General features: G+C 43.3%; 1 protein-coding gene across 1 annotated transcript; it reads left to right on the top strand.

Annotated features, from left to right (window-relative positions):
* The first annotated feature begins 222,118 nt into the window (after positions 1–222,118).
* LOC126267932 (discoidin domain-containing receptor 2-like) lies at positions 222,119–959,213 on the top strand. Its single transcript, XM_049973242.1, has 18 exons — positions 222,119–222,245; positions 420,768–420,908; positions 539,848–539,962; positions 678,513–678,744; positions 688,245–688,392; positions 719,064–719,312; positions 722,857–722,990; positions 736,286–736,520; positions 755,695–755,841; positions 777,468–777,754; positions 777,806–777,959; positions 783,508–783,707; positions 883,338–883,490; positions 916,985–917,097; positions 923,604–923,771; positions 928,851–928,943; positions 938,732–938,873; positions 954,780–959,213. The coding sequence occupies exons 2-18, from the start codon at positions 420,845–420,847 to the stop codon at positions 955,149–955,151; spliced, it is 3,006 nt and encodes a 1,001-aa protein (XP_049829199.1). The 5' UTR covers positions 222,119–222,245; positions 420,768–420,844; the 3' UTR covers positions 955,152–959,213.
* Positions 959,214–1,153,433: the final 194,220 nt, after the last annotated feature.

Raw genomic sequence — 1,153,433 nt, 5'->3', positions numbered from 1 at the left:
ATGGGATGGTTGTGTTTGACGGTCAACAACGCAGGTAAGGCACGTGTCCCGCTTGACTGTGCCTGCCCAGTACGGGCAAGGCATCAGTGGAGGTTGTTTACAAGTAGTGCACATTTTGTATTTGCAGTCAGAGACCCAGGTCGACGGACACTGAAAGACCTAACAGAATTCCAAAGACGGCAGATTGTAGGGCCCCGATCAGGTGGAGCATCAGTAAGCAAGACAGCCAACTTATTAAATGTTTCAGGAGAAAGTGCTTCAATAGTCATGACAGCCTACACAAAACATGGAAAGACATCATCATGTAAACGTAATAGTGGGTGCAAATTAAAACTAAATGACAGAGATCGTCGTAAGATTTGTGTCAAAACAGCAAGAAAAAAATGTTCAAATGTGTGTGAAATCTTATGGGACTTAACTGCTAAGGTCATCAGTCCCTAAGTTTACACAATACGTGACCTAAATTATCCTAAGGACAAACACATACATCCATGCCCGAGGGAGGACTCGAACCTCCGCCGGGACCAGCCGCTCAATCCATGACTACAGCGCCCACGACCGCACGGCTAATCCCTCGCGGCTAACAACACAAAACTGCGGCGGCTAAAGTAACTGCAGAGCTCCATAGCCATATTCTATACACCCTATCAATAGACACTGTCTTCCGAGAACTCCATAAAGCAAATATTCACGGCCGAGCTGCTATACCGAAACCATTAGTGACGACAACCAACGCAAAGGGTGTGTAAAACATGGTGTGAGGGGCATAAATCCGGGACGGATGATCAGTGGAAACACGTCATATGGTCCGACAAATCAACGTTTTCGTTATTTCCAATATTGGGCCGGATTTACGTCTGGAGAACGCCAAAAGAAAACCACAATCTGAATATCTGAATCCAATAGTTAAGCATGGAGGTTGTAATGGTTCTTTATTTACGTGACCATTACGGCACTCCAACCCCTGTTCTCAATACCAGTAATATCATACTACTTTTCTGCGAAGTAACAGACATATGTTTGTGACAATATTCACATTTGGTTTTATTAATGTATAGGTACTCCGATGTATCGATATATTACAGTGATATGACTGTTGTGTGTATTTATTTCTGTGAGACTGTCATAATCTTTGACTTACATGTAACCGTTTTGGCGCGAATGCGCACAGAGCAGTCTTTGTTTCACTTTGCAGAATTTGTTATGTCGCTTTGTAAAAGAACAGTCAGGTCTTGTGTTTGGTTAAAGTGGAAATTAAATATATGATGATTGATACAAAACTGTTTTCTTGATGATGTGATAATTAAGAAGTAGTATATGTGAATTCAAAAGAATTTTAATAAAAATGTGGAACGTGAACAGCAAGTCAAAAATTATGTCTGCCATACCATTGTTCTAATCTGGGATTATTTCATCATTAAGAATTTCCTGAAAAACGCATTTGTTAGGTCTTAAAATATTGCTGAAATACTGATCTGGACCTTCTAGCAGTCAAAGAGGAATCACCCTAGAATCAACAAGATGAGCCGTAACAACTTCGACGAAATCTACATGAGAATCCATTCAAGATAAGTGCCAAAATTAATAACCTTTTTACAGTGACTTCATTATTTCCATTCTGACGATACCATCCATCGTCAAATAACTTTGTTGTTGCACGATAAAGCGAACATATGCTGCGTGAGCAACATTATTAATCTGATTTCTAACCTACTTTGCAAGTGTTGGTATCGTTAGAAGGTGGAAGTGTGATGGTGTGGGCAAGCATATAATGGTATTCTGCTGGCTCCATCATTACTCTCAAAGGACGTGTTACAGCGAACGACTATGTGAACATTTTTGGTGATATGCGCACCCCACGATTCAAATGTTGTTCTCAACAATGATGCCTTATTTCAGGACGATATTTCACCCATTCACAGAGCCAGCATGGTAAATTCGTGGTATGAGGAGCATTCAACTAAACTGTAGCGTCTACCGTGGCCAGCACAGTCCCCTGACTTTAACATGACCGAATCATTGTGGGCGGTATTAGAGTGCAGGATTTCCGTCTCACTGGTTACTGCAGGAGTTAGAAGAGTTCTGATCGAAGAGTGGCATAACATTCCAATTGAGACTATTCAAGCATTATATGCCAATACTGCAAGAGAATGAGCAGCTATGGTCAAATTGGGGTCCAACCACTTATTAATAAACCATTCCCAATAAAGTACAGGTATTGATATTATTTTTCCTATCCCCTGTAGCTTTATAATCTCTGAAACAAATTAATCACCTTACACGCAAATTTCTGTCATTGGAACACGAGAACATGTATCCACAATCACGAAGTGTCCTCCAGCCGACATCACTTCTCCAAAATACCACGCACGTGTTCAATGCGATTTGCACAGCCTGGAAAGTCTACAACAGAAAGGCATCCGATTACCTACACATGACACGGAAATTTGCAGAACACTGCCAGACAAAAATTTCGTGACACTGCATTCAATGGTAAGCCCAACTCACTCGCAGGCGATGCATTCAATGTGACGTGTCTCACGTGAAAGAGGAATAATGCTCCCTAGATTTGCTAACGAAAAACAGTTCAATGTACAGGATTAACGTACAGGCCACCGGTGTCGCTAACCGACGGACGAATTGCTGTTGCAGCCAAGGCGAGTGACTCAGTTCCAGACTGAATGCTGGCGCTCACTAAAATCAGTGGCCGTGCGAGGCACTAGTTCCGATGGTGCGCCCCCCACCATCCGCTGACTAAACAGCAGCCTCCAGGCCTCTGACCGTCACTGGGAAGACACCGCAGCGCTTGCACTGAACTACGAGGATGTGCGCGGCTCTCGCTACACGGCTTCTTCCGCCCTCTGTCGCCTAGTCCACCAATCACCGCAGGCTCCCGGGCACCGAGCTTAAACCTGCTATCCACGCCTGGCACCCCTCACCACAGAACAGTTTTTATTCACATAAACACGCACTGATGCCGGGAATAGATACGGCCGCATGTTACGCATAGTAGAAGTATGAACCGAGAATCGCGCGACCGTACCAAAGACGAATAGACAAACAAAGTATATGCTGAAGCACCAAAGAAATTGGTATACGCATGCGTATTCAAATAAAGAAATATTGAAACAGGCAGAATACGGCGCCGTGGTCCGCAACGCTTTTACAATATAACAAGTGTCTGGCGCAGTTGTTAGATCGGTTACCGCTCCTACAATGGCAGGTCATCAAGATTCAACCCTTTCCACCTGAACCCACATGGTGCGGGTGCGGTTTTTATTTTTTTACGACAAAGTGAATCTCTTGCCTTGCTACCAACCGACCTGCAACGATCGTGCAGGTTGTGCGCTACGCGTTTCTCATGTTTATGTTGTCATTCGGCGCCAACAGATTTCAGCACATGTTGTTTAAGTTGATCGAGAAGTGAGCATTACGCCGGCGCCTGATTAGTAGCTCATAACTAAGTTAAATTGAATTTTTTCGGCGGTTTGCTGGATATTGTTTTTGTAATAGTGTGTACAACGTTGTGATATTGATAATTATTAGTAACTTGATATCTTTGCACAGTAATTGTGCGTTAAATTTGTACTAGCACGATTGTCCGGGTTAGGTGTTGACTGTGTCACTTCATCCTCGAGTGGGTGTTGTTGATTGTGACATTGGCGTCCCTATATTACTGCTTTTCATACATTTCCAATGGGAAAGTTTTTATGCACATTCCAGTTATTATATGCAGGTTTATCAGACAATCAAATCCGTTCTGTATTAGAGGGTTCGGATTTGACTGGCATTTCGTCAGATGAAGACGTCGAGTTTGTTCCTCCTGCTTCAAATATTCAGCAGGCAGACGACTCGCCTGATGATGATTTGAGTGCCGGAGACGTTCCTGAAGAGCGCAGGAGTTCACACAGTGTCACAGGAGGTGTCAGACCACTGCTTTTTCGGAGATCAAATTTTGTTCAGAAGTTTCGTCCACCAAACGTTAATTACAGTGCTGCTGAGGTCAGTGACAATGAGGTGCGATCTGAGTTACCTATTTGGTGTATCATTCCCATTTTCTTACTAAAATATCTTCTTTTTAACCCTAGAGACCTTCACCAATTGGAACTGAATATATCTGTTAATATTTCAGTGAAAAGGTTTTTGAAGAGGCATCGAAATATACAAATATATATAGTGTTGCAAAGACAGGGAAATCCCTAGGGACTATAGCTCATGAACTGAAGGTGTTTTTTGGGATAAATTTAATGATGGGGTGCATGAGGTATCCTAGGCTACCCATGTACTGGAAGAAATCTATTTCTTTATCAGATATTACTGACACTATGTCTAGAGACCGGCTTCTTGCGCTCAGGAATAACGTGCACATTGTTGATATTATAAAACCACCTGAAGAGGCTAAAACTAATAGACTGATGAAAGTTCAGCCAGTGGTCGACACAGTAAGAAGAAGATGTCACAGTTTGCCTCGTACCTTTTACTACTACATTATTGAGAGCTGAAGAGTTTGAAACACCGTTAGACGATACGTTAAGCACCTCCACAAAAGCAAAAGTTTACAAACCCCATCCGAAACCAGGTTTGGACAGGCGATATGATGGGCATGATCACTGGCCGACAGTGGGTGATTTTTGTCATCACGAACATGCCACTATGAGCGCTGCAGTTCCAGAACAAAGACAAAGTGCATAAAATGCAATGAGTACTTATGTCTTGCAAAAGGAAAGGATTGTTTCAAATTATTTCACGAAAGGTGAAGCACTCTGAACGATGACTTTGTGTTACAAAATAAATAAATAAAAATTATTATTAATTTTTTGCCACAGAATATGATTTGCAATCTATGTAATATTTTTTATAATAACTAATAAATAAAAGTAATGAAAGAATAATTTTTTAATAATAACTGTTCCTCAGGTAACTTATAATATCAAACAAATAGCAGGAATCTAGAGAATAATTTTGGTGAAATAAAACCTGACCCTCACGATTGTGCTAGTTGTTATCCCGCAACATTTTTTATGGAAGAGTTTTTTTAATTATTTTTCCCAGTGTCTACTATGCCCAAGTATACAGAGAATTCAACATTATTCAGCATTTTTCAAAAAAAAAAAAATGTGTTCAGGGTGGAGAGGGCTATGTGAGTGATGTTACAGTTGGCGCACAAGCGATGGGACACAGCGTCTCCGACGCAGCGATGGTGTGGGGATTTTCCCGTGCGATCTTTCACGAATGTACCGTGAATATCAGGAATCTTATAAAACATCCAGTCTCCGACATCTTTGCAACATCACATTTTACCTGCTGCCTTTTAGCCTTGATTTGCTTGCACTTACGACCACTTAGATGTGATTTATGTTGCTGTATTCCAGCTTTCTCTTCCTGCTCCCGTCGATCAAATGAAGCATTTCTTCTGATACCCAAGATTTTTCCTCCTTGTACCTATGTCTGACTGGCCAACATCTGTGATTGCCCTTTTTAGCTATGTCCGTTCTTCTTCAACTGAACTTCCTACTGTGATATTTCTTATTGCAGTATCGACACCCTTAGCTAACCCCAGATGCGACTCATCATTCCTAAATTCTTCAGTATCCCACTTCCCTCCACAATGATGCTTCCGTATGACTCTCTTAAAATTCTCCCTACTCTTTATCTTAACTAAGCTATGATCTCGATGATGAAGTCCCATATTCCTTGACAGAGCATAGGGGAACGACGCGGGAGATCCGCGCCGCCGTACTAGGCAACGTCCTAGCGGAGGTGGTTTGCCATAGCCTTTTTCCGACCGTAATGGGGATGAATGATGATGATGAAGACAACACAATAATACCCAGTCATCTCGAGGCAGGTGAAAATCCCTGACCCAGACGTGAATCGAACCCGGGACCCCGTGCTCGGGAAGACCACGAACTGCGGACTAACTAAGTTATCACCTGATACATTTATCATACGTTATTAAAGCTGACAGTGGCTTCGAAAACTGTTCAGTATGCCACGTCGAAAATTTGTGATCAGTTGCCCAACAGCCGAAAATATCTGACGTTTAGAAGAGCAAGTTTTAAATTCAATCTAAAATCATTACTTCTGGACAACTCCTTCTATTACATGAACGAATTCATATTTCAAGACTGCTAATCAAATGAAATTTAAAAAAAAACCTCTTTTTATGTGTACGAGAAGGAATGGAAAGTAATATGTTCTTGAATGTTAAAATTATTCATGTGCCGTATTCTTTAAACTAACTCGTTCGAACTCGCTTCGATAAAAGAATCGTTCAAGTGGAACACCAAACATGAACTACCTAATCAGGTGAAGTAAGCTATGTTGTTGGTTGTATTCTAACAGTCCCTTACACAATTCTACGTAAGCTCTGGTTCTGTTCAAAAATGGTTCAAATGTCTCTAAGCACTATGGGAGTTAACATCTGAGGTCGGCAGTCCCCTGGACTTAGATGTACTTAAACCTAACTAACCCAAGGACATCACACACATCCATGCCCGATGCAGGATTCGAACCTGCAACCGTAGCAACAGCACTGTTCCGAACTATAGCGTCTAGAACGCCCCCGTCACAACGGCCGGCTCTGGTTCTGTTATTTTTACTAAATTTTACCGTGATTGCGTTGCTTAAGGTTTCTGTTGGCTAAAAAACTGAAATTAAACATTTATCTCTGAAATTTACTTAAGTCAGAGTACAAAAAATACGGAGACTATATTATGTCTGTTAGTTATAATTTGTAGCTACGTAAAATTACTCTTGACGCTCTAAAGCGGACCTATACAAGGTGCGCCTGAAACTTTGTTCAATCATCTCAGAAAATAAAGGAAAGAAAAGTTCCACAATACATTTACTGGTCTTAAAAGTAATGACACTTGGCTACAAAACAATTCCGACGTTGCTTGTAAAGCTGTTACAAACTGTCAGCAGACGCTTCTTATGTAGTCGCTCGAAGCACCGTGGTCACACCTTGTTGGTTAACCGCATCATTACTGGATATGCGATCTTGAGGTACCATTGCGATCCGGAAACCAGGCGACAAGCAATGGCATGATGTTCGACCTCTTCCCAGCGTTTCCAAAAAAATCACTTGACAAACTTCAAGAGTAAGACCACGTTGATCAACTTTTCGACAGCCACTGGTTGATCCATCACCTAAATCCTCCCGAGGGAGGTAGGGAAGACGACGATCACAATCACACTGACAGTCACTTGGTCGACAGATCGTACTGGTAACACCACGTATAACCAACAGCTGAGATGCGGATATCCGACAACGCGTCAACAGGGTGCTTCGAGTATTCCACAAGAAGCGTTCACTGACAGTTTTCAACAACTTTACAAACGATGTCAGGAGCGCATTGTAGCTACGACTGATTACTGTGACGGGCAATAAAGGATGTAACCCTTGTTTCCTTTATTTTCAGAGAGCGTTCACAGAATTATTCAAACGTACCTTGTTTTTTGGTGAACAATGAAACTGTTAATAACACAACTCAGTATTCCAATGTGAAACTAACTCTCTTCATTAACTGTTTCATAAAAAAGTTAATGAATCGACATGTAAACATATTACTGACCTCGCAGTTTTAGTAAGAGACGTTAATCGACCAGAGAGTCACTCCCTCTTTTGACGGATCTTAATTGTCAGGATGGTTCTGAACATCGTAGTTATTCTTCTTTCCGATAAACCAAACACACGTAAATTAAGGCACACTTGCCTCACTTCGCAAACAATGCGATGCTAAAATCAGTTAGATGTTTCTTGATTATTACTGTCATAACAACGTAAATTTTAGGATAATGGTTAACTTTTCATGAAATTGGCATTCTACTGTTATGTTGCACAACAGTTAAAAATGTAATTCTCTTCAAGCAGTCTCCCTCGGTAAATCGGTTTTCAAACAACTCAAGTCTCTGACAGCTTTTGTGAAAAATATGTTCTAATTATAGCTGTGATGCTGACGTAAATTTTAAGATTCGGGCATGGCACCTATCAGAAGTAGCAAGCGGTTGGTCATTATCAGTCTGTATGCGCACGTAGGTAATCTATAATGACAAAAGAACACACAATGATCGACTTCTGCGAATTACAATACTCAAGAAAACAGTAGCTCGCCTATAGGCAACGACGCAAGCCCCTGCGTTGCCGTCGCCAAATATCGTAGTTTTATCCTCTTCGTCTACATGGCTCACGGAGAAATCTGCCATGGGGCGCTGTTTAAACAATCCATGTCCTTATCAATCAAGTCAACTATCTTCCGAGGCAGTAATCCCACAAAACTACACAGATTGTAGCCTAACTTCAATTCCAATATTTGCTCACTGTAATGGCTGACTACTGACTAGTATCTTACATCAGGTGGCATAGTCTTCTGTGCTTTTCCTCTTTTATATTGGTACGCTTTTCCTTTACTGTCTTTACAGTTCCAACTATCGACCCTGTATATGAACCAATAAACCACAGAATATTTTCAGAGATTACGTTACATAAATAGAAATCGTTCATATGTAGTACAAAATGTGAAATAAGCATTAAGAGTAACAAAATACGGGCAAAACATAATTTATCGACAACTGATAATTATGAATGACATAATGTGTTGATGTAACATAATCTTAATGCTTTTTTTCATTGCATTCATCGTGGAAAAGTAATTGTAACTTCTACTTGAATTGACGATTTGTGTGGGTATTATATGCAACTAATCACTTCTTGAGCACGATTCGTTGTACCATTAATTAGTTTTAGAGCCACTGCTGACTCAAGATCGCATGGAAGTAATGTTGTTGTTGTTGCGGTCTTCAGTCCTGAGACTGGTTTGATGCAGCTCTCCATGCTACTCTATCCTGTGCCTACTGCAACCTACATCCTTCTGAATCGGCTTAGTGTATTCATCTCTTGGTCTCCCTCTACGATTTGTACCCTCCACGCTGCCCTCCAATAAGGACACATAGTTGAGGGTACAATTTTTTTTATTTGAGAGTCCACAACGGTCACGCCATGGCCCATAAGGTCAATGACGGAATTCAACGTAATTTTTGATTCAGAATCGTTGTTCTCATCCTACTCTCGTAAATCTTTGTGTACTTGCTGTTATGATTAGGAATTATAACAAGTTTTCATGGATTTGTGTTTTTATCTATGTGTACTTTCAGATAGCTACTGTCAAGCATCTGTATTTGTGTATCATTGCTTCTAATGTGATTATTTTTTAAATCCCTATTCAAAATTCAGTTCAGAAGATGTTAACAACAAAGAATTTTGGGTTTATGAGGATTTCTGTATGTTTTCAGTCCCAAATTTGTTAGTTAGGTCCCCTTAAAGCTATTGCTATTCGACAGCTCCTTTTGCTCTAGCAGCTTAGCAGCAATATACGAATTTTTACCAAAATTTATTTTAGTCTTTTTATGTAATAGGAACGGCACGAAAATCGAAAAGTCTAGCACTGTGATAAAAATCTGTTTTGAGAAGGAAACTGTTTGGTCTGAGGCGCTACACTCGTGGACTGTGCGGCTGGTCCCGGCGGAGTTTCGAGTCCTCCTTCGAGCATGGGAGTGTGTATTTGTCCGTAGGATAATTTAGGTTAAGTAGCGTGTAAGCTTAGCAACTGATGACCTTAGCAGTTAAGTCCCATAAGATTTCACACACATTTGAACATTTGAGCAAAACTGTTTTGTGGAAACATTACTTCCCCGAAATAATTTATAAATAGGCTTTCCTTATGTATAGGTTCACGGCAACGCGAACATGTCCAGGAATATCAGTTCTCTTAAGAAATAATTTACAAACACATCGCGTAAGGCTTTTAGCATTATCTCATAACATAAAGTCATCGTGGAAGGAGATTCTCGAATGAAAATCTGCGAATCGGAAACTTCGTTCACCAAATACTGTTCATTTGAGTTTACAGCTGATAAAGCACACTAAATATCGTAAGGTTGTCTATGACAACTGCTGCAGGAACACATCTACGAATGGCTATCTCAGGTAAATGTATCTAGAAACGTGCGAGAGGCGTTGCTATTCGAGCCTGGCAGAGTTTAAAAGATGAATTCCCCGCGTCTGACGGCGCGGCACGCCGGCTGCCGGTGGAATGTTAAAGCCGTTCCTGTGTGTCTGCCCTGCCCGGAATCCAATAAAGAAGACGACTCGCTCGGCGCGACTGGCCGTGTTTTTCATGCGACGGCAGAGAACCGCCGGTGGAGGGAAGCAGAGTGCGCCACGTGCGAGGCGGACACGGGAAAACACGAGTCACGACCGAGGAAAGGCGCAGACACCGAGCCTGCCGGAACCACCACGGGAGTGGAGAACACCATACTCATTTCTTGTGTGTAATCCTGGGCAAATCGTTACACTGCATATCCATAACGGGTAGTGTCTAACTCGACAAAGCATGCAATGAATACTGGAACATTTTCTCCCTCGATTAAATTCTTAGTTTCTGTTGATCCATCATGGACAGTGGACATCAACTGGTCTAGTAATTTTCAATGAAACTGGCCAGCAGCCGTATAATTAAGATCTTATTTAATTCTACTATGACTAGTAGTTTCGGCAGTCCACTGTTCGGGTGCGAAACTCGATTACAGCGCGCTGTTCCTCAGGCACTGATGTAGTTACGTTACATGCAGCCATGCAACACGTTACAATTCGGAACCCTCTAGCGTAACACGACTGGAAGTAAGCGAAGATGATAAATAAAGATGTGGAATACTAATAAAGTTTCTGTTATCTAAAAAAATTTAAGAATTGTCACGTACAAATTTGAAAGCATTACATTCCACTGCTATCTCATAAATTACATGACGACCTTTTTCAGTCCGCAACATAGTTGTTCCTAGCAAGATCTAACGTAAGCTATAAGCTTGAATGAATTGTTATGTTTCCGTGACATAAGTATTTAACTATCAATGTAACTGGCCAGCAGACGTGTAATTGAGATGTTATTTTATTTTGTTTTGACTACCAGTTTTGGCAGTCTACTATGCGATCATCAGCTCCATATGCAAATCCCAAAAATAAACGAAATTGTCAAATAGTGGCATGTGTTCTTGAATGTTGTGAATTGGAAGCCGTATTCCAAGTGCGTGTACACGTACAGCTGCCCATGCAGCTTCAACACGATACCACAGTTATTCGAGAGTAGTGACTGGCGTATTGTGACGAGCCAGTTGCTCGGCGACCATTGAACAGACTATTTCAATTGGTGAGAGATCTGGAGAATGTGCTGGCCAGGGCAGCAGTCGAACATTTTCAATATCCAGAAAGGCTCGTACAGGACCTGCAACATACGGTCGTGCATTATCCTCCTGATATGTAGGGTTCGCAGGGATCGATTGAAGCGCAGAGCAACGGGTCGTAACACATCTGAAGTGTAACGTCCACTGTTCAAAGTGCCACCAGTGCGAAGAAGTGTCGACCGAGACGTGTAACCAATGGCACCCCACGCCGGGTGATACGCCAGTATGGCGATGACGAATACACGCTTCCAATTTGCGTTCACTGTCATGTCGCCAAACACGGATGCGACCATCATGATGCTGTAAACAGAACCTGGATTCATCCGAAATATGACGATTAGCCATTCGTGCACCCAGGTTCGTCGTTGAGTAAACCATCGCAGGCGCACCTGTCTCTGATGCAGCGTGAAGGGTAACGGCAGCCATGGTCTGCGAGCTGATAGTCAATGCTGCTGAAAACGTCGCCGAACTGTTCGTGCAGATGGTTGTTGTCCGGCAAACGTCCCCATCTGTTGACTTTATCAAAGTCGGAAACATTATGGTACGCATTTTCCCTCCTTACACAACAACGTTTCACCAGGCAACGCCGGTCAACTGCTGTTTGTGTATGAGAAATCGGTTGGAAACTTTCCTCATGTCAGCACGTTGTAGATGTCGCCACCGGCGCCAACCTCGTGTGAATGGTCTGAAAAGCTAGTAACTTGCATATTACAGCATCTTATTCGTGTCTGGTAAATTTCGCGTTTGTAGCACGTCATCTTAGTGGTGTAGCAATTTCAATGGCCAGTAATGTACAACATAAAATTTATGGTTGTTGTGGCCTTCAGTCCTCAGACTGGTTTGATGCAGCTCTCCATGCTACTCTATCCTGTGTAAGATTCTTCATCTCCCAGTACCTACTGCAACCCACATCCTTCTGTATCTGTATGGTGTATTCATCTCTTGGTCCCCCTCTACGATTTTTAGCCTCCACGCTGCCCTGGAATACCAAATTGGTGACCCCTTGATGCCACAGAACATGTCCTACCAACCGGTCCCTTCTTCTAGTCAAGTTGTGCCACAAACTTCTCCCCAATCCTATTCAGTACTTCCTCATTAGCTATGTGATCTACCCATCTAATCGTCAGCATTCTTCTGTAGTACTGCATTTCAAAAGCTTCTATTCTCTTCTTGTCCAAACTAGTTATCGTCCATGTTTCACTTCCATACATGGCTACACTCCATACAAATACTTTCAGGGACGACTTCCTGAGACTTAAATTTATACTCGATGTTAACAAAGTTCTCTTCTTCAGAAACGATTTCCTTACCATTGCCAGTGTGCATTTTATATCCTCTCTAGTTCGACCATCATCAGTTATTTTGCTCCCCAAATAGCAAACCTCCTAATACAATTCCCTCTGCATCAATTGACTCAATTTGACTATATTCCATTATCCTCGTTTTGGTTTTGTTGATGTTCATCTTATACCCTCCTTTCAAGACCCTGTCCACTCCGTTCAACTGCTCTTCCAAGTCCTTTGCTGAATTACAATGTCATCGGCGAACCTCAAAGTTTTTATTTCTTCTCTATGGATTTTAATACCTACTCCGAATTTTTCTTCTGATTCCTTCACTGCTTGCTCAATATACAGATTGAATAACATTGGGGAGTGGCTACAACCCTGTCTCATTCCCTTCCCAACCACTGCCTCCCTTTCATGTCGCTCGACCCTTATAACTGCCATCTGATTTCTCCACAAACTGTAAATAGCCTTTCGCTTCCTCTATTTTACCCTGCCACCTTTCCATTCGTCTGTAAAGAATTCGCGTTAGTATTTTGCAGCCGTGACTTATTAAACTGATAGTTCGGTAATTTTTACATATGTCAACACCTGCTTTCTTTGGGATTGGAATTATTATATTCTTCTTGAAGTCTGAGAGTGTTTCGCCTGTCTCGTACATGTTGCTCATCAGATGGTAGAGTTTTGTCAGGACTGGCTCTCCAAAGGCTGTCAGTAGTTCTAATGGAATGTTGTCTACTCCCAGGGCCTTGTTTCGACTCAGGTCTTTCAGTGGTCTGTCAAATTCTTCACGCAGTATCACATCTCCCATTTCACCTTCATCTACATACTCTTCCATATCCATAACATTGTCCTCAAGTACATCGCCCTTGTATAGACCCTCTATATACTCCTTCCACCTTTCTGCTTTCCCTTCTCTGCTTAGAACTGGGTTTCCATCTGAGCTCTTGATATTCATACAAGTGGTTTTCTTCTCTCCAAAGGTCTCTTTAATTTTCCTGTAGGCAGTATCTATCTTACCCCTAGTGAGCTAAGCCTCTACATCCTTACATTTGTCCTCTAAGCCATCCCTGCTTAGCCATTTTGCACTTCCTGTCGATCTCATTTTTGAGACGTCTGTATTCCTTTTTGCTTGCTCCATTTACTGCATTTTTATATTTTCTCCTTTCATCAATTAAATTCAATATTTCTTCTGTTCCACAAGGATTTCTACTAGCCCTCGTCTTTTTACCTGCTTGATCGTCTGCTGCCTTCACTACTTCATCCCTCAAAGCTACCCATTTTTCTTCTACTGTATTTCTTTCCCCCATTCTTGTCAATTGTTCCCCTATGCCCTCCCTGAAACTCTGTACAACCTCTGGTTTAGTCAGTTTATCCATCTCCTTAAATTACCACCTTTTTGTAGTTTCTTCAGTTTTAATCTACAGTTCATAACCAACAGATTGTGGTCAGAGTCCACATCTGCCCCTGGAAATGTCTTACAATTTAAAACCTGGTTCCTAAATCTCTGTCTTACTATTATATAATCTATCTGAAACCTGTCAGTATCTCCAGGCTTCTTCCATGTATACAACCTTCTTTCATAATTCTTGAACCATGTGTTAGCTATGATTATGCTCTTTGCAAAATTCTACCAGGCAGCTTCCTCTTTCATTTATTAAACCCAATCCCTGTTCACCTACTACGTTTCCTTCTCTCCCTTTTCTTACTGACGAATTCCAGTCACTCAACACTATTAAATTTTCGTCTCCCTTCACTATCTGAATAATTTTTTTTATTTCATCATACATTTCTTCAATTTGTTCGTCATCTGCAGAGCTAGTCGGCATATAAATTTGTACTACTGTCTCAGGCGTGGGCTTCGTATCTATCTTCTTCACAATAATACGTTCACTAAGCTGTTTGTAGTAGCTTACCCGCATTCCTATTCATTGTTACACCTACTCCTGCATTACCCCTATTTGATTTTGTGTTTATAACCCTGTAGTCAACTGACCAGAAGTCTTGTTCCTCCTGCCACCGCACTTCACTAATTCCCACTATATCTAACATTAACCTATCCATTTCCCTTTTTAAATTTTCTAACCTACCTTCCCGATTAAGGGATCTGACATTCCACGCTCCGATCCGTAGAACGACCGTTTTTCTTCTCCTGATAATGACATCCTCTTGAATAGTCCTCGCCCGGAGATCTGAATTGGGGGTCTATTTTACCTCCGGAATATCTTATCCAAGAGGACGCCATCATCGTTTAACCATACAGTAAAGCTGCATGCCCTCGGGAAAAATTACGGCTGTAGTTTCCCCTTGCTTTCAGCTGTTCGCAGTACCAGCAAGTCAAGGCAATTTTGGTTAGTGTTACAAGGCCAGATCAGTCAGTCATCCAGACTATTTCCCCTGCAACTACTGAAAAGGCTGCTTCCCCTCTTCAGTCTGGCCTCTCAACAGATACCCCTCCGTTGTGGTTGCACCTACGGTACGGCTATCTGTATTGCTGAGACACGCAAGCCTCCCCACCAACGGCAAGGTCCATTGTTCATGGGGGGGGGGGGGGGGGGTGAGGGAACATAAAAGTAATGATAGACAAAAATAAAATGTTTATGAACTCAAAAAAGTCAACCCATAAATTTAAGTAAACACAGTCAACAATATAAGATAAGACTGAGCTTAATTTTTCAATGAACTCAGCAGAATAGAAGGAGTGACCTACGGCGAAGCTCTTCAGTTCGGATTTGAAATCACGTGGATTACTACTAAGAGTTTTGAATTCTTGTGGTAGCTTATTGAAAATGGATGCAGCAGTATACTGCACACCTTTCTGCAGAAGAGTTAAGGAAGTCATAGCCAAATTAAGGTTAGATTTCTGCCAAGTATTAACTGAGTGAGTGGTGCTTATTCTTGGGAAGAAGCTGATGTTGTTAACAAGAAATGACACTAAGGAATTTATATATTGAGAGGCCAATGTCAAAATACCCAGGCTATTGAAGATGGGTCGTGAAGAGGTTGGCGAACTTACACCACTTACTGCCGTAACCCCCGGTTTCTGAGCCAGAAATATCCTTTTAGGATGCGAAGAGTTACCCCAAAATATAACACCATACGACATAAGCGAATGAAAATGACAAAATAGACTAATTTTCGTGTCGAACAATCACTTACTTCAGATATCGTTCGAATAGTAAAATTGGAAGCATTAAGTCTTTGAACAACATCCTGAGTGTGGGCTTTCCATGACAGTTTACAATGTAGAAATTTGAACTGTTCGGTTTCACTAACTATATGCTCATTCTGTGATATGAAAACGTCACATTTTGTTGAAATGTGTGTCATAAACTGTAAAAACTGAGTCTTACTGCGGTTCAGCGTTAGTTTATTTTCCACAAACCACGAACATATGTCATGAACTGCACTATTTTAAATCGAGCCAACGTTGCATACAACATCCTTTACTACCAAACTACTGACATTTTGCTGTCTGTTGTTAAAGTAAGAGGTGAACCAATTGTATGCTACTCTCCTTATTCCACAATGGCAGAACTTCTGGAGCAATACTTTGTGATCAACACAATGAAACGCTTTAGTTAAATAGAAAATATCCCTAGCCATCAAAACCTTTTGTATACACCATCCAGTACAACACAGAGAAAAAATAATACATTTTCAGTTGTTAAACGTCTTTTAAAGCCGAACTGTACATTTGATACCGAACTATGTGATACACTCCTGGAGATGGAAAAAAGAACACATTGACACCGGTGTGTCAGACCCACCATACTTGCTCCGGACACTGCGAGAGGGCTGTACAAGCAATGATCACACGCACGGAACAGCGGACACACCAGGAACCGCGGTGTTGGCCGTCGAATGGCGCTAGCTGCGCAGCATTTGTGCACCGCCGCCGTCAGTGTCAGCCAGTTTGCCGTGGCATACGGAACTCCATCGCAGTCTTTAACACTGGTAGCATGCCGCGACAGCGTGGACGTCAACCGTATGTGCAGTTGACGGACTTTGAGAGAGGGCGTATAGTGGGCATGCGGGAGGCCGGGTGGACGTACCGCCGAATTGCTCAACCCGTGGGGCGTGAGGTCTCCACAGTACATAGATGTTGTCGCCAGTGGTCGGTGGAAGGTGCACGTGCCCGTCGACCTGGGACCGGACCGCAGCGACGCACGGATGCACGCCAAGAACGTAGGATCCTACGCAGTGCCGTAGGGGACCGCACCGCCACTTCCCAGCAAATTATGAACACTGTTGCTCCTGGGGTATCGGCGAGGACCATTCGCAGCCGTCTCCATGAAGCTGGGCTACGGTCCCGCACACCGTTAGGCCGTCTTCCGCTCACGCCCCAACATCGTGCAGCCCGCCTCCAGTGGTGTCGCGACAGGCGTGAATTGAGGGACGAATGGAGACGTGTCGTCTTCAGCGATGAGAGTCGCTTCTGCCTTGGTGCCAATGATGGTCGTATGCGTGTTTGGCGCCGTGCAGGTGAGCGCCACAATCAGGACTGCATACGACCGAGGCACACAGGGCCAACACCCGGAATCATGGTGTGGGGAGCGATCTCCTACACTGGCCGTACACCTCTGGTGATCGTCGAGGGGACACTGAATAGCGCACGGTACATCCAAACCCTCATCGAACCCATCGTTCTACCATTCCTAGACCGGCAAGGGATCTTCCTGTTCCAACAGGACAATGCACGTCCGCATGTATCCCGTGCCACCCAACGTGCTCTAGAAGGTGTAAATCAAGTACCCTGGCCAGCAAGATCTCCGGATCTGTCCCCCATTGAGCATGTTTGGGACTGGATGAAGCGTCGTCTCACGCGGTCTGCACGTCCAGCACGAACGCTGGTCCAACTGAGGCGCCAGGTGGAAATGGCATGGCAAGCCGTTCCACAGAACTACATCCAGCATCTCTACGATCGTCTCCATGGGAGAATAGCAGCCTGCATTGCTGCGAAAGGTGGATATACACTGTACTAATGCCGACATTGTGCATGCTCTGTTGCCTGTGTCTATGTGCCTGTGGTTCTGTCACTGTGATCATGTGATGTATCTGACCCCAGGAATGTGTCAATAAAGTTTCCTGGGACAATGAATTCACGGTGTTCTTATTTCAATTTCCAGGAGTGTATATTGGTTGACACTTCTAATTACAATTCAAAATCAGGAGACCATCATTTACACTGTAGTCGTTAGGAGCTGGATTCTTTCACATTATTTGAGTAGCTATTATATCTCAGATTGTTCCTGACGCATCATTTAAATAATTGTATGTAGAAGGTAGATAATATTCCCAAAAGAGAACGTGAAATGTGAATGTGACCAGTCACACAGACTACTTAATAGGAAATCTGCATACCGTATATTTTATTAGACGGCAGATATCGCGCTTTTTTTTATTTATTGTCAGAAAATCTCTATTATGGCAGTGATACAGTACATCAGCCACGTAATTACAGCTGGCATGAATGTAAGAGTCATCAGGTCTTTCCTGTACAGGATGGCTGTAATTACATTTTCGATACTTGAGGGAGTGAGAGTGAAAACTATGTACGATGCTGATACCCAGCTTTACAGGAATGTGCGTTGTTAGTAGCGCTGGTGCCACGCTGGTACCGGTACACAACACTGTGCATTACACTTGCAGGCAAGCAGCATGGCACTGGGCAAGGTGAGAAGGGTTTTATTCGTACAGCTGTTTCATCAAAAGAACAGCGACAGTGCTATGCTCTTTGAGAATATCGATGCATTAAAGGAATACGGAGAGGTCATCTTCCCGCACCGGGGTTGTAAAACATGATCTTGAAGGTCAAATTAACTGGCTAGTTGTGATTTTCTCATGGGAGAGGGCGACGCGTACCTCAAGTTGTTGATGAAGTTACTGTTGCGTCAGCTGAGAATACAGGCTGTATTGTGCGATCTGGAAGCTGTTCGCGGTCTGTGTCACACTCCACGGCCTACCGTTCTAAAAGTGCTGCTAACAAATGTGATATTGTTTCTTGAGTGCGGTCCCAAGCTGTCATGAATGCAGATGCTTGTCACATTGAGCAACGTTTGTAACCTGGAACGTAAACATTTTACGCGGTTGACAAATGGTACCCTCTCATTTTGAACTTAGACTGTGACTCTTTCAATGATTCATTCGATATTTGTCTTTCGAATGTTCTTACAAATGTTTCTACAGCGTTGTGTTCTCCTACGGTTACTCGTTCTTCATGAAGACACTCTCATGTAGGAAAAGTTTGACTATAACAACACAGCATAACATGTACATATTCAGACTTGCTTGTCTTCCATTTTTAATAAAAGGAAACACAGAGCTTATTCTTATCTCCACTTGATGCAAGTACGTTACGTTTCTCACACTTCCACTTGGAACCTCTGAGTGTTCTGAAATTGTCAAATTCTTGTTGTAATCCTGTCTATGTTTCTATATCAACATAATTACTTTTTCCTCTATCGCTCAAGCATCTCATGTCAGTAACAACATAAGTAGAAAAGTTGACATATAATAGCATGCTGTACCGTTTCAAACACAGACAACCCGAGATAAACCGAATGTGATCGAATGCAGTTTGTTCTGGATCGCTTAAAGAGAGAATTCTCGTTCCCTGATGTCAGAAGTCTTAGAATCTGGACTCTGAGTAAGCCTTGTCACTGTAGTTCTGTTGTGCTCACACTCAATGGATTTAGTGTGGTTTGTACATAATACAAACAAATTTGGATGTTTTGAAACTGGCTTCAGTGGGTTATCAGTACCAGATCAAGGCCTGATCCGCTTTTAAACGGTTTCTTAACACATCGAATGCAACAAAGTTACACTTCTAGTGTTAGGTCACTCCCTACCCCCCCCCCCCTCCCAGGAACCTCTAGGAACTAATGAAGGTCACCCAGGAGCCGTAGTGTGTACCGAATGTGTGGCCTGATACCAGATGTGATAAGAAACCGATTATAACCAGATGAGGCATTGGACTTTTATTAATAACCCACTGGTCAGATCTGGTTGAGCAAGGTTATTTTAAAACTGTTAGACACAACGCCACTTCTGCTCGAGACTGCAGGGTGCAATTGGCTTGGAAGCAGCAGCTGATGGAGGTAACACTAGAAATTGTGGCACAGAGCTTTGAGGTCCATTAATGTTTCCTGTTGTTTGAGAAAGATGGTGCTAGAGGTGGACTTGTATGTTGGAACATGACTGGAAAGTCATCGTAACTCAGTATTCCTTATGAGACAAGAATGTGTATGCACAGGCTCTGACTCAGCAGAAATCCACACATGAAAAAATAAATCTCTCCATATTGAGAAGAAAGGTTCAGAACTACGTAAAAGCATTTGGTACTATTTGGCTGGGATGCTAACAAGGGAGCCTCCCCACCGCACGACCCTCAGATTTAGTTATACGTTGGCACAGTGGATAGGCCTTGAGAAACTGAACACAGATCAATCGAGAAAACAGGAAGAAGTTATGTGGACCTATGAAAAAATAAGCAAAATATACAAGTTGAGTAGTCAATATGCATGATAAGCAACATCATAGGAATGTGAGGTCAGTAGCGCCGTGGTTAGAGTGAGCAGCTGCGGAACGAGAGGTCTTTGGTTCAAGTCTTCCGTCGACTGAAAAGTATACTTTCTTTTATTTTTGCAAAGTTGTGATCTGTCTGTTCGTTCATTGACGTCTCTGTTAACTGTAATAAGCTTAGTGTCTATGTTTTGCGACCGCACCGCAAAACCGTGCGATTTGTAGACGAAAGGACGTGCCTCTCCAATGGGAACCGAAAACATTTGATTGCAAGGTCAACCGATTCCTGCACAGGAAAACACGTCCGATATATTCTATGTGACACTGGTGACGGCATGTGCGTCACATGACAGGAATATGTTGTCGACCCACCAAACTTGTACACCTGGCGAATATGTAAAAAGATTCTTGTGCCTTGCCCGATTTAGGTTTTCGTATGGATCTGATAATCACTCCCAGAAAAGTGATTAAAACATAAGAGTTTGTCACTTAAACTGCAACAAATGAATGCAACAGTTTCACAGTCGCGCAGTTTTCCCTGTGCTCTGTTAAAACACATGTTTTTAACGTTTTCAAATTTTTCCGTGCGTAGACCGTCAAATCCTGCATGTGTCCAAGCAAATCTGAACATATCCTGGAATTTTGGAGAGCGAAGTTGATTATGTGTGAGTGTCTGAACTTTGATAATTGTCTGAAAATAAAAAATTAAACTTCTTACCCGAGGGAAGACTTGAACCAAGGACCTCTCGTTCCTTAGCTGCTCACGCTAACCACGGGACCACGGCGCTCCTGTGCTCACATTTTCCTTGATGTTGCCTATCGTGCACATGGACTAACCAGTTTGCATATTTTGCTTATTTTTTTTCATAGTTTCACACAACTTCTTTCTGTTTTCTCGATTGATCTGTGTTCAGTTTTTCAAGGCCTATCCACTGTGCCAACTTATAACTAAATCTGAGGGGGATGCGATGGGAAGGTTCCCTTGTAAGATACAGATGCAGAGACTCAGCGTGCACAAAGCATTATTTTAAATCATATTGGATGTTAAAATCGTTGGCTCCAGTACAAACGAAAAACTCTCTCTGGTAAACATACAGTTTAGAATCAGTAATTTCATATTTTGAACTCAATAATTACGCATCGTTGGCTCCAGTACAAACGGAAAAATCTCTCTCTGGTAAACATACAGTTTAGTATCAGTAATTCTATATTTTCAACTTAATAATTACGCATGTATTTTTGTTTTCATTTTTTCAGCGTCTGCAAGCCGTTGGAGAGAGAGCAGTCGTTTTCCTGAAAAATACACTAAAATTCCAGACATATGGCTACCGTTTGAAAGAAAATGGAAGTCTGATGTCTTCCAACTACCTATTCTTCTGTTTATACAGTTTATTGTTCATTCTATGTCACATCTACGAATGCAGCTCTAATTTTTTGCTCAATCAGTATCACAAAATCTCCAAGCAGTACTTCATTAAACAGTGGATAATCTGCAGCAGTTGCAGGACTGGAGCGGTCGAAGACCTAAGCCGTCTAATAGGTTGAAATTTGTTCGCATCGTTGCTAATGTTGTCGTCATCAACTAGGCATAAGGTAGGTTTATTTGTAAGTGATCGATGAGCCTACTGTGAAGCATCTTGAAATCCGTGATTATTACTAGAATACACTTTTGGGGTATCATCTTTTAAAAATTGGATATCTATAGGTGTAAAACTCAATCATGACGGGTTTAAAGATCCCAATCAATTTCTTGCCATATTTTTCAATGTTACCAGCAAAAAATGTAGGAAACGAATCGGCCAGTTACGGTAAATCTCTCAGTTTTCCTTAAACCCCTATCGGCAAAGTCAAGTGAATACCAAGAACACGAGTTTAATTCCACCCAAAAATAGTGATAACCTGAATTCAACCACTCTCACAGACACTTCCCATGTTCGCGATTCCTGATTGTCATTAAGAGACATCACGGCACTTCCATTAACGTAGCTACTTTCATTTTATGTGGGACCACAAAGAAGGATAACATAAGTGATTTCTGATAAAAAAAAAGCACTGGTAAATGTTGATTTAAAGAATGATGATATCCTTCAAGTGGTCAGTTATAGCTGGTTTAAACCCAGCAATAACAATTGAAGTTTGTGTATAGTTACCGTCGATATTTGAATGCATTAAATTTCAGAAATAATTAATTTCCAGCTGAAATGAGTCATTTGGGATTATTTGAGAGAAACAATTAAAACGTATGTGTTGATGTGCACAGAAATAAGCACTCTCAGCACGAATGGTTGTAGAAGGGACAGAAGAGGAACGCTAGGGAAAAAAGGTTTCAAGTGGTCCATTTGTACGTCTACAAATATTATAAACAAGAATAGAACATTAATAACTCAATGCTGCCTGACAGACACTGAAATTTCTGATACATTAAAATTTTTTTGAGTGGTACTATTACTACTCATCAACATTCAGTCGAAGCAGATAAATGCTTTTTAAGCCATTTTCATTCTAAAGAGAAGTATTATTCAAAACAGTCAGAAATATAATGCAGAGAATCACATCATATAATTTGATTCACATAACAAACAATTTTAGCTACAGTTTATCATTCAAGCAAACATCAAACGATTTTTGCAACCAGGTGTTAGAGATGAAATTGATGTCTACGGTCTGCATAGTATAGATTTCTATGTCCATTGCAGCTACAGTGGCGAATATTCAGGGTATGCGCTGTACAGATATGCAAATTGCATGCAATCTTTTAGCAAAGAGTTACATCTGGTGAACGACAAAAAATTACTTGTCAAACACGCGCATCGTTGTTAGAGCGAAGAGTAACAACCGTTTGGAACAGCATAAATCTGCCACATCAGCAAAAAAATTTCAAGGAAACGGTCCTCAAACAGAGAGAGAACTTTTATTTTCCACTCACACTTTGTGGTACCACGCGTGATAGTTGTATTTTAAATTACAAATGTAGTTTTACAGTGCCTGTTATGTTTCAGAATCTATCGTTTTACGATGCGCCCTTCATTATCCTGAACCTCTTGGAATGAGTGAAGGAAACATCAAAATTACACCGAGACCATGTTTCTGTGATTGCAGCAGACGTGACAAAACACAAATGATACACTAAATCTATCACAGTGGGCTATCGTAGTAGCATAAAATTTCTTTATATTGATTCTCTCAGGTTTCTGGTGCTCTCTAGGAAAATGCGGCTCATACAGTGACGTATAAAAAATTGCAACACAAAAAAGCAATTACTATAAAGTAATGAAATTCCGAGAATACGTAACCTATTTCAGTGATTAACATCGCAAGATCATAGGTTGATAAGCCGTTGCTAAAGTGAAATGCTGGTACACTAATAATCGGCGTAAGCTCCAGAAAGTTGAATGCAAGGGTGCAAACGTGTTTGCATTGTGTTTTACAGGTGTTGGATGTCAGTTTTGAGGGGGGGGGGGGCTCTGGTCTTCCTTTTCGGCTGCATCACGTTGCCGACCGGAGTCTGGCCTTCTTGCGACTGCACATTCTCATGACCACCACTGCTAGCAGTGATGTTCAGTGGCTGAAGAGTAGTAGGTGGGTCACTTGGGAACACCCCCCTCGACTAGGGTTAAATTTAACCATAATTTTATTTATCTGTTATGGTTCGATGCCACCATACAAATAATTTCAATTATCCACTGGATATGGTTCTTGTCAACCATAAACTCTTTTTATTTTTAATGGTTAAAAACCTACCATAAAAATCACTTGGGAACACCACCTCGTCTAGCCTTAAATTTTAACCATAACTTTATTTATCTTTTAAGGTCCCTTTGAACCTTAAAAAATCATTTCACTTATAACTTGGATATGGTTGTTGTCTACCTTAAAATCATTTTATTTTTAATAGGTGGGTCACTTGGGAACACCCCGCTCGACTAGGGTTAAATTTAACCATATTTTTATTTATCTGTTATGGTTCGATGCAACCATACAAATAATTCCAATTTTCCACTGGATATGGTTCTTGTCAACCATAAACTCTTTTTATTTTTAATGGTTAAAAAGCAACCATAAAAATCGCTTGGGAACACCCCCTCGTCTAGCCTTAAATTTTAACCATAACTTTATTTATCTTTTAAGGTCCCTTTGAACCTTAAAAAATCATTTCACTTATAACTTGGATATAGTTGTTTCTACCTTAAACTCGTTTTATATTTAATGGTTAAAAACGAACCACCCTAGATCACTTCGGAACAGCCCCTCTTCTAAGGTTCATTTTAACCATAACTTTAATTAACTTTTAAGGTCCCATTGAACCTTAAAAAATTATTTTACTTATCTGTTGGATATGGTCCTTGTCTACCTTAAAAAATCATTTTACTTGTCTCTTGTGCTATGGTTCTATTTAACCTTAAAAATCATTTCACTTATCTCTTGTGCTATGGTTCTGTTTAACCTTAAAAATTATTTCACTTATCTTGTTACCTGTGGACTCATAATGGCTAATTGAACCATATGGTATCTTCTTTTTATCGAGAAGCTTACAAAACCGTTCAGTTTGATCGGACCAATTACGACCATCGTAGCCCATCCATGTTAACAATGATGAGGTTAAAATCAAACCATATTGAACGGGCCCCCTCGAGGGGGCCCGTTCCAATGTCGTGGTTGTGTTATGGTTCATTTGACTCGAACACGCGACCTCACTTGACCCATGTTTAGGTTCAAGTGAACCACAATTGATAGGTGGGATGACATTTTTCGAACCTAACACAAACGATAGTTGCTGGAACCAGTCGCTGTTAAGATCGTTTTTAAGATCGTCAAATTCGTTATGGTTAGTAATGAAGCTAAACATGTCTTCGGGTCCTGAACCATACGTTAAGCTATATAGATGCTTCAAAACCGTAAGCTTAACGTTATGGTTTGGTTTCCTGTTAAGTAGAGCCATAACACCACCCTTGTTAATGTAGATAGCCTTCCCCGTAATGGTTAACTACTTTTGGCAGATTGTGGTTAACGGTCAACCTAGTCAAATGACTAGGTTGACTTTGGAATGGTTTGGTTATGAAGGGTCTGACAGAAGCATGAAACAAAAGTTTGTAGATATGCTTAAGCGCAACAACATACCATATCAAGAGCTTAAACGCAACAACATACCATATCAAGAGCTTAAACACAACGATGAAGATGTTAAGCTTTACTCAAACATAGAAGAGGGAATCAAGATCTGAGCTTAAAGGTACTCTAAAGCAACGATTATTGCATTAAAAATTTTAATGGTTTTTAAACCATTAAAATTAAAACTTCTCCATCAAAAGTTTTCAGTAATTAGTCCATGCTTAAGATCATAAGTCAAGCTTCTTTTACAATACATAATTATGAATGCTAAAGTGTTGTCAGGAATTGGAGAATCAAAAGTCGCTGATAATTTCATTGCTGTTTTTTGTGCAGTGACAACATTCTTATGCCTGCTCATATTTATTACATAAACAGGGTACAAATTAATGAAATTGTATGCACTAATTTTATGGTCATCTTTCAATTCAGTTATTCCCTTAAAGTCTGCAAATGCATTATATGCCTTCAAACAAGTGCCTGGAGGATCTATGTTCCACAGTTCTTCAGGAAATATCTCATTTCTGCCATTCTTTAGATAAATGTTTTGGAGGTGCACGTGATCATACACTGATGAGTCTGCATCCTGGTTTCCTTTCCTGTTGGTCTGAAACACCACAAATACAAAATAAGGCATGTCAAACTCCATAGAATTGTAGTAATTCGTTATGTCTAGCTCAAAGTTTCTCTTACCACTAATTCCTGCTATTTCCTGCGTCTGAAGATCAAAAAATGAAACCGGAATCTTAGGATCCCTTAGCATCTTTTCTCTTAGCTCTAATTCATAGTTAGGCTCATACTTAACAATGGGTACTCGAATCTCCATAGTTGTAATGGTTACTTCACCCAACTCAGGTCGAGAGCTTTCAATATCAGCACCACTATTATCTTTTGAAAACCATCTAAACAAGGCATCGCCAGCGTTTGCGCTTCCCACAAAAGTTACTGTTAGGTCTCCTTCCCACATGATTTCTTAGTAATCTTTAAAAAATCCACCCAACATTTTTAACGGATACAGTACCTCATTTGATTTCCTTTGTAGCGCACCATTGTTGATGAAATTACCCTCGAATCTAATGTCATCGTCGAGAGAAGAGGTAAGGTGGTATAAAACCGTTGAAGAAATGCTCGGATGCTCTAACCTGTAGATTATGTGACCTCTTTTCTTAACAATTACTGCACTCCATAACTGTGCCGGAAAGTTGTCTACTAGTTTAACATTCGATTTGCCTTCGTAAGAAGTATAGTCTGAGCCATTTTCATGAGTAACGTTATATGTCATATACAAGTATGCGTTGTTGTCAAACCAACCATCACCAACTTTGATGTCTATTTCCACATCTTTGTTGGGTAGGTTCAAATTATTTCTAGTCTTCTCATTTCCTGGGAAAGACTGCCACTGATAGCTTTCTATCTTATTCATTTTATTTACTGCAATATTTTAATTTTAAAGCATTTCTAAAAGAACAGTCATTGTAGCTCCACCAAAATCTATAACACAGTCGTTCTCGTCCGTTACACTGACTTCCAAATTTTGAACTTTATCGTGTACAGGAAAAAATAATGGATAACTTGGTTCGTGTATTATAGGACTACCAAACTGTAAGTGACCACACCCCTCCAATTTGGGTTTAAAAGAAGCAATAATGTTTGTTTCTCGATGAAAATGTTCAGTATCCTTTACAAACATACCATCAGCTAAGTTAAAATGCACTTTAATTTTTTCAAAAGGGATTATTTTCGGTAGCTCATTTGCTACAACTTTTGTTGCAGGTTCCACAATTTCGTCTCTAAAACCTAGCATCCTCCCAATACTATATTCCTTATTAAAATACAGCTTAAAATCTAAGCTTTCTATCCCAACTCTATTTAGGATTTCGTTACCCTTAATCTTTATATTACTAGCATTGAAAGGTTCCTGGCTCTGAATACACCTCTCTAAACTCTCTAGACTGTACTGTTCTGGAGGAATATTTAAAGTGTGAACGACACCATCTTTCTCATAGTGTAATCTGTTATTATCCTTTGTAACATTTGGAGTTAAGAATGTTGAATAAAATCCGACCAAACCAACCTTTGTATACATGTTTCTTATTGGTACATTTAGCCTCTTTTTTAAGTTTGAGGATGTACCACTCATTTCAAAAATTCTATACATTTATTATCTATTAAAGATATTAATAATAAGTAATAAATAAAGAAGTAAAATGCCTAAAGATACAACTGATTGGGATCCAAAAATCAGAATACGACAAAAACGAACTGCGAATAGACATGGAAAGTTATTACCTAGTTCAATTCGTTGCGCTATCGTGGGGCCTAGTCGCTGTGGTAAAACAACATTAATGGTTGATAACTATCTGTTTTGCCTAGGCTGGCTTAACTGTAACAATATTAAGCACTTGTACATCTACTCGAAAAGCTTAGAACAGTTTAAGTACAAACATCTTATGGGAAAATGCGTAAGAATTGAAAAGGAACACAACGAGAAGGAAGCAACCTTTGTTAGTAATTGTGATGACGTTATACCATTAGATGAGTGTGAAGACCGCTCTGTGGTGTTTGACGACTTTACATCAGAAAATCAAGATATTGTAAGAGAATACTTTACCAGAGGAAGACATAAGAACATTGACTGTTTCTTATTAGAGCAAACGTATTCTAAAATACCCAAGCAGTTGGTGAGAGACAACCTTAACTTTTTGAACATATTTAGACAAGATGACATTAATTTGAAGCACATCTACGACGAATTTGTAGGTGGAGACTTTACATGGAATGACTTTAGAGAGCTTTGCAGTAAGGTGTGGAACGAGGACTTTGGATTCATAACTGTTGACATGACTCGAAAGCTGTATGACGGTAGGTACCGTAATAAAATTAAAACTTTTATCAGATTCTAAATGGTTTTTTAACCATTAAAATAGCACATTTTTTCTGTTTACCCAACTATTGTGTGAGCTATCATAACCTAGCCACTTAACAAATACTTTGTCACAATTTTTTCTTAAAACTTTTTCTACAAGATACACATCTGGATACTTTGTCTTTTGTAACTCCTGTTCGTAGAAGCTTCCTCTGATTTCTTCTTCACTCGTGTCTTTCAACTCGTATGTAGGCGGATTTGTATTACTGATCTGACTCACTTCAAATATTTCTGTCGACCAATTAGCAGTATAACCTTTTTCGAACAAACCTTTCAATTTACTGATCCGAACTTTATCACCTATTTTGAACTTAGGTGGATCTGTTTTGAGTTCCGCTGTAAAAGCGGCCTTCACCACATTTTTTGCATTCTCTTCGTCTACGTCTATAGGATTCATCCCTATTGTCCTATGTTTTCTGTTGTTGTAGTCATATACCAGTTTAGGCAGCAAGTCAACCCACTTTCGATTGCCCTGGAGTGCAAATTGTTTCCACATTTTTTCCTTTAAAGTCCTGTTGAACCTTTCAACTACTGAAGCCTTAAGTTCTGTAAACGTAGAGTAATGATTTACACCTGTAAGTTTCATGATCTCTTTGAAGTGTTTGTTGTAGAATTCGTTGTCATTATCTGTTTGTAAGTGTTTTGGCTTCCTTTCTTGTAGTATACCTTTAAAAGCGCTGGTAATACTTTCACCTGATTTATCTTTAACAGGAATAGCCCAAGCATACTTTGAAAAGACGTCTATTATAGTCAGTAAATACTTCATACCCTTGTTTTATTTATATATACCTTTAAGGTGATCAGAATCCATCTCAACAGGTTTTCTTGGAAAATTCTTTCTCAGTGGCTTGTGAAGCTCATGTATAGTTTCTTCAAGAATACTTTTACTTGTCGGAGACATTACTTTATTTTTATAAACTTACTTTTCTTGCTATTATATTCTGCACAATAGCCCTCAATCCTGTGACGACTGTTTTTCGTTACAACTCTCTTGGTATGAAGTGTAGTAGTAACTTTTTTGCAGCTTAGACACCAAATGTGTTTGTCATCCATCATTTATTTGTTCGGAAATTAAAAAATCAAGATTCTAAGCCCTCGTCAATAGCATCATTAACTGATGCTAGTTCGCCAAATAGTAAGAGTCTTACGTCAACGGGGACTGTCTTCGCCGACTCTTTTAGTCTTACGGTTAGGAAATTTCCTTTATGAATTAATATTGGGTTATGCTTATTCTCAATTACGTGTACTTTGTCATACATACTTACTGCAACATCAAAATCATTAATGTTAAATCTTTGTTTATATCTTTTCCAATAACAATAACTTTTTTCAGTACAAAATCATACTCGAAGGTGTACATTTGTTGTTCTAATCCAGTCATAAAAGTGAATTGAACTGTTTGTTTATCACATATTTTGTTCAGGCCTTGTTCAGTTTTGTTGATGTATTGAGATAAATCACCTTTTGTATAATAATTTGAGAAAACTTTTTCTAGGTCCTTTTTACTGTAATAATGGTCGAGGTTGATTTTACTTACATAATTATTAAGGGCTGTTAGTATACTTGTGTATTTCGCATTAGTAACTTCAGTAACAGCATCGAGCTGGCTTTTGGTGACTGCGTTGGATCCACCTATGGCATCCACTATGTTTACAATGCGTCTTCCTTTCAATGATACCCAGTTCTTTGAAAATGAGAAATACTTCTTAATATTAAGTTTACTGATACTAGATTCTACTCCGTTTATGACGTCTCTGACATCGTCTAGTTGTTCAGTACCTTTCTTTATCTTGTTTCCGAAAATATCTATTTACTGTATCAAGTAGTTGGGAGCTCCAATGTTAGGCGCGTAATGGGGCCCCTTAGGGATATGGCGGCTAAGGAGGGGAAGAAATCCAGTGTGCACTCCGTGTGCATTCCGGGAGGAGTCATTCCTGATGTCGAAAGGGTCCTTCCGGATGCCATGAAGAGCACAGGGTGCAGCCAGCTGCAGGTGGTGGCACATGTCGGCACTAATGACGTGTGTCGCTTTGGATCTGAGGAAATTCTCTCTGGATTCCAGCGGCTATCTGATTTGGTGAAGGCTGCCGGTCTTGCTTACGAGATGAAGGCAGAGCTCACCATCTGCAGCATCGTTGACAGAACCGACTGCGGACCTTTGGTGCAGAGCCGGGTGGAGGGTCTGAATCAGAGGCTCAGACGGTTTTGTGACCGTATTGGCTGCAGATTCCTTGACTTGCGCCATAGGGTGGTGGGGTTTCGGGTTCCGCTGAATAGGTCAGGAGTTCACTACACTCAGCTGGCGGCTACACAGGTAGCGGAGGCTGTGTGGCGTGGACTGGGCGGTTTTTTAGGTTAGAAGGCCTCGGGAAAGTGCGGGATGGGCTGCAATGTCAAAGGGTGCTTGGCAATTACAGGACGTGCTTGGATCAAGGAACAGTCGGAATTATAGTTGTAAATTGTTGTAGTTGCGCTGGAAAAGTCCCTGAGCTTCAAGCGCTAATAGAAAGCACAGAAGCTGATATCGTTATAGGTACAGAAAGCTGGCTAAAGCCTGAAATAAGTTCTGCAGAAATTTTTACGAAGTCTCAGACGGTGTTCAGGAAAGATAGATTAGGCAGAATTGGTGGTGGAGTGTTGGTGTCTGTCAGTAGTGGTTTATTTTGTAGTGAAGTCGAAGTAGATACTCTGTGCGAATTGGTGTGGGTGGAGGTTATACTTAACAGCCGAATTAAGTTAATAATTGGCTCCTTCTACCGACCCCCAGACTCCGATGATACAGTTGCGGAACAGTTCAGAGAAAGTTTGAGTCTCGTAACAAATAAATACCCCACTCATACGGTTATAGTTGGTGGGGACTTCAACCTACCCTCGGTATGTTGGCAAAAATACTTGTTCAAAACCGGTGGTAGGCACAAAACGTCTTCCGAGATTGTCCTAAATGCATTCTCCGAAAATTATTTAGAGCAGTTAGTCCACGAACCCACGCGAATTGTAAATGGTTGCGAAAACACACTTGACCTCTTGGCCACAAACAATCCAGAGCTGATAGAGAGCATCATGACTGATACAGGGATTAGTGATCACAAGGTCATTGTAGCTAGGCTCAATACCATTTCTTCCAAATCCATCAGAAACAAACGCAAAATAATTTTATTTAAAAAAGCGGATAAAGTACCACTAGAAGCCTTCCTAAAAGACAATTTCCATTCCTTCCGAACTGACTATGCGAATGTAGACGAGATGTGGCTCAAATTCAAAGATATAGTAGCAACAGCAATTGAGATATTCATACCTCATAAATTGGTAAGAGATGGAACGGATCCCCCGTGGTACACAAAAAAGGTCCGAACGCTGTTGCAGAGGCAACGGAAAAAGCATGCGAAGTTCAGAAGAACGCGAAATCCTGAAGATGGGCTAAAATTTACAGACGCGCGAAATTTGGCACGTACTTCGATGCGAGATGCCTTTAATAGGTTCCACAACGAAACATTGTCTCGAAATTTGGTAGAAAATCCGAAGAAATTCTGGTCGTATGTAAAGTACACAAGCGGCAAGACGCAGTCAATACCTTCGCTGCGCAGTGCCGATGGTACTGTTATCGACGACTGCGCCGCTAAAGCGGAGTTATTGAACGCAGTTTTCCGAAATTCCTTCACCAGGGAAGACGAATGGAATATTCCAGAATTTGAAACACGAACATCTGCTAGCATGAGTTTCTTAGAAGTAGATACCTTAGGGGTTGCGAAGCAACTCAAATCGCTTGATACGGGCAAGTCTTCAGGTCCAGATTGTATACCGATTAGGTTCCTTTCAGATTACGCTGATACTATAGCTCCCTACTTAGCACTCATATACAACCGCTCGCTCACCGATAGATCTGTACCTACAGATTGGAAAATTGCGCAGGTCGCACCAGTGTTCAAGAAGGGTAGTAGGAGTAATCCATTTAACTACAGACCTATATCATTGACGTCGGTTTGCAGTAGGGTTTTGGAGCATATACTGTATTCAAACATTATGAATCACCTCGAAGGGAACGATCTATTGACACGTAATCAGCATGGCTTCAGAAAACATCGCTCTTGTGCAACGCAGCTAGCTCTTTATTCGCACGAAGTAATGGCCGCTATCGACAGGGGATCTCAAGTTGATTCCGTATTTCTAGATTTCCGGAAAGCTTTTGACACCGTTCCTCACAAGCGACTTCTAATCAAGCTGCGGAGCTATGGGGTATCGTCTCAGTTGTGCGACTGGATTCGTGATTTCCTGTCAGGAAGGTCGCAGTTCGTAGTAATAGACGGCAAATCATCGAGTAAAACTGAAGTGATATCAGGTGTTCCCCAGGGAAGCGTCCTGGGACCTCTACTGTTCCTGATCTATATAAATGACCTGGGTGACAATCTGAGCAGTTCTCTTAGGTTGTTCGCAGATGATGCTGTAATTTACCGTCTAGTAAGGTCATCCGAAGACCAGTATCAGCTGCAAAGCGATTTAGAAAAGATTGCTGTATGGTGTGTCAGGTGGCAGTTGACGCTAAATAACGAAGTGTGAGATGATCCACATGAGTTCCAAAAGAAATCCGTTGGAACTCGATTACTCGATAAATAGTACAATTCTCAAGGCTGTCAATTCAACTAAGTACCTGGGTGTTAAAATTACAAACAACTTCAGTTGGAAGGACCACATAGATAATATTGTCGGGAAGGCGAGCCAAAGGTTGCGTTTCATTGGCAGGACACTTAGAAGATGCAACAAGTCCACTAAAGAGACAGCTTACACTACACTCGTTCGTCCTCTGTTAGAATATTGCTGCGCGGTGTGGGATCCTTACCAGGTGGGATTGACGGAGGACATCGAGAGGGTGCAAAGAAGGGCAGCTCGTTTTGTATTATCGCGTTATAGGGGAGAGAGTGTGGCAGATATGATACACGAGTTGGGATGGAAGTCATTACAGCATAGACGTTTTTCGTCGCGGCGAGACCTTTTTACGAAATTTCAGTCACCAACTTTCTCTTCCGAATGCGAAAATATTTTGTTGAGCCCAACCTACATAGGTAGGAATGATCATCAAAATAAAATAAGAGAAATCAGAGCTCGAACAGAAAGGTTTAGGTGTTCGTTTTTCCCGCTCGCTGTTCGGGAGTGGAATAGTAGAGAGATAGTATGATTGTGGTTCGATGAACCCTCTGCCAAGCACTTAAATGTGAATTGCAGAGTAGTCATGTAGATGTAGATGTAGATGAAGAATTTTAATAAAACTCCATCCATCTGTAAATACATGCAATACAAGCATACACAAATGGCCACATATATACTGGTCAAAATTCTGAATTCTTTCTCAGTTGTAAAACAGATTGTCAGGACTCAGGTATTTCACTAAAGTTTGTGGTATACTGCCACCGAATGAGTCAAAAACGTATTTTTCATCACCCTTCTTGTAATAGCATATCCAATGAGTACCTACGTTATCAGATGTAGCCAAGTTAACTACCCCTGATTCATCTTCTTTAGGTTCTAATGGTAGCTCGTCAGCCATGAATACACCTCTAAAGGTTTTGATTTTTAAAGACTTTGCTAACCTCTCGATATCATAGTTGCTCAACGGGTGGTTATATTTTTGCAATATGTTTTCGACTTTTTTTTAAAGATACCATAACCCGCTTTCTTTCCCATTTCAAGATTATGCGTCTTTTGCTCCGCTAACTCTGCGCCTTCCTTTTGCTTCTTGTGCACAGCACTTGTTATTGCCGCAGCACTACCAGCTAAGGATCCGATTGCTCCCAACGCTGCAAGTATCAGTGGTAGAAATCCACCTTCATGCTTATTCAATCCAGAACCTCTTAGAACTTAGGTACTCGAGTATCTTCTTCACAACAGGTATAGAAAATGTTATCAACAAACTACCAACTTTTTTAAGTTTATTGGCTTTCTGTTTCATTTGTGTCTCTGTAAGATAAGCATCAAGAAAGCCATGATTTTTCAGGTCGTCATTGGACAGTTTTATTTTAATAGATTTCGCTCTCGGATTCTCATTGGAGGGAATGTTGTAGTCAATACTAAATCCTTTCATTTGTTATCTCAAATAAATTAAATATTTTAGTGCAACACTCATATTAAATTTTAATGGGTTGTGACCCGTTAAAATTACACTTCTTCATTCACGTTTCACAGTGCCCATCCATTATCATCTAACCCTAGTCCTAGCTTCCCTTTCCCAAACATTATTCCAGCAACAGCTGTTGAAGCTAATCTTTCTCCTAGGGAAGCATCTTTGCTGAACATCCTTTCCTTTGCGGCCTTCTGAAGTTCTTTATCAGCTTGGTGTCTTTGTTCCAAATCTTATGGTCTCTGTAGGCAATATCATGCCTTTTACACGCTTCATCTAGAGGATTAACTCCTGCATCACCTCTAGCTAATCTTTCTTCTAGTTTGGTACCAGGGCCACAGTAATTGTATCTAGGTAAATGCATTTCAACAGGAAGATTGTTAATTAACGTGTTCACTAAACGCTTTCCATAACTTTCTGCCTTCCAGAACGTATGAGGAAGATTATTCAGGAAACGAATTAGGTAGGGAATCCCCTTTGGATTATTTATTATGAAGTCATTAAATTTACTCGTAAGCATCTTGGCTATCCCAACCTTCTTATTGTGGTAGTTATTATTTCCTGCATTCTCTTCACCGTGGATCATCATTAGCCTATCAGTTAAGTCTCGGACGTCATTCATCCACACGTACTCCACCAGTTTGTCTGTATACCTCTTTACAAAACCTATACCACCATATGAGTTTGGCGTGTTGCCACGTTCTTTCTTGAATGACTGCCATATTGGTTTAATGATGTTGTTGTATTTTTCGCTACTGCTTGACTTGGGTTTATTTGCATTTGGATCATTGTTCTGATAGATCGCATTGGTAACCTTCAGCATAGTTGTATAGGTATCAAGGTCGTCAGATGTGTAGTCTCCAGGTGATACGGATTTCTGAGTCAGGAGCTTCATAAACCCATTGGTGGCTTTAAAGGAGTTACCCTTCACCATAATGTTATCGTTGTTGAATGTTACTTCGGAGTCACCCATGTAATGCCTCCCATTGTCAAAACGGAGACCAAAAATTGTGTCACTCAGAGCGCCTAAGTATTTTGAAACTTTTGGGCCCAGGTAAGTTGTTGAGTAGTCTGAAACAGCCTTCATCTTCTGCCGTTCCTCGTCTTCAATTTGTTCCAACATAGGCTCCAACCTCTTACGTGTCTTTGGTGTGATGGGGTCATCAACAAATAAGCTTCTCTCAAACGATGTTACCTCAGGAGTAGGTGGTATGGGGAACATATCGTCATAGTTTCCATCGTAAGGTATCAACTGTTTTTCAATCTCACGATTTTTCTCTATAGCGTCAATCACGTCTTTCCCTATCGCATCTAATTTGTCAATTACTGGTTGGTCCTCCTTTTTGTATTTTTCGTATTCGGTTATAAGCTTAATTTTCCATTCTTTAAATTGGTCTTCGATTTGTTCGAATTTCTTTCTGTTCTTTTTTGCTTGCTTAACAAGCTTTTCGTCATGTTTTGCAAACATTTCTTTAAGGAGAAAATATAAAATTATTCGTTGGACGTTGACGTTGACGTTGGTACGTTGAACGTCGGGACGTTGGGACGCTTACGTTGGTACATTGGACGTTGGGACGTTGACGTTGACGTTGACGTTGGTACTTTGACGTTGGTACGTTGGACTTTGGGACGTTGGAAGTTGGGACGTTGGAAGTTGGGACGTTGACGTTGACTTTGGTACGTCGACGTTGACGTTGACGTTGGTACGTTGACGTTGACGTTGCACGTTGGGACGTTTGTACGTTGACGCACTCTGGTCATGTGACCAGGGTGGTTCTGCAATGGTTTGGGTACGAAGGAGACTTCCGTATTTTCATTGACGCTGGTTCGAGCAGCTGTGTCCCGCCTCACCTCTTGCGATAGCTTCACTGCCAAGGCCTCTGCGGTGGCGATAGCGGGCTGGGAGGCCAGCGGTGAAGGTCGGTCCGCCGATGTCACGGGTGCCTGCATTAGTCACAACAGCGCTTTTTTGAACTACTTCATGTTTAATATCTATACATGCCTTTATGGTTAGCCTGGCCATGTGGCCAGGCTTGTTTTAGAGTGGTTTGGTTATGAAGGTGATAACTCCGAGCAAAAGCCAACATACCATACAAAGATCTTAAGCACACAGATGAAGATGTTAAGCTAGCCATGTGTAGAGCATGCAATGTCAAAAAATTGTGGCTCTTGTAGAGGTTCCTGTTGTGTATCTTCGACAAGGATGGGCATACTTTAAGGCTTGGATCAACCATAACCCAATTGATGAGGATGATACCATACCAGGAACCTATGACAAACATTACATCGTCTAGAAAATAGGTACTGAGACACCATATCTTTGTAAGCACGAGTTTAAGGTTTGTCAGAGCTTAAACAAGCTCGCACCGTGTTAGGTCACCGGATGGATCAAACTCAACAACACCAAATGTGGTGTTGTCAGCCTTGGGTAATGTTGATCCTATTACATTCAATGTGTTGTAGCTAAGATTAGGTTCAATTGAACCTAAAGAGGTGCAGCCCTGAGGGGCTTGGACCTCAAGTAAAGTTTTAAGGTCCATTTTGTACTTTGCGACAAGCTTTCGAAACATCTTTGCAAATGGTGCATGACTAACCATGGTAAGTTCGTACAGCCCTGGTTCGTCTATAAAGATCAACCTTGCTTCATTATAGTGAAGCTTTGAACCATTAACCATCCCTAACAACGTGGGGGGGGGGGGGGAGCAGCTCCCCCCCAGTTGTTAATTCCTGTAAGGTTAGGTTTTGTACAGGATCAACATACCTTTGTAATGCATCTTTATGGTAGTCACCCGCTCTGGATACCTGAGCTGACCATTCAGCTCCAAAGGCCGGTACACCGGCGGATGATCTCCTTCATATCCGAACCATTCTAAGGTCAACCTGGCCATGTGGCCAGGTTGACCATTAACCACAATCTGCATTTTAATTGTGGCTCTTTTAGAACCTGGTGAGGAGTAGATTCTTCCGTATTTTCATTGATGCTGGTTCGAGCAGCCGTGTCCCGCCTCGCCTCTTGCGATAGCTTCACTGCCAAGGCCTCTGCGGTAGCGATAGCGGGCTGGGAGGCCAGCGGTGAAGGTCAGCTCGTCGACGTCATGAGTGCCTGCATTAGTCACAACAGCGCTGCTGTAGCGTGATATTTTAACTTAAATGTATATTATTCACTTAAACGTAAATGTTCCGCTAGTAAATTGTTGTTTTTGGGTGTTGTTGTATATGTTACACTACGTAATGTAAGGAAACATTTACGATAAGTCGAATGAAGCGTAATGCTGAGAGAGAGAGAAAGTAAGATTAATAGCTTACTCGAATGCATTTGCTTCGCCGGCGCGGTAGCTCAGCGCGTTCGGTCAGGAAGACTGGCCACCTTTCTGAAGAAAAAACTGAGTAAAGTTTTCATCGTGGAATTCTGAGTGACGTAATGAGACGTCCGCACTGATCCGCTCTCCCTCATATGCTAAGAAATATGGGACGAGGCATGGTAACAAAGAGGAAAAAAACCCTGTGGGGCAGAAGGACAACGACGAAGAAATGTTACAGACAAAAGACCCCACAGGGTTCCTCGGCGCCGAGGTTTTGCCATTTTCGATGAAATTTTAATGGATACGTTTGGGATATTTCTGGTTTCCAATTAACCATACCGGCAACCACATACACGTCTCCAATGACACCCTAAGAAGTTTTATTCACTTAAAGAAATAAATCAGTCAATAAATAACCATGAGTATTTACCTAATACCTCCTTGTAGCATGACGGCCTTAATGGAAGGCTGTGACAGATCAGCAGAACTTCCTTTTGATATAAATAAGGTACCAGAATGCCTAAGAGATATCGTTTTTAATTATTTATGCAGCCTTCAGAACTTACAACTGACTATTCTAGAACTTGTTGACGACCCCAGTGACCTCTATAAAATAGCTGAAGATATGTCTCAGCTAGAAGAACAATTCGCTAAGTTGATGGTTGAAATAATACCACATTCTGAGGCTACAACTGCTAAGGCTACAACTGCTAAGGCTAAAAAGGTTAAAGCACCGGCTGCTTCTGTATCCCTATGTAAGCATAGGTATACCAAAAAGGGTCTTAAAAATGCCAGGAGTGCGGAAGCCGTGTTAAGGATGGGGGTGACTTTTGTGGTAAGCGTGAAAAACGTGAGGTTGCCGAATAAGGTAGGTCTACGAAACCTTAAAACTATTGGTAGCAAGTAGTAAGAAGCAGTCTCTATTGGTATGTTTTGTAATGCTTTGTTTGGAACCATTATTTTGATGTTGAGACCAGGGTGGTGCAATAGAGTTCAACACAACAACACGTGATCTGGCCGACTCCGCTTGAACCACATTTTGGAACGGAAAAATGAGGCAAAGGGGTACCCCACGGTCAAACGGTCCGTTCTGCAACTTTGAAGTTAATGGTTCAATGAACCATTAACTCCACTTGAACCACATTTTGGAACGGAAAAATGAGGCAAAGGGGTACCCCAAACGGTCCGTTCTGCAAATTTGAAGTTAATGGTTCATTGGCAAGTAATGGTTGGAAACCACACCAGGCTGAACAGGATAGGCTAAAAGAGGAGCTTGCCAAAGCCAAGCAACAAGCTTTAGAGGAAGCTAAACAAAAGGAGCGTCTAGAGCGTCGTGTTAGGTTGATTGGTAAGGTTACGGATTCAACCACACCACGAACAAAGGATCAATTCATCTACATCGTGACCAAACAATCGTATCTGTCCAAGAATAAGTATAAGGTTGGTGGTAGCCTTAACTACAAAACCCTAAAGTCAAGGATGAACGAGACCCCAATTACTTTTTTTCACTTAAAGAAATGATCTGTACCTATAAAGTAAGCACAATGGAAGGAAAGAAATATAACTATGCAGGTAAACACTGCAACAAGTGTGGAGTGAACATCACTTATAAGAACTGGTCCAGGCACTTAAAATCAAAGAGTCATGTTAAGAATGACCCTAACAATGAAGAGAAGGTGGAGCACAACAAGGAGAAAATAACACGCCAAGACCTTAGAACCATGGCTAAAGATTACAATCTTAGTGGGTTTTCGAAAATGAAGAAATCGGAACTTAAAGAAGCTTTGGACAAGACTAAGGACATGCTGTACAAGAAGCAGGATTTGGAAAAGCAAAGGGTACCACAGCTTATAGACATCGGTAGAAGTAAAAACATTAAGGTGACTGTTAGGATGAGGAAGGCAGAAATAATCGAATTCATTTTAAAGACGCAAGACATTGTCTTTCGTAATAAGGTAGCTCAAGAGTAAGGTTTCCACGAGGACTTGATAAAACCACCTAAGGAAGAACGCAAGCCACCATACACCATCACAGAAACAAACTCACGATTCATTAAGAAATTTAACGCGACTGAAGTGGATTACACCATTAAAGTTGATAAGTTAATGCAAGTTGAGAACGCCATCAACGCAATGATTAAACTGGCCAAAGAAAAGGGTAACTACAAAAAAGGAGACAAACTGACTATAGTAGCAAGTAATACGAATTTTAACCATGATATTTCGACTGTGGTTCAGTCAGACGTCAGTGCTAGAACATTCATGAGCTATATAGGCAGAATTCTATCTTCTAACGACAACTTAAATATCACACAAACCAGGTTCAATATTAAGATTCTGAATGTACCTAGAGGTCAAGGTAGGTCCAAAATTATAAATCTGTCTGAAAATGTGAGAACCAAAAGATGCATCATCCAAATAAAGAACAAAGATAACTTGTGCTGCCCGCGAGCCATCGTAACAGCCCTGACCTACATACACGAATGAAGTTCTCAGTAGGCAACTGAGTCCTATGGATATTAAGCAGGTCAGAATGAGTAGATCAATTGAAACTGAGCTAACCCTAGAGCTGTGCAAGAGACTAGGTAACTACAACGAAGAAGACTTCACACTAGAGGACATAAAGAACGTAGAAGAATTGTTGGGTATTCAGATAAAGGTTGTGTGTGCTGAAAATTTTAATTCGGTTATATACTCGGGCCAGGAGAAGGATACTAAACTTTATTTATACAAAAACGGGAACCATTTTGATGTTGTAAACAGTATGAAAGCTTTCTTGGGTAGTGTATATTACTGCAATAGGTGCGATGCACCTTACAACAACAAGGATAAGCACAAGTGTAAGAACAACATAAAGGTATCTATCATGTGTAAGAAACCAGCACACCCCACTGAAGATAAGGCTAAATTTTACTGTAAAGATTGTAATAGGTATTGTTATAACCAGGAATGCTTGAATCATCACTCTGAGGTTTGTAAGGCTGTTTACAAGTGCCGAGGGTGTAACATGATTCTTCAGAGATCTAAGGAACACAAATGTGTATACTCCTTTTGTTACAATTGTATGGAACCTTGTAAGACTGTTGAACATCAATGCTACATACAACATAAACATCAGAAAGGCGGAAGGTGTGAAAGTCGGTGTATTTGTAAGGCTTTCGATAAGGAGAGTTTTTTGGAACACTTTGTAGCTAAAAACAAGGATAAACTTCTCAAAAATGTTAAGCTCACTACCCTTCAAAGACAATTTGGTAATGAAGATATTTGAGAACAAGAGTACAAAGTACTCTACATAACACACTGACGGAAATTGTAACGCTGTTCAATGGTTGCGACTATACAGAGAAGTATATTTGGTTCGATTATGAAGCTATGCAAGATACTGGAGTGCACACCCCTAACCTCGTAGTTGCATATTACATCGACGGAACCAAATTAAGCTATAACACAAATGAAGAGTTCTGTAGGCGGCTGATTTCTAAGAACCATCAAGGTTACACCGCCATCGCACACAACGCTAAAGGGTATGACTCACAATTTATCTTGAAATACTGCATAGAGAATACGTTGAAACCATACACTATATACAATGGAACAAAGTTAATGATGCTTGAGCTAAACGGTTTGATTAAGATTACCGATAACCGAGTATCCAAAAACATTCGGACTGAAAGAACTTAAGAAGGGCTACTTCCCACATTTCTTCAACACAAGAGACAATCAGACTTATGTAGGACCTATTCCTGATACCAAGTACTACGGTGTCGACACGATGAAGAATGTTGTTGTTGTTGTTGTTGTGGTCTTCAGTCCTGAGACTGGTTTGATGCAGCTCTCCATGCTACTCTATCCTGTGCAAGCTTCTTCATCTCCCAGTACCTACTGCAACCTACATCCTTCTGAATCTGCTTAGTGTACTCATCTCTCGGTCTCCCTCTACGATTTTTACCCTCCACACTGCCCTCCAATGCTAAATTTGTGATCCCTTGATGCCTCAAAACATGTCCTACCAACCGATCCCTTCTTCTAGTCAAGTTGTGCCACAAACTTCTCTTCTCCCCAATCCTATTCAATACCTCCTCATTAGTTACGTGATCTATCCACCTTATCTTCAGTATTCTTCTGTAGCACCACATTTCGAAAGCTTCTATTCTCTTCTTGTCCAAACTAGTTATCGTCCATGTTTCACTTCCATACATGGCTACACTCCAAACAAATATTTTCAGAAATGACTTCCTGACACTTAAATCTATATTCGATGTTAACAAATTTCTCTTCTTCAGAAACGCTTTCCTTGCCATTGCCAGTCTACATTTTATATCCTCTCTACTTCGACGATCATCAGTTATTTTACTTCCTAAATAGCAAAACTCCTTTACTACTTTAAGTGTCTCATTTCCTAATCTAATTCCCTCAGCATCACCCGATTTAATTTGACTACATTCCATTATCCTCGTTTTGCTTTTGTTGATGTTCATCTTATATCCTCCTTTCAAGACACTGTCCATTCCGTTCAACTGCTCTTCCAAGTCCTTTGCCGTCTCTGACAGAATTACAATGTCATCGGCGAACCTCAAAGTTTTTATTTATTTATTTATTTATTTATTTATTTATTTATGCATTTATTTTACCTGGCAAGATTAGGGCCTTCAGGCCCTCTCTTACACCTAACCAGGCATACTCAGATTGAACGAGTTACAGTTACTAAATAACATTAAGAACATTTAACGTATTATGCATTATTGATGTCAAACGAAAAAAATTGAGATTATAACAGTAGTACAATGATAGTCATAACAATAAAAATAATTATAACAATCAACGATAATAATGATAATAATAATGATAATAGTAATAATAATAATAATAATAATAATAATAGTGACTAAGTATATGAAAGTAAACATACATTTCTTTTGTGAATGTCAGTTAGTTGGGAATTTTCTCGTTATATTCTTGCAGCTTGTGAGTTATTCTCATCGAGCAGAGACAAAAGGCGATAGAATGGGGTGAAAGAGATATATAAGAGGTAGATAGGTTTGAGGAAGAGAAAAAGAATGGTAAAATTCGAAGCTGTGATGGAGAGAAGAAAGAAAGAGATGTTAGGGGCACAACAATGGTGGCTATACCGTCCCTAATATGTAAGTTTTGAGTTCCCTCTTGAATGTTGAGTAGTTCTGGATAAGACGCAGATCACAGGGGAGTGCGTTCCATAGTCGTATGGCTGAGATGGAGAATGACACGGAGAAAGATTTTGTGTTATGTAAAGGTACAGCCAAGATGATAGACGTATCCGATCTGGTATTGCGATTGTGGAATGATGATAGATGTTTAATGTGAGAAGATAAGTATTGAGGGCACCAGTGGCTAAGAAATCGATGAAGTAAGCACATCGTGTGGAGATCGCGTGCCTTATGTGGGCGTATCCAACCTAGCTGGGAGTATGAAGGACTGATATGATCATACAACCGAATATTGCACACGTATCTGACGCAAGCATTCATCACTAGCTCGAGGCATCCAGAATTTTCACTATTCGTGCCGTGTTGAACTACATCGCAGTAGTAAAGATTAGGCAAGACTAGTGTTTGGACTAATTTTTGTTTAACATGGGTTGGAAATATTTTTCTAAATTTTTGAATTGCATGTAGGGAGGAGAGCGATTTCCGGCAAGCTGTGACTGTTTGTTCTTCCCAGTTTAGGTGTTCATCCAAGATTATTCCAAGGTCTTTTACTGTTTTTTGGTATGGTAGTTGGGTACCATTGAGGAGTATTTTAGGGACCGTTTCGCGAAAGTACCGGCTGATTAACTTTGGATGAGATATAAGTGTGACCTGGGATTTCTTGGGGTTTAGTTTCAGACCTAGGTTCTGTGCCCATCGAGAAACAGAGCAAAGATCTGCGTTCATACTCGCTACTGCGCCAGCAATGTTTTTGGGGCTTGCACTTATGTACAGTTGGATGTCGTCAGCATATAGATGGTAGCTGCAGGAGTGAATCACTGAAGAAATATCATTAATATACAGTGAGAAGAGTAGTGGACCAAGGACGGAGCCTTGGGGAACTCCAGAGTGCACGCTTTTCCATGATGACTTTTCCGACCCACAAACGACTTGTTGACTTCTGTTTTTGAGGTAGCTGTCGAACCAGTGTATTGCGCTGATTGAGAAATTCAGCTGTTTCATTTTAATTAGTAATATATCGAAGTCAACTGTGTCAAAAGCCTTGCTAAAGTCAAGCAGTGTTAGGATAGTAGCTTCACGTCTGTCCATAGCATGTTTAATGTCATCAGTTACTTTGATTAATGCAGTTGCTGTACTATGGTGCTTTCGAAAGCCTGACTGATATTCGTCATGGATGTTATGAGTTTTGAGGTAATCCGTCAGCTGTTCATGGACGATGTATTCTAGGGCTTTAGATATTGCAGGTAGTATGCTGATCGGCCTGTAGTCACCTGGCGACTTAGGGTTGTCAGTCTTGGGTATAGGCTGGATTAAACTTTGCTTCCACTCAGTAGGATATATACTACTGACAAGAGACAGGTTGAAGATGTCTGTGATAACTGGAATAATAGTGGCTACGACGTTTTTAATCATGCCAATGCTCACTCCATCATTTCCTACTGCCTCGGAAGAGATTCTCATAATTGCCTTGTGTACTGTGCCGGTAGTGACATGTTTTAGGAAAAACTTGTCTCTCAAGAGATTGATATCTTGGGGCTGGTAATTTGTCGCTGCGTGGCAGATTACAGCTGTTGAGAAGAAATCGTTTAATTCTTCTGCAGACGCTTGATAAACAGCGTCATATCTTCGCTTCCCTATACCGAAACTGCGCAGCTTTTTCCACAGTGCAGCAGGTTTTGATATGCCGCATACGACAGAGCGGGCATGTCTGATTTTGGCATTTCTCACGCTTTGCTTCGTTCTGTTTCGGAGTTTCCTATAAGCTTCGTACGCCTCGGGAGTTGGGTTACGCTTGAAGGCCCTGTGTGCAGCATCACGTTTATTCATTAACTGGCGTAATGCAGTGGTGAGCCATGGAGCAGGAGCTCTCTTTACCTTGACAGTGCGTTGAGGAGCATGTTTATCATACAGTGCAATAATTTTGCTACATAATTGCCGAATTTTTCCGTCTAAAGTCGGTTCATTGCTTATATCATGCCAAGGGATGTCTGAGCAATCCTTTTGAAGAGCGTCATGGTTAACAGTTTTTAAGTTTCTGTAGGTTACCAGGTGAGATTTTTCTTTGGTAGTATGCACTGAGTAATTTAAGAATATCACGTCATGAGCAGAGAGTCCCGGAGCGGATGTCTGATTGGCGCGGATTATTTTATCTGGTCGCTTTGTTGCTATTATATCTATGAGTGTGTGGCTGTGTGACGTGTGGTGAGTTGGGTCCAGCGGTGTTAAACTCATATCATTGGAGTGGAACAGTCGCCTTAGTTTTTCGGCAGAGGGAGATTTTAACTGTAAGTCGATGTTTGTGTCGCCCATAATGATTATGTGTTCATACTGTGACACGAGTGAGGACAGGGCAGACTGAAAGGAGGACATGGCACCGACGTTTGGAGGTTTATAGATTACTCCAATTAGCAGTTTCTGATTTGATGTATTTATTTCGAAAAACAAGAACTCTGCTTCTCCTTCGCCCTTTGCATCCGATGTGCATAGCACAGTAGGTGTCAGATCAGAGCGAACATAGGCACCCACACCACCCCCGCGTCGTGTTTCACGATCTGCCCTTAGGAGAGAGTAACCAGCGATTCGGATAGCGTCGGAAGAAATGTTTGGTTTCAACCAAGTTTCAGAGACGAGGATAATGTGGAACAGCGATTGGCAGAACAGGTCACAGAACTCGTCGAAGTGAGCCGTTAGCGACTGCGCGTTCGCGTGGGCCACAAAGAGCCCGCCGCCTGAACCGGTCCGTCCCATTGTGGCCGCCTGTAGGACCGAGCGCGCTCCGTTTACCTGCTGGCCGGAAGAGGGACAAAAGCTGGATTTCGCGGGGGAAGACATGTTTACAGGTGTCCAAGGTCGTGACTGACTCAAGCGTCTGTGAACTAAAGGTGAAAAACACGCTGGAAGTATCGGAGAAGGGAGCGAAAAGAAAGATGGAAAGTGGCAGTAGTGGTTACGAAAAAGATAATAGTAGTAGTAGTGGTAGTGGCGAAGATGTAAATAACAGATATAGAAAGGCGGTTGTAAGGAGATTCCTGTTAATGGAGAATGTTAATTCCCATTTAACTGACAATATGAGTATACATGAGCACTTATGATAGACAAATAAAGAAACAATATTTATGTGAAATAATTGACTGATTTTAAATAGAGTACTTATGGTACTTATAGAAATAACGGAGCTATATTTAAGCTAAAACATGAAAAGAAAGAATAAAAATTAACTTATATTAGACAGATTACAATATGAGACTTTGTGTCTCGCGAGATTTCGCTCAGTCTTTCAGTTCGAACATGTTCGTCACCGTTTTCCTCCCTCCTTCCGTCTTGACTACGATCCTGCCGTCCTGGGTCCATACATTTTGAAGGCCGAACTGTGTGATCGCAGCGTTCAAAACTTTTAGTCTTTCGCGCGTCAGATCTTCCCTCAGGGTAACCCCACTCTTGGCGAGTTTTCTTTTCTGAGCAAACACTTCAGCTCTTTTCCGGTACGACACAAATTTAATTATTATAGGCCTGGGTTTCGTGGCGCCTGGTATCCTGCGCCCAACACGATGGCTTCTGTCAATATCGGCCACGTCGATCTGCACGCCAAGTTTCTCACGCACGAGGCTAATGGCCAGGTCGTCGGTGTTTTCGCGATCGTTTTCAGCTACCCCGAACAAGCGCAAGCTGTTCCTTCGCTGATACTGCTCAATTTCATCGGTGGCAGCAGACAGTTTAGCTTCTAGCTCGGCGGCTTTTTTCTCTTGTGCGGCCAAGGACTTTCTAAGAGACTGGATTTCGGTGCTGTTGCGCCCGACAGACTCTTTCAGTTCGTCCATGACCGCGGCCGTCACGGAGTCCGTGATGGATTGCACGGTTACTCCTAGCGCGTCTTTGCTGTGCAGCGCCGCACTCACCTGGGACCGGACGAGCTCCCCGATGTCGGGAAGCGGGGCCTCACCTGCCGCCGGAGACCGGGCGCCCGCGCTGCCTGCACCCCTGTAGCCCCGCCTGCTGCCGCTTACTCGTGCTCTTCCCATTTTTCACTCACTTATCACTTATCACTTGTGGTAATCAACGGAGAACAATACACCACGGCAAGTAACACTTGTTTAGTCGGATGCACACGTTGTGGACTGTCGCACTTCTCTGTAACACCTTCAATGAGCGGAAAAACTCGCGAGCCGAAGAAACGCGCGTCACTCAGTCTCCATGAATTTTAATACCTACTCCAAATTTTTCTTTTGTTTCCTTTACTGCTTGCTCAATATACAGATTGAATAACATCGGGGAGAGGCGACAACCCTGTCTCACTCCTTTCCCAACCACTGCTTCCCTTTCATGCCCCTCGACTCTTATGACTGCCATCTGGTTTCTGTACAAATTGTAAATAGCCTTTCGCTCCGTGTATTTTACCCCTGCCACCTTTAGAATTTGAAAAAGAGTATTCCAGTCAACATTGTCAAAAGCTTTCTCTAAGTCTACAAATGCTAGAAACGTAGGTTTACCTTTTCTTAATCTTTCTTCTAAGATAAGTCGTATGGTCAGTATTGCCTCACGTGTTCCAACATTTCGACGGAATCCAAACTGATCCTCCCCGAGGTCCGCATCTACCAGTTTTTCCATTCGTCTGTAAAGAATTCGCGTTAGTATTGTGCAGCTGTGACTTATTAAACTGATAGTTCGGTAATTTTCACATCTGTCAGCACCTGCTTTCTTTGGGATTGGAATTATTATATTCTTCTTAAAGTCTGAGGGTATTTCGCCTGTCTCATACATCTTGCTCACCAGCTGGTAGAGTTTTGTCATGACTGGCTCTCCCAAGGCCGTCAGTAGTTCTAATGGAATGTTGTCTACTCCGGGGGCCTTGTTTCGACTCAGGTCTTTCAGTGCTCTGTCAAACTCTTCACGCAGTATCGTATCTCCTATTTCGTCTTCATCTACATCCTCTTCTATTTCCATAATATTGTCCTCAAGTACATCACCCTTGTATAAACCTTCTATATACTCCTTCCACCTTTCTGCCTTCCCTTCTTTGCTTAGAACTGGGTTGCCATCTGAGCTCTTGATATTCATACACGTGGTTCTCTTCTCTCCAAAGGTCTCTTTAATTTTCCTGTAGGCAGTATCTATCTTACCCCTAGTGAGATAAGCCTCTACATCCTTACATTTATCCTCTAGCCATCCCTGTTTAGCCATTTTGCACTTCCTCTCGATCTCATTTTTGAGACGTTTGTATTCCTTTTTGCCTGCTTCATTTACTGCATTTTTATATTTTCTCCTTTCATCGATTAAATTCAATATTTCTTCTGTTACCCAAGGATTTCTAGCAGCCCTCGTGTTTTTACCTACTTTATCCTCTGCTGCCTTCACTACTTCATCCCTCAGAGCTACCCATTCTTCTTCTACTGTATTTCTTTCCCCTATTCCTGTCAATTGTTCCCTTATGCTCTCCCTGAAACTCTGTACAACCTCTGGTTCTTTCAGTTTATCCAGGTCCCATCTCCTTAATTTCCCACTTTTTTGCGGAATAAGAAGAATAAGAGTAGGAAATTCCTCGATTGGTACACCAGCAAAATTAAGGAAAATTACATGTTTGACTTTCAGAAAGAATTTATGGAGTATTTTAACTCTGGTGTAGATATTCTGCGTAGGGGTTGCCTAGAGCTTAGAAAGCAGTTCTTGGAAATTGCTAACATAGATCCATTTCATTACATAACTATTGCGAGTGTTTGTATGGGTATTTATAGGTCCAAGTACCTCCAGGAAAATACTATGGCTGTGATAAAAAGTGACAAGAAAGAAATGTATAGTAAAGAGTCGATAGCGTGGCTCAGCACATTCGGGGGTGTACAACATACTTTGAATGGTGGTGAAGTCATGATTCGTGTTGCAAAGGTTGACGGGTTCAATAAGGACACTAATACCGTATACCAGTTCCACGGTTGCTTTTGGCATGGATGTCCTGATTGTTATCAAGAAGAGACTACTAACAACGTTAACCATGAGACCATGGGAGACTTGTACGAGAAAACAAAGCGAAGAAGTGGCCAAATTAGGGAAGCAGGATACAACCTTGTCGAAATGTGGGAATGCAAGTGGGCTAAGAGTAAAGGATACAACAATACTACTCCAATCGTTGAGCCCTTGAACCCTAGAGATGCTTTCTGTGGAGGGAGGACCAATGAAAGCAAGCTTAAAGTTCAGAATAAAAAGCTGAGATACATAGACGTCTGCAGCCTCTATCCTACAGTACAGTATTTCGATTACTACGCTGTTAGTCACCCTGTAAAAATATACAAACCTTAGAGTTACAACGGTGACTGGTACAGCTTGATTAAGTGCAAAGTATTAGCACTGCGTAAGCTTTACCAACCAGTACTGCCTGTTAAGAAGGAGAAGCTGATATTTGCGTTGTGCGGAAAGTGTATTGAGGAGAAATGTGATGCATGTCAGCACTCTGATGACGAAAGAGCAATAATAGGAACGTGGACCACAGAGGAAGTTAACAAAGCTATACAGAAGGGCTACAAGGTGGTAGAAGTATACGAGGTTTGGCACTTTGAAGAAAGAAGTAACGATCTATTTAAAGGATACGTTAAGGACTTTATGAAAATTAAGCTAGAAACGAGTCCTTAGAAAGAAGACTTTCAAACTATTGAAGAGTACACCACAGCGGTTAAGGAACATCTTGATATCAATCTGAATTCCGAAGAAGTGGTTCCAAAGCCTGGTAAACGCGCTTTTTCTAAGATTTGCTTAAACTCATTGTGGGGTAAATTCGGCCTAAGACAGAACTTAACCCAAAGTGAATACGTAGTGGATGTAGAGAGGTGGTACAAAATAATGTTAGATGATAGGGTTGATGTAAGCAATATGATTTTTGTTAATGATAATATTGTACAAGTCACCTATAAGTATAAAGACCATTTCGTTGAAGACTCCTACTCAACCAATGTGTTTATAGCAGCATTCACTACTTCTAATGCGCGCCTACGGCTTTATGATATGCTAGACAGGCTAGGCTCAAATGTGGTCTACTACAATACTGATAGTATTGTTTATATTGATGATGGTACCAACACTGTTGAAACTGGTTGTATGTTGGGGGAATGGACTGATGAACTGGGTTAGGATGATCATATCACAGACTGGATTTCTACAGGACCTAAGAGCTACGGGTACGTGACATACAAAGGAAAGGAAACTATGAAGGTGAAAGGCTTCACGTTAAATTATGAAAACTCTAAAGCACTCAACATAAATACCATGAAAAATATTGTGGATAAGGAGATAGATAAGGTTAAATTAAACTACAAAATGATTACGAGAGATACAAAAACCAAAAGCTTGATTAATGAGGACGTTAGTAAGGAATTCAAATTTGACTATGATAAGAGAATGGTTAAGCTGAGGCTGGCGGTATTATTGAAACATATCCTTGGGGATACTAGAGTCAGAAAATAAGGTAGACTTACAGCATAAGTTAAGGTTGAATAGAACCACACCGCGATAGACAAGTAAAATAATTTTTAAGGTTAAATAGAACCATAGCACAAGAGATATGATTTTTTTAAGGTTCAAAGTGACCTTAAAAGATAAATAAAGTTATGGTTAAAATTTAAGGCTAGACGAGGGGGTGTTCCCAATTGATCTAGGGTGGCTGGTTTTTAACCATTAAAAATAAAAAGAGTTTATGGTTGACAAGAACCATATCCACTGGATAACTGAAATTATTTGTATGGTTGCATCGAACCATAACAGATGAATAAAATTATCGTTAAATTTAACCCTAGATGAGGGGGGTGTTCCCAAGTGACCCACCAACTACTCTGAAGTCCTGCCACGTCTTTTGCGATGTCTCAGAAGAAGCTCCCAACTTATAATAGCCCTGTTACATGATTCGAATTCAGTGAGGTACTGATAATTCCGGCGTTGTCGCCTTTGTCCAATCCCAAAGTCAACTAACGCTCAAGACCGTTAGAGCGAGTATTTAAAGCAAACCTGATTTGCATCCCCATCTTGGCCGTACTATCACTACTCTTATGCGTCTGATACGAAATTTTAGAGGAGGTCATGTTTCAGATGTAAAAACATGCCTACAAACTTTCATTATGTTGCACAACATCTTGTTTGTGTTGGGATTTCCTTTCTGTCGGTGTATTCAAAGACTAACGAGTTCCGAATAACAAGATAGTATTGCCTCAACACCCAGCAGTTTAATTTGATCAAAACGAAAGGCATCTTTCCATAAGAGTTTGGAACAGGCGATTCCGTTTTTGTGAAACAAAAATCAAACACCAAAAGTATAAAATAGCATGCAAATTGCGGAGATGTCTCCGATTTTTATTTTATACCCGACGTCTGGCCTTTTGTGTATGTGTTTAAGTATTTCCAGACACTCTCTTAAAACATAGATACTACATCCTGCCTACTGCGTGAACTCACCTGGCTTGGCATGAGATGCATTGCTGAAAATCGTTATAATGAAATTGGAATTTGTTACTGATTTGGGGCAATTAGAGTTTGTTGAGCTTGAGTTCAGAGCTGGTATTCTTCACTGCTCACACAGACATGCATTTAAAAACAATAGATTCAAATGTTCAAATGTGTGTCAAATCTTACGGGACTTAACTGCTAAGGTCATAAGTCCCTAAGCTTACACACTACTTAACCTAAATTATCCTAAGGACAAACACACACACCCATGCCCGAGGAAGGACTCGAACCCCCTCCGGGAGCAGCCGCACAGTCCATGACTGCAGCGCCTTAGACCGCTCGGCTAATCACGCGCGGCCAATAGATTCATAACTGATTGGGATGAAAATAAGAACGAATTTTATATCAAGCACCTTGATGCTAGGTCTGTACAGCTGGGGATTCTTTCATTGTTTATAGCATGCTCTGATTTTGCGTGAATGCCTTTAGACGGTTTTAATGTAATGAGCTTACCTGATGCTTCAGACTGACGGTACAGTTTATGAGTTGTTCTTGAGTATCTGAAAATTTACGTGAACTTCACTCTGATCTACCACTATATCTAGAGAAAATTGTACCACACCTGAGCATAAACAGCCCAGAAATTCCAAATAATGCCTTTTTAACATTATAGGATAAAAATTATTGATTCGCTTTAGTAATTTGAAGCATGGGTTAAGAATATGATTATCCTTCTGAAAATTCACTGGATATTGTCATTCGGTAATCTGCTGAATGAAAACGTATATCGATATTAACAGATAAGCATGAATGCAAAGAACGATTTCGAAAGCAAGGTCTTCAAACTCATGAGTAATAATGTTTTGGCAAAACTAAGCCAAAGATCTGAAAAAATGAGTGACGTAAACTTAGTAACGAATTGCTAAGGTAGATATGAAGTTACTGCCCTCATTGTAAAGCTGCATTTCAAGTATGATTTCACATTTAATGAAAATTTGCTTGCTATTCTATTGAGCAGACTTGATGTCATTTTCCATAAACTTACAGCTACAGGAATGGCTACATAAGATATTACCAAGACGCTGCTTGTACATTTTCATTATGGCTATATACTGACCAAATCCGAGCGAAAAAAATGTTAAAACGTGTTACACATACACCGACAGCCTAATACATCATGTAACCGACGCAGATATTTATACTATTATTAAAACTGATTTGCGTAGATGGTTTGTCATTTTTTCTTACCCGAATGACGACGTTTGTAACAGCCCGCCCATTAATAAAAAAAATAGTGGATTTAATGAAAGATAGATTACAGAAATCGTAGGACTGAAAGTAGAGTAAATTAGAATGTCAGTGGGTTTTAACTAACGAATAAAGTACAAGTAGTCCCTGAGCAATCAGCGTAAGAAAATTGTGAGTACAAACAGTTATCTGCTCTGTGAATTAGCATTAACTTGTGAGAAAAAAGTGCACAGATAAATGCTTTGGTTTCTGAGTACGAAGAAGAATTGGCCTTCAAAGATGGTGTACAAGATAAGGAACATAAGTTTCCAGTTTGTCATGTTAGGATGATGCACACGTTATAGCGTTTCATCAGAAATTTCAGTTCTGACTGTGGTAATATGTCGTTTCATTTAATGATATGGTCGGTATGACACCGTAAATAGTGTCTTTGAGATTCCCCAGAGAAATAAATCTAGGGGGTCAAATTTGGTGCACTGGCCTGTCACGCTACAACATCCTTTTATCCAGACCAACAATTTGGAACACCTTGACATATTCTCGCTCTCTCTCTCTCTCGCTCTCTCTTTCTCTCTCTCTCTCTCTCTCTCTCTCTCACACACACACACACACACACACACACACACACACACAGAGAGAGAGAGAGACCTAAACATGCACATACATTTTAATGAAGTGAAAGGATAGTATGGCATTGATGACTGGTGATTCCCACATGGAGAGGGTCGGCCTCCGAATTGCGTTTTCAGTTGGCGCCACACTTGGCGACTTTGGTGTCTTTGGCTATAATATGATGAGGACTATACAACACCCATACCTCGAGGTGAGCAAATCTCCGAACCGGCCGGGAATCTCACCAGGGCCCACTGCATGATAACATGATCACTCAGCTAATGGTGGCTGAGATACATTTTAAAATTTTTCCTTAAACTGTGGGGGCAACATTGTACCAAAACTAAATTGAAATACAATGTATGTAATCATGCAGTTCTGATGTAGGTTTTGGGAAGGTTTTACTCTGTTATTAGGCGTATGCTGGTATTGATTTTCCCCGATTTCTGTCACACGCGCATCCTACTACTGGGATGTTAGGCGGAAAAGAACAGAGTTAGGCAAGCCCACCCTCTCTTACGAGGAGAGAAAGTTAACATATGGTTCAAAAAGTTATTAAATCAATCGTTCACTCCATAACTTGCACCGTCGCGTGACGGATATCTAACCACTTTAACATTTTTTGGGATCTTCAATAAGAGAAAACGTCCAGAGATAGCGAGGGGAACGAAATCCTATAACCCATGTCATCGTCGAGTGCCTTATCGTTTTCGCAACTGTAGAATCGTCTATGTCTGTTCGAAAGAGCGAATAATTGTTCGTGCACCCAGTTTGTGACATTAAATGCGATTGTATCCGACGGTCTCAATAACAATTTCCGTTATTGCTCTGGGATCGAGCTGCTATTAGCCACCGGTTTGACAGACAGTCTGTGGTGAGCGGTGTGGCGGTGACGTTTCTGAATTGGTTCCCCGCAGATAAAGAAGTGCGGTCAGGACGGTGAGGGGGGGAGGGTGGTGGAGGGGTGGGGGTGGCTTGTCACAGCCAGACAGGAAGCCGTGTCTTCGCTGTGCAGACCGCTTACAGGGCCGGAAACAGCCTCAAAGCGAACCGCGTCTCATTTAATACACCGCGGCGTTTGCCCAACGATACCGTTTATCACAAAGAGTCGATTGTCTTCTGCTTCCGTGAAGGGTGTAATGAGATGTCGAAATCTTCAACCAAATATTAAAAGTTTGATATCTAATTCTCAGAATGTCCATCCCATAAATCTATGCTGATATTACATATCACTTTGGTCGTTTACTTAAAAAAAGGAACGCTTTTTCTCAAGTGAGATGAAAAAGCACTGATGCAGTCCCTCACACGGGTTGGTGGTCACAAATCTCATATCTCAGTCGCTACTGCCTCCTAGCAGTCTAAATTCAAACCACAGTCCGATGGCAACATTCTTCGAGGGTTGTACGAAGTTTCTCGTTCCTAGCAATTTTTTTGAACATTTTGTAGATGTTTTGTGTTTTTCAGCTGTATGTGTTTATTTATGGCTAAAATTATCTCTAATTATTCACTCTTTGTTCAGTCAAGAGTATACCACAGGTATTGCTTATGTTATATAAAAGTACGCAGTTTGATTATGTATACATACTGAGGATAAGTTCTAGGTCTGTTTTTCCAGCTTGCTTCTTATATCAAATGTCTGTTTGAGGTTGATCGTCACAACAAACGTGGAAACATACTCAGTCAGATTTCCTTAGCAGCTTTTTCTCTGCTTTGAGCTAAAGACTGTTTTAAATAAAGAAAAAGGTAAATAGAACTGAAGGTGCTCCAGACCTCTTAGTGAATGAGGAAGTCAAACAAAGGAGGGATCAACAATTTGGAAATCTGCAGCTAGGTACGAAATCAGTAATAGATCTTTACCGAGATATTGTGAGAAAATTTCTCGAGATGATATAAACGATGAAAAGATAGTTCGGCCTTCAAACGCTGTTGGTAATTTTTCATAGAGAAATGCTTTTTCTGATAACAACGAGAACAAATTAAAGCAATATTTCCTTAAAACAGCCTTTCTTATATTGAATAGTAGGTCTGAAAATGAGTTAATCGAAACGAATAACGAAGAATACTTCAAAAGTGACCAGCACTCTTTCAGAGACACTTTTTACTGAAATACTTAGTTTTCCCAATCATGTCGATCCACAGGAACCTCTCCTGATAAATACATGCACTAGGGACGCTGAAATTGCGGACTACCATATACAGTGGCCAATGATATGCGTCATGAACGTTACGCACTACGCTGCCCGGAAAACACACATTGCTCTAACCTCGCCGTATATGGCTCCCCTGCAGGACTTAGTGTGCAGAATATGTGCTGGCAATGATGCACGGCTACCTAAATACTACGTCATAGGGCAATTCGAGACAATACAGTCACAAGATATCCCTTATAGGAACAAAATAATAAATAAAACTGAAATTTAAATTGTGAAAGGTAGATTGTAGAAGTAACTTATTGCACCCTTGAACTGTGAGCAGTATTAATGCTGTAACACTAATGTTGTTATTCTGTGAGTGGTCAATGCAAAATAAGTTACTGCTTTACAGCAATAGTGTTTCCGTAAGCTTGTGCGTAGGTACTGTATAAACTATTGATTGGCGACTCCATGGAGTTTTCTGTGCACCACGACCAGATAATGGGTATAATTGTAAGGAGAGACAGCATTGGTCGTATTTTTTTTTTTGTTTTATTAACCGCAAAATCGATTTTAGGTCACTTAGTGACCATCCTCAGTGCTGTAATATACAATTTCAATTGGTGTGCACTGGTGTCAACACGCTAGTTTATGTGATCGCTCTAAGCTTGTTGACACCAGTGCATACCAATTTAAATTGTATATTACAGCTCTGAGGATGGCCACTAAGTGACCGAAAATCGATTTTGCGGTTAATAAAACAAAAAGTACTACCAATGCTGTCTCTCCTTCTAAGTACTATATAAACGTTATATCCATCTCAGACTTCATCCAAACGAAGATATTTTCAACTTATCACTACTGACAAGGTTTCTTATGAGTACTAACACTGATATCAATTTGCTGTAGGATTTTGGAACATATGCTATGTTCGAAGACTAACTCTATTGACACATAGAGCAGATTCAGAGAATATTGTCCTTGCGAAACACAACTAGCAGTTTATTCACACAATGTAATGAGTGCTATTGATTTATGATCTTAAACTGATCCAATATTTCTAGATTTCCAGAAGATTTTTGCACGCTGTTCCTCAAACGTGGTTTTTAATCACTATGTGAGTCTTTCGAGTATTGTTGCAGTTATACGACAGTATTCATAATAGCCTGTCAGTTTGGATACGGTTCTTGGTGATTGAAGGTCAGCCATCTTGTGCAACAGATGTAATATGTAGAATTCAGCCAGGAAGTGTTGTAGGCCCTCTGCTGTCCCCAAATAAACGATTTAGGAGCAAGTCTAAGCCGTGCTCTTAACTGTTTACAGACGATGTTGTCGTTTACCGTATAGTAAAGTTATCAAAAGAGCAAAAGAAATTGCAAAATGATTTAGAGAAGATAGCTGTATGGTTCTAAGAGTGCCAGTTGACTCTAAGTAACAAAAAATCTGAAGTCATCCACATGAATACCAAAAGTAGTCCTCTAAATGTCAGACAGACTATAAATCAAACAAATTTAAATGTTGTGGATTCAGCTAATAAATTAGTTATTATAATTACGAACAACTTGTACTATAACAGTCACATAGAAACTGATTTCTGGAAAATCGAAAGACTATGTTATTGGCACAACTTGTAGAATATACTACAATTCTACTAAAGAGACTGCCTACATAACGGTTCTCCTTCCTCTTCTGTAGTATTTCTGTGAATTGCGGAATCCTTATTGGATTAAACTGTCGAAAGACATCTAAAGAGCTCAGTGATGGGCAATTCATTTTGTATTATTGTCAAATATGGCAGAGATCTTTGTGGATATGATGCATGAGTGTGACAGTCATTAAAACAAAGGCGTCTTTCGTTGCAGCGAGATCTTTAGACAAATTTTAATCATTAACTTGACCCACAAATGGTAAATTATTTTGTTGATTCCTAAGTAAATGGGACAAATGACCATCGTACTGAAATAATAGAAATAAGAACTTGAAAGGAAAAATTTTGCTGTTCGATTTTGACATGTAACCTTTGAGAGTGATACAGTAAAGACGTACCCTGCAAGTGGTCCAATGAACTCTCTGAAAGCTACTTCAGCGTGAATTTCCTAGTAGTCATGTATATATGGGTTTAGTAGACAGTTCCAGAAGACAGCAAAAACTAAAATTATGTATGGTATGCCTAACTTTCAAAATACCTTCGTTCACGTTTACAACACCAGTACACGAAACCAATTGAAGGTATCGCAATACTAACACGTTTTTCATTTAGTTGTATGGCAATATAAAAGATTACTTGATTCTAATGTGAATACGCTAATAGTTCAACAGTTACAGAACATAGAGAAAATCATTAATTTGAAAACATAGTAATCAGTGCGTAACTACATGATAATTAAAAAAGATGGTAAACATTGTGCATTAAAAAGGAGCTAAAGGATGAGTGTTCTGTTAAGGAAATATTTTCCTGTCATTTGCAGTTACATTTATCCACATTAACGCATTACGTAATTGTAGCTGTAAATTTTGTACATTTGCAACATCAACTACAGAATTCAAACTACAAATAAGTCATAATATTCTGAAGCACATTAGATTTTTGACTTTATTGTTAGCGACAAAGTCGACTAGTGAGGCTATCTTAAGCTTTCCATAATTTTTGTTTCGCTACTTATTGGTAGGGGGAGGGGGGATGGTCTACATTCTTCATACAATTGTGTTACTTAGAAACATATGTATAAAAATTTATTTCCGAACTTTAGGACCTGAAACATACATTGCTTTTTCTATATACATAAAACTGTAACCATTCACTTTTTTTGAGTAGTTATTTATTATTCCATGACCCACTTTTCAAACCCAAACCTTTTCTGGTTGATCTTCTGAAGATGAAACTGAAGAGGTACGAAAACCAAGTCATGGAATAATAAAGAACTATTCAAAAAAGCGACTGGTTGCTGTTTTATGTATTTACATTCAATTAACAGCCATGGGTTCTGAAATATCCGTAATGGACAAGCAAAACTACATTTCTGTTACCTTGCCCTCACGTGCATGTAAGTGCTATATCAGACGAAGGATAAGTGGACCAGTCGCCAACGTAATTGTACAGCTGGATACAGCGTTAGTGCTGGTGCAGTGCCCTACAATGCGGCGGTCTATCGTCATTGGTCGACTGTGTTGCTGTATAACGTAGCACAACATAGTGTTTCCACTATGGACTGCGTGCAGTGAGCGTGCAATTGGCGTCATCAGCAGAGACACAACATGGATGAAGCCACTGGTCTAAGTGCTGACACCTAGCCTGGGCCTTGAACTGGATCAGTTTATGGGAGACAGCCGGACACTAGAGCCTTGAAATGGACCAGTCGAGGAGAGATAGCCGGACACTCGAACCGGTATCGCAGCGTCCTGGGTTCAAGATAGAGCCTACACACTTCCCGCCAGCTCCACAGAGCGCCAGTGGTTGTCCTGCTTAGTCTTATTGTACCAAGCTGACAGGCGACCTGCGTGAGATATACCACTGGCCGCTACTAGCCATTTCAGTCTCAGCATGTGTCACTCGTTACGGACCAGTCACGATCAGGGCTACTACTGTAGAAGTACTATATGAAAGGCAACAAATAATAAAAATTGTTCCTGTTGTGGTGAGTAAGCAGTCTTGACACTAACTTTTGCCAGCAGCACTAAAGAACCGTTATCACAGCGTGCTGCACATGCACATCTGCAGTCACATTGAGCTCAGAAAATGCTACGCTGTAACAAACTGAACAAGATCGTGTAAGCAGACGAACCAGAAAAACAATTCACTTCACTAACAAATGCTATGCTAAGTTTTGGTGATTTTTAAACCAATCGTAAGACATATAATGACTTAGAAGGAACAAAGGTTTTGTAATATATAAACGTATTTCACCACTAGTAAAAATTCCCTTACTCCAATGTGGGGAGGACTCAGGGACTCAGGCTGGAAAGCAGAACAGAATTATTCGAATTCATCCTCAACCTTATTTAACCGTATTTACGCTTTATCTTCTAACAGTCTTCCACCATCGCCTTCCTTTTTACATTTGTTCTCGGGATTAGCTCCGATACGTCATTATCCTTTTACTGTAGAATGTTCACTTACTTTATTTTCAACAAATGCAGTCTTCGCATCAGTTATTGCTTGCTTTCCCCAGCTCTTCTTCTTCGACATTTTATTTCCCTCTAGTGATATCTATAGAGTCATATACCTCATTTTTCTGTTATAATATAGTAGGAAAGACCAAAAAACACGAAGGGTTCAAATATTGGTCGAGTAAGCTGCTGATATCGTGAAAACGGTTGTGGGGTATTTAAGAATCATGAACAAATCGTCCGCCCCAACGTTACTGTTTTTAATTCAGACGATGTACCAGGGAATAAACACATTGGCTTACAAAAATTACACATCATTTGTTGAAAGAATTGAAAATAAATATACTAATGGTACTTGGTCCGAAAACGGTATCTGTTCTACTTGCTGTGAAAAATATGCTTCGAGTGTTCGCAAACAACTTTGCTTATGGTGAACTATGCGAATGTCAGGATGGAACTTTTCTGATGGACGCACGTGACTAGCTGCTACAGGCCTCCATGATGTACACACAGGTTTTCTATCGAGCATTATTTTCGTGCACTTTGTAATCATCTTCTTTCCATCATTCTCATCTTACCCAGCTTACTGCTACTTGTGGTTCAGTGCATGTAGAACGACTAGATAATTGACGTCGCAGTGAGAATATCGGTGTGCCAGTGACCATCTTTATCATTGCGGAGCAGTACTGGAGAATAAAGTGCGAGTGCGCCGCCATGAGGCTGCAGAAGCAGCGCCGTGTGCTGTGCTGGGGTATCAGGAAGCCGCTTCCCCGGTTGCCGCGCAGCAGGGGGCGCCTTATAAGCAGGCAGCCCTGCCTGCCACCAGGGCCACGGGGGACCCGCCCGATGGATTCTCGTTCCCTCCGCAAAACAATTCTCCAGTTTTGACAGCCGGGTTTATCTCCTTGACGGATCCTTTCCCTAGAGGAAGTTAGCATTTTTCGAGGCGAAAGGTAGAAATCGTTCTCCCCGCCTCTCTGGAAATATACACTTCTCCCCGCCTCTCTGGAAATATACACTTTTCCTCCGACGTGCAGGTTTCACTCAATAGGTGTTCAATGGGCAGCACAAAATTTACTGAGACCTCATCTATTATCATGAGCTATCTTTCAGTGACATTACTGTTATTTGTCATTACATTTTCGTAAGTAGCTATTGTCATTGAGCCTTAACGAACCTGTAATGCTTATATCTGTAATGCAAAGAGTACTGCTCTCTTTGATGTTGTCGTGTAGCGATATTTGACTCCTTACTTATTCCTAGATTTTGAAATTCTCGCTGTTAGGAGTGCCCCTTCTCTGAAGGGTGGATTGCCCACCGGCTTCAGTTCACATGTAAACAGTGTTTTAGCACATAGATTTGCAGTGTTCTCTGTGTAGTATGATAACACTGGTATATTTTACGTAAGTTACATCATTTCACGATGTGCAGCACTTCACACGCATTTGATGTTGCTGTATTTCTATAGTAAAAAGGCTTAGTTTTTGCAGTAAAATGTATACACGTCCGAAGATTTTGAAGTCTGACATGTGCTGAAGCAAATTCGTCTCTAGTACCACTTGAAAATTTCCCAAAGGCTAAAACTGCAAGAGATAAATAAATAATTTCTATAGTTAAGGGCGAATATGATGTCCTTCAAGAATTTATTCATAACTGTGAACCCCGACCATGAGAAGTTAATCTCAAATTCTCTTTCCGAACGAACACTGCGGCGGGAACTTCACGCAACACACATATGGAGTGGAGGGATACTTCACGAAAGGCCACTGCACACGGCTGCACTTTATCAGTGGGCCAAAAAACAAAGAAACTGCACAACCTCTTACGGTAGACATGTAGTCCCATCCAATGAGTCGCGAAAAACCTGTGAGACGTTTAACCTGTAGTGTGAAGAGCGTGTATTTCTGGCCGGATATGGATTGCTGATGCTTTTGGTAGATGTTTCTTTCCATGCCTTGGATCCACACGTTCATGTTAACGTGAACATAAACCAGTATGTTACGTCAATTTTCTCAGTATCTACGAGCTCCCTTCCTTCTGCACCTTTATAGTAAGTATTCTGCGGATCTGCCATCTTCCAAGATGATAACATCTCTATTCAAAGGACTGGACGCATTAGTTCCTGGTTTGAAGACTATTCTTGCATACTACTGCAGCTCGACTTGGCTGCTAAATCACCTGATCTTAAGCAAACAGGAAATCCCTGGAACTATTTGGAACAGCGGGAGTGGGGGGGGGGGGGGTGGTAATCATCATATTACAGCTTTGTAGCAGTGCGGCATCTGATCATCAGTGAATGACTTCAGCTTGATACGGCATACTGATTGTAGACAATCTTTTTCACTCAACCCAAATTATTATCAACGCTGTTGGTGTTACCTGATGTTATCATGATTTCTCCTGTTACTGACTAAATTTGTACTTGGTGTTCCTACGTTTAAGTGTTATGCTCCAAATTTTTGACGTGAGTCTATTCATATATCATAACTGGATAAATAAACTACAGTAAACCACCAATAAAAGCGTGTTTATGGAGAGTAAAGAGCTTGCAGTACAGGAATCCACTGTCATAGGTATCAGAGCGATTTTCACTTATAACTTTCGACTTTGTCGTTTCTAGACCAGGATGTCTAATCGCAGATTGATACATTTACTCTTCTCCTTTATCCCTGAAAGTTTGTAACATCACTGAATCAGACTGTATAATGACTGTGTAACAGATGGTAGTTTGGTCTAAATATCAGAAAAAGTAATTAATGCAGATGAGCAGGGAAAACAATCCTATGAGATTCGAATGCGGTATTACTCCTATGCTACGTGAAACAGGCACACTAGAAACCCTTGTATGGTGCCTGTGGTGGTTGTATACCTCAACGTTCGTTTAACTACAAAGTAACTGTTGTAATGTGGATCTAGCCTTCTCATCTTACAGATATGCTTCTTATGGACGTTTTATTATTATTGGGTAAAATATTTCTAGTTATATCAGGGTTCATGGTATAATAACTCGAAATTTTTGAAATGGGATCAGAAAAGAGCCCAAGTATAAAATTCGTTGTTGTCAATGTTTTGTTTAAACGTTAGCCCAAAAACGGAAACTTGACAACAATGCAGCTTCTAATCCGATATTTTAAACAATTCGTAGAATGGCACATTCACAGTTAGGAATTGTGTTTTGTTGAAGTAAGACATGATGTAATATCTTATTCGTCATGGATGATTATATACGTTTTGAAAGGGGCTACAGTCTCGAGCATGCTTTCGCAAATTTACAGAAGAGGAATATTGATAATGTTTTGTTTTGTTTTTCTTCTTTGTTTTTTAGACTGAGGATTAAAGTGATGTTGGTGTGGATATGATGGAAGAATATCTACAGGTCAGAGATGAAGTGGCTGTGAAGGATATTACAATGGTACTCAGGAAACCAGTGGTCCTTCTCTTCTATCTAGAAGTGGACAGATAACATATGGCATGGTGTCACCTGAAGTGTGCAAGCAGGTTCCAAGGAATTTAATAAATGAAACTGCAGAAATTCCACGTCACTTTAGACTAGAAATTACAGACAAGGGCAGATTGTTTCGGACCTTTTATCATGTTCACTATGTATTAGTAATGCCCAGGGTCAAAGAACAGAGAAGTGAATGAACAATGTGATGAGTCTCTTAATTTTGTCTCTAAAGAACATTTTAGAGTAAGAGAGTTGTGTAGTGTTTGTTCATCATATGACGTGGACGGAGAGTAGAAGTTAATTTGTAATACAGTTTCTTAGAAGTGATATTACGCATCATATTATGTATTAAAGTACTGTTACTTAGAGTGTGGTATGTGAATATATTGTGTTAAAACATTTTTGGAAATAAACTAACTAAACGATATATACGTTTTCTTACTTTAAACCAAAAAAATGGTTCAAATGGCTATGAGCACTATGGGGCTTAACTTCTAAGGTCAACAGTCCCCTAGAACTTAGAACTACTTAAACCTAACTAACCTAAGGACATCACACACATTCATGCCCGAGGCAGGATTAGAAGTTGCGACTGTAGCAGTCGCTTACTTTAAACATATTTCGAGCATTGTTACAGCTTTTGTGTAACTTAATTACAGCAAGCAATTATGCAGTTGTAATTGCAATACCGTGTATGGGACTCTCGAAAAGTCATTATTATTTTGTGGAAATTTTTTACATTTTATAGTCATAAAGTTGCTAGAATCACTTTAAGGTGAAAAAAAAACTGATACCATGCGAGAGTTAAGCGTCTAGGCATAACACTTGAAACGTCCCCTTAGAAAAATTAATGAATTACTGTGCTGATAAACCTCTTACATTATTTGATTTTCAAACAGCTGAGCAAAACTGAACGTACTCAGACATTACTCTCTTTACTTATTCTGATCAACACTAAACTGACACACAATATTTTTCAGCGCAACGCAATTTGACTTTCAATAATCCCTACAAAAGAATGGCCCTGACTAACAATAACCTATACCTTTCACAAATCACGTACCTCACAAAAATCTTCGTTACTCGAACAACTGCAATAAAGCGAGCTCCACTAATGCCAGCTAAATAAAAGATTCAAACTACTGAAGGCACTAACTACTGATAGGCATAGTTAGCAAATGACAGATTTTGATAGAGAACAAACAATGTATTTACGTTAATAGTATTCAAAAGTCATTATATATATATATATATATATATATATATATATATATATATATATATATATATATATATATATATATATATATATATGATATCCAGTCTTTAGTGTTGATCAGAAAAAGTAAAGAGAGTAATGTCGGAGTACGTTCAGTTTTGCTCAGCTGTTTGAAAATCAAATAATGTAAGTGGTTTATCAGCACAGTAATTTTTTCTAAGGGGACGTTTCACACTGCAAAGTATTGTGAAATGGAACGGCCAAGTAACATCGGTTTTAGGAAAGACTGAACGGTCGACTTCAGTTTATTGGGAGAATTCAAGGTGTGTGTAGTTTATATATGAGGGAAACTGCGTGCACGCCACTTGTGTGACCCAGTTTCTAGCTTTCCTCGAGTAGTTGATCCCCACCAGGTCACATTGTGTGAAAACGTGGAGGTAATTTAGGGGAATGCTTCTAGATTTTTTTACCGATAGCTTCGATCAATATGCGAGTATTACGGGAATGCTCCAACTGAAGTGGGAATCCCTGAACGGAACAAGACCTTATTTTCCCGAAACGTTATTGAGTGAGTTTAGAGAACTGGCATTTGCGACAGACAGAATGATCTTACTGCAGTCACCATACACTTCTCGTATGGATAGCGAAGGCGAGTAAAGAGAAATCAGTGGTCGTACAGAAGCATATAGACTGCCACTTTTGCCTCGCTCCACTTGCGAGGGCAGCAGTAAAGGGAATGACTGCCAGCGGTATAACATACGCTCCGCCATGCACCGTACGGCAGCTTGCGAAGTACGTATGTTTGTGGATGTAGATGCAGATGTAGATAGCACGAATGTAAACATGCCACGAGCAGGGATTTTCCCGGCACTGGTGTGACTGACTCGTGTTGCATGCGGTTGGCAACATAGCGAGGGGTCGGCAGTGGCCAGATTACAGGCGGCGCCACGCAGCTTACGCGACGCAAACACGCATGAGGGACGCAGGTGCGTGCGGCGCCACCAGATAGCCGGGCTTACGGGCGCGCCGAAAATACGCCCTCCGGCGCCCGCACGGCAGCCGGAGCTCTTACTTAAGTAGCGGCCCTCTCCCCTGCGATGGGGGTCGTTTTTTAGCCGAGTTATGTAAGCCTCTTACTAGTCACTTCCAGCGCACCGGCGTATTCCGAAGTGAGGATCTTCGCTTAATGGTGTGAAACGTTAATAATGTAAGAATGGAAACACGTCAGGCCCCCGTGCCGCCGCAGTATTTGTGGCCGAGAGATAACAGGCCTTTCGGGAGACTTACAGAACAAAGACGATAACACTCTATGGGGGTCCACCAGTCTTCATAACAAGTGTTTCCGATTGCAATGACTTAAAACTGATTCTCTATGACTCTCTACTGCTAACCCTTTACTACTGACGGCCATACGTACTGCAGTTTGATAGATGATGCACCGGAATTCATACAATGAAGGCTTTCACGACCGGATGGTACAGTTGTTGATAATTCTTCCGGGTTATACGGCCGTGGTCCATGGAAAACTTCTATTCCTAACGTTTCGTCCAATACTACGTAGTACATCCTCAGAGGTATGGCTGGTCCTGTTGATTTGCACGCCGGAACGACTGGATGCGGAACTGAATAATCTGAAACACGCCTTCGAAAAGAATGGGTACTCAAACAAATAAATTAATAGAGTTTACGGGCTCCCCGGTTCGATTCCCGGCAGGGTCAGGCATTTTCTCTGCCTCGTGATGACTGGGTCTTGTGTGCTGTCCTTAGGTTAGTTAGATTTAAGTAGTTCTAAGTTCTAGGGGACTGATGACCATAGATGTTAAGTCCCATAGTGCTCAGAGCCAGCCAGAGTTTTACGACCTAATTACAGCAGGCCAAAGGATGGTACACAACAATGCAAGAACACGGTGTCCTTACCTTTTATTAATAAGGTTACAGATCGAATCGGCAAAATTTTGCTGAAACATGGAGTGAAACAGGTATTCAAACCTACCTGAAAAGTAGAACAAGTACTTCGTTCTGTTAAAGATAGAAGGCCACCATTATCATCTAGCCGTGTGTATAAAATTCCGTGTACCTGTGGCTAGGTCTATATCGGTACTAAGAAAAGAAGTGTGAATAAGAAGGTAAAGGAGAATAAAAGTCTGTGCCGACTAGGTAAAATAGATAAATCGGCTGCTGCGGAACATGCACTTCAGTCCGGTGACCATGTAGTTAAGTTTTCTGAAACTACAGTTTTAAGTGCTACCACGAACTATTATCCACGACTGTATAGGGAGGCTATTGAAATTTATAAACATGAAGATAATTTTAATAGAAAAGAAGAGGCCTTGAAATTAAGCGAGATATGGACAGTGGCGATACAGAATCGATATGTGATTTTTATCTATGATGGACTATTATCGATAGTTACATTTTATCTTTGACTAGTTTTCTCTGTGCTACGATGTGCAAGCTAGACTACGCACACTTTCCTCGGTATTTAGGCCGCTCTCCGACGCCCGACTCGTCAGTCGGCAGGACTCAACAGGACCAGCCATACCTCTGAGGATGTCCAACGTAGTATTGGACGAAACGTTAGGAATAGAAGTATTCCATGGACCACGGCCAAATAACCCAGAAGAATTATCAACAATGTACTGGAACACCAAAGAGAGAACAGAGTCGACGATGAAAAGACTAAATGAACCCTCGAAATACCAGGGGCGGGGACTTGTTGGGTACTTTACGCCCACCTTTCGATAATAATGTAATTTAGTCACTTACCTTTTATATTAAAATTTTGGAAAAGTATGTACTGCTGTTAATGAATTCTTCTAGCAGATACCGTAAACCTTTTACATTTCTTAGTTAAACTTAAACCACAATCTTAATTCTTAGTAGTAGATGTCACATTCCCCGTTGAATACCATCTTCAATATTTCCAGGATCAGGATCTTACGTACACATCAATGTTTCTTTAATAAGTATGTTGTGAGTAAAAGTTGAAAACATTCCCTTAAGTTTGCATTTTTTAATATTTTTCACGGTGGATGTAAAGTAGCGACACGTTGGTAGTACGCACTGAAAATGCAATGGTGTTACTAAGCTTGTGCTAACAGAAGTTCTCAGGTGACGGGCGCTACTTACACATCAGTATCTCTATAAAATGTGTTGTTCACGTAAGCCAATCACAATCAACGATTATTTTTGAATGCGAAACAACATATTCCTAAATCATTTGTAGATCTAGAGTAAGCTTTTAATAACTTTAAACGGCTTATGAGAGTGATGTAAGGCAAGTAATATCGAACCGTTAAGACGAAGGCGATTTTCGACTTATTTGCAAAAGTATGAGCCATTATTAAAATTTTGACCGACAAATTTGTGGCCATGTAAGAAAATATGTCTTATGTCCCTCAAGTTTCACTTGAAGAGAAGAATTGCAAAATTTATTTTACCTGAAGAGAAATAAGGGAAGTATGTTAAGAAGTATTGGAAACTTGCAGCAAATCAATTAAAAGACGAGTTCAAAATCCACGAATAGCTCCAATTTTATCAGTCAGTATGTGAGTTACGCGCAGTATCTCTTAATATTGACTTGATTAATAGGAACGTCAGCAAGACAGATCAACGCATTAAAAGCGATTACAGAGCAAAAAGGTTTTCATATGCCTCATACAAGACAGGATGTGGGCTGAACACAAAAATGCTGTGAATGTCCTGAAGACTGGTTACAGAAAATATAGGAAAGTCCTTAGAGTTCGATACCTTGGCGACGGTGTACATAGCAGCGACGGTGATAAAGGAGCCAATAAAGTCAAGAGAAGAGAGACCGACGTGGGTAGTCAGCTGGGTATGTGCCTGTATAACGAAGTTATAGGAGTGCATAAACAGGTAAAAGAAAAACGTACATATGCCGATCAATACATATTCTATAATAAGGAAGAAGAAACCAGTGGAGGTTCGAGTACTCCCTCGGGCATGGGTGTGTGTGTTTGTCCTTAGGATAATTAAGATTAAGTAGTGTGTAAGCTTAGGGACTGATGACCTTAGCAGTTGAGTCCCATCAGATTTCACACACATCCTAACATTTTGAGCCGGCCGCGGTGGTCTCGCGGTTAAGGCGCGCAGTCCGAAACCGTGCGACTGCTGCGGTAGCAGGTTCGAATCCTGCCTCGGGCATGGATGTGTGTGATGTCCTTAGGTTAGTTAGGTTTAAGTAGTTCTAAGTTCTAGGGGACTAATGACCACAGCTGTTAAGTCCTATAGTGCTCAGAGCAATTGTTAACATCTTGAAGGAGACAGAAAATATCGAAATGAGAAGGAAAATGAAGAGAAAAATGATTGGAACATTAAAGATTTTCATGAATTTCTTCAAAGAGTGTTCTTACATTACCATTGACTAAATAACACATTTTGCATTTTATTGCAGGGAGCTCTACTTTTGGTTCGTTAATAGAAAAAAACGAAGAAATCAGAAGAATGCTTCACCATACGCTACCACCAAATACACCTGTATACAAGTGAGCAATCATTTCATTAGGATGCTAGACATTTTCTTTACACACGTAACGTTGCACTCACCGTATATGATAACACATTTAAAGCGGTTGAAAACAAACTTATATGAGTCCTTACTGTTATTGATTGGCGCCTCCATGGATTGCACAGCGACCATATATGTTAAATTAAAAGGAATGCCAGTGTTGATAGTAATATTGATGTTTTATTGATAGAAGAATCGTTTTTCGATCACGTAGTGATCATCTTCAATGCTGTACAACCTATCAATAACTAAAACTGAGAAGCGATCACAATATTGTGATCGCTTCTCAGTTTTGATTATTGATAACTTCATACCAGAGTCTGAGTTTAATTTGTACAGCACTGAAGATGATCACTATGTGATCGAAAATCGATTCTACTATCAATAAAACATCAATATTACGGCCAACGCTGATCTTCCTTTTAATTCATCCTTACTGTTATGTTAACATATTAAAGGAAAAATGCACTGAGACCAAATTCTTTGAAAAGTGATGTAAATGCCAGCAGCCAGAACACACTTACACATCTAGATATGTCAGAGCTGTCTTTGTTGTCTCACCTATACAACACCCAGTGACGAAAGACGCTGCAAGAAGTAATATCCTGAGAAAGTTGTTGTGAAGCAAATGTGATGCAAGCCTTCCCGTTCTCAAAACAAGGACAGCAAGGAACTTGGCCCAGTGCTCAAGTAATCCACTCACGCAAAGAAATTCTATGTCATCCTCGATAAAGGCCAAACCTGTCGACGTACAGTATAAAAACACTTTTGACTCCTACAAACGCGACTAGAAGCCCACGAATATAATGTGAAACTCGGCAGACCTTTGACGAACTGCATGTTAAGTACAGAGATGACACAGCCTGGGTACCACAAACAATAAACTCTCATCTCCCAGCTCAGCACAGAACTTCCAAACGTGTACCTATTTCCAAAGTATTAGCCACTGGAACAAGTGGGATGCGTTCAGCCGGCTGCGAGCATGTTTGGTGCGAGTCGAGACCAACCAAGCGATACGGGGCATAAAGAAAAGGGATGCCGCCTTCTGTGGCTACAGTCAGATCCAAAGTATGCCACATGCTTTTGAGTGTTCTACTTTTTAGTTCCTGTATATTTTTGGATACTTATATGGAAAAAATAATGGGCCTAATACTGCCAGGAGTTCATTTCCCGGCTCAAAAACTAGTTTTCCTCTTAGGGTACAAGAAGAAGCAAATATTTAGAAATTTGTATGTGTAGCTACAAAGTGAAACACGATAAATAAACGAACTGGCCGCGTATTAAAAAAAAATCTCCGAGGTTAAGTGGGTACTTGCGGATCGTCGTACACAGCTGTGCAGGCGCAGCAAGTTGTGAATGAATGGGTGTGGGGTCGCGTGCAGCTGCCAGTGACTAATGCCCACAGGTGGCGTGTATAATTGAAGTGGTCGTCGGCTGCAGCAACAAGTGTCACGGCTCCCGGTGCCAGGGAGTGCCGGGCCGCCAGCGCGTGCATTGCGCTCCTCGCGCCAAATTGGCTCGAGCCAAGCGCCGATCACAAGTCACGCACAGTCTGTTCCTCCGTAAGCAGATGCAGCAGGGTGCGATCGGGGGTGCATCACGAAAGCTTGTCTCTTACGTCACTCAGTCTTCATCAGCGTAGACAACGAGTAGTGCACAGCTCACTTGGAAAAACACTTTGCTTCTGAGAAGGTACTTAGGTGTGTTTTGAGAAAATGCGGTTCATTTCTAATGAACGACATCTAAGCTAAGCAACATTTAGTGGGATTAAGTATTAAAACAATTAATCAGCATATACTGTAGAAACACCCCACGCTGACTCTAGAACTACATCGACATCCAGGGTGAAAAACATTGAACTACATGAAACAAAATCGTCGTAATTTCTGAACGGTTTGCTTTTGGATGTTCAAACTGCACGGTTGGCCACGGGGCACGATGGGAATTAGTATGGTTTGGTTTAGCGACGAAACCCACTTTCATTTGGATGGGTTCGTCAATAAGCAAAATTAGCTCATTGGGGGACTGAGTATTCGCATTTCCGCGATCGAGAAGCCTTTTCACCCTCAACCGATCACTGTGTGATGTGCAGTGTCCAGTCAAGGAATAATCGGTGCGATATTCCTTGAAAGCACGGTGACTTGGGAACGGTTCATGAAGGTTTTGCGATATGATTTGATTCCCATCATCCGAACAGACCTTGATTTGGACAAAATGTAGTTCGTGAAAGATCGAGCTCAACCCCATCGAAGCAGGAGAGTGTTGGATGTCCTGGAGGAGCCCTTTGGGGACCGCATTCTGGCTCTGGGCTACCCAAAAGCCACTGGCGTGAACCTCCATTGGCCGCCATATTGTCCGGATCTGAACACATATGACTCCTTTTTGTGCGACTACAGAAAAGACAAGGTGTACAGCAGTAACCCCAAAACCATTTCCGAGCTGAAAACAGCCATCGAGAGGTCGTCGGCAGCATCAATGTTCCAAATTTCAGCGGGTCGCCTGCTGCATATCATCGCCAATGATGGCAGGCATATCAGACGTGTCATAACCTAAATCCGAATATCTGTAGTGGCGTTTACATGTTGAATAAAGCGTGTGCACGCAATAGTTTGGAGCTAATGTACGTTTTTTTCACATAGTTTAATGTCACCCTGTACGTATACCACAAGCCACCATACGGTGCATACCGGAAGCTAACTCATGGCACTACTAATCATTTCTTTTCCTGTTCCATTGACAAATGGAGCGAGGGAAAAACGACAGTATATATGTCCCTGTAAGAGACCCAATTTCCCTTCACGATCCTTGCGCAAAAAAAAATGCACGTATTGCTTTTCCCACTCACCAGCGTTAACTAACATTTCTCTACATTTACAGCCAGCTGTCTTTAATCACAGCAAACAGAAGTTCTGTGCCCTCACGTATCATTCTAGAGTCACGCAACGTGTCTTCGGAAGCTAAATCTGTGCATTGGAAGCAAAACAATCAGACACTAAGGCATACTCAGAGTGAAGTGAGAGGTTTTTAGTGTCTGGCTGATGTGTACTTCGATGTGCCAAAATGTTCCGAAGCCGCTGTTATGGCGTATTCTGATAAAAGGGGAAACTCTTCTCTCTTTATTTGATTACTGGGAGTCCCTGTTTTGCGAAGTTTCAGCACTTAATGCTTACCTTTGATTAGTTTTGTTTCATCTTATTTTTGTCCCCTGCAGTATGGCTAAGACCGGACTGCACACACACCACTTTTAGTCCTCGTGTTGGAATGTTGCACAGTCGATCTCGTTACGCCATTTATTACTGATGAGGCGTGTCTGCCTTTCTGTTGCCACGCTGGCAGTTGAGAATAGGCCATGGGACCGAGATTGTCATTATTTTTGTGTCCCGTCTTTCTATTTTTATTCTACACCCATAGGAGTAATTTAAAAGCAGAGGCATCAGCTTTAAGAATGTGGAAGCTATCCCACGATTAAACGCAGATGACAAGGCAGATAAGTAGACAGACCACACTGATGTGGATCTGTGAGCTGGCCTGATAGAAGCAGAGATAGAAGTCGATATGGAAGACGTAGGAAACCCATTATGATTGTCAGAGTTTAACATAGCTCTGGAAGACGTGCGTTCGAAGAGGAAGACATAGATATCATTCCTTCGGAAATTCTAAAATCATTGGGGGGAGAAGGAAACCATATAACTATTGAAGTTCGTGTGTAGGACCTACGAGATTGGGGGAAAGTATCAAAGATGCAGTGAGGAAAAAATCAAGAGCTGTTTAGTGCGAGTACTTTCGCCAAGTCGGCCTAACATCTCATGCATCAAAATTGTTGACAATAATAATACACAGAAGAATGGAAAAGAAAATAGATAATCTGTTAGGGAACAATCAGTTTGAATTTAGGAAAGCTAGGAGCAGCAGAGAGACAATTATAATGCTTGCTTCGTAATGGAGGTAAAATTTAAGATGAGTCAAGGCTAGTTCATAAGATCTGAATATCTAGAAAAATCGTTCGTCAACGTAAAATAGTGCCAAATGTTTGAAATTTTCAGGAAAATAGGATAAGATCTATGGAAATACAAGTAGTATACTACCAGCAAAGAAATGCTCCTATCCGAGCATAAGAAGTGAATACACTCATTTATTAAAAGACTGTGACTGAAAAGCGGGGTACCAATCACTGCATTCTACCTTCCTCCACACCTTTAAAAAATTTTCCGAAAATATTCGAGGCTCTTCTCATCATTTACCTCACCTTCCACTCTCACAAGCTCCCCTATACCTCAGTCAAATCCATTAGTCCATCGCTGTAAGTCTCTTTTACCTATCCACAGTCACTTGGCTATTCTGACTCACCCATTCAGCCCAACTCACCGTTATTATCCTTTTGTTTCCCTGTCGCTTACCCTGACTCTCAACCACAAAAGTTGTCCTGCTAATACTGTCTCCTGCTAATATTGTCTCCAGCCTGCCTCACCGTCACTATCTCGCTCTTGCTCCCTCTTACTTCTGCTATTTTCTAAAATAGTTTACAAATTATTTAAATAATGTGAATTTATGTTTGCAAGGAAAGTAACGCACTATTTGCGATATATTTACATTGTTTACATTGCAATTACTCAAGGGAAACGGGTGTTATTTTTTGTGTTGCTATGAAGTAAAATTACAATACATGGTGAAGACTCCAATAAGTTCCATAGTCATTTCAAAGATTGTATATGAACAGAGCCGGAAATTATCTTACTTAGTAATCCAGTAAATATTTGTCTTGGAAGTGTTAGAAGTGATTCTCAACAAGAATTTTGCAGACTACAAAATGATCTATTCATGCTCTCCAGAACGGCAACATACGCTGAAATTTTTTAATTACGATCAGTACCCAGAAATCACAGAATTAGTTCATAATTTTTTTTTCTGAGCTACATACATGTGTGAAAGTGTGTGTTCTTCAATGAAACACGTTAAATTTTCTCTGCATACTGCAGTGCTGCTACAACGCATACTGAAATCTGATTGTAGAACTCGTCAAGGGGAAGTTAAAGAAATCTCAGCTAAGTAAGTATAAGAGTGGGAGAAAATTAATTAAATAACAAGCAATGTTTTCGAAGTAGTGCATGTCTTTTGACATTTACGTTTAGGGAGGGCGTTGGCATTACAGAGCTCACGATGGACGATTGCTGACGGTGGTGCAGCGTGGCAGTGACATGGCCGTGGCGAGCAGAGATGGAAGGGCGAAGCACGTGACACGAGAGGCAAGCTTTGCCACGTCTGTTTTAAATCCTTACATTTCTCCTCTAGCCACGTAATAACAGTATCATCGATTATGTCGATTCTATTGTACAGTGAGAGCAGATACTGAAAGGATTTATTAGAATAAAGTTTGGTTTCTATTTTTTCACTTGATGTTCGTCAGTGCCTTCTGCCTCGCGGTAAGTTGCAGCGTCTCAGTCACGTTGCCCAGAACCGGATAGAACCACCCTGAAACTCACGTGTTGAACCATCAGCAGCTAAACTCATGTCTCCCTAACGAGGTAACGCTACCGAACTACCCGTCTTGCGGTCTGACCGACCAACAGGGAGCCATGGAGGTGGCCAGATGGGGGTGGCACCGAGGCCGGCTGCCGGGAGCGGACACGCCGTTCGCTTCTCTCTTGCTGGCAGCTTCCAAACTGACCAGACGCCCTCCTCACCTGCTCTCTTCGGCGGCTGCCCATTCAGTCTCGGCGGCTTCTCCAGGCCTGCCTCCTTCATGGCATTAAAATTTCATACAGTTTAAACTATGTTTTACTCTTCACCTCAGCGGGTGCCTGCTGCTTTCCCCTCCTTGCCAATCCTAACGCATTAACACCATTTTTAGGGGACTGATGACCTCACATGTTAGATACCAGCAACAGACTAGAATCGCCCTGCAACTCCTGCCGAGATTGCTCTGACCTGCGGCTCTATTGCTGCAAAGATATTGTATGTCGCAGGCAGAGGGTTAGCAATACATCGAAACTACATTTGCTCTAGCAAACCGGAAAGTTTCAGATTGATTATATATTGGTAAGGCAGAGATTACGGAGTCAGGCTTCACAAACAAACAAACAAAAAGAGTTCAAATGTGTGTGAAATCTTATGGGACTTAACTGCTAAGGTCATCAGTGCCTAAGCTTACACACTATTTAACCTAAATTATCCTAAGGACAATTACACACACCCATGCCCGAGAGAGCACTAAAACCTCCGCTGGGACCAGCCGCGCAGTCCATGACTGCAGCACCCTCGACCGCTCGGTTAATCACGCCCGTCTCAGGCTTTACACTGTAAGACATTTTCAGGGGCAGCTGTGGACTCTGACCACAATTTATTGGTTATGAGCTGCAGGTTAAAACTGAAGAAACTGCAAAACGGCACGAATTTAAGGGCATGGGACTTGGATAAGAAAGACTGAAGGAACCAGAGGTTGTAGAGAGTTTCACATGGGGCATTAGGGAACGGCTGACAAGAACAAGGGAAAGGAATACAGTAGGATAATAATGGATAGCTTTGAGAGATAAAATAGTGAACGCAGCAGAGGATCGAGTAGGTAAAAGACGAGGGCAAGTAGAAATCCATGGGAAACACAAGAGAAATTGAACTTAATCGATGAAAGGAGACAATAAAAATGCAATAAATGAAGAAACTGACAGGGAATACAAAAGTCTAAAAAATGAATTGGACAGGAAGTGCAAAGTGGCACAACAGGAATGCCTAGAGCACAAATGTAAGGATGTGGAAGTATACATCACGAGGGGTAAGACAGATACAGCCTATAGGAAAATTAAAGCGATGTTTGGAGAAAAGAGGACTACCGGTATGAATATCAAGAGCTCAGATGGAAAACCAAAGAAGGGAAAGCAGAGAAGTTGAAGGAGTATAGAAAGACTGTTAGAAGGTAGACGTACTCGAGGGTAATATTATGGAAATGGAAGACGTAGACGAAGATGAGAAAGGAGATATGATACTGGCTGAAGAACTTGACAAAGCAGTGAAAGACATAAGTCAAAACAAGGCTCAGGGAATAGACAACATTCCGCTGGTCCTACTGATAGCCTTTGGGGAGCCAGCCATGACAAAACTCTTCCATCTGATGAGCAAGATGTATGAAACACTTCAAGAAGAATATAATAATATTATAATAATATTCTAATTCCAAAGAAATCAGGAGCTGATACGTGTGATAATTACCGAACTATCAGTTTAATAAGTCACGGCTGCAAAATGATAACACGAATCCCTAACAGAAAAATGGAAAAAAACTGGTAGAAATCGACCTCGGGGAAGATTAGTTTGATTCCGGGGAAATTAAGGAAGACGAGAGGCAGTACTGACACTCTAACTTCTCAGAGAAGATAGGTTATGGAAAAGCAAACCTGCATTTCTAGCCTTTGTAGACATAGAGATAGCTTTTGAGTCTTCCAAATTTAAAAGGTAGCTGGGGTAAAACACAGAGATCGAAAGGCTAATTACAATTTGTACGGAAACCAGATGTCAGTTACAAGAGTCGAGGGGCGCGAAAGGGAAGCAGTGATTTAGAAGGGAGTGAGACGGGATTGTAGTCGATCCCCGATGTTGTTCAATCTGTATTTTGAGTAAGCAGTAAAATTAACAAAAGAAAAATTTGGAGGAGGAATTATATTCTAGGGAGAACAAATAAAATCTTTGAGCTTTGCCGATGACATTGTAATTCTGTCAGAGACGCAAAGGATTTGGAAGAATGGACAGTATTTTGAATGGAGGATAGAAGATGAACATCAACAAAAGCGAAACAAGGAGTTTGGTCTAATTAAAGCAGGTGATGCTGAGGTAATTAAATTAGTAAATGAGACAGTTATGTGAATTTGGTGCTACAGAAGAATGCTGAAGACTAGATAGGTAGATCATGTAACTCATGAGGAGGTACTGAATAGAATTGGGGAGAAGAGAAATTTGTGGTAAAACCTGACAAGAACAAAGGATCGGTTGGTAGGACACATTCTGAGGCATCAAGGGATGCCCAATTTAATACTAGAGGAAAGTGTGGGGGGTGAAAATCATAGAGGGAGACCAAGATATGAATAAATTAAGCAGATTCAGAAAAACGTAGGTTGCAGTAGTTACACGTAGCTGAAGAGGCTTGCACAGCATAGAGCACAATGGAGAGCTGCATAAAACCAGTCTTTTAACTTAAGACCACAACTACAAACAACATTAAGAACCTATAAAGTGGACCGATTGACATTCTCGGATAAAAACAAAGAATAAACAGCCCTTCGTTCATTTGGAAACCGATAAAGAGTGAACATTTTTCGAACTCATGTCACCTATTAGGTCGGATATGATAACCACAAAAATTCTAACAAAGAAATAGCGTACCTCAAGGCACTAAGTCTCTAAATATTTACAGCACCAATGGAAGATGTTTACACTGGTGACGAGGCCTTTTATAGTGATCAATCATCACTTTACGGATTCCTATGTGATTACCAAGGTCAGAGTGGGATGTGAATCAACCTTATAACAACTCTTTCTAATTAGGCTGGAGAGTCACTACTTGTCTTCAGATGAAAGGAAAGAAAGGCGAACTATTTTCTCAGCGGCCAAACAGAATTATTGTCTTTTGGTGGAGGAATACTCTAAATTCATTTTTTTACAGAAACGGCTACCTGCCATCCTGAATAAAATATCACATGTGCAAAGTAGATCTTACCCTGCTAATACTATCCCTAAACCATTCAGGAAATAGGACTAGAGGCACATTTCGGAAAATCTTCGGGTATAGATGTTAACATCGCTTGCAAACCTGGCCACGCACAACACTGAATTGGTTTCGTTAGAAAATCTTGAGAACACTTTGAAGAACCTGAAACACCCCCGTTTAATTCCTTCATTGGGTTTTGTGTAATTTATCGAAGTCGCCAAACAGTTAATTATTATGATTATATGACCGTGTGCTTAATGGATGAAAGGTTTTTCCTGCTGTGGTTTCGAGGGTATTTCAACCGAGTGCGGCTGTTTTGCAACTGACTAGTGGAATGATTGAAAGTTCGTCTATTATTAAGGATCACGAAGGTTGCAATGTACAAACTGATACATATTTCCTACTAACACACAAATGCTGAGACAGTTGCTACCTTCACCTTACACGTCTAATTACGGTTTTCTCTTTTTATTGATTGCTGATTGTCAGTGCTTCGGCACTCGCAGTGCTGATGGTTAACATTCACAACAATCCTCACTGCAATCCATGGTTGTTGCTGGCCGACGCTGTTGACGCGAAACACGAAATTCGGCACTTGTCACTTTCTGTTTCGTATCACTCACGAATCGGTATTAGTGAGGGTCAACTCCTCGACGATCACGGGGACGCGCTCACCCGTCATACTCTGGCTTACAACTGACTCGACCGCCATGCTCGCCCGTCTCTCCCGCACCACTTGTCACTCGACACACCCTAATGATACTGCGCACTCGACACTCGTCTCACTGCCTCCTGCAGCGCTCGACAATCGACTCCTGCCTACTATCGACCTGGGTGTCGGATACTAGCATCTATGCTTGTGGGATCCCGGATCCCTTACAAACCGTATGCAAACCAGAGTTATCTATGCTGTTTGAAAATTAGTCTTTATTCGCCTGCGTGTTAAATGGCAGTTACAACATGCTACCCTGAGATCCCTTTTGTGTACGCAGGTGCGTAATATAGTTCTCTTGCTCCAGTCACCTAGAGTACTACAACTTTAATACCGTCTGTCATGGATCTCCATAGATCATCCTTTTAGCCTCTAGTGAATCTGTCATAGTGAAATCTGCTAGCAAAGTGAAGTCTCACTATCTAAATTATATTTCGGTGTTTGGTTCATTGCTTACCACTTTGAGTTACAGTTTCTTAATAATTTCGCTCAGTTTGCACCAAGCTCAGTTTCTCTTCGTCGTTTGCATTTAATCGTTTACCTTCTTTACGTGTCTTCAAGTATTCACAAAGTCTTAAATATTTCACTATGTTTTCAAATTTCCGTGGTCGTTGTTTGTTCGTTTCACTTTAAAAACAGGTATTGTAACCATGATGATCGGTGGCTACCTGCTACTGTCAGTACTACACAAATGGCCATTAAAATTGCTACACCAAGAAGAAATGCAGATGATAAACGGGTATTCATTGGACAAAAATATTATTTACATTTTCACGCAATTTGGGTGCAGAGATCCTGAGAAATCAGTACCCAGAACAACCACCTCTGGCTGTAATATTTTTCTGGCTCGTGATGTCTGGGTGTTGGGTGATGTCCTTAGGTTAGATGACCATAGATGTTAAGTCCCATAGCGCTCAGAGCCATTTCAATTATTTTATGGCTGTAATAACGGCCTTGATAAGCCTGGCCATTGAGTCAAACACAGCTTGGATGGCGTATACAGGTACAGCTGCCCATGCAGCTTCAACACGATACCACAGTTCATCAAGAGTAGTGACTGGCGTATTGTGACGAGCCAGTTGCTCGGCCACCATTGACCAGACGTTTTCGATTGCTGAGAGATCTGGAGAATGTACTGGCCAGGGCACCAGTCGAACATTTTCTGTATCCAAAAAGGCCCGAACAGGACCTGCAACGTGCTGTCGTGCATTATCCTGCTGAAATGTAGGGTTTTTCAGGGATCGAATGAAGGGTAGTGCCACGGGTCGTAGCACATCTGAAATGTAACGCCCACTGTTCAAAAGTGTCGTCAATGCGAACAATTGGTGACCGATACGCGTAACCAATGGCACCCCATACCATCACGCCGGGTGATACGCCAGTATGGCGATGACGAATACACGCTTCCAATGTGCGTTCACCGGGATGTCGCCAAACACGGCGATGCTGTAAACAGAACCTGGATTCATCGGAAAAAATGACGTTTTGTCATTTGTGCACCCAGGTTCGTCGTCGAGTACACCATCGCAGGCGCTCTTGTCTGTGATGCAGTGTCAAGGGTAACTGCAGCAACGGCCTCCGATCTGATAGTCCATGCTGCTGCAAACATCATCGAACTGTTCGTGCAGACGGTTGTTGTCTTGCAAACGTCCCCATGTGTTGACTCGGGGATCGAGACGTGGCGGCACGATCCGTTCGAGCCATGCGTATAAGATGCCTGTCATCTCGACTGCTAGTGATAGGAGGCCGTTGGGATCCAGCACTGTGGTGTTACCGCCACACACCACACTTGCTAGGTGGTAGCCTTTAAATCGGCCGCGGGCCGTTAGTATACGTCGGACCCGCGTGTCGCCACTGTCACTGATTCCAGACCGAGCGCCGCTACACGGCACGTCTAGAGAGACTTCCTAGCACTCGCTCTAGTTTTACAGCCGACTTTGCTAGCTATGGTTCACTGACAAATTACGCTCTCATTTGCCGAGACGATAGTTAGCATAGCCTTCAGCTACGTTATTTGCTACGACCTAGCAAGGCGCCATTATCAGTTACTATTTATACTGTGAATCATGTACCATAAAGAGCGACGTTCTCCATTAATGGATTAAAGTTAAGTATTCCACCAGCTACTTCCGTTTTTCTCAATTCTAATTCCCTTGTCATGTTCCAGACCTCACGCCAGCCTGCGTGAGCTGAGACGCGTGCATTTCGGCGTCCTTTAGAAAAACACGGTTGGCTCTCCTGCCAACCACAACAAGCATGGCGTTCCGTATTACCCCCTGCACCCACCGATTCCATATTCTGCTAACAGTCATTGGATCTCGACCAATGCGAGCAGCAATGTCACGATACGATAAACCGCAATCGCAATTGGCTACAATCCGACCTTCATCAAAGTCGGAAACTTGATGGTACGCATTTTCCTTACATGAGGCATCAAAACTACGTTTCAGTAGGCAACGCCGGTCAACGGCTGTTTGTGTATGAGAAATCGGTTGGAAACTTTTCACATGTCAGCACGTTGTAGGTGTTACCACCGGCGCCAACCTTGTGTGAATGCTCTGAAAAGCCAATCATTTGTATATCACAGCATCTTCTTTTTTGTCGGTCACATTTCGCGCCTGTAGTACGTCATCTTCATGGTGTAGCAATTTTAATGGCCAGTAGTGTATTACTACCAAACACACCATCTTGTTTGTCACCTCCATCACAAATTCACGCGTTATAATCCAACTCGTTAGAGTGTTAAGCTGATAGGTCTTGACTAGCTGTTAGTTAACATGCGGAGAAGTACGATTGTGCCTTCCGCACGTAATATCGTTGCCAGTATGGATTGTACTTGCGCTATGTTTACCCCTGGGCCGTTGCTGGGCGATTAGAGGACGCTGGTCTGCAAGAGTGAGCCCGCGTGAATGGCGGCGGACGGGATGTGTGCCCGTGGTCAACATGACAGAGGGAAGTTGAGTGGTTGGCAGTAGTGGCGGTTGGAGGTCCCCGTTGACCAGGGTCGTGCGTGTGCTCCATTTTGAGCTAACATTTCTGGAAAGTGTTGATTTCGCTTTCTGAGTGTTTAGACACCACCACACCTGTTGGGAATTTATCTGGCAGCTACTCAACCATTCAAGGAAGAAACTTATGACCCGGTGAACCGTTACCTGCCCGTATAGTGAAACATGGTTAGGACCTACGATAACAGACACTTTCTATGCATCCAGGTTCCTTCAGCACCTTCTTGATAGTTGTGACGTTACTCCACACTGATATTTTGGGTCAAAGGTCGTAGTTTTTTTTCATGAGGTGCACGATTTCGCAGAATGTTACGAACGTGCATCTAGTCCGTGGTGTACTCGCCACGCTAGTGAACCACGTGTGCGCCTTGTACTGTCTTTAAGGCACTTTTCGAAATTTCAAGTTGTAAATTTCATGTCGTGATTTTTATGTCACGCTTGACAATTTCTTTAATGTGCCTTGTATTTTATTGCCTTTTATTTAGTGTCTTGGATTTTAACGAAATTAGTGTTAAAAAGTCAAACATTTCATATAAATTTAGCCCTTAATGCTGGTTTGTATTTCGTCATTGTATTGGCATATATCTACGCTGACTGACTTTTAATCCTGTTTGTATGTATGTGTTACAGATTAGCCATTAGCCATTATTTAATGAATTTTTTGTCACAAATTTCACAGTGACAGTCATCAACAAATACCACTGATAAAAGTTATCTATTTATCTCGAGCCCATATTACTTGTTGTTTGTTAGTTTGTTAAACAAGGCTCCTGATAAAGAACTGATAATACGTCAGGATTGGCCAGGAGGGGAAAGCGTTAGGCACCCGTTCAGGTGAAGAATAAACCATAGTTTAACCTGTGTGAAGTTTTAATGCCGTAAAGAAAGGCAGGCCTGGAGAAGCCGCCGAGAGCAGGTGAGGAGGGCGTCTCATCGGTTTGGAAGCTGCCAGCAGAAGAGAGCGGACAGTGTGTCGGCTCACGGCAGCCGGTCGCGGTTCCATCCCCACCTGCCCACCTCCACGCCACCCTGTTGGTCGGTCAGATGGTTAAGACGCACAGTTCGGTAGCGTTACCTTGTAACGCCGGAAATGCATATCCTCCTATTTCCATCTATTGTACTATAAATTCTTTTCCTTTATTTGTTACCTGAACATATGACATTTTGTGTGTCTTTATATATTGTAATTAATTTACTATATATATATATATATATATATATATATATATATATATATATATATATGCGTTTATGTCGATGTATAATTGGTTCGTTTTGTAAATATTATTTGTGTTTTTACGCTGGGTCTGGCCTAGGGAAAACTATGCTATCGAACGATTACATCGATAGGTCGTGTGGAGGAACAAAGTAATTAGGATCTTTGGTAGTGTTAACTCTGCCGCGTGGAGCGCAGGCAGAGCAGAGAGAGCCTGGCTGGAGTAGGGCGGTGGAGCAGGTGTGTTCTGTGACGCTCCCGCGAGTTGCAGCGCTTCCCGGATTTGGCAGCATGTAATTGCGCACGACTTGCTATCATAGTTTCTGACACGGTGTCGCGGACGGGAAGCATTAGCTGCCACACATCAAGAGCCCGTTCCGCCTGGTGACCGTGTCGAGAAGAAGGCGCGCCAACATCCAACTTCTGCAACAGCAACGGCCGACAATGAGTGACTGTCGCCACCTCCCCGATCGACGACTGCAAACCTTCAATCAACCAACAAGGAAGACTAAAAGCACCTAAAGTTTTAGAACCGTATGGCAGACCTCAGCTTTTCAAACTGTTAAATTTTTCTCACTAAATTACAGCAACTTAGCATTAACCTTTGTTGCTCATTGTCCCAATTGCATTACCAAGCAGGGTCCCTTCCTTTTCCGGAATGAACCCGAATGTCGTTGAAATTCAAATACCAGCATTAAAGTAATATCATTCCATTTCACTGCTTTCATTTCAAAGTTCAGTTAAAGTATTCATAGCTGGCTACAAAATTTAGATTAGACAAGCACAAATTAAGAGTGCGAGTTTTGTTACCATATTTTAGTTTACCTGTGACTACAGCACAGCTTGGTACGTACTAAATTTTACTGTTGTTAATTGCTCACAATCATTTAATTCAAGTTCAAAGTTAAATCTCTTATTTATAAATTGCATAGCTTCAAGTAGCTATTGAAATGATTGTTGAGGTAGCCCAAGACTAACCGTATTTTACTGAATTTCGTAGTGCTTCAGAAACAAAGTTCACTATTAATTTCAGTCACTAAATTAACTTTCAATTTTCCGGTTTTATTAATTCTTTTGCTAAATTAAGTCACAGTGTAGCGAAATTTATTATTTCTGACAAACATTCAGTTTTCACACAAAATGTGTCAACCTTCAGTTGCCACGCTTTTAGTGCTAATTATATGTGCAGTAACCTATCTTTTTCAGTTACTATAGTAGTTGTCCATAGGACTGGTGACCGTAATGCACATTTACTTTCTCTATTAACTTTACTATTTTTCAAAATTAATTTCCACCAATTTCATTTGCATTTTTCCTTGGATTTAGATGTGACCCTTTCTTCCCTCTTTCCGTACAGATTAACTTCGGTGACGATTGCTTTTCCCAAATTTCCATCAGGTACACGCGGTTTAATTTTTCACTAAGATCGTTAAGTGAGGGGGAGGTGAGTCCAGCTGCTGATGGTTCAACACGTGAGTTTCAGGGTGGTTACATCCGGTTCTGGGAAAGGTGACTGAGACGTTGCAGCATACCGCCAGGCAGAACCACTGACGAACATAAAGTGAAAAAATAAAAATCAAATTTTTTAATTGTTAAACCTATTCAGTAACGGCCCCCTTCTGTATAGAACCCCGTGAGTTTGCAAGTTCAGTCTTTAGGAAGTCTCGTATGGTAGTGATGCGTTAATAATAAGGATAGCAAAAATAGAACCTGCCAATGACTCACCATGTGCCTCAGGAAGGTGACAGAAAACGAGTGTCCGGGCGGTACGGAAAACAACCTTTTATGCGATGTATGTATTTCACTTCGCAAAATGGACACCGACCACATTCAAGAAATGTTCAGAACAGACATTAACTTGCACCTTGAACACAAAATGAAAATTTGTGCATCACTGTGATCACAAAGGATCGCACCCACAAGATCAAAGGCGAATCCCTTTGGGAGTTCCAAACCGAGCAAGACGTTCAGCTAGGTATTCACCATTAAAGTCAGCATATATAATCATATTGGTTAAACGGTGTGATTAGAGCTGATGGGATATGGTGGCCTGAACCAAATGCTACACAGTCTGTTGTGGAGCTCAGCGTGAAACTGGCTAAATGTAATGCGAGCTGCAGATAGAGCGATAATATGTTTCATAGACACTGAAAACCCAAACATCCAGAGGCTGAATTTGACCAGTGGTTTCAGTTGGTGCACACCGCATTGTTACACTTTTCGGAAGAGGTAGTTTGCTCTTAAGTAGTATGATTTTTATACACAGACCAGGAATCGAGCAAAATGAAGTTATTTTGACCAGCTATTGGCCAAAAACAGTGCACGAAACATAGTTTTAGTTTCCTTAAGCCCATTTTAATATTCTTGCTTGCTGTGGTGTAAATATTATCTACTGCCCTTGCGAGATCACGCACACGAGAAAGACCTGCAGTCGGCAGAGCACCTCCAAATTCTCGCAGCACAATAAGTAACTTTCCAGCGAATCTACTATCCACAGCAACAGTCGGCATAAATTCACACGAATGTGTTAAAGCGTTGATATTAGTTGATTTTGATACAAATCTCTCGGTGACTCTAATTTCCGGGGTTCAGTTCACATTCCTTTGTTTTTTGAGCATCGACAGGTAGCTTTGTTTAAAGTTTCGTTATCTCACGTCTTCCAGCTCTACATCTACACCTACATTTATACTGCGCAAGCCACCCAATGGTGTGTGGCGGAGGGCACTTTACGTGCCACTGTCATTACCTCCCTATCCTGTTCCAGTCGCGTATGGTTTGCGGGAAGAACGACTGCCGGAAAGCCTCCGTGCGCGCTCGAATCTCTCTAATTTTACATTCGTGATCTCCTCGGGAGGTATAATTAGGGGGAAGCAATATATTCGATACCTCACCCAGAAACGCACCCTCTCTAAACCTGGCGAGTAAGCTACACCGCGATGCAGAGCGCCTCTCTTGCAGAGTCTGCCACTTGAGATTGTTAAACATCTCCGTAACGCTATCACGGTTACCAAATAACCCTGTAACGAAAAGCGCCGCTCTTCTTTGGATCTTCTCTATCTCCTCCGTCAACCCGATCTGGTACGGATCCCACACTGATGAGCAATACTCAAGTATAGGTCGAACGAGTGTTTTGTAAGCCACCCCCTTTGTTGATGGACTACATTTTCTAAGGACTCTCCCAATGAATCTCAACCTGGTATCCGCCTTACCAACAATTAATTTTGTATGATCATTCCACTTCAAATCGTTCCGCACGCATACTCCCAGATTTTTAGAGAAGTAACCGCTACCAGTGTTTGTTCCGCTATCATATAATCATACAATAAAGGATCCTTCTTTCTATGTATTCGCAATACATTACATTTGTCTATGTTAAGGGTCAGTTGCCACTCCCTGCACCAAGTGCCTATCCGCTGCAGATCTTCCTGCATTTTGCTACAATTTTCTAATCCTGCAAATTCTCTGTATACTACAGCATCATCCGCGACAAGCCGCATGGAACTTCCGACACTATCAACTAGGTCATTTATATATATTGTCAAAAGCAATGGTCCATAACACTCCCCTGTAACACGCCAGAGGTTACTTTAACGTCTGTAGACGTCTCTCTATTGAGAACAACATGCTGTGTTCTGTTTGCTAAAAACTCTTCAATCCAGCCATACTGCTGGTCTGATATTCCGTAGGCTCTTACTTTGTTTATCAGGCGACAGTACGGAACTGTATCGAACGCCTTCCGGAAGTCAAGGAAAATGACATCTACCTGGGAGCCTGTATGTAATATTTTCTGGGTCTCATGAACAAGTAAATCGAGTTTCTCACACGATCGCTGTTTCCGGAATTCATGTTGATTTCTGCAGAGTAGATTCTGGGTTTCCAAAAATGACATGATACGCGAGCAAAAAACATGTTTTAAAATTCTACAACAGATCGATGTCGGAGATATAGATCTATAGTTTTGCTCATCTGCTCGACGACCCTTCATGAAGACTGGGACTACCTGTGCTCATTTCCAATCATTTGGAATCTTCTGTTCCTCGAGAGACTTGCGGTACACGGCTGTTAGAAGGGGGCAAGTTCCTTCGCATACTCTGTGTAGAATGAATTGGTATCCCGTCAGGTGTCCAGTGGACTTTCCTCTGTTGAGTGATTTCAGTTGCTTTTCTATTCCTGATGCACTTATTTCGATGTCAGTCATTTTTTCGTACGTGCGAGGATTTAGAGAAGGAACTGCAGTGCGGTCTTCCTCAGTGAAACAGCTTTGGGAAAAGGTGTTTAGTATTTCAGCTTTACGCGTGTCATCCTCTGTTTCAATGCCATCATCATCCCAGAGTGCCTGAATATGCTGTTTCGAGTCACATACTGATTTAATGTGAGAACAGAACTTCCTAGGATTTTCTGTCAAGTCGGTACATAGAATTTTACTTTCTAATTCACTGAACGCTTCACGCATAGCCCTCCTTACGCTTTGACATTGTTTAGCTTCTGTTTGTCTGAGAGGTTCTGGTTGCGTTTAAACTTGCAGTGAAGCTCTCTTTGCTTTCGCAGTAGTTTTCTAACTTTGTTGTTAAACCACGGTGGGTTTTTCCTGTCCCTTATAGTTTTACTCGGCACGTACCTGTCTAAAACGCATTTTACGTTTGCCTTGAACTATTTCCATAAACACTCAACATTGTCAGTGTCGGAACAGAAATTTTTGTTTTGATCTGTTAGGTAGTCTGAAATCTGTCTTCTATTACTCTTGCTAAACAGATAAACCTTCCTCCCTTTTTATATTCCTATTTACTTCCATATTCAGGGATGCCGCAACAGCCTTATGATCACTGATATCCGGTTCTGCCCTTACAGAGTCGAAAAGTTCGGGTCTGTTTGTTATAAGTAGGTCCAAGATGTTATCTCCACGAGTCGGTTCTCTGTTTAATTGCTCGAGGTAATTTTCGGATAGTCCACTCAGTATAATGTCACTCGATTCTCTGTCCCTACCACCCGTCCTCAACATCTGAGTGTCCCAGTCTATATCTGGTAAATTGAAATCTCCACCTAAGACTATAACATGCTGGGAAGATTTTCTCTCAGTTGTTCTGCCACTAATGCTGCTGAGTCGGGAGAGTCGGCAAATGGGGCCAATTATTAACTTGGCTCGGTTGTTGAGTGTAACCGAAGCCCATAATAATTCACAGGAACTACCCATTACCTTCACTACAGGATAAACTACTACTAAAAGCGACACACACGCCACCACCGGTTGCAGGCAATCTATCCTTGCTAAACACCTTCTGTGCCGTTGTAAACATTTCGGCAGAACTTATCTCTGGCTTCAGCCGACTTTCTGTACCTATAACGATTTCAGCTTCGGTGCTTTCTTTCAGCGCTTGAAGTTCCACTACTTACCAACGCTGCTTCGGCAGTTTACAATTACAAAAACGATTGCTGCTTGGTCCCCGCATGTCCTGACTTTGTCCCGCACCCTTTGAGGCTGTTGCCCTTTCTGTACTTGCCCGAGGCCATCTAACCTAAAAAAAACCGCCCAGTCAACGCCACACAACACCTGCTACCCGTGTAGCCACCTGTGGCACTGTTTGAAGTTATGTAAATATTGACTGCTTCCCCTGAAATCACTAGAACGTATGTCGCGCGCGATTTGAAGTGCGTAACGTAGGAGGTCTCTAGCATACCCATCCTGTAAATAGTATCGAGCATCGTTGACAAGCGCAGACACCAGTTTCTGTGACAAGTGCTCCCTCTCCTCCTTTCAATATATGTAGTTTACCTTCTGCGGTACTGTGTCACATTGCTTCGGACTGCCTCGAAATCTGTTCGTCATTGTTTTTGTTTTTTTTTTTTTTTACTGTGCTGCAGATGATCTTCTATGCATATAATTATCATTAGTACCAGCACTTTTGACAACGATTATCTGTTGCTGCGTTTCACTGGAGACAGTATTTGTGGCTCCCTGAGTGACAAGGATGATGAACTGCCAGGTTCGACACTTTCACTTGTTAAGCACATAACGTCATCATTGTGCTCCTCATGTACATTGTCCGCACATCCGAGCGTATTTGACGCAGCACTTTCCACTGACGCATCTTGCAAAGACGGTAATATTTCATCTGGCACGTCTTTCTCACTCTGCGAATTTCCTTGGGTTCCTTTGTGACGAAATGTCAACTCCGGCAACTGTTTTTGTTTATGTAATACAACGTTTACATTGTTTATCATGGCCATTGTTCTACTTTGTATCAAAATACACTAGCACTGTATCACCTTTGTGAGTTATTCGTCAGGTAAGCAGTTGAACTACGCTCCGTAGCCTCATTCGGTGCTCACCGCTGGGTACCTCCAGTTCCGGCTCTGTTGCCATTAGCAGCCAATATTGTGGTTGCATGGCAGACAATATGTGGGGTGTTGTGTGCAGTAAACATCATTGGCGTTTTGCGATCTCGGCCTCAAGGGGATCCTTGTGAGTTGTATTATTTACCGTGCCAGTATTTACGTTGGTGTATTTTATCGGCTACTGCCATTATTTGCTTTCTTGTCACCGCGACGTTTGAGGTTAACCTCATTTCAAATTTTTTAGTTACCTAAATTGTACGAGATTATATGGAAATGTTTTTGCCTCTAAGTGTTTAAGAAAAGAAACTCCCCGTAGAGACGACCTGTACAATAAGGTCTGCGTATTTTCTAATTGGCCATTATGCCGCACATTTCACTATACAATTAGTAAGAGATTTTTGACTTTTAGGCGGATTTCAGGCAAACCTTAGAATGCCTTCTCAAATTGCAAAACTTGTTTACGTGAGCACCGACCATTAATTAAAACGTTCTTACTTATTCGAATACTATTAAGGTTTAGTGTAAATAAATTTTGCAGTTCGTTTAATTTTTGTATTTGCTTCGTCGTGGTTAATGCCTTTTATTGGACCACACGCCGTTTGGTGAAATCGCCAAGTACAGTCACTGGTTCCAGAATTTATGTTCTTAGTCCGTAATTGTTCTTTGTGTTTTCGTATCTTATTATGGTTGGCTTTAATTATAGGGCTTTAAGCCGTTGGCAGAGTTGCTAAGAATAATTTTTGGTTTTCCTTGCACTGTTACTTAATTAACAGTACTATACAGTACTTATTTCTAACGTAAACTAATTTGGATTACCGATGGAACATACTTTTAATTCTGCATGGAGTCAGTTTCGCAGTTGCTAAGTTGTTGTTTGACTTTATTAAATTTCTCAGTCTATAAACAAAACCACTAGGCTATTAACTTTCTAATTGTAATTTATATCTCCATAATTTTCAAGTCATTGCAAAGCTACCATCCCAAAAGTCTCTTGCCTTCCCTGTGCAAATCTCCTGTCAACTGGCCTTAAGCCGGTTTTCCTGTCTGTTCGTCATCTCCACTCCTTGTTAACTGCTTGTGCTGCAGGTTTTAGAATTTTATAACATTTTGGCTTACTATGAACCCCTGACTGGTGTTTTTTTTCCCGCTGTCAGATTTGAACTGTTCTTAACAAACCGTTGTCCAAAATTACTTTAATTGTGGTCCCAGTACCGTTCCACTGCCAAACTAGCTCCTTCTTAGCTCAATAACAAACCCACGTAGGCCAGTTCGATATAGTAGACCCTGTTGTCCCTTAACAGCTCTTTATCGCGCTACCTGGAATACGACAGATCTCTGTCTCCCGTTACGGGAGGAGGCAAAAAGACTTTCTTTCATCTGAATGGCACAACAGAGTAACAAATTATGTTTCCTCTGTCAACATACACTTTGGACCTTGTAAACTTTCTAGACACAGAAGAGCCAAAGAAACTGGTACACCTGACTAACATCGTGTATGGACCCGCGAGCTCGCAGGAGTGTCGCAACACGGCGTGTCATGGACTCGACTAACGTCTGAAGTAGTGGTGGGGGAAATGGAACCATGAATCCTGCAGGTCCGTCCGCAAATCCCTAAGAGTGCGAAGGGATGGAGATCTCTTCTGAACAGCACCTTGCAAGGCATCCCAGATATGCTCAATAATGTTCATGCCTGGTGAGTTTTGTGGCCAGCGAAAGTTTTTAATATCAGAAGAGTGTTGCTGGAGCTACTTTGTAGCAATTTTGGACGTGTGGGGCGTCGCATCTTCCTTCTGGAATTTCCCAGGTCCGTCGGAATACATAACGGACATGAATGGATGCAGATGATCAGACAGGATGCTTACGTACGTGGCACCTGTCAGAGACGTATCTAGACCCATCAGGGATCCCATATCACTCCAAAAGCACATGCCGTACACCATTACACAGCCTCCACTAGCTTGAATACTCCCCAGCTGACATGCAGGGTCCATGGATCCGTTAGGTTGTCTCCGTACCCGTACGCGTCCATCCGCTCGATTCAATGTGCAATGATACTCGTCCGATCAGGCAACACGTTCCCAGTCATCAACAGCTCAATGTCGGCGTTGACGGGCGCAGGGGAGGCGTAAAGCATGCAGTCATCGAGGGTACACGAATAGGTTTTCGGCTCCGAAAGCCCATATCGATGATGTTTCGTTGAATGGTTCGTACGCCGATACTTGTTGATGGCCCAGCAATGAAATATGCAGCAATACGCGGAAGGGTTGCACGTCTGTCAGGATTCTCTTCAGTCGTCGTTGGTCCCGATCTTACAGGATCTTTTTCCGGCTGCAGCGTTGTTGGAGATTTGATGTTTTACCAGTTTCCTGATATTGGCGGTACACATGTGAAAGTCTCCACTTCATCGTTACCTCGGAGATGCTTTGTCATATCGCTCTTGCGTCGACTATAACACCACTTTCAAACTCACTTACATCTTGATAACCTGCCGTTGTAGCAACAGTAACCAGTGTAACAACTGTGGCAGACACTCGTTGTCTTATATAGGCGCTGCTGACCGCGGCACCGTATTCTGCCTGTTTACATGTCTCTGTATTTGAATACGCATGCCTGCACCAGTTTCTTTGGCGCTTCGGTTTATGTTGTGAAACTTGAGCTTCAAATAACTTATGGGAATGAATCCTGGTGGCTGCGTCGACAACCAGCGATGTTTAATCTGGTGCCCGTCACTTCAGGAACAAATGACATGACACACGGTAGACGGGGCTGCGCCAGTCTGGAAAACAAAAGACGGCGTATGCAGAAAGACGACACACACTGTAAATCACTAGCACCACTTTATAAGCAAAGATGATCGAAGTGATTTATCGGTAGCGTAATATTAACCATAACAGGTGAGCAAGTAACGCTAACTTTGACCCTCTATAGTTGACCAAGCAGAGAGCAGGAAACTAAGCAATATTTACGCTAAAATTTCCGTCCGTATTTATACCGTCACTTGCTAGCTTAATCTCAACTGTTTCCTTGAAAATACTCTGTCAGTTACTGGCAGAGTACTCTAGACAGTGTCGTTATATTCCATGACAATACCAGGCCGAAGTTCTGCAGCCGGTGCGTGTGGCGCTTATGCCATGTGCACTAATCCTCCAGTGTCCTGACGTGACCGCCTGCCCGATGTGTGTGTGAGGCGGATGCTACCAAATCTTCTACAGCTGTGACACGTCGCACATCGGTCAGACTATTAGGATTGGAGGACCGGCGTACAGAGCATGCACATCAGCCAGGAAAATCTGTATTCCGGTAAGTTATTTTAATGTTCGTACAGTACACGATCAAAATAATTTGTACAATTATTAATGGACAGTAACGTGAGGTACGTTCACCCTTCTCCACACTTGACCTTCAGTACAGTTTCTTGGGAAGTCTTTCGATGAGGTGTACGAATTTTTGTGGACGAATGGAAGCCAAATCTTTCTCAAATCCCAAAACTGGATAAACGCTGGCAGGCCGGGGTGGCCGAGCGGTTCTAGGCGCTACAGCCTGGAGCCGCGTGACCGCTACGGTCGCAGGTCCGAATTCTACCTCAGGCATGGATGTGTGTGATGTCCTTTGAGGTTTAAGTAGTTCTAACGTGTAGGGGACTGATGACCTAGAAGTTAAGTCCCATAGTGCTCAGAGCCATTTCAACCATTTTTCGGAAAAACGCTGGAGTCTGGAGTGAAGTCGACGATTCAAGTCAGCCAGAGGATTCATGTCGAGACTCTGGGCGGGCCATTCCATTTCAGTAACGTTACTATCCACAAACCGTTGCTTCACAAAGCTGCTTCATAGGTTGCATTGTCATGCTAAGTCAGTCACCGTCTCCGAACTGTTCCCCTACTGTACGCTGTGCACATTGTTGCTAAGTGCGGTCATCCCTCCAGTATTTAGCGTTTTCTTAAGCGCAATAGGAGACCACACTCCTGTAGCAAGAGACAACCCCATACCGTAATACTGCCTCCTCCGAACTTCACTGAAGGCAGGTATCGCTCTGCAGGTATTCACCATTCCCGATCCCTTCCATCCGATTGCCAAAGGGCGTGATCCATCGCTCCATATCACTCGTCTCCAGTCAACCGTGTTCAGTGGCGTCGCCCTCCACGCCACCTCACGCGACGCTCAGCATTGGTTACAGAAGTGTGAGGTTTGTGAGCAGCTGCTCTGCCACTGTACCCTATTCTTTTTAACTCCCTAAACACAATGGCTGTGCTAGCTGGACCACTGGATGCATTCTGGTACCTTCCGCTGATTTGATCCGCCTGTTTGCAAACACCACCGCAAAGCTCAGCGCTTTCTGTTTGCCAGTACAGGAGGTCTGTCTGGTTCTCGTGTAGTTGTGGTTGTTATTTCGCGTTTCCACTTCTTAATCACACCACCAACAATCGACATGGGGAGCTTTAGAAGGGTTTAAATATGCCTGAACAATTAGTTACTCATGTGGCATCGGATGAATAGTTCAATGTGACCTAGCTATCCTGAACGACCTATTCTGCTGTGTTCGTCCCTCTGCTTTGATACAGGCAGATCCGCCTCTCATCCGGTGGTCAGTTTCGCTTTACGTACAGGCGTGCATAGACAAGATCGGCTAGGGTGTTGTGGCGGTTCGCCACGTAACGTGATGGAAAATACATTGAATAAATTCGAACATATAGCAAAACTGGGGTCAAAACGAAATAAATATTAGCGCAGAAAAATCACACAAACTTTATAATCAATTAATATGATCTGTAAATGTAATTGTTATCTCTGTTCCTTTTGAGAAAGGATCTCTCTCCCTTCCCTTTTGTTTCCTGGTAGTGTAAGAAGCCATTTTGTGGTGAGGCACGAAAACGTGTAGGTTTCATGTAATCTTTAGTCTAAAGATAATCAAATATTACTTAAATGTGTCGCTAATGTTTTACTGTAACATATCCTACATTCATGAAGTGAATGACTTAAGTGTTTTATGCAAATTTTATACAGCAACATTAGTACATTGGTCAACGTCATTGTTCTAAATGTTAACGGCCCAGAATAGTGTTAAATATTTTAATATTTACTGATTTTGGCAAATAAAAATAAATGTAAATGAAGGAGGATTCTCTTGATTAGAGATTGTTCCTGTGAAGCAATAAAAGGAATCAGTTTTTCCAATATTCAATCATATTTAAGTAAAGTGACTTCAATAAGTTTTTTTACTCCCAGCTTAACGGAAATTGTGAGAATTTCCTCAGCGTTGCACTTTTACAAACGTTACACAAATGATTAACTATACAGCTGTATAACTGGGATTTCGTGTGTTGGTGGTGTCATTTAATATAAAAACAGCGAGTTGGGCAAACGAACTGCGAGAAGTACCACAACTGAGTCACTGACGTAAATAATTTTCCAGTTGTGAAGCAGGCAGAATAATACCAACAACGTTATATAATATTAACAGAATTTTCCGTCGGTTCTTGGTAGAACAACATTGTAATAATAAATGAAATGGAACTTTATATAACATATAAAAAAACAAAATAGAACGTAAAGAGAACCACCACAGTGTTTTCCAGATGTAGTTAACAGTCACTGCACTTGTTACGCTACGAAATAGTGCCTCACGTATTTTCCAGTCACTAAAATGTATGATTTTAAAAATTCTTTATCTTTTTGTCGCTATATGATGCCATTTCAGGAACTAATGCAACACTTCTTTTCTGAAAGCAGTTTGGTTTTATTCAGGATTCCAGTACAACGTATTATTTCCCACTCTTGTGGCTGGCCAGCCATGGTGGCCGAGCGTTTCTACGCTGACAACGTTAGATAAATTCGTACCTTACGGAGCCCACAAAATAAGCCAAAGAAGTCATTTGCCGATGATCTGTGGTGGAATTTGGACGTGAAATGTTGGCGTACTAATGCCAAATGGAGATTTTTCTGAACTTGGTTTTCTAATCTGTGGCAGGGCAAAGAATATAAGTGATCGAGCATATGTATGGGCACAGAACATGATTATAAGGAGAATTGTGAACTGAGGAAGATTGCTGTGTGCCTCAGAGATACTCTGTATCTGCTCTGTAACCAAGAAGAGCTTGTTGCCAGTTATCGATACCATAACAAAACATTTAATCGCACCTCAAGCAACTCATCGCAAGGTAAGGTCAGTTTCATATCAGCGCACACACCGCTGCAAAGTGAAAATCTCATTCTGGAAACATCCCCTAGGCTGTGGTTAAGCATATCTCCGCAATATCCTTTCTTTCAGGAGTGCTAGTTCTGCAAGGTTCGCAGAAGAGCTTCTGTTAAGTTTGGAAGGTAGGAGACGAGGTACTGGCAGAAGTAAAGCTGTGAGGAGGGTGCGTGAGTCGTGCTTGGGTATCTCAGTTGGTAGAACACTTGCCCGCGAAAGGCAGAGGTCCCGTGTTCGAGTCTCGGTCCGGCTCACTGTTTTAATCTGCCAGGAAGTTTCATATCAGCGCACACTCGGCTGCAGAGTGAAAATCTCATTCTGGAAAGGTCAACACAGGTATTTTGTAGTTGTGTTCGAGGCTTGCCAGAATGATAGTCAATTTTTGTGAACATTAAATGTTGTTTAGACGAACCATAGACTTGGTGAGAGAACCTAAGTTGTTAACCATCAGCAGGGTCCTATCCTTTCAACAAATTTTCGAGATAGTCACAAATGAAAAAAAAAACATATTTAAAAGAAGATAAACCTAATTTATTTTACAGTTAACTAACATTCAAATAATTATTGGAAACGGAGCCAATATCATTTATAATCGTCACGCAGTGTGTAACCTTTCTATGTAATTTATCAATATGTGAAGTATTGAATGTGTTTATTTCGAAAACTTACTTCTCGTGTACAGTGTGCCGTCAGTACTGTATTCAACTGCTGAACACAACTGACTGTAGATTGGTTCCGTGTTCCGCATGTGAAAAGTGTCGTGAAACATAACTAAAATCTTGGAGAAATGCTGATGTTCAAATAATGAAAATAGTTCAATTAAGCGCCAAAAGAAACTGATTATGTTCTCAATAAAATCCATTTGTCTGAAATCCGATACTGAGATGCATTATGAAAGTTACTTAGATGAAGTTAAATGCCTGATTTGAAATGTCCACGAAATGAAATACTGTTCAACACACTAAATTAATTTGCTTACTTAGTACAACACCTGGAAATTCTCGCGACAGGAACGTAAAGTGGGATCTGCCCTGAAAGAAAAGTAACCTACCTTCTGCTCAGCAAGCTACTGTGTGTCTGCTGTACTGGCGTTCTTGAAAGCAAACATAAATGGCCAAATGCAGCACCTAAAGATAAATAACCTGTTCAATACTGAATTTTTCTTTGCTTCTCAGAGACTAAATGTGGCTGCGTGTAGTGTTGTGTGTAATGCGCACAAAAAAGAAAAGAAAATTGAAATTTTGACTAAGAAATACGGAAGAGGGTTTTACTTTAAAGAATAGCGCTCTTGCAAAATTGAACTTCGATTATTATCAAATAGACAGTACAGCATAAGAAGACTTACAATTAGGAATTCTACCATCACAAAAGATAGTCATTTCAACCAGTTGCGTAATTTAAGACATAATGAAAACAAAGAGCTCCAATTGATACAAAGCATGAACATTATTAGTTATCTAAGGGATAAAGATTTCCTTTAGTTGATAATTCTGAGAAACAAACATTTTATTCTTGAATGTGCATGGGTTACCTTGAAATATTCATCCAGAACTCTGTTCCATCAATTCAGTCATTAAATAGCTTTACAACCAAGTTTTCCTTTCCGTAATGAAATATTCCAGATCACTTCTCCCAAATTCATAAATATTAGATCTCCTTCTGTAAGAACTGAACTGCTCTAATAAGAATGTCGCAGCGCTGCCCAAATCACTGGCGACCAAGCACACCACAGATTAAATTGAACACAGAGTCAAGGTCTTATCCACTGCTCGTGGAACGCAATCGTGCATCCTTCTCCCAGTACAGCGAAGGTCGAATATTTACAGTGACAGAAAACATATAAAAAACTCACAACTGTTTCAGTGCTACTGCAGACAATCAATCAAATCAAAAGTTATTGAAAAGCAATTTATATGGCAATGACAAAAGCATGTTGACACTATTGCAGCCAAACTTATTTAATGGCCTTATATTGTGTTTTACAAATAATTTGATGTCCTTATATCCATGAAACACTGGTATTGCCAAATCGTTGCTGCTGTAAATGAAACCATCAGTCGTTTCCTGAAAATAGGAAATGCTTGTTTACCATTGTTATTAGAAATAGTTAAGTTTAAATAATGCCATCTTTAAGTCCAATTCGTGTCATACCGCAAAACATAAGAAAGTTTTTTTCTCATCAGTGTTAAACAGGATAGTTAAATTATCTTTATCTGCAGGATTGTGCAAAAAGAATTATTGATTCTAAAACAAATTGCGTTCAACAGTGACTATGATCCATGTATTGTTAACAATATGTTTCAAAAAAAATCAGTTAAAGCAGCCAAAAATTTTTAGAATAATAGTATACATAGAACTGATTTCAGAGAATACACGAAACATTTCGAAACTCCGCTATAACTCCTACCTTTTCGACTACAAATATACTTTTGAATAAAATCATACTTGTGATTGGCAGTACTAATAACCGCCATTGTAGATCAGGAGTTTATAAATTAACGTGCCCTGACAGTGACGAAATATGTATTGGTCAAACTGGACGTTGTTTTACAACACAGTTCAAAGAAAGTATCTCGCGTAGAGCACGTAATATATCAGTCTTTGAAAAACATCTGAGTTGTAGTAGTCAAGCAGATGAAGATGGCACGAATAACCTCAAAATTCTGCACATTATTTTAAAAGATTTACTTCTGAAGAATCCGAAGGAATTGGAAATCTTCGTGCATTCCAAAAATAATTCTTCAATCCCGTTGAATGAACAGGTGAATTTCTGAGAAAAAGCTTTCTTTGAATTATTTGAAGACGTCATTCAAATTGACCCCTGCTTCTTCTCTTTATTCCAGTAGTGTTTCCAGTTTGAAAATTAAAAATCGTAACTGATAGGTTACAGTGTCTTGAAAGGAGGATATAAGATGAACATTAACAAAAGCAAAACGAGGATAATGGAATGTAGTCAAATTAAATCGGGTGATGCTGAGGGAATTAGATTAGGAAATGAGACAATTAAAGTAGTAAAGGAGTTTTGCTGTTTAGGAAGTAAAATAACTGATGATGGTCGAAGTAGAGAGGATATAAAATGTAGACTGGCAATGAGAAGGAAAGCGTTTCTGAAGAAGAGAAATTTGTTAACATCGAATATAGATTTATGTATCAGGAAGTCCTTTCTGAAAGTATTTGTTTGGAGTGTAGCCATGTATGGAAGTGAAACATGGACGATAACCAGTTTGGACAAGAAGAGAATAGAAGCTTTCGAAATGTGGTGCTACAGAAGAATGTTGAAGATAAGGTGGATAGAGCACGTAACTAATGAGGAGGTATTGAATAGGATTGGGGAGAAGAGAAGTTTGTGGCACAACTTGACTAGAAGAAGGGATCGGTTGGTAGGACATGTTTTGAGGCATCAAGGGATCACAAATTTAGCATTGGAGGGCAGCGTGGAGGGTAAAAATCGTAGAGGGAGACCGAGAGATGAGTACACTAAGCAGATTCAGAGGGATGTAGGTTGCAGTAGGTACTGGGAGATGAAGCAGCTTGCACAGGATAGAGTAGCATGGAGAGCTGCATCAAACCAGTCTCAGGACTGAAGACAACAACAACAACAACAACTGATAGGTATATATAATTATGTAATTATGTTGTGGATCTATTAACAAAACGTTGACACGAGTAACTGCTCTAGAATTTTTCCTAGTTTTATTATGTAAGCATACGCTCTTTTGTCACCGGTTTTTATACGCTGAAGTAATTTCTCGACAAATACGGTCTATGAGATTCCAAGTACATCGTTTCTTGTGAAAAAATCATTGCTGTACTAAACAATATTATGAGCATTCCAATTTCTTTATAAGATTAGACATTATTTTATAATCAGATTTTGTTCGTTGATGTAATTTGACCACAAATAACATTTTATTGGATTCCAAGTAAAACAGGTCTCAATTACGAGCATGACCAGCTTATTTCTCGCAACTGTAATAAATATTGTAATTGAGCCACTTCAATGGCGTCCATGGTACATCTTTGATACCTGCTGCCCATCTTACTGCGACGTCTACATGGCAACGGTGTCCGTAGACAGCATGTTCAGGCCGGAAGAGTACGCCAATGTTCCAATAAATTTTCTAATTTTCGTCATACAGTTTAATTACTGCATCGTTATGATAGATGATAAAAATTTTAAGATAACACGTTTGTTTATTCTATAAATACTGACTTTTTACTAAACAGCCGATGCTATTGATATTTTATACTACTTGAATAAATTATTTCCGTCACATGGTAAAACAAGAAATAAGATAGGTAATTTTGAAATATTCTTATTACATTAGTCACTGTTCTTAACATTCTGTTCTCTCCTATAGACAGAACTTTTTATAATTATTCACTTTTATATAAACTGTATCTTCAAATGATACGTAATTTATGTAAATCGTTGCTCATTGGCTGACTTTGACGTCATACAGCACACACACGCCCTCACCAGATCTACACTCCCGGAAATTGAAATAAGAACACCGTGAATTCATTGTCCCAGGAAGGGGAAACTTTATTGACACATTCCTGGGGTCAGATACATCACATGATCACACTGACAGAACCACAGGCACATAGACACAGGCAACAGAACATGCACAATTTCGGCACTAGTACAGTGTATATCCACCTTTCGCAGCAATGCAGGCTGCTATTCTCCCATGGAGACGATCGTAGAGATGCTGGATGTAGTCCTGTGGAACGGCTTGCCATGCCATTTCCACCTGGCGCCTCAGTTGGACCAGGGTTCGTGCTGGACGTGCAGACCGCGTGAGACGACGCTTCATCCTGTCCCAAACATGCTCTATGCGGGACAGATCCGGAGATCTTGCTGGCCAGGGTAGTTGACTTAGACCTTCTAGAGCACGTTGGGTGGCACGGGATACATGCGGACGTACATTGTGCTGATGGAACAGCTAGTTCCCTTGCCGGTCTAGGAATGGTCGAACGATGGTTTCGATGACGGTTTGGATGTACGGTGCACTATTCAGTGTCCCCTCGACGATCACCAGAGGTGTACGGCCAGTGTAGGAGATCTCTCCCCACACCATAATGCCGGGTGTTGGCCCTGTGTGCCTCGGCCGTATGCATTCCTGATTGTGGCGCTCACCTGCACGGCGCCAAACACGCATACGACCATCATTGGCACCAAGGCAGAAGCGACTCTCATCCCTGAAGACGACACGTCTCCATTCGTCCGTCCATTCACGCCTGTCGCGACACCACTGGAGGCGGGCTGCACGATGTTGGGGCGTGAGCGGAAGACGGCCTAACGGTGTGCGGGACCGTAGCCCAGCTTCATGGAGACGGTTGCGAATGGTCCTCGCCGATACCCCAGGAGCAACAGTGTCCCTAATTTTCTGGGAAGTGGCGGTGCGGTCCCCTACGGCACTGCGTAGGATCCTACGGTCTTGGCGTGCATCGGTGCATCGCTGCGGTCCGGTCCCAGGTCGACGGGCACGTGCACCTTCCGCCGACCACTGGCGACAACATCGATGTACTGTGGAGACCTCACGCCCCACGTGTTGAGCAGTTCGGCGGTACGTCCACCCGGCCTCCCGCATGCCCACTATACGCCCTCGCTCAAAGTCCGTCAACTGCACATACGGTTCACATCCACGCTGTCGCGGCATGGTACCAGTGTTAAAGACTGTGATGGAGCTCCGTATGCCACGGCAAACTGGTTGACACTGACGGCGGCGGTGCACAAATGCTGCGCAGCTAGCGCCATTCGACGGCCAACACCACGGTTCCTGGTGTGTCCGCTGTGCCGTGCGTGTGATCATTGCTTGTACAGCCCTCTCGCAGTGTCCGGAGCAAGTACGGTGGGTCTGACACACCGGTGTCAATGTGTTCTTTTTTCCATTTCCAGGAGTGTATATAATGCAAAGCTGCCCAGCCAAAAGCAGCAGTTTCAGCGTCTGAGGTCTACTGAATGTTCTGACAGCATCATCTTCAGATAATGGGTAACGACTCTTCGATTTTCATGTGTGTAAATAATTTTAAGTCACTTACTTCTTTACGTAACTAGCACGTTCTCTGTCTTTTAAACTGCTTTCTGAAGATGACCTAAGCCCAGGCCGAAATCGCTCATTTTAATAAAATACCATTTCGATCACACTATTCTCACTGATTTTATATGGATTAAAAGATCGCTGCTTTCCGAATTTTAGAATGTAAGTTAAGGTGACTGGAAGTAGAGCTGCGTTGGAGTTTTATGTATATTGTACATTTAGCTGTCGCTGTATACAAAAATTGTCGCTGGTGATAACAATTTGTGTAAGAATGAGACAGCCTGTGTTTAGATTATAGATAACAGCACGAATTATGTAAAAAATTAATAAATCCTCATACGTTATAAATATTGGTTTTCTTTTTGACGTTTTTCCTCTGACTCCCTTTATTGTGACAAATCGTTATCGTTGTAGCAGATGTGGTCTAGCAATGCTAAGTAGTAGAATTCTACCTTGCGACCGTGTTTGGAGTTTACCGTTGTCGTTCCCACAGCATCCGTACAAGTCGGAATACCAGTCACAGGTAAAGGGTTTGCAGTTGGTGGAAGCGTGGGTGTGTCTACCTGGGCAGTGGCTAATTAAAGTTTCAGGAAATTACACGGAATTGAAGTTGCAGTGTGAAAACATTTACGGGGAGTTGTGGAGCACGGGAAATTTACAGACATTACGTCATTCCGTTGTTGGTATTGGTGCAAGACAAGTGAAAAATTTTTTAAAAAAGTTTTTTACCCGTTATTGACTACTCTAAATGACAGCTTTCATTGCCTCCTATTAGCGTCCAATCACAGATGAAAATATTTCACAGCGACATTAACGCATATGTGTATAGCTACAGTTCGGAGGACAGGATAACATGAATTCGATAACAGGATTAATGCGAGAGGACCATTTCGCCAGGAATTTTCTGATTTGACCTTACGTTCATTCACATTTTTCATTAATAATTTTCCTAATTACATTGTTGTTACGTATTTCTGCCAGTCGTCTGCCTTACACAGTTCTAGCCAATTTACGTCTTTCACTGTAATCTGTCTATAGAGAGGTTCTCGAAAAATGTAGGAACACGTCAGACAATATTGACCCTAGAACGTATCTTAGAAGCTAGGTAATAGAGTGTCAGATCTGCGTTTATATCATTACATGTAAATTTCGGGGACAGTTTTGATAGTGTTTACCGGAATTAACTCTTCAAAATTGTGAAGGCAGCAGGCATAAAACGCAGGAAGTGAATGATTCGATATACTTGTACAGAAACCAGACCACAGCTATACAGGGAGTTAGGAAAAATCCGTTACAGACTTCTACGATTTGTAGAGGGAGTGAGTACATGATATTTTGGAAAAGAATCTATCTTCGGAAACGTACCGCGTCCGGTGTGCAACGTTTTCAATTTCGATGTTTAAGTTCGCCACTTTCGCATGAGGAATTAAAATAGGAGTGACGCAGTAAAAATATTAAGTAATAGTTCGAAAGGAGGCATAACGAAACATCCATTTATCACTTAAGCACGTCTGTCTGTATTAACATTAAAAACATTACGTTCTGTACTTACAATATGCTGGGTTCTTTTTTCTTATAGAGTAATGTAAACACCTTATGTTTAAGTGTTGATACAAACAGATGTGCTTAAGTGATGAAGCGATGTTTAGTTATCTGTCCTTTCGAATTGTTACCTAATAATTGTACTGCGTGACGCCTAATCCAATTCCTCAATCGTGTGACGGTTCCCAAACGTTACTGCTGAAAATCTTCTCCATCTAACAGCATCCCATACGAGCAAACCAGTTGTGATGTTGCGTGATATTGCTTGCACATTACGTACTTGGGCTGTGCACGGCTCTGTTTCAAAATAACAGTTCGATGAAGTCATACAGACTAGCCGCGGACGTCTGTTTACATGCCTCGCAGTTAATTCGCTGCAAATAATGACCTGTAGCTGTAATACTGCAGTCAAATAGTCTATGCACTGGGTAGAATTGCAAGTTAGTAAAAGAAACAGAAATATGAAACAGAAGTTAAATGATAATTTAATAACAAGAGTTCTATTCCAACGTCTGTAATTGATGCAGACGACGTAGAATTATGTTGTACAATGTTTATTCAAGAAAGGACACCTCAAATAAATGGGAAGTAGTCTTACGTTATTCAGTCAAAATATAAACAGAAACTATCCTTATCAAACGCTGTAAAGTTACGTTGAAAGCGTTAAGGGAATGGTAGCAAAATCCCCACACAAAATAGTCATCGAAAATACGCGAAACTAAGTCCGTTTGGCGCACACAGTGCACGTAACATTCACCATCTCAAAAGAGCTCAGAGTTCAACATAATGATTCACACATTAAAACACGCGATGCAAACAATAGTAACTCGTAACTCTGCCTATTCTCAGTTCCTTACATCAAGAGGCAAGATTTAGACTCCTACTGAAGAGGACATTCAAACCTCTCGAAATATAAATCCGTTCAGACGTTGAGGTATGGCAGTGGCTGTTCACCTCCCATAACCAAACATCTCCACGACTGACTACCGCTCATTACCACAGGCTTGCCTGCCTCCTTCCAGAACTCGCGTAAATGTGTCCATAATCGCTTGCTTTAGATGTTGACTGGATTGATGCAGCTCTCCATGCTACTCTATCCTATGCAAGCTTCTTCATCTCCCAGTACCTACTGCAACCTACATCCTTTTGAATCTGCTTAGTGTATTCATCTCTTGGTCTCCCTCTACGATTTTTACCATCCACGCTGCCCTCCAATACTAATTTGGTGACCCCTTGATGCCTCAGGACATGTCCTACCAACCGATCCCTTCTTCTAGTCAAATTGTGCCACAAACTCCTCTTCTCCTCAATTAGATTCAATACTTTCTCATTAGTTATGTGATCTACCCATCTGATCTTCAGCATTCTTCTGTAGCACCACATTTCGAAAGCTTCTATTCTCTTCTTTTCCAAACTAGTTATCGTCCATGTTTCACTTCCATACATGGCTACACTCCATACGAATAATTTCATAAATGCCACCCTGACACTTAAATCTATATTCGATGTTAACAAATTTCTCTTCTTCAGAAACGCTTTCCTTGTCATTGCCAGTCTACATTTTATATCCTCTCTACTTCGACCATTATCAGTTATTTTGCTCCCCAAATAGCAAAACTCCTTTACCACTTTAAGTGTCTCATTTCCTAAACTAATTCCCTCAGCATCACCCGACTTAATTCGACTGTATTCCATTATGCTCGTTTTGCTTCTGTTGATGTTCATCTTATATCCTTCTTTCAAGACACTATCCATTCCGTTCAACTGCTCTTCCAAGGCCTTTGCTGTCTCTGACAGAATTACAATGTTATCGGAAAACCTCAAAGTTTTTATTACTTCTCCATGGATTTTAATATCTACACCGAATTTTCCTTTTGTTTCTTTCATTGCTTGCTCAATATATAGATTGAATAACATCGGAGAGATGCTACAACCCTGTCTGACTCTCTTTCCAACCTTTGCTTCCCTTTCGTGCCCCTCGACTCTTATAGCTGCCATTTGGTTTGTGTACAAATTGTAAATTGCCTTTCTCTCCCTGCATTTTACCCCTGACACCTTCAGAATTTGAAAGAGGGTATTCCAGTCAATATTGTCAAACGCTTTCTCTAAGTCTACAAATGCTAGAAACGTAGGTTTGCCTTTTCTTAATCTAGCTTCTAAGATAAGTCGTAGGGTCAATATTGCCTCACGTGTTCCGATATTTCTACGGAATCGAAACTGATCTTCCACCAGGGTCGGCTTCTACTAGTTTTTCCATTCGTCTGTAAAGAATTCGAGTTAGTATTTTGCAGCCGTGACTTATTAAACTGATAGTTCGGTAATTTTCACATCTGTCAACACCTGATTTCTTTGGGATTGGAATTATTATATTATTCTTGAAGTCTGAGGGTATTTCGCCTGTCTCATACATTTTGCTCACCAGATGGTAGAGTTTTGTCAGGATCCCATGAGATGTTCACTCGAAAAGTCCCAGTATCCACTTGACTCGAATAGTGTTCCGTCAGAGTCCAACTCCCATAAGGGGGAGGACATCCCCACCAAGAGTACAACGTTCTCAGGTTGTACATACATTACTGGACGCATCTAGACATTTTCCGGACTAAACTAATATATTGCAACAATATTTAAATTAAAGAAACTTTTTGAACATTCAATTGTATTCAGATCGCTAAAATGATTACAGACAAAGGTATGTTCATGAATAAGTAAGCTAGTCCCCTTCCGTAAGTGCACTCACGATTAATGACGAGAAATTGTCCTTATAGATTGAGACCCGGCAGCAAACCCGTAAGTTATTTGAAAGTCCTTATAGATTGTTTAAACAATTGTTTATCCCTGCTCGACGGAAGCGTCTTGTAGTTCTCTGTACAGTTGTGGTGTCCGCTAACACATGCGACTGGCCACTTTTAAATTAGCAGTGTCTTAAATACCACCTCGCGTGGTAAAGTTACTGAATCAGAGTTACTATGATCTGTATTCCCATTTCTGTGTCACGGAGTTTCTCGAATCTAATTAGAGTCCCAGTGAGAGCGCAGTAGTGATACGTGGCCCGTCTGCGAGGAGCACGGGACTCGATGCCAGCCTTTACGCTGCGAGCGGCAGCATATTCGCCAAGAAATATGTCGCCCCGTCGGGCGCCACCAGGCCATAGTTAGCGCAACTCGCCCGGAGCACGTAAGAGCCCCGGGGAAGACGTAATTTGGTGAGAAAGTGTGTCAGGGCGCAAGTGGCCATGAATATTCAGGCACGGCGGCCGTGGCGGGGCGAGGTGAGGTGAGGGACCCCTGCCTGCCTGCCTGCCTGATGAGACAGCGGCAGCCGTCGGTCTCCGAGGACGCGCGTCCATCACGGCGCCACCACCCCGCACAGCTGTCTGTCGTGTCGCATCTTGCCTCCCCTTACACGAACCACTTCTTCTTTTCCATTGTCGGTCGTTTTACGCGATTTCTGAAGTAAAATGCTAACCACGTCACTGGCGGTTCCTGCTTTGCTGACATACCGTGGAATACGCAGAAGTCGCGTACGGCCTCCTTTGCAATTGTTCCAACTGTTCACCGTCGCAGTGAGAGGTGCCATGCGTCAGCTCACTATACAGGTAGCTGTCCTTTAGTATCTCTGTGACTCTCTCTCACGGGTTACACAAACGTGTGACCATTCTTACTGCCCTTCTCTGTACACATTCAACATTCCCTGTTAGTCCTTTCTGTTTCGGTTACCACACACTTGAGCTATATTCTAGAACGGGTCACACAAGTGTTTTGAAAGCAGTCTTCTTTGTAGCCTGAGTGCACATCGTCAATATTATTAAAAAAAAAAACCGAAGTCTACCATTTGCTTTACAGAGCCTCAACCTACTCAACCTATCTCCTCATTGCACTTTATGTACCTCCTAAGTGTTACATGATCGAGTTTTTACGAGTTGGCGGATTCCATCAGTAACTCATTGATATTATACACTGCTAGCTTTTCACAACACCACACAAGGTTGGCGCCGGTGGCGACACCTACAACGTGCTGACATGAGGACAGTTTACAACCAATTTCTCATGCACAAACAACAGTTGAACGGCGTTGTCCGGTGAAACGTTATTGTGATGCCTCCTGAAAGGAGGAGTAATGCGTACCAACACGTTTCCGACTTTGTAAAAGGTCGGATTGTAGCCTAAAGCGATTCCGTTTAATCGTATCGCGACAATGCTGCTCGCGTTGGTCGAGATCCAATAACTGTTAGCAGAATATGGAATCAGTGGGTTCAGGAGGTCTCGTATCACTAGCAGTCGAGACGACAGGCATCTCATCCGCATGGCTGTAACGGATCGTGCAGCCACCCATCGATCCCTGAGTCAACAGACGAGGATGTTTGAGAGACAACAACCATCTGCACGAACAGTTCGACGACGTTTGCAGCATCATGGACTATCAGCTTGGTGACAATGGCTGCGGTTATCCCTGATGCGGCATCACAGACAGGAGCGCCTGCGATGGTGTTCTCAACGACGAACGTGGGTGCACGAATGGCAAGACGTCATTATTTCAGATGAACCCAGGTTCTGTTTACAGGATCATGATGGTCGCATTCGTGTTTGGCGACATCGCGGTGAACGCACATTGGAAGCATGTATTCGTCATCGCCATACTGGCGTGTCACCCAGCGTGATGGTATGGGGTGCCATTGGTTACACGTCTCGGTCACCTCTTGTTCGCACTGACGGCACTCTGAACAGTGGACGTTACATTTGAAATGTGGTACGACCCGTGGCTCTACCCTTCGTTCGATCCCTGCGAAACCCTACATTTCAGCAGGATAATGCACGACCGCATGTTTCTGGATACCGAAGATGCGGAAAGCAAGAGCAGAGCGGGTGGTGAGTAAACGTCGGGAACGGTGCGCGGAATTGGACCGCGACGCGCCATGAGCGACATCTGGAAAAAGTGAATATAAGCGTCACTTCTGCTACACTCGGCCGCTTAGATCGCCCCAGTCTGCTATGCTGTCTAGTTGTCGTGATCCGTATCAGGTGCTTACTTGGACTTTGTGTATAGCTAGAACTTTACTGAATGAGATTTTCACTCTGCAGCGGAGTGTGCGCTGATATGAAACTTCCTGGCAGATTAAAACTGTGTGTCCGACCGAGACTCGAACTCGGGACAGTTTTAATCTGCCAGGAAGTTTCAAGAACCTTACTGTTTTCATGTCGACCCTCGCTTCTGACTACTACTTGTGAATCTCCAATGTTAAATACTGTCAGTTTGTTTCTAGAAGTAAAACTACTAATGTTATTTGTTTGAACTGTTGTATAGCATTCCGAGAACGCGACATCCTCTAGGCGCCCTAAAAGCAACGAGTGGGGTAGACCCGACAACTCGCGACGACTCATCAACAGAACTACGTGCCGACGACCACGGCCACGGCCACATTTTTGCAGATGCCTTAATACTCTCTTGTATTTACGTCGCAGGGGCACATATTGCTTCAGCAGTTTCTTGTCGTTTCAGCTAATCGTCTTTTCAGATGGGCGTTGCAGAACATTTTTTTGTACATTAGTTATGTCTATTTGTTGCATTTGTGCCTTCCACCCTTCCTGTCCCGCCCCCTCCTCAGGCGCCACAGCCGCCAGCGTCAGATGCCACACAGCTAACTCAGTTGCTCCGGTTTCAGACGAGCCAGGTTTCTACCCCGCTCAGCACGGTGCAGCAGCTCCTCTCCAACGCCAGAACAGACACTGCCTACTATAGCTGCTGTAGCACCTTTTCGACAGTTTAGTGAACGAGGAATGGCTCGAGTGACTGCACCAGTTCAATGCGCATATGCTAGCTCACAACGTCCCAGGTACTGTCAAACTTCCCTATCTACTATCCACGGTAGGAAGTGCAGTGTGCAGATTAATTCAAAAGCTCCTTCCTAACGCCACCCCGAGTGAACTGTCATTCGAACAAGTAATCGATTCGTTAACTAACTATTATGACCCATAAGTGAAAGTGGCAGCAGCTCGTATCAGCTCTTCAATTGCAGGACACGGCCAGATCAAACATATCGCGAATGGGTAACAGATTTGCAGGGTATGACAAGGAAATACAAATTCAAATGTTCTTGCATTTCTTTATATTGAGATGTCACTTTGCGTGATGCGATCGTGTACAATATGCCTGTTATCAAAATCAGAGAACAAACTTTGAGTCCCTCAGTTGTGATCCCCCCCCCACCCCTTCTATGTACCATGTACCGTACGTGCGACCACAACGGAGGGGTGTCTGTTGAGAGGCCAGACATACGTGTGGTTCCTGAAGAGGGGCAGCAGCCTTTTCAGTTGTTGCAGGGGCAACAGTCTGGATGATTGACTCATCTGGCCTTCTAACACTAACCAAAACGGCCTTGCTGTGACGGTGCTGCGAACAGCTGAAAGCAAGAGCAAACTACAGCCGTTATTTCTCCCTAGGGCATGCAACTTTACTGTATGGTTAAATGATGATGGCGTCCTCTTGGGTAAAACATTCCGGACTCGAAGCCGGATTTCCTACTTACTGGCAGCAGTCGCCTTAGCCACTTTGCCTATCTGAGCACACTTGCTGGACTAACACAAACTTCCAGTTGACAAACTTGCACTTGCGGAATCCAAACAACGTTGCTGGTATTGGATGAGGCATTGAGTGGAACGCTATATAAGGATGTAGAGAGTGTCCCGTATGGAAGTTTGTGTCTGTCCTGGGAGTGTGTACAGATATGCAAAGTTGTTAAGGTGGCCATTGGTGGTAAGTGGGAAAAACGGTTCCGAGCTCGGTCCACCCCAGATTTTTATATCTTACTGTTGGGTAGTGTGTTTGTAAGTAATGCAGCTGAGGTCAAAGAAATAACAGTCATTGAACTAATCTGGAACTTTTAAGTATCTGCCCAGAAAATAGGGTTACGTAGTTAATCATTGTTTTTTCGCGGCTACTTATCTGTAACATAGTTATGCACTGAAATCCCTACGATTTACTTCCGTAGAACGCTATTAGAGGAGCCAAAAAAACATAGCGCTCCCAACTGATAAAATGGAGTATTGCACTTCAAGGCGAATAAAACGGCGAAGTGCCATTTTGAGTTGGCAGAAGTGCGCGACAGCTATCGACCGTCATAAGACCCTGTGGTGAGTGGGAGCAGTCGCTTCCACTGAGATCACACACGGTTAAATGATAAGTGGCGGACCATCCATCTGTGGAGCACCACGGATCGCCAACTGAAGCGGAGACCCTGGTGCCTGAAGACCGGTGTATCACAATGGAAGCAATAGTGGGGAAAGTGAAAAATGTGTCAAGGGTCAGTTTTAAAAATCTTGTACGACTTTGGAACATGAGAGAGGTCACCGCTTGCTTCTTTCTCCGACTGTTCACTGTCACTGGAAAAAGCCCACCAACCCGAGGAAGACGTGGAAATTGTTCAGACACGTCCGTACTATCCAGATGACTTTTCAGCCGCCTAATTAACCTGTGCGAGAGCCGAAAGCGTTACTAAGGCCATGAGCCAAAGGAGCTAAGCAAACAGTGTAAACATGTTGATTCAGCACCGCCTGAAAGTGCGAAACTCATACCATTCATAGGCATAGTAATGCTGAGTGTTTCTTGGGACTATCATGGTGGGATACCAACAGATATGGTCGTAAAAAACAACCCGTATCAGGAGTACATTAAGGAAATGTGATTACGGGAGGGCGTAAAGACAAAGAGAGTTATGATGCACCAGTTTACACAGAAAGCGACATCCCGGGGACCGGGTGTTCGTGTTGTTCACATTTCATCATCATTATCATTCGTGGCAGTGGCTAGATTGGATTGCGAAAACATTTGTCAAAATTTGGACTTTGTACGGACGCTGAAGACCGCGCAGTTGAGCGCCCCACAAACCAAACATCATAATCAGAAAGCGACAGCCGTGCAGTTTGTTTGACGTATCAACATTTGTCTCAACTCCCCTCTCCCTCCATCCTCCTGCCCCGTCTACAGCTACCGTCCCTCTCCTGGAATTGAATCCAGGCTCTGAGCCAGATCGCTGGTCATCATCAGCTCTCGGCTTGTTACCTTTGGCGCGTCCCCTGGCATGAGCGTCTGTGCGTTTCCGGCTGGGCCGCGCGGGACGGCGAGACGCAGTCGGTTTGTGGCGGCCGCTGAGACTGGCAGAGTGGTGGCTCGGGCGTAAGCACACGTGTGCTGGGGCTGTTTGCTAAGCGTGAAGCTCCTGCTGCGGTTACTGGTTGCCTCGAAGGCATTTCGTATAAACTGTGCTAAGCGTCGCAGTGACAGGGGAGTCCAGAGTTGGTGTTGGCCTATATGTTTGTACAAGCTGAAATGCCTGTGTGAGAAGCACGGATTGGGCCTGTTGGTGGTTTCGTCCTTCTGGCAGCCATCGCAATAGGATGTTCGACCGGAATGCCTACAGTTCGTGGGGAGCATAGTGTGAACACGTTCTCGTAGGATGTGCTCCCAGCCTGACTCTTAGCCTGTGTTATTTGTGACTGTCGAGCCCTTGTCTGTTACTGTTTCTGGGTGTCCTGTGAGATTTCACAGCAAAATGGGAAAGATTTGTGCCTCAACTGAAAGGGTGGGGGGGAGGGGGAGAGGGGGGGGGGTTCGATTGGATTCCTTAATGCTGTAATTTAAACATACAAGAATAATTGTAAAATTGTTCTTTCAGAATAACGCGCTTGTTTCTTTTGGACACTGCAATTCAAACAGGAGTGGCGTAATGTTAATGAGTATTTGTTATTAGTAAAATGAAGTGTATTTAATGTCTTTCAGTTTTCTGGGGCACGCAGCTGAGTTATTGAACTTATTTTCAAGTGTTCTGTCGGGTGAATGACTGCTCCCCACTTTAGTGTATTCTTTTGAGTAGCATTGTAAGGTTTTTTGGATATTTGTTAGTGGGGTGTATTGATTCAATTTTGTTTTTCTCTTTCTTTTGAATTACCGAGAATTGTTTAGTTTATCTGGTTATTGGCTTAAGTGGCGCTTCACGCACTAAATCAGTTGATATAGAATTTTTTTTTAATTCCTGTTTAATGTCAGACAGGTTCAAATGTAACTTCATTTATGTCATTTGAAATAAATGTGTCGGATTGACCTTCATCAATTATGTGCAATGGAAGTAAAGGACCCAGTCCATCATCAGTGCTTAACAACGGCGTGTTGTTCGGGTTGTGAGCCCCGTAATCGCACCAGGCCCTTCTTCCTCTATCCTCGAATGAAGATACCATTGTGTGGCAGGATTTCCAGACGAAATAATTTTCGTAGTAGAAGATTAATTTCCCGAACAGGAAAAAAATATTTTCCGTAGAAGGGTAAATACGTATAGGAGGACTGTTTCCAGTTTTCATCCTCGGAGCTGCGTCTTTTCGGAATAAGAATTGGCACATTACAACAACCCATACTGTGCCAGATATTTATTTATAGCCTACCAGAGGCCACTTTTCGGTTATGCCTCAACAACAGCTCTACGGCTTCCATTCATTCTCCCGTTGACCATTCTGACGTTGCAGTCGAAGATATGAAACAGAAGCCGAAGTTTTAAATTTCGCGTATAAGAAATCGTTCACGCAGGAGAAACGTGTGAAAATACCGTCATTTGATCATCGCATGGAGACCCGTATGGACAGCCTAGTTATAAGCATCCCTGCCGTACAGACATTACAGAAAACGCTGAAAATAAGTAAGTAGCCAGGTCCGCATGGAATGCCATTTCGGTCGTACAGAGAGTTCTCTACGCCACAGCCCCTTCACTTAGCTTCCATTTATGGCGAATCTCTCTCCAGCGCGAAGTTCCAAGCGACTGGAAAAAAGTGCAGGTGACTACAATTTATAATAGTGGGTCCAACAAAATTGTAGACTAATTCTAGAACATATTCTAAGTTGAAATGCAAGAAATTTCCTTCAGAATGGAAACAGTTACAAATCAGCTCGGTATCAGAAAACATCTTTGGAACTCAGCTTGCTCTTTTCACGCATCATATACTAGGACTTCGGATGTAGCTCAACATGCAGATCAAGTTTCCCCATTTCCTAAAAGCATTCGATATAGTGCCCCACTGCAGTCCGTTAACGAAGGGACGAGCATAGGGAATGGCTTTATGACTTATTAACCACCAGGAGCCACTATGTTGTCCTCGACGGTGATTGGTGAACAGACAAGGGTATCGTCTGGAATACCCCAGGGAAGTGTGATCTAAACATATCAGGGGTCCATATCGCTCCAATTGCAAACGCACCACGCCATTACACAGCCTCCATCAGTTAGAACGGTCCCCTGCTGACATGCTGGATCCGTGGATTCATGAGGTTGTCCCCATACCCCTACACGTCCATCCGCTCGATACAACTTGAAACGAATCTCATCTGACCAGGCAACATGTTTCCAGTCATCAACAATCTAATGTCGATGTTGACGGGTTCAGGCGAGGCATAAACCTTCGTATCGTGCGGTCATCTAGGATACACATCTACATTTACATCTACATGACTACTCTGCAATTCACATTTAAGTGCTTGGCAGAGGGTTCATCGAACCACAATCATACTATCTCTCTACTATTTCACTCCCGAACGGCGAGCGGGAAAAACGAACACCTAAACCTTTCTGTTCGAGCTCTGATTTCTCTTATTTTATTTTGATGATCATTCCTACCTATGTAGGTTGGGCCCAACAAAATATTTTCGCATTCGGAAGAGAAAGTTGGTGACTGAAATTTCGTAAAAAGCTCTCGCCGCGACGAAAAACGTCTATGCTGTAATGACTTCCATCCCAACTCGTGTATCATATCTGCCACACTCTCTCCCCTATAACGCGATAATACAAAACGAGCTGCCCTTTTTTGCACCCTTTGGATGTCCTCCGTCAATCCCACCTGGTAAGGATCCCACACCGCGCAGCAATATTCTAACAGAGGACGAACGAGTGTAGTGTAAGCTGTCTCTTTAGTGGACTTGTTGCATCTTCTAAGTGTCCTGCCAATGAAACGCAACCTTTGGCTCGCCTTCCCGACAATATTATCTATGTGGTCCTTCCAACTGAAGTTGTTCGTAATTTTAACACCCAGGTACTTAGTTGAATTGACAGCCTTGAGAATTGTACTATTTATCGAGTAATCGAATTCCAACGGATTTCTTTTGGAACTCATGTGGATCATCTCACACTTTTCGTTATTTAGCGTCAACTGCCACCTGAAACACCATACAGCAATCTTTTCTAAATCGCTTTGGAGCTGATACTGGTCTTCGGATGACCTTACTAGACGGTAAATTACAGCATCATCTGCGAACAGTCTAAGAGAACTGCTCAGATTGTCACCCAGGTCATTTACATAGATCAGGAACAGTAGAGGTCCCAGGACGCTTCCCTGGGGAACACCTGATATCACTTCAGTTTTACTCGATGATTTGCCGTCTATTACTACGAACTGCGACCTTCCTGACAGGAAATCACGAATCCAGTCGCACAACTGAGACGATACCCCATAGCTCCGCAGCTTGATTAGAAGTCGCTTGTGAGGAACGGTGTCAAAAGCTTTCCGGAAATCTAGAAATACAGAATCAACTTGAGATCCCCTGTCGATAGCGGCCATTACTTCGCGCGAATAAAGAGCTAGCTGCGTTGCACAAGAGCGATGTTTTCTGAAGCCATGGTGATTACGTGTCAATAGATCGTTCCCTTCGAGGTGATTCATAATGTTTGAATACAGTATATGCTCCAAAACCCTACTGCAAACCGACGTCAATGATACAGGTCTGTAGTTAAATGGATTACTCCTACTACCCTTCTTGAACACTGGTGCGACCTGCGCAATTTTCCAATCTGTAGGTACAGATCTATCGGTGAGCGAGCGGTTGTATATGAGTGCTTCGGTTCCGGTAGAACATATCGATGACGCTTCGTTGAATGGTTCGTACTCTGACACTTGCTGATGGCCCAGCATTGAAATCTGCAGCAATTTTCGGAAGGGTTGCACTTCTGTCACAATTCTCTTCGGTCATCGTTGAACCAGTTCTTGCACGATCTTTTTCCGGCCGCAGCGACGTCGGAGACTGATGTTCTACCGGATTCGTAATATTCTTGGTACACTCGTGATTTGGTCGTACGGGAAAATCCGCACTTCATCGTTACCGTTCGTGCGCCGAGTATAACACCGCGTTGAAACTCAAAACTTTATAACCCGTCATTTTAGAAACACTAACTGGTCTAACAATTGCGCTAGACACTTTTTGTCTTTTACTGCCTTGCCGAACGGTGTGCCGTATTCTGCCTGTTTACATATGTCTGTATTTGAATACGCATGCCTATATCAATTTCTTTGGGGCTTCAGTGTAAATCTCCTGTGAATATGAACGTCCTCTTTCTACACTACTGGGCTTAAAAATTGTTACACCACGACGATGACGTGCTACAGACGCGAATTTAACCGACAGGAAGAAGATGCTGTGATATGCAATGATTATCTTTTCAGAGCATTCACACTATGTTGGCGCCGGTGGCGACACCTACAACATCCAAACATGAGGAAAGTTTACAACCAATTTCTCATACAAAACAGGAGTTGACCGGCGTTGCCTGGTGAGACGTTGTTGTGATGGGTCGTGAAGGAGGAGAAATGCCTACCATCACGTTTCCGACTTAGATAAAGGTCGGATTGTAGCCTATCGCGATTGTGGTTTATCGCATCGCGCCATTGCTACTCGCGTTGGTCGAGATCCAATGACTTTTACCAGAATATGGAATCGGTGGATTCAGGAGGGTAATACGGATTGCCGTGCTGGATCCCAACGGCCTCGTATCAATATCAGTCGAGATGACAGGCATCTTATGCGCATGGCTGTAACGGATCGTGCAGCCACGTCTCGATGTCTGAGTCAACAGATGGGGACGTTTGAAAGACACCAACCATCTCCTCGGACAGTCGACTACGTTTGCAGCAGCGTGGACTGTCAGCTCGGAGACCATGGCTGCGGTTACCCTTGACGCTGCATCACAGACAGGAGTGCCTGCGATGGTGTACTCAACTACGAACCTGGGTGCACGAATGGCAAAGCGTCATTTTTTCGGATGAATTCAGGTACTGTTTACAGGATCATGACATCGCGGTGAACGCACATTGGAAGCGTGTATTTTTCATTTCCATACTGGCGTGTCACCCTGCGTGATGGTATGGGGTGCCATTCGTTACACGTCTCGATCACCTCTTGTTCGCACTGACGGCACTGTGAACAGTGGACGTTACATTTGAAATGTGTTACAACCCGTGGCTCTACCCTTCGTTCGATCCCTGCGAAACCCGGCATTTCAGCAGGATAATGCACGACCGCATGTTTCTGGAACCAGAAAATGTTTTACTGCTGCCCTGGCCAGATTCTCCAGATCTCTCACCAATTGGAAACGTCTGGTCAGTGGTGTACTAGCAACTGGCTCGTCACAATACGTGACGAACTGTGGTATCGTGTTGAAAAAATGATTGAAATGGCTCTGAGCACTATGCGTCTTGACTTCTGAGGTCATCAGTCGCCTAGAACTTAGAACTCCTTAAACCTAACTAACCTAAGGACATCACACACATCCATGCCCGAGGCAGGATTCGAACCTGCGACCGTAGCAGCAGCGCAGTTCCAGACTGTAGCGCCTAGAACCGCACGGCCACTCCAGCCGGCATCTTGTTGAAGCTGAATGGGCAGCTGTACCTGTACGCGCCATCCAAGCTCTGTTTGACTCAGTGCCCAGGCGTATCAAGGCCGTTATTGCGGCTGGAGACGGTTGTTCTGGTACTGATTTCTCAGGATCTATGCACCCAAATTGCGTTAAAATGTAATCACATGTCAGTTGTAGTTTAATATACTGTTCCAATGAATACCCGTTTATCATGTGCATTTCTTCTTGGTGTAGCAATTTTAATGGCCAGTAGTGTAGTCGTTCAAGGCGTTTTTTCTGAAGATGGGTGCATGTAGACGTATATATTGTGCTCCGTGTCGCCGATGTAGCATTCAGCGCACGCTGCGGCACCCCGAACCTACCACTTCATGACGGATAACCAGGGGAGCCAGTGCTGGCGGGTAGGGAGGCAGAGGTAATCGGAGTCCCTGGAATACGTCGCCGGCCCGCGCGCCGCTGGGTGTGGGACGGAGGTCAGCCAGCCTGCCGGCCGCCTGCTGGGGGACGCATAGCTCGGCACGGACCGCGCCGGCCGGCGGCCCAAAGCATTCCCAGCCCGCCTCTGCGCCCCTCTGCCGCTGCCGCTATGCGCGCCGCCGCAGCCTCTGATCACCCACGCCAGGCCGCGCCGCGTCGGCACATCAGGCTGGCCGGCTATGGCGGCATGCGGCGACCGCCCCCTCCGCTATTACTGGCCGTCCGGTTCGACACCCGGCGTCGCCGTCTCCCTAACTTTCGTATCTGTAGCGAAGGTACACCGCTATACAAAAGGTAAACCAACGCAGCAATTTAATGCTCCGTGGTGATATACAATATGTAATCGATTATCAATTGTGAAAGCAAACTAGATCGTAACTTCTAACGCCGGAAATGCATATCCTCCTATTTTCATCTATTGTATTATAAAATTTTTCCTTCTTTTTTTACCTAAAGATACGACATTTCTATTTCTTGATACAGGGTGTTACAAAAAGGTACGACCAAACTTTCAGGAAACATTCCTCACACACAAAGAAATAAAATATGTTATGTCGACATGTGTCCGGAAACGCTTACTTTCCGTGTTAGAGCTCATTTTATTACTTCTCTTCAAATCACATTAATCATGGACTTGAAACACACAGCAACAGAACGTACCAGCGTGACTTCAAACACTTTGCTACAGGAAATGTTCAAAATGTCCGTCGTTAGCGAGGATACATGCATCCACCATCCGTCGCATGAAATCCCTGATGCGCTGATGCAGCCCTGGAGAATTGCGTATTGTATCACAGCCGTCCACAATACGAACACGAAGAGTCTCTACATTTGGTACCGCGGTTGCGCAGACAAGAGCTTTCAAATGCCCCTATAAATGAAAGTCAAGAGGGTTCAGGTCAGAAGAGCGTTGAGGCCATGGAATTGGTCCGCCTCTACCAATCCGTCGGTCACCGAATCTGTTGTTGAGAAGCGTACGAACACTTCGACTGAAATGTTCAGGACTCTCATCGCGCATGAACCACATGTTGTGTCGTACTTGTAAAGGCACATGTTATTGCAACACATTTAGAGTATCCCGTATGAAATCATGACAACGTGCTCCATTGAGCGTAGGTGGACGAAACTAAAATGAGCTCTAACATGGAAATCAATCGTTTCCGGACACATGTACACATAACATCTTTTCTTTATCTGTGTGTGAGGAATGTTTCTTGAAAGTTTGGCCATACCTTTTTGTAAGACTCTGTATATTGTAATTGTTTCCCAATTTATATATATATATATATATATATATATATATATATATATATATATATATATATATATATATATATGCGGTAATGTCGATGTATAACTGCTTTGTTTTGTAAATATTATTTGTATTTTTACGCTGGGTCTGACCTAGGCAAAACTATGCTATCGAACGATTACATCGATAGGTCGTGTGGAGGACCACATTGTTTAGGATCTTTGGTTGTGTTAACTCTACTGCGTGAAGCGCGGGCAGAGCAGGGAGTCTGGCTGGAGTAGGGCAGTGGAGCAGGTGTGTTGTGTGACGCTCCCGCGAGTTGCTGCGCTTTCAGGGTTTGACAGCATGTAATTGTGCTCGACTTGCTATGATAGTTTCTGACACAGTCACGCGGACGGGAAGCATTAGCTGGCGCACATCAAGAGCCCGTTTCGCCTGGTGACCGTGTCGAGAAGAAGGCGCGCCAACATCCAGCTTCTGCAACAGCAACGGCCGACAATGAGTGACTGTCACCACCTCCCCGATCGACGACTGCAAACCTTCAATCAACCAAGAAGGAAGACTAAAAGCACCTAAAGTTTTAGGTATGTATGTCAGTCCTCAGCTTTTCAAACTGTAAAATTTTTCTCATTAAATTACAGCGACATAGCATGAACCTTTGTTGCTCATTGTCCCAATTGCAGAACCAAGCAGGGTCCCTTCCTTTTTCGGAATGAACCCGAATGTCGTTGAAATTCAAACACCAGCATTAAAGTAATATCATTCCATTTCACTGCTTTAATTTCAGTTAAATTATTCATAGCTGGCTACAATAACCAAACAGAACTATATTTAGATTACACAAGCACAAATTAAGAGTGTCGGTTTTGGTACCGTATTTTAGCTTACCTGTCACTGCAGCTCAGCTTGGTAGGTACTAAATTTTACTATTGTTAATTGTTCAAAATCATTGAATTCAAGTTCAAAGTTAAGTCTCTTATTCCTAAATAGTGTAGATTCAAGTTGCTTTTGAGATGATTGTTGAGGTGGCCCAAGACTAACCTTATTTAATTTAATTTCGTAGTGCTTCAGAAAAAAACTTCACTGTTAGTTTCAGTCACTAAATTAACTTTAAGTTTTCCGTTTTTATTAATTCTTTTGCTAAATTAAGTCAGAGTGTAGCGAAATTTATTATTTCTGACAAACATTCAGTTTTCACACAAAATGTGTCAACCTTCAGTTATCACGCTTTTAGTGCTAATTATATGTGCAGTAACCTTTCTTTTTCAATTACTATAGTAGTTGTCCATAGGACTGGTGACCGTAATTTTCCCCAAATCTCAAATATCTAATTAACGCCAGTTAATTTTTAACGTAACGACTGCACATTTACTTTCTCTATTAACTTTACCCTTTTTCAAAATTAATTTCCACCAACTTCATTTGCATTTTTCCTTTCATTCACATGTAACCGTTCCTCCCTCTTTACCGACAAATTAACTTCGGTGACGATTGCTTTTCCCAAATTTCCATTAGGTACATGCAGTTTAATTTTTGACGAAGGTCGGTAAGTGAGGGGGAGCTTACAAATTCCATTCAAAAAACTATTTCATCCTACCCTAAGTTAAGATTACGTAAATTCTATTTTTGGTACACACGAGACAAGTTTTTAACCACAACACTAGATTGGTGATTAATTACTGATGGGCTTCATGAGGAACCTACTCTTTCAGCTACTCACAAAACGGTATCATAGAGATAGACACGAAGATAGACACGAAGTCCAACGCCTACCACAGTAGCACAAGATTATATGTCAACTAACTCCGCAGGTGATAAAGAGATTGAAGAAATCTCTGATGCGATAAAAGAAATTACTCAGATAGTGAAGGGAAACGAAAATTTAATGGTCATGCGGGACTGGAATTCGATAGTAGGTAAAGGAAGAAAAGGAAAAATTAGTAGATGAGAATGAAATGGGGGTAAGGAATGAAAGAAGAAGACGCCTGGTGGAATTTTGCACAGAGCATAACTTGATCATAGCTAACACTTGGTTTAGGAATAATGAGAGAAGGTTGTGTACGTGGAAGAAGCCTGGAGACACTGAAAGGTTTCACATAGCTTATAGAATGCTAAGACAGAGGTGTAGGTACCAAGTTTTAAACTGTAAGACATTTCCAGGGGCAGATGTGGACTCTGATCACGATCTATTGGGTATGAACTGTAGAATAAAACTGAAGAAACTGCAAAAAGGTAGGAATTTAAGGAGATAGGATCTGAATAAACAGAAAGAATCAGAGGTCGTAGAGAGGTTCAGAGAGAGCTTTAGGGAGCAATTGACAAGAACAGGGGAAAGAAATACAGTAGAAGAAGAATGGGTAGCTTTGAGAGATGAAATACAGAACGCAGCCGGGGATCAAGTAGGTAAAAAGAAGAGGGCTAATAGAAATCCTTGGGTAACGGAAGAAATATTGAATTTAACTGATGAAAGGAGAAAGTATAATTATGCAGTAAACCAAGTGGGAAACAGGAATACAAACTATCTAAAACGAGATCGACTGGAAGTACAAAATGGCTAAGCAGGGATGACAAGAGGACAAATGTAAGGATTTAGAAGCATAAATCAAGAGGGGTAAGATGGGTACTCCCTACAGGAAAATTAAAGAGACATTTGGGAGAAAAGAGAATCACTTGTATGAATATCAAGAGCTCGGATGGGAAACCAGTTCCTAACAAAGAAGGGAAAGCAGAAAGGTGGAAGGAGTCTACAGACGGTATATACAAGGGCTATACATGGTTGTCCACTGATCCTGACCGGGCCAAATATCTCACGACATAAGCGTCAAGCGAAAAGAACGAAACTTGTCTAACTTGAAGGGGGAATCCAGATGGCGCTATGGATGGCCCGCTAGATGGCGCTCCCAAAGGTCGAACGGATATTAACTGCGTTTTTTAAAATAGGAACCCCTATTTTTTATTACATAATCGTGTAGTACATAAAGAAATATGAATGTTTCAGTTGGACCACTTTTGTCGCTTTGTGACAGATGGCACTGAAATAGTCACAAACATATGGCTCACAATTTTAGACGAACAGTTGGTAACAGGTAGGTTTTTTTAAATGAAAATACAGAACGTAGGTACGTTTGAACATTTTATTTCGGTTGTTCCTAAGTGATACATGTACCTTTGTGAACTTATCATTTCTGAGAACGTATGCTGTTACAGCGTGATTACCTTTAAATACCATATTAATGCAATAAATGCTCAAAATGATCTCCGTCAACCTCATTGCATTTGACAATACGTCTAACGACATTCCTCTCAACAGCGAGTAGTTCGTCTTCCGTAATGTTCGCACATACATTGACAATGCGCTGATACATGTTGTCAGGCGTTGTCGGTGGATCACGAGAGCAAATATCCTTCAACTTTCCCCACAGAAAGAAATCCGGGAACGTCAGATCCGGTGAACGTGCGGGCCATGGTACAGCACTTCGACGACCAATCCTCCTGTCATCAAATATGCTATTCAGTACCGCTTCAACCGCACACGAGCTATGTGCCGGACATCCATCATGTTGGAAGTACATCGCCATCCTGTGATGCAGTGAAACATCTAGTAGTAACATCGGTAGAACATTACTTAGGAAATCAGCATACATTGTACCATTTAGACTGCCATCGATAAAATGGGGGCCAGTTATTCTTCCTCCCATAATGCTGCACAATACATTAACCCACCAAAGTCGCTGATGTTCCGGTTGTCGCAGCCATCGTGGATTTTCCGTTGCCCAATAGTCCATATTATGCCGGTTTATGTTACCGCTGTTGGTGAGTGACGCTTCGTTGCTAAATAGAACGTGTGCAAAAAATCTTTCATCGTCCCCTAGTTACTCTTGTACTCAGTGGAAGAATGTGTGGGACGTTCAACGTCGTCGCAATTCCTGGTGCATAGAAATATGGTACGGGTACAATCGATGTTGATGTAGCATTCTTAACACCGACTTTTTGAGATTCCCGATTATCGCGCAGTTTTTCTGCTATGGATGTGCGCATTAGCCGCGACAGCAGCTAGAACACCTACTTGGGCATCATCATTTGTTGCAGGTCGTGGCTGACGTTTCACATGTGACTGAACACTTGCTGTTTCCTTAAATAACGTAACTATCCGGCGAACGGTCCGGACACCTGGATGAAGTCGTCCAGGATACCGAGCAGCATACATAGCACACGCCCGTTGGGCATTTGGATCACAATAGCCATACATCAACACGATATCGACCTTTCCCGCAATTGGTAAACGGTCCATTTTAACACGGGAAATTTATCACGAAGCAAATACCGTCCGCACTGGCGGAATGTTACGTGATACCACGTACTTATACGTTTGTGACTATTACAGCGCCATCTGTCACAAAGCGAAAGAAGTGATCCAAATTAATCATTCATATTTCTTTACGTACTACAAGATTACGTAATAAAATGTGGGGGTTCCTATTTTTAAAAAACGCAGTTGATATCCGTTTGACCTATGGCAGCACCATCTAGTGGGCCAACCATAGCGCCAACTGGTTTCCCCCTTCAAGCTAGACGAGTTTCGTTCTTTGTAGTTTTTTTCGTTTGATGCTTATTCCGTGAGGTATTTGGCCCGGTCACTATCAATGGAGCACCCTGTGTACTTGAGGGCAATATTAGGGAAATGGAAGAGGACGTAGATGCAGATGAAATGGGAGATTACGTGTGAAGAATTTGACAGGTCATTGAAAGACCTAAGTCGAAACAAGGCATCGGGACTAGACAACATTCCATTAGAACTACTGACGGCCTTGGGATAGCCAGTCCTGACAAAACTCTACCATCTGGTGATCAAGATGAACGAGACAGGCGAAATACCCTCAGACTTCAAGAAGAATATAATAATTCCAATCTCAAAGAAAGCAGGTGTTGACAGGTGTGAAAATTACCGAAATATCAGACTAATAAGTCACGGCTGCAAAATACTAACGCGAATTATTTACAGACGAATGGAAAAACTGGTAGAAGCAGACCCCTGACAAGATCAGTTTGGATTCCGTAGAAATATGGGGATACGCGAGACAATAATAACCTTATGACTTATCTTAGAAGATAGATGGAGGAAAGTCAAACCTACGTTTCTAACATTTCTAGACTTAGAGAAAGCTTTTGACAATGTTGACTGGAATATTCTCTTTCAAATTCTGAAGATGGCCGGGCTCAAATACAGGGACCGAAAGGCTATTTACAATTTGTACGGAAATGGGATGGCAGTTATAAGAGTGGAGGGGCATGAAAGGGAAGCATTGGTTGGGAAGGGAGTGAGACGGGGTTGTAGCCTATCCCCGATGTTATTCAGTATATATATGTCATAAGTCGTAAAGGAAACAAACGAAAAATTTGGAGTAGGAATTAAAATCCATGGAGAAGAAATAAAAACGTTGATGTTGCCGATGACATTTTATTTCTGTCAGATACAGCAAAGGACGTGGAAGAGCAGTTCAACGGAATGGACAGTGTCTTGGGAGGAGGATATTAGATGAACATGAAAATAAAAGCAAAACGAGGATAATGGAATGTAGTGTAATTAAATCAGGTGATGCTGAGGGAATTAGATTAGGAAATGAGACACTTAAACTAGAAAATGCGTTTTGTGATTTGGGAAGCAAAATAACTGATTGTGGTTGAAGTAGGGGTTATATAAAATGTAGACTGGCAATGGAAAGGAAAGAATGAAATATATTTACATCGAGTATAGATTTAAGTGTCTTCTAAAAGTATTTGTATGGAGTGTAGCCCTGTATGGATGTGAAACATGGAGGATAAATAGTCTAGACACGAAGTGAATGGAAGCCTTCGAAATGTGTTGCTGCAGAAGAATGCTGAAGATTTGATGGGTAGATCGCGGAGCTAATGTGGATGTACTGAACAGAATTGGGGGAAGGGATCGGTTCGTAGAACATGTTCTGAAGCATCAAGGGATCACCAAATTAGTATTGGAGGGCAGCGTGTAGGGTAAAAATCATTGATGGAGACCAAGATATGAATGCGCCAAGTAAATTCAGGAGGATAAAGGTTGCAGTAGCTATTCGGAGATGATGAGGCTTGCACAGGATAGAGTAGCATTGCGAGCTGCATTAAACCAGACTCTGGTCAGGATTGAAAACCACAACAACAACAACAACATAAAATGACAAAAAATATGTTATGCAATACCAAATTCAGTAATACGATGTTTTCAAAAGTAAAGTTCATTTAGATTATGTCACAGGATGAAAGAGAGTGTTTCACACATACAACTGAATCCCAGACACGCCAGGTGAATTGATAATAATAAAATATTAATCAAAATATTGAATTATCTCTAACTGTAGAAATATGTCTGTCTCGCAAATTCTAGAGCATTCTTGGAATCAGCAAAACAATTACTTTAATATGAAAAATATTACACATCATATTATACTTATCCTAACTTTATAATAAAGATGCAGAAAGAGTCGTGGAAAGAACAGCTGATACAAATATAGTTTCTTCCAAATCTATGTATGTATCGATGACTATCACTTCTAGGTTAAAAGTATTACACATTAAAATAGTCCATGGCATCATCCAGCTTAATTCTTCTATGACCTATATATCGGTACCCGTACTTCAGCTTTGTGGCCTCACATCCGATAATCTACTCTGGGGTGCCCTGTATACAGATATTTTCTAGGAATGCCACAGACAGCTCTCAGTGAGTCGATTTCCATGTAGGTCAATAAAACATCCAGTACTTTTCAACACAGGAATTACACAGACAACCGGTAGCAAAAAAACTGTATAGTACACTGATACACTGACCCAAGATTCGACACCTCTAAGAATGCCTTCGTCAGAATGATACAAATAGTTATTGGCAACCGGTTGGCTGTGTGATTCCTGTGTTGAAACTAATGTACGGTTGCCGAGAAAAAGCCATGTTTGAAACTGTAAGATCCAGAACTTTATTTTTTGAGAACGCATGTCAAAATTAACATTGCAAGAATGAAAAAGCGTGTCTGACAAGTTGAACTCTGTGAATTGTGATTACCAATAAACCAAGTACTTTCGATAACTTGATACATAGAACACATAGTCGTTAGCACAAGTGAACTTTGGCACTATTCGACATCTTAATTCTTCTTTGTTGTAGATGATATCCACATTATGGAGTAGCTGAGGAACCCAACGTTTCCTGGGTATTCATTTACAGCTGAATCCCAGACTTCGTACGTGTGGTGTTTATATTTGACCCACAAAGCTACACTGTTGACATGAAGGTCCACACCTGCAGCACGCAGCATCTGGCCTTGTACGTCTTTCGTGGCCATGACGTAATACCAGCTCACCTGGAATTGTATGCGTTTAAAGCGAAATGGAAAATCGTCAGGAGCAAGCAGAATTTGGGGTTAAAGAAACTCGCTAGCCTGCGTCACTTTCCATAAAGTTTTCCTTTTTTCATATTACGATGCAGGAAAGTAACTTAAACCCTCGTTCCATTCAACGTAAACGTAAAATTCGCATCAGAATAATCGGAACGCCGTTTCCCACATTAATTTTATGTTGTGAAAGAGTGTGTGCGCTAAAAGAGTTTAAAAATTCTCCTGGATAAATGTAGACTGATGCTGTTCAGTCACTCTATTAATAGAGATATCATCTACACTTCCTGCCTCAACATGAATAAGTATGTCTGAACTAATTCTCACAGAGTGATCGTTTCAGTTTTCATGAGTTGTTTTTTCATTTAATCACAATAAATAGAAGAAATGAGGGTCAAATGGCTCTAAGAACTATGTGACTTAACATCTGAGATCATCAGTCCCCTAGACTTATAACTACATAAATATAACTAACCTAAGGACATGACACACATCCACATCCGTGGCAGGATTCGAACCTGCGACTGTAGCTGTAGCGCGGTTCCGGACTGAAGCGCCTAGAACCGCTCGGCCACAGCGGCCGGCTACCTTTTAAACATTCGTAATGTACAGTTTGGAACGGCGAGAAGAGCTGATTCTTAGTGAAACATCTGCTTTGCTGCTATTTAATATTTTTCCTGAGTGCACCTTTGCAGTCGTGCGCGAAAAAATTACAGAATAAGAATTCTACTGATCTCGAAATAATGTATGTACAAGTTAAGACCTCATCCCCTACTTCGGTTTATTTTTCGAAAATCATATTTAATATCTGTCAGTGATGATGACACTCTTCGAAAAATCGTGGTATTTTAAAACTGCCACCCAGCTGCAAATCTAAGAACTTCTCGTCGTAATTAATATTACTTCCCTTATGAGATTTAGGTCGTTTGCGTTTTCCACAAATCACTTAATGCGATGCTACAATAACTTTCTCGCGAAGACCCTGGCACTTTTCTACTCCATTCTGATTCAATCTGTGTCTATATCTATGATTTGCAGACCACTGTGGTGTGCATATCAGAAGCTACGTCTCCCAACAGCACTCATTAGCGTTCCTTCTTGTTCGTTTAGCGTATCGAGCTCTGGAAGAATAATTAGCGATTAAGCGCCTCTGTTGACTGGTTCGTTGATTTGGGGGGGGGGGGGGGGACCAAACAGCAAAGCCATTGGTCCCTCGGATTAGGGAAGGATGGAGAAGGAAGTCGGCCGTGGCCTGTCAAAGGAACCTTTTCCGGTATTTGCCTGAAGCGATTTACGGAAAACCAAAATCAGGATGGCCGGACGCGTGTTTTAACCGTCACCCTCCCTAATGCGTGTCTAGTGTTCAAACCACTGCGCCACCTCGTTCTGTAGACTCCTCTATGAGTGGTACGGTTAGTTCAAATGGTTTAGATGGCTTTGAGCACTATGGGATTTAACATCTGAGGTCGTCAGTCCCCTAGAACTGAGAACTACTTAAACCTAACCAACCTAAGGACATCACACACATCCACGCCCGAGGCACGATTCTAATCTGCGACCGTAGAGGTAGCGCGGTTCCGGATTGAAGCGCCTAGTACCGCTCGGCCACCGCGGCCGGCTCTACGATTAGTCCAATTTGTCTCATGGGTCCCTACTGGAGCCATAACTCGGGTTATAGTATCGTCCCAGAGTTCTTCTGAAGAGATGTTCTTGAAGCTTTCAAAGGAACTTTGGCGTCTGTATTTGTCTCCCAGTTCAGGTGTTAAAGCAGGGTCGTCCACGGCATGACAAACTTCTTGCGTAACTGATGTGAGCTTCGCTGGCAGACCAAGACTCGGCCTTTGTCAGCTTCGCTCGCACCTTCTCGGAAGTACCTGGCACATTGCGACATTTCACGTAGTATTGCGGTGCGGAATTCTGCGGAGAGCACAACTCTCTTCAGTTCTGCAGAATCTTAGTGCCAGCACAGTTTATCTTTTGGTATTTGTTCGTGGTATGGAAGACGATCACAGTTCCAGTGGCTGTTTGTACAAAAAGATGCAGTCTAACAGTCTATCGTCAAAAGCCTTCAGATATGACTGTGGATGGCAGATGAGAGACGTGAATTCCCAATACCTGTTACTCAGTCGCGCAACTCATAGGTGCAGAAAATTTACAAAACGACATTACAATACCATTCAAAAAGAATTTAAAGATTTAGTTGACAATGAAAGAGCAAAAAACTTGCACTTTCGATAGGCGGAATTCATAGTTCTGTTCATCGGGAAGCACTTTGAGCTAAATTTGCAGGCAACCAGCACGTCAAGAAACGCGTGGCGTGAACCGTAATATTTCTGAGGTCAGACGCACTATTTCATTGTGAGCAGCAACAGTTTTCAATGCAACTGTACTGAACGTATGGAGACTTTACGTATTGCTGAAAAGTCCATTGGTTAAGTCAAGGTGCACGCTTGGAACAACTTTTCGTTGATGTTGAATATATGAAGGAAAAAGGTGTCACAGGAACGAAACTCAGAACATCCGAAATGGATTGGAGACTCCACATGTTAAATGAACTTGATTGCAAAAAAGTGGTTCAAATGGCTCTGAGCACTATGGGACTTAACTGTTGAGGTAATCAGTCCCCTAGAACTTAGAACTACTTAAACCCTACTAACCTAAGGACATCACACACATACATGCCCGAGGCAGGATTCGAACCTGCGACCGTAGGGGTCGCGCGGTTCCAGACTGTATCGCCCAGAACCGCTCTGCCACCCCGGCCGCCGAACTTAATTGCACATTGCCCGCAGTAAGACACCACAAGGGGAGAAATAATTTCCTTTTGACTTAATGGGAGTACATTTAAAAAGGAAATATGGTTGTGCGAGGAACTCATTCTGACCAAGACAGTCCAATTGCCTAAGCTCTCTTGCATTAAAGAAAACACAACGTTTGAAGAATTCATTGTGGCCTACAAATAATTACAAAGAGAGTGTCCTAAAGGTCTTGAGCGCACTGCCAATCTTACATCTATTTTCAAGCTGTTTTCGAGACCATTTACCGTTTCAGTTGTATGCGCCACCGTGCATCTGCGGTGGTAACCGATTGATCTGCATGGTAACTACTGTTTCAAAGATAAACCCTTTCATGTTAAAACAGTACAAGACGTCCGCAATGTATTCCTATGTTTCCATAATAAGGTTGAGGCTGCAAAAGTTCTACAATATTTTCGTGAATATATGTGTATGAAAGACTTTCTTTCTGTTACGAAACCAAGTAAGTCAGGATTATGTGGCACCCTTGTGACGGCACCCACTGTAATAGTTTCTGAGTGAAATGTAGCCCAACTTCACCTTCCGCTCTATAAAAGTCTACGTATTACCAAAACTATGTATTAACAAACTGTTATCCAACTCAAACGCATCTGCTAACCTTTGACTAAACAGAATCTTATTTGAACACAACTGTAACTGACCTGAATGCAACTTCTCTTTGTATTAAATGCGCAATGGAAGTAAAACAATTATCCGGCCCTAATCAAAATTTCTGCTTATCTCGCGTCTTGACAACATTGCTGCAGATTTCTCGAAAGTATAAGGGCAAACAGCTAGCAGGCCGCGGCTAAACCAGATTTCTCTGTCTAAATACATATTCAAAAAGTTATATGTGGTAAAGCGTAACGATAAATAAGTGGTGTGCAGAGTAACTGTTCCTATGAAATGATCCAAGACAACGATTTTAGAATGTATATACCGGGTGATCAAAAAGTCAGTACAAATTTGAAAACTTGATACCACGGAATAATGTAGATAGAGGGGTAAAAATTGACAGACATGCTTGGAATGACATGGAGTTTTATTAGAACCAAAAAATCACCCCATACTGCTAGACACGTTAAAGATAGAAAGATCTCTTGCGCGCGTCGTTTGGTGATGATCGTGCGCTCAGCCGCCACTTTCGTCCTGCTTGGCCTCCCAGGTCCCCAGACCTCAGTCCGTGCGATTACCTCAGTCCGTGCGATTATTGGCTTTGGGGTTACCTGAAGACGCAAGTGTATCGTGATCTACCGACATCTCTAGGGATGCGGAAAGATAACATCCGACGCCAATGCCTCACTGTAACTCCGGACATGCTTTACAGTGCTGTTCACAACATTATTCCTCGACTACAGCTATTGTTGAGGATTGATAGTGGACATATTGAGCATTTCCTGTGAAGAACATCATCTTTGCTTTGTCTGACTTTGTTATGCTAATTATTGTTATTCTGATCAGATGAAGCGCCATCTGTCGGACATTTTTTGAACGTTTGTATTGTTTTCGTTCTTCATTCGAAGCACGTGTGTCAATTTGTACCTGTCTATCTACATTATTTCGTGATTTATTTAGTTTTCAAATTTATACTGACTTTTTGATCACCTGGTATAAAGAGACAGAGTAAAACTTCTCATGACCCCTACACATTGTACATTCGTCTGAACAATGGTATGCTTAACAAAGTGAACAATGCTTTAAAAACGGCACGGTGTTAAGAGGGAAATTCTATCAAAAACCAAACAGCTTAATCAGTTAATATGTTAATGCGTGACTCAGAGAAGTGGGTTGGTCTGTCTCTCAGCTCTGAGCAAGTTGACCAGCTGACAATAACCATTCTGACACATTAGGTGCACAGTGCTGCAGTCTTACCTCGAACTTCTTCTCATCCTTACTGTCCTTTGTTCATCCAAGAGATTCAACCTCAACTCCACATAGCACTACTAAATACGTCCTTCACCTGCCACACTTCAGCTAAGATGTATCAGACTACGCAGAGGCAAAGACTGTGCCACGACAAGACCAAAGATTGTTTATTAGTAACATAACTTACCCTGTCTGTGACATGCACATTGATGAGATGTGAAAACCAAAATGAGATGACTGCCTTACAACCTGAATGCGAAAATCTTTGAGATTATCCGTGTCCGACAGTATTGTGATAGCCTGTATCACATAAAAATTATGTTATTTATTTAGCTTTCCAAAAATAATTGAATAATACTGAAGATTTGTTTTGATTCTGATTTATTTTGTTGGAGCTGTGAAATATAAAGCCAAGTCATGTGCAGTGCGACTTTATTGCGTTTAAACATGGCGCGTTCACAGTTTCTCCTCTTCCCGCTCTTCATGCTCAGATGCCATTGTGTGACTGTGTTGCAGGATTCTCGAACATATTCTCAGTTCGAATATAATGAATTTCCTTGAGACCGAGAAGTTGCTGTCCATGCATCAGCACGGCTTTAGAAAGAATCGCTCCTGTAAAATGCAACTCGCTCTTTTTTCACATGATATCTTGCGAACCATGGATGAAGGGTATCAGACGGATGCCGTATTCCTTGACTTCCGGAAAGCGTTTAACACGGTGCCCCACTGCAGACTCCTAACTAAGGTACGAGCATATGGGAATGGTTCCCAAGTATGTGAGTGGCTCGAAGACTTCTTAAGTAATAGAACCCAGTACGTTGTCCTCGATGGTGAGTGTTCATCGGAGGTGGAGGTATCATCTGGAGTGCCCCAGGGAAGTGTGGTAGGTACGCTGTTGTTTTCTATCTACATAAATGATCTTTTGAATAGGGTGGATAGCAATGTCCAGCTGTTTGCTGATGATGCTGTGGTGTACGGGAAGGTGTCGTCGTTGAGTGACTAGGAGGATGTAAGATGACTCGGAAAGGATTTGTGATTGGTGTAGAGAATGGCAGCTAACTCTAAATATAGATAAATGCAGATTAATGCAGATGAACAGGAAAAAGAATCCTGTAATATTTGAATACTCCAATAGTAGTGCAGCGCTTGACACAGTCACGTCGATTAAATATTTGGGCGTAACATTGCAGAGCGATATGAAGTGGGACAAGCATGTAATGGTAGTTATGGGGAAGGCGGATAGTCGTCTTCGGTTCATTGCTAGAATTTTGGGAAGATGTGGTTCATCTGTAAAGGAGACCGCTTATAAAACACTAATACGACCTATTATTGAGTACTGCTCGAGCGTTTGGGATGCCTATCAGGTCGGATTGAGGGAGGACATAGAAACAATTCAGAGGCGGGCTGCTAGATTTGTTACTGGTAGGTTTGATCATCACGCGAGTCTTACGGGAATGTTTCAGGAACTCAGGTGGGAGTGTCTAGAGGAAAAGAGGCGCTCTTTTCGTGAATCGGTACTGAGGAAATTTGGAAAACCAGCATTTGAGGCTGACTGCAGTACAACTGTACTGCCGCCAACTTACATTTCGCGGAAATACTACAAAGATAAGAGAGATTAGGGCTCGTACAGAGGCATATAGGCAGTCATTTTTCCTTCGTTCTGTTTGGGAATGGAACAGGGAGAGAAGTTGCTAGTTTTGGTACGCGGTACCCTCCGACACGCACCGTATGGTGGATTGGAGAGTATGTCTGTAGATGTAGATATGTAGATGAAATGTGCAGCGAGTTCGCGCGCTGTAGCACTCGTACCATGACGTGACTCGTCAGTTGGATTCTTGACCTTCCTTCTTTTACAGCGCCTTTGTCACGCTTCTGTGATTGAAACAAACCTGTGATTACTCATGCTTTCCGTCTCTGTATGTATTCAATATGCCTCGTTAATTCTATTTCTTACAATGCCAGAATACTTGAGCAGTACTCTAGGACGGAGCGCATGACTGTTTTACAAGAAATTTCCTTTTGCTGGTCACTTTCTCCGAGTCTTCTACAAGTGAACCCTCCGACACGCACCGTATGGTGGATTGGAGAGTATGTCTGTAGATGTAGATATGTAGATGAAATGTGCAGCGTGTTCGAGCGCTGTAGCACTCGTACCATGGCGTGACTGGTCAGCTGGATTCTTGACCTTCCTTCTTTTACAGCGCCTTTGTCACGCTTCTGTGGTTGAAACAAACCTGTCACCACTCATGCTTTCCGTCTTTGTATGTATTCAATATGCCTCGTTATTTCTATTTCTTACAGTGCCAGCATACTTGAGCAGTACTCTAGGACGGAGCGCATGACTGTTTTACAAGAAATTTCCCTTTGCTGGTCACTTTCTCCCAGTCTTCTACAAGTGAACCCTCCGACACGCACCGTATGGTGGATTGGAGAGTATGTCTGTAGATGTAGATATGTAGATGAAATGTGCAGCGTGTTCGAGCGCTGTAGCACTCGTACCATGGCGTGACTGGTCAGCTGGATTCTTGACCTTCCTTCTTTTACAGCGCCTTTGTCACGCTTCTGTGGTTGAAACAAACCTGTCACCACTCATGCTTTCCGTCTCTGTATGTATTCAATATGCCTCGTTAATTCTATTTCTTACAATGCCAGAATACTTGAGCAGTACTCTAGGACGGAGCGCATGACTGTTTTACAAGAAATTTCCTTTTGCTGGTCACTTTCTCCGAGTCTTCTACAAGTGAACCCTCCGACACGCACCGTATGGTGGATTGGAGAGTATGTCTGTAGATGTAGATATGTAGATGAAATGTGCAGCGTGTTCGAGCGCTGTAGCACTCGTACCATGGCGTGACTGGTCAGCTGGATTCTTGACCTTCCTTCTTTTACAGCGCCTTTGTCACGCTTCTGTGGTTGAAACAAACCTGTCACCACTCATGCTTTCCGTCTCTGTATGTATTCAATATGCCTCGTTAATTCTATTTCTTACAATGCCAGAATACTTGAGCAGTACTCTAGGACGGAGCGCATGACTGTTTTACAAGAAATTTCCTTTTGCTGGTCACTTTCTCCCAGTCTTCTACAAGTGAACCCTCCGACACGCACCGTATGGTGGATTGGAGAGTATGTCTGTAGATGTAGATATGTAGATGAAATGTGCAGCGTGTTCGAGCGCTGTAGCACTCGTACCATGGCGTGACTGGTCAGCTGGATTCTTGACCTTCCTTCTTTTACAGGGCCTTTGTCACGCTTCTGTGATTGAAACAAACCTGTGATTACTCATGCTTTCCGTCTCTGTATGTATTCAATATGCCTCGTTAATTCTATTTCTTACAATGCCAGAATACTTGAGCAGTACTCTAGGACGGAGCGCATGACTGTTTTACAAGAAATTTCCTTTTGCTGGTCACTTTCTCCGAGTCTTCTACAAGTGAACCCTCCGACACGCACCGTATGGTGGATTGGAGAGTATGTCTGTAGATGTAGATATGTAGATGAAATGTGCAGCGTGTTCGAGCGCTGTAGCACTCGTACCATGGCGTGACTGGTCAGCTGGATTCTTGACCTTCCTTCTTTTACAGCGCCTTTGTCACGCTTCTGTGGTTGAAACAAACCTGTCACCACTCATGCTTTCCGTCTTTGTATGTATTCAATATGCCTCGTTATTTCTATTTCTTACAGTGCCAGCATACTTGAGCAGTACTCTAGGACGGAGCGCATGACTGTTTTACAAGAAATTTCCCTTTGCTGGTCACTTTCTCCCAGTCTTCTACAAGTGAACCCTCCGACACGCACCGTATGGTGGATTGGAGAGTATGTCTGTAGATGTAGATATGTAGATGAAATGTGCAGCGAGTTCGCGCGCTGTAGCACTCGTACCATGGCGTGACTCGTCAGTTGGATTCTTGACCTTCCTTCTTTTACAGCGCCTTTGTCACGCTTCTGTGATTGAAACAAACCTGTGATTACTCATGCTTTCCGTCTCTGTATGTATTCAATATGCCTCGTTAATTCTATTTCTTACAATGCCAGAATACTTGAGCAGTACTCTAGGACGGAGCGCATGACTGTTTTACAAGAAATTTCCTTTTGCTGGTCACTTTCTCCCAGTCTTCTACAAGTGAACCCTCCGACACGCACCGTATGGCGGATTGGAGAGTATGTCTGTAGATGTAGATATGTAGATGAAATGTGCAGCGTGTTCGAGCGCTGTAGCACTCGTACCATGGCGTGACTGGTCAGCTGGATTCTTGACCTTCCTTCTTTTACAGCGCCTTTGTCACGCTTCTGTGATTGAAACAAACCTGTGATTACTCATGCTTTCCGTCTCTGTATGTATTCAATATGCCTCGTTAATTCTATTTCTTACAATGCCAGAATACTTGAGCAGTACTCTAGGACGGAGCGCATGACTGTTTTACAAGAAATTTCCTTTTGCTGGTCACTTTCTCCGAGTCTTCTACAAGTGAACCCTCCGACACGCACCGTATGGTGGATTGGAGAGTATGTCTGTAGATGTAGATATGTAGATGAAATGTGCAGCGTGTTCGAGCGCTGTAGCACTCGTACCATGGCGTGACTGGTCAGCTGGATTTTTGACCTTCCTTCTTTTACAGCGCCTTTGTCACGCTTCTGTGGTTGAAACAAACCTGTCACCACTCATGCTTTCCGTCTTTGTATGTATTCAATATGCCTCGTTATTTCTATTTCTTACAGTGCCAGCATACTTGAGCAGTACTCTAGGACGGAGCGCATGACTGTTTTACAAGAAATTTCCCTTTGCTGGTCACTTTCTCCCAATCTTCTGCAAGTGGACCATAGTCTGCTACTTACTTCACCGACGACTAAACTCATGTGTTCACTCCATATTATATCCTTACAAGTTGTTACAGCCTGGCAATTCCGTGGACTGGGTGATTCCAAATGTAACTCACTGATATCACAGTGATAGGATACGATGTTCATTTGTCCTGTGAAATGCACGACTTCACACTTCAGAAGATTTAAAGCAAGTTGCCAATCTTTGCAGCACTATGAATTTTTATTAATACCTGGTGAATATTTCTGTAAGTTGCTTTTTGCAGTCAGTACTTCATAGTAGATCTTTATCGTCTTCGAATAGTTTCAGTTAGCATTAAAATTGCCTAACAGGTCATTTACATTCAGCAAGAATAGCAATTGTCGCAACAAATTCCCCTGTGACACAATTATAGATGACTCTTCATCCAATACAGCATGCTGCGACCCTCTCTCAAGAAATTCCAAATCCACTCACAAACTCCGCAATATGACTTCATTTATAAGTGAAAGTCTGCAATGGCGAACTCATGAACACTAGCGAATGTGAAGTAACTTCTTTGTTCAGACCCATTTGATTTCGGCAATAATTTAGTCTTTGATTTAATTACAGCAGAAGTAAATTTAAATTCCTTCACGTGAATGACGCTGCCTGAATTTATGAAGTGATTGCTTTCTTAATGAATTTTATTCATTATGAACATTGTTGTGCTAGCATACCTGCAGAAATTACAAAATGAACAAGTAGGTAACTGCACCGGCTGGCATTGTTTTGTGTTCTTTGTTGTTATGTTTTCGTTGCATACTGAGGTGTTGTGCAATTTAATACGCCAGAGAGACCGAAACTTCTAAGTCTATAGTACCGTGAGAATGAATTCCATTTACTTGCACAAGCGTAACAAGATGCCACATTTACAGTAGTTCTTCAAAATGGTGTTCTCCAGCGTCAATGCAGGCATGATAACATCGTGCAAAGTTGTGTCGTAGTACATCGTCTAATACCCCGGTTTCGTTTGAACAGTGGTGCAGGCAACAGGAACTGTTTGCAGGAGATCGTCTCTACAGGCGTCTCTTACACAATACTTTTTGCGTGGCCCCACAAGAAGAAATCAAGAGGGGTTACTTCAGGTGAATATGGTGGCCAAGAGAGAGGACCACGTCTCCCTACACATTTTTCACGGAATTTCTGATCCATGTGTTCACGAACCTCAGTCTAAAGTGAGGTGAGGGTCCATCATGTTGGAACCAAAAACACTGACGAACAACAAGCGCGGTCTCTCCCAGGTATCTAGCATGTCTTCGTTAAACGTTGTGGACAATGGTGCATTTAAGTAGAGAGGAAAAAGAAAAGGACCTAGTGTGTAGCCATCGACTATACCTGCCCACATGTTGACTGATAGTCTGTGTTAATGGCTCTTCACGATTGCAGTGTGGAGATTCTCGTAAGCCCAAACTTGACTACTGGTGAAACAGGCTTCATCCGCGCAAAATACATACGCAGGAAAGTAACGATTGACTGTAAGGCGCTGCAAGAACCATCGGATCAACATGAGGCGAGGTGTGAAATCTGCAGGAGTCTAAACATGCCCTCTCTGTAGGTGGTAGGAATGCATCTGCAGGAGTCTAAACATGCCCTCTCTGTAGGTGGTAGAAATGCATCTGCGTTTTCTACTGGCCACGCAGTCCTCGGCAAAACACTGTCACAGTGTAAATGAATACAGATTGAGTAAAAGTGAATGAAGTGACGTACCAACTGGCAATCAGAATTGAAGTAGACATATGGACACTAGTGAAAGAAGCCACCCATACTGTCGCATTACGATAGAAATAATTCCAGAAGACTATCTGAAGTTGGACCTGAAAAGGTTCGAAAACCGGCTAATGTAATAATAAATAAAAATTCAAAAAAGTGACTGGTTGCAATTTTGTGTATTTGCATTCAAATTTGCGGGTGATTTAGATGAATACGACGACCCCAAATTTAGTACCCAATGCCGCCATCTCTGGCTGCAAGAATGACTGCAACCCAGCTGGACATCGATCATTGCAGATTGCCAATGGCGGCATTCCAGTCGCTCTGAAACCTGTGACCTGTTGTTTTCGGTTGGTGAAGGGTCTGAAGAACTTGCTGGACGGTGTATCGAGGTATGTCAAGACAACATGGACACTATTCGGTCGGCGTTGTTGAGAGATAATGCCACGGAAATATAAGAGGTAGAGCAAAGCCACCGGCCTTAACACGTCAGAAACGTAGCGGCTGCGTTGTAATTCTACCGTAGTCACTTGATTCACATTGCAGATGAGGGTCTAAAAGTTGGGTCGGATTGCTTATGGGATATTGGTTCCAGAGGGGTACAGAGAAACAGAACAGAGTAGAAATGTCACGGCACAAGTTAAAGGCGAATTTTACAATGTAACAACTACCGGGCACTGGACGCCGCTTCGTCCCGCTGCTCGGAGCCGGATTCCGCGCCTCATCAAGTTTTCACGCTTCATCAGCGCCCGAGTCCGCACGTATGACCACTGTAAACTCGCGCGTTATTTCCAGCGCAATTTCCATTACATTATGCGCGTCCGCTGCTACAATATTTAGCTGGAGGCGCCGCCCTCGCAGCCGCTGGCCGCTGGCTCATAATTAATGGAGTCGCTTTCATTATTCATGGTGTCCAGAAATGCCCAGACGGCGACGCCCTCAGACTTGTAACCGCCGCGCTAGCAGGCGCCTGCGCTGCGGCCTCTCAGTAATTACACCGCCTGCAGGCGGTACTCCCCGGCTACCTTGATACCTGCCGTCGCCAAATCTGGCCACATTACGTTGGCTTCTGTCTGCTTACTGCTCTACATCTGAGGTTCAGACTGAATTTCTGTCGCCAAATTATCATTGGTAAGATGAGGGCGGTCCTGTACCGAATCATATGACTATAGGATGTTATTCTTAGTCACAGCAATGTCAGTGCCGGAACACGCTTTGCTGTTAAAAACCTATTGTGTAACCGAAGAACACATACACACACACGCACGAACGCACACACACACATACACACACACACACTTACACAGACACTCGAAGTAGCTTTAAAAACAGTAACTGAAAGTAAGCCTTATTTAGACACTTTGAAACTTTCGCACTACTTTGGTGGTTATACAGGGTGAGTCACCTAACGTACCCCACAGCAAGAAGTCCAGAGGTGTTAGATCAGGAGAACGGGCTGGCCAATTTATGCCCGTGTTTGTTACAACACGCAACTGAGCGTCGAAGGTTTCAAGCGTCAACTTTAGGTTACAATGTCTCCGGATGTAATTAACATTTTACAATGCAACAAACGGCACTGATTACGTATTTGTTTATATGTCCAGATTTACTAACAAAACTAACGTGGTTCCATTTTAAAAACGTAGGTTTGTGTTAAATCACATACTTCGGTGCATTTTTGTATGGTTTGTATTAACCAATTACACTAGACCCTCTCCTCACGTTCGGTCTGTGGAATCGATTCGTCAGTCTTTGATGTGGTTTACGAAATATATCCAGCGGTAATGTTAGGATCAGTTAACTGAGACGTTCCTACTATGTGATTAATTTGCTGGTGGGAAAGGTTAGATAAATACTTACTTCCAATCACGATCAGAATCGGCAAATGCCTAGGCATTATGGGCTCATATGAAAAAGGAATATATCCTACGGCCTGTACGCTAAGGGAAAGCTATCTGCCGGCCGCGGTGGTCTCGCAGTTCTAGGCGCTCAGTCCGGAACCGCGCGACTGTTACGGTCGCAGGTTCGAATCTTGCCTCGGGCATGGAGGTGTGTGTTGTCCTTAGGTTAGTTAGGTTCAAGTAGTTCTAAGTTCTAGGGGACTGATGACCACAGATGTTAAGTCCCATAGTGCTCAGAGCTATTTGAACCATCTTGTGGCTGCAAATTCAACATAATCTCCGTTCAATGCGACACCGTTACACCACGCTATCACCGTTACAGCACGCTATTGGAAGCTATCTGACATTTGGAAAACGTTTGCACTAGAAATGGTTCAAATGGCTCTGAGCACTGTGGGACAACATCTGTGGTCATCAGTCCCCTAGAACTTAGAACTACTTAAACCTAACTAACCTAAGGACATCGCACACTTCCATGCCCGAGGCAGGATTCGAACCTACGACCGTAGCAGTTACGCGGTTTCGGACTGAGCGCCTAGAACAGGTAGACCACCGCGGCCGGCACTAGAAATTGTCAAAAGAACGTATCCATCATATGTGACTGTGGCTGACAGTATTTATCTGCGAATGGTATCTTCGAGATTTTGGGGATGATGTTCTGCTCAAAGTGCAAAGGTATCTCTTCAGTCACACAGATTCTAAACACTAACTTGACTAACTATGTGGCCGTCGCTTCCCACAACAATGTTAGAAATTCTGAAGCAATGATACGTACGTCTTCTCTTTTGTTTGTTCCTAGGTCTTCGAAATCCCATTTAGACTGTAAGAGTGGTTCTTCTCTATCTCCAAAGTGAACGGATATTTCATCTTCTAATATCACGCCATATGACTGCTCCTCCCCGTCGTTGAGGTCTTCACTGTACTATTTTCATCGATCAAAATCCTCTGCATATTTGGAAGTGATTTCGCATTCTTAATGTATACACCTTTGCTTTCAGTTCACCCAAAATGAATACAGTTTTTTTTCTCTGGGGTATGGGGTTGGAAGTTAAGGGTCTTGCGAGCAGCTTAATACAGTCCGTTATATGAGCAGCTCTTTTGTCGAAATGATTATCGTATTATTGTCAGCTAATTAGCTCCGTTTACTTGCTAACAGCTTAGAGAAACACCACCCTACTTACCTGAGTCATGCATTAACCATTAACATACCAAGTGACCAACAGACTAAGCTGTTTGGTTTTTATAGAAATTCTCTGCTAACATCGTACTCTTTTTAAACCATTATTCATTTTGTTGAGTATAGTGTTGTTCAGACCAACGTTATGTGTGAAAATAATACGAAATTTTACTCTGGTGGGATGTCTCCTTTCTCCTTTTAATCATATTCAAAGCGGGTTCCCTGGCCTTACTAAGGATATAACTGCTATCTCGATTGATTAGTGATTCCCGTACTCCAATCTCGATCCATTCTTTAATGACATAGTTACAAGAATTTGGACGTCTGGTCTGGTCGTAATTAATTCTGTGTAATACCGATAGGCAGTGTTCAGCAACCGCCGACTAGTTAGGCTGCTGCAGTGTGGTGTGCTCCTGATGCTCTGGGCAAAGACCTTCTACAGTACGCACCGTTTGATCTATCTAAGTCACGCCACACTCGCAGGGGATCTGGTAGACTCCGGAGTTCCGAAGTCCTAGATCGCCCTTGACATTACCGACCAGTGCCTGTGTCTTAATTGGTGCACGGAAGACAGTATTCACTTAATGTTTTTGAAGAATTCGATCTATCTTTCCCGATAAAGGGCCACAACACAGAATAAATGCTAGGGCCCCATCCTGGTTCGATTTCTCTTCTGGATTAATTGAGAGAGCGGTTGCACTCCTAGTAACGTCTGGGAACCCGCTTTGAATCTGATTAAAAGGAGAAAGAAGACATCCCACCACGAACTGAGTTCGAGACCAGGCAGAGATGCTATGAAGACGCCAACGGCACCCGCCCCTCTGAGCGGACGCTCCGCACCTGGGCGCGGTCAGCGTTCGGAACGCCTGGAAGCTGGGGGGGGGGGGGGGAGGAGACAAAAGCCCTGCGCCGGCACCTCGCCTCGGCGTTCAGTTCGTCAGCGCACCTGATGATGCAAAGTGGTCCCTAGCCGAAATGTTGTGCCCGTCGGACATCAAAACCCAGCTGTTCACTCGTGAACTCTTTCGTCATGAAATACGCCAGAAGAAACTGAAGAATCACAGTTTCAATATTATTTGTAGATTTTATTTAAAGCAGAACAACCTCCTCCCTGCAGAATTCATTAGTTTCAGAAAATTTTCGTATTGGAAAGAAGAGTCCAAAATTGTGGTGGATAGGAAAGATGAAGAGTGAGTGAGACGTGAAAGGAAAGAAGATCTCTCACAGCTGGGACTGCACAGCTGCCGCACTGTGTAGAGGTTACAGAACAACCTCCTCCCTACAGAATTAATTAGTTTGTTATTGGCTTGATAATCATAACGGAAAATTTAGTATTTGAGAGTAAGAGCCGAAATTTTGGTGGATACGAAAGATGAAGAATGAGTGAGACCTGAAAAGGAAAGAAGATCTCACACAGCTGGGACTGCACAGCTGCCACACTGTGTAGAGGTTACAGAACAACCTCCTCCCTGCATAATTCATTCACTACCTATGAACTTCATTAGGTCGATCACGTTACCGAGACCTAATAGCTTTTTACTCTTAGGGTAATCTAGCCTATATGCATTGGCATGTGGTTTTCCCATGATCCTGAAAGGTCCTTGGTATACGAACATGAATTTATTTGTTTATGCATTTATTTTCTTTAATTCTTCCTTGGTTTTGATAAGGCCTAACTGACCTATTTCAAAACTGGTGGGTACAGCTTTTGCGTCATGACGCTTATTCCTTTCCAATGCTCTTTTTCTTATATTCGCCGGAGCCTTTATCTTCTTCTCGTCTGAGGATATTTGCGTTAGAATAGGGAATTCTACCATATCTGCAATCACATAGTGCGGTTCTTGACCAAACATCAATTCGCAAGGCGCAAAACCAGTTGCATCATGCCTTAAGTTGTTAATTACATTCTCAAAATACTTCATGTGCTCTGCCCAACTTGAGTGTTTCCGAGTACAATAAGTCCTGCAAAGCCTATTCAATTCTCTCATAATACGTTCACTCATATTTGCTTGGGGGAAATACGCAGATACTTTCAGATGTTTCAATCCGGCCTTTTCCAGACATTCTTTAAATCTATCAGAAGTAAATTGAGGCCCATTGTCTGACAGCAAATTCTTCGGAACTCCAACGTTTTCGAAGAAATCTTTTTCCTACTTTTCTACCAACGTTTTAGCATTTGCTCTTTTAATTGGGTATAGCTTAACATATTTACTAAATCCATCCACAACAACAAAAACATGGGTGCACCCAACTCTCGAAGCTGGATGAAGGCCAAACAAATCACAAGCCAGTAATTCTAGCGTTTCAGTTGTATCTACTGAATGCATATCCCCTTGTATTCTGATATTAGCAGCACGGACTTTCTGGCACACTACACAAGATGCTAGACGCTTGGCAACACGGCGGTGCATGTTGTCAAACACAACTTTCTCTTTTAACTTTGCAATACACTGTTTTGCACCATAGCGCCCATACCTCAGGTGTACATAGTCGATTAGTAAGTCTACATGCTGTGAGGGAAAGCACAGCTTCCACTCAGAAACACCTTTTTCCTCCTAAACAGATTACCTTTATGCAGACAGTAGTATTGCAAAGCCTTACGATAGTTTGCATCTCTTAAATAGCTCTTTACTAATTTCAACTGGTCATCTGCATTCTGCTCACGTCTCAAGTTCTTAATCACCCTCTATAATGCACTTCCTTCCTTTACTTCGTGCAACGCAAACATTCGTACTTCACTTAGGTCTGTTGCTGTAATTCCCACGTCATCACAGAGCTCCGCACTTCTAGATAACCCATCAGCTACCAAATTATCTTTCCGTTGAATATATCTAACCTCAAGGTCAAACTGCTGGAGATACAATGACCGTCTTACCATACGAGCATTCCTCAACTTACAGGTCTTTAAAAAGGTCAACGCCTTATGGTCACTGTAAACAATTATCTTGTGACCTAATAGATATTGCTCAAATTTCTATACTTGAAATACAATTGCCAACGCTTCCAGTTCTGAGATGCCATAATTTCTCTCTGCTGCCTGTAAAGATCGACTGGCGAAAGCTATAGTCTTGTGCACGTCTTGTTCGTTCTCTATTTTTACTTGGAATACCTCCACAGCTACACCATAGCCACTAGCATCAACAGACATACAAAATGGTTTTTCAAAATCAGGATGATGTAAAATAGGACTATTAATTAAAGATTGTTTAAGCACCTCGAACGCCTGTTGACATTCTGCTGTCCAAACCCAAGGGGTATTCTTTTTCAGCAGGAGGTGAAGAGAGGGCGCATTAAAAGTCTGATCACTAACAAAACGATTATAGAAGCCGAAAAGACCGAACATCGATCTCAACTGCTTCTTGTTTCTGGGGGCCTCAAATTTTTCAATGACTGGAAGCTCGCCTGGGTCAGGCACAATACCTTTTCCACTTATCATATGCCCAAGAAACCCATTTCCTCTTTAACGCACTTGTCTTTTCAATCTTTAGTTTCATGCCACCTCTCTCAGTAGCCTCTAACACTTCCTCTAATAAAACTATGTGTTCTTCCCAGGTAGGAGTTGCTATTAACAGATCATCTACGCAGACTGTGATTTTATTACATAAAGCTGGTCCTAAAACTTGGCACATCACAGGTACAAAGGCACAAACAGAGATATTAAGTCCGAAAGGTACCACACGGTATTGGTAACAAACTCCTTCGTACAAGAAAGCTGTGTACTTCCTTGAACTTTCCGCCAGTGGCAAATTCCAATATCCACACGTGATGTCCATAGAGGTTACGAATTTTAATCCCCGGAACTTTTGCGATAACTCGTCCCTTTTCTTGCGGTGGTCTATCACTTTCCCTTACCACTATTTCATTCAACCAACGAGCGTCCAAGACCAATCTGACCGTCCCGTTTCTTTTTGGTGCAACAACAAGAGGATTATTGTACTCACTGACCGCTTTTTCAATCACACCCCACTCTAGCATTCTCTATATCTCCTTTCGAACCGCCTCGTTCCTAGATACATGTATTTGGTATGGCTTCCAAAAAAACACTTGGCCAGGTTTCACCTTTAATTGACATTCATAACCTTTGACCACGCCACGTCGATTTGAAAATACATTATGATGCCTTTTTAAAACCTGTCTCAGTTCGTCTCTCCGATTAGCTGAAATTTTATCGATTTCATGCAATTTATCTTCTATTTTGTCTAAAATAATTGCTTCTTCTTCTTCTGTGTTTAGCTTACTTTTACTAAGATTAGCACCTTCGTTCCAATATCTCCTATTTTTCAGAACTCGTATAGGCAGCTCCCAAGTCTCATCACTAGTTACTACATGTTTATCAATAAAAGGTACCGTAATTACTGCAGTTATAAGCAAGACCATTTTTAACTGGCCCCTTTCAAAGTCAACAACACTCTGATATTTCGACAAGAAATCTACGCCAATTAAAACCTCAATACTGGGATTGTTTGCAATTAAGCATGGATGATCAATTAAATTACCATTAATGTGAAGCCAATATAAGGCAGCAAAGCTTCTTGCTTTGCCGTTTTTGACACCTTGCCATTAGCACCAATTATTCTTAGTCCTGATACCCTCCTTACTGTAAGCTTGTCTTTACCAGGTAATGCATCAAAGAAGGACTGGGATATCGCATTCACCCCACTTCCACTGTCTAAGAGACAACGTACATTGATACCCAACATATTCACTATTATTATAGGGTGGCTTATTCTAGTTTGTACAGGTGGTTCCTCGAACTCATCCAATAGTTCCTTTTTGATTTGTCTCCAACTAAAGTGGTCGACATCTGACTTCATTACATTTAGGTCAAAGTGTGTAAGGGTTTCATGAATTACATTTTCAGCTGCCTTTTCCAGTCGGTCTATTAATTCAGTATTTTGCAGCTCTTCCCTACCGTTACACTGCTGCGCCTTCTCTTTCTCGTCCCACTCAGAAAGCGTCTCTAACACGGTACCTATCAAATACTGTGAGTGATCTAATGTTTCTGCTGTATCCTTAGATGCTACCGACCTCTCAACCACATGTTCAATCTGAGTATGCTGATCTGTCTTACCAATTACTGCAACTACTGGCTTAGGAAAAATAACCGCCTGGTGAGCGCGTGTCATAGACGGGAACTAGTTTTCCTGCCTAGGCCTACTACTGTTTCCTTTATTTCCATTATAGTTAACTGGCACAGCATTGCTTTCTGCACTGTTGTTTACCTGCATAATTTTGTTCAGAAGAAAATTACAATCATTTGGATGCCATTGTTGGATCTGATAATTATTTCTCCAATTCCTACCTCTCGTAGCATGGCGAACACCTACTGTTCTGATGTTTATATTGCAATTCTGCGCCTTCTTAAAATTACTACTAGTGTTATCACCATTTCTGTTATTACGTGCTTGCTCCCCATTGACAGCCACACGCTCTACACGTTCCAAATACTCAACGAAACGATCCAGATTGTCTCTAAGGGCAGATATAATTCTAGTTTGCCAATACCATGGCAGTTTGGCTTCAAGACATAGTATTATCACTTCAGGTTTTAGCTTTTCGGCCAAATGTGACAAACGTAAGATCCATGACCTGCCAAACTATTTAATAGATTCCTTGCCTGCATTGAAGCGTTTTCCACTCCAAAACTCTCTCAACACTTAGTTTTGCTTATTGCTACACCAATACTCATTAATGAAAGCTGTTTTAAATTCCGCTAATGTTTTACACTTCAACATAACACCAGTTGACCAACGCATAGCGTCACCTGCTAAATGGCTTCTAATAAATGAGATTTTCTCTCGTTCAGACCAAGTTGGTGGGATCACGACTTCAAAATCGTTCCATAAATCTAGCGGGTTGATATTTTTCTTTGGATCAAACCGCAAAACTGCCGACACTCGATAAAAGCGGCGTTTGCAGCTACAACTTGTTGTATACTACCATTACCACAAATTACTGAAGCTACTTTACACTCAATGTTAGCAATGTTAGTACTAATATTTTCTACTCTCATTTCAACATTATCTAATCTTTGTACAACATGAGTAGTATCAGTTTTGATTGCGTCTACTTCTGCTTGACAATGTTTACTTTTATATTTACATCTTTAAACCTATCTGAGCACATTTAAGATTGCGCCTCGATTTTTTCTGTTGACTTGTGCTCCAGCTTCGCATCTTCCATTTGGAAGTGTTTGCGAACCTCAGTAACTTCGGATTTTACTGTTTTATACATTTCAGATAACTGTTGAGCAACCTTTTTCTTAATATCCTCATGGCTGTACTCAATTTTATAATGTAAATTCTCCAGATCCTCTTTCAACGTATTGCAGCCAGCCTTGAAGGTATTATCCATTACCTCAAACTGTTTATTAAAATTAGTTTGGCTGGCCACAATCTCATACTGTAATTCAGCATTACTGGCTGACAATTTTGCATTACTGGCAGCTATTGCTTGTAATATAACATTTAAATCAATAGCCCCAGTATCTTTGGGTTGCTCACTAGCTGGTTTTTTATCACACTCAGGTGACGAAAAACTAGCTCCAACACCAGAATCATCAAAACCAAGTAAACCTACTCCTTGATCAGTCATATATAACTTCTCCTCTTTAAACTCTACCACCTCTGATGACTGTTTCGTTTTTAACTCATCAGATAAACTATCATCCAATAACTTAACAATTTCTGATTTACTACAGGGGTCTCTATTATTGAATCATTACCCCTTTTCACACTACTGTCAGGAGACAATACTCCATATTTCACTTTAACATTACTATTTTCATGCATTTTTACACTTGAAACGTTGTCTGGATTTACAGTTCCCTCAACAGACATAGGTTCTGATTTAAGATAAACCTCAGTTTATTCTGGCGGTTTCATTGCCAACAGTCTTTTAGTGCAGGTTAGCAAAATTTTTAACAGCTTTTCACTTAACTTAGTTCCTCCTGCACGACGTATGGCGTTGCCGGCGCGGCATACCAGGATTACTGATGCGACGCGGCGCGTTGAACTGCAGGCGGCACTTGGACGGCTGCTGTGTGTTTGCGTGGCCCGCAACTGCAGGCGCGGCTCCAGTTGCTGCGGTGAGGCGAAACTGGCTTCCCGCGATGCCGGCAGCGCCGCTAGACTCAGTGCCAGCTCCGGCAATCCAGATGCGTTGTTAAACCAATTGCGTCATCCACATGCACAAGTAACACTATAATGGTAGAATGTCTGTCCCGCGGCGACACGTGCAAATACGACATACGCGAACTGAAGATAGATCATTAAAGTCATCCCAGAATTAACACTTCACTCGAAAACGATTTCATGGTTACGCGTATCCCGAGTAACTTATTACGGCATTCGAGGCTGTTTATATCAATGATACTAACGCGACGCGACTCCCGGCACAGGTGGTGCGCTAATCAGCGTCTGGAGAGAACTGGGGCCTTTCTCTCTCGTACAGTGTTCTTATACATAAAGCTGTGGTGCGGACGGCTAAGGGAACGCCTGATTAAATCCGCTCTCCCGACTAGCTGCTGGGCTAGTAATGCACCACTTTAAGTTATCGAATAAATCATTGCTTCCTTTGCTGATGGCTGATGAAGCTCTCAATGTAAATGTGCAGTCAGCACACAGGTGAGTAACCATAATATCTACATCTACATCTACATCCATACTCCGCAAGCCACCTGACGGTGTGTGGCGGAGGGTACCCTGAGTACCTCTATCGGTTCTCCCTTCTATTCCAGTCTCGTATTGTTCGTGGAAAGAAGTATTGTCGGTATGCTTCTGTGTGGGCTCTAATCTCTCTGATTTTACCCTCATGATCTGTTCGCGAGATATACGTAGGAGGGAGCAATATACTGCTTGACTCTTCGGTGAAGGTATGTTCTCGAAACTTTAACAAAAGCCCGTACCGAGCTACTGAGCGTCTCTCCTGCAGAGTCTTCCACTGGAGTTTATCTATCATCTCCGTAACGCTTTCACCATTACTGAATGATCCTGTAACGAAGCGCGCTGCTCTCCGTTGTATCTTCTCTCTCTCTTCTATCAACCCTATCTGGTACGGATCCCACACTGTTGAGCAGTGTTCATGCAGTGGGCGAACAAGTGTACTGTAACCTACTTTCTTTGTTTTCGGATTGCATTTCCTTAGGCTTCTTCCAATGAATCTCAGTCTGGCATCTGCTTTACCGACAATCAACTTTAAATGATCATTCCATTTTAAATCACTCCTAATGTGTACTCCCACATTATTTATGGAATTAACTGCTTCCAGTTGCTGACCGGCTATTTTGTAGCTAAATGATAAAGGATCTATCTTTCTATGTATTCGCAGCACATTACACTTGTCTACATTGAGATTCAATTGCCATTCCCTGCACCATGCGTCAATTCGCTGCAGATCCTCCTGCATTTCAGTACAATTTTTCATTGTTGCAACCTCTCGATACACCACAGCATCATCTGCAAAAAGCCTCAGTGAACTTCCGATGTCATCCACCAGGTCATTTATGTATACTGTGAATAGCAACGGTCCTACGACACTCACCTGCGGCACACCTGAAGTCACTCTTACTTCGGAAGACTTCTGTCCATTGAGAATGACATAGTGCGTTCTGTTATCTAGGAACTCCTCAATCCAATCACACAATTTATCTTATAGTCCGTATGCTCTTACTTTGTTCATTAAACGACTGTGGGGAATTGCGTCAAACGCCTTGCGGAAGTCAAGAAACACTGCATCTACCTGTGAACCCGTGTCTATGCCCTCTGAGTCTCGTAGACGAATAGCGCTAGCTCGGTTTCACACGACCGTCTTTTTCGAAACCCATGCTGATTCCTACAGAGTAGATTTCTAGTCTCCATAAAAGTCATTATACTAGAATATAATACGTGTTCCAAAATTCTACAACTGATCGATGTTAGAGATATAGGTCTATAGTTCTACACATCTGTTCGACGTCCCTTCTTGAAAACGGGGATGACCTGTGCCCTTTTCCAATCCTTTGGAACGCTTCGCTCTTCTAGAGACCTACGGTACACCGCTGCAAGAAGGGGGGCTAGTTCCTTCGCGTACTCTGTGTAAAATCGAACTGGTATCCCATCAGGTCCAGCGGCCTTTCCTCTTTTGAGCGATTTTAATTGTTTCTCTAGCCCTTTGTCGTCTATTTCGATATCTACCAATTTGTCATCTGTGCGACAATCTAGAGAAGGAACTACAGTGCAGTCGTCCTCTGTGAAACAGCTTTGGAAGTCTGACGTGGCTCAAATATTTTGTGCGAGAGATTAATTTCATTACAATACACGCAGTAGACGAGCTCTGAACTTGCCCTTTGGAGATACGCGATCGCTATAGTTTCATAGTTATTCAGTTTAAACTTCTCATATCTTTATGATTAAAGCGGATCTCCCTTCTACTTAAATTTAAACATGCTAGCTTTATTTATTCACCTACTTAATCTATGTTGCTTCCTTAATTTTTAAGACAAAAACCAGAAAATCATGAATTTCAACTAAAATTTTAATTTATGAGCTCCAGAATATTGTTTCTACTAAATTATTATGCAAAATTAATCTAAATATAAATCTTTAAGTTTGTAGCTCTTTTCTGTTGCGCCAAAATATTTTTACAGAAAAATGTCCAAATTTCGAAAGTGGTTAAAGTTATTGAACTGATATTTAACACATACCTATTTAGTATTACTCCTGACGTGCTAGAAACGTTTCAGTTTATTTACTTGATTTTTGAAGTATTGCGCAACATTTGTGACGTCAGAGTTAGTTACAGTGGAGTGGCTGGCACACAATAGAAAGACTGATGTGAATTTTATATGGCGTGAGTAGGCTGCTTCCCTACAACATACAATTAGTGGGACTAATGAGGAAAACATTATTAGTTATCAATATGCACTGGGAAAAAATCGTATAGTGATATGCAGACATGGGGATGTAAATGGAAAAGAAAAATAATAATCAGATTACCAACACTGGGCTCAAAATTATGAAGTCGCTACGTTAACCACTGTGTCACCATTCCATCTCACGACATCGCCCGGTAAAAGGCACATTAAGTACCTGGAAAATACCTCGCAAACTTTGACCGTTGTTTTTTCACGAACGGTTGAGCATCTACGGATAGGCCGAGACATGTCTGCGTTTCTGGGAAATTGGATTATGGCACCTACTGTGTGTTCCTCGTGAGTACATCTTACATCATTTTACACTGTCAGACGCTTTTTCATGTAGACAGATTCTACAAACTCACCTTGATTTTTCTTATGTCTGTAATCTAATGGCAAACACAACGTCAGGACTACCTCGCAAGTCAATTTAACTTCCTGAAAGCCAGACTCATCCTCATCCAACATAGTCTCAGTTTCCTTTTCCATTCTTCTGCATATTTTTACTGTCAGTAAAGTTGCATGCATGAACCGTTAAGCTAGCTCCTCGCATTTACCTGTCCTTGCAATATTTGGCATTTTGTGGGTGACATTTTTCCGAAAGTTTGTTTGTGTGGCTTATGACTCACAGATTGTATATGCCAATTTGAATAGTGCTTTGGTTGCTACATTCTCCAATGGCTTCAGATACTCCAAGGGAATTTTATCTGTCCCATCTCCCTTATTTCATCGCATGTGTTATAAATCAAGAATAAATTCTTAGTCTAATACTGTGTCCCCTGTGTATTGCATATCAATTCCAGTTACTTCGTCGATTATCTACATTTCTCGAGTATATGGACGTGACAGTAAGAGCCAGTTTTTCTTTTATCTTACAGGCAATTTGGCCAACAATTTTCTAAGAAACTGGCACGAGTTGGTTCCTTTCCGCCATTACAGCGGACTCTGTGACCAGCGAGAGACAGCTCCCTCAGGCGGGCTGCACCCTGCCGGCGTCTGCATGCGGCCGCCATTACGAGCAGATGGTGAGGCCGCCGAGTCCGCCATACTGCCTGGCGGAGCTGCTTCGCGAAATTCTTGCAGTTTCTGCTCTGGCTAAACTCGTCCGATGGAAACGGCTTCCCGCAAGCGGACGATGGCAGTTCGCTTGAAGTACTTTTTTTTCCCGCTGTTACTGCAGCGTGAAGACGCAGCAGCGGAAACTTCAGTTGCAGCGGTTGCTGCATTCAACGGTTTTCAGTTTACATTAATGAACAGGTTATCTGATATGCAAAGACCGATCCTGCGATGGAGAAAATTAGTACAACGATGTTTGTGTTTCACAGTCAAAGACATGTTTATTTTTTCTCGTTCTTAGGCATCTCTGGAATGAGATTGCGTTCTATCGAAACCATTCTTTCGATTTGAGTGTCAAGTACATGTCCGCATTACCTTGTCTGAAACATAATCTGTCACTAAAATTAACGTAGTTTTGAATCATATCTAAACCTAGTATGACTACTCAAGTATCCCAGTCTTCGTGACCCATGTTAGATTAGAATTATATCGCATGTCGAATGATGCGCAGAACATGACACTCCTGCCAATAAAGTTTCTAATTAGTCCAACGTGATCCATTGTACGGGCATCTCTACAATATTCATGACAATTATACGGACACTCCAGATAAAGAATATATTGTGAAGACGTTTTTTAAATTGAAGTTATCTTCTCTTGTCATAATTTGTTTCACACGTGCCAAGGGACTTCAAATAGTGAGTTAGAACCCAAATAGCCTTTACTGAATGCTGCATGTAATGGCGCAGTTAATCAAAGAAGTTGATATATATTAATGTTACACACTTTCAAAACATAAAGTCACAGCATATACTTTTCGTACGTTTATTTGTTGGTTTCATTTGATAATTCAGTTTGAGGTATAACCGATGTATGCACCAATGTTCTGTAAATGTAGCAAGATAGGACCATATGCTAGTGGGGTAGGAAAATGTTTGAATAAACTTTTCATTTTCTTTCTGAGTAAAGCTGTAATTGTTATATTTGTGATGCATTTTAGAAAGTTAAACAGTACAGAAAGAGTACCACCTGTAGTCAGAGGAATAAAAGTTTGTAAATAAATTAATTCTATACCTACATGCATGCTGTACAAGGCAACATATGGTGTATGGCGTGGCTACCAAGTATGAGAACAAGTCATTTCCTTTCCTAGTCCAATCGCAAATAGAACGGGAGACCGCCTGCATGCCTACGTACGATACCTAATTGCTCTGATCTTCGTGCTCCTTATGGAAAACGTACGTTGGTGCCAGTGGAATAATTCAACAGTTAGCTTAACTCTACCCATAAACACCTACTTTATGAAAATCCCAAAAGGGGATGCCGAGATATTAATCTTCAAAGTTAATTTTAGTTGTAAAACCTCTAACATCGAACAAGTTAAAAAAATATTTGCTTGTCACAGTCGCGTTTTTATGCATGCACTCGACTTATCTTTCTTGTAAGGGTATTACTGACTTCCCTCTAGCTATCCTGGATCAGTTTTTTGTTAATTTTATTTCCAGTTACTAGGTGTGGTAGCCTCTCGTTTCCTCCACACCTTCCGCCGATGGCCAAGCGCACACGATTTTTTCCAAATCACGTGCAGAGCACGAGTTCACTCGGTTCTCTCCTACAGACGTGGAATTTCTCGTGTTTTGAGTGTCTGCCAATCAATAAGAGTCAAAGCTACCACCATCTATGGACAATGTTTCGATACTCAGCTTACCATGGCTGGCAAGCATCTACAAAATGTGTTTAATTGTCGTAAGGAGCCCCAAAAACTGTAATTACTGTCTCCCACATAAATCATACCCATACTTTGAACACAAAACATTGAGAAAGCTATTCAACTAACATATCTGGCAACATTTCCATCCTTAGCTATTATACTGAACATATTTAAACTTCTGTGTACTCCAAAAAATTTGTGCACATTTCTAAATAAAAACACAAACAGTAAATTCACTCCTAATAAACTAATTCTTCTAACGTCCCGTATTTTTGGGTGTATGCTTGTATACAACTTGTTTCGCAAACACAATCAACACATGAAAATCAAAATTATATGGTCAGAGTACTACAAGCAATTTCTTAAGACTTCTGATCAGTTTTATATGTACTCTTCCTTTTGTATTAACTTATCAAATCAAAAATTCATACAATAGCACTTTTTTGTATATGATTTTCATGAAACAAACAAAAACGCTGTTCATAGAACCTTTAACACCTGAAGTATTTATAGAGTCATTATAACGATGAAGCTCATATAGTTGGCATTGTTCCCAAACTCTCTTGTCAGCAGGTTGACTTGACGCTAGCAAGAAATAACGTCACCCAAAGCACTGTTTACCTGCATCTGCGTACCAAGGACCCCTTCTAAAATCCATACTAGGCGCAATCAGGCACTAAATGTAGGAGCTAAACCTGGCGGAAGCAAACGTGTAGTAGTTTTTGCAAGAAACGCAAGCTGAGTAGAGACTTTTCATTTCGGTAGCAACAGTTTGTTCCATTCAACGACAGACCACACCAACTCATTGAAACTGTATTACATAGTGACAAAGTTTCTCCAACCAAATGATGTGCCGTAAATAGTGGGCTGAAATCTGATTACATGATAGGTGCATGAAGAAGCATCAGAAAAACCCATTAATTCTCCTTCCAAACAAAATCAAAACAGTTGACTGCTACTGCTTATTGATTTACCATAAACGTAATGCCACAAACAACACATACCTAAGTTAAGCCACAACGAATAGAAATCCACATAAGAAAAAAAATAAAAAATAATGAACAAACAAATCTGTCTTAACGTTTTATGTTACCAACGTTAAGCCACATAAATTACTTTCTTTTTCTGTTAGTCTTTCTTTTTGAACCAGCTACCTTGTTTCCAGTTAGAATGGATCGCTGCCAATAGCGGTCAAGCCATGAGGAGTCCATTTGCTACCTTCACAGTCTCCAAATAATGCGCGATTTTCAAAATATCGCCCAAGAAAGCGTTATCCGCTTTGGAGCCCGCAGTGCGTGCTTCATCTACATCTACATCTCCGTGATTACTCTGCTATTCACAATTAAATGTCTGGCAAGGGGCTCAATGAACCACCTTCAAGCTGTCTCTCTACCGTTCCACACTCGAACTTCGCGCGGAAAAGACGAGTACTTAAATTTTTCTGTGCGAGTCCTGATATCTCTTATTTTATCGTGATGATCATTTCTCCCTATGTAGGTGGGTGCCAACAGAATGTTTGAGCAATCGGAGGCGAAAACTGGTGATTGAAATTTCATGAGAACATCCCGTCGCAACGAAAAACGCCTTTGTTTTAATGATTACCACTCCAATTCACGTATCATGTCTGTGGCACTACCTCCCCTATTTTGCGATAATACAAAACGAAATGCCCTTCTTTGTACTTTTTCGATGTCATCCGTCAGTCCCACCTAATGCGGATCCCACACAGCAGAACAGTACTCCAGAATAGGGCGGACAAGCGTGGTGTAAGCAGTCTCTTTGGTAGACCTGTTGCACCTTCTAAGTGTTGTACCGAAAACTCGCAACCTTTGGCTTGCTCGACCCACAACAATATCTATGTGATCGTTCTAATTTAGGTTATTTGTAATTGTAATGCCTAAGTATTTAGTTGAATTTACAGCCTTCGGGTTTGTGTGAATTATCACGTAATCGAAATTTAGCGGATTTCTTTTAGGACTCATGTGAATAACATCACATTTTTCTTTATTCAGGGTCAATTGCCACTTTTCGCACTATACACATATCGTATCTAATTCATTTTCCAATTCGTTTTGGTCATCTGATGCCTTTACAAGACCGTAAATGACAACATCATCTGCAAAAAATCTAACAGGGGTACTCAGATTGTCTCCTATGTCGTTAACTTACATCAGCAACAATAGAGGGCCTATAATACTTCCTTGGGGAACGCCGGATGTTACTTCTATTTTGCCCGGGTTTCCGGGTTCGATTCCCGGCGGTGTTAGGGACTTTCTCTGCCTCGTGATGACTGGGTGTTATGTGATGTCCTTAGGTTAGTTAGGTTTAAGTAGTTCTAAGTTCTAGGGGACTGATGACCATAGATGTTAAATCCCATAGTGCTCAGAGCCATTTGAACCATTTTTTGAACTTCTATTTTACTAGATGACTTTCAGTATATTACTATGAACTATGACCTTTCTGACAGGAAATCATGAATCCCGTCGCACAACTGAGGCGATATTCCATAGGCACGCAGTTTCGTTAGAAGACGCTTGTAAGGAACGGTGTCGAAAGCCTTCTGTAAATTTAAAAATATGGAATCAATTTGACATCACCAGTCGATAGCACTCATTACTTGGGGAGTATAAAAATCTAGTTGTGTTTCATAAGAAAGACATTTCCTGAAACCGTGCTGAGTATGTGTCAATAAATCGCCTTCTTCGAGGTACATCATAACGTTTGATCACTGGAAGCCGAATAAACCAAGATGTCTCCAGTTAAACAATCGGTATACGAGGTAATGCAAGTCTGCTTTGCAACAGTGAAATCACAACGGCGTCTCACCTTGTATACCTATCACCCAAGAGGGGTACAACTGACAAGGCTGATTGTGGTGTTGATAGTAGTCGAGATGGGATGCGACTCCATGGAATAATTACGAATAATAATTCCAAAGCAACAAAAATGTTCAATAAGAGCTCGACAGGATTATAAAGTGAAGCCAACAGATTTTTCTCAGGCCTTATTGAGTATTATAATTTATTGAATTTGGTAGCTAATACATTTCAAGAAAAAAGCTTAATATATGATATCGACGTAGCTATGCGAAACGCATTCTAAGCTGACATAAGTTTTAGTGCGAATAAAACCTTATATAGTAGTTATTAAATATGTGTGCGTATTGTTTAATTATCCTCATAATGAAATATGTAAGACAGCAATGGGATAATATGGAAAATGTATTATATACATAGCTCGCCGGGGTGGCCGAGCGGTCCTAGGCGCTTCAGTCCGTAACCGCGCGACTGCACCGGTCGCAGGTCCGAATCCTGCCTCGGGCATGGATGTGTGTGATGTCAAATGGCTCTGAGCGCTATGGGACTTAACATCTGAGGCCATCAGTCCCCTAGAACTTAGAACTACTTAAACCTAAGGACATCACACACATCCATTACCGAGGCAGGATTCGAACCTGCGACCGTAGCGGCCGCGCGGTTCCAGACTGAAGCGCCTAGAAGCGCTCGGCCACATCAGCCGGCTGTGTGTGATGTGCTTAGGTTAGGTAGGTTTAAGTAGTTATGAGTTTTAGGAGACTGATGACCTCAGAAGTTTAGTCCCATAGTGCTCAGAGCCGTTTGAACCATTTTTTTAGAATATACACAAATTTCACGTGCAGCTTCCTGGTCTTATCCGGAATGCAGATTACGGCAATCGCTAATCACCCTAAATCTTGTTTTGATGATACGGGACACTGCTTCAGGTTTTCAATATTAAAGCGTAGAATTCCAGGTGCCGCCAGATAAGACGAGTGTTATCTGGAACAATGCACAGGTTTTCCTTCTCACGTGGGAGACGAAACTTTATGACAGAGCCTGGAAAGCGCTCCATATTTTGGGAGGTATAAGATAAATGGGAACGATTACCAAAACGTTTTGGTGGAATTATTGCAGCACTATTGCAGCACGCAGTTGTCTTGATGGGGCTGATCTAATGAGAACCTCGACTCTAGATTCTCGATTACTTTGGGACTGTATTATAAACTGCAATGTAAACCCAGTAACTACTCTACATACTGCCTCAAAATAGCGGAAAAATTTTATGCCACAGTTGTAAGTTAGTGCAAACCCTACAGTGAACCTCAAACGCTCCAAACCAAAGGGAAGCTCTACACCCTGTACGGTTTCTTTGCGACAGACGACAATGGAAGGTATCCGGCCTAAGTGTGTTCCAGTGCGCTCTTTCGCCGAACGAAAGGAGAACTAACGAGACCGAGCGAGGTGGCGCAGTGGTTAGACACTGGACTCGAATTCAGGAGGACGACGGTTCAATCCCGCGTCCGGCCATCCTGATTTAGGTTTTCCATGATTTCCCTGAATCGTTCCAGGCAAATGCCAGGATGGTTCCTTTGAAAGGGCACGGCTGACTTCCTTGCCCGTCCTTCCCTAATCAAATGAGACCGATGACCTCGTTGTCTGGTCTCCTTCCCCAAAACAACCCAACCCCCCCCCCCCCCCCAAGTAACGAGATGGTTGCGAATACAATTGATCTTGTCGCTGCAGAATTATGAGACTATGGAGCTAAAGATCGCTGAGTAGGGTTTTCATAAATTAAGCCAGACATGTCTTCCGGTGCTCAAATCTTGCAGTGACAAGAGTGGCACATTGTCAAAAGCGGGTACTAGTTTAGGATTTTCTGCAAAGTTGTGCAGTGTTAATTCAAACAGCTGGAAAGGTACTCCAAAGCTGAACTACGCGGGACAGTATGATTCTCGTGGGCAAAACGTCTCAGTTCCACACAAATTCACCTTTGAATTCTGAAATGTGAATGAAACTAAATTTTGCTTCGAGTCGTAGTGAAATTGTGCCAACAATTTGACAAACTCGGAAAGACGTGGTTAGTATTAACCTGGAAGAAGTCCATCGACATCGTAAATTACAGACGACGATATCCACGAAACTTACGAACAGATTCGCAGCAGTTGCAGAGGCACTATGACGGACATAGCAGATGCCCATCTCAATGCACAGCGCTCACTCCATCGCCTGAGATGGTCTGCAGCATCGGAAATGGCGCACACGATGGGATCCGCAACCGCTGCCACCTCCACGTCTACATCAGTACTCCGCATGCCACCTGAGAGTGTGTGGCGAACAGTACTTCTGGCACCACTAACTAATGCCCGCCTTCCGTGTTCCACTCGCGAATGGCGCGTGGGAAGAGGGATTTCGGTAAGCCTCTCTATTAGGTCCTATTTCTCGATGTTCTTATCGTGTTCATTTCGCGAGATATATGTGGGAAGAAGTAACATGTTGTCCGGCGCTACCCGGGAAGAAATCGCTGTAAATTTCAACAGTAAACTTCTCCGTGAACCACAACGCCTCTGATGTAGGGTCTGCTGTGGTGTTTGTCGAGCATCTCTGCAACGCTCTCCACCGAAAACACGATCGCGTGACGAAACAGAACGCTCATCGTCGAATCTTCTCTGTATATTCCATCATCCATACTTTGTAAGGACCTCAGATTGATGAACAATGCACAAGAATTGGTAGATTCTTCCTATGATTCTCAGTTTGGTATCTGCTTTTCCGACAGTTCGTTTTATGAGTTAATTCCACTTAAAGTCGCTGTGGATAGTCAGTCCAGGGCACTTCTATGGTAGACCCTGTTTCCAGCAATTTGTCATCAATAGTGTAATAGTACATTGGTGGATTTATTTTCCTGTGTATGCGCACATTTATTAACGTTCAGCGTCAAAATCTGGAGCCTGCACCATTCATCAATCCATCATTCCGCTAATCGGTATCGCCTTCTGGCAATGCTACCTTCTTGTAAGCAACCACATCGTCTGCGAACAGTCATAAAGGGATTCTAACGCTATCTACTGGCTCATTCACGCGCATTGTAAGCAGTAGCGGCCCTCTCACGCTCTCATGTTAAGAATTCTAATATCTGTAACCTTAGAGAAATTTTTATATTGACTAAAATAGTATTAACAACTCCGTACCAATAGTCTTCGTAGCCTTCACTGGTAGGTGTAGAAGCATCCGACGCACCATACATTTCAAGGCAGTAGATTACACTGTTCTGTTGACGTAATAAATAAATAAATACGTCGCCTGGTGTACGCCAGAAATTACCTTACATCTGTCCGCTTTGTTCCGTTAAGAGTGCCGTCCTGACTTCTATCTTTCGCAGATCTGGTCCGATACTCGGTGAGCTCGTAATTTTTCTGTTTTTTTCACTAAACAGCAGTCCGTTGCGGTGTCACATTCCTTCCTGATGTCGAGGAACACGGCACCAACCTGAGCGCCGTTGACTACAGCACCGTGCATCTCATGCAGCAACAGAGCGAGCTGACTTTCCGCAGAGTGTTGTTTACGCAATACATGTTAATTTTTACAAAGGAGATTTTCGTTCCCCAAAAACGTCATGATTCTCGAGCATAGAACATGTTCCACAGTTCTGCAACAAACTGACATCACCTATGTTAACCTATAATTATGTGAATCTGTCACACGACCCTTCTTGAAAACGGGAATGTCTTGCCGTTTTTGCAATCGCTAGACACTTTTCGTTGCTCCAGTGAACTACGTTAACTGCTGCTAGAAAAGGAACAAGTTCTTATTTTCATAGAATTTGTAAATTCTTTGTGGTATTTCATCTGGTCTTGCTGCCTTTCCGTTACAAAACGATTGTAGACGCTTTTCTACCCAGTGACAGGTTATCTCAATATCTATTATACGTCGACGTTCGTAGGAGGATTGAAAGAAACGACCCTACTACTAACATCTGCAGTTGTACAATTGCGGATGACCGAATTCCGTAATTCTGCCTTCTTTCTATTATCTTTTCACAATGCCAGTATAATAACGAAGTGATTCAACCGCTTACTGATTTTACGTAAGGCGAAAATCAGAGTTTTTAGGCAGATCGGTTGAAGAAATTTTACACACAGGCGTAAGGTTTATGGCATCCCTGGACACGTTGAGGTTTAATTCGTGGAGGATAATGATGTCGTAAGCCACATCAGTACAGACGGTGAAAAATGGGTCCATCATTTGCGTTTGCAACAAAGAGAGCGTCTTGGCAATAGAGACGCCACCACGTCTCCGCGGAAGAAATGAAAAGTTGCATCATCACCAGGGAAAGTCATGCCCACCGTATTTTCGACTGTGATGGAGTTGTGTACACAAGTTTCATGGTAGAGGGCACAATATTTAGTGCCGATTCGTACTGTTTAACAATGACATCGCTGCGCGACGCCTTAAAGAACAAGTGGCGTACAAAATTAAGCAGAGGCATCGGTCTCTTGCTCGATAGGGTGTGCTCAATACGAGATTTGCTTCAGCATTTCGGTGACGGGTTTGGGAGCGTCCGTTATACACTCTACATCTTGCACCACGAGGTATGCCTCATTTCAACAAGCTGCAAGAACATGTGGTGGAAAAGAGATTTTCCAAAACTGACGAGGTTCACATAGCGGTTTTCGGTTGGCACCTTGATCAAGGAACGCACTTCCATCATCGAGGACTTGAACAATTGGTAGAATGATCCGACCGTCACCTTCAGGGACCTGTTGGATATGTTGGAAAATGTAACTCATTTCACAGATGGTTGTAAGACTGTTATATATTGATTATTCCATGCTCCTGTAGTATTATCTTGAAGCTGTGAGCCAGGAGGACAGGCGCTCCAAGGCGCGGAAGCAGAGACGATGCTGAGGGCAGACGAAACTAGGAGAGATATTGTTACATGAAGTGAACTGTACGGGGAGAACCTTGCGAAAATGTAGACGCCCCCACACGCCGTCCCAGGGAGCTAGTTGCTCTTCAAGGAATTAATATGTAATTTCACATGTCGTCTAGACGCCGTGGTGGGTTGTCAGCGTAGAACATTTTAGCCAACAGTCACGTATTGGCGTATATAGCCAGCATGATACCAGCCCTGAGAACAGCAACGTCAGTAAGCTCACAAGGGTTATAAAGAGAGCGAAAACGTCAAAAAACTGTTGACCTATCAGTACCTACTCCGGGGAGCCCAAGGGGAGGGGCTAAATGATGTACAAGAATAATATTGTAAGCCTTATTTGGCAGAGCAGTTACGTTTAGCTTTCAGCTGAACAATTTTGATACCAATACGGACTTAGTACAACTGCATTAAAATCCCCGCCTTAGGAGCAGTAGAGAGGACCTAACTAAACCGTTATTGGCAGGCGCCTGCAAGAGACCTGTGGGATTGGCTGGGTGGCTTTAAGTGGGAAAAACAGTGCCCCCACACGACTCTTTAAAACCCCAGCTTCCGCATTTTGGCAGAGTTCTCAGTCAGACGACCTGGGAGCCAAATCCGCGTCAGTCGACTCCAGCTCCGTGTAAGTCTCCTCTCTCATTTGGAGTGCCTCAGTGAACAGTGTCACATTCAGTATGTTTTCTTTTTCAACTAAGTTGTTGCCTTAAGATGCTGTTAGTGCTTGCTACTGAGGTTAGCATCCACTCCTGGGACTTCTGCACTGGTTGCTGTTGTAACAGTGTTATTCACGCTTTCTCTAAACCTGGAACTAGCCTCCAGTGTATTAGTTAGTCCTGTGTGGAATAAACAACTGCCGGCCGCGGTGGTCTCGTGGTTCTAGGCGATCAGTCCGGAACCGCGTGACTGCTACGGTCGCAGGTTCGAATCCTGCCTCGGACATGGATGTGTGTGATGTCCTTAGGTTAGTTAGGTCTAAGTAGTACTACGTTCTAGGGGACTGATGACCACAGATGTTAAGTCCCATAGTGCTCAGAGCCATTTGAACCATTTTTTTAAATAAACAACTATTTCAAAACCCTGTTTGTCCAAAAGTCTCCACAACGAGTTCCCTACCAAGTCTCACCACCTACCTGCATTTCTAGTAAATGCCTGTTCCAGTGTTGGCTCAGAGAGAAGAAAACAATCAAGTGCCTTCACTGCGAACTGTCGTTCTGCCTTCTGCTCTGTACCGCTCAGGAGCGCAGACTGCGCAGTAACCCCTTTTCTCCCTCTCCCACCTATGTCAGGACATGACAGGATCTCGGCTGTTTAGTACAGAATGTCAAATCAAATATATTTCAGCCATCTAAATCTCCAAATTGTTACTTCATTGGGTTACCAGTTTCAGCGATATATTACGCCATCTTCAGGCCCTCTGACTGACGTGTAGGGAAATTCTACCTTTCGTCCTGTCAAAGTAGGGGCAGCATTCAGTGACTGGTATCTGTAGATTCTTGAAACAGCGATCACTTCAAGAATCACCTGCAGACTCAATGTCAAATCTGTTGAGTCTTGTACCGTAGGAAGTAAGGGAGAGAAGAGTACTATGGGTGATGGTATAGTCTTTCTACAAATGCACAAATGGATTGACACAGTTCTTGATTTACATGAACAGATAGCCGCTACTTAACTTTAATAGAGTCCATGTGTTGTGGTATAAGCTCATCCATAATAGCACTCCTGCAGACGACGCCAAACTGGAGTGTGAATTAGTGCTGAGTGACTGAGTCCCTCCGGTGAGCGGCAGCGGCCTATATACTTGCGATCGAGAGGGCTTTGGCGGTATGTTGCTTGCGAGTGTGTCTCTGGCCTCTCTCGTGATAGGTGCGCTTCATCCAGCACCTACTATCGATCTTCGCGCTTTTGCCGACCGGCGTGCTGGTGACAGCTTATGCCAACACGAAATCAAACACCCTTCGGCCGTCTAAACTTCCAAATTGTTATTTTATTGGGAGATAGATTACGGCAGGTGATGTTTGAAGTGATTGCTGTCTAAAAAATCTACAGACATCTGTAACTGAATGCTGGCCCCTACTTTGACTGAAGCAAAGATGGGATACTTCCTAAAAGTCGCTCAGGGATGCTGAAAATGGCGTAGTATATCACCAAAACTAGTAATAACAAAACAACAATCTAGATTCTTAGACAGCTGAAAGTTGTTTTATTTGTCATTGTATGTTGAAAAAAAATCGCTGCTCGTGGTCTCGCGGCAGCGCTCTTGCTTCCCGAGCACCGGGTCCCGGTTTCGATCCCTGGCGGGGTCAGGGATTTTTCCTGCCTCGAGATGACTGGGTGTTGTAGTGTCGTCTTCATCATCGTCATTCATCCCCATTACGGTCGGAGAAAGCCAATGGCAAACCATCTACACTAGGAACTTGCCTAGTACAGCGGTACGGGTCTCCCGCATCGTTCCCCTAGGCTCCGTCACGGAGTATGGGACTTCATCATCATCATCATCATCATCATCATCATGTTGAAAAATAGTATCATGTATCTGTGTCACTATGACGTGTTTTGCAGCAGTAAGTACAAGTCTCCTGCCCTGCCGTGATAAGCTGAAACTTACTTTATATAGCGCCCCTCTTCCTCCTATCAGGTACGCTGGAGGGGCGCGGAATGTTCAGCAGCAGCGAGTATTGACGAATGTGAACGTGCGAGCGCTGGCCTGCGCTTCCGCGTCCACGTTATTAACGCCGTAATAGTTTTGCCCCCGACTGGAAAATGTTACGGTCTTTGTTGTATTGTTTCCCTATGCTGTACGGAAAGCATGAATTACACGCATGCGCGGTTCGCAGAATATTATTGTCTCTGCCCTTCGGCATGGAAGAGCAGTCCCGGCTGAATCAATCCGATAGAATAAAATAACGCTTAAATGGCTTCACTGCATAATTGCGCTTATTTTTATTCCCGCGCGTTTCACAGGCACATACACACAAATACACGTAATAAAATATAAGTGAACTCCATGTTGCATGTCACCACTTTGAACCCTATTTCTCTGCTGCAGTGTTCGCTACAATCTCCAGATAAAGAATTCGCCTGTTATTACAATATCAGCACATCGTCTAATGCAGATCCACAATATATTGCTCTAACGCAGAGACTATGGGGACCGAAGATAGTGCAGAGAAATGTGAAAATGATCATTTGACTGTAAGTATGTCACCTCCTACAATTCTATGGGAGGAATACAGAAAATCTAATGAAGTGGGACTAATTTTACAGGTAAACCAGTTGTCAAGCCTCATTTCACTGCAAACATGATATGAAGCAAGATAGTTTTCCTACAACTATCATGGAAAGATGACTTTTGACAAACTATAAGAAGCAGTTCTACAGTTTCATAGATTCAAAAGTCAGTTTGAGTAATGCTAAATGTAAATATTATTTTAACTAAATGCTCTTTAATATTTACGCTTTGTCGTTGTAAAACCAATTCATCAAAACAATAGCACTTTCGCATTTATTTGTGTTAGGAGTATTCTCGGATCAACTTTGAGGTACAGTAGAGATACGTGACTGCATACATTGTAAACAAATGCAGTTGCTTAATTTTTCTCTTCTGCATTAAGCAGCAGAATCAGACAACTAGTACTACCACGCTTGTATTTCCTTCAATTTGGGTTCCGGATTTGTAACAAAAACAGTTGACAACGACGACTGATTGCCTAAATCAAAAATTTCTGATAATTTTTCTGTATTATCTTCGGCATTAATTTATACCACTTACATATAATTAAACTCAGTGCTGCACTGCGGGTTGTATACATTGCAGGAGTCTGAAACATTAAACATTCATTAAACGGCGCGGTCGTGGAGTACGCTAAAAAAGAACTTCCGCTTTCTGTCACAGGTGGAAATATAGCGCTGTAAGCAGCTTTAACGTGAAATATTTTCTGTTTTTAGGCGTCAGTGTGCTGTTTGTCGCCAGACGATGCGAGTTAGTCTCTTTTGTGAAGTGACCGTTGCTATAAAGAGTTAAGAAGGTTGAAGTTTTTCCATACAAAAAGCAAGGCTATTGAGATGGAAGACCGTGCATTGCTGGCACAGTTTTATCAGCTCGGCAGTAATGGCAGCGCTGCATCACGGGAATAACACCAGACAGAAACAGCTACAAAGAGGCGCCGTGTTTATAAATGGGCAATTTTTGATGAAGTTTCTGTGGCTACAGCTGACTTTTCAACACATTCCTCACTTTTTGTAACGAACGCTCTAGCTGTGTCACGGGAATTCTCTATCGCCTGGTCAAACGTTAAAAGACTTTGTGTCCCATTTTACACTACTGGCCATTAAAATTACAACACCACGAACATGACATGCTACAGACGCGAAATTTAACGACAGGGAGAAGATGCTGTGATATGCAAATGGTTAGCTTTTCAGAGCATTCACACAAGGTTGGCGCCTGTGGTGACACCTACAACGTGCTGACATGAGGAAAGTTTCCAACTGAGAATGCGTACCATCACGTTTCCGACTTTGATAAAGGTCGGATTATAGCATATCTTGACTGTGGTTTATCATATCGCGACATTGCCTCTCGCGGTTGTCGAGATCCAGTGAATGTTAGCAGAATATGGAATCGGTGGGTTCAGGAAGGTAATACGGAACGCCGTGCTGCATCCCAACGGCCTCGTATCACTAGCAGTCGAGATGACATGCATCTTATCCTCAAGGCTGTAACGAATCATGCAGCCACGTCTCCATCACTGAGTCAACAGATAGCTACGTTTACAGGACAACAACCGTCTGCACGAACAGTATGACGACGTATACAGCAGCATGGACTATCAGCTCGGAGACCATGGCTGCGGTTACCTTCGACGCTGTATCAAAGAGAGGAGCGCCTGCGATGGTGTACTCATCGACGAACCTGGGTGCACGAATGGCAAAACGTCATTTTTTTGGATGACTCCAGGTTCTGTTTACAGCATCATGATGTTCGCCTCCGTGTTTGGCTACATCGCAGTGAACGCACATTGGAAGCCTATATTCGTCATCGCCACACTGGCGTATCACCCGGTGTGATGGTGTGGGATGCCATTGGTTACACGTCTCGGTCACCTCTTGTTCGCACTGACGGCACTTTGAATAGTGGACGTTACATTTCAAATGTGTTACGACCCGTGGTTCTACCCTTCATTCGATCCCTGCGAAACCCAACATTTCAACAGGATAATGCACGACCGCATGTTGCAGTTCCCGTACGGGCCTTTCTGGATACAGAAAATGTTCGACAGCTGCCCTGGCCAGCTCATTCTCCAGATCTCTCACCAATTGAAATCGTCTGGTCAATGGTGGCGAGCAACTGGCCCGTCACAATACGCCAGCCATTACTCTTGATGAACTGTGGCATCGTGTTGAAGCTGCATGGGCACACACCATCCAAGCTCTGTTTAACTCAATGCCCAGGTGTATCAAAGCCTTTATTACGGCCAGAGGTGGTTGTTCTGGGTACTGATTTCTCAGGATCTATGCACCAAACTGTGTGGAAACCTAATCACATGTCAGTTCTAGTATAATACATTTGTCCAATGAATACCCTTTTATCATCTACATTTCTTCTTGGTGCAGCAATTTTAATGGGCAGTACTGTGTAATAGTACCCCTACAAGATTCAGAATGTGCACCAAGTGAAACCCCACGGCGGGCTACAACAGCTTGACTTTGCGCTTCGTTTTTTGGCCCATGTCTCAATGAATGAAAAGTATCCGAGGAATATTCTTTGGACGGACGTGTCACATTTTGATCTGCATGGTGTTGAGAGTGCACAGAACTGTCGTATATTATCCGCTACATGTTGTATAGGAAGATCCACTGCAGACAGATTATGTCCACTGCAGACGGTTTATGTGATTATGTAATGTGGTTTCAGAAGCTCCTTCACTCTCGGTCAGTTTTTCTTCGAGGAGATGAGACCGCAAGGGCTTGTTATGTGGACAGTGACATCTTTCACTCTGTACGGACCTTGTTGAGAAAGACGTGATTCCTGCTTTCCACGAATGCAACTTTGTTCACACCACAAGAGCTGTAGGCTGCCATGTGAATAATTTTCTTCGAGAAACCTTCGATAATCACCGCAAGATCTGTAGGAAATTTCAAAATGTGTGGCCTTCCGAACCCCTTGATCTAAATCCATGTGACTTCTGGTTTTGGAGCTATCCGAAAGACTGTACTTCATGCGTGTATCCGGACACCTCCTGATCTGAAGGTTAGCATACAACGACATCTCACTAAGATTGCACCGGATATATTGCGAGTAAATGTCAACCTTGCCGTGTTGATGGATGCAGCATGTTGCTGTGTCGGGAGACCATACTCAGCACATGCTATAACTTGTGACTATATCCTAATAAACGTGCCAGAAGCACCATTACCATGTATATGATCATTGCTCCCCTTTACCTTCACCCACACCACATTCTGACTGCTTACAGCACCATATTTTTAGCTAATTGCAAAAAGTAGAACTACTTTTTATAAACATATTCCTAGAGCGCACTAATAAATGAACACATGATGCTGTAGCGTCCTATGATGTATTCGACTCTCACTGCAGCACTCGGAACACTATCGATTTTATAACTACCCAGTATTTCCAGGTATGTTAAGAAACAACAAATTACAAAGAAAATACGTAATATGTTTTCGTTATTATAGTAATTGGTGCAATATAGATATTTTTTACGATATTAATGCTATACAAGACACCTACAGAAGAGCATTAACTCGTATCGTACTAAAAACTTTCTTCTTCATACACTTACTCCGAAACTACACTGCAGTGCATTTCTACTTAAGAAACAATGGATTATTTAATGTCTATTGGAACAGTACTGAGGCTGCTAAATCTAAAATATAAATAATATGAAGCGAAATATCAACGATCATTTGCACAGTCTGTGGCTTTCGCAGTTTCTCAGCAAATGTACTGTAGATGTCTATAGGTATAGATTTAATTTTATGAAACTCGTAACCACTTTTTTACAGTGAACCCATAGACGAAAACTCAGGAAAACTGTGGCAAAAAAGACTTGCGTTGGGCTAAAACGTCCCATTTCAAAATTCGATCGACTCAGATATGTAAACATTCAGCTTATTTTAAATCCGACGGTACTATTTGATAATACATATTGGCTCCTTCGCATGTGATTATAAATTAATTTGCGTCATTCAGAACACAAACAGTTATAGCTTAGGTCTTAATTTATGTAATCCATGTTGCTCAAACGCACGTATGATGAGTATCATCCTAAACTTCAGACAACTAGAAATTGATTTTACGTTGTTTGCGTGCAGGCGGATGAACTTGACGCGCCTCATGCTCAACGACCATTGCACCAAAGCCCTGAAATCTACTGAATAACTCAAATACTAATCGTCTGGAGAATAAATCAACTGTGTTATGAATTACTTTAAGTAGTAGTGTTGTTTCGCAAAAATTTTCTGCACGAACAAGAGTAGATTAAAAGCTACTGGCAAATTAATTAAGGAAGTTGTGATGTTAAAAATGTAAGAACAGAAAGGCGAAAGACGTTCGTTCCCTACGTGTTTACGATAATAACGCAGCAACATACAGGGTGTTTCAAAAATGACCGGTATATTTGAAACGGCAATAAAAACAAAACGAGCAGCGATAGAAATACACCGTTTGTTGCAATATGCTTGGGACAACAGTACATTTTCAGGCGGACAAACTTTCGAAATTACAGTAGTTACAATTTTCAACAACAGATGGCGCTGCAAGTGATGTGGAAGATATAGAAGACAACGCAGTCTGTGGGTGCGCCATTCTGTACGTCGTCTTTCTGCTGTAAGCGTGTGCTGTTCACAACGTGCAAGTGTGCTGTGGACAACATGGTTTATTCCTTAGAACAGAGGATTTTTCTGGTGTTGGAATTCCACCGCCTAGAACACAGTGTTGTTGCAACAAGACGAAGTTTTCAACGGAAGTTTAATGTAACCAAAGGACCGAAAAGCGATACAATAAAGGATCTGTTTGAAAAATTTCAACGGACTGGGAACGTGACGGATGAACGTGCTGGAAAGGTAGGGCGACCGCGTACGGCAACCACAGAGGGCAACGTGCAGCTAGTGCAGCAGGTGATCCAACAGCGGCCTCGGGTTTCCGTTCGCCGTGTTGCAGCTGCGGCCCAAATGACGCCAACGTCCACGTATCGTCTCATGCGCCAGAGTTTACACCTCTATCCATACAAAATTCAAACGCGGCAACCCCTCAGCGCCGCTACCATTGCTGCACGAGAGACATTCGCTAACGATATAGTGCACAGGATTGATGACGGCGATATGCATGTGGGCAGCATTTGGTTTACTGACGAAGCTTATTTTTACCTGGACGGCTTCGTCAATAAACAGAACTGGCGCATATGGGGAACCGAAAAGAAGCCCCATGTTGCAGTCCCATCGTCCCTTCATCCTCAAAAAGTACTGGTCTGGGCCGCCATTTCTTCCAAAGGAATCATTGGCCCATTTTTCAGATCCGAAACGATTACTGCATCACGCTATCTGGACATTCTTCGTGAATTTGTGGCGGTACAAACTGCCTTAGACGACACTGCGAACACCTTGTGGTTTATGCAAGATGGTGCCCGGCCACATCGCACGGCCGACGTCTTTAATTTCCTGAATGAATATTTCGATGATCGTGTGATTGCTTTGGGCTATCCGAAACATACGGGAGGCGGCGTGGATTGGCATCCCTATTCGCCAGACATGAACCCCTGTGACTTCTTTCTGTGGGGACACTTGAAAGGCCAGGTGTACCGCCAGAATCCAGAAACAATTGAGCAGCTGAAGCAGTACATCTCATCTGCATGTGAAGCCATTCCGCCAGACACGTTGTCAAAGGTTTCGGGTAATTTCATTCAGAGACTACGCCATATCATTGCTACGCATGGTGGATATGTGGAAAATATCGTACTATAGAGTTTCCCAGACCGCAGCGCCATCTGTTGTTGACAATTGTAACTACTGTAATTTCGAAAGTTTGTCTGCCTGAAAATGTATTGTTGTCCCAAGCATATTGCAACAAACGGTGTATTTCTATCGCTGCTCGTTTAGTTTGTATTGCCGTTTCAAATAAACCGGTCATTTTTGAAACACCCCGTAGTAACTGAACTGCTAAAGATATAAGGTTTGTGATGCGGATCTCAGTTCATAACAAGTCATAGGTAGGTTACATATATTTTTGTTTTTTTGTTTTTGTAAAGTAAACCTATGTGCAGCCCCAGGTGAATTTCGTTCTACGTATGGTTATTTCTCCTATGATACGAAAATAATGTAAGTTGGTTTTGCCACTAGCATAAAGGAGATGGATACCGTTTGCAACTGACTGACTCTGCTGAAGACTCAAGAAATTCGTACAGTGCGTCTATTTTAGTTATTCACCTGTTTTATTGATTTTTTTCAAAACACGCTCTTAAGGTGTTTCAATTCTGAACCCGGTGGTCAAGATCTGAAATTGTCTCCGCTCTGTACACCACGATCACCTGGAATCTAAAATGAAACAACTTAAGAGTGTGTTCAGGAATACCAGATACAAACCTCATGAAGTCACAGCTACGTTTGCTGTCACAAGCCCATCCAGCCCACGGAAGAAGACAAACCCGTAGCATTCCTTCCATTCAGCAGGGCGACCTCAAGCAAAACTAGGCACAAATTACGTAAATACGGTATTACAGAAGTACTCAGACTTCTGCGGGCAATTCAAGATTTTCTGCGTCCAATGAAAGACACCATGAACTTGAGAGCACCTGGTGTCTATAGTGTACTGTGTGTAAGGGGCGAAAAATATTTAGAGGAGACAAATCACGTCGTACCGGAATGCTGCACAGTACGGAGACGTCACGTTAAGTAAATGCAATAAAAAAAAATGAGCAATCAGCAATAGCGCAAGCCTTAAGGAAGTGCCGAGCATCAATTCTGAAAAAACGAAGATCCTTTCCCTCCAATCGTCCTACAGGAAAGCCGTAATAAAAGAAGCTGTAGAAATTCTGAAGTGCACTAACAGTTTCAACAGAGACGGAAGTTATAACACGAGTAGTGCCTGAAGACGAATACTTGAGACGAACCATCTTCGTAGAAATACACGAAAAAATCCCAACACTTGAGGAGACACGTGATGGAAAGAAATGTCTTCTAAAATCAAGGTCGTTAAATATTGTATATTTCACACTGACCGGTTTCAACAGAAGCTTGCTGTCATTATCTGATCTGCAAACGTAACAAAGAATAAATGACCTTAAAACGGGTAGTTTATAATTCTGCAGAAGAACAGCTTTCCGGAGGTTGGGTTACGCAATAAACAAATTACATAACATCGGAAATTTACAGTGCATACATATCAGTCACAGCTCATAATACAGCGTAAGCATACTGGTTTGTCATTAATAGGAAGATTAAAATATAATACACACATAGCTCCGAATGTTTTCAAAAAATGTTCAAATGTGTGTGAAATCGTATGGGACTTACCTGTTAACGTCATCAGTCCCGAAGCTTACACACTACGTAACCTAAATTATCCTAAGGACAAACACACACACCCATGCCTGAAGGAGGACTCGAACCTCCGCCGGTACCAGCCGCACAGTCCATGACTGCAGTGCCGTAGACTGCTCAGCTAATCCCGCGCGGCCAAATGTGTTCGATCAAGTGAAGTGGCATAGGTGTAAAATATACTGTCGTAAACCGTCAACACGAAAGTAGGAACTCAATGGGGTATTCAGCTCAGGGAAGAGCGTAAACTTGCAGAAACCGTCAGCAGGTGTCGCTAGTGTACCAATACAAAAAAAAATTTAACACATAAATACTCTGCTGATCATGAATTTTGTTGTAACGAAGATAAATTTACTGGCAACAACATGGAATATTAATGACAGGAAATTCTGTCCTGGTTCTAATTTGAACTAAAACAACGTTATTGACGAGTTACTGACAGCTTAGCATAATATTCTCAGTACAATTAATGAGAAGGACAAGATAACATAAACATTTACAAGCGTACTCAGCGCTAAGAATTTACGATTTCATCGGTAAGCGAATTTTTTTCTTTTTATTTAGGAAATCACTCGCGAAGCAGAAAGGCAGAGGTGATAGACAGGCCACTGGGAGTTGAGAGCTGATGTCAAGTTATTAAAAAAGTTAATTAATGAAAGTTACAGGTTGAGTACGAGCAAACTCCAGATGTCAATAGATACAGTAAACAGACAGGTGTGAAAACAATAAACATGTAGAAAATGCTAAAAGCACATTGCCATATGACAACCTTATTGCAACAACATATAAAACAGAGGTATGCAATAGTGTATATGTGGATACAATAGTACTAAGTCCGAAGCTACACCCTATATGAGCCACACTTCAGTCTTATCTCAGATACATAAACCATCCATATACATTTCTTATATTTGAATAAAGTAATTTTACAAAGAAGTAAACATGACCAATGTCAGCAACCAGCAAGGATTGGATAAAATATTGTACCGTAAGGAAAAATACAGTTTACATAGTTTCAGTAGTAGAAAAGCAGGTGAAATGCAAGTCAACATTGTTCTTAGATAAGTGCTGAACATGAGTGCTACTTTTTGTCGCGAACAAGTTAATGCATAAGTATATGACCTATATTATATTCATAGGATCATAGGAAGAGTTGTCAACAAGTGTACATATTTATTGTTTCTTAGTAATCTAGGTATAACACACATACTATGCATAAAACTTTTTATCGTGTGGTAAATAAAGCAGGTCATAATAAATCACGTTTGCCAAGAAAGAATATGACCTTAGGAATTGCTATGATAGTTGGGTAAATACTACCAAATTATAAAATCCGTATATCCAAGAAAAAACATATTGCTCCTGTAGACAGGTTTATGATTGTAGAAAACCTATCCAATATTACCATCAGAGAATAATTAAAAGTAATTAGCAACAAGTTTGCAATAAGATGAACCAGAGGAAAAGTACATATCACCTGTCAACAAGTGCACTCATTTATTGTAGGCATCTTTCAGGGTCAGCATTAGACAATATAGGGAGAGAGAATGTAGCAAACTCTAAGCCCAAGCCCAATCACGTCTGTTACATTAACAACCCCTACCATCTTGCTAATAGAGGAGTACAAACCCTGATATTTACACAGGTACCTAAAAGAGAGTGTATGTGGAATATATTAATATTTATTAATAAGGTATGGTAAAGGCAAATATATAAAACAAAGATCATAAAATTTGGGAACGTTCTTCCCAAAAAAATATTTAATCAACACGAAACAACTCTAGAACCCCCAAGAATGAATCTGAAATTACTGTTTTTGAAACTCTTGAAGTATTAGCAAAAGGAAACAGCTCTAACGAAGAATCCCGTCTCATTAACTTGTACAACCTTCCGCTCCTCAGTCGCGGCCCAGTGGAGTTGGGAGACATACCGCAGTATTACCGATTTACTGCGTTTGCACATACGAATCCAGCCCCCCACATGATGTCACAGCCAAACACAGCAGACCACTGCCCATCATGAGGGCGAATGTCTCATGGTGGGAACGAGCATCTCGTAAATTGCGAAGCTGACCAGCTATTCGCGTACGATTGTTGTGAGTACCTAAAGAAGGTAGGTGAAGGACGGTGAAATCACAAGATGTTGGATGTCCACGTCTCATCACAGAACGTGGATGGCAGAGGTTTCCCTGTTCTGTACAGCTCCATAGGAAATGTTGGCCAAGGTACAAGTCTTTAGAAGAACACACTTCAGTGTACATTGCTGTACATGCGGTTTCACGACAGACGACCGATACGCGTTCCCATGTCGAGCAGACGAAACCATCAATGATTACCGTGAGTCACCTGCTTGGTTGAATCACGTTATGTGTTTCACGCAGGCAATTGTCACGTAAATATACGCCATCATTCAGGCGACAGGATGCACGAAACACGTAATGGGGAACAGACGCACGCCGATGGTGTCAGTATTATGCTATGAAGGACATTCGTCTGGGCTTCCAGTTGACCTATGGAAGCAATCAGCGGTCCATGACAGCTATGGAGTGTTATGACCACATGGGACTACAAATGTCTGGTCGTAGCTGTGGGTTCTTCGATTGTTCTGGGTACGGCTCATAGAAACTAATCCATATGAAATATTAGTTCAGTTTATTACATGAATTTACTTAACTTGGTACAGCTCTTTGCCACAGTAGAGCATGACAGTTCACAACTTTCATTGATTACTAAAGCATCACTTCACACGCTAAGTAACAGAATGGTTCCCTTGATGTACACTGTTTAACATTTACAAGAGTACATTTTCATCTGAGACTTGAATCAATCTTTAGGCCTGCTCATTGATGTTGATTGCTTCAGCTGAGGTCAGGAACTGGGGCAGATCGCTTCCGTGCTCAGCTCAATATTGACTTCAGTGCTAGGGCACTACTGTAACGGGTGACAGGGTGTATCTTCTTTTGCCTCTCCCATCAGTCATTGCGGACTTCAGTGAGACACTGATAATGTCTGTGATATCGATGTGCGTTGCCAATTGTGATGTGGCGCTACAAACTTCAGACGATATCAAAGGGACAACACGAACATTATTGCATACCATCTTCAAGACTTCTGTCCCAATGGCGAAGACACGTCCAACAGGATAGCTGTCCACGTCACAATGCCAGAATGCTAAATTGGTTTGAGAAGCATGATAGTTAACTCACGTCGACATCTTGCCTACGAGATATGTCTGACCTGAACACGATGGAACACATCTGGGACAGCACCCTGCGTTTACTGACTCAGAGACATAAACTACCGCGTATGTAAGCTCTTGAAGCTACAGCATGAGATAACCAGATCGTAGTGTTTCAGCCTTTCCGAAAGTGCAGCAGGGCACCAAAATGTGAACAGAGGGGTGGGATGTTTGTTCCAGATGAGGTCAGCTGGAAAGGATAAGCAGTTTGCAAATATTTTTGTTATTACTCCAGCTATGTGAAACATTGCGTTGCCATTTCGATGAGATGGCAGGTTTTACATCTCTGATGCGATATGCTGGAATGTACATTAAGTACCTCACGAAGCAGACAAAAAAACTGGTATTCGTACAGCCTATCTGGCACCAGCAATGATAACTGGGTATATGAATTACTCATGCAGTCGAATAAAGGCATAGAGGCAAGCAGAAGTCGTTCAAGTCGGACGTCAGAGTAGACAGTGCAGTTGAGGCACTCATCCGAATTTACATTCAACATCTTTAGCGTCCACTGATACTGCATTTGGATATCGTCAAGAAGACTAGGTAGCAATATTGTTTTCGGAATCTTGGATTGTGGTGGGCTACCACAATCACTTGGTACATGTTTTGCGCTCATCTGAACACTAAAGACAGACCAACATTCATATGGAAAATGACAGTATTATTCCTCTAGGCCTGCATCTTAAGTGAATCTGGAATTTATCGATAAGGAAATGACCATCGCAGCAGGAAACAGTCGCAGAGACGCCTTTGACGTTCAAGGAGAGCATCAGTGGTTCAGTAATGTCGCATAAATCAACGCTGGGAGATTTTACTTTCAGGGAACTTTCTGATATCACTAGACATACCTGCAATTTGTCCCATGCGAACCTTTCAAAGCAGTTAAGGCGAGGTTTATTATCTTTTGGTTCAAAAAATCAATTTTTAATTGCATTTTTGGTTCCATAAAAGTGTTTAGAATCCACTCTTGAAACGATTTCTCCGAATAAGGAATGGAAATGTTTGTTACTCACGGGTGAACAAAAAAATGCACCTGCCTGAAATCGGCGTTTTTCACTCACCAGTTTTTTTTTCGGAGGACGAGTTATTTTACCGGTGCTTCGGAGGAAACACACCAAATCCAAATGAAAGTTTGAACGAGCGTGTTTGGAAGTTAGCCCCAAGCTTTTTCATTCTGGTGCGAAGACTGGAGATTGCGGTTTACCGGGCTGTTACCAACTCAACGAAGGATATTCAGCAATTCTGAAAACCATGACAACGATGGACGTCATCCTGGGACTATTCGACTCAGTTCGCCAAGGATTCGTACGACCACCGGATTTAAGCGGCCGAAAACCGCTTGTCACCAGCCGTACGAGCGGTTCTGAAGCAGGGCAGAATGGCCCAGATCGAGCAGAACGCCCTCTATGAGGAAGAGAAAGGACTATTTTATGGACCCGGAATAGCAGATTAAATATAAGTTGCATAATATTGTATTTATATGTAGTCAAAACATCAAACGCGTCTTTCTCAAAATAACTTTTTTTTTCTTTTTTTTTTTTTTACGCGAGCTATGGTAACTTCAAGTCTACTGAACCGATTGGCATGATTCTTTGTTTCCGACAAAGCTAACTAAATTTTCTAGGAGTTGAACCTCTTTTATTCCGATACATCAGCAATAAATACTTTTACTTGGCCGAGGAAGTCGAAAAATCGATGAAAACATCCTATTTTTTTCAAATGGCTGCCATTTTGTTTCCTGTGGTCCAAATAACTTACGCGACGTACAATTCCTAAAGAATCTTATATACTTGGCTAACGTCAACTCAATTTTGATTTCAGACGATCCGGCAGACCTTTCACATCCCGCCCATGGAGGTCTACCTCGAAATTTTGTTTCGTTCCGACGGCAGTTCGGCCTTTGCTTTTGGACATTTCCGGTCGAAAAAATTCCAGTTTGTAGAGGAAATAACAATAAACATTTTGACCTAATTTGACATTGATATCTGCAACACATCCCGACAGCAAAATTCTCGAAAAACATGCTATTTTCGGGCCAAAAATAGTAAACCTTCCCTTAACATTGTATATGCAAATTTTAGCAGTCGTATTTCGGTGAGTAGAATGTCGAAGTTGACACTACATCTACATCTGTATGTGCACCCTTAGTCCACTGCTGATTTGCGGCGGAAGGAACCTTGTGTTCCACCGTACATTCGTGCAACCACATGCTACAGACATTGTAGCCTGCTTACATGTACACGGAGAGCCGAGCTCTGGTTGGAACCGGCTGTGTTAGCGGAGCTGCGTGGTGAAGGCGCGAGTCGATGCGCGGGGCTGTGGCTCGGGTCCCTCCCTGCGGCCCCTGCAGCGCCGGCCACCCGCAGCGCGCGCCACCTGCCATTGCCTCCCGCAACACGCGCAGGCTACACAAGCCGTACAAACCTCACTACGTCCTACTACACCAGCGGTACAAACCCCACTACGTCCTGGTGCACAACCGCTACAAACCTCACTACGTTCTGATACACAAGCGGTACAAACGTCACTAAGTCCTGCTATACAAGCGGTACAAACCTCACTAAGTCCTGCTATACAAGCGGTACAAACCTCACTAAGTCCTGCTACACAAGCAGTATAAACATCACTATGTCCTGCTACACAAGTGGTACAAACATCAATACGTCCTGCTACACAAGCGGTACAAACATCACTATGTCCTGCTACACAAGTGGTACAAACATCAATACGTCCTGCTACACAAGCAGTACAAACATCAATACGTCCTGCTACACAAGCGGTACAAACATCACTACGTGCTGCTATACAAGTGGTACAAACCTCATTATGTCCTGCTACACAACCGGTACAAACCTCATTATGTCCTGCTACACAAGCGGTACAAACCCCACTACGTCCTGCTACGCAAGTGGTACAAACATCACTACGTCCTGCTTCACAAGTAGTAAAATCCTAACTACGTCCTACTATGCAAGCGGTACAAATATTACGCTGTCTGCTTTCTAGCGAGTCACCACCTCAAGCATGTTTTAGCTCTTCTTATTTCTGTCCTTGCTAAGATAAGCTGGAGAGGAATTCCGCTAAATGCAAGGTACTGTTTTTAGTTTTATTTTTTATCCAGACATGTTTCAGCACGTTATGTGTTATCTTCACTAGAACTATTCGTTCATTTTCACTCCAAAAATTATTACTAAATATCAGATTCTTGTATAGGTTGTACGTACTTTTGGCTCAAAGTATTAACATCGCAAATCAAGTGATAGTGCTGTGTCACATGCTTTACTTTAGTTTTAAAACAGTACAAATTTAAGACACGTGTCTGGCATTATAAGTTTTTCATTTACAATATGTTTAAAGATTTTAATGTGGCAGAAGCTCTGCAGTTGATTGACAAATTATATGAACAGCATATACACCAACAACAACAACAGAAACAGAAATAAGGACTGTAATATGGCACAAGTAAGGGAGAAAAGCCACAAAATCAGAAACCATAACTAGGATGTAAAATTACACAATATGTGGCGATTCATATTCGTAAACGAAAGACAAAGATGTTGTTGGTATGGTCTTCAGTCCTGAGACTAGTTTAATGCAGCTCTCCATGCTACTCTACCCTGTGCAAGCTTCTTCATCTCACAGTACCTACTGTAGCCTACATCCTTCTGAATCTGCTTTAATGTATTCATCTCTTGGACTCCCTCTACGATTTTTACCCTCCATGCTGCCCTCCAATACTAAATTGGTGAGCTCTCGATGTCTCAGAACATGTCCTACCATGTGATCCCTGCTTTTAGTCACGTTGTGCCACAGGCTCCTCTTCTCCCCAATTCTATTCAATGCCTCCTCATGAGTTATATGATCTACCCATCTAATCTTCAGCATTCTTCTGTAGCACCACATTTCAAAGCTTCTATTCTCTTCTTGTCTAAACTATTTATCGTCCACGTTTCACTTCCATACATGGCTACACTCCATACAAATACTTTCATAAACGACTTCCTGACATTTTAATCTATACTCGATGTTAACAAACGTTTCTTCTTCAGAAACGCTTTCCTTGCCATTCCCAGTCTACATTTTATATCCTCTCTACTTAGACCTTCATCAGTTATTTTGCTCCCCAAATAGCAAAACTCCATTATCACATTGTCTCATTTCCTAATCTAATTCCCTCATCATCATCCGACTTAATTCGACTACATTCCATTATCCTCGTTTTGCTTTTATTGGTGTTCATCTTATATCCTCCTTTCAAGACACTGTCGATTCCATTCAACTGCTCTTCCAAGTCCCTTGCTGTCTCTGACAGAATTACAATGTCATCAGCGAACCTCAAAGTCTTTATTTCTTCTCCATGAATTTTAATACGTACTCCGAACTTATCTTTTGTGTCCTTTGTTGCTTGCTCAATATACAGATTAAGTAACATCAGGGATAGGCTACAACCCTGTCTCACCTCCTTCCCAACCACTGCTTCAATTTCGCCGGCCGCGGTGGTCTCGCGGTTCTAGGCGCGCAGTCCGGAAGCGTGCGACTGCTACAGTCGCATGTTCGAATCCTGCCTCGGGCGTGGATGTGTGTAATGTCCTTAGGTTAGTTAGGTTTAAGTAGTTTTAAATTCTAGGGAACTAATGACCACAGCAGTTGAGTCCCATAATGCTCAGAGCCATTTTTTTTTTTTTGCTTCCCTTTCATACCCCTCAACTCTTATAATTGCCATCTGCTTTCTGTACAAATTGTAAATAGCAAGACCAAGATGTAACTACCAAATGTTCTGATGTCTGCAGGATACAAGCTGCAGAATGTGTAGTAGACTTAAAGCTATCAGCACACACGACTAACAGAATTGTTGAGGTATGTAAAAAAAATGTATCTAGCCATATTATTTCCAGATTCAGTATAAAACTAAAATATTCAAACATATTGTAAATGAACAATGTAATGAAAGAAGGCCTTAAGAACTAATAACGCGAATGTGACGAATATCGGTAGGTGTGATGTACACGTACAGACAATTTTCTGAAAAATTGGATGATTCATCCAAGAGAAACATTTCACAAACTTTGCATGTCAGTAACACGTTGTTCCGTCCCTGGCTCTTACGCAAGCTGTTATTTGGCTTGACATTGATTGATAGTGTTCTTGGATGTAGACGTAAGGGATAGCGTGTCAACTTCTGTCCAACTGGCGCGCTTGATCATCAAAATCCCAAAGTTGTTTGAGCATACCATAAGTTATCAATTTTGGAGAGATCCTGCGACTGGCCAAGGTAGGATATGCCAAACCCCCGAACACTGGTAGTAGAAACTCTCACCATATGCGAGAGGGCATTATCTTGCTGCAATGTAAGCCCAGTATTTTGCTATTAAGGGCAACAAAACGGGACGTGGAATATCACCGGAAAACCAGTGTGCTGTAAGAGTGCCACAAGTGCCGAAGTGGTCGTGGTATGAAAGGAAATGGCACTCCAGACCATAACTCCTAGCTGTCGGGCCTTATGGGGGGCACAATCAGGCTGGAGTCCCACTGCTGTCCAAGATTCCTCCAGACACATCGTAGACATGAAACCTCATTGACCGTAGTAGAATTGTGTTCAGTGACGAGTGTCTCTCCGAGCTGAGCCCCGATGAACAGCAAAGACGTGTCTGGAGACGTCCTGGAGAGCGGTCGGATACCAACCTGACTGTCATTCCCTTCCGAGCAGACAACCAGCAGTGCTGCTCTGTGGCTATATTTTCTTTCTAAGCAGGACACCTTTGGCTGTCGGTTTCGTGTTACTACAGGAGTTTCAGTGTGTGAAAACATCTGTGAATGGGCAGAAGACCTATTGATGGATGTCTATTGCAGGAAAGCCTTATTTTCGATAGATACGCCTGACTTCCGATTCACACGTCGGATAGTGGAACAGAATGTCTCAAAATCGGCAGTGTGAAACAAAACAAAAATCAGTACAAGCCAGTCTGCCCAGCCAAAATAAATGCAAAATATTTCTTTATCTAGTTTACCCGGTGACCTCAGGTTGTTGAGAAATACAGCAACTGCTCACTTTTTATGTATCTTTATTTATACCAATACGATTTTCGGACTTTCAGCCATCTTCACTTCATCTAATACAAGTTTAAATCTTTATTTAAATATATTCTACGCCAATTGAAGATGGTTCGATAGACGAACGCATCGGCATAAATAAAAATATAAAAAGGAATGACTGGTCGCCGTATTGGTTAAAATAAATTCGGAACAATTTTAAAGGAGAATATCTGCGCGTACAGAAAACTCTCCGTCATAAACTGTTTGGCGCCACGCTAACAGCTCCTTCGCAGCTCCATTCCTGGCAGTGTGTCGCTTCCTTCCCAACGCTGCTGCATTTGCGGCCGTTCGCCAAATCGCCCACGATCTGGAAACTAATCATTCAGCGCTTTTTTTTTACAGCTACGTTTCTATGACTGCTTTTGTAAGTCCCTCTACTTAATTGTATATATTTCGTATAGAATTCATTTTGCTTTTTATACATTGATTATCTCTGCTGTCCCATTCTCAGTACAATTTTCACTTTCCAGAATGAGCTTTTCACTCTGCAGCGGAGTGTGCGCTGATATGAAACTTCCTGGCAGATTAAAACTGTGTGCCGGACCGAGACTCGAACTCGGGACCTTTGCATTTCACGGGTAAGTGCTCTACCAACTGAGCTACCCAATCACTACTCAGGCTCCGCCCTCACAGCTTTAATTCCACCAGTATCCTCTCTCCTAACTTCCAAACTTCACAGAACAGAAGCACGCCAGCAAATCAGGTTCGCAGGAGAGCTTCTGTAAGGTTGGAAGCTAGGAGACGACGTATTGGCGGAATTAAAGCTGGGGGGGGGGGGGGGGGGGCGGGGAGGGGAGGGGGGCGTAAGCCGTGCTTGAGGAGCCCAGTTAGTAGAGCACTTGCCCGCGAAACGCAAAGGTCCCGAGTTCGAGTTTCGGTCCGGCACACAGTTTTATCTGCCAGGAAGTTTCATCTTTCGCTTTATTCAACTAGTTTCCTTCCCCTCTTCCACCTCGTTGACACCTAGAAGACCATCAGCCTTGCCCTACTTTTCTTCCTCGTTGCCTGCATTTTAACAACATCCAGGAGAACACTGCAGGTAAAAGACTTTCACATTGATAACCCAAAATATTTGCCCAGATTGCTGCCGAAAAACCATTTTTCTTACATAAGGTCTCTTTTACGTATCTGTCTTAATACTGACATTTTGGTGCACTTCTTTCTAGTTTCTCTTTTGATTTCTAGGTGTTTAAAGCTTTGTCTGCGTTGAAATGTTTCTAAATTCGGCATTATCTATAGCCTAGGAGTCCCACTGCTTTTCTTCGTATTAATTTTCATTGTCTTAGTGTTTCCTTTAGCTTCAGTGACATTCATTATCACCTGCAACTACTTTTTACTCGTTGCTAGAATAACCATATCGTCAACAAATTGTGGACACCTGATTCTTCAGTCATCAGTGCTGAGTTATGTTCTCTAATTTCAGAGTGAAAGGATAGAGGACAGACAGCAGCCGTGTCTTACTATAATTTCCCATGACAGCCCGATTGGTACTTTCTCCTCTTGCTCTTCCAATGCTCTCCCTTTTCGATCATGTAAGTTCAAAGCTTATTCCAATGTTTTTCCTAGTCCATTAAATGTACACTCTCTCCCATAATTCGATGGAGTCTCGTAGCGTCTTTTGTGACGGTTCGTTGCAAACTGTTCCTTAGGCGAACATTCTTCGATTATGTCCTCCAGCATTTTATTCATGATTCTTCACATCCCATTTGTACCATATGAAATGAAGGTAATTGTCGTGACCTCTCTGCATTTCATAGTTCCCCGACTTCTTTTGTTATTGTATTCATTAATGTTCTCAAAAAAATCCTTTACCCATTCGACAGTGTCATACGTTTTCTCTATATTGCTTCAAGACTTCTGTTACTCCTTCTTGGTTCAAACAGTAACGTATTAATCCAGGAATCTTATCAGTTTCTACTGCTCACCCATTTTTCATTGCATATACTGCACTCTTTCCTTCTTCCACTGGAGTTCTCGGTCATTTGCCAGCATCTGCATGTACACTCCACAGACCACCACACGGTGCGTTATGCAAGATACTTCCGTTACAACTATCTTTTGACACGTCTACTGTTCTACTCAGCAAAGGCGTGTGGGAAGATTAATTGTTGGTAAACCTCCACATAGCCCCGTAACTGCCGCTTTCTTGTTATAATCATTTCGCTGGACGTATGTGGCAGTACGTGATATTTGTAAGTAGGCTGTTTAGGATTTTTTATTGGTAACGCCGCCGCCACGTAGCGCTCTGTATGAAAATCACTGGCTGTGCTGTGCGCAGTCTGTGTTTAGTTTGCATTGTTGTCTGCCATTGTAGTGTTGAGCTGCGGCAGCTGGATGATAACAGCGCGTAGCGTTGCGCAGTTGGAGGTGAGCCGCCAGCAGTGGTGGACGTGAGGAGAGAGATGGCGGAGTTTTGAAATTTGTAAGAATTGGTGTCATGAAGTGCTATATATATTATGACTAGTGAGGTAAATACATTGTTTGTTCTCTATTAAAAACTTTCATTTGCTAACTGTGCCTATCAGTAGTTAGTGCCTTCCGTAGTTTGAATCTTTTATTTAGCTGGCAGTAGTGGTGCTCGCTGTATTGCAGTAGTTCGAGTAACGAAGATTTTTTGTGAGGTAAGTGATTTGTGAAAGGTATAGGTTAATGTTAGTCAGGCCATTCTTTTGTAGGGATTATTGAAAGTCAGATTGCGTGGCGCTAAAGATATTGTGTGTCAGTTTAAGTACAGTCTAGTAAAAATTTTTCTGAGGGGACGTTTCATATATTTTACCCTTAGTCTTCGTGGAACGTACGCTCTAGCAGTTTTTACAGAAAACATAACACAAAATTCCTCTCTTTTAGCTTCCGCTATTGCAATTTGTTGAGAATTGCTATAACACTCTCGCAACGAATAAACGATCCCCTGACTAACTGCTCCGCTTTTCATTCTACCTTCTCTATGTTCCACACAAGAGTGTGAAATGCATAATTGTAGTGGCACACCAAAATCACAATAGTAATCTGTTATAATTGCTACATTTATTATTACAATCGAAAGCATTATAAAATCACAATCACAATAATACAGGAGATCACTTGGACAAATAACAAATAAATTTCTTTAACTGGAACAAGACCCATAAAACTAGAAATTTGGATATGACTAAGTTAATATACTCAGGTAAGCTTTACTTACACAGTACAAATGTTCATACAATTCCCATCACAACTGTCATTACTTCCAATCAGCTGAGGAATAGATTAAGGATAAGAACACAAATCTTTTATCGTTTGGTTAGCCAACTTTCCTAAACAAAACTATATACAAATGAGTAAAACAATTAAGGTAGTGCTTTAATTTTGACGAAACCAATCTTCAAATTTACTTACTCAGTTGATTAATTAACAATATTCTTAGAATGATTACAACTAGAACATGACCATATGACAGTACCCCTAAAACGAGGTTGCTTCAATATTGCGTGTGAATTAGCAATAGACGCGAGCAGACCAAGGAATCAAATCAATATGAGAGATCCACGAGATAGGAAATGACATAGAAATGTACTGAACTTTGCACTGCAATTGAACTACAGGTGCTATAATTCTCCACCGGAAAGATGGAATCCCGCAACAGTGAAAACATAAACCAAGATGTAAAGGAGAGGACAGGGCCTTAAATATTTATCTGACCCCGTGGTGCTCTGCTCCCTGTATGCTCGCGTCGACCGCTGCCAGTTACCTATAACACAACACACATCAACGGCAGATAATATTGTGAGACATAAACTGCACAATTTATCTAGATAACAGGTGAACAATACAACTGAATAGAAACAATTTAGCCTCCGTGACGTACTTGGCCAGTGCCAGACCTTAACCTTTGATTAATAAGTTCGCTAAAAATCATGCCCTAAAGTTAAGATGGCAAGAATTATCTTGGCGCACATTTACACGCCAAACTACCAAACGCACTACAAGGTAGAATAGAGGACGTATCTCGGCGTGTCTTGAAACGCCAGAGCCGGACTTACTCATTACTCGTTCAACTTCTAACTACGTCTTTGACCAAGCTTCATTGTTGGGCGTAGCCACACTTCCTCAATTGCCGTCAAGATAGTTAATAACGACACCGTGGTAAGTGATGAACAACTAAAACATTTCCAAAGGATTTTTAGTACACTGGCATATTCAATTAAGCTGCACGCAACCCACCGAAGCAACTCGGCGACTCTAATTCAATCGGCCGACGTAGCTTATAACGGACTCGAAGGAGCTTGTCCTTCCGACCCCTAGGGAAACCAAACCACCACGGGCAGTGGATCTGCCCTCACGACTCAACACGCCGCAGCCGCTGGCCCCGCTCCTTCGTTCTCCGACTCTGCTCTCGCCGTCCTGACTACGAACACAGTCGCACGCGCCTCTCGCACACCGCCGGTTCCGACACACCTCCCCAGCAGAGCGCACGCGCTACCGTTAAATCCGCGCCGCCAAAGATGAGCAGAAGACAAATAAGCGTCGAAGTCGACTCCAAGATCAAAATGACGATCGATGGAAACTGGCGCCAGAAACGCACCAGCTCAGAGACTTCTAAACGAATTGCGTGCCTATAGGGTGTCATTTCAGTTGTGTGACTGGTTCCGTGATTCCCTCTCAGAAACGTCACAGTACGTAGTAATCCACGGAAAATCATCGAGTAAGACAGAAATTATATGCAGCATTCCCCAACGAAGTGTTACAGGCTCTCTGCTGTTCTTATTCTACATAAACAAGATGGGAGGCAATCTGAGCAGCCCTTTTAGATGACGCTGTCACTTGCTATCAAGTAATCATTGGAAGATCGAACCCAATTGAAAAATTACTTAGACACGATATCTGAATGGTGAAAAAAGTTGCAGTTGTCTCTCAGTAAGAAAAAGTGTTAGGTCATTCGCATGAGCACAAAAATAAGTCCGTTAAATTTCGATTACACTATAAACCACACAAATAAAATGGCTCTAAATTCGGCTAAACACTTAGGTATTACAATTATGAACAACTCGGAAGGAGCACATAAATAATATTGTGGGGAAGGCATATCAACAATTACGTTCTGTTGGCAGAACACTTAGAAAATGCAACATGTCTGCTGAAGAGACTGCCTACACTACGCCTGTAGAGCATTACTGAACTGTATCCCCTGTCGATAGCGGCCATTACTTCGTGCAAATAAAGAGCTAGCTGCGTTGGACAAGAACGATGTTTTCTGAAACCATGCTTATTACGTATCAATAGATCATTCCCTTAAAGGTGATTCATAATGTTTGAATACAGTATATGCTCCAAAAACCTACTGCAAACCGACGTCAATGATATAGCTCTGTAGTTCGATGGATTACTCCTACTACCCTTCTTAAACATTGTGTGGGGCAGCGGGTGGAATATTTGTATATAAAATGTTCCTATGATTTATTTAATGCTGTTGTTTGCCGTTCTCAACACTGGCTCTTTAACTGCAATATTGGCAACCAGAAAGTGATCAGCAAAACGTGAAGCCTGTAATTAGAATTCCTAGTGCCCACTTCATCTGAGAGGTACATTTATAGCTACAGTGTATAGCTCTGAAGAATTAGGAGATTGTCTGGGATTCATAATCAAAAACGATTCTCTCTAAAATGTTCACGATATTCTGAAAGTCACAGACCAAAAGAATCCACACAATCCAACTACCAGAGCAGTTCAGAGTCTAATGCGCTGATGCAACTATAACTGTTGAAATTAAATGTTTAAGTGAATGCTCGCCATAATTTGATGATAATGTTCATCAAACGCCACACTAAATTATGGTAGAATGTCTGTCCTGTGGGAGCACGTGAAAATATGACATACACAAACTGAAGATAGATCATTAAAGTCATCCCAGAATTAACACTTCACTCGGCAACGATTTCATGGTTACGCATACCCTGAGTAACTTATTACGGCATCCGAGGCTGTTTATAGCAATGACACCTAAGCCACGCGACTCCGGGCACAGTTGGTGTACTAATCAGCGTCTGGAGAGAACTGGGGCCTCTTGTGTAGCGTTCTTATATACAAATCCGTGTTGTGGACGCTAAGGGAACGCCTGATCAAATCCGCTCTCCCGACTAGCCTCTGGGCTAGTAATGCACCACTTTAAGTTATCGATTAAATCATTGCTTCCTTTACTGATGGCCGATGATGCTCTCAATGTAAATGTGACATCAGCACACGGGTAAGTAATTATAATAAATGTGTGATGTGGCTAAGTCAAATATTTTGGGCGAGATAATTAATTTAATTACACTACACGCAGTAGACGAGCTCTGAACTTGCCATTTGGAGATACGCTATCGCTATAGTTTTATAGATATTCAGTTGAAACTTCTTACATCTTTACGATTATAGCGGATCTCCCTTCTACTTAAATTTAAACATCCTAGCCTTATTTATTCGCTTACTTAATCTATCTTGCTTCCTTAATTTTTAAGACAAAAACCAGAAAATCATGAATTTCAACTAAAATTTTAATTTGTGAGATCCAGAATACTGTTTCTACTAAATCATTATGAAAAAGAAATCTAAACATAAATTTTTAAGTTTCTAGCTCTTTTCTGTTGGGCCAATGATATTTACAGAAAAACGTCCTAATTTCGAAAATGGTTAAAGTTATTGAGCTGATATTCAACACATATTGATTTAGTATTAGTCCTGACATGCTAGAAACGTTTCATGTTATTTACTTGATTTTTTCAAGTATTGCATAACACTTATGACGTCAGAGATAGTTACAGCGGACTGGCTGGCACACAATGGGAAGACTGATGTGAATTTTATAAGGTGTGAGTATGCTGCTTCCCTACAACTGGTGCGACCTGCATAATTTTACAATCTGTAGGTACAGATCTATTGGTGAGCGAGCGGTTGTATATGTTTGCCAAGTAGGGAACCAGTGTATCACCGTAATCTAAAAGGAATCTAATCGGTATACAATCTGGACCGGAAGACTTGCCCATATCAAGCGATTTGAGTTGCTTCGCCACCCCTAAGGTATCTACGTCTAAGAATCTCATGCTAGCGGCTGTTCGGGTTTCAAATTCTGAAATATTCCATTCGTCTTCTCTGCTGAAGGAATTTCGGAAAACTGCGTTCAATAACTCCGCTTTAGCGGCACAGTCGTCGGTAACAGTACCATCGGCACTGCGTAGCGAAGGTATTGACTGCGTCTTTCCGCTTGTGTACTTTACATACGACCAGAATTTCTTCGGATTTTCTACCAAATTTCGAGACAATGTTTCGTTGTGGAACCTATTAAAGGCATCTCGCATCGAATTCCGTGCCAAATTTCGCGCGTCTGTAAGTTTTAGCCAATCTTCGGGATTTCGCGTTCTTCTGGACTTTGCATGCTTTTTCCGTTGCCTCTGCAACTGCGTTCGGACCTGTTTTGCGTTCCATGTAGTTCTTTTAGACAGTCTTCCCATCTCTGCCGGACTTCCTCGTTATCTTTGTACGCTAGAGTTTTGTCTTTACTGAGAATATGCGTAGCAGCACTCATTATTTCGTTTTGATACTACTGTCTCCTCACTCTTCTACAGCAAATCGCGTCATTTGTACCTCTCCATTCTTCAGTTGCGCCGCAGTCCTCTCTTGGCCTTTCCCTGATTACTGTTCGCAACTTTGGGGGAGAGGCGAACAGCGCGCACGCAGGCAGCTGGAACAGCAGAGGTATTAAAACGTAACTGGCCGCCGGCCGGCCTGCGGGAACATGTGTGGCCTCTGGGCGCGGGCCAGCGTGGCTGCCCGTGGCGGGGGCGGGCGCTCCGTGGGTTAATTTCCGGCCCCCCCTACCAGCTCGTTATGGACCGCGGACCGGCCGTTCATGAGCGGAAACCCCCAGGCGATAGTCGTTCGGGTACGGGCTGGAGCATGCTTTACGGGGGCCTCTCACCGAGTCGGTCGCCTAAGGCCGCAACGTTAGCCATAGCGTCTGAATTAGAGTGTTCCCTCTGTGCTCTCGTGCTCTCTCGCGGAATTTCAGGAGCGCTTAATACACTATCGCACCATTTGTTGCTGCCTGTGTTGCTACTGAAAAGCATTTGTAACGTAAGAAACACAGTAAGGTGAAACAAAAAGCACCCACTCAACAAGAAAAGCAGATTCACAAATTGAGTAGTTAATAACGCGGTGGTCGAACTCTGGCCCTTACGGAAGTAGCTGTTCGGCTTGTCATTGATTGACAGACCTGTTGTATGTCCTGACAAGGGAACCTCCCCATTGCACCCCCTCATATTTAATTATTACTTGCCACAGTGGATAGGCCTTGAAAAACTGAACACACATCAATCGAGAAAACAGGAAGAAGTTGTGTGGAACTATGAAAAAATAAGCAAAATATACATACTGAGTAGTCCATGCGAATGATAGCAACATCAAGGATAATATGAGCTCAGGAGCGCCGTGGTCCCGTGGTTATCGTGAGCAGCTGCGGAATGAGAGGTCCTAGAGCCGGCCGCGGTGATCTCGCGGTTCTAGGCGCGCAGTCCGGAGCCGCGCGACTGCTACGGTCGCAGGTTCGAATCGTGCCTCGGGCATGGATGTGTGTGATGTCCTTAGGTTAGTTAGGTTTAAGTAGTTCTAAGTTCTAGGGGACTGATGACCTCAGATGTTAAGTCCCATAGTGCTCAGAGCCAGGTCCTAGGTTCAGTTCTTCCCTCGAGTGAAAGGTTTTTTTTTTGTTTTCAGACAATTATCAAAGTTCAGACACTCACACATAATCAACTTAGCTCCCCAAAATTCCAGGACATATTCATATTTGCTTCGATATATGCACGATTTGACGGTCTACACACGGAAAAATTTGAAAAAGTTAAAAACGTATGTTTTGACAGAGCACAGGGAAAACTGCGCGACTGTGAAACTGTTGCATTCATTTGTTGTAGTTTATGTCACAAACTCTCATGTTTTCATCAGTTTTTTGGAAGTGATTATCACATCCACAAGAAAACCTGAATGGGCAAGGTAGAAGAATCTTTTTACCCATTCGCCAAGTGTACAAGTTAGGTGGGTCAACAACACATTCCTCTCATGTGACCCACATGTCGTCACCAGTGTCATACAGAATATACCAGACATGTTTTCCTGTAGAGGAATCGGTTGAATTATGACCTTGCGATCAAATGTTTTCGGTTCCCATTGGAGAGGCACGTCTACTAATCACACGGTTTTTTCGTGCGGCTGCAAAACACAAACTTATTACAGTGAACAGAGACGTCAATGAACGAACGGACAAACCATAACTTTGCGAAAATAAACTTTTCACTCGCGGGAGGGTTTGAACCAAGGACCTCTTGCTCCGAAGCTGCTCATGCTAACCACGGGACCACGGCGCTCCTGATCTCACAGTATCGTCGATGTTGTCTATAATTCGCTTGGACTACTCAGTTTGAATATTTTGCTTATTTTTTCATAGTTCCACACAACTTCTTCCTGTTTTCTCGATTGATGTGTGTTCAGTTTTTCAAGGCCTCTCCACTGTGCCAACTTATAACTAAATCTGAAGGGGGTGCGATGGGGTGGTTCCCTTGTGAGGGATATCGTGACAAACTTTGTCCAAATGGGACGTTAGGTCTTCAAAAATCCGAGCTTGTTGGAGGCCCCTGCCCATAACGCTCCACACGTTCTTAATTTGGGAGAGATCCGGCAACGTCGCTGGCCGATGTATGGTTTGCCAAGCATGAAGACAAGTAGGGGGAATGCTAGTCGTGTGTGCGCGGGCATTTTATTGCTGACGTGTAAGCCTGGGTGGCCTGCCATGAGGGACAACCAAACGGATCATCGACGTACTGCACGCGGCACAGGTCGATAGGGCGAACAATCGATTGCGACGTGTTGCGAGATCGAGTGCTGAGTTGCGCCAGAGTGGTTGCAGGCAATGGCGTGTGTGTGAAGACCATTGTTGAAATACAGGGTCTTTAACCGAGAAGGGTGTCGCCATCGCCGTGGTTAGACCCCTAATTAATAGATTAATACCGGGAAAGTGAAGAAGTATCATTACGAAAGTGATCAGTGACGTTACTAGTGCCGATATTTGGTTTCGCGTCCACTGCGCCGGCCTAACCTTTGATTGCAGTGTTGGATGCAGTGATGGATTAGCGTGTGACGATAATGGAAAATGAAGAAAGCCTGTGCTGAGATTAGCCGTAATTAGATATGTATGACGAAGGCAGTGGCTGTCTCCTTTTTGTGTTTTGAGAAGAATATAAGTTCGTAAATAGTAAAACTGTGTTGGTGTTCCTTATTACCATACATTCAGTATTATAGTATCGACGACGACGACGACGATTGAACAGAACGAACTGAAAAGTAACAACTTCCGTAGCAGTCAATTCCGATTACCAGCCCCATTAGGTTCACGGTAATGTTAATAATAAATATTGGGCTGCTATTCGATCAGGTCAGGTCGGGATAAAATCGGAGGTGTTACAGATGCTGCAGATGACAACCAAAAGGGTCCTCCTATGAAAACTGAAATTGCACCCTCAGCCATCACTCCAGGTTGTCTGGCAGTATGGCGAGCAACAGTGAGATTGTTCAACAAAAAAATGGCTCTAAGCACTATTGGACTTAACTACTGAGGTCATCAGTCCCCTAGAACTTAGAACTACTTAAAACTAACCTAAGGACATCACACACATACATGCCAAAGGCAGGATTGGAACCTGCGACCGTAGCGGTCATGCGGCTCCAGACTGTAGCGCCTAGAACCGCTCGGCCACCCCGGCCGGCAGTCAGACTGGTATCCCACCGCTGTCCGCCACATCTCCAGACACTTCACCACTGGTCAGCGAAGCTCAGTTCTACGCGGTACTCGCCACTGACAATTCCACTCCAGTCAATGAAATTCCAGGCCGTATGTGCCTGACCCCACCGCAGACGGGCCTCTTGGTGTACAGAGACCAAGGGTGTGGAAAGGGCGCTGTGAGCTCAGCGCCCTTTCTGTGAGTCACTGAGTACTCGTAGTCACTGAGGCACCAGTTGCATGTCGGACTGATGATGATGCATCCGAGGCTCTGACTGCTTACCTGACGTTTCCTCGGCTCTCTCATTCCGTCGTCTCTCTAGGTCGACCATTTCCATGTTGACGCTATGCTCGGCCATGGTTCACCCATTACTGCCAGCATCCTCGAATAATGGCATCGCTCTTATTCAAATGTCGAGCGATTCGCCGATTACACCAACCGTCTCCTTTGAGTCCAACTACGTGTCTGAAATCTGAGTTAGCAGTACATAGCGGATCAGGTTGTAGTTGTGGAAAGGGGCCAAAATCAGTTACTGTCAGTTGCACAAAACATACAAACTTGATTTCCCTAAAACCACATGATCTCACATAGCCTTAAAAGTATTCAGAAAACAATACGGCTGAAGGCCCGAACACAAGTTATTCAAATTGCCTTAAGGAATACACATAGCTGAAGACCCTGCTTAAAAAGAAAATCTTACGTAAATACTCGGCTGAAGGCCACACACTGGACACAGAAGAACTGAGGCATTAGGCCTTGATAACTAGAATTTTAGATAGAGAATAAAATTTAAAAGGCTTTAAACAATTTTCAAATTTTAATTTAAGACGGCTGAGGGCCTTACCTAAATAATATTTGACATAAAAGCTCGGCTGGAGGACAGATATTGAATATAGAACAACTTACGGCTTAAGGCCTGGATAACAAGGATTTGCAATAAGGCAAAATTCCCCTTTTTTCTTTAAAAAATGTTGTTCAAACAAGAATCTTCAAAGTTTCAACTTAAGACATCTGAAGGCCTTGTTTTAATATTAAAAGAAATTAATAGGTGGCTGAAGGCCTTGCACCGTACTTGAGACAAGAGTCACAATCTAAAAACAACAGACATTGGTGCACAGAAGTGTTCCAAGGGTCGGCCTGAGGAAGTAACTCTTAACGTAAGGTTAGGTAATATAGGCATCCAAGAATAAGATTAAGTAATCAGATGGTAACCCGACCCAGGGACGGCTGAAGGACGAACCAACAACCTAATCAATTCCGCTGTGCCGACCAACGGCACGACAACGGAAAATATCAGCCGAGGACGAAGATACCACCAGCACTACTTCTTCAAAATTGGCGTCTAAAAACAGCCAAGGCACAATAACCACTCAAAAATATGAACAACATCAGAGACTGTCAAACTACACGCGGTACGGACAGCATCAACACGACGAGGAAAATTACTGCTGAACACTATGCTAATGCCTTCGCCGCGGAGACTTCCTCGCTCCACTGTCCCAACGGACCGACTGCCTACTCCAGTACGCAGACAGCATTAACGTAACTGCTCATTCGAAATTACACAAGATAGACACAGTTCCACCGAAACACTTCCACAAGAACTCGAACAATCGTAGAAGCTATCGCTGTGGAACAACCAGGACGAACGACAAGTCAACACACACAGAGAACCCGCGGCGGTCGGCAGCCAAGTATGCGTCGTCTGATGAGACGACCGACAGGACGACCGACCAAGGTCGCACCCACTCATGTGTGTCAGCAACAGTCGGGCGAGTCTTGGCAGTCCGGACCCCACTGCAGTTCCATCCCGACTCATGTCGATGTCCGTTCGGAACTCGGAGACGCGGCGACCCGGGCACACTGGCTCGGACCCTACCATACAGAGGTAACTCTTTCCCATTGGCCACCCCACGTCTGTGCACAATGAAGGAACCGACTCACGTCCGGCAAGATGACGAGGCCCGGAAACAGTCCAAAGACCAAATAAACGTCGCTCGATGAGACGACCGACCGAACGACCAACCAACGGTCGTTCCGACTCCAGTCTCCTTCCGTCGGACAGTGCATGTGTGTCGCCAGCGGTCAGAAGACCTCACTGGAGCTCCATCCCGACTGAACTCACCGCACACCACGATCCAGAAATACTAGCTGCTGCTCCAAAGATAGTACGACAGTGCTCTTATCGATAGCGCTGCTGCTGCCACTCACGAGCAGACAGGTCAGCAAGTTAGTGGCGCCAGTAAATCGAATAAGAAACGGGCGTCAGCACCGCAAAGACGAGACATCACGAGTCGCCCGCGGCTCGCCGTCCTCTCTCGAACGCTGGCGCCTGCGTGTATTGTTCACGCGCCTGTCTGCGAGTCATAGCTATTGTCCGCCTGTGTACACGGAATTAAATCCGCAAAGACTTTACGATCTGGTATCGTCATGTGCCCTGCTTACTGTCCTTGACAGCTGAGTGGTGAAATTTCTCTGCAGCGTCACACATTCAACCATCGGCACCGAAAGTTTACACTTTTGCATTTTCCTTTTATACCTTTACTAGGCTGAAGTTCAAGACATTAGTCAGGAAGAATCAATAAGCTAAGAAGTGGGATACGGAAGTTTTAAGGAATGACGAAATACGTTTGAAGATCTCTAACGCTATTGATGCAGCAATAAGGAATAGCGCAGTAGGCAACACAGTTGAAGAGGAATGGACGTCTCTAAAAAGGGCCATCACAGAAGTTGGGAAGGAAAACATAGGTACAAAGAAGGTAGCGGCGAAGAAACCATCGGTAACAGAAGAAATACTTCAGTTGATTGATGAAAGGAGGAAGTGCAAACATGTTCCGGGAAAATCAGGAATACAGAAATACAAGTCGCTGAGGAATGAAATAAATAGGAAGTGCAGGGAAGCTAAGATGAAATGGCTGCAGGAAAAATGTGAAGACATCGAAAAAGATATGATTGTCGGAAAAATAGACTCAGCATACAGGAAAGTCAAAACAACCTTTGGTGACATTAAAAGCAAAGGTGGTAACATTAAGAGTACAACGGGAATTCCACTGTTAAATGCAGAGGAGAGAGCAGATAGATGGAAAGAATACATTGAAAGCCTCTATGAGAGTGAAGATTTGTCTGATGTGATAGAAGAAGAAACAGGAGTCTATTTAGAAGAGATAGGGGATCCAGTATTAGAATCAGAATTTAAAAGAGCTTTGGAGGACTTACGATCAAATAAGGCAGAAGGGATAGATAACATTCCTTCACAATTTCTAAAATCATTAGGGGAAGTGGCAACAAAACGACTATTCACGTTGGTGCCTAGAATATATGAGTCTGGCGACATACCATCTGACTTTCGGAAAAGCATTGTCCACACAATTCCGAAGACGGCAAGTGCTGACAAGTGCGAGAATTATCGCACAATCAGCCTAACAGCTCATGCATCGAAGCTGCTTACAAGAATAATATACAGATGAATGGAAAAGAAAATTGAGAATGCGCTAGGTGACGATCAGTTTGGCTTCAGGAAAAGTAAAGGCACGAGGGAGGCAATTCTGACGTTACGGCTAATAATGGAAGCAAGGCTAAAGAAAAATCATCACACGTTCGCAGGATTTGTCGACCTGGAAAAAGCGTTCGACAATATAAAATGGTGCAAGCTGTTCAAGATTCTGAAAAAAGTAGGGGTAAGCTATAGGGAGAGACGGGTCATATACAATATGTACACCAACCAAGAGGGCAAAAACTGTAGAGGAAGACAGAGATTGGAATACGTCAAACAAATAATTGAGGACGTAGGTTGCAAGTGCTACTCTGAGATGTAGAGGTTAGCACAGGAAAGGAATTCGTGGCGGGCCGCATCAAACCAGTCAGTAGTCTGATGAAAAAAAAATAAATACCTGTACTAATACCAAATTTGTGTCTGATTTGCATCGCTTTTCTGTCTTTCGCGTGCCCAAACTCATTAGATATGATGCTGCCACACTTATTTGTTTATGTCCTCCCAGAGAAAATTATATGCATATATGTGTTATAATTTTTAGCAACATTATGATGTCTTCGACGTTGTGGAAGTTTTGTGTGAACTTGTGATGGATCTCGTAATTTCGTTTTAATGAAAACACACGAAAATGTAACGTTACTGAAGTTTCGTATCTCATAGATATCAGAAAAAAATTGAAGAAACTGTAGTGACGGCGTCTCCAACAAATGCAATAAACGGTACGTTTATTATCGAAGCTGTAAGAATTTTGTGCAGAAGTACCGAATCTGTAGTTACGAAAGCTGCTAAAAGATAACGCCATTCACAGAAATAGAAAGGATACCAAACTAGATGTTCCAAATCGTCAGAGCGTTAATGCTATTTCTCCAGTACCGGACATACATTTGGCAACACAAAGAAGAATCTTTACTTTGAGAAATTAATGGCTTTGTAATTACTGTTCATGGTTTGTTCATGTTAAAGTTTCAGACGAAATTATACAGGGTGATTCAAGAAGATACGAAAATATTTTAATATGTCATTCTACAAGTAAAGCTAACGAATAAAGTTGATACAAACTTATGTCCGCAAATGTTTAGTTACGGCTAATAAAAGATTTTGCTTGAAATTTAGCATCTTCGCTAATATGAAGCTATCGCAAAACCGTACGAAGTTAAAGTAAAGCACGATTTCTCAATGTTTTGTTGTTATTGATCTGGTGAATCTAATAAAACATTTCCCAGACGTGTATCTGCAGTAGGTTTCCAGAACATCCTTATAATGTGAAAATAACTTATTTTACGATTACTTTACACTTAAAAACTTGAATCCCGGATTTTATGCTAAAGTGAGTTCTCTAATTCTTATCTAAAGAGTCATTTTATACGATGATAACTTCGTTTTTGCTAAGTTTTCACTTTCATATTTCACAGATATTTCAAGCCAATGTTTATAGAAAACTACAATAAGAATACCTTACGAAATACCAACCTACCAGTTTACACTGATAATTAACATGCGTTAATTCACTCTTAGTTTCACATCCTGCCAGTTACAAGAGTGGGAACTTTAATAGAGGAAACTATTTATTTACAGCTCGTACAAAGTAGATATGTGTTTCAAAGTTTTACTGACCATGAAAATAGTCACCACCATTGTGCACAGCCCGTTGCCAGCGATGTGGAAGTCGTAGGATACTCTTAGCAGTGCCAGTGGTGTTGACAGTTTGAGCGGCGTGGTCTGTTTTCAGACGAATTTGTAACAGTTCTGAAGCGAATGCATTGAAGTGCTTCCTTCAGAGTAGAAATCAAATTGAACTTTCGATGTCTTAAGTCAGGGGAGTGTAGTAGGTGGTATTGCACTTAGCAGCTCCATCAGTCAGGCAAATCAGTAACAGCTTGCATTGTACGTGCTTCAGCATTGTCCTGCAAAATGATGGTCTGGTTCGGCAGAAAGCGTCATCACTTCTGTCTCCATGCTGTTCATTTTTGGAACACAACTTACGACCAGTTTAGAAACAGAAGTGATGACACTTTCTGCAGGACCTGACCATCATTTTGCAGGACAGTGCTCAAGCACGTACAGTGCAAACTGTTACTCATTTGTTTGACTGATGAGGCTGCTAAGTGCTATACCACCAACTGCACTCCCCTGACGTACGACCTCGTGAGTTCAATTCGATTTCTAAAGTGAAGGAAACACTTCACGGCATTCGCTTCAAAACTGCTACAAACTCGAACTTCCTGGCTGATTAAAACTGTGTGCCCGACCAAGACTGCAACTGGCGACCTTTGACTTTCGCGGGCAAGTGCTCTACCAACTGAGCTACCGAAGCACGACTCACGCCCGGTCCTCACAGCTTTACTTAAGCGAGTATCTCGTCCCCTACCTTCCAAACTTTACAGAAGCTCACCTGCTAACCTTGCAGGACCGGGCGTGAGTCGTGCTTCGGTAGCTCAGATAGTAGAGCGAAAGGCAAAGGTCCCGAGTTCGAGTCTCGGTTTGGCACACAGTTTTAATCTGCCAGGAATTTTCATATCAGCGCACACTCCGCTGCATAGTGAAAATCTCATTCTGCTACAAACTCGTCGGGCAATAGACCGCGCCGCTCAAAGTGTCAACACAATTGCCACTGCTAAGAGTATCCTACGACTTCCACATCGCTGGCAACGGGCTATACACAATGCTGGTGACTATTTTCAAGGTCAGTAAAACTTTGAAACACACATCTACTTTGTACGAGCTGTATATAAATAGTTGCCTCTATTAAAGTTCCAAGCCTCGTATATACACTCCTGGAAATTGAAATAAGAACACCGTGAATTCATTGTCCCAGGAAGGGGAAACTTTATTGACACATTCCTGGGGTCAGATACATCACATGATCACACTGACAGAACCACAGGCACATAGACACAGGCAACAGAGCATGCACAATGTCGGCACTAGTACAGTGTATATCCACCTTTCGCTGCAATGCAGGCTGCTATTCTCCCATGGAGACGATCGTAGAGATGCTGGATGTAGTCCTGTGGAACGGCTTGCCATGCCATTTCCGCCAGGCGCCTCAGTCGGACCAGCGTTCATGCTGGACGTTTCCGTAGCACATCTGGAGGCCTTCTGTAATCTGTGGACCTTCAGAGTGTTGATGAAACACAGAAAGTGCATCTGAATTGAATACAACAGGCACCATGCGGCCTTTTCTTCATGGGAGTGAGTCTCAAACTGTCTAGGCTTTGGTCGTTCCCTGGAAGACCAGTAGTAGTTTCCGAAGCACATCTGGAGGCATTCGTAATCTGTGGACCTTCAGAGTGTTAATGAAACACAGAAATTGCATTGGGATTGAATACAACAGGCACCATGCGGACTTTTCTCTATAGGAGTAATGTCTCAAACTGTCTTCGCTTTGATCGTTCCCTGGAAGTCCAGTAGTAGTTTCCGAAGCACATGTGGAGGCGTTCTGTAATGTGTGGACCTCAAGAGTGTTGATCAAACATAGAAATGGCATCGGGATTGAATACAACAGGCACGATGCGCTCTTTTCTCCATGGGAGTAATGTCTTAAACTGTCTACGCTTTCATTGTTCCCTGGAAGACCAGTAGTAGGTTCCGAAGCACATCTGAGGGCATTCTGTAATCTGTGGACCTTCAGAGTGTTGATGAAACACAGAAATTGCATCGGGGTTGATTACAACAGGCTGAAGCGGATTTTTCTCCATGGGAGTAATGTCTCAAACTGTCTACGCTTTTATCGATTCCTGGAAGAACAATAGTAGTTTCCGAAGCACATCTGAAGGCATTCTGTAATCTGTGGACCATCAGAGTGTTGATGAAACACAGAAATTGCATCTGGATTGAATACATAAGGTACCACGCGGAGTTTTCTCCACGGGAGTAATGTCTCAAATAGTCTACGCTTTGATCGATTCCTGGATGATCAGTACTAGTTTCCGAAGCACATCTGGAGGCCTTCTGTAACCTGTGGACCTTCAGAGTGTTGATGAAACACAGAAAGTGCATCGGTATTGAATACAACAGACACCATGCGGCCTTTCCTTCATGTTAGTAATGTCTCAAATTGTCTAGGCTTTGGTCGTTCCCTGGAAGACCAGTAGTAGTTTCAGAATCACGCGTGAGACCGCGTGACACGACGCTTCATCCACTCCCAAACATGCTCAATGGGGGACAGATCCGGAGATCTTGCTGGCCAGGGTAGTTGACTTACACCTTCTAGAGCACGTTGGGTGGCACGGGATACATGCGGACGTGCATTGTCCTGTTGGAACAGCAAGTTCCCTTGCCGGTCTAGGAATGGTAGAACGATGGGTTCGATGACGGTTTGGATGTACCGTGCACTATTCAGTGTCCCCTCCACGATCACCAGAGGTGTACGCCCAGTGTAGGAGATCGCTCCCCACACCATGATGCCGGGTGTTGGCCCTGTGTGCCTCGGTCGTATGCAGTCCTGATTGTGGCGCTCACCTGCACGGCGCCAAACACGCATACGACCATCATTGGCACCAAGGTCGAAGTGACTCTCATCGCTGAAGACGACACGTCTCCATTCGTCCCTCCATTCACGCCTGTCGCGACACCACTGGAGGCGGGCTGCACGATATTGGGGCGTGAGCGGAAGACGGCCTAACGGTGTGCGGGACCGTAGCCCAGCTTCATGGAGACGGTTGCGAATGGTCCTCGCCGATACCCCAGGAGCAACAGTGTCCCTAATTTGCTGGGAAGTGGCGGTGCGGTCCCCTACGGCACTGCGTAGGATCCTTCGGTCTTGGCGTGCATCCGTGCGTCGCTGCGGTCCGGTCCCAGGTCGACGGCCACGTGCACCTTCCGCCGACCACTGGCGACAACATCGATGTACTGTGTAGACCTCACGCCCCACGTGTTGAGCAATTCGGCGGTACATCCACCCGGCCTCCCGCATACCCACTATACGCCCTCGCTCAAAGTCCGTCAACTGCACATACGGTTCACGTCCACCCTGTCGCGGCATGCTACCAGTGTTAAAGACTGCGATGGAGCTCCGTATGCCACGGCAAACTGGCTGACACTGACGGCGGCGGTGCACAAATGCTGCGCAGCTAGCGCCATTCGATGGCCAACACCGCGGTTCCTGGTGTGTCCGCTGTGCCGTGCGTGTGATCATTGCTTGTACAGCCCTCTCGCAGTGTCCGGAGCAAGTATGGTGGGTCTGACACACCGGTGTCAATGTGTTCTTTTTTCCATTTCCAGGAGTGTACATTACTCTTATGCGCAGAGATGTTTTCAAGAACCAACAGCTAATCCTTTACGAAATTGTTAGTGTTCCATACATTCTAATATACATATTTGTTTACCGAATAAAATATGCTAATAAAAAATCTTTTATTCCCCAGACCGAAATCTACATTATGCAATAAATCATGATGACTCGTTTCGGTTTCGTCAATGATCACCTTCAGTTCTATAATCAAGCAGGAAAAATAACCTAAGAAACTTCTTGGACAGTAGAGTAAAATATAAAACAAACGATGAAAGCTGAACAAAGTAAATAAGAAAAGCCAGCGGCAGTAGGAAAAATAAATATAAATCAAATCGATTAACATCTTTGTATAGGTAATATGTTCTTCCGTTTAAGATGATCTCCTGTTCAAGTCGTAAAAACGAATTGAATATGCACTGGAAAACATTATCAGTAGCAACAGTCATCCTATGACAGGAGTTCCTATTGTGGTCCAACAAGACTAGGATATTATGCTGTTAGAAGTGTCATAGAGAGGCCCATGTTGACACCCTGTCTCAATAACTCTAGAGAAAACATTTTAAGAAGCTTGTATTCCAATTCAAGTCATTTTAGGACTACAAACATAACAATGGAGGTGAGTTAAAATTACAGTATAGGGAAGCTGTCTTATACAGTTCACTGGCAACACGCCCTAATTGTGTAAAAGACGTGACGAGATCCGCAGGTGTTGACTTACCATCTCCGTGACGTTTTCGTGCTTAGTAAATGAATCTGTAACGAATTCTGCTTCCGTCTTTGGATCTGCTCTATTTCCTTTATCAATTCTATCTGGTAAGGATCCCATACTGACGAGGAATACTCAAATATTGGTCGAGCGAGTGTTTCGCAAGCTACTTCCTCTGTTGATACAGTACACTTCCTGAGGATTCTTTCAATGAATCTCAGTTTGGCACCTGTCTTACCCGCGATTAATTTTATGTGGTAGTTCCACATCAGATCGTTCCATACGCACCCTCCTAGGTATTTTGTGGAAGCAGCTCCTTCCTGTGATCGCTCTACAATCGTATAGTCACACAAATGTAGGTATCTCTGCAATACGTAACATTTGTTTACGTTTAAGGTCAACTGCCAATCCCTGCGACGTCTGTCGACCCTGTGCAGGTCTTCCTGCATTTCTCTACAATTTTCTAGCTTATTTTCTCTATAAAGGTCAGCATCATCTGCGAAAAGCCTCCACGAACTTCCGATGTTGTCTACTAGGTAATTTATATACAAAGTTATTTTAAATTATGGACCCATTTTCAAAACACATATTTATTCGAGTACAAACTTTACACCAATAAAAAGAGGAAGTTTCAAAGTTGTCTTTTATAATGTTTGATATCAATTTAATAAATTTAATAATTTGTAATTATTTAGATTCTAATAATTATTTAATATTTAGAAATGTGATAAGTGTTATAAATGTTCAATGTGGGCACCATTGGCTCCTCAGCAAACATCGACCCGGTGGCCTGACTCTTCCTACGCACGCAAAAGTGTGCCTGCTGGTACTGAGTGCACGGCAGCAGTGGTCCGGTTCCGCAGATCGTTCCGAGTGCTTGGTAGAGTAGAAGAGGCAGGACGTAGACAGCTAACCCCGTAAGAAACAGTGGCAGAGTGTGAGTTCAGGAGACCTCGGAGGCCAGGTCTTCAAGTCCCCTGCGACCGACCCAGCGCTGAGGAAGGGAGTCATTCAGAAATCCTCGTACAACACGGTGCCAATGGGGCGGGCTCCATCATGTTCGAAAATGAAGTTCTGGGACTCTTCCATAAGATGAGGGAACAGCCATTGTTTCAACATATCCAGGTACGTGATTCCCACTGCAATTCTTTTGGAAAAGAAAAATTGTCCATAAATCTTTGCGAACATTGTGTCCGTTGACTTTTTCCGCTAAGGCGGAACGTCGTTTCATCATTAAAAATTACATGATACAGAAATGCGTCATCCTCCATCTTTGCTAGCACATAACCACAAAATGCGAGACGCTTCTCTTTGTCATTGGGGTTGAGAGCTTGCGTAAGCTGTTATCGGCAGGGCTTGTACAGCAAACGCTGTGTCAGAATTTTCCATGCAGTTGGTTGGGGTATTCCAAGTTCTCGACTGGCTCTATTGATAGACTTACTGGGACTGCGCACAGAATTTTCGTGAATCCGTCGGACATCATGCTCTAACACACGCGGTCAACCTGTACTCTTTCCGTTGGGCACACTCCCAGTCTGTTTAAACCAATAGTTAACGCTTTTGTGAGTTGGTGTGTGAATACCGAATTTGGTAGGAAATGCCTGCTCCACTGCAGTTTGCGACTCACTTTCAATGAACTCAAAAACACAGAAAACCTTGTGCTCCACAGTCGCCATTTCATCCTCAACAGACAATGAAAGGAAATGACGGCCCTATTACCGCTTCTGAAACCAACACCGCCCACCTTCTGCCACCCGTCAAAAACTTTGAAATTTCGTCTTCTCATTGGTGTAAGGCCTGTTCATTTTGCATTTGTACTTCAATACAGACGAATTTTTGAAAATGGGTCCATCATTTAGAATAATCTTGTAATTTACTATCTTGTGAAAGCTTATTTGCGTTCAGAATGACATGTTGTGCTCTGTTTGTTAGAAATTTTGCCATACGGCCACACAGGTCATCTTATATTTCGTGTGATCGTATTTTGTTCATCAGGTGACAGTGCAAATCTGTATCGAATGTCTTCCGGAAGAAAAGGAACACGGCATCTACTTTGGTACTTGTATTTAGAGCTTTCTCTGTCCAGTGGAAAAACAAAGCGAGCTGGGTTTCTCGCGAACATTGTTTTCAGAAATCATGTTGGTTCCTACAAATAGGATTTTCGATCTTCAGGAATGTCATATTACACGTGCATAAAACTTGTTCCAAAATTCTACAACAGACCAACGTCAGAGATATATGTCTTGTGGTGTGCGTACTGGAAGACCTTCGGTACACACACCATCAGATTATTTGACTTGTCGCTCTAACGAAGTAGGCGAGTGTCAGCAATATGTCTCGTGGTCTTATCGTGGCGTGTTTATCTTCTGACGTTAGGTCAGACGATAGAAATGCCACTTGCACACTTAGAGTAGCAGATTGACGGTGACCAACTTTAAACAGATCTTGATTAATTTTCACACACATTTACTAAAAGAATATTACGTAACTTGATTCTGTATGCTGTTTACAATTGACAATCTCAAGTTCCTTTGGTACGTTAATCTTATTCTTACATATCTCTGATACTTGACAAAGTGTCTATTTATTTATCTTCATGGCTATGTACAGGAATACGGTAATCTTATTAGGTGCAGACTGAAACTTGACTATAGACTGGTACAGAATAATGTAGACTGGTACAGAATCGTGCAGTTAAATGCAGACTGACTAATCGGTGGTCTGTGCACTCATTATGATACCTCGCGCATTCATGTATCACTGAGCGAGTGTGATCTGCGAGGAGAAAATGTTCTATGTTAACAGCAATCCCATTGGCTGCGTTACATATTAATACACAGATCGGCGGCAGCACAATTTGGTCCGTCTCTAAGGCAGCGCCATCTCGTAGGGCGGAGACGGATGAGCGCTGTGCTGTTGTGCTTAGTGCGGCGCTCTCTAGTGGGAAAGTTGTGTACGCACTGACTACACAGAACTATGTACACAACAGGTCTGTAGCCTTGTGGGTCTGTCTGACAACTCTTCTCGAAAACAGGAGTGACCTGTGCTTTTATCAATCACTCCTCTGGAGACATATGTTACACTGCTGCAAGAACGAGTCTAGCTGTTTCGCATACTCTTTGTAGAAACGAACTGGTATCCTAACACATCTAGTGACCTTCCCTCTGTTGAGTGATTTATGGTGTTTTTCTACCTCTATGCCACCCATTTCAATACCTATCATTCTGTCGTTCGTCAGGCGATTTAAAGGAGGAACTACTGTGCTATCCTGCTGTATGAAACGTTCTGGAAGAAAGACGTTTAGAATTTGGGCTTGATCTGAGTCATCCTCCGTTTTTACTTTGGACTTTCTACTGGTTTAACAAAAGATGAAAACATGTTAGAATTTTCTGTCAAGTCGGTAGATAGAATTTTACTTTCGAATTCGTTCCTCGTCATCTTCTCCTTTTCTTATCGTACTTACAGCGCGCTTTCAGTGTATTTGGCATACGTTACGATTTCGCAGTGTCCGTTTTGAAAGCCGGCCGCGGTGGTCTCGCGGTTCTAGGCGCGCAGTCCGGAACCGTGCGACTGCTACGGTCGCAGGTTCGAATCCTGCCTCTGGCATGGATGTGTGTGATGTCCTTAGGTTAGTTAGGTTTAAGTAGTTCTAAGTTCTAGGGGACTGATGACCACAGCAGTTAAGTCCCATAGTGCTCAGAGCCATTTGAACCATTCGTTTTGAACATATGACAAACATTCGTAGTACCTAGCTACTCGGTGCTGTGCTATACATTTTTCATGATGCGCAAGTATGTCGCACTGGGTAGCTGAGTGTTCAGCGTGGCTGCCTGCCATGCGGAGCACCCGACTTCGATTCCCGGTACTGCTACGGATTATTCCGTGGGGAGAGAGCTGGTATGTGGGAGAGTCGACCTCTTGGAACCAACTGAGGAGTTCCTCGACCGAGTGTTCGAGATCTGAATTTTGACACCTAGGGCCTGCCACCTCGCTGGTCTATGCAGGCAGTAGCGCTCCACGCTGTCCCCTTAGCCGGAACTCAACTGCCCCCCACCGCGCAGAGTGACTGCATCCCGGAGCTGTGGGCGCGGGCACGGTTGCCCATGCAGCAGGTGCGGACGATCAGATATCTTTCGTTTCCTCTTTTATTTAATTTTCCTGTAGCATCTACACCTACATCTGCGTCGACATAGATACCCCGCAAGCTTCCGTACGGTGCGTGGCAGAGAGTATTCAGTATTACTACTACTCATTGTTTCCGTCTGAGCCCTAATTACTCGTAGCTTATATACGTAGTCTGTACTGGTCCGTGACTGGCAGCGCCCAAGATCGGTTGACGACGACGGGGGATCGTACTGTACCAACGTCCTGTGCCGGTACTGCAGAGTATCCTGCTGCGCAAAGTACTTAGGCCACCACACCTTTAATTAGGTACAGTTTCTTGTTTTTAGCTAGAGGCTGAGACTGCGGAACGCTATCTAATTGCAGAAGATTCCAGTTGGAGAGGAGCCTCTGATGACGACAAGAATCTAGCCCGCGCCGCAATCACACTGGCAATGAACCAATCGGACACGAAATCAGCCCCAGTGCAACTAATACTGCAGCCACCTCAACCTCTGACCATGCAAACAGCCTGTCTGCCAAATAATGGGAACAACATCCTGCCTAGACACGACGCCGAAATCGTACCAAGCCACGATAGAACTATGAATAATCGCTTAACAATATCCACATACAAATGATTACTGAAGTTAAGCAGTAGTGAATAAATGGGCCTATTTAATGAACCACTCTCGTTGTCTACGATACTGATCTCGTCAGAGCAACAAATTACTTTAATTTCAGTACCTGATTATCTTGCGTGATTATAAATACTACATCCAACTAGCAATTGTTATCTTTCGCAACGAGCTCACAACGCAGTACGTACTCTCTGACATAAACTCGGAACTTTATTATTACTTGTACTAAAATACCAATCTGTCTACTGTCTTGTAATGATTATTCTGTATATGGACACTTCCATCGTTACTGTTGGGAATTCTCCCTTAAATATTTTTCCAACTCGACGCAGCCATAATATGTAAGTGATGGGACTTCACATGCGTCACAGAATCACGAATCTTTGTTAGTAGCAAAATCTTTAGCTTTTCCGTAAATAATTCAATTACTTCTATTAAACTTATTCATCATTTAGAAAACTTTTTCCCTTAATTGAAATCTTTTCTTTAATATTGAAAAGATCTACTTTCAATAGCTTATTTATAATGTAATTCGTTCAAGAACCTTTTACCAAACATATTTATAAAACACCACATTATACGTGATATCGACTCCACTGTATCAATATCTCTGAATTACACTCATTTATACTTCCGAAAATGATATAGATATATTCACACTAGATACCAATTAAATAGACTGGGAGGTTTCCTTTAACCCCAATAAAATTGGATTTATTTTCCTTCTAGGTATCTCAATACACGTTGGTTATCACCAGTGAATGAGTGCCAGCAAATATATTACCAGTCTTCACAATACGAAAACAAGTAATAAAAAAAATCTAACAAAAATCCTAAATGTCACCGCCACTTTTCAACTAACCTTAAGTTACATTTTAAAAGCAAATCTTGTTCTTCCTACACGCGACCCGCTAAGTTCGCTAACATTTAAATCGACCACTCGTCGCCTTGATGAATGAAGTTTTGGTTTAGCTACGTGTTGCTCGTTAAATGACTCCTTAAATTTACTATCGCTTGTCTACTCAGTGATACGTGCACACCATCACCGTATAGTGAAACAGTTTGTCGTTCTATGAGCCAATTATCTGTCTGTTGCAAGCCAGTGGTCTTGAAAATACAACTTCCAGCACGTGTTCGAGGCGTTCTCTTCTCGATACACACACGCACAATACCCAAACAACCTCAATAAAACGACAAGCAACCCAGTTACCTCTGGGCGCGTCGTGACCACTCAACATACGATGCAGACGGGATGTCGGTCACACCGATTCCACAAAACTCAGCACCTAACAAATGAATCTCTCAATTAAATCAGGCTCACGCGGGAGTCACCCCAGCAAATTTTACGAACGAAACTGTTCCCATAACTATAATCAACAAAATTCCGTGCACTCTCCCAAGACTTCGTTGTCAACTGAGTAGCCTCACTACACCACGCAGTGAAACACTATAAGATCAGACCAGATGTACACCACTACCACCACTTGGTAGGTGAGAGGTCTACCCGTCAACTAACTAACCGTTTTCGTTGTACAATAGGAACCATTTAAAACGAACAAACACGCAACGCTACGCTAACTTTTAACGATTAATGTGATAATCATCGATGCTGTCGATTCTTCGCAATAGTGGCCGGCTGCTGCGCGTCGCTCAAGCGGCATCTCTGGACGCAGCGAGGGCGCTATGGTATACCGCTGCACTCGCGCATGCTCGCCGTCTGCTACTCCGTAGACGCTCTCATATCATCTAGAACACCATCTGATTTTGGTTTCACCACATTATACACGTATATTGTTGTGACCACCAGGAGTTATCATTGATTTATCGCGCAGGACGCTCAGTACCAGTACGGGCGAACGCACCCCGCGCGTTTTGACACAGCACAAGGCCGTATGTGCAACGTATATAGGCAGCTGTAGAATCGTTAGGCGTGCAACGTGTATAGGCAGTGGTAGAATCGTTAGGCGTGCAACGTATATAGGCAGCGGTAGAATCGTGAGGCAGTCAGATTCAAACGACGGTTTTCTAAATTTTATCGATAGTGTTTCTCGAAAAGAACGGCTCCTTCGCGCCAGGAATTCCCATTTGAGTTCCCGAAGCATCTACGTAACACCTTCGTGTTTTCTGGACCCACCAGTAACAAATCTAGCAGCCTGCCTCCGAACTCCTTCGACGTCCTCCCTCAGTCCGATCTTCCACGGACCCCAAACACTCGAGCAGAACTCAAGAACAGGCCTTGCCACCGTCCTACATGCGGTATCCTTCACACGTGAAAAACTCTTTCCTAAAATTCTCCATTTGCCTTTAATAGCACAGTTCTCACATACTCGTTCCACTTCATATCACTTTGCAACATTACATGTTTAAACGACATGACTGTGCCAAGCAAGACGCTAGTAATTCTCTATCTGAACATTACGGGTTCGTTCTTCCTACTCATCCTCATTAACTTATATTTTTCCACATTTAGAGCCATCTGCCATTCATCACACCAATTCGAAATTTTGTCTGTGTCGTCTTCTAGCTTCCTACAGACACGCAGCTTCGACACCTTACCGTACACTACAGCATTGTCAGAAAACAACCGTAGATTTCTGCCCACCCCGTCCGCCAAATCATTTACGTATACAGAGAACAACGTCGGCTCTGTCACATTTCTCTGCAGCACTCCTGACGATACCCTTGTGTCTGGTGAACATTTGCCGCCGAGGACAACATATTGGGTTCTACTACTTAAGAAGTCTTCGAGCAACTCAAATATCTCTGAACTTATTCCATACGTTCGCCCCTTCGTTGACAACTTGCAGTTGATCACCGCGTTAAATACTTTTCGGAAATCTAGAAATGTGGCATGTGCCTGTTGCTCCTCATGCACAGTTCGAACGCTGAGCCTCGCATGAGCGTTGCTTTCTAAAACCATGATGATTCGTGGACATAATCTTCTCAGTCTCAAGAAAGTTTAATACATTCCAGCTGAGAATATGTTCAAGGATTCTGCAGCATACCGAAGCTAGCCATATCGGTCTCGTTCGTCAACCCTTCTTAAGCACTGGGGACACTTGCGGTCTGTCCAGTCACGTGGGACTTGATGCTGGGCGAGAGATTGGCTATAAATCCAAGCTAGGTAAGGAGCCAGTACAGTAGAGTACTTCTTGTAAAACCCAATTCACATTCCATCCGGACCTGTTGATTTATTTGCTTTTTAATGTCTTGTTTCTCTACGTCAGGAATGCTTATTGCCAAGTCTTCCATACAGGAGTCTGTCCGATAGTCAAATGACGGTCAGATTCTACGATTCTGCTGCGTGAACGATTTCTTGAACGTGAAATTTGAATACTGATAAAAAGAGGAAATTCTAATTCTATGTTTATGTTTTAAGATTATCAGAAATGGAGGTTAGGAAAAAACATAAATAATTGTCCCTACACCAACACAACCGATGGAAGAAGATTTGGCGTTGGTCTTCCAGTACGGCGTTCATTAGTTGTATCAACCTTGTTTGTCATTCCCACTTGAACCTCATGCCCGAATAATATTCGAATCATGCTCCCCCTGTGGGTTTATTCTACACTCTATTCGTACTTGACCAATTAATAGCGGTTCCAATGTCAAGGCATCCGAGGACCTTTTCCCCCATACCGTATCCGATGACGCAACTGGCAGAGGACGACACGCCGGTCGGTCGGCCCCAAATGACCCATCAGGATCAGAATGCGTAACTGGAAATCTGGAAGCGAGCTACCATCTATGTTCTTTATTTTCAGGTATCTGAGTCTTTCGACCGTGTCAGTTGTATTGAAACGAACCAGTTGATTCGTTAATGTTAACCGTGCAAGCCGCTTTTACACGATGTCAGTGATTAGTCCGTTTGACGTTTCACACTGCCGCAGCTACACGTAGCCTCTCGAAAAGGGAGGGGCGGTATTTTTTGTTTGTTTCTTTATTAACGCTCTGTACAGGCCGCTTTATCGCCGCTTTTCTTTTCAATGTACATCTCAGTGGACGCGAGAGTGATAATATATTGAAGGTGCCCCCAGTAACGTCAGAGTTCATACAGATGCAAGTTTATATTACCAACCCAAACTTGGTATGAGGGGAGAACATAAACTAGAGAATGCATCGATCACCGACATGGTGAAAGTCAAACATCACAGTAACGCAGTTGGTATTCCGCCGATGTAAAAGGTAGCATGCCTTATGAAGAACGGCGCTTATTGGCATTCTTCCGCTTGACCACGTAAATACTATACGCTTGTATTAGCGATACCCTGGTAGATCAACAAAGGAATTGGTATTACTTAAATTTAATTTTAGATGATGCTGAATTTCGTTTATTTCAGTTGTGTTGGTTACATGTCTTAAACAATTGCTTTTTATTGGCATAATTTCACGTAATTTAGTGTCTTTGTGTTATCTTCAAATGATACCCTTTGTTCTGATATTACAGCAACAATATGTGTGATTTTCCCCTGTAATGTTAAAGTATTCGTAACGTATTTGTTGATAACAGAATTTCAGTTTCGACAATCTGAGTTTTTATTTGTGAGTTGTGATTTTGGAACATCTTAATGTGCCTGTATCCATGTCTTGTGGGGTAATGTATGACCATTAACGCTTCTACTTGTCAAAAATTGGTTGCTATAGTTAAATGTCAACAAATACCTATACATGTGTTGTTTTTCTCTTGGCTTTCATATTCCTTGAATTTATTGGAGATAGTGTACCTCTTGTCCAACATCCCACCTTGTACTTCCTAAGGTGCCAATATAGTTAAATGGCTTGCTCAAAATGCAGATCAAAACGAGTAGAATCCTATGAATACCTATATCAATGTTGCATTTATCTTAGTTTTCCCATTTTTGAATTGTTTGGGGTCAGTATAATCTCGCCTTTGGCACATCGTAAGTAGTGGAGCAACAAGGACGTCACCCCACTCTCCACTGTTGCCAAATCTATTCAAGATGGTGGATTGAAGATGGCAGTGATAGATATGGCAATGTCATAATGACATAATGGCATGAAGTTCAAATTTTGGCGGGAAGATAGGTCAATTGGGCTAACTCCACAAACCTAACCAGCTCCCCTCCAAGACTCCCCTCCCCTCAGCCAGAAAATAGTGGGAAGTTCAAATTCCAGCAGGACAATGCAACACACCATGGCTACATCCACCAACCTAATAAAATGGCATGAAAATAGGTCACTTGGGCTACCTCCACTAATCTAAGTCATCCGACCGCCACCTCTTCCTAGGAATTGATGGGAAACGGACTCAGCCTGTGCTGGGACTCTTTATTTAAACAATCTGAAGCAGTAGCTCCATCCAGTGTCTTCTTTTCTTCAGGTCTTCACGGGACCAGTCACCGACAACAAAGTCCTTGTGATGAGGATGTTTCACCCACCTTTCCGTGATACTATTCCACGTACTGACAAGTAGTTGACATATATAGAAACTGTCTGAACTATATTGGCTACACAGAGAAATCAGCTATATACATATTTTACCCATGAAGAGTAACTTGATCATTCTTTATATCAATAACTGGTGAGGCGATGTTTGGGGTAATTGTCTGCTGCTGCATCATTATAGGTGTAGCATTGAAAAAAACAATGATATTAATAATCATAATACTTTGACTATAATGAGAGAAGTGTAAAATGAAACACAAAAACAGTTTGAGATTACATATACATACATTATTTATTTATTTATTTAAATATCATACATGGGATGCAGTATTTCAAGAAAATCTTCAGGCTCTTTTTTATCTTCTTCTTTGCACCAAAGTTTTTTACATGGAATAAGCTCCGTGCCTATGCCCCATAAGCCAATCGAGGACTCACAGTAGTCAGGTTTTCCACACACACATTTAATCTGTTTTTCTTTCAGTTCAGCGTTCATGTGCAAACAAAGGTACCGCTTCAAACCGCCAATATGTACACTATGCACACATAGGGAGTTTACAGCATCATTTAATGCAGAGTCTATGCTCGGAAACCATCGGTTCCATCTCTCCAATGTAGGACATAGTGCAGTATCCAGATCGTATAACTTCATAAATGAGGCGTGCCTTAGATAAACACAGTTGTCACTAGATTTCACACATAGAACACTATCTTCATACACTGATGTAATAGAAAGTATCATACCAGTAAGGCAGATGCCTGGAGGAGGACGAGTTGTGTAACTGATCGATTTAGCGCTCTGCACGACATATTTCATCCCATTCGAACTCATAAATTGGCATATTAATACCCTTCTATGCATTTTCAATTTCTGTTATCGCATGCAAGGCCCTATACCAACGTTTACACGTTACGTTAAATTGTATGTGGCACTGAACTCGACGCCTTCTTATCCACAGCATCTGCACTCAGTGCTTGCACTGGCACACGGATCTTCTGCTGGGATGGGTCGTGTGTTGGTGACCAGTACTGTCCTCCATCTTGCTGTTGCTTAGGAAACCCAGCAGTGTTCGATGTGTTGGGAGCAAATCGCCTGTCCTCGTCACACACATCGATGAGAAGGACAGACGACAACAGCTCCTTGTCCAGCTCCAGAAAGTGGCTATGTCCACTACAGCATCCTACGTGGTCGCTACAGGTACAGAGGTCAGTGCAGGTCTTGACATTATGGCAGCTGAGGTTGCTACAGGTCTGGAGGCAGCAGAGATAGGCATGTTGGAGCTCGACCCTGCGATCTTGGGTAAAGCGAGGGCTACTGCTGAACAGAGACAAGGAAGAACTATATATGGACAAAGACACGAAAACAAGCGACAATAATAATAATAATACTAATAATAATAATAACCACAGATAAAAATGTGGTATGGGATACTTACTTTTCCGCTTCTTCCTGTTCTGCAGGGCTGTATTGGACTGTGACTGCTATTGACACTTCATGGCTCTTCTTCGTCTTCTGCTGCTGCCGGCTGACTGAGCAAGACTGAGGTCCCAGAGCTGCTGAGGCTGCCCTCTATGCCCTCCAGTGACTTTACCAGATACCGCCAACCTACTGGTTGAAGCCTAACACGTGACTGGATTAAGGGTTCATATTGGTTCCCACCATCAGCCCACCCCCCCCCCCCCCCCAAAGATTGCCACCTCCAATTACGTCACGGGAGGGATGACAGCGCCCTCTGTTGGCAGTACTGTGTGCTAGTTCCTTGGACTCCGGACCTTATGGTGAACACACAGGATGGAGCTACTGCCTCAAATTGTTTAAATAAAGACTGCCTGCAAAAAGACTTATGTCCATTCTATCCAGCGCAGGCTGAGTCCTTTTCCCACTAATTCCTGGGAAGAGGTTAGTAGAGGTAGCCCAAGTGACCTATTTCCCGCCATTTTCTTAGGTTACTGGAGGTAGCCACAGCGTATTGCATTGTTCTGCTGGAATTTTAACTTCCCATCCATTTTCTGGGGTAGGGGAGGGTTAGGTTAGTGGAGGTAGCCCAACTGAGCTCCAAAATTGGAACTTCCCTCTTCCATGATGTCATTGCGACGTTGTCATATCTGTCTCCACTGTGTTGGGTCCGCCATCTTGAATAAATTTGGCAACAATGGAGATTGGAGTGACGTCTTTTTTGCTCCACTACTATCTTAGAGTTCCGCCACTTCAGATCCTTGTGCCAAATCACTTCATAAGACACGTAATTCAGAGCAAAATGTCGACCTAACTGTGTAGAAAAACTCTTTCATTACTTGAGTTGAGTATTTTTTATCTATTTTTGCGTGTTAATTGTGGAGACACCTCCATATCTAAGTGCTCTTGCCTGCTCCTATTATCGAGTTTTCCTTTTCGTAAAACTGGGCTATGGTAGTTTATGTGCAGTCAAATGTTTTAAGGATTTCCATTACCCAAGTGCCTATTCGAGGACTATCTATGGAAACATTGAGTCCAGATGTTGAACAATGTACCTCTTGATTCTATAAATGTATGAAAATGACTCATGGGTAGGTGGTAGAACTGGTTCCTAGGATTGTTCTAATATCGTAAGTAGTACTCAAAACTACGTCACTGCCGGACACAATCCCCATCATACTGGAAGATATTTCACTTGATCCACGTGAACCTATGTGATTCCAGCATAATGGAGACATATCGCGTTCCGACTCTTACTGGCGGACGTTTTTGTCAGATATGCTGAGAAAATTGGACAGGAAGTGGACGTTCTCTTTCGGAGTCAGCTAGTTAATATCGTCTGACGCCACGTACTTATCATGTGGAAATTCTTGTGTTCTTAGCAGTTGTCAAGTCTAAAGAGTATCTTCCAGAATGAATCCTCACATTACTCACTTTCGCTGTTTTTGTTGTAAAGGCAGCAGCGATGTTGCAGGGTGTATGAAAGAATTTTGTGCAACAGTGTCATAACTGCATAGAAGCTGGAGAAAACATTTTGAACAACTGTTAACAATCTGTAAAAATTCGCGTAATATCCTCAGTGAAAATCTCCAATCACTGGGAGTAAAACAGACTTTTTACTCTCCGTTTCGATTGCTTTCATTCTTATTTAAATTTCCAGTTTCATTACAATGTGAACCACCCTCAGATATGATTGCACCGGTTTCAAGGACAACCCGCCGAGCTTATTACACGATAACTTGAACGAATTACTCTCGTATTCAGTAGAATACGATCTAATGACGTCATTTTAAGAAAAATCATTCAAGACTGATAATAAATTTTTGTTGTTGTGAAGTTAACTTCATGTGCAGATTTGATAAAAAGATTCAGTTGTTAGAGAAACATGTTTTTCTTCGGTTTCTAGTGACGTAGGGCAACCAAAGGTAATTTTTCAATTTTCGCAGCTCCACTTCTTCATGTAGTAAGGTTCCCATCTAATTCTGGTACATACCCCCTCCTCTAGCGTCCCTGAAATTTCCGTGTCATCGCCACAGAAACGCCGTGCTTACGAGTGTCGCGTATCTGAAAAAATGGCTCTGAGCACTTACCATCTGAGGTCATCAGTCTCCTATAACGTAGAACTGCATAAACGTAACTAACCTAAGGACATCACACACACCCATGCCAGAGGCAGGATTCGAACCTGCGACCGTAGCGGTCTCGCAGTTCCAGATTGTAGCGCCTAGAACCGCTCGGTCACCCCGGCCGGCTGTCGCGTATCTACTCAATCATCTATCAATTTAGGACTGCCATTCTCCTTATTTTTCGTTATTTAATGGACTAGAACCGTCTAATCAGTTCTTATTCCTAAAACTATACACATCCAATTCCTAGAAGAGTAACTTAAAGGAAATACATCTGTCAAGTAGCCTCGAACTGTTGTCCAACACGGAGCCCGAAGTTTTTGAAGCAATATAAGCGGGCGAGCTGTATCTCCACCGGCGAGTCTACTCCGCCTCAAGTAGGGCTGCCATTCCGTCTTTACTGCAGACACGTGCAGAGGAAGGTAATCACGGGATTGCACGCTCTAAAGCGCGCTTCGCGTGTTCCGAGCCGTGTCGTTAACGCGAGCCGCAAACAAGCACTGCCCGTAGGACGAGGGGCCTGGCCGCCGACAGCTCCCCGCTAGACTAACGGCCCTCTCCCACACAAGCCACAGGGCCCGTCTACTGCTTCATCTTAATGCTGTCCGCGCTTCTCTCCATAGCTTTATGGGCGTACTTGACTATCTGCACAAATCATGTCACCCCCCTCACGTCAGGTCACCTTAGACAGTTCACCTGTGGGTCGTGTCTGGCAGTATTTGCAAGCTGAAAGGTTTTTGTTTTGTAGCGAGTTCCTTTCGCAAATCGCGCTCTGCTTAAGCCATTCGTTGATTCACAGTCCGTCACTAGTCATTCCTGTCTTCGGGAACAGTTCGTCTGATCCAAAATAGGGAGGCTATAGTTTTGACCGGGGAGCTAGCTGTTTATTCGCACGAAGTAATGGCCGCTATCGACAGGGGATCTCATGTTAATTCCGTATTTCTAGATTTCCGGATAACTTTTGACACCGTTCCTCACAAGCGACTTCTAATCAAACTGTGGGCCTATGCGGTATCGTCTCAGTTGTGTGACTGGACTCGTGATTTCCTGTCAGGAAGGTCGCGGTTCGTAGTAATAGACGGCAAATCATCGAGTAAAACTGAAGTGATATCAGGTGTTCCCCAGGGAAGCGTCCTGGGACCTCTGCTGTTCCTGATCTATGTAAATGACCTGGCTGACAATCTGAGCAGTTCTCTTAGGTTGTTCGCAGATGATGCTGTAATTTACCGTCTAGTAAGGTCTTCCGAAGACCAGTGCCGGCCGCGGTGGTCTCGCGGTTCTAGGCGCGCAGTCCGGAACCGTGCGACTGCTACGGTCGCAGGTTCGAATCCTGCCTCGGGCATGGATGTGTGTGATGTCCTTAGGTTAGTTAGGTTTAAGTAGTTCTAAGTTCTAGGGGACTGATGACCACAGCAGTTGAGTCCCATAGTGCTCAGAGCCATTTGAACCATTTCCGAAGACCAGTATCAGTTGCAAAGCGATTTAGAAAAGATTGCTGTGTGGTGTAGCAGGTGGCAGTTGACGCTAAATAACGAAAAGTATGAGGTGATCCACATGAGTTCCAAAAGAGATTCGTCGGAATTCGATTCCTCGATAAATAGTACAATTCTCAAGGCTGTCAATTCAACTAAGTACCTGTGTGTTAAAATTACGAAGAACTTCATTTGGAAAGACCACATAAATAATATTATGGGGAAGGCGAGCCAAAGGTTGCGTTTCATTGACAGGACACTTAGAAGATGCAGCAAGTCCACTAAAGAGACAGCTTACACTACATTCGTTCGTCCTCTGTTAGAATATTGCTGCGCGGTATGGAATCCTTACCAGGTGGGATTGACGGAGGGCATCGACAGGATGCTAAAAACGACAGCTCGTTTTGTATTATCACGTAATAGGGGAGAGAGTGTGGCAGATATGATACGCGAGTTGGGTTGGAAGTCAGTAAAGCAAAGACGTTTCTCGTCGCGGCGAGATCTACACTCCTGGAAATAGAAAAAAGAACACATTGACACCGGTGAGTCAGACCCACCATACTTGCTCTGGACACTACGAGAGGGCTGTACAAGCAATGATCACACGCACGGCACAGCGGACACACCAGGAACCGCAGTGTTGGCCGTCGAATGGCGCTAGCTGCGCAGCATTTGTGCACCGCAGCCGTCAGTGTCAGCCAGTTTGCCGTGGCATACGGAGCTCCATCGCAGTCTTTAACACTGGTAGCATGCCGCGACAGCGTGGACGTGAACCGTATGTGCAGTTGACGGACTTTGAGCGAGGGCGTATAGTGGGCATGCGGGAGGCCGGATGGACGTACCGCCGAATTGCTCAACACGTGGGGCGTGAGGTCTCCACAGTACATCGATGTTGTCGCCAGTGGTCGGCGGAAAAGCACGTGCCCGTCGACCTGGGACCGGACCGCAGCGACGCACGGATGCACGCCAAGACCGTAGGATCCTACACAGTGCCGTAGGGGACCGCACCGCCACTTCCCAGCAAATTAGGGACACTGTTGCTCCTGGGGTATCGGCGAGGACCATTCGCAACCGTCTCCATGAAGCTGGGCTACGGTCCCGCACACTGTTAGGCCGTCTTCCGCTCACGCCCCAACGTCGTGGAGCCCGCCTCCAGTGGTGTCGCGACAGGCGTGAATGGAGGGACGAATGGAGACGTGTCATCTTCAGCGATGAGAGTCGCTTCTGACTTGGTGCCAATGATGGTCGTATGCGTGTTTGGCGCCGTGCAGGTGAGCGCCACAATCAGGACTGCATACGACCGAGGCACACAGGGCCAACACCCGGCATCATGGTGTGGGGAGCGATCTCCTACACTGGCCGTACACCTCTGGTGATCGTCGAGGGGACACTGAATAGTGCATGGTACATCCAAACCGTCATCGAACCCATCGTTCTACCATTCCTAGACCGGCAAAGGAACTTGCTGTTCCAACAGGACAATGCACTTCCGCATGTATCCCGTGCCACCCAACGTGCTCTAGAAGGTGTAAGTCAACTACCCTGGCCAGCAAGATCTCCGGATCTGTCCCCCATTGAGCATGTTTGGGACTGGATGAAGCGTCGTCTCACGCGGTCTGCACGTCCAGCACGAACGCTGGTCCAACTGAGGTGCCAGGTGAAAATGGCATGGCAAGCCGTTCCACAGGACTACATCCAGCATCTCTACGATCGTCTCCATGGGAGAATAGCAGTCTGCATTGCTGCGAAAGGTGGATATACACTGTACTAGTGCCGACATTGTGCATGCTCTGTTGCCTGTGTCTATGTGCCTGTGGTTCTGTCAGTGTGATCATGTGATGTATCTGACCACAGGAATGTGTCAATAAGGTTTCCCCTTCCTGGGACAATGAATTCACGGTGTTCTTGTTTCCATTTCCAGGAGTGTATTTACGAAATTTCAGTCACTAACTTTCTCTTCCGAATGCGAAAATATTTTGTTGAGCTCAAACTACGTAGGTAGGAATGATAATCAAAATGGAATAAGAGAAATCACAGCTCGAACAGAAAGGTTTAAATGGGAACTGCAGAGTAATCATGTAGATGTAGATGTAGACAGGGAATCACAGCGCTAGCAGCAAATCGTTCCGTTGGTTTCTCAGGTTGTTTTAAACAAAAGGGCAGTCTCGTCTTTCAAGATTGTCACGTCGGAGCGGAAGGATTGGGACATTAGTGTTAGGTACTTGATCTAGGAGCTAGCAACCTTCAGCAAAATTGTGACGTTACAGCAAGCAACGTGCACCCGAATTGCATGCTAACGAATGGAAACGTTGATAACACACTTACGTTATCTAAAATCGCGTCCTCTTCGCGTAATATTTTGCATGTGTACTTGCCGTGCGTAGCGCTGGGTCTCTGTTGTCGTTTTCGCATGCTTCATAACACGTGAATGATATCTGTCTCCGAAGCACCTATCAGTAATTTCAAGTGACTTATAAGCAACTTCTCTCACTCCCCAGTATTTTCCAAAACGGTAAAGTTGTTTCACTCAACTTAACATCGTGGTGTTTGGAAGGAACGTTACATGTTCTCACTTGATGTTTGGTAGTAGCCACAATGGCTAATTTGGACATCTTATCTGTTTTACCGGCCGATGTGGCCGAGCGATTCCATGCACTTCAGTCTGGAACCGGTCGACCGCTACGGTCATAGATTCGAAACCTGCCTCGGGCATGAATGTGTGTGATGTCCCTAGGTTAGTTAGATTTAAGTAGTTCTAAGTTCTAGAGGACTGAATACCTCAGATGTTAAGTCCCATAGTGCTCAGAGCCATTTGAACCACTTAATAATCTATTCTCAAGGATTGTACGAGATTTTTCGTACGGTGCGACGTATCCCTTGACCACAAGTTAGATAACGGTCGACCGCTACGGTCATAGGTTTGAATCCTGCATCGGGCATGAATGTGTGTGATATCCCTAGGTTAGTTAGATTTAAGTAGTTTTAAGTTCTAGAGGACTGAATACCTCAGATGTTAAGTCCCATAGTGCTCAGAACCATTTGAACCACTTAATAATCTGTTTTCAAGGATTGTATGAGATTTTTCGTACGGTGCGACGTATCTCTTGACCACAAGTTAGATAACGTGTGCATTACCTCCATTTTTGAGTTTTAATATAGTTGTAAAAGAAAATTTCGTTTTGCCTAGGCACCAGTCGACATAACGCGACGTGACACAGTGTTTCCAGTTGTACAAATACGGTGACGGCCTCATCTTAAATTATGTTTTTCACCAAAAAACGTTATCTGTTTCCAGCTCATTATATGGTGTAGGCACAGACAACAAAAACATTTATCACGGAAAAATTGCCGAACAGCCGTATGTTTTCAGATGTTATTTTATTTAGACGATCAGTTTGTGCATCTCATTAATGCCACTTTCAGGTCCCTATGCACTCCCTGCATAGACAAATAGGTATATCGATATATCGGTACATGCATAACTAGAGCCATAAGTATCTAGATTCAATGATTTAGTTTTTGGAGTGTTTACTTCTAAGACTCGACAAGAAGTCAACCTAAAAGCGACACCTTCAAGGACATCATTTTAACTGCGATGAAGCGGTGCAACCAGAGGTGAAATTGTGGCTTCGTCAACAGTGTCAGACATTCTGCAATGACGGAATCAACAAACTGGTCTCTCGTTGGGAGAAATACATGTTCGCCGCCACGGTGACTATGTTGAGAAATAAATATACAGACATGAAGAATAAGAATGTATACTGTTAATACAAGAATTAATATTAATTAAAAAAGCTTTAAAAGTTTTTACATAAAATGTCGGACGCATTAGTTTTCAGCATGCATATTATACGCTCCAAAAAGACGTTACGCAAATTGGTCACAAGTTGATGAATATCAACAGCTGTCGACGGTAAACCCAAAATTGTAAACATTGACGGTGATGGATGATTGTGTGGTGCTGCAGCGCTGCTTCACTGCGTACCTGGCAAGGATAGTATATAGATGACATACGTCACAGCTTGGTGGGTGATACAACTGGTGCGTCAGTGACTACAAGGGCTGTCATTGACATGCGGCTCACAGAAAGGGGCTTGAGACCACAGCGTCCCTCGCGCCTACTACCGTTGACCTCTGCACAGCTACAAGCCCGTTATCAGTGGTTAGGGCACATTCGATCTTGAACCTCACTGAATACAGTGGAACTGTCTTCAGTGACGAATCCCGCTGTGAAATGAGCCTTCATGACTAGCAAGGACATGTCTGGAGAGGCCCCAGACAGTGGTGGGACACCAGCTTGACTGTCGCCCACCACAGCCAGGAGTGGTGTTCAGTGGTGCCTCTTCATTTCATAGCGGGGCCCCTTTCGTTGGCAAGCAATGTCGTCCAAAAATGGCTCTGAGCGCTATGGGACTTAGCATCTGAGCACTATGGGACTTAGCATCTGAGGTCATCAGTTCCCTATACTTAGAACTACTTACACCTAACTAACTTGCGGACATCAGACACATCCATGCCCGGGGCAGGATTCGAACGTGCGACCGTAATAACTGTGCGGTTCCGGACTGAAGCGCCTAGAACCGCTCCGTCACCGCGGCCGGCAAGAAAGGTCGTCACCGGATCTCTCCCCAACTGAGAACGGCTGGAGTAGCGTGTGCACGGCCCTCGAAGCGTCAAGACATTCTGATCATCTAAGACGCCAGTTGGGCAGGATTTGGCACGGTATCCCTCAGGAGGACATCCAACAATTGTATAGATCGGTGCCAAGCCGAATAGCTGCTTGCATAAGGGTCGGAGGTGAACCAACGTGTTGTTAAGTTGATCAACTTTTAAAGTTCTTTATCTTGAGTATCATAAAACTGTAATCGTTGGTTTTCTGTACATGTACATCACATCTACCTATATCGTTTCTCTTCGGGTAATTCCTTCGGGACCGAGCGAGGTGGCGCAGGGGTTAGCACACTGGACTCGCATTCGGGAGGATGACGGTCCAATCCTGGGTCCGGCCATCCTGATTTAGGTCATTGGAGGATAAATATCCTGTTTTGCAACCAAGACTGCTGGTTCTTTTATTTTGTTACCACTGGTTTCTGAATCACACAGCCCTGGACTGGAAAACTAAATAATATTAATTTTGGTGTCACCGCCAGACACCACACTTCCTAGGTGGTAGCCTTTAAATCGGTCGCGGTCCGTTAGTATACGTCGGACCCGCGTGTCGCCACTATCAGGATTGCAGACCGAGCGCCGCCACACGGCAGGTCTAGTCTAGAGAGACTCCCTAGCACTCGCCCCAGTTGTACAGCCGACTTTGCTAGCGATGGTTCACTGTCTACATACGCTCTCATTTGCAGAGACGACAGTTTAGCATAGCCTTCAGCTACGTCATTTGCTACGACCTAGCAAGGCGCCGTATTCAGTTACAATGAATGTATTCTGAAAACATAATATTGTGAATCATGTACTGTCAAGAGTGACGTTCATCATTAATGGATTAAAGTTAAGTATCAAACTAATTGTGTCCGCTTTCTGAATTCTAATTCCCTGTGATGTTTCAGACCTCACGTCAGTATAGTACCCTCCTCACGCCAGCCTGCGTGAGCTAAAACGCATGCATCTCGGCCTCCTCTAGTAACGCGGTGTTGGCTCTTCAGCCAACACAACATTAATTGAATTACACAATTTACTCAAGTGCACATGAAGAAATTTATTTTAAAATATGTCTTTAAGAATGTTCATCGACAGGGTACATGCAATGAAAGACGTATTTAAAATGATAAAATTGAAAAAGGTAAGACGAGGGATCTTCAATTTGAAATGTACATCCGAGATATACTTCTAAAAAAATAACCTTAAAAAACGGCAGAGTAGTCAAGTAACTGAATATGGACAAAACTTTTTTTCCTGAAGCGATAGAGAATAACCACAAAGTACATTAAGGCAGAGAATATTTGATTTCATATTTCATTGATGAGGCACGAAACCAGAGATTAAGCGTATTTAGCGGAGCGGCATAGTAAGTGGTGTCGTTGATTGTCCAAGCAACACAGAGAGGCAACAACTTGCAGTCCATGCATGTCGAAAGGAACAATTGCATCATACTTCTTACGAACACAGGCACTGTAATAACGTATTTATCCGCATATAACCCGTAGCGACTTTCAACTAGATGTCTCCACCGACGGAAACTACAGTATGTGTACGCGTGCAGATTAATGAATCCTGGACGACTACATACCGAAGGCTGGGTCTGGCCGTGAAGCGAGCACGGATAGCCGAAACTATCATGGCGACCTCTTACGACAAGCGAGTCCCGGTCCGCCACAAATTTTTAATGTCACTCTTCCATCGAACAGCTGGAAGCTGCTTGTATTGGCAACTCCGAATACATTTCTTGTACATATTACTAAGTCTTTTGACAGCAACTTTAACAACAGATATTTACCAGTTTTCTTAATCGGGAACATCTGTCTCAACACTCTATTGAGCACAGTTCCATAGGCTCTCTGCAGTCGTCAAAGGTACGAAGCGCTTCACGTATACTCTTCAGTCCTTCAACACAGGAGCACAGTGTCACTTTACTACATGAATGCTGTCAGCGTACGGAGTTTCCAGATGAACTGGTACTTACTCCAGCGACATCATAGAAGCACTGAACCTCTAAATTCAGAAACGAGACACACAGGATCTGCCTTTTATTAGAAGGGGAGGGGAGAGAAGGTTCCTTGGTTGGTCTGCGGGGTGCTCAACGTCGTGCAGGCAGGTTTTCTCTTCTGTGGCTTCTTGTGTCGCGAGACAGAGCATTTCATTAACAGGTAAGGTTCAAGACTTTTTTGTCGATTTCCACTGCGAGTTCAATTTTTCATCGGCTACCTCTGCTGTTTATTTTTATTCATTATATTCGCTAATTAATTTTTGTTTAATATTTAATCTTCGTTCGAAATATTTTCTTTTAATATATGCGAAAACAAATAAAGCGGTTAAAACTGCAAACATTTTTTCGCGGAATATGAAAACAGGTGCGCGGTGAAAATATTTATCGGTTTAGCTGGAATATTTTAGGGGCGTTCCCAGGCGGCAGCTGAGACCGGCCCACGTGCGGCAGGCAGTCGGAGGGCCAGCCGGGCATCGAGCGCAGCGGGTGCGCGGCCCGGCCGCCAGAGCGCAGCAGGCGCGCTGGGCGCCGCTGGCGAGGGGCCGCGAAGGCAGTGCTGCGTGAGGCGCCGCGCCTGACGGACCGCTTCCCGCGCCGCGACTGCAGGCGCAGCGCACAGTGCCGAACCACTTGTTGTGCTCGCGCCCGCCCGCCTACGCTGCTCTGCGGCTCGCCCGCCGGATACCGCTCGCAAGCAGAACGTAAATATACCCTCTCTCTGAAAACACTGCCTCAACCACGACCCTACATATTTTCCTTTTTTTAATTCACTTACTATGTTCTCATTTTCCTTGTTAGCATCAAGTTTTTAGTTATTCATTCAATTTATGGAAACGTAGCTTTATTTCTATGCAAACAATCCTTTTTTATTTGTCATAATATTGGGATAAATATTTTGCCCTTCCTAATTTTGTTTTTAATCTTCTGATGCAGATAATAGAACCTTACGCAAACTCTGTAGTTCTCACCTATATTTCACAAATGCAGCAATCTATTCTTCAGGTGTGTGAAATGCACATCTCTTGTATTAGCTGATTGTACTTCACCTCAAACTGAGAATCTATACATAAAATTTCCCATAATAGCCTGAAAGCGGTCTTTCAGCCATGGACCGTAACAGTTTGTAATTTACATTGACGTCTCGTTTGTAGGGGCAGAATAGAGACGAAGGTACTAAAATATTTCAATGTTTGCAGTATGCATCTTAGCGAAACAAGGCGAGGATTAAGCTACGTAAGTGGTCTATCCAAATCGGTTAACAATAATATCTGCATCATTATCCGATGTTTACGTGGTAAAACAGATTAAGTGGCATAGAGTTTCTAATCTCATCGCCAAAACGTTTCCAATGTTCCTTCTGCATCAATCTGTTTCTTTTAATGCACGCAGGGTTTTCAGTGCCAAGGTAGATACAACTGGTATGTGCATCAAGCACGCAAAAATGAAATCATCTTTTATCTATTTATCAGATTCACTGATTCTTAAACGATTTGTGAAATATCTCAGGTTTCCAACTCCCACTATATATGCCGTTTAAAAATTAACGAAAATGTCGTTACCTTTAGAGTTATTTATAATTAATTCGAGCATTTGCACCTAAATAAATTGTTTTATACCAACTTTCGTTTCCCTAGTCTTTTTTATATATATCTTTCCTTAAAGTATACTAACTAAAGAATTTCGTTGTCGGCAATTTCATTTTCGTGGAACTGGTTAAACTATATGTACAGAGCGGTCTTCCGTAACACAAATACTGAAAATGTGCGATAAACGATGTAAAAATCGATTTTAGGTAAACGGTATTACGTAAATATCCTGAGCTGATATGCTGAAGAATCTTTCTTTCCAGCGTACTTTTTAATGACAATCAGAGTTCCGTAATTGTACAATGATTTATTGGTTGTGAATTTCCTGTAGTTTTTTTTTAATAAGTCAGCATTCTCTGCAAATAATGAGATCGCAGTCTGCCAACGGAATGCATTTCTATCTCCGGTATACCATGTTTGCTTGGAAACGGGGGGATACCCGACCATGATGACAACCTTGGCCTTCATTTTGAACTACTCGGAAGATTAATATTGCGACATACGTCATTCGAAAAACTGAATTTTTTTCATCGTGTTGCTTTTCCTCTGAATGTGTCTTATTTACTGCTAACAAATGGGACTCAGCTTTACTTGAGGAACAATGGTTACTAGAAAAGCTCACGGCAGATATTCGGCTCAAGATATTTAATATACAGCTGATTTGCTTGTTATCTTTTAGCAAGTGCATTTTTTTTTGTATCTCATACCGTCAGATAGTCGAATTATCGTTGCGTGGGATAAAACTGATAAGATTTAACTCGAAAGCTGCTTTGATGTGTCCATTGGTAATTAATGTGTATATTCAAAAACGTTTATAAAATAGTGAAACATAATGTTGGTACTAATCCTAAGATTTACTGCGACAACTGCAGCTTCCAAACAAAACAACGAAATTACGTCAACAATCTATTGCTTTCTGAGACTATTTTTAATATTTTACGGACTAGTTTAGAGAATATAAATTCTCAACACTGAGGAAAGTGAACGGAACAAATAAGTTAATTCAGTTCAGATGAGGGTCATTATCTTCACAGTTACAATAACGCTGGTGTAGTAGGCAGTCGACACTTTCAAATAACTGTGATTAAATTGCGCCAGTAGTGACCTACAAGCCGTTTTAATCACACTGCAACACCGCTGAGCCACCTCTTTTGTGATTGTGCAGCTGACGAGGCTTCCACAAAATATATTTTCTCTTCGAAACGTTTTCTCGTAGGTTTAGGGTACCTCAGAACCGTCACGCTACGAACATCACTAGCAGAGATGATGCTTGATTGGAGCACAGATTAAAGTACTTTACAGCTATGATAGTTCCGCAAAAGTTGTGTAAAGAATACTGTTAGTGGCTGGTCTTATCACGATGCAAATATTACTCACGTTAATTTCAGAACTCAATAAAAAACACTGCGTGAAAGGCCGCTTATTCGGGAAGTAATTTCCATTTCTATGATAAGCATAAAGATTATTTCTCCACTGTTCTGTTTATGTTCATTTTTTAGCGAATGTTTACTTTAGAAACCTCATTAAAATAACTTGCTAAAGGTATAGTTTACATAAAAAAATCTGAAAGAGTACAGTGTTGAAGTGGTATTTACGTGTTTCACAATTTTTATATTTTATTGTTCTTGTTTACATCATTCGTTCTCAGTGGTACAGCACTGTCCTCGTGCCAATATAGTTCACTCGTTTGATAGAAATTGGCAAGGAATTGAATTTTTTTTTAAAAATTGAATTTTATCCACAGTGGATGCTGTTCAACTCCGTGACTGTTCCATTACAGCATGTCGAAAAATTCCACTACCAGTCACAATAAATAATTATTTATTCGTCACAATGCAGCTAAATATTAAAACACTGAAACATAAGCATGAAAATGATAATAGATGTGCAACTGAGTGGAGAAACTGTCACCACGGCATAATTACAAAAAGGATGCTTCATCTTTATGTAAGCATAGATATATTTTCGACAAATTCTGACTTGCCACTCAACAATTGTTCCACTTGTATCTGCCTAGTCACCAGAAAATAATTTTCCTTGTATTTAAACAGTGATCTCCAGCAATATAAACATGTACATTACTGTATAAACACCTGAGGATGTTCACAAGCCCGAAACAGGCCGTGTGACATCTTTTACTGTGACGGCTACGAGAATTTTTTTTACACCCTAATAAGTTAATGGTGTACTAAGTATGTGTAGTTAGCCTGAACGCAGATAACCGGCCACACAGTTACTAAAAGGTCTTCTGTAGAGAAAACGGTGGTTGTATAATTAGTTCAGCACTCGTTTATCTCCCACACTCGTGCAGGCCGCTTGTGGAGAGAGAAAGAGTCACACCTGTTAACGACCAGCTTGGCCCTTCAGTCTCTCCCCCTCCCCGCTGCTTTACTCAAGTGTCTCGATTAAGATTTCCGTCGTCGTTTTCAGCGTTTAGTTTTAATGGGACCCCCACGAAGCCGCTATACGACTGTTCCGGAGTTCCGCGGCCTTATGAAAGATATCCGGCTTCACGAGTGAACGGGCGAGCTGCCTCCCACAGTATATACGCCTTGATTTGCAGCTTCATACCTTATTGCATAGGTCTGAAGGCACAAATGAAGCTAATACTGAGAACTTCCTCCCCATAGCCACGCAACTGTTATTCATGTTATCATCGAGATAAGTTATCAATGTGTCTGAAAAACACTGCCGGCCGGAGAGGCCAAGCGGTTCTAGGCGCTTCAGTTCGGAACCGCGCGAGAGCAGCAGTCGCAGGTTCGAATCCTGCCTTGGGCATGGATTTGTGTGATGTCCTTAGGTTAGTTAGGCTTAAGTAGTTCTACGTCTAGGGGACTGATGACCTCCGATGTTAAGCCCCATAGTGTTCAGAGCCATATGAACGATTTTTTAAGAAACACTGAATTCTCGATGGTGATAGTTTGTAACGTCATCGTCCACACAATTTTTGCGATTTGAATAGACTTGAAAGAGTTAAAGCTGAACAACTAAAATATAACAATGCCCTAAAAACTATACGTGCTCTCTCTCTCTCTCTCTCTCTCTCTCTCTCTCTCTCTGTTTCTCGTCTCTATAATTTTAATTTTAAAGGGAGGTCGTTGAGGTTGAGGATGCTACAAATAGTTTCGGTTAAATTATTTACACATATGAAAATCGAAGAGTCGTTACCCATTATCTGAAGATGATGCTGTCAGAACATTCAGTAGACCTCAGACGCTGAAACTGCTGCTTTTGGCTGGGCAGCTTTGCTTTATATACACTCCTGGAAATGGAAAAAAGAACACATTGACACCGGCGTGTCAGACCCACCATACTTGCTCCGGACACTGCGAGAGGGCTGTACAAGCAATGATCACACGCACGGCACAGCGCACACACCAGGAACCGCGGTGTTGGCCGTCGAATGGCGCTAGCTGCGCAGCATTTGTGCACCGCCGCCGTCAGTGTCAGCCAGTTTGCCGTGGCATACGGAGCTCCATCGCAGTCTTTAACACTGGTAGCATGCCGCGACAGCGTGGACGTGAACCGTATGTGCAGTTGACGGACTTTGAGCGAGGGCGTATAGTGGGCATGCGGGAGGCCGGGTGGACGTACCGCCGAATTGCTCAACACGTGGGGCGTGAGGTCTCCACACTACAACGATGTTGTCGCCAGTGGTCGGCGGAAGGTGCACGTGCCCGTCGACCTGGGACCGGACCGCAGCGACGCACGGATGCACGCCAAGACCGTAGGATCCTACGCAGTGCCGTAGGGGACCGCACCGCCACTTCCCAGCAAATTAGGGACACTGTAGCTCCTGGGAAATCGCGCGAGGACCATTCGCAACAGTCTCCATGAAGCTGGGCTACGTTCCCGCACACCGTTAGGCCGTCTTCCGCTCACGCCCCAACATCGTGCAGCCCGCCTCCAGTGGTGTCGCGACAGGCGTGAATGGAGGGACGAATGGAGACGTGTCGTCTTCAGCGATGAGAGTCGCTTCTGCCTTGGTGCCAATGATTGTCGTATGCGTGTTTGGCGCCATGCAGGTGAGCGCCACAATCAGGACTGCATACGACCGAGGCACACAGGGCCAACACCCGGCATCATGGTGTGGGGAGCGATCTCCTACACTGGCCGTACACCTCTGGTGATCGTCGAGGGGACACTGAATAGTGCACGGTACATCCAAACCGTCATCGAAGCCATCGTTCTACCATTCCTAGACCGGCAAAGGAACTTGCTGTTCCAACAGGACAATGCACGTCCGCATGTATCCCGTGCCACCCAACGTGCTCTAGAAGGAGTAAGTCAACTACCCTGGCCAGCAAGATCTCCGGATCTGTCCCCCATTGAGCATGTTTGGGACTGGATGAAACGTTGTCTCACGCGGTCTGCACGTCCAGCACGAACGCTGGTCCAACTGAGGCGCCAGGTGGAAATGGCAAGGCAAGCCGTTCCACAGGACTACATCCAGCATCTCTACGATCGTCTCCATGGGAGAATAGCAGTCTGCATTGCTGCGAAAGGTGGATATACACTGTAATAGTGCCGACGTTGTGCATGCTCTGTTGCCTATGTCTATGTGCCTGTGGTTCTGTCAGTGTGATCAGGTGATGTATTTGACCCCAGGAATGTGTCAATAAAGTTTCCCCTTCATGGGACAACGAATTCACGGTGTTCTTATTTCAATTTCCAGGAGTGTATGTAGAGTACAGTTTTTCGACCGCCACAGGGATCACAGGCAAGGATATCCTCTAGGCGAAGTCTGAAGCTGAGTGTGAGTGGATGAAGCAGATCAGTACTCATATTACTTGCTCAGAGCACCACATAAGGACACTTTAATGAAATTTTTGAAAAATAGATTACATCATTTTTTTATTTTTTTCTAGTCAACAGCTGTGTGTTTAGAGATGTGGTAGTAGCCAGTTATCGTCATCGCAGAAACTTCGGTTTTTGAATATGACTGACGTGTCGTCTTTATAGAAACGTTCGTCCAGAAAGAGTCGGCACGGTGACTCAGGGTGTTCGGTCAGAGGGCTAGTTGCCCTCTGTAATAAAAAAAACTGAGTTAATGGATCAACGATGAACTGATACGAGTGTATTGCGACGTCCGCACCGAGCAGATACGACAAACCATAACGAACAAAATGAGACTAAAAAAAAAATAGCTGAGTGGTCAGCGTGACGGATTGCCGTCCTACAGGCCCGGGTTCGATTCCCGGCTGGGTCGGAGATTTTCTCCACTCAGGGATTGGCGGTCGTGTTGTCATCATCGTCATTTCATCCCCTTCCGGTGCGTAGGTCGCCCAGTGTGGCGTCGAATGTAATAAGACCTGTACCAAGGCGGCCGGACCTGCCTCGCAAGGGGCTTCCCGGTCAATGAAGCCAAACGCCCATTTCCATTTTATAGTAACAAGTTACACCTCAGAGAAGGCGTTAAAGAAGCAGCGATGTCGCAGCCGACCAGGGTACTTTTAAGCGGAAGCCTGACCACACCGAGTGACGTTACGCACCCCGTTACTGTGTGCCTGCCACCCCAACTCAAATATGGATCTGCAGGAGCATGCGCTCTCGTTTGCGCTTCCGTGAGTGAGAAGTACCAAACACTACTCCTGCGTCAGACGCACGGCATGATACAAGCTGAGGAGTGAAAACAGCTGAGTCGGCTGGTGCAGTAGCTGGAGCATATACGGCTGCACGCCGACTGCGTCACCTCATCTTCTGCGACGACTTTCGTGTCTGTAAGCACCGTGTATGGTCACTTTGTATGGAAGGTAGGCTGACATGCCATGCTGGTGTTGTGGAAAGAATTGCCAGCGGTGAAACCGACGACATAGAGTGAGGGAGCGCTGTTAGCGCAGAACCGTTCGTAGTTCACGACTCTGCACTTACACGTCGTGCGGTTTTTACAGTACTGGCCACTAAAATTGCTACACCACGCAGATGACGTGCTACACACTCGAAATTCAACCGACAGGAAGAAGATGCTGTGATATGCAAATGATTAGCTTTTCAGAGCATTCACACAAGGTTGGTGACGGTGGCAACACCTACGACGTGCTGACATGAGGAAAGTTTCCAACCGATTTCTCATACACAAACAGAAGTTGACCAGCGTTGCCTGGTGAAACGTTGCTGTCATGCCTCGTGTAAGAATGAGAAATGCGTACCATCACGTTTCCGACTTTGGTAAAGGTCGCATTGTAGCCTATAGAGATTGCGGTTTATCGTATCGCAACATTGCTGCTCGCGTTGGTCGAGATCCAATGACTGTTAGCAGAATATGGAATCGGTGGGATCAGGGGGGTAATACGAACGTCGTGCCGGATCCCAACAGCCTCGCATCACTAGCAGTCGAGACGACAGGCATCTCATCCGCATGGCTGTAACGGATCGTGCAGCCACGTCTCTATCCGTGAGTCAACAGATGGGGACGTTTGCAAGACAACAATCATCTGCACGAACAGGTCGACGACGTTTGCAGCAGCATGGACTATCATTTTGGAGGCCATCACAGACAGGAGCGCCTGCGTTGGTGTACTCAATGTCGAACCTTGGTGCACGAATCGCAAAACGTTATTTTTTCGGATGAATCCAGGTTTTGTTTACAGCATCATGATGGTCGCATCCGTGTTCGTCGACATCGCGGTGAATCCACAATGGAAGCGTGTATTCGTCATCGCCATACTGGCGTATCACCGGGCATGATGCTATGGGGTGCCACTGGTTACACGTCTCGGTCATGTCTTGTTCACATTGACGGCATTTTGAATAGTGAACGCTATATTTCAGATATGTTGCGAACCGTGGCTCTACCCTTCATTTGATCCATGAAAAACCCTACATTTCAGCAGGATAATGCACGACCGCATGTTGCAGGTCCTGTACGGGCCTTACTGGATACAGAAAATGATAGACTGCTGCCCTGGCCAGCACATTATCCAGATCTCTCACCAACTGAAAACGTCTGGTCAATGGTGGCCGAGCAACTGGATCGTCACAATACGCCAGTCACTACTCGTGATTAACTGTGGTATCGTGTTGAAGCTGCATGGGCAGCTGTACCTGTACATGCCATCCAAGCTCTGTTTGACTCAACGCCCAGGTGTATCAAAGCCTTTATTACGGCTTGAGGTGGTTGTTCTGGGTGCTGATTTCTCAGGATCTATATACCCAAATTGCGTGAAAATGTAATCACATGTCAGTTCTAGTATAATATATTTGTCCGATGAATGCATTTCTTCTCGGTGTAGCAATTTTAGTGGCCAGTAGTGTATTAAACGGCAGTTACTCACTGGGGTCCAGTGTGGGCAGTAATTATCGTATGGCGAAACTTGATAGATATTCTACTGCGCTAATTCAGAACCGATTTTCACGGAAAAAAAATCATTTCCACCATTTTCTAATGTGGCTTTGTACAGCATCTCTCCGGGATTTCCGGTGCGCTCATATTGAACGTACTGAGTAAGCGGTTGTTAATAACAAAATCAATACGATGACTCCATCGCTTGTTTCATACCTTCTGTGCACGCCGCACTCCTAATCCGTAACATATGGGAAGGGATCTATACGTTTTTGTTGCATTCACAGTGCCAGATTTCCACATAGTGACGAAAATTGGAGCTAAGTTTCGCTACAATAAAATAATTTCAGCCCACGCTTGACCTGTGTGAGTAGCTGCACTTGAGTTATAACCAACCGGTACTTACGATTGCCAAAGTCTCTCCATATGTCATTGTTTACCCACATACCTGGCGTGCGCTCATGCTCATCATATTGAAAGAGCCTGCACGCACACCAAAAACAGATCCAACGGCGTACGCTCTTAAAAACTCCTATATCCACCCATCTTGACCCAGTGACATCGTCAACTACGACTGCATTGGGTACGGGATGATCCACAATGGACTTCATCCGAATACAAACGTGCCTGGTCAGGTGAATCACGTTACTCTGTTGTACCAGGTCTCCTTTGTGTCCAGCTGCGCCGTGATCCAATCAAACAGCGGCTCGTCACAGCGGCTCGCACAGGAAAAATTCAGAAATTAGTGGTAAGGACTATGTGACCAAACTGCAGAGGTCATCGTTACCTAGGCTTTCACGCTACTTAATCTAACTTAAACTAACTCACGCTAAGGACAACACACACACACACACACACACACACACACACACACACACCGCTCGAGGGAGGAGTCGAAACTCCGACGGGGGAGCCGCGCGAACTGTGGCAAGGCGTTTTAGACCACGCGGCTTAGGATATTGGATAAGATCTGTGCGCACGTGTAGTACCACCCTGAAACGTACCAGGAGATCGTGGAATTCACGCCGCGCAGAATCGTTCCTCTACTGTGTTCGAAAGGTGCCCGAGTGAGCTGTTAATGGTTCAAATGGCTCTGAGCACTATGGAACTTAACATCTGAGGTCATCAGTCCCCTAGAACTTAGAACTAGTTAAACCTAACTAACCTAAGGACATCACACACATCCATGCCCGAAGCAGCATTCGAATCTGCGACCGTAGCGGCAGCGCGGTCCAGACTGTAGTGCTTAGAAGCGCTCGGCCACTCCGGCCGGCTATGAAGCGTATTTGATTATTTTTCTTATTTTAATAATTTAACGTTCATGCAGCTTTAAATATTTCTAAAAGCCAACAAGTAAATGGAACGCAAGTACACGGAAGGCAACTCCTTCCCAGACGAGAGCAGATTCAGTCTGGACGCACTCCCATATAGCGATAGGTGGGAATACGTAAAGTACCTAGGAGCATTATCTAACATGATAGTCTTGATGGAGCAGCTGTCACGGTGTGGGGAGAAGCAATACTGCACTGACGTCCCGACGTTCTGACCTTCCAACATGGTACCATCGCCAGTCAAGGTTATCGTGACACTGTACTCCACCACCACTCGCATCTTTTCCTGGGTGTGTTTGCCCCTGACTTCATTTCTATGGATGACAATGCGCGACCTCATTGAACAGTCCAGGTAGAGTAGCTATAGGAACGGGAGGAAATTTAATGAATGTAGATACCTACACGTTAATACAATCAAGCATGTGTGGGATGCGTTCGGGAAACGTATTGTAATACGTCCACGTGCACCAAGCAGTTGTCAACGCATTTGTGAAGGAGTGGAACGCCCCACCACGAGACTTCGTGGCCAACCTTGTGGCCGGCGAGGGAGCACGATGCAGAGCAACAACTGCAGTCAGACTAACTATTGTCTGTTAATAAAAGCATCCGTCTCATTTCACATTTGTTTCACTTACCTTCTGTACTGTAGAGCAGCATTTCCCTCTGGGTATGGGCCACGTTTCATCGAGGTATGTTAGTTACTCGGCAGTGTCCCATAATACTCAAGTTATTCAGAGCAGGGTACGGTACCGCATGCGCAGTGAGCAGTGTTCGTCCAGAGCAGTGGGCCAGTTCATGTGTTTGTTCCGGAAGGGAAGGCCGACAAACGCTGGCCCTCTGTCCGCCGGTCGGCGGTGACAGCATCGAGGCATAGTCGCTGCAGTCTTTCATAAACTGTTTTACAGAAACTATTGGGTAAAAAAATTATTTTTACTCTACTTGCCGCTTTATATGTCAGGTTCATTATGATTAGGCATCATTTCGTTAATGTTCATAGTTTTTGTGATATTTATGTGGAAGAAAAACAGTGCGCGAAATTCGAAAAAGTTTCCAGTGAAAAATAGGGGTCGCTATTACTTTGCGTGTGCTGCATATTGCATGATATGTTGCAGCGTAGGAAATTTAGCTGATATATACTATTTTTTTTAGGCTTGGGTGCAAATCTGTCACCAAGCTCCAGAAAATTGATGTGACGTCGCGCACGCATTTGCTGCAGCGCCGAGACAGCAGTACAACCAGAGAGATACATCCACAAAATTCGTCATATTTCGTGAACGGTTCCACGTATCGAAACGAGATTCTGGCAAATGACAGCAGGTAAAGAGGAAAGCTGCTGTGCGGTTATTATGCAAAACGTCATCATCTACAGTTTGATTCCACAAACTACAGACTTTTTCGATGAAGTAATGTATTTTTTAAAGGTCATCAATAGCTGGTGAAACCATAAATGATGAGAGCTTTAGAACAACATAATTGAAAACATGGCAAGTTTATTTTGTACCAAGGATTTCCTTTTCCATAAGCTACTGACTTTACTTTTCGTCAGTTCCGTACTTAATGAACTTAGTAAACGACTGTTTCAGAATTCTCCGCACCACAAGTTAGTGACGTGAAAGTCCGCTGTGCTTTGGCAAAAGAAGCAGGTTTTAACATGACAGCAGGGGAAACGTGTTTTACTCAGAATTCGCCCCTTCATGACACTTCTCTTGAAGGTTACAAATGGTTAGCAAGCCAGGTGAAAACAGATCGCCGAATTTTCGGTGGAATTCCTTTTAGATAGTGACCAAAGCAGAGGTGACAGAACTTATAGAATGGTCACAATGCAAGTGTGGCCGTGGAAAAGTCCCGGTTAATATTTAAAAAAAAATGAGTCTAGGGTTCAGTTTAGAACGCCGCTTCTCCCCCAGCGCTCCGCATTTCCCCTACAACGTCTGCCATTACCCTACACCACTACCACTCTCCTAGGCGTGCCCTGCCGCCTGTGGGCCACGATATTGTGAGGTGACGTTACTTCTGGTTTTACATTTTGCACAACATTGTATTACACAGATTATGAAAAAAGTGGCGGTGAGGAAAAACTGAGTGTAGTGACCAATGTCCGAGAACGTCATACAACGGCGTTACCGAATGTCGATATTGGCGTTTCGTCACACTTATTAATAAGATACCATCGCACTAGGTAAGAAATACATTAGTGCGTTAATCTAATTGTAACCCTTTCTTGATGTAGCAGTTCATACATAAACAGTGTTATTAATACTACTTGAGCTGTAATGAATCGCCATATAAAATAAAATTCTTTTTCACCGACATGATTATACCGTTATGGGATTTTTTTTAACCTCTTACTCAATATTGTTTCGACCACAGGGACCTTCAAGACTTGACGGAATTCTCCTGCACGGCAAATCGGCCATCACTTTCAGTAGTGTGGAATGGTCTGCTGGCAAGAACCCTACTGCAGAGACTTGGGACCAGCTGAAGTTTGCGGTGCATCGTCGCAGGAACTCTCCCAGCACACGAACGTCCTCATGAGGCCGTCTGCCAGCAGGAAAGACCGAAAGCGATGTAACGAGTTCAAAACTGTGCTCCGGACAGGGAATTGAATCTGGACCTTTCCCTTTCGCGGACAAGTACTATACCGCCCGACCTATCCAAGCGTAATTCACGAACCGTCCTAGCAGCTTTTCTTCCGTCACTTTATCTCCTTCCTTTCAGACTTCACAGAAGTTCCCCGGCAGCGCGGTCTAGGCCGCTTTGTCACGGTCCACGCGGCTCCCCTCGTCGTAGGTTCGAGTCCTCCCTCGGGCATGGGTGTGTGTGTTGTCCTTAGCGTAAGTTAGTTTAAGTTAGATTAAGTAGTGCGTAAGCTTAGGGACTGATGAGCTCAGAAGTTTGGTCCCATAAGAAAGTACCACAAATTTCCAAATTCTCGTGCACATTTGCGGGACTAGCAATACTGAAACGAATAATATGCGAAGGACTGGCTTAGCACAATGTGAGCGAATCGTGACTCTTATTTGGATAGCTCAGCCGGTAGAGCACTTGTCCGGGATAGAACAGCCCCGGCTCGGCAGACACTTTGGAGGTTTGAGACCAGCGACACTCGGCTCCAGAGTCAAAATTATGGTAATTCCATCTGTATAGTGGTGTATCTGATTTATTAGTGTTTAAGGAAACACAGTGTGACAGTCCGAATAGTGTACGTATAAACTGCCATATCGGGACTTGGACCCTCTTGTTCTTTCTTCTTCTTCTTCTCCTCCTCCTCCTCTTCCTTTTCCTCCTCCTCCTCCTCCTCCTCCTCCTCCTTCTTCTTCTTTGTCTATGGAGCCTGAATTTGTTGCAAGTGTCGTGGCAATTTAATTGACAATTGGTAGATGGGTGCCCTTCACGACGGCTCACATCAGGAGATGTATATAACTAACTAAAACCAGTATCGTGTTTCATATCTATGGCGACAGCAACAAGGAGGCAAAAATAACATTTTAATATTCTGTCGGCCACAGAGAGAGAGAGAGAGAGAGAGAGAGAGAGAGAGAGAGAGAAATATCACCACGTGCAAAGTGATGCGTTGAAAACGGACCGCAACGTTTTCATAATCCCCAGGTCAGTGGCCTGCAGTAAAACCATCACACCAACGCAATGGAAGATAAAATCTGTAACATTTGTTCGATGTACCCTGTACAGTGGCTTCCTGACTGCATGTGTAGATACAGAAGTGCTGTAGCGAAACCAACGAAAATTTAAATCTGGATCAATTAACAGAAATCTGAACACTCAAATACGTGAAGGCATCACGTTAATTCTTGTGCAGCGTAATAACGTTGCTTCGATGGACAAAATATTGAAAGAAAGTAATGGCATATCTGCCAAAAAGAAGAAAACTGGGTTGCCAAGTTTAAAGCCATCAACCGAGTGACGTGTCGCGAAAACTGTGTCACTACCCTCATTTATTTGGAATGAACATTTCTTCCAACAACACAGTTTGAGTCATGCATCATCTGGAAAGCTGCAGTTATCGAGCTCTTCTTCGTAGGTGTGTCCTCCACAGCGTATTTACGAGGGGAGGAGGATGGGATTCATCAGGTGGCCTAAAATTTTGATTTTTAATATGTAATTGGAATTTGTTAAACTAAACCAAATTGGACAAAATTATAATTTCAAAATAACTGTGCCAAGGTAATGGCATGCCGAGGAAAGACAGGGGCGATCAAAAATAGCGATTTAAAACAAAATCATCTAGAAAGTACGTCATTTAAACTACATGAGCTGCGACGTTTGCTTTATGTGAGATAAATGTATAAACAATAAAACAGTGAAATTCCTGGGTGTCTATGAAATAATAAAAGGACATGAAACAAGACAACAAAAGAAACTCAACTGAAATTCTGCAAAACACACGTTGCTCCAGGAACGCATAGGCAGATGCCTAAAAAAAGTTTTGCAGATACTAGTATACCCAAAAGCTAGTTTTGTTCTGGTTGAAATTTTAAAGCAACAGTCACTCATCATTCTGCAAATGGTGCTAAAACAAGGTAGGACATTGATAAAGTATAGAGGGATAATTCTTTTTGCTGCGATGGATTGAGAACAACGCTGCAACAGTCCACTCTGAGGTGCTGTAAATTTACGGTAACAACGGACTATCATGTCATACAGTAATTATGTGGGGCAGACGCTTCCCTCTTGAGCGAACAGGACTGAATTACGAAGAACGAAGTGGTAGGCCGCCTCTCCGTCAAGAACGGGGAATCCCAAATGTCTTACACGAAATTTTGAAGGTGACAGAGGTCGCCGATCTGTGAGTTCCGCAACTGTTCGCACCCATTCAGAAGTTACGCCAAGCCGAGGCGTTGATGCAGGAGCTGCGGCAGGCCTGTCTAGATGACCTGTCCAGCAGCCAGCTCGCCACGTACGAGTGCTGGGCGTGTCACTATGATCTCGAGACGGAGGATTGACGCAAGCAATGGAAACAGGTGGATTCACCAGCGCCGAAAAAGGCGAACAATCAACTGTCTTCGAGTAAGGTGTTGCTGGGTGTCTTATGGGACTGCCCTGGTACGGTGCTAGTAGATTCAGCTCTGAAGGGGCAACTCGTGACCGGAGCATACTACAGAATTTCCAAGGAGGTCACGCCAGGCTGTCAGCTTGAAGCTTCGTGAGAAGCTGTCCGGTTAGGGGTTGGAACATACACTGTATTCGAACATTATGAAGTACCTCGAAGGAAATGATTTACTGACACATAGTCAGCACGGATTTAAAAAATACCGTTCTTGTGGAGCACAGCTAGCTCTTTATACTCATGAAGTAATGAGTACTATCCACAGGGGATGTCACACTTACTCTATATTTTCAGATTTTCAAAATGCTTTCGACACCGTTCCTCATAAGCGTCTTCTAACCAATCTGTGTGCCTATGGAATATCCTCTCTGTTGTGCGACTGTATTCGTGATTTCCTGTCAGAAAGGTGACAGCTCGTAGTAACAGACGGAAAGTCATCGAGTAAAACAGAAGTAAAATCCGGCGTTCCCCAGGGAAGTGTTACAGGCCCTCTATTGTTCCTGATCTATATTAACGACATGGCAGACAATCTGAGTAGCCCTCCTAGATTATTTTTAGATGGCTCTGAGCACTATGGGACTCAACTGCTGTGGTCATTAGTCCCCTAGAACTTAGAACTACTTAAACCTAACTAACCTAAGGACATCACACACATCCATGCCCGACGCAGGATTCGAACCTGCGACCGTAGCAGTCGCACGGCTCCGGACTGCGCGCCTAGAACCGCGAGACCACCGCGGCCGGCTATTTGTAGATGATGCTGTCATTTACCGTCTTGTAAAGTTATCAGATAACCAAAATAAATTACAGAATGATTTAGATAAGATATCTGTGTGGTGCGAAGAGTGGCAATTGACCCTGAATAAAGAAAATGAGTACTAACAGAAATTCACCACATTTCGATTACGCGATAAGTCATACAAAAATGAGTGCTGTAAGTTCAACAAAATATTTACGGATTACAATTACAAATAACCTAAATTGGAATGATCATATAGATAATGTTGTGGGTAGAGCAAAGCAAAGACTGCGACTCATTGGCAGAACAGTTAGAAGGTGCAACAGGTCTACTAAAGAGACAGCTTACACCATGCTTGTCCGCCTATTATGGAGTACTGCTGTGCAGTGTGGGATGATATTGAAAAAGTACAAAGAAGAGCTGCTCGTTTAGTATTATAGCGAAATAGGGGAGATAGTGCCACAGACATGATACGTGAATTGCAGTGGCAATCATTAAAACCAAAGCTTTTTTCGTTGCGACGGGATCTTCTCATGAAATTCCGGTTATCAGTTTCTGTTGGCACCGAGCAACAAGGGGAGAAATGATCATCACGATAAAATAAGTAAAATCAGGTATCGCAGAGAAAAATTGAGGTGCCAGTTTTTCCCGTGCCCCGTTAGTGAGTGGAACGGTAGAGAGACAACTTGAAGGTGGTTCATTGAACCCTCTGCCAGGCACTTTATTGTGAATAGCAGAGTAATTGTGTGGCTGTTGGTGCAGGGAGTGTCAATTGACGTTCAACACAACATATATGAATGACGGCTATTCGGAAAGTTAGGAACTATAGGTACCGAAACTGAAACCACAGTGAAAATCAAAATTGTTTTATTTGCAACGGTTAGCTACACCTTCCAGCTACTTCTCTACACAGTCTTAGACATATGTAGTAGCGTTGTACCAACTTCTCAGTTCCCTCGTTATAGAAGACAGCCCCAGCGCTTTTTGACAATTTTCTGCTCTGGACTGTAGCTCGTTGTCTGTGTCAAAATATCGTCTTCATAGCCAACGGTTCATTTGAGCAGAGATGAACCTCTGGGGTAGCCAATTACGGGCTGTATTGTGGGTGATCAAACACTTCCCATCGAAAACGCTGCAGGAGAGTCTTCATTGCCCTGCAGAGTGCGGCCGAGAATTGTCGTGTAGAAGGAACCGCATGAGAGTTATGTGGATTGCATAGCTTCAGGCGAGATCTTTCGCCGGGCTCTCATACGTAGCAGGAGGCGCTAATTTCTAGCCATCTTTACGTTCTCACTGTGAGCTCAGCACTGAAAAGAGCGACATGATGCGATCGACAGGCTTACCTGCGGTAGCGTTCTCGCTTCCCGCGCCCGGGTTCCCGGGTTCGATTCCCGGCGGGGGTAGGGATTTGCTCTGCCTCGTGATGGCTGGATGATGTGTGTTGTCCTTAGGTTAGTTAGGTTTAAGTAGCTCTAAGTTCTAGGGGACTGATGACCATAGATGTTAAGTCCCATAGTGCTCAGAGCCATTTGAACCATTTGACAGGCTTCCTTGACACAGTGCCCAACTCATCTGTGCAAAGCTGCATCCGGTTTTATATGTGGGTAGTATCTGTTCCCGAAAAGACAGATACCATTGATGACAGTGCAGCTTCTATAGAATGGAATCATAATTAAATCGCCACCCTAGCTGCAAATAGGCGTTGGTATACATCATTTCGAACATGTTGAAAATGTGTGCCCCGACTGGGACTCGAACTCGCGATCTCCTGCTAACGTGGCAGACGCCCTATCCATCTCAGCCACCGAGGGACATATAAGCAGGAGATCCTGGATTCGAGTCCTGGTCAGGGCACACATTTTCAACACGTGCCCAATGATGTATATCAACGCCTGTTTGCTGTTAGGGTGTCGATTTATTTATCATTTCATCAGATTTTCACTGTATTTTCCATTTCGCGACCTATCGTTCCTTACTTTCCGAATAACCCTAGTACGACAAGACTTGTATGATTGTGCAATTGCAGAATGATCACTGGAACCAGTTACTTCCACAAAATAGCTAAGTATAAATCTTACTCCACTCCATTAGGCCACCTGGTACAGCAATAGTATGTGGAATACTTGAATTAAAGATAGTCTTGGTGCATCTTCAGACTACCTAAAAAAATTTATTTTAGAACATATCAAAAACCCTAAAACGGCTCTGTACTAGACTGAGGGGCTCATCGAATCAGATGGACCTGTCGAGACCTTTTCCTTTTCCAACATTTTAAAAACTATAAAATTAGCACAAAGGCGTTTTTCTTGAGAACAGCACTTTGCTTCATAGTAAAAACAAAACTGTACTAGAGAATGCGACTCAGTGGCCTTTTTCTGCGGGTTCTGGTGTGTTTCAGCTACGCAGAGTCCCTTATTTTTTAGCATGACTTTGTTACATTTTTAAAAATGTAGTTGTTATGATTTTTCTCTTAAGGCAGAAGAATTAGGAGCTTTATCGTAATATATGGCTACAGTAGACGGAGTGGATCCTGCTGCTGTCTATCGCCTCTTGCATTGTCTGCCATGTTTGGTGGTCATTGGCGAGTGAGATACGTGCTGTCACTCTCCCCCCACTGGGAACAGCCTTCACGTGGCAGTCAGCTCGCCGGCAGTGCTTGCATCACGTGCTGCTGGGGCGGCGTGGTGGACTCTGACAGCTGACAGAGAGGCTGGGGCAAGCCCGACTCCATCCTCTCTGTTCGTGTTGCAGTGTTTTAGTATTTCGATGGCTTCTCTCTGACCTTGCATTTTAGCAAATCCGGCTGATCGGCAAGTATGCTTGTTTCGTAAAATTTTATTCCGACTCCGCATTGTTACTTGCGTCTGGCCACTGCTCTTTGCTGTCTTGCCCTAGATGAATGTAGCACTCATGTAGCCGTATTATATCAAGCTTAGATTATCATATCTAGTTTAGATTGCATCTAACGTAGGGGAGAACTTCAATGCAGAAAAAACCTGGACAGGTGCATAATTCTTTCTGTAAGTTTAATAAACGCAAGAGATATACATAACAGACACTTTAGTCTCCAATAATATGTTCTCCTTTACTGCTTACAACAGTCTTCCAACACTGGGATAACTTCCCGATTCCGCGACTGTGCAGATCATGTGGTTTCGAACCGAAGTACTCGTCTAGCCATGTTCTGGGCGCGTCTTCATGCGGGAAGTAAATTTCTATTTCGGTAGGGAACGGAAAAGGTGAAAATCTGAGAGCGCAAGGTCAGGTGAATAGGGTGGGTCCGGAATGACTTCCCAACCCAATATAGCTCATTGTCAGTCTAGAATAAAGCGGGCCGGTGTAATCGTGGAACAGCATCATTTCTAGCAGCCTTCCTGGTTGTTCTTGGACTGCGTCCACAAGACGTCTCGGTTGTTGACGGTATATGTCAGTAGTGATGGCTACACTTCGCGGAAGCAATTCGTAGTACACGACACCGTCGGTGTTTCACCAGATGGACACCATTATCTTCTCTGGATGTGTGCACGTCCTTCTAAGGGGATTCGTTGGTTTATTTGATGTCAATCATGCCTTTCTTTTCCGTATGTGAGCTTAAAGATACAATTTCTCGTCACCAGCAACAATACAATTATTGCTCACAAGCCATTGAAATCTGACATTTTGGCTTAGAGCATACGGTACGCGTACCTAAGATTTTTGAACCTTCCACATTGCATGGAAATGTCTCACAGTGGTGTAATAATCACAGTTCATAACAACTGCCACTTCTCGGGTTCAGTGACGTGGATCGTAGTGGATTAATGCATTTAAACGACCTTAATCAAACCCCAGACGTCTGCCTGTACATGGAGTCTCAGTAACATCAAACCATCCTCTGTAAGTGGGGATAAGACGGCAAACGGGCTGACTTGGAACAGGAAAAGCACCACAGGAAAATTTTAGTTTCCACTGTCTATACTTTTTATAAAGAAAGTCATAATACTTTGTCAGCATCACCAGGAAGGATTCACGATACACACTCATAGCAGTGGAGATTCAAAATACAGAAAAATAATTTTTTTTTACATATAAAATTTCATCATTTTGTCACTTACTATTGGCTGCATTTGTTGCTATAGGTACACTTTTCCTCATAAGTAAGAGAAATTCTCCTATGAATTTCGCACAGCACCGTACCTATATCTGTTTGAAACTCTAGAATTTTCCATATCATTTAAAAACTGCGGTAAAAATTGAGATAATTAACTATAAAATTTGAGTTTTTCTAAACATGAAGTTAAAAATTTTACAGCTCATTCATTTTGTCATAAATTAAACAAATTCTATTGTTTAATTCACACGTAAGTATATCTGTGCAATATTTGTCGAAGAATCTCTCTTACTTATATAGAAACGTGTACTTATAGCAAGAAATGCCACGAATTATTAAACTTCACATGTAAAAAATTTTATTTTGTTATGATTTTGAGCTTTCACTGCTATGAGTGCGAATCCTGAATAATTCCTGGTCATGCTGACAACCTTTTTGTGAATTTATTTGTAAAAGTATAGACAGTGGACCTGAAAATGTCGCTTGGTGGCTCTCCTGCACAACGTCGGCCCGTTTGCCGCCCTACCCCTTTAAAAGATAAAGCCATTTTTTGGCTGCGCTTGTGCAATGCCATTATCCTGACACATGTCACAAATGTTGCACCTCTATTGGACTCAGACAAAAGAATACTGCATTATGTTTTCTCCACAGCTCCAGACAGTATCCCCAAATGAGAAAATGATAATGTGTGAAGTCAAGTAACAGCAGGGAACTTGAAATGAAAAACGACAATCGATAAAGAAACACAACCTGCCAGTGTAGCCGACAGCGTTAATGCTGGACTCGTGTAGGCGCACCAGACCCATATCGAATCCTCCCGGCGGATTACCGACGACAGCCGGTATTTCGGCCACCCAGGATGTGGTTTTTAGGTGGTTTTCCACATCCCGCTAGATGACTACTGGGCTGGTCGCTACGTACCACCTCAGTTACACGACTCGGAGACTTTTGAACATATTCGCACTGTTTCATGGCTTACACTAAATGCAGACTGTTGTGGTACACTACTTATACCCCAGGGGGGGGGGGGGGGTATGGAGTGGCAGCAGGAAGGGCATCCGGCCACCATCTGCAACTAACACTGCCAAATCCGTATTAACGTGGCCGACCCCACGTTGGCGTGCGACAAGGCCCAAAGAAAGAAAGAAAGAAAAGCTGCCGTAATACCAACATGCAAAACAAAAACGCTGATGATGATGTGGACTTCAGTCCTGAGACTGGTTTGATGCAGCTCTCCATGCTACTCTATCCTGTGCAAGCTTCATCTCCCAGTACCTAGTGCAACCTACATCCTTCTGAATCTGCTTTATGTATTTATCTCTTGATCTCCCTCTACGACTTTTACCCTCCACGCTGCCCTCCAATACTAAATTGGTGATCCCTTGATGGCTCAGAACATATCCTACCAACCTATCCCTTCTTCTAGTCAAGTTGTACCACAAACTTCTCTTCTCCACAATCCTATTCAATACCTTCTCATTATTTATATGATGTACCCATCTAATTTTCAGCATTCTTCTGGAGCACCACATTTCGAAAGCTTCTATTCTCTTCTTGTTCAAACTAGTTATCGCCAATGTTTCACTTCCATGCATGGCTACACTCCATGCAAATACTTTCAGAAACGGCTTCCTGACACTTAAATCTATACTAGATGTTAACAAATTTCTCTTCTTCAGAAACGCTTTCCTTGCCATTACCAGTCTACATTTTATATCCTCTCTACTTCGGCCATCATCAGTTATTTTGCTCTCCAAATAGTAGAACTCCTTCGCTACTTTAAGTGTCTCATTTCCTAATCTGATTCCGTCAGCATCACCAGGCTTAATTCGGCTACATTCCATTATCCTCGTATTGATTTTGTTGGTGTTCATCTTATATCCTGCTTTCAAGACACTATCCATTCCGTTCAACCGCCCTTCCAAGTCCTTTGCTGTCTCTGACAGAATTACAATGTCATCGGCGAACCTTAAAATTTTTATTTCTTCCCCGTGGATTTTAATACCTACTCGGAATTTTTCTTTTGTTGCCTTCACTACATGCTCAATACACAGATTGAATAACGCTACGAACCTAAATTTCCAACCTAGTAATAGGGACCAAGTTACTGAGTGTAGCTGTGGAAGGCACAGAAGGGTCTATTCGCTAGGAGCCGAGTGCTGCTGCAACACAGAGCCAGGAGAGATAGGGAGAGGGGAAGCGCCCACAGAGCCCGCCGACTGCGGATTCCAGGACTGGAGGGAGGTGAAGGGCCGTCGGCGGGTGCAGCCAGCGCCGGCCCGCGGCTGAGGGTCTGCAGAGAGTCGGGAGCGACCGGCCGGTGTCTGCGGTGCCGCGTAGAGAGCGGAACGGGGCATGGCGTGGCGGGGCAGGGCAGAGCAGAGCAGAGCAGAGCAGAGCAGAGCGAGGTATTGATTGCGAGCGGCCAGTGGGGGCCGGCAGCCTCACCTGGCGGGCCGCCGCCGCCGCCGCCGCCGCCGCCGCCGCCACTTGCCGCGGCCTCCGCCACCCACACACCCACACACCCACACACACTCTCGGAGAGCACCGGCTGCCACGGCATTCCACCGTGCGGCCGGCAGCGTGCGCAGCTTTTGTCACCGGACACTCACTCCCTGACAGCACTCGCGTCTGCCGAGTTCACCAGACGTCCTGTGTCGAGGAAGAGGGTTATTCACCTGCACCTGCTTTGTCCACTTCCTCTTTCAGTCACATGTACATAAGGACGTGCGCCGGTATTGCAAATAGAGAACAGGCCCTACTTTGATAACATGACGAACTTGAGCTCAGGATATCTCAGACAGTAAAATCTAAATTTCGTCTACTCTTCAGCTTGTTTACTGTGCCGGTTTAATTTCGCAACTCGTACTTAATCGTCAAGGTTTCATTGGTGCCACTCTATATCGCCCTTTATTGCTATGTCAACAAGCAAGAAACGCGTGTTTCTCTTGGTTAAAATGGTCTTTATAGTCTAATCTGCTGCATATGACACGAGTAAAATCTAAATTTCGTCTACTCTTCATTCAACAGCGTGTTTACTGTGCCGGTATAATTTCGCAACTGCTACTTAAGCGTCAGTGTTTCATTGGTACTACTGTATATCGACCTTCATTCCTGTGTCAACAAGCAAAAAGCGCGTGTTTCTCTTGGTGTTTATTGTCTAATCTGCTGCATACGATAAGTCATCGTATAACTTTGTGTAAACTACATGGCTGACCATTATGAAATGACTCTAGGTGTCGCCAATCTTGTTCAAAATCGCAGAATCTTTGTCGAATTTCCAGCTCAGAGTAAATAGAGGGAAAAGAAGAACGGCTTACCCCAGTATTCTAGAATATTTATACCACCGGCTTCCGGTGGCCAGATGGTACCAGAAGCTTCATATATGCGGGTGATCGAGCTATTACCACGCGCGCAATCCAGTTTGCGAGTCTAGATAAAAAATTATCTCAAACCCTGTCGGACCTGACTGACTGATAGCTGGCCGGTCTGACCGAGCGATTATAGGCGCTTCAGTCTGAGACCACGCGATAGCAACGGTCGTTGGTTCGAATCCTGCCTCGGGCAAGGATGTGTGTGATGTCCTTAGGTTAGTTAGGTTTAAGTAGTTCTAAGTTATAGGGGACTGATGACCTCAGATGTAAAGTCCCATAGTGCTCAGAGCCATTTGAACGCATTAACTGCTACAGAGAACATCCAACTCAAGCCGTCATTCTAAGAAACATAAACTGTTCAAGGGATTTGCAAGTAGTTTCGGAGGACGTCCGGTTATAACACTAACCAACATCTAAGTACTTACGAATAACAATGCGTCAGACTGTAAAATGTAAACCTTCGCTGGGGAACAGTCACAGTTAATAAAATGTTCTGGGCTATTCTGCCGTGCTCGAACGAATTTCGCCTTAGAACCCAACGATTCGTCCCCATCTGAGGATGACATTTTCAAGGGGCATCGTACTACTCCGAATGCCTGCTTCACACCCTGGTTCACTAGGGAATGAGACGTTCGAAGTAGATACCATCCAGCTTGAAAATTTCCCCCGCAGATGGTGACGAAACGTTGGGTTTTAGTGTAAATTCCATTTGACCACGTCACAATAGCCCGGATGAATCCAGGTTCTGTTTACAGCATCATGATGGTCGCATCCGTGTTTGGCGACATCGCGGTGAACGCACATTGGAAACGTATATTCGTCATCACCATACTGGCGTATCACCCAGCGTGATGATATGGAGTGCCATTGGTTACACGTCTCCGTCACCTCCTGTTCGCGTTGACGGTGCTTTGAACAGTGGACGCTACATTTCAAATGTGTTACGACCCGTGGCTCTACCATTCATTCGTGCCCTGCGAAACCCTACATTTCAGCAGGATAATGCACGACCGCGTGTTGCAGGTCTTGTACGGACCTTTCTGGACACAGAAAATGTTCGACTGCTGTCCTGGCCAGCACATTCTCCAGATCTCTCAACAATTGAAAACGTCTGGTCAATGGTGGCCTAGCAACTGACTCGTCTCAATACGCCAGTCACTACTCTTGATGAACTGTGGTATCGTGTTGGAGCTGCATGGGCAGCTCTACCTGTACACGCCATCCATGTTCTGTTTGACTCAATGCCCAGGCGTATCAAGGCCGTTATTACGGCCAGAGGAGGTTCTTCTGCGTACTGCTTTCTCAGGATCTATGCACCAAAATTGCGTGAAAATTTAATCACATGTCAGTTCTAATATAATATACTTGTCCAATGAATGCCCGTTTATCATCTACATTTCTTCTTGGTGCAGCAATTTTAATGGCCAGTAGTGTAAAATATTCCGCGCTGTTATGCCGTGGTAGAACGTGTTTCACCTTAAAATCCGACGTTTCGTCCCCACCTGCGGAGGACATTTTCAAGGAGGATCGTAGTACTTTGAGTGCCCGCTTCCCACCCTGGCTCACCAGCGAGGTGAAATCCATTCGTCCACGGCACAACAGCCCGGAACATTGTGTGAATGGGCAGATTGTCACTCCCATAAAGCACATCAAACAGAAAGGGTGAGGTAGAAATAACATGCTCTGGAAACTCACTGCAACCAAATGGAGTACACTACCAGAGACGGTGAGAGTTACTCCGAGGTACTCTGCCGCAGAGCACGCTTGCCCTCTTTGGTACGGATGCAGTCGTGTTAAAGAATTCGGCACTCCTGTGAATGAAACACGTTGACTCATCGCTGGGTGGTTGACGCCAATACCACGTGATAAAAGTTTAATGTTAGGTGTTAATTGCTGTATCTGGTATTACAAAGCAATTCGGGTACATGAACGAGAGTGAAAACACTTGCCGCACAGGCGCATCCACTTTATGCATATCAACATGTCCACCAACCTCTGAGATCTAGGAAAACCTCAACGGGCGTCCCCAGTGTGGATCATTAAAGTTATGAAAACAGGGAAACAGTCCCCTTGCCAGCTGGATACTACCAATCCAATATCACCCCTCCTCCCTTCCCCGCCATCCCCAGAACGTGAAGAACACTGTTCTACCTGGAAATGGTTAAAAAGACTTTGCATTCGTATAGGAGAATGCAGAATGAATACGTTAAATGGGGCTTACGAAGCCATTCTAGGCTCAGCGAATGCGCCAAAGATCAAACCACAGCTCACTTCAGCAATTCCAGCATGTGTACTTTGAGATACGCGATGGAGGACATGATACAAATAACCACTGATCCCCTTCCTGGCAAAATTCTGAACGGAAGCTCTTTGTTATGTTTTGTCTTTAATTATCAATATGTAATGCAGTTTCCGTTTTTATTAATTTTTGCTTCGCATACGAATAAATGAATAAGTGGCAATATAGGAAATTCTGGTGGAATATGTATATAAATTTGTAGAAGATTTTATTTATTTCCGTCAAAAGTTATATACATTTCGAGGTCGTTCCGTAAAAGCTGAAGCCGTCAAGCCAAACGTACAATGGACGAGAGAAAATGCTGCTGACCTAACGATCAATACATTTCATTCGTTTCTTTCATCTCTTCGATTTTGCCAAGTGTAGCCACTATGGCTGTAATGAAACTTCGGATATTTCCTTCCTGTGTTTATTATTTGTTGAAGGGCACTAGAATCGTTGTAGAATCTTTTTAAGGATAACTTCACCAGACAAATTGTTAGCCGTCCCTCTAAGAAGAGTACACTGGTCGCTTTGTAGCGTTGTGCACCACGTGATCCACTGACAACACAAGGCATAGCAGTGAAGTGGAGGCTAATTCGACATTCGTTTGTATGTAATCACCACAGGAATATGGGTCGACGTGGAGGCATGGCAGAAACGAGCCATGGGGTGTCCGTGTCCATGAACATACCGTGAACCAATCCTTCCTGTTTCTTTGTGAGTCAATGTGCACTGTACAACGTGTGTACAAGGAATGGTGTTCCACTCGCAGTCATGTAACGCGCATCAAGAACAATGGGAGTAGGAAGGCTCTGGCCGACATTGAGTGGAGACGGGTGTCATGCCTTGTCAGTGTAGTCCGGTTTCATACCGGACTGGACTTGCTGGTGCCAGTCAATGCAAGTCCATCTCCATCACCTCCCGAGCGAAGTTTCCGAAGTGAGCTGCAAGCTGTAAGCACTTGGGGGTCGGGTGCCTCGTAAAAGGCTCAAAGCCGCACATACAGCTGCATGTCTCCAGTGGGCCAAACAGCACAGGAATTGGGCAGTATCTGGCTGGAGGCTTCCGTCGAGTCGCGATTTTTCCTCTTTGGAACTGACGCAAACCTCTACACCAGCGGTGACCAGACTTACCAACTGACGGAGTACTTTCACCGTCCTTGTGCGTTGGTGGAACATCTTGTGTATATTTTAAGGTTTATGTAACTTTAAAAATAAGAAAACCTTTCTTGTTTATTGATTTCTTCAGTTTTAAATAATAATACCGAAATCGTAAGAGATTAAAAACATAATAATTAGTATAGTCGAAATGGCAAATGACGAAACATGTTATTGTTCTGAGGAATACAGTTTGGGGAACCCTGCTCTACATCTCTGTCTCCCTGTCTCTCTGTCTGTGCATTGAATCATTTTAACGTTTGGCTGTGAAAGCAAGTAAGGAAGACATGAAAACTCTTCGTGTGGGGCTAATACATCTACTGTTTCATGAGATTCTTTGAGAACGACATTAACTACCTCTAAAGTAGCTGCAGTATCCATTCAGTGACCGGAGGTAAGATAAACGGTATGTCTCCTGTTAGGACATCATAAACTACTGCTCAAAAATACATCAACAGGATTCCAAAAGAATTGAAAGCCTTTAATGACAAGCTGGATATTTTCGTATTTAATTTTTGGAATTTCACACATTATATCCGACTTTTACCAGAGCGAATACTACTAATCCGCAATCCAGCGTAGTCATTTTCTGAAATAACGCACTTGTGACATGAAGTAGCGTAGGAGGCAGGCGACCATGTTGAGATTAACAGTATTACACCAAGAGGGCTGGATTGATCACTAAAAAAAAAGTCTTGCTTCAAGAATAGAATGGTTTTATTGCTCGTAATATGACGCCCTTCGGAATTCATCTTCAAATATTTGTCAAAAATAATAAAGATACGTGGAAATTACAAAATTACGAATCAGAAAAGTGAAATACAAGAGCACCTTTCAGGCGTCGACATAAGGTGCTTCAGGTAAAAACATACCCTAGGAGTTTCATGCTGCAAGTAGATATTAAGGTTACAAGATGTGTACTTAACAGTCACAAGCAAACTACTGAAAAAAATGTTAACGTAAAACGTGGAGGTGTACATTCACACCAGATGGAAGTGTAGTAGTATTGGGGGCGCCATATTTCCTCCTAAATGTCAGCATAGTCCAGAATATGTAAATAATAGAAATAAAATATCAAATGTACATGATAAATCACAACAGTAAAAAGAACTGCATTCTTTTTTTTTTTTTTACCTTAACCCGAGAACAGCAAAGAGAGAAGGCGCATAGTTGCTGTTATGTGGCAGAATAGTAGTACGTGTGCTGCTTTACATCGCCTAGATCGGAATTTTATTTATGAAGAATAATAGACCTGAAAACACGATAATTACAAATTTTAAAATGTTAAATAACAACGGATGAATAAAGCTGTATTAGCTGCCAAAACTGCGATGGTACATCATCGAGGTAATGGATGTAATAAATAGATGTAATAAAAGCTAAACAACAAAAAATAAAAAAAATAAACGAATTAACAGAGCCATATTGCTTGACATCAACTGTAATGGAAATTAAGAGGTGGAAGGAACACAAGAGTTACATTGAGTGTCTTTACAAAAATTGTAAACAGAAAAAGTAGAATAAACAAAATAAATGTACAATGATGCAAAAACGCAAACCATTGCAAGAAAAATGAAGGTGTGGTTTGTTACTGTTAGTATAAAGTGTTCATACATACATATACCATGACAATGCAAACTGGATATTGTGTTTAGATACAAACTACTCACAGAACATTAACAACAGTGTGCAAAATCTTCATAGCAGGAAGGGGCGGGGGTTGTGGAGGGGGTAGTGGGGGGAGAAGAATGGGAATGTAATGGACCAAGGAGGCTTTAAAATACAATGAAGTTTCAAAAGTCATGCGATACCTCTTAATATCGTGTCTGACCTCTTCCTGCCCCGGCGTACTGCAGAAACTCGACGTGTCCTGGGCTCAACAAGTCTTTGGAATTCCCTACATACATATTGAGCCAAGTTGCCTCTGTAGTCGTTCATAATTGCGAAAGTATTGCAGGATTTTGTGCACGAACTGATCTCTCGATTATGTCCAATAACCGTTCAATGGGACTAATATCGACCTGGGGCGGCCACATCATTCACTCAGTGTTCAGAATATTCTTCAAACAAATAGCATCAATTGTGGTCCTGTTACATGGCGCTTTGTAAACCAAAAGAATTCCATCGTTTATCGGGAACACGAAATCTCTGAATGACTCCATATGGTCTCCATCACCAGAGCATCTAGTACACTCCACTGAAACAAAGTCCAACCCACCAGCAGCTTGCACAGTGCCTTGTCGATGACATGGGTCTCTCCTCCCTGCGGGGCTGGGGGTTAGAATAGGCCCGAAGTATCCCTGCCTGTCCTAAGAGGCGACTAACAGGAGTCTCACACTTTTTGTCGCTGTAAGTTCAGGTCACATTTTATGGTCTGACCTGCCATTTTCAAAATTCTACAGAAGTGCGGGCCATATGGGGTAGAACGCCTTACGTGGTGTATGAGTTATCAGTAGTGCCCTTAGATTGTTTCTCACGAACCTCTTGTCATGGCTTTGCATCTCCACCTCCAATTTAACTACTTGGGCGAGGACACTTTCTGGGTATGTCGTTTTCTTCCATTGTCTGTTCTTTCGCCCCCATGACAGTACTGGATTTCTCTGCGCTCAATATCCAGCACGGTAGCCAGTCCATTGTGATGGGCCCATCATGTACCCATTTGGTGGTAGCCCCCTGACAACACAGGGATCACACTGCTGATGCTTGAGCTGTAAACTCCTCACATATACACTTGCAGATGCCTGTCTTCCTGGGGAATCAGGACTCCTGGCAACAGCCATCATGACAGGTGGCCTTTGCTGAGTCTGGGTGTCACCCATAGGGAGAGCCGCTGATTGGAGTGGGTGGCATCAGGGCGGATGACCCGCAATGAAACGGGCTAAGTCATCTCTTGTTCGTGAATGTATGGCCCCAGCAGTCTTTAAGAAGGGCATGATAGAGGACAATGCTGACATATGACCCTAGATCGTTTCCCACCCTCGCTTCACCATGGGAGGAACGTTGGGCTACAGAGAGCCACATCCGTCTCGGTATTTAGTCTGTAGCACAATGGACGAGGACTCCTTTCTACCAAAGAAGCCTCAATTTTTTGTTGAACATCTTGAAGATAAGTTTGGGGAAGTTATAGCACTGTCCAAGATGAGATGCGGTGCAGTCTTGATTCAGATAGCACCCCCAGCCCAGTTCTGGCGTTACTCGCTTGTGGCTAGCTGGGTGATATTCCTGTTTCCGTCACTCCACATAAAAGCCTCAACATAGTCCAAGGAGTTAATTTCCATTGTGACCTCTTGCAGTCTGACGACGAGCTCCGAGCGAATCTTGAACGGCGGGGTATTCATTTCATCTGGCGTCTTTACAGGGTACCCAAAGACAACAGGGTTGCTACCGGTGCCTCGACCATTCGATGCCATACGCCACTTTCCCAAGTCTAGACGAAGATCAGATGTGTTTGTGGGTACCAGACACCGACAGGCGTCAGTAGCGTTAACATCAATGGCATGTTATCTGCCGACTCAAACGTAATTTCCTAGCACTTTGCTGAGCACTATGCTCGAACCTCCGCCTCGGAGAATTATCAGTCAGCACTTCACACCCTCAAACGGCAGATGGAAAGGAAAGCCCTCTCGTTCACTGGACGTCATAGTGAACCCTATAATTCTCCATTTACAGAGCGGGAGCTCCTCAGCGTTCTTGCACATTGCTCCAACACAGCTTCTGGGCCAGATCGGATCCACAGTCAGATGATCAAACGTCTCTCGTCCGACTACAAGCGACATCTCCTCGTCATCTTCAATTGAATCTGGTGCGATAGCGTCTTTCCATCTCAATGGGGAGAGAGCACCATCTTTCCAGTGCTCAAACCTGGCAAGTTCTTGCTTGATGTGGATAGCTACCGGCCCATCAGACTCACCAACGTTCTTTGTAATCTGTTAGAATGTATGGTAAGTCGGCGGTTGTGTTGAGTCCTGGAATCACGTGGCACGTGGCCATGCCAGGGCGGATTCTGCCAGAGTCGCTCTATCACTAATAATCTAGTTTCCCTCGAGTCTGCCTTTTCCAGACTCCAAGACCTGGTTGATTTCTTTTTTGATTTACAAAAAGCTTATGGCATGACCTGGCTCCATAATATCCTTGCAACATTATATGAGTGGGGTCTCCACGGCCCACTCACGATTTTTATCCTAAATTGCCTGTCGCTCCGTACTTTCGGTTTACAACTTGGTGCCTCCCGTAGTTCCGCCCACATCCAGGTCGATGGGGTCCCGCAGGGCTTTGTATTGAGTGTACCTCTCTTTCTAGTGGCCATTAACGGTGTAACGGCAGCTCTCGGGCCGTCCGTTTCACCTTCCCTGTATGCACACGACTTACGCATTTCGTAGTGGTGCTCCATTACTGGTGTTGCTGAGCGTCGCCTACAGGGAGCCATCCACAAGGCGCAGCCTTGCGCTCTAGCCAATGGCTTCCAGTTTTCAGCTGCGAAGTCGTGTGTCGTGCACTTCTATCGGCATCGTACCATTCATCCGGAACCAAAACTTTACCTTAATGACTATCCACTCACTGTAGTGGAGACATATTGATTCTTAGGACTGGTGTTTGACGCCCGATTGACGTGGCTTCCTCATCTTTATCAGCTCTAGCGAAAGTGCTGGCAGCACCTCAATGCCCTCTGCTGCCTTAGCAACACCGACTAGGGTGCAGATCGCTCTACGCTGTTGCAGCTGTACAGAGCCCTTATTCAATACGTCCTTGACTATGGGAGTCTGGTTTATGGTTTGGTGGTGCCCTCAGCATTGCTTTTACTGGACTGGCAACGGGGGAGTTTTTAGGACGAGTCTGGTGACCAGCGTCCTGGTGGTGGCTGGAGTCCATCCATTGAAAGTTAGGCGTGCACACATGCTCACCAGTTACGTTGCACACATTCGTAGTTCTCCTGAGTATCCAAATTGTTGTCTCCTTTTCCACCCACGATGGTTCATCTCCCACATCAGAGGCCCAGGTCAGGGCTTATGACTGCGGTTCGCGTCCAATCTCTTCTGTCTCATGTGGAGTTCCTGCCTTTACCACCTGTACTCAAGGTCTATTCACGTACACCTCCATGATGTACACCTAGCCCGAAGCTTCGCCTGGACCTTTCACTTTGTCCTAAGGACTCAGTTGACCCTGCGGCTCTCTGCTGTTACTTGTCACTTCCTCTCGGTTCATGACATGTACTGGGACAATGAAGTTGTTTACACCCATGGCTCGATGGCTGATGGTCACGCTGGCTTCGCGTATGTTGGTGGAGGACATATTGAACAGCACTCCTGGTTAGATAGTTGCAGTGTTCTCACTGCACAGCTGGAGGTCATTTCTAGTGCTCTTGAGCGCATCCGTTCATGCCCTGCCAAGTCGTTTCTTCTCTGTACTCCTTGAGCAGCCTACAAGCTCTCGACCAGTGCTACATGCCCCATACTCTGGTAGCGACCATCCAGGATTCCATATATGCCCTGGAACGGTCCAATCGTTCTGTGGTGGTTGTCTGGACCCCAGGCCACGTCAGAATCCCAGGAAATGAACTTGCCGACAGGCTGGCCAAACAGGCTAAACGGAAACCGCTTCTGGAGATTGGTATCACTGTAACTGACCTGCCATCATTATTATGACGCAAGGTTTTTCAGCTTTGGGAGACGGAATGGCATAATCTCAGTACACACAGCCGAGCGGGATTAGCCGAGCGGTCTCAGGCGCTGCAATCATGGACTGTGCGGCTGGCCCCGGCGGGGGTTCGAGACCTCCCTCGGGCATGGGTGTTTGTGTTTGTCCTTACGATAATTTAGGTTAAGTAGTGTGGACGCTTAGGGACTGATGACCTTAGCAGTTAATTTTTTTTCAGTACACACAACAAACTGCGTGCCATAAAGGAGACGAAGAATGTGTGCAAGAACTTCGTGTCGGCCTCTCAAATGTGGTTCTCTGCCAGCTCCACATTGGCCACATGCGGCTCACACATGGCTGCCACCTCTACCACTAGGACCCGTGTTAGGCGAGACTGCACAACATCAGATTTAGTTTTACGTTTCATTCGTGAGATTTTTTTTTTTTATCATACCATATAAGGGTGGGAATTTAGCCTTCTCTCCGAGGCCGCCACCCTGCTGCCATTTTAACTCTGTCCCTCTTTCTTTGCATTTCTTTGTCTTGATAGTCATCTTTTCCCTACATGTTTTCATCTAGCACTGTCTTCTTGGGGTGGACATTTTAATATGTCGCAGAGTGGCTTGCTCACCCTCTTTTATTATTGTGATCAGCCAGCCCAGACCATCTGCTCTATGGTTTTTATACATGCATCAGGCCAGGCGCCACGCTTCCATTGACGCATGATCCAAATTCCTTGACCCCGTATTTGACGATGTGTTTGGGTCAACATGGGAATACGTAAGGCTTCTATACTGGAAAACTCCAAGTTCAACAATATCCGCTGAACAGTGTGCTACGCCACTTATTCATCTGTGATTAGGAGTAAACAGTTAACCCTTGGTGCTTTCTCTTGGTTTCACCGTCTTTCGACAACTTTCCGCAGGTGCTGACCACAATAATACAGCCGATCAGCATCTGACTTTCCCATACGTTCGTCCACAGGTGCCGGGCAACAAGAATATGCTCTTTCTCAAAGTGTGTTTACCCATTTAGGGCTCGTTTAAGGGCTATGATGATTCTCCATCGTCTCTTCTCTACTTTCCTTCTCGCGTCAAGTGCCCGCATCTCGACCAAGCGCCATTCACTCCCGTGGTTGGTTGCCACCGTAATGTTTTGGCTCAGTAGTGTTTGTGCTCTTCAGAACTTTAGTACATTAAGCATATTTTCCCAACTAGTAATTCGTTGGGACGGGAGGGCACTCACTAAGAAGACGTGTATCCTGCGCAGGATTAGCACTTCCTTTCTTTCGTCTAAACGGAGTCCGCAGGATGTTTACGGGGGAGTTGCAGGTGTTTTTCGACAGGAAGGAGCGGTCTTTTGTTTGTGGCAGCCAGCAGCCGCCGTAATGAAGGGCTGCGCGCCTCCCCCGTGTTGCAGCGGCTTGTTAGCAGGCGGCGGGCGTGGCCCGGCTGGGTGACCCCGCGACCTACTGCGCTCCACCCCCACCCCACCCCACCCCACCCCACTGCCTGCTGCCGCTACCTCTGCCACTGTGCTGTGCTGTGCTGGACTCAACCGGGACACCCCTACGCGTAGACCTGCCCGCCTCACACGGTCTCCACAAGCTGCCTTGACACGGTCTCCGTACAGCCCATATCAGAGCCTCTTTAGGAGAGAAGTGTTCGTCAGTACTTACCGCAGTGAATCGTATTGCAACTCACGACCACCTCTTATTCCCAGTAACATAGTAACCTTTGTGGGTGGCAGCTTACGTGCACTAGTACCATACGACCCTTTTTTAAGAAAGTGTTTTATTCAGTTTAAGTATTTCGTCGAAGTACGAAGTCATAACATCTCACTTCGATAACAAGTTCTCCTGCTTTTAAAAGGCACATCCGCGTGGGGTAGCCGCCCGGTCTAAGACGCCTTGCACGCTCCGCGCCGCTCTCCAAGTCAGGGGTTTGAGTCCTCCCTCGGGCATGGGTGTGTGTTGTCCTTAGCGTACTTTAGTTTAAGTTACATTAAGTAGTGAGTAAGCTTAGGGACCTATTACCTCAGCAGTCTGGTCTCATAAGACCTGCCCACAAATTTCCAGTTATAAGGTACAGTCAAATAAAAACCGAAAGTGGACCAACGGGACTATGGAATGGTACCATCCAAAAACAATCACCACACATATTAAGACACTTATCCCACTGGGAGATGAGACGAACAATTTCTGTTTCGTAGAACTCGGTTGCCCACTGACGGATCCGGCAACGGTAGACACTGTTGAACTTCCTGTTTCTACTTAAACCAAAATCGACGTATGCCTTTTTTTCAGGTCGCCGAAGATGTTAAAATCACACGGTGAAAGACCCTGGTCATACAGAGGATGTTGTAGTGTTTCCCAGCCAGATCGCAGAAGCCTAGCCTTCATGTGATTGGCATTGTGGAGCCAGGCGTTACAATGATACAGGACGATTCCGTGCGACGGCATTCCGACAGTCGGAGGGTAAACGGCAGTCAACAGTGGAGACATCCCAGATTTCTCCTGCCAAAGAAATCCAGAACTGTTCACACAAGTTCTGGTAAGGTCATGATGACATCCTTCTTTGTTCGTACAGTTCCCCGAGCTTGGAACCACAATCTACGTGCAGCTCAAGCAACAAACTTTGCAGAAACTGCGACATCTCGTAAATCCAAAACACGCAGGCGTGCTGTCGGACGGAATCATCATTTTCTTTTCCATTCATCAGTATATTATGCTTGTCAGGAACATGGATACATGAGCTGTTAAACTGATTGTGCGACAATTCTCGCACTTGTCTGCTCTTGAAGTCTTCGGAAGTATGTGGACGATTTTCCGAAAATAAGATGGTATGTCGCCAGACTCATTTATTCAAAACACCAACGTGAATGATCCTTCCGTTGCCGCTTCTTCCAACGATTTTAGAAATTCTGATGGAATGTTATCTATCCCTTCTGTCTTGATTGATCTCAAGCCAGCGAAAGCTCTTTTAAATTCTGATTCTAATACTATCTACTATCTCCTATCTCTTCTAAATCGACTCCTGTTTCCTCTTCTTTCACACCAGACTAATCTCCCCCTCATAGAGGCCTTCAGTGTACTCTTTCCACCTAACCGCTCTCTCCTCTGCGTTTAACATTGGAATCTCCTTTGCACTCTTAATGTTACCGCCTTTGCATTTTATGTCACCGAAAGTTGTTTTGACTTTCCTGTACGCCTAGTCAGTCCTTGCGACAATCATTTATTTTTCTGTTTCTTCATATTTTTCATGCAGGCATTTGGTCATAGCTTCCCTACACTTCCTACTTATTTCATAACTCAGCGACTTGTATTTCTTACAACTGCAATCCAGTCCCCATGACTATTGGATTTTCATCTCCATTTATGTACTGTATTACCCTCACAATTAATAAAATATTCCGGGCTATTACGAGGTCTACGGGATTTCACTTCAAACTCAATGTTTAGTCACCATCTGCGGAGGACATTTTCAAGGAAGATAGCAGCTTTGTTGAACGGCTCGCTACTGACTACAGCAAAATTCCGCGTCTGCGATCTTCCGCGCGGTGACGTGATGTCACATGTTTTGAATACGCAAGCGCAACTGGCTGTTGTCGAATGCCGTCGTCCACTGCTACTATCATCCCGTGTCCGCTCCCGGCAGCTGAATGGTCAGCCTGACGGATTGTCAGTCCTTTGGGCCCGGGTGCGATTCTTAGCTGGGTCGGGGAATTTTCTCCGCCCACGGACTGGGTGTTGTGTTGTCCTCATCATCATCCTATCGTCCTCATCGACTGCAGGTCGCCGAAGTGGCGTCAAATTGAAAGACCTGCACCCCACGAATGGTCTGCCAGACCGGGGCCCTAGCCATACGATTAAATAATACTGTCGCCCCGTGGTGGAAGGCTGGTACACATCTTCAGCATCGGAACCCAAATTTCATTCAATTTCACGCTCTCCTCTGTAATATTAAGATTCGTACTATTTAAATTCATCCACAGATGTAGTCGATTTGGTACTCTACATTATCAACGGGTACTCATATCAGTACCACCACAAATAAACACAGGTAGGTGTCACTGGCGCCATAAACATAGTGACTACTTTGCAGAAAATGTGATTATTCGACAAGTCTCTTACTGCAACACCTATGTCTGGAGATTCGTAGAGGATTTAATCTGGGCTGTTGATGAGAAAATAATGAGTCAGTTTGTATCGTACTACAGGGATAGGGGTGTGCATCAGTCACATAAGACAGCGTTCGGATATAGTGTCGTAATTACGCGCTCATGGTGGCAGTTTTACGATGCCTGGACGTTTATACATGACCAGAGCACGTGGAATTTGTACGCATGTGTTTCCTATCGTTACTCCTTCAAATTTTGGACAGTTTTCCGAAAGCATCAGAAGTACGTGCAGGGACTTGAAGAATCAAGTAGTCTTTGGTACAGGCAAGCAGACTCTGTAGTCAAATGTGGTAACGAAATGTAGCGAAATGACAACAGCGAGAATCTTTGCATTAGGTATGGGGATCACGAAGGAGACGAAACAAAGGAGTTCTACTTGCTAGGCAGCAAAATAGTCCCTTGAAGGTCGGAACAAGGCATCAAAAGCAGCCTAGTAATGGCAGAAGGGTAGAAGCATTTGAGATTTGGTGCAACAGGTGGACTGATGAGGAATGAGGAGGTACATCGCAGAACAGGCGAGGAAAGGAATATATCGGAAACACTAAGAAGGGACATCTATTAAGACATCAAAGAATAATTTCCATGGTACTAGAGGGAGCTGTAGAAGGCAAAAACGGTAAAGAGAGAGGGTAATGCGCAGAGCAGGTTAGATTGACACCTCGTGTCACAGCGGACAAATTAGAAAAAATCCACCTTTTCAATCCTGGTGTACCCAGTCCAACTGGCAAAGAACAATGCATGGTACAGAACACTGCGTATGATGGAACTTGTTGCAATTTGCTAGACGAGCCACTTTGGTAATATCCTATCCGAAAGTGAACTGTACTTATTTCGCTTACAACGAAGAATTCACAACGACGTAAGTAGTGGCTGATCTCCGAAGGAAGAGTGGCGCTGACAAACACAGTACGAATCTGAACCTTGACATTGTACTAATTCCGGGCTAGATGGGCGATGTTAGATATCGGAGCTGAAAAAAGTTTTAAGATATGGCATCTGACTTTAATTAGCAAGAAGAATTTCAGAGTTCCTACGACAACAAACACCTTTGAGGCTAGGTTGGCAGACATTAAATAAATATAACAACGTTGAAACCGGAGTACCCTCTCCTCACTAGCATGCAGCTTTTCGTATTCCAAAAAATAACCACTCGCGTCGACACGTGGACACCACGTATCAGTGTAACTTCCGAGTGTTATGATGGAACACACGCTAATATCGATCGACTGATATGGACTTAACCAACAGCTCTCATTACTTTCAAAAAAACCATCTAGCACTGCTGAGCTTTACTATGCACCACTACCACTAAAAAAAACTTTTAATACTGGTGAAAAAATAGCTAACTACTGCTTCAACTTACGTTTAGGATATACACTCGCACAAATAAAACGTCTACGATCTTCTAGTACGAAATCAAATTGACAGAAATCAATAGAGTACTATTCCACTTCAATATAAATATACACAATTTATACTTCAATGAAATGTTATGTATCTGTATACCGTTAATTTATGATGTAGCCACGATATTATTATTACGTCTTATTTACATTCGGTTGCGAACCAATGACTATTGTTCGCAGCCTGAGAATTCATCATTGTATTCTAATGTTCAAAGTCTAATGCGAACTTATTCTTTCGTAATGTTGCTTCTGTTTAAGTATTTGTACTATCTTTTGCTTTCCAAAGATTTCTTCTTCTGCCCAAGACCGACTCAATACAGATTTTATTATATATTTCTCAAATAACGCATAAGTAAGTATTTGGTTTTCTACGTTTTCGTAACATTTTATTCTTGGCCCTTGCTAAGTCCAATAAATGGGATTAACCATATTTTAATTGACTTTTACTAAAGCAACTCTGAAAAAGTGGCCTTTCCTCTCTCTTTCTCTCTACTAAAAGAATGAAAACTTTCTTTAGTATTTTCCCTGTGCCACAAAGAACGTACGCAGGACACGGTTTTAAACTTTCACGTAACGAAACAATTTTATTTTTATCTTGAAAATATCTCATTGGTCACTGTTTGTAGCGGTTGGTTCAAGAGCTGTTTGTAAGCTATTCCGCTTCTAATCGGAAAACAAACTTTAAAAAAAAAATAAAAGAAAAATACAAACGAGAAACCTGTCACCACCTCTTTGGTATCTGCTTTAAGCTTTCAACAAAATTCAGACCTCTTCAGGCTTTGACATTCGCGTACCCACCGCACTACAAGTTATTAAATCAATTACAACACTTGAATCGTAAAAGGTAATCACCGTTCGTCCCTCCTTTAAATGGTTCTTGATTGGATCTTTTTTTGCCTTGACGCAATTAAAATACAGGAAGATGGTCTGTTTCCAAAGACAATCGCGGTATATGCTACAGTATATTAACGTTTAATGACGTAAACTTCCGCCGTCCGGTTCTCAAAGCTACAAGTCTCACCTCAGTAGGTTGTGATGTTCTCAAGTTTTGTTCAAATACCTAAGAACACGCAACAATAATAATCTTAATTGGCCGATACTCACTCCGTATTCCTTTACACCTACTGTTATATCAGCTATGCCACCTTCTATGGTGAACGCGATCAGTACCCAAAACCATCCAATACACTGGATAGTTAACGGACGACTTCTCAAACATTCACATAAATCCCTAAGCAAAGAAACCTTCAGAACATCTAATAGCCGGTACGACCAACTATTCTTCAAAATTTAACAACAGATCAACCATATAATAGCGTACGGTATTTCCAAACTCATTATCCACAGTGCGTAGCGTTACATGGATGCCCTCCTTCCGAATCTAAATTAACATGCGCTTGTGTAGCAATCAAGTTGAGCTGCCACGTAGACACTAACACTTCTGAGTACTAATCGAGACGATTAAACTCCCGACCTCAATACTGGCTGCCAAAACTTGAACAAATTAAATTAAAATCAATTAACTTGTCGCAGTACATCATAACTGACGACGAACGAGAATTCAGAGTCAGACTATGAGACGCCAGTGTCCTGTTACGCACCACTGCGACCGAGCGTTACCCGTCAGCGTCGTGATAGCGACTGCTCACGCTTCCTTCCTCAAGGATCGAACTAAGAATCATTCTTCGAACAATCTTAGAACACTGATTATCGCCTGTACATGTTAAGTGCATTCTTAGTGGCCTTCGATAATGTTTCTGGTGGCCAGCTACAGTAGTTGTAGAGTCGCTGACTCGCGCTGCTACCCACTCGCTGTTGTGATGGAGCATCTCTGACTCCGACCTGACTTTCGTCAGCTATTTCTCTCGGTCTGTAGATAGTATAACATGTCAAAGGAATACACATTAAAACATAGCTTTTACGAAGTTTTAACACCCATTTTCTTGTCGAGACTAAGTTGAGTCGGCTCTGTTACGTAATGCCAAAAGAAAAATCGTAACAAAACTTTTTTGGCACGTTACAAGAGACTGGAATACATCCAGCAAATAACTGGAGACGTAGGTGGCAAGTGCTACTCTGTGATAAAAAGGTTGGTACAGGGGGAGAATTCGTGGCGGACCGCATCAAACGGGCGATATGTTGAGCTCCAGCCTCAAGGAAATCTCGAATCCAGTCACAAATCTGCTCCAATGCTCGGTAACCTCGTATTTTTCACTAAAAGGCAGGGCGGGACGATGTCAAATGCTTTCCTGAAGTCAAGGAGCACATCATAAACGTGAACGCCGTTGTCTAGAGTGCTATGGATCTGATGGAGTAACAGAGCGAAAATCTCCGTTTGCGGAATATGTTGATTCTTTTAGAGGAGATTTATGCTCTCCCGAAACGTCATAGTTCTTGAGCATAACACAGTCTCCATTATTCTGCAACTGACTGACGTCAATCACTCAAGCCTGTAACCATGTGCATCTACTACGCTTCTTGGAAACGGGAATGACCGGCGGTGTTTGCAGTTTTTGTGGCTCCCCTTCGTTTATTGTCTGATAGTAGCCATAATTCAGAAGTCATAATCAGTCAACATACGCATTGACGACACCGAAAACCACATGATTCTATGATGTCTGGTAACAGAATAGGGGAAAGATGATACAAATTAAGATTAAAAGAGAGTTGCTGCCATTTTAAAGTTGTGCACCGGAACGGAACTCCGAAACTGGTGTTCGGTGCTAGTGCTGTTACGGACCGAGCTATCCTAGTACGACTCACGCCTCGACCTCACAGATTTACTTCGGAGAGGCCCTCTTCTACTACCTTCCTAACTTCACAGGAGTTGTCTTGCAGACATTGCGGTAACAGCACTCCAGAAATGAAGGATGTTTCAGAAATTTGGCTTAGCTACAACTTGAGATACTGTTCCCAGGACGAATATTTCACTCTGCAGTGCAGAAAGCTCTCTTTTCAAATCTCCTGCCTGGTTAAAACTGTTTCCCGGACCGGTAATCGAACAAACGACCTGGCCTGGAAGTTTCAAAACAGCTCAACCTAAGCTGCAGAGTGGAAGATTCATTTCCGATAAAGGATTGCCGACCAGTCAACGACGAGGGCACGTTTTCTTTTTCTTTTCTTTTACAAAGAAATAAACACTCCAGGATTTACCTGTAATTTATGGAAACAGTGGCCGCAAGCGGATCTGAGCCACGATATTCCAGTGCGAGTCCAGTTGTTATCGAGCCAACTTTCTCGATATCAGCCATTCCTTCATTGGACTTGTGCTCTGGGAAGATGCGTTGTCATGGTGGCAAATTGCATCTTTATTTATAGAGAAGCTTGACAGATGGAGTAAAATGGTATTTCATTTCCTTCCCAGTCCCGAGTAACGTAATGAAAGTCTTTACGGTTATCACTATAGTCGACATAATCGTCTTGAAAGAATTCAGCATCTTGTATGAGCAGATAATTATACCATTCTCATTTATTGTTCCGTCTCAGCTGAGGACATTTTTATGCGGTTAAAAGTTTCCATCACTCTGGATCATCATCGTATCTAAAACAAAGTGAAACTAAATATACACCATGTATATTTTACAATATCAGAAAGGAACTGTGGACAAAAGTAAAATGTACCTCAGTAATTGCACCAGTAACCCGTCTTGTCTATTGAGAACAACATATCAGAATGCTGCTAAAGCGCCTGCAAATGTCGCTTCCCGCGAAGCAGACTGGTACAGCGGGCCCCGGACCGAGTAGGGGTCAGCCTGGCCGGTCGTCCCGGAAACACAGACGTTTCCCATGGACCAAGACGTCGCTACAGCCGGAGACCTCTTCCCTTCCCCTCGACACGTGACTACAAATAGAGGCAGCCATATCCATGCACCGAGCAGTATTTAGGCTGGCGCAGGACCCTGGAGAGGCAGTTCACGCCGAGCGAGCCCACTGGTGTCATCGTAGCCGCCCCGTCATCGTTCACCGCCGCCAGCGTACCGGAGCCATCCTCGAAGGGCCTCTACTCGTCCTCGGACTCAGGTGACGGCCACGTGGACTCCGAGCCGCTCTTCACGAGACGGCCGGGGCTTGGTTTGGTGAAGTTGTACACTCCTGGAAATTGAAATAAGAACACTGTGAATTCATTGTCCCAGGAAGGGGAAACTTTATTGACACATTCCTGGGGTCAGATACATCACATGATCACACTGACAGAACCACAAGCACATAGACACAGGCAACAGAGCATGCACAATGTCGGCACTAGTACAGTGTATATCCACGTTTCGCAGCAATGCAGGCTGCTATTCTCCCATGGAGGCGATCGTAGAGATGCTGGATGTAGTCCTGTGGAACGGCTTGCCATGCCATTTCCACCTGGCCCTCAGTTGGGCCAGCGTTCGTGCTGGACGTGCAGACCGCGTGAGACGACGCTTCATCCAGTCACAAAGATGTTCAATGGGGGACAGATCCGGAGATCTTGCTGGCCAGGGTAGTTGACTTACACCTTCTAGAGCACGTTGGGTGGCACAGGATACATGCGGACGTGCATTGTCCTGTTTGGAACAGCAAGTTCCCTTGACGGTCTAGGAATGGTAGAACGATGGGTTCGATGACGGTTTGGATGTACCGTGCACTATTCAGTGTCCCCTCGACGATCACCAGAGGTGTACGCCCAGTGTAGGAGATCGCTCCCCACACCATAATGCCGGGTGTTGGCCCTGTGTGCCTCGGTCGTATGCAGTCCTGATTGTGGCGCTCACCTGCACGGCGCCAAACACGCATACGACCATCATTGGCACCAAGGCAGAAGCGAGTCTCATCGCTGAAGACGACACGTCTCCATTCGTCCCTCCATTCACGCCTGTCGCGACACCACTGGAGGCGGGCTGCACGATGTTGGGGCGTGAGCGGAAGACGGCCTAACGGTGTGCGGGACCGTAGCCCAGCTTCATGGAGACGGTTGCGAATGGTCCTCGCCGATACCCCAGGAGCAACAGTGTCCCTAATTTGCTGGGAAGTGGCGGTGCGGTCCCCTACGGCACTGCGTAGGATCCTACGGTCTTGGCGTGCATCCGTGCGTCGCTGCGGTCCGGTCCCAGGTCGACGGGCACGTGCACCTTCCGCCGACCACTGGCGACAACATCGATGTACTGTGGAGACCTCACGCCCCACGTGTTGAGCAATTCGGCGGTACGTCCACCCGGCCTCCCGCATGCCCACTACACGCCCTCGCTCAAAGTCCGTCAACTGCACATACGGTTCACGTCGACGCTGTCGCGGCATGCTACCAGTGTTAAACACTGCGATGGAGCTCCGTATGCCACGGCAAACTGGCTGACATTGACGGCGGCGGTGCACAAATGCTGCGCAGCTAGCGCCATTCGACGGCCAACACCGCGGTTCCTGGTGTGTCCGCCGTGCCGTGCATGTGATCATTGCTTGTACAGCCCTCTCGCAGTGTCCGGAGCAAGTATGGTGGGTCTGACACACCGGTGTCAATGTGTTCTTTTTTCCATTTCCAGGAGTGCATGATTACTATAGACAGTTTATGTTTGGAAGAATCTCTGATTTAGTTATTGGTAGTCTTGGAGGATCAGTCCTACCTCACGAATATTGTTTTGTAAATTTTGAAGAGACTTTAGTTTAAATAAAAACGCTCTAACTCACACTCTGAGATTTTCCTATCCGCGGACGGCGGATATATTAACTGCATTTTGCAACTGCTGTCAGTGTTCTAAATGGGTAGATATTGGGGGTATGGGAAGGAGGCGAAACAGAAATAGAGTGAAGCTGATTGGGGGAGAGGAAAAGAAACAGGGAAGGAGCAGTGGGGATGGTATGACCTTAACAAAAGAAATCCTGTTAAAATGAAGGAACGTATAATTATGTAAAAATTGTTGAAACATTAATAGTGCAGAACAATACGTATGTAAAATGGAAACGATATTAAATAGAGAGATTATAATACTGAACGAGTGGGGGGGGGGGGGGTGGGATTGAGAGCGGGCAAAGAAGACAAGGTGGGTGGGGCGTGGGGAGAGGCGCGGGGGGGGGGGGTTGGACAAGAGGGCCTTCCACGAAAACTGCAAAATATCAAAAAACTTTCTGTTTAGACAGCAGAATCGACTCTTAAAGAGAGGGATAAAGTAGTAAATGTAAATCCAGTTATTAAGCCTGTACCGTACTGTAAGGAGTGAGCAACGGTTAATTTCTAAAATTCCTGAGAAGTGACTATAACTGCAGTGTGAGTGCGATCAGGACATGTAGGGACGTTATACTTGAAACTGAAGTGAAGTTAATTAACTTTGTCGCACAGAAATATTCACACATTTTGACCTGTTCATTATCGGTAGAATATTTCGGAAAGGGTCTGAGTACAGAGCGTGAGAATAGATGGGGCACGCATCGTTGCCACAAGGCCGGAATTTAAGTTATTGGTGAATGTACCTTGGTAGTAAGTTCGCCCTCCAGAAAAGGCTATTTATTTACGTCTGTCGCTTTGTTTTCCAACCAGACTGTCTTTACCACGTAACAGTCAAGTGTATATCACTACATAATACGGAGTGGCGCGTTACACGTTTCGTGTGCTTCGTAACGATATTAAGTACTACCTTATAGTGAAGTGGTATCATGCATCATGTAAATCGTAACTACAGGCGACGTATGCTTTCCGAATGTTCGCTGAGTGCTCTCCAGGAGTCAGACTCAGTAGTGAGATACCCTTCACCAGACGGGCATTCGTCACCTGTTGGCAGAGGGCAGCAGGCCTATTGGCCGAGCAGGCGGCTGAATGCGTGCATCCCAAGGAGCCGTAAGCTCTCTGCCCGGCTCGCCGCTATCGGAAGGCGGTGTGTGCGCGGCTGCGAGCTCTGAAAGGCGCGCCGAGAGAGTGTTAGCGCTCCGCAGATGTGCGGCGCCGTAATAAATGGGCGGCGCCGGCGGCGGCGGCGGCAGGGGTGGAGGCGGCGGCGGCGTCACTCAGGTGACAAAAGAGCAGCGCCTGAATGGCGCCGCCCTGGGCACGGCGGCCGCTTAGTCGCCACGCTGCACGGGCGGCCGACGCAAGCTGCGAGCGTACTGGAGGTAGCGCTCTACTAGCACAGCTCGCTCCGTACCGGCTACCTCACTTATTACCGGCACACAGATCCGACTACTTCCTTGTGTGCTCCACTTTTCCAGAGGGACCTCTCTCGCGTTCAACTGTATTTACTGCCAATGTACGGTTGGAGCATTATACTTAGATGTATTTATTTATAAACTACCTGATTACTTCGTATTGCATTGGAATTCATTTCTCCCAATTTTCTCTGAGTCAATCTTCTACTTTTCCTCTTTTAGACTATTTACTACATCCCCTCTCTCTCTGTCTACCCCATTCACACTCACTATCTGCCCGTCTCTTCCTACCCTCTTTCGATCATCTATTCCCCCCACTCTCTGTCCATCTCCTGTCTCCCTCTGTCCTTCTTTCTCTACTACTCTCTCCGTCCTTCTCCGCCTCCCCACTTCACCTCTTCTTCCTCACACTTTGTCTTGTGTCCATCTTCCTCCTGTTTCCTGCTCCTCTCCCCCCTCTGTCAGTCTCCTCACCTTCCCTTTCTGTGCACATTCGCTCTGCCCACCCTCTCTCTGTCTCTCTCTCTCTCTCTCTCTCTCTCTCTCTCTCTCTCTCTCTCTCTCTCTCTCTCTCTCGCTCTCTTAATTTCCTACCCTCCCCCTCTGTCTCCTCTTCCTTCTTCTTTCTCCACGTTATCACCTCCACCCCAGCAGCAGGCTGGATGTTCTTTGCCAAGCAGTATTTCTTACCAGACGGTAACTAATAGAGATATAAGCTATAAGGAGACACGGTTAACACACACTATGTACAAGAACGAAGACGGAAAAATAAGAGTGGAAAACTAAGAACGAAGTGGGATTAAAAAGCCCATAAGACAAAAACGTAGTCTTTCGTTGCAACTGTTCAATGTATAGGTCGAAGAAACAATGACGGATTGAACTTCAGGGTGATAAGATATTACGGATAAGATATGCTGATGACATTGCTATTATCAGTGAAAGTGAAGAAGAGTTACATGATCTGTTGAGTGGAATGTACAATCTAATGAGTAAAGTACATGAGTTGACTGTAAATGTAATGAAGACGAAAGTAGCAAAAATGAGAACAGCGAGAAACTTATCAGCTTTTGGATAACGAAGTTAAGGAATTCTGCTACCTAGGTAGCAAAATAATCCGTGATGGTGGGTGCAAGCGGGACATCAAAAGCGCATTAGGACCGGGAAAATGGGCATTCTTGGCCAACGGAAGTCCACCAGTATGAAAAAAAGGCCTTACTAGGAGGAAGAAATTTCTGAGGACGTACGTTTGCAGCACAGCACTGTATGGCACTGGGACATGGACTGCGGGAAAACCGGAATGAAGGAGAATCGAAGCGTTTGAGATGTGATGCTACAGAAGGGTGTTGTAAGTTAAGTGGAGTGATCAGGTAAGGAACGAGTCGACTCTCCAGAGAATCTGCGGAGTGAGGAGTATATGTGAAACATTGACAAGAAGGCACAGAATGATATGACATCTGTTAAGACGACAGAGAATAACTTCCATGGTATCAGAGGGAGCTGTAGAAGGTGAAAACTGCAGAAGAAGACAGAGACTGGAATACATCCAGCACATAATTGAGGACGTACCTTGCAGCTGCTACTCTGAGACGAACAGGTCGGCACAGGAGAGGAATTCGTGGCGGGCCGCATCAGGCCATTCAGCAGACTGATGACTCAAAAATACTGTGTACCAACTTTGATTGAAACCGTTCCCAAGGTTTAGGATAAAATTCTTATCCGTGGTTTTGCCCGTGTACGCATATGTCAGATTTATTTGACATGCATGTAACATACTTCACACATAATTGTACACACATGTGGTCTGTATTCTTAGGCGAAATTCGCCCTGCAGTTTCATTTCCACGCAGCTCAGTGTTTACAACATTGAATTTCATGAACTACGCGTGGTACAGCGATACAATTTTGCGTCTATTATCAGTGGCATATGTGAATAGCATCTGTGAAATGTTTCGCGGATTCGGTAGGTAGTAAAATATAATAAATTAGAAGTCGTACTGCGTTTTACTACATGAACAGCAAAAAATGTAGTAGGCGATAAACTAATTTCTTTTCATCATTTTGTGGTAGTTGCCTGCAAGAAAAAAAATTCGTAAAGATTTGAAATTATTTGTAAGCCACCAAGCGCTCTGTCTAAAATACTGGATGAATAAACTCTGATTATTGGCGAGCCGTAGAGTACACTGCATTTTCACCGCTACCCCCATCTTTGATAGGTGGTTCTTACCACGGCAGACATTCTTTCCAGACATTAGGGTATACGAGTACGAAGTTTGGTTGGAACTATTCCAGTGGTTTACAAGGAGATGTGGAACTTACATACATACGTAAGTACGTACTGCATATACGTACATCCATTTTTAAAATACACTATGTGATCAATAGTATCCGGACACCTGTCTGAGAATGACTTACAAGTTCGTGGCGCCCTCCGACGGTAATGCTGGAATTCAATATGGTGTTGGGCCACCTTTAGCCTTGATGACAGCTTCCACTCTCGCGGGCACACGTTCAGTCAGGTGATGGAAGGAATGACAGCCCATTGTTCAAGGAATTTGCACTGAGGTATAAATGTCGGTCGATGAGGCCTTCAAGTCGGCTTCGCAAAGGTGTTCTCTAGGATTCAATTCAGGACTCAGTGCTGACCAGTCTATTACAGGGATGTTATTGTCGTGTAACCACTCCGCCACAGGCCCTGCATGTGCTCGATCGTGTTGAAAGATGTAATCGCTATCCCCGAATTGCTCTTAAACAGTGGGAAGCAAAAACGTGCTAAAAACATCAATGTAGTCCTGTGCTGTGATAGTGCCATGGAAAACAACAAGGGGTGCAAGCCCCCTCCATGAAAAGCACGACCACACTATAACACAACGGTCACCGAACTTTACAGGTGGCACTACACACGCTGGTAGATGACGTTTACCGGGCGTTCGCCATACCCACACCCTGTCATCGGATCGCCACATTGTGTACCGTGATTCGTCACTCCACATAATGTTTTTCCACTGCTCAGTCGTCCGTTGTTTACGCTCATTACTCCAAGCGAGTCGTCGTTTGGCATTTACCGGCGTGATGTGTGGCTTACGAGCAGCCGCTCCAACATGAAATCAAAGTCTTCTCATCTCCCGCCTAACTGTGATAGTACTTGCAGTGGATCCTGATGCAGTTTGGAATTACTGTGTGATCGTCTGGATAGATGTCTACCTATTACATATTACGGCCCTCTTCAACGGTCGGTGGTCTCTGTCAATGAAAAGATGAGGTCGGCCTGTCCACTTCACTGTCACATCTGAAACAGTGGATCAAGGCATGTTAAGGAGCGTGGAAATCTCTCGTACAGACGTATGACACAAGTGACACCTCACCTGACCATGTTCGAAGTCCGTGAGTTCCACGGAGCGCCCATTCTACTCTGTCACGATATCTAATACTACTGAGGTCGCTGATATGGATTAGCTGGCGGTAGGTGGCAGCACAACGCACCTATCATTGAAAACGTATGTTTTTGGGGGTATCCGGATACTTTAGATCACATAGTGTATGTATGGATATGGCGTGAGCCCCGGGATACAGTACATTTCTACCAAACTGTACAGAGTTTTTACAAAGTCCCATTATCCCCTATATTCATAGATGATCGCACTGTACTAATGGAATAGGCGTGGCACTCGTGGCATAAGACAGCTCTGACGTAGTGTTACTGTCCTTTACTGTTCATTCCGGCGTGTCTTTGTGGACACAGCCGCTTTCATAAGAGAGTATGATTCTCCTCCACGTACGTTGTGAAATTCCTTCCACCACCGCTGCCGTGATGGCAAACATGCACGTTGAACAGCGTCGCCAACAGCCTTGTAACGTGTGGCAGCAACCTTCTGTTTAGTAAATCCCTGTAATGCGTTCTCACACGATGAGAGATGAGGCCTTCGGAGTGCAGGCAGACGGCAGAATAACATCCAATACTGACTGTAGTCGGTTCGGATTAATAAACGTATTGTAGCTCCATGACTCACCGTCCCGTGATTTAAGGCTCAAACATGAGATAATTTGCCATAATCTAAATGCCTGATCCAGTGATCCCAGTGATCCTTGGAAGTGTTTTAAACGGAGACACGAAATGAAGTTCTCTTCTCAAAATAAGTAGCCAAGGATGAGGCACCTTTCATCGAGACGGCAGGAATAGCTTTGAAATCGCACGTAGTCTTCGAACAAACCGCGCAGTCATCACACTGCGTACAGAGCACTTGCCACCAAGTAACTCCGGATCATCTCAATTACAACGCTTTGTAATTCGTTACCTGATTTATTTTTCGGCGAAGTTTTCTTGTGTTGATTAGTTGTGCTTCACACAAAACTGCAACTCACATCTGCCAACTGTTACGGAAAATATATCACCAGAAATACTTTTTCAGAGACACAGACCCGAATATTTCAACCTCGATATACTGACTACCATCTGGTTTTTTTCTGTGTGGAAAAGGCCTTTAAATACTGTATGATCAGTACTGAAATGTAGCTACTTCGGTGTAAACTGCAAATGGAAAAATTTTGTTGGTGCAGGAATGCACCACTTTCTCAGATATTCCAAAACTCATGCACTGATCTCCTTCGTACACTGGTACTGCTAGACGGTTTCGCATTTCACCCAGAGTCGCGGGGTGGAGCATCTAACAAATGAGTCATGCGACCACAGTGGTGCAATGGTATGCCCTTATGGCCGATCCAGCTCGTTGTTGAGAAATTCTCTTTCGTGAAAGCCCCGACTTAGTTCCTTTGAAAAATGATGTTTTCGGCATGTTGTCGCTCTATTGGGGGAAAGTTGTAACGAACGATCGAGTGAGCAACCGATACCGACAACACCAGCAATCTTAAACTTACTGCTACCGGTGCCGCGCTAAAGTTCTACATTCTGTCAATAACATCCCCATCCACGATTCCTTAAGCAATCCAATTCCTGTATATGAAATAGTTTCGGACGTCTGATCAGTTTAGAAATTATTTAATGTGTAAAACAACTGGCTTTAAGCATGTAAAAGAAGAACGATCACGGTGTAGAAAACTTCACGCATATCCGACGTGTGGACCGCGTGCTGACCAAAGCTCGGACTGTCTCGGGATTCCTCGGCTCTTTTCGGAAGTATTCGGTACAGCGCGAGATTTTATTTAGCAGTGCAGTGCGGCAGTTTTCGGCCGGCACAACTTTCTTCAGTTGGGCAGGATTGTGGTGTCCGCGCTGTTTACCATACGCCGTTTGTTCGCAGTTTCAGATTATTCAGCCACAGAAAATAATTAGTAAATATAAATGTCATGCCTGATGTACAAACTTTACTGCACGAACAGCGAAAATGTTGTAAGTGCTAAACTTTTTCCTTTCAGTATTTCGGAGGAGAAAGGTTGTTTTTCACGAAGAAAAGGCTTCAAAACGGTTTTGAAATAAAGTGTCGCGCTTCTTGGAAGTAGCTAAGAGTTCTGCTTCTAAAATACAGTCTGGCTGGTGTGCACTACGAACTACGCTACCTCGTGGTATCTACCAAGATTTTAACTTTAATAATGGACTTATTGTGTTGAATCTTACAATTATTAACGAATAGATTATGACAGCATTAAAATTTTTAAATTCCATCAACAGTTATGCGAAATATGAAAATAAATTTTTCTTGCCCATAGAAGGCTTTACATACGCAAGTTACAACCATGGCTCGTTGATAACTCTACCATTTTACTAACATAACAAGAGGAATGAAAAACCTCTGGTTCGCATCTTCATTCGTGTAGAAGATGTAGCATGTATGACAGGGATGTATTCTTCCACTGTTCAATCTATACATCGATGAAGCAATGACGGAAGTAAAAGGTATTATGGTTCAGTGTAAAAGGATATGTCATAAGATTCGCTGATGGTAGTGCTATCCTTGGTGAATGTGAAGTATTATTACAGGTTATGTTGAATAGAATGAACAGTTTAATGAATGCAGATTATAAATGGATAGTAAATCGAAGAAAGACGAAAGTAATGAGGAATAGGTGGTAGGAGAATAGCAAGAAACTTAACGTTAGAGTTCGTTATCACAAAACAAAGTTAACGAATTATGCTGCCTAGGCAGAAACAGAACAGGAGCAAGGAGGCCGTAAAAAGCAGACTAGCACTGTCGAAAAAGGCATTCCTGGCCAAGACAAGTCTGCTAGTATCAAACATAGGTCTTAACTTGAAAAAGAAATTTCTGAGAATGTACGTTTGGAACACAGCACTGTATGGAAGTGCGAGATGGACTGTGGGAAAAGCAGAACAGAAGATAATCGAAATATCTGAGATGTGGTGCTACAGAAGAATGCTGAAAATTAGGTGGACTGATAAGGTAAGAAATGAGGTGGTTCTTCGCAAAATCAGCGAGGAAAGGAATTTATGGAAAACAATAACAAAAAGATAGGCCACTCAGGATATCTCTTAAGGCACCATGGTAGTAGAGGGAGCTGTAGAGGGTAAAAACTGTAGAGGAAGAGAGAGACTAGAATACGTTCAGCAAATGTGATGATAAAGCAAGCACAAGAGAGGAATTCGTGGCAGGCTACATCAAGAATGACGACTCAAAAAATGATGTAGCACTGCGGAATTGGATTAAACTTCTTAAACATTTTTCCTTGTCGAGTAATTGATAGCTGGCTCCCAATAACACACTGAGACAAGAAGACTCGATGCAACTCGAAGGAGTAATACAAGCTGATCATAGATGTTCTCACAAGTGTTAACAAGAAATGCAAAATCGTAAGCTGTGGCGGCCGATGAACGAATGTGTGACGCAGCAGTTTCACCGCGTAGTTGTTAAGGATGGTAAACATCGGACATCTCGATGCCAGGGAATAGTCTTTGCGTATTTCATTCCGCGTACTCAGTTGGACAGTAACTATGCCTCGCAGACGTGTGAACAAAATACGATGTCAGCACTTGGAAGAGGACGTCTAGTTGTGCTCCCCGAGATTTGAATAGGAGCGATTTGACGATGTTGGCAGGAATGGGTGAACCACGGTCGAACACAGCATCACGCTCGTCGACCTAGAGACGACAGAACGTGAGGACGAAGCAAACGTGAGAGAGGCACTCAGAGCCCCGGCTTTATCATCGATACAACTGGTGCTTCAGTGACTACATGGACTATGAACAGGCAGCTCACAGAAAGGAGGCTGGGCCCATGGTGGCCCTCTCACCCATTACCAGTCATCTCGGTGCACTGACAAGCCCATTTGCGGAATGGAATCTCATTGACGTGTCTTCAGTGATGAGTCTCGCTTCAAACTGAGCCCCGATGACCAGCCAAAACGTCTCTGGAGATGCCCCAGACAGCAGTGGGTCACCACCCTGACAGTCACCCACCATACGGCTCGACAACCAGAAGTCATTGTCTGAGCTGCCATTTAATTTCACATCTGTGGCACCCTCACAGAACAGTGGTAAGTCGATAATGTTCCACGCTCCGTTTTGTTGCCCTTCAAGGCAAGCGATCCTGAGCTCAGCTTTCAGCAAGATAACGCCCGCCCGCACATATCAAGAGCTCCTGCTGCTTGTCTCCGTGCTTGCCAAACACAGCCTTGGCCAGCAAGATCACCGAGTCTCTCCGCAATTGAGAATGGAACATTACGGCAGGACCCGTGGATCAACAGGCGAATTTTCACGACCTGATCAGCAGAATACGACAGAGTCTAGCACGCTATCTCTCAGAAGAATACCCAACAATTCTGTGAGGCCCAAGCCGAACAACTCCTTGCATAAGTGCCAGGGGTGGACAAACGCGTTTTGGATTTGATCAGTTTGTGGAGCTCTTTGTCTTGAATAGATTATCCCCTTTTTCTGAAGCTGTAAACATTTGTCTATCTCCAGAATGAGATTTTCACTCTGCAGCGGAGTGTGCGCTGATATGGAACTTCCTGGCAGATTAAAACTGTGTGCCCGACCGAGACTTGAACTCGGGACCTTTGCCTTTCGCGGGCAAGTGCTCTACCCGCGAATGGCAAAGGTCCCGAGTTCGAGTCTCGGTCGGGCACACAGTTTTAATCTGCCAGGAAGTTTCATTTGTCTGTCTGTCTTTTTTTTTGACTTGGAGTGTATATTACTTGCTAATTTAGGTTTCTAGCACCGCTTATTCGTGCCTCACATATTAAATATTTCAGTGTGTTTCCGCTTTCTTGCTACGAGTTACAGACTGTTGCATTTGTGTTGACACGTTCCATTACTGACGTCAACAATTTCTTTTTTCACGTATTTCCACTTCTCGGTACCGATATTCCAATGTTACTATACTTTTCTGTTACATACTATTCAGTGAAGGCATAACAAATCGAATATTTCATGTTACAGCGATTGAGAAAGGCAAAATAACGTTACACTCACAGGAAGTGAGGTTACTGGAAGTATACTGCAGCAGTTGCGATTTATCTAGGAAGAGATAACATATTAGTCTTCTTTCTAGTTCATCTGGTCTTCTCCTATATTTAAACTAATAATAAGTCTTTGAATGGAACATACAACTCTGTTAGTAGTAATGTCACGGATAATCACATAATAAGATCGGTCCTTACCGTACTGCTCACCAAATAATTTTTATTTTCTTCAATTTCTGTTCAACGTTTTGCGTAACTAACATTCATATCTTGCTATGCCAATACCTGAAAGTGTAATAAAATTTATTTCATATTTCTGTACCACGCCATGGTCAGCGAATAAAAATATTACAGATACTTAAATTGAACACGCTCAGTCTCTGATGTAGCAGATACGTACTGCTAGACCATAGCAGTAATTTATTTGTGCAGTACATCATCATATTATCCAATATTTTCGATTAAGACGCTGCAATATCAACAGGAAATTATATTTCTTAGCTTTTCTCAATTTTTGTTTATATTTTGAAGAACGTAGAGTACTATGATTAAAAACGACATTTACCGAAAAAAAATAAAAGTATTTCAACGGTTTATTTTTTCTGACATTAGTCCCTAAGTTCCGGATAATTTGCACATATACATGAACCATGACTAAAAGGAAGGATATGTTGCTAGGACACCTTCTGAGGCATCAAGCGATCACCAATGTAGTATTGAGGGAAGCGGGGAGAGTAAAAATCGTAGAGGTAGACCAAGAGATGAATACACTAAGCAGATTCAGAAGGATGTAGGTTAGAGTAGTCACCCGGAGCCGAAGAGGCTTGCACAGGATAGAGTAGCATGGAGAGCTGTATCAAACGAGTCTCTGGACTGAAGACCACAACAACATACCAACCATTGAATGAGAGCTGAGCTGATAGTTCTTCTAGCCAAAGACAAGGAAAACTTAGAGCTGTAGAATGGAACAGTACAGTTAAGACAGAGTCTGAGTAAGCCGTTGTGAACCGTATGTAAATGTGAAAAGCAGTTTTAGATACTAGGAGAACGACTGATACTTTGACGTTTTTGTGTCGAGCAGTAACTAACGTACGTCGCAGTGCAAAGGAGGATATACGCAGACGATTCTGAAATGTCATATAGGACATAAAAAGATCTCGGAATTTAAGAGTAGTAGTGCTCTGGTACGCTTTAAGTCAACATTATTCAGTACAACACTCGTAATGCATGCGCTATCGCACATTGTTCCCGTCGCGAGGTACATATTGTTGCGGACTGCACGACGCGAGTGTTGAACCGTGGGCGAAGCTACTGTCTGCACTGCAGCAAACACGGAGGGCCTATCTGGTAGCAGTCAGGCACGGCGGGGGCGGGCCTCATTTGCATGGAATTGCGCAGCAGATGAGTGTTTGCACGCACGGCGTGGACATGCCCACTGTGTACAAGACGAGGCTTGAAGGAGGGACAGCGGACCGCTATTACCGGCCGTCGGGCGCTCCCAGATCGGGGAACAGCCGCGGCCGGCGGTGCGTTCGTGCGTGCGGCCACAGGGAGCGGGCGCACGCACTGCGTGTATGGCCAGTTAGTGACAACTAAGGACAATAACATGACACCTCTCATTCAGAGTCTGTGCAGATCACATTGCGCCACGTTTTGTGTAAGTACATGTGAGGTGAACTAGTGAGCGGAAATTTGTGAAAAACTGAGTGAAAGCAATTCACTGATGGAGACACCAACCAGGGACACGAAGCAAGACGAAATATTTTGCAGATGACATGCTAACAAAAAAAAAAAAAAAAAGAAAAAAAGAGACGGAAACGACCACTAAAATCGATGTATAATAATACAGTTCGATTAGCGATGTAATTCTAAGTAATAAAATTTGAACCACAGAAGGTGACACATTGGTGTGGATACATGTCTGGGTAAATATAAAAAATTAACTAATTGTGTTCGCATAGGGCTGATTTCCAAAACCACCCAACCATAAACCATCCACTCCGTGCTTAATCAACGAGACGCCTAAGTAGAGAAAAACAGTCACAAGCTTCTGGTTAAAAGTGATATGTGACACACAAGCAATACCAACTGCCTCGATGATCACTACAAGAAGCAATAACTCGTTCTAATCTACAATGTGCTACACCACAAGTAGACTTTTCTGTCATACAAGGACAAGCTGCAGTCATTACGTTTAAGCCCCCCATTTTCTTTCATTCTATCAAGAATCTTAATGTTATCCTTTAACAATGTTTACACTACCATTACGTCATCACAGCCGGCCGGTGAGGCAGAGTGGTTCTAGACGCTTCAGTCTGGAACCGCGCGAACGCTATGGTCGCAGGTTCGAATCTTGCCTAGGGCACAGAAGCGTATAATGTCCTTAGGTTAGCTAGATTAAGTAGTTCTAAGTTCTAGGGGACTGATTACCTCAGATGCTTGGTCCCTGTGTTCAGAGCCAATTGATACGTCATTACATATCTAGCACAGGTCGTTTGCGGAATGCTATATATGGTATGACGGTAAACAGAAACGCACTACATCTCACGTGCGATAGTACAAAACAGCCACAGTAACTGACGTTCCTTATAGGACGACACAGGGTGGTGGTTGTTGTTGTTGCTATCCCAGTGCAAAGATTGGTTTGATGAAAATCTCCACGATAAACTATCCTCCAAATAACGACTACAGTCCATGAAGACGTGCTGAAAAGCAATGCCTTCAAATTTTCCATGGGAAAACTGTTACGTTGTTTTAAGTGAAACAAACTTTATAAACGTTCTACATCTTTAATTTTTGAGCAAACTCTTTTGAAAAAATAGCAAGAATCTGGTCAAAATACTTCTAAATTGGATTAAAAACAATCTCGACCGCAGTAAAATATTTATTTGCAGCCTTTCCCGATTTCGGTCAGAATATGACCATCTTCATACGTTGATATAACGATAGTAGGCGGTGGCGATGGACGGAGCAGATGACGTGACGTTGGTGGAGTCCCAACACCCGTTTTAAATAATTTTTAAACCATTGTACGTCTTTATTCTTCATGTGTAGGTATTTATTTCCCAGAATAATCGCTCTGGCTTCAGCACTATCAGAGTTCAAGCGTCGAAATTTTTCTTTAAGTTTAGGAAACATTGAAAATCGGATGGGGTACTGTACGGAGGCTGTCTGATTGTTGGTATGCGTCGCAGCGCTCGTGTGTGGTCCGCATCGTAATGCCGCAGTAGAGGGTGCTCCACACAAGGACAGACTTAAATCACGCACCGCCACATTATGGGCTACAATTCGAAGCCCTCTAGTAGTAAAGAGTTGCAGCGAATCAGGAAAGTCGACCGAGTAATATGCATGACATGTAATATCATAACTGATGCTTAGAACAGAACAAAAAATTCAGGGGATTTACTTTTCAGCACGTCCCTCCTATATACATTTCCACTTCGTTATTGTACTCTAGTAACGAAATCGCTTTACAAATTTTAATCCTCACACTTTGTCCGTTAATTTAGTTTATCCCCATCTTAATTCAGGATATCGTATTTATCCAACCTACACATCCAATCTCTGACATTTTCTTGCAGAAGGGCTCCGATGGTCTGTTTATTATCTTCGTTTCAAAATGGTCCAAATGGCTCTAAGCACTATGGGACTTGACATCTGAGGTCATCAGTCCCCTAGAATTTAGAACTACTTAAACCTAACTAACCTGAGGACTTCACACACGCACATTCCGGAGGCAGGATTCGAACCTGCCACCGTAGCGGTCTCACGGTTCCAGACTATAGCGCCTAGAACTGCACGGGCCCCACCGGCTGGCATCTTCGTTTCACTTCATGCAAGACAACACTCCAGGCAAATACTTCAGGAACGACTTTCTAACACGAAAATTCATGTTCTATGTTACTAAATTTCTGTTGAATTATTGGAAGCTGGAGGACTCCATTTGAAGAAAAGAATGATGCACCTTGGGAACAATTGTTGCAACCGTTTGAAATTCCATCAGAGTAGAAAAGACCCTATATGATTTCCATATTCAAGAATGGGAATAGAAGACAAACTAACTGATGAACAGGTATTACTGTCAACTGCAGGACGAGACACTTGTATAACAAAACCACGTATGCGAAAATAAGGCATAACGTTGGCCACCATGTTGGGGAAAACCAGAGTGAGTTTAGACAGAACAGATCCTGTACGCATTACCTCTTTATTTTACAACAGCTAAACGACAAATTTTTAGCAGTCGAAAAGGAGTTACACACTGCCTTTGTACAAACATCTTACCGGAACTCAGCCAGGTAACGTTTACAGTGACCGCCGATACTTCGGGAGCACAAAATTGAAGATGGCGCTGTGTACCCCCGTCGAAGTAACGGCGGTCGCTGTAAATATTACCTGGCTGAATTACCGTAAGTTGTTTTTAAATTGTATACGCCAGGAGAAACTCAGGTCTTCAATTGATTTAGCAAAAGCTTATGACACGGTTCCTAAGGCAAATCTGGAGGAAGGTATAAAAATATAAAAATGGAAGACCACATTTCACATGTTATTGAAATGTATAGAGATAGCAAGGGACAGATTAAAAAGAGGGTCAAAAATATCAGAACCGATTAATAACACAAAGGGCTGAAACAAGGTTGTTGTATGTCACCTATCTTGTTCAGTTTTTACGTAAAAGTGGCTGTCCGTAGATGGAAGAACATCTGTAGAAGAAATGACGATGGCCGAAGTAGAAAGGAGATAAACATAAGGGATTATTAACTCCTTTTTCCTGAGTTGATCCTCTTTCTCAACCTGCCATCTCCCACAGAGAGCTAAGCAACAATTCTGTAGTAACATGCAAAAAATGACATCTGTGATGAATGGGAATGCGTTTCCATGTAATCGTACCCCTTAAATTTAGTCCTGGTATTCTTTTATTGCTTCCTGCAGCAAAACTATGTACTAGGATGTCACGGACGTTCCGCCCTGAGTGAACTGGCTGGTGCAACTTTATCCCGGCAGCAGCAGTACTAATTTTATACGTTCACGTGACACACAAAAGTCGCAATATAATACAGTAATTACTACATCACTAGACGCAACATTGTTGGATCCCAGGGACTGACAAAGTTTGGTGGCCGAAAGTCTTCCGACGGTTCTCACTTCAGAATTGCAGGCGCCCGGCTTTCTAAGCAAATTTGTGCAAAAGTTTCACCTTACCAATTGAAACAGTGGCCTATTATAATTTAAATACTCTGCGATCTTTTCTGTGAAAAGTCTTTGAGAATCGTAATGTATGCGGATTGCCATTTACAATGGAATTAGCTGATGCCAACAGACAATGACTTCCATAGCCAGATTTTCTATTATGAATATCATCTAGCTCCAAAGTTATCGACAACTTATTGTACATATTATTTTGACTAAAACGTTCTTTATATTTGACACATCATATCCTCAGAATTATTAACAAAGTGGTTAAGTAACGGCACCAGCTGCATGAAATATATTGTCTGTCTCGATCAATCTCGGAAGTAATTGTCAAGTGATCATGAATTATGTAATGTCGAATATTTTGTAAATGGGAGAGCATTTTCCTAAAACACATCCATGTTACTGTCCAAGTCATGTTGCTAAATGATTACCGAGGATTGGGACACTTACGTTTGGAATTCATCAAGGTGTGTAATAAAGTGCGTCCAAAACGTTGGAATATGACTGTATAGAATTTAGAGGTCTGTAACGCAGAAGTATTTTATTAGGAATTATTCAGCACAACAGACATCATTCTGCGAAACTAAGATTCCTCGGGGCCGCTGGAAGTGTGTGAAGCTGTTGCTTAACCAAATGTCGTACGTGTTCTGATATTCGTCTGCTCCAACACATTTCTGATCGTCCATGTTACAGTGAACATATTTGTGTTGGTCTAGTCTTTTGCAACAATTCTGGATAAAATTAATTAACTCCGATTTCTTTAATTTACTGTATCGTGTAATGCCATAATTTTTAGCTCTAGCTTTGAGTTCCTTTACTTCTAGGTTATCGATAATCCTTGTAGATGAAGGTAAATTATTAGAAATGATTAAATCAATTAAATCATCAATTCTAATTCTGCTATGTATTCATAAATTATTCCTTCTGTAATAATCACGAAGTTGAGCGCCTGTAAACTCTCTCAAAACCTCACTCTTTTATAAGAATAAAAAAATTAGGTTTTCCAAAAAACGAGATTAACTTTAATCTTTCTGCTGGGTACCAGGGCACATGGGTATTGCGGGGAAGGAAAGGTCGGATCTAGCAGCAAAGAGAGCTTTTCGTAATCCTCAGTTCTTTGAGTGTGCCACGCTGTAACCTCGCTGTTAAGATGCATGGTCATGGTTCTATGGGAAGACTAGTGGATGGAAGTGACCGACAATAAGCTCTGTGTAGTAAATCGCATAACTCGCCCGGAAGTACCTCCTTCGAGCCACGCCGACGGGACGAGGTCCTTCTTACCCACCACAGTCCTATGGCGCTTGGCGTCTTTGCTCCGGCGGGAGGGCCCTCCAATGTGTGATGCTTGTGCCGTACAGATCACTGTGTGCCACATTTTGTTGGACTTTTGTTTTCCGACCAGCGGGCCGCGGCGGATTTGCCGCCTGATCTTTTCTCTGTTCGAATTCTGAAGTTTTGTGAATAGTCCAATATTTTTCCCAAGATATTGGGGGAATGATGTGAATGTGATCGCAGGGTGACTGGTCCAACCACATTCTTTTGAGTGGTCAGCTACTCACATTTTCCCGTGCCTTTCTTTTAGCTGCTCTGTCATTTTATTTGTGTTTTAATCTCCTTGTATTTCTTCGTTGTTTTAGCGCATATATTAACATTTTGGCTGTTTTATCCACATAAGTTTGTTTTTATATGTGAAAGGACGCTGATAACCTGGCTCTGGAGCACCCGTAAGCTCCAAACACACACACACACACACACACACACACACACACACACACACACACACACACACACAGAGAGAGAGAGAGAGAGAGAGAGAGAGAGAGAGAGAACCGAAATCTCCCCACTGGGATACGGGAGGCTTCTCAGGATAAGGAGCGGTGGGAGGCTGTTATCCCTCCACGATAACGCCCCAGCTCACAGTGTACAGGACACAGTAGGCGGCTGCTTCTCTGCGTTGTCAGATCTTAGCTCACCGCTGTCTTTTGCTGACACGATTCCTACTTTCTGCCTTTTCCCTCAGAAGAGAAAACCATTTCCAGCACAACGACGCAGCGATTTTCGGGTTGGAAGGTTTCCTGAACCGCCAAAATGAACAATGTTACAACATAGGTCTGCGCAGAGGCATTCACTTTTGGAAAAATGTGTCGCAGTGAACGCTGAATAGTTAGAGAGAAAGGAAGTGCATAAGTAAGTTTAATGGTCGTGGCTTCACTAGCAGCATCCACTGCAGAGAGCAGTTGTCAATGTCGCTTCTTTGGCGTTTTTAGGCTTCCCTACCTCAATCGAAACCTTTTGTCTCAGGGACGGGTTGACTTATTAAGTTACATTTTACGTCACGTACTAGGGTCCACGGTCCCTTGTCAGTGAGCAACTAGAAGCTTTCAAGCCAGTGCAGTCAAAACATACGGCCATTTATGCCACATATGTTGCTACTCGGAAACTCAATCATCGAAACATATAAGGCTCTTCCCGTTACCTTAAATCATGAATTTTGACAATAAGCTAGCTTTCACAGCATAAGTAAACGAAAATTGTTAAATTGTAACTGTATCACATCTTTTTGCTATTAGATCTTACATTGCATTCATCATTAGTCAAAAGCATAATACAAAAATATCACTGCAGTGTGTGTGAAATCTTATGGGACTTAACTGCAAAGGTCATCAGTCCCTAAGCCTACACACTACTTAACCTAAATTATCCTAAGGACAAACACACACACACCCATTCCCAAGGGAGGACTCGAACCTCCGCAGGGACCAGCCGCACAGTTCATTACTGCTCGGCTAATCCCACGCTTCAATATCACTGCAGCAAAACACAAGATGTTGCAGCATGTATCAGTAAGCAAATAGAAAATGTCTTGTAAATTCGTTGGTCTATGCGTATATAAACTGAAGTGTCTACTCATTCCTTTTTGTATATCCCGTATAATCTCAGGAACAACTGTACAGACTTTGATACGTTCCTGGAATTCCCGAGACCGATATCCGGCCAATATTGACATCAATAATAGACAAAAAGCGTCGAGGTTCTCGCTTCTCGGTATGAAAAAACTACCTGCATACATAAATTTATACGGAACAGTCAGTGCGAGAGTCCTGCTGCTTGCACCTGGACAGTTTTTAATCAGTACTAAGGCTGCTTAGGCAGCGTCGGTAGGCAGCAACCACTGGAGGAGACTGCGCGCACGTGCAGCGGCAGGACTGATTGAAAACGCCAAAGAAGCGGCATTAACAGCTCTCCTCTGCAAGGGGGGGGGGGGGGGGGAACTGGATTAAATATCCATGTCTAACCCACTGCAATGGCAACGGCCTCGCCGCAGTGGCTACACCGGTTCCCGTGAGATCACCAAAGTTAAGCGCTGTCGGCCGTGGTCGGCACTTGGACGGGTGACCATCCAGCCCGCCATGCGCTGTTGCCATTTTTAGGGGTGCACTCAGCCTCGTGATGCCAATTGAGGAACTACTCGACCGATTAGTAGCGGCTTCGGTCAAGAATACCATCGTAACGACGGGGAGAGCGGTGTGCTGACCACACATCACTCCTATCCGCATCCTCAACTGAGGATGACACGGCGGTCAGATGGCCCCGATGGGCCACTTGTGGCCTCAAGACGGATTGCTTTTTTTTTAACACACTGCAATGCCATAGAAGACATTCCGAATGAAAAACATCCCTCTCAATATCTCTGGTCACTGTGTTCATTACCGGACAAAGATACAGTCTGCGTTAAAGGCATTCTGATGCCTAACTTTGGTCGGCCACTTTCTATTGTAATTGCTTACGTGAAATTGTTTCCATTCTTCCACTGCCTGTCCCTGTGTTCAGTCTCTTACTGAACAATGCGCTGCCTCGTTGAGACGGCGCTGCTGACCACACGAGGCAGGCCGAGGCGCGCGGTCTCCGCTCAGAGAATGTAATCCGGCGGCAGGCGGCAGGCGGCAGGCGGCCGCGAAACAGAAGACTGTGCACCACCTGCTGTTTGCCCGCCCTGCACCGTGCGCGACAACGGCCTGCCTGTCTGCCATCGTCCTCTCTGTGTCCTCTGTGTCCTGTCCTGTCCTGCCCTGCCCTGCCCTGTCCTCGCCTGTCGTACCCTTCTAGGGAGGTCTGTGTTATCGACTCGGCCGGCAGCTGCAATATGAGTCCAGAATACCGGCCGGCCGGCCAGCCAGCCAGCGCTCCGCATTTTACAACAGGCAGGCCCAGCCTGGCCACCCTCCCACGCAGTCGACCCGACGCGCGCACACACACACACACACACACACACACAGCGGAGTTGTTCACTGCGTTTCCCTCTAACCAACAGCCGGCAGCAGCTGCGACAGGACTCACACAACTGCAACATAGCATAATCCTTCAATACCACACGAGTGCAGAGACTCGTCGATTGCTCTTCCTAATCTTTTTAGCACTCTTCGTTTTCCATGTTTCTTGTTATTTTCAATATCGACCTCATGTAATATCTGTCCAAGGGAAAACAGGTACATAAATAACGATTTCATCAATTAACACGCGGGTAGTCATACATCTTTTACTTCAAACGTAAGATGTCACTGTCTGACTGATTCCTGTACATTCTTTTTGCCCGATGTTGGTAACCTCTTTCCGCTCTCTCACATACCTGCTTGTAGTCAGATACTCCCTTTCCTTTCTCAATCTATTTCCTCCTCCTCCTCCTATTTCCTCCTTTTCCAGATCACCTTATTTCAATATTTTAACACTTAAGTATTTAAGTGGTATAATGTGATTTTGCGGTAGCGTTCTCGCTTCCTGCGCACGAGGTCCCGGGTTCGATTCACGGGGGTAAGGTATTTTTCCTGCCTCGAGATGACTGGCTTTTACTGTGTCGTCTTCTTCATCATCATCATTAATCCCCATTACGGTCGCAGGAAGGCGATGGCACACCACCTTCTCTACGATCTTGCCTAGTATGGCTGAGCGGGTCTGCCGCATCCTACCCTACGCCCCTAGGAGTATAGGACTTCATCGTCGTCATCATCATCATCAATGCGGTGGTATGTCTCGGGGCTGTGCAGGAAAATTTTCATAAGGGAAGAAAATAATTTACTTAACGCACTGTGAAACTTAACAATAATGATAACTAAAACACAACCGGTAATAGCTTCTACATCTACATACATACTCCGCAAGCCTCCTGACGGTGTGTGGAGGAGGGTACGTTGAGTGCCTCCATCGGTTCTCCCTTCTATTCCAGTCTCGTATTGTTCGTGGAAAGAAAGATTGTCGGTATGCCTCTGTGTGGGCTCTAATCTCTCTGATTTCATCCTCATGGTCTCTTCGCGAGATATACGTAGAGGGGAGCAATTTACTGCTTGACTCTTCGGTGAAAGTATGTTCTCGAAACTTCAAGAAAAGCCCGTAGCGAGCTACTGAGCGTCTCTACTGCAAAGTCTCCCACTGTAGTTTATCTATGATCTCCGTAACGCTTTCGCGATTACTAAATGATCCTGTAACACAGCGCGCTGCTCTCCGTTGGGTCTTCTGTCTCTCTCTCTCTTCTATCAACCCCATCTGGTACGGATCTCACACTGGTGAGTAATATTCAAGCAGTGGGCGAACAATTATACTGTAACCTACTTCCATGTTGTACGTAATACATAAAAGCAGTAGCTAACAAGTAAATAAGTCATTGTCTCACTAATGTTCCTACAATAGGTAGTACACCTGCCTAATATCGTGCAGGACCCCGCGAGCACGCAGAAGTGCCGCAAACCCGACATGGCACGGGCTCCACTAACTTCTGAAGTAGTGCTGGAGGAAACTGACTCCATGAATACTACAGGGCTGCCCTAAAATCCTGTGAGTATGAAGAAGTGGAGATCTCTTCTGAACCGCACGTTGCAGAGCACCCCCAGATATGCCCAATAATGTTCATGTCAGGGGAGTTTGGTAGCCAGCGGAAGTGTTTACACTCAGGAAAGTGTTCCTGGAGCCACTCTGTAGCAATTCCGAACATTTGGGGTGTTGCATTATCCTATTTGAATTGCCCAAGTCCGTCGCAATGCACAATGGACATGAATGGATGCTGGTGATCAGACAGGACGCTTACGTACGTGTCACCTGTCAGAAACGTATGTAGACGTATCAGGGGGTCCCATATCACTGCAACTGCTCACGCCTCACACCATTACAGAGCTTGAACGGTCCCCTGCTGACTTGTATGGTACATGGATTCATGACATTGTCTCCAAACCCTTACACGTCCATCCGTTCGATACGATCTGAAACGAGACTTGTCCGACCAGGCAATATGTTTCCAGTTATCAACAATTCAATGTTGCTGTTGGGCGGGGGGGGGGGGGGCGGGAGGAAGACGAGTCTGTTTCATGCAGTCCTCAAGGGTATACGAGGTGGCCTTCGGTTCCGAACGCCCATATCGATGGCGTTTCGTTGAATGGTTCGCACGCTGACACTTTTTGATGCCCAGCACTGGAATCTGCAGTAATTTGCGGAAGGGTTGAACTTCTGTCACGTTGAATGATTTTCTTCAGTCGTCGTTGGTCCCGTTCTTGATGGCAGCGATGTCGGAGATTTGATGTTATACCTTATTCCTTATATTCACGGTACGCTTGTGAAACGGTCGTACGGGAAAACCTCCGCTTCATCGCTACCTCGGAGATGCTGTCGCATATAGCTCGTGCGCCGACTATAGCACCACTTCCAAGCACACTTAAATCTTGAAAACCTGCTGTTGTGGCAAAAGTAACCGATCTAACAACTGCGCCACACACTTGTCACCTTACATAAGCGTTGCCGACCGCAGCGCCCTATTCTGCCTGTTTACTTATCTCTGCACTTGAATACGCATGCCTACACAGGTTTATTTGGCGCCTCATTGTATAATGTACACCAGTGAACAAGTGCGCGAAGTTTTGCGTCACGCCTTAATCCATGAAACAGAAAACAAAAACTGGCTCTAAAGCTTGCGTATATATTAACTCGCGATGTGTCCTCCAATATAGACGTGAATCCATCGTGGGGTACCATCGGCGAGGTCATCAAGTAAGAACTGGTCCACACTGTTCCACTCTTCAACGGCGACACTGTGTAAGTCTCCCAGAGTAATAGGTGGTTCTCGACCACGCTTTGGCAGCGAGGGATGAGTCCCTGCCAGCTCTCGCCCTCGGGTGGGAATGCCAGTTAGCAAGCGCCTCACTTCCCCCTGCCGGGACCTCCGTCTCCACCCACTGTACTGCACCCCCTGCCGGGACCTCCGTCTCCACCCACTGTACTGCACCCCCTGCCGGGACCTCCGTCTCCACCCACTGTACTGCACCCCCTGCCGGGACCTCCGTCTCCACCCACTGTACTGCACCCCCTGCCGGGACCTCCGTCTCCACCCACTGTACTGCACCCCCTGTCGGGACCTCCGTCTCCACCCACTGTACTGCACCCCCTGCCGGGACCTCCGTCTCCACCCACTGTACTGCACCCCCTGCCGGGACCTCCGTCTCCACCCACTGTACTGCACCCCCTGCCGGGACCTCCGTCTCCACCCACTGTACTGCACCCCCTGCCGGGACCTCCGTCTCCACCCACTGTACTGCACCCCCTGCCGGGATCTCTGTCTCCACCCACTGTACTGCACCCCATGTCTTTCCTCCCATACCCCCACTTGGATGGAGCCTAGACCACTGATTAGGACTGATCTATTCCAGGGTCCTAAGATCTCTGCCGCTTATATGGTTTTCTTGGCGTCTTCTATGAGCCATCCTTGCACAGTTCCATGGTGCTACCATCTTTTACACTCATAGTTCTAAGACAGTCGATAAGGTTGGATACGCTTTCACCTCTCCTACTGGCGTCAAAAACCATTTATTGCCTGTATCTTGCAGTGTGTTCACTGCAGAACTTCTTGCCATTCACGGGTCCCTCTGTTTTGTTTCAAAGGCCTCCCTCCACAGTGTTTTAATTTGTTCAGACTCAATGAGCAGCCTGCAGGCTGTCGACCGATGCTACTCTCGTCACCCTTTGGTCTCTTCCCATGGGTATGCCGCCAATTTAGTCGTCTTTCTCTGGGTCCCAAGTCATGTGGGCATCCCAGGGAATGAACTGGCTGGACGTTTGGCTAGAGAAGCTAATACTTACACCCACCGCCCTCAATTCCTTTCATGATTACAGCTGCGGATATGCGGATGTACGTCAGATCCCCCTTTGCCCACTGCTCCTATAATAAACTTCGCACAGTCAAGGAGTCTACTGCAGTTTGGCACTAATTCTGCTCCTCTGGGATGGAGTCCACTCTTTCATTCCGTTCACGACATACCCGACTCACCCATTGTTTCCTCCTACGTAACGATGCATCCCCACCATGTGGTTGTGAAGGCTGACTGAGGATATCTCACATGTTGGTGGAATGTCCCCTTCTTTCGGCCCTTCGTGTTAAGATAGTCTCCCACATTCCTTAAATTTAATAGTAACGGATGGTCCACAGATGGTTGAACTGATCCTCAGATTCCTCCGCGAAAGTGGTTTTTTTTTCCGATATAAGCTTCTACTTTTGTCTGGGGCAGGGGCAGGTTGGTTGTGCACGAGAGTTCTTTTACAGTCTTCTGGGTCTGTGACACCGTGACAACCGCCCTTTTTTCCAGTTTTTAGATTTGGTATCACCTTTTATTCCTTTACTGTGTGTTTAATGACTATTATTTTATAATTTGACTCCCATATCTTTCAGCAGACCCTCTTTCTTCTGTGACCCACCTTTGGTATCGCGGGACTAATGATTTCGCCCTTTCGTCCTATAACCCCCTCTCAATAAATTAGTCAATCGTTCTCAACGTCTAAAAGCACCTTATTTCAATCGATCCCATACATGAAACCTCGTGGCAGATCAAAGCTGAGTGCTGGATCGAGATCCGAAGTCGGATCTTTGCCTTTCTCCTGCACTTGATCAAACATTAAGCTACCCAAGCACGACTGACGACCTGTCCTCACTTCTATACTTCCGCCAGTATGTCACCTCTTACCTTCCTGTGAAACATGGCATGCCTGGGCACACCAGTCGGTAGAGAAACTGCCGGCGAAAGGCAAAGGTTCAGAGTTCAATTCTCGGTCCGTCACACATTTTTAATCTGCCAGGAAGTTCCGTATCAGTGGACGCTCCGCTGTAGAGTGAGAAATTCATTACTGATCCCACAGATGTCCGATTGGTTTCATGTCTGGGCAACAGGTAGGGCACACCATTCTGGTGATGCTAGCAAGGTGGAGGAACGTGTTCACGAGAACAGCAAGATAATCATGCGAGTTAAAATCCGTCAGGTGGAAACTCTCAACAAAATATTGGCGATAAGGTCCCATTATTGGTTGCAGAGTCTCGTGTTTGGGCTGTAGGACAATGACATCGTCCTCAACAACCAAGAGAGGTGCACGGTGGCCCAATTCAATGCCACACGCGAAAGTCAATCCGCCGCCAGCTTCGTCAACGTTTTGGACACACGAGGACGCGAGCACTTCGACGCATATGTATCAGGGCATACTAAAAAGTAACGCCTCCGAATTTTTAATACGTAAACACTTAGATATTTTAATAAAACAAACTTTATTGATGTTCTAATTCATTATTCTTCATGTCACCATAGTTATTTCTCAACATTATCACCATGGTGTCGAAAGTGTTTCATGAGGAGAGGAAAAGACAGCGTGTAATGGCGATCCTAATAAGAATTTAGCACGAACGTACTAAGTAAGGCCACGACTGTCACAGATTTGACGTTCTGACCCAGGTATGAATTAAAGCTCAAAAGAAACTACTTAACATTTCCGCCAGTTGATTATGTGACCAAGTCGCGGAGTTCGGTACTTAAATATCACTGAATTTTCCTTCTCTTCTTGAATTTCTGGCTCGTTCACTGGGACGGTTAAATACAGGAAAATGATAAAACACATCAATGTCCTGAAACTCGTTCCGGCAATAATTACTTGCATTACTGAGTGTGAGAAAAATATACTTTAGTGGTCGCTTCAACGGCAGATATGGTGAATTGTCATTTCCAGAGATGAGACATGTATCAGTGAAATTAGTTTCCTGTCAAACATTTTTGCACGGTTTCTTAGAGGGACGACACATGACGCCGTTTGCTAACGTCGATCCAGATGCTCCGTTAAACCCGGTGACCTCCTTATAGATATGTAGGTATTTGAGAGTAACATGTTTTGGTATCGGGAACTGGTTGTAATATCTTACTTCATGTTATTTCCGCTACATTCCGCAACAGGACAAACCTTTGAACAAACACTCATGGTAATCATCTACACTTTACGCGTTACGAGGACAAAACTCTAGGCATATCCACGGATGTCACCCTGAAACTTAAATAATAGGACGTAGGCCAAGAATGTTTTACCACTCTGACGTAAAAAAATTAGTTAAGATTCCCGTCAAAGTATTGACATACTGGGTGTGAAAACGGTTCCTCTTCTCCTTGATGCAAGTGAATGTTTAGGTGAACTGATACACACAACAGACGAGCTATACGATCCTAATGACATTCAGAGCGGCGCTTTGAGCAGGTTGAAACACGTGATTTGCTTCGAAATGCTATACTGTGGACCTCGTTTTATATAGGCAGGATTTACCATGGTAGTGTAGTAAACATATGATTTATAACTGTTTAAATGCTTCCAAAATTCTTGTCTTCTTTACTCTCAATCATAGCTAATTATTAAAAGCCAAACAACGAAAAATAGTCCCAGACTACCTCATAAACTCCACTGAATCTCGCTGTTGTCGCGGTACACTATTATTCCCTCCACGTATTCTTTCTCGAATAAAATTTCCACTCGAAAACAATCACAGTCCTCACAAAACATGCAAACTACCCCACTACTGTCCCGTTCTCTTTATACGTCATAATTTCTACCTTGCAATTCCGTCGCCAGGCTCTACTTTCGTAATCCCCTGATACAAGGGCTATCAACAAGCTCCACTACTTAGGCGCACTTAGTATTCCATTCTCGAAGATTTTATGTTGGGGAACTTGATTTTCGCATTGCACTGGGATTATCGACTGAGCGTGCTCCGATGGGACACACACATAAAGCCCCAATAAGGTAACTAAACTATAAATTAGCTGCTGCGATGGAAACGCGAGAACGGAAACACAACTACAAAGTAACAGTTATTTGCTTCCAAATGACCCAATTCCATTAGCAGAAGATAATAAAGCTTTTTTCCGTGGTTATGAGCGCTAACCCATCATTGGAAACGTATTTAAATGGTGGTGCTTCCCCTCGAGTCCGTTACGGTAAATTCTGCTGTTTGGTTCTTCGCTAGTATGCCCATCCCTACGCTAGAATGCCTCAACGTTTGTACAGCAAGTCACTCTCTCCTAATCCAATTAAATCGTTCAGTGTCGGCTGCATGGAAGTTCTCTCCCGTACTAACCGGATTCTCGTCACCAATTACACTCGCCCGCTGCCAGTTTCGCTCGCTCGTACAAGTTCGTCGTCTCTAGAACTTGTTCCAGCTCGCTGAAAACCCCAAGCTTCACATTCCACATCGTGAAACCACTGTTGTGACTTAGCATTATTAATAAGACTGTTCTGATGACAGTATTGTTCTTCACCGCAGAACTTTCAAACAGCATCCTTCGGCCATGCGTTTAGGTCCTTCGGAATTAACGATTTGCAGATCAGCGGGGAAATGCACATGCTGTGTTAAGTAGGTGATATCGAGTAATAACTCCCAGCACTTGTTAAGCTGCTTTCATGGAATGTTGCTGTTCTTGAAGTCACTGTCAGAGCAGAAGACAATACGTCAATATGTCTTGCTTTAGTACATACACTTGTGACTGCTTTGTTCCGCTACTATATGCGATTTCAAGGAGTTTTGTTACAACCACTAGCTTTTAAAAAAGAGGAATATCATGGAAAGAAAGTCTCTGCATCAACCATTCCCTTATTGATCTGAGTGTCGGAGTCAAAGCGAAGGTCCATTGCAACAGCTGTTAGGGGGGGGGGGGGGGGGGGGGGGGGTCACAGTCGACGGGTGGAAATTTGTCTTTGTTTTTCTTTAGTGCTTGGTGACTGTACAGACTGATAAAAAACGTGGGGAATGGGCAGCAACCCTGCCTCACGCCCTTCTCGAGTAATGATGCCCTTAAACTCTTTCTGCAAAAGTAGTAGAATACCTTCGACTCCATGAATTTCCTCTCTGCTAACTTCAGAATTTCAGCGTGCATTCGATCCAACATTGTTAAAACGTTTCTGTAAATCTGCAAATGCTAAAAACATAGGTTTCTCATTTTTCAGTCTATCTTCTTGGGTACGTTGTAGAGTCAGTATTGCCTCCCATGTTCTTCATTTGCTGAGAACCTGAGAAAATTCTGGTTCTACATAAAATCACTATGCGTGTCCGAGGCCACTATCCAGTCATTCGCTAACCAGCCTGGTGTGACTGTAGAAGATGACAAAAGAAAAGCTACCGTATTCATTTAGGTGTTTAAGAAACCATTCACAAGCCATCGCTCAAGCAGTGCATAGACTCTCATGTGGAGGACATACTGTAGTAACAGGCATCCCCGGAGAAAAACAACTGGAAGAGTTGAAAACAAATAAGTCACAAGGTCTGGATAGAATCCCAGTTCGGTTTTACAAAGAGTATGCTTCGGCATTGGCCCCTTACTTAGCTTTCACAAGCGAGTGGAAAAAAGTCCAGGCGATTCCTGTGTGTAAGAAGCGTAAAATAGTGGACCCAGGAAACTATAGGCTCACCTCCTTAACATCGGTTTGCGGCGGAATTCTTGTATTCCCAACTCGAATATAATAAAGTTGTGCAGCGGGAAAAGGTAGAAGGCACCATATTAAAACTCGTCCGAGCTTTCCAAGTGATTTACTGCTTCCAACTAGAGTGCAGCGTTCCGCTTGGTATGCATCACTGGGTCCCACAATGCTGAGGACACCACCCCAGCGAGGCGTCGAGTGCTCTGCTAATGTGTCGGCCTTGTACGGCCGCGTTCATATGCCCACTCGGCAACCTCAGTGCTGCACTGCCTCGGCTCCGCCAGCTGACAACTGCAAGGTGGCCTGCAGCATGCATCCTCGCCAGCACGGCTTGGGTCGCGGCGACAACAAGAGCCCGTGACCCAGCAGCTGAATCTCCAGACCTTGCCCTCTGGCTCGCTACTGACCCCGCGTCGGCCTCAGAGGCTGCATTGCTGGGCCCCATCTGCTGCTGTGTCTAGCCGGTGGTGTGACATGTCCACCTGTCAAGAAGAGCTGCCACACTTGAATGCTTTGTTAGTGAGCCGGCACCTATTTATACAGGGTGTTACAGAAAGGTACGGCCAATCTTTCAGGAAACACTCCTCACACACAAAGAAAGAAAATATGTTATGTGGACATGTGTCCGAAAATGCTTACTTTCCATGTTAGAGCTCATTTTATTACTTCTCTTCAAATCGCATTAATCATGGAATGTAAACACACAGCACCAGAACCTAACAGCGTGACTTCAAACACTTTGCTACAGGAAATGTTCAAAATGTCCTCCATTAGCGAGGATACATACATCCACCCTCCGTCGCACGGAATCCCTGATGTACCGATGCAGCCGTGGAGAATGGCATATTGTATCACAGCCGTCCACAATACGAGCACGAAGAGTCTCTACATTTGGTACCGGGGTTGCGTAGACAAGAGCTTTCAAATGCCCCCATAAATGAAAGTCAAGAGGGTTGAGGTCAGGAGAGCGTGGAGGCCATGGAATTGGTCCGCCTCTACCAATCCATCGGTCACCGAATCTGTTGTTGAGAAGCGTACGAACACTTCGACTGAAATGTGCAGGAGCTCCATCGTGCATGAACCGCATGATGTGTCATACTTGTAAAGGCACATGTTCTAGCAGCACAGGTGGAGTATCCCGTATGAAATCATGATAATGTGCTACATTGAGCGTAGGTGGAAGAACATGGGGCCCAATCAACACATCACCAACAATGCCTACCCAAACGTTCAAAGAAAAAATGTGTTGATGACATTATTGGACAATTGCGTGCGGATTCTCGTCAGCCCACACATGTTGATTGTGAAAATTTACAACTTGATCATCAGAATCGACGAAGTACAGTACATACTAACGAAACTAAAATGAGCTCTAGCATGGAAATTAAGCGCTTTCGGACACACGTCCACATAACATCTTTTCTTTATTTGTGTGTGAGAAATTTTTCCCGAAAGTTTGGCCGTACCTTTTTGTAACAACCTGTGTGTGGCTGTGCGCCTCTGTTTCCCTAAACCCGCCGCTCCATGTCACTTACTCGTAACACTTAGGTTGGCCAGTGTGCCCCTTCTTCCTGTGGCTTGCGCCATGAAAACTTGCCGCATGTACTTTCTTCGGCGGTTCTATGCCCCTGTGTCCTCTATTTTACTTCGCAACTGCTGGTGAGCGTAACTCACTGTAAACAGGCTCGCGCCTGGCTGTAGCTTGTGCGCTCATAAATATTGCACCAAAACTGACTTTTCCCATCCCAAACGGTAGTGCCGCTCGAGCTGCTTGAAATGGAAGAGATTCTGTCTACGAATCAGCAAGTTTTAGAAAGCATCATTCGTACGAAATTCAGCTCATCCTTTCCTTATATCACATCCTGCGAACTATGGGTGAAAGGCAACAGGCAGATTCCATATTCCTAGATTTTCAGAAAGCATTTGACACGGTGCCCCAATGCAGAGTATTATGACGACACACGACTCAGACAAAGATTCACCGGGCTTTTGTTTACTGTCAGATTTCCAGAGACATTCAGCTAGCGCCTATTAACATCTTCAATGTTCTCCTTTCCCATTAAAAGAAATTCAATGACTGTTCTCCGTTTGGTATGCACCTCGGTCACAGGCGCCTGTGTGAAGTGCCGCCACCTATAGGTACTGAAGCGGGAGCATGCCATGATGTCCCACAAATAATTGGGATTTTTTTTTTCAACCGATACTGGTAGAGAAAAAGTGTTGAATTACTACTACTTGTCAACCTGTCGAAGTTGCAATGAGAAACGCCCTTTACTAGAGGTGACTTGTTTCTGAAGCGAAGTCAATTACGAAAAATTCGAGTATAAACGAATTACAATTGTGGTCTCAAAATTTGATTTAAAATATACTTTCACATAAACGGAGGACGTAGTTCCTGCTGTTATGAACACACAACCATACAACTCCACCAAAAGTGTTGAAATACGATACATCCAGCTCATTTGTATCTACCCATTACCGGCAATCATAAGTAACAGGTACAGAAGGTCTACAGCCCATGATCAATGTTTCTTGCGACGTCTGGCGAGTTTATCTATGAGCTGCTGTTGCTTCATGTATCAATTCTCCTATTGCTGTTGATCTGTATCTGTTACTTATGATTGCCGATTACAGCTAATTACAAGTGAACTGAGTAATTGCATTTCAGTATTGCTTGTTCACAAATGCAAGAACTATGCTATCTGTCTATATAAATGTGCATTTAAAATGAAAGTTTGTAACAACTATTGTAATTTGATTATAGGCGACAGTGTGATGATGAACGTTACCTCCTGAACTTACCTCCGAATCTAATCACCACTAACAAAGGATACTTCTCATTGCAGCTTCACAGATAGTAGCTTTATAGTTGTTGTGCCTACTCTTGCTCCTTTATCTCTTGCTTTCGCTGACCCTACAGAAAATGTGCGGCACAGGCTGCAGTATATGTGTAGAGCGAACAAAGAATACTACTACTTCCGAACATTGATCATATTAGGATTCATATGAACGGCGCTGCCTTCTTCCAAGATTTTTCTGTAATGATATTTCCATACTGGCTGCACCGAAGTGTTACAGTTTCCTCACAGGATAGCACCACGGATGTACGGTCCGTAATTGTGAAAACAAAATGCAATAGGTGTGCGTGAAACAGTAAACAAAAAAAAGTGAAGGCAGGATGAAAAGCGCCGGCTTTGCCTGCCGGTGCCCCGCAGCTGTAGACGTCATAACATGGAAATCACTTCCTTCCCGGAACGGGGGCAGAGCCGGCGGCACCCCCACAGTGGCTGTTCTTGGTCGGAAAGGCGGCGCACCTGTGTGTCACGACCGCTGCCGCTGCCGCCGCCGCCGCAGCTGCCGACTCGGCTGTTTTGTATGCATGGCTGCTGGTAGCACTCCGCGGTGTGAGCGCCTGTGCGCCCGCAACCCGCAGCGCTGCGGAGTGAAGCTGGTCGAAGCTTGTCAGGCGCAATTGTAACTGACAAACTGCAGCTCCAAGCTATGCTCAGAATAATAAGTCGTTATAAAAACAAAAAAAATGTGCCATCGTACATGCGGCATTTTTTATTCCAACAATCAGCCTTTAAACACCTAGAACCTACCATGGAACCTAACACTTACCTATTTCCTTTTATCAGTAGCGTAGAGATAAACTGAACCATATTCATCTCCAAATGCAAATTTATAACAATTCCATGTGCCTGTTCGTGGATTCCAAGATTATTAATCTGTGATGTTCAATTACATTACAATCGATCCACATTAATTTGAGTGAAGCTATTCAGTACAATGGTACTGATTCTACTTACATATCTTACTACAGTGAAACTAACTTTTCGGAACACTGGCACCTAAAATAAAAATCATTAGCGAACGGAATTCTAGGCCTTTCCATGTTCTTTTGGAAAATGTAGATGTCAACTAATTCTGGTGGTTTTCTCCATATTAGAATGTATTTTATACTATATTAGTGAACCCTTCTCACAGTGCCGGAAATTTTGCAAAGAACAATTCTGCAGTACTCGAAATTCTCTTTATTATTTTGTCGTTTCCTTCCCGATGCATTACTACAATGAATGTTTGTCAACTGCTCATTCGTATGACATGTACACGTTGGTGCATAGCGGAAATGGATACGCACACTGAAAGCAGAGATAAAAAAATGTAAGTGTGACTAGGGCCTCCCGTCAGGTAGACCGTTCGCCAGGTGCAAGTCTTTCGATTTGACGCCACTTCAGCGTCTTGTGCATCGATGGGGATGGAATGATGATTATAAGGACAGCACAACACCCAGTCCCTGAGCGAAGAAAATCTCCGAGCCAGCCGGGAAATTAGGATTGACACATTCTGTCGCGCTGACCACTCAGCTACCGGCGGCGGACAGTAGAGATACATATGTATGTTTTCAGTGGAGCTCGACAGTAGTAATATTTGTAAAAGTGTACACTCTTAATGAGACCGTCAGCGTGAGGGTATAATTATTTCTTTGCGATTATTGCGTGGAAGCGGTTTCATATCACGAAATACCGAAACGCACGTGGCTTTCTTGCACACACACGCTGATACCATTGTACTGTAACGAGTAAGTGGGTGCGTTGCTGATGGCTATCTTTCCATCAGTTGTCGAATTTGTAGCAAGGCAGCTTTGTGTCATGAGAGGGAAAGGTGATCTTTCATTACAAATTTATAAACAAATCTGCGTCAGTCTAGATCACGTATTGCATTGAAAGGACATAATTTCTGACGTAATTATGTGGCCATCTTCTGTATTTAACATTACTTTAAGTCCTGTCTTTCACTGTGTAATTTTATACTAGTTTCGTTAACAGACAGTTAAGATTCCTTAAAGTCCTTTTAAACGGTTTTATACGTTGTAATTAACAACCTAACTACCAAACTGTAACACATTCATACATATTTTCGTGCTATGATAGATGCACAGATGAGCGAATATATATTTTTAACGCTAATCGTTTACACTGCTGTGATAGCGCCACCTCTCTGCTGTCTATTCACATTCATACACGGGATGAGCTCCAGATCCACCGACAAAATTTATGATCAGAATGAGGATTTCACTCTGAGCGGAGTGTACGCTGGTATGAGACTTGCTGGCACATTAAAACTGTGTGCCCGACCGAGACTCCAACTCGGCATCTTTGCTTTTCGCAAGCAAGTGCTCTACCAACTGAGCTACTAAATCACGACTCACAACCCGTCGTGAGGACGCGTCGTCAGTTGCGCTTGGGTAGCTCAGTTGGTAGAGGACTTTCCCACGGAAGGCAAAGGTCCCGAGTACGAGGCTCGGTCTGGCGCACAGTTTTAATCTTCAAGGAAGTTTCAAAATTTAGGACGTTGTTCGGGTGAATTTTCTGAGTACTTCACTACGTCGGAACCCAAAGTCTCCAGTGACTGGTTACGAAATAACTGTGTTGCGTTTGACTGCATATTCCCATTTACATTTGTATTTGTATTGCACTGAAAGGACGCTGGTTGACAAAATCCTGAAGCACCCAAAAGGGAATGATGAAAGCAAATGAAACTTCCCGTTTTGAGAGGGCACGTGATGTTACTGCAGTGGCTGCAAAATCAAAACTAATTTACAAAGAATTTGTTAGTACGGGCCCACTTATCTGTGTGACAGTGTTTCACCTCTGACTTAGACGCATGCACTGACTCGGTTGGGGAGGATGTCACAAAACGGTTGCATCATCTTGTCAGATAAGCGGGCCAACAGTTGTTCTGACTGGTCTCTGACTTCGTGGATACTGACACTGTAACAGTGTTGACATTGGAGCTGGTCTAACCCGTTTGGCATTGGGGACAGATCTGTGGGTCTTGGTGGCCACGGGAGTTGCTCAACATTACGCAGACAGTCCAGAGAGACACCCGTCATTTGTGGACGAGCGTTGTCGTGTTGAAAAATTGCATCACCATAATGTCTCACGAGACGTAGCACATGAGCATGTAGGAGGTCAGTGGTGTGTCGGGGGCCACCAGAGGTCTCTCACTATGAGCGGTGACCTGAAGTCATATCCTGAATCTAGTACCCTCCGCCGCGGAACTCGAACACGCTGCAGAAAAAATGGACATGGTCAGCCCATAGAGGGCTCCGCCTACGCGGCGGCTATTCCGCGTAGCGAAGGCTCCACCGATACGCCACGTGCAGACCGCGGCCAATAGCCGCTCCCTCCGGTTTCGTATATAGGGACCTGCTCTGCCCTAGTCCAGTCAGTCTGGTACTCGCTCTCGATTGAGTTTGTATCTCGGCGGTACTGCGTTCTGGTCGTTGCTCGTTGTTGACATTTGCCAGGGTCTGGTTCCGAATGGATTAACTGTTGGTCTTTGGTGTTGTGGTTTCCACAAGCCTCCGTTGTTTATCTCTTCCGTGTTGTGTCGCTCACAGCCGGTCGTGGTCGGTTGTTGTCAGGTGTCGTTGGTCTGTCGTCTGACTCGTCCTGAGTTTACCCGGTGGTGAGCCTGGCGGCTCCGATCCGCAGCCTATGACACCAGATGTAACACCGCTGTCTCTCCCTGAAGTATCGGAATAATGGGACCTCACCCTACCCCGTGATGGCGATAGTGTTCCAGTGGTACTGCAGAATCGGGATTCCTCGTTGAACACGATGAGCTGCCAGGCTTCCGGTCAGGGCATCACTACAGACGCAGCCGTTTCTGGTGTTGTCAAAGGCAGTGTTCGCTGTGACCGGTAATTCCACAGTCCGCCTTCTACTAACCTCCATAAAATGGTACAATGCCGTACAGAATGTTAGCGGGATTCCTTTATTTGTTCTCGGAGGTCAGTCCCACAACTGAAGAGGTTACGATTGACTTGGCGCACTGAATGACGATCCTTTTTCATGGTGGGCAGATGTGCTCGACCGGCATTTTGACGACGAGACTGCATGACCTCTCGTTCTCACACAGACCATTATCTGGCCACTGTCGCTTCCAAATGTCCCCCAGACCTGGATAAGGCACGATTGCACCAGCCAGTCCAAGGAGACCCATACTGACGTGTGTCTCGAGCTCTGTCAGGTCCTGATACTATGCTAGTGCGCGTCACCTCTATTACCTTCACACTGACCATCGAAGTCGGACGGAGTTCACTTTCCTTATATATGCTGCCAAGCTTGGTAACAACATTGAACACGAAGAATGTTCATGAACTCAGGGAGCCATGCGCAGTGGCCGCACCGTTGGAGGCGCCATGTCACGGATTGCGTGGCCCCTCCCGCCGGAGGTTCGAGTCCTCCCTCGGGTATGGGTGTGTGTATTGTTCTTAGTTTAAGTAGTGTGTAGGTCTAGGGACTGATAACCTGCTTACTTTGCTCCCTTAGGAATTGACATACACACATGAACTCTGGACGCCGTACTACCGTCACTGGGATTGAAACTCTATTTACATATCCTCAAATAGTGTGTACTCAGCTACACTGACATACACGCACAATGTCTTCTGCGTGCTTCACTCTTTCTGTACAACGGGGCAAATGGTTCCCGTATGCACTGTGTGTCTTGTTTGGAAACACTTTTTCGCTTACTCGTGGCAGCTACTGTTGAACAGTAAAGCCCATTTTACAGACAGCCCTCAAGCCTGCATTTCGAAGTACTCAATGCTTTCTCGGTTTTGTATCTCCGTCAGTATTAGCTGTAGATTAATATTAATACAGATAAGTTTGGATAGGTTTAACGAGGAAAGGTTGCCCAATGTGCACCTCGTGTTTGGGGTCTCATACGAGGTCTGTCCACGAACGTTTGCTGCACTTACATTTTAGTTATTCTGCATGGTATCCTTTAATATACTCTCCCCCACAATCGATACTTCGATTCCAGTTCCGAAAGCAGTCTTTGAACACCTCTTGCTCGATCGCGCGAAGCGCCGTCTGCCAATCCTCGTCGGCTATTGCAAATCTTCGTCCTTTCAGCGGGGTTTTCAACACTGTAAATAATAAAAGGCAACAGGGTGCAGGCCTGGAGTGAAAGGAGGATGAGAGCACAGTGATTTCGGTTTTTTCTCAATAGTCAGGTCTTTATGGTCTTGATTCGTGACCCCTGAGACGAACGTGGCGGTAACACACTTCATTCCAAGATCGTGTGTCAGGATTTCATGCAATAATCCAACTGAAGCCTGTAGTCTCTCAGACAGTCAATATTTTAGCACGCACAGTTTCGCTGACGTTCCTGACATTAGCGTCGTCGGTAAACGTCGAAGGCGTCCTCTACGAGGGTCATATTCAACTTCTCTCCGGCCATTTTTTAAACCGTGTGAACAATTCCCAACACCGAGTACGGCTTAAGCACTCATCACCGTAGGCTTCCTGCATCATGTAGTGTGTTTCTGTAATGGTTTTCCTGCGTTTCCCCCAAAATTTAATGCTGACGCATTGCTCCTCTAGCTGTGCCATCTCGAAATTTGCTAACTGCGCGACGCAACGCCCTACTCAGTACACCACTGAAGATTAACTAACAGACAAACAACAATCAAACGACCGGCAGTAACACATCGGACACAGGGTTTTGCCGCGATGGAAACCGTATTTCGATCCAACACACCACTGGCGTGAAATTACGAATGTTTCGGAATTTTTTGAACAGATCTAGGAATGGAATTCAAGAGCGACAAACCGCGGTACGTTTTTCTGTCCCTGTGGCGATAGCAAACACGTCACGATGTAAATGTTCTGTCTGAGGGTTATCTCATTACTTCGCACCCTGTGCTGTCTGATTTGGTGATTGCATATTAAAGGTACATATATTAAAAAAGTAGAAACCAGCCTCGACTGCGAAAAAAGCATCCAGTGTTAGCCTAGGTTTCGGCGTAAATAACTACATCTTCTTCGAAACCTAGGTTAACACTAGCTGCTTTTTTCGCAGTAGAGGCGGGTTTCTATTTTTTTAATATATTAACCAACGATTGCTGACGCGCTGCGATATTGAAGGTTCTTATTAAAGGTTCCTTCACGACTGTGAAGATATCTTCAGAGACGAACGTAATTTCTGTAATAAAGCTAATAAATGACAATTACTGGTATTACATAATCACATTGTAACGATCCGGCTGATGCCACCAGAATACTTAGAACATATTTCTGAACAGCGTACAAACTTTCCGATAGAATTTGACTTCACATTGATGATAGCAGAGTGTAGAAGACATGCACCATCTGGTGACAAGTAAGTCATTATGCGTATCTCACGTAGTATGGCACAGACACTTGCAGCTCCTCTCTTGCGTTACTTTTAAATAACTTGGATGATACACTGCCTTTTGTTTAGATGGCGTTCGTTAAGTTTTTCATGTGTGTGTTTCGTCAGGAACGACAGTTACTCGTAGAATCGAAAGCCTCGTTTCCTTCCAGAAGAACGTGAAAGTAGGACGCAGTGGGTCTTCCCGTACTCCTCGTCAGAGGCCTGACGACGACATGAGGAGTTTGGTCGTCGCGAAAGGGAGCAGGTGCTCATGAAATATCCACGGCTGACGGATGGCGGCGGCCGGGCAAACACGTTACAACATGCATGGGGCCTCCCCCTCCCCCCTCCCCACTCCATCACTCTCTCTCTCTCACACACTCCCAGAGGGCCCTAGCCTACGTCGGACCAGGCCAGCGACCCGGCAGCGGGCAGGAGCAGGTGTGCGAAAGCGGGCCCCGCCCAACCCAGAACACGCCCACCTCTGCTGCCGCCTCCACCAGCCCGGCCACAGTCGCATCCTTGGTAGCCGTTTGTGACGCTGCCGATGCAGGTCACGTGTATTGCATTCCTCAGTTTTGCACGTTTGTGTTAGACTGCACCGTGTGCGGTACTTTCACCCGGGGCGTATATGCCTGTCATTGAAAATCAACCTTGGCCTTAGTGTCCTGTGCGTGCGGGAGCAAATCCGTAATTAATCACGGACTAGCGTCGCCAGCTGACTGCATATTCATAAGCAGCGCTAATTCCGCCAAAGCCGCCATTACGATGATTAATCACGTGTCTGCACATGACGAGGGCCGCTCAAGTTGCTGCATTAGTTCACACGGTAGCGAAAAACGGTTACGCGCTGCACCATTTGGCTGCTGCAGCTCTCGAGTGTGTTCGATGTGCGCTTCCTTGGAGTCTGCTTTTGAAGTGTACTGATCCCTTGTCTTTTTGTAACATAATCTCTCTTGAAATCTATCAGTTAGTGTTTCATATTTAAGCGGTTTTCCTTACGATGACAGGATGAACTATGTTACCTACAGTCCCATCTTCTTACGTAACCTGAATTTAAAAAATATTTCGGATGATTTTCGTGTACTTTGACTTCATTACTCGTTCTCTAATTACTCGTTTCGATCAGTGACGTAACTGTATCTAAATTTGATTTTAAAGTAAAGTGAGTTAAAGGTCGAAAATGGATTGTTTATTGACAAACGTCCCCTCCCGATGGCGGACTCCTACTTTTTCATTGAAATAATTCTTGCTTCGTTAAAAATTAGTCTCATCTCTTATCAGTAAGAGAAGAACGTTGATTCCTGTGTCACTGTTATTGATCAAGTTGTGAATAAGCACCAGTCTCTACTGAAAGCAACTGTTCATCTAGGTGCAAGATTATGAAATCAGGGAGGGGCAGATAAAATTGACACGGAGAACAAAGTTCCAGAGTACACAGAAATACAGCGGAGGAAAGGAAATACAGTACTGATCTTATTATAGCAGATGTTGAAAGTGACCACCATTCATCTCTTGGCAGTTTTGGCCCCTGGTCAGCAAGTTGCTGATGGCGTATCGAAGGTGGACTGTTGGAATTGCTGAAGCCACATCCGAAAAGTTCTGCTGCACATCTAAAGGGCTAAGAGAGACATAGCAGTGCACCTTACACTTGAGGACTCCTCACACAAAGTGTTGGCGCACTGACGGATCAGATGACCTGGCTGACCAGCTAAGACCGCAGCCAGACTGGCCTCTCCTAAAAGCTCTGTCAGGTGTAACAGGCGTGAAGAAAGTGTAAATGTCCTCCAAGATTCGGCCTGCTGTATGGGCAGTTGCTCCAACCTGTTGGAAGTACCTTTAGGTCTTTCGCTCCTCCATTAATGCTGCCACAAATGGATTCCAAATGTTTACCCAAGATTCACAAGAGTAGTGTCCCTCTGCGTCCTATTGTCAGCAACTATAATTTGGCCAAATATTTAGCTTCAGTCCTCAGGCCATATGTGGGAAAACGTGAACATCACATACCGAATTCGTCCGACTTTATTCGACGATTAGAATCTTTGTACTGTGGTCCTTCTGATTTGCTTGTCAACTTTGATGTTATTTCTCTTTTTACTCAGATTCCTCTTGAAGAGACCCTGTTACTTATCGATGAGAAATTAGATGAAGAAATTACCAAGTTATGTCGTTAGGTGTTGACTTCAACGTATTTTCTTTTTAATGACGTATATTTTGAGCAAACTGACGGAGTGGATATGGGGCACCACTCTCCCCATAGTCGCCAAATGTTTTATGGAGGACTTTGAGGACATGACACTCAAAACTTCGTTTCTGAAACCAAAGTGTTTTTTGAGATACGTTTATGGCATTTTTATGGTTTGGCCACATGGAGTTGATGCTTTGAATCGCTTTTTACATCATTTTAAGTGTCTCCATCCGAGTATTCAACTTCATATGGAAACTGAAAGTGATGGTAAAATTCAATTTCTTGATCTTTTAGTTCAAAGAAAGGAAGATTGGACTTTTGGACATAGTGTGTATCGGAAGCCTACTTATACTGACCGCTATCTTCACCCGACCAGCTGTCATCCACCACACCAACGTAGTGGAGTTTTGTGAACTCTGGTGAAAAGAGTTTATGCCATTTCTGACGAGGAACATTTGAAAGAACAACTTCATCAGTTGAAGATTGTTTTTAATCAGAATGGAGTTGCTGAACAACAAATATGCCGAGCTTTTCAGTTTGGTCCGTCACTCGAACCAATAAAGGATACTTTTGAAGTTGTTGCTTATTATCACGGTATAAGTGTATATTTTATTTTTATAATTATATATTTTATGATTTTGGTTGGGGTGGCTTTAAATATTGTGGGCTAACATGAGACTTCTAATTAACTTATACCGCGATAACACTTGTACGGGCATCGGCTGCCCCGAAGTTCGTACGATATAATAAAATTTTTTAAACACAGCCCTCGACTCACCGTCTTCTAATAAATACTTTGCGTAAGCGCTGTTATTTAGAAAAGAAAATATGCGTATTCTTATGCAAACTGTAATTATTAATTTGGGTCTCAGGGGCTACTTGTTATTTATGTACTAAAAATTACACAAAGATCAACTGCGATATTACGGAATGTAATGCTTTTCAATATATCTTGTTCATGATTTGCAAGGCAAAACTGGAGAGAATCTCGTCTGCCGTTAGGCGGCCAAAATGAAACATACTGAACTCATTCAGTGCTGTTAATTTTGGTAACTGAAATTAATTTTAACTTCGAAATTAATGAAAGATCAAAACTGAGAAGTCTCTCGCCTTTACATGTAATATTATGAATTTTAATCATATAATACAGTCAGCGTAATGGCAGACTAAATCTTGCCATGGGAGATGAGCTCCCTGCATTACGAAGTCCTTTAAAAAAGCTTTGTTAATTATAATTCATGGTTGCGATCATGAGAGGTGACAACTAAGTCAATAATACACGCTTTCTAATAACAATTTCTATTATATTTTTCAAAATACAGATAAAACTTACGTTAATTATCAGACAGCACTACAATGGCGGCCTACCGCTAGACGAAACAAAACAGGAGAGATTGTTCGATCAAAGCATTGTCTCTGATCTTCATGGCCTATGTTACACAGAGATCATAGCAGAAAACTGTGTTTTGTTAATTACATCGATATTTGTGTTTTGATAATAATAACTTACGTTCTTTACTGTTTGTTACACATCGCGCGCACGTACACAGTCTTGAAATAATTTATAATTCACACGTCACATAACAAAAACTTCCTTTCCCTTTCTCCAAATGTCCATTTATGTGACGTACCGTCACATTATTTACCCTTTGCGGGAAGTATATCATCCAAAATTTCAAAAATTTTAGAAAAAAATTATATTGAAAGATTTTTTTACGCCGGTGGCCAAGACTAGAGCACTTCTTGGCTCAGTCAAAAATAATTTGGGCTTGAGAAAGCCTGGGGTTTATGAAATTCCTTGCCACTGTGGTAAGAAGTATTTTGGTCAAACTATTCCAACTATTCAGGACCGGTGCGTGGCACATCATGGGCACATTTGGTTGTTGCAGCCTGAGAAGTCGGCAGTGGCGAAACACTGCCTTAACGAAGGACACAGGATGATGTATGACAAGACACAGTTGATCACTCCTGCTCCTCGCTATTGGGAATGTGTTCTTAAAGAGTCCATTGAAATTAGATTATCAAGTTATATTATTAACAGGGATTAAGGTTTTCCTCTAAGTAAGATACGGAATCAAATTTTGTCCGACACTAAACAACAACGGTCTTCTTTTCGATCTTTGGATTCTTCCAGCTAGTGCTGTAGCGATTTATCGTTTCTACCGGCTTCTCCCACCGGCGCGCTGCAGGTCTACTTGCTGACAGGAGGCGGTGCCCATCACTCACTCGCGCACGCGCGGTCCTCTGTCCGTGGTGCATGAAGGTTTCGGTCGTTGTGGCTGGAATTCGGATCCGGCGAGGCAGTGATCTAGCATTAACTCACCGGTAGATGGCGGCCAGCTGGTCCACCAAAATATTGTGTCTGGACGACGGCATGATCCGGCTGCAAACCCGTGAAGAATATCAGCTGTTCGCAATGTAATTCGCCGAAGTCAGCGTCAGATGAAAGAAGACCAACAATGCGGTTTGTAGACGTTGCACACCAGACCTTCTGACGAGGTAATTGTGTTTCGTGGAGGTTACTCGGATTCTCCGCTGCTCAGAACCTGTGATCCTGTGAGCTGACATATCCACTAAGGTGAAACCAGGCTTCATCAGTCATAAAGAAAGTCCAAGTCATTCATCGTTATCTCAGTGAGCAGTCACTCAAAAAACTAGAAGCGCTGAGGAGCACCTGCTGCTTTTTAATGCAGGAACAATAGACACTCGGCAGGAATGCATCTGCAGCTGGAGTATTCGGCCGCACGGTAGACGTGATACGTCGGTCTCTTGCGACGGGGATTGGGTTGATTTGGCAGGACTCTAGAGCATTTTCTGGTGAACTGCACCTCCATTTTCTGGTGTGCGGACACTTTTCGGAATGCTTTTTGAGTCGATCAAAACAGATCCGGCGTGATGCCACTTTTGGACTAAGCGTTCCATTGCACCCTTTGCTGAAATTTTGCCACACACAGTCACGGACAGTAAGCAGCAGTTACAGTATCCACAGTAAGTTAGTTACACTTCCTGCACATAATTAATATGAATGATCCTTTTATTGAAATATTGTGGAACGAGCCAGTTTACAGGAAATTTATACCCATACAGTGCTACAGTTAAGTGTTCTGTTCTAAGTTAGAGTAGAGTGCATTTCCATAGAACCGCTTAATAATTGCTTTAAAAATATCATTATGAATCCATTGCTTTCTATCTCATGGGATTTATTGTAATAATAGTATCCTCTGCAAAAAGTACTAATTATAGTTACTGAATATTGAGTGGATGGTCATTCACATATATATGGACCCAAAAGTGAAGCCTGAGAGATTGACTTTGTGATCCTCCCTCCCGCATTTCGCAAAAGCTGTACGTGTACATTCTCTGCATCTGCATGGTAGCTCTGTAATTCACACTTAAGTGCCTGGTAGAGGGTTCATCGGACCATTTTCATAAAACTACACTACCATTCCACTCTCGAATGGCGCGTGGGAAACATCTAAATCTTTCCGTTCGAGCTCAGATTTCTCTTATTTTATTATGATGTTCATTTGTCCCTACGTAGGTGGGTGTCAACAAAATGTTTTCGCGTTAGAAGAGAAAGTTGACGTTTGAAATTTCGTAAATAGATCTCGCTGCGAAGAAAACCATCTTCGCTCCTACGCCTTCGCCACAAGTGGCGCGAGTGTAAGCGTGTGTCGTTGCCGCAGACCAGAGTCCGTGACCCGCAAGCGCAGTACCGCCGCGGTGGAGCACATGAGGCCGCACTTGGCACCTTGTCGTCAGTCTTGCGACTCCCTCTAAGGATGGCCGGACGATGCGCGGCCGAAATATCACTAAAAGAAATTTTATCTGCGCGGCTGCATGCCCAAAATTTAGTGGACTATTCATTACGCCGAGAGAAGTTGAAAATGCACAGAAACCGCAACGTTTAGCTTCGCCACCAATTTCGATGCTACATTTAAGTCGCTGGCGTTTGCAGAAATGAAAATACAGCGAAGTCAACATGAAGCGTTCCACACGAATCTGATACGTGACGAAACTGCACGACGGACCCATCGGACAACTTTTATTGTGACACTTAAGTGCAGTTACCACTGTTAGGAAAGTGTTTACCGCGAAACGTACATCATTTTCCTTTCAATTCTTGCTCTAAGGGGGATAAGCAACCTGCTAGTTTGTTTCTCACCAGAATATCTAATAATAAATAAATACTTAAATATACATCTCTAAAATTGGCAGTATACTTACAATGTGCAGCTGATATTTTTTCTGGCGAGTACGTCGATATTTCTTCCATCCATACATCGATAATTTCTTTCGATATTTCGGGGGCTGATAACGACATTTAAAAAAAAAATGCTTCAAATGGCACTGAGCACTATGGGAATTAACTTCTATGGTCATAAGTCCCCTAGAACGTAGAACTACTTAAACCTAACTAACCTAAGGACATCACACACATCCATGCCCGAGGCAGGATTCAAGCCTGCGACCGTAGCGGTCACGTGTTTCCAGACTGAAGCGCCTTCAACCGCACGGCCACACCGGCCGGCGATATATTTTTTTTAATATATATTATATCGCATTCCTGATATTTAGTGTGTGTTAGATACAGAGATAAGGAGGGAGGGAGGGAGGGAGGGAGGGAGGGAGGGAGGGAATGCCGCCACGAGCCCCAGTGTATTTGAGGTTACCTAAGCTATGCTCAATCTCAGGCTATCCTTGGGATCCATGTCCACCCCTACAGGCTGTTTGTTTCTGCTCAGCACAAACCACCTAGTAGGAGGACAATGCAACGTGTCGGACGTGCATGATTCAAAGAGCACCATGAAGAGTTCACCATACTCCCCGGGCCATCGCACTCATTGGATTTAAGCCCAATCTAGAATCTGTGACACCACCTTGATAGGAATCTTCGCGCCGTGTATCCTCAGTTGAGAAACCTGGCGCAGCTCGTCATGGCTACGGAGTCAGCATGGCTTCACATTGCTGTTGGTAACTTCCAGAAACTTATTGACCCTAGTGCTGCAAAAGGTTGTTATTCAGACTTCTGACAGGTGGTAACATTAATGTGACTGGACAGTGCAGCAGATACAGGTAATACGTGTCGACTGTAAATATTCGGCTTCAGGTACATTGGAAACTTCGTTGTGAATGCGATTCTAGTTTACTAAAGGCACTGCAGTGAAGTTTTAGGCTGATTTCTGTTTATTTTGCTGTAAATACAATCCCACTTTCCGTCACTTGTCATAGTAATTACTTATCTTAGCAACTACATTCCTGATTTTTTATGAATCGACAGATTAATATCTGGGATCAAAGACTATTTTCGAATGAGGTAAGGGACTTTCCGAAATGCTAAATTCCAACCACAATAGAGTGCCTCTGACTCCATGAAAACAACATCCAAAAAAGATTCTGATATAGAAGAACTATCATACTTTCGGCGAATGTAGGCGGCTAGTATTCACTACTACCGGAAAATGTCTCATGAGTACCACTTTAATTTACCACTACCTACAGATGAGAAAATAGGAAATCGGCTGTGGTAGCAATGAAAAGAAAAACGAAGAACCTTATGCAATACCAGCATCATCTACTATGTGCATTGTTGGACACCAAGCCCAAAATTAAAAGGGTTCTTAAAAATACGCTCTAACAACTGCCTCATTGATTCATTGTTTTAATAAAAACTAGAAAAATACGTGAGGTTCATTTGCTAAATAAGTAATTACCTATCTTTTGTCACTATAAAGCAGTTATCTTACTTTTCCAATCTATACTTCACTTAAGTGTCCAACTTTTTGGAGGTAAAAACTAGTGGAAGCTCCCGTCCAGAAATAATTATCACAGTATGGTTGGACACCACTGCCATAGATATTGACAGCTTTTATTTCCTTTTCTGACTGGAACAGACAGACTGAGTTTTGTGTGTTCTCTGATGTTTTCCATAAATAAACATCCTACCGAAGAGAACAAGATAAACTGCAGACGAACTGACCCATATTAAATTTTTCCAACCTCTTGAGGCTCAACTGTGCTGGTGTAATCTGTAGCCAACACACCTGTCAGCACAAAGATGTAGAGCGAAGATCAAATAGTAGGTACTCGATCAAGCACGCCCATCAGGACAGAGGCTAGAGACAGACTCGCAAGCAACATGCCGCCAACACCCTCTCGACAGCAAGTATTTAGGCCGCCGCCGCTAACCAGAGGGCCGGATTAACTCACTAACTCGATCGCTGACTCCACTCATTACTCAAAGTTGGCGTCTTATCATTCATTCATGGAGTGGCGTAATTCAGCACAGCATAGTGTCCACAAAAGTTTGTAAGAGCCATAATATCGATATTGTCTGGGAGAGGACTTTTGCTGATGAGCTTGTAATACAACACACGGACTCTTTTTCAAGATAAGTAAATGTGTCAGTTCTTGTAAATAATATTGTCATACGCAGATTACATGCACTCCGTTTCTTGACACCGTATTCTATAGATTCCTATAAAACTCGACAGATGCTTTCATCTCAGTAGTATCGGTACGGGAAACTTCTATCGTCCTCCTTACTGCGTAATCTCTGTAAGTGCCTATAGTCCGTCAGCCTTTTCACTACTATTATGAGCCGGCCGATGTGGCCGAGCGGTTCTTGGCGCTACAGTCTTGAACCGCTTGCCGCTACGGTCGCAGGTTCGAATCCTGCCTCGGGCATGGATGTGTGTGATGTCTTTAGGTTAGTTAGGTTTAAGTATTTCTACGTTCTGGGGGACTGATGACCTCAGCAGTTGAGTCCCATAGTGCTAAGAGACATTTGAACCATTTTACTATGATGACTGCAACAGTTTAGCACTTTCTCTTTTTACACCCTTGTTGTGACAGGTTTTGATTCTGCCCGTCCCGAATTCCTCTCCTGTGCCGACCTCTTCATCTCAGAGTAGCACTTGCAACATACGTCCTCAGTTACCGCAGTTGATATTCTCTACAGCTCCCTGGAAGTTATTATGTGATGTCTTAACAGATATCTTATCATCCTGTCCTTTCTTCTTGTCAATGTTTTCCATACATTCCTTTCCTCGCCGTTTCTACGCACGACCACCTCATTCATTACTTTTTCAGTCCACCTAATTTTCAATATTCATTTGTAGCACCTCATCTCAAATGCTTCTATTCTCTTTTGTTCCGGTTTTCCCACGGTCCATGTTCCACTACCATACAACACCGAGCTCCAAACGAACATTCTCAGAAATTTCTTCCTTAAATTAAGTCCTACATTTAATACTACTACACTTCTCTTCGCCAGAAAGTCCTCCTTGCTGCATCTGTCGTGGGTTGTTTTGTTGCCTACGCAGCAGAATTCCTTCATCTGCTTCGTGACTATCAATTGTGATAAGTTTTTAGATGTTCTCATTTCTGCTACTTCTCATTACTTCCGTCTTTATTCGATTTTCTCTCAAACCATATTCTGTAATCATTAGACTGTTGATACCATTCATCAGATTCTGTTATTCCTGCCAAGTCAAGTGGTTAAATGCAGTGAGCTTTCGGCTGAGTGCACCTCGTTCGTTGTCAAGTGATGAGCATTTGACAATGGTCCAAGAGAAATCAGCCAAGAAGCTCATGGTCATTTAACCACGAGATGTGGCTTCATGCTCCAGAAAATTCTATCAACACGTATAATTACGCTTATTATGGTTATCAGCATCACGTATTATTTTCTCATAAGCTTTGTACTGAGTTTCGGTCTGTAACGAATATTTTCACAGGTTTAAAAGGAGCATCAACTCACGATTCTGAGAACACTCAAAAATGGCTCTGAGCACTATGGGACTTAACTTCTGAGGTCATCAGTCCCCTAGAACTTACAACTACTCAAACCTAACTAAGCTAAGGACATCACACACATCCATGCCCGAGACAGGATTCGAACCTGCGGCCGTAGTGGTCGCGCGGTTCCCGACTGTAGCACCTAGAACCGCTCGGTCATCCCAGTCGGCTGAGGACAATCGAAACGCAATAATAGACAATATGAATTTTATAGCAACTGTATCAGGCAATTTCAGGCAATATAAAAGTAAATGTCAGTATCTTAAATTTTTTACAGGAATGGAAATGTAGCTAACGTAAATTCATTTAGATTTCCCAGAATTGTTTCATTGCCAGGACAGTGTAATCAGTGCTTTTCAAACTCGTCGATCAGAAAGATTCGATAAGAAAGATAACTCTGTATGAAATGAGTTGGCCGCCAACAGAATGATAAGACGTAATCCTTCTCCCGTCTTCGTTCGTTAGAGATTGAAGATAGAGTTAAAGTTTATGCTTAAGAGCAGCTGTTTGATGAAGCATGGATTCAGCGGTCAGAAAGATGACATGAAAAGGAAAGATGTCTGCTGCACACAAATCGACTGTCATGTCCTTAGGCTGAAAGCAAGATATACATTTTAATTGATGTGGACAGATTATGGGTTAACGAAACTTGCCAACAATTAGAATGAGGGGAGAAAATGTTGAAAATGCGAATTAGATTTTTTAAGTTGAAGCCTTTGTGAAATAAAATATCCAAAATTACCAAATAAAATAAAACTTTACTACATGACGTCATAAGAATACGGAGGTATTACCTTTGCAAAGACAAGACATTGGGTTGTGCGCTGTTCCTTTGACAAGAGAGGCTGCAGAAAGAAAACTGAAAATTGAAAATAGGATATGGCTGGCACCACGACACGAAGATATTTAGAATCGGAAAAGGTTTATCATCACATCACATCACGTCGATTTATCACCTCTAGACCGATGCGGCGTTTCAGACAGTAGCATGTAAATTATCTTCATGATCGTCCCAGAGCGAACAGCAGCCGGCCCCCTGGCGGGCCCCGCAACTTGTCGCGTGAATTAGCCAGCGGCGGCGCTCGGGTAAGTTCGGCGGCCGCGCTCGGTCGCTTCCCCCGTCCCCTGGCACCCAACTACTTCGGTTCCCGCAGCCACTGCTTAATATTTACGGTCTAATTATAACAAATGAGTTTTAATTAGTCCCGTCAGACAACGGTTTCCTCATGGTGCTCCGAGGAACAATGTCGCTAGCCCCCAAGTTTACACCCAACTTGTCCATTGCAGTTCTACGCTTGTTGTCGCAGTATACTTGTACCAAGGGACACAGTGGTTTCAAATCATGGAAGTGTTCCTCGGCGTTTATCTATGGTACCTGACACTGCATTCGCGTGAACTGAAGGGACAGCGATGAGCCTCTAATTCAAAGATACCGATCAGAATGAATCATAATCTCAAGATACAGCAATAAATATTGCGTCAAAGACATTAACATCAAACTTGCAGGATTAAAAAAAAATTTAAGCGGCTGTTGCATCCTCAAACGTTTCAGAGCATTTAAATAGAACACTAGCCATGTCTCCGCAATACCCTTTCTTCGAGGAGTGCTAGTTCTGCAAGGTTCGCATCAGAGCTTCTGTGAAAGTTAGAAGGTAGGAAACGAGGAACTGGTAGAATTAAAGCTGTGAGGACGAGGCGTGAGTCGTGCATGGTTGTCTCAGATGGTAGGGCACTTGCCCACGTAAGGCAAAGGTCCCGAGTTCGAGTCTCAGTCCGGCACACAGTTTTAATCTACCAGGAAGTTTCATAACAGCGCACACTCCGCTGTAGAGTGAAAATTTCATTCTATGTAACATTGACAATTTCACAGGAAAATAACACTACATTGGCGTCAGTATGTTCTCATGCAATGGGGATTGTTTCTGATGACTTCACTTAGCATGATATTGGTTCACTTTTTCCAAGTATTACACGTTATGTCATTTTTCTTTTTATTCAATTTGAGGATATCTAAAGACGATCCAGTGGAATGCCATCGGATTTTGTTTTCTGAAATAAAAACTGCGTAAAAACTTGTGTAAATAATTATTCAATGGTGTATTTTAAGGAAATAAATGCTAACAAACTACATTAATGACTTTCTTAGCTTAGTATTCTAAGATCTAAGTTAAGAAACTGTCTTATTTTGGAAAAAAAGAAAACAGTTATTTCTTGTTACGTGTTCTGAAGTCATAGCATTCTGTGAACCTTGGAATCAAAGTGTTGATCAGTTGCAGCGATCTTTAAGAATCATGTCTATATCGTGCTTTTCAGTTATGAAAACGTTTAGAAATTTCTTGAGCGACTAGACCGTGTCTCAGACTTAAGACCTTTACCCTTCTCGGAAAGTGCTGTGACGACTCAGTTCACCACGTTGCATTACGGCGTTATGAATAAAAATCCCACCACAATCATTTCACTCGTTGATAATTCAACGTAATTACGTTTTTAAAATGAAACTTTTTTCTCATATAGTAAATTTGCGTTCCTGGCAGGTTAAAATTGTTGTAAGAGCATAATAAATATTTTATGACACTATTGTTACGAGAAAATGTATTGTGGCTTACGGATTCACTTTGTTTAGACAATTTTTCGACTGTTGACCTAACAATTTTGAAGCTTTTGAGATGGGGTATTGTACCCCTGCAAAATCACACGACGGCGTCAAGTTACTATCATTTTCGAGTATTAATGTAAAGTTCGTGGATTGGAATGGAGAGCCTGCTTCTAAGAGGTGTCGCCGGCACTGTGCCAAGGAAGTTGTCAAAAATATACTGCTGTGCAAAACGTAAGGATGAAAGGAATTTTCGTATGATTTGTCCCTGATAAGAAACGCAGCTCGATGGAACTTGGAGCGTACACAGAAAGAACTGCTACAGCAAGGGAGTACAGAAGGTAACTGAAAGAAATACACAGTGAACGAACAGAAATGACATTCTCAATGAAATAAAATAGTTACACTGAGGTCACCGCTATTTACTGTTGTCCTCTGCAGATTAAAAAAGCCGGGACGTGGTTTTTGACAGCGTGTGCGATCACCACAGCAGTGGATGGTCAACGGCGTGCTGCAAAGCTGGCCACGAGGTTGTTCAGTACTTCCTGAGGTAGGGCGTTCCAGTTCTCCACCAGCGAGGTTGGCAATTGCTGGATCAGGATGGTAGCCGGTGCATGTGGGTGTGCTGCCAAACGCATTCCACACGTCCTCGATGGTATTTAAGTCGGGGGGTCGCGGGGGCCTGACGGTTGCCCGAATATCCTCGCGTTCCAATAGCTGTTCAACCTGTAGAATTCGATATAGCCTCTAGTTGTCATCCACAAAGTGGAATCCAGGGCCGAATGCACCACTCAAAAGAAGCACACAGGAAAGAGGTACAGTTCAACGACAACGTTGACCTGTGTGTGTGTGTGTGTGTGTGTGTGTGTGTGTGTGTGTGTGAGTGCGTGAGTGCGGCAACATTATGCCTGCCCACGCCGTACCACACAGAGACCACCGAAACTGTCATGTTCGACTGTGTTCCTGAGTGCATTATGTCTTTCCATCTCTCGCAGTATGAGCGTATATTCAGCAAGGCGACGCATTTTTCCCTACAGGGAGTGGCTCGGCATGGACCTTGGTTGTATACCATTCTGATAAAGCCAGCGACACAATCTTGATGCGACGTAAGAAGAAGAAATCACTGGATGCCACGTCAGAACACCACTTGAGAGCCCGACCACGTGTGACTGAGCCCTGTGTGGAATGACCTCGAGTGTTGTGGCGAGGCAAAAATGCTCAACGCTGCTTTCTCTTTACAACTTCCACCCCATACACTCGTCAAGAGATTTCAGTAGTGTACCTTCCCGACGGTTTACCTCTCATGATTATAATCTGTTTGCACGACACCATGGCAGAACGAAAAACACTTAGCACAATGTTGCCCGATGATTGTTAGCTAATAGCCTCTTTCGGTCGCAGGGAATCCACCTGTTACCACTGCTTGCTCTGCTCCTGTCTCTTGGTCATACTGCTACACCCAACAGTTGCTCCGACGTGGTTAGCCTGCAAAACAATTTGTCTGGATTCGCGCTCTTAGTTGAATGGGTGGTGACGATATAGCATCCCAGTGGACGGTGACATTTGTCACGTTCAAAACACGAGAGATGTTGAAAACTGATCCATTACTCATTTTTCTCGATTATCACCATCGACTCGGTTTTTCTGCGCCAGTTTTCGAGCACCATGGCTTTCCCTTCTCTTGCGACTCCCTTTTCTTCACAGACACACGTTCGTTCTTAATCATTCAGATTTCTTTGGCCACACTGGAAGCGCCTGCGCCACGTAACCACTGACCACTGTTTCATATAAAGATGCATTGTTACACTTCCACCAACTCAGTGTGGAGATTTTCTACCTTGTTCCCCTCCAAATGCAGAAAACAAATTACGACATCATACTCCACACTATTTATGCGCTGAGCCATTTTGTTTCCTATTCTCTAAAGTTCAGCCGGCCCGTGAATTTCAGTGAGTACCATCATTGCAGATATATATCTTTAAACAACATAAAAAAAGTAACTATGTAACTTTAATTTTGAGATAAGTAAGGACTCATTACTATCCTGCTATGACGTCATCGAACATTTTGTTTTTCGATTTCAGTGCAGGTAGAACTACTGAAGAAAAGTTTTTCTGATTTGAACACTATGTACGAGGGTCGGTCAAAAAGTAATGCCTCCCATTTTTTTTCTACTTAAAAAAATTAAGTTAAGTGAAAAATTTGAATTTGGCGCCATTCCTCAAACCTTCTTCTGCAATCCACTGCAGTAGTAACTTTCTGTGTCAACAGGTGGCAGCACAGCAGAAGTTTGTAAGATGGCCGACATCGATGTTCGTTTGAGACAGCGTTGTGTGATTGAATTCTTGAATGCAGAAGGTGAAACGCCCATACGCATTCATGAAAGACTGAAGAAGATGTATGGTGTTGTGACAGTGGATGTCAGCACTGTTAGACGATGGGTTCGTCGTTTTAAGGAAGTGGAAGGGCAAACACCGTTGACTGACGAAAAGCGGAGCGGCAGGCCGGTGAGTGCAGTGACTCCACACAACATTCAGCAAGTTGATGACATCATTCGTGGTGACCGTCGGGTGACTGCAGATGAAGTGTGTCGCATTATTTCTCTTAGTAAAGGCAGTGTGATCACGATTATTAAACAATTGGGGTACTCAAAAGTTTGTGCACGGTGGGTTCCAAGAATGTTAACCGATCAGAATAAAGAGGCAAGGAAAACAATAGCCTCCCAACACTTGCAGCGCTTCCGTTTGGAGGGAGATGAGTTTCTGAAAAAAATTGTGACTGGGGACGAAACATGGGTGCATTTTTTTGAACCCGAATCAAAGAGGCAGTCAATGGAGTGGCGTCACACAAGCTCGCCGAGGAAGAAAAAATTCAAAACTGTGCGATCGGCAGGGAAAGTTATGGCAACAGTTTTCTGGGATACAGAGGGTGTGATTCTGGTTGATTTTTTGGAGCAGGGATGCACAATAAATTCTGTTCAATACGTCACAACCCTCAAAAAACTTAAAGCACGTCTTCAGCGAGTTCGCCCAACAAAATCAATGGCAGATGTTCTTCTTTTGCATGACAATGCAAGACCACACACCAGTCGTCACACCTCTGACGAGATTGTCAAAATTGGATGGGAAGTTTTGCCTCATCCCCCATACAGCCCTGACCTGGCACCATCAGACTTCCATCTGTTCGGGCCACTAAAAGAAGCTCATCGTGGGATTCATTTTGAAGATGAGGAGGCCGTCAAAACATCCGTGCGTCAATGGCTTAGGAAGCAGAGCTGTGATTTTTACCGTGCCCTTGTTCAAAGATGGACCAAAACTGTAGAGATGGGCGGAGATTACATTGAAAAATGACAAAATGATCCTCAATGTTGTCGTTTTCAACCTATGTAATTGCATTTAAATTTCCTGACAATTAAACGTAGAAAAAAAAATAGGAGGCATTACTTTTTGACTGACCCTCGTATGTTTATTGTATCAAGTCCCTTGACGTGTTCCTGTTATTGTCCCTAATCTCAGCTTTCTATATATCCAGAGAGGTTTTCTAAGCGTAGGGAAGGGTAGGTCAGATGCCACAACAGTAAGTTGGTGCACAGTGATTTTATATTATGGCTGCTACGAGCAACATTGGTGCGACAAGACAGAATCTCGCGACTTTCATTGTTTCCAACGTTCCCAATGTCGCTACAATGGACAGGTCTGTGGCATTTTTATGTGGAAATGTTTTAATAGCGCTTTCGCAGCAAGACATTATGTAACTCCATGGCAGTTAGACGGTAGCAGTGTATTTTTGAACGGTGTTCTAAGCGATATATTGGAAATTACTCGGTGCTAACGACAATACTGCAGTTTGGCGCCTTGAGCTCCAGTTGCCCGTTTTCCATCATGACGCGCACACAGTTGGCTTTTTTCGTATAGTAGTGCTACAACGCAGTCTACAAGATACTTACCCAAGCCCCATGGAGAAAGACGTGTGAAAAGTAACAATCCGAGGAAAAGACTGAGTTTTTTACTGAATGCAACGTTAGGGGAGTAACAGCCATAACTAGGAAGCTTAAGAACAAATCTGTGAAACGAAAGCACGTAAGCTGAAGAAATAGACCAGTGAAAAAGGCTCGGTGTAGCTGTGGCGGCTCTCTCAATGAAGGTTGATACGTTGAAACTAACGTGAACCCTAAATCAGCAATTTGAACGAAATGCAGCAACAGCCACATTTGTTGTTATCTCTGTGGTGGAGGGTACGTCAGATTATAAGTCTCCCCACCTACAGTGTGCCATTTGCGAACGATTTGCGTTAAGAACCAGTTTCAGTAAGCCAGTGTAAAAGTACAGGTATCTCTAATCCATCGTCAGAGCGATCTCCTGAGATTTATATTCGACTGAATAATGGATTGCTTGATGTATCTCGAGACAAATGGTCTCAGAATTTTTCAGTGAGCACACACATTTATGTACGGTTCCTTTCTTGTAGTTTCCGCCACTGGAAATAAATAAGGGTCTGGGTCGGTCTCTCGAACCTGTGACGAAATACACAGTTGTGATAACCTATCTGGTAAGGTTTCCAGATTGACAAGAATTATTCAAAAATAAGTTGAACAATACGTTCTAAAAAGGTTTTACATCACCTCGATTCCGAGAGTTCCGGAATCTGTTCAGAAAATAAGAATAGAGATGAACATAAAGATCATTTCCGCCCTTTTTACTGTTCATGAAAATCGCACATTGCATGTTGTACCACCATACAGTGAGACCTTCAGAGACGGTGGTCCAGATTGCCGTACACACCGGTACCTCTTATACCCGGTAGCACGCCCTCTTGCATTGATGCATGCCTGTATTCGTCGTGGCATACTATCCACAAGGTCATCAAGGCATTGTTGGTCTAGATTGTCCCACTCCTCAATGCCGATTCGGCGTAGATCCCTCAGAGTGGTTGCTGGGTCACATCGTCCATAAACAGCCCTTTTCAATCTATCACAGGCATGTTCGATCGGGTTCATGTCTGGAGAACATGATGGCTACTCTAGTCGAGCAAAGTCGTTATCCTAAAGGAAGTCATTCACAAGATGTACACGATGGGGGCGCAAATCGTCGTCCATGAAGACGAATGCCTCGCCAATATGCTGCCGATATGGTTGCACTATCGGTCGGAGAACGGCATTCACGTATTGTGCAGCCATTACGACGTTTTAGATGATCACCAGCGGCGTACGTTGGCCCCACATAATGCCACCCCAAAACATCAGGGAACCTCCGCCTAGCTGCACTCGCTGTAGAATGTGTTCAAGGCCTTCAGCCTGACCGGGTTGCCTCCAAACACATGTGGTTGAAGGCGTATGCGACACTCATCGGTCAAGAGAACGGTATGCCAATCCTGAGCGGTCCATTCGGCATATTGTTGGGCCTATCTGTACCGCGCTGCATGGTGTCGTGGTTTCAAACATACACCTCGCCATGGACGTAGGGAGTGAAGTTGCACATCATGCAGCCTACTGCGCACAGTGTGAGTCGTAACACGACGTCCTATGGCTGCACGAAATCATTATTCAACATGGTGGCTTTGCTGTCAGGGTTCCTCCGAGACATAATACGTAGGTAGCGGTCATCCACTGCAGTACTAGGCCTTGGACGGCCTGAGCGAGGCATGTCATCGACAGTTCTTGTCTCCTCCATGTCAGAACAGCATCGCGTTGGTTCACTCCGAGACGCCTGGACACTTCCCTTATTGAGAGCCCTTCCTGTCATAAAGTGACAATACGGACACGATCGAACAGCGGTATTGACCGTCTAGGCATGGTTGAACTACAGACAACACGAGCCGTGTACCTCCTCCTTGGTGGAATGACTGGAAGTAATCGGCTCTCGGACCCTCTCTGTCTAATAGGCACTGCTCATGCATGGTTGTTTACTTCTTTGGCCGGGTTTAGCAACGTCTCTGGTCAAAGAGACTTGTGTCTGTGATACAATGTACATAGTCAATCTTCAAGAGTTCTGGGAAAGGAGGTGATTCAAACCTTTTTGTGATGTGTGTATTTTCTTCAAATAAATTATATTTTAAACTTGTCTGGACTCTACCTTCCCTAGAAACAGTTTCCTCGTTGATGGGACACCTTTAAATAAAAGTGGATAGTGCTCTCATCTGTTCTACGGTTGTGAAAGCACCCAGTGCATGATTTCCAGAGCTCTACTCTAACAGTAATGGCTCCCTGTGCCTGTTATGAGTAATACTTTTGTTAGCGGCGACTGTGAGCTTCCAACTTCTGCAGCGAGCTTCGATGTGCCCCACGTCTTCCTGCGTTTCACTGCAGTTGTATAGCGTTAGGAATTCCTTCTGCAAAACATAATCGTCCTTGATCACACCGAGTTCCCTAAGTTCACCCCAGGTAATAATGTAATCAGTAATAGTCATGTAACCATTCTTCATTATATACATACACCATAAGCTTCTTTCACGTCTGACGTTTTCTGCTCGTTGACAACAATGTCATTTAATAGTATATCTACAATCACATTCTTCGCAGATACGCTTAGTTCCCTTCAGAGTATTCAATGACGTCTGTTACAAACCCACGGTAGATACCATTCCAGTCACTCTGTAGTGGTGCAAAAAACTGTCGCTTGTAAACAAAACGTACTATAATCCTCTTTCTGGTCTCTGTACAGAAAACACTGCATGTTCGGGAGTGCGAAGGCAAGACGCAATGAGGATACAAGAAGGGCACTTGCTCGTGAAAGGCAAAGATTCCGAGTTCGAATCTCGATCTGGCACATAGTTTTAATCCGCCGGGGAGTTTCACACAAGATGACAGTTGGGCACGGCGTGAATGTGTGTGATGGTATCCGTGGAGGTATTCGTAAGGCTCCACGCATTCTTCGTGATACGAGAAAACGCAGAGGAGAACGTGGAAAGACATAAGTAAACATTCAGACTACTATGGAGCGATAACAGTGTCATATCTCACACAAAATATGGTGTTCCATTTCCCATTTTTCACTCACGCAGTAGTTACGAATTGTGGGGTTTTTTGGTGCCAGCTACAGTACGACTCACCTTACTGATTACGTTCTATAAGCAGAGAAAAGAGCAGAATTATAGGATATAGGTTCCACCTTTTACCGAACATACTGATCTCTTTTTTTTACCCAAGTATGTTTAGGCACTTATGTGCCGTCATCGCTGAGCTTTGTTTATTGAAAATGTTCTGCGTATATATTTATGATTAATAACGCACGCAAAACATTTGACACGCCATTTGACACGTTTATTAAAAATCGAGGGACATGTTAACTTGTCGATGAAATTCACATTTACATCGTTTGGTTTGCAGTTGGCAAGCTGCCAGTGCATGATACCTTCAGTTAGTCCTGCAAGACCATGTAATCTAAAATCACGGTAAGAAGCAAAGCGAACAAAAACTTCCTTTAAGCCTCTCTTTGTTAGAGCAGTTACAACCTAAAACATGTTCACTTTTTAAGTTACGTTTGCAAAAAGTAGAAACCTATACCCTACAGTTTAATCTGCAAACACGGAAAGAAAGACAAGAGCCACAGATCCAAAAGATGAAAAAGACAGAAATTTGTCTGACATAGCATTTGGTTTAGGAAAACAGGAATTGACCTTGCAATTAGTTTCAAATGTTTTGGGTATAAGATGCTCTCGTACACAAACCATTAACTGTATTGATGTGTTCCAGAATAGGTGGTTAATGATCATTCCTTAAATAATAAGCTACCACTTCTGTCAGATCTTCCTTTCCTACTGTAAGAGATTTAAACAAGACATAGTCCTAGGAACGTTTTGGCACCAACATTTGAAACTGTACTTACGATTCGCATATCATATTATCTTTTTTGGCAATACTCACTCACTTGATAGGAGAATAGTATGGATGCTATTGACATAGATGTCATTGGCCCCAGGTTCAACTCAAATATGTCGATCTACAGCGTGGAGTTGTGTCAAATTCCTTTAGACGAGCAACGCTTGGCATCTATTATGGGTGCACCATTAACGAGACAATTGAGTGACTGCGAAACTGGAAATGGGGCAATGGGCAATTGTGTGAGATGTGACAGGTTCATCGTCGCATCTTGGAATACTTTTCCGAATGATCGCATCTGTGCTTCCACGTTCCTCTCGGCGTTCTCTTGTATTACAAAGAACGCCGGAAGCCTTACAAACTTATCCCCGAATACCACCCCACACTCTGATGCCATCCCCAGCTATCTTCTGTAACAGTCGTTGCAGCACCTGCGTTAACATAGAGAATTAGCTGTCCACAGACCACACAACCAAATGACATTGCTTTTGGTTTATAAGTAACGGTTTCGTGAAATACTATTGTGTTAATTTTCATTTCAATGGTTTTATGCTTTACAAAATTATTTTTCATTTATTTATTTCTCATCATATTCTGAGGTCTAGCTGCTATGACAATCCGTGATAACTTCTGCAAAACAAAGAACGGCATGCTATAATTTAATAACGTAGTCTCTTACATGTAATGTGTCCCCGTATCAGCAAATCCAGGGGAGACACAGCTGAATTTCTGCGTGAACTGCACACAGCACCCGTTGCCCGATTGCTGCAGTGTTTTCACTGCCTAGCTGGTGTCTATATCTCGTGCTTTTTAGCACATCCGCTCGTGCCATGGGGAGTCGTTTCTTCTGTGTACTGACTTCTTGAGCAGCAAACAAGCTATTCACCAGTGCTACCCTAGTCACCCTTTGGTAGCGACCATCCAGGAGTCCATCCCTGCCTTGGAACGGTCCGGTCGTTCAGTGGTGTTTGTGTGGACTCCAGGTCACGTCGGGATCTCAAGCAACGAACTTGCCGACAGGCTGGCCAAACAGGCTGCTTCTCTGCAACTGACCTGCGTTGAGTACTATGCCACAAGGTTGTGAGGCTTTCGGAGACGGAATGGCATAACCTCAGTGTGCACAACAAACTGCGTGCCATTAAGGAGACTGCGGATGTGTTGAAGACATCCACTCAGGCCCATCGCAAGGACTCTGCGGTTCTCTGTCGGCTCTGCATTGGCCACGCTGGGTGACACATGGCCACCTCCTTTACCGTGCTGAAGCACCTCAGTGTCGGTGCTGCGCCCGGCTGACAGTGGCCCATATCTTAGCGAGCTGTCCTCCTTTGGCTGCCCTGCGACGAGCTCCTCAGTGGCGGAGTCATTGTCATTAATTTTAGCTGACAACGCCTCATAGGCTAATATAGCTTTAAGTTTTATACGTGACGGTCGGTTTTATTAGTCTATATAAGTTTCGCACATGTCCTTTTCCCTTTGTGTTCTCCGCTCTAACACTTTTAGGGTGGATGTTTTAATGTGTCTGAGTGGCTGGCTTTTCCTTTTCGTCCTCGTGGTCGGCCAACCACGGTCATCTGCTCTCCTGTTTTTATCCCTTCTACATGTTTCTTACTTCTTTCTGTGGTTTTCTTTTCCTGTTTTGTCTACAGTAGTGTTGGTTGTCCTTCTGTCGTTCTTCTGGTTCTGCCACTCTCCTGTTCTGTGGTGTACATCGCCTTCCTTTTCTTCTTTCCCTTTTGTAATTATTTTAGCGGGAAGAAGGGACCGATGACCTCACAGTTCGGTCCCTTCCCCCCATCCTTTAAACCAACCAACCAACGAACCCCTTCCCACCATGACGTTGAATGCCTCAGGTGGCGTTGCGGGCAAGTGACGTGCTAACGACAGTATGTCAGCAGAGCAGACACGGACGGCAGATCACTATAGCGAAGATAGGGGCTGTCAATGGGGGAATCAATTGAGATAAGCGAATCTGACAAAGGACAGATTATTATTACGTAGAGCCTGTGAATAAGTATCTCGAAAACGGCGATACTGTTCGGATGTTCACGTTCTGGTGTCGTGAGTATGTCCGGAAAGTGGCAGAAGGACAGTGAAACTAAAGTGGTAGGACAGTGAAACTACTATTAGGCACTAAGTGGTTGGACCTCCACGACGTCAGAGAACGTGGGGCTCGGAGGCTCGTCTGCCCTGGAAAGTAGGATAGACGCTGATCTGTGGCATCTCTGCAGAAAGAGGACAATACTGGTGCACGCACTAGTGTTTTGGAGCACACCGTTCATCGTACATTCCTGAACATGGAGCTCCACATCAGATCACCCCTATAGGTACACATGTTGACCCAACGACATACGTCAGTTACGACTACAGTGGGTAAGGAGCATCGGGAGTCGACGGTCGATCAAAGAAAACGTGCCTGTTCTTCGGGTGAATCACACTTTTGCTTCACTGGGTCGATGCTCGTCTCCACAGACGGCGTCATGAACGTGAAAAGCAGCTGAAACGTGCAGCGCGCGCCGGACGCTGGCTGGTGGCAGCAGTATTACGCTATGCTTCTCCTGAGCTTCCAAGGGGCCTATGGTGGTAATCGAAGACACGCTGACAGCAGCGAATCACCTGCATCCCTTGACGTTTTACCTGTCGGCCATGTCATCCTTCAGCAGTATAATTGTCCGCGTCTCGGACCTAGAACCGTCTTACAGTGCCTCGAGGAGCATCATAGTGAACTCAAGATGTCTCGGCGATCAAATGCGCCTGATGTACATCCAGTGGAACCCACCTGGTTCACTATCGGGCGTCACCACAGGGTACGCAAATTAGCGGTCCGTTATTTAAGCGAATTACATGATTTGTGCGTAGACAACTAATGCCACATACCTCCACAAACCTAACAACAAACTGTCTGATCCCAGATACGTAGAATCGGTGATGCATTTCGTTCTAAAGACGGACAAACAAGCTGTTAAGCAGTCCGTCATAATGTTGTTGCTCATCAGCGTATAAATGTATTACTGCAGCAGTACATCTGTTTGGTATCTTGACGGTTATTACAGAAAAATTTATCATCAACTATCACATACTATAGAGTGGAATCAGTGCAAACCAAGCTGACATTCGGCAGGATGGCTGAAGAAAATGACTTTACATGTGAAATGTTTCTACGGTATTCCCATCAGTGTGTTGAGTGTCAACTTGACTTACACGGATAGAAACCTAAAGCAGCCCTGCATCGGCACTCCGATCTTCATATCACCTAGGCGCTGCTTTCTAGATGAAATGCTATCTGTAATTATCTTCCAGGTTGCTCTAATGATTTTGAGCACCTAAAGTAATTACATCAATTTGTTTCTAGGTCAAACTTGTGCTGTGAGACAAGCGAAACTGTCTGTGTTTATTCACATCGGTGATAGGCCTCAGTGCATTTCTATTAACCCTGAAAATTATGCAGTAAATTAACATAGTTTTAATATTTTATTGTGTTTAATTTACTTATCAGTAAGTGCTCTTGCATGTCATCAGCAGAGTCATTCCCGTTTCGTGTTGGTGTGACATGCAGTATAGACTCACTACGACGGTTATTACTGTTCCTGTGTTCGTGTTTTGTAGTCTTTGAGTGATCCCTCGTCGTTTCTGTTATCTTCAGCAACACTTCAACCCCGTCTTGTCGATCCTAGTCTGTCGCCACTCTTCCTGTCAAGTCCTCTGGGTGCCTCCCCGTAAAATTTCCGTGTCTCCTTCACATAAATAACTGTAGCTCATATCGTCACACTTCACGATTTACCTTGTTCAATACGTCAAAGAACATTCTATTCCTATGTCATGTGTGCTCTGTTCTTCGACTAACACATTTCTTGCATTGTTATGTGTCTGTAAATCACCGACTCCATGATGGTATCCTTCCGTGGTCCAAGTCCTTCGCAGTTACATGTATGTCTGTTTCATCTTCTCATCCTCTGAGGCACGATGTGTAAAGTCAGCGATCGGGTATAGAATCGATTAGCCCGTAAGTAATAGGACGGTTGTCCAGAAAGTAAGTTACGATCGGTACGAAATGGCCACCACAGTGAAAACCCGAGAAGATTTGCACCGATGTGTTAGACAGCGTCTCGAGTATGACCGTGGATCGCATCAAGACGCTGTTTTCAGTTGTGAGCGCACTGTGAGCGAGTAACCGTGATTAGAACAACGATGTCTCCCGACAAGTAGGAGGGCGCGCCTTAATGAATGCAGCCCACCTAACACAACTGCCACGCACTTCCTTCTTCATAGCAATTCTCAGCCGCACTCTGCAGCGGCAGTGAAGACGCTCCTGCAGCGTTTTCGATGAGAAGTGTTCGGTGAGCCACAACACAGCCCTAGCCGGCCGTGGTGGCCGAGCGGTTCTAGGCCCTTCAGTCCGGAACCGCGCGACTGCTAGGGTCGCAGGTTCGAATCCTGCCTCGGGCATGGATGTGTGTGATGTCCTTAGGTTAGTTAGGTTTAAGTAGTTCTAAGATCTGGGGGACTGATGACCTCATTATGTTAAGTCCCACAGAGCTCGGAGCCATTTGAACCATTTAAACACAGCCCTAATTGGCTCATCCTGACTATCATCTCTGTTCACATGAAACGCTGGTTACGAAGACAATACTCGGTCGCAGGAAACGCGCTATAGACCAGCGTAGAGAATTATCGGAAACCACAGGCGGCTGCTTTCTGTGACGATGCTGTTGGAAATTTGGTATAATGCTCCAACAAATGTCTAAGTCGGAGCGGAGACTATGTAGAAAAGTGTAGCTAACTCTTGCAAATAAAATGTTTCTGATATTCCCTTTGGTTTCCAGTTAGCGACCGATCTACATCTACATCCACATTTATACTCCGCAAGCCATCCAACGGTGCGTGGCGGAGGGCACTTACAACCGTAGTATTTTAACGGTGTTAGCAAATATTTCGCAGACACGTGTTCTAGTAACGTCGGTACCCCACACTTTGGGTTGTTGCTGATTTTCTTTTTTTTCTTGTAAAACCTGGAAAACAAGTGCTTTCTGTAAGAGTGAGAGCAAACATTATCGTGCGCAGCTGCTTGCAGTTAGTTCTTTTTGGGACGCATCAAAGAGCAGTATCTGTGGCAGTACCACTGACGGGCCTGAAGGCTGCTGGGCGGGACTGGAGAGCGCAGCGGCGATAGCTGGCTGGGCCAGTGCGGGCAGGCTTCAGGCGCCGCTACAGCCGACCGTGCCGCGGCTGCATCGGCTGCCGATCTCATTCCTGCGGTGTTTGCGCTGTCCGCTGCAGGCGAGGCCCGGGACGCCGAAAGAGAATTGCGATTGGACGGAGGGTCCCGGGGTGTGGGTAATGGCCGCTGCAGATGGCAAAACGCTGTTCGCGGTCGCCACGGCCGGCGCCGCAGCCGCAGCAGAACGAGCCGCTGGCGCTCGTCGCGCGCGCCGCGCATGCGCCACAGCCGCGCCGCGCTGCCACCTGCTCGGCGGGGGGGGGGGGGGGGGGGGGGGGGGTTACCGGTGGCGTCGTCCTTCTGCTCTTTCGCTTTATCTTTTCCCAGGTGAAAAAATTATTGCCTCTCATATACACTAGCAGTCAGCCGAGACAGAAGCAGCCACACGAAAGCAACCGATTTTGTGACATTTAAGAGTTCCTAACCACCAGCGAATTGTATAATTTCATCTGTCTACTTCGACAGTTTAGTTTCTTGAGTTTCTACGTGATAATTTTGTAACACCCCACCCGTTGCTTGTCCGTTTTTTGCGTGTGTTCGCCCCTGACAAACAACTTACAGAGAAACTGGGAGTGGAAGTGTACGCAAAAATGGATAACGCTAGATTTAAGTGTGGTCCTGTCACCCATAATTAATCTGCGGTGGTAGTTTTGACGATAAATCAGACCTATTTTTACTTCCAAACATGAACGATCACGAACACTTAGGGTGTTCAATGACATAAAACACACACACAAAAATAAAATAAAGCAAAAGAGTGAATTCAGGATCAACTACTGAAAGTAAAGGCTCTAGTGAAACACAATAATTTTATTATAACCTTCAGATCAGTGTTGAATAAAACACAATAAACAATTCACAAATTATCCTCCTAACTGGCATTAAAATCAGTCCAAAACGCGATCTCTTATAACATGTATATGAAGAACCACTACACTCAAAAGTACCGTGAAACCCGTGTGGAAACAGCAATTGCAATTGATACAACTATTTAACGTTACTCCTAACATAGGGCGAAGCGGGAGCGATCTCACCGTAATGTTCCTGTTGCAGCGGCGGTCTCCGACGGCGTCGGCGGGGTCGTGCGTTCGGCGTCTGGCGTCTCGGAAAGTACAATCCTGCAGTATTCGAACACCAGACTGCTGTCCATAAACTTCTATAATTGCGTCAGCAATGAGCCGGCGCGGCTAACGCCCTCTCGGAACAAAAGACCGAGAGGGGAGACCACTCGGCTAACGTCCTCTCAGTACGAGAGGACCTCTACCGAGGCTCCAGCAAGATCGCTCTTCACCTTTCTTTTCTCAATTCAACTTTGACCGAGCGAATCACATCACTAGAAGCTCTCAAAATACCCGGTTTGCCAGTGCCGACCAATGTACGGCCTGGGAATACAACTCTTTTGCACAATTCTTTTATTTCTACAAAATTTCACAAGTAAACTCCACCTTCGTCTGCTGGGAAGAAGCATAGCTTTGCGCAATAACGCGTTTAATGGAACTTTTCTCCCAAGAGACCACTCTAGACTTTCCCGTCAACATTCCCCGTCGTAACGAACACAGATTCTTGCATTGAAATTTTTGTTATTCGGAACTCCTGGTCTGCCCCACTTGAGTTACTCGAAGGCCTAAAATTAGTGGGACATTGGCGAGAGTCAGGGTGTACAGTAGAGTTCTGCAGCATTTGTCAATAGTTAGTTTGCCTCAGTAGTGTAGTTTTTCGCGGTCTTTAGTGTGGATAGGGACAGTGGTGACACTTATCTCTCAGCTCCAGGCTGTGATGGCGTCGGTTGCACAGCTTGAAGCTGCAGTGGACGGGTACCACTGGGACGATTTCAACTAAACTTGATGGATGGGTACCGCTGTTGTGGGTCGGCCGTGGGGAACCAACAGACATCCAGCACGTCAGAGTCCTCTGATCAGTTCTCACCGGTGGACAACCCAGTTACTGCTCGCTCTGAGGTTGTCCACTAACCCGTGCTCTAGTGGGAGGTCGCCTCGTGCATGGCAGGTGGGCAGGTGGTGAAAGACTTCCCAGGGGACTGCACGTAAGGCCTCCCTTGCTACTCTGACAAACAGATTCCAGCTGCTGTCCTGTGGCTTAGACTGTCGCTCAGCCAGATGCACTCAGCTGTCCTGTTTCAAAGGAAACGTCTCAGCCTACAAGATCTGAGCAATCGAAGAGGGTCGAATTGTTGTTAATTGGGAGCTCCCTATGTTAGGCATCTACAGCGCGTAGTATTTGACGAAAAGTCGTCGAGCAAAAAGTAGCTGTGTTATTGGCCCTTTGGTGTTCCTTTATCTACATAAACGATCTGGGAGACAATCTGAGCGCCGTCTTAGGTTGTTTGCAAATGACGCTGTCGTTTATCGTCTAAGTCAAGTCATCAGAAGAGCAAAACAACTTGGAAAACGATTTACACAAGACGTGCGATGCAAAAAGTTGGCAATTGACCCTAAATAATGAAAAGTGTGAGGTCATCCACATGAGTGCTAAAAGGAATCCGTTAAACTTCGGTTATACGATAAATCAGTCAAATGTAAAGGCCGTAAATACATCTAAATAGCTCATCATCACAAACTAAAGGCTATGACTTGTCGATTTAGCCACATCCTTCTCTCCATTGTCATCCTCTTCAATTGTTCATACGATTTTATCCCTACATCTCCTTTGATGTTATTAAAATACGTTGCCTTGGCCTGCCTCTTGCTTTTTCGTTAAATACCTAGTTTACAATTTCGAACAACGTAAATTGGGAGGATCACATTGAAAATGTGGGGAAGGCGAACCAAAGACTGCGTTTTATTGGCAGGACACTTAAAAAATGTAACACATCGACTAAAGAGATTGCCTACACTACGCTTGTCCGTCCTATTTTAAACTACTGCTGTGCGGTGTGGTACTCTTACCAGATAGGACTGACGGTGTACATCGAAAAAGTTAAAAGAAGGGCAACACGTTCAGAATTGTCCTAAAATAGGGGAGAGAGTGTCACTGAAATGATGCAGGATTTGGGGTGGACGTCATTAAAACAGACGTTTCTCATTGTAGGGGAATCTTCTCACTAAATTCCAAACACCAACTTTCTCCTCCAAATGCGAAAATATTTTGTTGACGCCGACCTACATACGGAGAAACGATCATCATAGTACAATAAGGGAAGAGTTCTTACGGGAAGATGTAGGTGTCCAGTTTTTCATCGCGGTTCTAGGCGCGCAGTCCAGAACCGCGAGACTGCTACGGCCACAGGTTCGAATCCTGCCTCAGGCATGGATGTGTGTGATGTTCTTAGGTTAGTTAGGTTTAAGTAGTTCTAAGTTATAGGGGACTGATGACCACAGCAATTGAGTCCCACAGTGCTCAGAGCCATTTGAACCATTTCTTTTTTTTTTCATCGCGCTGTTCGAGAGTGGAATAATAGAGAGTTATTGTGAAGGTGGTTCGATGAACCCTGCGCCAGGCACTTAAATGTGATTTCCAGAGTATCCATGCAGACGTAGAAGTAGAGTACAGATCTGTGCATGACTCGCAACTTCGAGAATAGATCACGGAGGCTTCCCAGCCCCCAAGTCGCTCAGCTAGCGCCTCGGCAACCAAGAGAGGTGGAGCAGTCGTTAAGACACTGGAACCTTACTCGATACGAAGGCGGCCATCGAGATAAGATTTCCCCCGATTTCCCCAAATCGCTTAAGGCAAATACTGGGATGTTTCCTTTGAAAGAGCACGGCTGAATTCCTTCTGAAATCTGAAACTGTTCTGTGTCCCTAACGACCTCGTCGTCAGTGGCACGTAAACCACAATTTTCCATTTTTCGGTCTGCACACATTGCAGTTTAAGAAGCAGGAGCATAATCGACGTTTCACGTCCTTGTATTAAAGACGAAAATGGCGATTTTATTTTTGTGCCATTTGTAGGTAATGTCTGACAGGATTATCCACCTTTTGATAAAAAAAATATACCAGTAATGTTACTTTTCTACCAACAACAATTGAAAACTGAAGAAGTTCTTTTTACGAACTACGACATCTATAAAATATTGTGTAATAGTTGTCGTAGTTATCATACTGTATAGGACAGATTGGAAGGGCTGTTAAATTCAGGTATAAGGGGAATCTGCTGGGAAAGAATTCTTTTGCGAACCGTTTGCTTATTTTTGATCATTTTCGGGGGAAACTGGAAGACACAGTAAGACGTAAGAGGTTAGAAATTAGATTTGTTAGAACATCTTCAAATGCTCAAATATTTAGCTAAGAGAGGTGGTAAGTAAGGAGTTCTTCGACGGCCTTAAGCTGCTGCTCACGGCCTTGTAGCATGTGTTTACTGTCTCCGTTAGCTTCTGATAACAGGTTATTTTCCTCATTTCTTTCTTGTTACAGTGATTAAATTCCGCTTTTCTTTTGCATGCCGGTTTGTACATATACGTACTGTTCCCTTCGGCTTTTCGACACATTCTTGAGTCTAATCTGAATTTGGATTTCGTTGGCTGTTCTAACGTTCTCCAATTATATGCGGAAGTTTGTCAATTTTAGCAATTAGCTTACAACAAATTTTAGTTCGCGGTCGCCACTCCTCCCTATTCCTAACAGAATTTATTGCTTTTAATAGTACCATTTGCTACGTGGTCGGCGAAATATCGAAAGTCTTAGAACAGGAAGTTCGACAACGCAAGTGGTTTCACCATGACTTTGTTACGAAAACTTCTTCATATTGCGATTTTATATACAGTTTTATACACATTTAATTGTATATTCTTTTAGATTAACAGTGGATTCACGTAAGCCTAGATTTTCATTTTCTACTTCAATTTTCATAAGCTACTCAATGCAGTCTAGGCCCTTTCTTTACGTCCTCATACTCAGCGCCATCTGCATGTAGCTTTCCTTAGCGCCAGAGCCTGTACATTTGGGCAGTTGTCTTGTGCTACTTGTCATACGTGCAGTGTTATAATGCAGATGCCGTCACTGTGTTTTATTGTAGACAAGTCAACCGTTACGTCGACAAGAGCCTTTTGTTAACGGCCCTCTGCACTTGGCATTTAGTCTTCTCATCTGAATTATGTGGAGTTGCAGTTTTATTAGCTTGTGATGTAACAAGTGAGTATATTTACCTTACAGTTTTTGTCTATAGTTGTTACTTCTTTGTTTTGATTAAAATATTTTGGTAATCACTGATGTACCTTTTAGGGTCTAATACACTTTCTGAAGAGCACAATTTCAAAACTGTCTAAATCTAGGACAAGGGTTCAAATAAACCATTATTGGTCTCTGAATGGTTGATTGTTTCAAACTGTCCAAGTTTACTGTCGCACAGTAGCTGAATTTACAGTCATGTTTACGATTTTCCATCGCGTTAGCAGTGGTTGCTGCGGAATAGCAGCAAACAGAATTTTGATGAACTGTATCCCAGATATTTTCGATGCAGTGCGAGTTAGGACGACGTGTAGGCTATGTTAAAAGTTGCATACATCGTTTATCGAATAATATTTGTAATTCCACTCCCACATGCGGCAACATTATCCTGCTGACTTACAGTGAGTTAATTTTAAACAAAGACATGAAATATCTCAAAAATTACACATTAGATAAAAAAAATTACTGTTCCAATTTGTTTGTCTCGGAGACGGACATCCAATAATACCACACTTACCCACCCCACCCAATCACCAGCGTGGGTGGCGGAGTAAAGCTTTGAAATGTTCTCAATTTGAACTCAGATTACGATTCTACGTCAAATTCCACATAAGTTTTGTCTTAAGAATTTTCTTCATATTGCGAAAGATGGTGCTGTCGTCATAGGAATAGAAATAGGTCCACAATCGTAATTTGCGACATGCTATTCAAATGCCCTTGAATACATAATAGCAAGTGGGATGCCACATAGGTCCTCTGAGGGTAGAACAGCCAATGTTGGATACACCTTTGACAACACTGTATTCCTCCAACGTATCGAGGGCAAAGCTGCTCTACCCTTCCAATTAGAGTAAGTGCTCAAACGTAGTACCGCCAATTTCAATACACCTAGGGATCCGCTTTTCAAATGACCGTACACAGGACTAAAGCATAACTCCCGGAATGTCAGCACTGGCGTTTCTGACACGGTCGACCATGCCTTCACGCCCTGTTGACACTTGCTGGTACACCTTGTCTTTTAAATATCCCCGCAGAAAGAATTCTGGCGACGCCAAGTGGGCCAATTAATAGCGCCACCTCCGCCGATCCATCGGCCAGTGTAAAGAAGGTCTAACACTTGCCTTGCTTCAGTTGCGTAATGCACTGGACAGCAGTCGTGCTGAAACCACATACGTTGTTGAGCGTCTAGGGCAACATCCTACACTAGTACCGGTACTCTTACTAAAGATTTCGATATTTGCGTCCATTCATCGTGCCCTTGATGTCCGAGGGAAGTATGGAAGGGTAAAAACTGGAAAGGGAGAACAAGAGAGAACTACAGTAAGCAAGCGCTAATGGATGTAGGTTGCAGTAGTTCTTCGAAATTGAAGTGGCTCTCCCAGGATAGAGTAGCGTGGAGAGATGCCTCAAATTTGCCTTCCAACCGAAGGTAACAACAAGAACGACAACAATATATCATTCATGGAGGCCGAAAATCTCCTCGTTAGGAATCAACATGGATGCGGGAAACTACGATCCTGTGAAACCCAGCTCCCTCTGGTCGTTCACGATATCCAGAGAGCAGTAGATATAAGTGCCCAGGTAGATATCTGGTTCCTTGCCTTCTGGAAGGTCCTTACATTCAATTGCAGCCTGTCTTCTAATGACAGAAATAGGAGCGTATAGAACATGAAATCATTCGATGATTGGACTGAAGATTTCCTGGCAAACAGAGCAGAGCATGCCCTCGTCAGCGGAGAGAAAGCTTTAGAAATAAAAGTAACTTCAGGCGTACACGAAGCGAGTTCTGTAGCAACGCTACTGTATAGCTGTACATCACTCGTATATACAAATGACGTAGTGGATAATATCGTGAAACCACGAGACTTTTTCTGCACAATGCTGTTGTCTACCAAGAAGCGGTGACGTCAGAAAATCATACCTAAAAACAGAAAACCTGCAGAGGATCAAGACTTGGTGCGATTATTGGCAGTTCACGCTGAAAGTAAATAAATATCACACATAAATAGGCAGAGAAATACATTGTTGTATTGATTGCACAACTGCAGAGCAACCGGTGGAAGCAGGATCATTCGCAGGTGTGGTTTAGAGTACAACGACCGCATAAAACTAATCGCGTGTAAGGCAGATGCTGGACTGAGATTCACTGGAAGTATTGACAGGAAGTGCAGTCCATCCACAAAGGAAAAAGCTTACAATAACCCATTGGCCAATTCTTGAATATTGCTCGTCAGTCTGCGATCAGTATTCAGACAGGACTGATGGAGGAGGAGGAGATGATCCAAAGAGCAGCGTGTTTTGTCACAGACTAGCGTAATAAGCACAAAAGCGACACTGAGGCGCTCAGTGAACTCGCCTCAGAAGCTGCAAGACTTGCGTTCTGCTTGAGCGTGTGCTTCATAGTCAAAATTCAGAGAGCTTAAGTTCCTTGAGCGTCAACCAGTTCATTGCTTCCTCCTATCTATATCTCACGAAAACACCATCAAGGTAAAATTAGAGAAATTGCTGCGCTCACGGAGGCTCACCAACAATAACTTTCCAGAGAACGATTCGCGACAGGAAGGAGGAGTGAGAGTGGTGCACGAAGCACCCTTCGCCACACATCGAAAAGTAGCTTGCGGAGTATAGATGTAGGTGGAAATGCAGAGGGTGTAGGCGCGTGTTAGCGCTCTTCGACATAGTGTCTGGTAGAGCTTATACGAACACTTCATCTACATCTACATGACTACTCTGCAATTCACATTTAAGTGCTTGGCAGAGGGTTCATCGAACCACAATCATACTATCTCTCTACTATTCCACTCCCTAACAGCGCGTAGGAAAAACGAACACCTAAACCTTTTTGTTCGAGCTCTTATTTCTCGTATTTTATTTTGATGATCATTCCTACCTATGTAGGTTGCGCTCAACAAAACATTTTCGCATTCGGAAGAGAAAGTTGGTGACTGAAATTTCGTAAAAAGATCTCACGGCGACGAAAAACGTCTTTGCTGTAATGACATCCATGCCAATTCGCGTATCATATCTGCCACACTCTCTCTCCTATTGCGTGATAATACAAAACGAGGTGCCCTTTTTTGCACCCTTTCGATGTCATCCCCCTCCCACACCGCGCAGCAATATTCTAACAGAGGACGAACGAGTGTAGTATAAGCTGTCTCTTTAGTGGACTTGTTGCATCTTCTAAGTGTCCTGCCAATGAAACGCAACCTTTGGCTCGCCTTCCCCACAATATTATCTACTTCACACCATAGCCACCCTAGGAAGAAGAGAATAAAATATGATAAATTAATAAAAATTGTAGTAAGTTGTTGGCCGAAAATCAGAGGAAAGCAAGGCAGTTTGATCTACGTGGTACATTTTAGAACAGTCGAACAACCTTTTGGGACAACATATAAAGTGGAACATCAGAGAGGATGAGATGAAATGGCGGAAATTAAGATAAAGAACTAAGTCTGAACTAATTTTTAGATCACTGACAAACGAAAGCAGAAAAATGTGAAAATCATAAACTAGACACAGAGACTGAGGGCGGCCAAACAGACTTTTAAAAAGAAAATAACCTCATCAATGCGCAATGACAATAATGAACAGTGGTATAACAAAATTAAAGTTGTTCCATCACGTGCTGTATGTGACTCGTCGACGAATGTAAACATAACAAGTAGTTTCGTCGTAGTGTTAGAACACAGCGCAAGCCAAATAAAACGACTGAACAGTACCAGCGGGCATGGAAAATTATGCCTGCCTGTGTCTGCTGAATATCGCAGAACGTATAGAGCCCATGTACTTGTAACATCAAATATTTACCTCCGGCGCAGTTGGTATTTCTGTGCGAGTAGCAAGAGCGCCATGTTGGCTGAAGTGCTCGTGGAAAATTGGAAATCGAATACGCAGCTCCGGTGGGTTAATATAACATTTGGAGGCAGGATCCGGAGAAACGTTTGATAAATATTCTTAATGAAATACACAAGCTTCGTAAACTGTGGCTTAGTCCTGACGTATTGCAGTTCAAACACGAAGATACGCAAAAGCTTTCCGGTGAAACTGTGTTGGTTGCGAGCTATCAATGCACGTGGAATTCAAAGTGCAGTGTACGCCACAGTATTTCGAACAGAGATCAGCTATACTGCGCGAAAGAATTAAAGGGTCACTTTTTTCAAAAGCCATTTTCTTCCATTGCGATGCAGAAGTGTGAAATGTGACTCGGAGGCGTTTGCAACCTTCCTCTGCAACGGGAAATAAGTGTGGAACCATATGACGTCACCCTCGGGATCGGCGACACTCGAAACATCAAGGACACGGCACATGTGAAGAAATGCCAGCACTCAGAAGTTCATGTGAAGTGTAAAGTGGGTTAATGACGTCAGATTGGTACGAAATGTCACCACAGTTCTGCCCAACAACGCAGTGAACGTCTCTCACGATGGGAAGGTCGTCACAACCCACATCTCACCTCTTCTCTGCAATGAAGTTCAGAACCGCGACACACAGCGTTCAGATCACACGATTTTCTTATGAAAGACAGAGAAAAACTATTCAGACTCACCACCGCTCAAAAGAGACAAGAAAATGCATTAGAAGGTAATTTAAGTGTGACAACGAAACCACCCTTTCCCTTTGGAAGTTTATTTACACACATTTCGCGGTCACAGATGACAGTTTGCAGTGAAATGTGCAACACAACGACTTTCTCGACAATCTTAGAAACTGCCGACATACCCTTCCCCTCCCCCTCGGCTGGAACGATTCAAACTTCATGGGGCTGCAACAGCACTGAATGTTACCTGACCACTTTGGAGTATAAAACAAAACCAAACTCCAACCGTATGGATATGGGGAGGGAGGGGGGGGGGGCGGCATGTGGTCAGCGTAACACTCTCCCAGCCATTGTAAGTTTTCATGACCAGAGCCACTATTTCCCAATCAATTACTCCTCAATTTGCCTTACAAAGGCTCAGTGCACACCATTTACCAACAGTGCTCAGCAGACTCTGTCACCCGTCCAAGTGCTTGCCAAGCTCATCATCTCTTTGCTTCGATGATCTGACCGGAAACAGTATTACCATTGTGGCAAGGCCCTTTGGAGTATTACATAGCCACAGTTTTAGCTCTGGTATACGGGGTGTAACCGCTAGGGACCTTTAAAAACCATTCAACGAAATATGAAGAACTGGAGTAGCAGAAGTTGTTTGTATTTTTTCAGACCTCCTGTTTCGCATTCTACTGTGAAATGATCGGCGAGGGGTGTGCCATTGACGTATAAGTGAATAAAATGGCAAAGTACCCCTGGTGCCATCTCCACACCACTGTTGAGAACTTTATAAATGTGCCAATACAGAGAACCTGTGACAGATTTTGAAGCGCCTGCTGGCAGGCAACCCCTTCAACACTCCTCAGGCTCTGCAAGCAGCTGCCAGAGCAGCAATGTAGCGCGACTTAGCGGTTGGGTATCAAATGGCATGCCCGCCCATGTCAGTTCAACACAGTATGTCGAAGTTCAGACGTCCATCCCAGAGGTGTCAAGAGAGCTGGCGGGAATTGGTTAAGAAGAGGGTGACAGTCTCCCCAACGTGTGACATGTCCACAGTGGCGATGGGCAGAATTGTGATGAAATTCAGTGAGAGTGTGACATCATTAACCAACGTACGCCTCAAGTGAACTTTTGAGCTCTCGCCTGTTTCTCCACATGTGTCGAAACCTTGCTGTTCGAATAAATGCCGAGCCCAAGGATGGAGCCATAGATCCACAGGCTTCCGCACCGTTAGAGAAAAAAGTTGTAGGTACTTTTGAGCAATATTTCACATTCCTGTGTCGCAATGTGGGAAAATGACATGCTTTCAAAAAGTGATCCTTTAATTCTTTCTCTGTTGATCCTCTGTGAGCTTGGAACAACAGCTGGTCAAATATTTCACAATAAAATTCGCCAAACAGCCATGCAATTGAGAATATATTTTATTTTCGCTACCAGTTTCGGCAATTCATTACACCATTTTTGGCCCCAATTTGCACCTCTCAAAATAATCGATATTGGCATACAGGGCCATATGTTTCTCGATGTCGTGAATTCTTAAGTGCTTCCTCTTGGGTGTTCTCAGTTGCAGCATTCGACGGCAGCACTTGAGAATTCACGACATCCAGAAACATATGGCCCTGTATGCCAATATCGATTATTTTTGAGTGGTTCGTATGGGGCTGAAGATGGTATAATAAGTTGGCGAAACGGGAGTGAAAATAAAATAAAATAACTTCTCAATTCCACGGCTGTTTGCAAATTTCAGTGTTAAAGACTTTCATTGGTTTGCGCGGTGCAGAGGCTTCAGCACAGTGCTTACACAGGGTGTTACAAAAAGGTACGGCCAAACCTTCAGGAAACATTTCTCACACACAAATAAAGAAAAGCTTAATTTCCATGTTAAAGCTAATTTTCGTTTCGTCAGTATGTACTGTACTTCCTCGATTCACCGCCAGTTGGCCCAATTGAAGGAAGGTAATGTTGACTTCGGTGCTTGTGTTGACATGCGACTCATTGCTCTGCAGTACTAGCATCAAGAACATCAGTACGTAGCATCAACAGGTTAGTGTTCATCACGAACGTGGTTTTGCAGTTAGTGCAATGTTTACAAATGCGGAGTTGCCAGATGCCCATTTGATGCACGGATTAGCACGGGGCAATTAGCCGTGGCACGGTACGTTTGTATCGAGACAGATTTCCAGAACGAAGGTGCCCCGACAGGAAGACGTTCGAAGCAATTGATCGGCGTATTAGGGAGCACGGAACATTCCAGCCTATGACTCGCGACTGGGGAAGACCTAGAACGACGAGACACCTGCAATGGACGAGGCAATTCTTCGTGCAGTTGACGATAACCCTAATGTCAGCGTCAGAGAAGTTGCTGCTGTACAAGGTAACGTTGACCACGTCACTGTATGGAGAGTGCTACGGGAGAACCAGTTGTTTCCGTACCATGTACAGCGTGTGCAGGCACTATCAGCAGCTGATTGGCCTCCGTGGGTACACTTCTGCGAATGGTTCATCCAACAATCCTCATTTTAGTGCAAATGTTCCCTTTACGGATGAGGCTTCATTCCAACGTGATCAAATTGTAAATTTTCACAGTCAACATGTGTGGGCTGACGTGAATCTGCACGCAATTGTACAATTACGTCATCAGCACATATTTTCTGTGAACGTTTGGGCAGGCATTGTTGGTGATGTCTTGATTGGGCCCATGTTCTTCGACCTACGCTCAATGGAGCACGTTATCATGGTTTCATTCGGGAAATTCTACCTGTGCTGCTAGAACATGTGCCTTTACAAGTACGACACAACATGTGGCTCATGCACGATGGAGCTCCTGCACATTTCAGTCGGTGCTCGTACGCTTCTCAACAACAGATTCGGTGACCGATGGATTGGTAGAGGCGGACCAATTCCATGACCTCCACGCTCTCCTGACCTCAACCCTCTTGACTTTCATTTACGGGGGCATTTGAAAGCTCTTGTCTACGCAACCCCGGTACCAAATGTAGAGAGACTTCGTGCTCGTATTGTGGACGGCTGTGATACGCCATTCTACAGGGCTGCATTAGCGCATCAGAGATTCTATGCGACGGTGGATGGATGTATGTATCCTCGCTAACGGAGGACATTTTGAACATTACCTGTAGCAAAGTGTTTGAAGTCACGCTGGTACGATCTGTTGCTGTGTGTTTCCATTCCATGATTAATGTAATTTGAAGAGAAGTAATAAAATGAGCTCTAACATGGAAAGTAAACGTTTCCGGACATATGTCCACATAACATATTTTCTTTCTTTTTTGTGTGAGGAATGTTTCCTGACAGTTTGGCCGCACCTTTTTGTAACCCCCTGTACACCATGTGATCAAAAGTATCCGGACACCTGACTGAAAATGGCTTACTAGTTCGTGATGCCCTCCATCGTTAATGCTTAGCCTTCATGACAGCTTCCACTCTGAGGCATCAGGTGCTGGAAGGTTTCTTGGGGAATGGCAGCCAATTCTTCACGGAATGCTGCACTGAGGAGAGGTATCGATGTCCGTCGGTGAGGCCCGGTAGGAAGTCGGCGTTCCAGAACACCCTAAAGGTGTTCTGTAGGATTCAGGCCAGGACTCTGTTCGGGCCAATCAATAACAGGCATGTTATTGTAGTGTAACCACTCCGCTACAGGCCGTGTATTATTAACAGGTACTCAACCGTGTTGAAAGATGCAATCGCTACCCCCGAATTGCTCTTCAACCGTAGGAAGGAAGAAGGTGCTTAAAACATCAATGTAGGCCCCTGCTGTGATAGTGCCACGCAAAACCACAAGTGGCACAAACCACCGCATCACCCCCCCCCCCCCCCCGAATAACATGACCACACCAATAACATCACCGCATCCGAATCTTACTTTTGGTACTATACACGCTGTCACATGTCGTTCACTGGGCATTCGCCATACCCATACCCTGCCATCGGATCGCCACATCGTGTACCGTGATTCGTCACTCCACACAACATTTTTCCACTGCTTAGTCGTCCAATGTTTACGCTCCTTACACCAAGCGAGGCTCCGTTTGGCGTTTACCTGCGTGCTGTGCGGTGCGGCTTCTGAGCAGTCGCTCGACCGTGAAATCCGAGTTTTCTCACCTCCTGCCTAACTATCATAGTACTTGCAGTGGATCCTGATACAGTTTGGCATTCCTGTGTGGTGGTCTGGATAGATGTCACCCTATTACACATTACGACCCTTTTCAACTGTCGGCGGTCTCTTTCAGTCAACAGCCGAGGTCGGCCCGCATGCTTTTGTGCTATACGTGTCGCTTCCCGTTTCCACTACACTATCACATCGGAAGCAGTGGACCTAGGGATGATTTGGAGTGAGAAAATCTTGCGTAGAGACGTATGACACAAGTGACACCCAATCACCTGATCAACTTCGAAGTCAGCGAGTTCCGCGGAGCACCCCATTCTGTTCTCTCACTCATACTTGAAATCCATAAAAAATCTGATGACTACTGACGTCGCTGATATGGAGTACCTGGCAGTAGGCGGCAGCACAATGCACCTCATGAAGAACGTATGTTTGTGGGGTCGACTGGATATTTTTGATCACATAGTGTATGTTTGTCAGTTCCCTTTTCCTTATCAAATGAAGACATGAAGTCTGTAAAGAGTCAGCAATCATTTATATTTGGCACTTTTACTTTCACAAGTCCGTCTTGATCACACAGGTTTCTTTACATTTAATTACCGGTGTCGGCTTACCGCCATCTTCAGATCGGTTGTAAATATAAGTACTGTGTGAGCGACCAGGTTCAATTAGTTAAGACCAAATCCATAGAAGTATTAGTGATGCATGAAACATAAAAATACACTCCTGGAAATGGAAAAAAGAACACATTGACACCGGTGTGTCAGACCCACCATACTTTCTCCGGACACTGCGAGAGGGTTGTACAAGCAATGATCACACGCACGGCACAGCGGACACACCAGGAACCGCGGTGTTGGCCGTCGAATGGAGCTAGCTGCGCAGCATTTGTGCACCGCCGCCGTCAGTGTCAGCCAGTTTGCCGTGGCATACGGAGCTCCATCGCAGTCTTTAACACTGGTAGCATGCCGCGACAGCGTGGACGTGAACCGTATGTGCAGTTGACGGACTTTGAGCGAGGGCGTATAGTGGGCATGCGGGAGGCCGGGTGGACGTACCGCCGAATTGCTCAACACGTTGGGCGTGAGGTCTCCACAGTACATCGATGTTGTCGCCAGTGGTCGGCGGAAGGTGCACGTGCCCGTCGACCTGGGACCGGACCGCAGCTACGCACGGATGCACGCCAAGACCGTAGGATCCTACGCAGTGCCGTAGGGGACCGCAACGCTACTTCCCAGCAAATTAGGGACACTGTTGCTCCTGGGGTATCGGCGAGGACCATTCGCAACCGTCTCCATGAAGCTGGGCTACGGTCCCGCACACCGTTAGGCCGTCTTCCGCTCACGCCCCAACATCGTGCAGCCCGCCTCCAGTGGTGTCTGGACAGGCGTGAATGGAGGGACGAATGGAGGCGTGTCGTCTTCAGCGATGAGAGTCGCTTCTGCCTTGGTGCCAATGATGGTCGTATGCGTGTTTGGCGCCGTGCAGGTGAGCGCCACAATCAGGACTGCATACGACCGAGGCACACAGGGCCAACACCCGGCATCATGGTTTGGGGAGCGATCTCCTACAGTGGCCGTACACCTCTGGTGATCGTCTAGGGGACACTGAATAGTGCACGGTACATCCAAACCGTCATCGAACCCATCGTTCTACCGTTCCTAGACCGGCAAGGGAACTTGCTGTTCCAACAGGACAATGCACGACCGCATGTATCCTGTTCACCCAGCGTGCTCTAGAAGGTGTAAATCAACTACCCTGGCCAGCAAGATCTCCGGATCTGTCCCCCATTGAACATGTTTGGGACTGGATGAAGCGTCGTCTCACGCGGTCTGCACGTCCAGCACGAACGCTGGTCCAACTGAGGCGCCAGGTGGAAATGGCATGGCAAGCCGTTCCACAGGACTACATGCAGCATCTCTACGATCGTCTCCATGGGAGAATAGCAGCCTGCATTGCTGCGAAAGGTGGATATACACTGTACTAGTGCCGACATTGTGCATGCTCTGTTGCCTGTGTCTATGTGCCTGTGGTTCTGTCAGTGTGATCATGTGATGTATCTGACCCCAGGAATGTGTCAATAAAGTTTCCCCTTCCTGGGACAATGAATTCACGGTGTTCTTATTTCAATTTCCAGGAGTGTATATAATATTTATAGTCAAGTATAGCAGCCATACATACTGTTAAAATATTCTGATAAAAATCATCGGCAAGTTAAACATGTAAGTACATGGTAGGTGCCGATAATACTCAGATTGCGTCAGGTATTTATACAAGAACCTAATGCAAGCAGGGGGCACTTTAGCTAAAGTACATAGTAAACCAGTGCCGCCAATATAAAGATTAAAATGCAGTACGCATTGTCATAAGTCAAAAAATTTTCCTTTGGCTAAATGAGCGTCTGACATTAAAAGCATTTGCTAATATACTTTTTGTGAAACTGGACTCATACTTGAAATCCATAAAAAGCAAAAATACTGTACAATACAGCTCTTAGCCTGATTAGGTAACATACAACCTCATATGAATGCCAGTATACTCATGTCGCAACAGCGGTTCCCGGAGATGACATCTTTTTGTTACTGTTTGCGCAAGTTCCACACACCTTGTATCGTTAAAAAAAATCACAAAATCTTCTATCCTAAGAGATCAATTAACACTGAACGTAATCATAATACAATTAATAAAGAAGCGACCATTAATAACAAATAGAAAATCAATAATCGACGTTATATTAGTGTGCAGTATCGATGGGGAATATGTTGTGTCTTTTCTGCATGAATTCTTTGTTCTCCTGTGGCTGTGCTGGCGGAGATCGACCCAGTCTCCTTTTCGCTGGCAACCGGCACACGCCACTCCGCCGGGGTGCTCCACGCTACTCAAACTAGTAGGTTTCTGAATATATCGAAGTAAGCATTCAAGTTAAACTCGTTCTGTTCATTCAGCAGTAATTCCGGTTGTTGTTCTCTGTGCGCATAAATCTCCATTTATTCGAGCAGGTTCATTAACTGTTCCTTTGAAGCCCTATGCAACACTTCCATATTACTGCTTATATGTCCTACAGAATGTCTTTCTCTGTCCAAATGCGTACCGAAAGCGCTCTAATTTTGACTATACTCATGTTCTCTAAAACGAGTATGGAAATTTCTACCTGTCTGACCGATTTAAAATCTATCACAGTCCTGGCAGCTAATCCTATAATCACCAGATCCCTTATATTTATTGCTGTCGTTACCAACTTTGTGCCGTATCTTACAACCAGTTGTACCTTTCGTTTGAAACCCAATTTTTATTTTCGTTTTTCTGAGGGTCTGCGCAATTCGGTCGGAAAAAGGCACCATTGTATGACATAACCACAAACTTCTTGCCCCCCTGGTTCTGTTGGCTTGTTCCTGTCACATATATTTCATTTTAGTTTATAGTAAAGTTTCATTACGTTACCATCTTTGTATCCATTTGCCCTGGCTGTCTTTTTAATCCCAATTAATTCCTCTGTCTCGTCATTAGGGGTAAGCTGCAGTTTTAGCATCCTGTTAAACATAGCTCTGAAGTATGCCCATTTGTGCTTACTGGGGTGACAGGGCTTTGCATTTACAATAGTGTCAGTGGCCATTGTCTTCCTGAATATGCTGATTTTATGTCTTCCATCTCTTTTAGTTAACCCATGATCCAAAAACGTATACTTCCTCTTTCTTCCCATTTCACTGTGTATCTAATTTTTTCGTTCACCTCACCCATCCTTTATGTTTTCCCCCGTATTTCACATTCGTCACCTTTGTACAGTAGTATAAAAACGTCTACATGTCGTCTGTAATAGAGAATTTTCTCGCAGACGTCAGGATTTTCTTCAAAAAACTTATTTTCTAGCTCATTCATAAATATCTCAGCTAAAGTACCAAACTGTTGCCTATCGCAAGCCTGTCCTTCTGATAAAAAGTCTTGTTGTTCGACTTAAAATAATTAAATGACAACACAAGTTCCAAAATTTCCAACAGTTGTACTATTTCATCCTGGCTAATCTTCCTATGTGTTAGCAAGATCCTCCTTATAGTTTCCAACGTATAGTTTATTGGGACGCTGGTATACAGGCTAATGATGTGAAAATAGAGTGCCCGCATCTCGTGGTCGTGCGGTAGCGTTCTCGCTTCCCGCGCCCGGATTCCAGGGTTCGATTGCCGGCGGGGTCAGGGATTTTCTCTGCCTCGTGATGGCTGGGTGTTGTGTGTTGTCCTTAGGTTAGTTAGGTTTAAGTATTTCTAAGTTCTAGGGGACTGATGACCATAGCTGTTAAGTCCCATAGTGCTAAGAGCCATTTTTAAAAATAGGGCTACATTGGGAGAGTGCTGCACTGTTAACTGATCGCAACGTTGAGACAGTGTTCCTCTCACCTAGCATGGAAAGTGGGCTTTCGGAAGAAAGCTTATATTCAAACTGACTCTGGTTACAGTTTCATACAGACTTATTTGGATGTTTCCTTTCGTGATATGCTCATTGACTTCAGCAACAAATATATGGGCTCGTTGAATAATATCTTACTCGCATTCCTTCTTGGAGCATAGTTAGGCGGTGCAAAGTACTTTCTCAAATTTGTAATAAATCCCAGTGACACTGTAACGTTCTTACACCCGAGATTTCTGGCTACCTGCAATAGCCAATGTTGTAAATTCCAATAGCGAACGGAAGAACCATATTCTCGCGCTTTATCAAACTTCGCCAGCACACGCTGTTGATGATATTGAACTGCAGAGTAATATTTCGAAAAGTGTATTGGCTTCTCTTCTCTTTGCCTTATAACGTAGTGTTCTTTTAATATTACTCTTAGCCTTGAGTTCAGGATAACTTTTCATGAACATGTCACATGTATTGAAACCTCTGATGTGATACCGTATATACAGTATTATCTAGAATGCTGTAATGAAACACGGACTTTAAACTTCTAATCAGGAGAGGATTAGAATTTACTTTAACTGCTTCCATTGCCTTTTCTCGAATTTCCCGTATCACTACATAATTATGTGTAAGCGTTTCAGCACTAACCGTTTTTAAACGTTACATTATACGAGATACCAGAAAATATGAGTGAGTTCTCTTCTACACCAGTACCATCTTCACGAACAAGAGTTGGTCGTAACTCAGTCTCAACCAAACGCAATACATTAGCTGGGCTGATGACCTGTCGTTGACCCATCTTGTGCTTCACAAGACAAATAACGTCGCAAAACATGCACCTTCACAAACACACACACACACACACACACACACACACACACACACACACACACTGCACCGTTTATGCTTGTGTCGACTGGCGTAACGTTACGCAGAGGTCTAATCCGGCATAGCAAACTCAGCGGCCTCTTGTGGAAGACTCGAGGGATTTTTGTGAGAAAGTGTTTGTTGCAGTCCAAATATTATCCTTCTACGTTTTACAGGAATATGAGACTAATTTTAGAACGCAATAAGACAGTTTTAATTTTTATAGCAGCCAAATTGCGACAATCACTCCATGTTTTAAGAAAAGTTTTAATTCTTTTTAGGAATTGCAAACAGACTTCGAAGAAGACTTCAGGTATAAACCATGGATGGAACTACACTGAAGCGCCAAAAAACAGGTATACGCATGCGTATTCAAACAGAGAGATACATAAACAGGCAGAATACGTCTGGAGTACAGCATTGTATGGCAGTGAAACACGGACTGTAGGAAAAACGGAACAGATGAGCATCGAGATGTGGTGCTACAGCCGAGTGTTGAAAATTAGGAAGAGTGATAAGATAGGAACGATGAGGTTCCACGCAGTATCGGAGAGGAAAAGAACATGTGGAAAACACTGATAAGGAGAAGGTACAGGATGATAGGACATCTGTTAAGATATGATTGAATTACTTCCTTGGTACTATAGGGAGCTGTAGAGAGCAAAAACTGTAGAGGAAGTCAGAGATTGGAATACATCCAGAAAATAATTGAGGACATAGGTTGCTAGTGCTACTCTGAGATGAAGAGGGAAGAATTCGTGGCGGGCCTCACCAAACCAGTCAGAAGATTGATGACAAAAAAAAAATCACATAATGCAGCAGATATTGGAAGACATAGACTGGAGATAAGGCCGTCCATGAAATGCCAACATGACGGACGCCCCGAATATTCTGCAACGATAAGTACAAACTGTCTTAACAAGACATTTAGAGGTAATTGGAAAAGTGCTTCTGGAAACACAAAATGGCTCGTGTACTTGAATACCTCTCGAGTTTTATCTTTTGAAAAAACTGAAGCGAGATGTACAAAAGATAACAATGGCGATTTACAGACACATGAAATTCGGTATAACACTCTGTTTACGAAGAGTCCAGATGAAAGTCAAAGTTCGGCATGATCTGCCCGGAACTGCTTTATTGCATATATCACTGCTCAGGGCAAAGGCTTTGAGCACATGATGTGACAGTCTATATAATAGTGAAACGAGTGTCACTTAAATTACGTGTTCGGTTACATTTGTAGAGCGAGTTAGATGTCTGTGCGACTCTCCCCCTCCGCCCCCCCTCCTCCACCTCCTCCTCCCCCTCCTCCTCCCCCTCCTCCCCCTCCTCCTCCTCCGCCCCCCCCCCTCCTCCCCCTCCTCCCCCTCCTCCTCCTCCTCCTCTTACTCATGTCGCAACAGCGGTTCCCGGAGATGACATCTTTTTGTTACTGTTTGCGCAAGTTCCACACACCTTGTATCGTTAAAGTCTTTTTTTGAAGTAAGTTTCCAGTGCTACATAATAAATCATATAATTCTATTTTTAAGAAATGGCACTGTCATGATTAGGTCGTTATGAAGCTATAAGCGTCCTTGCTTATGTCTCATTATTCTCCACATTTTCTGTTATAGCTTACCGAAAACCACTCATCGGTATATTCACTCCTTTGATCACAGGGTGTTAGTAGTAAAGGTTACGGCAGGAACGATCATTTGAAGCAAATATTTCACATGGACACATACCTTATTCACACCTTTAATGTAGACATTTATTTGCTGTATTATTCGCCATCTTGTCCACTGCATACACGTAAAATGAACAACAGGTAGTAAATATTACAACATGCAGTGAGTTCGTAGGATTTCCCGGCGTAATAACGCTTGTCAGTCTCCTTGGATTTGCTGCCGGATCCTAAAGTCAACATGATACAATATTTCGGCGATCGGTCTGCCCGCCATCTTCAGGAGATCACTGCTACAACAAAAACAACAACTACTACTACAACTACAACTACAACTACTACTACTACTACTACTACAACTGCTGCAGCTGCTGCTTACTGCTGAAAATTGATGCCAAAGTTGCACATCTTCGTCCCATATAGACCTTCGTACCGTAAAAGGCACATGCACTGCCCACAACAGTTGCTCTCCTAAAAGACTGGGCAGGTGGAGCCGCCCTTAATAGAACCCGGCGCCAACGATCTATCGCACTCAAAGACTATTTCCAAATTCTACAACGGGCCGTATCTTAGAACGTTGTGCTTTGATGTGGGACAGATGGATCGCCGAAATAGACGAGCATGGTGATTTTAGGATCCGGCAACAAATGATAGGAGACTGTCATAAATTACAACCTCGCATAATACAAAGTGTCATCACTCAAATAGGTAATTTTACCACACTCACCTCTAAGCATTTCTGTACACTCTACATTATAGCTGTTGTATGATTCATAATGAATGTTCCAACATCCCACCGTCAACTTCGGTGCATTTGTGCATTCTTGGCAGCACAAGTTGTGCTGCTTCTCTGATTGCCTGTGTAAGTTTGCTAATGAGGACATCACCGGCATGATGTGACCTAGCAGTTGATCTAACGTGTTAGGTTCCGTTAGTACCCATGACAGACTTCACTCAACCCCATAAAGAAAACTCTAATGGCATAAAGTCTAACATCTCGGTGACCAGTTAAATGTACTACAATGACCTATACAGAGATTAGGATAAGTGCAGCTGAGATGTTTCTTGGAAGAATACCTGTTCTACGCAAAGTAGCGAAAGTTTGCCAGCTGTCATGAACAGTCTCCCATCAGGACTAGAACGGTCGGAAATTCGTCGACGGTATTCTTCGAAAGGAGCAGGAGCACTACCATCGCTGAAGCCGAACATGCAACACATGCGCATGTTCTTCATTAGTGTAGATGTGTGGTATGTAGTCAGAACGGGTGCAAACACAGGTGCTTCTCTCTCACATACTCTGTCCCTTGCACTACTTCACTCACAACACATCCTGGACATGTGTTCAACGGGGTTGTTTAATGGCAGAAAGACATCCGGAGCTTAGAGGTTGAAAGTAACGAGGTACGTTGGGCTAGAACAAACCACCATTGGTTGGATGTGTAAGACAGGTACGTGCACACCACCATACCAAAACCAAATACCGAGCGCGGTGGCGCAGTGGTCAGCGCACTGGACTCGATACGGGAGGAAGACGGTTCAAATCCGTGTCCGCCCATCCTCATTTAGCTTTTCCGTGATTTCGCTAAATCGCTTCAGGCGAATGCTGCTATGGTTCCATTGAAAAGCCACGACCGACTGACTACCTTCCCCTTTATTCCCTAATCCGATGAGATCGATCAGGTAGCTCTTTGAGACCCTTACGCAAAGCAACCAACCAAAAACAAATGGGCATTAAATGTCTTCTATCTCGGGAACCATTCGGAGTACACCGTAAGTCCGCATAAAGAATTAGGCTCAAATGAGCGTTTCTGTCACAACCTTTAAAATGAGCATTTCTTCTGGGACACCCAGTACATTACGTGTGGTTTGCTCGCACGATGCTTGAGCTAACTTCTGTTTGTATGTCATGATCACTATATTTATTTATTTAATTCTAAGAAACCTACTATTCGGGGCATATGTTTTAATACTCATACTGTTGTTTCCCATGTTCTAATTTTATTAACGAGTGTATTTTTAAAAACCTTTTTTAACATTTTTAGCTTTCGAATTTTTCATTCTTTGTAGTTTGGCGTTGTATAACAAACACCGTCGCTGTGTATGTTCCTGCAATCGCAACTGCAGGTATATTACTTGGCAGCAGTCGACGCGGCGAAATACACCACTGGCCATTAAAATTACTACACCAAGAAGAAATGCAGATGATAGACGTGTATTCATTGGACAAATATATTATACTAGAACTGACATGTGATTACATTTTCACGCAGTTTGGGTGCATAGATCCTCAGAAATCAGTACCCAGAACAACCACCTCTGGCCGTAATAACGGCCTCGATACGCCTCGGCATTGAGTCAGAGCGTGAATAGCGTGTACGCGTACAGCTGCCCATGCAGCCTCAGCACGATACCACAGTTCATCAAGAGTAGTGACTGGCATGTTGTGACGAGCCAGTTGCTCGGCCACTATTGACCAGACGTTTTCAATTGGTTTGAGATCTCCAGAATGTGCTGGCCAGGCCAGCAGTCGAACATTTTCTGTATCCAGAAAGGTCGGTATAAGACCTACAACATGCGGTCGCGCATTATCCTCCTGAAATGTAGGATTTCGCAAGGATCGAATGAAGGGTAGATTGGTTCAAATGGCTCTGAGCATTATGGGACTCAACTGCTGTGGTCATCAGTACCCTAGAACTTAGAACCACTTAAACCTAACTAACCTAAGGACATCAAACACATCCATGCCCGAGGCAGGATTCGAACCTGCGACCGTAGCAGTCGCACGGTTCCGGACTGCGCGGCTAGAACCGCGAGACCACCGCACCCGGTGAGTGAAGTGTAGAGCCACGGGTCGTAACACATCTGAAATGTAACGTCCACTGTTCAAAGTGCCGTCAATTCGAACAAGAGGTGGCCTAGACGTGTAACCAATGGCACCCTATCCCATCACGCCGGGTGATACGCCAGTATCTCGATGACCAATACACTCTTCCAGTGTGCGTTCACCGCGATGTCGCCAAACACGGATGCGACCATTACGATGCTGTAAACAGAACCTGGATTCATCCTGTTAACTCAGGGATCGAGACGTGGCTGCACGATCCGTTACAGCCATGCGGATAAGATGCCTGTCATCTCGACTGCTAGTGATACGAGACCGTTGGGAACTAACATGGCGTTCCGTATTACCCTCCTGAACCCACCTATTCCAAAATCTGCTAACAGTCATTGGATCTCGACCAACGCCAGCAGCAATGTCACGATACGATAAACCGCAATCTCAATAGGCTACAATCCGATATTTATCAAAGTCGGAAATGTGATGGTACGCTTTTCTCCTCCTTACACGAGGCAACACAACAACGCTTCACCAGGCAACGCTGGTCAACTGATGTTTTTGTATTAGAAATCGGTTGGATACTTTCCTCATGTCAGCACGTTGTAGGTGTCGGCAGCGGCGCCACCTTTGTGTGAATGCTCTGAAAAGCTAATCATTTACATATCACAGCATCTTCCTGTCGGTTAAATTTCTAGTCTGTAGCACGTAATCTTCGTGGTGTAGTGATTTTAATGGACAGTAGTGTAAATAAATTTTGATAAGCGATCTAGACGATTTTATTCATGAAGTATTCATAATGATCGCAGACTCCTACAGAAAATTCATTCCCTTCATTGATAACCTGTCGAAAACGTCGCATATGAAATTACAAGCGCCGGAGACCTACAGAAGTGTTCAGATATAGCATAAGGTGCGATGACAGTACGGTCGCTGGAAGATGCAGTAGGTTCTTCCTCCGAGGAACAATGGTGGTAAAAGGAATTTATAATCTCAGCCTTCTCTCTGTTATCCTCAGTCTTAAATAGTTATTGTTGCGAAATTGTGTTGAATAGAAACGATACTCCATGTATCTGGGCACGCACCGAGTGGCAGAGAATACCACTGGCCAAGAGTAGAAGCAGCTAGTACTGATGGGAGTGGAGTATGCGACAGGTGGTCCGTGCAGGACTCTGGCGCGTTACTCCTGCCGCACAGATCCGACACTTGTCCACGCTGAAGTGCTGTGAACAGCAGCGGTATACGGCGCCAGCGACACGCGAATAAAGTGACCGAGCACTTGGGAGGCCGCCAGAGGTAGGCGGGCGGAGTGCGGCGGAGGGTGCCTGCGGCCGCGGCAGAACCTGTTGCCGCGGCTGCCACTCCGGCGTGCCCTCTCAGTTAATGCCGTCAGAGGAGAGAGCTGGGCCAGCGGAGCGCGGGCCCGGCTATTGATCGGGCCGCGCTGAGTTGTACCTGCCCGCGCTTTGCTCGGCCCCGCTGTGCTCCTGCTAGCGCCGGCACGCGCCTATCTGTCCGGCGGTTCCTCCACTGGCCCCTAACCACCAAAGCCTCTGCCTGCCTGCCTGCCTAGGCAGCCGGCAGCCGCTCTTCCCGGCCTTTTCCTCCACACGGAACCGGCAGCGACTCGCACTGAGCGCTGAAAAGCAGCCCGCGAGCGTTCCTCTGCCCCACCAAAGAGCTTTGATATTCTGAAAGACGAGTATCTCGCCTTTTCACGAGAGCACCGCGAACCGAGATTTATCCCGATGAAAGAGATGCGACTGTAGCAGGAGCACTGATTCATTTCACACGGAACCTTCAGCAGTAATTCAAATTATTCTCCATTTATTTTCGTGCTGCTTATCTTTGGGGACGGTGAATGGGCGAAATAAAGTCTCTGACTAGCCGTAGAGGTCGTTGGCGTCTTTTCAGCCTTGGGGGAGACGGGCTGCAACACATTCTTCGTATCTTGCGGCCTCCTTCACTCCAGTGAATAGTTTGGCACAGCTCTCCACACTGTTACATACCGTCCAAGTTAGAGTTGTTGTTGTTGTTGTTGTTGTTGTTGTTGTTGTTGTGGTCTTCAGTCCTGAGACTGGTTTGATGCAGCTCTCCATGCTACTCTATCCTGTGCAAGCTTCTTCATCTCCCAGTACCTACTGCAGCCTATATGCTTCTGAATGTGCTTAGTGTATTCATCTCTTGGTCTCCCTCTAAGATTTTTACCCTCCACGCTGCCCTCCAATACTAAATTGGTGATCCCTCGATGTCTCAGAACATGTCCTATCAACCGATCCCTTTTTCTAGTCAAGTTTTGCCACAAGCTCCTCTTCTCCCCAATCCTATTCAGCACCTCCTCATTAGTTATGTGATCTACCCATCTAATCTTCAGCATTCTTCTGTAGCACCGCATTTCGAAAGCTTGTATTATCTTCGTGTCTAAACTATTTATCGTCCATGTTTCACTTCCATAGATGGCTACACTCCATACAAATACTTTCGGAATCGACTTCCTGACATTTAAATTTTTACTCGATGTTAACAAATTTTTCTTCTTCAGAAACGCTTTCCTTGCCATTGCCAGTCTACATTTTATATCCTCTCTACTTCGACCATCATCAGTTATTTTGCTCCCCAAATAGCAAAACTCCTTTACTAGAGTAGTAATTACACATAGTTTCAGTAGAGAACTAGCAAATTCAAAGGATATGTGTAGAAATTGTGAGCACCCGTCACGGGCTTGAAGTCCTTCCAAGACCCTCACCACCGCTGCAAATCCGTGATGGCACACTCCTTCTCTTCTCCTTTCTTTCCTCTTCTCTCTATCCATGTTTCCTTCTGGTAGTTAATGAAATTTCTTGTTCCTTGTTTCATGAATTTCGATTTGTATTTGCATTTGTTTTAACGAAATAAATCTCGGGTGAACAGCCTGGTATGGGTGTGCATAGGACGCAATATTTCGACAATCGACCGCTTTGCCATCATCAGGTACGCCGATGTACTGACCGCCGGTTTCTCTAGAGGTGGAGCCCCTCCACGCCCACACCGGCATGGTTGCCAACACAATAGGTCCACTGCCATCTCTGCATAAGGGTTAGTATTCACTAAAGTGAGGTGTCGCAGGATGTGGGTACTGCGATGTTTGCGTAAGTCTGGTTAAGGTTAACCATTAATACGCGCTCATCTGGAAATAGATGGGGTCGAGATCGAACGAAGGGTAGCGGTTTGAAGGGCAGAGGAAAAAAGTGCCAAGGGAAGAGCCAAGGGAAAAAAAACCTCTGTGATAGTTAGGTCGGGTGGTAAGAGCAGTAGTGGTTGTCTTCCTGCCTGCGATAGGTCGTGCAAGGGTAGACTTTGTTAGTATTGGATATCATGCATGTCGATACCTCGACGTTGTGCGGTTGTGCTGCTCGGAGGCTGGCGCTGGATGCTGGTTTGGAGCTCTCGTTCACCGTCAGCAACCTGCAACTGTTAGGTTTACTATCGTTCTTGTGTCCGATAGGTCATATACCGGAAGCACAGTGTGAGGAAATTGAGGATCGTTTGTGCGTCTGTGGGCGAGCTCGTCGGTGTCCCTGCTGTGGCCTGTCGGTCGGCTCTAATAGCAGCTGGTAGTTGCCAGTCAGTGTTGCAGATATGCAGGGGCTTGCCGACGTTTTTCGCTTGTTGGTGTATGTTAGTTTACCACAGGTGTCTATGCCCTAGCGAGCAGTGTCTTTGGGCGCTTGTACTTCCACCTGTGGTTATGATCGTAGATTCCCAGAGTGAGGATGAAAGGATTGTTCGAGTGTCTCGAGTTCCTGTATAGTGGTGTGGCGTGTTTTTTGAATACTTCCTTGAGTGTATCAAGGCGGTATTCATGGTGAAGATCCACGGTGCGTGTGTAGCGTGGAACGTTGCTAATGATTCGTAGAACTTTGTTCTGTATGGCCTGCAGGCGGCGCAGTCGTGTAGGAGCTGCATATCCCCAGACGGGAGCTGCGTACATCAGAGGTCTAATCAGTGTCATGTATATGGACCTCGACCTCCTCCTATTCAGTGTTCTTTCACTGTTGAGCATTGGGTAGAGCTGCCTGAGCCTCGTGTGTGCTCGGTTGGCAACGTATTCGATGTGGCCTCCCTATTTAAGTTTCCGGTCCAGCCAGACACCAAGGTATCTGACTTTCTCTCGGAAACGTATTGCGCGTGTATTATGTAGTGTTATCGGTCTACATTGTTGATGTTTGCGCAGTAGTTTCGGTCTGCGTGTGAACAGAACTGCTTCGCACTTGTGGGCCGGCGCCATGTGTAAATAGGACAATCCCCCTCGCGCTCCTTACTCAGGCGCTTCCTACGAGTCGGTGCGGTCCAGGTACAGCGTCCGTTCTCCCGCCGTCTGGGCGCTGCGTCCTAGGTGTTCTCGCTCAGGGGGGTCTGCCGGCACCTCTCTCGTTATTCTCCCTTCCTCCACCGAAGTCGGTAAACTCTGGGAAGTATCCTTTTTCTTCTTAATCCCGGTGATCGCGGGTTCCCACGCCTTGCTAAGAGTGCAACCGCTGTCACGATTTAGTTGTGGCTCCCTTACTCTGATCTCTATGGCTTCTTTGATGACAGTCCCAGTATTTGGAAGTCTGTGTCACGACTTTGGTTTGGTCATAACCCATGCTGTGGAGTTCCGACAGACAATGTCTGCGATTGCCGACTTACTGGGCTGTTGCAGTCTGGTGTGCCGTTGATGTTCTCGGCATCGGTCCTCAATGGTACGAATGGTCTGACCTATGTATACACTCCCGCATTGGCAAGGTATCTGATAAACCCTGATTAAAGTGGACCAAGGTTGTCCTTGACACTACCAAGAAGGTTTTCCTTGGATGACGGTTTTCACTTGGTGTTTACGTAAAATGCATCCAATTTTTCCGGATAAGGCCCCACAAGACGGAATACTAGCCAAGGCCGCCTCCTCCTGAGGTTCATCCTCAGTTTCCGCCGGTGCTGGAGGTGTGGGATGTAGAGCCTTCCGAATCTGCCCTTCCTTGTAACCGTTCCTCCGAAACACGGTCTTCAGATGGTCCAACGCTTGTTGGGGACTGTCCCTGTCGGAGAGGGTGTGAGCCCTGTGTACAAGAGTTTTGACCACGCCTTTCTTTTGTGCCGGGTGGTGGCAGCTATCCTCATGTAGGTACAAATCGGTGTGCGTCCTCTTCGTACACACGCTGTGGCCAAAAGTGCAGTCAAATCGTCTTCTAAGCAAAACATTCTGGAAAGGGAGCAACCCATCCGTTTCGATCTCCATGGTGAACTTAACACTCTCGTGTCTGTTTGTTTTGTTATAAGTCTTACTGTTTCACGGTAATGGACTTGTATTTGCTTTTCTATAATTGTTATATTTGAAAAGTTGTGAATGAGCTGCAGAAAAAAAGTCCGCCTCCACGTGGCGGGACACGGACAATGGTGGGAGTGGAGTCGGGTGCCGGGGTACTATTACGCTACCACCTCGGACCCCGAAGTCAGTCACAACAGCCAAGAGGAATTCACAAGTCCACCACAAGTAATCGGAGGGTCGGTCGTTAAACAAAAGTAGCAAGTGAAAAAAAAGTCTCTTTATACCTCTACAACTACTGAAATATGCATCAATTCGTGGCTGTTTATTTTGGGAAGCACTGGTTTCCCTCTACAGTTTCCGGCCCCACATTTCCCTCATATTATCGAAGTGACGATTCTTTGACGCCTCATGACACTGACCTCTCATTTTCCATCGCTCTAATAGTGTTCTGACATTTGATGGAACTTCATTACGCTGAAAGGACCTGCCTCGTGGAAAATATGTGTCTCATACGTAACTTACTAAGTAAATCATTGTTTTCCGTTTTTATTTGTACATTTCTGTATGAACTGAGGGGGCCACGATAGATTAATCGCTTTTCGTTATAACCAATAATAATCACCACTGAAGACAGTAGTTTAAAAAATAAATAACACCTCTGACCACGGGTGGTGTTCCATGTAAAAATAGCAAGTTTGTTAAACACTCTGTCGAAAATACTACGGAAACTCGTGCAATATATATATATATATATATATATATATATATATATATATATATATATATATATATATATAAAACCACTTCAGTTGTAAAGTTCTTCTTACGTAAAACACGACCGGTTTCGGGATCTTATATGTCCATCATCAGGTGTTACAACTTTGTGCTGTGACCCGGAGCGCCGTGGTGGATGAGTACAAGACGCGGTCTATCACATATAAGAGCCCGAAACCGGTCATGCTTTAAATAACAAGAACGGTAAAACTCAAGTGATATTTCCAAACAATGCTATAATGCTCAGTTAGGGATGTTCCTCTGACACGATTGTTGTCTGTATTAATAATAAAAGAATAAAACTAGCTTCTATGTGCACTGAAACTATTTGCCAAGAACTGATTCCGGGTGATGTACGGAGAATAAACGAATACGATAAGACTATTTTTAATATCTTTGTTGTCTGACTTAGTTTTAACACCAAATCTTCAAAAGTATTTCACGAATGTTCATGGAGTTTCCACAGGGAACTTGAGAATAGCTTGGGGCAATGTATAGTGTTTATTTCCAACAAAATCGAGCATAGAAAAAAAGACAGTCTGCAGTTTCAGGGGTGAACTAAGCTTATTAGTTCGGATGTTCACCTCGATGAAAGAAGCATCACAGCGTATTACACCAAAGAACTAACAGATTGCGCTGTTACGTTCTTAGCACACCAAAGAGCCAGAACTGGCTGGTTCAAATGGTTAAAATGGCTGTGAGCACTATGGGACAACTTCTGAGGCCATCAGTCCCTTAGAACTTAAACTACTTAAACCTAACTAACCTAAGGACTTCACAAACATCCATGCCCTAGGCAGGAATCGAACCTGCGACCGTAGCGATTCCGCGGTTCCAGACTCTCGAAGTGGCGCTGTTACTCTTTATACCTCAGTGACAGTAGCAGTTTCGGAGTTTTACGTCAGCAGTGAAGGAATTAAACGCTGCAGTATTATCTTTACGAATAACATTGAATATTGAATTTGATTGGCTAGGATAGGTTTTTTTTTACTTCTTCGCTATCAAAAACGGCTTTACTAAGTTTGCTTTGTGATTCAGGAGCCTAATTGTTACGGTTTGACATCTTTTTCTACAAATGAAATGCCTAGAAAACTGTCCAGTCTTCCTCAATACACTATAGCTAGGAGCCTGGCAACTATGCGGTCTCAAGAATACATTGAAGATCGTCAGGCGAGACTTGGTGTGACTCAAGAACATCAGGCTTTAACTGGATCTTTGGAAAATTCTTCCGAAAGTAAGGTGCGACATTAATCTAATCAAAAGTGTAATAATTTATCTGGCTCCATGCTACACACAGGGCGTAACGGTTGTAAGTACAGACATTTGTACTGGTGACTGAGAACGGTTTACCGAACAACACTAGCTCGGTATTTATCATTTCAGACTTGTAATTACAGCTATTAGCACTAGTACGTTTTTAGATTGGTAAGTACCACCAAGTGCATGCGGCAGAAGCAAGGCGTTAGTGCTTATTTTCCCGTGGGCAGCAGGTCAGGGTTGAAGAGAGGACCTGGGGAAGCAAAACAGTTAGTCTGTAACTCGTCCGGAAATGAGGTAGATATGCAGTACTAATCAAAGCTACCCTTTAGCACTCTAGACTGTACAACGGTCCCTAGATACAGGAACGCGGGTGGACATTTAGCGACCGTGTGCCTAAACCCACGTACCTGGTTCTTGCGCGGCGTTTGATCTGCTGCTCTCTGCACTGCCTACTACGATGTGTCCTGTACGAACTGTTGTCTAGCAGGGATGGGAGCCACTCACAGCAACAATACCAAGTTGGTCTGGAAGAATTCGCTGTATTCTGTTAAACACTCGCGCAGGGTAGGTTTGCACTGTTCACTATGAACATTATTCCACAATGGACGTGATCAGTATTTGTACTCCAAGTACGTGTCTGTCCTTGTGAATTACAAGGTTGCTGTATAAATGATGGGGTCCAATGCAAAAACACGGTGCACAGGCCACAAAATAATCACTGTCCAGCTGACGATTGACACAGTTCTTCCAACTGTAGTAAACAGTTCTATAGCTTATAACACGAGCGTGCGCATGACCGAATCGTGACGCGAATGCTCCTTAAAATACACTCCTGGAAATCGAAAAAAGAACACATTGACACCGGTGTGTCAGACCCACCATACTTGCTCCGGACACTGCGAGAGGGCTGTACAAGCAATGATCACACGCACGGCACAGCGGACACACCAGGGACCGCCGGTGTTGGCCGTCGAATGGCGCTAGCTGCGCAGCATTGTGCTCCGCCGCCGTCAGTGTCAGCCAGTTTGCCGTGGCATAAGGAGCTCCATCGCAGTCTTTAACACTGGTAGCATGCCGCGACAGCGTCGACGTGAACCGTATGTGCAGTTGACGGACTTTGAGCGAGGGCGTATAGTGGGCATGTGGGAGGCCGGGTGGACGTACCGCCGAATTGCTCAACACGTGGGGCGTGAGGTCTCCACAGAACATCGATGTTGTCGCCAGTGGTCGGCGGAAGGTGCACGTGCCCGTCGATCTGGGACCGGACCGCAGCGACGCACGGATGCACGCCAAGACCGTAGGATCCTACGCAGTGCCGTAGGGAACTGCACCGCCACTTCCCAGCAAATTAGGGACACTGTTGCTCCTGGGGTATCGGCGAGGACCTTTCGCAACCGTCTCCATGAAGCTGGGCTACGGTCCCGTATACCGTTAGGCCGTCTTCCGCTCACGCCCCAACATAGTGCAGCCCGCCGCCAGTGGTGTCGCGGCAGGCGTGAATGGAGGGACGAATGCAGACGTGTCGTCTTCAGCGATAAGAGTCACTTCTGCCTTGGTGCCAATGATGGTCGTATGCGTGTTTGGCGCCGTGCAGGTGAGCGCCACAATCAGGACTGCATACGACCGAGGCACACAGGGCCAACACCCGGCATTATAGTGATCGTCGAGGGGACACTGAATAGTGCACGGTACATCCAAACCGTCATCGAACCCATCGTTCTACCATTCCTAGACCGGCAAGGGAACTTGCTGTTCCAAGAGGACAATGCACGTCCGCATGTATCCTGTGCCACCCAACGTGCTCTAGAAGGTGTAAGTCAACTACCCTGGCCAGCAAGATCTCCGGATCTGTCCCCCATTGAGCATGTTTGGGACTGGATGAAGCGTCGTCTCACGCGGTCTGCACCTCCAGCACGAACGCTGGTCCAACTGAGGCGCCAGGTGGAAATGGCATGGCAAGCCGTTCCACAGGACTACATCCAGCATCTCTACGATCGTCTCCATGGGAGAATAGCAGCCTGCATTGCTGCGAAATGTGGATATACACTGTACTAGTGCCGACATTGTGCATGCTCTGTTGCCTGTGTCTATGTGCCTGTGGTTCTGTCAGTGTGATTATGTGATGTATCTGACCCCAGGAATGTGTCAATAAAGTTTCCCCTTCCTGGGACAATGGATTCACGATGTTCTTATTTCAATTTCCAGGAGTGTATCAGGTACGATGTACGAACGAGAAAGTACAGGCGCTCGTGATAATCAGCCAGCCAAAACGATATGTGTTTCTTTCACTTAGATCTTGCAGTTAGGATCATACCAGTACACATTGTTTTTTCCGTAACCGTCGCGACGCAGTTGATTGTTGTTCTCCCGAAAAGACAGACAAAACCGAGAAACACCACCTTTTGGATAAACATTGATACCGCGTCCTGAACACTGAAATTAGACGCAAAACTTGTGTCGCAAATATTTTCAATTACTTCACCATAACTTGTAAGACACGACATCAACACAACACTCCGCCGACGCAGACTCCAGAAGCGGCTGGTATGCCGCTCGTCCCTCTATCACAGATACTGCCTACCCCGCGCCCGACTCGCATTACCACGCTGATTTCTCCGAACTTTTACATTACTCCAATGTCGCTGAAATTTAATGAGAAATTTGGAGTGCAATCTGACGCAAGTCACGCCTGGACTTTATACTGAATAAAAGTTTTCATAAAACGTACTGCCAAGAAGAGTGTTATATTTGAGTTTGGATGAGCGATTCACCAGATTTTTCTTGGCATCGTTGAGTTTCTGCTAGGCTACTCAGTCTCCGACTTATTTGCGTACTCTATTAACGGGTAATATATTAGCATTAGTCTTAACTAACGGTTTAAATCTTACACATATTATGTGTTTACAAATTATTATAATAATTTATCACCACATACCGCCGTTAAATTTATTTTCGTTTTTGTAACTGATGTTTACTTAAGTTAGTTTCTAATCATTCGATTCACCTCGTTATTCAAACTGTATAAATATATGAAACAGTCATTCGATTGCGCTGTTGGAGAAATGTCAATGAGCTGACGGCAGGTGGATGTTTTAATTTTTGATTAACAAAGATAGGTCGGCGTATTTCATAGTAATTCCACTTAGAGACAAGGTCTTTCAAGGTGCTTTCGTGTTTTTTGCCTTTCAGATGACCCTTAAGCTTCCTAATCGCTATTTCAGCCTTCATGCTATGCACCGCTTTCAAACACCCTTTCGCCAGTGAAAATCCCTATGCCGAAACCCTAAAATTTACCTGCCTCCCCCCAGACGGTCACCCTTACCTCGTGAGTGGTATACCCCGCGGACAGCAGTGTTACAATTTTCCTAGTATGTTGATCCTAGTGTAATGTGGGGTAGCTGATAGCTGCGATTTAGTTGCGAAGGCTCCAGCAGTTAAAATGACTTAATTTCGTTGATCGGACACGCGGCTAATTAAATAGCTCACAACCAACCATTCGTTCTCAACGATTATTTCTCACATATTCTATTAGGACATTAAGTGAGGTACGTGCTGGCAGCTAGTCCCATCTGTGGTGAGCACCAGTCCATCGTCTGGCTCTGGTGGACGCGCAGTGGCTCGGTGATCGGGAGGACCTTAGTTCGAGCCCCGGCCCATCAACGTTCCGCCTGAACCTGCAGGCCGGCGGTCCAGACAATTTGACGGTTGGATGGGGTGGCTTCACGGTGAAAGGCCACATTACAGTGGACGCCGAACCGATGACTGGCCGGTTCGGTGCCCGGCTTGCCAACATACCCACTAATTATACCCGCCAAAGTGGCTCTGTAGTGCGGTGAACGTCGCAAATTTCCCTGGTTACCGTAATTCGTTGAGTCGTTGACCAGGCAGCAACTATATTCCTAGTTTGACCCGGGGTGACTGATATCAGGCAATTAGCTACGAACTCCTCGAGCAGTTAACGACGAATATTTTAAAATTATTCCCCCACGCCTACATTTGCTAGTAGTGTTCTGTAGTAATAACTCTCTATCTCATTCTTATTCTTCTACTGCGGTCTCGGAGTTTCGCCTAACCTAAAAACCTTCATGTGCATTCCACACTTACTGTCACCTGAATGATTGTTTCTGGTGTATGGTGAACCCCGGACACATCGAGGACAACTTTTCAGGTCTCCACCGTCCATTGTAGGTCGAGAAATGTATAGTCCGCCTCGCCGTACAACCAAAAAAGCTAGTGGTTCAGACCCACCGCTCGTCTTCAGGAAACAGACCTGTGGCCTGTTATCTCCCCCCTCCTTCGTAATTCTAATTCTATCTATTGTGCACATCAGTCTTTTATGAAGATATGAGAGGAGCGAAGATTACAATAAACTTTGTGATTTACTTAGCTTGTCATGCAGAGTTGGCTCCGCTTCTTCTTGTCGAGGGGGTCTGATTCTAGAGGCAGAAAATGTCACGTTTTAGGTCCTAACTGTTGGATTGATCTTCATTAATCTGAAGTTTGTTGTTGCATATTTTTTTGTCTTTACGTTAATACACGTTCTCAAATTTTACTATACCATACAGTCTTTTGATTTTTCACATTAACAAATCCGAAATTACATTATTCGCAAAAAAAGGACAACTATAAGTACGATCACAGACGAATGCTTACGATTCTCACACTCTGCGGAATTACAAAGGGTTTACAATTTTTCTTAACTAATGAATTTCTACTAGTTTGTTACATTACTACTTTCGATTAATATTTCATAAATGGACCCAGAAATAAACATAGTAACCAGTACAGTATTATGTAATTAATAATCGTGCCAGTAATTCGTAATTTCAAATGTATCTAAAAATAATTTTAACTGCACATTCAGAACTATTACTTATCGATTAGAACATCGAAACTAAAACATTTTATAAAGTAATTCATTTTCATAAATTTAGCTCAGAATAGATCATACCGTCTATAAAATTATATGAAAGTCTCAGAAAAGCAGCCGAGATGATACTGACCTGTCCAAAAATCGGAAAATAGTACTGGTATCAACAACTAGTGTTGGTGAAAAGTAATGCCAGTGGATGATGTCCCGCTACAGATTCCTCGGAACAATGCTTCAAGCTGACAGCTGTGCGGAGCACTAAGAAAAGTGTCTACTTGTCTGCGCCTCTAGCGCCAGTCTCTGAAAAGAGCCGAGTTTCTCGGACCCAGACTACAGTCTTTGTTATTGCCTACATGTGAACAACAGTAAGTGATGAAAGAAATATCGGTTTAGATTGCGCCAGGATTTCCTGATTTACTACCCCACATCCACACGTTTACAGGTTGGCACCCTTTCATTTCCACAGTAGTTTCATTAGAATCCGTCTTGATTTAAGGTTAATTTTCAATATCACCCCTTTTCTATCTCCAACGCGACCCCTACCAATAGTCGTACTAGACGTATATCACAAAAAAATAATTATTTTTCATTATATATAAACTCCTAAGTGTTCTAAGAATGCGTTGTTGTTTCTCCAGGAGTCCCAGATTTCTCTTCTGCACACACACAGCCCTACTCCGTAGTTTTCCTAGATGTATTTTAACGCCATAAAATTTCTTTCCCTATCGTGATTCATATCTGCACCGAGTCTGACTTCAATTGATTAGCTTCAGTGAAAACTTCATCGATCGTAAGTTGTCCATATTCAGACCACATGAAATATAATTGAAATAAATTAAAAGAAACTGTGTAATCATCAGAACTGGAAGACTTGGATGTTTTAGTCGCCAGAGTTGGCTGCTCTGAGAATGTAATAAATTTTTGGATACTCGTGCTCGGAATTGCGGTTTATGATGGAGGGTGAGATTGCAGCAGTCTTCTGTACATTCACTGACCACATGCACAGCTCTAGCTATTTTCCACCGCATATTTTTGCTCATTAACATTTCGTTGATAATGTATACACAGTGACTACGTGTTACATATCTTTTTTGTTATGTATGTTCTTTAGGCTTATGTGTCTGATCCGTTGTCTAGTCGTCAAAATGGGGAAGTGCGTTAGTACTTCATGTAAGCAAGTGTCGCTGTTCGGTACCTTAACTACGCCAGCTAAACTATCAGTTCAAACTCTGTGACCTAAGTGCTCTTGATGGCCTTGATTCAGATCACGTTCCAATAGAAAGCACAGTCCAGAAATCAAAGTCCTAAACGAAATAACAGAAAGGTCGCGAGAAAATTTGTGTGATAATAACAAGTAACTCGCATGTAACATTGCCAAATCCATTTCACGAGGCGAGTTCTAAGGCAGAAAATTTGTTTTTTATTTAAAAAGAAAAAGATTCGAATGAACAGAGATATCTCTGTTCTCGAACTCGAGTAGCAGACACAGTTCATGCATCGCTGCCGCGTTTGCTTTTCAGTGATCTGTTATTCTCTCTAATGGAATTAGACTACGTCCCTGTACGAGTGCCGGAAAGAGTCCGCGGTGCCGAGTGACGAGTTTTCCATTTGCGCAGTGACTTACAGACGTGGATGGTATGTTTCCTTTTCTGTTTCTGGTATATTTTATTCACAGGACCATGTCCTTTACTTCTGCATAATAACGTCCGACTGGTACGTAGTTAACAAAAATTATGCTTATTCGTTCTTACCTTTGCTTCCAATTTCTCTTCCAACGAGTTTCTGCAACACTTCGGAGGTCTTACTTTACTTTTTCTATCTACTCATTTACCTGGTTTATTCATCTGCACTTCTTAGGACATTTTCACAGGTTAATTTTTAATCTGGCTTGCATATAACTCCATCGCTCGACTTTTTTTATCTTCGTAGACTTCAGATGAAGATTTTCGTGAAGTACTTCTTTCTCTTCATTCACTTTTTCTGGCCAGTGATGCTTTGACATATTCTGTTATCCTTTTTTTTTCAGGTCGTTAGGCTTCTGAATGGCTTGATGCGGCACAACACGAATTCCTCTCCAGTGCCAACCTCTTTACCTCAGAGTAGCACTTGAAACCTAAGTCCTCTAATTATTTGCTGGGTGTATTCCAATCTCTGTCTTCCTCTACAGTTTTTGCCCTCTACAACTCCCTCTAATACCATGGAGGTCATTCCCTCATGTCTTAACAGATGTCCTATCGCCCTGTCCCTTCTACTAACCGGTGTTTTCTACATATTCCTTCCCTCTCCGATTCTGCACAGAAACTCCCGATTCCTGATCTTATCAATACATCTACACTCCTGGAAATTGAAATAAGAACACCGTGAATTCATTGTCCCAGGAAGCGAAAACTTTATTGACACATTCCTGGGGTCAGATACATCACATGATCACACTGACAGAACCACAGGCACATAGACACAGGCAACAGAGCATGCACAATGTCGGCACTAGTACAGTGTATATCCACCTTTCGCAGCAATGCAGGCTGCTATTCTCCCATGGAGACGATCTTAGAGATGCTGGCTGTAGTCCTGTGGAACGGCTTGCCATGCCATTTCCACCTGGCGCCTCAGTTGGACCAGCGTTCGTGCTGGACGTGCAGACCGCGTGAGACGACGCTTCATCCAGTCCCAAACATGCTCAATGGGGGACAGATCCGGAGATCTTGCTGGCCAGGGTAGTTGACTTACACCTTCTAGAGCACGTTGGGTGGCACGGGATACATGCGGACGTGCATTGTCCTGTTGGAACAGCAAGTTCCCTTGCCGGTCTAGGAATGGTAGAACGATGGGTTCGACGACGGTTTGGATGTACCGTGCTCTATTCAGTGTCCCCTCGACGATCACCAGAGGTGTACGGCCAGTGTAGGAGATCGCTCCCCGCACCATGATGCCGGGTGTTGGCCCTGTGTGCCTAGGTCGTATGCAGTCCTGATTGTGGCGCTCACCTGCACGGCGCCAAACACGCATACGACCATCATTGGCACCAAGGCAGAACCGACTCTCATCGCTGAAGACGACACGTCTCCATTCGTCCCTCCATTCAAGCCTTTCGCGACACCACTGGAGGCGGGCTGCACGATGTTTTTGCGTGAGCGGAAGACGGCCTAACGGTGTGCGGGACCGTAGCCAAGCTTCATGGAGACGGTTGCGAATGGTCCTCGCCGATACCCCGGGAGCAACAGTTTCCCTAATTTGCTGGGAAGTGGCGGTGCGGTCCCCTACGGCACTGCGTAGGATCCTATGGTCTTGGCGTGGATCCGTGCGTCGCTGCGGTCCGGTCCTCACGCCCCACGTGTTGAGCAATTCGGCTTTACGTCCACCCGGCCTCCCGCATGCCCACTATACGCCCTCGCTCAAAGTCCGTCAACTGCACATACGGTTCACGTCCACGCTGTCGCGGCATGCTACCAGTGTTAAAGGCTGCGATGGAGCTCCGTATGCCACGGCAAACTGGCTGACACTGACGGCGGCGGTGCACAAATGCTGCGCAGCTAGCGCCATTCGACGGCGAACACCGCGGTTCCTGGTGTGTCCGCTGTGCCGTGCGTGTGATCATTGCTTGTACAGCCCTCTCGCAGTGTCCGGAGCAAGTATGGTGGGTCTGACACACCGGTGTCAATGTGTCCTTTTTTCCATTTCCAGGAGTGTATATTTTCTGATATTTCAGGATATCATACAGTATTCTGATTTTTCACATAAACAAAGCCGAAATTACATTGCTCGCACAAAATACAAAAATTCGTCCCATCACATCAGAGGCATGCTTACGACTCTCACACTCTGCGAAAATGACCATATTCGAAAAGGTTTACAATTTTTCTTAAGAAATGAATTTCTACTAGTTTCTGTTACGTTATTAATTTCTATAATTGTTTCATAAATAAATTCACAAATAAACATACTAAACAGTACATGATTGCATAATTAGTGATACAAATTTTGAGTGTGCCAATAATTTAAAATTTCGAATGTTTCTATGAAAAATAATTTTGATTGTACACTCAGAACCAGCAATTATCGATTATAATATCCAAACCAAAATATTTTATGAAGAAACACGTTTTCATAAATTTTAGATTGAAATATACCGTACTGCGTATAAAATTATATGAAAGTTTTAAGAAAAGCAACTGAGGTAATACTGACCTGTCCAAAATTCGAAAAATAATACTGGTATCGACAACTCGTGTTGAGGAATAGTAATGCTAGAGCAGTATGTCCCGTTACAGTGCTCACAGCTCACACAATGAAACCAGGACGACCAGAACGATCATGAACGACAATGCTGCATGTATCCTCAGACGTCGAGAGTTGGGAACACGTAATACACCCAGGAAAACTGTGACGTAAAATATTCAGATATTCCTTATTGATAAATACAAGACCCTGTACTCTCTACGTTAAACGATAGAATTCGTGTAAATGTTTTACCAAATACAATGATGAGGCAAAATATCCGCCCATCTTGACGTTCCAGTTCCGTCTGTTACCGTTGCGGGCATGTTCTGCGGTAACGGAAGTACACCAGATGTAGGAGTATGAAACCAGAATTTTCCTAGCCGTCGGTGTCGGGCCCGTGAGACCGCGTCTGCAGCGCCCTCTGCTTCCTGCAACTGATGACGAATTTCAACACTCAGTAGCCCAAGTTCCATACATCCGTATCTCTTACAAACCTGTAAACATGTGCCTACGAATTACTATTTGCGGAGGACATTGGTTTCCTGTTATCATTTGAAGAAAACTGCTGCAGAATCGCATCGAATGCTTGTCGGAAATTTTGCAGTGTTCCGACAGGTTCAGAAAATTCCAAAGTGGTGGTTTTTGACGTGAGAAACGACAAGCGCGGGAAATGAGCGAAAGAATTCGGAGACAGCGAATTGCAGGCTTTATTGGATGAACATGATACACAAACTCACCAAGAACTTGCAGAACAATTGATTGTGACGCAGAAAGCCGTTTCTCTTCAGTTTAAAGCTATGGAAAAGGTGTAGAAAGTGGGATTATGGGTTCCTTACGAGTTTACGGAAAGAAATCAATAAAATCGAAAGACCGCTTGTGGAATGCTGCTTGCCAGATACATAAGAAAGTAGTTTCTCCACCGAATAGTGAGAGGTGATGAAAAATGGATATATTTTGAGAATCTTGAGCGTCGTAAATCATGGGTGAACCCAGGCAAACCATCGAAATCTGAATAACGAAGATCGGACAGTGGATCAGAGGATATCTGTATCGCAATTGAATCAATAACGTTTGTTGCTAAGGCAGGCCCATGGTAGCGTCTGGATACGATATCACCGATGTGAACCGGTTGTATGGGAGACGCTCTTCTAGCATTACTTTTTGTCAACAGTAGTTGTCGATACCAGTATTATTTTTCGAATTTTGGATAGCTCAATATTACCACATTACCTTTTTTGAAAACTTTCATATAATTTTATACACAGTATGCTATATTCTAAGCTAAAATTTATGAAAATGAATTACTTAATAAAATGTTTTGGTCTCGATGTTGCAATCGATAAGTACTGGATTTTAATGTACAGTTAAAATAATTTATTAGAAACATTTGAAATAACGAATTTCTAGCACATTTAAAAATTTCTATAATTAATTACATAATACTATACAGGGTACTATGTCTATTTCTGGATCCATTTATGCAATGATAATTGAAAGTAGTAATATAATGATACTAGTATAAATTCATTTGTTAAGAAAAATTGTAAGCCCCTTGAAATATGGATATTTCCGCAGAGTGAGGGCATTGTAAACGTGCCTCTCATGTGAACGGACGTATTATTGTAATTTTTGCGAACAATTTCGTCTTTGTTAATGTGAAAAATCAAAAGACTCTATGATATACTAAAATGTGAGAAAATATATTCATGCATAAAATGCTGCAACAATCTTAAAATTTATTTAGATCGATCCAATCTTGAGGACCTAAATGTGACATATTCAGCTTCAAGAATCAGACCCCTAGACAAGAACTACTAGAGCCAATTTTACATGACAGGCTAAGTAAACTAAAAAGTTTATTGTAATCTTCGCTCCTCTTAAATCGTCATAAAAGACTAATGTGGACAACAGATGGAATTGGGAAGGAGGGGGGGATGTTACAAGGTGCTGGAAAGCCGCACCACAGCACGATTTATAATATGTGGGACAGTAATCTCGGTTTCCATGATACACTATGTGATCAAAAGTATCAGGACACCCCCAAGAACATACGTTTTTCATATTAGGTGCATTGCGCCGTCACTTTCTGGCAGGTACTCCATACCAGCGATCTCAGTAGTCACTAGACATCGTGAGATAGCAGAATGGGGCGCTCCGCAGAACTCACGGACTTCGAACGTAGTCAGGTGATTGGGTGTCACTTCTGTCATACGTCTGTACGCGGGATTACAGCATTCCTAATCATCCCTAGGTGTACTGTTTCCGATGTGATAGAGAAGTGGAAACGTGAAGGCACACACAGCAGAAAAGTGTAGAGGCCAACCACGTATGTTGACTGACAGAGACCGCCGATAGTTAAAGAGGGCCGTAATCTGTATCAGGCAGACTTCTATCCAAACCATCACACAGGAATTCCAGCTGCATCAGGATCCACTGCAAGTACTACGAGAGATAGGCGGAAGGGGAGAAAACTTGGATTTCATGGTCGAGCAGCTGCTCATAAGCCACACATCACGCCGGTAAATGCCAAACGACGCCTCGCTTGGTGTAAGGAGCGTAAACATTGGATGATTGAATAGTGGAAAAACGTTGTGTGGAGTGACGAATCACGGTACACAATGTGGCGATCCGATGGCGAATGCCTGGTGAACGTCATCTGACAGCGTGTGTAGTGCCAACAGTGAAATTCGGAGGCGGTGGTGTTATGTGTGGTCGTGTTATGTGAGGTCGTGTTTTTCATGGAGGGGGTTGCACCCCTAGTTGTTTTGCGTGGCACTATCACAGCACAGGCCTACACTGATCTCATAAGCACCTTGTTGCTTCGCTCTGTTGAAGACTAATTGGGGGATGGCGATTGGATCATTCAACACGATCGAGTACCTGTTCGTAATGCGCGGACTGTGGCGGAGTGGTTACAAGACAATAACATCCCCGTAGTGGACTGGCCTGTTCAGAGTCCTGGCCTGAATCCTATAGAACACCTTTGGGATGTTTTGGAACGCCGACTTCGTGCCAGGCCTCGCCGATGGACATCGATACCTCTCATCAGTGCAGCAGTCCTTGTAGAATGGGCTGCCATTCCCCAGGAAACCTTCCAGCCTGCGAGAGTGGAAGCTGACATCAAGGCTAACGATGTACAAACACCATGTTGAATTCCAGCATTACCGATGGAGGGAGCCACGAACTTGTAAGTCATTTTCAGTCAGGTGTCCGGATACTTTTGATCCTATAGTGTACCTGTGGACTACTACAGGCACCGAGTGTGGAGTTCGTGAACTTTATTGCTGACAGAATGAGAATTTCACTCTGCAGCGAAGAGGCTGTGGCTAAGCCATGTCTCCGCAGTATCCTTTCATTCAGGAGTGCTAGTTCTGCAAGGTTCGCAGAAGAGCTTCTGTAAAGTTTGGAAGATAGGAGAAGAGATACTGGCAGAAGTAAAACTGTGAGGACCGGGCGTGAGTCGTGCTTCGGTGGCTCATATGGTAGAGCACTTGCCCGCGAAAGGCAAAGGTCCCGAGTTCGAGTCTCGGTCGGGCACAGTTTTAATCTGCCAGGAAGTTATTGCTGACCATTCTTGACTTCTCTCCTGTGGACGATAGACTCTTTCAGGAAAATAACTGTCCGTGTCACAAGTCCAGAATCGTGTGGCAGAGGTTTGAGGACCGCGATAGTGACGTCTTGGACACAAAATTTCCCATAATCTGAAACCGATGCTGCTACACGCGCAGGAAACACTTGCTCGTAGTGTGCGTGACCTGACATGCGTCGCCACGTGCCTCCAGAAACATGCCGAAGACTTTGTCGAACCGTGTTAAGCAGAATCTACGCTGCGTTGCATTAGAAAGGTGGGCCAACACGCTATTAAGTAGTTCATCAGACTGTATTGGCCCGTCGGTGCGTACGGCGAAATCTAGTAAAAACGACAAAGTGAGCGGGCAGACAAGGTCTTACTGTAGCTTGCAATCTACTTCCGCTGTAGCGCACTTGGGTGTTAGGAATATCTGCTTCTTTCAATAATTGTTCTTTGACAATCGCTCAGACTATTTGCAAGTAGTTTATTCAACGGTGTACTTGTTTCAGATCGGTATATAGTCTAGAAGCAGATAGGCATAGCTTCTTCTTGTTCTTCTCCTTTTCTTCATCTTCCTCCTTGGCTTTTACCCTTCCTGCAAGGGATCGACATGGTTATACAGGGTGTTTCAAAAGTACGTTACAAACGCGAAAATTCACATAAATTAATTCCCGTAAGGAGCGCTAGCGACAGTTGCGTTCAAGATAGCTGCCTCACTGGACCCGAGCACGCTAAAGATCCTCCTAGAAGGCCTGGAATTTATCAGTGGCACAGGCACATCTGACAGCGCCGTTGAGCGGATGAGACAACGTTTTGTCGACAGCTCTATTAAATCGACGCGGCGTGCATCTCGCGATCTGCAAATCCCACATACGACGGTTTGGCATGTGTTGAGAAACCGTTTGCATTTGAAACCGTACAGATTGACGATCGTCCAAGCAATAAAAGACACAGTTAAAATTGCTCATAAGAACTTCTGTGCGGGGTTTGTTTAATCGATTACATGAGGATGAACATTTCTTGGATAAAATCATCTTCTCTGACGAGTCGACTTTTCACTTAAGTGACAAGGTCCAAAATGGCTGCAAGCTCTATGGGACTTCAAATCTGAGGTCATCAGTCCCCTAGACGTAGAACTACTTAAACCTACCCAACCTAAGGACAGCACACACATGCATGCCCGAGGCAGAATTCGAACCTGCGACCGTAGCAGCAGCGTGGTTTCGGACTGAAGCGCCTAGAACCGCTCGGTCACAATGGGCGGCAAATGGCAAGGTTAACACATACAACTTTAGGATTTGTAGCAGTAAAAATACACACCAAACATTGCAAAATATTCGTGATGGCCCTAAATTGAACGTTTTTTGTGCATTGAGCAAGAACAAAGTGTACGGTCACCTTTTTTCTCCGTGAGAGAACCGTTGACGGGATGGTGTACCTGGATATGTTACAACAATTTCTGATACGACAGATCGAAAAGAATGACCAATTGCAAAGCCTCCTCTTTGTTTTTCTGTATGGGGATTCATTAAGGTTACCGTGTTTGTACCTCCTATGGCGGCTTTCTCTACCTGAACTTAGAGCAACAATTTACACCGCCACTCAGCAAGTTACACGTACCATGCTACAGCGAGTTAGGGAAGAAATTGACTTCCGATGGAATCTGTGCAGGATAACCAACGGAAGCCACATACAATATCTTTAGTTTAAGGCAAAAAAAAAACTTAATGTGTTTCCCCACTACATAACACTAAACTCAGTTTTTTAGGTCATCAGTCCCCTAGAACATAGAACTATTTGAACCTAACTAACGTAAGGACATCACACACATCCATGCCCGAGGCAGGATTCGAACCTGCGACTGTAGCGGTCGAGCGGTTCCAAACTGAAGCGCCTAGAACCACCCGACCACACCGGCCGGCTTCTGTTTGGGACACACTATATGTGTTTCCGGGCAACGGACTTGCCGCAGTGGATACACCGGTTCCCGTGAGATCACCGAAGTTAAGCGCTATCGGGCGTGACCGGCATTTGGATGGGTGACCAGCCAGCCGCCATGCGCTGTTGTCATTTTTCGGGGTGCACTCAGCCTCGTGATGCCATTTGAGGAGCTACTCGACAGAATGATAGCGGCTCCGGTCAAAGAAAGCCATCGTGACGACCGAGAGAGCGGTGTGCTGACCACACATCACTCCTATCCGCATCCTCAACTGAGGATGACACGGCGGTCAGATGGCCCCGATGGGCCACTTGTGGCCTCAAGACGGAGTGCTTGCATGTGTTTCCCCTATGTTACTCATAGTTGCTAGCCGGATGTCGTTTGTGATGAAAAGTTAACCGTATGTACTCTTCAGTTTAAATACTACTTTACAAAAGTTTGAAGTGATACGAACAGACAATCGAGATCAAAGGAAAGGAGAGTAGCATGACCTGTCCATTCTTCGCGCTCGTTTCACACAGCGGAACTCATAGCACTTAATCTTCACGATCTTGAACAACGTGGTGAAAGTATTCACAGGAAAAGCAGTACACACCATACCGCCTTACAGTGCCATTTCTCTTCCCCCACTGATCTCGTGCGCATGTTGACGCGTGATCTCGGACACGTATCTGGCCGGGTCGGTGGTACGGCACATCATTACGACAGGCCCTCGAGAGCGCAGACAGCGGTAATTGCATCCGGCGCCAGCTGCGGCAGTCAGGGGTGGAGGGTGCGGCGCGTGGCAGAGGGTGGCTGTGGTGTGGGAACAGGCCGCAGGCGTGAAGAGTGGCGTGGGCGTCCACTCTGCGTTAAGTGGGGGTGGTGGGGGCGGCGGGGGCGGCGACACGCGAGACGCCGCCAGAGCGGGCGCGGCGGCGGCCAGTGGCTCGTCCGAGCGGACGTCCTCAGATGCGCCGCGGGCCGTTGCCCGGCAACCGTGTCTGCAGCCGTACACGCGTCTGGTGTCAAGAGCCGTGACGTCGGCGCGACAGCACTGTCTGCGGGCAGCCGCTACAGCGATGCTCTGGCAGGGGCGGTGGAAAATCACTTTGAAGTCACTGTCGCTTACAAACGTCACCTCACTTAAAAAATCTGAAAAACTCCGGTGGCATTGATCCATAGTGTTGCTGATCATTACAGAAATCTATTTTTAATCTTAATTATGCCGAACTTACGTATTCCTCTTCTTTTAATAGAAAGGGCTGTCATTTTTCTCGTCATGGAAAGAGCTTCAAAGCTTACTTCAAAGCAGCTGAAATCTCCGAAACAGTATTTTTTCACTATTACGAGCGTTCAAATGCGAACATTTTAGGTCAGGCTTTACCGCGACTATTATTGACATTAAATGAAACAACAAGTTTACTGTTACCAGTAACCGTAACAGTGACTGTTACGGTGTGTTACGACATCGAAAGGAACCTATGATCACTGGAGACAGTGCCACAAGTTCCTCCAAAAAATCGTGACACAACACACACGCACCCGATGATGGAGGATTAAACCTTTGAAACGCGTCGTGGAAATAAATAAAACAGTGACTGGTAACAGTAAACTTGGTGTTTCATTTAATTACGAGCGTCTTCGTGACCACATAATTGAGGAAGATTATTGTTGTTTTAAGAAGCTTACCACCGCGTCCAGTGGCCGCGCGGCTTAAGGCGCCATGTCACGCATTGCGCGGCCCCGCCCACGCAGTTTCGAGTCCTTCCTTGGGCATGGGTGTTGTGTTGTTCTACGCATACGTTGGTTTAAGCATTGTGTAAGTCTAGCGACCGATGACCTCAGTAGTTTGGTCCCTTAGGAATTGACACTCATTTGAACATTTGTAAAAAAGCTTACGTCCACTTCTGCCATCTCGAATGCACGTTTACGATATGACTATTATGGATCAAATTTACTTATCTGCATATGTATGAAGCTACGTAACAAATCCATCGCATTCATACGGGAACTACATATGAAGAGCTGAACATCAACCGTCCTAATAATTTTTTTTTTCACAAAACGCGTTCCAGTGCTATCGTGTTTTCGGTTCTCTCCTGCATTTTTTTGCAAATGGCACATGACGCTGAAAATTTTCGAAAACGTTCGCTACTAAGTTGTGCATGGCCCTTGAGCTAGGCAGTCCTTCCTTCAGGAGTTTCAACAGCAGTGGGTCAGAGCTTTTGTTCGGGAAATTCTCACATAGTTGTTGAAATTGCTAAGGCTATGAATACATTCCATATATATCCGATACATACAACTTATTTCTATAACTTTTTTAGATGTTTGCTGAATGATTACAGGAATGTAAGATCTTCAAACGCGATACTGTCAGTTTCATACGCCTCTCAAGAAGCTATAAAACATCCTTACAGTGAAACAGTGTATTTTGTTAAACTCCCTTACTGTGCTACTTGTTAGTCATTTCAAACCACGTGCGTACCAACACATCTTACAAGGGGACGCCACGACTTTGGTATCGCGCATTTACTTCGAACTCTGTACACCTTCAGCAGGCCATCAAAACAAAATAATCTGTAAGTAGCAAATGGTTCAAATGGCTCTGAGCACTATGGGACTCAACTGCTGTGGTCATCAGTCCCCTAGAACTTAGAACTACTTAAACCTAACTAACCTAAGGACATCACACACATCCATGCCCGAGGCAGGATTCGAACCTGCGACCGTAGCAGGCGCACGGTTCCGGACTGCGCGCCTAGAACCGCGAGACCACCGCGGCCGGCTGTAAGTAGCAAGGTGCACTAGTCTGGCAATTCCGAGAAAACTGCAAGTGAAGATTTACGCGTCTATTATGTGGCTGATGTATTTGTGGCAAGATGCTGACCGTAAGAAGGCACTGTGGTCTAGTGATTAGTGTTCGCGCTGTGTGAGAGGCTCGTGGAAAAGGCGATGATCTGAAGCCTTTTAACACTTATTTTTTAATGTATATTTTTTCGTCACTGGTCACATTATGTAATTTATACGACATTTGAGAGATAATACGATGGCTATTCGGAAAGTAAGTAACTAGATGTCGCGAAATGGAAACCACAGTGAAAATCAAAACTGTTTTCTTTGAAACGCTTAGCTACACCTTCCAGCTACTTCTCTACACAGTCGCCTCTCAGACTTAGGCATCTGTTGTAGCGTTGCACCAACCTTTCAATTCCCTAGTTATAGAAGACAGCCGCCAGTGCTTTTCAAGAAGTTTATACTCTGGACTACAGCTCGTTGTCTGTTTCAAAATATTGTCTTCATAGACAGCGGTTCATTTCAGCAGAGATGAACCTAAGGGATAGCCAATTATGGGCTGTATCTTGGATGATCAAAGACTTCCCATCGAAAACGCTGCAGGAGTATCTTTATTGCCCCTGCAAAGTACGGCTGAGAATTGTTGTATAGAACGAACCGCATGACAGTTATGCTATGTGGATTGCATAGCTTCAGGCGAAATTTTTCGCCAGGCCCTCATACGTGGCAGGAGACGCTAATTTCTCGCCATCTTTACGTTCTCACTCTGAGCTCAGAACTGAAAAGAGCGACATGGTGCGATCGATGGGTGTACTAGACTCAGTGCCCAACGCCTCTGTGCAAAGCTTCATGAGATTTTCACTGTATTTTCCATTTCGCGACCGATCGTTCCTTACCTTCCGAATAACCCTCGTACAATGTTAAAAAATACCATGTGCATTTTCATGAACTTGTAGTGAATTTCAATATTATTTGACTGTCTAATATTTTAACTAAATTTTCAAGAATGAGGGAGACGCTTGGAAAGCCCAAATCAAACCTCGATAAAAAAATGATGCGAATAACTTTGAGTAATATAATAGGTCACAATGAGCCAGACCGCAACAGTAACGTACAGTAACTCGTCGGACGTGCTCTCGACATCACACGTCGAAGGATGGTATTTGTCATGCATACATGAAGATAAATAATTTGAAACAGCATCTTCTACATAGAATGGATGCAACTTAAGCACATTTAGAAGGAATGTTCATAGTTTCTAAGAGAACAAACACCCTGTCAAGATTTTGAAAAGTTGTTCTCTCTTCCGATAGTACAGGTTAAAAATTAAGTTGCAGGAGCCGAACCGTCTCCTCATTGACGTTCGTCTTACGAAGCACGAAGGCTAACCATTTAACCACCATAAACCCTAACGTCCAGTGACTATTCACACATGCATAAGCCAAATAATAGACACGTAAAACTTCTCTTACGATTTTGTCGGAATTGCCACAGTAGTGCACCTTACTGCTTGACACATTATGTTGTTTTAATGGCCTGCTGAAGGTGCACAAAGTGTGAAGTAAATCTGTCATCCCAACGCCGTGGACTCCCCTTGCTAGAAAGAAAGCGCGCGGATGTATGGAGGGAAGGAATCAGTAGAAGTTACAGCAAATAGCGATGTGAGATGGGTGCGCTTACTGATAATGACGTCATTATGTATGCTTTTAATATGCCCTGTGGCACTTTCTTAGTATCTGTAGCAACGGTAGGTGGCCACACCATGGTGTGCTTACAGACACAGTCTTGAGTCTGGCATTATGCATTCTGCATTACGTGTTAGCGTTAGCCATTAGGGGTTGAATGCCATCGTCAGGCGTTAGCAGTTACTTGCAGTGTGCTTAGTGCAAGCACTGAGGGCTGTCTAGGGACGCGACCGCACAAAATTGCACGTTGTCTGTTGCGGCGCCACCGTACAGACGAGACTAGCTGCTTCCACAAAATACCATCATTAGGCCGCCAGTAAATAAATTGTCTTTTAAATAAAGCTTTTTATTTATTTATGCAAAGAACAGAAGACTTATTCCTTGCAAATTTTGTTCAATGGAGAACACTCACTTCACAACGCTGAAATGCTTCGAAAAGATCCTGAAGATCAGTTAATTGCAAAAGGCAGTTGTCTGTGGTTGAAGTCCGACGAAATATACAGACTACGCTGGTCAAGCTGCAAATCAGACCAAATGCAAAAACACCACATAACGTGATTCAAATAGAGAACTCACAAAAATTTGGTGATCACCAAGATTTTGATTTATCAGTCTGGACACGCTATGACTGGTTCATGTGTATTTGTTACTATGTGAAATTAGAAGACATTCCGAGGTCCTATGTTGACAAGCGGCGTAATTAATATATACGTCTGACGAATTGATGGACGAAATATACGAGTAATTATGTGTGAACGTAATTATTACGTATGTAATTGTTGCAGATGTCACATTAGAAAAGTTCGTAATACAGGTGTCATTTAGAAATTATGTGGCGATTCCTACTTGAATTATTTTGTTCGGTTAGCCATGTGTAGTTACATTCATTCCCAAATGTATAACATAATGAAGATTCATTAGAGTCACTAGAGGAAGAGAAATTTGAAAAACAGCACGGTGAACTTAAATGTCATAACAGGAAAGACGTCTTTCATACACTTCACCAAATGCAACAGATGTCTCAAATCATGTTTTGACTTTCGATTGACTTATTATTTCACAGTAGATACAATTATAGAAGAGACCACTATTAGAGGTAATCCATCTGTAACAAGATGTAGACTGGTTTGCCATTTTTCAGAACACTGCAAATTAATGGAAGAAACTATATATTCCATTAGGTAATACATGTCAAACTGAAAATGAAGTTAGTGATATTTCACTAGCCCAATAATCTAACCAAATTTTAAAAACATACTAAAAATATTGAAATAATATTAAAACACTATACTGCATTTGCAGTGCACACATTAATAAAGCAAGGCAAAACATTAATAGTATAACTTGATAACTTGATGTTAGCGCTTGTGACATCCACACGTGTGTACGTGTATATGTACACACATACACGTATTATAACATTCTCAGCTACTTTGTATAATACTTTGAACAAATTTAGTGGTAAAAATTTGCATCTCACTAATTAATCAACCGCATTCATTGTAAAGTACTTTGCACGGATGTGTTGTTCCGCAATGATTAATTACGGCACTTAGAAAAACTAATAAAATCAATACTTTGGACTACAAGAATGTGTAAATACAAGAATAATTATAATGTATCATGCAAATCTTCACTTCACTTCACTTCACTTCAACACGCCACATTACGTTATGCCAAAAACACCTGTAATATTATGTTACAGCGCTTCTATGTTCAGAAGTGGTATATGGTATGCACATATTTCAAAAATTGTTTGGGCGAGGTATGAAAAAATGTATGGAAAGAACTAAATCCAATGGCACTGTATAAATTCTTTTACTGACTGCAATTTCTCTTGCAATAAATGATCCGTAAACATATTTACTAAGAAACGTATTCTTGTGTTATTTCACCAGTCATCTACACATCAACAACATCACGTTTTTCTTTTATCGCAAGCTTGAACCTACGTCGTACTTGACTTCACATCTGTGAGGGTGAATAGATGTGATAGTATGTTTGTTGCATTGTGGGTATCAGATTAAATTATGCTCCATTACCGTAGTATGTATGATGCCCTGTATATTGCTAAATTGTAGAGCGAGAGAATAGACGTAGAATAGAGGACATGTTGCCCGAAGGCAGCTCAAAACAAGCGGCGAGCCGTTATTATTCCAGGTATTTACATGACGACGTGTTCAGTAACTCTGTTACGGAATATACGAGTAATTACGCAACTTCGAGAATTATTAGTAACTCCCTGCCGCTCACTGCGTTGTAATAGCATTATTGCGTCCCTGTTTCTGTGTATTACGACGTCAACATCATCGTCTCTGCAAACCGGCAATGTTATGCCGTCACACTGCAATGTTGAGGTATCGTAACTCGTAGTATTTACAGCCATTTTGATTAAGATTTGCTTATTGGAGGTTCGAACATAGACGATGTGATTGTGGATTGACAGTAAGTGTATACCTCAGTTGTTGCAGCATCAAGGATTGGCAAAATCTCTGAGGTCATTTCCTGTTGTGACCCCTAAAGTTTTGAACACAAATATTCCGCGTCTGCTGTGCATATCTGTACGCTGTAGAGAATAACATCGTTTTAATACGCATTGCAGCATTCGTTTAGCATTTATAGCAATGGGTGGTAGTCACATAATGGTGTGCAAACAGAGAATATCTTGCATTAGGCGTATTTCATGTCTCATTGCGCTTGCTATGCGAAATCGAATTTTCGCATTGATCTTGCATATTGAGATAAACACGTATTTTAATGAGTCATACAGTACTGGTGCGGCAGTATTTAAAGTTCCATTGTACTTGCAATGAGTGGGACGGCCCACAATAAAAGGCAAGCTATATTTCCGAGATATCGACTCTACGACTGGCTTTGAAATATGTCATATCTCTCACTGTTACCGTCTTTGGTAGGGTCTCTCGTGAATGTGTGCTTAACGTAAACGTTACATTTTCTGACGCATCTTACAATATTGTGACATAAAAGATGTGGTAAATTTATTGATTTGAGCCTTACAGCTTTTTGTTTTGCACTTAATCTCAACTAGGTCGTAAAAAATGTATGTAAACATTGCCCTTTCCTCGTTGTCGATGTATTCTTCGTACACGTTTTTAGAATATTGTAACAACATAGATGTGGAAAATTATATCAGAGTCTTGCTACCATGGTTCTGATTGCAGATTGCTGCTACTGTACATAGCCTCCAGTTGGCCTGTGTCATTTGTAATAATACCAATAATTGTCAATTAGTATCAATAGTTTATTTTTTGTAGTGTATAATATGATACATCATCTTTCCCCTCTTAAAATAGTGCCTGAGAATAATTTATATCCGGAAATATTCACTCTAAAAGTGTATTGTGACTTAGGTCAAGAGTAGGTCTAATTAGTCACATTCAGACTATCAGTTTTCTCACGTGCTTTCCTACTTAGCGTAGTATTTTAATCACAAATTTTTCTCAAATTATGAGCCTGATCAATTTCCAAGTTGTATTGTATAGGATAACTGCTGTCTTTAACAACTGTGATTCAAGTCTTATTAAGAACACATGCGTTTCGCTTTATTTTAAAGGATCTTCAGTGGTCAGTAACAATATGGTGAATTTCTCTTACCATTTCGTTTGTTATGATCATTAACAGTTCGTATACTTTATTTATTATGGTAAACCATTTTTATTCTTTTCGTTACTCACAGTTTTTGTTGTTTGTACATTCTTCTTCATTTTGCACTTGTAAGTGTTGAGTTTTCACACACAGCACTTTCACTGCAGAGAGAGAGAGAGAGAGAGAGAGAGAGAGAGAGAGAGAGAGATACTCCGATCTTCTTTTCTGGACTTGCCTCAAAGTGGCTCTCCAGATCAGATGTCGTTGTTCATAATGGTCTGCCTTGACTAGCTTGCCCCATTGTACCATTCAGAGGAGTCGTGTATGTTCATGTAAGAAAGAGTACAAGGGAGCGCGTGTGGTCTGATTTCTATTTTATGCTTGTAAAGGGATATCTTCCACACACACACACACACACACACACACACACACACACACACACACATACGTATATGTTCGCTTCTCTGTATCTCTCTCTCCGTCTCTCGCTACTCGGAAAGTAGCAGGTGCTTCGACCGCTATCAAAACAAACAAACGACGAACGCATCACTCCAATAGCAAAACAAAACATTCAGGATGGCGAGAGGAAGTGTGAATGAATTAAGTGTAGTGAAAGTTCAATGAGTAAAATCTCAACACATACTCCTAGAAAACGAAGAAGAATACAATAAAAGACAAAAAGCGTAACTAAAAGAATAACAGAGATCGATAGCAATAAGTAAAGTATGCGAAGTGTTAATGATCATAACAAACGAAATGTCCGCCCCGGTAGATGTGTGGTCAGCGCGACAGATGTCAATAATGAGGGCTCGGGTTCGGTTCCCGGCTGAGTCGGAGATTTCATCCGCTCAGAGACTGGGTGTTGTGTTTTCGTGATCATCATCATTTCATCCCCATCGACGCGCAAGTCGTCGAAGTGCCGTCAAATCGAAAGACTTGCACCCGGCGAACTGTCTACGGGACGGGAAGCCCTAGTCACACTACATTTGCATTTACAAACTAAATTGTAAGAGAAAAAATCACACTCTTACAGGGATCACTGAAGATGGTTTAAAATAAAGCGAAACGCTTCTGATCTTAATAAGACTTTTCTTCCAGCCGCTAAAGGTGGACGTTAACCTGTGCAGCTAGAGTATGTGCAACTGCAGAAAAAAAGAGGCCGAAAAACAAAGAAGACAACATACATACTGGTCAAATTAGTTTGACGACTTTGATTCCTTATGCTTGCCTTCTAAAATGTCAACTGTTATTAGGCATGGAAAACTAACGCTGGTTTACATACTTTAGACTTTTGGGCATTAAATTGGAGATTATGTGTATACGTAAAAATTAACTAGCACTTTTTTAACATTGCAGCAGTATTTTGGCAGACGTTTTAGAATATTGTGATACCGTAGATGAGATACAGTAATGTAATTGTTGTTTTCGTGTGTCTGGACTGCACACATTGAACAGATAGAAGTCCATGTTATCCAGTTCATTACATATTGTACATGTTCTATGCACGTCTATGTTTTGATGTCTTCTTCCCTTTTTCGCATAAGAGCCTGCTTAAATAGTAAAATATGTAGGAATAAGTGAGGCTGTTGGTATCCTTTTTCTCAGAGTGTGTTACTTCAGGTCAGCTATTTTTACTGTTAAATCTCGTTTAGCGAGATGACAGCGTTCACAAAAAAAGAACCCGAGCAGTATCACAACCCATGGCATCCGTGAACAAACACCGGACGTCAACCGGTAAGCAGAGTCCACAAGCGCGGCGAGAGCCGAACACTCAAAAAGATTGTGCGACAGCGCGAAATATTCACACACGAAAGCAAGAGCGCGTGTACCGAAGTAAACAAGGATAGCGGCTATAGTGGACTCTCTTCGGAATCCGGGAGGTCGCACGATGAAAGTTGAGACTCCAAAGGCACTGTCCAAGGGACTCACACTGGACGAGTCACGCATCACTCCAGTTCTCGACCGCGAACAATTCCTCGTCAGGCGTATAAAGAGTTTGATGAGGATTCCGAAATGACACAAAGTCTGATACGCCACCTAAAATACAGTGTCATGATACATTATATTTCATTTGCACCACTTTGTTAGAGATATTCTATGTTTAAACGTCCGTAGTCTCGAAGTTAACTACATATATAATTAATTTTCCTGTGTTTTAGGTAGACGTGTATAGTTCGGGAGGCATAAGTTTCAGTATATCCAGTAGCTAATGCTGGAAAATATTATCTACAGTAACACTTGCCACGTTACTACCGTTGACTTGGGCAGTCATGTCTTGTTGGTGTAAACTTAGCTCTCGTTGGCTTGCGTTTCGTTTGTGTGTTGTACAAAATTATGTGGCGGATGGTTCAAATGGCTCCGGGCACTATGGTATTTAACTTCTGAGGGCATCTGCCCGAGGCAGGATTCGCATCTGCGACCATAGTGGTCGCGCGGTTCCAGACTGTAGCGCCTAGAACCGCTCGGCCACAGCGGACGGCGTGGAGAATGATGTATAATTTACTTCCTTCTCGCTGGGTAAAGCAATGCCCAAAACAAAACGATACCGTCCTCTAAGAACTACGTGTGCAGGAATCTGTAAGTGAAATTCAAACTCATCCAAGACTACTCACACAACGATATCGCGATAACGTCTCCGCAGTACCAGCGATGAGTTTCTTCCGTGAGCATCTGTCTTCCGACAGAGGAAACTACCGAGCGTGACAAAGTGTTGAGGGTCACTCAGACCCATCACGGATTAAAGCAACTGGTAGACGTGTCGAAATGTAGCAGCTAACTAGCCAGTTAAGTCCAGGACAACAATAACCCATACCATGCCATACCGCTTACTGGTGACTGATCGCTATGGGACACAGAAGCTAGCTTCTGAAATATATAACTCTGCTCGATACATGTCACGCGCCACTGCAGAACAGCAGCGGTGGATAAACACCAACACACGATCACAGAGAACGGTGAGCTTGATCAATGAGTCGTGTTATTCGTTGACATACAACAATGACAGATTCCAACAAGTCGCACTGGGCAATGCACATACTCGTCAATTGGGAAGCTAAGTGGTTAGTCACGATGTAAAGAAATTCTCGTAATGAAGGAATTGGGCCTATGAGACGTTTGTCGACATCTCTCACAGCTGAATTGCTATGCATGCTATGCAACTTACCGTCCGATTACTTTCATGCGTTAAGACTTTTACTGTAGAGTGCCTGCAGAATAAAGCAGCCAGTAGACGTGTAATAGCAGGGCACACGTGTGGAGAGCGGTATGGGTGGGGTTTTTCGGTAGGCGCTGTAGGGGAAATGCCTAACCATGGAGAGAAAGTGGCGTTTCAACTAAAGTCTATACTTGTATTTTTGTAAGTACTGAGTGGGGCCTCTCCATGCCCACACTTGCATGTTGACCATTCCAAAAGATTTACTGTCACCTCTGCGTTGATTAGTATGTAGAAAGAAATCGGCTGAAAATGTTAACCATTTGTAACTTTCAAAGGAGCGTCACGAGTGGCGAATTTTGAGTAAAACTACAGTTTCTTATTTCCATGTTAAAATTTGCTACTTTTGCCTAAACATAGAGGAGTTTACCAAATGGCACTCCATAAAATGTTTTGTATTACGACTGCTACAGAATTCTGAAACAGTTTTTCATTAAGTGAGGAACTGAGGGTAAGTAAGGCCAATAGCCTATAAAAAAGCGTATTCTTCGGACAAAAGTGTACAAGTAAGGTCTTCACTTACGTTGTCTGAAAATCCACAGCAATTCTCATTTCACGATCTATCGACAGCCATTAAAATTACATTCCTTCATCAGAAAAGTCTCTAGTTAGTGGAATAACATGTTAGCTACTGAAGTTTTGCATAATAAATATATCACAAAATACTCTCCTGTTTGTGTGTTGCCGGCCGTGCTGGCCGAGCGGTTCTAGGCGCTTCAGTCTGGAACCGCGCTGCTGTTACGGTTGCAGGTTCGGATCTTGCCTCGGGCATGGATGTGTGTGATGTCCTTAGGATAGTTAGGTTTAAGTAGTTCTAAGTTCTAAGGGGACTGATGACCTCAGATGTTAAGTCTCATAGTGTTCAGAGCCATTTGAACCACCTTTGTGTGTTATCATTTACCAAAATCTCGTTTCGATATCTCAGACCGCTTATGAAATATTAGGAATGCTGTGAATACTTCGTTCTGACTTTATCGCTGGCGCATGTCTTTGCAAATAAGTATGCAACAGCAGATCAGTTTTCTCGAGATTGGTGACGGATAGAGACCTCCACCCAAGTCTACAGAAAACTTCAATATGTCAGCTAAGTTTCATGCACAAAACCATAGTGATCCATATTTTTAACTATAAACTTTTTCAAATTTCTAACAATCTCTTACTTAAATGCAATTATCGCAATATCTATGAAAATGAAATGATGGGCATGTCATCATGAATTTGACATATAAAGCTATAAGTAAAGGAAAAATGATATTTTCTTTACCGAATGCTTTCTTAAAGTTCGTTACAGAAAGACTGCAGGGCGTGCGCCTCAATTCTGTAATCGCAGCGTTACGGTGGCCGACCGAAAGCTGGCGAACAATGCTGCCCCCCCCCCCCCCCCCCCTTTTCCGCACAAACAACTGAACTCGCCCTGCACTTCAGACTAAACCTGGTCACTGCATGTCGCCCAGCGTATCCTGCGTGGACTATACCCACATGGCAAACTGTAACTTTAGCAAGTAGGTGCTCCACGTCTTAACTCCTCAAATGTGCCGAAATTGCTTAATATTCTACAGACATGGGATTGCTTATGCAGCGCCGAATCAGTGGACCACAATCGTATTTAAAACGTGCTCCCAATGGTGCAAGAAGAACTTGGGCAGTGGATTCTCTGGCGTCCTGATCTCTTCACCACTGGGAGCATATCTGTCTAACGTCTGATGCTTACAGAAGACTGTAGGCTATGCTGTATCAACGCACATGGAGTCAGTTTAGAGTCGGTACTAAGCATAGATGTCCAGCTCCTCTCTCCACTGCCAAGACTAGTTTGAGGGAGATAGAGCCGAATTATCTGCCAGCCCAACAGTCAACAAATCGCCGATGGGTTGGTCTTTAAAGACGACAATGAAGGAGCACGCTGCCCCTAGCCCCCTAAACATCTTCCGTCATGAGGCAGGAATGAAGAAAACGGAATGACCTGTGTTGTGGACTCAGGGAAGCCACGTGAGCATGCTAGGGATAATCTGAAACTTACAGTTGCCATCACGGGGACCCTCTTCTCTCACCGGATGCCCTGAAGAGAGAACAGAGAGAGGGAGGTAGACTTGCACAGCACCTCGTCGGCCACTTGTCTGATAAAGAGTATACAGCAGTGTCTAAATGTACAGGGCGAAGAAACACAGTTTTGAATATTGCAAAGCAGCAAATTTAGATTGTATATATACAAACTTTCAGACTGCCTATATTTTGGTGCATTGCATAGAAAGTTAATTTGTGGGTTCAAAAATTTTATTCTCCTCTTGCTTGCTTTTCATGAATCTTAGCCGAGATTGACTTTCGATGTAAAAATTTTTATGCCATGTTTCATTCCAAAACGAATCTGTAGCTCTGACGTAATCTTAGCCTAGATTGACTTTCGATGTAAAATTTTTTATGCCATGTTTCATTCCAAAACGTATCTGTAGCTCTGACTAAATTGTGGTGGCGAGGGATCAATCGTAGAATACTTAAATATGGATTTGAGTTCCGGCTATACAATAATTCACGCACATTTAAAGGCTGTCGTTTCAACTAAACACCTAAAGTCTACAAGTCCGGACAACCTGAACTGGTACTATCACTTATAAAATGTTGCGCGCGAAGGCGAACTAAAGACTGCGTTTTATTGGCAGAACACACTTAAGACATAAGAAATCCACTGAAGAGACCACCCACATTAGGCTTCTGCATCCTCTTCTGCAGTACTACTGCGTTTTATGCGATCGTTATAATACTGGATTGACGGAGGACACTAAGTAAGTTGAAAGTCAGGGAGCTCCTTTTGTTTCAAGCATGAAATAGTGGAATGAGTGTCACGGATATGATAGGCGAGTTGGGGTAGCAGTCATTAAAACGAAGAGTTTATCGTTGAAGCTGATACCTTTTCACGAAATTTCGATGTCCAACTTTCTTGTACGAATGCAAAATTCTTTAGTTGACGCCCACCTATGGAGAAATCTAAGTGATCATTTTTCCCATGTGCCATTCGAGAGAGGAACGGTAGAGAAATAGTGTGAATGTGGGTTGATGAACACTTAAATGTGAATTTCAGAATAGTCCTGTAGATGTAGAGGTAGATGGCAAAGCGAATCTACTTTCTGAACTACTGAATCACTTTATTGTACTGAGACACGGGGGAGCTCACTAGAAACGAAAGAATGAGAAATGAATAAGAGATTTCACGAGGGATGGTACAACGTTTCGATGATTACCTCGAAAAAAATCACTCTGCCACCGTGAAAATTGGTGTTAGTCCTTCTCTGCTTGTTCTCCATTTAATGTAATACATTTTCTCAACGACTTCTGACACGGCTGAGTCCTTGTTTCTAGGAGTCTTCCTTTCGGATTTTCAGTGAATATCACGTCTTCATTCTGGAATTTCTTGCAGCAACATGGTTTCTTCAAACGAGGGGTGAGAGGAAAGTCACAGGGTGTCACGTGATTGTAATAAGGGGGCGAGGCAAAATGTGATAGCCCAAAGATGCAGCACATGTGACTGTCCGGTGCAGAATAAGCTGTGTTGGTACCTCGCCTTACTGTTGAAATTTCTCGTGCACTTTATGTTGACAGCCTTATGTAATCTCGCTGGGAGACTCTTTCAATATGCTCTGATGAAGTTTTGCCATTCGCTGACATATTGTGTTAGCATCGCGCTTTGGCAGTCCGAACAAACTGAATCACTTTACGTCTTCGGCGTTTTCGGTGGTGGTGAATGCAGTTGTTTCCACTGCTTGCTTTGCTCTTTTGTCTCAGGGTCAGGCTGAAACAGCTGCGACATTCCCGCTACCGTCTCAGACCGGCGGGCTGTTTGAATGGATGTGTCAGGTCTTGGATCCAGCGGTTGGCGACCTGTGTCATGCTCAAAATGTCGTACAGGGTCTTGGAAACTGGTTAACGACTCATTCTCACTTTTCCATTATTGTCTCGACTGTGATACCCTGGTCTTCGAGCACCAGGGCCTACCTTCTCTTGCGTCTCCCAGTTCTTGACACAGGGACCATCGTCAACCTCGTTCCTCGTAATTCAGATTGGCTGATCACAGGGGAAGTGTCACTGCACCCTAACCTCTGTCTCTTACGATGGTGCACTGTATCCATCCACTGCCACCCACTCGGCACAGTGTAGGGCTGTTCCCCTCCTGATTAGACCAGATAAGCTGTTATTAACATCTCACTTAAACAGTTAACTGGCATCGCTTAGTTCCAGTAAGATGGATGTAGAGGAATTATGGCCAAAGTAAGATTGTAAATCGTAGTTTACGGAGTTACGTGCGTAGCAAGCGGATAAAAGATGGAAAGGCCCACCACGGTTTAGTAACGGAATTCGGTAGACGCTGACGAAGCAGAGGTTGTTACACTGTCGGCTCAAAAGGGAACGCGTAAATAACGACAAGCGAGGGTTAGTAGAAATGCGTGCGTCTGCGAAAATATCTATTCGTGAAGCATACCTCAACTACCACTGCCACACCTTAGCAAAAGATCTTCCAGAGAACCCGAGAAAATTCTGGTCGCATGTAAAATCTCTAAGCGGGTCTAAGGCTTCTGTTCAGTCCCTTGTTGACCAGTCTGTTGTGGCTGTTGAAACGAAAGCTAAAGCTTTAAATTTCACTTTCAAGAAATCGTAACCACAGGAGAATCGTACAAGCATAACGCCATTTCATCATCAGACAGACTCCCATATTGACGACACAGTAGTAACTATACCTGGCGTAGAGAAACAGTTGGAAGGTTTGAAAGCAAATAAACAATCAGGTCCGGATGGAATCCCAGTTCGATTTTACAAAGAGTACTCTACGGCATTGGCTCCTTACCTAGCTTGCATTTATCGTGAATCTCAGCGCAAAGTCCCGAGCGACTGGTTCAAATGGTTGAAATGGCTCTGAGCACTATGGGACTTAACTTCTGAGGTCATTAGTCCCCTAGAACTTAGAACTACTTAAACCTAACTAACCGAAGTACATCACACACATCCATGCACGAGGCAGGATTCGAACCTGTGACCGTAGCAGTCGCACGGTTCCAGACTGAAGCGCCTAGAACCGCGAGACCACCGCAGCCGGTCCCGAGCGACTGAGGCCGGCCGGAGGGGCCGAGCGGTTCTAGGCGCTTCATTCTGGAACCGTGCGACTGCTACGGTCACAGGTTCGAATCCTGCCTCGTGCATGGATCTGTGTGATGTACTTCGGTTAGTTAGGTTTAAGTAGTTCTAAGTTCTAGGGGACTGATGACCTCAGAGGTCAAGTCCCAAGGTGCTCAGAGCCAACAAAAGTCCACGTTTCTCCATTATATAAGAAGAGTAAAATAACTGACCAGCAAAATTAGAAACCATTACCCCTAATTTCTGTTTGCTGCAGAATCCTTTAACGTATTCTCAGTTCGAATACAATAAACTTTCTTGAGACTGAGAAGCGTAGGTCCACGAATCAGCATGGTTTTAGAAAGCATGGCACTTGCTAAATTCAGTTTGCCCTTTTCGTACATGATATACTAAGAACTATGGATGAAAGGCAAATGCCAGATTCCATATTTCCAGAAAGCTTTTGACACGGTGCACCACTGCAGACTGCTAAAGAAGGTACGAGCATATGGAATAAGTGTACAGATATGTTCAAATGGCTCTGAGCACTATGGGACTCAACTGCTGTGGTCATTAGTCCCCTAGAACTTAGAACTACTTAAACCTAACTAACCTAAGGACACCACACACATCCATGCCCGAGGCAGGATTCGAACCTGCGACCGTAGCAGTCGCACGGTACAGATATGTGAGTGGCTCGAAGACTTCTTAAATAATCCCACCCAGTACGATCTCTTCGACTGCGAGAGTTCATCAGAGACAGGGGTATCGTCAGAAGTGTGATAGGACCGCTGTTATTTTCTACATACATAAATGACTTGTTTGACAGGGTGGATAGCAATCTGCGGTTGTTTGCTGACGATGCCGCGATGTACGGAAAGGTGTCGAAGTTGACTGACTGTAGGAAGATACAAAAGGACTTAGAAAAAATTTCCAGTTCTAAATGTGGAAAAATGTAAGTTAATGCGAATGAGTAGGAAGATCAAACCTGTAATGTTGGGATACAGTATTACTGGTGTCCTGGTTGACACAGTCAAGTCTTTTACATATCTGGGCATAACGTTGAGGGAACGAGCACGTGAGAACTGTGAAAGGGAGGCAAATGGTCGACTTCGGTTTATTGGGGGAGTTTTAGGAAAGTGGTTCACGTGCATAGGAGACCGCATATAGGACGCTGGTGCGACCTATTCTAGAATATTGCTCGAGTGTTAACGATTCTTGTCATGTTGGATTGAAGGAAGACGTCGAAGCAAGTCAGGGAGGGTTGCTTGATTTGTTATCGGTAGGTTCGAACAACACGTAAGTGTTACGGAGATGCTTCGGCAACTCAAATGGGTATCGCTGGAGGGAAGGCGACGTTTTTTGAGAAAGAGTATTGAGAAAATTTAGAGAACCGGCATTTGAAACGGACTGTCGAACGAATTTACTGTTATTTTACTATAAAAATACAGCAACCAGCCATTTTTTAATGCCTTTCTTTTATGCGAATATGCATTTCGGGTTTGCACCCATCTTCAGCTGGTAAATTACATCTATCTTCAGTTTCAAGAGTGGTACAATCTCGACAGCAGTTTGGATGCTGCAGCTGGCCTATGCTTAAATAAAACGTATTAAAAAAGTGGCTGGTTGCTGCATTTTTATAGTAAAATGTCATTATCCATGGCCACGGAGCTCAACAGTCCAAATAAAACGGACAAATTGTTATTGAATCTATTGTCGCCAACACACACTGCGTGGAAGGACCACGAAGATAAAATACTAGAAATTAGGGCTCATTGAGAGGGATAAAGACTGTCGCCTTTCCCTCGCTCTATTTGCGAGTGGAACAGGAACGGAAATGACAAGTAGTAGTGCAGGATACCCTCCGCCACACACCGTACGGTGGCTTTTGGAGTATCGATGTAGATGTAGAAATGGCAGGAGACGAGTAACTGCACTACTCTGCTCTGTATGAGTGGATTCCGCCACTCTGTTTTGACTCCTGTAGCGGAGTGCTGCGAAAATGAGTCACGGCGAATTAACCGTGTATGAGGGTTTCATATTGCAATAAACGAAAACAAATAATTATTAGATAACTTGATTCTCTCAAGGTCATTATTAAAATTTAATGGCTATACCTCATACAGTTATCTTAGGGCCTGATAGGGATTCTGATTCCACGTTCAGTCCGAGTATCGGTATGGAGGAAGGGTCAGTGACACTTGGCTAGATGAGATGGCCGTACCTTCCTCGTGCGCAGGACTCCGCCGCTGTCAATGCGGCCACGTCCTCTGACGCGACGCCGTCCATAAGTACTGCGGTCCTCCACTCCTCTGGCAGTTCTCGCTATACTCTCAAGCCTTCGGTATGCGCTGTTGAGAGCACAGAATTTATCTTGCCAGTGTTTGGGTTCTACGATTGGGATCTCTCTCTGGACTGTCTCCACACGCCTACTACGACTTTTGCTATTCTCTGGACTTTGCTTCAGGTTATTGAGCCAAATAGTTCATTAACATGATCATCGACCGCAAGAAATACCTGTTTGTTCCTACTACGTCGCTACCAGTGCGAGGGATCATAAACTGCATTCTAACTACGTGGAATAGCACAGAAAAGGTATACTGTTTCACTTCCTAATCCATACACGTTTCATGCCAATAAAGGTGACCTATGGCAAAAGCAACATTTTAGACTGGCTGGTCCACCTCTGTCGGTCATGAGACAGAGGCGGCGCTTACGTCATCCACTTTGAGACTGTGTGCCATTTCAGTAGCAATTGAAGAGCTTACGACACCTTCGTTCTAAATTCTGCGTCAATCGTTTCAGCCCAGCTGATATTCCGTCACCATTCTATTCACATAGCTTCACGTAGCAGTGCATTCTTACGACCGATGACACCATTCAGAACAACAGACATTCATACAAGGAGCTAGTAGACCTTGAAAAACACAGAGCGCTTCTGAAAATATTGCCCTCCTGACAGAGGTAATCAGCAGGCGTTTGAGAGGATCTGCACTCCAGCGTACATACTCTGTACAGCGTTGCCGCAATCGTCGCTGTCGCGGTCTTTAGTGTGAAGACTGATTTGCTGCAACTTTCCATGCTACTCTAACTTGTGCAAAGCTCTTCATCTCCAAAGAATTACTGCAGCTTACGTCCTTCTGAGTCTGCTAACCGTATTCATCTCTTGGCCTTGCTTCTGATTTTTACCCCCTATATTTGCCTCCAGTACAAAGCTGATGATCCCTTGATGTCTCAGAATGTGTCAAATCAACCGACCACTTCCTCTCTCCCCGATTCTGTTCAGTACCTCCTCATTAGTTACGTGATCAAGCCATCTAATCGTCAACATTATTCTGTAGCACCACATTTCGAAAGCTTATATTTTCTTATTGTCTAAACTGTTTGTCGTCCATGTTTTACTTCCGTACATGGCTACACTCCAGACAAATACATTCAGAAAAGACTTCCCGACACTTGAAGTAAATAAAGTTCTTTTCATCAGAAACACTTTTCTTTCCATTGCCTGTCTACGTTTTACATCTCCTCTACTTCGGCCATCATCCGTTATTTTACTGCTCGAATACCAAACTTCATCTACTAGTTTAAGTCTCGCTTTTCCTAATTGAGCTCCCTAAGCTTCACCTAACTTAATTCAACTGAGTTCCATCACCGTCGTTTTACTTTTGTTGATTTTCATCGTATATCAATTTTTCAAGCTACTAGCCATTCCGTTCAACAGCTCTCCCAAGTCCTTTGCTGTCTCTGACAGAATTATGTCATCGGAAAACCTCAGAGCTTTTATTTATTCTCCCTGAACTTTAATTTCTCCTGCAAAGTTTTCTTTGGTTTCCTTTACTGCTTGTTCAATGTACAGGTTGAATAACATCGGGGGTAGGCTACAACTATATCTGTTGTTTCTGTACAAGTCGTAAATAACCTTTCACCCCCTGTATTTTACCCCTGCTACACGGCCCGTAAGTATGTGAGACAATTTTCATCGTCGGATTCAAAATTCCATGTTAGTGATTCAGCATATAAAAAAAAGGACTTACCCAGAACCGTAACTCACATTCTTTCCATCAGTCTTCTTACAGGTTTCATGTAGACAACCACAGCTTCCTCTCTTGTACCAACCTCTCATCTTGCAACCTACACGTGCTGTTTCTGTCGCATGTACTCCAGTCTCTGTTTTCCCTCACAGTTTCTGCCATCTATAGCTCGATGCCTGGTATCTTAAGGCCAGTTAATCCTGTGCACTCTTGTCGGTGTTCCCATATGTCCTTTCTTTGCCGTTCCTGTGGAGAACCACCTCACGGCTTAGCTTATCAGTCGACCTAATTTTCAAAAGCTTTGTATAGCACACACATCTCAAATAATCTGATTCTCTTCACTTTTGGTTGTCCCACTGCCATGATTCACAACCATACGTATATTGTCAGAAATTTCTTCCTCAAATTAAGGCAAATGCTTAACCCCAGTAGATTTCTCTTGGACAGGAGCGTCCTCTTTGCCTGTGATAGTCGGCTTACTACATCCTGTCTTTATTTTTGTCTGTGACATGTTTTCCATCCAAGGCAGCAGAAATTCTTGATTATGTTCAGATTAGATTAGTTTTTCGTTCCATAGATCCGTGGTGAGGAGATCCTCGTGGATGTGGAACATGACACCATTTTTTATTTTTTATTTTTATTTGTAAGCTGAAATAACAACACTAATAGTATAAATATATACAACACATCATTTGTTTCTATTAAAAAATTCGTCAATGGAGTAGAAGGAGTTGGCCACTAGTAAGTCTTTCAGGCTCCTTTTAAACTGATCTCTATTTGTAACTAAATGTTTTATGTTTGCTGTAAAATTATTGAAGATGAGTGTGCCTCATTAGTGGACCCCTTTTTGAAGTAAAGTAAGTGCTTTTAAGTCTTTGTGCAGATCATTTTTGTTCCTGCTATTGTATGTATGAACTGAGCTGTTTTTTGGTAAAAGAGATATATTATTTAGGACAAATCTCATTAAGGAGTAAATATACTGAGAGCCAGTGGTTAGTATACCCAGTTCTTTGAAGAGGTTTCTACAAGACGTCCGTGAGTTTACTCCACAAATAATACGTATTACACGCTTTTGGACTGTGAAAACTTTTGTTTGACTTGAAGAGTTACCCCAAAATATTATACCATATGACATTATGGAATTAAAGTAGGCAAAGTATGCAAGCTTTTTCACTTTTATGTCGCCTATGTCTGCTAACACTCGAATTGCAAATACAGATTTGTTAAGGCGTTTCTGCAGTTCTGTGGTGTGCTCCTCCCAACTGAATTCATTATCAAATTGTAATCCCAGGAATTTAAGACTGTCAACCTCTTCTATCTGCTCTTATTCGTACTTTATGCATATGCTGGGTGGAAACTTCTTACAGGTTCTGAATTGCATATAGTGAGTCTTTTCGAAGTTTAATGTCAGTGAGTTGGCTTTAAACCATTTATTAATATTCATGAAAATATCATTAGTAGATATTTCTACACTCGAACACTCACACAGTGGTCTCCAGTCTTGATGTGAAGTTTATCGCTGATACCATTTCTGCTAGTCTCAGTTCACAGGATGTGCTTACTGTAATTCGTCGCCTTCACTGAGCATAGTAATGTCACCATCAAATCCTTCCACTGTGAATTTTAATCCCATTCTTGATTCTCTGATTTATTTCTGCTATTGGTTCTTCGATGTATTTAGACTGCACATTTGGGGTGAAAGACTTACCCTCGTTTTTGTAAACCTTCCTCGCCAGTTATGCAAAGGCTTCGTCGCCACTGCTGTAGAGGCCTGTAGAGGCCGAGTGGGTCAAATGGCTCTGAGCACTGTGGGGCTCAACTTCTGAGGTCATCAGTCCCCCTAGAAATTTGAACTACTTAAACCTGACTAACAAAAGGACATCACACAAATCCATGCCCGAGGCAGGATTCGAACCTGCGACCGTATCGGTCGCGCGGTTCCAGACTGTAATGCGTAGAAACGCTCGGCCATTGGGCCGGCGAGGCTAAGTGGACGCTGTTGTTACGGTAGGCCGAGTTTGTGAGTTCGTGAAACACATTCTGGTGCTAAGATAATTTCTCCCTGCCCGTATTACACAGCTATGCCCCACGGTCAGGTAACAGGATAGGAGAACGAAGCTTCTGCAACACTCCAACTAATTAGTAACAAAGTCACACAAATGAGTTAAAAGATTTACTTATCTTTGTGACTTGTTGAATAATGAAATCTGCAACACTACATGTAATATGACACAAATAAAAGGCCCTCAATGGTTAAGTGCAAATAATCGCTCAATACATAGCAAGTGCAATTATAACAACTGTCTATTCAGTTCTAAGATTTCACTCAACGACCTTCCCTTTCTAAGTCAGCCCTGGACGATGATCTATAACGAAGTGGACGAGAACTGCTCTTCTGTCTTCCTAGTAGCCTTCTGTCCACTGTCTTCTGGTCATTGGCGGATTGTACTCGGCCGGTAATTGACCGAGGCGGAGTCGATATCTTCATCCTCAGCGGCGCCCGTGGCGCTGGAGGAGCTCGCGCAAAGTGGCGAGTCTCGACGGCACTGGCACCAGCTCGCATCTATGCACCTGCGGTCCCTTTGTCCTGGCTCTGTGGTGTTCGGACAACACAGCACTTGTCTTACCTCTTTTTGGTCTTCCATTCTTACTCTTGTGTCTTGGTTCTTGTACATATTGTATATTACTGATATTTCCCTATTACTTATTTTTTCTCAGGGTATCGAAGGTTTTGCACCATTTCACATTGTCAAACGCTTTCTCTTCTCTTCTCTCTCTCTCTCTCTCTCTCTCTCTCTCTCTCTCTCTCTCTCTCTCTCTCTCTCTCTCTCTCTCCCGCCACCCCCTCCCCCTCCTCCAGGTCAACAAAACCCACACACTGATCTCAATTTTTGTTAAGCCTTCCTCAGTTTTCTCTTCCGTGTTATTCTAGTCAGCAAGTTGAATGCACCAACACTTGGGAGGGGGAGGGGGTGTTAAGACGTCAAACGGGCCGAGTTGGGGCAGGAGAGGCACCACAGGATATTTTAATTTCCACTGTCTATACTCTTACAAATAAATCCATAAAGCTTTGTCAGCATGACCAGGAGTGATCCAGGATTCACACTCATAGCAGTGGAAGTTCAAAAACATAACAAAATAGTTTTAATACATGTGAAATTTCATCATTTTTTCACTCAATATTGGCTGCATCTGTTGCTATATGTACACCTTTCTTCATAAGTAAGAGAGATTCTTCGATGAACATTGCACAGCATGCAAAGTATACTTAGAGGTGTTTGAGACACTATAATTTATTTATTTTATGAAAAAATGAGTGAGCTGTTACGTTTTAAACTTCATGTTAAAAAAAACTCAAATTTTATAGTCAATTATCTCAATTATTACCATAGTTTTTAATAGATTTGGAAAATTCTAGAATTTCATACACCTGTAAGTATGGTTTGTGTGCTGTGCAAAATTCAGCGAAGAATCTCTTTTACTTATGAAGGAAATTGTACCTGTAGCAACAGATGGAGCCAATAGTCAAGTGAAAAAAATACTGAAATTCCGTATGTTAAAAAAATTATTTTGCTATGTTTTTGACCTTCCACTGCTATAAGTGTTAATCCTGAATCCTTCCTGGTCATGCTGACAAAGTTTTATGAATTCATTTGTTAAAGCATAGACAGTGGAAATTAAAATGTCATGTGGTGCCTCTCCTGCTTCAAGTCAGCCTGTATGTCCTTACCCCCCTTAAGCTGATTGTTGAGATATTTCTCGCACTAAACCACCTTTTCCATCTGCAGGGTTGTTATGTGGGTGATATTTTTCCGAAAGTCTGAAGGTGTTCTTGCAGATCCATGTATTCAACACACCAATTTCAATAGTCGCTTGTGTGTCACTTCCCCTTTGATTTCTGAATGGATGTTATCGACCTCTCAGCACTGTAAGGATTTAACTTTTATCCTCGCGGCCTCTGGGCGTAGTCCAGACGCTGAGGAACGCCTTCGGGAAGGTGTGTGGGACCCTCTGGCAGCGGGCAGCAGGCAGCGGGCCTCGGCCCTCAAAAGCGTCAGATTATCTGCGGCCGCGGGAAGTGCCCCTAATCAGATTATGCATTATGGCGGCGCTCTTCTGGGGACGGCGCAGGCCGGCCGCCCGCTGAATGCAATCTGGCCGCCCGAGAGGCGCGGAGCGGCGCGCGCGAAGTTTCCGGCAGCCGGCTCGATATATCTCCTTTGTGGGCCTCCGGCGCCATTGTCGGGCGGTCCCGCGTCGGCCGGGGCGTCGGCCATTCTTCAGCGGCCAATATCGCCGACGCCCCGCCCGTATATCTCGCGAGGCGCCTTTGTGCGCCGCGACGTCTTAAAAAATTCCGCTTGTTACGGGAGAGCACCTAAACACACCTTGAGAGCGCACCCCTGCAGGGCCGGATTGTTCGCAAAGTGCAGGAAACTGTGACTTCATGGGCCTCGCTCCGCATAGGCACTTACACGAAACCACTGCTATCGGTAAGGTATACCTTAGTCTTACGCTCAGTCTGACCAGCCTCAGTGAATCAGCAATGTGAGCCGTACACCCTATACAAAACAGGTGCTCTAGTACCCCTGCTATACCGGGTGAGCTATCTCACACCCACTGGCGAAAACATAGGGCTAGTTTCCCCATACACCATAGTCCAGGATTCGAAAATCTTCTGCTTCTCCTTCCCCAGTTCAGCGATATGTCGCCTGTATGTTTCGCCTCCAGACTTTATTCCGTCTCCCACGTTTCTCACTGACATTGGATTATTTTGTTGTTGTTGCTGCATCCAACGTCGCGTTCACCAGTGCTAGTATGCTGGGGACGGCGCCTACAGCACACAAAATGAGGATAACCTGTAATTTACCCCCTCACTCCTACTTCCATCTGTTGTCCACGTTAAGCAGTGTCTTTTATGAGGATTTGAGAGGATAGTTCACTTAGCTTGTCGTGCTTACTTGGCTCCAGTTCTTGTTGTCTAGGGGTCTGATCCTTGAAAATTATAATTTCAAATCACGTACTCACGGTTGGTTTGAGCTAAATAAACCTGAAGACTGTTGTTGCAGCATTTTTGTTACGTAAATATATTTTCTCACAATTTAGTATATCATAGAGTATTTTGATTTTTTGCGTGAACAAAGCCAAAATTACATTCTCCGCACAAGAAAAATATCTATCACGCCAAAGACAAGCTTACGAGTCCTACATTCCATGGATATAACCTTATTCCAAGGCTGTACAACTTTTCTGAAGAAATGAATTACTGCAGTTCCTGTTACATTATTAATTTCGACTATTATTTCATAAATGTATCCAGAAATAAACATAATAAACAGTACAGGATTGCATAATTAATAACATAAATTTTAAGAGTGCCAACAATTCATAATCTCAAATGTTTCTAAAACTAATGTTTACTGTACATTCAGAACGATCACTTATCGGTTATAAAATCTAAACTAAAATATTCTATAAAATAATTGCTTTTCATAAATGTAACTTGTAATATTGCATACTGTGTACAAAATTATATGAAACTTTTCAGAAAATCAACTGACCTGTCTAAAATTCTAAATATAATGCTGGTATCGGCAACAACTGTTGAGGAAAAGCAATGCTACAGGAAGATATCCCTTTACAAGCATAAAATAGAAATCAGACCACACACGCTCCCATGTACTCTTTCTTACATGAACATAAACGACTCCTCTGAATGGTACAATGGGGCAAGCTAATCAAGGCAGACCATTATGAACAACGACATCTGATCTGGAGAGCCACTTTGAGGCAAGTCCAGAAAAGAAGATCGGAGTATCATAAAAATAGGAACTGGATGAGCCAGTCGTTCTCTGACATACTAAAAGCTTCGACGAAACAACTTAGGTAGAAGGGAAGACAAAACACAAAGCAGTAAAACACGTGCCACATTCATGATCACCTAAAATTGAGGGTAGGTCTTTCGAAAACCAGCTTGAACCCTCTTGTCATTATGTAAACTAAAGTCGTTTAAAATGTGGCGGACAATAGTCAGCACACCACATTCATCCATAATGGATACTATTCGTTACATAATAAGAACCTTGTCGCTACACATTTGCTTCCAGCAGTTTTGCTGATGAGTCTTTCGGATCGTATGGCCATGGTCCAAGAAACTTAACGGTTGTTGCTGTTTCGTCCAGAGCTGTGTTGGACATCATCGGAGACGCTTCTGGCGGCACTGAGTCTTTCCGATTGACAAGTCGAAAAGCGCATAGCGACATAAACACTGTGTAAAATAGGTTTCATTGAGTTTACGCGTGATCAGCAGATATGATACTTGTCGCTTGCCAAGGATGTAACTTATCTAGCGATCTGCAGAGCTACCCTACACATATCACTATGCCTTCTCCTTTTCTGTTAAAAGTATCCTCATCCTTATACTTTAGATGGCTTCTCAATATAGCTGACTATAATTTACTGAAGAGCCAAAGAAACTGGTATCCCTGCCTAATATCATGTAGGGCCCCCGTGAGAAAGCAGAATTGCCGCAACACGACGTGGCAGGAACTCGACTAGTGTCTGAAGTAGTGCTGGAAGAAACAGATACCATAAATCCTGCATGGCTGTCCATAACTCCTTAACAGCAACAGGGGGTGGAGATCCCTTCTGAACAGCACGTTATGAGGCATCCAAGATAAGCACAATAATGTTAACGACTGGGGAATTTGGTGGCCAGCGGAAGTGTTTAAACTCAGAAGAGTGTTCCTGGAGCCACTCTGTAGCTATTATGAACGTGTAGGATGTCGCATTGTCCTGCTGGAATTGCCCAAGTCATTCGGAAAGCGCAATCGACATGAATGGACGCAGGTGATTAGACAGGATGCTTACGTACATGTCACCTGTCGCATTCGTATCTAGACGTGTCAGGGGTCCCATATCACTCCAACTGCACACGCCCCACACCATTACAGAGCTTCCACCAACATGGACAGTGCCCTGCTGACATGGATTCATGTGGTTGTGTCCATACCTGTACACATTCATCCACTCGATACAATTTGAAACGATATTCGTCCGACCAGGCAACGAGTTTCCAATTGAGAACAGCCCACTGTCGGTGTTGACGAGCCTAGGCGAGGCGTAAAACTTCGTGCAGTGCAGTCAGCAAGGGTACACGAGTGGATCTTCGGCTCGGAAAACCGATATCGATGACATTTCTTTCAATGGTTCGCAAGCTGACACCTGTTGATGGCCCACCATTGAAATCTGCAGCCGTTCGCGGAAGTGTTGCACTTCTGTCAAGTTGAGCGATTCTCTTCAGTCATCGTTGGTTCGGTTCTTGCACGATCCTTTTCCGGGCGCAGCGACGTCGGAGATTTGATGTTTTACCGGATTCCTGATTTCACGATACACTCGTGAAATGGCCGTAAGAGGAACTCCCCACTTCATCGCTACGTCGGAGATGCTGTGTCTCATCGCTCATGCGCCGACTATGACACCACGTTCAAACTCATTTAAATCTTGGTAACATGGCATTTTAGCAACCGTAACCGATATGGCAACTGCGCCAGACACTTGTTGCCTTGTAAAGGAGTTACCGACGTCACCACCGTACTCTGACTGTTTGCACATCTCTGTATTTGAATATGCATGCCTATACCAGTTTCTTTTGCGCTTAAGTGTAGTTTGTCACCGTAGACAACGTTTTGGTTCATGATTTCCTCACTGAAAAGGACTCTCTGCTACAGCTGCTTTTTTCTTTTTTCCCTAGCCGGCAAAGACTTTTATGGTCTTTCAGTCTTGTATCCATGCTTTCCTTAGTGCTAACAATGTGAACCTTTCCTCAAGTACATGGAATTTCATATACCCCAGGTGCCTACTGGCGAGGTCACTTTTATTCTTTCTAGATTGAAGGCCGTGTCATATTTTCTTAGTTGGTCTAAAATTTTATTTATAACAAAAAAGTATTAACCACGGCTATATGAGAAGCCATCGAAATATATAAGCACGGGACAATTTTAACAGAAGAGAATCGATTAAACTCCTGAAATATGGACAGTGGCCCTGCAGAATCGATAGATACATTTTTATCCTTGGCAGACATCACTCGTATTTTTTTCTCTGTTAAGGGTTATCTCTGCTGACCACGTGTAAACTCGGCCACATCCATTTTAGACAGCAACTAATTCCCTCTTAGACGTCCAACTCGTCAATCGGCAAGACTCAGCTTCGCCAGGAGCACCTCCGAAGGTGTCCGGCACAGCTCTGACCGAAACGTTTCTTGGGTAGCGGTTGTACAACTCGAAAGGCTCACCAGCAATGTCTGTTTCTGAAACACTTGTTTGCCATCTCTGCCTGTTGTTCGAACTTCCCATTAAGCTGTGTATATTCTGCTCTTTTATTCCATTTCGTTCTTTTGTCTCTCCAGTAGGGCGCTACCTTTCGCTTTTGTCGGGAACTTCATTTCAGTTGTCCATCTGTTTCATTTCTGTGCCGCCCTGCAGACTGCCATTGACTTCTAACGTTTCGGCAAGATGTTTATATTGGTCCCATTGTATGTTATAAATACCAACCCGAAATTTACCGACAAATTTTCGGAAGTTGTTCACAAATGTTTTCTGAGTATTTTCTTGGTACAAGGAATCCTTGGTCTCTGAGACCAATAACAGAGAAGTGAAATAATTAAGATTTTTGTCGGTTTGTTACCCCGGTTTTCTTTCTGCGAAACTACCTTTTAGAAAGCTTGTAATGTGCAATCAGTAAAACGTACAACTCAGTAACGCAACAAGCTTCAGACGAGACACGCAGGTCTACTCTTTCACCACACTGTGTTCTGTCAATGTACAGTGCAGTACGCAATAAACGCAGTAGTGCCCCTCTCAAGGATTTCTAAAAGTGTCGACCACAGAGGTCGCGGCAGGATGCGCAACGACGCACCATCGACTTCCATGGACAAGTACCCGGGGAGCTGTGGGTCTTACTACCGCGACAGCAACAATCCTAGCAATCGGATATTCCTGAGTATCGACTGGAGTCGCGCAGACTCTGATATTTCCACGCCAGAAGAGGAACCAGTCAACTGCTGTCACGTCTGGTGACCGAATTGGTCATCGAACAGGACCAGAGAGACGAAACCATTGTTGTGCCAACTGTTGAAGCATCAAGTACAATTATGAATGGAAGAAATCTTTCTTTCAGAACAACATACGCAAACATACAGGCAATATCTTTCCTGTTGTGAGAGGTATTTTCACTGCAATACATGAGCGAAGACAAAATAGCGGTGAGAAATCAAACGAAATGGTAAAGTAATGAGCCACCAAAATAGAAAAGAGCCTGCGTATGGTCTACGAAATTTTGTCATTGGAGTTCTGGTTAAACTTGTACACATAGAAATCTATGAGTATTTATTTTATTTGTACATCATACATTCCATCAAAGTTTCGGTTTCATTCTAAGTAGTTGAAGTGTAAAACACGTGTTGAAACTTCCTGGCAGATTGCAACTGTGCCGGGCCGACAATCGAATTCGGGAGCTTTGCCTTTCGCGGGCAGTTTCTCTAATACTGACTCAGCTATCCAAGCACGATTCACGACCCGAAATCACATTTTTACTTCTGTCAGTGCCTCATCTCCTCTTACCTTCGTGTCAGATCGCACTGCAAAGTGAAAATTTCGTTCTGGAAGACATTTGTTGTAAGCTGCTTTTTTATTCATTTCCGGAATTTCACTTACAGGAATCTTCAAGTTGTTTTGGTATTCATTTTTTTAACAGTCACAAGTATATAACACCACGATGAACATTAAAACAAAAAATTTGTTTCGTCATAAAGTAGTCACTTTTTTCTAATTGTAAGCATTCAGTTGAATGAAGTGACTGTGATCCTAAATTTGGCTGGCTGTGGTGCCCGTGCGGTTCTAGGCGCTGCACTCCGGAACCGCGGGACTGCTATGATCGCAGCTTCGAATTCTGCCTCGGGCATGGATGTGTGTGATGTCCTTAGGTTACTTAGGTTTAAGTAGTTCTAAATTCTAGGGGACTGATGACCTAAGATGTTAAGTCCCATAGTGCTCAGAGCTATTTTTCCTGAATTTATAAATATTCGTATTGTAGCAGTAAATACAGTTGCGGAACTGTGAGGTTAATTTTCGTCAGTGACAATATGACCAACAGTAAAAAAACAAGTTTTATGGCACACATGTTGAAAAGCACAATGAAAGTTTCCGTATGAGCCCCATTATTGTTTTTATGCTTCCGATCTAGAAAACTATGACCGGCATCGTCAGACCACAAAACATCATCCCATATAAATTTACACTTCCTGAAAAACAAAGGTGAAGCATCCAGTAGAGAAGGACGAAACGAAGCGAAACGTCACTGGTCGAGTGATAATACTTCTTAAAGGTACACACCGCCACTTGACTGTTTTATTGTTTATTTAAGGACAACTCTCGTTTCGGCCTTTTGTACCATTTCCAGTGTATTTGCTAAGAGCAAAACCTGCATACAGCAAGGTCACGTAAAATTTCAAAAGATATAAAATGTCTTAAACAATGAATGTAAACTGGCGTATAGTTACGAAATGTGTACTTACATTTTAAGTCTTACATGTATTGCAGGACACTTAATTTCTGCCGGCCTTTTGGCCGAACGGTTCTAAGCGCTTCAGCCCGGAACCGCGCTGCTGCTACGGTCGCAGGTTAGAATCCTGCCTCGGGCATGGATCTGTGAGATGTCCTTAGGTTAGTCAGGTTTAAGTAGTTCTAAGTCTAAGGGACTGATGTGCCCAGATGTTAAGTCCCACAGTGCTTAGAGCCATTTGAACCATTTTTGAACTTAATGTGTTGTCAAGCTCAAATTTGGCCATAAATTCAGAAAAATGTCAGTTCCCTAGAAAATATCAGATGTAAAATTACCATCTTGTAATAGATAAGTAAATAATTGTTGGAGCATGTAATATTTAGCAAAACAGGCTTACGTTGGTAAATAAAAGATGAGCACATGTCCTCAAAACGTAATGATAGTCAAATCAAAGACTATGAGTAACAGAACAACTGAATATTAAAATGACAAAGTGTCGTAGATATGTGACTATCAATGTTAAATAACTAAAGACTAAATATAATTATCTTTGGTTTGGCACTATGCACCATCATCTTTGCGACAGACATGTATCAGATCGTCAACAACTGTAAGTTAACCTACATTAAGATGCATGAGGAATAAAGTCTAAAAGGAACAAAAGGAAATGAATTTCTTGGCAACATGAGTCCACTTACCAGTATGACACTGCCCTCCGTCTGGCCTGGATGGGTCCACTAATTCCCACCGAAAGGGCGTTGTAAGGCCGTAGTACCCACTGCAGGGGCAAACTCGCCCACAACTGTTGTAACTCGTCCTTAACATCCCGGACAGAGTTAACGGCCGAGCTGCTCCCATACACGTTCTGTCGCGGACAGATCTGGTTATCTTGCCGGCCACCGGAGTAATTCAGCATCACGGAGACAATTTATGAAGACACGTGCCATGTTTGGTAAGGGCGAGCATTGTCCTGCTGAAAGATGGCACTACGACACTGCGGCAACGGATGGTGATTCACTAGCCTGGCTGCTGATAGGCTCCGACCAATGGCGCGGGATCAGACAGAATGTTACAGGCAGTCCATTGTTTGTTTTAGGATGGCAGACACAGCTGTGAAAGTTGCACGACGTGCTTCGAGTACAATACGGTGAATCTCTCTTGAGGTGGTCAGATGTGATCGACCAGAACACTGACGTCGGGTATGCCGGCCCCAAATTTCCATGCAGTCGAAAATCCTGATGCCCTACAAATCTAGATGCTGCGTGATTCTAGCAGCGGGTCAAATGGAGACCACAATGAGGGCCTTACAGACACAGTCAAGTGCTGATAAGGCTGCCTGACACGAGTACGCGACATCTTCTTGCGTTCGGCACTGATCGCCCACCAGCTGACGCTGTTCAGGCCGCCTTCTCTGCTGTGCCAGGCCGGGAAACAACTCTAAACTCTAGCAGCACTACTGTACTCGAGTGTTCGTTCTGTCTGAGACAAAGAAGTATATCTGTAATCATTTACACACTCGCCAGTAGTGTGTAGATGTGCAAATCTGCACTGATATCAGGCCATGTCAGCTGAATGCTTAAAGTTTTTGGTTAGGAAGGCAGAATATTTCACGATTTCTAAGATGATCATTCTGGGAACTGACGTCAAATCTGTCTCTAAATTTCTGCGTATTAAACGTCAAATATGGATAAAAATATGCATCGAACTTTGATGACTGAAGTGGCTAAACTACTTAATTTGATAAGACAACAGTTGTAAAAACACTTCTGACGTCATCAAACGCCGGAAAATTCCGAAGAGCAAGACGTACACTTTTGACATCTGGAATGTCTGATTTTCAGAATACAAATAACGAGACATTGCTTTTACTTCCTTTCGACCAAGAGGCCGCTTGAGATTGCTAAAAATTGTGTTTGTATTAAGCGTCGCCATTTTACTCACTCAAACTCTCCACTTTTCTAGTTCCAGTTAAGTGCCAAAAATCATCCGCCATTTTCAGCCTCAACTTGAACCAAATAGCACAGGGTATCTCACGTAACTTGCTACATTTTATTTCGCGAGCATTTACAGAAATCGACACGAGGTTTTCGGCAAATGATAGTTCAGAGAGGTTCAAATGATTCTGAGCACTATGGGACTTAACAGCTGAGGTCATCAGTCCCCTAGAACTAAGAACTACTTAAACCTAACTAACCTAAGGACATCACACACATCCAGTTCACAGAGCCGCGTTTAATGTTGTAATAAGGGTAATATGCTTAATTGTATCAACAGACGTATTGACGCAAGTATGTGTGTGTGTGTGTGTGTGTGTGTGTGTGTGTGTGTGTGTGTGTGTGAGAGAGAGAGAGAGAGAGAGAGAGAGAGAGAGAGAGAGAGAGAGAGAGAGAGAGAGAGAATGCGTTTCTGTGTCAAAATGTATGTATATATGTAAATGTATGTATATGCATGCATGTCTGTGTGTATTATATATCTGTATGTATGTATCTATGTAGATAAGTAGTGTGTATTGTATATCTGTATGTATGTATCTATGTAGATAAGTATAAAACTGTTTCAGAGACTGCTGAAAATGTATTTTTAGCCAGATCCCGAGAATAATTATGTTGATACACATAATCTTGCCACACCTTACCAGGTCTGTGATGACAGTACAAGAAAACAGGACATAAGGACGAAGTGTATTCCCGAAGTGGAGATGAACTGTTAAATTAAATTTACTGAAGTCTTCAAAAATGTTACAGAAATAAATGAAAAACCTCAAATTTCTCTATTATCGTATAAAAACAAGTTTCTTTAACCAAAAGTGTACAGATAAATCGCGGTTTATGGATTTAGGAACTTAACCGTGACGTTCGTCAGTGTCCTGTTTTCGTTTGATGAATCACATATACAAGGGGTATTCGGAAAGTAAGTTCCGATCGGTTGCAAAATGGAAACCACAGTGAAAGTCCGATGACGCTTTTCACAGATGTGTTGCGCACTGTCTCTAGTTTGCCAGTCGATCACGTACGTGGCTGTTTTCAGTTCTGAGCTCACAGTGAGCGCGTAAAGATGCCTAGAACGATACTGTCTCCCACCAAGTGCTAGGGCCTGTTGAGAAATTTCGCCTGAAGCTATACATCAGCGTAATAACTGCCATGCGGTTCGTTTTTCAAGACAATTCTCAGCCAAATTCTGCAGGCGCAATGACGATGTTCCTGCACCGCTTCTGATGGAAAAGTTTGATCATCCACAATACAACCCGTAGATGGCTCCCTCTCAGTTTCATCTCTGCTCACATAAACCGCTGGGTATGAAGAGAACTAGCACAGAAAATTCGCGGAAAGCACAGGTGGCTGCCTTCTCTGGCGAGAGTTTTGGGAAGTTGGTACAACACGGGGACAAATATCTAAGTCGCGAGCGGTGACTATGTAGATAACTAGCTGTAAGTTGTAGCTAATTTTCGCAAATAATTTTTTTTTATTTTCACAATGGTTTCCATTTCGCGCCCGGTCGTAACTTACATTCCCAATATCTTTTGCATGTTCTCATGGTGGAGGTGGAATAAACAATAATTTAACTTCTTGTGCTGGCCGAAGCTTATACGTTTTTCATCTGAAGTGTCGATCACAGTATAGAGGTTTTTTCAGACATCACTCTCCTTCTTAGGGAGCACAGTGCATCAATTAATTCTTTTACACTGTCACAAAACACCGCCTCGTTACAGGCTCGATAGTCACTCAGTTCCGCCCAGTCAGTGCTCCTTTACAACAGCAAGATCGTGAACTCAACTTCCGTGCTAAGCAACGACTAGAATTACGCCCTTGCACGCTTCAGTAACGGGAAGCAAGTCGACGGGTATGAAGCAAGCCGCAGCGCACTTCATACGCACCGAACTAGAGGGAGGAAAGGTGCCGGTAGAGCCCTGACGTGAAAGCGGCGCCTTGACGCCTTATGTATGCAAGATTCAAGACGTCCCGTTTCTTATACCCAACGTCGTCGTGGTTAATATACGCTGAATATAAAAGATATAGCCCAGTATGAGAACCCCTTTCAGTTTAACAACATTTGTCGGGCATTTTCGCAAAAAGTGTTAATTACAATATTACTAAGCGTTATATCGCTGTAATCGTTCTGTCAAGAACCTTAAAATGCCCATAAAAACTTTTCCATTTACACTGTCGTACTAGTTTCGACGTCTTGATACAACATTTAATAACAGTAACCGTGTAACACAAATACGCACCTTTCTGGGTACTTCTGAGGAACTCAACCACCTCAGAAATATTAAGGCTCAAAGCGCTGGTACATGTGGTAATCTCTACTAGTCTCTGCCGATTATTTTCTTTAGTCTAAATAGTGTCGTTGCTGCGGTATTTATATCTCAGAAGTTAAAATAGTGGCCTGTATTGAGATTCAAACTCGGATTTATGCGTTTCAGGGCCACTTTACAGGTAAATATTCCAGATGTGTCTCATGGGCGGTTTCAGAGCTTTAATTCAACACACGATCCACTGGCTTCCCTTAAAACAAAAATAAAAGAATCAAACCTCAGAAGAAATAGTGATGTTTTAGGAGAAAGAAGATATTGCCTCTAAAAGCCAACAAGTAAAAGACATTGCAGAATACTGCTTAATTCGCCTATGAGACCAATAGATCCTGAGACAATTGCGCTTAGGGTCTTGCCATGTTCCTTGACTGCTGGAAGGCATCCGACAATATTGTTCTACTAAAGTCGCTTCTGAAAATTGTATTCGGTAGTTTCAGCTATACAAGCCATCAGGAAAATGGGGGTGGTTCAGTTATGCCCTATTAACAAGCAATCTTTCTTCTCAGTATGTGGATCGTTGTAATGGATGGTTACCAGGACTTCAGCTGTTCAATAAGAACTCATAATTAACCGTCATTTTAATCTACATTTTAATCTACATTAGAGTCCAAAATTAAAGCAATATACTGCTATTTGCCCGTCCTGTATCTAATTCACGATATAATCCTACAAACTGTCAACAGATGACGTTACGATCGTGTTCTGCACGAAAGATGACATTCCGATCGACGGAGAACTACGCCACAATTGGCGCAGGGCACCGATCAAGTGGAGTAGTATTTGCGGGGTAGTCCAACATCGACAATCGCTGTGTACACAGCCACAGACGGTGCAGTATGGCACAGAGGACACCTACAGACACTCTGCTGTAGAGGTCCATTGGAGGAATGGAAACAGGAGAGTGGCAAACTCATGTGGACCGATGGCTTAAAGTGAATCGTCCTGTTGTTTATCGGATATGGCGACAGTTTATAGAGACCGAAACGGGATTCCGGAGACCACGAAGGCCCGACCAAGTGTGACAACAGAAACAATGCACCCTTATTTCGATGTGCTGTAAGGGGACGACGGGTCCGCCTTACCATTGCACCGCAACTGAAATCTTACTTCTCAGCATCTCCTGAAAACGTTTTATCGACGATAACGGTGTACAGAAGGCTTCAGCAGAGTGGCCTTTAGCCGGCCGGAGTGGCCGAGCGGTTCTAGATGCTACAGTTGGAACAACGTGACCGCTACAGTCGCAGATTCGAATCCTGCCTCGGGCATGGATGTGTGTGATGTCCTTAGGTTAGTTAGGTTTATGTAGTTCTAAGTTCTAGGGGACTGATGACTTCAGATGTCCCATAGTGCTCAGAGCCATTTTTTTAGAGTGGCCTTTATTGTTTGAGACTTGCTGTCTGCTTACCTATGACGTGTCTTCACTGAAGGGAACGTCTGGAGCGGAGCCGTCACAGTGCCATGTTCTTTTCACAGATGAGCCCCGATTGTATCTGGAGAGTGATTTTCGACGGATTATGATTTGGAGGGAACGAACACGATTTTGGGGCCCAAACGTTGTGCAAAGAGACTAATATCAAGGAGGATCCCTAATGGTGTGGACGGGGATTACGTTGACCACTCGAATACCTCCTCATGAAACTGTACGTTGAATCGAAATGATTTAACTGCTGTCAGGTAGCCTGAGTGGATTTTGGGATTAATGCGAGATTGTTGCGAGATGCTATGGGCCCAGACTTCGCACTCATGAACGATAATGCTCGGCCTCATAGAGCGCAAGTGCTCGATGTTTTATTGGAAACGGAAGATAATGCACAATGGTGTGGCCTTCTCGCTGTCTCTATTTGAATGCCATAGAGCGTGTCTGGAATACATTAGGAAGACTGGATGTATGTCGTCAGAATCCACCAACCACTCTTCAAGACTTGAGAGCAGCTCGCAGGAAGAAGGGCGATATTGCCTCGACATGAGACCGATGACGTCAGTCACAGGCCTGTATTGGTGTACTGAGCACAGTAACCAGTTGTCAGTATGTGTGTGCAAATCGGTTAAGTTGAAAAAAGAACAACATTTTTGTCTATCGTTATGCATGTTGCAGTTGATTACATTCTGTAATCTTTGCGTTGTTTCTACTTTACTATCGTCTGTTTATACTGTTCTGTGGTAAAATAAACGCAACCTTGCAAAATTTCCGTTTGTTGCTTTAATTTTGATTACCAGCGTATTTATGCAATCAGTTTTAGTGTTGCGTTACACAACCTTCAAGCCCCTTCACCACAGTAAGCTGGGGGTAATCCAAATCCAATCTCGTGTGCAGTCATAACGGGAGCCAATATTATGACTGCACACGAAATTGGATTCCTCCAGGATTACGTTGGTCAAGAGGCCTTATGATGAAATAATGGATTACCGACAGTGGTTGCGTTAATAAATTACATGAAAAAGTGGCGATTGCAGGTGTTTAAATTTTTTATTTCATTCTTTCGGTTTCTCAAAACTTTTCATGTTTAAAAAGCAGGGGAGATCTGTTGAAATTGTGATTTTGGAAACTCTGCGCGCACTAATTTTTCGTTGATAAAATACTGCAGGCCAGGGAAATGGAGAACAGAATCACACTTTGCTTTTGAAAGCAGGAAGCTCGTCAGAAATACACGCCTAGCAGAAAGATGCGCTAGTCTGGGGGAGGGTGGAGGCGGTCTAATGCAGCGGAATTGCTGCCTCGCGGACCCTTATTCCTGCCGCACAGATTGCGAAACACTCGCCCAGGTATTACCATTAACTTCGTTAGGAATCCTTTTACGGTCCGGGGTAGCGGGAGGAGAGGGCGTTAAGAGCCGGCACGGCACGGCAGGGCAGGGCACCGCCTCCCGGGGGCTGCGTCATTAAAAGTCAATTTGATTGCCGCCAGCCGGGACGGGGGCTGGCGCGTACACCGGCTGGGGGCGGAGATCCGAAACAGAGCACTGCAGCCAGCCAGCCAGCCAGCCAGGCGGGGTGGCGAGGGCGTATCGCTGCTGCAGTCACTCTGCACTTGTCTCTCCGGGATAAAAGACAGACGCACACTGTTTAGTGCTCGGTGTAAGGTTGGCAGTTCCTTAAGCTGGAAGTAGCAGATATGACTTAAAGGAATCTAAAAGACGTAGGCATCTATGAAAGGAACAGGGCTGCGGTTGCAAGCGCCGCAGAACATGATAGTTGAGGAGGCTGTAGAAAACGGTTGTACATTGAGCAAGAATTAAACCAAATGATGGAGAAAATCGGAAAAGGATTGGAAGTTCAAGAAAGAGGACTAAAATATTTTACCTTCGCCGATAACATTATAATTCTGTTAGAGAAACAAAACTCGACCGATATTCCCCAATTGGTTTTATCTGGAAAAGCAAAGAAACAAGGACATTGCTGATATCTACAAAGTAGCCGAAAAAAGTGAGTTTAAACTACAAACGAAGTATGGATCCTACTTCGGATGTTACAACAGAAGAATAAGAAAATAAAATGTTTTCCTCACACTTCTTTCGCTCAAGAACATCAAGGAAAATTCGGAAACTGAACTACTAGACAGTGGTTGGCACAGCATTACGACAAGCCGTCGAGGGAGGCCAGATCACAGTTAGTCGACACTGTTGAGTCACAGTCCGAAGCTACCTCTCCTGACGGTCCGGGACAAACAGCAGACGAGGCGTGTGGAGGTCGCGGTCGGGATGGCAGACCCCCACAAATCTGGCCGGCTTGTGGCACTGCCTTCTCGCCGGCGCTGCGCCGCCATATAAGGCCTAGGACTGTTTCCGATCTCGTGAGTGGCGTAGGAAAATAGTCCGCTTGTTGATCGCGACCCCTGGCGCTGCTGTCGATTCGCGGTGTTCGGGTGGCGGACCCTGGCGGCCTAAGGCTGAAACACGAGGAGGCTGTGTTTTCGTCTCCGTCGGCGGCCACGGCCAAACGTAAACACCTGCTCTGGTTTCACTCGCTGTGAAGAAGGCATCCCGCATCTCTGTTCTGTCATGCGGGATGCCGGTGTCGCAGGTGGACACGACGGACGCTGCATAACCTAGGGCGTACCTACATGTCGGCCACGTAGCGTTGATTACTTGAATTATGGCAACATAAATTAATTAAATACATCTTAGTACACCATCATTTTAGCAGTTGATGGTGTATACGAACGTGTCGTTCATTAAACGTATTACATCTGAGGAACACCGCCTTACAAAAATATTTTTCAACGACGACATAGTCTTCTAACTTTGTCAAAATGTGTCACGTGATACTTTCAAAGTACTTTTCATGTCAGGAAATACGAAAGAATCACCAAAAATATATTTCAGTTTTGAGATCTGCTGCTAGCAAAGAGAAACACTATGTCCTCGTTTATATTTATTAATCGTAAATATCGTGGACGCGGGTCAATGGAGATTCTGTATTTCTCTGTCCCCCTAACATGTGTGTCCTTACAGTGGACAGTGAGGTGAAAATTCATAGCGCTGATGTTAGGAAATTACACGATAAAAACTGGTGGAATCTAGTAATATATTTAGAGAAAGATCCGATTTTAATGGTAGACCACTAAACACAGTAGCTGAGACATCCGTACGAGAAAACCTGCGCTGTATGAACACTGTCGTGTGTTGCAGCAGGACGTGAACAGTGCCGGGAGAATGCACACACAGACCACTACTGGCTAACCGGTACTAATCTGTTGGGAAGAGAAAGCATAGGATCAGATGTTATTTGTATGAATAGCTTAGAGAATCCGATAGCTCTATCATACAATAGTGCTTTGCGTTCTCCCAAGGTAAAATTAATTCACGATGAAACGAGTACACTTTAAACCCACGCCAAATTACTATAAAATAATATCCCAATGCATAATTAAAAGCATGTGCTAGAAATGCGTATAATCCCTGGATTACCAAATGGTCATCATCAAAAACTCGTATAAAAAGACCGTAACCTCTTGCAATCACTCTCCCAATATCAGCTTTTTTAAATCACCGGTACAGATCTTCATTGTGCCTTCTGTCCCATCTCCCAGTTTCTGTGCTGTATACCGGGCCTTAGTTTCCTTAAAATCTTCCTCTCGAATTCACGGATGCGCTCTTCTATTGTCTGTGGTAGTTTCGCATGTCTCACAACCATGCAATATAGCTGGTCGCCCTAGTGTCATGTATATTGCTGTCCTGGTATACGGTGACATGTATAGGTGGTTAAACTCTAGTACACCCAGTGCACATTTTTCATTCTTTGCGAATTTCCTTCTCTGTCTGACTTTTTCTATAATGTTGACTCCAGGTATTTGAATGTTTCGACTCTTTAAGAAATGTTGACCTTCTATAGTGATGGTGCCCATATCATTTTGTCGAAGAGACGCTACCCTATACTTCGTTTCCTCGTCGTTCACCAGTAATGCTAGTCTGATCGCCTCTAATATAAATCAAGATGTATCTGCCGACACGTCAGTCAGAGTTTCGCTCACAATCACCAAATCATCTGCAAATGCAACGATCGTCTCGCTTCTAACCATCTCGATCACGAACACCTGCACGGCTCACCTTTTCCAGCACAATGTTGAACAGAACTGGCGACAGAGGATCGCGTTTCAGTACAGTCTTAACTGTGAAGGGTGCCGACAGTTGATTTGCAAAGCCTAGTTGGCAACCTTATCCGTTGCATCTCATGCACTGGCTGTTAACTCAGTCATGTGGCGCCCTAGCATGCATGACGTGTGGCCATACTGATGCAATGTCGTGCCGATTTGTGTATGTAGTAATTTTAACTTTTACTTTTCACGCGCTAAAACATCATTCACGAAATATGTTGGGTACGTTGATATTTAATGGAAAGTTTCTGTGCATCTGGCACAATACTTTTATAATAATCTGTTGAAATTTTGTTCAGGGTAACATAGCTAACCGAAAGCGGTTATCCGCAATCCACTGTTATATTGCGATCTTGCTAAGAAGTTTTTCTTCTCCTAAGAAAGAAAATGATAGGGTAAGGAATGGGGAAGTAGCAGCGTGATTGGACTGAAGAGTTTGTGGCAAACATAACACAGCATGTCATTCTCAAAGGGGAAAAAAATCTTTAATGTTAAAGTCAATTGAAGCACAATACAATGAAGAGCCAAAGAAACTGGTACAGGCATGTGTGTTAAAATACAGAGATACGAAAACAGGCAGAATACGGCGCTGTGGTCGGCAACAAGTGTCCGGCGCAGTTGATGGATCGACTACTGCTCCACAAAGACGGGTTGTCAAGATTTGATTGAGTCTGAACATTGCGTTATGGTCGGTGCACCAGCGATGGGACACAGCATCTCGGCGGAAGCGAAGTGGTTTCTTTTTCATATGACCATTTCTCGAGAGAACTGTGAATATTAAGGATCTGGTAAAACATTTCATCTCTGACGTCGCTGCGGCCGGAACGACGACCACTGAAAAGAATTGTTCAACGTGACAGAAGGCAACCCTTCCGCAAATGGCTCCAGATTGCAATTCTGGGCCTTCACCAAGTGTCAGCGTGCGAACCGTTCAAGAAACAGCATCGATAGCGATTTTGGAGCCGAAGGCCAATTCGTGTACCCTTGATAGCTGCACGACACAAAGCTTTACTCCTCTCCTGGGCCCGTCAACACCAACATTGGACTGTCGATTACTAGATGCTTTTTGTCTGGTTGGACGAGTCTCGTATCAAATTGTATCGGGTGAATGGACGTGGACAGCTATTGAGACCACCTCATGAATCCATCGACCCTCCATGTCAGCAGGGGACTGTTCAAGGTAGTGGAGGATCTGTAATTGTATGGGGCGTGTGCAGTTGGAGCGATATGGGACAACTGATACGTCCAGATACGACTCTGACAAGTGACATGTACGCAGCATCCTGTCTGACCACCTGCATGCATACGTGTCCATTGTGTATTCCGAAGGACTTGGACAATTTCAGCAGGATTATGCGACAGCCCACACGTCCAGAATTGCTACAGAGTGGGGCCAGGAACACACTTCTGCTGGCCACCAAACCCCCCAGGCATGAACATTATTGACCATATCTGGGATGCCTTGCAACGTGCTGTTCAGAAGATTTCTGCACTTCCTCATACTCTTACGGATTTATGGACAGTACTGCAGGATTCAAACCGTCAGTTCCCTCCAGCACTACTTCGGGGATTAGTCGAGTTCATGTTATGTCGTTTTGCGGCACTACTGCGTGCTCGCGAAGGCCCTACAAGATATTACGCTGGTATACCAGTTTCTTTGGGTCTTCAGTGTATACAGGGTGTTACAAAAAGGTACGGCCAAACTTTCAGGAAACATACCTCACATAAAAATAAAGAAAAGGTGTTGTGTGGACATGTGCCCGGAAACGCTTAATTTCCGTGTTAGAGCTGATTTTAGTTTCGTAAGTACGTACTGTACTTCCTCGATTTACCGCCAGTTGGCCCAATTGATGGAAGGTAATGTTGACTACGGTGCTTGCGTTGACATGCGACTCATTGCTCTACAGTACTAGCATCAACCACATCAGTACGTAGCATCAACAGGTTAGTATTCATCATGAACGTGGTTTTGCAGTCAGTGCAATGTTTACAAATGCGGAGTTAGCAGATGCCCATTTGATGTATGGATTATCACTGGGCAATAGCCGTGGCACGGTACGCTTGTATCGAGACACATTTCCAGAACGAAGGTGTCCCGACCGGAAGACGTTCGAAGCAATTGATCGGCGTCTCAGGGAGCACGGAATATTCCAGCCTATGACTCGCGACTGGGGAAGACCTAGAACGACGAGTACATCTGCAATGGACGAGGCAATTCTTCGTGCAGTTGACGATAACCCTAATGTCAGCGTCAGAGAAGTTGCTGCTGTACAAGGTAACGTAGACCACGTCACTGTATGGAGAGTGCTACGGGAGCAAACGTATAGAGTAAAGTGTTATGGAGTCAGATCGACTGGCTGTTTAAAAAAATATATACCAGTCCTGAGTCATTTGATGTCCAATAAGAATACTGGAAGTTCCTCTCTCAATTTCGCTTCGCTTGAAGGCTCGGTTGTCAGATAATTAGGGTAGGAAAGTGACACACAGACAGCCGGCGTCCAATAGAGTGACCTGCTTCAGGCCGCAGAGCCACACGAAGTTTTTATTATTATTATTATTATTATTATTATTATTATTGATATTATTAGGTATACAACTATTGTTCTCCAATAGACAGATTTTGAAACATGATAATGTTCGACCCCATGTCTGAAAACCCGTCGAAACATATTTGGAGATGTTAAAATGGGTTGTCGTAGCCCACCCATCACATTCTCTAGACATTTCTCCCTCTAACCACGACGTTTTCCGATCGATGGCGTATAGCCTGTCTGACATGCACTTCTGGCCATATGAACAAGGTCAAAATTGAATCGATTCGTCGATCTTCTCAAAAGAAATCCAGTTCTGCTGCTGCAGGATTCGTATGCTGTCAGAAAAGAGGGAGAAATTAGTGGCCAGCGACGGCCAATACTTTCAATCGTAAATGTTTCGCAAGTTTTTCACAATAAAGCCTCGATCGTCGAGAAATAATGGCGGAATCAAAGACGTAGATTTAATATAAGGGGCGATCAACAAGTTTCCATTGGAAGGCGGTACAATTCAAGATCGCTGTGAACATTGAGACAATCATCCCACCCACACACCAGGTCAAGGATACCCGATCAGTAAAACACGACGTCACGCTGTGTGAGGAAGTCCACAACTGCCTGCTGCACATCCTCGCCCGAGAGGAATCTTCGACCTTTCAAAGCCTTTTATGACGCACAGGTGGCGTGATAATCCATGGGGAGAGATTGGGTGTATAGGACAGGTTCTCGAGTGTCTCCCACTTGGGTGGGCATAGTTTCTGCATTACGACTTGTGCCATATGGGGACGTGCAGCATCGTGAACTTCACGCACCATTCCACAATGGCGATTTTCGACAGACATGCTGCCTTGTAAACATTCTTCATTATCTGATGAACACCTACTGGTGTTTGTCCTCGGATGTCAAGAGAATAATAGTAGCCCATTAGATACAATCCACATGCTTTGTAGGAGCGGATCCAGCGCCTTTAAGCATGCCAGGGTTTAGATCGCTCACCGATAGATCTGTACCTACAGATTGGAAAATTGCGCAGGTCGCACCAGTGTTTAAGAAGGGTAGTAGGAGTAATCCATTTAACTACAGACCTATATCATTGACGTCGGTTTGCAGTAGGGTTTTGGAGCATACACTGTATTCAAACATTATGAATCACCTCGAAGGGAACGATCTATTGACACGAAATCAGCATGGCTTCAGAAAACATCGCTCTTGTGCAACACAGTTAGCTCTTTATTTGCACGAAGTAATGGCCGCTATCGACAGGGGATCTCAAGTTGATTCCCTATTTCTAGATTTCTGGAAAGCTTTTGAGACCGTTTGCAGTAGGGTTTTGGAGCATACACTGTATTCAAACATTATGAATCACCTCGAAGGGAACGATCTATTGACACGTAATCAGCATGGCTTCAGAAAACATCGCTCTTGTGCAACGCAGTTAGCTCTTTATTTGCACGAAGTAATGGCCGCTATCGACAGGGGATCTCAAGTTGATTCCGTATTTCTAGATTTCTGGAAAGCTTTTGACACCGTTCCTCACAACCGACTTCTAATCAAGCTGCGGACCTATGGGGTATCGTCTCAGTTGTGCGACTGGATTCGTAATTTCCTGTCAGGAAGGTCGCAGTTCGTAGTAATAGACGGCAAATCATCGAGTAAAACTGAAGTGATATCAGGTGTTCCCCAGGGAAGCGTCCTGGGACCTCTGCTGTTCCTGATCTATATAAATTACCTGGGTGACAATCTTAGATTGTTCGCAGATGATGCTGTAATTTACCGTCTAGTAAGGTCATCCGAAGACCAGTATCAGTTGCTAAGCGATTTAGAAAAGATTGCTGTATGGTGTGTCAGGTGGCAGTTGACGCTAAATAACGAAAAGTTTGAGATGATCCACATGAGTTTCAAAAGAAATCCGTTGGAATTCGATTACTCGATAAATAGTACAATTCTCAAGGCTCTCAATTCAACTAAGTGCCTGGGTGTTAAAATTACGAACAACTTCAGCTGGAAGGACCACATAGATAATATTGTCGGGAAGGCGAGCCAAAGGTTGCGTTTCATTGGCAGGACACTTAGAAGATGCAACAAGTCCACTAAAGAGACAGCTTACACTACACTCGTTTGTCCTCTGTTAGAATATTGCTGCGCGGTGTAGGATCCTTACCAGGTGGGATTGACAGAGGACATCGAAAGGGTGCAAAAAAGGGCAGCTCGTTTTGTATTATCACGTTATAGGGGAGAGAGTTTGGCAGATATGATACACGAGTTGGGATGGAAGTCATTATAGCAAAGACGTTTTTCGTCGCGGCGAGACCTTTTTACGAAATTTAAGTCACAACTTTCTCTTCCGAATGCGAAAATATTTTGTTGAGCCCAACCTACATAGGTAGGAATGATCATCAAAATAAAATAAGAGAAATCAGAGCTCGAACAGAAAGGTTTAGGTGTTCGTTTTTCCCGCTCGCTGTTCGGCAGTGGAATAGTAGAGAGATAGTATGATTGTGGTTCGATGAACCCTCTGCCAAGCACTTAAATGTGAATTGCAGAGTAGTCATGTAATGTAGATCAGGTTTGGATTCATCAACTTGACTTCACTATCAAATTCCCAAAACCGCTATAGAACTATTGGGGCATTGAGACATGGACAAATATGTAGCTGGAAGATGTCATAGCCATCAAGAAAGACATCAATAATGAAGGTATGCAGTTGGTTTGCTATAATGTTCACACAATCCATAGCTGTTATGGTGCCTTCGATTACTTCCACGAGTCCCATGTAAATCTCGATTAATGTCCATCAACCATAGTAGTGCCTCAACTGGCCTGTGGCCGTGTGCCAAATAGTCTCATCTGAAACACTGTAGTGTGTTGTCAGGTAGATCTCCACCTATTCTGTTTACAGAGCGACCAAGCCTCCAGCTTCCACATCTCTGATAAGGCGTGACCGTCCAATACGCCTACTTGTGGTTTCAAAATCCTTCAACTACTACCATACATATTCAAGAAACATGGATATATGTTCTATCTGTGCGACAGTCCGTTTTGCCATAAGCTTCCCACTTCTTTCATTTATGAAACATTTTCATTATCGATTCGCTATGTTGCTAGTCAAACACTAGAAGTCGCCATCGAAGATTCTTCATAAATAAAAGAAGAAGAAAGCGTAGACTAAAGCAGACTGCCTTTCCTTTTTGATCCAAAGACAGAACTTACCTCACCTTCTGAAGCAACTATGGAGCAACAGAGAATGGAGAAAACGACAATATTCACAATAGCTGCATGAAAAGAGGCGACCAACTTCGCTCTTTCAGAGTTGCTCATTCCCTGAAGCCGGGGCATTAGAATCTACACTTAAGGTCACATCACCATCTCATGGATGTACGTACTTCACTCAGTAACTGCTTATGTGGGGACTAAGAAGATAAGTTTTTGATATACAACCCATCCAGAAATGAAATGTGTAGTGTAAAATAAGTATGATTTTGGGTCACTTCAAACATCTCCCTTCACAGTACACACACAGTGGAGACATTCTGCTCTGACCTGTGCGCTCTATGGGAGCTGCTCCACATGGAGACACTGCTGTTCACTGCAAGCTGTGTCTGCAACACATACAATCAGACATATGCTCCACAATTCCTGATGTGCATCCATAGACCACCATTGTCAACCCTCCTTGTATAGTATGTTCCCATATTTCGCAGTCGTTGTTGAAATTAGGCAAAAGTGGTGCAAGACAGACTGAGGTTATCTGGAAAACATTCCCAATGCATACGTTGTACAGTTCTGCCACTACTTACTGTACCATGAAATTGGGGATTTATAAGTGATCCTCTCATCAAACTTAGTTTATATACAAATGGTACGTTTCTGGATGTGGGTTTCCTGCTAAAACTTTTTTCTACAAGCCATAGAAAGCCATAGAAAACAGTAATAGGAATTGTTGGAACACCCTGTACACTTTGCGTTTCCTTGCAGCAGGTAGCCCACAGCTTTCCCATGTGAGACGTGTGTCTCTTCTGCCAGCAGATGGCCGTGCCAGGAGGGTGGGGCGGCTGCGCTCGGCGGCGACGCTGCTGCTGCTGCTGCTGCTGAAGGCTCGCGGGATGGCCGCCGTCGTGACGTCACTACTGGCGGCGCTGCTGCTCGCCCACCTGCCCGCGCCCGCAGGTGAGTCCAGGCCACTCGTTGAACCACTACTTGAGATTAAGGTAAAATGTTGCTGAGATGTACATTTTAAGCGAATCTGGGCCTCCACACTGGCTTCTATTTTAATGCAATTCACTTGTTATTCCTGTTGAAATTTCGGTGACTTTAAAGAAATCAGTGCCAGTCGCTTTTCGCCCACAAGATTAGCCGAGAGCGCTAATGCGCTGCTTCCTGAACTTGGGTAGGCGCGCCGGCACCTGATTGAATACGCCCGGCAGATTACCTACGTTGGCCGGTGTGTTGGCCAGCCTGGATGTGGTTTTTAGGCAGTTTTCTACATCCCATTAGGTGCATACTGGGCTGGTCCCCACGTTCTTCCTCAGTTACACGACTCGCACACATCTGAACACGTTCGCACTATGCCATGGATTACACTAGACGCAGACAGCTGGGGTGCCATGGATTACACTAGACGTCGACAGCTGGGGTGCACAAATTAAGTCCCAGGGAGGACGGGGTGGCAGCAGGAAGGGCATCCCACAACCCCTTATAACTAACCTTGCCAAATCCGTTCCTAACCGTGCCGACCCTGCGAAACTGCGGGACAAGGCACCAGCAAAAGAAAGAAAGAAGTGCCAGTCACTTTCCGGCACTGTAATATGCAAGCTCAGACTGCCTTCACGAAACCAGTTCCTCACAGATAGCCCTGTGTCCTCATAGTGCTACTCGCACACCTGGAACGCAGTGGCGGCGCAAAGTTAAAATCAGCGGAGATGATGCCCAGAGAATTTTTAGTCTTTGTTATAAAATGATGTAAAGGAAACAAACATGTATAAATGAAAATCCTACCAGAACAAAGCCAGATATTTCTGTTGATACGACATGGATATTGGACAGCGGCCTGTCAAATACTTACGCAAAGAAAAATCTTCAAACAACCATATATTTTCAGAAGTTATTTTACTTAGACGACAGGTTCCAGCATCTCATTAATGTGTTCTTCTGGCCCCTATGCGTTCCATGTGTAGACAGTGAGATGTCTATCGATACATGCATAACTGGCGGCATCAAGTCGTCGAAGTAAAGACTCCAAAACCGAATTCACGAAATTCAGGTACTGATGGATCTAGTATATCTGACTGTCTGTGCATGAAATGCATAGGCCTGAAGATGGCATTTATGAGATGCTGAAACTGGTTGTCTTAATAAAATAACTTCTGAAAACTTCTGGCTGTTTGGTGATTTTTCTTTGGCAAAAGTTAAATATGTTTTGCCTACTTTAACCTATATTATCACGATTAGAGTTTCATCTGTTAAATTAAAAAAGAAATATATTCTTATTTTTCGCTCGAGAAGAACTGTTATCTTCCTCTTGATCTCTGGATACTACCTGAGGAAACACTTCTCGATTGAAAGCAATGCAAGGGCATTTAGTTTTTTTCGAATTCATAGTGCTTTTCAGAAAAGATATTATTATTTTCAGTGTGGAAAAGCAGCGTTCTCCCCCTGATGTAGTTATGGGTACAGTGAAGGGTCTTTATATCAGTTTCGTAGCTTTACCAAGAAATTTTTTCCAAGAAAATTACATTTAGCACACTTTCAAGGTTTCCAGTGGCCAGTAGTATCTCCTGTGTTGGATCTTCATTCTTAAAACTAGCAAAGCATGTCTTGTAGAACAATATAGTAGCTACTAAATGTTCAATAGAAAAATATCTCTCCATTGTATGTGCAGTCACAAACTCTCTTAGCTTCTATCAAAAGAGGGTCTGAACGATTCTCTCAGTACTTTGCTTTTCTGAATTCTAAAACAGCAGTTTGTTACGTATTAATTAGCCTTAAACTCGCAAATTTCTCGAGACTGTATTTGGTTGTACTTGTAATTTATTTCAAAATGAGGTATAATCTTATGAAAAAGATCCAACCACACTTAGACGCTCTTATCACTCAGGTATTTTAAAATTTTTGTTGCTTCTGTGGTGGACTGAGCTTCAGTCGATTTTCAGTAAATTTGAGTATGGCTATTTCTTAAAGTTTACAAATTCTTATAGTTCTGTTTGTGATCCGTATCTTGAAATTCGACGTCGTAGAAGATGAACATGGAATGCTTACGTCCATATGCTTCTTGAGAATGCATACAGGTTACCATGTTTTTCAGAAGAATATTGGAATAAGCAGAACGCTAGAGAAAAATATTCTTAGGTGTCGTGAAATGCTTGCTGCGTTTCTTTTTACTCATTTAAGCTGATGTGCAAAACAGTGGATGATATGTGCATTAGTATAAACAGCTATGACTTTTGCTTCAACTGCTGCTGTTTGACCTTTCATGACAGTTGGACCATCCAGCGTTTGGGCTATCAGTTTTTGTCCATTTCCTTGAAGAATTATGTCTTATTACACTAAAACACGTTTTGATATGCCGCTTTCAGTTCGATTTTCTGGAATAAAGAATCCCAAAGACACTCAAATATTTATCGATTCAGTATGTACCGTAGAACAAGAACCATTTAAGATTTTAAATGACTTCCAAAACATCTGTTGGGGCCTCAGCCATGATACTTACAAAGGAAACTCTTCTAATTTCCGTCCTTACCTCTTTTGTGGCAGACTGGCAACTACCTCCTTCTGAACCGTCTTAGAAAGATCTTTAAAGACTGCACTGGTTTCTAAGTGCTTCTTTAAACCTGAATCTAGTTTAGACCCAAAGTTAGTACTTCTCTAAATACCGCTGGTTTACTCAATCATTTTTTCACCATGTGCGCTTAAGGTAGTTTCAAAGTTTTTACGAACGAAAATTCCCTCTACAATTTTGGACAAAATTTCGCACTTCTTTATAACCTCTATGATATGCTCACTGTTTGGAAGTCTGTATGCCTCGCAAAGTTTCTCCTTAATACTAATGGTTCCTAAAAGTGATGGTGAAACTGCGTTATCAAGATGCTATTAAGTTTTTTCTTTCTGTTCTCTATATTACTGGAACCATCATTTGTCCACGTTGGAGACAACGATACAGCAAACGGAAAGCAAAACAGTGACTTTTTTTCTTCTCAGTCAAAAAGGCAACTTTTGCATTCAAACCATCTAGATTAAAGCTATGAAGATAGATTTTGTTGTTGTCTATAACTACCAGAGATATTAGATTTTCTTGTGTTAAGCGACCTCTTCTCGTAACTTTTTCTCATAGAGAGACAACTCTGAAGCTATGGAAGTTCGTTTACAGTGAAATGACTTATTTGTTGTGGATCTTATGGATGTAACGGCATAGTTAAAGTTTTCTGTAAGATCAAAAGCAGGAAAGTCAGTCAAAGAGAATAGCTAGAAACAGGCTAATAGCCTAATTCATCAATTTATATCATCCAGTAAAATTGTACATGATTACACACAAAACATTCGGAGTAAAAAGCTAACTACAGTGCAGCCGAACGTTAGTATTCGCCAGTGCTCTGTGCTCCCCCTCGCCACTCGCTCTTGCCGTCTCCAGAATGTGCGGAACAGCCAGATACCGGACCGTTGGAGCTGTGAAGTGCACAGTCCCATCTAGAGGCTTTTGTTTCTTTTCGTAATATGAGGCATGACTGAACCGTGGCCTTCGACCATAGATACCAGTAGACTGGCGTTGCTGTGCAGAAGCTATAGGGCTGGTGTGGCTCCAACATAAACCACGTGACAGTTGGCAAAACGTGGCGGGATTTCAAATCAGTGGTCTGCCATCCTATGTTTGTATCGTATTTTACCCACATTTCTCAATTGACTGCAAAACTCTTTCAACAAAAATTACTTTTTTATTTGCGAAAAATTATGCCAGAACTACATTTGACCTGGATTTGTTCACAGTACCATTTATAAAGTCTAACAATACATCGTACGCCACTCTGGTGGGCAGCGGGACGAAATTACTATAAACTATCAATTAAAGTAAAATGTCGTTAAAATTCCTTTAAACAGTAAGAGTTGGCTCGTGTCAAAACTTTAAACATTGGATTTTCCGCGTTTTGAGCTCTAGTCACTTATAAAATAAAATGGGATATGGGAATTATTTCAACTATAGGTGCCAAAATGGCCGACTATAGGAGCAGGTCCATTTTAGAGTATCAATTTTAGGTGCACTTCAAAGGTTCAGTTCCCAATATTTTTATAAAAGTTTAAACAGTTAAAAAAATTATATTTTAGATGAAAGGTGAGACTTTGAAGTTTGAGAAAATAATTTTGGAGCCTAGGTTTAAAAACGGCAAACGCTGTAAACATAAATTATAAATATACATTGTAAATAATAAGTAACCTATCAAAACGCTTCTCTGCGAAGTGCTTCGAGCAAAGGCGCGTATGTGCAGATGGCTTAAAGTTTTTCCGTTTTCCAGGGCCTGTATCCAAAGCTGCCTTCGGTTTTCATCCTTAGGGAACCTATGAGTAGGAACGAGAAACAATTATACTTACTTCTGTAACCGAATTATCACAGATACTTTCCAAAATGTAATATGATTCTGACTTTACAGGCATCACTTTCAACACTTTAATTTACGTGGTACTCTATTCAAAGTGTAAAAAACATAAAAGTCACTTCAGCAGATTTCAATAAACGCATCTGCACTGTCATAGAAACACTTACACGTGAAATGTAATGCCATTTCCCCCTACGAAATGCTGAGCACAGCCATAAGCGCAACACGAAACAACCATGTTTTGCCAACATTCACTTGATTTCAGCCCAGAGATGGTGGAGCCACGAAAATGACGTCAGGGCCAGTCTATGGCCAGAAGTGTCTCTGACATGGACACGACCGATTTCCTAGTGCAGAGGTTTGTCTTGGGTCTTGGGCCGGCTCGAGATGTGAGGGTGAGAGGACACAGTGGTATGACAACGGAACGCGGCGGCGCGCGAGTCGGCGATTGGCTGGCGGGCAGAAGCGAAGAGGGCGTGGCGAGCCGGAGGCCGGGCGGAGGTTGTCACGTGGTTGTACTGGAGTCGGCGGGTGTTGGCCGCCGCCGTGCATTCTCCGGCAACCTCGTGAGCTGTGGATGCGCTCGCTTCCTTGTGGGGACACGTTGTTATGGTCTAGCGAAGTGATGGGCCCGCATCTTCGCAAAATCGCCTCACCATCAAAACACCCAGTTAAGTACGCTAATTACTAATAGCGCTTATTTAACTGTGGTTGTGATCGGTCTTGGTACAGTAAGACGTTGCACGACGTGTAATGTGATACTTGTTGAATTTCATTTGAGGCCTCCCACTAAGCGTGTGCTCAGCTTCCGCATATAATTGATGTATTTGCAGGTGTGTGTCATTAAGTACTAGTGAATGACGGTTCTCGTGGGCCCGTTTATTTCCCAGTCTTTATCAAGTACTGTTTCACTTAAAGGAATCACTTCCTACTGAAATTAGTTGTTATTTAGCCTTGATTTTATACAGTTAATTTACTGATCAGTGTTAGGTGTTAAGGTTAAGAAACTTTTTTCCAGCCTTCTGTTGTCAGGTGTGGTATGTATTTGAGTGAGCTGGGGCACCGGGCAATCGAAGCTCAGTGCTTCCCTTTAGATTAAACGTTTGGCTTACGGGCGGTGGACTTCGCTGAGGTCAGGTGTTCCTCTTCGGTAGCGTTTGCTTGGTTCACATTTTGGTGGTCTACTCGACGTGGGGTTGCTAACGGAGCCACGTCTTTGTTCGAAGTATTACTTCTCTCAGTCGGTTCCACAGGTGGTGGTTAAACTTCGGCCTTACAAACGTGGACCTTGCATCTGTTATTTCACATTTATCATTGTACAAGCTTGTAACTTTCTATGCCTTAAAAGTCCATCTTACAAGTCAAGAGGAATTTGAATAATTTCGTGATTCTCTCTGCAAGATTGTCCAAGTTAAATTTAATAAGTACATTTTAAGCGTTCGTGTTAAAGTTGAGGCTGTGTGCCAACTGTTATTTTACATGTAATTTTAACTTTTGCAATTGAAAATGGTCTTAAACAATGTGTGTTAACTAGAGTTCTTTGTTAAAGTTATTTATTAACTTGCTTATGATTTCTGTAATGAATGTCTCTTAAATAATCTTGCCCGAGTGGCGCCTTTCAAATTGTATCTGAGATTGTTTTGGGAATTTGAATTGAAATGTTCACTTCATTGGGTCAGCCCTTTCACCCCCTTTACATGTAAAGGTTTGACAAAACAGCTGTTAAGTAAAACCGTTCCAACCGTTCCCATGATTATAAGCTGTAAAAGTGTAAAGAAAGACTAAAATGGGTTCATTATTAAACGTTATCTGTAACATCAAGTAGAAGCAGAGGATACTGCATTTCCACAGCGCCTATACGCGGCCCTCGCTACTGTCCCTCCGTGGGCCAGACGTGACTGCTTCCTCCACCTGGGCAGAAAGTAGTTCAGAAATCATCACGTCACTGACCCCTGGCGCCACCGTGGGAAAACCGCGTGGCCGTGTACACTTCGCTGAAACATGGCTCCCGCCGACTTTGTGGTGTCGCTGCCCCTCCGCGATCAGTTCTGAAGCTGAAAACTCCAGGATGACGAACACCAGCAAAGCACGGTTCAAGGGGGCGGCCGTAACAGGCCCTGAGAGCGGTGACCTGCCACCCAACAATCAAACGTAGCGGATTCCGCCCACACGGCTTCCACGTGGCGACTTCAATGGACTGCCACGTATAATCACAGCCGCCTACGCTACCAGGATGCTGCAGTTTGACCATGTCCCAGCCATCCAGAGTGCATCCCTCCATAGAAATATAACCTAGTCCTGCGTCGAATTAGCTGCGAGTATTACAGGACGTAGTTGTGCCACGATCTCTATACCACACCTGCGTTGGGGTCAGCAGCCGCGGACAAGACACGGACCCACATTGAGACAGGGACGCTGCAGTCGTCAGAGTATCTCGGTCACACGAGACTTTACACAAGATGAATTTAACGTCAAAGCCAGCCACCGAACGCTGGTTAACCTAACTTTCCTTGTTTTGGGGGCGGGGGGGAGGGGAGGAAGGTAATCATCGACCTTCTCACTGCTTTGGTCTGATCCGCCACGAATTCTTCTCCTATGCCCACCTTCCATATTAAACTACCGTTTTCAATTATTTGGTAGGTGTATTCCAATCTCTGTCTTCCTCTACAACCTGTGCAGCTCCATGTAGTACCATGGAAATTATTCAGTGATGTCTTAGCAGTTGTCCTTTAACCCTGTCCCTTCTTCTCAGTTTTTCCCATATGTCCTTTTCCTCGTCGATTCTGCCGCGAACCTCGTCATTCCTTACCTTCTCAGTCCATCTAATTTTCAACATTTCACTGCAGCACCACATCTCAAATGCTTCGATTCTCTTCTGTCCTGGCTTACCCACTGTCAGTTTTTGACAACCATTCAATGTTCTACTCCAAACGTACACTATCTCAAATTTCTTCCGCAAAGTAAGGCTTTCGTCTGATAGGAAGGACTTCTGTTGGCCAGGAATGCCCTTTTTGCCAGTGCTTGCTTTTTTTATGTCCTCCTTGCGCCGATCTAGATGGGCTATCTTGCTGCCTTGTAAGCAGAATTTCTTTACTTCATCGACTTCACCAGTTCTGATATTTCCTCGGTGTTCTCTTGTACTACGTCTCATTCCTTCCGTCTTTATTCGATGCACTATCCATCGAGTACTCATTAGACTGTTCATTGCGTTCCACAGATCCTGTGATTCTTCTTCACTTTCACTCAGAATAGCAGTGTCATTAACGAGTCGTGTCACTGATATCCTTTCGCCTTCAATTTAAATCCGTCTCCCCAGCCATTCTTGGATTCCACCATTGTTTCTTCGACGTACAGATTGAACAGTGCGGTTCTAGGCGCTGAAGTCTGGAACCGTGAGACCGCTACGGTCGCAGGTTCGAATTCTGCCTCGGCCATGGATGTGTGTGATGTCCTTAGGTTAGTTTAGTTTAACTAGTTCTAAGTTCTAGAGGACTAATGACCTCAGAAGTTGAGTCTCATAGTGCTCAGAGCCATTTGGAACATTTTGATTGAACAGTGGCGGCTGAATTCTACATCCGTATCTCACACCCTTTTTGATATGAGCACTTGGTTCTTGGTCGTCCACTCTTGCACATATAGTATTTCGAAAGACGTCGACTATGCGAATGTCACTGTACCCTCTACCTGGAACGATTAGTTCTGTGTTACCATCACAGGAGTGCGTTCCACGCAGGATAAAAGTAATCAGACACCGCCCAGGTGAGAACGTAACCGCAGTCTGAAGGCACAATTCGGTGGCAGCAAGCAGTCAGTATAAGGAAGGCAGCTGTCTCGTACTACAGGAAAGCTCAGGTGTGGTCAAAAAAGACCAACGTAGCCCCATGCCCCGTAAAGGTAGGGAAACGACAGTGGAACAGCGAAGGCTTATTGTGGGGCAGAAATAGGCAATGCTGTCAACTGAAGCCGAAAAACTATACATACTATCTTCCACGAAAAGAAAAAAGAAAAAACTGTCGTCAGTCGTCCACGACAGGGGCGTCCTCAGAAACTCACGAAGAGAGACATGGGGAAGATAGTTCGGATGGTTAAAGACGACCCACGTGCTACGGACCCTGGCTACAGCGGTAGAACTGGCAAAAGGCTTTGGTACCGAAGTTAAATGTCAGAACAGTGCGCAGATGCCTGGGCAGTGCTGGGCACAGTGCCAGAGTGCCAAGACGCAAACCGTTCGCCAGTAAGTGTAACGCAAAAAAGCGGATCGTTTTTGCCGAAGAATTTGTCTGCAAGGATGTGACCTTTTGGGACAGGATTCTGTGGAGTGATGAATGCAAATTTACTTTGAGCCACGTGGATGACCGCAGTTTAGTGTGGCGAGAAGCAAACACATAGTGGGAGCCCAGAAACATGCAAACGACCATCGAACATGCTAGTGGCAGTGTGATGGTGTGGGGATGGATGTCTACCAGAGGTGCTGGCGAGCTTGTCTTTATTGAAGGCACCGTGGACAAATTCGTCTATCTTGATATAGTCAAACAAACTCCGACGAAAAGTGCTGCGAAGTTGGATGTTGGAGGTGACTTTTATTTCAAACAAGAGAATGATCCTAAGCATACTGCGGAAATAGTCCAACTGTGGAACCTATGCCTCATCGCATTACCCCACCGCTGTTTCCGGACATCAATGACGTCAAAAATGTCTGGAATGAACTGGAAACGAGACTATACAAACCACATGTGAACAGTTTCCCACATCTGCATGTATTGATAGAAGAAGAATGGGTGAATATCGGCTCGGATTTAACGGAAAAGGTTGTTTGCTCCATGCCGTCAGGCTGTAATACAGAAAGAGGGACGCATAACCAAATACTGACTGATGAGTGTCTGAACACTTTTGTCCATTGTGTGTTTCGATTTTTTTTTTTTTTACATAATGTGTGTTTTGTTACTTATTGTTCTACATATGTTCGGACTGAACTGGCATATGTACTACACATTTGTAAAGAATAAAATATATGTTTTGAGTTAAAAACACATTTAAGGTTTACTTCCCTGATTACTTCCAATGCCCGAATACTTTTGCCCGCCTGCGCAGGTGTTTGTTCTTTCCGGGCGCTATATGATACTGGAATAATAGAGAATTGTGCAGGTGGTTCGATAAGCCTCTTCCAGGCACGTAAATGTGATTTGCAGAGTACCGATGTAGATGTAACTGAAGATTCATTTATTACGCTTCAAATATTTCTTATATGATAGGTTTGTATAGAAATAACTCGTCTGCTACCAGTCACGATATACTTTATTTTGTTTTTCGCACGACGCCTTCCGGGGAAATGATTCCCATTTTCAAGTGCATTTTTTTGTGTTTGTTATGTCATTCCTATGTGATGTCGTCGATGTGTGAGATTCTGCTTCATTTTGTTAACTTTTGTTAACTAAGTTCTCTTATGGTCCATTTGTACAGAGGTACACACACACACACACACACACACACACACACACACACACACACACACACACACACACACACACACACACAAAAGAGAGAGAGCGAGAGAGAGAGAGAGAGAGAGAGAGAGAGAGAGAGAGAGAGAGAGAGAGAGAGAGGGGGGGGGGTGAATGAATCCTTCAACTCACGGCGCAACACACGGTGGTCTCATCGTTCGCAAACCGCGTGACGGCAGCTGCATAGCCGGGAGCTAATGTTATGCTTAAGCCGAGAGCACCGTTGTCAGCGACGACAGCAGAAGTGAGAACTACTCGGTCCGCGCGTCCGTAAATCGGAAGGCGCCGCGGCACAAAAGCGGCGCCGGGCCGCCAAACTCGGCGCCCAAGTTGCTGAGGCGCGAGCCAGCCAGCACCTGGCCGCGCCGCATAAATTCCCGCCGGAAGTTGGGACGCGGCTCCAGCTGACGTCACGTCGCCCGCCAGTTTGTCAACAACAGCGGTGCGCGCTGCGGAGTGGCTCAGTAGCGCGCCCAGCCAGCAGCGCAGGTAATCAGCGACAACCAGCGCCCGCTCACACCGTCTGCCGGTTGCCCATACTGTCCATCAGACCGATCCACTTCAACCACTTCCTGTAATCATCACACTTTTGTCAGGTTTGTGTTCAAGGTCATAGCGTTTTGCTTTACATGTTGGCACTCCGGTTGCTACGGGTACTAAACAAAGAATAGTGCGAGGTCATCCACATGGGCACTGAAAGCAATCCGATAAATTTTGGGTGTACGATACATCGCACAAATCTGAGGGCTGTCAATTCGACTAAATACCTAGGAATTGCAATTGCGAGCAACTTAAATTGGAAGGACCACGTAGATAATATTGTGGGGAAGGCGAAACAAAGACTGCGTTTTGTTCGCAGAACACTTAGAAGATCGGACAAACCCACTAAAGCGATAGCCTACATTACACTTGTCCATCCTCTGCTGGAATATTGCTGCGCGGCGTGGGGTCTTTAGCAGGTAGAATTAACGGAGGACTCGAAAAAGTGGAAAGACGAGCAGCTCGTTTCGTGTTATCACGCATTAGGGGTGAGAGTGTCAATGATACGATACGCGAGTTGGGTGGTAGTAACTGAAACAAAGGCGGTTTTCTTTGCGGGGAGATCTATTTACGAAATTTCAATCACCAACTTTCTCTTCCGAATGCGTAAATATTTTTTTGACACCCACCTACGCAGAGAGAAATGATCATCATAATAAGATAAGAGAAATCAGAGTTCGAACGGAAAGATTTGGGTGTTCTTTTTTCCCACGCGCCATTCGAGAGTGGAATGGTAGAGAAGTAGTATGAAAACGAGTCAATAAACCCTCTGCCAGGCACTTAAGTGTGAATTGCAAAGTAACCATGTAGATGTAGGTATACATGGTGGATCTAAAAAGTTCGGTGAATGCTATCAGACAACAAACAAAACAAAAGATACAAATAAACGTTCTTTACTGCCCTTCAAAATAGTGGCCACCCGCTACAACACACTTTCGACAATATCTATACAGCTTCTGAAAACAGTAAAGGCCTCCTGTGGAGTCGGTCGCAGAACGGCTCTCACACAATCTTCGATGGCATTCACGTGCGCCCAACGCTCGCCTTCCATGGCCGCCTTCGAGCGGGGAAACAGGAAGAAGTCCGCAGGAGGCAGATCAGGGGAACTGCCGCACACGGATCGCGCAGTGTGTGTGGAGGGACATGTCCTGCAGCAGCGTTCATTTTCCAGTCCTGTGCAACTCTGGCCGAAACCGCCGGACACGCTGCAGCAATCGGTTCAAAATGGAATGGTAAAATTCAGCATTAATGGTTCGACCTGCTGGAACAAATCCCTTGTGGACGATGTCGTCGTTGTCGAAGAAGGCGATCGACAGTGTTTCAACCTTGGATTTTTGCAGAGCGTCTGCCATGTAAGCAGGAGATCCCGGGTTCGAGTCCCGGTCGGGCCACACATTTTCAACTGTCCCCGTTAATGTATATCAACGCCTCTCGACAGCTTAAGGTCTTGATTTAATTAAATCCTATATAACGATAATTATTTTAGCAGTTATAGAGGTGGGCCGGGTTGTGGTTTGAAAGGAGAGTCCCCAAGCGCCAACTGTTCAGTCATATAATGCAGATTACATTTCCAGGATGTGCAGGTACAACGGAGACAGTTTTTAGCGAGCTGTGTGGTTATGAGATGCGTCAGACTCCCGGAAGGAATACTGTTGTGGAGAGAATCAGAGGGCAGTCAAAATTCGCTAAAAACACGGGCTTTTAAGATAACATCCATCAAAATGGAATGGCAACAGAAAGTCTAGGGCCCCTTTGAAAACAAAGGAATGCTGACTGCTGACCCAGGTGAAGCAAAACCAAATAGATGATCGAGTTTAAAAACAGCTACTATTGGTTCATGTAGATAATTTAGAAGTAGAAGCAAGGAGTGCTACTGTGCTTATAGACATCCTCCCAGATGGGCTAGCAAACGAAAATAGGAAGAGAGAGAGAAAGGAGTTCGGAGACATTTTGTAGTGGAGTACCAATGCTTTTTTGTAGAAAACTAGCTTTCGGACCCCGTTGCTGTGTACAAAATAAAGGTTGCCTCTTACAGAGAAAATAACAGAAAAGAGCTACTTTTTAATAATGCTATTTATTTCCTTAAATAAATAAATAGCATTATAAAAAGTGGCTGGTCGCTTTTGTCTTCTCTGTGAGAGTCAACCTATCTCAAAGACTAACAAGTTTTTTAACTGGTCAACGACCTGGAATGCAAGTAAGGCAGGTATACCAGCGACATGTATGACAACATCTTACTCGTCGGCACTCTCAAGAATTTTTACTCAGTCAGTCAGAAGTGACGTAACACCAAAATACACGGAGCAGGGAGTTTTACTTGTCAGAAGTACTCTGGAGCAACTCAAAGTTCCTTGACTGTCCGGCTTCTCTGTGAGCAGCAAATCACTTCTTTTCTTCTTCTTCTTCTTCTTCTTCTTCTTCTTACGAGGCTGACTGCTTTATGGACAGACTTTACTTCCAGATGACTTCTCGACGCTCGTCTATTGTGAGACACTCTCATTTGGCTGAGTTGAATTAAGACGCAATTCAGAGCAACTGACTGATTTTGAAGCCACTCCAGTCACCACTTGCAGATTATAGGTAAGGTGAGATCCAGTCGCAACAGCGAACCGAAAAACAGGAAAAGATGAATTATTTGTAACAGGATTCCGTAATATCAGTCTATGTTCTAATGACTTGTTTGCAGTTTTACACGACTTCATCTCCAGCAATAGCTACACAAGAGACGAGAAGAACTTAACGAGATGGTTCGAAATGTATATATCGTATGAAATAGTGGGGCATGGGAGATGAGTGTGTGCAACTTCTAGTAGACTGGCAAGACTTCTGCCAGGGGACCAGCGACAGATCAGAAGCGGTTCGTGCGAAATGGCTGATTACGTTGCTTCTCCAGCAGGTGGGCGTCACTGCCGTTCTGCGTCTGGCTGACAGTGTTGACTCGGCGATTCTGTACTTCCAGCACTGTTTTGACAATGAACGACACCGCTAGACTCACTTTAGCTCCTTCGCGCTTCAGAGATAAATGTTTGAAACAATTTCTGATCCCCTCCATCAACTTTTGACACAAGACAGGACGGTCAGTCGGTGTATGTAGAAGGGGAATGGAGGGTTAGAACAGGAAGTCTACGCTTGTGGTGCAGTTGGCCCCCAATCGCGTTCAGTTTAGCTGTGGGATACAGAACTATGGACTATAACATGTTGGACAACTGTGTCAACATTCATCTGCAACACGTGAAGATGTTGAAATTATCATAGGAGCTAAGAAAAGCAGGCCACTGAAATATACACTCGTCGCCTACAATCTAGCTAATGTCAGATCAACACTAGCTATCTCATTTTACGAGCGTTGCCCAGAAAGTAATGCACAGCATTTTTTTCTCAGACAAAAACAATGCAAAACGTTACGTATGTATTATTTGAAGTCTCCTGGGTGAACGCGCCCAGTTTCCATCACTTCCGACGGATAGTGTAGCTGCAAGGCAGTTCCAAAACGCCGTCTGAAGGTGATTTACATTACAAGGAACGTGCTGTCACTGATTTTCTCACTACAGAGAAAGAAATTGTGGGAAGCATTCACAAAAGCTTATGGAAAGACTTTGGAGAATCTGCTGTCGAAAGGAGTACAGTTCGTCGCTGGGCACGGAAGGTGAGGTCATCAGAAGGCGGTTCGGCGGAGCTCCACCATTTGCAGCGATCGGGGAGACCAACCACGGCTGTCACACCTGACACGTTGCGGCGAGCTGATGTTGTCGAGGGGACAGATGCATTACGACTCGGCAGTTGGCGCTGCATCTGTGAGTCAGGAAAGGAAGTTCACACAGTGAAACACTGGCTCCGCCACCAGGACAAGGTTTGGTACCGACGTGGAATAAACGCCCCGGTTTCGCGCTGGAAGAAAGCCATATAACGGGATGGAGATTACGTGGAAAAATAGGGTGTGTAGATAAAACAACATTCTTTTCTGTGTGTAATTCCCATTATGTTCAATAAAGAATTCTTGAATTAAAAAAAATGCGGTGCATTACTTTCTGGGAAACTCTCGTACCTTCCTCAGCAACTTCAAAAATATTCTCAAAAATTTTAGCATACGAAAATATTCGCGCTTTTGTACACTAAGAGAGGAGACAGTGTCAGTGGGACAGAGACGGAAAAGAAATAAATACAGGAAAGTAGTTGACAGAGGTTGTATTATAGAAAGAGCGAAGGATACAATGACAGTGTGAGCGAAAGAGCGGGACACAGCAGCAGTGGAATATAGTTGACACTGACCGAAGAGTGCTAAGATAAGAGTGAAGAAGACAGTGCCAGTAGGAGAGGAACAAAGAGAAGTAAAAAGTGGAAGGAGTGCGAGAGGCAGTGATAATGGGAGACAATGTGTATGATAATGACAACGAGGAAGACAGAGACGGTGACAGTGAAAAGAGATAGCACCAATGAGGAGGAATGAGTGACATAGTAACGGTGAGAGAGAGAGAGAGATAGAGAGAGAGAGAGAGAGAGAGAGAGAGAGAGAGAGGAGACTGTAGTAGCAGGACAGAACGAAGAGGACTGTGGCTGCGAAGCAGGAGACAGTAACAGTGAGACAAAGAGATAATGTCAATGAAGTGGGCTGAATGAGTGAGAGAGAATGGGCAAGTGGTTGGTTAGGAACGGTAGACTGGTGGGTGTGAGGGAGTTACAGTTAGGGCAGCTTGTTAGAGTGAGAGGTGAGTTACATGTTAAGAAAAACGCGAATATGATCTATGCCAATATTTTGAGAACAATTTTGGAAAGTTTTGAGGAAGGTAGAATGAAGCAGCTATTAACATAGTATTCAATCGGAGTCTTCTAATAAACAAACTTACTATATCGAACTTTACATGGCAACGCATGTTCAGAAACCTTATCCACCGACGCTACAGAGCGTCAAAGTCATAGGCGCCGGCTCCTGTGGATTTATGTGTATCCGGCGTGACATCGTGATGTTACAAACTTTCGAGAATCATAACGGAGAATAAAAGTATCAGTTTGAGGTAAGGGTCTCTGTACCGGAAAGCAACGAGTCGAAATTTATAAGCGAAAACCGTTATGATATCACTAACAGCGGAATAGATTTATCGGTTCTGTCGTTGCTGGGATTGTAGGTTAGGAACTTTCAGAGGTGGTAGTATGGACTAAAACTAGGAAAAATGTCCAGTAAACATGAGCTCTAAAATGCATACCTTACGAGCTGTCAGCAGTTGTTCAATAGAGGAGATGTATTTCACAGAACGGGAGATGAACAAGTGCCCATATTTCCTCAGATTTGCATTTTAGATTTGCATTTTAGAGTTCTAGTTTGCTTGACATTTTTTCCTTGTTTCAGTCCATACTACCAGCACCGAAAGTTTCCTACCCTACAATCTTAGCAACAACAATACCGATACATGAATTCCGCAGTCTGAGGTACCAGAACGGTTCCGCATATAACTTTCAGCTCGGTCGATTCCGCTGCAGACATACTAACCTTAAATTTATGTATTTATTCTTGTAGACCACCCTAATAAGTTTGTAATATCATCACGGAATCAATATGTATACAGGAGGTCTGTTGAAAAAATATCGAAACATCCGTAATGTCGTGGGAAATGGTGTGTTGAAGCGAAAAGCTTTTGGGATCCCTGCACGCTCCTGTATTAAATGTGCAACGTTGTGTCGTACAGTTTGCGAATTTTGAGATCGCAAAGTTAGAGAGGCAAGGCGTCTGCATTAAATTTAGCGTGAAACCCAAGGAAGTCGTAATAGGCAAACACCAAATGATGCAGGAAGCCTACGGTGCTGAGTGGTTAAGCCGTGGTAGGTGTTAAGAATGGTTCACACTGTTTAGAAATGACCGGACGCCCTTCGACGTCTGCCGTCAGGAATGTCAGTGAAATTGTGAATTGCCAATCGAAGATTGACCGTCCGAGAGAGTACAGACGAGTGTAATATCTCAGTTGCATCATGTCATGAAATCCCCACACAGCATCTTGGAACACATTCTGTTGCTGCCAAGTTCGTTCTTCCACTTATGAGTCAAGACCAGAAAGACTTTCGCCTCGCATCTTGAAGAGCTATTGGATCGGGTAAACGAGAACGAGACGTTCCGAAATGGATCTAAGGGTAGTATGTTTAGACCAACATTCAGTCTTCTCAGTGGATCGGGAAAGGATCCCCAAGACCAAAAAAGGCTCGTCAGGTCACTTCAAATAGCAAAGCCATGACTTTGAAGGACTAACTCATTACGAATTCGTGTAACAGGGACAAACTGTTAATGATGATACTATCAGGAAGTGTGGCGTCGGCTGCGAGAAAGTGTGAGTTAGGAACGGGCTGAAATGTGGCGAGACGATTCATGACTCACGGATCATGATAACGCACCCGCACGTTCATCCCTGCTGCTGCGTGACAATTGCACAAAAACTGAAATCACTGGGCTGCCTCATCTTCATCCTCTGTACTCTCCAGACCTGCTCCCTGCCGTCTTCTTTTATTTCCAAAGATGAAAACCCCGTTGAAAGACAAAGATTTACAGCTATAGACGAAACACATGTCTGGAAACGGCATTCACCGATGCCACAGAGCGTCGAAGTTATAGGCTACTGCAAAAGAAAATCCGCAGGCGTTTCTCACGATCCAGCAGGAGATGTACCAAGACTGCTTCCGGAAGTGGAAAGGGCGTTGGGAGCGTAGTTGTCAGTTGTGTAAGAGAGTATTTCGGAAGAGACCATGAGCAGTAAGTAAAATGTAAGCGAAGAAAAATTTTGTGGACAATGTTCCGCAATTTTCTGAACATTCTACATTCTACATTTATAGTCTGCAAGCCACCCAACTGTGTGTGGCGGAGGGCACTTTACGGGCCACTGTCATTATCTCCCTTTTCTGTTCCAGTCGCGTATGGTTCGCGGGAAGAACGACTGTCTGAAATCCTCCGTGCGCGCTCGAATCTCTCTGATTTTACATTCGTGATCTCCTCTGGAGGTATAAATAGGGGGAAGCAATATATTCGATACCTCATCGAGAAACGGACCCTCTCGAAACTCTGACAGCAAGCTACACCGCGATTCAGAGCGCCTCTCTTGCAGAGTCTGCCACTTGAGTTTGCTAAACATCTCCGTAACGCTATCACGGTTACCAAATAACCCTGTGACGAAACGCGCCGCTCTTCTTTGGATCTTCTCTATCTCCTCCGTCAACCCGATCTGGTACGGATCCCACACTGATGAGCAATACTCAAGTATAGGTCGAACGAGTGTTTTGTAAGCCACCCCCTTTGTTGATGGACTATATTTTCTAAGGACTCTCCCAATGAATCTCAACCTGGTACCCGCCTTACCAACAATTAATTTTATATGATCATTCCACTTCAAATCGTTCCGCACGCATACTCCCAGATATTTTACACAAGTAACTGCTACCAGTGTTTGTTCCGCTATCATATAATCATACAATAAAGGATCCTTCTTTCTATGTATTCGCAACATATTACATTTGCCTATGTTAAGGGTCAGTTGGCACTCTTTGCACCAAGTACCTATCCGCTGCAGATCTTCCTGCACCTTATACATACATTTACAGGCGCCTATAACGTTGACGGTCTTCAGCATCGTTGGATGACGTTTCCAGACATGAGTTTCCATGTAAAACTAGATCTACTAAGTCGCCTCTGCAACCTCTAGAAGTGTGTAGCAAGAATTGTGGAACACATTGTAGAATGATAGCTAAAGCTGCAATACTTCTCATTGTGGTCGATAACGCTAAACGCGCTTTTTACAGGAACTACAGACAATTATTGCTATATATCCGAGAGAATTCTGTAATAAATGAAACGGCTGCATCCTGATTTCAGAGCGGGGCAATTGCCGACATCTATGTCTGCATGTACGAGATGCGACAATAAAGTAATGAGACTGATGTGAAAAAAAAGTGTTGCTTACCGTTTTAGTCAAGTTTAGTGTTGTTTCCTTCAAAGTAGTTCCCTTCTGGTTGCACACACTTTTTCCAACGCTTCTGCCATTGATGGTAACAGTTCTGGAACTCATCCCTCGTCACAGATTTTTGTACATCTTTCATTGTTTGTAAATGGTGTCCCTTGGCCGTTGTTTTGATTCTTGGAAATACAAAAAAAGTCGCACGGAGCGATATGTGGTGAATGAGGTAGTTGTGGTAGTATCGAAATTTGTTTTAAGGGTAAAAATTGAAACATGTGTGTGTGTGAAATCTTATGGGAGATAACTGCTAAGGTCATCAGTCCCTAAGCTTACACACTACTTAACCTAAGTTATACTAAAGACAGACACACACACACCCATGTCCGAGGGAGGACTCGAACCTCCGCCGGGATCAGCCACACAGTCCATGACTGTAGCGCCCAAGACAGCTCGGTTAATCCCGCGCGGTGGTTAAAAATTGCTTTCTGACGGAGCAGTATGGGATGGCGGATTATCGTGATGCAGAATCCAATTATTAGCCACTTTGACACGGACAATAAGAACTCTTTTACGAAGTCTTTCTAAAATTTCTTTGTAGTAATATTGGTTAACTGTTTGTCCAAGAGGCGCCCACTGTTTATGAACAATTCCCTTGGAATCAAAGAAGCACACAAGCATGCATTTCACTTCTGACTTTGGCATGCAAGCTTTTCTTGGACTGGATCATCCCTCTGAGCACCATTGCGAACTTTGGCGTTTTGTCTCTGGATCGTACCGAAAAAAAAGAAAAAAATTCATCACCAGTGATAACACAACTCAATAATTCTAGATTGATTTCCGTTTGCTCTAACAGATCGGTTGCCACATTTCTCCGTGTTTCTCGCTGTTGTGGTGTGAGATTTTAGGGGACAATTTTTGCACAAATCTTTCTCATACCAAGATCTTCAGTTATTATTAGACGAACCCTTTCTCTTTTGATGTTCACTAGTTCTGCAATCATTTTCACGGATAATCTTCGATCAGTCGTACGAGTTCACGCACCCTGGACAAGTTGACATGTGTCCGTGAGGTTGATAGTCGTCCACTGCGGTCTTCATCTTAAACATTCGTTCTGCTTTCACTAAACATGTCATACCAACGAAAAACTAGAGCTCTTGACGCAACCTCCTCTCCCAAAGCCTTCTGAAGTTTTCGTCGCGTTTTGACCCAATTTAACGCAAAAAGAAATGGCGTACCGTTGTGCAATATTACGCGGTTCTATTTCCGTAATGAGAGATACAAACACGAGTTAACTTATTACAACACTCACGACTGAGCAGTTGCATCGATGTGCAGCTTGGACAACAAGCAGCTTATAGACAGATGTCAAAGATATTGTGCACACGCTAGCCTGCAGGGTTGCCACATCTTGCAAAGAAAATCAGTCTCATTACTTTATTGTCGCACCTCGTACTCCAGATACAACCACGGCGCGGCCAAGCAGCTGAAACGTGCGCCTGCGATGCATACTGCCCGCTGCGCGCAGTCCCGGGTATTGCCATCTTTGGCTCGCAGCAGCCGCAGCCGAACCGTTTCCCTGTCCCCGGGCTCTTGAACACGTCACGCGCATGCCGGTCCTTTGCCGGGAGCCGGAATTAACTTGTCACTCTGCCGGACACTCAAAGAGTGCGCCCCTCTGCACCACGAGGGCGCTCTGATTGATTTGTCAGAAACAAGCGCCGTCTGCTCAACTAAGAATTCACAAACGACCTGTGCAAACCTGCGCCAACGCTCGCCGCTGACATTAACGGACCTGCCACGCTTCTGTTCATACATTTACATTTCAAACCGCAACGTTAGTTACAGTCCTGAATCGTATTTGCTGCAACTTCCAGATCAACTCCCGGTTGTGTTAATAAGTAATAGACATCAAACTGTTGCTTTTGTTCTCTTGTTTGGACACAGAAAATTTGGAACTAGATTCCTGAGGGTGTTTTCCTTCCATCTACAAAAAAAAAAAATGCATGTTTGCCTCACAAGATGCGTTTCGCTTTATTGAGGTACGGCATCATCAGTGATTTGTATTTAAAGGTATCTGGAACGTGATTATTTTTAAGATCGAAAAATAGCCAGTAATTGTAAAGCAACTAGGTCAATATGCTCACACGAATGAATGAAACAAGATGAAATCATGTTGTTGAGGTGGTGTTCAGTCCACAGACTGGTTTGATGCAGCTCACCATGCTACTCTATCCTGTGCAAGCTTCTTCATCTCCCAGTACCTACTGCAACTTACATCCTTCTGTATCTGTTTAGTGTATTCATCTCTTGGTTCCCCTCTACGATTTTTATTTTTAACTCCCCCCCCCCCCCACCATCCACCCTTCCCTCCATTACTTAATTAGTGATCCCTTGATGACCCAGAATGTGTCCTACTACCAACCGATCTCTTCTTTTAGTCGGGTTGTTCCACAAATTTCTCTTCTCCCCAATTCAGATGATATATAGAGACAGAATGTTCTCATCTAATATAAAACAATAGCCTGTTTAGGGAACTCTTCAAAAGAAGTTTCCTGTAAACTGCTGGCTTTTTGCACACTTCCACATATTTCACATTCCTTACTATACGTATTTCCTAGATTTTTTCAAATCGATTGTGGTACAAGAGGACATGATTCGAAGGAAACGGACACGTTTTTCTCCAGTCTCAACTCGATTTCAATCTACATGGTCAAGTATCTGTAATGTGGCCACCGCCTATGTTCGACGACAACGTGCAATAAGCACTCACAGTCGGAAAGTGGCAGCACTAGCAGTGAAGGGTATAAAAACGTTCTGTGGGGACGCCGATAGAAGCACAGCTGCAATGCGGAAAGGAAGCGATTTATTGGAAGCGCAAAGGGCACGACCATTGGCTTTCTAGCAGAGACAGAGAGAGAGAGAGAGAGAGAGAGAGAGAGAGAGAGAGAGAGAGAGAGAGAGAGAGGAACATTTCCATGGCGCGTAGTTCAAGTACACAGTGCTTGGGAAAATGGCGCTGTCCAAACCCGACACTATTGGTTATAGATGAAAGAGGTCAACGACAGCTTCAGAAGTGGGTACCGGGGAACAGACGTGCAGTTTCTGATCTACTGACCGCCCAGATAAAGCAAGAGGGTTCTAACAGTGTCTCATGAACGAACGTTCGGAGAATATTATTGTGTACGGGCCTCTGCAGCAGGCGCCCACTTCATGAACCCATGTGACTGCTGTACATCTGCGACAAACGCTGAATCTGAATGACAGTACCGAACTGGATGCCGACTGAGTGGCGACAGGTCACCTTTCCAGATGAATCACGTTCCATGCTCCAGCGACTGAAATGCCTCAAAGGAAACACCCAGCAACAATCGTCCAAACGAGCCAGGCGGGAGCATTATGGTGTGGGCAATGTTTTTATGGCGTTCCCTGTGTGATCACATCATTCTGGAAGGCACAGAGGATCAACGTGTGTGTGCTTCTATCCTCGGGGACCACATCCACCGCCACATGCAGTTTGTTTTTCCTCGTCATGGTGGCATCTACCAGCAGGACAATGCGATGTGTGATACAACTCGCAGTGTACGAGCGTGGTTCCAGGAGGACCAGGATGGGTGCATCGTACTCCCCCAGGTATCAAGCTGCCCCGATTTAAACTCAATGGAGATTCCGTGATACCACCTCGCTCGGGATGTTTACGCCACGGATCCTCAGTCTAGAAACCTAGGGCATGTGGACACGGTACTGGAGTCTGTATAGCTCCACATCCCTCTCCATACGTTCCAGAACCTCACTGATTAAAACTGCCAGGAAGTTTCATATCAGCGCACCCTCCGCTACAGAGTGAAAATCTCATTCTGCATAAAATACGCAATTACAAATCAATGAGAAAACTGATATTTACGCTTCAGCATAGACATCAGTTTTAATTGAACGTATCAAGAATTGAATAAAGCACATGTGATGCTATAACCGGCTTCTAAGCAACTCTGAATTTGAAACCCATCTGCACGTATTGGACTGCTCGGAGACATGTGACCAGGTAACTACGCGCGGAATGATGTTAATATGCAGTGCAACCTAAACTGGCACGCACAGATAAACGTAGTCACTGAATATCTGCTGGACTGATCTTACCGGATTTCTTGTTCATCATGGCGTCTGCTCAAGAGCGTAGATCTGCAGCAGACAAAAGCAAAATTCCTTCTCAACACCGTGTAACCTAGGATGTAGCTTTCTAACTCAGAACACAGACTAGACTTCAACAGCCTAGAACTAGTAACAGTAATGCCGAACTCTCTTCGACCAAAGAAGCCACTGGGCTTGCAGCCCGTCAGTTATTGCTACTGGGCGAGCAGGAAACGACTCACCAGACATTTCATACTGACAAGGTGATTAAGTAAAGACGTTTCGAGATAGATAGAGTCGATGGCGAAGCTTCTTAAAACGAGATAATAGTAAAATAAGTATTGCGATTCACAAAAGGTAAAATATACTGTGAGGTAACAAAAGTGCTGACATCGCCCTCAGATTTAGTGGTAAGGTAGCTCATTGAAAAGCCCGTCAAAACTGAACACAGTTCAAGCATGAAAAGAGGAAGAAGGTGTACTGAACTGTGAAAAAAGGAGCAAAATAGAAACAGGGAACATTCCAAGAACAAGAAGTGCAATAAAGAGCAGCCTAAAACATTAACGGCTTCGTGGGCAAGCGTGCATCGTGTTGGCCTGCCGAGAGGGTGAATCATTTTCAAAACACCCGTGTGCTACGTATTTATTTCTATTTTCGCAACATTACGAACTGTCCGTCCGGTCATTGAAATGATTTTTCTCTTCCTGTAATCTTGGCAGTTGCCATACTATATATCGTGCTATATATTGGTTATAGAATAGGAGCCACGTGGTAAGAATATGTTGCCGTCACAACTAAATGTAATGAACAGTAAGAGCAGGCGAGATAGCACACAGACGTCTCGCAGAAATGAAAGCAAATAAGTGTGTGTGAACTTTTCTACAACAAAGGAATTAGTGTCAAGACTTCCGAAACGGAACGCAACTTAAAAAAACGTTAAAAACTCACAGAGAAGCTGTGTGGTTGTGAGACTGTTGCCTTCATTTGTTGCAGCTTATGTGACAAACTCTTATGTTTTGACCATTTCCTTGGGAGTGATCACATTTGTACGCTCAACTAAATCGGAAAGAAGGCATATCTCACTCACAGACCAGCCGTAAAAATTAGGTGCGTCGATAATAGATTCCTGTCAATAACACACATACTGTCACTAATGCCGTGTGTGACACATCAGACGTCTTTTCCGGTGGAGGATTAGGTTGACATGTCGGCTCGTCATCAAACGTTTGCTGTTGCCATTCGAAAGTCACTTCATTTCGGCTGCTTGTAGAATAGTTGCGCAGAATCCGCTGTCATTATAGGTCTCTGCCTTACACCTCGAAGTTGGAAACGGACGTTATAGCACGACACACAAACAAATTTCAATAAAGCTGACACTGAAAACAAAAAATGTCCCGTGGGAGGCTTGAACACATCTCGTCAGTTTGACAAGCCAACATCGCGACCACTTAACCACGGCGCCATTTCTGTGATCGCCAGCTCTATGTTGCACTTCTTGGACCATTCACTGTTTGTATTTTGCCTTTCATTTTTTTAGAGTTCAGTACACCATATTACGGTTTTCATGCTCGATCTGTGTTCAGGTTTTGAGGGGCTGTCTGCTGAGTTATTTTACCACTAAATCTCAGGGAGTGCGGTGGGGAGTTCCCCTTGTGAGAAACAGCCCCCTTACAACTTCAGTGCCACGTGTCACGTCAACATTTGATATCGCGTGTCCGTCCAGTACCGGTCCTGCACTATCTACAGCACTCCATGGCGACAAGGTTACGTTTTATGGGGTGTAACGTAATTAGGCCAATGATACATTAGAAGTCCTAAGATATTTTCGTTTACCTAAAAGGAGAAAAATTCGAGCCGGAAAATATCTCTGCAAAAAAAGTTCACTACTAAATATTTATATTCAATCTGTTTAAAGTAATATTGAAGTTCTAACATAAACTTTTGTAATTTTAATTCTATATTCTATATTCTTTTGTAATTTTAATTCTATATTCCCATGAACCATGGACCTTGCCGTTGGTGGGTGCCTCAACGATATACATAACCGTACCGTAGGTGCAACCACAACGGAGGGGTATCTGTTGAGAGGCCAGACAAACGTGTGGTTCCTGAAGAGGGGCAGCAGCCTTTTCAGTAGTTGCAAGGGCAACAGTCTGGATGAATGACTGCTCTGGCCTTGTAACAATAACCAAAACGGCCTTGCTGTTCAGGTACTGCGAACGGCTGAAAGCAAGGGGAAACTAAAGCCGTAATTTTTCTCGAGGACACGCAGCTTTACTGTATGGTTAAATGATGATGGCGTCCTCTTGGGTAAAATATTCCGGAGGTAAAATAGTCACCCATTCGGATCTCCGGGCGGGGACTACTCAAGAAGACGTTGTTATCAGGAAAAAGAAAACTGGCATTCTACAGATCGGAGCGTGAAATGTCAGATCCCTTATTCGAGCAGGTAGGTTCGAAAATTTAAAAAGGGAAATGGATAACTTAAAGTTACATATAGTGGGAATTAGTGAAGTTAGGTGGCAGAAGGAACACGACTTTTGGTCAGGTGAATACAGGGTTAGAAATACAAAATCAAATAGACGTAATGCAGGAGTAGGTTTAATAACGAATAAAAAATAGACGTGCGGGTAAGCTACTACAAACAGCATAGTGAACGCATTATTGTGGCCAAGATACACACGAAGCCCACGCCTACTACAGTAGTACAAGTTTATATGCCAACTAGCTCTGCAGATGACGAAGAAATTGAAGAAATGTATGATGAAATAAAAGAAATTATTCAGATAGTGAAGGGAGACGAAAAATTTAATAGTAATGGGTGACTGGAATTCGAGTGTAGGAAAAGGGAGGAGAAGGAAACGTAGTAGGTCAATATGGATTGGGGCTAAGAAATGAAAGACGAAGACGTCTCGTAGAATTTTGCACAGAGAATAACTTAATCATAGCTAACACTTGGTTCAAGAATCATAAAAGAACGTTGTATGCATGGAAGAATCCCGGAGATACTAAAAGGTATCAGATATATTATATAATGGTAAGAGAGAGATTTAGGAACCAGGTTTTAAATTGTAAGACATTTCCAGGGGCAGATGTGGACTCTGACAACAATCTATTGGTTATGAACTGCAGTTTAAAATTGAAGAAACATGCAAAAAGGTGGGATTTTAAGGAGGTGGGACCTGGATAAACTGACTAAACCAGAGGTTGTACAGAGTTTCAGGGAGAGCATAAGGCAACAATTGACAGGAATGGGAGAAAGAAATACAGTAGAAGAAGAATGGGTCGCTTTGAGGGATGAAGTAGTGAAGGCAGACAAGGGCTAGTAGAAATCCTTGAGTAACAGAAGAAATATTGAATTTAATTGATGAAAGGAGAAAATATAAAAATGCAGTAAATGAAGCAGGCAAAAAGGAATACAAACGTCTCAAAAATGAGATCGACAGGAAGCGCAAAATGGCTCAGCAGGGATGGCTAGAGGACATATGTAAGGATGTAGAGGCTTATCTTACTAGGGGTAAGATAGATACAGCCTACAGGAAAATTAAAGAGACATTTGGAGATAAGTGAAGCAATTGTATTAACACCAAGACCTCAGATGGAAACCCAGTTCTAAGCGAAGAAGGGAAAGCAGAAAGGTGGAAGGAGTAATAGGGGGTCTATACAAGGGCGATGTACTTGAGGACGATATTATGGAAATGGAAGAGAATTTAGATGAAGATGAAATGGGAGATACGATACTGCGTGAACAGTTTGACAGAGCACTGAAAGACCTGAGCCGATACAAGGCCCCGAGAGTAAACAACATTCAATTAGAACTACTGACGGCCTTGGGATAGCCAGTCCTGACAAAACTCTACCATCTGGTGAGCAATATGAATGAGACAGGCGACTTACCCTCGGGCTTCAAGAAGAATATAATAATTCCAATCCCAAAGAAAGCAAGTGTTGACAAATGTGAAAATTATCGAACTATCAGTTTGGGGAAGATCATTTCGAATTCCGTAGAAATATTGGAACACGTGAGGCAATACTGACCTTACGACTTATCTTAGAAGAAAGATTAAGGAAAGGTAAACCTACGTTTCTAGCTTTTGTAGACTTAGAGAAAGCTTTTGACAATGTTGACTGGAATACTCTCTTCCAAATTCTAAAAGTGGCAAGAGTAAAATACAGGGAGCGAAAGGCTATTTACAATTTGTCCTGAAACCAGATGGAAGTTATAAGAGTCGATGGACATGAAAGGGAAGCAGTGGTTGGGAAGGGAGCGAACAGGATTGTAGCCTCTCCCCAATGTTATTCAATCTGTAGATTGCCCAAGGAGTAAAGGAAACAAAAGAAAAATTCGTAGTAGGTATTAAAATCCATGGAGAAGGAATAAACATTGAGGTTCGCAGATGACATTGTAATTCTGTCAGAGACAGCAAAGGACTTGGAAGAGCAGTTGAACGGAATCGACAACTTGACGAGAAGAAGGGACCGGTTAGTAGGACATGTTCTGAGGCATCAAGGGATCACAAATTTAGCATTAGAGGGCAGCGTGGAGGGTACAAATCGTAGAGGGAGACCAAGAGATGAATACATTAAGCAGATTCAGAAGGATGTAGGTTTCAGTAGGTACTGGGAGATGACGAAACTTGCACAGTATAGGGTAGCATGGAGAGCTGCATCAAACCAGTCTCCGGACTGAAGACCACAACAACAACAACAACATAGTTTTGGTAAGAATGTACCAACTATTGTCTTCGACAAAAATGTTAACTCCTCTCTTCTTCATTGTGTGAAGACTGGTCGGCATTTGTGGTAAATGAAAGTCGAGTTGTTTCCTTAACCTGCAGAAAGCGGACGTATTTTTTGTATTGTTTGTTCACACTGTACTTTCGTGATATGTGAAAAGTCGTAGATTACAGGCGTTATAAAGTTCAAGTATTTCACTTTATCTAGTATTTCGAGAATTACCCTATTTTTACAACGATTTCATAAGTTAATTTTCTCCGTTCTAGAAAGAAATCTGCGGGCATTATCGTATCCTCAAGCAAGACACCAAAGCCAGCATCGTACTAATAATCAGAGCAAAATTTTATATTTTCATGTGTGGATATGACCTCTAATGCACCCCACATCGCCGGCCGCAGTGGCCGAGCGGTTCTAGGCACTTCAGTCTAGAACCGCGCGACTGGTACGGTCGCAGGTTCGAATCCTGCCTCGGGCAGGGCATGGATGTGTTTGATGTCCTTAGGTTGGTCAGTTTTATGTAGTTCTATGTTCTAGGGGACTGATGACCTGAGATGTTAAGTCCCATAGTGCTCATAGCCATTTGATCAGCATCTCGCATCAAAATGATGATTATTGTCCAGTCTGCGAAAAAGTCGTTGGTTATACAGCACCGAAGAGGCTCATTAAAAGGTTAACGTATTTTTTTCCGATGAGCGTACGTACCGAAACCCCATGGCATGGAAAAAATACGAGTTGAATCTGCAGAATGAAAGCTATAGGAATGTATGGCAACATATGGTTAGTGAACCTTTGCTTTATTTCTTACTCAGGTTTACTTTCCAGTGCACAGAAACTACGGCTTTAATTTGTAGCAAATTCATAGAGGTATAAAACGTAACACATAAAATTCTATACTTTACGGAGATGTCCATTATCACAAAATAAGTGACAACGTCGAAGCATTCTGTTGTGCTATCATTGAAGGAAGACTTTTTTCTGTTTGAGGAATTTTGAGATGTTCGGACACAGATTTGATATTTGGACTTCTTTAATATAAGTGCAACCTCTTAGAAATCGTGAAACTTCATCCATGGCTAACGACCACAGGTATCTTAATTGCACTAAGTCCACCTCAATCGCCTTTTACATTGTAATACTTCCAGCTCTGCCTTCAAAATGCGGTCTCCCATGTGTACCAAATAATAAAGAACTGCGTTACAGTACGGTTGCAGCTGTTAATAACTTCTCTTCATCTTAACCACTCTCCAACAAGCGGAAGCAAAGAAAGGTACGATACAAGGGATAAAGTCCCGTTGTCAACGGGATCAGTAGAGTCGGAGCATTATAGGTGGAGTGGGCCTGCCCTCCTTTTCGTGTTGCGAGGCTTGCAGAGCTGCAGAAGACGAAAGTCTGCGTGGCCGTACGGGTATCTGAAACACCGCCTTCCCGCATCTGAGTCCATTGTTCTAACCATTGCGCCACGTAAGTTCCAGTACTAGAGAACCAATGTTGAGCACTGTGGAAGATACTGAAGAGAAGACTGCAAGTAACAACGAACACTTTTGAAGATTTTGTAGATTTGCAATGTTCAATTTAAAACAGGCGTTTCGTTCTGTGCAGCGAGTGATAACAACTGGAAAGACAGACCGCTCATCCGATAAGTACATAAGGAGAAATTCTCACTAATGACTATAACGTACAGTGAAAGAACAGCAAAAATAAAAAAAGGTAATGCTATACGCTAACATCATACTACTTCGAACTAAGTTTACGAAGAGGTTAAGATGTTACACCTGAGATAATTGGATGAACTGCCAATTGCATACGAAGTGACATTGCTTTAATGGCAGATTAAGGAGATAATATGAACAGTATACTGAATGTACTGGCACCAAACAACTCACAAACAGTGAAAATAAATCTTAAAATGAAGTATCAGTAGTATGCAATACAGGTAAGCCAGTTGTCTAGAGACGGCTCTCTAAACTTTTAACATGTAAAATAATGTTCTCATTTAGAGAGTATTACTTACACGACAATCATATGCACAACACTGTAGTGAGGTGTAGACTGTGCCGTAGAGTAACATTATGAACCCATGTTTCAGTCATCATTACTTGTATCCACCATTAGGGTACGTTATACTACTGTGGTAAAGCAACTGTAATATTCTCTCTTCAGTTCATCCCATATAGTTACTTAAAAGAATCGCCACCGTCTCCAGACGCGTCGGAACTTGCAGAGCGTCACAAACGCAGCTGCCTATAAATTCGTCAACATAGGCGAACGCAAGACCATCTTAAGTTAAAATCACTTGAGAAACTCTGTTCCCTTTTCCTCACTGCCGACATGCACATGGGGCATTTTGTTTATGTTCATTTTAAGGAATTGGAGAGACGGCAGTGTATTAAAATATGGTTGAAATGGCTTAGAGCACTATGAGACTTAACATCTGAGGTCATCAGTCCCCTAGACTTAGAACTACTTAAACCTAACTAACCTAAGGACATCGCACACATCCATGCCCGAGGCAGGATTCGAACCTGCGACCGTAACAGCAGTGCGGTTCCGGACTGAATCACCTATAACCGCTCTGCCACAGAGACTGGCGTGGAAATTGATTCAGACCGCGAAAGCATATGATCTTTCGTGTAGAACTTGTTGAACCCACTTATGAACTTCAAGACAAAGGAGGTGTTTGTTAAATCATTCCTCTGGATCGTGCTAAGACAGCTGTAAAACGGGTAAAATAATAATAATATAATAATAAGATTTTTGTTATTGTTACAGTGATAATAATAGTAGCAACGAGCAGTGGAGATCTACATGTACAGGAGACTCACCAGAGGCAGCTGGGCAGAGATGAAAACCAATCACAAAAACCTAAAAGAAATAAATGAAGGATTCCAAGAAAACAGCAAAAAGAAACAAGAAAGACGATGTTCCTAGCTACACTAAGGATCCAAAATTAATGTGATACCCTCTAATATCGTGTCGGGCCCAGCGCAGTGGAGCAACTCAACGTAACATGGACTCGACAAGTGGTTGTAAGTCCCCTGCAGAAATACTGAGTCATGCTTCCTCTATAGCCGTCTATAATTGCGAAAGTGTTGCCGGTACAGGAATTATTCCCATGAACGTTCGATGGGATTCATATCGCGTGAACTCGAAACATCCAGAATGCTCTTCAAACCAGTCTCGAACAGTTGGGGCCCTGAGACATTGCGTATTATCATCCATAAAAATTCCAACGTCGTTGGGGAAAGTGAGGTCCATGAATCCTGCAGATGGTCTCCAAGTAGCTGACCATAGCCATTTCCAGTCAATGATACGTCCAGTTGGACAAGAGGACTTAGTCCGTTCCATGTGAACACAGCCCGCACCGTTACGGAGCCACCACCAGTTTGCACATTGCCTTATTGAGAGGCCATGGCTTCGCAGGGTGTGCGCCACACTCGACCCCTACCATCAGCTCTTACCAACTGAAATCTGACCAGGCCAGGTTTTCCAGTCGTCTGGGATCCAAGCGATATGGTTACGAACCCAGGACCGCTCTCCAAGCCATGTCGCGCTCTTAGCAAAGGCACTGGGGTCGTCCATCTGCTGCTGTAGCCCATTAACGACAAATTTAGCCAAACTGTCCTAACGGATATCTTCATCATACGCCTCACATTGACTTCTGCGGTTATTTCACTCAGTGGTGCTTGTCTCTCAGCACTGGCAACTCTGGGCGAACGCCGCGGTTCTCCGTCATTAAGTGAAGGCCGTCGACCCTTGCGCTGTCCGTGGTGAGAGTTTATGCCTGAAATTTCGTATTCTCGGCACGCTGTTGATAGTGTCGATATTGGAATATTGAATTTACTATCAATTTCCGAAACGAAATGTCCCATCCGTGTAGCTGCAATTAAAGCTCTGTGTTCAAATGTCTGTCAATTCACGGCGTGCGGTCATAATCACATCGGATATCTTTTCGCATCATGGATCACTTGAGCTCAAATGACAGTTCCATCAATGCATTGCCCTTTTGTGCCTCGAATACGCGATGTTACTGCCATCTGCGTACCCGTACATCGCTGTCCCATGACTTTTGTCACCTCAGTGTATACATGAAGATAAAACAAGTAAAGACAACAATTCTGGAAGTATGTCTTCTGTAAAAGAAGCTGAAGATTAAGGAAACGTGACGGGATCTATGTGATACATTACCATGTGATACCAAGCGAAGCTCGGGGGCTGGAAAAAAACATTAGCAGGGACGAGCTTATTGTTTTGTTCAGTAACAGGTACGAAGCTTTACTGTTATGGTAGAGCAAACAATTTCATTTCGGATTAGGAAATAAGTTGAAATGAAAGGCAACTGGGAACAACAAAAGACAAATACTACAGAATGAGTAACTACAATCGGAATTTCTATGGACTATGAGTATTCTTAGATCAGCTAAAGGATTGAAAACATTTGAAGTGAATTCTGAAACACAGTAACTTAATGTTGTAACAGTTTTGAACTAACTACACTACCCTATTAGTAAATGTTTCCTGTTTCGTTTTTATACGATATGTTCGTCACTTTTCAGCCATTTACACCACACTTCCAAAGTTCAGGAAGACGTTCTGTCGTACCCAAATAACTTTTAGTACAGAGACTAATTAGCATAAGTTCTATACCAAGTTGCATTACTCCAGTTTCTTAATCCCCCCGCAGGACTCAAATAAAAGTAATATGAAACATTCTGTGTAGGCAGTGTTGGGCAGCATATGAATCTACATCTATATCTGGACACCACTATCCTTAAAAGAGGTTTGTTGCAGGATTCTGGAACACATTCTCAGTTCGAATATAATGAATTTCCTTGAGACAGAGAAGTTGCTGTTATGCATCAGCGCGGCTTTAGAAAGCATCGCTCCTGCGAAACGCAACTCGCCCCCCTTTCACATGATATCTTGCGAACCATGGACGAAGGATATCAGACGGGTGCCATATTCCTTGACTTCCGGAAAGCGTTTGACTCGGTGACCCACTGCAGACTCCTAACTAAGGTACGAGCATATGGGATTGGTTCCCAAGTATGTGAGTGGCTCGAAGACTTCTTCACTAGTAGAGAACGCAGTACGTTGTCCTCTTTGGTGAGTGTTTATCGGAGGTGAGGGTATCATCTGGAGTGCCCCAGGGAAGTGTGGTAGGTCCTCTGTTGTTTTCTATCTACGTAAATGATCTTTTGGATAGGGCAAATAGCAATGTGTGGCTGTTTCCCGGTGATTGGTGTAAAGAATGGCAGCTAACTCTAAATATAGATAAATGTAAATTAATGCAGATGAATAGGAAACAGAATCCCGTCATGTTTGAATGGTCCATTAGTTGTGTAGCGCTTGACCCAGTCACGTCGATTAAATATTTGGGTGTAACTTTGCAGAGCGATATGAAGTGGGACAAGCATGTAATGGCAGTTGTGGGGAAGGCGGATAGTCGTGTTCGGTTCATTGGTAGAATTTTGGGAAGATGTGGTTCATGTGTAAAGGAGATCGCTTATAAAACACTAACACGACCTATTCTTCAGTACTGCTCGAGCGTTCGGGATCCCTATCAGGTCGGATTGAGGGAGGACATAGAAGCAATTCAGAGGCGGGATGCTAGATTTGTTACTGGTAGGTTTGATCATCAGGCGAGTGTTACGGAAATGCTTCAGGAACTCGGGTGGGAGTCTCTGGAGTAAAGGTGGCGTTCTTTTGGTGATCGCTACTGAGGAAATTTAGAGAACCAGCATTTGATCCTGACTGCAATACAATTTTACTGCCGCCAATTTATATTTCGCGGAAAGACCACAAAGATAAGACAGATTAGGGCTCGTACAGAGGCATGTAGGCAGTCATATTTCCCTCGTTCTGTTTGGGAGTGGAACAGGGAGAGATGCTAGATGTGGTACGAGGTACCCTCCGCCACGCACCTTATGGTGGATTGCGGAGTATGTGTGCCGATACAGATATCTGCATTCTGCAAACCACCGTGAGGTGCATGCCAGAGGGGACGTCCCGTTGCACCGGTTACTAGGCTGTCTTCCTGTTCCATTCATGTACGGAGCGCGGAAGAATGATTGTGTGAATTAACCAGAGCGTGTAGTAATCATTCTCATCTTATCCTGACAATCCCTATGTGAGCAATCGTAGGGGGTTGCAGTATATTCGTAGAGTCATGTTTTGAAACTAGTCCTAGAAACTTTGTTAGTAGACTTCCTCGGGATAGTTTACGTCTATCTTCAAGAGTCTGCCAGTCCAGTTCCTTCAGTATCTTTGTCAAAATCTTCCACGGATTAAGAAAACCTGAGGCCATTCGTGCTGCCCTTCTCTGTATCCCTTCAAAGTCCTCTGTTAGTGCTATCTGGTACAGGTCTCACACACTAGAGCAATATTCTAGAACCGGTCGCACAAGTGATTTTTAAGCCATCTTCTTTGCAGACTGATTCCACTTCTCCATTTTTCTACAGGAAAACCGAAGTTTACCGTCTGCTTTACCCACGACTGAAAGTATGTGATCATTCCATTTTATTCCTTATAAAGTGTTCCACTCATGTACTTGCACAAATTGGCCGATTTCAACTGGGACTCACTGACGTTATAAATCACAGGCTACTTTTAAGAACTACATTATACAATATACACAGCTGTACTGCTCGTTTTAATTTCGTGTTTCGATTTACTGATACAATTACTACGGCTAATGTCTCATAAGATTATTCATACATATATGCGCACAAAATGTCACATAATTATATAGAGAATATACCCAAAGCACCTATACAACTGTATATTCCATAACTGCAACGACTACTCATTCTGAAATGTTCTACACTGCACGCCATTAAAATTGCTACACCAAGAAGAAATGCAGATGATCAACGGGTATTCATTGGACAAATATATTACACAAGAACTGACATGACATTACATTTTCACGCAATTTGGGTGCATAGATCCTGAGAAATCTGTACCCAGAACAACCACCTCTGGCCGTAATAACAACGGCCTTGATACGCCAGGGGCATAGAGTCAAACAGAGGAAGGATGGTACAGCTGCCCATGCAGCTTCAACATGATACAACAGTTCATCAAGTGTAATGACTGGTGTATTGTGACGAGCCAGTTGCTCTGCCACCATTGAGCAGACATTTTTAATTGGTGAGATAGGTAGTGAATGTGCTGGCCAGGGCAGCAGTCGGACATTTTCTGTAGCCAGAAAGGCTCGTACAGGACCTGCAACATGTGGTCGTGCATTATCCTGCCGAAATGTAAGGTTTCGCAGGGATTGAATGAAGGGTAGAGCCACGGGTCGTAACACATCTGAAATGTAACATATACTGTTCAAAGTGAAGTCAATGCGAGCAAGAGGTGACCGAGACGTGTAACCGATAGCACCCCATACCATGACGCCGCGTGTACGCCAGTATGCCGATGACGAATACACGCTTCCAATGTGCGTTCACCGAGATGTCGCCAAACACGGATGCGACCATCATGATGCTGTAAATAGAACCTGGATTGATCCGAACAAAGGAAGTTTTTCCTTTCGTGCACCCAGGTTCGTCGTTGAGTACACCATCGCACGCGCTCCCAGTCTGTGATGCAGCGTCAGGGGTAACCGCAGCCACGGTCTCCGAGCTGCTAGTCCATGCTGCTGCAAAAGTCGTCGAACTGTGTAGATAGTTGTTGTCTTGCAAACGTCCCCATCTGTTGACTCAGGGATCGAGACGTGGCTGCACGATCCGTTACAGCCTCGAGAATAAGATGCCTGTCATCTCGACTGCTAGTGGTACGAGGCCATAGGGATCCAGCACGGCGTTCCTTATTACCCCCGTGAACCCACCGATTCCGTATTCTGCTAACAGTCATTGGATCTCGACCAACGCGAGCAGCAATGTCGCGATACGAGAAACCGCAATCGCGATAGGCTACAATCCCTACCTTTGTCAAAGTGGGAAACGTGATGGCACGCATTTATCCTCCTTACACGAGGCATCACAACAACATTTCACCTGGCAACGCCGGTCAACTGCTGTTTGTGTATGAGAAATTGGTTGGAAACGTTGCTCATGTCAGCACGTTGTAGGTGTCACCACCGGCGCCAACCTTGTGTGAATGCTCTGAAAAGCTAATCATTTGCATATCGCAGCATCTTCTTCCTGTCGGTTAAATTTCGCGTCTGTGGCATGTCATATTCGTGGTGTAGCAATTTTAATGGCCAGTGGTGTATTATAGAATTTGCTATAATCAGCATGCATGCTGCTTGCAATATAAACATTAAAGTGCCTGGAACTATCTTTAGTAACCAGGCTTTTCCCGCTACTGTACAAAAATTTTAAGTTACAGGCTCAAAGACATTCCAAACAGTTAAATATGAAAATTCACTGTCTGTAGTCAATGTACACACACAATGTATAATTTGTTCTCCTATGATATAAAGGATCTGAGGATGGTCTGTTATTCAAAAATAAAATAATTAGCAGAGCAACCTGCTGTATAACGCGGTTGTTAATAGTGGCAGTTGGATATGTTCGCCTTCCATTGCTTTAACCGTATCTTCTGTTCAACTGAACTCGTCATTTATCTTTATTTCGTATCACGTGGTGATTATGAAACTAGTGTGAGATACGTGAAACTCTGTAAGTAGCTCAACGCTATAGAGAATTTGAAGATAAGTGTTTAGGATTACGTTTAATAATCTCGACAAACAATCGTGTTGTTTTGATTATTTTCCTCCCTGAAAGGAACCAAAATTAATACACTCGCTCGGTAATGGAAACAACAAATTTATGAAGTTTTTTGCTGTGTATACAGACCGTTCCCCCTGTTCATACAAATACTTGAAAGTATCTCGCCTCGTTTACAGCAGTTACATAAATTATTTTTCATTCTTTTGTACGAGAAGGAAATCTCAGTCTTAATTGTTTGCATGTCTCACGGAAGCCCTCTTATCTTTTGAAGTAGCTCTCAGCGTCCTTGCAACGCAAAATGCTTTAGAGCGGGCTGTAAGCTGGCGTAATGCGTATGTTTTGTTAATGACGCTGCGAAAGAAACAAAAGTGAATGGCGTCTCCCCCTCGTCTGTTGCGACGGCGTTTCACAAACGAGAGGCAGCAGCCGAGGCGCAGAGAACTCAACACACCGCCGCCACCCGCCCCCGCCTGCCTGTGGCAGTGTTCAGCGGTGGGGGGCGGGGGGGGGGGGGTTACTGGTGGAGGCAGTGGTGGGGGGCGGGGGGGTCGCGCAGGCACCGGCCCAGTGGCGCATTCTAGCGGCGGGTCCGCCTGCACTGCGCCGGTGCAGGCAGACTGGGGTCCGCCGGTAGGCAAGTGAAAACTGAACATACGGTAGCATTCCAGTGATAAGAGCGAAACTTCTGCAGTAAATATACAAAGGTACACAATTCTGTCAAGAGATGAACCTATAAAATAGGGCTTATAATACAGAGTGAGGGAATTAGGTTAGGAAATGAGACGCTTAAAGTAGTAAATGAGTTTTGCTATTTGGGGAGCAAAATAACTGATGATGGTCGAAGTAGAGAGGTTATAAAATGTAGACTGGCAATGGCAAGGAAAACGTTTCTGAAGAAGAAAATTTTGTTAATATCGAGTATAGATTTAAATGTCAGGAAGTCGTTTCTGAATGTACTTGTATGGAGTGTAGCCATGTATGGAAGTGAATCATGGACGATAAATAGTTTGGACAGGAAGAGAATAGAAGCTTTCGAAATGTAGTGCTACAGAAGAATGCCGAAGATTAGATTGGTAGATCACGTAACTAATGTAGAGGTATTGAATAGAATAGGGGAGAGGAGGAGTTTGTGGCACAACTAGACGAGAAGAAGGGACCGGTTGGTAGGGCTTGTTCTGAGGCATCAAGGGATCGCAAATTTAGCATTGCAGGGCAGCGTGGAGGGCAAAAATGGTTTAGGGAGACCATGAGGTGAATACATTAAGCATAGGTTGCAGTAAGTATTGAGAGATGAAGCAGCTTCCACAGGAAAGAGTAGCATGGAGAGCCGCATCAAACCAGTCTGAGGACTGAAGACCACAAAACAACAACAACAACAACAAAAATACAGAGTGATTCAGGAGAAAAGCTACATGCTTTGAATGGTGATAATATTAGCGGTTCTGAACAAAGTCAAATGAATATACTCCTGTTCTCAACAGTTTACGAGGAAACTAATCAAAACAATGGGAAACGTAGGTGACAGTAATCAAACTTTGTGATCCAGTGTTTTGTTTGTGTATATTTCTCACAAAAGATATTCAAAAAGTACGCCAACAACTGCATTACATTTTGCAGTTCTAGTAGACAGTTGCTGTGTTGGTGAATTGATCTCATTCGTGACGTTCAATGTAGTAAGAAATGTATTGGCTGTTGTTTCCGTCAAAATGTTCGTAACTGGACTAGCGTCAGCCCACCAGGTGTACATATCAGTTTCTGTAGTTATCAGAACCCACTGCTGGAATCAAAGGGTCCACTAAGTCTATGATATCGGAACCCTGCTGCTGGAAGCAGAGGGCCAACTAAATCACCGATATCGGAACCATAATGCTGGAAGCAGAGGCCCCACTCAGAGCGCTACTGCTGCAAGCATGGGGCCCAGCAAGTCATAGATATCAGAACCCCACTCCTGGAAGGAGAGGTCACACTAACACATTTACATTGGAACCCTTCTACTGGAAGCAGATATCGAAACCCTACTGTTGGATGGAGAGGCCTCTCTAAATCGCTGATAATGAAACGCTACTGCTTCAGTCCAACCATGAACAATGGACCTTGCCGTTGGTGGGGAGGCTTGCGTGCCTGAGCGTGCCTCCACAACGCAGGGGTATCTGTTGAGAGGCCAGACAAACGTGTGGTTCCTGAAGAGGGGCAGCAGCATTTTCAGTAGTTGCAAGTGCAACAGTCCGGATGAATGACTGATCTGGCCTTGTAACAGTAACCAAAACGGCCTTGCTGTGCGGGTACTGCGAACGGCTGAAAGCAAGGGGAAACTACGGCCGTAATTTTTCCCGAGGGCATGCAGCCTTACTGTATGGTTAACTCATAATGGCGTCCTCTTGGGTAAAATATTCAGGAGGTAAAATAGTCCCCCATTCGGATCTCCGGGCGGGGACTACTCAAGAGGGTGTCGTTTTCAGGAGAAAGAAAACTAGCGTTCTACGGATTGGAGCGTGGAATGTCAGATCCCTTAATCGGGCAGGTAGGTTGGAAAATAGATACGTTTAAGTTAGATATAGTGCGAATTAGTGAAGTTCGGTGGCAGGATGAACATGACTTTTGGTCAGGCGAATACAGGGTTATAAATACAAAATCAAATAGGGGTAATGCAGGAGTAGGTTTAATAATGGGTAGGAAAATAGGAACACGGGTAAGCTACTACGAACAGCATAGTGAACGCATTATTGTGGCCAAGATAGATACGAATCCCACACCTAATACAGTAGTACAAGTTTATATACCAACTAGCTCTGCAGCTGACGAAGAAATTGAAGAAATGTATGAGGAAGTAAATGATATTATTCAGATAGTGAAGGGAGACGAAAAATTTAATAGTCATGGCTGACTGGAATTCGAGTGTAGGAAAAGGGAGAGACGGAAACGCAGTAGGTGAATATGGATTGGGGCTAAGAAATGAAAGAGGAAGCAGTCTCGTAGAATTTTGAACAGAGTATAACTTAATCATAGCTAACATTTGGTTCAAGACTCATAAAAGAAGGTTGTATACATGAAAGAATACCGGAGATACTAAAAGGTATCAGATAGATTATATAATGGTAAGACAGAGATTCAGAAACCAGGTTTTAAATTGTAAGACATTTCCAGGGGCAGATGTGTACTCTCACCACAATCTATTTGTTATGACCTGTAGATTAAAACTGAGAAAACTGCAAAAAGGTGAGAACTTAAGGAGATGGGACCTGGATAAATTGACTAAACCAGAGGCTGTACAGAGTTTCAGGGAGAGCATAAGGGAACAATTGACAGGAATGGGGGAAAGAAATATAGTAGAAGAAGAATGGGTAGCTTTGAGGGATGATGTAGTGAAGGCAGCAGAGGATCAAGTAGGTAAGACGAGGGCTAGTAGAAATCCTTGGGTAACAGAAGAAATATAGAATTTGATTGATGAAAGGCGAAAATATAAAAATGCAGTAAATGAAGCAGGCAAAAAGGAATACAAACGTCTCAATAATGATATCGACAGGAAGTGAAAAATGGCTAAGCAGGGATGGCTAGAGGACAAATGTAAGGATGTAGAGGCTTATCTCACTAGGGGTAAGATAGATACTGCATATAGGAAAATTAAAGAGACCTTTGAAGACAAGAGAGCCACTTGTATGAATATCAAGAGCTCGGATGGAAACCCAGTTCTAAGCAAAGAAGGGAAAGCAGAAAGTTGGAAGGAGTATATAGAGTGTCTATACAAGGGCGATGTACTTGAGGACAATGCGGTACTGCGTGAAGAGTAAGACAGAGCACTGAAAGACCTGAGTCCAAACAAGGCCCCCGGAGTAGACAACATTCCATTGGAACTATTGACGGCCTTGGGAGAGCCAGTCCTGACAAAACCCTACCATCTGATGGGCAACATGTATGAGACAGGCGAAATACCCTCAGACTTCAAGAAGAAAATAATTATTCCAATCCCAAAGAAAGCAGGAGTTGACATATATAAAAATTACCGAACTATCAGTTTAATAAGCCACAGCTGCAAGGTACTGACGCGAATTCTTTACAGACGAATGGAAAAACTAGTAGAAGCCGACCTCGGGGAAGATCAGTTCGGCTTCCGTAGAAATATTGGAACACGTGAGGCAATACTGACCTTACGACTTACCTTAGAAGAAAGATTAAGGAAAGGTAAACCTACGTTTTTAGCATTTGTAGACTTTGAAAAAGCTTTTGACAATGTTGACTGGAATACTCTCTTTCAAATTCTAAAGCTGTCAGGGATAAAATACAGGGAGCGAAAGGCTATTTACAATTTGTACAGAAACCAGATGGCAGTTAAGAGTCGAGGGGCATGAAAGGGAAGCAGTGGTTGGTATGGGAGTAAGACAGGATTGTAGCCTCTCCCCGATGTTATTCAGTCTGTATATTGAGCAAGCAGTAAAGGAAACAAAAGAAAAATTCGGAGTAGGTATTAAAATCCATGGAGAAGAAACAAAAACTTTGAGGTTCGCCGATGACATTGTAATTCTGACAGAGACAGCAAAGAACTTGTAAGAGCAGTTGAACGGAATGGACAGTGTCTTGAAAGGAGGATATAAAATGAACATAAACAAAAGCAAAACGATGATAATGGAATGTAGTCGAATTAAGTCGGGTAATGCTGAGGGAATTAGATTAGGAAATGAGACACTTAAAGTAGTGAAGGAGTTTTGCTACTTGGGGAGCAAAATAACAGATGATGGTCGAAGTAGAGAGGATATAAAATGTAGACTGGCAATGGCAAGGAAAGCGTTTCTCAAGAAGAGATATTTGTTAACATCGAGTATAGATTTAAGTGTCAGGAAGTCAGTTTTGAAAGTATTTGTTTGGAGTGTTGCCATGTATCGAAGTGAAACATAGACGATAAATAGTTTGGACAGGAAGAGAATAGAAGCTTTCGAAATGTGGTGCTACAGAATAATGCTGAAGATTAGATGGGTAGGTCACATAACTAATGAGGTAGTATTGAATATTCTTGGGGAGAAGAGGAGTTTGTGGCGCAACTTGGCAAGCAGAAGGGTCCGGTTGGTAGAACATGTTCTGAGGCATCAAGAGATCACAAATTAACATTGGAGGGCAGCGTGGAGGGTAAAAATCGTAGAGGGAGACCAAGAGATGAATACACTAAGGAGATTCAGAAAGATGTATGTTACAGTAAGTACTGGGAGATGAAGAAGCTTGCACAGGATAGAATACCGTGGAGAGCTGCATCAAACCAGTCTCAGGACTGAAGACAACGACAACAACAATGAACATATAGAGCTACATTTTTAGACACTGGCGCAAAAAGAATCGCAGAACCAAGGAGGAGCTGTCATTGATATCGGAACCCTACTGCTGGAAGGTGAGGGCCACTGAACATGTGGTCGCGTAAGTTCCCATGGTCCAGTACGTGGCATATATTCGTAATGAGAATGTTTCTCTTCAGTCGTCACTGTCACTGATAGTACTTCTGTGAATGGAATGTGTAGAAACACACTGTAACATACATCTGCACAGATAATTGCACAGAAATTCGTCCGCAAATCGTGGGCTGGGGTAAGTCTCAAACACGGGGAAACATATTTCAGATGCATGTATTAAGAATAAAGTTCGCCTGCTGCCTGTATATTGACTTTTCAGGTCTTTTTCACCGCGTATTTCCAAGATTCATTCAAAGTTTCCGGATGAATTTTACTCTGCACCAGATTGCGTAGTCTGAAACCGGACCAAGACTTAAGCTGGTGACCTTTGCCATTTGTGGGGAAGTGCTCTACCACCTGAGTTACCGAAACTCCATTAGGGATCCCGTAACTTTATTATGACTAAGCCATTTCTCTGCCGTAGCCTCTCTTCCAGGAGTGCTGTTTCTACAAGGTAAGCAGGACTAATTCCGTGAAGTTTGGAAGGTAGTAGATGAAGTACTGGCGGAAGTAGAGACTTGAGGCGGATCGTGAGCCGTGCTCGGGTAGTTCAGGAAGTAGAGAAATTGCCCGCGAAATGCAGTGATCGCAGTTTCGAGCACCGGTTTGAATCTGCAGTTTTCCACCATCAAGTAGCTTAGGAGACGCATATTGAGGAGACTATATTGTTACAGAAAACTAAGGATATATGAAAGTTAGTAAAACACAACTACAGTACCATAAAAGTACACTCCTGGAATTGGAAAAAAGAACACATTGACACCGGTGTGTCAGACCCACCATACTTGCTCCGGACACTGCGAGAGGGCTGTACCAGCAATGATCACACGCACGGCACGGCGGACACACCAGGAACCGTGGTGTTGGCCGTCGAATGGCGCTAGCTGCGCAGCATTTGTGCACCGCCGCCGTCAGTGTCAGCCAGTTTGCCGTGGCATACGGAGCTCCATCGCAGTCTTTAACACTGGTAGCATGCCGCGACAGCGTGGACGTGAACCGTATGTGCAGTTGACGGACTTTGAGCGAGGGCGTATAGTGGGCATGCGGGAGGCCGGGTGGACGTACCGCCGAATTGCTCAACACGTGGGGCGTGAGGTCTCCACAGTACATCGATGTTGTCGCCAGTGGTCGGCGGAAGGTGCACGTGCCCGTCGACCTGGGACCGGACCGCAGCCACGCACGGATGCACGCCAAGACCGTAGGATCCTACGCAGTGCCGCAGGGGACCGCACCGCCACTTCCCAGCAAATTAGGGACACTGTTGCTCCTGGGGTATCGGCGAGGACCATTCGCAACCATCTCCATGAAGCTGGGCTACGGTCCCGCACACCGTTAGGCCGTCTTCCGCTCACGCCCAAACATCGTGCAGCCCGCCTCCAGTGGTGTCGCGACAGGCGTGAATGGAGGGACGAATGGAGACGTGTCGTCTTCAGCGATGAGAGTCGCTTCTGCCTTGGTGCCCTTGATGGTCGTATGCGTGTTTGGCGCCGTGCAGGTGAGCGCCACAATCAGGACTGCATACGACCGAGGCACACAGGGCCAACACCCGGCATCATGGTGTGGGGAGCGATCTCCTACACTGGCCGTACACCTCTGGTGATCGTCGAGGGACACTGAATAGTGCACGGTAGATCCAAACCGTCATCGAACCCATCGTTCTACCATTCCTAGCCCGGCAAGGGAACTTGCTGTTCCAATAGGACAATGCACGTCCGCATGTATCCCGTGCCACCCAACGTGCTCTAGAAGGTGTAAGTCAAATACCCTGGCCAGCAAGATCTCCGGATCTGTCCCCCATTGAGCATGTTTGGGACTGGATGAAGCGTCGTCTCACACGGTCTGCACGTCCAGCACGAACGCTGGTCCAACTGAGGCGCCAGGTGGAAATGGCATGGCAAGCCGTTCCACAGGACTACATCCAGCATCTCTACGATCGTCTCCATGGGAGAATAGCAGCCTGCATTGCTGCGAAAGGTTGGATATACACTGTACTAGTGCCGACATTGTGCATGCTCTGTTGCCTGTGTCTATGTGCCTGTGGTTCTGTCAGTGTGATCATGTGATGTATCTGACCGCAGGAATGTGTCAATAAAGTTTCCCCTTCCTGGGACAATGAATTCACGGTGTTCTTATTTCAATTTCCAGGAGTGTATATGGACAGCGAGACCCTACTCCGCTGGCTGTTTGTGTTAACATGCCTCTAAGATTTTTGGTTTTCACCACACAGATTTACTGATGAGCCAAATCACAATGATCACTACCCTATGTGAGACTGAACGCCGCATGGTCGGTTTGCGGCCACGTGACCTATGAGGAGAGCGCCCAAGAGCATCAGAGACAAATGTTGAATCATTTCAGCGACGATGCCCACCGCAACTGGGGAAACTCACTGACGTAAACAACTCTGACAAAGGGCAGTTTTTTATGTTCCAGGGCCTGGGAATGAGCATCTCTGAGTCGGCGAACCCGGTCAGCTGTTGGCGCGCTACCGTAGAGTGCGTCTATGTACAGTGGTTGAAGGATGGTGACACCATTTGTAGACTTTGCACGTCAACGACTCATTACAAAACGTGTAGATCTGACGTTTGACCGCGATCTGTTGACATCTGACGGCAAAGTACAGTGCTGGTGAAGACACAAGTGTTTTGTAGCGTACCGTTCAGACCACGTAGTTGGGCATAACTCTGCAGCAGACGACTCGTACTGTGACCGCAGTCATCCAAATACATGAAGTACAGCAACAGCGGACGCGGGACCATCGACACTGCAGCGCGGAACAATAGAAACTTACCACCTGGTGGAATAGATCACGTTCCTTGTTACCAAAGGTCGATGATCGAGTCCCGATATACTGTCACTCAAGTGAACAGTTCGTAGAAACATCGCACCACACTATGGACACAGGCCAGTGGGTGCAATACTATGCTATAAAGCACGTTCACCTGGGAGTCCATGGCATATGTCACTGACGGCACCATCACAATTGTGGATTGTGGAAACTTGAATGTGGACCACCTGCATCCTTCCATGCTTGATGTCTTGTCCGACACCGATCGCATCTTCCAGAAGGATAAATGTCTGCGCCACCTGGCTGGAATGGTTCTACAGTGGTTTGAGGCGCATGGTAGTCTACTCAAGTCCATTTCTTGGCCACAAAATTCGCCTGGTGTAAACTCTTGCGGAATGTGGACTGCTATAGCGCACCAGCTTCACGTCCACAAACCACTGGCTTATAACGTACGAGAATTGCTTGACGTCCTCGTGAGAGACATAATAAAGCCTCAGCGACAGCATTATTCTTACCGTGCAAGTCATGTTCCAGCATTTCTAGGGTGCAGTAACCTACATATTAATAGAAAGCTAAGAGCTTGGTTATCTACCAATGAACCAAAGTTTGCTCTTCGAATGCAAAGGAATTTTGAGCAAAATATTTGTTACTCCTAGCTATTTCCGTTATATATTTTTCTTAGTGGAGCAGTACATGATGATACCCAGTTAGAAGTGAAGAAGGAAGGAAGGAGAACTGGGTTTAATGTCCCGTCTACATCGAGGCCATTAGAGTCGGATCACAAGGTAAGATTGTGTCAAGGATGGGAAAGGAAATCGGCCGTGCCCTTTCAAAGGAACCATCCTGTAATTTGCCTGATTTAAAGAAATCACGGAAAAGCTAAATCTGATGGCCGGACGTGTATAACTTTCGTCGTCTTCCTGAATGCGAGTCCAGTGTCTGATGTAAAGGACACTTTGTTCATGGCACAGATCCACAAATAAGTAAATTCCACTAACAAGGGGAAGATCGTTCATGATCACTTGAGAATAACAGAAAAAAATTCATTGACATGAGAGCAGTTCAGAGGGAAGCCTCTTGGTGAGTGACCTTGCGGAGCGCTTCCGCAGCAGGAGTGTCATGGAGACTGCCTGTAGTAATGCAGCGGTGAGGCAGTACGGGAGCCACGCCGTGTGGAGTGATGTGGAGCATTGCGGAGATGGTGCAGTACAGGTCAGAGAAACCTGTGTGCTCTCAGCAGGTTCTGATTGGTGAGCTACGAGTGTAGCCAGCACCTCGTTCGGAATTGAGTGAGCGACTCATTGTCAGCTAGAAGTTATTCGCTGTTTGGTCTTGAGTGTAATGCAGGCAGAAGAGCGTCTTCAAACAACTGGCTACTTGTTCATTCAGTAGCAGTGCCGACTAGAGATGGGAAGTCCGTTCCTGAATTGTTTCATAGAACCAAATCTTTCTGAGTCGTGAATGATAGATGATTCGGAAAAAATAAATGGTATCTCATCTGATTTCAAAATGCGTCTCTAGTGGCTTTAATGAGCAGGATGAAACTTCTGGCTGCTGTAATGAGCAGGATGAAATTCCTGTGCTACGCTGCTGCAATGGCATCCCATCCCACATCCTGAAGAAGACGTTTCCCAAGCTTCAAAAAACGTGTTATAGACCACGATCACATGTGGATTCGGATATACCTTATTAGTACACGAAGTTTTTCTCAGCCATCAAAAGAGAAAATAAAGCAAGCTCCATTTGTTATCGGACTGTAATCCGTCTCTCTAGCTCACTGCTCCCCCATTATTCTCAGGAATTAGATTGCGAAGTAGCTCACTAGCTCATTGCTCCCCCACCACTCTTACTGATTGGATTGCAAGCTAGCTAGCTCATTGCTCGCCCCACTCTCATGACAAGATCGCACGGAGCACACCAAAGGACCTCTTGAGGCGTCACTCTGTTTGCTGTTCAAAAAAATTGTTCAAATGGCTCTGAGCACTATGGGAATTAGTTTCTGAGGTCATCACTCCCCTAGAACTTAGAACTACTTAAACCTAACTAACCTAAGGACGTCACACACATCCAAGCCCGAGGCAGGATTCGAACCTGCGACCGTAGCGGTCGCGCGGTTCCATGTTGTAGCGCCTAGAACCGCTAGACCACGCCGGCCGGCTGGTTGCTGTTCTTTTGGCTCAGTAATACTGCTTGCAACTCGCTTTCATGGCTGAGCACCTCTCCATCCTACTTCACCTCTCTATTCTTTGTATCGTTATTTGATTTGTTCCAGTTGTCATCTTGTTTAGTTGCTTTTCTGTTTTCTTGTGGCGTGAGTGCTGTTTATAGGCGTACAATTATGTCTTCTTCTATGTCTCTTGCAATTATAGTTGTTGTTAGTACGTTGGTCACAGTATAAAATTAAACTACATTAAATTTTCTTTAAAAAGGTCCAATTTATTTTTTCTCGAAAGAGCGAGAGAATATGGAAAACCTTGCACAATGTATATGTGTTGTGGTGTACGTAAGCCAGTTTGCGATAGTTTCCTAACTTTCAAAATTATCATCGTATTAGCTTAAATTTACAAGAGTCTGTTGTACACTTTCTTTCTACTAACGAGTATTATTTTCCTTCGCTAACGATAGCCTTACTCACTGTAAAATTTAATTAGGCATATGCGATCACTGTCAGTTGTATCGCAATCTAGTAGGCCGGCTAACACGGTGGAGGTTCCACTCTCTCTACTATTTTTACGCCAACACTTCCCTCTATTACTAAATCGCCGATCCCTTCATGTCATAGGTTGTGTCTTATCAACCGGTCTCTTCTTTTAGTCAAGTTGTGTCACAAATTTCTTCTCTCCTCGACTCTGTTAAGTACCACTCCATCAGTCGGATAATCTAAAAATCTGGTCTTCAGCTTTATTCCATAGCACAACATTTCAAAAGTTCCTACTCTCTTTTTGTCCTCAAGTCTTATCGTCAACTTTTCAATGTCATACAACGCTACGCTCCACACAAGTACATACAGCAAAGAATTCCTAACATTTAAGTTATTATTCATGTTAACAAATTTGTCTTCTTCCAGAAACACTTTTCTTGCCATTGTCGGTCTACGTTGTATATCCTTTGCACTTCAACCATCATCAGTTATTCTGCTGCCCAAACAGTATAATTCATGTACTCCTTTAAGGGTGTCGTTTCCTAATCTAATTTCCTCAGCATCACCTGATTTAGACTGAGGTGACAAAAGTCATCGGACACCTTCGACTGTCGTGTCGAAGCTCTTTCCGCGTAGCGAAGTGCAGCAGCTCGACGTGGCATGGACTCAACAAGTCGTTCGAATATCCGCAGCAGAAATGTTCAGCCGTGCTGCCTCTGTCGCTGTCAATAATTGCGAAGGTGTTGCCGGTACAGGATGGCTTGGTTCAAATGGCTCTGAGCACTATGGGACTGAACATCCGTGGTCATCATTCCCTTATTCCCGGCGGGGTCAGGGATTTTCTCTGCCTCGTGATGGCTGGGTGTTGTGTGATGTCCTTAGGTTAGTTAGGTGGGCGGGTGGGGGGGGGGGGGGTTAGTGTTTAACGTCCCGTCGACAACGAGGTCATTAGAGACGGAGCGCAAGCTCGGTTAGGGAAGGATTGGGAAGGAAATCGGCCGTACCCTTTCAAAGGAACCATCCCGGAATTTGCCTGAAACGATTTAGGGAAATCACGGAAAACCTAAATCAGGATGGCTGGAGACGGGATTGAACCGTCGTCCTCCCGAATGCGAGTCCAGTGTGCTAACCACTGCGCCACCTCGCTCGGTGGTTAGTTAGGTTTAAGTAGTTCTAAGTTCCAGGGGACTGAGGACCATAGATGTTAAGTCCCATCGTGCTCAGAGCCATTTGAACCATCAGTCCCCTAGAACTTAGAACTACTTAAACCTAACTAACCTGAGGACATCACACACATCTATGCCCGAGGCACGATTCGAACCCGCGACCGTAGCAGTCGCGCGGTTCCGGACGAAAGCGCCTAGAACCGCTAGACCACCGCGGCCCTGGTACATGATTTTGTGCACGAACTGATCTCTCGAGTTTGCCCTATGAATATTCGATCGGTCGCCAGATCATTCACTCCGATAGTCCAGAATTTTCTTCAAACAATTGTTATCCAGTGTCATGACGGATTTTCGTCCATAGTTGTTTGGAACATGAAGTCCACGAATGGCTGCAAATTGTCTTCAAGCTGCCGAACGTATCCATCAGTCTAGTTGTGCCTGAGGATCCAGGCCGTTACATGTATACGAAACCCATACCATCATGCAGCCACCACCAGCCTGCACAATGTCTTGTAGACAGCTTTGGTCCGTGGCTTAGTGGGGTCTGCGCCACACTCGAAGCCTACCATCATCTCCTACCAGCTGAAATCGGCACACACCTGACCAGGCCATTGTTCTCCATTCGACTACAGCCCTGTCGACATGGTGACGAGCCCAGGAGAGGCTCTGTGAGCGATATCGCCTGCACAATATCTTGTTGACAGCTTTGGTCCGTGGCTTAGTGGGGTCTGCGCCACACTCGAAGCCTACCATCATCTCCTACCAGCTGAAATCGGCACACACCTGACCAGGCCATTGTTCTCCATTCGACTACGGCCCTGTCGACATGGTGACGAGCCCAGGAGAGGCTCTGTGAGCGATATCGCCTGCACAATGTCTTGTTGACAGCTTAGGTCCGTGGCTTAGTGGGGTCTGCGCCACACTCGAAGCCTACCTCGTGCTGTTAGCAAAGCGCACTCGCGGCGGTCGTCTGGTGCCACAGCCCATTAACGCCAAATTTCACGCACTGTCCTAACGTATTGCCGTGTTGCTTATCTGTTGACACTGAGAATTCCGCTAACGCTGCTCCTCTCGGTCGTTAAGTGAAGGCCGTCAGCTACTGCTTTGTTCGTGGTCAGAGGTAATGACGGAATTTTGGCATTCTTTGCACTGTCTTGATACTGTCGATCTCGGAATACTGAATTCGCTACAAATTCCCGAAACGGAATGTCACATGCATCTAACTGCAACTACTGTTCCTTATTCCCGTGGTGCGACAATGATCTCACTGGAAACCTTTCACATGAATCACCAGACTACAAATGACAGCTCCGCCAGTGTGCTGCCCTTTTATACCTGTTCCTTATTCCCGTCGTGGGACAATGATCTCACTGGAAACCTTTTCACATGAATCACCAGACTACAAATGACAGCTCCGCCAGTGTGCTGCCCTTTTATACCTGTTCCTTATTGCCGTCGTGCGACAATGATCTCACTGGAAACCTTTTCACATGAATCACCAGACTACAAATGACAGCTCCGCCAGTGTGCTGCCCTTTTATACCTGTTCCTTATTCCCGTCGTGCGACAATGATCTCACTGGAAACCTTTTCACATGAATCACCAGACTACAAATGACAGCTCCGCCAGTGTGCTGCCCTTTTATACCTGTTCCTTATTCCCGTCGTGCGACAATGATCTCACTGGAAACCTTTTCACATGAATCACCAGACTGCAAATGACAGCTCCGCGAGTGTGCTGCCCTTTTATACCTTGTGCATGCGATACTTCCGGCAACTGTATACGTGCGTATCTCTATCCCACGACTTTTCACCTCCGTGTAATAGAAGTGTAAGTAGGCTGTTTAGGTTTTTATGTTGGTAACGCCACGTAGTGCCGTGTATGAAAATCGCTGACTGCGCTGTGTACAGTCTTTGACTGGTTGGACTCATTGTTGGAAGTTTTTCGCTAATGTAGTGTTGGGCAGTTGGCTGTTAACAGCGCGTAGCGTGGAGCAGTTGCAGGTGAGCCGCCAGAAGTGGTGGATGTGGGGAGAGATGGCAGAGTTTTGAGCGCAGACGATCTGGACGTGTGTCCGCCAGAAAAAGGACATTTGTAAGACTGGATGTCATGGTCTGAGATATATATTAAAGTAAATACGTTGTTTTTACTCTGTCAAAATCTTTCATTTGCCAACTATGCCTATCAGTAGTTAGTGTCTTCAGTTGTTAGAATCCTTTATTTAACTGGCAGTATTGGCGTTCGCTGTATTGCAGTAGTTCGAGTAACGAAGACTTTTATGAAGTAAGCGATTCATGAAAGGGATAGGTCAGGGCCATTCTTTGGTAGGGATGATTGAAAGTCAGATTACGTTCCGGTAAAATATTATGTGTCTGGTTAGTGATGGTCAGATTAAGTAAAGAGAAAACTGTCTGAGTACGTTGAGTTTTACTCAAAATGGTTCAAATGGCTCTGAGCACTATGGGACTCAACTGCTGTGGTTATCAGTCCCCTAGAACTTAGAACTACCTAACCCTAACTAACCTAAGGACATCACACACATCCATGCCCGAGGCAGGATTCGAACCTGCGACCGTAGCAGACGCACGGTTCCGGACTGCGTGCCTGGAACCGCGAGACCACCGCGGCCGGCGAGTTTTACTCAGCAGTTTCCGTATCAAATAACGTAAGAGTTTTTCTAGCACTGTCATTCTTTGCATTCAAATGAGAAGTTTCACAAGTACATTCCATTATCATTCTTATGCTTTTACTTCACCTGATGTTATCCTTTCAAGCCATTGTTCTTCTGTTCAACTGCTCTTCCAAGCCCTTTGCTGTCTCTGACAGAATTACAATCTTATTGTCAAACCTCAAAGTTTTTGTTTCTTCTCCCTACTGCAAATATTTATCTGGTTTCCTTCACTGCTCGCTCAATGTACAGATCGCGTAACATCAGGGATAGGCTACAACTCTGTCTCACACCCTTCAGAACCACTGCCTTCCTTTCATGCATCTCAATTCTTACAACGGCCATCCGATTTCTGTAAAAGTTGTAAATAGCCTTTATATCCCAGTCTTTTTACCACTGTTGCCTTCAGAACTTAAAAGAATGTATTCAAGTAAACGTTGTCAAACGTTATCTGTGAGTGTTCAAACGCTATACATGTACATCTGTCTTTCCTTAACCCAGCTTCTATGAAAAATCGTAGGGTCATTACTGACAGGCTTGTTCCTATGGATGTGAAGAACGTTGAGAATACATTATGGCTATTGGGTGTGACTAATGTTACTGGAAGTTTTTAGATGTGCAGCCCCACACATCATGCACCGAATCTTACGTTCGTCTTTCTGACTTTGAGCAAGCTCGAGTGAATGGAAGGAAAGACATGGATGGATGACACCGGCAGTCGCCCAGACAGTTGGCTGCAGAGCAGCAGCTGCAGAACGGGTGGTGATGAGGAGGGCCAGCAGTACATGCAGACTCTTCTAGGTGGCCCCCGGCACGAGCAGATTCTACACCTGCTCCACCGTCTCTAACGAACAGGTGGGTGACAACGGCTGAAGAGGTTGCATGCCGAGTGCCGCCATAAAACCCGACAGATTACTGGAAGCTGGGTGGAAATTTCGAGTTGCCGTATACTGACAGCATACGACAGACTTTTATGTTGTCGAGCAGGAGTCAACTGGGACAGCTTGTGGTGTTCAACGATGAACCTCATTTCCATTTGTGGCTGCCAAATCGATACCAACATTTCCATAGAGGACTTCATGAAAGGTCAGTGAGAATACCTCTCCAACTGGAGCAAACGTGTGGAGAGCTACTGTATGTACACTGTCGAGTTTTCGCAATCTGACCAGCTGTCAGAAGCTTGAATAACACCTTTTGCAGCACGAGACTTGCACGAAGTGGAAGATACCGACAGGGCCGCCTGCCCAGATGGACTTTAAACAAGGCGGACTGGAAAACGTTCACTCTGCCGTCGCTGTTGAATCTCCCCCACACGGTAACACCGATGTGATAGACAGCGCCTTGGTGGTCGTCGGAAGTCGCTCAGGCTGTTAAGGAGCGTCGGCGAGCTCTGCATCGTCATAAGCGGCGCCTTGTCCTGGAGAACCTCACAGCCTTTAAATGGCTCCATGCCCGCGTTCGCCAACTTATACTTATCAAAAGACGGAAACAGGAGTGTTGTTAGAGGTATGTGTCGACCATTGGGTGCCGACTGCAGTGCGGTGCCCAGCTGCGTCATGTTGAGCGTCGGTGGCACGAGGCACGAACAGCCCGATCCAGGTGGCTCCACAGATTCTCGACAGCGCTTAAATCCAGGGAGTCTGGTGGCCAGGGGAGCATGGTAAACTCACCCTGGAGCTCTTTGAACCACGCACGTACACTGAAAACCTGTGTGACACGCGGCATTGTCCTGCAGGAGGGAAAAAGAAACGGCATGTGGGGGTGGAAATAGTCTCCAACGAAAGATGCACACTTGTGTTGACCCACTGTGGCTTTCAGAATGATGAGATCACTCAGGGAATGCCACGACAACATCTGAAACATTTCTTCCAGACCATCACGCACTATCCTACAGCTTGCACCCACACGTCTGACGCCATAAACAGCAATCATTTCTAAGGATGCACCTTCTGAGAAGCAGATTATTGGAGCTATGGAGTTTGGACCATCCCCCGAGGAGCATGTAGAGGAGCATAGACGTGTGGTCTTCATTCCTCACGCAGGGCGCATATCGTTTAAGACTGGAAGAATGTTAAGGAGCTTTAACTTCAAGAATGTGTTCCGTCCACCTTCCAAGATTTGGGGACTCCTGGGCTCTTTGAAAGATGATTTAGAGTTTAGAGAGACTGTCAGAGATATTCTCACAGTCCGGTGCGTGGAACATTGCAGCCGTACGAGGCTACAACAGACGAACAGAATCAACGGTAGCAGAACATTGCTTAGGCTTGGGACATTTGACGAGACTGTGGTAGTTGCCAACACTTCTGATTTTTGGAACAGTATTTACAAGGAGGCAACTGAAATTAGGTTGGTTGAGAATTGGATTGACAGAGACAATGGGTTTCCTCTTAGCAGGGCAGGGAATCAAAACAGAACGTTCTTCGATGCGGCGAGTGCGAGTGCCTGAAAGTAGCCTCCGAGTGCGATACATCGTCGCCGCCGGTGTCCCACTAAGGGCGGCGCCACCTGACCTGTCTTGGAGGGCAACCACTGTACCAGGCGGCGCCCGCATAGTGTACGGTACGGGGGCCCACTTGGAACGTCGGTTTCCAGGCTCTGCATCAGTCTCAGCGGGACTCAGCAGCAGCAGCGTTCTCCTGAAGATGGCGAACAGTTGGATTGCCGAAATATTGAACCGAGTCGATTTTAGGATCCGGCAGCAAACTGTAGAATTTCAAGACTTATTACGCCGGGAAAGCTTACGAAGTAACAATAGAGTATATTGTTTTTCATATTCTTGAAATACTGCAACAGACGCAATAGTTACGTGCGGTCATGTACACTCCTGGAAATGGAAAAAAGAACACATTCACACCGGTGTGTCAGACCCACCATACTTGCTCCGGACACTGCGAGAGGGCTGTACAAGCAATGACCACACGCACGGCATAGCGGACACACCAGGAACCGCGGTGTTGGCCGTCGAATGGCGCTAGCTGCGCTGCATTTGTGCACCGCCACCGTCAGTGTCAGCCAGTTTGCCGTGGCATACGGAGCTCCATCGCAGTCTTTAACACTCGTAGCATGCCGCGACAGCGTGGACGTGAACCGTATGTGCAGTTGACGGACTTTGAGCGAGGGCCTATAGTGGGCATACGGGAGGCCGGGTGGACGTACCGCCGAATTGCTCAACACGTGGGGCGTGAGGTCTCCACAGTACATCGATGTTGTCGCCAGTGGTCGGCGGAAGGTGCACGTGCTCGTCGACCTGGGACCAGACCGCAGCGACGCACGGATGCACGCCAAGACCGTAGGATCCTACGCAGTGCCGTAGGGGACCGCACCGCCACTTCCCAGCAAATTAGGGACACTGTTGCTCCTGGGGTATCGGCGAGGACCATTCGCAACCGTCTCCATGAAGCTGGGCTACGGTTCCGCACACCGTTAGGCCGTCTTCCGCTCACGCCCCAACATCGTGAAGCGCGCCTCCAGTGCTGTCGCGACAGGCGTGAATGGAGGGACGAATGGAGACGTGTCATCTTCAGCGATGAGAGTCGCTTCTGCCTTGGTGCCAATGATGGTCGTATGCGTGTTTGGCGCCGTGCAGGTGAGTGCCACAATCAGGACTGCATACGACCGAGGCACACAGGGCCAACACCCGGCATCATAGTGTGGGGAGCGATCTCCTACACTGGCCGTACACCTCTGGTGATCGTCGAGGGGACACTGAATAGTGCACGGTACATCCAAACCGTCATCGAACCCATCGTACTACCGTTCCTAGACCGGCAAGGGAACTTGCTGTTCCAACAGGACAATGCACGTCCGCATGTATCCCGTGCCACCCAACGTGCTCTAGAAGGTGTAAGTCAACTACCCTGGCCAGCAAGATCTCCGGATCTGTCCCCCATTGAGTATTTTTGGGACTGGATGAAGCGTCGTCTCACGCGGTCTGCACGTCCAGCACGAACGCTGGTCCAACTGAGGCGCCAGGTGGAAATGGCATGGCAAGCCGTTCAACAGGACTACATCCAGCATTTCTACGATCGTCTCCATGGGAGAATAGCAGCCTGCATTTCTGCGAAAGGTGGATATACACTGTACTAGTGCCGACATTGTGCGTGCTCTGTTGCCTGTGTCTATGAGACTGTGGTTCTGTCTGTGTGATCACGTGATTTATCTGACCTCAGGATGTGTCAATAAAATTTCCCCTTCCTGGGACAATGAATTCACGGTGTTCTTATTTCAATTTCCAGGAGTGTATATTGATCTTTTCGTCAGTTGTTAGTAAGCTGAAGAAAAGACTTTCAGCGTGTCTTGTACTTAGCTGTCACAAGTTGCAGTTTATCGGAACCGGATTGTTCCAGTGATTAATGTCGCACGGACTGCACACTAAACTCCAGCTCAGCATCGTGTAGAGCAGGGTTTTTAACCTAACCTCTCGGGTGAGCGGACTCGCGCCACAGAGAAACATCTTTGTCTGTGCTCGCGCTCACACCTCAGCAGCGAGCAACCGGCCGGCTCACAGCGAGTAATGATAGTGAAGGGGGCGGGGAGGGGCGGGTAGGAAGGTAGCTGTTGTCAGAGAGTGCTTTCTGCGGTGCCTCATTAAGACCTTCCACGGCAAAACTTATTCCCTAACACTGTTGCATTGATGAGAAATGGCGATAAAATGAAACTTAAATTTCTTTTAACTGTTGAAGCGAAGAACATTGAGCAGCTGAGTATACACCATATTTCTTACGGCTGATACAGCCTTATTATGAATCTTGTTTTCGAACTAAGATTAAATTGGTGTCTACTTTTATTTCGTGACGTTTATTTACATGTAAAACATAGAAACATTAAATATCAATGAATATTATTTATTTCAATGAAGCATCAGTGTCTGGTACCAGATTCTGAACACTACTAATACGAACATGGAGTCTGTCAATGACATGTTATGGGAAGATTTTTTTCTCTTCACTGCGGAAAAAAAGTCGCTCGCACGAGTATCGAGGCACAAACACTGAAAATATGGCAGCTGGACATTTGTAAACTCGTGAGAATTTGTGTTGAAGATAATTCTTGTAGGAATCTGCAATTTTCAAAATGTTATGAAACGTATAATGCAGGTTCCTGTCACATTGCAAGTTTATAACTGGTGCTTGGCATCCTGCACTGACGCGTTGTAAATCTATACTGGTGTATCTGATCAGCAGTTTGAAATTCCTAGCGTGGCCATAAAGCTGCTTCTCGTCGATTTTAAAGTAACTGCAGCCCATTGTAAGTACTGCGACTTGTCTTAACAAAGGGCTATTCACCTGAAACCAGCGCATATTTTTGACTTCCCGTGGGCTGCATAATGATGTCTGAAGACCCAGTTGTACCAAGAACACTCCCTACCCAGGTTTCAAGCGCGCGTGACCGCTCGCGATCGCTTAGCCACCTCCTGAACACGCCTGATATGAAGTATCTTGATGTAAACGATGAGGATTTCTAGAGCTCCTGTCACGATTGTTCCGCAATTTTAGCCATACTACAGCAGACAAAAAGAGGATTTCACAATCAAGCTCTCCAGCATGCATACACTGAAAGAGTCAGTTGCAGCTTCGGCGTGAATCAAAATTATGGTTCAAATGGTTAGTCGATGTACCATCGATATCTCGTAAGGTCTCATTGTGAGCTCTGTCAGCAGATACGGCAGGCACACAACTGTGAAGTGTTGAACGCTGCAACGAATGATCGGACGTGTTTCCGAGACCACTCCAAAACTTGCCTCTTTCGACTAAACGTAATGCGCCCCCGCCTGGCATAAAAAAAGTGTGTCAAATCTTATGGGACCTAACTGCTAAGGTCATCAGTCCCTAAACTTAGACACCACTTAGCCTAAATTATCCGAAGGACAAACACACACACCCGTGTACAAGGGAGGACTCGAACCTCTGCCGGGACCAGCGTCACAGTCCATGACTGCAGCCCCCAAGACCGCTCGGCTAATCCCGCGAGGCTCACCTGGACTGTCAGGTACTGAGCTTGCACCGCGAGTGAGACACAGTGTACCACAAGAAAGGCAGACAACACACGTGATTAATTTAAATACAACAACAAGTGCAGGCATACATAATAAAGAACTGCCGTTTTCTCGTAATATATACCAAATACACCTACAATTACCAGCCGCGCTTAGCAATTCATTCGGTACAATAGGGGACTCATACAATAGAACACCATTTTCTTTTTGGTCGTGACATGTACATTTTAACGCATTCGCATACTATACATGACACAATCACACTTCGGACACTTCCAATCTCCGTGTCTGGTTCCCTTGGGACCCTCCCTTCCCAGGCTTTCACCAGCGGGAATGATGGCGCCCGACAATGCCATAAGTCCCCACCAGCGGCTGGTCGTAGGGCTTCGCGATCTTCCTCCGTCCCGGAGACTGATTCGGTAAAGCCGTCCCAGCCGGTGAAACCCAAGGTTCAGTGAGAGAAGTCCAAGCGCAAGACCTCGAAGGCCAAAGACCTTGTGGTGGCCCTGACCCCACCGCACCCTTCGGGCTCTGCGTCTGAAGATGAGGTCGAGATTCTGGCGTCTGCTGAGGACCTTGATCTTGCTGGTCCCTCAGACGCCATGGATGTCGCTCGCATGGGTACTGAATCGGTGGCAGCGAGTGAACAAGCGGCGTAAACTGCCTTCCCAGTCCCTTCACGCCTTTCCCAGCTATGGACAACACCATACTCCAGTGGAACTGCAGCGGTTTCTTCCACCATCTAGCTGAGCTCCACCAACTTATCAGCCTTCACTCTTTACTCTGCATTGCTTTGCAGAAAACTTGGTTTCCGGCAATGCGAACCCCCGCCCTCCGTGGCTATCGGGGTTATTATAAGAACCGGGCAGCTTATGAAAGGGTGTCTGGTGGCGTCTGCATATATGTCCTGAACTCTCTTCACATCCAGTCTGTACCTCTACAAACAGCTTTAGAGGCTCTCGCTGTTCGGGTGTGGACGCCACAGGCTATTACCGTCTGCAGTCTTTACCTTCCACCAGATGCTGATGTCACGCAGCATGCCCTGGCTGCTCTGATAGCCCAATTGCCACCACCTTTCTTGTTGCTGGGCGACTTCAACTCCCATAACCCTGGAGTGGGTCAATGGTGACAGGTCGGGGCGCCACAATTGAGCATTTATTGGCACAGCTCGATCTTTCACTTTTCGGTGATGGTTCCTTCACACACTTCAGTGTGGCGCAAGGCACATACTCCGCCATTGACCTTTCGCTCTGCAGCCCTAGCCTCTTACCGTCTGTCCAATGGAGAGTGCATGAACACCTGTGTGGTAGTGACCACTTTCCGATCTTTCTGTCTTTGCCACAGCGTCACTCTTCTGGGCTCCCTAGCAGATGGCCTATGAATAAGGCTGATTGGGACTTGTTTTCCTCCGCTGCCGCTATTGAGCCTCTCTCTAATGATGACATTGATGCGATGGTTCAACCCATCACCACCGTCATCGTTACTGCCGCAGAATCTTCAATTCCCCGTTCTTCTGGATCCCCTCGAAGGAGGACTGTGCCTTGGTGGTCGCCTGATATCGCTGAGGCGATTAAAGATCGCCGGCGGGCGCTACAACGTCACAAGCGACATCCCTGCATTGAAAACCTCATCACATCCAAACGGCTACGTGCGCGGGCCTGCCGCCTTATCCACCAAAGGAAGCAGGCGTGCTGGCAGCGGTATGTGTCCACCATTGGCCTCCATGTCTCTCCATTGCAGGTCTGGGCAAAAATCCGACGCCTCTGTGGCTATAGGACCCCTGTCAGCGTCCCTGCGCTCTCACTGAATGGAGCAGTTTGTACTGACTCCGACGTCATTGCAAACTGCTTGGCAGAGCATTTTGCTCTGAGTTCCGCTTCTGCGAATTACCCCCTGGCATTCCGCTCCATCAAAGAGCGGGTGGAACGTCGGAGCCTTTCGTCTCGCACCCACCATCCAGAATCGTATAATGCTCCATTCAGTGAATGGTAATTTCACAGTGCCCTTGCCGCTTGCCCTGATATCGCTCCTGGGCCAGATCGCATCCAATGTCAGATGCTGAAACACATTTCAGTGGACTGCAAGCGACGCCTGCTCCAACTTTACAACCGTCTCTGCGTCGAGGATGAGTTTCCGTCGCAATGGCGGGTAAGTATTGTTATCCCCATTCTGAAACCGGACAAGAACCCTTTGGAGGTGGACAGCTACCGTCCCGTTAGCCTCACCAACGTTCTTTGCAAGTTGCTTGAACGGATGGTGAGCCGGCGCTTGTATTGGGTACTGGAGTCTCGGAGCCTTCTGGCTCTGTCTCAGGGTGGGTTCCGTAAAGGACGCTCCGCCGCCGACAATCTGGCGAGCCTGGAGCCGGCCATCCGTACTGCCTTTGCTCGCCGTCAGCATCTGGTCGCTGTCTTTTTCGACATGCGGAAGGCTTACGATACGGCGTGGCGTCATCACATCCTTTCTGCGCTTCACGGATGGGGTCTTCGGGGCCCTCTGCCGATCTTTATCCGCAATTTTCTGTCGTATCGTACTTTCCGCGTGCAAGTCGCAGCCTCCCATAGCTCCTCCCGAGTCCAGGAGAACGGGGTACCACAGGGATCTGGCCTGAGTGTCTGCCTGTTTTTAATTACGATAAACGGGCTCGCACCAGCGGTTGAAATTCTGTCTTTGCTTCCCTGTATGCTGACGACTTCTGCCTTTACTACAGCTCTACTGGCATTGCAGCTGCTAAACGTCAGCTACAGGGCGCTATCCGTAAGGCGCAGTCTTGGGCTGTAGCGCATGGTTTTCAGTTTTCGGCTGCCAAGACCCGTGTTGTGCATTTCTGCCGGCGCCGGACAGTCCATCCAGAGGCGCGGCTTTATCTAGACGACGAACTCCTTGCTGTGGTGGAGACCAACAGGTTTTTGGGTGCAGTTCTTGATACCCGGTTGACTTGGCTGCCGCACATACGGCAGCTTAAACAGGCATGATGGCGGCATTTAAATGCTCTGAGATGCTTGAGCCACACCCTCTAGGGCGCAGACAGATCTACCAGGCGTTAATCCAATCCTGTCTGGATTATGGGAGCCTGGCTTATGGTTCAGCATCCCCATCTGCGTTGCTGGTGCTGGACCCAATCCTCCACAGCGGGATACGCCTTACCACTGGTGCTTTCCGTACCAGCCCTGTGGACAGCATACTAGTGGAGGCAGGTGTACCTCCACTGAGGTTACGGCGCCAACGTTTGCTGGCCGCTTATGCTGCCCATGTTTTCAGCTTGCCCGGGCATCCTAACTATCGTCTGCTATTTCCACAGTCACATGTCCAACTTCTTGAACGTCGGCCGAGGGCTGGATGTATGATCGCGGTCCGTGTCAGAAAGCTTCTCTCCGGGCTTGGAGCTTCACCTCTTCCGCCTCCTTGCCGGGCACTTCTGCACACACACCCATGGTGTGTGCCTCGCCCTCTCCTTCAGCTGGCGGTGGCACAGGGCCGAAGGACTCAGTCCCTCCGGAGGCCTTCCGCCGCCGCTCTGTTTCCATCCTCGCAATGTAACACAGCTCTGGCATTGTTTATACTGACGGCTCGATGGTTGCTGGTCATGTCGGTTATGCGCTAACTGTAGGGGACCATTCCGAACAACGTTCATTATCGGCTGGTTGCAGCGTTTGCAATGCTGAGCTGGTCGCCATCTTTCGAGCCCTAGAGTATATCCGCTCCTCCTCAGGTGAGTCCTTAGTTATCTGTAGCGATTCCCTGAGCGGTTTATGAGCTCTCAACCAGTGTTTGTCTCGTTCTCGTCTGGTGATGGCTATCCATGAGTCCCTGCATACTCTTGCCCGTTGCGGCCCCTCTGTGGTCTTTGTGTGGTACCCCGGTCATGTCGGTATCCCGGGCAATGAACATGTTGACCGCCTGGCCAATCAGGCCACCTGTGAACCCACCCTGGACATGGGCCTCCCGGAGACTGATTTGCGGGCAGTCTTACGCCGCAAAGTTATCTCGCTTTGGGACGCTGAATGGCGCGCTCTGGCCACCCCTAACAAGCTCGGCGCCGTCAAGGAGACGACAGCTGTGTGGCGGGCATCCCTGCGCACCACTCTTAGGGACTCTGTAGTCCTATGCCTGCTCCGCATTGGCCACTCCCGGCTGACACACAGTTATTTGCTGCGCCGGGAGATGTCGCTGCGGGGCGGCTTTGACAGTGGCCCACATTTTGTTGGCCTGCCCCCTTTTAGCTGTGGTCAGGCAGACATTTGCGCTGCCTCATACGCTCCCTGCCCTTTTAACTGACGACAATGCTGTGTCTAGATTAGTTTTACGTTTTATTCGCGCAGGGTTTTTTTATCATATAATCTGAGTGTTTGTTTTTATGTTGATTCTGGCATTTGGCTTCCGATTTTAAACAGAGTTTTTAATGTGTTCTCGGTGGTTGGCTTTTCCTTTTTTTCTCTATGGTCGGCCAATCACCGTCACACTCGGTGTGATTTTACTTTGTTTTGTCTGTTCTCTGTTGGCGTATTTCTCGTCCTATGTCGTCTGCCGTATTTCGTGTTGTTCGTTTTTTATTCTCTTTGGGTGGTATTAGTTTTTTTTTTTTTTTTTTGAAAAACGGACCAATGACCGTAGCAGTCTGGTCCCTTTAATCCCACCAATCAACCAATCTTGTAGCGAGCTTGAGAATGTGCGTTCTATCATCGTGTTTCCGAATTATCAACAATCAACCGCGCCGCGACGGTTGCGCGCACGCTCTTACAAGTGAAAACGAATAACTGATAAATTAACTTTATGAACAGTGTTACATCATTACTAGTGTCAAGGAGGACTGGTCCAGAGGATATCTGTCTATGCGTGACGAGCGTAAGAACTTCCCTTCGATTACTCAGCTTCCGCATCATCAACAATCACCCGCGTCGTGTCGGTTACGCGTACGCTCGTCAGAGTGATATTGTGGACTAGTAATCATCCATTAATTGGAATAAACACTTATGACATAGAATGTAAACAGTGCAACCCGCAATTTTCTTTTATCGTCTCACAATATAGTTGTTCATACCATACATAGGACCGCGTTGTGTTTTAACGTTGAGTGGCTCCCCTAAACTGGCTTGCATAATTCTACATCTACATCTACTTCCATACTCTGCAAGCCACCTGACAGTGTGTGGCGGAGGGTACATTGAGTACCTCTATCGGTTCTCCCTTCTATTCCAGTCTCGTATTGTTCGTGGAAAGGATTGTCGGTATGCCTCTGTGTGGGCTCTAATCTCTCTTATTTTATCCTCAAGGTCTCTTCGCGAGATATACGTAGGAGGGAGCAATATACTGCTTGACTCCTCGGTGAAGGTATCTTCTCGAAACTTCAACAAAAGCTCGTACCGAGCTACTAAGCGTCTCTCTTGCAGAGTCTTCCACTGAAGTTTATCTATCATCTCCGTAACGCTTTCGCAATTATTAAATGATCCTCTAACGAAGCGCCCTGCTCTCCGTTGGATCTTCTGTATCTCTTCTGTCAACCCTATCTGGTACGGATCCCACACTGCTGAGCACTATTCAAGCAGTGGGCGAACAAGCGTACTGTAACCTACTTCCTTTGTTTTTGGATTGCATTTCATTAGGATTCTTCCAATGAATCTAAGTCTGGCATCTGCTTTACCAACGATCAACTTTATATGACCATTCCATTTTAAATAACTCCTAATGCGTACTCCCGGATAATTTATGGAATTAACTGCTTCCAGTTGCTGACCTGTTATTTTGTAGTTAAATGGTAAGGGATCTATCTTTCTATGTATTCGTAGCACATTAAACTGGTCTACATTGAGATTCAATTGCCATTCCCTGCACCATGCGTCAATTCGCTGCAGATCCTTCTGCATTTCAGTACAATTTTCCATTGTTACAACCTCTCGATATACCACAGCATCAACCGCAAAAAGCCTCAGTGAACTTCCGATGTCATCTACAAGGTCATTTATATATATTGTGAATAGCAACGGTCCTAAGACACTCTCGTGCAGTTCACCTGAAATCACTCTTACTTCGGAAGACTTCTCTCCATTGAGAATGACATGCAGCGTTGTGTTATCTAGGAACTCTTCAATCCAATCACACAATTGGTCTGATAATGCATATGCTCTTACTTTGTTCATTAAAAGACTGTATGGAACTGTATCGAACGCCTTGCGGAAGTCAAGAAACACGGCATCTACCTGTGAACCCGTCTCTATGGCCCTCTGAGTCTTGTGGACGAATAGCGCGAGCTGGGTTTCACACGATCGTCTTTGTCGAAACCCGTGCTGATTCCTACAGAGTAAATTTCTAGTCTCCAGAAAAGTCATTATACTTGAACATAATAGGTGTTCCAAAATTCTACAACTGATCGACGTTAGAGATCTATAGTCCTGCACATCTGTTCGACGTCCCTTCTTCAAAACGGGGATGACCTGTGCCCTTTCCCAATCCTTTGGAACGCTACGCTCTTCTAGAGACCTACGAAACACCGCTGCAAGAAGGGGGGCAGGTTCCTTCGCGTACTCTGTGTAAAATCGAACTGGTATCCCATCCGGTCCAGTGGCCTTTCCCCTTTTGAGCGTTTTTAATTGTATCTCTATCCCTCTGTCGTCTATTTCGATATCTACCATTTTGTCATCTGTGCGACAATCTAGAGAAGGAACTACAGTGCAGTCTTCCTCTGTGAATCAGTTTTGGAAAAAGACATTTAGTATTTCGGCCTTTAGTCTGTCATCCTGTGTTTCAGTACCATTTTGGTCACAGAGTGTCAGGACATTTTGTTTTGATCCACCTACCGCTTTGACATAAGACCAAAATTTCTTAGGATTTTCTGCCAAGTCAGTGCATAGAACTTTACTTTCGAATTCACTGAACGCCTCTCGCATAGCCTCCTCACCCTACATTTCGCTTCGCGTAATTTTTATTTGTCTGTAGGCTTTGGCTATGTTTATGTTAGTTGTGAAGTTCCCTTTGCTTCCGCAGCGGTTTTCTAACTCGGTTGTTGTACCACGGTGGCTACCTTCCAACTCTTACGATCTTGCTTGGCACATACTCATCTAACTTTTGTGATGAGCCGTCAGGTACTCTGAAATCTGCTTTTTGTCACTTTTGCTAAACAGAAAAATCTTCCTACCTTTTTCAATATTTCTATTTACGGCTGAAATCATCGATGCAGTAACCGCTTTATGATCGATGATTCCCTGTTCTGCGTTAACTGTTTCAAATAGTTCGGGTCTGTTTGTCACCAGAAGGTCTAATATGTTATAGCCACGAGTCGGTTCTCTGTTTAACTGCTCAAGGTAGTTTTCAGATAAAGCACTTAAAAAAAATTTCACTGGAGTCTTTGTCCCTGCCACCCGTTATGAACGTTTGAGTCTCCCAGTCTACTGTATATCTGGCAAATTAAAATCTCCACCTGGAACTGTAACATGGTGGAGAAATCTACTCGAAATATTTTCCAAATTATCCTTCAGGTGCTCAGCCACAAAAGCTGCTGAGCCAGGGGGCCTGTAGAGACATCCAGTTACCATGTCTGAGCCTGCTTTAACCGTGACCTTCACCCATTGATAGACAATTTCAGGCAAGCCAGCAGCAGTGTGGAGCAGAGCAACACGACCCCCGCGGGATTATCGGGTCCGTGATGTGGACAGTGGACACGGCCCAAAGAGTGATGATGATGATGATGATGATGATTGGTCTGTGGGGCGCTCAGCTGCGCGCCTATCAGCGCCCATACAAATTCCCAAACTTTGCTCAGCCCAATCTCGCCACTTTCATGAATTATGATAAAATGATGAGGACAACACAAACACCCAGTCGTCTCGAGGCAGGTGAAAAATCCCTGTCCCCACCGGGAACCGAACCCTCGACCCCGTGCTTGGGAAGCGAGAACGCGACCAGGAGACCACGAGCTACGGATGCGAAGAGAGAGACCAGTTTAAGCCCCCCCCCCCCCCCCAATTGTACCCTCTGGTGTGTTACACGTTGAAGTCGTATCCTCAGTGCTCAGTGTCCTGAGTGTAGCGCAACACATATCCGCGTCGATCGTTGCACCAGGAGAGAGGACTTCAAACAGAATAACTCCTTCAGATCGTCCAACAATCCATCGCCATGACTTTACAGGCTGAAGGTGCGACTCTGAACTTTTTCTTCGGAAGAGAAGTTATGGGACGTCTCCCCATGGATTGCCGGTTCGAAGTAATGAACCCATGTTTCATCGTACTGAAATGATCTTAATGGTCATCAAGCTATATGTATTTATATATGCGGGGTGGAATTGGGGTCAGGCGGATGTTCGGATAGCCGAAGCGAGCAAGGCGACCACTCGCATAAAGCGAAAAATCCCGTTTCGAGTCCTGGTCCGGAACAAATTTTCACCTGTCGCCACTGAATTTATTTCACTGCGGTCGATGTCACATTTAATTTCATTCCATCAGAGTGAGTTGTATATCGGTCGCAGACAGACTACATACGCTGCCAATGCAATGTTTTCGCGCTGCATGTTGCTGACCCTTAACACGCAGGCATCTCTCCCCGGGAGACTACTACCTAATACAACATTGGCCTCACCTGTTATGAACACAGTACTATACACAAGCTGCCTGTTGATACTCCATCTGTAGCAGGCGCTGCCAAAGGGCACCAGCCACGCCTCCGCGGAGCGCGCGCTACAGAAAGGCGTCGGCCCTGGAGATGGACAAAACTGTTGTTTACAGAGATCGGATCAGACCTGGTCACACACTGGAATGAACTGGCTCTTTTTCATGACCCAGCACTCACCATTCACTCACAAAAATAAGTAAAAGGGAGGTACGTCGCCTTTTTAATTCAAGTCTCAAGACATATATTTTTATCTAATTTGGTTCTACTTTGAAAGATCATACAAAGAATAGTAATTTTCAGACACAAAAGTTTTAAATTTAGATTTCTGTAAAAATTACTAATATTACAACAAAAACTTAAGTATTTTTCAACAAGTAGAAAAATTTTAAGAATGAAGACTGATTTTTGTTTTATTTTGCTACTTTTACTGAAAAAACATCAATATAAAAATTATTACAAGTGCAGTTGAAGTGTATCTTCAGTAATCATTCACAGTCAGTATTACCATCTATGTTCCCATAAAGGAAAAATTAATCAGTAGTGTCATTCACAAATAAAATTTGCTCCAATTTAGCAGATGTGAGTCTCTTTCTCTTCTTAATTCACATCGTTCCTGCTTTTGAAAATATTTGCTCACAGACCACTGATGTTGCCGTGATACATAACACTTTTAAAACCAATTGATACGGTGCGTATCACAGCAGTTTTCTCGTTTCCCAGCAGTTTAAGGAATTGCTGTTTCCAGTCAAATATCCCTCCACTAATCATTGGTGTAGTTCGACAATTGCTGCACTTTGTGGGTTGTGCCTTGCTTGAACTCCTACCAGACTGAAGAAGTTTCATGTGTTACAGTGGTAATTGCTGGAGATAGTCCCAAACCACTCTGTTAACCATTTAAACAAATTATCAACCGATGACTGTTTTTTGAGGACATTGTTTGTTTTTGTCTTTAAAAGATTTTAATGGCCATTCCGTTAACCTTGCTAAGATTTTCATTTTTAAAAGTGAAATGGGTGGAATGTAGTGCAATTGATATCGAACCACACAAGGGAGTGGGTGGGGGGGGGGGGGGGGGGGGAGCAGGATACCACGTAATATTTACTACAAAAATCACTGATAACCCAAAGAAAACACTGTTTAGGTAAAAAGGGTATAATTATAAACGGTCGCCAGCCCGCTAGGGCAATGGATCTCTTTAGAATCTTGAGAAAGATAATGGCAAAGGAATTAAAGCTCCTTCTGGCGTGGTAACGGAATGTTGTCACACTTTTCCACAGCTCAACAGTTCTCGAGATAATAAATGACTCAGAAAGCAATGAGATAGCAGTTAGTTAATCTGAAATACTAAATTTTAAAAGTAAAAATAAATAAAGTTACTGGTTAAATCAATGAATGGGTTGACTTAAAATTTTTATGTGAAAAGAACGACTTTCAGTAACCTTGGTGTAAAACTGCGCACTCTATATTTGTACTGTATCTTTAGTTATTAGTATTACCAGTGAAATTTTACTTTAATTTCAGCACGCTCTGTCATACAATACAAGAATGAACAGTTACTGAAGCAGAAAATATAAACCGAAACTGGTCATTAGCTAGCAAACAAAACTCGGAGTAAATAGTTAATCAGTTGACATATTCAGTAAAATTTTTGTGGGCTCCGGACCGTATTGACAAAATATATATGTATATTTACAATGCGGTCAAAAACCCAGAAAAATTTTATTCAATGTGACAATGACCGCGGAAGCCTACATTTATACACTCCTGAAAATTGAAATAAGAACACCGTGAATTCATTGTCCCAGGAAGGGGAAACTTTATTGACACATTCCTGGGGTCAGATACATCACATGATCACACTGACAGAACCACAGGCACATACACACAGGCAACAGAGCATGCACAATGTCGGCACTAGTACAGTGTATATCCACCTTTCGCAGCAATGCAGGCTGCTATTCTCCCATGGAGACGATCGTAGAGATGCTGGATGTAGTCTTGTGGAACGGCTTGCCATGCCATTTCCACCTGACGCCTCAGTTGGACCAGCGTTTGTGCTGGACGTGCAGACCGCGTGAGACGACGCTTCATCCAGTCCCAAACATGCTCAATGGGGGACAGATCCGGAGATCTTGCTGGCCAGGGTAGTTGACTTACTCCTTCTAGAGCACGTTGGGTGGCACGGGATACATGCGGACGTGCATTGTCCTGTTGGAACAGCAAGTTCCCTTGCCGGTCTAGGAATGGTAGAAAGATGGGTTCGATGACGGTTTGGATGTACCGTGCACTATTCAGTGTCCCCTCGACGATCACCAGAGGTGTACGGCCAGTGTAGGAGATCGTTCCCCACATCATGATGCCAGGTGTTGGCCCTGTGTGCCTCGGTCGTATGCAGTCCTGATTGTGGCGCTCACCTGCACGGCGCCAAACACGCATACGACCATCATTGGCACCAAGGCAGAAGCGACTCTCATCGCTGAAGACGACACGTCTCCATTCGTCCCTCCATTCACGCCTGCCGCGACACCACTGGAGGCGGGCTGCACGATGTTGGGGCGTGAGCGGAAGACGGCCTAACGGTGTGCGGGACCGTAGCCCAGCTTCATGGAGACGGTTGCGAATGGTCCTCGCCGATACCCCAGGAGCAACAGTGTCCCTAATTTGCTGGGATGTGGCGGTGCGGTCCCCTACGGCACTGCGTAGGATCCTACGGTCTTGGCGTGCATCCGTGCGTCGCTGCGGTCCGGTCCCAGGTCGACGGGCACGTGCACCTTCCGCCGACCACTGGCGACAACATCGATGTACTGTGGAGACCTCACGCCCCACGTGTTGAGCAATTCGGCGGTACGTCCACCCGGCCTCCCGCATGCCCACTATACGCCCTCGCTCAAAGTCTGTCAACTGCACATACGGTTCACGTCCACGCTGTCACGGCATGCTACCAGTGTTAAAGACTGCGATGGAGCTCCGTATGCTACGGCAAACTGGCTGAAACTGACGGCGGCGGTGCACAAATGCTGCGCAGCTAGCGCCATTCGACGGCCAACACCGCGGTTCCTAGTGTGTCCGCTGTGCCGTGCGTGTGATCATTGCTTGTACAGCCCTCTCGCAGTGTCCGGTGCAAGTAGGTTGGCTCTGACACACCGGTGTCAATGTGTTCTTTTATCCATTTCCAGGAGTGTATTTAAATTTTCATATTCTTTCGACACTCGATGACTGCATGGAAAGGAAATGGACCCTGCTTGGTAATAATGTCTGAGGACAGTGTCAATACAGGTTCCCAACAACTTTAACTATTTTAGGTTATTATTGAGATTACCGATGTCTTGTAAAAGATCTGTTGCTGGGTACGTAAGTTCATAATTTTTCACTTAAGAGTCTTACGATGTCGTCGCTGTGCGGACGACGAAGAATGTGGCCGACGACGATGCAGCTTAGACTGCAGCCTCCTCCGCCTGTCCACTCCCACCGTGCCCTCAGGACCCGCAGGGTTACGAATCAGTCGGGAGCGCCCGACGAGCGCTTTCGCACTGTTTCCTGACTCAAGCTGTTCTGCTTCCTCTTCGCCCGTAACGGGACAGAGGCTGTCCATACGCAAAGATAAACAGCGACACAGCAACTACCGTTGTTTCGTTGGTAACGACACGTTACAATAAAGTTCTCTTGATCATTACCGAGCAATTTACAATATTTTCATTATAGTTACAATCAATTATACACAGTCAAAATTAAATATACTTGTACACTACTGCCCATTAAAGTTGCTACACGAAGAAGGAATGGAGATGATAAACTGGTATTCATTGGACAAATATATTATACCAGAACTGACATGTGATTACATTCGACGCAATTTGAGTGCATAGATCGTGAGAAATCAGTACCCAGAACAACCACCTCTGGTCGTAATAACGGCCTTGATACGCCTGGGCTTGAGTCAAACAGAGATTGGATGGCGTGTACAGGTACAGCTGCCCATGCAGCTTCAACACGATACCACCGTTCATCAACAGTAGTGACTGGCGTATTGTGACGAGCCTGTTGCTCGGCCACCATACACCAGACGTTTTCAATTGGTGAGAGATCTGGAGAATGTGATGGCCAGGGCAGCAGTCGAACATTTTCTGAATCCAGAGGGGCCCGTACAGGACCTGCAAAATGCGGCCGTGCATTATCCTGCTGAAATGTAGGGTTTCGCAGAGATCGAATGAAGGTTAGAGCCACGGGTCGGAAGATATCTGAAATGTAACATCCACTGTTCAAAGTGCCGTCAATGCGAACAGGAGGTGACCGAGACGCATAACCAATGGCACCAAATACCAACACGCCCGGTGATACGCCAGTATGGCGATGACGAATACGCGCTTCCAATGTGCGTTCACCGCGATGACGCCAAACACGGGTGCGACCATCATGATGCTGTAAACAGAACCTGGATTCATCCGAAAAAATTACGTTTTGCCATTCGTGCACGCAGGTTCGTCGTTGAGTACACCATTGCAGGCGCTCCTGTCTGTGACGCAGCGTCAAGGGTAACCGCAGCCATGGTCTCCGAGCTGATAGTCCATGCTGCTGCAAACGTTGTCGAACTGTTCGTGCAGATGATTGTCGTCTTCCAAACGTCCCCATCTGTTGACTCATAGATAGAGACGTGGTTGCACGATCCGTTACAGCCATGCGGATAAGATGCCTGTCATCTCGACTGCTTGTGATACGACACCTTTGGGATCCAGCACGGCGTTCCGTATTAACCTCCTAATCCCACCGATTCCATGTTGTGCTAACAGTCGTTGGATCTCGACCAACGCGAGCAGGAATGTTGCGATACGATAAACCGCAATGGCGATAGGCTACAACCCCTACCTCTATCAAAGTCGGATACGTGATGGTACGCATTTCTCCTCCTCACACGAGGCATCACAACAATGTTTCACCAGGCAACGCCGGTCAACTGCTGTTTGTGTATGAGAAATCAGTTTGTAACTTTCCTCATGCCAGCACGTTGTAGGTGTCGCCATCGGCGCCAACCTTGTGTGAATGCTCTGAAAAGATAATCATTGCATATCACAGCATCTTCTTCCTGTCGGTTAAATTCCGCGTCTGTAGCACGTCATCTTCGTGACGTAGCAGTTTTAATGGCCAGTAGTGTACATCGACTACTAAATGGTTCAAATGGCTCTGTGCACTATGGGAGTTAATATCTGAGGTTATCAGTCCCCTAGAACTTACAACTACTTAAACCTAACTAAACTAAGGACATCACACACATCCATGCCAGAGGCAGGATTCGAACCTACGACCGCAGAGGTCGCGCAGTTCCAGACAGCAGTGCGTAGAACCGTTTGGCCACTCCGGACGGCCCGTTGACTACATATTTAATATAATTTCTGTAGTAAAGCTTACAGCTTCAGAATCATCAGTGCAATACAAGTTATCAATGGATATTAAATGGCGAAAAATTTGTATGGTGCAGAAGGTATTTTACCTGCATTTTTTGTGTTAAATGAGACCAAAAGGGGAATACAGTAAGCAGATTGAGAAGATTGCTAATTGCACTCGTTACTCCAAGATGCTGAAGAATGCACAGGATAGAGTGACATGCCCCCCCCCCCCCCCATTAACCATGGACCTTGCCGTTGGTGGGGAGGCTTGCGTGCCTCAGCGATACAGATGGCCGTACCGTAGGTGCAACCACAACGGAGGGGTATCTGTGAGAGGCCAGACAAACGTGTGGTTCCTGAAGAGGGGCAGCAGCCTTTTCAGTAGTTGCAGGGGCAACAGTCTGGATGATTGACTGATCTGGCCTTGCAACATTAACCAAAACGGCCTTGATGTGCTGGTACTGCGAACGGCTGAAAGCAAGGGGAAACTACAGCCGTAATTTTTCCCGAGGACATGCAGCTTTACTGTATGATTAAATGATGATGGCATCCTCTTGGGTAAAATATTCCGGAGGTAAAATAGTCCCCCATTCGGATCTCCGGGCGGGGACTACTCAGGAGGATGTCGTTATCAGGAGAAAGAAAACTGGCGTTCTACGGATCGGAGCATGGAATGTCAGATCCCTTAATCGGGCAGGTAGGTTAGAAAATTTAAAAAGGGAAATGGATAGGTTAAAGTTAGATATAGTGGGAATTAGTGAAGTTCGGTGGCAGGAGGAACAAGACTTCTGGTCAGGTGACTACAGGGTTATAAACACAAAATCAAATAGGGGTAATGCAGGAGTAGGTTTAATAATGAATAGGAAAATAGGAATGCGGGTAAGCTACTACGAACAGCATAGTGAACGCATTATTGTGGCCAAGATAGATACGAAGCCCACACCTACTACAGTAGTACAAGTTTATATGCCAACTAGCTCTGCAGATGATGAAGAAATTGAAGAAATGTACGATGAAATAAGAGAAATTGTTCAGATAGTGAAGGGAGACGAAAATTTAATAGTAATGGGTGACTGGAATTCGGCAGTAGGAAAAGGGAGAGAAGGAAACATAGTAGGTGAATATGGATTGGGGCTAAGAAATGAAAGAGGAAGCCGCCTAGTAGAATTTTGCACAGAGCACAACTTAATCATAGCTAACACTTGGTTTAAGAATCATGAAAGAAGGTTGTATACGTGGAAGAACCCTGGAGATACTAAAAGGTATCAAATAGATTATATAATGCTAAGACAGAGATTTAGGAACCAGGTTTTAAGTTGTAAGACATTTCCAGGGGCAGATGTGGACTCGGACCACAATCTATTGGTTATGACCTGTAGATTAAAACTGAAGAAACTGCAAAAATGTGGGAATTTAAGGAGATGGGACCTGGATAAACTGAAAGAACCAGAGGTTGTACAGAGTTTCAGGGAGAGCATAAGGGGACAATTGACAGGAATAGGGGAAAGAAATACCGTAGAAGAAGAATGGGTAGCTCTGAGGGATGAAGTAGCGAAGGCAGCAGAGGATAAAGTAGGTAAAAAGACGAGGGCTGCTAGAAATCCTTGGGTAACAGAAGAAATATTGAATTTAATTGATGAAAGGAGAAAATATAAAAATGCAGTAAGTGAAGCAGGCAAAAAGGAATACAGACGTCTCAAAAATGAGATCGACAGGAAGTGCAAAATGGCTAAACAGGGATGGCTAGAGGACAAATGTAAGGATGTAGAAGCTTATCTCACTAGGGGTAAGATAGATACTGCCTACAGGAAAATTAAAGAGACCTTTGGAGAGAAGGGAACCACGTGTATGAATATCAAGAGCTCAGATGGCAACCCAGTTCTAAGCAAGGAAGGGAAGGCAGAAAGGTGGAAGGAGTATATAGAAGGTTTATACAAGGGTGATGTACTTGAGGACAATATTATGGAAATGGAAGAGGATGTAGATGAAGACGAAATGGGAGATAAGATACTGCGTGAAGAGTTTGACAGAGCACTGAAAGACCTGAGTCGAAACAAGGCCCCCGGAGTAGACAACATTCCATTAGAACTACTGACGGCCATGGGAGAGCCAGTCATGACAAAACTCTACCAGCTGGTGAGCAAGATGTATGAGACGGGCGAAATACCCTCAGACTTCAAGAAGAATATAATAATTCCAATCCCAAAGAAAGCAGGTGCTGACAGATGTGAAAATTACCGAACTATCAGTTTAATAAGTCACAGCTGCAAAATACTAACGCGAATTCTTTACAGACGAATGGAAAAACTGGTTGATGCGGACCTCGGGGAGGATCAGTTTGGATTCCGTCGAAATGTTGGAACACGTGAGGCAATACTGACCTTACGACTTATCTTAGAAGAAAGATTAAGAAAAGGCAAACATACGTTTCTAGCATTTGTAGACTTAGAGAAAGCTTTTGACAATGTTGACTGGAATACTCTTTTTCAAATTCTAAAGGTGGCAGGGGTAAAATACAGGGAGCGATAGGCTATTTACAATTTGTACAGAAACCAGATGGCAGTCATAAGAGTCGAGGGGCATGAAAGGGAAGCAGTGGTTGGGAAAGGAGTGAGACAGGGTTGTAGCCTCTCCCCGATGTTATTCAATCTGTATATTGAGCAAGCAGTAAAGGAAACAAAAGAAAAATTTGGAGTAGGTATTAAAATTCATGGAGACGAAGTAAAAACTTTGAGGTTCGCCGATGACATTGTAATTCTGTCAGAGACGGCAAAGGACTTGGAAGAGCAGTTGAACGGAATGGACAGTGTCTTGAAAGGAGGATATAAGATGAACATCAACAAAAGCAAAACGAGGATAATGGAATGTAGTCAAATTAAATCGGGTGATGCTGAGGGAATTAGATTAGGAAATGAGACACTTAAAGTAGTAAAGGAGTTTTGCTATTTAGGAAGTAAAATAACTGATGATGGTCGAAGTAGAGAGGATATAAAATGTAGACTGGCAATGGCAAGGAAAGCGCTTCTGAAGAAGAGAAATTTGTTAACATCGAATATAGATTTATGTATCAGGAAGTCGTTTCTGAAAGTATTTGTTTGGAGTGTAGCCATGTATGGAAGTGAAACATGGACAATAACTAGTTTGGACAAGAAGAAAATAGAAGCTTTCGAAATGTGGTGCTACAGAAGAATACTAAAGATAAGGTGGATAGATAACGTAACTAATGAGGAGGTATTGAATAGGATTGGGGAGAAGAGAAGTTTGTGGCACAACTTGACTAGAAGAAGGGATCGGTTGGTAGGACATGTTTTGAGGCATCAAGGGATCACAAATTTAGCGTTGGAGGGCAGCGTGGAGGGTAAAAATCGTAGAGGTAGACCGAGAGGTAAGTACACTAAGCAGATTCAGAAGGATGTAGGTTGCAGTAGGTACTGGGAGATGAAGCAGCTTGCACAGGATAGAGTAGCATGGAGAGCTGCATCAAACCAGTCTCTGGACTGAAGACAACAACAACAACAACAGAGTGACATGGAGAGGGCCATCAAACCAGTCTTCGGACTGAAGACCAGCAACAACAAGAACAGTAAGGCCTTTTCGAAGTACTGAAAATAAGCTAGAATATCTCACACGCACCTAGATACTACGTTATGAGTTTGGTACGCTCACACAAAGTGTTCAAGGTGTAACATATTGGCCGGCCAGAGTGGCAATGCGGTTCTAGGCGCTACAGTCTGGAACCGCGTGACCCCTACGGTCGCAGGTTTGAATCCTGCCTCGGGCATGGATGTGTTTTATGTCCTTTGGTTAGTTAGGTTTAAGTAGTTCTAAATTCTAGGGGACTGATGACCTCAGTAGTTGAGTCACATTGTGTTCAGAGCCATTTGCAATTTTTTTTCTTTTTTTCTTTAACATATTGCATTTCTGTCATCGGTGACTTTGATGGATGGGGTTGCTGCGGTTCTGTGGTAGTCGCGTAAGGTACGGGAACACTCGCTCCGTACGCCAAAGAGTAATAAAACTGTAGATTAGCCGCTGGCAGTGTCCAGCGCGTGCTGTGAGGTGACGGCAGAGACCGTCGGCCAGTTCCGCCGCACGCAGCCATTACGGAAACACGGGCCGGCATTCAGCGGGGGACGTGACTGACCCAGGCGAGCCGCGCCTCGCCGCTCCAAACGCTGCAAACGCTCCCTTTTGTTCGGCCGATAAACAGCGCAAACAAATACGGTGCGGGGCCGCATACCACAAACAGCGGCGCAAAACGTGGCCGGCATTCAAAGGCCTCGCCGGCCGCTGGGAATCAATACGGCAGCGCGGGCGCCGGCTGGAGCGCGCTGGAGCCGGCTGGAGCGCGCTGGAGCCGCCGTAATTTGCAGCTTTGATGACGGGGCGGCCGCCGGCAGCCGGCCACGCCTCTCTGCTGAATGCCCCGACGGTGCGTGTTTACCGTGTTACCTGCGACCCTCTCTCAACTGATTGTCCGCCGCTGTTTCCGTGACTCTCTTGCTCGACACTCGCCGACACCTTTTTTTCTCTGCGCTGGAAAACTTGAAAGCCAGGTCAACGGCTCCTTCGAAAGCTTCAGTGTTAATCAAAATAACTAGGATTCATTTGTTGCCGCTGTTTCGTACTCGAGAGCAAAACGCTGACATTAACATGGTTTTAACACTTTCCAGTTATCTAATGTTTCAATAGCCTACAGTTACCAACGCCAGTTTCTATTTATACGTTCAGCTTTTAAACCTAACCGAAACTCTAGCGTATCCGTTTTAGAAACTTTTATTCAACAGATTCCTCAGAACCACATCACAGTGATAGGAAACAAAATTCCATTTACAGATAAAAGTGCACGTTGCAAAATATCAGCATGTCAGTATGGAAACAGTTGCAAAACGTGTTCTATTCTCTATGCAGCCTGACTGTCTATGAAACTCGGACTGTACCTCTTTTTGTCTCTCTACTTATTTTATTCGTCAGATCAAAGAGCGTCCAGATTTTTAAAACTTTTATACTGTATTATGTCCAATGTCGTAATCTTATTATTGCCACTTTCATGTACCGGGTGATCAAAAAGTCAGTATAAATTTGAAAAGTGAATAAATTACGGAATAATGTACATAGAGAGGTACAAATTGACACACATGGTTAGAATGACATGGGGTTTTATTGGAACCGAAAAGAATACAAACGTTCAAAAAATGTCCGACAGATGGCGCTTCATTTGATCAGAATAGCAATAATTAGCATAACAAAGTAAGACAAATCAAAGATGATGTTCTTTACATAGCTGTGGTCGAAGAATAATGTTGTGAACAGCACTGTAAAGCATGTCCGGAGTTATGGTGAGGCATTGGCGTCGGTTGTTGTCTTTCAGCATCCCTAGAGATGTCGGTCGATCGCGATGCACTTGCGACTTCAGGTAACCCCAAAGCCAATAATCGCACGGACTGAGGTCTGGGGAGCAGGGAGGCCAAGCCTGACGAAAGTGGCGGCTGAGCACACGATCATCACCAAACGACGCGCTCGAGAGATGTTTCACGCGTCTAGTAATATGGGGTTGTGTTTTTTTTCTAATAAAACCCCATGTCATTCCAAGCATGTGAGTCAATTTTTACCTCTCTATCTACATTATTCCGTGGTTTATTAAGTTTTCAAATTTATACTGACTTTCTGATCACCCGGTATATCAATAAGAATGTGATATTTATTTCTCTCCTTTTTCTAACTGAGAAATGTAGCATATTTGTTTTTACGTTGTAAGCTTATTTGTCCGTCGCTGATATAGAAAATCGCAAATCTTCTTTCCTGCCCGTCTGGGCAAGCTGTGCAGTGACTAGGTTACATGTAAAGCTTACTGGGTCAGGTTAAATGCTAGTTACAATGAATCGATTGTAATTCTGGCATTTAATTTTGATATTTCTCATAACTGACAAAAATTACAAAAATGTAATTTTTGTTACCACCCTCACACTCCTGAGAATGGCGCATTAACTAATCTGCAATTACGCGCCCCCAATTACCGGCAGCGATGTTAATGAATACTCGGCACCACGCAAGGATAACAAGATCAAGAATACTAGATATGTTGTTGCAAGTGATTAAGCATTGGTGAAAATCTCGCTTCTGAGCATACAGAGAGCTCTAAGCGCGGAACTCTGCTTTTAACGCGCGTTGGTTCAATGCTGCGATTCAGACCGTTTATCTCCTGCGCTGTACCTCGTCGTGTAGACCAAAAAATGGGCAGTCCTAGACCTATAGTGAAGCCAATCACTCGAACTGGCCCTGTGATGAAGATACGGATAATTCGTATGGCTCTGACGTCTCCGGACACAGCACTCCCAGTCTGAGGTAATCTCAATTGAAAGGACAGCACAAATACTGCAAGTTAGAAATCACATGCCAACTTTATTTTGACAAAACCTGTAACTCGAATTCGAGAAAAAATTCTCTCTCTACACTATTTTGCACAGAGGAACAATTCGCGTCTCATATCTCGCGAGATGAGTCCTAACTCGCCGACGTCCAAGTCGAAGTCCTCTCCCTCCAAAGACGATGGCCAAGACGCCGTCTCCAAGTCGTTACCGCTAGATTTCTGAAGGGGAGTCCTCTTTTCTCCATATTTCTTCCGCCTTCCACGCGCACGAAAACGCGGCGGAAGAATACTCAGTTTCGGCTAATGTCGCACAATCACTAATCCTATCAATCGCAATGACTAAAGACAATTCCGCTCTAACCAATATAGCCTGAGAACACGTCACGCCGAATTTACCAGAAAAAAACAGCAAATTAAACATTACACGATAACAAAACAAAGAAGATAAAGCAAGCACGTTAGATGCATTGACATAGGTCGAAATACGGAAGGACATTTGGTTGGTTGGTTTGGGGAAGAGACCAAACAGCCAGGTCATCGGTCCATCGGATTAGGAAAGGATGGGGAAGGAAGTCCGCTGTGCCCTTTCGACGGCACCATCTCGGCATTTGCCTGAAGCGATTTAGGGAAATCACGGAAAACCTAAATCAGGATGGCCGGATGTGGTTTGATCCGTCATCCTCTAGCATGCGCGTCCAGTGTGCTAACCGCTGCTCCACGTCGCTCATTGGGAGATAAGGAAAATCCTTTGAGGAACTTCAGAAACACAAAAAATCGCAGTCAGCAATTAAATAATAGTAGAGCTGTAATTGAAAGTGCTTCGATGAAATTAAAAGCAAGCGTGGTAACATTAATAGAGCCACAGGAATGCTGTTAAATGCAGAGTACAGCGCGCACAACTGGAAAGAGTACATTGAACACCTGTATGAGGTGATAGAAGAAGAAACAGGAATCGCTTTACAAGAGCTAGGACATCTGGTATTAGAATCAGAATTTGAGAGAGCTTTGAAGAGCTTAAGATCAAACAAGCAGAAGGGATACATAATATTCCATAAGAATTTCTAAAATCATTGGGGGAAGTGGCAAGAAAACGACTCTTCACGCTTGTGTTGCGGTGGGCCGGGTACGAAGTTCGCGTAACTACTTACTGCTCCTTTAGTCGTACTGTCACCCACACAAGTTCCACATACCTCAGTACGGCGTCTGGTCACCAACCCGCTTCTCTGCAACGCAGACGATTTTAAAAGCAACGTAGAAGAAAAACATCGTCCGCATTAACCCTGTAGCTAAATGTCATGTAAATACCTTATAACAATTTTCGGGTGCAGGGCGATTGTTTCATCTCTTGGAAAAATGTCAAAGTTCATCAACTAGTTCTTTATTTGCTTTAGATTCAAAATCAAATAGCTACCATCAGCCCGCATTTAAAACTAACAGCTAATATCACTGTCCTCATCTGACAGCTTACACCATCTAGTACACACGCAAAACAGCCAGAAATGTACGAAAGGTCGCCGGCCGTGGTGGCCGAGCGGTTCTACGCGCTACAGTCAGGAACCGTGTGACCGCTACGGCCGCAGATTCGAATCCTGTTCCGGGCATGGATGTGTGTGATGTCCTTAGGTTGGTTGGTTTAAGTAGTTCTAAGTTCTAGCGGACTGATGACTTTAGAAGTTAAGTCCCATAGTGGTCAGAGCCATTTGAATCATGTTTTACCAAAGGTCAACCAGAATTGTTACGCGAATTTCACAGTTTGTACTCAGCTACAACATGAGTTTCACTGGATTTCTTTAAAAGAAGTTGCTCGCCAACTATTCCGTAAACGATTACGAAAAATGCCATGTGAAATTATTCACAAAGGCCGAGAGTTCACAAACGTTTATCTCTCCAACTAATTCCTTCACAATGCTCAAATTTTCACAATCTGTACATAAATGCACCTGCTTTCACGGCGATATAAACAGAACGGGTAATAACAGTACCTTCTTCGTTTTACATACAACTTTTTCGGACACATTCAGCATGGTGTGCGCGTCCGACAGCGAGAACTGCCTCAGTGCCGTTGCTCACAGCGCATGTACTACTTGATAGAGCGCGGGAAAGACTTGACTCTGACTGGTTGATCAAATGAACAGCCAATCAGATCAGTCTTTCAAGATCATATTCGCGTCTAAACTATTTTACTCCAATCGACATTCACAGATGCATTTACGTCATTTTATGCTGCTAACATTAATAAAACTTTCCACCAAACCAAATCAAACGAAAACTAATCTTGAAATAACATTAGAAAAACATTACTCTACAAATAACTATTCTGGCTGCCTTCTTACAACAACAAGCACCTTTGGTCATACGTCAGCAGCAAGGAAGGGGAATTACAGCTTTCGTTGCATCAGCTTGTTGCACACTTTCCCATGACCAAGTTACATATTGTTTAACAGGAGATAATATTGAATCTTTACGTATGTCCTGCATACACACTCTCATTTATTTACACAACAAAATAAATAGTTATTAAATGAATATTAATTCTTACTGAATTCTCTGTTACTAAAAGGAAAAGTAGTGAACGTTATTTAAGTATAAATATTCAAACATATCGACTTAAAATTTTGTAAACTTCAGTAATGGTTCCAACTGATAGCAAAGGTCAAACTGTTATGCATCCAAACTCACTTTAATCTTACTAGTGTCGGGTTTTGGTATTTTTGGTAATTTTCTCTAACTTTGAAAGTATCCCATCCAGAAAGCTGAGATTTTGCAACCATCTTTTTTTATAACAAAGAGCTAAATATAAAGTTTTTTCGAAATTGAATAAGATTTAGTATATTTTTTTTTTTTTTTAGATTCCTGAGGATTTGGTTATTCTGTCGCTGGAAATGACACAAGTAGCGCTTTCCACGGTCGTGCTATTGACAGGTGCGGATGAATCACGCCGAGATACAAGCGGCTGTCACCGTCACCGACTCCAAAGCTACGAGCCCGTCGGTACTGCAAGGTAGCTTGTGCAATAAAATGCTATTGCGGGCTGACTCCTGACATTACAGTGTGTAAAATGTGTGAATCTGGCGATATACCATCCACACAATTCCGAAGACTGCAAGAGCTGACAACTCTTGCCGACTCAGCGTAGGAGCCCCTCAGAGGATGTCCAGCGCAATCCTGGACGAAACGTCACGAACAGAAGAGTTTCTTGGACCACGACCTCAAATCCCGAAGGGTTTACCCGCAGCTGTGTCATCCGGTCATGAAAGGCTTTATCTGAGATTATAACTGCGTGCTGGACGGAGACCTTCGCAGAGGTCCCGACTTCGAGTCTCCGTCCGGCACAGTTTTTATCTGCCAGGAAGTTTCATATCAGCGCACACTCCGCTGCACAGTGAAAATTTCATTCTGAAAGGACATCTGATAAACATCAGGGAATAACTTCCATGGTACTGGAAGGAGTTAAAAAGGGTAAAAACTGTAGAGGGAGACAGAGTGCTCTACAGGTAGGAAAGGCGTAGTTTACCAAGTGTTACTCTGAGATGAAGAGGTTGGCACAGGAGAGAAATTCGTGGCGGGCCGCGTCAAGTGAGTCAGAAGACTGATGGCTCAAAGCGAGCACAAAAATATAAAAAAAATGGATCCTGACTTGAAAACGTACCGCCGGGATTCCTGGAAACGTGTTTGACTGACGCAACCACAACGAGGTACCAGAATAACGGTTGTTGCGGACAATGTGGCCACTGAACGCACTACTGCTCGGTAGGAACATCGTCTCAAAGTAGGGAGACTCAATCTGCTGTTGATGAAATAAACTAAAAGTAAGAGGAGAGAACATGAAACAAAAAAGAGAAAATAAAAGTACTCAGAATTTGGTGCAGTTTTTTGATGCTATGTGAATTATTTGGAAGCTTGTTCACAGTTTGTTTTCAGTTTTGCTTGGCTTCAATTTTTCAGTACTTCATGTACACTTTACTCTGGAACTGTTTGTGGTTAACGGCGGGATACCTTAGATCTTAATCAACGAAACCTAAAGCAGAAAAACAAAAATAAGCAGATAGCTGCGATGGGGATGGTTTCCTTTGCTTCTGCGATATAACCCTTGCTGTGCGCGATACGTCAGGAGACCAGAGGGATAAAATTAGGTGACGAAAAAGTTGTGGTATCGTCTTACATGGATAAAGCTAATGTTACAAAAGACAGTTCTATTTTCCACGTGGGTCACTATGCAATCATTGGAATTTATAGCATACGCTCAGCTCATTTCGACTCTTCAGCATTATTAGTGCTTTTCGTACCGTAGTTTTACACCGTCACCCTGTGTGAGTGTATCCTATGCAGAACGACGACGGCGACACAGAAAAGACTACAGAATTCGTAACCTGTTATTCAAATTCTTCAAACGTAGAAGTAAATACACGGAAATCCAAACTCCCAATTGTCGATACTGACGCAAAAGTATTATCAATCGAATGGATTTAGCACTGCGAAAATAGAACATATGAGGCATTGACTTCGACAAGAACATGCAAAAAGCTGCAACCACAAAGTGGAAACAAATGTACAAGTTAAAGGAAGGAAACTGATAAACTAAGAACAAAAAGGATCTGAATATGCTGCGCAGAATGCAGCATGTCGCTAATGAGGCACCACGTGAAATATTGTACTAGTCACATATATTTCTCTCTCTGCCTGTGCACATAAAAACATACCTGTATGATACCAGAAAGTCTTCGAAATTGTATAATTTCGTTTGTGTAAGTACCTGCCCCTGGGTTTCAGGCTGGACCCCCTATTTACGTTGGATGAGGGGCTATTCCAGAACATGGAGAGCCTCGGAAATTCTGTTCGTGTGGAAGGGGGGGGAGGGGGTTAATGTAGAATGGGGCGGCAGTGAGAACTTTGATCGAGGACGGAGGCGTGGCAGGGTAATACGTGCAGTTGTGACAACGGCTGGCTGTACCAAAGTGCCTCAGTAGCTGACGCACCTGCCCAGTAAGCAGGAGACACGGGTTCGGGTCCCGGCCCTGGTACAAACTTTCTCTCGCCGCTTCAGTCTATACATAAGGGGCATTCAAATGAAACCTGGTCATTAGTGCACAGCAACGATGACGATTTTATTAAGTCAAAAATGTAGTTATACACAGAACACATACTCAAAAGCAGTCGCCAAAGCTATTGGCACATTTATCAAATAGCTCTGAGCGCTATGGGACTTAACATCTGAGGTCATCAGTCCTCTAGATGTTGTTGTTGTTGTTGTTGTTGTTGTGGTCTTCAGTCCTGAGACTGGTTTTATGTAGCTCGCCATGCTACTCTATCCTGTACAAGCTGCTTCACCTCCAGGTCCTTACTGCAACCTACATTGTTCTGAATCAGCTTTGTGTACTCATCTCTTGGTCTCCCTCTACGATTTTTACCCTCCGCACTGCCCTCCAACGCTAAATTTGTGATCCCCTCATGCCTCAGAACATGTCCTACCAACCGATCCCTTCTTCTTGACAAGTTGTGCCACAAAATCCTCTTCTCCCCAATTCTATTCAATACCTCCTCATTATTTATGTGACCTACCCTTCTAATCTTCAGCATACTTCTGTAGCACCACATTTCGAAAGCTTCTATTCTCTTCTTGTCCAAACTATTTATCGTCCATGTTTCACTTCCATACATGGCTACTCTCCATACAAATACTTTCAGAAGCGACTTCCTGACACTTAAGTCTATACTTTATGTTAACAAAATTATCTTCTTCAGAATCGCTTTCCTTGCCATTGCCGGTCTACATTTTATATACTCTCTACTTTGACCATCATCAGTTATTTTGCTCCCCAAATAGCAAAATCCATTTACTACTCTAAGAGCCTTATTTCCTAATCAAATTCCCTCAGCATCACCCGACTGAATTCGACTACATTCCATTATCCTCGTTTTGCTTTTGTTGGTGTTCGTCTTATATCCTCCTTTCAAGACAATTTCCATTCCGTTCAACTGCTCTTTCAAGTCCTTTGCTGTCTCTGACAGAATTACAATGTCATCTGCGAACCTCAGTTTTTATTTCTTCTCCATGGTTTTTAGTACCTACTTCGATTCTTTCTTTTGTTTCCTTTACTGCTTACTCAATATACAGTTTGAATAACATCGAGAAGAGACTACAAACCTGTCTCACTCGCTTTCCAACCACTGCTTCCCTTTCGTGCCCCTCGACTCTTATAACTGCCGTCTGGTTTCTATACAAATTGTAAATAGCCTTTCGCTCCCTGTATTTCACCCCTGCCACCTTTAGAATTTGAAAAAGAGTATTCCAGTCAACATTGTCAAAAGCTTTCTCTAAGTCTACAAATGCTAGAAAAGTAGGTATGCCTTTCCTTAAACTTTCATGTAAGATAAGTCCTAAGGTCAGTATTGCCTCACGTGTTCCAATATTTCTACGGAATCCAAACTGATCTTCCCTGAGGTCGGCTTCTACCAGTTTTTCCATTCGTCTGGAAAGAATTCGCATTTATATTTTGCAGCTTATTAAACTAATAGATCGGTAATTTTCACATCTTTCAACACCTGTTCTCTTTGGGATTGGAATTATCATATACTTCTTGAAGTCTGAGGGTATTTCGGCTGTCTCATACATCTTGCCCATCAGATGGTAGAGTTTTGTCAGGAATGGCTCTCCCAAGGCCGTTGGTAGTTCTAATGGAATATTGTTTACTCCCGGGGCCTTATTTCGACTCAGGTCTTTCAGGGCTCTGTCAAACTGTTCACGCACTATCGTATCTCCCATTTCATTTTCATTTACATCCTCTTCCATTTCCATGATATTGTCCTCAAGTACATCGCCCTTGTATAAACCCTCTATATACTCCTTCCACCTTTCTGCTTTCCCTTCTTTGCTTAGAATTGGGTTTCCGTCTGAGTTATTGATATTCATACAAGCGGGTCTCTTTTCTCCAAAGGTCTCTTTAAGTTTCCTGTAGACAGCATCTACACTCCTGGAAATTGAAATAAGAACACCGTGAATTCATTGTCCCAGGAAGAGGAAACTTTATTGACACATTCCTGGGGACAGATGCATCACATCATCACACTGACAGAACCACAGTGCCATTCAACTGTTGCACTGTTCGGCGGTCAGTTGGTGGGGAACCCACTGAGGAAATACACTCCTGGAAATGGAAAAAAGAACACATTGACACCGGTGTGTCAGACCCACCATACTTGCTCCGGACATTGCGAGAGGGCTGTACAAGCAATGATCACACGCACGGCACAGCGGACACACCAGGAACCGCGGTGTTGGCCGTCGAATGGCGCTAGCTGCGCAGCATTTGTGCACCGCCGCCGTCAGTGTCAGCCAGTTTGCCGTGGCATACGGAGCTCCATCGCAGTCTTTAACACTGGTAGCATGTCGCGACAGCGTGGACGTGAACCGTATGTGCAGTTGACGGACTTTGAGCGAGGGTGTATAGTGGGCATGCGGGAGGCCGGGTGGACGTACCGCCGAATTGCTCAACACGTGGGACGTGAGGTCTCCACAGTACATCGATGTTGTCGCCAGTGGTCGGCGGAAGGTGCACGTGCCCGTCGACCTGGGACCGGACCGCAGCGACGCACGGATGCACGCCAAGACCGTAGGATCCTACGCAGTGCCGTAGGGGACCGCACCGCCACTTCCCAGCAAATTAGGGACACTGTTGCTGCTGGGGTATCGGCGAGGACCATTCGCAACCGTCTCCATGAAGCTGGGCTACGGTCCCGCACACCGTTAGGCCGTCTTCCGCTCACGCCCCAACATCGTGCAGCCCGCCTCCAGTGGCGTCGCGACAGGCGTGAATGGAGGGACGAATGGAGACGTGTCCTCTTCAGTGATGAGAGTCGCTTCTGCCTTGGTGCCAACGATGGTCGTATGCGTGTTTGGCGCCGTGCAGGTGAGCGCCACAATCAAGACTGCATACGACCAAGGCACACAGGGCCAACACCCGGCATCATGGTGTGGGGAGCGATCTCCTACACTGGCCGTACACCTCTGGTGATCGTCGAGGGGATACTGGATAGTGCACGGTACATCCAAACCGTCATCGAACCCATCGTTCTACCATTGCTAGACCGGCAAGGGAACTTGATGTTCCAATAGGACAATGGACGTCCGCATGTATCCCGTGCCACCCAACGTGCTCTAGAATGTGTAAGTCAACTACCCTGGCCAGCAAGATCTCCTGATCTGTCCCCCTTTGAGCATGTTTGGGATGAAGCGTCGTCTCACGCGGTCTGCACGTCCAGCACGAACGCTGGTCCAACTGAGGCGCCAGGTGGAAATGGCATGGTAAGCCGTTCCACAGGACTACATCCAGCATCTCTACGATCGTCTCCATGGGAGAATAGCAGCCTGCATTGCTGCGAAAGGTGGATATACACTGTACTAGTGCCGACATTGTCCATGCTTTGTTGCCTGTGTCTATGTGTCTGTGGTTCTGTCAGTGTGATCATGTGATGTATCTGACCCCAGGAATGTGTCAATAAAGTTTCCCCTTCCTGGGACAATGAATTCACGGTGTTCTTATTTCAATTTCCAGGAGTGTATTTTCCGAAAGTTCAAGTGCTGATACATTATGGTGTGGGTGGTGCCCAGGCTAACACGCAGTAACCGACGGACCTCGTCCAAGGTGATTCTGCGGTTGTCGAGGACTAAAGCATTCACTTCTGCAACCATTTCTGGTGTGATGGCACGGTGGGCCTGCCCCCGCCGCCAAAACTCGAATCACTCCTCGTTGCTGCTGCTTATTCGACTGCATGTTCGGTAGTGGGCGACAACTCGTGTTCCCACTTCCTTTTCGGCGTGAAACCACACTGGCGCAATGCTACATCAAACGGTGCGCACGAGTCAGTCTCTCTACCAATAGATGGCGCCACCGTACCTGCGATCAGGTGGTGTCACCTTACGTGTAAGGGAGAGGTACACTGGCCAGGTTTCATTTGAACGAACCTGACACATAAAACCTAATCGATTAAATCTGCAATGAAGTTATCTCTTCTTTGGTTGTATATTTAATTTCGTAGTCTAAGATGATGAGTTCCTGCTATTCCTCACCATCTCTTACGGTACAAGCCTGTGTAGCACATCTCTTCTTTATTTCAGGATTTGTGCCATTCTCGTTCCAAAAGCTGAATGTTTTCAGTTGGCTGCTGACGTAATTATCAGTTTCACGTCAAATTCAGTAAATAAAATCTAACTGCCATTCTTAATAATGTGTCAGTATCTGTGTACAGTAATGTAACTGTAGCCTTATGGTCCACAGATCCTATCTCTGCATCGACAGTTTTGAAAATTTCAGACGTGTTACTTTGACAGACGATCTGACAAGTTCCTTTGCAACTTAGCTGTGAAGGAAGTGCTCTAGGTATCATAAGAATCTTCAGCCGTGCCTCCACTGCAACGCGTTCTGCTGCCGGAGTACATGAGGGCAGACTACCATACTCCCTACTCACTAGAGCACTACCGAAGAGTTTACACACTATATTCTCCAAACTTTCTCTGAAGAAGTCCGCCACTTCGACAACTGAATATACGGCAGAGACGGCGAGTCACCATCGGCACTTACCGCCACCCAAATTTCAAATTCTGTGTTTATCTCATTAGGCAATGTGGATTTATTTGTGGCGATAAATACACCGTCGCCATTCATATGCAGCCTATTTCCCCGTACGTATTTCACATGGAATTCAGAGCTTCCCTGCTACTTTAAAATACTCTGATTTTCAACTCCTGACTGTTCCGAGTGTTCCGTACATGTCGTTACTGGCTGTTGCGCATAGCTGCCCTACAGTGTAATGATGTCGCGATGAGGAAGCAGTCCTAGAACGCAGAAGATCACAGTTACTTTCTTTGACAGAGGAAGAGGGGGAGATTGTCCGGTCGAAAACGCGGCCATTAGAGACGGAGCACAAGCTCAGAGTTTGGAAGGATGGAGAAGGAAATCGGCTGTGCCCTTTCAAAGGCACCGTCGCGGCATTTGGCTTACACGGTTTAGGGAAATCACGGTAAACCAAATTTGAATGGCCGGGCGTGGGTCTGAGCCGTCGTCCTTCCGAATGCGTGTCAATTGTGCTAACCACCTCACTCGGTACTTTTCTTTCAATGAGAGCCAATGTCAACTTGTCAATTACACTACACCAAGAAGAAATGCAGATAATAAACGGGTATTCATTGGACAAATACACTCCTGGAAACTGAAATAAGAACACCGTGAATTCATTGTCCCAGGAAGGGGAAACTTTATTGACACATTCCTTGGGTCAGATACATCACATGATCACACTGGCAGAACCACAGACACATAGACACAGGAAACAGAGCATGCACAATGTCGGCACTAGTACAGTGTATATCCACCTTTCGCAGCAATGCAGGCTGCTATTCTCCCATGGAGACGATCGTAGAGATGCTGGATGTAGTCCTGTGGAACGGCTTGCCATGCCATTTCCACCTGGCGCCTCAGTTGGACCAGCGTTCGTGCTGGACGTGCAGACCGCGTGAGACGACGCTTCATCCAGTCCCAAACATGCTCAATGGGGGACAGATCCGGAGATCTTGCTGGCGAGGGTAGTTGACTTACACCTTCTAGAGCACGTTGGGTGGCACGGGATACTTGCGGACGTGCATTGTCCTGTTGGAACAGCAAGTTCCCTTGCCGGTCTAGGAATGGTAGAACGATGGGTTCGATGACGGTTTGGATGTACCGTGCACTATTCAGTGTCCCCTCGACGATCACCAGAGGTGTACGGCCAGTGTAGGAGATCGCTCCCCACACCATGATGCCGGGTGTTGGCCCTGTGTGCCTTGGTCGTATGCAGTCTTGATTGTGGCGCTCACCTGCACGGCGCCAAACACGCATACGACCATCGTTGGCACCAAGGCAGAAGCGACTCTCATCACTGAAGAGGACACGTCTCCATTCGTCCCTCCATTCACGCCTGTCGCGACGCCACTGGAGGCGGGCTGCACGATGTTGGGGCGTGAGCGGAAGACGGCCTAACGGTGTGCGGGACCGTAGCCCAGCTTCATGGAGACGGTTGCGAATGGTCCTCGCCGATACCCCAGCAGCAACAGTGTCCCTAATTTGCTGGGAAGTGGCGGTGCGGTCCCCTACGGCACTGCGTAGGATCCTACGGTCTTGGCGTGCATCCGTGCGTCGCTGCGGTCCGGTCCCAGGTCGACGGGCACGTGCACCTTCCGCCGACCACTGGCGACAACATCGATGTACTGTGGAGACCTCACGTCCCACGTGTTGAGCAATTCGGCGGTACGTCCACCCGGCCTCCCGCATGCCCACTATACACCCTCGCTCAAAGTCCGTCAACTGCACATACGGTTCACGTCCACGCTGTCGCGGCATGCTACCAGTGTTAAAGACTGCGATGGAGCTCCGTATGCCACGGCAAACTGGCTGACACTGACGGCGGCGGTGCACAAATGCTGCGCAGCTAGCGCCATTCGACGGCCAACACCGCGGTTCCTGGTGTGTCCGCTGTGCCGTGCGTGTGATCATTGCTTGTACAGCCCTCTCGCAGTGTCCGGACACACCGGTGTCAATGTGTTCTTTTTTCCATTTCCATGAGTGTATATTATATTAGAACTAACATGTGATTACGTTCTGCCCCGTGGGATTAGCCGAGCGGTCTCAGGCGCTGCAGCCATGGACTGTGCGGCTGGTCCTGGCGGAGGTTCGAATCCTCCCTCGGGCATGGGTGTGTGTGGTTGTCCTTTGGATAATTTAGGTTAAGTAGTGTGTTACCTTAGGGACAGATGACCTTAGCAGTTAAGTCCCATAAGATTTCACACACAATTGACCACATTTTCACGCAACTTGGTTGCATAGATCCTGAGAAATCAGTACCCAGAGCAACCACCTCTGGCCGCAATAACGGCCTTGATACGCCTGGGCATTGAGTTAAACAGAGCTTGGATGGCGTGTAAAGGTAGAGCTGCCCATGCAGCTTCAACACGATACCACAGTTCATCATGTGTAGTGACTGGCGTATTGTGACGAGGCAGTTGCTCGGCCACCATTGAGCAGACATTTTCAATCGCTGAGATGTGGAGAATGTGCTGACCATGGCAGTAGTCGAACATCTTCTGTATCCAGAAAGGCCCGTACAGGACCTGCAACATGCGGTCGTGCATTATCCTGCTGAAATGTAGTGTTTCGCAGGGATCGAATGAAGGGTAGTGCCACGGGCCGTAACACATCTGCAATGTAACGTCCACAGTTCAATGTGCAGTCAATGCGAACAAGAGGTGACCGAGACGTGCAACCAATGGCAGTCTATACCATTACGTCGGGTGATACGCCAGTATGGCGATGACGAATACACGCTTCCAATGTGCGTTCACCGTGATGTCCCTAAACACGGAATCGACCGTCATGGTGCTGTAAACAGAACCTGGATTCATCCGAATAAATATTTTGCCATTCGTAAACCCAGGTTCGTCGTTGAGAACATGATAGCAAGCGCTCCTGTCTGTGATGCAGCGTCAAGGGCAACCGCAGCCATGGTCTCCGAGCTGATAGTCCATGCTGCTGCAAACGTCGTCGAACTGTTCGTGCAGATGATTGTCGTCTTGCAAACGCCCCAATCTGTTGACTCAGGGATAGAGACGTGGCTGCACGATCCGCTAGATCCATGCGGATAAGGTGCCTGTCATCTCGACTGCTAGTGACGCGAGGCCTTTGGGATCCAGCACGGCGTTCCGTATTACCCTCCTAATCGCACATATCCCGAGGACATGCAGCTTTACTGTATGATTAAATGATGATGACGTCCTCTTGGGTAAAATATTCCGGAGGTAAAATAGTCCCCCATTCGGATCTCCGGGCGTGGACTACTCAGGAGGACGTCGGTATCAGGAGAAAGAAAACTGGCATTCTACGGATCGGAGCGTGGAATGTCAGATCTCTTAATCGGGCAGGTAGGTTAGAAAATTTAAAAAGGGAAATGGATAGGTTAAAGTTAGATATAGTGGGAATTAGTTGTGGCAGGAGGAACAAGACTTTTTGTCAGGTGAATACAAAGTTACAAATACAAAATCAAATAGGGGTAATGCAGGAGTAGGTTTAATAATGAATAGGAAAATAGGAATGCGGTTAAGCTACTACAAACAGCATAGTGAACGCATTATTGTGGCCAAGATAGACACAAAGCCCATGCCTACTACAGTAGTACAAGTTTATATGCCAACTAGCTCTTCAGATGATGAAGAAATTGATGAAATGTATGATGAGATAAAAGAAATTATTCAGGTAGTGAAGGGAGATGAAAATTTAATAGTCATGGGTGACTGGAATTCGTCAGTAGGACAAGGGAGAGAGGGAAACATAGTAGGTGATTATGGATTGGGGCTAAGAAATGAAAGAGGAAGCCGTCTGGTAGAATTTTGCACAGAGCATAACTTAATCATAGCTAACACTTGGTTCAAGAATCATAAAAGAAGGTTGTATACATGGAAGAATCCTGGAGATACTAAAAGGTATCAGATAGATTATATAATGGTAAGACAGAGATTTAGGAATCAGGTTTTAAATTGTAGGACATTTCCAGGGGCAGATGTGGACTCTGACCACAATCTATTGGTTATGACCTGTAGGTTAAAACTGAAGAAACTGCAAAAAGGTGGGAATTTAAGGACATGGGATCTGGATAAGCTGAAAGAACCAGAGGTTGTACAGAGTTTCAAGGAGAGCATAAGGGAACAATTGGCAGCAATGGGGGAAAGAAACACAGTAGAAGAAGAATGGGTAGCTCTGAGGGATGAAGTAGTGAAGGCAGCAGAGGATCAAGTAGGTAAAAAGACGAGGGCTGCTAGAAATCCTTGGGTAACAGAAGATATATTGAATTTAATTGATGAAAGGAGAAAATATAAAAATGCAGTAAATGAAGCAGGCAAAAAGGAATACAAACGTCTCAAAAATGAGATCGACAGGAAGTGCAAAATGGCTAAGCAGGGATGGCTAGAGGACAAATGTAAGGATGTAGAGGCTTATCTCACTAGAGGTAAGATAGATACTGCCTACAGGAAAATTAAAGAGACCTTTGAAGACAAGAGAACCACTTGTATGAATATCAAGAGCTCAGATGGCAATCCAGTTCTAAGCAAAGAAGGGAAGGCAGAAAGGTGGAAGGAGTATATAGAAGGTTTATACAAGGGCGATGTACTTGAGGACAATATTATGGAAATGGAAGAGGATGTAGATGAAGACGAAATGGGAGGTAAGATACTGCGTGAAGAGTTTGACAGAGCACTGAAAGACCTTAGTCAAAACAGGGCCCCCGGAGTAGACAACATTCCATTAGAACTACTGACGGCCTTGGGAGAGTCAGTCCTGACAAAACTCTACCACATGGTGAGCAAGATGTATGAGACAGGCGAAATACCCTCAGACTTCAAGAAGAATATAATAATTCCAATCCCAAAGAAAGCAGGTGCTGACAGATGTGAAAATTACCGAACTATCAGTTTAATAAGTCACAGCTGCAAAATACTAACGCGAATTCTTTACAGACGAATGGAAAAACTGGTAGATGCAGACGTCGGGGAGGATCAGTTTGGATTCCGTCGAAATGTTGGAACACGTGAGGCAATACTGACGACTTATCTTAGAAGAAAGATTAAGAAAAGGCAAACGTACGTTTCTAGAATTTGTAGACTTAGAGAAAGCTTTTGACAATGTTGACTGGAATACTCTTTTTCAAATTCTGAAGGTGGCAGGGGTAAAATACAGGGAGCGAAAGGCTATTTACAATTTGTACAGAAACCAGATGGCAGTCATAAGTGTCGAGGGGCATGAAAGGGAAGCAGTGGTTGGGAAAGGAGTGAGACAGGATTGTAGCCTCTGCCCGATGTTATTCAATCTGTATATTGAGCAAGCAGTAAAGGAAACAAAAGAAAAATTCGGAGTAGGTATTAAAATTCATGGAGAAGAGATAAAAACTTTGAGGTTCGCCGATGACATTGTAATTCTGTCAGAGACGGCAAAGGACTTGGAAGAGCAGTTGAACGGAATGGACAGTGTCTTGAAAAGAGGATATAAGATGAATATCAACAAAAGCAAAACGAGGATAATGGAATGTAGTCAAATTAAATCGGGTGATGCTGAAGGAATTAGATTAGGAAATGAGACACTTAAGTAGTAAAGGAGTTTTGCTATTTAGGAAGTAAAATAACTGATGATGGTCGAAGTAGAGAGGATATAAAATGTAGACTGGCAATGGCAATGAAAACGTTTCTGAAGAAGAGAAATTTGTTAACATCGAATATAGACTTATGTATCAGGAAGTCGTTTCTGAAAGTATTTGTTTAGACTGTAGCCATGTATGGAAGTGAAACATGGACGATAACTAGTTTGGACAAGAAGAGAATAGAAGCTTTCGAAATGTGGTGCTACAGAAGAATGCTGAAGATTAGATGGGTAGATAACGTAACTAATGAGGAGGTATTGAATAGGATTGGGGAGAAGAGAAGTTTGTGGCACAACTTGACTAGAAGAAGGGATCGGTTGGTAGGACATGTTTTGAGGCATCAAGGGATCACCAATTTAGCATTGGAGGGCAGCGTGGAGGGTAAAAATCGTAGAGGGAGACCAAGAGATGAATACACTAAGCAGATTCAGAAGGATGTAGGTTGCAGTAGGTACTGGGAGATGAAGCAGCTTGCACAGGATAGAGTAGCATGGAGAGCTGCATCAAACCAGTCTCAGGACTGAAGACAAAAACAACAACAACAATCCCACCGATTCCGTATTCTGCTAATAGCCATTAGATCTCGACCAACGCGAGCAGCAATGTCGCGATACGATAAACCGCAATCGCGATAGTCTACAATCCGACCTTTATCAAAGTCGGAAACGTGATGGTACGCATTTCTCCTCCTTACAGGAGGCATCACAACAACGTTTCACCAGGCAACGCCGGTGGACTGCTGTTTGTGTATGAGAAATCGGTTGGAAACTTCCCTTATGTCAGCATGTTGTAGGTGTCGCCACGGGCGCCAACCATGTGTGAATGCTCTGAAAAGCTAATCATTTGCATATCATATCACAGATTCTTCTTCCTTTCGGTTAAATTCCGCGTCTGTAGCACTTCATGATCGTGGTGTAGCAATTTTAATGGCCAGTGGTGTATAAAGTAAGCTTCCGACGGCACTCTGCAGAAGTGCGACCATTTTGTCAACGTATTTTGAGAAGTGCGCAGAGCTTGTCGCTTCATACCCGGCTCGACGCCCATGCGAGGTGCCCGTGAGCCCGTGGCAGTCCGGCAGGGCTAGACACTCGGTGTGCTGCCATTGCTTCGGCCGCAGCTGCCGCACTGCGGGCGAGTATTCCTCGGCGCGTCGACTGCCCGGCGATACATCCCGAAATTCGTAATGGGGTAAGAGGGGGGGAGGGGGGGTGGAAAACAACAAAGGCTTAATTAGACCGGCCGCCGGCTTTGTGGAGTCAGAGCTCACAGGACGGCAACGAAACAAAACACGGCCGCACCGCGCTCGCTTTCCCTTTGCCCATTGGTTAATTAATAGCTCAACCGGATATGGGCACCGCAGCCCGATGTCCATTTTTAACCCGAGCGGGGTTCGGGGAAAAACAGCCAAATATGGGAAAGGCGACAAAAGTCGTCGTTTGCTGTTGGGTAACGGTGCACAAATACGAATAGTGTAATAAAACACCATCATGATAAAATTTTCTTTTCCTTCTTGGAGAATAGCACCAGGTTCATTAAGACGGCGTTTATCCACGGCTTGGAAGGCGGAAGAAAAGTGACGTATGAATGTTCGGAACCCAAATCGAAGACTTCTGTTATGAGATCAGTACATTTTCCACTCAGTTGCCACACACACACACACACACACACACACACACACACACACACACACACACACACACACACACGCGCGCGCACACACACGCACACACACTTCACGAACTGGCAGTGGCGGCTGTTGTGTACGAACATAAGACCACGTGAACACGTAACATTTGACACCTTACAGATTGGAGGGTAATTTTTTTTTTAACTCCGTTAAACTTAACTTATATACGCTAATCTGAAATGTACAGGACTTAAATCTACCGTGCTATGTTACATTGCTCTCCTGTAGACTCCTTAAAACTTGCCATCAGCGTTGCGAGCACATCTTCAGTTGTGTCCGTTTTAAGGAGCTTTTGCGCTTCGCACATGCGCAACTGGCCAGACGTTATTGTCTTATGGGTCAAATACATACAGATTTGATGCTGAACAACGTGCATGGTTAATAACGTGCACAGCTACCCCTTACCACTCAGCTACACGTTTACGTCCGTGTCATTAGCTGTTAGCGCACAGCAGCACACTTTTATTCTCGTTTGCCTGTCATAAATCCCGCTACGCGACAGCACGCACCCACTGCCAATTCATTCCTGCACAGTAAAATTAGATCCGACTTCAGTACGTGTTATTGTTATACTGACAGAAAACCCATTTTGTAGATTTGTAAATGAATTACGAGATATTAAATTTTGGAATGCATCATACAGTAATCTATTCGTATTCTGGTCAAATAACCATTTTTGTAGACATAACTAATTGAATTTAATCGTTTCCAAAAACAACAGTTTATTTTTGAAGCTGGTTGTTTACTTTGCAGGAATCAGCTTTAGTGTGCAGTGTCCACACGAACTCTCTTGAATCTACACTGAAGAGCCAAAGAAACTGGTACACCAGCATAATATCGTGTAGCGCCCTCGCGAGCACGCACAACTGCAGGAACACGATTTGCCATGGACTCGACTAATGCCTGAAGCTGTGCTGCCGGGAACTGACACCATGAATCCTGCAGGGCTGTGCATAAATCCGTAAGAGTACGAGATATGCTCAATACTGTCCACGTCTGGGAAGTTTGGTGGACAGCGGAAGTATTTTAACTCAGAAGAGTGTGCCTGGAGACACTCTGTAGCAATTCTGGACGTGTGGGGTGTCGCACTGCCTCGCTGGAATTGCCCAAGTCCGTCGGAATGCACAATGGACATGGATGGATGCATCTGATCAGAGAGGACGCTTACGTACGTGTCACCGGCAAGAGTCATATCTAGACGTGTCAGGGGTCACATATCACTCCAACTGCTTATGTCCCACACCATTACAGAGCCTTCACCAGCTTGAATGTTCCCCCACTGACGTGCAGGGCTCAAGGCTTCATAAGGTTGTCTCCATACTCATACACGTCCATCAGCTCGATACATTCTGAAACGAGACTCGTCCGCTGTCAACAGTCCAATGACTGTGTTGACGGGCCCAGGAGAGGTGAGAAGCTTTGTGTCGTGCAGTCATCAAGGGTATACGAGTGGGCCTTCAGCTCCGAAAGCCCATATCGACGATGTTCCGTTGAATCCTTCGCACGCTGACACTTGTTGATGGCGCGGCATTAAAATGTGCAGCAATTTGCGGAAGTCTTGCACTTCTGTCACGTTAAACGAGTCGTCGTTGGTCCCGTTCTTCCAAGATCTTTTTCCGTCCACAGCAGTGTTGGAGATTTTATGTTTTACCGGATTCCTGATATTCACGGTATACTCGTGAAATGGTCGTACGGGAGAATCCCCACGTCACCGCTACCTCGGAGATGCTGTGTCCCATCGCTCGTGCGCCGACTATGACACCACGTTCAAACTCACTTAAATCTTGATGACCTGCCATTGTAGTAGCAGTAACCGGTCTAACAACTGCGCCAGACCCTTGTTATACATATAGCCGGACGCGACCGAAGCGCCGTATTCTGCCTGTTTACATACATCTGGATTCGAATACGCATGCCTGTACCAGTTTCCTTGGCGCTTCAATGTATATTAAGCGCAAACAGAAAAGTAAATTACCAGGAAAAGTTAGCGTCAAAGGAACTAAGACCACCTAGACTAGATCCATTCATTGACAAAAAGACGAAATCAAATAATCGTGACTGCAAGCGAACATTTAACAACGAACTGTACAGAAATCGTAGGTGGTTGTGTGGGAGCAACATAAGAATGTCTGATTTTCCCCCCGGAAGTTAATTATTGGACTAACACACGTTTCAGGTATCTTGTACACTTGGCTGAAAAATAAAAAAAGCACGAAACCTCCCACTGACCCAAAAATACGACAGGGAAGGTAGCGAAAGCTTAAACATTATTTTGTTCTTTCCCTAAACGGTGCTTAATTATGTACAAAACAATAAAATTCCATAAAAACAATTCTCTCTTTTGTCAGACAAGTTTTGCATATTATTATTATTATTATTATTATTATTATTATTATTGGCACTGACTGTAGTTGTACAATATTGCTCATAAGCATAACAGTAAATTCTATCACACGCTGTCGAATTCATCTGAAGCCAGCATATGCAAACTTGTCAGAGTAGTGACTGGCGTATTGTGACGAGCCAGTTGCTTGGCCACCATTAACAAGGCGTTTTCAATTGGTGCGAGATCTGGAGAATGTGCTGGCCAGGACAGCAGTCGAACATTTTCTGTACCCACAAAGGCCCGTACGCGACCTGCATCATGCCGTCATCCATTATCCTCCTGAAGTGTAGGGTTTTGCAGGGATCGAATGAGGGGTAGAACTTCGGGTCGTAACACATTTTAGATGTAACATCCACTGTTCAAAGTGCCGTCATTGCAAACAAGAGGTGACGGAGACGTGTAACCAATGGCGAGCCATACCATCAACGCCGGGTGATACGCCAGTATGGCGATGACGAATACACGCTTCCAATGTGCGTTCACCGAGATGTCGCCAAACACGGATTCGACCATCATGATGCTGTAAACAGAACCTGGATTCATCCGCAAAAAATACGTTTTCCCATTCATGCACCCACGTTCGTCGTTGTGTACACCATTGCAGGCGCTCCTGTCTTTGATGTAGCGTCAAGGGTAACCGCAGCCATGGTCTCCGAGCTGATAGTTCATGCTGCTGCAAACGTCGTCGAACTTTTGGTGCAGATGGTTGTTGTCTTTCAATCGTCCCCATCTGCTGACTCGGGGATCGAGACGTGGCTGCATGATCCGTTACAGCCATGCGGATAAGATGCCTCTCATCTCGACTGCTAGTGATACGAGGCCATTGGGATCCAGCACTGCATTCCGTATTACCCTCCTGAACCCACCGATTCCATATTCTGCTAACAGTCATTCGATCTCGACCAACGCGAGGAGCAATGTCGCGATACGATAAACCGCAATCGCGATAGGCTACAATCCGACCTTTATGAAATCCGGAAACGTGGTGGTTCGCATTTCTCCTCCTTACACGGGGCATCACAACAACGTTTCAGCAGGCAACGCCGGTCAACTGCTGTTTGTGTATGACATTCGGTTGGAAACTTTCCTCGTGTCAGCACGTTGTGGGTGTCGCCACCGGCGCCAACCATGTGTGAATGCTCTGAAAAGCTAATCATTTGCATATCACAGAATCTTCTTCCTGACAGTTAAATTTCGCGTCTGTAGCACGTCATTTTCGTGGTGTAGCAATTTTAATGGCCAGTAGTGTATTATTATTGTTGGCAGTGTTGCAGTTGCTCATAAGCATAACAGCAAATGCTATTACCTGCTCTCAAGTTTATCTGAATCCAGTAATTCGTGAACACTCAGAATGTATGTTCACGATCCGCCACTGCAAACTGGCACAAACTACTAGCTTGGAATTGTATAGAGAGGAATCAGTTTGGGTGTCATGAACTGCTATATATATTATGACTTTTGATGATATTAAGGTAAATACATTGTTTGTTCTCTATTAAAATCTTTCATTTTCTGACTATCCCTATCAGTAGTTAGTGCTTTCCGTAGTTTGAATCTTTTATTTAGCTGGCAGTAGTGGCGCGCGCTATATTGCAGTAGTTCGAGTAACGAAGATTTTTGTGAGGTAAGTGATTTGTGAAACGTATAGGTTAATGTTAGTCAGGGCCATTTTTTGTAGGGATTTTTGAAAGTGAGATAGATTGCTCTAAAATTATCGTGTGTTAGTTTAAGCACAGTCTTGTATAATGTTTCTAAGGGGACGTTTCAACAGTGCTTTATTTGCCATCAAAGTTGGTTGGTATTAGAAAGAAGTACATTAGTTAATGAGCTGTGAACAGACAACGTGGTTCACGCTGCTTCAGACAAAAAGGAGAAGCGGAGAATATTGTATGTATAAATTAAACCATGGAACATGTTGTTACAGAAATGTAAACAGGTCACAGTCCACTGGACCGGATTTTCTGAAGGGTAGAGGAGTTTAAGCCACATTTCTGCCTGTCGAAGTGGACACTTCCTGTGTGTATTCCGCTGAATTACGTCACAAGGAGGATGTTGCAAGTCAGCTGTGTAACTAAGTGCTATGGCGCAAAAACACGTATGCAGTGTGAAAGAAGTGGTATTCAATGCGCGAAAGGCGTATTTAGGGTATTTAGTGTATTTAGTGTGCTGACTTTGGAGAAGACACCGCACAACACTACTGCTAGCCAGACCTGTGAGTCATTACAACACCGACAGTGCTTCTGCGGCGCTGGAAAAACAAGAAAGCCAGGGCAAATCACCTTGTGATTTCCTAACGGTTACGCTCGGCAGCTGCAACCTGCCGTGGTTTAAGAGGCCACGAAAGCTCCCATTCGAGAATCTCCAGACAGCTACGCTTGCACACGTGGTATGATCTAAAAGTAAAGGAATTTTGGTTTTTCTTACAGAATCTATATTTACTCATCAACATCAACTTTTTCCCCTTCAAACTTAATCGCTCTCAGATGTAACACGCTTCTGGCAGCGCTTTTCGCATTCTTGGAAGCACTTCTGGAACTCACTTTTCGTTATGGGGTTCAGCTCCTTCAGCGATTCTGTTAAATTGCTATAAATGGTGGCAAAACGATATTTTTTTTAAGATTCTCTTCAGCCTCAGGAAAATTAAGAGATCACAGAAGTTCATGTCTGGCGAATACCGTCGCTGAGACAACATAAGGGTTTTCTTTCTTGCCAAAAGCATTGAGGTGTGAGTGGGAGCTTTATCGTGATTCAGTTTTCGAAAGTGGTTTTCCTTCAGTTCTGGTCGTTTCCTTCAGATTGTTTGATGCAAACGTTTGAGGCCCGAAACATCCGAAAAATTACGTAACATGAACCAAAGCACATGCCGACATTATCAGTGACTTTGTAAGGTGGCGTGGACTCCTGACCTTCATTTCTTACATATTTCGACCTCACCATCATCTTCTGCATATCAAGACGTTTCATTCGAGCCAAAACTCGATAGGCTAGCGTCAATTTTACATATCTCCATTGAATCGATATGCAAATGTAATAAATAAATCGCAAGTTAGCACCGAGATTAAAAAGTCGAGGCTAGCGTACACAAACATTCAAGACGCGACGGCCACAGGAGTTTTCGTTTGGCGGAGGCAACCCGCCCACTGGAAAGTCTGTAGGAGGGTGAGTTAGCAAGCAGCTGTGCTGACCGACCAACTGCCCAGGGACCAAAGAAGTTTTTTGCCAGAGAAAAGAGATAACGGCCTGTGTGTTCACCTTAAAAACAGAACCCGATGTACTGTTTGAGATAGCCCCAGCATACGCTTTTTTTTTTTTTTGACACAGCTAGTACACAGTTTGAGTTCTCGCGTTCTCGCAGGCGGACAGTAAACGCCTAATGCAGATGCTATGAATTTCCAGATTGGTCGGCTTAAACGGAGCGCCATTCTCCTGTTTGTAAGAGTAACGCTGATTGGCGGACTATTTCTGACGCAATGAGGAGGAGGAGGAGTGAGTCAAACACAGCTGATGACGTACCCTTTCGAGTTTTGCGTGGAGAGGAGTTTTTCCCGGTGACGCTCTTGAAGGGGGAACATGCAGCGGGAGCGAGGAACAAAGTCTCTACTCAGTACTGCACTGAGAGAGCACCTCTGTCGCTAGCGAATTGGAGTGATACTCTGTATTGAGTCGCTCGCAATTAAGCGTTTGTTCACTGTGTTGGCCGTGTCACTTAATGTGCGGAGTGAACATAGACATAGCATTAGTTAGCGCCTGCGCCGGACGCGATGGTCTCGCGGTTCTAGGTTAGCGCCTGCGCCGGACGCGGTGGTCTCGCGGTTCTAGGCGCTCAGTTCGGAACCGCGCGACTGCTACGGTCGCAGGTTCGAATCCTGCCTTGGGCATGGATGTGTGTGACGTCCTTAGGTTTAATTAGTTCTAAGTTCTAGGGGACTGATGACCTCAGATGTTAAGTCCCATAGTGCTCAGAGCCATTTGAACCATTTAGCGCCTGCGAGCGAACGTTGAGTGGCATCGCAGTGGACTTGTTATCTGACTGGTGTAACATACTAATAGACTAGGGGCAGATAGAAGTCCTTGACTTCATCAAGGAAGGCGAAGGTCAATCCAGATAGAAAGAGTTTTCTTATTTTTCAGCGGCGAACGAAGCAGCCAGCAGTCATCACAGCTCACAGTATTGTGCGCTGCAGCGTAGTTGAGCCCCACCTTTCCTCCATTACAAATAACATACTTCATTCACGTCACTCCATTACATTTCTCACGCAACAGCCTCGACTGTACTTAGAAAAATTCAATCGGATAATTATTCAAGTTGAGTGGGCGCAGATCTCAGCCATTCCGCCAAGTAAATAACATTCTTAAAGAAAAGGGATAAATGAGCTTTCCCACAGTTTGTATATAAATTTCACTTACATGATTCCTATCCATAAGAGGTAACCTCCTATTCCAAAAAAAAAAAAAAACCGGAAATTTGTGTATCAGTTTATAAATAAAAGTTTCACTTGATTTTCTCAGATTTTGCAATAAATAATATTTTCAGTTCGTTTAATGTTTTTCTTACGCTAACTAGCAATACTCCAGTACCGAAGTATCCCACTAGTTACGTAAGAAAATAGAATATTTTTGTGTCTTTTCTTACAGCCGACGACTCCAAAAGATAATTATTGCTGAAAGTTTTTCAGGCATTTTTGACACGTTAGGAGCGTCCGTCTGACTTCTGTAGTAGTGTAGGGTGTAAACTGCTTCTCGCAGGAGCCTAAGGGTACTTGTCAGCTCAATCTGTTGCACAACTCGTCAACGTAACACCCACATACTGACAACTTCTCTGAAGGTTATTTGGCGATTTTCTACAACCATTTTCTTTACTTCTTGCACATTGTCATCAGTAATTTTTGTGCTAGGGCCTCCAGGGCGGATTTTTTTTCATCGTCTTCTCGTCTCTCTTTGAAACGTTTATACCACTCGTAAACTCTTGTCATATTGATACTTGATTCGCCAAAAGGCACAGTCAACATTTCGAATGGGGTGTTTCACTTCATTCCATTTGTAAAGCAAAATGTAATGCAAATTGTTTGAGCCATCTTTTTCGAAACTAAAATTTCGCGAAAACGGGTACAGCCTTTTAATATGTCAAACAAAAAACTAAATAGTGAAAACAGCCAAAAAAGGAAACTTACATGAGGAACATGTGCAGCAACAAGGAAAAAAATGAAGTCGGATGTATAAATGCCGCGAAATAAAAAATTCCTGTTGCTTCTTGATCACACTAAGTATATATGGCATACAGTTTAGCCTGTTGGACTCAGATGTGCTCCGTATGTTGAGTTCAGTTCAACAGTCTATGCCAGCCGTTAGTCATGAGAAGAGGTCCACGTACACTCGTATTCAGAGATGAACAGCAAGCCGCCGCCATCAGACATCACTACCTGAGTTGAGCCGGAATGCTGTAGACGTTGGTGCTGGGTTACCTGCTGTGTGACCACCTACTAGCTGAGACTGAAGCATCAAGCTGCCCAACCCCCACAATCCAAGCGAGCACACCACCACTGTTCGTCGCCCAGACAGGTATAAAGTGCTGTTGTCCACCACCCGCCATGTTGGAGGCTGTCGTTTGATCTCGCCTGTCGCGGTGTGCTCTCCACCGAGTTGCACAAGCAGGCCAACGGCCGTAGCCGTTTTCTGCTGTCCACTACTGGCACACCGCTAGCTCACCTACTAAGCAGGACACGTGCTACCCATTCTAGAGAACTGCTCGAGGGTTTGGGATCGCCACCAACTCAAAGGAACACGTCGATGCAATGCAGAAACGTTCTACTGGGTTTGTTACCTGTACGTGACCGCCTGTGTCTCAAGGACACTGACCGCTTCTCCAGCTCGAACTCCACCAGTGTAATTGCTAAGGATTAAAAAACGTTTCCGACTAGAAAGATTTCCATGACGGGTCACCGACCAACAGCATCCACGACAGCACTGCAGCCACGCCATGAGAGGTGAACTGTACAGGCTCCGATGTATCACAGCCAGCTTCAACGGCAAACAGATTGGTCGCACACCCCGACCTCAGCAGGTGGGTCGACAGCGTTGGTTAAACATCGTGGTCAGTACGCTAAGTACACAGAACGCCTCTTGACATTTTTGTAGGGTTACGTAAGGGATAGAGTGTTCAGTCCAATACTTCCTGAAGAACAGACTCCGCCAATGAGCGAGGTGGTGCAGTGGTTTGCACACTAGACTCGCAATCGGGGAACAGTGGCTCAAATCCGCGTCCAGCCATCCTGATTAAGGTTTTCCCGATTTCCCTAAATCGCTTCAGGAAATTGCCGGGATGGTTCCTTCGAAAGGGCACGGCCGATTTCCTTCCCCATCCGCCCCTTATCCGGGGGGACCGATGACCTCGCTGTTTGGTCACCTCCCCAAATCAACCAACCACCTAAACTCTTTCAGCAAGAATACCAGATTCTGTAAAATCAGTAACGGAAGAGATGTTGGCAAAGACTGAAGAAAAACTCAGTGTGACCTAGAACTTTTTTTACGGTAAAAAGAAGGAGAACAAAGAGAATATATCGATTAAAAAACTTCATGAGTTAAGCTACAATTTGCAGTCTAGCATAGATTTCTAAAATCACAGACTTCATGCTGAGTTTGCACTAATAAAAATTAAATTTAGCGGATGTCCAACGACACGCACTTCCGAGATCACCTTCGTTTTGATTTGTTATTCCTTCACTTCGTGCTCCATTTTAATCTTAGCCCAGGCAAGTTCACGTATGTGTAGGTGACTAAATACGTCTTTAAGTATTGTATGTTGAATATGTGCACACGTCTTGAAACGTCAGCCTCATTTGGACATCAAAGAGTGGGACATTCGACCGCAGGAAGAAACGAGGCGCTCCTGTCCACGCTTTTCCTGTCCTTTCCTTCCCCCCTCTTGCGCTGCCCACCGGCGGCGCTTTGCCGGGCTGAATAGCGGCAGCAGGCGTGATAAACAGGTTAGGCCCGTTTCTTGCAGGGCAGTTCGCAGCGTCTGATGTGATTAGGGAGCAGGGCCCCGCGACCGCGGCCCTAATGAGCCGGGACAGCGAGAGCGACACGGGTAGGGACAGAGGAAAGGGAAAGGGAAAGGGGAGGGCCAGGGACAGGAGGGAGGGCAGAAGGGCGGCAGCCGGCCAGGCCCTGAGGGCTGTCTGCCCGCCAGAGTTGCAACGCCCCGACCAACGCGTCTGCCGCTGGTAGTCGGCGAGGCTGCTCAGCGTCGTGGCGCTGCGACTCCGCGGCGCCTTCCCGGCGCCAACCATGTTGCGCGTAGCACACAACTTGTTCCGTCATAGCGTAGGATCATGCCAAGAACCGAGCAAAATTGTGTTCGGGCGAAAAATCTCACACAGCGAATCAAAAGTTTCTATCCAATCACTGGTTCGTCAGTCTGATGTGGCAATCGAAGACAGCAACAGTAAACCTCAAGTTTTAAATTCTTCGTTTAACTCTGCCCGTAGTGTAGACTCCTGAATGTACGAAATAGAATTATGCATCCCTGGCGCTGAGAGGCAACTGAAGACTTGAAAACATAAAAGTCGCCAGATCTAGACGGAGAAAACTGGACGGTATTGGTCCCTTACGTAGCTTGCATTTATGTCATCCTCTTGCCAAGCTCCAAACGGCTGGAAAAAAGCTCATATGACTCTTGTGTATAAGACTGGTACAAGATCGGACCCGTAGAATTACATATCAATGTCCTTAAACTCGATCTCCTGCAGATTTCTTGAGCATATTTTCAATTCGAGTACAATAAATTGAGATGAAACTGCTTCAATCCACAAATCAATACCGCTCGTGCGAAATTCATTTTTCTCACACATTATCCCGCGAACCACGGATGAAAGGCAGCAGGAAGAATGTATATTTCCAGAAGATGTTTCACGTATTGACTCTCTGAGGACTATTAACGAAAGTGTCAGCATACAGAATATGTGTAAGAAAATGAAACACGTACTGCCGTCCTTATCATGTCATTTATTGTATGGCTACCAATTTCGGTGCTTCAGTGCTCCATCTTCAGGCCTTGGCGGACGCTGTAGGACCGACACTGGTAGCCATGCAATAAATGGCATCATGAGGACGGCAGCAGGTGTTACATTTTCTTACATAAGTGAACGGCCAAAGTCCTCCTTACATCCACTCACCAGGATGGACGTACAAAAATACGGATTATGTTCCCAAGTAAGTGAGTCGCACGAAGACTTCGTAACAGAAGCCAGTACATTGTGCTGGAAGGCGACATTTCATTAGAGACGAGGGTATGGTAGGGGAAGTGCGATAGGAACATTGTTATTCTCTATTCAGGGTGTTCCAGAAATGTTATGACAAACTTTGAGGAGCTGTAGGGGGTGTCTTGAAGAACAAATCGAGGATAGGAACCCGTGTCCAGAATCGTCATCCAACGACGCTACAGGGCACTGAAGCTATAGGCACTGGAGCCTGCCACTAGGAAACCCCTTTGGCAGTAAACACGTATTTGTAGGCTGACAGATGGTAGGCGAAACTCTAGCAATGTTGCTGTTCAGTGATCGTAACAGATTGTCACGATCGCCACTGAAGACCTATACTTGCGTATTGCTCATCAGTGTGGGATCCGTAGCAGGTCGGGTTGACAGAGGAGATGGAGAAGATCCAGACAAGAGCGGCACGTTTCTTCACAGGGTTATTTGGTAAGCGTGATAGCGTTACGGAGATGTTTAGCAAACTCAAGTGGCAGACTCTGCAAGAGAGGCGCTCTGCATCGCGGTGTAAGTTGCTGTCCAGGTTTCGCGAGGGTGCGTTTCTGGATGAGGTATCGAATGTATTGCTTACCCCTACTTATACCTCCAGAGGAGATGACGAATGTGAAATCATAGAGATTCGAGCGCGCACGTAGGCTTTCCGGCAGTCCTTCTTCCCGCGAACCATACGCGACTGTAACAGGAAATGGAGGTAATGACAGTGGCACGTAAAGTGCTCTCCACCACGCAATGTTGGGTGGATTGCGGAGTATAAATATAGATGTAGAACACCATGGAGCAGCTGCTGTGTAGAAAGACCTTGTCTCCTACGAATGCGATGCTCTGTTCACTTATTGGGTCACGGTTTCCGACATGCGTTTCCATCTGCCCGTATACGGAAAAACAATGGAAATTTTCAGAGAGCACCAGGACAAAAATAAATCACTATGGAAAACCATGGCTGAAACCGTCATCCACTGAGGCAACAAAACAGCGCATTCGCAGGAGACAACGCCTTTATACGGAGCAGCTAGATCCATCTCCTCCACTGGCGTCGTGGCAGTCAGTCGCGATCACTGAATAACAGACAACACTGCGAGGCGTTCCATTTGCAGTCCGTCAGCGCACAGACACGTTTGCTGCCAAAAGGGGTTGTCTAGTGGCAGAGGGGGGGGGGGGGGGCTTATGGGTGCTCAGCATCGAGGTCATCAGCGCTAGTGGCAGGCGACAGCGCCTACAGGGTGGTCCATTGATAGTGAGCGGATCAAATATCTCACTAAATAAGCATCAAACGAAAAAACTGCATAGAACGAAACTTGTCTAGCTTGAAGGGGGAAACCAGATGGCGCTATGGTTGGCCGGCTAGGTGGCGCTGCCATAGTTCTAACCGATATCGACTGCGTTTTATTTCAATAGGAACCCATATTTTTATTTCATTTTCATGTGGTACGTAAAGAAATACGAATGTTTTGGTTGGACCACTTTTTTCGCTTTGTGATAGATGGCGCTGTAACAGTCACAAACTTATAAGTACGTGGTATCACGTAACATTCCGCCAGTGCGGACGGTATTTGCTTCGTGATATATTACCCGTGTTAAAATGGACCGTTTACCAATTTCGGAAAAGTTCGGTATCGTGTTGATGTATGACTATTGTGATCAAAATGCCCAACGGGCGTGTGCTATGTATGCTGCTCGGTATCCTGGACGACATCATCCAAGTGTCCGGACAGTTCCCCGGATAGTTACGTTATTTAACGAAACAGGATGTGTTCAGCCACATGTGAAACGTCAACCACGACCTGCAACAAATGTTGATGCTCAAGTAGGTGTTTTAGCTGCTGCCGCGGCTAATCCGCACATCAGTAGCAGACAAGTAGCGCGAAAGTGGGGACTCAAAAACGTCGGTGTTGAGAATGCTACAGCTACATCAACATCGATTCCACCCCTACCGTATTTCTATGCACCAGGAATTACATGGCAACGACTTTGAAGGTAGTGTACATTTCTGCCACTGGGCGCGAGAGAAATTGCGGGACGTTGACAGTTTTTTGCACGCGTTCTATTTAGCGATGAAGCGTCATTCACCAACAGCGGTAACGTAAACAGGCGTAATATGCACTATTGGGCAACAGAAAATCCACGATGGCTGCGACAAGTGCAACATCAGCGAACTTGGCGGGTTAACATATGGTGCAGCATTATGGGAGGAAGGATAACTGGCCCAAATTTTATCGATGGTAATCTAAATGGTGCAATGTATGCTGATTTCCTACGTAATGTTCTACCAATGTAACTACAAGATGTTTCACTGTATGACAGAATGGCGATGTACTTCCAACATGATGAATGTCCAGCACATAGGTCGCGCGCGGTTGAAGCGGTGTTGAATAGCATTTTCATGACAAGTGGATTGGTCGTCGAAGCACCATACCATGGCCCGCACGTTCACCGGGTATCTTTCTGTGGGGGAAGTTGAAGGATATTTGCTATCGTGATCCACCGACAACGCCTGACAACATGAGTCAGCGCATTGTCAGTGCATGTGCGAACATTACGGAAGGCGAACTACTTGCTGTTGAGAGGAAAGTTGTTACACGTATTGTCAAATGCATGGAGGTTGACGGACATCATTTTGAGCATTTATTGCATTAATGTGGTACTTACACGTAATCACGCTGTAACAGCATGCGTTCTCAGAAATGATAAGTACACAAAGTTATATGTATCACGTTGGAACAACCGAAATAAAATGTTCAAACGTACCTACGTTCTATATTTTAATTTAAAAAACCTACCTGTTGCCAACTGTTCGTCTAAAATTGAGAGCCATATGTTTGTGACTATTACAGCGTCATCTAATACAAAGCGAAAAAAGTTGTCCAACTAAAACATATTTCTTTACGCACTACACGCATATGTAATAAAAAATGGGGGTTCCCGTTTAAAAAAAAAAACGCAGTTGATATCCGTTTGACCTATGGCAGCGCCATGTAGCGGGCCAACCAAACCGCTATCTGGTTTCCCCCTTCAAGATGGACAAGTTTCGTTCTTTGTAGCTTTTTCGTTTGATGCTTATTTCGTGAGATATTTGGCCGGGTCACGATCAGTGGACCGCCCTGTATAGCTTCAATGACGTGTAGCGTCCTTGGATGACGTTTCCGGACATGGGTTCCTATCCCCAATTTGTTTCTTATGACACTCTCCACAGTCTCTCGAAGTTAGTCGCAACATTTCTGGGATAGCCTGTACACACAAATGTTCTTATGGATGGGGTGAACAGCAATATGAGGCTGTTTGTTGATAACGCTGTAGTATGCAGGGAAGTACCGTCGTGGAGTAACCACACAAGGATACAGGGCGACTACCAACAGCTTGCTCAAAAGCTATAGTGTGTAAAGCAATGCAGATGAGTAGAAGAACCACTCCTGTGATGTCTGAACACAGCTTGCTGCTTGTAACAGTCATTTAGATTAAACATCTAGGACAAGTTGCAAAGCAATACGAAATGGAACGAGCACGTAAGGACGGTAATGGGGAAGGCAAATGGTCGACTTCGGTTATTGCGAGCGATTTAAGAAAGTTTCGCTTACTCACAAGGCAGATCGCGTATAGAACACCTGTCCGACTTATTCTTGAGTATTGCCAGAGTTTTTGGGATTTCCACCAGGTTAAAGAAAGACATCGAAGCAATTCAGAAACGTGCTGTAGATATGTTACCCGAAAAACAAAATGGAAATACGATCTTTTTGCGAAACAGTGTTGAGAAAGTTTAGGGAACAGGCATTTACAGATGACTGCAGAATAATTCTACTGCCGCCATCGCACATTTCGTATCAAGATCGCGAAATCAGGATACGAGAAATAAGGGGTCATAAGGCTGGCTCTGAGCACCATGGGACTTAACATCTCTGGTCATCAGTCCCCTAGAACTTAGAACTACTTAAACCTAACTAACCTAAGGACATCACACACATCCATGCCCGAGGCAGTATTCCAACCTGCGACCGTAGCAGTCGCGCGGTTCCGGACTGAGCGCCTAGAACCGCTAGACCACCGCGGCCGGCGGCTCGTAAGGAAGCATATAAACTGTCGTCCTTCCCTCGCTCCATTCGCGAGTTAAGTATGAAAGAAAATGAGTAATAGTGGAACATCGTACCCTCAGACATGCACTATTCGAGGGTTTGCGGACTATCTACGACGATGTAGATGTAATTATCTCGCTGCTCCAGTATATTAAAGGAGCGAGCTCAGGTACATCACACATTGCCAACTTAGAGCTCAAGCTGCAAACTGAAAGACTCGAATTTTCAGCTACAGCATGGTGATAGGCCAAACGTTTTACGTGCTATTGATCAAACATTAAAATCATAATTATTGATAACGGTACTTCAGACAATCGTGGTCAGCTCCATATGACAGTATGACTAAAAGTTTGAAGCTACTGCACCTGTAAAAGGAATTTTTCTGTATTAGCTGTTCGACAGAACGCGCATTTCAAACACGTGTTTCCTCTCAGCTGGGGCCTCGCATAACACTGCGTGACTTGCAACGATACAAAATTATTGGTACAGCATTGGATTTAAGTTTCACCAACCTATCAGCTCTCTAGGTTTCCAGTTAGTCTAGAACGAAGCGCTTTGAATAAACAGTGAAATTACCATTACCAATATCTTTACCATCGTTATTATTAAAAGTGCTAAAATTCTTAACTGTCTACCACAATTCTGTTAAGAAGGAAAAAAATGTTCACCTACGCAAGAAAACGATTTTGCACACATTATTGGTAACTTTAACACACAATGTGAACAAAACGTTTGAGAAATAAACTAGGACACTTCCTCATATGTTCCATACCACTTACTAAACTGTCCAAAATTAATTTAAAAAATTAACACCTCCTCTTAACTAATATTGATTTTTTTCCACTTACTTTCGTTGCGTTTCAGGTGCAATAACGTGTTAAAACCATACTATGTCTGGTACGTATGTTTGAAATACTGCAGTGTACAAACGGCTATAAAATACTAAGGATTTAAGTAATCGACTGTACCATGGCCTTGACATTTGCATGTGTGTTATGCTTTTCTCATTTTGTTTCAGTTTTTAATTTCCTGTAATCATGTGTTAAACACACGTAAACGGCCGAGAAAAGCATGCTCCATAGTTTTCACATTTCCTATAAAATGATACGAGAATCTGCCCTGTTGTCACCGTTATGTGACTGTTTACTGTATTTTAAATAACTTCTCACAAAGAAAAGCAACAATAAATTAAAAATTTTACCTCACAACATTATGCAACAATATTCATCAGAAATTGTTCAAGTTAAAAAACTGCAAAACTTTGTTGTGTGACCTACTCTGAAACTTAAATCTTAAACTTTACCTTAAAGCACGAATGTTGTACTTACTGTACACAGCCTTCTGGTTACGTCATTTGATTTTTCGTTAGCCAGATTCTTCTTAATGCAGCATCTACTCATCAGAAGCGTGCAAAGTTTCCATCACTTCTTGGCTTGAAAAGTACAACCGAAAGGACAGCACTGTGACATTCTTCAACATCATGCTTATGAAAAATACAGCATACTTCATATATTAGAAAAGCAACGTAAAGCCTCCCTAACATGGCGGAAAATATGAAAAGCTAATCGTGAATTGCAGACCGCGACAAGAGGCCGAGGAGCGAAGGCTATGCCGCGCTTTCCCGAAACATCAGGCACTCTTCTTCCCCGTATTAGGCACCTTTCATCAACGATTTACCTTTTTCTACTTGTAAGCTATCCACTGGGTAGAGATGAAGTGACAAAACTTGTCACCCAAGGTCCTCAGTGAACGAAGGGATTACTCGGCCCATTGAATGGACCCAACTGTCTGATGTACAGAGAATACTGACTCAGAAGAAATCAGAGAAAGACGGAAATAATGAGGTTAGAGATAAATTGAATACCATAACTGGGGATCAGCAAGTAGATGAAGTGAGGGTTTTCTGCTGCAGTTCTGCAAAATTACGCAAGAAGAAAGATGCTAAGAAACTGTGAAGAAACAGAGTAGCACATGTAAAAACCGAATTCTCGGCTGAAACTAATCTATCAGTATCATACACAGGCCTAATCTGAGAAAGAAATTTCTGAGGATGTGCCTTTGAAGCAGAGGTTTGTATGAAGGTGAAGCATGACCTGTGGGTAAATCACGATAGAAGATAATCGAAGCATTTACGCTGTTACTGAAGAAAGTTGTTGAAAATTAAATAGGCTGCTAATAAATGCAAAGTTTCTCCACAGTAGTGGCATGGATAGGAATACTTGGGAAACATGGTAAGATGTGCTAAATCTGTCATAAGACTGATAATCAAAACAAAGGGTATATGGACTATTTCATATGGCGTCCTGTAGCTCTGCTACGTAGCATTCTTGTAACACCTGCAATCTTAATTCCACGGTTTCCGTTAATCCACTGCGCTTAGTTAACGGTTGACTCAGTGTGTTGAGACTTCACGTAGGCGTACACGAATCTCGTTCTCAACTCACCTAAGCGGAGCAGAATGCCGTCACACTGCAGATTAAAAGGTGCGCCGGGTAGCAGTAACTGGTACGCAGCTGGCCATTAAAATGGCAGCACCATGAACACGGGATGTAACAAACGTCAAATTCGCATAGAGTGTATTGCATGTAAATGATTAGCATATCTTTGCATCCGGAGAAAGTAAGCAGGGATATCGCTATCTACATTCTGTACATAGCGAGAGACTGCACAGTGTGTTTCTCATTTGGAAATCGTATTTGAATGTTGGATGTTTGCGAGAAGATTTTTAATGCTTGATGTAAGAAGGATAACTTCTAGCAGCTCGTGTAGGGATTCTGCAGAGATAGGATCGTGGTCTGTCAAGACATCGGGCACTTGGTGCTATTGAAAACAGCTGACATCACTTTAGATATTCTCAATTTCAAATCTACGATTTTCCTCTTTCTTTATTCCTCAAAGGTTCCAAGTGATAGTGGCGATAGGTACAATGCGCATGTTTCAGTTGCACAAGGAGTTCAGTATACCATCCAATAAATGGCATATGGTATTTTTGTGCTTGTTCCGATATTCCACAAATGCTTGAACGTCAAACATTATATGCACAAACCTTGTTCCCATTCCTCCTATAGAGTGAAAAAATACATAGACAATAGAAAAAGAGTTGCGCGAATTGATTTTGTCGCTGGTTAACTACCAATCGACAGTTCTTCGTTTGGCACAAATTACGAGTACTAGTGAGACAACGTTTAGGGATAGTCACATATACACTGTAAGTAGGCTGTTTAGGTTTTCTTATTGGTAACGCCGCTTAGCGCTCGGTATGAAAAATCACTGGCTGTGCTGTTCGCAGTGTGTGTTTAGTTTGCATTGTTGTTTGCCATTGTAGTGTTGGGCAGCGGCAGCTGGATGCTAACAGCGCGTAGCGTTGCGCAGTTGGAGGTGAGCCGCCAGCAGTGGTGGACGTGGGGAGAGCGATGGCGGAGTTTTGAAATTTGTAAGAATTGGTGTCACGAACTGCTATATATATTATGACTAGTGAGGTAAATACATTGTTTGTTCAAGTGTGGTGTCTAACTTTCGAAGATTTTGTTCCATTGTGTCTAACTTTTGAAGCTTTTGTTGTGTTTGTCTCTGATTTTGTTCCATTGTGTCTAACTTTTGAAGATTTTGTTCCATTGTGTCTAACTGTTGCTTTGTTTGTCTCTGGTTTTGTTTCATTTGTTGCATTAATTGCAATAATAATGTATTAGTGTCTGGAATCTGATCATATATGCTTTTCGGCAGTGCATTTGCACCGGCAACATTCACAGTTTGACAAGCAGAAAATGTGTCTCGGCTTATTTGAGAAAACGGTGAGGACGCAAAACCTGAATGTACAGTATTTGCAAGATAGTGTCCTGTCATTTCGGATTCCTGACGCGAGCTGTTGCCGACCAGTCGATCGATAATGCTTCTCTGTTCACTAACTGTTTCACTTCCTACACCATTATTTGCAGCCCGCTCCATTTCCCTATGCACTATTACCAAATTACTACTTTGAACATTTGTGAATTCATTACATGGTGGCGCTAACACATTGCTTTCGTCTTCACTGTCATTTCTCAGTTTACTTTGTAGCCTAGTATTACGTTCTTCACACGCCATTATTGTCACAATATTTCACACGATAACACAGAAAAGCACAATTTGAAGAGCAAAAATAAGAGAACACATTAACATAGCACTGAAAATAATATCTAGTTAATTGCAAGCGCAGCTGCGAAATACTTGGTGCAACTCTACATGCATGCCACAACTGTTGTACTGTACAACAATGAAAGACTACAACTACAAAGGAAATTCCCTCTATGATTACGCGCTAGCAATAAAAAAAATCTACATTAATTACACAAACTACAAGAAAAAATCAGAAGATTCCAGTGAGGTATCCTCGGCTAAGGGTCGACATTCCCCTTTGAATAACTGTACAAGACTGGTCTATGTGAAACGTCCTCTTTGAACAATTATACACGACTGTGCTTAAACTGACACACAATATCTTTAGCGCAACGCAATCTGACTTCCAAAAATCCCTACGAAAGAATGGCCCTGACTAGCATTAACCTATACGTTTCACAAATCACTTACCTCACAAAAATCTTCGTTACTCAAGCTACTGCAATACAGCGAGCGCCACTACTGCCAGCTAAATAAAAGATTCAAACTACTGAAGGCACTAACTACTGATAGGCATAGTTAGCAAATGAAAGATTTTAATAGAGAACAAACAATGTATTTACCTCACTAGTCATAATATATATAGCAGTTCATGACACCAATTCTTACAAATTTCAAAACTCCGCCATCTCTCTCCCCACGTCCACCACTGCTGGCGGCTCACCTCCAACTGCGCAACGCTACGCGCTGTTAGCATCCAGATGCCGCTGCCCAACACTACAATGGCAGACAACAATGCAAACTAAACACACACTGCGCACAGCACAGCCAGTGATTTTTCATACCGAGCGCTAAGCGGCGTTACCAATAAGAAAACCTAAACAGCCTACTTACAACACGTAGTCACCATTCCAGCAATGTCCGTGGCGACCTGAAATAAAATTTCGGAGAATATTTCTTTCTATACCACCGTATGGTATCGTGTGATCGACGATAGACGGGCAGTCAGTTAAGTAAGTTCCATCGGTCGCCAAGTAGGAAACACGGTGAAAATCAGAAATATTTTATTTGCAGCAGTAACTACACCTTCCATCTACTTCTCTACATCGTTCGTCTGACTTCAACATTTGTCGTAGCTTTGTACCAACTTTCCAATTTCTTATTATAGAAGGCTGCCAGCAGCGTGTTTGTGAGCAGAGATGAAAGTCAGGGGGAGCAATGGTGGGCGGTCGAGCACTTCCCATCGAAAACGCAACAGACAACAGAGTCCTCGTTACCCCTGCAGTATACGGCCGACTAACGGCACGCAGAAGGAAGTGTATGACAGTTACGTTGAGTTCCATGAAATCGGGCGAAATCTCTCGGCTCGGTAGACACTATTACTTGACTGGAGAGGCTATATTTTTCAATTTTTTTTTTTTTTTTTTTTTTTTTTTTTGCATCTTTACGCGTTCGCTGTACGCTCATGGCTGCAAAGTGCAACGTGACCCAATCGACAAGCATATCAGAGGCGCTATCCAACTGCTGCGGTCGCAGGTTAGAACCCTGCCTCAGGCATGGATGTGTGTGATGTCCTTATGTTAGGTAGGTTTAAGTAGTTCTAAGTTCAAGGGGACTGATGACCTCAGATGTTAAGTCCCATAGTGCTCACAGCCATTGGAACCATTTTTAACCGCTATCCAAGAAACCTATACAAAGCTTCTCCGGATTTTCATTGGGGTTCCCACTTCGCGACCGATCTGAACTAAATTTCTGTACGCCCCTTGCATCTTAAAGGTACCACTACGTAGGCTGAACAAATAATTAGTCGCCCCAGTAGACATCACGCTAACACCGTCTCTAGCCTTGATAATCGTGTCAGTTGTACGAGGAAGAGAACCTACAAATTTCTTCACGTAACCCATATTCAGCAGAAACTTATAACTATCCTCTGTAGAGTTACCAAATTGCTCTGATATTGATGGCTACGTTTCACTCTGTGATCCGAATACACTGCAGTCCAAAATTAAAGTAACAAAGCGCTATTTCCCCGTCCTGTGTCTAATTCACGATATAATCATACGAACTGTCAACAGATGCCCGTAAGATTGTGTTCTGCACGGAAGACGGCATTCCGGTCCACGGACAACAACCCCAACGCTGATGTCAGGCAGCCTATGAAACAGGGTAGTGTTTGTGTCTAGTCTCACATTCACAGTTGCCTTTTACACAGTCACGAACGGTGCAGTATGTCGCAAGAGAAGACGCCTCCCAGACTCTGTGGGGTGGAGGAGCGTTGGAAGAGTGGAAGCAAGGCAGTGGGAACCTGATGAGGCCCGACAGCTTAACGTGAATCGCTCCGTTGTTTCTCGGATGTGGCGAAAGTTTAGACTTTAGAGAGGCCGAAAACGTGTGACGTCAGCAAGAGAAGACCGTTAATTGGCTGTAAAGGCACGACGGTACCGCCTCAGTACTGCACGGCGTACAGAAGGCTTCGGCAGAGTGGCCTTTATTGTCGGAGGCCGGGTGTATATGTACCTCTTACACGTCTTCAAAGAAGGAAACATCTAGAGAGGAGTCTTCAACAAGCCACATGGGTCCTGAATTGGTCTGGAGAGTGATTCTTGACGGATCCGCATCTGGAGGGAACATGGTACATGATTTCCTTACCCAAAAATTGTGGGAAGAGGTCGCTATCGATGGTCCCTAGTGGTGCGGGCAGGGATTATGTTCACCACTCGAACACCTCTTCATGAAATTGAACGGGTGAACCAGCAACGTTTAACTGCTGTCAGGTATCGGGATGAGATCTTGGGACGTCATGTGCGGTTGTTACGAGGTTCTGTGGACTCAGACTTCGTATTGATGGACGATAATGCTCGACCTCAAAGATCACCGGTGGCTGATGTTTTCGCGGGGTGGGAAAATACTGCACAATTGGCGTAGCCTGCACGTTCTCCCGATTTGAATCCTATAGAGCATGTCTGGGACGCACTAAGGAGACGGATTGCATCACGTCAGCATCCACCATCCACTCCTCGAGACTTGCGAGTAGCTCTACAAGAAGAATTGGCGTTAGTACCTCAACATGAGATTGATGGTATCAGTCACAGCATGCCCCTTCGTTGGCAGGCGTGCGTTGCTGCCAATGGTGGTCACACCTAATATTGAGCACATTAACCAGTTGTCGGAATGTGTGTGCAAATCCGTTAAGTTGCAAAAAAGGAAGAAAATTTTTGTCTACCGTTAGGCATTTTGCAGTTGTTTACGTTCTTTATTCTTTACCTTGTTCCTACTTTATTATCACGATTTTCTGGAAAAATAAACGCAACTTTGCAAAATTTCCGTTTGTTGCTTTACTTTTGGACACCAGTGTAGTCACAGACATATCCTATGTGATTAACAACGGCCTGTTTAGCGAGACAGTAAAGGCGTTATAGACCGCACCAGTGTACTTCAAACCATGATCGTATGCATATAACCACGTGATCACTTCTGTTATTCATCTTGTAATATGGAAGTATCCACAGCATACTCGTCACGAAGATTTACCAGAGAGGGAAAAATTTGTTGGTATCCGTGAATGTTGAAATAAATGGGAACCTATATGAGCGAGCCGAAATCTTTGTACGGAAAACGCTCCCATCAAATCCTGAACTGCACGCTCCAGGTTAAACGTCTTATTGGGCCGTGCTTGCACACGACGTCTCGCACAATTTGCATCGTTTGAGAACAGGAGAAATCGCGACTCACCAAAAGACACTACACGCCAGCAATCAGACGCTGTCCAGTTTATGTGTTGTTCGGCCCATCCAAGATAAATAGCTTCATGTACCGCTGTGAGCAATGGCTCTTTGTGAGATACTAAGCTCCAAATGTCCATTTCACGCAGTTATCTTAGCGTTGTTTGCCCGAAAACTCGTTTAGATTCACATGTACATGATTAAACTGCAGTTCACACTTAAGTCTTTGGTTCAGGTTTCACAGAATCACTTTCACAGTGTTTATCCACCGTATAGCGTCTGAGACAAATGAACATCTTAATCCTTAATTGCGTGCTCTGATTTCTTTTGTATTTCTTTATTTCTATTTCGGCGATCAGTTCTTTCTACGTATCTTGGAGTCTACATGGCCTTCGTAGGAGAAAAAAGGTAATTTTAATTCCACGTAAAGAACGCCGCCTTCATTTCAGTAATTGACACTCCAACTCGCTTATCAAACCCATGTCACGCCCTTGTATTTCACGATAACAGCAACCCAGCTCGTTTCTCTTAACTTTTTTTCATGTACTCCGGAAAAGGACGGACAAGGGCAATGTGACATTTCTGGCAGGAACCTGCGAATCGAGTCGCACAACAAATACAATACTCCATAGGCATGCAAAATTTTAAAAAAAAGGCTCTGAGCACTAGGGAACTTAACAACTGAGGTCATCAGTCACCTAGAACTTAGAACTACTTAAACCTGACTAACCTAAGGACATCACACACATCCATGCCCGAGGCAGGATTCGAACCTGCGACCGTAGCAGTCCCGCGGTTCCGGACTGAAGCGCCGAGAGCCGCTCGGCCACCACGGCCGGCTCATAGGCATGCAGTTCCATTAGAAGTTGCTTGTGATGAACTGAGTCAATGGCTTTCTGAGAAAAATGAAATCAAATCCCCTGTCGATAGCAGTCATTACTTCCCCTCAAAGAAGGGCCAGTTGTGCTCGACCACAGCGATATTTTCTGAGTGCGTGCTGGCTACTGTGAATTGATTGTTCGCTTCTAGGTATTTCGTATCTTCCAGAATTCTGATACAAATATATTTCAAAGATATGTTTCTATAATATAGCGGAAGTATTTTATATCCTTTCTTGCGTATTTTTGTGAGCTGTACAACTGTTAAGACTCGAGCGAGCGGTTGTATATAATTTTCTAGAAATGGAGTTTTGTATTAGTAATAATGTGAAACAAACCTTCTGTTAAAGAACCTGGATTCGTTTATCAAGTGACTTAAGTTGCTTCCCTACACGCTGGGCATTTACTTTGAAATTACTCATGTTGGTAGAATACTGTTATTTTTTTATTCATTGCACTTACAACCTACGACAAACTAGAATGGAAGGAAGTTCTTTCGCACAACCTGTTCGTAACTGCACAGATACCTCACGAGGTTCGAATGCCTTTCCTCGTTTGAGCAGTTTGGGTTTGTTTTGCGATCTGCTACCAATAGCCGTCATTTCAGTGTTACTTTGATAGTATGACTGTAAACGATTAGAGATTAAGCTCTGCAAACAAAATTATTTGGTACTGCCATGTACTTAATCTCCAAATAGAAATTTTGTGTCAGTATACTCACAGTTTGGTTTAGTATCCTTTCAACACATCTTGTATAAATGATGACTAACTGAAACCCTCAGCTGCCGACAGGTGTTGTTGATATAACTCGATGTGGACAGCTGAAAATGTGTGCCCTACCGGCACTCGAATCCGGGATCTCTTCCTTACATGGCAGACGCTCTATCCATCTGAGTCACCGAGGACACAGATGAATAGCGTGACTGCAGGGACTTATCCCTTGCTCGCTTCCCGTGAGACTCACATTCCCAACTGTCCACAATTCTACATATGTAATGTACCTTATAGACAGTCATCAACAGTATCCTGTTCTTTCGAGAACAGTTGCTGTCTTCATACTTATAGTCAAAGGCTACCCAGCCATTGACCTTCGTCTGTGCGAAGTGCCCAAACTCTTACGGGAATCGCCAAAGCGTACGGGAGTAATGAGTGAATGGACAAATGTCTATAAGACACATTACATATATAGAATTGTGGACAGTTGGGAATGTGAGTCTCACGGGAAGCGTGCAAGGGATAAGTCCCTGCAGACGCGCTATTCATCTGTGTCCTCGGTGGCTCAGATGGATAGAGCGTCTGCCATGTAAGCAGGCCGGGTCGGGGCACACATTTCAGCTGTCCACATCGAGGTATATCAACAATGCCTTCGGCAGCTGAGGGTTTCAGTTAGTCATCATTTATTCCAGGGAAAAGCTGCACGGTCATCAACAGTATTCTGTGCTTTCGAGAACAGTTACTGTCTTCATATACATCTTGTGTATTTTCCGTCTGCTAGTTAACTGCAAAATGAAGGGTAAGTTTATGTTATTGGTGTGCCTGTTCTTTAGTGTCTGCTGCAGAGAAACACTGGCAGCCCTGTTGGGGGAGCCCCCGAGCACTGCACTATCCACACCTGCGCCCTCTGAGGCCGGCCCGGTCGTGTTTTCTGCCCACAGCAGCTTCCGGGGGCTGCCACTCGGCGCTGGGCATGGAGGAGGGCCGCATCCCGGACTCGGCGGTGTCCGCCAGCTCCTCCTATGAGCCCAAGTCTGTGGGGCCGCAGAACGCCAGGTGGGTGAGAGCAGCGTCACAGCGGACGTACAGTATGTAAAGGTTTCTATCTACCGCTACCAGTTCACTAATGTATTACTTATTTGTGTTTCGAGGGAATACCTCATCATCTGGCTGTATGGCATTACAAAAAAACAGTTTCACAATAACACCATACAGATGTTAAACAGTCGTTTCACAAATATTGTGGTTATCCTGCGGAAGAAGAGAAAACCTAGTAAGAGGCGTTGTCACTTTGTAAGCTGGACTGATGTTTACATGAAATTGTTTTGTAACAGTAACTCGCTTTGTTCTTATTGTGTGGCAGTCTCGTTTCCATTTCTGTGGCTCTTTTGGCTTTCTTCATCACTGTTGACAAAGTTTCAAAACCGTACCAGTAACTTGGAAACACGATCACAAAAAAAACTCTGTAATGTAGTGGACAATATGGAGGTCAAAATACAGTTGGTTTCGATTTGACCAACGCTCTGTCGACCTATGTGGTGTCAGCTGTTTACATGCCTTCTGCACGTCTTGTTATTGTAATACAGATATAGGCTGACGAAATACATTACAAACTGAGCGTCAGTTACAATATTATTGTACAAATGATGATATAAAAACGATTTATTTTACATATTTCTAAGCTATAGCTGGGACTAGAGTCAAAAGACTGTGATCTTTTATTCCGAAGGTTCTGTAATGAAGTTGGAAAATAAATGTGAACTTTTGAAATCTGTCATTTCAGTCAGGACCTCGTTATTTCCCATGTGGCCATGGATGAATATTTCCATTTCTTCCAAGATGTCCATTTTCCAGCTCTTTTCTAAATTATGTAGTACTTTGAGATCGTTGTCTATTGTAACATTGTGTCCTGTTTCATTTATATGTTTCGCTATAGCTGATGTATTCGATTTTCCAAGTCTGAAAGAGTCAATGTGTTCTTTAAAACCGGTTTTCATTAACCACCTTCAAAATAAACTTCTTAACAACAAAGACATAATACCCCAGAAAATTCTACACTACTGTAGATATGTTGATGACACATTCATTATATGCAACGGAACTGATGATGAAATAGGAACTCTAAACAGGTTGTAACACGCCCAGGAGTAGGAATGGGTGGGGTCCTTTTGTCTGTTTGTCGTTCCTTGACCGTGCGCCCTGGTAATCCCGCGGCGGTCCTACTGTTCTGCTCCACACAGCTGCTGGCTTGCTCAAATTATGCATCGAAATACACAGGCGTGTTTAGGGGAGCCACGCAACGTTAAAACACAATACTGTTCTACGTCTGGTACGAACAACTACATTCTGAGACGATAAAAGAAAATCGCAGGTTGCACTGTTTACGTTCTAATTCATAAGTGTTCATCCCAATTAATGGATGATTATCTGCCCACATAAATCACTAGGACAAGCGTACGGGTAACCGAACACGTCGCGTATAATTGTTGATGATGCTCGTCACACATACAGATACCTGGTAACAGTCCTCCTTGTCACTAGTAATGTTATAACACTGTTCGTGAAGTTAATTTTTCAGTTCACAGTTCTCAGTTGTACGAGCGTGGGCGCAACCGTCGCGGCGCGGCTGATTGTTGATGATGCGGAAACTTGATGATCGAACGTACGTCCTCACGCTCGCTACAAGACACTGGCACTTGACTGCACTCTTTAATGGTAACTAATTTCTACTGATTCACATCAGTTCATCCTGGGAGACCGAACACGGCGCGGATGATTGATGCTGTGCGACACGCAACGAGAGGCTACACAAATACGTTATCGACGGCACTGCTCATTTTTTTTTTTTTAGTTATTTCTTGCCGCACTCTCCTCTGAAACACTTCCATATTTCATCACTTTCCTGTAGCAGCACTTGTAGCAGCACTTCAACGTCCTTACTAACAACGGCTCTCACATGCAACATAACAGTACTGTGTCCCGTGCTCGACTCTCTACAGACGCGGCTGCTCGCAAAGATACTCCACAACTAAACCAGCTATATGACAATACCCTTAAAGGTTCAATAATTTACATCCTGTTTACCACAGAACATTAACATAGCTTTTAATTACGATGTATTCCAAGAACCCAGAATCTCGAAGATTTTTGCCTGTTCTGTATATCGATACTGCAAGGTAGCTATCCCAGTAACTCCAACTCTGACGTGTGATAAAATCACAAATTGAAAATTTAGGAATTTTTCCTACTTTTACTGTGAAACCTTGTTTCTTGTCAAATTTCATGATTTTATGCCAGCGGGAAGTACGATATAGATTTTGATTGGAGAGTTTGAGAATATGGAAGTAGATGTCGTAAATGGCGCTATCTTTTGATTGCGCTGACCTTAGTATGTGACATAAATTTCATATTGAAACGTTTTTCATAAGAGAAAGGGTTCTTAACATACAGACGTACAGACACATAGCAAAAAGTTCCTTTAATGGGTTCCTTTTCTGTCGATTCAGGTACGGAGGCCTAAAAATAATAATTCTTTGTACATTAACGCTAGAATGCGCAAAAACTACCGGTTTCCGCTATATTAATGCGAAAACATTCTCAGTTTTGGTGATTAATCTTTCTCGCTTCATATCTGTCGCAGTATGTAGTGCCACTCAAGAGTGTTACGATAAAAGAAGCAACTTATTGAAGTTGGAAACAATATCGTCATGAGCCTACATCCAGCGACTAAAATATTTTTTTTCTAAATTTTTTAGCGTTAAGGATGATTTAATTAAGCAACTGTCGGTCCCTGTGGTGTAGACAGATTATAACAGGGACAAAGACCGAAAGTGAGATTCGGTGATCAACCCCGACTCAAAGATTCTGCCCTCAAAGTCAATCTGCAGTATTTCGCAACAACAAAGGAGGAATGTTTTCTGTCTCTTAATGAAAGAAAGTGAATGAACAAAACGAATTACATCAACTTTTAGATTTTATTTTCATTTTTCAAAATTTTCTATTTCTCGGGAAAGAAGGAAAACATCTGGACGCGAACCTTGTATTATAAACACCAGAGTCCAAACGCCACTGAACTGTTCAAGTGGCTAAAGCAAATGCAACATTGACGGCATTATGCTAGTAATTACGCTCATTATACTTTCGTGTATCCCGAAAACAGCTTTATTTGGCTCACTATAAGATGAGAACAGTCTCAACGAACAAGTTGTCGGAATGGCGTACACCAGTGTAACAGTAGAGGCTTCGCTCCTCGGTTCTTCTCGCGCCGTGCTTTTAGAGTCATTCCTTATCCCGCCTACCTGCGGGGTATTTCACACAGAAAGTCTGTTCATCTTTATTCAGCCGTGATTGAAATAAATTGCGAATGTTGCTCCCCTGGAACGGCAACGTCTGCACTCGCGCGGAAATAAATGAAAGCGATTATCTCTTGTAATTGGAGGAGTGCGCAAGCAGAGAGTTACGGCGGCCTCAGCCGCGGGGGTGTCGGGAAGGGGGTTAGGCTGGAAGTGCCAGGGGAGGAGAAGGGGGGAGGGAGAAGGCTGTGAGACGGCTCGAGCTAACGGCCTGGCGCCATGCAATTGTGTGGAGTGGAAGGAATGACGTCTATTAAAACATTAATGTGCCCGACGTGGATTCTATACTGCACAGTAGATTTCAAGACACTTTTCTCAGAAGAGCAGCATTCTTTAAAAAAAAAATGCTTGTCTCTTCGCTCTGTGACAAAAGTTGCGAAGTTCGTTATTTCATGGCGTTTCTGGAAAACTTTTAAAACAATGAAATACTTGATTACTAACCATGTATATCGGGCTATGTGACCTACTGTCACCATCGTGACAGACCAAAAATTTCTGTTCGATCCGATCTTGCGGTTCACGTTCCGTCAATAACCGGACGCTATTTCGAGAAATACAAACGCTACTATCGTAGCACAAAGAAATTCAATTTGTCCTTGGCAGAATCGGGATGTAAAGGAAGGGAACTAGCTTTTGACTTATCTGGAAGTTTTAAAGGCGTTTAAATCGAAACATCTTGACATATTCGCGCTTTTTCGCGTGTTGTTGTTACTACCCATGTCATGTCATGTAATTCACCGTAGCAAGTGAAGTAGCCTCATACATAACGTCATGTCGTGCGACATGACGGCCAGCCGGAGTGGCCGAGTGGTTCTAGGCGCTACACTCTGAAACCGCGCCACTCCTACGGTCGCAGGTTCGAATCCTGCTTAGGGCATGCATGTGTGAAATGTCCTTAGGTTAGTTAGGTTTAAGTAGTTCTAAGTTCTAAGGCAGAAGTTAAGTCCCATAGTGCTCAGAGCCATTTGAACCATTTTTTGCAACATGACACAAGCCATCAAGTCACCCATTCAGGACGCACACTTCCCCACTCTGGGATTATAGATGCACCCTCGCTCTCGGATACACTCCACTGTAGATCCCACTCTCCAGAAGCACATAAATTTGTGTTTATTTGCTCTCACACCCGTCATCATACGTGTAACAGAGGGTGGGTCTAACAGAGCTCACTGCGCTGGGGATGTAGGTTTACTCGAAAAAATGGCAAATATGTCAGGAGGTTTTGACTTAAATGGGTTTGAAGCTGCCAGACAAGTCTAAAATCTGTAGTTGCCCTCTTTTACATGACTAACTCTGCCCAAGATATATTAGCATGTTTTGTGTTAAAATAGAAACACTTTTCATTCTGCTCCCCAATTTTTACTCTAATTAGACTGCCATAGCTTGACAACCGATGTAGATTTTTGTTCACGACTGACCCAGCATAGACATTTTTATTGTCTTTCGAATCATGTTGCTTATACCATGGCATACGCATAAAACTTTCACAAAAAACAGGTCGACCATTAATACCATCTACGAGTATTTATCTACCTTCTTACACAATTTGAACCGATTAGCACAACTATGAAACACAGAAGTGGTGCGCGTAAAAGACAAAGAAGTTGGCACAGAAAATCAATTCGAAGATACATTTTTGAAAGCAAGTTTTCAATTTTACCTTCAGGATGCATTTTCTATTTATCTGGATCACTTTAAACCGTTTGCGAGCGTTCAGTTCAAGACGTAAGAACGAATTTTAAATGCTACATTCAGCTCCCCTTTCAACAATTGCATCTCGACAACGTACAAAGATTATTGGATAAAAAAGTGCTTTTGATGTTATTCATTTATCATCCTTCGTGCAGAGTTTAAATCGATTCGTACAAATTTAAAGTGTAGAAGCAGCGCACTTCAAAAACATCCAAGATACACATCTTCATTGCATGTAATTTGGAAATTTGTGGTAAGGTCTTATGGGACCAAACTGCTGGGATCTTCGCTCCCTAAGCTTACACACTACTTCATCTAACTTAAACTAACTTACGCTAAGGACGACACACACACACATGTCCGAGGGAGGACTAGATCCTCCGACGGTGGGAGCCGCGCGAACCGTGACAAGGCGCCCGAGAGCGTTCGGCTACCCCGCGCGGCTATTGCATCTAAAATCCAAACGAAGGAATATTGTTTCAAACGGTTAAGACCTAAATTAGACCAGGGTTCGACACACGGATGGATCGGATTTGAACCATCAGTCTCCTCCCAGTCCGAAGTTATTGGAGTGTGACTGTTTTTGCACGCAAAGCTCGAACGGTCAACGTACAAACCTCGCCATTCGCTGAGTATTAATTTCATCCTAGTTGAAGTCTTTTGCACAAGGAATTAGCCGATTTGCACAGTTTGCCTGGCAGCACTGCTATACGGCATATTCTGGACTACTCAGTAGAATCTCCTCTACAGCTGCTGTTGGAGGGAAGCATTAACATAAAACGGTTTGTTGTGTAAACAACGGAAATGCAGACCGTCGGTCAGTATCAGTTAAGAAAAGTGGTATCAGGATAAGATGTCAACCCCAGTGACATTCGTCAGCGAATGCAAGCTGGCTGTGATGATGATTTTCATTCACAGACGTACCCAGAATTTGATTTCGGCGGAGTTTTAACAAACGGACATCCGTATAAAGTGGAGTCAAAATACACACATCAAAAAAATTTTTGCATCACCTCAGTTCCGAGAGCTCCGGCACGTGTACAAAAAACTGGAAATGAGATCAACATAAACCTCGTTTCTGCCCTTTATATTGCTCATGAAAACCACACATAGCATGTTGTACCACAATGCAGCGAGATCCTCAGAGGTGATGGTCCAGACTGATGTAAACACAGGACCTTCTGATACCCAGTAGCTCGTCCTCTTGCTTTGATGCGTGCCTGTATTCTTCGTGGCATACTATCCACGAGTTCATCAAGGCAATGGTGGACCAAATTGTTCCACTCCTCAACGACGATTGGGAGTAGATCCCTCAGTGGTAGGTGGATTACGTCGTCCACCAACAGCCCTTTTCAATCTATTCCAGGCATGTTCGATAGAGTTCATGACTGGAGAACATGCTGGCCACTCTAGTTGAGCGATGTCGTTAACCTGAAGGACGTCGTTCACAAGATGTGCGAATGTCGTCCATGAAGACGAATGCCTCTCCAATATGTTGCTGATATGGTTGCACTATCGGTTAGAGAATGGCATTCACGTGACCACCAGCGGCGTACGTCGGCCCCAAATAATGTCTCCTCAAAACAGCAGGGTACCTCCACCTTGCTGCACTCGCTGAACAGTGTGTCTAAGGCGTTCAGTCTGACCGGTTTGCCTCCAAACACGACTGCGACGATTATCTGGTTGAAGGCATATGTAACACTTATTGGTGAAGAGAACGTGATGCCAATCCTGAGCGGTCCATTCGGCATGTTGTTGGGCCCATCTGTACCGCGCTGCATGGTGTCGTGGTAGCAAAGATAGACCTCGCCATGGACGTTGGGAGTTGTGAATTATGCAGCCTATTGCTTGAATCGTAACAAGACGTCGTGAGGCTTCACGAAAAGCATTATTCAACATGTTGCCGTTGCTGTCAGCAATCCTCCGAGCCATAATCAGTAGGTAGCGGTCAGTCACTGCAGTAGTAGCCTTTGGCGGCCTCAACTAGGCATGTCATCGACAGTTTCTGTCTTTCTGTATTTTCTCTGAATCTCCTCCATGTCCGAACAACATCGCTTTGGTTCACTCCGAGGCGCCTGGATATTTCCTTGTTGAAAGCCTTCCTGGCACAAAATAACAATGCAGACGCGATTGAACCGCGGTATGACCGTCTAGTCATGGTTGAACTACCGACAACACGAGCCGTGTACCTGCTTCCTGGTGGAATGTCTGGAACTGATCGGCTGTCGGACCCCCTCCGTGTAATAGGCGCTGCTCATGCATGGTTGTTTACATCTTTGGGCAGCGTTAGTGACATTTCTGAACAGTCAAAGGGTCTGTGTGTGTGATACAGTATCCGCAGTCAACTTCTGTTTTCAGGGGTTCTGAGAACCGGGTGATGCAAAACTTTTTTGGATGTGTGTAAAACACAAATCAGAAGTCTGTTTCCTGGCACCCATTATAAACTTAAAGTACATCTGCCACTGAGATACATTGTAGCCACCCAACAGTAAAAAAATATAAATAAATAATTGGCATTTAGTGTAACCTCGCAACAGATAAAAATTTATAATTGTCATTCAGATTTAGTGTAACCTCCCAACAGGAAAAATATAATTATATCATTCACATTTAGCGTAATCTCCCAACATTTTATCATTCCGTAACCTACCAATAATAAAATGTGACTAATCTCCTAGTAAAAATGTGACTCTTATAACCTTTCAATAACTGACTGTGAATTTAAACTGGTAAATTTTGAGCGTCAGCAGTGCTGCGTCATGGCCCTGAAAATTCATTCTGAATAAATTGAAAAATCTTACCTCAATGAAGCCACCGGACAATGCGCATATACCTGCTCCTATAAGAAATTTTTCTGCCACAGCCCAGTGTAATGCTGGCCGATAGATTTGTCATGTATAAAAAGAAACAACTGATTTTTATTTACAATAATCGGGATGACCCTGGATTGGAGAAATTAGTAAATTGTTTAAATTGAGATGAATGATTGTCAAAAGTTAAATTTTATGAGAAAGATTATTATCAAGAGATTTTTGAAAAACATTTACATGGGACTTGATACAACAACAGTACATATGCGCGAGGCTGCTCTTACCTTATACTACAACGCTCAGGCTCCGCCATCGCTACACCACGACCAGCCCAGCCAACTCGATACAGCAGACTGTTAGCTACAACTTACTCCTACTGCCACACAGTTCCTAATGCTGACAACACTGCTCTCTGGTCTGAGATTCTCTTATAGCTTACATATCGCAGGCAGCGCGTGAGCAATCCATCGAAATTACATCTTCTCGAGTGCGCTAGTAACAAATTCCTTAATCATGGACCACTTACATGTATGTGGAAACGGGAGACGAGTGTCACCCCGTTCCCACATTCTGACGTGTCAGAAATGCTGGACATTTTGTTTGGTTTCTAACCCCGTTTCCATGCGAGGGACAATGTTCAGAAATTTGCACACACGCACATGTGGCTGCATGTAATCTTTTGCTTGAGGAAACGTGTCTGGGAGACCACACACAGCAGCATAACGGCGAGTGGACAGCCGATGACTCCAGCCGTGGTTTACCAGCAGGCCGGAGTTCTCAGCCCTTCCACCAGGGGTTTCCTGCTCTGCTCCTGAGGACACCAGCCTCCCGTTCTGCCCCTCACTGTTCGCAGAAGCTCAGCCAGGAGGTTAATCGCTGTGGAGCCTCGTCCGACTGTCCATGCTGCCCACTAGTGCTAGACCCTGCACTCCAAATTCCGGCAAGTTCTTCCAGAACGCGAGAAAGTTCCTTCTGTTTAAGCCGCAGCAAAAACAAATTGCCCTACTCAAGACCAGACGCTTTTAACAGAAAAAACTAGTAGAAGAATGAAATGCTTGAGAGGTGTGTTACCTACGTTGCTACACGCTGCTCTCTAGCCGCTCATGTAAACAATACACAAGTGGAAAGTCGACAGAGAAAACTGAACAAATAAATCAAGCAAGAGTGTCTTGTCTGCAAACTCAGTACGCAAATAGGATAAAATGTGTGGAGAAAGGCCTGTAACAGGCTGGCGCCTCACATAGTTTCAAACAATAATGTGTTGGTAGTGCCTCACATTTTTCGGACTCGAGAAAGCGATCTTTTTATGTTGTTGTTGTCTTCAGTCCTGAGACTGGTTTGATGCAGCTCTCCATGCTACTCTATCCTGTGCAAGCTGCTTCATCTCCCAGTACCTACTGCAACCTACATCCTTCTGAATCTGCTTAGTGTACTCATCTCTCGGTCTCCCTCTACGATTTTTACCCTCCACACTGCCCTCCAATGCTAAATTTGTGATCCCTTGATGCCTCAAAACATGTCCTACCAACCGATCCCTTCTTCTAGTCAAGTTGTGCCACAAACTTCTCTTCTCCCCAATCCTATTCAATACCTCCTCATTAGTTACGTGATCTACCCACCTTATCTTCAGTATTCGTCTGTAGCACCACATTTCGAAAGCTTCTATTCTCTTCTTGTCCAAACTAGTTATCGTCCATGTTTCACTTCCATACATGGCTACACTCCAAACAAATACTTTCAGAAACGACTTCCTGATACATAAACCTATATTCGATGTTAACAAATTTCTCTTCTTCAGAAACGCTTTCCTTGCCATTGCCAGTCTACATTTTATATCTTCTCTACTTCGACCATCATCAGTTATTTTACTTCCTAAATAGCAAAACTCCTTTACTACTTTAAGTGTCTCATTTCCTAATCTAATTCCCTCAGCATCACCCAATTTAATTTGACTACATTCCATTATCCTCGTTTTGCTTTTGTTAATGTTCATCTTATATCCTCCTTTCAAGACATTGTCCATTCCGTTCAACTGCTCTTCCAAGTCCTTTGACGTCTCTGACAGAATTACAATGTCATCGGCGAACCTCAAAGTTTTTACTTCGTCTCCATGAATTTTAATACCTACTCCAAATTTTTCTTTTGTTTCCTTTACTGCTTGCTCAATATACAGATTGAATAACATCGGGGGAGAGGCTACAACCCTGTCTCACTCCTTTCCCAACCACTGCTTCCCTTTCATGCCCCTCGACTTTTATGACTGCCATCTGGTTTCTGTACAAATTATAAATAGCCTTTCGCTCCCTGTATTTTACCCCTGCCACCTTTAGAATTTGAAAAAGAGTATTCCAGTCAACATTGTCAAAAGCTTTCTCTATGTCTACAAATGCTAGAAACGTAGGTTTGCCTTTCCTTAATCTTTCTTCTAAGATAAGTCGTCAGTATTGCCTCACGTGTTCCAACATTTCGACGGAATCCAAACTGATCCTCCCCGAGGTCTGCATCTACTAGTTTTTCCATTCGTCTGTAAAGAATTCGCGTTAGTATTTTGCAGCCGTGGATTATTAAACTGATAGTTCGGTAATTTTCACATCTGTCAGCACCTGCTTTCTTTGGGATTGGAATTATTATATTCTTCTTGAAGTCTGAGGGTGTTTCACCTGTATCGTACATCTTGCTCACCAGATGGAATAGTTTTGTCAGGACTGGCTCTCCCAAGGCCGTCAGTAGTTCCAATGGAATGTTGTCTACTCCGGGTGCCTTGTTTCGACTCAGGTCTTTCAGTGCTCTCTCAAACTCTTCACGCAGTATCGTATCTCCCATTTCGTCTTCATCTACATCCTCTTCCATTTCCATAATATTGTCCTCAAGTACATCGCCCTTGTATAAACCTTCTATATACTCCTTCCACCTTTCTGCCTTCCCTTCTTTGCTTAGAACTGGGCTGCCATCTGAGCTCTTGATATTCATACACGTGGTTCTCTTCTCTCCAAAGGTCTCTTTAATTTTCCTGTAGGCAGTATCTATCTTACCCCTAGTGAGATAAGCTTCTACATCCTTACATTTGTCCTCTAGCCATCCCTGTTTAGCCATTTTGCACTTCCTGTCGATCTCATTTTTGAGACGTTTGTATTCCTTTTTGCCTGCTTCATTTACTGCATTTTTATACTTTCTCCTTTCATCAATTAAATTCAATATTTCTTCTGTTACCCAAGGATTTCTAGCAGCCCTCGTCTTTGTACCTACTTTATCCTCTGCTGCCTTCACTACTACATCCCTCAGAGCTACCCATTCTTCTTCTACTGTATTTCTTTCCCCTATTCCTGTCAATTGTTCCCTTATGCTCTCCCTGAAACTCCGTACAACCTCTGGTTCTTTCAGTTTATCCACGTCCCATCTCCTTAATTTCCCACATTTTTGCAGTTTCTTCAGTTTTAATCTACCGATCTTTTTATAATTTGTTAAAATGTTTAGAGTATTTAAAAATCTGTTTACAATTACCTGTTAATGCCTAGCTCCCATTTACATCAGGAAATTAAAATATTGTGTAGCTAGCTTAGCTTGTAAGCCGTAACCAACTTCAGATCATGATCATATTAAATGCAGGTTGAACATAAACTGAGTGTTCCAGGAATAACCATCATGCACGGACACATATACGAGTAGAAAGCAAAACGAATAACGAATTTGGTGCTAACAGTAATAGCAAAACTATGCCTGGCTAGTCACCACACTTCTGCGACAGTCTCCTTGAACGACCTGGTTGTAGCACTGCAAATCACCTTAGTCATTCACTTGCGCTCTATGAAGTTTTTCCCTTAACTTGCATTTCATACAATTGGAAATTCAAAAATAATGTTATCTGTTCTGGTACAGCCAGTTTATTCAACCTGAGCCTCGTCATGCTATGGTGTATATCTCAGTTCTGTTGATACTGTTGGCACCAAATTCCTCATTCATGTTGCCTTCTACACAAATGCATGTCAGTACATGACGACTATTGCTGTACATCTAGCTTGCGTACAGTCGGCATTTAATATGATCCTCATCTGAAGGTGGTTATCACTTACCATCAAAATTAGCTAGCCATCATATTTCAGTTTCCCTATGTAAAAGCTATATTTTTGCAACACGAATTCTAATTTTGACAAATAATAAGTTAAAGTGTACTGGGTAAGCAGCACAGGGACAGTCAAGAGGACAGGAGAAGTACAGGGAACAGTGTTTGCACCTTGCTCAGTCTTAACAACACTCGCACGGTTTCCACTTCGTAGGTCCATCGACCGTACGCTATGGTAGAAGTAAGATAGTAAGCTTAGTGTTTTGTGTACCTTCGGCCGGCCTGTGTGGCCGAGCGGTTCTAGGAGCTTCAGTCCGGAGCCGCGCTGCTGCTACGGTCGCAGGTTGGAATCCTGCCTCGGGCATGGACGCGTGTGATGTCCTTAGGTTAGTTAGGTTTAAGTAGTTCTAAGTCTAGGGGAGTGATGACCTCAGGTGTTCCATAGCGCTTAGAGCCATTTGAACCACTTGATTTATGTACCTTCGACATCTAAGGTAATTACAGATGGTGGAGTGTTGCTAAAGCGGTGGCAGGGGGGGGGGGGGGGGGGGGGGGGGGGGACTTGTAAGGAACCATCCCAGCTTTTGCCGAGAGTGAACTGGAAAACCGACTAAAGCACTAATATAGATGGCTAGCTCTATGGATGACCTCTGGTCTCCAGAATGGGAGCCTAATGCATTTGGCACTACTCTACCCCTCTCAGTGCTATGGTAGTAACGACAGACGAAACTAGTTTCGCGACAGCGCCAACAGAGAACAGTTAGGTTCAGATGTACTACTTATTAACACTAATGGGCACGAAATTGAAATGAGCGTGTTGTAAAAATGTTAGATCGCTAAGGCTCGCAATGACTGGCTATTTCACGAGGTTTACTGACTTTTGCCGACACATAGGTAGATCCATTTCAAGGTTAGTAAATATCAACATGCACCTACTTTATACAAATAGCATGGTTAATGGTGGGTTCTTTCTTTCAGTATTAACACGTTTTGTTTCATTCATTTACGATTACAATCATTCTCTGGATTTTACTGCTCCTCTCTCTCGAAAATGTGAGCTTTCTGTCGGGTCATCTATTGACCATTGTTAAATCCAGCAGCTGAGGTGGGAATTAGTCTTCACGTGACCGTTGCTTAGGCTTGTAGTTTCCTCAGTGGCAATTAGCTCGACGTCTGAATTTTTTTATTTGCCGTGGAAGTGTAAAAGACCTTACACTGTGAATTAAAATGCCATGCAAACGTGCATTGACAGGAATGAGACGAGAGAGGATTTATTTATAGCAATTTGTTTTGGTGAATTGTTCCGCTGTTGTTCATGAGAAGTGTATGATATACTATTCGAAGGATCATTACTACAACGACGCAGGACAAAACAAGCTCGACATTTATCTATCGTCAGTTCCTAAAATTTTACCTTAAGAGAAACCCATAGGGTTACTTGAAAAACGAATTGAACACCCGCTGTTTTCCTTAAATGCCGTTTGTGACGTTACAAACACATTTTCAAACTCGATAATGCAAATGGTGGCAAAACGGAATGAAGAATGGGTAACTCTAGTAAAATTTCGAGCGAGAGACATTGAAGATCTATGGGTGTTGAAGGCAAACGCCATTGTAATTGTGCTGAAATATTTTTCAGTATCTGATATTTCAATTCATAGCAGCAGCATTGAACGGAATACACAGTGCCTTGAGAGGAGGATATAAGATGAACATCAGTAAAAGCAAACCGAGGATAATGGAATGTAGTCGAATTAAGTCAGTTGACGCTGCGGGAATTAGATTAGGAAATGAGACACTTAAAGTAGTAGATGAGTTTTTCTATATGGGAAGCAAAATAACATGATGGTCGAGGTAGAGAGGTTATAGAATGTAGACCGTGTATGGCAAGGAAAACGTTTCTGAAGAAGAGAATTTGTTAACATCGAGTATGAATTTAAGTGTCAGGAAGTATTTTCAGAGAGTATTTGCATGTATGGAAGTGAATCAAGTACAACAAATAGCCTAGACAAGAAGACAACAGAAGCTTTCGAAATGTGGTGCAAAAGAAGAATACTAAAGATTAGATGGATAAATCGCGTAACTTATGAGGTGCTACTGAATAGAATTGGGGAGAAGAAGAATTTCTGGCACAACTTGACTAGAAGAAGGGATCGGTTGGTAGGACATGTTCTGAGGCATCAAGGGATCACCAATTTATTACTGGAGGGTAAAAATAGTAGAGGAAGATCAAGAGATGAATACACTAAGCAGATTCAGAAGAATGTAGGTTGCAGTAGGAACTCGGAGATAAAGAATCTTGGACAGGATAGAGTAGCATGGAGAGCTTTATCAAAGCTGTCTCTGGACGTGAGACGACAATTACTACCACAGCAGCAGTGAACGACCAAAAGGTTACCAGGTATCTGCCTAAGTAAATTTCATTTGTGAGCATTTGGAAGCAAATAAATATGAATGACAATTCGCACTCTAAGACATCCTAAAAAATTGTAATAGATAGCTCCCAAAAATCGAGACGAAACGAAACCGGCCGCTCTAAAAGTTGTACGAAGATTTGTTATTCATCAGAAAAATATATCAGCAGAAGAAAATCGTGATATACTTTCGAGACACAGGTACTCCATCTTATTTGACATGAGGTATGAGACCATAACCAAAACCAACAAGAACAACGCAGCTGAATGGTGGAAACTGATGCTCTCATTCTGGAGGTCATTAGATCACGACCTTATGAAGTGGAGACGTATCTCCCTTAAGACATGTTCATGGATAAAGTTAAAAAAGTGACATTCAGAGTTTCTTAGAATGATTTTTTGTCAAAAAAAATGAAGGCACACCTTCAAAGATAAAAGACAACAATCAACTATCTTTCACATTCTGTAATTTCAGCTGCGAGGCCAAGATCCTTTGTTCCTAATACCCAACTAGGTCTTCAGAAAATGGTACACAAAAAAAGTATGGATCAAGAGATCTTGTAGATACAGTGTAAGCCTCTGTATTAGCCCTAAGAATGCAGTACGCAAAACGCAGTAGAAACTCTGGAGTCAATTATTCTCCTATCCAATTTTCGTTCAACAATATTGACATTCATTTTGAAAAACTTAATAGTATACATAACCAGTACCCAAGTACATCAACTTTCTGTCCTTTGTTCAGTATTATTCGGATAATTTTGTTTCCAAAAGCATTAGCTTGATGCTCGTCACTTTTATTAAATTGATAAAAGCCGATGAAGTCAAATATCAGCAGTAAAGAGAGGGCGGCCATTCGTGATCTGAGGGAACGCTTTGAAATGGTTGTCTTACCGGCGGACAAAGGCAATGCTACAGTTGTTGTCTCCCACAAGGACTACACTGATAAGATGCAGAGCCTGCTAAATGACGATTCCTACCGGAAGATCAGCGTTGACCCTACAAAGAAGGTGGAGAACAAGACGAGGGTTCTTCTCAAGGACGCAGATTTACCGGAGGGTGACGCTAAGAAATTGTTACCCCAAGGTCCGGTACCGCCTAGACTATATGGACTCCCGAAGGTTCACAAAGAGGGGGTACCATTACGCCCCATTGTCAGCAACATCAGGGCACCTACATATTTGTTGGCCAAATACCTGACGGGAATATTAAGTCCTTATGTGGGTAAATGCCCTCATCACATCCGTAATTCCGTGGATTTTGTTAAACGCCTTGATAGCTTCAGGATGGATGAGTCAGATATCATGGTGAGCTTTGACGTCGTTTCCTTGTTTACGAGGGTACCCCCGCGAGAGTCGCTAGAGTTGATTGGTCAGAGGTTTAACGAGAATACCACTGAACTTTTTAGGCATGTCTTGACTTCCACGTATTTTCTTTTTAATGGAGAATACTACGAACAAACGGAGGGAGTCGCCATGGGTAGCCCACTCTCACCGGTGGTGGCGAATTTGTACATGGAGAACTTCGAGGAGGAAGCCCTGTCGTCATCCGAATGGAAACCCACTTGCTTTTTCCGTTACGTGGACGACACGTTCGTCATCTGGCCACATGGTATGGATAAACTCCTTGACTTCCTTACACATCTAAACTCCATACACCCCAACATCAAATTCACTATGGAGACTGAAAAGGAGGGTAAATTACCTTTCCTTGACGACTTGGTCAGGAGAAGGGCTGACGGCACCCTAGGTCATGGGGTGTATCGAAAGACAACGCACAGTGATCTGTATTTGCACGCAGACAGCTGCCACCACCCTTCACAGAGGAATGGGGTACTTAAAACTCTAGTACATAGGGTGCGCACTATCTCTGACACAGAGAGTCTACCCCAGGAATTGGAACATCTGAGAACTGTGTTTCGAAAAAATGGGTACTCAGAGTGGCAGATCCAACGTGCTCTCCGCCCAACCACTGCAGCACAACCTGTTGATATGGATGAAGTCACGAGGGAGGAGGTAGGCACTGCATTTATTCCATACACAGGCGCACTCTCGGGGAAAATCGCCCGCATTCTGAAGAAACACCGTGTCAGAACTGTGTTTTGTCCTCCGAATAAAACTCGTGCACTGGTGGGGAGCGCCAAAGATGACCTCGGTTTGAGGAAGGCTGGCGTGTACCAGATTCCGTGTCAATGTGGCAAGTCGTATATTGGTCAGACGATGCGTACTGTCGAGGATCGATGCCGTGAACACCAGAGGCACACTCGACTAATGTATCCGAGCAAGTCGGCGGTCGCTGAACATTGTTTGTCGGAAAATCACGCTATGGAGTATGACCGCACGAGGATTCTGGTACAGACGTCGAGATACTGGGACAGCGTTGTTAGAGAGGCCATCGAAATTCGCACCAATGACGACCTCATAAACCGTGACTGTGGCTATAATCTTAGCAAGGCTTGGGAACCAGCGATTGGGTTAATCAAGAGTAAATCGAGCAAACGCATAGTTGTGACGACCACGGCGGACAGAGCCATCACACCGACGTCATCTCAGACGCCGTCGCAATCTGTTTTACCGCGAGACCGTGGCGCGGGGCGCGGACGGCGGAGGGAGCGCGCCGCGGGCGGAGGGTATTTAAATCGGCCGCCGCCGCGACCGAACCCAGTTCCCCCTGAGCAGCCATAGCGTACGGATCTCCGTGCCGGCACGTTCACAGGAGCTCAGTCCGTCAGTTCACCTGATGATGGCGACATGTTTGATCGCCGAAATATTGTGCCCGTTGGACACTATAGACCGGCAGTACACCCGTGGATATTTTGATTAGATAAAAGATGATATTTATTTGAGAGCTAGGTTTTCCGTCAGTTAGACTTTTTGAAAACACAGTTTGATGATTTATAGCTTTTCTCTCACATAATTTTGGGTCAAACTGGTCAATTCTCTGAGATAGCAAGCATTATGTAAATGTTGAAAAATAAACAAAAGAAAAGAGATTATCATATTGCGTGCAGTAGCCGTTACACTCTCCTACATGAGATTATTTAAAATAAAAATTTAAAAAAGTATTCACCACGGTTACAACAACAGATTCGACAGTCTCCAGGAAACGAGACGACGACCGTGCTTCTAAGCTGCCGCCGTGTGAACGAATGTCTTCTCTCAACGACCAGACACAGCAACTGTGACAAACACGGCAGCCCTCACGCAGGGGCAGGCCTACCTGGGCTTAACAGGGCTACAGGTGTACCCAGATCACTTGCAGACCTCTGGTTCTGCACTGGTGTGGTCAAGTCTGGAGTGATGTAATACGAGAGGACTCAATGCCCCCCTTAACTTAGACGCCACAGTGATGAGACGGAACACAGGCTTTGTGTGACAATACTTTATTCCGCATTACCTTACAAATACACGAGGTGATACTCGGTAATATTTTAAAAGGAGCTTGCAAACTACGACCCTAGGCTGGTCGAGATGTACGTCCGCTCCCTCCAGTAACTCCGGGCTACCTGAGGCATCCGCTCTCAAATGGGTGCTCTCCAGTACCTGCCTGAACAAAGGACCTGTATAATTACAACCCCTCCGACTGGGATCGGATTGTACTGGGCAGACAGACCTGACCGCTTTGCAGAATATCATCATATGGCATTTGGAGTGGCAAGTGAATTACGGAACTAAATATCAGACAAACCACATTCCTTTGAGGCTCAGTCCACTTACTGGTGCCAAAGTGGTCACCACCGCTAACTCACTGCTGCCGTATTCCCAACGCGCACTAGGCCTCTCTAGCAAAAACTGGGTAATTTTGAAATAAATATTACATTCCAATCGATTTTAACATCACTTTTTTTCTGGTTTTACAAAGTTTCAATTGGGGTTTGAACCTCAAAAATGCCCTTCTGGCTAAGGCCATGTGTTGGTGTAAGGACTGTGAGTCGCTGGTCCAGCAAGTTTAAAAAGCGTGCCACAGGAACGTCTGACTTACGCAACAAGGAAATAGTTGAACCTCCATTAATGGCGATAGTCGTGTTACTAAGAGAGAAAGTGCAAGCTTAACCGGCATTTCAAAAGTAAGTGTAGACCACGTAGGTGATTTGCCTGATTATCGGAACGTCTCTGCACAATGGATGCCACGGATTCCGACTTCTGAAAACAGATCGAACATCCTTAAAATCTCCAGGAAGCTCCTCTTACATTAAGAGAATGGAGGCGAGAGCTTTCTACATTTAATTGTCTCAGGGGACGAAACGTAGGTATAGTACTGTTAACCGGAGGTAAACCGTCAGTCCGTGCTATACCGACACTAACGCTAGTCACAGATAAAGAAATTCAGGGCACGGTCATCGGCTCGAAACATCACGGCGTCATCGTCGTGGAATGCAGATAGTGGTGCATCACAACACTGCGAGTTTTGACATGACGACTCACACGAGAGCGAAAGGATATGGAAAATATGTTCCTACAGCTTGGCGACGTCAGAACACGCAAAACCACAAGCTACCCACAGCAGAATGTTGAAATTATAAAGACAGATTACAAAAAATAAGAAATATGCACATAACGTCAGACAGCAGTAATTCCGACAACAGACATCAGGCTGTATGGAATGTGGTGAAACGCCAGACGGGAAAAGAGCCACACAACAGGATAATATCACTATTGAACTGAATGGAAAGGCTATAAACGATGACTCATGGGTAGCAAATATGTTTAATACTCATTTCTTAAATATAGCAGAAAGTGTAGGGACGAACAATTAAAGAAAAAAATCACAACAGTATGTTGAAAAAGTAACTCTCATAAAATTCAGTCATATGAACGTCTCACCAACTACACTTTCTGAAATTAAGAATATTACACATTCTCTCAAAAATAAAACCTCATCTGGTTTTGATGGCGATTCCGGAAGAGTAGTAAAAATTTGGTCCCCTGCAATGAGCCCAGTTTTATCTAAGGTATGTAATGCATCATTAACTCAAGGCATTTTTCCAGAGAAACTGAAATATGCCGTTGTCAGACCACTATTTAATAAAGATGATAGGAGAGATGTCAAGGACTACCGACATGTTTCATTGCTCACATCATTTTCCAAAATTTTTGAGAAGCTGTTGTATTCTACAATATTTTAAATAATAAAACAGCTCCGCTTCGTATATTCTGCCACCTGTCTCACGCGTTTAACTGTATGAATCGTAGTAGTTTAGATAAACTGAAGTTTTATGGGATTGATGGTAACCTGTCAATGGATAATGTCACGTCTAACCAAGAGAATGCAGAATTTTGTACTTAGTAATTCAAAGAATGTTGTGGGAGACGTAATTGTGATTGGGCAGAAATCACGTATGGGGTTTCCCTAGGCTCAGTATTAAGTCGACTGTTTTTTCTCTTATATGAAAACGATCTTCTATCTAATACATATCAAGCAGAAATAGTTCTTTCTGCATATCACACAAATATTGTAATCATTCCAAGCATACATACAGAAAGAGAAGGTATGGTAAATATCAGTGTAACACATGGTGAGGAAATAATAAGGAGAGGGGAAACTTCAAAATTGTTAAGTGTCCACACTGGCCACAATGTAAACTTGCAAAAGCGGATTTTGGAACTCGTTAAGCAACTTAGTTCAGCACATCCGCACTTAAAATCATTGCAAATCTTAGGCAGAGACAAACCAGTAGGTTGACATATTTTGCATATTTTCACTCTATAATATCACGTGGAATAATTTTCTGTGAGAATAATTCCTCTTTGAGATAGAAACTCTTCCTTGCTCAAAAACGTGCTGTAAGAATAGTATGTGGCGCTCACCCAGATCATCTTGTAGATACCTACTATGACTTGTGCATTCTGACTGTTGCTTCATAGTATGTGTATTCTCTCATGATATTTGTTGTAAATAATCCACTACCCTTCAAAAGGAACAATAATGTACATAATTACAATAACAGGAGGAAAAACGACTTTCGTTAGTCCACATTAAATTTGTATTTAGCACAAAAAAGGGTACACTTTGCTGCAACAAAAATTTTTAACCCTTACCCAATGAGATTAAGTGTCTGGTGGACAGCAAAGTGGAATTTGAGCACAAACTAAAATGTTTCTTCTTGACGACTCCTATCTGGAGGAAAATTCGTAGTATTATAATGTGTAAAAGGTGATGGGTAGGAGTAACTAAAGCACAACCGTATGCTCTTAAAAAATATTCGATCTACATCATTACGGTTTAACCTCCAAAATGGTTCACGGAATATGAAACTTGGACAGCAAAGTGAAATTTGAGCACAAACTAAAATGTTTCTTCTTGACGACTCCTATCTGGAGGAAAATTCGTAGTATTATAATGTGTAAAAGGTGATGGGTAGGAGTAACTAAAGCACATCCGTATGCTCTTAAAAATATTCGATCTACATCATTACGGTTTATCCTCCAAAATAGTCCACGGAATATGAAACTAACTATAGACTGGAGCTGATCATCGCACGGCGTCATCCACGCAGTCTGGAATTGTCTTCCGCCTGTTCTCGATAAAGACATAACATCTACGTGTGCATCACAACACATATGATGAAGAAACTGAGAGAACTTTGAAAGGCTCGTTGCGGAAACAGACTGTCGTGTTGTTCCGAAACGACTTCATAAAATTTGTTCATTGTTGGCAGATGTGTATCTAGTTATCTGGTGATTAGTCAGAAAAGTGGATATCGTCAACTGAAGAGCACTATCGATGGATCACTGCTACTTTTGTTGTATTATACCCATAGAAACCCAGATTACGAAGGTAGGGGCTCAATGTTCATTCAAACTTCGTAGTGCATTGAATTCGTTGCTAACGTCCAAGTAAATAATACCTGTTTCGATATTGTACCTGTGCGTGACTGTTTACTGGAGTAAAGAAAGTAAAACCTTCAGGAGGAACATCGTTATTGTACTCTTCCACATTCCAGTGTATCATTCTAATAGTGGCAAAATTATTGTACGAAACGGCATGCATGTTTACACACTCGTCCTCTACCATGTCAACGCCACCATGACTGAATTAGGTAGAACGAGTTTCAACACTGTTGTCACCATACTTGATGGAGGTTCCATAGAAGGCTTGGTAGGTACTGGAGCCACATTCTCTCTCGAGTAACATGTCCTTGTGACTACCAATATTACCAAAAACCAAAAGCATATTCATAACGAATAACTTAATCACTTTCACTAAATGCCCAGTGTTATCGGTAACGTCGTCTGATCGATTTCAGTCGCAATAAAAAATAAGTTCAGTTGCATCCTGTGCCACTTGTTTGGAAAGGCATTACATACGAGTAAGAATTACATCAAGAGATAATAATAATTTATACTGTAATTCTTCAGTTTCTTCCGGCCTGTTTGTTTATCGAACAGTCCATGGATGTACTGCCGGTTCAGAGTGTCAGAATGGACAATATTCTCGAGATCAGACATGTCGCCATCGTCAGGTGCGCTGATGGACTGAGCTCCTGAGGGCGCACTGCCGACTAGCGTCCACCAGCCGCTCCGTCCGCGTCGGCAGTCGCGGAGACGCTAGCGTCGGCTCCTGTGACGGCTTTGACGTCTGCCCTAGTCTCCAGATCGTTTTGTTTGCTGAGAGTCTTCTTGATTAAACTCAGTGCTGGTTCGCAAGCCTTACGTAGATTATAGCCCCAGTCTCGGATGATGAGTTCGCCCTTGGTACGAATTTCTGTGGCCTCTCTAACGACGCTGTCCCAGTATTTGGCAGTATGTGCCAAGATCCTGGTACGTTCGTACTCCATCGCGCGATCCTCGGACAAACAGTGCTCTGCAACCGCTGACTTGTTAGAATACGTCAGTCGAGAATGCCTCTGGTGCTTGGACGCTGCGCACTGTCTGTCCAATATCTGTCTTCCCACATTGACATGGAATCTGATATACGCCGGCCTACCTCAAACCAACCAAAAAAAGGCTCTGAGCAAATCTATGGTCATCAGTCCCCTAGAACTTATAACTAACTTCAACCTAATTAACCTAAGGACATCAAACAACACCCAGTAATCACAAGGCAGAGAAAATCCCTGACCCCGCCTGAAATCGAACCCGGGAACCCGGGCGTAGGAAGCGAGAACGCTACCGCACGACCACGAGCTGCGGACTGGTCGTCTTTGACACTTCCCACTAATGTTCGTGTTTTATTGGGCGGGTTTTCCGACAGTGCGCCATTGTGGTTGTAATGACAGTGGCTACCCCTTCCTCCGTGGCTTCTTCCGTCTCCTCAGGTTGTACTGCTGTGGTGGGGCAGAGAGCGCGTCTGATTTGCCATTCTGGGTACTCAGTGCGCGCACCATTACAGACACGGAGAGTCTGCCGTAGGAGCTTGAAAAAAAAAAAGTTCAAATGTGTATGAAATCTTGTGGGACTTAACTGCTAAGGTCATCAGTCCCTAAGCTTACACACTATTTAACCTAAATTATCCGAAGGACAAACACACACACACACTCACACACACACAAACACACACACACACACACACACACACACACACACACACATGCCCGAGGGAGGACTCGAACCTCCGCCGGGACCAGCCGCACAGTCCTTGACTGCAGCGCCTGAGACCGCTCGGCTAATCCCGCGCGGCTAGGAGCTTGAACACCTCATAACTGTACACCTGAAAAATGCGTACATCAAATCTGTTTACGTACATTCGTGGATTACTCAACAATTGCAAATTATCAGCCAACTCATCTACACTAACGCGTGTCAAAATGAAAGTCATAAATATTTAACATCTTTACTTTGCTTGCGAGGAGACGTCTTCCTCCAAGTTTCTATTTTCAATAATGCACGTACTCATAATTATAATCTAACACTTGGTGACTTCACAGAGCACACCACAGAAAACTGCCCACCCCATCCTCTTTTGCTCACAGACAGCTTTCCATTGTTGTGCACCAAGTGTTCTCTTACTCGAGCACTACAATCTCAGACCAGAAGCAGTGTCTTTGGCCATGCGGTCGTGCACACGCAGCGATACGCTCTGTACAGCTTATCAGAAACATTCATCGTTTACAATTGAATAGTTTCATTTTAGTTTACATTAGTATTATTGTCATATTTGGGTGCCACATATAAGTGTAGCCCAGAAAACTCCTTTCAGATGGTCATAGTCTCTTAAGTTTCCTTTAATTTTTCGTCTATGGTCACAAACGTTTTGTTAACAGATTACCGGTTTCGGTCTTCAATGACCATCATCAGATCTGCAGCAAAAATGGGGAAAAAACATAAATACACTCGCAAACTTTATACAGCTTAAGAACAATACAGAGACCATAATGAAAACTAGTACTGACAAAATTTACATTTGTGCCCTTTAAATATGAAGAGGCATAACTGTTTCATAAAAACAAAGTCCTAATGTACTGCAGACATAGTGGCATCGTCAAAAGTTAAATGTCTAATCAGCACCAGCATCGTGAAACACATATAAATAACATCACATGCATGAGTCATGTAGTCATTAGTACTACTGTTTAAAACAAGCAACAGTAGCCAACAATATGTTTGTGTTGTAAGTTCGCCAGATGTCGCTAATGTCGGCATACACTAGTTTTCAATAACTAACTGAAACAGCGAAAATAAAGGGGGATACAATAGTTGTCTGTAGTGAGCTTTTAACGTATAAAAGGCACTACAGTCATAAAAAGCAATAAAAAGAAGAACATGACAAAAGTAATATTGTTAAAAAGAGGAAGAGTTAAGAAACATTGGTTGACATGTGCTCTAGTGCCAATATTCTAGGTAATGACATAAATATTAATCACCGTTGATAGTGCACCGGGAAATATTAAATAACCATAAAACAAATCACTAAAGGAGCCACAAATTGCCCATTTTTGCTGTAGATTTGATGATGGTCATTAAAGACCGAAACCGGTGATGTGTTAACAATACGTTTGTGACCATAGACGTAAAGTTAAAGGAAACTTATCGCATATACGGGTCACTGTTTTTCCGCGACGATGTGGCAGCTTGTGCTCATAGTCTCTGTTCGTCTCAAAGAAGTGTCCGTGCTTCACTGCCGTACGAGAGGATAGGTGTTTGGCCGGAGTGTCACATACTTTGAGTCTGGCATGCCACCAATTAAGAGATGGTATTTACTAATCCCATCACTTTTCAGAAGATTGTGATTTTGGGGTGTATATCATTTTCTTGAATGTAGCTGATGTTGTACTCTAGGTATGTGAATGTCGATGCCGTGCTGGAGGAAGCGAGGGTGTGAGAACGGGCCGTCAGTTGTCAGTTGTGCTTGGATGGTTCAGTGGTGCAGCACTTTCCCGCGAAGGGCAAAAGTCCCAGTTTCAGTGTTAATATTCCAGGATTTTTTGTGTGTTCGCCAGTAACAGCAGCAGCAATGTATAAGAACGGTTGATTAGCACAGAACACACACATTCAGAGCACACAGATCCCATTATTTTGTTACATAATTCAAGGATTTTGGAAATTATACGCATCTCCACGGTTACTGTGGTACATTTAATGTCAGCTCTTGAGAATGGACGGATGGGAGTAAGTCTAGCATTGAACGTCCAATCATGGTAAGGCACATAAAAAAGGAGTACGTGTTCGAATGGGTTTACGGTAGTATAACGATCGTCCGAGAGGTCAGGAGGTCAGTGGGCTTCGAGGGTGAACGGTGGGGAGGAGGCGTTACAAGTTTCGGAAGCCGAGCTATTGGAACTGGTGAGTATACCAGACGTAAGCCAGAAGGATTCAGTGGAACAGCGGTATCTGCAATAACACTTTATTTATGTGATGGCCGCAATGCATACTGTGTCCTCCGTTGTGCAGGAAACGAACTGCACTGCTTACTGAGGAGAAATGACAGACACAGCACTTTGGCCACTCACGTAGCTGGTGACAAGACAGTCACACTGCCTGACAGTGAGGCAGCGTAGGCTGCGGTATCTAGAGATGGGTATTTCGCGAACGAACGGGTGCCCGGGAACGAGGAACGATCGGTCCATAGTTCTGTACTTCACTTCGGTCGCGGCGGCCAGTTCGGCAGTTCTCGTTCCAGCCTCGGTCGCACGCTCGTCTCAGTCTCGGGCTCCCTCGACCGCACTCGTCGTTCTTCGCCTGACCACCTGTCTCAGTTCCACTGCCGACTGCTCCTAGTTAGTTGAGTATCCAGTTGTTCGTTTCGTTCACTGCGCTCGCCTACTATGTGTTCCAAACTGTTCGTGCTCTTGGGTCTGGCTATTCAGTATTTTATAGTTACGTAAATTACATAAAAATTACGTTGTATGTAATAGGTACGTATTTTCAGGTAACAATAGGGCATATCAGCTCACTTCATTATATCGATGAACAGCAGAATACATACTTATAACAAGGCAACTTATTTTTGTTATTCATATATTTTTTGGTTTCATCGACTTGACTTAGAAACTAACTTTCAATAATTTGATTAATTTTTAGTGTAAGAAAATTCATATAAAATGATTTTCGTGTATCTTTCATATACAAAACATTACATTTAGGAAGCCTCTAATTATTTTTAAGTTTGGTTGTTTCTAATTTGCGTTTGCTGCTAGTTTGGTTTCTTTGAAAAAAAAAAAAATAACAGAAATGGGTTGTCGGTCATTTTGGCTCTCCATTTGAAAAGAGTGCCATAAAATCGTATTTACTTATTATCTCAAAAACATTTATTCAGAAGGAGCTTTCAAACCAAAAACTTTACTACTGCGAAGTTAATTATTATTATTATTATTTTTTTATTATTATTATTGCTGCATTAACTTTAATAATTCAACATAAAAACCTAATTTTTACTAAGCGTGTGACGCAAGTATGATGAGAAAACTACATTTTATTTTATGCTTCTATAAAGCCTACTTCGCCTACGAACACAGAGACAACGTGAAGTATGTATAGGATGTAAACGATTATTGTTTACAACGTAGCATAGCTATGTATTGGATGTCGAAACGAAGAATTTTATACAAGACACTTGTGGTCTATTAAGTTGGGAAACAGACACCAACAGGTTTACAAGACTATATGTGCTATAGCCCATGCACGTCGCGTGAGATTTTCATGTTCTCTTCTCCAGCTCTCTACACATCGTCAGCGATTGTTTGGCCATTGTTGCTTGCATTAGCTTGTTATTTCTTCACTGCCTAATTATTACAGTTGGCTAAACGAGAGGTTCTGCGGAATCATAGAAAGTACTTCTAAAAGTGTGTAAGAACTCTGCAATGAATAAAAACTCTATACTTCAGGGGAGAGGCAAGTGCCCCCTCTTGGTGCCCTCCATCCTTCGGTCACCTACACTACTAGATTTCAGTTTTTCCTAAGAACCATGTACCAAGAACAAATGAACGGTGAACGAGTAAAAATGAACGGTTCCCAAAAAAGAACGATCAGCAGTGAACTAGGTCCCAACGATGAACGAGTTTGCCCACCTCTAGCGGTAACGGCTGCCAGTGAGGTGGACTCGTGCTTAGTACACCTGTACTACAGCACCTGCTGGAAGGTGCTTGTCATGAGGGCGGAAGTCAAGGGCTCCTCCGGCTCACACAGCGTACAGCCAGCAATGCAGTACACGTACAGCCTGACGGTGGCACTCAGGTGTCCTCCTGGCAGGCAGGAGATGGCGGGGCCCTTCTCCAGAGGAAGGCGCAGCAGGTCCGAGCCTTTTGTCATTCCGGGTCTGACCCCTCGCCATCAGCAGCGTGGAGCGATGAAGTCCAACCATAGCTGGTGGGGCTGTAGTCACGTAGTTGACGTCCTCAAACAGGTGTCAAGCAGTACATGACGGTTCGCCAGCATAGTCAACCTGTAACTAACGAGACTCTCGTTCCGCTGGGATCGGTGATACAGGGAGAATAATTAGATGCAGAGGAACAGATGGCAGAAACAGGGGTATTTAAAACAAGGCACCACATTATTGCAGCAGATGAGGCGGCCACTTTCCCTCGTTTACCCAGAGGTGTAAGCTACCCTGTCCGCACCGTGGGTTCTCAGTTACGGATGGCTTTCCGCGCCCTCCCATTTCTCATCAGTACTGGAACGTCTTGGAGCGCTGGAGCTCAGCGATCGCGTGTCGTTAGTCCGCAGAGTAGAGTCTCCAGGACGAGTTTCTGGGCGCTGTCTTGCTCTCCATCCTATGGCACTTGTCGCTGTGTGGCAATGAGTTACGATCACTGCTCTGCTTTTGCAATACGTGCTCTAGATTACGTTTGCGACTCACTGTCTGAGTTGTACTTGGTTCCTTTACCGTCTGTATCGAGCAGTTGCTTCAGAAATTCATTGGCGCACGCGGCAAGAGGGCTGCAGTGCAACAATAGCGAATATTACTAGCCGCGTTCTTCCCAAAGTTGTCATACTGACGTTCAGTGTGTAAGACATAAATCTCGAAGTTCGAATGGGAATCTGAACATCCCTTGGCGAAATGTGCGTCCTGTGTTTGGTGCTGTGCCACCTCGTACGCTTCCCCGGTAGGGTTAGCTGTTCAACGTCGTGGGTCGTTAAGTGAAGTGACGTGCCTTATCCGATACACAGAACCTTCATTTGTATTGAACTAATCTATATCTTCTACACTTCTGGAAATGGAAAAAAGAACACATTGACACCGGTGTGTCAGACCCACCATACTTGCTCCGGACACTGCGAGAGGGCTGTACAAGCAATGATCACAAGCACGGCACAGCGGACACACCAGGAACCGCGGTGTTGGCCGTCGAATGGCGCTAGCTGCGCAGCATTTGTGCACCGCCGCCGTCAGTGTCAGCCAGTTTGCCGTGGCATACGGAGCTCCATCACAGTCTTTAACACTGGTAGCATGCCGCGACAGCGTGGACGTGAACCGTATGTGCAGTTGACGGACTTTGAGCGAGGGCGTATAGTGGGCATGCGGGAGGCCGGGTGGACGTACCGCCGAATTGCTCAACACGTGGAGCGTGAGGTCTCCACAGTACATCGATGTTGTCGCCAGTGGTCGGCGGAAGGTGCACGTGCCCGTCGACCTGGGACCGGACCGCAGCGACGCACGGATGCACGCCAAGACCGTAGGATCCTACGCAGTGCCGTAGGGGACCGCACCGCCACTTCCAAGCAAATTAGGGATGTTGCTCCTGGGGTATCGGCGAGGACCATTCGCAACCGTCTCCATGAAGCTGGGCTACGGTCCCGCTCACCGTTAGGCCGTCTTCCGCTCGCGCCCCAACATCGTGCAGCCCGCCTCCAGTGGTGTCGCGACAGGCGTGAATGGAGGGACGAATGGAGACGTGTCGTCTTCAGCGATGAGAGTCGCTTTTGCCTTGGTGCCAGTGATGGTCGTATGCGTGTTTGGCGCCGTGCAGGTGAGCGCCACAATCAGGACTGCATACGACCGAGGCACACAGGGCCAACACCCGGCATCATGGTGTGGGGAGCGATCTCCTACATTGGCCGTACACCTCTGGTGATCGTCGAGGGGACACTTAATAGTGCACAGTACATCCAAACCGTCATCGAACCCATCGTTCTACCATTCCTAGACCGGCAAAGGAACTTGCTGTTCCAACAGGACAATGCACGTCCGCATGTATCCCGTGCCACCCAACGTGCTCTAGAAGGTGTAAGTCAACTACCCTGGCCAGCAAGATCTCCGGATCTGTCCCCCATTGAGCATGTTTGGGACTGGATGAAGCGTCGTCTCACGTGGTCTGCACGTCCAGCACGAACGCTGGTCCAACTGAGGCGCCAGTTGGAAATGGCATGGCAAGCCGTTCCACAGGACTAGATCCAGCATCTCTACGATCGTCTCCATGGGAGAATAGCAGCCTGCATTGCTGCGAAAGGTGGATATACACTGTACTAGTGCCGACATTGTGCATGCTCTGTTGCCTGTGTCTATGTGCCTGTGGTTCTGTCAGTGTGATCATGTGATGTATCTGACCCCAGGAATGTGTCAATAAAGTTTCCCCTTCCTGGGACAATGAATTCACGGTGTTCTTATTTCAATTTCCAGGAGTGTATAACAATATCTTCTATAACTACTTTCAAAAGCAGTTGTTCGTTATCAGAATCAACGAATTTCTCTATGAACCGCTTAACGAATCATTCAATCAACTTTGTTGTGCATTCTACAGAGAACTTTCTGGGGACGACAATCACAGCTCAGAGACAATGTGAATGAAACTTCCTGGCAGACTAAACCTGTGTGCCGGACCGAGAATCGAACTCGGAACCTTTGTCTTTCGGGAGCAAGTGCTCTACCGACTTTTTTTGCATTTTGTTCGTTGTATTTGGTTTTAAGTGACATCACATTACATCCGTTGAATTCGTTGTTGATTCCTTCACTCACCTTTTTTACTACAGAGACCAGGCAGCTCTCTGACCGAACACGTTGAGCTACCGAACCGGCGACTGAGCTACCTAAGCACACGACCCTTCCTCACAGCCTTACTTCCGCCAGTACCTCGTCTCCTACCTTCCACACTTGACAGAATCTCTATTCCGAACTTTTCAGAACTAGCACTCCTTGAAGAAAGGATATTGCGGAGACATGGCTTAGCCACAGCCTGGCGGATGTTTCCAGAATGAAATTTTCTCTCTGCAGTGGAGTGTGCGCTGATATGAAACTTCCTGAGAGTGAATAACACTAAAACAGTGAACAGTCAATAACAATTGAAATTAACATAGAAATCACAACAATCAAAGAAGTCAAGAATGACGAGGTGAGTCCAGAGGCCGCATAGCACTATGAAGGTGCTTCATTCGCAACTATTGGGTTCTTGTAAGTATAGATGCATCGTACCATTTGGGAGGTTATGCACTTAAAAGTCAAACAATATTGGTGGGTTGTCATAAAAAATTGAGTACACGCTAAAGATGTTTGTCAAAAGTGTAGAAAGCATGACTGCTGAATGAACCAGGGAGGATAACATCCAATAGGATATATATCACAGGACTCGGTAGACACCAGCCGTATAATCCTATACGATGTGTGTACATCTACTGTACGGCTAACAGGACTCTGTGGTGGAAGCCTCCATCAGTTACTTCTCATTATTCGTGAGTTTCTGTTAATAAGTAGTGTATTAAGACGAGATATAGAGGCAATTCTCATTAGAGCGCAGTACACTTACTCCAAGGAATACTGATATTTACGTATTCACATACTTTATAATGAAACTTACTATAGATTAACGTGGATACATTAACATAACCAGTTTTTAACCTAAATGATTGTCTGTTACAAAGCTAAACAATATGTACAACAGTAAGAATGGTGCGCTTCCACCGTAAATACTACTGTTCACCTTTAAAGGGATATTCGAAACAATGGTAGGAAAATACCACATTACAAATTCCAGAATCTCGGGTTCAATCCCCAGTACTACCCAGAAATTTCTATATCACGTATCCTTTCTTTTAATTCAGGAAATTTTTGTCGTTAACGGATTATTGCCAAATTATGGTCAGTAGTAACGATAAGTTATTGATCCTTTCTTCTGTAAGTGGTTCAGCAGGTCAAGTTCAAATGCCGGAGTAAGGTGACAGAACCTCTGACATGACCATGTCTAGTAAAGCAATGAGGTGTTCAAATGATGGTTCTAACGGTCCAGTTACGATTTTTTTAATGCTTGGTAAACCATTAACTGGAAATACATCCAGGTTCCCACAAATCCTGAAGACAGAAGTTACCTGTGGATATTGCACAACAGACACAGTTCCTTTGACTGTTCAGAGATGTCAGCCCAAAGATTTAAACAACCATGCATGAGCAGCGACTATTAGGCGGAGCGGTTTCGACAGCCGGTCAGTTCCAGTCATTCCACCAGGAAGGAGGTACATGGCTCATGTTGTCTGTACTTCAACCATGCCTAGACCGTTAATACCGCGGTTCGATCGCGTCCGCATTGTTACTTTGTGCCAGGAAGGGCTCTCAACAAGGGAAGTGTCCAAGCGCCTGGGAGTGAACCAAAGCGATGTTGTCCGGACATGGAGGACATACAGAGAGACAGGAACTGTCGATGACATGCCTCGCTCAGGCCACTCAAAGGCTACTACTACAGTGGATGACCGTTACCTACGGATTATGGCTCGAAGGAACGCTGACAGCAGCGCTACCATGGGAGAGCAGAGCAATGTTCCAGAATTGAGCTGCAGCATGGTCCACAGTCGTTAGAAACTCATTGAAAAAAACCGGTTTTCTGCATCAGCTGTTATTTATTCCATTTCTATGTTTATTCTTCATATGGTGAGTGTATGTCCAGCAACAGAGTTATGAGACAACATTTGCAACTAACAGCAAGTTAACGCAGGTAAACGCAACTGAGTTCAAGACGAATTAAAATTAAATAGGTATTGTTAGGCCGACAGGTCACTCTGTCAATGGAAGCCAAACAAATCAGAAGGGGTGCGAGTCTTATAACGTTCGGAAGTCGTGAGCCCAGTATGGAACTGAAAATTACTAGTTAAAATAATGTGATCACTGAGATGATACACTCAGTTAGAACCAGTAATCGATATCAATTCCTCTCCGCCGGAGCAGCGCCGATCGCTGAGGCTCAATTCGGGCACAGCGGCGCACTGCGTTACATCACTCGGGCTACAGGCTGCAGTCGCAATATTGGACGACGCTGTAGAGCCGTGATGGAGGCATTGGGCGGGAGAGGAACGGGGTGGCGGTGGGGTTGTTTGGTGGAGGGGGTGGGAGGATGGAGGGAGGGGGAGGGAGGGAGTGGGCTCCACGAGACGGCCGAGGCGGCGCAATCTCCGAAATTGAAGGCAGCTGCCGCCGGCGGTGATTCTTACCGCCTAAAATGGAAGTTAATCCCGCTAATAGCGCCCAACATTACCGTTATTAACGTCCCCAGGGTGTGCGCTCCCCCGCCCTCATACGGGATGACATCTGGTGTCAGTCAATCGCCGGCGCACGCGCCAATAGTCACAGCCCGCGCTCCTGGTTTGGCTGCGGGGCCTCGCCTGTACACACAAAGCGACACGTTTCCTCCAGCGGTGTTGCACGGACCAGAGGTTCGCTACAAATTTTTCTCGAGGACCCCCTCATCGAGCATGACTGGTACCTTGTCATATCACAGTATCAAGTACCTAAAAAAGCCAAATTAAGAGTCTTTTTATACGTTTTCTATTTTAGGTACTTACAAGGGAACCTCCCCCCCCCCCCCCCGCCCCCCCGTCAGATTTAGTTATCAGTCGGCACAGTGGATAGGCCTTGAAAAACTGAACACAGATCAATGGAGAAAACAGGGAGAAGTTGTGTGGAACTATGAAAAAAATAAGCAAAACATACAAACTGACTAGTCCATGGGCAAGATAGGCAACACCAAGGGTAGAAGGAGCTCAGGCGCGCCGTTGTCCCGTGGTTAGCGTCTGCAGCTGCGGCACGAGAGGTCCTTGGTTCAAGTCTTCCCTCGAGTAAAAAGCTTACTTCCTTTATTTTCGCAAAGTTATAGTCTGTCCGTTTGCTCATTGACGGCTCTGTTCACTATAATAAGCTTAGTGTCTGTGTTTAGCGATCGCACCGCAAAACCGTGCGGTTAGCAGACGAAACGACGTGCCTCTCCAATGGGAACCAGAACATTTGATCGCAAGGTCATAGGTCAACCGATTCCTCCACAGGAAAACACGTCTATAGGACACTGATGACGGCATGTACGTCACATGACAGGAATATGTTGTCGACCCACCTACCTTGTACACATGGCGAATGGGTAAAAAGATTCTTCTACCTTTCCCGACATAGGTTTTCTTGTCGATGAAGATAATCACTCCCAAAAAAGTGATGAAAACATAAGAGTTTGTCACATACACTGCGGCAAATGAATTCAACAGTTCACAGTCGCACAGTTTTCCCTGTGCTCTGTCAAAACATATCTTTTTAACGTTTTCAAATTTTTCCGTGTGTATACCATCAAATCTTGCATATATCCAAGCAAATCTGAACATGTCCTGCAATTTTGGAGAGCGAAGTTGATTATGTGTGAGTGCCTAAACTTTGATAATTGACACACGATCACGTAAACAATACTGCTCTATGAACCTGGAAGGCTTCGCAAAATCATAGAATCTTTTCATAAAGTATTTCACTTGCCGAAAAACCGAACACATCTAACGGTTGCACAAGAGGTGTACGCCCTGGAGGAATGGTAATCACGTCTTCTCCCACACTAAAATTGTACAATGCTTGATCCTTCTGTCCTGTATAGATGTCAAGGAGACAATAATTGACTGAAACAAAAAAATTAAATTTTTCACTCGAGGCAATACTTGAACCAAGGACCTCTCGTGCCGCAGCTGCTCACGCTAACCACGGGACAACAGCGCTCCTGAGCTTACACGATACTTGATACGGCATATCTTGCCAATGGACTACTCAGTTTGTATATTTTGCTTTTTTTTTTATCAGTCTACTGACTGGTTTGATGCGGCCCGCCACGAATTCCTTTCCTGTGCTAACCTCTTCATCTCAGAGTAGCACTTGCAACCTACGTCCTCAATTATTTGCTTGACGTATTCCAATCTCTGTCTTCCTCTACAGTTTTTGCCCTCTACAGCTCCCTCTAGTACCATGGAAGTCATTCCCTCATGTCTTAGCAGATGTCCTATCATCCTGTCCCTTCTCCTTATCAGTGTTTTCCACATATTCTTTTCCTCTCCGATTCTGGGTAGAAACTCTTCATTCCTTACCTTATCAGTCCACCTAATTTTCAACATTCGTCTGTAGCACCACATCTCAAATGCTTCGATTCTCTTCTGTTCCGGTTTTCCCACAGTCCATGTTTCACTACCATACAATGCTGTACTCCAGACGTACATCCTCAGTAATTTCTTCCTCAAATTAAGGCCGGTATTTGATATTAGTAGACTTCTCTTGGCCAGAAATGCCTTTTTTGCCATACCGAGTCTGCTTTTGATGTCCTTAACTTCATTGACTTCGTGACCATCAACCCTGATGTTAAGTTTCTCGCTGTTCTCATTTCTACTACTTCTCATTACATTCGTCTTTCTCCGATTTACTCTCAAACCATACTGTGTACTCATTAGACCATTCCATTCAGCAGATCATTTAATTCTTCTTCACTTTCACTCAGGATAGCAATGTCATCAGCAAATCGTATCATTGATATCCTTTTACCTTGTATTTTAATTCCACTCCTAAACCTTTCTTTTATTTCCATCATTGCTTCCTCGATGTACAGATTGAAGAGTAGGGGCGAAAGGCTACAGCCTTGTCTTACTCCCTTCTTAATACGAGCACTTCGTTTTTGATCGTCCACTCTTATTATTCCCTCTTGGTTGTTGTGCATATTGTATATGACCCGTCTCTCCCTATAGCTTACCCCTACTTTTTTCAGAATCTTGAACAGCTTGCACCATTTTATATTGTCGAACGCTTTTTCCAGGTCGACAAATCCTATGAACGTGTCTTGATCTTTCTTTAGCCTTGCTTCCATTATTAGCCGTAACGTCAGAATTGCCTCTCTCGTGCCTTTACTTTTCCTAAGGCCAAACTGATCGTCACCTAGCGCATACTCAATTTTCTTTTCCGTTCTTCTGTATATTATTCTTGTAAGCAGCTTCGATGCATGAGCTGTTAAGCTAATTGTGCGATAATTCTCGCACTTGTCAGCTCTTGCCGTCTTCGGAATTGTGTGGATGATGCTTTTCCGAAAGTCAGATGGTATGTCGCCAGACTCATATATTCTACACACCAACGTGAATAGTCGTTTTGTTGCCACTTCCCCTAATGATTTTAGAAATTCTGATGGAATGTTATCTATCCCTTTTGCCTTATTTGACCGTAAGTCCTCCAAAGCTCTTTTAAATTCCGATTCTAATACTGGATCCCCAATCTCTTCTAAATCGACTCCTGTTTCTTATTCTATCACATCAGACAAATCTTCACCCTCATAGAGGCTTTCAATGTATTCTTTCCACCTATCTGCTCTCTCCTCTGCATTTAACAGTGGAATTCTCGTTGCACTCTAAATGTTACCATCGTTGCTTTTAATGTCACCAAAGGTTGTTTTGACTTTTCTGTATGCTGAGTCTGTCCATCCGACAATCATATCTTTTTCGATGTCTTCACATTTTTCCTGCAGCCATTTCGTCTTAGCTTCCCTGCACTTCCTATTTATTTCATTCCTCAGCGACTTGTATTTCTGTATTCCTGATTTTCCCGGAACATGTTTGTACTTCCTCCTTTCATCAATCAACTGAAGTATTTCTTCTGTTACCCATGGTTTCTTCGCAGCTGCCTTCTTTGTACCTATGTTTTCCTTCCCAACTTCTGTGATGGCCCTTTTTAGAGACGTCCATTCCTCTTCAACTGTGTTGCCTACTGCGCTATTCTTTATTGCTGTATCTATAGCTTTAGAGAACTTCAAAAGTATCTCGTCATTCCTTAGAACTTCCGTATCCCACTTCTTTGCGTATTGATTCTTCCTGACTAATGTCTTGAACTTCAGCCTACTCTTCATCACTACTATATTGTGATCTGAGTCTATATCTGCTCCTGGGTACGCCTTACAATCCAGTATCTGATTTCGGAATCTCTCTCTGACCATGATGTAATCTAATTGAAATCTTCCCTTATCTCCCGGCCTTTTCCAAGTATACCTCCTCCTCTTGTGATTCTTGAACAGGGTATTCGCTATTGCTAGCTGAAACTTGTTCAGAACTCAATTAGTCTTTCTCCTCTTTCATTCCTTGTCCCAAGCCCATATTGTCCTGTAACCTTTTCTTCTACTCCTTCCCCTACAACTGCATTCCTGTCGCCCATGACTATTAGATTTTCGTCCCCCTTTACATACTGCATTACCCTTTCAATATCCTCATACACTTTCTCTAACTGTTCATCTTCAACTTGCGACGTCGGCATGTGTACCTGAACTATCGTTGTTGGTGTTGGTCTGCTGTCGATTCTGATTAGAACAACCCGGCCACTGAACTGTTCACAGTAACACACCCTCTGCCCTACCTTCCTATTCATAACGAATCCTACACCTGTTATACCATTTTCTGCTGCTGTTGATATTACCCGATACTCATCTGACCAGAAATCCTTGTCTTCCTTCCACTTCACTTCTCTGACCCCTACTATATCTAGCCTTTGCATTTCCCTTCTCAGATTTTCTAGTTTCCCTACCACGTTAAAGCTTCTGACATTCCACGCCCAGATTCGTAGAACATTATCCTTTCGTTGATTATTCAATCTTTTTCTCATGGTAACCTCCACCTTCGCAGTCCCCTCCCGGAGATCCGAATGGGGGATTATTCCGGAATGTTTTGCCAATGGAGAGATCATCATGACACTTCTTCAACTACAGGCCACACGTTCTGTGGATACACGTTACGTGTCTTTAATGCAGTGGTTTCCATTGCCTTCTGCATCCTCATGTCGTTGATCATTGCTGATTCTTCCGCCTTTAGGGGCAATTTCCCACCCCTCATAGTTCCATAAAACTTATCCCTGTTTTTTCGATTGATCTGTGTTCGGTTTTTCAAGGCCTATCCACTGCGCCAACTTATAAGTAAATCTGAGTGGGGTGCGATGGGCAAGTTCCCTTGTTAGAAAAAGCAGTTACATATTCATCATTGAAAAATTATTGAGTTTAAAACCTTTTTCAATTTAGCCATCATTATTATTGTTAAATTTTTGACTATTGCTTAAAATTTTTGTTTCAAATCTGGGCGTTTGGTATAACAAACTCCTCAACAAATAAAAATTGGGAATTAACTGAAAATGACAGGAAAAAATTAAAACCAACGGTCCATTTTTAACTACGTGAAACTGTAGTGTTTGTGAAAAACAACTTTTCACAAACACTACTGTTTTAATACAGAATATTGAATATGTAAACAACACGGTCTGTGAAAGCACTAGCAATAAATTAACAGTGGCCTATTGTCGTCTGAAATGAGAGTTTCTGTGACAAGTGAGTGTCAGTTGTCAGCTGCAAAGAGGCACCGCGCGCAGTCTAACGCCATACAGCAGAACTATTTGCCTCTGTCTAATTCTAGTTTTGCGCTAGAGTGTGCTAGTGTCAGTTGGCTCTAGCAAAAAGGTAGACGCAGAAGTCAGCGTTCGCAAAAAGCTCTGCTCACGCAGGCAGCGACCAAAACAAAAAATCTGTTATCATACGAAATATATTTAATATATTTTTTATTCTAATAGCATCTTGCGGACCCTAGCATAGCTCGCGGACCCTGGGGTTCCGCGGACCACCTTTCGTGAACCACTGGCATAGACTATACTGGCTGACGTTTGGATCAACTACAACGCTTCGTGACTGGTTAGAGCGTGACACAATCAGCTAATACAAGGGTATACAGTACCTTATTATGTAGGCTGCGTCCTGCACATTCAAATGTCGCCACTATAGAAAAACTAGGCGGATGTTTAGTTATGATCACCAGGAACCTGAATATCTAGTAATAGATATCAGGAAAATTTCATACTTCGTACGCACCCTCCTTCTAGCAGTTAATACGTAGGGTTCAGGCTCTGTGGGTTCCGTATGGAAGTCGTTAGTTTCATGTATACTGAGTATATTATAATATTGTAAGTAGGATGTTTATGTTTTTATGTTGGTAACGCTACGTAGCGCTCTGTATGAAAATCACTGGCTGTGCTGCGTGCAGTCTGTGGCTGGTTGGCATTATTGAAATAGTCGCTATTCCAGTGTTGGGCAGCTGGAGGTTCACAGCGAGTAGCGTTGCGCAGTTGGAGGTGAGCCGCCAGCAGTAGTGGATGTGGGCAGTGAGATGGCGGAGTTTTGAGAGCGGATGATTTGGACGTGTGTTCATCAGAAAGAGTAAATTTGTAATACTGTATATCATGAACTGATATATATATGATGACTTTTGAATATTATTAAGTTTAATACATTGTTTGTACTCTATCAAAATCTTTCATTTGCTAACTATGCCTATCAGTAGTTAGTGCCTTCAGTAGTTTGAATCATTTATTTAGCTGGCAGTAGTGGCGCTCGCTGTATTGCAGTAGCATGAGTAACGAAGATTTTTGTGAGGTAAGTGATTCATGAAAGGTATAGGTAATTGTTAGTCAGGGCCATTCTTTTGTAGGGATTATTGAAAGTCAGATTGCGTTGCGCTAAAAATATTGTGTGTCAGTTTAGTGTTGATCAGAATAGTAGAGAGAGAAATGTCTGGTGTACGTTCAGTTTTGCTCAGCTGTTTGAAAATCAAATAACGTAAGGGGTTTACCAGCATAGTAATTCATAAATTTTTCTAAGGGGAGGTTTCAATATTCCTTATAAACTCAACGGGGGGGAGAGAAAGATATCGATTACTATTGGATCCAGTGTATAGAACGCAAGATTTGTCAAACTAGTGCCATTTACTTGTGATTCTACGTCTACATCTACATCTCCATACATACTCTGCAAGCCACTGTGCGGTTGGTGGCGGAGGGCGCCCTGTACCACCACTTGTTCCTTCCTGTCCCACTCGCCAACAGAGCGAGGGGGAAACGACTGTCGAAGTGCATCCGTATGAGCCCCAGTTTCTCGTGTCTCCTCTTCGAGGTCCTCACGCTAAACGTATGGAAAATGCAGTAGGATCGAGATGGAGTCATTTTGAAATGGCGGTTCTCTAAATTTTCTCAATAATACACTACTGGCCATTAAAAATGCTACACCACCAACATGACGTACTACAGACGCGAAATTTAACCGACAGGAAGAAGATGCTCTGTTATTCAAATGATTAGCTTTTCAGAGCGTTCACATAAGGTTTGCGCCGGTGGCGACACCTACAACATGCTGACATGAGGAAAGTTTCCAACCGATTTCTCATACACAAGCGACTGATCGCACCTTGCAGCAGTGATAACAGCAGCTACCACTACCTGATGATGCCGAGCAGTTGCATCGACGAAATATTGTGCGAGTTACACAATACAATCCGGCGGCAAACCCGACAAGAGTATTTGCATTGTATTAGGGTGTTTGTATAGACCACCAGCATCAGCAACAAACGTCGCAGAACGTTTCAGGGAAAGTCTTGAGTACATAGGAAATAAATATCCAAATTATCGATTAGTTATAGGTGGAGACTTTAATCTGGCATCCACTGACTTTGGCAGAAGCAAAGTTATTCTAGGACCGCTCTCAACATACAACCTTGAGCAATTAGAAAACCGAGATGGGAACATCTTTAATATCTTGGCGACAAAGAGACCTGATCTTTTTGAGGAAGTTAATCTAGAAGAAGGTATATGTCGTTGTGACTTCTATGTCAGTGGAAGTTGCAAAAAGAAACCAAAGAAACAGCGTAGAGCTTTCTTGTATGGGAAAGCAAATAAGTGTGTCATTAATGAATATCTTCATAGGCAGCTCGAAGCATTCACCACGTGACACAAAGATACAGAGCATCTTTGGTCGGAATTTAAAGGTATTGACCACCACGTGCTAGAGAAGTATGTGCGTAGCAAAAATATAGGGGAGGAAAAGGATCCACCTTGGTACAACAAACATATTAGGACGTTGCTGAGAGAGCAGAGAATTTGGCACAGTCGTTTTAAACGTAGTCACTGCCCCGCTGACAAACAGAAATTATGCGAAATGAAAGCAGCTGTCAAAAGGTCAATGAGAGATTCTTTTAACCAATTTGAAAGCAATATTTTATCTGCAGATTCTAAAAATAGCCCCAAAAAATTTTGGTCGTACGTAAAATCTATGAACGCTACAAATAATTCAATACCTTCTCTTGCTGACAGTACGGGTAATGTAACGGATTATGAAAGACAGAAGTCCGAAATTCGAAACATATTTTCCAAAAACTCGTTTACGGTAGAGGACTGCTGCACCACTCCCTCCTTCATTTATCGAACAAACGAAAGGATGGCTGACATAGTGTTTAGTCTATTTGGGATTATAAAACGGTTACGATCCTTAGACGCCAGGAAGGCATCTGGCCCAGACGGTATCCCCGTAAGATTATATGTTGACTGTGCTACAAATATGCGCCATTGTTATCCATCATCTATCAGAGATCATTGGAACAGCGGAAAGAAGGCCCAGGTCATAGCATTCTAAGAAAAAGGTAGAAAATCGGATGTACATAATTACCGGCCAATTTCATTGACATCGATTTTTTGTAGAATCATGGAACATATTTTGTGTTCAGACATAATGACCTTTATAGACTGAGAATCTCATTTGCAGAAACCAGCAAGGTTTTAGGAAACAGCGGCCATGCGAGACACAGCGGGCGCTCTTTGTGCATGATATACAACGGGTTCTAGACACCGGCTCCCAGGTTGATGCCATATTTCTCGACTTTCGAAAGGCGTTCGACTCAATTCCGCACTGTCGCTTGCTCCAAAAAGTGTTCGCTTACGGTCTGTCCGATGACATACGCGGTTGGATAGAAAGTTTTCTAACATGCATAGAACAGTATGTCGTCCTGAATGGGGTGTCTTCAACAGAAATAAGAGTACCTTCAGATGTGCCCCAGGGCAGCGTAACAGGTCCGCTGCTTTTTAGGATTTACATAAACGATCTGGTTGATGGTATTGACAGCTGCATTAGACTGTTTGCCGAAGATGCTGGAATCTACAGAAAAGTAGTATCACACGAAAGTTATGAACAAATCAATGAGGATTAGCAGAAAATAAATGCGTGGTGTAATGACTGACAGTTATCTCTCAATATTAGTAACTGTAACCTACTGCCTATAACAAGGCGAAAATCCCCATTGACGTACGAGTACAAAATAACTGAGTCTTTGGAAGCGGTAACATCCGTCAAGTATCTGGATATGACTACTCGAAATGATCTCAAATGGAATGACCATATTACACAAGTAACTGGCAAGGCGAACTCTAGATTGCTGTTTATTGGTAGAATCCTGAAGCGATGCAGTCCTTCAGCAAAGGAAATTGCTTACAATACGTTAGTTCGTCCAGTCTTGGAGTATTGTTCGTCTGTATGGAACCCTTACCGGTTGGGTCTGATTCAGTAGGTTGAGAGGGTCAAAAGAAGAGCGGCAAGATTCGTGACTGGTACGTTTAGACATCGGGAAAGCGTTACAAATCTCATTGAAAGTTTGAAGTGGGACACACTTGCAGATAGACGACGCGCTAAACGGAAGGGGCTGCTCCCGACATTCCGAAATCTGATCTTCACCGAAGATGTAGAACATATATTATTACCACCAACTTTCAAATCGCGCAATGATCACCATTCAAAGATAAGGAAAATTAGAGCTCGTACTGAGGCGTTCAGAAAGTCGTTTTTCCCTGGAGCGATCAGCGAGTGGAACAGAGTTGGGGGGGGGGGGGGGGGGGGGGAATATGACTTTGGCTTGAGTTGTGCCCTTATCCACACACCGCTTGGTGGCTAGCGGAGTAGATACGTAGATGTAAATGACGTTTATTATGACCACATGCTCCTGATGTGCAGGGATAGAAATTGGTGCATTCTTCGCGACAGTCAGATATAAAAACCAATAGCTCAAGAATGAAATGAGATATCGTTCTGCTCTCATTTTTAAATGAAACTTCGATATCATGTCGAGATTTCGTATGCAGAAATATACGGTGTAAAGTTCACGCAGTTAAATTTAACCTCTGCAAACTCTTGAAAATTTCATGCAAGTGTTTACTTAATTTGATGCAGCACAGTAACTATGATTAATAACGAAACGAGATCGACGCGCGGGATTAGCTGAGCGGTCTCAGGCACTGCAGTCATGGACTGTGCGGCTGGTCCCGGTGGATGTTCGAGTCCTCCCTCGGGCATGGGTGTGAGTGTTTGTCCTTAGGATAATTTAGGGTAAGTAGTGTGTAAGTTTAGGGACTGATAACCTTAACAGTTAAGTCCCATAAGATTTAACACACATTTGAACATTTTTTGAAAAGAGATCCATTTCTTTGTTGGGCAAAGCTGTCGGGCTGTAGAACGTGCAACAGTCAAAATTTTACACGCAACAGTTTTTTTTAAATTTTTCTTTTTAAGTCGGATGATAAGCACTGAATAGCGACGGAACGTCAGCATAGGTATCAGCTCAGAAAAAAATACTGACCTGGTGTTGACGTAGCACCCTCATTGCTGGCAGGGATGACATCACTCAGAGCGTGCACAGTCAAAAACAGAGAGCTGTGCCCCTTCTCTGAATTGACAGCTGCGTTGCTGACGGTAAATTTCAGTACTCGACACTAGTTTCTAGTTAACACGGAGAAGGCGCTAACAAATATTTTTTAATCCATTTTATTTGCATACCAGCATGCATTAGAATATAACGGTAATAATTTTAGTGTCATTTCGAGCTTGCATACGAAGAGAAATGACGTAATTTTAGTACGATATTTACAGTGTGGCGTAGCATCTTAGCGCATGATCACCGGCTGCCGCTACTGTGTACTGTCAAGCTGTATGAGAATGAGTTTCAAGCATTTTCATACTGATGAATCTTTCAGTTAAAGTTCTTAGTATGGGGACCCCAAGTGTGTCAAATCTAGCGCTACCACAGATTTATTAAGAATAGGCCTCGCTGCTGTAGTTTTAAGTGAAATTATTTATCGACAGGTGAAAGTCAACAGTGGCTGGATAGAGGTGGTTGAACGTGCTTATAATTCAACTATACTGTTTTGAGACCACCAGTGACAGAAGAAGCAAACCGAACTCATGTCATATAAACTATGGGAAGGCTAAAAGTCTAATATCTCTACTAGTAGACAACTCATAAATAAAGCTAAGAATGTAGATGTGGTGCCTGAGCTTTCAAATGGATCGACAGTATCTGACCATTTGCAATAACTCCAGCAATAGTGAACAGTGTCGAAAGTGTTCTCATTTCAATATTCCCTTTCAATAAAATATATTATTTAAAACAAGTGATCTAAAAGTGATAATATTTGTTAAGGCACGCGCTTACTGTTAATAACAATTTGATTCACAGATGTGAAGAGACTACTCGGTAATCAGTCTGATTCCTGAATATCGAAAAATTGCAATAGTTAAAATGGATATGGAGCTTACAGCGGAAAAACGGCTACCAAAAAATGGATCTTACTTTGCACAATGTTAACAGCACAAAATATTTCGTGCACTTATTGCAATTTTCAGTAGCATGTAGTTGTTTATTCCCGATGTCACGTCGTCATTCAGTCACTGATTTCCTTGAGATGAAAGCTACGCTACTGGTCATTAAAATTGCTACATCAAGAAAAAATGCAGATGATAAACGGGTATTCACTGGACAGATATATTATACTAGAACTGACATGTGATTACATTTTCACGCAATTTGGGTCCATAGATCCTGAGAAATCAGTACCCAGAGCAACAACCTTGCTGCATCAAATTAAGTAAACCCTTGCATGAAATATTCAAGAGTTTGCACTGGTTACAATAAATTGCGTCAACTTTGGGTACGGTGAATTTTAGACAGTATATTGCTGCTTTCGAAATATTAACATGATGTCTAAGTTGGACTTAAAAATGAGAGCAGAACGATATCTCATTTCATTCTTGAGCTATTGGTGCGCATGGGTATTGAGTCAAACAGAGCTTGCATGGCGTGTACAGGTACAGCTGCCGATTCAGTTTCAACACGATACCACACTTCATCAAGAGTAGTGACTGGCGTATTGTGACGAGCCAGTTGCCTGCCCACCATTGACCAGACGTCTTAAATTGGTGAGAGATCTGGGGAATGTGCTGACCAGGGCAGCAGTTGAACATTTCCTGTATCCAAGAAGGCCCGTACAGTACCTGCAACATACGGTCGTGAATTATCCTACTGAAATGTAGGGTTGCACAGGGATGGAACGAAGGGTAGAGCCACGGGTCGTAACAAATCTGAAATGTAACGTCCACTGTTCAAAGCGCCGTCAATTCGAACAAGAGGTGACCGAGATGTGTAACCAATGGCACTCCATACCATCACGCCGGGTGATACGTCGGTATGGCGATGACGAATACACGCTTCCAATGTGCAGTCACCGCGATGTCGCCAAACACGGATGCGACCATCACGATGCTGTAAACAGAACCTGGATTTACCCGAAAAAATGACGTTTTGCCACTCGTGCACCTAGGTTCGTCGTTCAGTACACCATCGCAGGTGCTCCTGTCTGTGACGCAGTGTCAAGGGTAACTGCAGCCATGGTCTCCGAGCTGATAGTCCATGCTGCTCTAAACGTCGTCGAGCTGTTCGTGCAGATGGTTGTCGTCTTGCAAACGTCCCCATCTGTTGACTCAGGGATCGAGACGTGGCTGCACGATCCGTTACAGCCGTGCGGATAAGATGCCTGTCATCTCGACTGCTAGTAATACGAGGCCGTTGGGATCCAGCACGGCGTTCCGTTTTACCCTCCTGAACCCACGGATTCCATCTTCTGCTAACAGTCACTCGATCTCGCGCAATCGCGATAGGCTACAATCCGAGCTTTATCAAAGTCGGAAACGTGATGGTGCGCATTTCTCCTCCTTACAGGAGGCATCACAACAACGTTTCACCAGGCAACGCCGGTCAACTGATGTTTGTGTATGAGAAATCGTTTGGAAAGTTTCCTCATGTCAGCACGTTGTAGGTGTCGCCACCGGCGCCAGTCTTGTGTGAATGTTCTGAAATGCTAATCATTTGCATGTCACAGTATCTTCTTCTTGTCGGTTAAATTTCGCGTCTGTAGCACGTCATCTTCGTTGTGTGGCAATTTTAATGGCCAGTAATATATTATTAGTTATGAATCATTTTGATTCGCAACTATAAGTAATTCACCTGTCGTTACTGTTTCTAAACTGAAGACAGTACCATTAAAGTCGATTCACATCGGCTGCCAACGAAATGGAAGGCGGTGACACCGTGATATAGTAGTAATCTCACGCTAGAGATGGGACGTCGCTGAGACCAGTATTGAATGGTTAAAGTCCGGTTATGATACACCATCTGTAGCACAAAAAGTCGGAATACAGAATGAAAGTTCAGCCATCTTTGTACTACGAAGAACATCCAAATGATATCAGAGAACTCAAGCATGTATTACTAAGGTGTTCGCTGACGTATTGGTCTTCCGAACCACTTGCATCCCTTTGTGCTCGATGTCTGCCGCGTGTGAGTGAATATTTCGCGTTGAAATCGAACATAGGCTGTGGTGACGTTGTGACTAGATCGTGTGTAAAACATGGATATTTCAAATAATACTAACATAATTTAAACCTCATGATACATTTTATACAAATGGGTCTATTATTTCATTCACTGTTAGGAATATTGCAATAGCGTTGAGGAACAATTGTTCTCAGGCGCTGCAGACTTTTTCCCTTACACATCGTCTATTTAAATCTTGAACATATGAAGTGCCATGGACACAGCATGGACAGCTGGCTGCCAATCCAATGACATTCAGCATCTCTTGCTCACCAGTGATTGTTCAACACAGTTCACGTGTCATCTCGTGCTGGATTCTAACTGACGGGGTGAGAATGTGTCAGACTGCTTTGTTAGCATATGCACTGATTAGCCAAAACATTATCACCGCCTGCCTAATACTATTATTCAAGATTTGGAACGCAATACAGCAGCGTTTCTTTGGGTTACGGAATCGAATAGTCCATGGTACATTTCTGCATGTATGGGTCACTGCATGGTATGTCTCTGCAACGATCATGAAATTTCCATAAATCACTGACCAGTAGAATTAAATTTTCACTCTACAGTGGAGTGTGTGCTGATATTGAACTTTCCGTAATCCATAGAAACGGTGCTGTATTGCGTTCCAAATCTTGAATAATAGTATCAGGCAGGCGGTGATAATCTTTTGGCTAATCAGTGCATATGCTAACAAAGCAGTCTGACACATTCTCACCCCGTCAGTTAGAATCCAGCACGAGATGACACGTGAACTCTGTTGAACAATCACTGGTGAGCAAGAGATGCTGAATGTCGTCGGATTGGCAGCCAGCTGTCCATGCTGTGTCCATGGGACTTGATATGTTCAAGATTTAAATAGACGATGTGTAAGGAAGAAAGTCCGCAGCGCCTGAGAACAATTGTTCCTCAACGCTATTTGCAATATTCCTATCAGTTAATGAAATAATAGACCCATTTGTACAAAATGTATCATGAGGTTTAAATTATGTTAGTATTATTTGAAATATCCATGTTTAACACACGATCCAGTCACAACGTCACCACAGCCTATGTTCGAATCCAACGCGAAATAATCACTCACACACGGCAGGTGGTAGCACCAACAGTGCAGAGTGTGCAAAAGGATGTCAGGGGCCTAGGAAAGAAGTGCAGTTATTGTCGTAATGCAGCAACGAAGACATTCATGTTACTTCCAAAAGAGCATGGATCATTGACTTTTCGGCCAAGGGCGGAAGCATCGCCGGAATGTCTAAGTTTGTAAGCTGTTTGCGTGTCGCCGTGGTAAAAGTATACTGTGCATGGCAAAATGGCACTTCCAAAAGGGCGACGAGGCAACTGTGAGGCAGCACAGGAGTGAAAAATCGCTGCGGGCACGTGTACAGGGGAACAGACGTGCATCTGTAGAGCAGCTAACCGCCCAGATGAGACAAGGGGCTACCAACAGTGTCTCCTCAACGATGGTCCAACGGACTCTGGTCCAACTAGGTCTCCGCAAGAGGTACCTGCTTCATGCACGCATGCTGACAGTTGTTCATCGGCTACGAAAGCTGGAATTGGCACCCCAGTGCCGCAGTTTCACGTCCACTGAGTGGCGACAGGTGGCCTTTTCAGGTGAGTCACGTTCTATGTTGCAGCGGACAGATGGCCGTCCAAGTGTACGACATGGAACTTCTGAAAGCAGACACCCTGCAACCACGAGGGGCTGTTGTGGTCTGGTGAAGTTTCCATGGCATTCATTGGGTGAGCTCGTCATTCTGGAAGGCTCAGTGGGTCAACACACGGATCAACCTACTCTTGAGCACCATGTCCACCCCTACAGCCAGTTTGTTTGCTCCTCAGCACAATGGCACCTACCAGCAGGACAATGTAATATGTCACTCAGCTTTCAGTGTACGTGCGTGGTTCAAAGAGCACCAGGATTAATTTCCGTACTCCTCTGGTTACCATACTCACGAGATTGCCTCCATAAGCCGGTCGGTACTTCCCTAGAACCTCACTGACACTCTTGCTGCTTTTCCTGCGCTGCAAAAAGTCGTTGTTCAGGCTTTAGAGAGGTGGTCACATTAACGTGCTTTGCACTGTATACATACAGGGTGTACCCTCAGAAATGGGTTTACATTTAACTTTAGTAACTGCGGAGGTAATCCAGTTGTGATTACATGATGCTCTCGTCACTAACATATGTAGCCATTCATTTGTTTTCCTTTTATTTTTTGTTGCCAGCAACCAGATAAATAACAATATGGCTAGAAACTTACCCTGGGGCGAAAAAGTAACACTTCAAAATCCACTGTTACTGGAAATATGAAACCATGAAAGAAGTGCAGAGATAATGGCGGTTAGAGGTCAATGCTGCACCACCGTCACGTCTAAGAATAACAAAATTACGTGACAAATCTGAGACGGAAGGAAGTGTGCATTATCTGAAGGGACGGTATGGCAGGAAGAAATCAGTAGCGAGCGGAAGGTGGGTAGACGCAGCCGTACAAAGTTTGGTAAGATCCCCAAATAAGTGCATACGGCAAGCTGAGCGTGAATTAGGTGTCAGCAAATCAAGTGTTTGCAGCATTTTCAGGCAAAGAAAGTGGAAACCATACATTCCCAGTTACTTCACGAGGTGAATGAGAACTAACAGCATAGGTGCCTCGAATTTTGTGAATTTATTTGCGATAAATAAAAACCGAATTATGTCATTGTTTTCTATGATGACGTGGCGTTCAAATTGAATGGGACCATTAATCTCCATAAATAAGTGTACTGGGAAAGACATAATATACACGTTCTGGACAAACGAACTGTTAACCTACCTGCGTTATGAGACAAAGACAGAGTCGTTTCAGGAAGCAAGAGATCGTGAAGGACGTACCCGAAATGTTCGAACACCAGACTTGGGGGGAAAATTTGATTAACACTGAAGAAGGCGATCGCCGTGTCTGTACCAGACAGTTGGCCCGCCAGTACAGGGTAAGCCTGACGACGGTGGGGAACATTCTCCATGACAGCTGTTACTACCCTCATCACTTACAGCGTTCTCAGGACTTACTAGCGACAGAATTTCCACATCGTGAACAGTTTTGTCACTGGTTTCTTCAACAGGAACCACGATTTCGGGCTTTGTGTCATCCGTCCTATTCACTGATGAGGCCACCATTGTGCGGAGTGGTATTTTCAACTTTCATAACAATAATCTGTGGGATAGTATGCAGAACCCCCATTGTATGGTGGCAACGAATCATCAGCGTCGGTGTAGGCGGAATGTTTGGACCAGGATAACTGGCGACCGTATTCTTGGACGAGTTTTCTTTCCACGTCGCCTAACAGGCCGAAGATGGCGTTTCTTTCGGGTGAGTTTGCCTCCCCTGCCGGAAGGATTGCCATTGATAATTCGAGGGGTTATGTGGCTGCTACAAGATGGTGCTCCAGCCCATTTCGCCGTTAACGTCCGGACTCTGTAGTGGCTCCCCTGATCGATGGATCGGACGAGGCTGTGCAGTTGCATGGCCTGCTCGTTGACCGGATCTCAACCGTGCGATTTCTGGTTATGGAGCCGTTCAAAAAGTGTCGTGTATGCAGAGCCGATCCCAGATGTGGAGACATTGGAGCAGCGTCTGCCTTTGTCACTGTTCGGATGCAGCCTGAACAATGTGAACGTGTGAGACAGAAGATGCTACTTCGCATACAGGATTCGTTGAGGAACATGGAAACCGTCTTCAACAAATACTGTAACTGTGGCTGCATGGTACAGCGCGTATTAGACCGCAGTCTCTGTAACAATGGGTGATTGAATAAGTGGTCTCTAGCATGGTAACCATGCATTTCCTGACACAAGTTCATTAGACGTTTTTTGCTCCGTATCAGCTCATCGATCAAGCCCTACAGTTGTAACGTATATTTACGACGTTTCTGATTGAGCCATATGCGTTATCTCGCTCTTCTAGCTGCTACCCTCACACAAATAATGATAAAAATTGAGAAATTCAGGATTGGAAATCGAAGGAAGTGGGTAAGATCAACACCACAGAATTTATGTTTCACGTAGATTATTTATTGTATCTAGCTATTTGGTTGCACATCCGAAGTACACATAAATGGTGCCTCACAAGTAATATTTTAGTAAGAATTACGTGAGAATGTAACAGAGCACACTTTAAGTACAACAAGAAGAAACACAGAAAACGGCGAGGGGAGTGGGGGGGGGGGGGGGGGGGGGGAGACAATGGTACTAATGATACTATCATGTCCTTTGCATTCACACCATAAAAATATCTCCGTGGGATTCGCTTTACGATTCTACGCATGCACTATTTTGGACACAGGTTTAATCAATGCACGAAGTTGCGCGATAATCATTCAACGTACTAACTGCGTCTGCTGCTTGCAAACGGCCGAACTAGAACACGCGGAGCATTCCGAATCAAACTGTTGTGCTGCTTTCTAGAAAGCTCACGAAACAACAGATATTCTTGAAGAAAATATAGCTCATTAAACAAGCTAACTGTTAAAATAAAGACTATTGCGGTGCCGTGGTGGACCAGAAGGGCCATTGATTATCAAACACGTGGTACAAAATCGACACGCAAAGACAAAAGCAACTTCCACAAAATATAAGATTAAAAATCATACTCGGTTGGAAACAGTATTATACTCACGTACAGTTGAAGTGATCCTAACCAGATTTTCCTAGTCAGATTTATCGTTTGAAATTCTACCTCATCGTTGTTCAAAACGAACAAAGCAACTTCCACACTTTTAACTCAAACACCCTAAAATCGCCTATTTAAAGTAATGTAATTATGGCACATTCTGAAAGATTACTCGCTTCACTCACTTCAATCAAGCTGAAGTTCTTCAGTATTTCAACAGTTAAACATAACGAAGTCCTAAATCAACCTGCTTCCTATCACCTGAAACCCCCCTTAAGAGCTACGATCCGTACTCACCAAGCGTTCACCGAAGACTGCCCCTTTCTCTTTCCAGATTACCTAGCTCTCCGTGCAGCGGAAGCTACCAGAGGGGTAGCCCTCCGTCACCAACCTCACACACAAAAACAGTCTTCGACTAAGATGGGTAAACCTCTCTGTTCAGTTTTTGGAAACCTAAATTGGTCATCCTGTGCTATCCTTCGAACGAGATGCAACATCGTCTGCTCGCAGCAGACGTTTACCGCAGAACAAAACCGAAACCCCAAATTAAAACACACATATAATATTCAATAGGCCTTATTTGAGTGCTCTGTCTTTCTGGAGCTAAAATCAGGTAGTAAAGTGAATAAGTTGTACCGGATTCGACAAGCGACCTATGAAACGACTTCAAAGAGACGTTTCACAGTTTATACACGGTGGAAAAAATCGCCCTGTACATTGAATAACAATTTATGACTACTCACATCCCTGGCTATATGACTGGCGTCAACTGTTTTTAAAGTGTGAAATAATCCTTGTAGGAGTTTCCCAGTTAGCCTCTAAGTTTGCTCCAAAATATCAACCGCAGAGCAGAGGCCGGAGGTCGGGCGTTGGGGTCTGCATACAGCAGTCACTTATCATATTGACTGCCATTCGCCGGCCGCTGTGACCGAGCGGTCCTAAGAGCTTCAGTCTGGCGCCGCGCGACCGCTACGGTCGCAGGTTCGAATCCTGCTTCGGGCATTGATGTGTGTGATGTCCTTAGGTTAGTTAGGTTTAAGTAGTTCTAAGTTCTAGGGGACTGATGACCTCAGATGTTAAGTCCCATAGTGCTCAGAGCCGTTTGAACCGTATGGCTGCCATTCGTCGCGGTGCTTAAATGTTGTGGTGTTCTATTGTTCACGTTTTGCACAGCAGTGCAGTTGCGCCGAGGAAGCAAGACGCACGGTGCACGCTGTAATGCATTGCCGACGTCACGGCACCAGTGACACCTTCCGGCCCACGCGGTGCTGCGAGACGGCTGCTCTCCCGGTCGGCCAGTGTACGGGCCCCCTGACGCAGGCGCCCGTTTCCCGCAGGTTTCCGTAGGCTCGAGTGATCTGCCGGCCGGTCGCATCAGTATGTATTAAGGCGCGGAGGCGTGGGCGCTTTCGCCAATTGTCTGCGCCCCTGGGCGTTGTCCCGCCGCCGCCGCCGCCGCCTCGCCATTAAGTGTCATTACGCCTTTGTGGGGCGCGCGCCGGGCCGGACCCCATGTCCGTATTAGCCTTTGCCGGGGAAGCGCGCCTTAATTACTCAAATTACGAAATGATTGCGGGCCCATTACTACAAAAGTTCATCGGTTAGAAAGGCTTTGCGGGCACAATACACAGCAGAAGCGTTTCGCTATTACGCGGCAAACAATAGGCCGACGACGGAGGGAGACATAAATAACGTTTGCGTGGGCGCCGCACCGCCTCGGGCCGCCCCCGCCGCCCGCGCCGCCCCCGCCGCCTCCAAACATCCATCACCGCCGCTCTGCCCGACTGCCACCACGGACAGTCCATCACCCACGCACAAAAAAAAAAAAAAGCGAGAGCGATATCTCGCGTGTACCACAGGACAACTCCAACATTACTTCCTTAAATACACACACTTCAAAGGGGGAAAAAAATGTTATCAACAGACCCTCAGCTAATTTCACATGCTACATTCGCGCAGTTCAAAACTCCAGACCACTATTTCCAACGAATTTCGCACCGTACTTTGCAGCAATGAAATTTCTATTACCCGTATGAATGTCAGTTCCTCTGTCTTTTTCTAAAACGTATTTACTTGTGTCTGCTAGGGCTGGAACAAAGAGTCCTTTCTACTGAACGTTTAGTAAGAGAAGGAAAGTCATCGAGTAAAACAGAAGTAACATCCGGCGTTCCCCAAGGAAGTGTTATAGGCCCTGTATTGTTCCTGATCTATATTAACAACATAGGAGACAATCTGAGTAGCCGTCTTGGACTGTTTGCAGATGATGTTGTCATTTACCGTCTCGTAAAGTCATCAGATGACAAAACGACTTGCAAAATGATTTAGATAAAATATCTGTATGGTGCGAAAAGTGGCAATTGACCCTGACCAAGGAAAATGGTGAAGTTCTTCACATGAATACTAACAGAAATTAGCTAAATTTCGATTACTCGATAAGTCACACAAGTCTGAAGGGTGTAAATTCAACTAAATACTTAGGGATTAAGTTACAAATAACCTAAACTGGAACGATCACATACATAATATTGTGGGTAGAGCAAACCAAAGACTGCGATTCATTGGCAGAACACTTAGAAGGTGCAACAGGTCTACCAAAGAGACGGCTTACACTACGCTTGTCTGTCCTATTCTGGAGTATAGCTGTGCGGTGTGGGATCCGCATCAGGTGGGGCTCACGGATCACATCGAAAAAGTACAAAGAAGGGCGGCTCGTTACGTATATCGCGAAATTGGGGAGATAGTGCCACAGACATGAAACGTGAATTGGAGTGGCAATTATTAAAATAAAGGCGTTTTTCGTTACGACGGGATCTTCTCATGAAATTCCTGTCATCAGTTCTCTCCTCCGGTTGAGAAAACATTCTGTTTGCACTGACCTACAGAGAAAGGAATGATCATGACGACAAAATACGGGAAATTAGGGCTCGCACAGATAAATTTAAGTGCTCGTTTTTCCTGCGTTCCGTTCGAGAGTGGAGCAGTAGAGACACAGCTTGAAGGTGGTTCACTCAACTCTCTGCCAGGCACTTTACTGTGCGTAGCACATTAATCACGTAAATGTAGATGTCGATGAAAATGGCGCTATTTTCACTTTTTTTTTCACTTGCCGCCCTGATTTTACGATCCACCACCTAATCGGTTAAGATGGGCCTTTATTGACCACTTGGCCGCTGCGATCGGTATATGGGCGCTGATGTGGCTGAACCTCCACGCCAGTTCCCTCATCCGATCGCACCCTAGCCCGTGTCGCGCCACGTGGAAGGGAGTCGTGGTTGATCGTGTTTTGTTTTTGTCTCTCTTATTCTTATTTCGTTTTCTTTTACTTGGTTATCTTTGTTTGCTATTTGTCTTTCTTTTCTTTTCTTTTCTTTATGGCAGCTTTCCCAAACCGTTTAACAAAAATTCGCATGAAATTTAAATTTTGAAAAAGAAATACAAATACAGGGTGTTACAAAAAGGTACGGCCAAACTTTCAGGAAACATTCCTCACAAACAAATAAAGAAAAGATGTTGTGGACATTTGTCCAGAAACGCTTAATTTCCATGTTAGAGCTCATTTTAAGTTCGTCAGTATGTATGCTCAATGGAGCACGTTATCATGATTTCATACGGGATACCCTACCTGTGCTGCTAGAACATGTGCCTTTACAAGTACAACACAACATGTGGTTCATGCATGGTGGAGCTCCTGCACATTTCAGTCAAAGTGTTCGTACGCTTCTTAACAACAGATTCGGTGACCGATGGATTGGTAGAGGCGGACCAATTCCATGGCCTCCACGCTTTCCTGACCTCAACTCTCTTGACTTTCATTTATGGGGGCATTTGAAAGCTCTAGTCTACGCAACCCCGGTACCAAATGTCGAGACTCTTCGTGCTCTTATTGTGGACGGCTGTGATACAATACGCCATTCTCCCGGGCTGCATCAGTGCCTCAGTGATTCCATGCGACGGAGGGTGGATGCATGTATCCTCGCTAACGGAGGACATTTTGAACCTTTCCTGTAACAAAGTGTTAGCAGTCACGCTGGTACGTTCTGTTGCTGTGTGTTTCCATTCCACGATTAATGTGATTTGAACAGAAGTAATAAAATGAGCTCTAACATGGAAAGTAAGCGTTTCCGGACACATGTCCACATAACATATTTCTTTCTTAGTGTGTGAGGAATGTTTCCTGAAAGTTTGGCCGTACCTTTTTGTAACACCCTGTATATAGTTTAGAATGAAGAAGAGGAAAGAAGATAGGAAAGGAAGAAGTTTAGTCCCTCCACCCTGGGGAACTGAGGATGAAAGCCTTGGAATTAGCCGTCAAGCCAGTGGTCCTCAGTCTCAAATGCTTTGCTCACCTTTAACTAATAAGATCTATGCTAATCTGTAATTACTATGCTAATTACTAAAGCTGTTACTAAGGTAAATACGCTATTGACAGGTTTAAAGTGCCTTGTTTGCCTGTGGCCATTGCGACGGTGCACCGACACTGTTTACATCTATTCATGTTGACCTTTAGTGATGTGTAATCTATTGTGATATCTCTACATTGTGTTTAGACTAATGCATTTCTGTCGGTCTTCTTTCTGTCTCGGTTTTCATCCTCCACACTATGGCGTCTATGTAGGCGCTGCATCTAGGTTTGTCGTCTGTACGGTCTCTCGCGCCTGTACTCTTAATGTGATTCATCTGACATTTTTTTTGTCAATACGTTTAGTTCGTCCCATAATTCTGGTGTTGTGCTTGCATCGTATATGTGTCGTTCAGTTTGTAAGTGTTGTATTCCTGGTGTGTTCCTGTGCTGTCTGTATTTCCGGCAGAATAGGATTGTCTGTTCGGGGGTTCCCATACCTCCGCATGTACATGTAGATGTGTCTCTTAGACTCACGCGGTTCAAGTGCGTGCGATAAGTTCCGTGCCCAGTCAAGAAATGCACCATGCCGCGGCTAGGATCTGCATGTTTCATTCTTAACCTTTCCGTCGTGTCCGGAAAAAATGTATGCACTCTCCGTCTCTTATCACTTGTGCCCCATTCTTCTTGCCATGTATCGATTTTCCATTGTTTGAGGTCCCGCTTGTTGTTCAGCAGAGAACCAGTTATCACATTAACCTTGTCTAGTCTGCCCATCTTTAAGCAGTGCAGTGCGGCCCGATGCCTAATTGTTGTATCTATCAGGAAGATTCCAAGCAGTACACACAGTGCTTCGGTCGATGTCCTGCCAAATGATCCAAATACACTCCTGGAAATTGAAATAAGAACACCGTGAATTCATTGTCCCAGGAAGGGGAAACTTTATTGACACATTCCTGGGGTCAGATACATCACATGATCACACTGACAGAACCACAGGCACATAGACACAGGCAACAGAGCATGCACAATATCGGCACTAGTACAGTGTATATCCACCTTTCGCAGCAATGCAGGCTGCTATTCTCCCATGGAGACGATCGTAGAGATGCTGGATGTAGGCCTGTGGAACGGCTTGCCATGCCATTTCCACCTGGCGCCTCAGTTGGACCAGCGTTCGTGCTTGACGTGCAGACCGCGTGAGACGACGCTTCATCCAGTCCCAAACATGCTCAATGGGGGACAGATCCGGAGATCTTGCTGGCCAGGGTAGTTGACTTACACCTTCTAGAGCACGTTGGGTGGCACGGGATACATGCGGACGTGCATTGTTCTGTTGGAACAGCAAGTTCCCTTGCCGGTCTAGGAATGGTAGAACCATGGGTTCGATGACGGTTTGGATGTACCGTGCACTATTCAGTATCCCCTCGACGATCACCAGAGGTGTACGGTCAGTGTAGGAGATCGATCCCCACACCATGATGCCGGGTGTTGGCCCTATGTGCCTCGGTCGTATGCAGTCCTGATTGTGGCGCTCAGCTGCACGGCGCCAAACACGCATACGACCATCATTGGCACCAAGGCAGAAGCGACTCTCATCGCTGAAGACGACACGTCTCCATTCGTCCCTCCATTCACGCCTGTCGCGACGCCACTGGAGGTGGGCTGCACGATGTTGGGGCGTGAGCGGAAGACGGCCTAACGGTGTGCGGGACCGTAGCCCAGCTTCATGGAGACGGTTGCGAATGGTCCTCGCCGATACCCCAGGAGCAACAGTGTCCCTAATTTGCTGGGAAGTGGCGGTGCGGTCCCCTATGGCACTGTGTAGGATCCTACGGTCTTGGCTTGCATCCGTGCGTCGCTGCGGTCCGGTCCCAGGTCGACGGGCACGTGCACCTTCCGCCGACCACTGGCGACAACATCGATGTACTGTGGAGACCTCACGCCCCATGTGTTGAGCAATTCGGCGGTACGTCCACCCGGCCTCCCGCATGCCCACTATACGTCCTCGCTCAAAGTCCGTCAACTGCACATACGGTTCACGTCCACGCTGTCGCGGCATGCTACCAGTGTTAAAGACTGCGATGGAGCTCCGTATGCCACGGCAAACTGGCTGACACTGACGGGGGCGGTGCACAAATGCTGCGCAGCTAGCGCCATTCGACGGCCAACACCGCGGTTCCTGGTGTGTCCGCTGTGCCGTGCGTGTGATCATTGCTTGTACAGCCCTCTCGCAGTGTCCGAAGCAAGTATGGTGGGTCTGACACACCGGTGTCAATGTGTTCTTTTTTCCATTTCCAGGAGTGTAGTTGCATTAGGACGCTTCTCTGTCCTCGTCCAACTGCTGTTCTGTTTGTGACGAGGTTGAGTCTGTGCGCCCATGGCGCTATGCAGAACCGGCGCTAAGGCAACTCTGGTGTGCGTAGGTGTGATCGACGGCTGCGGCCGTGTGCACGGGTAAATAGACACGCAACTGCTGAGGAACTCGCTCTCCACATCAGCCGAGGCGCTACCATCATTGTCTCCACAATGACGGTTCAGCGAACGCTGCCGCGTATAGGCAACAGGGAAGGGAAGGGAAAACTGTCTGGGTTGATTGCAGATATCGTAAGGGGGGGGGACACTGTCACAAGTGGTAAAATACTAGTGGTCACAGGTGTCAGAGGGATGCCTTTTTTATGATAGGGAAGGGGGAAAGAAAACGAATTTTAAGAGAGATTAGCAGACACAATCAGTTTGAGAAAACAGATGAACAGGGGTCCGATTTTAGGATGCAGATTCCATTTAAACAATGTTTATCAGAAAGTAATCAGAAACTGCCAGTTCATCTTTGCCAAAGCAGTTATAATCCCATTAGTATGCAGTATCAGTTATCTTTATTACACCAGAACATTCCGGGACTCAGAAATAAAATTGATGAACTACTCAATTGTATTGATGAAATGAATTCATCTAACCAAATTGACATAATCTCTCTCCTTGAACATCAAGTGACCACTGTCATAGATATGTTAGACATTTCAGGATTTCAGCTAGCTTCCTACTTCTGCAGAGTAGATATGGATGGAGGAGGAGTTGCCACATTTATTAAAAACTGCCATAAATTCAAGAACATTTACATTAATAAATTCTGTTTAGACCAGCATCTAGAAGCACGTGCAACAGAAGTAGAGTTCCATAACAGATCCAATATAATAGTAACTATTTACCGAGCACCTGCAGGAAATTATAATGTACTCATAAATCATCTAGAAGCTCTTTTGGATTATTTAACAGGAAGAAACAAAGAAATTTTGATTGATGGTGACTTTAATACAGATTTTCCAATGCAATCTTCCAGTAAACATTTACTGCAGTCAGTAATGTTGTCTTTCAATCTAACTCATACCGTAAACTTTCCAACTAGGATCACTAAATCCTCAAGGACAGCCATTGATAACATTTTTATAGACAAATCAAAGGAACAAAATCATATCATAAAACCTATAATAAATGGACTATCAGATCATGACATGCAGCTCCTTGTTTTAGATGCAAATTCTGAGCAGATTATCAAGGTTTCTAAGTCTGAGTACAGAAGAGTAGTCAGTCAACCAAAACTTGAGTGTTTTAGAAAACTGCTCAAAGATATGAACTGGAAAGACGTTTATAGTGCCCATGACATGAATGAAAAATATAATAGAATCATGAACAATGTCAGTACCATGCTTAAAAACTGTTTTCCTCTAAAAGTTACTCAAATTAAACAGAAGTCTATAATAAAACCATGGATTACACAAGGAATAAAGATTTCCTGAAAGACAAAAAGGAAACTGTATCTGTCGACCAAGAATAGCTCCAATACTGATGATTTAGCTAAATACAAGGAATACTGTAAAATATTTAAAAAAGTAATTCAGACATCTAAACAAATAAGAAGAAGATAGGAATGTCACGGAACAAAATAAAAACAATATGGGATATAGTGAAAGAGGAGACTGGTAGAACCAGAAAGGAACAGGAGCAAATAGCATTAACGGTAGATGACACATTAGTAACCGATGGGTATAGTGTGGCAAATCTAGTTAACAAGTACTTTATATCCGTTACTGATAGAACGGGATTGTGAGGATCAGTAAATAATGCCCTTGAGTATCTGAAACTAGCCTTTACAAACAGCTTCAGCTACATGAATATGTCACTCACTTCACCAAAAGAAATAACTTCCATAATACAATCTTTGAAAACAAAGCATTCTAGTGGTTATGATGAAATATCAGCAAAGTTAATTAACGCATGTTCTTGTGAGTTTAGTACAGTTCTAAGTTACTTGTGTAACCAGTCAACTGGGACATTTCCTGACTGGCTAAAATATGCAGATATTAAGCCTGTATTCCAGAAAGATGATAAAGAGATACCATCAAACTACACCCCGATTTCACTTTGGCCAGCACTCTCAAAAATTTTAGAAAAAGTAATGTACAGGCAGCTTCTCTACCATATGGCCACAAATAACATATTATCAAGAAAACAGTTTGGATTTCTGAAGGGTTCTCATATCGAGAAGGCTATTTACACCTACAGTGAAAATGTACTTTACTGATTAAATAACAAATTACAAGCAGCAGGTATTTTCTATTATTTGTCAAAGGCATTTGATTGTGTGAACCACACATCCTTTTAAATAAATTGGAATTCTATGGTGTCACGGGCAGTGCTGCAAAATGGTTCAAGTCATGGTTCAAGCTAACAGGAAACAAAGGGTGTCAGTACATAGTGAATTAAGTCATCCGTCATCATCAGAATGGGAAGAAATTACATGTGGTGTCCCACAAGGATCCATCTTAGGGTCATTGCTTTTTCTTGTGTACATTAATGATCTCTCATCAGTTACACTGCCAGAAGCAGAGTTCGTTTTGTTTGCAAATGACACAAGTATTGCAATAAATAGTATACCGAGTGTAGTTCTAGAAAGATCTGCTAATGATATTTTCATGGATATTAATAAATGGTTTATAGCCAACTCATTGACATTAAACTTTGAAAAGACTCACTACATGCAATTCAGAACCTGTAAGAGGTTTCCACCCAGCATATGCATAAAGTATGAAGAAGAGCAGATAGAAGAGATTGACAGTCTTAAATTCCTGGGATTACAACTTGATAATAAATTCAGTTGGGAGGAGCACACCACAGAACTGCAGAAACGCCTTAACAAATCGGTATTTGCAATTCGAGTGTTAGCAGACATAGGCGCCATAAAAATGAAAAAGCTTGTATACTTTGCCTACTTTAATTTCATAATGTCATATGGTATAATATTTTGGGGTAACTCTTCAAGTCAAATAAAAGTTTTCAGAGTCCAAAAGCGTGTAATACGTATTATTTGTGGAGTAAATTCACGGGCGTCTTGTAGAAACCACTTCAAAGAACTGGGTACACTAACCACTGCACCTCAGTATATTTACTCCTTAATGAAATTTGTCCTAAATAATATATCTCTTTTACCAACAAACAGCTCAGCTCATACATACAATACTAAGCCTGATAGCATTCTCATACTGGCGGTACTAGCACCACTCATCTACAAATGGCGCGAGTTTTAACAGACATCATCATTCAGACGCAGATACACGCCTACCAACTTCCGTTCATGTCACACAGCTCCTGCTTAGTTCTGCGATTCTTTTTGCGTCAGTGTCTAAAAATGTAGCTCTGTATGTTCATTTTTGTTGTCCTTGTCTTCAGTCCTGAGACTGGTTTGATGTAGCTTTCCACGCTATTCTATCCTGTGCAAACTTCTTCATCTCCCAGTACTTACTGCAATATACATCCTTCTGAATCTGCTTAGTGTATTCATCTCTTGGTCTGACTCTAGGATTTTTACCCTCCAAGCTGCCCTCCAATGCTAAATTTGTGATCCCTTGATGCCTCAGAACATGTCCTACCAACCGGTCCCTTTTTCTTGCCAAGTTGTGCCACAAACTCCTCTTCTCCCCAGTTCTATTCAATACCTCCTCATTAGTTACGTGATCTACCCAGCTAATCTTCAGCATTCTTCTGTAGCACTACATTTCAAAAGCTTCTATTCTCTTCTTGTCCAAACTATTTATTGTTCACGTTTCACTTCCATACATGGCTACACTCCATACAAATACATGCCAGAAGTAATTTTTATAATATACCATAAATTCATTTAGACTTGTTCTGAGGGTCCACATTGAGTAAAACACTTTTTTTTTTTATTCCCCAGACGTGTTTACACGATTCGAACCTGCGACCGTCTCGCTTCCAGACTGAAGCGCCTAGAACCGCTCGGCCACTAAGGCTGGCCGCAAGAAGGAGAAAAAGATTACAAAAAAAGAAGTGTTCAGATTAAAGAACGACATTATGTAATACTTTTTTGTCTCCATTTCTCTTCAGGTTTTATATTCAAAAAGTTATATAGGAAATAAGATAAATTTTAGAAGTGGATTAAAATTCAGTATGAAACGTTATCAGGGGTAAGATTCGCTGATGACAACAATATTCTTCATTAAAATGAGGAAGGATAACGGGACCTATAGAGCGCAAAGGCTTAAAGTCAGATACAAAACCAGAGTAATCCAAAAAAGACGAACGTATTAAGTAGAGACTGAAATGAGATTAACGGCAAACTATATGTTAAAATTAGGGACCGTGACACAGACGAAGGAATTCTGCATCGAAACAACGCTGGCGAAGGAAGCAAGGAAGATATAAGAAGCAATGAAGAGCATTGGCAAAGACGGCATTCCTGGCCAAAAGAAGTCTAGTAGTATCAAACTATGGCTTTAATGTGAAAAAGAAATATGAAGATAGTATCTCTTCTCGAAAGAATATATACCATTGATGAACGTGGAGGATAAATGGCAATTAATTGAAACCCTCAGCTGCCGACAGGTGTTGTTGACATACCTCGATGGGGACAGCTGAAAACGTGTGCCCCGACCGGTACTCGAACCCGGAATCTCCTGCTTACAACGCAGACGCTCTATCAGAGCATTGTACGTAACAGAATCATGGTGTGTAGGTAAACTATAAAGGAATGAGGAAGATTCGGAAAATTAAATTGACTGACGAAACATTATGATGAAAATCTCCGCAGAAGCGGCGAGGAAAGCAACATGTAGAAAAAACTGATTCGAAGAAAAGACAGGGTAGTAGCAGCGAGGAGTGAAAATTATTTCTACTAATTCTTTTTTCTCGGACTGGCCAACTAACGACCACGCGCCAATTCCAGTTCCTTATTCGTTCTCCTTTTCTTTCCTTCCAGTACTCTTTTATCTGTTCATTATCTTTTTCCTTACTGTCTTCTGACCACTTCAGACCAGCTTCCTTCATTCTTCTAACTTACGATCCTCCATATTCAATACTTTTCGCTACATACTTGTCTGTCAGTTGTTTCTTCAGCTTTTATATTTCTTTGTCAAACGCTATTCTAGTTACTGAATCCTACTTGCTGTCGACTTTTTATCCTACAATTATTAGAGGTTGAAAATACCGCTTCAGCTATCAATTTCTTTTACTATCACGACCGGTTTGGGGCTCTCGTAAGCCCATCCTCAGGTGTCGCAACTGTGCTGTGGCCCCCGAGCGCCGAGGTGGACGTCCGCTAGACGAGGTTTGCTACCTATGAGCGCAGGACAGGGAGTACTGAACCGGTATTTTCAACCTCTGTAATCTCACAACTATTTGAAAGACTTTTAGGTTGATCTACTGTATTGCACTCAATATAATTTTTCAACAATTACAAGTCTTTCTTTTGTCACTGCTTCTGACAATATTCTCCCTGTATTGACAAATTTGGTCGTTTCTTCATAATTCTCCACCTTAGATAATTTCTCGTGAGTCCAATTTTTTATTAAGATTAGCCTTTCTAATTTATGTAACATTTAGTTTAATCTTAGACATTCGCTTGCATGCAAACATTCTCTATTCACTACTGTCTTATAATGCCTTATTTTCACACTTTACACGGCATCTTTTATTGTGGAGATCTTCAGTTACATCATGCGCCCTTCTAATTTTATGCATCGTTTCCTCTACAGCGGATTTTTCGAAACCATTTCCTTGCGATAATTGCTCAAGATATTTAAATTTTTTAACATTCTCTATTTAGGCAAGATCTGTTCTCAGAAATGTAAGTGCGTTTTTAAAGTCTGTTAAAAATTTTTGTACAGAAATCCTTTAGCGTATCCTACTGGTATTTCTTGTAAAATATTATTTTGCGTGAAAGCAGATGTCACATTTTCAAAAACTATAGCAAAGTCATCTGCAAATGCTGGACAGTTTATTCCAATAATTTTTCTCTTCGTCTTCCCGACGTGAAATCTTATATTCATTCAGGTTTTCATTACAAATTCTCTCTGTTTTATCTGGAGAACAATTAAAAGTGACTGAGGATAGGCGAACGCCTTACCACAACCTTTGTGTATTTAGGAGGTTGAAATGGTTCAAATGGCTCTGAGCACTGTAGTATTCAACATCTGAGGTCATCAGTCCCCTAGAACATAGAACTATTTTAACCTAAGGACATCACACACATCCCTGCCCGAGGCAGTATTCGAACCTGCGACCGTAGCGGTCGCGCGGTTCTAGGCGCTTGAGAACCGCTCGGCCACACGGGCCGGCTATAAGTTTCACTTTACGTACTGGGTCTGGGACTGCTTCACGAATTAGATTTTATGACTTAGACTATTAATGGCGGAGTTTCTATTATTATATTACTGGAAAATGTAGGCTGATTTCATACTAATTTTCCACTCACGTCAGTCATTTCTAATCGATTTCAAGGCGTTTTAAAGTTTCATCGCCAGGAACATAGGTATACTTTTGAAATGAAATACGTCCACGGTTATATTTTGTTGCTATACTACACTATTCTCTAATGTATTATATTTAGGACCCTACTACTGCATCAGAAGTAGTTTTGGTGGAGCAAGAAAATACACATGGGAATGTATTTCATTTTGAAAACTGTACCCAAATGCTTGAGGCTGAAGCCATAAAAGGATTTGAAATCGGCTGCAAATAACGGAATCAATGAACACAGCTGAGTGGAAAAATTATAACAAAATATTGTGTGTGGCCGAAAACGAAACAACTTGCATCGTACTAGAGGTAGCAGCATAGGGTGAAACGTTAGTGGAAGGCTGTACACCGAGTAACTAAGGGCGCCTTGTGTGCGAGCCACTGTGAGCTGTAGGGTGAATCGGGATGGGCAGGACGACAATAGTCAGGGGAAAAAAAGGAAAGAAAACGAACTGATGGGTTACAATGAAATGAACACCCTTAGCTGCTTAAAGGTGTTGACATACAACGGGGACAGATGAAAATGTGGGCCCCGACCGGGACTCGAACCCAGGATCTCCTGCTTACATGGCAGACGCTCTATCCATCTTCTTCTTTCTTTTTTTTTTCAATCTCATTTTGTTCGCTTTTGTTCGTTCTATCTGCTCGGGGCGGGCGTCGTATGACATCCGATTAAGTTCTTTGATGATCGATTAACTCAGTTTTTTTTTTATTACAGAGGGTACGTAACCCTCTGACCGAACACGCTGAGCTACCGTGCCAGTTGTCCATCTGAGCCACAGAGGACAGAGAGGATAGCGCGACTGCAAGGATTTATCTGTGGCACGCCTCCCGCGAGACACACATTCTCAACGTATTGTCCCGCACTACATGCATAGCGCCTCTGCCCATTATACTTATTACTCGTGGCGCGTTGCCGATTCCCGTAAGAGTTTGGGCACTGTTTGTGCATTCGCACAGAAGAAGAAGATGGTCAAGTGGCCGGTGAGCCTTAACTATATATATAATATATACTAAGATGGTATCTTAGTATATATGAACTGATAGGTGTTCGACTCATTCCCTGCCGCTGTCGGACCTTAACTTGACGAACAGCTTTTGTATTTAATGCTTCACAGTCACCAGTGACATAACTGAGACGATATCCCATAAGCACGCAATATCACTACAAGCTACTTGTGTGGTACTGTGTCAAAAGCCTTCTGGAAGTCTAGAAATACGGAATCAATTTGAAATCCTTTGTCAATATCAGTCAACACTTCGTGTGTTCCTTCTAGTTCCACCAAGGCCGGTCCTTTCCGGAACAGCGCAACGCGTCACGCTCGCTCGCACGCCGCAAGTTCACTAATCCCCGGAAGCACACTTGGCGAGTGTGTAGCCGAAGGGTAGCTGCGGCCGCCGAACGCCTGCGGCTTAGACCGGAAGTTGGGTGCGGCCGGCCTGTTCGAGGGGATGATTGCCCGTTGTTTGGTGTTTAGGCCAGTTCGATGGGGGTCCGCCGTGTCATGAATAATTTATGTCGATAATTGATTGGGGAGCCACTAACTACAGCGAGCGCGCGCCGCGGGAAATCGGCGGGGCCGAAACCGACGCCCCCCCCCCCTCCTCGAGCCCCCTCCTCCCGCCCCCGCACGTAATGGACTAGCACGGCCGTCCGAGGACGCTTTCTCGTCGAGGGCTCACGCACTCTAACGTGAGCAAAAGTAGCAAACTCCTGTCCTTCACAAACGTCTATCTTTTGACTGGTTTCGTGGTACCCTTTCTACTTCCCATTCTACATCTACATCTACATCTACATCCATACTCCGCAAACCACCTGACGGTGTGTGGCGGAGGGTACCTTCAGTACCTCTATCGGTTCTCCCTTCTATTCCAGTCTCGTATTGTTCGTGGAAAGAAGAATTGTCGTTATGCCTCTGTGTGGGCTCTAATCTCTCCGATTTTATCCTCATGGTCTCTTCGCGAGATATACGTAGGAGGGAGCAATATACTGCTTGACTCCTCGGTGAAGGAAAGTTCTCGAAACTTCAACAAAAGCCCGTACCGAGCTACTGAGCGTCTCTCCTGCAGAGTCTTCCACTCGAGTTTATCTATCATCTCCGTAACGCTTTCGCGATTACTAAATGATCCTGTAACGAATACGCGCTGCTCTTCATTGGATCTTCTCTATCTGTTCTATCAACCCTATCTGGAGCGGATCGCACACTGCTGAGCAGTATTCAAGCAGTGGGCGAACAAGCGTAATGTAACCTACTTCCTTTGTTTTCGGATTGCACTTCCTTAGGATTCTTCCAATGAATCTAAGTCTGGCATCTGCTTTACCAACGATCAACTTTATATGACCATTCCATTTTAAATACCTCCTAATGCGAACTCCCAGATAATTTATGGAATTAATTGCTTCCAGTTGCTGACCTGCCATATTGTAGCTAAATGATAAAGGATCTATCTTTCTATGTATTCGCAGCACATTACACAAGTCTACATTGAGATACAATTGCTATTCCCTGCACAATGCCTCATTTCGCTGCAGATCCTCCTGCATTTCAGTACAATTTACCATTGTTGCAACCTCTCGATACGCCACAGCATCATCTGCAAAAAGTCTCAGTGAACTTCCGATGTCATCTACAAGGTCATTTATATATATATTGCGAATAGCAACGGTCCTATGACACTCCCCTGCGGCACACCTGAAATCACTTACTTCGGAGGACTTCTCTCCATTGAGAATGACATGCTGCGTTCTGTTATCTAGGAACTCTTCAATCCAATCACACAATTGTTCTGATAGTCCATATGCTCTTACTTTGTTCATTAAACGATTGTGGGGAACTGTATCGAACGCCTTGCGGTACTCAAGAAACACGGCATCTACCTGTGAACCCGTGTCTATGGCCTCTGAGTCTCGTGGACGAATAGCACGAGCTGGATTTCACACGACCGCCTTTTTCGAAACCCATGCTGATTCCTACAGAGTAGATTTCTAGTCTCCAGAAAAGTCATTATACTCGAACATAATACGTGTTCCAAAATTCTACAACTGATCGACGTTAGAGATCTATAGTTCTGCACATCTGTTCGACGTCCCTTCTTGAAAACGGGGATGACCTGTGCCCTTTTCCAATCCTTTGGAACGCTACGCTCTTCTAGAGACCTACGGTACACCGCTGCAAGAAGGGCGGCAAGTTCTTTCACGTACTATGTGTAAAATCGAACTGGTATCCCATCAGAACCAGTGGCATTTCCTCTTCTGAGCTATTTTAATTGTTTTTCTGTGCCCTTTTCCAATCCTTTGGAACGGTACGCTCTTCTAGAGACCTACGGTACACCGCTGCAAGAAGGGCCGGTAGTTCCTTCGGGTGCTCTGTGTGAAATTGAACTGGTATCCCATCATGTCCAGCAGCATTTCCTCTTTTAAGCTATTTCAATTGTTTTTCTGTCCCTCTATCGTCTATTTCTATATCTACCATTTTGTCATCTGTGCGACAATCTAGAGTAGGAACTACAGTGCAGTCTTCCTCTGTGAACAGCTTTGGAAAAAGACATTTAGTACTTCAGCCTTTAGTCTGTCATCCTCTGTTTCAGTACCATTTTGTTTTGATCCACCTACCACTTTGACATAAGATATAAGACCAAAATTTTGTGTCAATCTATTCATGTACATGTTCAATACATGCTAGACGCCTTCACACATAAGTAGTTGCTTGGTGTCTGCGTCATTTTGAAGCTAGCCTCTGCACCTCTTCAAATCTGTTACATATACGCTTTGCAAATACTGAGTGCGTGGCGGAAGATACTTACTTTTCCCGGGTTCGATTCCCGGCGGGGTCAGAGATTTTCTCTGCCTGGTGATGACTGGAGGTTGTGTGATGTCCTTAGGTTATTTAGGTTTCAGTAGTTCTAAGTTCTAGGGGACTGATGACCATAGATGTTAAGTCCCATAGTGCTCAGAGCCATACTTACTTGTTCAAATGGCAAATTAAAACTGTGTGCCGGACCGAGACTCGAACCCGGGATCTTTGCCTTTCGAGGGCAAGTGCTCTACCTTACTCCTCTGCAGAGTGAAAATCTCATTCTGGAAACATCCGCCAGGCTGTAGCTAAGCCATGTCTCCGCAATATCTTTTCTTTCAGTAGTGTTAGTTCTGCAAGGTTCGCAGCAAAGCTTCTGCAGAGTTGGAAGGTAGGAGACGAGGTACTGGCAGAAGTAAAGTTGTGACGACGGTGAGTGAGTCGTGTTTGGGTAACTCAGATGGTAGAGCACTTGCTCGCAAAAATTTTACAGCATCTGTTTTACTGTCCTGAGCTTGTTAAAGAAGCTCTTCATCATTCACACCGAACTTCTCTCTACACAATCGATGGTTCCTTCTCATCTGACCGGCTATCGACCCCATAAATGTCAACAGCTGTGGCGAGAAACTTGTTCTGTCAGCAAATTATCGTGCGATAAACTCCAATTACGCAATATCCTACGAATAAACAGAAGCCTGTCTTTTGTATATGTGATCAATTCACTTTATGTCTCTGCACATAACTATTCATTAATTATGTTCTCTAATGCTGCACAATTTTTACGACTTGTGAAGTGCGCAGTAGCTACCCTTTATCTATTCGGTATATCAATAGCTGGGTTACAGTCTTTTCATGGTATTCATAGTCCTAGATAAATATAAATTCTCATATACAGGGTGATAGGAAAAGGTACGACCAAGCTTTCAGGAAACATTCCTCACACACAAACAAAGAAAAGATGTTATGTGGACATGTGTCCTGAAACGCTTAATTTCGATATTGGAGCTCATTTTAGTTTCGTCAGTATGTACTGCACTTCCTCGATTCACCGCCAGTTGGTAAGAAGGTAATGTTGACTTCGGTTCTTCTGTTGACATGCGACTCATTGCTCTACAGTACTAACATCAAGCACATCAGTACGTAGCATCAACAGGTTAGTGTTCATCGCGAACGTAGTTTTGCAGTCAGTGAAATGTTTACAAATGCGGAGTTGGCAATGATGTATGGATTAGCTCAGGGCAATAGCCGTGGCGCGGTACGTTTGTATCGAGACAGATTTCCAGAACGAAGGTGTCCCGACAGTAAGACGTTCGAAGCAATTGATCGGCGTCTTAGGGAGCGCGGAACATTCCAGACCATGACTCGCGACTTGGGAAGACCTAGAACGACGATGACACCTGCAATGGACGAGGCAATTCTTCGTGTAGTTGACGACAACCCTAATGTCAGCGTCAGAGAAGTTGACCACGTCACTGTATGGAGAGTGCTACGGGAGAACCAATTCTTTCCGTGCCAGGTACAGCGTGTGCAGGCACTATCAGCAGCTGATTGACCTCCACGGGTACACTTCTGCGAATGGTTCATCCAACAATGTGTCAATCCTTTTCATTGCAAATGTTCTCCTTAAGGATGAGGCTTCATTTCAAAGTGATCAAATTGTAAATTTTCACAATCAACATGTGTGGGCTGACGAGAATCCACACGCAATTGTGCAATCACGTCACCAACACAGATTTTCTGTGAACGTTTGGGCAGGCATTATTGGTGATGTCTCGATTGGGCCCCATGTTCTTCCACCTACGCTCAATGGAGCACGTCATCACGATTTCATACGGGATAATCTACCTGTGCTGCTAGAACATGTGCCTTTACAAGGACAATACAACATGTGGTTCATGCACGATGGAGCTCCTGCACATTTCAGTTGAAGTGTTCGTACGCTTCTCAACAACAGTTTCGGTGACGGATGTATTGGCAGAGGCTGACCAATTCCATGGCCTCCACGCTCTCCTGACCTCAACCCACTTGACTTTCATTTATGGGGACATTTGAAAGCTCTTGTCTACGCAACCCCGGTACCAAACGTAGAGACTCTTCGTGCTCGTATTGTGGACGGCTGTGATACAATACGCCATTCTCCAGGGATGCATCAGCGCATTAGGGATTCCATGCGACGGAGAGTGGATGCATGTATTCTCGCTAACGGAGGACATTTTGAACATTTACCGCACCCCCAAAGCGTTTAAATATTGTGGCTAGCTCATGCCTTCAGTACCAAATGATGTGGTGAAACGAAGTCAGCTGATGCTCCACAGCTGTAATTCCAAACAACAATGTAAGACGTCCTGCACACCACGAAATTTCCTGTCAACAGCTCGTATATGCATAATATTGAAATATGTTTCAAACGCTAAGTCACGCCTCAGGAAAAGATCTGGCACAGAACCCAAGAAAATTCTGGTGTTATGTAAATCGCCAAGTGGGTCTTAAGCTTCTAATCAGTCCGTTGTTGACCAGTCTGGTGTGGCAGTTGAAGATAGAGAAACGAAAGGCGAAGTTTTAAATTTCACGTTCAAGATATCGTTCACATAGTAGAATCGTACAAACATACCGTCATTGCACCGTCGGACAGAATACCGTACGTAAAACATAGTGATATTCATCCCTGGCGTAGAGAAACAACAGAAAGATTTGAAAGCAAATGAATCACCAGGTCCGGATGGAATGCCAACTCGATTGAAGAGTACTCTATGGCATTGGCCCCTTACTCATCCTGCCTTTATATTAAACCTCTCGCTCAGCACATAGTTCCAAGCGATTAGAAAAAGACGCTAGTGATTCCAGTACAAAAGAAGGGTAAAAGAACGAGCCCGCAGAATTCGGTTTGCTGCAGAATCCTTGAACATATTCTCAGTTCGAATATAATCGACTTTCTTGAGACTGAGAAACTTACGTCGACGAATTGGCACGGTTTTAGAAAGCATCGCTCGTGCGATACTCAGGTTGCCCTTTTCTCGCATGGTGTACTGCGAACTACGGATGAAGGGCAACAGCCAGATTCCACGTTACTAGATTTCTGAAAAGCATTTGACACAGTGCCCCGTTGCAGGCTGTTAACGAAGGTACGAGCATGTGGAGTAAGTTCACAGATACGTGAGCGGCTCCGAGTCTTCTTAAGAGTGTTCATCAGAGACAAGGGTATGGTCAGGACTGCCCTTGGGAAGGGTGATAGGACTGCTGCTGTTCTCTGTATACATAAATGATTTAGTGGACAGTTTGTAGTTGTATGCTGTGGTGCACGGTAAGGTGTCGAAGTTGAGTGACTGTAGAAAGATAGAAGACGACGTAGGCAAAATTTTTGTTGGTGAAATGAATGGCAGCTAGCTCTAAAAGTGGAGAAATGTAAGGTAATACGGATGTAGGAAGATCAAACTTACAATGTTCGGATACAGTTTTACTAGTGTCCTGTGTGTCACAAAAAAATGGTTAAATGGCTCTAAGCACTATGCGACTTAACTTCTGAGGTCACCAGTTGCCTAGAACTTAGAACTAATTAAACCTAACTAACCTAAGGACATCACACACATCCATGCCCGAGGCAGGATTCGAACCTGCGCCGTAGCGGTCGCTCGGCTCCAGAGTGTAGCGCCTAGAACCGCTCGGCCACAACGGCCGGCCTATGTGTCAGTCAAGTCGTTTATATATCTGGACGTAACGTTGCAAAGCGACATGAAGAGGAACAAGCATGCGAGAAGTGTAGTATGGAAGACGAATGGCCCCTTCGGTTTATTGGGATAATTTTAGGAAGGATTGGTTCACCTGCTAAGGAGACCGCATATAGAACCCTGGTGCGACCTGTTATTGAGTACTGCTCGAGTGTTTGGGATTCGTACCAGGCCGGATTGAAGAAGACATCGAAGCAATTCAGAGGTGGGCTGCTAAATTCGTTAGCTGTAGGTTCGAACAACACGTAAGTGTTACGGAGATGCTTCGGGAACTCAAATGGTCGACGTTCCTTTGGAGAAACACTATTGAGAAAATGTAGAAAACCGGCTTCTGAATCTGATTGCCGTACGATTCTACTGCCGACAACGTAAATTGTGCGCAAGGACCACGAAGATAAGATATCAGAACTGAGGGCTCATACGGAGGCATATGGGCAGCCGTTTTCCCCTTCCTCTTTTTGCGACTGGAACAGGAAAGGAAATGCCTGTTAGTGGTACAGTGTACCCTCCGCCACGCAGATTATGGTGGCTTGCTGAGTGTCAGTGCAGATGTAGAAGTGGGAGTAATAAAGACCGAAAACAAAGAGCAGCATATGTGGGTTCAGATATGGCAAGGGTACAGCGTATCACTATGCCCCTTAACTTGTACGTCGTTGATGCAACGGAAGAAAATTTCTTGAACAGTTATATAAGTTGAAGAGTAACAGATGTATCAATATTGAATTGAGGTTGGGGGAAACTTACTTATACTAGCAAAAAGTAAGTATGAAGAATGAATGGAATTTTAGGTCACATGTAAGAAAAATTAAAATACAGAAGAACCGAAAAACGCATAATATGAAAATTGTGAAGTAACTACAGCTGAAAGAGCCAAAGACGACTCTCTAAGCAGAAAAAAAATCACAAAAGGGCTGAATCTCGAAGCAATTTCTGCGAATGGATACAGCGCTTGAGACAGCAAAGAACTTCTCTATGCGACGAGGAAAGATCGGGCTGGCCATCGACATCAACAACTGAGGGCAATTCGGAAGCCGGTGAGGATATGGTAATGGAAAAGAGACGAATCACAGTGGACGAAATCGCCAATACTTCACATATCAGTCATGTTCCTGTGTATTCCGTCTTACACGATGGACTAAATTTGTGTCTGCAGCCGCGCGGGATTAGCCGAGCGGTCTCCGGCGCTGTAGTCATGGATTGTGCGGCTGGTCCCGGCGGAGGTTTGAGTCTTACCTCGGGGATGGGTGTGTATGTTTCTCCTTAGGATAATTTAGGTTATGTAGTGTGCAAGCTTAGGGACTGTTGACCTTAGCAGTTAAGTCCCATAAGGTTTGAAACACATCTTAACATCTTGTGTTTGCAAGGTGGGTACCGAATACCGAAAGAAATGTTAATGCAGCAATATGGCTTAAAGGATGGCCGTCTCTCCTCAACATCTGATCTGTTTTCATCACGAGATAGACGTATTTTTACAGCAAATCATTACTGCAGACGAATCGTGGGTGCATCATCACGAACCTGAAAGTAAGGCTGCGAGCTTGGTTTGGAAGCACCCATCATCACCGGAAGTTTCTTTTCAGCCATCATCTGGTACGATTGTGCTAACACTATTCTGTCACAAGGAAGGTGTGGTAGCCGTTCATTTCACCCCGAGAGGGGGAAGTGTGAACAGTGAGAACTATTCTGATGTGTTGCGAACTAAACTGAAACCCGCAATCAGACGCAAACGTCGAGGCAAACTGCGAAAAAGTGTCATCCTGTAGCAAGATAACGCTCGGCCACATTCTGCCAAACAGACGGCCGAAATGAGTTGGGATTGGAATTGCTAGAACACCAGCCACACAGTCCAGACATGGCTCCATATGATTTCCATATCTTTGGACCATCGAAGGAAGCGCGCAGGAGAAAATTTGTAACCGACGCGGAGCAAAATTAATTACAGGAGCAACCAAAACACTTTTTCCCGACTGAATCAAATAACTTGCAAAACGTTGGGCAAAGTCAATTGATGTGCGGGGAGTTATGTAGAAAAATAATGTATGTTTCAGTTTTCTGTCAGAGTAAATATTCATTTCCTCGAAAGTCCCTTGACTTTTTGACTTGCCTTCGTACATGTGTTACACACCAAAATAGTGAGTAAAGCTTTTTCTATCGCGTGAAACAACATTTCTCCACTTATCTCGCACTTTTGCTAATTTATAACGAAAAGTGTCTTAAATACGGAGGCAACAACAGACAGTTCCGAAACTTAGAGAAATTGTTCAACCAATGAGAAAGTTCGGTTCCTGTATCATAATGATGACGTCACAAGCTGCGCGAAAACCAAAAGGAAAAAAGCATTTAATTCAGATTTTGCGACTTACATTGGCAATAGACTATTGGGTTTATGACGAAAGAAGGAAGCTGTGTGAAGTGCGACTGAACAATGAGTCTGGTACCTACAAACGTGTGAGAAATTGACACGAGGATGAATGTTGAAATCGAAATGGTACTCGGATTGCACAGAAGAAACTAACAATGGACCATAATTTTCAAGAGACAAGTACGGTATAAGAATCGCCTTAATTCATGTGACAAATTTTGGAACTAAATCCACTGTCAATTGGAATGAACCAAGAATAGAATGTACTGAAATGATTTTTAGGTATAATGAAATGGTTGGTGGGAGACCAATAAAAGCAGAAAGACGAGTGTATATTTGGCAAAGTAAAAATGGCAAAGAGAGGATGGATATTCCGCTAAGAGAAAAAGATGCTATACTTTCAGTGCTGTGGGATATTTAAGCGAAGCAATAGTGATAAAATCAGTAAAAACAATGGACTTCAAGAGATAATTTCACAGTATGATAATTCAGTTCATAGACATGCAAAGAATCGAAGAACCTCACTATAAATCACAAATATCTTTCAAGGAAACAAGTACTGGAGCAAACACACATGCAAAACAGAAAAAGAGGCCCCAGATGCAAGTGAAAAACTATCGACAATATTTTTTAACGTGTGTGGAGCAAAATACAGACTGCCAAATATTTATATAACAAAATGGCTCTGAGCACTATGGGACTTAACATCTGAGGTCATCAGTCCCCTAGAACTTAGAACTACTTAAACCTAACTAACCTAAGGACATCACACACATCCATGCCCGAGGCAGGATTCGAACCCGCGACCGTAGCAGCAGCGCGGTTCGGAACTGAAGCGCCTAGAACCGTTCGGCCACTCCGGCCGGCTATTTATATGTTTCATTACTTTAATCATTTACGATTCTCCATCGCACAAACGAGCTGCGCAGTTCATGAAATTCATAAATAAGTTATAGTCGTCTTTACTTTCCTTTCTCCTTGCATCTTCAAATAAATGAGAGTGAGACAGCTCTGTGCTTTGCCTTGTTCCTTATAACCGTCTTTTAGTTGCATATCATTCTCCTTCATTGCTGGTTGTATATGCTCTAGTTTTTGGACCCTTGAAATAATGTCTATGATTTACGGATAGGTGCTTGAATCCTTCAACTTTTAGACATTTATAGGAACTGAGGCAATCAGACACTACTGTTGTTCCAGGTAAAAACTTTCTTTAACTATCTCCACAAGTACTTCTTTAGATTTTTCTTGAACAACACGAAAAGAAAACCACTGCTAGTGCCTCTTTCTTTGGGTATCGCCAAATTCCCATCGTCCTAGAGTGTTACTGCCCCTCCCAGATATTTTCTCGCAAAACAGAAATTCATGATTTTCCACAATTACACCTTTCCCAACAAGTTTTTCTTTCTTCTCTAAATACGCAGTACTACTACCCTACAGCATTCTTTACACTCAACAACAGATGATTCCCAACTTGTAGCCCGTAACAAATGTATTTCATTACATGAATGTGTGGTGTCTACTCTTTCGGACATGTCCGAAACAACAGATAGCTGACAGCAGTGGTCCTTCCACTTTCCTTTCCTTTCTTTCCCTCTCCACCAACCTTAACATAAAATGTATTACAGCGACATTCTTATATCCATAAGTGCGTCAGTCGCAAAATGCAGCACTTTGGTGCCTGCAAACCAGGAACGTTTTGTTATCAAACATTCTCTCTCGTGCCCACTATACCCTTTTATGCAACAGTTCCACATGAAGCCGTCACTCAGTCTCTTCAACGGTACCAGCTTCGTTGCTGACTGCTACATCACACACACCTCTTTTACTATGATTCACTTGCCACACATCAGTTCAAAATTTCATATCGTCTTCGAAACTATACAGAAGATCAAGATCGAGTCACTGGCTCATTCAGAAGGAACCACAAACACTCACTAGACGTTCTAAGCTAACACTATTTGAATAGGTGCCAAACAACTCACTTTTCGAAAGGCGCCGAAGACAACGCAACTGACGCCACAGAAAAAAAGCAAAGATCAGGTGTGTAGTGATAATTCCAACTAAGCACAAACAGTATAAAGAGTACATTTTATATCGATAACACATCATTGCAAAACAGACTGAAATTACAAAAGGCTAGGACAGAAGCCCATTACACGATGATGTACAGGTAACGAAAAATACGTGACTGCTGTATCTCATAGCTCACCTCCCATTCAGGGAAAAAGGAAATTTTTCACTGTCATACAGGCCGAGTCATATGGCATTCCGTATAAAAATCAATATTTAAGGACAATCACGGCTCAAATGACGAAATTATTATTTAGCATCTAGCAGCCGCTTTTACACTTTCCCACCTAGCCTAGACAAACTAAACTACAGACCAGTTTGTTACCACAGACACGTTTCGTAATGTCACATTCGATGGGCTCGCAGAATCAAACTGTTGCATTCCAACCTGACCTAGAGCTCGGAATACGCTACACATCAGTAAGTTACCGCAGACAGGTTTTTTGCACTCAAGCCTATGCTGGTAATTTTGTGTTATTTTCCTAGTCAGTGATGTAATCATAGGGTCGTAAATCTACGTCTATATCCGTATTTTACACGCACTGTGAGCTGGTTTGTAGAGGGTACTTTCCGCTGCACAAATTATTAATGCTCAAGGGTGCCCATACAATTGTTTGCAGGGGACGGGCAAACAGGGGTGGAGGGGGGGGGGGGGGGGAGGTTTATGATGTATTTTTCAAGACGAATGGCGACATGTAAGAAGTCATACGAAATGTCCAGTACGGACAGTGTTGTGAGACTCTATTATTAGTAACCACTTATCCTCCTACTTCCCCCCACGATTTAACTGAAAAACATTGATCTACTTAGTGTGCCCTTGCAGATCGATAAACGTCCCGCTGTGTGTTGCTACACGATCGATCTGTGCGAGCACACTGAGTGGATTAGTGTTTTAACAAAATCATGGAGGTAAGTAGGTGGATCAGTGTTTATTAATAATAGAGTCGCACGATCCATACACCCACATACGGACCCACACGTTCGATAGACAACCATTTTCGGAAATTACCAAACCTGCGTGTATGGCGCCGTGGTTGCCACTTCTTTCAGTTCCATTCATGTACTGACGGTTGGAAGAATGACTGTTTAAATTCCTCTGTGTATGTTGAAATTAATTTGATCTCCCTCTGCGGAAACGGTATTAGAGAGTTGTAGTACATTCCTAGCTATCTCTAGAAACTTTCTTTGGAGGGTTTCTCAGGACTGTTTGCGTCTATATGTCGCGATATTTTGAATAAACTTAATCCATTCATTACCACTGCCAGAATTTTTTAAATATTAATAACCAGCACTGTCTGGCATTTCCCGACGTATGGAACATAACCCACGAAAAACAAATAATACTTCCGACGCAATTATCATTTTACCTAATACATACTTTTTATTGCTGATTACCACCGTAAAATACGTATAATACAATAAAGATACAATCAGAATTATGTCGAAAGTGCTTCCTAATTTTATTAATTTCGAACAATATAAAATATATTCCGTTTGGAATATAATTAGTTCATACTTCAGGTGAGGGTCTCTTTAAATCTGTTCCAAAATACTACGCTGAATGGAAATGGTAAATATTTCGTTTTCTAAGTTTGCATCTCTCTTTAGCAGCGGTTCTGCAACTGCAACAATCTATTCTAGTTCATGCTTGTTCCGATAGAGGCGCCACGAACGTCTGTTTCTGACGAGATTTGTTATTTCCTCCACCAGAGGCGTCGCAAACGTCGTATTGTTTGTGACTGACTACTGCCAAATAAAAAGATTATTACGTATGCTCGAGAGACAGGTTCTCAATCTTGTTGCCAACCTGCAGTCCGTATCTTAGAGAAGATCGTTAATAACTATTTAATAATACAAAATAAGTGTATGAACACCATACGTTTGACTCAAGTAACGTCGAGGTGTATGGGCCTACTACACGTTAATTACTTAACGAAATACCATATTCTGCAGGGGGAGGGGGGCAGGGAGTAAATACGTAACTTTAGCCCGTGTTCCCTCGCGGCGCGCCACAACAATCAGTTCTTTATAGTCGCTTACGTGAGTAGATTTCCCATTTCATCTTATCATTGTAAAAATAGTTTACATCTGCAGCAGATCTGAGTGTGAATCTGTATGACACGCTTCATTTCACACAAAAATTATTCATTCCTTTTCTGTGATTAATATGGTCCTATTGCTACGCCACACGTTTCGACGTAATCCTTTCATTTTTTTCCAAATTCTACTAAACTGTACTATCAAGAAATATACAGTTCTCTGGGAGGAAATCTCTTAAGCAAATTCAAAAAGTAGTAACATAATAGAAGAAATACAATAAACGAACGCCAGATTTCTGTTCCAAAGATGGTTTACTCATCTATTTTTGACTAACTTTGAATTGCAACGAACTAAGCCGAGTCCATATTAACCGCCACACAACACGCAAATTTCAGCAATGAAAACTCAAACAATAACAATTTCTACAGTACTCACGTACGCTGTGTATAAGTATTTGTTATTAGATTACTAGTAGGCAGTTTTTGAAGTACCATGAAAGTCTGTATACGCTCCTGCATAAATATGAAAAATGTCACATGAATGTTACAAGCAGCAAAAGAAAGTCTGAATGCTGTAGCTAATCAAACAAGCGTCCGTAGTACATGAGTATCGTCCCTGTGACACAACTTGTCTGACAATCCTAGCCGGCCCCTGCGACCGAGGGAGGGGCTCTAGGCACTTCAGTCTGGAACCGCGCGACCGCTACGGTCGCAGTTTCGAATCCTGCCTCGGGCATGGATATGTGTGATGTCCTTAGGTTAGGTTTAAGTAGTTCTAGGGGACATATGACCTCAAATGTTAAGTCCCATAGTGCTCAGAGCCATTTGAACCATTTTAACAATCCTAAACAATGTAAAAAGTGCGCCAATTATTCGTCAGACACATGAACGTAATTCCAAATTACCTACAAGAATAATGTTACAATTTAAGCTACTTTCTCACAACCAAGTCTAATGACAGCCTTCAGCTTGAATTACGACCAACTGAATGCAGGAATTTCGGTTAAACTGTTACCACTCAGCCCAACCACAGCATCGGTTCATGCATTGCGTTCGAGATATGGGGATCAGAGATGGAAGCAGCTTCGTGATACCTCAATGTTACGAAACATTTTTTACATCATACAAAAAAGCCAAGAACATATTTAAAAGAAGAAAAAATAGTTTCAAATGATACTAATTAAAGTTGGTTGGTGCATCTAGTAGCTGAGATAATCAGTTCCAGAAAAATTTAGTAGTGAAATTACTTGATTCTATCGTATTTTGTTAGCTTCCTTATACTTACGACTATGGCTGAGGCGTAACATAGCAACGGCGCAAAAAATCTCCACTACGCTTTCGAGCATTTGGTTACCATGTAGAGCCCACGAAAAACATTTTTGTCCGAAAACAACTTCATTGTATGGCTTTAACCGGGAACAGAAAACGTTAAGCTTTTGTACTTTGCTTCAGTATTATTAGTATAAAGACCTTTTAGTAGCGTCAAATCTGCCAGTTGGGTTGGTCACAGAACAACCAAAACTACATACTTATACAAGTACTGTTAATTCAGACAATAATATCAGAATGGTCGTGAATAACCGCACACAATTCTTTTTCTGATCACTGAACTGTTCAGTTTCACTGAAGTTGTAGTGATTTCTGTCGTGAACGTCACGAACATCATTCATTTCACTCAGTCAACGATGCACACACTCTCCATAATATAGTTTCAATGACGTACCTCGTAACGCGTACTTTACATTCATTAATGCATAAAGCTAGTCCCCATACGATGTACTTGAAGTACGTAGTATCCCAGTTTATTTATGTCACTATCACAAAAGCTCAGTGCACTCGGCCTGCTAACTTGCAACTAATCTCTGTTTCGATCTGTCTATGGCTGTATCGACTATTTTCTGATCCATAAAATTCCTGGATCCATTAAACAGCATTATATGTTACTGAATTAATCTTTCACAGATCAAAATGTAGAACACACCGCCAACATAAACAGGAGGTAATGCAGTGCAGTGTATCAACATTTTCAGTGTTTCAATATTCGCGGTCGAGATGCACTTATACGCTGAAACAAAACACAAAACAGACAACCTAAACTGTAGCATTCCATGGCTGTCTCTGCTAAATCTCCAGCTACGAGTAACTTCATGTAGCAAGTTTCTAATCAGTTTCAAGTTTACTATCAGTCATTTGTAGTATATTTTTTATGTTTAATTGCAGGTTCCTTGAAGACGTTGGTCTCTTTTTAACTAACGTAAGTAAATAATATCAATATCAGTCAAACTGGTATATTTCTTAAAACACATAATAGTCACTGACTCGGACGAGGTCTCTTAGGTTCCAAGAGAAGGTAAAAGTAACAACACCACCAGAATCTTCCCAAATTATGCGTACATTTATAACAAACCACACACTGTTTTTCCAGAGACTTACACGAAATGTCCTTCGTAGAGCATGAATGACGCGTTCGATGTTGACAAATGTTCAAAATTGAAGGAAATCCCACCACTTTTGTTCGATTTTATGCTGATAAGGGAAATTGAAAGATGAGATTAAATGCTTTGTTTATAATGTATAAAACTATCTTATAATTGATTCAGGTCTTTTAGAAGCATGTGAAGTTTAACAATTTCAGCGTGGGTGCGTACTGCAGCAGAAAATAAGCAAACAGCCGTACGTTTCCGCAGACCACAGTTTCAGGCAGGTAGCAAAATTAGCTTGATACCAGCCCACTCTGGTTTCGTTAGGTATGCACATAATTCATTTGTCGATGTAATTGTTTGCGTGACATCGGCAGACGAAAATGAGGAATTTGTGTGCCTTTATTTGCATAACATATTTTCAAACCGCGTATGTTATAAATGCAAATGATCTGCCGTATTTCAACTGTTCGTACTAATTTACATTACTGCACTGTGTCAGCCGCAATTACTGCTAACAAATCGATAACTGACATCGACTTTACATAACACTCCTCCATGTTGTACACCGCAAGTCATCCCAGTAACAAACTCATTGACTAGGAATGACGATGGTCTCATTATTGTAGAGTGTTCTATTTTTTGCACCTGTTAACAGCACAGAATTTTTCGTAACTTTACGGTACGAATCGATTTATACTGCTGTCGTAACAGTACTGCCTACAACGCTACTCAACGAAAGGGGATATTACGTTACCCTTGGCTCTTCAGAACTAGATATACTGTATCCAGAACGACATTTTCACTCCGCAGCGGACCGAGCACTGATATGAAACTTCCTGGCAGATTAAAACTGTGTGCCCGACCGAGACTCGAACTCGGGACCTTTGCCTTTCGCGGGCAAGTGCTCTACCAAGTTTGGAAGGTAGGAGACGAAATACTAGTAGAAGTAAAGCTGTGAGGACCGGGCGTAAGTCGTGCTTCGGTAGCTTAGATGGTGGAGCACTTGCCCGCGAAAGGCAAAGGTTCCGAGTTCGAGTCTCGGTCGGGCACACAGTTTTAATCTGCCAGGAAGTTTCAAAAAAAAAAAAAAAAAAACTCTATAGTTGGGCTGTGTAAGAAGGCGTGTTACCAGGAAAATACTAAAAAAGAATTCTAAGCGCATTCATTACCTTTCATAATTTCTGTTCTTGTCTTAAATGTTATTCAATGCGTGACAGACAGAACTATTGCTCTAAACATACAATCGGCAGTATGTATCAAAAAATTGTTCTGGCATTAAAGATCAGTATTGAGAGTTATATTCCACGACACTTTATTTATTGTTTGTTGCCATTCAAAATTTTGCCGTTGACAACATTTCTCCCAGTTTTCAACAGACTAAAAGCGATGTGATCTACATTATTCGATTCGTTCTTAATAGGTCCCCCACCCAGAACTCATTTTATCCGATAATCTGGAAAGCTCCGTTTTCGAGATAATTACGGTTAAAAAAAGTTAGCGTAACTAATTTTTAGGCATACTATGTCCCAATACAATTTGTTTTTCTTTCAATCATAATTTTCATCAGATCTGAACAAATGGTATCTATGTATTTTTAATCATCGTTTTCATAAAAGTCTGCATACATGTAAATATTACGGTTGTCATGTGTTTCTTGTATTACTTTGCTACTACCCTCTTCAAACTACCTAAACTTGTTGAAACAGACGTTGTCGTTTTCTTTGTTCTACGAGGATGGAGGGAAAATGTGAAGGAGGTTTCATGATTAGCAATTTAATTGGCTAGAAACAACGACGTTACATTGCACACTTTTTTGAGAAATATTTGTGCTGCTTTGCATTATTGCTAAAAATCGTAGGGCATATTAACAAAAATTTTGTTTATTAATCGTTGCCTACTAACGTAAGTCAGGTATGATGGAATATTAAAATAAGTGCAATGAATGAAAACCAGTTTATTAACACAGTTTCTGTCATTTTATTGATTTACCCGGTGTAAAAGTATGAATCCAGAACTTGGTTGCAATAATTACAAGTATGTTGTTTCAAACTGATAAACAATATTTTATTCAAAATAATCTCCATTGTTACTCACAAATTTCTTCCACCTCTACGGCAGGCTACGAATGCTCCGCCAAAAAATTGGTTCTTCTTTTGAAGCGAACCATTCAGCGAGCCATTTTCGTACATTTTCATACGAATTGAAGAGTTGATCAGCGAGAGCGTATCTCAGTGATGCAAACAGATAATAATCGGACCTAGCCAAGTCGCATGCTGTTTCCCAACGGAATGCCTTGATCGTTTGCCCGGCGCGATCTGCTGTGTGCGATGGGGCGTTATCATGGGGCAATATGACTTTGTATTGCCTTGTTCCTACCCCCATGAACCATGGACCTTGCCGTTGGTGGGTAGGCTTGCGTTCCTCAACGATACGGATGGCCGTACCGCAGGTGCAACCACAAAGGAGGGGTATCTGTTGAGAGGCCAAACAAACGTGTGGTTCCTGAAGAGGGGCAGCAGCCTTTTCAGTACTTGCAGGGGCAACAGTCTGGATGATTGACTGATCTGGCCTTGTTACACTAACCAAACCGGCCTTGCTGTGCTGGTACTGCGAACGGCTGAAAGCAAGGGGAAACTACAGCCGTATTTTTTTCCCGAGGGCATGCAGCTTTACTCTATGATTAAATGATGATGGCGTCCTCTTGGGAAAAATATTCCGGTGGTAAAATATTCCCCCATTCGGATCTCCGGGCGAGGACTACTCAAGAGGATGTCGTTATCAGGAGAAAGAAAACTGGCGTTCTACTGATCGGAGTGTGGAATGTCAGATCCCTTAATCGGGCAGGTAGGGTAGAAAATTTAAAAAGGGAAATGGATAGGTTAAAGATAGATATAGTGGGAATTAGTGAAGTTCGGTGGAAGGAGGAACAAGAGTTTTGGTCAGATGAATACAGGGTTATAAATACAAAATCAAATAGGGGTAATGCAGGAGTAGGTTTAATAATGAATAAAAAAAATACGAGTGCGGGTAAGCTACTACAAAGAGCATAGTGAACACATTATTGTGGCCACGATAGACGCGAAGCCCATGCCTACCACGGTAGTTCAAGTTTATATGCCAACTGGCTCTGCAGATGATGAAGAAATTGATGAAATGTATGATGGGATAAAAGAAATTATTCGGGTAGTGAAGGGAGACGAAAATCTAATAGTCATGGGTGACTGGAATTTGACAGTAGGAAAAGGGAGGGAAGGAAACATAGTGGGTGAATATGGATTGGGGGAGAGAAATGAAAGAGGAAACCGTCTGGTAGATTTTTGCACAGAGCATAACTTAACCATAGCTAACACTTGATTCAACAGTCATAAAAGGAGGTTGTATACATCGAAGAATCCTGGAGATACTAGAAGGTATCAGATAGATTATATAATGGTAAGACAGAGATTTAGGTACCAGGTTTTAAATTGTAAGACATTTCCAGGGGCAGATGTAGACGCTGACCACAATCTATTGGTTATGGACTGTAGATTAAAACTGAAGAAACTCCAAAAAGGTGGGATAAGCTTAAAGAACCAGAGGTTGTACATAGTTTCAGGGAGAGCATAAGGGAACAATTGACAGGAATGGGGGAAAGAAATACAGTAGAAGATGAATGGGTAGCTCTGAGGGATGAAGTAGTAAAGGCAGCAGAAGATCAAGTAGGTAAAAAGATAAGGGACTAGTACAAATCCTTGGGTAACAGAAGAAATATTGAATTTAATTGATGAAAGGAGAAAATATAAAAATGCAGTAAATGAAGCAGGCATAAAGGAATACAAACGTCTCAAAAATGAGATCGATAGGAAGTGCAAAATGGCTAAGCAGGACCGGCTAGAGGACAAATGTAACAATGTAGAGGCTTATCTCACTAGGGGTAAGATAGATACTGCCTACAGGAAAAATAAAGAGACCTTTGGAGAAAAGAGAACCACTTGGCTGGCCGCGGTGGTCTCGCGGTTCTAGGCGCGCACTCCGGAACCGTGCGACTGCTACGGTTGCAGGTTCGAATCCTGCCTCGGCCATGGATGTGTGTGATGTCCTTAGGTTAGTTAGGCTTAAGTAGTTCTATGTTCTAGGGGACTAATGACCACAGCAGTTGAGTCCCGTAGTGCTCAGAGCCATTTGAACCATTTTTTGAAAAACCACTTACATGAATATCAAGAGCTCAGTTGGAAACCCAGTTCTAAGCAAAGAAGGGAAAGCAGAAAGTTGGAAGGAGTATATAGAGGGTCTATACAAGGGCGATGTACTTGAGGACAATATCATGGAAATGGAAGAGGACGTTGATGAAGATGAAATGGGAGATATGATACTGCGTGAAGAGTTTGACAGAGCACTGAAAGACCTGAGTCGAAACAAGGCCCCGGGAGTAGACAACAATTCATTAGAACTACTGAAGGCCTTGCGAGAGCCAGTCTTGATAAAACTCTACGATCTGGTGAGCAAGATGTATGAGACAGGTGAAATACCCTCAGACGTCAAGAAGAATATAATAATTCCAATCCCAAAGAAACTATCAGTTTAATAAGTCACAGCTGCAAAATACTAACGCGAATTCTTTACAGACGAATGGAAAAACTGACAGAAGCCGACCTCGGGGAAGATCAGTTTGGATTCCGCAGAAATGTTGGGACACGTGAGGCAATACTGACCCTACGACTTATCTTAGAAAATAGATTAAGGAAAGGTAAACCTACGTTTCTAGAATTTGTAGACTTAGAGAAAGCTTTTGACAATGTTGACTAGAATACTCTCTTTCAAATTCTAAAGATGGCAGGGGTAAAATACAGGGAGCGAAAGGCTATTTACAATTTGTACAGAAACCAAATGGCAGTTATAAAAGTCGAAGGGCATGAAAGGGAAGCAGTGGTTGGGAAGGGAGTGAAACAGGGTTGTAGCCTCTCCCCGATGTTATTCAATCTGTATATTGAGCAAGCAGTAAAGAAAACAAAAGAAAAATTCGGAGTAGCTATTAAAATCCATGGAGAAGATATAAAAACTTTAAGGTTCGCCGAAGACATTGTACTTCTGTCAGAGACAGCAAAGGACTTGGAAGAGCAGTTGAACGGAATGGACAGTGTCTTGAAAGGAAGATATAAGATGACCATCAACAAAAGCAAAACAAGGATAATGGAATGTAGTCGACTTAAGTCGAGTGATGCTGTGGGAATTAGATTAGGAAATGAGACACTTAAAGTAGTAAATGAGTTTTGCTATTTGGGAAGCAAAATAACTGATGATGATCGAAGTAGAGAGGATATAAAATGTAGACTGGCAATGGCAAGGAAAGCGTTTCTGAAGAAGACAAATTTGTTAACATCGAGTATAGATTTAAGTGTCACGAAGTCGTTTCTGAAAGTATGTGTATGGAGTGTAGCCATGTACGGAAGTGAAACATGGACTAAATAGTTTGGACAAGAAGAGAATAGAAGCTTTCGAAATGTGGTGCCACAGAAGAATGCTGAAGATTAGATGGGTAGACCACATAACTAATGAGAAGTTTTGAATAGAATTGGGGAGAAGAGGAGTTTGTGGCAGAACTTGACAAAAAGAAGGGACCAGTTGGTAGGACATGTTCTGAGGCATGAAGGGATCACAAATTTAGTATTGGAGGGCAGCGTGGAGGGTAAAAATCGTAGAGGGAGACCAACAGATGAATACTCTATGCAGATTCAGAAGGATGTAGGTTGCAGTAAGTACTGGGAGATGAAGCAGCTTGCACATGATAGAGTAGCATGGAGAGCTGCATCAAATAAGTCTAAGGACTGAAGACAACAACAACAACAACATTGCCTTGTTCCATATTCCTGTCGTTTTTCGCGTAAAGATCGATTTATCGATCATTTGCTGTTGGTAGCTATTAGTGTTAACGGTTTTACCAGGTTTTAGCAGCTCATGATAGATGTTACCCTTCTGATCCCACCAAACACAGAGCATTGTTTTCTTTCCAAAGCGATTTGGTCTATCAGTGGAAGTCGATGGTTTGCATAGATTCACCCATGATTTGCGACGTTTATGATTCTCAAAATACAGGGTGTCCGATAAGTCTTTCCCTGGTTACATAAATTGATAACTCAGGCTAGAAGTAAGATACAAATATGAAACTGGTGTCTAATTGTTTACAAACTATCAAAGTTTTTTGCACACATCAGTAAACTTTCACATGAGCACTCTTGGTAGCACGTAGAACATCTAGGCGGTATTCAGTTTCCGTCCACACATTAGCCAACATTACTGGAGGGATCGATTCAACGACTGTGGTTATCCGTTGCCGCAGGGTTTCAAGATCTGGTACACGTGTTCGGTATACCTCGTCCTTGAAATAACCCCGTAAAAAGAAGTCTAATGGGGTTATGTCTGGAGAGCGTGGAGGCCAAACCGTTGGCAGAACACGACCAATCCATCGCCCAGGATATGTCATATCGAGGTAGGCACGGACGTCCAAACCCCAATTAGGCGGTGCACCGTCTTGCTGAAACAAGACATCGGGGTGATACTGAAGCAACTGAGTAACAGCGTACAGTTGGAACATTTCTATATACATTTCTATATACACTGCAGATGTGATGGTAGCCTCAGCGAAGAAGAATGGCCCGATAATTCGATCGCAACACACAGTCACCTTTGGACTGCCTCTGGTACACTCCAGCACCTCGCCAAGTGGTTGTGAACCCCAAATGCGCACATTATGTCGATTCACTACTCCACTGACAAAAAAGGTCGCTTCGTCGGAAAAGGCAGTTCGTCTGAGATAACCATCATCGTCTTCGGTACGTGATAACATTTCGGTCGCAAAGTCATACCGACGTGTACCGTCTTTGGGCACCAAGGCCTGAGCGATTTGCACATTCTATGCACGAAACAATAAATGTTTGTGTAAAATGTCATCTGTAATTCACGTGAGGCCCTGCCCACCGATTTCTTCGGACTTCGCAGAAAAGGCTGTCTTACACCTTCTACCCTGTCTGCTGAGGTTCTTTGTCAACCAGAGCTCGGAAGGTCAGCAACCGATCCTGTGTTCTTGAACTTATCATTCCAGGCTTTAATGCTCTTGACATCAGGTGGATTCCTTCCAAATGTTGTCTGGAAGGGTCTCTGTACTGTGGTTGGTGATCGTGTCTCATGGTACCACAGGACACACTGTGATTCTCCTGATTAGTTAACACTGCTTCTTGGGCACTGCACCCCATCCACTACTTACGTACTGCGAACCTAAAACAGAAAAAAACTTTGATAGTTGTAAACAATTCGACACAAGTTTCATACTTGTATTTTGCTTTTAGCCTGAGGTATCAATTTATGTAATCAGGGAAAGTCTTTTCGGACACCCTGTATATCCACTTTTAATTACCTGTCACTATTTACCTGTCACTATTCGATGGAGAAAGTTCTTTCTTTTGTATCTCGCGAGTAGCATTTCACAATTTGTGTTTCATTCAGTCATGCAGAACACACTTTCCCTCTTTCTGCTCCTCACCCATACCTTTCAAGCGAATAGAAACGGCTTTGTGCGTCACATTCAATTCTTCCGCGAGATCCTGTTGAGTATCACCTTCATCCAATAAGGGCTGCGATTCGTTGTCTTCGAACTTTTTCGGTGGTTCCCGCGCTTGGTGTTCCTCACGTTATGATCACCACCTGAGAATTTTTTGAATCATTCGCAACACTGTGTTTTCCCAAGAGCATGTTCGCCGATAGCTTCGACAAGTATGCCGTACGATTCTGCAACAGTTTTCTTCAGATGGTAACGGAAAACCAATGCTGTACGCAAATCGTAGTTGATAGACACAAAACTCGACTTGTTTTGGGTTTGTAGGAGATACGGTTACTGCGTGTTGACATTCGTCGTCGGCCGTTAGAGGAAACAGAAGGGGCTGCAGACGCGGTCTCACGCGCTCTACACTGACGGTTGGCACCATCTATAGGGAAATTACGGTTACATACTTCTACACCTGGTATGGTGGCAGTTGGAAATCTGTGGTAAACCAATTTAACATCTAGGTAGTTGCGTTAGTGAAGTGATTTCATCGAATTAAGTATTTCTAAGGATATTAACATCGCTGTGAATCTGTAACACACCCTAGCCCATTCACGTCTACGCCATTGCTCGTGGGAAAATTTCGGTTGCAGTGTTCGGAAGAAATCGTAGAGTAACCTCAGTGACTGAGGATCTGAGTCAGAATTCATTGTTAGCTTGCAGTAGAACCCTCGAAACCTGGTCCGACACAGCTTTCAGAATGTTGTGTCGTCGCTTCTGGACCAGTGAATGTCCTTCCATCGCCACCCGTCTTCCTACTTGATTATTAATAGGTTTTCTCCTGAATGCCAAAGGTCCGAGGCGGCACACAGTTTCAGGCTGCCAGGCAGCCCCATTGAAACATATAGTAAGCTGAAGACTATAATTTTCATTTTGTTGAGGCTATGGTTAAGCTATTTTCCGACATATCGTTCCCTCCATGGGAGCTAGAATTTCAATGTATACAGAGTTCGGAAGGCTAGCAAAAGCGTTCTGATACAGAAAAGCTTCCATACTTCTGGTGCCACGCGAAGTAGCTCACTCCTATGTACGGCCTCACGCGCAAGTCGCCGAAGTGGCGTCAGATCGAAAGACCTGCACCAGGCGAACGGTCTGCCCGACGGGAGGCCCTACTCACATGACATTTCATTTCATTTTTTCGTAGCAACTCTGAATATTAACACAGCTCTACTGCACTTATTATTCTGTAAATCAGCGGCCAGTGTTTGCTGAGCAGTGGACTTGAACTGTATTTTGCGGGCCCTCCTGATTCAGCGTGTAACAGTGGAATATGGTAATGATGTACTGGATACCAAATGCCGTTTTTTAATCCAAAATATGCTGTTTTAAGATTTTTTTCTCAGTAGAAAAAAAATACTAACAAGAAAGCTTCATGAAAGAAAAATGCTCTACCCATAAAGTTAATGAATGTTAAAGAGGTAAGAAGTTTAAACTGTAGTAAACACTTAAAAGTATGAATCCGCGGTGTCCGTTCTTTCGGTCAGATTCATGTAGTTGAGCCACCTCGGTCGGCAATGAACCAAAAAGCTTCAGTGCGGATGCACAATTACGTTCGACCCCCAGCGGGAATCTACATTTACATGGATAAGCTGAAAATCGCACTCAAGTGCCTGTCAGAGCATTCATCGAACCACCTTCACAATAATTCTCTATTAGTCCACTCGCGAACAGCGCGTGCGAGCTCTGATTTCCCTTCTTTTATTACGATGATCGTTTCCCCCCTGTAGGTAGACGTCAACAAAGAATTTTCGTATCCGTAATAGACAGTTGGTGATTGAAATTTCGTGAGAAGATTCCGCCACAACGAAAAACGACTTTGTTTCAATGATGTCCATCCCAAATCCTGTAGCATGTCAGTGACACTCTCGCCCCTATTTCGCGATACTACAAAATATGCTGCCCTTCTTTGAACTTTCGCGATTTACTCCGTTAATCCTGTCTAGTAAGGATACCACATCGCGTAGCAGTATTCTAAGAGAGGACGGACAAGTGTAGTGTAGGCAGTCTCCTGCCAATAAAACGCAGTCTTTGATTTGCCTTCCCCACAACATTTTCGAAGTACCGAGCATGGACATGGAAGATTGGCCGAGAGAGTCCGCACAATTATGAAAACATTGTGTAACTAACGCGTAATGGTTAACGCTATTGCCTAGTAAGTATAAGATCCCTGGTTCGAAGCCCGGTGCAGCACACATTTTCACTGGGCACCACGAAAGTCCCGATGCAGCTGACACTGATGGTTCCTTCCACTTCCACTTCCACTTCCACTTCCACTTCCACTTCCACTTCCACTTCCACTTCCACTTCCACTTCCACTTCCACTTCCACTTCCACTTCCACTTCCACTTCCACTTCCACTTCCACTTCCACTTCCACTTCCACTTCCACTTCCACTTCCACTTCCACTTCCACTTCCACTTCCACTTCCACTTCCACTTCCACTTCCACTTCCACTTCCACTTCCACTTCCACTTCCACTTCCACTTCCACTTCCACTTCCACTTCCACTTCCACTTCCACTTCCACTTCCACTTCCACTTCCACTTCCACTTCCACTTCCACTTCCACTTCCACTTCCACTTCCACTTCCACTTCCACCTTCATGTCTCCCATCTCGACCATCAAACGTACGTAATAAAAATTTAAAGGATGAAGAACAAACCGCCTTCAGTCACAAGTTGCATTTATTTATTGCACTATGCATTTCGAGCCCTGGAGGCTCATCTTCAGGTGCTTTTTTAGTGACTTTATTTCATGTGCTTTAGTTGTTTGCCTGTTGATATTACATTTTTGGTTACAACATGGTATATTGTAAATATAAGTTTGACAGCGTTAATAATATGAAAGTAACTTACAGTTAACATTGTATACTGTCTGCTTCCGTTGTCCAGTAGGTATACACAATACACATCTTTAATTTTACGGTACATACTGGTATATATAGATATTCACACACTTTTTTGCACATTGTGTTAGCAGAACATAAACATGCCAAAGATTCTCGTTGATACAGATATTCTACTTCTAAATATAATCGATTTTTAGTACACAGGTAGTATTAAAATAATTATTTGGTACCATGTTGTAGGTTGTCAACTGTTTGTACTATTATAGATTTGATTCCTTAGGAAAAAATAAACTTTTGAAGGTGTAGAAAAAATTGTGGCTGTTAAACTCTGTTTGTTCATTCAACAAGTTTTGAGGATATTTTTCTTTGTGTAGCATTATTTCTAACTGTTCTAGTAGGCTAAGTTTTTTACTGTTGGGTTCTGTGTGAAGTACAGTTAGGTTGTTGTGGATGTTGTCAAGTCTGCGTTTATTAACATACATGTGGTTAGCTATTGTAGATTTTTCAAAATGGTTTAGTCGAAAGGCTAACCACATGTATGTTAATAAACACAGACTTGACAACATCCACAACAGCCTAACTGTACTTCACACAGAACCCAACAGTAAAAAACTTAGCCTACTAGAACAGTTAGAAATAATGCTACACAAAGAAAAATATCCTCAAAACTTGTTGAATGAACAAACAGAGTTTAACAGCCACAATTTTTTCTACACCTTCAAAAGTTTATTTTTTCCTAAGGAATCAAATCTATAATAGTACAAACAGTTGACAACCTACAACATGGTACCAAATAATTATTTTAATACTACCTGTGTACTAAAAATCGATTATATTTAGAAGTAGAATATCTGTATCAACGAGAATCTTTGGCATGTTTATGTTCTGCTAACACAATGTGCAAAAAAGTGTGTGAATATCTATATATACCAGTATGTACCGTAAAATTAAAGATGTGTATTGTGTATACCTACTGGACAACGGAAGCAGACAGTATACAATGTTAACTGTAAGTTACTTTCATATTATTAACGCTGTCAAACTTATATTTACAATATACCATGTTGTAACCAAAAATGTAATATCAACAGGCAAACAACTAAAACACATGAAATAAAGTCACTAAAAAAGCACCTGAAGATGAGCCTCCAGGGCTCGAAATGCATAGTGCAATAAATAAATGCAACTTGTGACTGAAGGCGGTTTGTTCTTTATTTTACGAAAGTAAAACAGTCGCGGACGAAACACTGGTAAACAATGGATAAAATTAAATTTAAAGGATGGTACAATAGCATTACAAGATAATTCCAGTGAACAGTTAATTAAACAACAGGAATAAATAAGAACACTGTAAGTAAACCGGTAACAGCAGAGAAATGGAAGCATGGATTTCAAAATTCGCTGCTCAGTGACTATCATTTAATTTTGCATCTGATTTTGAATAACAATTTCAACAGTATGAAGCTATTTTTAACTCAGTTTTAAGATGTGAGAAACAAGTAGAGGTGCGGTTCATTCAAGTACTTTTCATTATTACTATCTTCTTTGCAAGTCGCGATTAAATGAAGAATAGAACACTATGTCACTTCGTCACTTGAAGAAAACCGGTGACAATCACACACAAGTAAGCAGAACGTTTCAGACGCGCACGTCATTTCCCATTCTTCTTTGTTGTCCTTTATTACATACACAGTAAGAGGCAGTCGACCGTAACAAGCCTGCGAAGATTCCATATGTTACCTGGGCAGTGATGTATATGACAATCGGTTAGCCTGGAGAGTGACCACGATCGGTTGCTGAGGTGGGAGCTAATCAGGGTGTCGATTCCTGCTATAATCATAGTCCTGAGTCTTGTTGTGGCTTGTCCCAGTCAGTCACATTCCGCAAGCAATCCCATAGTCATATAATCTGAAACAATGAATGAAACCATCATCTGGGTACCTGTAATTATCATTTTCATTTATTTAATTGTGACTGGTTTCTGTGCCCCATTCCGCGGTCATAAAGCCCCTAGATACAGAAAATGTTACATTGGCATATCAAAATGTCAACGCTAACCATGTGAAACAAACTTATCCTAGCTAATATTACAGTGAACCAAATGAAATTATATTTATTTGTTTACTATCGAAAACAGTCTTGGTCACACTTTATTTATTGCGGTGACCGGTCTGGTAAATCAGTAGTGATTTACCACCAGAAGGTGGTTCTTACTCATTGGTCTGAAGATGACCACAGTAGTGGTCGAAACTGGTCAGTGTAATAAATAAATTTTGATCAAAACTGTTTTTGGTAGTAATTTCTTTTATATTTCATGCCAGTCTTATAAACAACTAAAAATAACGAAAATGGAAGGAATTTAAAATTATAATACTAAGAGCCGTAGTAGTGATTTACCACCAGAAAGAGGTTCTGACTCATTGGTCTGAAGATGACCACAGTAGCGGTCGCAACCAGTCACCATAATAAATAAATTGTGATTAAGACTGTTTGTGATAGTAAATATTTGTAGCACATTGATCACTGTTCACTCCCACAGTGTATTCAAAAGTAACATTTATTTGTGCTACCAAAAAATCGTAAAATCATAAAACAACGATAATTAGAAAGTCTGCTGCGTTGTAATATTAATATTTATTGTTGAAAACCAATCACCTAAAGTAACAGGTGTACCTATCAGTAATAAGCAACATAAAAATGTATGATAAAACACATACAGTTCAATCAGGCAAACTGAATCAGTAGGTGAAACATCCAAATATGGTAGAAATAATATGTTAATGCAATATTACATCTGACTTCTATGACATTCCCCTCACTCCCTGAAATATTGGCTAAGATATGAATTACATAAGAAGACCAACTCGTACAAGTATGTACAAAATTGTGATCCCAAAAGTGGTGGAGCGCAGTAGAATATTTTAACTGTACATAACATATGGGGTTTGAATCAGTCACTTGTGATCAGTGGCAGCATAAATGTTTTATGTAGATATATCTTTAGTACGATGTGTGTATATTTTACACTGACTGCGTGTTATTTCATAACACGTTATTCATTACTGTATCTCATGTATTGTCATATTTGTTCCTATTATTTTGACTTACGCATGACTGCAGTACACACTGAGACTACTTGCGTGCCAATGTCACTGATTTAAATTATTTTATAGTAGCCTGTTGCTTGTGGGGTCGCCAATTTTGTACGTTTGTAGAGATACGACTCCTCATTCAATTCATAGTTTTGCCTCTACTGCAGAAGTTTGTGGAATCTCGTAGACAGACAGATGTAACATTGCCTTAACATACTACTTCTGTCATATTTGGATGTTTCTACTATGTGATTCAGTTTGCGCCTAATTGAACTACACGTTTCATTATACGTTTGTACCTTACTCGATATGTGACAAACTGCTCTAACCGAGCAGTACACATTTTGGTTTAGGCTTTTGCTTTTCAGCAGCAAAAATGAATTCTACAATGAACCAGCTTTTTAATTACCTTCATTTCTTGGTTGTAGGGTATTGTTGTTAACACAAACAAATCTGTCTGGTTTGGTTCAGAATAGTACCTGTAAGTTTACTTCACAATAATTATTATTGACATCATTGAGGTGCTCTTTTAGGCAGTTGATGTTTATAATATAGTCAGTGTACATAATGGCTTAAGGGGGGGGTTAGAGTTGGCCCCAGACACAGTTTAATAAGTAATAAATTCAGAGGCACCGCTGACTGATTTATTCATTCGTTCATATATATTTACCAGCTGTTCTCCCACTATCTGTTACTTGGCGAAATACTAGTCCCGAAGGGTATGCAAGGTAGCTTGTATAAAGATTGGAAAGTAGGAGAGGGAGACACTTACGCAAGTACAACACTAAGGAAGGATTGTCCATCCTGCCTGGATATCTCGTTCTGCAACAACACTGCACGTCAAAGGAAAAGTTCTGGTTGCACATCGCTGTACAGCATACACTTCTAATCTGCCAGCAAGTTTTAAAAACTGTGAACTACCACGAAAAGTGCTATGTGTTGCTTGTATACATATAAATTCGAGTTATTTAGACAGTATTTGCGTATTTTAAAAACTTACAAAATTTTGTGTATATACCATGTTGCCAAATTCTGTGATTTTGTTTTTCAGTTTTTTTAAAAAAATGTGTAAATGTGTGTGAAATATTATGGGACTTAACTGCTAAGGTCATCAGTCCCTAAGCTTACACATTACTTAACCTAAATTATCCTAACGACAAACACACACACACACCCATGCCCAAGGGAGGACTCGAACCTCCGCCGGGACCAGCCGCACAGTCCATGACTGCAGCGTCTCAGACCGCTCGGCTAATCCCGCGCGGCTTTACGTTTTTATTTCACTTGTTTTCTTTCACAGTTTGTCACCTGCAAGCAAGCAGAACCGAATGTGCTAAAGTTACCTACTTTGAAATTTTGTAATTGGGAATGTTGTGATTAGGTCTGACGTTAACTAACTGTATGTGAAACATCATGTGTTGGCGTGGTAATAACTTATGTTGAAAACACGCTGCTGCCCAATAGTTAATGAAAAAAGTAAGTTTTACGTGATTTTTTGCGAAATGCCAATCGAGCTGAACCTTCCTTCTGGGACAGTACAAAGATCTGTGTCAGTGGGGCTGATCAGAGCCAGATCGCTTCTCGAAGTCCTCAGACACTCTATTACAATGTTATCCAATTGATTTTACGTAGTGGTATAAAAATGGTAAACCTAGTACTGAGTCTTGGATATTGACACTGCTATAACTAAATACTAATAAACTGTAAGAGAAAAGGATTAACTGGCTATCAAATCAAAAATTTGGGCCAACTGAACAAAATTTTGTTATAAAATATTTAGTGTGTGCATATTACTAACGACATTAAACAGAATATAACTGAGCATACAAGAAAGAACAACCAACTCAAATATGAAAGTAAATTACCTTGCTCATTGAGTTCCCAGAGGGGAGATGAAAAGGGGAGCCATTTCGACAGATCGCTACTTGCCTCTCCCAAAATCTGCCAAAAAACTCTGGCTCTTGTGTATTCCCTCACTGCTCGGTGAAAGCGGTGAATGTGTGTTGCTTCAAACAGGTGCAAGGTTGCGGTGGAATGGGACTCCTTTTTTTCACCCACCGGCAAGACAGAAACGTGTTGGGTGTGAGGGCCCGGGAGCCGTTTTCTCAATATTTTTACGTGAAACGATCATGGGTTGGCGGAATAAAGAAGGGAGACGATGACGTATGCTTGTGTGTTCAGAATTCTCGGGAGAGCCGAAACAAAAATCCATCCGATTGAAGAATGATATTTTTTTAGGTAGGTTGCCATGGGAGAAAAACAGTAACATAACAGCTAGAGGCGAATGAACTTTTTTCTCAATTGTGGCAGATCTTTAGACGCAGATTCAGTGCTGAGGAGACACAAGAGATGCTTTTCTCTTTTGCGGTGGAGAACACTTCTGACTTCCCGATGGAAACTCTAGAATGGCACTTCACCTAAAGGTGTAACATTCTTTTTATAAGTAAAGTAAACTTGACGATTATGCTGAATGAACGTCTGAACTGTGGAATGGGTACTGAACTCGAATTGTCGTATGGCGTTTTGGAACTGCAGGTGCTGTGCTTACTATGTGTTATTGTTAGCAAAAACTTTACACTAATTGATTGGGCAATGCAACTCCAAATGGTTCAAATGGCTCTGAGCACTATGGGACTTAACATCTAAGGTCATCAGTCCCCTAGAACGTAGTACTTAAACCTAACTAAACTAAGGACATCACACACAGCCATGCCCGAGTTAGGATTCGAACCTGATACCGTAGCAGTCGCGCGGTTCCGGACTGAAGCGCCTAGAACTGCAAGACCACCGCGGCCGGCAATGCAGCTCCCAATACCAATAATGAAATACAGTTACTACAAAGAACATTCAGCCCATTAAGCACTGAATCATTGCACCCTGTTCAAAATTGATAGCTTTTGCCCCTGTGCACATAACAAATTAAATTGTCTTACCTTTAAAGCAGCAATGGAGTAACGCAATATATTCTGGTCTCTCATGAAAAACAAAAAATATGCTAGCCAGAGGCTCAGTAGTCAGCAATGCTAGCCATAGTACTTCAAATGCACATTAAATTCTTTTGGCTGATAAACTATAACATTTAAGAAAATCCAACTTCCTTAAAAAATATGACCTGGACAAGGAGGCGGTACTGATTATGGTGAATTACTAACAGTGAGTTTTTTTGCAAAATTATATTTCAAGCTAAATTTGTCTTTTGAAAAACATCAGATAATTGGAGTCACAGGTGCATTCTCACAATTGATTCACAAACAATGAGATTTGAACAGCAAGTATTATCTAACCTCACTGAACGAGCGTAAATGCAAATCATCAAATTACATACAGGTATGTTAACAAATCTTGGAAGCATTACAAAAATGAAATATCCATCATTTTGATTTGCACCTCCTTGTATTGGCCGTGTTTGCAGTTAAAATTGTTGGATGTGAGGTCCTCCAGTTATGCAAAACAGCGTTTTTCTCAGTAGCCAAGCATGTTTTGGCACCACTGTGCCATCATCAGTGGGTTTTCGTTTTTATTTATTCCGCAATGTGAACATTTTTATTAAAAGATGATAAAATTATGTGCATTTTTAGTTCAAACAACAGATCGTTTCTTTTTGTAAATAACTTGCATTTTCTGGATCACTTTTGTGTTAATTACTACAAGTGCACTCACAATTTTTTTTTTAGAAATACTGTTATCCAATCCCTTGCTGAATTATTAACACATGTGCAAACACTGTCATTCCCTACATCTCACATATTGTCCATATACTATAACCAACAGAAACGTGTGCAGTGAAATGTAACTTACAAGTTACTTAATTTGATGAACTGGTGTCAATTACAATTTTATAACATAAGAATACAATAACAAAGGTACTAAATACATTATTAAAGAACATAACAATACAGATAAATCTGTAGTAGTACACGCTTTACAAAAGAATAGAAATAAACAGATACATCAGTGTTACAGGAATTATGACATAAGTGAATATATAAAATATTGAGAATAGTTTTCGAAACATTGATTTTACACATGAGCATTAAAACAGTATATATAAAGCAATATATGAAACTTCATTCACTAGGCAAATTGCGTCTCCTAAGGCAAAAAAATTCTCTCAACTAGAAAGACAATAGATGTAAAATGTTTCTCATCATTTCATTAGGCATTTTAGTAAATATCATAAATTAAGAGCTCCACAGTATAATCATATGTTCTCAAGTTTGAGCGTGTCGTATTTGCGATGCTTTCTACAAAGGAACGTCAATAGCGAGGATAATGGCCCCCCACACTTATGCCTTGTTTCCAGGAGGCTGTCGCGCAGCTGGGTGCCCACGACGCATTACGTGCAGGTGGTCACTTAACTTTCTTCCCGAAATACTTACGACACCAGTTTCCGCTACAGTGACAGTCTCATAAAAAAATTTCACAGGTCAAGAATTTGCGTTACAAATCTGTTGAAACAAAATCCTGTTGATATAACAGTGTCCAAAAAAGTTCCGTCGGCATTTTAATACATTCAAGCATTTACATACATTTCATGTCTCTTAAAGTACGATTCTTGGTTTCCAACCACCTTTTTCACAAACCGGAGTCCCAAACCACTACTCATTATTCCTTACCTTATTCGTCGACATTTCTTCAATATTTCATCAAAACAGATATGTAGCACAATCAAATAACTCATGTAGCAACAGCTTATTGATCATAAACATACCGCAACAGCATAATACACAGTCATCGTAATAATAACATTATAAACCTCAGTCAAATTCTCAAAATCGTCGTAGCTTCCTCCAATAATTTCAAAACCAAAAAAAATTCTCTGCTCATGTCAAAAGTGTCATCTACTCAAACGTACTTTAAAAATCATGATCCCATACTAAATACATCACTCATAGCTCTCATAGTATCACAATGGTTCCGAAAAAATATGAAGATTTCACAAAGTACAGACAAAATACAATTTCATAAGTGTGAAGTTGTCCAACCGTGTAATTACGTAAACATCTGTCACTGATGTAGTAAAATAAATATTTGTCTCTCTCAGTTAAATGATCAGATAGCTGTGTAATTCTGTGTTAGAGAAATATGGTACCGATCTATAAAGTTATATAAGTAAATACCATATTAGCTAGGGCTCCTTGCGTTTGCCAGACACATGGTACACAAAGTAAGCGTGTACCCCCTGAGGATACGCTTATTCCCGTGATGAAGAAAGTACTGTGCTGTAATGTATTGTTGTGCCACGGAAAAGGCTGTCTCCTTGTAACTATACCACAAAAGTTACTACTAAAACATGTTTCACTTTCCAGAATAATTCAGAAAAACTATGCAGATATAAAACAGATACACCGCAAAAGGAACATTGTAAATTGTCACTCATTAGTAGCGTCGTGATAAAATCGTGTAGTTGTCACATAAACTAACCACTGTGTCATCTGGTATCTCACAGAAAGTACTTTAAATCCAGAATGTATCATCAAGTAAACCAAAATGTTGATTTAAAATCTCATTAGCAGTACCCCTATATGTCCTAAGTATGTAAGCCTTATAGTCGTTACGTAATCGTGCAACTAACAAGCAAGAATGTACAAATAACAACACTGTGTCGTCTGTTCACTATAACAATGCATTCGTAATTTCTGTTTAAAAATGTTCCCTAGGTTCTAGACTGGATGTTTAACTTCAAACATTGTTTCATGTTAACAATTGCTTAAGTCTGACAAAGCATACTAGAAATGTGTAGTGAAAAGTTTTATGGCAAAGACAAAATCAAAAAGCAGATTATCTTTCAATAAACGGTTTTACATGTGAAATCTGGTATAAACTGTTACTCTTTCTATTATGCAGAGCTCCAGCTTCAACGGAATTATCATGTGGTATATGGTATTTCGGTAAAGAATGCTCAAATTTTTCTCGAGCTTACCGTCTATGTTATTTTTCTCTGAGCCAGCCGGTGCACGTGGCTGCCTGCGGTGCGAGTCATCGTCTGCTATCTCTTTCTTGGCGTGCGTTGTTATAGAAATTAGGAGACATAACTTCTACAAACTCATCTTGCCCAGAGGGCCCAGCCCTGTTTAAATCCCGCCAGTTCTGATGAAATTTAGGTCTGTCGCTATGATTATGTCGTCTGTCGTCATGTCGGTACTTCCTGTAGTTTCTTTCTTGTCGGTTAAGTGGTGGAGAATTTCTCCCTGAATTATCACTGCACGGTGGACCTTTGCGTCTGAAGTTATTCTGTCTCCCTTGATAATAATAGTTCTGGTTGCCATATTGTCTGTTTCTACGATTGTCTCTGTTATGTTCATTACTACAGAAATGCGATCTTTCTCTGTAACTATTACTCTGCCAGTGGTTGTCATACGATTTTGGTCACGATTTACGTTGTAAGAATAGCCTTGTCGTGTCAAGATGTTATTTCTTTGCTCGCGGAATTGTGACAAATGTGACATGTAATTGTTGGGTCCCTGTTTTGCGTCCCGCGATTGTCAGTGTCAATTTCCAATTCTTGTAAGAGTACCTGAAAAGCTTCAATGTCGTCTTTGCAGTGTACTGCCAAAATAATATGTCGCAAATGTTCAGGTAATTTTATTAAGCAAGTGCGGATGAGTTCTGAGGGGCTGTGTGGGTTTGACAGGTACTGATTCTTGTGCGACATGTCTTCAAAATATTTCACAAGACTGGAAAATTCAGATTGTTCGAAATCTTTCATCATTATGATGCTATGTTTTACTCGGTCTTGTGTGGCTTGAGACCAATTTGCTGCGAGGAAGGCATGGTAAAATTCTCCTTCACTGTGGCAATCGTGAATAGACCGATCGCATTCTTACAGCTGGTTCATTCTCCAAGTAGCCACACATAAATTCTAACCTGTGCTCCAATGACTAGTTGGGAGGAAAACAATAAGAGAATTGATGAAGCCATGCTTGTGGATGAATGTCGTTGTCAGAATTCTTAAATGTTATGAATTTACGTGTAGTAACGAACAGCTTATAGTCAAAATCATCGTGTCGGCGAGTCGCATATCGGTCATTATTACGTCGTGTTGGGGCACCTTGCCAATTTCTTTCATAATTTCCGTAATACCATGTGTTATTATTTTGTGGCTTTTCTGTATTTCTAAGTCCCTCTTCCCGTGTTGGAGCGCAAGTGTCCTCCGAAATATGTAATTTTTGTATTACCTGCATCAACTGACCTTGTACTTCCCGGATTTCTCTTTTGTACTGTGTATTGATTTGATTTTGATTTCGCTTGAATTTTCTAATTTGTTCATACTCTTCTGTGTCAGTGAAGGCTACACGTCTTGTGTCATTCAGATCATCATCTACCTTTGTAGATAAGTTAGTGAACTGATCCGAAAGTTCAGCTACTTTCTCTGATAGTGAACACATTTTCTGACTGTGTTTTTCTGAACCAAGTTTCAGAGTGTCCATTTGTGTTGAAATCGAATCTACTGTGTCCTTTAAGTTTTCCTGAGTTCTTGCAAGTTGCGTAACCGAATCGGTGGATGCAACTGACTCCATTTTAGCTTGCAAGGTGTCGTGATTTTCACGAACAATAGTTTGCAGTTCTTTTATGGCTGCTTCGTAATTCTGTAATGCATTTTCATGCCACGAAAAAATAGGTTGAAAATGCTCACAAATTTGTGTTCTTACATCATTACAGATTTTTTGACATTTCGATTCAATGTTATGTAACTCAGTAGTTAAATCTTCACGTGTTTGTTCTAGCGTATCTTCCACTGAGTCTAACTTTTGAAGCTTTTGTTCCATTGCGTCTAACTTTTGAAGATTTTGTTCCATTGTGTCTAACTTTTGAAGCTTTTGCTGTGTTTGTCTCTCATTTTGTTCCATTGTGTCTAACTTTTGAAGCTTTTGTCCCATTTGTTGTATTAATTGTAATAACAGTACACTGGTGTCTGAAACATGTTCCTTAGTGCTATTCGGCAGTGCATTTGAACCGGCAATATTCGCAGTTTGAAAAACAGAAAATGTGTCTTGACTTATTTGAGAAAACGGTGAGGACGCAAAACCTGAATCTACAGTATTTGCAAGAATGTGTCCTGTCATTTCGGAATCCTGAGGCGAGCTGTTGCCAACCGAAGGATCGACAACACTTCCCTGTTCACTATTTGTTTCACTGTCTACGCCATTATTTGCGGCCCGCTCCATTTCCCTATGTACGATTACCAAATTACTACTTTGAACATTAGTTAATTCATTACTCGGTGGCGCTAACACACTGCTTTCGTCTTCACTGTCATTTCTCAGTTTACTTTGGAGCCTAGTATTACGTTTTTCACACGCCATTATTGTCACAATATTTCACACGACAACACAGAAAAACACTATTTGAAGAGCAAAAATAAGAGAACACATTAACATAGCACTGAAAATAATATCTAGTTAACTGCAAGCGCAGCTGCGAAATACTTGGTGCAAATCTACATGTAAGCCACAACTGTTTTACTGTACAACAATGAAAAACTACAACTACAAAGGAAATTCTCTCTATAATTACGCGCTAGCAATAAACAAAATCTACACTAATTACACAAACTACAAGAAAAAAAATCAGAAGATTCCAGTGAGGTATCCTCGGCTAAGGGTCGACATATGAAACGTCCCCTTTGAAAAATTATACGGGACTGTGCTTAAACTGACACACAATATTTTTAGAGCAACGCAATCTGACTTTCAATAATCCCTACAAAAGAATGGCCCTAACTGACATTAACCTATACCTTTGACAAATCACTTATCTCACAAAAATCTTCGTTACTCAAGCTACTGCAATACAGCGAGCGCCATTACTGCCAGCTAAATAAAAGATTCGAACTACTGAAGGCACTAACTGCTGATAGGCATAGCTAACAAATGAAAGATTTTGATAGAGAACAAACAATGTATTTACCTCAATAGTGTTCAAAAGTCATAATCTATATAGCAATTCATGACATCCAGTCTTACAAATTTCAAAACTCCGCCATATCTCTCCCCACATCCACCACTGCTGGCGGCTCACCTCCAACTGCGCAACGCTACGCGCTGTTCACATCCAGCTGCCGCTGCCCAGCACTACAATGGCAGACAACAATGCAAACCAGCCACAGACTGCACACAGCACAGCCAGTGATTTTCATACAGAGCGCTACGTGGCGGCGGCGTTACCACTATAAGAACCTAAACAGCCTACTTACACTAATACATCGTCTTTCCCTCACAGACAGCTACCTACAATAGTGCGCCAGGCGGTCTCTTACTATGACGCTGTAATAATCTCAGACCAGAGGCAGTATCCCTGGGTCTGCAGCCTTACACAGTCAGCGATATAAAGCCTGTGAAAGACATACATCGTTTATAAAATCATTTGGGTGCCACATACAAATGTGCCCCAGTAGATTCCCTTCGCAGGTATTTGCTCTTTGATTTCTCACCGCTTGCGTGATGGCCTGAATTGAAAGAAAAGTTTTAGTGGCATACTTCTGCAGTCTACTCGTCGACACATAACAGGTATGTGTATGAGAGTACGTGATGGCATGGTCTGGTTAAAACGGAACAAAGTATTTCAGTAAACCCATGTAGGATCCACTGACCAAGAGGAAAGGCGTAGGAGCTTGTTTAATTCCACTGCTCTTACCAGTGTCATCTCAATCACTGTTGCCTTCTGCTGCTATGTTATATTGAATTAATATGTTAGGAAGCTAATTCCTGGCGAATAAAATTGTCATATCTGTTCGTCTCGTTGCATGTTTCTTTCAGTTACCTTGTGTACTATGCTGTAGCACGTCTTTCTATGTATGGTCCTAGTTTCGTAGGAGGGAAGTGTTTGTGTTTGTTTGTGTGTATGTGTATGCATGTGCGTGTGTGTCTGTAGGAGGAGTGGGGGGAGTAAAACAAGAATGAGCGCTATCCATCTCAGTTTTTCCTACTATTTTTGCAGGAAGATTGGTATAAGAATCGCTTGAATACCACACAGGACCTTTATTTAGCCACTTAGCTCTCTTAAATGATAACGGTTTTCCTACACCGTATTAGGTTAGCTAATGTGTTGTATTTTTTGCGTTTATTTATTTTTGTCGACCCCTGTATACGCCCGGAAAACTAACGGTGTCGAAGTACTTGCCGTGTTCGCTTTATGCAGCCCGTAATTAGCAGTACACTGACCAAGCACCCTCACCATACTTGAGCCAAGCACGACAATCAGCGGAAAGCGTTCCACGTGTACCCCAGAGTGCGAGTTGCCATCACACACACCGCAGAATTACGCTGCTGGCTGGAGCGTTGCGTGGCAGACCGCCCCTCTGTGCATCGTCCCACGCCCGGCCTTATTGCGTGCGTTACACCACGCTGACAGTGTTCTGTGCGCCCACACCACCTCACGACACGCCGTTTCTTCACAACCACTCTCACGCGAATTGACAAGGGCCCCACGCACAAGCGAAAACCCGCAGCGATCCGTTGCTAGGACGTGCGATCTGTCTGAACATCGCACGTGAGTGGACCAATCGCAAACAACAGTAATCGATTGCCGATGGCTTTCAATTCCCCTGCACTCTCATGAATTGAGTGCTCTGTCTTCCTGCCTGGCTGTGGTGCGTCTCTTCATTGAAAGTGGTTATGTAGTTTTGTTTCGTTTCGCTTCGCCCACGCACAGCAAGAACTTACCGTTACAACGACTCTGAGATATAGAGGCCGGAGTTGCCATTTATATTAAGAGTAGATAATAGAAAGACAAAAAGCACTGACCCCTGCGATTTAGCAGCGATAAACATTTTGTAGCTTGTACTATGAAGCAGAACTGATGGGAAGTATTACTTACGATATACTGGGATCCAACAAATGATTTTTAGTTATTTATGATGAAAGAACATGCGTAATTGAAGTTTTTACTAGAAAATTACGCAGCATAGCATTAAGTGGACATTGTCTTCAAATTTTTAAGGAAAATATGTTTTACGGTGTACGAAAATGCCTTACGATTTCCTATCACCATACCATTATTTTTGTTGAAGTTCATAAAAACTTTAACAAAAATTATTGTGATTAGCAGTACTACTATTGACTTCACTTTTATAGAAGCGGTTGCCGGCCGCGGTGGTCTCGCGGTTCTAGGCGCTCAGTCCGGAACCGCGCGACTGCTACGGTCGCAGGTTCGAATCCTGCCTCGGGCATGGATGTATGTGATGTCCTTAGGTTAGTTAGGTTTAATTAGTTCTAAGTTCTAGGCGACTGATGACCACAGATGTTAAGTCGCATAGTGCTCAGAGCCATTTGAACCATTTAGAAGCGGTTCTAGGCGCTTCAGTGTGGAACTGCGCGACCGCTACGGTCACAGGTTCGAATCCTGCCTCGGGCATGGATGTGTGTGATGTCCTTAGGTTAGTTAGGTTTAAGTAGTTCTAAGTACTAGGAGACTCATGACCTCAGCAGTTAAGTCCCATAGTGCTCAGTCATTTGAACCATATTTATAGAAGAATCGAGATTGCTAAAGGAACTGTGTAAAGATTTCAGTTAAAGTACAAGGTGTTGAGAAATAGACTGAAGACCCAAAAACACTATTACACCTCCATAATATCGTGTAGAGCCCCGCGCAAGTACAAGTAAGTGCCTCAACACGACGTGGCTTGGACTAGACTAATGTGTGAAGTAGTGCTGGAGGGAACTGACACCGTGAATCCTGCAGGACTGTCCATAAATCCGTAAGTACGAAGGGGTGGAGATCTGTTCTGAACACGACGTTGCAAGGCAGCGCAGATATGCTCAGTAATGTTCATGCCTGGGGAGTTTGGTGACCAGCGGAAGAAAACCATTTCATAAGAAGTATAATACATTCAACTAGGATAACTAACGAAATTAATAGGAGGTCACAGAAGGGAGCCAATTTCTACCAAACAATAAAACACCTGATTTGGAATAATGAAGTTTCAGAAAGAGCAAAACTCCTTATGTATAAGAATTATTACACCCCTATTGTCACCTATGGTGGAGAAACATGGATAATGACAGAAAGGGACTGGAGCAGACTGCGAGCAGGGAAATGAAATTTCGCAGAGCAGTTAAGGGAAAAACAAGAAGGGACAGAGTAAGGAATGTAGAGATTAGAAAGGACCTTAAGCAAGAAAGTATGAGGGAAGAAATTGAAAGAAAGAGATTAAGATGGTATGGGCATGTTACGAGGATGCATGGGCAGAGACTCCCCAAAATTATGGAAGAACTAAAGATGGATGGCAAAAGACCTGCAGGGCGCCCAAGAACATGGTGGAAAATGGGAGTGAGAATATCTGTAGAAATGAGAGGTGTGACCTAGCAGCAAGTGGAGGAAGAAAAGTGGTGGGAGGACCGAGCCAAGAAGAGAGGACTCATCAGCACCCAGACCCGGCAGTAGCTGGAGCGGGAATCGGATATAGATAGATAGATACAGAATACATTAAAATTACCCTCTTTCTTAAATTTATTTTTGCCTAGTATTAGTGGCGATACGTTCAATTGACATTGCTGCTGAACACAGTAATTCATTTTCCATAGCAGAATTTCTGGACGCATCGGAGTTAATAATACTGGTTGGAATTGTTCGGTAAATCTCCGTGCGTGTCGGGGTCGAGGCAAGCAAAGGACTGCAGCGATCTCAATCACTGCTGACGGATCGCTGCGGTGCGTCGCTCATGTGCGGCGTCCTTTAGAGCTCTTCCGTTTGTTCTCTAGTGATAGCGGGAGTGTGGTCTGTGTCCACTCAAACAACGGATCATTTCCCGTGAGAGCACAATGTAAATGGAACAACGAGAGCCGCGCACTACGAAACTTTCGGCGCACACCTTACAGCAGGTGCGCCGCCGCACCTGAGAGATGCCGCCACAGGCGGCGGCCCCTGGCCACGGGCAGAGGAAGGCGCGCGCGTGGAGCGTTGGCGGCGCGTGTGCCGTGCGGTAATTAATGCCCCGCCTGACCCGGCGCTGCGGCGGCGGCGGCGTCTTTGTCCGGCGTGGACGGCGCGGCGTGCCTTTGTATTGATCGGGGGCGGCGGCGGCTGCAGCCTGTGCGCGCGGCGCGGCGCGGCGCGGCGAGGCTGGCGCTGGCCTAATTGTTGCTGCAGATTGGCCTCTGCGAGCGCCGAGAGCCGCTCTCGCCGGCGACGCCGCTAATTGGCTGCCGGACGCGGCCGCCGCCTCCGCCTCCACACGAGGCGCCGCCGTCGCCGTCGCCGCCGCAGCTCCAGGCGACGCGACCGCCAGCGTGGGGCGCCGGTTCTTTTCAGTGGCGGTAATCTAGCGGCACAGGCCTGCTGCCGCAGCCGCAGCCGCCAGTCGGAGGGTCGTGGCGAACGGTCGGGGTGAAAGGGTCCGCTGGTACAATGGTATGCGTAGAAGCTCTTCAGCAGAGTGACTAATTAATGCGATTCGTTTAATTACTGTCGGAGTACTGTACTAATAATGTTCTTCTTGTTCGTGTTTTTCCACTAGTCGTGGTTGTCAGAACAGTAACGCGAAAGAGTTCAAATGGCTCTGACAAGGGATCCTCCCCATCGCACCTCCCTCAGATTTAGTTATAAGTTGGCACAGTGGATTGTCCTTGAAAAAACTGAACACAGATCAATCGAGAAAACAGGAAGAAGTTGTGTGGAGCTATGAGATAATAGGCAAAATATACAAACTGAGTAGTCCATGTGCAAGATAGGCAGAATCAAGGATAGTGTAAGCTTAGGAGCGCCGTGATCCCGTGGTTAGCGTGAGCAGCTGCGAAGCGATATGTCCTTGGTCCAAATCCCCCCCTCGAGTGAAAAGTTCACTCTCTTTATTTTCGCAAAGTTGTGATCTGTCCGTTCGTTCATTGACGTCTCTGTTCACTGTAATAAGTTTAGTGTCTGTGTTTTGCGACCGCGCTGCAAATCCGTGCGATTAGTAGACGAAAGGACGTGCCTCTCAAATGGGAACCGAAAACATTTCATCGCAAGGTCATAGGTCAACCGATTCCTCCACAGGAAAACACGTCTGATATATTCTATACGACACTGGTAACGGCATGTGCGTCACATGACAGGAATGTGTTGTTGACCCACCTAACTTCTACACTTGGCGAATGGGTAAAAAGATTCTTTTACCTTGCCCGATTTAGGTTTTCTTGTGGATGTGATAATCACTCCCAAAAAATGATGAAAACATAAGAATTTGTCACATAAACTGAAAATTAAAAAATTAAACTTGTCACTCGACGGAAGACTTGAACCAAGGACCTCTCGTTTCGCAGCTGCTCACGGTAACCACAGGACCACGGCGCTCCTCAGCTTGCAAGATCCTAGATATTGCATATCTTGCCCATGGACTACTCAGTTTGTATATTTTGCTTATTTTTTCATAGTTCCACGCAACTTCTTCCTGTTGTCTCCATGTATCTGTGTTCGGTTTTTAAAGGCCTATCCACTGTGCCAACTTATAAATATATCTGAGGGGGGTGCGATGGGGAGGTTCCATTGTGAGCACTATGGGACTTAACATGTGAGGTCATCCGTCCCCTAGAACTTAGAACTACTTCAACCTAACCCACCTGAGGACATCACACACATCCATGCCCGAGGCAGGATTCGAACCTTATCAGAAGCGCGGTTCAGGACTGAAGCGTCTAGAACCGCTCGACCACAGCGGCCGGCAATGCGAAAGGGGTCTGTCAGTTAACGTGAGCCACAAAATTCGCTTGTCTAGTTCAGCATCGTCAGTAGATTTTTATTTACTTCTTTGACGCCAGTGAAACATAATTCAAAAACACAGTTATTACGGACGATCGACACTTTCGATGTTACATTATGAATTAATTTCTTTATTTTATTTATGGTAATAAAAGACTTTTTTGAAATTTTTGAAAATATACTCAGCGGTCTTAAAATCTGTTAAAATTAAAATTTAAAACAGTCTTCATCTCAATCTTTTTTTTTTTTACTGGAATGAGTGACCGGTTTCGACTCTTTCATAGAGTCACCTTCAGACTCTGTAAAGATATATTGTCAGAGTAGTGTACACGTTATCATAAGCCTGTAAGAGATACATAAAAATATATGAAGATAAGATAAATAGTAATAGATTCTGCCCAGAGCGGTGGATGTACACTGCCAGACGAGTTTCGACGATCCTCGACGCTCGTGTAACTGCTGACTGCATAGAGGGAACACACGCACCATTCTGAATATGACATCATATGAAGCCAATCAGAACACACGTTCATGATTAGTTAACTTAATACATAACTATGAAGGAACACTTACAGTTATAATACATCAAAATGTCAATTATTGATCATTATTCGTCAGTGAATATAAATTATACTATTAAAATGGTTCATTGGTGTGAAATAGAGTATGCTATCCTCTAAACGTTGGCAATATATCTTTACAGAGTCTGAATATGACTCTATGAAAGAGTCGAAACCGGTCCCTCACCCCAATAAATACATAAATAAATAAATGAAATTGCGATCAAGACTGTTTTAAATTTTAATTTTAATAAAAGACTACTGGACAATTTTTTAAATGTACTGTTGCCGTTCATAAACGTTTCAATTTTTTTTTTTTTTCTCATCAGTCTACTGACTGGTTTGATGCGGCCCGTCACAAATTCCTTTCCTGTGGTAACCTCTTCATCTCAGAGTAGCACTTGCAACCTACGTCCTCAATTATTTGCTTGACGTATTGCAATCTCTGTCTTCCTCTACAGTTTTTGCCCTCTACAACTCCCTCTAGTACCATGGAAGTCATTCCCTCATGTCTTAGCAGATGTCCTATCATCCTGACCCTTCTCCTTATCAGTGTTTTCCACATATTCCTTTCCTCTTCGATTCTGCGTAGAACCTCCTCATTCCTTACCTTATCAGTCCACCTAATTTTCAACATTCGTCTATAGCACCACATCTCAAATGCTTCGATTCTCTTCTGTTCCGGTTTTCCCACAGTCCATGTTTCACTACCATACAATTCTGTACTCCAGACGTACATCCTCAGAAATTTCTTCCTCAAATTAAGTCCGGTATTTGATATTAGTAGACTTCTCTTGGCCAGAAATGCCTTTTTTGCCATAGCGAGTCTGCTTTTGATGTCCTCCTTGCTCCGTCCGTCATTGGTTATTTTACTGCCTAGGTAGCAGAATTCCTTAACTTCATTGACTTCGTGACCATCAATCCTGATGTTAAGTTTCTCGCTGTTCTCATTTCTACTACTTCTCATTACCTTCGTCTTCCTCCAATTTACTCTCAAACCATACTGTGTACTCATTATACTGTTCATTCCATTCAGCAGATCATTTAATTCTTCTTCACTTTCACTCAGGATAGTAATGTCATCAGCGAATCGTATCATTGATATCCTTTCACCTTGTATTTTAATTCCACTCCTGAACCTTTCTTTTATTTCCCTCATTGCTTCCTCGATGTACAGATTGAAGAGTAGGGGCGAAAGGCTACAGCCTTGTCTTACACCCTTCTTAATACGAGCACTTCGTTCTTGATCGTCCACTCTTATTATTCCCTCTTGGTTGTTGTACATATTGTATATGACCCGTCTCTCCCTATAGCTTACCCCTACTTTTTTCAGAATCTCGAACAGATTGTACCATTTTATATTGTCGAACGCTTTTTCCAGGTCGACAAACCCTATGAACGTGTCTTGATTTTTCTTGAGCCTTGCTTCCATTATTAGCCGTAACGTCAGAATTGCCACTCTCGTGCCTTTACTTTTCCTAAAGCCAAACTGATCGTCACCTAGCGCATTCTCAATTTTCTTTTCCATTCTTCTGTATATTATTCTTGTAAGCAGCTTCGATGCATGAGCTGTTAAGCTGATTGTGCGATCATTCTCGCACTTGTCAGGTCTTGCCGTCTTCGGAATTGTGTGGATGATGCTTTTCCGAAAGTCAGATGGTATGTCGCCAGACTCATATACTCTACACACCAACGTGAGTAGTCGTTTTGTTGCCACTTCCCCCAATGATTTTACAAATTCTGATGGAATGTCATCTATCCCTTCTGTCTTATTTGACCATAAGTCCTCCAAAGCTCTTTTAAATTCCTATTCTAATACTGGATCCCCTATCTCTTCTAAATCGACTCCTGTTTCTTCTTCTATCACATCAGACAAATCTTCACCCTCATAGAGGCTTTCAATGTATTCTTTCAACTACCTGCTCTCTCGTTTTCGTATAAATACCCAATTTAGCAACAGCCTCACAAAGGTGGTGAAAACCTACGGGCGAAGCAATCAAAAGAATTTCTCGTAATCCAAAAACAAGTGTACTCCATGTACGGCGAGTAGCCAAGGAGGCATTTAATAAGAAGAGGACGCTTCTGTGTGGATGCATGAACAGGGGGACATGTGGAAAAGACTGCAGAAGTGCGTTATGTGGCATTATTCTGAGCTGAGGCATACCCTGAGGAAACAGGAAGAAAGAAGAATAGAAGCGTTTTAGATACTGATTTGGAGCAGAATGAAAAGAGTCAAATGAAAAATGAGGAGGAGCTCAGAAGAGTTGGGGAAGAGAGCGAAAGTTTAAAGGTAATTGGGAAGTGGAAACACAATTGGCTTGGGCACTGTACGAGAACGGATTGTTTACTGATGAGTGCAGTGCGTGGAACAATGGATGAAGACAGAAGAAGACGAAGATTAAGAGGGGGATGCAGAAGAAACCAGATGGTTGGTAGTATTAGGATAGCAAACCGCTATAATTCACGAAGTAAGTCGCTACCATTATATTTAACGCTAACAATACTAACGCATTCCCATAACGCACATTACAAGTGGGGGGGGGGGGGGTACTTTATGCCTATGAGAAAAAAATTGAAAGAAAGGAAGTAAGTTAATTGTTTGTTGACTTATATTAAAAAAATTACTTTTTAAACAGATACTGATCTGTATTAGCGCCATGAATCTGAAAAATATCCTTTACACCGCTCTTACGAATATCAGTGCTTTTTTACTAACGTTTACTACCGACAGGGGAGGGAACATTATGCCCTTAGTAAAAAAGATTCTTAAAATGCAAAATTCGCTAATTGTGTTGTGTTACACTCACAACATACTTCGTTTAGATGTGTACTGGTCCTGCACCTGAAAATGTTCAGTATGACATTCATTGTGGAAAGTGACTTCTACTAGAAAGACTTAAATTAGCGGGTTAAGTTTAATTGAAAAATTTTAAATATTTATGGAGTTTGGTAGAAGAATTCATTACAAACAATAAATTCTTTTCAGAGTTTTAAAACATAAAATAACTGACTAGGTAACAATATTCTCATAAGGTGGGTACGAAGAACCTCTCACCACCCCCCGCCCCACTTCCCATCCATAGAATTGCTTTGATTGATGCTCTCATTGATTGGCTTCGACATTCACAGCCGAGCGCTCAGAACCGTACTGAAAGCTTATTGGCTGTCGGAGAACGTGTGACGTAGGTGCGCAGAACATTTCTAAACTCACCGGCCATCGCACGTGACTCCAATTGTAGAGGAGCCACAAAAAACGGCTCAGTACATTAATTGTGGTACCGTGCGGTGATTATTTTTCTGCATTTCGAAGTGAACGACGAAGGAACAATCCATGCGCCATTGAATTACTTCACAGCAACAATGTATCCCCGTCAACGGTGCACCAATCCATAGAACAATTCATTCAAACAACAGGCACTTCCGCTGTGATCAGACAACTCAAAATGACGAATAACAATCTGCCACACAATATCTCTGTGAAGAACCGAGCATTCCAGGTGAAGCGCAGGCCCTGGTGCTAGGAGAATGATGTATTACCATAGAGGCTATAGCGAAGAAAGGGAAAATCAGTCAGCAATCAGCCTTCAGCATTTTGCGTGACATGTTGCACGTGACGGCCGCTCGCTGGGCTCCGCTGGTGCTCATATCCGTTCAGAAAAGTCTGCAGACCAAGGTAACAGCAGAACTTTTGCAGCCGTGTACGGCCAATCAAGACGACTGATCATTATGGACAATTACTGGTCGCATCACTTCGACCCCGAGACAGGAAAAAACAAGTAGTGGAAACATTTGTATTATCCTCACTAGAAAAAAGGTGAAGACTCAACCATCATAGGGTAAATTGAGGGTGTGGGACCATGTGTTGCTACCAGACTATGATTTTAAGGGGAAAACCGTCATTGAAAAATACTACCGATACCTTCTAACAAGGTTACGGCAGTCTGTCAAGTCGAAGGATCACGGAAAGCTGTCCACGAGGTGTTTACGTTCCATAACAACGTCTCAGCTCATGTATGGGCCACACTCACATGGGCTACCAAATTTTGCTTCACTCCGCCATCTGCACTCTTCCTCCCCTCCCCCCCCCCCTTCCATCTCCCACCGCTGAACTTTCATTGTATAGAGCTAGCGACCTCTCCCTCTGTCCTGACCTCTCACTCTGTCCTCAGATGAAGAAACCATTGAGTGGCAAGCATTTGCAAAAAGACAGAAGCGTCTGCTCAAAACGCAAAAGGCAGGCATCTGGAGTCACTGTCTCCGCACATTCATACCAACACGTTATGGTGGCAAAAACTCTATGCTTGGCAAGAAATCTTACAAAAGAATGTGTAACGACACAAAAAGCTAAAAACACCACAGCATAAGAAAAATCTTGTACAAGTTGTAGATTACGTAGTAGACCTAAGCCTACTGTCTTAGAATACCCACAGCTACATGTCACAAGAAACATAAACAACCCACTGAAGATAGCACAAGACGTGCTGAAACACGTCTGGTTGAAAACAAAACTACGAAGGTGTCTTGCAAAAGGCAGAAATCCTCTTTAATTTTCTTAGCGAGAACGGAAACAAGAAGAACGACTACATTCACATCATAATTATTACCGAACATTCTTTAGCCGTAAATTACCATTCTCCAGACGACCCCATAGTGCGTTAGTAAAAGTTTAATTAATCTGTCTAGTTATATATCTTGCTATATCTCACACCGAATCCTGGTTCTACTTAGAGATTTACAATAAACTTTCAGAGTCAAACTTTAACTCGTGTCTGCATTTATTTAAGTTCGCGATTGTAAGCATCTGGTTGGTATGTGAAAAATGTGTAAAACGTACTTTGACCTCGAAGCATGTAAATCTCAGCACAGAGCACAGAGCCATGTGAAAATTTGTTTTTGAACGGAAATATTATGTTAAGCTTACGCTACGCGAATTGCACGTTGTTGTTGTGGTCTTCAGTCCTGAGTCTGGTTCGATGTAGCTCTCTATGCTACCCTATCCTGTGCAAGCTTCTTCATCTCCCAGTAATTACTGCAACCCACATCCTTCTGAATCTGCTTAGTGTATTCATCTCTTGGTCTCCCTCTACGATTTTTACCCTCCACGCTGCCCTCCAGTGCTAAATTTGTGATCCCTTGATGCCTCACAACATGTCCTACTAACCGGTCCCTTCTTTTTGTCAAGTTGTGCCACAAACTCCTCTTCTCCCCAATTCTATTCAATACTTCATCATTAGTTATGTGATCTATTCATCTAATCTTCAGCATTCTTCTGTAGCACCACATTTTGAAAGCTTCTATTCTCTTCTTGTCCAAACTATTTATAGTCCATGTTTCACTTCAATACAAAGCTACACTCCATAAAAATACTTTCAGAAACGACTTCCTGACAAATCTATACTCGATGTTAACAAATTTCCCTTCTTCAGAAACGCTTTCCTTGCCACTACCAGTCTACTAGTTTTTCCATTCGTCTGTAAGGAATTCGTGTTAGTATTTTACAGCGGTGGCTTATTAAACTGATTGTTCAGTAATTTTCACATCTGTCAACACCTGCTTTCTTTGGGATTGGAATTATTATATTCCTCTTGAAGTCTGAGGGTATTTCGCCTGTTTCATACATCTTGCTCACCAGATAGTAGAGTTTTGTCAGGACTGGCTCTCCCAAGGCCGTCAGTAGTTCCAATGGAATGTTGTCTACTCCCGTGGCCTTGTTTCGACTGAGGTCTTTCAGTGCTCTGTCAAACTCTTCACGCAGTATCGTATTTCCCATTTCATCTTCATCTTCATCTACATCCCCTCAAGTACATCGCCCTTGTATAGACCCTTTATATACTCCTTCCACCTTTCTGCTTTCCCTTCTTTGCTTAGAACTGGGTTAACATATGAGCTCTTCATGTTCATATAACTGGTTCTCTTATCTCCAAAGGTCTCTTTAATTCTTCTGTAGGCAGTATCAATCGTAACCCTAGTGAAATAAGCCTCTACATCCTTACATTTGTCCTCTAGCCATCCCTGCTTAGCCATTTTGCACTTCCTGTCGATCTCATTTTTGAGACGTTTGTATTCCTTTTTGCCTGCTTCATTTACTGCATTTTTATATTTTCTCCTTTCATCAATTAAATTCAATATTTCTTTTGTTACCCAAGGATTTCTACTAGCCCTCGTCTTTTTACCTACTTGTTCCACTGCTGCCTTCACTACTTCATCCCTCAAAGGAACCCATTCTTCTTCTACTGTATTTCTTTCCCCCATTCCTCTCAATTGTTCCCTTATGCTCTCCCTGAAACTCTGTACAATCTCTGGTTCTTTCAGTTTACCCAGGTACCATCTCCTTAAATTCCCACCTTTTTATAGTTTCTTCAGTTTTAATCTACAGTTCATAACCAATAGATTGTGGTCAGAGTTCACATCTGCCCCTGGAAATGTCTTACAATTTAAAACCTGGTTCCTAAATCTCTGTCGTACCATTATATAATCTATCTGATGCCTTATAGTACCTCCAGGGTTCTTCCATGTATACAGCCTTCGTTTATGGTTCTTGAACCAAGTGTTAGCTATGATTAAGTTGTGCTCTGTGCAAAATTCTACCAGGTGGCTTCCTCTTTCATTTCTTAGCCCCAATCCATATTCACCTACTACGTTTCCTTCTCTCCCTTTTCCTACTACCGAATTCCAGTCACCCATGACTTAAATTTTCATCACCCTTCACTATCTGAATAATTTCTTATATTTCATCATACATTTCTTCAATTTCTTCGTCATCTGCAGAGCTAGTTGGCATATAAACTTGCACTACTGTAGTATGTGTGGGCATCGTATCTATCTTGGTCACAATAATGCGTTCACTATGCTGTTTGTAGTAGCTTACCCGCATTCCTATTTTCCTATTCATTATTAAACCTACTCCTGCATTACTCCTATTGGACTTTGTGTTTATAACCCTGTAGTCACCTGACCAGAAGTCCTGCTCCTCCTGCCACCAAATTTCACTAATTCCCACTATATCTAACTTTAACCTATCCATTTCTCTTTTTAAATTTTCTAACCTACCTGCCGATTAAGGGATCTGACATTCCACGCTCCGATCCGTAGAACGCCGGTTTTCTTTCTCCTGAAAACGACATCCTCTTGAGTAGTCCCCGCCCGGAGATCCGAATGGGGGACTATTTTACCTCCGGAATATTTTACCCAAGAGGACGCCATCATCATTTAATCATACAGTAAAGCTGCATGCCCTCGGGAAAAATTACGGCTGTAGTTTCCCCTTGCTTTCAGCTGCTCGCAGTACCAGCACAGCAAGGCCGTTTTGGTTATTGTTACAAGGCCAGATCAGTCAATCATCCCGACTGTTGCCCTTGCAACTACTGAAAAGGCTGCTGCCCCTCTTCAGGAACCACACGTTTGTCTGGCCTCTCAACAGATACCCCTCCGTTGTGGTTGCACCTACGGTACGGCTATTTGTATCACCGAGGCACGCAAGCCTCCCCACCAACGGCAAGGTCCATGGTTCATGGGGGGAAGGAGCAAAAATTGTCACACGAAATTCGTAATAAGTAAAATGAATTTTTAGAGAGGTGGAAACGCTTGGGTTACATTTACTGTAGAAGTCTCCTTTGCTGTTCAGAAGGTAGACAAATTATACATGTCAAGTGATTAATACCTTGCAACAAAAAGTCATGTGAGGCATATAAGATTCAGGAATAAGTGGAGGAGTAATTAAATTCACCCATGACTTAACAAAGCTACTAGTATAATACAACAATCTCCCGAAAGTAAACACAAGTTTCCGTCACCGCCCAGCACCGGAGCACATGGCAGTGGGTGCTCAGCTGTCTGTGTGTGTGATCACACATCCATGCACGAACCATGTCTAGGCGAGCATCGTAAATCGCGGTGACTTCAGCGTCTTTATTGTTTATGAATAAATTTCATTTCTGTTCGTCTCATTGCGTATTTATCTCAGTTACCTTTGCGTACCATATTGTAGCAGTTCTTTCTATGTAGAAGAAGTTTCATCGAGTTATGTTACTTGCCAGTGAACATCATGCGAAACTTACTTTCGTCCTTAGATTTCACACACCAGTGCATATAAAACAACTGGAACAAGAATTTCAAGATTATGTAATAATTGTCTACTGGGGACAAGAAAGAGTAAGGAAACATTTAATTCATTGGTACTACGAATGCACATACATTATAAAATTTTGATGCAATACAGCTTTTAAAAGAGATGTATATTAAAAATGGAAAATCGAACTGTTCGTAAATGTTTTTGAGGGAGAGCTTTCTAATAATTCGAAGTTTAAAGGCACTTAGCTGTGCATGTTGACTGAAATCACCCATAGCATGTTCTCGCCTGCTAAGTGCTGGAGGTTGCAGTGCCGTAATATTCACACAAATACTCCAGCACAGTCATTACATTCGTCATGATGTGAGTGTAACGGGTTTAGCAACAGCAACAGCAACCTTTTCGGAGTGTTTGACTCAGAGTGTATCATTTTAGGGTTAAACGCCAAAGGGGAAAGCTAGTACTGATAGCAGCTGCAGCTTGGCTATCCTGGCAGGGTCGCGAAATGTGACATTCCACTTCATTATTTAGCTATCTAAATAAAGATATTCATGTTGAGCTGCCTCTTTCTCCACCAACGCCTCTGAAATCAACCCGGTTCTCAGCCTTAGTATAAAAGTTAAACACAGTTTTGTTTGAGGAATAACTGCAGCCATAAACAGACATCCTGCATAAGAACCGCTCGGCTGTCCTTGCAAATAATTCATTTAACGAGCGGTTTCGTACCTTGAATGCACATAATCACATTTGATATGTTAAATTAGAAAAAGTGTTCAATTGCGATGTGTTATACACTGACGAAACAAAATGTCACAACTCCAGTAAGGAGCTGTTAGACATAAACGAAAGTTGGTAGCCGTGTTTTTACATCTGGAAGATGACACCTATTCAGATTTCGCGCCAGTGGCACCACTATGAGGATGCAAATCAGGTTTGCCTTAAATACACACTGTAGCGTTCGTGAGAGATTGGACGTGTGAAAGAAGGTTGTTTCTCTGTGCTAGTGATGCCTGGGTGTTGGATAGGAGGGGGCCATTTGGGGGCCTGCAACCGACCCCTCCGCGTGCTAGACACTCTGGACACACACACGTGGAGTTATCGCTGGGATGCGTTTTCGTGTGACAGCGGCAGCACTCTCGTGGTTATCGTACACTCCCTGATTCCACACCTGTACGTCAGACTGGTGATTCGAACTGTTGTGCTGCCATTCAGGAACAGCACGCCAAGGGGTGTTTTCCAACAGGATAACGCTAGCCCAAAAGCCACTGCTGTAACCCAACATGCTCTACACAGTGTCGACATGTTGCCCTGTGCTGCTCGATGACCAGGTCTCTTTCCCGTCGAGCACGTGTGAGACAACATCGAACGGCAACTCCAGCCTCATCTATAACCAGCGTAAACTATTCCTGTATTGACCGACCAGGTGCAACAGGATGGAGCTCCATCACACAGGCAGACATCTGACATCTGTACAGCACAACGCATGCACGTTTTCACGCCTGCATTCACCATTCTGGCGGTTACACCAGTTACTAATGTACCAGCATTTCACATTTCCAATGTCTTATCTCTCTTTTTCAGTAACCTGTTATCTCACAATGTTAATCACTTACATATGTTACCTATACCTATGTCTACGTCTACATGGATGCTCTGCAAATCACACTGAAGTTCCTAGCAGACGGTTCATCGAAGCATCGTCGCAACAATTCTCTCGTATTCCACTCTCGAATAGTGCGCGGTAAAAACGACCACTTATGTCTTTCCGTGCGAGCTCTAGTTTCCCTTATTTTATTATGACGATCGTTCCCCCCTATGTGAGTCGGCGTCATCAAAATATTTTCGCATTCGGAGGAGAAAGTTGATGATTGAATGTCATGAGAAGATCCCGCCGTAATGAAAAACGCCTTTGTTTTAATTATGTCCAACCCACATCCTTCATCATTTCAGTGACACGCTCCTATTGAGAGATAATACAAAACGTACTGCTCTTCTTTGAAGTTCCTCCATGTACTCAGTTAATCCTATGTGGTAAGAATACCGGACCTGAATTCCGAACGAGGACGGATAAGCGTAGTAGGCAGTCTCTTTAGCTGATCTGTTACATTTTCTAAGAGTTCTGCCAGTAAAACGCAGGCTTTATATTGCCTTCCCCAGAAAATTTTCTGTGAGTTCCTTCCAATTTACGTTGTTTGTAATTGTAATTCCTAGGTATTTAGTTGAATTTACGGCCTTTAGATTTGACTCATTTATCGATTAACTACCCCTTAACCGAAGTTTAACGGGTTCCTTTTAGCACTAATGTGGATGATCTCACACTTTTCGTTATTGACAATTTTCGCACCATACAGATATCTTTTCTAAATTGTTTTGCTATTTGTTTCGATCATATGATGCCTTTGCTAGACGATAAACGATAGCATGATCTGCAAACAACCTAAGACGGCTGCTCGGATTGCTCCTAAATCATTTGTATAGATAGGAAACAGCAGAAGGCCTATAACACTACCTTGGCGAACGCCAGAAATCATTTCAGTGTCACTCGATGACTTTCCATCAGTTATGTACTACAAACTATGACCTCTCTGACAGGAAATTAAGAATCCAGCCACATAACTGAGACGATATTCCGTAAGCACACAATTTGATTAGAAGCCGCTTGTGAGGTACAGAGTCAAAAGAGTTCTGGAAATCTAGAAATACGGAATGAACTGAAAATTCGTTGGCACTAACGCTCAAAACTTCGTGTGAGTAAAGAGTTAATTGTGTCTCACAAAAAAAAAATGTTTTCCAAATCCGTGATGAGTTTGACAGTAGATCGTTCTCTTCGAGGAAATCGATAATGTTCGGGCAGAATATATGTTCGAAAGTCCTGCTGCATATCAACGTTAATGATATGGGCCCGTAATAAAGAGCTTCCGCAGAATCACACTCAGTCGTAGTGACAATATCGTTGGCTGCCAAGAGATAGCAAAGATAAAAGGATATCACTGTATTAGGGTGTGAGGCATCAAGTGCCACGCATCAGACTGTATCATAGTTAAGTACCATTTTGTAAGAAACTGTAATAACAGTTACTGGTTAACAAACTTCGTGGCAGATTAAAACTGTGTGCCGCAGCGAGACTCGAACGCAGGACATTTGCCTTTCGCGGGCAAGTGCTCTACCAACTTTTCTTTAATTTCATTTTTTTTTTCGTTTTAGTTCGTTGCTACCTCTCGGGGCGGACGTCGCAAGACACTCGTTTGAGTTCGTCATTTATTCATTAAATCAGCTTTTTTTTATTATAGAGTACTGCTAACCCTCTGACCGAACACGCTGAGCTACCGTGCCGGCGACCAACTGAGCTGCCTAGGCACACAGTTTTAACCAGTTTTAACTCCGCTGCAGAGTGAAAACTCATTCTGGAAACATCCCCCAGGCTGTGGGTAAGCCATGTCTCCGCAGTATCCTTTCTTTCAGGAGTGCTAGTTCTGCAAGGTTCGCAGGAGAGCTTCTGTAAAGTTTGAAAGGCAAGAGACGAGATACTGGCGGAAGTAAAGCTCTGAGGACCAGACGTGATTCGTGCGTCGGTAGCTCAGATGGTTGAGTTCAACGATCAAAAACGAACTGAAACGGATGTCTTACGGCGTCCGCCCCCAGCCAATGCAACGAACAAAAGCGAACAAAATGAGATTTAAAAATATATATATACAAAAAAAAAAAAGATGGTAGAGCACTTGCCCGCGGAAGGTAGAGGTCCCGAGTTCGAGTCTCGGTCGGGCACACAGTTTTAATCTGCCAGGAAGTTTCATATCAGCGCACACTCCGCTGCAGAGTGAAAATCTCATTCTGGAGTTACTGGTTGATGTTTATTTGATGCCATATTTTTGTTCTAGCGCAATTTACCACCTTTTATTGGGATTACATTTGCCGCTACAACTGATAGTAGAGGTGATGTCCACTACCAAACAGAATTATTTCCTCCCGTTAGTAAATAGTCTAAAGAAAATTCATTCCGGCACTGAACTTTTCACTACATCTTCCGGCTTTCCCCCTTCCAGGTGAAGTGCCTGACCTTTTCCTTCGTGCTGACTCTATCGCCTCTCGCCTTCGCCACTCCCCGATTCACGCCGTACACGCCAATGGCCGTCTGTCAGACCGACCACAGAACGTGATTCACCTAAAGAGGCCACCTATCGCCGCTCAGTGGCCGTCCAGTTCCGCTACTGGCTTGCCGATTTCAGTTTTTCTTACCGACGAACAGCACATAGCTGCGGAGGCTCACACACTGCAGCGATTCCTTGAAGTGTCATTGACGAGACACTGTTGGTAGTATTCATTCCATTCCATCGTTACTTTATTGATACAGCAACCGGATTTCACGATTATATTAAAAATAAAACACTAAGATTGCAAAGTTATTTTTATTTAAACCTAATGCGTTTCGGCGTGGTTGTTCATCATCAGATTAAGTAAGACTATCAACTGAAATATAATGTGCCGGCTGCCGGCAGCTGCAAACACGCGAAACCATCTGGATGAAAATTCCATCGTAGTAATAGACGGCAAATCATATCAGTGATATCAGGTGTTCCCCAGTGAAGCGTCCTGGTACCTCTCCTGTTCCTGCTCTATATAAATGTCAGGGTGACAATCTGAGCAGTCCTCGTAGGTTGTTAGCAGATGATGCTGAAATTTACCGTCCAGTAAGGTCATCCGAAGACCGGTATCAGTTGCTAAGCGATTTAGAAAAGATTGCTGTCTGGTGTGGCAGGTGGCAGTTGACGCTAAATAACGAAAAGTGTGAGGTGATCCACATGAGTTCCAAAACAAATCCGTTGGGATTCGATTACTCGAAAAAAAGTACATTTCTCAAGGCTGTCAATTCAACTAAGTGCCTGGGTGTTAAAATTACGAACAACTTCAGTTGGAAAGACCACATAGATAATATTGAGGGGAAGACGAGTCAAAGGTTGCGTTTCATTGGCAGGACACTCAGAAGATGCAACAAGTCCACTAAAGAGACAGCTTACACTACACTCGTTCGTCTTGTGTTAGAATATTGCTTCTCGGTGTGGGATCCTTACCAGGTGGGATTGACGGAGGACATCGAAAGGATGCGAAAAAGGGCCGCTCGTTTTGTATTGTCACGTAATAGGGCAGAGAGTGTGGCAGATATGATACTCGAGTTGCGATGGAAGTCATTAAAGCAAAGATGTGTTTCGTCGCGGCGAGATCTATTTACGAAATTTCCGTCACCAACTTTCTCTTCCGAAAATATTTTGCTGAGCCCAACCTACATAAGTAGGAATAATCATTAAAATAAAATAAGAGAAATCAGAGCTCGAACAGAAAGGTTTAGGTGTTCGTTTTTCCCGCGCGCTGTTCGGGAGTGGAATGGTGGAGTGATAGTATGATTGTGATTCGCTGAACCCTCTGATAAGCACTTAAATGAGAATTGCAGAGTAATCATGTAGATGTAGATATAGATGTAGATCATAACTGAAAGAAACAGTTCAAAGGTGACCACAGTTACTTTCAATCGATTACATCACTTGTTGCAAAGGAAAACGTAAGAATGGACGCGAAGAAGGAAAGATTTTCCACATTGTTGTCCATTAAATTTGCAGCACCATGAAGATGGCTTATGGAAGATGTCAGATTGTCATCATGTGTACCAAATGCTTGGATATGAAAAGCGTTACGGTTTCAGCTCAACTGCACAACGAAGGTCTGTGTGAAGCTGTATACGTTCTCTGTCCAACGAAAGATTATGCAGTGGGTCTCTGATTCATAACTCGTATTCCAAAAAATCGTGCTATGCCTCATTTAAGACGGCGAAACGCCTGCCAACAAGTGTCTAAACGCGGGAGTGGCAGAACCGTAATACACTAAAAAAAGAAAAAAGAAGCACTACGAAGGAATATGCAAATAGGACGCAAATCAGTAGATTCGTGTACGTGTACACACCAATGATCACAAGTGCTGAAAAAAATCGATGATTTGTTTTAGAGACAGAGCTTTACATATTGAGCAAGTCACTAACGCGCTGATGCACACACGTGAACAGTGCCACACATCTGGAGCACCACACAGTGTGGGCAAGGGGATAACTGGTTGCGGCTTCCCTACACACGGCGGCAGACATCGGCAGTGGTGGCACAACGAAAACGCTGGAAGAAGTTGCGGAATACTATCGTCTCCTCAGAATAGTGACAGTTTTCACACAGCATGACGGCATACTTATTATTTATTGTCTCCGAGCACAACGAAAGTTGCCAGATTCTATTGGACGTCGCCATTCTGGCCCTGCGCCTGGTGTTACGGTGTGCGACACCACGGAGGACATGACACGAGCAGCTCTGGTTCGCAGTACTAGTAATCTGGACAACAGCCGTTACATTTCCAACGTGTGTGAGGGCTGTCCCCTGTCTTCGAGGTCTCCATAAGTTATGTCTCAACAAGGTAATACGAGCCCGCACGTCGTCCGTTCTCTCTTGATCTACCTGGATGCAGAGGTTGTTCGACTATTGGCCTGACCAGCGCTTTCTTCAGATGTTGCACCCATTGGAAACATCTGGTCAAGAATTGTCGAGACATGGCACGTCATCACTCGCCAGCCACAGTGATTGATCAGCTCTACCATACAGGTGAAGCAGCAGGGAATGAGGTAACCGTGTCCGTCACCTAAACTCAGTTCGACTGACACCGAACCAGATTAGAGCCGTAGCAGCAGCGACAGATCACGGATTTAATCGTGCACTCTTTCTACTGTACTGTACACAGACAATAAGTAAAATTTCGTTATTCCTTATCCATCCTGGCGTTTTAATGATGAGCGGTGTAGTAAAGCCATTGAAAGGGCTGGGAGTTTTTCCCATCCAGCTGCTTACTGCATGTTACATTGTCTTTTTCTTTCTGGTTGCAAAGTGAGTGACTACTTTCAAACAACACCGATGTGAGGCAAGTTTCGTTCACTAAAACGTAAAGCTGTAGAGTTGCCTGTGTGTGTGTGTGTGTGTGTGTGTGTCAGCAGCAAGCCAAGCCAAGCCAAGCCAAAGCAGTGCCCCGTGTCAGAATCAGAATGAGGAACATGCAGAAAGCCGACACTACGAACAACAGAGCCAACATGGAAGGTACCACCTCACATCACCTCACCTCACACAAGCGAGAGGCCTGAAGCGCGCACTCAGCCACATGACCTCAGCGAGCAGAGGACGTAATGTCATTCTATCTGCATAATTTGGTTTCGCGAGAGTGAGTAAAAGTTTAACAACACGTATCAGCCTGCTGATAAGACAGAAAGGCAACAAGCTGAAACCCTGAAAGCCACTGTTGCAAAACGGGAACGTGAAGACTGCTGACGAGCCCGAAAAAAGTAGCCTACGTTCGGTCATCCACGGTCAAGCAGAGCCTCATTGTCTCAGCCGGACAGTAATAAATTCTCAGACTTCCCAGCCATCCCAGAAATTACATTACAGCACGCCAGCTACGCGGCTGAACCTGTTACGTGGTGTTTACAGTTCGCCAAGACGACTTACGCCGTTGTTACTGCTGGCTGGCTGTTGTACTCTGTCGCTGTTGAGCAGCCAACCTCGCAACCACTGACGGCTGTAATTGGAGACTTCTATCTGCGGCTAGTTGAACCGAATCGATGGCGCTTTTGGGGGCGACCGTCCACCTGCCACAGTATTCGGAAGGCAGGGTTTCAGCTGCTGCCCCTGACTTGTGCCTGCAAGAAGTCATTTACATCCCCGGCCTGCCTTGGAGGAAGGGCTATGCCGTTGTTCGTCTCCCTGCCGTGCAGAACGGCTGAGAGGCTACCCGAGCACACCCCTCCCATGGCCGCGACAGTGCCCTGCTAATACGAATACGCAGCCGCCGTCTTGGCCAGTAGTGGCCGCAGTATGGGCTGCGCCAGCCTCCAGCTAGGCCTGCCACACGCCTCTCACCGTTTCCGATGATTGCTAGACAGTGTCAGCTCTTACTGGGGCCGTGCGATGCGCTACCACAAAGAAGAATACGCGGTGTGAACATTAAAGTAATAAATTCTACTTCCGCCAATGTTGTATCAGTAGCACCTAGCGTACCGACTTGCTATTCCATCGCACTCTACCCTCCATCATCAACACCAGGGGTGTCAACGCATGCCCCTACACCGCGAAAGAGGGCGCAGTTTGTTTTCAGTAAGAGTCGTGATTTAGTGGTGAGAATGGTACCTAACTTACATACGGTGTAACGTGCGGAAAGCGCGAAACGACTCACCTGTACGCGAGGAATATTAAAAAAAAGTGGGAAGATTTTTCTGTTTAGCAAAAGTGACAAAAAGCAGATTACAGAGTACCTGACAGCTCAACACGAAAGTTTTGTCTCAAGTACAGATAGTGTTGAGGATCAGTGGACAAAGTTCAAAACTTTCGTACAATATGCGTTAGATGAGTATGTGCCAAGCAAGATAGTAAGAGATGGAAAAGAGCCACCGTGGTACAACAACCGAGTTAGAAAACTGCTCCGGAAGCAAAGAGAACTTCACAGCAAACATAAAAATGCAGACAAACAAAAATTACGCGAAGCGAAATGTAGTGTGAGGAGGGCTACGCGAGAGGCGTTCAATGAATTCGAAAGTAAAGTTCTATGTACTGACTTGGCAGAAAATCCTAAGAAATTTTGGTCCTATGTCAAAGCGGTAGGTGGATCAAAACAAAATGTCCAGGCACTCTGTGACCAAAATGGTACTCAAACAGAGGATGACAGACAAAAGGCCGAAATACTAAATGTGTTTTTCCAAAGCTGTTTCACAGAGGAAGACTGCACTGTAGTTCCTTCTCTAGATTGTCGCACAGATGACAAAATGATAGATATCGAAATAGACGATAGAGCGACAGAAAAACAATTAAAATAGCTCAGAAGAGGAAAGGCCACTGGTTCTGATGGGATACCAGTTCGATTTTACACATAGCACGCGAAAGAACTTGCCGCCCTTCTTGCAGCGGTGTGCCGTAGGTCTCTAGAAGAGCGTACCGTTCCAAAGAATTGGAAAAGGGCACAGGTCATCCCCGTTTCCAAGAAGGGTCGTCGAACAGATGTGCAGAACTATAGACCTGTATCTCTAACGTCGATTAGTAGTAAAATTTTGGAACACGTATTATGTTCGAGTATAATGACTTTTCTGGAAACTAGAAATCTACGCTGTAGGAATCAGCACGGGTTTCCAAAAAGACGGTCGTGTGAAACACAGCTCACGCTATTCGTCCACGAGACTCAGAGGGCCATAGACACGGATTCACAGGTAGATGCCGTGTTTCTTGACTTCCGCAAGGCGTTCGATACAGTTCCATACAGTCTTTTAATGAACAAAAGAAAGAGCACATGCATTATCAGACGAATTGTGTGATTGGATTGAAGAGTTCCTAGATAACACAACGCTGCATGTCATTCTCAATGGAGAGAAGTCTTCCGAAGTAAGAGTGATTTCAGGTGAACTGCACGAGAGTGTCTTAGGACCGTTGCTATTCACAATATATATAAATGACCTTGTAGATGACATCGGAAGTTCACTGAGGCTTTTTGCGGTTGATGCTGTGGTATATCGAGAGGTTGTAACAATGGAAAATTGTACTGAAATGCAGAAGGATCTGCAGCGAATTGACGCATGGTGCAGGGAATGGCAATTGAATCTCAATGTAGACCAGTTTAATGTGCTACGAATACATAGAAAGATAGATCCCTTACCATTTAACTACAAAATAACAGGTCAGCAACTGGAAGCAGTTAATTCCATAAATTATCCGGGAGTACGCATTAGGAGTTATTTAAAATGGAATGGTCATATAAAGTTGATCGTTGGTAAAGCAGATGCCAGACTTAGATTCATTGGAAGAATCCTAAGGAAATGCAATCCGAAAACAAAGGAAGTAGGTTACAGTACGCTTGTTCGCCCACTGCTTGAATACTGCTCAGCAGTGTGGGATCCGTACCAGATAGGGTTGATAGAAGTGATAGAGAAGATCCAACGGAGAGCAGCGCGCTTCGTTACAGGATCATTTAGTAATCGCGAAAGCGTTACGGACATGATAGATAAACTCCAGTGGAAGACTCTGCAGGAGAGACGCTCAGTGGCTCGGTATGGGCTTTTGTTTAAGTTTCGAGAACATACCTTCACCGAACAGTCAGGCAGTATATTGCTCCCTCCTACGTATATCTCGCGAAGAGACCATGAGGATAAAATCAGAGAGATTAGAGCCCACACAGAAGCATACCGACAACCTTTCTTTCCACGAACAATACGAGACTGGAATAGAAGGGAAAACCGATAGAGGTATTCAAGGTACCCTCCGCCACACACCGTCAGGTGGCTTGTGGAGTATGGATGTAGATGCAGAGACACGTGATAGTAGACAATCAAAGCAGGAGAAATCTGCCACGGCAAACTTATGGACCTCTCGCGTCGTCTTGACTGTTCTTGAGTTGTCTAAGTTACGAGCACGAGTTCCGTCGACCTGTTGCACTGCTTGATGCCGATGCTATGGACACATCCCACAACGTGACGTGGTTCAGAGTGAAGGTGTCTGACAGTTCCCTGTATTAGCGTTCTTCAAAGTGACCTATCGTATTAAACACACTCCAGAGTGGGGTGGAAGAGGTGAGACAGTTAAGTCACCAGCTTTCACGACCAATTCACAGAAACAGGTTACACTTTTCTAGAAGGGCAAAATTTCTCACGTGAACTGACGCATAGCTTCTTTGAATACATACCACGGTAGTGCGAAGCAGTGACGAACTTTCTTGGTGATCGTAGCTTATGCAATAGCTTATTAATTATATTTTATATAAAACGTCTTTATCTTAAGAGGTGACAGATCTCCGGGATTAATACAGAACTACTAGAGCAAGTCGAAGTATTTAGTCAGGTGGTTTCAGCACACGTTAAGGATGGAACCAACGAGAACAACTTGAGTCAATACGGGGACAGGACTCGGCCGGCACAACAACCAACAAAGAATGCGCTGGACGGACTGAACAGAGGTGTACACTGCAGCGAGAAGAGGTGATGGCGCCATGAACAGTAGGATATGTCCACACAGGGAGGCTTGCAGAGAGCACCTGAGAAATGGGAGCTGTTAAATCATGATGATGATGGTGATGATAATAGGTCATCACTTACGCTTGTTTTATTTCTTTATGTACTCTTTCACATTTTTCCTTCTCGCACTCATATAGACAAATATTACAGAAATTGTATGTCATTAAATTCTACTACGATTATCTGCAAATATATTCTGCTGCGTATGATATAAATATTAATTATCTGCCTTTTTTTCCCCAGCCTGTAATAGCTCAAACGTTTTTTTGCATGGCCGTTTTACGCAACAGGTGTCAAAATCAATTATTATTGGCTTTCCGTCTTAAGCTTACTGCAATTTAATTAAAGAGATCTTAACACCAGACACGTTTCTCTTTTATTAATAAAGCATACTCCGTGGTTATTCGGTAAATGGGATCCATATATTTGCACATATTTGGATGTTTTGGATTAAAAATAGCGTTTCATTTATAAAGTTGGAGTGCAAATTACTGACGGTGTTCGTTTACATGTTCTCCAAACAACTGCTTCTTCCCTCCTTGCTAGCAGCGGCTGACGGCGAAAGACTTCGTTTCACACACGCACTTGGCAATTTTTGCCGTTATGCAGTATTTCTTCCGCTACCTTTGTGTTATTTAAACTTCATCTTTGTAAGTCGAACTGAGTAGTGAGAAAGATATATATCTTTAGATCAAACAAAGGAAAATCTAGGATGAAATGTAGCAATATTGTGAAAATTTTGTTGGTTTTATCTGCGACTCAGCACCTCCGCTATATAATGAGTAGCGACTTTTCACAAACTTGTTACATATTTTTAGTTCGATTTACAAAGGTGAAGTGTAAATAACCCAAATGCAGCCCAAGATATACTGCATAAAGGCAAAAACTGCCATGTGTGTATGTGAAACGAAGTCTTTCGACGCCAGACGATGCTAGCAAGGAGCGAAGAAGCAGTGATTTCGAGAATATGTAAAGAAACACAGTAAGTAATGTGCACTCTAACGTTATCAACAAAACTCTCTTTTTAATCCAAGCCGGCCGGTGTGGCCGAGCGGTTCTATGCGCTTCAGTCTGGAAACTCGCGACCACTACGGTCGCAGGTTCGAATCCTGCCTCGGGCATGGATGTGTGTAATGTCCTTAGGTTAGTTATGTTTAAGTAGTTCTAAGTTCCAGAGGACTGATGACCTCAGATGTTGAGTCCCATAGTGCTCAGCGCCATTTGAGCCACTTTTTTAATCCAAAACAACCAAAAATGTGAAAATGTGGGTTTCAAATATACAGAATAAGCACCGAAGATGCTTTATAAATAAAAGCAAACGCGTCTGGTGTTAAGTTCTCTTTAACTAAATTGCAGTAAGCTCAAGACGGAAAGCCAGTAATAACTGTAACACCTTACTTTGTCCGTAATGTTTTGACTTTGTCCAGTTCAGTTGTACATTTTATTTTACTTCCTTATACTTGCTCATGCCCTCACAGCTTTTAATGTGAAGAATGTTTTTTACAAATACAGACTTCTCAAAAACAAAACAAAGAAACAAAAAAGTACAAATTGCTCGAGGCACTATGAGACTTAACTGCTGAGGTCATCAGTCCCCTAGAACTTAGAACTACTTAAACCTAACTAAGGACATCACACACATCCATGCCCGAGGCAGGATTCGAACCTGCGACAGTAGCGGTCGCGTGGTTCCAGACTGTAGCGCTTAGAACTGCTCGGCCACTCCGGCCGGATAGACTTCTCACGTTGTATCTTCTCTGCCCCACAAGATGTGCCACTGTGCTATGAGTAAGGACAAGAAGCTGTTCGTTATTCTCGCACTGTTATCACTGAAGTCAACTACTGTAACGAACTTTACAAACCAACCACCAGTCAGGACAAAATACTGTGTTAGAGAGAACGCTTGAGATCCGAGCTTGTGTCGGGGACTCGGTTACGGTGCAGTAACGGCGCCCCGCGTTTCCCGGTATGTGGGCGACAAACGCCGTGCATAAGAAACATTCTTCTGCAAAGTTAGCCCGCAGTTTTTGTCGCACGCAGCCAGCACCTCGGCTGTTCCGCATTTGAATAACAAATTTTGGCCGTACTTGGTGCCGGAAACTTCTAAAGAATGAAATGCATATTACGCATTAGCGCAGGGCGCACGTCTCGTTACTTCCACATTCTGGAAGAAATTCTTGGCATCGGACAGTAAAATGTTATAAAAAAACGTATTTCAATATTTTGACTACAAACTACATTTCGTGGTCTGCTGTGGCTCATTCTTTGTGAATCTGCAGGAGTGCAGTTAAATATGTTTCTTGCCATAAAAGTGATTTACTGTTGTCTATTTCTCAGCTACTTGTATGTGACGTATTCTTTCTACGGGGTCAATCAAACTATTCTCCCAACCAGTTTCAATAACAAGCGACAAACAATCAGTTATCTGTAACTGTAATGATAACGGAAAGGATTAATTCGCCCCAACGCTTCACTTTAGAGTCTGCATTTATTGTCACACCCTTCAGTGCAAACCACAGAAGAAGCAAGTGTAACAATGAGAGAATACTTGCACTCGTAATATTTGCTATATAACTTAAGAATTACTTAATAAACAATAGGAATCTAGGATTATTCCTTTTTAACAAACATATATATATAAGACCATAAACGATAAATGTCAACGGTTAATAAAGTCCCATAAACTTGAGCAAGGACCACCTTTTCAGTCTCTGAATGAAGTCAGTAGGCGACATAGGGGACAATCAGAAGTACATTAAATGTTACACCGTCTAGGACAATCACTCATTAAGAATTACAATCACAGATTAAAGAAGATTCATTTGAACATCAATAGCAAATAATTAAGTCACGTCTCAGCAAATGTATCAAAACCAAATCTTTGACTTCTGTAACAATGTTGGATCGTGAAATACGCCGCATTACCAACACAGAAGGCTAAATTTTACCAAACAGCAATTTCTCCAAACCTAGACCTAGAACTATCTTAGTAGTGTACAATACTTAGGTTATGCAGAACTACTCTAATTCCCCCTTTTTGGCATAACGGTGGAGTAGATACTTAACCTCTTGTTTCTTTCCCCTGGGACATTGAGCGGCAATAGACGCTCGGGCAACTCTTACCCCACAGTGGCACGGGAAAGAGGATTGCTCCACCAGGAGGAGGAAACATTTACCCTAACAGGAAAGGGAACACGTCCAACACGAGCCACTAGGTTGGGCGAAGACCATTTGGCGATTTTTTAATCATCAACCAAAGCTTGCTGGCCAGCGGACGAAAATTACAGAGGCAAAGGTAGCTTTATTTGTGCACACAAGAATTGATAACTTCTGCAAATGAGATTCCGGCAGAATTACCGTCGTAGTATCAATAGGGGAATTCGATGCTGAGGAGAACAAGTCAACAGCTGTCTCTACCCAATAGGCCGAACATTTCAGACACGAGCAACCGACATCACTCGTGGCTAGGCGGATTACCAAATAGAAACTCTAGCACTACCTTGAATATAATTAAATAGAGCACTAATTCCATGGCGAGTAAACTCCTTCAGACAAGAATATATACAGAATAACAATGACTAAAGTTAAATATGCCTACGCTCTAAAACACAACAGATATCAGCGAACATTAATAGAATCTCGCAATTCAGACATCCATAAAATTAGTGGGCCACAGTTCACTCTCTCTCTGCCAGACAGTACGAGGTTATTTAAACATTTTGCAACGTGCTTATCCAAACAGTGACCTACGCAATCCATGGGAAAACAACGGCTTGCAGAAGATCCACAGCCAAAAATTTTTTTTTTCTTTACGACGCGCGCCTTAAGTAAGTCAGCATGGAGTTTAAATGCACGATCATGCAAGGGGGCAGTAACACACACACAAGGCAATTTCCGATCACAAACTCAAAGCAGAGAAACGTTGCCACACAGTTATTAATAGCTCCCACAACACCGGGAGGTTGGCCCCGCCAGTCGACGACCGTTGCACTAACCAGATGAATAATCTTACCTTCAGTGACGACACCAGCTTCTGGAAGTCATTGGCAGCCGCAGACGGGCTTCATAGCTTCCGCAGTCCATGACCGGAAAACAAGGGCTGTCCACAGATTTACGCCATCTTGTGCCACCACGCCCTGTGTTTTTGGTCCCATCCAGACTTTGCATAGAGGGACCGAGCATCCCACTCCAGGACCGTCGTGCAGGGCCAAACACTCGTCTTTACTCTTCGTCCGTCCTCCTCAAGGCACACCGTCACCTCCCAGCGGACGCGCTAGACGCGATCGCGATGGCTCCGCAATGCCCTCTACGAAAGCACGGAAACTCCAAACAGAAATAAACCAAGGTAAAACAGGAACCGTGGCAAACGACACGGTTCAGTATGCTAGCCTGTAAGCGTGTGATGTCCTCTGTCTTACGACAAGGACGTGAGAAGAAATAACAAAACGCCATGAACAGAAAAAATTTCTAAGCTTGTCCTACATTTTGTTCATCACGACGCGGACAGTGCCGTTTATGGCTGTAATTTGTAACACAGATTATGATCAATAATTGACTATCCTTGTAATGAAACATCTGTTATTACCAGGAACAACTCAATACACAGCTAACAAATCCTAATATACCACCCTTCCAAGCAGGAAAATTAGTAATAGTTCGTGAAGTTGCTTAGCCTGAAACATTGTCCGATATACATTAGTGCTGCTAAGCAGTATTTACAGCAAAGACCGGAAGGCATACGAAAATATTCTGAATGCCTCATTTGAATACGCCAATCAGAATTATTTAATCCTGACTCGATGTGACTGTAGCAAATGCACAGACCAACACTCACGTGAAAGTTTAAATTAACCAGCATTGTTCGCACACTTCAGTTAATTCAATGTCTATACCGCACCATTCACCGATGAGCGTTGTAAATTGTTACTTTCTCTACTCGTCACTACCTGGCCGAAAATATTCGGATTCCACATTTTTTTTCGCTTTGTGCTGATCGGAAAATCAAACGAATGGATTCGGCGTAGCTGTACTGCCAAAGAACTCCCTGACCCCGTGTCTGTGCCTTGTATATGCAGGGGATGGAGGAAAACGTGCAAACACTGCGAGAATCGCACGCTTGAATACAAATGCAGATGCTGGCAAAGCGTGCCGGTTCCGCTGTTGTATTTCACCTGTGCAGTGTCCTCGATACGTTGCGAATGGCAGTAGTGGTCAGAACAGCGTCCTGTGTAGTCGAGAGTAAATTATGTCACAGCTAAGTGAATTCGAACCTGCAATAAAAGTTAAAAAAAAACGTTGTAAACATACTGACAGCACACTGTGGATCGGGAATTTTCGTTCTAGTTTAGATATTTTAAAAGACAGCCCAAAATTACGGAATACACCTGAAACAATGTTCAGTAGTTTTGTACAATTTTTTAAAATAGGTAGAAAAGAACGAAAATGTACGATGCACAGTGTCCTGACGGTATGTTTATAACATTTTATCTATTATTGTGTAACGCACTGTTCGTGCAGAAATTTACTGCTTTAACCAGTCCTTTAACTCTAAATTTTTATTAATTTTTTCAATTAATATGGAGAAATAATGTTACACTGTTTTAATATACTCATCTTTGACTTATACACATATCACTTGACTATACGAGATTTTTCTCTCCACATCCTTGTTTTTACGTTAATTTCACACAATTGTTGACAAAGAGCACTTTGCGGCACCAGGTACGTTGGCCTTCGCACTATTTCGTTGCTATTTCTGCAACCCATTGGACAAGTGTTTCTAATGTCGCCATTTAGTAAAATCATTATTGTTATTGTCTTTTTATTCCAACCTCGACCTGAAGATGACCTCCAGCGCAGATTGAATCAGGTAGCCGGTAAATAAAAACTTGTTCCAGATTATCTTTATTTATGAGAGCGCTTGTTGATTTTCGCTACTTGCACAGACTCCGTGACGATCAAGCGTTCTCGTAATGAAATATTAAACCGCTATCCATTACCCGATTCGGGCAGCTACCTACTTCCTGAATATTTCCTAAGAAGGCAGAGCCCTTATTTTCTCCTCAGTGCAAATCGTATCTTTCCATCTATAAAACCGTGCCAGTCGGAATTTTTCTAACCGGAAAAAATTGTTATTTGGGGTCCTATGAGATCTTTCAAACATTCCCGCACCCGGTGTTATCGGTATGAAGGGCTTCAAACTTGCCACAGATTTCTCATCTGAACTGTCTTATGGACTGCTGATCAAAACTGATGCTAGATAATTCTCAGTGACATGACCAAAATCGAGAGAAACACAAATTACTCTAATCATACCACCCCGCTCACAACGTGGCAGTTTCTCCATAAATTCAATGTATTACTAAACCTAACTGTAACCCTATACCAAATTTGGTGTTCGTAGCTTAACCTACACTGGAACTCAATTTCAGACATGCATAAAATGTGCATCGCTCACAGGAGCGGGAAACTCCGGCTTCTGGGGTAGTTAGATACCTTGAACACAAATCTGGAACCAAACTAAGAGTTCCTCATAGAACGCAATACCAGTGAGAGAAGTAGAATAGTGACGACGCGAGTAGCAGCTCACAGCCAGGCTTGGTGGCCGGAGAACTCGTACTACCACGAAAACGACCAAACTGACCTTCTGTTCTCACAGCTCCTCTTTCAACATTTTGTAGTTTAGGAGACATGGACATCGTTGAGTAGAAATATTGTCCTTAAATCACTATTACTGCAGAGCTTTAACTGTCTCTCAGTAGTGGCTTCACTTGGTTGAATGAAACGCAGTGACTGAGCTCATGTCTCCCAGATCCAGCGTCGGCTTCTGAGACCCAGTTACAATAAAACACTGTGTTTACATCCTGTCTCCCACGTCCTGAACCGCAATTGTTCACAAGTCCTCTCAATTCTAGATGGACGTGGTTGATGAAACCACTGTGGTTAGAATACATCTCTCCTAAATCTTATCTTACGTTGGTTTTATTTACCTCTACCGCCTCCTGTGTCCGAAAGATTACAAAAAAGAAGCAAATACACCATCTTTTACTACGTCGGTGGTACAGCAACACGTCATCTACAGTTTGCGCAGCCATCAGATGCCTCTTTAAAGTAGTGGTGTTTAAGTGCTGTCACGTAGCGGGCACGTATTCAAAACAGAGCAGATTTCATTTTAGATCGCGTGCTCCGTCGGCGCAAAAGCGAACGTTATCGCGATTCTCCAGAACTTCTTCCAGATGTTTGCCTTTCATAACAGGTAGAAGCCCTGCCAGCGAAATGAGTTTTATCAGTTATTCGATTTGTGCGTGTTCAAAAAATTTTTTTCCGTAGGAGGTAGCTTCGAACTTGAAGCGCTGTAGTGCGAGAAATAACGTATTGTTCCAGAGGCACTTACCCTTTATTGTGAATACTGTATTGAAAACTTCAGTTTATGATACATTATAGTACTGACTATGAGATCTGAGTCCATGTGGCTTTTGGCTATGGGAATATCTAAACAACGCGTTTATAATTCAGGGACAGGTTCGGTCTGTAACTGAGCTGAAGGTCACTATAAAGGAACATGTTGCTCAGATTCCAGATAAACGCTTGTCATGGTATGTTTAGCAGTGAAATTGCTTTTGGACAGTCCCATATTGACGAAACGGGTGTTTTTTTCCGATTTGTAAAGTTAGGTTCAAGAAAAGATTGCAGATAATAATTGTTCCAAAAATAACTCTTTAACGTGACTTATTTATTAACGTGAAAAAATTGAAAGGCGTTTCGTACTCAGAAAGGCCTGCCCGGTTAGCCGTTCGGTCTAACGAACTACTTTCCGGACGGGAAGGCGTGCCGGTCCCCGTGAAACTTCCCCTTTGAATGCAAAAAAAGACTGTGCTGGGAAACTTCCACATTATTTGATACAGAAACAGCTGAGTAAAACTGAACGTACTCCGACAGATTTCTCTTTGCTTATTCTGATCATTTCTAAACTGAAACACAATATTTTAGCGCAACGCAGTCTGAATTCCAGTAATCCCTACAAAATAATGGCCCTGACTAACAGTAACCTATACCTTTCGTGAATCACTTACCTCACAAAAATCTTCGTTACTCGAACTACAGCAATACAGCGAGCGCCAATACTGCCAGCTAAATAAAAGATTCTAACTACTGATAGGGATACTTGGCAAATGCAAGATTTTGATAGAGAACAAACTATGTATTTACCTTAATAGTGTTCAAAAGTCATCTTATATATATGACTCCAACTGCGCAACGCTACGCGCTGTTTACATCCAACTGCCTGACACTACACTAGCGAATATTCCAACAATGAGTCCAACCAGCCACAGACTGTACACCTGCACACGGCGCAGTCAGAGATTTTAATGCAGAACGCGACGTGACGTTGCCAACATAAAAACCTAAACAGCCTACTTACACCTGGCAGGAATCCGCTCGGCGGATTAGTGTCGAGGTCCGGTGTGTGGCCAGTCTGTGGATGGTTTTTAAGGCGGTTTTACATCTGTCTCGGCGAATGCGGGCTGGTTACCCTTATTCCGCCTCAGTTACATAGTGTCGGCGATTGCTGCGCAAACACTTCCTCCACATACGCGTACACCATAATTACTCTACCACGCAAACATCTGGGGTTACACTTGTCTGGTATGCGACGTTTCTGGGAGGAGGAGGGGTGGAGGGTGTTGCACTGGGGCCTGAACCACACAATAACCCTGGGTTCGGTGTGGGGCGGCGGCGGGGTAGGTGGACTGCTGTAGCCTGTGGTGGGGTTGTGAACCACTGAGGGCTACGGCAGGGACGAAGCCTCTCCGTCGTTTCTAGGTCTCCGGTTCAACACAAACAAATTACGAAAGTTGCTTGACAAGAAGTGAAATTTCTGACTTAAAATGTCCACAAAAATGAAATGCAGCACTGATCACAAAGAAAGTAAGTATTTGACGTTACCTGTATATACACTGTTAATTTTAAAGTAACGTGCTTGCTTAAGACAACGCCTGATAATTCTGACTTGAAAGTTTTTCCTCACAAGAATGCACAGCAAGGTCTGCCCTGAAATAAAAGTTACTTACCTCGAGCTCAGCATGTTTCGTGTCTGTTGTGCTGACGTTCTCGAAAGCAAATAGAAACCAGCATGTGTACCAGCAAAACAACAAAGAAGCTACTTACTACAGAATTTGTTTTCTGCCTGTCAGAAACTAACTGTGGCTTCGTGTGACGTAAGGTACAATGCACACACGACACTACATTCGGAACTCTATTGAGAATGATGGAAGATGGTTTTACATCAAAGAAAGTTCGTTTCGGAAAAACTACATTCTGTTTATATCTCATTATTAAATTTTCTTCCAGACATTTGCGTCTCACCTTTCTCTAAGATAATGGTAGAATCTGAATAAGTGAATTAAAATTTGTGATACGGCCAGGACTTCAACCCATGTCTCCTTGTTTACTAAGCAGGAATACTCACCGTTACACCCCCGAAACACTACGGCCAACATTGCTGCACCGACGACCCGAGTCGATTGCCCACCCTAACAAACTTAGGTTCATATCTTCAGCTTCTTTTGCCCCTGAATCATCACTATTGTTGGGGCTCTCTAGCACTGGAATAGCACCCCAGTGTTGAACGTAATGGGGCATTCGTGCACCTCAGGTCGTCGTATAGAAGTTATAATTCAATTATTGTAATTTATTAACTAGTGTAAATTAAATAATTATAAATTATAATTAAATTCTGTTTGTTGTTGTTGTGGTCTTCAGTCCAGAGACTGGTTTGATGCAGCTCTCCATGCTACTCTACCCTGTGCAAGCTTCTTCACCTCCCAGTACCTACTGCAGCCTACCTCCTTCTGAATCTGTTTAGTGTATTCATCTCTTGGGCTCCCTCTACGATTTTTACCCTCCGCGCTGCCCTCTAATACTAAATTGGTGATCCCTTGATGCCTCAGAACACGTCTTAACAACTGGTCCCTTCTTCTTGTCAAGTTGTGCCACAAATTCCTCTTCTCCCCAATTCTATTCAGTACCTCCTCATTAATTATGTGATCTACTCCTCTAATCTTCAGCATTCTTCTGTAGCATCACATTTCGAAAGTTTCTATTGTCTTCTTTCTCAAACTATTCATCGACCATGTTTCACTTCCATACATGGCTACAGTCCATACAAATACTTTCAGAAACGATTTCCTGACACTTAAATCTATACTCGATGTTACTAAATTTCTCTTCTTCAGAATCGCTTTCCTTGCCATTGCCAGTCCACATTTTATATCCTCTCTATTTCGACCATCATCAGTTCTCTTGCTCCCCAAATACCAAAACTCATTTACTACTTTAAGCCTCTCATTTCCTAATCTTATTCCCGCAGCATCACTCGATTTAATTCGACTACATTCCATTATCATCGTTTTGCTTCTGTTAATGTTCATCTTATATCCTCCTTCCAAGACACTGTCCATTCCGTTCAGATGCTCTTCCAGGTCCTTTGCTGTCCACAGACTGCATCCAAACGCGTAGCTGAGGATCTTATGCACTACTCGAGCACTGCGCTTATGCATCTTTGTCCCAGTACAGTACAGGTGAATTACTTACAATGGCAGAAAACATATGAAAACCTTACAGGTCAACACGTGGAACATTTATAAACACTGTAGAAAAAGACTTTGAGAGTTCCTTTCACGTATTGTGTCATTTCTATTATTAGTCTTGTCCATTTATCTGTATCAATTTTTGAATTTTTTCGCCCACCTTTTAAGTGCCCCGTTGATAGACGCGAGGGGACATGGGGGACTGGTGTGGGTTGGCGCGGGTGCTACTCGCGTGACGTTGAGTCACGGTGGAGGACAGGTGGCCCACGTGGGGGTCAGGCACGGCACTGGGCGCAGTTGCCGATGCCGGCTGCCCGTCATTACGAGTTCTCGCCACAGCGATCGCTGGACTAGGAACACCTGGAACGCGCCGTTTCTGAAACGTCGTAGAAAAAGTACGCACAAAGAACTATCTGGTGGCCGCCATTAGCGTGTGTGTGTACTCTTTGCAAACTGCTGAGACGCCCCCGCTGCTTGCCGCAGGATCCGGCAGGAGAAGAACGGCGGCGCGTGGTGCCCGAAGGCGCAGATCAGCAGCGAGGTGCAGGAGTTCCTGGAGGTGGACCTGGGCCGGCCGCACCTCATCACCGCCACCGAGACGCAGGGCCGCTTCGGCAACGGGCAGGGCCAGGAGTACGCCGAGTCCTTCCACCTGCTCTACTGGAGGGACGCGCTGCAGCGCTGGGCCGTCTACAGAGACTCCGCTGGGCGCAAGGTGGGTGTCGTCAACAGGTCACCGTATCCACTCTCATACACATTAGGAGGAAGAGTACGTGCCTGTCCTCAGGGTAACTTTAATGGGTCGTTTTCATAGACTTCCACCGGAAGAAGTCCCTGTATGATGGGAAACAAACCACAACACCAAAAAATGATTAATGTAGTGCAAATTTGAGAATAAATTTGTCTAGGTAAGGTGTTTGAACGGTGACTCATTTCCAAAGAATATTTCTAAGAATTTATTTTTTTTTTTTGCTAGCGATTCATCAAAAAAATTCCTTTTAACAAATGGGAATTTCATTCACTTTAATAGTCCCTAAAAGATTTTTTTAAAAGAACCAGATTTAAAATTATAATCAGAAAGCACCATCTAAATATCGAAGTTACAATTTATTCAGAGGCAGAAAGGAACAAGTTTTGACTATACGAGCTTTCGGGCTGAGAACTTTGCCGCTCCCTTTTTACACGGCCGTAGTCACGACCGTACACAAAACCTCTGAAAGACTACACAGGTGCAAATCTGCAACACACCACATTACTTTAAACTAAGAGTTTTAACAATTTACACAATCTCACAAACTATGCACCCCCGTAGGAGGAACGGAAATGGTACAAAATACTAACAATTAAAATATTAACCTTGCCACCGACGGTGCAACTTGATTTTAACTTTTAAGAAAAGTCTTACGGTGAAAGGGTGGCAACTTTATATACTAAAATGATCATTTAAATAAAGGCCCATGAAATGCAATCTTATATAAAATTCTACAAGTTTGGCCAAACAATAGTTAAGAGGCTCTATAGTACACAGATATCGCCTCTCAAGATCATAGGCAATAGTATCAAAGTTTCCAAAGGTCAACACATATTTCAGGTATTAGGCCGCTACACTCCAAGCAATAAATTCGTTAACACACCAAATCCGACAAACATGACAGAGGCAGCTACTAACGTACGATAGATTGACAGGCAGATTACCGAACAACCCGAACCACAGCTTGCTCTAACCCACCCCTACTCCACAAGGGAAAAACGGACCACCCAATTTATAATCAACCACCTTCCCGCGGGTGGGCAAACGGAGAAGAATGGTGGGACAACCCCAAAGCAAAACGGCTGGTGATCTCACCAAGAACACAAGTACAATTTAACAAGAGTAAATGAAACAACATATCACCAATCACTTAACTTCTAATGAACTGCGATTTCTCGAGAAGACCTGGCGCAACACCGCCAAATCGCTTTCCCGAACCGTCCGCTGCCAGCCACTTCAACGGACGCAGGAAGGCGCGCCGATCTTCCGTCTCACAGCGTCGCAGCTCGCACCGGCCAGACTGATGTCGTGGGTTGACTCCCGTTGCTCTCGTGTCGACCGCGGAGCCACTACCCCTCTCTATGCGGCGCGGCCCACTGGACTCACGTGGGGACCTCACATGTGCTGACGCTCAAGACGGACAAGTCATCTCGTGTCTCAGTGCGCGACCGACCAACCGAGCGATCCAACCGCCAGTGACCATTGCCTGAGCAAACTCGAGCAGACTGGTGGCCTAACGCGCAGGCTCAGATGCAGGAACTAAGCCCCGACCGGGCGACCACTGGCTGAGTTCTCTTACTGGCGGAGTGAAAAGACTCTCATTTTGCAGTCTTTAAAGGTAGATCCGAACGACAGACACCAACTGCCTAATCAGTGCAGACGAGAGACAGACTAGCAAGCTCGGGAAGAGAGACGGACCCAGACTGACCCACTGGCGAGCTCATAGCGCCCCTTAAATGCTCGGCAACAGGCAACCTTTTCCCCTTTCCCACCAAAGGGAGACACCAAAGCTGCGACTGCCACAGCGGCGCCACCGCCAGAAACGGAAGGCGGCTAGGCCTCACTCTACGCGCTGCGGCGCGCTCTTTAAAATAGCAATTTTTACCACGGCTCAGTGTTTATCTGATTAACATTGCAACATCACAGGTTAATGTAAGGACGAGACAAGCCACTGCAAATATAAAATGCAGGTGTACAGGGGCCGGATGTCACTTTGTGGGATGGAGTTCCGTGGTTGTTGCACTTGGTCGCTCAATACAGGGACAGTTGATGCTGTTTGAGGAAGCTGCTGAAGTTGTCGCCCGACGATGACAAATATGTGCTCGACTGGAGACAGATATTGTGATCGAGCAATCAAAGGCAATACGCCTTCACTCTGTAGAGAATGTTGGGTTACAGAATCGGTATGTGGGCGAGGGTTATCCTATTGGAAAACAGCCTCTGGAATGCTGTTCATGTGTGGCAGCACAATGGGTCGAATCACCAGACTGGCGTACAGATTTGCAGTCAGGGTGTGTGCGATAACTCGAGTGTGCTCCTGCTGACATGCGAAATCGCTCTCCAGCCCGTGACTCCAGTGTCCAGCAGGCCCCCACTGGCCTCCTCCTAGCCAACACACTGAGGCAGAACCAGCTTTCATCAGAAAATGACTGTGGTTTGGGGTCGATGGAATGTACACTACAGAGCGTGTCTTCCTGGACTGTCTTTGAAATAACCGATTTGTAACCGTTATGTCACTGTGGTGCCAATTGTTGGTCTGATTTCTGCTGCAGATGCAGTACGATGCACCAGACCCACACGCCAACAACGACGGTCTTCCCTCTCGGCAGTGCAACGTGGCCGTCCGGAGCCCGGTCTCTTTGCGACTGTGCATTCTCGTGACAACAGCTGCCAACAATCATATACATCGGCTATAGTCCTGCAAGTGTTTCTGCAGAAGTAACATCCAGCTTCTCGTAGCCCTATTACGGAGCCTCGCACCAACTCAGGCCTTTGTCGCCTTAAAGGCATTCTAGACCAACGTCAACTCATCACGTTAAATCTCCAAGGTAATTAACGGTCACGACCGTTACAGGGCGCATTTAAAGCGAACCTTATTTGCATCCTCATAGTGTCTCCACCAGCCTTATGCTTATGCAACTGGCGAGAAATGTGAACACATATCATCTTTCAGATGTAGAAACACGCCTACCGCCTTCCGTTTACGTTATACGACTGCCGGCCGTTGTGGCCGTGCGGTTCTAGGAGCTTCAGTCTGGAACCGCGTGACCCCTACGGTCGCAGGTTCGAATCCTGCCTCAAGCATGGATGTGTGTGATGTCCTTAGGTTACTTAGGTTTAATTAGTTCTAGGCGACTGACGACCTCAGAAGTTAAGTCGCATAGTGCTCAGAGCCATTTTGTTATACGAGTCCTTCTTGGTGTTGTGGTTTTTTTTCGGTCAGTGAGCAGAAATATCACAAAAAATTTTGTTCCTCGCTCTTTCCTTTGACTTCACTGAATCTATAGTACAGCCTGAAACGTTTTCTTAGGTCAACCATTCCAGAAAAATTCTTTCCAATATACTTCTTTAATGGGGATGACTACTTATGTGTAAAATATAATTGTTTTACCATATTCACCATTTCCATTTGATTCCCTTGCATTCATCGTAGTTACAGATGAAATTATTGTACATACAGTCCACCTGTTATCTAGATCAAGCATATATGAACTTACATACAAGACTTGTCAGTCAATACACATACAAGAAACATGCAGGAACATTAAAACAAGACATAGAGAACAAGCCAGAACTCTAAAAAGTAACAACCATCGTAGCACTTTTCTGACCACTAAATGCACACAGCTGTCCCCCAACTAAAACAAAAACCGATTTAAAAATACAAAAATATAGCCATAGCATATATTGTAACCTTGCAATAAAAGAAAACCTCGACATGCAGAAGGTATTACAGTGGAACGAAAACAGAAGATACACACTGTTCAATACATTAAAGACACCCACACACACACACACACAAACACACACACAAACACACACACACACACACACACACACACACACACACACACACACAGAGAGAGAGAGAGAGAGAGAGAGAGAGAGAGAGAAAAGGTAATCAAAATTTGCCCCCAAAACAAACTTTTTCAGTCAATGCTCTGTTGCTGTCTTTTTTCATTTGCGTTCTGTTTTGGGGATAGTGGCAATGATAGTGCTCTTAAGAACTATTTTCGAAGTTTATAATGATGAATACATGTGTTGGCTACTGATAATGTTTCCGGTATAACCACTAGATATACTCCAAAATAGTGATCACGTTTGCTGAATGATTATTTCAGTTTTCAGTAAACTTAACGAAGAAAAACAAAAATAGCAGTGACTGTTAATGATTGATGGTGTTTATTTGAATTTATAAGTCGCACACTTCATCCGAGTATTATTAGTGACGACGCTCTAGTGTTTAAACCTACTTACAGACATGGAAATAAATTTCAATTGCTAATAGATTTGATGTTCCGGTCCTCGGTGACTATGTGATTCATACATAAGCTGCATACAATTCCGACCCCGCCCAAGGAACTTAACAACATGGAAACGTATTCTAGTTGGCACTAACATCACCGATGGTCGCGTTACGTCTTGGATGGCACAGTACTATTCTGCAGTTCCATTGAATAATCTGACTGATTTTCATTGCGGTGTGGAATAGGGTTATCACGTTACGGTTTTGAGATGAGGAAGGTCACTCGATTAAGAAACTACTAACAATTTCGTACTTTACAAATTTGAATCAATCTAGTGGTAGGACGAGCCGCACTAAAAAAAAAAAGTGTGTTAATTAACTATGTATACGTGTATAAACTGATTCGTTCCCGATAATTTCGATAAAAGAATCGTTCATATGTCAATGAAACATGTAACTAGCTAATCGATTTAACTGTCATAGCTACCACTGGGGCAGTAAAGGGGAGATGAAAGCCACAATTGTTCGGTAACGGGGTTGCACTCTCAAGCGAAGGGTGCATAGTCTCTCGGTTCCAGTCTCGATGGAAGCTAGCTATACTGTGACAGAGCTGCAAGTAGGCGGAACAAAAATCAATAAGAAAATGTTAAGAAAACGTCTCCAACATTCTCGCTACCTTCAGTACCCAGTAGTCTAAGGGCTAAAAACTTACGATACTGCACACTTGATAATGCCTTTTATGAATACAGAATTTTAGTTATAAAATTGTGGCACTCAATATTTCATTAACTGGTTTTCTTTACGGGTCTACTCTAAGTGGCACATTTCTATGCTACTTGAGTATGACTTAGGACAGCGCGTAAACACAGATCCTTTTGAAGTCCAAAGGGTATAATATCTCTCTAATTCACGTTAATGTAGCATGCTGATGTTACATATGCTTTATATTTTAATAAAGCAAACTTCCATCGGAAGATTATCGCAGAAATGTTCATGATGGATACATACGCTAAAGTTGTGCAGTCATTTGTTGAGTGGCGTCTTTACCCTAACAGATTTCAGGGACTCAGCTCATCTCCCTCTATAAGCTAAAGTAAAGCTTCATCTCTAAACTGCAGGACCGGAAACAAGCCAATAGTAATGCAGCAAAAAATGATTGGGGTCACCTAAATACACTCCTGGAAATTGAAATAAGAACACCGTGAATGCATTGTCCCAGGAAGGGGAAACTTTATTGACACATTCCTGGGGTCAGATACATCACATGATCACAATGAGAGAACCACAGGTACATAGACACAGGCAACAGAGCATGCACAATGTCGGCACTAGTACAGTGTATATCCACCTTTCACAGCAATGCAGGCTGCTATTCTCCCATGGAGACGATCGTAGAGATGCTGGATGAAGTCCTGTGGAACGGCTTGCCATGCCATTTCCACCTGGCGCCTCAGTTGGACCAGCGTTCGTGCTGGACGTGCAGACCGCGTGAGACGACGCTTCATCCAGTCCCAAACATGCTCAATGGGGGACAGATCCGGAGATCTTGCTGGCCAGGGTAGTTGACTTACACCTTCTAGAGCACGTTGGGTGGCACGGGATACATGCGGACGTGCATTGTCCTGTTGGAACAGCAAGTTCCCTTGCCGGTCTAGGAATGGTAGAACGATGGGTTCGATGACGGTTTGGATGTACCGTGCACTATTCAGTGTCCCCTCGACGATCACCAGAGGTGTACGGCCAGTGTAGGAGATCGCTCCCCACACCATGATGCCGGGTGTTGGCCCTGTGTGCCTCGGTCGTATGCAGTCCTGATTGTGGCGCTCACCTGCACGGCACCAAACACGCATACGACCATCATTGGCACCAAGGCAGAACCGACTCTCATCGCTGAAGACGACAGGTCTCCATTCGTCCCTCCATTCACGCCTGTCACGACACCACTGGAGGCGGGCTGCACGATGTTGGGGCGTGAGCGGAAGACGGCCTAACGATGTGCGGGACCGTAGCCCAGCTTCATGGAGACAGTTGCGAATGGTCCTCGCCGATACCCCAGGAGCAACAGTGTCCCTAATTTGCTGGGAAGTGGCGGTGCGGTCCCCTACGGCACTGCGTAGGATCCTACGGTCTTGGCGTGCATCCGTGCGTCGCTGCGGTCCGGTCCCAGATCGACGGGCACGTGCACCTTCCGCCGACCACTGGCGACAACATCGATGTACTGTGGAGACCTCACGCCCCACGTGTTGAGCAATTCGGCGGTACGTCCACCCGGCCTCCCGCATGCCCACTATACGCCCTCGCTCAAAGTCCGTCTACTGGACATACGGTTCACGTCCACGCTGTCGCGGCATGCTACCAGTGTTAAAGACTGCGATGGAGCTCCGTATGCCACGGCAAACTGGCTGACACTGACGGCGAAGGTGCACAAATGCTGCGCAGCTATCGCCATTCGACGGCCAACACCGCGGTTCCTGGTGTGTCCGCTGTGCCGTGCGTGTGATCATTGCTTGTACAGCCCTCTCGCAGTGTCCGGAGCAAGTATGGTGGGTCTGACACACCGGTGTCAATGTGTTCTTTTTTCCATTTCCAGGAGTGTAAATAACTGTACAACTGTAGCGGATATGACAGTTGTGGATGTCCCACTAGCAAAAATTTCTGTTTGTCGTGGAATGGTGCAGGTAATGCTGCATAACAATAATCAAACGCTTAACTGATAACATTCCACGAAATATTCAGTAATAGCTGTCACTTCGATTTTTGTTGCTTTGAATTAGAGCACGCAGTACTTCTAAATCCGATTTGTGGATCTCTCTGCCGAATACAAATGCTGCACAAAGCTTAAATGGCCACAGTTGATCATATAAGTCAGTTATCGAGACTTACTGTGTGCGGAAAATCTTTCATCTCAGAATGATCTTTCTTGAAAAAAGAAAACGTTTTTAATGTGATTTTTCTGATCACTCGTTCTGTGTGAAAAAAACGTTTCAATCTGCCTCCATTGTTTTCACCCCTCCATTACAGTCAAAGTGAAAACAATGTCGCAAACGAAAGACTTTTTTTCCAGTCTCGAGTCCATTTCATAATCAAGTATGCAAAATTCAACAAGTAACTACAAAACAGTTATTAGAACTTTAAATAAGAGAATGACAAGTGATAAATACAATCACACGTGTTGTGTTGTTACACTCTGTTTCCTAGATTACTTTGTGCGGCAAATCAGACTGCAACAGTGAAACAGCTTTATACATGCCAATGCGAGAAACGAAACTCGCTGAAGTTGGACCAGATCGCGATCACTTGAGCGGACGCCAGCTGGCCTCAGAGGGCCCGAGCATTGACTATTCTGGTCTTTTTCGTGAAACGTTTCAGGACGGTTTTGCTATTACGGGTGGGTTAGAAATTGAAGCAAATTACCTTTGACACTCAGTCAGAATGACACTTTTCGCAGACCCTGAAATACGGTTTTAAAAAATATGGGAAGGTCCACACCTCAGACTCGTGACTTTGCGTGAACATAGCACTCTGGTTACCACCAACCCGCAAGACGTTACAGCAGTGTCACAGCTCGAGTGGAAGACAGCATATTCTCCAGAAATTTTTGCACCTTAGAGTGATGTCAGACGGTGCAGACCACTTAGAACTCCGAGAGACAACCAGTTTTACTGTCCGCCTTCAAATGGCTCTGAGCACTATGGTACTTAGCTTCTGAGGCCACCAGTCCCCTAGAACTTAGAACTACTTAAACCTAACTAACCTAAGGACACGACACACATTCATGACTGAGGCAGGATTCGAACCTACGACCTTAGCGGTCGCGCGGTTCCAGACTGAAGCGCCTGCCTGGAACCGCTCGGTCACACTGCCCGGCTACTATCCACCTTAACAACTCGGACTTATTCGCTGCAGCGACAGGCTAGCGGCCATGTTTTATGCCAAAGACTGTGGGTGACGTCACTGTATGATACTGCATGACGGAGAAAGCAATACAAACAATACGTCTGCCCTCTCAGATGCTATTTACAAGGGACTGTGAGGACATTTCATGGCTGTGAGGATGTTCCTCCGGGAGTCCTGATTCTACGAGTTGATGAGAAATGCGTTTGTTTCAGGGTAGGCTGTGGTGTGAAGTGCTTTTTAATAAAAAAAATCGATAAGTTGGGCCATTTAATAATTAATCAACATTGAAATTAGCCATTCAGGCCGTTGTATGCAAGATTTACAGCGCCCCTACAGAGACAATGTCACCAAACGTGTTCTTCGTTTGGTTTCCTAAAACCGAACAAGAGATCTGTACAAAAAATTGGACTTGGAACGGTGGTAAGGATCACTCCTGAACCAAAGCCTGAACAGTCATGTACGCTATGAGAACAGCGGACACAAATAATTTATTCTGTACTCTGATCTCCTGTTTTTTGTCTGTGCCAAAACGTTGACTTCGTAGCCAGCAGTTCATGTCAGCAGAGGTGAAAATCAGAGGAGGTAAAATCTGGGCTGTATGGAGGGAAATCGAATACTTTCCATATAAAACGCTGCCGGGGCGTCGTCATTGCCCCTGCAGAGTGCGGCCGAGAACTGTCATGGAGAAGGAAATGCATGACAGTTATGTGGGCTGCATCAAATCAGGCGAAATCTCTCACGGGCACTCAAACGTGGCGGGAGACACTGTTTTCTAGGCATCTTAACGTACTCACTTTGCGCTCAGAACTGAAGAGACAGACGTGACACGATCTAGTGGCATACTAGAGACACCGTCCTACACATCTTTATCCTTTCGAATACATTATGGGATTAAACAGTGGTCAAATAATTACAAATATTTACTATCAAAAACAATCTTGATCACAGTTTATTTATTATGGTGACCGGTTTCGACCACTACTGTGGTCATCTTCAGACCAATGAGTAACGACCTCCTTCTGCTGCAGAATCACTACAGCAGAAGGAAGTCCTTACGCATTGGTCTGAAGATGACCACAGTAATAAATAAATTGTGATCACGACTGTTCTTGATAGTAAACATCTTTTTACTTTCGGAATACGCCTCGTAATTTACTTACTCGACTGTAGTGTGTACGTGCACGAAGCTAGATTGGTATCCGACCCTGTAATTGTGGGTGTTTTTTGGTCAGGCAGTGAATTATCAACTTTCCCCAGATCCACTAGTGTCAGCAGACGAAATGTTTCGCGGCAACATCAACCTGGATTGGCTTGCTTACAGGTGCTGAGGGGCAACAGCAACACGTACCTGGCGGTGCGGCAGCAGCTGGAGCTGCCGTTCGTGGCCAGCCGCGTGCGCTTCATGCCCTACTCCCAGCACACCAGGACCGTCTGCATGCGGGTCGAGCTCTACGGCTGTCCCTGGACGCGTGAGTACACACTCATCCCATCTGCTGCTGGTTCCGCTGCACTGCATTCTGACAAGCTGAAACCGGAAGCGCTATGCTCTCCGTAGTGATAAAGTAGCCGCACTCTTCATTCATTACGACAATGCGTTATTCGAGGTGAGGTCGAGCGCCGCCGATAACATTTCCTCCGGAGTTGCGATCTTAAGCTTTCCAAGCGAATCAGCTGTTTGTGCTGCTCTCGGGTGTCCATTCGGTACAGTCGTGTACGAAGCACGATATTTCGACAGAATACGTTGGTTCTGAGATAGCAGTGAACAACGGCCTCCTTTCGTTCTCAGTAAAGCGTGGACCCCAGCGCTCAGCCAACTGAAGCTAGGGTGGCTTCCGCACACAACAAGGGCGGCATAAGCTCTGAGGTAGCAAAGTTAGCGCCCACCACTTTGCGATCGTGTACCCCTGCTGCCAAAGCCGACGCACCGTGAGACCGGCTAGAGAGTGAAGGAGTAGGGTGCGATGAGATTGTAAGGAAGACGCGATGTAGCTGAGGATCTCACTCTAAATGTCGCACCTGAAGATTATGCATGATGGGCTGTCAAAATATCGTTTTCGTAAACGACTACATCCGGCTGTACTCGAGAGCGATACAAACAGGATTTCGGAGGACGTTCAGGAATATTACCTCAATCTTTTTGTGCAGTGAATCCTTGGTCTACGCTGACTGGTTACAGAGTAACCGCATTTAGTCTGATTTCTAACTTCCGTTTATCTTCGTACGTGCACAGTAGTGCAAATGTAGAAGATATTCTCCGTGTGTTGTTTGAAGTTGTTCCATTCACTGACGGTACTTGCTGTTGACAACCGTGAGGCCAATCTTCTCTCCGATCTCAAGCGTGCACTTCTTGGTCTTGTCTCAGGTTTGCTTTTTTGATAGTGTTAGTCGTACGTTAACAGTGATTCACACCAGTATTGATATGTATACGGATCAAGAGTTGGCGAATTGGCACCTCGTTTGACAGGTTCTGTGAATTCAGCAGAAGAGCGACACAACTGGACTGTGCTAAAGGTCCCCCCCCCCCCCCCCCCTACACCCAACAAGGCTACCCACATCGTAGCACTTTGTTTGGTTCGAGAGTTGGTGCACTATTGTGTGTTTCACGTCGTTTATTTTTCATGGTTCTACATTTATAGGCTTGTATTTCCACAGAAACCAAGGTAACTGGAGTAAAAACCTGAATAAATAGTAACTATTATTTATTCTGTTCTGAGGTTCCGTAGATGATGAGCCCGTTATATGAAAATACTCAGGCAATATCCATCAGCATCGTCCTACATTTTGTGCGTGGAGTCCGAGTTGACGTGATGTAACGAAGTATGTGGGCCCCCAGTATGCAGATTTCTAGATTGCTTTGTCGTAGATGACGGTCGTGCTTGTGGAAAGTAAGTACCGACCAAAGTAACACAGCTAGCTTAACGGGGGCTTTTTAAAATCAACGTTTTTTCCCCTCTTTTTTTACTGCAGATGTCCGTAGAACACTGAATGGGGGGGGGGGGGGGGAATTATTACATTGTATTACTACTCAGGTTACGAATTAGTTAATTACAATTATTAGATCTCCAATCGTACGTTACATACTAACTTAAGTACAAAATTTCCTGTTTCACACCATACTGCAATCGTAAATGTTACGAGCGTGTAGTAATCTAGGGTTAATATTCGACTCAGCACGTGTTCGTTCTTTTACCTAAAGAAGTCGGGCCTAATTTGATCAGTAGGGCTCGGTTCAGATCGACTGAAAGGAAACAAGTTCCTTTTCTAAATGAGATCGATTAAAATTACTTCCAAGTCTTAAAACAGCAATTTTCTGCTCTCAAAAAAAAAGGCGAAATGCACTGTTTCTCGGTAGCTTTGCTTGTTAGTTTGTCTGCATCAGATTATGCGAGCGTGGTGCAAGTCTCCTCCCTCTTCTTTTACTTAACGTTAATCCCTAGTGGGGGACCCTGTACCCGAGAATTGGCAAATTTATTTTAGTGTTTAACTTTGCCGCCAGATGTCAATCCTGTCGCCGCAGTTACCTGAGGGAGCAAAGTAGCGTGGGCCTCCTGCCTGTGACCTGAGTACACTTTGTTCTGTCTGCAGTTGCGTGGCAGTTTTTCCAAAACTATGCCGCAACGTGTTTATTAATTCAGTGTGAAAGTCTGCGTAGTAAATTAAATCAAGTCTCTGACGTTGCATGAAATCTCAAACCAATAGTAACAAATGCCAGTCATTAAAATTCTGATTATTTCTGTCCCTTTTCCTTTTGGTACGGTGGTAGATTCTTGTAGTGTGCTGTAGCTAGGGGCTTTACCTGGTTAGCAAAAGGTGAGAGTTGTGAGAGGTACTGCACGTGTTGCAAGAAACGTTTTTCGCTAAAAGTGGAAAAGTGCTGTGTTAGCCTCTAGAGGGGGTGACAGGTGAAGGCGACCCAGCTCGTTACAAAGTTTTATTGTGCGTGACGGGCAAAGAATGCCTTTTGGCAAGAGTAAGATCTCAAGAACGGGGAAAAAAATGACGATGCTACTGTGGGATCGAGTTGTTAGTCCCGGAGGAGGCCAGCTGAAACATTTGTTTTAAAATTTAGTAATTACGAACAACTGAAATTGGAAGGAACACATAGAAAATGTTGTGGGGAAGGGTAACCAAAGACTGCGTTTTATTGGGAGGACACTTAGAAAATGAAACAGACCTAATAGGAGACTGCCTGCACTGCGCTTGTCCGTAATCTTTTAGAATACTGCTGCGTGGTGTGGGATCAGTACCAGATACGACTGACGGAGTACATCGAAAAAGTTCAAAGAAGGGCAGCACGTTTTGTATTATCGCGAAATATGGGAGAGAGTGTCGCTGAAATGATACAGGATTTGGGCTGGACATCATTAAAAGAAAGGCGTTTCTAGGTGCGACGGAATCTTCTCACGGAATTCAAATCACCAGTCACTCCTCCGAATGATAAAATATTTTGTTGACACCGACGTACATAGGAAGAAACGATCACCACGATGAAATTAGGGGAATCAGAGCTCGTACGGAGATACAGATGTTCGTTCTTTCCGCGTGATGTACGACATTGGAACAATAGAGAATTGTGAAGGTGGTTCGACGAACCTTCTGCGAGGCACTTAACTGTGATTTGCAGAGTATCTGTGTAGGTGTAGAGGTAGAGATCGCTGATCGGCTCATAGCAGCTATTTTGATAGCAGGGGAAATCTCTCGCACGTGCACGCCTTCTCATTCAGCGTTAATAGAAAACTTACACATAGTGGGAGAGACTTCGTGCCTTTTAACCAACTTCAAGGTAGAAAAATACGTCACTGGTTAATCGTGGCAGAATCCATAAGAGTAGGGAATTTTTTAGCATATTTATCAAATTATCATTGGTCGGACCTCGCAGAGTCTGTTGCAACTGGCTGGTGAGATTCGGGCGCTGACAGAACCAGCTGATTTTTGTAGAGGAAAGTAAGAGAGCACTTCTCTTTAGGGCGCAATGACAAGCGCTTTGCTCCAGGAGAGCTGCAGCGAAGACTTGCTCCAGGGGCACTGTAGTCGTAGACTTGCTCCATGGGCTTCACAGTGAACACCAGAACTGCACTGCCAGGTGTCTCCGTCTTAAAGCAGAACGCAGGTGCCAGGGCTGAGCCCAGATTTCTCAGCCACTGCTCATCATCTACTCTCGTGCATTACTCGAATAATGGTAAACATGAGCCGTATTGGAATTCATTGAGACGAGGCCATAGTGAAGTCACGGAAGGCAATTTTTATCCCTATTCTGCCAATGCTATTTCACCCTTTGAATAGGTACACTTTTCAAAGGAACTGTAACCGTTAAAGCCGTGAAATTTTTATTGAATGCATATAGCATACATGCCTGCATTTACAAGTAAAATGAACAAAGTACATCTCATGGATTTGAAGAAAATTATTTTTTTATTCTTTCATTAATAAAATTTCACTTTCTTAATACGTTAATTATTATAAAACAATCTCTGGTGGATTGGTGGTTCTCCGTTTACTTGAAATAACTTATTACCAGCCGCTGTACAATTTCACCAAATTTCATATTTCTAACCACATTAGTTTAGAAAATAATGGTACCTGACAGTAAAAAAAAGTAGTTTTTAGAAAACTCAATTTAAAGTATAGTTATAAATGAGAATTACTTACCACTAATATTTTCCTGCACCATACCGAGCATCATGTGAATCATACTTATCTTCTTTTTTTTCCTTTCGTCCATCTTTTCTATGTCTAGCTTCTTTTGTGCATTTTAAATGATCAATTTCTGCTTTGTGAATTCTCTCTTTCTCCATTTACGCCAAGAATTTTGCGTTATTTCAACTAGATTTTATGCCCAATACTTCCAAAACAACCAGTTTCTTGTTACACCGTCACTGAAGCATAAAATAGCATCATCAACACCAAATTTAAGGTTTGTAAATTGAAGAAATACTGTTTTCGGTAACCAGGGCCAAATGACAGAATTCAGAGATTCATTTAAATTTCACGTTTTCCCATGACGACATTTCCTCAACAAAGTATCTTTACAAAGATCATGAATATCGGCTCAATTTCATTTATTACTGCTGCAGGTAAAGAATTATCTGGTCATATATTGCAATTGTCCTTTTAGTTGCACAAAGTGTCACGGTCATTTAGTCAAAGACAGTGCTGAGGATTACCATTTGTGAAAAGCTCCTGGAGAAAGATGGCCAATACAGGTTTTTCCATTTTTTCTAAATCTCCAACGTTTCACTTATGGCCAAGCTATAATTTTCTCAGGCGAACTTTACCACCTATATTCTTCCTACCTTCCAGTAGTAGTGTTGACTTTTCTTTTAGTAACCTTCTCAACCTGGATCCGATTCTCTTCCGGACATGCCCAAAATATTCTAATTTAGAAATTGTGACATTTGAACCATAAGGTTGTTATGCACATAGCCAGTAATAATCCTTGCTATCACCGTCCCCTGAACACTGCGTGTATCTGATACCTCTGTTTGCTACAGAACGATTAAAAACTCTGAGAACTCCTGCTACTTCCATCCCACCACCTGGACCAGTATAATTCGTCTGACAGTTATGTTCATCCTCTTTCTCAGTTTCACAACCACAAGTTTTACGGTACTTGAATAAATCTCTATAACAACTACCTTTCCTGTATCAAAATATGTAGCTGTCATGACGTCATTTAGTAAAGTGTGGCCACGTTCCTGCCAGCTGTCATCTAAACACGCACAAATATCATTACTTTCACTGTCATCACTTTCCTTGAGTGCTTGTTCAGCTGCTTCCTTCATTGAGATGTTACAAACTTCAGCAACAGCTCTTCCAATAATTTTATTGTAAGTCATAAATTTTTGAGGTGGATTTGGAATGTCAAGTAATCTACATAAGAATTTGCCTGCCTCCATTCCTTTGCCAGTAGATCTCAGACCATAAAATATCCTTATGTTACTATCATACATATGATGATTTATAATGTCATTGTTGTAGCATCTGCACCTCATTTTGTACTATTCAAACCCAGGTTTGACACAATCTCTTTGCGAAGTCACTGATTCTCTCCCAAGGATACGTCACGTAGACATATTCTGCACACATTATTTTTGGAAATGAAGTCACAGAGTATGCTAAGGTTCCCCACAATATTCCTAAACGAGTGTTCATCTCCTCACGCTGATTGGGGAAACTCCTTGAAGACATTGCAGACTGTTTCTTGACGGGCTGATTGTCTTTACGTCTGATATTGTTGGTTCCTTTGACTCACTAACCTCATTTATCTATACCTATTTATTTCCTCTGAATTTTAACTTAGGCGAGGAATTCTTTATTCGCGGCGTTTTTATCAAAATGTGCTAAACCGGAGAAAATATAAATTAATACTTATTTCACTCTCAACAGACTTCACTAAGTACAACCAATAGCGCTCGAAAATTATAACAAGCACGATCGGAACGATGAGTATCGATAGCACATACGGGGTAGGAAACCTTTACACGATAAAACGGTGGAAGCAGGAATTAACGTACAAGGAACAAAAGAAATCTGTGCATTATCTCTGCATGGTGCAAAAAAGGAGGCATGGCATTTAAATGCTAGATTACACAGAGCGTCAGGGAAACCATCACATCTCACGAAGAAACTGTCGTACTTATATGAAACCAAGTTTTGCGCAAGAGATAGCTAGCGTTTCAAATACACACAAATCTAAAAATTGATTTTTCAGCCCGTTTGCCTTCTGTCCCTCTTTAACGTGCCTCAAGGTCTCTCGTCGCTCATCTAACTCTCACAGCCGTCTAGGCGCACCGACGACGTCATTAGGCGAGAGTACTGATGTTTGTTCACTCGTATCCCAGTCTTTTTTTAGCTCATTAACTCACTGAGCAATCATTGGTCGGATTCGGGAACACAGTTTCTATACAGGGTGTTACAAAAAGGTACGGCCAAACTTTCACGAAACATCCCTCATACACAAAGAAAGAAAATATGTTATGTGGACATGTTACCGGAAACGCTTACTTTCCATCTTAGAGCTCATTTTATTACTTCGCTTCAAATCACATTAATCGTGGAATGGAAACACACAGCCACAGAAAGTACCAGCGTGACTTCACTTTATTACAGGAAATGTTCAAAATGTCCTCCGTTAGCGAGGATACATGCATCCACCCTCCGTCGCGTGGAATCCCTGATGCGCTGATGCACCCCTGGGAAATGGCGTATTGTATCACAGTCGCCCACAATACGAGCACGAAGAGTCTCTACATTTGGTACCGGGGTTGTGTAGACAAGAGCTTTCAAATGCCCCCATAAATGAAAGTCAAGAGGGTTAAGGTCAGGGGAGCGTGGTGGCCATGGAATTGGTCCGCCTCTACCAATCCATCGGTCACCGAAACTGTTGTTGAGAAGCGTACGAAAACTTCGACTGAAATGTACAGGAGCTCCATCGTGCATGAACCACATGTTGTGTCGTACTTGTAAAGGCACATGTTCTAGCAGCACGGGTAGAGTATCCCGTATGAAATCATGATAACGTTCTCCATTGAGCGTAGGTGGAAGGACATGGGGTCCAATCAACACATCACCAACAATGCCTGCCCTAACGTTCACAGAAAATCTCTGTTGATGACGTTATTGCACAATAGCGTGAGGATTCCTGTCCGCCCACACATGTCGATTGTGAAAATTTACAATTTGATCACATTGGAACGAAGCCCCATCCGTAAAGAGAACATTTGCACTGAAACGAGGATTGACACATTGTTGGATGAACCATTCGTAGAAGTGTACCCGTGGAGGCCAATCAGCTGCTGATAGTGCCTGCACACGCTGTACATGCTACGGAAACAACTGGTTCTCCCATAGCACTCTCCATACAGTGACGTGGTCAACATTACCTTGTACAGCAGCAACTTCTCTGACGCTGACATTAGGGTTATCGTCAACTGCGGGCAGCATTGCCTCGTCCATTGCAGGTGTCCTCGTCGTTCTAGGCCTTCCCCAGTCGTGAGTCATAGGCTGGAATGTTCAGTGCTCCCTAAGACACCGATCAATTGCTTCGAACGTCTTCCTGTTGGGACACCTTCGTTCTGGAAATGTGTCTCGATACAAACGTACCGCGCCACGGCTATCGCCCAGTGCTAATCCATACATCAAATGGGCATCTGCCATCTCCGTATTTGTAAACATTGCACTGACTGCAAAACCACGTTCGTGATGAACACTAACCTGTTGATGCTACGTACTGATGTGCTTGATGCTACTACTGTAGGGCAATGAGTCGCATGTCAACACAAGCACCGAAGTCAACATTATCTTCCTTCAATTGGGCCAACTGGCGGTGAATCGAGGAAGTGCAGTACAAACTGACGAAACTAAAATGAGCTCTAACATGGAAAGTAAGCGTTTCCGGACACATGTCCACATAACATCTTCTCTTTATTTGTGTGTGAGGAATGTTTCTTGAAAGTTCGGCCGTACCTTGTTGTAACACCCTGTACAGTTGTTATCACTTATGCAACCACACCTGTCAAATCTATCACGCATGTTTTCAATCCCCCGTTCCCGCGATGATTCTTGACTCAGTGCATAAAGTATTTTTCATGTCTTTTAGCAACAAATCGGATTGTTAGAGTGGTCCTTAGCTTATTTCGTAATAGATGGATCCTATATGAGGTGCGGTACCCATATTTATGCTTATCTGGGCCACCCGTGGTCATTTGGTTAGACAAGCCGTTTTCTGTTGCGCAACTTTGTTTCCATTGCTTTTGCATGATATTAATATCACCGTGTATCTCTGCGGGTCGCTCTGGACGGATCCTGTAGCATCAGGTAGATGTGCTGAATGCTCAACCGACACCTCAGAGTGTGGTCGTTTTTACCGTTAGTGCATAGTGTTTTCTGTGGAGAGAAAAGGGGAAGAGCCCAGCATTTACCTGACTAGCGTGGAAAACTGCCTAAAGACCACACTCGTGTCCCCTGGCCACCAACCACGGTCGTCAATCCGCCGTGTGGACCTGATTCGGATTTGGGTCAGGTCATGAGGAAACTCTACAAATATGAACACATTTCTTTTTCGTAGGAACGATATTCATTAAATGTAATTCTTTGAAACATGTTCTCCTTAGCAGGAGGTACCCCTTACTATTCTGTGTAGAACAGCAAGATAATTTTTAAGGTTATTCCCGCTTCCAGAGCAAAAATTCGCACCCAGTAAGTCAGAGATAAATATGGTTCGGTGACGATACACTCGACATCACGTGAAAGCTGTTAGAAATATTTGCATATAGTATATTTTTTACTTCGATGAAATTCCAATAATTTCAGTTTCAGGAATGTGAATAATTTAATTCTTTTCAAATAAAAAATAGTGAATTTCCTAATATTCTTTTTCCCCTAAGTTTTTTCCTGCCGTAGTTAAAAGTCTATATTTTTACATCGATTGCCTATTCTCTGACTGTGTGCAATCAGAATGACATCACAATGAACAGACCGCAGCCGCCACAACCGGGTCTCGAGACGCACTAAAGTTTACACTGCATTAATTACAGACACTTCATTTACTATCGTCGTCATGATAATTCACAAGAGGTCTCTGGACAACGCAGATCGCACCCTTCCACGGTCTGTGGCCGTCGGCTAAAATATCGCAGCGATCGGCGCAGCTAAAGTCCGAATCCATTAGGGAAATGCGATGACGCTTAGGCACGACGTTATACATCCCACGTGTAAGAGAACAGGCACAAAGTTGTGCAAATGTGACTGCAGTGAAATATAAATTTATAAATCCTTACTTCACCGACACTCAGGTAGTAAAGACATGATCTTACCGTCATTATCCTCTCTGTGTCAGCTACAATTTCATTCCATTCACGGTGCGAGGTGGTGGAGTGGTTAGCACACTGTATTCGCATTCGGAATGAGTGCAGTTCGAAACCTCGTCTTGCCATTGCGAGTTTTCTAATAAAAAAAAAGTGTGGGCTCGTGGCCCTCAGCTACGTACCCTCAGACTCAGGGTTGAAAAATTAAATGTTTTGTCTGGCTTCGTTGTCTAGGGGCTGGGATACGTATTTGCCGCATTGCAAGCCAAATACTGCTGAGTCTACAGTATACGATAAGAATATACACATAAATAAAATGGTCGAAGGTTCCTATCACTCGGCAACCTCGAACTTTGAATGTTATATATAAATTTATGAATGAAAGATTTCAATTAAATAAATTCTGCAAGTACTATTTTAACGACTTTAAATGAAGGGTACGATGGCAGAAGTACCTTTAAGAATGCCCTTTATTGCTGTAAAACACTTATTGGTGTTGATGGTCTAGCAATTAAATAAAATATAAGTTAAATAATGAGGAAACAATAGATTCCTAGTTCACGTAATTAGTCATGAACAACAACTCAGCTCACGATATATTCAGTTCTAAATGCGTACCACGTCCTCACTGCAGAAGCCACGGAACTCTCGCAAGTGCGCAAGTCGGCACTACGAAACATTTCTATCCCCCGCGACCACACACAAACTGCTCCACTCTCCAAGTCTCCCCTGCGACTGCCCGTTGCTGCCGCCCGCTCAGCCCTTTCGTCCAGTCACCCCATTAAACGAGCTCTGTGATTGGCTAGAGCGCTGCCACCATGTCTTCAAGCCAACGCACACTCGCAAACATACTGAAACACAAACGACATACTGGATTTACATTTAAATAACTTGAAATTAAATAAATATTCCTACACTTGGACCATATACGTGCTCAAACACACATTATTAAATACATAAACAAATCAAATAAACATATATCAGAGGAATAGAAACAAAAAGTAGACCAGTAGCCTAATGTCTCTGTGCTTTCTAAAACAGAGTAAATACTTGAATAAAATGTTGTCGGGTTTCCAACCACGCCAATTGCTTAAAACTAGACGAGCTTTCGGCCAAGCCCTCCTTGGCCATTGTCAAGCGTTATGACTGCCAGTGGGCTGTTGGTGCGCCCTTAGCGCTGAGCTGCAGGCCACCGTCTATATTCAGGGTGTTTGCGGTAATTATTATTTCAATAGCTTCCTTTAGTAAACTGTCCCAGAAGCCGTTAGTGCGAGCCACGACAGAGGTGTCGTCAAATTTTATGTGGTGACCGTTTTCTAACGCATGCTCGGCTAACGCAGATTTCTCTGGATAGCGTAGGCGATAATACCTCTCATGTTCTTTCCTGCGTTGTTCCACAGTGCTCACTGTTTGTCCAGTGTACTTCTGGCCACACTCACAAGGTGTTTCGTAGACTCAAGGTGTTCTGAGACCTACTGCGTCTTTAACTGGTCTCAGTAATTGACGTATTTTCATTGGGGGCCGGAAGATTGATTTGATCTTGTGTCTTTTCAATAGGCGGCTCATCTTGCCCGACACAGAGCCACAGAATGGCAGCAAAGCAAGTTTCTTTCCCTGCTATTTTGTGAGTAAAGTAGAGCCACGTGTTGATCAGTAACTCTAAGATCATCAGTCTTAAATGCGAATGTGCGTGAGATTATAACGTCTCGTCTTCACAATATTTTTCAATATAGCAACTTTTCTTTATGTTCAACCCACGTGGGGTGTACTTTGTGAGACCAATACCACGTGCTTATACAATTGTTTGACCCATCAGGTTAATAGTAAGACGATAGTAACCAGTTCGAGGGTTTTCTTTTGTAAATTGCTTTTCGATCTAATTTATTTTAATTATCAAAGTTATTGTGGAGTTACGCTCTTTGTGTAAAACAAGTTGACCAAGTGAAGCATGTGGTGTAATCATCAAAGTAGCCCTCAGATATTCTTTTCGGGAAGATTTCACAGAGAGTTAGTTGGAATTTAGTATACCAGTGTGTGGTAATTAAATGATGGACAGGACTGGGCTACGAACGTAACTTCGTTGGGTGAAAATTGAATCGGTTGGTTGTGGTTAATTTCCTCTTGCATATGTTTCAACGTTCTTCGTGTGTTATTTTATGAATGCAGTGTTGTATGCAGTTTCCCAATCTTGGCTTCATATTTGATGTGTTCCGTAAGATTACAGTCTCACATTTTCACAATCCTAAATAAGGCACCAGTTTAGTTATGAATCAAGTTTAATATGCTGAAATTTCAATGATCAGTGTTAAAATAAATTTCCAAATATAAACTGATTTATTTCTTTTTATTTAAATTCTCTTTTATATATGTACATATCACCGGTTGTCGTATGACTATTAAATGATTATAATTAATGTTAGTCTGGTTGGGAATTTGGTAAGCTAGATTGGATACCTGGTGAAACAGTTGCGCAGTAATGTAAGGTTAACTTCCCCACATAGCTCACAGCTTTTATCGTCTTGAATATCTGCACCGCTTACACCTCAAATTAATGCAACAACATTACAAGATGTTATTTTAATAAATATGTTGTAATGTCGTAGTTTTGCCTTTTGAAATATATGTATGTTTTGTAACATCTTGTATGGTTTTTGTCATTTTGGAATTCTTTCTTTGTTTTCTTACCGATTCAGTTCTGCCGTTTCAATAATTTTTGTTAGATTCTTGTATTTATCTACTTGGAAGATTTTGCCGAATTCAGCAATTGAAGGCTGAATGCTGAATCGTAATCTAATCCCTTGCATATAGTGCGTCTACTCATAAGAAATTTTGAGCACAGTTTTTACCACTATTTCATTTGATTTCTTTGCAAATCAGACTCCTGCTAATCTTTTACTGAAGGTGATTTCTGTCCCTTCCATAAATGCCAAACAATAAAAGCTGATTTTACTTGGAAATCTTGAACCACTATTTAAAAATGTTGTTACATTTTTCAATTTCCAGATCACTTTTCCCACAACTTAACCGAACACTAGTGGTGGTATACCATCCATTTGTATGATCATTGGTATCAACAAACCCATTTATTACTGAATCGCTTATAAGCATAGATAGCGCAATTTTAAAAAACAAGTTCAGATAAATGTACTTAGGGTCTGTGAAGAGCTGCGAAGAGGGCTCTTAATTACAGCTAGGTGTTCGTTAAGAGGCAGACCAGGATGGATCTCAGTTCTCAGTCCAGACATTCACTGCGCTCAGTTTCACTACTGGTCATTAGAATTAGCTGGCCGCGGTGGTCTAGCGGTTCTAGGCGCTCTGTCCGGAACCGTGCGACTGCTACGGTCGCAGGTTCGAATCCTGCCTCGGGCATGGATGTGTGTAATGTCCTTAGGTTAGTTAGGTTTAAGTAGTTCTAAGTTCTAGGGGACTGATGACTACAGCAGTTAAGACCCATAGTGCTCAGAGCCATTTGAACCATTTGAACCATTAAAATTACTACATTAAGGAGAAATGCTGATGATAAACGGGTATTCATTGGACAAATATATTATACTAGAACTGACATGTGATTACATTTTCAAACAATTTGGGTGCATAGATCCTGAGAAATCAGTACCCAGAACAACCACCTCTGGCCGTAATAACGGCCTTGATACGCCTGGGCATTGAGTTAAACAGAGCTTGGATGGCGGCTACAGCTTCAACACGATACCACAGTTCATCAAAAGTAGTCACTGGCGTATTGTGACGAGACGAGACAGTGGCTCCGCCACCACTGACAGGACGTTTCAGTTGGTGAGAGATCTGGAGAATGTGCTGGCCAGGGCAGCAGTCGACCATTTTCTGTATCCAGAAAGGCCCGTACAGGACCTGCAACATGCGGTCGTGCATTATCCCGCTGAAATGTAGGGTTACCAGGGATCGAATGAAGGGTAGAGATACGGGTTTTAACACATCTGAAATGTAACGTCCACTGTTCGAACTGACGTCAATGCGAACACGAGGTGACCGAGACGTGTAACCAATGGCACCCCATACCATCACTCCGGGTGATACGCCAGTATGGCGATGACGAATACACGCTTCCAATGTGCGTTCACCGCGATGTCGCCAAACACCGATGCGACCATCACGATGCTGTAAACAGAACCTGGAATCATCCGAAAAAATTACGTTTTGCCTTTCGAATATCCAGTTTCGTCGTTGAGTACACCATCGCAGGCGCTTCTGTCTCTGATGCAGCGTCAAGGGTAATCGCAGCCATGTTTTCCGAGCTGAAACTCCATGCTGCTGCAAACGTCGTCGAACTGTTCATACAGATGGTCGTTGTGTTGCAAACGTCCCCATCTGTTGATTCAGGGATCGCGACGTGACTGCATGATCCGTTACAGCCATGCGGATGAGGTGCCTGTCATATCGATTGCTAGTGATACGAGGCCGTTGGGATCCGGCACGGCGTTCCGTATTACCCTCCTGAACCCACCGACTCCATATTCTGCTAACAGTCATTGGATCTCGACCAACGAGAGTGACAATGTCGCGATACGACAAACCGCAATCGCGATAGGCTACAATCCGAATTAATCAAAGTTGGAATCGTGATGATAGGCATTTCTCCTGCTTACACGAGGCATCACAACAATGTTTCACCAGGCAACGCCGGCCAACTGCTGTTTTTGCTTGAGATATCGGTTGGAAATCTTCGTGGTGTAGCAATTTTAATGGCCAGTAGAGTATTAATATCTATAATGTGACTTGTTTTGCTGTATTACTTGAGAGAGAGGAGAAATATGGAAGATCTCCCCATCAACCCGTCCTGTAGAAAGGCCGGATGAGCCACTGTTCAGAAGTAAGTTACAAGTCATACAGAGAGTGCGTGCTGACTGTAAAATTATACGTAACAGGCTGCTGGCACGTGCTTTCCCTGCGGACGAGAGGTGTTAACCGCATGGATTTGGGTTCCAGTTCAGTTAGCACGGCTCTGACGAGCTTCAGCACGAGTCACGTGTCTCTCCTATTTTGTTCCAGGCGCTGCGCTGGTCTGCTAGCGCACTAGGTGCAACGACAACGGATGCCGTTCCTGTCATGCACCAGCTCCTGAGGCAATAGTATCAGAGAGTGGTGGAAAAATGTAGGGAGCAGTCGACTGAGGAAGGGGGAAAAAACAGGGTATATTGTGTGGCGACACTCCACTCCCAACCACACGTGCGTAAGCCTTTCAATATACCTTTTTTGGGTAAATAAACAGTAAATATTGGGAAGACTCAAACTGATGTGCTGAATGTTCTCAAAGTCTGATTGACGTTATCGGAGAAAGCACAGTATGTAGATTTCGTTGTTAATGGCGGCATTCAAACAAGGTGTCTGTAGCGGGTCACATCAACCAGTCTTTTACGTGTTTACTTATCTACTGCTTGGCTGCAATTTGCGGACCAAACTTAAACGATTAATAGATTTAAGTCACGGTTGTAGTAAACCAACGACTTACAGTAGAAGATAGACTGAAGGAGAAAGAGAAATGTATATTTACAGCTTTTGTCAGTATTGACTAAAAGATGCTGCTCGAAATTCTGAAGATAGCAGGGATGAAATACATCAGCGTAACGTTATATAACACTTCCACAGATATCGCATTGCACTTGTAATTGTGGAAAGTTATGAAGGCGATGCAGTGATTGGAAAGAGAGAGAAAGACAGGGTCGTAACCTAATAGGCGATCTTATTCAATCTGTACATTGAGCAGGCAGTAAAGCGCGCCAAGGAGAAATTTGTAAACGGACGAAACAAAAACTCTGAAATTTACCGATGGCATTGTAATTTAGTCAGGCAGCAAAGGAATTAAGAAAGCAGTTGAATGAAATAGAGAGGTTTTTAAAAACTGGTTATATGATAAACATCAACAAAAGTAAAACAAGGATAATGGAATGTAGTCGAATAAAATCGGGTGATGCTGACGCAGTTAGATTAGGAGAGGAGACACTGACAGTATGTGATGAATTTTGCTGTGTGGGCAGCAAAATAATTGATGGCTGATGTAGAGCGGTATAAAATGACAGTAACAAGAAATGCATTTCCGAGAAATACAAATTTTATAATGTCGAATAAAAAAATTAGGTGTTACAAAACCTTTTGTGAAGGTATTAGTCTGACGTGTAGCAGCGTACATAAGTGAACGTAGACGATAAACGATTCAGACAAGATAAGAATAGAACGTTTTGAAATTTTGCACTACATAAAAATGTTGAATAGTAGATAAGTACATTGAATAACTAATGAGGAGGTACTAAACTGAAGTGGAGAGAATAGAAATTTATGGCACAACTTGACCAAAAGCCGGGAACGGTTTATAAGGACTGCCCTGTGCCACCAAGGAATCATCAGTTTGGTGAAAAAGAGAGGTGCAAAAGGTATAAACTGTAGAAGATCAAGGCTTGAATTCAGAGCAGGTTGAAAGTTACGAAGGTTGTAGCAATTACGCAGGCATGAATAGACTTGCAGAGGATGGCCTAGCTTGGAGAGTGGCATCGAACTCATCTTCGGAGTGACAGCCACAACACTGTGAACTTCACAAACAGAGCATTCCCTAATCATATAAGGACACCGTAACTAGCTTCATACGCTTTTTCTGCAATTTGGTCAATTTTGTTGTTAAAGTACTGACCAAGCCTGTTGACCAGGCGAAATACAGGATGTAATGGGTATAACTACAGATTGTTTTTATGTGGTACCCTAGTATGTTCACCCATCAATGTGTTGATTATTTTTTCTTTGCGTCGAACGGCCTATTCATAGACACGTCACAAACATTACGACCTGATGTTTTCTGGATGGCTGTAAGTGCGACATCTTGTGGACTACGCCTGTCAGTATAGACCAACAGTTTTGCGCCTTCATGTCCAGACTTCAACATTTGACATGCTACTCAGTGGGAAATAAGCATTAACTGTTTTCTGTTGGAGATATTAACCAACCTAAAAACATAATACTCTTAATAGCTATAATTGTTAGTGTGCAAATGAAGTAAATGCTGATTTAGTATTGTCCAGCACCCTGTGCTCAGTCACCGATAGAAATATGTACACTTATACACGTTACATCCCGTATAGAAAACCCTATTTATAGTCTGGCAGAAGGAAGAAGACAGATAATTTTTCACAGCCTCAGCTGGAAATATGGGTGAGTCAAATGAAAATATTAAATATTTTTTTTTAATATTATTTATTGTGCAGAAGAGGTACAAAGCTGTATCACGTTTCAACATAATCTCCCCCCACGCTCAATGCAAGTCCTACAGCGCTTACAAAGTGCAAAAATTCCTGTACAAAAAAAATTCTTTTGGTAGTCCGCGCTACCATTCATGCACTGCATGGCTACCTCACGGAACTTCTTTCCTCCCATTGCGTTTTTGAGTGGTCCAAACATATGGAAATCACTTGGGGGCAAGGTCTGGTGAGTATGGTGGATGAGGAAGACACTCAAAATGCAGGTCTATGATTCTTGCAACTGTGTACGGGCAGTGTGGGGCCATGCATTGTCATGTTGCAAAAGGCCACCTGCTGAGAGCAATCCACGTCGCTTTGATTTGATTGCAGGCCGTGGATGATTTTTTAGGAGATCTGTGTATGATGCACTGGTGACAGTGGTCCTTCTAGGCATGTAGTGCTCCAAAATAACGCCTGTTTCGTCCCAAAAGACAGTCAGCATAACCTTCCCTGCTGAAGTTTCTGTTCGAAACTTCTTTCCTTTTGGTGATGAGCAATGGCGCCATTCCTTGCTCGCTCTTTTCTGTACCTGTTGGTGGAAGTGAACTCAGGTTTCGTCCCCAGTAACGATTCTTGCAAGGAACCTATCACCTTCTCGTTCAAAGCTCCGAAGAAATTCTTCACAAGCATGAACACGTCGTTCTCTCATTTCAGGAGTCAGCTGCCGTGGCACCCATCTTGCAAACACTATGTGAAACTGGAGCACATCATGCACAATGTGGTGTGCTGACCCATGACTAATCTGTAAACTTGCTGCAATGTCATTCAGTGTCACTCGGTGATTTTCCTTCACTATGGTTTCAACTGCTTCAATGTTCTGTGGACTCACAACTCGTTGCGCCTGACCTGGATGAGAACCATCTTCCACTGAAGTCACACCACTTGCGAATTTACTACTCAATTCGTAGACTTGCTGCTGTGACAAACATGCATCACAGCACTGAACCTTCATTCGTCGATGAATTTCAATAAGTTTCACACTTTGATTACGCAAAAAGCGAATAACAGAAAGCTGTTCTTCCCTGGTCTAAGTCGCAAGTGGGGCGGCCATCTTTAAACTGATACTGCGACGGTATGTGTGCATCTGCACCATGCTGCCACCTACAGGCCATTCTGCACCCTCTTTGTAGCACGCATGCCAATTTACAGGATGTTGTTGTTGTGGTCTTCAGTCCTGAGGCTGGTTTGATGCAGCTCTCCATGCTACTCTATCCTGTGAAAGCTTCTTCATCTCCCAATACGTACTGCAGCCTACATCCTTCTGAATCTGTTTAGTGTATTCATCTCTTGGTCTCCCTCTACGATTTTTACCCTCCAATACTAAATTTGTGATCCCTTCATGCCTCAGAACGTGTCCTACCAACCGATCCCTTCTTCTTGTCAAATTGTGCGACAAACTCCTCTTCTACCCAATCCTCTTCAATACTTCCTCATTAGTTACGTGATCTACCCATCTAATCTTCAGCATTCTTCTGTAGCACCACATTTCGAAAGCTTCTATTCTCTTCTTGTCCAAACTATTTATCGTCCATGTTTCACTTCCAATACATGGCTACACTCCATACAAATACTTTCAGAAACGACTTCCTGACATTTAAATCTATACTCGATGTTAACAAATTTTTCTTCTTTAGAGACGCTTTCCTTTCTATTGCCAGTCTACATTTTATATCCTCTCTACTTAGACCATCATCAGTTACTTTTCTCCCCAAATAGCAAAACTCCTTTACTACTTTAAGTGTCTCATTTCCTAGTCTAATTCCCTCAGCATCACTCGACTTAAGTCGACTACATTCCATTATCCTTGTTTTGCTTTTGTTGATGTTCATCTTATATCTTCCTTTCAAGACACTGTCCATTCCGTTCAACTGGTCTTCCAAGTCCTTTGCTTTCTCTGACAGAAGTACGTCTTCGGCGAACCTTAAAGTTTTTATATCTTCTCCATGGATTTTAATACCTACTCCGAATTTTTCTTTTGTTTCCTTTACTGCTTGCTCAATATACAGATTGAATAACATCGGGGAGAGGCTGCAACCCTGTCTCACTCCCTTCGCAACCACTGCTTCCCTTTCATTTCACTCGACTCTTATAACTGCCATCTGGTTTCTCTAAAATTGTATATAGCCTTTCGCTCCCTGTATTTTACCCGTGCCACCTTCAGAATTTGAAAGAGATTATTCCAGTCAACATTGTCAAAAGCTTTCTCCAAGCCTACAAGTTCTAGAAACGTAGGTTGGCCTTTTCTTAATCTAGCTTCTAAGATAAGTCGTAGGGTCAGTATTGCCTCACGTGTTCCAATATTTCTACGGAATCCAATCTGATCTTCCCCGAGGTCAGCTTCTACTAGTTTTTCCATTCGTCTGTACAGAATTCGTGTTAGTATTTTGCAGCCGTGACTTATTAAACTAACAGTTCGGTAATTTTCACATCTGTCAACACCTGCTTTCTTTGGGATTGGAATTATATTCTTCTAGAAGTCTGAGGGTATTTGGCCTGTCTCATACCTCACCAGATGGTAGAGTTGTGTCAGGACTGGCTCTCCCAAGGTTGTCAGTAGTTCTAATGGAATGTCGTCTATTCCCAGGGCCTTGTTTCGACTTAGGTCTTTCAGTGCTCTATCAAATTCTTCATGCAGTATCGTATCTCCCATTTCATCTTCATCTACATCCTCTTCCATTTCCATAATATTGTCCTCAAGAACATCGCTCTTGTATAGTCCCTCTGTATACTCCTTCCACCTTTCTGCTTTCCTTTCTTTGCTTAGAACTGGGTTTCCATCTGAGCCCTAGATATTCACCTGACCAAAAGTCTTGTTCCTCCTGCCACCGAACTTCGCTAATTCACACTATTTCTAACTTTAACCTATCCATTTCCCTTTTTAAATTTTGTAACCGACCTGCCCGATTAAGGGATCTGGAATTCCACGCCCCGATCCGTAGAACGCCAGTTTTCTCTCTCCTGATAACGACGTCCTCCTGAGTAGTCCCCTTCCGGAGATCAGAATCTTTGCGAAATTTCGATTTGTTATTAAAAATTTAAGGTTTCCATTTGACCCACCCTCGTAATATGCTTCTTGAACAAATTATTTTCCAATCCCGTACGGCCATTTTGATTGGCCACACACGCGCTCGTTCCACATAAGCTCTTGCCTATAGCACCGCACAGCTCCAGTGGACGGCCAGAATGCAGCGAAGTGAGGGGATGGTGAACGGGGGGGTGGGGGGGGGGGGGGTTGGCTAAAAGGGGAGAGCGGGCGAAATACGGCGGGCGGGGCGCGCGGCTCCGTATAAAAAGTGTTTGCCCTCCACAAGTGCTCATTAGCGGAGCCTATTATTTGGGAATTAGTCGAATGTAAAGTAGCTCATTAAATAGTTGGCTAAAGAAGAGCGTAATTCGGCGTCCTCTGGGGCCTTTTGCTGGGCGCGCGTGCCATTGTCTGCACAAAGTAATACGCTGTGCACACAGCAGCACAGCGCAGATGACCCGGAATTCCTGAAACGGCTATTGTACTTTTCCGCGGTGTATTTTTCACGTCCGTTAAGTACCCTGGTTCGCTTAAAGCGACTAACTGTCTTAGTCAAAATTTACTTCGTAGCCATTTCACAAAAAGAAACCATTATTAGACTGCCATTGTGAAACAATTCCCTTCATAAAACCGAGTAATTTCAATCACGAACACTCATTAAATTTGAAACTGCCAATATCGCTAAAATCGTTTATTCGTATATGATGATGATCGGTTTGTGCGGCGCTCAACTGCGAGTTTATCAGCATCCGTACAAATTCCAAACCTTTGTTCGGTCGAAAATCGCCACTTCCATGAAATATGATGAAATGTTGAGGACAACAGAAACACCCAGTCGAGGCAGGTGAAAATCCCTGACCCTCCCGGGAATCGAACCCGGGACCCAGTGCTCGGGAAGCGAGAACGCGACCTCGAGACCACGAGCTGTGGACGTTTATTCGTACAGATTATCATCTTCGGCAACTCTGTTACAATCTTCATATCTGCAAAATATGGGAACGTAAAGGCTGGGATACAGCAGCTAACGTAACAGCACACATAATTATGTCCAAGATTTGCAATACCTGAAAGAACAACATACCTCTATCTACATCATTACACAAGCTTCTCCGTCATTGAAACTTCCTGGCAGATTAAATCTGTGTTCCGGACCGAGAACTCGGGACCTTTGCCTTTCGCGGGCAAGTGCTCTACCAACTGAGCTACCCAAGCACGACTCACACCCCGTCCTCACAGCCTTACTTCTGCCAGTATCTCGTCTCCTACCTTCCAAACTTTACAGAAGCTCTCCATTCTTTCAGGGCGTTAGTTGTGCTTCGGTAGCTCAGTTGGTAGAGCACTTGCCCGCGAAAGGCAAAGGTCCCGAGTTCCAGTTTCGGTCCAGCAGACAGTTTTAATCTGCCAGGAAGTTTCATATCAGCGCACACCCCGCTGCAGAGTGAAAATCTCATTCTGGGTTGTACAATATATGTCCATGTCGGTATTTTACAACTGACAGAACCCAACGTAACCATTCATAGTGATACGTAAGTTCATCAGATGGCGCAGTGGTAGTACGAATCGATATTACCATATCACGTTGGATTGAGAGGCGTAGCTTCTATTCCATAGAATCGCATATGCCTAAATTGTGGTCATCCATGTCTTAATCCAGGGTGAGATGCTATTATCGATTCGTACTACCATTGCGCCATATACATCTATCACTAAGAATGGTTACCCTGGCATCTATCAGGTCCAAAGGGGTCATGAATCTGAGCACTCGTAATCGGCACAATAACATGTGTGTACATAGCTGTTATTCTGAAAGTGACTTGCCACCTGCTAGTATAGCTCACGATACCAACATGGACATTAGTTGTACAGCAACACTTACTGTACTGAAGGAGGAGATTGTGTAATGATGTAAACATAGGCACGTTGTTATTCCATGTATTGCAAATCGTGGATACGTGTGCTGTTACATTAGTTGCTGCACCCTAGCATTTTGGGCTCCATCTATTGCAGATCCGAACATGGCCACAGAGAATTGCCGAAAACGGAATTTTATACTGGCGTCCAAAATTAAAGTAACAAGCATCCCGGGTTCGAGTCCTGGTCGGGGCACACATTTTCAACTGTCCCCGTTGATGTATATCAACACCTATCGGCAGGTTAAGGTCTTCATTTAATTATCATTTCATCGTTCCCGGTCGTCGGGTCGCGTGTCGAGCAAGTCAGATTGGTATGCCACCGTTGCATACGCATATAAGGTGTGTTCAAAACAGAAGGTACGCAACAACACCGTGGGTATAAACTACATCTTTACTCAAAATTAAACGCCACAGCCCTGAGTACAACTATCCGATCCTCATTAGCGGAATGATTCGATTTCCCAGAATTCCCGTTGCTGTGACAGGAGCCTGTTCTCCACGGTGTTTCTCAGTTCATAGTCCGAGTTAAAGCGATTCCCTCTGACCTTTTTTCTAGCGGTCCAAACACATGGAAGTCGCAGAGCGGTGTGTCTGGGTCGTAGGGCGGACTCTCCAGCTTGGCCATTACACTTTAGTGGTTTTCAGACTCGTTCGGATATTATGTAGCCTTGCGATATGCTAAGTCATCTTTGACGGAACCCAGAGTTCCTGCTGTCTTCTGTGGAGGGCAAAAATTACTTTAACTTTATTCTCACCTACCTTGGCGACGTGTGGACGAGCGTTATAGTGGAGTAGCATCATTCCCTCCATGAGCAACCCACACCTTTCACTCTCGACGGACTTGCATAGGCTACGGTGGGTCTCCCAGTACACGTCGCTGTTGACGATTTTTTCCGTGTCGAGGGACTGGATGAATATCGGACGTCGGAAAAAAACGGTAAGCACCACATTGCCTTGTGAGAGCACAGCTGTGAATTTATTGGAGGCAGGTGACGACACGTGCTTCCATTGCTCGAAAGCCTCAATACATTATCCCAAAGCGGCATATGCAAATTTCAAACCGGTTGGTTGTTTCGTACCTTTCCACTTGAACACTCCTTATAGATTAGGAGCAAGGCCTAACCAGATAATAAGAATTTTATTACATTACACATTAGATGCATTCCTATCTGTGAATATCTTCAACTATCAGCTGTAGGTTGGAGTGATGACAATGAAAATTTGTGTCGGACCAGGACGCGAACCCGGATTTCCCGCTTATCGCGAGCGGTCGCCTTACCATTTGGCTATCCGTGCAAGACTCACTGCCAGACCAAAACTTCTTCTGTGCGTCATCAACCACGAGCCTACAAACTGTACATCCATGATATACAGGGTGTTACAAAAAGATACGGCCAAACTTTCAGGAAACATTCCTCACACAGAAATAAAGAAAAGATGTTACGGGGACATGTGTCCGGAAACGCTTCATCTCCATGTTAGAGCTCATTTTGGTTTCGTCAGTATGTACTGCACTTCCTCGATTCACCGCCAGTTGCCACAATTGAAGGAAGGTAATGTTGACTTCGGTGCTTGTGTTGCCATGTGACTCATTGCTCTACAGTACTAACATCAAGCACATCAGTACGTAGCATCAACAGGTTAGTGTTCATCACGAACGTGGTTTTAAAGTCAGTGCAATGTTTACAAATTCGGAGTGGCAGATGCCCATTTGATGTATGGATTAGCACGGGGCAATAGCAGTCGCGCGGTACGTTTGTATCGAGAAAGATTTCCAGAACGAAGATGTCCCGACAGGTAGACGTTCGAAGCAATTGATCGGCGTCTTAGGGAGCACTGAACATTCCAGCCTATGACTCGCGACTTGGGAAGACCCAGAACGACGAGGACACCTGCAATGGACGAGGCAATGCTGCCCGCAGTTGACGATAACCCTAATGTCAGCGTCAGAGAAGTTGCTGCTGTACAAGGTAACGTTGACCACGTCACTGTATGGAGAGTGCTACGGGAGAACCAGTTGTTTCCGTACCATGTACAGCGTGTGCAGGCACTATCAGCAGCTTATTGGCCTGTACCGATACAATTCTGCGAATGGTTCATCCAACAATGTGTCAATCCTCATTTCAGTGCAAAGGTTCTCTTCATGGATGAGGCCTCCAACGAGATCAAATTGTAAATTTTTACCATCAACATGTGTGGGCTGACGAGAATCCGCAGGCAATTGTGCAATCACGTCATCAACACAGATTTTCTGTGAACGTTTGGGCAGGCATTATTGGTGATGTCTCGATTGGGCCCCATGTTCTTCCACCTACGCTCTGTGGAGCACGTTATCATGATTTCATACGGGATACTCTACCTGTGCTCCTAGAACATCTGCCTTTACAAATACAACACAACATGTGGTTCATGCGTGATGGAGCTCCTGCACATTTCAGTCGAAGTGTTCGTACGCTTCTCAACAACAGATTCGGTGACCGACGGATTGACAGAGGCGGACCAATTCCATGGCCTCCACGCTCTCCTGATCTTAACCCTCTTGACTTTCATTTATGGGGGCATTTGAAAGCTCTTGTCTACGCAACCCTGGTACCAAATGTAGAGACTCTTCGTGCTCGTATTGTGGACGGCTGTGATAGAATAAGCCATTCTCCTGGGCTGCATCAGCACATCAGGGATTCAATGTGACGGAGGGTGGATGCATGTATCCTCGCTAACTGAGGACAATTTGAACATTTGCTGTAACAAAGTGTTTGAAGTCACGCTGGTATGTTCTGTTGCTGTGTGTTTCTATTCCATGATTAATGTGATTTGAAGAGAAGTAATAAAATGAGCTCTAAGATGGAAAGTAAGCGTTTCCGGACACGTGTCCACATAACATATTTTCTTTCTTTGTGTGTGAGGGATGTTTCCTGAAAGTTTGGCCGTACCTTTTTGTAACACCCTGTATATTCCCGTACAGGTGAGACATTTTGGTTGAAAGTCGCTTGCACGATGTTGGCGGATAAATACAGTACGATATTGCAGAGCCTATGTCATTCTGAATTACGATGCTAAGTTCCTTTAGACATGCACTGCTCACGTACAAACCATCGATGAGAAACCAAGTAACGTGTTGCAACAGTGCTGCAAGAGCTCCAGATCTCCGCAGCGTCCGCGCAGCTGTTACCTCGGCAGGATATCCTGGAACGGAAGACGCGGGCGCAATGTCCGGTCTGAGAACGCCATACGGGCTGACCGTGAGGAGAGGGGCAGGAGAAGGAAAACTGACGTAGACGAATGACAAGTAGTTATTACAGTGTTTCCCAATAACTGCGATGCTGTCTTGCCAGACAAGAAGCTCCAGGAATGATTAAAAAGAACTCTCTTTTACCCTTGACATAAGTGCCCTACGATGGCCAATTCATCGGGCGTTGAGAGCTGGGTGTACGTTCGGTGTTCTGTGGATGTTTTATGGACTGAACGAGTCGTCTGCGCGATTAACGAAAGCTGTTGGCAAGCGGGGTGCACTCAGCCTTTGTGAGGTAAACTGAGGAGTTAATTGAGAAGTAGCGGCTCCGGTCGCGTAAACTGACATACGGCTGGGAGAGCGGTGTGCTGACCACATGCCCCTCCATATCAGCATCCAGTGAAGCCTGTGGCCTGAGGACGACGCGGCGGCCTGTCGGTACCGTTGGCCTCCATGGCCTGTTCGGGCGGAGTTTAGTTTTCTAGACTCGTTATTCTGTTATGTAGCTTTGCGCTATATTAAGTCATCTTTGACGAAACCCAGAGTTCCTGCTGTCTTCTGTGAGGGCAAAAAACTCACTTTAACTTTGTTCTCACTGAGGAGCCGACCTGTTTTTGACACGACAGGGAAGCCTTAGATTTAAATCTGTCTGTCTTTTTATTCGTTACCTATGTCCACTGCTTTGACGCAGGACACTCTATATGATATGAAAGTGTATAAGTTCTAGCACTGACTTCATCATTGTGGGACCCGGTTGTGAAAGGAGCAGTCGAAATTTGTTTGACGATGCATTTCATTGCTAGAAACAGCAGTTTCAGTTTCAGAAAATGGTGCAGTCTTTAATAAACTCGGAAAGATGTCGCTACACTGCCGCTCTTAACGACTCACCAACATCCCAGTATGGACCAACCGATTAGCCATAGATGCAGTTCATGCATACTGTTTGCCGTCGTGTGATTTCTCTAAATTACTCCAGGCAAATGCTGGAATGGTTCATTTGAAAGGATACGGTCGATATCCTTCCTCATCCTTCAAGTAATCAGAGCTGGTGATGTGTGTCTAATGATCTCGATGTCAGTGGATCGTTAAATCCTGATGTTGCCCTGTTATCTTTTTCTTTGCCACCACTCAACGTCTCTGCCTCTTGTGTATTTGTGGTAGCATGCGCAGTACCGCAGACCATGTCTTTAAAAGGACGGAGCGAATCCTGTAGCCTTATTCTGAGAATAACTGAAACGCTTTCGGCCGAAAGAACAAAGAGAATAAAATTAATACTGATGAACTCACTAAAGTTAAAGGATCACATACTGCTCCTCGAAAAGATGAAAACCCACATTCAGCATTTATGCTTGTTCCCATTACACTTTTATTCTCAGTCTGGATTTCATTCAGCACCTCTTTCCTTGCTTCCAAAAGTTGAAATAACTTGCATCCCAGCCTAACATTATCAGTCACATTTTCTTTTATTTGTTTATCGCTGATCTTTTTAGGATTTCGAGCGAGTTATGTCACCTTTGATGAATGCAGTTCCTCAACACTCATAAGTCATGAAGGATGTCTGTTGATCCTTCGTTCTTCATTGCTCATCGGAAGGACACAAATTTTTGTGGAGTACCTCATTTCTAAAGTGGAACTACTGTTCTCTCAGGGTATCTTCAAATATTGTTACTGTGTTCTTTTGCACGTTTCTTAGCCTCCAACATACAATCGTATAACATCAATCTGAACGTCTTGTTTTGGTGCCCTCTACTCTCTGAAAGCAGTGTTAGGTTTTAATAATGAACCTGTCAATAATGTGACGACACACTCCAGCTTTTGACTGAGAAAGAGGAATCAATTCAAAAGTATAGAAAACACACTATTTAGAAAAAACTTTACACTTGAACTGTTCTTCATTCACGTACTACGGATTATTTCACCTGCTGATTTATATTAGAGTGAAACTTAAACGGTTTTAGATCACTGGTAATCCTAAAGCTGTGCTCAAGACACCATTTATTTTGATGTTCAGTGGGCGAATGAAACACTCTTTGACATTTCAATGTGAAAAATCCACGCTAGCAACACCAGACAAAGTTTCTAATTGGATGTGCTCTCCAATATATCTGTCAGATAAAGTCAGGGACACTACGTAGGTAATACGAAGGTGGACATTGGTGCAAAGTGCTTGTAGATGTTCGTGTGCTGAGTGTTGACCGTTGGTGTTGCGGTAATGGGTTCGATGCAGGAGCCGTCGCAAGCGGCTTTGTTGGCGCCAGGAGAGAAAAGCTTGAGTGTTATCCAGTGCCCACGATAGTACCCAGTTTGAGAGATGATGCAGCTCAGGGAAAAGTGGTTCGTAGACATGAAGGGGAGTTCCTCTGTGCTGCTTTTAGCTGATGGAACTTTCAGCAATGACGATGCTGTTTGTCCGCAGCTCGTGGTCACGCGGTAGCGTTCTCGCTTCCAGCGCCAGGGTTCCCGGGTTCGATTCCCGGCGAGGTCAGGGATTTTCTCTTCCTCGTGATGCTCAGAGCCATTTGAACCATTTTGTGACGATGCTGTTTCATGCAGTCTGCACGAAATCGTACCTAATAAATAATAATCGACTCTGAAATGTATCTGGAAGATGAGGCTGCTACTCACCTGACAATTCGAAAGATTTTCTCACAAAACTTGTCTAGGGAGGAGCATTTCTTTTTACTGTCATGGTTCGACAAATGAGGATAGTGCTTCAAATACACTCGACCACAACCTTCTTACTCTGAACTTCAATGAAGCTGTCGATGAGCACAGTCACCGACAGTAAGGTGGTAACTCCCTGCAGCCTGTTACAACTTAACGCATTTGTTAGTTGACGCTTAACGTGCGTCAAGTTGCCAGCTACGGCAGTCAGTAAGTTCTTCTCTTGCTATTGACAGCACTTTCCCATATTTTCTGGTTACTTGCTTCCACCCACAGCACTGCTGCAACTTAGGAACGAGCACATGTTCCGCCTGGACCCTTATTAGATTTATTCACTTACTATCGCAGTTCGGGCTATTGTGTCATTGTCAAGTAACAGATCATTATGGTGTGCGTCAGTAGATGTTCATTATTGTTAAGAAGACATTGTTCTCGTATATATCATATTTATATATTTCATTTGATGAATTTGGAAACAGGATTCGTAGTCGTATGTACGAAAGGCTACAATGATTTCTGTCGATTTCATATAAACACTGCGCTCTTCCTCACTGTGAGGGCACCAGGTGTGACGTTTGGCCCGATGACTGTGTCCACCGAACAGCAGTGAATATGTGTTGACGTACTTCATAATCGACATTTATTTGAGATTAGTGCAATAGCTGAAATGACGATCCTAAGTAAGAAAATTCAATGGCAGTCTGAGCAGTAAATTATGGCAATAATAATAATGATTATTATTATTAATCTTTCATCATTTTTGCGGGATATGATAACACAGTCTGAAGAGGTACATATTAACACGCAAACAAATTTTCGGACATATTATGTTCAGATAACAATTAAAATCTTATTTTGTAACTCAGATCCCATCATTTCTATTGTGAAACACGCATGCAGGCGCGCGCGCTCGCACACACACACACACACACACACACACACACACACACACACACAAACAAACAAACAAAGTAAGAGCCCCCGGAATATCAGACAAGTTGTGTGGATGGATTGAAGAGTTTATAACAAACAGAACACAGCATGTTGTTCTCAATGGAGTGACGTCTACAGACGTTAAGTATCTCTGGCGTGCCACAGGGGAGTGTTATGGGACCATTGCTTTTCACGATATATATATATATAAATCACCAAGTAGGTAGTGTCGGAAGTTCCATGCGGCTTTTCGCGGATGATGCTGTAGTATACAGAGAAGTTGCAGCATTAGAAAATTGCAGCGAAATGCAGAAAGGTCTGCAGCGGATAGGCACTTGCTGCAGGAAGTGGCAACTGACTCTTAACATAGACAAATGTAATGTATTGCGAATACATAAAAAGAAGGATCCTTTATCGTATGATTATATGATAGCGGAACAAACACTGGTAGCAGTTACATCTGCAAAATATCTGGGAGTATGCGTACGGGACAATTTGAAGTGGAATGATCATATAAAATTAATTGTTGGTGAGGCGGGTACCAAGTTTAATTCATTTGGAGAGTCCTTAGAAAATGTAGTCCATCAACAAAAGGGGTGGCTTACAAAACACTAGTTCGACCTATACTTGAGTGTTGCTCATCAGTGTGAGATCCGTACCAGGTCGGGTTGACGGAGGAGATACAGAAGATCCAAAGAAGAGCGGCGCCTTTCGTCACAGGTTATTTGGTAAGCGTGATAGCGTTAAGCAGATGTTTAGCAAACTCAAGTGGCAGACTGCAAGAGAGGCGCTGTGCATCGCGGCTTAGCTTGCTGTCCAGGCAGCATTTCTAGATGAGGTATCGATTATATTGCTTCCCCCTACTTATACCTCCCGAGGAGATCACGAATGTAAAATTAGAGAGATTCGAGCGCGCGCGGAGGCTTTCCGGCAGTCGTTCTTCCCGCGAACCATACGCGACTGGAACAGGAAAGGCAGGTAATGACAGTGGCACCTAAAGTGCCCTCGGCCACACACCATTGGGTGGCTTGCGTAGTATGAATGTAGATGTAGACACACACACACACACACACACACACACACACACACAGAGAGAGAGAGAGAGAGAGAGAGAGAGAGAGAGAGAGAGAGAGGGAGGGAGGGAGAGAGAGAGAGACATAGGCGTTGACTAACGTAATTAGAATCGTTGTTCGCCCTCCTGACTTCGACGCCTTTCTACGTGCTGGACGGCAAGCAATAATGAAAACAGAGCAGCTGCAGTTGAAACATTGTTTAATAAATATAAAGTACTAGATATTATCTTCTTTTTCACCCCGTTTTAAACATACGTAATCGTTTACTTTCTTTAGTTCAGAAGGCAATGCGTTGAAGACTATTTAATGCTCATAAGAATAGTTTCTTGAAATAGGTAGTTTCTGTGTAGTTTACTGTAAAAATCATTTATACTTCTAATTTCATAATTGTTAACCTACCTTCTTGATGCTGAATGTCCCTTGTGTGATTTAAGGCAGCACACACTTTTGCATTTATATAACCCTGGCGGATCAGTATTTTAAATTCATTCAAAATGTACCTGCATGATCCACTATCTATAGCCCCTTTCATTAGTCTCGTTGTTTATTTTTGAGTTTTAAGTGCTGTTTGGCAAACTTTACATTTCACACTATGTGCATTTGTGCACCAATCAGAAATTACTGTTTCACTGCTACAGCAGTCCCCGCTTAACAGTTTGTTCAGTAGTTCAGTTTTTTTTAGTTTATTAAATGATCATATTATGAACATGCTAGAAACGTCTTGTAAGATGTCTGTTCAGTGGTACAGCCCCCAATTGTAGAACTGTATTGCTTTTCGATTTTGTTCCTACATCTGTAAAGCTCATCTGTAACATTTTTCTTAACCACCACGCAAAGGTCTTTTTGCTTCTTCTCTTGGCAGAGAGCTTCTGCTGCCTCACTGATTCATGGAGGCCATCAAAGAGAATACTAGTGTTATCTGCAAAATGACGCTGTCTCTGCTACTGACGTGTGATTGTGGTGACCTATTTACAGAAATAAATTATAACAAAGGGCCTAATACAAAGCCTTGAGGTAATCCGTAACTAACTCTCCTGTTTCCTGACAAGTAGTTTTTGTTTTCGTTATGTATTTCCACCATCTGTTGCCTTGTTGAAAGCCAGTTGCAATTACCTCCATGGATACCGTATTTGTGTAGTTTGCTAGTGTTGTCTGAAACTTATAGCTCCATGTGAAGAGAAGTCAGATAACGAGTAGCTTTAATTAGAATATGTCGTGTGCTGATTGTGCGAGCAGAGGGCGTGTTGCGGTACTCGGCACCTGCGGGCGGCGGGAGCGGTCCCGGCGCGGAGGCGGCGTCGGCGTCGGCGTCGGCGGCGACGCTGCAGGACGGCAGCTACGACGGCCGGCGGGAGGCGGCCACCTGGCGCGGCGGCCTCGGCCAGCTGGTGGACGGCGTTCTGGGGGGCTGCGGGGGCGGCGGCGGCGGCGGGGGCGGCGCCATGCGCTCGGACCGCGCCGCCGAGGCAGGCGTCTGGTTCTCCGGTGAGTGGCGGCGCGCGCCTGCCGTGTCCGCCTGTGTACGACGCACACCAGTCTGTTTCTTGGAGCTCATTCTCGAACTCTCGTGTCGATGTGGGAGGCGTTAGCAAGTTTACAGGTGACACACATTTTCTCTCTAAAACATCATTACATACTGGCCATTCGCATAACAGGATTTTTCGAAAACTTAACATAAACAAATTTGTGTCATGTAATCCATCCACATGCTTCTTAATCTACCCACTGGGAATTAGCAAGCAGGATTTCGGTTTAATTATCTGGCAACCCCATTTATTCACAAGGGAGAGGGTTTAATATTTTTATGGTTGCATACTCGGCTGCTTTCTGTTCAAAAATAAGGTTATGTTGGGGGCAATGGAGGCTAGTTTGTTCGCTGTGCTACGTCCATGAATGCGAGCACTTTTTTATTATTAGTATTGTGCCATTTTGCTCATGGTGAACTTTGTAAGAGGTTAACGCAGTGTGCGGCCGTTGCTAACTTTCGAAACATTTGCCTAAATGAAGTTCCACGATAAAAATAGGATATTATCTTCACAGCACAGTTATGAGCAATAACTAGTTTCCGCCTTCATGTAAGATTACCTCAAAAAATCGTTCCATATGATCTCAATCAATGACAGTATGTAAAATAAGTTAATTTTATAATGCATTTATCATTAGACTCATGAATTACGCTTTCAAAAAATGTTGCTCAGCTAATGCATTCATCTGCCGGGTGACAAAAAAGTCAGTATAAGTTTGAAAACTGAATAAATGACGGAATAATGTAGATAGAGAGGTAAAAATTAACACACATGCTTGGAATGGCATAGGGTTTTATTAGAACCAAAAAAATACAAAAGTTCAAAAAATGTCCGACAGATGGCGCTTCACCTGATCAGAATAGCAATAATTAGCATAATAAAGTAAGACAAAGCAAAGATGATGTTCTTTACAGGAAATGCTCAATATGTCCACCATCATTCCTCAACAATAGCTGTAGTTGAGGAGCAATGTTGTGAACAGCACTGTAAAGCATGTCCGGAGTTATGGTGAGGCATTGGCGTTGAATGTTGACTTTCAGCATCCCTACAGAGTCTTCTGATAATTTCCGGGTATGCAGCCGGATCCCGTCGACATTTCAGAAGTCACATCCCTACAGATGTCGGTCGATCACGATACACTTGCGACTTCAGGTAACCCAAAACGTCTGGCGACCTGGGAGGCCAAGAATGATGAAAGTGGCGGCTGAGCACACCATCATCACCAAACTACGCGCGCAAGAGATCTTTCATGCGCCATGTGTCGGACATTTCATGTGTGTCAAATTTTACCTTTCTATCTACAATATTCCGTTGTTTATTAAGTTTTCAAATTTATACTGACTTTTTGAACACCCTGTATATGGGTTTTCCCATTCAAGTTCTGATCGACAGCATCACTCACAAATTTTTAACAATCGGTTTTATATCATTACTTTCCCATATGGTTTATTGCTATTGATGCCTTGTACATAATTTAATGAAACGTGTTCTTCCGAGTGATAGGCCATTTACTGAGAAGCAATAACAACACTTGTATCAAGTACACGAGTGGTCATAGAGCAGTGGGCTGGGAACAGCAACAGCAGTTATCTTTTTTTTGCCACTCAGAATCACATTCATTATGAGGGCTGTGTGACGTGTGGAACATCAGACACTGCTTCCTGTCAGCTTAATATCAAGTGAGCTACTCACTAATTGTACTTCAAACGCCATACCTCCAAACTATTAGAACCAGAAACTGTCTTGTCACTAGGTCCTGCCAAAGTTACTCTTATTCCGATAACAACGCAGTATTCTCCTAGACAAACTTAATTTTTATGAGATTGATGGTGTACTAAACCGGTGGATAATGCTGTATCTAACCGAAGGAATCCAGAAAGCTGTACTTAGTAATTCAATCAATGTAATCCGTCGACATTATTCTGACTGGGGAGAAACCACGTTCTGGGTTCCTCAAGACTCAATTTTAGGACCACTATTGTCCCTGATATGTGGGTTCCTCAAGGCTCAATCTTAGGTCCACTATTGTCTTTGATATGTGCAAATTATCTTCCACCTACGAGTAATATGCAACAAACAGAATTGGTTCTTTTCGTAGGTGAGTCTAGTATTGTCCGTCATCTGTACTCTGACTGATGCCCCTCCTCCCCCTCTCCATCGTCTGGACGTGGCTTTACCTTGGTTTCGTCAAGTGATGAAGACACTCACGACAGCACCCATTGAACACCCGAAAACACGTGCAGTTCCGAAATGCTCGTGCTTAACCACCAGACAATCATAATCTGCCCTCGGTCGAAGTCAGGTAAATCGCCCGCTTTCCCCATTTTAAACACGGACACCACACTCACTGATAATACAGTTTGCTCCAGATGGATGCAGACGTTGCTGTAGGCGCTGCAGTCTGGAAGCGCGAGACCGCTACAGTTGCAGGTTCAAATCCTGTCTCGGACATGAATGTGTGTGATGTCCTTAGGTTAGTTACACCAAGTTAGCAAAGTCTGATGTGAAGCAATGCTCTTACTGAACTGTGTGTTCCGTTATTATCTCGGTACTTGGTACCTGTTGCAGTTACGCTGCTAAGAATTAAGGACTTGGAGATCCTCGAGGTGTTTGTTATGTATAGATTTTAAGTACAAACACTGTATATTAAGAGCTACGCCAAACCTGATACTTTTACCACGCATAACATTTGTTTGATCTAACTAAAGGACTAGTCACACAACCTTTAATTTAATATGGTTTTCAATGTAAGTCATTGATCACGTGTGTCAATGTTCGCGTATTTCGACAGCTACTGACGAAGCGTTTTTGAATTTTTTAAATTTTTTCACTATTCCGCATCAAATAATTGAAAAGAGAGTGCTAACTGTTCATGTGATCATAGACCTTCTTTCGAAGCTTGCAGCACTGATAGACCCACTAATTGGTAAGTTTTCTTTCTTTGGCACTAAGTATGTGATTCTTTCGCAAGCGTATTTCAGTCAATAGACAAATGTATTTCAGAATGGAGAGACAGCCGTTGCAGATCTCATCTAAAATGATAAGTCAATTAGCCGATTTCATTACAATACTGACGTACACAAGTAATATGGTCGTCACCCTTTGTCATGAAGGTGTGCTTATGATAATGAAGAAGATTTGAGCAAAGTAAAATTTGATGGCGAGGGGCGGAAAGCAAGTAGAGGCAGAACAGGTATAAGACCAAGTGGCGCACGGGGCAAGAACACGGCCACTTTTGTGGCAGTTGTTCTCGGTGCATAACGTTCAATTTCAGTTTGCTCCAGATGGATACAGGCGTTGCTGTAAACACAACTTGCCAGCCGTGATTGTTACTCCTAATAACGGTGGCGGAATCAGCTGTCGAAAGCCCGAGAGTTTTGCTTGAAGTGACGGGGCTTCAAAAGCGAGCAGATTTTAGTCATATAGACTGGTTATTTGTAATTCTGAATGGTGACATTGTTACCTACGATATGTGGGATTAACTGGCGCTGTTGTGGTTTCAGACTGGCGGTGGGTGGGATGGAGCAACGCCAGCCTCGGCGGCCAGCCGCTGGAGCTGGAATTCGAACTGGAGACGCCGAGGGAGTTGGCGGCCACCCACCTTCACGTGCTGCACGCGCCGCAGCTGGGCGTCCAGGTGAGTTCCCCCTCCCTCCCTCCCTCCACCCTTCGCCAGCCGGAGTGGCCGAGCGGTTCTAGGCGCCTACAGTCTGGAACCACGTGACCGCTACGGCCGCAGGTTCGAATCCTGCCTCGGACATGGATGTGTATAGTGTCCTTAGGTTACTTAGGTTTAAGTAGTTCTAAGTTCTGGGGGACTGATGACCTCAGATGTTCAGTGCCATTTGAACCTCCACCCACCCCCCCCCTCCCCCGTTCCCACACCCCTCGACACCCTTTCGCCATGTGGCCGCTGGTGACCCTGTTAAACTGTGGTAACTCCAATCACAAAAGCTGACAACAACTGGAAAAGTAGTGAGCTGACCGCATGCCCCTCCACATCTGCATCCAGTGATAGCTATCGTCTAAGGACGACACGACAGTCGGTTGACATAGTTGGGCTTTGCAAGAACCCTCCATTCCTACTAATCCTCCAGAAATGTCTCAGTTTAGCCGGTGAGTCCGTAGATGGTGCTATAAGGGGTGTGCAGTATAACTGGCTACGGTTTCCCACCCGAGTTTTGCAATAAGTCAGTCGGTCTGTCGTTGAACTGGCTTAGTGAGCTGCCGCGTAGGAATTCTTCCTAACTCATGTGTGGAGATGCTCTCACAATTCTACGTCCCCCTGCAGAGCCACAGCAACGCCATCGGATACTGAAAGTGCAATACTGCTATGTTTTACGTAAGGTGATGAAGTTTTCTGTGCAAATAATTTTTACACAGTGTGCAAATTATTATGCATTTATTTAGGAAACACCGTTAAATAATCTTCTTCTCACTGATTATAACTTAAATATGAACGGTACGAGAGCGTGGGGTACCGCACGACTAGATTTTCAGGCATCCTGTCAGCGACTGCTGACTATGGCGCACGGTCAGCAACTTGAGGTATAGTTCGTATAAGATCGTACATCTTCTGTTATGCCAAAATTATTCAGTTATTTGTTTGTATGAACGTTTTCTGGCATTGTAAAATTACTGAAATACAGTATATATTACCCGTAGACTTCTCCTAGTGTCTGAGTGGCTAAAGGTAACTTTTTTAGCAAATATTCATTAACAACAATTACGTGATGCACCAGAAGAAATGTACATTCCCTCCGTATGTATTTGCTGAAATCACGAGCGATTTCTGCTTCGGCACCTTATTCCATTGGCTCTGAAAGCGCCAGATGGCCAACCTCCTCTGTTAGCCAGCGTGGGAAACTACTGCTCGCTCCCTACTCCGCATGTGCAACGCTGATACATTCACTTCACATATGTGAAACAGCAAACTGGAAATAAAGTAAAATGCACTCTTATCTACAAATAAGGCGTACGTTACACCTTCAGATGCAGCTTACCTGCTTTTAGTTTTTCTGTGTACTTCCGGCTAAGTAATCTTCTAAAATTTGGCTGAAGAAACGAATTTATCGTGAAGACTGTAAGCTTGATGAGATACACGGTGGGCAAAATAAAATTGGATCGGAAACACTGAAGTCGGCAACCGAACATACGAGGTGCGACAATAAAGTAATGAGGCTGATTTTCTTCGCAAGATGTGGCATCCTTGCAGGCTTGCATAGGCACAATATCATTGACCTTGGTCTATAAGCTGCTTCTAGTCCAAGCGGCACATCGATGCAACTGCTCAGTCGTGAGCTGTGCTGTAATACGTTAACACATCTTTGTGTCTCTCGTCACGGAGATGGAACCGCATAATGTTGCGCAACGGTGTGCTATTTCTTTTTGCTTTAAACTGGGTCTAAACGCGACGACAACTTATGGTAAGCTTCAGAAGGCTTTTGGAGAGCAGGTTATGTCAAGAGCTTAAGTTTTCGTTGGCACAAAATGTTTAGTGAAGGCAGAACGAATGTTGAAGTCAAAAGTGAAATGCATGCTTGTGTTCTTCTTTGATTCCAAGTGAATTGTTCTTAATGAATGGATGATCCTGGACAAACGGTTAACCAATATTACTACAAAGAAATTTTAGAAAGACTTCGTAAAAGAGTTCTTCGTGTCCGTGTCAACATTGCTGATAGTTGGAATCTACATCACGATAATGCTCCATCCCATAGTGCTCTGTCAGTACAGCAATTATTAACCTCAAAATGAATTTCAGTACCACCACAGCCACCTTATTCACCAGATATCGCTCCGTGAGGTCAAGGGACATCATTTTCAACCAACACAAGATGTCCAATAGGCTGTGACGAGGGTCCTGGAGGATATTACAGAAAATGAGTTCCAGAAATGTTACCATCAATGGCAGAAGCGCTGGGAAAAGTGTGTGCAATCAGAAGGGAGGTACTTTGAAGGAGACATCACTTCATTGTCCACACAACGAGAATTTCGCGCATGTTCGTTTGTCTGTGTTTACGTGCATGAAAGGCTTTCTGGGCCCAGCCTGTATATATGTCATAGAGACGGCTGTAGGCTAGGCCAGAGGTCGACAAACCGTGCGATTCTTTCAGAGCAGTATGCGGTGTGTTAGCACCGGCTTTCACCCTCTCCCTAACCTCCACCCTCGACTACATAAACTCAATACTAACACGTAAGAGGAAAACAACGGCAAGCCATGTCTACTAGCAGCTAACCAAGAACAGTGATGCATGATTCTTTCATCTGCTCCACTGCGCTCGTTTCCCGAGCTTCAGGCTACACTGACTTTTCTAAAATCATCACTAATCACACAGCAGCTCGCTGGACTACTCCGAAAATTTCATTTCCAATAAATCTGGGTGTTAGTTGGTCACTATTTCATTAACTACATGAATTTCTTGGCAGGAAGTCTTTCACTGAGAGGTAGTCCACATAAAACTAGTGTGTCAAGAATGTCTTACTTCACGGGTCTTTCAGTATTCTTTGTTTTGAAACACGAGTTCCATAGCTACATTTCATCATGTATTGAATTCTTAAACAGAAATCTCCATTTCTTTCACTGCGGCTTCGGATTGTCCGGGAAAAATGCGTAAGTTTTGCAACTTTGCGCTGGAATCGACAAAAATCAAAATGGGTTGAAAAAAGTTGAAAAATCATAATATTTCAGGAAATACACATTAGATTAGGACCCCAGAAGGTTGGAACGGCAGGCATTCTAAAATCATTATAGAGAAATCGGTTTTTATAGCAAAAATCTGTATTAGTTCTCGGCAAAACGCACAAGATCAATAAATTCTGAAAGGAGTGTTCTGCACATGCCGCCTCAACACAAATTACATCGACGTCACTTGTGGTTGGATAAAGAACTACATACGGACGACTTTCGAAACCGCTTGAACTTTTGCAATTGTATACAACACCAACTAACAGCCTATGATGATTTTATTTCACACATACTTTTCTCGCCGGTCGCTGTGTCCGAGCGGTACTAGGCGCTTCAGTCTGGAAACGAGCGACCGCTACGGTCGCAGGTTCGAATCCTGCCTCGTGCATGGATGTGTGTGATGTCCTTAGGCTAGTTAGGTTTAAGTAGTTCTAAGTTCTAGGGGAGTGATGACCTCAGATGTTAAGTCTCATAGTGCTCAGAGCCATTTGAACCATACTTTTCTCTGATCACTCAACTTTTACCAGTCGTGGTCAAATGAATCGGCATAATATGCATTATTGATTGCTGGAGAATCCCAAATAATTAAGGCAAGTGGAGTGTCGTTTGTGAAACAATTCACAACAATAATGTGGGCGATGTATTATGTCTTGGAAAATCAACTCTTTTTGCAATAGAAAAGAGGATTGTCATTTAAGTTTTTAAAATAAATGTCGTTTTATCCTCCTGGGATACTAGTTTGATGTGTATTTCGTGAGATATTTTCATTTTTCAACTGTTTAACCAGTTTTGATTTTCGTCGATTACAGCGTCAACTATAAACACAAAGGTTAGGCATTTTTCCGAAGAATCCTAATCTGCAGTAAGAATTGGGGATTCTTCTTTCAGAGCTCAAAGGGGATGGGCAGAGTGGTCGAGACGAACAACTTTTGTTGCAACCTCTTTTTAGTCAGGTATGTAATTTTCCAGACATTTGCAAGAACAGTTTTGAATGCCTCACCCTCTATGTTCTTTCACACTTAAACAGTTTAACATTTTCATTCTTCTGAAATACGTCATTGATCCAAATTTCGGCTTCATTATAAATGCTTTAATTTTGATGTTTTGTCCAGTTTCGGTCACCTCGAGATATATATATATAAAATGAAAATCTTGTTTCTTCCTAAGGCGAAACAAAAATACAGACTAACGAAATCAAAATTACTCTCCTTCATTGTTTCCTTTTCACACCTTTTCCCTACATCGTTGCGAAAACTTCAGTTACAAAAGTACAAAAGGAAGTAACGGAATGTTTAAAGTATCAGTCTTAAATACAAAATAAAAGAAGAAGGCTCAGCAGTCTACACAATAGCCATAATTCGTCGGTTTCCTGTATGCCAAGTTCTTGCATAGTTTGAAAAATTATTTTCATAGTTACGTTTTTTGCAGTTCATGGTGTAATTTGTTAGACTACTAATACACTACTGACCATTAAAATTGCTTCACCACCAAGATGATGTGCTACAGACACGAAATTTAACGGACAGGAGGAGATGCTGTGATATGCAAATAATTATCTTTTCAGAGCATTCACACAAGGTTGGCGCCGGTGGCGACACCTACAACGTGCTGACACGAGGAAAGTTTCCAACTGATTTCTCCCACACAAACAGCAGTAGACCGGCGTTGCCTGGTGAAACGTTGTTGTGATGCCTCGTGTAAGGAGGAGAAATGCGTACCATCACGTTCCCGACTTTGATAAAGGTCGGCTTGTAGCCTATCGCGATTGCGGTTTATCGTATCGCGACATTCTTGCTCGCTTCGGTCGAGATCCAATGTATTTTAACAGAATATTGAATCGGTGTGTTCAGGAGGGTAATACGGAACGCCTTGCTGGATCCCAACGGCCTCGTATCACTAGCAGTCGAGATGACAGGCATCTTATCCGCATGGCTGTAACGGATCGTGCAGCCACGTCTCGATCCCTGCGTCAACAGATGGGGACGTTTGTAAAACAACAACCATCTGCACGAACAGTTCGACGACGTTTGCACCAGCATGGAATATCAGGTCGGAGACCATGGCTGCGGTTACCCTTGACGCTGGATCACATACAGGAGTGCCTGCGATGGTGTACTCAACGACGAACCTGGATGCACGAATGGCAATACGTCATTTTTTCGGATGAATCCTGGTTCTACTTACAGTATCATGATGGTCGCATCCGTGTTTGGCGACATCGCGGTGAACGCACATTGGAAGTGTGTATTCCTCATCGAAATTCTGGCGTTTCACCCGGCGTGATGGTATGGGGTGCCACTGGTTACACGTCTCGGTCACCACTTGTTCGTAATGACGGCACTTTGAACAGTGAACGTTATATTTCAGATGTGTTAGGACCCGTGACTCTACCCTTCATTCAATCCCAGCGAAACCCTACACTTCAGCAGGATAATGCACGACCGAATGTTGCAGGTCCTGTAAGGGCCTTTCTGGATACAGAAAATGTTCGACTCCTGCCCTGACCAGCACATACTCCAGATCTCTCACCAATTGAAAACGTCTGGTCAATGGTGGCCGAGCAACTGGCTCGTCACAATACGCCAGTCACTACTCTTGTTGAACTGTGATATTGTGTTGAAGCTGCTTGGGCAGCTGTACCTGTACACGCCATCCAAGCTCTAGTTGACTCAATGCCCAGGCGTATCAAGGCCGTTACTACGGCCAGATGTGGTAGTTCTGGGTACTCATATCTCAGGATCTATGCACCCAAATTGCGTGAAAATGTAATCACATATCAGTTCTAGTATATTATATTTGTACAATGAATACCCGTTTATCATCTGCATTTCTTCTTGGTGTAGCAATTTTAATGGCCAGTAGTGTATATTCCGTTGCACTCTGTGATTCTGATGTTACCAGATAGTATATGAATGGACCTGACAGCCAGATTACATTGCTGTTTTTGTGTCCGGGGTGTCGCTTTTAATAAGGTGTCTCAACTTCTTGTATCTTGACGGACTGTGTTGCCAGCTTCAGCTGTGATCGAAGTCTCTATTGCGTCCATGCCCAGATACCTCGTGCGTGGTCACCTGTCAGTCGGTGTATGAGTGTTATATTCGTTACAACTGGTCGAATCTGCAAGATGGACAGAACATAGCTCTTTGCACACTGGATTCGTTTCGCTGGCGACTTTTTACCGTGTTTGACAGCTAGACCGGCGCCTCCACATCTACGGACGTGGCGTCGCGCACGCCGTCATCGGAGGAGGAAGTTTCACCGCACAGGAAGCGGAAATGACGTCAGCGCCGGCGGACTCCCCTGAGCACGCGCGCCCGATATTGAAACGCTCCGTGAGGAAACGGCGGGCGGCGGGCGCTCAAATGCCTCAACCTGATATCTCGCAGATGTTCCTCCCGCTGCGAGAAACTTTATCTGTCTCGGGACACAAACTTTTATTATGATGCCTCGAAGCGCGGGCAGGGGGGGGGGGGGGGGACTGGAATGGCGGTATGAATATCAACCGAATACGCTGAGCGGCGAAAACAAGTGGTCGCAGGAGTAAGCAGCCGGTAGCTGCGGCTGCACGCCAGATGTGTGCACGATATTGAGGAGCAGCAGCCGGCGGACACTCAGCGCGTCTGTTTGTGGTGAACCTTTCCCCAAATCTGCTCACATCGGAGCGTTCCTGGCATCGGCAGATTCTACTGTAGATTGTTCAGATCTCATTTGAGCCATAATCTAGCCTCCACTATAGTAAATGTGCACCAATTGAGGTTCTGCATTAAACGATGTTTTTTGATTTATTATTTACGGACCCATGATTTAGAACAGTTTAATATTAAATGAGGAAGCCCACGTTTCAAAGCACCCATGACACAGCGTTGCAACCCAAACAGCGTAGAAAGAACAAGTATTTGGAGGATAATATTGCCGTAATGAGAAAATGTTGCAGAGTCGGTGAAATCACAACATTAGTCAGATTTCTGTACAAAGTCTTCAGCTAATGTGCAACCACACAATTTCAACGTATACTTCAAAAGCAAATTCCATTTGAATATTTCCTACATATTTGTCCTATTGCACCTGCACAACATACCAAATATCTGAAAGCATGAATTAAGTGAAAATAGAAAAGTGAGAAAACACTATAAACGATGGACCAAAAGTCACCACCCCTCATCAGACTGGTTTTGCAAGGGTGTTACATAATGTCGTGAGGCTCCATCATCTTGAAATAAAGGGAATAGATGTCGTCGCAGGTTTTTTGCAGTCCCGGTACGGCATAGGTTGTGAACATTTCCAGGTAGTTCTCTCTGGTTACGGTTCTATCAACATACCAACGTCCAGTTACTTCACGACATGAGACACTGCCCCAAAAAGGCAACACTAGGTTCATTCAACTCACTCTCAAAAACAATTATATGCTTTTCCGTATACCAACAGGTAGAGTTGTGTGTGTTGACACGAACTGATAATTTGAAAGTTGTCCATCACTCCAAATTATCTTAAGAAACAACTTATTACCACCATCTCGCAAAATTGAAGCCTATGATCAGGATCGTTTTCCAATAGCCAGTTTGTGAGACAAGAGACATAATGTTTGAATTTGCCTTACATAAAATTGACCTTGCGGTAGTTCTAGAAATATCCTGTTAGAGAGATAGTCAACGAATAGGGTTTTAAGGCTGTGGATAATCCGTTACTAATGGCCTACGGTTAGACACTTAACGCGCATTCGGGAGGACGACGGTTCAATCCCGCGTCCGGCCATCCTGATTTATGTTTTCTGTGATTTCCCTAAATCATTCCAGGCAAATGCCGGGATGGTTCCTCTGAAAGGGCACGGCCGACTTCCTTCCCCATCCTTCCCTAATCCGATGAGACCGATGACGTCACTGTCTGGTCTCCTTCCCCAAACAACCCAACCCAACCCCTAATGGCCTACATGACCTGTGGCAGTCCGGTGTAGATCCACTTTCCTCAAGACGTTCCCTAAACTGTCGACATCCTTTCTTGCAGGTGAAACAGTACTGAAATTAATATTCCACCCATTTATTATTAGATTTTAACTACCTTTATGGCACATTTTAGAAACAAAAACTCTTTCTTCACTAGAAAAATCTTCGAAACCGGTTATAATCAACAGCGCACAATATCATGTATGTTCGATTTAATAGCAGTGCACTATAGTGTTCATATCTATGACTATCTCAAACAGACAAGGTTGACTTAATGTTTTCAATGGGTTACGATTGGTAGTTACTTCTTGCGCACTCCGTATTTACAAGTTATGATGCTGTAAGCTGTTATCATTTGTAGAATAGAACAGCAAGCATGTGACCAACTTTGGAAGTTAGTATTCATGAATACATAAACTCTAATGTAAACAGACAGCTAAGCCGACAGGCTGCTTTAGTACACCGGGAAATCTGAAACAGTGTATGACTAATTCTTACGGTGAGACCTAAGTTCCTCTCGGCCTAGACAATCTTCAAGTAAGTTACGAAAATGCAGCAGGGGGATATAGTCGACAACCGCCGATATCTGGATAGGACACACCCTGCCATTTTCAAGCTTGCAACAAGTACGCGCTTTGAAAGCGAATCTAAGACCTCGGCTTGCACAGACACTGTAAACAAAGCGATGGCACTAGCGCTTATGACTCGAGTTATGCATTTGAAGAAGAGTGCTTGCATAAAATCCATGTCGTAGTTATTTTGTGCAACGAGTAAACAGCTAGTTCTACAGGGTGAAATGAATCTTCTCTGGCTGAATTTGGAAGGTTTTTCAGGGATATGTTGTGAGTACTCTGGTATAAGAAATGTATGGCCTCCCATCGTTCGCTGGCCTTGTTACCTCGGTTTGTTGCCTTTTTGTCATTGTATCTGTATCACAGCAGTGCAGATGTCGACGACATGTGCTGTACGTCTTGTTTGGAAACAAAGGTCTTCCATTAACCCCACGGTATTTGCTGTTGACAACAGTAATATTCACTTTACTCTTTTTCCTCAAACTGCCTTCGTTGCTGCTACATCGTGCCTTTGGCTTATTTCACCGGCAGTGTTAGTTGCATGTTAAGAGTTTCATTGTGCCGTATGGGTAGCTGTACCTCGTGTATGACTCCACTGACTGCAATGGCAGAGCGGAACAATGGCCCCTGAGGCGACGGCGCTGTGCAGTACTTCTGTCTCTGTCTGTGGGTTGCTGGATTACCATCTGTATCCTGTTTTGTGTTGTACGTTTTGCTAATTGAATATTGCAAGCTTTTTCACTGTAATGTTGGTACTTTTTTACTGAAACAAAGATATGTCGCGTAGCCGAATAAAACATAATTACGTTACTGCTCTGCTTCGAGCCACCAGATACCGCGGGTCCCTTGTACCAAAATATTGAGAAAATATCCCTGAACAACTTCCGAATTCTGTCGGTTGACTTCGGGATAACGCTTTATAGCGTGCTGAGTTATTGGAATTTGCATGACGTGGGCTACGCGTAGACACATACAGTGCGCATTTGGTGAAATACTGTTAAAAGAAAAAAAAAAAAAAACGGAGCTGTAATTTACAGTAGAAAGTGCCGTAACGCCTAGAGGTAGGGATGGAAAAATCCGACAGGTTAAAACCATTACCGGTGTTTTTGTTGTGAATAATCGGTATTTCTTCCTATTTGCTTGGTTCTGTGTTTTTATTTGTTACTAATAATATTGTAAAAGCCTAAATATCAATCAGCCGTAACAACAGTGCCAAAAATTTTTCGTGTTTGAATAAACTGTTTCTAAAAAAAAAAATATTATAGAGAATGCGGAAATGTGAACAGCCTATTTCATTAACAATGCTAGTAGGAAACAACAACAAACACATGACATAAGAAATGGTACAGCATTGCTGAGAGAATAGTCTACGTGTTACCATTTGGATTGCCCTGTTAGATGGTACGATTGCACATGCACTGTCTAAGGTACCTCATGCCGTCTAGAGGGTGATCTTTTCCACCGTGTACAAACTCTAGGGTCTGACCGATGAGAGCATACGGAACATAAGAGCTCTAACGAACTTAGGAAATGCATAGTTCCCATGGTACAGACAATTTATACAATCATACATTGTTAGAGAGACTGCTGTCTAATAGGCGCTGTACCATCCAGCCACAGTTACAGTATATGTTGAAAATGGTTTGCACGTGCCTCGACGCATGCTTGTACGCGCCGTAGTATGTTCTGTCTCACACGTTCACATCGGCGTGGCTGCATCCGAACACTTTCAAAGGTAGCATGAATACGCTGCCCCAGTGTCTCCACATCTGGAATGGGCTCTGCATACACGATACGTTTGAGATGGCTCCGTAACCAGAAATTGCATGGGTTGAGATCCGGTGAATGAGCAGGCCTTGCAACTGGACACCATCGTCAGAGCCATCGACCAGGCAGGACACGACTGAGATGCGTCCTGTCGTTAACGACGAAGTGGGCTGGAGCACCACCATGTAGCAGCCACATAATCCTTCGAATCATCAGTGGAACTTCTTCCAGCACGTGAGCAGAGCAGGAAACGCCGATAGTTTCAGCCAGTAAGGCGATGTGGAAGAAATACTGGTTCCAGAATATGGTCGCCAATTATTCCGACCCACACACTCTGGCTACAGCGATGCTGATGATTCGCTGACACCACACCATGCGGGTTCTGCAAACTACTCCTCAGGTGACTGCTATGAAAGTTGAAAATACCACTGTGCGTAAAGGTTACCTCATCTGTCAGTAGGATGGATGATACAAATCCCGGAAACGTGGTTCCTATGGTGAAGAAACCAGTGACAAATCTTCTCCCGATGTGGAAAGTCGGTCGCTAGTAAGCTCTGCACACGCTGTAAGTGACAAGGATAGTAACAATTGTCACGTACTGGCGGGCTAACTGCCTGCTGCTGACACGGTGGTCGCCTTCCAGAGCTTAATCACATTTTCTTCCAAGTCTGGAGTCCGAACATTCCGGGCATGTCATTCATGATATCGTACTTCCTGAAACGACCCTGTCTCAGACAAACGGCGAAACACTGTTTCAACCATTGAATGCTGTGGTTGTTGTGGGAGGGGATAGGTCTTCTGATACAGTGTTGCTGCCTGTCGCTCATTGCCATTTGATTTTTCTTTAGTAAACACAATGTCGGCATGCTCTCGATTCGAAGACACAATTTTTGTGTACAACGCCGTATCACCTCCACTACAAGGTGAGTAAGCAAGGGAAGTGTATCGAACAGAACATTACCAATTACTATGGCAGGAAGGGGTCGCTATGGGATGTAGTAACCAGAACGGTAACAGCGTCTAGGAGGAAACCGTGCATACTGCAACTGTGGCTGTGTGGTACAGCCGTTTCTGTAGCAAAGTATGAGTGAATAAATGGTCTCTAGGATGTAAACAATGCATTTCCGGATTGAAGTTCATTAGTCATTTTTTGTTCCGTGTTCTCCGTCGAGTCTGTACACGGTGGAGAACATCACCCTTTGTAGGCAGTACCTGACTGTTGTCGTCGGACATCAGTTGTTTTACAGAGCGTCACCTTGCCTCTACTGGAAGCATTTTACGGAGTGTGGTATCAGTGAAGCACAGTTCTCCGTTTGCTTTAAAAAATTAAAAGCGGGAGCAGCCACTTCAAACTGGTGACATAAGAGAAGGCTGAAAACGCAAAACTTAACATTTTATTCATGGTGCAATTTGTATTGCAAAATAGAAAGCAGCTGACCATCCTGTGTCAACGCAATATGCCTTCAACTGCTTTGAGCCTTTGAAAACCGACCGTTCAGTTTCCTCCCTTTATCTCTGATTATTTCTAGTGTCCAAATAGTGGCACGATGGCCGATTACGACATGATTTTTGAGCAGAATTACAAAAACTTTTTGTAGTAGTGAACCACTTTTCGAGAAAACTAGCGAATGGTGAACGGGATTAAGTTTCCTTTTATGTAAGATATTGACGCTATGTAACTTGAAACTAAGGGAGTCAAAATTTCTCAATTTTTGTTCGATGTCTACGTGTTACAGGAAATAATACGAATAAATAACCCAAAATCGGTCGCTCTGAGCGGTTTTAACAGTTCTGTTAAACTGGCTTCGAAAGAAACCTATATGACCTAAAACTGGTTGTTTCTGCGATAACCGTCATCCCTACCATGAGGTGGTCAGCGTTGGAGCGTTTCATCCGAACTGTAAGGTGTGGTAACCTGCTATCGGTTTTGAAGAGGCGCCTAAGCGCGACTGCATCACGTAATCTCCCCCATCGTTCCTAGTTCCATCTATTGCCCACATTAGTCTTTTATGAAGATTAGAGAGTTTTCAAAGGCTCAAAGCAGTTGAAGGCATATTGCGTTGACACAGGATGATCAGCTGCTTTCTATTTTTATTGTAAAGTATGAATAAAATGCTAAGTTTTGCGTTTTCAGCCTTCTCTTATGTCGCAAGTTTACTTAGCTTGTCATGTAGAGTTGGCTCCAGTTGTCCTTGTCTAAGGGTCTGATTCTTGAACCTGAAAATGTCACATATTAGGTCCTCACAGTTGGATTAACGCAAATAAATTTGAAGATTGTTGTTGCAGAATTTTTGTTTTTACGTAACTATATTTTCTCACATTTTAGTATATCATACAGTCTTTTGATTTTTCACATTAACGAAGCCGAAATTACATTATTCGCAAAAAACTTATATAAGTCCCATCACATCAGAGGCATGCTTATGACTATCACACTCTGCGGAAATAACCATATTCCAAAGAGCTTACAGTTTTTCTTAACAAATGAATTTGTCCTAGTTTCTGTTACATTATTATTTTCTATCATCATTTCATAAATGAATCCAGAAATAAACATAGTAACCAGTATAGTATTGCTTAATTAATAATCTAAATTTTAAGTGTTCCAATAGTTAGTAATTTCAAATGTTTCTAAAAAATTAATTTTAACTGTACATTCAGAACTACCACTTACCGATTATAACATATAGACTAAAACATTTTGTAAAGTAATTCATTTTCATAAATTTTAGCTTGGAATATAACATACAGTGTATAAAATTACATGAAAGTTTTCAGAGAAGCAACTGAGATAATACTGACCTGTCCAAAATTCGAAAAATAATACTGGTATCAGCAACTACAGTTGATTAACGAATGCTAGAGGAGGAGGATGTCCCGTTCCAACCTGTAGCGCCGGTGGCGGTTCTCTGTACTGTGCTGTATTGTGCCACAGTTGCGATGTCGGCCGCTCTCTTGCGCTGTGCAGGTGTTTACGGAGGCGTCGGTGTGGCTGAGCCTGGACGGCGTGCACTACCAGTGGGCGACGGCGCCGGTGAGCACGGGGGCGGCGGGGGCGGCGGGGGCGGCGGGGGCGGCGGGGGCGGCCCCCTCGTGCGTCAACGTGAGCCTGCCGCTGCACAGCCGCGTGGCGCGCTTCCTGCGCCTGCAGCTCTTCTTCGCCGCCGCCTGGATTCTCGTCAGCGAAGTGCGAATCGACTCGGGTGAGTGCCTGGCTGCCTGCCTGCAGGCGCAGCCGCAACATCCGTAGTCTGTACTCCGCTTAGGACCACGGCCCGCCAGAAGACGAAACCACGCTGCGACTGGGATGCAGACGTGACGCATTCACGACTGCGCATTCTTGCTGTGGGAAACCGACCCGTGTGTCTAGTGTCCCAGTCAAGACCCAGTTCCACAGGGCTACAATTCTCCATTTTTTTCTTATTCGTGGTGGAATTAATGTCTACCTCGGACGTTGCTGCTCACACACCTGCACCCCGTACAACGTATCGTGATATCTTATCGACATCTCTACGTGACCAACCCTCGGCTCTGATGGGTAAGCTGCTCAAGTCGGAAAGGCAATCTATGTTACTCTGTGACTCACATAAACGATGACTCACCAACTAGACCAACATTTTTTTCAGGAACATATAATAACACAAACATTTTCTTTCGGTTCCGAGTAAGGTAATTGGGAGCTCTTTTCGCTTGACTGTAATACAAAAGACGGAAGTGGAAAACCCTCTCATATTAGCGCACCAGGGAAAATATTAGTTATCGCCTTAAATGAGCACACTGGGCGTTTTAGGACCTGTGTAGACGATATGGCGGCTCATTTAGCTGCCGCCGGCTGGAGTGGCCGTGCGGTTCTAGGCGCTACAGTCTGGAAACGAGCGACCGCTACGGTCGCAGGTTCGAATCCTGCCTCGGGCATGGATGTGTGTGATGTCCTTAAGTTAGTTAGGTTTAATTAGTTCTAAGTTCTAGGCGACTGATGACCTCAGAAGTTAAGCTGCATAGTGCTGAGAGCCATTTAGCTGCCCTACCGCTGGATTTTGTGCAACCCCAATGCTTTCTAATACCACATCAATATTCTCATTCTTTCTCGCTCGCTACTCACAAACAATTAGTCCTACAGAAAAAATGAACAGGACTTTTCCGTAGAAAATTTATTGCAGTTGAATTTTGTGCAGGGATACGCTTTCTCTATAGGCCATAGTTTTCGAGCTATTCAAGAAAAACTTACGAAAATGATCTTCAAACGCGTTTTTCTTGAATAGCTCGTAAACTGTGAACCCCAGAAAAAACACTTCCCATTACAAAATTTAACCACCTAAAATTTCATTTTTTTCTGTAGGAGTAATAGTTTGTACCTAGTGAGCAAGAGAATATGAAAATCTTGAGCGCACTAAGAGGGTTATTCGTAAGTAAGGAACGTTCGGTCTCGAAATGGAAACCACAGTGAAAATCCGATGAAGTTTTGTACAGGTGTGTTGGGCAGTATTTCTAGTATGCCTGCCGATCGCATTACGTCGTTCTTTTCAGTTCTGAGCACACAGGGAGCACATAAAGATACCTAGAACAACAGTGTCTCCTGCCAAGTACGAGGACCTGCTGAGAAATTTCGCCTGAAGCTATGCAGTCAACATTACATAACTGTCATGCGTTTTCTTCTTCAAGACAATTTTCAGCCACGTTCTACAGGGGCAATGATGATGCTGGAACTGTTTGATTACCCACAGTACAGCTGGCTATGAAGACAACATTCTGGCACAGATAACGAGATGTAGGCCAGCGTAGAGGATTGGCGGAAAGCACTATCGGCTGCGTTCTATAACGACGGTATTGGAAAGTTGGTACAACGCTACGACAAACGTCTAAGTCGGATCGGCGATTATGGAGATAAGTAGCTGGAAGTTGTCGCCAACTGTTGCAAATAAAACAGTTTTGATTTTCACTGTGATTTCCATTTCGCGGACTTATCGTTCCTTACTTTCCGAATAGCCCTCGTATCTGAAGGCGGTGTGGGCTGCACAAAACCCAGCTGCAGGGGTAGCAGAATCACCCTGACTAAGGGGCAGTCATAAACATTTCATTCGAGGGCGTATATGTAACCCAGCAGGACTCTGATGCACGTATATAAACAGCAGTATGAAGGCAAGGTGTTAGTGCGGCCTTCAAACGGAAACTCTTTCATCGCCGCTTATAGAGTGGTAGCAGTCAGTAGCGTGACGATGCAACTGTAGCAGACGTATAAGTAAGGCAACGGACAGTAGCTGACTGCACTCGCGTAGCACGGCTCGTTGAGCCGCAGCTTGGCCTCTCTTCGAACTGTGGACCTCCACTAATGGACCAGTGAGGCGTTTAAGCTGCGGCGTGTCACGACCGCACTGGTGGATTTATTGTCTGCTACCGGTGTGATCAGTACACGACCAAATTTTTTTGGCCTTCCTTTTTATGATATCATTTGGGTCTGGGATGAACCAGACCTCCAAAACCCACCCACTAACAAGAGAATGATTCTAAATCCTTCTAGCAAGTAGGCAAATTAGCGAATAACGTACAAACAGGTGAAATTACTGAAGAGACTCCATAGCATTAACAATGCTGATGAAACAAAAGATTATAGCGTAAAACAAGTAAACGTTTACTGAACACTATTAACACGTGTCAATGGTGACCTCACATAGATTGCAGATTCCAATGAAAAACAGTCTAACAGTAACTGATGTTTCTACTGCGTGCAGAGCATCGAATACAAAAACACCTGTTTACTTACCTGCGAGTTAATCCACAAAAATCAACAGCAAACGTTCAGGATCCGGAAGCGCAGTTTCTCACCAATAATTGTGACGTACACTAAACTTTGTTATTATAAATACCTACAGCAAAAATGTGTGCGAGGTCTCGAAAGAAAGTCAAAGTTCGTAAAATCGTGCAAAATAAGTTGCCGAAAATAGTCAAATAATGTAAGTCCGGTGAAAAGCTGAAGTATGTCCTCGACGGCGAGTGTTCAACAGAGACAAGGGTATCATCATGAGTGGCCCAGGGAGATGTGACAGGTCCAGTGTTGTTCTCTACGGACATAAATAATTTGGAGGACGGGGTGTGCTGCAGTTTGCGGTTGTTTGCTGATGATGCTGTGGTGCACGGTAATGTGTCGAAGTTGAGTGACTGTAGAAAGATGGAAGATGACGTAAACAAAATTTCTAGTTGGTGTGATGAAAGGGAGCTAGCTCTGAATGTAGGAAAATGTAAGTTAATGCGAATGAGTAGGGCAAACAACCTGTAATGTTAGGATACAGCCGGCCGGTGTGGCCTAGCGGTTCTAGGCACTTCAGTCTGGAACCGCGCGACCGCTACGGTCGCAGGTTCGAATCCTGCCTCTGGCATGGATGTGTGTGATGTCCTTAGGTTGGTTAGGTATAAGTAGTTCTAAGTTCTAGGGGACTGATAACCTCAGATGTTATGTCCCATAGTGCTCAGAGCCATTTTTTGTTAGGATACAGCGTTAGTAGCGTAGTGCTTGATACAGTAATATCTGGGCGTAACGTTGCAAAGCGATACGAATTGGAACGAGCATGTGAGAACTGTGGTAGGGAAGGAAATGTAATATTTCTTGGGAGAGTTTTAGTAAACTGGAGGCCACATATGGGACGCTGCTGAGACCTTTAGTCCTCCATTGTTGGAGACGCGTACCAGGTCGGATTCAAACTGTTCCCGAGGCGGACTGCTAAATTCGTTAGCTGTAGGTTCGAACAACACGTAAGTGTTACGGAGATGTTTCGGGAACTCAAACGGGAAGCCCTGGAGAGAAGACGACGTTCTTTTCGAATAACATTACTGAGAAAATTTAGAAAACCTGCATTTGAAGCTCATTACCGAATTATTCTATTGCTCCCAACAAATATTGCCCGTAAGACCACGAAGAGAAATTAGGACTCATACGGAAGCATAAAGACAGTCGTTTTTCCCTCGCTTTGTTTTGGGGTGAAACAGATAAGGAAGTGACTATTAGTGTTACGGCGTACCCTCCGTTACGTACCATACTGCGGCTTGCAGAATATTTATGAAGGTGTAGAGTCTGTTGTACTAACTCCAGTCTTACAAGATGACATCAGCTCTGTTCACAGGTATTTACGGGTGATTTCCTGATTACACAAATACTCAAGCGTCCTTTCACATCTAAAATTGGTCACTAAGTTATCCGATTTTAGCTCTATAGAAAATATCTGGGCGTATTTGGAACTGTCAGTTCATTATCAGGGCTAGAGATTGTGTTACAACGTATTAGTGTGTTCCCTCTTGTAGGTAACTGTTCTTTTTGTCCGGTTTACTTATTTTCAGTGAGGATCCCCTTTGTCGCACTACCAACTAGCTGGTATTTGGCTGGAAAGAACAGAGCTTCACAATTCGTCGCATCTAAAACATCGCATCCTGAATACACCACCATGGGATGGCGAATTAACAAAAATTCTATAATCTCAAGAAACGCAAGCGGTGCTTCTCATTTATTGCTACGAAAAGCTCAGGAAGGCGTCAGAAATCGCCTCTCTCTATCGACCATGAAGAAAGCATGCTTCGCCCGTAATGAAGACGATGTGCACAGATGCGGACAGCGCTGCTGATCGTCGATATGAAGATAGCCTGGCGGCAGGTCAAACAACGTGGAAAGGTAGTTTACGGTTGACAGTGCAGGCAGTAGACTCCTGTCGTAGAAAAGGAGTCCAGAAGTGAATTCGTACTGCTGAGAGCTGCTGCTCATTGCTGTAGAGGCTGTAGCGCCATGAAAGCAGGGATCGTGCTACTCATTGCTGGCAGCAGCGAGACAAATTATGGATTCTGATTGCTTGTACGATGCGAACTGCTAGGATCGTATTTCTGCCTCTGGCACCGCCCTGTTGCTGAACAAGCTACGCATTAGGCTGATAACTGACACGATTTATGCTGTTTCACCAGGACTGTATCTCAGTACGTCGTTTGCTTATCGATCCGATGTCGATTCGGGTAGCAATCAAGCGTTTTCCAACAGATCAGTAATTTTATGAGGGACATTCGTTAAGTTTTCAATGTCACCTGGAAAGAAAGTTGCTTTGCGTGCGTGTGAATTCCTAAGGGACCTCGCTGCTGAGGTCATCGGTCCCTAACGCTAAGAGCAACACACACACACCGATAGCCGAGGGAGGACTCAAATCTCCGGCGGAAGCGGCCGCGCAATCCGTGCATGGCGCCTCAAACCGCGGGCCACTTATCTACATCTACGTGGTTACTCTGCTATTCACAATAAAGTACCTGGCAGAGGGTTTAATGAACCATCTTCATCCTGCCTCTCTACCGTTCCACACTCGAACGGCACGCGGGAAAAACGAGCTCTAAAATTTTTCTGTGGGACCCTGATATCTCTTATTTTATCGTGATGATCATTTCTCCCTCTGTAGGTGGGTGCCAACAGAATTTTTTCGCAATCGGAGGAGAAAACTGGTGATTGAAATTTCATGGGAAGATCCCGTCGGAACGAGAATCGCCTTTGTTTTAATGATTGCCACTCCATTTCACGGATCATGTCTGTGACACTATCATCCCTATTTCGCCATAATACAAAACGAGCTGCCCTTCTTTGTCCTTTTTCGATGTCGTCCGTCAGTCCCACCTGATGCGGATACCACACCGCACAGCAATACTCCAAAATAGGGCGGACAAGCGTAGTGTAAGCAGTCTCTTTAGTAGACCTGTTGAACATTCTAAGTGTTCTGCCAATGAATCGCAGTCTTTGCTTTACCGACAATATTGTCTACGTGATCGTTCCAAAACTGATTTCTTTTAGGACTCATTTAATAAATTCACACTTTTCTTTATTCAGGGTCAATTGCCACTTTTCGCACCATACAGATATCTCATCTAATCCATTTTTCAACTCGTTTTCATCATCTGATGACTTTACAAGACGGTAAATGACAGCATCATCTGCAAAGAATCTAAGAGGGCTACTCAGATTGTCTCCGATGTCGTTAATATAGATCGGGAACAATAGAGGGACTATAACACTTCTTTGGGGAACGCCGGATATTACTTCTGTTTTACTCGATGACTTTCTGTCTATTACTACGAACTGTGACCTTTCTGAGAGCAAATCACGAATCCAGTCCCACAACTAAGGCGATATTCCATAGACACGCAGTTTGGTTAGAAGACGCTTATGAGGAACGGTGTCGAAAGTCTTCTGTAAAGCTAAAAATATGGTATCAATTTGACATCTCCCGTCGATAGCACTTACTACTTAATGAGTATAAAGAGCTAGTTGTGTTTCATAGGAAAGATATTTTCTGAAACCGTGCTGACTATGTGTCAATAAATCGTTTTCTTCGAGGTACCTCATAATGTTCGAATACACGATATGTTCTAAAACCCAACTACAAATCGACGTTAGTGATTCACTTTTTGGGTATTGGTGTGACTTGAGCAATTTTCCAGTCTTTAGGTGGTATATAATTGCTAAATATGGAGCTATTTTACCAGCATACTCTGAGAGGAACCTGATTAGTATACAATCTAGACCGGAGGCCTTGCCTTTATTAAGTGATTTAAGCTGCTTTGTTACACCGAGGATATCTATTTCTGCGTTCCTCATCTTGGCAGTTGTTCTTGATTGGAATTCAGGAATATTTACTTCGTCTTCTTTGGTGAAGAAGTTAATAAAGTTACTGTTATGGATGTAGTATCTGAATGCTACTATTAATTCAGCCTAAGCGTTCACGGTAGCGAAAAAGAGTTTTCCTGTAGCAGAAATGCAGCAACACAACATGGAATTACGAATAACATTTATTATAAGTATGTTATAATGAGATACAGTGATCTTGTCACTGTTCCTGAATGTAATTATGCAGACACACTGTTAATGAAGTAAAAATATTTTGGGTTGTTACGCCGCGCCACATTTCGACGTTTCGGTGTCCTAGAACACCGAAACATCCTGAAGAAGATCCCAGCCGAGAGGTCGAAATGTTGATAATTTATAAGGAAATGTGATTCGGCCTAACAACCTAGAAGATTTTAACTGTAGTGACAACGGCCATGAAAGCCTGCAGACTGTTAATGGTTCTAGTTCTCAGTAAACAGCGACTGCTAGGTCGGAAGGCAGTCTTCAAAGCAGTGTACCGAGCAGGCTGCAGGCAGTGAAGTGAACTGTCTGACGAATGAGTCGAAACTGTCTCGGTGTCCGCGGAGCGCCCATGTTGCGGCGCCTGTCGGCGGGGGGACTTCCAGGTGCACCGGTACAAGTCGGAAGCTGCACGGTCCGCGGCTGGCACCGCTCATTATGGCGGCTGCCCACTCAGTCGGCGGGTGCAAACGACGTGCTGAAGCAAGTGGCACAGGAGGAGGAAGAGGGTCGGGTTCGGGAGCGCCATCTGCAGGCTGCTGCACGGCACTGAGAGACGCTAGGGAGTGCTTTGGCTTATGTGGTGGCGGCGTCTCGCGGTATTTGTTGTGTTCCTCTTGCTTGGTACACAAGAGTTACGTAATAATTTTTTTGTGCTGCTTCACACTAACATCCCCGTGCCACAGAACCGGAGTACGTCGCTAAACGACAAAAAAAAAAATGGCACTTCCCACTGCTACAGTGGTATATCAGGCGGGCGTTAGTTGCCTGCATTTGAAGGGGAGTAACGCTGCAGTAATCCAGCCTGTGTTGGTGGGAGTGTAACGCAGCACTGCTCCAGAATATGTAACAGTTTGTAGGAGGGACCGGCACTTCCACTGCTGTCAAAGGAGTGTGAATTGCGAAAAATGAAGTGTCAGACCATCTTTAGATACGTAACCGGGAACCGCAGCGAAAGTGGACGCCTTGCTAGTCTAGGACCGGCGCTTCACAATGACGCGAAAGGTGGAAAAGTGAAAACTCAGTCGTGCGTCAGTTATCAACATATTGTACGATATTCTGCTGGAGGCAAAGGTCACCACCCGCTGCCTCCCATGACTGCTCACACCCGTTCAAGAAGCCCACCGAACAGAGGCAGCAGCGAAAATTTTCAGCTGTGTCACACAAATCCAGAAAACTTCTCCTGCTGCATAATCACCACGGACGATTGCTAGATGCCTGGCAGAGATGTCGAGACGTGGGAACAAAACAAGCGGAGGACACGTTTTAATTTACCACCGCTGAAAACGCAAACACCCGATCTTCACTGAACCAGTTGATTTTGAGTGTTTTCTTGGGACTACTGCGGTGTGGTGCCAACAGATCGTTTTATTGGCAGGACACTTAGAAAATGTAGCAGACCTACTAAGGAGATTGACTGCACTACGCTTGTACCTGTTCTTGTAGAGTACTGCTGAGTGGTTTGGGATCCTTACCAGGTAGTACTGACGGAGTACAGCGAAAAAGTTAAAAGAAAGGCAGCACGTTTTGTATTATCGCGAAATATGGGAGAGTGTGTCACAGAAATGATACATTATTTGGACTAGACATCATTAAAAGAAAGGCGTTTTTCGTTATGACCGAATCTTCTCACGAAATTTCAATGACTAACTTTCTCCTTCGAATGCGAAAATATTTTGTTGACACCGACCTACATAGGGAGGAATGATCACCACGATAAAATAAGGGAAATCACAGCTTGTACGGAAAGATATAGGCTAGGTGCTCGTTCTTTCCGCGCGCTATACGAGATTGGAATAATAGAGAATTGTGAATGTGGTTCGATGAACCCTCTGCTTGGCACCTAAATGTGATTTGCAGAGTATCGATGTAGATGTAGAAGTGGCGTGCAGACATATCCACAAAGTCATCCATCACTGGGAGTATATTTCGCACTGAAGGCTGGATGTGGAGAAGAGGACTCACTATCACCATGTCTGGTGGTCGGGGTTTCAGGTTCTTCAAGGTGATGATGGAAACTTTGTAACAACCCACGTGTAAGAGTATTGCAGCTGTACCATACAGTCCTACTGTACCACACAGTACCGTCTGTGGTACGGTGCCACCAATAACGATGTGTGGCAACTCGAGGTGTCAACCAGCATTACATTAATCCGTTTCCAACGTTTCCTCGTGTCACTCCCCGTGTAACCCCTGCCTGGATCCCAACTGTTGTCACCTGTCTGTAAGGAAGATCCAGTCGCCTAGTACTGTACTCTTACTGCTCATGCCACACTGTAGTCCGGAGTTCATCTTGTGGCCACTCTTTCTGCAGACACTGCTGTACAACCAAGTGACTGTGCGAGCTTTCGGATTGATTCTCACATGTCCCTCCCACCAATCAATCGACCTTTCTGAATGTCTGAAAGACCCTGATAAGCTGTATTTGTACGTTCGTCAGGCCTGCTGATTTTCAAATTCCTACTGAAAGTTTCCAGTAACGTTACAAAAGTCCAATAGCTATGATGCAGTCACATCATTCTTCATACGCAGGAATAGCTTTTCTACGTATTGAAAATAAAATCGCACTATGATCACATTTCGATCAATATATTCCAAAGGCAAGGAAATGCTGGAGTGTCGGTTTGCCACAGTTCGGTCAGGCTGTCCATTTTGTTGCAAGACTTTCCGTTCAAGTCAGTGTACATCCGGCACATTATTTTCTTATTTTAGTTATAGTTATGGAAAGATTTTAATGGTTTGGTAATTGTGGTTTGAAACGTGCAACTGAAGTTGGTCAGCTGTGGACATAAGCAGAACATCTTGTCCAAATTAATCTCATTCCAACAGCTGGCGTACCTAATTCTTTTATTTATTGAACTAATGATAAGTGTACTGCTAAACTGCTTTTATGTTATAATAAATAAATATGATTGGCATTTATTAACTTCTAAATGTGAATGATAAGTAAAATTCATCACAGGCTAAGTATGGAATGTTTTAGTTCACTGCTGACAATTACTTTATTCATCGTACTTTGATGGATTAAAATAAAGCCATTTCTTAATAAATACTTCACTGTTGATATTAGATATGTAACTTCTCATAAGCATCAGTGATGGCACTGCTCCTGTAGAGGTAGTCAGTGAACAGGATCCCAAAGACAAAAACTAAAACAACTCCTTCACCTTCAAAGTTTGTCGGCCACCGCGTCGGCAATTCCCTCGTGTCTGACGTAGAATGATGCGTCCATGTCTCATCTACGTGGGAGAAACTTGCCGGAATGTTATTTCATGTAAACTGTCCTGGATACTGCTCGTCATGGTACGATTTTCTTAGACTGTTCATCGACCCGACATCCACTGAGAACAAAGCTTTGTCAGAGTGTCAGGTGTTAGTAAGAAATGTGGCAGGTAAGACCTGTCGATATCTTTGAAATCTCATTGAGCCCTCAAGCCACTGAACAGGGCGCTGTGCATTTTTACGACGGTTAAGATAGTTTTACAGGTTTTTGGGCCACCTGAATTCTCATAATGATCGATGGCTGTACCCTGATCGATGGCAGCCCGCTAATTAAATGTTGTAAACTAATAGGAAACATCTCTTAACTTGGCATGTAGCTTGTCTCTTGTAGCCGGTGAGGTTACATTTTATACAGTATACTTTTCCACTGATGCAGATTGGATTTTATCCGTTTTCTGCGAGCATGTTAACAATAGTTTATTCATAATTTCGACATTAAACAGCTAATAAACATCACGGTTGTGAAGAATCTATGCTTGTAGTCTAAATAATTGTGCTGTCTAGATATTATAACATTTTGAATCCATTATTACCACCTTTGGATTGCCCTCAGATCATAAGGAACATCCATACTAATTCATGGAGAGGTACGTTTTGTACCCTCTCTGAACATTAACCACGTCTACTCTATTGGTGTGGTGCGTCCCCGAAGAAGATTGGGGTGGAGTAATCCGCGAAACACCCGTGGACGCGGTAACAGAGCAGCTGTAGTTGTCGATGTGATGTACAACTTCCATATTTTGCCACCAAAATAAATGCGTTCCGTCTTGCTGCAACATCTAACGAGAATTAATTGCGTCGCCAGCCTCACCGTAACATCCCACAAAGGTGTTTCCCTACGTGCAAACCATCAGGTCTTTCAGAATACTCATTTCGCGAAGCACAGTGTTAGTGTTGGCATCGACGAACTGCAGGAATGTCAACGCCGGAAGTTTGACCACAACTAATAGATCCAAACCAGCACAGCTAATAACTCTGAGTGGTGGAACTGGCCTCTTTTGTCCACATACAAGTTTTACCTGAAGCATAAATAAAGATTATTTTCGCTCTAGAACATAGCGACAACACAAAACGTCCTCAAAACATATAGAGGTTGAAAAGAGGTAGAACACGCCAGTGAAATGTGATGCCTTTTGAGTTATTGACTGTGCACCTTCACTCACAGTGATGCTTAAGGCTTGTCTACGTCTCAGCAACAGCTTGAGAAGCTCGAGACTTTCTTGAAACTAGTCCCAGGAAAATCCAGCAGTGGATTCTCCAGTCTTCTCAATTCCCTCGCTGACTCCAGCGAGTTCCATTCGGCACTGTGCGCTACGCTGCATCTCTGTTTTTCCACCACCTGCCAACCTACTGGTTCTTGCAGCTCGCTCACTCGCCCTAATCTACTGCCGTATTCAGCACTCGCCATACACAATCGTGAGCGACACTCTAGCCTAATCCCGACTGCTACAGTTCCAACAAAACTGTCGTACCCCCAACACACACTTCCCGATTTTTTTCTTTTTTATCCATTGAAACTGTCGTAGAACGGAAACGATACGATTCCGAACATGGGTTCCTATTCAAAAAGTTCTGTACTCCCTACCCTCTACATGTCCTAGAAGTTTGTAAAGGGAATTTCCGACCACCCTGTATTACCTTAAATTCCTCTATGTCCATTGGGTCAATTCCTGCCACACCATTATCGATGGCTCGTCTTTCGTGACTCTATCTCTCTCTATGGCTTCAGTTATACAGTAATTTAATTTTATACATTGTTTTCCAGTGTTTCGTCCGCGACTGTTTTACTTTAGTAAAATGAACAACAAACCGCCTTCAGACACAAGTTGTGTTTATTTACTGCACTATGCATTTCGAGCCCTGGAGGCTCATCTTCACGTGCTTTTTAGTGATTTACATCATTTTTTTTAGTTGTTTGCAGTTTAACATTGTACGATGTCTGCTTGTGTTGTGCAGCTGGTATACACAATAGATATTTTTAATTTGGTAGTACATACATAGTCACACACTTTTTCGCACATTCTGCTACTACAATGTGCGAAAAAGTGTGTTACTATGTATGTACTACAAAATTAAAGGTGTGTATTGTGTATACCAGCTGCACAACAGAAGCATACATCATACAATGTTAAACTGCAAACAACTAAAAGAAAAGTAAAAAAACCTGATGTAAATCACTAAAAAGCACCTGAAGATGAGCCTCCAGGGCTCGAAATCCATAGTGCTGCAGTAAATAGACGCAACTTGTGACTGAAGGCGGTTTATTCTTCAATATACTGTAATTGTTTACTGTGCCGGATCCATGATTCTTCTACAGTTTCGTTTATATTGGCAGTTCGCCTTTCGTCGCTCCTATCCAGCGCTTATAGACCGTCTTAACAGTTCGTTGGATTCCGTGAATGAACGGGACGCCGCTTCCCCTAAGTGCCCGATGGTCCTGCGAGCGAGTCACCTGCCCGCTGAATAGGGGACGGGCCACTGCAGCGCAGCGCAGAGCTGTGCCCGAGGTAAAAGCATTAGGGGCGCAGCAGAGAGAGAGGGCGGTGCTCAGCGACCGTGTACGCACTGGCTGCTAGCCAGCCAGCCCACTGTTTTTCAATTCGCCTCCCCCGCTCCGCTCCGCCCCCGACGCCGGCGGGGCAGTTGCCGCCTCACCCCGCCGCCCGCCGCGCACAGAAGCGGCCATTACGATGCAAACAGCGGCGCCGCGGCGCAAATGGGGAGACGCGTCGCGACGCTGCAGGCGCCCCCACGCTCGCCCTCCTCGGCCCGCTGCTCTTTGTGGGAAACACCGCAGCCGCCCCCCTACAACGCATTCCGCCCCCACAGCCGCTGCCCGAGTTTTCTGCAGTTTAGGCACGGAAGCACTGGAGCTGCGTTCCACTACACTCCGTTTAATCAACGTCAGATTGTAACGCTGTCACACGTGCTGCAGGTTTCTTTTCCCTTTCCCGACAGCTTGTTAATGGTCGCAAGAGTAGCGGTCTTTTATTTCCAGTGGCTTGAGTTGCTCGTCGAGAAATATAACAGTTTTGTCTTACGTTCTCGTCCCTGTATGTGCTTACTGTACGGGGTGATGTTTCCCACCGTGTACAAACTCTTGGGACTGATCGATGAGAGGATACGGAACAGAAAAAAGGTCTATTGAACTTACGTCTGGGAATGCATACTTTTCATGCTCGAGAGCATTTATTGGATCACAGATTGTTACACAGACTGTGCTGTACTCTGCAACCAGAGTTACAGCATGTGTTGAAAATGGTTCCCATGTACCTCAGCACATCCTTCTATGAGCTGTAGCATGTTCTGTTTCACACATTCACATCAGCAGGCTGCATCCGAACAGTGTCAAAGGCAGCACGATTACTCTGCTCCAGTGTCTCCACATCTGGAACGGGCTCTGCAAATACTTTAGAGATGGCGCCATAGCCAGAAATCGCACAGACTGAGATCCGGTGATCGAGCAGACCTTGCAACTGAACCCTCTCCATCGACCAGGGAAGACACGATTGAGAAGCGTCCGGACGTTAAAGGCGAAGTTGCCAGACACATAACCTTTAGAATCATCGATGGCACGTCATCCAGCAGGGTATGGAAACTCACGCGCTAGAAACGCCGATAGTGCCGGCCTGTTACGTGACGGCTGGCCGCTGTGGCCGAGTGGCTCTAGGCGCTTCAGTCCAGAACCGCGCTGCTGCTACGGTCGCAGGTTCGAATCCTGCCTCGGACATGTATGTGTGTGATGTCCTTATGTCCATTATGCGACTTAACGTCTGAGGTCATCAGTCTTCTAGAACTTAGAACCAATTAAACCTAACATCCATGCCTGAGGCAAGATTCGAACCTGCGACCGTATCGGTCGCTCGGTTCCAGACTGTAGCGCCTAGAACCGCACGGCCACTCAGGCTGGTTGGCAAGCAGGATTAGATCTACTGGAGAAGTCCTTGGTCGCAGAGCATTGTTTGCAAACAGGACACACTGTGAAAATTGAGGAAAGTAAGCTACCGATGGAGACCTCCAAATTCTGAGATTGCATCGTAAGTGAATTCATTGAAATTAAAATCACGGATACCCTTATTAACAGTGATTCAGGTTGGCGCCTCAGTGAAGCCTGGGAACCTGCCCTCGGTCTGCTTGGATCCTAGAGCAGAGGACGAGAATGGAGAGGTGAAGGTCAGAGCAGTGAGGTGGGCTGAGAAGAGTCTGGCGTGTTGGACGCAACGGCGTCCGGGCCGAGCCCGTCTGCAGTGGGCCACGGGCCGAGCACAGTGGTGTGGAGACTGTAAGGGGCCCCGCTCCAGGTGCCGAATGAAGTCAACTCGTTCTGCTGCACAGACACTGTGCACATCTGACGCGGTGATCCGATCCGAGGACCTTTTCCTTCTGTTCACAATATTCACTGTAGAAACATTTAACTGGATACATCCACTTTATAAACAGTTTAAATTTTACATTATTAACTGAAATTTATGGAGATTCTTCACTACAATATCTTTTGAAGAAACAGTTTTGTATTTGAAACTTTCGAGATTCAGAAACAGACCGAGATTCGAATTCGGGCCATTTGTCTTTCGTCTGCCAGGAAGTTTCATACGAGCACACTCTCAGCTACAGAGAAAAAATTGCATTCTGGAGTTTTGTATCTACGTACAGCAACATGCAATCATAAAACGCTGAATATACTCGTACACTTGCTGCTTGGCGAGCACATCGCTTGAACTGCTTCCTGTGAAATCAGGGAAACGGGACCCACAGAAGCAGGCTGCCACAACTCCAATAAAGTTACGTTACGTTACAAATCAGATTGAGGATTTCTAGGAACTATTTCCTTATGTTATTGCCACTGTACAGCATTTCTGTACGATTAAAGAGCTTTACCATTCGACGCAACAGGGTCCACATGGGGATTTTATGTAGCAGTGGATGGTAAGTAATCGTCGCTATTGCTGTTGCTGATGTGGTGGTGGTGGTGGTGGTGGTGGTCGTGACGAGGATAATGACGCTGTTGCTGTTGCTGCTGTAGATGATGATTATCGTTATCCTACGTAATAGAAAGTGGCGTTCCACCTAGTTTTTTTGGGACACGTTTTATAGAATGAAAAATTTGAACGACATTGATTTTCAGTAGAGACGTTCTCATCTTAACGCCATGAAACAAAGTAATAAAATGAAAATACCAGGTTCCAGTGAGAAAATATCTTTCATCATGGGACGTCAGTATGACTATTGAATGTGCAGTGTATTAAATAAAAGAGATAGTGTGGTGTCTGCGTACTGTAAGACCTTCAGTACATACACCATCAGATTATTTGACTTGTCGCTCTAACGAAGTAGGCGAGTGTCAGCAATATGTCTCGTGGTCTTATCCTGACGTGTTTATCTTTATCTGCCGTTAGGTCAGACAATAGAAATGCCATTTGCATGCTTAGAGTAGCAGATTGACGGTGACCAACTTTAAACAGAACTTGATTAATTTTCACACACATTTATTAAAATAATAACAAGCATAAAAATTACTTAACTTGTTTCTGGATGCTGTTTATAATTGACACTCTGAATTTCCTTTAGTGTAGGTACGTTAATCTTATTCTCACATATATCTCTGATACTTGACAAAAGTGTCTATACATTTATCTTCATGGCTATGTACAGGAATATGGTAATCGTATTAGGCGCAAACTGAAACTTGACTATAGACTGGTACAGACAAATCTAGACTGACTCATCAGAGGTCTGTACCCTCGTTATAACACCTCACGCATTCATGTATCACTGCGCGAGTGTGATCCGCGAGGAGAAAAGGTTCTACGTTAGGAGCAATCTCATTAACTGCGTTACATATTAACACGCGGATCGGCAGAAGCAGAATTTGGTCCGTCTCTATGGCAGCGCCATCTCGTAGTGTGGAGACAGACGAGCGCTGCGCCTGCGCTGTTGTGCTTAGCGGGGCGCGCTCTAGTGGGAACATTGTGTATTCTGCTGACTATGTGGAACTATGTACACAACAGATGGCATAACAGATTCGTTATCTGCACCACCTCACCGCCTAGTTATCACCTTGTATCTTACCTTAACCTTCGGGTTGCGTTACAGATCAGGTATCCTCCAAACAGTCCAGAAACCAAAAATAAAATAAAATAAAATAAAATGCCACTGCTCAAGAGGAATCACGATTCGGGGCTTGTGGTGGTGTCCACGTCGACTGTTGTGGAGGGCTCTGGTTTATTCAGTTCAGTGACATTCTCTACGCTGAATTTCGTTAATTATCGCTATCTGGATTTCTATCACTTTCTTATTTTATGTGATACCGATTATTAACTTTCCGTATTGGTGTTGGGCTTTCAGTTGAGCTATATAGGTCAACTGATGTCTTCTATATCAGTTATAGTTGGTTTGCACTATTAGCATTGTTTTATTCGTTTTTATTTTTTTGGTTTAGGAGTTGGTTCATTGACTTGAAATGTTGCATTGTGTGTGTGTGGTTGTTACAATTTGTATATTTTTAGTATTTTCAAGATTCTGTGGTTTTATTGGGTTTCAGGTCGACCCCAAACAAAAGCTCCTATCTGCCAAGATTGTCCTATACGGTTCAATACTTATTAAGGATTTGTACAAGTCTATAATCGTTGTTTATCTATTCGTAGCATTGGATAGAGTGAGTGTGACGTCATTGACATTTTCAGATCATGTTTGTGTTGAATTTTGGGACTAGGGATGACTCATTGTCTAAAGTCCAACAAGTAGTACAAAAAAAAAAGACTATATGCAATTGAAACATACAAGGTCTTCACAGACGCCAACGACGTAACACGTAACGTCACACTCTACATAATTGTGACCTTACAGTCACACATCGTTAAACGACATTTCCTTGTTGCAGCTATTTCGCAGTTATCTCTTGAGTTGGAGCTGCATGTCTGAGAACATGGTTTGAAACCAGAAGCGTCCCGATAGCGTCTCTTGTCGGCAGATCGACTGTAACTGAACCTCATTAGCTGCAGTGAGCAAGCTTTACGGAGGTCAGGAAGTTTAGAGGACCCGTACAACGACATCATTCCTTCCTTTCTGCTCTGCTTCAGAGGAAGACGCACAGCACCATCTCGCCAGTGTGGGAGAATGACTTGGGTTCACTGTAAAACCTGAGTCAGCCCTTAGTATTGTGTCGCTCTGGATAAAATTCTTGGGGCGTCAAGCTGATATTGCGCCGAGCGAATGCCTACTTCGTATTACATAACTGTGCGTCTTGCATGTAGAAAGAGGGAATTACAAGTGCTGTCTCCTGTTTTTTCACGGATTTAGTAACAGTTGTTGCCCTTCAAATTAGTAATAGCGTGCCCTCCACGCACAGGTTTTGAGAGCACAGAGTTGAGGGTCTTGAACTTGGATTCTGGGTGATCTGTTCAGGGTCGTTAAGGGGAAGCCACCGTTGTGCACTGGTTGGCGCACGCTAGTCGTTTAAGCAAACATACAGCGGGCTTTGGATAAGTAATGCAACACATTTTTCCCGGCCAATTTCGGTTAAAAAGATGCGGAATTTGTTGTGGAATATTCCCGCTTCAGAACCTATGGTTACATGATGTTCCGATATGTGGCGGCATTATACGTAAATTTCAAAATGGCGTCTGTAACAGGGAACGGGGGTGCTTTCCAAGCAGAGAGCTGTCAGTAAGTCTGAAACAAGACCATCGTATCATAGGCGCTTGCAGAATGTCTACAGAGATCTGGCAGTGAACAAAAGCAAGGTGAGTCGTAGAACGATCCGTCTGTCATCATTGCAACAACGTCACACAAACCTGTCCGCTATTCCGTGTACCGGCCGGCCTCACACAGCTGTGTGTTGGAACGTGTCGACACTCTCATTCGAAGTAATCGACGAACGACAGTCAGTCACTTCTCCATTGGTAGTGCTGAGACATTCAACCACCTTTGTTTGTGCCCGCTAGGTTCTTTTCAGTCTTCACTTGGATTACAAGATCTTCCAGCTTGTTCTGATTAGGCGGCATTCCAGAAATAAACATAACCGACTATATTCCGAGTCAGTTCACTTCATTGTGTCGGTGTTATACTCGTGCGCAGAGGACCCTACAAGAACAGCTTTACGTATTATTCCGCCAAAGCAACAACCACCGCATACGCTCCTCTTCAGTTTGTATGGCTTAGGTTCTGCAGCTATTATTTTGTCAGTGCAAGGAGCATTGCATTGCATAGCATTAGTACGAGTTAATTTCTGCTAATGTTCACCGTCAGTGCGCCGAGCATTGGACTCTGTCATCCTGCATTGGCACTTTTGAGTTCTGTTGTCTGACAGCTACAAACATTGTGTATTGCTCAATTTGCAACATTGCACACGCATAAGCAGTTCTGAATATAATGATGCCTTTTTTTGTTTATAGTAACCAATGTTTCTTTATAATTCTTTCCATTTATTTCTACGCACAACGAAACTTCCTGGCAGATTAGAACTGTGCGCCAGATGGAGATGCGAACTCACGACCTTTGCATTTCGCAGGCAAGAGCTTTACCAACAGAGTTGCCTATGCACAACTCACGTCCTCTCCTCACAGCTTTACTTCTGCTAGTACCCCGTCTCCTACCTTCCAGACTTCACAGAAACTCTCCTGAGAAACTTGTTCTGAAAGGTTCACAGGAGAGCTTCTGTAAAGTTTGGAAGGTAGAAGATGAGGTGCTGGCAGACGTAAAAGCTGTGAGGAGTGGCATGAGTAGTGCTTGGATAGCTCTGTCGGTAGAGCACCTGTCCGTGAAAGGCAAAGATCCCGAGTTCTCTGTCTGGCACACAGTTCTAATCTGCCAGGAAGTTTCATATCAGTGCACACTCTCCTGCAGAGTGAAAATTTCATTCTATGCCCAATGTCGATGTAAGTCCAACTGTGCTACTTTGTACTTACTGATCTGTTTATGATCCACGCTAAATTTACAAACAACATTTTTCCGTTTGCCTTCAGAGGATAAGAGGACCCTGGTGTCCTCACCACCTGCAACACAGTTTTCTCTGCTAAACAGAAACAGTTTGTGCTTTTCCTTCCCGTAGCTATTAGAAAGCTACGACTAACACTTGTCCCTTCCAGTCTCGCGAGTGTAAACAGGACAGAATCACCTGACTGTTGCGATTCAAACTGCGCCTCGGCGTGCAGCATGCCTATTACGCCGCTCAGCGGCGCTTTCCCGTCGCGGCCGTGCTCGCGCATACTGAGCGGCGGGTGATGTGGCTGTTCCAGCGGCGCTGCTGCAGAACGTGTCGCAGGAGGCGCTGGAGGAGTTCTTCCTGCAGCAGGACGCCGCGGCGCAGCAGCCGGCGCAGCCTCCGGCGCACACCGCGGGCGCGCCGGGAGACGCCCCGCGCGCGCGCAACGGGGTCGCCACCGGTGCGTAGCGCGCCTGCCAGCCAGCCACTAGCCAGCGCCTAGATCCTGTCTGCTGCTGCACCCTGCTGCTACCGTACTGCTCACAGGGCTGCGTCTCGCCAGGTTACTGTGCAGAGTTTCAATTGACAGTTCAGCCATCGTCAGCAGGGAAGATTCTGCAGAATGCTGAGAAGTCACTTGTGGTGTTCCACAAGGCTGAACCTTCGGTCCACTATTCTTTCCCATACAAGTACACGACCTACCATCTACTAAACAACAAGTAGAATTGGTTCCTTTTAAAGACTATACTAGTGCTGCAGTGAAACCAAACATATAACTATCAACAGAAGAAATGGCAAATACTGTTCTTAAAACTACAATTGAATGGTTTTCAGCAAATGATTTCACTATCGATTTCAAAAGACACAACATATTCGTTCTGCTCTCTTAGAGGTACTACACCAATGATAAGTGTAGCACATGGAGAGAAAATAACTAGGGTGAAAAATTCAAAAAAATGTTTGGTGGGTCATATTGATGCGAATTTAAACAGGAAAGACACACAATTTGGAACCCCTAAAAAATTTCGTTTGCTTGCACTTTCATCGGCAGAAGAATTTGTCTTTTCCTAATGTATAAAGGGTGGTGGGTAGGAATACCAATGCTCATCCATATTTTTAAAAAAACGGTGGAAAGAAATATAAATAGAAAGCACGTGTGCAAATGGTCACTATTCAGCCATGTTCACATATATATCGCTAATATGAATATACACTCCTGGAAATTGAAATAAGAACACGGTGAATTCATTGTCCCAGGAAGGGGAAACTTTATTGACACATTCCTGGGGTCAGATACATCACATGATCACACTGACAGAACCACAGGCACATAGACACAGGCAACAGAGCATGCACAATGTCGGCACTAGTACAGTTATATCCACCTTTCGCAGAAATGCAGGCTGCTATTCTCCCATGGAGACGATCGTAGAGATGCTGGATGTAGTCCTGTGGAACGGCTTGCCATGCCATTTCCACCTGGCGCCTCAGTTGGACCAGCGTTCGTGCTGGACGTGCAGACCGCGTGAGACGACGCTTCATCCAGTCCCAAACATGCTCAATGGGGGACAGATCCGGAGATCTTGCTGGCCAGGGTAGTTGACTTACACCTTCTAGAGCACGTCGGGTGGCACGGGATACATGCGGACGTGCATTGTCCTGTTGGAACAGCAAGTTCCCTTGCCGGTCTAGGAATGGTAGAACGACGGGTTCGATGACGGTTTGGATGTACCGTGCACTATTCAGTGTCCCTCGACGGTCACCAGAGGTGTACGGCCAGTGTAGGAGATCGCTCCCCACACCATGATGCCGGGTGTTGGCCCTGTGTGCCTCGGTCCTGATTGTGGCGCTCACCTGCACGGCGCCAAACACGCATACGACCATCATTGGCACCAAGGCAGAAGCGACTCTCATCGCTGAAGACGACACGTCTCCATTCGTCCCTCCATTCACGCCTCTCGGGACAGCACTGGAGGCGGGCTGCACGATGTTGGGGCGTGAGCGGAAGACGGCCTAACGGTGTGCGGGACCGTAGCCCAGCTTCATGGAGACGGTTGCGAATGGTCCTCGCCGATACTCCAGGAGCAACAGTGTCCCTAATTTGCTGGGAAGTGGCGGTGCGGTCCCCTACGGCACTGCGTAGGATCCTACGGTCTTGGCGTGCATCCGTGCGTCGCTGGGGTCCGGTCCCAGGTCGACGGGCACGTGCACCTTCCGCCGACCACTGGCGACAACATCGATGTACTGTGGAGACCTCACGCCCCACGTGTTGAGCAATTCAGCGGTACGTCCACCCGGCCTCCCGTATGCCCACTATACGCCCTCGCTCAAAGTCCGTCAACTGCACATATGGTTCACGTCCACGCTGTCGCGGCATGCTAACAGTGTTAAAGACTGCGATGGAGCTCCGTATGTCACGGCAAACTGGCTGACACTGACGGCGGCGGTGCACAAATGTTGCGCAGCTAGTGCCATTCGACGGCCAACACCGCGGTTCCTGGTGTGTCCGCTGTGCCGTGCATGTGATCATTGCTTGTACAGCCCTCTCGCAGTGTCCGGAGCAAGTATGGTGGGTCTGACACACCGGTGTCAATGTGTTCTTTTTTCCATTTCCAGGAGTGTAAAATGACTCATTCTACATCATTATGATTAATTGTACAAATGATCCCTGGAACATCATGCCGTTTAACTAACTAACAGAGAACATCTGTAGTCACCGTCTCCCCTTAAGCTATCCTAGGCAGTGATATGTACGAAGTTTCACCCTAGATTTTTCAGAACATTCCTGTAAAAATCAGAAAACTTAGACATTAACCCCACCATCATCATCAAAGCAGTGCCCTCACGCTTTTATGCAACACTTCCAGCGATTTTCCTGTTGTATCAATCAGTTCTGGAAGCCTTATGAATAAATCGTGTTCAAAATTCGTTTTCATTCCGCTTGAATTTTTTCTATGGAGTTAAAATGCCACACCTTGTATTTTAATCTCATTTTCGGGAAGGGAAGAAAAGGAAAAGAGCTAGATCAGAAGAAAAGGGTGGGCGAGGGATAATTGTAACGTTGTTCTTGTTAGGAATTCCCTCACAGTATGTGAGATGAGTGCAGGTACATTGTTATGATGCAGCAAACAGTCTGTGTTCTCCCTTTCACCCGCTTATGCCTAAATATTCACTGAATCTCTTCAAAACATCGCAGCAGAAATTTCCTGTGGGTGGCTACCCACTTGGATGATATTGCTTATGGGCAATTCCGTGAGTGTCATAAAAATAATTTAAAAACGGACGCAAACGGTGTCGACCACAATAATATTTATCTTGATGGTAACCGGTTTCGGTCAGTTTTCGACCATCCTCAGACGCTCATGCCATGATGGTAGGCGGTGGTGGTAAATGGAGCGAGTGTTGTAACTCCACAAACGTCAACTGCGATCTTCGTGAATATGAGTTTTTGAAGATGGTCAAAAAATGACCGAAAACGTTTAACATCAAATTAATATTTTTGCGGTCGAGACTGTTTGCATCCATTTTAACGTAATTTTTCCCAGACAGCTGACCTCCTCGACAAATGTTGTAAAAAATTTCTCATAAAAATTGTTAGCATTAACTTGATGTTTCCGCGAATTTGGCTACTTTCTTGGACCGTGGAACAGATGGTATCTTCCAATGTGAAGATTGCTGTTTAGTTTTAGCCTAATAACTGTACAACCAGGACTCACCGTTTGTTATGACCCTGGACAGGAAATGTGGATAATGTCTAATTGTTGCCTGCAGTGCAGTCCATATCTGAAACCGATGATCTGATTGATCAGCGTTGAAAAGAAGGGGATCTAACTTCGCCACAGATCAAATCATGTTCAGCTCATCAGTTAGAATGTGTGAAAATGTCCCACCACAAACATCACAGCTTAGTAGCCTTCTGTCCTTGTGGCTCACTCCACGCACTTTCTGGTGATCGTTTCCGGAGTTTGAGTGATGACAGTCGGTTCCAGTGTTCATCATCTTCAAAGACTCCCGGACATCTACGGATTGCTTAAACCACTCAGATGTTTTTTCTTGGCTGAAAGCTTGCTCCCAAAAAACCTGCCTTAACATGTGGTGGGCTTAAGGTGCAGATTCGCGGGGCCTATAACAAATCTCAATGGATGTTCTTTGCTGCTTCAAGTAAGCTATTTCGAAAGTCACAGATATAGTAGAACACAGTGTAAGGAAATCTGGAGCAACGTTCACACCGATGCACTCACGATGACAAAATTCGGCACGCTAGGATTGGAAGACTAAAACAGAGGAACCTGGCACCGGAAGGATGTGCTGCCGCTGGGAGCAGTAGCCAAATCCTCGGAAATTGTGGGTAGTACCTCGTAGCCTGCCATTGTGTCTGCCCGTATGGAAGAGATGCCACTGTAGTAAGTGCCAAGACTCGCTCTATGAGGTACGATCCTCGATGTAAAACCAAGTCACTAGGAGTCTGACAAACTTGTTATCTTTTCTGTTGCACCTCCGAACACAAACTCTTTTGATGTTTCACACGCAAGTATTTCACATCCGTTTCGTCCCTGTTGTTGTTGTTGTGGTCTTCAGTCCTGAGACTGGTTTGATGCAGCTCTCCATGCTACTCTATCCTGTGCAAGCTTCTTCATCTCCCAGTACCTACTGCAACCTACATCCTTCTGAATCTGCTTAGTGTACTCATCTCTCGGTCTCCCTCTACGATTTTTACCCTCCACACTGCCCTCCAATGCTAAATTTGTGATCCCTTGATGCCTCAAAACATGTCCTACCAACCGATCCCTTCTTCTAGTCAAGTTGTGCCACAAACTTCTCTTCTCCCCAATCCTATTCAATACCTCCTCATTAGTTACGTGATCTATCCACCTTATCTTCAGTATTCTTCTGTAGCACCACATTTCGAAAGCTTCTATTCTCTTCTTGTCCAAACTAGTTATCGTCCATGTTTCACTTCCATACATGGCTACACTCCAAACAAATATTTTCAGAAATGACTTCCTGACACTTAAATCTATATTCGATGTTAACAAATTTCTCTTCTTCAGAAACGCTTTCCTTGCCATTGCCAGTCCACATTTTATATCCTCTCTACTTCGACCATCATCAGTTATTTTGCTCCCCAAATAGCAAAACTCCTTTACTACTTTAAGTGTCTCATTTCCTAATCTAATTCCCTCAGCATCACCCGATTTAATTGGACTACATTCCATTATCCTCGTTTTGCTTTTGTTAATGTTCATCTTATATCCTCCTTTCAAGACACTGTCCATTCCGTTCAACTGCTCTTCCAAGTCCTTTGCCGTCTGTGACAGAATTAGAATGTCATCGGCGAACCTCAAAGTTTTTACTTCGTCTCCATGAATTTTAATACCTACTCCAAATTTTTTTTTGTTTCCTTTACTGCTTGCTCAATATACAGATTGAATAACATCGGGGAGAGGCTACAACCCTGTCTCACTCCTTTCCCAACCACTGCTTCCCTTTCATGCCCCTCGACTCTTATGACTGCCATCTGGTTTCTGTACAAATTGTAAATAGCCTTTCGCTCCCTGTATTTTACCCCTGACACCTTTAGAATTTGAAAAAGAGTATTCCAGTCAACATTGTCAAAAGCTTTCTCTAAGTCTACAAATGCTAGAAACGTAGGTTTGCCTTTTCTTAATCTTTCTTCTAAGATAAGTCGTAAGGTCAGTATTGCCTCACGTGTTCCAACATTTCGACGGAATCCAAACTGATCCTCCCCGAGGTCCGCATCTATCAGTTTTTCCATTCGTCTGTAAAGAATTCGCGTTAGTATTTTGCAGCTGTGTCTTCCCTAGGAAGACTTTTACTGAAATCAAAAGCCAGAGAATTTGATTCTTCGTAAATCTAGACACGGACTGGGAGAAAAATTCCCACGTTTACGGCCTTCGCCAAGCACTGTGTGTCTTACTATATGTAAAAACAGTTGACCTTTCCTTTGGACCAACTGCCGGCATCGGTGAAACGGCGTATAAAATTATTATTCCTATGTACGCATCAGATAACTATCTGGCTAATGCATAAAATACTTCATGATTTTTAGAGGAAACTGTAATAGGGAACAGTGTCCCCATGGGCTTTACTCACATCCACTTGAAAATAGTTAACATGATTTTAAAACGGGATCTCTCACTGCAATGAGACATCCGTAATCACTTTTCTTGCCACACTGATCACGAGAATTTGTGAAATTTGTGAAATTCCGTGACCGGCTCTATGAATATTTGTAGTTTCATCTTCAATGCTACTTATATTACGTTTCGCAGTAGTACTATGTATGTTAATTTCCTGTCAGAATGAAACTCTGTGCGGCACTCAGTATCAGCGAAAGTCATCTCGTGCATTAAGGAAGACAATAATGGACAAGAATAAGTACTCGATTTATTGTGGAATGTAGTTGTTACTTTTCATTGGTTTGTTGTTATTACTTTCTATAATCTTGGAATGATTTGTTAATATGTATGAAAGGCTCAAAACGTCTTACTTTTCGTAAAGTCACGAAAGTGAAATATATTTAATAATGCCATTGTCTATGTCAGAGCTTCCAAAATGAAACAGTTAAAACTTATCCTTGTATTAATGTTAGCTTCAGTAAACAATTCAAATATAGTTCCTCCCCTTCAACTTTGGTCTTAGACACCTCACCCAAAGTTTCCAAGTTCAGAGAACGAAATAATGAAATTCGCACAGAATAATCAAATTTAATTATGGCAGCATTCTTAGGGTTTTGTTCCTAACTCGATATAAAGGGAACCCATATAGGAGTGCACTTTGTTTTGTTTTGTTTTGTTCTAGACCCCAAAAAACAACTGGGGTCATACGCGGCCAAGTCAAAACTATAGAACACGAATATACGTCAGTCCCATTGGACAGAATACGAGCTAGCTAAAAACAGGCACGTAGAAAAACACACCATACAAAAATGTAGGTCCGAAACTAGTAATTAAATAGCCTTCGCCACATTGTTTCGGCAGACAAAAAGTAAAACGATGGTGACAGACCGAGCGTCATTTGCTAAAACGGCTGATAAATCAGACGGCAAACCCAAGTTGGAACATAAATTGTTAAAAAAAGGGCATTCTAGCAGGAAGTGGTGGACAGCTAAAGTTTGGGAGCAATGTGTACAAAGTGGCGGGGTAGCGCCACTGAGCAAATGGCAATGGCCAAAAAGGCAGTGCCCAATACGCAGCCGAGTTATAACAAACTCCTCCCAGCGGAATGGCCCAGAGGAGGTCGCCGGGAGAAGATTCATAAGACGATGCTTTTTCCCGTGAATGGAGGACCTTTGGCGATGCTAAAGGGACACCACCTCCTGACAGACGGCAACGCAGAAATCATCGGAGGGAATACAGGAACTGGCGGGCTGAGGTACGAGGACTGCAGCCGTGGCAGCAGCGTCAGCGGCCTTGTTTCCTGGCAGACAGACATGACCAGGGGCCCGCTGCACTAATGGATGAGCAGCATACAGTGCACAGAGACGTTGGAGGGCGCTGAGTGAGTCGGAGCAGAGGACACAATTGGGAAGGCTGTGTCGCTGGATGTACTCAGTGGCCTGATATAAGACGGAAAGCTCGGCTGTAAATACTGAGAAATGTGCCGGAAGCGGATATCGACAGACACGGGTGCCAATGACGAAGGCACACCCAACCCCACGGTCAGTCCGGGAGCCATCAATGTATACAAAGATACTAACGCAAAGTTCCAGGTTGTGAAACTGAAGGCGATAATTCGAGGCTGGAGCAGTGTCCTTAGGAAGCAAATGAAGGCCAAGGCTGACATGGGCCGCTTCCTGAAGCCAACATGGTAAAGGGTTTCTCACCACTGGAAAGGTTGCAGGTTGCAGCTAGCGTGAATTAAGCAGCCGTAGCAAAAGGTGAAAGTGGACTCCAGGAGGTAACAGAGAAGAGGGACGAGCCCCACACCGACGATCAAAGAAATCATCAAAGATGTGGCCATGCTTGGCAGACAAACGGCATACATACTTGCTGAGGAGAAAGTCACGGCGGTAGGACAGTGGTAGTTCAGCAGCTTCAGCATACAGACTCTCAACCAGGCTGGTGTGAAAGGCGCCCATGGCCAAACGGATGCTACGATGATGGATAATGCTGAGACGACATAAAAGGGATGGGCGTACAGATACATAAACAAAGCACCCATAGCCGAGTTTCGAAAGGACAAGGGACCGGTACAAGCGGAGGAGGGTGCTTCGATCGGCACCCCAGGGAGTACCATTGAGGACACGGAGGACATTGTGGGATCGTGTACGGCGGGCTGCCAGGTAAGAGACGTGGGAGGATCACGTGTTCCCTGTCGAGCAGGAGCCCCACGAATTTCATAGGGTCAGCAAATGGAAGGGCAACTGGCCCATGGTGGAGAGATGGTGGGAGACACCATTTGCGCCGCCAGAAATTCATACAAATGGTTTTGTCAGGGGAAAAGCGAAAGCCATCGTCGATGGTCCAAGAGTGAAGACGATCAAGACAGCGCTGAAGACGCCGCTCAGTGAGACAGGTCTGCGGAGAACTGCAATAGATGGCAAAATCATCGATAAAAAGTCAGTCAGAATGCTCAGTGTGAGACAGGTCATGATAGGGTTAATGGCGATAGCAAAGAGGATGACGCTCAGGACGGAACCCTGAGGCACACCATTTTCCTGGATAAAGGTGTCTGACAAGGCAGAACCCACATGCACCTCGAAAACTCGGTCTTGTGAAAACGCCCTAAGAAACAGGGCAGGCGCATACCGAAACCCCACATGTAAAATGTATGGAGGATACCAGTTCTCCAGCAGGTGTCGTAGGCCTTTTCCAAATCGAAAAACATGGCCACGGTCAGGGATTTCCGCAGAAACAAATTAACGAGATAGCTGCAGAACCACGCGCTCAAAATCCACACTGTACATTGGTTAGTAAATGGCGAGACTCGAGCCACCACATTAGACAGGCATGAATCACACATTCCATCACCTTGCAAACGCAGCTGGTAAGAGAGGTGGGGCGGTAGCTATAAGGAAGGTTTTTGTCCTTACCGAGCTTAGGTATGGGTATGACGTGGCTTCATTTCAGCATCCAGGAAATGTGCCCTCAGCGCAGATTCGGTTGTACGTGTTAAGTAGAAAGAGCTTGCCCGCAAGAGAGAGGTGCTGCAACATCTGAATGTGTATGGCGTCTGGGGCGGAGGATCAGGATCAACTGAGAGCATGATCTGCCTCCCTCATAGTAATGGCAGCATTGTAGACCTCACGATTCTGAGAAGAGAAGGGTGTCGCCCGAGCCTCCTCCACTCGTTTCTGAGGGATGTAGGCAGGGTGATAGTGGGAAGAGCTCGAAACTTCCCCAAAATGGCGGCCCAAAGTGTTGGCCCAAGGTTCCATGATGACATCGTTAGCTACTGTCAGCCTGGGAAATGGGGAATGGATCTTGGTCCCAGAGAGCCGTGGGAGGTTGGCCCTCATTACAGAGGAAGTTGTGGAATGTTAAAAGAATAAGTGAATGGAATCCAGCTAGCTCTTTTGCTATTCCGAAGAACTGGACGACATTTGCACGCATCTGTTTATAATGAATTCAGTCTTCCAGAATCGGGTGGTGATTAAAAACGCGGATAAAAATGGCTCTGAGCACTAAGGGACTTAACTGCTGTGGTCATCAGTCCCCTAGAACTTAGAACTACTTGAACCTAACTAACCTAAGGACATCACACACATCCATGCCCGAGGTAGGATTCGAACCTGCGACCGTAGCAGTCGCACAAAAACGCGGAGAGCACGTCTCCGTGTGCAAATTGCATCGTGGCATGCCTCGTTCACCCAATGGACTGGGACACGACGTGGTGAAGAGGAACTGCAAGGAATGGAACGTTCTGCAGCATTAAGGATAACGTTGGTGAGAGGGTCCACCTGATCATCACAACTGGGGAAATCTTGTTCTTCGAAGGTCGTCATGGAGGAATAAAGCTGCCAGTCAGCCTTTGTAAGCTGCCATTTGGGCGTGCATGCGGATGGGGTAGGTTTCAGTAGAAGGAGAGCACATGAGAAATGGTAGCTCGAGTAGACGTCAGAAAGAATGGACTACTCAAGACGATGGGCAGGCTGGGCAGTTCAAAAAGATAGGTCCAAATTGGAATAGGTGTGCGAGGAGCACAAAAGGAAAGTGGGTGCTCCATTGTTAAAGCAGAAGAGGTTAAGTTGGTTAAGAAGGTGAGCCAAGAGGGCACCTCTGACAGGTCCTGGGAGAATGTGCTCCTGGGGGGGGGGGGGGGGGGTAGCTGCCCAATAAGCTGAAGGAAGTCTGCCCTGGTGACAGCGAATGATGGAGGGAAAAAGTCAGGCAGGGAAGGAAAAGGTGAACTGTGACAGCTTGAAGACGGATAGTCAGGGAGATAGGTTAAGTATGAAGGCCATCCTCTATCGGCATCATGACGTCCCCATGACACGGAATGCCGACCTCAGGGGGAAGGTCAAAACGAAGGTCGCCATTCCTCACACTGAAGGCTCAAAGTGGTCGCGAGGGCGCAATTTTGCAATTTCGTTTCCTGAAGGCAGAGTACTAGGGGATGCTGTGACCCTAAAAGCAGCTGCAAATCGTCTTCGTAGGACAAAGGCCACCAACGTTGAATTGGAGGACAGTCATGAGAAGGAAGGGATGGAGGCGTGTCAAGTCGGCGGCCGCCGAGTGACAGCCGGTGTAGAGTCGCTACTACAGGGCACAGAGGACGGAGGATCCTGCTCCATGGGGCCCACAGAAGCTTTGGCATGCTTGTGAGGTCGGTCTCTGGAGTTAAAATGGTTGGTGCGCACCGGCGAGACAGAGGCCAGCCGGGCTGAGGGACCACGTGGCGACACTGTCGAGAAGTGTCTTCGAGTTGGCGAAGGAAAAGACCGTTTGTCTTCAGCGGATTTATTCGATACCTTCTGGTTAGAGGAAGACTTGGGTGTTGTTTGGCTGGAGGGACGGAGAAAGTTGTCACGGGAGTACTCCTCCCGTCCTTTCCTGCCTGCTGCTTGTGTAGTGGAGGGTTTTGCCCCTCGATGGGAGAGTTTGATGGTCTGTTGCACAGCAGGATGGGGGGCCGGCGATGCTACCTTGCACAGGGAGGAAGAAAAAAAGAAGATGCTCAAACGCCAAAGCGGAGGAACGAGTGGAGAAGAGAAAGAAAGAAAGGAAAAGGGAGCCAAAAAAAAAGAATGCAGAACATTCCCAACCTGTAACATGTTCCCCAAGGGAGAGGAAAAAGAATAGCAACAGGATAGACATGCAGCACGAAAGGGAAAAACTGCTGTAAAGGCTGGGACCTCGTGGTAGCCAAGTGCGAACCTACCAAAGAGTGGCGAGCCACCCGGGGGGATCACATTTTGTTGTACGTCTGTCTGCCTTTCCAGCTGTTCAAAAGCATTTTTCTTAGGAAATGGTAAAGGTATAAAGTTGAAATTTATGTCATATATTACGGTCTACGGTCTCTTTGGGATGTAATAAAAGTGAAGCGTCAGTCAGTGTAATCAAAATATATGGCCACATATGTCACTCATATTGATACTCTTAAACTCACTACGGGGAACTTCCCATTGAGCTAGGATCATGACTTTTACCTAGAAGTAAGGTTTCACTCTACAACTAAAGGGAAAAATTGGGAAATTGTTAGTCTGTAATTATTTCACACAAAATATTTTTTGTCACTTTTTATCGAAATGTCTGCCTGTCCATCCATCTGTTAAGACCCCTTTCTCTCAGGAACAGGTAGGCGTATCACGTCACATAATGGCCTCCATAGTCCTTTGCTGGTGTGAAAAATATCAAGCTTCTGAGTCAACGCAGCCAGAAGACATTGCGATTTATGTCACGTACTTCGATACATGCAAACTCACTCATTGAAACGACTTGACGCCGAATCACGACATTTGGCAAAAAGAAATGTTTTACAGTCCGAAAATGGAGAAAAAATCAGAAAATTGCGAATTTATAATTCTGTCACACGAAAAAAAATTGTCGTTTGTTATCCATCTCTATAACTTAAACTGAAATATCCTCGAAACTCTTGGAATATGTGGTAGCTATATGTTGTCATTGTCAATGCCGATAAATAGGCAAGAATCATTGCGATCGTTGACTTCCGGAATGGATTAAATGTCTGTATACGTCTTTACGTTTATATACGTCTTTAACACGATGAGACCCATACGACGAGCTTAAAGTGAATCTGCTACAGCGTGTTTATTAGAAGTGACAAAACCTTATGGTTATGCATCAAGTTTTATAAAGTTGACTTATGTCATGGCCTGTTATAGGCAAACATTTAAATAATATTTTATGTTCTGAAGAAGACGTTATTACTAACGTTGAAACCTGGGTAAACGATAAAGTCAACCTGCAACTGTAGGCTGCATATTATTATATAAACAATATCAGTTGCTGTCGCTGCAAAAAAATGTTAAAAAATTATCTTTATGTTTGTATGGAACCATCAGCGATCGGGTCCCCCTCGCACCTGGCGAATTTTTAAATAATGTTTATTTATTGTGTCGTTTAAGAAGCAGAAGAAGAGATATCTTCGTGCATCTACTTCATGAACCGCATAACTTTGTTTAAAGTACTACATTTACATTTAGTTATAATCACTAGAGATCGCACTGAATAACGAATCAAAATCTTTTTTGAGGTCTAGAGGGGCACCACACCCTCGATAAATTTGAAGAATGGAATCATTGTGGATGTGTCCGATAGTGTCGTACAAGTGGAAAAACTGGACTCCATGTAGACCAGTAATAATGTACTCCTTATTGGGAGTAGCATAAGATAGAAACCGCAGAAGATTTTTGCTAGCCTAAGCGGTCGGTCAATGGCTGTGGATACGGCAGTTTCCATCAGGCTGTTATTTTAAAATACTGTTTTATCATGCACTGCTAACTAAATGCGACCGTTACTCATTCTCAAGTTCATAACAGTTGTGGATACATCATCCTCGTAATTTGTGTGAAACAAGTCACAGGACATCCAACGTTATGCATAGCTTGGTTGTCAGTGTTCACGACCTCGCAATAGGCATTCACGAATCACCTAATTCACGAGATCTGAAATACATCATAAACCTCTGGTACTATTAAAGTAACGTAACCGTCAACAATCATGCAGTTTAGCAGCTCGACAATATCTACTTTCACCAGTCTCTACGCCGTATTGACTGAAAATTAATACATGTTGTTTACTAACTCTTGTGCTAATACGGAAACTGTTCTCAGTTTTCTTCTAACACACACAATTTTTTTTTCAGAATGACATAGTATATATTTTATTTTCATTTATAGGGAGTCTGTTAGGACAGCAAGCTGGACACACGAAAAAAGCCCTTTTTTATGTGAATGGGGTGCTGGGCAAAGCACAAGCTTTAGACTGTAATGACTTGGCCAAATTGGAGGTATTTTGACGATCGGACTAAACATATCTTTCATGAAACACTTGTAGACCGCAAATAAAAAAAATGCTTTCACAACAAATAAACCTGGGATTGATGAAGTATTTTCTAAGGGATCTTCCACAAGAAAAGTTTCTGCTTGAGGTACGGTTCTACGACATTTTCCTTCATCACTTAAGGAAAACTGTATAAGGAGATATTTTTTTTACTACTCAAACTCAAATATTGATGAAGGATGGCGAGTTCGAGAATGCAGTAACGGTCAGAGAATAAGATGAATGCAAAGTATTCCGTCTACCTCTGAAGCCTGTCTAGGGAATCACAAATATCCAAATTACCAGAATATTGTCAAAACCATGTTGGAAAGTTTCAAGAAGTTGTTTTGTGACATGAATTAAGTCCACGTCTTACTACACTTAGGTAGTGACTACTTACCTGAAGATCTGAGACATCATAGTGAAGAGCAAGGAGTACACTTCCACCAGGACGTTAAGGAGTTGGAGAAGAGGTATCACAGAAGATGAAATGAAAGTATGATGAGCAGTATTGATGGATGTTGAACAGGCACGGTAAATATGAAGCCTTTTCGAGGAAATCAAAGAAGAGAAAGTATGAAAATAATGTGGACCAGAGTCCATGGAACATATTTCTCATAATTTTGCTAAGAGAACTGCTTATAGTATTTTTTATAAAATAACAACAAAAACAGAGACATAATTATAAGACTATAGAATTTGATTCGTATTTTACTTTGATATATCTCATTAAATAACGTAGGATTAAATATGAGTTTTTATTTTGTAGAGTATCCGGCAGTGATAGAAAATAATGAAAGCGATTTTCGGAATCAGCACTACAAATTAATTACATAACAGCTATTTTTGAGATATCACTGATACTGGCAAGATATCTGTCCCACGGAATCCAAGACTTTTGAGAATGTTTCAATTTCAAATTTGAAGTCGGGTAGAAAATGGGAAGAGAAATATTTTTTTCTTGTAGTATAGTTATAAATTAACAATTTTCTGATTTTTTTTTTCCTGTGTGAAATCTTTCTTCTTGCCAGATGTCATAAGTGTATCAAAATATGTGACATAAATGGCTGCATCTTTTGATTACATTGACTTAGAAGCTAACATTTAGTGTACCGGAAAAGAACCACAGACTTCAGCATGTGTTGTAAATTTTAACTTCATACGTCTGCCTGTGCCTGAGAATGACGATTTTAAACAGTCGGTCAGACAGACAGACACCACGGACAAGGGTTCCATTTTAACCGAGTGAGTTATGGAAACCCCCCGCCCCCCCCCCCCCCAAAAAAAAAAAAGAACGACGAAAGGCGAAGGAATGATCTGAATGGGACGTAAATAGATAGATATTATGTGCACGTAACGATAATCAAATGTTTAGAATTTCAGAAAAAATTGGATGATGTATTGCACGAGAAACAGCTTCACAAATTGAGCAAGCCAATAACGTATTGGTCCACCTCTGGCCCTTATGCAGGTAGTTATTCGGTTTTGCATTGATTGATAAAGTCCTGTGGGATATCGTGTCCAACGGTGTACGACTGGCGCGTAAGATGGTCATAATCCCGAGTTGGTTGGAGGACCCTGATCATCATGCACCAGACCTTCTCAGTTGGAAGAGATCCGGCGACCTTGATGGCCGAGATAGGATTCGGCAAGCAGTAAGGCAAGCAGTAGTAACTCACGCCGTGTGCGGGCGGGCATTATCTTGCTGAAATGTAAGCCCAAGATGGCTTGCCATGAAGAGCAACAAAACTGGAAATAAAATATCGTCGACGTGCCGCTATGCTGTAAGGGCGCCGCGGAAGACAACGAGAGCGGTGCTGCTTTGAAAACAAATGGCACCCCAGACCATCACTCCCGGCCGTCCCGCTATACGAAGGGCGACAGTCATGTTGATATTCCATCGCTGTCCGGTGTCTCTGCAGACGTGTCTTCAGCCTGGAATCTCACTGACTGGAGTAGAATTGTCTTCTGTCATGAGTCCTGCTTAGAAATCAGCCCCGATGCCCCGAAATGGGGATATAATAAATATACAAGAAATAAATACCAATAGATCGTTTCCGAACATTTTTACGTCACCCCTTTCATTCATACCCCCACCGCTAGTGCTAGATGAGACACTTACTCCCAAAGCATTTTTATGTAAATAATAGGTCATTCGTCTTACAAATTTTGTTGAAACTTCTCTAGGTATTCCTGAGTTATGCTTCAATGTCAGCCCCTTTTCACTCCAACCTGTATGGGGTGTGCGTGGTTCTTAACGCCACAGTGTTTCTTGGTAGATAATATGTAACGTGCAGACCCCTGGTTATTTAAACAATCGAACTCACCTGTACCAACAGCTTCAAACTTCTGATTACTTTACGATTGATTTATTGTGCGGAATACATACATCAAAAAAGGTTTAGCATCACCTCGATTCCGAGAGTTCCCGAAAATTGGTATAGCGATCAACATCAACATCATTTGTGCCCTTTCTATTTTTCATGAAAACCACGCATTGCATGTTGTATCACCATATAGCGAGATCTTAAGAGGTGGTGATCCAGACTGCTGTACACACCGGTACATCTAATACCCAGTAGCACATCCTCTTGCATTGATGCATGCCTGTATTCGTCGTACCATACTATCCACAAGTTCATCAAGGCACCGTTGGTCCAGGCTGTCAACGGCGATTCGGCGTAGGTCCCTTAGAGTGGTCGTTGGTTCACGGCGTCCCTAAACAGCCCTTTTCAGTCTATTCCAGGCATGTCCGATAGGGTTCATGTCTGAAGAACATGCTGCCCACTCTAGTCGAGCGATGCCGTTATCCTGAAGAAAGCCATTCCCAAGATGTGCACGATGGGGGCGCGAATTGTCGTCCGTGAGGACGAAGGCCTCGCCAATTGGTTGGCGATATGGTTGCACTATCGGTCGCAGGATGGCATTCATGTATAATATAGCCGTTACGGCGCCTTCCACAACCACCAGCGGCGTACGTCAGCGCCACATAATGCCACCTCAAAACAGCAGGGAACCACCAACTTGCTACACTCGCTGGACAGTGTGTCTAAGGCGTTCAGCCTCACCCGGTTGCCTCCAAACACGTCATCGACGATTGTCTGGTTGAAGGCATGTGCGACACTCATCGGTGAAGAGAATGTAATGCCAATCCTGGGCGGTCCATTGGGCATGTTGTTGTTCACATCTGTACCGCACTGCATGGCGTTGTAGTTGCAAAGATGGGCCTCGCCATGGACGTCGGGAATGAACTTGGGCATCATGCAACATATTGCCCACAGTCTGAGTCGTAACACGACGTCCTGTGGCTGCATGAAAAGCGTCATTCAACATGGTGGCGTTGGTGCCCCTCCGAGCCATAATCCGTAGGTGGCGGTCATCCACTGCAGTAGTAGCCCTTGGGTGGCCTGAGCAAGGCATGTCATCGACAGTTAGTGTCTCTCCGTATCTCCTCCATGTCCTAAGAACATGGCTTTGGTTCACTCTGACACTCCTGGACACTTCCCTTGTTGAGTGCCCTTCCTGGTACAAAGTAACAATGCGGACGCCATCGAACCTCTGTATTGACCGTCTAGGCGTGGTTGAACTAGCCGTGTACCTCATTCCTGGTGGAATGACTGGAAGTATACGGCTGTCGGACCCCCTCCGTCTAATAGGCGCTGTTCTTGGGTGGTTTTTAACATCACTGGGCGGTTTAGTGACATTTCTGAACAGTTAAAGGGACTGTGTTTATGATACATCATCCACAGTCAACGTCTGTCTTCAGAGTTCTGGGAACCGGGGTGATGCAAAACTTTTTTGATATTTGTATTTGACGTTAACCAAGAAACAGCCGACAAATTTTACAGAATTTCTGAAATTATTTAAACATTTATTCTGAAACTGCGAAGTGCTCCCATTATCAAAACTGGATGACTATCTACATCTACATGAATACTCCGCAAATCACATTTAAAAGATACTTCCTGGCAGATTAAAACTTTGTGCCCGACCGATACTCGAACTGTGGACCTTTGACTTTCGAGGGCAAGTGCTCTACCATATGAGCTACCGAAGCACGACTCATGCCCGGTACTCACAGTTTTACTTCTGCCAGTATCTTGTCTCCTACCTTCCAAACTTTACAGAAGGTTCGCAGGAGAGCTTCTGTAAAGTTGAACTCCGCGCTAAATTTCAAGCTTCTGTAAAAGACCGGCAATCTTGGGGATTTTGCGTCTATTTAAATTTGGCATGTTTGTTTCGTTGTTTCTGCCACAGTGTTCTAACCCGTTTTGTGTACCAGGGAGGATCAGCTCCGTCGATTGTGAATTTACTTGGTATAAATCTCTCAATTGCTGCCGATAGTACTTATTTGAATTTAAGCCACATCTGGTCTACACATTAAATTGGAATGAGTGGAGATTGTCTCTCAGGAAGCCGTCAAGTGAATTTTTATCTGCTTTTTTGAATAGGTATATTTTCCGCTTATTTTTCGAGGATTTGGGGATTACAATATTCAAACTCGCTACGACAATCCTGTGTTGACTGATCCCTATACCGGTTTTTATGCTGGTTATTAACTCAGGATTATTTGTTGCTAAGAGGTCATGTTTGTTTTCACAACCGTTTACTATTCCCGTGGGCTCGTGAACTAACTGCTCGAAATAATTTTCACAGAATGCGTTTAGCACCATTTCGGATGATATTTTATGCTTACCTCCGGAATTAAACATGTATTTTCGCCAACATATCGAGGGTAAATTAAAGTCACCACCAACTATTATCGTGTGAGTCGGGTACGTGTTTGAAACCAAACTCAAGTTTTCTTTGAACCTTTCAGCGACTATATCATCTGAACTGGGAGGTCGGTAAAAGGATCCAGTTATTATTTTATTCCTGTTGCCAACAATGACCTCTGCTCATACTAACTCACAGGAAGTATTTAATTCAATTTCGCGAGAAGCTAAACTACTTCTAACAGCAACAAACACACCACCGCCAACCTTGTTTAGCCTATCTTTTCTGAACACCGTTAGGTTCTTCTCAAAAATTTCGGCTGAACTTATATTCGGGTTTAGCTAGCTTTCAGTGCCTATAACGATTTGAGCATCATTGTTTTCTATTACCGCTTGGAGCTCTGGTACTTTTCCAACACAGCTACGAAAATTTACGAGTGTTATGCCAGTGGTACCTGTATCTATGTTCTTTCTGTATTCAGCCTACACTCTTTGTGACTACAGCCCATCTTGTGTTTTCCCGAGGACCTCTAACCTAAAAAACCGCCCAATCCACGCCACACAGCCCCTGCTACCCGTGTAGCCGCCTCCTGCGTATAGTGGACATCTGACCTATTCAGCGGAACCCGAAACGCAACCACCCTTTAGCGCAAGTCGAGGAATCTGCAGCCTACACGGTCGCAGAACCGTCTGAGCCTCTGGTTCAGACTGTTCACTCGGCTCTGTACCAGAGGTCCGCATTCGGTCGTGTCGACAATGCTGTAAATGGTCAGCTCTGCTTTCATCTTGCAACCGTTCGAAACCAGAGAGAATCTCTTGTGATCCAGAGCGACATACATCATTGGTAATTTTCACTCTTACGTAGTTTTTCACATGTCTCAATGTTTATGTCATACCTCTGAACTACGTGTCGTACAATGGTACACTTATGTAGGGTGATTCAGTGATATACATAGATATCTTGTGAATAGAGTTAGCAAGAAAGTGGTGATAAAAAAAATGCCATGCCTGATGCAACAGATTTTGACGCATCTTAGTGTTTATAAGGTTGTATCTCCTGGACTATGTGCCTTATAATGGAATAATTTTGCAGACATATTTAGTACTGTATCTGAATACTGTCTGGAAAATATATTGTGAATAGAAACAGTAGAAAAAGTAGAAAAAGAAGTATTACATTATAACGTCATTCCTAATGCGGTAGTTTTACTTTGTGATAAATGAAAATGTAGTAAGCCATAAATTTTTACCATTGATCATATTGTCTGGGATGTTAGCGAGAAAAAGCTTTATAAAGATTTAAAATTGTGGCTGAGGTTTGGTGCAAGTGGCCAAGTGCTCTCATTGCACACAATGCATTACACGTCTTTTGCACTATCATCACACCCTTATAGAGATACGTGGTTCTTCTCCGCAAAATGCTTCTTTCCATGTAGCATGGATCGTTAAGCTTATGAGGAGATACTGAACATACAAACATACCTACACACTCACATATATTTTTATGATATAGCATTTTACCCCTCTGTCTGTCCATTTACTTCTCCCCTCTCTTTGTCAATCTCCAGCTTCCCTTTCAATCCATTCTATCTTCACCCTTCTCACTGTGCATCTCCTACCCCTTCTCTCTGCCTAGCCCCTGGAGTATGTTCACATACTAAAATGATAACACACCTGTCGTGCAGTTCAGCCTACTTGTCAGGGGTTACTATCCCTTTTCCAACCTCTCCCTGGCCCTATGGTAGCTAGGTACGTCTTACCCCCAAAGAGCTTCTTCCCAGACAGTTAGTGATATGTATCCCACATTTGGTTGTAATGGATATAGTGATTTAGGAGGAGATCCAAATAAGGCACACTACCAAATGGATAAGTGGCTAAATTTGTTTGAGACAGACAAGTCATCACATTTTTTTTTTTCTTTTTGCTACAGCCTTTATCCCGCATTGTGGGCAGGGTTGGCTGGGATAAGTACGGATTTGACATGGTTGATTTTAAGTGGTGGCCAGATGGCCTTCCTGCCACCACCCCATACCCCCAGGACAGAATTAGTGTACCTAGCTGTCTGTGTCTAGTGTAAATCGTGAAATATTGTGAATGTGTTTCAAATGTCTGCAAGTCGCGTAACTGAGGCGGGACATGCGGACCAGCCCAGTATTCACCCAAGTCCAGGCAGCAGCGTGTTAGTGCTCTTGGCTACCCTGGCGGGTAGACAAGTCCTCACAAACACACCTTATCAATTAACGTGCTAATATGTGGCACGAAAAGCGTCAAATGGCAGTCTACTTTCCAACCGTATTGCGCAACTTCAATGAAATGTTTAATTGTACTTATATACAACTTTCTGGAGCTATTTTGAAATATAACTGAAGACTCCTGGTGTTGAGTGTCGAGGATGCGGGTAATAATAAATACACTCCTGGAAATTGAAATAAGAACACCGTGAATTCATTGTCCCAGGAAGGGGAAACTTTATTGACACATTCCTGGGGTCAGATACATCACATGATCATACTGACAGAACCACAGGCACATAGACACAGGCAACAGAGCATGCACAATGTCGGCACTAGTACAGTGTATATCCACCTTTCGCAGCAATGCAGGCTGCTATTCTCCCATGGAGACGATCGTAGAGATGCTGGATGTAGTCCTGTGGAACGGCTTGCCATGCCATTTCCACCTGGCGCCTCAGTTGGACCAGCGTTCGTACTGGACGTGCAGACCGCGTGAGACGACGCTTCATCCAGTCCCAAACGTGCTCACTGGGGGACAGATCCGGAGATCTTGCTGGCCAGGGTAGTTGACTTACACCTTCTAGAGCACGTTGGGTGGCATGGGATACATGCGGACGTGCACTGTCCTGTTGGAACAGCAAGTTCCCTTGCCGGTCTAGGAATAGTAGAACGATGGGTTCGATGCCGGTTTGGATGTACCGTGCATTATTCAGTGTCCCCTCGACGATCACCAGCGGTGTACGGCCAGTGTAGGAGATCGCTCCCCACACCATGATGCCGGGTGTTGGCCCTGTGTGCCTCGGTCGTATGCAGTCCTGATTGTGGCGCTCACCTGCACGGCGCCAAACACACATACGACTAACATTGGCACCAAGGCAGAAGCGACTCTCATCGCCGAAGACGACACGTCTCCATTTGTCCCTCCATTCACGCCTGTCGGGACACCACTGGAGGCGGGCTGCACGATGTTGAGGCGTGTGCGGGACCGTAGCCCATCTTCATGGAGACGGTTGCGAATGGTCCTCGCCGATACCCCAGGAGCATCAGTGTCCCTAATTTGCTGGGAAGTGGCGGTGCGGTCCCCTACGGCACTGCGTACGATCCTACGGTCTTGGCGTGCATCCGTGCGTCGCTGCGGTCCGGTCCCAGGTCGACGGGCACCTTCCGCCGGCCACTGGCGACAACATCGATGTACTGTGGAGACCTCACGCCCCACGTGTTGAGCAATTCGGCGGTACGTCCACCCGGCCTCCCGCATGCCCACTATACGCCCTCGCTCAAAGTCCGTCAACTGCATATACGGTTCACGTCCACGCTGTCGCGGCATGCTACCAGTGTTAAAGACTGCGATGGAGCTCCGTATGCCACGGCAAACTGGCTGACACTGACGGCGGCGGTGCACAAATGCTGCGCAGCTAGCGCCATTCGACGGCCAACAGCGCGGTTCAAGGTGTGTCCGCTGTGCCGTGCTTGTGATCATTGGTTGTACAGCCCTCTCGAAGTATCCGGAGCAAGTATGGTGGGTCTGACACACCGGTGTCAATGCGTTCTTTTTTCCATTTCCAGGAGTGTAAATGAATATCCAGTAGTCATACGTACGTAGTTGGACCTGTGTGCACCTATGGACAGCAGAGACGAAGTCGGCTGGAGAGCGGCGCGCGCCTTTTGCAGCGACGGCGGCGAGCAGCGGCCAGCAGGCGTACATCGGGCTGGTGACGGGCGCGCTGGCCGTGGCTCTGCTGCTGCTGCTGGGCTGCACGGTGTTGCTCATGGTGCGCCGCGGCCGCAAGAAGGTGGCGCTGCTGCACAAGCACTCCGCGCTCGTCTCCAGCGGCGTCGCTCTCAACATGAAGGAGATGCTGGCGCCCGGGGGCGGCGTGCTCGGCGTCGGCGCCGGCGGCGGGCTCACGCGCGTCCTCACGCCCTGCAAGCCCAAGGCGGCCGCGCCGGCGGCGGGGGCCGCGGCGGCGGGGGCGGTCGTGGGGGCGGCGACGGGCGGCAAGGCCGGCGGCGGCGGCGGTGGCGGCGGCGCGGACAGCGAGGACAGCGAGGGCTCGAGCGTGTACCACGAGCCGTACAAGCTGCTGGCCAAGGCGGGCGCCGGAGGGCACCAGGAATACGGCTGCCTGCGCACCACCAGCAAGAGCGTCGGCCCGTACACCGGTGAGCGCTGCCGCCTGCACGCGGAAATCCCCATTCAGCGGATTGTGCAGAATGGACACTCGGCCAAGTACTGGAGATAAATCCTAAACTTCTCTACACGCATTTTATGTGAACTTGATATATAGAAAGTTGTTGATGGCGATCCAGCCTTTGAGTCTCAGTGGCGATGACTGTTTGAGGTGCCAGTTTCGAATGTCCCTATCTCCTTTTCTCATTAAAAAAAGGAAAAAGTGACCACAGTCATCTACACTAACCTATAGCTACACGTATTTCATGAAGGAAAATTCCAACTATGCCAGTGAACCATCTGCAATGGCTGCCACAGTGGACTCGCATTCGGGAGGACCACGGTTCAAACCCGTGTCCGACTAGCCTCATTTAGATTTTCCGTAATGGCCCTAAATTTCTTCAGGCAAATGTCGGCATGGATCCTTTCAAAGGGCATCGCCGACTTTCTTCCCCACCCTTCCCTAATCTGATGGGACCGATGACGTCGCCCTTTCGTCCCCCTCTCAAACAAACCAACTAACCAATCTTCCTTCTTTCTCTCACAATCAGCATTATTGTGTGGCTCCCACTGGCGTTGCAGAAATATATCCTTCAGTTACAAAAATAGGCTATCTGATCAGAAGTGTACTGATCCCAGTTAAAGGACATTAATATTGGGTGAACCACTATTTGCCCTTATTATGTTTGGTTTGTGGGGCACTCAACTGCGCAGTCATCAGTGCCCGTACAAAGTCCCAATTTTATCACAGCCCACTTTTTTTCTCAGTCCAATTTTTTCACAGTCCAGTCTAGCCACTGCCACGAATGCCGAGGATGATGATGAAATGAGGAGGACAACACAAACACCGAATCCCCAGGCGGAGAAAATCCCCAACCTGGTCGGGGATCGAACCCGGGATTTCGTGATCCAGAGGTAACAACACTACCCACCAGACCACGTGCTGTGGACTCTTTGCCCTTATGATGGGTTTATCTCAGCTGGGGACTCTTTCCAGAGAAGTGTGGGCGTCTGTGGAAGAAGGGCAGCTCATTTTTCGCAAGAGCCAAAAGCAGAGAAGTTTTGATATTTGATGCTTGGTTCTGGTGCAAAGTCTACGTTTTAACCTATCCCAAAGGAGTTCTGTTGGATTCAGGCAGGGACTCTGGGCAGCTCAGTCAAGTGGAGGAATGTTATTGTCTACAAACAGTCTCCTGAGGGGTGGTGCTTTGTAATGCTACCATTCGTTTACCGCATGCAGTAGATGGTACTGTGAAATTTATTCATATCCTTCCTCATTTAGCGTTTTCGTAAGTGCAACAAGAGAACCACACACAAACCACGAGAACCACCCACATGTGGTAACATGGGGTAGACAAGTATTCGTCCCTAGACCCGCTTCCTGGCTCGAGGGCTGCAGCGCTCAGCGTCGCTGCCCATTCTCCCCAGCGCCACGGGGGGGTGGGGGGGGAGGGGGGAGGGGGGGGCGGACAGAGGAAAATGTGAATGCACTGCACTTAAATGGTGACCAGTTGCACTGCGAATGAGTTGGTATTATTTTCCACATTTTTCATATCGTAGATCACAGACAATATCAGTTACTTATTTTTGGTGCACAGAAGACATCTAGCACAAACTGTCGGCATACTGACAGACACAAACAAATTTTCGCACTCAAGTTGCCACGTAATTGTGACTTATTTAGTTTCATAATCGAAAAAAGGTCTTTGATACACATGCGTTGATCGAAATCCTCCAGGTTTTTGTAACCTCATTGTGGAGACATGGATACTCTTGCCAAGAAACCACTGTAGACGTGCTGAAGAGCTATCGTAATATGATTTGTCTTCAAAATGGGAATTACATAGCAGATCAATTAGTTCCACATGCACGTGCACAGGAACACTTTGAACTGAACTGACCTGCAAACGATCTGTAAAACAAATCGAAAACTGATGTAAGATCGGTGGTTCCCTCAAAATGGTTAGAAAATTATCCTTTTACTTCTTGCAAGGAACAGTGAATTCTTCAAACCTCGTATTTTGTACAAAGCCATTGAGTTTAGGGAAAGCGATAGTGTTTGACATATTTTGTCCCTTTTGCAACCCGATTCTCTTTCTAGATGCATCCCCATCAAATCAGAAATTAATTGCTTCTACCCTTGCAGCACGTTACTGTGGGCAGTGTACAGTCAAGTCCACTTAAAGTGCGAAGTTTGCAATCTATTCTGAATGTTCTTATTTTCGTTCCTGCATTCCCCTTTCCTTAAAAAAGCCAATAATGATGCATTTGAAGTCAAAAATTTGTTTCAGGCATTCCCCTTGACTTAACCAACATACTTTACAGTAATAAATGAAGTCTTCATACTTTTTGTTCAGTTCCATCGACGACCGTTGCAACAGACAGTGAAGTAATGCGTGCAACTTCGGAAACTTTACTATTGCTCCACGAATTTCTTCACGTTCTCGATGATTGAAAATTCAGCATGAAGTGCTTCTTGATGCGCAGAGCAATGAAGCCCGTCTGTCGAACGTCGTAATTTTGTGCCCCCACCGTCCTCAACTAAACCTCCAAATTCATTCAGCATGGTGCTCTAATATCATTTCACAACAAATTTCGGTTCCTTTCGATTATGTGAATACATAATAGATACTGACAATTCTCGTCCATCTCTTCTGTCATTCTCACTTAGTTTTAAAATTTTGCGACGATATGTCGCCAGAGTGGCCCTTTTTCTGCAAACAGCCAGTGGACTAGTGAACGTCGCACATACCAAAGACAGCGTGCACCGTAAACAGCACTGACACCGCGATTCTGACGAAATGACGAAAGTTGTGGCGATTGCTGCGCAAACACTTTCTCCATGTGCGCCTGCACCATAATTACTCTACCATTGGGCTTACACTTGTCTGGTATGAGACTTTCCCGGGAGGGGGGGGGGGGGTGTTGACAGGGGTCCGAACCGCACAGTAGCCTGGGTTTGGTGTGCGGAGGCGGTGGGGTGGGTGGACTGCTGTGGCCTGCAGTGGGGTTGTGAACGAAGGAGGGCTGCGGCGGGACGAAGCCTCTCCGTCACACCCATGCCCGAGGCAGGTTTCGAACCTGCGACCGTAGCGGTCGCGCAGTTCCAGACTGAAGCGCCTAGGACCTCTCGGCCACATCAGCCGGCAATGGCTTACGCGCTGTGAGAGTGTCGTTTTTCACCTTTAAAGTACGAAAAGTATATTTTCAAACAAAAAACCACACTGTCGCACACAAATTGTGTGTCCATCATTATTCCTCGATATTGTAATACACTACTGGCCATTAAAATTGCTACACCAAGAGGAAATATAGATGATAAACGAGTATTCATTGGACAAATACATTATACTAGAACTGACATATGATTATATTTTCACACAATTTGGGTGCAGAGATCCTGAGAAATCAGTACCCAAAACCACCACCTCTGGCCGTAATAACGGCCTTGATACGCCTGGGCATTGAGTCAAACTGAGCTTGGATGGCGTGTACACGTACAGCTGCCCATGCAGCTTCAACACGATCCACAGTTCATCAAGAGTAGTGACTGGCGTATTGTGACGAGACAGTTGCTCGGCCACCATTTACCAGACGTCTTCAATTGATGAGAGATCTGGAGAACGTGGCAGCAAACGAACATTTTCTGTATCCAGAAAGGCCAGTACACGACTTGCAACTTGCTGTCGTACATTATTTTGCTGAAATGTAGGGTTTAGCAAGGATCGACTGAAGGGTAGAGCGACGGGTCGTAACATATCCGAAATGTAACGTCCACTGTTCAAAGTGCCGTCAATGCGAACAATAGGTGACCGAGAGGTGTAACCAATGCCAGCCCATACCATCACAAAGGGTGGTACGCCAGTATTTCTCTGCCTCGTGATGACTGGGTGTTGTGTGATGTCCTTAGGTTAGTTAGGTTTAAGTAGTTCTAAGTTCTAGGGGACTGATGACCATAGATGTTAAGTCCCATAGTGCTCAGAGCCATTTGATACGCCAGTATGGCGATGACGAATACACGCTTCCAATGTGCGTCCACAGCGATGACGCCAAACACGGATGTGACTATCACGATGCTGTAAACAGAACCTGCATTCATCCGAGAAAATGACGTTTTGCCATTCGTGCACCCAGGTTCGTCGTTGAGTACACCATCGCAGGCGCTCCTGTCAGCGTCAAGGGTAATCGCAGCATGGTCTCCGAAGTGATAGTCCATGCTGCTGCAAACGTCGTCGAACTGTTCGTGCAGATGGTTGTTGTCTTGTAAACGTCCCCATCTTTTGAGTCAGGGATCGAGACGTGGCTGCACGATCCGTTACAGCCATGCGGATGAGATGCTTGTCATCTCGACTGCTAGTGATACAAGGCCGTTGGGATCCAGCACGGCAATACGTATTACCCTCCTGAACCCAACGATTCCATATTCTGCTAACACTCAATGGATCTCGACCAAAGAGAGCAGCATTGTCGCGATACGATAAACCGCAATCGCGATAGTCTACAATCCGACCTTTATCAAAGTCGGAAACGTGATGGTACGCATTTCCCCTCCTTACACGAGGCATCACAACAACGTATCACCAGGCAACGCCCGTCAACTGCTGTCTGTGTGTGAGAAATCGGTTGGAAACGTTCCTCATGTCAGCACGTTGTATGTGTCGCCACCGGCGCCAACCTTGTGTGAATGCTCTGAAAAGATAATCATTTGCATATCACTGCATCTTCTTCCTGTTGGTTAAATTTCGCGTCTCTAGCACGTCATCTTCGTGGCGTAGCGATTTTAATGGCCAGTAGTGTATATGACACAGGACTTTAAAAGGAAATATACAAGTACTAAATGTATAGAGAGCAGTACTGTGTCATGTATTTACATTCATGGCACGCACTACACATTTTAAGTAATGACTAATGCAATGTGGTGGCTCAAATAATTTTAACCCTTTATCCGTGAAGATGGTCGAAGATCGAATCTGGTAGATACTTGGCTCAAATATGATGGCTCAAACATGCATTTTATACATAAACTTTCTGTTGCATCAGTTACATCTCAGTGTCCAAGTAAACGTTGGAACGGAACGGAGTCGACTTGTGATGAATTACTTCTAACAAAAAATTATCGCCCGACGGATGAACGTACATCTCTTTCACTGGTCTCTTATAAGGAGACTTCATTTCACTCTCAAACAGTGAGGACTAGTGAATAGCGTACACCATCAGGTCTTAACGAGACATCGAATTGTGTGGGCCGCGCGGGAATAGCCGAGCGGTCTGAGGCTCTGCAAACATGGATGGTGCGGCTGGTCCCGGCGGAGGTTAGAGTTCTCCCTCGGGCATGGGTGTGTGTGTTTGTCAGAATAATTTAGCTTAAGTAGTGTGTAAGCTTAGGGACTGATGACCTCAGCAGTTAAGCCCCTTAAGATTTCACGGACATTTGAACATTTGAACAATTGTGTCGGAATGTTGGTAGTGGGTACGCTGTTGCGTGGTAGCGAGGTGTTCCTCAGTGTGCTGAGTGGCTGCCGTGTGTCGGTGTGCCCGCAGACTTCACGAGCGTGGCCAGCTTCCAGGAGGAGGTGCGCTTCGCGTCGCCATCTTTCCACAGCGCGGCGGCGGCGGCGGTGACGCGGCCGCCCTCGCAGTTCGAGTTGCAGCCGTTCGCGACGCCCACCAAGGCCGCCGGCCCCGCAAGCGCCGCCCCCACCGTGCCCGAGGCCTACTACGCCGCCACCGACATCGTCATGGTAAGCCGCTGCTCTCTCTCTCTCTCTCTCTCTCTCTCTCTCTCTCTCTGTCTCTCTCTCCTTCAGACCGCTAACGCTCTCTTAATAAGGGTGCCCACAGAAATCGCGTAGCAGAGCTCAGTTGTTTGTACTAGCGCGGACACTGTCCCGGTCTCACCTTATGAGGCAGCACGTAATGCACGATACTTGTTGCCCCACTTTCGGCCACCCTGAGTTACTCATGCGCTGCGCTGACAGAACCGACGTGTGAGCCCTACTACATTTCTCAAACGATTTTAAAGAAATTCTTCTCTATAAAAAATTTAATTTATGTTTTACTTACAACTTTATATATCAGCATCATAAGAAAGTGTCCGTCATTTTGCTAATGCTCATACTTATTGTAGTATTTGCGTCTAAGTAAGACACTGTGCGACGTTCTATAAGTTTGCAGTGGAAAATAGGTCCATGGTTCAAATGGCTCTGAGCACTATGGGACTCAACTGCTGTGGTCATTAGTCCCCTAGAACTGACAACTACTTAAACCCAACTAACCTAAGGACATCACACACATCCATACCCGAGGCAGGATTCGAACCTGCGACCGTAGCAGTCGCACGGTTCCGGACTGCGCGCCTAGAACTGCGAGTCCAACGCGGCCGGCAAATAGGTCCATGTTACACCATATTTTGTTGTTTATGAAATTTAGCCTACCGTATTGAAGTTTTCCTTATACTCAGTTGGAGCTCACTACCTACCTTCGGTCTTGAGGAAATGTATTTTATATAACACACTCAGTTACTATCGGCGCGCCAGCATTAAATCCAGAATGAAATATCCCTGATATCTCCTCTTGCAATTTCAGCGGCATCCTGTAACTAAACACGATTATAATAAACAGCTGGTACTGAAACTTACCTAAGCATTTCCTTCCTACACATCAATGCCGCGAGACAAATGAAAACAATTCACAGTACACATTACATCATCTCTTTGTTCCTCCACATTCAAAGAGAGTTCCTGAACTCAAATATCTTTTGATGTGTTAAAGATATATTGTATTTTCCTCCTGATTAGTAGTTGCAAGTAGGTCATAAAACCAATTAACGGCGTCTCTACGAACAAAACTATTCTCGTTTCTAGCTGTGGAATAGTTATTCTCTTTTGAGACAGTATATTTTGTAGCTCTGAAGTTGTGATTGATGACTTGGAAAATCCTGTAGACTACATGTCAAGGTGAGAAAACAGGGTAGATTAGAAGCAAAGACATTTGAGCTGCATAAGTTTAGTTCTTTACTCGTATGACAGAAACGATGATTAGCTACTGGGTGTGAGTTTTTTCATATTTGTAAGATGACTGAGGTGAAGAAAGTGTATTCTTTGGTGAGTTTCAGAAACAGCTGTTCAGTATTAAACACACACTTGGTTATAAGAGTCACTCAAATTGCAACAAAGGAGAAATTTAATTCCCCAGACTTCTTAGACATTTTATTTCTTTACGGAAACATCAGTAGAGAATTTTGACTAAAACCTACATTTTTCTTCTTGCCATGTTGAAATTTCCTCCTTTCGCAAAAACGCAGCATAGTTATACATAATGTAGAAAAATGGTTGAAATGGCTCTGAGAACTATGGGACTTAGCTTCTAAGGTCATCAGTCGCCTAGAACTTACAATTAATTAAACCAAACTAACCTAAGGACATCACACACATCCAAGCTCGATGCAGGATTCGAAGCTGCGACCGTAGCGGCTCGCGGTTCCAGACTGTAGCGCCTAGAACCGCTCGGCCACCCCGGCCGGCTATACATAATTTAATCTTACTAACAAGTTAATGGAGATGCCATTGTGACGTAATCCTGAAACAGTGATTTACTGAGTGCGATCATCGATATTTTATGAAAAAACAACCATAGAAATAAACGTGCCATTTTTTCACATATTTTGTTGCACAACCCATAGCAATTCTCGTTCCACCAGCTATCGATGGCCATTAAAAAGTACGTTGTCTCATTCAAAAAGTCTATATTACTTGATTAGCATAGTAGATGACGAAGTTTTGCATATTAACCATAGGAAAAATACCCTTCTCTTTGTGTGATATCATTCACCAAAATCTCATTTTCATAACTCAAACTGTTTATGAGATATGAGGCACATTTCATTCTGGATTTATTACGAGCGCACCGATCGGAACTGAATGCGCTACATAATATCGATTTTGTCGAGACTGAAGGTAGACAGAGACCTCTTCCCAGGTACAAATAAAAGCTCAATATGCAAGCTAAATTTCGTATCAAGCAATATATCGTATAAAATTTACCAAACAGAAAATCATAGTGACCCCTATTTTTTATTGCAGACAGTAATGTCAGAAAATGAGTCCGTCTTGATGCAAAACCCCTTGATTCGTTTATTTCTTTATTATCGCAAAATAGTTTCGGCGACAAATATCACCATCATCAGTGTCTGTTTTAATATTATTTATTGTATTTTACAGCATGTATTAAGCAATTATTGGCGCTATTTGTGACATATTTTTTGTGTTCTTTTTTTCTGTTGATGTCTTTTTTACTTAGTGAACATAATGTCATGTACGTTGGATGGTATGTGGCTGCTTTTTACACAGAAAAACAAAACTTTTGCACCTTGTTTCTGATCCAGAATATTACACCATCTTGCTGTTAACTAATAGGTGTGGGTAACAGCAAGATGCCGTAATATTCTGGATCAGAAACGAAGTGTAAAAGTTTTGCTTTTCTGTGCAAAAAGTAACCACATACGATCCAACGCACATGACATGATGTTCGCTAAGTAAAAAAGACGAGCTGGCCGGAGTGGCCGAGCTGTTCTAGGCGCCAAAGTCAGGAACCGCGCGTGCGCTACCGTCCCAGGTTCGAATCCTGCCTCGGGCATGGATGTGTGATGTCCTTAGGTTAGTTAGTTTTAAGTAGCTCTAAGTTCTTGGGGACTGATGACCTCAGAAGTTAAGTCACATAGTGCTCAGAGTAGTTAAAAAAACGGCAAGAGAATAAAGAGCACAGGAAATATATCACAAACAGCGCCAAAAATTGCTTAAAACAAGCTGTAACATACAATAAACAAGATTAAAAAAACCCACTGATGATGGTGATATTTGTCGCCCAGACTAGTTTGGGATAATAAAGAAATTAACGAATAACAAGGTATTTTGCACGAAGGCGGACTCATTTTCTGATATTACTGTTTTTCTATGCAAGCGCGGACGAAATGGAAGAGTTCCAAGATAATATTATTGTTCATTGGAGACTTTTAGAATTTCGTGTAGTGTCTTACTGAAACGCAAAACATCACGATAACTGTGACTAGTAAGAAAAAAATGGGTTCTTCACCACGAAGCCGATGCATCATGCTATAAGTAAAACAAAACTCAAGTTTTTTTATCGTACAGTTTCTGTAAAATCGTGCGACAAATACTGCAGTGTTAACGGAGGACGCCAGACGTGTTTTTCGTAATGGCACTCTTGCGCCTCGACTAGCGGTTACTCCGTGTGCACCGGTAGGGGCGCACAGCTGCAGTGGACAGCAGGCTGAGTGCTGGCGGTCTTTCCCACTGCCTCCGGATGGTTAAAAGTAACAATAAACGATGGCTGGTACTGATTATTAACTGTATCGTAAGTTAATCCATTAATTCCATTAATTATAATTCTCCCTGGCCACTTCTTACTTCTGGCAGATTAACCTTCCTGTTGTGGTTGGCAGGAGAGACAACACAGTGTTACTAGAGGAGGCCGAAAGGCACGCGACTTAGCTCACGCAGGCTGGCGTGAGGTCAGGAACAGGACATGGAAATTAGAATTTAGAAAAACGGACGTAGCTGGTGGAATACTTAACTTTATCCGTTAAATGATGAACGTCGCTCTTGACGGTACATGAGTCACAGTATCAATAGTAACTGATAATGGCGCCTTGCTAGGTCGTAGCAAATAACGTAGCTGAAGGCTATGCTAACTATCGTCTCGGCAAATGAGAACGTAAGTAGGCAGTGAACCATCGCTAGCAAAGTCGGCTGTACAACTGGGGCGAGTGCTAGGAAGTCTCTCTAGACCTGCCGTGTGGCGGCGCTCGGTCTGCAATCATTCATAGTGGCGACACGCGGGTCCGACGTATACTAACGGACCGCGGCTGATTTAAATGCTACCACCTAGCAAGTGTGGTATCTGGCGGTGACACCACACTTCCACCTTCAGAGTTTGTTGAAAATGGCTGCAGCACTGAACATTAAATCGAACTAAACGTGCATATTGTCCGACCTAGACTGGAGCACGACCCTGCGACCGCAGATCATGGTGATCACCGTAAGCCGGCAAACTCTTAGTGGGACAGCTCAGTTGAACCTGTGATGGACCTCCTGGTTCACAGTATTGGGAGCCACCTTAACTGATGCTTCTGTTGGTCATTGGTAGAACAACTTTAATTATAAATGAACAGCAGAATATTTGTGTTCTGTACAGTTAATTTATTTTGTTAATCAGTTTCTGGCTTAAAAGGCTATTTGCAGACTTTAACTGACTGGTGTCTTCGAAGAGGATGCAGTATTCATGAAAACACTGAAAAAAAGCTTAAGGGTGATAAGACGTCAAACGGACTGCCTTGGAGCAGGAAAGGCACCACAGGACATTTTAATTTCCACTCTCTATACTTTTACAAGTAAATTCATAAACCTTTGTCAGCATGACCAGGAAGGATCAGGATTCACATTCATAGGAGTGGAAGTGCAAAAATATAGCAAAATATTTTTTTTGTACATATGAAATTCCATCATTTTTTCCCTTACTATTGGCGGCATTTGTTGCTATAGGTACGCTTTTCTTCATAAGTAAGAAGGACTGTTCGATGAATTTTGCACAGCTACAAACCATACTTACAGGTGTGTGAAACTCTAGAATCTATTAAATTTATGAAAAACTGAATGATCTGTTACGTTTTAAACTTTATGTTTGGAAAAAATTAAATTCTTTAGTTAATTATCTAAATTTTTACTACAGTTTTTTAATAGATTTGGAAAATTCTAGAGTTTCATACACCCGTATGTATGGTTTGTATGCTGTGCAAAATTCATCGAAGAATCTCTCTTATTTATGAAGAAAAATGTACCTATAGCAACAAATGCAGCCAACAGTAAGTGAAAAGATGATGAAATTTCATATGTACAAAAGAAATATTTTGCTATATTTTTGCACTTCCACTCCTATGAGGGTGAATCCTGATCCTTCCTGGTCATAGTGACAAAGTCTTAGAACTTTATTTGTAAAAGTATAGACAGTGGAAATTAAAATGTTCCTGTGGTGTCTCTCCTGCTCCGTTTGACGTCCTACCCCCCCCCCCCCCCCCCAAACCCTTAAAACTGAATACAAACAGTCACAACCACAACAAACCGAAGTCTGCAAGCGCGATCGAAGACAATGATGAAAGGTAGGCAATCGAAGGCGACTGAGAAGTGATATTTTTTGGTACTTGTTGTCAGCAGGAAAACCAGATCTGACATTGCAAAGGGCGTCACAGGATGAAATAGTTTGTTTCCGGTAAGGGAAATTCGAAATTTAATGTGAAATCGTCTGTTAGTACAAACACTCGTAGTGAGACTGTGTACAGAGAGAGGGCGCGCACTCGCTGTACACTGGGACGGGTCTGAGTCGCTCCCCTATCACCGTGCGTGATCTGAGGGGTGTATGGGCAGCCACAGCGGGTCTCATTCAGCTGATCAAGGCAACAGCAGTTGCCGAAGAAAGTGGGCAAGGTTTATGAGGCATCAGAGCATCGAGATATCCGCAAAAAAGTCCTTACAAGTGCTTTTAGACAAACATTTTTGTCTGGTACGATACTTTTAGCTTGAGAAACGAAGATATTAAATGCCCACCGTAAAGGCAGCTAAAAAATAATTGAATTAGCAGAATGAAGAAGAGCTGGCCAGTTATGTATAACAAGTCGCCCAGAACAATATTTGCATACCGTTAGGGGTCAAGGGGTAGCTAGCTTCTTTGACTGTCAAAGAAAAAATCTTGGGTCCCAATTTACACCTCGATACCTGCTGACATTTTAAATGACAATCACGAGCTATCACAACGAAAGACTTCAGCCATAAGCAGTCCCGCTCAGTTAGCCAAATTCCTTGTGAAAACGGAGGAGTGGACATCCGGGTACCCATTTGTCTTTTAGGTGAGAAACTGCCCCTGAAGATGGAAGAATAAGCAATGGTCAACCTCACGAGGACGCAGACAGCAATAGAAACTAGAGCCTTGCGGACGTCTTGCAATACTTTGGCCAGGATGGTTCCTTGTAAAAGCGGACTGCCGATTTCCTTCCCCGTCCTTTCGTAATTCGAGCTTGTGCTTCGTCTTTAATAACAGTGCTTTCGGCGGAAGGTCAAACTGTAATATCGCTATTCTTTCCCGCGATACAGTTCTTTGCGATATCACCTGCCAACAGCATTGGTTGACTCAGAGCCCCGTCATCTACTGCCTTCAAGCCCTCACCTTCGATATACTGCTGATCATTCCGGCCTCTGCATGCAGTGTCGTGTCTCACATCTCATCGACCATGCAACGCCTGATAATGAACTACAATATAGCACCCCCATTATTGTCCACTTAGCTCTGTTCCATTTGTCTCAAATTAGTGGCTAATAACCAGGAAAGGGAGCCCGACATAATAAAAAAATATTAATACGTTGCAGTATTACTGACTTCTTTTTAATCTTGGTGTATGACTGGAGTCAAAGCGAAGAAGAGTTACATGATCTGCCGAATGGAATGAACAATCTAATGAGTACAGAATAGTCATTGAGAATAAATCGAAGAAAGATGGAAGTAACGAGAAGCAGCAGAAGTGAGAACAGCGAGAAACTTAAAATCAGGGTTATGGTCGCGAAGTAGACGAACTTAAGGAATTCCACTACCTAGGCAGCAAAATAACCAATGACGAACGGAGCAAGGTGGACATCAAAAGCACACTAGCAGTGTCAAAAAGGACTTTCCTGACCAAGAGACTTCTACTGGTATCAAACATTGACCTTATTTGGAAAATTAAATTTTTGAGAATGTACGTCCGGACTACAGTGGTGATCGGTAGTGAAACATGGACTGTGGAAAACCAAAACAGAAGAGAATCGAAGCATTTGAGATGCAGTGCTCCAGACGGTTGTTAAAAATTAGGTGGACTGATAAGATAAGGAATGAGAAGGTTCTGCAAAGAATCGGAGAGAAAAGGAATATGTGGAAAGCACTGACAAGGAGAAGGGATAGGATGATATGAGATCTGTTAAGACATCAGGGAATGACTTCCATGGTACTATAGGGAGCTATAGAGGGGAAAACGGTAGAGGAAGACAGACATTGGAATACATCCAGCAAATAATTGAGGACATAGGTAGCAAGTGCTACTCTGAGATGTAGAGGCTGGCACAGGAGCATAATTCGTGGCGGGCCGCATCAGACCAGTCAGAAAACTGACGATCCAAAAATAAAGAGAAAAATGATGGGTAAATGTTTCAGAATAAATAGTACAAAGGGTAAATGATGTTTTTAGGCATCAGTGTCCTTACTGGTTTGATGTGGTTCGCCACATCATCATTTCCTGTGCCAACGTTTTCATCTCAGCGTTATCACTTGCACTCTACGTCCTCAATTATTTGCTGCTTGTGTTCCCGTCTCTGTCTCCCTCTCCACCTCCCTCCGCTACCAAGGAAGTTGTTCCATCATATCTTAGCACATGTCCTATCATCCAGTCCCTTCTTCCTGTGAGTGTTTTTCTTACGTTCCTTTCTTCGCCAATTCCACGCAGAACCTCCCCATTCTTTATCTTACCATTGCAGCTGATCCCCAACAATATTCTCTAGCTAAAGATCTCAAACGCTTCGATTCTCTTCTGTTCCGGCTTTTTCACATCTCATGATTCACTACTGTGCTGTGCTTTAAACGTACGAATACATTCTCAGAACTATCTTCTTTAAATGAAGGCTTGTGTTTCATACTAGTAAATTTCTATTGACCAGGACAGCTCTTCTTACATGTGTTAATATAATTTTTAAGTCCTCCTTTCTTCGTGCGTCATCTTTTTATTTTTTATTTTTTTTCCAATGTAGAGCATTTCTTGAATATGTCTACTTTGTGATTCCTAACTTTAGTATTTCTCGTTGCTCTCATTTCTGCGGCATCTCATTACATTTGTCTTTTTCCGGTTTTCTCAGAGGCCGCATTCTGTACTCAATAGATCGTTCATTCCATTCAACAGGTCCTGTAAATCTTCTCTACTTTCACTAAGGACAGCATTGTCATCAGCAAATAATATTATCTAGATTCTTTCAACCTGAATTTTAGTTTCACCGCCAGCCGTGGTGGCCGAGCGGCTCTAGGCGCTTCAATCCGGAACCGCGAGACTGCTACGGGCGCAGGTTCGAATCCTGCCTCGGGCATGGATGTGTGTGATGTCCTTAGGTTATTTAGTTTTAAGTAATTATAAGTTCTAGGAGACTGATGACCTCAGATGTTAAGTCCCATAGTGCTCAGTGCTTAGTTCCACCATTGATCTTTTCTTTTATTTCTGTCATTGCTTCTTCGACATACACTCATATGGTGAACAGTATGGGTGAAAGACGGCATACCTGCGTTACCCAATTATTAATCCGAGCAATTCGTTGTTAGTCTTCCAATCTTACTGTTTCCTCATCGTTCTGGTGCATATTACATATTACCCGTCTTTCCCTGTAGCTTGGTCCTTACAACTTCAGAATTTCATATGTCTTGTACCATTTCACTGTCGGATTCCTTTCTCCAGGTCGACAAATTCTATGAACGTGTGTTCATTTTTCTTCAGTATTGCTTCTATTATTATCCACGACTTCAGAACTGCCTCTCTGGTACCTTTACCTTTCCTAAAGTCAAACTGATCACCAGCTAACAGATACTAATTTCTCCTTTCCATTCTTCTGTATATTATTCTTGTCTACAACTAGGATACATGAGGTGTTAAGCTGATAGTACGATTGTTATGGCACTTCTCAGCTATTGCTATCATCGGAAATCTGTGAATGATTTTTTCCGAAAGTCTTTTGGTCCGTAACCGCCTCACAGTTTATAAATACCGAATAGTCGGTTCGGTGCCATTTCCCCAGGGTTAAATATTTTACTTTATTGCTGCAGGTAGCGCATCATATATTTTTATTTTTTGTTTCAAAAATGGCTCTGAGCACTATGGTACTTAACTACTGTGGTCATCAGTCCCCTAGAACTTAGAACTTCTTAAATCTAACTAACCTAAGGACATCACACACATCCATGCCCGAGGCAGGATTCGAACCTGTGACCATAGAAGTCGCGCGGTTCCGGACGGCGCGCCTAGAACCGCTAGACCACCGCGGCCGGCTATTTTTTTGTTTATTCCATGCGCTACACTTACGTGAAAGTTATAGTAAATGAGACGGCCGGAGTGGCCGTGCGGTTCTAGGCGCTATAGTCTGGCGGTCGCAGGTTCGACTCCTGCCTCGGGGATGGATGCGTGTGATGTCCTTAGGTTAGTTAGGTTTAATTAGTTCAAAGTTCTGGGCGACTGATGTCCTCAGAAGTCAAGTCACATAGTGCTCAGAGCCATTTGAACCATTTTTGTAGTAACTGATATATCTAATTATTATAAAATAGTTTCTACACTTAAAAACGCCGCATATCCATCAACAGTCAATTATCTTCCAGTATTGGCCTAATAGGTCGGCCCATCTAGCAGCGCGCACCAACGCCCTGATTCCCGACTGGGAAGCCGTGCCGGTCCCCATCACGAATCCGTCCGGCGGATTAGGGTGGAGGTCCGGTGTACCGGCCAGCCTGTGGATGGTTTTCCATCTGCTTCGGCGAATACGCGCTGGTTCCCCTTATTCCGCCTCGGTTACACTCTGTCGGCGATTGCTGCGCAAACGCTGTCTCCACATACCCCTACACTATACTTACTCTACCACGCAAACATTCGTGGTTACACTCGTCTGGTATGAGACGTTCCCGGGGTGGGAGTCCACTGTGGGGGGAGTGTCCACTGAGGTCCGAACCGCACAATAACCCTGGGTTCGGTGTGGGGCGGCGGTGGGGTGGGTGGACTGCTTTTGCCTGTTGTGTGGTTGTGAACCACTGAGGGCTACGTCGTTTCTAGGCTCCCAGTTCGATACACAATACACAATGTGTCTAATAAATCACCTTTTTTTATACGTCTGCCTTTTGCCATTTCTAATGGTGGGATTCTTCTAAATATGTTTTCATTTTATCTACTATATGTCCATAAGCGTTCTTGTGCAGACATTATGAATAAGAACACAGAATGGAAGTTCACGCATTGCTGTGCAATGTTCTTAACACTAATGCTTTTTTACAGAGTGTGATAGATCGTGGTAAAGGAAGCATAGTGATGTTGCGCTTGTTAATGTTAATGGACTCTTTTGCAAAGAATGTGGAAAGATTGATTGAATTTGAGGCGGACATCTATTGGCAAAACGCACCTTTAGCTATGTTACTTTGCGTTAGCCAAAAAATTGAGCGATTAGTTTCGTGGCAGCAAACTCCGGCTTCACACACATAAGACTTTGCTCTTTATTCTTAAAAAAATTGTCATTTGTGTATCACTATACTCTCCACGAAATGTTAAAAATTACATCATTCCAATGAACCTAATGACAGGCAGTAGATATACTTCATTTCGCTCCGTGAAAAATTTTAGGGTTTTAACAATGTAACTAAATTAGCTGAGCACCTGCTGTTGCTTAGGAATGTCTTTATTCCTGCCTTTTACTAATCCATCTTCTCCACCCCGTCACCCCTATCTGTCGATCTCCATCTCCCCCTCTGTGCATCTTCTCCACCCCTCACTTTCCATCCATCTCCTCTCTCTGTCCATCTGCTCCTTCAAGCCATCTCCTCCTCTCTCCCTTTCTCCTCGCTCACTATCTCCTCGTCACCAATTCCATTTCCTCTTCCCATGGCTTGGTCCATCCTGTCCTCCACCGTTCCTCTGTCCATGCCCACCTCCCCCCTGGCTCTGCCCATTTACTCCTCTTTCCCTTCTCTGCCCATCTGCTCCTCCTCCATCTCTCCAACTGATATTCCCCCACTCTGTTCATTTGCTCCTCCTTCTACAGTCCATCTCCTTCCTCCCTTCTCTCTGTCATTCTCATCTGCTTCCTCTCTCTTTCCCTCTCCTCCTCTCATTCTTACTGTCCATTTCCTCTTTCCTTTCTGTTTCTATATGCTCTCTCCTCTCTGTTCATCTACTCCTCTTCCCTCTCTCTGTCCATCTCCCCCTCTCCCTCCCCCTCCTTCTCCTCCCTCTCTCTGTCTGTCTCCTGCTCCTCCTCCTCCTCCTCTCTCTGTCCATCTCTTCCTCCCACTCTCTCTGTCCATTTCCTCCTGTTCTCTTTCTCTGTCCATTTGTTCCCTGTTGATCCATTGTGGACATGGAACAGCGTCTTGTCAAGTATTTAACAATGAAATTCAGTTGAGACGTTATATGATTTCATTTTTAGTACCAATTTCGGCATTCCATTATGCCATCTTCAGGCTAAATATGCATATCTCAAAACTAAACGATATCGGCATACTGAGCCATATGTTCCTGGAGTCGTGAATGCTGTTGCTTACCTCCACAGTATTTCTTTCCAGATAGTAAGTAGCAGGGCTTAATTTCGGACGAAACGCACCGGAACGCGTTGCGGCACTGTTCAGCACCGGAGATTTGAAATAGTACACGTGTATTAAACCACAAGGTTACTATAATTTGCCGCTGCGCCAGCACAAGTGAACGTGGCACAATGGGTCACCAACGTCATGTGACGGGTAGGAGGTACTGTGTGTGTGTGTGTACGCGCGCACGCATGTACAGTCTTGTCACAAGTCTCTGTCTCTCTCTCTCTCTCTCTGTCTCTCTGGCCAGAAGGGGGGGGGGGGGGAGTAGTAGAAGGGGGCACGTTCCGGCATCTAAAAGTTTAGAAATTAAGCACTGTGAATTAGTATGGATGAAGAGTCTCCAGGGATCAAGACGAGCTTTTTACCCGTGGCTTTGCCCATGTACGAATTTATCACACATACATTTCCACGTATATTTAACATATTTCACACATATTTGTACACATGATTTACTGTATCTATAGCTAATTTAATCCTGTAGTTTCGTTTTCCTGTAGGGCAATGTTTACGTCACATTTCTTGCACTATAAATCTTGCTATGATATAAATCCTCAGGCACGTCCAATTGTATACGTCAATACTGTCTGCGAAACGTGTTGCAAGTAGAGATAGTAGTACTGAAGTAATAAATCAAAATGTCATGCATGGTGCGGTTGCTTTCCACGTATCTCAGTGTTGTTGAGGTCATATATCCTGAACCATGTGTCGTACAATGATATACTTTTGCAAGTTCGCCCAGTGCATAAGTGAATACTGTCTTCAAAATGCGCTCCCATAAGATTTCACACACATTTGAACATTTTTTTGTTGTCCATAAAACTATCTGTGTATAACAGAACAAGCTAAGTGGACTTGTTTAGGTGTACAGAACTAATTTAGATTATTAGGACAGACTGCTAAACTACAGTAGGGCAAGTAATAATACAGAACTTTGCCAACAGCAATTTAGCTGCCAGTTTTTTTTTTTTTTTTTTTTTTTTTTTTTTAAGTAATGAAGCTCTGATGCTAGTCAACTCTGAATGCCAGTTGTTAGGAAGGAATTTTTATTTTGTTTCAATTTTTAAGATATTACAGTCACTGTAGAGAACTCTGTCGTCAGTAATGTGGTTGAATCGTTTTCAGAGTAAAATACATCTTACTATAGATGTGCGTTGGATTATATTGTAGACAGCAGTTTGACCTTCCTTCAGTGAAATTTTACTACAGAGGTGAGGCGACGCAGAAGCTGCATTTTTTGGTAGGTTTCACAGCTACAGGGAAAGACGGATAATATGCAGTATGTACAGGAACCAAGAGGGAACTTTGAGATGAGAAGAAGAGCTTGATCACTCATTTTAAGTGATTTCAGTTCCCCATTAAGATTTCGAGAGAGACGGATAGACGAGAGGGGTGAAGAGGTGATGGACAGAGAGATGGGAAGGAACAGGATTAAGAAGGATGGTAATGCTTTTCCCCTACTGTTCAGTCTACACGTCGCAGAAGCAATGACCGGAAATATAGGAACGATTAAAGACTGGGACTAAAATTCAGGATGGAAGAAAACATTCGCTGACGACATTCCTATCCTCAGTGAAAGTGTACAAGAAATACAGGAAGTACTGAATGGAACCAACAGTCTAAAGAGTACAAAATATGGATCGAGAGTAAGCAGAATTTAGGCAAAGTAACAGAAATGAGAAATGAGATTAGTAATAAACTTAACATAAAAAAGGGGATCTCAAATTATACGCAGTTAACGAGTTGTTCTACCTCGAAGGCAAAAGTAACGGATGAAAGTAAAGCATGATGGACGAAACAAGGACGATGCAAAACACAGAACAGCACAGATGATGAGGACGTTCCGGCGAAGAGAAGTCTGCTAGTGTCAAACATGAGCCTTAATATGAGTAAATAAAATTGTGAGAAAGTACATTTGGAGCACACCAATGTATAATACTGAATCATGGACTGTACGAAAACCGAAAAAGAAGAGAATCGAAGAGGCTGAGGAGTGTTGGTATAGAAGGATGTCGAAAATTAGATAGACTTACAAGTAAAGGAAAGAGACACGTGTAGCATTGCTTATCCCTGAATACACGTAGACCACGTTCAGTGGATGTCACAGAAAAGTGATTTGTAGTGTTTGTTACTTGGATCTTCGAGGGCACGATGGTTGATTAAGAAAAGAAGCACTATAATACGTTTACAATAGACAATTTTTATTAACACTTTTCGTCGCGCGGTTTCACATTTCTAACCCAAGAAAAGTCTCACCATAAAGGAATTATCCTAATAGGGCGGAAATCAGTAGGAATGACGTAAATGTACAGACAAATAGACTATTACAATTTCATAAAAATTATATAATTTATTCAGGGGAAAGAGCTTCACAAATTGAGCAAGTCAATAGCGCTTTCACCCACCACGGATCCTTATGTAAGCAGTTTTTCGTGATTGACTGACTTGTTGCATGTCGTTCTGAAGGATAGCGAGTCATATTCTATCCACCTTGAGTGCTGAATCGTCAGAATCCCGAGCTGGTTGGAGGATTGTGGCCATAATGCTCGCCGCATACGGATGGGAATTATGTTGCTGAAATGGAAGCCCAGGACAGCTTGGCATAACGAGCAATGACATGGGGAACAGAATATCGTCGACGTATTGCTGTGCTGTGAAGATACCGTGAATGAAAAACAAAGGGATCCTGCTTTGAAAGGAAATGGAACCCCAAACAATCCATCATGGGCGTCTCCTGATACATCTTCGCTAGTCATCTGGGCCTAGTTCAAAGCGAGACTCAACACTGTAGACAATTCTACTCCAGTCAATGAGATTTAGAGCAGAAGAAGTGCCTGGAGACGGGCTAGACAGCGGTGGAATAGCAACCTGACTGTCGCCAGTCATACAGAACTGATGGTCTCGGGTGTCGTCCCATGTCGAGCCAGGGCACCTTTGTTTGTCATCCATGGTGCCCTCACAGCACAGCACTACGTCGACAACATTCTACATGGCAAGCCACTCTGGGCTTACATTTCAGCAAGATAATGCCCGCCCGCACACGCCCAGAGCTACTGTTGCTTGTCTCCGTGCTTACCAAAGCCTGCCTTCACCACCAGTAGTGCCAGATCTCTCGCCGATTGAGAGCGTTTGGAGCGTTATGGACAGGGCACTCCAACCAGCTTGGGATTTTGAGGATCTAACTCGCCAGTTGCATAGAAATTGGCACGAAATCTTTCAGGAGGACATCCAACAACTCTGTCGATCAGTGCCGTGCCGGATAGTTGCTCTCATAACGGCCAGAGGTGGCCCAACGCACTATTGAATTGCTCACTTTGTGAAGCTCATTGTCTTGAATAAATCATTCAATTTTTCTGAAAAATTATCATTCCTTTTTCCATACACGGACATCACTTCTACGGATTTCCGTCTCATTGGATAATTACTTCGTGGTGCGCCTCTTTTTTTTTTGTCTTATAGTCTACACTCCTGGAAATTGAAATAAGAACACCGTGAATTCATTGTCCCAGGAAGGGGAAACTTTATTGACACATTCCTGGGGTCAGATACATCACATGATCACACTGACAGAACCACAGGCACATAGACACAGGCAACAGAGCATGCACAATGTCGGCACTAGTACAGTGTATATCCACCTTACGCAGCAATGCAGGCTGCTATTCTCCCATGGAGACGATCGTAGAGATGCTGGATGTAGTCCTGTGGAACGGCTTGCCATGCCATTTCCACCTGGCGCCTCAGTTGGACCAGCGTTCGTGCTGGACGTGCAGACCGCGTGAGACGACGCTTCATCCAGTCCCAAACATGCTCAATGGGCGACAGATCCGGAGATCGTGCTGGCCAGGGTAGTTGACTTACACCTTCTAGAGCACGTTGGGTGGCACGGGATACATGCGGACGTGCATTGTCCTGTTGGAACAGCAAGTTCCCTTGCCGGTCTAGGAATGGTAGAACGATGGGTTCGATGACGGTTTGGATGTGCCGTGCACTATTCAGTGTCCCCTCGACGATCACCAGAGGTGTACGGCCAGTGTAGGAGATCGCTCCCCACACCATGATGCCAGGTGTTGGCCCTGTGTGCCTCGGTCGTATGCAGTTCTGATTGTGGCGCTCACCTGCACGGCGCCAAACACACATACGACCATCATTGGCACCAAGGCAGAAGCGACTCTCATCGCTGAAGACGACACGTCTCCATTCGTCCCTCCATTCACGCCTGTCGCGACACCACTGGAGGCGGGCTGCGCGATGTTGGGGCGTCAGCGGAAGACGGCCTAACGGTGTGCGGGACCGTAGCCCAGCTTCATGGAGACGGTTGCGAATAGTCCTCGCCGATACCCCAGGAGCTACAGTGTCCCTAATTTGCTGGGAAGTGGCGGTGCGGTCCCCTACGGCACTGCGTAGGATCCTACGGTCTTGGCGTGCATCCGTGCGTCGCTGCGGTCCGGGCCCAGGTCGACGGGCACGTGCACCTTCGGCCGACCACTGGCGACAACATCGATGTACTGTGGAGACCTCACGCCCCACGTGTTGAGCAATTCGGCGGTACGTCCACCCGGCTTCCCGCATGCCCACTATACGCCCTCGCTCAAAGTCCGTCAACTGCACATACGGTTCACGTCCACGCTGTCGCGGCATGCTACCAGTGTCAAAGACTACGATGGAGCTCCGTATGCCACGGCAAACTGGCTGACACTGACGGCGGCGGTGCACAAATGCTGCGCAGCTAGCGCCATTGGACGGCCAACACCGCGGTTCCTGGTGTGTCCGCTGTGCCGTGCGTGTGATCATTGCTTGTACAGCTCTCTCGCAGTGTCCGGAGCAAGTATGGTGGGTCTGACACACCGGTGTCAATGTGTTCTTTTTTCCATTTCCAGGAGTGTATTTTTGTGTCACTAAAGAACTTTCTAGGAGCAATGCAACTTTCTTACGGATAGCCTATTATACCAGGTACTCGACAGAGAAATATTCAAAACGTAAACCGAGAGCACGGCAGGAAGACGACAGTCGGTGAAGGTGCCCGAATAGCAGTCTGAGCAGAAGCCTGATCAGAACGATTGCTCTCTTGCAGTCCTAAACATCGCGCGTGTATACCTGTACTTTCCACACAGCCACTCACTCTCTACAGTGTTGATACAAATAAATATGCCATCCTGTGACGTTTTACGATTATGCTGCTTACGCTACGTATCTGGCCCTCTTTGTCCGTGATATACAACAGGCTCTAGATAACGGCTCCCAGGTTGATGTCCTTATTTCTCGACTTTCGAAAAGCGTCCGACTCAGTTCCGCACAGTCACTTTCTCCAGAAACTGCCCGCTTACGGTCTATCCGAATACGTATGCGGTTGGATAGAAAGTTTTCTAACGCACAGAGAGCAGTATGCGGTTCTGAATGGGATGATTTCAACAGAAACAAGCATAACTTCAAGTGTGCCTCAGGGCAGCGTAATAGGTAGGCTGCTTTTTACAATTTACATAAACGATCTGGTTGATGGTACTGGCAGCGGCATTACACTGTTTGCTGATGATGCTGTAGTCTACAGGACAGTAGTATCACACGAAAGTTATGAACAAATCAATGTGGATTTGCAGAAAATAAACCGTGGTGTAATGATTGGCAGTTATATCTCAATATTAGTGAGTGTAACCTACTGAGTATAACAAGGCGAAAATCCCCATTTATGTAAGAGTACAAAATAAATGCCTAGTCTCTGGAAGTGGTAACATCCGTCAAGTATCTGGGTGTGACTATTCGAAATGATCTCAAATGGAATGATCAGATTACACAAGTAATGGGCAAGGCGAATTCTAGATTGCGGTTTATTGGCAGAATCCTGAAGCGATGCAGTCCTTCCGCAAAGGAGATAGCTCACAATACGTTACTTCGTCCAGTCTTATTTTTCGTCTGCATGGGATCCTTATGCAGTTGGGTCTGATTCAAGAGATTGAGAAGGTCCAAAGAAGAGCGGAAAGATTCGTGACTGGTACATTTAGCCATCGTGAGATGGTTACGAATCTCATAGAAAGTTTGAAGTGGGACACACTTGCAGGTAGACGATGCTCTAAACAGAAGGGGCTGCTCACTAAATTCCGAAATCCGATCTTCGCCGAGGGTGTAGAGCATATACTGGGTGATCAAAAAGTGAGTATAAATTTGAAAACTTAATAAACCACGGAATAATGTAGATAGAGATGTAAAAATTTACACACATGCTTGGAATGACATGGGGTTTTATTAGAACCAAAAGCAAAACAAAGTTCACAAAATGTCAGACATGGCGCTGGACAGTAAAACGTCAGTGACTGCGCATGACAATCGTGTATGAAAGGAGCTGCATTGAGAGAGAGAATGAGATGCGCCAGCAGTCGCAGCATGTTGACGTTACCTGAAAAGGCGCTTTTAGTGAAGCTGTATTATCAGAATGGGGAATGTGCTAGTTCAGCGTTACGTTCCTATCACCATAGGAAGGGGATTCGAACGGGTAAAGGGTCGTTGACAAATGCAGGTGTGGCGAGAACGATTTCGAAGTTCGAAGCCACGGGTTGTTTAGACAATAGACCCCGTAGTAGCCGACCAAGCACAAGGCGTAATGCTGCTGAGACAGTTCAGGAAGATATGGAGACTGTATCAGGATCGTCTATGCACGGGGAAGTAAGCGCTCGTGCAGTCGCATTCCATACACTACTGTTTGGTTGGCACTTAGGCGTACCCTCCTACTCTATCCGTACAATATCCATCGGCATCATGAACTGTTACCTGGTTAGCGAAACGGAGGGCATTTGGGGTGTGGGAGTTTCAGAATATGGCGGAAGATGACGATTGGTTGAGTAACGTGTTGTGGACCGACGAAGCTCATTTCACGATCCGAGGGTCTGTCAACGCCCACAACTGCAGAAATTGGTTGAGTAACGTGTTGTGGACCGACGAAGCTCATTTCACGATCCGAGGATCTGTCAACGCCCACAACTGCAGAAATTGGGCTACCGAAAATCGTAGAACTGTCGTGGAAATTCCATTGCACGACGATAAAGTCACGGTATGGGTTGGATTTACCACATCTACCGTTATCGGGCCTTTTTTTCTTCGAGGAAATGCGTGATTCTGGTTTTGTAACTGCTACCGTGACGGGTGAGAGGTACGCCGATATGTTACAGAATCGCATCATCCCCAGCCTGGCTGATAAACACCTACTGGAACGTACGATGTTTATGCAGGATGTCGCTCCACCCCATATTGCTAAACGCGTGAAAGATCTCTTTCGCGCGTCCTTTGGTGATGATCGTGTGCTCAGCCGCCACTTTCGTCATGCTTGGTCTCCCAGGTCCCTAGACCTCAGTCCGTGCGATTATTGGCTTTGGGGTTACCTGAAGTCGCAAGTGCATCGCGATCGACCATCTCTAGGGATGCTGAAAGACAACATCCGACGCCAATGCCTCACCATAACTCCGGACATGCTTTACAGTGCTGTTCACAACATTATTCTTCGACCACAGCTATGTAAAGAACATCATCTTTGTTTTGTCTTACTTTGTTATGCTAATTATTGCTATTCTCATCAGATGAAGCGCCATCTGTCGGACATTTTTTGAACTTTTGTATTTTTTTTTAGTTCAAATAAAACCCCATGTCATTCAAAGCAAGTGTGTCAATTTCTATCTCCCTATCTACATTATTCCGTGATTTATTCAGTTTTCAAATTTATACTGATTTTTTGATCACCCGGTATTATTACCACCAACTTTCAAATCGCGCAATGATCACCATTCGAAGAAAAGGGAAACTAGAGCTCGTACTGAGGCGTTTCAGACAGTCGTTTTTCCCTCACATGATCCGCGAGTGGAACAAAGGGGGTGGGGTAGAGGGACTATGACTTTGGCGCGAATTGTGCCATCCGCCACACTACGCTTGGTGGCTAGCGGAGTGTATATGTAGATGTAGATGTGTCTTACAAGGTTAGTAGCAGAATCTGGGAAGAAAAGGACATATGATTTATTGGACATAGGGAAGAAGCAGTATGCCTACGTACAGGGTAAAAGCCGTAGGGGAAGATTGGGATTGTAATACATCCAATAAATAACGAGGACGTAGGGTGTAGGTGCTACCCTGGGATGGGACACATCTCTTCGAAGGTATAGCCGATACTTCCGTTCGTTTTTAAAGCCAGCAGGATGACCCTGCGGCTACCCAACGTGTCGTTAAAGTCCGCAGTACGGGCCGCGCAGATGGCGTGGGAGGCCCTTGGGGTGTCCCGGCTGATGCCCTGGGCGACGGGCAGTAAACATCGGCGGCGGATCGCGACAGACTCTGACGTCACCGCAGCCCCGCCGACGAGCCAGAGGCGCCATCCCAGGAGGGGTCGTTGCGTCCGCGAAATACGGCCTGGGCCGCGCCAGCCCGGAGGATGGAGGTGGCTTTGCGCGTTCCCAGCTCTGCCCGACTGTGTCACCGCCGGCTGCTCCAAATCCCGGCTTTAGCTAACTACGGCCTCGGGTCACACATTTCCCGTCCGGAGGTCTCGGGGTCTCGCACCGCGGCAGAATATACTACCTGCGAGACAGCACTCCACTCTGTCACGGCGCGCTTTATCAGTCCATCTTTTCTGTGCCAAGTCTTACGGTCTTCTCTTTCACCTTTATATTCACTCTGCTGTGCTGTCATTCCACTATCCCCCATATTCTAACATTCTGATCAAGCAGTTCTACGAATAGCCATAAAGATTTAAGTATCGCCTCGAAAAAGTTAATATGCGTCCGCGATGCTTGTCTCCTTTACACACTCATCCTTCAGTGCAATACATTTTTCCCCAGCTGTGGACGACCTGGCGGAGACCTTGATTCTAAAAGTATTAAATAACCTCATTTCCATTGGACATAAAAGGTTTCACCTTCCGCCTCATCTGATAAAATTATAACAGCATATTAACGTCAGTAGTGGGTTACGGCACGGAAGTCTGGGCACACTGGCTCACGAGGGTGGTGCCCGCCATGACAGTGAGAAGGGTACAAAGGAACGTGCTACTAAGGTCTGTGGCGGCTTATAGAACATCCCCAGGGGAGCCCCGTTAATCATAATGGGGCTCTGTCTTCTGGACATAAAAATAAGAGATCAGGCCGAATGGTACTGGGATAAGAAAGACAACATTACAAAAATAGAAGAAATGATGGGAGCACCTGTTAGGGATAAAGGTGACATAAGGAGGAGGGGTGAAGATTTATGGTAGGAGTTATGGGAGATGGACGAAACTGGCAGAAGGACTTTTCAGTTCCTACCAAATGTAAGGGAAAGAATGGGCATGAAATATTCTGAGCCGATTCGGGGATTGTTCCACGTCCTTACTGGTCATGGCCCCTATCCGACATATCTATGTCGGTTTGGGAAGAGGGCGTCGCCTGCGTGTGACTGTGGCGCATCAGAGGCTACTCCTGACCACGTGGTTTACGAGTGCCCCCTTTTCGATGACGTAGCAGCCGCACTACGGCAGCAGCTGCCGAGTAACAATACTTACGACCTACTCAGACACGAGGAGACCTTTCAAACACTGAGCACACTAGCCAACGAGACATCACGAAAAGTATTGACAATATTCTTGAGAGACTTTCGTGACAAGCTGCTAATCACCAGTCACGTCCAGCACTCCGACCCCGTATCGCCTGTCTCTGACAGGTCGACTGAACAGTTGGAATCCGCCACGTGCAGGACTAGGGGGACTCGGGTGATGACTTGACAAACGCAACGATTACGACGTAGATTAGTCAGTAGTTTTAGTAGAATAGAATAGGATAGTAGATTAGGAACCTGCAGCGACAGTAAACTCCTTGCCTGCCTTGTGTCAGGGGCACGCTCATAGGGTTTAGCTCTATGAGCCAGGCACCCAAGTAGGTTTATACTAACACTGGCACACATGTAACGCTGCAGGCAGTTAACACAAATCACCAGTAGTTATTAGTAATGCTAACACTAGAAATAGTCTGCCCATTAACCCAAGTAATACTGTCTGTAGTCTTGCATATTTAATATGTAGTATCTGCAATTATAATAACATTGTAGAATATTAAGACCTACTAATCACTATGGAGATGGGTTTTTCTTGTATAATTATTATGATTGGAAATAAAGAATTTTTTATTTGAAAAGATCTGTTTTTGCTATTCATGGAAGATTTCCCTCCAAGACCTATTCGTCATAAAATAAAGCAAACTCGTATAGCATGAATGACTGGCTGACCCCGAAGCACATGTATAGCTGCCTCACTGTAAATTTTTTCCTATCCTTTGTGCACACAGGAACCTACCCCTCGCGAAGTATGGTAGTTGTATGGGGAAGTGTACTTGTTAAGTGTCGGTGACTGTGACGTGTCTGTTGGTTATAGTGTCACGTTCTTGTTGCACATTACGAGAGAAGGGAGAGGGTGAAGTTCGTACGGGCACACAGCCTATTACCCACGTAAATCAGCAACGGGGTCCATCGTGGTTAGCTTGGCTCTACATTCAGCTGGTCTGAATCATACTTGTTAAACAAAATGCAAAAAATTATGCTGAATAACTCAGACTATGTCGGAAAGGAAGAAAATCTTACTCGCTGACGTTTAACGCAAAAAAAAATTTTAAAAAAATATAATCACAGTTCCACAAGGTTCAGTTTTGGATCCACTCCTATTCCTTAAGTATGTGAATAACAAGCAAGAAGCAAAATTGGTACGTTTTGTAAACGACACTGTTGGTTGAGAGAGAGCAACAGAAGAGTCAGTGAATGATATTTTCCAAAGAATTATTAAGTGATTCTTCATCGTGGCAGCTGAGTATCTACGTGTTTCCACTGCTTGATTTGCTCTGTTATGGCGGGATCGTAGTGATAGAGCCATGGCGACTCACATAAATGAATCAAAGAGGAAGAAATATTCTAAAAATGCCATTTGATATAACTGATTCGCTCAGTTTGAAGGCGAGCCGTTCCCCAAGAACACATTTTTACAGTAGGTATATGAATTTAATTGTATCTCAAATCAATGATAATTATCCACTTACAAAGTGCTTTCAAGAAAGATTAGTTTGATACGGAAATGGTACTCACTTTTCAGTGCTGTACCTAATCTTCTGATATTCAACAATTTGAAATTGTATGGTAATATGATTACATCCAGAGTACCCAATGACTTATAAAAATAGAAAATATTCACAAAAGATTTGTTAAATTCCAGTAATGTTAGGTTTATACAGAAATTAAAAATTTGAAATATAAAAAAACCTGAGTGACTGAGAAAATTCTGTTGGATACCGACAAAAATAACCAACATATTAGTGTCTGAAGAAGAGAAGAAACATCGATTATACCTTATAAAATAATTACTCAACTCTGATGATGTCTAGGATTATAGCACTTGTACCTCAAAGAACATCCTCCGGTATATTAATAACCGAATGCTCTGTAACTCCCAGAAAAGACATGAATTCTAAAGAATAATTGGACCGACGTAATGCTGGCGAGTGTACTATTGATTGTTGAAGAACAGGTTTTTACACTGCACAACAGCACTCGTAATTACACTGCACAGCAACGATCGAAAAGAAACCTTGTGAACAAGTTTATTACATAGGTGTAATTAGTAAACGTTTTAATTAATTACATCATTGAAATTATCTGAAATATTAATTATTGAATCAAAATGTACGGTCGCCAGCCAAGGACGTAGCCAGGATTCTGTCAAAAGGGGGGGGGGGGGGGAGCGATTTGTGAAAGAGGACCTTAAAAAGACTCATGTTTTTCATTTATTTCCGTAATGAACGATAAACCATTTCATTCGAGAATGATCTGGGAGTTTTCACGAAGCGGAGATATAATCTCGTTACTTAGGAGCGATGTATTAAGTTAAACCACTAAGAAATAATCCGGCTCAAATCTCCCTTCACCCTCCAAGGTAATTTTACACTCTTCTTCTTTCAGTCTGCATTTGAGCTGAGGAAGTCATTAGGAACGGACAAACGCTAGTTTTTTGGGACACCGTGATTATTACCTGCTTGGCTTTTGGAACAAAGTGATCTCTGTTCGACAGAGAAGCTAGAACAATTTTTTTGTACCAAAAATGGATTATTCAATCTTATTCTTTCTCAAATGTCCTCATTTAAGTAGGCATTTCACTTCTTGAAATGTAAGAAAGATCATTTTCTGCGTTATAGAATGTCACAGCAGACGAGTACACGAGCGTAAATAAGGAGAACTTGGATTACAGTTTATTTATCAGACGGCTTTTAGTGCTGGGATTCTGCAAACAGATTCTCCGATCGCCTTCGATGCAACTCTTTTTGTTTAAGCAGAGGGGCTGCGTCTTTTAGGGAAGTGGGAGCTTTCTGGATAGAAAGGTGTTCGGAAGGAATTGCCTACGGCCTTTAGTAAGGAACCAACTCCGGCGTTTGCCTAAACTGAAAATGAGAAACCATAGAAAACTATTTTCAGGGTTTCTGACTGATGGGTTTATGCCAGCTCACCTCCTGACAAGGATTGCCAAAACTGGTTGAGGTGCATTGTTTTAAAATAAAATAATATGAATTGCTACAAAATTATTGAATTTTAACATTTAATGCTTTTCCTTTGAGCATGCATGTTTAATCATTAGGTATTGCATGAATGCATGGATATTTTAAGATTTAGTTTTAAGTGCGGGATTGCTAGCTGCAGTTACTACTGCGTTACAAGAGCGTAAATTGGTTTTGGTCGAAATGGGACGTGACAGATGCAGAGCGCACTCGGCTCGGACGAATTCAATCAGTCCGCTGAAAATGTTTGGAAACGAACTGACTATAGCATGTGCTGTCGTTCTGTACCCTTAACGGTCTCTACAAACCCTTCCCTATCGTTACGTATCGGAATCGGGTTTCATAACAGAGTATCACCCAGGTCACCAGATTGGGCGATATTTTGCTATTCGGGCTACTGATGACAGAATATTGAGCAATTTCTTTTAAGTACAACCATCGCCGTTTGGGCGATATTTTTGATCAACGCAATTTTTGAGCGACAAACACAAATCAAAGCGCATTTTTATGCGCTGATTTTAATCTAATAATATTTGTAACGATATTTATCGCTGCGCTGCCTTGTGGAATACTAAAATATTGCAACCCCAAAGTTCTACCAGCCTCCAAATAACGAATCCAGTGCTAACATTAAACTGCTATAGATAGGTAATGAGGCTACTGTAATAGTGCGTATATATTTTTAACTTACCTTGACGCTAACGGACAAATCACAACCGATTCTCTTCTTCTCTTTTCTTACAAACTTACACGTAATTAGAATCTATCACAACAGCACACAGCACCACAATTCAGCTCAAGGTCAACAATTGGTCTTGGCTACAATAATAACGGACGATAGCCGATAGTACTATAGATGTATATAAAGTTTAAATCTGTCATTGGCCTTGCTGAATATTGATGGTGGATATCCCTTTCTCGCCGTATAACTGAAAATCAAAATATGTTTCAATTTCACTGCACGACAACTAGGGCGTGTGTACTTTCATTACTGTGACGGGGAGCGGTGGTCCGTCCTCCCCCCTCCCGTTTGCCTACGGCCTTGCGGCAGGTTACGTATAAGTTATGAATTTTTATGTATTTGTTTGAAATTGATATTACGAAGCAATTACTCACGTGTGTTTAGGTGGCAACCGCAAATGCACACTTGGAAGATCAAATGCCACGATAATGACAGGAACGAAAATTGACAATCACTGCATTGAACACTTTAGAACCAGTGGAAACCAGTGCTGATTAGTTACTAGTAATACATAACATGGTATAGTTTGAACAACGTTGTTCATAGTAATGTTCATGTCATAAGGTTTTATCAAGAAACAGCTATGATTAATCAATATTCCACACCAGATTTCATAATACCTTATTAAGTTCAGTACGATTTTACAACATAGCAGCAATCAATTTAGGCAACGCCGAAAATACGAGAACGAAGATCACATAACAGAACCGTATCGAACATACTCCTGATGAAAGTTAGTCCACGTTTGCTAATAATAAGGATCCCATAGTAAATAGGAAATCAAATACTCTTTCAGCGGTAGTGGGGCCTGAAGATGGCGGTAATGTGCCGCTGAAGCTAGTCGTCTGATAGTTTAAAGACATTCTCAAGATACAGCTGTGGTCGTACTGTTTCTCATGAGTATCATCAGCTGAAGTCCCTCGTCCAGGTAATAAGATGGACATCCATAATCTGTTGGACTTACTTTTAATATGGGTAAACTTCTTCCCCGAATAGTTATAGAATGCTGTTCACGTATTGGAATGAATTAATGATTTCAATTACTTATTACTGTTTCTCTTTGAGTAAATTAGCAAAAATTAAGTTTTGTACGATAGTCTTCTCAAATTCTTTTATTTTACGTGATATATCTTTTAGTAACGAGTCACTAGGTAGTAATGATGATAAAAAGGATCCTGGTGTTGATTGATGACTGGTAATCCCATTACAGTGAATGCTACTTCCAGTTTATCTGAAAGCACATTACTGCTCCTGAGCCTACGACACGCAATTCTACATTGCTAAAATGGCACAACCTTACTCTCTGGTGAAGCTTCGGATGGCGTACTGTAATGAGCCTGTGAGGACAATAATTGGCAATAGGCTCTTATTTCAGAAATGAACTCTGGCTACATTGTACTCTGCTTCCTATAATCAATTTTAAAAATTACTCTGTGGCCTACATAAATACCCTCTCGTAAATGCACAATGCCTTGCCGCACTTGGAATACGACACTGTGATTTTGCACGCTCGAACACCCACGTTACATCGGTCCTGTCATTCATGGCTTGCAACTTTGTCTGTCGCATCTCTACGTTGTTAGTGTAACACTCTTGAAAACGCATTGCATTCGACATAATTCAAGGGGTCTACTGCATTCCTTTACAATTTTTATTTCAAATAAAATTGTCATACTTACAAATTCTATCCCTTCAATTAAGTATTGTTGTCAGCAAAATAATAAAATAGACACATTTTTACCCGGTAAATAATATCGTGATTGCAAAAACCAATAACGGATTGTTTACGAGGTACTGTATTGTAGTGTTATATTCTTGCATATGTAACTTCAGATTGCGCTATTTTCATGCTTTATGGATTTATCGTTGACTGAGATAACTAAAGTTAAATAAAATGTATTTCAAAAGCTACGATTTTTGGGTTGGTTGGAAAAAGAGTAACGCACGATTAGAACTCGACTGGATCAATGTGGGTGATTTCCCAAAACAAACAACGAACTGGCGTGTAGAATACACGTTTGGCAGCCTTGAACTAAATCAATGAGGTCCACGTCTCTTCAGTTTACCACATCATTGTGCTGTCGGGCCAAATGGGTTGCAGAAAACGTCTCTTTGTGGTTGCATCTGGCGCTGCGTTGCATCCCATAGAGTTTGGGTAGTTCCTCATCCCTGTAGAGGGCGTCTTTCTTACCTTTAAATTTCACGCTTTGTTTCATCTGTTTTTCTACACGAAACGGCATTATCTCTCTCTTGTGGACATGTATTGAGCTCTGAAGATTAAGTACTATATACAGGGTGTTTCAAAAATGGCCGGTATATTTGAAACGGCAATGAAAACTAAACGAGCAGCGATAGAAATACACCGTTTGTTGCAATATGCTTGGGACAACAGTACATTTTCAGGCGGACAAACTTTCGAAATTACAGTAGTTACAATTTTCAACAACAGATGGCGCTGCAAGTGATGTGAAAGATATAGAAGACAACTCAGTCTGTGGGTGCGCCATTCTGTACGTTGTCTTTCTGCTGTAAGCGTGTGCTGTTCACAACGTGCAGATGTGCTGTTGACAACATGGTTTATTCCTTAGAACAGAGGATTTTTCTGGTGTTGGAATTCCACCGCCTAGAACACAGTGTTGTTGCAATAAGACGAAGTTTTCATCGGAGGTTTAATGTAACCAAAGGACCGAAAAGCGATACAATAAAGGATCTGTTTGAAAAATTTCAACGGACTGTGAACATGACGGATGAACGTGCTGGAAAGGTAGGGCGACCGCGTACAACAACCACAGAGGGCAACGCGCAGCTAGTGCAGCAGGTGATCCAACAGCGGCCTCAGGTTTCCGTTCGCCGTGTTGCAGCTGCGGTCCAAATGACGCCAACGTCCACGTATCGTCTCATGCGCCAGAGTTTACACCTCTATCCATACAAAATTCAAATGCGGCAACCCCTCAGCGCCGCTACCATTGCTGCACGTGAGACATTCGCTAACGATATAGTGCACCGGATTGATGACGGCGATATCCATGTGGGCAGCATTTGGTTTACTGACGAAGCTTATTTTTACCTGGACGGCTTCGTCAATAAACAGAACTGGCGCATAGGGGGAACCCAAAAGCCCCATGTTGCAGTCCCATCGTCCCTGCATCCTCAAAAAGTACTGGTCTGGGCCGCCATTTCTTCCAAAGGAATCATTGGCCCATTTTTAAGATCCGAAACGATTACTGCATGACGCTATCTGGACATTCTTCGTGAATTTGTGGCGGTACAAACTGCCTTAGACGACACTGCGAACACCTCGTGGTTTATGCAAGATGGTGCCCGGCCACATCGCACGGCCGACGTCTTTAATTTCCTGTATGAATATTTCGATGATCGTGTGATTGCTTTGGGCTATCCGAAACATACAGGAGGCGGCGTGGATTGGCCTCCCTATTCGCCAGACATGAACCCCTGTGACTTTTTTCTGTGGGGACACTTGAAAGACCAGGTGTACCGCCAGAATCCAGAAACAATTGAACAGCTGAAGCAGTACATCTCATCTGCATGTGAAGCCATTCCGCCAGACACGTTGTTAAATGTTTCGGGTAATTTCATTCAGAGACTACGCCATATTATTGATACGCATGGTGGATATGTGAAAAATATCGTACTATAGAGTTTCCCAGACCGCAGCGCCATCTGTTGTTGACAGTTGTAACTACTGTAATTTCGAAAGTTTGTCCGTTTGAAAATGTACTGTTGTCCCAAGCATATTGCAACAAACGGTGTATTTCTATCGCTGCTCGTTTAGTTTGTATTGCCGTTTCAAATATACCGGTCATTTTTGAAACACCCTGTATTTGCACACGCCTACAATATAGCAAGGCCGCTTTCTCCAGAGACCACTCACTGCAGCAGCTCCTCCGTGTAAACACTTTTCTGTGCAGTTAGCAAGCGATAACGAGCCTCCTCCGTCCACAGGAAACGGTGAACTACTGTTGTGATCCTGAGGTGCAGCAAATGGGTTTTGGGAGACACATGACGGGCACACTAACCGCTTCCTTGTTTATTTATTTTTATTTATTTAATTTTGGCTTGCGTAGCAAAGATCATACAGGCAACAGTAGCTACAAAAGTACCGTGTCAACATAACTGCAACTTTCACAGTAACACAATAAAAACAATTTGAGGTACAAACATAGGTTCTTAAGGTAAAATAAAAACACTAAAAGACGAAAACTATACATCCGGCAGCAGCCACAACATTGCCACTTTTGTGCACTTTTCTCAACAGTACAATGATGAGAACGTGAATTACAAAGACAAGTTCGTAAATTAAAAACACGAAAGTACGAACCAGGTTTAGCTTCGGCACCTCCAGCGGTGTGCTAAGGTACTGTGACTGGAATGTCAATGTTTACCCGGTCTGCAGCCCTCACCTACCAACAAACAAGAATTTTTTTTACGAAGTATTGATCTTTCTAGGTGCTAGTTAAGACTTCATGACTAGACCGCCAATTTTTAAATTGTAAAAAATGCCTCTAAGGAGCCTAAAATGGGCTTTTTCAGTACCTCATTTGGACTATGTAAAGCCTAAAACAGATACTAAAAAGTATTTTGTAGAAAAACTAAACGTAATGTAAAATACGCAATGTTGACATATGAGCACATTATTATTCATTAAAAACAAGGAAAACGAAAATATGCACAGCTGCATAGCATATACTAATTTAATCCTAAATCTCATCGCAAACCTTCTTAGTTTTTCCAAGGTAAAAATGCAGTACAAAACATACATAGCCACAGAATTTCGGAAACATCCCCCAGGCAGTAGCTAAGCTACGTCTCTGCAATATAGTTTCTTCCAGAAGTGCTGTAGTCTGTCCAACATTACTTTGGGATTGGCGGTTCGGCAGGACTCACGTCCGCATGAAACACACGCAGGAACTTGCATGTCATTCAAGTCGCTCAAACAGGCGAACTATTCGCTTTATAAGTATGGAAACTGCATCAATGTGCTGTCAAGAGTTACCATAAGTTTTGTTTTCAATTTTATATGCGGCAACAAATTACGAAGACGATGTTCGGACAGTTTACGAAAGTACGTTTTCTCACAATGTTACGAAATTTTCGACACGCGTAAAAATTTTTGTTGTTGAATTTAGGTGAATACATTATACGAATGAGCTCTTAAGAAGGTATCATATCTTTACATGTTCGACAGCAGAACTCTGTCGGAAATCTCTAATAGGAGATGATGTGAGTTAAATGTGACGCACATTGGACCGCTCTCGCGTCAGCTACTAATCTGGCGCCCGTGCGATTTCGACACGAGAAACAGATCGCCACAGGTTTGTAATGAAACTGCTATCAATCTTTCTGATCCGTCTACTTAATTCTTACAAAATAAAAAGTAAGATTAAGCATGTTTATTGCGGTGGGAAAACGTATCTTAAGTAGACCAATCTCTGTTGCTTAGAAAATACAAATGCTATGCAAATAATAGAGGCTCTGTTTTAGGGCAGTTGTTTCGTCCAGCGTCGTCGTTAATCTTGCGTGTCCAGCATTCCTGCGCACTTGGTTCGCTAGACAAACAATCAAACGAATCGTATTAAAGAGTTCTATTACAATCAATCAAATACAGTACTTAACTTCGGCGATTACGCAGATGTTTTGCAAGCAAGCGACATACGAAATAATTAGTCTTTGCAGTGCCTGCTTATAGCTTCGTTACACGCCACTCTTTCCCAACAACCTAACCTTAAGTCCTGTCACGGACAAAGCCTCGTATAACTCTAACATGTCGTGACACAAGCTAATGTTACCCTCTGAGAGGATTTGGGAAATTTTGACCGCGTGTTAGTCTAATGAATGAAGGTATCGCACTCTAATTTTGAATATAGTGCAGTTAATGCAAAAACCAAACAGGCTTTAACTTTGGATTTAATGAAAGTAGTAAAATTCATATACGAATGAAAAATCGAACGTACGCCAGCCCAATTATGCACATAAATTTAAAAATATATATATCTAAGAAAATTGAATATTATATTAGTTGTCGAAGTGACTTTCATTAAGATTCCCTTTGAACAGGACACGGGATACAGGGCAATCGAAGCTGTGGGTAGCAGTAGCTAGCAATAATGCACAGACCAGTAATCGTAGAAAGCAAAATTGTACCCTACTCATGATGATAACAGCTACAATCACGATCATTACGTGACTCAGTACCCAGATGTTACTACAGGAAGCACTGATCTAGAGTTGGACATGTAAGGGCTTCTAACTTTAATGACATTTAACAATCACTAATAAAAATGTTAAAAAGCTAATAATATCACAGTTATCCTGTTTCTACTTCCATTTAAAGAAATATATCAAGTCTCTGTAGTAGCAATAATATTCCAATTACCTTTCTAATATCAGACGAATATAGCGGGGACCCATAAACTGGTATAGTATCACTATTCAAGCTCTATAATTATTTCAGTGGCAAAATTTAATTCAACTAAAGTTAGTTCTTAGCTTCACTTGAAATATTTCTTTTTACTTTTCAAGGCAAATTGTTCAGCACTGACCTCATCTAACTACAAATAAATCGTTCGTGATAGTGATCAAGGCTAAATTATTTTCCAAATAAGTTTGACTTAAGTGCCTCTTCCATCACATGTGAAGCAGGTATTTTAGACAGTAACATTTACACAGTTTGGCAGTGAATGTCTGCAAAACGTTACTTTGCAATAAATTAACAGTGCTTCTGCAAAATTCTTTCTAACTTCAACTTCTGCTGCTTCTTACACATTTGACAAACATAAATAAATCACTAGTTCATTTGAAACATGATACTCGGTTTTATAAATACCAGAGGACCCTGCATAGGTTCATGATCAGGTTGAAAGATTTGGTTTTAAAAACTGACTGCCTACCGTTCCCACCAAGTAGCGGCGCAGTTCGACCGCTGAAACCACCTTTTACATCACGCCGAGCCACTTCCGTTGCGGAGGGACACCTCTACATCATTTACATTTTTCAATACAAGTTCCCTAAACATGAACCAGCTTCCAATATACACTACTGGCCATTAAAATTGCTACACCAAGAAGAAATGCAGATGATAAACGGGTATTCATTGGACAAATATATTATACTATAACTGACATGTTATTGCATTTTCACGCAATTTGGGTGCATAGACCATGAGAAATCAGTACCCAGAAGAACTACCTCTGGCCGTACTAACGTCCCTGATACGCCTGGGCATTGAGTCAAACAGAGCTTGGATGGCGTGTACAGGTACAGCTGCCCGTGCAGCTTCAACACGATACCACAGTTCATCAAGAGTAGTGACTAGCGTATTGTGACGAGCCAGTTGCTCGGCCTCCATTGGCCAGACGTTTTCAATTGGTGCCAGTTATGGAGAAAGTGCTGGCCACGGCAGCAGTCGACCATTTTCTGTATCCAGAAAGGCCCGTACAAGACCTGCAACATGCGGTCGTGCATTATCTGCTGAAATGTAGGGTTTCACAGGAATCGAGTGAAGCGTAGAGCCACGGATCGTAACACATCTGAAATGTAAAAGTGTTCAAAGTGCCGTCAGTGCGAACAAGAGATGACCGAGAGGTGTAACGAATGGCACCCCATACCATCACGCAGGGTGATACGTCAGTATGGCGATGACGAATAGACGCTTCCAATGTGCGTACACCGTGACGTCGCCAATCATGCGACCATCATGATGCTGTAAACAGAACCTGGATTCATCCGGAAACCTGACGTTTTGCCATTCGTGCATCCACGTTCGTCCTTGAGTACACCATCGCAGGCGCTCCTGTCTGTGATGCAGAGTCTACATCTACATCTACGTCCACACTCCGCAAGCCACTTGACGGTGTGTGGCGGAGGGTACCCTGAGTACCTCTATCGGTTCTCCCTTCTATTCCAGTCTCATATTGTTCGATGAAAGAAGGATTGTCGGTATGCGTCTGTGTGGGCTCTAATATCTCTGATTTTATCCTCACGGTGTCTTTGCGAGATATACGTAGGAGGGGGCAATATACTGCTTGACTCCTCGGTGAAGATATGTTCTAGAAACTTTAACAAAAGCCCGTACCGAGCTACAGAGCGTCTCTCCTGCAGAGTCTTCCACTAGAGCTTATCTATCATCTCCTTAACGCTTTCGCAATTACTAAATGATCCTTTAACGAAGAGTGCTGCTCTCCGTTGGATCTTCTCTCTCTCTTCTATAAATCCTATCTGGTACGGATCCCACAGTGCTGAGCAGTATTCAAGCAGTGTGCGAACAAGCGTACTGTAATCTACTTCCTTTGTTTTCAGATTGCATTTCCTTAGGATTCTTCCAATGAATTTCAGTCTGGCACCTGCTTTACCGACAATCAACTTTATATGATAATTCCATTTTAAATCACTCCTAATGCGTACTCCCAGGTAATTTATGGAATTAACTGCTTCCAGTTGCTGACCTGCTATTTTGTAGCTAAATGATAAGGGATCTATCTTTCTATGTATTCGCAGCACATTACACTTGTCTACATTGAGATTCAATTGCCATTCACTGCACCATGCGTCAATTCGCTGCATATCCTCCTGCATTTCAGTATAATTTTCCGTTGTTACAACCTCTCGATACACCACAGTATCATCTGCAAAAAGCCTCAGTGAAATTCCGATGTCATCCACAAGATCATTTATGTATATTGTGAATAGCAACGGTCCTATGACACTCAAAGGCAACCGCAGCCATGGTCTCCGAGCTGACAGTCCATACTGCTGCAAACGTCGTCGAACTGTTCGTGCAGATGGTTGTTGTCTTGCAAACGTCCCCATCTGTTGACTCTGGGATCGAGACGTGGCTGCACGATCCGTTACGGCCGTGCCGATAAGATGCCTGTCATCTCGACTGCTAGTGATACGAGGCCGTTGCGATCCAGCACGGCGTTCCGTATTACACTCCTGAACCTACCGATTCCATATTCTGCTAACAGTCATTGGATTCCGACCAACGCGAGGAGCAATGTCGCGGTACTACAAACCGAAATCGCGATAGGCTACAATCCGACTTTTATCAAAGTATGAAACGCAATGGTACGCATTTGTCCCCCTTACACGAGGCATTACAATAACGTTTCACCAGGCAACGCTGGTCAACTGCTGTTTCTGTATGAGAAATCGGTTGGAAATTTTCCCTATGTCAGCACGTTGTATGTGTCGCCACCGGCGCCAACCTTGTGTGAATGCTCTGAAAAGCTAATCATATATCACAGCACCTTCTTCCTGTCGGTTAAATTTCGCGTTCGTAGCACGTCATCTTCGTGGTGTATCAATATTAATGGCCAGTAGTGTACAATTTTTTTTTCTTCTAAATATACATGTCTTATAAAATTTCAATATTTTAAACATCGTAAAGTTTTTTCGATATATACATGACAATACTTTAAATGTTGTTGTTGTGGTCTTCAGTCCTGAGACTGGTTTGATGCAGCTCTCCATGTTACTCTATCCTGTGCAAGCTTCTTCATCTCACAGCACCTACTGCAACCTACATCCTTCTGAATCTGTTTAGTGTAGTCATCTCTTGCTCTCCATCTACGATTTTTACCCTCCACGCTGCCCTCCAATACGAAATTGATGATCCCTTGATGACTCAGAACATGTCCTACCAACCGATCCCTTCTTCTGGTCAAGTTGTTTTAAACAAATCAAGTGGCGAATCTGGGTCCAACTTGGCAACAATTATATTTGTGGTGTACCGGCCAAGATTACGGTAGTTTCACTAACAGAAATCGATATGCAAAACTCCCCAACACCTCGTATTCTGTGCAATGTGTCATTGTCATTTGAATCCACGTAATTTTTACGCAATGTTGACTCTACAGCAATGTTTACCAACCTTTCTTAGACCATTACCCCTGAGTGCAATCAGATATTGGCTAGTACCCCCCTCCCCCTACGATTTGTTCCTCCTCCCCCCTTCCTCTCATTATCACCAACTTTAGCACCTAATCAAACTGTAGAATCAAAGACTTTTGTGGAACACTTATTTTTGAAATATTGGAAAATGAATGATAGTATGCGTGTGTGTGTGTGTGTGTGTGTGTGTGTGTGCGCGCGTGTCTTAGAATGAATGACGAAGGAATGCGTGGTGCATTGCAAGTGGTAACTACAACTCCTTCTCTGATCACTGACAAGAAAGCTAACTGTCCACAGTGAGGGCAGACCCTAGCTGCAAAGCGTGCCCCCCCTGCATTACTCTTCTTCCTTTTGGCACCGGCTGGACAAGCACACTGCGCCCCCAGTTAAAATCAAACGATTTTTGATGTGTCAGTATACTCACTGTCCTAAAATCACTTCATTGCTGCACTCCTCACTTCTGAAGTGACTGAAACTGGATGACTTCAGGCTGTTAATGCTTTGTATCTAACCACTCTCATAGTTATGATAATAAAACTGTTACAACAGTGTAGTAGCCGTTATGTAACTACTGAATGTCGTGCTGTCAATTAATTCACTTATATCTTTCGAAGCGACTACTGAATTAACTTCTGGGCAACTGCAAGGACCATGTACAACTTGGAGAAGACATTTTCTTGAGATATTTACCATTTGTTACCTATATGTCTCACTTTCATCATCAGCCACTTACGGGACAAAGAACAACATAAGTGTGTAGTGGGTGGACCATATGACGAACCTCTAACCTCCACCGCATCAATGCTACTAATTGAGAAAAAATATTATTGATAATTTATATAATTAATATTACATATATTATAAAATTGTGATAATAGTGATGATATTTTGAAAATAATTTAGGTTCGTAACTGCAACGGAGTCGAACCGTTTGATTTTTACGCTTCAGAAACTTTCATTTTACCCTTCATGACATAATTAGCCCCAGGTTGGGAGCCACTGTTCTACAGGATGGAATTACCACTCAAGAAAACCTTTGGAAATAGGGATTTCTAGTTTTTGAAAGAGGTTTCGTATCACAATAGCGTGACTTAATCCACTGCAAAAAATGGTTCAAATGGCTCTGAGCACTATGGGACTCAACTTCTGAGGTCATTAGTCCCCTAGAACGTAGATCTAGTTGAACCTAACTAACCTAAGGACATCACACACATCCATGCCCGAGGCAGGATTCGAACCTGCGACCGTAGCGGTCTCGCGATTCCAGACTGCAGCGCCTAGAACCCCACGGCCACTTCGGCCGGCAATCCACTGCACAATTGATTCTTTTTGATGGATTCATCAGATGTCCTTGTTAAAAGCGTTTGCTTCGGTTTTGATTTTCATCTACATGGATACTCTGCAAATCACATTTAAATGCTTGGCAGAGGTTTCATCGAACCACCTTCACAATTTTCACTTTTTCCAGTCTCGTACAGCGCACAGAAAGAACGAACACCTAGCCTATGTCTTTCCGCACGAGCTCTGATTTCCCTTATTTTATCGTGGTGATCCTTTCTCCCTGTGTAGGTCGGTATCAAAAAAATATTTTCGCATTAGGAGGAGAAAGTTGGTGAATGGAATTTCGTGAGAAGTTTCCGTCGCAACGAAAAACGCCACGAACACTATTCTAGAAAGAGGACAGACAAGCGTAGTGTAGGCAGTCTCCATAGTAGATCTGTTACATTTTCTAAGTGTCCTGCCAATAACAGGCAGTGTTTGGTTAGCTTTCCTCACAATATTTTCTAAGCGTTCCTTCCAATTTAAGTTGTTCGTAATTGTAATTCCTAGGTATTTAGTTGAATTTACGGCCTTTATATTGGCTGATTTATCGTGAAACTGAAGTTTAATGAATTCCTTTTAACAGTCATGTGGATGTCCTCACACTTTTCGTTATTTAGGTTCAACTGCCATTTTTGCACCATTTAGGTATCTTTTCTAAATCGTTTTGCAATTTGTTTTGATCTTCTGATGTCTTTTAGTCCATAAACGACAGAGTCATCTGCAACGTAAAACGGCTGCGCAGATTGTCTCCCAAATCGTTTATATAGATAGGGAACAGCAAAGGGCATATAACACTATCTTGTGGAACACCAGAAAATAATTCTGTTTTACTCGATGACTTTCCGTCTGTTACTATGAACTATGACTTCCCTGACAATAAGTCACAAATGCAGTCACATAACTGAGGCGATATTCCATAAACACGCAATTTCACTACAAGTCGCTTGTGTGGTACACCATATGCCTTATGCAACGTTCCATCTGCATGCTGAGTTACGTGGGACTCTCGAAACCTGACGTAAGGAAGAGACAACGTGTTACATAAAAGTCGTTATAAAAAGTATTAGATATCTACATCTACATGACTACTCTGCAATTCACATTTAAGTGCTTGGCAGAGGGTTCATCGAACCACAATCATACTATCTCTCTACTATTCCACTCCCGAACAGCGAGCAGGAAAAACGAACACCTAAACCTTTCTGTTCGAGCTCTGATTTCTCTTATTTTTATTTTGATGATCATTCCTACCTATGTAGGTTGGGCTCAACAAAATATTTTCGCATTCGGAAGAGAAAGTTGGTGACTGAAATTTCGTAAAAAGGTCTCGCCGCGACGAAAAACGTCTATGCTGTAATGACTTCCATCCCAACTCGTGTATCATATCTGCCACACTCTCTCCCCTATAACGCGATAATACAAAACGAGCTGCCCTTTTTTGCACCCTTTCGATGTCCTCCGTCAATCCCACCTGGTAAGGATCCCACACCGCGCAGCAGTATTCTAACAGAGGACGAACTAGTGTAGTGTAAGCTGTCTCTTTAGTGGACTTGTTGCATCTTCTAAGTGTCCTGCCAATGAAACGCAACCTTTGGCTCGCCTTCCCGACAATATTATCTATGTGGTCCTTCCAACTTAAGTTGCTCGTAATTTTAACACCCAGGTACTTAGTTGAATTGACAGCCTTGAGAATTGTACTATTTATCGAGTAATCGAATTCCAACGGATTTCTTTTGGAACTCATGTGGATCATCTCACACTTTTCGTTATTTAGCGTCAACTGCCACCTGACACACCATACAGCAATCTTTTCTAAATCGCTTTGCAGCTGATACTGGTCTTCGGATGACCTTACTAGACGCTAAATTACAGCATAATCTGCGAACAGTCTAAGAGAACTGCTCAGATTGTCACCCAGGTCATTTATATAGATCAGGAACAGTAGAGGTCCCAGGACGCTTCCCTGGGGAACACCTGATATCACTTCAGTTTTACTCGATGATTTGCCGTCTATTACTACGAACTGCGACCTTCCTGACAGGAAATCACGAATCCAGTCGCACAACTAGACGATACCCCATAGCTCCGCAGCTTGATTAGAAGTCGCTTGTGAGGAACGGTGTCAAAAGCTTTCCGGAAATCTAGAAATACGGAATCAACTTGAGATCCCCTGTCGATAGCGGCCATTACTTCGTGCGAATAAAGAGCTAGCTGCGTTGCACAAGAGCGATGTTTTCTGAAGCCATGCTGATTACGTGTCAATAGATCGTTCCCTTCGAGGTGATTCATAATGTTTGAATACAGTATATGCTCCAAAACCCTACTGCAAACCGACGTCAATGATATAGGTCTGTAGTTAAATGGATTACTCCTACTACCCTTCTTGAACACTGGTGCGACCTGCGCAATTTTCCAATCTGTAGGTACAGATCTATCGGTGAGCGAGCGGTTGTATATGAGTGCTAAGTAGGGAGCTATAGTATCAGCGTAATCTGAAAGGAACCTAATCGGTATACAATCTGGACCTCAAGACTTGCCCGTATCAAGCGATTTGAGTTGCTTCGCAACCCCTAAGGTATCTACTTCTAAGAAACTCATGCTAGCAAATGTTCGTGTTTCAAATTCTGGAATATTCCATTCGTCTTCCCTGGTGAAGGAATTTCGGAAAACTGCGTTCAATAACTCCGCTTTAGCGGCACAGTCGTCGATAACCGTACCATCGGCACTGCGCAGCGAAGGTATTGACTGCGTCTTGCCGCTTGTGTACTTTACATACGACCAGAATTTCTTCGGATTTTCTACCAAATTTCGAGACAATGTTTCGTTGTGGAACCTATTAAAGGCATCTCGCATCGAAGTACGTGCCAAATTTCGCGCGTCTGTAAATTTTAGCCCATCTTCGGGATTTCGCGTTCTTCTGAACTTCGCATGCTTTTTCCGTTGCCTCTGCAACAGCGTTCGGACCTTTTTTGTGTACCACGGGGGATCCGTTCCATCTCTTACCAATTTATGAGGTATGAATATCTCAATTGCTGTTGCTACTATATCTTTGAATTTGAGCCACATCTCGTCTGCATTAGCATAGTCAGATCGGAAGGAATGGAAATTGTCTTTTAGGAAGGCTTCTAGTGGCACTTTATCTGCTTTTTTAAATAAAATTATTTTGCCTTTGTTTCTGATGGATTTGGAAGAAATGGTATTGAGCCAAGCTACAATGACCTTGTGATCACTAATCCCTGTATCAGTCATGATGCTCTCTATCAGCTCTGGATTGTTTGTGGCCAAGAGGTCAAGTGTGTTTTCGCAACCATTTACAATTCGCGTCGGTTCGTGGACTAACTGCTCGAAATAATTTTCGGAGAATGCATTTAGGACAATCTCGGAAGACGTTTTATGCCTACCACCGGTTTTGAACAAGTATTTTTGCCAACATACCGAGGGTAGGTTGAAGTCCCCACCAACTATAACCGTATGAGTGGGGTATTTATTTGTTACAAGACTCAAACTTTCTCTGAACTGTTCCGCAACTGTATCATCGGAGTATGGGGGTCGGTAGAAGGAGCCAATTATTAACTTAATTCGGCTGTTAAGTATAACCTCCACCCATACCAATTCGCACGGAGTATCTACTTCGACTTCACTACAAGATAAACCACTACTGACAGACACAAACACTCCACCACCAATTCTGCCTAATCTATCTTTCCTGAACACCGTCTGAGACTTCGTAAAAATTTCTGGAGAACTTATTTCAGGCTTTAGCCAGCTTTCTGTACCTATAACGATATCAGCTTCTGTGCTTTCTATTAGCGCTTGAAGCTCAGGGAATTTTCCAGCGCAACCACAACAATTTACAACTATAATTCCGACTGTTCCTTGATCCAAGCACGTCCTGTAATTGCCAAGCACCCTTTGACGTTGCAGCCCATCCCGCACTTTCCCGAGGCCTTCTAACCTAAAAAACCGCCCAGTCCACGCCACACAGCCTCCGCTACCCATGTAGCCGCCAGCTGAGTGTAGTGAACTCCTGACCTATTCAGTGGAACCCGAAACCCCACCACCCTATGGCGCAAGTCAAGGAATCTGCAGCCAATACGGTCGCAAAACCGCCTTAATAAAATAAACAGGCATAAAATGCAATTGAGAAGTTGTAGTAATCCAACTATTCTATCTCAGAATATATTTTTGTTACAACTTAAAACTTAAAAAGTTGGTGCATCATTTCAAAAACACTTGTGGTTCGTTCTATAGGCATGACATTTTCACAAAGCTTTTTTTCATTTTATCAGAACTGGACTTATCAACTTAAGGATCACAATGAAAGTGAACAATTGTGTCCCGGTATCTTAGTATAATTTTAAACAATATTTACCAAATAATCTACTAAACAAGTGTTGTGCTGTACAAAAATGTGAGAATAAATTGGCAGTTCCGAAATGGCACGAAAAACTAAGCAGCATAAAAACATAACAACTAACCTCTTTGTTGCATTTGTAGCAGAATATAATTTTTCCGTCTGTCGTATAGTACGGAAACTGTGGCATCTACGGTCTTGAAAGACCAGATTTTGTTTCCGGAATTTTCTTCTGTTAAACTATTCGCACACTGAAACTGGAACAGATTTTGAACGATGAACATGTTACACTCCATACATCTGTCGGTACACTACGTACCAGTTTAGTTTGACGGGTGGATACCCGAAATTCGACGATGACCTCGCTTTCCTACAATGAGAGTCCGTGTATAACCAAGGAGATTGGTGAGGTCTTCTTCTGCTACAACTGCTAGGCAGCTTCAACTCTCTCACTGTGTATGTGTTCTTTCTTTCCGCTGAGGTCAGATCAATGCCAACAAATATCTTTCTTCGTGAAAACAGGCAATTGCCCAGGATTGTACGAGCCACAGATAGTTTTTTTTAATATCGCCTTCTGTCTTCCCACCTTACATTCTTGCAAGCAGTTGTAATATTTTGAAAATACTGGAATTTTATGTTATGTTAAACACATAGTTACCTTTTGGATTTTAAAGAGAAAATAGCCAAAAATAGGCTTTAACGGCGAAATAGGCTGTTTAAGGTGCTATAAAATTAGTAGTTTTGAGTTTAGCATAGCACAGGTTTATTAGCAAATAGTCAAGAAATGAATACGTTTTAGTCTATAGATCTTCGGTCTGTTCTTGGTTACACCTAGCCCACATAGACACAACTGTGTAAGAATGAAATAAGAGCGCTTCACAAAAATCCTAAATCAGTGCTCGTATCGAGACAAATTTCAACATACATGACACAATACTGCTACTGATATAACGTTCATCGTCATCATCGTCTCTCACCCATTTGAGTCCACCTTGGGCAGTTTCTCAGGGCATTCATATTTTCCCGCATAGAACGACTGCTCTTTGGTTTGAGTAAATCGCTTTCAGACAGGGTCTTCCCCGAATTACCTAATCGTCCTCTTACTTGAAACTTCTGTTTGTTTACATCCCGTATTTCAGTGTTATGAAATGTCCTCATCATCGTGATCCAAAGCCGTTTTTTCTTCATCTGACATTTCCAAAACTTTTTCGTGTAAGTTCCGTTTTAGGCAAACCGATTGGACCGAACTGGTTAGTCAGTCTTACATTGTGTGGTTACTACCAGTAAATAGTGGAACAAACTCATCTTCAGAATTTGCAATAGAAATAAGGGAAAAAATTAGTGGGCTGCCATTGAAAAGAGTTTTCATAAGTTAACACTTTTTTTTTGTAAAATGTTTATATGTGGTTTTCGCCGTAATATGATACAAATGCTCTTCTCGACAACACACCACGCCACACCACCAGTGTTTGTACCATTCAGGAGGTCAGTTCTATTCCGTCACTATATGTGTCCCAGTAATAAAGGTTAATAAAGGTGCTTTCAGTTCTAAGAGCTGTACTTTATTGATAGCACTGCTTTAGGGTTTGAACTTGACTGTGCTTTCGACATGACATTATTTGTTGGAGACGCCGGGTACTTCGAAACATATACATCATCACGGGCCGGCCGGAGTGGCCGAGCGGTTCAAGTCACTACAATTTGGAACCGTGCGACCGCTACGGTCGCAGGTTCGAATCCTGCCTCGTGCATGGATTTGCGTGATGTCTGTAGGTTAGTTAGGTTTAAGTAGTTCTAAGTTCTAGTGGACTGATGACCACAGCAGTTAAGTGCCATAGTTCTCAGAGCCATCATCACGGTACCAATTAGGCAACGTAAAAGCTGTAAGTAGGCTGTTTAGGTTTTTTTATTGGTAACGCCGCCGCCACGTAGCGCTCTGTATAAAAATCACTGGCTGTGCCGTGTGCAGTCTGTGGCTGGTTTGCATTGTTGTCTGCCATTGTAGTGTTGGGCAGCGGCAGCTGGATGCTAACAGCGCGTAGCGTTGCGCAGTTGGAGGTGAGCCGCCAGCAGTGGTGGACGTGGGGAGAGAGATGGCGGAGTTTTGAAATTTGAAAGAATTGGTGTCACGTACTGATATATATATATTATGACTATAAAGGTAAATACGTTGTTTGTTCTATATTAAAATCTTTCATTTGCTAACTGTGCCTATCAGTAGTTAGTGACTTCCGTAGTTTGAATCTTTTAGTTAGCTGGCAGTAGTGGTGCTCGCTGTATCGCAGTAGCTTGAGTAACGAAGATTTTTGTGAGGTAAGTGATTTGTGGAACGTATAGGTTAATGTTAGTCAGGGCCATTCTTTCGTAGTGATTTTTGGAAGTCAGATTGCGTTGCGCTAAAAATATTGTGTGTCAGTTTAAGCACAGTCGTGTATAATTTTTCAAAGGGGACGTTTCAAAGCTATTGCCTACACCGACAGGAACCAGAAAACAAGCAGTACATCGTTATTAAGCTGCGTATTGATTCCAAAATATCAGTAACTCATCTCCACATCAGGCGTTCAAAAATGTTCAAATGTGTGTGAAATCTTATGGGACGTAACTGCTAAGGTCCTTACTCACTAAGCTTACACACTACTTAACCTAAATTATCCTAAGGACAAACGCACACACCCATGCCCGAGGGAGGACTCGAACCTCTGCCGGGACCAGCCGCACAGTCCATGACTGCAGCGCCATAGACCGCTCGGCTACATCAGGCGTCCCTCAGCGCTCTCCGGAGATGCTGGTTGCGACCTGACTAATAGATCGAATGGCGAAATACAGCAGATGAAGATGACATGGCAGAAGTAAAGCTGTGAGGACGGGGCTTTTGTCGCGCTTGGGTAGCTCAGATGGTAGAACACTTACCCGCGAAAGGCAAAGGTCCCGAGTTCGAGTCTGGGTCCGCCACAAAGTTGTAATCTGCCAGGAAGTTTCGTATCAGCGCACACTCCGCTGCAGAGTGAAAATCTCATTCTGATGACATGGTGTGTTTGGCAAATGTATACTTTTATTTGGTCGGTGCATATCAGCAGTAGTTCGAAAACGATGAATAAAAGTTCAGTAGTTGGGGCAAATTCCAGATCGAACTGAGGAAGTCATTAGGCAGCAATCAGTGGCTAGTCCGCATAGCGGATGAACAATTACAGAGCAGAGCTCAAAGCCATGGGGGAACGGCATAGTAGTATACGTAGAATGTTTTGCCCGTGAGGCGCGTTGTGACTCGGAATATGTCAAGAACCGACAGTAGTTGCAGAAGACATGTAGCAAGCTCTTCTGGTGAAGGATATCTCAACGACAGAGGAAGTAATCAAATGGTGCCATCGCATCGAGAAAATTCGACGAAAAAGGAGTTGGACGAAACAGGAGTGAATTATTGACGGAATGGCCTCTATGGTTGTTGTAGAAGGTCACCACGAACTCGCCTGTATGCCGCATACTAAGGTAAGAGGCACAGCAGTGCATGGCAGCTACGAATGTCGGACCAGATTCCAGATATTCACGGTACACTCGTGAAATGGTGGTACGGGAAAATTCCCACTTCATCGCTACCTCGGGTAATGTGTCCCATCGCTCATGCCCCAACTATAACATCACATTCAAACTCACTCAAGTCTTGATAATCTACCACTATACGCTATGTGATAAAAAGTATCCAGACACCCCAAAAAACAGGTTTTTCATATTAGGTGCATTGTGCTGCCACCTACTGCCAGGTACTCCATAGCAGCGACTTCAGTAGTCATTAGACATCGTGAGAGAGCAGAATGTTGCACTCCCCGGAACTCACGGACTTCGAACGTGGTCAGGTGATCGGGTGTCGCTTGTGCCATACGTATATACGCGAGATTTCCACACTCCTAAGCATCCCTAGGTCCACTGTTACTGACGTGACAGTGAAGTGGAAACGTAAATGCCAAATGACGCCTCGCTTGGTGAAAGGAGCGAAAACATTGGACGAGTGAACAGTGGAGAAACGTTGTGTGGAATGAAGAATCACAATGTCGCGGTCCGATGGCAGGGTGTGGGTATGGCGAGTGCCCGGTGAATGTCATCTGCCAACGTGTGTAGTGCCAAAAGTAAAACTCGGTGGCGGTGGTGTTATGGCGCGGTCGTGTTTTTCATGGATGGGGCTTGCACCCCTTGTTGTTTTACGTGGCACTACCACAGCATAGGCCTAGATTGATGTTTTAAGTACATTCTTGCTTGCCACTGTTGAAGAGCAATTCGGGGATGGCGATTGCATCTTTGAACACGATCGAGCACCTGATCATAATGCACGGCGTGTGTCGGATTGGTTACACGACAATAACATCCGTGTAATGGACTGGCCTGCACAGAATCCTGACCTGAATCCTGTAGAACACCTTTAGGATGTTTCGGAACGCCGACTCCTAGCCAGACTTCACTGACGGACATCGTTTCCTCTCCTCAGTGCAGCACTCGGTGAAAAATGGGCTGCCTTTCCCCAAGAAATCTTCCACCAACTGATTTAACTTATGCCTGCTTGACTGGAAGCTGTCATCAAGACTAAGGTTGGGCCAACACCTTATCGAATGCAAGCGTTACCGATGGAGAACGCCACGAACTTGTAAGTTTTTTGCAGCCAGGTTTCTGAATACTTTTGATCACATAGTGTAGCAGCAGTAACCGATCTAATAACTGCGACACATTCGTGTTGTCTTATATAAGCGTTGCCAATTACAGCGCCATATTCTGCCTGTTTACGTATGTCGGTGTTTGAATGCACACGCCTACAGCAGTTTCTTTGGCGCTTCATTGTATTCTCATCTGCTCCGGCTTTCCCACAGTCAGTGTCTCACCACCATACAATACTGTGCTCCAAACGTACATTCTCAGTAATTTCTTCCTCAAATTAAGACCTTTGTTTGATACTGGCAGACTTTACTTGGTCAGGAATGCCCTGTTGGCCAGTGCCAGTCTGCTTTTTGTGACGATCTGGGTTTAAGTCGATTCGATAACAAACGACGAAAACTGACGGATTTCTCAGGTTTTTACTACATATTAACACTTTTCACATTCTCCCGTGCAACGCGGCTGTTAGTCCTCCTTTCATGCAAAATCTTAAGGTCCTAGTTCATGTCCAAGGCACCAAAGAAGGGTAAAAAGTCAATAACCGATAACTAAAATATGAATTGTACTGCTTCTTACTGCCTATTACATCAACTTACAAGCTTCTACTGTGTTCTACTATGGTGGTTTTAGTGTCTCTGCATACCGCAGCACGCGACATAGCTTTGCAGACGATAAATGTAACCGTTTCAGAGAGAATAGCGGCCAATGTGACGAACTGGCTTAAAGTCGATTTGATAACAAATGACGAAAACCGACGGGTTTCTCAGTTTTTTACTACATATGAACACTTTTCACGTTCTCCCGTGCAACGCTGCTGCTAGTCCTCCTTTCATGCAAAATCTTAAGGTCCTAGCTCATGTCCAAGGCACCAAAGAAGGATAAAAAGTCAATAATCGATAGCTAAAATGTGAATTGTACTGCTTCTTACAGGCTATTACATCAACTTAGAAGCTTCTTCTGTGTTCTAATATGGTGCTTTTAGTGTCTCCGCATACGGCAGCACGCGACATAGCTTTGCAGACGATAAATGTAACCGTTTCAGAGAGAAGAGCGGCCAATGTGACGATCTGGGTTTAAGTCGTTTCGATAACAAATGACGAAAACGGACGGATTTCTCAGGTTTTTACTACATATGAACGATGCTGTAATTTACCGTCCAGTAAGGTCATCCGAAGACCAGTATCAGTTGTAAAGCGATTTAGAAAAGATTGCTGTATGGTGTGTCAGGTGGCAGTTGACGCTAAATAACGAAAAGTGTGAGATGATCCACATGAGTTCCAAAAGAAATCCATTGGAATTCGATTACTCGATAAATAGTACAATTCTCAAGGCTGTCAATTCAACTAAGTACCTGGGTGTTAAAATTACGAACAACTTCAGTTGGAAGGACCACATAGATAATATTGTCGGGAAGGCGAGCCAAAGGTTGCGTTTCATTGGCAGGACACTTGGAAGATGCAACAAGTCCACTAAAGAGACAGCTTACACTACACTCGTTCGTCCTCTGTTAGAATATTGCTGCGCGGTGTAGGATCCTTACCAGGTGGGATTGACGGAGAACATCTAAAGGGTGCAAAAAAGGGCAGCTCGTTTTGTATTATCACGTTATAGGGGAGAGAGTGTGGCAGATATGATACACGAGTTGGGATGGAAGTCATTACAGCATAGACGTTTTTCGTCGCGGCGAGACCTTTTTACGAAATTTCAGTCACCAACTTTCTCTTCCGAATGCGAAAATATTTTGTTGAGCCCTACCTACATAGGTAGGAATGATCATCAAAATAAAATAAGAGAAATCAGAGCTTGAACAGAAAGGTTTAGGTGTTCGTTTTTCCCCCTCGCTGTTCGGGAGTGGAATAGTAGAGATAGTATGATTGTGGTTCGATGAACCCTCTGCCAAGCACTTAAATGTGAATTGCAGAGTAGTCATGTAGATGTAGATGTACTCCTTACCCCGTCCGTCATGGATTATTTTGCTGCCTAGGTAGCAGAATTCCTTAATTTTGTCTACTTCACGATTACCAGTTCTGATTTTAAGTTTCTCGCTGTTCTCATTTCTGATATTTCCGTTAACTTCTGTCTTCCTTCAATTTACTCTCTAAACAGGGTCTGTATTCTTTAGACTGTTCACTCCATTCAACGGGGCCTGCTGCGACGCGGTTCTGTCCGTCCCTTTCCGACGGACCTGCACCTACCTGTGAACATTGTCTCAGCAGATCATCAGCAGGAAAGCCGAGAGAAACCTACTGCACTTCGACGTGAACCAGGCTGCAATTAAAGTCACTGATCTACGTTTCGGGAGAAGGTTTTCACACGAAATGAAAGGTTGGAAATTTTGTCCTCAATTAATATAATCTGTAACTTGGTGAACAAGTATGACTGCTAAGCCTGTGTTAGTCTCAACACACTCACAGTCCCTATCACTCACGTTACCAAGTTCATGGTGTTTCATTTCCCGAAAAGGTAGTAGGTACCAAAATACGGATTGTTTTTGATTGAGAATGCTCGCCAAACATTAAGACTGTCGGCAACTAATGCAGTCACAGTTTTTAGCCTCCGACCTGCTCAACACGCCACGCCGAATTTGTCTTTTCTCGTCACAAAATTCACTTAAAAATTCCAAAATTTCTACACACCCATCAGAATAATTATGCCGTCACTTTACAACACTTTTGATGTATGAAACACTGCTAGATCCGGCAACTTATAATTTCCATCGGAACTACTACTGCACACGTCCGAACTGGTTCATGGCTAGGCTCCCACTCTTCTCTAGAATACTCCGAGTCTTCTCTACCAGCAGAGAAAGGCGCGCGAAGAATATTACTTTACCATTGGTCAGTTTACTCAACAGCCAATAGCACAACAACATTCTCCCGCGTCAATCCGCGTTTTTCATCAATAACCAATCGCAAAATAGTAAACCTAACGACTTCAGTTTTTAGCGACGTAATTATCTAATATGCTGAAGTTTTGTTTATGCATAAAGTTATTTACTATTGTTATTTATACTTGAATTAACTTTCCCTTTACCATGAAATTACTTTACAAATGTATTCTACAAAAATCCCCTTTGTCCACATCCCTACTACTTCGAAATTTTCCCACACTAAATGCCACTACATAGCCCGCTAAACAATTATCTTCATATGAACCTGAAGCCACACTCACGAATCATTCATAGTGCTAACACATTTATAACATTTTATATACACAAAAAGACATAATAACACTTTATGAAAATACTAGAAAAATTTATGAAAAACAATCTATTACTTTAGTGCACTCTGGTGGGCACAATCGAAACTAAAATCACAGTCCCGTATCCAATACTGTCCTCTATCGGCTGATACATAAACCACGTTCGCGTCCAGTCTCGCGTCACCATCTGTCACTAAGGAGCTCTGAGACACATCTCCCACTGAAACGCCTCCAAGGCAGGATCGGCATACGGCGCTACGCCTCAGGCCTGTGACTCTTCTTCACATCAGCTGAGGACAACAGTTTCATCAGCGAATGTTAACGCTAATATCCTTTAAGCGGCGAAAGACTACATCCCTCTCTTACACCCTTTTTGATCCGTGCACTTTGTACTCGGTTTTCCACTCCTATTGTTCCCTCTTGGTTCTTCTACATTATCCGTCTTTCCCTGTAGCTTATATATCACGAAACATATCCTACGCTTCCAGACGCAGAGATACTTTCGCCTTTCAAAATTCTAAGAAAAAGGCGGAAAGCATTTTGGACACTCACTTCTGTAAACCAAGGCAGATGTGTGTCCGGCTGGCGGCGTCTGCTCTTGCCGAACACCCAATGGCTGAGTGGGTGGGTGTCGTAGGGGGGTGGGGGGGGGGGGAGGGGGGTAGTTGGTTCGGTTCGACCCTCAGCTGCTGCTGGCCCCTTGACCACAGGCGGTCCGGTTAGAATAACGCTTGAGTCACGGCGGTCTCTTGGCGGGAGCCCGCACTATAGCGCAAGTGTCGACTCGATGTCTTGATAATTATTCGATGAGTAGCCTGGGCGTACAGCCGGTATTTATGCGTGGTAAGGTGGATTTGTTGTGGTTTGGCCGCTGCTGCTGTAGCGTATGCCGCATGCCAAAGCGACGGACGGACTGCAGCGCCGTACAGAATAACATGGCAGCTTACCACGGCGGGCGGCTCTCTTCCGACAGCGACCTCGCTTGCCTCCGACTCGCGCCATTACCGTTGTCAACAAAGAAAGCATTTACAATTTAAATTGCAGAACCCATTATGTATACTCGTGTCAACAGTGTTTTATTGCGGGTGCATCTCCTTTTCATTTCTTCTGCCCTTCCTGGCTGTTCGCGGCGCGGAGTAGCCGCTCAGTTGGAGGCGCCATGTCACTAATTGCGACGCCGCTTCCGCTGGAGGTTCGAGTCCTCCCGCGGGCATGGGTGTGTGTGCTGTATTTAGCGTAAGTTAGTTCAAGTAGTGTGAAAGTCTAGGGACCGATGAGCTTAGCAGTTAGGTCCCCCAGAAATTCACACACGTAAAACTGTTCCACCTCTCATGTCTTCTTATAACTCTTAGAAATGCTGCTTGGTGAACACACTTCGTAAGTCCCTCTGTCACCCGTTCTGCGCACGTGTTCATACCAGACACGTGTCGTACCTTATTTAAACGGCTCCCCTTCGAGTTTCCTAGGAATTACATTTCTACACCTCGTACTTCAGTTGCTGTGTCGAGGGTTTCATAGCTCGCTTCTATGCAGAAATGCTGAGGGAGCGACATTTCCCCTGCACTAGTAAATCTCCAGCTACATTTACTTACACTCATTACGAAATGTCTTACAAAAAGTCGAAGAGCGTGCTCCTTTGCTCAGTGACTGGGCCTCTTCAGGTCACACAGAAGCCACGTCGCTGGTACTCTCCGCCTTTCACCACTGTTTGCTGGTTCACGACTTTTGCCCCAAAATTTAGTGACTTTCGAACTACTTAAATGAACAACAAGAAGCGCGAATTTTTAAAATATATATGATGGACAACTCGCATACTCTTTTGTAACTATTTGTTATTTGTAACAGAAAGAGTGATTTCAACTAATTCTAAATTTTAACGGTTTCCTCTACCGATTTTCATCAAACGTCTCCGAAAAATTCATAAATAAGGGACAAAAAGTTAAAAACGTTAAAAATCGAATTTAACAATTAAACAGTCGCCTTCCGCTGCCTACGAATCAGCTCTGTTCCATCATGTACGATTTCGTAATCATACTTCTATACTCTGAAGACCAGAAGGTACAAGGGGTAAAAACACCTGGAGCGAAAGGTTATTTACAAAAAAATGGCTCTGAGCACTATGGGACTCAACATCTTAGGTCATAAGTACCCTAGAACTTAGAACTAATTAAAGCTAACTGACCTAAGGACATCCAAACATCCATGCCCGAGGCAGGATTCGAACCTACGACCATAACAGTCCCACGGTTTCCGGACTGCAGCGCCAGAACCGCACGGCCACCGTGGCCGTCGGTTATTTACAGAGGCTACAGCAAACAGACTGCAGTTCGTCGTACTAGAGTGGAAAGTCTAGCGCTATATATTTTACTATTCACACACATTTAATCAAATGCAACAGTAATGATGTTAATATCTGGAAGTGTTTGCCTACAAGGTAAAGAATGCAATACATAACACTAGATTGCGTACTTACGGCACTTCTGCTTTGCCGTTTATGCTACGACTTGGAAAGAGAGAAAAATTAATGTATGATCGCCGATGCGTCGGTTCTCTATTGAGTTCAGGAGACGTAAGGTTTGATTACGTGAAGGTGGTTTCGTGATTAACTTTTTACCCGGATTGCCTTCACGCAATCAGAATCTTCGATGAAAATACCTAAGGGACCTATTTGAATAATAAAAGAAATGGAAATGAATGCAAAACAGTGAAATTTTGTAAGAAGTTATCAGATTGGAAACTGAGCACATTAATGTCCACCCAAATACAATCGAGATACCGCGACGAACAGCGAACCTGTGATAAAGGTTACATACATTGAAAAATCATGGTGTGTTTAAAGCAGAGATTTCTGTAAAGTGAAGCATCAATATATACTCTAAGAAAAGGGCGTTAAACTAACAGACATTAACAAATATACAATGTATACAAACTTACATTTTTATGTTTCTCTCGTACGTGGAGCAGTCCAACAATAGCTGCTTTTGTCTGTCCGATATTTCTTAAAAATTAAATTTTCTGGCGTGCGCGTAAGTACTTTTTAGCGTCACACGGTTTACCGAGGGGTTTTGCTTGCTGTTTACATGATTTTGACGCTAAATGAAATATAACTCGTAGCGGTGCTACACAAGACGTCTTAACAAATCGGCGACCAAACGTAAAAAGGTAATTATGTCTCTAGAACATTTTTTAACAAATGATGGATGTTCTTTCAAATGTTTCGCAGCTTATTGCTATCGAGCGCTGTGCCAGTGATTTAAATATCTGCGCCCAGCGGGTCTTAGTGTTTATTTGAAATATTTTAAAGCTAAACACGCGTCTTGGTGTAGGCGCGCAGTATAAAGTATTTTGTCTTTTTAGACATGCGCTGTGATTCTTAATATCTTTACAGACTATAGCCCGATGGCTGTTCCTCTCTTTTTTGACAAATATCTCATTTTCAAAGTATCTGAAATCCAATAATATTACAAAGGACATGAAAGGAAGGCGGTGGTTGAGAAGGGAGTCATACAGTTTTGTAGCCTTCCTCCAGTGGTAATCAAACTGTTTATTCAGAAAGGACTAAACGATGGCAAGGACTGATTTACGAGTGGAATTATGGAATATGAAGAAAAAAGATAAACTCTGAGGCGTGCATTGATAACGTAATTACTTCAAAGGTGGTGAAGTACTTCGGGGAGAAATTGAATGGTATGAATAATGTCTCTAAAAGAGATTTAATAAGGGACGACCAAAAAGTTTCCGTTCGGAGATCAGAATAGATATGCCAGTCGGGCAAAATCACCGTGAGCTTTGAGGCAATCACGCCATCGAGGCACCATGCTGAAGATATCCGCCTGGCAAAACGCCGTGCTGCGCTGCGTGAACAAGTCCGCCGCGGCCTGCTACACATTTTCGTCGGACAGGAGTCGCCGACCCTTCGAAGCCCTCCAACAGGCCGAAGATGCCACAGTCACGTGGGCGGAGATCAGGATCGTGGGGCGGGTGGTCGAGGGTCTGTCATTTGATCTGGCTGCGTTACGAGATTTGCGATATTGGGACGTTACGTTACCATGAAGCAGCAACTCACCTTGCCGCACTTTTCCTGGGCTTTTGCAGTTCACGTGCACTCCGCAATTTCTCCAATGGTGCGCAGTACCGTCTCACAGCAGTGGGCCTTGGTAATAAATGCGCAGGGTGAGAATCGCAGTTTTCAGTAGATGAACTTCTTCGTCCGAGGGGACGATGGACGACAGACATGCGACCCAAAAGAAAAATTCTTCATTCTCCGATGGATGTCTACCGGTGTTTACCGAGCGAGGTGGGGCAGTGGCTAGCACACTGGACTCGCATTCGGGAGGACGATCGGCCATCCTGATTTAGGTTTTCCGTGATTTCCCTACATCACTCCAGGCAAATGCTGGGATGGTTCCTTTGAAAGGGCACGGCCGAGTTCCTTCCCCGTCCTTCCCTAACCCGATGGGACCGACGACCCCGCTGTCTGGTCTCCTCCCCCAAATGACCCCTCTACCGGTGTTTGTTCTTCGCCGGGCGGGATTAGCCGAGCGGTCTAGGCGCTGCTGTCACGGACTGTGCGGCTGGTCCCGGCGGAGGTTCGAGTCCTCCCTCGGGCATGGGTGTGTGTGTGTTTGTCCTTAGGGTAATTTAGGTTAAGTACTGTATAAGCTTACGGACTGATGACCTTAGCAGTTATGTCCCGTAGGGTTTCACACACATTTGAACTTTTTTTTTGTTCTTCAGCAATCAAGAACAGAATAAGAGGACATTGGTCGTGTTTGGAGGCATTTGGTAATAATACCGCCACAGTTTACATTTCATTTAGCGTTCGCCTGTTTAACTGAGTGGTAACGTGTTTGCCTACCATACAGCGGACTCGGGTCCGATTCCCGGCCGGGTTGGAGATTTTCTCCACTCGTGAAGTGGGTGTTCTGTTGGCGTTTACCGCACACGTCGGAAAGATACGAAAGCCCCACTAATCCATTGCCAACATGTCTGTGGTCATATATCCGCATCGGAATCTCGCTATGTTGCGTATACGCTGCAGCTGCTCTCTCAAATGTGAACTTTTTGATCGCCCCTTGTAAGACGAACACCTAGAAAAGTAAAAGAAGGGTAATGGGATATAGTGGAAGTAAGTCAGGTGATGCTAAAGGAATTTGATTGGTAAATGAGATACTGAAAGTAATAAGTGGGTTTTTTATTTGGGCAGCAAATTAACTGATGACGGCCGAAGTAGAGGTGATATAAAATACAGACTGGCTACAAAATGAAAATCATTTCGGTAAAGGAGAAATACGTGCAGTTTATATTAAACTTACGTATGATGAGCACGAATCCGCCCGGCGGATTAGTGTGGAGATTCGGTGAACCGACCAGTCTGTGGATGGTTTTTCTGCGGTTTTCCATCTGCCTCGGCGAATGCGGGCTGGTTCCCCTTATTCCGCCTCAGTTACACTATGTAGGCGATTGCTGCGCAAAACAAGTTCTCCACATATGCGTACACCACCATTGCTCTACGACGCAAACGTAGGGGCTACAGTCGTCTGGTGTGAGACCTTCCCTGGTCGGTCCACCGGGGGCCGAACCGCACAATAACCCTGGGTTCGGTGTGGGGCGGCGGAGGGGTGAAGTAGACTGAGGTAGTCGTCGTGGGGTCGTGGACCACTGCGGCTGCGGCGGGGACGGAGCCTCTCCGTCGTTTCTAGGTCCTCGGTTAACATACAATACAATACAATTAGTGTGATTGAGTCGTTAGTGGAGGTATTCGTTCGCAATGTTAGCCATGAACGGGCTTGAAATGAGGATGATAAACGTTTCAGACAGCAATAGAATAGAAACTTTTGATATGTGGTGTTACAGGTGAATGATGAATATTAGATCAGAACATTGGTTATCTAATGAAGATGTACTGGATTGAATCCGTCGGAGAATCGAAACATAGGGCACCGTTTGAGTGGAAGAAATATCCTGAGGCAGGAGCTAATCATCAAACTGGTAACGAAGGGATGTATGGAGCGAAAAATTGGCGACCAATGTTTGACTCTAACAAGCAGATTGACGTGGATATAGTTAAGCGGAAATGGAGGCTCTTGCACAATATAGTTTAGCGTGGAGAGCTGCGTCTGACCAATCATGGCGGTGAAGACTGCAACATCAACAACGAGTGTTCCCCGTTACTTCCTGAGCGTGAGATTGCAGAAATTTCTATTACACACAAAAAGGATGCTAAGACAGAGGAATCAGCGATGAAACAGTTGTGGTACAATAGTTTGCGCTGAGAAAACGGATGGTGGTACTCTTAGTCTGTTGAATCTGAATATCTCGACGAGAGAATTTTTTATCAGTTTACGGGCGCCTACGGAAGGGGCGGACGATTCTGCGAGCACGGACGGTTGACACGCGATGGACAGGGCCCGGACACGCCGGGGTTCGCCCCACGCAACCCCCTGGCCTGTCGGCAGCTGTTTGCTCGCTCGTCTGCACCGAAAAGGAGCCAGAAGGGTGGGGAATGGGGGCTGAGGAGGAGGGGGGATGCACCACCGGGTAAACGAAAGAGGGCAGCCGTGCGGAGACGCGGCCGGCGGGAAAACCCAACCCGCCAGAGGCGCCCTCTCGGCCGTCGCACACGCCATCCTTCCGAGTCGGCAGGTTGGGGGTCCCTGCACGGTTTTGCGAGGTTATCAGCTAGGCGGTACAGAGAGAAATTTCTTTTGAGTGACAGGTAGCATATCGCGCCAGTGCGTCTAACAGAGGGGAACAAAATAAAAATGTTGCAAATTTTCGGCCGGCCCGTGTGGCCAAGCGGTTAAAGGTTCGCAGGTTCGAATCCTGCCTCGGGCATGGATGTGTGTGATGTCCTTAGGTCAGTTAGGCTTAAGTAGTTCTAAGTTCTAGGGGACTGATGACCTCCGATGTTACGTCCCATAGCGCTCAGAGCCATTTTGCATATTTTCGCCACATTTACGAGGGGCGTTTGAAAAGTCCGAGCAAAAATAAAAACTACTTACTTGTTTGGGGTAAACCTTTTTTATTTTTCGACATAGTCTCCTTTTAGACTTATAAACTTCGTCCAATGCTGTTCTAATTTGTTCTTCCCTTCCGAATAATAGGAATTGTCCAAGTCTGCAAAGTAGCTGTAAACAATAATATTATCTTGGAACTCTTCCATATGGTCCGCGTTTGCGTAGAAAAATAGTAATATCACAAATTGTATTCGCCTTGATGCAAAAACCGTGTTATTTGTTTATTTCTTCATTATCCCAAACTAGTTTCGGCGACAAATATCACCATCATCAGTGGTTTCCTTTTTTTTAAGTCTAAAACATTCAGAAAATGGTTTGGTTGTACAAACACAGTAAAACATAATTACATTTTTACAAATCGTCTTTTGAAATATAGTTTTATATTGATACTTTTATACTACCTTATTCATTGTATGCTACAGCATGTTTTAAGTCATTATTGGCGCGGTTTGTGACATATTTTCTGTGCTCCCTTTCTGTTGCCGTCTTTTTATATAATTTAATTATGTTTTGCAGTGTTTGTACAACCATACTATTTAGATTAAAAAAAAAAACACTGATGATGGTCATATTTGTCACCGAAACTAGTTTGGGATAAAAAGAAATAAACAAATAACATTGTGTTTGCATCAAGGCGGACTCAATTTGTAACATTGCTATTTACCTATTAGTTGGTGCATTCATCTCGTCGTGTGAATGAAATATTTGTCCCGCCAGCCATTTCTTCAAACTGGGGAACAAATAGTAGTCCAAGAGAGCCAAGTCTGGAGAACAGGTGGGGATGTGAAACGAGGTGGAGTCCTATTTCCAATAATTTTGCTACTACAATTGCTGAGGTGTGTGATGGTGCATTGCCGTGATGGAAAAGGACTTTTTCTTGCAGCTCGGTTTTCAAACGGTCCAATGACGATGAATAATATGCACCTGTAATAGTTTTGCCCTTTTTCATATAGTCGATGAGGATCATCCCTTGCGAACCCCAAAAGACAGTCGTCACAGCCTTTCCAGCCGAAGGAATGGTCTTCGCCTTTTTTGGTGCAGATTCCCCCTTGGTAGCTCATTGTTAAGATTGTTGTTTATTCTCAGGAGTACAATAATGTATACATATTTCATCCACAGTGATCAAACGACGCTTAAGTCCTGCGGATTGTTCCTGAACAGCTGCAAACCATCCTTGCAACACTTCACATTTTTGGTCAAGCGTGAGCAATCGTGGAACCCATCTTTCAGATAGCTTCCTCATGTCCAAATGTTTATGCAGAATATTATGTATCCGTTCATTCGAGATACCCACAGCACTAGCAATCTCACGCACGTTAACTCTTCTGTCATCCATCACCATATAATGGATTTTACCAATAATTTCTGGAGTCCTAACCTTCACAGGGAGTCCAGAACGTTCAGCATCACTTTTGCCCGTGTGGCCACACCGAAAATTTTGAAACCACTTATAAACTGCTCTAACCGAAAATGAAGAGTCACTGTAATGTTGATCAAGCTTCTCTTTAGTCTCCTGATGCGTTTTTCCTTTCATAAAGGAATGTTTAATCACCCCACGAAATTCTTCTTCGTCCATTTTTTGACAATCACTCGACTTCCTCGATACACACGAATGCCAAACACAGAGAAATAGACCAACATGGCTGAAAGCTGTTGTGCGTTCTTTCCAAAGATACTACTAAATAAATATGGCCTCGATATGCGCCGGTGGTGCCATCTCTCGCACTTTGCACGGACTTTTCAAACGCCCGTAGTAGACTCGTTAAGGAGGTGTACAGGGTAGACTATAAATCAGTGGTAAAGAAACTTAGCAACGTAATATGAACATAAAAATGAACTTAATCACATCACTTTAATATCTTTTCTTACAAGAATTTTTACCTCTCTTCTCCATGGCGTGGTCCACCAATGCACCACCCAAATCGATACACGCCTGAGGTCGAAGAGCAGCGTTGCCACGAGTAGCTCGACACACCCTCCCTGGTATCCTGTGAAACTCTTGTGTGATGGCATCCCGTGGTTCGGCCACATTGAGTAAGTCATGATGATATTCTTTGTCCTTCAAAACACCCCGATGTATTCTTCCAAACTTGGATTTTCCTTCAGCATTTACAGCTATTTTGCTGCGTACTCCAACCGCCTATCCGGATCATCGTCATTAAGACCATTTATCAAACGTAGATGATCCGTCTTTAATTACTTTTGAATACATTGTGGGAGTGAACAGTGATAAAAGTGTTACAAATATTTACTGTCACAAACAGTCTTGATCACAATTTATTTATTACGGTGACCGGGTTCGACCACTGGTGTGGTCATCTTCAGACCAACGAGCAAGGACCTCCTTCTGCAGGAGTTATTCTCCAGCAGAAGGAGGTCCTTATTCATTGGTCTGAAGATGACCACAGAAGTGGCCGAAATCGGTCGCCGTAATAAATAAATTGTGATCAAGACTCTTTTTGATAGTAAAGATATGTCTTTAATTTCAGATCCTACATTATTCTCTGCAGTGTTGTGCGCGAAACGTTCGACTCTCTGGACATATTTGTTTGAGATTTCAGCTTCCTTGGGGACGAGATAACCGCTTCCAGTACACGAGCACTCTTACCATCGGTATGTATAGTCCGGGGCCTACCCGCTCCCTTCGCATGCAAAGTGCTACCAGCAGCGTCAAATTTATTGATTATTATTGCAATTGTTATGCAGTTGTTAACACAGAGGGGCCCTTTCGGTCAAGCTCGACTGCTCTCCTCCGTCTGACCTCCGAGTAATTGTTTGTTGCAGAATACAAACACAGCATACAACGTACACGGTGTTCCAGAGACTACTCGTCCGCCCCGAGCGAGGTGGCGTAGTGGCTAGCACACTGGACTCGCATTCGGGAGGACGACGGTTCAGACCCGCGTCCGACCATCCTGATTCAGGTTTTCCGTGATTTCCCTAAATCGCTTCAGGCAAATGTCAAGATGATTCCTTTGAAAGGGCACTGCCGACTTCCTTCCCCGACCTTCCCTAACCGAATGGGACTGATGACCTGACTGTTTGTTCCCCTCCCCAAATCAACCAACCAGACATCCACCTCTCCGCCATGCTGTCTGGTATACACTAACGATTTTACGTCGTGTGACCGTTGTCCCATTCTCAGACTACACAGTGTTGCCATATCCAGAACTACAAACACTAATCAGTCAAATATCTTCTTCTTGAACTTTCAAACGTCGGGTAACTTCTTCCATTCCACTCTATTCTCGGACAATCTCTTCATGTCCATGATTGTTTTTCCACGCCTTAGTCCGAGTTTCTCGACCCTGCACTCCCCTGTTATGTGGAGTCTTCATACGTAATTATCGGCTACCCCACTATTTTTGTTCAGTAGTATCAGCTACTGTGGCAACGGCCTTGCCGCAGTGGCTACACCGGTTACCGTGAGATCACCGACGTTGAGCGCTGTCGGGCGTGGTCGGCGCTTGGATGGGTGACCATCCAGGCCGCCATGCGCTGTTGCCATTTTTCGGGGTGCATTCAGCCTCGTGGTGCCAATTGAGGAGCTTCTCGACCGGTTAGTAGCGGCTTCGCTCAAGTATACCATCATAACGAGCGGGAGAGCGGTGTGCTGACCCCATGCCCCTCCTATCCGCATCTTTCTCCGAGGATGACACGGCGGTCGGATAGTCCCGATGGGCCACTTGTGACCTGTAGAAGGAGCGGTTTTCTTTAAATATCAGTTACTGTCTTCGAGATGTTTCTAACAGTCTGGTAAGTACACTAGGAAAAAAATAGACACGGGAGGTTAAACCATAGTAACAATGAGAAAACCTCCTGTAGCCTTGAAACTGGTCTTCATTTAATGAGGAAGTCATTCCATTTGTTCAGGTGTGCTATCCTCAGATGACGATTATATCACACAGAGGAACAATATTTCGTGATGGTGGGTACCTCGTTTCATCTTGTGTTCATTTAATCCCAGACATTCTTTGGAAGATGAGGCTCGGATGATTTAGTAGGCCATTCGAGGAGTGATGGGGGGTGCCTGAGTCAACCAGGAAGGAATCTGCACAACCCGGGGCACATAGCTGATGTCAAGGCGAGAGTGTACACATTATGCTCTTTTATCATAGAGACAAAGAAGAAAGGGTGGCGCTTGGTCACTGAGAACGCTGAAATAAACATCCTGGTTCTTGTTCTCGGTCTGATCGGTGAATGGTCCCATAACACCTCTCAGCCGCTCTGGCCTACACTGTAGCCCCCACACACTGAGGATTAAACGTCTTACCGGGATATCGCTACACTCGATAATTCTCAACACTTGAAAAGAGGCGAAACAACGCCTAGACGTGAATAACAATAAAAAAACACTCAACACTCGATAGCCGCTTAAATTATCAAAATATTATTACAAAAAAGCCAAGAATGATGAGGCGTTTGCAAAAGCCGCATAGATGTATGAAGGTGCTTTATTCGCAACTGCCGGCTTACGTGAGTACAGACGCATCTTCAGATATATAATGGTTATATTTGCAAAATGAGGATGTCTATGCTGACGTGAAACCGGTAGTTGGGAATATAGTACCTTCATACATCTAAGCGGCTTTTGAAAGCAACTAGTCATTCTTGACTTCTGTGGTTGTTATAATTTTTATAATTTGAATAGTTATTGAGTGTTTTTTGTTTTTTATTCACGATGTCTCTGGGCTGTGGTCGCCATCCCCAGAAAGTTGTCTGTAACGCCTCGTGGGACCACTTTTCACGCCTGCAGCCAATCCAATCGCAGTGCAGTTCGGCCCACAGAGATCGCGCTGTCTTACGTGCCCCGTCTGTAATCGTCTTCTGCGAGGTACCCGACTCCAAGTGCAAACGCTATGCTGTCACATTAGTAACGTTCGCTCGGAAATTACTTGAGACGTATCGGCACTCACAAGACGGCAAATAAACAACGCTAACTGCGGACAGGAAGAAAGGAACTTAAGATGCCGCTATCATCTAGATAATTCCACAGCAAGCTGTGGTTCCTTTGGATGCTTCTAATCAACCCTCTCACTTGAGGACATCCCGAAACGTTAGCCTCAACTACGGCGTCCTCAACATGACCTTTAGCACCTGGCACTAACTGTACCGCATCTGCTAGTAGTTCACTTCGACGAGTAATTTATCTCCACGAAGCTCATCGCATTTGTAAGTATATTATTTGGTAACTTCCATTAGATGATGATAATAATAAAACACCACTGAAATTCGAGGGCAGTGTAGAATCATCACTCAATTAAACAAATAGTGTAGAATCGCGATTTTTGGAGTAAAGTCGAAGCTGAGATACGCAGGGGGGCTGAAAAGAAATGCCTCTGAAATTTTATCTGAAAACTCATAAAGCTTTTTCAATGAAACAATAACATCTTTATCATTCATGCCTACATCTTCTCAGTCGTCAGCCGCTAGAGGGCTCCGTATCGTAGCGTTCTGTAACAACGTCGCTGCTCGAGAAACAAGGTGCTGTAATGGAGTTTCGAATTCGAAGATTTCGTCCACAACATGGAGCAGCCACTGGTTCAGTATGGAAATTCCAGACCACACACGAATACTGTGTCACCTGCAACAGTCGGACGCCTAGGGTTCTCTGTCGTCGGTCACGCTCCATCCAGTCTTGACTTGACCCCACCCGATTGTCAGCTGTTTCGAAAACTTAAATTATACCTTCGAGGATTTCACTTTGATGGTGACGAAGCGGTGCAAGGAGAGGCGAGGTTGTGGCTCCGACAGCAAAGTCAACCATACAGTATCAACAAACTGGTCTCTCGTTGGGAGAAATGTGTTCGTCGCCAGAGTGACTACGTTGAGAAATAAATATGTAGACTTGAAAAGTGAAAATTTAGAATGATAATAACGTTTGTTTCGTTTAAATGTGTTAAGAGTTTTCACACTGAAAAGTGGCAGACAGTACTCTTTAGGACGTCCTCGTAGACAAGAGGATTTTTGTCCGATAAGCTTCTCAACATACACTCCTGGAAATTGAAATAAGAACACCGTGAATTCATTGTCCCAGGAAGGGGAAACTTTATTGACACATTCCAGGGGTCAGATACATCACATGATCACACTGACAGAACCACAGGAACATAGACACAGACAACAGAGCATGCACAATGTCGGCACTAGTACAGTGGATATCCACCTTTCGCAGCAATGCAGGCTGCTATTCTCCCATGGAGACGATCGTAGAGATGCTGCATGTAGTCCTGTGGAACGGCTTGCCATGCCATTTCCACCTGCCGCCTCAGTTGGACCAGCGTTCGTGCTGGACGTGCAGACAGCGTGAGACGACCCTTCATCCAGTCCCAAACATGCTCAATGGGGGACAGATCCGGAGATCTTGCTGGCCAGGGTAGTTGACTTACACCTTCTAGAGCACGTTGGGTGGCACGGGATACATGCGGACGTGCATTGTCCTGTTGGAACAGCAAGTTCCCTTGCCGGTCTAGGAATGGTAGAACGATGGGTTCGATGACGGTTTGGATGTACCGTGCACTATTCAGTGTCCCCTCGACGATCACCAGAGGTGTACGGCCAGTGTAGGAGATCGCTCCCCACACCATGACGCCGGGTGTTGGCCCTGTGTGCCTCGGTCGTATGCAATCCTGATTGTGGCGCTCACCTGCACGGCGCCAAACACGCATACGACCATCGTTGGCACCAAGGCACAAGCGATTCTCATCGCTGAAGACGACAAGTCTCCATTCGTCCCTCCATTCACGCCTGTCGCGACACCACTGGAGGCGGGCTGCACGATGTTGGGGCGTGAGCGGAAGACGGCCTAACGGTGTGCGGGACCGTAGCCCAGCTTCATGGAGACGTTTGCGAATGGTCCTCGCCGATACCCCAGGAGCAACAGTGTCCCTAATTTGCTGGGAAGTGGCGGTGCGGTCCCCTACGGCACTGCGTAGGATCCTACGGTCTTGGCGTGCATCCGTGCGTCGCTGCGGTCCGGTCCCAGGTCGACGGGCACGTGCACCTTCCGCCGACCACTGGCGACAACATCGATGTACTGTGGAGACGTCACGCCCCACGTGTTGAGCAATTCGGCGGTACGTCCACCCGGCCTCCCGCATGCCCACTATACGCCCTCGCTCAAAGTCCGTCAACTGCACATACGGTTCACGTCGACGCTGTCGCGGCATCTTACCAGTGTTAAAGACTGCGATGGAGCTCCGTATGCCACGGCAAACTGGCTGACACTGACGGCGGCGGTGCACAAATGCTGCGCAACTACCGCCATTCGACGGCCAACACCGCGGTTCCTGGTGTGTCCGCTGTGCCGTGCGTGTGATCATTGCTTGTACAGCCCTCTCGCAGTGTCTGGAGCAAGTATGGTGGGTCTGACACACCGGTGTCAATATGTTCTTTTTTCCATTTCCAGGAGTGTACTAGTAAAGGCGACAATGAATGAGTTTTCAGACACAAGAGCTTCAGTCGAGAAACTATATAACAAGTTTCGCTACAGATTACAGTTCACATTTGCCATTGATACACTGCTAAGCTAAAACATTATGACTACTGCCCATCTCGAAGGTGCACGCCACCTGTTGCGTTACGTGCACGTGACGAAAGTGTGTAAGTGGAGCAGACGCGGACGAGGTATCACCCTAGCGGAGACACGGCTGCAGATGGAGAAATCCACTGAGATTATTATAACGCAAAGCCTGTGAACGAATACCTCGAAAACGACGAAGCCGGTCGAATGTTCACGTGCTACGGACGTCACATGTACGGAAAGGGAAAAAAGGACAATGAGACTAACAATACTACACACCTACATCATTGACGTCGGTTTGCAGTAGGCTTTTGGAGCATATACTGTATTCAAACATTATGAATCACCTCGAAGGGAACGATCTATTGATACGTATTCAGTATGGTTTCAGAAAACATCGTTCTTGTGGAACGCAGCTGGCTCTTTATTCGCACGAAGTAATGGTCGCTATCGACAGGGGATCTCAAGATGATTCCGTATTTCTAGATTTCCGGACAGCTTTTGACACCGTTCCTCACAAGCGACTTCTCATCAAGCTGCGTGCCTATGGGGTATCGTCTCAGTTGTGCGACTGGATTCGTGATTTCCTGTCAGGAAGGTCGGCAAATCATCGAGTAAAATTGAAGTCGTATCAGATGTTCCCCAGGAAGCGTCTTGGGATCTGTGCTGTTCCTAATCTATATAAATGACCTGGATGACACCTGAGCAGTTATCTTAGGTTGTTCGCTATAATTTACCATCATCCGAAGACCAGTATCAGTTGCATAGCGATTTAGAAAAGATTGCTGTATGGTGTGGCAGGTGGCAGTTGACGCTAAATAACGAAAAGTGTGAGGTAATCCACATGAGTTCCAAAAGAAATCCGTTGGAATTCGATTACTCGATAAATAGTACAATTCTCAAGGCTGTCAATTCAAGTAAGTACCTGGGTATTAAAATTACGAACAACTTCAGTTGGTAAGACAACTCTGTAGAGTTGGATAGATGGTGATCTGTAGTATGTCTATGCTTCAGCACAATGCTGGTGCACGCACAAGTGTTTCGGAGTACAGACTGTTGAGAACGAAACAGTTAAACATGCAGCGGGCATCGTACCGTTCGGATTCGATGGTCTTCTCCACAAACGACGTCATCGATGTGAAGGGCGGCTCGAAACGTGAAGGCTGGTTGGAGCTGTATTATGCTTTGGGAGATATCCTCCTGCGTTTGCATGGGATCTGTCGTAGTAACTGGAGATACGCTGACAGCTGCGAAACACCTGCATCCTTTCATGGTTGATATCTTCCCCGACAGCAGTGAAATCTTTCAGCAGTATAACTGTCCGTGTTTCGGAGCCAGAACCATGATACAGTGGTTGGAGGAGCTTTGTAGTGAACTCACGTTGAGGTCTCGGCGACCAAATTCACCTGATGTAAATCCTATGGAACCAATCCGGATGACTATCGGGCGTGATCACAGCGTGCGCAAATCAGCGGCCCATCGTTACACCACCTGTGCATAGGCGTCTAATGCCACATACGTCAACAAACCTATCAACAAACTGACCCCTGATACTCTGAGTCAGTGATGTATTTCGTTCCAAAGAGGGTCAAACAAACTATTGAGCAGGTGGTCATAATCGTTTGGCTCATCAGTGTATCTTCACCGCATGCACTGACGTTCAGTTGTAAAATCAATAATGCTTGTGTAAATGACATAAAGTTCGTTTGGAACGAAACATACAATAGTGTAAGTGATGTGCAAACATTGCAAGCTGGAAAGACAAGCAATATGAATCGGCTGTAACCCTGTTCTCTTACATAAGACGCCCATATTTTACAGCAATGAGGTTGAAACAGTGACAGCAATCAACCAGACACTGTTTAAGTTGCAGCACTCTCCAAGTATTCACTTCTGGGAAAGTTTGTATTCGCATGACTCTGCATTTACAAGCACGTATGGCCGCCAAGACAACTGTTTTCGAAGAATGATTGTAAATTAATGCGAATACTTAAGTGATTTTCACTGTAACCCATTCTATTTACTATTGTGGTTGTAGCTGTATTGAATTTCTAACTGTTTCGTACCTCTCCATGTGAAGAATAAAGAATGATGTTAAAGTCGTCGTCCTAAATCGATTCACATATGCTTCTAAATGAAGTTACGTAGGAAATAGTATACCTTTGGGCACTGCTACAATTCATGAAACTTTTGGTAGTTCACACTAAAGCCAAGTTGTCGACAGTATTTGTGAGTCATCAGATAAATTTAAATGACGCTACAGATTTTGCAGACGTTGCCACTTCGTTTACTGTGTCATACGTTATCTCCGGTGGAACGTACCAGATTTCGTCAACGAATACTTTTGTTTCAAAATTGAATTCTGCATTGTGCAGCAAAAAACTTGGCTGCCAATTTGAGAACACCCTGTACGGATTATGGTGTAATTTAAGAAACTGAGGTTGGATCATCGGAAATTAATATGCAAATTGCTCCATGTTATGCTCCAAAATTTAGGGAAACAGACTGATTGAAGGATTAATATATGGAAACATTTACATTTCTTCTAAATTGAACTCGTTTGCTCGCATCCATTAGTATATGCAGGAACTGCTGTAGGGATTTTAATCCGGTTTTTGATAATAGCTACAGTCATTCACTAGGAAGATTCTTGTATATGATTTATAATTTTTTTCCTACAAATTGTCTGCATTATGATGGATTCATGGTAAATTATGGAAAAGATGCACATAGTCACCTAGTGAGCAGACTACATATTTTGAGAGAACTTCAGTGCCTCGAGAATGCAGCAAGCGTGATCTAATTTGCATTTCGTGTGGTGAGTACCTGAGCAGGAAGCATCAGATATTCGGTGTTGAGGACGAAGGGGTGGAAAACAAATGGGAAACCTAGCTGACAAATAAAAGCTGAACAAAGCGAAAATGAGCCTAAGAAGAGCAATGAGAGAAGCGTACAATGACTTTGAAAGTAAAACTATGTCAACCTCTCTGAGTAAAAAGTGTAAGTGGTTTCGGTCGTATCGAAAATCGGTGAGTGGGTCGAAATCATCTGCTTATTCACTCAGTGACCTTACTGGCAGCGAAACGGAAGACAACAGAGAACGCCGAAACACTGAATTAGGTCTTCCAAAATTTTTCACAGCGGCAGATCGTAACACGGTCCCTCCTTTCAATCGTCGTACGAACGTCGAAACGGCAGGTATTGAGACAAGTGATCGCGGAATTGGAAAAAACTACAGTCACTTAGCACTGGATGGCGTCAGGACGAGATGAGATACCTGTAAGATCTTACAAAAATTATGCGAAAGAACTTGCTCTCCTTCTATCAGTAATTTATCGTTTGAGCTACGAAGGATACTTGCAACTGGAAGAGAGTGCAGGACATTCCCGTTTTTAAGAAGGGCCGTAACATAGAGACACACAATTGTAGACCTATGTCGTTCATGTCAATCTGCTGTAGAATTGTGGGACATGTCTTAAGCTCAATAATTATGCCATTCTTGGAGAGGAAAGTCTCCTCTGTAAAAATCAACATAGATTCCGCAAACAGAGATCCTGCGAAACTGAGTTGGTTGTGTTTCTACATGAAATCCATAGCGCCGTAAACAATAGCGCTCAGTTTGATGCCGCGTTCCTTGACTTTAGGAAGGCATTTGACACCGGCCCGCACTGCCGTTTAGCTTGTCGAGTATCGGAGTAGGTTTGCCACTGGATTCACGAGTTCCTTGCAGATACAAATCAACACGTCGCTCTTAACTAAATCGACAGACGTAACGGTAGTTTTCGAAGTCCCTCAAGGAAGTGTGATAGGACCGTTACTCTTTACAATATACGCAAATGATCTGATAGAAATCGTAGGATGCTGTCTAAGGCTGTTCGCAGATGGTGCCATTGCCTATAACAAAGTGAGAAACCATAAGATAGTAACGATTTGGAGAATGACCTCCAGAGAATTGACGAATGGTGCAGACCCTGGCAGTTGACCCTGAATGTAAAGAAATGTGACATATTGCGGGTACATAGTGAAAAAAAACGCTATTGTATAGCCACACTACTGATGACAAACAGTTAGAAACAGTATCTGTCATAAAATATCTAGGAGTAACTACCCAAAGCGCCCTCAAGTGGAATGACCACATAGAACAAATAGTGGGCAAAGCAGATCCCAGACTCAGATTCGTAGGAAGAATGTTAAGGAAATGTAAGTGATGCACGAAGGAAGTGTTGTTCATCTACTTGGGACCCCTACCAGATAGAACTGATAGAAGAGAGAGAGAAGTTGCAACGAAGAGCGGCACGTCTCCTCAGGGGATCGATCATTTAGTCGGCACGAGAGCGTTACGGAGATGCTAAACAAACTCCACTGGCGGACGTTACAACAGAGGCATTATACAATACGGGGAGATTTACTGTCTTTCGGAACGCCCACGACGAAAAAATTCGAGAACCTAGAGCCAACACAGAGGCTTACCATCAATCGCTCTACCCACGCGCTATTCACGAGTGGAAAATATTTGGAGGGCTGAAAAAGTACCCTCCGTCAGACACCATTAGGTGCCTCGCGGAATATAACGTAGATGTAGATGCGTAATTGTAGAAAGTTTGGCTGAAAATCGAAGGGTTCTGGAATCTAATCCTGGTGGGGCTACCTTTCTACTCTGCCTTTTAACCTTGCTTTCACCTGTCAGTGATGTAGAGATAAGCATTTACCAGTATTTTATGGTACAAGGAAAACATTTTCCCGAAAACTATTTCAGCACCTTTGCTTTGTTTACATACAGTGCATTCTTTCAACAGCGCAGGAGTTGACTCAACTTTTAGCTTTCTGTCATACTGGAATCACACCTAAATGTGGACACGATTCTTTGTGTGGCGTCGTGAAGAACTTTGCCGCAAAGAGCCCACGACAACGAAATGCTGCATTGAGTCTCAAGAGAGGATCTCTGTGCATACTGAGCTCCTCTGCGGCAGTGCCGTAAGACGACTTAAAAATCTACATCATGTGTGTTTTTCCTTATTTTTCTTGTATTTGTGCCAGTTTACCCAAAATCCATTATATATCGAATCACTCACACCCGCATTCACCTATGATTCGAGCACAGTATTTAAATTGTTTGTAAACATCTAAACATTCATGGTGATGTCTGATTGTTCTATATCGTATCTCCCTACCACTTTCGCGCAAAGACGCTCTGAGCGTGTTTTTTAGGGAATTGACTAGTTTGAACGTGGGACTGTTGCTGGGAAGGAGACGCCAGACCACACATGACATGTAGAATTCAGAAGAGTTCAGTGAGACTAGCGATGATATAACCAAATACTAAATGATCTCAGCGTCAGCTCCACTGCACTCCCTGTAAAAGAATCTTAATACTAACTAAATTTAGTGGAAGGGGTTCAAGGCTTTCCTGTTTTTAGTTGGCTGGTAAAATAACGTCGAAAAAGCAGTTAAGTTTAGCGTTGGAAATTTTATTCTACTCACAAAACATCTTTTATAAATTGCACTACTGATAAAAGGAAATGTTATAATACAGGATGGTAAAAACCAACTGCGTGCAACAAAAATGTGAACGAATATTCCCTGAGTGGGTTTCCAAGTTCTACAATGGATCGAAGGATGACCTATGCCATATCACATCTATAATCTAGGTTAAATTTAAGTTTCACAAAAGAGAAAACTATCAAAATGGTCTGCAGTGGCCCTCAATTATCTTTAATTACTTATCTAACTTCTCGTAAATTATAGTGGCTGATGTGGCTTCTCAATAACTATATAACAGGTAAGGCATCGCGTTTCAGATTTTTACTTCAAGTGGCAAATGTGAACTCCATGAGCTTTAATTGACGCTCGACACTAGTGTTACGCAAAAAGGGGGTGTTTAACAGATGAGACTTCTGCAGTTCTGAGTGAAGCTTTATGCGCTGTTATGCGGCATCGCGTCCGTTCATTACCTTGTCGGTGTTCGTCAGGGGCGGCGGCGGGCAGCACAGCTCCGCTCACCTCGCCATCTCGGAAGCAACTCTCCTCTAACTTCTCCTTACTACATTTACCGAAGTTGGTTTAAAAAAAATATCTGGCTGCGTTTTCATCTGACCAATCAGGCTCTCAATGTTAACCTTAAGCTCCACTTACAAAAATTCTGTCTATCCATTGAGAAACGTTATACTTTTGGTGGTGGGGCAATGTTTTTAAAGTTTGCAACGTAACAGAGCCGCGAGAAAGTCTCACTGTAAAACCTGCAGCTGGTGTGGTCCTTTTAGCGTTATCGTAAGATCTATACTGTTTCCCTGGAGGGCTCTATCTTTTAACATGGGCTGGGGGGTGGTCCTAATGCAACAGAGACGCGAAAAAGTCTCACGCTGAAACATGCGGGTAGTAGTCTTAGAGGCAGGCTGGCAACGTGGGTCTCCAGTCCGTCCCTTATCGTAGGGCCTTCTAGCTTAACACGGTTCTGCTCTCGGCTTCTGTTCTCGTTTCTCCCCTCGGAACTGCGTTGGTCTCACGGTGGGAAGTTACGACATGCATTTAGGCACTCTTGTGTTAGTCTGTGGTATTCTATTTGCTCACTCGTTACTCGTATTACTTTGGTTAATTTAATGTCACAATTTATTCGGAGCTATGTGACATACTACTGGATTTGCTTATCATGTCAGGGTTTTCATGGAATTTTGCAAAAACAGACATAATGTCTTATGGGACAACAGCAATCAGTGAAATTATACTGTTACTTAAAAATCGTCTTGATTGCAAATATTTTTATTCATATGACCTGTTTCGGTTCATTCAGAACCATCTTCAGATCTGTAAAAATAATGATACTAATTTACTATTTCACGGAAGCAAATCTTTTTCATCCTATCTAATCAACATCAAATGTACCAGAGCGTACCTGATATTTCAGTTACAGGAGTAACCCGTCCAAATCCAGCAATTTTCACATGCTACGTCACATAAAATTGGTTGGCAGAGTGCACGTCATTTATATTAATTATAACACTATTACCGACAGGTGGCGTCTGGTACATTTGTTACATTCCATTTGCACATATTATATTCAGTAGATCGTTTTTTATTAATTAAAAATACTTAATTAAGATATGTAGATGTCAAGGTTAAAATCTGTACTTGTCAGCATTAATAAAAAACAGTGAAATTATCATTTTTATACGATCTAAAAACATAGGGCGATTTATATATCTATGGTGATGGTGTGAACTTGTTTCCCTCTACGGTCTGCTTCCGTATTTCCCGCCATTTCGGTGTTGTGCCGCGGTCGGCTCAGTCGACTGATGTTCATCGCCGCGGGCAAGAGGGCCGCACAGGAGGGCCCCGTCAACGACGCCAGGCACTGCACGCGTCTTCCGGCTTCTCCACCGCGCACCATCTCTCATCCCTTGGGCTGGATCTCCACACGCAACAGTTGTCATCTTAGTAGGTCGTCATAAATGCTAAAATAGGCGTTATGATTGAATTCGCTTTGCTCGTTGAGGATTAAATCTGGATCTTTATTTTTGTGGGTGTATATTTCAATTTCTTCCAAAATGTTAAGAAACCGTCCCTTATGGGCTCTATGCAGGATGTCTAAATTGTGTTCAATGTTCGTGACTGAGTGCTTTGCCGCAGCCATATGCGCCCCAAAAGCTGTTTTGTTTTGAGAGTAGGTGTGCTCCCTGAATCTGGTTTCAAAGTTCCTACCAGTCTGCCCTATATACTGTTTACAGCAGTCATTACATTTGATCTTATATACACCTGAATCCTGAAATTTATTCCTACTATTACATATTCTATGCCGGAGCTTCAATTTTAACGTGTTATTTGTTCGGAACCCTATTTTAACGTCGGTTTTACGAAAGCATCTTTCAATTTTATCTGTAATTCTTCCATTGTAAGTGAGAGCTACATATTTTTTCTTGTTGTTCCTCTTAACTGCTACTTGACTTCCTTTTATTTGTTCCATTTGCCTCTTCTTTATCTTCCTATAAATATTCATCACCTGCTTACACGTATATCCGTTCGCTACGGCCACTTGTTTTAAAACACTTAACTCCTTTTCTACTTCCTGTTGGCTTAGTGGCAATCTTAGTAGCCTGTATACCACTGAAGTAAAATATGCCCATTTGTACTGCGGTGGGTGACAAGAGCTCTCATTGATAACGAGATCTGTACACGTAGGTTTTCTGAATATGCTAAATTCATGCTTGCCATCTTTCTTTATTAGTGTTAAATCTAAGTAATCTATACGGTTGTTTTCTTCAAATTCCATGGTGAATCTAAATTTCGGGTGTTGAGAGCTCATTTTTTGTGCTAAGTTTTCGATATCATTTTTATCTTTGTATAATAAAATGGAGTCGTCAACATATCTCCTGTAATATACAATTTTCTCACCGAGATTAGAATTTTCATCAAAGAATTTGTTTTCTAAGTGATTTACAAATATGTCAGCCAGCGTCCCAGCTAAACTGTTCCCCATTGCCAGCCCGTCTTCCTGTTGATAAATTTTACCATTGAAAGTAAAGTAATTGAACGACAAGACTTGTTCCAACATTTCCACTAGTTCAATCACTTCCCCCAGTGCCAATTTATCATGAGTGAGGAGATTGTCCTTAATGATCTAAATCGTTTCTTTTACGGGAATGTTTGTGTACAGATTGGTGATATCCAATGAAGCTAATGACGCTTTCTGAGTTATAAGAACGTCTTTAATTTGCTCGGCAAATTCGTAACTGTTGCTAATGTTGAAAGTCCGACGATATGTATATGCCGCCTTCAATTTGTTATTTAGCTCTTTATTTAATTTATAACTTCGGCTGCTGGTGTTATTAACGATTGGGCGAATCGATTTTTCAACTTTATGGAGCTTTATTTGTGACCGGAATTCGGGGATTCGAGGATTCATTACTTTCAGTTTAAACTTTTCCTCCTCTGTGAATAGAAACACACTGTTATCTATTTTTTTCCTTATTTCTGTTTGCAATTTCTTGGTTGGATCTTTCTTGACTTCTACTATTCCATTTTCCATAAAGAACTTTTCAGTTTTCTCTATATAGTCTGTATCATGTATTATACCCATAGTGCCGCCCTTATCTGCCTTTGTGACGATAGCCTTATGTGATTCTAACTTCTTATTCAAGCCCTTAAGAGTTAGTAGTTCGTTTCTGTTCTTGTGAGCAGACTGCATTTCATCTATAATCGACTTCTTTACTTTAACTGCCGTGTTGGTCTGTTCGTATCTATTCATTTTTGCGATATCACATGAAATTTTCACTTCTGCGACAGTCTTTTTTATTGTATTTGAGTTAATTGCGGGATTTAGGTTATATTGCAGTCCTTTATTTAAAAGGTTCTGCTCATCCTTTGTTAATTCTATCTCTGTTAAGTTAACGACTCTTTCATAAGTGTTATAATAATAATTATAATAATAATAATAATTAATATAAATGACGTGCACTCTTCCAACCAATTTTATGTGACGTAGCATGTGAAAACTGCTGGATTTGGACGGGTTACTCCTGTAACTGAAATATCAGGTACGCTCTGGTACATTTGATGTTGATTAGATAGGATGAAAAATATTTGCTTCCGTGAAATAGTAAATTAGTATCATTATTTTTACAGATCTGAAGATGGTTCTGAATGAACCGAAACCGGTCATATGAATAAAAATATTTGCAATCAAGACGATTTTTAAGTAACAGTTTTCATGGAAGGTGTTGGATTTGCCTGACACCTTACAAACATATTACTTACATCCCAATGTGCTCTTTACCATGAAATATCCCTTCAAAAGCCAATTGAATATGGAATACACAACATTCATACCTCCAGACAACATTCTTGCCATTCGCTGGTTACAACCATAATTTATGTGGAAGCGATGATATTCAGTTACTTAAAGTTATTCTCTGAAATTCAGCGATAACTCTACGCGTAGACGCTACTCAGTAAAAAACAAAAAGCGAGGGAATGCGATAGGCAGTCTCTCATGTAAGGTTGAAAATGGTTCAAATGGCTCTGAGCACTATGGGACTCAACATCTTAGGTCATAAGTTCCCTAGAACTTAGAACTACTTAAACCTAACTGACCTAAGGATAGCACACAACACCCAGCCATCACGAGGCCGAGAAAATCCCTGACCCCGCCGGGAATCGAACCTGGGAACCCGGGCGTGGTAAGCGAGAACGCTACCGCACGACCACGAGATGCGGGCTCTCATGTAAGGAATAGACGGAATTAGTTTTGCATAAACGTGTTTTCGGCAGATACTTCGTTCGGGTCACCCGTCGTTATTTGTGTGTCGGAGGGTTGAGAGTCGATGTTTTCACCTTCCCTGTCCTCCGGGTTTTGTGGCGACGTCCAGGGTGGCTCCTTCGTTTCCTCTTGCCCGCTGCCACGCTGCACGCCTGCAGTCGGCGACCGACGTCGTGTTCCTGGGCTCACGCTCTGGTCATTGTTGCTGCCAGGCATCACAGTTTCGCAGACGCGGTGTTAGAACAATGCACAGAAGGCGAGGTAAGACAAAGAAATTTGATAGGATGCTTAAAGGTTTGTACCTAAGACCGAAGGTAAATCCATTCAACATGGAGCGAGAAATGATTATGTCGCAAACTGACAAGTCATCAGAATGAATGCAAGGATCTCATTCCAGGTCTGAAATTTGAGTCGACAGTAGTTTTGCATCCCTACAGAAGGAAATCTCTTTGTCCCTTCCTGCTCACCGTCTCGTTCTGTCCATTGTTTGTCTACTCTGGTGACTGTGTTGCTGCCTGTCTCCGGTCCGATCCTCTCTCTCTCTCTCTCTCTCTCTCTCTCTCTCTCTCTCTCTCTCTCTCTCTCTCTCTCTCTACCTGGCTGATAGACTGTTCACTGCTCTCCTCTTGTAGATTTCTCGCTGTCTCCTTTGCATCTTTCGGACTGCTGACTGTCCGTCCACCGTCCGATTGAATCCTTGACAGTTTTCTCCTTTGTCTCCCACAGTCAGTTGTCCAGGGTGGTGTATTTTCCATTGTATCGTCTTAGTCACTGGCAGATTCAGTTTGAAATCGCACTCAATGAATGATCGACGCAGCGTAACCACGCCTCACACCATTCCTTGTTATAGCAGCTCCCTGCGCTGGATGTCATCTCTCCGGTGAATTGTACATAGCTAGGCGTTGTTTCAAGAGATTGTGTACATTCTCGAGTCATCGCGAATGCACCTGTTCAACTACAAACCAACATGTTAATAACAGGAGTGCTTTGCACAGAGTCCCTAGGTGCGCACATGACTTGGTGGCATCGCTCTTGATGTTCGTCAGACATTACACAAGACAACCCTTCCCAAGCGAGGCAAACAATAAAGTCAAGCTCTCCCTGTATGGGTTTTGGGAAAGTCTAACGTACAGGTTGCGCCTTGAACGCCCCTCTCGTCTTTACTGACAAGTGGCGAAGCACTACAGGAACCTGTACTGGAAAATGCAAAAAGCTCACGAACACTGGATAGCTGAACGTGCAACAGTCCTCGTTCAGTATCATGTTGCGAAATTGTATCTGTAAACGTTAAGATGTCTAATCCGTTAAGGTAGAAATGTCCTGAAAATTGTAGCTGATACGTCGTCTCATGCTCCTGTGTCCTACTGCCTCCCACCCGAAGGCGACGACAGAAAGTTATTGCAGTTTTATTGAACATTTCATGTAGTTATCTAGAATTCCAGAAAAAATGTCTTCGTATGACTACGTTCATGCAACTATTCATACACTGAACAATACAGTATTAATGCTGTGACAAAACCTCATCATAATCAGTAGCTTTTACATTCTCCCATACTCATCCTTCGCAGTGTCCTTGTGATTGAAACAAAAAATGCTTCGTGATTATCTGTTCGCTTTGTTAATTTGGCACCTAGATACCCATTCTGCGCTTATTATTTCTTATTTCCTTCCCGTCTGTGGTGGCTTTCACTTCAATATTGCTTCGTCAACTTCGTCACCTGCATATTCTGCTTTGACATGTCTAGTTCTACTACAAATGATTCAAATGGCTCTGAGCACTATGCGACTTACCTTCTGAGGTCATCAGTACCCTAGAACTTAGAACTACTTAAACGTAACTAACCTAAGGACATCACACACACCCATGCCCGAGGCAGGATTCGAACCTGCGAGCGTAGCGGTTGCTCGGCTCTAGACTGTAGCGCCTAGTTGTTTATTCGTGCAAAATCTGCAGCAACTGCTGATCCTAAGGAGATGGAGACATATAACTTATAAACGGGTAACACTTCGATGTTGCACTACTTTTGAACTTCAGACAAAGTTGTACCATTCTTAGGATCACAAGTTGTATCATTACTCATCCTAATGCTTTTATGCCAGTTGCAAAAATGACGGATTCCGCTGCGACATTTGATACTCCAAAAGAAGTACTGTTTCATGTACCACACAACGTGCAAATTAATTTGAAAGTAAGAACTCACTGCCAATGGTCAATGGTTCTGGGAAGGACCGCTGAAGCTGTGAAGAAAGCTTGAACGTATGCTGATGGAAGTAACAAGTGAAGTTCTTCCCGTATATTTTATGCGTCTCAGTGATGCTGACCTTTATTTGAATGCGTTTATTTAGAACTTCATGAAAGTGGAACAAGCAATCGACAGATGCAGTGTCTTTACCCGTGGCTCACTCACAGAATTCTGGCAGGTGTAATTTAAACAGAAAAAAAAAAACATTATTCACTTTTTTGACATAAAAGTTTCACAATGGCAGTCATTTTATTCGTAATAATCAGATGCCGATCATTTTCTTACTGGATAATAGCTCGGCCTGTATTGCTTTATTTACGGATCACATTAACAGATTGTCGATTCAAATTATCCGAATCAGACTGAAACGTCAATAACGACTGCCGTATCTGGTAAACCGACAGCGCTTGAAATTAATATCAGCAAAAATAAATTAAGGTAGAAGTCAATCATCCAAATACTTGCAGCGAAAATACTGCATCCCATATCCCTCTTTCCGCTGCGATTACACGCAAGCGGAAACTTTTGTGCACTGATCTGGGTGTCTACTCATAAATTCAAATAAAACAGAAGGTGTCAGCACTAGAAAAGAATGCTAAATTGTAGAAAGCAATTGTAGACACTTTTTACTGAGTTTTCACGTTATTTCTGCAAACATAGAAAGCTGCGTAATCCAAATGAAAAAATAACACAGCGACAAATATCATGTGGTTGCATTTACAATATTTCCAGCTTAGACAAACGTGAGGCAAATATTTATATTGCTACGACATCTGAAATCGGTTTCCAGATAATTTACGGGAAAGGGACAGGGAGGTCTCTAGTTTCAAGGGTAATCATAACAATTTCTTTTCAAACTTTTCAAACTGAAGGTAGCAGTTCAAATGGCTCTGAGCACTATGCGACTTAACTTCGGAGGTCATCAGTCGCCTAGAACTTAGAACTAATTAAACCTAAGTAACCCAAGGACATCACACACATTCATGCCCGAGGCAGGATTCGAACCTGCGACCGTAGCGGTCACGCGGTTCAAGACTGTAGCACCTAGAACCGCACTGCCACTCCGGCCGGCGTAGGTAGCAGTAATATTGATAAAAAATCAAATGGTGAGAGAAGATGTCTGCTGATGGTTGCAAGAGAAAGGAAAAAGGACTAGTTGTGTCATTCATTGAGAAGTGAGTGGTTGCTAGCAGATGATTTGGAAGGATTGGTTTGTGGGAGAAGACTGAGAGGAAGAAGATACAAGATGAAAGCCAGAATGTGGGCTACGTAGTGATAGAGTAATGAAGAGTGATTTAGAGAGAGAGAGAGAGAGAGAGAGAGAGAGAGAGAGAGAGAGAGAGAGAGAGAGAGGTGACTTATTTATTTGAGCCAACAACAGAAAATGCACGGTCTGTCATCAGATTATACTAATCAGTCAATGGGAGTACAATAGGCTTCACAGAGTAGGCTTTTATAGAGTTTCTTGGTTGTAGTTCAGTTATTCTAAGGAACAAAGGAAATTATTTTGTTTAGCGTCATCAGTGATGGAAAATATTCTCGGATTGGACAAGAGTGGTCAAAGTATTCTGTAGTGCCCTTTCAATGCATATATTCCTGATTTGCTTAAATCAATTTAGGGACATTATGGCGAACCTAAACCTGGTTGCCTGGACGAGTAAATTAAGATTGGCTATTTCAATCGGTAGTTTTTCTTATATACATAATGCTCAGAAACGCTCTGAAAGGCTTGGAAGCGAATTGTAGAGTAGGTTACGCTGAGAAATAGTTGTTAAGAAAAAAATCCGAAGCGTTGCCCCGTTTTTGGGTTGGAAATTACGTGTGGCTAGAGCCTCCCGTCGGGCAGACCGCATGCCTGGTGCAAGTCTTTCGCGTTGACACCACTTCGGCGACTTGCGTGTCGATGGGGATGAAATGATTATGGTAAGGACAATACAGCACTCAGTCCCTGAGCGGTGAAAATCTCCGACCCAGCCGGGAATCGAACCCGGACCGTTAGGTATGACATTCCGTCACGCTGACCACTCAACTACCAGGGTCGAACGTTTATGGGTTAATTAGCATTGAAGGTAGACTATCAGTGAATTACGCGCGCGCAGATTCAAGCGGCCAGGAGGATAGAATTGGTGTCAGCTGTCCTCCTAGCGTGGATGACAGTTCAGCCTTCAGCTCGGGTTCGATGCTTACTACCGTCCCACGTTCAATTTCTGCATCGCTCTCTTGGGTTTTAGGAAACCAAATGGAGAACACGTTTGACAACACCTTCTATCGACGGCCACTTGGATTTTAGAGCGCTGCGCCTGACTGGTTAACTTCAGTGCTACATAACTAGGAAACGGCGCAACGTATCGGTTTTTTTTCGTAACAATTATTTGAGAAACAACGCCCCCTGCAGCACCCTTATGAGTTTTCCAGATTGTTTCTGACCACCCTGTATATCGGCAATCATGCACTTCCGCTACCTGATCAAACCACTTTAGACCTGTTGCCATAGACAGGACGTCAGCGAGACACACGACACGTGGGAAGGAGACGGCAGCGAGACGAGAGTCCAACACATTAACGAGACTCTTGTTGGCGGACTGCGGCCGCGGCCCTGCCGTGTCAGTACAGTTTTACATCCTCTTTATTCCGGCATCGCAAGCATCTATCAAAGTTCTATTATTTCAGAATGAATTACAATTTACTTACGGCCTTCCTTGTTCCTATGTCTTTCAGTCACGCTACACAGGAATGAAACAATGTGATGTTTCTTCTTCATATACCCAAACATCGTCAATTCGGCGAAAAACATACCCTAACCAAGAAACTCATTTATTCTATAGGTCAACTATAGAATAAATGAATATTTGGCTGAATTAATTTAAGGATACCACGGAAAACATAAAAAAAAAGACTGGGATTGAACTTATAAACCTAATTTCACTGGTAAGGAAATTCAGTATATAACGGCCCATGCCTTAACATGATGAAAATTCAGTTTTATGTTAGTAAATAAAGTGTCACATACCTTAGGAGAATATAACTTTTCATCAATACATTTCAAAGATGTTCGCAGGGTGGTCGTCACAACACCGAATAATACTGCTTCAAATATAAAGTTTATGGCTCTTCACTTTTGTTGTCTAGGGTATTATATATTTCTAAGAGGTACGGATTTTTTAAAAAAAAGGTAAGGCTGGAGACGTCTAGTAGTTTTATAAAAGTCATCACACGTGTTTATTCCTCTTTAAAAAACACAGGTAAAGTTTAGATAGCGTCTCTGACAAAAAAGCTACATCTTCTGCATCAACATCTTTGGTTCTTCGATCCATACATCATTACATACAATGGAATTAGCCGGCCCTAAAAACACTGACCGACGTGACTTTCACTACTACACTGACCCAACTGCCTGTCGGTCTTTGACAGTGCTCGTATTTATAACCTTCCAAAGAGATCAACAAATTATCTCTTTTTTTAGAGTCAATTAAATTGTTATTAAATGAGTTATTTACATGAAATAGTTATGAATGATTCTGGTGTTCAGGTGTTCAGATTAAAAACATAAATGGTGCATTTTACAAATAATTACATGTGTCAACCAAGTGAAATAGCTGGATTACAAAGTGTTGAATATGACCTCTTTCATTTGCATAATATTGGGGTTAGAAAGTGCAAATCTGTAAATTACGTGAGTATACAGTACAAAGGTATTATTAAACTTATTTGTTTTTCATACTAAGTGTACTGAATAATCAGGTTCTCCTGGTCAAATTTATAACGAGCAATTTAGTGGTCACATATGTTGACACTTTGAATAAACCTATGTGGGCAAAACATAACAGTTCATAATGAAATATTCGTGTTAAAACAGTTTAAATAAATGTACCTTGCTTTTGGATCGAAATATTATATATTAGTGACATTGAAAAACATCGCATCACAATTGTACTCATACGAAATTTAACTAATTTGAGTTTAATTTACTGAAAAATCGTAATTTATCCTCAGTATCGTAAACTTCCATACTTCTTTTCCCTCCTATCGGGAGCATTACAAGTATCTTAACTACTCCACCATGATGCTCGATAAGAAACTTTGTTTCTGAGAGTAAACTTGTATGGACGTGTGAGAAAAAGAGCAGTAACTACCATCCGGAAATGAACACTGTCAGTTTCGCGACGTGATTCACACTTGTTGTCGTAACTCGCGTCGAAGTCGGTCATTGCCAGTTATAATTCAACTGTTACAGAGAAGACACCAAGTATAAACACCAGAAAATCGGATATTTTTCCCTGGCTTAAAAAAAAATTTAAGCGCAGTATAAACCACACTCTTGCCGGTCTCCTACAGCTCGTTAATTTATACAACTCACGTAACAGAACGCACAAACTTGACTTCCTTGCACTTGAATGGGGTCACATAGTTTTGCGTTTACCCACGTGTCACTGCCAGTGTAGCCCTATGGAATTAATTTGGGCAAAGGATAAGGTTATGTGGTAGAAAAAAAACATTGAAGATAACATACACTGAATCACTTGTGGATGAGGCAATAGACAACATTCCATCTGTATCGTGGGCACAGTCCGTGTGGCATGCTGAAAAGCTTCAGAAAGAATAATTTGAGAGGGAGGTGATGATGGATATAAGTCTTGAACCTATCATCATAAATTTAGAATTAGACTGTTCGGAATAGTTTCAAATGGAAGTGACGGCGGTATTGCGATGTAGACTTTGGAAAAAAAGTAATAATGTTTCTTACTTTTAAAGACTCGTGGTTTAAAAAATGTGTTTGCCAACATATCAGTTGCATACATAATAATGAGCCTTTTTGATTAGGTCTTTGAATTATGCAGACTATGATGTCCAACATATTGCCCAAGAAGAAATTAAGCTCCTCCCACCACGTTGTACTCGTATACTCTACTAACACGCGAGAATGCAGCTGGATAAATTTGTCAGAAATCCGATATTTCCCCATTTCCAGTCATTTTCAGGGGACGAATTCGATAACGCTCTAAAATGACAGCAACGGTTACTTGTCGATAAATCGGTCGTTATCGATGTTATCGGTCATCATTCCCTGGAGTTAGTCGCAGCTCATGGTTAATTGTTTACTTGTTCAATGGATTATAAATGCGGTCTTTCACTGAAATGCCGAACGAGTTTCCACTCATAATGCCCGTTAGCCACGAAAGTATGATAACTTACCGATCATTGTTACGACAGTCTATTCATTAGTCTTTTCTACCACTACTTCTTCTTTATGCGCAGTGGTTACACTCAACTACAGTCAGACACATCAACACACACACCTTATACAAATTTTTATGAACTCTATTGACAAGAAGCAGTTGTCAAGCAAATAAAATGATTTCGGATTGTGCTTGAAGTTAATTTTGTTGTGTATTAAATTTTTTCTTGTAATACAGTTCAAATCACAATAAAAGATATTTATTGCAAGCAGTTTGAATGACCTTGTCGTTAGACAATTGTCATGTTGAGTAAGATTGTGCTTCACGTCTTCACAAAGCTCTGTCAGCTGTTCTTGCCTCCGCGGAGTAATATGTAGAGCAGTGGACGCAACGCCGTCAAGACGTGTGTTACACCACTGGCCATTCAAATTGCTACACCACGACAGGAATAAGATGATGTGATATGCAAATGATTAGCTTTTCAGAGCATTCAGACAAGGTTGGCGCCGGTGGCGACACCTAAAACGTGCTGACATTCTGACATGAGGAAAGTTTCCAACCGATTTCTCATGCAGAAACAGCAATTGACCGTCGTTGCCTGGTGAAACGCTGTTGTGATGCCTCGTCTAAGGAGGAGAAATGGGTACCAACACGTTTCCGACTTTGATAAAGGTCGAATTATAGCCTATCGCGATTGCGGTTTATCGTATCGTGACATTGCTGCTCGCGTTGGTCGAGATCCAATGACTGTTAGGAGAATATGAAATCGGTGGGTTCAGGAGGGCAATACGGAACGCCGTGCTGGGTCCCAAGGGCCGAGATGACAGGCATCTTATCCGCATGGCTGTAACGGATCGTGCAGCCACGTACGATCCCTGAGTCAACAGATGGGGACGTTTGCAAGACAACAACCATCTGCACGAACAGTTCGACGACGTTTGCAGCAGCATGGACTATCAGCTCGGAGACCATGGCTACGGTTATTGTTGACGCTGCACCACAGACAGGAGTGCCTGCGATGATGTACTCAACGACAAACCTGGGTTCTCGAATGGCAAAACGTCATTTTTTCGTATGAATCCAAGTTCTGTTTAGAGCGTCATGATGGTCGCATTCGCGTCTGGCGACAACGCGCTGAACGCACATAGGAAGCGCGTATTCATCGTCGCCATACTGGCGTATCACCCGGCGTAATGGTATAGACTGCCATTGGTTACAAGTCTCGGTCTTGTTCGCATTGACTGCACTTTGAACAGTGGACGCTACATTTCAGATGTGTTACGACCCGTGGCTCTACGCTTCATTCGATTCCTGTGAAACCCTACATTTCAGCAGGTAATCCACGACCGCATGTTGCAGGTCTTGTACGGGCCTTTCCGGATACAGAAAATGGTCGACTGCTGCCCTGGAAAGCACATTCTCCAGATCTCTCACCAATTGAAAACGTCTGGTGTTGAAGTTGCATGCGCAACTGTACCTGTACACGCCATCCAAGCTCTGTTTGACTCAATATCCAGGCGTATCAAGGCCGTTATTACGGCCAGAGGTGGTTGATCTGGGTACTGATTTCTCAGGATATGTGCACCCAAATTGCGTGACAATGTCATCACATGTCAGTTCTAGTATAATTTATTTGTCCAATGAATACCCGTTTATCATCTGCGTTTCTTCTTGGTGTAGCAATTATAATGGCCAGTAGTCTCATATTTCTCTCACGACGACTGATCGACTTTTGTTTTGATATTTACTATTCCCCTCACCGATGTGAACGTATAATACGATGTACCTAGCCAAATGAGCGAGACTGTTGTCCACAGCAGTGCAGTCGGCTACGTGGACTTCGTTTGGCCGCTCTCTGCTGCCGCGCGTGTGCAGTTCTTATTCTTTCAGTGCTGCGCCTCTATGCGCGGAAGCCTCTTCTTACATGACGCGAACTATAGTGGCAGCCGTGATGAGTCCCATTGTAGAAAGACATCCACAAGGAACACACGTAGCCACAAACATACAAATATATTGATAAACACAGTTCCTGTATTAGGACATATTTCTACACAAAAGATCTGAAGATTGTCATTATAGACTGAAACAGGTAGTCTGATGACGTAAACATTTGTGGTCATAGATGTGAAGTAAAGGAAATTTATACAGTTCCAGTTCTTCTGAAGTCCCTGGGAGTCTAAATAGTAAAAGCCCCCAAAATTCAAATAAATGAATGTAAAAGGTATATAATTAAAAACCAGTCCTGAACGCAAATTTCTTTTAATCAGGGTGACCGGTTTCAATCCTTAGGGATCATCTTCCGACTCTAGAACGGCAGGTGGATCTCCATGGACCAAGCTCCGCTGACGCAAAGTCCCGCATCATCTCAACTGTAGGCGCCGAGCTGTCTGCACCCCGCACGACGTATGTGTTGTGCAATGTGTCGTTGGCGCCTACTGTCTAGGGGGGCGTGGCAAGTCGAAAACGGCAAACAATGTTCCAACTGTGCTATTACATGCATGTTGGTCCACCTTCGGAATATAATACATCAGCGTGGCATGGCTTCAATAAATGCATGGTAGGTCTGTAGAGGTATGCTGCATCTAATGTCCACGGACAGGTCATGGAATTTCCATAAATTACGAGCCTGAGGTTTTCGTCATGAAGCTGAACCCGATAGATACAATCCTGAGTTCCATCGGATCAAGATCAGGAGAATTTGATGACGAAGACATAGTGAGTGGATAGTCATCCTGTTTGAAGATTCCATGGACGTCAGGGAAAACATCAGACAGGAACAGATGGCGGTGGTCCTCAGTAATGTTCACGCTCTAGACAGAAGACCGAATAGCCGACCAGCTTCGATCTTTGCAAGGCGTTCCTTCCCAAGCACTGGACCATAGCAGTCTGTACTTTGCTAAAGTAGCTTAATATTTGCTGTTAGTAGTTCCTAATCAGTCTAATGTGTGTTATGAAACATTGTGGTATTTGTTCCAGAACTCTGTTTGATAATGAAGTTGCATAGATGCTTTTATGTGAGTTTTGGAAGTTTCAATACTTTACAGAATATAATAGTGAATTTTAAGATACTGGCAGTGCTATACTGCAGACAATGACTTAATTTTTCAATTATGGTTTAGCTTAACAGTCTACCAGTTTTTGTTTTGAAACGAAGTTGTTTATTTCTTTTTCTGTTTTTGATAAAGGGAGAAGATAGCACAACCTATATTTGAAAGCGGTTCTACTGATGTGTAAACAACAGGTAAATTTCCAGAATGAGATTTTCACTCTGCAACGGAGTGTGCGCTGATATGAAACTTCCTGGGAAATTAAAACTGTGTGCCGGACCGAGACTCGAACTCGGGACCTTTGCCTTTCGCGGGAAAGTGCTCTACTAGTTGAGCTACCCAAGCACGACTCACGTCCCGTCCTCACAGCTTTACTTCTGCCAGTACCTCGTCTCCTACCTTCCAAACTTTACAGAAGCTCTCCTGCGAACCTTGCAGAACTAGCACTCTTGAAAGAAAGGATATTGTGGAGACATAGCTTGGCCACAGCCTGGGGGATGTTTACAGAATGAGATTTTCACTCTGCAGCAGAGGTTGAAAGGAAACTAGCAAACGAGGGCAAGTTGTCAGATGTAGGGACACTAACTTCCTTCATTGTTGTTCAAATCCCATTAAACAGACCTCAGAAAGTGTAGAGTATTTCTAGATTAAGCTTAAAACGGCGGTGAACGTCAGAAATCCACACCACCAAGTTCTTTCCCAGACTAGTAACTTATCTTGTGTTCAGATATGACAACTAGAGTGCCACTTTGAAATCATAGTTTTCCCGCCTGTTGTGTACTGGAGTTGCGCAAAAGGATAAGCTAGTAATTTCGAGCTGCAGTCTGGACCAGCTGTGTAGAAAGCTACCACGTTAAAAGCTGTTTTGAAATTCCCGAAAGAACAAAGCGAAAAATAGCTGGCCGCGTGTAACTTGTTAAGCGGGGAAACGTAGCGCAGTGTAACAAATTCCGCAACAGGGGGGTCGTGTTTGTTATTCAGATGAATTCATGCACGAGTTTATTGCGCGTGAAATTTTGCCTCGAACTTTGGCGTACACCTCAAAGCTCGCGCGTGGCCAAAAGCGTCCCTCGCGGCAGCTCAGGAAAATATGCTGCGAAATGAATTCATACGCTGGTTAGCGCGTCGAGCATCCACTCCCATTCGACTACGCTTTTTAATGTGCACGATTACGTTAACAAAGGAAGCGTTGCGAAAAAAGGTTATAAATGCACTCAGCGCCAGAAAGAGTTTCGAGTGAGCTCCGTGGATGAATCACCATTCATTTATTTTTCAACGATTTGTTCCTATGCTCATAATGCTAGTGACAGCCTACAGGAAATGCAATGTAATTAAACCTACATCGATTTACCCGTATGCAAAGAGTAGGCGAAAGTATTTTATATCTGCTTCAAAAATGACTTGGTAACCTTAAGTTCTGTATCTAATGCTGAAAATTTTCTTTCATTGCAAATCTTTTGCATATGTATGAAAGTAAACTAATTGCTCTTCATGGCAACGTATATAGGGCGGTTCGGAAGCGATGCTCAATATTCAGGGATATGACAGGAACAATCATTCGAAACAAGAAAGTCAAATTAACATGGGCTCTAAAACGCATTCCTTAAGAGCTATGAGCACTTATTCTTCGCTACTTTGAAAGAGGACTCTTCTAATGAACAAGTGTTCGTAACTTTTAAGATACGCAGTTTAGAGACATTTTCTTGTTATCGTCCATATTACCACTTCCCAAAATATGTGAAGCAAACAGCTTGCAATAGAAGAGATTTGTTTCACTGTATCGAAGATCAAGAATTGATCATAGCTCTTAAGGTACGCTTTTCAGAGCCCCTATTTACTAGACATTTTTGTTTAGCCACGCGAGATTAGCCAAGCGGTCTTAGGCGCTGCAGTCATGGACTGTGCGGCTGGTCCCCGCGGAGGTTTGAGTCGAGTCTTTACTTAGGATAATTTAGCTTAAGTAGTATGTAAGCTTAGGGACTGATGACCTTAGCAGTTAAGTCCTATAAGATTTCACACACATTTGAACATTTTTTGTTTGGAACGATCATTCCTGTCAATCCCTGAATATTGACCATCGCTTCTGAAACACCATATATAATGTTATGTTTGTGTAGCATAGGAAAGATGGAAATAACTGATAAGAATGCACGATATCCTTTGTGTCTTACGTTCGTGATAGCTCTGAGTTGCGGCTTTCGGGTCTGATATGATTTCGCAGAAGCCACTCCTCGAGTATTTATGTACTAAGAACTTATGGTTCTATCATCAGGAGTGAAAACACTACTCCTGCAGCAGACTGCAGTATTGTAAATGCGCGGATAGCATTTCTCTTGACGCTTGCGATGAAGTAACACAAATACGTAACGTCCTCAGTGGTACTGTTTTGTGGAAGTTCCCCTCATTTTTTGTGTCGTATCACTGAGAAAAATCTGAACACGAATGTCCTGTTACTGAAGTTTGATTGGTGTTGCTAACAACTGCACACAAACAAATTCTACGCGTAACTGTGGAATAAAGTATGTGACACAAATATCACACACCAGAGGACGTTTATTTTAACTTGAGAAAACTATGTATCTCGGAAACAAATACTCGTACGAAAAAAAATATTGCAGCTGCAAAGTTAATATTAGTGAACGGGGCATCAGTCTGTGCTACAATTGGCCACATCCTAACCTTCCCTTCTGCGTGGGTGCGGTCAACATATTTACCAAAGGTAACCTCCATTTTTTATTGCATATTCGGATTCTATGAAGAAAAAGATACGTACGGCTTACTCAGACCATTGTTTTCCATTTGTGGTAGAGGGCGCAGTAATCGACAGATACCAAGTGTAACTGTTTCAGCCATTAAGAACCGGCGCATTTGATTCTATATTTCATTTACAGGGTAAACGTAAACCTTTCGTTTTATAGCGAAGTTCAGACATTACTTGAGTGCTGAAAGTGGGATTTTACACTACAAATAATATGGCTAAACACTGCCATTTCTGACAAATAAGCTACTATTGCGGTAACGTAGTTTTGTGTCCCCCTACATGGTTTATAGTGTTGAGTCCCCAAACGATCGGAATGCTTGACTTCTGTGGCCGTCCTCGGACTCCGCCATTGGGATGATTGATTTAAGTGCGTGTTTCCATCCAATTGGCGTAACCCTTTCACTGCCAGCTATACGGCTACCGGAGTAATACAAACCTCAACCATTATAATAACATAAAATGTCCATGAAGTGAAGGTAACAGGCGCAAAAGACATGGATACTTATCAAAATCAAACACCCTGATTGTGAGAAGCAAGGGGACTCACTGACATCAAGCATCTCAGTGCGAACAGAAAACTTTTACAACAGTGTTGTTCCTCCATCAAGCTAAACTTAGTTTCTAGCCTGAGATTGAAACGGCTAACAAAAAACGGCTCAAATGGCTCTGAGCACTATGGGACTTAACACTTAACATCTGAGGTCATCATTCCCCTAGAACTTAGAACTACTTAAACCTAACTACCCTAAGGACATCACACACATCCATGCCCGAGGCAGGATTCGAACCTGCGACCGTAGTGGTCGCGCGGTTCCAGACTGTAGCGCCTAGAACCGCTTGGCCGCATCGGCCGGCGAAACGGCTAACAGTATTGTATTGCACAATCAAATTCGCAACAATAAAGCGAATTTCTAACACAAAAATCTAAGTTAGAACACGAAAGTATACATTTAGATCGTAAATAAAATGCAAAATCAAATGCGTCGGGTCTTAACTGCGAAAACATGTACGCTTCACTATTGTCGATTACAGCGCCATCTACAACGAATTAAAAACAATGATTCGACTGAATCTTACGTATCTTTTGGCGTAGACGCAGAAAATGCAATAAAATTTGGGGTTCCATTTTGAAAACACGCAGTTAACCCCGCCCACGCAGGAGAGGTGTTACGAGTTGATCGCTTGTGGCACAGACGGGTGTTCCTTTTACTAGTACTGACTTTGCACCTTGTAATGTCCCCCTCCCCTTACTGTCCACAGTAAGCAAAGTCTTTTATGAAAAACTTGAGAGGGACGAACATTACAATAAACTTTCTAGCTTACTTAGATTTTCGTGTAGATATGGCTACAGTCCTTTTTGTCTAGGGGTCTGATTGTTGAAGCTGAAATTCTCACATAGTAGGTCGTCGTGGTTGGATTGATCTAAATAAATTAAAAAACTGTTGTTGCAGAATTTTTGTTGTTATGTTAATATATTTTGTTCCATTTTAGTATATCAGACAGTCTGTCGAATTTTCACGATAACGAATTCGAAATTATCGTGTTCGCCCAAAATACAAAAATACGCCCGATCACGTCAGAGGCATGCTTACTACTACAACATTGTGCGGTAATAACGGTATTCAAAATGTTTCACAATGTTTATTGACAAATGAATTTCTATTAATTTCGATTATTATTTCATAAATGAATCCAGAAATAAAGATAGTGAACAATACTAGGTTGCGTAATTAATAACATAAGTTTTAAGTGTGCCAAATAATTCGTTATTTAAAATGTTTCTAAAAAATAAACAATTTTAACTGTACATTCAGAACTAGTACTTATCGACTATAACTTTGAAAATAAAGTAATAACTTATTGTGTATAAAATTACACGAAACTTTTCCGAAAAGCATTTGAGATAACACTCACCTTTACAAATTTCGAAAAATAATACTGGTATCGACAACTTTTTTTGAGGAGAAGTAATGCTAGTGACGATTTCCGTTACTACCTGGAACATTTCTTTCGTACGATGCCCCGTTTTCGAGATATTAAGTTGACTCTAGTTAAAACAAGCACCCATATATGGTGCGGATTAAGCGTTTAGGGTTAGAATACCATAAACAACTCCACCCCATTTCATATGTAACGTCTATATGACAGTAATATTGCTCTGAGATAGTTCGGTGAAACTGTTCTGATAGAATGTCCTGGAGCCATCTACCTGCTATCTGTTTATAATGTATGTCATATATAACTGTATAGCACCAACGGCTTAAGTGAGTACATCTGTACCCACGCACATGGCCGTGTGTGTGTGTGTGTGTGTGTGTGTGTGTGTGTGTGTGTGTGTGTGTGTGTGTGTGTGTGTGTGTGTGTGTGTGTGTTTTGCTTGTTTTTTATTATATTCTTTTGAATTCGGGTATTATGAATAAAATGGAGAAAATGAAATCGATGACAACACAAGTAGATTTGGCTAGTATATTCCCCCCTCCCTTCTCCTACTTTAAAGACCACATTAAATGAACGGATCAGAAGTGATACTTTCTTAAAAAAGTGGCTCTGAGCACTATGGGACTTAACAGCTATGGTCATCAGTCCCCTAGAACTTAGAACTAATTAAACCTAACTAAGCTAACGACATCACACAATACCCACGAGGCAGAGAAAATCCCTGACCCCGCCGGGAATCGAACCCGGGAACCCGGACGCGGGAACGCTACCGCACGATCACGAGCTGCGTACGATACTTGCTTAATTGGTGAAATGAGGGAGTGGTTTAACAATTGGACTTCGGGTGGAAAGGGCCTCAAAGAACTGTCCGGATATCCTGATTAATTTACATCGTTCCCTTCAGTTAGTTTAGGCGACTACTGCAATAATAGGGAAAGGTCAGTCTAAGGGAAACTGATTGCTAGAAACCTGCCGTACATTTTGAATTTATTTATTATGAGATATTTTAAAGTGTTTTAAGTGAAATATCAAATAATATATCTGAATTACACGAATCTTTGTGAAGGCTTATTTAGTGCCACTATTCCCTACACATGGGAGTAATGAGGCCAGGGCCACTGCAGTAGCATCCCTTGTTCGTTATTCACATTTTCAGACATATTATCTGGGCATCTTGATCCCCTATAATCTGAAATAATAACGAAAAATCGAAGCAGACAGTTACCTGTTCGATTTTTTTTATTTGCACAAGTTTAACAGAAGAGACACGGTTTTAAGTAATATAAACTTACGAATTGAGAATGGTCGCAAAGGGGCAGAATGAAGGGCGATAGCTCTGGGTATAAAGTGGTCACTTTTCCCGATCTGACACCACGTCGACATTAGTTTTTCGCAAATGAAAGTATCAAACCACCGGAAGAAACAACAATGAACTACGTTGCGCCGCGAAAGACGTTTTGTAGGGAACCGTTACTTCACATATGAGTGACGTAGCAAGAATAAAATGACTTACTTTACGTCAGATGACTGAAAATCAGAAAAGATTTTACTAGGGATAACGGAACAAGCTTCCTCTGTCAAACACCCGGAGAGCAATGTGATGTAAATTAGAACTATTGTGAGAATTTCTCCGCAGGCGGCAGCACTATTTGGGGCCAAAGAAGTATCCAATGTCCGCCTTTTTCCCCTCTGACCGCTCTTCCCCACGGTCTCCTAATACGAAACCACACAGAAAGTTATTAGTCTAGTTTAAGATTGTTTATTTTTAAGTAACATTTCTCTATGTATGTGTGAATGAATAAACGCCTGAAGATGAACAGAACATGTTCGAAACACGTTGCGTTATGTTAGATTAAGCATAAAATAAAAAGTGACTGGTAGCAGAAACTTGAAACAAATAATTATCCCACACAGTCACGGTTCACAAACTTAGCCAATATGGCTCTAAATACCTAACATCAGCTGTTGTTGTTGTTGTGGTCTTCGGTCCTGAGACTGGTTTGATGCAGCTCTCCATGCTACTCTATCCTGTGCAAGCTTCTTCACTCGCAGTACCTACTGCACCCTACAGCCTTCTGAATCTGCTCGGTGTATTCATCTCTTGGTCCCCCTCTACGATTTTTACCCTCCACGCTACCCTCCAATACTAAATTGGTGATCCCTTGATGCCTCAGAACATGTCCTACCAACCGGTCCCTTCTTCTGGTCAAGTTGTGCCACAAACTTCTCTTCTCCCCAATCCTATTCAATACTTCCTCATTAGTTATGTGATCTACCCATCTAATCTTGAGCATTCTTCTGTAGCACCACATTTCGAAAGCTTCTATTCTCTTCTTGTCCAAACTATTTATCGTCCACGTTTCACTTCCATACATGGCTACACTCCATACAAATACTTTCAGAAATGACTTCCTGACACTTAAATCTATACTCAATGTTAACAAATTGCTCTTCTTCAGGACATCAGCTGTATAGATAACTAATCTATAGAGAAGGATGTAACATTCCTCCTGTAAGCTTTAGACAGATCCAGTCATAGGATAGTATTTAAGTTATACATTATTTACTTTGTGGTGTTCTGACAGTAGCAATGTCAATTTTGGAACGGGTCTGTGATCGAGAAAATTACGTCTGAAGAAGTTTTGGGAGGGTTGTCTGTTGTTCAACTGCATATTGTCTTCAGTTATTAGAAAATTAAAAAATCTACTAAATTTATTACATCAACTGCATTAATATTTCTGTAGGGCGCTAATATCCAAGCAGTTTAACACCCTATAATTCGAGGCATTGTGGTTATCGCATTTGCATAATATTATAAAAACGTACCTAGGTGTGTAAGCTCCACTTCTCTCCGTAAGCCACTGGACCGATTTCAGCCAAACCTGGTACACATGTCACTTACTGTCCAGAAACAATCGCATTAGGGGTAAGTACCACCTACCTACAAAGCGCTGCGTTTGGGGGTGAAAGAAGACTACAGAGCACGACGTGGGTATAATCAGATTGTATTCATCCAGAGCTGCAGAATGAGAGCGCTTAGTACACGTAACTCCAAATCTTTACGAAAGGATAGGAAAAAACTTTATTTCTCACTACATTTCCGTTTTTCATGCGGTAAAACTACCGCATCAGACGTGACTTTAACTGCGTTCACGACCCAACTTTCAGACAGTATCAACATAATTTAAATGTACATTCCATGTTATACATCATTGTACAGCATGTAGATTGGGAGATACGACGTCATAAACATTAAGCTGCGTACAAATGAAACAGTAAGGCGAAAATCACTAAAGATACAGATGAAATATGTGTTCAAACACAGGCTGGCGCACGATAAATCACCTGATTTCTTTCATGAATAACACATTTGTTGTTGACGAGATTTGTTGTTTATTGATGTAGAAGTAAAGAATAGAGCTTCGAAATACAACCTAATGAATCATATGTTCAGTGTGACTGCCGTTTTGGTTTACAACTTCTTCAAGTCACACACGTGCGTTTGTGACGACTCTCCGACACAAATCTTTGGGCATGGAGCGGCATAACTCCACAATAATGACCCCTAAGTTGCTCTAAATTTTCGAGTTTTCTGTGGTACTTTGTCTTTAACGAACACCCAAACGAAGAAGTCACACGGTTTAATGTCCGGGCTGGGGGGTGGCCATGTTCCTCCTCCAGTATAACGTTCTGGTAATCTCTTTGACAATACCCTAAGGCCAAGTCTCTTGTATAGGAAATGAAGCACAACGTTGGCAGTATGGGGCGTGCTCTACCCTGCATGAACCATAGTGTCTGCAGTGGAAGACATGAGGCCATGAGCTGAGGAAAGAACTGGTTTCGCAGCATGTATAAATAGCGTTCACCGGTTACTGTAGCATCGAAGAAGAACGGACCGATGATTCCACGGCTTGACATCGCGACCCACACGCACACTTTCTCCCCGTAGGCGTCTTTCGTGTGGATTATTCACGGAGGTTCACGTGCCCAGAATCGAACTTTCTGTTTGTTCACAACACCGTTCACGTAAAAATAAGCTTCGTCAGAAAACCATGTGCTGTGTAGCACTGCCTATTGGTCTTTCTCGATTGGCCCACCTTGCAAACTGCAGTCTCCGCTCCTTATCTATCGCAGTCAGCTTATGCGCCATAGTCATCTTGTATGGATACAAGCGAAGGTCGGATTGAATAATTCTTTGTACAGATCGGGGTGAAATTACCAACTCGGCATTGGCTCTTATTGATACATTCGGACTACGAGTTAGAGCCACTCGGACTGCTTCAGTGTTTTCGGGCAAACGTACGGTACATTCATGTGGCCGCTGACACTCCAAAACAGTTCCAGTACCTTCCAGTTTTTGATGTAATCTGCGTATTGTCTATTGGCTGGGAGCCCAACGTGTGCTGAAATGAGCACGAAACCTTTTCTGTATCAATGTAACGCTGTTTGTCGCCGCGAACAGGAACACAATCTTCGTCTTTTGTTCGACGGTCAACCGTCCTTTGTCCTCCATCGCGGCAAACTTAAATGACAGACTCACAAACGGAAGCGATGACCTCAAGACATCTGGCATAATTTCCATGCAACTAAGTTGAGCGCACAATTGGAAAGCTATTGCCCAGATAATACTTGTAGGATTAAAATTCAATATGGTGACTTATCGTGAGCCACTCTGAATGTGTGAAATGTGTGAAATATATGTAAAATTTGTTTGACATGTGTGTACGTGAAGGAAGCCACGGATACAAAGTTCATCCTAAACACTTGGAAGGATTTCAATCCAATTTGGTACGCATGTTAGCTACAGTCTGGAAAGAAATACTCCACAGGTAAGAACCACCAGCCTGCTCTTGGGTCAGCGCGATTACGTGGAAAGAGAGGTTGGGGGGACATAGGAGATGGACAGAGAGAGGGGAGGGGAAATGGACAAAGAGAGGGTCAGTGAGAGAGAGAGAGAGGGGGAAGAAGGGGAGAGAAGAGAGTGGAGAAGATGTGCAGAGAGATGGGCTACAAGGGGCACGCAGAGAGAGGAAGAACTGGACAAAGAAATGAGGAGGTGACCAACAGGGAGAGGGGGAAGGAGGAGATGGATAGAGAGAGAGGGAAAGTAGATGGGCAGAGTAGATGGGTGGAGAGGGAGGTGGAGGAGATGTACAGAGAGATGGGTTAGAAAGAGATAGAGGGGGACGAGGAGATTGACAGAGAGGGGGGAAGAGCAAGTGGACACAGAGGGGGACAGGAGGAGATGGATACAGAGTGATGGGTGGCGGACAGAGTGTGGAGGTGGAGGAGATTGACAGAAAAGGAGTGGAGGAGCTGGACAGAGTTGGAGTACAGAAAACGGACAGACAGGGGTGGAGGAGATGAACAGAGAGGGTGTGAAGTAGGAGATAAAAGTTTGGAATAAATACATACTCAGTCAATGCCAGGTATTGAGTTTGTTATGGTATGAAAATGAAGTTGGTTGTAAGTTTGTGAACTGAATATTAAATGGCGTACTTTAATGAAGTTTTAATGTATGAGTAAGAGATGATATTATATAATTCAATTTCGTTGAACTGTACTAGGTAAATGGAGCTACTGGAAGGAAAGAAGTACGAGTATGTCTTAATTTCTTCCGAGGCTAACGTGTACAGCAGCAGTGAGACGGTGTCGATTTAGATATGTGGGCATGGATTTATGAAGGCTTCATTTTATATACTAAGTGTACCCTTTTCTTATGCCTTTGCCTTGTATGAATTTGGCCTTCGTCTTTTGTTAATTAGCGCCGGTAAACTGATGACTTACGTAATGTAACACGGATGAAAGTTGTGCGAGGTGGTACCCAAAGGAACTGGAATCATATTTTAAAAGCTACATAGTTTCACATTTGTAGCATAACAACGCTGTCACCTTCAAAATACTTTCAATGACAACTAATACATTCATCCCAGCGGTAATTCCACTGCATGATACATTTTTTGTGATCATCTTTAGAAATAGCTGTCAGCTCCTCCTTTTTTCTCCATTCCTTTAATGTTGTCAAACTGGTGTCCTTTTCATGCGTGGAAATAAGAAAAAGTGTCATGGAGCAAGGTCAGGTGAGAAAGGTGCTTGGGGTAGTGGATCCATGCCACTTTTAGCTAAAAAGTGTCTAACAGAGGTGGCTGTGTGAGCGGGTGCGTTTTCGTGATGGAAGAACCAGTCTCCTGCCTGCCACAAACGTTTTTTTTTTTTTTTTTTTTTTTTTTACGAAGACCAAGCTCCAAAATAACCCACTAATCTCTGACAGTTCATCAATTGTCTGTCGACGGTCTTTGAGAACAAGCTCTTGAATTTTTCCAATATTTTCGCTGATTCGGACAGTTGACGGACGTCCAGAACGAGGTTTGTCACCAATCGCTATGTCGCCGTTTTTAAATCGAGAAAACCACTCGTACACTTGAGTTTTTACCATAGGTTTATCTTGGTAAGCTGTTTTCAAAATTAAAACAGTTTCAACAGCATTTTTACAGAGTAGAAAGCAAAATTTCACAGCTGTAGGTTGTTCACTTACAGCTGTCATCATGAAAAACGAAACACGAATGAAACAGCGCTACAAAAGCAATTACTTCAGATGGACAGAAGATATCAGGTCGACAACACAGGCGGCGCTGAACTGGCAATTCGTTGCGCTGTACTCCCCTAGCGGCAGAAACACGTACTGCACAAGCTCCGCTCACTACCAGATTTCCGAAGAAGTAAATTTTAATATGAACAGTAATTCGCTTTATCGTTGTTTGTATTATAGCTGTTATTCTGAAGACTGGTTTGGTACAGCACTTCACCCTAGTCTGTCCTGTGCAAGCCTTTTCATCTCTGCATGACTGTTGCTTATTATAGTGAATCCTGTGTCTCCCTTTTAGTTTTTACCCCTACACTTTCCTTCGTTACCATATGGACGTTGCTTCTTGCCTAAGGCCGTACTGCACCAACTAACTTCTTCTTTTCGTCATTTTGTGCCACAGATTCTTGTCCTTGTTGTGATTCAGTCCCCCTTCCTTAGTTGTCCTGTTATCCGCCTTACCCTCAGCATTCTTCAGTAGCACGCCATTTCCAGAGCTTCTGCTCTCTTAATTGAACTGTCTGTCGTCCACGCTACGCTTCCGAAAAAGGCTGCACTCCAGACAATTACTTACAGAAAATATTTCCTGACAAGTAAATTTATGTTCGCTAATAGTCAGTTACTCTGCCGCCCAAATGAAAAAATACTAATCTACTGCTACTAGTTTGTCATTGTTAATCTAATTCCTTCACCGCCGCCGGATATAATTCGACCATCTCTCTCCAACTGATTCTGTCCTTTGCCGTCTCTATCAGAGACAAAGTTTAGAGTTCTTATTTCTTCTACCTAAGTTTTAATTTCCGTTCAGATATCTCCTTCGTTTCCTTGTCTGCTTACTCATTGAACAGATTGAGGAAGTCTGGGGGAAGGCCTGATTATTGATTCCTTTTATATCCGAGCCTTATCATTTTCGTCTTCTTCTGTGCAAGTCTTACAAAACGTCTCGCTCCCTGTATTTTACCTCTTTCACCTTCATAACGTCGAGGAGTATATTCTAACCGACATTGTGAAAAGATTACTTCAACATACTACTGTATCCAAGCAGAAATGGAGAAGTAAAGAGGAGCGACAAGCTTAAATTTCGAGGAGAAACGAAGGGTCTGATTTATCTGCTGGGGTGGTTCTGAGATCTAACTACAGGAGTTGTTTCGTCTGTCAAAAGAAGCCTCAGTAGATTCTCAGATCTACACCTCCCGTGGATTTATTTATATTTATCTTGTGGTCATTGGTTCGTGCAACACCAAATATCTACGGATTCGTATAGTGTTTGAGGTGATTTTAAGTAGTTGAAAAACAAAGAAATGTTTTCACTTATGTTTGTTTATTTATTGTTCAGCGCAAAACCAAGACATATTACTACTCTTGCATGTAACAGTCAGTGTTGCCACTATACTGTATAACAGAATCGAATCACAAGACTCACTCTGCTAGTAACTGACCTACCTAACTGAACACTCTCCAGAACTGCTAACCTTCAGCTGAGGTGCTTCATTCTTTAGAGTGACGCGTCATATATGTGGCATCAGACAACCGCGCATCAGAATTACAAAGCTTCTTATGAATTAAATGAGTATTACAGTTTATAATGTTTATAATGACGCTGAACGCCAGTTCCTGTGTGATTCAGGTGGATCCAAATAGTATTCAGGGACCGCCCCCCCCCCCCCCCCCAGACTGGAAGTTCTGCTTGAATGCAAACCATATTTATAATATACTAGTGATACCAGCAGTGCTTCTCAGTTGCTAAATAAATATGGGAATCGGATATACATCGTAATCTCGTTCTTCCCCCTCTCTTAGTCCATATCATCTCTTCCCTCCCCCCAAACTCCGTCCGCAATTTCTCACTATCTCCTCCTGCCCGCACTCTCTGCGAATCAACTGCTTCATCGATCCTATCTCCATTTCGTCCCCCACCTTTCAGTCCATCTCTCCCCTCCTCTCCCAGAACTTGAGACTTGTTTCATGTTGTAAATTCAGATTCCATAGTAGTGTTCTAAGCATAAGCCATAAATACAACTTTCCTGTTTTCTGTGAAACCTACAGTGAGGAAGAAAACAGAACAGTACATGTATATAATTATTGTTTAGAATTATATAAAAAGATTAAGAATACATATAGGAGAAAGAATTTGTCGAATGGCTTATATGCCCTGCCATCGCAGTTAAAACCAACTGCGATAAAGAAAAGAAAACCACACTTTTCGAGCAAAGCATAGCACAACATTTTCTCGCAGTCGGTTTTGACAGACTACCTGTCCATATGCAAAGTGTCGTGTAAATATTGTTATGTAGATTAACTTAGACCCGGTTGATGTGGGGATAGAGAGACTAAAATTATAGAAAAAGGAATGTTGTTATGAAAGTTACAGAATCAAAATGAAAAGGAATATAATACACAGATGAAAACATATCAATCATAGATTACAAATATGTACAGGCCAAAGTATCTCGTAAGTTTTCGATGCATTTGTGACAGTCACTGAAGTAAAAAATATTATTTAGAGGACATTGTCTCTTTGATGAAACAAGTCACCTTTATTTGCATATTTTGACCTTGTTTGTCTCCACTTGATATTTCAGTAATTTCAAAATACATTTCAAAGAAACTGCTTTAAAGTACATAGAATAGGACTCCCGCACCACGCCTGGCAGGATTACTACGTGGAAGTAGGTCCCACAAAATTTATTGCGTCGCTTTGAATAAGAGGTGATTTGGAGTTGCAACAGTCTACATGTTGGTAATGCAGGCGATAATTATTGAAATAAAAAACTGTAAACGTAAATATGTGAGAAAAGATGGATGTGGGAAGAGGCAGATAATTTCAATCAATTTTATGTGGTAGTTAAAAAGTGCCTGTAAGTTATATCAGCACCAGCTTCCATTACGTGGACATTAAAGTTACAATGTACGAAGGGTCGAAATTCTGAAGCAGCAGAGTAAGCATACGTCGTGTAGTTGCAATTGGTTTTTGATTTAAGGAAAAACTGGAGAATTTAGTACAATTATTTCGCAGATCGACGTCAGTACAATTCTCATGATCTGGTTGTAGTGTGGGTATGCAATGAGCACGTGGGAGGATGGGGGGTGAGGGGGTGCGAAGTTAACACTTGCGTGAATAAAACAGTAAACGATCCCTCAAAGACTCCTGAGAGTGACAACACTGTCGTTACCACATGTGCCCTAGTGTTGAACACTTTAAAAATGTACCTGTACAGAGAGAACCATTCACCAGATCCCTATGTGCCTGCGTGATAGGCAACCGCTCGTCTCAGGTGCAGTGAGGCATGGTGGTGATAATGCTGCTGCTTAGGGCCATTCAGCTGTGAGGTGTCGAAAGACGCCTATCCCGCAGACACCTAGGAATCAGTGAAAAGTTGACTCTGTACAGGTATATTTTTAAAGTTCCCACAAAAGGTGTGCAGGTGGCACCAACGGTATTACTGAACTGAGGCTCTAAGAAGGCCTCTTCGCCGTTTTATTCACGTATGTGTTATTCAGACTCCTGTATGCACACACCACAGGAGAAGAGGAAACATGAGGGATGAAAAAGTTTAACATACTTTTCTGCTTCGGATAATGTTCAAATTTCGTCGAGTGGTTTTTAACACTCCTGTGTACTAGAGCAAAAATAGCGGTCGCCCTACACTCCGGGGAACGACGGTTCAATCCCGCGTCCGGCTATCCTGATTTAGGTTTTCCGTGATTTCCCTAAATCGCTGCTGGCAAATGTCGATAGGGTTCCTTTGAAAGGGCACGGCCGGCTTCCTTCCCCGTCTTTCTCTAACCCGATGAGACCGATGACCTCACTGTCTGGTCTCCATCCCCCCCAAACAATCCAGTCCAATCCAATCCAATCCATATCGTAGTTGTTGCCTACAATCGGTGGGGTGAGTTGGGGTGAGATCAGGTTCAGTGGGATTGCTGCCGCACGGTGTCCTTGGAGAAGCGTTCAATCGTCGAGGAGGGTGTCAGCTGCCTCATAGGCTGTCAAGAACGTCGCACTGTGACACATCATAGTGCAAACTGTCGTTTTAGACCATGAAATATGTGAAAATGAACGCACTGAGGGAAGGAGTAGTTTCTCTGACCCCCTTTATGACAATTCCTGAGGCCTTTGCGTGTCGATTCTGAGCAGCATTGCTACGGTCGCAGGTTCGAATCCTGGCTCGGGCATGGATGTGTGTGATGTCCCTAGGTTCGTTAGGTTTAAGTAGTTCTAAGTTCTAGGAGAATGATGACCTCAGATGTTAAGTCCCATAGTGCTTGGAGCCATTTGAACCATCTGAGCAGCATTGTTTCGGAAATGTGTTCCTCGCTCACCCATAAGAAAACTGTGCGATTTAATGCAGAGTGTCGTGGTTCTCATGTGAGTAGGAGGGTGGGGGACGGAGTAAATGCCTTCCCATAGTGTAATACACCTACAGTCACGTTGTGCAGAATTGTGGTCAAATGTGACATCATTAACTGATCATTACGCCTCACAGAAATTTCTTAGCTACGGCCTTTCTTTCGCATGTGTCGTTACCTTGATGCTGAGGATGACGCTGCAGCGTGCTGGACTTTTCTACCCAAACAGACGAAGCTCTCAGTGACCACCGAGCCTAACGCGAGTCCGTCGTGCTTGACCACTGCGCCGCCTCCCTCGATGTGTATTTCAGTTCTTTAAGTACTGTGCAGTACGACAGCACAGTGGAGCGGTGTCGCGTGTCTGCAGCAGTCGGAGCGGCGCGAACAGCACCTGGAGCCGGGCTGCTTCACGACGGTGCGCATCCCGAGCGAGGCGCCGCCTGAGACGACGCCGCTGCTGCAGTTCCCCAGGCACCGCCTGCGCCCGCTGGAGAAGCTCGGCGAGGGCGCCTTCGGCATGGTGAGTAGGCAACCTGCCAGCCGCCACTTGCAATCTACTCTCACCCTGTGTCCACAACCAACCGCCGTAACAGCTGCAGTACGAGCAACGTCGAGATACATCTGCGTCAGCACTTCGAACATCACTGTCCAGCAGAGGCATGGACAACCTTTGATGACCTGCAGGGGTGATTCCCACACTTAAGCTAGAGGGCCACTTCATCACTTGACATGACAGGAATGCCCCTAACATATAAAGGCGAAACTGTAGCTTCAGTTACATTAATGTTTGTAGAGTAACGGACCGATACGAATGGCACTCATTTTCCAGTGTGCCAAGCCAACAAATCATCCCTCAAATCACGCATTTGTGAAAGTAAATTCATTTCATATTCATCCCACCCCATTTATACAGGGTGTTACAAAAAGGTATGGCCAAACTTTCAGGAAACATTCGTCACACACAAATAAAGAGAAGATGTTATCTGTACATGTGTCTGGAAACGCTTAATTTCCATGTTAGAGCTTATTTTAGTCCTTCCACCTACGCTCAATGGAGCACGTTATCATGATTTCCTACGGGATACTCTACCTGTGCTGCTAGAACATGTGCCTTTACAAGTACGACACAACATGTGGTTCATGCACGATGGAGCTCCTGCACATTTCAGTCGAAGTTCTCGTACGCTTCTCAACAACAGTTTCGGTGACCGATGGATTGTTTTAGGCGGACCAGTTCCATACCCTCCACGCTCTCCTGACCTCACCGCTCTTGGCTTTCATTTATGGGGGCATTTGAAAGCTCTTGTCTACACAACCCCGGTACCAAATGTCGAGACTCTTCGTGTTCGTATTGTGGATGGCTGTGATACAATATGCTATTCTCCAGGGCTGCAACAGCGCATCAGGGATTCCATGCGACGGAGGGTGGATGCATGTATCCTCGCTAATGGAGGACATTTTGAACATTTCCTGTGACAAAGTGTTTGAAGTCACGCTGATACGTTCTGTTGCTGTGTGTTTCCATTCCGTGATTAATGTGATTTGAAGAGAAATAATAAAATGAGCTCTAACATGGAAAGTAAGTGTTTCCGGACACATGTCCACATAACATATTTTCTTTCTTTGTGTGTAAGGAATGCTTTCTGAAAGTTTGGCCGGACCTTGTTGTAACACCCTGTGTAGATGCCACAGTCACTATTTCTCTATAGATCTGACATAATCATATTTGCCTCAAGCCATTTTCGTCTGATCTTTCTCTACAATAGTGAAGGCAACTAAAGAAATGAATTAAAATTTGTGCCATGGCTGGGACTCTGAGCCCAGAGCTCCTTGGTTGCTAGGCAGGTATGCTAGCCATTCCCCACCATGACACTCCAGCTAACATGGCTATACAGCACACTACCCTAGTCCAATGCTCCCTGTAACACACGCTTCAGTGCACATCTTCAGCTTAATATAAGAAGGGGAAAATAAGCTGAAGATGTCAATTGAAGTTTGTGTTAGGGAGGGCACTGGACTACTCAGTCGTTAGCTATAGGGCTGTGGTGGTGTAATGGCTGGCATACTAGCCTACTAAGCAAGGATCTCAGGTTCAAGTCCCAACCAGGGCACAAATTTTAATTCATTCTTCAACTTCCATTGCTATTTCTTTACTTACGACATTTTAAAATACCTGCATTAAAAGTTCTGCAACACGTTTAGTAAAGAAGCAATGTTAAGAGACACAAATAAATGTAAACATTGCAGATGTCATCTTTAAACGTCATCATGGAATAATAAACACCTATAAATACAACAGGTTGCAGCTGGTTTATTAGAAAACTCACATTGAATTTCAACAGTTTCAGTGTTGTAATAGATCCACAATGGACAATCCCAGTCGACAAGCAGTTTGGAGCAACTTCGCGCTTTTGGGCAACACACAGGCCATTTGGGTGTGTTCATATTCACAAACACTATCCGCAAGTACCTTTTAAATACTTGCCCAGAAAGACTTCTGATAACTGATTTCATAGGTACAGGTTGATTCTGTAGCATTAAATAAATTAAGCCATTGTTTCTTTGTTCATTTCAAAAACTTAAACGTCTAAATCGGTTAAGGCGAGTTAGAACGGTTTTTTTTCACATTTTGGGATTTTTATCTCATTACAAAATTTGCAATTTTACAAATAAAATGATGTATATGTCAAATAAACTCACATGGTAAGTATTTTATTATATTTTTTAAATATAATCTTGGTGGTTCATGGTGTGGGTTTCTGTAGTCATGTCCTAGTTCATGAACCACGGGCAACGTATGAGTGGCCAAGTAAGTGGTCCCGACAGTCGGGATACCAGTTACTTTGGAATAAGGCTGGGCATCTCGGGCATATTCTGAGTCGTGGTCACCTTTGTGCTCAGACGGCAAAGACTACCAAATCCACCGGATAGTCCCTCAACCGTAAGGGGTAAAACTCAATGGGACTCGGGGCAAGTAAGGCTAGCAACCTGCTTCCCCGATATTTTAAGTATGATGCTGGCAACAGTCAGAGCAAAATGCCTCGAACCTTTGGAGGTGACGGAGTCCCACCTTTCACTGACAAACCAGTGACTCCTAACAGACGACTTGGCAAACAAATGGTAATGAGATGGGGAGCTATTAATATCAATGGGGGCTACCCTGGGAAGAAGGTAGAGCTGGAAGAGGCTGCAAGTAAGATGGGGCTGGACGTTTTAGCTTTCAGTGACATTCGGGTAACGGGTGAGAAAGAAGAGGACGTGGGAGAATACAAGGTCTACCTGTCAGGAGTCAAAGCAGGAATAGCACAATTTGGTGTAGGTCTTTACATCAGGAAAGGAATGGAACCCAGCATAGTTGCAGTAAGGTATGTAAACGAACGACTGATGTGGATAGATTTGACAGTGTCTAGCACGAAAATTAGGATTGTGTCAGTATATTCGCATTGTGAAGGGACAGATCAACATAAGATGGATAGTTTTTATGAGGCACTCAGTGATGTAGTTGTTAGAGTAAAGGACAAGGACAGTGGTCTGCTCATGGGTGATTTTAATGCCAGGATTGGAAATCGAACAGAAAGGTATGAAAAGGTTATGGGTAAATTTGGAGAGTATGTGGAGGCCAACAGGAACGGGAAACAACTCTTGGATTTCTGTGCCAGTATGGGCTTAGTAATCACAAACTCCTTTTTTAAACATAAGAACATTCACCGGTATACTTGGGAAGGCAGGGGAACCAGATGTGTCCTTGACTATATAATAACAGATCAGGAATTCAGGAAGGCTGTGAGGGATACACGTGTATTCAGGGGATTCTTCGATGACACTGATCATTATTTAATCTGCAGTGAAATTGGGATTGTGAGGCTGAAAGTGCAGGAGGTCAGAGCCATATGTAGGAGGATAATAGTGGAGAAACTTCAGGATAATGAAATCAGGCAAAAGTACATAACAGCAATCTCAGAAAGGTACCAGTTAGTTGAATGTAGTCAGTTACAGTCATTGGAAAAGGAATGACCAAAGTTCATGGACACAGTACTAGAAGTTGCTAAACAATGTCTGGGAACAGTAGTGTGTAAAAGTAGGATGAAGCAAACAGCTTGGTGGAATTACACAGTCAAGGCAGCCTGGAAAAGGAAAAAGAAGGTGTATCAAAAATGGCTACATACTAGAACTCAGGCAGACAGAGAAAGTTATGTTGAAGAAAGAAACAAAGCCAAACAGATAATTGCAGCATCCAAGAAGAAATCTTGGGAAGACTTTGGAAACAGGTTGGAGACCTTGGGTCAAGCTGCTGGAAAACCGTTCTGGAGTGTAATTAGCAGTCTTCGAAAGGGAGGTAAGAAGGAAATGACAAGTATTTTGGACAGGTCAGGAAAACTGCTGGTGAATCCTGTGGATGCCTTGGGCAGATGGAGGGAATATTTTGAAGAGTTGCTCAATGTAGGTGAAAATACGATCAGCAATGTTTCAGATTTCGAGGTAGAAGGGGATAGCAATGATGATGGAAATAGGATCACATTTGAGGAAGTGGAGAAAATGGTCAATAGATTGCAGTGCAATAAAGCAGCTGGGGTGGATGAAATTAAGTAGTAACTCATCAAATACAGTGGAACGTCAGGTCTTAAATGGCTACACAGGATAACTGAAATGGCCTAGGAGTCGGGACAGGTTCCATCAGACTAGACAAAAGCAGTAATCACACCAATCTTTAAACATGGAAACAGAAAAGATTGTAACAACTACAGAGGTACCTCTTTAATCAGCGTTGCGGGTAAAATCTTCTCAGGTATTGTTGAAAGGAAAGTGCGAGTATTAGTTGAGGACCAATTGGATGAAAATCATTGTGGGTTTAGGCCTCTTAGAGGTTGTCAGGACCAGATCTTTAGTTTACGGCAAATAATGGAGAAGTGTTATGAGTGGAATAGGGAACTGTATCTATGCTTTATAGATCTAGAAAAGGCATATGACAGGGTCCCTAGGAGGAAGTTATTGTCTGTTCTACGAGATTATGGAATAGGAGGCACACTTTTGCAAGCAATTAAAGGTCTCTACATGGATAATCAGGCAGCAGTTAGAGTTGACAGTAAATTGAGTTCATGGTTCAAAGTAGTTTCAGGGGTAAGATAAGGCTTCAACCTGTCCCCACTGTTGTTCATATTATTTATGGATCATATGTTGAAAACAATAGACTGGCTGGGTGAGATTAAGATATGTGAACACAAAATAAGTAGTTTTGCACATGCGGATGACTTAGTTGTGACGGCATATTCGATTGAAAGTTTGCAAAGTAATATTTCAGAGCTACTTCAGAAATGTAAGGACTATGGTATGAAGATTAGCATCTCCAAAACGAAAGTAATGTCAGTGGGAAAGAAATATAAACGGATTGAGTAGCAAATAGGAGGAACAAAGTTAGAACAGGTGGACAGTTTCAAGTACTTAGGATGCATATCCTCACAGGATGGCAACATAATGAAAGAACTGGAAGCGATCTACTCTCTTCTGCAAGAAGGAAGTCAGTACCAAGACTAACTTATCTGTGCACCGTTCAATCTTACGACCAACTTTGTTGTATGGGAGTGAAAGCTGGGTGGATTCAGGTTACCTTATCAATAAGGTTGAGGTTACGGATATGAAAGTAGCTAGGATGATTGCAGGTACTAGTAGATGGGAACAATGGCAGGAGGGTGTCCACAATGAGGAAATCAAAGAAAAACTGGGAATGAACTCTATAGATGTAGCAGTCAGGGCAAACGGGCTTAGATGGTGGGGTCATGTTACACGCATCGGAGAAGCAAGGTTACCCAAGAGACTCATGGGTTCAGCAGTAGAGGGTAGGAGGAGTCGGGGCAGACCAAGGAGAAGGTACCTGGATTCGGTTAAGAATGATTTTGAAGTAATAGGTTTAACATAAGAAGAGGCACCAATGTTAGCACTGAATAGGGGATCATGGAGGAATTTTATAAGGGGGCTATGCTCCAGACTGAACGCTGAAAGGCATAATCAGTCTTAAATGATGATGATGATGATGATTATGATGATGATGATGATGAATATAATCTACACTGGTTGAAAAAGTTAAAATTTTTATGTTCATTACGTCAAGATCTAAAAAAATAGGTAATGTTTTATCTAGAAGGATGTTGATTGGTGTATTGTAAAGGTCATGTCCAGTAGAGGATGGGCACCAGGTTGAAGAAGTTAAAACAATTTGAGAGACAAGAAACTTTCTGATGGTAAAACTATGAGAGGCAGGCTGGCGGACAAAATGTTGATGAATTACAGCAGTATTGTGGGATGGCCATTAGAAATAACACTGAGGATTTGTTGAAAATGAAGCAGGCAGTATGGGCTACCGTTTTCGCGGGTACAGCCACGGACAGGTGTTACAGGCTATATCTGGTGTGACGCGCAGGAAACACACCAACAGAGAAGAGAACGCCACCGAAGAAGAAAGTAAGGAAGTTGTGTTTTTGCCTTTCTGTGGTACCATGTCGGAAACGATTAGCCGGCTCCTGAAGAGATATAACAACGCATCGGTGTTCAGGCCCCCAGCAAAAATTCGTCAGCTCACGAGGCCTATGAAGGACGATCTAGGGCTTAGAACACCTGGAGTGTACAAGATACCATGTCAGTGTGGCTGTTACTATGTCGGCCAAACAGTACACACTGTGGAGCGACGCCAGACGGAACACGAGGTGTGCTTCACGCCTACGCTATCCAGAAAGATCAGCCGTGTCAGACCACGCCTTAGAAAATGGTCACCGAATTCTTTCGACGAAACATCTGTCTTTATGAGGACGAAACGATTTTGGGATAGCGTCATAAAAGAACCTATTGAAATAAAAACCTCTGGAAACACCATAAACAAGGACTGCGGTTTGCAGCTCAGCACAGCCTGGGACCCAGCCATCACAATTTTAAAACGCGGTGAAGGACGCTGGATGAAAACATTGCCGTATATGGCGAGGAAGAGAGCACCAGTGACGTGACAGCCAGCAGAGCGGCTATATAGCGACGCTGCCACGGCGTCACAGCTGTTAGTCTTACCACGTGACAATGACTGAGGAGAGCTTGGTCGAAAGCTCGTGGGATTTTAATTACCTCACGCTGCTGGAAGCCCGAGAAAATTTTATTAGCTCCTTGTATGTCGCACCAGACGTGGTAAGAATACGAACAACATCTGATAGCTATTCTACCTGCCACGGGACATTGCAACTCCAATCGGTAACACACCCACCTATGGTGTGCATCATTGCGAAATTCCGTTGACATCTGACCAAGTCTTCTGAGAGCTTCACTTTTTTCTCGAGCAATGTAGAATAGCTGGCAGTTCGACTTTTAACTGCGATTTTCTCGAAAGTAGTATTTTCCTGTCTCTTTGATGTTACACACTTAAGTGACTCTCCGACCATCCACTTATGTGGATCTCCTCAGTTCCTGTGCTCGTAATGTCACCACACTTTCACTTTAACTTAGAGTATGTTGCAGATCGCTACAGTGAAGTACATGTTCCAACAGATTGGTACCTTTCTGTGATGCTATTTCTACTAAAAAAGTCTTCTAGAAACTACTTTCCCCTTATTTTATGATTGTAAGCACTATGCATAACTTGAGTTTCACCCGGCGTATTAGGCGTCCAAATAACTGACGGAACGCACCCCGCAGCCGGCTACAGCCGCTCTTGCATTTTCTAGGCACTAATGCAACGAGAGAGCGCTGTACAAGGAAATCTATACCTTCTGTTATTTCATGAGGGTAAAAACAGGTTTGCAAGCAGAATTTCAGCAAAAACCTCCGTTGCTAGGGCGTTGTAATCGTCTGGGGCTCTTACGCCCAGTACTTTTTGTTTTGGTTCGTCAGTCTTCGGAGTGGTTGATGCGACCCGTCCACAAATTCCTCCCCTGTGCGAATCTTTTCGTCTCAGGGTAGCAATTGCACTCTGCGCCCTCAGTTACTTTCTGGATGTATTCTCCCTCTACATTTCGTACCCTCTACAGCTCCCTCTAGTAACACGAAAGTTACTCCTGATGCATTAACAGATGGCCTATCATTCTGTCCCTTCTTCTTGTCAGTGTTTTCCGTATGTTTCTTTCCTCGCCGACTCTGCGGACAACCTCCTAATTTATGATCTTATCAGCACACCTAATTTTCAACATTCTTCTGTAGCACCACATCACGGAGCCTAAGGTTCTTTTCAGTTCTGGTTTTCCCACAGTCCATGTGTCACTACCATACAATGCAGTGCTTCAAACGTACATTCTCACAAAATTTCATCCGCAAGTTAAGACCTATATTTGATACTAGAGGACTTCTCTTGGCCAGGAACGCCTTTTTCGCCAGTGCTAGTCTGCTTTTTACCTGCTTCTTGCTCCGTCCGTCGTACGTATTCGACGCCTAGGTAGCTATATCGTCATCTCCAGTTATAATGTTTAGCTTCTCACTATTCTCATTTCTGCTACGTCTCATTACTTTCCTCTAATATTTACTCTCAGTCCATATTCTGTACTCATTAGCCTGTTCATTCCATTCAGCATATCATGTAATTCTTCACTTTCACTTAGGATAGCAATATTATTAGCGAATCGTATCACTGATATCCTTTTACCTTGAATTTTATATCCAATACTGAAGCTTTCTTTGATTTCCGTCATTGATTCTTCGATATAAAGATTGAACAGTACAGGTAAAATCCTTTTTAATTCGAGCACTTCGTTCTTGGTCGTACATTCTTATTATTCTCTTTGTTCTTGTGCATGCTGTATATTACCTGTCTGTCCCTACAGCGTACCCCTATTTTTCTCAGAATTTCGAACATGTTGCACCATTTTGCAATGTCGAACGCTTCTTCCAGGTCGACAGAGCCTTTGAACAAGTCTTGATTTTTCTTTAGTCTTGCTTCCACAATCAGTCGAAACTTCAGAACCGTCTTCCTCGTGCCTTTACCTTTCCTAATGCCAAACTGATCGTCATCTAACAGATCCTCAACTTTCTTTTCCATTCTTATGTATATTATTCTTGTTAAAAACTTGGATTCATGAGCTGTTAAGCTGATTCTGCTATAATTCTCGCACTTGTCGTCTCTTACAATCTTAGAAGTTACGAATATGATGTTTTTCCGAAAGTCTGATGGTACATTGCCAGCCTCAGACATTCTACACATCAATGTCAATAATCATTTTGTTGCAACTTCCCCCAACGATATTAGAAATTTCGATGCAGTGTTATCTTCCCCTTCTGCTTTATTTGATCTTATCCAAATCTCCTTTGGATTCTAATACTGGGTCCCTTATCTCTTTCCTATCGACTCCTGTTTCTCTTTCTGTGAAGTCATCAGACAAGTCTACTCCCTCGTGGAGGCCTTCAGTTTACTCTTTCCACCTATCCGCCCTCTCCTCTACACTTAACAGTGGAATTTCCTTTGAACTTTTAATGTTACTGCCCCTGCTTTGAATTTCACCGAAGGTTGTCTTGACTTTCGTGTATGCTGAATCCGTCCTCAAGATAAGCATTTCTTTTTCGATTTCTTCACTTTTTCTTGCCGTTATTTTGCCTTAGCTTCCCTGCTCTCCCTATTTATTTCATTCCTAAATAGATTGTACGTCTGCATTCCTGAATTTCTCGGAATATTTTTGTACTTTCTTCTTTCATCGACCAACTGAATAACTGTATTTCTTCGGTTACCCATGGCTTCTTCGCACTTGCCTTACCGTGCCTACTTCCGTGATGACCCTTTTAAGAGACATCCATCCCTCTTCAATTGAACTGCCTACCAAGCTATTCATTATAGCAGTCTCTGTAACCTCAGAGAACTCCAAATATTTCTCCAGTTCGTAGTGGTTCCGTATTCCCCTTCTTTGCGGACTGATTTTTCCTGACTATTCTCTAGCTTCAGCCAACTCTTCATCATTACTTAATTGTGATCTGAGCATATGTCTACTCCTGGGTACGCCTTACAATCCAGTATCTGATTTCGGAATCTCTACCTGATCGTGATGTGATCTGACCGAAATCTCCCATTATCACCAGGCCTTTTCCAAGAATGACTCCTTCTCTAGTGATTCTTGAACAAAGTGTTCACAGTTATTAACGGATATTTATTGCAGAACTCAATTAGTCTCTCTCCTCTCTCGTTTCTACTTCTAACCCCATATTCTCCCATAACCAGTTCTTTTACTCCTTTCCCAACAGCTGAATTCCAGTCCCTCATGACATTTTGATTTTCATTCCTTACTCACAGAATTATTCTTTCAGTAACCGCTCACACCGAAGAGCCAAAGAAACTGGTACATCCACCTAATATCGCGTAGGGCCCTCCGCGAGCACGCATAATTGCCGCAACACGACGTGGTGTGCACTCGACTAATGTCTGAAGTAGTGCTGGAAGATATTGACACCATGAATTCTGTACGGCTGTCCACAAAACCGGAAGAGTACGTGGGGGGTGGAGATCTCTTCTGAACAGCACTTTGTAAGGCATCCCATATATACTCAATAATGTTCATGTCTGGAAAGTCTGGTGGACAACGGAAGTGTTTAAACTCCTGTTCTCCTGGAGCCCCTCTGTAGAATTCTGGACGTGTTGGGTGTTGCATTGTCCTCCTGGAATTGAATTGCCCAAGTCCATCGGAATGCACAATGGACATGGATTGATGCAGGTGATCAGACAGGATACTTACGTACGTGTCACCTGTCAAGAGTCGTATCTAGATATATCAGGGCTCCCATACCACTCCAACTGCACACGCCCACACCATTACAGAGCATACACCAGCTTGAACAGTCCCCTATTGACATGCAGGGTCCGTGGATTCATGAGGTTGTCTCCATACTCGTACACGTCAATCCGCTCGATATAATTTGAAACGACACTCGTCCAACCAGTCATCAACAGTCCAATGTCGGACCCAGGCGAGGCGCAAGGCTTACTGTCGTGCAGTCATCATGGTTACACCACTGGGTCTTCTGCTCGGTAAGCCCATATCTAAGATGCTTCGTTGAATTGTTCGCACGCTGGCACATGTTGATGGCCCAGCACTGAAATCTACAATAATTTGCGGAAGGATTGCACTTCTGTCAGGTTGAACGATTCTCTTCAGCTCACTTTCGTCCTTTAAGTTTTGTACACCAGCGTATCATAACGACAATCTTGGGATGGTTCCTTCAACACACTCCTGAAGTGATTTTCTCTGAAACGTCGTCAGATTTCTCTGAAGCGCCATATCGTTAGGCACCATGTGGTGACTAAGAAGAAGAGTACACGACAATCGCATTTTTTATACTTGCGCGACCTGACGTTCCGAATCCAAATACCAATCTGACAAAGTAATTGTATACTACTCTAAAAATTCACGAGAAAATCGACTTTAAATTTTTCTGAATAACTTTAAAATTGTGCAACAGATTCGTTTACATGAAGATGAAAAATTAATTATTATTGAAAGGTAACCCTGGTGGGACTATTTAAAATGATAGAGAATGTAGGCAAAATTTAGTTTACTAACAACATTAATTTTACCAAAAACATACATACATTATGTTAAATAAATTATTGATTGAATACCATAAACAACTAACAGGGTATTTAAGACTGCACTGGTCAAGGATCCTGGGTGGCAGAGATAGTTTAACTAGGTGAGCAGTGAATCAAGTACTCTGGCCCTAAAAATGTGGATAACGCAATCTGAATTGATCTGGCGCTGAGCAGACTTTGATTGATCAAATCTACTGAAGTTTCTCAACATAGGTGCAGCTGAGAGCCAGTTTCCGATTGAGATCTGTACGCCCTGACAACGCCGGAGCGGCAGTACATTACCCTGTTTGCTTCGTGTAGCGATATAACTTGCAGCTGGAGAGATGTGTGCGGCGGAGGTGAGACGTGGAGGCGGCACTCTAGAATCGATCGCAGCCACGAAAGAAATGCAAAAATCTCACGGTCTAGCGATCGGCCAGACGGATCGCAATTTATCTACCACAGCCCTGAAATCACGGTAGATTTCAGTGTGTGACACACCCGTTCGCTGGGGCGTACCAAGGACCAATTTGGCTCTCTTATATGACAGAGCGCACAACGATACCAAACGTCAAGACTGGTAAACCAGAAATGAATAAGTGTGCCCTCGGCAAACGAGGAGTCTGAGACGTATGAAGTTACACTGTCGGTACAGCAAGAACTTCACAACACGCTCCCCAGTCTAAACTACTCGCAAGTGAAGGCAGTCTCAGGACAGGTCCCAAGTACCAACCACACATGCCACAGCTTCCACCAGAAGTGCTTACCAGACCAAAGTCCCGCACCCTAGTGCTTCGCACCTTCCCAGAAAAAAAAGAAAGTCCGTTTTCTTGCAAAGTGCAAGACGCCTTCACCACGTCTTGAGCCAATCACAGGGCTCTAGATGCACTAAATCTTCCCTCCGATACGAGAGCACAAACTGATGTCGAGCAGGGCAAGAGTTAAGAAATCTGCATCTGTGGAAAAAGAGAAACCGCCAGTTACAGGGTTTTTAAGGTTTCCCAGAGGGGGAAGATGTTTTTTTTTTTTTTTTTTCAAAGTCGTCTCTTCCCATAGCAACAAGGGAACAGCTACAATCTCCAAGATCTTTATCTAAATCGCCTGTACCTTGGAGCTTGTTAGTCCTAGCTACGAGGTGTAATAAAGATTCTATCTCCAAACGTTTCTCGGATGACGGATTTTTCTTGTACAACTGAGGCAGCTGGGGGAAGTGGTTCGCTGGCCTATTTGCACTATTGGCAAACACGAAAACAGGTGAATTTTTACTATGCATGGCTCTGCACACAACGCCCAGTGTACAAGTCGACTATATAGATACGTTCCTTCAGACCTGTCTCGACGAGGGGCTGCCCTATCTGCCCTGTATAGCTGTGGGCCTGTCCAGCAAGGTTTACTAAGGGATAGGCTCGCTGCCAATTGCTTTCAACTCCCAACATGCCGTTCTACGAGCTAAGAATCATAAAAATAGTTCATGCTTTCAGCGCCAACCAGAATTCATCAACATCTGTTCAAAGTGAGTCAGGTTGTAATGAAATCTTTAATAATTTTCTGTATGTGAATGATAAATGAGAGAGTAACTTGTCCTCTCGCTATATATATATTTTTAAATCTGACAGTCTTTACTACCAATCTTCTATAAATATCGGTAACTCTACCACAGAGCCATGCATAGGGAATCAGAAATTATTCAAAGTCTACTTTCTCAAGAATTTTTAGAGCTGCTGTGGGGACTCATATTTGAGCTAAGAACTTAACATACCGTAACACAAATAACCAGCTGATAATCCTCGCATTTCCTGGGTATTCATGTTCTCAATTTTCTATTAGAAACCAAAACCATAAAAGGAACTGCTTGTACAGAGCTTTGAAATTATGAAATAGTCGTTCACAGATGTAGAAATGTGTAAGTATATTATCGAAGGCAGTTTCTGTACGCTAGGCGCAGCTGCTTCTTGTGTCTAAAACGTTTTTGTAAACGTCTCTATGGCAACTTCTCTTCATAATTGTATAGGTGACTATTGTTTTCGCTGACAGCTGTTTACTCTTCTCAGTTGAAAGCTGTCAAAATCTCTGCCAGGTTCTGGAATATTATAAGTTGGCGCGACTGCAGGATTGTCTTAGTAGTAAAGAATAAATGTATTGCGACTTCATAAGTGATGGGGAATTTTTTCATGTATTTCGCTGTTTATGGCGTCGTATCTCCTGACTTATGTTTCATACAATCACCTACGTTTGTAGGTACGGCCGGTGACATATGTGGATACCTTCTGCATAATGTGTTAGCAGCAGTGAAGTACACTACTATTTGGAGAAAATAGAACACCGACATCCTGAGACGTGATCACAATGGTTATTTATTCCACCGATTAGGGACATAAAACTACAAACATGACTAAACTTACAGACCCGTACATACACTGTGACCGTGGAAGTTCAGTACGAAGTAGCGCCAACATGTACTTACTGTATTCATAACCGCGAGGCGTCATGTCATAGCACCAAAGAGCGCCTGAATACACGGCTGGGGAATACTGTGCTACGCTGTTTCTAGAAGCGTCTACCAAGCATCAACTGTGGCTGCAGGCGGTCCTGAACGAACAAGTTGCTGACTGACAGTACCCGTGACATGTTCGACGGACGAAATGTCAGGCGAACGGGCAGCCCAGGGAAACATTGGCACCCGTCGTTCTTTGAAGACGGCTTACACATTCCAAGCCACATATGGCCGAGCATTGTCCTACTGAAATATGGCGTACGGAATCGTCTGCAGGAGGGGCAGTGCCTCGAGCTGCAAAACCTCCCTAATGTAGCTGTAGCTGTTCGACTGCCCTGAAGACGTAGATCGCATGTCGCAGGCAATGGCGCCCCAAACCATCACACTTGGTTTTTGCCCACTATGCTGCTCAACAATACAGTCTGCACGACTGCGTTCACCACACACTTTCGGAACAGTGTGTGGCCGTCAGAGTAGGACAAGTTGAGATGGGACTCGTCCAAAAACACTGTATTTTCCGCCTCAGCACACCAGTGTCAGCGCTCACGCGCCTGCTGCAGCCTGCAGCTCTGGTGGTGCTGGTCAGTGGATGCCGATGCAGAGGCAAGCGCGCCACCAGTCCAGCCCGCAGAAGATGGCGTCGAACCGTCGACGCAGACCTCGTTACAGTGCTCCAACGTCGCGTCAACGCTGTCGACGAAGCTGTGGTTCAGATGGCTCTGAGCACTACGGGACTTAACTGCTGAGGCCATCAGTCCCCCAGAACGTAGAACTACTTAAACCATCCTAACCTAAGGATATCACACACATCCATGCCCGAGGCAGGATTCGAACCTGCGACCATAGCGGTCGTGCGACTCTAGACTGTAGCGCCTAGAACCGCTCGGCCCCAGTGACCGGCGGCTATTTACAATTTGTACAGAAACCAGATGGCAGTTATAAGAGTCGAGGAGCACAAAATGGAATTGGAGGTTTGTAAGGGTCTGAGATACGGTTGTAGCCTATCTCCAGTGTTATTCAATCTGCATATTGAGCAAGCAGCAAAGGAAACACAAGAAAAATGTGGAATAGAAATTAAAGGGCAGTCCAGGAAGGACAATAAAAACTTGGAAGTTTGCCGATGACGTTGCTATTTTGTCAGAGACAGCAAAGAACTTGGAAGAGCAGCTGAACGGACCGGACAGTATGTTGAAAGGAGGATACAAGATGAACACCAACAAAAGCAAAAAGAGGATAATGGGATGTAGTGGAATTAAATCAGGTGTTGCCGAGCAAATTAGGATATGAAGTGAGACAAAGTAGTAGATGCGTTCTGCTACCTGATGATGACCGAAGCAGGACGATATACAATGTAGACTGGCTACGGCAGGAAAAGAGTCTATTAAGAAGAGAAATTTGTTGGCATCGAGTATAGATTTAAGGGTCAGCAAGTATTTGTATGGAGTGTAGCCAGTTATGGAAGTGAAATAGGGACGATAAACAGTGCAGACAAATAGAATAGAAGCTTTCGAAATGTGGTACTACAGAAAATCCTGAAGTAGGTTACAGCACACTTGCTCGCCCACTGCTTGAATACTTCTCACCGACGTCGGATCAGTATCAGAAAGTGTTGATAGAAGAGATAGAGAAGATTCAAAGGAGAGCAGCGCGCTTCGTTACAGGATCATTTAGCAATCACGAAAGCGTTACGGAGGTGATAGGTAAACTCCAGTAGAATACTCTGCAAGAGAGACGCTTAGTAGCTCGGTACGGGCTTTTGTTGAAGTTTCGAGAACATACCTTCACTGAGGAGTCAAGCAGTATATTGCTCCCTCCTACGTATATCTGATGAAGAGACCACAAGGATAAAATCAGAGAGATTAGAGCCCACACAGAGGCATACCGACGATCTTTCTTTCCACGAACAATACGAGACTGGAACAGAAGGGAGAACCGATAGAAGTACTCAAAGTACCTCCGCCACACACCGTTAGGTGGCTTTCGGAGTATGGATGTAGATGAAGGAGATTTGATAGGTAGATTACGTAATTAATGAGGAAGTACTGAATAGAACTGAGGAGAAGAGAACTTTGTGGTACAACCTGACTAAAAGATGGGATCGGTTGGTAGGACACATTCTGGGGCATCAAGGGGTGACCAATTTAAATTGGAGGAAAGCATAGGGGGGAGGGGGGGGGATGGTAGAGGGAGACCAAGACGTGAATACAGTAAGGAGATTCAGCTTGCAGTAGTTACTCGGAGATGAAGAGGCCTGCACAGGATAGAGTAGCATGGAGGGCTGCATCAGATCAGTTTTCGGACTGAAGACCGCAACAACAACATGGACTACAGAAATCCGATTGCCATGTAGAATCCCTGTAAGACTTCAAGCCGTAAGTATTATTTCGTTCAGGAGCAGATGAATGCTGTCTACTGTGTCATGTGTTTGCGACGCTCCTTTGCTGTTTGTTCTCACTGCTAACATCACTTGTACTTTGTGACCCACTAACAAGGGGAAGGCCTCAGACACGGCCAACCGATTCGGCTCCGATTTGGCAGGTAGCTTGTCTACAACCTAAAACCAAGTACTCTAAGATATTTTGGGTCAATACCCTCGCTATTTTGAGAAAAACACACCTAAAGGTTATCACGCGCAATCGACTCAAAATTGGAGTGATTGATAGATAATTGTAAATAGAGCATTTTTCATAATCCGAAAACGCAAACTTTTCCAGATATCCAGGAAAGAAACTTTTACAACTGCCGCTTCTGTTCCAACATGTTATACGCTTTTCGCCGACAGCGCCAATAGCGTAACGGTCAAGGTAATTGGCTGGAAATGCGAAAATCCGTGTTCGAATCTCAAAGAAAGCAAGTGGATGTTATTCTTTTCGTTTGTATGTTTCCATATCTTAATTGATAGGTATAGGAGGATTAATAAGGTAATTAAATCAATAAGGAATGATAATAATAAGGTAGGCAAATAAATTTCTCAAACCTCTTGGGGTAGTAAACAACTGAAATGTTACTCCAGGTCACTTTACAGTCGCTCTTCCTCACTTTTCTTCGAACAACTAGACGGATGGTAAATGTCATATAAACATTGGAAACAAATACACTCGTGGCACCAAGAACATCTATTGAATACAATATTTCGACAGCTGCACTGTTCCTTCCGAAGAGTTGGCGGAAAACAAACTTGGTTTACATTTAAAAAGATGTCTTTTTCGGGATTTAATTTTGATGCGTACCAAGCATACGATATCATTGCCTGAAAAATTGGTGCTGAAAGTTGGTTATGAATTATGCTCTGAATAGTTACTGCATCAGTGCGATTGTACAATTCCCAGCCACTTACCTTAGCCTGTGTTTTGTCGTTGCGGACGTCACATCCGTTCAAGTTCGTTTGTTGATAGTTCCACTCAGTTTTTTTATTACAGAGGTCAACCGCCTCTCTGACCGAACACACTGAGCTACCGTCCGGCCCGTTGCGCTATCTGTGCTGTCAGCGAAAAACGTGTACCATGTGGGTACAGGAGCTGGCAGCTGTAAAAGTTTCTTACCTCGATTTCTGGAAAAGTAAGCGTTTTCGGACCCCATACCTGTTGATAAAAAATGCTCTATTTACAATTATCTATCGATCCCGCCAATTTTGGGTCGACTGCTCGACATAAGTTTTGGAGATGATTTTCTCAAAAACGCGGGGGTGTTGACCCAAAATATCTTAGATTCCTTCGTTTTAGGTTGTACACAAGCGACCTGCCAAATTTGAGACGAATCGGTTGGCCGTGTCTGAGGCCTTCCCCTTGTAGGACGCGCGACCGAAACAGGCCCCGCAGCGTTTCCTTCTTCCTCTCTGCCTTCTGTGTGTGTGTGTGTGTGTGTGTGTGTGTGTGTGTGTGTGTGTACACGCTAGCAGGCCCGCCATGGCCTTCATTACCCAAATAGAGAGGTGGAAGGCGAGCGAACGCCGTTGTTTGGTGGCATGGCGTGGCGTGGCGTGGCTCTCGGCTGCCGGCGGCTCGTCCCTCGATATTAAAAGCTGTAAAGTTGCGGCCGCGGCGGACTCGGTGCGGCCAGGAATTGCGCTCCATAATACATGTCGCAGCACCTGCGCCGCGGCCCGCCTGGTTAACAGCGGCGGTAAAACTTTACTGCCGCCACACGTCGCCGTCCGCGCTCACATCTCTTTCCATTTAGAGGTACGCGCAAACGGCGAGACGGCTGTCCGGTCTACGCTGCTCGGCCGCCGAGGGGCGCGCGTGCGAAAATGCGTTTCTCACACCGGAAATAATGTTATCACTATAAAGTTCTGAAACAGCGCCGCGTTCGGTATGGAAATTTTACGCGAAACGCTATCGTCTACGATCAGAGAAATATTCAACCCGCTGCAACGCGCATCAAACACTTCCTTGTTTGAATGGTATTCTCCAGCTATTTCGGTTTGAACAGGTACTCTGAATACAAACAGATACTATTACAGTACTTCCAGCTGACTTCTTCGCGTCGTAACAGCGACGCGCTGCAGTATAATAAAGAAAACGAGGTGGTAGCACATGCGTACGGCTATTTTATTTGCGAATCAGTATCTCGTTAAACATTCATGCTTCTCATAGAAAGCCTACGAGAGTTATCACGCAAACTGTTTTCCTTAGGCATAACCGTGATTGTCATGACTGTCAACTCAAAAATCGGAAAAAAATCTGCTTCGAGCTCTTCTCTGTTGGACTTTTCCGCAATGCGCGTTGGAGAATTGTTTCTCTGTCGTGATGAACTTTGAATCCTAGTACTGTACTCTGCCTCTACCACAGCAGAAGCACATTTATGATATGGGATAGTACCAGTGGACTTCGAGCACTTTCTTCCTTCAGCACAAAATTCATGTGTTTTTCTATTATTTTTTTACTTGTGCTAGCACGTTCGTGTAGAGTGTCCTATGAACTCTGTCTTCAGGCCACAAGTGGCCCATCGCGACCATCCGACCGCCGTGTCATACTCAAGGAGTATGCGGATAGGAGGGGCGTGTGGTCAGCACACCGCTCTCCCGGCCGTTACGATGGTTTTCTTTGACCGGAGCCGCTACTATTCGGCCGAGTAGCTCCTCAATCACGAGGCTGAGTGCGCCCCGAAAAATGGAAACAGCGCATGGCGGCCTGGATGGTCACCCATCCAAAGTGCCGGCCACGCCCGACAGCGCTTACCTTCGGTGATCTCACGGCAACCGGTGTATCCACTGCTGCAAGGCCGTTGCCAGAGTGTCCTATGAACTTCAGTATAAAGTGTTACTGAAACATTCCCGCCTAAAATATGGCCGAGTGGTTCTAGGCACTACAGCGACCGCTACGGAAGAGTCAAATAAAATTTCGTACTTTGTTCGGAATACTTTGTAATGAATGCAGAATTACACTAGTAAATATTTCACCTCAAAACAGTTTCATCAATTTTTCGTAAATCTTGAATGAACATTGGCTTTTCTATTGGCTTGTTGGTTTGATTCAAGCACTGACCAGTCTCTCACCACAGTAATTACACTTATTACGAAATGTTGACCATCGTTAACAGACAATAATTGCAATTTTTATTAATTTCGTAACAGTTTTCATCACAGCTAACATACTCATTCTCATCTCATTGATGAAATTATTTTCGTAATCCTCTACAGTGTCTGCACATGATTAGCTACTTTCAGTATTTTTCTTATCGAGCTCCACCTGTCTCACTTTCTCTTCACTAATATTTCCGTCTGGTGATCTTTCCGTCCCTTGTTCTGTTTTCTTCCTTTTTTTTATCAGTCTATCTCTTTACACTTTCAATATTTTCAGCAGAGTTTAGTCATTTGGATACAGTTGCTAACTTCCTCTTAAAATTCGTGGTTTTATAAGTAGGAAGAACAGGTGATATTGCTTTCAAAAGTTTTGTCTGTGCTGACTTACGAACAGTCATATTTGAAGTGGTAATATTGAAAGTTGTAGGTTTAGTAGGAGTGGAGGCCGAAGTTGTGCCAGAGAAGAAGTTTGACTTGTGCAAATTGTTCTTTTGGTGTGCTCGGTACCAGTAGATGTTTTGATGAACTTTGAAGGGGTTGGTTGGCCAGTGTACAGAACTGTGCTCTTCTGTTTGTTTGCACAGTCGTATCTTGCGACAAATAAGTATGGTCTGAGACTGCAGCCATCTCCTGTGCAATTATTGCATATGCTTTGAAACCAAATTTCATTGTGCCCCATATGTCTCACATTAAAACAAGTGGTCAATTTCTTCCAAATAAAGCTGATCCATCTGTCTCCGGCTGTCTGGGGAGATGGACCACCCCGACTTGTGTCTATAGACAGCGAACTCGGTTGCCATTTTAGGTTAGTTTCGTGCCTACACACGTTTCAGTATCGCAATAAAAAAACTACATCAATATTGCCCAAACTAAGCCTTAATACTAAAACTGTGTAACTACACTACAAAATTTTTCAGCTTACCAGAACAGAGAATGTGATTTTTATCGAGAACTAACACGGAAACGACAGCAACATTTCTGCACCATGTTTGTACACAAAAGAGCTTCGCTGCAAGTGGCGGCAGCTGCTCTCCAGCATCGCATCTGTGAGATATGCTACTGGTCTGTTTCGCCCACTGGTCCAGCTTTCCCATATTTACACCAATGACAATAAATAAATCGATCTGATGATGAGGGAATGTAATCCCCAGAGACGTACCAAGAAACACCGAAGTAAAATGGACCGACATTAAGTACCCTTCATATTTCCGTCAAAACTGCCAACGCTTTGTTATAACAGAAATGAAGTAATAGTTTTGTAGTTACGTATCACATTCTCGAATAATAAATATCGTTACGCCCGCCACTGGAAACGTCTGAATCTCTAGAAGAACTGTGTTTTCCTCCAGGTGCAGTGAAGGTCGTTACTTGGCTTGCTCTTCGTCTCTCCTCCTCCTCCTGCTCCATCCCCTCCTTCTCCTCTTCATCATGTTTGATTTTTCCTTCTTTTCATCACTCACCTTACACATATATTTTTGTCCTCTTCCGCCTGCTTATCCTTCTCTTCAACGCCTTGCTCTTTTTCGTCTTTTCCTTGACACACATCGCTCTGAGTCTGGCTGTTCCGTCGCGTTTACAGTTAAATGACATGTATAGGTAGTGACAAAAGCATTATATTTCTGCAACCTTTAACAACGACAGTGTGGTGTAGGGAAACCAGGCGTTGTTAAGCAGTTTGTAGTCACTATATAGCATATTTCCATCGACACATCCGTGAGATTTGAAAATATAAGTGTCTGCAACCTGTCACAGTTATTAAGACTTCCAATACGCATTTCGTTCGGATATTTATGCCGCCATTATCAGATGTACTTACTACAATTAAAATGCCACATATGCTTTGTATATATGTTTGGTGGACTTCTGTAGCAGCAAACGATTTTTGTCCTCTGCTGCCGGACCTAGGACAGATGCCATAAAATATCGTCTACACACAGAGTGTATGCCTTTTCAGTTGTAAGAAGTCCACCTTAAAAGCAATAAATATTATAAAAGTAAGTGTGTAGTGTGAGTGCAGCTAAAACTTAGAAAGAATCTCGGTACGCTCAAGAGCGTTATATGGTGTGGTGGCCCTCTATCCGCCATCCATGACGAAGATTCCCCTTTTCGCCTGAAGAGTGGGTTTATGAAGATACAAGGGCTGGGAAGTTTCACCCTCTAGAAATTTCTAGAACATCCCAGAACGTTCGAGAGTATTCGTGAACAATCCAGAGCATCCGGGAGTATTAGAGAGCATTCCACAACATTCCAGAACATTCCGTTGTGTTCCAAAATGATCCGGAATTTTCTGGAATGTTCTAGAATAGCGTGGAACATTCGGGAAGATTCCAGAATGTTTGGGAACATCCCAGATCATTGTGAAACATTGGAGACGTCTCTCGAATGTTGTGGAATGTTCTGGAACATTGTGGACCGTTCGAAGCCTTTTTGATATGTTCTGGAATTCGCCACTGGTGGGGCTATCCATTGGTAGGGATACATAGAGCAAGATCTATCGTGGATTAGAACGTAAGTTTATCATTGACGAAGGGAGAAACCGAAAAAGTAGTGCAGTGAGTGAATAAAACCAAACGGTGAAACGTGAGTAATCAAAGTGATACAGTGACTAAATATAAATCGAAAGTAGAGTATGTAAAGTGTGTAAAGTGTACTTAGTGTATTTAATTTGTAATTTAGACCATTTATAGCCCTAAAAGAGGAGGAAATCTTGCCAGGTCTCAAGCAAAACGGTGAAAACAAAAAGAACAGCAAAAAACGGAACAGATGAACAGCATAAAGCACGTTTAAGTTCCAAAAGAACGAGAATGAGCACCGAGAGAAGCAGATAAACCAAAGAACAACGATATGAATCGACTGAATACTCAAGAATTGCGAAACAATCTTACAATAAAAGACTAGAATGCTGCGCGGGGTAGCCGTGCGGTCTAGGGCGCCTTGCCACGGTACGCGGAGCTCGCCCCACCGGACGTTCGAGTCCTCCCTTGCGCATCGGTGTGGGTGTTATCCTTAGCGTAACTTAGTTTAAGTTAGGTTAAGTAGTGTGTAAGCCTCTGAATCGATGACCTCAGCAGATTGGTCCCATAGAACTTAAAAAATTTCCAAAATTTCCCAGGACTACGAACTCAAGCAAGCCATGAAAATATCACCCTACGAGAAGCGTGAACGTGGACAAGTAAACAGTACAACCTAACAAATTACATCCAGAGGAAAGAATGTAACAAACTGAAACACTTAATAAATAGAAAAATGGATAAACTTATCAATTTTACAACGCCAAAAAATTCAGTAGAGAAACACCAGGCTTGTGCTGCATGAATGGAAAAATTCCATTACTAACTCCCTGAGCGAAGCCGGGAACTGTAGCCAGTGGTGGACTAAATATTCTTTTGAAATGTCTAGTGGAAAACAAAATAAATGTAACTGAATGCAGTAATTGTTTTTTTCAGACAGATTTTAATAGTGATCGCAACTAAAATGTAAGCATCGGTGAACTGTTGTTGTTGTTGTCTTCAGTCCTGAGACTGGTTTGATGCAGCTCTCCATGCTACTCTATCCTGTGCAAGCTTCTTCATCTCCCAGTACCTACTGCAACCTACATCCTTCTGAATCTGCTTAGTGTATTCATCTCTTGGTCTCCCTCTACGATTTTTACCCTCCACGCTGCCCTCCAATACTAAATTGGTGATCCCTTGATGCCTCAGAACATGTCCTACCAACCGATCCCTTCTTCTGGTCAAGTTGTGGCACAAACTTCTCCCCATTCCTATTCAATACCTCTTCATTAGTTACGTGATCTACCCATCTAATCGTCAGCATTCTTCTGTAGCACCACATTTCGAAAGCTTCTATTCTCTTCTTGTCCAAGCTAGTTATCGTCCATGTTTATTGTGTAAGGAAATTATTGTACACTATTTGATCAAAAGCGTACGGACAGCTGTTAGTGGGTCCCGGTTTAGGACGAGTAAATCCTTCGCCTGTCTGTTGGTGTGGACTCTGCTGGAGAGACTTTCAGTGAGGTGTGTGAATCTATGGAGGAATGGCAGCCTGTTCTTCCTCAAGAGCCGAAACTGGACAAGATACTGTTGTTGGACGCTGGGGTCTGGAGGGAAGTGGACGTTCTAACTCATCCGAAAGATGTTCCTCTGCCTTCTGGTCGGAAGTGTACGCAGGCCAGTCCATTTCAGGACTGTCGTTGTCCCAAAACCATTGGCTCGAAGATGCTGCTTTATGAGGTGACAGAGTTCATTCTTACGCTCATACAGTCATCACCTTCGAAGAGTTCCTCTACAGCAGAAGCACACAAATCTGAAAGGTATTTTCGTACACTTCCACATTAAGCGTTTTATTGAGAACAATAGGGAGACCACATCTTGACCACGAAAACCACCCCCATACGGTAACACTACCTCCTTCGTACTTCACTGCTGGCACTACACACAACGACAGTTAAGGTTCTGGAGGCATTTGGCAACCCTGGACCCATTAATCAGACTGCCACCACAGGACACATCGCGGTTCTTGACTTCAGACCTCTTGTTTCCTGTCATCCTCGTTCAGTAGCGTTAGCCTTTACACTGCCTCAAGTGCCGCGTATCACAGAGCGCAAGAACGTGTGGCTCATGAGGTGGTGCTCGGCCACTGCACCCAATTACCTTTAACTCCCTAGGCACGGTCAGTCCGCCAGGTGCAGCGCAGGTAGCACGATGGAACTCACGAGTGATTCCTTCTGCTGATTTCATCCGATATTCCTCAACCGCCCTCTGTAACGCTCGACGGTCCCCATCCGTCCGTACCAGAGGTCTCCCTGGTGCTATTCCAGCTGTGGTCATCCTCCGCATTTGCACTTCACAGTCACAACACCAACAGTCGCCTTGGGCAGCTATAGAACGTTTAATAATTCCTCTGGTGAGATTGTTACTTCGGTGACCACTAATTACTAGAACACTGAGCTCCATCTCTAATTAACTCGATGTTGACAAGACGTTAAGAAGTATTGTCCCTTCCTTTGTAAGCTACTGCGGTCACCTGTAAGACCCAGTGCTTCTCTAACTGCAACCCAGCAGTCCCCGACTGCTCTTACGGTGGGGGTCCGGGTCTCGTGACGTCTAGTGGTGAACTCCGCATTACCCAGCCATGTCGGAGTATTTTTGATCAGACAGTATACAGGGTGTTACAAAAACGTACGGCCAAACTTTCAGGAAACATTCCTCACACACAAAGAAAGAAAATATGTTATGTGGACATGTGTCTGGGAACGTTTACTTTCCATGCTAGAGCTCATTTTATTACTTCTCTTCAAATCACATTAATCATGGAATGGAAACACACAGCAACAGAAGGTACCAGCGTGACTTCAAACACTTTGTTACAGGAAATGTTCAAAATATTTTCAGTTAGCGACGATACATGCATCCACCCTCCGTCGCATGGATCCCTGATGCGATGATGCAGCCCTGGAGAATGGCGTATTGTATCACAGCCGTCCACAATACGAGCACGAAGAGTCTCTACATTTGGTACCGGGGTTAAGTAGACAAGAGCTTTCAAATTCCCCCATAAATGAAAGACAAGAGAGTTGAGGTCAGGAGAGCGTGGAGACCATGGAATTGGTCCGCCTCTACCAATCCATCGGTCACCGAATCTGTTGTTGAGAAGCGTACTGAACACTTCGTCTGAAATGTGCAGGAGCTCCACCGTGCATGAACGACATGTTGTGTCGCACTTGTAAAGGCGCGTGTTCTAGCAGCACAGGTAGAGTATCCCGTATGAAATCATGGTACCGTGCTCCATTGAACGTAGGTGGGAGAACATGGGGCCCAATCGAGACATCACCAATAATGCCTGCCCAAACGGTCACAGAAAATCTGTGTTGATGACGTGATTGCACAATTGCGTGCACATTCTCGTCAGCCACACATGTTGATTGTGAAAATTTACAATTTGATCACGTTGGAATGAAGCCTCATCCTTAAAGAGAACATTTGCACTGAAATGAGGATTGACACATTGTTGGATGAACCATTAGCAGAAGTGTACCCGTGGAGACCAATCAGCTGCTGATAGTGCCTGCACACGCTGTACATGTACGGAAACAACTGGTTCTCCCGTAGCACTCTCCACACAGTGACGTGGTCAACATTACCTTGTACAGCAGCAACTTCTGTGAAGCTGACATTAGGGTTATCGTCAACTGCACGAAGAATTGCCTCGTCCATTGCAGATGTCCTCGTCGTTCTAGGTCTTCCCCATTCGCGAGTCATAGGCTCCCTAAGACGCCGATGAATTGCTTCGAACGTCTTCCTGTCGGAACACCTTCGTTCTGGAAATCTGTCTCGATACAAACGTACCGTACCACGCCCCGTGCTAATCCATACATCAAATCGCCATCTGCCAACTCCGCATTTGTAAACATTGCACTGACTGCAAAACCACATTCATGATGAACACTAACCTGTTGACGCTTCGTACTGATGTGCTTGATGCTAGTACTGTAGAGCAATGAGTCGCATGTCAACACAAGCACCGAAGTCAACATTACCTTCCTTCAATTGGGCCAACTGGCGGTCAATCGAGGAAGTACAGTACATACTGACGAAACTAAAATAAGCTCTAACATGGAAATTAAGCGTTTCTGAACACATGTCCACATAACATCTTTTCTTTATTTGTGTGTGAGGAATGTTTCCTGAAAGTTTGGCAAATACCTTTTTGTAACACTTTGTATACACCAATGAATTCCAATTTTCTTCGAGTGACTGTAACATATTGTAGGCCTAAGTTCTGAAACTGTCAAGTAAGTAGCGAGGTGAAACGATTGAGGCACTGGACTCACATCGGAAAGGAACGAGGTTCTATTTTTTGTCCAGACATGCTGATTTAACTTTTTCGCTTTGTCTCGAAATAGTCTAAAACAATTACTGATGTACTTGCTCTTCACAACAATCGACATTATTGCCAAAAGCGAGATGATGCGGACTGGTTGTAACAACCAGATATTTGATGTAGGCACTGTACCTGGAAGCATGTTCTTCAGGCACACGCCGTGAATCTCCTGCCCACTCATCTTGTGTGTGCCCTTCACGTAGATGATGACGTACTGTCGTAGGTCCATTGATAACAATCACCTTGATTGCACTGACGATCGCTGTGGTTTAATTGTCTACTGACCTGCTGGCAGTGATTAATTACATACTTTTTAGTGATGCTGTAATATAATTTAATAATTGCCATTTTGCGATATGTTCCACGCTTTATCACACACACTATGAAAATAACGACACACAATTGAAATGAAATAAAACACAATCTCGCAATATGTACGTCTTTGCCCGTGGACGTTAACACTCAGACTGACGGCCATACTTCGTGCCAGTAATTTACGGAGTCTCTGTCCTCGAAAGCGGGCCAATCAGAGACCATAGAAGGGGCAGCGCTACTTTATAAGGGCGTGCTTTCGACACCCAGCCGGAGACCAGAAACGCATTTCTCAGTCGCGTCTCGTGATAGACAACACACACAGTGCTTGACTGCGACGCAATACATGTTGCGCAGATGATATTATCCTGTATTGTGCAACACTGAAGTTTCGTGTGCTCTATTTGCCTGGAATAGCCGTTTCCCAATAAATGAAAATCAAGTCCGAGGCTCATCAGATCTCAGCTTAGAGCCAATGACCTATAGATTAATTATTACGAGGTTGTAGGCGATCTCGTATGCTTCCCTTGTTCAGTCCGAGTTTGTAAACCTTTGACCTCAGTCTTTAAAACACGGCTATCCCTTGCATACTAACTTGAGCGTGGTATCTGATTCCAAACTGGTGTTTCCTTCACGACAGTTTTCTTTCAATGTAACTCTGACTGTGCGACTGATCCAGGGGGAGGTTCGAGTCCTCCTTCGGGCATGGGGGTGTATGTGTTTGTCCTTAGGATAATTTAGGTTAAGTAGTGTGTAAGCTTAGGAACTGACGACCTTAGCAGTTAAGTCCCATAAGCTGTCACACACATTTGAACAATGTGACTCTCTCCTATACACAAAGCTCAACAGAAGGTAGGAAATCATAGGTTCCACTACAATGACTTCTTGTAGGACACCCACTGAGGCCTGTACAATACATATAACCATAAGTCCTTCTGAAATCAAACATGATTTTCGTTAGTTGCAGAAAACATTACAAAACTCTCCTTAGTGTACATGTTGACAAACAAAGTGAATGTCTTTAGCTAATGATGATGATTATCAGCCTTTAATAGTCAGTATGACCTATCAGCACTTGGACGAGTTCTTCCACTCTGAAAGGCATGCTGTGGATCAGGCCATCAAGTTTATCTTGCGTTTTGACGTCCCACTCCTCAATGGCTGCTAAGATCCCATTCACGAACAGCTGCAATAATGTTTGGAGACTGTTCAAAAGTGGCTCAAATGGCTCTGAGCACCATGGGACTCAACCTCTGTGGTAATCAGTCCCCTAGAACTTAGAACTACTTAAACCTAACTAACCTAAGGACATCACACACATCCATACCCGAGGCAGGATTCGAAACTGCGACCGTAGCGGCCACGCTGTTCCAGACTGAAGCGCCTAGAACCGCACGGCCACACCGGCCGGCGTGGGGACTGTCCTGGCCTTTGCATTCGTTTGATGTGGCATCTCTAAAGACAGTGAAACATTGCTAGAGGACGGTGTGGTCGGTCTTCCATTGTCATGGACTTGAATGATGTTATCATCGACTTCACGTCTCTAGGGCCTCACAATCGTTTGTAGGACCTCTTGAGGTATCGCTGACCAGTCAGATACTGCAACCCAGAACACTACATTTTTACCTGCAAACGGATAGACGGTGTCGTCTAGCGTTTCTCCAAACCATAACCCGGCCAGTGTCCGATCGCAAACCAATCTTGGCCTCATCAGCAAACATGACATTACTCTGTTCTCCAATGGCCGTATGTTGATGTGTAAGAGTCCAGGTCCTCCGATTGCGTCGTTTTCGTTGGTTCAGTGCAGAACTTCTCGTTGGGTCTTCTGCAGTGATGACCACTCTGATGCACTGTTTTGTCTGAGATAAGAATCCCTGTCGCCAGCGAGAAGTTATTTCTAACATTTCTGGCAGTTGATATTGGGCGCCAGTGAGCCGACAGTTGGAGGAAACCATCCTGCATTGGTGTTTTCATACGAGGCAGACCACTGCGACGTCTGCCTGTACTTTCTACACAAATTACGCACACCACTTTGAGTGATATGGAACCTATCTGCAACATCTAACTGTGTATGATCTGCTCAAAGTAAAGCCACTATCCTGACTCTATCAAAGTGTTGTGCGCCCCTGCGTGGCGTGTTACTCCAGTGCTGAAGTAAACGAAGCTGTCCTTGATACTGGACTGCTCGCGGTGTGATGCTGCGCCAGCGCTATGTTTACAAGACTGGGGAAACGGCCACAAAGTATGCCAGCAAATAAACACCGTCCAATACGTGGGCTCTAACTGGATAGTGCATGAATTGCCTAGGTCAGTGAGACCTCTAGCATCGTAGACTACATTTTACGATAGTTGTAACCTCCCCCTCACTTATGGACCTTAATGGTAGTAAAAATTAAACCGCGTCTTCCTAATGGAAATTTGGGAAAAGCAATCGTCACCGAAGTTAATCTGTCGGTAAAGAGGGAGGAAAGGGTTACAGCTAAATGAAACCAAAATGCAAATGAAACTGGTGGAAATTAATTTTGAAAAGGGGTAAAATTAATAACGAAAGTACATGTGCGGTCGTTACTTTAACAATTAACTGGCGTTAATTAGACATTTGTGGAAAATTACGGTCCGAAGACCTATGGACAACTAGTATCATAACTGAAAAAGAAAGGTTATTGCAAATATAATTAGCACAAAAAGCGTGGCAAGTGATGCTTGACACATGTAAAAACTGAATGTTTGTCTGAAGTAATAAATGACGCTACACTCTGACTTAATTTCGCAAAAGAATTAATAAAACAGGAAAATTAAAAGTTAATTTGTTGTTGTTGTTGTTGTTGTTGTTGTCTTCAGTCCTGAGACTGGTTTGATGCAGCTCTCCATGCTATCTATCCTGTGCAAGCTTCTTCGTCTCCCAGTACCTACTGCAACCTACATCCTCCTGAATCTGCTTAGTGTATTCATCTCTTGGTCTCCCTCTACGATTTTTACCCTCCACGCTGCCCTCCAATACTAAATTGCTGATCCCTTGATGCCTCAGAACATGTCCTACCAACCGATCCCTTCTTCTGGTCAAGTTGTGCCACAAACGACTCTTCTCCCCAATCCTATTAAATACTTCCTCATTAGTTATGTGATCTACTCATCTAATCTTCAGCATTCTTCTGTAGCACCACATTTCGAAAGCTTCTATTCTCTTCTTGTCCAAACTATTTATCGTCCATGCTCCACATCCATACATGGCTACACTCCATACAAATACTTTCAGAAACGACTTCCTGACACTTAAATCAATACTCGACGTTAACAAATTTCTCTTCTTCAGAAACGCTTTCCTTGTCATTGCCAGTCTACATTTTGTATCCTCTCTACTTCGACCATCATCAGTTATTTTGCTCCCCAAATGGCAAAACTCCTTTGCTACTTTAAGTGTCTCATTTCCTAATCTAATTCCCTGAGAATCACCCGCCTTAATTCGACTACATTCCATTATCCTCGTTTTGCTTTTGTTGATGTTCATCTTATATCCTCCTCTCAAGACACTGTCCATTCCATTTAACTGCTCTTCCAAGTCCTTTGCTGTCGCTGACAGAATTACAATGTCATCGGCGAACCTCAAAGTTTTTATTTCTTCTCCGTGGATTTTAAAACCTACTCCGAATTTTTCTTTTGTTTCCTTTACTGCTTGCTCAATATACAGATTGAATAACATCAGGGATAGGCCACAACCCTGTGTCACTCCCTTCCCAACCACTGCCTCCCTTTCACGCCCCTCGACTCTTATAACTGCCATACGGTTTCTGTACCAATTATGAATAGCCTTTCGCTGCCTGTATTTTACCCCTGCCACCTTTAGAATTTGAAAGAGAGTATTCCACTCAACATTCTCAAAAGCTTTCTCTAAGTCCACAAATGCTAGAAACGTAGGTTTGCCTTTCCTTAATCTTTCTTCTAAGATAAGTCGTAAGATCATTATTGCCTCACGTGTTCCATTATTTCTACGGAATCCGAAGTGATCTTCCCTGAGGTGGGCTACTACTAGTTTTTATATTCGTCTGTAAAGAATTCGTGTTAGTATTTTGCAGCTGTGGTTTATTAAACATATTAAAGTTAGATATAGTGGGAATTAGTGAAGTTCGGTGGCAGGATGAACAAGACTTTTGGTCAGGCGAATACAGGGTTATAAATACAAAATCAAATAGGGGTAATGCAGGAGTATGTTTAATAATGAGTAGGAAAATAGGAACACGGGTAAGCTACTACAAACAGCATAGTGAGCGCATTATTGTGGCCAAGATAGATACAAAGCCCACACCTACTACAGTAGTTCAAGTTTATATGCCAACTAGCTCTGCACATGACGAAGAAATTGAAGAAAGGTATGATGAAATAAAAGAAATTAATCAGATAGTGAAGGGAAACGAAAATTTAATAGTCATGGGTGACAGAAATTCGAGTGTAGGAAAAGGTAGAGAAGGAAACGTAGTAGGTGAATATGGATTGGGGCTAAGAAATGAAAGAGGAAGCCGTCTGGTAGAATTTTGCGCAGAGCACAACTTAAACATAGCTAACACTTGGTTTAAGAATCATGAAAGAAGGTTGTATACATGGAAGAACCATGGAGATACTAAATGGTATCAGATAGATTATGTAATAGTAAGACAGAGATTTAGGAACCAGGTTTTAAATTGTAAGACATTTCCAGGGGCAGATGTGGACTCTGACCACAATCTATTGGTTATGACCTGAAGAAACTGCAAAAAAGGTGGAAATTTAAGAAGATGGGACCTGGATAAACTGAAAGAGCCAGAGGTTGTACAGAGTTTCAGGGAGAGCATAAGGGAACAATTGACAGGAATGGGGCAAAGAAATACAGTAGAAGAAGAATGGGTATCTTTGAGAGATGAAGTAGTGAAGGCAGCAGAGGATCAAGTAGGTAAAAAGACGATCGCTAGTAGAAATCCTTGGGTAACAGAAGAAATATTGAATTTAATTAATGAAAGGAGAAAATATAAAAATGCAGTAAATGAAGCAGACAAAAAGGAATACAAACGTCTCAAAAATGAGATCGAGAGGAAATGGAAAGTGGCTGAGCAGGGATGGCTAGAGGACAAATGTAAGGATGTAGAGGCTTATCTCACTATGGGTAAGATATATACAGCCTACAGGAAAATTAAAGAGACCTTTGGAGAAAAGAGAACTACTTGTATGAACATCAAGAGCTCAGATTGAAACTCAGTTCTAAGAAAAGAAGGGAAAGCAGATAGATGGAAGGAGTATATAGAGGGTCTATACAAGGGCGATGTACTTGAGGACAATATTATGGAAATGGAAGATGATGTAGATGAAAATGAAATGGGAGATACGATACTTCGTGAAGAATTTGACAGAGTATTGAAAGACCTGAGTCGTAACAAGGCCCCAGGAGTAGACAACGTTCCATTGGAACTACTGACGGCCTTGGGAGAGCCAGTCCTGACAAAACTCAACCATCTGGTGAGCAAGATGTATGAAACAGGCGAAATACCCTCAGATCTCAAGAAGAATATAATAATTCCAATCCCAAAGAAAGCAGGTGCTGACAGATGTGAAAATTACCGAACTATCAGTTTAATAAGCCACAGCTGCAAAATACTAACACGAATTCTTTACAGACGAATGGAAAAACTAGTAGAAGTCGACCTTGGGGTAGATCAGTTTGGATTCCGTAGAAATAATGGAACACGTGAGGCAATACTGACCCTACGACGTATCTTAGAAGAAAGATTAAGGAAAGGCAAACCTACGTTTCTAGCATTTGTAGACTTAGAGAAAGCTTTTGACAATGTTGACTGGAATACTCTCTTTCAAATTCTAAAGGAGGCAGGGGTAAAATACAGGCAGCGAAAGGCTATTTACAATTTGTACAGAAACCAGATGGCAGTTATAAGAGTCGAGGGGCATGAAAGGGAGGCAGTGGTTGGGAAGGAAGTGAGACAGGGTTGTAGCCTCTCCCCGATGTTATTCAATCTGTATATTGAGCAAGCAGTAAAGGAAACAAAAGAAAAATTCGGAGTAGGTTTTAAAATCCACAGAGAAGAAATAAAAACTTTGAGGTTCGCCGATGACATTGTAATTCTGTCAGAGACAGCAAAGGACTTGGAAGAGCAGTTAAATGGAATGGACAGTGTCTTGAGAGGAGGTTACAAGATGAACATCAACAAAAGCAAAACGAGGATAATGGAATGTAGTCGACTTAAGTCGGATGATGTTCAGGGAATTAGATTAGGAAATGAGACACTTAAAGTAGTAGAGGAGTTTTGCCATTTGATGAGCAAAATAACTGATGATGGCCAAAGTAGAGAGGATATAAAATGTAGACTGGCAATGACAAGGAATGCTTTTCTGAAGAAGATAAATTTGTTAACATCGAGTATAGATTTAAGTGTCAGGAAGTCATTTCTGAAAGTATTTGTATGGAGTGTAGCCATGTATGGAAGTGAAACATGGACGATAAATAGTTTGGACAAGAAGAGGATAGAAGCTTTTGAAATGTGGTGCTACAGAAGAATGCTGAAGATTAGATGGGTAGATCACATAACCAATGAGGAAGTATTGAATAGGATTGGGGAGAAGAGAAGTTTGTGGCACAACTCGACCAGAAGAAAGGATCGATTGGTAGGACATGTTCTGAGGCATCAAGGGATCAGCAATTTGGTATTGGAGGGCAGTGTGGAGGGTAAAAATCGTAGAGGGAGACCAAGAGATGAATACACTAAGCAGATTCAGAAGGATGTAGGTTGCAGTAGGTACTGGGAGATGAAGAAGCTTGCACAGGATAGAGCAGCATGGAGAGCTGCATCAAACCTGTCTCAGGACTGAAGACCGCGACAACAACTACATTCTACTGGACACGGTCCCCAGGCCAAATGGGCTATTTATGTGTGCCAGCTAATGTTTCCCGTCCGCGACACCGTGCCAGAAACTATCATAACAAGTCGAGCGGAATTACATGCTGCCAAACGCCGAAAGCGCGGCATCTCGCAGGAGCGTCACACAACACACCTGCTCCACCGCCCTACTCCAGCCAGACTCCCCTCTGCCCGAGCTCCATGCGCATCGTTAACACTCTCAAAGGTCGTAAAACAATTACGATATATAAAGGCACAGAAAAGTCATATCTTCAGGTAACAAAATAAGGAAAAAATTTATAGGACAATAGATGGAAATAGGAGGATATGCATTTCCGGCGTTACATAGTCTTGCAAACTTTGCTGAGTAGTGTATGTACACGTGTATCTTGACTGTCTGGTGTGTCCTCAGGTGCTCCTGTGCGAGGCTGAGGGAGCCCCCGAGTACGACAGCGTCACGTCGTCGCACAAGAAACAGATGGTGCTGGTCAAGTCGCTGTGGAGGGGCTGCGGCGACTCCAAGAGGTAAGCAAAGCGCATTATTTCTGCTCACCACTGCCGATCATTTACTTGACTGACTGCTGTCCTTAAATAACAGTAGGGCCTCTTAGCGACCGGTAATTCACTGCGTCCTTTCTATATCTGTCAGTGTGTTGCAGCACTGAGCGTACTTGAGGTAGAGGGCTAGTGTGACTTGTGCCCTAGCGAAACATCTGACAGGGTTGTCGCAGCTTATTTGTCAAGGATATCTGCTGCAGCTCGTCTTTAAGATATCCAGATGGGAAGCCACTTCATTGCTCTTAATCATCTCTTTTACTTTGATCTTGTAAGCAGTCATTGAGACTAAAATCATGAGAAGCTGCACATTTTTCATTTAAGGCATTTCCTGACGAGAAATTAAAGGTACATGATATGTTGTGATACATGAGACAGCTGCATTTCATCTCACTCGTCAATCTGTGAAAGAACATTGAAGCAGTTCAGCTCAAACAGTCTCGTATGGGTCATGTGTCGGTATTAAGCGACAAACACCGAGAGTCGCTGCCCCAGTAGCGTATCTGCTTCAGCAGCCACTTTATGGTTTCTGAGCTCCTACAGTAAAGTAACCAAGTAGCAGCGAGAGCTCCGTGGTTCAGCACGAACGATCTGTGTATGCGGTGGCTGTGTAAACTAAGTACACTGTTGCCACATCAACCATATTAACGATAGACGTCTGTTCGGTAGTGGACTTTTGTTTACGATGCTACAGGGCGAAATGACACTGTAAAATTACTTTGCGACAGCGGCGTGAGTTTACAGGGGCGTCTCGAGAGAAAGGTTTCTTCTTGTAGACTGTTTCTTACTAAAGCGTTTTTCTTCCTTGGTTTTGTTCCGCCAGTTTCTGCGTCCTAACTGTGCTTCTGCCCTCGGTGGGGGCAGATTTTGCCAGCTCTTCGGTACGTCTCAACATGCTGTCGTCTACATTCTGTCGCAACAAAAGAATGTACACAACATGGTGTTCCAAACAATGTCATCCCCAGTACACAAGAATACAACTCATGGATAAATTAGTAGAGAAACGCTGGGTGATTTCTAACTTAGGCGTCGAGACCTTCACACCAGTTTTAGTTAGTCGGTTCAAGAGACTCCGTTAATGGACTTTCTGGCGCGAATCACATGGCTCCCCAGGTTCTCCAACTCGAACGTTTCGAATTTTTATTGCGTAAGGATATGTAAAAGCTTGGTGTATTCCAGTCCTTTTGATATTGTCAAAGAATTCCCGGAATACATTGTGGATGTTTGTCAATCCCTTCGGAACACGCGTGGGATATTTCTACGTGTTTGGGCGTCCATAACGAGATGTGCTGAAGCCTTCCTTCACACATATGGGCGTCATGTGGGAAACTAGTAATAATGTGTTAGTCCTCAGGTGTTTATCTGTTGTCTGAATACTCGGGGTCTGTGTTGGAGGTGTTCATGTATTTAGTCGGAACATGTCGCATCGGGCATACCGTTCGGCTTCAGACAAATAGATATGGTTATTAGGACTATATGCTTGTACAGTTTTCCTCTAGTCGTCACTTTCGTTTGTCGTATATTGTCTATAAGTAGGTTTAATGAAAATTAAAAACTATATAAAATTATTAATTAAAGAAATTATTGATGAGATATATTGTATACAAGAAATTAAATGTATCGTTGCAGTAAATAAATTACAAATTGTGTAAAAATTTAAACAAAATGTACATTTATTATTTATATAAACAACTGTAACTTGCGTTTGGTACGTTTTGTAACAGAGAACAGACTTAATTTGCGCCTCAGTAACACGTAATAGTGCGTACATTAGTGGTTAGAATTAAAAGGAAACGGCTATAATCAAGTTATAAAGTATTTATTTGTAAAAATTCTTTGTTTTATTATTTTATTGTACTTTTTTTGCTTTGAGTGAAGGAAACACATTAATTATGCCATGAAAGCCTATTTTAGTAGTAGTATGATATTCTATAGGCAAAGTATGACAATCTCTACACGCACACTTGACCTTAACTCACCTTAAATTTGCTGAAACTGCGTTTACAAAACGGTACAGTTATTGGCATTGCCATAAATTTCATCACAGCTTCCAGAATGCAATTTTCACTCTGCATCGGAGTGTACGCTGATATGAAACTTCCTGGCAGATTAAAACTGTGTGCCGGACCGAGACTCGAACTCGGGACCTTTGCCTTTCGCGGGCAAGTGCTCTTCCAACTGAGCTACCCAAGCACAACTCACGACCCGTCCTCACAGCTTCAATTCTGTCAGTACCTCATCTTATAGCTCCCAAACTTCACACAAGTACTTCTGCGGGATTAAAGCTGTGAGGACGGGGCGCGAGTCGTGCTTGGGTAGCTCAGTTGGTAGAGCAGTTGCCCGCGAAAGGCAAAGGTTCGAGTCTCGGTCCGACACACAGTTTTAATCTTCCAGGAAGTTTCATCAAACCTGGTTAGACGTTTTGGATAAGAGTCTCTTAACCTATACTTTCAATTAAGCCTGACTTCACTTTACGTAGTTCATATCGAGGAAACGGTTGGATTCTGGACCTATGTTTATTAGAATTACTAGCTTCTTATTCTCGGCGTCGCCCGTGAACGTGTATGTCATAAGTCTTGGACACATATACGACTGAATTTCTGCTCTTTTACACCATACGACTCCAGAGAGGATATTACGTTTGTGTGTAGTGTTCACACACGTGGCTTGATCTCGCTACAGTGCTGATTCGGAAGAACTAGTTGCTACACTGAATAGCACAAGAAAGAGACAAACAGCGGTTGATACCTTTAAAGTTCTCCAAGTGACTAAATCCGTGAGAGTAGAAATAAGCTATGATTTCGTGATATTCATCTGGAAAATTTAACTATCTCCCCTAATCAACGTTCCTCCTCCTATTTCTCTCTCGTCTATTCCAGCTGCCTCCTTATAATCTCTACCTCTTCCATCTCACACCCTATCCGCCTTCCATTTGCCTTCTAAATCTTCCTTCACGTCTGTTCTTCAAAAGTGGCTCAAATGGCCGGCCGAGGTTGCCGAGCGGTTCTAGGCGCTACAGTCTGGAACCGCGCGACTGCTACGGTCGCAGGTTCGAATACTGCCTGTGGCATGGATGTGTGTGATGTCCTTAGGTTAGTTAGGTTTAAGTAGTTGTAAGTTCTAGGGGACTGATGACCTCAGATGTTAAGTCCCACAGTGCTCAGAGACATTTCTACCATTTTTTGGCTCAAATGGCTCTAAGCACTATGGGACTTAACTTCTGAGGTCATCAGTCCCCTAGAACTTACAACTACTTAAACCTAACTAACCTAAGGCCATCACAGACATCCATGCCCGAGGCAGGATTCGAACCTGCGACCATAGCAGCAGCACTGTTCCAGATTAAAGCGCCTAGAACCGCTCGCCCACTGCGGCCAGCCTTACGTCTGTTCTGTCACTCGCCTTGCTGGCCACTTCCTCTTTCCAACTCATCCTCCCCCTCTATTCACCTCCTCCTGCCCCCTTTCTCTCATCAGCTGAGCCCATTCGCACATATATCCTCCAGAATGCATTCTGCCACTAATTATACAACACATCAGTCATGCAGAGCTGCCTAGATCTCAGTCATTACCAACTTTTTTTCACCCCTATCCCATTCCTATAGGAGCTAGGTGGTACTTACCCTGATAGCACTTACTTCCAGGCAACATACTCAACCATGAATTTACTTTAGAAACCTTTTCTTAAGAATTTACTTTAGAAACCTTTCTTAAGAATTTACTTTATTTACTAGCGATTGATTAGGAACATTAACACATTTAATCGCACTATGTGAGCTTGGAAGTAGTTGCCAGTGGGTCACTGATGAAAACAAATTAAATTTCTTTCAACAAACCGAAATTTTATTCCTAAATGTTTAAAAAAAAAGATTTAAAATTATAATCAGAAAGCACCCTGAAAATATCAAGCTCAAATTTTTTTCAGAGGCAGAAAGAACAAATATTGATAGTATGAGCTTTTGAGCTGAGAACCTTGCCACTGCCTTTGACTCGGTCTTAGTCATGACCGCTCACAACAACCTCTGAAAGACTACACTGGTGCAAATCTGCATCACACCAGACGACTTTAAACTAAAAATTTTAACAACTCACAGAAGCACATAAACTATGCAACCCATAGGACGAATGGAAATGGTACAAAACACTAACATTTTAAAAAAATTAACTTCACACAGAATGTGATTTTTTTTTTAAAGATACTCTTACGGTGGAAGGGTGGCAACTTATATATTAAAATGACCATTTAAATAAAAACCCATGAAATGCAGTCTTACCTAAAATATACAAACATGCTCTACATTACATAGATAGCGCCCCTCAAGATGATAGGCAAGATAAAAACATATTTTAGGAATTCGGCCATTAAACTTCAAGCAATAAATTCGTTAACACCGAATCCTCCAAACATGACAGAGGCAGCTATTAAAGTACGGCAGACCAACAGACAGACAGACAGACACTAACTGCCTACAAATGCGCACAAGAGACAGACGAGCAAGCTAGTGACGAGAGACTGGCCAAGAAAAGTAGTAGAATCTAACTTGTAAATGAAACAACGTATCACGAATCACTTAAGTTTTAATAAACTGCGATGTCTGGCGAAGACCTGGCGCAGCACGCCCAAAACCCTGTCCCGAACCGTCCGCTGCCAGCCGCTTCAACGGACGCAGGAAGGCGCGCCGATCTCCCGTCTCACGGCGTCGCAGCTCGCACCGGCCAGACCGATGTCGTGGGTTGCTCCTTTGGCTCTCGTGTCGGCCGCGAAGCCACCACCCCTCGGTATACGGCACGGGCCACTGGACTCAAGTGGCGACCTCACATGTGCCGACGCTCAAGACGGACAAGTCATCTTGTGCCCCTGTGCGCGAAAGACCAACCGATCGATCCAACTGCCAATGACCATTGCCTGAACAAACTCGAGCAGACTGGCGGCCTGACACATACTAGGACTCTGGACGACAGACAGGCACTGAGTGCTCCACACTGACCCGGGTGACCAACTGCCCAGACTCGCCGACACTGACAGACTGAACGACTGCCGAGTTTTTTTTCCCCTTATTGAATTTCAATTCCCCCCGAAGGGGGCGGCCTGGCAGCAGCTTAGTACGCTGCTGTACAGCCTACAGACTTTTTTTAAAAACAGAAGAAGAAAAGAAAGAAGAAAAACAGGCGATAAAACGGTGACTTCAACTGTAAAATGGTGGAAAATTGTGGCAATTTAAAACAGAAAGCAAAGGGATTGGCAATGTTAATAAAATACACAGGAATCAGACAAGTAACATAGTAGACATACAATTAAAAAACATGGTGACTGGCTGGCCTCTATTTAGAAGAGATTAAAAAAAATCACACCAAGCGACAGTACGATGGCCGTTCGCAACACTTCCCAAAATACACACAACACGGATCAATGGGACACTCGCTGTAAAACACTCACTGTAAAACACTGCACGAAAATGTCGGCACAAAGATGACACTCCCTTGCCAAGGAGAGATGGGCGGGGGACCTGGAGGAGGGGGGAAAACAAGGAGGGAGGAGAGGAAAAACCGAAAAAGAGGGCGAGGAACCAAAAGAGGGAGAGGACTCATAAGGGGGGAGAGGGGCGGGCAGACGCGAGAGGGAATGGGAAAAGGCAGGGGAGGGAAATGCAAAAGGACTCGGGGGAGAGAAGGGGGCAGAGAGAGGGGAGGTGGGAAAAAAAGAGTGGGGAAGAGGGAGCCCGGGAAAAGGACAGAGGAAAGGAAGGGGAGAGAGGGCATCATCCAGGAGGGGGAGTTGATGGAAGCCACCTTGGGAAAGGAGATGCTGTAGAGATGGAGGGCAGGGGGGACACAACAGTGAAGACGTGGCAGGGGGCGGGGATGAAAGAGGAGAGGAGCAACCAGGGGGAGAGGGGGATCAAGGCGGCGGGAGGTGTGAGGATGCGGATATGTTCGAGGAATAGCAGCAGATGGGGGAAAGGAATGAGGTCACAGAGGATCCGCTTGGGGGTCTGGAGGCGTATACGGAAAGCGAGGCGGAGTGCATGACGCTCAAGGATCTGCAGGGACTTACAGAATTTGGGAGGGGGGGGGGCACGACTGCCGAGCTCATAACGCCCCTTAAATGCAGGTGAACAGGCATCTTTTCCCCTTTCCCACCAAAGCTGCATTTGCCACAGCGGCGCCACCGCCAGAAACGGAAAGTGACTGCTTCACACTACGCGCTGCAGCGCGCTCTTCAAAACAGCAAAATTTACTACGGCTCACATGCGCATGCACTTGCATCCACTTATGTGCTTGTTTGATTGTCGTCTACACGCCCCTTTCTTTTGCACACTCTGTACATTACATAATACGCCAACACTACATGGTGGTATTTTATGGGAGGGTTGGGAGAGAGTTTAGCTTTGTCAGGTTTGCTAGCAGACACTCAGCATAACTTCGGCAGGGTAGCTGTACTGACGTTGTATGATTTGTGTTTGTGTGTTCTGGCAGACAGGAGTTCCTGCACGAGGTGGGCTGGCTGGCGAGCCTCCGCGACGACAACGTGGCGCGCGCGCTGGCCGTCTGCTCTGCAGAGGAGCCGCTCTGCTCGCTGCAGGAGTACGGGGAGATGGGCGCGCTGCCCACCTTCCTCTCCAGGCCGGAGGGCCTAGAGCTGAGGTAGGCAGCAGCCGCTGTGTCTGCCAGGGGATGGAGTTGCTCCTTTCCTGTGCCGCTGCCGACCATGTAATGGGTACAGGGAGACCTAGGCACCAGAATAATAACCGCCCTGCCTCAGACCCACCGACGGTTACACACCACAAGTCGTCGAGATGGGACCCCTTACAATTTTTCATCAATTAGGTACACAAAACAAAGAATTATCACCCACAGCAGACACCATGTGGCATCCACTGTACCTTTGAAACTGGCCCCAATTCCGCCTGGAAGGACCCACAGCATTCTCCCAGTACAACGTATTACCCCCCCCCCCCCCCCCCCCCGGTTCCCGGGATTTTCGAAATTGCAAGTTAACAGTGTGAATTATGAATTTTGACCCGCGTCGCGATAAGGCATCCGAATCCGAAGCAAATAATGATTATTCTGCGGGAAACAGGAGACGTAATAACTTGATCGTTATTCAGTCAGTAATTTCATTCAATTACGATCGGTAAATGAAATAATGGGAATAATTTGGAAATACATTTTGCCAGTGGAAATTTTGCTGAAAGAAATGATTAAGTTGTAAAAGCAATTAAAAAATCGGTCGCCAGCTCAACTGATGAGCGACAGTACTGTTAAGTACGTGAATAACTGTGTCAAAAATAAGGTTTACCTGTTTGTAGCGCAGCAGGTGGAACGGGAACTTATACGTATGTGCTGTGTCAGGCTCAGCAGTCATATAAAACAATGTCATAACAATGTAACTACACTTATTTTGCTCACAATTTGTCAGCTAAGTGCAATGCTGACAACACAGATAATTATCTATCGACATTTTGAATAATGGACTGTCATTCTGTATCAAAATTAGGCACTTTACACAGTTTAATCTACTGATAATGAAATATATTGCCAATAATTGATTAAATGTTTTGAATGATAATAATTCATTAGTTGGGGGATTGTCAGGTGCAATAAGCTTCATAGTTTCACGAAATATCCTTGAATTACCTTCAGCTGAATATGCATTGAAATTAATCTTAATAATCAAATTTATTACTTCAGTCTATTATTAAGTTATTACGGTTGGCGTAAGCTTATTAAGTGCAACAATTAACTACGACAACCAATCGTTCAAAACAGTCTGTAATTTACTCTTTACCGTCTATGCAAATAATTTGTTAATTAACATATTTTCTTTTGATAATGGCGTGACACACTCGGTTCAATAAGATAAGGATTCGAAGGAAACTACTTGGTGTTATTGTCGGGTGGAATGTAACTGCAACACTTCGATTATAAAGTGCTTGTTATTAATTGTTCAACTTCAGAGAAAAGCACAGTCACTGGCTAGCCGTCTACAATTTTACTCTACGAAAATTACGTAGATCACACTTCCCTCGTTGTCGGTGGATCGACGGTTCCATGGCAGCGTCACAATGTGGTAGCGGGCTTTTACTGTTACGACTTGGGCCCACAGTGAGCTTCACATTTACGTCCTCGTTTCTTCAGCACTATGCCCATTAACCCATAACAACTTGCTAGGCCATGCTTCCAGATATGCCGACCATTACTTTCCCGTCGTACTTAGATCCACACACTAGCCGTTAGACGTAACACAGCCAGGACCAGCAGCACTCGACTGTACGTCTCACTCCGAGCACGGCGTCACTGCTGCTACTGCCCGCTGGCGCACTCCAGCGCCCAGAGGCATGGCAAAACAATGTCTCTGACTTCATCGTTAACTAAATATGCCCTGACTTGCCAGTGTTAAATACTACATAATTTAAACATAGTATTTACAATACATATTTACACTAGACAATACATCGTATACAAATAGTTTCATGTGTTAAGTAAGCGAGGACTGCGTTGCAGCGTCACAATCGTAGCCACCTGGTGCCACCAAATCATTCTTTGACCTGCAGATCTACCAAGCTTCGGGAATCGTGATAATACTGTTAGACATTTCCTGTCGATTTCAGGTCGGTTGATTTCGCAGGCTTTTAGAAAATCGATAACCTGCCTGAGTGTTCCTTCACACTGGGGATATATATATGATGCCCTGAGAAAACGGCTGCTCTCAACGTGAGAGAAAGCAGTGTCCACATCTCACTCGTGAAGAAGAAACAGGAGCATATGGTAGCCTGCTCATCGAAAACACTGAAATAAACTTTCGTCTTCATATCCATGTAGACCATAATGAGTAGGTTCTTGTCTTCATACGAAAAACGCCCATAAAACTACCCACGTGAGCCTCCAGGTTGAACTGAACTGCACCGTCCTCACTCTGTGATCTGAACGCCTCGCTAGTCTGTCGGTGCACTCAGAGTCTTGCATCACTTCAAAATAGGCAATCTGCGTCACACAAACAATTGTTTTCCAGATTGTGTGTTGTTTGGTCCCGTCATGCATCTACCTTCACTTGCCGCTACAAGCAATACCATTTAACGAGATACCCGACTCCAGAGATTAGATTAGATTAGATTAATACTTGTTCCATAGATCATGAATACGACACTTCGTAATGATGTGGAACGTGTCAGGTTAATAAAAGATGTCTGTACAAGATATTACAGTACACAAAATGTTGCATGACACTAATGTTTAAGTTGTTTTTCCCCCTTAATTTATGTCTAAAAATTCAGCCAATCAGTAAAAGGAGTCGTCACCTAGAAATTCTTTTAATTTATTTTTAAGTGTTAGTTGGCTATCTTTCAGGCTTTTGGTGCTGTTTGGTGGTGACCAGAGACTTTTGTGGCAGCATAATTTACCCCTTTCTGTGCCAAAGTCAGATTTAACGCTGCATAGTGAAGATCATCCTTTCTCCTGGTGTTATAGCCATGCACACTACTATTACTTTTGAACTGGGCTGGATTATTAACAACAAATTTCATAAGTGAATATATATACTGTGAGGTTACTGTGAGGATCCCTAGATCCTTAAATAGATGTCTGCAGGATGACCGTGGGTGGGCTCCAGCAAATATTCTGATTACACGTTTTTGAGCAATGAATACTTTTCTACTCAACGATGAATTACCCCAGAATATGATACCATATGAAAGCAGTGAATGAAAGTAGGCATAGTAAGCTAATTTACTGAGATTCTTATCACCAAAATTTGCAATAACCCTCATAGCATACGTAGCTGAACTCAGACGTTTCAGCAGACCATCAATGTGTTGCTTGCAGTTTAACCTCTCATCAATAGACACAACTAAAAATTTTGAAAATTCTACCTTAGCCACAGACTTCTGTTCAAAGTCTATATTTATTACTGGAGTTGTGCCATTTACTGTACGGAACTGTATATACTGTGTTTTATCAAAATTTAAAGGGAGTCCGTTTGCTCAGAACCACTTAATGATTTTGTGAAAAACATCATTTACAATTACATCACTTAGTTCTCGGTTTTTGGATGTTATTACTATACTTGTATCATGAGCAAAAAGAACTAATTTTGCATCTTCATCAATGTGGTATGGCAAGTCATTGATGTATATCAAGAACAGTAAAGGACCTAAGATCGAACCCTATGGAACCCCATACTTCATAGCCTCCCAGTTTGACGAATCAGCTGTTGTTTTAACATTACATGAACCACTTATTTCAACATTCTGCATTCTTCCAGTTAAGTATGACTTAAACCATTCGTGCACTGCCCCCCTCAAACCATAATGATTTAGCTCATCTAAAAGAATTCCATGATTTACATTTATATATACATAGCATGCAGTTCCCTCCGACGTGACCGCTCAGAAACTGGTGAGATTTGATATCGATTGTTTTTGATAAGTCTTGACACCCGCCTGCTGTCCCTCTCGGTTAGAATATTTTTTACCATCACTGTACTGACATTGTGGCACAACGCTGCGAGTAGTACACCATTCCTTGCAAATATGATATATAATGAGCAATTTATTTCACTGTGTGGTCGTCTTTACGTCCAAACACGGTATCTCCCTTCTGTCACTCTGTCGAGTCGAGCCATCTTACAGGACTTGCTCCATACAAGTGAACAGTGCACACACGCCATTTCGCTGCCACGTCTTATGTCAACAATGGAATGTCACCTGTAGGCCTGGTAAAAGTTCCACACCACGTAAAGTGCTTGAAAGGGCCTAGCGAACTTTTAGATGGGGCGACTAATATTTTGTCAGATATTGGACTTTACTGAGTGTACTCAACGCAGTACAATGCAAACGTCAAAATTATTCATTTAAGTAGGATACATGTGCTTGTTTCCCAGTACCTTGTAAGAAGTAGCAATGATTCATTTCAGGTTCTTTAGCACAGATCTGCCATTTATGATCACGTGTTGATTGTTTGATACTCACAAACCAATGAAAATAACCCTGCATCCAAGTTTTGGAAACGAGTGTCACGGTGAGTTTTGAATAAATAGCTGAGATGGATCATTCAGTAACAATTCTCTGCAACCTGACGAAAGACGGGTTGCTTTCTTTATGCTGACAGAAGACAGAAACTTTATCGTGTGCATAGGTCTTTCTGACAAATTTAAGCCTTTAAAATGCCATGAAAAAGGAAGCAGAAGATTACAGTTTAACGCGCATTCGAGGGAGCGGACATTAAAGACAACCGTTTATACCTGTTCCAGATTAAGTAATGACAGGGAATTATATGTGACACAATAATATTACTCCCTAAGAAGCCACAGTCACAGTGCATAATTGTATACATTTTCATACTATGAAATACTAACGTAAAAAACTGAAATGAGTCTACGAGTAGTATGTCAGCACGGACCTCTCTTTCAGTTTGAGACAAATATCGGTAAGAAAAATAATACACAATTGTGCTACAGGTGTTAAAGTGTTACTGTGTCACGGGAGCAGATCAGTATTATCTCCAAATAACTCTTTTTGTTCATCTTTCAGAATGTTCTCTATCTTTCTATAGCAGACTAACGAAATCAGCATACTTCTCTGCTTAACAATACAGCTAAGTAATACTTATTCCTCTCAGTAAGTACTAATTTGTGTTCTTAGTACGGTTGGTGAGTAGAAAATATTTCAAAATTTTTGGTAGTGAATTAGTTATTCCTTCAGTTTATGAATATTATTTCCATTCCAGTTACGGATGTCTCATATATATGGCGTCGCAGATTGCATCGGGAATGAAATACCTCGAATCTATGGAACTGATACACCGCGACTTAGCAGCAAGGTAGGTATTCCGTTATTCAACTAACATACTGTATAATACAGGTTGTACGCGAAAGTAGCATCTGTTCCACTGTAAAACTATATTGTACTATCGTTACACTTCTTGAAGATGAAACATTTGAACTGGTATTTACCTCGTTTTCGGTGGGTTTGGGTGTATATGGAGTAAGAACGTTTCCTCCTGTTTAGTTTGTTGGATCCTGATCGTAAGTACGAAATAAAGTTATTTTTTTCCTGCTTCTCAAAAAAATTCGCACCATGTCCATCATTGAACATATCTATTCTATCAGATTAGACGCTTCCAAACAGCAAACTACACGTCACGTCCGTTTCAAATGCTATCTCGAAAAAATTTTCGGGAATCTGAAAAAAGGCGAAACAAAATCGTTACAGCAACATCGAGAAAACCCTAGAATGGAATGCAGGAATGTTGTGGAAACGCTCATGTATTCATCTCGTGTGTTTTGGGGAATCACAAGAAATCTTAAACAATACGGCCGGGTGCAGATTTGGATCACGCCCCTTTTCGAATACGAGCCCAGTGTATTGACCACTAAAGAAGCAATTCATGCACTCTTGTACGTAAGCCGTAAGCGCTTGCAAATGAAGGATTTTCTTTGGTGGTGATATTCACTGACACTGATCGAGCCCACAGTTCGTGAGTGTTGTTGCACTTCTGGTGCCAAGGTATATTTCCTATATAATATTTCTAGATTTGCCCACTCCTGCTAGGAGGTTCCCCATTAATTGTTATATTGATCCTCAATTAATGGTATTACGGCCCTGGAGAGGCAGGTAGCTAACTGGCCAGCCAGCTAAAATGATGACTTCTTTGAGTCACTCAGGGCCCTGTGTGTTAAGAGTAGTAATTCCAATGACTCCTGTTCAGCCAATACATTTCAGAAGTCCTCTACTACATCTCCGAAGGTATTGAGCAGTAGCCTACATAGATATTTGCATGGCCTGAAAGTACTCTCGGTAAGCAGCTGTAGGGTTTGTACTGCTGCCTTCAACATACGAAGACTATGCATCAATTAGTTAGTCTGCAGCTCGTGGCCTAGAGACAGGCGTTTTTGCCTCTGGATTACAGGGTCACAGGTTCGATTTCCGGCCAGGTCTGGGATTATCTCCGCCTCGGGACTGAGTGTTTGTGTTGTCCTCAACATCTCATCCTCATCTCGTCATCATTCGGCTAGTAGAGAGAGTGGAGGTGGAAAGACTGCTACTAGAACGGGTGATAATGACCACGATGTTGGGTGACCCACAAACCAACATCATTGTTATCAATTAGTTTGTTAGGTACATGTTATATACATCATCTGAACGACACATTAATCGAAAGACGTGAAAAGAGTGACTTTACAGGTTAAATATACATGATTTGTGTTAACATTAATGAACACATTAGTTTTTAGTTGTGTTAAGCAATTAAACATAATAAAAATTATTTTTCTTTTTTCTTCCACGGGCTATTACTTTTAAACAGAAATTGGCCCATAGTACAGAAGGAGTAGTCCAGGAGAAGTTATTTTAGGTTAAATTTAAAACCCTCCTTGCTTGCAGTCACACATTTCGTGTTATCCTGCAAATGGTCAAATATTTTTCTTGTTGGGCATTGAACTCCTTTTTGAGGCACTCGTAGGTTTAGTAATGGGTACTAAAGATCATTCTTTCCTCTTGTACTGTAAGTGTTACTCTAAAATTTTGATGAATCATTTATGTTGAACTTCATTAGTGACTGCATGTATTATATGCTAAACTCCTTGAACAGATATCTATATGAAGACAACAGGTGAGCACCATATGTTATTCTTAATGCTTGCTTTTGTGTTTCTAAGTGGTGACCTACACAATAAAAGTATTACATAATATATTGTTGAGTTTAACTATGCAAAATATGTCAAGAGGCTGATTCGTGTGTTGGCAACGCCGTGTGTGTGTGGACTTCAGTCAGAGACTTGTTTGATGCAGCTCTCCATGCTAGTCTATCCTGTGCAAGCTTCTTCATCTTCCAGTACCTACTGCAATCTACATCCTTCTGAATTTGTTTAGTATATTCGTCTCTTGGTCTCCCTCTACGATTCTTACCCTCCACTCTGCCCTTCAATATTAAACTGGTGGTCCACTGATGCCTCAGAACATGGCCTAGCAACGGGTGCCTCCTTCTTGTCAAGTTGTGCCACAAACTCCTCCCCAATTCTATTCAATACCTCCTCATTACTTATGTGATCTACCCATATAATCTCCAGCATTCTTCTGTATCACCACATTTCGAAAGCTTCTACTCTTTTCTTGTCCAAACTATTTATCGTCCACGTTTCACTTCCATAAATAGCTACACTCCATACAAATACTTTCAGAAACGACTTCCTGGCACTTAAATCTATACTCGAAGATAACAAGTTTCTCTTCTTTAGAAACGCTCTTCTTGCCCTTACCAGTGTACATTTCATATCCTCTCTACTTCGACCTTTATCAGTTATTCTGCTCCCCAAATAGCAAAACTCAGTTACTACTTCAAGCTTCAAATTTCCTAATCTAATTCCCGCAGCATCACCCAATTCAATTCGACTACATTCCATTATTCTCATTTCGTTTTTGTTGATGTTCATCTTACATCCTTCTTTCAAGACCTTGTCCATTCCGTTCAGCTGCTCTTCCAAATCCTTTGCAGTCTCTGACAGAATTACAATATCATCGGCAAACGTCAAAGTATTTATTTCTTCTCCATGGATTTTAATTCCTACTCCGAATTTTTCTTTTGTTTCCTTTTGCTCAATAAACAGATTGAATAACATCGGGGAGAGGCTACAACCCTGTCTCACTCCGTTCCCAACCACTGCTTCCCTTTCATGCCCCTCGACTCTTAAAACTGCCATCTGGTTTCTGTACAAATTGTAAACAGCCTTTCGCTCCATGTATTTTACCCCTGACACCTTCAGAATTTGAAAGAGGGTATTCCAGTCAACATTCTCAAAAGCTTTCTCTAAGTCTACAAATGCTATAAACGTAGGTTTGCCTTTCCTTAATCTATCTTCTAATATAAGTGGTAAGGTCAGTATTACCTCACGTGTTCTAACATTTCCAGGGATCCAAACTGGTTTTCCCAGAGGTCGGCTTCTACCAGTTCTTCCATTCGCCTGTAAAGAATTCGTGTTAGTGTTCTGCAGCTGTCGCTTATAAAACTGATAGTTCAATAATTTTCACATCTGTCAACACCTGCTTTCTTTGGGATTGGAATTATTATATTCTTCTTGTAGTCATAGGGTATTTCGCTTGTCTCATACATCTTGCTCACTAGATGGTAGAGGTTTGTGAGCCCTGGCTCTCGCAAGGCCGTCAGTAGTCCTAATGGAATGTTGTCTACTCCTGGGGCCTTCTTTCGACTTAGGTCTTTCAATGCTCTGTCGAACTTTTCACACAGTATCATATCTCCTATTTCATCTTCATCTACATTCTCTTCCACTTCTATAATATTGTCCTCAAGAACATCGCCCTTGTATAGACTCTCTATATACTCCTTCCACCTTTCTGCTATCCCCTCTTTGCTTACAACTTGGTTTCAATCTTAGTTCGTGATATTCATGCAAGTCGTTCTCTTTTATGCAAAGGTCTCTTTAATTTTCCTGTAGTCAGTATCTATCCTACCCTTAGTGAGATAAGCCTCTACATCCTTACATTTGTCCTCTAGCCATCCTGCTTAGCCATTCTGCACTTCCTATCGATCTCATTTTTGATAAGTTTGTATTCCTTTTTGCCTGCTTCATTTACTGCATTTTTATATTTTCTCCTTTCATCAATTAAATTCAATATCTCTTCTGTTACCCAAGGATTTCTATTTTTTTACCTACTTGATCCTCGGCTACCTTCACTATATCATCTCTCAAAGCTACCCATTCTTCTTCTTCTGTATTTCTTTCCCCCATTCTTGTCAATCGTTCCCTAATGCTCTTCCTGAACCTCTGGTTCTTTCAGCTTATCCAGGTCTATCTCCTTAAATTCCCACCTTTTTGCAGTTTCTTCAGTTTTAATCTACAGTTCATAACCAATAGATTGTGGTCAGAGTCCACATCTGCCCCTGGAAATGTCTTACAATTTAATACCTGGTTCCTTAATCTCTGTCTTACCCTTATATAATCTATCTGAGACCTTCCTGTATCTCCAGGCTTCTTCCATGTATAAGACCTTCGTTTATGATTCTTGAACCAAGTGTTAGTTATAATTAAGTTATACTCTGTGCAAAATTCTACCAGGCAGCTTCCTATTTCATTCTTTGCCCCAGTCCGTATTCGCCTACTACTTTTCCTTCTCTCCCTTTTCCTACTACCGAATTCCAGTCACCCATGACTATTAAAGTTTCGTCACCCTTTAAATATCCTTTCACAAATCAATGACCTTAAATAACAAGTAACACATACTCCATAATCGTAGATACACAGTTACGTAATATAAACCTGTAATTACTTGATATAAATGTTACATGCTGATCTCTTTAAGGTCCTGAACTGCTATCGGAGTCACTATCCTTTACGCTGCTGTAGAACTCTCTTCCTCTTCCTACTATCGAGTTCCAGTCACTCATGGCTATTAAATTTTCGTCTCTCATCTCTATCTGAATAATTTCTTTTTTCTCTTTATACATTTCATCAAGTAACTCTTACAAAAAGAGCAAAAGAATCTGAAGTCATTTTTTTAGAAGGTCACTAATATGCGTCTTCCAGTTCAGGTTTTCATCAAAATGTATACCTCAAAATTTGGAGCGTTCTAACCTACATACTGACTACTTATCAAATGCTACATCAGTTGCTGATGTTTATTCTTGTACAAAACTGAATACAGTTTCATTTTTCAAAATGCAGATAGAAGCAATTTTCAGAGAACCACTTGATAATTCGTTGAGAAACATAATTAACAATTTCTTCTGTTACTTTATGTCTGATGGGCTTTATTTTAAAACTAGTGTCATCTGAAAAATGTACATACTGTGCTTATTCAACGTTAAATGGGAGACCATTCGTATACAACTTTTTAGAATTCTGATTCAAATTCGATCAAGACTACATGAGTTTTTGCAGTTTATAAATTTGATGATTACATTAATTTAAGTAAAGGGTGTTGGTGCTACTTCTAGTTGCTAAAACGGTTTTTTTTTTTTTTTTTTTTTTTTTTTTGGAATGACATTTTTAGATGTTCTGTTATTCCTTTAACTAAGACATTTAATCCTACTGCTTTGTTTAGGAAATCATTGTTAGAACTACTCACAGCTGATAAATTATCAGTCAAAACATTGTTTAGTTTAATTGTTATGGTACCTGGTATAGTGACTCCGTGCCCTGTCTGCTGTTTGAAAATATTGCCTATAGTTTGAATATTATTATTTTGCATTATTAATTCATATAAAGACATGAATACTTCTCGACATTTTCATGACTTTCCTTAGAATATTGCAGTTTTTAGCGTACAAGTAGTGTAAGATCTTCAATTATTCTGTCCTTCATATAAATTTTACTCTATCTCTTACATGAGATTTTAATACACTATGTTATAGATAGCTTACTTGATTTTTAATGGATTTTCTGGACAACATTTTCAGAAAGCTCCTTTCAAATATTAACACGAATTTACTATAAAATAAATTTCTGTATGTATCTCACCCTATAGCACCTTTTTAATTTACTTTTAAACCACTGTATCTTGTTCTCATTAACAGGGCTCATTGCTTTGTATGAACCTACCTCAGGGCACTAAGACACTATATTGTTTATTCCCATGAATAACGCATCATTATCAGCTGGTCTATTGACAAATGGGTACTCATTAATTGTTTTAGCCTGAGAACTGCTCAGGAAAATGGTGTCAGTGTGCATCCTACTATCTTACTTAAAACGAGTTAGAAAATTGACTTCTGAAATTAGGCTGACTCATCCTAATAATAGTTCAAGTTCGTTTTTACTGTCTGTATCTCTTAAGAAATCTGCATTGAAATCTCCACAATGTACTAACTGTTTCTTCTTGTCTGACAGATAGCTCAATAATGCATCTCGATTTCTCATTAACTGCTTAAAATTTCTTCGAGTGATCTCTAGATTGTTACAATTATCATATAAGTATTCTGCAGCAACAATTCGCAAGATCAGTTCCTTTTATGTGACAGGCACCAGCAGTTTCTGTAAAATTATTATATTAATCTAATTCATCTTCATTCCATACATCTGCGCATTGGGTAGAATTCGTGTGCTCCAAACTGTACAAGACTCACAGAAGTTGTTCCAAAAACAGAAGTAAGTACTTTCGAATTCAGTACCATGCCCACTGAAAACTTATTAGGGCACTTTTCCCTAGCAGATCAAGAGTTTGCATTACAATACCTCCATATGTGCTATGTTGGGATATCCGGATATTCAGTATTATATGTAATACTTTCACACCCTCACAATACGACTTTGAGAGTCACCTACAGTCTGTTTTACATCAATTGGCATCCAAAGTTGTGACGTTATCCCAACAATGACAGTCTGCAAGCATCTGACACAGACCTTGCCTTCGATGGCGACGAAACATTTCTGCGAGAATCAGTTATAGAATCCTAAAGAAGCATGTGTTTAGATATGTTTAGTGTCTTTAAGAACGTAAAAGAAAATGTATACTTAATTTTAATAAGAACCCTAGTTACGTCACTTTTTCGAATGAGTGAACTTTTCTCGTTTAGGAAAGAGCTTCAGACTTACTGTAATATGTCTGTAAAACTACTGAATTCATCGACTTTTCCTTTTCAGTGGTTACCAAAATGCCTCACTAGGCAAGAGGTCTTTCCAAAGTTGGCATTACGTTTGCTATGTATGAGATTTGGAACACAGCATTTTTAGCACTTTGTCAATGTTCAACTCACATAATGTATGAAGTTCAAATTCTCTATCTTTGACAAAATTCATGTAAAAATTTCGAAATTTTGGGGTCTCTAAGCACGTCGGAATTCAGTTCTTCATTTAAATTAGCGCCAAAGGTACATTTTTGTTGTAATACGGGAAATATTCGCAACCTGAAAAATTTCCTACATGAGAACTGTCAGGCAAAGCTCTTTGCATAGCAGGAGTGCCAACACAGTAGGGGCCAAGGCTGCCAGCACAACTGCTGTTGCTGTTTTGCTGGCGGCAGTAGTACAGCCCAATAGCTGTCAAGTACTTTAACTGGGGATATAGAAGCATCTATATCACACCATCCCTGAGACTCGAGTGCACTTTTGTCGAAGTTAACTGTACAGCTAAGTCATAGAGTACTCACTTCTTCTTCAGAAACATCCACATTGACATAATTATGTTTAGCAGGTGGGTAGGAACAAATATTCTCTGTATTTCGCAAATGAATGTATATTTAGTTTGTAGGCATTATAATGTCGTGCTACATTATTAGTTTTAAATAAGAACATCATAGCCCGATGCTTCGATTCAGTTGACTGGCCAAAACGAAGCATTTAACACGGAATTTCGAGTGTATCGCATTAATGTACAATTCCTAGTAAAAGTACTTATACTTTATCCACGAATAATATGGGCGTGTTGAACATTGCTCTGAGTCGTAAATAGCCGGGTTCCTGCACTGCAAGGTGACATTTGAAAGAAAAGCGTGAAGACGCACCTTGAATTTTGATCTGACTTTTAATAAAGTTTTGATGTTTTCTAACTACAACAGTTAAAGAAGTTAATAAAAAAGCAATGGCAATAGTACAGTGTCTGAGAAAATAGCTGTTGACTAATGTTGACTTTACGGGTGTAGGTGCCTGGGTTTACACTCTTCCAATCACATATAGTAGAAACTTAACTGAATTTACAGTTTTTTCAAACTTACGGCTACAGAATGTAACTTCAGAATAATAACATTGCAATGATGATGAATAAAAGGAACGATGGACATAAACTGATTACTTAGAAAATTTAGACACGTAATGTTTACATTTGAAAGTCGAAATATTAGAGACATTAAGAATACTAAACCACTATTTAGTAATTACTGGCATAATTAGTGTGTGTCAAATTTTGCTAATTTTTGCGTTTCGTTAAATCTTGTATCTATGATTAGTGTGAAAGGCTTCATCAGAAGTTACTTATGAAACAATATGTACTAGTATATTTACATCACATTAGACTTTACTTTTACGTGTTCGGTAAAACTTTACACAACTACAGCCATTGATAACACTTTCGCAAGTAGTTAACATTTGTAATGGGTGAAAAACGTGAACTTGCACATTTCTGAACAAACCAAAATGTGGATTGTGTCGTAAATTAACCTTAGTATTGACCTTTTCACTACAGAATGTCTTGGTCAAATGCAAAAGACGGATGCACACTACTGTTTGTAAAAAGTGAAACACTCAGCAGTAGTGGTCTGCAACACGCCGGAATGAGAGGCCGTGCAGAACAGCGGAACCGTAGAAACTGGTTTCAACGGCAGAGAGGGGGTGCGCACGTAGGCCCAGCAGCGCCCTCTTTTGTGTGACCGGGCAGATCATTGTTACGCAGCGCTCAGTTGGTGCGAAGCCGTAATACGGCGTGGAAAGGAGTAACCAAAGGGTCACTATGTCTCAACGACTTCCCAGCATGGAATGTCGGCATGTGAGTGCGTTCGAACTGGGTACAACGATTGGTCTTCGGGACTTTGCGGTTCGTGCAAGGCACGCTGCCAGCAGTGAGCCGTACGTGGAACCAGTGGTGAACAGGGAAGCACACAGCGCCAACGGGATACTGGACGACATAATGTGACCACAACGTGACACGGCAACCACTTTTTTCCACTTGGCTGTGAAAGGCAGATCAGCCTCGCCCACAGTGTTGGCGCGTCTTTGGAGCACTGCATTAGTGTGAACATGACTGTGTCGACGGTTCCATGGCGTCTTCTGCACGCATGGCATCGTGTTGACTTCCATTGACCATCGCCGTAGAATGCAATGGACACCTCAAGGCAGACACAGGCGTGCTGAGTGGTAGAATGTAGCGTTTTCGGGCGCCCCCTGCTACAACTTGTCCTACAGTGATGGCCGTATACGCATTCGATGGCGCCGTGGTGAACGAAGTCTGGCAGACTATTGTTGAGCGACATAGCAGACAAAAGCCAAGTATGACGGTTTGGGGCGCCATTGCCTACTAAAAGCGAGCTCACCTCCCATGTCTGGAGACAATCGAGACACCTAGCGCAGCATCAGGCAGGTTCTGCAACCCGAGGCACTATCCCTACTGCAGGCCCTCCCGTATGCCATTTTCAGTAGGACAACGCTCCTCCATATGTGGCGAGGAATGTGCAAGCCTTCCTCGGGTACCACTGCTTCCCTGGTTTGCCTGTTCCACTGACATGTCACTCATCGAACGTGCCTTGGATGTGGTAGGTCTGGAACCTGCTCGTTGAGGTCCTCATGTAGCCACAGCTGATGCATCGTTGACGTGCCTACAAACTGTTTGGCAGAGTATTCCGCAGCAACATACCCAGGCGCTCTTTGATTCCCTGCCGCGCCGTCTACCAGCTTTGATTATAGCACGTATTGGCACTACGCCGTACTGAAATTCCGCAGTCACAGTGCATGTACAGGTCTCTAATACTAATAATTTTGTATAGCGTCATGCTCCTAAAACCGGTGGAAAATATGTCACTGTGATCGCATGTCTCGGTCTTGGCGTTTCACTTTCTACAGACAGTAGTGTATTTGTTGCTGCCTACGTGGCAAAGTAACAAAAGTGAGAACTGAGGAGAAAGAATGCAGGTAATGCGTGTGTGTGATTCAGTGTTGCGGTGTTGCAGAAACTGCGTGGTGGGCCCGCAGTTCAGCGTGAAGGTGTCGGATCACGCGACCTACTGCTCACGCTACGACCGCGACTACTACGTCAGCGACACCCAGGCGCGGCTGCCCGTGCGCTGGATGGCCTGGGAGAGCCTGCTGCTGGTGAGTGAGCCTCCATAAACACACAAGAACACCTCTTGCCCTTCACTTCTCCTCTACCGTTTAGGCGACATACGCTGTTTTCCTCCTCTGTGACTTCCAACAAAGATCGTCAAAAATTGCTTAGGAAGATCTAAGCGAGTCCTGGAGCTCATTTCTCGCATCAGTCATCCTTATTTTACGCGACAGAATATGATCTGAGCCATGGCAATTTCTAAAACAGAACTCCTTAAAGCTAAGGTAGTTGCAAGAGTTGAAGATAAATCAACGAGAAAAACTTATTGCTATAGATTAGATTAGTACTTGTTCCATAGATCATGAATACGACACTTCGTAATGATGTGGAACGTGTCTGGTTAATAAAAGGTGTCTATACAAGATATTTCATTAGACAAAATATTACAAGACACTCAATATTTTTAATTTTTCTGAGGGCTGGGAAATTACCCACTTACTATATTCAAAAATTCAACTCATGAGTAGAAGGAGTTGCCATTAAGAAATTGTTTTAATTTCCTTTTAAATGCTATACGGCTATCTGTTAGACTTTTGATGCTATTAGCTAAGCGACCAAAGACTTTTGTGGCAGCATAATTTACCTCCTTCTGAGCCAAAGTTAGATTTAACCTTGAGTAGTGAAGATCATCCCTTCTCCTAGTGTTGTAGCCATGTACACTGCTATTACTTTTGAATTCGTTCGGATTGTTAATAACAAATTTCATAAGTGAATAAATATATTGTCAGGCTACAGTGAAGATCTCTAGCTCTTTAAATAAGTGTCTGCAGGATGATCTTGGATGAGCTCCAGCAATTATTCTGCTTACTCGCTTTTGTGCAATGAACACTCTTTTACTCACTGATGAGTTACCCCAGAATATGATAGCATACGAAAGCAGAGAATGAAAATAGGCGTGGTAAGATAATTTACTCAGATGTATATCGCCAAAATTTGCAATGACCCTAATAGCATAAGTAGCTGAACTCAAACGTTCCAGCAGATCCTCAGTGTGTTTTTTCCAGTTCAATCCCTCAGCAATCCATACACCTAGAAATTTTGAATATTCTACCTTAGCTACCGATTTCTGATCAAAGTCTATATTGATTAATAGTGTCATTCCACTTACTGTGTGGAACTGTATATACTGTGTTTTGTCAAAGTTTAATGAGAGCCCATTTGCAGAGAACCACTTAATGATTTTCTGAAAAACATAGTTTATAATTTCACCAGTTAATTCTTGTCTGTTGGGTGTGATAGCTATACTTCTATCATCGGCAAAAGGTACCAGCTTTGCATCTTCGTGAATATAGAATGGCAAGTCATTAATATATATTAAGAACAGCAGAGGACCCAAGACCGAACCTTGCGGCACCACATTCTTGATTGTTCCCCAGTTTGAGAAATCACCAGTTTTTTGCATATTATGTGAACTGTTTTTTTCAACTTTCTGTACTCTTCCAGTTAGGTATGATTTAAACCATTTAAGCACTGTCCGATTAATATCACAGTAAGTGAGCTTATCTAAAAGTATTCCATGATTTACACATTCAAAAGCTTTTGATAGATCACAAAAAATCCCAACGGGTGATTTCCGGTTACTCAGAGCATTTAATATTTCATTAGTGAAAGTACACATAGCATTTTCCGTTGAAGAACCCTTCTGGAAACCAAACTGACATTTTGCTATAACTTTATTTTTACAAAGGTGTGAAGCTACTCTACAATACGTTACTTTTTGGATAAGGCAGTCAGAAGAGAGATTGGGCGGTAGTTGTTGACATCAGACGTGTCCCCTTTTTTATGTAGTGATTTAACAATGGCATACTTCAATCTATCTGGGAAAATGCCCTGCTTCAGAGAGCTATTACATATGTGGCTAAGAATCCCACTTATTTCTTGGGAACAAGCTTCTATTATCCTGCTGGAAATTCCATGAATTCCATGTGAGCTTTTATTCTTGAGAGAGTTTATTATCTTCCTAATTTCCGAAGGAGAGGTGGGTAGAATTTCAGTTGTATCAAATGGTGTGGGTAAGGCCTCTTCCATTAACTGCCTTGCTTCTTCTAATGAAGATAAAGCAAATGACATGGATAGTTTCAGTAGCACGATGGAAAGCTATCAAGGTTTCATGGCCGGATCTGAACCTAGATGAAGAACAGGGCCTGTGTTGGTGGAGGGAAATATTGCGCTGATTCAGGGACCCCACTGATGCTGGTAGAACAGAAGCTGTCTGACCAACAAGATCTAGACATTGCAAATAAGACTGGCTGTTAACAAACAGAAGCCCAATTCGAATAATAATAAACATGTACATCTACATCCATACTGCGCAAGCCAACTGACGGTGTGTGGTGGACGGTACCTTGAGTACCTCTATCGGTTCTCCCTTCCAGTCTCGTTCGTGAAAACAAAGATTGTCGGTATTCCTCTGGGTGGACACTAATCTCTCTAATTTTATACTGTTGGTCTCTACGCGAGATATACGTAGGAGCGAGCAATGTACTGTTTGACTCCTAGGTGAAGATATGTTCTCGAAACTTCAACAAAAGCCCGTACCGAGCTACTGAGCGTCTCTCTTGCAGAATCTTCTAGTGGAGTTTATCTGTCATATCCGTAACGCTTTCGCGATTATTAAATGATCCTCTAACATAGCGTGCTGCTCTCCGTTGGATCATCTCTATCTCTTCTATCAACCCTATGTAGGACAGATCGCACACCAGTGAGCAGCAAACATAAAACTGTAACTTTCAATGACAAAAGATCTCAAACTATACCTCCTCATAATCTGCTTCAGAGTGTGATTCAGAACAATAAGAAGAAAACTTTACTTTTGTTCGGACAATTGCTGATGTTCTTTCTCCTACTTATGAAAACGTGTATAAAGAGGACATTGTTCTCTCTGATATCAATAGCTGCTCTGTGGCTCTGCCTGGGCTAATAACACAACGTGTACTGCTGGCCTGAAGAATGGCAAAATGTTAATAGTCCTGTAACAACATACACTTTTGATAGAAAATTCTTCATATTGTTCATATGATCTCTTGTGTAACCAGGTAAGCACTCATCGTACACAACAAAGTGCTTTTCATCTACGTGTTATAAATCGAATTATTACGGAAGGTGCTACCCATGTCAGATTTGCTCGCTATAATTCGAGAGAAAATAATAGACTAAGTCATTTCCATTTAACAAGATTAGACATAAATAGAAACAGACGGGGTATTATGAATGATTTCAGTTGATTCCCAGGTGATAACGGATCACCAAACGCGTATTATAAAAGGAAATTAATGAGATATTCACTAGATGCAATTTCAAGAACAACTATGAAACCTACAGTTTTTAGGTGCACATTTTTTAAACATCTGTTTAATTATTTTCCTTAAGATCAGACTCATGGTCTAGAGGTAGTATGTCTTACTAAGAGTCAAAATATCACGGGTCCTTTATTTGAATCTAGCCACTACTTCTGTTTTGAATAAAAATCGTCAGCAACAGCAGCCAAAAACTTCCAGCTTACGAAGTTGCCCTTGTTCTTCTACCAGCCATGTCAAAGAGGGAAGAAGAATGGACAGAGGTTCAGGGCACACTTTTATCTTTGCGGTGACAAACTGCCCTCCAAAATGTGGAATAATCGGCAATAATCCATGACATGAGGATGCAGAAGGCAATGGAAACCACAGCGTTAAAGATACGCAGTGTGTTTCCGTAGGACATGTGGCATCTAACTGAAAAAGAGTCGTGATGTTCTCTCCATTGGCAATGGATTCCAGATTGGTCTCCCAGTCCCATCTCTGGGAAGAGAATGCCAACGTGCAGCTAACGATGTGAGAAAGACTGAATAGCCAACCGAAGGATAATATTCTACAAGTCGGCTTGTGGAACGTAGTAGGAAAGCTAAAAATCTAAAAAGGGAAATGCAAAGGCTCAGTCTAGAAACAGTGGGGGTCAGTGATATCAAATGGGGAGATAAGGATTCCTGGTCTGACGAATATACGGTAATGTCAACAGCATGAGAAAACAGTATTACAGGAGTAGGATTCGTTATGAATAGGTAAGTAGAGCAGAGAGTTAGTCACTGCGAACAGTTCGTTCAAATAGTGGTTCTGATCAGAATCAAAAGCATGCAAATGGCAGTAGCAACAGAGCGGTTATACGTGCAGACATCACAAGCAGAAGTTGAAGAGATAGAGAAAATATAAAAGTATGAGAATATTGGGGAATTCAAAACCTAAAGTACGGTAATCTAATAATCATGGGGTACCGGAGCACTGTAGTAGAAGAAGGAGTAGAAGAAATAGTAACAGGAGAATATACGCTTGGTGGTACAAATGTCAGGGAAAGGAGACTAAATTCGTTCCACAATAACTTTCAGCTAGAAATAGCGAATACAATTAAAAGTATCACAGTAGGATGGTGTATATGCCATAGATGGGCAAAACCATTTTTTCAGAGGTCGGGGCAGAACTTCCCACTCACTGGAATGAACTAGCTCTTTTTCATGACTCACCAAATTAAATGGAAAAAGTTACCTTGACTTTTTAATTCAGGCCATTATGCCTGTATCTTTATTTGATTAAGTTCTGTTTTGAAATATCACAGAAAGAGACGTAATTAGTTTTTCATATGCCTACTAATTTTGAGATTTAAATTATCTGCTTTTCATCTTCTGTATTCTTTAAAAAATTTGCAACAAAATCCCAAACACTTTTAATTAAGTGGAAAAATTTCAACATTAAGGCTGATTCTTGTTATGTTTTCATACTTTTATTGGAGACAGAATATAACACAAGTAATAAAGCATAATTGCAATTTATTTAAGTAGGTGGAGTATCCATTTACAATCATTATGACTAGATATATCCCCGAGGAGGAATAATTAATCATTGTTATGATTTATAAATAACCCTTTATCTGTTTTATTTGAAGTGAGTCCATTTCTGTTCTCAGGGCATATTTGTCCGGCTTTTGAAAGGATACACTCACAGGGCACTAACATAGCTGGCATACATTATTATTGCATAGAGCAATTTCATCGTTTCCCACCAGTTTAAGGAATAGCTTTTTCTAGGCAAACAATTGTAGGACAAATAGTTATCTAGTTCGACAGTCACTGCGCATGATTTCCTGGACTCAGATCACACTCCAGACAGCTGTTAATGTTTTATGCACAACTGCAAAGGATATAATCTATTTTTACCTTCAAGGGAAACGGAAGATATGTCACTCAGAGGCCAGAAGCCAATTCCCAGCAAAATAATAATAAATCATCAGAAAATAGAAAGCATAAATTCGTTCAGTCTCTTAGGAAATATGGTCTCATTCATGGCACAAATGGATGTAAAAAAGAAAGTAGATTTATTAAACTACATTAGCAGAAAAATGTAAAGAGCCTTCTCAAATAACCGATCGAGGTGGTGCAGTGGTTAGACGACTCGCATTTGGAAGGACGACGGTTCAATCCCGCGTCCGGCCATCCTGATTTAGGTTTTCCGTGATTTCCCTAAATCGCTCCAGGCAAATACCGAGATGGAACCTTTGAAATGGCACGGCCGATTTCTTTCTCCGGCCTTCTCTAATCCGATGAGACCGATGACCTCGCAGTCTGGTCTCCTTCTCCTAAACAATCCAACCCGCTTCTCAAATAAAATAAGAGTGGAAACTATACCCAAGTTCTACAAAACAATGTCAGAAGCAACTATGACTTTTGGAAGTGAACTATGCAGTCCAAAATAAATAATGTAAGCATTGGAGATGCGACTCCTAAGAAGAACAGCTGGTTACACACTCTCTGACAGGAGGATGAATGCTGTCATCAGGGAAGAGCAGGTAGTGAAAAGCTTAAATGAATAGACTAAGCAATACAGAAACAACTGAATGGACTATTCCACAAGACTGAAAAACGAGAGAACACCCAAATTTAAAAAATGTCGTTGTGCTTTCATATATATAAAAACAATTATGTGAAAATACACTGTTATTATGATAAAGGTCAATTTCGAGGAAAGCCAAACATGGATGAAGAGACTCTAACCAGGGAAGTGAGCTGCAAGATAAATCAGTGGGTTATTCCAGAGCACGGAGAGCAGAGTGAGTCCAGAGCAGCTTTTTAATCCATTGTGTGTGATGGGCTGGTGATCGGGACCAGCTGGAGCATGGGATCAGCTGGAGAGCAGGATCCGCTGACAAGTGGGATCAGCTGGTGATCATGATAGTCCAGCACATGGGATTGGCTGGCAATAAGGATGGACTGGCGAGTGAGATTGGCTAGCGAGTGGGATCGCCCAGTGCACGGGATTAGCTGATGAATGGGATCATGTGGCACATGTGATTGGCTGCTGAACAGTACTGCCTGGTGATTGGGATCAGCCGAAAGTGTGTCTGAGATGTGGTGGCACAGAAGGATACCGAAAATTAGGTGGACTAATAAAATAGGGAATGAGATGATACTCAGCAGAATTGGTGCAGAAATGAAAGTATGGAATCATGATAAAAACGGAATTAAGAAACCATTCAACAATGGGTTGAGGATGTAGGTTGCAAGCATTACTCTGAGACGAAGAGGATCGCACAAGAAGGTAATTCGTAACGGACCATATCAAACGTTTTAGAAGACTGATGACTGCAAAAATGTCCTGACAATTATTTACGGCACATATTTCTTGTGTAATTTTCGGTTTATGCAGTGTTGGAATGTACTGAATATTTCTACGGTATTCAGCCTGGTAACGTCGTACTGCATCCTGATGCGGTTGATCATTGTTGATTCTTACGCCTTTTAGGCTTCGTTTCCCCACCCCACGAATAGTAGGTTATCCAGAGAGAGCCTGGCTGAATACTCGTAAAATATTCCAAATCACTTATCTCTAATGTAAGTCCGTAAGCTTGCGTTGCCTTCGTGGCCATTGTCACTGAAATTAAAAGCTTCTTAGGCAAAGTCATTTTTTTTTAAACTGCTGACGTTTCGACTCCTCTGTTGTGATCTTCTTCATGATGTTGTGATGTCCACTGCAGTCAATGACGATGGCTATCAGTGGTAGACACAAGAGATTTAACTAATAACTCCCCTTCTTCTCCATTAGCGTTCGAACACTTCAGTTACTCTCCCATGACCGTTGCCCACCAATGGTAGCCTCAAGAATTTTTACCCAATAATTCCACTTCCCCAGCACAACTCGAGAAAACTCCCCTTTATAAGAGAATGCAACAGGGATCTCTGACATTATTCAGTCAACAGTGAACGCACAAGATCCTCAAGAAGATACCAGCAGAGGGGTCGACGAGTTGATCGTTTAGTTGAAATATGACGTGGCTTAACTACCAAGAAGTTTTCAACTTCACAGTTCTTTTCAAAAACGGACGCTGTCTTGTTGGTGGAAACATTTATTCCAAAGGTAACCGGTTTTGGGTAGCTTTAGACCGTCCTCATCAGACCCTCGTACTAGAATGATAGGCGGTGGCGATGAATTGAGCGGACGTCGTGACGTCAAGAACGTCAGCTGGAGTCACAACACCCATTCCATTCACCGCCACCACCTGCCATCTTGGTGTGGGTGCCTGAGGATGGTCAGAAACAGACCGAAACCAGTTACGAGCGAAATAAATGTTTTTCCGGTCGCGACTGTTTGTGTTCATTTTTAAATCACTTTTAGTCAGACTGCTGTTTCTCCAAGAAAAAAGTTCTCAAAAATTCCTTTTCTCTTCTTTCATCTCTGGCTGTGCTTTTTTATAATGTGAAAAATGGCGAGTTGCCGGGTGGTCCAGAATCCACGCTAAAATGATGCCCCCCACAGCTCTCTGTAAAATAATCCTGAAAATAAATCTTTGTCTTTATTTCAGTTGCATGAGTAGTATCGTCATCAGTTAAATTAGCCACGCCTTGAAAACCACGAAACGATCTCCCAAAGCGTTACTAAACTTGCATCAATCTAGTACAAGTCCAGCAACGAATCGCATATAAATTAGCTCTACAGAGAAATTATTTGCAACACACTTGAGAGAGCACACAGGTCGCTCTCAGCCCTGTAGATAGGGTGGAACTGACACCTGACGATCATGTGACAGTCGACCGTTGGTGAAGTAAGTCGTGGCAGTGATGTAGTGTGTACAGCACAGTTGATTGTCTGGAAACAGTGCAGCATTCGTCCCTAACATTATATCTGGGCATGGATATAACCAAATTTAAAGCATTTCATTACGTTTATTAATCAAGCACTGATGACTGAGCTACGTCTACGCACCAGTATACACTGTATAGTTTAAATGATATCGTTGTGAACTATTTCAGAGTTCGTAGTTAATTAAGTAAATCAAGAAAAATTACAGAATAACATTTGCAGAAGTTCTTGGTAATGACAAGGCAAAACGAACAGTCACTTCTTGATCGATCAAAATGAATTAATACCTTGAGTAAATAAAATAAAGTATCATTCCACATTAACACTCGGCAAGGCGGAATAAAAGGAGTCACTGTAAGAAGATGTCATGAGTCAGCAGTGAAAAGTTAACGTCCGACTACCTAAACGACAGGAAAATGTCTAATTTCGCCAGGCAGCCCCACACAATAAGTTAGACACCGTATTGACGGAAATGGGCACAGTAACAAAACATACCAATGTCGATCAGCGCAACGAAGTGAAATCTGGTCCGGGGTGCTGCAGGTCGAAGCCGCGATGTCGCAGCGTGGTGATAGTGATGATTCCACAACTGTAGACTGCGACATGACTGCCACTGAGAGCTGCAGCTCGGGGCTAAACAGTCGCGAGCACAGTGATACTGTATGATTGGCCGCGCTTGTCTCCTCGGCGGCAGTTCCTCCAGGTCACGCGCTGCCACCAAAGTATGCTGGCCGGCCCGTCGATGCCGCTCTCCTTTGTCACAAGATGCCTGGCGTGTATTCGTGTTCGTCCGGGCGCTGGCCAGGCTGGTGTTCCCAGAGGTGCCGTCGGTGCATAGTAGCTGTCATACCATAAGATTCCTCCCCAGGAGGATGAAGACGGAGAGATGGCACTAGACTTTGGTGTCCTCGGTGTCTAGGGTGAGAGGCGGCTGGTCTGGGATCCATGTGCAGCGGGATCGCGGGCTCATAACATCTGTGGCCCATTGTCCAGTGTGTGACGTCTTATGGTGGGAGAACAGGCTATGGTGTGCCGATTAGGTTCCTTTCAGATTACGCTGATACAATAGCTCCCTACTTAGCAATCATATACAACCGCTCGCTCACCGATAGATCTGTACCTACAGATCGGAAAAATATACAGGTCGCACCAGTGTTTAAGAAGGGTAGTAGGAGTAATCCATCTAACTACAGACCTATATCATTGACATCGGTTTGCAGTAGGGTTTTGGAGCATATACTGTATTCAAACATTATGAATCACCTCGAAGGGAACGATCTATTGATACGTAATCAGCATGGTTTCAGAAAACATCGTTCTTGTGCAACGCAGTTAGCTCTTTATTCGCACGAAGTAATGGCCGCTATCGACAGGGGATCTCAAGTTGATTCCGTATTTCTAGATTTCCGGAAAGCTTTTGACACCGTTCCTCACAAGCGACTTCTAATCAAGCTGCGGGCGTATGGGGTATCGTCTCAGTTGTGCGACTGGATTCGTGATTTCCTGTCAGGAAGGTCGCAGTTCGTAGTAATAAACGGCAAATCGTCGAGTAAAACTGAAGTGATATCAGGTGTTCCCCAGGGAAGCGTCCTGGGACCTCTGCTGTTCCTGATCTATATAAATGACCTGGGTGACAATCTGAGCAGTTCTCATAGGTTGTTCGCAGATGATGCTGTATTTTACCGTCTATTAAGGTCATCCGAAGACCAGTATCGGTTGCAAAGCGATTTAGAAAAGATTGCTGTATGGTGTGGCAGATGGCAGTTAACGCTAAATAACGAAAAGTGGGGGGTGATCCACATGAGTTCCAAAATAAATCCGTTGGAATTCGATTACTCGATAAATAGTACAAGTCACAAGGCTGTCAAATCAACTAAGTACCTGGGTGTTCTTCAGTTGGAAAGACCACATAGATAATATTGTGGGGAAGGGGAGCCAAAGGTTGCGTTTCATTGGCAGGACACTTAGAAGATGCAACAAGTCCACTAAAGAGACAGCTTACACTAGACTCGTTCGTCCTCTGTTAGAATATTGCTGCGCGGTGTGGGATCCTTACCAGGTGGGATTGACGGAGGACATAGAAAAGGTGAAAAAAAGGGCAGCTCGTTTTGTATTATCACGTAATAGGGGAGAGAGTGTGGCAGATATGATACACGAATTGGGATGGTAGTCATTACAGCAAAGGCGTTTTTCGTCGCGGCGATATCTATTTACGAAATTTCAGTCACCAACTTTCTCTTCCGAATGCGAAAATATTTTGTTGAGCCCAACCTACATAGGTAGGAATGATCATCAAAATAAAATAAGAGAAATCAGAACTCGAACAGAAAGGTGTAGGTGTTGGTTTTTCCCGCGAGCTGTTCGGTAGTGGAAAATAACCAATGACGTACGGAGCAAGGAGGACATCAAAAGCAGACTCGCTATGGCAAAAATGGCATTTCTGGCCAATAGAAGTCTACTAATATCAAATACCGGCCTTAATTTGAGGAAGAAATTTCTGAGGATGTACGTCTGGAGTACAGCATTGTATGGTAGTGAAACATGGGCTGTGGGAAAACCGGAACAGAAGAGAATCGAAGCATTTGAGATGTGGTGCTATAGACGAATGTTGAAAATTAGATTGACTGATAAGGTAAGGAATGAGGAGGTTCTACGCAGAATAGGAGAGGAAAGGAATATGTGGAAAACACTGATAAGGAGAAGGGACAGCATGATAGGACATCTGCTAAGACATGAGGGAATGACTTCCATGGTAATAGAGGGAGCTGTAGAGGGCAAAAACTGTAGAGGAAGACAGAGATTGGAATACGTCAAGCAAATAATTGAGGACGTAGGCTGCAAGTGCTACTCTGAGATGAAGAGGTTAGCACAGGAAAGGAATTCGTGGCGGGCCGCATAAAACCAGTCAGTAGACTGATGACCAAAAAAAAAAAAAATTGGTTAGACAAAAGGTTTGAAATTCAGCAGAGATAAATTGTGGTCCAGTGTCTGTGTCAATATACTTCGGAAGCCCACCGAGGTCAAAAATCTTTGCCAGTTCTCTCGTATAGCCTGGGCCAAGAAAGTGAAAGAAATCTATGTCAGGATAGGGAATCCAGTTGCTGCGTGTACTGTGGTGAGCCGAGTGGCTCCTGGAAGAACCGGCAAAATCGAGATGAAATCAGGACCATGGGGCTGAAGTAGTAGGCCATGGTAAATAGGATCTAAGTGGGGCAGATTGTTTGTTTTGGCCTGTGGAGCACGCAACTTCTATGGAGGAAATATCATTATCCATACCTCACGAATAGGTGTGATGTCTTGGCATTTGCTTTATGACCTGCAAAAGTGAGTGCCTTTGGTGCAGGAAGTTCGGGGCGTACCGGCAAAGGGCGTGTGGGGCAAGGACCTTGGTGCTCCTCTTATCACCTTCCAGGAGGACGATGACTTGCATGACCAAGAGGTCTTTCCAATTTAAGTTGCTCGTAATTGTAATTCCTAGATATTTAGTCGAATTGACAGCCCTTAGATTTGTGCTATTTATCGTACACCCAAAAATTATCCGATTTCTTTTAGTACCATGTGGATAACCATGCACCTTTCTTTGTTTAGTGCCAATAGCCACTTTTCGCACCATACAGAAATTTTCTCTAGATAATTTTGTAATTGGAATTGATAGTCTGATGATTTTACTAGACGGTAAATTACAGTATCATCTCCGAACAATCTAAGGGGGCTGCTCATATTGTCACCTAGATCATTTATGTAAATCAGGAACAGCAGAGGGCCTATGACACTACCTTGCGGAACGCCAGATATCACTTCTGTTCTACTCGATGATTTTTATTTATTTATTTATTGAACCCGATCAGATTAGGGCCATCAGGCCCTCTCTTACATCGGACCAGTGTTCCACACATGCAGCATTTCACACATCAGAGTTACATCATGACAATAGATTAAATGAGAAAATTAGCTTACTCTAGTGACAATATGAATAAAGAGTATGCGGCAGTAGTTTTACAACAGGTGGAATACATACAGATTATGATAAAAGAAATAATAATAACAGTAAAAAAAGTCAAATAATAATGATAAACATGACTAAGACCTAATAAAGTAAATGCTGGCAGTATTTCTACAACAGGTGCTATACATACAGATTATGATAAAAGCAATAATAATAACACTAAAAAAATCAAATATTAATGATAAAAATGAGATAAATTGGCAATAGTAATTAAGGTTTGTGCAGATGTACATTAATATGTGTAAAGTAAATGTTTGCTAGAATAGCGAGTTTTGGGGAAGGGAGATTTATGGAGGGGGAAAGAGGGTAGTAACGAGGTGAAGTGCATTCATGTACAGAGGAAGTCATTACTGCTGCTTAAGTAGATACGTCATTAACTGTTTTTTGAAGCCGGACATGTTTTAAGTTCTCTAACATAACGAGGGAGGTTATTCCAGAGTCGGGTTCCCGCTACTGTAAGAAGGTGACTGAGCGATGTAGTGGAACAGAGAGGATTTTATTATAATGGGAACGTGTCATGTTGTTCCGACATGAGCGTTAGGGACGAGTAGACAAATGAAGGACAGTGTACATTTATAAAGCAGTAGATGAGACAGAGTGTATGGAAATCTCTGCGTTTGTCTGCACGCAGCCAGGATAATTTTGCGTATGCTGGTGAAATGTGATCGAAAAGTCGAACGTCACAAATATGATGGACGCAGGCATTCATGAACACTTCTAGACGTCGCGAATTTTCCGGATATATGCCTTGTAGGATAATATCGCTGTAGTCAATGATTGGGAGTATAAGCGTTTGTACTAATTTCTTTTTCAGAAAAAAGGGAAGAGTTTTTTATATATTTTTGTAGGTTATGAAGGAATGCTGATGCTTTTTTGCACACTGCACTTACGTGCTCTGTCCAATTTATATTTTCATCTACTATTACTCTCAAACTCTTTGCTGAGGGAGAGAAGTTAATATTTGTTCCATTTAGGATAAGAGATCGTACGGATTCACGATGTTTTGGGCTAAGGATCTTAGAGTGACCAACAAGTACCGCTTGGGTTTTACACTCCTGGAAATGGAAAAAAGAACACATTGACACCGGTGTGTCAGACCCACCATACTTGCTCCGGACACTGCGAGAGGGCTGTACAAGCAATGATCACACGCACGGCACAGCGGACACACCAGGAACCGCGGTGTTGGCCGTCGAATGGCGCTAGCTGGGCAGCATTTGTGCACCGCCGCCGTCACTGTCAGCCAGTTTGCCGTGGCATACGGAGGTCCATCGCAGTCTGTAACCCTGGTAGCATGCCGCGACAGTGTGGACGTGAACCATATGTGCAGTTGACGGACTTTGAGCGAGGGCGTATAGTGGGCATGAGGGGGGCCGGGTGGACGTACCGCCGAATTGCTCAACACGTGGGGCGTGAGGTCTCCACAGTACATAGATGTTGTCGCCAGTGGTCGGCGGAAGGTGCACGTGCCCGTCGACCTGGGACCGGACCACAGCGACGCACGGATGCACGCCAAGACCGTAGGATCCTACGCAGTGCCGTAGGGGACCGCACCGCCACTTCCCAGCAAGTTAGGGACACTGTTGCTGCTGGGGAATCGGCGAGGACCATTCGCAACCGTCTCCATGAAGCTGGGCTACGGTCCCGCACACCGTTAGGCCGTCTTCCGCTCACGCCCCAACATCGTGCAGCCCGCCTCCAGTGGTGTCGCGACAGGCGTGAATGGAGGGACGAATGGAGACGTGTCGTCTTCAGCGATGAGAGTCGCTTCTGCTTTGGTGCCAATGATGGTCGTATGCGTGTTTAGCGCCGTGCAGGTGAGCGCCACAATCAGGATTGCATACGACCGAGGCACACAGGGCCAACACCCGGCATCATGGTGTGGGGAGCGATCTCCTACACTGGCCGTACACCTCTGGTGATCGTCGAGGGGACACTGAATAGTGCATGGTACATCCAAACCGTCATCGAACCCATCGTTCTACCATTCCTAGACCGGCAAGGGAACTTGCTGTTCCAACAGGACAATGCACTACCCTGGCCAGCAAGATCTCCGGATCTGTCCCCCATTGAGCATGTTTGGGACTGGATGAAGGGTCGTCTCACGCTGTCTGCACGTCCAGCACGAACGCTGGTCCAGCTGAGGCGGCAGGTGGAAACAGCATGGCAAGCCGTTCCCCAGGACTACATCCAGCATCTCTACGATCGTCTCCATGGGAGAATAGCAGCCTGCATTGCTGCGAAAGGTGGATATACACTGTACTAGTGCCGACATTGTGCATGCTATGTTGGCTGTGTCTATGTGGCTGTGGTTCTGTCAGTGTGATCATGTGATGTATCTGACCCCAGGAATGTGTCAATAAAGTTTCCCCTATCTGGGACAATGAATTCACGGTGTTCTTATTTTAATTTCCAGGAGTGTAGATGGGTTTAGTTTTAGACCTAAGTCCTGTGCCCATTTTGACAGTGCATTGAGGTCAGTGTTGAAATTTTCAATAGCTTTGTTGAGATTGCTTGGTTTCGCACTTAGATTCAACTGAAGGTCATCATACATATGATAGTTGTAGTAGGTCAGAACCGATGACACATCATTGACATTCAGAGAGAAGAGTATAGGATCTAATACTGAGCCCTGGGGAATGCCTGACACTACCTGCCGCCATTGTGATTTTATATTCCCAGACAGGACGCGTTGCTGACGAGACATCATGTATGAGCGAAACCATTGCACAGCGCTTGGTAAGAAATTTAGCCCTCTAAGTTTGGCTAGTAAGATGTCGAAGTCGACAGTATCAAATGCTTTGCTGAAATCTAAGAAGCAAATGAGAGTCGCTTCTTGTCTGTCCATGGCAAGTTTCAGGTCATCTGTCATCTTTATCAGTGCAGATGTTGTTCTTAGATGTTGACGGAAGCCTGATTAGTGCTCGTCTAGTACGTTGTTAGTAGTTAGGTAGTTGGTCAGCTGGTCATGAACTATATACTGTAAGGCCTTTGATAGTGCAGGAAGAAGGCAGATGGGGCGGTAGTCAGAGAGTGCTGTGGCGATGTTTTTTTTAGGTAGTGGCTTAATTTGTCCCAGTTTCCAGGCCTCAGGCAAAACACTTGTGATTCATGAATGGTTGAAAATGTCTGTTATAGAGGGAAGTAGTTGGTCAATAATAAGTTTTACCATCTGGACAGTGATGCCAACATGTCCAGTAGATGCTGATTTAATCCACATTATGGATTTCTTGACAGTAATTCAAGTGACGTGCTGTAGATAGAATTTTTCTTTGCTACAGTCGTTCATTCCCATGAAGTAATCAATGATTCTCTGGTTTTTTGTGGTTCAATTGTGGTTGTAGGTAATGTGAAGAATCGGTTTAGTTCTTCAGCTGGGACCGTGGGATTTTCTGCAACTTTTATTTTGCCTAAACCGAGCCTACGGAGATTTTTCCACAGGATAGCTGGTCTACATCTCTTGTCAGCTAATGTACGGGAATGCCTGAGCTTAGCGTTTCTCACCGCTTGACTGACTTTGTTTTACCGTCTATAACTACGAACTGTGACCTCTCTGAGAGGAAATCACGAATCCAGTCACACAACTGAGACGATACTCCATATGCTCACAATGTGATTAATAGTGGACCAATAATACTCGTAGCAAGTGGTGGTAGGAACATGACTAATCGGTGTACAGTCACAGTTGCCTACATGGAAATCGTTGGGAGAACTGACTGTACACCTCTCACTTTCTAGCGCGCCGCTGACTTTGCCGTTATATGTGTGTGTGTGTCCCCCTCCTGCAGGGCGAGTACTCGACCAAGAGCGACGTGTGGGCGTTCGGCGTGACGCTGTGGGAGACACTGACGCTGTGCGCGGTGCAGCCGCTGGCCGAGCTGACCGACCAGCAGGTGGTGGAGAACTGCAGCCGGTGGCAGCTGGACGACGGCCGCCAGCGCTGCCCGGCGCGGCCCGCCGCCTGCCCCCGGGAACTGTTCGACCTGATGGCGGAGTGCTGGCGCCGCGACGCCGCGCTGCGCCCGCGCTTCGCCGAGATACACCTCTTCCTGCAGCGCAAGAACCTCGGCTACACGCCCACACCGCAGGCGGCGGCGGCTGCGGCGGCGTCGGCGGCGGCGGCGTCGGCGGCGGCTTCGGCGACGGCCACCCCCGGCTAGGACCGACGCCACCGCCTGCCGACGCCGAACTGGAAGACTGGCCTCCCAACGACTGTCACCTCCCCCCCCCCCCCCTTCCTACCTCTCTCACACCACCGCGCACGATTTACCCCGCCCCCACGAACAACCCCCCCCCCGCCCCCGCCCCCCCTCTTCTTCACGAAAGCCCAATCGAAGGCCCTACTCCTAAAAGTACTATCTCACTAATAGTCTTGCAAAAATCTTGTAGTTGAACAAAATTTTACTATGAGATGTTTGTAGTACGAAATATTTTTATATGTTTACAGCTCCGACTGAGCCTTTAAAATGTGAAGACTGCGAGGATTATGGCCCTCGCGTGAATCGAATACGGTTAAACAAAAAAAAACACAAATCGTCGACAAGTAATTGTTAAGTGTTCCGTGTAATATTTACTCATATTGTTGTTACGAGTGTTGCCAAAACACTTCTGAGAAGAAAGCAGATATCTGACATACGCGGAAACTATTGCTCGTTCCATAAGTTCCATAAGCTCTTCTTTATTTCACACAGTCTTAAACCTCATACTCACTAAAAGCAGAATTTCCTGTCATTGTTCCAAACGGTAATTTGCATCCTTGCCTTCTGAATATTTTACAACGAAATTGTCCAACAATATGCTTTGTTGCACACAGTAGGCTGTACCAGTGTTACATATTTATGCATGTTACTCGTAGAACCAAATACATGTTGTCCGTATGTATATAAATACATTTCTCTGAGCAGTTGCATACAAGTATCCACTGAGCACATTTAAGAACAGAGTAAGTCTTCTAACTATTACGTTAGCAAAGATATTTGTACACAAGTGTATTCAATAACAGGCATTCCCTTGCATACGTGCATTCAAGTGTCATTCGATTTTTCTGCACTACGAGCTACATCCTTCAACCAAAAATGTTTACAGGTGACTGCATAGAATCCTTTCTCTGAAATATAACAGCACAAAAATAAATTATTTTTCTTGTTTCGCTACCTCCTCAGGTAATAAAACTAATGAGAATGAAATACAGTTGCCCATGTGTAGTTTGTAGGAAGAAATATTCTCAGAACTTTGCATGTTAGTAAAAAATATCGGTTTCCCACTGAAGATAAATATTTTTCAGCGATAGTAGATTTTCTTCTTATGTTTACATGTATTAAATCCGTTTTCTCATTGCAGATATAGAGGACTCAGTTACTATGTATGGAACTTTCAGTTACCTTTGACCAACGTAAAAGATTATATGTTGGTATATTACACAATTTAGCAAACATCGAGTGTTTTTATTCTGAATAAACCAATAGGCAATAATTCACCATGTATTAAGAAGATGTTACTGATGTTTGTTGGTATCATTATCTGTGTAATGTAAATAGAGATACAATCGATAATGTAATTTCTGTTAACATTTCAAGATGCTGGTACATGCTTTATATGCAGTTTGTATGTAAGATGCTGTCAGAAGACTATTATAACATATTTTGACTAGGTGATGGTTGATAATGTAAAATATGAGGAAAAAAGTAATTTATTTAAAACATGTGGAAACCAAAGCGATAAAGATATCTCACATTTTATCAGTCTTCTGACTGCATAACAACTGATCTGTAACTATGTGGACTCTGTACTTGTATTACTATGTTCAACAAATGTTGAAAACTATTTAAGTCAAGTAAGTATCAAAACACGACTTTAAACATACTGTGTTCATATGTGATAAACTGTTTTAATATATATGTCTATAAAATGTTAAATTCTTACTATGAATATTTGTAAGTGTGACAAATTTTAATGTTCGAATTATTGATTACTGTAACTTGGTGTCATATCTTGTTAACGTGTTAACTGAGGAAACCTTCTGAATTACAGGAAGCAACCGTTTCGCTCCCTAGAACGACTTGAATAATTTCCAGGTTTTGAAAGGAGGCAGACATTCATTCGTTGGTAACAATTCTAGAAGACAGTATTTACTTGAACTAGCGAAATCGAGAATATTTAGGGACAAAGAACCTTCATAGATACTGTAAAATAATTCATAAAAAAAATTTATTTTACAAATAAACGTTTTCTGTTCTTATCCTAAGTAATTAACTAGTATGCCAATATAAACGTGTCGTTACTGAACAGATTTACAACGAAATTAACCTGTTTACTCCATCAGTTTTCAGAAAATCCTTTCATCATTTTGAGCAATATTTCACTGCCAAGGAACATTTACTTTCAGACTGAGAGAAAGCCACACATCCTGTGCAGCACCTGGTTTCTTTTGCTTTACCTCTTATGATCGGTATGTGGTGTTTCTTGGCTGTTTCATTATGATCCAGATAGCGCTCTAGATCGATGTCATCAAGAGCTGAGCTTTTTCCTCTGGTGGGTACAGCATTGTACCACTTAACCATTTTACCTCCTTAATAATTTTATGTAATTGGCAACAATTTCCTATACCTTGACTCCTAAACACAGTTTTCTATGCCCATATTACTAACGATTAGGGTTAAATTTTTAATATCGGTATGGGCTTCCTAAAACTAATTAGTGTATATGTAAATGTAAAATAGCATTTTGTAGAGACTATCAGTAGAGTAAAAATTAACTTTTTTGAAATCCAGTATTTAGATAATGACGTCGATAACTTATCAAGAGCCTAGATCACTGTGCGAACAGCACATCTGACTGTGCTCCTAACGAGCAATATCAGAGCAGTGAGAATTGAAGTGTTACAGTTTGTTTAATAGACAAATCGTAAAGTATTATCATGAAACTAAGACTTTCGCTCACATTTTAATTGCTGTACGTAAATATTTTGTTACATATCAGAGTATTCTGTTCTTCTAAAAGAAAAGCAACTCTCATTGATATGATTAGTTAGTAGTATTAGCATAGTTACTTCAGCTATGCTTTCTGTTTCATTACTCAAAATGGACCAAACATTGTGTACATATCTGCTAATTTATTTTCAAGAAAGTAATGCAACGACTTGAAATGCAATCGAAAATTTGGTAGTCCTTTTGATTTCAAAATAATTTCATTATTTAATTAATGGTTAACATGACTTTAGCAAATTTTGGAAGTGAAATGTTTCAAAGCGCTTCATGAAGATGTAAGCTTTTAAACCAAAAATATGTAGCTGTAGATTTGCTGTTACTAGGACACTTTTGACAAACATATATATTTTAATGATAACAGTTGTTTTGCTATTTTGTATCTCTCTTTATTAGCCGAAACGCTATGCCTTCTCAACGCTAAAAATATATTTATCTTTCCTACACATGACTGTAAATAAAATAAATGAAGATATATACATATAAATAAACGTACCTCCAGAATTTTCATCACGATGTCTCATCCTGGAGGGATATTGTTCTAAAACTTTGTGGAATGGAAGTCAGTGCTCTTGTAGAAAGAATATTTTTTCTAACTTCTATCATAGGAAATTCAACCCAGTAGTATAGAATACAATTACATACCCTCTCTATTGTAAAATTAATCCTGATTACAAAAAGGCTTTCCACTTGACAATCACATATAGTTGATCTCTGTTAGAAAAGTAATTTCATACAAATTATTACAGGTTTGTCTCATTATTTCAAATCCTTGCAATAGCCTTCTATTGAGTTATGATCTGTCTCTAAGTAAACAAACGTTCAGATTGGTTCACTACACGTAGTTGTTGTAAGAATCGTATTCATTAATTTACCAAATCGTAAGTGGTCGATTGGCTGTTGACAGTCCTAACTATAAAACATTTCAGAAATTCCTATACATAGCATATGTGAAGTACATGTCAGTATGTATTCATTTGCTATCATCTGGAGAAACTTCACATTATCCAAAGTAGAGGGAACACACAAGAATTCATGTAAGAAATTTTTTTTCGTTTTTATGTACTTTGTATCTTAGATGGCTACCATGTACGGTACATTTTGACTTCATTTTGAAGAGCAATGATGTTAGTTTAAATGTGTCATGTGATATATGGTTCAAAAATCACTGTTTGCAGGAAATTACTTTCTGTCTGTAAAATGTTCTTGAAAATAAACCTTTGTCTTTGTTTGACCAAGGATACTGTTTTCTGTGTTTTACATTACTGATACGATCAAGTAGCACAAGCGGACGGTGAACCAGGAAACCATTACAGTAACATTTTTGCTTTATACGTGGGGTAATCAGTTACTGAGTATGTCCAGTGCAGTCTATAACCAATGAAAGCAACCATGCCATCGGAATCACGACACTAATTCTCAAAGCATTATAGGTCTTCCATCATGCAGGTAGTGGTTCATGATTCTTAAATACGTCGAATGGTACAAACAATTTAAAAGCAATACAAGCATATATGTTTTCGTTAGTCGATAGTGTATAACTGATGCCCCAAATTTAATTGTGAGTGGGCACCGGAATTCAAGAGTAGAACAAAGAAGTGAAGGAAAAGTAATAAAAGAACGTGGATTGGAGGAAAAGAATCGATTGGGAAGCCATCTGATATACCTTCACACAGAGCAAAATTTAATCATTGTTGACACTGAACGAATCATGAAAGAAAACTGTGTCATGCAAGCGATCTTGAAGTACCAGACGATTTTTTTTCTAAGTGATTTAACGCGCCCTACAACGAATTCCTCTCTTGTGACAGCCTTTCAGTCTCTGGGTACTCCTTGCACATAATGTATGTAATTGTTTCTAGGGTATACTCTGCCTTCGTCTGCAATTCTTACCCTCTACATCTCCCTGAAGTACCTTGGGAAGAATTCCTTGATGTTTTAACACATGTCCTACAATCCTGTCCCTTCTTCTTGGGAGTAGTTTCCACATTTCCCTCTACTCGTCGATTCTGCGCAGAGCCTTCTTGTTTCTTATCACTTTACCTAAACTGGAACATTTCCAATGCTTCAAGTTACTTCTTTTCCAGTTTTTGCACAGTTTGTGCTACACTTCCAAGCAATGCTGTTCTCCAAACGTACTGTTTAAGAAATCATAAGATATTTAGAAACCTGCTTTTAACGAAAAACATCTGTTGGAGAAGATCTTGAGTCTGACCATAATTTGTTGGCTTTTAAATACTTTTTAAAGCTGAGCAAATTACAGAAATATAGGAAATTGAATGCGTGTAACGTGAACAAGTAGGGAATACGAGACTTTCGAAAAGGAGCGTTAGCCTATGACAGCGAAATAGCTGAAAAATACAGAAAAAGATAAACTGGTGTATTCGAGGGAGTAAATTACGCAAACACCAAAGGAACAAATAGCCAAGTAGATAGACTTGGATAACACACGCGTCAACAAATATAACTGATGACAGGAGAAATATTAAAGAGCAGCAAACAAAGAAAGTGAAAGGGAAGACAAATCTCTTAAAAATAATATTGACTAAAAGTGCTATGTGTCAGTCCAAAAACGACTAAAACAGAAATAAAAAACTGCAGAAACACGCACGACAAAACACTGGATACTGAGCATAGGATACAAAAGAAACATTTGGGAAAAGGAGACGCAGGTGCATCAATGTTTTGAGATAAGGTGGCATTTTAGAGCCAAGCAAAGAAGGGAAGGCTGCATGGTAGAATGAATACACTGGGTGGTTCAAAGATCATGTTGCAAAGTCGATATGTTTGATTCAGTAGTCTTGGCCCATAGGACAAAGTCGTGTTCAGGAATTTCACAGGAACGATTATTCGAAGCAAAAAAGCTAATAAACATGGCCTCTAATATACCTACATGAAGAGCTACGAGCACTTATTCATCTTCGATGCCGTGAAATGGATCTCTTCTACTGCAAGTACTTTCCTTTCCATATTTTAGGAGGGGATAGTATGAACCAAAACAAGAAAAATTACCAAATCAGTACGGGCCCTAAAATGCATATCTGAAGAGCTATGGACAGTTGAATAGAAGACATGTTTCACAGTATCGAAGATGAAAAAGTGCTCATAGGTCATAATTTTGCATCGCATGTTTAGTAGACGTTTTTGCGTCGAATGATCGTCTCTGTCATATCAGTGAATATGACTTTGTCCTGATCACCAATCCAGACTTTGTGTTATGGGACATGACTTTTGAATCACTCAGTATAGATATGCTGTATAAAAGAAGGAAACTTCAACACAGTCTTATGGAAATGGAAGAGGTAAGTAGTGGTAGATATGAAGCTGTGGGGAGAATCTGACAGAGTATTGTAAAACGTAGGTCGGAACAACGCACCTGGAGTAGATAACCTTCCTTTAGAATTACTGATATCTATGGAAGAATTTATGACCATAAAACTGTTACACCTTGCGTGCGGGGTACATGAGACAAGCGAAGTAGTCTGATACTTCAAGACAAATGTAACTATCGAAGTATCAAAGAAATTATCTACAGGAAAATGAAACCCCAGGCAGGCGCCGACTTGAGGATATATCAGACTTACTTCCTCTAATAAAATAGACGGAAATGGGACACACCCACACTTATAGCACTTGTAAATTTATAAAAAGTTTCTGTATTGCTAAGTCTTTGGAATTTTGAAGGCTTCGAGTATAAAATACGTGGCTCAACTTGTACGGAAATCAGACGAAGATATAACAGTCAAAATACTTGAGAGGCAAGAAGTAGTTAAAAAAAGGAATGATGTGAGATTTAAATAATTAAATCTATACACTACAAGGAAACCAATGAGAAATTTGGAAAACAAATTAAAAGTTCATGTATCAGAAATAACAACCTCACTGGTTTACCAATGTCAATATACACTCCTGGAAATGGAAAAAAGAACACATTGACACCGGTGTGTCAGACCCACCATACTTGCTCCGGACACTGCGAGAGGGCTGTACAAGCAATGATCACACGCATGGCACAGCGGACACACCAGGAACCGCGGTGTTGGCCGTCGAATGGCGCTAGCTGCGCAGCATTTGTGCACCGCCGCCGTCAGTGTCAGCCAGATTGCCGTGGCATACGGAGCTCCATCGCAGTCTTTAACACTGGTAGCATGCCGCGACAGCGTGGACGTGAACCGTATGTGCAGTTGACGGACTTTGAGCGAGGGCGTATAGTGGGCATGCGGGAGGCCGGGTGGACGTACCGCCGAATTGCCCAACACGTGGGGCGTGAGGTCTCCACAGTACATCGATGTTGTCGCCAGTGGTCGGCGGAAGGTGCACGTGCCCGTCGACCTGGGTCCGGACAGCAGCGACGCACAGATGCACGCCAAGACCGTAGGATCCTACGCAATGCCGTAGGGGACCGCACCGCCACTTCCCAGCAAATTAGGGACACTGTTGCTCCTGGGGTATCGGCGAGGACCATTCGCAACCGTCTCCATGAAGCTGGGCTACGGTCCCGCACACCGTTAGGCCGTCTTCCGCTCACGCCCCAACATCGTGCAGCCCGCCTCCAGTGGTGTCGCGACAGGCGTGAATGGAGGGACGAATGGAGACGTGCCGTCTTCAAAGATGAGAGTCGCTTCTGCCTTGGTGCCAATGATGGTCGTATGCGTGTTTGGCGCCGTGCAGGTGAGCGCCACAATCAGGACTGCATACGACCGAGGCACACAGGGCCAACATCCGGCATCATGGTGTGGGGAGCGATCTCCTACACTGGCCGTACACCTCTGGTGATCGTCGAGGGGACACTGAATAGTGAACGGTACATCCAAACCGTCATCGAACCCATCGTTCTACCATTCCTAGACCGGCAAGGCAACTTGCTGTTCCAACAGGACAATGCACGTCCGCATGTATCCCGTGCCACCCAACGTGCTCTAGAAGGTGTAAGTCAACTAACCTGGCCAGCAAGATCTCCGGATCTGTCCCCCATTGAGCATGTTTGGGACTGGATGAAGCGTCGTCTCAAGCAGTCTGCACGTCCAGCACGAACGCTGGTCCAACTGAGGCGCCAGGTGGAAATGGCATGGCAAGATGTTCCACAGGACTACATCCAGCATCTCTACGATCTGCTGCGAAAGGTGGATATACACTGTACTAGTGCCGACATTGTGCATGCTCTATTGCCTGTGTCTATGTGCCTGTGGTTCTGTCACTGTGATCATGTGATGTATCTGACCCCAGGAATGTGTCAATAAAGTTTCCCCTTCCTGGGACAATGAATTCACGGTGTTCTTATTTCAATTTCCAGGAGTGTAATTGTGTCAGAGGGCATTAAGGGGTTGGATGAGCAATTTGAAACGTCCCCTTAGAAAAATTTATACAACACTGTGCTTAAACTGACACACAATATTTTTTAGCGCAACGCAAACTGACTATCAAAAATCCCTACAAAAGAATGGCCCTGACTAACATTAACCTATACGTTTCACAAATCACTTACCTCACAAAAATCTTCGTTACTCGAACTACTGCAATACAGCGAGCACCACTACTGCCAGCTAAATAAAAGATTTAAACTACTGAAGGCACTAACTACTGATAGGCATAGTTAGCAAATGAAAGATTTTAATAGAGAACAAAGAATGTATTTACCTCACTAGTCATAATATATATAGCAGTTCATGACACCAATTCTTACAAATTTCAAAACTCCCCCATCTCTCTCCCCACGTCCACCACTGCTGGCGGCTCACCTCCTACTGCGCAACGCTACGCGCTGTTAGCATCCAGCTGCCGCTGCTCAACACTACAATGGCAGACAACAATGCAAACTAAACACAGACTGCGCACAGCACAGCCAGTGATTTTTCATACAGAGCGCTATGTGGCGTTACCAATAAAAAAACCTAAACAGCACTACTTACATAGCCCCCATGCTCCCCACCAAAAATTTTACAAATTGGTTTGGGCACTGTCCAATAATGATTTGATAAAATTTTTCATAATTACAATAACAAAGATATCAAATGCACACACTTATTGATACAATGTTGGTCAAAAGCTAAAATTTTCCCACAGTCCATAAAGACAGTCCTGATCGTTCATCACAGTAAAATTGCAGTGTTTTTTCTCAAATTCTGAGCAATAAAAGAAATTGCACTTGGAAGTAGTGGATTTCTAAGCATTCTTGAAGAAGTAGTGTTGTCCTTCCAATGGAAAGACAGTGCTGACTCTTGACATGCAGACAGGTAATGGGCCACAGCAGAGTCAGTCGACGTTGAAGACTATCGGTAGAGAGGTCATCACAGAGCAGACCCACTGTAGTCCTGGTAGAGATTACGGTATTGGTGGGCCACTAGAGGTGCAGACCCACTGCAGTCCTTGTAGAGATAGCCAGCAGCCATCTGTTTAACTGTGCATTCGCACAATCACCATTGAAGAGTCTTGCGGATAATATAACAAGTCCATAACCACCACTTGTGCACTCAGAAAATTTGTTTTTGAAATGACCTTTGAACCAGCAATGCTGTTATCCAGTCCCTTGCTGAATTATTAACACACTTGCAAACACTATCAGTCCCTACTTCTCACATATTGTGCATATACTATGACCAACAGAAGTGTGTGCAGTGAAATGTAATTTACAAGTTACTTAATTTGATGAAGTGGTGTCAGTTACAATTTTATAACATAAGAATGCAATAACAAAGGTACAAAATACATCATTAAAGAACATAACAATACAGATAACATTAGCAGTAGTACAGGCTTTACAAAAGAATCGAAATAGCAAATACATCAGTGTTACAAAATTACGACATAAGTACATACATAAAAGATCAGAATAACTTTTGAAACATCAACTTCACACATGAGCATTAGAACAAAACAGAATAAATAATGTGTAAACATCTTTACAAAGTAAATAACATGTTATTAATGCAAATTATATTTGAGGATAACAGTATTCCTCATCATAGTTCATGTAGCTGAGTATTAGAAGAGAAAAAATTCTATGAAAAAATACACAGAGACAGGAAGAAAATAAATACACAAGGGAACACAAACACATAGTGGGATAACACAAAAGGAAAGGACAGGGTTTGTTTTCAGGGTAATATTTGGTACTGCAGTCCAACCCAAAACTTCATACCATAGATCGTCCGTCTTATTTCAACATTTGCTCCAGCCAAAAAGAAATCCTATCCAAGCATGCTTTCTGTATTCTGTTCTCATGCTCTTTCAAAAATAGTTTTTCTCCACTGTACACTACTTTTTTGGCCAAACCATTTTCTTATAGCTTCTCAATGCATTTCTTCCAATTCCTCATAGTTAGTTTCTTATATAGTCTACCCCCTCTTAAGCTAACTTAAAATCTACTGAGCTCAGATGCTAAACTAAGGGACGAGGCAATGCAGCAGCAGCAGCAGCAGCAGCAGCAGCAGCAGCACAAAACAATTAATACAAACAGCAATTATAAAAAAATGGAATTTGGCAAAAAAAGGCAGCAATATTACAACTAACATAAGGCAATGCTCAGCAAACAAGAAAAATAAATCAGTAATAAAATTGGCTTAACCTAGTAATACAAAGTGACATTCAGTAGCACTATGAATGGCAAACAGCCGCAGCAAATGCTACAAGATTCCAGGTTCGTATCCTGGCAGGGTCGCCATATGAAACGTCCCCTTAGAAAAATTTATACAAGACTGACACACAATATATTTAGCGCAACGCAACCTGACTTTCAAAAATCCCTACAAAAGAATGGCCCTGACTAACATTAACCTATACGTTTCACATATCACTTACCTCACAAAAATCTTCGTTACTCGAACTACTGCAATACAGCGAGCACCACTACTGCCAGCTAAATAAAAGATTCAAACTACTGAAGGCACTAACTACTGATAGGCATAGTTAGCAAATGAAAGATTTTAATAGAGAACAAAGAATGTATTTACCTCACTAGTCATAATATATATAGCAGTTCATGACACCAATTCTTACAAATTTCAAAACTCCCCCATCTCTCTCCCCACGTCCACCACTGCTGGCGGCTCACCTCCAACTGCGCAACGCTACGCGCTGTTAGCATCCAGCTGCCGTTGCTCAACACTACAATGGCAGACAACAATGCAAACTAAACACAGCACAGCACAGCCAGTGATTTTTCATACAGAGCGCTATGTGGCGTTACCAATAAAAAAAACCTAAACAGCCTACTTACAAATTGAGTGGAATGGATAGTGTCTTGAAAACAGCTTATGAACTGAAAATCAATAACAGTAAACCATGGGTAGTGGAGTGCAGTTACTTTAAATCGAATGAAACTAAGAGAAATAGATTACCAAAAGTAAGCACCAAAACTACCAGATGAGTTATCTATTTTAGAAAGCAAGTAACTGACGATGGCAGAATAAAGGTGACATAATGTGTAGCCTGGTACCGGTAAGTATGAAAAAGAGAAATGTCTTAATCCATAAATACAGGTGTGAGGAAGGCGTTTCTGAAAGTATGTGCCGTCCTTACCAAGCAATGAAACGCGGATGATAAACAGTTCAGATGAGAAGAGATTAAAAGGATTTTGAAATACGGTGGTAGAGTAGAATGCTAAAGACGTCACTGACATATCAAGTCACTAATGAGGTTTTTTCTTAAGCAGGCTTGAGAAAGGATGAAAGGAACCAATACACCCTTGTCAAAAAAACATTGGTTCACCTGGCACGGATGATAACCGCTTACCAGCGTTACGCAGTGTAGACGGAAATCAAGGCAGCAATATGGTGGAAATGGTGGAAGAGGCAGCCATGCTTTTGGGGATAATGTAAAAGTAGTTGGCCGATTTAGGCCTGTTCTCCAGGTTAGGGGCAACTGCGAACAACGTCTGTTCTCCAGGTTAGGGGCAAATGCGAACAATGTCTGTTCATTAACTCACCATGTCTTGACCTCCTGTACATTCCAATGAATTTTCAGACGAAGCTTCTCTAAGCGAATAGAGAGAAATCCTCACAATCTCACACTCATGATCCAACAGTCCGCCTCAAGGAATTTGGGGAATGCCAAAATCAGGGAATTAAAGGAAATAAGAGGAACAGCACGAAATCAGCTGAGATAGCCGGTACATCTGTGAACTACGTGTACCAGGAGAAAAGGCTGTCACCCTTGCACCAGGTAACCTCACCTCACGCAGGGTTTCTGTTCTAGTAAATGGGAATATCAAAGAATTTATGCACAAGATGGTTTGCGATTCACCTAATGCGACATACATTGTCCTCAGAGTGAATAACAAATTTTATGTACAGGTCATCCAAATGTATTCTCCAATCAGCGGTTCTGTTGACGAGGAGGTTGAACAACTATACGAAGATATCACTGAAGCAAAAGACTGTGAGAAGACAGTACTGGATACCTGCAGCAAACGAAAGCCCACTCCTGAAATCTAACAATAACAGCCGACTATCTGTTAGAAGATTCAGCCTATCGAAAACAGAAATACAATTGCAAAGGGGTACAGCAAAGTGTACTGCTGTACTGCTCAAACGAATTAGGAGAACATGTGCATCGGCGACCAGTATGTTAAGTCTGTTTTGATGCGGGCGACACTTTTGGGCTTAGAGATTTTCGCTTACAGTGTACGAGTATGCAACAACTAAAGGCATTCGCCATCTTTCGGCAGTGTTATGCACTACAGTATCAGGAGGAAGTGAGTACCAATGTACCAGTGTTCTCTAGCGCGATACACAGACGGCAGTTGCCACTTGTGGACGTTGTACTCAGCCATGCACATGCAATGCTACAACTTAATGCAGTGCAAGTGGCAATAGCAGTCTGTTTGATCGAAGAAGGATAGACTTTATGTCATGTTGCTGTAGATTCCAACGTTTCTCCATGTGTAATCCACGGGTTGTGGACACGCTACAGGGAGGCAGGTCAGCTCAGCATTCAGGCGGAGTTGGACAAGGTCGACGACGCGTGACAACCTATAAAGAAACTGATTCTCTACTTCCAAAATAAAAAACCTTTTAAATAATAAAACAAGACCTATACAAGGAATCTGCTTACCCCTGTTAGTCACGGACGAAAAAAAAATGGCATAGTCTTTTTCAGAACGTGCGGAATCTTATGTGAGGCCAATAAGACGTCAATTTTAATCTAAATATGGTATACCAATGTTTACGTAATAAAAAAATATGTAATTCAGTACAATTATTATATAGATGCGATAAATCTCTTTAACGGGGGCCAAATGAATAATTAAAGTCAATATAATTCCAGTCACGACTTCCATGGTACTAGAGGGCAAAAACTGTAGAGGAAGACAGAGATTGGAATACGTCAAGCAAATAATTGAGGACGTAGGTTGCAAGTGCTACTCTGAGATGAAGAGGTTAGCACAGGAAAGGAATTCGTGGCGGGCCGCATCAAACCAGTCAGTAGACTGATGACCAAACAAAAAAAAAAAAAAAATCCAGTAAAACTGCAAAAGTAAAACCAAATTATTGTAGGGGCCTACATAGACATCGCGCATCTGCATGCTAAATGGCCACGAGATACGTAATTTTGTTTTGAAGCTGACAGCCAATGAGAAAATAGGTGCACTTTTCAAGCAGCAATGGTGCACAGCATCAGCTGGTAATATACCTAATTTTATGATAGCTAATTTTACTACACGAAATTAAAATATGTACTCCCTCCAAAAGAAGTCACCAACAAACATTAAAGTAAAATTTTAATGAGCAGCAAAATGTCTGAGAAGAATTTTGAAAGGAAATTATTAATTGAACTTTAATTTGGCGGGTTTTCAATACTGTCAACAAGACGTAATAATGAACAGAATATTTACAGGAATCAAACAAAATTGAGATATAGTGACAGTGTTTTAAAAATAGTTAATTTATCTGCAATTGTCTTAAATTTGAAAGGAGAGAGAGCGTAATAATTTTCTTTCAGTGTCTTAACTGTTGCTGCAGGCAGTGCGACGGCGTCAGCGGTGGTCCTCGCGCACGATGTGTGAAGTGAATGCTGGTTCGTAGCGTGAAGATAATGACGGATGCTCCTGTTTCGTTAATATTCCAGTTACGGCGGTGGTCCACGTCTCCGTTGTAGTCGAATCAGGTGGCAGCACTGGCGCGATAAGAATAGTTCCAGTGTGTGCGTTGTCGTTACGCCGCGACGTTTTATTATTAAAAGTTTATTAATCACGCGGTGCGGGTAGGTCGGAATTATGCAATGTCTGTAGTCTTTACCATATATATCCGGTTAATACCAATACTTCGCACAATACTTAATACCAATACTTCCGTGTTTCCACAGGAAAACAGTCACATGTGTTTATCACTATAACAAACCGTTAAACATCAGTTCAATTTACTTCGTTGTCTTTAAGACAGCTTGGACGATTTAATAAATGTTTCTTGATCAAATCACAGCACTGTTCTTTTACTTAACATTTTGGTTTTTTCCACTTCCACGCAATTCTAACAGTTACTGTCTCCACACGACAATGGCGTCTGATTCATGGCTAACTGTCACAAGTTCACACAGTTTGTAAAATCGTCATCGCAAACACTTGATTTACTTTTCAGGTTTTACTGCTCACTTAATAATGCACAATATCCTATTAACACAGCGGACGCACTGTAATTAATTGTTCCTCCGCGTATCACCGTCTTTCACACCAAACTTTTTCACGTTTTTTCCTCCCACGAACCGGCCGCGTACCACAACTCGCACGCTCTCTATCGATAGTCGTTCGCTCTCTCCCTGACACAGCACTTCTCCTAGCCCAACCAAAGATTTACGAAGCATGTAGAACCAGAACATTCATATTCGCACAATATAAAATATAAAACAGTAGCAAAATGAATGAAGAAACAATGTGACGTATTAACAAACAAAGAATAGTTGAAATAGATGATACATACTTACTATGACAAGGTAATGCACCAAAGAAGAAAATACTATCGACTTTCGGGGAAAGCAATGTCTTTATAAACCCCACGTGAGATCAACATCTGGAGGTGACGCAAGTCTATCGCCAGAGCACTGCAAGATCATTTCTAACGGGCCACGGGAGGCGCTGTGACCGACCAGACTGTAATGAACAGCTTACGAGAAAGGACCTTATGACCCGGACCTCCTGGTGGAGTACCCCACCCGACACAACAACATTTCACAGCCCGCTTTCAATTCTGCTGTTCCCGTGTCAACTGGCAACTTTGTCACTAGCGAAACACTTCATTCACAGACTTGTCCAGATTTCCTCTGACACCAGGAGACGGCCAAGTTCTCGTGTGGGGACGCTGGGATGAGCTGTACTTGTCTAATGTTGTCCAGGAAATCGACAGATTCGGTTAAGGCTCTTTAATTGTGTTGGGAGGCATCAGCGATAACAGCCGTAGTGATCTTACGTTTTTCCACGGTCGTCTTACCATAAGCAGGATACGAACACACGCTTTTGGACCATGTGCTGGCTGCAGCATACGATGGTGTTCATGAAATGCTTCTCATGCACGATAATGCCAGGGCACATGTGGCGGATGTCATCAGAGACGTCTTTTGAAGCTTGGACGTTGAAGTAATGGAATGGTAGGAGTGACTACCGAGCTAAACCATATAGAGGATATGAGGGACGTGCTTGATAGGTGTGATCTTGGTCGTCCTGTTCCACAACAAACTCTCCATGTACTCTCAAGGGTTCTCGCTGAAAAATGAGATACCACACGGCGTCCTCCGTAGACTTACGAGGAACTTGCCACGTAAGTGTCAGGCGGTGATAAACGCTCCCACAGAGCATACACGTTATTGGAACTCTCAAACTCCAACGGAAAACACCGAGGACGACGGAATGAATGATTGTTCCCACTTTGATTCCGACATCTGTCACGCATTTCAGTTCTTGTTGTGTAAATGAGCGAGGATGTGATGATGTTTCGTTGGGCCCTTACCATAAGAAAGATAAAGGTATAAATTGGTAAGCTGCCCTAATTTTTTGAGCAGTGTATAAGACTCTAAGTAATACTATCAAGAAAGAAACAAGAAAAAAAAGATAAAATTTAACAATAATCTAATCATGCAGACGTTTAAAAATGCCGAAACATGAAACTTTAAGGGCTAGCGTGCCTACAGGTAGATCTAATATTATGAAACTCAAGAACCATAAAGGAGAAACAGTCGCAGGTAGACATAACATTACTGAAACTGTTAGAGATTTCTGCCACGAATTGTGTACCGCGATATCGACACATAACACGAGGGAGACGACACAGCTCTGAATATGAACAGGAGCGAGCACTGCAAGTACCCACTCGTGAAGCTAAAAGAGCACATAATAAACAACTAAAAATCATAAAAGAGGTTTTGGGGAGGATACGATAAGAAATGAATTGCTGAAACTGCTGGAAGCTGTGAGAATACGAATCTACAAGTGCATCGACTCTCGAAGAATACCAGAAAAGTGGAATAACGCTCAAGCCGCCCTACTCTTCAACAAAGAGGGTAAGGGAACTTGTAGAAATATCCGTCTTGTAACTTGTTATGACACCTTTACAAACTCCTGACAAAAAGTGTAAAAAAATGCCTCACACGAGAACCGAATTCCAATTAACCTGTTGAAAAGCTCAAGTCGGAATCGTTTTTCGACTATGGGTGACATCTACATCAGCATCTACATATATTCACCTCAAGCCATCGTATGGTGCATGACAGAGTGTACCTTTTACATTAGTAGTCATTTCCTTTCCTGTGCCGCTCGTAAACAGAGAGAGGGGCAAACGGCTGGCTATTAGCCTCTGTACGAGCCACGACGATAAAGAACATGGCAACGCCAAGAAGAAGTTGTGCGACGTATACGAAAGTTGGTATGCGTGTTTCTACATGTGAAAGATGATGTCTATCGAAATTTCCAAACAGTCGCATAAGAGTGGCGGCTGGTAGCGGATCAAGTCTAATTTGAATACGCTCTGTAACGGTCGTCATCGTTAGTTAGCTTTGTCATTAGACATGGTGAGTTGATATTAGGACCCAATGCCTATAAGGCGACAAAGACGCCAATATCAGCAGCTCACTGAGTTTGAACGAGGTCGGACATCAGGGCTTCAAGAAGCTGGATGTTCCTTGTGCGATACTGCAGACAGACGTGGCAGAAATGTGGCCACTGTACATTATTGCTGCCAGCAGTGGTCACGAGAATGTACGGTCCAAAGAAGAGCGCGCTCCAGACGACCACGTGACACTACCGAGAAGGAGTGTATCGAACATTTGTAGCAGCAATGTGAGCAGCAGTTGCAGTCACAACAAACTGTTACAAATCGGTTACTTCAGGGACAGCTCCGAGCTGGACGATGTAGCGTGCTATCCACCGCCATTTACGCAGACCACCGCCATTTGCCACTTTAGGTGTGTCAAGCGAGAGTCATTGGGGGGCAGAGTGGAGGTGTATTGTTGTGCTTCCTGGTGAAAGTCGGCTCTGCCTCTGTTCCAGTGATGACCGTGTGTTGGTTAGGAGGAGTCCAGTCGATGACCTTCAGCCAAACTGCCTGCATGCTAAACACACCGGAACTGCGCCGAGTTATGGTCTGTGGTGCGATTTGGTATGGCAGCAGGAGCACTTTCGTGGTTATCTCGCAGATTCGTACGTCAGTCCGGTGATTCGACCTGTGGTCCTGCCATTCATGAACACTCTGCAGAGTGTCGGCACGTTGCCTTGGCCTGCTCGGTCACCAGATCTGTCTCCAGTCGAGCACATGTGGGACGTCATGGGACGACAACTCCAGAGTCATACACAGACAGTATTAGCCGTCCCTGTATTGACTGAGTAAGTGCAACAGGCATTGAACTCCATCCCACAAACTGACATCCGGCACCTGTACGACACAACTAATGCACATTTACACGCTTGTATTCGTCTGGCAGTTGCACCATTTTCTACTAGTGTTTCACATTTGCAATAGCTTTCTCGTGTTTACATTATCCTGTGATCTTCAAATGGTAACTACTTAAATGCGTTAGCTAGACAAACTGAAGCGAAACAAGCGCTGTATCGTGTGTGAGATACAGAGCCGAGTGTGACGGGACTTGCCCCAGTGCAGTGCTAGTAGCGCCATGTCGCCTTAACGCGTTTGGGCGTAGCGCACAAGTACTGCACCATAATTAAGTATAAAATTAAAAGTCAAACTTTCTTATACCAATTTTCTCAACATATACTTTGATGTAATAATGTTTTAAATATCAAGTCTTAAAGTAGTTAAATCAATAGTTTTCATAAAAAATACCGTTTTAAGAAAAAAGTAAAGGCACTAAATAATAAAGCTAGAAAGCCAGAATTTGGTCATAATGTGCCAATGAACGTCAAAAATAAATGGCGCAAGTTTCAAAAGGATAGAATAAAAATTATAGTTAGAATCCAAGTTTTTAAGAAACATTGAAGGCGAAAAATATTAAACTTATAAATGTAAAAATTTGTATGACGCTGCAGTTCAGCCTAAAAATAAGAACTAAGAGACCACGTTCAGCTACGTCTAATAGTTTTCGAGTAATTTAATGTAAATCAAATTCGTAGTTAAAACATACCCATTTGTAGTAAATTAAGTACCTGTAATTTTAATGATAGAAAGTTTTGGCTACAGCACATGATAAAACCTACTAAAAATAGAGCTATAACTAGTTTTACAATTGTACTATTAATAAGAACCAATACAAGGTCTATTAAAGTTATAGTTCAGAGGTAACGATCTACCGTTAGTTCCACCCTAAAAATTCTAGAAGGTAAAGTTTTTATTCAAGCGAGTTGAAACTTTTTCAGTGATTTTAACGAACTTACCAGAATGCATGTAAAGGTTAAGAAGACTCTAAATTAATTCATAACTGTGTTATTAAGGATTATGTGTCGGAGAAAGCGGTCATTCAGGGACGGCTGCCGTGTGCTTAAGGTAGATGACAGCTTGTGTTCCCTCGGCCGCCCGTTGCGGCACATATATAAATACAGCCAGAGAGGCAAGGAGACGGTTCACTCCACACTCAGCCACTGTAAGGTCCGCGCCTGCCAAACGCCGGATTGCGCTCTGCCTCGGATGACGTCAGAGACCGACTGTGACAAAACGCTGATTTTCTGTAATAACTGATAGTGAACTCACGAGGACTGTACACCGCCCTGGATCGCTTAGGTTTGTGCTAATGTATCGTTAGTATGCCGTCCGTGATCATTACAGACCCGCGTCGCAAGTGGTGACTATTATTTCCACTTTTGTGGCGAGCATTTATTTGAGTATTAGTAGTCAGGGCCAAAGACAATTTGGTAGGAACGTACCGTAGAGGACGCCTCTGAACTGATGAAGTGCTGTTTAGGATAGAAAGATTTACTGTCAATTTAATACCGTGACTTTCAAATTGTTGTGCATGAGATACTTAACTAAATATATGTATAAACAAAGAAGAATGTCAAAAACGCTGCTGGAGCAGCGAGAAATGTTCACTGTCTTGTGGAGTTTGTTCAGAACAGCAATAAAACCTTATTTCGTTTGGCGAATCAGAGGTATTATGAGATGAACGAAAGTTTTCTCAAGCTGATGTGGATATCGATTTCGGAATTCATACACACCACAATGTTGCAAATTATTGGACAGTTTATCACGTCTACATCTTTTTGAAATGTCTAACTACCGTCTCCCTTAGACCATTTGCCTACCTCCAAAGCACAAAAAAATTTGGTGCAGTGCGTATTAAATCTCTGGCTTCCGTACAATTTTCCGGCATGTATAAGCTCGTAGCTAATATTTTTCGTGCAATCAGTGACTCGCATTATTATCATTGTTTCACAAAAAACCACATCGGTGGAGACTGAAACTGTTACGCCATGAACATCTTGACAGAACGCTGCCAAACCTATACTCCATGCCTATGGGGTATATTGTTTAAATTTTCATCCACATGCAAGCTAATTTCCACCAACGAAAAATGCCATTGCAAGAGATGGGAAACGATGTGAGTGTGTGGTGGTTGTTTGCTGCGTCCAGCCTCAGTAGAACTTAACAGAGTGAAGATCGGAACATAACATATCCAGATGACATGATCGTGTAATATCACCGTCTTTTGGACTTTCCGTCAGGGCCAGATCGGTGCTACGAGGGATACGGAAGCATCATACCGGCAGATCACACAGACGTTTTGCTGTAGTCCAATGAGAGCAGGAGGAGCAGTGTCGAGACGTACTGACAGGATAAACGAGCGGCAAGCAGAACTTGCGCTGCACCTTCCAGAAGGGCCACACGCACGCCAAGGCAGCAGGAGTGTTCGGCTGCCTCTGACGTGCAGACGGATGGTAACGACTGAGATACGGCCCGAGGTTGCAGGCAGAGTTCCACCACGAATCGTCGGCAAGAGCTTACTGGAAGCTACACGAGAATCCAGAGGTTTCAACTACGGTTTACCGCTGACACCATACCATAGCCAACTGAGACTTACGCAGCCTATAACCAGAGTCAACAAGGATACTGGGTGGCACGCTAAGGTGTTCAGTAATCAGTCACGCGTCTGTTTGTGCCGGTCACACGGGTGCCAGCGTATTTGTACACAACCTCCTGGGAGATCACAGGGAGAAGTAATTCCCGATTCTAACGGCTGTAATGATGGTACGGGGATGTTCTTGATATAACAATGGGACTGACTCGATAGGAAGCTGAACTCTCTCTAGCGTATGACTAGAATGGGAAGCCCAGTTGTTGTGTCTTTCACAATCAATGTGCCAGTTATCACACTGCAGCAGCATAATGCAACAGCTAACTCTGTAAACACCTCGAACGCCGTGAGGAATCTAGAGATCCTTGATTGGTCTGCAGAATCTGCTGTCACGCATTGAGCACCTCTAGCGCGCTAACTTGGCTCTGCATGTAAGTGAGATTATCAACTCGGAATTATCTGTCTCAGCGTTATAATTATCGCACACACTACCTAAATTCTGAGATATTTCGTGGCATTTCCTTTCAGTGACGAACGCACTGATGTCTGCTTATCCATGTTGTAATTTAGTACCGAACTTGCGAATATGACAGATTAATCCGTTGAAACCGGTTAAGTGCAATAGAGTATTACAGTTGTGCAGTTGATGAACGAATTCTATTTTGGAAAAAGAAATGTACCACAGTTACTGAAAAATTAACTCCTCTGGATACAAATATAACATCCTTATGACGCCGCACAGCTGATCAAACACCTCCTGAAACAGAAAATACTGAAAAACAGAATACGTAAAACGGGGAAGATCAGTTTGGATTCCGTAGAAATACTAGAACACGTGAGGCAATACTGACCCAACGACATATCTTAGAAAATAGATTAAGGAGAGACAAACCTACGTTTCTAGCATTTGTGGGCTTAGAGAAAGCTTTTGACAATGTTGACTGGAATACTCTCTTTGAAATTCTGAGGGTGGCAGGGGTAAAATACAGGGAGCGAAAAGCTTTATACGATTTGTACAGAAACTAGATGGCAGTTATAAGAGTCGAGGGGCATGAAAGGGAAGCAGCGGTTGGGAACGGAGTGAGACAGGGTTGCAGCCTATACCCGATGTTATTCAATCTGTATATTGAGCAAGCAGTAAAGGAAACAAAAGAAAAATTCGGAGTAGGAATTAAAATCCATGGGTAAGAAATAAAAACTTTGAGGTTCACCGACGACATTGTAATTCTATCAGAGACAGCAGCGGACTTGGAAGAGCAGTTGAACGGAATGGATAGTGTCTTGAAAGAAGGATAAAGATGAACATCAACAAAAGCAAAACGAGGATAATGGAATGTAGTCGACTTAAGTCGGGTGATGCAGAGGGAATCAGATTAGGAAATGAGACACTTAAAGTAGTAAAGGAGTTTTGCTGTTTGGGGAGCAAAATAACTGATGATGGTCGAAGTAGAGAGGATATAAAATGTAGACTGGCAATGGCAAGGAAAGCGTTTCTGAAGAAGAGAAATTTGTTAACATCGACTATAGATTTAAGTGTCAGGAAGTCGTTTCTGAAAGTATTTGTATGGAGTGTAGCCATGTATGGAAGTGAAACATGGACTATAAATAGTTTGTACAAGAAGAGAATGGAAGCTTTCGAAACGTGGTGCTACAGAATAATGCTGAAGATTAGATGGGTAGATCACATAACTAATGAGGTGGTATTGAACAGAATTGGGGAGAAGAGGAGTTTGAGTCACAACTTGACCAGAAGAAGGGATCCGTTGGTAGGACATGTTCTGAGGCACAAGGGATCACCAATTTAGTATTGGAGGGCAGCGTGGAGAGTAAAAATCGTAGAGCGCGACCAAGAGATCAATACATTAAGCAGATTCAGAAGGATGTAGGTTGCAGTAGTTACTCAGAGATGAAGAAGCTTGCACGGGATAGAGTAGCATGGAGAGCTGCATCAAACCAGTCTCAGGACTGAAGACGACAACAACAACAACAACAACAATACGAAAAAATAACTTTCATAAACACATCCGAAAAAAATGGCGATTTATCTGAAGTAGAAAAGGAGGAAAGAATCATACTGCCTGTGGTCTAAGCGTCTAACACACTCCTTGAATGTAATGTACAGGTGATAGGTAATGACAACGTTTTATGATAATTTCAATGAATCAGAAAGTGCGTCTGGGTCTGAGAAAAATCTTCTTATAATGGGAAGGATATGCTAAATACGCTGACAGACGGAGATGCAAAACTCGCTCAGTCTTCCAGATGTAGGGATTTAGTTGCTACTCTAAATCGCTAAGACTGATGCACGCCGCTGAGTTCTTTGGCTACCGATTCGCATCAGCGGCAATTGGATGATACCACGATGCACTGTGGCCAGATTTCCTCTCACACATCTCTGACATCACGCCTGAGTTGACCTGGGTATCAAATAGTGGGAAATCCAAAAAGAGTGGGAAAGTCAAAATCTGTTGTGCTTCAGAGATTCTTCCACCCCTCTGACATCACAGTAAACTTGTCCTAAGAGCCCCAATCTCCTAACGGTAAAATGGTGGAAAATTCGACAGAAATTGTCCTAATGTTACGGATTCCAACGTAGCGGAAGTAAGTATAGAATCCAAGATGGGCACTGGATTTTCCCCTGACGTCAGAAGGCCTCTTGTCAACTCAAATAGCGCAGTTTAAAATGGTGGTAGCCCAGTTGTATTAAGTTTACACAATTTCCCATACATCTCTAGCATTCAAGATCACTGACACAGCCATCATGCTTAAACATTTGCCACCTTAGTGTTGAACCCAAGAGTTGACTTTCCCAGGCGGCATGTTTAAACAATTTTCCCCACTCCATGTGCCCTGACGTTAAAACTGTGTGGTTCCCTTGTACAGTTTAAACATTTCCAGTGCATGTTATTGGAAGGATAGGAACGTATGTTTATTTAATTGCTTAAATAAATGTGAGACTCATATCCAAACAGTCCATGAAGGAAGCTGGGAAGGAAGATTAGTGTTTAATGTATCAGCAACACTGAGGTCTTCAGACACAGAGCATGTCACACCAATAGATGAGTTTTTCATTAGCCTTCTGACTGGTTTGATGCAGCCCACCCTCTACTAACCTCTTCACCTCATAGTAGCACTTGCACACCACACTCTTGTTGGATCTATTCAAATATCTGTCTTTCCCCTCAGTTTTTACACTCTATAGTTCTCTCTAATACCATAGAGATTATTCCCTGATGCCTTAAGAGATGTGCCGTTATCCGGCCCCTTCTTCTTGTCAGCGTTTACCGTAACTTCCTTCTTCACGCCTTACCTAATCAGTGCACCTAATTATCAAAATTGTTATGCAGTACCACATCTCAAATGATTCGATCCTCTTGTGTTCCCATTTTCACACTGTTCGCGATTCACTGCCATACAATGCTGTGTTCCAAACGTACACCCTCAGAAATTTCTTCCTCAAACTAAGGCCTATGTTTGACACTGGAGACTTCTCTTAGGTATGAGCTCATTGCCTGTGCTAGTCTCCTTTTTTATCTCCTCCTTCCTTCATCCATTATGTGTAATTTTGCTTCCAAGGTAGCAGAATTCCTTAACTTCATATACTTCGTGACCCCCAATTTTGATGTTGAATTTCTCGCTGTTCTTATTTCTGCCACATCTCGCTACCTTTACCTTTTCTGCATTACTCTCAGTGCGCATCCTGTATTCCTTAGATTGTTGATTGCCTTTAGTAAATCCTGTAATTGTTCTTCACTTTCACTGAGGAACTAATATCATCAGTGAATCTTATCACTGATATCCTTTAACCTTGAATTTTCATCACACTCTTGAACTTTTCTTTATTCCACCATCGCTTCTTTGATATATAGATTGAACAATGGAGCAAGAGACTGCACCCATGTCTCACATCATTTTTAACCTGAGCACTTCGTTCTTTGTCCTCCAGTCTTACCCTTCCTTCTTCGCTCTGAAGTACATTCTGTATAACCCATCTTGCCCAATAGCTTACTCCTGTTTTTCTCACAATTCCGAAACTCTTGCACCATTTTACATTGTTTAACGCTTTTTCTATATCAACAGATGGTATGAAAATCTCTTGATTTTTCTTCAATCATGCTTCCACATGAGCCACATAGTTTCAAATCCAGGGGAATCGGGCTAAGGCGAAACTGTTCAAACAAGCAAGGTGCGTAAGTTTTCAGCTGAGGGTAGGTCAACTCTTGGGTTCTAAACTTAAGGTGGCAATTGTTTACACATGAAAGACGTGTCAGTGAACTGTGCTATGAGAGAGGAGGGTGCAAGCAATTAAATTTAGGACAATTGGTCTTCCAGCATTTTAAACTGATTTCTTGGATTTGACAAGTGGCTTGTGCTGTCAGGAGAAAACCAGTGGCCATCTTCAGTTCTATACTTACCAGAAATGTTCTGTAAACAATGTAGGTTGTGCTCACATGGCCAGATCTGAAATCCTGGATTCTCTACTTAGAACCATGTCAACTACTTCCACAACCATGAGGTTCCCACCGATAGAACAATTGCTGTTTTTTTATATCCCGCTAGTTTATATTTAACTCAACTGGATTAAATTTAATTTCCTAAAATGTATAAATTTCCTGCTTTATATGTGTTTGGCAATTGGGCAGTGGCAACAGAGAGATGGTGGAGAAATCTGGTGACAGCACATACTGAAGTCATCGGGAGCATCATCAGAAAACTGGCAACAGTGTAGGTCATATTCGAATTCGTCTAACCCCACGACTTCCCTATCCTTCGTAGATGTGATCTTTTTCTCCAAAACTGAAACACATAAGATGTGTGATTTTATGGTTCTGATGTTGCCATATGACATAGATCTGTCTTGGTTCGGTTTCGAGAAAGCGCTTCACTGTTCTTTGAAAGTGAGAAAACTAGATTGATCCTCTGTGAACTGATATTAATGCCTGAAAAGAAGAGGGCTAGGAGGGGGTACATTATTGTCGATAATCAGTGTAGAAGTTCATACAAAGGCAATCAGGACTTCATATCTGAATCAGCAGTGGACTGCACAGTTGGAAAACGCAGGTCACCTACTACTTCCTGTTTAGATACCATAAGGTAATCAGAAATTTGTACGAGTACTGAATTACTATACATATCACAAAATGTATTATTAATGAATTGGGACTTAGTCCACTAATATGTAAGCTGAGCGACGGAACCATTCTCAGAGGCGCAAATGACCAGCCAATGGGGTGATGATTACCTTTGAGAAAAGACTGCAGAGGAAGATTTGCTAGCGAAAGAAACGTTGGTAATCGCGGGCCGCATGATCTTATGGAGATTCCGTCACTGGGTTTTCAAGTGGTAACTGAACGCTGAAGTGCAAAGCAAGACCCAACAAACCACGAGTATGTTATTTCGGAACCACAAGGGTTAGTATCGAGTTCTGAACTAACTTCTGCATTAATAAAAGCTTCTGCGTCAAGCTGCATCTCCAGTGATAGAAATCGCATTCGGGGAACTTACATGATGGTCTGACTCACAAGAGGCCGAGAACCAAATCACATTCTTTCTTTTATAATTTGAGTTCCGAAACAGTGACTTAAGGAGGCAACCGCTCCTGCAAGTTCCTATGCCGAAATAATTGTCGAGCCGTCAGAAACGGCACCCTTGTATCCTTCTATGGGATTAGTGAGGTTGGAACTTCATGAGAAAATTGATATAGAAAAACGTAAGTAAATTCTATAGAATAAAAAATAAAAAAATAACTCACTGAAAGAGAAGACGTATTTGGTACAGGGTTTTGCATTACTACGCTAACTAAAACCGCCAAGATATCCGTCTACATAGTACACGGAATGAGATTGTATCTCCATGAATATCTGGTTCTTCAGGGTCGCAATCATGTGGCCAGACGAGTTCTAATCCTCTCAAATGACAGCGAAAGTTACATATCAACGAATTTTTACTTAAATTAGTAATCAAAATTTTTATGTGTGTGATCTGTTCCATATTAATTTCTGAGTCACTCCTTTTACTTCTTATTTGATGTTAATATTCAGCTCTGTAAACCTCTCAAAGAAATGGAACTTCTACAAGATTTTGACTCGGTGAAGAGCACAAGATCGTGCTTTTTCACGTCTTAGGATTCTTGAGAGGGAAGAAAGAAGAATTTGGAAGTTGTGGATGGTCCAAATGGCTCTGAGCACTATGGTACTTAACAGCTGTGGTCATCGGTCCCCTAGAACTTAGAACTACTTAAACCTAAATAATATAAGGACATGACACACACCCATGCCCGAGGCAGGATTCGAACCTGCGACCATAGCGGTCGCGCGGTTCCAGACTGTTGCTCCTAGAACCGCTCGGCCACTGCGGCCGGTCGGAAGTTGTGAGTGTTCCGATGTAAGTGAAGTGTGGTAAAGCATTGGATTTGAGACTAGAGGTTAGGCAAGGGGCCGTTTCTGTCCAGTTTGTAATTAGGCAGCTGCATCTAAACGTTTGTGTCCGGAATGGTCCGACAACTAGGCTAATGGAACACTCGGCCGCGTAACAGTATAGCACAATCGATAGCCGGCTGTCTCCAATACCATGCAATTTTAGGCAACGCAAACTCTCGCGGGCGCCGCGTGGAACAGCCCCATGGAGGGGGGAGGTGTGAGAACAAAGGGGGGAACGCCGGCTGTGCGATGGCCACTCCTTCGACCCCAGGGTACGCCGCCTGGACGAGCCACTGCTGCGGCGCCGCCATCTTTAAGCAGGGCGCCGTAAGTTAGCGGTTTCCAACTTGGCAGGGATGCCAACTCTGCCAGCTCCTTCTAAAAAGTGTATCGACCGTCCTCCGTTATCATTCTTATATCTGATATGTATCCCGCTCTACCATTTGTACGTTGCGCTACTCGCGTGTTGCAGGGGAGCATTCCATCCTTACTGGACTCGCTAGTTAACTGAGAGGCCATCCTGGCACCAACATCTCCGTTGCCTACTCTCATCAGAAGTGGAATCTAGGAAGTGTCGTCATTGGGAAGCGTAAGAAATCAGTAGGTGTTGGGTTATAGGAGAATGGAGTAGGATGTTATAACCTGTGAAGCATTCGTGTGAGGGATACTACAAACAATCCGATTGCTGCTACTGTCTCAGTTTGTCGCATTTCGTAATTATGGCGCATTTTACCAATGCACAATATGCGCTAATAGAGAAAACTTTTTATAAGAACGGAAAAAGTTAAACAGTAACTATTGAAACGTCCCCTTAGAACAATTTATACACGACTGTGCTTAAACTGACACACAATATTTTTCTAGCGCAACGCAATCTGACTTTCAATAATCCCTACGAAAGAATGGCCCTGACTAACATTAACCTATACGTTTCACAAATCACTTACCTCACAAAAATCTTCGTTACTCAAGCTACTGCAATACCGCGAGCGCCACTACTGCCAGCTAAATAAAAGATTCAAACTACGGAAGGCACTAACTACTGAGGCACAGTTAGCAAATGAAAGATTTTAATAGAGAACAAACAATGTATTTACCTTAATAGTCATAATATATATATCAGTTCGTGACACCAATTCTTACAAATTTCAAAACTCCGCCATCTCTCTCCCCACGTCCACCACTGCTGGCGGCTCACCTCCAACTGCGCAACGCTACGCGCTGTTAGCATCCAGCTGCCGCTGCCCGACACTACAATGGCGAGTATTACAACAATGCCAAACAGCCACAGACTGCACATGGCACAGCCAGTGATTTTCATACAGAGCGCTACGTGGCGGCGGCGTTACCAATAAAAAAAACTAAACAGCCTACTTACACTATGAGTTCACAGAGTTATTGTAAAACTCACTTAAACGGGTGCCACAGCGAACATAGAGAATTGATGGCAGCCTCGTTCTGGCCGCCTGTGCAAAACATAGTAGTGGTTGGTGGCAGTGTGGCTTTTAGTCCAGTGAACTCAGTTCTTCACAGTTCCTCAGCACTGGGAATAGAATTCTTCAGCACGGCGAATTCTCCGGTGTGATCTTCGTTACCACCCTCCAACTAACGGAGCAGCTGAAAGTAAGACAATCATGATAAAAGGAGACATTTGGTTGACTAGTTTCTGAGAAGACGACAGGGAACATCATGTTTAGTGATGCAGCTCATTTCCACATAGACCCGTTTGTGAATATACTGAACTTCCGTATGTGGAGGTCAGAAAATCCTTGCATAGTTCAAGACAGGAAAATGCGTGTTTAGCGAGTGACGGTTTGGTGTGGCTTTTGGGTGGGAGGTGACATCGGGCATTATTTTTTTAAATGTGAGGAAGGACAAGTTGTGGCAGATAATGGAAACCGATACCGCGTGACGATATTTTTTGTGGTCTCCTTTTTCATGGAACTGATTCAAGAGTTCTGGCTTCAGCGATACTCTGCCACCTGTCGCACTTCATGCGGAACAAATGAACGGCTCGGTGAGCAGTTTCCCGATCACCTCATCTCGCGTGATGGCAGCCAACAATGGCCGCCACCAAGGTCATCTATCTTAAGCACTTGCGATTTTTGTTTTGTTTTCGCAGTTACCTTAAACCACTGGTGTATATCAGTAAACCCGAAATTTCCCCGAATCAAAGGGGAAAAATCGACATGTTTTTGGGGAAATGCAAGTGGAGTCTTGTCAGGTGGTCATAGAGAGATTTTCGGACAGAGTATTTGCACACCAACGCAATAGCAGATCATGAGGCATACACCATTTTCCTGTAACAGGATTTTCTCAGCCTCTTCAGTGAGAATGCAGCAATCCCTCACCAAGTTAATATCTCGTGGTAATGTATTGTAAAACTATATGTTTTCTCTTTCCTGTATTTATTTCATGGATTTGTGCATGTGGACGTTTTAAAGCAAATATTGTCTGAGTTGTAATTTTTTTTCATTGTAATTATATGTAAAATCTGTGTACTTTTGTAAGATTCGGTCTACATCTACATCTACATCCATACTCCGCAAGCCACCTGACGGTGTGTGGCGGAGGGTACTTTCAGTACCTCTATCGGTTCTCCCTTCCATTCCAGTCTCGTATTGCTCGTGGAAAGAAAGAATGTCGTTATGCCTCTGTGTGAGCTCTAATCTCTCTGATTTTATCCTCATGGTCTCTTCGCGAGATATACGTAGGAGGGAGCAATATAGCTTGACCCCACGGTGAAGGTATGCTCTCGAAACTTCAACAAAAGCCCGTACCGAGCTACTGAGCGTCTCTCCTGCAGAGTCTTCCACTGGAGTTTATCTATCATCTCCGTAACGCTTTCGCGATTACTAAATGATCCTCTAACGAAGCGCACTGCTCTCCGTTGGATCTTCTCTATCTCTTCTATCAACCTTATCTGGTACGGTTTCCACACTGGTGAGCAATATTCAAGCAGTGGGCGAACAAGTGTACTCTAAAACTTTCTGGCAGATTAAAACTGTGTGCCCGACCGAGACTCGAAATCGGGACCTTTGCCTTTCGCGGGCAAGTGCTCTACCATCTGAGATACCGAAGCACGACACAAGCCCGGTCCTCACAGCTTTACTTCTGCCAGTATCTCGTCTCCTACCTTCCAAACTTTGCAGAAGCTCTCCTGCGAATCTTGCAGAACTAGCACTCCTGAAAGAAAGGATACTGCGGAGATATGGGGGGATGTTGCCAGAATGAGAGTCGTGTTTCGGTAGCTCAGATGGTAGAGCACATTCCAGCGAAAGGCAAAGGTCCCGAGTTCAAGTCTCGGTTGAGTACACAATTTTAATCTGCCAGGAAGTTTCATATCAGCGCACACTCCGCTGCACAGTGAAAATCTCATTCAAGTGTACTGTAAGCGACTTCCATTGTTTTCGGATTGCATTTCCTTAGGATTCTTCCAATGAATCTTAGTCTGGCTTCTGTTTTACCGACGATCAACTTTATATGATCAGTCCATTTTAAATCACTCCTAATGCCTACTCCCAGATAATTTATGGAATTAACTGCTTCCAGTTGCTGACCTGCTACATTGTAGCTAAATGATAAAAGATCTTTCTTTCTATGTATTCGCAGCACATTACACTTTTCTACATTGAGATTAGATTGTCATTCCCTGCACCATGCATCAATTCGTTGCAGATCCTTCTGCATTTCCGTACAAGTTTCTATTGTGACAACCTCTCGATATACCACAGAATCATCCGCAAAAAACCTCAGTGAACTTCCGATGTTATCCACATGGTCATTTATGTATATTGTGAATAGCAACGGAAGACTTCTGTCCATTGAGAATGACATGGTTATCTAACAGGAAACATGCTATCTTTGCAGCAAATAATGAATTCAGAAGTGACATCTGACGACCGAGTAGTCGTGACGGGCCTCCAAAGCACTTGGATGATAGGGTGCGAGCGTGGAGTGAATTTGTGGAAATTTAATTAGTTTATGGAAAGCAGAACAGCTTCAGTAGTGGTGGAAGGAGAAGAAAATAAGAAGCTCTCAGGGACAGTGTACTATGACGGCAGAATTTACGAGAAGAGACGAGAAGAAATCAAAACCTTCTAGAAAACGATTGCTTCACTATATTTACAGTAATTTAACAGTCCGAGAAGAAGATTATATTCCGAAAATTGAGGTAGGAGAGGAAAAATGCATGTGGGAAGACCAAAGGAGAAAAAGAATTACAGACGAGAAGATTTTTCTCAAGATCATTGCATAAGATACCGGTAAGAAAAAGAAATCAAAGATACATCGAACAATCTGGAACCAGGAGAACGTAACTACACCGTGATTTCTTCGATCATCAAATCGAACTGTTTCTCAGATTCTTTTACGTAGGAAAGAGACTGTGAAAGTTACATATTCTATGGACTATATTACAAGTGAAAACTGACCGATATGGTATAAAGTGTTGAAATGTGAGCCGTCTTAAAAGTGAGAGTTAGTAGTGTAAGCGTTAGAGCTAGCGACACTTGGAGCTGAAATTAATAAATGGAAGATCAGCCATTTAAATGTACTTTACGCATTCGTCAATTGTTAAAATTAAACTGGTATCTGCAAAGTTCACTAATCCCACGTACTCCAGCCCTGCATTCTGCCCCGAAATAGTTTTGTCAGATATGTTACAGTGTGTCCAGCTACCAGACGACACACTGTAGTGAAAGTGGAAATTTAACAGAATTTTTGGTAAGCGATCTTCTAGTCACGAACTCAGCCACCGCCATTTTGCTGTGATTCAGCACACTTCAAGAAACAGCAGCATCGTGATGGCGGCAAAGAACTTCCTCCACTGCAACTTATCTCCACGTAAGCCATATCTACGTTTCAGCGATTATCACCATATTCGTTGTTATGGAATTTGAAAAACATTATTTCGATAAACTATTAATGTGTAAAAACATAGGACAGCACAGTTATCGTTTCCTTATGAAAGTAATTAACAGTATTCCATATCAATTACACTAACAGTAATAGCATTCTCTGTCGCATTTAGAATTTGCGATCATAAACTGTAATCATATTTTTGCAAACACTAAAGTCAGTGTGTGAGTTAACGTACTTTTATTCCATACTGCGATGATCAAACGAGATTCAGGGCACCATTATTTCTTAATGAATTGAGGTTAAAGATTGGAATTACTGTAGTGCGAAATATAACAGTGGCGACAAAATTGATTTTAGGTTTCGCATAGACACGTTATTGTTATTCATTGTACTGTGTGTCTTTCTGCATCAGGCTTCGCAGATCCATATGTAACAAATATTTACAAAAGTCAACATTTTGCAGTTACGATCAGTCCGAATATGTTACGCAACATTGAACAGCTAATACATGTCAGTGGCTCACTCTTGTCCACAGCCTTTGTGTAACAATTGCATAAAACATAACTGGGATACATCTACATGATTAATCCGCTGGGCACAGGGTTCATCAAACCACCAAGTTATTTCTCTACCGTTTCACTCATAAAAAGCGCGCGAGAAAACGAACAACTAAATCTCCGTGTAAGCTCTGATTTCTCTTTTTTATATTGATGATTCATTCTGCCTACATTGGTCCACATATCCATTTACAAAATCACACAGTTAACGTATCAGTAATCAACATCACCACAGACCTTCCGAACAGACATAGGCTGCATATTTATTTAATATATACGACATGCAAATATACATGTAATATATAAAGAGAGAACTTTGGTACAAAAATCCCGAAAAGTTCTTAACCGATTTGCGTCGATTTCTGACACAATCCTCTAGAAAGATGTGAACAGATATAGGTTGCACACTTTCGTATATAAATATATTCGTAATTTGTAAAGGGGAAAGGTTGTTACAAAACTATTTACTTCAAATCTCTACGCGTTAGGGCCTACTCTAAGGAGCATTCGCACTAACATAGGCTATCTATTTTTTATGTCTATAATACATAAATATAAGTCTCTACTACTGTATTAACAGAAGTCCCTGTCACTGAAATTCTCGAATAGTACTTGACCAATTTACTTGACAATTTCACATGATACTCTAATGAACATCCGAATAGACATAAAGCACGTCTTTTTCTAATATTTTTAATATATAAGTACATAATTTATCTTCAATGGGGAAACCTTGCTTCCAAAAACCTTGGAAGTGTTTAAGCTATTTGTTTTAAATTTTTACTCGATACTCAGATGGACAGAGAGAGAAAACGTTATCACTAAAAATCTCAAAACTTTCTTGGCTGATTTACTTCCTAGATACAATACTCTAATGAACATTTGGACACATATAGCCCACATATTTTAATAGCGGAAACTTTAGCAAAAATCTCGAGAAGCTCTTGCCCAATTTCCAATTTACTTCAACAAATTTTTACACGTTACTCTAATAAACGTTCATTTACGCAGACTGTATAGTTATTTAATGCGGGGAAAAATATTGTTAGCAAAAATCTCGAAAAGTTCCTTACAGTTTTACGTCAGGTTTCGACAGGATATTCTAACAAACCTTCATACAGACATTGGCCATCTAAATGAAGATGTTTTCTATTAAAACTGACTGTCAGAAAGAATACTGTGCTGTGTTCTGTTGTGAATATGTGCAGTTCGCAGATCGTTTTACCAAAGACAGTATAGCATTTAAACCATTAGAGAATTGGTTTCTCCCACGAATATTCATTCTCGTTATATAAATTTTTGAACAAAAACCGTATGCACAACAAAGCGCTGTTTTGTTTGCTTCTTTGCAGTCAGCTTTCACAGAAAATAGGAAAGTCATATTTATGGTTTATAGACTTGTGATTAGAATTCTAATACAGAGCCCAAATTTTAAATAACAGCCAGCCGTGTTACCGAGAGGTTCTAGGCACTACAGCCTGGAACCGCGCTTCCGCTACGCCCACAGGTTCAAATCCTGCCTCGGGTATGGATGTGTGTGATGTCCTTAGGTTAGTTAGGTTTACGTTCTAGCGGACTGACTACCTCAGATGTTAAGTCCCATAGTGCTCAGAGCTATTTGAACCATTTTGTTTAAAATAACAATAATTATTACTTAAGACAGAGAGGGTAGGGTTGGAAGGAGGTGGACATAGAGTGGTGGTGGTTAGGAGATAGATAGCGGTGGCGGAGGAGATAGAAAAAGAGAGGGGGAGAAGGAGATTAGAAAGTATGTCCAATTTTCGTACATATTTAGCTACCGCGAAGCATTGTCGGGTTCGCCAGAATCTACAGAGCGACCCAAAAATCCGTTAACATTTGAAACTTCAATACCTCACCGAATAATGTCGGTAGAGAGCTAATAGTTGATACATATGCTTGAAGTGCCATGGGGTTTATTTAAACCAAAAAAATTCCAGCATGTGCTTATCAGCCAGGCCACGCATGATGCGATTCTATAACTTATCGCCGTATCTCGTACGCTTGAAGCTGACACTTTGAAAAGCAGCAACCCGCTTTTCCTCGAAGGAGAAGGGTTCGATCACGGTTGATGGTGTAAACCCACACGTGGCTTTCTCATCCTGCAATGGAGTTTCGACGATACTTTTAAAATTTTCGATATCTCGTATTCTGCAGTTGCGTGTTGACAAACCCTGTCAAGCGCCATACGCTGACTAGCTTTTGCATTCGTTTTCGACGTCAATAAGACCCCGTGTCATTTCAGGCATGTGTGTCAAGTTTTGCCTCTCTACATACCACTCTACCTACATTAGTTGAAATGTTAACGAACTTCTGGGTCATCATGGTTTTGTAAGTCTGAGTGCCAGTGCATGAGTATGTGACCTTGCTCATCCCACTCAGGAATAAGAGGTTAATCCGACAAAGGAGAGTGGTACTTCAAGTAAAATTTGGCCAGGTAGGTGTTTTTGCAGCCACGTTGTGTAATGAGGCATTAAGAACTTGTGACAGCGTAGCGAACTCTTGCTGCAGGAGCGTCATAGATCGTGTGAAATGACAATATTGGGTTCGCTCAGACTTCCCAGTAAGAGGCGTGTTGGTTTACGCCAGCGAACTCATACTTATTTAAAATTTTGTAAAACTGTCTTAATGCAGGTGTAATATTAGTGAGAGCTTCGGTTAATTGAAATAGTAAGAGAAGTAGGCTAGGACTCTTTATTCCATATATGAAATGGGAAAGCGTGATGAACATGTTTATGTATTTTGATATGTGTTTTGGAAAAATGACTCTCATAATTTCATACCTCATAGCCGATGTTCTTTGTGAAGGACCGTACGTAATATGTAAAGTACAAAGGCATAATATAAGGCAAACAGAACCCCACCGACAGTTTTTTTCGGACGTTGTTCAGGGATATTTTCCGCGTATTTTGGTATACGGGGCCTGCAGTCTCCGTTGGAGCGTAAGTATTTACTCTGTTTGTTGCCTCGTTTACCCTCGTTTCTGTGAGCATACTTTCACAGTGCAATACACTGAAGAGCCAAAGAAACTGGTACGCCTCCCTAATATCGTGTAGGGCCCCCGTGAGCTGGCAGAAGTGCGTAACACGACGTGGCATGGACTCGACTAATGTCTGGAGTGGTGCTGGAAGGACCTGACTCCATAAATCCGTAAGAGTACGAGGAGGTGAAGATCTCTTCTGAACAGGACGTCGCAAGGCATCGCACAATGCTCCTTAGTGGTCGTGTCTGGATAGTCTGGTGGGCAGTGGAAATGTTTAAACTCAGAAGAGTGATCCTGCAGGCATTCTGTAGCAATTATGGACGTGTAAGATGTCGCTGGTATTGGTCAAGTCAGTCACAATGGACATGAATGGATGGCCGGGCGGTGTGGCCATGCTGTTCTAGGCGCTTCAGTCTGGAACCGCGTGACCGCTACGGCCACAGGTTCGAATCCTGCTTCGGGCATGGCTGTGTGTGTTGTCCTTAGGTTAGTTACGTTTAATTAGTTCTGAGTTCTAGGGGTCTGATGAACTCAGACGTTAAGTCGCATAGTGCTCAGAGCCGTGAGTGGATGCAGATGATCAGACAGGATGCTTACGTACGTGTCACTTGTCAGAGTCGTATCGAAATGTATTAGGGGTTCCACATCAATCCAACTGCACACGCTCCACGCCTTTAAAGAGCTTCCATCAGCATGAACGTTCGGCTGCTCACATGCAGGCTCCATGGATTAATGAGGCTGTCTCAACACTCTTACAAGTCTATCCGCTCGATTCAATTTGAAAGGAGACTCGTCCAACGAGGCAACATGTTTCCAGTCATCAACAGTCCAATGTCGGTTCTGAAGAGCCCAGGCGAGGCGTAAAACTTTGTGTCGTACAATCATTAAGGGTACAAGACTGTGACTTCGGCTCCGAAAGCCCACATCCATGATGCTTCATTGAATGGTTCGCACGCTGACACTTGTTGATGGACCAGCATTGAAATCTGCAGAAATCTGCGAAAGCGTTGCACTTCTGTAACGTTGAACAATTTTCTTCATTCGTCATCGTTAGTCCCGTTCTTACATGATCTTTTTCCGTAAGCAGCGGTGTTGGAGATTTGATGTTTTTCCGAATTCCTGATATTCACGGTACACTCGTGAAGTGGTCGTACAGGAAAATCCCCACTTCATCGCTTCCTCGTACGTGCTGTGTCCCATCGCTCGTGCGCCGACTATGACACCACGTTCAAACTCACTTAAATCTTGATAACCTGCCATTGTAGCAGGAGAAAACGATCTACCAACTGCGCCAGTCACTTGTCTTATATAGGCGTTGCCGATTGCAACGTCGTCTTCTGCCTGTTTCCATATCTCTCCATTTGACCACGGATGTCTATACCAGTTTTTTTGGCGCTTCAGTGTACGTAGTTACCAAAACTTACGACGCAAAAGTCAGAGTAAAGCAACGACCCTCCTCCAGATGCAACAGTATTGTGATACAGTTTCCAGCGCTGCAGGAACAGCTTCATACAACGTTGCTACGCAACTCTTTCACTGTCTTCAGTGAAGCTACACACAAGGGGCGTAGGGGTCAACTCATCAACAATACACTGATGTGTGGCACTGTTAGCACTACAACCAGTAGTGCAGATAAAACAAAAGCGAGCAGTACTAAGTACTGCCTTGAAGCTGAACAATAAAATGGACATTACTATTGTCAACAGGAGGTACTGTAAGTCATATCTACAAGCTTATTTCCAAACAGCGCACTGTTGAGCAAGTGTGAGCAGTGACTTACAGCCACAAAATTAAGTAGGGTTTAGAAGTGAAACGATCTTCTGTTACCTTGTAAAGAGGTACTGGAGACTATAGATCCCTCATATTAAAATACAAAAGATCCCTGAACAACGTACAGAATTTTGTGTATGAAATTCGGATTAACACTAGAATATTCGTATGGCATCCCTGAAGTTATTCAATCTGTATATTGAGCAAGCAGTAAAGGAAACAAAAGAAAAATTCGGAGTAGGAATTAAAATCCATGGAGAAGAAATTATAACTATAAGGTTCGCCGATGACATTGTAATTCTGTCAGAGACAGGAAAGGACCTGGAAGAGCAGCTGAACGGAATTGACACTGTCTTGAAAGGAAGATATAAGATGAACATCGACAAAAGCAAAACGAGGATAATAGAATGTAGTCAAATTAAGTCGGGCGATGCTGCGGGAATTAGATTAGGTAATGGAACGCTTAAACTAGTAAATGAGTTTTGCTATTTGGGGAGCGAAATAACTGATATTGGTCGAAGTAGAGGGGATATAAATTGTAGACAAACAATGACAAGGAAAGCGTTTCTGAAGAAGAGAAATTTGTCAACATCGATTATAGATTTAACTGTCAGGAAGTCGTTTCTGAAAGTATTTGCTTGGAGTGTAGCCATGCGTGGAAATGAAACATGGACGATAAATAGTTTGAACAAAACGAGAAGAGAATCTTTCGAAACGTGGTGCTACAGAAGAATGCTGAAGATTAGATGGGTAAATCACATAACTAACGAGGAATATTGAATAGAATTGGAGAGAAGCGAAATTGGTAGCACAGCTTGACTAGAAGAAGGGATAGATTGGTAGGACATATTGTGAGTTCTGAGGCATCAAGGGATGACCGATTTAGTATTGGAGGGCTGCGTGGAGGGTAAAAATCGTAGAGGGAGACCAAGAGACGACTACACTAAAGAGATTCAGAAGGATGTAGGTTGCAGTAGGTACTGGGAGATGACGATTGCACAGGATAGAGTAGCATGGAGAGCTGCATCAAACCAGTCTCTGGACTGAAGACCACAACAACAACAAAACTGGATTCAAGTAGGGATCCTGTTCGATCAAGGATTTTTAGTTACTGGGTGTTTGTAATAAAATGCACCTACTGATGGAGGCTCAGTGTGAGCTGCAATTGACATACAGCAGGGATTCTTGGCAGATACGCTAATGTGTTAACGCAGGACCGAATTACGCTGGAAAAAACTGGCTCCAGTTTTGACCACCAGGTGCAAATCCGGCGGTGTACGGCATACCGTTTGTATGACAGTGTGACATCAGCGTTGTCATCTGACAAACCACAACGTGAGTGAACAGTATGGCTTTCGAGAAGAGAAACTGTATGCTGTTAGTGAAACTGTTTTATGTCGACGCCAGCAATTAGAGTGCTTGACTGAGAGAGTATTAGCGACTGAAAGCTCTAAGAAGAGGACCGATATCATTAAATCGTTTAAAGAAGATGATAATGACATTCGAAAACACGGGTACCTGGAAGAGGGAGGCGCGCTTCCGGGTGGAAGTTGTTGACGAGGTTGCTGCCTCTGCAACTGACCATGCAGCGCCTGTCCCCGGTAGCGCTAGACATCGTGCAGCGTCACGAGAATTGCCCGGGCTTTGGCCATCAGTGAGGGAAGTTTCGAGGTCTGTGTTACCAGTACAAGATTCAGACGGTGCAGCAACTGAAACTTCGTGATCCGCATCAACATATCAATTTGCTATTCGATTTCTGCCTAGGATTGGTGTTGACGGAAAATGATAATTTTCTTTGCAATGGCGATGCACATATTCTAACATTCTGGGTGGTGTCTGTTTGTTCTATATCGTCTCTCCCTACCACTTTCGCGCAACGAAGCTCTGAGCGTGTTTTTTAGGGAATTGACTAGTTTGAACCTGGGACCTGTTGCTGGTCAGGAGACGCCAGACCACACATGACATGTAGAATTCAGAAGAGTTCAGTGAGACTAGCGATGATATAACCAAATACTTAATGATCTCAGCGTCAGCTCCACTGCACTCCCTGTAAAAGAATCTTAAGACTAACTAAATTTGGTGGAAGGGGTTCAAGGCTTTCCTATTTTTAGTTAGCTGGTAAAATAACGTCGAAAAAGCAGTTAAGTTTAGCATTGGAAACTTTATTGTACTCACAACACATTGTTTATAAATTGCACTATTGATAAAAGGAAGTGTTTTAATACAGGATGGTAAAAACCAACTGCGTTCAACAAAAATGTCAACGAATATTCCCTGAATGGGTTTACAAGTTATACAATGGATCGAAGGATGACCTGTGCCATATCACATCTATAATCTAGGTTTAAATTAAGTTTCACAAAAGAGAAAACTATCAAAATGGTCTACAGTGACGCTCAATTATCTTTAATTACTTATCTAACTTGTCGTAAATTACAGTGGCTGATGTGGCTTCTCAATAACTATATAACAGGTAAAGCATCGCGTTTCAGATTTTTACTTCAAGTGGCAAATGTGAACACCATGAGCTTTCATTGACGATCGACACTAGTATTACGCAAAAAGGGGGTGTAACAGATGAGACTTCTGCAGTTCTGAGTGAAGCTTTAAGCGCTGTTATGCGGCATCGCGTGCGTTCATTACCTTGTTGGTGTTCGTCAGGGGGCGGCGGCCGGCGCAGCAGCCATCCAGCTCGCCGTCTCGGAACTAACAAACTTCTCCTTACTACCATTTACCGAAGTTGGTTTGGAAAAAAAAACTATCTGGCTGTGTTTTCAACTGACCAATAAGGGTCTCAATGTTAACCTTAAGCTCCAGCTACAAAAATTCCGTCTATCCAATTGTAAGTAGGCTGTTTAGGTTTTTTTATTGGTAACGCCACGTAGCGCTCTGTATGAAGATCACTGGCTGTGCTGTGTGCAGTCTGTGGCTGGTTTGCATTGTTGTCTGCCATTGTAGTGTTGGGTAGCTACATGTGGACAGCGCGTAGCGTTGCGCAGTTGGAGGTGAGCCGTCGGCAGTGGTGGATGTGGGGAGAGAGATGGTGTAGTTTTGAAATTTGTAAGACTGGATGACATGAACTGCTATATATATTAGCACTTTTGAACACTATTGAGGTAAATACATTGTTTGTTCTCTATTAAAATCTTTCATTTCCTAACTATGCCTATCAGTAGTTAGTGCCTTCCGTAGTCTGAATCTTTTATTTAGCTGGCAGTAGAGCGCTCGCTGTATTGCAGTAGTTCGAGTAACGAAGATTTTTGTGAAGTAAGTGATTTGTGCAACGTATAGGTTAATGTTAGTCAGGGCCATTCTATTGTAGGGATTTTTGAAAGTCAGATTGCGTTGCGCTAAAAATACTGTGTGTCAGTTTAAGCACAGTCATGTACAATTTTTCTAAGGGGTCGTTTCATATGTCGACCCTTAGCCGAGGATGCCTCACCGGAATCTTCTGATTTTTTCTTGTAGTTTGTGTAATTAGTGTAGATTTTGTTTATTGCTAAAGCGTAATTGTAGAGAGAATCTCCTTTGTAGTTGCAGTCTTTCATTGTTGTACAGTAAAACAGAGGTGGTGCGCATGTAAATTTGCACCAAGTATTTCGCAGCTGCGATTCCAATTAACTAGATATTATTTTCAGTGCTATGTTAATGTGTTCTCTTATTTTTGCTCTACAAATTGCGTTTTTCTGTGTTGTCGTGGGAAATATTGTGACAATAATGGCGTGTGGAAAACGTAATACTAGGCTCCAAAGTAAACTGGGAAATGACAGTGAAGACGAAAGCAGTGTGTTAACGCCACCATGTAATGAATTAACTAATGTTCAAAGTAGTAATTTGGTAATTGTGTATAGGGAAATGGTGTAGGCAGTGAAACAATTAGTGAACAGGGAAGCATTATCGATCGAGCGGTCGGCAACAACTCGCCTCAGGATTCCTAAATGACAGGACACAATCTTGCAAATACTGTAGATTCAGGTTTTGCGTCCTCGCCGTTTTCTCAAATAAGCCAAGACACATTTTCTGCTGGTCAAAATGTGAATGTTGGCGGTGCAAATGCACTGCCGAAAAGCATAGAGGAACAGATTCCAGACACAAATACATTATTATTGCAATTAATGCAACAAATGAAACAAAATCACAGAAAAACACAGCAACAGTTAGACGCAATGGAACATAATCTTCAAAAGTTAGACACAATGGTAAAAAATCTTCAAAAGTTAGAAACAGTGGAACAATAGCTTCAAAAAAGTTAGACACAGTGGAACAATAGCTTCAAAAGTTAGACTCAGTGGAACATACACTTGAACAAACACTTCAATATTTAAATACTGAGTTGCATAAAATCGAATCGAAATGTCAAAAAGTCTTAAATGACGTAAAAACACAAATTTGTGAGCATTTCCAACCTATTTTTTCGCGGCATGAAATTACATTGCAGAATCACGAATCAGCCATAAAAGAACTGCAAACTATTGTTCATGACAATCATGAGACCTTGCAAGCTGAAGTTGACTCAGTTGCATCTACCGATTCGGTTACGCAACTTGCAAATACTCAGGAAAACTTAAAGGACACAGTAGATACGATTTCAACACAAATGGACACTCTGAAATTTGGTTGAGAAAAACACACTGAGGAAATAAGTACACTATCGGAGAAAGTAGCCGAACTATCGGATTAGTTCACTAACTTATCTGCAAAGGTAGATGATGATCTGAATGACACAGAAGAGTGCGAAGAAATTACGAAATTCAAACAAAATCAGAATCAAAATAATACGCAAAACCAAAGAGAAATCCGGGAAGTACAAGATCAGCTGACACAGGTAATACAACAAATACGTATTTCAGAGGACACTCGCACTCCAATACGGGAAGAGGGCCATAAAAATACGGAACTGCCACAAAATAATAACACAGGGCATTTCCGAAATTATGAAAGGAATAGGCAAGGTGCACCGAATTTTGAGATGGAACCGCAGACACGACGTAACAATGACCTATATGCGACTCGCCGACACCATGATTTTGACTATAAGCTGTTCATTCCTACACGTAAATTCAAAACATTTAAGAAGTCTGACAACGACATTCATCCACAAGCATGGCTTCATTAATTCTCTCATTGTTTTCCTCCCAACTGGTCATTGGAGCACAGATTAGAATTTATGTGTGGCTACTTGGAGAATGAACCAGCTGTAAGAATACGATCGGTCATTCACGATTGTCACAGTGAGGGAGATATTTTATCATACCTTCCTCTCAGCATATTGGTCTCAAGCTACACAAGACCGAGTAAAACATAGCATCATAATGATGAAACATTTCGAAGAATCTGAATTCTCCAGTCTTGTGAAATATTTTGAAGACATGTTGCACAAGAATCAGTACTTGTCAAACCCTTACAGCCCCTCAGAACCCATCCGCATTTGCCTAATCAAACTACCTGAACATTTACGACATACTGACGTTTTTCATGGATTGTTACAAGAATTGGAAATTGATTCTGACAATCGCGGAACCCGGAAAGAGGAACACAACAATTACAGGTCACATCCGTCGCAATTCCGCGGTGAAAGAAATAATAACTGGACACGACAATGCTACTCTCACAACACAAATCGTGACCAAAACAGACACCACCCGTATGACAACCGTCGGCAGAGTAGTAATAATTACAGGGAAAGATCACCTCTCCGCGGTAGTGACTATCACAGAGACAATCCGAGAAACAGACAATATGGGAACCAAAATAATTATTATCAAAGGAGACAGAATAACTTCAGACGCAACGGTCCAGCGCGCAGTTACGATTCAGGGAGAAATTCTCCACCAAATGCTCGACAAGAAAGAAACTATGGAATCTACCTACATGACGACAGACGATATGATCGTAACGACAGACCTGAATTTCATCAGAACTGGCGGGATTCAAACAGAGCAAGGCCCTCTCGACAAGGTAAATTTGTAGAAGTTAGGTCTCCAAATCCCAATGACGACGCGCGCCAACAAAGACACAATAGGCAATGACTCACACCGCTGGCAGCCACAAAACGTACTTATGAAACTGACGACGCAGCTGCCGTAGCTAGTAATTATGTAAAAATGGAAGACATTAGGGACATCTTACTCCAGGAACACGACGTAAAACATAACAACATTGCATATCCTGTGATTCACATTACAGTAAATGACGTACAATTTACGGCAGTACCTGACTCTGATAGTCCCATTTCAGTAATTAGTGAAACAGCTTTTAGCAAATGCAACAAATCGAACGATTGCCCCACACTTCCGTTACGTAAGATTAAATTACAAGGTGCAATCGTTGGAACAAGTGTAGATGTACGCCAACAAACCAACTTAGAATCCTTTTGTCAAAGCCACAGCTTCTCTATGAACTTTCTTATTGTTCCGTTATTGTCGACGGAAATTATACTGGGAGTAGACTTTTTGAATGAATACAAAGCAATCTTAAACTTTCACGATGCCGAAATAAGTTTAGAGAAAGAAGGTAAGTCAATAGCTCTGAAATTTGAAGATTGGCTCTCAAACCTTGGACAACAGTTCGGAATTTTCGATGGAACTTGACTCTAACAATCACTTTGCAAGTACTGATAGCGATGATATCGACGGCGCATTTGAAACTAATGAGTTAATTCAGGATAAAATTCAAACAATTGAGAATTGTAATGACACTGATAGGCAGGACCGTTTTGAGATTTTACAAGCACATTCCTCAGTCTTTACTCACAAAACAGGAACAGTCAAGGGATTTCAATACCACTTTCGTGTTCGTGAACATACTAAATTTTGTGTTAGACCATACGTAATTCCCGCACATTATAGGGACCGTGTTAGAACAGAAATACAATTTATGCTTGACGAGGGCATTATTGAGCCTGCAGTAAGCTCATACAACAATCCATTACATGTTGTTGAGAAGAAAAATGGATCGATCAGGCTTGTCTTAGATTCGAGACAAATCAATACTATCATTATTCCTGAAACAGACAAGCCGCAAACGTTGGAAGAACTTCTTCAAAATTTTAATGGTGTAAAAGTGTTGTCTTCCATTGATCTCAGATCCAGCTTTTATCAGATCGAACTTCATCCAGAATGTACAAAATACACAGCTTTCCTTTGTTTCGGCGTTTGTTATACTATGAAAGCTTTGAATGATATATTTGGTAAGGGATCATGATTTTTAAAGTACGTTTGAGGTAGATGACACTTTTGACATAAGCAGAGAATTTTTTTAGGTTTTGAAAATATTGGAGGAAGCTACCACGATTTTGAGAAGTTGACTGAGGTGTTATGATGTTATTATTACGATGACTATGTGTATTATGCTGTTGCGGTATGTTTATTATCAATAAGCTGATGCTATATGAGTTATTTGATTATGCTAGATATCTGTTATGATGAAATATTGAAGAAGTGTCGACAAATAAGGTAAGGAATAATGAGTAGTGGTTAGGGACTCTGGTTTGTGAAAAAGGTGGTTGGACACCAAGAATAGTACTTTAAGAGTTATGAAATGTATGTAAATGCGTGAATGTATTACAATGCCGATGGAACTTTTTTGGACAATGTCTTATCAATAGGATTTTGTTTCTACAGATTTGTAACGCAAATTCTTGACCTGTGAAATTTTTTTATATGAGACTGCCACTGTATCGGGAAGTGGTGTCGTAAATATTTCGGTAAGAAAGTTAAGTGTCCACCTGCACGTAATGCATGGTAGGCACCCAGCTGCGCGACAGCCAATTGAAAACAAGCCATTAGTGTGTGCCTTTCAGAGGCACAGGTGAAAAAAAAGAAGCCATTATCCTCGCTATTGACATTCCTTTGTAGAAAGCATCGCAAATACGACACGCTCAAACTTGAGAACATATGATTATACTGTGGAGCTCTTAATTTATGATATTTACTAAAATGCCTAATGAAATGATCAGAAACATTTTACATCTATTGTCTTTCTAGTTGAGAGAATTTTTTTGCCTTTGGAGACGCCATTTGCCTGTGAATGACGTTTCATATGTTGCTTTATATATATATTTGCTCATTTTGTTTAATATCTAGTTTCTTGCTGCACTGCAGCATTAGTTAAAATTAAATTTAATACATGTACAAATATAATTATTTTCTGTCTACAGACCCAGTAAAGAATAATTTTATGATGTACTTTCGTAAAAAAGGAGGAACACAAATAGACATTTCCCCTCACAGGAATTGTATAATTAATTTTTTTAACGACTTGATAACTTTCTTTTTGTGATGCATCACTCTAGTGTTAAGATGTGATATAGGTATTAAACATGGCCATTTTTACTGTAATATTTTTTCTGCTTGAGCTTTGTCATGTTTAGATATAAGTTATTGCATTTGCTGCTGCTTGCTTTGACAATTTCCATTTTTGTCATTGCTGTTTTTGTTAATTGTTTTGTGCTGCTCCATTGCCTCGTCCATTAGTTTAGCATCTGAGCTCAGTAGATTTAAGTTAGCTTAAGAGGGGGTAGACTATTGAAAGAGCGAGTTGTGATGAATTGGAAGAAATGCATTGGGAAGTTAAACGAAAAATGTACAGAAAGCAGGTATAGGTAGGATTTTCTTGGAATAAATGCTGAGGTAAGATACTGGAAGATAAATAATGAGGTAAGAAATATGTGAACATATAAATACAGAAAGCATGCTTGGATAGGATTTTTTTGGTGGAAACAAATGTTGAAATAAGACAAAAGATCTATGGAATGAAGTTTTGGGTTGGACTGCAGTACCAAATGTTACACTGAAAACAAACCCTGCCCTTTCCTCTTGTGTTATCCCACTATGTGTTTGGGTACCCTTGAGTATTTGTGTTCTTCCTGTCTTTATGTGTTTATGTGATGAGAGTTACGTTGTAGAATTTTTCTGATAATATGTTTAGACATTATTTATCTGTTCTGTTTTGTTGCTCATATGTGAAGTTGATATTTCAAAAGTTATTCTGATCTTTATGTATGTACTTATGTCATAATTTTTGTAACACTGATGTGCATGTTTATTTCTATTCTTTTATAAAGCCTGTTTTACTACAAATGTTATCTGTATTATTATGTTTTAATGATGTATTTTGTACCTTTGTTTATGTATTCTCATGTTATAATATTGTAATTGACACCAGTTCAGCAAATTAAGTAACTTGTAAGTATCATTTCACAGCACACGTTTCTGTTGTTCATAGTATATGCACAATATGTGAAAAAAGAGGACTGTTAGTGTTTGGATGTGTGTTGATAATTCAGCAAGGGACTGGTTATCAGCATTGCTGGTTCTAATTCAAAAACTTTGTGAGTGCACAAGTGGTGGTTTATGGACTTGCTATATTCTCCGCAAGACTCTTTGATGGTGATTGTGCACCTGCACAGTCGCAACAGATGGCTGCTAGCCATTTCTACAAGGACTACAGAGGGTCTACACCATTGGTGACTCACCAACACCATTATTTTTACAAGGACTGCACTGGGTCGGCATCTGTGGTGGCGCACCAATACCGTAATCTCTACCAGGACTACAGTGGGTCTACTCTGTGATGACATACCTACCAATATCCTTCAACTTCGACTGACTCTGCTGTGGGTTTGTTCTGTTGTGGCCCATTACCTGTCTGCATGTCAAGAGTCAGCACTGTCTTTCTGTCGCAAGGACAACACTACTTGCTCAAGACTGCATGGAAATCCACTACTTCGGTGTGCATTTTCTTTTACTGCTCAGACATTGAGAAAAACACTGCTATTTTACTGTGATGAACGATCAGGATTGTCTATATGGACTGTGAGAAAATTTTAGCTTTTGATCAACATTGTATCAATAAGTGTGTGCATTTGATTTCTTTGTTATTGTAATTGTGAAAATTTTTTAACAAATATGTATTGGCCAGTGCCCAAAAATATTTGCAAAATTTTATTGTGTGGAGCATGGGGGCTATGTAAGTAGGCTGTTTAGGTTTTTTATTGGTAACGCCACATAGCGCTCTATATGAAGATCACTGGCTGTGCTGTGTGCAGTCTGTGGCTTGTAGTGTTGAGCAGCTGGATGTGAACAACGCGTAGCGTTGCGCAGTTGGAGGTGAGCCGTCAGCAGTGGTGGATGTGGGGAGAGAGATAGCGGAGTTTTGAAATTTGTAAGACTGGATGACATGAACTGCTATATATATTATCACTTTTGAACACTATTGAGGTAAATACATTGTTTGTTCAAAATGGTTCAAATGGCTCTGAGCACTATGGGACTCAACTGCTGTGATCATCAGTCCCCTAGAACTTAGAACTACTTAAACCTAACTAACCTAAGGACATCACACACATCCATGCCCGAGGCAGGATTCGAACCTGCGACCGTAGCAGTCGCACAGTTCCGGACTGCGTGCCTAGAACCACGAGACCACCATTGTTTGTTCTCTATCAAAATCTTTCATTTGCTAACTACGCCTATCAGTAGTTAGTGCCTTCAGTAGTTTGACTCTTTTATTTAGCTGGCAGTAGTGGCGCTCGCTGTATTGCAGTAGTTCGAGTAACAAAGATTTTTGTGAGGTAAGTGATTTGTGCAAGGTATAGGTTAATGTTAGCCAGGGCCATTCTATTGTAGAGATTATTGAAAGTCAGATTGCGTTGCGCTAAAAATACTGTGTGTCAGTTTAAGCACAATAATGTACACTTTATCTAAGGGGACGTTTCACAATGAGAAACGTTATACTTTTCGTGGTGGGGCAATGTTTTTAAAGTTTGCAACATATCAGAGACGCGAAAAAGTCTCAGGCGCACCTGGTGTGGTCCTTTTACCGTTATCGTAAAATCTATACTGTACTTCTGGAGGGCTCTATCTTTTAACATGGGCTGGTGGTTGGTCCTAATGTAACAGAGACGTGAAAAAGTCTCTCGCTAAAACTTGCGGGTGGTGTGGCCTTTTTTGTGTTATCGTAAGATCTATACTGTTTTTCTGGAGGGCTCTAGCTTTTAACATGGGCTTGGGGGGTGGTCCTTTACGTAACAGAGACGCGAAAAAGTCTCACTCTAAGACTTGCAGCTGGCATTGTCCTAGTGGTTAGCTGGCGACGTGAGTGTCCAGTCTGTCCCTTATCGTAGAGCCTTCTAGCTTAACACGGTTCTGCTCTCGGCTTCTGTCCTCGTTTCTCCCCTTGGAATTGCGACTCACGGTGCGAAGGTATGACATGCATTTAGGCATTCTTGTGTTAGTCTGTGGTATTCCATTTGCTCACTCATTACTCGTATTACTTTTGTTAATTTAATGTTACGATTTATTCGGAGCTATGTGACATACTACTGGATTTGCTTATCATGTCAGGGTTTTCATGGAAGGTGTTGGATTTGCCTGACACTTTACAATATTACACTACATGGTGCAGTGGATCAACAGAACTGCCGAATTTGAGGTATGGTCAAACCGTGTATTGTGCCAGGTGCCACTGCACACTCGCCGTTTGTGTCTGTTTTGTGTGCATTCACAAGCACCTTCATTCTCGGTCCGTACTTTTTGTAGAGAATGCACCAAGAGGAGCTTTCAGGTGTACCGTAATGTTTTCGCGTTATCGAGACCTTCTTGAACACCATCTGAATCCTGCTTTGGAAGAGCCAACCGTATGGAAAGCACAGGTTTCATGCGAGATGGGCCAACACTTGATGTCGGTCACCGCCCTACTCAGTGAGTGATCTGCTTTTTGCAACCTTCCACGAACGTGTTTCCTCCAGAGTTTTTCCAAATGCGTGGCCTGCAAGATCACCTGATCTGAATACACGTGAATTTTGCCTCTGGGGATATCTAAATAACGCGTTTACCAGGGACACGTTTGGTCTCCACCTGATCTGAAGGCTGTACACAGGAACACATTGCTCAGATTCCACCGGAGAAGCTCCGAGTAACTGTTGATCACATCGTTTTACAGACGCAGCATTTCGTCGACGTCTCCAGTACTCATACTGAACAAATTGTGTAAGTATCACTTAACAATAAAATCAATTTTATGCTTTTCTCACTTGTTTGACCTTTTCTGCCCAGTTCCCGACCCTATTTCATTACATATGGAAACATTTCTATTCGACTTCCTTGCATCCACAGCGCCAGATTTGCACCTGGTGTCCAAAATTGGAACTTACTTTTTTCCATCGAAATTCTATTCTACATTAAGGCAATAGCATATTTAACACGTTTTACTGCCACACGATAATTGGAGCCCATACTTGTCTTCTCTGAGTAGCTGCACTTTAATTATAAGCATCCGTAGTTGTGGATGGTGGAGTTGCTCAGTCATTGTGCACTGCCAATTAGAAGCTGTTGATTATTGTAGACTTCCTATAGGAAGTCTGAAAGCTTGTCCAGTTATGTAAAAAAACGAAACACGTATGGTGACGGGACTGCATGTAGTCTTGTACATAGACAAAGAGATTTAAAATACTTTCAACAATGATTGATGCTACATGCATAAACATATTATGATCACTCCCCTCAGTTTTATTAACCGCAAGAGCTTACAGATATAATAAAATTATACTTAAATGATATTTAAGATAGTTAATCATCTTAAAAGGAAGTAGCTCAATTTTGGATTTCAGATTTAGTCACATAAAGAAACAGATACAATAAAAATAATAAAAATATTTTTAAAAGACTGGTGATCTTAAGAACAAGAGACGTACGCAGTTTAACTAAAAGTGGAATGACCTACGGGCGAGTGGGGGACAAGGTGCAAAGTGATTAGTGTGTGGTAGGGATCCTTAGAGTTGTATCTGTTGAACTGAGTGTAGGTGCTGGGTTGTATTTGTCGGAGATGAGGTAGGCCGTGATGTAGGATGTATGTAGGTGTTCAGTGTGTCTGAGGAGAGTTTTTTTTTTTTTATAATGACGAAAGCGAGGTGGAGTGGACAACGTTCTGTAATTTAGAGGGAGTGATTTACAACTTTGGTGGAGCAGGTATCCATGCAGCTTGGGCATAGGAGAGAACGAATTGGATCACCATTTTGTAGGTGTGGAGAAGTACAGTCCTCATGTTCGACCAATTAGTAATTTGCTGTGTTTATTAATTTTCTCCTAGTTTGAATTTCGCACTCAGAAGAGGTAATCCAAAGTGAAACCAGCTGCCGCAGTACCGTAATCCCTGCGCGCGTAAGGGAAAAATAATGGTAACCTCCAGACCACCATCAAGTGTACGCAGCTGGCAGGGGTTCCGCTGCCGGTGATATTTCGCAGGCGTCTGCTTTACAAAATAATTTTGTTTCGCAAATGTGGCGACGAGTTTCATTTCCCGGGCGGCAGGTTGCGACGCCCGGGCCCGGCTCGCAGCTGGAGGCGGCGCAGCTAATATCGCGGCCCCCCGGGGGCGGCGGAGGCGGCGTCGGCATCGGCGGCTCCGCGCGGCCCCCGTGTCTCGGCTGAATACGGAGCGCGTCCCGCCGCGTGCCGTTATTATACTCGTAATAAGGCGGCGCGCGCCGCGATATTAACGCGGATCAGACGCGCTGCCCGTGGCCGGGTCTTCCCTCCGCCCCCTCCGCCCCCAGCCAGCCGCCGCTGCCGCTGGCGGTGGTCGCCCGGCTGCCTGTAACTGCCTGTCGCAGCAGCCGGCCGTCCCTCTCATCCACGAGCTTTCCTGTAGTCGGCGTTTCACATCTGTGTTTGTTAGCGAGACACAGTAGTAGCACAGTCTAACTGTTGCGACACTCACTGCTGGGACAACCAGCATCTACGTCGGCATCATACTCCGCAAGCCACCTACTGGCACGTGGCAGAGGGTACTTTTTGTACCACTAACTGAGCCCTCCAACCCTGTTCCACTCGGATTAGTGCTTGGGAAGAATGATTGCTGGTAAGCCTCTGTGTCGGCTGTAATTATTCGAAATTTCTCCTCGTATGTGGGACGAAGTAATATGTTGTCTGGCTCTTAACGGAAAACTCTCTCTCGAAATTTCAATAGTAAATAGCTGTGAGAAAGCCACCTGTTAGATTAATGTCTGCTTGTAATTATATTTATACTTGACGAAATAAATCTCGGGTGAAAATCCTGGTATGAGTGTGCATAGGACACAATATTTCGGCAGTCGACCACGTTGCCATCATCAGGTGCGCTGATGTAGGTCAGTACATCAGCACACCTGACGATGGCAACGTGGTCGATTGCAGGAATTTTGTGTCCTATGCACTCATACCAGGCTGTTCACCCGAAATTTCGTCATAAAATACGCTTGGAGAAATTGAAGAATCACATATTTATCCTTAACTATACAAATAATTGGTTTAAATGGCTCTGAGCACTATGTGACTCAACTTCTGAGGCCATTAGTCCCCTAGAACTTAGAACTAGTTAAATCTAACTAACCTAAGGACATCACACGCATCCATGCCCGAGGGAGGATTCGAACCTGCGACCGTAGCGGTCTCGCGGTTCCTGACTGCAGCGCCTAGAACCGCACGGCCTCTTCGGCCGGATACAAATAATTATTATGCTTTAGCGTTTCAGTCATTAGTATATTTTCAAGAGACATGAATGATCGTGAAGTAAATGTAAATAGTACCGAATCGCACTTATTCGGTGGGATCCGCTACAGCTTGCTCATAACGAAATACTTTCCAACATGTGTATAACTGTAGTTAGCTCTGCTGAAAGACATAGAATATAAACTCGGTATTTTATGCCTGAAAAGCATATATATCTAAATTTGTTTGCTCTTTGTTATGATGACCACTTTTACTGACACAAAAATGTTTTGTGTAGAGTCTAATGACCCTCGCATTCTTATACTTCACTCGACTTTCTGACACATTAATATTTTTGTGACTGTAATTACTTCTCATTCATAAGACGACTCAGTTAAAGGTTCTTCCCATTTGTGGCTCAGAGGTAGTATCATTTCTAAAACTAGTTTCTTCTGTGGCGGGAAACAGTTTTATTACATTTGACGTTTTATTACAACATCTGTGTGGTTTTCTCTTCAGTTACACTTGTGGTAGTTTATTAGATACGTTAAGTAACGTAGGTATGGCATTCCATACAAGTTTTATACGTTCCATATTCAGCGATTCTCCTGGAAGTGTAGCCAACAAAACGAAACCTTTTTGTAAACGGCCAGGTCTTCTGCTGTTTATTTGCAATTTTTTTGTTCTTAAAAGGAAACGACATTATTCAGCAAACATCTGTACGTCACAAGAGAATCGTAAATAAACTGTGTTGTAGTCTACCTCACAGGGTCCTTAGGGAACTGAAGAAAGACATACTTGCTGTAAATTTTAGGTTATTGTCGACTTTTAATGCACTGTTTACGCTCCCTTTTGTAAAATGTAAGACGCTGGTCCCAGCGGAGGTTCGAGTCCTCCCTGGGGCATGAGTGTGTGTGTTTGTCCTCAGGATAATTTAGGTTAAGTAGTGTGTAAGCTTAGCAGTTAAGTCCCATAGGATTTCATACACATTTGAACATTTTATAAAATCTATGTTACTGTAACGTAGCAAGTTAACGACATAACATTTATTGCAGTATAGCACGCAGCCGTGTATCACGGTGGCTGCAGTTTGTGTCGTTGCTAAGAATCACAGCACAGCTGCTTTCGGCCTTGAGAACGATCTACAGTACCATCTAGTAGGAACGTACATTCATAGCCCCTCCGAATGTAAATAAACCATAGTAATTATCAACTGATTTTGTTCAAACTTGGTATACCATCTTTTTTTTATTAAGAAAATTTCAGATTTTTATCTCATATAGTTCAGGAGATTGAGAAAAATTACTTAAATGTCCAAAGACCGACACTTACGTTTCAAAACACAGTTAGGTATAACAAGAGTTTCTCTTTTGTTATCATCTAAAGTCATACCAGAATTCTTAATATATAAAAACACTAAACTGGAATTTTTCTTTTCAAAACTTTAACTATGCTGCAATTTTGTAGTGTAAAAATCATTCAGAATTATTATCTGCTTATTATTTTGTTGTGTATATACATGGGAATGAATGAGAGAGTGTCTGTGGGACCTATTTTAAAACTTAATTTTGTGTTATGTAAAACCTGATAAAACTGAATCGTGTAAAATTGTGGTACAACCACGATGCTGATAATGTATGTCGAAGTATGGTTTCTTTTGTAAGAGAGTAGCCAGAATAGAAATCGAAAGTGGAATAAGTAACTAAATTAAATTAAAGATTATTTTGCATTTCGGTCTATTTTATTTAACATTATATTAGAAGGTGGAAGTGCAATAACGTCAATGATTTTCTAAGCAGTGACTGGCTCAGGCAATTTTTGCCGAGAGAATGATGTAGAAGGATCGTTCTGGTTGGCCATTCAGGCCATTAGCCAATCAGAATTAAGCCGTCCCCGTGCGCAGAAAGTTAGATAGGCAGAGAGTGGGGTGGCATCGAGAGAGTCGCTCGCCATCCTTAATACGTGTAACATCACGCTAAATGTCGCCGAGAAAATAACTTGTAAAATGAAGCGGTGTTGGGAACTGTTGTGACTTAGACAGCTTAAGTTAACGAACGTTTTGAAGACAACTTGATTAATTAATTGATGTGTCATGAGCGTTTGATATTTCCGACTTTGTCAAGTTGCGCGTATACATTATGGAATACTTGGGCGAGCACTTCAGGCATTGAAGACCACTGACTTGTAGTAGTAGTGGGTCAGTGACTGTCAGATCCAACATTAATCGGGTCAAACTGGTAGATATTCTAGCTGCATTTTTCGTGTGAAAACATTTTGTGCAGACTGTGAGATGGGAATAGTTGTTGTTGTTGTTGTGGTCTTCAGTCCTGAGACTGGTTTGATGCAGCTCTCCATGCTAACTTAGCCTGTGCAAACTTCTTCACTCCCAGTACCTACTGCAGTCTACATCCTTCTGAATCTGCTTAGTGTATTCATCTCATAGCCTCCCTCTACGATTTTTACCCTCCACGCTGCCTTCCAATGCTAAATTTGTGATCCCTTGATGCCTCAAAACATGTCCTACCAACCGGTCCCTTCTTCTTGTCATGTTGTGCCACAGACTCCTCTACTCCCCAGTTCTACTCAATACCTCCTCATCAGTTATGTCATCTACCCATCTAATCTTCAGCATTCTTCTGTAGCACCACATGTCGAAAGGTTCTATTCTCTTCTTGTTCAAACTATATATCTACAATGTTTCGCTTCCATACATGGCTACACTCCATACAAATACTTTCAGAAACGACTTCCTGACATTTAAATCTATACTCGATATTAACAAATTCCTCTTCGCAGAAACGCTTTCCTTGACATTGCCAGTCTACATTTTATATCCTCTCTACTTCGACCATCATCAGTTATTTTTCTCCCCAAATAGCAAAACCCATTTACTACTTTAAGTGTCTCATTTCCTAATCTAACTCCCTCAGCATCAACCGATTTGGTTCTAGTACATTCCATTATCCTCGTTTTGCTTCTGTTGATCTTCATCTTATATCCTCACAACACTGTCCATTCCGTTTAGCTGCTCTTCCAAGTCCTTTGCTATCTCTGACAGAATTACAATGTCGTCGGCGAACCTCAAAGTTTTTATTTCTTGTCCATGGATTTTAATACATACACCGAATTTTTATTTTGTTTCCTTCACTGCTTGCTCAATATACAGATTGAATAACATCGGGGAGATGCTACAACCCTGTCTCACTCCCTTCCCAACTACTGCTTCTCTTTCATGCCCCTCAAATCGCATAACTGCCATCTGGTTTCTGTACAAATTGTAAATAGCCTCTCGCTCCCTGTATTTTACCCCTGCCACCTTTAGAATTTGAAAGAGAGTATTCCTGTCAACATTGTGAAAAGCTTTCTCTAAGTGTACAAATGCTAGAAACGTAGGTTTGCCTTTCCTTAATCTTTCTTCTAAGCTAAGTCTTAAGGACAGTATTGCCTCACGTGTTCCAACATTTTTACGGAATCCAAACTGATCTTCCCCGAAGTCGGCTTCAACCAGTTTTTTCATTCGTCTGTAAAGAATTCGCGTTAGTATTTTGCAGCCGTGACTTATTAAACTGATAGTTCGGTAATTTTCACGTCTGTCAACACCTGCTTTCTTTGGGATTGGAATTACTATATTATTCTTGAAGTCTGAGGGTATTTCGCCTGCCTCATGCATCTTGTTCAGCAGATGGTAGAGTTTTGTCAGTACTGTCTGTAGTTCTAATGGAATGTTGTCTACTCCCGGGGCCTTGTTTCGACTCAGGTCTTTCAGTGCTCTGTCAGACTCTTCACTCAGTATCATATCTCCCATTTCATCTTCATCTACGTCCTCTTCCATTTCCATAATCTTGTCCTCAATTACATCGCTCTTGTATAGACCCTCTATATACTCCTTCCACCTTTCTGCTCTCCCTTCTTTGCTTGGAACTGGGTTTCCATCTAAGCTCTTGATATTCATGCAAGTGGCTCTCTTTTCTCCAAAGGTCTCTTTAATTTTCCTATAGGCAGTATCTACCTTACCACTAGTGAGATAAGCCCCTACATCCTTACATTTGTCCTCTAGCCATCCCCGCTTAGCAATTTTGCACTTCCTGTCGATCACATTTTTGAGACTTTCGTATTCCTTTTTGCCAGCTTCACTTACTGCATGTTTATATTTTCTCCTTTCATCAATTTAATTCAATATTTCTTCTGTTACCCAAGGATTTCTACTAGCCCTCGTCTTTTTACCTACTTGATCCTCTGCTGCCTTCACTTCTTCATCCCTCAGAGCTACCCATTCTTTTTCTACTGTCTTTCTTTCCCCCATTCCTGTCAATTGTTCCCTTATGCTCTCCCTGCAACGCTGTACAACCTCTGGTTTAGTCCGATTCTCCAGGTCCCATCCCCTTAAATTCCCACCTTTTTCCAGTTTCTTCAGTTTTAATCTACAGTTCATAACCAATAGATTGTGGTCAGAGTTCACATCTGCCCCTGGAAATTTCTTACAATTTAAAACCTGGTTCCTTAATCTCTGTCTTACCATTATATAATCTATCTCTTCTAGTAGGCCAGTCGTAGTGGCTGAGCGGTTCTAGGCACTACAGTCTGGAACCGTGCGACCGCTACGGTCACAGGTTCGAATCCTGCCTCAGGCATGGATGTGTGTGATATCCTTAGGTTAGTTAGGTTTAAGTAGTTTTAAGTTATAGGGGAGTGATGACCTCAGAATTAAGTCCCATAGTGCTCAAAGCCATTTGAACCATTTGAACCTTCTAGTATCTCCAGGATTCTTGCACGTAAAAAATCTTTTTTTATTATTCTTGAACCATGCGTTATCTGTGGTTAAGTATTAAGTTATGCTCTATGCAAAAATTCTACCAGTCGGTTCCCTCTTTCATTTCTTACCCCCAATCCATATTTACCTACTATGTTTCCTTCTCTCCCTTCTCGTACTTTCGAATTCCAGTCACCCACGGCTATTAAATTTTTGCGTACCTTCACTACCTGAATAATTTCTTTTATCTCATCATAGGAACAGTAGAGCAGTTAAAATAGTAAATTCGGACTTGATAGCAAATTTATGTGCTTTCTTAAGAATAAAAACCATTTTGCTAAAATTTCAGAAGGCTTATTGCAGGTAAACTGCATTTTTGCACCACCCGAAATTTGTTAAAATGGACTTACAGGAACTCATTCGCAACTTGAGTTACTCGACCTCTGCTTGGTAGGTATTAGGTCATGGTTTCATCAACGCTGCTTTACACGGCCTAGTGAGTATCTACTACTGCAGAGTGAAGGGACGTCGTAAGGAAGCCGTACTGAGGTAGGTGGACAGTTAATGAGAGAATGTATGAGAGAATGTAAGAACAAGCAACGACAACGATAAACCCTGCGCCACCGCAAAACATAGAGGTAAAAAAAAAAAAAAAAAAACGGCCCGCGCGGCGTTAGCCGAGCGGTCTCAGTCGCTGCAGTCATGGACTGTGTGGCTGGTCCCGGCGGAGGTTCGAGTCCTCCCTCGGGCATGGGTGTGTGTGTTTGTCCTTAGGATAATTTAGGTTAAGTAGTGTGTAAGCTTAGGGACTGATGACCTTAGTAGTTAAGTCCCATAAGATTTCACACACATTTGAACATTTTTTGAAAAAAATAAGGAAGATGGCGCTATAGACTTACGCTGTAATAAGCCCAAAACATGTGCAGACTCCTGTTTACGGTTTCTTCTTGTTCATTATTTCTGTTGTGTGCGCGCCACAACTATTTTAAATGCCAAAACTTGCAGTGCTTACACGAGTAACATAATGTCAAGAAGACAGTTTCGAACGTTTTTCCTGTTTTTGAAAGCGTATTTACTGTAGTAATACGACACATCCGGCCTCGCGAATGTACTGCTCATGTATTTCGAATAAAAATGGAGAGAAGGAAATGACGTGAAAAGGAAGCTTTAGTATTACGTTTAATTCCCCTTTCACTGTATTTTTGTCGATAGCAAATGAAGCTGAAGCTGAACTCCGAAACCAATGCTTGTTTGCTCACTGGTACTGCTTCTTGCTCGTTACATTTTCAGCTTTCATCTCGTGTGCACAATATTTTTAATGTTCACGTTTGCAGAAAACTTACTTACTTGTTCTTTCTTGGCTCATAAACGTGTGCAATTAGGGAAGAAGCAAGGCATGCTACCGTGTCTTGTATATGTCAACAAAGTGAACTATTATTGAAATGTGAAAGGAAACAGAACTGCGCAGAAAAGAGTTATTGTTTTATTTAATTGTTGGTGCATTAATCTCAATGTAGTTTGTCCATCTTGTCACTTTGAAATCTTACTTATGATGTGCCATTCAGTGAGTGACCAATAAGAGCAACTTACAGGATAAAAAAAAAAAAAAACCATATAATTTTTAAACATGTCCCAACATAATCCGGTAATATAAATAAACGCTTAGATCCCGTAAACGGGTGTTTTGCTTAAACGCGTATGTAAGTCATGTTTTTTAGTAATGATATCGTAGCCTGTGTAACTTATTGGTCTAGCTTTCCAATAGTGAGTTATTTGCTCCTTTTCCCGGAATATTTCTCACCGGTAACGCTGTAAGTTTTCAGGAATAGCCAAACATCACATTCGGAATGTAAGTCTACTTTCATCATCTGCTTCATTTTACTTTTGAATTTCATTTTGAGGTTGACAAACTACGTGAGCCTGTACCACTCTTTAAGATACACCAATAGTTAATCAGTTTCATGTTCCTTGTATCATTTGCACTATAAATGTGTCATTTTATAATAAAATCTATTTCTTTTGTAAGTATGCTTCAATGCTTTTATTCGGTTTTTGTCCGCATTTCCTGTCCATCACCATTTACGCATTACAATAACAGGCAGTCTTCTGCGGAGTGGAAAGAGTTATGTTTTCCACTTTAGTTTCAGATTTTGATTTGCTGTCTCTCAGGCACTTTATATCACTGGGTAAGTGATCAAAAGTTTTGGTTGCAGCATTCCGAATCCCTGTTTGTACTACAGACAACCTTCATGTGACGTAATAAGTGTCATTGTTTTCTTCTGATATTGTAATTATGTTGAACGTTATCTAAATTAAAAAAACAGACTGAACTACTGTTTCTGACTGTAAGATCTGAGCTGTAATAATAAATGAACTGTAGCGATGAAACTTGTACTGTCGCAATGTAAAAGCAAAGCTGCACTGTAATAATAATTAATTTTCGTAATGTAAAGTGAAGTCTTTCATACTGTAAAAGTTAAAAATCGGACTGCAATAATTTTGAACAGTATAAACTGCCTGAATAATGAACTTTGACATAAACCTACGATAAATAGTTTTGCAAAAGTGATCACAGATCCCAGAACTTTAAGTGATATAGAACAAAAAAATCTGACGTTTCAGAATGAAAGAAGTTGGCTCTGACTGAACTGAACACTTAAATATATTTAATCCTTACCTCTACTGTTTGCAAATCTGGGTAATGCGTTGTTGTACTTTTCCGCCTTGCGGGCCGCTTTGCTTAAGCTACAAATTACTATATCTACACAGAGACACTCGTGAGGTGCAATGAGTTCTCTGTTAGATGGAAATCGAAGTATTTTCGGAACACATATGGTTCCTTTACTATTTTTTTAAACCATGATCAATTAAAAATTGTAAGAGAAAGGTAGGTGAAAAATGGTGCTGCAATAATAAAAATGTGACTTCAAAAAAGTTATCTTATAATTCATCTTCAGGTATGTAAAAGACTCCAATGCATTTCCTCCTTCTCAGATTAGGTAGCATTACATAATCATCTTAATGAAACATATCGATAAATTGAAACTTTACACTTGAAACATAACGTTGCAACTGCTTCCTTACTTTAATACAGCTAACCGCTACCTGCTACTGTGCTCTCTTGCACACCAAAGATAATAACCTAACTTCAGCGATACGAGCTTTACAACATCGTGGTTCGCACACAATCGATTCACATATCAAAATTATAAATGACATCTATCAATGTATATCATTGTTCATGTCGAAGTGCAGTGGGTTATTTACAACAAACTTCATGAGGGAATTACTCTCATGTGAAGCAGATAGGTTGCTACCCACACGCTTACCAACAGACAGGCACGACGAAAATAGTGTTCACTTAGGCTTTCGGCCAAAGCCTTTCTCAGAAAGAATGTTAACAGTTAATAATTAAATTTAGGGTATGAGATGCCGCACCAACGATCAGCGTGGTCACCTAGTCGTGTGTTGTGTGGGGGCGATACCAGATGTCGGGGCGTTTACGGTTTGAAAGGCAGTGAAAAACACAGGAAAAAATAAAAGTAAACAGCGCAATCATAATTAATGTACACAAAAGAAAATATCGCTTGAATGGCTCCGTTTAGGAGTGAAATTTGATTCCTTTAAGCTCTGTATTACGATTGGATCGATTAGTACACGCGTAAACAATGCAAGCTGGCATTTTTGATGAAACAACTTCGTCTCCACACACTCAAAGCACTAAGTGCTGTTTGGGGTACAACCACAAAAGTCGACAGATATCCCCAACGTTCGAAACTGAGTGCAGGCACATCAGACTGTCATCAGGAGTAAGTATCATCGCGGTAAACCTAACGCTTTGGCTATGTAAGATGGCGGACGTGGGCTTCAAGTTTGTGACCTAATAACAACTCCCCTCTTTTTTACCTCCATGGTTACAAATCAATACAAACGATACCACTCGCACTCATCCAACATACTATTCAAAAGTGTAGTTTAATGGTCGCTTGGAGCGGTGCCATCCCAGTGAATAACGAAACTGAGCAGAAGTTTCGTGGCTGTATATGTTAGACTGTGATAATACATACACCTAACAAGAAGTAGTCGCGCCCAAAGCACGTCATGCTGATACCACGCAACACCACTTCTAGGTCGAGTGAGCAAGTTTCACCACGTACGCCATATCCAGCCGAAGCTACACACTCATGCTTGGATCCCGTAGCGCTACTAAATTGCGGCGATATTGACTGATACGTTTCACAGCGTTCCAAATAATTCCACACGTTTCAGTTAGAAACAATTGTGTTCATAAACAGTCCCAAGCTGTCACAGAAAACTATTATATGTAAGTGTTATGCCGATGAAACGTTTATGACACACATTATCAGCCTTCTAATCACCAAAATTGGAGTATGAAGTACACGATACAGAAGAAAACGGATAAAAAGACATTTTTGGGTGTAACGGTCACTGAGAAGGAGGATAAAATAAGTTTTTCTGTCCATCGTTAAGCAAACGCTGTCAGGTGTGATAATAGGAGTAGATTCTAAACATCCTTCACAATATAAAAGAAACATTCTTCCATGCAGTGAGAACACGTCTTTGCAAATTGCCGCTGGAAGACGCAGAGGTACAGCGAGAACTTAGATTCTCAAACAGTTGGCTACATGAGTAAATTGTTTCAAAATTTCCTCGGAAACACAAACGCACTAAATCACCCTGAAGGCGCTGTTCTTAAATCGTTCTGCCTCTAAAGCGCACTTGCTCTCGATTGTCACCAAACGTTTCCTCAGATAGACTTAGAATTTTGTCCCGACTATAGGTCTTCTGTTCGTTATCTCGAACCACTGTTGGGCTTTGCGGTCCACATAATAGAACACATTTGCCAAATTCATTACATATTCCCATCCGTTGTATTTGGCGACACGATTGTATCATTTCCACGGTTTCGGCAGGTCTGACTAGCGTCTTCAGAAAACACTGACGGATGCCTGAATATGCGGATCCTGGGAACAATGTTATGCTTGCCCTCGAGTAGTTGACGCCTTTCACGTTGCCTAACTGGCACCACGGTTATGACGATGTTTTGAAGAATATCCACAAAACATTGTCATGTCGTAAACACAATTAAGTACAAATCCGAAAACAGAGTTGTCAATGAAGTACAATACTTGGCACTAAACCACGTTTATTACGAACATCATCTTACAGACAGAACAGAACTGCCTCCTGGATGGAGAGTACTACCGTTTATAGAAACATCGCATATTACAGAATATCCAAACATTACAAACACAAAAAATTTCAGTAACCTTCCAGCAATTACAAACACTATATAACAAGTATTTTCTGGTGATCAGTTTTGAACTGGCGGTCCGTAGAATGGCAGGCAGTAACATTCGTCGCTTCTCCACTCTGCAAGAGGCATAGATCGCGGCAGTATTAATTACTGAGTACGGAGTTAGATCAACAATCGCTTCTGCATTCGTGGAACTCCCTGCCGACCTTTTAGGCGAATAACAACCAGTGTCTATTCATTCATAAGAAGGTGGAAAACTTAACTGCTTTCCGGAGTTCTGTTTAATGAAGTGTCTCAAAATGAGTGATGAGTGGTGCTTTCAGAAGAGTGACAAAAGGGAGTAACTTCATTGTGATAGTGGAACGTACTGAGACAGATGATTAACCAACCTCTGATTTTAAGTACATTTTGAAAATTTTTCATTTTCTTGGAACATCATTTATTTCCTATGGCTCTGAAATTGTGCTAGGCATGTAATATAGCATTATAGTGTTACTGAGTTAACATGTGCCACATTTATAAGCGTTTGACCAAAAATCATGGAGGTGCAAATTGTTCGAACTACTTCGTTGACTCGAGTTGTTTGACAGTTGCATTTATAAGTTTGGTTCAGTATGGCTGCAGTGTACGAAGGCTCTCATACAGGGATAGAATTATCAGTATTACAGATACAGAATGTGAAAATACTCTACTACTGCCTACAAATCACCTGCTGCTTCTAGTGCAGAAGTGACATAGATTTGTTTAAAAAATGATGACATGTCGAATTCCTTGGTATGTACGAAAATTCATTTAAGCACAAAACACGTTAACCTTCACTGCTTGTCAATAAAAGCATATGATGTACGATATGAAAAATTGCCTTTCCCTTCTACATTCAAAAAATGATTATCTCCCTTCACAGTAGTTATTTATGTATAAATTATTTTTATAAGTTCTTCTTAATGAACAAACCACAAGACATACGTCTTTCTGCTGTTCTTCTTCTATTTCCTTGATGTGGTCCCACCTCTAACAGAATCTGCTAGTGCGCAACTGCCCAGCCATATGTTCTTTGTGTCCCTAGATGACAAATTTATATTCAAGTTTAAAAAGGTAGCTTTAAAGATATTGTATTCACATATCTTATATCATATATCTGTATATTGAGCAAGCAGTAATAGAAACAAAAGAAAAATTTGGAGTAGGTATTAAAATCCATGGAGAAGAAACGAAAACTTTGAGGTTCGCCGATGACATTGTAATTCTGTCACAGACAGCAAAGAACTTGTAAGAGCAGTTGAACAGAATGGACAGTATCTTGAAAGGAGGATATAAAATGAACATCAACAAAAGCAAAACGAGGATAATGGAATGTAGTCGAATTAAGTCGGGTGATGCTGAAGGAATTAGATTAGGGAATAAGACACTTAAAGTAGTAAAGGAGTTTTGCTATATGGGAAGCAAAATAACTGATGATGGTCGAAGTAGAGAGGATATAAAATGTAGACTGGGAATGGCAAGGAAAGCGTTTCTGAAGAAGAGAAATTTGTTAACATCGAGTATAGATTTAAGTGTCAGGAAGTCGTTTCTGAAAGTATTTGTATGGATTGTAGCCATGTATGGAAGTGAAACATGGACTATAAATAGTTTGAACAAGAAGAGAATGGAAGCTTTCGAAACGTGGCGCTACAGAAGAATGCTGAAGATTAAATGGGTAGATCACATAACTAAGGAGGAAGTATTGAATAAGACTGGGGAGAAGAGAAGTTTGTGGCACAACTTGACCAGAAGAAGGGATCGGTTGGTAGGACATGTTCTGAGGCATCAAGGGATCTCCAATTTAGTATTGGAGGGCAGCGTGGAGGGTAAAAATCGTAGAGCGAGACCAAGAGATGAATACACTAAGCAGATTCAGTAGGATGTAGGTTGCAGTAGGTACTGGGAGATGAAGAAGCTTGCACAGGATAGAGTAGCATGGAGAGCTGCATCAAACCAGTCTCAGGACTGAAGACCACAACAACAACAACATCATATAACGCACTTTTGTAACTTTAAATTACATATGTTTTCGTTATTTGGAAATGTAATACGAAAACTATAGTATCTAAGAGAAGTTATGCAAAGAGTGATGGTGTCCTTGAACTTCTCTGAGCCTTTGGGAACAACAAAAATAAAGTTAATCCCAGTATCAATTACTTGCTACTCAACCAGAAGACGGCAAATATGCGATCTTACATTTCTTAATATGGCTCATCTAGGCAATAGAGGTTCCATCATTCACAGTTGTGGTAGGCCCTTATAGAAACATGAGTCGCTGATGAGGTACACTGCTTACCAAAGACAATAGTGAAATGATTAAATAAATAATAAATGCATAATGATCACTGGACGAAAAACAGTAAGAAATACCGCTGTAGGATTATTATATGGGCTACAAAGCATAGGTTACTCTTGACTATATATTTATTCAAATAATCTCACACAAATCTATGTTTAGATGATAGTGTCACATTCGTTGTTAACAAAATACTGATTCAAGAAAGCATAGAATGGTGAATTCGTAGTGCAAGCCAAGCATTCATAGACAGTATCAAAAGTGGAGTAACTGTTTGGGACTGAGCAACAAAATCAATGAAATCTGCAGCCAAAATTTCTAAGTACAATATCTGCATACAGGTCATTAACAGCTAAAAATTTATCTTCGTCAGAAAATATTCAGGTCACTGATAACTGGGCTGTTGCTCTACATTCATCAGCATTCAGATTTCCAAAAATGTTGTAACTATCTAGCTGGTTGAGAATGATATATCTGTAAGTCAGAAAAAACACACTCGTACTCAAGTGGTTCTCTGACTGGACAGTACCTTATGAATCGAATCGCAGAAGGATAAAACATCCTCAACTTCAGTTAGTATGCCTGTTTAAAAGCTTTGTCACATAATCACTAACTTAGAGATTTATGTGTCTTTCAGCCTGACCATCTTTCACGTAATCAGAGGTATTACAAAATTTACACAGCACTGAATATACACATTAAATATTCCTGATTAAATTTTATGATTTCATCTTCAAACATTCTCTCTGCAATTAACATCAACAGTCAGATATGTTTATCTTCTCCTCATATCCAAAGCTGATGCTGGTGCTTCCCCCTACAGCTCATCTACACGTAACCGCGGCGCTGCTGCCCTGTATGAGTCAAAGGACGATATTGCATACACACAGTTAATGAAGCATTATTAAACAAATAGGTGAAGTGACAGAGCAAAAGAATGGCATCCTCATGCTGGCGACAAACCACGTACGTGTGTAGGATGATAGTCCCTAAAAGATTTACACTTATTCTCTCATTTATTTAAGAAGAGCACAGACATGTTCATTCTATAGGTGGCATCAAGTGCTTCACAATGGCATACCATCAGGCTCTATTGCCTCTAGGTGTCATTAGTTACAGAATTTATAGTTAATTTTATTTTCAGTCATTAATAACTTTGTTAATAATCTTTTATGTATCTAACGAAGAGTGTACGTGTATATATGTGGAATCCCCTCCCAGACCTCCGCATCTATTTGAACCAAATTTAGTACAGAAACAGAAGTTCTCACGAGTATCAACACTGTGGTGTTTATAGTCTCCTAGTCCCAACGCTTGTAGCCGTGGTCTAGGGGTAAAAACGTCTCCGGTCCCGGGTTCGATCCCCGCCACTGCCTAAATTTTGATAAATAATCAGCATTGGCGGCCGAAGATTTCCGGCATAAGAAGTCAGCCTCATTCTGCCAACGGCCTCGTCAAAGAGGGCGGAGGAACGGATAGAGGTTCAGGGCACTCTCTTGTCCTAGGGGTGGGAAATTGCCCCTAAAGGCGGAAGAATCAGCAATGATCAACGACATGAGGATGCAGAAGGCAATGGGAACCACTACATTAAAGACACGTAACGTGTATCCACAGGACATGTGGCCTGTAGATGAAGAAGTGTCATGATCTCTCCATTGGCAAAAGATTCCAGAATAGTCCCACCATTAGGATCTCCGGGAGGGGACTGCCAAGGGGGAGGTTGCCACGAGAAAAAGATTGAATAATCAATGAAAGGATAATGTTCTACGAGTCGGGGCGTGGAATGTCAGAAGCTTGAACGTGGTAGGGAAACTAGAAAATCTGAAAAGCGAAATGCAAAGGCTCAACCTAGATATAGTAGGGGTCAGTGAAGTGAAGTGGAAGGAAGACAAGCATTTCTGGTCAGATGAGTATCGAGTAATATCAACAGAAGCAGAAAATGGTATAACAGGTGTAGGATTCGTTATGAATAGGAAGGTAGGGCAGAGGGTGTGTTACTGTGAACAGTTCAGTGACCAGGTTGTTCTAATCAGAATCGACAGCAGACCAACACCGACAACGATAGTTCAGGTATACATGCCGACGTCGCAAGCTGAAGATGAACAGATAGAGAATGTGTATGAGGATATTGAAAGGGTAATGCAGTATGTAAAGGGGGACGAAAATCTAATAGTCATGGGTGACTGGAATGCAGTTGTAGGGGAAGGAGTAGAAGAAAAGGTTACAGGAGAATATGGGCTTGGAACAAGGAATGAAAGAGGAGAAAGACTAATTGAGTTCTGAACAAGTTTCAGCTAGTAATAGCGAATACCCTGTTCCAGAATCACAAGAGGAGGAGGTATACTTGGAAAAGGCCGGGAGATACGGGAAGATTTCAATTAGATTACATCATGGTCAGACAGAGATTCCGAACACAGATACTGGACTGTAAGGCGTACCCAGGAGCAGATATAGACTCAGATCACAATATAGTAGTGATGAAGAGTAGACTGAAGTTCAAGACATTAGTTAAGAAGAATCAATACGCTAATAAGTGGGATACGGAAGTTCTAAGGAATGACGAGATACGTTTGAAACTCTCTAGTGCTATAGATACAGCAATAAGGAATAGCGCAGTAGGCAACACAGTTGAAGAGGAATCGACGTCTTTAAAAAGGGCCATCACAGAAGTTGGGAAGGAAAACATAGGTACAAAGAAGGTAGCTGCGAAGAAATCATGGGTAACAGAAGAAATACTTCAGTTGATTGATGAAAGGAGGAAGTACAAACATGTTCCGGGAAAATCAGGAATACAGAAATACAAGTCGCTGAGGAATGAAATAAATAGGAAGTGCAGGGAATCTAAGACGAAATGGTTGCAGGAAAAATGTGAAGACATCGAAAAAGATATGGTTGTCGGAAGGACAGACTCAGCATACAAGAAAGTCAAAACAACCTTTGGTGACATTAAAAGCAACGGTGGTAACATTAAGAATGCAACGGGAATTCCACTGTTAAATGCAGAGGAGAGAGCAGATAGGTGGAAAGAATACATTGAAAGCCTCTATGAGGGTGAAGATTTGTCGGATGTGATAGAAGAAGAAACAGGAGTCGATTTAGAAGAGATAGGCGATCCAGTATTAGAATCGGAATTTAAAAGAGCTTTGGAGGACTTACGGTCAAATAAGGCAGAAGGGATAGATAACGTTCCATCAGAATTTCTAAAATCATTAGGGGAAGTGGCAACAAAACGACTATTCACGTTGGTGTGTATAATATATGAGTCTGCCGCCATACCATCTGACTTTCGGAAAAGCATCATCCACACAATTCCGAAGACGGCAAGAGCTGACAAGTGCGAGAATTATCGCACGATCAGCTTAACAGCTCATGCATCGAACCTGCTTACAAGAATAATATACAGAAGAATCGAAAAGAAAATTGAGAATGCGCTAGGTGACGATCAGTTTGGCTTTAGGAAAAGTAAGGCACGAGAGAGGCAATTCTGACGTTACGGCTAATAATGGAAGCAAGGCTAAAGAAAAATCAAGACACGTTCATAGGATTTGTCGACCTGGAAAAAGCGTTCGACAATATAAAATGGTACAATCTGTTCGAGATTCTGATAAAAGTAGGGGTAAGCTATAGGGAGAGACGGGTCATATACAATATATACAACAACCAAAAGGGAATAATAAGAGTGGACGATCAAGAACGAAGTACTCGTATTAAGAAGGGTGTAAGACAAGGCTATAGCCTTTCGCCCCTACTCTTCAATCTGTACATCGAGTAAGCAATGATGGAAATAAAAGAAAGGCTCAGGAGTGGAATTAAAATACAAGGTGAAAGGATATCAATGATACGATTCGCGAATGACATCGCTATCCTGAGTGAAAGTGAAGAAGAATTAAATTATCTGCTGAACGGAATGAAGTATGGTTTGAGAGTAAATCGGAGAAAGACGAAGGTAATGAGAAGTAGTAGAAATGAGAACAGCGAGAAACTTAACATCAGGATTGATGGTCACGAAATCAATGAAGTTAAGGAATTCTGCTACCTAGGCAGTAAAATAACCAATGACGGACGGAGCAAGGAGGACATCAAAAGCAGACTTGCTATGGCAAAAATGGCATTTCTGGCCAAGAGAGGTCTACTAATATCAAATACCTGCCGTAATTTGAGGAAGAAATTTCTGAGGATGTACGTTTGGAGTACAGCATTGTATGGTAGTGAAACATGGACTGTTGGAAAACCGGAACAGAAGAGAATCGAAGCATTTGAGATGTGGTGCTACAGACGAATGTTGAAAATTAGGCGGACTCATAAAGTAAGGAATGAGGAGATTCTGCGCAGAATCGGAGAGGAAAGGAATATGTGGAAAACACTGACAAGGAGAAGGGACAGGATGATAGGACATCTGCTAAGACATGAGGGAATGACTTCCATGGTACTAGAGGGAGCTGTAGAGGGCAAAAACTGTAGAGGAAGACAGAGATTGGAATACGTCAAGCAAATAATTGAGGACGTATGTTGCAAGTGCTACTCTGAGATGAAGAGGTTAGCACAGGAAAGGAATTCGTGGCGGGCCACATCAAACCAGTCAGTAGACTGATGACCAAAAAAAAAAAAAGTCCCAACACTAGCAGAGAAAGGGCAAAGAAAAGTTTTTCCAGCTGCTCATGTATAGACTGCTCTGCATGGCAGGCCTAGGAATAGTGTCAGCCTGTCAAATCAACCTCTTATGTAGGGCAGACTACACCTCAGGGGCAAGAAATGGTTTTCTAAGCCTCAACATGTAAGCTGCCCTACATCACAGGCATGTTGTGCTAGAATGTTTTATTGAACACTACTGCAGGAGTACATGTGCTGATGAGTACAGCTGAGGATAAGTTGAGATGGATAGAGAAGGGGGTGGACAGAGCAATGGGAAGCAAGAAATGAATGGAGGGTAGGAGGGGAAGATACATGTGGCAGGTGAAAGGTGTAGAGGGATGGAGGACAGGTGGAAAAGAGGGGATGTGGAGATGGAAAGAGAGATGGGGAGGAGGATATGACCAGAAGGAGGGGTAGGAAGATATGGTCAGAGAGAGGGTGTGGAGAAAATGGACAAAGAGAAAGGGAGGAGGAGATGAAGAGACAGGGTTGGGAGAATGAGATGGGCAGACAGAAGGAGGAAGAGAAGGTCACAGACAGGAGGAGGTATTGGTGTATTCAATGTATGTGTCAAATGCACATGTGTGCAAATCTGTGGGGGAACGTCTAGTATTTTATACACATGGTTAATAATTTTAGTGAGCCTGTCTCACTATCGCAAATAAAGGTCTGTCTCTTGATGTTATGTAATGTATCTGTAAGCAGTTTTGGTGTTTTTAGTGGATACATCAAGTTTCTATTTTACACATTCAGTCACTTTGTCATCTTACTTGCTCAGTGGGCATGTCACTTGAATTTCTGCATCCTTGTTATTTCCAACTAGCCAGCTCGCTGTTATCTGTTGGATGACACTGGGCTTGTTCCAATCCTTGCCTCCACTGCTCGGACATTCTGCCCAGTATCCAGCCTAATCCATCTTGCTCAGCTGCATGACGGCAACTTGACAGTCAATATGGCTGAACCAAATAAATGCTTAGTGGACTCACTGCTCATAATGTCTGTATGTACAATACTAAAAACCCATCAAACATGATTTTTATCTCTCAAGCGAATTTTTACCTCTCTTCAGTTTGACTCTTCTATTGTTTGTTGCCTATTCTGTTAACTGCATGTAGAAAAACCTGGATCCTACTATTCTTTGGAGACAAACGACTGACATTGATGTTCCATGCTTTGAGATTATTTGTTCTATGACGAGTAAGAATGAAATGGGCAGTCTAAATAAAATTTGACCTTGAACTCCCATTCGCCCTCTCCTGCCACTCTCCTTTCCCATCATGCTCACCTACTCCCACTCCTTCCTTCCCCTCCCTCTTCCCTCCCCTCCTCCTTTCATAAGCAACACCCCTCTGCCTCACCCTCTCCTCTTCAAACACTGGGCTGTATTTCTTTCCTTCTTTCTCTCCCCTTTCCTACACCATGCCCTAGTCTTCCCAACAGGCCAGTCAGAGACTTTCTAGGCTATTTGAGTTACACATATTTGACTTTCGAGTCGCAGCTTGGTATTTTACTGCCACTTGAGCCCTACCAATCACATTTAAGCTGCACTCATTTCTTGGAAACTGGCCAGTCAGAGGGCTTCTAAGCCAATTGTGTTCCACATACTGAGCTCTCCCACTCACTGCTCGATACCATATTGCCATAAAAGATTGTCCACTTAAATGTCTGAACTGCTTTTTAAGTCCTCATACTTTTCTTCTAAACATACCAGCGACCTTGTAAACCAGTTGTGTTACGCTTATTTGACACTCCCAACTTGCAGCTCAGTATTTTAACTGCCATAGAAATGAAACAGCTACACATACAGTTTACTGTGAAAAGACTGGGTGAGGGGACACGACATCTTTCTCATCCAGTGGTGCTCACAACTGTATAATTGTCTGCCTTTAAGGCTGGAATTGTCTTATACTTCACTTGTCTGCATGCATCGAAGTTTTTACACATGCATTATCTTACAAAACAATCCAGTAATTGTGTATTCTCATAACCCCAACCATTTCGCGAGAGATTTGTTTCCTTTCCTTAATACGATTTTTTCAAGTAGGTTTGTGGATGGATGGTTGATTTTCTGTAGCTCAGTTCTATAGAAACTTCCTTGTACAGGTTATCACACGTAATCTTTCAGGAGACATGTTCTTGGGTTTGTTTCCTGAACTGCATGATATTTTAATATATCAGTAGACCGTTTGAGCTGAAAACCTGATAGAAAATTATTTTGCTGTTGTTGTGGTCTTCAGTCCGGAGACTGGTTTGATGCAGCTCTCTATGCTATTCTATCCTGTGCAAGCTTCTTCATCTCCCAGTACCTACTGCAATCTACATCTTGTGCCTAGTGTATTCATCGCTTGGTCTCCCTCTACCATTTTTACTCTCCACCCTGTCCTCATGTACTTAATTGGTGATCTTTTGATGCCTCAGATCATACGTTACCAACCGATCCCTTCCTCTAGTCAAGTTGTGCCACAAAATTCTCTTCTCCCCACTTTCTATTCATCACCCCCTCATTAGTTATGTGATCTACCCATCTAATCTTCTGCAATCTTCTGTAGCACCACATTTCAAAAGCTTCTACTCTCTTCTTGTCTAAACCTTTTTATCATCCGTGTTTCATTTCCATACATAGCTACACTCCATACAAATACTTTCAGAAACGACTTCCTGACACTTAAATCTCCATGTTGACAAATTTCTCTTCTTCAGAAAGGCTTTCCTTGCCATTGCCAGTCTACCTTTTATGTCCTCTCTACTTCAGCCATCATCATTTATTTTGCTACACAAATAGCAAACCTCCTTTACTACTTTAAGTGCATCATTTCCTAATCTAATTCCCTCACCATCACCCGACTTAATTCGACTACATTCCATTATCTTCGTCTTTCTTTTGTGATGTTCATCTTATATCCTCCTTTCAAGACACTGTCCATTCCATTCAACTGCTCTTCCAGGTCCTTTGCAGTGTCTGACAGTATTACAATGTCATCGGTGAACCTCAAACCTATTTCTTCTCCATGGATTTTAATACCTACTCCGAATTTTTATTTTATTTCTTTTACTGCTTGCTCAATATACAGATTGAATAACATCGGGGAGAGGGTATAACCCTCTCTCACACCCTTTCCAGCCACTGTTTCCCTTTCATGCCCCTCGATTCTTATAAATGCCATCTGGTTTCTGTACAAATTGTTAATAGCCTTTCGCTCCCTGTATTTTATCCCTGCCACCTTCAGAATTTCAAAGAGAGTATTACAATCAACATTGTCAAGAACTTTCTCTACGTCTACAAATGCTAGAAATGTAGGTTTGCCTTTCCTTAATCTAAGATAAGTCGTAAGGTCAGTTTTGCCTCACGTGTTCCCACATTTCTACGTAATCCAAACTGATCTTCCCGGAGGTCGGCTTCTACCAGTTTATCCATTCATCTCTAAAGAAAATTCTTTACAGAAAACTATATTATGTTTGCTAATTCTACCAAAATCGACGTCTTTCAATTTAGATGTTCATGGATCTGTCACATTTGTCTTATTATACACTGGAGACAAAATGCTGTTATTCTTAAAATTACAACCCTCATATTAAATGTTCTGTGTTTTGTGTAATATACTGACTTGCTACATCTTGTACCACATCAATCCATCTGAAATAACCTTGTGCTGTGAAACGATTAAATATGGCAGATTTCGGAGATCTACTGAATCACTCCAGTATAGAAAATGATGTACGGGGATTAATCTTGTATTTCTGCATTAACTTCCTGAAATGAGTGCTGTAAAATTACTTATGCTGGTTTTTAAATGGTTCAGAACATTTTTTAATGCATCTGCAACCTCGACAAAGGTTTTATCCTTTAGAGGGCAAGCAATGTATACTTGGATCACACATCAGTTACTGTTGATAAATATTTATAGCCTGAATCGTATTTGAAATATGTACTGAGGTCAACTAAATCAGTCTTATGCAGGCGGACCATTTCTTTCGTGATAACTACTCTTTAGAACTAATCTTGTGGGTCGGGCGATGGAGCTGCTGAGCTTTTTCAGCTTACATCGTCATTAAAGTGAGAACAACTGTTCGTGAAGTTAATAACATGAGCAAGAACTCTTCGGAATGAGGCATCAACAATAAAACAATCGTTTACATAGTGTTACAGGAAACATACGCGGAACAATGACAAAGTGAAGCGACAGGATGGTAGGACATGTGTTAAGACATTAGCAAAGAATTGGCATGATACTGTAGGTGCTGCAAAGAATAAAAACTGTAAGAGACGACAGACATTGGAATACAATCAATAAATAATTGAGAGACAGGGTACAAGGGCAGTATAGAAATATATGACGAGCGTCGCTGAAGGTGCGAGAAGACTGATGAGAAAAAAATAAACACCCAAACAACTGATTTCCTTTGTTAGTCGGATGGTACGACCGAGCGGTTCTAGCCGCTTTAGTCTGGAACCGCGCGACTGCTATGGTCGCAGGTTCGAATCCTGCCTCGGCCATGGATGTGTATGATGTTTTTAGGTTAGTTAGGTTTAAGTAGTTCTAAGTTCTAGGAGACTGATGACATCAGTTGTTAAGTCCCTTCGTGCTCGGAGCCATTTGAACCATTTTTCCTTTGTTACCAGTGTGCAAATGAAGTGATGGTCTGCCTGTAGCTACCTCAAAACTTGCAGTATGTAGACTCGTAAACTAAACTGAACAAGGTCCGAACAGACCATGAAGCCTAACGGTACCGACCTACCGCCGTGTCAAAAAGGTTCAAATTGGTCTGAGCACTATGGGACTTAACATCTGAGGTCATCAGTCCCCTATAACTTATAACTACTTAAACCTACCTAACCTCAGGACAACTTGCGATCGTTGCAGCAGCGTGGTTGCGGACTGAAGCGCCTACAAGGCCGTGTCATCCTCAGCTCAAAGTCGTCACTGGGTGGGATATGGAGAGGCGTGTGGTAAGCATACCGTTCTCCCGGCCGTTGCCAGTTTTCGTGACTTGAGCCACTACTTCTCAATCAAGTACCTCCTCAATTTGCCTCACAAGAACTGAGTGCACGCTGCTTGCCAACAGTGCTCAGCAGACAGCATGGTCACCCGTCCAAGTTCTAGCAGTCATGCAGCGCTAACTTCGGTGCTCTGAGGGGAGCCGAAGTTGTCACTCCGACAAGGCCGTCGGTATGTACACTCCAAACCTTTCGTAGAGGGAGAATTGGTCTCATTCAGTTTTTCCTGGGGTCTCTATGGCGACCTGCAGACATTCGCCTGGAGATGAAAAGAGGGAGGCGTCGTAGGAAAGTTGTAGCCAAGCCCCCTCAGCCCTTTACTAAAAGAGGTCTCGTGAGCCATAAATGAAAACGAAAACGACGTTTATGTGGAGTCCCCACGCCCTGAACTGCCGCGCGCGGGCCAACGCACGGAGGTGCGAGGCGCTGCCTGCGCTGTGGGGGGTGCCGCCGTCGCAACCGCAGCCGCGGCGGCAGCGGCAGCCGGCGGCGCGCGCAGAGTGCCGTAAAGCGGCGATTGTCTCTGGAGCCGGCCATTTGTTCGACCCTCCGGCGGGGTTAAAAAGGCCGCCCCAGCTCTCCGCCGACAAAGGCCATCGACGGCATCTTGGCGCACAATGAGGCCCGTCCCGAGCACAATGGGTGCGCGCGTTCGGCCGCCGAAGCCTGCGACGGGCCGGCGCGGCTGGGGGCTGCGCATTTGATCTGAGACCCCACTTAAACGCGGCCATCCTCACCGAGCCGAGCCGCTAAGAACCCATAGGGGCGGCGTCCATTGTTTACGAGTAATGAGCAGCGCGGCTAGCCTGTTGGCTGGCTTCCCTGAGTGCTTAGGCGGTCCCACGGCTTCCGCGCCAGCTCCCCGCCTGCTCTTCCTCAGCCACTTCGCGACTCTGCCACCTCGTTTTCTGCAGCTGTTACCAGCAGGAGTCACCGAAGAGTGCCTAGTATACAGGACGACAATTATTGAACTATATGAAAAAAACGTAAATTAGTTACGAACTACGACGCGTACCCCCTTTTTCAACACGTAAACGTCACTACAGATATTCTTATTTAGATTATAACATGTTCGATAAGCCCGCCACCATTAGCGATGATGTGGCGCAGGCGAATAGCGAAATTCTGCATGAACCGCTGGAGTGTCGCAACATCGATGCTGTCGATGACCTCATGAATGGCTGTTTTCAGCTCAGCAATGGTTTCGGGGTTATTGCTGTACACCCCACAAAGAGGAGTCGCATGTGTTTAGGTCCGTAGAATATGGTGGCCCATCGAGGCCCATGCCAGTGGCCTCTGTGTACCCCACAGCCAGAATGCGGTCCCCAAAGTGCTACTCCAGGACATCAAACAGTCTCCTTCATAGATGGGGTCGAGTCCAGTCTTGCATAAGTCACATCTTGTCGAAATAAGGGTCATTTTGGATAATGGGAATGAAATCATCATCCACAATCTTCATGTGCCGTTCAGTAGTCGCCGTGCCTTCAACGAATATCGCACCGATTTTTCCGTGACTGGATGCTGCACACCACGCACTCACCTGTTGAGGGTGAAGAGACTTTTCGATAGCGAAATGCGGATTGTCAGTCCCCCACATGCGCCAGTTTTACTTATTGACGAACCCATCCAAATGAAAGTGGGCTTCGTCTCTACACCAAATCATACATGGGCATACTTATTCCAATTATGCCCCGGCGCCAACCGTCCATTTTGAGCGTCCTAACGCAGAAGTTATGAGGATTTTTCGTGCTATAGTTCAATAACTGTCACCTCGTAAATACATCAGTAATACTATGTAATTACACACGCTATCTTGGCTTATGATGGGCCTAATGCCCTCTTTGAAATTTTTTCACGTAGCGAAGACAAAATGCAGAAAGCCAAAGAGTATTTACAACTGGTGCAGAAACCAGACTTCACTATTAAGACTCGGAGGGCATGAAGGCGAAGCAGCAGCTGAGACGGCGTTTTACTCAATCTCAGCACTGAGGAAGCAGTAAAGAAAAACGAAGAAAAATTTGGACAATTATTTGAACTCGAGGGAATACAAATAAAAACTTGGAGACTTGCCGAAGACATTGCGATTCTGTCAGAGATGGCAAAGGACTTCGACGAGTAGTTGAATGGAATGCATAATGTCTTGAAATCAGATTCTACAAGGGTTGTCCAGAAAATAATACACCTCTTTTTTTCTCAGCGGAGATAATGCTACGAATAAAAAACATTAGTATTCTTGAAGTCTCCTGAGTGACGCGCCAAGTTTTCGTCACTTCCAATAGCGTAGCTGCAGGACAGTTTCGAATGGCATCTATAGGTGATGTACGTTACAAGCAATCTGCCATCATTGAATTTCTCACTGCACAGAAACAAACTGTGAATAAAATTCACAAACGCTTGTGCAAAGTCCATAGAGCATCTGCTGTCAACAGAAGTACAGCTACTCGCTGGGCACGGAGGGTGAGGTCACCAGGAGGCGGGTCGACGTAACTCCACGATTTGCAGCGGTCGGGGTGACCGTACACGGTTGTCACACCTGACCTAGCCCCCACGGACTTCCACTTGCCTGAGCCATTAAAAGATGCCATTCGTGGAAGGCATTCTGACGACGATGAGGAGGTGATACACACAGTGAAGCACTGGCTCCGCCAACGGGACAAGGTTTGGTACCGACTAGGCATACGTGCCCTTTTTTCGCTCTGGAGGAAGGCCATAGAACGAGGATGGAGATTACGTGGAAAAATTGGGTGTGTAGATAAAACACAATTCTTTCCTGTGTGTAATTTTCGTGTTCAATAAAAATTGTTGAAAGAAACGGGGCATTATTTCCTGGCCAACCCTCTTAAGATCAAGATCGATAAAAGTGAAACAAACCTGCTGAAATGTAATTGAATTAAATAAAGCAATACTGAGGTAATTAGATTAGGAATAAGACACTGAAACCAGTAGGTGAGTTTTGTTATCTGGGCAGCAAAACAACCGATAAGGGCGAAAGTAAAGAAGATGTAAAATGCAGACTGGCAATAACAAGAAAAGGATTTATAACAAGGAGAATTAATGAACATCCAATGTAAATTTAAGATTTAGAAGAGTTTTACAACTGGTATTTACTGAAGTCTAGCTTTGCACGGAAGTGAACCGTAGCATATAAGCAGTTAACACAAAAAGAGAATAGAGTCCTCTGAAATGTGGTGCTGTAAAAGAATGCTGAAAATTAGATGGGTAGATCACTTTAAGTAATGATGGGGTTCTGAATCTAGCTGGGGAGAATAGAAATTTATGGCACAGCTTGGCTAGAAGGGCACAAATTGTAGAGGGAGACCAAGAGATGAAAACAGTAAGCAGATTCAAAATGATGTAGGTTGCAGAAGTTATTAGGAGGTGAAGAGGTCAGCACAGGACAGGGTGGCATGAAGAGCTGTATGAAAGCTGTCTTCGGACCGAAGACCACAATAAGAATGCATTTATAAAAGGAGAGATCTCTTTACTTCCGTTATTAATGGTTGTCTTTGTGTATGTCCCATGATGCAGCCACCGAAATGGTCAGTGCTTTGGCAGTTTTTAATGTCCTCTGAGGCTAACATAAACAAGTCTTTATGTGGGAGGTGTGATCGATAGTTCATTCACATCTACATTTTTATGATTATTCTGCAAATCACACCTCACTATTTGGGAGGGGTAAACTGAACACCTGAACTCTGATTTAGAGCCTGGATAGCCTTGTGTAATGAGGAATTCGCCACTATATGTCACGTGAGATGGACCCACCGCTACGAAAGGAGATGGAGACAGCTGTGATGTCAGCAGAGGAGCAGTAACTGCAAAATGGGACGGCCAAGAGAGGTCAGTGACATAGGCAATGGATATCAGCTGAGAAACAAATCCACTCTATTTCAACCTAACAGCGGTTCTGAATACGTCGCTTGAAATGCACAGATCACTGCATTTGAGCACTGATGGTGACGACGTATAGAGACATTTTGTATGAAATTCTGAAGATTGTTTGCTCCCGAGATGCGTCAAATATAATTTGTTGAACTCAAACTATCTGTAAATTTCAAACGACGCACTCAGCAGAGATATAACAAATTTTGTAGATTTGCATTATGTTTACAGGCTTCCTTTGAGAATTTAAGTCGCAATTTTAGTGTTTTCCAAACCGTGTAAAAGTGCCCAAGGGGACTGTTGGTGATGTGGACGTGAGTCAGAAGTGCTTCGGAGTAACAGCAGCAGAAGCCAGAGCAGGCACATTCCACGAGTCAAGGAAGTGCTTTAAAATGCAGATTCGAATGGTCTCAACATCCCCACACTAGTGAACAGGGTTCGACAAGAGGGTCACGAGATTACACCAATTATTGCCTAGACCGCCAGTTTCTGAGCCAAAAATATCCTTTGAGAATGGGAAGAGTTACCCCAAAGTATAATGCCATATGTCATAAGCGAATGAAACTAAGCAAAGTAGACTACTTACTTCACTTACTTCAGATACCGTTCGAATAGTAAAAATGGCAAAATTAAGTCTTTTAACAAGATCCTGAACATGGGCTTTCCATGAAATTTTACTACCTTTCTGAACACCTAGAAATCTGAACTGTTCACTTTCAATAATCATATGGCCATTCTGTGAAATTGAAACGTCGGGTTTTGTTGAATTGCGTTAGAAGCTGTAAAAACTGAGTCTCACTTTGATTTAGCGTGGATTTTTTTTTCAGCCATGAACTTATGTCACGAACTGCACTATTTGAAACAGAGTCAATGTTGCACACATCGTTTACTACGAAGCTAGTGTCATCAGCAAAAAGAAATATTTTAAAATCACCTGTGATAGTGGAGGGAATATCATTTATACAGAGGGGAGGTCCCAGCACTGATCCCTGGGGCACCCCCGATTTGATTCTGCCACACTCAGACCCCACATCGTAGCCATTCTTAACACTGTGGATAATAACCTTTTGCCGTTGTTAACGTAAGAGATGACCCAGTTGTGTGTTACTGCCCATATTCCATAATGGTCCAACTCCTGCAGCAATATTTTGTGATCAACACAACGCTAACGCATCGTGTCTGAACTGTTTCTCTGCTGTAACCTGTACACTACACTGTACAAAGTGTTCAAATCCGTCCGCACATAACTTTTCTAACACGTAATGACGGAATCACCCCGTAATCACAAAAAAGCTCATATCGTAAACAACCTAACCGCTGCAGCAGATGCTGGAATCAGCGACGCCATAGGACTGTAGGTAAATGAGAACGAGAGATTTGGAGTGAAGAATCATGCTATACCCCGTGACTGTCCGTTGGAAAGGTTTGGGTCTGGCGCTGGCTGGAGAATGTTACCTGCTATCGCGTGTAGTGGCAACTTGGAGTACGCAGGAGGTGGTGTTACGGCATAGGCTTTTTATCGTGGGGTGGTTTCGGCATTACACGTAAGAAGAGGCTGCATGCCAGGGGACTTTCATAGCGTAGCGTACTGCGTACAGCAGAGACACAGTTCAGACACGATGATTGTTTGCATCAGCATGACGACGAGTCCGATCACAAATCAACATCTGTAATGGTTTGTGGGAATTCACGAAATGAATTGATCTATCAAGAGTTCCGGCCTGAGTAACCACCGGAACACCTCTGGGATGAATTAGGACGTCGACTTCTCTCCAGATTCCAGCGTGCAACTTCACCACCCCCACTAGTATTTGCTACTGGGGAAGAGTGGGCTGTTTGAAACGTCCCCTTTGAAAAATTATTACATAACTGTGCTTAAACTGACACACAATAGTTTTTAGCGCAACGCAATCTGACTTCCAAAAATCCCTACGAAAGAATGGCCCTGACTAACATTAACCTCTACGTTTCACAAATCACTTACCTCACAAAAATCTTCGTTACTCAAGCTACTGCAATACAGCGGAAGGCACTAACTACTGATAGGTATAGTTAGCAAATGAAAGATTTTAATAGAGAACAAACAATGTATTTACCTTAGTAGTCATACTATATATATCACTTCATGACACCAATTCTTACAAATTTCAAAACTCCGCCATCTCTCTCCCCACATCCACCACTGCTGGCGGCTCACCTCCAACTGCGCAACGCTACGCGCTGTTAGCATCCAGCTGCCGCTGCCCAACACTACAATGGCAGACAACAATGCAAACTAGCCACAGACTGCGTACAGCACAGCCAGTGATTTTTCATACAGAGCGCTATGTGGCGTTACCAATAAGAAAACCTAAACAGCCTACTTACATAGCCCCCATGCTCCCCACAAAAATTTTTACAAATTGTTTTGGGCTGTGGCCAATAATGATTTCATAAAATTTTTCATAATTACGATAACAAAGATATCAAATGCACACACTTATTGATATAATGTTGGTCAGAAGCTAAAATTTTCTCACAGTCCATAAAGACAGTCCTGATCATTCATCAAATAAAATTGCTGTGTTTTTCTCAAAGTCTGAGTAGTAAAAGAAAATGCACACGGAAGTAATGGATTTCTAAGCACTCTTGAAGAAGTAGTGTTGTCCTTCCAACGAAAGACAGTGCTGACTCTGGACTTGCAGACAGGTAATGGGCCACAGCAGAGTCAGTCGACGTTGAAGACTATCGGTAGGTAGGTCATCACAGAGCAGACCCACTGTAGCCCTGGTAGAGATTACTATTGGTGGGCCACCAGAGGTGCAGACCCACTGCAGTCTTTGTAGAAATAATGGTACTGGTGGGTCATCAAAGGTGTAGACCCACTGTAGTCCTTGTAGAGACGGCCAGCAGCCATCTGTTTGACTGTGTAGGCGCACAATCACCATTGAAGAGTCTTGCGGATAATATAGCAAGTCCATAACCACCACTTGTGCACTCACAAAAATTGTTTTTGAAATGTCCTTAGAACCAGCAATGCTGTTATCCAGTCCCTTACTGAATTATTAACACACGTGCAAACACTATCAGTCCCTACTTCTCCCATATTGTCCATATACTATGCCCAACAGAAATGTGTGCAGTGAAATGTAATTTACAAGTTACTTAATTTGATGAACTGGTGTCAATTACAATTTTATAACATAAGAATACAATAACAAAGGTATAAAATATATAATTAAAGAACATAACAATACAGATAACATTTGCAGTAGTACAGGCTTTACAAAAGAATCGAAATGGCAAATACATCAGTGTTACAAAAATTATGACATAAGTACATACATAAAAGATCAGAATAACTTTTGAAACATCAACTTTACACATGAGCATTAGAACAAAACAGAATAAATAATGTGTAAACATCTTTACAAAGTAAATAACATGTTATTAATGCAAATTATATTTGAGGATAGCAGTATTCCTCATCATAGTGAATGTAGCTTATTATTACAAAAATTCTGCAACATAAGTCCTATCAGATAAACATATAAGGACCGGTAGAACATAAATACACAAACACACAGTGGGATAACACAAGGAAAGGACAGGGTTTGTTTTCAGTGTAACATTTGGTACTGCAGTCCAACCCAAAACTTCATTCTGTAAATCTTTCGTCATATCTCAACATTTGTTTCTACCAAAAAAATCCTATCAAAGCATGCTTTCTGTATTTATATGTTTACATATTTCTTACCTCATCATTTATGTTCCAGTATCTTACCTCATCATTTATTTCCAAGAGAATCCTACCTATACCGGTTTTCTGTACATTTTTCGTATAACCTCTCATTGCATTTCTTCCAATTGATTGCAACTCATTCTTTTATATAGGCCACCCCCTCTTAAGCTAACTTAAAATCTACTGAGCTCAGATGCTAAACTAAGGGACGAGGCAATGCAGCAGCACAAAACAATTAACACAAACAGCAATGATAGAAAGAATGGAAATTGGCAAAAAAAGGTAGCAATATTACAACTAATACTGTATAAGGCAATGTGCAGCAAACAAGAAAAATAAATCAGTAATAAAATCGGCTTAACCTAGTAATACAAAGTGACATTCAGTAGCACTATGCATGGCAAACAGCAGCAGCAAATGCTATAACTTATACCTAAACATGACAAAGCTCAAGCAGAAAAAGTGTTACACTAAAGACAACAATGCAGATAAGGACAATGTCTATTCACATCTTAATGTCTATGTAATTAAAGTGGTGCACCACAAAAACTAATGCTACAACAAATTACCAAGTACTTGAAAAGAAAGTTATATATACAGTGACTGTTATTAGTCGCTTCTTATTGCTCTTTCCATTCCAAGAGCTCCTTTTTCGAAGAATGTGGATCATAAAATATATATTTAATAGATCTGTTGACAGAAAGTGTTCACATTAGCAAATGCATTTAATTTTATTATATAAAACCAATGCTGCAACACAGCTGGAAAACAGATATCAAATGAAGTAAGCAACAATGCACAAAGCATAAAAATGTCATTCAATAGAAATGTGACATTTCATAAGTTAGTACAAATTCTCTCAACTCTTGTAGGAAGGCACTTGTCATAATCAGGTGTGCAAATGTAAGAATGTTTCCAAGAAATAAGCGTATCGTATTTGCGGTGCTTTCTACAAAGGACTGTCAATAGCGAGGATAATGGCCTCTCTTTTTTTTCATGTGCCTCTGAAAGGCACACACTAATGGCTTGTTTCCAGGTGGCTGTCGCGCAGCTGGGTGTCCACGACGCATTATGTGCAGGTGGTCACTTAACTGTCTTACCGAAATATTTACGACACCAGTTTCCGCTACAGTGACAGTCTCATATAAAAATATTTCACAGGTCAAGAATTTGCGTTACACATCTGTAGAAATAAAATCATGTAAAAATAATAGTGTTCAAAAATTTTCGACAGCATAGTGATACATTCACGCATATACACACATTTTATAACTCTTAAAGTACGATTCTCGGTTTCCAACATCCTTTTTCACAAACCAGAGTCCCTAACCACTACTCATTATTCCTTACCTTATTACACATATGTATATTCGTCGACACTTCTTCAATATGTCATCATAACAGATACGTAGCATAACCAAATAACTCATATAGCATCAGCTTAAACACACCTCAGCAGCATAATTCACATCGTCTTCGTAATAATAACATCATAACACCTCAGTCAAATCTCAAAAATGTCATAGCTTTCTGCAATAATTTCAAAGCCTAAAGAAAATTCTCTGCTCACGTCAAAAGTGTCATCTACCTCAAGCGTACCTTAAAAATCGTGATCCCATACCAAATATATCATTCAAAGCTCTCCTAGTGTCACAATGGTTCCGAAAAAATATGAACATTTCACAAAGTACAGACCAAATACAGTTTCATAAGTGTGAATTATCCAACTGTGTAATTGCAAAAACATGTGTCACTGACGTAGTAAATAAAAAAATTTTGTCTCTCATTTAAATGATCACATAGCTGTGTAATTCTGTGTTAGATAAATATGGTACCAATGTGTAGAGTTGTATAAGCAAATACCATATTAGCTAGGGCTCCTTGTGCTTGCCAAACACATGGTACACAAAGTAGGCGTGTACCCCCCTGAGGATTAATGTAATCATATCCTCAGGTGTTACAGATTACAGCAATGGAATGAAATGTATCACGGAAAACCTTTGTATCATTGTATTTCAAATATCTTTAAAAATAAATGTTTTAAGTACAAAATTAATCACTCAAACGCGTGTACTGTAGCGCTAAACTGTGCGTCATGTTGTAAGATAATCTCTGTGGAAGTGTAGTTATCGTCCTCCGATAGCTAAGTTCTGCAGAAATCAATGTACTGACCTCATGATAAACAAAAGTGAAATACTTTGGGTGTAGATATCTTAGTTATTACGCTTATTGCCGTGATGAAGAAAGTACTGTGCTGTAATGTATTGTTGTGCTACAGAAAATACTGTCTCCTTGTAGCTATATCACAAAAGTTACTATTAAAACATGTTTTACTTTCCAGAAAAATTCAGAAAAACTGTGCAGATATAAAACAGATAAACTGCAAAAGCAACATTGTAAATTGTCACTCATTAGTAGCGTCGTGATAAAATCGTGTAGCTGTCACATAGACTAACCACTGTGTCATCTGGTATCTCACAGAAAGTACTTTAAATCCAGAATGTATTTTCAAGTAAACCAAAATGTTGCATTAAAATCTCATTAGCAATACTGGTAAATGTTCTAAGTATGTGAGCCTTATAGTCGTTACGTAATCATGCAACTAACAAGCATGAATGTACACGCGCAATAACACTGTGATGTCTGTTCACCATAACAATGCACTCGTAAATACTGTCTAAATATGTTCCGTAGGTTGTAGACTGGATAGTAAACTTCAAACATTGTTGCATGTTAACAGTTTCTCAGTGTGACAAAGCATACTAGAAATGTGAAGTGAAATGTTTTATGGCAAAGACAAAGTTAAAAAGCAGATTACCTTTCAATAAACGGTTTTACATGTGAAATGTGGTGTAAACCTTTACTCTTCCTAGTACGCAGACTGTCAACTGAAAAGCAATTATCATGTGATTACGTCGGTAAGGAACACTGGAATTTTGCTCAAGGTTAGCTTATGTTATTTTTCTCTGAGCCAGCCGGCGCACGTGGCTGCCTGCGGTGCGAGTCATTGTCTGTTTCTTTGTTGGCGCGCGTCGTTATTGGGATTAGGAGACCTAACTTCTACAAATTCACCTTGCCGAGAGGGCCCTGCTCTGTTTGAATCCCGCCAGTTCTGATGTAATTCAGGTCTGTCGTTACGATCATATCGTCTGTCGTCATGTCGGTAATTTCTGTAATTAATTTCTTGTCAGTCACGTGGTGGAGAATTTCTCCCTGAATCGTAACTGCGCGCTGGACCGTTGCGTCTGAAGTTATTCCGTCTCCCTTGATAATAATTACTTTGGTTCCTGTATTGTCTGTTTCTCTGATTGTCTCTGTGATATTCATTACTACGGAAATGCGATCTTTCTCTGTAACTATTACTCTGCCAGTGGTTGTCATATGGGTGGTGTCTGTTTTGGTCACGATTTGTGTTGTGAGAATGGCCTTGTCGTGTCCTGTTACTGTTTCTTTCATCGCGGAATTGAAACGTATGTGACCTGTAGTGATTGTTTTCCTGTTTTCGCATCCCGCGTCTGTCTGTGTCAATTTCTAATTCTTGTAAGAGTCCCTGAAAAGCTTCAATGTCGTCTTTGCAACGCCCTGCCAAAATAATATTCCTTAAATGTTCGGGCAATTTCATTATGCAAATGCGGATGAGTTCTGAAGGGCTATATGGGTTTACAAGATACTGGTTCTTATGCAACATGTCTTCAAAATATTTGACAAGACTGGAAAATTCAGATTGTTCAAAGTGTTTCATCATCATGATGCTATGTTTTACTCGGTCTTGTGTAGCTTGAGACCAATATGCTGAGAGGAAGGCATGGTAAAATTCTCCTTCACTGTGGCAATCGTGAATACCCGATCGCATTCTTACAGCTGGTTCATCCTCCAAGTAGCTACACATAAATTCTAATGTGTGATCTAATGACCAGTTGGTAGGAAAACAATGAGAGAATTGATGGAGCCACGCTTGTGGATGAATGTCGTTGCAAGAATTCTTAAAAGTTTTGAATTTACGTGCAGTAATGAACAGCTTATAGTCAAAATCATCGTGTCGGCGAGTAGCATATCGGTCATTGTTATGTCGTGTCGGCGGTTCCATCTCAAAATTCGGTGCACCTTGCCAATTTCTTTCATGATTTTCGAAATGCCCTGTGTTATTATTTTGTGGCTTTTCCGTATTTCTAAGTTCCTCTTCCCGTGTTGGAGCGCGAGTGTCTTCTGAAATATGTAATTTTTGTATAACCTGAGTCAACTGATCTTGTACTTTCCGGATTTCTCTTTTGTATTGCGTATTAATTTGATTCTGATTTTGTTTGAATTTCTTAATTTGTTCATACTCTTCTGTGTCAGTGATGGCTACAGGTATTGTGTCATTCAGATCATCATCTACCTTTGCAGATAAATTAGTGAACTGATCCGAAAGTTCGGCTACTTTCTCCGATAGTGAACACATTTCCTCAGTGTGTTTTTCTGAACCAAGTTTCGGTGTGTCCATTTGTGTTGCAATTGAATCTACTGTGTCCTTTAAGTTTTCCTGAGTTCTTGCAAGTTGCGTAACCGAATCGGTGGATGCAACTGAGTCCATTTTAGCTTGCAAGGTGTCGTGATTTTCACGAACAATAGTTTGCAATTCTTTTATGGCTGCTTCGTGATTCTGTAATGCATTTTCATGCCGCGAAAAAATAGGTTGGAAATGCTCACAAATTTGTGTTTTCACGTCATTACAGATTTTTTGACATTTCGATTCAATGTTATGTAATTCAGTAGTTAAATCTTCACGTGTTTGTTCAAGTGTGGTGTCTAACTTCCGAAGATTTTGTTCCATTGCGTCTAACTTTTGAAGATTATGTTCCATTGTGTCCAACTGTTGCTATGTTTGTCTCTTGTGTTGTTCCATTGTGTCTAACTTTTGAAGATTTTGCTGTGTTTGTCTCTGATTTTGTTCCATTGTGTCTAACTGTTGCTGTGTTTGTCTCTGGTGTTGTTCCATTGTGTACAACTTTTGAAGATTTTGTTCCATTGTGTCTAACTGTTGCTGTGTTTGTCTCTGATTTTGTTTCATTTGTTGCATTAATTGCAATAATAATGTATTAGTGTCTGGAATCTGTTCCACTATGCTTTTTGGCAGTGCATTTGCACCGGCAACATTCACATTTTGACAAGCAGAAAATGTGTCTTGACTTATTTGAGAAAACGGTGAGGATGCAAAACCTGAATCTACAGTATTTGCAAGAATGTGTCCTGTCATTTCGGAATCCTGAGGCGTGCTGTTGCCGACCGATCGATCGATAATGCTTCCCTGTTCACTAATTGTTTCTCTGCCAACACCATTATTTGCAGCCCGCTCCATTTCCCTATGCACAATTACCAAATTACTACTTTGAACTTTAGTGAATTCATTACATGGGGACGCTAACACACTGCTTTCGTCTTCACTGTCATTTCTCAGTTTACTTTGGAGCCTAGTATTACGTTTTTCACACCACATTATTGTCACAATATTTCACACAACAACACAGAAAAGCACAATTTGAAAAGCAAAATAAGAAAACACATTAACATAGCACTGAAAATAATAACTAGTTAATTGAAAGCGCAGCTGCGAAATACTTGGTGCAAAGTTACATGCATGCCACAACTGTTGTACTGTACAACAATGAAAGACTACAACTACAAAGGAGATTCTCTTTACAATTACGCGTTAGCAATAAACAAAATCTACATTAATTACACAAACTACAAGAAAAAATCAGAAGATTCCAGTGAGGTATACTGGCAGGGTCGCCATATGAAACGTCCCCTTTGAAAAATTATTACATAACTGTGCTTAAACTGACACACAATAGTTTTTAGCGCAACGCAATCTGACTTCCAAAAATCCCTACGAAAGAATGGACGTGACTAACATTAACCTATACGTTTCACAAATCACTTACCTCACAAAAATCTTCGTTGCTCAAGCTATTGCTATACAGCGAGGGCCACTACTGCCAGCTAAATAAAAGATTCAAACTACAGAAGGCACTAACTACTGATAGGTATAGTTAGCAAATGAAAGATTTTAATAGAGAACAAACAATGTATTTACCTTAGTAGTCATAACATATATATCACTTCATGACACCAATTCTTACAAATTTCAAAACTCCGCCATCTATCTCCCCAAGTCCACCACTGCCTGCGGCTCAACTCCAACTGCGCAACGCTACGCGCTGTTAGCATCCAGCTGCCGCTGCCCAACACTACAATGGCAGACAACAATGCAAACTAGCCACAGACTGCGTACAGCACAGCCAGTGATTTTTCATACAGAGCGCTATGTGGCGTTACCAATAAGAAAACCTAAACAGCCTACTTACATGCTGTCCCTTCACAGACATTCAGTGTCTCCAGCATGTAGGCGGAGGATGGATGCGCCTCACATTAGTGTCCACTAACAGCAGTCCAGATACTTATGACAGGCAGTGTATTATGGCATCTCTGAAAAGATCTATCCGCAACAAAAACCGCCATTCTTTCATTGATTCTTACGTATTATTTCCGTAGTACTCCCACCCATATTTTCGAGATAATATAGTATGAGCTATTCACTTTTTAACTTTTTCGGTGTCTTTCTTCAACTGCGTCTGGTCAGGACCCGATAGCGCGCAGCATTATTCCAGAATTGAGCGGACAAGTACAATGTAGACGAACTCTTTAATACCTTTCCTGGTGCTTCTGACTGTTTTGCCAGTATTCCAATTTGTTAGTAATTATAATCCCAACGTAGTTGCCTAAAGAACTCATATTCCCGACCTCCAGTGGAAGACAGCATAATAACTGCCCTATTATAGTTCGAATTTGGTTATCCACAGTCAAACATCTTGTGGTTTGGATAGTTCAGTTTCGTAACTGTGCTTTGTGTGAATAATTTGACGTAGATCAAAGATTAAAAATGTTACTGGATCGAATACAATGCAGTAAAATAAACCATTCTTGCGCCGTTCTCGTGGACCGGACATGAAACGCTGATACCTTATTTTCCAATTAAAGAACCAGTTAAATGTGAAGACAAGCGTGCGACATAGTGGACCACTTACCCAACTATGTCCAGGTTCGAGTACCAGCAAGTCTGGTGCTGAGTCAAACTTTTTGCAAGAAATGCAATATGAACGGTACTGCACGCTGAGCCCCAACCAGTAACGTAGGTTCCAGACCCGTGACTCCCATTGGTATACACTACTGGCCATTAAAATTGCTACACCACGAAGATGACGTGCTACAGACGCGAAATTTAACCGACAGGAAGAAGATGCTGTGTATGCAAATGATTAGCTTTTCAGAGCATTCACACAAGGTTGGCGCCGGTGGCGACCCCTACAACGTGCTGACGTGAGGAAAGTTTCCAACCGAATTCTCATATTCAAACAGCAGTTGACCGGCGTTGCCTGGTGTAACGTTGTTGTGATGCCTCATGTAAGGAGGAGAAATGCGTACCATCACGTTTCCGACCTTGGTAAAGGTCGTATTGTAGCCTATCACGATTGCGGTTTATCGTATAGTGACATTGCTGCTGGCATTGGTCGAGATTTAATGACTGTTACCAGAATATGGAATCGGTTGGTTCAGGAGGGTAATACGGAACGCCGTGCTAGATCCCAACGGCCTCGGATCACTAGCAGTCAAGATGACAGACATCTTATCCGCATGGCTGTAACGGATCGATCCCTGAGTCAACAGATAGGGACGTTTGCACGACGACAACCATCTGCACGAACAGTTCGACGACGTTTACAGTAGCATGGACTATCAGTTCGGAGACCATGGCTGTGGTTACCCTTGACGCTGCATCGCAGACAGGAGCGCCTGCGATGGTGTACTCCCACGACGAACCTGGGTGCACGAATGGCAAAACGTCATTTTTCGGATGAATGCAGGTTTTCTTTACAGCATCACAATAGACGCATCCGTCTTTGGCGACATCGCGGTGAATGCACATCGGAAGCATGTATTCGTCATCGCCATACTGGCATATCACCCGGCGTGATGGTATGGGGTGCCATTGGTTACAGGTATCGGTCACCTCTTGCTCGCATTGACGGCGCTTTGAACAGTGGACGTTACATTTCAAATGTGTTACGAGTCGTGGCTCTACCCTTCATTCGATCCCTACGATCAGCAGGATAATGCACTACCGCATGTTGCAGGTCTTGTACGGGCCATTCTGGATACAGAAAATGTTCGACTGTTGTCCTGGCTAGCACATTCTCCAGATCTCTCACCAACTGAAAACGTCTGGTCAGTGGTGACCGAGCAACTGGCTCGTCACAAGACGCCAGTCACTACTCTTGATGAACTGTGCTATTGTGTTGACGCTGCATGTGGGCAGCTGTACCTGCACACTCCATCCAAACTCTGTTTCTACATCTACATTTATACTCCGACAGCCACCCAACGGTGTGTGGCGTAGGGCATTTTACGTGCCACTGTCATTACCTCCCTTTTCTGTTCCAGTCGCGTATGGTTCGCGGGAAGAACGACTGCCGGAAAGCCTCCGTGCATGCTCGAATCTCTCTGATTATACACTCCTGATCTCCTCGGGTGGTATAAGTAGGGGGAAGCAATATATTCGATACCTCATCCAGAAAGGCACCCTCTCGAAACCTGGCGAGCAATCTACACCTCGATGCAGAGCGCCTCTCTTGCAGAGTCTGCCACTTGAGTTTGCTACACATCTCCGTAACGCTATCACAGTTACCAAATAACCCTATCTGGTACGGATCCCACACTGATGAGAAATACCCAAGTATAGGTCGAACGAGTGTTTTGTAAGCCACCTCCTTTGTTGATGGACTACATTTTCTAAGGACTCTCCCAATGAATCTCAACCTGGTACACGCCTTACCAACAATTAATTTTATATGATCATTCCACTTCAAATCGTTCCACATGCATACTCCCAGATATTTTACAGAAATAACTGCTACCAGTGTTTGTTCCGCTATCATATAATCATACAATAAAGGATCCTTCTTTCTATGTATTCGCGATACATTACATTTGTCTATGTTAAGGGTCAGTTGCCACTCCCTGCACCAAGTGCCTACCCGCTGCAGATCTTCCTGTATTTCGCTACAATTTTCCAATGCTGCAACTTCTCTGTATACTACAGCATCGTCCGCGAAAAGAGGCATGGAACTTCCGACACTATCTACTAGGTCATTTATATATATTGTGAAAAGCAATGGTCCCATAACACTCCCCTGTGGCATGCTAAAGGTTACTTTAACGTCTGTAGACGTCCCTCTATTGATAACAACATGCTGTGTTCTGTTTGCTAAAAACTCTTTAATCTAGCCACACAGCTGGTCTGATATTCCGTAGGCTCTTACTTTGTTTATCAGGCGACAGTGCGGAACTGTATCGAACGCCTTCCGGAAGTCAAGGAAAATAGCATCTACCTGGGAGCCTGTATCTAATATTTTCTGGGTCTCATGAACAAATAAAGCGAGGTGGGTCGCACACGATCGCTGTTTCCGGAATCCATGTTGATTCCTACAGAGTAGATTCTGGGTTTCCAAAAACGACATAATACGCGATCAAAAAACATGTTCTAAAATTCTACAACAGATCGACGTCAGAAATATAGGTCTATAGTTTTGCGCATCAGCTCAACGACCCTTCTTGGAGACTGGGACTACCTGTGATCTTTTCCAATCATTTGGAACCTTCCGTTCCTCTAAACACTTGAGGTACACGGCTGTAAGAAGGGGGGCAAGTTCTTTCGCGTACTCTGTGTAGAATCGAATTGGTATCCCGTCAGGTCCAGTGGACTTTCCTCTGTTGAGTGATTCCAGTTGCTTTTCTATTCCTTCGACACTCATCTAGATGTCAGCAATTTTTTCGTTTCTGCGAGGATTTAGAGAAGGAACTGCAGTGCGGTCTTCCTCTGTGGAACAGCTTTGGAAAAAGGTGTTTAGTATTTCAGATTTACGCGTGTCATCCTCAGTTTCAATGCCATCATCATCCCGGAGTGTCTGGATATGCTCTTTCGAGCCACTTACTGATTTAACGTAAGACCAGAACTTCCTAGGATTTTCTGTCAAGTCGGTACATAGAATTTTACTTTCTAATTCACTGAACGCTTCACGCATAGCCCTCCTTACGCTTTAACATCGTTTAGCTTCTGTTTCTCTGAGAGGTTCTGGTTGCGTTTAAACTTGAAGTGAAGCTCTCTTTGCTTTCGCAGTAGTTTTATAACTTTGTTGTTAAACTACGGTGGGTTTTTCCTGTCCCTCATAGTTTTACTCGGCATGTACCTGTCTAAAACGCATTTTACGATTGCCTTGAACTTTTTCCATAAACACTCAACATTTAAGTAGGATATTTAGGTTTTTTTTTATTAGTAACGCCGCCGCCACGTAGCGCTCTGTATGATAATCACTGGCTGTGCCGTGTGCAGTCTGTGGCTGGTTTGCATTGTTGTCTGCCTTTGTAGTGTTGGGCAGTGGCAGCTGGATGCTTACAGCGCGTAGCGTTGCGCAGTTGGAGGTGAGCCGCCAGCAGTGGTGGATGTGGGGAGAGAGATGGCGGAATTTTGAAATTTGTAAGAATTGGTGTCATGAATATATATATATATATATATATATATATATATATATATATATATATTATGACTAAAGTTAAATACATTGATTGTTCTGTATTAAAATCTTTCATTTGCTAACTATGCCTATCAGTAGTTAGTGCCTTCAGTAGTTTGAATCTTTTATTTAGCTGGCAGTAGTGGCGCTCGCTGTATTGCAGTAGCTTGAGTAACGACGATTTTTGTGAGGTAAGTGATTTGTGAAACGTATAGGGGTATGTTAATCAGGGCCATTCTTTCGTAGGGATTTTTGGAAGTCAGATTGCGTTGCGCCAAAAATATTGTGTTTCAGTTTAAGCACAGTCTTGTACAATTTTTCTAAGGGGACGTTTCAAACATTGTCAGTGTCGAAACAGAAATTTTCGTTTTGATCTATTAGGTAGTCTGAAATCTGCCTTCTATTACTTTTGCTAAACAGATAAACCTTCCTCTCTTTTTTATATTCCTATTAACTTCCATATTCAGGGATGCTGCAACGACCTTCCCTGTTCTGCACTTACAGAGTCGAAAAGTTGGGGTCTCTTTGTTATCAGTAGGTCCAAGATGTTATCTGAACGAGTCGGTTCTCTGTTTAATTGCTCGAGGTAATTTTCGGATAGTGCACTCAGTATAACGTCACTCGATGCTATGTCCCTACCACCCGTCCTAAACATCTGAGTGTAGCAGTCTATATCTGGTAAATTGAAATCTCCACCTAAGACATGCTGAGAAACTTTATGTGAAATGTATTCCAAATTTTCTCTCAGTAGTTCTGCTACTAATGCCGCTGAGTCGGGAGGTCGGTAAAAGGAGCCAACTATTAACCTAGCTCGGTTGTTGAGTGTAACCTCCACCCATCATAATTCACAGGAACTATCCACTTCTATTTCACTACAGGATAAACTACAACTAACAGCGACAAACACGCCACCACCGGTTGCATGCAACTTATCCTTTCTAACACCGTCTGTGCCTTTGTAAAAATTTCGGCAGAATTTATCTCTGGCTGCATCCAGCTTTCTGTACCTATAACGATTTCAGCTTCAGTGCTTTCTATCAGCGCTTGAAGTTCCGGTACTTTACCAATGCAACTTCGACAGTTTACAATTACAATACCGATTGCTGCTTGACCCCCGCATGTCCTGACTTTGCTCTGCACCCTTTGAAGCTGCTGCCCTTTCTGTAGTTGCCCGAGGCCATCTAACCTAAAAAACCGTCCAGTCCAAGCCACACAACCGCTGCTACCCGTGTAACCGTTTGCTGCGTGTAGTGGACTCCTGACCTATCCAGCGGAACCCGAAAACCCACCACCCTATGGCGCAAGTCGAGGAATCTGCAGCCCACACGGTCGCAAAACCGTCTTAGCCTCTGATTCATACCCTCCACTAGGCTCTGTACCAAAGGTTCGCAGTCAGTCCTGTCGACGATGCTGAAGATGGTGAGCTCTGCTTTCATCCCGCTAGCGAGACTGGCAGTCTTCACCAAATCACATAGCCGCCGGAAGCCAGAGAGGATTTCCTCCGATCCATAGCGACACACATCAGTGGTGCCGACATGAGCGATCACCTGCAGATGGGTGCACCCTGTACCCTTCATGGCATCCGGAAGGACCCTTTCCGCATCTGGAATGACTCCCCCGGCTATGCACACCGAGTGCACATTGGTCTTCTTCCCCTCTCTTGCTGCCAAGTTTGACTCAATGCCCAGGCGTATCAAGGCCCTTATTACGGCCAGAGGTGGTTGTTCTAGGTACTGATTTCTCAGGATCTATGCGCCCAAATTGCGTGTAAATGTAATCACATGTCAATTCTAGTATAATATACTTGTCCAATGAATACCCGTTTATCATCTACATTACTTCTTGGTGTAGCAATTTTAATGACCAGTAGTGTGTGTAGCTCGTAGTCGTTTGTTGCACAGGGGTGGAGGCACACTGCTCCATATGTATGTTTGAGGTGGTGTTTCAGTGTTTCAGACAATAGACGATATTGTTGTATTGTCGGAATGATTAGATGAGGCGGTTAAGCAGACCACGCTACAACAGACAAAAACGGCTAAGGCAGGCCTACAGATCTCTGCCGAAAAGACGCAGTGCATGACGGGCACCAAAGCAGCTCCCGGATGTGTTACAGTGGAAGGAGGGAAAAGTCGGAATATGAAGAGATTTAAAAGCGGAGGAGAGTGGATAGAAACTGTGCTGACAGGATAGGAAGCAATGGCAGAAGGAATAAACGAAAGTAATATAGCACACAAACTAACCACGAGCATCTACAATAAGAAGGTATTTTGATCGAAGCAAACCTGAGACATTACCGGACAGTGATCCGCTCTGCAGCCGTTGCACACAGCGAAAACTCTTAACCCAGTAAGAACGAGAGTACGTAAGAGACTAGAGCTAATGGAACGAAAGATTCACAGGAAGGTCTTGGGACGTCGAAGAACAGTGGACGCACAGTTTAGAAGACGAACGATCCGCGAACTGCACACCAAGATAGAATCACGGACATCGTGAGGAGCGTGTTCTTCTGACACATCCTAAGAATGAACCAGGGGAGATAAACGCAGAAAATAATCCAGTTTCTTAAATTACGCTGTAGGAACATAGCTGGGCTGCTCTCTAACCATAAGGGATGAAACGATTAAGTTTTGTGTGAATAATAGGACCAAAGTAAGCTGGACAGAAAAGGTGCAAAGGGATCTGGAAGAAATTAGAATGCAGTGACCCGAGGTAGGATGCAGGGTGATTTTTAAATACAAAACCTTTCACAGGATTCCAAGATGCAATTAGAACCAGAACAAAATCATTATGGACAGAAGAGCGAAGAAGGTTGCAAAGTATGAGAATGAAAGAATATTCGACACGAAGAAATACAGAAAAAACGAAGCTGACGCGAATAAACGTAGTCCTCAGATGGCCAAAAGGAAAAGAAGAAGAAAAAGAAGAAGAAACAAACATTTCGCATAGTTTTGATTTATTATTGTTCTGCACGTAAACAACAGCGTGAGATCGTTGCACTGAAAGACTAAAGTACTTTGCTGCAACAGTGAGTCTATGGTATTACCTTCACTCTACGCAAATACAATGTAGCGCCATCTTGGAAACATATCCATATCAGTCGCCAGCTAAAACATCCCCCAAGACTTTCACCGCCCACGCAAATTTGTTACTGCTAAAAAAAGGCTCCCATTCAAATAAGGGTGCTTCTTTTATTCTAATGGTTAGTGACATCATTCCCATTACGTCAGACAAGCCCTAAACAGAACTACGATGCGTCTTGTAACTCCGATTAAGTATACTGTTAGACTAAGTTACGTTGATCACTAATAACGCAGGAAATTCAGTGTATCTAAATAACACTAGGAATCCCTCATAAATAGCATGTTCATGCGAAATGTATTTATTGAGCCGGGCTGAAAGGTTTGGAAAGGGTTAAAACATACAAAAACAAAAATCGCTATAGAAATGCAAAAACAAAAATGTAACAGAATGTTATCATGATGTACATCAAACGATCCTGTCTCACCAAACTGTAATCGGGTTTCGTCTAGGCAAAATGACATGAATGTTAGCAATACTTCTTTATCGATATTTTGATTAGTAAACAGTAGTTCAAATATCATCTTTTAAGCGAAACTAATTGACAGAGACGATGTGTTTTGAGCTCCTGCTTTGATTAAAATATATGTATTGATTCAAATGATTTTTCCTAAAAAATGTCAAAACTAAGAAGAGCAGTAGTGTGATATCGGTTTTTTCCAGTGCAACCCATCGCCTAAAACCGTTTTATGTCACTGAAAATAAAAGGTAGTTCTGACTTCCAGAGTGCGAAAACTGACGAGCTGTGTTCAGACATCGGCTTTTGTTAGTGGAAACCATTCCACAAAAAATCCTTTTAGGTCAGTGACAATCAAAAAGGATATTTCTGACTTCCAATCGTCTTAGTAAGGCTGGGGAAAATTTCTAAAAGTGAGACAGATGCGAAAACTTTAACCAAGCAAAGCTGATCAAGTAAATATAAGTAAAGGGATAACTGAAGACGTGGCAGTGATATGTGCAGTCACTGACGTCGTCATCGCTGACGTAATTGTTTCGGTACGTCTTAGAATTGAGTACTAGGAGAAAGCGGCTGGAACAGAATGTGTGTTAGTGTTGCCTTTTATTTAAGAGCGTTTGGTGAAACCAGCATAGTGATGAGAGTTACGGATCACAGATACATCTTCAGTCAACTGCTGGATTGTGTCGCAGTGGCATTCTTCAATGAAATCTTCTCGGTTTGCAACATGAGCCAGTTCAAATAAAACATTCTGTCTCCTCCATTGTCATCAGGAGTTGTAATCACTAACTGCCCACTGGACTCACATTTGGGAGGATGACACTTCAGAACCGCTTCAAGCCATCCAGATTTACGTTTTCTATGATTTCCCTAAATCGCTTCAGGCAAATGCCGGGATGGTTCCGTTAAAAAGGCACAGCCGACGTCCTTCCCCGTCCTTCTCTGATCCGATGGTACCACTGACCTCACTGTGTGGTCTCCTCCCTCAAACCAACCAACTAACTGCCAGGCCTTTTTTATTTTTTCTTTGTTATGATTCCATTCCCCGTGCCCCATACGTGTAGGGGAGGGGTGTCTGCACAATCCGCTGCTCATCAGCTGAGTGATAAAGTTAATAAAAAGAGGAAAACGAGACATATAAAAGGCGATAAACGGAGACATGAGAACATAATAAGGGGATACATTGGTGGTTAAAATATACACGTACGCAGGGACTGTCATTTGAGACAGTTAAAAAAGTGCACATAAAGTTAAAAACACAGTGGGTGATGTGGGTCACACATAAAAAACGCTGAAGTCACATACAAGAATTAAAAGTTGGCCACAGATCTAAAACACTCGATGGTGACGACAATAAGAAACCACAGACGAGATGGAGCAACATGACAAAGATTAAAACCTGCTAGGAGAGCCTCCTGAGGGAGGCGAGGCCTGAGAGGAGGGAAAAAGAGGAGTGAGGAAGGGACAATGGGGGAGTGGGAGCTGGACAGGAGTGGGATGAAAAGAAAGGGGTCGGAGGGTGCACTAATGGGCAAGAGGTTGAGTGGGAGATGGAGAGGGAAGGTAAGTCACGAGGGAGTGCAGAGACACATACGGGGCACACTGGAAGAGAGGGGGGAGGATGGAGGAGAAAACCGCTCAGAGGAAGAGAAGGGGAGAGGGTGCCCTGGGGAGTGGTAGGGAGAAGATGGGGTTAGAGTTGGTAGGAGAGGTATATATCGGGATGAAGCTCATCATCTTGGAGGGGTAGGCATTGGAAGTTGAATTGGCAAAGGAGGTGGAGGGTGTGGAGATGGAGAGAGGGCGAGACACCATAGTAAAGGCGCAGCAACAGGTTGGGGGTAGAGAGGATAGAAGACACCAGGGATGGGGTGGTTTGGGACTGTGGGTGATGTACAGGGTGCAGATGTGTACGAGGAAAAGGAGAAGATGTGAGGATGGGATGTGGTCATAGAGGATGCACGTGGGAATTGGGAAGCAGATGTGGAAGGTGAGGCAGTGAGCATAGAATCAAAGATTAGGAGGGCCTTATAGAATCTGGGAGGGGCTGAAATCCAGGCAATGGTGGCATAACAAAGGATGGTGTGCATCAAGGATTTGTAGCTGTGGAGGATGGTGGAAGGATGCAGTCCCCATGTCCAACCAGACAGGAGATTCAGAAGTCAGTGTCTATTGTGGGTTTTGTGTTGGATCATAAGGAGATGGGGAGCCCAGGTAAGGTGACAGTCCAGGGTGAGACCAAGGTATTTCAGGGTAGGAGTTAGGTGGATAGGACAAACATAAATGGTGGGGTAACAATCGTGGGGCCAGAAGGAGTGGGTGCTATGATCTAAGATAATTGCCTGGATCTTGGAGGGATTGGTGTGAAGGAACAACTCATTGCACCTGGTGGTGGAAAGATCGAGGTGGGTTTGAAGGGCATGTTGGGACAGTTGAAGGGTAGGATAAAGGGCCGAGATGGCGGTGTTGTCAGCAAATTGGAGGAGGTGAACAGGTGGGGGAGGTTTTGGCATATCTGCAATATACAGGAGATAGAAGAGAGGGGAAGGAGTGGACCATTATGGCACACTGGCAGTGGGATAGAAAGTACAGGAGTTGGTATTGTGGTTAGTGACGTAGGAGGGACGACTGGAGAGGAAGGAAGCAATGAGACAGACGAAAGTGATGGGAGAGCATCTATCCAGATTTTAAAGAGGAGCCTGGGATGCCAGGCATCTTTCATAGGCGTCCTGGAGGTCGTGGAAACAAAGACAGTGTAGCAATGAGAGTAAAAAGATTGGTAAGGTTAAGGAGGAAGAAGCCACAGTGGGTAAGGGGCAGGAGGTGGTGCTGGTTAAGGTGGTGATGAATACAGTGGGAGAGGATGGACTTGAAGACCTTACTGAACACAGTGAGGCAGATGGGACAATAGAAAAAGATGTCAGAGGGGGTTTGTTGAGTTTAGGATGCAGGAACTGTTCGACAGGTCAGAGTAAAATCTAGCGGCGAGGACGATTTTATACAGGGTCGCAAGGACAGCCAGGAAGCAGGGGGTGGGGATTCCTTGAGATGGAGGTAGATGACACAGTCGTGACCAGGGGCAGTGTTGCATTTGGAGCAGAGGATGAGTTTGATGTTTTGTGCGGTAATTGAAGTGTTTATGTCTGAGGGTGGTAACTGATCCAAGTACCAGAAAATGGGGGCAGAGGTGTTGGTGCATTCACTGACTGAGGGGAAGAGGGAGTAATCAAAATGGGGATTATTGGTGAACCGTGATTTATTTTCAAAGAATATTCTTAAGAATATATTTTATTTACTAACGATTCATCAAGAACATTGACACATTTAAGCACACTATGTAAGCATGGGTGCAGTTGCCAGGGACTAACTGATGAAATCACAACCATATTCATTTTAACAAATAAGAATATCATTCATTTTAATTAAAATTATAATCAGAAAGCACCCTCTAAATATAAAAAAATACAATTTATTCAGAGGCAGAAAGAAACAAGTTTTGACGGAATGAGCTTTCGGGCAGAGAACCTTGCCGCTCCCTTTTGACACAGACGTAGTTACGACCGCTCACAACAGCCTGTGAAGGACTACACTGGTGCAAATCTGCAACACACCAGATAAGTTTAAACTAAGAGTTTTAGCAATTTACACAACCACACAAACTATGCACCCCCTGTAGGAGGGATGGAAATGGTACAAAACGCTAACAATTAAAATATTGACCTTGCCACGGAAGATGCAACTTGATTTTAATTTCTAAGAAAGGTCTTACGGTGAAAGGGTGGCAACTATGTATACTAAAATGATCATTTAAGTAAAAGCCCATGAGATGCAATCTAATATAAAATTCTATAAGGTTGGCCAAACAATAGTTAAGATACTCTACAGTACACAGACATCGCCTGCCAAGAACATAGGCAATAATATCAAAGTTTCCGAAGAACAAAACATATTTCAGGTATTAGGCCGTTACACTCAAAGCAATAAATTCGCAAACACACGAAATCCGACAAACATGACACAGGCAGCTACTAACGTATGGTAGATTGATAGGGATATTACCGAACAGCCTGAACCGCAGGTTGCTCTAACATGCCCCTACTCCACAAGGGAAAAACAGACCACCCAATTTATAAACAACCACCTTCCCGCGGGTGGGCAAACGCAGAAGAATGGTGGGACGACCCCAAAGCAAAACGGCTGGTGACCTCACCAAGAAAACAAGTAGAATTTAACAAGAGTAAATCAAAAAACATATCACCAATCACTTAAGTTCTAATAAACTGCGATTTCTCGAGAAGATCTGGCGCAGCACCCCCAAATCGCTCTCCCGAACCGTCCGCTGCCAGCCGCTTCAACGGACGCAGGAAGGCGCGCTGATCTCCCGTCTAACGGCGTCGCAGCTCTCACCGGCCAGACTGATGTCGTGGGTTGACTCCTGTTGCTCTCGTGTTGACTGCGAAGTCACTACCCCTCGCTATACGCCGCGGCCCACTGGACTCACGTGGCGACCTCACATGCGCCGACGCTCAAGACGGACCAGTCATCTTGTGTCTCAGTGCGCGACCGACCAACCCATCGATCCTACCGCCAGTGTCCATTGCCTGAGCAAACTAGAGCAGACTGGCGGCCTAACGCGAAGACTCAGATGCAGGAACTAAGCCCCGACCGGGCGACCACTCGCTGAGTTCTCTTACTGCCGGCTTTAAAGGTTGATCCGAACGATAGACACACACAAACGGCCTAACAAATGCGGACGAGAGACTGACCCAGACTGACCGACTGGCGAGCTCATAGCACCCCTTAAATGCACGTGAACAGGCAATGTTTCCCCTTTCCCACCAGAGGGAGACACCAAAGCTACGATTGCAACAGCGGCACCAACGCCAGAAACGGAGGGCGACTGCTTCACACTACGCGGTGCGGCGCGCACTTCAAAATAGCAAATTTTACCTCGGCTAAGTTGGGACTGGATAAGACCTGGAAAGGTGGGAAGCGAAATACACTCCTGGAAATTGAAATAAGAACACCGTGAATTCATTGTCCCAGGAAGGGGAAACTTTATTGACACATTCCTGGGGTCAGATACATCACATGATCACACTGACAGAACCACAGGCACATAGACACAGGCAACAGAGCACGCACAATGTCGGCACTAGTACAGTGTATATCCACCTTTCGCAGCAATGCAGGCTGCTATTCTCCCATGGAGACGATCGTAGAGATGCCGGATGTAGTCCTGTGGAGCGGCTTGCCATGCCATTTCCACCTGGCGCCTCAGTTGGACCAGCGTTCGTGCTGGACGTGCAGACCGCGTGACACGACGCTTCATCCAGTCCCAAACATGCTCAATGGGGGACAGATCCGGAGATCTTGCTGGCCAGAGTAGTTGACTTACACCTTCTAGAGCACGTTGGGCGGCATGGGATACATGCGGACGTGCATTGTCCTGTTGGAACAGCAAGTTCCCTTGCCGGTCTAGGAATGGTGGAACGATGGGTTCGATGACGGTTTGGATGTACCTAGCACTATTCAGTGTACCCTCGACGATCACCAGAGGTGTACGGCCAGTGTAGGAGATCGCTCCCCACACCATGATGCTGGGTGTTGGCCCTATGTGCCTCGGTCGTATGCAGTCCTGATTGTGGCGCTCACCTGCACAGCGCCAAACACGCATACGACCATCATTGGCACCAAGGCAGAAGCGACTCTCATCGCTGAAGACGACACGTCTCCATTCGTCCCTCCATTCACGCCTGTCGCGACACCACTGGAGGCGGGCTGCACGATGTTGGGGCGTGAGCGGAAGACGGCCTAACGGTGTGCGGGACCGTAGCCCAGCTTCATGGAGACGGTTGCGAATGGTCCTCGCCGATACCCGAGGAGAAACAGTGTCCCTAATTTGCTGGGAAGTGGCGGTGCGGTCCCCTACGGCACTGCGTAGCATCCTACGGTCTTGGCGTGCATCCGTGCGTCGCTGCGGTCCGGTCCCAGGTCGACGGGCACGTGCACCTTCCGCCGACCACTGGCGACAACATCGATGTACTGTGGAGACCTCACGCCCCACGTGTTGAGCAATTCGGCGGTACGTCCACCCGGCCTCCCGCATGCCCACTATACGCCCTCCCTCAAAGTCCGTCAACTGCACATACGGTTCACGTCCACGCTGTCGCAGCATGCTACCAGTGTTAAAGACTGCGATGGAGTTCCGTATGCCACGGCAAACTGGCTGACACTGACGGCGGCGGTGCACAAATGCTGCGCAGCTAGCGCCATTCGACGGCCAACACCGCGGTTCCTAGTGTGTCCGCTGTGCCGTGCGTGTGATCATTGCTTGTACAGCCCTCTCGCAGTGTCCGGAGCAAGTATGGTGGGTCTGACACACCGGTGTCAATGTGTTCTTTTTTCCATTTCCAGGAGTGTAGTTAGCCTTACTGGGGTTGCAAGCAGGGAAGGGGCGGTTGTTGTGGAGAAGGGGGTGTTGCAGGGCAGGATGGGTACCAGTAAGGTGGTGCAAGGCAGACGAGTGCTTGACGGAGTCTCAAGGGCAGGGTTGAGGTGTGTACATGTCTGGCGCCAGTCCCGGCTCTTCTTTGCTACTAGAAGGGTTTCGGATGTGTCGTAATTGCTGGTAGTGGAAGAGAGTATCCCAGGAGTGGTAGGGCCCACAGGATTCACAGGGAAGAAGGACGGCGAGTAGGGGAAGAGTAGGGCGATGAGGGTGGATAACTTTGGTAGGAACCCGGACCTACGCACAGTCAATGATGGTCCTCTGGAGGAAGGACGAGGCGTGGGTGATGTCAACGAGATGGCGAAAGGTGAGTGGGTGGCTTTCGACCTGCGAGGCAATGGATTCCTTGGTAGGCATCCCAGTCGGCGCGGTGGTAGTTGTGGATCGACTTCAGAGGGTCTGCATGGCAGGCGGCAGGAGCGGGCCATGGGTTGAGGAGATGGTGAGAAGGATTGGGAGGTGGGCTCTGCAGATGGGGTCGAGGATTTTGATCATCCAATTTGCCATCTCGACATAATTTAGCACGATATCCATGAGGAGGACACCTGAAACTCCATTAGTAATGCCAAACCGAATAACTGCTTGGTTAAGGGACAGAGATGGACCACTGCAACATTGACTTGTTAGACTTGAGAGGATCCTTTTCTTGAACGAATTATCCAATTTTTTTAAAATTACAGTCATTCGTTTTTTTGTTCATGTACATCATATATACCCACTTCCGTCCCATTCAGATATAACCTTCTGTTGCAGCGTTTTTATTTATTTATTGTCTTAGAGTGTGTGTGCTGCAGCTTTACTTAGTGAAAATGGAAAATGTTTCAGAAATGGTCCTGCAGTCGTGCAACTTCCCGCTAGGCAAGTCTGAGAAACAGATATAAACCTCTAGGTTTAACAGTGTTGTCCAAGTTCAAACTTCCATGTTTCAATAAAATGAATGCTTTTTTGTATATTCTCAGTAAGACAGTGAATAGGTTCACAATTGTGACTGGTAGCGGAAATTTTTCTACAACCTATAAAGGAACAGTCACGGAGTTCAACAGCATCCATCATGGATAAAATACATTAGTCAATGCTTAACTTAGCGGAAATAGATGGATTATTATTTAAATATTTGAAGCACTATCAGTGGAGCTTAGGTTTTGTATTTTGAGAGCACATGCTAGCAGATTCGTATGTCACGAAATGGCTGAAGCTGTCACTAAATCATAATTTTATGTTGCCTAGTTGCCTATCTAACAACAATGATTTGTTTTGCAGAATTCCGTATAGTTACTGACCGAACTTAAAAATTTCAAATGCTGGTATAATCTACTCATAAGGAGGAATAAGCATACTTAAAGGTTTAACACAATGACAAATATTTAAGTTGAAACTGTGTGTATGTCTTGAGACCGTGTGAGTCACGGTGTGAAACTCATCCAGAATATATTACTCCACTACTTTAGTAGGAGACGACTTTGCGATATCCAACCAACTACATACGTAATTTCAAACCTCTTAGTAACATTTCCTCGCTACACCCCCCCCCCCCTCCCCCCTCCGGCCGCAAAACAATGAAAGGAAAAATTTTGTCGATTACTACATTTTTGCTGTGCATAGAGTAAAACTTCAGCATCAGGTACGATGTCTTCATTTTGTAATTCTTCATTACAAACTGCATTGCCCGTCTCTGAGTAGTGAGAGTGGCTGGCTGACTGCCATCCAGAGGGCGCTGGTTCAGTTCTCGATACTGCCAGTGGTTTTTCCTGAGTGTAAGGTCTGGAACAGCATCATTCAGCCTCGTGATGCCATCTGAGGTGCTGCTTGAATGAGAAATAGGGACTCCAAGATTTGCAATGGGCTGGAGAGTGGTGTGCTGACCGCTAGCCCGTGAATACGGCATTCAAATGACGCCATTGACTGAGGATGACATGGCGGTCGATGCTGAGTAGCCTGTCTGAGGCCAAGTTAGCGGAGATTTGCTCTTTGCTTTTTTACTGACTCTATTCGTAACAAATTTTGCCGACAATGTCCAAATAGGCTACTGAATGTGCTCGCAAAAATATATCATTGAACGATACATAGACCATGGAGTTTGACATTCTGAGCACTGATATTTGTTAAAAACTACAATGTCTTCAGCTAGAAAGTCTTTATACATTTAATGTCAAATATTTAACGTGTTAACTCATTTGTGAAGTAATCAGACGTTTGAAGGTGTTTTATGTATGGAAGTTTGATTCTTTTAAGAAGCGTGGTGGTCGTGGGTTGGGTGTTTAGTGATACGTATTTTACAGGAGGATCAGAATGGCTCGAGTGGTTATTGATCTCATAGCAAGTCACAATAATGTTGAGGGATGTATACTGGAGCAGCAGATACGCAGTTGCTATAGTTATAGTTCCGCTACTGTGCTGGCAGCTTCTGCCACCGAATGTATCAGAATGATGAAATGTAACGGAAAGACACCAAATGTATGGGGTGGGTGCCAGGAGGTGCCGTATTAAAACTCGGAGAGAACTTTCCATATGATTGATTTGTTTACACTACAGTGCTCCATTCACCTCGGCCTGCGTCACAGGGCCCCACAATGCCGAGGAAGCACCCCAGAGGCCTGTCCAATGCAACGCTGTGTCGTGCCAGCCTTGGCCAGCCCAGTTCAGAGTTCCGATGAAGTCAGGATGGTTGCTCCAGCAGTCGACTCAGCTGGCACCATGTTCATTGTCTCCGCACAGCTCTGTTGGGAGCCGTAGGCTGGCACCACTGCTGCTTCTTCCTGGCTGGCGCACCTGAGAACACGGCGGCAATGACCGCCCGTGGTCCAGCGTCTCGCCTCGGGAAGTCTCCTGCATGTGTAGGTAGCTGAGACGACTCCCCACGGTAGTGAGCTGAAGAGTGGCTCTCCGATGGCTGGCTGCGGACCCCGTGTCGGCCTCAGAGGGTCGAACCAATGACCCGCTGTAGACTGGGATGCTGTCGCCCCATCTGTTTCTGCGTGTAGCGCGGCGGTGTGACGCGCCCTGCAGTCCAGGAGAGCTGCCGCACTTGAATGAACCTCGATAGAAAACGGCACCTAGTTATACCCGGCTGTGCGCCTCTGTCTGGCCAAGCGTGCAGCTTCGTGTCACGTTCGCATAACGCTTGGGTTGGCCTGTGTCCCTCTTGTGCCTGTGACGTGCGCCATGGAAACTGCTGGGTACGCCCTCTCCAGCAGTTCTACACCCCTGTGGCCTCTATTTGCCTTCGAAACTGCTGGTATGCGTAACTTACTGCAATCTGGCCTCCACCTGGCTGTACCTCGTGCTCCGAATATCGCACAAAACTAACTTTCCCTATGCTAAACGGTGGTGCCTCTACACTACTTAAGAGGGCCCCCACGGGAAAGGAGTGATCACAGGACAGGATCACGGAATGTTGACATTGTGGCCAGGCATGGCAGCGGTAACTTCTTTGGCAATCTGTGGGGCAATTTGCAGTCGGTCTCTTCCAGGAGTAGTTCCCAAATCGCCATTTAATTTGAAACTCCGAATCACGATCTTCAACCCAGGCATGGAAAGAGGACCTCTGTGCGTCGATACTCGCTAAGGGCAGCAGCACTATGGCTGTTGTCGTGATGAGACAGCTTAACCAGTAAAGTCCTGCACACCTTGGCCGGACCTCTGTTGACTGTTGGCTACTGCAATGCACGCTGATGTTTGTGTTTTAACACTACGTCTCAGTACCAGTACGGCGCCTAACGGCAAGTCATGACACTAAAATTACTAACAACGCAAATCCTGCAGCTCATAGTGTGAACATCATTCCTGTAAAGTTTGGTACCCCGTCTGCACTGACTCAAGTAGTAAAAGTTTCATTACAACCGCCCTGTAAGACGGTCAGCTGTAGTGGGGTCACAGTAGCAGTGAAAGGTAACATGTTTATTTACCAGAATTCTTACGACAGCCGAAGGCGTCGTCACACGGAGCTTGCCATTGCTGGGTGGAAGACAGTTAATTTGTTAATCGCTAATTGACGAAGTTAACTTTCAGAGTAACGGACTAACTTTGAACTCAATTAAAAAAAAGTGGACAGAGCATCTGCCTAGTAACCAGGAGACCGAATTCGAATTCCGGCCTGGCACAAATTTTCAACCTTCCCCATTCGTTTAAATCACTGTCCACTTTCAGCGAATGCGTGTAATTCCCTTGCGTCTTAATAAGTACTGTCCTAAATTACGTATGCAATGCATCACTGGCTCAGGGAACTTTTTCACACTGGTTGAAATATGCAGTCATGAAACCACTCCTCAAGAAAGGTGACGAGACGGATTTCACTAATTATCGTCCACTTGCCTTAATGACATCTCTTCCCAAAATATTCGAAAAAGTAATGTACACAAGAGTTATCACACACTTAAGTGGAAATAATGTACTTAGTATATCAGAATTTAGAATCCAGAAAGGTTGCTCGACTGAGAATGTTATTTATACATTCACTTATCAGATAGTACAAGCTTTAAATAATATTATTTCTCCAGTTCGATTTTTTTTCCAGCTATCTCCAAGGTCTTTGACTGTGTAGATGATGATACTTTCTTAGGAAAACTTAAGTTTTGTAGAACTGATGGCTTTACACACAGCTAGTTTGAATCATACTTGACAAACAGAAGTTTTGCGGAATAGTTCACGTAATGTCGAAAAGGTAGAAAATTTTTAGTGACTAGTGTAAAATCCCAGAATCCCACAGGGCTCAATTTTGAGTTCACTCTTGTTCGTACATACGTATAAGCTTATAATGTTACTTAACATACAACAAGCAAAATCGGTAACTTTTCCAAATGGTACTAGTGTTATAATAAATTCCATTAGAGGGAAAGTAACAGAAGGCCAAGTAAGTGATATTTTCTAGAGAATTATTATATGCTTGTCTTAAAACTGACTCTTCCTAAATTTTGAAAAGAAAAAACACACACTACATACAGTCCCGTACAACAAATATAGTCATACCAACAACTGATGTAGCACTTAAGCAAGAGTCAGTAAGTAGGGTAGAAAGTTCCAAATTTTTTGGTCTACATATTGATGAAAACTTGAACTAGAAGAAGCACGTCACTGAGCTTCTGAAACACTTAAGTTCGGCCACTTCTTCTCTTCGTATAACAGCTAATCATGGGGGAAAAAAAGTAGCAGCTTCCCGAAATATTTTGCATATTTCCATTCAATAAGGGCGTACGGAATACTTTTATGGCGTAACTCATCACTTAGGCAGAAAGTATTAATCGCACAGAAGCGAGCAGTAAGAATAAAACTAGTGTTCACCCACGGTAGGTATGTCATCAGGCAGCGTGCACCGCATCTCTTGCTGCATCCGCAGTCTCACGTGCCGTGAACAGACACACGACGCGAGGCAGCGCGCCAGCTTAGCAGAGAGTTTTGTCGCTACGAGCAACGGACCAGAAGATCTCTGCTGTGCTTCGCTATGGACTCTGCCAACATCCTCTGTCAGGTGTAAGCACGTATCGAGTAGCACTTATATCGATTATGATAACATCACTATAGTCTCCCCTTTTTTTTTTTTATCGCTACAGAACGAGCGAAGGAGCCACGTGGTGGTGTTCAACCGTGTGCTTGGCGTGAAGATGTTTAGGAATCAGGCTAAGAGAACAAGTAAATTTTGTGACTACAGGGATGTTTGATGCTGTGTAGTCATTCACGTACCTCACGAGAAGTAATCCGCGGTTCGCGAAGTCAAATGCTACGAGAAGAATCACGGAAACATGATTAGATGCCCGCGAGCATCTCATCCGCACCGGTAAATGAAACTTGGCTTACCTTCATTGCCACGAACGCCGCATCTGAATTGCAGTGTGGATGATGTAGTATGTATCAGTGAATCAACATACTTGTTATTTTGTGAAGAGTGTAACAGTGCTGCCCTGTGTAGCGCAAGTGTTAAAAAAATACATCAGTGGATTATACTAGGTTAAAAATTGAATTTTGGCAATCCTTTGTTCCCCTTGTTAGTTATCGTTTATTACAGCAATACTCAAGTTGCTGTTCCTAGACTACAAGGGAATAAGCGAATGGCGATTGGATTTACGAGGTGAATGGGTACAATTAGCAAAGTCAGACGGAACTACAACCCCACACTCACTCGCTCGCTTACACAGTGTGATCGGCGGCGTTCTAGCTGGGACTTCTACTACGGTCGCAGGTTCGAATCCTGCCTCGGTCATGGATGTTTGTGATGTCCTTAGGTTAGTTAGGTTTAATTAGTTCTAAGTTCTAGGCCACTGATGACCTCAGAAGTTAAGTCGCATAGTGCTCAGAGCCATTTTAACCAATTTATGATTTCTAATGTTTGTTTTCTTCATTGACAAAATAGTGCGTCTATCCTTCCTAGGTTTACAATTTTTTTTCTAAACTGTTTCACGGCGATAGTTTTCCTGTGGAGTACGGCTGTAAGACACTATAAAAGTGTTTTGTTTATGTGACTTAAGCTATGTTGGGACTTTGTTTCGAAGTCCAAGAACTAAGGAACTTGCTTCCTGCTGAACTTAACTTTATTCAGATTTCAAGACTTGCCTCACCTTAAAGAGGAAGTTCTTTTTTGTCATTCAGTATCTTTAATCTCGTTTGTCTTTGAACATCTACCGTACTTTATAGGTGCGCTTGTGGAAAAATTTGTTTAATTTGAAACTTAAAGTCATTTTACCTCCATAATAGATTGGGGATTTTGACAACATTGTGTTAGATAAATAAACTTATATTACTGTGTCTACCCGCCTTTTTAGTGGATATCACCGTGGAAATGGATATATCAGAGAACATCGCTTCACACGTCATTTCGTCCCCGCAACTCTTTCCAAGTCTATTGGTTCATTAAATATCAATAAAATTACCAATTTCCCAAAGGCACTAGTAAACTTTTCACAAGATGCACTCCATCACAGTGACACGAGTGTTTATTGATGACTAAATCAAAAAATAATCTATTACTTATTTTAAAAATGTCTTATATGAACATATACTTTGAGATAGAGACTGGAAAGGGCTACGTAGTACTCTGTTTATAATACGTGTAGGTGCGGACGACTCGATGTTCTCAGACATTTGCATAACGTGATTAATTAGAACAGGCTTTGTGTTCAGTTCTATACAGTATGTGATGTGAAATGTTCAGTGATTATAGCCGACTTCTTCAGAGACTGTAGCAGATGTAGCACGATGTATCCGCGTGCTGTATCGTTTCTAGATAACACGAGAAGGTCGTAGCGCTGTTCGACTCTTTCTAACGACTGGACTACTGACAACGACTCCAGTCCGGGCGAAGGTTACAGGCAGAGGGTCACTGCTGACCGTACAGAACAGGTTACTGGACGCTGGTGCAAGACGCGGAGTTTCCACGCTTCGTTTGTCGCTGACGCTGTACCACACACAACAGAGACTTGCACGACGTGCAGACAGAGTCAGCTGCCACATTCAGTCTCATTCTGTGGTGTTCTGCGATGAGTCTCGCTTCTAAGTCTGGTGGTCCGATGGGCACCAACGGGTCCGTACACCATCTAGCTGTCACGCAGTAGCCATTCTCGACACGCATATCACTCTAACTCCCGTAGTCATGGGGTGGGAAGCTGTTGGATATATGGGTATTTCAGTGGCCTGATTTGGTAATTGTTGACGGGAGACTGATGCTTGCTCGGACGCAGCAAGAACCATAAACTCTGTTGTCGTATTCTTTATGACTAGAGAAGCAAAACTAAAATTGCAGCAGAATTCACCAACACCCCGCGCTGCCTTGAGGAGTGTATACAACGTTGACTGACTACCTGGTCCCCTGATTTGTCACCCACAGACAACGTACAGGATGTGATGGAAAGGCAGCATCTTTCAGTATTAGCCGTGACATCCAGTGGCTGTTTGCTTTCATGGCAGAACGGATACAAGAGTGTATTGAAGCCCGTGTCACACTCATACTGACTTTGATAAAAGACATCAGCACCGAGTGGAATGAAAGTTGTAGCCTTTTACTATCGTTACGTGGTGAACATCTCCGCAACGTTTCTAACATTTCGGACTGGTGCTCCACGGTGTACCATTTCTATTCAGGAATGTAACAGTATTTGTACAAAATTTGCATTTCTAAATGAAAGTTGGTCACAGAACTGGAAACTATTACCGCTCTGCACGAGCGATGAAAGTCGCTTCAGAATTTCCTATACGATTATTTCGTAGACGATTTGAATTGTGCTTTCCTGATTGACGAACAAAACATTCGGCGCAGTTCGTTGGCTGGTAGGCAATTCCTGCGGCCGTGTACGTGTTCCGCAATGTTTCGAAAGGGCAATGTTGAGTGAGAGGCGAACGGTGGAGGGAGAGAGATTAAAGGAGAGAGCAAGTGGCAACACGCGCTCCAACTCCATCGCGCAGGCCGTTACCATTTGCAATTCTATATCTGCACCGGGCTGTGGCGCACGGTCCGCCTCCGCCTCCCCTCCCCCTCCCACCTCCACGTTCCTCCCACCCTCCCTCACTCTCCTCTGCCCCCCACCCCCACCCTACCTGCCATTTCCGCCGCGCTACACACCGGCGCCAGACAGAAATGGAAAAAACACAGCCCAACGGTCAACACGCCTCCGAGCCGAACCGAGCGCTTTTTTCCATCTCATCAATTTTTCACATTTTCATCAGTCTATCCGGTATAATCCCATAATGCGACTCCCTGTTCGGCGTTGTCACTGTTAAAGTTAATGAAACAGTGATGGGAATGACGGATATTACATCCTTTCCAAATGGCCGGGAGGCAGCTTATCGCAGCCAACGCGTCTCTGCCGACGTACTTACGTCGCGTTTTGTAACGAAACTGAAGAGAAAAATAATATTTTTTCGTCGAACACAAAATAGTGTTTTTGGTCCCCAGTTGTTGATACTGGGAACGCTTTCTTACGCCTTTGTCTCTTGGTACAGTGCATTGTAAGAGAAAATATGATGCAAATCTACATTTACACCTCATCGTCATGATAGTTTTTCTTTTTTCTTAAGTTACCAGGTCCTTTGCATCTCTGTATCTGGGTGTCCATCTGTTGCTTCGTAATGCTGTTGTATGTGCTTAGCGCCCAGCACATCGTCCAGGAAATGACACAAATTCCAACCTCACTTCCTATTCTGTTCCACACGTCTTTTTAAGATTGTTTTTGTAAGTTCCACCCTCTTTCTGAATGAATGACCTATCCTGTTTCTCTTCCTTTCGATAACTGCCTCAGTTTTATCACTCTTCTCAGCATGTCTCAGTTTTAGAATGTGGGGCTGGCCACCTGGCCCCCTCCATTCGTCCATCCCTCCATCTGGCCGCTCCTTCAGCAGCGTCCGAGCAGGCTCACGGGGCAGCGATTTACTGATTCTCACGAGTGCGTTATGGAGCCCCTTACGCGCTATACGAGACTGGAATAATAGAGAATTGTGAAGGTGCTTTAATGAACCATGTGTCAGGCACTTAAATGTGATTTGCAGAGTATCCATGTAGATGTAGATGTAGTAAATTAGCCAGCTTTTCATGAATATAAACCACTAAAACACATACTAGTAAATGCACGCAAGTAATTTCCCCGACCGGAGCTACTAGGCGCAGGTCTGAGTGAAAGAGGATTTTTCCGACGTCCACCCAGCGTTCAGCTAAAACCTCCACAGCGGAACATACGGCAGACACAATGAGACGCCGGAGTCAGTGCGAAGGCAGCCGCCAAAAGCAGCCCTTGTCACTGCTTTTAACGACAACCCTTTGGAAAGCTTTTATACACGAACGCGGCCAGAGATCGCAGATAAACGTAGAAACCACACTCAAAACATTGATAACTCGGTGTAGCCGCCTGTGTTAAAACTCACATGAAAGAGAAAGCTGCTTATCTCAGTATTATGCTGCAGAAGTTAAACTCTGCGACACGAAAGAAACGACGCCTGTGATAGGCTACAAAAACTCTAGTGGGTGGAGTTACAACAAGTATTAACGCTCTGATTGGCCAGAAAGAAACGCGTGGCCACCAGCTTTGATGTAGGCAAATTGCAGAAAATCGTCGAGTTTTTGAACAAGGCGACTCGCACCGCCCTGAGACGATTGCGAAAGTCATTAAGTGAACACTTGTTCACAATCTGGTCTTATCTCGTAAAGAATTAAAATGCAAAGTCTCCTAGTACGGAGAATAGTACCGACCACTAACGGCGATTTGATGGCAACTATGTACATACTATTCCACCCAAATAACGTGTACCATGGCAATTTAGCTAGGGAATAACTATGAGCCTCAGCTTCAATGACGACGTAGGAGATGTGTCTGATTGGTGTTATACAGTCGAAAGGGATTTAGAATAGATCCTCAGATCATTGCTGATTCTTCCGCTTTTAGGGACAATTACCCACATCAAGAACAAGAGAGTGCTCCAAACCTCTGTCGCTCCTTCGTCCTGTTTGACAAGGCCATTGGCTGAATGAGGGTGACTTCTTATGCTTGAAGCCTTTGGCAACCATTGCTGATTATTCAAATGGTTCAAATGGCTCTGAGCACTATGGTACTGAACGTCTGAGGTTATCAGTCCCCTAGAACTTAGAACTACTTAAACCTAACTAACCTAAGAACATTACACACACCCATGCCCGAAGCAGGATTCGAACCTGCGACCGTAACAGTCGCGCTGTTCCAGACTGAAGCGCCTAGAACCGCTCGGCCAGCTCGACCATGAAATCCAAGTTTTGTCATCTCCCTCCTAACTGTCATAGTACTTGCAGTGGATGCTGATGCTCTCGGGAATTCCTGTGTGATGGTCTGGATAGATGTCTGCCTATTACACATTACGACTCTCTTCAACAGTCAGCGTTCTGTGTCAGTCAACAAACGAGGTCGGCCTGTACGCCTTTTGTGCTGTACGTGTCTCTTCACATTTCCACTTCACTATCAAATCGGAAACAGTGGACCTAGGGAAGTTTAGGAGTGTGGAAATCTCGCGTACAGACGTATGGCACAAGTGACACCCAATCATCTGACCACATTCGAGTCTGTGAATTCCACAGAGCACCCCATTCTACTCTCTTGCGATGTCTGACTACTGAGGTCACTGATATGGAGTACCTGGCAGTAGGTGGCAGCAGAATCCACCTAATATGATAAATGTATGTTTTTGCGTGTGTCCAGATACTTTTGATCACATAGTGTTACTGTTCAAGGAGCTACTTAACCACTCTGTCAACCACCTCATTCGTAAAACGAGATTCCACCCAGCTAATAAGACCATGGTCCAGTGCGTGCATCGCTCACTTAAATCTAGCACAGCAGCAACATTCACATTCAGGACGAGATACTTCATGGCGAAAAATAAATATTTTTTATTGCCTTCTTTCTTGAAAGGGCACGGCCGACTTCCTTCCCCGTCCTTCCCTAATCCGATGAGACCGATGACCTTGCTGTCTGGTCTCCTTCCCCAAAAACAACCCAACCCTTCTTTCTTGTTCTTGACTCATTCAGCTATATTTTCTTTTTCGGGATATTTCCTGTCGATAGCACATACAAATGGCATCATCTCCAAGAACCTTTCACTACTGGGAAAATCAAATCACTTCCGCGCTTTATGTTGAACCCCGCTACAACCGAATTCGTAACTGTTATCAAACAATAAAATGCTACCTCTTTTAGGAGCCTTTCAAGTTAACTTGCAAGAAATTATAACTGGATTATAGCTCTCTTTCATCCACCTCGTATTCAGACATTTCCGAACAGTGTAACACGAAACAAAATATTTCCCCGTACACCAATTTCTACCTCGTTATTTAGTCATTTCTATGGGAAATGAACGCAGTAAACCATTCTATTATTCGGTCATCCTTTGGGTGTCCATTTCGGATAGTATTATTTCTTATTCCATTATTTCTTCACTTAACTATATTTACCAAATCCCCAGGGAAATGAAACTTTTCACACCGACAAAAAGTTTTGATAATTTTTCCTGTAGTACTTGCTCCATCCACGCATGTTTTTGACTTTTCATTGTTCGCTTAACAATGCGGTAGCGATTTAGTTCACTTTTAGATTGCTAATCAATACACAGGGTGTCCCAGAAATGTGGTGACAGACTTCGAGCTGTTGTAGAGGGTGCCGTGAGGAACAAATCGAAGGTAGGAAACCGTGACTTTGTACGCTGACGGAGCATCGACGGAACAACTCGCAATGTCGTTTACTATCCAGTGATCGCGGCTGATTGCCAGAAACTCCAATGAAGAAGATGGATAGACGGGCCATGTCTCTTATGGATTCGATGCGTGTTTCCACCTGCAGATTATTTTTCTCCTGTATACCAAAAAACATTGCGGATGGCAACCGAGACAGAACCCGTCATCGACTGAGGCAACAGAGCACCGCATTCGTAATAGATATGGTTCATCTACGCAGCTGGTAGTGCTGTCTTCTCGACTGGAGATTGTAACAGTCAGTCGCGACCGCTGGATAACAAACAACATTGCGAGACGTTCCGCCTATGACCGAAGTCAAGTTTGCTGCCGAAGGGATGGCCTGGTGCAGGCGGCGGTGCCTTCATCTTCGGCGCACTATAGCATCTGTGAATGACGTTTCAGGTCACTTGTTTCTATCATAGATTTGTTCCTCAAGACACCCTCTACAGCCCGGAAGTCTGTCGTAAGATTTCTAGGAGACACCTATAAATAATAAAATATTGCGTACATGGTTTGCCCGGTGCACGCCACTGTAGGTGCGTGACCCACTTCGCAGCCGTGGGGGATCACGCGGCATGATATCGTTCCAAAGCCCATTCATGAACTTGGTTCGGTTTCGAAATTCAGGGGTTGAGTTCGAGGATATTGCTGTTAAAATATAGAGTTTGAAAATGTTTTACAAAGTTTGCGGATGTTAGAGAGTGTTCTAAAATGTTCCATTATAGTGCTATGTTGGGGATAAGAGTAAACCAGGTTAGGCGCATGTTCTCTGGTGTTTCGGCAGATATTTGCAATTAGAATAACCGGTATCCAAGCAGCGAGAGCACCGCCCTGGCTCGTGCTGACTGCTCCGGCCATCTAGCAACGCTTCTCAGTCGCTGTTGCAGTACTCTTTATTCTAACACGTATCGATAAAACAAATAACGCACTAGATCATTCGGGATTGCTGTATCGAATGGACACACAAAATATCTCTATGAAAATGATTTTGGAGGAAAAAACCGACACTTTCAGTCGACGGTGACTGTAGTATGGAAGAAGTGACGAGCGGTATTTGTTTCAACTGACTCCAGCTACACTTTTCGTGGTGGGGCAATGTTTTTAAAGTTTGCAACGTAACAGAGACACGAAAAAGTCTCACGCTAAAACCTGCAGCTGGTGTGGTCCTTTTAGCGTTATCGTAAGATCTATACTGTTTTTCTGGAGGGCTATAGCTTTTAACATGGACTGGGGGATGGTCCTAATGTAACAGACACGCGAAAAAGCCTCACGCTAAAACTTGTGGGTGGTAGTTGCCATTTTTGTGTTATCGTAAGATCTATATTGTTTTTCTGGAGGGCTCTAGCTTTTAACATGGGCTGGGGGGTGGTCCTTGACGTAACAGAGACGCGAAAAAGTCTCACGCTAAAAACGTGAGGGTTGTGTGGCTCTAGTGGTTAGCTGGCGACGTGGGCGCACAGTCCGTCCCTTATCGTAGGGCCTTCTAGCTTAACACGGTTCTGCTCTCGGCTTCTGTTCTCGTTTCTCCCCTCGGAACTGCGTCGGTCTGTCGGTGGGAAGGTACGACATGCATTTAGGCATTCTTGTGTTAGTCTGTGGTATTCCATTTGCTCACTCGTTACTTGTATTACTTTGGTCAATTTAATGTCACGATTTATTCGCAGCTATGTGACATACTACTAGATTTGCTTATTATGTCAGGGTTTTCATGGAAGGTGTTGGATTTACCTGACACCTTACAGCCTGTACCGTGTACAGAATGCGAGACGCAGGCGTCAGCACACTTTTGAAAATCGATTAGAGAAAGTCAAAGTGATAGAAATATAAATAAATTTAAGTGATAATGAATTGCTTAAGGTTTAGCGAAAAGTGTATTAATTGATATTTTAGTGTGCTAAGTACATAATATTAACATCTGAAAGGTAATCGGAGCATAAAAGAGAAGGACATCTGAATGGTTCGGTTATCTTGATACGGATTCGTATGCAAATTAATGGGCATTTCTCTAGTCTTTGGGTGCCGTGAAAGCGTAAGCGCCTCTGTACTGTTTGAAATTACAAGCACGCAGTGTCATCAGAGGTGCTGCGTCGCCTGGAGGCTTGCTTACACCATTTCTGCTTTGTTCAAAATGTTCAAATGTGTGTGAAATTTTATGGGAGTTAACCGCTAAGGTCATCAGTCACTAAGCTTACACACTACTTAACCTAAATTACCCTAAGGACAAACACCCACACCCATGCCCGAGGGAGGACTCGAACCTCCGCCGGGATCAGCCGCACAGTCCATGACTGCAGCGCCTGAGACCGTTCGGCTAATTCCGCGCGGCTCTCTGCTTTGCAAGATGCGCGGGAGATGATGCGCACTGTTAATCGTGAGATGAGGAAACACTTTAGTCAGCAGTGGAGTGTCATGAGCAGAAGTACGGCAAAAGCCGAGCGATGCGGTTACAGTTATGTTACGAGGAAGTGGAACGTGTTGATTTACTGACAAATTATTTGAGATGAGGGCAGAGATTTAAGCATTTTGAGAAGAATATTTTATTATGATTATTTTGAAGAGTATTAGAAGAGGATCTGATTTTAGGTAACTGATTTCAGATATTGTACGTTATTGCGGCAGTTTGTAGTTACGCATTCTTGGTTCAGACATCCAGATATTTGCGTATAGGGAAAGATAAACAGCCAAGCACAATTTTCAATTTGAATTTGGGGTCAGTAATAGCTGTTGAATATTTAATGTCATTTTTACGAGTTGCATTTTTGAAACACTTCTCCTTTGATGTTAAAGATTACTAACGTTTGTCCACTCAAGAATTGTAACTTTTTGTGTATTAATGTTTGTGAAGCAAAGAAAGAGATAAGTTTTCAGTGTAGAACTTTTCCAGTCAGGATAGTAATTACATTCGGTGTTATAATTTATCCCAATTCATTGTCCGCATCCACAGTCAATGTCAAAATATGAGTTGCCGTTTTCACTTATTCGGATCTGTTATTAACAAACTATGCTTTGGATGTTTTCTTTCAAGAGTACATTGCACCAGCTCAGCAAATGCGACGCGCTTTCAAGATAAGAGCAGTGTCACGGCGTTTCCATTGCGCAACAGGTACCCAAAGTTAAATAATAAAAAAAGGGAACGTTGAGTTTTCCCAGGGCCAATTTATGAGTTTAAAAATTTAATGACAGTGTGGATTCAGGCAGTTAGTCTTGCCATTAGGAATGTCTAAGCAGACAGCAAACCAGATAGACACTTTCAAGTTACTTTCTCGAAGTCAGATTTTACAACACATTCTCGTAGTCCACTTCTTATGTTAAAAGTTTACGAATTCTAACGTGGAAAGATACAAGATAAATATTTAATAAATAATGGCAATGATTTTACTAAGATCACTTTCAGAATGTTATTTTTATTGAGATAACTGTCAATCTCGAATACCTAAATCTGTCCCTTCGCACCACAGATGTGAGTAAACTGTCGCAGACCTTCAGTAACATTAATAAGAGTTCAGAATTCGACATTTATGTCTGTTCAAAGTTGTTTACAATCAGCTGAAAAAGGTTATGTCCAAAAACAGTAAATAAAAGACCTTGGACACATTAAATATGGCTCAGTGTTACGAGATACACTTGTAGGTGATAATGGTTAAACATAAACACGAATCTCAGTATCGCGCAGTACCGACGCTCTGCCGTGACTGATGGAAAGGGGGAAGCACGAACACGGGCTACAGTGCGACACGCTTCCGAAATCGACCTCATCAGAGGCGCCATATACTGTCTCAGTTGAACAAGAAGGGAACAAATTGTCTATCCTTGTGACTGATGGTTTGAGGGCTTCTCCCGTTCACTTATGTAATAAAATGAAACACCTACAGCCGTCATTACTTTACTGTATGCAATACAATAAAATACCATCAAAACGACGACGCTAGGTGTTTCATTTTATATGCAATATAATAAAATAACGTAAAAACGACGGCTGTAGGTGTTTTATTTTGTTGCGTCCAAGCATTTACTCCAGAACAGGTAGGGAAACCAAGAAAGACCTAAATAAGAATGGCCGGCCAAGTGTTTCAGTCTCTTCTTCTGAATTCGTGTCCAGTGCCTTAACCACTCCCCAGTCTCGCTGTTCATAGATCACGGTGCAGGAGAATAGTCTGAAGTTTGAGAGTCGTAATTGTCACGTTGAAAATATAAATTTGTGTAATTATTTCGTTTGTTTATTTGACGTTACGTGTCGGCAGTACAAGTTCACGTTGGAATCCACGTCCCGCAGTACCGTAGAACGGTTCTGGGAGAGGCAAAAAAAAGTGGAAATCATGCAAAAATTCCTTTTCTGTATTTGAAGGGGGAGAACGCTGCAACAATCAGTGCTGAGTTGATGGAAGCGTACGACAACAATTTACCGTCGTATGACACAACGTTTGCCACATGAGGCGTACACGTCGAACAGGTGTATGTGAGACAAAGAATGCAGTAGCAAACCACGCATCTGAGAAGAGCGGAGAATCCCAAGGGAAGTGGAGAACCTGCATCCAATTCGCCTCGGTTTCCTTGCTCGTCCTCTTTTATTTCATTTCTGACGTGTGTTTCTGTGTTGTTGTCTTCTGCTGGAAAGTTTTTTACTCCCTTCTCTCTTCGATCAGCTGAAGTATTATTTCTGCTACCCATGCTTTCTTCGCAGTTACCTTGCCGTTATTTACAGGGGTTGGACGAAAATACGGGAAGACCGCGAGAAATAGATGCTTGCACATAAATGAGGATTCTAGCCACGCCTGCAGGTTGCGCTGTACGTTGCAAGTACATATCAGTCTAGGTCAGAACGGCGTACTGCATAGTCGCGACTGCATGGTGTCGGAGCTAAGTGGATTCGAACGTTGGCAAATGGTTGGTGAACGTTTGGTGGTTACTTCCGTAACCAAGGTAGCGGAAGTGTTTGGCGTTTCAAGAGGCAAGGCAACATAATGAAGATTTGTACCACACACAGGAAAAACAGAAAACAGCATCCACTAAGGGACGAGACGAACGAAAGTGCGTGTTGAGTGGCCGTGAGAGACGGTTACTGAAGAAGACTGTGATGGAAAATTAAGAGGACGAAAGCTGCAGAAGTGCTTGTAGACTGAATGTCGCATTCGTGAACACCGTCAACATCAAAATAAGACGAAGAAAGCTGCATAAGCTAGGAACTGAGGGTCGAGTCGGAATTCCAAAACAACCCATCAGTGGCGTAATGCGAAACCTGGTGCCGAAGCAGTGCAAGCTGAACGAGGGAAGAAAGCCATTTGGTCGCATGAAGTTCGGCAGTTTCCGACTTCTGGCCGACTTCACGTCTCGAGTACGTCATCCCAGAGCTACGCTGCAGACTGTTGGCTGTCCAGAGTGAAACATGGTGGGGGTTCTGTCGTGATTTGGACAACCATACAGTGGTATTCGATGGGACGCTTCGTAAGATCGCATTACTGTCACGGATTATGAGACCGTTTTGGGTGATCAGGTCCATCCCATGGAACAATATTCATTTCTCAATAATGATGCTGTGTTCTAAAACCACGGGGCCCATTTTCACTCAGCCCAGATCCACCAGGACTGGTTTTGTGAGCACAGTCACAAGGTCTCATTGAGCCTTTTTGGTCTACTTTGGACAGAAGATTAACCTGATCGCTATCCATCTCCATCAGCGTACCTGGACTTGCCACTGTTTTGTGGCAAGAATGGTATATGATACTTTTGAAAACCACATAGTACCAGACTCGAAGCTGTTTCCAATGCCGATGGGTTTCCTATACCGTATTGGGCATGGTAATGAGTTATCTTGTTTTGCCACATTGTCGTGCAACCTCAGTACCTCTGATCTGTTAAATCATAACGTCGTGCGACTAGGACCTCCCGCCGGGTAGACCGTTCGCCTGGTGCAAGTCTTTCGATTTGACGCCAAATAGTTCAAATGGCTCTGAGCACTATGTGACTTAACTTCTGAGGTCCTCAGTCGACTTGACGTCACGTCGGCGACTTGCTCCACGATGGGGATGAAATGATGATGAATAGGACAGCACAACACTCAGTCCCTGAGGGGAGAAAATCTCCGAATCAGCCGGGAATCGAACCCGGGCCCTTAGGATTGACAGTCCGCCCCGCTGACCATTCGGCTACCGGGGGCGGACTCTGATCTGTTAGTATCCGTACTTACCAATTTCATGACAGACAAATCTTTTACGACAATGTTTGACTTCATAAAAAATCCGATGTATGGTAATTTAAATTTTATAGAGTTAATAGAATACACTGGCAGACAGACCTCGTATAGTTCTGTATAGTGTGCACTATACGTTTTTTCATATACAATAGCTAGAAATTTTTTTTTAAAATAAATTATTATGGACAAAACTATAGTTACAGTGATCAGTGTACAGGCAATCTACATTCAGATTCTTTCGCACAGTCAGGATCATACGTAGTATCTATTCGCTGAGACAAACTGAAAGAAAAGACATTTTTTGTGTACGTTGTTCCGAGAAGCCAGCCAGTGTGGCCGAGCGGTTCTAGGCGCTTTGATCTGGAACCGAGCGACCACTATGGTTGCAGGTTCGGATCCTGCCTCGGGCATGGATGTGGGATCTACATCTACATCTACACCCATACTCCGCAAGCCACCTGACGGTGTGTGGCTGAGGGTACCTTGAGTACCTCTATCGGTTCTCCCTTCTATTCCAGTCTCGTATTGTTCGTGGTAAGAAAGATTGTCGGTATGCCTCTGTGTGGGCTCTAATCTCTCTGATTTTATCTTCATGATCTCTTCGCGAGATATACGTAGGAAGGAGCAATACACTGCTTCACTCTTTGGTGAAGGTATGTTCTCCAAACTTTAACAAAAGCCCGTACCGAACTACTGAGCGTCTCTCCTGCAGAGTCTTCCACTGGAGTTTATCTATGATCTCCGTAACGCTTTCGCTATTACTAAATGATCTTGTAACAAAGCGCGCTACTCTACGTTGGATCTTCTCTATCTCTTCTATCAACTCTATCTGGTACGGATCCCGCACCGGTGAGCAGTATTCAAGCAGTGGGCGAACAAGTGTACTGTAACCTACTTCCTTTGTTTTCGGATTGCATTTCCTTAGGATTCTTCCAATGAGTCTCAGTCTGGCATCTGCTTTACCGACGATCAACTTTATATGATCATTCCATTTTAAATCACTCCTAATGCCTACTCCCAGATAATTTATGGAATTAACTGCTTCCAATTGCTGATCTGATATATTGTAGCTAAATGATACAGGATCTTCCTTTTTATGTATTCGCAGCACATTACACTTGTCTACATTGAGATTCAATTGCCATTCCATGCATCATGCGCCAATTCGCTGCAGATCCTCCTGCATTTCAGTACAATTTTCCATTGTTACAACCTCTCGATATACCACAGCATCATCCACGAAAAGCCTCAGACTTCCGATGTCATCCACCAGGTCATTTATGTGTATTGTGAATGGCAACGGTCCAACGACACTCCCCTGAGGCACACCTGAAATCACTCTTACTTCGGAAGACTTCTCTCCATTGAGAATGACATGCAGCGTTCTGTTATCTAGGAACTCTTCAATCCAATCACAGAATTGGTCTGATAGTCCATATGCTCTTACTTTGTTCATTAAACGACTGTGGGGAATTGTGTCGAACGCCTTGCGGAAGTCAAGAAACACGGCATCTACCCGGAAACCCGTGTATATGGCCCTCTGAGTTTCGTGGACGAATAGCGCGAGCTGGGTTTCACACGATCGTCTTTTTCGAAACCCATGCTGATTCCTACAGAGTCCTTAGGTTCGTTAGGTTTAAGTAGTTCTAAGTTCTGGGGGACTTGTGACCTCAGATGTTAAGTCCCATAATGCTCAGAGCCATTTGAACCATTTTTTTTTTTGTTCTGAGAAACTACCTTTTCCTCTCACAGCGCTATACGTAATACCTTCTTAGGATGCATGTACAATTCAGCAGAACGAAAACCCGGTCCAAGTTGCAAATTTGTACTTTTTTTTCATTCGATGACTAGTTTCGGGCCGAGATCCATTTTCAAATCATCATAGCATAGTCGAAAATGGCATTTCCGAAGATATATGCACTATAAATGTTCATTGCAAGTTTTTGACATACTCGGAAACGCCATTCTCGACTATGCTATGATGATTTGAAAATGGATCTCGGCCCGGAACTGGTCATCGAATGAACAAGAATTACAAATTTCGTTCTACTGATTAACAGGAGTTGCTGACCCCAGCTGCTCCAACAGACCTGAAGTTCGTCATGTAGTATTGTTTTCAATCTGGTCGGCTGTCCCGCTTTTCGGTGCGCGGACCGTGTTCCTGAAAAGGGCAGAGAGCAGACTGGCAGCAGTTTAATTACGAGCACCGCGCAGCAGAGGCGCGCGCATCAGAAAGGGCGCGGCCAGCCGGATCAGAACCTTATGTTGCCCGCCAATAAACAGGAGAGACCGCGGATAACGCCGATCAAATGTTGCCGGTGTGCGTCCGTAAATAACCGGAAAAGCTTATTGCCAAATGTTGTTAATTAGCGGCACGCTCGGGGTCGGCGGCGGCGGCGGCGGCGCCCGCATGGCTGGATGTGATTTCAAACGCAAATTTCGTTTTAATTCGGCCGCTTTCCGGCCGACCGGAGGCGATCAAAGCGAGCCGAAGCGGGCCGAAGCGCGCCGAGGCGAGCCGAGCGATGGCCACAAGCCGCCTGCTGCAGTTTCCTCCGCGTTGCGTTGGCTGTCTGGCTGCTGTGATTGCGCTCCGGTACAGGACGCCGGAAAACCCGCGCTGCACAAGACTCCCAACTACAGAGTTATTTACTAGTAGCGCCTGGGGATTCACAAGACGGCAGTGCGAAAATTACAATAACTGCAAGATATACACAGAACAATAAAATGCCTGTTGTAACGCCCCAAGAAACCCGAAAACCCCAATGAGAATGTCATGATAATTTAAAGTAGGGGACAGTGTTATCCTGACAGGTACGACAACTTTAGCAATAATATAACACCTTGAAGTTTTGATAAACACCAGTTTCAATAATTACTGAGTATGCAACGATATAAAGGTAGAAAGAAAAAAAGGTTATTTTTAATTAGCTATCAAACATCAAACATCAGCTATCAGTTCGGATTCTGTAGAAATGTTGTAACACGTGAGGCAATACTGACCCTACGACTTATCTTAGAAGAAAGATTAAGGAAAGGCAAACCTACGTTTCTAGCATTTGTAGACTTAGAGAAAGCTTTTGATTGGAATACTTTCTTTCAAATTCTGAAGGTGGCAGTGGTAAAATACAGGGCGCGAAAGGCTATTTACAATTTGTACAGAAAGCAGATGGCAGTAATAAGAGTCGGGGAGTATGAAAGGGAAGCAGTGGTTGGGAAGGGAGTGAGACGCGGTTGTAGCCTATCCCCGATGTTATTCAATCTGTATATTGAGCAAGCAGTAAAGGAAACAAAAGAAAAGTTCGGAGTAGGTATTAAAATCCATGGAGAAGAAATAAAAACGTTGAGGTTCGACGATAACAATGTAATTCTGTCAGAGACAGCAAAGGACTTGGAAGAGCAATTGAAAGGCATGGACAGTGTCTTGAAAGGAGGGTATAAGATGAACATAAAAAAAAAGCAAAACGAGGATAATGGAATGTAGTTAAATTAAGTCGGACGATGCTGCGGGAATTAGATTAGGAAATGGAACGCTTAAACTAGTAAATGAGTTTTGCTATATGGGGAGCGAAATAACTGATATTGGTCGAAGTATACAGGATATGAAATGTAGACTGGCAATGGTAAGGAAAGCTTTTCCGAAGAAGAGAAATTTGTTAACATCGAGTATAGATTGAAGTGTCTGGAAGTCGTTTCTGAAAGTATTTGTATGGAGTGTACCCATGTATGGAAGTGAAACGTGGCCGATAAATAGTTTAGTCAAGAAAAGAATAGAAACTTTTGAGTTGTGGTGCTACAGAAGAACGCTGAAGATTAGATGGATAGATCACATAAGTAATGAGGAGGTACTGAATAGAATTAGGGAGAAGAGGAGCTAGTGGCACAACGTGACAAGAAGAAGGGATCGGTTGGTAGGGCACATTCTGAGGCATCGAGGGATCACCAATTTAGTTCAAAATGGTTCAAATGGCTCTGAGCACTATGGGACTCAACTGATGCGGTCATCAGTTCCCTAGAACTTAGAACTAGTTAAACCTATCTAACCTAAGGACATCACACACATCCGGTTCCGGACTGCGCGCCTAGAACCGCGAGACCACCGCGGCCGGCTGAACAATTCTGCCTAGTAACGTAACAACTACTGATACTGAATCGAAAATGAATTTTTCCTCGCTTCGGTGGTGTGAAACGACGCCGTTAAGGAATGATTCACTCGATATTGCAATAACTAACTAACTCGGCGTAGCATATCATCATAATGACAGATAATTAAAATCAGCAGTTCGCATCGCTGAGTAGTCTATGAAACGTTCCCTTAGAAATATGATACAAGACTGTGCTTAAACTGACACACAATATTTTTAGCGAAACGCAATCTGACTTTCAAAAATCCCTACAAGAGAATGGCCCTGTCTAACATTAACCTATACGTTTCACAAATCACTTACCTCACAAAAATCTTCGTTACTCAAGCTACTGCAATACAGCGAGCGCCACTATTGCCAGCTAAATAAAGATTCAAACTACAGAAGTCAATAACTACTGATAGGCACAGTTAGCAAATGAAAGATTTTAATAGAGAACAAACAATGTATTTACCTCACTAGTCATAATATATATAGCAGTTCATGACACCAATTCTTACAAATTTCAAAACTCCGCCATCTCTCTCCCCACGTCCACCACTGCTGGCGGCTCACCTCCAACTGCGCAACGCTACGCGCTGTTAGCATCCAGCTGCCGCTGCCCAATGGCGAGTATTACAACAATGCCAACCAGCCGCAGACTGCACACGGCACAGCCAGTGATTTTCATACAGAGCGCTACGTGGCGGCGGCGTTACCAATAAAAAAACCTATACAGCCTACTTACATAGCCCCCATGCTCCCCACAAAAAATGTACAAAGTGCTTTGGGCAGTGGCCAATACAGATTTGAATTTTTTTTTCATAATTATGATTCCAATAACAAAGAAATCAAATGCTCACACTTATTGATACAATGTTGGTCAAAAGCTAAAATTTTCTCACAGTCCATATAGACAGTCCTGATCATTCATCACAGTAAAATAGCAGTGTTTTTCACAAAGACTGAGGAATAAAAGAAAATGCACACAGAAGTAGTGGATTTCCATGCAGTCTTGAAGAAGTAGTGTTGTCCTTCCAACGGAAAGACAGTGCTGACTCTTGACATGCAGACAGGTAATGGGCCACAACAGAGCAAACCCACAGCAGAGTCAGTCGAAGTTTTGAAGAATATTGGTAGGTAGGTCAACACAGAGTAGACCCACTGTAGTCCTGGTAGAGATTACAGTATTGGTGGGCCACTAGAGGTGCAGACCCACTTCAGTCCTTATAGAGATAGCCAGCAGTCATCTGTTGCGACTGTGCAGGTGCACAATCACCATCAAAGAGTCTTGCAGAGAATATAGCAAGTCCATAACCCACGACTTGTCCACTCACAAAGTTTTTGGAATTGTCCTTAGAACCAGCAATGCTGTTAACCAGTCCCTTGCTGAATTATCAACACACTTGCAAACACTATCAGTCCCTACTTCTCACATATTGTGCATATACTATGACCAACAGAAACGTGTGCAGTGAAATGTAATTTACAAGTTACTTAATTTGATGAACTGGTGTCAATTACAATTTTATAACATAAGAATACAATAACAAAGGTACAAAATATATCATTAAAGAACATAACAATACAGATAACATTTGTAGTAGTACTGGCTTTACAGAAGAATGGAAATAGCAAATACATCAGTGTTACAAAAATTACGACATAAGTACATACATAAAAGATCAGAATAACTTTTGAAACATCAACTTCACACATGAGCATTAGAAAAAAACAGAATAAATAATGTTTAAACATCTTTATGAAGTAAATAACTTGTTATTAATGCAGATTATATTTGAGGATAACAGTATTCCTCATCATAGTTCATGTAGCTGAATATTAAAAAAATTCTGCAACATAAGTCTTATCAGATAAACATATAAAGACCGGTAGAACATAAATACACAAGGGTACGCAAACACATAGTGGGATAACAGAAGGAAAGGACAGGGTTTGTTTTCAGTGTAACATTTGGTACTGCAGTCCAACTCAAAACTTCATTCTGTACATCTTTCGTCATATCTCAACATTTGTTTCCACCAAAAATATCCTATCCAAGCGTGCTTTCTGTATTTTGTTCACATCCTCTTTCAAAAATAGTTTTTCTCCATTGTACACTACTTTTTTGGCAAAACCATTTTCTTATAGCTTCTCAATGCTTCTCTTCCAATTCATCATAGTTAGTTTTTTATATAGTCTACCCTCTCTTAAGCTAACTTAAACCTACTGAGCTCAGATGCTAAACTAAGAGGCGATGCAATGCAGCAGCACAAGACAAATTAACACAAACAGCAATGACCCAAAAGAAATGCAGATTTGCAAAGCAAGCAGCAGTAAATGTTATAACTTATATCTAAGCATGACAAATCCACAAGCAGAAAAAATAGTATACTAAAGACAACAATGCAGATAAGGGAAATGTATATTCACATCCTAATGTCTATGAAATTAAAGTGGCGCACTACAAAAACTAATTCTAAATAAATTACCAAGTACTGGAAAAGAAAATTATATATGCAGTTACTGTTACTAGTCCCTTCTTATTGTTCTTTCCTTTCCAAGTGCTCCTTTTTTTTAAGAATGTGGATCATAAAATTATTATTTAACATATCTGTTGACAGAAAGTTTTCACATTAGCAAATGCATTTAATTTTATTTTATAAAACCAATGCGGTAACACAGTTGGAAAACAGATATCAAATGAAACAAGCAACTATGAAAGGCAAAGCATAAAAATATCATTCAATAGTCATGTGACCTTTCATAAGTTAGTTTAAATTCTCTCAACTCTTGTAGAAAGACGTTTGTTATAATTAGGTGTCAGATGTAAGTATCTTTCCAAGTAATGGGCGTGTAGTATTTGCGATGCTTTCTACAAAGGAATGTCAATAGCGAGGATAATGCCCTTTTTTTTCTCCACCTAATGGCTTTCTTTTGTCAGACGACTACTTCTGAGCTGGGCGACCAAAACGCATTACATCAACGTCACTTACCTTTCTTACTGAAATATTTATGACAGCAGCTTCCGCTACATTGGCAGTCTCATATAAAAAATTTCACAGGTCAAGAATTTGCGTTACACATCTGTAGAAAAAGATCCTATTGTAATACATTCACGCATTTACATACATTTCATAACTCTTAAAGTGCGATTCTTGGTTTCCAACCACCTTTTTCACAAACCAGAGTCCCTAACCACTACTCATTATTCCTTACCTTATTATACATACACATATTCGTCGACACTTCTTCAATATTTCATCATAACAGATATGTAGCATAAACAAATAACTCATATAGCATCAGCTTAAACATACCTCAACAGCATAATTCACATCGTCGTCGTAATAATAACATCATAACACCTCAGTCAAATCTCAAAAACGTCATAGCTTTCAGCAATAATTTCAAAACCTAAAAAAAATTCTCTGCTCATGTCAAAAGCGTCATCTACCTCAAACGTACTTTAAAAATCATGATCCCATACCAAATATGTCATTCAAAGCTCTCATAGTATCACAATGGTTCTGAAAAAATATGAACAGTTCACAAAGTACAGACAAAATACAATTTCGTAAGTGTGAAGTTATCCGACTGTGTAATTACGTAAACATCTGTCACTGATGTAGTATAATAAATGTTTGTTTCTCTCAGTTAAATGATCAGATACCTGTGTAATCTATGTGTTAGAGAATTATGGTACCGATGTGTAAAGTTGTATAAGCAAATACCATATTACCTAGGGCTCCTTGTGCTTGCCATACACATGGTACACAAAGTAAGCGTGTACCCCCCTGAGGATTGTGTAATTATATCCTCAGGTGTTGCAGATTACAGCAATGGAATGAAATGTATCACGGAAAACCTTTGTATCATTGTGCTTCAAATATCTTTAAAAATAAATGTTTTCAGTACAAAATTAATCACTCAACTACATGTACTGTAGCGCTAAACTGTGCGTCGTGTTGTAAGATAATCTCTGTGGAAGTGTCGTAGTTATCGTCCTCCGAAAGCTAAGTTCTGCAGAAGTCAATGTACTCACCTCATGATAAACAAAAGTGAAATGCTTTGCGTATAGATATCATAGTTACTACTCTTATTGCTGTGATGAAGTAAGTACTGTACTGTAACGTATTGTTGTGCTACAGAAAAGGCAGTCTCATTGTAGCTATACCACAAAGTTACAACTAAAACATGTTTTCCTTTCCAGAAGAATTCAGAAAAACTGTGCAGATATAAAACAGATACTCCGTGAAAGCAACAATGTAAATCGTGTCATATATTAGTAGCGTCGTGATATAATCGTGTAGCTATGAAAGAAACCAAATGCTAAGTCATCTTTAATCTCACAGAAAGAACTTTAAATCCAGAATTTATTTTCAAGTAAACCAAAATGTTGCATTAAAATCTCATTAGCAGTACTGGTAACTGTTCTAAGTATGTCAGCCTTATAGTCGTTACGTAATCGTGCAACTAACAAGCAAGAGTGTACACGCACAATAACACTGTGACGTCTGTTCACTATAACAATACAATCGTAATTTCTGTTTACATAAGTTCTCTTGGTTCTTGACTGGATATTTAACTTCAAACATGGTTGCATGTTAACAGATTCTCAGTGTGACAAAGCATACTAGAAATGTGAAGTGAAATGTTTTATGGCAAAGAAAAAGTTAAAAAGCAGATTATATTTCAATAAACGGTTTTACATGGGAAATGTAGTGTAAACCTTTTACCCTTTGTAGTACTCAAAGTTTCAACTTGAACGCAATTATCATGTGGTATACATCGGTAAAGAATATTGGAATTTTTCTCAAGGTTAGCGTCTATGTTATTTTTCTCTGAGCCAGCAGGCACTCGCGGCTGCCTGCGGTGCGAGTCATTGTCTGTATCTTTGTTGGCGTGCGTCGTTATTGGGATTAGGAGACCTAACTTCCGCAAATTCACCTTGTCGAGAGGGCCCAGCTCTGTTTGAATCCGCCAGTTCTGATGCAATTCAGGTCTGTCGTTACGATCATATCGTCTGTCGTCATGTCGGTAGATTCCATAGTTTCTTTCTTGTCGGTCACGTGGTGGTGAATTTCTCCCTGAATCGTAACTGCACGCTGGACCGTTGCGTCTAAAGTTATTCTGTCTCCCTAGATAATAATTATTTTGGTTTCCATATTGTCTGTTTCTCTTATTGTCTCTGTGATAGTGATTACAACGGAAATGCGATCTTTCTCTGTAACTATTATTACTCCGCCAGTGGTTGTCATACGGGTGGTGTCTGTTTTGGTCACGATTTACGTTGTACGAATAGCCTTGTCGTGTATTATTTCTGTCATCGCGGAATTGTGACAGGTGTGACCTGTAATTGTTGTGCTCCTGTTTTCGCGTTCCGCGATTGTCAGTGTCAATTTCCAGTTCTTGTAACAGTCCCTAAAAAGCTTCAATGTCGTCTTTGCAACTCCCTGCCAAAATAATATTTCTTAAATGTTCAGGCAATTTGATTAAATAAATCCGGATCAGTTCTGAGGGGCTGTGTGGGTTTGACAGGTACTGATTCTTGTGCAACATGTTTTCAAAATATTTCACAAGACTGGAAAATTCAGGTTATTCGAAACGTTTCATCATTATTATGCTATGTTTTACTCGGTCTTATGTAGCTTGAGACCAATATGCTGAGAGGAAGGCATGATAAATGTCTCCTTCACTGTGGCAATCGTGAATGACCGATCGCATTCTTACAGCTGGTTCATTCTCTAAGTAGCCACACATAAATTCTAATCTGTGTTCTAATGACCAGTTGGGAGGAAAACAATGAGAGAATTGATGAAGCCACGCTTGTGGATGAATGTCGTTGCCAGAATTCTTAAATGTTTTGAATTTACATGTAGTAATGAACAGCTTATAGTCAAAATCATCATGTCGGCGAGTCGCATGTCGGTCATTGTTACGTCGTTTCGGCGGTTCCATCTCAAAATTCGGTGTACCTTGACAATTTCTTTCATAATTTTCGAAGTGCCCTGTGTTATTATTTTGCGGCTGTTCCGTATTTCTATGGCCCTCTTCCCGTATTGGAGCGCGAGTGTCCTCTGAAATACGTATTTGTTGTATTACCTGTGTCAGCTGATCTTGTACTTGCCGGATTTCTCTTTGGTGTTGCGTACTAATTTGATTCAGACTTTGTTTGAATTTCCTAATTTGTTCGCACTCTTCTGAGTCATTAAAGACTACCGGTTTTGTGTCATTCAGATTATCATCTACCTGCGTAGATAAATTAGTGAACCGATCCGAAAGTTCGGCTACTTTCTCCGATAGTGAACACATTTCCTCAGTGTGTTTTTCTGAACCAAGTTTCAGAGTGTCCATTTGTGTTGAAATCGAATCTACTGTGTCCTTTAAGTTTTCCTGAGTTCTTGCAAGTTGCGTAACCGAATCGGTGGATGCAACTGAGTCCATTTTAGCTTGCAAGGTATCGTGATTTTCACGAACAACAGTTTGCAATTCTTTTATGGCTGCTTCGTGATTCTGTAATGCGTTTTCATGCCGCGAAAAAATAGGTTGAAAATGCTCACATATTTGTGTTTTTACGTCATTACAGATTTTTTGACATTTCGATTCAATGTTATGTAACTCAGTAGTTAAATCTTCACGTGTTTGTTCAAGTGTGGTGACTAACTTCCGAAGATTATGTTCCATTGTGTCCAACCGTTGCTGTGTTTGTCTCTGATTTTGTTCCATTGTGTCTAACTTTTGCAGATTATGTTCCATTGTGTGCAACTGTTGCTGTCTGTGTCTCTGATTTTGTTCCATTGTGTCTAACTTTTGAAGCTTTTGTCCCATTTGTTGCATTAATTGTAATAACAGTGCACTGGTGTCTGAAACATGTTCCTTAGTGCTATTCGGCAATGCATTTGAACCGGCAATATTCGCAGTTTGAAAAACAGAAAATATGTCCTGACTTATTTGAGAAAACGGTGAGGACGCAAAACCTGAATCTACAGTATTTGCAAGAATGTGTCCTGTCATTTCGGAATCCTGAGGCGAGCTGTTGCCAACCGATCGATCGATAATGCTTCCCTGTTCACTAATTGTTTCACTGTCTAAACCATTGTTAGCAGCCCGCTCCATTTCCCTATGTACAATTACCAAATTACTACTTTGAACATTAGTTAATTCATTACATGGTGGCGCTAACACACTGCTTTCGTCTTCACTGTCATTTCTCAGTTTACTTTGGAGCCTAGTAGTACGTTTTTCACAGCCATTATAGTCACAATATTTCACACTACAACACAGAAAAGCACAATTTGAAGAGCAAAATAAGAAAACACATTAACAAAGCACTGAAAATAATAACTAGTTAATTGCAAGCGCAGCTGCGAAATACTTCGTGCAAAACTACATGCATGCCACAACTATTTTACTGTACAACAATGAAAGACTACAACTACAAAGGAGATTCTCTCTCCAATTACGCGCTAGCAATAAACAAAGTCTACACTTATTACACAAACTACAAGAAAAAAAAATCAGAAGATTCCAGTGAGGTATGCTCGGCTAAGGGTCGACATATGAAATGTCCCCTTAGAAAAATTATACAAGACTGTGCTTAAACTCACACACAATATTTTTAGCGCAACGCAATCTGACTTTCAATAATCCCTACAAGAGAATGGCCCTGACTAACATTAACCTATATGTTTCACAAATCACTTGCCTCACAAAAATCTTCGTTACTCGAACTACTGCAATACAGCGAGCGCCACTACTGCCAGCTAACTAAAAGATTCAAACTACAGAAGTCACTAACTACTGATAGGCACAGTTAGCAAATGAAAGATTTTAATAGAGAACAAACAATGTATTTACCTTAATAGTCATAATATGTATAGCAGTTCATGACACCAATTCTTACAAATTTCAAAACTCCGCCATCTCTCTCCCCACGTCCACCATTGCTGGCGGCTCACCTCCAACTGCGCAACGCTACGCGCTGTTAGCATCCAGCTGCCGCTGCCCAACACTACAATGGCGAGTATTACAACAATGCCAACCAGCCGCAGACTGCACACAGCACAGCCAGCGATTTTCATACACAGCGCTACGTGGCGGCGGCGTTACCAATAAAAAAACCTAAACAGCCTACTTACAACTATGTGGACTCGCGAACGAACTTTCATACATTAGGCGAGGAACAATTTCCGTCAGAGATTTTCAGGTGGTGTTCCACGTTATCAGACGGGGACAACCATCACTGCGCGTCGCGCCTGCATTCCACCGACCGAGCTGCAGCAGCAGCGGCCCAACATCAGCAGAGACAACAAAAGGGGGGAGCGGACGTCACGCAGTGCATGCAGTATCTGTCCAACTCTCGATTCGTAATACCTGCCCCGCTAGGAGGCAGATGAGTCAGAAAACGTACACAATTGATCTGATCCGTGTCGTCGCATCGATTTATTTCGCCTCTGCTGATGGGCAAAACAATAAACAAGTCTTCACAGTGGATAACTGTCGCCGTGCCTTCCAATGCAGCAGCACCAGGAATGAGTTACGCGCACGTACTGTCGTTCGTCCCGTCACCAACTGTGCTCATATTGACTATCTGTGATGTGGGTTGAAAACTTGGAGAGTGCTCTAGCCACTCAGATGTGTCGATTTTTCAATAAGTATTTTAATTTTCTTGCAGTCGTTTACTGCAAACATGGAGGTATTTACGAATCAATCTGCAGACCTGTAGTAATATGGTAAACACAAGAAAAAACACGTATTCAAGGCACAAAAACATTCAAGACATTAACATATTTTTCAATTTTATATAATTCAGTTTGAAGTATTGAAGTACACTCGATGACTGAGGTACCCCAGTGCTGTGAAGATGCCGCGGATGACAAAGGGGTCTGCTGAAGAAAGAGATGGCATCCCAGACCGTTGCTCACGGACGTCGCGCCATATGGCGGGCGACTGTCAGGTTGGCATCCCACTGCTGTCCCGGGGGTCTCCAGGGACGTCTTCTCTTTTGGTCGGGGCTCAGTTGGAAGAGGAAATTGACGCCGAAGACAACTCTACTCCAATCAATGTGATTCCAGGCTGATTTTCTGTGACCCATCTCGCTGCCCTTCATGGCAAGACATTCTCGACTTAAATTTCAAGAAGCTAATGCCCGCGCACAAACGGCGAGAGTTGCTACTGAGTGACTTCGTGCTTTCAAGACCGCACCTTGGCCAGCAAGGTCGCCGGATCTTCCCCAATGAAGGCAGTTTGGGTCATTACGGGCAGCGGTCTCCAACTACCTCGACATTTTGGCGATATAACGCGCCAACTGGACAAAATTTGGCACGATATCCGTCAGAAGGAGATCAACAACACTGTTAATCAGTGCGAAGCCGAAAGAATGCTTGCATAAGGCATCAGGTGGACCAACTTGTGAAGCTCCTTCTCTTGAATAAATCATCCAGTTTTCTGAAATTGTAGTTATTTGTATGTCTGTACGTCTATACATCTACCTATTTCCGTCCTATTCGTGCTTTTTTATTTTTTATTTTGTCATTTTAGAATGTATATGTCAATATTCTTTTCACATATCAAGTAGTGCCACGTATTAGTGACATGATATATCTTCTTAAAAGGTTATGTAGTGGCGTTGTTGCAATACTATATTTACTTCGGGAGAAGATCGAGCACACTCAACAACACACACACACAAAGATAGTAAATGTCATTGAGATAGGACACTAAACTTTAGAAACATTCCTTGTCCATATAGATGAAACGTATTTGTTACTGAAGCTGTTGCTTACCGGTTAGGACTTTGTTTCCCTCAGAATGATAGTCTTATGTCAATGTAAATTGACTGTAACTCGTATATGGTGTTCTGTCTTCTAATAAAACTCTGCACTGCTGGATCTGAAGTAAGACGCTGATGTCACCGTAAGAGAAGAATGTAGACAGCCCTGAGCGTAAGCAGTCTTCCAGCAGCGGTGGCATCTGGAGCCTCTTGAGTGCGTGTCTATGATGACGTCTCTCATTTCTCGCTATGTCTGGCAGCGAGTGTCCTTACTTATGGTTCCATCGTGAGGAAGCAACTGTATAGTGCGACTTCGTTCTTCCGATGACACCGCAGCTTCAATGACATGCAAAAAATAGTATGTGTGGTGTAAAATAAATTATGTGTGAACACTTCTTTGTTAATGTTTCAAAGAGAATTACGCCCGGTAGGCCAAAGGCGTTACGTCTGAGGGCCGGGCTGCCGACCGCTTTGCCGGACATTTTAGTGGATGACGTGCGAGCTGTGGCTCGCGTTTTAAGCTTTTTAAGAAGCAGTAATGTGACAAAAGCGATTTGATTACTACCTCGTGACTCCGCTGTCTTGTCGACGTCTTGATGTTTTAGATTTGTTTTTTCTTCCTTTTTGTATTGGACCTCAAAATGGCTCTGAGTACTATGGGACGTAACATCTCATCAGTCCCCTAGAACTTAGAACTACTTAAACCTAACTAACCTAAGTACAGCATACACATCCATGCCCGAGACAGGATTCGAACCTGCGACCGTAGCGATCACGCGGTTCCAGACTAAAGCGCCTAGAACCGCTCGGCCACACGAGCCGGCTATTGGACCTCGCAACGGTTTTTTTTACCCTCCCGGTCGCAACATTCTATGGTCCTATACTGAGCCCTTATGACCTTAAATGTTTTGGGCCCTAATACCCAACAAAAAAAAACAGCTGATGACGAGTTTCGTCTTTGTTAAAAGCATACGCACAGCAGCTGCTGAATTACGGCTATGAACAAAATCATAAAATGCAATTGTACAATGAAGTTAAGGAATTGATACAGTAAGCAAATGGCGGTAACACTTTCATAGTCTTGGATAACTGAAAGTAGAAATGAAAACAATTTTTATACTGATTTTGTTTCGTTCATTATAATCGATGTTTTGTGAAAGCCTACAACTGTCTCATAATGATTTAAGTAGTTAAAAACTGAATCAGTGACGTAATTTTTCATGCTTAGTACAACGCGTTTCGAGAATTTACTCCCATTTTGAAGGGCATTTGTTAACGTACTTACTATTGCGATGTTTGGGTGTGAGATTTTCCGCTTCTCTTGCACTGTAGTTGTCTTTTTGAGGCTATAGTACAATCGGAAAAATCGGACAAAATTAATCTTGGGATTTCTTGAATGCCAATGTTAGGAACAGTATTTGTGCCTGTATCGTACAGTTATTGAACCTCGTCTATCACACAGAATATCATACACAACAAATCATCACTTACACTGTTGGTTTTTGCAATTAAAACATGTTACAGAGGTATTATGACAGTATGGTAGGTTTCAAAAACAGTTTGTATGTCGTCAGGAGTGTTGCATTTTTGTGGTTTACAATCTTTGCATAAAATTGTCAATAATGAAATATATTTTAACACTGTCGACTATTAAATGATCGATTACATTTATATGATGTTTTATTTTATGTCGAGCAGGGTCTATCAGGAAACGAACATAATATCATACAAAGGAGAAAATTTTGTAAAAAGTTAACTGATTTGCTGTGTAGTTTGTCACAGAGATTATTTTCTCCATAATTTTTGAGGTGTTCAAAAATTTCCAGCTACTCCATTAAATCCATTGTAAACAGTTTTTGGAAGTGTTAATGTATCTTAAGATCTTTTGTATTTTCTAATGGATGTCCTGCATTTATGTGCGTTGCTGTTGCTGGTTTTGTGAATTGGTTGTTATGTAAAAGTCAATGTGTTCAATGTACTTAGTTTGAAAGTTACTGCGAGTTTGTCCCATTTATTGGCTTCAGCAGGTCTTACATGTTATTTTGTGTATTACTGAGTCTGAGAATTTATCTTTCTTGTATAAGGTGAGTACTAATTTCTGCAGTAGTTTGTTGCTTGAGGACAAAGCTACTTTCGCTTTATGTGACCTAGGTAGGTTTGCTACTTTTTGAGCGATGTGACTTACATAAGGAATGCTAGCGATACATTTTATTATATTATTGGTTTCTTCTAAAAAGACAGTAAATTCTTTTTTGCTATGTATTTCAGCATTTTGTCTGTCATTGAGCTGCGGAAGTCATTAGCAACTGCAGTTAGCATAATGATGTATAATCCTTTCTCCCTGTCCTCTTTGTTAACGAATTTTGTCTGCTCTGTGTACCATTATTTTATGTGCAGTTCTCTTGTGTACATCTGGGTGACATGATGTAGCAGGAATTGTGTTGCTGATTATTATCTTTTTTCTGCGTATATTGAAATTGTGTCTTTTGTTGTGATTTTCTACGCACAAATCTAGAAAGTTAATGTTTTACGTTTTTGATATTCAGCTGTGAAATTTCTTTACCTGAGTACGTTATTAAATAAATTCACGGTTCAGAAGATTTCATTTGTCTCACCTTTGAACAAAACTATGCTATTATATACATACCTTTTGTAGTACACTACTTTTTTAAGCAAGGTTCCTCGCTTCTGAATATTTTATGTTTTAAACGTTATATGAAATTTCTGCTATTGTGCCAGATACGGAATTTCCCAAAGCTAGCCCACCTGCTTCTTAATGAACGTAGGTATTGAATGCAAAATCTTTTCGTGCTTTTTTGAGTTGTCATTTGCTAGTGCGATGGATTCTTTTACAGGGATATTTGAATATAGGCTGTTGATATGTAATGACATAAAATGGACACCGTCTGGAATATTTATAGGCACTGGGACACATCGACGTTTGGGTCGGTGCTGGTAGTGTGCACAAATATCCGAGGTGGGTGACGTGACCGCTCGTGATGAGTGGGAAATTCGGGTTCGAGTCCCAGCCAGAATTGAACCCCATAACGTAGATACGCAAAAGTGTTCGTTACGGTCTCTCAGCAACATAAATTTATTTTTGGAAAGTGTGAAAACTACGTTTACGACTTGGACTGTAATTAGCAAGGCTGGTTAGCCGTTCTACAAGACGAATTAAAAGTGGCAGTTCATTTACCTTTTGCCCTACGAATAAATTCTGTATCAGAGCACCAACAGAGATGAAATGGGCAGTAATAAAATTATGAAAAACGTAATATTGTTGATTAAAGATGTACTTTAGTTGAAGACAATGTTATTGGGAAAAGAGGTGCCCTAAAACGACTATCTCGTAAATTTTCTTTCATCTCTTATAGATGGCTGAGACTAAATTACCTTTTAATTCTTTTGCAAATGCGACAGTCTTTCTAACCTTTTTATTCAAACTTGTAGTTTTCCTCACCAGATTTTCAGCGTGTTGAGTATTTCCTCGAATTTGTGTGTTTCGTGCTTAATTTGTCAATTATTGACAATGACAGGTCATTCTTGAGAGAAAGAGAGAGAGAGAGAGAGGGACAGAGGGAGATTGTGAGCATTTTAAATGTACATAACATCGAATACCACAGAATCCCAGAACCTTTTAGAAAAGCGAAAGAAATTGGAAATGGCAGGACATGAACGAACCACTTTGCCACCCCGTAACTGAACGCGTATCATCACAACATCCAACGAACATGCCGAATTTCTGTCTTTGTGCTGAACTTACATCTCATGAAGGCTGTAATTGGCGATACGTCATTATCGTTATTATTTATATCAGACGGTACCAACAATGAAGCGCTCTTTATAAATCTTCAATGTGCCATTGGCTCGAAACATCATACTGTCATAAAACGGAAATCAGATACAAAAACCGTCAACTAGCGAGTCCAGTATGCCGTATGGCGTCTTCAAGCACCACGCATCGAACGCTAACCAAAGTCGTCAGTAGTTCCTGGGGTCTTCGATAACTGAGTGTGACGTCACTGGCCGGAGAACGGACTGGAAGGCTTTGTACACGTTTGTGCACATGTAACGTAAACCATAGAACTGACAGCGGAATGTGACAGAGCTACTTCGAGAGCAGAGGGATACAATTCAGATAACATATAGACTAACTGTGTAAACGATACGTTTAATTAGCTATAGAACCGCAACAACATCTGTAGCGAACTTTCACAATAATTTTGGTAACAGTTGTAATAATTTAACTAGAAGTGAGATGGACTTGCCTTATACAGAGGCCCATAAATACGCCTTTAGCAAGCTGTCTGCATGTTTTACATACTTAATTAGCCAGTAACAGGCGACTGAACCAGCTCTTTCAGTAAAGTCGGCGTAATTAATTATACAAGACAGATACGGGAACAGCATATCACTATATCTTGTTAAACATAGTCACCCGCCATGAATAACATTTAGCTAGTACGTTTTCTATTTTTATAACTGTTTTTAACTAATTAATCAGAATATTTCACAGTACCGCTCATAAGCCAAATTCTATTAAAGATGCACAAATTTGAACAGCAGCAGTGGAAAAAACAGTTTATTTCCTAAAAAACAGAAACAGATGGCCATTTATGTAGTTATAACAGCCAAAGGCTGTCTCATTCTTCTAAACCAAATCGTTAGATACCGGATTTTTTGCAGACGAATCGTCCGATATCCCTTTTGGCCGAATTTTCGCTATCTTCAATTTTTACTCAGAAACTCAGTTTTTCATTATTTTCGACCAGTTTTCCTATTTCAGAACCGACTTTAAAAATTACGAAAATATTTTACTATGATTTATGTAAGAATAGTTCCGCTCCAAAAACACAATAATCCGGACATTTAGCAAGATCAGTTTAAACAATAATGAACAGAATGAAAATGCATAAAATAAAAGTATGTTGTAATGTAACAAATTATGATATGAAATCAGAATATCATCGATGTTGTCAGAAACACAGAGAACTATTATTTTACTTAAAATACACATATAAAACTTCCTGGCAGATTAAAACTGTGTGCAGGCCCGAGGCTCGAACTCAGGACCTTTCATAGGAGAGCTTCTGTAAAGTTTGGAAGGTAGGAGACGAGGTACTGGCAGAAGTAGAGCTGTAAGGACGGGGCGTGAGTCGTGTTTGGGTAGCTCAGATGGTAGAGCACTTGCCCGCGAAAGGCAAAGGTCCCGAGTTCGAGTCTCGGTCCGGGCACACAGTTTTAATCTGCCAGGAAGTTTCATAGCAGCACACACTCCGCTGCACAGTGTAAATCTCATTCTGAATACGCATATATATAGTATATTTCTAACTTGTGAACTATCGAATTGTTATTCATGCTTTTAAAGCATGCTGGTTTTGAAAACAAAGGGTGGTCAGACATATATGCTGCGAAATTGTTAATTGATTGTTACAACAATACTGTGAGATTATGAGCCAGTTTACATGGAACGTCAAATGTTACTGTTGTCGAAACAAAGAGGTCGCAATAAATCGGCGTTGTTACAATGGTATTAGCGTTCTCAGTTATTTTGAGATGAAGACTCGTACCAAATAATTTCAGATCAGGATACCAAGGACGACTGCGGCCACACGACATTATCACTACTCAAGTTGTAAAATAGTGATGATTCACAAATATGCACATTGTGTCTTTGTTCGCCTATCGGTATGGCATCTACTATATGTGCAAACATAACGTTTTATAACTATTCGGGGCATAGTCATCAAAAATTGAATATTAATCGCATTGTTTCAAATGGTAATTAATACTAATTAAGACTGTGGGCAAACAGCTTAACCTGTTTTTTGTTTTAATATATCATTTTAATCTGCATTTCAGTGCCCTTCTGCTGACATCTCTAAGACTGAGCTTCTGTATCATAAGTAGTCATTCAGACTGGTGATTTTTCTTACTCGCAGAATGACGTAAATTCGCAAACTTTCAGCGTGAGAGAAGCCGATCTCTTTTAAAGGTGAGCCGTCATCTTTGCTTTGGTCGGCCGTTTGGATTCTGTGGGAGGGGCAGGACCTGCGCTTCTCTGGGCGGAGATTTCGCTGACTTAGATTTTTTTTGGGTCCCAAATGGTGGTTTAGTGTAGATTCTGAAAATTTTTGCTTCATTAGGAAGATATTTTTCGTCGAGTGTGGAACAGACTTAAGTTTATCATGATTAATGTCGCTCTGGACATATAATATTTTCAGCCAATGAACTTTAAATAATTTTTCAGAGATGGTGGATTTGTTTAAAATGTATAGCGAGTTTCTAACCATCGCGTGGGGGCTCCAGCGATATTAAATCTGATTTTCAGCAACGAGCAGATTTATTGTATGCATTCAGTGAATAAATTGTGAATGATATTGTACTTTAACATCGTTCTTTAGTAACGTTATTTGCATACAGTTCTTACGAACCAGCCTAACAGTTATATCTTGATTTTGTGTATCAGGGACAATTAACTTCAGTTTTGAGTAAGAAAGCAACAACTGTGAAATCTTAACCATACGGCAACGAAACGAACTGAGGACACTCACACAGTTCTTATAGCCGATTTTTTGCACCTAATAATACTTTCTTACGTGTTTCTATAAGTCTGCTAGTCTGCTGGTCGAACCTCGCCCTTTTTTTTTTGTCATCACTCTTCTGCCTGGTTTGATGCGGCCCAGCCTCTCCACGAATTCCTCTCCTGTGCCAACCTCTTCATCTCGGAGTTGCACTTGCAATCTAGGTCCTCTAATTATTTGCTGGACCACGGAAGTCATTCCCTGATGTCTTAACAGACGTCCTGTCATCCTGTCCCTTCTCTGTGTCAGTGTTTTCCACGTTATCCTTTCCTCTGCGATTCTGCGCAGAACCTCCTCATTCCTTACCTTATCAGCCCACCTAATTTTCGTCATTCGCCTGTAGCACCACATCTCAAACGCTTTCATTCTCTTCTGTCCCGGGTTTTCCCACAGTCCATGTTTCACTACTATACATTGCTGCGCTCCAGACGTAGATTCTCAGAAACGTCTTCCTTTAATGTTCGATAATTGTAGGCTTCTCTTGGCCAGGAACGCCCTCTTCGTCAGTGCTAGTCTGCTTTTGATGTCCTCCTTGCTCCGTCTGTCATTGGTTATTTTGCTGCCTTGGTCGTCCACTCTTATTCTTCCCTCTTGGTTCTTGTACATATTGTATATTAACCGTCTCTCTCTATAGCTTACCGCTATTTCTCTTAGAATTTCGAATATCTTGCACCGTTTCACATTGTCGAACTCTTTTCCCAGGTTGAAAAATCCTATGAACGTGTCTTGATTTCTCTTTAGTCTTGCCCCCATTCTCAACCTCAAGTCAGAATTGCCTCTCTGCTGCCTTTTTTACCTTTCCTAATGCCAAACTGATCGTCATGTAACACATTCTCAGTTTTCTTTTACATTCTCCTGTATGCTCTTACTTCAGTGTCCCATATATCGCACTGCGAACGGTCTGTCCTTTTAGAGATTCACTGGAAAACTATTAGCGTTTCTACAGACGGGCGATTTCACTTCTTCATGTTGACGCTGGCCCCTTGTCTCTGTGCACTGTTACTTTCTCGCCTTCAGATTTTTCGTCGAGTCAGATAGCTCAGTAGTTAAGACTCTGGATTCATATGCGGAAGTAACTCTGTTCGAATCCCCATCCAAATTATGATTTTTCACGGTTCCCCAAAATAAAGTTAAGCATATGCGAACGAATCTTTCAAATTCTAAGGCAGATTTACTACCCCAATCTAGCACAGTTCGAGCATATGTTCTGCTTATAATCGCTTCGACGAAGACGACGTATTAACCTTCCTTCAGTTACGAACGCCGTGGTCACAAAACTCGAGAACGTTTCTCTTCATCGACACGAGATGCGGAAGAGTTCGTACGTGTACTGCACATTATTATTGACTTCAGCATTGACGGTCACACAGCCACGAGTTCAGTTTTAATATGAGATTGTTTTATTTACTACGCTGCTTTATTACCACCACTTGGATTTTATCTTATACTGTTCGAGTAAGAGATTACAAATGATTGCGAAATGAGGAAGATTTATGTTACAAGGCTCACAAACTGGAGCATAATAAAGTAAGAACGATGGCATATCGGTGCACCTCGTCCACTGAGTAAGATGTGTACACTGCTTGACAACTGCTAAGGAACAATTGACATTTGCTTAGGAACCAATGACACTTGCTAAGGAACAACTGACAGTTTGTACAGAACAACCAACAATTGCTACGGAACACCCGACAATGGTACTAAATGGAGATGTAGAGGGCGCGACGTACTTAACTAGACTGGAGCCTGTGCACGAACGCTGTGTGTACATTCGGCAGTTTCTATAGCACAATGTTTGACTAAGGCTGTTCTAGAGCTGATTAGTACGACACTCCACGTTGTACAACAGCATGTCTGCAAGACACGATTTGAGTGTTTATGTTCGTGTATAATCAGCTGGATGGCCCGAAAAAGGTCAAAGTGTCACATCACTGTGACCACTGAAATTGGAAACGCTATGCGAAAGGTTGCCAGTTGTCTTATATGGAACACCACGCCGTTCGAGGATCGACGCGTGGCCCTAGTTACGGAAAGGAGCAGTCATCTCGGTCGTAGGCAGATCACTGCAGACCTTTACAACGACCGCCAGTTGCTGTCAAAACCATTTCGTGGCGATTAAACCAGGATGGTTCGTATGCTCGGAAGCCACTGGGAAGCTCTTGGCCGCCGTGTTTCTCAACGAATACCCCCAACCTTAACCGTGCAGACAGGAGTGGGTCAATATCACGCAAAGGAATCCTCAACGGTTGGTTAGCAAGCATGGATAACAGGTGTAAAATGCCCGCTAGTGCCGGACCAGGTCATATTTCTTACTGAGAGTCCAACATCGACCTTTGGTTTAGGGGCCTGACCTGCGGCAGACATGAATGTTATTTACGTCTGTTATCCAGCTTTCTTATGTGGTGAAATCAGTACAATTTTTCTTTATAAATATACCACTCCACCTCTATTGCTCATTCACCTCAGCTACCATTGGCTCTGACTGTTCCCGTCCAACAATGTCTCTTTTTATCTGAGTTTATCTGAGAGCCCGCGGCGCACCGAATTTTGGCTGGGGTGAGGAAGCACACTTCTGACGTTTTACCTAAGTACAGCTATTGACATGGTACACACGTACCGTTTATTTTACATTTTATGCGACTCTTTTGCCCCTTTGGACGTTCTGTATTAACGTTTGACCATACCACTTCAGGCAGTTTGCAGTTTAGTGTGTTCCGAAGAAAACGTGGTTATCTGCGCCGAAACCTAGGTCATTAAATTATTCGCGATTGCTGACGGGCTGCAATGTTAAAAATTCTCAATGTCTCTTTTCCTTAGCAGCTGACAAGCAGTGTTGGTTAATAAGATCTGTAACCGTATTATGGCACAGGAGAGCAAATTACACTACTGGCCATTAAAATTGCTACACCAAGAAGAAATGAAGATGATAAACGGGTATTCGTGGACAGGTATATTATACTAGAACTCACATGTCATTACATTCTCACGCAGTTTGGGTGCATAGATCCTGAGAAATCAGTACCTAGAACAACCACCTCTGGCCGTAATAACGGCCTTGATACGCCTGGGCAATGAGTCAAACAGAGCTTGGGTGACGTGTACAGGTACAGCTGCCCATGCAGCTTCAACACGATAACACATTTCATCAAGAGTAATGACTGGCGTATTGTGACAAGCCAGTTGCTCGGTCACCAATTGGTGAGAGATCTGCAGAATGTGCTGGCCAGGGCAGCAGTCGAACATTTTCTGTATCCGGAAAGGCCCGTACAGGACCTGCAACATGCGGTCGTGCATTATCCTGCTCAAATGTAGGCTTTCGCAGGGATCCAATGAAGGGTAGAGCCACATGTCGTAACACATCTTAAATGTAACGTCCACTATTCAAAGTGCCGTCAATGCGAACAAGAGGTGACCGAGACGTGTAACCAATGGCACCCCATACCGTCACGCCGGATGATACGCCAGTATGGCGATGACGAATACACGCTTCCAATGTGCGTTCACCGCGACATCGCCAAACACGGATGCGACCATCGTGATGCTGTAAACAGAACCTGGATTCATCCGACAAAATGACGTTATGCCATTCGTGCGACCAGGTTCGTCATTGAGTACAGAATCGCAGCCGCTCCTGTCTGTGATGCAGCCTCAAGGGTAACAGCAGCCACGGTCCCAGAGCTGAATAGTCCATGCTGCTGGAAACGTCGTCGAATTATTCGTGCAGATGGTTGTTGTCTTGCAAAAGTCCCCATCTGTTGACTCAGGGATCGAGACGTGGCTGCACAATACGTTACAGCCAAGCGGATAAGGATCCTATCATCTCGACTGCTAGTGATACGAGGCCGTGGGGATCCAGCACAGCGTTCCTTATTAGCCTACTGAACCCACCGATTCCATAGTCTGCTAACAGTCATTGGATCTCGACCAACGCGAGCAGCAATGTCGCGATACGATAAACCGCAATCGCGATAGGCTACAATCCGACCTTTATCAAACTCGGAAACGTGATGGTACTCATTTCTCCTCCTTACACAAGGCATTACAACAACGTTTGACCAGGCAACGCTGGTCAACTGCTGTTTGTGTATGAGAAATCGGTTTGAAACTTTCCTCATGTCAGCACGTTCTGTGAATCCTCTGAAAAGCTAAACATTTGCATACCACAGCATCTTCTTCCTGTCGGTTAAACTTCGCGTCTGTAGCACGTCACCTTCGTGGCGTAGCAATTTTAATGGCCAGTAGTGTGTTTTGCGTCATTAATACTGGAAGTAGCTCGGTGCGCCAGTGACGCAGGGATGCAGTGACGAGCGCTGCCCTGCGCTGCGTGACGCCAGCGCCACTTATGTTCGAGCTCGCTGTTGCCTTGGCCTGGAACGCTCTCGGTTTAACGTTTCAATCACTCTCTGTAGTGTATCCAATACGAATATTCACAGCAAAGTTGCTTTGCTCTTAAGTTCTTCAGTGCAGACGATATCAAACTGTATGACACTGCAGTATTAATAAAAATGCAGACCCCATTTATATCACACTCCTATTGTTCTTAATGCACAGATGGGTCCTGAAAAGGCATGAAATAGTTGGAATGAGAATGGGGTGTTAGAAGTAGCTACTTCTGGTGTAAAACTAACGTCTGTCAAGTAAATGAAAACGATGAAATGCGTTTTGCCTTGTCCAGTCTACTGTAATTGTGGCTGTTGTGGTTACCGTTGTAAAACTACCGTAGACCATCGGAAGTAAGCGCAGATTACTGGCAGCCTTCGTCAGTTAAGGTGACGTTGCCTGTAAGTTAGGTGTGTTGCATACGTATCGGGCGTTACCTCATCTCGATCCCTTTGTCTCCGTACGCGATCAGTGGCTTACTAGCTTTTCCTAGAAACCGGAAGCGGTAAACCGTCCAGAAACAGTGAAGCTATATAAAGAGCACCGTAACCTGCGCAACAATTTTGTTCTACATAGTTACCCACCTGTCTGTTACTTAAAAACAAAACACTATTTAGAGAAAAACTGAAATTGTCAGTGTTTAATTCAACTTCTATTCGAAAATAGTTGAAACAGAGATAAGGTGTAGCAAAATGAAAAAGCAGTGCAGATTTATGATATAGTGCGAGGAAAAGCTATTTCCTTCAAACAAAAGGTAAAATTATAAAAATATCAAAAACAAAAACTTGTCAAACAGAGCTTCAATGCTTTGTCGAGTTTATATAAAACACGTTTCTGTTACTCATAAACAACTTTTGCAGTAATGAATAATAACACAAAACACTTGATTTTGATCATGATGGATAACGTTCTACTTAGTGCAAAATTACAATAATTACATAATTTTTTATGTTTGTGCATGTAAACTATAGATGCACGAAAAATAATTGCTTTTGTTCCATAAAAGCACAGAAGTTACGCTATCCATCAATTTTTATTACTTTTAAAACGAGATTTATACTTTGTAAGGTTATGAAATATACAATGGACCAATAACAAACGATTTATGGTTTTAATTATGTGGAAACGAACGAACAAACAAAAATAAACGGAAGTCGTCGGCTCCCACTTTCTCTCTGACACATTCATGTAGGTTTCTTTCCCTACTATTTTCGACGTCATTTACTTTGTACGTGCTGTACCAGAATTACCCAGCCGTAGTTTTGATAGAATTAAACTTTGATTGTAGTACATATTGTGCTCAGTAATACGAAGGGTGTTCAATAAGTAATGTAAGGCATTTTTTCACGGCTAATTTCGAGGAAAAATGCCGTATTTGTTATGGGACATTGTGGAATATTCCCACTTCACTGCCGGCCGGAGTGGCCGTGCGGTTCTAGGCCCTATAGTCTGGAACAGCAAGACCGCTACGGTCGCAGGTTCGAATCCTGCCTCGGGCATGGATGTGTGTGATGTCCTTAGGTTAGTTAGGTTAAAGTAGATATAAGTTCTAGGGGATTGATTAGGTCAGAGGTTGGGTGCCATAGTGCTCAGAACCATCTGAACCATTTTTGAACCCACTTCACTCCCCATTGTTTCACGAAGTTCCGACAGGTACAGGCGCTGAGCATAGCCTTCAAAGTGGCAGCTGAAGTCATGGCGAGGGTCTACTGCGACTCTGAAGGGGTTATTCTGTTTGGTGTCGTCGTTGACTGGGCAGCGATGAACTCGGAAGTGTGTTGTGATGCTCTAAGGAAATTGAAGAATCGACTTTAGGGTGCTCGTCATTTCTGCGAGACAAAGTAAGGCCTCCCACAACTCTGCGCATCTGTGAGAAGCTCACGAAACATTACTGATCTCTTCTTCCTGATCCACCGTACACCCCGAATCTCGTACCTTCCGACTTCTATCTGTTTTGTCAATGAAGGATGAACTCTTCGAGAAGGAGTACGTCGACGAGAGGGCGGCTACTTATGGAGCAAGGCGTTGGCTGCGACGTCGGTTAGCAGAGTGGCTCCATGCGGGCATATAGGTCCTCCCAGTAAGGCGACGTGACGCCGACGCTTTTAACGGACGTAGTGTTGAACAGTAGAGTTTTGTAGCTACAAGAGTGGGGAATAATGTGTAGTATTGAAATCCTGTACGAAACCAACCCGACGCATTCGGGAGGACGACGGTTCAATCCCGCGTTCGGCCATCCTGATTTAGGTTTTCTGTGATTTCCCTAAATCGCTCCAGGCAAATACCAGGATGGTTCCTTTTAAATGGCACGGCCAACATCCCTCCCTGTCCTTCCCTCATCCGATGAGACTGATGACCTCGCTGTCTGGTCTCCTCCCCGAAACAACCCAACTCAAACCAGCCCGATTTCATTAAAATGAGTGCTGCATTACTTACTGAGCGTCCCTCGTAAATAATGGCATTATTTGGGAGCAGGTGCGAATTCGTGGTCATGAACGGTTGTCGCAAATTAGAGTATAGGCGGTTAGTGTTTGAGTTTTTTAGACTATTTGTCTTTGTCTGACTTCGAATTTGTAAAGTTGTCATGTAAGGAATCGACAAACACGTTTTTCCGGTAGAGACGTGTCATATCAGTTACAGTGACGGAAGCACAGTGCTGTTTCCGGTGGCGACTACGTGGATTTGTCGGTTGGCGGGAGGAAGGACGTCGGGCGCGTTTTCCGCCTGAGATATGAGGCAGAGGTATCCGCGAGCAGTCACTGGAGAGTCGCTCGGCGGCGATGGACAGCTGCGCAGCGGCTGCGTTGCTCGTCTCGGCGGCCGTCTTGGCGACAGCACAGCTGGGTCGTGCAGACGGGCCGCCGGAACTGGAGTTGGACTACCGCGCGGTTCAGCTGGGAGAATACTCCGCAGCCACAGCCCCGACGTATCGAAGCGAGTCCCGGACCGCGGCTGCGGCTGCGGCTGCGGCTGCGGCTGCGGCTGAAACGGCAACGTCCGATTCGTGGGGGTCGACACCGTTTTCCGAATTTGGCTCGAACGATACCGATACCGACGAGACCGTCAGACGCTTCCTGGAAATAAACGCCAGAGCGTCGGTAGACCCCGAGTTCCAGAGGCGAGAAGTTGAGGTGCTGACGTGCTGCTTCGCCGAGGGCGAGGAGGCGTGTGACGTGGAGTGCCTGGAGCACTTCGTGGCGAGCGCGCTCGGCGGCGGCGGCGGCGGCGGCGGCGGCGCGAGCAACCGCACGGCGGCGGTGCGGCTGTGCAGCGCGCTGTACGGGCTGCTGGAGTGCGCCGGCGACGCCCGCAGCGCCCACTGCGCGCAGTACTGCCGCTGCCTCAGCGCCGACCCGTGGCCGGACGCGGCCTGGGCCGCCGCGTCGGCGCTCTTCTTCGCCTGCACGCTGCTCACGCTGGCCGCCTACGTGTGCGTGCCGCGGCTGCGCAACCTGCACGGCCGGTGCCTCGCCTCCTACCTGGTGGCCGTGGTGGCCGGCGAGGCCGTCGCCACGGCGGCCAGCTCGCTGGTCTGCGGCGACCCCGACCCCCGCGTGCTCGCCGCCGTGCACTACCTGACGCTGGCGCGCTACTGCTGGGTCAACCTGCTGTGCGTCGACGTGTACTGCTCGTGCCGGCCGTTCCGCTCGGTGCGCCAGCAGCCGCGCGCCCGCTGCCTGTCCACGGAGCGGCGCAGGTTCCTCTGCTTCTCGGCGGCCGCCTGGGGCGGCTCGGCGCTCGCCTTCGGCGCGCTCTGGGCGTTCCAGGTGGAGGCCACGCCCGTCATCTACACCGGCATCGTCTTCCTGCTGCTCGCCGCCAGCTGCGTGCCGCTGCTGCTGACGCTGGCCAGGATCTGGAGGACCGAGAGGCACACCAGGAAGAACTGCGCCAACATTTCCAAGATGAGGCTCAACTGGTTCTACCTGACGTCGAAGCTGCTCTGCCTGAGTGGCGCCGGCAAGCTTCTGTCGGTGGTGCTGTACTTCACGGTGCGCGGCAAGCCCTTCTACAAGTGGCTCTTTGTCGTACTGAAGCTGGAAGGTCCCATCCTGTTCTTCCTCTTTGTGTGCAATGTCAGAGTTAGGCGCTTAATACGCCAGCGTCTTACGAACCTGGAATGGATAAGCGGAGAAAAAAGCAGCGACAACTGTAGTAAATACAGGTAATTCAGGTGCCTTAACAGTGCAAAGTGCCGAGTGAGTCAATTCCTACCAACTTTACATATCATACTGGATAACTGTGAATTTTAGTACAAGTGGACTACGTTTCTTTCTGATTTTGTGAATATTGTAGCTATGCTGTCGTTGTGTTTCATAAAAAATTTTTGATATAAAATCCTGAATTTATTAACTGACGATTCTCCGTGTCTTAATGTTTGCGGCAGCTCCCTTGTTACAATTCCAATGAGCGCATCTTATTCAGTGTCCTCGTATCCCGAGTTCGGTAAAAATTTGAATTATTGTAGTCTGTCTCAGGTGACCGACCGCTAAAAGCGGCCTATAATAAAAATTTCCTGGTAAAGTTACCAGTGTAACGTACATACGATAAATAAAGCCTATGTTTGTCTGTGGATCGATGGATGGATTGTTTGGGGGAGGAGACCACACAGCGAGGTCATTGGTCTCATCGGACTGGGGAAGGACGGGGAAGGAAGTCGGCCGTGCCCTTTCAAAGGAACCATCCTGGCATTTGCCGGGACTGATTTAGGGAAATCAAGGAAAACCTGTCTGTGAAAGTGGAGTCGAAAAGCAACCTCAGCTATCAGAAATCGGAATCTAACCAGCATAACACTCTGTGGGTGTTGTGTGAGTGTCAGTTTAACTGTCATTTAAGCCCTCAACAGATCGCTACATGAAAAAACTTAAAACTAACATTTCGATAAGCTATCTGACTGTGTATTTGAATAATAATTTACAAGTGATACAGAATGTGGCTTGTGCAACGCAATTTGCTGGATTAGAGTACATGGCGTGTTATGGTGTGTCAGTGTCTCTCTTTTGGCCCTAAGTTTTGCCCTCACCTCTTTAGATGACTGCCTTTTTCCATGTGGTTTACAGTAATTCGCAGCAGCATGCAGCAGCAGCGGCTAAATGCTTGTTCTTACTAAGAATGAATTTAATACAAAGAAGTTTGCTTGGGTCCTAGTAACTACTAAATAACTTGTTAGAAGGGATTTAATAAACCTAGTCTATTTAAAAACTTCAGAAATCATCATGACCAATAGCAGTTGGACAAGTTTTAATAATGACGAAATGCCTGACATTGACTTTATAAGTATCGATAATGGATGACTGTCAGATTAATAAATTATTTCAATTTCAAAGTTACATTAACATTTAATAACCACAGTATATTTATGAATTAGATGTGTAGAAAAATTATTATTATTTGGGGGACAAGGAGGCTTCTTTAACTGAGCAGTAAAGCATGGGATTATTGCAAACTCGGTCTAACAATTACAAGCCTAACCTTGCAATTGCGCTTTACGTTATGCTTGCGAATTTTACCCTGAATTTCATCTTCAGGCGTAGGTAAACCATGTAAATCTCTCCTGACCACATAATGAACTCAGGCCTTGAGTGTGGTAAGATCTACCACCACCGACGTGAGGGCAGAGTGACACCTCTTCTGACTCCGAGCTCTCTACCAACACTACTGAATTTCCCCTCTAGCAGGCAGACCTCTCACAACAATGCTTAGAATCGAGCTTCCCTCGGATTATTAGTATCTATGTCTGAGTGGTTATTTATTTCTGTAGAAAATCACAGAATCTTACACAGCGCAGACAGTAGCCTTAAGTTGGCCGTGTTGTTTTCGAGTCTCAGTGTAGTAGTTAATCAATGTAATGGGGAGTTCCGACGCACTCCTTAAACTAGTGTGAGAACCATAACTGATATTATTAAACCATAACTGATATTATTAAATGATGACAGCATGACTATACTTGATAAACGTAATTCCTTCACCACTAAAAATTTTCAGCATTATACATTAAAGTGGCTTTTAATAATCATCATGTCCACTTTTGAAACACAGTTTGGTTCGTCAAGCTTTGAAACACGTTTGAGGCTGGCTGTCACATTTTCTGCCTTTAACAGGTGGAGTTTTGTTTATGCTATGCCCTACATAATTGTTGCTAATAACGACCAAAATTAAAGAAATTAACGTAGAACGGAATTTCAAGACGTGTAGCACCAGCGCATATGCCTCCATATAAAAAATTATGACTCTGAAGCTTCCTGGTTGGCTGCAGAGTTTAAGTCTGCTATTGAAACATAGTAGTAGAAGAAATGTCCGCTTATGATACAAAATTCATACTTCACATGCAAAAACGAATACTTTCTGGCCGTTTTTAATACACACATCGTACAGAATCAAATTGCTGATTGAAATTTGTACTATAAACAACTTGTATTTAATTTTCAATCAAAGTGAAAGTGGCATATGTCCCACTTCGATACTAGGCTCATCAACTAGCAACCTTAAAAACTGTACACAGCATTAAATTCCAGGAAAGGAAAAGACAAAAATTAATTAAAGTTGAGTAAGTAAAATCAATTCCCTGTCCACTGTATTAAAAGCACAATGTAGACTTGACAGCAATAAAAGTGGGTCACTGCCGAATACAACCAACATAATGTAGCTGTGTTGCAGGTCCTCTAAACACCAAAACCCCGTTGGGCACAGTCGTTTGACTACACACAATGGGTACAGCAAGAGACTACTAAGAGACCAAAGGTCTTTATGGCAGTCAGTCTAAGTGTCAACTAATATTGTCATACAAAACATATTAGAAAACACGTTCTTAGCAATGAGACACCCCATAACACTCTTAAACTAACTTTAATTACAACAAGTGACATTCCAAAAGTTCTGAGGAGACAGATTATTTTACATACATCGTAAAGTAATCCTTAGTCAAAATTAAGTACTTGAGACAATATATGGAGTTACAAAGCTGTACGGCAATTGGAAAAAAGTTTCTCTCTCTCTAAAAGGTTTTCCATCCACGTGCTGAAGGTCGCTCAATGGCGAGTGGCTCTGGAAACTGGATATTGGACGAACCAGTAGGAAAAGGCGACTAATTCCAACAAGCATTCTAAGGAAATATCAACATAACAGCGAATCACCAGTAATATCATTGTTCTCGTAACACATAAACAGCTACATGTACACAAATTTGAACTGTAAATGGCATGACCAACGTCGTCGTTCTGGACCTGGATTCAAATCCAGCACCTTTAGCCATTGCTAACTAAGCTAAGCTTTGTTTGTGCCTTATTGATACCGGATCACTAGGCATAAAGAGACGTGAGGTATAGGCGTTTTCACCAGTATCAGTTCTCAATTCAAATCCTGAAAATAAATGACGAAGATGTTTGTACTGAACTGAGAATCCTGTCATAACAGTTACCATCCTGGGAACTACTCCCAAAGACGTTTAATATGGTGTCATTCACAGGGAACAAGGTATGCTCACGTTTAAAATTGAAATGCCACCATATAAAGCTTGTGACAGAGATGCGAACCCTGCACCTAATCGGATTGTTAACGAAGTACAGGCATGGTCAAAGGTATCCGAACGACATGGATTGCATTTCGCCTGATTCCCATGCAGCCCACATAACGCAGCTGTCTAGCAGGTTCTCTAATCGCTCCTTGATACTGTCGTTTGACTATTGGAAATGGTTCCAACGAGTCACCACTAGAAAACACTGCTCTGTATCGCAATAACTCAGGATGTTAAGTAACACCAAGATACTACAAATATCAGGGAACACCTCAACCCAGATAAGACTATCCTTAATGCTTGTAATCTCACATTTATTGCAATAACTGACATACCCGAAATGTTAGCACTCTAATGCGAGTAGTAAGTTCGTCGTATTCATGATTTCCTCTTCAAACTAACATACCATACTTGTTATTTAACACAAAATGTCATTGAAAATTTACGTTATTCACGAGCAGCTAGTTGAGAATATGTATGAACTTCAATGACGAACCGACTCGTTCTGCATATGGATTCAAACACAGGTCATGCAAACTAAGATTTCGTAACTGATGGAAGTTAACAGTCATTCCTCACTAAGCATAAAGAGAGTGATATACCTCGATTTTAGACAGTATCAGTTAACAAATATCAACTTTAAATTAGATAACGTAAACATTCCTACCCAGCATCTATCGTCCCTGTTGACGAACTACGAGAGATATTAAATACTGCTTCTTCACAAGTAACTTACTTGAAATGCAGTGAGATAAAGCTTTGTGTTGAACAGCGATTCGAACCCACAACCTAATCGGATTGTTATCGAAGCACAATCAACTTTGACATATCGGATTTTCTCGGCAGTAGCTAGATGTATTAAATGAAATCGCGAGACGAAACGTTAATTTTTACCCTCCCAGGACTCCAACCTGGCACATATCGCTGTTATATTCTAGAGAAAAGAAGCGTTAAGTATGGGTTTGTTACTCCAGCAACGACATGTGAGCATGTTTGAACTAGAAATAATATGACAAAGAGTTGAGTGCTGCCTAGTAATCGAACCCCACAAATATCGTTGTTGACTACACGCAAAGAAACGCACTTACCGAATTTTTCTCCACCAGCAGCTCGGAATAACATCCTTTAACTTATAGTGATCTTGCAAATAGTTCTGTGTCTCACTGGGAGTCAAAAACGTCAGATATCGTTAGTGTTGACAACATTCGCTTCTACATTTTTTTTAAACGCAATTCTGCTGTCTGCTGAAGTTAACAATTTAATGGATCTTTGAACATAATTCTCTTCACTTCTCAACCCAAAAGAGTCGCATGTGGAAAAAAAGGCTAACTTCTGCGTCATTTTGTTCTTTTCAGGTTTAATAGACGGCCAGGCAGCAGATGCGTCTCGAAGCTTTTGTATTATGTATGGGGAGAGAGCATCGTGACAAAATACGCCGCAAAAGTATTTTCTACATTAGCTGTCGTAGGGTAGTGGCATGTTATTCTTCTTCAAACCTTGTTTGACAGCTTTAACCCAGAACAAGTTTTCTACATGCATGTGATCGATAAACTGCATGTGCATTCTCAGACTGTTATAGATAACATCAGAGAATTCGTATATATCGTTGATGATTAATTTCTCTCTCATGTTTAGTATTGTTTTAACGACACTAAAAGAAACCTTACGAAAATTGTGCACTCTATTGTAAGAAATGAAATAAAACTACCCACGATAACGTAACGACGAAAGTCTTTTTTAACAAAACTGATTATCTGTAAACAAGCGTGCCTCTATCTGCACGAATTAATAAAACACTACTCACTTAGATTTCGATTGGGTCTGTGTTTAAATGGTATGCTGTGTCATACTCAACAGGTATGTAAACGTGGAATTTCAGAAATAAAGTTACGTAATGCTAAAAACCCAAAATTTGCTTGTCAGCAGCGGAAAGCGGCGTTACCTGTTGTGCATCATTGTATGTTTTTCACCATTGCACTATGAGCTGAAAGTATTTTCTTACGATTTGCTTATCGATGTTTGATCTGACTGCTTGCATCTCTTACACAGAAGGGATAAAAACGTTACATCCAGCGAGGCTGGAACCGCGAACCATAACAGTCGCCGTTTCACAGGTCAGCACCTCTACACAGAGCTAGCGGATAGATGTGGTTTGCGCCTTCCTCTTACGAGCCCAATAATGGCTAGAACTCGTAAACTGCTATTTACAGGACGAGATTAGTTGCGATTGCCACGTTCAATGACTTTGCTGGGCTGAAAACCGTAAATTTACAATCTTCTGTTACACCTCAAGCGATAACAACTCAGGTTATTCAATGGAAATGACGCGAGAAATCAAGTGAACTTTGAGGCTTAATTCCGTGCACACCAGGAAGTAACTCGTCGATCACAGAGTTGCCAAACATACCTTGCGTTGTTGCCAAATCTCAGTTGCATTACCAGCAGGAAAAAGACGAACCGATGTGATCCTACAGCGGGCTGGGAAGTGACCATAGCTGGGCCTCAAAGACGCCGTTGCTACGGACTAGAATACGTAATGCGTCTGATTCGTATTTCTGTAACTAGGTTTAGGGACTGGAGCTTAGTTACTAATAATAGAACTGACTGCTACTGAGCATCATAAATCTGTACCTCTCATAGTTGTTTTTATATTTCTTTCGTAACTGTACTCAAAACTAAGAAACTCATTCACGGACGTTTTCGTGCCTCTCCGATAGTCGAGCACAACAAACAAATAAAAAGAAAAAGAAACTCTGTGTGTGTGTGAGAGAGAGAGAGAGAAAGAGAGAGAGAGAGAGAGAGAGAGAGAGAGAGAGAGAGAGAGAGAGAAAGAGAAAGAGAGAAAGAGAGAGAGAGAGGGTAAAAAATTGTTGTAAAGAGATTGAATGCTGGTATGTAAAGAAATCTTTCATTAAAATGACTCGTTCCACATCATTACGAAATGTGGTATTCATGATCTATGGAACAAGTATTAATCTAATCTAATCATATCATATTGCTGACTATCCATGAAGAGTCATGAAGTACCGAAATTTTCCCCTATATCAGTAACCAGATCTAAACTTGAAAATAAAAGACGACATGTTTTGTAGTAAACCGGGACTCCTATCAAGACCCTTTCATCCATGTTAACTAACCATGAAAGATGTCTCATATACCTCAATTCAGAAGTAACGAAGTGTGTATGAATTTAAAGATGAAGCGCATGATGTGAAGTTCTGCGACGGTGATACGAACCCAATACATAATCGGATTGTTAACTAATTAAAATCAAATGTTACGTATCGGTTTTTCTTGCCAGCTGCTAGGCTGGACACAAATTTTTGTGCCTGAGCAACAATCGAACCGCACTCCTATCGTTCTTCTTTATTGTCCACGAATATTACTTAAGTTTCAATTGCTTACTCACCGACAGTAAGATGTGTGCGTGTTTGTCCAGAAATTGTTGGCAACATGAACAGACATTAAAAGTGCACGTTAATTTTCACTAGCAGGCCGGTGTGCACGTGATAGGGCTTGAAATGAAATTATGAATTTTTTGTATTGGATCAGGATTCGGACCCACATATTTACCTTTGGAGGAGACCTAGAGAAGACTGCAGTCTTGGGAAAAGGAATAAAATGATTGAACTATACTGTTCCGAGAGATTCAGATCCTCGAAAGAGGAGATACGAATTCGAATCACAGTCCAGCACCAAATTTTTCAACGTGTCTAGTTCAATCAAGTACAAGTAAAATAGGAGCCCTGTTCCTTTAGACGGCTATCAGTTCATCAAATAAAATAAAATTGTCTAATGTAAGTAAGTTTACTGGTGACAGTATTTCTGTTTACCTCGACCTCCACTTATGTCATTTTCCAACGTAAACCGGCTCTGCCCAGTTTGGAATGAAGGAACGTGATGTTTAATGCGGATTCTGGATTGTAACAGTTTTTTCTTGAGGTTACCAGAGGTAAAGCAAAACCTGTTTGTGCCTCTTAAAAGCAAATGCCTGGACCCACGCACTGCACTTGTGATAGTTCGTTCCACGAGACCACTGCGGCCACATTTCCCAGCCCCAGGAGTGTGCTGTAACGGATGATGTGCTTAGCTTACTAAACTAAACTAGTCACGGAGGGAAAAAACGCGAGTCTGATGAATGTGAGCAGGATGCAAAGACTCTTCTAGGCGTCATAGCCTCGATTTGAAGCCATTTTGAAATTTTCACTAATTCAGGAAATTTCTTAGTTCGAGAAACTGCACTGTGAAGTGCGAAGTTACTGGATAATTCGATTATTACCGTCATTATTACCATCATTTTCTTCATACCGCTGCTGGAACACATGTGCTTGAAGATCATTTAAGTCCTTTCGGTCATTATAGAAGAAGTTGCCCAAGAACAAGTTCTTTCCCTGTCTACGGAATCCTTTTCATGTTAATATCAAACATCAGCAATTACTAGTAAATCATTTTAAAACTAAAGTAATTAATGAAGGCGTTACTTGATAACGAAAACGCCCTGCCTTTCTTCATTTACGTGCGCCTAGAAATGGCTATCGAATACTGCCAAACCAAAAGCCAAGGGATCTTACTGCCTTCCAATATACGTCGCTGTCGGTTCTTCTATATGATTTGGTAAACGTGACCTGTTTCAAGTTGTGTATGACACAGAATGTTTTAGAAAATCAATTGTTTTCCTTTGCTATAAACAGAAAGATTTTCATTCTAAGCTACCCAAGTCCAAAATTTTCGCAAAATTAGTTCAAATTTAATATTCGCTTCCATAATGTAAGGAAAGTATTTCACAGTAGCAAAACCTGCATCCGACTCAGTGTCCTTACACTTAGTCGCTGGCCATAAATTCTTGCTCAAAGTGACGACAGTTGAAGTAAACTAATGTAGCGAAGACTGTTTGCCAGTGACCTTTCTCACCGGAAAATATGCAATTCACTCATTGGGCTCCATAAGTACACTGTAACAGTAATTTCTGTGTGTATGGAAAGTCATACGGATTGTAGAATTTAGTGGTGCTCTCTCTTCCACTTCTGTGTACGATATGCCTGACCTAAACGGGCCCTTTATCATTACAGGCAACAGTAATGTGCTTATACTGACAACCTCATTGGTCGTTTTGCCAGATGTTGTAATTATTTAAGTAAAACACATGACCTTCGTGCGGGCGACATTTCGTCCCCCTTTTCCTTCCGTGAAAATTGTCAGTAAGCTTTTTGCCTTCGAACCAGCGAAATGCGGCAGAGTACGAATGTTAAACGATTTATAAACCACGATTTAGCGCCGTTAACACGATTTCTTTAAACACTGGTGTAGCTGAAGGGATTTAGTTTCTTCTTAAATCGTCTTATGCAGCAACGTTCACAGATATCTCAAATAGGAAAAGCTCTTTATCCAGGTACGAAGGTTTTCGTCTGCTAGCACTGCGTAAGTATTTTGTGTAAGAGGTATTAAAGAAGTGTTCCTGTGGCTGTGGGAATCATTAGTAGAAAACGAGTTTTGCACCAATGGGTACAGTACTGACAAACATTCAAAATGATTATCAACCTAAGTCTGCGTTCATCCGCAAACAGAGGCGTATTTGTAAAATTGAAGCTGGACTAGGTATCCTTGTCTTCCTTGAGTGGGCATTGGAAGGCGTTTACACATACGTATACGAGGGTAATCCCAAAGGTAAGGTCTCCTAAGGGACACGCAAGTGCCAACGCAGGCACAAACAAGAGATCCTTAATTTTAATGGCAAGCAGAAATCACAGTGTTGGCTGCATAGTGGCAAGGTGATAAATGGCAAGCTATGGATATGAAGGTCTCAGGTTCGATCCCTCACCAGCCTCACGATTTTTAAGTGCCGTTTTACACATATTTCCCCTGGGGCATAGTTTGTTGATGTGAAAAATGCCGAGTTGCACTGTGGTCCGAAAGCCACGTAAAACTGTAGGTTCCCCTATTAACTGGCTAGGTAAGTCAACTCAGAGCTCCGATGAAAGCAACAGCATACCACCTCCAACAAGACAGTGCCTATTAAAGCACTGTGGTATTCAAACCACTCTTGCGACTGATGACTGCTTTCCTTTCTATGGGTTCCAAAACTAATGATCTTCGGGTTATTAACATTTTTGTGTTTTCATGCTGTAGCTTTGATACCAGTAAACGTAAGTAACCGGCCGAGCACTGTTACAGTTCGAGTCGCCAAGGTGGCAGACGACGATGCTGTCGACCCCAGTTACAATTTTGGTCATGGCTATGTTTCAGTCTAATACCTCTATGGGCCTTTCTACGTATTTCAAGATATACTTTTATACACTTGGTACGCTTCCAAATTGATATCTGATAGAGCTGTATTTAGCAACATGAATGAGATATGTTTTCCGTGCAATATATCGGACAACACGTCAGTGCAGCGAGATTTCGTTTATGTGTTGCGCATGGTGCAAGAAATATTTGCGTTTTGCTTGCTTCTGTGATAGGTTTCACCCCACTGAATGCGAGCAAGCTCACGAATAGACTGTCAATAACTGGAATTACGCAATAACACACTTAAAAGTTGTATTTTTGCATTATGTATCCCGATGAAAATAACTGTAAACAAGTTAAATTCTTACTTGCTTATTATCGCGCTTCTCGATGCTTTCCTCAAAAACTTAAAATAAAAATAAAAAGAGAGACAGAGAGATAAAACAGAAATGTATTTCAGTGACACCATGTTCGTATCGTGACGTAAAGCACGGACAGTTGATAGGTAATATCTCGTTGTACTAGCGATATGTATGGCTACGGGGTTCTTTGTTTTCTCTCTTCAAACAGCTAGAACAGAATTCAGTAACAAAGTGGCACGAACACCTACTCAGTGCGCCAATTAAACACTGAGCCATTCTTGGTTATTTTGTTAATCGTCTGTGATGCAGTAAACATCCTTGATTATTGATTTGTAATTACTACCATTTTTATTGTTATTCGTCACCCCACAACAGCTTTCCTATCACTCATTGCCACCGATGTCTGTTCTAATCGTGGTAGGGGCAGCCCGTGCGAGCTTCTTTTGTGTATTATTTCATGTTGTTGTTGTTGTGGTCTTCAGTCCTGAGACTGGTTTGAAGCAGTTCTTCATCTCCCAGTACCTTCTGCAACCTACATCCTTCTGAATCTGCTTAGTGTATTCATCTCTTGGTCTCCCTCAACGATTTTTACCCTCCACGCTGCCCTCCAGTACTAAATTGGTGATCCCTTGATACCTCAGAACATGTCCTACCAACCGATCCCTTCTTCTAGTCAAGTTGTGCCACAAACTCCTCTTCTCCCCAATTCTATTCAATACTGCATCATTAGTTATGTGATGTACCCATATAATCTTCAGCATTCTTCTGTAGCACCACATTTCGAAAGCTTCTATTCTCTTCTTGTCCAAACTATTTATCGTCCATGTTTCACTTCCATACATGACTACACTCCATACAAATACTATCAGAAAAGACTTCCTGACACTTAAATCTATACTCGATGTTAACAACTTTCTCTTCTTCAGAAACGCTTTCCTTGCCATTGCCAGTCTACATTTTATATCCTCTCTACTTCGACCATCATCAGTTATTTTGCTCCCAAATAGCAAAACTCCTTTACTACTTTAAGTGTCTCATTTCCTAATCTAATTCCCTCAGCATCACCCGACTTAATTCTAGTACATTCCATTATCCTCGTTTTGCTTTTGTAGATGTTCATCTTATATACTCCTCTCAAGACACTGTCCATTCCATTCAACTGCTCTTCCAAGTTCTTTGCTGTCTCTGACAGAATTACAATGTCATCGGCGAACCTCAGAGTTTTTATTTCTTCTCCATAGATTTTAATACCTACTCCTTCACTGCTTGCTCAATATACAGACTGAATAACATCGGGGAGAGGCTACAACGCTGTCTTACTCTCTTCCCAACCACTGCTTCCCTTTCATGTCCCTCAACTCTAATAACTGCCATCTGGTTTCTGTACAAAGTGTAAATAGCCTTTCGCTCTCTGTATTTTACGCTTGCCACCTTTATAATTTATTATTTCACGGAGCTGCGAATTCCCAGAATTCTGTAACATAATCAGAAGAAAACCTTTACACATCAAATCCTCTTGGCATCTCAACTCAGTAAGTTGTGTTAATGGTCGTAGATCTCGGCTTTCTGACTGCCAAGCTGCTATACAATACAAGCGTCTCTGACGATATTCGATTCGACGGTCAACGATACGAAATTCAATAACGTTCTTCACTTAAGACATCCATACCAGAGTGATAAGTATGAAGGAAACAAATTTATTAGCAAATCGCAAGAAAAAACTTTCAGCTCAAAGTGCAATGGTGAAAAACTTACAATGCTGCGCAACAGGTAACGCCGCTTTCCGCTGCTGACAAGCAAATTTTGGGCTTCTAGGAATACGTAACTTTATTTATGAAATGCCACGTTTGCATACCTGTTGAGTATGACACAGCATACCATTTAAACTCAGACCCAGTTTTGTTAAAACAGACTTACTTTCGTCGTGGGGGTATCGTGGATAGTTTTATTTCATTTCTTACTTGTTCTGAGTTAAAGCTGCCAAACAAGGTTGGAAGAAGAATAACATGCCACTACCAGACGGCAGCTAATGTAGAAAATACTTTCGCGGCGTATTTTGGCACGATGCACTCTCCCCATACATAATACAAAAGCTTCGAGATGCATCTTCTGCCTGGCCGTCTATTAAACCTGAAAAGAACAAAATGACGCAGAAGTTAGCCTTTTTTCCACATGCGACTCTTTTGGGTTGAGAAGTGAAGAGAATTATGTTCAAAGATCCATTAAATTGTTAACTTCAGCAGACAGCAGAATTGCGTTTAAAAAAAAATGTAGAAGCGAATGTTGTCAACACTAACGATATCTGACGTTTTTGACTCCCAGTGAGACACAGAACTATTTGCGAGATCGCTGTAAGTTAAAGGATGTTATTCCGAGCTGCTGGTGGAGAAAAATTCGGTAAGTGCGTTTCTTTGTGTGTAGTCAACAACGATATTTGTGGGGTTCGATTCCTAGGCAGCACTCAACTCTTTGTCATATTATTTCTAGTTCAAACATGCTCACATGTCGTTGCTGGAGTAACAAACCCATACTTAACGTTCCTTTTCTCTAGAATATAACAGTGATACGTGCCGGGTTGCAGTCCTGAGAAGTAAAAATTAATGTTTCTTCTCGTCATTTCATTTAATACATCTAGCTACTGCCGGGAAAATCCTATATGTCAAAGTTGATTGTGCTTCGATAACAATCCGATGAGGTTCTGGGTTCGAATCCCTGTCCAGCACAAAGCTTTACCTGACGGCATTTCAAGTAAGTTACTTGTGAAGTAGCAATACTTGATATCTCTCGTAGTTCTTTAACAGGGACAATAGATGCTGGGTAGGAATTCGCGTCCGTTAAAATTGTTACTTTATGTAATTTAAAGTTGATATTTGCTAACTGATACTATCCAAAAATGAGGTATATCACTCTCTTTATGTCTAGTCAGCAATGACTTAATTTCCATCAGCCACGAAATCTTAGCCTGCGTAATTGGTTCAAATGGCTCTGAGCAGTAATGGATTCAACATCTGAGGTCATCAGTCCCGTAGAACCCAGAACCACTTTAACCTAACTAACCTAAGGACATCACACACATCCATACCCCAGGCAGGATTCGAACCTGCAACCATAGCACTCACGCGGTTCCGGACTGAAGTGTCTAGAACTGCACGGCCACCGCGGCTTAGCCTGCATGACCTGGGTTTGAATCCATATGCAAAACGAGTCGGTTCGTCGTGTCATTTGAAGTTCATACATATTCTCAACTAGCTGCTCGTGAATAACTTAAATTTTTAATGACATTTGTCTTAAATAACAAGTATGGTATGTTACTTTGAAGAGGAAATCATGAATACGACGAACTTACTACGTGCATTACTTATCTGACGTAATAATGAGAGTGCTAACATTTGAGGTATCTCATTTATTGCAATAAATGTGAGATTACAAGCCTTAAGGACAGACTTATCTGTGATGAGGTGTTCCCTGATATTTGTAGTATCGTGGTGTTACTTTACATCTTGAGTTATTGCGATACAGGGCAGTGTTTTCTAGTGGTGATTTGTTGGAACCATTTTCAAAAGTTAAACGACAGTATCAAGGAGCGATTAGAGAACCTGCTAGACAGCTGCGTTATGTGGGCTGCATGGGAATCAGGTGAAATGCAATTCAGGTTGTTTGTACACTTTTGAGCACGACTGTACATAAAATCGGAAGTTAAATATCAAATGTTTTCACCAATAGCGAAATACTGGAACCTTAATTGGCGATAGAATTGTTTTTGCCTGACTGGGATTCGAACCCAGCATCTAGCACCGTCGTTTTCTAGCCAGTAACAGACGGTAAATAGCTATTGTTGGTTAACCAGTAGCGAGATGGCGGCATGTTTAGCTAGACATCAGGCGACGAAAAGTTCTGTGCTGGATGGAATTCAAACCCCGCACACGTGGTCATGAAGAAACTTTAACTATCAAATTCTTTTCCAATGGGCATGTTTGTACTTTCAATGATGTGATGGCTAGAAGTTGAATCCACAACATGTCATCGTTGGTGATCACAACGAACACAACGTCAAACCCAAATCCGTTTTTACCACTCGGATGGAGAGGAATGTTTGAACTTGAAAAGATGTAAGGAAACGTTTGATCTTGTAATGTTGTTGATAAAAAGCTCATCATGTGGCTGTGAGTTGAAACGAACACGTTACAGCTGACAACGCACGAAGAGACATCGAAAATGCAACTATTTTTCACGAGTAGTTCGGAGTGGACATGCTAGGGCTTGAAATGAAATAATGAATATTTTGTGCTGATCAGGATTCGAAACCATATAGGTGCTTTTCGAGGACACCTAGAAGAGTTTGCAATCTTCGGGAACACAGTGAAATCGAATTCTAATCCCAGTCCAGCACCACAATTTTCAACGTCTCAGTTTCAAATAAAGTAAGAGCCTTGTGAACTTACATGGCCATTGGTTCATTTAATTAAATAAGTTTTCTAGTTTACGACGGCTTGCTGGCGACAGAGTCTCTGCCTTGCGGGGTTTCACCACCTGTCACAGCTCAAACGAATGCCCAGTCGGCAGCTAAGGGATGTTACTAGGGGTGAAGGAGAGCTACTTGTGTGTGTTAAAAATTTACGCCTGACGTGAGATGTAAACCTACACGTTTTACACATCAATACAAGATTAATCCACCAGACCACAGAACCCCCTGCCAAGCACATAAATATGAATTGCAGAGTATTCACTTAGATGTAGATGCAGATGTCAAGGGACGCGTAACAGGAAGAAGGGTGGGATCTGGGAATGGATAGAAGTGCAGAAGTGCAAAATATAAGCGTGAAATGCTTCCAAAGAATTGCTTACTTAGATGTGTGCCACAGTTCGTTTTATCTCAGGACCGAAAGATAAGGAAGGACTGTACTCAGAATGAAGAATGGGGTATAGGGAAGGGGAGATCAAAGAATACGGTTTCATAGGTGGTGAGAGGGATGATAGAGAGTCAAGACAGCAGCAATTAAAAGAGAAAATGTAGCGTCATTGGAAACCGCTAGATTTGTTTACAAAGTTTTGGGGGAGTGTAATAGAAAGGCACTTGCGGCGATAGTGTCAGAGACAGAGAGAATAGAAGAGATTAACAACGAGTAAATATAAATGTTCAAATGTGTGTGAAACCTTACGGGACTTAGCTGCTAAGGTCATCAGTCCCTAAGCTTACACACTACTTAACCTAAATTATCCCAAGGACAAACACACACACCCATGCCCGAGGGGGGTCTCGAACCTCCCCCGGGACCAGCCGCACAGTCCATGACTGGAGCGCCCAGACCGCTCGGTTAATCCCGCGAGGTGAGTAAACATAATATGAGATTGTTGGCGTATTGTGTGGAGGACGGAGGGTGTATTCATGGATGGAGGGGAAGAGAGAGACGTATTTGAAATAACAAAAACTACTGTGACAGTGTCCATCTACGCTGATTAGGTTGTAAGTATGTAGAAAGGGTATAAATGAAATCAAAATAGAGTTCTTAAAATACTGTATATTCAAAAGAAGGCCACTTGAATTCAAAGGGCAACTCAAAGGAAAGCTAACCCATATTGTATATTTTCTGTTGCCACGCAATCATCTACTAGCTCCCAATGAGGAGAAATGACGAAAAAGAAGACATAACAAAACATTTTAAGACCTCTAACATTTTATCCAGAATCCTTCATTATTTTGTACTTCTGTCACGCATCTTGGCATATAATGTATAAGCCGTCGGACGTAACAGCCTGAAGAAGCAACTTCCTCCCAGGCTTCCAGGACGCAGTCCCAAAGAGCGTCCGCAGAAATTGGTTGGTTTCGTGGCCAGTTCTCTGTTAACGTTCTGGCGACCTCAGCCCACATGTTTTCCATGGGGTTCATATCAGTCGCCCGTGGCGGCCAGTCCATGACGTTGACGCCAATCGTGGAGAGCCGCTGCTGAACAAATGCAGACTTGTGAATGGGAGATGTCAAGGGACGGGTACAGCAGTAGTTCTGCGTACAGCATTCCCAATGACGAAAGCATCACATTTTCCAATATGTGGGCATACTGCGCGCTGTCCAGAGGTCCTTCTATCCTGTGAAGAATTCCCACCCCTCTCGCAGAATTCCAACCCCAGCAGGTAACAGATAGCCGGCCACTTCTCGTCGTGGTTACATATTCGCGTAGATGGCAGTTCCTTGCTGCCTGTAAACGATTCGTGGACCGTCGTTATTGGTGGTAAACACCTTCGCATCGGTGAAAAATTACGCTGCCCCAAGACCCCCTCCGATGGAGCTCCGCAAATGCTAGCCGGTATAAAACGTTGCCTTCGCTGAGCTCATGTTTCACGGCGGATCGTCGTGCATGCAGCCTAGCGTCACTCAGCCTTCGGCGGATCGTATCACTGGAGGCGGGGAAGTTCGTCTCCCGCCGCAACAGCTTCGCGTTCAGAAAGGGATTTTCTCTGCTCCTAGACACTAGGTCCCTGTCTTCCTGCTGAGAGCTCACTCTCTTCCTGCCTGAGCCAGGAGCCCTGTTGGTGGTGTCTCTTTCAAGGCAGATCCTCCAACATGTCGTTGCAGTGGTATGTGGTACGCCATACCGTCTACCAGCTTCTCTGATGGAACATCCTCCATCCTCAATGAGAGCGACGACTCTACCTCGGCCGGCCGGAGTGATCGAGCGGATCTAGGTTCGTCAGTCTGGAACCGTGGGACCGCTACGATCGCAGGTTCGAATCCTGCCCCGTGCATGGATGTGTTTGATGTCCTTAGGTTAGTTAGGTTTAAGATGTTCTAAGGGATTGATGACCTCAGATGTTAAGTCCCATAGTGCTCAGAGCCATTTGAACCATTTTTTGAATACCTAGAAAAGACCTCTCCCAGTGAGCCATTACGGCAGACAGCCTGATGTGTATTCTTGCTTGCCGCTCTTATACTGATTCCAGGAGAGGAGGTAAACATACACTCCTGAAAATGGAAAAAAGAACACATTGACACCGGTGTGTCAGACCCACCATACTTGCTCCGACACTGCGAGAGGGCTGTACAAGCAATGATCACACGCACGGCACAGCGGACACACCAGGAACCGCGGTGTTGGCCGTCGAATGGCGCTAGCTGCGCAGCATTTGTGCACCGCCGCCGTCAGTGTCATCCAGTTTGCCGTGGCATACGGAGCTCCATCGCAGTCTTTAACACTGGTAGCATGGCGCGACAGCGTGGACGTGAACCGTATGTGCAGTTGACGGACTTTGAGCGAGGGCGTATAGTGGGCATACGCGAGGCCGGGTGGACGTACCGCCGAATTGCTCAACACGTGGGGCGTGAGGTCTCCACAGTACATCGATGTTGTCGCCAGTGGTCGGCGGAAGGTGCACGTGCCCGTCGGCCTGGGACCGGACCGCAGCGACGCACGGATGCACGCCAAGACCGTAGGATCCTACGCAGTGCCGTACGGGACCGCACCGCCACTTCCCAGCAAATTAGGGACACTGTTGCTCCTGGGGTATCGGCGAGGACCATTCGCAACCGTCTCCATGAAGATGGGCTACGGTCCCGCATACCGTTAGGCCGTCTTCCGCTCACGCCCCAACATCGTGCAGCCCGCCTCCAGTGGTGTCGCGACAGGCGTGAATGGAGGGACGAATGGAGACGTGTCGTCTTCAGCGATGAGAGTCGCTTCTGCCTTGGTGCCAATGATGGTCGTATGCGTGTTTGGCGCCGTGCAGGTGAGCGCCACAATCAGGACTGCATACGACCGAGGCACACAGGGCCAACACCCGGCATCATGGTGTGGGGAGCGATCTCCTACACTGGCCGTACACCTCTGGTGATCGTCGAGGGGACACTGAATACTGCACGGTACATCCAAACCGTCATCGAACCCATCGTTCTACCATTCCTAGACCGGTAAGGGAACTTGCTGTTCCAACAGGACAATGCACGTCCGCATGTATCCCGTGCCACCCAACGTGCTCTAGAAGGTGTAAGTCAACTACCCTGGCCAGCAAGATCTCCGGATCTGTCCCCCATTGAGCATGTTTGGGACTGGATGAAGCGTCGTGTCACGCGGTCTGCACGTCCAGCACGAACGCTGGTGCAACTGAGGCGCCAGGTGGAAATGGCATGGCAAGCCGTTCCACAGGACTACATCCAGCATCTCTACGATCGTCTCCATGGGAGAATAGCAGCCTGCATTGCTGCGAAAGGTGGATATACACTGTACTGTGCCGACATTGTGCATAATCTGTTGCCTGTGTCTATGTGCCTGTGGTTCTGTCAGTGTGATCATGTGATGTATCTGACCCCAGGAATGTGTCAATAAAGTTTCCCCTTCCTGGGACAATGAATTCACGGTGTTCTTATTTCAATTTCCAGGAGTGTATTTACGTCAAACGGAGCGGCAGAGGCATGAGGCGCAGCCGTGCTGGCTCGTCCCGGGCTGTTCGCCCACCAACGCCACCGCCAGCTCGATCACTTCCGTCTCGCCCGCAGCTCGCGTGCCGCGGCTAGTACAGACCCGGGCCACATGGCCACGATCACCCCTTGAAGGATCAAAAGTTACAGCTAACCTACCCAAGTCTGTAGTAGAAACTAACGTAGCTACAGCTATTATGCTATAACCTACACAGGCATACCTACAATTGATGATTTATTCAAATATTTGGCGAACAATACTTTCAAAAATACATTCATTTTAAACATAGCTACCACAAAATATTTCACCTAGCTAGCAGTAGCATGACGCAGGAAACTATACTTTCTTGTAAGCGCTGTGCATTAGATGTAGCCTTAAGAAAACCTGTATTCAAACACGACAACTAATCGGAATGTAAAAGTAAAGAGGTTTGGCGGCAGCTTCTCCAAATAATAGTATATACTTACAAGGGAACCTCCCCATCGCACCCCCCTCAGATTTAGTTATAAGCTGGCACAGTGTATAGGCCTTGAAAAACTGAACACACGTCAATCGCGAAAACAGGAAGAAGTTGTGTGGAACTATGAAAAAAATAAGCAAAATATACAAACTGAGTAGTCCATGAGCAAGATAGGCAACATCAAGGATAGTCTGAGCTCAGCTGCGGCGTGGTTTCGTGGTTAGCGTGTGCGGCGGCGAAACGAGAGGTCTTTGGTTCAAGTCTTCCCTCGAGTTAAATGTTTACTTTCCTTATTTTCGCAAAGGTATGATCTGTCCGTTCTTTCATTGAGATCTCTGTTCACTGTAATAAGTTTAGTGTCTGTGTTTTGCGACGGCACCGCAAAACCGTGCGATTAGTACACGAAAGGACGTGCCTCTCCAATGGGAACCGAAAACATTTGATCGCAAGGTTATATGTCAACCGATTCCTCCACAGGAAAAACGTCTGATATATTCCATACGACAATGGTGACGGCATGTGTGTCACATGACATGAATATGTTGTCGACCCACTTAACCTGTACACTTGGCGAATGGGTAAAAAGAATCTTCTACCTTGCCCGATCTAGGTTTTCTTGGGGTGTGATAATCACTCCCCAAAAAATGATGAAAACGTGAGTTTGTCACATAAACTGCAACAAAAGAATGCAACAGTTTCACTGTCGTACAGTTCTCCCTGTGCTCTGTCAAAGCATATGTTTTTAACGTTTGCAAATTTTTCCGTGTGTAGATCGTCAAATCCTGCATATGTCCAAGCAAATCTGAACATGTCCTGGAATTTTGGAGAGCGAAGTCGATTATGTGTGAGTGCCGGAAATTTGATAATTGACACATGATCACGTAAACAATACTGCTCTGTGTACCAGTGCAGCTTCGCAAAATAATTGTCTGAAAATAAAAAATTAATCTTTTCACTCGAGGGAAGGCTTGAACCAAGGAACTCTCGTTTCACAGCTCCTCACGCTAACCACGTGACCACGGCGCATCTGAACGCACACTGTCCTTGATGTTGCCTATCTTGCTCATGGACTACTCAGTTTGTATATTTTGCTTATTTTTTTCATAGTTCCACACAACTTCCTTTTTTCTCGAGTGATCTGTGTTCAGTTTCTCAATGCCTATCCACTGTGCCAACTTAACTGAGGGCGGTGCGATGGGGACGTTCCCTTGTTAGTACATAATACACGTTTTATGCACTTATAACATGTACTCAGTGTCTCTAAAACAATACGTGCTGCACGCCGGAAATTACTTTCTGCTGAGGCACTTAATTTACATCTCAATGATACACGACTATTACAGAACATTGCTCTTTACGGCAGTCAATCCACTTGTAAATCAACATCATGATATCACAGATATTAGGCAACACCTTACTAGGTATGAGTAAGGCCTTAAAGTTTACAAGTAAACATGCTACTCCTAGCTACTACTAAATATGAAGTTGATTTAACGTGTCTCGATAACCATGTGTGCGGCGTTCGACTCTCAGTCAGCATAGACATTTTCGTCACCTTGTTTCTAGTTAAACGTGTGCACATCTCGCTGATGGTGGACCAACATTGGACATATCTCGTCTGTTCCTGGTTAGACAACGACGGCGTTAGGCGCCGGGTTCGAATCCCGGTCGGGCAATACAATTTCAATCGTCATTTAAGGTTTCAGCCCCACTACTGGTCACACTGTGATATGTACATTCTGATTTTACGTACTTAGTCAACAATCCGATTAGGTGCTGGGATCGCATCCTTGTCCCCAGCATTACGTGATGGCATTTCAATTTTAAACATGTGCATCCATAATTCCTTGACAATGCAACACTACACAACGTCTTTCGAGGTTAATTACCAAGAACGTAATTGTCATGTTAGGGTTCCTGCTTTCGTACAAAGATTATCGTCATTTACGTTCAAGTTGAGAATTGATAACTGATACTGGTGCAAACAATATTTGACGTCTCTTTTTGCCTAGTGATCGAGTCTCGATAAGGCACAAAGCTCTGCTTGGTTAACAATGGCTTTACGTTCTGGCTTTGCATCCGGATTCAGAACGAAGACGTTGGTCATGTCATTGAAAGTACAACTTCGTGTACAAGTAACTGTCGATGAGCAATGTGAACAATGATATTACTTGTGATTCGCTGTTAATGTTGGGATTTCCGTAGAGTGGTTGCCGCCGTTAATCACGTTTTCTTTTAACTGCTTAGTATTACATAAAGTTGATGCGAAAACCACTCCCCGTTGAACGGTGAACGACGTTCAGCATGTGTTCGGTAAACCTTTTAGACAGCAAAGAACTTGTTTCCAATTGCCATACAACTTTATAAATCCATATACTGTCTCAAATATTTAATTGTGCCTAAGGATTACTGAACGATTTATGTGACAAAACTAGTTGTCCCATAACATTTGAAATGTCACTTATTGTAATTATATTTAGTTTACAAACGTTAAGGACTGTCTGATCTCTTCTGTACTATCGTGGTGTTACTTTACATCTGGACGGACTGTCATAAAGACCGGTGTTCTCCAATAGTCTCTAGCGGTACCCCTTGTGTATCTTACAGCGACTGTACTGTGGAGGGTTGCGACTATGGGCAACACAGATATACTATTTTGGTTGCATACATTCAGGTGCAGCCTACACATTGGAATTCAGGGGTGACCCACATTTTTTGCTGTCGAGTGTACGTATTATTTGAATACTATTATAAGCAATGCGTCTAACCGGCTTCAAAAGCTGTACTGCTACCCGCAATTTCGTTACCAAGGCGCAAATATAAACACGTCCGTGTAGAACGAACGCAATGCAACGACTGATTATTGGAGTTTTAGAATCGTCTCTCTTTTTGGGACAATGTCAGGATGTGCAAGCCGTGCTCCTCATACCGTTGCTTGCTCTTCTACGGCATGCACTTCAGTTACCAGAGTACCGCATCTCCTGGAACACGAAGCTGGGCTACGGTTTGGACGCCCTCAGACGTGAACATGATACAATTTTTTCCCACTTATCGCCCTTCGCAAGTCATTCAGCAACAGTTTTCATTTTCATCGCCAATATATATATTGGAGATACTAGAAGGTATCAAATAGATTATATAATGGTAAGACAGAGATTTAGGAACCAGGTTTTAAATTGTAAGACATCTCCAGGGGCAGATGTGGACTCTGATTACAAAATATTGGTTATAAACTGTAGATTAAAACTGAAGAAACTGCAAAAAGGTGGGAATTTAAGGAGATGGGACCTGGATGAACTGACTAAACCAGAGGTTGTACAGAGTTTCAGGGAGAGCATAAGGGAACAATTGACAGGAATGGGGGAAAGAAATACAGTAGAAGAATAATGGGTAGCTCTAAGGGATCAAGTAGTGAAGGCAGCAGAGGATCAAGTAGGTAAAAAGCTGAGGGCTAGTGGAAATCCTTGGGTAACAGAAGAAATCTTGAATTTAGTTGATAAAAGGAGAAAATATAAAAAAATGCAGTAAATGAAGCAGGCAAAAAGGAATACAAACGTCTCAAAAATGTGATCGACAGGAAGTGCAAAATGGCTAAGCAGGGATGGCTAGAGGACAAATGTAAGGATGTAGAGGCTTATCGCACTAGAAGTAAGATAGATACTGCCTACAGGAAAATTAAGGAGACATTTGGAGAGAAGAGAACCACTTGTATGAATATCGAGAGCTCAGATGGAAGCCCAGTTCTAAGCAAAGAACGGAAACCAGAAAGGTGGAAGAAGCATATAGAGTGTCTATACAAGGGCGATGTACTTGAGGACAATGCTATGGAAATGGAAGAGGATGTAGATGAAGATGAAATGGGAGATACGATACTGCGTGACAAAACTCTACTATCTGGTGAGGAAAATATATGAGACAGGCGAAATATCCTCAGTCTTCAAGAGGAATATAATAATTCCAATCCCAAAGAAAGCAGCTGTTGACAGATGTGAAAATTACCGAACTATCCGTTTAATAACTCACAGCTGCAAAATACTAACGCGAATTCTTTACAGAAGAATGGAAAAACTGGTAGAAGGCGACCTCGGGGAAGATCAGTTTGGATCCCACAGAAATAGCGGAACACGAGATGCAATACTGACCTTACGACTTATCTTAGAAGAGAGAATAAGGAAAGGGAAACCTACGTTTCTAGCATTTGTAGACTTAGAGAAAGCTTTTGACAATGTTGACTGGAATACTCTCTTTCAAATTCTGAAGGTGGCAGGGGTAAAATACAGGGAGCGAAAGGCTATTTACAATTTGTACAGAAACCAGATGGTAGTTATAAGAGTCGAGGGGTATGAAAGGAAAGCAGTGCTTGGGAAGGGAGTGAGACAGGGTTGTAGCCTCTCCCCAAAGTTATTCAGTCTGTATATTGAGCAAGCAATAAAGGAAACAAAATAAAAATTCGATGTATGTATTAAAATCCATGGACAAGAAATAAAAACTTTGAGGTTCACCGAGGACATTGTAATTCCGTCAGAGACAGCAAAGGACTTTGAATAGCAGTTGAACGGAATGGACAGTGCCTTGAAAGGAAGATATAAGATGAACATCAACAAAAGCAAAACGACGATAATGAAATGTAGTCGAATTAAGTCGGGTGATGCTGAGGGAATTAGATTAGGAATTGAGACACTTAACGTAGTAAAGGAGGTTTGTTATTTGGGGAGCAAAATAACTGATGATGGTCGAAGTAGAGAAGATATAAAATGTAGACTGGCAAAGGAAAGCGTTTCTAAAGAAGAGAAATTTGTTAACATCGAGTATAGATTTAAGTGTTAGGGTTTATGAAAGTATTTGTATGGAATGTAGCCATGTATGGAAGTGAAACGTGGACGATAAATAGTTTGGACAAGAAGAGAGTACAAGATTTCGAAATGTGGTGCTACAGAAGAATGCTGAAGCTTAGAATACATAACTAATGAGGAGGTATTGAATAGAATTGAGGAGAAGAGGAGTTTGTGGTACAACTTGACAAAAAGAAGGGACCGATTGGTAGGACATGTTCTGAGGCATGAAGTGGCTACAAATTTAGCATTGGGGTGCAGCGTGGAGGGTAAAAATCGAAGAGGGAGACCAAGAGATGAATACACTAAGCAGATTGACAGGGATGTAGGTTGCAGTAGGTACTGGGGGATGAAGAAGTTTGCTCAGGATAGGGTAGCACGGAGAGCAGCATCAAACCAGTCTCAGTACTGAAGACCACAACAACATCAACATATTCTTCATTTTTGTGGCCATATTGTTTTAGACTTAGAAGTATAAAAATAAACAGTCAACTGTAGTGTACAAAATTGCGCTACGCTAAACTTCAAAAATGTGTAGTTCTGCAAAGCAGGGTAATATTAGACTTCTGTGACGAGTACCTGAAGAAGAAAGGAGCCGAAAACGTGCAAGCAGAAGGCATTTACTGATGTCAGCGAAAATCGGAGAAGAAATTACCACCACTGATAATACTTTAACTCACTTAAGCGAAACACTTCTGGTGAGAAAATCACACATATTTTGTAGCTGTAACGAAGGCACAAAAATATTCTAAGAAATGCTAGCCTTATGTTTGATATTAACACTTTAGTTAGCACTAAAAAATTTATAACTCGACCGTTACATATTGAAACACATAATGTCACCAATGCTCGGAAGTACTAATTTATTTTTACTATGTTTTACCTGTAATTACTAGTTCTTTTTTGGCTCTCGTAAGTTATTACTTTTTGGCATCCAAATGTTGATGATTCCGTTCTGTTGCTTCTTCACTGTGCATTATAAAATACCTGCTTTTAAAATTAAGAACTGTGTTAGTTACTTGAAAACAGCATTGACTATTCTAATCGGTTCCTCACGCCGTTCTTTCTTCGTCTATTATGCATTATTTTGCGTCTAAGGCGGCAAAACTCCCTTATTTCGTGTATAGGGTGCGCCCATAATTTTGATGTTACGTTTGTCGTTTATTAATTTTGCGTCGTTCCTCATTACCGTCGTCTTCGGTTGGTACACTCTCAATTCCCTGTGTTCAGTAAACTGTTAATAACGTTCGACAAGTCGTGAAAGTTTCCGTCACTTTCGGAGAAGAGAGCGGTATCATGTTTTGCTGTTTGCAAGGTTCGCAGGAGAGCTTCTGTAATGTTTGGAAGGTAGGAGACGGATACTGGCAGATGTAAAGCTGTGAACCGGGCGTGAGTTGTGCTTCGGTAGCTCAGATGGTAGAGCACTTGCCCGCGAAAGGCAAAGGTCCCGAGTTCGAGTCTCGGTCGGGCACACAGTTTTAATCTGCCAGGAAGTTTCATATCAGCGCACACTCCGCTGCAGAGTGAAAATCTCATTCTGGAAGACAGAAATAGTTTAGTAGCATGTTACGTTGTAAACGGATCTTAGGCTGGGTGAACAGTGGATCATGACTACCACCAATTCTGTTCAAGATGGTTCCGTGGGATCGTGGTGGAACGCTGTTCAAGGCCGCAATCTAATACACACCTACGCTAAATTCAAATGTGTCGATTCAGTTGATAGTAATTCGACATGTTTTGTCTCCTAAAAGTTTAGATTTGAAATTAAAGTTTCAAAATTTCGAAACACACTAACGTTCAATAGACAAACAGCTATGAAACGGACTTCGAAAAGAACATCCGCTATAAATTTCCATAAAGTCCACACCAAAGTAGAAATGTTTGTCTATTAGTGCCTAGCTAATTTCATAATTGAATGTTAACGCTTTTTAAACACTGCTCGAGGAAACTAGCTTTGTTTGTGAGGTTATTTATCGTTCTACGCACATAGGTACGACAAAGAAAAGTACAGAATAGGACGTCGACTGCAGGATGTCCAAGTTGTTCGTGGTCCACTGTGGGTTACTGTAGCCATTATTTTTGTTGATTTGTCTTACGGTCTTTGGGTACAAGTTTGGAAAGTTCCCTCGCCCCCTTGATGTTTTATCTTATAGGACTTTTACGATTACTTAGTCAGACGTTCTAAGAAATACTGATACTTCTCGATACTTTTTATAGGCAAATTATTGTGTATTAGATCTCGTCATATATGTATATCATCAAAGAACGACACTGTATATGTTTCTTTTACGGGCTGTGGAATTTCTATGAAGTTTACATTTGTTGGTGATATGACACTGTATTTAAATACTTATATGTGTGTGGTATTTTGTATATATTTATTAAATGAACTACACACTGATCTTATCAAAAGACGAGAAGTGATTTCTTCTTTCTTTTGTACCATACCCCCCCCCCCCCCCCCCCACCGGCCAGTCAACCTGTGAGCTCGGTAATCACGTAATCTGTGGCAGTAGCAGTACGCTTTTGTGGTCTGTTGACCTTCGCCGCGGATAAGGACATGACCGCCAGCCACTATATCTAAAAAATTCAAAGAAGACCAACTCGTTTCGTATTATGGTGGAATAGGCAACAGCGTCACGGATATCATAGACGAATTGGAGTGGCAGTCGTCAAAACGAAGGCATCTTTTCGCTGCAGGAAGTCCTCATTAAATTTCAATCACCAACTTTCTCCACTGAGTCTAAAAATATTTTGTAGGCACCCGCTACATAAGGAGAAACGATCATCATAATACAATAAGAGAAATCAGTGCTGTCACTGGAAGATTTAATTGTTCGTTTTTCCCACGCGCTTAAACGTAAATTACAGAGAAATCATGTAGATATAAATACAGAAATATTTATTTGCAATGGTTGCTGGTTTCGGTCAGAATGTGACCATCTTAGAACAATTTATATCACGTTGGTAGGCTGTGGTGATGATAGGAACCGGTGTTGTGAATCCACGAATGACAACCATTATGGTATAAATAATCTAAAGATGGCTACATTCTGGTGCAAACCGGTAACCATTGCGAACAAATATTTTATTGCGGTCATGACAGTTTTTAACCATTTTCTGAAATACAGTTCGTTAATGAATTTATTTAACACCATCTTGAAAGACAGCAGGTTTCAACAAAATCTAATATTATTAGCAAATTTATTTGAAAATTCCCTACAGCTGGAGGAATGCCTATAAAACTTTCCATACGAGAAGATTCGTGCGAAAAAAATATGAAACTACATCTCTTCGCTGATTATAATTTTAGTAGAGAGCCAAATACATATCGGCTATTAACCACATCGGGTAGACTACAGTAATCACTGTGCATTATTGTTATCGGGTGCAATGTGTATGAGCAAATGAATGGTACTCATGTCGAGTTGTCGAGTATGGACGAAACGTGAAAATGCCTCGCTTGCACGAACCTTCTAACATAATGTAGAGCAAGCTAAGAGTACTTAACGATTGGCCAGATGCGACTAGCACTTGCGCTCTAAGGGTTCCCTACGCACTTACGACAGCTCATCCGTCCCAGGAATCGGGATTTTGTCAATTTTTTACCTGTTATAGTCACTGATGCAGGCAAGTTATAGGTCGCAGAAAATCCAAGACTTACGAGAATCTTTTAAGTTTGAAGACGGTAACAAATGAGAAAAGAAACGTTTTTTTGTGTAATGTTATTACAGATTAGCAATATTCTCATTTTTTTTTCTCTTACTTGTACTGTGAAACCTTACTTCTTGCCAAATTTCCATGATCGTAGGTCAATGGGAAATATCATACAGGTTTTGATGTGTGAATTTGCGAGTATCAAAATACGTGACGTAAATGACTGTACCTTTTGATTACACTGAGTTAAAACCTTCAACATTGTGTACCACCAAAGGACCGTAGTCCTCGATATGTGACAGAAATTTCAACTTCATACGTCTGTCCGTTCGTGAAAAGAAAGGGTTCTCTGCAGTCGAATAGACAGGCAGGCAAACAATGAGACACGCAAGAAAGTGATCCTGTAAGGGTTCCGTTCCACCGACTGACTTATGGAGCGTTAAAATGGAAGGAAGATTAGAATTTAATGTCCCCTCTAAATGATAATTAAAGACGGAATAAAGAAATATCCAGAGGGGAAGCAAGAAGAACAAAGTGACACGTGACTGGAGAATGTCTATTTCACTGGCGTGCTAGCGGTATGAGGTTCAAATGGCTCTGAGCACTATGGACTTCTGAGGTCATCAGTCCCCTAAAACTTAGAACTACTTAAAACTAACCAATCTAAGGACATCACACACATCCATGCCCGAGGTAGGAAACGAACCTGCGACCGTGGCGGTCGCGCGGTTCCAGACTGTAGTGCCTAGAACTGTTCGGCCACTACGACCGGCGCGGTATGAGGTGTCTACAGTGCCGGAACATTTATTTCTTGTTTCGCTCAAGGAGGTCTTAACTTCTTGCCGGGATCCCACACACTTTGGTGCCTGAAATGGTATTGCATTATGTGTTGTTCCGAAGACTGGGCGGGAAACATTCAGTGGTTGATTCAGATTAATTTTCTGCAGTGATGCAGTACTAAAACCACTTCAAATAAGGATCAACAATGTCCCTTTGACCTGTTAGACGCTAACTTACCACTCCTCCAAAACCAATAATGAATTCCCTCCTGTAGTCAAATACCTGTATTTAAAATACAACCACTGCATTGGAAAATGCACACTGTTAAAAATCAATACGCCATCACCAGCTATTTCCCAGCAACGTACGCTAGTAATTTACACTAACTGAAAACATGAAAGCTACTAAATCAAATGTCACACATAAACACTACAGTTTTTCTTCTGCTGTTATTTTTATTTTTTTGGAGGAGGTGGGGGGGGGGGGGGGGGGGGGCATGTCATCAGTCTTCTGACTGGTTCGATGTGGCCCGCCACGAATTCTTCTCCTGTGCCAACCTCTTCATCTCAGGGTAGCATTTGCAACCTACGTCTTCAGTTATTTGTTGAATGTATTTGAGTATCTATTTTGCATTACAGTTTTTGCCCGGTGCATCTCCCTCTACTACCTTGGAAATTATACACTGATGTCTTAGCACATATCCAGTTTTCCTGTCCCTATCTCTTGTCAGTGTCTTCCATACGTTCTTTTCTTTACTGATCCTGCGGAGACCCTTCTCACTTCTTATTACGTCACACCACCTGATTTTCTACGTCCTTCTATTGGCACTACGTCTGAAACACTTCGATTCTTATCTTTTTCAGTTTTGGTGCATTCTCTGATTCACTACCATATAATGCTGGGCTCCAGACATATATTCCCAGAACTTTCTTCCTGAGATTAAGTCCGATTGATACTTGACTCTTAGCCAGAAACGCCATCTTCGTCTGTACTTACATTAGTCTTGTCTACTTCATCATTTGTTATTTCGCATTCAAGGTAGCAGAATTCCTTAACTTTGTTTACTTGGTGATCCCCAATTTTGATGGTAAGTTTATAGCTAATCTCATTACTTTCGCCTTTCTTTGGTTTGCTCCCGACCATTTTCTGTACTTATTAGCATGATCATCTCATTCAACACGTCCTGTGATTCTTCTTCACTTTCACGGAGGTCAAAAATGACATCAGCAAATCTTATCACTTATGTCCTTTCACCGCGAATTTTGAACCCACTCCTTAATTTTTATTTTATTTCCATCATTACTTCTTCGACGTATAGGTTGAACAGCAGCGGTAAATGACTACATCCATTACTTAAATGCTTTTTAATCGTAGCACTTCGTTCTGGACCATTGATTTGAGTTGTTGCCTCTTGGTTCCTGTACATATTCTATATGATGCGCCTTTGTCTACAGCGTGCTCTTACTTTTCTCACAGTTTGCAACATCTTGCACCATTATCACTATCAAACGCTTTTTTCTCGGTCGACGAATCCTATGAATGTGTCCTGATAATTTTTCTTCAGTCTTGTCTTCATTATCAGGCACAACGTCAGTATTGCCTCTCTGGAGCCTTCAGCTTCATAAAGGCCAAACCGATCTTCGTGTAGCAGATCTTCAATTTTGTTTTATATTTTTCTTTATAAGTATTTTTGTCAACATCCTGGTTGCACGAACCATTATCTGATTGCGCAATAGTTCTCGCACTTAATTATCTCTGTTAATTTGAATGTATATGATATTTTTCCAAGTGTCTGAAGATACATCTCCAGTCTCATGCATTCTGCAAACCAATATGAATAGTCATTTGGTTACCATCACCCTCATTGATTTTATACATTCTCAAGAAATGTTATTTGTCTCTTCTGCCTTATTTGGTATCAAGTCCTCGAGAATTTTTACTCTAATACTGGATACCCACTTACTTTCCACATCGATTCTCATTCCTCCTATCACGTCATAAGACATTTTCTCTATTTTTCGATGCCTTCAATATATTTTTTCCATCTATCTTTTCTCTCCTCTGATCTTAACAGTAGAACTACCTTTTTATTCTTTGTGTTGGCGCCTTTGTTTTTTTAATTTCACCAAAGCTTGTTTCATCTTTTCTAGATGCCGAATCTGTCCTTCCAACGACCATATCTTTGTTGATTTCTTCTTATTTTTCTTGGAGTCATTTAGCATTAGGTTCCCCTAGTTTACTTTATGAGGCCGTGCTCAGAAGTATTGTCTCCGAATTTGTTATGTGAAAAATCTTAAAGCTTTTTAAATAAAACGAAATTATTTAAATTCTACATCTATATCCTTCATGTCTATATATTTGCAGGCGTCTGCTGCTAGAAGGCTACGAATTGTGGAGCGTAACATGTTGTAATGTAATGTAACTATGTCGATGGGTGAGAAACAGCGTGCTGTAATCGAGTATCGAATTTGAAGCGTTCTTCCACACATGGAGCAGCCTCTCGTTCAGCATTACAATGTCAGAGCACACACGAGAGCTGCGCCATCTTCGGCAGTCCGACACTTTGGGCTCAATGTCGTCGTTCGTCCTCCATACAGTTTCGACTGGCACCATCCGACTTTCATGTGTTTCCGGAACTTCAGGAACACGTTCGAGGACTTCGCTTTGATAATGATGAAGCGATTCAAGCAGGTTGTGACTCCGTCAACGAAGTCAGACGTTCTACAGCGACGGTGTCAACAAATTGGTCGCTCATTGGGAAACATGTGTTCGTCGCCAGAGTGACTATGTTGAGACATAAATATGTAGACATAAAGATGTAGAACGTTAATAACGGTTGTTTGATTTTTAAAAAAATTTAATAGTTTACACACATAAAATTCGGAGGCAGTACTTTTCAGCATGACCACGTATTTCATTCAGAAATTACTTATATATCTGTCTTATTACAAACATTTTTTCGATCTATTGTTTATTTTGTTACCCACTGTTTTATCGACGTTACTTTTTATCTATATTTGTTTGACAACTTCTGTGATTACCCTATTTAGAGATGTCCATCCTTCCTCAGTTTAAATGCCTACTTTGGTATTTATTACTTCAGTATCTGCAACGTCAGAGAATTTCAAATCATCATTCATCAGCACTTCAGTATCTCACTTCTCTCCATATTTATACTTCTGTACGATGCTCTTAAACTTCAGTCTACTTTTCATCATTATTAAATTGTGATCCGAATCAGTATCTGATCCTGAGTGGTCCCTGCAATCTAAGATCTAATTTCGGAAATTCTGCATGCTGTAATTCATGTGGAATCTTTCCTTGTCTCCGGGTCTTTTAGAAGTATAGCTCTTCCTTCTGTGATTTCTAAACATTTCATTCGGTGTTAGTCGCTGAAATTTATTTCAGAATTCTGCTAGTCTCTCTCCTCTCTCACTTTTAGTGTCGAGCCTTATTCTTCAGTAAAACTTTCTTCTACACATAATAGAATTCAGGAAAAAACACAAATGAAAAGGCTTTTGTACAAGAAATTTATCATATCAGCTGTACTTCTCATTCATTTACCAGTGACATTATAACAGTGTTTTATGTATCTATTATCTTTATTATATAAACCGTGAACACGCTGCATTCTCCTCACTCATTTTGTTTTGTCTTACAATAAGACATGCATGTAACTACTTTCCCATCAGATCAGTGCCATTTGTGATTTTTAGCAAATAAATCCGCTACAGTGATACCGAATCAATTAATTGTTAATGTAACTGTAATTGGTACAGACAGATAGCTAATCTCGTTATAGATTAAACCATTTTACTCTCCAGATATCTAGGGTAGATTCGTTTATGAATTGTACCGTGTATTCTCTGACGGCCAAAAGTACTGTAACTAAAAGTGTTTTTATAATTAAAGTCAGGGCGGATTCTCCTTAGGAATGTTGTCCGTCTAATCGGTCAATAAGGATAAATTCCAATAATTTATTTAAATTAATCTTATCAGAATTAACGGTCTCAGTGAAGAAATTCATGGTGTATTGACATTGCCACTGATACACAAAGAATGCCGTAAGCAGATATTTTCTACGTTGATGGAAAACTAATTTCATTAGAGAAGTATCCAGTGTTCTCTCATTACGGTTAATTCTGAAAGTATCGAGGGACAAAAAGCTTTAGCTGATTAACGAAAAGCAAATTCAAAATACAGAGTAATTACAATATTAACAGTCACGAATACTTTACATTCCCTTCTACAGCGCTCCTCACATTCATGATTATTAGATTTTCATCTTCCATTGCATATCGAATCACGCTTTAGAAAGTCCTCTTATACTTTCACCGTCTCTTTCTTTCCAGCATGTGATGTCGGCATGTTTATCAAAGATACTGTTGTTAGCTTTGGTTTGCTGTCGATTCTGATGAGAACAATCCGTACACTGAACTGTTCATTGTAACTTACTCTCTGCCGTACATTCCTTTTCATAACTAAACCTAGTCTTGTTCATTTTCTGCTGCTGCAAATATTTTTTTATATTCATCTGACCAGAAATCCATATACAGGGTGGTCCATTGATAGTCACCGGACCAAATATCTCACGAAATAAGAGCCAAACGAAAAAAGTACAAAGAACGAAACTCGTCTAAGTTGAAGGGGGAAACCAGACGGCTCTATGGTTGGATCGCTAGATGGTGCTGCCATAGGTCAAACGGATATCAACTGTATTTTTTAAAAATAGGAACCCCCATATTTTATTACATATTCGTGTAGTACATAAAGAAATATGAATGTTTTAGTTGGGCTACTTCTTTCGCTTTGTAATAATTGGCTCTGTAATAGTCACAAACATAGGCTCACAATTTTAGACGAACAGTTGGTTGCAGGTAGGTTTTTCAAATTAAAATACAAAACGTAGGTACGTTTGAACATTTTATTTCGGTTGTTCCAATGTGATACATGTACCTTTGTGAACTTATCATTTCTGAGAACGCGTGCTGTTACAGCGTGATTACCTGTAAATACCACATTAATGCAATAAATGCTCAAAATGATATCTGTCAACCTCAATGCATTTGGCAATGCGTGTAACGACATTAATCTCAACAGCGAGTAGTTCGCCTTCCGTAATGTTCGCACATACATTGACAATGCGCTGACGCATGTTGTCAGGCGTTGTCGGTGGATCACGATAGCAAATGTCCTTCAACTTTCCCCACAGAAAGAAATGCGGGGACGTCAGATCCTGTGAACGTGCGGGCCATGGTATGGTGCTTCGACGACCAATCCACCTGTCATGAAATATGCTATTCAATACTGCTTCAACCGCAAGAGAGCTATGTGCCGGACATCCATCATGTTGGAAGTACATGGCCCTTCTGTCATGCAGTGAAACATTTTGTAGTAACATCGGTAGAACATTACGTAGGCAATCAGCAAACATTGCACCATTCTAATTGGCATCGATAAAATTAGGGCCAATTATCCTTCCTCCCATAATGCCGCGCCGGTCGAAGTGGCCGTGCGGTTCTAGGCGCTGCAGCCTGGAACCGCGAGACCGCTACGATCGCAGGTTCGAATCCTGCCTCGGGCATGGATGTGTGTGATGTCCTTAGGTTAGTTAGGTTTAAGTAGTTCTAAGTTCTAGGGGACTAATGACCTCAGAAGTTGAGTCCCATAGTGCTCAGAACCATTTGAACCATTTTTTGAACCTTAATGCCGCACCATACATTAACCCGCCAAGGTCGCTGATGTTCCACTTGTCGCAGCCATCGTGGATTTTCCGTTGCTCAATAGTGCATATTATGCCGGTTTACGTTACCGTTGTTGGTGAATGGTGCTTCGTCACTAAATACAAAGCGTGCAAAAATCTGTCATGGTCCCGTAATTTCTCTTGCGCCCAGTGGCAGAACTGTACACGACGTTCAAAGTCGTCGCCCTGTAATTCCTGGTGCATAGAAATTTGCTACGGTTGCAATCGATGTAGCACTCTCAACACCGACGTTTTTGAGTTTCCGGATTCTCGTGCAATTTGTCTGCTACTGATGTGCGAATTAGCCGCGACAGCAGCTAAAACACCTACTTGGACATCATCACATCATCATTTGTTGGAGGTCGTGGTTGACGTTTAACATGTGGCTGAACACTTCCTGTTTCCTTAAATAACGTAACTATCCGACGAACGGTCCGGACACTGGGATGATGTCGTCCAGGATACCGAGCGGCATACATAGCACTCGCCCGTTGGGCATTTTGATCACAATACCCATACATCAACACGATACTGACCTTTTCCGCAATTGGTAAACGGTCCGTTTTAACGCTGGTAATGCATGACGAAGGAAATACCGTCCGCACTGGCGGAATGTTGCGTGATACCACGTACTTATACGTTTGTGACTATTACAGCGCCATCTATCACAAAGCGAAAACAGTGGTCCAACTAAAACCTTCATATTTCTTTAAGTACTACACGAATGTGTAATAAAAAATGAGGGTTCCTATTTTTTAAAAAAACGCAGTTGATTTTTGTTTGACCTATGGCAGTGCCATCTAGCGGGCCAACCATAGCGCGATCTGGCTTCCTCCTTCAAGCTAGACGAGTTTAGTTCTTTGTAGTTTTTTCGTTTGACGCTTATTTCGTGAGACATTTGGCCCGGACACTATCAATAGACCACCCGGTATTGTTTTTATTTCACTCCACTGGTCTCCAACAAATGTGGATTGTGCCTTTGCATTTCCCTTTTCAGGATGTCTAGCCTCGCTATCACATTCAAATATCCAATCCCACGCTCCATCTTGTCGAATGTTATTCTGTCGATTAAGAAGTCTTGAATAGGTGTTCTTCCTATGACAATCGCTTTCCTGATATCCAGCAGCAGTAGTTATCTGACAAACAGTAAATTAATTTAGACTTTTTTTTCTCGAGTTTCTACAAAGAAGTGAACGATACGTGTGTATTTTACTGTGAAGAATAGTGGTTAGAAAATTAATCGTAGTTTTTGTTTTTGTGTAAGTCTTGTGAATATCGTCGTGTGGGGCGGATTCCTAGTGTGAATTTTCCCTTCGCCTGAAACTCCGTCGCGTCACTAAGTTTTAATTTTGTGCTAGTAGATAGTATACAGTTTATATCAGTGCATCCTAGTATGAATGTTTATCTGGTGCAGTAACTTTTCGGTAAATAGGGTTTCTAATAACAGGTATCTGTAAATACATCAACTTCAGTAGAGAAATTTATTTCTGTTTAATAGCTTGCGGCGTCAGAGTACAGTGAGAAATCTGAACAGCAATTTTTAGCGTTACTTTATTCTCTTTTGGTATATTTTGGATGCACTTCAAACTCGATAGCGATATTTGAGATCTTATATCTATTTTATACACAGAACGATATGGCTAGGGATTGTGCTTGTTGTGAGCGGACACAATGAGAGTTGTCTGCATCTACATGACTCTACATCTACATGACTACCCTGCAATTCACATTTAAGTGCTTGGTAGAGGGTTCATCGAACCACAATCATACTATCTCTCTACAATTCAACTCCCGAACAGCGAGCGGGAAAAACGAACACCTAAACCTTTCTGTTCGAGCTCTGATTTCTCTTATTTTATTTTGATGATCATTCCTACCTATGTAGGTTGGGCTCAACAAAATATTTTCGCATTCGGAAAAGAAAGTTGGTGACTGAAATTTCGTAAAAAGGTCTCGCTGCGACAAAAAACGTCTATGCTGTAATGACTTCCATCCCAACTCGTGTATCATATCTGCCACACTCTCTCCCCTATAACGCGATAATACAAAACGAGCTGCCCTTTCTTGCACCCTGTCGATGTCCTCCGTCAATCCCACCTGGTAAGGATCCCACACCGCGCAGCAATATTCTAACAGAGGACGAACGAGTGTAGTGTAAGCTGTCTCTTTAGTGGACTTTTTGCATCTTCTAAGTGTCCTGCGAATGAAACGCAACCTTTGGCTCGCCTTCCCGACAATATTATCTATGTGGTCCTTCCAACTGAAGTTGTTCGTAATTTTAACACCCGGGTACTTAGTTGAATTGACAGCCTTGAGAATTGTACTATTTATCGAGTAATCGAATTCCAACGGATTTCTTTTGGAACTCATGTGGATCATTTCACACTTTTCGTTATTTAGCGTCAACTGCCACCTGACACACCATATAGCAATCTTTTCTAAATCGCTTTGCAGCTGATACTGGTCTTCGGATGACCTTACTAGACGGTAAATTACAGCATCATCTGCGAACAGTCTAAGAGAACTGCTCAGATTGTCACCCAGGTCATTTATATAGATCATGAACAGTAGAGGTCCCAGGACGCTTCCCTGGGGAACACCTGATATCCGGAAACAGCTGGAAGCTGCGTAGGCTACCGCCGACAAGCTCCTAGCTAATGCTCGAAGTTGCGGTGACGTCGGGGCGCCAGTGACAAGACCTGCGACACCCTTGGCGGCGCTGGAATCCCCTAGTGACCCGGACGTCGCTGCGGCTTCTGATACGCAACATCTCACCGGTCCGTCCTCACTCTAGAGTGGGTGGAAAACGGAGGTGGGTTCGCATGTCACTGGGCCGAAGGGGAAAGAGAGAGCAGGCCGTGCGGCTAGCTCCTTACGTCTTAGCAACAGGTACGAGGTGCTTCCCAGTGTTGATGATAACTCTGAGCCAGCACGGGGTGCCTCTCCTGTTGAGCCAGCGGTCGATTTTCTTGCCCAGTCCGGACGAGTACAGAGGGTGGGTTGCTAGTCATTGGGAGCTCTATCGTTAGGCGGGTGAGGGAGCCCCTCAGAGAGACAGCAGGCAAGGAGGGAAAGAACTACAGTGTGCATTCGGTATGTCTGCCGGGAGGTCTCATCCGTGACGTGGAGGAGGCCCTGCCTGCAGCTATCGAGGTCACTGGGTGCAATCGGCTGCATGTAGTGGCTCATGTCGGCACGAATGACGCCTCCCGCATGGGTTCTGACGCCATCCTCGGCTCCTTTCGGCGGCTATCTCATCTGGTGATAGCAACTAGTAAAGCACGCGGGGTGCAGGCTATGCTATTGGTAACATATAACGTTTAGCTGGCGAGAGAGCGTTACGGAGATGCTAAACAAACTCCACTGGCACACGTTAAAAGTGAGGCGTTGTGCATCACATAGAGATTTACTATTGAAATTTCGGGACAGCACTTTTCAGGAGGAGTCGGATAACGTATTACCTGAAGTTAAAATCTTCTGGGTTATTAGGCTGCGTCATATTTATACTAAAATGATAGACGTTTCGGCGCCTCTGCTGGGATCTTCCTCAGGATCTTATGGTGTCCACTACTGCTAGAACACTGTGTTCTAGTAGTAGTGGACACCATAAGATGGGATCTTCCTAAGGATCTTATAGTGTCCACTACAGCCAGAACACTGTTCTAGCAGTAGTGGACACCATAAGGTCCTGAGGAAGATCCCAGCAGAGGCGTTGAAACGTCGATCACTTTAGTAGAAAAATGACGGGGCCTAATATCCCAGAAGATTTTAACTTCAGTGACAACGGCCAGGGAAGCCTGCAGAATTACATAACATATTGCTTCCCCCCCCCCCCCCCCTCCCTCCACATACATCTCGTGTATTGACCACGAGGACAACATTCGAGAAATTGGAGCCAATCATTCTTCCCACGCACTATTCGTGAGTGGAACAGCGATGGAGGGATCAGATAGTTGTACCTAAAGTACCCTCCGCGACATACCATGATGTAGATGTAGATCTAGGGGACTGATACGGAATCCTTTCCCAGTGTAGAGACCGGCATTTTTTCAGTTACAGGTTCTGTGTGTACAGGGTAGTCGTGAACAGTCTGCAGAGCTTGTAAGGGTGTGGCAGGGCAGGGCACTTATATTCCGATGCACGGACGATGGCGGTTGCCGCTTGTCGAGGCACTGGCCGGAACTGCATTGTTCTCGATTCCAAGCGACAGATGAGTATGCGCAAGTGCTTGAAGAAAGAGTATATCCTGCAAATTATGTCTCTTCCTCTGTTATGCTCAATTTCTCATTTATTACCACCATCAGCGATTACAGCTCGCAACAAATGGAGTAGAAATCCACTAAACAGCTCGCTACGATAACGTTTAACGCTCTCATGGGTTCCGGCATTCGCAGCAGAACGCTCAGAACACTGCTGAACAGTCACTGGCTGTCGGCGAATACGTGACGTAGGTGCGCAGAACAGGCCTAAAATCGACCACCATCGTTGGTGACTCCAATTATAGTGCTAAGAAATAACTGTTAAGAAAAAAAATTCGATACGTTGTGTCATTTCAGAGTTAATTAGTATTGAAGTTAGCCAGACCGTTCAGGCTGCCTGCCAGATACAATTGTGTCAGTTGTTGTCATAGTGTAAATGATGGTGCATTCGACTGCTCAGCCTTTGTCTCGAGATCAATCTTCACTACCGTCCCATGCCCAATTCTTGTATCGTTCTCTTGTTCTGTTTAAGGAAGCCAAACGAAGAACACGGTTGGCGACACTGTCCCAGGCGGGCCGCCTGAATTTGCTAGCGCAACACCCTGCTTGGCTAACTTCAGTGTTAGTTAACTCGGAAAGGACGCAGCATGACGAACTTTTCTTTTAACAATTATCCCTTAGCACAGCCTATCGTGTAACACTTTTGAAAGCATGAAATTACAATGAAATGAACACCATTAGCTGCTTACAGGCGTCGACATACGTCAACGGGGACAGATGAAAATGTGTGCCCCGCCCGGGACTCGAACCCGGGATCTCCTGCTTACATGGCAGATGGTCTATCCATCTGAGCCACCGAGGACACAGATCATAGCGCGACTGCAGGGATTTATCTCTGGCACGCCTCCCGCGAAACCCACATTCTCGACGTATTGTCCCGCACTACATTCGTAGTGCCCCCATCCATTATACTCATTACTCGCGGCGCGTTGCCGATTCCCGTAAGAGTTCGGGCACTGTTTGTGCATTCGCACAGAAGACGAAGATGGTCAAGTGGGCGATGAGCCTTAACTATAAAGATGGTATCTGTTCTTTCGGACTGTTTCTGACCACCCTGCATGCGAGTGCGTTATGTGTCTTTCATACAGTGGTTTCCATCGTCTTCTCAATCTTCACGTCACCCATCGTTGTTGGTTCTTCCGCCTCTTAGGTGACAGTTACACACTTCTTGGGTAACCTCAGTCACCCTCTTTGACAAGGCCTTTTTAAGAACAAGAGTTGCTCCTCATGCTGGAACTCTTTCGGTTACCATTCCCTACGATTTTTGTGGAAAACTTCAGCAGCGGCTGGGTTACAAAATGGGAGGCATGACGTTCAGATTACCAGCCAAAGACGCTGCCCCTAGAGCACGGGTCATCAGCTACACAGTACTGTGCACACACTACAGGTAAACTTTCGTTATTTCCTACCTTTCCTAGTGTAATTTTGATACTAAATGGAGATTACTAGGCTGGGAGGTGAACAGTTGTTGCCACCGAAAAGTGAAGCCTATTGTTCGAGTGACAAAAAACATAAGTGAGAGCGGCCTTGGGACGCGCGGACGCAGACGCGGCCGGCGGGTCCTGGCGCCGTCGCCACCCTCGGACGGCGTGGACTGGACTGGACTGGACTGGACTCCAGCCGCCCACGCCTTGACACGGGCCGGCGCCCTCGGGCCAGCGGCATCAGCCCAGCCTCTCATTAGCGGTCGGCGCAGTCCGGCCGCGCCCCGTAAATGGAGTGCTCCGCGGGACAATGCGGCCATTCAGCGCCACCGGTCCGCCGGCCACTCGGGCTAATTAACACGCCAGTCCGCCGCGAACGTGTGACCGGCTCCCGACCCGGGGGCGCTGCCTGCCCACCTCCCAATCACGCGCTAGTGCCGCGTGCTCTAGAAGGGACGGGGCACCGCCGTACATACGAGTGCGACGAGTTGTCTACATCTCAGGCGCTACTGAGCTAACAAGGGAAGGCCTCAGACACGGCCAACCGATTCGGCTCAAATCTGGCAGGTCGCTTGTCTACAACCTAAAACGGAGGACTCTAAGTTATTCTGTGTCAACACCCTTGCAATTTTGAGAAAATCACTCCTAAAGGTTATGATCTGCAATCGACTCAAAATTGGCGGGATCGATAGAAAACTGTAAATAGAGCATTTTTCATTATCAGGTATGGGGTCCGCAAATGGAAAATCGAGGAAAGAAAATTTTACGACTGCCGCTTCTGTACCCACACGGTAAACGACTTCCGCCGACGACGCCGATAGCGCAATAGCCAAGGCAATTGGCTGGGAATTGGAAAACCCGGATGTTATTCTTTTCGTCTGCATTTTTCCATATCTCAGTTGATAGAGATAGGGGGGATAATAAGGTAAGTAAATCAATAAGGAATGATAATAATACTTACCTTATTAACCCTTCTATCCCTCTTAATTGAGATATAGAAAAATACAAACGAAAAGAACAACATCCGCTAGGTTTCTTCGAGATTCGATCCCGGGTTCTCCCAGCCAGTTACCTTGGCCGTTGCGCTATCGGTGCTGTCGGCGAAAAGCGTTTACCATGTGGGTACAGAAGCGGCAGCTGTAAAGGTCCCTTACCTCGATTTCTGGAAAAGAATGCATTTTCGGACACTATACCGGATGATGAAAAATGCTCTATTTACAATTATCTTTCGATCCCTCCAATTTTGAGTCGATTGCTGGTCATAACCTTTAGGAGTGATTTTCTCAGAATTTCAGGGGTGTTGACCGAAAATATCTTAGAATCCTTCATTTTAGGTTGTACACAAGCGGCCTGCCAAATTTGAGCCGAATCGGTTGGCCGTGTCTGAGGCCTTACCCTTGTAAGACAAGTTGCCAAAGAGTTTGCACTAAGCAAGAAATACACTTGTGGCCAAAGTTATTGCAAGAAAAGAAAATGTTGCAAGGTTGCCTCTATTTTGCCACAAAACAGTATAAACAGGCGATAGTAAAGCAGAAACAATGTAACGAGTAGAGAAGGCCAACAACTTGAACATACGTAACGGTAGACAAGAAGTTCTTGGTTTTATTTTCAACTTAACTGATCCTCACACGCATTCCGACAATTCGTTAATTGCTCAGTATGGAGTGTGATCAGCTCTGGCAGCAATACATGCCTGACAACGTCGTGACGTGCTGTGAATGGTGTCATGAGTTTCATGTTGAGGTAATAACGCCCATTCTTCCTGCAGAGCTGCTCACAGTCTTGGAGAGTGGTTGGTGGATGCTGACGAGATGCAGGCCGTCTCCCTAGTGCATCCCAGACATGCTATATGACACTCGAAGCGGGAGAGCCAGCAGACAACGCCATACGTGCAATATCCTCCGTGTCCAAGAAAACATCAACCACCGGTGCTCTATGAGGTCGAGCATTATCGTCCATCAGTACCACGTTTGGGCCCACAACATCTCACAACAATCACAAATAAGGTCCCAAGATCTCGTCACGATACCTGACACCAGTTAAACCCTGCTGATTCAGCTCCATAATTTCTTGAAGAGGGGTTCGTGTTGTAAACATACTATCATCCTACACCATTAGGAATCCTCCTCTGCCTCGGTCACTTTCCACAATGTTTGAGTCCCGAAGCTGTGTTTCACGTTCCCTCCAGATGAGAATCCATCGACAATCACTCTCCAGACTAAATCGGAACTCTTCTGTGAAAACAACATTGGCTCACTGTTCGACCGTCCAGACAGCATGTTGACGGCTCTACTCTAGACGTTCCCTTCTGTGAAGACGTGTCAGAGGTACACATACTGCTGGTCTCCAACAAAGAAGGCCACTCTGCCGAAGCCTTCTGCACATCGTTTGCCTCCCTACAACACGTCCAGTGGATGCTGCGAGCTCACATCTCAGTTGCCGTGCAGTGCTGAGGGGCTAATCTCGTGCCCTTACAGACAAATAACGGTCCTCTCTTCTGACGTCATACGTGGTCGGCCATGCGATGGTCTTCGAGATACAGTTGCGCTCTCTAAAATATCGCGACATGCAAAAAACAACAGAAAGATTCAAATTAAGCCATCTGGCCAAATCAGGTTGCGGCTGTCCTGTTTCCTTTCTTTCTATGGCTCTCCACCGCAGAGTGTCTGGTAGGCATCTTCTCCGTGCCACACTGCACCGTCTGTTACTGTGTACAAAGCGATTGTGCATGTGGGGCCACCCGGCAAACACTACCTCGTTTCACAGGCGCCCTGACGTCATCATTGGCATGGTTATCCGTTGATCGGAATGTCATATTCCGTACAGAACACAACCGTACAGAAGTCTAATTGACAGTTACTATGGTGTAGACACAGGACGGGAAAACAGCGATTTCTTGCTTTAATTTTGGACACCAGCCTTCAGCTTCATCGTCTTTTTCCTTCCAACGGACGGTTATGGTTTTAACGAAGCATTTGCCTTCATTTTGTCCTTCGTTGATACACGTCTTGATACTATTACTCTGCTTTTTCCTGCAGTTTTCATATCTTCCTCGATCTCACCCAGTCCTCTTTCTCTGGGTGGTCCTGTTGGTCTTTCTCACTGCTCATTTCTATCCATCCTGTACTGGACAAAGAGTTCTTTTTATGGGGCAGCCGCAAATGTACAAGAACATTTTGAAAAATGAAGAAAACATGAGCACAGTTGCTCAAATCGCAATCTTTTGTTGGGTACGCGACCGGTTTCGGAAGAGTTACAGTTCCATCATCTGATGCAAAATGCAGTAGGAAAACTACTCTGTTACACGGGAAAAGGAAGGGATCGATAAGTCTGAAATATCAGATGAGGAACTATGCGGCTAAAATTTCAAAACTGGAACAAATTAAGAGAGAGAGCAAGCCGTTAAATACAAATAAAATGACTTAATCATCTGTGGTCACCTTTGCCATACTTACACTTAAACCTCAGAGTTTGACATCTACGGAAGAGAGTCTAGTAGCGACTTAGTTCTGAATGTAGCATCCAATCACTCGTTTAAATATAAAACGGCTACCTTCCGTTCCCTCCTAACAGGTTAAATAACATTTCCCTCACATCAGTTGCATATGAAAGATATTTCGATATAATCAAGTATATTGCCGCAAGTAATAGGTATCCTGGGAATTAAGTAAGAAAACACTAGTGAAGGAGGGGGTGGGGGGCGTGAAAGGGAATCACTGTGAAGGCTATAGAGAAAAATAACGTTTTATAAGATTCCACATTCATAGAAACGCGTAAGAGAGGAATGGGTAGAAACTGATGTCAGCCAACATAACACCGGCATTTTTCATACCAAAACATTTTGACAGTAGGCTAAGGAACTGTGAAGTGTTTAATAATTTTATCTTTACAGTGAAATGAATACAGCATGAATACCTGATATTTTGTCATACTTGTGTATTTACTTAATTACCAGTTTACTGTTTTCCTTTACAGTGAAAGGACAAGAAATATTCTACCAAAAATAACAACACAACAGTAGAAGGAGAACCTGAAACCCCGATAAAATCTGTCTTAACTCAGAATACCAAAGTCTAAGATACGCCCAAACAAAGCTGAGATGTTAACTAACATTAAACAAATGATGTACAAGAAAATGGTAATGAACACCACCTCATATTATCTGGTGTAGTATAAGAAATAAGATTAAAAAAGTTAATGCCAGCAACAGGGAGCTATAAAGTTTCACTGAACACAAGAACAATAAAATGAAATTTTCCATACCCACTACATTGTGTTCTACAATAGTCTTGCCGTAGGTGAAAATTGTTTCTCTTGCTATCTATTTTGCTACGTGTCAACTGTGTAACAGATGTTGTAAGCACAGCAGTGGCTGCCAGTGAAAGGAATAAATATTACGAGCGCCTCCAGTGCTCGTTTCAGGCTTAGCCACATGCACCATCGTTATGTGACAGACATGAAAAGAACACATAAAATAAAACTTGTGTCTACTCCATTTGTCAGCAACGATCAGCATCAGTGTGCAGTAAGCATGAATGACTATGAATTAAACAAGGGTGGAAAAAGGTACGGCTACTGAAAAGCTTATGTGCAAAGACACATATAACTATATCAGATACTGAGGTCACGGACTGTCTCAGGCCAATGATAAGTGTTTATGCCGTAGTCTCATTGAACAAAGTAAGGAATCATTCTAACAACTGTCAAGGTATTGCTGTGGGTTCCAACAGTCTCAATGAACTTGATGTTGTAGCTATTTTAAAGTTTTCTTTTCTAGTGGGGATCACAACGTGAACCAGAATCATTTGAGGATTTCTCAGTTTCGCGGCCGGTGTCCTACTAACAAGACTTTTGGTCCGTGCACATGGGCCAACACTCTCTTTCCGACACGTATTGCTGCGATTACGTTCTGGAATTAAAATTTTAAAACGAGAACAATTCACTGAAAGACACGGCGAATGAAGCAGAACAGGTGCTCTGTCTCTCCACCACCAGCAAGGCAGAGCCAGTAATTTTTATTATCCTGTACCGATGTTGAAGTGCGATGATCCTTGAAAAGACTTTAGTCAAATGGATTTTTTCTGTAAGACCGTTTGAGAAGAGCATGTTTCATAAGCAAGTGTGGAGTGAGAAGGCGGACCTCACCTGCCTGTCATAACAAACAAGTTGTTAGAAGCGAGTGGAAACACCAGATATAGATAACTGAAACCATAAAAGGTCCTGGGATAGTAAATACAATGGAAAAATATTGAAATGCTTAGTCACAAGAATTAGTATTGGAGGACAGCGTGGAGGGTAAAAATCGTAGAGGGAGACCAAGAGATGAATACACTAAGCAGATTCAGGAGGACGTAGGCTGCAGTAGGTACTGGGTGATGAAGAAGCTTGCACAGGATAGAGTAGCATGGAGAGCTGCATCAAACCAGTCTCAGGACTGAAGACCACAACAAAAACAAGAAGAAAGTCACAAGTTACTAATTTTTCTAATTGTAATTTGCCTATAGCTCCGGTCTTGTGAATAAACGGATATAAGGTATTCACAAAGTGTATTCGATGGCGGAGCTAGTGCAGAAACTCTTTCTTTGCATGTATGTCATTATAAATGCCATATCACTAGCATTTTTCATTAATATTTAAGTTGTGTATTATAATATGTGTTTGTAGGTGCCGTTCAGTGATTCTTTCTTTTGATGCCACACGAACTTTATCGTTATTTTACTGCTTTTAGGCAGCTGTGAACTTTAATATTTTACTGCAGTTTTATTATTTCAAACTGTCTGACGGACTTGTTAAGTGTTTGGCGCAATGGCGTCGACGATTAATGAACTTTAGATTTCCCTGAGAGTTATGAGTTCCTGGGTCTTTACTTTTTGTCGGCCTGTGGTGAATACCTTAACTGGAATTGAGGTGTTTCCTGTTTGTCCAACCGGTGTGTGTGCTTGCGGCCCGAGTAGACAGTCAGTGTTTGCCCATGTCTCCGTGTCTGTTCGCTTTTGACAGATTGCTTACAATATGACGTCTCACATGGGTGTTTCTACCTAAGTGTTAGTCTCGCTCCAGCATGGAACCTTATCTGGGCGTAAAAGCGACGGCGCGTGGCAGGTACTGAAGAAGTTTTGTGCTTTGCATTGCCCACACGACCTACCACGTCGTACGGAGTCGTAATTGTGCCTCGTTCACTGACTAAGTGATGTAGCGATCTCAGTTGCAAGACGAAATGAGATGATTAAGGCACTGGACTTCCAATCAGAGGGAGTCGATTGATATCTCCGTATGACCACCCATATATATTTTTCTAATTTATTAGTCTCTTCTCGACAGTCTGGGGTATTGCCAAAATGCACTATAAGAATTCCTCAATTTTCAGTTTTAGTTAAAGACTACTTTATATTATCTGTCTTATACACGTAACTTATTAGTTGGTAGCCTCTTAACGTTTTGCGAAGTGTTGTTGCATTTCAGTAGTATGTGTCTGCAAAATATTTCGTTTTTTCCTTTCTTTTCTTTGTTCTTTATATTGTTCCTAATGTTCATTTCTGTGTTTTAGCTGTTAGCACTTCATTGTTCAACATCTTTTGTTTTTGGTTGGCCTAAATGCAGAGTTTTAGTACCATATATAGTCCTTGTGCACAATCGTGTTCAGTATTTTAGCTGTTGAAATTATGGGTGTAGTAAGTAGCTCAATGAATCGCAGATTAATGTGCAAACCCATCAGCATATACTAGTGTTTATCCACTCATAAAACGCAGGCGTGTATTCTCACATTCAAACGATCATAAAGGTACCGAATCACTTCCTGCGATATACTGTCCCAAATATCTTGCGCCTTTCGTTGCAGCCCGGCAATGGTTCTTGCTGCCATGGAAAACAAGTAATTTATTCATCTAGTCCATACGTGTCCAGATGGAGAGAGAGATGGCGATATTGTCAGCCAGGGCAGTTATTGCACACCACAAAGAGTATATTGCGACGCAGAAGTTGTAAGTGCAAGTTCAATGTGTTGCTGGAAAAGCACACAACCTTCATTACGAAGAAAAGGCATAGCGCAAGGGTAACCGCCTGTGCTATGTAGCAAGCACTCGTTACTTTATCCCGCAGATAAACCAAATGTGCCCACGAGCTGCAACTGGTGGTCTCCCACCAATGTGCCGTGGCGAAGGCACTGTGGAATACGCAGCTCACAGGCGCTATGCCATCACTTACATACAGGCAGAACGTACTCCCATCACTGAAGGCAACAGAGCGCCATTCTACTCACCAGTTAACTTCTTGACGACACAAAAGTAGCAATTCTTGGAGCCGTCGGAACTGATTTTGCGGCAATACCCCACGGTTAACGCTGTTAATTGTCGTTTCTCTTACCAAACAACAGTCCGTACGAGCAAACCTGTTGCTACTTTTCCTGCTATGGCTCCGAATTTAAATACTGGGGCTATGCACGGCTCTGTGTAAAAAGAATAGTCTGGAACCGCGCGACCGCTACGGTCGCAGGTTCGAATCCTGCCTTGGGCATCGATGTGTGTGATGGCCTTAGGTTAGTTAGGTTTAAGTAGTTCTAAGTTCTAGGGGACTTATGACCTCAGCAGTTGAGTCCCATAGCGCTCAGAGCCATTTTTTTGTAAAAAGAATAGCTCGATGTAGTGACAGGGTTGAGCCCCACTCATCTGCTTACACGCTCCATAGCTGATTTCCTACAAATAATAATCTGTAGCTGTCATCCTGCAGTCTAATCGTCTGTGCATTGGCCAGAATTGCGAATAAATGAAGTACATAGAAATATAAAGTAAAAGATAAATAAATAATTTAAGAAAAAGCGTTCTAATGTCTGTAATCGTTGTACACGACAGAGAATTTCGTTGAGGAATGTTTCTTCAAGAAAGAACGTCTCAAATAAACGGAAAGTGGTCTTTTGATGTTCAAGTATAGTACACTCTTCCAAAGTGCAGTTACGCTGCTATCATAGAGTAAGATTCACAGTTCAACGCATGCGATATAAAGAATAGTGATGCGTACTCTTTCTATACTCAGTTCCGTAATATAAGCGAAAAAAGTTAGTGCTACTCTGTAAAACATTCAGACCTCCCGAAGTATAAAGCCCCTTCAGAAGCCGAGATATAGTAGCAGTCGCTCATTGTCCAGGATCAAACACCTCCACATTCGAGTACCACTTGTCTGTCTCCTCCAGAATTCGAGTAAAAGTGCCATAATTGGTCCTTTGATCTCTTCACTCGAAAAGTCCCAGTCTCCATTTGACCCCCGTAGTGTTGCGCTACTGTCCGCTATTCCATCGGCTCAGGGCCGTCCCCAACAAAGATTGCACCATTCTGGCGCTCTATAGACATGATTTGGCTCAACATGACCACTCCCCGGACTAAACTAACATATTACAACAATAGATAATCTAGGATGGACTGCAAAAACATTATGAAAAGAGTAGTTGCTACTCATCACATAGCGGAGATGTTGAATCGCAGAGAGACACAACAAAAAGATTGTCAGAAGTTAGCTTTTAACCAACTCCCTTTTGTCGAAAACAGGCAACACACATACACACAGTCAGGCAATCACAGCAACAAACACACATGTAGAAAGAGTCTCTGGTTGCTGAGGCCCAGCCAGAGATTGTGATCATGTGTGTGTGAGTTGCGTTTACGTGTGTGTGTGTGTGTGTGTGTGTGTGTGTGTGTGTGTGTGTGTGTGTGTGAGTATGCTGTCTATTTTCGACGAAGGGCTCGTTGGTTAAAAGCTCACTTTCTGACAGTTGTTTGTTGTGCCTATCTGCGACTCAGCATCTCCGCTCCATGGTGAGTAGCAACTACCATTTTCATAATACTGTTATACTGCAACAATATTTAAATAAATAAATGTTATAAATATTTGGTCAGATTCAGGATATTCACAACAAAAATGTGGTTTGTTCATAAACAAATGTGATAGTATTTCTGCGGAAGTGCACTTACGATAAATGACACGAGATTGTCATGCAATATATAATATTAAATTATATATTATATTAAATTATATGTTTAAAGTTATTTAGGCCTCATTGTCAGAAGCGTCTTATGACACTCTTTCACAAAAGGGTGCTGGCTAAAGCAAGTGACTGACCATTTCTTAAATTACCATGTTTTTGAATTCTCTTTTGTAGTTAATATTTAAATAAAGTTACTCGCAGAACAGTAAAATGGTAATTATGTAAATACACAAGTATGACAAAATATCAGGTATTCATGCTGTATTCATTTCCTAATTAATTTTGGAAGATTCCATCATCTGGCAAACATTTGCTTAATCAAAAGATATGAAAAGTGTAAGAAATCAAGAAATAAATTAGATAAAGATACGTAGCTTTCAGAGAGGATAGCTATAGTGCAGCGCTATCATCTGAGATATCGCATGTTGAGATCGCATGAAGCGTTTAAAAGTTGTCGAAATGTAAAATTTGAGGTGGCTGGGAAATATTAACTACCACAGTTTTAAAGACATCGAAATATTGTAGAGTCTCTGGATGCACTTCATTTATCTCCAATCGCACTTGTATTTAGATTTCCTTTAACGCTTCAATGTGAATTATTATACACTGAAGCACCAAAGAAACTGGTATAGGGGTGCGTTTTCAAATACAAAGATTTATACAAAGGCAGGATACGGCACTGTGGTTGGCTACGCCTATATGAGACGAAAAGTATATTGCGAGGTTGTTAGATCGGTTACTGCTGCTACAATGGCAGGTTATCAAGATTTAAGTGAGTCTGAACGTGGTGTTATAGTCGGCCCACGAACGATGGGATACAGCATCCCCGAAGTAGCGATGAAGTG

The sequence above is a fragment of the Schistocerca gregaria genome, chromosome 4 (genome assembly GCF_023897955.1).
Source record: "Schistocerca gregaria isolate iqSchGreg1 chromosome 4, iqSchGreg1.2, whole genome shotgun sequence".
In the NCBI taxonomy this organism is placed as follows: domain Eukaryota; kingdom Metazoa; phylum Arthropoda; class Insecta; order Orthoptera; family Acrididae; genus Schistocerca; species Schistocerca gregaria.
This window is presented reverse-complemented; position numbering and strand designations above follow the sequence as displayed.

Coding starts and splice junctions, on each gene's coding strand:
- LOC126267932 (XM_049973242.1), top strand. CDS start 420,845: ATGGCCGCCGTCGTGACGTCACTACTGGCGGCGCTGCTGCTCGCCCAC. Junction 917,098..923,603: donor GGCTGCGGCGACTCCAAGAG/GTAAGCAAAGCG, acceptor GTGTTCTGGCAG/ACAGGAGTTCCTGCACGAGG. Junction 938,874..954,779: donor CCTGGGAGAGCCTGCTGCTG/GTGAGTGAGCCT, acceptor CCCCTCCTGCAG/GGCGAGTACTCGACCAAGAG.